This window comes from Schistocerca cancellata, chromosome 3, assembly GCF_023864275.1.
Source record: "Schistocerca cancellata isolate TAMUIC-IGC-003103 chromosome 3, iqSchCanc2.1, whole genome shotgun sequence".
NCBI lineage: Eukaryota > Metazoa > Arthropoda > Insecta > Orthoptera > Acrididae > Schistocerca > Schistocerca cancellata.
Genome location: NC_064628.1, coordinates 872,144,993 through 873,298,425, shown reverse-complemented (window position 1 = coordinate 873,298,425; position 1,153,433 = coordinate 872,144,993). Strand labels below are relative to the sequence as shown.

The 1,153,433-nt window shown below is 42.9% G+C and overlaps 3 protein-coding genes, 1 long non-coding RNA gene, 1 other non-coding gene and 1 pseudogene across 8 annotated transcripts; 4 read left to right on the top strand and 2 right to left on the bottom strand.

The window, feature by feature from the left end:
• Positions 1–10,228: 10,228 nt before the first annotated feature.
• On the bottom strand, positions 10,229–10,346 carry LOC126177891 (5S ribosomal RNA; annotated as a pseudogene).
• A 249,898-nt stretch (positions 10,347–260,244) lies between these two features.
• Positions 260,245–807,003, top strand: LOC126175945 (tyrosine-protein phosphatase Lar). 4 transcript variants are annotated; one of them, XM_049923021.1, is made up of 31 exons: positions 260,245–260,530; positions 672,514–672,708; positions 685,053–685,163; positions 690,783–691,058; positions 691,636–691,920; positions 694,641–694,664; positions 700,951–701,051; positions 706,693–706,888; positions 719,923–720,056; positions 720,693–720,843; positions 728,120–728,419; positions 743,567–743,706; positions 743,815–744,017; positions 748,579–748,748; positions 752,289–752,560; positions 761,019–761,237; positions 765,627–765,908; positions 766,076–766,292; positions 780,078–780,253; positions 783,704–783,898; positions 783,990–784,213; positions 785,051–785,276; positions 785,663–785,863; positions 786,872–787,090; positions 787,198–787,352; positions 787,452–787,581; positions 789,522–789,677; positions 797,958–798,263; positions 801,383–801,663; positions 801,804–801,939; positions 805,745–807,003. In XM_049923021.1, the coding sequence occupies exons 1-31, from the start codon at positions 260,365–260,367 to the stop codon at positions 805,811–805,813; spliced, it is 5,916 nt and encodes a 1,971-aa protein (XP_049778978.1). In that variant the 5' UTR covers positions 260,245–260,364; the 3' UTR covers positions 805,814–807,003. The 4 variants fall into 4 exon arrangements, with proteins under 4 accessions (XP_049778978.1, XP_049778979.1, XP_049778980.1 ...); XM_049923022.1 differs by lacking the exon at positions 694,641–694,664; XM_049923023.1 differs by lacking the exon at positions 728,120–728,419.
• Positions 807,004–880,450: 73,447 nt separating this feature from the next.
• On the top strand, positions 880,451–880,663 carry LOC126178574 (small nucleolar RNA U3). Its single transcript, XR_007536462.1, has one exon. It is a non-coding gene; the product is annotated as a small nucleolar RNA U3 (small nucleolar RNA).
• A 30,451-nt stretch (positions 880,664–911,114) lies between these two features.
• LOC126175942 (phospholipase A1-like) lies at positions 911,115–1,014,144 on the top strand. The gene is made up of 7 exons (XM_049923019.1): positions 911,115–911,237; positions 922,996–923,125; positions 940,790–940,911; positions 962,187–962,441; positions 988,162–988,359; positions 1,010,757–1,010,907; positions 1,013,871–1,014,144. The coding sequence occupies exons 1-7, from the start codon at positions 911,183–911,185 to the stop codon at positions 1,013,953–1,013,955; spliced, it is 996 nt and encodes a 331-aa protein (XP_049778976.1). The 5' UTR covers positions 911,115–911,182; the 3' UTR covers positions 1,013,956–1,014,144.
• A 16,896-nt stretch (positions 1,014,145–1,031,040) lies between these two features.
• Positions 1,031,041–1,153,223, top strand: LOC126175943 (phospholipase A1-like). Its single transcript, XM_049923020.1, has 7 exons — positions 1,031,041–1,031,175; positions 1,039,214–1,039,343; positions 1,070,587–1,070,708; positions 1,084,904–1,085,158; positions 1,114,172–1,114,369; positions 1,148,705–1,148,855; positions 1,152,958–1,153,223. Exons 1-7 carry the CDS (start codon positions 1,031,121–1,031,123, stop codon positions 1,153,025–1,153,027), a joined length of 981 nt encoding a protein of 326 aa, XP_049778977.1. The 5' UTR covers positions 1,031,041–1,031,120; the 3' UTR covers positions 1,153,028–1,153,223.
• LOC126175944 (uncharacterized) lies at positions 1,072,753–1,085,699 on the bottom strand. Its single transcript, XR_007535624.1, has 2 exons — positions 1,085,591–1,085,699; positions 1,072,753–1,075,293 (listed from the first exon to the last, which is right to left on the bottom strand). It is a non-coding gene; the product is annotated as an uncharacterized LOC126175944 (long non-coding RNA).
• Positions 1,153,224–1,153,433: the final 210 nt, after the last annotated feature.

Below are 1,153,433 nucleotides of genomic sequence, written 5' to 3'. Positions count from 1 at the left end.
CTAAGTTCTAGGGGACTGATGACCTGAGATGTTAAGTCCCATAGTGCTCAGAGCTATTTGAACCCATTTTTCTACATCCTATACTTCCAGTCATCATGTAACTCGCAAAAATTACATATAGCGTAAGATTTTAAGACAGCATTCACTAATAATTTCATACTTACATATCGTAACTTTTTCATAAAAATGTCCTACAACGAAAGATATTATCAAGCGTTGTCTTCAAATACATACGTGGTAGGTAGTTTTAGTATGAATCACAGAAAAACCAAGTATTCTCGATTTCACTCGGGTAGTTCTAGTGCCACCACCATTCCCAGAAATTTTTATGACTAAAAAAAATTTTCTTATTTTGCTCTACAAACAGTAATTGGCCGTAATAGCTGCCGATAATGACGTTAATTTACTTTAATTTACCAACAAATTAATTCGTTTTAATATATATGACAAATTTATAACTGAGGTCTAATTTATGAGTAGTATAAAATATGAAATATTAAACAAATGCGTTTACGAAATAAGGTCATTGCCCTTAATTTGGCTCCAAATGGCCACAAATTTTGAAAAAAAAATTCTCTCTTTAAAAAGAAATAATGATCGTTCTAACATAAAAGCGTTGTTCACGTAATGAATAATGTTAACTTATTCTTGAAATTCAAGTTATTGGCGTAAGATTTTAAGACAGCACTCCGTAACAATTTCATGCAATCGATGGACTCTCTAAAGCAGAGCCGGCCAAACGCTGCACAGTGTGCAGACGTGCGGAAGTGCTGCACATGTGTGTCAGCGAGCGACAGCGACATCTGTTATTAGACATGTGTCCTAAATGAACGGCGGCCGCTCAACTTCCCTGTTTATGTGGTACAGGCTAGAGCGCAACATACCCAGTCTCGTTTACCCTTGGTAACCGTAACCTTAACAGAGAAGTACTGAGAAATGGCAGATACTGTGAAAAAGCAAAGGACGGGAACTGCAATTCTTTTTTGTAGCCGAATAATAGGCGGTCAGGGTAAGTTTTCAATTGAAAGACACTACAATACACATCACAAAGACGAGTGTAGTGTACTCAACAGTGAACAACGGCACGCAAAATTAAATGTCCTTAAGAAAATGGATGAGACACATCAACTGTATTATCATTTTTCATGACCAGTGATAAACGTGTTTGGATTTATTCCTTTCATAATTAAAAATTATTGTTTACTAACTGTGTATTAGTGCCTCATTCTGCTCCATGTTACATTATTATCAGGAAAGTTGGTCATTAAACCAATTCTTTCAATGTATACTTACATTTAGGGTTTTTTTTTATGTGTGAAGGGCAACGCTCAGCTGAAGTCGATAAAACATAACATTCATCTAATTGTCGGTTATTATGCAGATTTCAGACGGAACTGGTGAAAAATATAGCAATAATGGTATTGAAATAACAGGTGATCATCGAGAGGTGTGCGGTTATTCTGTTAAGAGGTCAGTGAGACCTAAATTATGTGGGTGTAACTAAGGGCACCGAGAATTAGTTATAGGAAACCTTGCATTAGTATAATGTTATTTGAAATCATGAATAAGGTTCGTTGGAAGTCGCTAAGTGCTCTCTTTCTCAAATACTGGATCAAAAACATTACGCGTATTTACGTGCCGTCAGTCAAGCTGCCTTAATAAAAACCCACGGTTGTTAACTGTATTAGTTGTCTTACTGGGTTAAACTGTTACCATAAAAGTAGATGTCTCAATGAGTAGACTGTGACAGTATTTTAAATCTTTAATACGCGAAATACCTTCCCATGGTTGAAATACCTTCCCATGGTTGGCTTGCAAGCTGTGGAAAGAGCACTAGAATGCGCCGGTATAGAGTATCCCAGCAAGTGGATAAAGCGACATCTGTGCGTAGAAACATGCACTACATGAACGCTGACGGCTGCGGCGTGCACGCTGTGACCCGGAAGTTGCACGCGTGCAGGAGCACCGCAAGCGTGCAGAATTTCTGGCCGGCCCTGCTCTAAAGCGACATATGAAAATTTCTGCCCGACCGTGACACGAACTCAAATTTCCCTCTTATCATGAGCGGTCACCTGACCACTTAGGCTATCTGAGCACGCTCTCTACACTGACCAAAATTTCCATATGTCTCACACACACAGATTATTAATTCATTTACCCACACTCGCGTATCTCGTGGTTCCCGTGCAAGTTTTAGAATCGAGACGACGACTAAGAGAGTAACGTTGTCATTTTCGTCACAGGCCTGCCTTCGCCTTTCGTATGTTTATATTTGATGATTTGATGACGAACTATAGTTTTAAGTATTGAATTATACACCTGTGCGTGTATAGGCAAGTAAATTAATAATCTGTGAGAAGAAATAGAAAGGTGTGCGAAGTACGGAAGTTTGAGTCGGTGTGGAGAGCGTGTTCACATAGCGTAAGGCGACCGCTCGCAATACGCCGGAAATCCGGGTTCGAGTCCCAATCTGCACAAATTTTCATATGCCGCTTTATCTGATACGTCTTTACCTAACACAGTTAAATTCAGTTTCAGGAATAAATTTCAGTGTTTGAAACTGTAGTTCATCATCAAATATAAAAATATATGACTGTTGTTAAATTACTCAATCTGAATTATTTCGGCATAATTTTGGCCTTAAATGAATAATCTATATGTGAATAAGTAACAGTAGCAGAATAACATATGTTTAGTGGAGGCTGTACAGTTCTAGGAAATTGCACATACTCGACTCAGACGAGACTTAGTGAATAGTGTTCTTCATCAAACTGATAGATCGCATTCCTTATTGAAACTAATGTGATGGCGTATCCAGTTTCATTACAGAAGCCGTTTCCTGGGTTCAGCGGTAACCTCGGTTTTATGTGCCGCATTGCTGTGGCATAATGGTTAAACCTGGTAGAAAGGTTGCGTGCCCTAGATCGTGCAGTCTTGATTGTAGTTTGATTGTAGGTGCTCCAGGCTGTTATTAAGCATAGCGTTTCATGCCCATGAAACCGTGTTGTAATAAATCTGCTTCAAAATCGGTTTGCACCGATACCTCCCATTCTATCGTTCTGAATATGACTTTATCTGTATGCACCCAGAGTCATTTGACGGAAAGATAGATGGGCACAGATAATGATCTTATGAACGTTAATATAGGTCATCTAGCAGTAATAGGTATGTCGAATTGTACTGCACCTGATAACTTACTTTTTCAACACGCATACAGTTTTCTTGTGAATTTCACTAAGCGCGTTATGTTAAAACTTTAGGAGGGATGTAGTGGATTAGTCACATTTCTTTTATTCCCGTTATTCTGATTCCCAGTAACATGTGCCTACTGAAGATTCGCATTTTTTCCACAGTTTTGTGCTATTCCGCGGTCAGTCCTAGAGGTTTTATCATTGATTTATCACATCTGCCCGCCCCTTTAGCTGCGTCTCAGTGATATGTGAAAGACCCGGGTTCAGTTCCCGGTACTGTCAGGAATTTTTCTTCGGTGGATGCACTGGAGCTTGATGCCAAAAAAGGAGCCCCTAGAGACAGAAGTAGCGGCTCCAAGGACGGGGAAACAGACTGCTGCCGGAAGGGCGTGTGTTGACCCCACTTCGCTCCAGACCGCATCAAAAACGTTCAAATTTGTGTGAAATCTTATGGGACTTAACTGCTAAGGTCATCAGCCCCTAAGTTTACACACTACTTAACCTAAATTATCTTAAGGACAAACACACACACCCATGCCCGAGGGAGGATTCGAACCTCCACCGGGACCAGCCGCACAGTTCATGACTGTAGCGTCTGAGACCGCTCGGCTAATCCCGCGCGGCTACTTCTCTAATGCCCTCGTTGTTGGCGAGGCGTAAAACCTGGTCTCTCTTCCTTCCCTTTCGTTTCTCCGTCGTGTTTGACGGAACTCGGGCACCGTGGAGACCTTTGCCGCTGCCGCCGTGCCATGCTCTCACTGTGACGGCGCTATCGACCGTGCGATGCGGTCCAACATCCCGCGGACGCGTATTCGCACTCTCTGATGTAAATGAACCACACAAGAACGTGCCCTTTCTCTCTGCCGACTATCGCTGATGCTGCATGTTGTTCTTTCCATGATAAAAAAGTGTACAAAAATCATATTCAGCGAAATAAGAGAACGTATTTACTCGAGCTATCAAAAACAAATATAGGTTAATTCTTACAAAGAAGAAGACAGCAACCAGCCACTATTAATACTGCTATTTATTTAGGTAAATAGCGCCGTTACCGGTTTCGAGCTGGCAAGTTCATCATCAGACGACTGTTCACATGATTTTCAAGATACACTTTACTTTATCGTCCGTTTCCGATTTTTTTCTTCCACTGTGGCGAAGTATTTTTGGTGTCTTGTTGCCCTACGGTGAAAATAACTAACCTCCAAACATTGAAAAACAGTGTAAATAAATATGTGAGGTTAAGTGGTTGTGGTACTTACGTCGAAAATTCCGCGCGATTTTGTTGCGAAGTTGCAGGATTGTATTTTTCGAATATTCCAAAATATATCCAGCACTTATGTAATTTGTACATCACCATATTGTGCAAAGCACCACACACACACACACACACACACACACACACACACACACACACACACACACAAAGAATTTGCCACATGTGAAGTTATCACAAAGATTGCAGATTTACAAATACAACAGTGTCAGAGACGTTCTCTCTCAGAGACATCGCAATATACAGATTGCTTTGATTTCACTGTATGTTTTTAAAGAATAGCATAACGTAATGAAAATTAAAGCACTAAGATAATCCTTACATTATGAGCATATAATATTACAGATGAAGACAGATGTAGTAACCAGCTTGTGTGAATGCTACTTATATGGTATTATGGAAATACTGTGCTTTATACAAGGAGCAACATAGAGATGAGATATAATGAATAATATGACAGTAACAATAGTGCACCATAGATGTTAATATAAATAACACAGTGGAAGAATAAAAATCGGAAACGGACGATAATGTAAAGTGTATCTTGAAAATCATGTGAACAGCCTTCTGATGATGAACTTGCCAGTTCGAAACCGGTACCGGCGTTATTTACCTAAATAAATAGCAGTATTAATAGTGGCTGGTTGCTGTCTTCTTCTTTGTATGAATTAACCTACATTAATTGTACACAGCCACGGTCTCACCATGTCAGTTTTAGACAAAATAGCAAAAACAAATGTCTTACATTATAAATCGTTAAATGTAGCTAGAGGAAAAGTTAGAAAATTGGAAGACATAGGAAAAATATTGGACCTGACTTAAATTAGTGAACTTAGGGAGGGTTTCCAGTGAATGAACTTTCTGTGAAGGAGATTTAACTACAACTCCCGTATAATTAGGCCGCCAAACTAGAGAAACTGCATTGAGTGAGGTTGTCATCCGCGGGGAGTCGCTTTTGAAACACCTGCTGCATTGTAAGGCGTGGTCCTGTTGGGGCTGGTAGATGGTTGCCTCTATCCGTTCAACCTGTAGCCTGGTACCTTCTTACACACGTGGCTACACAGGTTTAGTCATCGATTAACTATATTCCTCCGATTGCTAGGCAAAATGTGGAGATGATGAACTCGTTAAATGTAAATTCGTGTTGAAAATACAAATACAGGAGAGAAATTGTACTCGCGCTGGCATTAAAAAGAACATAATGTGGACAGTAGCAAACCACCTTTGTCTTCACGAGTACCAATATGTAATTTACTTGGCTGATTGTTGTACAACAAGAGCTGTTATGGGAAGTTGGCGGCATAAAATGTGTTAAATTATCTTTTAATTCCTGTTGTTTTCGCAATTCCGGTTCAGAGGAATTCAGTAAAATTAAGCAGGTACTGTGTGAACCAGCATTTATCAAGCGGGTAATCGAGAGAACCAGATTAGCCACTCATCAGATACAGTTGAAATCCTCTCTGAGATCATTTGAATTTCTTTTTTCGTATGCACGGGAATGCTTATCACTCCGTCCAACGTGTGGAATAGTGCTCTTCTTTACTAACCGAGGTCATTACTCATCATATTTATGCAAGATAAGGAAAACCTCTACACACGTTTGGAAATGGATCGATGCTGATGGAGTAGCAGACGTGTCATCTCCGTTCCGTATGTATCACGCTCGGCCTCTTTACGAAGATAGGAGCTGAAAAAAGGGCAAATGCGGAGGAACTGAAGGAAGAGCTAATAATTAATAGGCTAGCAGAATCGCCTGGGATCGTTACGTGTGGAAATCGAGTTACATGAATGATATTAAATAGGATTCACTTTCCTAATGTTCTGCAAAATACGTTATTTACTTAGTCGTGAACCGGCTTTTGTCTCCTTACTCCCTAACCAGACGACAGCTCAATGTCGCAAACACACATAAAATGACGAGCTACTTGCGTTGGTATTACTTAAACAAAAGATACAAAAAATTAAAAAAGTGATGCGTACAGGATGTTTAGAACCGAATGAATTACACTTATGTGTCATGCACGAATAGCTATATTTAGCTAGAAATGAAAAATAGATTATGTGGATATCATTATACATAGGAAGAGATGAAAAACAAAATTGAGTTGATAACTGTAATCTAATATCTGTACAACTGAAACTTAATTTAGCAGGGGGAGGAAAAGGATACTGAGTTTGCTCGTTTGAAGTTAAGTTCCCGTTTTGTGTCATATGTTTGCTGATTTCATGTATTTCCAATAAGTTGATATTCCAACTTTTCTTAATTTATATTTTGTGGATGGTTCTCTGTTAAAATATGTTCCGCACAAGTTGCATCTGTATTTCCTAATCTGCAACTTCTGTCTCGTTCAAATAACGTAATTGCAGCATCTCTGCTAGACTGACTGTAATTTTCCACCGCGCTTGCATCTGATTTGATACACACCTCCCTGTGCCGAAGGTTGCATTTTGTCTTTATTATTGAATGAAAATTTTCATCTGCTACTGTTATTGTAAAACACAAATCTATAGCTGCGAGGCGTTAAGTTTTGGCGAGGTTATCTGAAATTTTGCCAACGTATAGGAATGGTGGATAATTTTGTGTAACTTATGGCGGGTCCCTGTTGGCCAGCGTAAGAAGAAGTGTAATTTTACACTTTTTCTATTTTCGTGGCATTGTCAGTCAGGGTAGAGGTATAGGTGTTACTGGAAGCGATGATTCTGATAGACTGTAGTTCGGATTGAAAGGCAGGTTCAGGTTGTGGAACTGATATGAGACGTTGCTCTATGGTGTATCAAGCTGCATGTTTGTGTCTTTGTGGCTTCTGGGAGTTTCCAGGGATTGTGGTATCTATAGGTGTGGTTTTTTTGTGACCGGTAAATACTTGTGCTCATGTTTATATTAACATCAAAAGAAATATTACATAGAAGGTACTCCTAACTCCATTGTGACCTGGATTTGGTTGTGTTGGCAGTCCAGATGTTGTAACAATATTTACTTGTCAGGATATCAGACCATAAACACAGCAGCAGGTTGTATAGTGGTTAAATGTCTCCCACCATCGCTGGAACATCGAAAGACGCCTTGCGGCCGTCGCAGAGACACTGCATTTGGCGCTTGCTTGTAAATTTTTACTATTAGTTGAGCCAGCAATGAACTCTCAACGTTTTGCTAATTTGGCAGGTTTGCTACAAATTTTGATTCGTGGAAGTCTGTTTAAATGTTGTAGTAGAAAGCATATCGAGATAGTAATGTATAGTAGGGACTGTTTGTCGTAGACGAGCAACCTGCCTACTGATGACCAAGCTGCCCATATAAGGGGGTGAGTGTAAAACCATGTGTGTTTGATGTCAGATTTCGTACAGGTAACATTATACTATTTATTTTAGGTTCTGGGTGATCGTTTACTTGTAAAATCAATAAAAAAGTCTCCTATCGCAGTAAAGTTGCTGAGAAAGGTATGAAGATGGACCTCCTTGAACAATGACAGATTTACATCCACAAACTAAAATCACCTCAAAAAATCCTAAATTAACAAACTGAATCACTACGAAACTTTTTCTTCCAGGATTTCCAGGACATCCTGGTACCAAAACAAAAAAAAAAAATGACAATAACAACACCCATTCTTCTTCCCGCACAAATTTTGTTCAAAATTGGCTCTGAGCATTATGGGACTTAACTTCTGAGGTCATCAGTCCCCTAGAACTTAGAACTACTTAAACCTATCTAACCTGAGGACATCACACACATCCATGCCCGAGGCAGGATTCGAACCTGCGACCGTAGCGGTCGTGCTGTTCCAGGCTGGAGCCCCTAGAACCGCTCGGCCACTCAGGCCGCCAAATTTTGTTGTCCTTGTAATGTAACAACTATGGCATTCTGTAACTTATAAAAAGTTTTTAATTACGTAGTAAATATTTCACTCTATTTTTTTGCCTTTTGTAAAACTGTTGGGCCATATTAAAATTACGTTGTCAATATAAAAACACTCCAGCAGCTAGCAGAATTTGCTGAAATATAATATCTGTATTAGTAATATTTCGTACTGTAATACATCTCTTGCCAAAACCCATCATGTAGTTAAGTGTAATATCTATCATATCTATATTCTTTGTAAAAACATTAAATGTTTACTTTTTGTGAATCTGTGTATAACAAGTGCAACTAAATACTGTGTATATTTGTGGACATAGCTTAATAATATACATTATAGGAAGAGGTTTGGTATGTGTGCCACAAGGTAGTGCACTGTAAGTACCTAAAACATAAGAAACTTTCGATTTCGGAAACTTTTCGGCACCGATTACCAAAGTTCCGCCATTTGCGCTAGCAGCGTCAGCACTGCGCCCAGCTACACCTGGTCCACAGCATATTGTTCTTATAACGGCTCCATCTGTTGATTAGCTTGCAGTGTCTCGAAAACATGTTTATGGTTGAATAAATCTTACCAAAAAACAAAAAAAAACAAAAAACTCTACTGATTGCATATTTATTACGAGGTAAACCACCAACGATATATTATCTGATGGTTTTTTCTTAAAAAAAAAAAAAGCCCACCTTATCACCTCTTAATCAATGAGTAATTCCCCAAAAAAAATCTTGTAGGAAAATTTGCCCCTGAAGCACAGCTTGTCGAGCGCTACTTTAGCCTGAGCTTGTTCATTATTGCTGGAAATGGGGAGGAAAGATAAGCAATTCTGCAAGGAGCGCGGTCGTTTGTTCTTCTGGTCCACACCGGCTGTGTAGTTGCTAATGACGCGCCGGATTCTTTGCCGCCGCGCCCTATTCTTCTGCTCTTTGTCACGTAGGCGCCACCGACCCACGGCCAGCAATAGCTGAGCCGGCGGCTCATTAGTGTTTATTGTGTATCTGCGGAGCAAGTTGCAGCCGTGTAGCTGCAGCCAGCAGTCGCCCCCTCCCCCCCCCCTCCCCCGAACCATCACCTCCAGCCACAACCCCCCCCCCCCCCCCCCCCCCGCCCACACACAACCCATGCTCCACGGCTCTCCCACACTCTTTGCGCCGCGGAGCGACCGGCAAACTTTTTTCACGTCCGACCCGGACCGGCCGCGCCGTCCACTCGATGCTCGCTTGTTCCCGGCTCTGGTCGCACACCCCACCCAGCTGTTTCCTTGGACCGGTGGCGCGCGGGGACCGCGTTTCATCTCCCTGTTACAAATGGAGGGAGAGCCTTGTGTGTCCAAAGTATTGACACCGGCAACCGTAGTTGCTTAATCTAAATCTGCGACATATTCTGAGCTAAAATAATGTAATAAGGTATCTCGAACAGAATCACCTTATCTGTACCAACCAACATGGATTCCGAAAACATCGATCATGTGAACCCCAAGTCAGGATTTTCTCACATGACGTCCTGAAAGCCGTGGGTTAAGGCAGTCGGGACTGTATGGTATCGAAGAACGCCTTCGTTGTAACACTTGCAGTGCTGGTCTTGTACGTAGCTGCCATCATCTGTGCTGGCCTAAATACGTAGTTTTCTTGGAGGTTATAATTTGTGTACAAATATGTAGTGGGAATTTCAAAATTTTTCTAGTTTTATTGGACCTTCTACATTAAATTTACATACCTTGGCGTTAATAGTACTCCGTCTTCAGACCACGAGTGGCCTACCGGGACCATCCGATCGCCGTATCATCCTTATGTGGACGATACGGTTAGGAGGGGCGTGGGGTCAGCACACGGTATTCTTGACCGAAGCCGCTACTATTCGGTCGAGTAGCTCCTCAGTTGGCATCACGAGGCTGAGTGCACCCCGAAAAATGGCAACAGCACACGGCAGTCTGGATGGTCACCCATCCAAGTGCTGACCACGCCCGACAGTGCTTAACTTTGATGGTCTCACAGGAACCGGTGTATCCACTGCGGCAAGGCCGTTGCCCCTTGGCGTTAATAGTGCTGAATCTAAATTCACGAATAAAACTTCAATTTAATTATTATTATTTTAAAAAAAATTGAAAAGGAGTTGTGCTGTTCAGGTGTACATCTCAATAACCAAACAGTTGATTTTTCTGTTTAATTTTCTTTAACAGGCAATTTAAATCTAAAGAAATACACACGACGCAAGAAGAAAATAAAATTTTACATCTATAGTAGGTAGTAATTTTAACTGCGAAAATAACGCGATAAACGTATAATCTGAATCATCGTCAAACTGTATCATTTCGTTTTCATGATCTGCATAATCGTAAAAGGGCTTTGTAAATCAATTGCTTCAGGCGTTCCTCCTCTTCACTGCACATTTTGAACACAACATCAACATGAAAGCACAAAAAAACTCACGAAACAGAGAGAGCTTGAACGTCAGCTTACGCCTACAAAACAAGAGACGATAACAGGTTCTTTTGCTAGTCATAACGCTACTACCAACGAACAGAAACTATGAAGCCTGCAGACCTCACAGTCGATTTTGGGAGCAGTAAATATACATTTGACACTGTAGAAAATCATCATAAATCGCTTAACGTAATATTACGTCCGCCACACATTCCCATTGCCCGCAAGGGCCGTAATATGATGTCAGCCGCACGCTGTTAACGATTAACACCGCAACTCGCGTATCATATCCGTCATGTTCTGTTCCGTATTTCTCGATAATACAAAACGTGCTGCCCTTCTTTAAACTTTTTTGATGTACACCATCGTTCCTATCTATTTGTTGTTTTACCTGGTTGCTGATATTCACGTTACACTCATGATATGCTGGTAGGCGTAAATCCCCACTTCGTCGCTACCTCGGAGATGCTGTGTCCCATCGCCCGTGCGCGGACTATAATACCACGTTCAGATTTACTTAAATCTTGATGCCTGCCATGGACGCAGCAGTAACCAATCTAACAGCTGCGCCAGACACTTGTTGTCATATAGGCGTTCTACATCTACATTTATAGTCCGCAAGCCACCCAACGGTGCGTGGCGGAGGGCACTTTACGTGCCACTGTCATTACCTCCCTTTCCTGTTCCAGTCGCGTATGGTTCGCGGGAAGAACGACTGCCGGAAATTCTCCGTGCGCGCTCGAATCTCTCTGATTTTACATTCGTGATCTCTTTGGAGGTGTAAGTAGGGAGAAGTAATATATTCGATACCTCATCCAGAAACGCACCCTCTCGAAACCTGGACAGCAAGCTACACCGCGATGGAGAGCGCCTCTCTTGCAGAGTCTGCCACTTGAGTTTGCTAAACATCTCGGTAACGCTATCACGCTTACCAAATAACCCTGTGACGAAACGCACCGCTCTTCTTTGGATCTTCTCTATCTCCTTTGTCAACCCGACCTGGTACGGATTCCACACTGATGAGCATTACTCAAGTATAGGTGGAACGAGTGTTTTGTAAGCCACCACCTTTGTTGATGGACTACATTTACTATGGACTCTCCCAATGAATCTCAACCTGGCACCCGCCTTACCAACAATTAATTTTATCATTCCACTTCAAATCGTTCCGCACGCATACTCCCAGATATTTTACAGAAGTAACTGCTACCAGTGTTTGTTCTGCAATCATATAATCCTACAATTTAGGATCCTTCTTTCTATGTATTCGCAATACATTACATTTGTCTATGTTAAGGGTCAGTTGCCACTCCCTGCACCAAGTACCTATCCACTGCAGATCTTCCTGCATTTCGCTGCAATTTTCTAATGCTGCAACTTCTCTGTATACTACAGCATCATCCGCGAAAAGCAGCATGGAACTTCCGACACTATCTACTAGGTCATTTATACATATTGTAAAAGCAGTGGTCCCATAACACTCCCCTGTAGCACGCCAGAGGTTACTTTAACGTCTGTAGACGTCTCTCCGTTGAGAACAACATGTTGTATTCTGTTTGCTAAAAACTCTTCAATCCAGCCACACAGCTGGTCTGATATTCCGTAGGCTCTTACTTTATCAGGCGACAGTTCGGAACTGTATCGAACGCCTTGCGGAAATCAAGGAAAAGGGCATGTACCTGGGAGCTTGTATCTAATATTTTCTGGGTCTCATGAACAAATAAAACGGGTTGGGTCTCTCACGGTCACTGTTTCCGGAACCCATGTTGATTCCTGCAGAGTAGATTCAGGGTTTCCAGAAATGACATGATACGCGAGCAAAAAACATGTTCTAAAAGTCTACAAAGATCTATGTCAGAGATATAGGCCTATAGTTTCGCGCACCTGCTCGACGACCCTTCCTGAAAAATGGAACTACCTGTGCTCTATTCCAATCATTTGGAAGCTTCCGTTCCTCCAGAGACTTGCGGTACACGGCTGTCAGAAGGGGGGCAAGTTCTTTCGCGTATTCCGTGTAGAATCGAATTGGTTGCGTTGCCGACCGTAGCGCCGTATTCTGCCTGTTTACATATCTCTGTATTTGAATATGCACGCCTATACCAGTTTCTTTGGCGCTCCAGTGTGTAATGCCGCGCCAGCACGATTGAATGATTTTCATCATATCAGTGCTCCGGGCGAGAGATAACGTGACGGATACAGAACTGACAGTGGTGTGCAGGTGGGAGGTAGCGTTTCCAGTTTGCGGGTACGACTTCCTCGCCGCATCTTCCACTCGCCGTAAGCAGATTCTTCCGTTTATGCAGAAGGGTCTGGGACTCGCCTCCAAAAGGCACAATTTCTATGCAGCGGAAGTTGGCCGTGCGGACGAGCGGCTAGCGTGGGAACGGTTCGGCGCAGCTGACTGGGTGGCCGCGCCGCTCAACTCGGGTAATGAACGCGCGGCGGGGGAGGTACGGTATGTTTACGCGCGAGGCGCATTGGCGTTCGTTCCGCCGGGCGCTGTTTCGGCCCCGGGAGCTGGCGGCAGCGGCACACTAAAGTATCCGGCGACGGCGCCGAGATTGGCCGAGCGCGCGGGCCCGGGCGGCCGCCAACTTTTAAATTCATGGACTGGTGCGCCGTGCGCGGCTTAGCCGCAAGTCTTGCGCTATTCATTTCCTGCCGCCCGCGGCGGTGCCAGTTTTATGATGCCGCCCTTATATTCGGCGCAGCTTAAAAGAATATTAGAGGCGGATCTCTCCTCGGCCGGCGCCGCATCGTTAAGTAGTTATAACGCCGCCTTCCCGGCGAAATTTTAAATTAACGTTAATATTTCATTGCACTCACACTGAAAATGAAATTGCTTAAGGTCTCACTTACGGAAGGTTTCGTATACTCTTCGTATACAGCTGTAGGCTACTCGGGAAATCGAAGGAGGACGCGTGGCAGAGCACGGTTCTGTTGTGCATCACAGGGTGAGCCCAAACGCCACCGACCAACTCCGAGTTGTCATAGAGGGTGTCCCGAGAAACGAATTATGGCTGTGTGGAAACGCCCTCCAACGACGCTGCACATCGCCAAAGCTATAGCGAAGGTGCTTGCCACTGGTAATCCTTTCGACAGCAGACGCCACTTGTAACGCTGGCTCCCCTCCCACCAGTGCGTTTGGCTTTCTCGCGTGGACCCGTTCGAGGCCTTTTGACGACCGGAATGCTGACAGGTCTATTGTTTGGGATCCGTCAGCGAATAAACTGAAGTTTTCTGCGTAAGGGGTGGCCTACCGCTCTGTAGCGTCGTTGGATGATTCTTCCGGAATTCAGTTCTTATCCGAAATTTGTTCAAGACACCCTCTCTAACCTCATGAAGGTTGTCGCTGACGTTCACGTTCACAAAATATAATAAGGTATCTCACCACGCTCTTCGGTATACAGGGTGGTCCATTGATAGTGACCGGGCCAAATATCTCACCAAATATCTCACGAAATAAGCGTCAAACGAAAAAACTAAAAAGAACGAAACTTGTCAATGGTCCTGTCAAACTGAGTTTTAGTTCGACTTAGTAACAGACATGTGTGGATTGTGGCATACATCCTACAAACATTTATGGAGCATCTGCTGCCACTCATTGTTTATTATTAAGATCAGTCATTGTCAGTGCAGCCTCAGTAGACCAGGCTTGAAAATGAGCCTGTAAGGGTTCGAAATTATTCGTCTAAAAATACTGGAACTGTTGACTGAACCATTAATAAACGCTTTAAAGAATTTAATTGTTAAATAGCTTACGATCTCTTACTAAAGTTTCTCCATGTTCCTATTGGAGTTTTGTTCACGAAGATCGGCTTACAATCGCCCGAAACCGCTCGAGACTGAAGAAATAAATCTTTTACAGCTGAAGCGATATATTACCTGATTCCACGATGCTTAGTAGCGCATATCCTGTCAACCAAATTTCGTGCTAGCCAATAGTATTTATTGGGGTTGGGGGACATGGGGCCTCACACAACACGACTACATCGATAAAACCCATCGTAACATGGCTTTTTATGGGTTACATGTTCTGAGATATTACGCATGAGCGTAATGATTCTTTCATTTTTCGGGTGTGCTTCCCGTGTGCTGATGTGGCGTTTGAACTGTCGACATTATTCTGAAGCGATTTCATAAATTACGCGTAAAACGCACTGCGAAGTGTCATTTGTGTCTGTCTAGCCAAGTCCATTATCGCTCATTAACGAGACGGAGGTACCTGTTTCGAATTCGGTTGGCGCAGGGAATTTCCGCCTCGGTTTGGCAAGTGGATAAGAGGTGGTGGCATATGGTTTCTGATCATGACTGTGTGTGTGTGTGTGTGTGTGTGTGTGTGTGTGTGCGCCATCGTGAGCTGAGCCATGAAGACAGAGGTAGTTTCTTCTCATACACCTCCTTCGAAAAATAGTTTTGACCATCTTTTTAAAAAACATATGCTTTCGTTTTAGAATGTTTCCAAATAAGTACATTCATGGGCCCCAGCCCTACATTGATACCGGTGAAAGTTGTTTTCCAATAGCTGTTATTGTTCCAGAGATATTTTGGGTGGACAAGATAGCTGGGACACCCTGTATAGTCCATTGATCGTGACCGGGCCAAATATCTCACGAAATAAGCGTCAAACGAAAAAACTACAAAGAACGAAACTTGTCTAGCTTGAAGGGGGAAACCAGATGGCGCTATGGTTGACCCGCTAGATGGCGCCGCCATAGGTCAAACGGATGTCAACTCCGTTTTTTTAAAAATAGGAACCCCCATTTTATTACATATTCGTGTAGTACCTAAAGAAATATGAATGTTTTAGTTGGACCACTTTTTTCGCTTTGGTTTTCCGCCAAAAGAAACTCAACGGCAGTTTTCTGCTTGTAACGCATCACCACTATAGACTACATTTCGAAGATGTTAGAACATTTAGTCTTAACAAAACTTGCATACAATACAAAGCAAAATGAGTACGTAAGCAAGAACAAAACTTTTAAGAACAGTTAACAGTGCACTCAAACAAAACTATTAAACGCTTAACAAAAAGTACAAATATTACAAGAGAATAAAAGAAAACCATTCCTATTAAAGCACACTACACGACTTTTATAATGGTGAACTACAAGGGCTGAAGTATTTTGAAGAGAGAAAATTCATTCGGGTATATCGGAGCGTAAGTGCGAGAAAAATAGCACTAGGTGGAACTATCCACAGGCAGCAGCGAAAATATTAGTTTGAAAGGAAAACCGCTGAACCTTTAGGTCAGATTACATAAAACATCTATGGTTTATCTTCTATGTTGTGAGAAACGAGAGGCTTAATACTGTTGCACGTATCTGGTATCTCGGCGTGGCAGCCAAAGAAACAAAAGCCGGTGGCGTGCAGCGCAAATGTTTCAGCGAATAGCGCACAAGGTTCATCACAGTGCATTTGGGAAATCATAAAACACTCCGAATGAGTAACTTCAAAGATGATGTGGAGAGCTTCGTAAATGAGTCTTTTACGGCGAGATGGCCGCGAAGCGCGTGCGAAAGTTCCCTCAGGCCGCAGCTACGAAATGTATCGGCGCGCCGCACGAACTGACCCTAATGAAAGGCCGCTGCATTTTCCATTCCAGGATTACGCAGTCATAAAGTCGGCTACGCAGTGCGGAAGAGGTTGCCCATACCCTCATTTGCTTAATGTCTCTGTAATTAGCGTTTGGACTGGAAGTAGGTATTACTGCGGAAATTCGATGTCAATAAATGTAATAACCTATGCCGTTCTACTAGCGGTAAACGAGCACAATTTACTTTTTCTGCCACTGCTTTTTGACAGCTAAATCGGTTAGTCGTGTTCAGACAACACAGTTTAATCATCTCCATTTTTTTACGTATTTCAACAGTTTATGTAAGCACGACGTCGATGTCTGCATGCTGTTACGTCACTGAGACAAGATACGTCATTGAGTTATGTTACGATTATTTCCGGAGGCTCCTGCCGTGGTTCACGTTGGCACCACCTGTGTCGGTTTTTGCGAGGTTTCTTAAATGTTCCTGCTTCGCGCAGGTGACCACTTAGTGCCGGCCTCGGTGGCCGTGCGGTTCTAGGCGCTGCAGTGCGGAACCGCGGGACTGCTACGGTCGCAGGTTCAAATCCTGCCTCGGGCATGGATGTGTGTGATGTCCTTAGGTTAGTTAGGTTTAAGTAGATCTAAGTTGTAGGGGACTGATGACCTCAGATGTTAAGTCCCGTACTGCTCAGAGCCATTTGAACCATTTTTTTTGACCGCTTAGTGCGCGCTGAGTCTAGGCTATTAACCATGACTGGAGAGAAGTGGCAGGAGACGACGCAGCTAACGTTGGGCGCACACATGCACGGAAACGCAGGCGCGTAAAACAGCTGAGGTAACTGTGTTAGCGATTGTCGAAGAACAGCGGAGAAAATCGCGAAGAAGATTCTGGACTCGTCGATGGCTTGAAAAACGAATTGTAAGTAGAGAACATCACATAATGCTGTGACTGACTCTGAGCACTATGGGACTCACATAATGCTGTGAAACCATCTAATAATACTACTCGAAGTTATTCGTTAGCTCAAATGAATTGTCATCTCATTTTCCGTTTTAAATTGAATGCAGCTAAGGTATAGCGTCTAATGTCAATTTGCTGCCTCTGGATCACGGGATCCTGGGTTCGATTCCCGGCCGGGTTGGGGATTTTCTCTACCCGGGGACTCGGCGTTTGTGTTGTCCTCATCATTTGTGACAGTATCTAAATTGGACTGTGTAAAAAAAAATGGGGCTGTGTAAACATTAGTACTTCGTACCGGCGTTGCTGACCGCGCAGTTCAGCGCCCCAGTAGCCAAACATCATCACCCCAAGCTTTTAAAACTGAATGAGAATAACAGAAGAGAGAGATGAGAATTCTAAAATTCTGTTGTGAAGTTATCTAATCGACGGGTACTGCACATTTGCTATGAAATGACATTACAACCCCATGTGGGAAGAATTTAAAGATTTAGTTGACAATGGAAGAGAAAATAATTACAACCTAAGACAGACTGGATTCATTGTTCTGTTCATCAAGAAGCTTTTTGTGCTAAATTTTCAGGCATGGACCACATGAAGAAATTGGTGGTACGAATACTAAAATGGGGTACTCAATTTGTCTTGAATAATAAAATGTTGCAGCAATTAAAACCTGGGATGCTACATCACTTACGAATGTAATCATGACATTGACCAGAAATTAAACAAATTTACTTCCACACGTATAAGTTTTCAGAATGCAGCCAGGACCAGCTGAAGTTTTATAAAACAATAGTAATATTAAACCTTGCTTATGGGAGTGAAGCACGGTCATAACATGACACCAACGATGTAGAATAAGAGTTCAGGAAATCATATTTCTTGTAAGAGTCGAAGGAAGTACAAGGGAACATCGAAAAAGAAATGACCATGTAAGAAATGTTTTAGGGACATATAATGTCTACCAAAATAAAGGAAAATAGGAGAAAATGGAAGGAACATGTAGATCATATGGGTGGAAAAAGATTCCCGGTAAAGGCTGTGAATTATAAATTCACTGGATCAAGAAATGTAAGAAGGCCATAGAAGAGATGGTCTACCATAACAGGCAATTGGCATAATACATGGAGTAAAGAAGAAGAAGAAAAAGATGATGAAGAATAGTAAAATTTCTGAAGACGCACACATCATTCCACTGTCAGCTGCCATAGTTTTCGATGGAGCTGAGCAGAGAGTATGGAGACATTATAAATTACTGCAAAGTACATTGATTAAGTCAAGGGGCGTGCATGGAACGATTTTTCAATTTAAGGCTCCCTATTGTTGAATTTATGACAGGAAAAGCAGGAACGAAAATTACTCATAGACTATGCGGCGTGGATTGCAGACGATATATTTTAAGCGGAATCCACTGCAGAGAAACCATAGTAAGGCACTGCAAGATGAGAAACAATTTGTTTCTGACTTTATGGGTATGCATTTAAAAATGAAATCATATTGCAGGAGGGACAAATGCTGACAAGCACAGTCCAGCACCATAAACCCACTGGCGCTAAGGAAAACGCGAGGTTTGAAGAGTTCGTTGTGGGCTTGAAAGAATTACAGAGACAGTTTTCTAAACGTCCTGAGGACGCTGCCAAACTTAGATCTGTTGTCGAGACCGTTTGCAATTGCTTAAAAGTGTCCCTCCCCATGTGCAGATGTAACTTATTGATCAGAAATGGGTAATTCAGTTTTTAGAGAGAACTTGTTTTACGTTAAAAGTGTCCAGGACGTTTCTTTCCTTATGTAGAGTTTCCATATCTCCATAATGAAGTTGTAAAAGTGCTACAGTATTTTGATCAGTATATGTGTGTGCAAAAAATATTTTTTCGATTCTGAAAGTAAGTGATTGCATGGCAACCTAATGCGAAAATTTGTCAAATTGCCTGCATCTGTTCCTATGCCAACAGTTTGTACAAGATAAAAATTTCGTCTTCAGCATGCCAAAAATAATTAAATAATACTAAACATTTGCTTTGTTTTTGATGTATGTTGTTGAGAAATGTTTAAGAGCAAGTTGTATACAGTGCGACTGAATTGTAATTTACATGCGGTGCTTTCGCAGTGTCCCCAAAGCCTTCTCACCACGCTGAGACGGGGTGCCGAGGCGGTTGGCGAAATGTGTAGAAAGGTTAAGCGCTGTGGCACTCGTGCCCAATTCTTGGCCGTTTCCACTCTACAACAGTTTGCTTAAGTTCCATAGAAGTCTGGTCTTGCTGGCCTATGTTCGTGTTTCTTGTTCTTGTCAGTATTTCCCCACATATTCCTCTCCAGACCGACTCTGCGAAATGCCTCCTCATTTGTAATGTTATCGATCTTGTGCTCTCACAAGGGAAACTCCCCATCGCACCCCCGCACAGATCTATAGGTAAGATGGCTCAGTGGATAGACCTTCTGAAACTGAAGACATGTCAAGCATGAAAACAGGAAGAAGGTGTACCGAACTGTGAAAAAAGGAGCGAAATAGAAACAGTGGGCGGTCCAAGCTCAAGATGTGCAACATCGAGCATAGTTTGTGTAGCTGTGGCGTGGTGACGGTGTTGGACTGTGAAGGGGGAAATCTGTCTTCAAATCTCGCTCGTCTCCCAAATTTTTTTCACAAAATTATAAACTTTCCGTCCGGTCGTTGACGTGTCTGTTCTCATTCTGTAGTCTTTGCGATTATCGTACTATATATTGGTTATAAAATATGCCACATGGTAGAAATATATTACCGTCGCAAGTATATATGATGAATAGCGAGAGCAGGCGAGATGCTGCATCTACTTTCACAGTGTAATGGTTCTCTATTTACGTGACCATTACGGCACTCCAACCCCAGTTGTCGATACCAGTAATGGCGTACGACTTTTCTGCGAAGTAACAAGACATATTTTTGTGACAATATTCACATTTGGTTTTATTAATGTATAGGTACTCCGATGTATCGATATATTACAGTGATATGGTTCTTGTGTGTATTCATTTCTGTGAGACTGTCATAATCTTTGACTTACTTGTAACCGTTTTGGAGCGATTCCGCACAGAGCAGTCTTTGTTTCACTTTGCAGAAATTAAGTTGTTATTTCGCTTTGTAAAAGAACAGTCAAGTCTTGTGTTTGGTTAAAGCGGAAATTAAATATATGAAGGTAATACAAAACTGTTTTCTTGATCATGTGACAATTAAGAAGTAGTATTTGTGAATTTGCAAGAAGTTTAATAAAAATGTGGATCGTGAACACCAAGTCAAAAATTATTTCTACCATACCATTGTTCTGATCTGGGATTGTTTGATCATTAAGAATTTCCTGAAAAACGCATTTGTTAGGTCTTCAAATATTGCTAAAATACAAATCTGGACCTTCTAACAGTCAAAGTAGAATCACCCTAGAATCAACAAGATGAGCCATAACAACTTCGACGAAATCCAAGTGGGAATCCGTTCAAGATAAGTGCCAAAATTAATAACTTTTTTACAGTGACTTCATTATTTCCATTCTGACGATACCATCCACAGTCAATAACTTTGTTGTTACCCATAAAACGAGGATATGCTGCATGAGCAACATTATTAATCTGATTTCTGACCTACTTTGCAAGTGGTGGTATTGTTAGAACAGAAATGAAGACAACGAGTAAGTAGGTGTGAACAATGTTACAAGAAAGGAATTCAAAAGTCAAAATTTCCAGAACGGAACGCAAGATTCATAACATGTGACACTTGTGAAGAACAAGTAGGAGTTACGTACATCTGGAGCTCCTCTTGCAAACGGCCGTTAGAGCACGACGCAGACACGAATCTGAATGTGGCGAACAGACACGTCAATAACCGGAAAGATAGTTCCAAATAATGTGAAAAAAATTTTGGGCGCAGTCGAGATTTGAACACGGGTCTGTCCCGTCGCAGTCCAACACCGTAACCACGACATACGTAAGTATGCTCGATGCTGCACACCTTGAGTTTGTACTGCCCACTGTTTCTATTTTGCGCCGCCTTTTTTCACAGTTCAGTACCCATGTTCCTGTTTTCGTTCTTGATCTGTGTTCGATTTTTCATTGGCTATCCACTGAGCCATCTTACGACTAAATGTGAGTATGGTGCGATTGGGAGGTACCCTTGTTAGAAACTACGAAATAGAACATAATTTTCTCTTAACAATTCCAGGAGAAAATGAAACATGATGATTAGAACTTCGTTGTTTTATCCAGTGACAATTTGACGTGTGCAGCCTCTGTTTATGACCGTAATCGTTACAAGGAAAAATTTTCAACGGCTTGAGAAGGAAAGAAAAAAACCGCAGCTGGAGAGAGCACAGTGGCTCCTCTCTTCTCGAGGACAACTCTGCCCATCTCTGTGACGGGCGGAATTTGCGCTCCCGGCGGGCTGTGCCTCGGCGGACATATGCGGGGATAAAACGAGGGCGCGCGGGAATATTGAAGTGGCTCTCAGACTAATTACCGTCCGCAGGGAGAGAGGCGGCACCGGGACGTCGCGACGTAAGACAGACGCCGCTCGGCGACAAAGAGCGTTTAACGCTATTTATAAGGCCCAACACGAGCCGGCTGGCTAACGCAATTGCGACGCAGAGAGAAGGCACGCAATACGGAAGAGCCAAATTAAAACCGCGCGCGCGCGCGCGCCGTAGCTCTCTGGCCAACTTCGTTAACTCGGGGTCGCTTCATAATCGTAGTGGGCGGGCGCGGGAGGCGAGAGGAAACGCGCCCGTGGAGGCGGAACAGTGCGGGGCAAAGATACTTCGCGGGTGGCGAATTGGGGATGGCAGGCATCGCTGTGGAACAACCAGTTTTCGGTTATATCCTTTTTTTTGTCAGAGCCAGTTTAACCGGACTACTGAAACTGCCCAAAATAACCAGTTTCTGAAATAACTGTTTTTTGGTTTTTATTCCCATTGCTTCCCATAAAAAACGTTGTAAGCGAACAAGAATTGAAAAATTTTGGCTCACTGAGTTTCAAGATACATAGAATCAGGATATTAAATTAAAGTAGTAGGGCAACAGGGGTATCAGCACAATTTGTTAGTGCAGGTTGCGTACATCAGGGGTAAGTATGAACTCAGTTTGTTCTCCCTCGATTGACAGGTCATTAATTTGTTGTTCTGCTAAGAGGATTATGATCCCTGGGGAATAATCCTTCCTATTGATCTCCAGGTCCTTCACCTATTGTTCCCCCCCACCCCCACCCCCCGCTGATTCAGGCACACTTTCAGGTCTGAGTTATCAATTTGATCTACTGCCGGCTGGAGTGGCCGAGCGGTTCTAGGCGCTACAGTCTGGAACTGTGCGACCGCTACAGTCGCAGGTTCGAATCCTGCCTCGGGCGTGGATGTGTGTGATGCCCTTAGGTTAGTTAGGTTAAGTAATTCTAAGTTCTAGGGGACTGTTGACCTCAGAAGTTAAGCTCCATAGTGCTCAGAGGCATTTGAACCATTTTTGATTTACTACCTAATTAAATTGATCAATTAATTAATCCCTCCCCTCTGGTAAACCTCCCATCCTTCCCGCTCCCCTCTCTCCCTCTTCTCTCCTACCTGGAATTCGGCGGCACTGAGGCGGAGAGGAAAGATCTCATGACAAGAAATTTAAGGGTTTACTGTTTATTTATAAAAAAATGCAGTTTCCAGGGGTTGGTTTTCTCTTGCTCATCATTCTCTGCTGTTCAGGAAGATGCAGATCTTGTAAGAAGTAATTAAATCGATCGCTTTTTTATTCCGATCACTTTGGCCATGCGGTTCTAGGCGCTTCAGTCTTAGGTTAGTTAGTTTTAAGTAGTTCTAAGTTCTAGGGGACTGATGACCATAGATGTTAAGTCCCATAGTGCTCAGAGCCATTTGAACCATTTATTCCGATTGCGCAAGGAATACTGTCATGAAACACCCTCCAAACGTAATCACGCTGTTAAAAATCCTACGATCGCGAAGCACACACCGCCCGCCATCGCCTGTCCACTGGACCGCACTGAACGCCATCGCACGCGCTGCCAGGAGTCGGGTTGCACCAATGAGAGCCTTGACAAGCGGCCGCCACACGCAGGTGTCCCCGCTGGCGCCCACAAGACTGACAGACCGGACGTGATACCAATCCTAGAACAAAACCATCAGGCGGCGGCATCCCTTTCATACTTGACACCTGAGAAATTCCTGTCAAAACACGTTCTCTTTCTCTTTTCTCCTCGTGTCCTGCAGGAAACGCGGCCGTGGGGGCGGTACAATGCGGGACAAAGTTACTGCACGGGTGGCGAAGAAGGGATGACGGTCATCGCTGTGAAACAACCAGTTTTCGGTTACATCGCTTTTTTTTTTTTTTGAGCGCCAGTTTAACCGGACTCTAAAACAGCTCAAAACAACCGTTTCTGAATTAATAGTTTTTCTGTTTTTATTCCTGTTACTTCCAATAACAAACGTAGAAAGCGAACAGAGACAGAAAAATTTTGACTATCTTAGTTTCAAGTACATAGAATCAAAATATTAAATTAAATAGGCAAATAAAAGGAAACAAAGTGATTGACTACTGCAAATAATCATTGGTATTCTCGTATTTACCGTAATTTTTTGAAACTGTGCTAAAAAAATCATGTTGTAGTCAGGGTTCGCACCACTATTTGGACAGTACGAATAGTCAGTGCTAAAGGGGAAAACTGAGGTGGAAGAATACTATTTTTCGTGTTAATTCGCCCGTTTTCAAGTACTACAAGCAGATAAAGGCATAGACACGGGCGGCAGGTCAGCTGCTTTCTGTTTTTATTGTAAACTATGAATGAACTGTTAAGTTTCAAGTGTCCTCCTTATATACTCGCAGTCTCACAAGTTGTTTTATGGCTCCTCCAGTTTTTAATCTTATAAAGTAAAGAGCATTATACAGCGCTGATACTGCACTTCGTAAAATTACTTTCAGGAAAGAGATGGTGCCATTCTGTAATACAACAGATGTCTGACGATGAGAGCGAGAAACTACCGTAAAGACGAGATGGGGCAAGTCTTGTAGCACAATGCATGTACACGCATCCTATGTAATGTGCCACGCCACTTCGTAGCTGGTACATTACTGCCTCAGCAGTGCTGTACCAATTCCTGTGCGAAGTGTTTATTGCTCTTTTCTTTCGGCATTGTTATTAAAATAGCACTGTTCGCTTTTCCCATTTTCTACAATATTTCAAAGCAATGCAAATTTTACGAATAAAAATTATTCGTTCTTCAAAAAAGGTTTATTTTAAAACGAAAAAATTGTACTTCTGCTATAACGAATTGAAAATTGTTTTTTTATCCGGTTATTCGTAAAAAATAAAAACACTTGTCATAACCGAGACCAAGGAAATACCGAACAATACCGATTATTCTAAAATACTGGTAACGGTTTTAACCGGTCTGTTTTTTCCATCCGGCGAACGCGCCGCTGCCGTTGCAGCTCTCGTGCCGAGATCAAGATCGGCCCGAGTTTCTAAACAATCGGAAACAACAGCCGTGGCACTAGACTACGGAAAGATCGACAAAAAGTCAGTGATGGCCAGAAAAAAAGAACTAGCTACCTGCAGCCTGTAATGTTATGTGAGCCTCACTGCACCTTTTTTTAAACTAATTTGTGTCTGATTTTATTCTGAGAAGCTCAGTAATGTATGTAAATACTGTAAATGTAAATTTGATTTAAAAAGTACTTTAAGAGAAGTGAAGCGCAGCTGGACAGCAACAAACTCTTTAGCGTGCAATCCCTGCAACGATAGTAGTTGTGAATCTTTGACTCTTAAAAAAAAGATTTATAAAAAAAAAGAGCACTGTTAATCTGTATCTTGTGGAAAGAGGACGTGTTGCTATGCCGTCGCTCAGAACTTATTGTTACATTTAATGAAAATTGATATTTTAGTGATAAAACCGAGTAAAGTATGTATAAGAGTTGCCAAACATTTATGTATACAAATTTTCTGGAAATGAAGAATAGAGATATCTTGTTTTTGGAAAAGGAGGTGAACTTCATTGTTGTCGCCGTCTATCAATCGACAGAATTGTAAGTGTACAAAGTTCGCTAAAATACAGGAAAAGAAATGCATTCTCTATAGTTTTCATTCAATAAATAACAACCTCTCATAATTTCTTAATTACAGTAATTGGATTATGTTCTTGTACAATAGTATGGTGCTGAACTCCACTGACCACTTTTGATGTAGCAGGACGTGTAGTTTTAAGTACGTTTGTGTGCTAAGCAATCTCCTTTTCTTACGAAAAGCAGATTGCTGTTTGATCTTAATTACTTACAACAGTGGTCCCTTAGGTATGAAAAGCTACGAAAACTTGGGTTCGAAGCTATCCGCAATACGGCCAAGTAACTAACATGGTCGTATTTTAAGCCTTAAAGAACAATAACTTCCTCCAAATTGTAATACGTCACCAACTGGGGCAGAAGCTGATCATTCAAGGGGGCAGCAACCAAAATACTGGTACCCCTTACGACTTAAAAATAAAAATCTCTTTCAAAAATCAATCTCTCTCTCTCTCTCTCCAAATTCATATATAAATATTCATAATATTAAAAAAAGTCATTTTATAATCCAACTTAACTTCGGTTCCTGTGCTAAACGTTACTGTGGTTCAAATTGCTCTGAGCACAATGGGACTTAACATCTATGGTCATCAATCCCCTAGAACTTAGAACTACTTTAACCTAACTAACCTAAGGACATCACATAACACCCAGTCATCACGAGGCAGAGAAAGAACGTTACTGTGGGGCACACATGCTGTTAGCTATTAAAAATATGTGGCGTGCGTGACGAACAATGGAAAGTTGCATGTTACGCATAACAAGAAGGGGTAAGGGAAATATAACAGATGGGTAAGAGAGAAAACGGGGTTTTAGGACGTAATAGTCACTGTTGGGAAGCTGAAATAGAGGTGGGCCGGAGACGTAGCGAGACGAGATGATGGAAGATGGGTAAAGGAGATCGTGTGTTGAATTTCTCATGATAAGAAAAGAACTTGAGAACGATCTGATTGGAAAATGGACTGTCTACATAAAGAAGGAAATAGAATAAGCATGGATACGAAAAGCAGAAACTGTAATGTGTGAAAAAATGTGGAATAGGCCTGTATCAAACAATTTATGATAAACCAGAACCCCCCCCCCCCCTTCCCACCACCGATTCCTTAAAATTATCGATTCCTGTGTATAGAACAGAATGCTTAAGTTATGTTAGAACTCGCTAAGTGGTATCGTCAGCAAACACAGAACAGTATACTACCGGCTTCATGGAATCTCATTAACGGGTATAGAATTGTCTTCAGTGATGAGTTCCGCTTGGAACATAGCCCCGCTGACCAGTGAAGAGGTTTCCCGCCATACGGTCCCACAGCCAGGACTGATGGGGTTCCCGGGTTCGATTCCCGGCGGGGTCAGAGAGTTTCTCTGCCTCGTGATGACTGGGCGTTGTGTGATGTCCTTAGGTTAGTTAGGTTTAAGTAGTTCTAAGTTCTAGGGGACCGATGACCATAGATGTTAAGTACCATAGTGCTCAGAGCCATTTGAACCATTTTGAACTGATGGTTTGGGCTGCTGTTTCTTTTCGTAGCAGGAACTCTCTGGTTATCATCCGCGGCACGCTTAGAGCACAGCGGTACGTCGACGATATTCTACACCCTGTTTTGTCGCCCTTCATGCCGAGCCATCTTGGGCTTGCATTTCAGGAAGGTAATTCCCACCCGCATACGGCGAGGTTTGTACGCCTTGTCTTCGTGCTTGCCGCACCCTACGTTGCCCTCCCCGCTTGAAAACGTTTGGAGCATTATGGGCAGGGACCTCCAGTCAGCGATATTACGAGCCGATTGGACAGAATTTGGCACGGTGTCCCTTAAGAGTGCATCCAACGATTCTGTCAGTCAGTGCCAAGCCGAATAACTGCTTGCATAAAGGACGGAGATGGACCAACGCATTATCGACTTGCTCGCTTTGTGAAGCTCTTCCTGTTGAATGAATCAGCTAATTTTTCAGAAATTATAATAATTTGTTTGTCTGTACATGTACTTCACGTCCACTGATTTCCGTCCCGTTCAGATAATTCCTTCGTGATGCGTTCGCTTTTTTTGTGTATTATGTTGGCCAGTTTTATTTTGCCCATCCTGTACTTCCGACATTGCACATTTCCTCTACGCCTGCAACAGACTTTTATCCAGGATTTATTGTTAGCCCTGCACCAAGTAAACCTACTGGGCACATCGTTTCGTTATTGTTGATATGTATATTGCCGCCAGCAATTAACACTCAGTCAGCTTCATTGAGGCGAAATACACTGTCCGACTAAACACATCCGAACACCTGGTAGTAGACATTAATGTGTGCCGCGTCCTCACTTCCCCTTTTTTGTGAATATGAACTCTGCTGTGAACACTTCCATGAATGTGGTTGCTTATATCAGAATGGCGGCCCGTTCATCATCAAGAGCTGAAAGTAGAGAAAGAAGTGATATTGGACGCTGGCGTCTGGACAGAGTCGACGTTCTAACTCATCCCAAAGGTTTGTAGTGGGACTCTGAGCAGGTCTCCATCATTTTAGGAATGTTGTCCACGAAACAGTGCCTCACGGATGTTCTTCTATGGCGGGATGTTTTGTTATGCTAACTGGAAATGCGACCTTGTGCCAACTGCTGCTCTAATGTGCGCATACCTCTAAAATGTGTTCATATTCTTCCACATTTAGCATTTCTTAAGCGCAGTACGGAGACCACATCCTAAGCATGGAAAACACTTCCATATCGTAACACGACCTCCTCTGTTGACAGTACACATGATGTGACAGGTAACGTTCTCCAGGAATTCGCCAAACCCAAAACCTTCCATCGGATTCTCACACTTGTTTGGAGTCCGTGCGTGGCTCTGTGCACTACGTCAAGGGCCTACGGTGATCTGTAAATACCGGGAAAAATTAGTTTGACGTCATTTAAATAACGATTAATATAATCTAGTTTCGGATCATTAGTCGAAGCGACGGAAGACATAATCAAACCATTCGTAAATTTGCGTACAGTGGGAATCTACCGTCGGAAGTCGAAATAATTTTTTATTGGAAGACTCCCTGTATGCCAGGAAGGCTGGACAGGGCGGCAGTCGTTCCTACTTGGTGCCTTGTGGCAGACCAGAGAGAAGTCTCTGCTGTACAGGTACATTAGGTCTAGCTGATCTTGGTTTAGCTGCGGCTGTTTTCAAATGGCTCTGAGCACTATGGAACTTAACATCTGAGGTCATCAGTCCCCTAGAACTTAGAACTACTTAAACCTAAATAGCCTAAGGACATCACACATATCCATGCCCGAGGCAGGATTCGAACCTGCGACTGCAGCAGCAGCGCGGTTCTGGACTGAAGTGCCTAGAACCGATCGGTCACAGAGGCCGGCTGCGGCGTTTCCACTTTGCAGTTACATCAACGAAAAATGACTGCGGTAGCTAGATGCGTTGAAACTTACCTGATGGAGTTGTTACTCCTGTGATATTCAGTGACTAGCCCACGGTCAAAGTCTCAGAGATCTCCTGATTGACCAATTCTGCTGTTATTGCTAATTTACTGAGAAGTTCTTCCCGCCTTCTTTTATACTGGAATCTCGTGGCATCTAGTGATTAATTCCTCAATTGTAGACTGCCAGTAAGAGACCAGCCAGATGGTATCGCTATGTCGTTGACACGTTCGTAGTATGGACACACGGAGCAGAGGAGTTGGATGCCTTCCTGACACATTTAAACAGCATTAATGCGAAAATTCAATTTATTATGGAGACAGAAAGGAATGGGCAATTGAATTTCCTGGATGTGTCTGTGATTGAACGACGGGACGGAACGTTGGGCCATAAGGTGTATAGAAAGACCGCACATACTGACCGTTATCTGCATAAAGATTCAAACCACCACCCTAGACAAAAAAGAAATGTAATGAAAACCTTGGTAGACAGGGCGTACAAAATTGGTGAACCTGTTTATTTAAAAGATGAGATTGAACATCTACGGTCAACTTTCGTGAAGAATGGCTATTCTACCAAGGATATAGATCGAGCACTTCGCTCTAGGCAGAGAATCAGGAGCAAACACGAACAACAGTCGCCCAAGGGCAAAGTTTTTTTTCCGTTCATTAGTAAGGTCGCAGATCGCATTGGGAAAGTTAGTAAGGTCGCAGATCGCATTGGGAAAGTTTTAAGCAAGTATGGGATGGAAACTATTTTCAGACCCACCAGGAAAATAAAAGAATATTTAAGATCGACAAAAGATGCACGACATCCTTTGGCTACACCGGGGGTATATAAAATTCCTCGTAGTTGTGGACAGGTTTATATCGGTACCACAAAGAGAAGTGTGAACACCCGTCTTGTTGAACATAAGAGGAATTGCCGCCTAGGTCACACGGATAAATCGGCCGTAGCGGAACATGTTTACTAGGATGATGATCATGAAATAAAATTCAGCGAGACGAGCGTCATATCAAAAACCTCGCATTATTATGCAAGCATGTATAGAGAGGCTATTGAGATTGATGTTGTTGTTGTTGTGGTCTTCAGTGCTGAGACTGGTTTGATGCAGCTCTCTATGCTACTCTATCCTGTGCAAGCTTCTTCATCTCCCAGTACCTACTGCGATCTACATCCTTCTGAATCTGCTTAGTGTATTCATCTCTTGGTCTCCCTCTACGATTTTTACCCTCCACGCTGCCCTCCAATGCTAAATTTGTGATCCCTTGATGCCTCAGAACATGTCCTACCAACCTCTCCTTTCTTCTTGTCAAGTTGTGCCACAAACTCCTCCCCAGTTCTATTCAATACCTCCTCATTAGTTATGTGATCCACCCATCTGATCTTCAGCATTCTTCTGTAGCACCACATTTCGAAAGCTTCTATTCTCTTCTTGTCCAAACTATTTATCGTCCATGTTTCACTTCTATACATGGCTACAGTCCATAGAAATACTTTCAGAAACGACTTCCTGACACTTAAATCTATACTCGATGTTACCAAATTTCTCTTCTTCAGAAACGCTTTCCTTGCCATTGCCAGTCTACATTTTATATCTTCTCTACTTCGACCATCATCAGTTATTTTGCTCCCCAAATAGCAAAACTCCTTTACTACTTTAAGCGTCTCATTTCCTAATCTAAATCCCTCAGCGTTACCCGACTTAATTTGACTATATTCCATTATCCTCGTTTTGCTTTTGTTGATGTTCATCTTATATCGTCCTTTCAAGGCACTGTCCATTCCGTTCAACTGCTCTTCCAAGTCCTTTGCCATCTCTGACAGAATTACAATGTCATCGGCGAACCTCAAAGTTTTTATTTCTTTTCCATGGATTTTAATACCTACTCCGAATTTTTCTTTTGTTTCCTTTACTGCTTGCTCAATATACAGATTGAATAACATCGGGGAGAGGCTACAACCCTGTCGTACTCCCTTCGCAACCGCTGCTTTCCTTTCATGACCCTCGACTCTTATAACTGCCATCTGTTTTCTGTACAAATTGTAAATAGCCTTTCGCTCCCTGTATTTTACCCCTGCCACCTTTAGAATTTAAAAGAGAGTATTCCAGTCGACATTGTCAAAAGCTTTTTCTAAGTCTACAAATGCTAGAAACGTAGGTTTGCCTTTCGTTAATCTATTTTCTAAGATAAGTCGTAAGGTCAGTATTGCCTCACGTGTTCTAACATTTCTACGGTATCCGAACTGATTTCCCTGAGGTCAGCTTCTACCAGTTTTTCCATTCGTCTGTAAAGAATTCGCGTTAGTATTTTGCAGCTGTAACTTATTAAACTGATACGTAATTTTCACATCTGTCAACACCTGCTTTCTTTGGGATTGGAATTATTATATTCTTCTTGAAGTCTGAGGGTATTTCGCCTGTCTCATACAAGATCGATTACTTTTAATCGAGAATGTTGGCATTACCAGAGACAATCTCATAGCCGACGCCACGTGATCGACAGTGGCGCCCTCTGTACTGCCTATGTGATCAGCACTTCCTCGAGTTCTCTTCGCAGCTCGCCGCTGTAACTCCGAGGATGCCTCCCGCAGTCGGAGACGAAAAGTCAGGGGAGAGTTTTATACTTCGACCACGGCCTATCAGCTCGGAAGTTTTAAGTGAGGACAATACCGGCCGTGAAAGCCTACATTGTACGATCAATTCCTCATTGCGTGGAGGTATGCGGATACTTCGGATCAGACAGTATATAGTGGTGAACTGGCAGTTTCTGTTAAGGACATCATATAACTTTCCTCTTAGCTTTTAGTAAGGAGAAGGAAGTGCAAGTCGAGCAGAAGCTACCCACGGTCCGCTGCTTGGGGCATTACACGCCTCCAGCGCTCCCTCGCTACGTCTCCTTCCCATTCGCGTCCCAGTGTCTCGGCTTTCGCAGTCCCCGGCCACTCGGCGCTGCAATGGCCGCTCGCCGTTCGCCGGACGCCGCCTCTTCGATTGCCTGCGAATTAATTGCGCGCATTAGCATAAGGCGGGCCCCGGAGGCGGAGGCGGAGGCGGGCACGGCTGGCCGGCGTGCCGGGGGCGGCGTGCGTGGCGTGGCGTGCCGTGGCGCGCGGCCGGCGGAGCGGCCGGGATCAATACGGCCGGCCGGGCGGACAGCGGCGGCGGTGCTGGCCCGCCGCCGCCGCCGCACGTCACCCGCAGCGCCGCCGCGCTCCTGACGACGATGCGTCGCGCCGCGGCCGAAACCTCTTCGCGCCCTGCACGCTCCGGCCGCACACACGCGTCCTCTGCGCTCGGCGTCGGGGCACCACATTTCCCTGCATGTCTTTTGCTCCTTTTGTCTTGTAAACTTCCCTCCTGGCTTCAGTCACCTCCGTTACGGTGTACGTATTACCGACATCGAGCTCACCAAAGATAATGTACTGTTTACTCAGCACAAACAATATGGTAAGTGTGAGTTCGCTTTGACACAAAACACTTCATTTGTTTGTTTATTTATTTCCCCAAACTAATTTCGGTGACAAATGTCATCATTTCCAGTGGGTTGTTTAAATCTTATTTATTGTACTTTATGACATATTTTTAAGAATTATTGTCGCTGTTCGCGGCTTATTTTCTTGACGTCGTAATGTTCTTTACAAAGTGCGAAAGTTTTGTTTTTCTGTGAATAGAATCAGCTTCGTACCGTCCAACGAAATTGCAGATGACATGATGTACTCTGAGAAAAAACCGGCACCAGAAAATAAGCCGCGAACAGCGACAATAATTCTTTAAAAAATGCCATAATGTACAATAAATAAGATTAAAAGAACCCACTGACGATGCTGATAATATGAATTACATTCTTTTTAAGTTCGTAGGCGTCCACGGCCGGTATCATTTTGGGTAAAATAATTTTGGGTAGCGGGCTGCGTCATTGTAAACTATTAAAACAACTAAATTGCCGACGTTTCGACCGTCTTGATGCGCCGCTGTTCAGGGCAGCTTACTCCTATGTACTGGTTATGTCTTTCTTTATATACCGTCATTTTTGGTTACCTGGTGGCTACTGAAATCACATATTTGAGATGTCACTGAACTGTTTAAAGAGGCTGTTACAGAGAGGGTGACTGTACGGTACGCTATTGCCTGTGCTTTTCGGCTGGCTGTTGCCTGTGTTTCTCTGGTAAGTCCTCGGTGGGCAATGTCTCGTTGGTGATTGGAAGGCAGTTACAAATCGCCCGCTTGTACCCAAGGGGTAGTGTTTCTCTGCAGCGAGGCGTTAAGGTCGCACGGCAGTTCTCTCGCGGCCACTATTTATGAGCGGTGGGCCCAGGGAAAAAAAAAAACACAAAAAAAACTGGGAATTCGTCGTGACGTCTTTATTTCTTAATGATCACCTTCAAGGTTTTCTCCGTAGACAGCAACGCACTTCTTCAAACGATCTTTCCACTGTTCAAGACATTTTTTAAATTCACTTATAGGGTTGTTCTTTATGCCTTTCAACAATTTTTGTTTTACTTCCTCCACATTGGCAAAACACTTTCCTTTTGAGTCTGGGCAATAGAGGGGTAGATCCGGTGTCTAGTGTAGGGGGGTGGGGTGGAAATAGGTGTCATGTGTCATGCCGTTTTTGGTCAAAAACTACTGCTTTGCCGCACGGTATGAGGCGCCATGTCACGGATTGCGTGGTCTCTCCCACCGGAGATTCGAGTCCTCCCTCGGGCATCTGTGTGTGTGTGTTGTTCTTAGCATAATTTAGTTTAAGTAGTGTGTAATTCTAGGAACCGACGATCTCAGCAGTTTGGTCCCTTAGGAATTCACACACACTTGAACTACTGCTTTACGGAGAGGGCAGTGTGGACCAGCGCATTGTCATGATGGGAGAGACAGTCGCCTGAGAGCCAAAGATCTGCCCTCTTCTTCCGGATATTCTCCCTCAATCTTTTCAAAACCTCCAAGTAGAACTCCTGGTTGAGACATATTGACCCGTGGGAACGAACTGCGCGTGCACAACACCGCTGCAATCGGAGAAACAAGTGAGCATTGTCTTGATGTTTGACTTCACGTGGCGAGCTTCTTTGGGAGGAAGGGAGCCGTTTGCCTTCCACTGGCTTGATTGCTGCTTTGTTTCGCTGTCGTATCAATAGCACCACGATTCATCACCAGCAATCATGTTGGGGAAAAAAATCATGGTCCGCTTTGAGGTGATTTTGAAGCTCAAAACATGCCTGAAGTCGACCCTCTCTTTGCTCGCCTGTTATAGGGTGAGGGACAAATTTGATTGCAACCCTACTCATGTGGAAATCTTCAAAATCTTCGGATAGAACCCTCTGAATTGAAGTCCATGATATTCCAGACATGTCACAGATTTGATCAATGGTTCGGGGACGGAATTCACGAGCTAGGGTATTGTCATTGTCGACGTTTCCGTCACTTCTTGACATTGAGAGGCGTCCTGAAGGGGGCTGGTGTTCAGTTGACATTTCTCCGTTTTAAAAACGTGAAAACCACTCGTAGATTCTGGTTTTACTTATGGCAGCATCACCATAAGGAGTCTTAAGCATTACAGTGGTTTCCGCGGCCGTTTTCCCCAACAGGAAACAAAATTCCACAACCACGCGTTGCTCTCGACAATCTGCCATCACTTTTTCGCCGAAATGGAAAAAGTTGTTTTGCTAAATAAATCTCCCACGGGCGAATCGATGCGCTCGCAGCGACACAACTTCGCACACTGACTCATGTGCCGTGACCGTAAGGGACACCTGGTCGAACAATGGGTTTCCCCTCTCGTCCTCCCCACCTCAGCCCAATTCCCGTTATTGTTGGGCCCCCCCCCCCCTCCTCGTATACTCTTAAACCCGGGTCAGTTGCCTTCCAGTCAGCCATCAGTATAGGACAGAAAATAGCGTACCGTACAGCCATCCCTTCTATTGCAGCCTCTTCAAAAGTGTCCACCGATATCTCTGATATATGACCTCGGTAACCACCAGATAAACCGAAAATTACAGATATAAAGGAAGGCATTCGCCACTATACAGCAGTCAACTGCTGTGGTGTGCGTACTGTAAGACCTTCAGTACACACACCATCAGATTAATTGACTTGTCGCTCTAACGAAGTAGGCGAGTGTCAGCAATATGTCTCGTGGTCTTATCGTGGCGTGTTTATCTTCTGCCGTTTGGTCAGACGATAGAAATGCCACTTGCACGCTTAGAGTAGCAGATAGACGGTGAGCAACTTTAAACAGAACTTGATTAATTTTCACACACATTTATTAAAATAATAACAAGCATAAAAATTACTTAACTTGGTTCTGGATGCTATTTACAATTGACGATCTGAAGTTCCTTTGGTATTGGTACATTAATCTTATTCTCACATATATCTCTGATACTTGACACAAGTGTCTATACATTTATTTTCATGGCTCTGTACAGGAATATGGTTATCTTACTAGACGCAGACTGAAACTGGTACAGACAAATGTAGAACTCGTACAGACTGGTGCAGACAAATGCAGACTGGCTCGTCGGAGGTCTGTACACTCGTTATGATACCTCGCGCGTTCAGGTATCACTGCGCGAGTGTGATCCGTGAGGAGAAAAGGTTCTACGTTAGCAGCAATCTCATTGGCTGCGTTACATATTAATACGCGGATCGGCGGAAGCAGAATTTGGTCCGTCTCTGTGGCAGTGCCATCTCGTAGTGCGGAGACGGACGAGCGCTGCGCCTGCGCTGTTGTGCTTAGCGGGGCGCGCTCTAGTGGGAAAGTTGTGTACGCGCTGACTACGCGAAACTACGTACACAACAACCGCCCTGAAGGGAATACACATGAACGAAGCTACTACTACCGCTAGTAGTAGAAGCTACTCTGTTTGAATGTAGATGATCGCGAGCGTGTGGTGGAGTGGAGTGATTCACAAAACCCGCAATAAACCAGAATCTAGGGAAGTGGATCGAGAATTGAATTCGACCTGTGGCGCTCGAAAGTCGTACGCTTCCGCCGTTGGCCTGCGGTGTACACAGCAGTCGTGAACACGATGCGCGCGCTCCAGGTCAGCAGGTGGGACCTCGCACGCTGGGGGTCGGAACGGACGGCGCATCAGCATTATTAAGGGCACATTTGCGTGGCTGCGGGCCCGATCTTAAAATATGACGGCGCATTAGCCGGTCTGCGGCCTGCTTAACCATTACAGATGCGAGGCGGCCGGAAGGCCCGCACGCGCGCACGCCGTGGTGGCGGGGCGTGCTGTCGGCGCGGTGCCGGCAAATGATATAGGAGAACATTTATACAGAACGCGCCTCGCCCACGCTGAAACACGACTCGCCGACAAAGCCCCGCAACGTGATAGCGCAGCCGCTGCCGCCGCCGGCTAGCGCGTTGTCAAAAAATGCCGACCCACCGGCGCAAACGAAGCGCTCTCTCATTTCGCGCACCACCATTCCAGGTCTTTTTCAGGCGCGAAACCCGGCTCGCGTTTCCCTCTCCATTTTTTCCCCTGCACCTTCTTTTTCACGCAATCTGCGTAGCTTACACACGCCGATAATGCAAGAAATGGCACAGTGCAATTGTACCGGTATTACAGAAAATTCTGGGCTAGCAGTTCACACTGCTGCAGAGCGTGCTGGCAGCTCTCGGTAATACGATTCGACACACTGTAGCCCAAAGGCTCGCAGATTTGAACAGTGGCGTTGTTACAGCTGCAGTTCTAAAGTGCGAAACTGCTGTCCCGTGCACATTTTCCGGTAGCGACTACCAGTCATATCGGTCGCATACTTTTAGAAGTCATTCGGTGCCTGACAAGACGAGTACTACAATGTGGAAGGTTAGAGTGTAGCTTCTTGTTGACGTCGGCGTCGTCAGTTATGGAATATATGATCACTTGGATAAAAAGAAAGGAAAAGAAAGCTGTAGGAAATCGAACATGATCTTCTTTTTTCGAACCAGATTAATATACAGGGCTATTACAAATGATTGAAGCGATTTCATAAATTCACTGTAGCTCCATTCATTGACATATGGTCACGACACACTACAGATGCGTAGAAAAACTCATAAAGTTTTGTTCGACTGAAGCCGCACTTCAGGTTTCTGCCGCCAGAGCGCTCGAGAGCGCAGTGAGACAAAACGGCGACAGCAGCCGAGAAAGCGTATGTCGTGCTTGAAATGCACTCACATCAGTCAGTCATAACAGTGCAACGACACTTCAGGGCGAAGTTCAACAAAGATCCACCAACTGCTAACTCCATTCGGCGATGGTATGCGCAGTTTAAAGCTTCTGGATGCCTCTGTAAGGGGGAAATCAACGGGTCGGCATGCAGTGAGCGAAGAAACGGTTGAACGCGTGCGGGCAAGTTTCACGCGTAGCCCGCGGAAAATTGGCTCATGCCACAACTGGAGACCGACAGCACCGACTTCATCTTTCAATAGGATGGTGCTCCACCGCACTTCCATCATAATGTTCGGCATTTCTTAAACAGGAGATTGGAAAACCGATGGATCGGTCGTGGTGGAGATCATGATCAGCAATTCATGTCATGGCCTCCACGCTCTCCCGACTTAACCCCATGCGATTTCTTTCTGTGGGGTTATGTGAAAGATTCAGTGTTTAAACCTCCTCTACCAAGAAACGTGCCAGAACTGCGAGCTCACATCAACGATGCTTTCGAACTCATTGATGCGGACATGCTGCGCCGAGTGTGGGAGGAACTTGATTATCGGTTTGATGTCTGCCGAATCACTAAAGCGGCACATATCGAACATTTGTGAATGCCTAAAAAAACTTTTTGAGTTTTTGTATGTGTGTGCAAAGCATTGTGAAAATATCTCAAATAATAAAGTTATTGTAGAGCTGTGAAATCGCTTCAATCATTTGTAATAACCCTGTATAAACGAGGTCTCCCGACTCCCGAACGCAATATGAACCACGCTCCCCCGAACAAAAATGCAGCGCCACACCGCGTGGCAATACTAGAGCGCTTCATGCAACTCTGAAACACTCCGGGAAGAGGCACTGGAGTAAAATATACCGTGTGTTTTTTTCAATGCTACACTAGACATCGCACCATCATGTGGAAGACTTTAAAGCTACATGGATTCCGAAAACAGAGATCTTGCGTAACTCAGCTCGCTCCCTACCTCCATCAGATCCATAGCGCTGTAGACCACGGCGATCAGGTTGATGCCGTTTTCCTTGACTTCAGGACGCCATTTGACAACGTCTCGCACCGCCGTTTAGTGATAAAAAAAGAGCTCATCGAGTATCGGAGCAGATTTGAGACTGGATTCAAGACTTCCTTGCAGGCAGATCTCGATAAGTCGCTCTTAACGGAACAAAATCGACAGATGTAAAACTGATTTCCGGAGCACTCCAAGGAAGTGTGATGGGCCCATTACTGTTTACATTGTATGTAAATGATCTAGTAGAAATCGTCCTTTAAGGCTGTTCGCAGATGCTGTGGTTCTCTGTAACAAACTAGCAAACGCTATAATGTAGTAACGATTTGCAGGAAGACTTCCAGAGAACTGATGAATGCTTCAGGTTGTGGCAGTTAGCCTGAATATAAATTAATATTATATGTTGCGCATACATAGTAAAAGAAAGCCATTACTATACAGCCAACTACTAACGACAAACTACTAGAAACATTATCTGCCGTAAAACGTCTAGGAGTAACTATCTATAACGACCTTAAGTGGGATGATAGCATAATTAGGAAAAGCAGATGCTGGACTGAGATTCATAGGAAGAATCTTAAGGACATGTAACTCATCCAGGAAAGAAGTGGCGTATAAGGCGTTTGTCGAGTATTGTTCATCAGCCTGGATTCCTTTCCAGTTAGGACTGATAGGAGAGAGAGAGAGAAGATCCAACGAAGAGCGGTGCGTTTTTGACGTGATCATTTAGTCTGTGAGAGAGCGTTACAGAGATACAACGAACTCCAGTAACCGACGTTAGAGCCGGCCGCGGTGGCCGAGAGGTTCTAGGCGCTTCAGTCCGGAACCGCGCGACTGCTACGGTCGCAGGTTCGAATCCTGCCTCGGGCATGGATGTGTGTGATGTCCTTAGGTTAGTTAGGTTTAAGTAGTTCTAAGTTCTAGGGGACTGATGACCTCAGATGTTAAGTCACATAGTGCTGAGAGCCATTTGAACCATTTTTGAACAAACGTCAGAAGGCTGATTTGATTTGGTTTATTGCTCATTCAGAGAGCTGTTGCCTTACATTTTATAACAGGTCGTTCATTTTACAGCCCTTCGTGTACATTGAAGCACACATTCTATATTACAAACAGCAATTAAAAATACATTAGAAATTGAAAGAAAAAAAACACAAAAAATATCATATTTTAAGAAGACTTGATGAAGATGATAGGAAAGACTTGGAAAGTAAGAGTGTTTGTAGACACTAAAGGTAGGCGTTAAAGTTCAAATGGCTCTGAGTTCTATGGGATTTAACATCTAAGGTCAGCAGTCCCCTAGAACGTAGAACTACTTAAACCTAACTAACCTAAGGACATCACACACATGTGTAGCCATGTATGGAAGTGAAACATGGACGATAAATAGTTTGGACAAGAAGAGAATAGAAGCTTTCGAAATGTGGTGCTACAGAAGAAGATTAGATGGGTAGATCACATAACTATTGAGGAGGTATTGAATAGGATTGGGGAGAAGAGAAGTTTGTGGCACGACTTGACCAGAAGAAGGGATCGGTTGGTAGGACGTGTTCTGAGGCATCAAGGGACCACCAATTTAGTATTGGAGGGCAGCGTGGAGGGTAAAAATCGTAGAGGGAGACCAAGAGATTAATGCACTAAGCAGATTCAGAAGGATGAAGGTTGCGGTAGGTATTGGGAGATGAAGAAGCTTGCACAGGATAGAGTAGCATGGAGGGCTGCATCAAACCAGTCTCAGGACTGAAGACCACAACAACAACAATGACCCCGACAAGAATATTCGAGAAATTAGAGATAATGAAACTTCCTGGCAGATTAAAACTGTGTGCCCGACCGAGACTGGTAGAGCACTTGCCCGCGAAAGGCAAAGGTCCCGAGTTCGAGTCTCGGTCGGGCACACAGTTTTAATCTGCCAGGAAGTTTCATATCAGCGCACACTCCGCTGCAGAGTGAAAATCTCATTCTGGAAACATCCCCCAGGCTGTGGCTAAGCCATGTCTCCGCAATATCCTTTCTTTCAGGAGTGCTATTCCTGCAAGGTTCGCAGGAGAGGTTCTGTAAAGTTTGGAAGGTAGGAGACGAGGTACTGGCAGAAGTAAAGCTGTGAGTACCGGGCGTGATTCGTGCTTCGGTAGCTCGGTGGTAGAGCACTTGCCCGCGAAAGGCAAAGGTCCCGAGTTCGAGTCTCGGTCGGGCACACAGTTTTAATCTGTCAGGAAGTTTCATATCAGCGCACACTCCGCTGCAGAGTGAAAATCTCATTCTGGAATTAGAGATAATGTCTGGCGCCGAAAATGTTTACAGCAGACTGAAGTGTTATTTAATAGCAGGTTTTGTGGAATTAGAAAAATTCTTTCGTAGACGAAGAAATAGCTGTTCTTGTGTCACTCTTTGTCCGTATTAAATTAACGGAGTTCAAACATGTACCTCGCACGTGTCCACTTTGCAAGTCGTTCCGCGATGTGTACACACAGCCCAGCGTATTCCCAGAGCGTGTGAAGAAAGGAAGGCGGCAGTTCAACTGGCTGCCCTGTCACATGATTACAGCTCGTAATTGAAACGGGCAGAATCGGGCTGGTTGTGTTCCGTGTTTGATCCCGGCGTAGTTATCAGCGCCTGTGTACATTTTGAGTTTCGACTGTTTGTGTTTGCGAGTCGAGGGAAGGCGTGCCGCGCGCGTTACGTAGGCGGCCTTGTTGAATTATTCAGGCGCCGAGTATTCACGTAACGAATAATTAATTCGCCAGTCACTCATGAACTAATAAAAGCACGGCGGCTAATACCGCCGGGCGGTGTAGCTGCATGTGAATTCGCGGTCGATGGCTGGATCGAGAGCTCCGGGAGCAACGACGCCCTGGCGGAGCGGGCCGCTGCGGCTCGCCCGCTGCCCTTTGGCTGGCCCGTTCTGCGGCTGAGTTGTGCCGCTGTTTGTGCCCGTGTACCGACCTGCCAGTGTCACAGTCTTATGCTCTTGCGGGGATAGCGACTTTGTTGTGCAGCTGTTTGTGCCCTCGCATAGACCCGCCAGTATCATTGTCTGTGCTTTCACGGCTTGGAGTTGTGAAAAGGGAGAAAGGCTGCGTACGAGGTGTGGGAGGAAAATAATGAGACTACTTTTTTATCTGTCAATTTAAACAACAACAGTTTCCAAATGGTTCAAATGACTCTGAGCACTATAGGACTTAACTTCTGAGGTCGTCAGTCCCCTAGAACTTAGAACTACTCAAACCTAACTAACCTACGGACATCACACACATCCATGCCCGAGGCAGGATTCGAACCTGCGACCGTAGCGGTCACGCGGTTCCAGAGTAAAGCGCCTAGAACCGCTCGGCCACTCCGGCCGGCCAAGAGCGCGTTCTCAGAAAGCTTCGACAAGCATTCGATGCGATTCTGGAGCAGTTTACTTCAAATGGTAGGAGAAAACCAATGCTGTCTGCCAATCGTAGGTCGTAAGCAGGAAACTCGACATGTTTAAGGGTTTGAAAGAGACACCGATGTACGTAACTTGGGTTACTGTGTGCTGACATTCGTCGTCGGCCGTCACAGGATGAGATGGTGCTGCAGACGCGGTCTCACGGGCTCTATACTGACGGTTACCATCATCTATACGGAAATTTTTGTTTCATACTTCTACACCTGGTAAACTAAGAACACATGTATTGCGAATGGCCGCTGAGTTTTCGACAATCTGTTGAGTAGAGAAGAAATTTTTTTCAACCGTGTCTCGGAAAGGCTGCTTTCGGGTTGGTGGGATACCTCGATAGCGAGTATCAGTGACTCCACTCCTGGCCAGCTACTGTTAGGTGATAGTGTTGGAAATATTCACGGCCTGCCAAAGATCCTGGCCAGTCCGCTCCAAATCGCTCCATTGTATGTTGAGAGGCTTTGGTATTTACAGTTAAAGACTGACGCTTTTCTTCGACAACAACAGGCGCGTTTTTCCGCGAGTTTCCGTTGCCTAATCCGGCGTATCGTTTAGGCGGCGTCTGAGGAATTAGGAAAAAGCGTCGCCGGCGCACGTCGGCAATTGTGACCACCTAGCGAGCCGGTGTGCGGGCCCGCGGTTCGACGCTGTGCTGCTGCAGCTGCAGCCATTACGGCGGACTCAATTAGCGCGCGCGCCGTTGTTACCGCCGGCAGGATTCGGTTTCCTCGGCGGCCGGCCGCCAGTTAGCGCCGGCGTGCATCGCTAATTGCGGTCGCGACCTGCCCGCCTGCCTCTCCTGTGCAAATCTGGACACCCCTGTGTGTGTCGGCAGCGGCTGTTGCTCCAGCTGCGCACCCCAGCCCGCTGCCTGCAGAGCCGCGAATGGGAAGCACAACGTTGAATGGCCAGTACTGTACATCGCTAAGGCTAAAACAGACAAAGCAGAAAAAGTAATACACAAACTGGTGAGGCTAAATTCAAAACAGTGCAGACTAACCACCACCATACCAGTCATACGGACATACCACCGTGTGCTGTTCGAATCAGTACTCAGCTTCGCACCTATCACGTGGGCACGCAGACTGAACCTGGTCACCAACAAAGCATCAGACGAGGGCGGAGAAGTTCCTACCTAGGCTATCTGGAGCCTTCGGCACCACCTCAGTGGATGCACTGAATGTAGTGCCCGAAATATGCCCCATAGATATCATAATCAAATACAGAGCTAAAAGGTGGGGAGACTAGACATGGTACACACAAGAACTGGTGTGCTTATACAGATGATACGTCACCTTAAAAGTTGGCGTTTGGATACATGGCAAGGTGAGTGGGATATAAATGATAAGATCTTGATGCAATAAGTTACCAACAGCCGTATGTATTGTAGAAATTTATTTTATTTTATGAACTGCTATGTGCTACCAGTTTCGGCATTACATTGATATCATCTTCAGGCCACACTCGTCATAGTTGTAAAATCGCTATACACGGAAGGAACCGCATAACTGGATCCGGGAATCAAAGACTGTGTCGCCTGGCTACCAAGAGCTGTTTCAGGACGATTTGATTCGCGGATCCAGTTATATGGCTCCTTCCGTGTACAGCGATTTTACGACTATGACGAGTGGGGCATGAAGATGGCATCAATGTAATGCCGAAACTCGTACCACATAGAAGTTCATAAAATAAAATAAATTTCTACAATACATACGGCTGTTGGTAAATTATTGCATCAAGAAGTTCATGCCAGCCGTCGTCCCACGATCCATAATGGATCAACGAAGAATAAATGATAAGGGACGTTGACTGCACGACTTCCTCCCCTACATAAGGAAGCGGTTGAGAATGAAACATATCGATCCCAGCCGCGGTGTACATTTCTTAACCGGGCAGGGACCTTATCCCACGCGCTTAAACCTAGTGACTCTGAGGCAGATACACACATCCGAGGAAGAAGGTTCCCCAGAACCCATTGTCTTTTTCTGCGGGCAATACGCGAACAATAGACGTACACCACACTTAGACTAAATAGAAATAGACATACATTCACAGCAAGAAGAGACGAAGAACGATGGGCACATGGACAGCGATACAGCGACAGCGAAAACAGTGACAATGAGGAGGAACGGGCGGAGGAAGACGGGATGTGACATTAAATAAGCATAAGGTGTTAGCGATCTAGCCGAGAAATCACCAAATGCTGTACAGGGTTCAAATGGTTCTGAGTACTATGGGACTTAACATCTGAGGTCATCAGTCCCCTAGAACTTAGAACTAATTAAACCTAACTAACCTAAGGACATCACACACATCCATGCCCGACGCAGGATTCTAACTTGCGACCGTAGAGGTCGCGCGGTTCCAGATTGAAGGGCCTGGAACCGCTCGGCCACAGCGGCCGGCGCATCAGAGTTAAGTAGCAACGGTACAGAGGTAGCATTTGTATGGACCGAGGGATATTCTGAGATTTTGGTGACGAGAAAGCCGACAAATTGGTAAAGAACACAACTAGGAGAGTGATGCATTCCGACGGTTGATCTGATTTCTATGATCAGAGGCAGTTCATAAGGACCATAACCAGGTTGAAATTCAACCACGGCTACTATCGTCAACACCTCTGTATAGGTCACGCTATACGTTAAGCATACTCTTGACTGTGGAGAGATCCACTATGTTAACAACATACAGGGTGTCCCAGCAGGAATGGTCAGCATTCAGTGAGATGACAGGAACGATCATTCAAAGCAAAAATATCTAGTAAGCATGACCTCTAAACTGCATGCCTTAGGAGCTATGAGCACTTCATCTTCGATGCGTTGAAACAACCTCTTCTACTGTAAGCTCTTTGCTTTCCATATATTGAAAGGCTGTAGCATGTACCAAAATAAGAAACAAACGATCCGTGAACATGCGTTCTAATGTGCATACCTTAAGAGATATGGGCACTTGTTCGCCTTCGCTGTTGTGAAACACATCCTTTCTACTGAACAAGTACTCGTAGCTCTTAACGTATGAATTTAAGAGCCGATATTTACTAGACTTCGGTGCTTCGAATAATCGTCTGTCGTATTTGCCTGAATTCTGACCATTCCTCTGGGAATGTACACTTCGGGTGGCCTAGAAGCAGAAGAGACTGAGGAGCTAGTTCACACGTGAATCAAGTACCACCGTGCGGAATGTGTCAGTATTCCTGACAATAGTTATTCCAAGCATTTATAAATTGATTGTGGGATTCGTGAGCCGGCCAGTGTGGCCGAGCGGTTGTAGGCGCTACAGTGTGGAACCGCGCGACCGCAACGGTCGCAGGTTCGAATCCTGCCTCGGGCATGGATGTGTATGATGTCTTTAGGTTAGTTAGGTTTAAGAAGTTCTAAGTTCTAGGGGACTGATGACCTCAGATGTTAAGTCCCATAGTGCTCAGAGCCATTTGAACCTTTTTTTTTGGGATTCGTGTTCAAATTTGGGATTAAATTGTGAACAGTTTAATTTATTCTGTCGGTTAACCTAAGAGAATTATGGGTTGTCAACCAAGTCAGTGAAATTTATGTTTAAATTGCTTAGAAACTTTATAAAAGATATATTGATCATTTCAAAGGATAGGCAGTGCTGTAAGTTTGGACTGGCTGTATTGATGTACCCAAAGATTAATAGAAAAAAGGCGGAAACGAGAACTTTAAGGATTCGAATACTCTGGTCTCGAATAACGAAAGTAATGGAATGCGCAACCGAGAGTTTTGCTTAGTACAGCGTGGTTGCAAGGGGCACCGTACACTTTCGCCACTCTCCCGTTAGCTAGTAAAATCGTCGGCTGACATATGTGTCTCTAGCATGTGTGCATTATGTGAGACTTCACGTCATCTGCTGCGCCGTTAAAGGTGTTAGTTTCGCGTAAATGAAGCAAAACTATATGTTTCTCAATGCAATTCATCGGTAACATTTTACTTTTTGTATAAAAATAAAAATGTGTTTATTTGGGTTAGTGTGTTTTGTGTGCTGTGCTGTCTTCTACGCGTTGGCTTCCGTGCATCTAGAAACAAATACATGTTCTACAATCTAGCAGTTCTCGTTCTGGACTCGCGTGCTTCCGACAAAATCCAATCTGCAACATGAAACGGGAGGTCTTGAACTCGGATGTGGTATCCGAATACTCGATGTTAATTCTAGAAAACACATTGGATTCGATAGCTTCTGAGATCCCGGTTCTCGGATTGCGCAATATTACTACGTCTCTTTCCCCTCCCTCCTTTCCCGCACTGTTACACGGTACGTGGCAAGAACGATTGTCTGTACGTCTGTGTCCTACTTTCTCAGTTTACCGCCAGTGTAATTTATCGACATGTTTGCAAGGAGATGATACGTTGGTTAACTTTTAGGAACGGATGCTCTCGGAATTGTAACAGTAAGCCAAACCGTATAGCACAATATAACTCTTGCAGGCTTCCCCTCTGGAGTTTCTTTTTTTGGTATTTCCTTATTGGCGTTTAGCTCTTTGGAGATATTGTCATCTACATACAGTTTGTAATCATAAGCGCTTAATTCCTAGGATTTCCTGACATGTTTGTTAAATGGATTAAGTGAATCAGAAGCAATAACTTTTGCAAAAATACGTGGAGAGATATAACGAAGTGCAGCGGAGGGTTGTATTCCAGTTTAAAAAATTGTGTGTGTGTGTAAGGGATAGAGAGAGAGAGAGAGAGAGAGAGAGAGAGAGAGAGAAAGCCATAGTGCAAGTTAGGCACAGATAACAGTTACATAATAGACAATTAAATCATTTACGTAAAGTCTTGAGATAAACAAACGACTATAAATATACGTGTTACATAGGCCCGACGTTAGCCATATGTGCAAGAAAAAGAAACGCCCACACCCGTCTTTATGACCTTATTTATTGTTTAGCTACCAGTTTCGGCGCTTGATTGTGCCATCTTCAGACCTTAGTTGATACTCGAGGAGATATCACGATCCATATATACGCTGCATCAGTGGCCAACATGACTGGTCTACGCAGACTATTCGTAACTGTGATATCAGCACTCCAACAATCATCTGCCAACTGAGTCAGTTGACAATTGATGTTGGAGTGCTGACCACATTTACACATAGTCTGCGTAGACCAGTCATGTTGGTCACAGATGCTCGTATATATCGATCGTGGTAACCCCTTCAGCATCAATTGAGGCCTGAAGATGGTACTTTGAAGCACGGAATCTGGTAGCTACACAGTAAAAAAGATCATAAGGACGGGTATAGGCGTTTCATTTTCTTACAGTAGCGAACGGCCGTGGTCCCAAAGACCTCCAGTCGAAAGGATGGACATACAAAAACGTAGCCATTTGTAGTTTGAAATTTGAGCTGAATGAAAATCTCCATTGCATTCTGGGGCTGACTGAATGAACTTTCGATGCAATGTGCAGCTCTCCTTTGGGTCTCCTCTATATTTTGTGTCCATGTATCCGTAGCTACAGCAATGCCTCTGTTGAGTGAGGAATAAGTATGTCTGTTTTTTAGTAATAGCAGTGATGAATCTGTATAGACAGTCATCGTGCTGGCACACCGCAACCAAGTGAAGTGCAGCTAGTACTCCAGGCCGAATGACCAAAATCATAACTGCAGTGGAGCGAAATATCGCAGTCGCCGACATTCTGTGGAACCGTCGCTTTCTGTACGGGATCTCACACACACACACACACACACACACACACACACACACACACACACACACATCCACATACAAAAGTTTTATAACCCATCCATCCCCTCAGCAAATAAAACAAAAAGCACCCCCTAACGACCCTCTCTACTGGGCAGGCAGCATTTCAATTAATTTTTGTGACTTTAATTTCAAAGCCACAGTTCTTTCATGTTTTTTAATTGCAGGTGTAGAAAGTGTTTATTTGCTAAACAAAGCCTGCTCGGCGAATGTGTTTGGCCTTCGGTGATCAAAAACAAATTAAAAAGTAGCACGCGCTCTTAGCTCTTATTTCCACTGAGCACTGCACAATAAACTGGCCAGAATCAGTGTTTACACTATACTTGTGAGGCGGAAACTTATTTTATTCTCGTTTCTGTGTTCCACTTACTACGCAGAGCGCCGTCCTATACATTTTAGGTTGGTCTAACTAAATCACAAAGCGAATTGGTGCAATGTGCGCTTTGGGAGGGTTGGGACTGAAATCAGCTCTCGCCCGCCTTATTTAATTTTTCCATCTCTTCCCAAATCGTCGCTGGCAAGTTCACGCCACCGCTTAGCTTTCCCGTGCAATCTTCTGTGAGAAAGCGTCTAGTAAAGTGAGTAATGACGTAGATATGACAGTAGCTCTGACCTTATTTCCGTAAATAAGTTCTTAGATACTTGTTCCGAATGTCACTGAACTGAACTTTGCCTATCCTTCAGGACGGATGCAAGAATAAACAGAACGTGGAATATTTGCGCTGATTAGCGGCCAGTAACTATGGACGTAATCGCGACGAAATATATTCGAAAGAAGGTCACTTGTTTTTGTTTATAAGAAAGAAGCGTTTTGCCAGTGTAACAGGAATGATTGGTCGGTCCCTATAAACGCAAAAATCGTATGGCATTAGTACCTTGGAGACTCTTGAAGGTAGTTCACTCTTCAAAGTAGGTCTCTTAATTCTTGCACTTTTCCTTAACCCTTTCCCTTTTCTTATGTAGATGCTAATAGAGAAATGGTGATGAAAATAATAGTGCGACAAAGCCCTACCACCTCCTCACAAATACACTCCTGGAAATTGAAATAAGAACACCGTGAATTCATTGTCCCAGGAAGGGGAAACTTTATTGACACATTCCTGGGGTCAGATACATCACATGATCACACTGACAGAACCACAGGCACATAGACACAAAGGCAACAGAGCATGCACAATGTCGGCACTAGTACAGTGTATATCCACCTTTCGCAGCAATGCAGGCTGCTATTCTCCCATGGAGACGATCGTAGAGATGCTGGATGTAGTCCTGTGGAACGGCTTGCCATGCCATTTCCACTTGGCGCCTCAGTTGGACCAGCGTTCGTGCTGGACGTGCAGACCGCGTGAGACGACGCTTCATCCAGTCCCAAACATGCTCAATGGGGGACAGATCCGGAGATCTTGCTGGCCAGGGTAGTTGACTTACACCTTCTAGAGCACGTTGGGTGGCACGGGATACATGCGGACGTGCATTGTCCTGTTGGAACAGCAAGTTCCCTTGCCGGTCTAGGAATGGTAGAACGATGGGTTCGATGACGGTTTGGATGTACCGTGCACTATTCAGTGTCCCCTCGACGATCACCAGTGGTGTACGGCCAGTGTAGGAGACCGCTCCCCACACCATGATGCCGGGTGTTGGCCCTGTGTGCCTCGGTCGTATGCAGTCCTGATTGTGGCGCTCACCTGCACGGCGCCAAACACGCATACGAGCATCATTGGCAGCAAGGCAGAAGCGACTCTCATCGCTGAAGACGACACGTCTCCATTCGTCCCTCCATTCACGCCTGTCGCGACACCACTGGAGGCGGGCTGCACGATGTTGGGGCGTGAGCGGAAGACGGCCTAACGGTGTGCGGGACCGTAGCCCAGCTTCATGGAGACGGTTGCGAATGGTCCTCGCCGATACCCCAGGAGCAACAGTGTCCCTAATTTGCTGGGAAGTGGCGGTGCGGTCCCCTACGGCACTGCGTAGGATCCTACGGTCTTGGCGTGCATCCGTGCGTCGCTGCGGTCCGGTCCCAGGTCGACGGGCACGTGCACCTTCCGCCGACCACTGGCGACAACATCGATGTACTGTGGAGACCTCACGCCCCACGTGTTGAGCAATTCGGCGGTACGTCCACCCGGCCTCCCGCATGCCCACTATACGCCCTCGCTCAAAGTCCGTCAACTGCACATACGGTTCACGTCCACGCTGTCGCGGCATGCTACCAGTGTTAAAGACTGCGATGGAGCTCCGTATGCCACGGCAAACTGGCTGACACTGACGGCGGCGGTGCACAAATGCTGCGCAGCTAGCGCCATTCGACGGCCAACACCGCGGTTCCTGGTGTGTCCGCTGTGCCGTGCGTGTGATCATTGCTTGTATAGCCCTCTCGCAATGTCCGGAGCAAGTATGGTGGGTCTGACACACCGGTGTCAATGTGTTCTTTTTTCCATTTCCAGGAGTGTATAAAGTGAACAGTTATGAAAACGACACTGCTGCTCGTTCACATCTTAAACTGTGTACAGTACTTGCGAAGTGTAGTATGAACGTTAATCATTGAAGCAGGAGACAGTGAGTAATCGTCATGCATGTGATATGTTCTTCTTGACAGGTTCCAGTAGCCTGTTGCATGAGTGCTGTTAATCTTCGATCTGTAACTGCTGATTGGCACGTAACTGTAACCGAAAGTACCATTTGGTCTGGCAAGCTTCCCAGGACTGGAGAGCGATTAGCAACGATTCCAAAATTATTGAAATCTTTACTTTATTTCATTCATTTCTTTAAAAGGCAGATGTCTTCGATCAAGGCTGACTACAGAAATAACGATACCCACGGATCAGAGAATGAAAACCCTCTTGCAGAGAAGAATCACATCCATTGTCATTGCTCCAGTCTTTCTCTCTCTCTCTCTTATTTCTTTTCTTTTTCTTTTTTAATTTGCTGCATAGAATTTTATGCTCGTCAGAGGACACTGTCCGTCTCCTAACGTAATATACATTTGCACAGAGGGAAGATAGCGTGCTTGTAGGTACAGTTACGATCAGACGTCGTAAATAGTTGTGCGTTGCGGCTGTTGCTGTATTTTTCTCCCTTGTTTGCAACCTATTCCACTAATGAGCTGCGAACGTGGACGTGTGAAAGTGAAGGATTGCCCACAATTTGGTTTGCATAACAGGCCGGGCGCAGCGAACAACTTCATTTGGCGCCGTGCTTCTTTTTGGGGCGAGCACGACCCGCGCTTTCCGGCCATTGGCTTGGTAAATTTTAATTCGGCCGCCGATACGGTTAACTTATTCACCATTAAAAGCGGCCGGGCGCTGCGCGCACTCTACCGTGTTTGCTATCAGGATTTTTTCCACTGTCCATCGCCACGGTCGGCCGCGCTGATTTATGTCTTTAAAGGCAGCGATTTTTCCAAATGGCTAACATATTTCATATGTAGTACCGAATATATCAATTACACGACAAATGTGATCGCGGTGATGCATTGTGTTGCAGGCGCCACCGTGTACTCTGCCCGTGCGCCACAGTTTCGCTTCTTTTTTTCCCACTGCGTGAATTTTTTTTTTTATCCTGGTTCAGTCTCTGCAGTGCAGTAAAGTCCCCTCACCCACTCACCTCACTCAATCCCTTCTCCCCTCCTCTCTCTCCCTCCCCCCTCTTTCTCTCTTTCACTCTCACACACACAAACACACACACACACACACACACACACACGCGCGCGCGCGCGTACAAGCGTCAGTGTTGTTTTGCGCTGTTGTGCTGTGTACAGGTGCTTTTAGACTTGTTACGATGCACCTGCACAGCCGTACTTGATTTAAGCTTTCTGTGGTTTTGCTGAACCACTTTAAGTAAAAGCCAGTTTTGTTTTCTGCAGCGGTCTACGGCGATTTGCCTCTAACAATTGTTGTGGGACTGTGCTTCATGTCCAACTGTTAGGTCGTACGACTACGTACATCGCCTTTTTGAAATTCTGGGGAGGGGAGAGGAATGCTCTATAAATGATAACTTTTCTCCACTTACGGAACCCTTAAGGAGTAGTAGTAAATACGAGGGTCGTTCAATAAATAATGCCCCACATTTTTTAAAAAGCCATTAATATACATAGACAAACGTCCTTATTGGTGCTTCACATTTGATGTTTGTTCTGTGCGCCGGTGAAGTTTCTAACCGTTCTAGCAGATGGCAGAGCCGTAGTACAGCGTGCAAATGGCGTCTACATACGACTCACTTTACAAGCAGCGTGCTGTTATTGAATTCTTGTGTGCAGGAAAAGAAACCGTGGTGAACGTCCATAAACGTTCGTGTGCAGTGTATGGCGATACTGCAGTTGATAGGAGTACAGTTGGGCGATGGGTAAAGAAAGTTACCATCTCAGGAAACGCAGAAACATAGCTCCACGATCAGCCACGCTCGTGATGTCCTGTCACAGCCACTGCTCCAGACATGCTGAATCGTGCGGATGCCATTATTCGTGCCGACCGGTGCATCACAACCCGACAGTTGTCTATGCATTTTTCGGTCAGAACTCAAAGTGCGTTTGCAGTGATCGAGGCTGTCGGACATCCAAAGAGGTGCTCACGATGGGTTCCACGAATGCTCTCAGCGGACCACAAAATTCAAAGAAAGGTCATTCCATCTGACTTGTTGGAGCGTTTTGAGACCGATGGAGAGGCCTTTCTGTCACGGATCGTTACGGGGGAGGAAAGCTGGGTGCGCCAGTTTGCGCCGGAAATAAAAAGGCAGTCCATGGAGTGGCATCATCCTCATTCACCACAAAAGAAGAAAGTCAAGACAATTCCCTCTGCCGGTAAAGTAATCGTGACAGTCTTCTGGGATTGTGATTGCGTCATTCTCGCGGATGTGATACCAAGAAGGTCAACCATCAATTCAGAGGCATACGTGAAGAATGTGAATCAACTCAAGAAGCGTTTCCGACGTGTTATATGGGACAAGAATCCAGCAGAAATCTTGCTCCAACACGATCACACGTCCACACACAAGTCTGAGAACCTGGGGAACACATCGCCAAATTGGGTTGGACATCATTGTCTCATCCACCCTACAGTCCAGACCTGGCACCTTCGGACTTCCATCTCTGTGGGTCGCTTAAAGGTTCTCTACAGAGAACACACTTTGAAGAAGACAAGAGTGTCAGTCATTCAGTGAAAATGTGGCTCCTGCTAAAGGACAAATGCTTTCACCAGCAGGGAATACATGCTCTTCCACAACGTTGGCGTACGACTATAGAACGTGATGGAGACTACGTAGAGAAATAGCACATTGACAAGACATGTTGATGTATATTGTCACCAAATTCTGACTCTTAAGAATAAAGTCACGCGAGGTAGCCGCGCGGTCCGCGTGCCTCCCCCCCCCCCCCCCCTCTCGTCGGAGGTTCGAGTCCTGTTAGTGTAAGTAGTGTGTAAGCTTAGGGACCGATGACCTCATCAGTTTGGTCCCATAAGATCTTACTACAATTTTCCAAAAATTAACAATAAATATGTTCTGAAAAAAAAGGTGTGAGGCATTATTTATTGAACGACCCTCGTATTTTAGAAGGTGGTAGTGGAGACAGATTCCATGTGACATCTGTATAATTTGTATCGGCTAGACAGATGCAACTGTAATAATGCATCTCAGTCAGATACTCGCATAACGTGTTAAACAAGGCAGCCGATCGAGTTCAAAGTCGATTTTTCATCAATTCCACCTCTGACCTCTGAATTATTTTAAGGGGAAGCACTATGCATAATCTGAACGGTCAATTCGTCTCTCGTGTTTACTTTTTGGCTGTAGCCTTCGCTTTTCAGCCATCCTCAAGGGCAAAAATATGAAGGAAGTAAGATCTGGGTACCTTCGTGGCCGAGAACGTGCCCACTTCTGCCTATCCATCTTCGGGGAAATGTTCGGTTTTAAATGTCACTGGACAACTACAGTGTGAAGGGGACTTTCTATGTTGAAAGAATATACCGACGCTTCTAGAGAAACGGCCTCTTCCAATTAACGCTCGGAGTTCGGTTTGAAGGAAGTGTTGGCTGCGGCGGCGTGTGAGGCGACGTGGTAATATAACGGGCTCAATGGGCTGATGATCTACCATACTACACCATACATTTACAGGGAAGCGTTCTTGAAAACTTGAGTTCACAAAGATATATTTTTGTCACTTACCGTTCTCACACCTCTGGCAATTAACCGTTCCTGCAAAAGCATGCCAATTTGCACCGTGGTTGCGAGTCGACGGTGTACTGATAACAAGTTTTGAGAGAAAGCTTATAACTCCCATCCCTAAGAGAGGAATAGTTTGAAATGCGAAAATTACCGAAAGCTTAGCCTAATTGTGCGTACATAAAAAATAATGAACAACATCGTCTTCAACCGGATGCACTATCAGAAGCTTAGTTAGGCTTCCAGGGAAAACATTCTAAAGGAGGAATATTAGTGTAAAATTAGTTGTATAGAGGGATGGAAAGGAATTTTAAAACGTACTTAGTTTTTTGAGGTACATGGGAAGCGTTTCATAATACGAAATGGGGAAACACGTTCAGGGTAGAAATAGAGTACGGAAATTGATACCAATCATTTTTAATCTATATAATTAGCAGACACTTAAAAAGTCAGAGAAGGGTGAGAGAAAGATGTAGTAATACATGGCAAAAGAATAGATTTTTGAAATATGCAGGTGATAAATGATTTGTGTTAAAGTGAAGAAGACCTCAGAGCCATGTTAAATAAAGTGAATGATGGTATGGGAAAAGAACGGAACGCTTAAATAAACAAGTTTAAAACATGGTGATGATTTATGACAAACGTGAGAAAGCGAAAGATCGAATACATGCAGGTGAGGGAAATGGTTCAAATGGCTCTAAGCTCCATGGGACTTAACATCTGAGGTCATCAGTCCCCTAGACTTAGAACTACTTAAACGAACTACTTAAACCTAACTAACCTAAGGACATCACACACATTCATGCCCGAGTCAGGATTCAACCCTGCGACCGTAGCAGCAGAGCGGTTCCGGACTGAATCGCCTAGAACCGCTCGGCCACAGTGGCCGGCCGCCCGCATATGAGGAGCTGCTGCAACAAAGTGACTCTCTTACGTATTTGGGAAGCATGATCACTGGATGTCTAAGAAGGAAGCAAAAAATAAGAAACAGAACTGATCAAGCAAAAAGCGCCTTAAATAAAGTGAAGACGATAGTAACATAGAAAAGAAAGTGCCTGCAAAACGAGGAAAAAGTTTCACCAAGGATTGTTTGCCACGTGGCTTTGAAGGGCTCTGACGACTGCAGAATGGAAGACTGAATTCTTTTGAAACGTGGTGCCACTGCTGTATTTAATAAACGCTATTTGTAACTGCTGTATCTAGTAAACTTTATTTTTATTTATTACTTAAAAAAAGTAAAGTTAAAAGAACATACACACACGAGAGAGAGAGAGAGAGAGAGAGAGAGAGAGAGAGAGAACGACCCTCACTAACCAGCCTCTCTGCAGCCACAACCCAACACCCCACTCAAGTCACACGCTCCATAGTTCCCATGTTTTTTTCCAGCTAACCAAGTGAGCAAGATTGTGTGTAGTGTGCAACAGGAAAGATAATTTGTAATGAACTATATGAATGTGACCTACCAATCAGCAATGTGATCTCCGTCCGTCAGTGTCTGAAAGAATTCAAAGATACTTGAGAAGGACAAGAAAATGAAAGTAAATGATAAATCACAATAATGTATTTGTAAATAGAAAATTTGAATGTGCTGCTAAGAATCACTTCAAATCTCGTAACAAAATAGCTATAATTAAATAATATTCTCTGTATAATAGACCATTGACGATATTTGGCGTGAACAGGCGTAACATCTATCGAGTAGGAAAAAAATATTCAGTTACAAAATACGTATTTGTTCTTATCTGCGTGACAAACAAACGAGCGTGGATCAAAAATTAATGCCTCATGTGTCATAAAAAATTTAATAATTAACATAAAAGAGCTGAATTAGTACAGCTGTCCTCTTCATAATACCACCATTCGACAGAGACACCATGGCGCAAATCTATGCAAGTGCACGGTGATTATTTTGAATGGTAGTGTTGTGTATAGAGGACAATTCAGGCTGTGTTCTGTAGTTATTCTCCTGTTATATGTTCGTTATTACTCAGGCGGCATTACTGGTTGATCCACGCTCGTAACTGAAGTAGCAGTTGCTGAAGAATGGTTGATAATATTGACAGTACTAGCGGAGAAACCCAGCGTTGCCCAGGTATATATTTATAGCTGTGTGTCGGCGCCCGTACCACGCAGCGTCTGTCCCTGAGCTTAATGTTTATGACGTCATGTCTCGTGAACTATGTTTGTGTAAAGATATAATTCTGCACTTACTTTCGGTGTTATATGTGCATATTGGCTGCAAAAATACACTATTGGCTATTAAAATTGCTACACCACTAAGATGACGTGCTACAGACGCGAAATTTAACCGACAGGAAGAAGATGCTGTGATATGCAAATGATTAGCTTTTCAGAGCATTCATACTAGGTTGGCGCCAGTGGCGACACCTACAACGTGCTGACGTTAGGAAAGTTTGCAACCGATTACTCATACACAAATAGCAGTTGACAGGCGATGCCTGGTGAAACGTTGTCATGCCTCGTGTAAGGGGGATAAATGAGTACCATCACGTTTCCGACTTAGATAATGGTCGGATCGTAGCCTATCGCGATTGAAGATTATCGTATCGCGACATTGCTTCTCGCGTTGGTCGAGATCCAATGACTGTTAGCAGAATATGGAATCGGTGGGTTCAGGAGGGTAATACGGAACGCAGTGCAGGATCCCAACGGCCTCGTATCACTAGCAGTCGAGATGACAGGCATCTTATCCGCATGGCTGTAACGGATCGTAGAGCCACGTCTCGATCCCTGAGTCAACAGATAGGGACGTTTGCAAGACAACAACCATCTGCGCGAACAGTTCGACGACGTTTGCAGCAGCATGAACTATCAGCTCGGAGACCATGGCTGCGGTTACCCTTGACGGTGCATCACAGACAGGAGCGCCTGCAATGGTGTATTCAACGACGAACCTGGGTGCACGAATGGCAAAACGTCATTTTTTCGGATGAATCCAGGATCTGTTTACAGCATCATGATGGTCGCGTCCGTGTTTGGCGTCACAGCGGTCAACGGACATTGGGAGCGTGTATTCGGCATAGCCATACTGGCGTATCACCCGGCGTGATGGTATGGGGTGCCATTGATTACACGTCTCGGTCACTTCTTGTTCGCATTGACGTCACTTTGAACAGTGGACGTTACCTTTCAGGTGTGTTACGACCCGTGGCTCTACCCTTCATTCGATCCCTGCGGAACTCTACATGTCAGCCGGATAATGCACGACCGCATGTTGCAGGTCCTGTACGGGCCTTTCTGGATACAGAAAATGTTCGACTGCTGTCCTGGCCAGCACATTCTCCAGATCTCTCACCAATTGATAACGTCCGGTCAATGGTGGCCGACAACTGGTTCGTCACAATACGCCAGTCACTAGTCTTGATGAACTGTGGTATCGTGTTGAAGCTGTATGGGCAGCTGTACCTGTACACGCCATCCAAGCTCTGTTTGACCCAATGCCCAGGCGTATCAAGGTCGTTATTACGGCCAGAGGTGGTTGTTCTGGGTACTGATTTCTCAGGATCTATGCACCCAAACTGCGTGAAAACGTAATCACATGTGAGTTATAATATATTTGTCCAATGAATACCCGTTTATCATCTGCATTTCTTCTTGGTGTAGCAATTATAATGGCCAATGGTGTATTTCGTCTGTACAGGCGCTAATGAGGGAGTAACAAATTATAGGTCATGCCTCATGCGGTACTTCTACTGTAAGTACAGCGGGAAAGAGTAAGCAATAAACATTTTTCTGTAGGGATCGTCGCCAATAATAATCACAGTAATGATAATAATAAAATCGTAAAGGTTTGAAATCATGTGTAAAGAAGTGTAGAAAGTCGTGAAGTACTCTCCTTCACACATTATGGGCTGCCCTTCTTTTTCACCCCCGTCCTTTGATAGGTAGGTTGTTCTTAGCCCCAACAACGAATGTCACCTTGCAGTCGAGTATATGTCTGTGGTTCAGCAGGAGATGTCGAAAACAAACGCGCGCGCGCTCGCACGCACACACACACACACACACACACACACACACACACACACACACACACACACACACAGCACGCACACGCACACACACAGTCTTTCGTTTTTCTGATATGTGTGGATTTAAAAGTTCAGATTATTGATCATATATTGAGACATGAGGGGCTTCAAGAAATAGTAATAGAGGTATGTGGCGATGGAAAAAGCAGTAGCTAAAGGCCACATTAATAAAATTATAGAATACGTCAGTTGTAGCTCGTGCACAGAACTGGAGGAGGACGAAAAAAGACGTGCAGACTGGGGACGTGCTGCCAAGCAAGCCACCGATTGAACGCTTGTGGACGAAGACGAGAATGTACCTCCAGAACCAGACTGTATACATCCAGAGCGAGCGCGGCTGCAGAGGATGTTGACTCGGACGCGCAAACACAGAGCGCGCTTGTCTAGGAATCGCCGTACGTCTCCGGTTAATTTGGGGATGCGGCGGGCGCCTTATACGGCAGACGGCAGGTGGAGGAGCGGCGGCGCGTCGCGTGTGTACACACGACACACATCAAATTAGGCCGGCCGGGCCGGCGTTGTCTTGCGAGCAGACGCCGCCGCCGCCGCACAGCACGCGACACACACATACTGTAATTGAATCGGCGGCGGGCGCGCCGTGTGCGTTATACAAGCACCATTAGCTGATGGGCCGCCGCCGCCGCTGCCGCTGCCACATCCCGTGGGGACGCAGCGGCCGCCAGCCACCGGTCGCCCTGCCTAGGTATAGGGCCGCGAGGGTCCGCCGGGACGTCGGTGACAGACACAGCGGAGCCGCCGCCATTCACCTGCAGCGTTCAATGCAGGCCCGTCTGCGCACGTATTACTAGGCTACCTCCTGCGACGAACTTGCGACCTGTCGATAAGGCCGCTATTACACTATCAAATTTCCTTGTCAAAGATTTGATCTACATCTACATCTGCATGATTACTCTGCAATTAGCATTTAAGTGCTTGGCAGAGGGTCCATCGAACCACAATCGTACTAACTCTCTACCATTCCACAGCGCGCGGGAAACACGAACACCTAAACCTTTCTGTTCGAGCTCTGATTTCTCTTATTTTATTTTGATGATCATTCCTACCTATGTAGGTTGGGCTTCAACAAAATATTTTCGCATTCGGAAGAGAAAGTTGGTGACTGAAATATCGTAAATAGATCTCGCCGCGACGAAAAACGTCTTTGCTTTAATGACTTCCATCCCAACTCGCGTACCATATCTGCCACACTCTCTCCCCTATTACGTGATAATACAAGACGAGCTGCCCTTTTTTGCACCCTTTCGATGTCCTCCGTCAATGCCACCTGGTAAGGATCCCACACCGCGCAGCAATATTCTAACAGAGCACGAACGAGTGTAGTGTAAGCTGTCTCTTTAGTGGACTTGTTGCATCTTCTAAGTGTCCTGCCAATGAAACGCAACCTTTGGCTCGCCTTCCCCAAAATATTATCTATGTGGTCTCTCCAACTGAAGTTGTTCGTAATTTTAACACCCAAGTACTTAGTTGAATTGACAGCCTTGAGGATTGTACTGTTTATCGAGTAATCGAATTCCAGCGGATTTCTTTTGGAACTCATGTGGATCACCTCACACTTTTCGTTATTTAGTGTCAACTGCCACCTGCCACACCATACAGCAATATTTTCTAAATCGCTTTGCAACTGATGCTGGTCTTGGGATGACCTTACTAGACGGTAAATTACAGCATCATCTGCGAACAACCTAAGAGAACTGCTCAGATTGTCACCCAGGTCATTTATATAGATCAGGAACAGCAGAGGTCCCAGGACGCTTCCCTGGGGAACACCTGATATCACTTCAGTTTTACTCGATGACTTGCCGTCTATCATTACGAACTGCGACCTTCCTGACAGGAAATCACGAATCCAGTCGCACAACTGAGACGATACCCCATAGATGTGATCAAATAATCCGTCAAATATATTTGACAAAGATCTTTGACGTAGCGCTAGGAGGGGTATGACACTGTCATCATATTTGTCGTCAAAGTTCAAGATGGCTGACAACAACAACTTGTTATTAACCGCAGCAGTTGCATGTACCACAATTGCACTATCTGCACATGCGGAAGAGAAGCGGGGAAAAAAAAGGAAACATACCTGGGTGAAGCCGTGGGTTTTACGACCACACGATAAAAGCAGTCAACAAAACTTGTTACGTGAGCTTATAGTGGACGACGTCAAGTCGTACATCAATTACGTAAGAATGGATGAGCATACATTTTTGTATGTGCTCAGTGAAGTGTATCCTCATATCACAAAGTACAGTATTCACTTAAGAACTGCTACATCTGCATAAGACAGGCTCACTGTAACACTCCGATTCCTTGCTACAGGAGAGGGTTAGGTTAGGTTAGGTCAGATCTACAATCTTCTTAATCTGTTTTTGTATTCACGGTGCCTCAAATTGTAAAGCGCCTCATCAGCTTCATACATCTCTATTAATTTTGTAGTTGTCGGCACACACCAATTGTATTTACCGGCAATGTTTATAAAAACACTACAGACGACAGAACACTGCAGCGATGCTAGCGCTCCATGTGGTAACATGTCACATTGCAGTGAACAGAAGACGAGCGACTTCTTTGATCAAATCTACATGGAGGCCATAGATTTGATCAAATATTGTACTACATTTGACAAAGGTCCCTATTACACCATCAGATATCTTTGACAAAGATTTTTGACAAACATATTTGACAAAGAAATTTGATAGTGTAATACCGGCCTAATCAACAGTAGGCTATCGAACGCCGCGTAGACTTACGGGGTGACAGGTTTTGAACTGTATGAAATAATATCGTCATGACTTCTGAACGGTTTGCGTTAGAGCGTTAAACTGCGCGGTTGGCCGCGGGGCATGATGGGAATTAATATGCGCATGCGCACGTGCCTTGTTGTTGTCCGCCATTTGCATATGAAAATTGTCACGGTACAGCGTGTCTGAGGGTATAGCGCTTCTGAAAGCCTACTATACGAGCAATAACGGCCAAACTGCGGCTCAAAGGAAGGATAACCATCAACTGTTGAATGGGCAACAAAAATGAAAATTTCTGCCGGATCAAAACTCGAAACCTGATTTCCTGGTTATCGCGAGCGGGAAATGCGGGTTAGAGTCCCGGTCTGCCGCAAATTTTCATTGTCATCATTCCATTCTATAGCTGACGGTTGTCCTTATTCGCAATTGCGAATACATTTAGTGTATTTCATAACAGCTGCTGTAGCCACAGTTATGTTCCTTTGGACGTGCATGCAGGTCTAAAGAAAATTTGTATCGTAATCAGAATAACAGAGGTCTGACAGGAATCCAAAAGAAATTTTGCTCCAAAACACAATGTGAGCCCACAAAAAAGCCTCAGAACCCAGGAGCACATCACCGAGTTGGATCGGCCGTTACTGCCTCATCCACGCTACAGTCCGTACATTGTACACTCAGACTTCGATCAGTTTAGGTCATTAAAAAATTGTCAACGACACCGTTTGAAGAATCCGCATCTCGTGGTCTACTGCGTTGCTGCCTATGAATCACAGGGTCCCGGGTTCGATTCCCGGCTGGGTTGGTGATATTCACCGCCTGGGGATTGGGTGTTCGTGTTTGAGCCGTGCCGGCTCGTATCGATTGATCGATCGGGTCGGCATGGTGTGGTCTTTGGGCTCGGTCGTTTGACGTGGCTTTTGGCCGCGACGGGCGTGTGGCGCTAGAGAGGGACAGCCGGAGAGCCGCGCGGCGCTGGAGAACCAGGGGGAGCGTGGTTGAGCAGGCCAGGGCACGACGCAGAGGTTGTGGTGTGTTTGACACGTTTGCAAGAGCGAACCTGGCTTGTGGTATGGGAACTGGACTCGGCCACATTACCCGAATCGAGTCGTGCGGCGCTGATTTGGATCTGTAAAGGATTTCATAAAAGATTTGTGTGTTAATAGTGTGCTGTGTGCGGCACCCTGTCCAGCTCGCCCGCTTGCTGTGGGTTCTGGGTCTAGCCGCCTCTGGTCTCGGTCCAGTGGTCCCCCCACCCCCTTTCTGCTACTTGAATTAGCCCGCGCCTGTGTGACGTCACCTGTTTTGGAAATCTGTCACGAAGCGTTGTATCTGTTTGCATTTTTTTTTTAACTTTGTGATATCCATGATTGGTTAATCTTTATCTCATTATTGTAGTCTCCATTTGCGAGCTTTACTGTAGGAAAGCGTTTCTGAAGAAGAGAAATTTGCTAACATCGAGTATAGATTTAAGTCTCAGGAAGTCGTTTCTGAAAGTATTTGTATGGAGTGTAGCCATGTATGGAAGTGAAACATGGACGATAAATAGTTTGGACAAGAAGAGAATAGAAGCTTTCGAAATGTGGTGCTACAGAAGAATGCTGAAGATTAAATGGGTAGATCACACAACTAATGAGGAGGTATTGAATAGGATTGGGGAGAAGAGAAGTTTGTGGCACAACTTTACAAGAAGAAGGGATCGGTTGGTAGGACATGTTCTGAGGCATCAAGGGATCACCAATTTAGTATTGGAGGGCAGCGTGGAGGGTAAAAATCGTAGAGGGAGACCAAGAGATGAATACGCTAAGCTGATTCTGAAGGATGTAGGCTGCAGTACGTACTGGGAGATGAAGAAGCTTGCACAGGATAGAGTAGCATGGAGAGCTGCATCAAACCAGTCTCAGGACTGAAGACCACAACAACAACAACAACAACTGTGCACAGAATTTAATTACCTTGCGAATCACTTAATGCCTGTTTAAAGATTAACGTTGTTGTTTGAATAGGGCGCTTGCCCGTGCTTGTAAGGATTCTTTGCTGACTTACCTTATCACAAAAATTTTAAAGAATAAATTTTATTTCCTAAAGAAAAGTTTAATAAAAGTGTTGTTGTTATAAACTGTGAATGTTGCTTATGTGGCCCTGCGCTCCCGCTCAACACCAATTACCTGATTAGAGTGGAGTGACCGCTACAGTGTTCTCCTCATCGTTTCATCAACATTCATGAAATAGGCGAGATTGGAGTGAGTGAAGGTTGGAAAACTGTACGGGCGCTGATAACCGCGCAGTTGAGCGCCGCACAAACCAAACTTCACCACAGTCTGGAGATGTGAGAGCGTGACTGGCACAGTCAAAACATGGCTAGAGCACGGACAGGTGTTGTTACCAACAGCTGACGTAAGGCCACAGAACGACATGGAGATATTGTAAAAAAGGGACTGGTACATATAAAAGAAATGTTGGTTGATACTGTCGCCAAATACAAATTGTTGAGAGTAAAAATGTTCTGAGAAAGAAATTGTGGGGCATTATTTGTTGAAGTACTACCCTTCAACATGGTGTTAGCGTGGTGTCCAGGATATAGATACTCTTTCCCGAAATAACGTTTGTACGGTTGCGATTTGGGTACTAATTTCTGTTGCGCTGTAGCACAGTGCAATAGTTATTGCTACTCCGTGCTGGGACCAGAGAGGGAAGATGCAGCCTTAGCGAACGGGGGAGGGGCGGCGCGCGGCCCCCCGTGTAATCGCATTGCCTCCGGGCGGCGGATCAAAGCGCGCCGCGGGAAGTCGCGTCTTTTGTGGAGCTCCTTACCTCCGCCTCTTTCCTTAATTAGCCCGATAATTCTGCACGGGCGGTGTCGCTCCATTGTCTGCGGATGTCTGTACTAGATAGATTGTGCGCCACCAATAGCTTCCGTCTTTCTCCGGGAGCGAAACACGGTTTGACGCACGGCGAGTGGATTCGGAGAACACTTGCACTCATTTTGCCTTTCTCCTCCGGCCCTCCGTGACGGTAAGAAGCCATCACAAAAGGATTCCAGGGCAGTCGGAAGCCCGATGCGGCCTCGAATTGTTATTGATCTACATTTGTAAAGGAGCGGCCATTTATTTTGTCAGAAACCTACGCTTGCAGTGTGCGGGGGCAGCTGCTGTTTTCAGGACATCCTGCTTCTTTGATTACATGAAACAGAATCCCCTGTTAGTTACACCGCTCATTATACATTTCAGAAAGTATCTTCTAAGTCCTTTTTTGTTGTGCCTTTTGCCCCAACTTGCTGAAGCTGGAAGGTTCGACGATTGTTGGAATCTGAGTAGGAAGATTCAGAGCTGGAACTGTTATTATCCTTTGACAGTGTTCACTGGAATATATTCTTTGAAATTCTAATGGTAGCAAAGATAAAATGCAGGGAAGGGGAGATTATTCGAACTTTTACAGAAGTCAGACTGCATTTTTAAGAATCGAAGGATGTGAGTGGGAAGCAGCAATTAATATAGTGCCACGAGCACAGAAAATGTTAATAATTTTAATTACGTGTCAGATCAGAACTAGCAACGGACAGAGGCTTTCAGGTGCATGGAACAGACGGATGACAAACAGGATGAGAGAACCGAAAGCTGTTCGATTCTCAGCGGCTGACCAAACACGTCAGCGAGGATTATTCGTGAACGGTTCGCCAAGGCGACGAGGTTTGATAAGCTTCATTTAATTTACATCTATGGTCACAAACTTTTTGTTAACAGATTACCGGTTTCGGTCTTTAATGACCATCATCAGATCTGCAGCAAAAATGGAAAAAAACAATACATTCGCAAACTGTCTACGGCTTAAGAACAATACATAGACCATAATGAAAAGTAGTACTGACAAAATTTACATTTGTGCCCTTTAAATATGATGAGACAAACCTGTGTCATAAAAACAAAGTCCTAATGTACTGCATCCATAATGGCATCGTCAAATGTTAAATGCGGAATCAGCACCAGCAACGTAACATACATATAAATAACATCATATGCACGAGTCATGTTGTCAGTAGCACTACTGTTTAAAACAAGCTGCCGTACAGTAGCCACAAGATGTTTGTGTTGTAAGTTCACCAGATGTCGCTAATGTCGGCATAAACTAGATTTCAATAATTAATTGAAACAGCGAAAATTAATTAATTATTGAAAACTAGTCTATGCCGACATTAGCGACATCTGGTGAACTTAGACGTGGCAGCTTGTGAGGCAAGGTTTGAGGTCACGGGCGTCAGTGGTGGAATTTCTAGTGGAAGTGAGAATGATAGTCAGCCATTAATACCATTACATGTCAAGGAAAGCCTCCAAGGGAATAATCCCGACAGATATCGCAGAGGGCCGTGTGCATCCAGAATCAATGTAGAACAGAGTAAAAGCTCAGAGAGGGCAGATTAAAAGACAGTAGAAAAAAATTACTCTGAGCACTATGGGACATAACATCTGAGATCATCAGTCCCCTAGAACTTAGAACTACTTAAACCTATCCAACCTAAGGACGTCACACACATCCATGCTCGATGCAGGATTCGAACCCGCGACTGTAGCAGTCGCGCGGTTCCGGACTGAAGCGCCTAGAGCTCCTCGGCCACCGCGGCCGGCAAAGGACAGTAAAGATTCAGCGAATAATAAGTGTAGCCGGAGCGCATTGACGCTCGTCAGCAGTACGTGGTGGAGCAGTAGACACTTCAACTGTGAGAAAATGGTGATGATAGGCTCTGGCGGACACATGGCAACTGCAAGCTAATTAGCAATTTTCAGTATTCATTGGAGTAGCACATAACAGAAACTGGCTGTCCCTTTTTCACAGAACTTCAGTGAATACCAGGAACAAGTTACTGATCAGTACTTGTCTCTAATCAGAATTGCAAAGAACACGCTAAAAATAACGAACCAATCGGGTACACATGAGATCTTCAGACAGTTGATTGTGACCCGATTGTCAAACGACGAGTCTCATCTCAGTGGCGTGTAGATGTTATGCGAGTGGAAGCCATATGCCAGCGTTTGACGATGCTTCCTTCGTTTTGGTTCATACTGAGACGAAACAACGAAAGCAGGCATACCCGCAGTTATCTTCACGCAACATCTGACACAACACTCAGATGTACAAAAAAGGCAGACCTTGTAAGAAAGAAGTGCGAAATCGGGTACGAGACGTAGGTGGCGAAGTGCTACGCAAACAACGGATTACCGCAGTTTAAGATGAAATGACAATTACGCCGTGCAGCGATTCCAAAGTACTTGTGGTCTGTATTGTCCACAGTAACTAAAAGAAGTAATGTATCTGAAGAAAACTGTGTAATCAAATGCTTTCTGTTGCAGTTTTTTTTAGTCTACATATTGTGCGACCAGGGATTTCACATTATCATGAAATTCGTATAGAGACTCATTCTCCGTCCGATCCGCTTGTCACAAATTTTCATTTAGGAGAACCAGTACGAGATCTTCCGTTACAAGTAAATTTTTTCGCGTGTCTCATTAAAGTACTTCTGAATGTACTGCTACATCATGCAAGATCCCCTCGCTTCTAAACTGATGCTGTTATTACTCAGCCTAGCCGCGAGTCCGTATAGGGTGGTATCTACATCTACATCTACATCTACATTTATACTCCGCAAGCCACCCAACGGTGTGTGGCGGAGGGCACTTTACGTGCCACTGTCATTATCTCCCTTTCCTGTTCCAGTCGCGTATGGTTCGCGGGAAGAACGACTGTCTGAAAGCCTCTGTGCGCGCTCTAATCTCTCTAATTTTACATTCGTGATCTCCTCGGGAGGTATAAGTAGGGGGAAGCAATATATTCGATACCTCATCCAGAAACGCACCCTCTCGAAACCTGGCGAGCAAGCTACACCGCGATGCAGAGCGCCTCTCTTGCAGAGTCTGCCACTTGAGTTTGTTAAACATCTCCGTAACGCTATCACGGTTACCAAATAACCCTGTGACGAAACGCGCCGCTCTTCTTTGGATCTTCTCTATCTCCTCCGTCAACCCGATCTGGTACGGATCCCACACTGATGAGCAATACTCAAGTATAGGTCGAACGAGTGTTTTGTAAGCCACCTCCTTTGTTGATGGACTACATTTTCTAAGGACTCTCCCAATGAATCTCAACCTGGTACCCGCCTTACCAACAATTAATTTTATATGATCATTCCACTTCAAATCGTTCCGCACGCATACTCCCAGATATTTTACAGAAGTAACTGCTACCAGTGTTTGTTCCGCTATCATATAATCATACAATAAAGGATCCTTCTTTCTATGTATTCGCAATACATTACATTTGTAATGTGACGTATAGTATAACCGGTCAGCATTTCCACCTGGAATTTGCGAGTGTAAGTCGGCCCTTCCTTGATCCGCCTTGGTGGGCCGTGTCGTCGGATTTCCTCCTACCTGTGCGCGGTGCAGCTCTCGTAAATGTCGTCCCCTGCAGATTCTTCATTGGCGCTTTGGATGTCTCTGTCAGTGGAAGCTAATTATCTGAAATGGCTGTCGGTCAACTTTGGGGTATCCATTTACTCGAAATTAACATTCAGAATGCCGTAATATCACTTTTAATCCTATTAGATCAATAATGAAGCACTCACGTCACAAAGTACTCGTAATCGAGAGCATGGCTAACATCGAACAAGGCAGGAAGAGCTCTTAACGCCGACTGCCGACTTCGGCGCGTAGTCCGTATCTCTTACTAGTTTCGTCACAGTTCGTGGATTTCCGATCAAGTTCGTACTTACTAAGATATGCATTTGTTAACGAACGGGTGTGAATTTTAACGAGGCAAAATTACGATAAATAGCTTTAAACATCCAGAGGCTCCTCCTAGTAATCGTGTTGTCATAAATGACTTTAATTATTAAATATAAATAAACAAAATCGGTGATTTTGGCGCCAAGATGGCGGTACTTCCCGTCATCTATATTTCCCAGGCTAACGCTTGTTGCTACGGTCCAGCGCCGAGCCCCACCCCACTACGCGCGACGTATGGTCGCTTCGTCACCCAGCCAGCCAGCGTGGGAAATGCTCTCCGACTCGTGGCCGGCTACGGACTACATTACTTCCTAACTATCGTGAATACATCAATAAGAGACAATAATTTATTAAAACTGGTAAAAATGTCTTCGTCACGTAACAGGTACCTTACGATCATCTTGCTGAAACATGAAAATATCCGACGTGACGGATATTTCAGAATTTTAGTATTGTGAAGTATTTTGGAAGGTGGTGTTGGTTGGTTGGTTGGTTGGTTGTTTCGAGGAAGGAGACCAGACAGCGAGGTCATCGGTTTCATCGGATTAGGGAAGGACGGGGAAGGAAGTCGGCCGTGCCCTTTGAAAGGAACCATCCCGGCATTTGCCTGGAGCGATTTAGGGAAATCACGGAAAACCTAAATCAGGATGGCCGGACGCGGGATTGAACCGTCGTCCTCCCGAATGCGAGTCCAGTGTCTAACCACTGCGCCACCTCGCTCGGTGAAGGTGATGTAGCAGTGCACCCAGTGCGATTTTAATGAGGACATCTGCCGCGGAAGCCTACACATTTATGCTTTTCGTTTGTGTGAAGATCGGGGAAGACTTGTATCAGTTTCCTTTGCGCGCACTGCTTTTTTGCAATACACGAAACGATATATCAGAATGAAAAGGTGGCAAAGGGGTACTTGTATTATTCCAAGGTTTACAGATGCAGGGTGCTCTTAACGGAAGGCAGCCATTAGCGCGGGAGCGCTGTTGCGTACGTTGCCATTGACAGCCCGTTCCGGAAATAGGCTCGGGCGTAGGCGGGCGACCCGGCGCGTACGCACGCACGCACGCCGCATCGGCGCATCGGCGACGCGCGCAACATTTAAAGCCGTCCGGCGCGACGCGCTAATTGGCTTAGCCTGTAGGGCCTGTCGCTGAATGTTTGATGCGCCGAGTGGTGGTTTCGGCGTCGTTTGAATGTTTGATCGGAGGCCCCGTGCCCTCTGCGGCCGCCCCCGCCATCAGATCCTCCTACTCTCCCCCTCCCCCCGCCCCCTTCCAGTGCTCTGCAACATTGATGCGTCTCTGTTGCTGGCGCACTGCCGCCATCTACGGGTCGCCATGGTCACCTCACAGTCGCCCCACCATACGCCTAAAAAGAACTGGCTAGCAGGTGAGAGCTATCGAACCAATTACTGTAGCACTGAAGCTGCATTACGTTCTTGGGAATGAAGGCAGGTGCTACCAGAGAATCGGTACCGCCTCATCCATTCTCCTAGAAGCTTTCTATCTTGCACTTTCCGGTTCAGCTCGCCTTCGTGTTAGATGCTTGACAACCAGTTCTCCGCTCTGCTGATTGGTGAATCTCACGTTTCCAGAATGAAATTTTCACTCTGCAGTGGAGAGACCGATGGTACGAAGCATCTGCCAGATTATGCGAAGAATGTTTTAAACCTGATGTTGTTGGAATTGTATATCTTTGCCTACAGAAAAGAGCACGAGTTTCTCGCTGACCTCACTACAGCCTCATAGTTTTTATTTTAATATTTATGGTACTTGCATATTGTAAAAGCCACTGTATATTGTTCCCTGGTGGATTCTTCTTACCATTATTCGTCAGTTGCATTCACGTTCCATCCCTGTTCGGAACTAGAGATCGGTATCTCAATTACGCCTGAATACGGTTTCACAGATATGATTGTCAACTTGGAAATGAATAAGACATGCCGGATTTGACAGGCGTATTGGCATGTTTATGTGCGAGTTTACAGGATATCGCAGGATTAATGGCCAATATTTAGGGATGTGAGGGGAACGATCATTCGAAGCAAAAAAAGTCATCCAAACATGGTGTCTAAAATGCGCACCTTGTGAACTATGAGTACTTGTTTAGTAGGAGATGTTTCACAGTAGTAAAAGTAACAAATGTTCATAGCTCTTAACGTATGAACTTAGAGCCCATATTTACTGGACTTTTTTCCTCGTTTTACTACCACACCTCAAAAATATAGAAAACAAAGACCTTGCAATAGATAAAAGCCCATGTTCAACAGACTTTGGAATGATTTTTCCTTTCATATTCCTGAACCTTGACTGTTTCACCTGCCGCACCCTGTACAGCAAGCATAGATAGTTACGGCTTGTCAGATGTAATTTCCAGTATGGTTTTTTTTTTAAAAAAAAAGGCTTTACTATCATCATCGATTAGTTGTGGTAGTGAGACGTACTGGAACGACAGTATGGCCTTATTCATGATTGAACGGGAGACCCTGTCTGCTCGTTGTTCGGCTGCCTGTTGCAAGCGTTTCTATTTGGTACCGCTTCAGTAACTTGCGCGTCGATGAAGACGAGATGAAATGACGAGGGCAACACAAGCACCGAGCGTAGAAAATCACTGAGACACTGGGAATCGAACACGGATCCCCGCGGTCTGGAGGCAGGAGCATAAATCACATGGCCATGAGCTACGGACATGGTATTGACATATGGACATTCAGTGTTAAAAAAGAACATTCAGAAACGGTGGGTGTTTAGTGAGTAGTGGTGAGATGCATGTTGAAAATTACTGTGAGAGATAAGAAGACAAATAAATGAAACAAGAAATAAGCTGGGATTAAGATGTGGTTGTGGCTGTAAGAACGGGACGAGTACCCAGGGGAGTTGTTGGTAGACGGACCAAGGAAGCTACTAGTAAGCTTCGTTAGATAGGAAAAGACCGGAATGTTAATGGACGACAATAGAAGAGAAACATGATGGCTGTGTATAGCTGAGGACATTAATATATGGAAAAGTTTGGAGGCTTTTATTTAGCAGTGAATGTCACTTCGTTTACTGTGGTGTTGCTGTTGGTGGGCCGGCCGCTGTGACCGAGCGGTTGTAGGCGCTTCTGTCCGGAACCGCGCTGCTGCTACGGTCGCAGGTTCGAATCTTGCCTCGGGCATGGATGTGTGTGATGTCCTTAGGTTAGTTATGTTTAAGTAGTTCTACGTCTAGGCGACTGATGACCTCAGATGTTAAGAGCCCAGAAACTCAGCTGGTGGTGGTGATGATGACGATACACTGGGTGAACCAGAATTCGCGCATTCGGACGCCGCAACCTAATTCCTTGTATACAAACAGTACAAAAATGCCTGTAACAAAATTTCCTGCCGTAGATATTTTTCTGTTGAAAATTGGCGCCAAAGATATGCAGCTTGACAAAACCGTAGTCTCGTGTTCTGACAAGCGTCTAAAATCAGGTGTGTAGCTCGACTGCCTATACAGCGCATTGGGTGTGTTTTACTAGAGAATACTCGATTACGGGTGTTCGATTCCGGTTCTAGGCGTAATTTCTGTTTAATTGTATTTTAATTTAATTTTCAGCAGCGTGCTATGGTATCTGACCTCACAATCGTTGTACAACAATTGCAATATGTCTTGTACAAAACGCATGTCACAGAAATGAGAAAAAAATCGTGTTAATTATTCCACTGTGAAATAAGTACTTTCCCTTTAAACTTTTAGTTTGTTCTTTTCGAAGCACTATAGCTCTCCATTCTTTCTAGTCCATTGTCAGTATTCCTTCTCTTTTCTTCATTTATTCATCTTCCGGAAGAAAGTGCCACCACATTCCTTCTTGGTCGATTCCTGCTGCATAATACTTAAGAATGCATTTACCATAACACTCATGTACAGTCGGAAAAATTTAAAAAAAGTGTTTCACCAGACAGTTATATTACATTTGGTGAGAATGTTGCCAAATTGCCGGTCTTTGACGTAGATTTTTTACCGAAAACATGCACGGTGTGAAATTTTGACAAAAAGATATTCGTACTGTGAACGTGCAATGAAACGCATTGTGCCGTCGTGTGCGTGGAACTGGTGTACCCTTGTGTAGTGCGCACTCACACTGAACATCTGCTGCGTGTTGAAGGTATTTTAAATCCGTCTGTGCGATTACAAAAAAAAGTGCGTATCTTTGTGACAAAATGCTTTTCGCTTTATTGATACAAAAGATCGTCAGTGCTCGGTAATGCAGCATATAATTTGACTTGTTTTCAAGAAGTAGAAACATTTCGTTAGAAAAGATATTGTGGTGTTCGATTTTCGCTCACGACGGAAAGTGTCTGCTTGCATGTTCGTGAGGCATTCCCTCGTTTGGCGCTGCTGTTTTTTTGCCTGAACCCACGTTGCTTTACAGCAGTAGACACTTCTTGATGTGGGACACGACAAAATGTAGCACCACAACTCTTTGCGTTTTTCTGGCTAAACCGGTCTCCGTGTGTATTTGTGTGAGCGAGTAAGCTGACAACTTTCCTTACACAAAAGCACAAAGCCAGAACAGTACAAACAATAAATGCACTGTGGGATGAGACATGTGAGGTGTACAGTAAGCGGTCGTTAACCGTGTGAGAAAAAAACACTCATGGATATGGACTGCATGTAATTTACAGTTTTAAGACTATCTGGGGTAAGTGTAGTTGTACTAGTAGCTTTAGTTTGTTAAGAGTGTAACTGCATTACCTCTACATTAGACGTGTTGCATGCCTATCACGTGTTACCTCATTTTGATCGCTTCGTTTGCATCTGCGATCAGTCTCGTATTAGATTTCTGTAGAAACTGGAAGCAGCGAACCGTCTTGGGACTGAGTGAGGGATTACAAAGGACCATGTACCCAATAGAACATTTTTGTTCTACAAAATTATCCTCTTGTCCGTTACTTAAAAGTAAACCGTGTTTGTAGCAGAATTGAAATCATCTATGTTTAAGTCTGTTTCTATTTGAAAATTGCTGATTTTTAAAGTGAAACAGAGGGTTGTTGTAGAAACATATAAGGAACTATACCGATTCATCATATTGAGCCAGAAAACGCAGTTTCCTCGGAGAAAGGTAAAATTAAAAAAAAAAAAATGTCACATCACTTCAATATTTCATCGAGCTTACGTAAAACACTTTCCTGTTATTCATAAACAACATTTGCACTTGTCAATAGTAACAGGAAAATCTTGCCTTTAGTTATGATGAAGTCCGCCCCCCCGGTAGCTGAGTGGTCAGCGCGACAGAATGTCAATCCTAAGGGCCCGCGTTTAATTCCCGGCTGTGTCGGATATTTTCTCCGCTCAGATACTGTGTGTTGTGTTGTCCTAATCATCATCATTTCATCCCCATCGACACGCAAGTCGCCGAAGTGGCGTCAGATCGAAAGACTTGCACCCGGCGAATGGTCTACCCGACAGGAGGCCCTAGTCACATGACATTTATTTAGTTACGACGAAGGACATTTTGCTGAGTTCAAAATAACAACAGTAATTACATACATACTATATTTTCGCGATTCAAACTATGCTTGCATCAAAATTAATTGCTTTGGTTAGATAAAAGCGCATATTTTACTCGATCAACTAACCTTTATTCGTCATAAAATGCTATTCATATTTTGTAAGGATGTAAAATAATCAGTAGAGTGACATAGAACGATACGCAGTTCTACTTCTGCAAAACAAACAAACAAACAAAAAACAGAGTGGTCGTATTCCAATTTCTCTCTGGCACATCCATTTGTGTTTCTTTCCCTACCAGTGCTACGAATACTACAGATTATCCTACTATTTACTACGTCATTTATGTACTGAACCAAAAGTAATGAAATGTAGTTTTGGTAAGGCGCGGCCGGCCGCGGTGGTCTAGCGGTTCTGGCGCTGCAGTCCGGAACCGCGGGACTGCTACGGTCGCAGGTTCGAATCCTGCCTCGGGCGTGGGTATGTGTGATGTCCTTAGGTTAGTTAGGTTTAAGTAGTTCTAAGTTCTAGGGGACTTATGACCTAAGATGTTGAGTCCCATAGTGCTCAGAGCCATTTGAACCATTTTTTTGGTAAGGCGCAGCACTAGTCATGCATGATGCGGCAGTTTTTCCACGCATCTGCTTGTTTATGGCGTCATATCTCTTGAACTGTGTTAGCTACGTGGTTCTTACGTCCAGATCAATTATTGCTTGACAGTAAGGGATATGTGTACCAAGTTTGGTTGAAATCACTCCAGTGGTTTAGGAGGAGATGTGCAATACACACACACACACACACACACACATATATATATATATATATATATATATATATATATATATATACAACGCATGGGGTGGCTACTCTGTATCACTGTCAATTCCTTGTGTACCTCTGTACGATAACTAGTCTCCTTTATTTTGTCCTTACGCGAAATGAAAAGCGGTGCCAGTACAATAGTTATGCAAACTATGGCACATGCTAATTCTCTAGATTCTCACAAAAGTTTTTCGCGAAATGATCGTCTTCTTCCCTCCGGTATTACCATTTAAGCTCACGGAGTATTTCCCACAACTTTCTGCAACAGATCGATCCGACTGTAACAATTCTAGTAGCACGCCTAAGGGCTAGTTCGATGCCTTACTTTACACCCACTCGTTCAGGATCCCAAGCACTCGAGCAGTACTCGAGAATTGGTTGTACAAGCGTCCTGGTTGCGGTCTCTTTTAGGCTTACGGTGCACTTTGTCAGAACTATCCCAAAAAATGTTGAGCCATTCCTCACATCGACGTGACGTGATCGTTTCATTTCATGTCAGTTCACAACGCTAAGGCTAGATATTTAATCGACGTGACTGAAGCCGCATGCTACCGATACAGTATTCGAACGTTACGGCAATGTTTCTCCTATCTATTAGCATTACGTACATTATTTGTACAGATTTAAAAGCCAGCCGTCATTCTTCGCATCAAATTCAAATTCTGTCCAAGTCACTCGCCGGCTTTACTTCTGCATACGCAACCGAAGTATTAGTAAACAGATGTAGCATCGGTTTTATGTCGCTGGCAGAACTTAAGAGACGCTATATTGTATTACGACATATGGAGCTGAACTGCACATTTGGTAGTTTTTTATGTCATGGTGTGCGTGTTATGTATATAAGCTATTTCAGGAGACCAGCACACTAAGGATTTCTTGAAAATGCGTCGGTTTTGGTACGACATCTCATATATATATATATATATATATATATATATATATATATATATATATATATATAACCACCAAGCCGGCCGTGGTGGTCGTGCGGTTATAGGCGCTGCAGTCCGGAACCGCGGGACTGCTACGGTCGCAGGTTCGAATCCTGCGTCGGGCATGGATGTGTGTGATGTCCTTAGGTTAGTTAGGTTTAAGTAGTTCTAAGTTCTAGGGGACTGATGACCTAAGATGTTAAGTCCCATAGTGCTCAGAGCCATTTGAACCATTTTTGTAACCACTGTAAGTAGGCTGTTTATGTTTTCTTATTGGCAACGTTACGTAGCGCTCTGTGTGCTAGTTTGCATTGTTGTCTGCCATTGTAGTGTTGGGCAGCGGCAGCTGGATGTGAACAGCGCGTAGCGTTGCGCAGTTGGAGGTGAGCCGCCAGCAGTGGTGGATGTGGGGAGGGAGATGGCGGAGTTTTGAAATTTGTCATGAACTGCTATATATATTATGACTATTAAGGTAAATACATTGTTTGTTCTCTATTAAAATCTTTCATTTGCTAACTATGCCTATCAGTAGTTAGTGCCTTCCATAGTTTGAATCTTTTATTTAGCTGGCAGTAGTGGCGCTCGCTGTATTGCAGTAGTTCGAGTAACGAAGATTTTTGTGAGGTAAGTGATTTGTGAAAGGTATAGGTCAATGTTAGTCTGGGCCATTCTTTTGTAGGGATTTTTGAAAGTCAGATTGCGTTGCGCCAAAAATATTGTGAGTCAGTTTAAGCACAGTCGTGTATAATTGTTCAAAGGGGACGTTTCACCACCAAATGTGCAGTTCAGGTCCATATGACGCAATACAATATAGTGTCTCGTAAGTTCTGCCAGCGACATACAACCGATGCTACACCTCATTGGCTACGTTTCCTTTCACTCCTCGCAGTATAGTGGAACGCGGAATTCCGCGTTGTGGGGGTCAGCAGCTCCTGGTCCACGAAAGTTTCCTCGTACCGCGAGAGAGCGCCTTTGGTACGCCCTCGGCAAGTGCGTAAACGCGAGAGCGACTGGGCGGAAGGGAGTCTCGCTATTCCGGCGCGTGACGCGCGGGCGCGCCGGTATGCAGTATGCAGGCCGGCTGAGTGGCAGGACAGGCGCGCGCGCTGCATTGTTAACGGCGCCCGCCCACCTCACGCCCGCCACGCCCCGTCGACAACTTCTGGCCGCCCCCGCCGTCAATCCGGCGTCAGCGGGCCCGCAGGTGTCGCCGCTGGCGCTGACTCGCCGGCACCCAGTGCAACGCCACCAGTGCTGCGGTTTCCTGGACAGACGAAACCTTTGTCCATAAATCACCACCGCTCGTGCTAACCGTAGCTCGCCCTTTTCACCTGTGCCAGGCCGATTCTGTACCTCTGTTTCCTAGTTTGCCTCAAACCATTTGTGAGCGTGTGGGGTTGCTATTCTGTTATTCTGCGCTGCGCAACGGATTAATCTAAGATGTACCCTTTACCCTGTGGCTCCTGCAAGATGAAATTTCCACCCCCCACACTACGACAGAAGTCAGACAGACGCTCCTAACGTTCTAAAGAGAAATGCCTGAAAAACTTTCAGCAATAAATATCTTCTGGAGTCGTCCGCTGTAAGGGAATGACACAAAAATTCACAAAATTTCTTACGTAACTAGTGGGATACTTGGGTACTGGAGTAGTGCTAGCTAGTGTAAGAAAAACATGAAACTAATGAAAATTATTATTTATTTTGCAAAAATTCTGAGAAATCACAATGGCACTTTTAGTTATGAACTGAACACGTTATTTCCTGGTTCTTTTCGGAACGTTAAGTTACCTCTCAAGGATAGGATTCGCTAATGAAATTTCTATACAGAGTTTAAGATTGTTATTGACTTGTCAGAATGGCTGAAAGCCGCTCCTACTCAACTTCATTAATTATCCGTTAGAATGTTGCTAGGTGCGGTCGATGGTGTCACGTGTGAAATGCAGTGAAGTGTACTGTTGTGGAGGAAATATGGGGCTCGCAAGAGCTGTATATCCCTTAGTTATCCATTAACGACCAATTAGAAGAATTTCAGCCTCATTTTGCACATTTTCTTCGACAAGAACTGTCGTTGTTACTTTTGGACGTGGATCACCTTCAATCGTCTCTGCCATCACGAAACCTTCCATAACCCGTAAAAACATTTTTGCGACTCATTGCTCCACTGCCATAAACAGTGTGTATCTCTTCAAAAGTGTCTGTGGCACTTTTAATAAATTTAAAACAAAATTTAATGTTCGCGCGTTGCTCCTTTCACGACCTAAATTGAAAAAATATTGTTAATGTTTCGGTTATTTCGAACAGTCTGTGATACCAGTATTACGAGCAGTCTGTGATACCAGTGCTGTTAAATGTAAAACGGAAGCTATTCGACATACCACGCTCGTTATTTCATGCATCCGTTTACATATGGCATTAGTAGGTACGCGAATATGAAATCATTCACCTTTCCCTTGTGTGTAGTAGGCCCTCCAATACGTAACTGCCTCCAAGTACGTAGCAAGTTGTCATCAACGTTGAGTGTTCATTGGAGACATAAGTTATATGAAGAGTGCCACTGGGAAATGTGATACGAACGCTGTAGTTCTCAGAGTTGATAAACCGTATGTCGGATAGGTCGGCGCACTCGAACCCCCCCCCCCCACCCCCCCCCCCCACCCCCACAGGGAAAGAGACGATGGCAGTGCTAGAGAAAGAGAGGGACACAATGGCAGTGAGTTCGTGACGGCCAGTGATAATGAAACAGTATATGACAGTGACAATTAAGAAGAGAGAGAGATAGAAGAGGCAGCAGCAGTGGGAACGAATGAATGAGATAGCAAGAGTAAGAGAGAGAAGTGGGAGACAGGAGCAGCGTTAGGGGACAGTAGTAGTAGGACAGAACGAAGGAGTCTGTGGCTGTAAGATAGGAGACAGTGACAGAGATACTCAAGAGATAATGACAATGAGTTAAGCTGAATGAGTGAGAGAGAGTAGACAAGTAGGGGCGGAAGGGTATGAGCGACTTAACAGCGGTGGACTAGTGGGCGTGAACCAGTTACAGTCAGGGGAGCGAGAGGGAGTGAAAAGTTAGCTGCATGTTAAAAAGAACGCGAATATGTTGGCATGGGAAAATTTCTAAAGATGCTGAGGGAAGAATGTGGCAGCTGGAACGCTACTCTTCAGTCGTAGTCATTTTATAACAGGAGTAAATTTTCCATTGTACTTTGTTAGGCAATTTGAGTGCCCTTAGCTGAGCAACCACCATTTTAGTCTGGTTGACGTATAGGTAACTATTCTGTAAATTGAAATTTACCCTACAATAAGAATAATAATGTAAGAAAAGTTACTATGATAAATACAAATTCCAAAAATTATTATTTAGGGGCAGTGAGCTATATACAATAAAAATTAGTAATTCGCCTAAAATAAAACATATGCCGAGAATTGTTATCGTCCGTGGACTGTGCGGCTATTGCTTTTTCATGTTCGTCGTTTACAGAAGCATCGTTTCACAGTTTTAAGCACTGTCAGCCTGTGTTGTCAGATACGAGTAAACTCCAAAAACTGCAACGTACTGCACGGCTAATTCTTTGCGACTGCTGTTCGTCTGTCTCCGTATTCGCAGAAACTGTAGTGGACATAGCACTGTTTCCGGGAAGGTCGCAAAGAAGTAAAAAGGCTGTAACATCGCCAGTGGCGTTAACTTTCGAGAGGATGCTGTGGAAAAACTGCGTCCGCCCGCTCGCCCTCATACACTGCTGCTCCGGCCAGTGCTAGGGCAGTGGCACGTGAAATGTCCGAACCGAGCCTCGCTTGACGCACAGCAACCGGGCCAGCGACTGAATAGTGCCACCTTCTCTGCGCGTAGTGTCTTAATCTCTTCCGCACGTTTCATTCCTGTCATGATGTCATGCGATAACTACATTTTCGTTCCGTGTACCACTCTGTTCTTCAAAAGAAAATATACTCCACTTGTTGTTCATTTTACAGTTCAAAAAAACTGAGAGAGAGAGTGAACGGGGGAGGGGGTGGGGACACAGAGAAAAACAATATACTGGATTTCCAGAATGAGATTTTCACTCTGCAGCGGAGTGTGCGCTGATATGAAACTTCCTGGCAGATTAAAACTGTGTGCCCGACCGAGACTCGAACCCGAGTTCGAGTCTCGGTCGGGCACACAGTTTTAATCTGCCAGGAAGTTTCAATATACTGGATGTTCATTTAGGGTTGGAGGGGAGCGACAGTAAATTTTGAAATTACGTGTAGTTTCTACTAAAAGCTAGCTTGTAAGTTTATCTTAGCATTCATTGCTATATGCGTCTGTAGGACCGTCTGTTAGACTACAGCGGGACGTCGTTACATTGAAGATAACACCTCGATCAGTTGACTGCTTGCGGCGTCCATTTGCAAACGACTTCTGGCATGCTGGGTTCGGCCGATGTGGCCGAGCGCTTCTAGGCGCTTCAGTCCGGAACGGCGCTGCTGCTACGGTCGCAGGTTCGAATCCTGCCTCGGGCATGGATGTGTGTGATGCCCTTAGGTTAGTTAGATTTAAGTAGTTCTAAGTCTAGGGGACTGATGACCTCAGATGTCAGATGTTAAGTCCCATAGTGCTTAGAGCCATTTGAACCCTTTGGCGTGCTGTGTCTAAATATTAAGAATTCACTGATAAGGATCATTATGCAATGAGGCAACGAAATTCAAGGTACACGGCATAACATCGTGTCGGACCTCCTTTTGTCCGGCGTAGTACAGTATCTCGACGTGGGATGGATTCAGCGAGTCGTTAGAAGTCTGCTGCAGAAATATTGAGCCGTGCTGTCTCCATAGCCGTCTATAGGAGCGAAAGTGTTGCCGGTGCAGGATGTTGTGCACGAACTGACGCCTCGATTATGTCCCATAAATGTCCGATGGAACTGATGTCAGACGATCTGGCTGGTCCAGTCATTCGCTCGAATTGTCCAGAATGTTCTTCAAACCAGTCGCTAACAACTGTGGCCCGGTAACATGAAGCACTGTCGTGGGAACATGAAGTCCATGAATGGCTGAAATTGTTCCCCAGGGAGCCGGATATAACCATATTGAGTTCAGTTGGACCACAGGGCCCAGTCCGTTCCCTGTAAACACAGCCCACACCATTAGGGACCTACCACCAGCTTGCTCAGTGCCTTGTTGACAACTTGGGTCCATGGCTTCGTGAGATCTGCGCCACTCTCGAACCCTACCATCAGATTTTACTAATTTAAATCGGGACTCATCTGACCAGGCCACAGTTTTCCAGTCGTCTGGGGTGCACCGGTAGGGTCACAAGCCCGAGAGGGGCACTGCAGGCGATGTCGTGCTGGTAGCAAAGCCCGTTATCGCCAGATTTGACCGCACAGTTCTAACGGATACGTTCGTCTTATGTCCCACATTATTTCACGCAGTGTTGCTTGTCTGTTAGCACTGACAACTATATGCAGACGTTGCTGCTCTCGGTCGTTAAGTGAAGGCCATCGTCCACTGCGCTGCCCATGATGAGAGATAATGCCGGTTTCCGGAATGGAAACAACTGCCATTTCGCGTTCAAAGTCTGTTAGTTCCCGTCGTGCGGCCGTAATGAGGTCGGAAACCTTTTCACATAAATCACGTGAGTAAAAATGACAGCTGCACGAATGCTCTGTCCTTATATAACACACCGAGTAAGGTGACGTAGTGGTTAGCACACTAGACTCGCATTCGGGAGGACGACGGTTCAACGCCGCGTCCGGCCATCCTGATTGAGGTTTTCCTTAATTTCCCTAAATCGCTCCAGGCAAATGCCGGGATGGTTCCTTTAAAAGGGCACGGCCGACTTCCTTCCCCGTCCTTCTCTAATCCGATGAGACCGATGACCTCGCTGTTTGGTCTCTTCCCCCAAACAACCCCCAACCCAACCTTATATAACATGTGTATGCGATACTACCGTCTTGTCTATGAGAATATCGTAGTCCCTTGACTTTTGTCATCTCACTGTATAACTATTTTGTAAAGATACTTGAGCCATTAGATCGAAAACTCGATGAATGCCGTAGCTTTTGAGAAGACATGATATCTATCTCAGTACTACAAATGACTCACAGTGCAACACGTACAATAATTCACCGAATAACTGAAACTCTGTCGCTTTTGAAAAGAAAGAACTGTCAGTACAGCTGTTCAATGTCTTAGCTAACCTTTGACCTGGGCAAATGCAAACTAATCACCACATCAATATTAAATTTTTTCGAAGAATTAAGTTAAAAATACTTCTGTTAGGGCGTGCTGAGAATTAATATCTCCGAATTTTTAATGTCAAAACTCTTAAAGCTTCTTAAATAAAACTAACTTTATTAACATTTTACATCTTTATTCTTCACGTGTACATTTTATATTGTGTATTTAAACTAGGGACCTACAAACGACGGAGAGGCGTCGTTCCACAGTAGCCCTCAGTAGTTCACAACCCCACAGCAGGCCACAGCAGTTCACCCACCCCACCGCCGCCCCATACCGAACCCAGGGTTATTGTGCGGTTCAGTTCCCAGTGGACCCTCCACCCTGGGAACGTCTCATACCAGGAGAGTGTAACCCCAAATGTTTGCATGGTAGAGTACCATAATTATGGTGTACGCGTACTTGGAGACAGTATTGGCGCAGCAATCGCCGACATAGTGTAGCTGAGGCGGAATAAGGGGAACCAGGTCGCTTTCGCCGAAGTGGATGGTAAACCGCCTTAAAAACCACTCACAGGCTGGTCGGCACACTGGACCTCGACACTAATGCGCCGGCCGGATTCGTTCCGGGGATCGGCACGCCCGCCCGCTCGGGAAGCAGCGCCTTTGACCTGGTTTCATGTGTACGTAATTGTTTTTCAACACGGTCAACCTGACGACGAACAAATTTCTCCCAACGAGAGGTCGGTTTGTTCATAACGGTACTGCAGATTGCTTGATTTTATTGACGGAGGCACGACCTCACCTCTGCTTGCACGTTTCAAATGGCTCAAATGGCTCTGAGCACTATGGGACCTAACATCTGAGGTCATCAGTCCCCTAGAACTTAGAGCTACTTAAACCTAACTAACATAAGGACATCACACACATCCATGCCCGAGGCAGGATTCGAACCTGCGACCGTAGCGAAAGCGCGGTTCCAGACTGAAGCGCCTAGAACTGCTCGGCCACAGCAGCCGGCGCTTGCACGTTTCATCCCCCAGAAAGTGACGTCCCCGAAGTTGTGCTTTAACTTTCGGAAACATGTCAAGGTTAGGGTCTTAGGCGCTCTCTTTCTTCCAACGAGACGTTATACGTATTTTCCACTCATATGTAGCGTTAAGTTACATCTCTAAAACATTTAATAGTTACTATAGTGCAGAAAGAGGGGGAAAAAATAAAAACAGTTAACATTCATTGCGATAAGCATAAGTTACATGTAGAAAACATGTAGTAGTTACTATAGTGCAGAAGGAGAGAAATAAAAACAGTTTACATTCGTTCATGAGAAGTACAACAGTGACAACAAATTACAGGAAGGCAGATTTAACGAATGAGCGCTAGCAGTAGTGGGTGTAAGATGAAGGACGGATGAAGAGGAGAGAGAGAGAGGGAGAGAGAGAGAGAAACTTAGCAAAAGGAAATTGATGAAGTTAGGGATAGGAATCACGACATAAGGCTAGTATAAAAACCATAGAAAAACTTAGTAGAATGCCATACGTTCTGCAACTCAGCTAAATTGCCGTACTCCATGTGGGAGGACTTATATACAGACATTGATAATGTGCCTGCCTGCTCGTAGTCACAGTGGTCGGGTCACACCCGTTGAGACGGAATGATGTGGGGGCCGTGAAACGCTTTCTGCCCCTGCATGCGGTCTGCTTCACGCATGAAAGCGACAAAGCGTGTGGGTGGTACACAACCGTAGGTGAAACAATTTACATTTGACTGAAAATATCATTGTGTAACATTAGTATTTTGTGTAGCTTATTTAAGGCGTGGAAAGGCTAGAAATTTATGAAATTAAAGCGTCGTAATCTGGCTGGAGATAAAGGCTTCATTTTGAAAAGGTTGTGGAGGCAGACACGGCCGGGCCGGGCCGAGGCGAGGTAATTGTGCGGCGCGGCTTAGCGGCGCGCGCTCCAGGCTTCCAGCTCCAGGCTGCAGGTGCAGCCACAATGGCGCCAAATCCCGCCAGCCGGCCACAGCCTCCCACACCCCCCACCCTCACATCTCCGCCTTCCGTAGCTGCCCTCCGGACAACCTCACACCGGCCTAGGGATTACAGAGTGGCCACTGTCGCAGCCCTAATGCCCCACAGAGCTTGACGAGCCAGTACGATTTACACTTCATAACTGTCTCTTATTTCTCTGTGAGAGGGAAACCAGATGAAGTAGTACACTTTCGTCGTGCTTTCTTTTTTTCATTTAAACGCTACAGAGTAGCCCACCACCTGGGTTACTAAGCGTGCTACTTTAGACAAGTAACAAGCCAGGCAGCATGTAGGTCTCTTAGCCATCATGGCTGCTCACAAGTTCGGTTAGCTTGGCAAGCACCCGTTCCATTGCCACGAGGAGGCAGACCTATTTCTAATATTTCTGCCCTGGCTCTTGCTCTGCGTGTTGGTGCACTATATGATACTGTAAGTGATGTTTGAAATTAGCGTAATTAATAAAAACAATATAATTATTCAAAATATAAAAGAAAGTAAAAATAGACAGAGAAATTTCTAGAATATACGGTATCAAATGAAGGGCTTATTTCAGTAGTGGTACAAGTCCATTTTTGTTCATTTTGAGATACAAAGTCCTAAAGTTAAATGAGCGCTGAAAAATCTGCAGTTGAGATACCAGAAATATTAAAGCATATGGCTTCTTGCTAGAGATGAACCTCTCTTTCTGTTTGTTTGGATCATTAATTTAGGAAGCATTATAGTCAGAAAAGTGGAGTTAATGGACTTGTACCACTATTGAAGTAAGCCCTTCAAATAAAACCAAGTTCTCACTCGTCCGATTCCAGAATGCAAGGCTTTACATGTGCCCTGAAGTTGAACAGAACTACATTTCTCTATATGAGATTATAAACGAAGTTTAAATTTCACATGAATCATAAAAGCAATATGAATATTAACATACAGCGACAGAAGTTCAAGATAACATTTCAGAGCTATTAGTGATAACTAAAGCCAAAATTCTTGCATTGACAATTTTAGATACAGAAAGTATTGAAGTAGCTAAAAGTTGAACATAACCAAATTCCTCTATACAAAATTTTAAAAATTTACTTTAAAGATGAGATATCATTACAAATCAACAAAGGTTAGAGACAAAGGATTACCAAAATTAGGATCATTAATAAAAACAATGTAATTAAACTAAGTATACAAGAAAATAAAAATAGACAGTGATTTTTCTAAAATATATGGTGTCATCTGAAACCAAATTCTCACTCATGCAATTCCAGAATACCGAAGATGTATATGTGCCTTGAAGTTGAACATGACTAGATTTCTCTGAATGAGATTATAAATGATGTTTAAATTTCACATGAATAATAAATACAATATGAATATTAACATACAACAATACAAGTAAAAGATAACATTTAAATGCTATTAGTGATAACTAAAGCCAAAATTTCTCACACAGACAAGAATAGATACAAAAATATTCAGGTAGCTAGAAGCTGAACATAGCCAAATTCCTCTATACAAAATTAAAAATTTAATTTAATTTAAATCAGATATCATTGCAATATTAACAACAGTTAGAAGCAAAGGTTAACTAAGTGCAATCAATGTGTTTAAAATCATGAAATAAAACTGCCGGTCGGAATGGCCGAGCGGTTCTAGACGCTTCAATCTGGAACGGTCGCAGGTTCGAATCCTGCCTTGGGCATGGATGTGTGTGATGTCCTTAGGTTAGTTAAATTTAAGTAGTTCTAAGTGCTAGGGGACTGATGCCCTCAGATGTTTAGTTGCATAGTGCTCAGAGCCATTTGAACCATTAAATAAAACTAGAAGTAAATAAACACAATAAATGATTTAAATTTACGTTGGAGAATAATTCATAAGAATTGCTTATGCGTAATAAATCTTGAATGTTTGGATGCACTAGGATGGACTTTATTAGAAAAGAAAACATTAAGTCTCATAGTGATATAGAATATAATGTTTCAAATGTGAAAATACTTCGTACTGCAGTACAATGCACCACCTGTTCAGGCGGGATACGTCTGTGAAGTATCCTCCGGCCTTGACCAAATTCCACTAAAAATGGGACCCGCCACGAAAACGTAGTCAGTAGCGTTTTACAACAAACAAAATATCAGATTTATTTTCCTAGCAGCAAGGTGGATTTAGGCCCAGTGCTTCTGCTCAGTCATATTTAAAATGACTAGAGAAGCACTTAAAAATATAGCACCGGAAGGACGCTGTACAAACATTAGAGGATGATCGTACGTAAAAAAAACTGAAACTGGAATTCCCAGAAGAATGATGCCGTAGTTGTCACGAAACACTGTGGGGTAAATTTAGAGTAGGTCTGCCGTATTCGAAGAAGACTGAGACGATTATAGGCCGGCCGAAGTGGCCGTGCGGTTCTAGGCGCTGCAGCCTGGAACCGCGAGACCGCTACGGTCGCAGGTTCGAATCCTGCCTCGGGCATGGATGTGTGTGATGACCTTAGGTTAGTTAGGTTTAAGTAGTCCTAAGTTCTAGGGGACTAATGACCTCAGAAGTTGAGTCCCATAGTGCTCAGAGCCATTTGAACCATTTGAGACGATTATACTGTCACCATCCTGCATCTCGCATACGGGTCATCAGGATTGGTGAGATTAGCGCTCATACAGAGGAACGTGGAGAATTTTCTCTTATTCATTACACGAGCGCAATCATTTGAAATTTATGTCTGTGGACCTTTTATGATGTAAAAAAAAGTCAAGCTTCTAAGTTAATCGAATCATGCATTTATGTGACGCATTTTGATAGGCCTACTTGCAAACTCATTCATTAATAGCTATTCTTCCCGTTGATCTAGACACATGAGATTTGGCAGAAAGCAAGATTTTGCAGTACAAGTAAAAGAAGAAAGTCATAAAATTGTTAATTAGTAATCATATCACACGAAAAATATTTATTTTGTAATGTGTTATCGGACTCCAGATTTTAAATGAAAGTGTTCTCCAAAGTCTTGGAATTCCTGGGGCCAATGTCTTGCCGGTATCGGTGTCGATAGCAGGTAAGAATCGTCGAGATTCTCGATTTTCGAGGTGGATGAACTGTGTGTATTGTGTATTAAACCGAGGACCTGGAAACGACGGAGAGGCTTCGTCGTGCCATAGCCCTTAGTACGGGCCAGAGCAGTCCAACCACCCCACCGCCGCCCCATACCGTACCCAGGGTTATTGTGCGGTTCAGCCCCCAGTGAGCCCCCCGCCCCGGGAAAGTCTCAACTAGACAAGTGCAACCCCAAATGTTTGCGTGGTAGAGTGATTATGGTGTACGCATACGTGCAGAAAGTGTTTACGCAGCAATCGCCGATATAGTGTAACTGAGGCAGAATAAGGGGAACCAGCCCGCATTCTCCGAGGCAGATGGAAAACCGCCTTAAAAACCATCCACAGGCTGGCCCGCACAACGGTCCTCGACAATAATCGGCCGGGCAGATTCGAGCCGGGGACCGGCACACCTTTCCAATCGGGAAGCAACGCGTTAGACCGCGCGGCTAGCCGGGCGGGCTTATATGAACTGAATATATACAGAACGAAGCTCGTACGGAAGCCTCAGGGCGTCAGTCCTCGCACCTGGCCAGTTTTTTGTAAACTCGTGGCGAACAGGCGCTGCTACTTCTGTCACTTCTAATTCTGACGAAGGCGTGGATATGGAGTAAATCTGATCGAAATCGGCGATGACTAGTAGCCGCGGTTCCCCTGTAAGAGAGAGACGGCGTATCGCCCTGGCAGCGGCTGCCTTCCCAGGGCCTAGTTGCCGGCGGGATGGCGGCGCTGCACCACCCGCCAACTTTAGCGCCAGAAGGACCACGCCGGCGCGTAAATCCATTAGTCGGCAAGTAGTCGCAAATTGACTTTAGAACTGGAACAAATTTGTGGGGGACACTTGGCGGTATAGCGGCGGACGGCGGCCGGCCGCCGGCGCCGACGCCTCCTCCGTGTCCGAGCCGACGCTCCCGACTACGGGCACCGCTTTTTATCTTTTCAATCTGTTTCTATTAAGACCACTCGCGCGCAGGAAAGGGAATTAAAAGTTTTTGTTTCCGTCGGCGGAGCACAACAATTCGGGAAGTCTTGCGCGGTGCGGACCTCGCGGAACAACGGTGGACGGGTGGGAGGGGGAGAGAGAGAGAGAGAGAGAGAGAGAGAGAGAGAGAGAGAGACGGTGGGAGGGAGGGAGAAGAAAGTGAAGGTTAGCTCCTGCAGACGAGACGGCGGCGGAAGAGAAAGACGAGACGGTCGTAATAAGGACGTGTCTGCAGACTTGCGTGTGATTTTCTCTCTCCATTTTCGCGGTCTCTGTCTTTCTGGCGTGCCTCGCCAAGTCTTAAGAAGCCACACGTTGAAGAAACGCGCGTAAAAACAGAAAAAGAGAGTAAGGGGTAGACGACCGCAGACGAAGAAAGACAGGGCGCGAGGCAAATTAAAAATAAGAAGGCTAAGGTGAAAAATAATGTGGGTAAAAGCGGAGCGGAACAGAAATTCCAACTGCTGGGAGTGTTCCCGCCGCCCGCTCCCGCTGCTCGGCGTCCCCCGCGCACGCCGCAAAAAACCCGCTGGAAGTAAACTCGACTCGCGTTGCGGCAGCCAAGTTACGGCCGGCGTTGTTTTTATAAGTAATTTTACACCCGGGACTCGGCTTCGGGTCCGCGCGCCCGCCAGACGGAGGGGGTGCGTGCGGCTCTTCTGGATGGTGTAGTCGCTGTCCTGTCCTGGGGGAGGGGCGCATGCGCGGACAGCGCCGCTGGAAACGGTTTCCTGGGGGCCCGGCCTTATGAAACATGCATTATCCCCCAGAGTGTGCGACTGTTGCTCCCGTATTTCCATGGGGTGAATAGGCCTCGGAGGCCCGCCGGCCACGAGGAGAGTCGGTTGTCCACTGCTGAAGGGTTTGCTTGCCCATCGTCTCGGGCGACTCTGTTCTTATTTCTTGGACGTAATCAGCTCGTGCACAGCACTATGAACCACCTACTGGCAAGTTTATGGACTTGTTTCTAGAGCATATCCCGCTGCTGTTGCGGTCTTCAGTCCGAAGACTGATTTGATGCAGCTCTTGACGCTTTGCAAGTATCTTAACCTCTGAATAACTACTGGAAGCTACGTTCTTTTGAACCTGCTTACAGCGCTCATGCCTAGGTCTTCTATACGTCGCTCCGTCACCAGCTCGACCACTCCACGGGGTATCAGGATGTCTGCTGTCAAAAGATCCCTTCTGTTTGCCAAGTAATGCCATAAATTTCTTTTTTGTTCTCCCTTGCGGATCAGTACTATGTTTCAGGAACTGTTTATCTTCGTATCTGAACTGCTTCCGTTCATGGATATGTTCCAAACAAACACCTTCAGGAAAGAGTTCTTAACATTTCAGCTTATAAGAGGCGATCAGAAAGTTTCCGGTTTCCTTTTGAGGGCGTCGGTGCAGCGTGTATACAACCCAGCGCGACTTCATTGCGGATGTATCCGGTAGGGCTTAGTGTGGCATTCGAACGGAAACTTTTTGATCATACCTTATAGATTAGCTATTTACAGATTTCTTTTGTTTTTCGCTATTGCCGGTCGGTGTTTTACGCGATTCCTACTTCACTGCTCAAATAGTTAAACTTATTTACTGTTTTCAGTGTTACATTTCCTAATCAAATTCCCTCACCATCGCCTGATTTAATTCCAGTACACTCCCTTGCCCCTGTTTTGCTGCCGTTGGTGTTAGCCTTATGACTCTGTAAAGACCCTATACACTCCTTCCCATTCGTAAAAAATAGCGTTCTGCACATTATGACCTTTTGGTGGCGCCTGCAAAGCAGCGTGACCTTGCCACCACCTTGGCTATCTTTCGAAACTTAGAACACTTCGAACACTACTTTTGCGTTAGTTGCACACTTGTACTACAGTTAACCGCGTTCTTCACCTACATACGACTACGAGTACATACCCCGCAAGCCGCCGTAGGGTGCATGGCGGACTGTACCACGTAACAGTACTAATAATTTCTTGTCCTGTTCCACTCCCAGATAGAGCAAGGGGAAAACGACTATCTAAATGCGTCGGTACGATCCTTAATTTCTCGCATCTTATTTTGTGGTCCTTACGCATAACGTACGTTGGCGGCAGTAGAATCGTTCTGTAGTCGGCCTCAAACGCCGGTTCTCTAAATTTCCTCAATAGTGCGTCGTCGTCCCTTCAGGGATTCCTATTCGAGTTCACGAAGTATCTCCGTAATACTTGCATGTTGATCGAACCTACCGGTTATAAATCTAGCAGCATACCTTTGAATTGCTTCGATGTATTCCTTTAGTGTGACCTGACGATGATCCCAAAGACTCGAAAAGTACTCGAGAATCGGTCCCACTAGCACTCTATAAGCCGTTTCCCTTATGGATGAACTACACTTTCCCAAAATTCTCCCCATATATCGAAGTGGATCATTCACCTTGCGAACTACCAACCTGGCGTGCTCATTTCTTTTCGCTTTGAACGTTACGCCTACATATTTAATCGATTTGCCTGTATCAAACAGCACCTTACTGACGTTGTATTCGAACGTTACAGGGTTGTTTTTCGTACTCATTCGCAGAAGCGTTTCCACATTTAGAGCAAGCTGTTATTCATCACACCTGCTAGTAATTCTGTCACATGCCATTTAGGACAATACTGGGTTGTATTACTTAAAGACTCTTCGAGTCACTCACATTCTGGGAAAATTAACTACACAATCTTAGTTCATCCGAAGCGTTTAGTGGGCGGACTAGGGGTCATTGTGAAAGAAAGTTATGCACTTCTTTTTTTACCATCATCTATCATTCTGATGGATAATGCTTTCGACTAAAGCGCAGTGACAGCATACAATACTACGCCAGGATCAATGATGACCCACCTTTCGAATTCTCCTCCTGAAAAACAGTTTTATACTTGCTATAAACGATCGCCACATCCGGAAAGGTTGAATCCGTTCAACTAAGAACAGTTAATGAGTTTATTGTTTCACGAATGTGATTGATGTTTGTCTTAATAGAATGAAACTGACAAACGTTAAATAACTTCGTATTCTAACATTACGTTTAAGAATTCTGAAAACAAAACTGAAGTTAGCAGTGATGAAAGGGTGGGAAACGTCTCCTATCTGAATCTCTCTCTTCCCATCTCTCTTTTTCGAAAGTACTGCGTAGTAAGTTGTGTAATCCGCTGGATGGGCTACCTGAATTCCTCGTTTCATCTACCTAACCCTTCGTCATATGTCGACTGCATCCTCGGCCATGCACTACTTCCGTGGTACAGTGACACGGGTACAGGTACATTAATAGGAGCTGTCTTCATTACATAAGCTTTTTTGGTATTTCATATTTTTCGGGGAGTAGGTACATAGCTAGCTTATCAGTCAGTCTCTTTCGTTGTCGTAGTTTCTGACATTGACGTGTTTTAAAAGTAACATATAGATATATGTCTTAAGCGTGAATCGTGACGTAGGTTTCCTTGGCCTTGATGAGCTTCGACAGGTGGTATTACATCGACGTTAGAAAGCTAGGAATTATACATTTGTATGAAATAGTGGCCAGTTTGTACACACACACACACACACACACACACACACACACACACACACGGGGGTGCGCGCTTGCTTGTGTGTGTGTGTGTGTGTGTGTGTGTGTGTGTGTGTGTGTGTGTGTGTGCGCACCTTTTCAACTACTGAAATATAACTTCCTTAATTGACTCATAACACAGTGATTATCCATTACCTTCTTTTTTTTCCAGAAAGGGTAGTTTGTTTTCGTGGAGTTACCTGGTATTCTGCATTACCTCCTCTGAAGATGATGCAGATGCAATTTTGATCCAATTTTCACTTCAGTAGAAAGGGGTGTGGCACCCTTAACAACATCAAGAACCATTTTCTCCTCACTCTGGCTCAAGCATATGATTTAATGCCGTCCCTGTCGAATGGTCAGTTAAGTCTTAGCGTAAATTATATTATTTCCAAGCAGCTAGAGCTCTTAAATTGCGTGCACGATTCTATGCTACCTACTTTCATTCACTGGCATATTAACACGAAGCGATATTCTCTTCTTTCGCGTTCTTCTGTTTTGGTCGTGCCGGCATATGAGTTTTTTAACGAAAAGTAGCAGGTTGGTGGATAAAGTTCCTATCCGCAATTTAGTGCCTTTTGTTGCCATTTCCGCAGCTGCATATGAATTATTTAGCAGACCCACAGCTGGATGAACACAAAAACTCCAGAATAAGTTCCTTTCGCGCCCGGAGTTGTAGATTTCGGCCTCTTTTGCTTGTTAATTACTGAAGAAATTGCGTAATTACAAAGGAGCCGTCCCTTGTACGGCTGCCCCACGATCTTGTCGCCTGACGTAGCCTACTCTACTCACTGGGAGTACACTCCCTCTCTTCGAGCTGCGGTCATACTCCGGAGCGCAGAAACACTAAAGTTTCATTAAAGGTATTGAACAGCGCCGTTCTCGAGAATAACTGGGGGAATATTCAGTCTCGGCAGCACTTTTCTTTCTTTCGTTCTTTTTTTCTTTCCCTCCAGCCCCGGCGGTTTGCCCCCAGAGAGTTGCAGCATAAATTGGAGTGCGGGACTGCCGCCTGCTAGCGTATTATGTTAATTGCGTTCCGCGGCTCGGAATCCTGCGGCTGACAATAGGCGCGCATCCTCGACCCGCTCCGCTAATTACGAGTGGCCAGGTTTATAAAATTACAAGGAAATTAAAAGAAAATTAGCTTCCCCTGCTCGCGCCCTCGTCTCGCCGCCCGGCGCGGGTTTAATTGCGGAGGCGCTCTCGCGTGGATCAGGTGCAGATTGCGCCGAGGGTTTCTTGGCAGGCTGGACACAGAGCATCTGTACCTTGAACGTTCAGACTTCTACAGGCTCTAGGCGTGAACGCCGGCTATGGGTATATGACTGGTCTTTTTTTTTAACCACAAAAAATACCTTTGTGGTACACCCAACGAGGTTCGCCGGTCACTAAGCCATCGTGAGTGGTCGCAAGTTTGTTAGCTTCCGGCCACCCTCGATGTTGCCCGTCTCTGCCACGTGGAGGCGGACCACTTTCGTGAATGAACCACCTATTTACAATTGGGTATTATCACATTTTCATGTACATGCTTTGACATATTTAAATACACACAAGGAATTCAATTACAATTTGTTTTACGAGTAATGCTATAAAGAAATTAAAAGGACATGAAACAAGTCACTCGGTTAATGTCCTCCCATAGGTTCTCATTTCTGATCGCCTGTATTTATGTCGTCTGGCGTTTGTATCTGTAGCTATGTAGGTGTTGTGTCTTCGACGTGTAACGGGCAGTGAAATACACTACTGGCCATTAAAATTGCTACACCACGAAGATGACGTGCTACAGACGCGAAATTTAACCGACTGGAAGAAGATGCTGTGATATGCAAGTAATTAGCTTTTCAGAGCATCCACAGAAGGCTGGCGCCGGTGGCGACACCTACAACGTGCTAACATGAGGAAAGTTTCCAACCGATTTCTCATACACAAACACCAGTTGACCGGCGTTACCTGCTGAAACGTTGTCATGCCTCGCGTAAGGAGGACAAATGCGTACCATCACCTTTCCGACTTTGATAAAGGTCGGATTGTAGCCTATCGCGATTGCGGTTTATCGTATCGCGACATTGCTGTTCGCGTTGGTCGAGATTCAATGACTGTTAGCAGAATATGGAATCGGTGGGTTCAGGAGGGTTATACGGAACGCCGTGCTGGATCCCAAGGGCCTCGTATCACGAGCAGTCGAGATGACAGGCATCTTATCCGCATGACTGTAACGGATCGTGCAAAAGTAGTGTTCGAAGTGTTCTAAGTTTCGAAAGATAGCCAAGGTGGTGGCAAGGTCACGCTGCTTTGCAGGCGCCACCAAAAGGTCATAATGTGCAGAACGCTATTTTTTACGAATAGGAAAGAGTGTATAGGGTCTTTACAGAGTCATACGACTAACACCAACGACAGCAAAACAGGGGCAAGGGAGTGTACTGGAATTAAATCAGGCGATGGTGAGGAATTTGATTTGGAAATGTAACACTGAAAACAGTAAATAAGTTTAACTATTTGAGCAGTGAAGTAGGGATCCCTGAGTCAACAGATGGGGACGTTTGCAAGACAACAACCATCTGCACGAACAGTTCGACGACGTTTGCAGCAGCATAGACTATCAGCTCGGAGACCATGGCTGCAGTTACCTTTGACGCAGCATCACAGACAGGAGCGCCTGCGATGGTGTACTCATCGACGAACCTGGGTGAACGAATGGCAAAACGTCATTTTTTCGGATGAATCCTGGATCTGTTTACAGCATCATGATGGTCGCATCCGTGTTTGGCGCCATCGCGGTGAACGCACATTGGAAGCGTGTATTCGTCATCGCCATACTGGCGTATCATCCGGCGTGATGGTATGGGGTGCCACTGGTTACACGTCTCGGTTACCTCTTGTTCACATTGACGGCACTCTGAACAGTGGACGTTACATTTCATATGTGTTACGACCCGTGTCTCTACCCTTCATTCGATCCCTGCGAAACCCTACATTTCAGCGGGATAATACCCGACCGCATGTTGCACGTCCTGTACGGGCCTTTCTGGATACAGAAAATGTTCGACTGCTGCCCTGGCCAGCACATTCTCCAGATCTCTCACCAATTGAAAACGTCTGGTCAATGGTGGCCGAGCAACTGGCTCGTGACAATACGCCAGTCACTACTCTTGATGAACTGTGGTATCGTGCTGAAGCTGCATGGGCAGCTGTACCTGTACACGCCATCCAAGCTCTGTTTGACTCAATGCCCAGGCGTATGAAGGCCGTTATTACGGCCAGAGGTGGTTGTTCTGGGTACTGATTTCTCAGGATGTATGCAGCTAAATTGCATGAAAATGTAATCATATCAGTTCTAGTATAATATATTTGTCCAATGAATACCCGTTTATCATCTTCATTTCTTCTTTGTGAAGCAATTTTAATGGCCAGTAGTGTACCATGTGTTCTGGGGATCCATTTTCGCCACATACACAGGTGTCACTGTGGCTGAGTCCCACGCGATGTAGATGCGCGGGATACGGGCCATGACCCGTGAGAAAATGAACCATGCCCCGACTTGGGTTAGTGTGATTCATCTTCAGACGTTCCCTGATGTCCGGGGAAAATTGGTAGACCCTGCGGGCCTTGTCGTCCGTGTCCCATTCCCTCCGCCATGTGTCCACCCTCCACTCAGTAAGTTGGCGTCTTTCGTTTAGGTTGTGCCCTGTGATCTCTGTCACCTTGTCGTGTCTGCCTTTCTTTAGCCAGTACATGGCTGCCCTCAGTCTGATTCTTAGGTCAGTGGGAAAGACTCCTAGGATCACACAAAACGCTTCCAACGGTTCCGAAGGCCCCAGATAACCTGACCAGGGCACTTCTTTGCCCCTTCCGTACAGTGTTCCCGTAAGTTACTAGGGGCAGCCTATGGGCCCATGTACTGCCCGCGAAGCAGACCACAGATTCAAAGAGCGCCCAGTGATAGGTTCTAAGTGTTGACAGTGGTAGTCTGTACTGTGCGGCGTTCAGTCTAGCGAGCTTATGCATTATTTTAGTCGCTTTGTCGGTCGTAATTTTTATGTGTCCGTTAAACGTCAGTCTCTCATCTAGGCGCACACCTAGGTACCGTGTTGTGTGTTGTCTGTGTATGTTCTTATTGTTTATTTTAACTGTCGGATCTCTTGCCAGCGAACCTTTAAGTAGAATACAGACTGTTTTGTGCAAAGCCATTTGTAGTTTATTATTGTTGCACCATGTACTGATATCCTTTAGTAGGTGTGATGATTTGAGTTCCAGCTGTGCTCTTGAGTTGCCGTGACTATCACCAAGAAGTCGTCCGCATAGGCTGTCACACCAAGTGCTCGATTATCCTCATCAAGTTGGTGGAGGAGGGGTTCAAAGCCAATGTCCCAGAAAACTGGAGCACAGGTTGACCCTTGCGGACAGCCCTTGGTGATTTTCTTAACAACTTTCTGGTTTCCTGCCCGCCACTACTGTCTTTACAGTAGGGAAAGCTGATGGGATGGTTCTAAATGCGAAAGGATCATTGCTGTTTACGCCAATTTTTGTAATGCCGAAGTCGACTGATTCAGTCCGTCGCCAGTATTACACCAGCATGGAGCAGAGCGGAGAAAGCGTGAAGTTCCTGTGATCGTAAGACAAAGTACTGGTGTTGTGATTGCCCTTAGGAGTCCGTTTATGGTCCAGAGTACTGGGATGTTGGTATAGAACCACCATTGAAGTGACGGAAGGAAACGATTTATTGACACATAGTCAGCACGGATTCAGAAAATATCGATATTATGAAACACAACTAGCTCTTTATACTCATGAAGTAATAAGTGCTATCGACAGGGATGTCAAATTGATTCCATATTTTTAGATGTCCAGAAGGCTATCGACACCGTTCCTCACAAGCGTCTTCTTACCAAACTGCGTGCCTACGGAGTATCGCCTCAGTTGTGCGACTGTATTCGTGATTTCCTGTCAGAAAAGTCACAGTTTCACCAACTGCGACATAATCGCGTGTACAAACAGTGATCCATTACTGCAAAATACTTGTTTATTCCAGTCTCTGATCATAAATCAATTCTTTAGACGATGACCGGTTTCAGTGGGTAATGACCATCTTTAGATCTTTTTTACACCATGTGTTATGGCCGTATCACTTTAGGACATGGTGTAAAAAAGATCTGAAGATGGTCATTACACACTGAAACCGGTCATCGTCTAAAGAATTCATCTGTGATCAGAGACTGGAATAAAAAAGCATTTTAAAGTCACAGTTCGGAGTAATACACGGAAAGTCATCAAGTAAAACAGAAGTAATATCCGGCGTTTCCCAAGGAAGTGTTATAGGCCCTCTATTGTTCCTGATCTATATTAACGACTTAGGAGACAATCTGAGTAGCCGACTTAGATTGTTTGCAGATTATGCTGTCATTTACCGTCTTGTAAAGTCATCAGATGATCAAAACTACTTGCAAAATGATTTAGATAAGATACCTTTATGGTGCGTAAAGTGGCAATTGACCCTAAATGAGGAAAAGTGTAAAATTATTGACATGAGTACTAAAAGAAGTCAGCTAAATTTCGATTACACGAGAAGTCAAACAAATCTGAAGGCTATAAATTCAATTACAAATAACCTAAATTCGAACGATCACATAGATAATATTGTGATTAGAGCAAACCAAAGACTGCTCTTCATTGGCAGAACAGTCAGAAGGTCAACAGGTCTACTAAACAGACTCCTTACACCACGCTTGTCCGCCCTATTCTGGAGTACGGCTGTGCGGTGTGGGATCCGCATCAGCTGGCACTGACGGATGACATCGAAAAAGTATAAAGAAGGGCAGCTAGCTTTGTATTATCGCGGAACGGGGAGATAGTGTCACAGACATAATAAGTGAATGAATTGGAGTGGCAATCATCGAAATGAAGGCGTTTTTCGTTACGACGGGATATTCTCATGGAATTTCAATCACCAGTTTTCTCCTCCATTTGCGAAAACATTATGTTGGCACCCAACTACACAGGGAGAAATGATCATCACGATAAAATAAGAGAAATCAGGCTCGCACAGAAAATTTAAGTGCTCGTTTTTCCCGCGTGCCTTTCGAGAGTAGAACGGTAGAGAGACAGCTTGAAGGTGGTTCATTGAACCCTCTGCCAGGCACTTTATTGGGAATAGCAGAGTAATCACGTAGATGTAGATGGAGACTGAACCAGCTTCAGAGTATAACATACGCAGGAGGCTCCATCATCTGCGCAGGCGATCTGCTGATTATAATATCTGCCAACACAAGAGCTAAATTAGAGGAAGATGGTAGGGACTTTCTTGGAAGACTAAGTAACTCGTGCGTTGGAAACAAGCTAACGGTAGCGGCACGCAAAAATGTTTATAATATGTCACTGAAAGGAACATTATCATGATCTAGAGACCCCACAATCAGAATAAGTGACCAACCTGTGGAAAGAAAAGAAGTATATAGGTACTTTGGTATAAACAAGGATGAAAAGCAAAGCTTTCACGCACATGTAGAAATCGTCTGCCAGAGATGCATTACAATCCTAAATAAAATAGCAACAGTTGGCGAAAGAAGCTTATAGCTGTCTCTGAGTGCAATGAGAACTATCACAATGCAAGCTTACTCGCTATTCTGGGATACGGCTCCAACGTTTGAGCTCATAGTTCTAGGAAGGTGACAGGCTCTGCCGCGAGCACAGAGTAGTGTACACGTGCGGTCGACAGGCGCGTGCAGATCCAACGTCTACTGAGGCGCTGCTGGTGATACTGGGCTTGCTTGCTACCCCTGCAAGTAGCCGCGACGAAGAGAGGTGCACAATATTGGCTCAAAAAGCGCGAATACGATAAGGTAAAGGAGATACTGGGCACAAGGGTTAGATATAATACGGAAATAAAGGCATGCATTGATAAAGAATGGCAAGAAATCTGGGACAGGAAACAAGCAGGGAAGGGAACTTACCAGTTCCTAGGTGACGTATGAAAGAAATATCCAGAACTCTACCTGTCGCGACATGGTTCGTATCTCAGGCACTTGTGAATTTGGAGCAAACAGCACCCTGGACCACATAGTCTGGCAGTGTCCCATTAGAAGAGATGTTGCAGACCAGGATAGGAACGCCTTTGGTAATACAGCAGTCTATAACATAACAAGAAATGAGGGACTGTGGCACAAGCTGACCCCACTGATAGCCAAAATATCAGCTTATGAACTGCAAGCCTATAAAACTGAGAGCAGCGAAGAAATGACCATACATTATGACAACGAGACATGCCATGGCAGAACACACACCTACAACATGCTTCCGGAAGCAGCGAGGAGATGAAACTCGGAGAGGACCAGGAAAGATTTCCTGATACACTGAAAGCCATTAAGTTTTTGTTGTATGACCATCCTTGTAGCTGGAGGTATGGGGAACTACGGCAGTTCGCTATTGTAAGAAAATGCTGTGACGTTTGAAAGTGAAATGACAAGTTGATGGTTAGAGAGACAACATCAGAGTTAAAGATAGTGTGCGTAAACTGGCCACTGATGCATTGTGTATACGAGCGGTGGTAACCCATTTAGCATCAACTATGGCCTGGAGATGGTGCGTCGAATCGCCGAAACTGGTAGCTACTCAATAAATGACATCTCAAGGACGGCTGTAGTTGTTTCATTTTCTTACAGAACTGTCAGTCCACTCCCAATCTTTGCACATTGGGGCCGACCTGTGTGGCCGAGCGGTTCAGTCTCGAACCGCGCGACCGCTACGGTCGCAAGTTCGAATCCTGCCTCGGGCATGGATGTGTGTGATGTCCTTAGGCTAGTTAGGTTGGAGTAGTTCTAAGTTGTAGGTCTGATGACCTCGGATGTTAAGTCTCATAGTGTTCAGAGCCATTCTGCACATTGGGTGGCATAGCGGCACAGCCCCTGTGAATCCTGAGTTGTACCTCAGTGCGCCAGTGGATAACTATCCAGACCAATGAGAGATTCTAGCGTGGTTCTGATACCAAGAACAGTAGTGCAGTGTACCGCTGTGTAGTATAGTGGAATAGTAGTGCATTCCAGAATTGTAAAACACAAAATTTGTGGTATAGCAATGCAGCACAGTACAGTAGGCCACTAGTATACGCCTTCTGGATTCCGTGTGAACGTCCTGGGTGCTTACAATTAAACTCCAGTTCAGGGAAGTCCAGTTTGGGCTGTAATTATGGTAGCGCATTTTGGCCACCAGGTACAGCATGTCGTCGACGCCTCCATTGGTCAGATTGATCAAATTGTGGAAGCAGCGGTTAATAATAAGATCAACATTATGCTTTCTCACTTGTTTGACCTCCTCTGCCCACGTCTCGTTCCTGATCCATTACATAGAGAAAAATTTCTACACGTCTTTCTCGCATTCTACGCATCTTTCTTGCATTCACAACGCCAGATTTCCAGCTAGTAGCCAAAGTTGGTACTAATTTTTTTCCTAGCGTAAATCGGTTCCGCTTTAGCACGTTAGAATATCTACCAATTTCCGTTACCACACGATAATTAACAGCCCATACTGGACCTCTCTGAATAGCTGTACTTCAGTTATAGTCACCCGGTATGTCTGTGCGCCAGATGGCCGAAGGTTAGCGTGCAGATTTTTAAAAATTACTTTTGAGTAGATTTTTCCGCGTTAAACAGCACAGAGGTTAGTTATAGTAACACATTTAAAAGTTCGCGTCCTTAGCTGAGTGGTCAGCATATCTGACAGCCATACAGCGGGCCTGAGTTCTATTACCAGCGAGGTCGGAGATGTTCTCCGGTCAAGGACTGGATGTTATGTTGTTTTCCTCATGACGTCACCATTATCGACAAGTAGGTCGCTCAGTGTGTCGTCCAGTGAGAAGACTTCCGGCTAGGAGACCGAAATTCCCTTAGGGGGGACTTCCCGGCCGTAAGTGCTATATGATCATTTCATTTCATTTTATATTATCTTAGTACATTATGTACTATATTCATGTCAGTTCACGTGCAACATTTGCTCTGTTCTTTTGTCTAGATACAGACTGAAAGAAAATGGCAGACAAATAAAAATAAATGTTGTGACCGGAAGGTATGTGTGTCACCTTTAGGCGTTTCGAGCGGTCAGCACACAAGGTTTATTTATTTATTTAATCGTATGGCTAGGGCCCCCCGTCGGATAAACCGTTCTCCTGGTGCCGGTCTTACAATTTGACACCACTTCGGCGACCTGCAGTCGATGAGAATGATAGGCTGATGATGAGGACAGCACAACAACCAGTTCCTGAGCTGCGAAAGTTCTCCGAATGGTTCAAATGGCTCTGAGCACTATGGGACTCAACTGCTGTGGTCATCAGCCCCCCAGAACTTAGAACTACTTAAACCTAACTAACCTAAGGACATCACACACATCCATGCCCGAGGCAGGATTCGAACCTGCGACCGTAGCAGCAGCGCGGCTCCGGACTGGAGCGCCTAGAAAGTTCTCCGAATCAGCCGGGAATCGAACGCGGACCTAGTTGATAGACAATCCGTCACGCTGACCATTCAGCTACAGGAGGCGGACCACACACAATGTTAACGATGAAAACAGGTCTTTGTATGTCCCGTGGCAGGGGAAGCTGTATTTTACGCGGCTAATGAGGCAATCCTTTTGCAGCTGAGTTGGCGCCCGCACTCCAGCGAACTCGCCGTTGACAGGACGGTAACTTCTGTCTGTTAGCCCCAGAACGATGCGGCTGATAAGCGAAATTCAGGTTTCGGACTTAACCCTCCGTGAAAGTGCTCAGCTCAGGGACAGGCGACGACGCCGTCTATATTTTTAGTAGCATTAAACCTTCGAGTGACGACATAGTCGGACGCTGGAGCGGATTCAGCCGCGGCAGGGAAATCCAAACTTACTGCTAGTGCCGGAGTGCAGGATTTTGCGCTCGCAACAAAACGCGCCGATCGGCCGCGCCCGCTGGAGGCGCCGCCTGTCTTCGTAAAGTCGCGATAATCCGGCGCGAGGCAGGTGGCGCGCGCAGCGTTAGCCCGCCTGTGGTGGGGAGGGTGGGTGGGTGATTGTGGACTGGGTGCACGGACACGCGCTGTATATGAGCGCGCGTGGGCGGCGCCGTGTCCGGGCATTAGCGCGACCCGGGCTGACCTCTGCCACGCTTCCACCTGGCGCTACTTTCTAAAAGGGAAACCCTGTACCTCTCCCCTCGCCGCCCTCCACATCCAGCTTCCGGCTTTACGCGGCGCTGCGCTGACGCGATGTGTCCGAGCAGTGCACTGCCGGGAGACTACACCGCGCGCACGCAGAATTCTGGGAAAGAGGAGAGACAGACGGAAAAAAAAGGAGTAAGTTTCCCTCTGACTACACGGTATACGTGACGGTGTTTCCCTTTGGTGCACTGGTAGAATACTTAGAATCTGATAACAGTCTTCGAAATTCTAAGGAAAGAAAATTAGGATTACCGCCCCATCAACAACGAGGTGAAGGGAGACGGAACACAAGAACGAATGGGACCAACGAAGGGCAGGATACTGGCTGTGCCCTCTTCAAATGCACCATACCGACATTAGTCTTAACAGATCTTGGCCACGCGTAATCATTCGGAGATTTGAAAAATGTTCAAATGTGTGTGAAATCTTATGGGACTTAACTGCTAAGGTCATCAGTCCCTAAACTTACACACTACTTAACCCAAATTATCCAAAGGACAAACACACGCACCCTTGTCCGAGGGAGGACTCGAACCTCCGCCGGGACCAGCCGCACTCCACGACTGCAGCGCCCAGACCGCTCGGCTAATCCCGCGCGGCGGAGATTTGAATCCCACGCCTTATGAATACGAGTCTAATGCATTAGCCACTGTTTTAGTCTCTCTAAATTACACTTGTAGGGTCACACAGTAATGGACCACAGGGGCTCTTAGCCAACCTCCTGTCATGAGGTACTGGCGGAAGTAAAGCTGCGAGGACGGGGCGTGAGTCGTGCTTGGGTAGTCAGTTGGTAGACACTTGCCCGCGAAAGGCAAACGTCCCGAGTTCGAGTCTCGATCCGGCACACAGTTTTAATCTGCCAGGAAGTTTCAACCTCCTATCATGTCGTCGCATGGACAAATATCCAGTTGATGTTATTACCTAATAGTCCTCTTTTAGGGTGTAAATTGAGACCTTGAAGCGATTTCCTGATAGGGAACGTACGTCGCCTATGTCTTCTTGCACTTGACGTAAGGTGTGTCGAATATGGTCTATTTTGCCGCAGTTGGTTCCATTTCGGTGGCCACGACCATATCGTGAATACGTTGCCGGAGTAGGAGGAGGTGGGGGGGGGGGGGTTGAGTGTCCAAAGCAACACTTTGTTTTGGGGTACCTGAAGAGATTGCAGTTGGTGGTATTGGAAGCTGTGCTGTCGTACTGCAAAAGTCATCTACAGCTTTCAGTGTCTCATTTCGTAATCTAATTCTATTTGCATCATCTGATTTCATACGACTACATTCCATTACCTTTGTTTTGCTTTTGTTGAGATTCATCATATAGCTTCCTTTTAAGCCGGCCGGTGTGGCAGTGCGGTTCTAGGCGCTTCAGTCTGGAACCGCGTGACCGCTACGGTCGCAGGTTCGAATCCTGCCTCGGGCATGGATGGGTGTGACGTCCTTAGGTTAGTTAGGTTTAATTAGTTCTAAGTTCTAGGTGACTGATGACCTCAGAAGTTAAGTCGCATAGTGCTCAGAACCATCTGAACTTCGTTTTAACACATTGTCCATTTCATTCAAATGATCTTCCTCATCCGTTGCCATCTCTTACAGAATTACAATGCCATTGGAAAACCTCAAAATTTTTGTTTCTTCTCCTTTCTTCTTTGTTTTTCTTACAACTTCTCACTGTGGCAGATTAAATAACGTCGGGGAGAGATTAAAATCCTTTCTAATTCCCTTCCCAAGTACTAATTCCCTTTCATAATCGTCGACTTTCATAACGGCGGTGTGCTTTCTCAACGAGGTGTAGCAGCAGCCCAACAAATGCGATCAGTAAATTTATGCATAAAAGAAATATATATTTTTCAAAATAGATCACCTGTTGCCATTTGCAGATGTCAAATTTCATTGAGCCTAGTCATGGCCGTTCATCCCAGTTAACACAGCTGCCGCCAAAAAATAACACGCCTCTGGACCACATGGAAACATTCGTCTTCGGAAGCTAAAATTGCTAGAAAGGTGCAACACTGACTGTAAAAAGCAAGAATTTAAAGTTTTTCATGTCAATAACCGAGTGTATACGTTGTTATGTGTAATAGAGAGAGGGAGAGAGAGAGAGAGAGAGAGAGAGAGAGAGAGAGAGAGACGATCCTACCACGTACATAGCACTAACGGTAATTTTTAGTGAACATAGAGACGCAATACGTGTCTTCCACTCCTTTTATACGCAGTTGGTTTAATTACTGTGGAAACTGCTTTCATTATTATATTATGACTTTCATAACTTGGAACACATTTTTGCACAAAGAAATCATACATATCTGTCACTTGGAATGATAACGACATCCTGATAGTTTCTTTCGGTTCATCATCGTCATTGAAAGCAAAGAATGAATTTAGCAACAGAGATTCAAAAATCCATGGTTACGTTACCGACTCTGCGGGGAGTGTGATGAATAATTATTATGTTGAGACTAGGACCCCACACAGTTTTTTTTTCCTCCGTTAACGTCATATATTTGACAGAGAATGTCTATTACTGACGCACACACAAAAACTAATCGCTGCGCGTATATAACATGTGATGACGGCTTCGGCTAGTTTATCTTCTTAAACACTTCTCAGAAACTCAGGGCAAATGATATAAAAGTGTATGCAGAACAGAAATTTGTGGGGTATGAGACACTGTAACTTAATTTTTTGCATCTTGTGTGGCGGCGCAGTTGTTAAAGCATTGGACTCACATTTTACACCATCGGAATTCCGTGGCTTCCATAAATCTGTTCAGGAAACTGGCCCTTGTGAAAACACCTAGACTGATTTACTACTGCATCTTCTTTCAGTCTCATATCGTGTTTCGTTCCCAGTAACCCCGTCGCTGACGTGACAGGACTTTTAAACCTGATCTTCCTTTTACTTCACGTATGACCTTTCCCAAGAGACGGTAATTTGTAATTTTACTGAAACTAATAATGGAGACACTATTTCTCTATTACGGAAACAAACATACTCTCACATTCAGATGTTCTGTTCCTTGCTGATGGCCGTATGCGACGAAAACTGACGGTACTATTTACGAACGTACGGCTTTCTGTTGTGGCAAAAACATTCCTTTCTCCTTCCGATATGGCAGTATTTTTCGTGAGACGTCAGTAAAAAATTGATATCTCAGGTTATCTGACATTAATAGTTTTATAAAAAATAGGTTGTCATTGGTAAGGCCGCATGAATAATGGATGAAAACGTACATCCTTCGAGATGTCGGCAGGTTATGTTTCCATTTTTAATTTGTGGTCTTATCTGAGTGATAGATGTACGTTAATCGTTTGTTAATTGAATTATTGTAGACACGTCTTTATCGCCAACTTTGCTCTTGGGAGCCGAACTTTTATGCCTCGGTAGGTCTTCCGTTGTTCACACCTCTTTATTTTTTATGATTACTCTTTAAACATTGTGTCGATAGGGAGCTTAGTAAAGACGAAACCTGGCAGGTCGTACTTTCGTCCTTAAATTATGTTAAATCAATTCAAACTTCAGAAGATCTCAGTGGAAGTAGTGGGAAAATCTATGAAGTTTGTTGGTTGTTTTGAGTTTACATGCAACCATATGGAATTCGCTGTTTGACAGTATGTTATTTCATTACTGTACGTAACTGTTAAGGTGCGCTTGCACCGGTGCAACTTTCCACCGACATCAGATGCATGCGGCTGTTGCTTGCCAGGTAAGGGAGTGCTTGCAACCTCGCAAAGTGACGCATGCCTCTGCTTTCTGCGCACGAGGCACTGTGCGCAAGTACAGAAGTCTGTGAATCCCAGACGGGGAGACACTTGGCAGCAGCTGTACTCGTCTTCGCAGTTCTGTTCATTTGGTGCTGTTGTATTATATGTCACTGTTAAAAAGGTTTCTTTTTTGCACGCATTCAGACCATAAAGACAGTCTGAAACGAAATGTTGACGGTTCCACTCGAATAATGACAACCTGTAAACAACAGAGGCAAATCTGAAAAAGAAACTTTGGTTCGTATTTCGAAGAAGACTTTGAAGAAGAGCCCCCTTAATGTGCCGAAGCTCTCGTGGTTCCTTTACAAGCCGCTCTGATTCACAAATAGTTTGCATCGACCGCAAATAAAATAACACTGAAATGGTGCTTGTAATTGAAATAGGTGCTTCCACTGTTCTATGGACACGGCAGAATCACATTTTTATCGTCCAAAGCCTTCGAACGGTGTGGAAAATTCCACCTCACTTCAGAATCTCACCCGTTATCCAACCACTCTTTTCTACAGTTTGGAGGCTAAAGGTAAACAAAAAAGGAACTAAAAAAATCAGCCCTATCGTTCAGCATTCCTCAACTCTGATGCATACGAAAAAACAAGTACATAATCATATATTTTTGAACTATTGACTGCAAACGTTCAGCGCGAAATAAGTGTATCGTTTTCCACAGAAAGAAACGTTAAGTGGTTATGAACCTAGATGAATTTATCATACCACAGATACACCAGCGCCTGGAAAATTTCCAATATGATGATAGATTTAAGTGCAGTAGGTACACTGTACTGGAACATCAAACTCCGCTAATTATTGTCTGTTGCAGTAATACAAAGTGTCAGAGAAAGCCATGTCTTATATCTGCCAACTCTCCCGACTTAGGCGGAAGGCTCCCTATTTTCCACTTTTTTCCCGCCTCCATTATTTCACCCGATTTTTACAAATTATCGTCAAACCTAAGATATTTGTTTTGAAAACCCACCATTTCAGTTTTCTTGCTACTGGTCGGAATTCGTTTGCTTAGTGGTCGACTTTAATTGATATTCGTATAGAAGTTTTTAGAACGCGAGAAGTCGAGCGGGACCTGTTTATCGATAGTTATTTGTCCTCTTTCAGTGTTTCTGCTTGTGCTTTTATTACCGTTATATAGCTTTGTGATTTCACAGAGAAAGATTCAAATTAGTTGTCTTAGGTTTACACAAAAATGAGCCGCAGCTTGTTGATCATTCATATTTCGCGATTCTCCTGATTTTTAAAACTGAATCTCCTCAGTTTTTGTTTTTGAAGATTGGCAGGTATGTTGCCACCACTGGTATAGAGTCTCTGTATTTTGTACCTTCCTTCGCTATGAATAGAGTGGACGAACATCATGAAGTATTACTTCGGAATAACGAGTTCACATAAGCATTACGCGAAAGGTAGTAACTATCTCAGTAATTGGGTTCCTTTTTATGGTTTCGTTTTCGTCTCAAAATATACCGGCTGCGGGGATAGCTGGTGCTAGCAAATAGGATATCTTGATCACTGTAACCGAGTGCATGGTTCTGTGTAGGAGTGAATGCAAATAAACGTGCACTCATGTCGAGAAAGAAGCGCTCACCAACACTAATGCAATTTCTTGCGTGTGAGGCAGATACATACTCACGACGACTAGGCACGAGGTGCACAGGTGTAAACTCACCTTCATTCACATTAAAAGATACGTTATTCAACACTCGTTTATTCCTCCATGAAACATTGTATTTCTGAATACCATATCGAGGTGCTGGCAAATTAAATGACGGTGGACAGCAGGTATCTCTCAACGCACGTCTCGGAAACGACGTCCTTCACACACTTACCAAGATCAAGCCCTTTGCGGCGGAGTACCCTCCTGCGAAGTCTCGGCCAAAGCTGAAACTCCCAGCTGCAGAGCCCCTGTGAAAGCGCTTTGAGGCGCCCCGAAGACAGAGCAGTTGGCCAGAAGGTCAAGTCTGCAGCAGGCGCGGTTCTGCGGCCGAAAGGGCGAGATAGCGGTGTGCTGTGTGCGGCGTGCGCAATAACGGGGCGTCACCCGCAGATGGCACCGCCTGCTGAGTAGGCAGCCCGCGGCGCGCGGCCGCGCCCGCCTCCGTGCTCCCGCTGGCGTCGCGCCCACGAGTTTCTTTCGTTCTCCTTTTCCAGTTTAATAGAAAGCATACGTCAGATGTGTCAACTGGATTAACACCTGCATAACGTACACAATCATATTTCCCAAATAGGAGTTCATTTGCTATACGCTCATCCCATATTCATTGTGGAAGTGCAGATGTTGAGTTTCGGGGGTGTTATTAAAACACAGGGAATGGAACAGCTCCTGGCAAAGATTGGATAATGTGATCACTGTGCTTTTTGACTGGATTACTGCAGTACAGATACGCTTAAAATCTATGTCCAGACTTTGCCCTCTTAAGTGTGCATACCGTTCCTGAACAGTGGAAGAGGGGAAGCTTCATTATATCTTCGAAAGGGGCCACATTTCTTCGAAAGAGGGGAATATTCATTTCGAAATTATTTTACGATAAGCAAGGACAGTTACTGACACCTGTAGTGTCTTGTTGTTGTCTTCAGTTCAAAGTTTGGTTCGATGCAGCTCTCTATGCTAATACATATTGTGCAAATCTCTTCGTCTCTGCATACTTCTACACTATATTCAAGCCCCCTCCACACACACACACACACACACACACACACACACACACACACACACTCTACACACTCTACACTACGCTACATTCTATTACCAAACTGGCTATTCCTTGCTGCCTCGGATGTGTGCTATCAGGCATTCTCTTACTCTAGTTCTACCATAAATTTCTATTCTCTCCCATCACATGACTACCTCCTCGTTAGTTACATGATCTACCCATCGAATTTTCAATATTCTTCTGTAACACCACGTTTCAAAAGCATCTATTCTTTTTTTATCCGAACTGCTTATCGCCAAAGTTTCACTTTTGTACAAAGCTGCACTCTGGTCAAATGTCTGCAGAAAAGATTTCCTAACATTTAAATTTATATTAAATGTTAGCAAATATAGATGCTGAGAAACTCCTCATTCCAAGTGATGCTTTACTTGCTATTCCCAATCCACTTATCTTCTCCACATCAGGCACCACCAGTTATTTTACTGCCCAAATAGCAAAACTCTCCCACATCTTTCATTTCCTAATCTAACCCCTAGGTAACATCTGATTTAACTCAATACATTCCGTTATCCTTGTTTTAGTTTTGTCGATGTTCATCTTATACTCGTAACTTTTTTTCAAGATACTATCCATTCCTTACTCCATTCATCTCCTTTTGGTAGTTCTTTGCCGTCTCTGATAGTATTACAGTATTACAATTTCATCGCCAAACCTTAACGTTTTTATTTCTTCTCCGTGAACTATAATTTCGTCTCTAAATTTTTCGTTTGTTTCTTTTACTGCGTGCTCAATCTCCATATTGAACTGGATCTCGCACAATAGAAATTATGGAATCAGGGCACTGCTGCGGAAAAGTTTCGCCATGTCTGTAGCACGCAAACATAGTCATTTCACGACCGATTCTCAGTAAGCCTTCATTGACCTCTCGTTCTCTACAGGACTGAGAAGACAGATATTTTGATATTTTTAGTTTTCTACGACTGTTGTTTCTTGCCTAACTCGTGTAAGGCACTGCATAGTTGGTTTAGTACTGTATTACATTGTCCCTGTTGTAATACTCTTTACTTTATGTATTAAAAAGATATGGCTTCGGTTCATACTGTCCAATGAAAAAAAACAAAAAACAAAAAAAAACACACACACACACATGGTCTTTGCCCAAAGCTATCTTATCCTGTCGTCTTTTCCCTATATCACCATGGCACGTAAGCTGGAAAGTGCAGGGGGTGTAAGTCAGGTATGTTATCTTTTGCACTTGCTGTTAAATCTGTGAATCGACGACGACGGAAATAAAAGAAAGATTCGGGGGAATGACGAAAATTCATGGCGAAAATGCATCACTAATAGGATTCGTTGATGACGTTGTATCCTCAGAGAAAATTAAGAAGAATTACAGGGGTGTTGAATGGTGCGAACAGTGTAGTAAGCTGACACTGTGGAGTGAGAGTAAACCGAAGAAAGGTGTAAATAAGGTAGCAGAAAAATTGTTCAAATGGCTCTGAGCACTAGGAGACTTAACATCTGAGGTTATCAGCCCCCTAGAACTTAGAACTACTTAAACCTAACTAACCTAAGGACATCACACACATCCATGCCCGAGGCAGGATTCGACCCTGCGACCGTAGCGGTCGCGCGGTACCAGACTGAAGCGCGTAGAACCGCTCGGCCACTCTGGCCGGCTAAGGTAGCAGAAATGAGATTAATGTAATGGTGAAATTCTGGTACCTTGCAAGCAAAATAACGCATGACGGACGAAACTAGGCCTCAGAAGCAGAATAATACAGGCAAAGCGGAGATTTCTGTCCAAAAGAAGTGTATTAGTATCAAACATCGACCTTAGTTTGAGGAAGCAGTTTCTGAAAATGTGCGTTTGGTACACAGCACGGTATTTACGTGAATGATGGTATATGAGTAAACAAGAAAAGAAGAGAATCGAATTTTAACGTTTTTTAAATGTTAAGGATAATAAGTTGCCGTCTCTTCATCTAATAATAGATGATAAATGCTGCTAGCCGCTAACTTTGTGTAATGTCTTGTCTGCATAGACGTGTATCTGTTGCCTTTAAGATCCGTTAAGTAAAGTAAGGGCCTCCCATTTCTTGCCTGATCCGTGATAAGATAGGCGAAAAGTTAGACTAATGGAGGATTATTAGTATTATCTCTATTTTCATTCGCTCTCTCTCTTTCTCTCCTTTATCTATGTACAGGTTTTAATATAATATTTCATTACGTGAAATCAGCCAAATAGGATCTTTGGTGGAGTCCTTCGTCTTGGTAATCAGCGGCTGGCTTGCTGTAAGAGATCTTTACATTTATTATTACTGTTAAACACTGCATTCAGTCGGGAGAATCAATCGTGTGGACAATTTGTTCCTATTACGAAAGATTGCGAATTCCAGATGTGTACGAAGCCTTTTTGGACGATTTAACACAGACTCAGTGATTGCAGGCTCTCTTCGACACAGCTGAAACTTCCCCACTAATTACAGGGCCAACGTGATCATCAAATGATTCAGAAAAAAACTCATTCGTTCATTCATTCCCGAACAAAAAAGTCACAAACCTTATTTATGAAGGAAATTGTGTATTAAAACCATCTCCATTACATATCCAGATCTCCGGTGATTCCAGGTCTTAATTATTTTCCTTTTACAGTCTCTTTCTCTTCAAACAAATCGCTAGCGGCACAAATGTTAATTGGCTCGCTTTAGCAAGAAGAAAAGCAGAATATGTATCTCTCAGAAACACGTCAATCCCTCAACAGATACTCCAGAAGCTGTCCTAGTTACCACTCTAACAACCATGGAGAATGCATATATGCATCTCTGTTATTTCAAAGAATAAACGCACTAGAAAAGACTTTGGCGTCGTCGAGCTGTCGCCGCATATGTTACGAGAAAATCAGATCAGATACTTTTCCAAAGTGAATGAATGTGGATGGTTTGATTGACAATGATTAATTGGTGCGTGGTAGAGGGTATTTTCTGTGGGGACATTACAGAATCTTGCGAGCTGTCGCGGTGTAGAAGGGTTACGAAATTTAGCTGGAGTTACAATATAAGGAATGAGAAGGCTTTCCGCAGAATCAGGATGAAAGAAAGATGTGGAAAACACAGACAGGGAGAAGCGGCACGATGGCAGGGCCTATTTTAAGAAATCAGGGAATAACTTCAAGCCACTAGAGGGAGGTGTAGAGGGTAAAAACTGTAGAAGAAGGCAGAGATTGGAGTGTATCGGAGGACATAAGGTGAAAGTGGTATGCTGAGATGAAGATATTGGTACCGAAGAGAAATTCGTGGCGGCCCGCATCACACTATTCAGGAGACACTTGATGTTACTATTGTTGTCCTTCTTCTTTTGCCTTTTCTCGTTTCTAATGCGATGTCGGCATTATTACACTACTGGCTATTAAAATTGCTACACCACGAAGACGACGTGCTAGAGACGCGAAATTTAACCGACAGGAAGAAGATGCTGCCATATGCAAATGATTAGCTTATCAGAGCATTCACACAAGGTTGGCGCCGGTGGCGACACCTACAACGTGCTGATATGAGGAAAGTTTCCAACCGATTTCTCATACACAAACAGCAGTTCACCGGCGTTGCCTGGTGAAACTTTGTTGTGATGCCTCGTGTAAGGAGGAGAAATGCGTACCATCACGTTTCCGACTTTGATGAAGAACGGATTGTAGCCTATCGCGATTGCGGTTTATCGCATCGCGACATTGCTGCTCGCGTTGGTCGAGATTCAATGACTGTTAGCAGATTATGGAATCGGTGGGTTCAGGAGGGTAATACGGAACGCCGTGCTGGATCCCAACGACCTCGTATCACTAGCAATCGAGATGACAGGCATCTTAACCGCATGGATGTAACGGATCGTGCAGCCACGTCTCGATCCCTGAGTCAACAGACGGAGACGTTTACAAGACAACAACCATCTGCACGAACAGTTCGACGACTTTTGCAACATCATGGACTATCAGCTCGGAGACCCTGGCTGAGGTTACCCTTGACGCTGCGTCACAGACAGGAGCGCCTGCGATGGTGTACTATACGACGAACCTGGGTGCACCAATGGCAAAACGTCATTTTTTCGGATGAATCCAGGTTCTGTTTACAGCATCACGATGGTCGCTTCGGTGTTTGGCGACATCGCGTTGAACGCACATTGGAAGCGTGTATTCGTCATCGCCATACAGGCGTGATGGTATGGGGTGCCATTGGTTACAAGTCTCGGTCACCTCTTGTTCGCATTGACGGCACTTTGAACAGTGGACGTTACGTTTCAGATGTGTTACTATCCGTGTCTCTACCCTTCATTCGATCCCTTCGAAACCCTACATTTCAGCAGGATAATGCACGACCACATGTGGCAGGTCCTGTAGGGGCCTTTCTGGATACGGAGATTGTTCGACTGCTGCCCTGGCCAGCACATTCTCCAGATCTCTCACCAACTGAAAACGTCTGGTCAATGGTGGCCGAGGAACTGGCTCGTCACAGCTCGTCACAATACGCCAGTCAATACTCTTGATGAATTGTGGTATAGTGTTGAAGCTGCATGGGCAGCTATACCTGTACACGCCATCCAAGCTCTGTTTGACCCTGTTGTGGCGTAGCAAGACAGCCACGCCACTCGGAGGTAGCCGAAAGGCACGCTAACTAATGCAGACGGGCGTGAAGTCTGAAACAGGACGCTCAATGAATGCTAATAAGAAAAGAACGTAATGTCTGTTTACTTAACTTTATTATCCTTGTGGTATACATCGTTCTTGTTGAGACAGGCTTTGGACGATAATTATCAGTTGCTATGTAAGGCTAATGGCGCCTTGCTAGGTCGTAGCCATGGACTTAGCTGAAGGCTATTCTAACTGTCTCTCGGCAAATGAGAGTAAGGCTTCGTCAGTGTAGTCGCTAGCAAAGTCGTCGTACAACTGGGGCGAGTGCTAGTCCGTCTTTCTAGACCTGCCATGTGGTGGCGCTAGGTCTGCAAGTACTGACAGTGGCGACACGCGGGTCCGACACGTAGTAACTGGACCGCGGCCGATTTAAGCTACCACCTAGCAAGTGTGGTGTCTGGCGGTGACACCACAGACCCAATGCCCAGGCGTACCAAGGCCGTTATTACGGCCAGAGATGGTTGTTCTGGGTACTGATTTCTCAGGATCTATGCACCTAAATTGCGAGAAAATGTAATCACATGTCAGTTTGTCCAGTGAATACCCGTGTATCATCGGCATTTCTTCTTGGTGTAGCAATTTTAATGGGCAGTAGTGTATATGATATGAGGCAATGTTGGTGGCAGACGGTGGCCGGTTGCCTTTTCTGACGGGAAAAGCAGTCGGAAGACTGATCACTGAAAGGGGGGGGGGGGGGGGAAACGATATCAGCTTTCCGAACGCTCCGGGATCTCATTTTTGCCACTTATGTGCTACAGCGCGAACTGGTGTTAGGTCGTAGTAGAGTGAAGTCTCTTGCTCTCAGGGCGCTAATAACCTCGCCGTTGAGCGTCCTAAATCCGTCCACCCACTCGCATCACACACGCACCCGTGCCCCTGTGTGACGCTAAGTTGTGCCCAAGTAAGCGGCAAGTCGGCGGCGTGCGAGGTGCACGGCAGTGCGGCGGGGCAACTAATACAGTTAGCGCAGCACTAAGAGCCGTAATCGCATCGCAGCGGGCTAACCAGCGGCGGGCCGGCGGACGTCCGCGCCGCCGCCGGAGGACAATCGACTCGGCGGCCGATAAAGGGGCTGCTGGGGCGGCGGGGGCGGCGCGGGCTGCAGGGCCGGTGGGGGCGGCTATATTGCTGACGTGCCCCGGCGGAGCCCCGTTATTGCTCACGCGGCCTAAGCCGGCGGCTCAGCGCCGTATTGGCACGCCCTGCCATTGGCAGCCCGGCCGCGGAAAGACGGCGCCGGCGAAAGACCGCGACTGCGGCTTACCGCGCCCTGTCAGCGGCCCTGCGTTTCTAATGGCTCGCAGCCTGTAGCCAACTTCCGGCGCCGTGTCCGTCTGTCTTCCTTTATTTTTCTCTGCTCCTGCCGCGGTTTTCAGCTAGAACGCCGATTGCTTTGGAAACTTTGTTTGAACTGGAATGTGCCAGGGCATTTTCACAATTGTAACATTACTTCGTACCGTCTTTATCGCAGGCAATACGGATTTAGCATCTCCACAACATAAAAAGCTGGTTCTCGTAATGGGAGAAAGATCCAGCGGTGCACGGAATAGCACTGGGACAGTTCTCCCTGCTGTTGGTCATGAAATGTGTACTGTACTGCTCTGGACTAGACATTTTTCCCATTCATGATTTTCTGGCTCTTACGGCTCTTGCCTTATTTCGTACCTCCACCTATACCCTGCGAATTGCTGTAAAGTGAGGTGGTAGACGGTACCTACCATACATACGTCAACCAATCCACCTGACTTGGCCGGCCGGTGTGGCCGTGCGGTTCTAAGCGCTTCAGTTTGGAACCGCGTGACCGCTACGGTCGCAGGTTCGAATCCTGCCTCGGGCATGGATGTGTGTGATGTCTTTAGGTTGCTTAGGTTTAAGTAGTTCTAAGTTCTAGGGGACTGATGACGTCAGTAGTTAAGTCCCATAGTGTTCAGAGCCATTTTGAACCACCTGACTCGTAAGAGTCATCAGCCAGATTTTTTCTGGTATTCCAGTAGATATTTGGAGTTACGTTTCTGCATTCGATAGAGAGGTGCCAGATTAGCCTGGTACGATATTTGTTTTATCTCTATCTATTAACAGGGACAGTATTTCAGCAGTGCCCTTATATCCCTGGCCCTCACTGACTGCTATCGCTAAGCATGCAGCGCTACTGAGTCGCTGCTGGATTCCTGTCACTCTGAATACATATTGATGAAAGAAATATCGCACTATACTAATCTGGGACCGCTCCATCGAATGAGCACTTAAAATTTCACTCCGTCCGATGTGGCCGAGCGTTGTAGGTGCTTCAGTCTGGAACTGCGCGACCGCTCCGATCGCAGGTTCGAATCCTGCCTCGGGCATGGATGTATATGATGTCCTTAGGTTACTTAGATTTAAGTAGTTCTAAGTTCTAGGGGACTGATGACCTCAGATGTTAAGTCCCATAGTGTTCAGAGCCATAAATTTTCGCCTTAATAATCATTTTGTTTGTAAAGGGAAACAAACCGACGTTTCCGCCCACACTGGACGCCGCATTGAAGACGTGATCACCGCTGTGTTTGGCAGACTCCAGCTACACAATGCAAAAACAAAATTGAAAATATGTGTTGAAACAACAGAGAAAATGCGCCCGACGTGTCTTTGGGCAGACAACCTATATAATCAGCCAATTCCATTTGATCACTTGTTGATGTGGCCTCTTCGAGTCGGTGTCCAATATAGGATACCAGCAGGTTTATCCGTTTCTTCTGATCTTGAGCTTCCCATTGCCAGTTCAATCCGGCTGTCGTTCTTCTTCTCAATCCCATCTGTCCGGTCGTCTTCCCCTTAGTCCGTTTTGTTAAACTGTGCTCCAGTGTACTACTGGTTCCGACTATCTCCCGATTTTTCTTCGAGTGACATGACCAGTCTAGTGCCCTTATGTGACTAACCTTTCTTCTGCGTCTGACACATACTGCTTTTGTCCTGTCTTTCTTTGTATAAATCAACATAGGACTTTCTATTCCTTTGGGAGTTATTAGTTTTCTAACAATGGAGTCGTTTAATGTATATGTCTCACTGCCAAGTTATTACTGGCTGTATACATCGGTCAAAAACTGTCTTCTACAGCTCAGCCGACATCTTAGGCATCGAAACTGAAGCGTTTCTTCCATATGATTGCCAGTCCAAATTAATGTTTAGTTCCATATACCGCCTCTGAAAGTTTGTAGGTAGAGTTCTGCTTCACGCTATACGGTTAGGCACCAAAAAATGTCAAGTAAACATCGACTTAAGAGCTAGGAGCACTTTTTCAGCAGAAGAGATTTGCGTATGTGTGTGGATCTAAGTAAGAAAAAATGTTATAAGACCTGTTTGTCTTCGCTAATGGGAGGCAAATCTCTTCTGGTGGAAAAGTGCTCATAGCACTTTCTGTTGTCGTTGTTACAGTAGAGTCTTGTATCAGGGGAAGCAAGTGAGAGGATGTTGTTTGGTGGCGGTATTCTCTTTCTACAACTCAACTGCACACATGTATAAACAGGGTTTTTTATTTACTGGAACAGAGAGCTACTTACCTTTAAGCTAGTCCACGGTTGTGGTACAAGCTCTTACGTAGTAATTCTCGTTAGCCTCACTGCTGGTGAAGTACCAGTCCCGCTATAAGCACTACGCTCTGAGACTGTCAGTCTGACTCGGTCTGCAACTGCGACTGCGACTCACTGCCTGAAACTGCGACTGACTGCGCCCGGTCCGCGGCGATCGAGGGGGCGTTGCTCGCGTGTGTTTCTTCGGCCTCTCTCCTGATAGGCGCTTGATTCTGCGCCTGTTTTCGATCTTCTTGCAGCCTCTTTGTCGACCGGCGTGCTGGCGACAGCCTACGCCAGCACAGCCCTTAAGGTACGCATTTGCCTAATAGTTATCTGCATGTTCGCTACGGTGCAGATTCGTTGGAGACTGGAGGATACCAGGTGTACTGATATGAAATGAGCGTTTTTTTTTTTTTTTTGAAAATGAAACACTAATTTTGAATTGAAAAGTAAAAACGTTTTATTCAAAGTACTGACCATTGCTTTCTATGCATTTTAACCACCTTTCTGGCAATTTGTGGACACCATGCCAATAGAAATGTTCGTCTTTTGAAGCAAACCAATCAGACACCCAATTTTCGACTTCTTCGTAGGAATCGAAGTGTTCCTCAGCCAATGCGTGTCCCATTGATGAAAACAACTGGTAGTCGGAAGGGGCCAAGTCTGGTGAATACGGCGGGTGGGTAGCAGGTCTCAGCCAAGTATTTTGATTGTATCCTGAACCAGTTTTGCTTTGTGTGCAGGTGAATTGTCGTGTACAAAAATTACTTTGGCATGTCTCCTAGCCCATTCTGGTCTTTTTTCGATCAATGCATAGTTCAAATTGATCATTTGTTGTCTGTAGCTATTAGTAGTCACAGTTTCTCCGCGTTTTAGAAGCTCATGATACACCACACCTTTCTGATCCCACCAAACACAGAACATTGTCTTCTTGTCGAATCGATCTGGTTTTGCAGTCGATGTTGATGGTTGTTCCAGATTAACCCATGATTTTTCCCGTTTAGGATTCTTAAAATAAATCCATTTTTCATCGCCAGTAACAATTCGATGCAAAATTGATTTTCTTTCGTGTCTTTGAAGCAAAATTTGACAAATGGTTTTCGGTTTTCCATCTGTCTTTCATTCAATTCATGTGGCACCCATTTTTCACACTTTTGGATCTTTCCCATAGCTTTCAAACTGTCAGAAATTGTTTCTTGTTCAACATTTAGCATTGCTGCCATTTGCTTCTAACTCAAAGTATCATCTTCATCCAATATTGCTTGCAATTCGGTGTCTTCGAACTTTTTTGGTGGTCTTCCACGTTCTTCATTTCTTACACCAAAATCATTATTTCTGAGCCGTTGAAACCATCTTCTGATAGAGCATAATCACCATATGCCTCGACAAGCATTCGATGCGACTCTGCAGCACTTTTTTTTCAAATGGAAACAAAAAATTAATGCTTTCCGCAAATCATCACTTTCTGGTACAAAATTCAACATTGTTAACACGATGAAAACCTATGATGTTGTTTGTTCCATGACTTGATGTATATTAAACATTCTTGAGAGATGTCGTACCAACCAAAAAAAAAAAAAAATTTAAGGCTCGTTCACAACAAATGTTCCCTATCGACACATTTGTATCTTAACGCTCATTTCATACCGGTACACCTGGTACTCCTAGTCTGTAGTCTCAAAGACGAAGAAAAAGTGCGTCATATGAAACGCTCCATGTATAAACACAACCTGATGGCAAATTCTGTTCCCAAACGATGCCATTGTATGTAGAGGCATCATCTGGTTAGCAGACTGTGAATAAAGGGAGTGAAACTAGATCGTGATCAGCGTTTGGTGTGGAGACAAGGCTGGAAGATGACAATCAACTCTTTTAACGTAAGCTAATGCCCAGTAAAATGGCGGAAAGATACTGTACCAAAGTGGACTCTACTTAAGCCTCTGGCCATGTCTGCACATAGAGAACGACACGGGACACGGCTAACGTAGGTACTATTACCGCGCTCCACCGACGGAAGTAAGTTGATATGCAGCTCCTACTCCTTCTACATCTAACTCTACATCCATACTCCGCAAGCCACCTGACGGTGTGTGGCGGAGGGTACCTTGAGTACCTCTATCGGTTCTCCCTTCTATTCCAGTCTCGTAATGTTCGTGGAAAGAAGGATTGTCGATATGCCTCTGTGTGGGCTCTAATCTCTCTGATTTTATCCTCATGGTCTCTTCGCGAGATATACGTAGGAGGGAGCAATATACTGCTTGACTCCTCGGTGAAGGTATTTTCTCGAAACTTCAACAAAAGCCCGTACCGAGCTACTGAGCGTCTCACCTGCAGAGTCTTCCACTGGAGTTTATCTATCATTTCCGTAACGCTTTCGCGATTACTAAATGATCCTGTAACGAATCGCGCTGCTCTCCGTTGGATCTTCTCTATCTGTTCCATCAACCCTGTCTGGTACGGATCCCATACCGGTGAGCAGTATTCAAGCAGTGGGCGAACAAGTGTACTGTAACCTACTTTCTTTGTTTTCGGACTGCATTTCCTTGGGATTCTTCCAATGAATCTCAGTCTGGCATCTGCTTTACCGACGATTAATTTTATATGGTCACTCCATTTTAAATCACTCCTAATGCCTACTCCCAGATAATTTATGGAATTAACTGCTTCCAGTTGCTGACCTGCTATATTGTAGGTAAATGATGAAGGATCTTTCTTTTTATGTATTCGCAGCACGTTACACTTGTCTACATTGAGATTCAATTGCCATTCCCTGCACCATGCCTCAGTTCGTTGCAGATCCTCCTGCATTTCAGTACAGTTTTCTATTTTTACAACCTCACGATATACTACAAAATCATCATCCACAAAAAGCCTCAGTGAACTTCCGATGTTATCCACAAGGTCATTTATATATATTGTGTATAGCGACGGTCCTACGACACTCCCCTGCGGCACACCTGGAATCAGCCTTACTTCAGAAGACTTCTCTCCATTGAGAATGACATGCTGCGTTCTGTTATCTAGGAACTTTTCAATCCAATCGCGCAATTGGTCTGATAGTATCCTTGACATGCAAATCCTGGCTGCGTCCAATCGTATTCATCACAGCCGTTGTCCATTGTAGGCATACTGCGACGTCGATCTCCAGAGGCGATGAACGGTGCAGTGTCTCTAATTAGAGAGGTGTTAAGATTCACATCGCTTCTGCCGCAGCTGGCGTGGTGGGCCACACCTTTCCGACGTGTTTCGTGTCGCGGTGCCTGCGTGACCGTGCCGTTTAAGCAGTGCAGCGCACGTGGCCTCTGCGAAGACTATGCCCCGCACTCCTCTGAACGCAGGCCGGCGGACACGCATTAAAGCCATTGTTTCGTGCGCACTTTTCCAGGGCGCCGTCGCTCGAATCGTTTCAGCCTTGCGTGCGAGCAAAAGATTCTGTCAGTGCGGTTCCGTATCTTGGTAGACTCCAGTAGGCAGAGTACGGGGAGGTAGCTAAATGCGGCATGTCCTGAAGTAACACAACTTTAAACAGTCGCTCACGTAAGTAGTTCATAAACCACTCTTCGGCACAATTGGGCGACTTAGCGCCGAGCGTGCCTCCTTAGAACCGTATTCGGGAGATTGAGGTGTTCGCATGTCTGGATATGTGAATTACGCAGATAAGCATCAAATTTACGGATATAAACCTGTTGAAGGTCATCTGTAATAGCAGTTACTATTGAGGACAAATAAGCATCGCTTTTTGTGTTACCCTACGTTGCTGTTATTCCAGAGATGTTATGGAATGTTACGAAACATAAAAAAGGTTTTATAGTACGCCGAGTAGTGTCTTCCTTTTCTGGTCCTTGTTACTAGCGAGAGAGTTGTACTGCTAGTACCGTTTGACGTCAGTAACTTAGTTGCAAAGGTTCTTATTAATGAGTGTAGAACAGATCTCTTGCACAAATCTAAAGTTATCCTGTAGAATTACACGACATAATCTTTGCTACTCAAACATGTGAGAACGTAGTTATTTCCAGTTTGAGAACACGTATTACTGCCAAGTCTGATGGCCTAGCTATGGGTTCCCCTCTTAGTCTTGTACTACCTGAAATCTTTATGCCCTATTTCGAACGAGTTTGTGTTTAGACACTAAGTTCTAAAATTTAATACTGGATCGGGTATGTGGATGGTGTGCTGTACTTATGAATTGATACCAACAGATACATTGCCACAACGTTTGCACTCCCAACATAATAAAATTCAATTCACAGTGGAGACGGGAAGTTCTGTTATAAGAAAATGGTGGACCCTATTATAGTCTTTAGCTCAACAAGATGTGTATTTAGCATTTACAGAGAAACTACAGCTGCAGTTACGGGGGGGACTGATGACCTCAGATGTTAAGTCCCATAGTGCTCAGAGCCATTTGAACCATTTTTGCAGTTACGGTAATCACTCGGATCTCCCAGTACGTACAAACTCACAAAGATGCCGCTTTGCATTACATGATGCATCGCCTCATATCAGTTCCATTATCTGGATCTGGTTTCAGAATCAATTGCAGACTATCAGACTTATCGGTGCTAGTAATGGCTATTGCTCTGCAATTATTGATTTCTAAAGAAAAAGAAAATGTGGAAAATTACGAGTACTCCACGTCTGTTCGCTGCGAAGAGGAACCAGTCATTAGTTACACAGACTAGTACGTCGTTCCATATGTTAGCAAAATTTCAGATGACTCCGCAAAAAAAAATTAGCCTCACAGCTACAGACCTGCGTCTTAAAAAAAAAGCATATAAAAATTCTTGTTTAGTAGCAAAGAGAAATTGCAATCTTTCGCACTAAAGTCATATTGAAACACTGTGAGAGATGATGTGTTGTTTTGTCAGAGTTGTGGCAGTTAAGTTATTGGAACGTGAGACAAGTCGAAGTTTTTCACACCGTTAAGAAAAGCAAAAACATGACCATACTGGAAATACTTGAAATTAATAAACGTGTGACACATAATGCTATCTTAGTATTAAATAACCAAAACCAGTTTCCTTTTTCTCCCGTTAAATTAATTTCAAGGTATATAAATATTAGATTACAGTTGTAAACATAGCGTTATTTCTCATTGTTTTTAAATGCAAAGATAGCGATATAAAATTGTTTTTTTTTTTGTTAGTGAAATGTAACTACTTTTTTTGACATGGAAATTTAGTACTTTGTAAACACTCTGTGTGTCATCAGGTGTTGTGTAGTTAGTATCGTCTGTATAGGTAATAAAATCCTACCGATGTTTTGAATTCGATACAAGTGCCAAGAATGTCTTAACATGATTTAAGATTAGAAAGAAGATCATTAATTATTTTGTTGAGATGTTATTGAGAAGTTATATTAATGGAACAAGAACAGCGCCGCGCGGGATTAGCCGAGCGGTCTTAGGCGCTGCAGTCATGGACTGTGCGGCTGATCCTAGCGAAGGTTCAAGTCCTCCCTCGGGCATGGGTGTGTGGCTTTGTCCTTAGGATAATTTAGGTTAAGTAGTGTGTAAGCTTAGGGACTGATGACCTTAGCAGTTAAGTCCCATAAGATTTGACACACATTTGAACAAGAACGGCCGTGAAACAGTTTTGGAACAATATAATTGAAGAAAAAGTAATATCAGGAAAAGGAAAGGCAAAAAATTATTCGAGGAATCTGCTGATGTTTTTCGGAACTGCCGTTTCAGTGCAGAATACTGCAATTTGCAGTGAAATCATCATTTAGTGTCGCTATAAAAAAGGCACATGAACAAATGTCAACATATTACGGTATTAATTGTCGAATATTTTTGTATGTTTTGGAATGTTCGACGGATATTTTGGAAAGTTCTTGGTGTTCTATAGGAGATATGAAAACACTTTTAATAGCGAAGATCGCATTAATTAGTATTTATTATTGATGATCCGTTTTGACATTTCATTCTGCCATCTTGTCATCTTCAAAAAATTGTTTGATATAAATCGTATTGCATTACGAGTTCAACAGATATGCCATGTCGTCATTATGGTGGAGAATTCACAGCACTTTATACGTACGTAGGTTTGTTAGAAGTAAAACCACATGTAGACGATAAGCACCTTTTACAGATAGGCGTGTTAACGCAAGTAGCACCCCACTGAGGCTTGTTACTTCTTACAATGCACGATGCATAGTAAAAATGCACATTTGTACAAATTTGTACGTTTACATGACATGTTGTATACATCATGGATACATCTTGGTCAGAGTACAACAGTTCATTTTACAATTTTCTAGTATGTTCCCGAGTGATCTGGAATGTGAATATACCGGATGATCAAAAAGTAAGTATAAATTTGAAAACGGAATAAATCACGGAATAATGTAGATAAAGAGGAACAAATTGACGCACCTGCTTGGAATGATACGGGGTTTTATTAGAATCAAAACAATACAAACACAAAAAATGTCCGACAGATGGCGCTACATCTGATCAGAATAGCAATAATTAGCATAACAAAGTAAGACAAAGCAAAGATGATGTTCTTTACAGGAAATGCTCAATATGTCCACCATCATTCCTCAACAATAGCTGTAGTCGAGGAATAATGTTGTGAACAGCACTGTAAAGCATGTCCGGAGTTATGGTGAGGCATTGGCGTCGGATGTTGTCTTTCAACATCCCTAGAAATGTCGGTCGATCACGATACACTTGCGACTTCAGATAACCCAAAAGCCAATAATCGCACGGACTGAGGTCTGGAGACCTGGGAGGCCAAGCATGACGACAGTGGCGACTTAGCACACGATCATCACCAAACGACGCGCGCAAGAGATATTTCACGCGTCTAGCAATACTTTTTTTTGTTCTAATAAAACCCCATGTCATTCCAAGCATGTGTGTCAATTTTTACCTCTCTATCTACGTTATTCCGCGGTTTATTAAGTTTTCAAATTTATACTGAGTTTTTGATCACCCGGTAAATCGTATTCCATTACGAATTCAACACGTATGCCATGGCGTCATTATGGTGGAGGATATACAGCACGTTATACGTACGTAGGTTTGTCAGACGTAAAACCACATACAGACGATAAGCACCTTTTACAGATGGTCGTGTTAACGCAAGTAGCACCCCACTGAGGCTTGTTAGTTCTTACAATGCACGATGCATAGTAAAAATGTGTACGTTTACATGACATGTTGTATACATCATGGATACATCTCGGTCAGAGTAGAACCGTTGATTTTACAATTTTCTGCTATGTTCTCGAGTGACCTGGAAAGTGAATATAAATACCAATCGAGGCGCGTCTTTTTTCAGCTAGTTGTTAATAATTTGTGGAACATTAGGAAACAATTTGTCGTGTAAAATGTATCAGAATGGTTTGTCGCGGCAGCAGACCAGACTGTGTTGTACGACTTTGCACTGGCGCGGCGGTGTGGGGGCGGACTGCCACCATTTCCACGGCTGGCAGCAGCAGCCGGAGCTCCAGCAGTGTCTCTCGTTGCCGCCCCCATGCTGCGCCCGTCACACGCGTCGCATTATTCCATATTCCTGGAGGCGCCCTTTTATTCGATTCGGCGCCAACTTCTGGAGCTGTCAGCGGCGCTGCGCATTTTGGCCGTTATTGCTTCTTGCCTCCCGCCTCCAGCACATTTTCGCACGTGTCCCGGCAACCCCTCCTCTGGCACGTGTGCCTGTCCTCGCTCGTTAGCGCCTCGTCACTCTCCCTGCGAGTGCCCAATGAAATTGCCTGCTCCGACGAGTGCGCCGACGTCCGCCGCTAACACACGACCTTACTCGCACGACGAGTTCCTACATTCCTCATGCGCAATTTGACAAGTTTCGTCTGCTCCGGCACTTTCATTCCTCTCCGTCGTTTCCCTCTTTGTTTCGTTCACTGTTACTATTTTTCGCCATTAGCAACGTGACTTCTTTCACCAGAGGACGATTCACACTAGACGTCAGCGGTACGGAACGGAGCAGCAGGCGACGTCATCACACAAAAGCGAAGTGTTCATACTGCAGACGGAGCATCAACGCGACGTCACTTCGCTTAGCTCAGAACCGAACGTTGAAAGTGAGGCTACGACACATATAAATACAGGGTGCGTCAAAAAAATGTACACACACTTTGAAGCGTCATAGAAAATTTATTTCCCGTCCTACAATGTTAAATTTCTGCAAATGGAAAGCTTAAAGTCCAATTGGATAAATAAATGTACTTTGCAAATGTAATTAATGTTCAAACTGGTGGCCTTCAGCATCAATACATTTCTGAGTACGAGTTACCACCGATTCCGTACATCGTTCCAGAGTGTCCAATGAGATTTCCGCGCACACTGCCTGAATCTCATTCCAAAGTGTGTCCAGGTTACGTGGTTTAGTACACCTCATCTTTTACTGTGCCCCATAAGAAGAAATCCAGGGGCGTGAGGTCTGGAGAGCGTGCAGGAAACTCGATTGGTCCCCTGCGTCCTATCCACTGGCCTGGCACATTGTGATCCAGGTATGCTCGTACGTCCCTATGATAGTGCGGCGGGGCGCCATCTTGTTGGAAATAAAACTCATTATTACCGTATAATGCACGAATGGCAGGGAATATGGAGTCAGCAAGCATTGTTAGGTACGTTTCTCCAGTAACAGTACCTTGAATGCAGAAAGGCCCAGTGAGTCCCCTTGCAGACAAACCACACCACACATTTACACCAGGCAAATTCACAGCCTTTTCAACTGTAATGTGAGGATTATCTTCAGCCCAGTACACACAATTGTGCCTATTGACAGTTCCATTGAGTTTGAATTGGGCTTCATCCGACCAAATTATGCTACCCATAAATCCCGCTTCACGTCTCACCATCTCCTGAACCCATTCACAAAATTCTAACCTTCGATCTGGATCGTCGTCACTTAGCTGTTGCACCAGCCTTGGAATGTACACACGAAACTTGCCTTTCTTCAGGATGCGTAGCACACTACTAGCACTTACACGTGCCGCTTGCCTTCAAGATTTTTGAGGCGAACGCTGAAACAGTTCCAAGACCGCAGTTGTGGAATCACTTGTAGCTGTACGAGGTCGCCCTCATCGACCTTTATGCACATCACACACTGTTCCATGAATTTCGAATTTATCTCGTAGACGAGTAATTGTTAACCTTGAAGGTGGTCCTGTACCATACTCACTTCTCCACTGTCTTCTAACCGCAGCTACATTCTCAAACTTCCAGTACCACTTAATTATCTGCTTACGCGCTTCAAAGCTCAAACGCACGTTCGCCAAGTTGCAGTTACTTCCTTGCCACTGCTGCCACCTGTTGAAGAAACATAACATTACTTTCTCACAGATATTTAACCTTGTAGAACGGGAAATAAATTGTCTATGACAGTTCAAAGTGTGTATACATTTTTTTGACGCACCCTCTATTACGATGTTGTCCCTGTGGTAAAAAAGGTTGTATTTTGCACTGTTTCACGTGAAATTTCTTAAAAAAATTCCTTTCTGGTATTAGATCAACAACTTTCTTTCCGCCATTTTTTCTCGGAGTTCGAGGCTTTATTGTGAAAAACGTATAAATAATTTACGATTCAAAGTACTGGACATCGCTGGTCACTATATAGCCCACCTTTCGTGCAGCGTACGAATCCTGCAACTGAAGAAGTGGACGTCGTTTGAGAAGGTTCATGAATCGATCCGGTTTTGCATTTGTTCATATGACCGGAAGTGCTGGTCAGCCAGGCCGTGTGCGATTGGTCGAAACAGTGGTAGCCAGAAGGAACATTGTTTGGAGAATACGGCGGGTGGGATAGGACTTACCATTTCAACGTTGCCAAGTGTGTTGTGACAAGTTTGCGACATGGGGTCGAGTATTGTCGAGGTGCAAAATCACCTTTTCTTGTCTATCGCTGTATTGTTGCCGTTTGTCTTTCAGTTCTAGGCTCAAATGTATCAATAGCTTTCGATAACCATCTCCTGAGATTGTTTCCGTCGGCTTCATTAGCTTCAAAAACATGCTCTCTTCCACCGTCATACCGGTCTCCGGCGTCAGAATCATCCTTCTTGAAAAATTAGTAACATTGTCTGCAAGTTTTTTTCACTAATAGGTGTGTACAAATATGTGTGAAATCTTATGGGACTTAACTGCTAAGGTCATCAGTCCCTAAGCTTACACACTACTTAACCTAAATTATCCTAAGGACAAACACACACACCCATGCCCGAGGGAGGTCTCGAACCTCTCCCGGGACCAGCCGCACAGTCCATGACTGCAGTGCCTAAGACCGCTCGGCTAATCCCGCGCGGCGGGAGACTAGACATGGTACACACAATAAGTAGTGTGCCGATACGGAGGATACGTTGCCATAAAAGTTTGCGTTTGGATACATGGCAAGGTGAGTGGAATGTAAATGATAAGGGCCGTAGACTGCACGACCTCCTCCCTGACATAAGGAAGCGGTTGAGAATGAAACATATCGATGCCAGCCGCGGTTCATGACTGCAGCGCCTCAGACCGCTCGGCTTCTCCCGCGCGGCCGTTAATAGGTGCCTCACCATAAGTCTTTCCCAGCGCTTTGTGACCCTCACCGACTGATTTCTTCATGTTAAAGCAGAAACTTAAAACTTCCCGCAAATGACAAGAACTGGGCTCGTAAATTGACAATTCAATCGAGAATAAATTTACGATGCCATCACAGATCGGCTAATACTTTGTAGAGTTATGTTTCAAAAGGTCTAAACTTACTGCATGACACTTATGACCTACCGCCTGCACCGTCTATTGCAAAACTGCGTATGCAGAGTTGTAGACCCAATACAAGGCACAGAACAGTTCCTCATTTCCCACATTTTACAGTCCAGTATCCTTAAGAGCAAAGTCTGTGACCAAGAGTGGCGTATCGTACACCTTTCTCAGGCACAGGAGGTGCTGTTTCCTTCTTCTTCAGGTTCGCTTGTCCATCACAGTGATGGTCGGGCCAGGCTACCTCTTGTCAGAAATCGTGAGTCTATTTGCAACGTACCACATAAGAATTTGCTAACAGATTTGTATAATAACTCACCTTCTAGACTTCACCTATCTGTCCATAAGCAGTTTTCGTTTCACAAGATGAAACAGCGCCACAAAATCGAAAGAAACTGCCACACCGCTTGCTGCCACTCACATAACCTAGTATGGTGTGTGTTGAAGATGCACACTCATCAGGAACTTTGCACTAGAGATAACAGAACCTCGCTGGAGGAGAGAATTCAAACATTGCTTGCAAGCATCATTGCCCATCCAAGGACGAAACTTGAAACATGTGCAGAAAAAAGTGCACAATTCTGACGTCACTTGACAGCAACGTTGTCGAATAAGGGACTGAGGAACTAGCAATAGTAAATTTTACTAATGGGCAAGTCAAATTTTATAGCGGATCTTCTTCATAAAATTTGTGTGATAAACCGCTGAGAAATGAAACAAATGGAAAATTGCCGTCCAAACATTCCAAACTATCGTCAGTTATTAACTAGCGAAAAGCAGGCTGTGCCAAAAGTCACGAAGGAGTTATAATTGCTTTTACATATTCTGCTCTCTTTTGTTTCAGATTCTGAAAAGCTATGAATGACAAATCTTCCATACTTGATCCTTAAGTATGTGAAATAGTAATTGAAACCAACGATAAACAAAGAAGTTATTCAGTCCACCCAGTAGATACGTTTAAATACATCAAACAATATTTGTAAGGCAATACATAGAGCCACTTTACCTTATCCGGGTTCGATTCCCGGCGGGGTCAGGGATTTTCTCTGCCTCGTGATGACTGGGTGTTGTGTGATGTCCTTAGGTTAGTTAGGTTTAAGTAGTTCTAAGTTCTAGGGGACTGATGATCATAGATGTTAAGTCCCATAGTGCTTAGAGCCATTTTTTTTTACCTTATCTATTGAGGTCTGCCGGCCGGTTTGGCCGAGCGGTTCTAGGCGCTACAGTCTGGAACCGCGCGACAGCTACGGTCGCAGGTTCGAACCCTGCCTCGGGCATGGATATGTGTGATGTCCGTAGGTTAGTTAGGTTTAAGTAGTTCTAAGTTCTAGGGGACTTATGATCACAAAAGTTAAGTCCATAGTGCTCAGAGCCATTTGAACCATTGAGGTCTGTTCTAAGTATCAGGTAACATCTAAAACGACTGTATTTTCCTCCTTTAGTTGAGCTGATTTTTTTACTGTTAAAAATTATGTAAGAAAATTGCTTCAAATGGCTCTGAGCACTATGGGACTCAACTGCTGAGGTCATTAGTCCCCGAGAACTTAGAACTAGTTAAACCTAACTAACCTAAGGACATCACAAACATCCATGCCCGAGGCAGGATTCGAACCTGCGACCGTAGCGGTCTTGCGGTTCCAGACTGCAGCGCCTTTAACCGCACGGCCACTTCAAAATTGCTTCATCAGTGCATCTTTTTATTTCTAGACAATGTAGTCCAGATATTGTGGTAAAACGTAAATAATTTTTTACTGTCAGGCTTCTAGTGCTAGAACACTTGATGGGAAAATATCGAAGTCGTCATGGAACGTTTGTAATGTGTCACTAAAACGAAGCAAAATAATAAAATAAAGACTAAGAAGACGCAAAAGCAGGAAATACAGTTCTATAATATGAGCGACGGCAGCGAAAATAAGTTAACCTCTGATGTCGGCAGCGTCACTCTAGGTCAACGTTAAAACATTCCTTATGTGATATCTTGCCATTGACGTATAACAGTTCCCGCTGGCAGCTTATACGAATGCCACCATATTTGATGCCCTGTTCCGTCAACTGTGAATCGACCTCCATTCATTTAAATGTAGGCGATAAAAGAAATGTTCAGCAGAATTGGCCACTAAGCGAACAGGAGGTGGAGCTATGGAAGTTTTTGGTCACCTGACAGTTAGTCAGTTGTGTGTCTTAATTTCAAGACCCGTTGCCACACTCTGTATGACAATATTGATTCCTTCCACAGGTAGAGCGTTTAATCTGAACTATATGCATTCTGGATTTTTATAGGAGCACGCAGTGTCTGCATAAGGTGTCAATCTACACCAGTTTCCCGCGGTATCATCAGCCACATAAGTACTTTGCTGTTGCTGATACGAACTGATCTCAGAAATATTCTTCGCATACTTGTCGACATTTGTTATTTCGCGAAGAATTGCCAGTTTCCAAACAACCACAAAGTGCTCTCCAACCAGTAACGGCAACGTGGCAATTTCTTTTCCTCCCATAGCGTCAGTACCAGTATAACACTCTTAAATTGCGGAGTAATGTTCCCGAGGTCGTGAAGTATTCGGAGTGGCATTTTTGCAGATATACTGATATTTTATATGATCATTACACATATGACAGCGTTTGTTATGGAGTCCTTCTAGAGTCATCTTACACCCCAAAAATCTACATTTTTTAAAATCATATTCCTCGAGTCATGACTGTTCTACAAGGTCCGTTTTGATGCCTCAAGTCAGTAGTTCTAAGTGGTCGAGGGAAGAGTGTCTTTCACGAGAATAGCGAATATCAGAATCTGCTGCAGAAATGTCAAACACAGAGAAACGTCCCCCCCCCCTCTCTCTTTCTCTCTCTCTCTCTCTCTCTCTCACTGTCTGTCTGTGTTATTTTAATAGGTAGTGATAGAGATGGTGTGCAGTTGAGGCGGTTTTATCGTCCGTGTAATCTTAATTACGGTAATATTTTTTCGTGCTACGTTCCGATGTGTAAGTGCCAATGACGGGGTAGCGAAGTGTAACATTTCAAGAATATTCTCACGGCCTCTCAGGAGGTTTGAGCACGCGAACTTGTGATTATCACGTCTGAAATGTCAGATACCACTGGCCGTCCGGCCATCAACGGCAAGGATTCGTATTCTTTGCTGACCGTGGTTAATCTAGAATTTTCAGAAACGTCCAGAGTAGCTGTTGAGTAGAAAAAAAGGGCAAACGGAAATGATGTCGAAAGATCGTGTTCAGCCACACGGTTATTGACTAGGTATGATTCTATTGCAAAGGGAAACTTCAGCATTGGTCGTACACATCTTAAAACTTTTTCTTATTATTGAATATCGATTTCAAACACACAGCGATTATATTAAGCCACAATAATTTTAATCATGCGCACAATATAACTTCAAAGATGTTTATAGTGAAGAATATGCTAACTAGCTGGTATCTGCTGAGTTCTTCACTATGAACACCTGTGTATGAAGTTATATTGTGTGCATGATTAAACGAGTCCACCAGAATTAGTCTTGCACTGAAGATGGTCACTCTGTGATGGAAATCGATATGCAATAATGAAAAACGGTTTCAAATTTAGACGAACAATGCTAGAGTTTCCCTTGTTTCCGATACTTGTGTGGTGGTGGTGGTGCACAAATTTACTTATGGAATCCAGTCTGCTGCAAGTGATATGAATTTCTCTTCCAGTGACCTGAGCTTCATTTCGCTACACGAAGACTTAACGTACGAGAGTCACTCCAAAAGAAATGCGCACTATTTTTGTAGAAATACAGTTTTCATTCTGCATGTGTGAAAGTCTTACAGTGTGTAGATACATCCTTCCCGCTTGCTTTCGAACTTTTTCAACCTGTTCCCGTGAGTGGCGCCGTCACAGCATGTCTTCAAGATGACTACTACACTAGACGATCGTCAGAAGCAACGTACTGTCATAGAATTCCTGCGCTGTGAAAACGAGACAGTGGGAAACATCCACAAGAGGTTGAAAAAAGTGAACGGAGATGCTGCTGTCATCGCAGAACAGTTAGTCGGTGGGCAAGCAGGTTACGTGATGAAAGCGTGCACGGCAATATTGAGTACTGTCCTCGCAGCGGCAGGCCTCGTACTGCACACACTCCAGACAATGTGCAGAGAGTTAACGAATTGGTGACTGCTGACTGACGCATCACAGTGAACGAATTGTCACGCTACATTGGGATAGGGGAAGGAAGTGTTTGCAGAATACTGAAAGTGTTGGCGTTAAAAAAGGTTTGTGCCAGGTGGGTTCCCAGGATGTTGACGCAAAACTCTGATGAACAACACTGAAACACCCGTGTTACAGTCCTGACCTGGCTCCATATGACTATTATGTCTTTGGGAAATGAAAGACTCTCTTCGTGGAACAAGGTTTGGAGATGATTCCCTTGTGCTCGCTGCCAAACAGTGGCTCCAACGGGTTGGTCCAGAATTTTACCGTGCGGATATATAGGCGCTGGTTCCAAGATGGCGTAAGGCAGTTGAGAGAGATGGAAATCATGTGGAGAAATGAAAATATTGTTCCTAAAGGATGTATCTACACACTGTAAAACTTTCAAACATGTAGAATAAAAGATGGATTTTAAAAAAAGTGTGCATTTCTTTTGCAGCGACCCTCGTACAATGTTAAAAAGATTGAATGTTGCTGTCTGACAAAGATATAAAGCACTTCAGATCTTAAAAGTTACAGTTCTTCATCTGCATTCGAAATCTGTTTTTAGTGCATGGTGAAGATTTGTTAGTACATTGTTGGTTTTTATAGCATTGGAAGAAAGTGTTTTATGATTAGGCTCTAAGGTTAGCCAAAGGAATGGAATACCACGCTAGTAAAGATGTTACATGAATAACTTCGGGCAATGTGTTGTGTACATAGTTCCGCGTAGTCAGCGCGTACACAACTTTCCCACTAGAGCGCGCCCCGCTAAGCACAACAGCGCAGGCGCAGCGCTCGTCTGTCTCCGCACTACGAGATGGCGCTGCCATAGGGACGAACCAAATTCTGCTTCCGCCGATCCACGTATTAATATGTAACGCAGCCAATGAGATTGCTGCTAACGTAGAACCTTTTCTCCTCACGGATCACACTCGCGCAGTGATACATGAACGCGCGAGGTATTATAACGAGTGTACAGACCTCCGATTAGTCAGTCTGCATTTGTCTGCACCAGTCTGTACCAGTCTGCACTTGTCTGTACCAGTCTATAGTCAAGTTTCAGTCTGCGCCCAATACGATTACCATATTCCTGTACATAGCCATGGAGATAAATGTACAGACACTTCTGTCAATTATCAGAGATATATGTGAGAATAAGATACCAAAACCAAAGGAACTTCAGATTGTCAATTGTAAATAGCATCCAGAACCAAGTTAAGTAATTTTTATGCCTCGTTATTATTTTAATAAATGTGTGTGAAAATTAATCAAGTTCTGTTTAAAGTTGCTCACCGTCAATCTGCTACTCTGAGCGTGCAAGTAGCATATCTATCGTCTGACCTAACGGCAGAAGATAGACACGCCACGATAAGACCACGAGACATATTGCTGACACTCGCCTACTTCGTTAAAACGACAAGTCAAATAATCTGATGGTGTGTGTACTGAAGGTCTTACAGTACGCACACCACACAATGCAATGAATAGTTTCTGACTATAGCCTCCTCCTCTCCCCATTCTCTCTCTCTCTCTCTCTCTCTCTCTCTCTCTCTCTCTCTCAGAATAACTACTCATCGTAGTCCTAAGCTATGCGTTCGGGAGTCGTTCGTGCCCGTTAGGGCGCTTTCGTGCTTGAGAACTTGATGTCCCAAAAGAACACGCAACTTCTATTTATCACCACTCTTGTTTGGAGTCGCATGTCGATGCGTAGGCAGGCTCTTTGACCTTGTCCTATGCGGTTTTTTTGTTTTAAGGGCGCAAAAAATGTTCGGGTATAGCGATGGGAAACTTGCCAGTCCTACCTTTTGATCTATCCTGCCCGACCCCAATCGGAGGTAGTGTTCACGTCTGGAGGCTGGTCACTAACGACGCGGCCACTTTATCAGTGTCAGCGCGGACATGGAAGGCGCACATTTCGGGCCGGATTGCAGCCCACAGCCCCTGCCCCTGGATGGCTTCCTCGCCCGCGGTGCAGCCGCGCGTTCGACCGGCCGGCGCGGCGCGGCGCCTGTTGCGGCCGCAGTAATTGTGGCGCGGCCGTGTCGCGATAAAAACCCGCCCGCACGCACGGCCGCCGCCCCCACGCGACCTTGTGCGGCCTCCTGCACTCCCCCTCCTCCCACACCCGTGCCTCTGCGCACGCCAACCGAGAACAGCCCGTGGCGGCAGCAAGCAGTCCGACAGGCGACGGAGGCTCCTACTGGAGCGTGTACCTTCACGTGGGATACCTTTGTAGAAAGACCGGGAGAGATGCCGCATTGGCTCGCATTTTGGAAGGACGAAGGTTCAAATCATTTAGGATTCCCGTGATTTCCGTAAATAGCTTAAGGCAAATGCTGGGATGGTTCCTTTGAAAAGGCCGCGGCCCATTTTCTTAGTCATTAATAACCAATCCCAGCTTTTATCCCGTCTCTAATGACTCAATTGTAGACGGGTCGTCCCTTTCTTCCTCCGTAGTAATCTACAACTGCATCTACATTTATACTCCGCAAGCCACCCAACGGTGTGTGGCGGAGGGCACTTTACGTGCCACTGTCATTACCTCCCATTTCTATTCCAGTCGCGTATGGTTCGCGGGAACAACGACTGCCGGAAAGCCTCCGTGCGCGCTCGAATCTATCTAATTTTACATTCGTGATCTCCTCGGGAGGTATAAGTAGGGGAAAGCAATATATTCGATAGCGCACACACCGCAATGCAGAGCGCCTCTCTCGCAGAGTCTGCCACTTGAGTTTGTTAAACATCTCCGTAACGCTATCACGGTTACCAAATAACCCTGTGACGAAACGCACCGCTCTTCTTTGGATCTTCTCTATCCCCTCTGTCAACCCTACCTGGTACGGATCCCACACTGATGAGCAATACTCAAGTATAGGTCGAACGAGTGTTTTGTAAGCCACCTCCTTTGTTGATGGACAACATTTTCTAAAAAGTCTCCCAACGAATTTCAACCTGGCAACTTACCAAGAATTAAGGCCGGCCGATGTGGCCGTGCGGTTCTAGGCGCTTCAGTCTGGAACCGCGTTACCGCTACGGTCGCAGGTTCGAATCCTGTAAAGATTAGCCGCAAACACCTCTTAACTAATTACATGATGAGGATTTATTGTAGGACAGAACATCCATTTATACAATAGTGTTCTGGAACCCCACCAACAGTCCACTTGTGGATCAGTTGAAAAAAAGCGAAGTCTGCCCATTCCACACAGGGAACGATCTCCGTGGTTTATTCCCAGACCTGATGCTCGACTGGATCTCGTGTAGAAAATCAAAGATCACACAGCCCCAAATACTCTTCTCCCATTTCATCCCTGTTCGGTCCTCCACGACTACGCAACCCTCAGTCCGGTATGTACCAGTGGATCCAAGGACGAAGAGAGTCAGCTGTGCATTTATCGATAAAAATGTTTATTACTAACACTCCCTTCCCACAGTATGCATTATCTACTAGACGATATTAGTAGCTGTATATAGCCCTCACATACCTGCAGCCTCAACCTTCGACAAACGTTCTCCCGTGAATTGATTCCGTCAGTATTAGTGTTGTCAGATCCGATTGATATTAAAAATCGACGAGACAAGGACCTAAAATAAAGACAAAAATGTACAGTGCAAGCACCTAAAAATGTCAATTTTTGTCGTCGGGTAAGCAATTCCTTATAATTTGATATGAACGAAGTAGGTACACTAGTACAAGTGTACTCATCGGAAGTACCAACTTTAAGCAGATAATAAAAAAAAGTCCAGAATTTTTTCTTTAGTGCTACTACTTGCTTTAAACGGAAGTATGTTGAGTTTTCGGTCACATAAAGGACCTGTAACAGTTTACAGTGTGGCGCCGTTCCCCTGATACAGAGCCGGCTGCAGTTATGAGAGGCGGCGGGTACTCCCCGCCGGCTGTCAGAACCCACCCCACGTGCGCACCAGCCGGCCGGCTTAACGGCGGACCAGGGAACGCTCTTAACGCCGCAGCGCCGCTAATGCCCCCGCAGCCAGTAGGCCGGCCCAGAGTGGCAGCGTTCCCAAGTTGGCAGCCCTTGCCGCCGCGCTCAAACACAAGACGATCGACAAGCGCGTTATCGCCGCGGCCCGCACGCAACAGCCGCCATCTTTGCCTCGCCGGCTTATCGCAGCCCAGGCGTCCCCATTCAGAAAACGGGCAGTTGGCGACAAACGAATGGTGTCTCGTGCGAACACAGGCGCTACGCCTGAATGTCACGGAGGAATGGCCGCTGCCTTTAAGTCCAAGTCTTACTATCTAGCACCGCCGACGCCAACTCTAGAGAGTTGTGTATTGTGTGCCGGAGCTCTTATTGTGCAAACAGGCGAAGGGCAAACATAGCAAACTGGAACTGTAGCTGCGGAAGACTGGGAAGTACGACGATAGCTCTTCTGACGTATTGTGATTCTCGCTGTTTAAACAATGTAGAATTTCTCTTTTTTATGACGAAACACTTATGAGACAGAACATTATAACCAACTCTTAAATAGTATGTTTAGGGTTATCACGTGTCCGTCTTTAGCCACGCATGCCAGGTTTTTTAAAGTCTTCTCCGGCCAAATTTGCAGAAGTCCAGCCTATCCTACTTTTGTTTGGCTTTTCCTCCTTCATGAAATTCGTGTAACAAGGCAAAAGAAGACTCCACCTTTGAAAGCTTTTTGGCATGTGAACTGTGGACAGCTTGTTTTAAATCACAAAATAGTGAAGAATTTTATTCGGAACTAATGAAATACACTACTGGCCATTAAAATTGCTACACCGTGAAGAAATGCAGACGATAAACGGGTATTCATTGGACAAATATATTATATTAGAACTCACATGTGATTACATTTTCACGCTATTTGGGTGCATAGATCCTGAGAAATCAGTACCCAGAACATCCACTTCTGGCAGTAATAACGGCCTTGATACGCCTGGGCATTTATTCAAATAGAGCTTGGAGTACAGGTACAACTGCCCCTGCAGCTTCAACAACAACGAGAGATCTGGAGAACGTGCTGGCCAGGGAAGCAGTCGAACATGTTCTGTATCCAGAAAGGCCCGTACAGGACCAGCAACATGCGGTCGTGCATTATCCTCCTGAAATGTAGGATTTCGCAGGGATCGAATGAAGGATAGAGCCACGGGTCGTAACACATCTGAGATGTAACGTTCACTGTTCAAAGTGCCGTCAGTGCGAACAAGAGGTGACCGACACATGTAACCAATGCCAGCCCATACCATCACGCCGGGTTATACGCCGGTATGGCGATACACGCTTCCAATGTGCGTTCACCGCGATGTCGCCAAACACGGATGCGATCGTCGTGATGCTTTAAATAAAACTTGGATTCATCCGAAAAAATGACGTTTTGCCATTCGTGCACCCAGGTTCGTCGTTGAGTACACCATCGCAGGCGCTCCTGTTTGTGATGCAGCGTCAAGGGTAACCGCAGCCATGGTCTCCGAGCTGATAGTCCACGCTGCTGCAAACGTCGTCTAACTGTTCGTGCAGATGGTTGTCGCCTTGCAAACGTCCCCATCTGTTGACTCAGGGATCGAGACGTGGCTGCACGATCCGTTACAGCCATGCGGATAAGATGCTTGTCATCTCGACTGCTAGTGATACGAAGCCGTTGGGATCGAGCACGGTTTCTGTATTACCCTCTTGAACCCACTGATTCCACATTCTGCTAACAGTCATTGGATGTCGGCCAACGCGACCAGCAATGTCGTGATACGATAAACCGCAATCGCGTTTGGCTACCGTCCGACATTTATCAAAGTCGGGAAAGGTGATGGTACGCGATTCCCCTCCTTACACGAGGCATCACAACAACGTTTCACCAGGCAACGCCGATCAAGTGCTGTTTGTGTATGAGAAATCGGTTGGAAACTTTACTCATGTCAGCACGTTGTAGGTGTCACCACTGGCGCCAACCTTGTGTGAATGCTCTGAATAGCTAATCATTCGCATATCAAAGCATCTTCTTCGTGTCGGTTAAATTTCGTGTCTGTAGCACGTCATCTTCGTTGTGTAGCGATTTTAATGGCCAGTAGTGTATTATAAAATGCATTGCCACCATGTACCTCGGAGATGCCATCGTCAACAACGATGGAAAAACTGAAAACGATTTACGTAGCATGACCGTAGGACTGGTTTGAAAGGTGCACGGTGACATTGTAGGCGCGCGTGAGGGGGGGGGGGGGGGGGGGGAAGAGCGCCCCTGATTTCTCGCGGTTTCAAAGACAAAAGCGGTTTTGTGCCTTATATGACACAGAGCGTAGTCTGCGCGGAGCTAGTAAGCACTCCACTGCAGGTAACTACCGCCTCGCGTCCTTCATGGCCCCACTGAAAATTTTTAATGCCTCTCCCCGGCATTTAGGTGGCGGCCAACTTTGTCCGGGAGACGCTCGGGGCCAACAAACAGTTTAGCCGTTGCTGTCCGCTTGTTTTGCCTCGCCGTTTCCCTTCCCTCCCCCTCCCCTTTCCCCTTCCCCTTCCCCTTCCCATCTCGGCTGGTCTCCAGAACGTGGCCGTGCGTCGGGCGCGGTCGACGTCGGCGTCGTCGTGGCCGGCGGAGCGACTCTCTCTCCTGCCCATTAAAAGTTGTCGTAATGAGTCGCTTGCGCGGTCGTCCCCGCCCGGGAATTGCATTGTGTTTGTGCGCACCGCAACTTTCTTGCCGGTTAATTTCCTGTCGCCCCCCCCGGCCCGCGGGACTAATTGGATTATATTGGAGATGCGCGATTGGCCGATATGCTCGGCCGGGGCCGCGCCGCTGTCTGCATCTGCATCTGCATCTGCGTTACAACTCTGCGGGGCGGCCCTCTCACCAGCATTACTCGTCGCCTCCCCTTCCGTAGTACTGGGCGCGCTTTACGAGAAGGGCGGCGCAGGACACTGCCTTATCTCTCCCATTTTATCGCCATTGTCTTCGTGCAGCTCTCTTACAACATTAACTTAATGAACTACTCGTAGGCATACTTCGTTAGGTGCTCCGACCGAAACAGGGCGATTCAAAAAAGAAAGAGCGGATTTTAATAGTTTATTACATTCAAACTATAAAAGATAGAAACACATTGCACATGTCACTGGGTAGAGGAAGGTTCAAAGTGTTGGCACAGCTGCGCTGTTGCCTGTAGCAACATGGCGACTATACCACAGGGAGAAATCATGTTGTGTGGTGGAATTTGCGCGAAGTCAATTCATTGTTCAAGTGCAGCGTGCATTCCGCCGTAGATTCAGCAAGAAGCCGCATATGCACAGACAGTTATGTGACTGCCATACAAAATTCTTGGAAGTTGGATGCATATGCCGAGGAGAAGAGACTGGTCGGCTACTCACGTTTGATGAAAATGTCGGACGTATCCGAGGTTCGTTCTCACGGAGCCCCCGGAAGTCCACAAGACGGGCAAGCCAGAAACTTCATCTTCCTCTAACAATGGTGTGACGTGTACTGCAAACGACGCATTCATATGAAGCCTTGCAGGTCGCAGTTACTTCAGCAACTGCGTCCCAGAGAGCTTGACAAAAGGTACGAATTTTGAATATCAGTTCTCCAAAATACGGCAGAGGATACTTTCTCTGAACGACTCAGCTTTTCGGACGAATCGACGTTTCATCCATCGAGTAAAGTAAACCGCCATAAAATCCTCCCGTCGTCGTCGAACATGAAAGAGAGTCACCAAAACTCAATGCGTTTTGTGCCGTTTCTGTTCACAAAACTTTATGGGCCTTTCTTTTTTGTGGAGAAAACAATGACAGCAATGTCATACCTGGATATGCTGCAAAATTGGTTGTTTCCTCAATTTCACATAGGTTCCGAAGACTTCGTTTTTCTGCATGATGACGGACCACCTCACGTTCTCCTTCAGATGCGGCGTTATCTAAGCAACACCATACCACAGCGTTGGACTGGAAGAGGTGGACAACAAGATATTGATCGTTGCTTTTGGCCTCCCAGGTCAGCAGACATCACACCTTGCGATTTTTTTCTGTATTGTACGTAAAAGATTGAGTCTTTGTTCCACCTGTGGCCGCTACTCTTCAAGAGCTGGAATTCGAATGGTTGAAGCTGTATATTCAATAAACAGGGGCTTGTTCATTCGTGTGTGGAATGAAATGGATTACCATTCCAGTATTTGTCGCGCAACACATGGTGCCCAAATTGAGTGTATGGTGTAGTGACTCTGCGAACATAATACTCTGAACTTTCCTGTGTCCTGTGACATGCGCAGTGTCTTTCTATCTTTCGTAGTTTGTTTGTAGTAAACAACTGAAATCAGTTTTTTTTTTCAATCACTCTGTATAAGAACGTAAATGGATAAAAAGTTTTAATAAAAATTGTTTAAACAGTGAAAAAGTCAGATCTATTTAAGGGCGAAACGAATTTTTATGTTGCTTGACACTTAGAAAGAAAGCAAGATACAGAAGATAAAATCGAAAGGGGTGTCCTCCTGGATATCGTTTGATGTGATTGCAGGTATATATTCTCTTGAGAAATGTTTTGAAATGTTTGGAGGACACGTTTTCTATTCTTTCAGTTCTCAGGATTGTAGAGACGTAAGTACGAACTTTGTCCAGAACATCTACCATTAATTACTCTTTTGTTACTAGTAAACTATTATTAATGTTTGTTCCTACTTTCTGTTAGCAAATTTTGATTTTTTTTTCGTAAAAAGGATGTTCCCTCATGACATCACTTTCACCATTTAGACGCCAGGCCGCACATCACGCAGCTATCACGGTACGGTACACTAGCAAACAGTTTTACTCAAATAATACGTACTTAGTAGCTGTTACGTGGGAGTCCGTAAGTAGGAATATCATTTCACACCGGTACTGTCATGTGCCTTCAGAATTATTTAATTATATACGAGAATTCGCCTTTGCGTTTTTACCGAAAGAAATGTTATAGCCCGTGAAGTAGCCGATGGCGGAGTTAATAATCTGTAGTCGTATACATTATTGATTCATCCATAATGAGAAAGTGTAGCCCCATGTAACACTGTCAGTTGTAGGCTTTCGCCCTCCTCGGTATTTATGCTGTCACGTCGGTGACGAATAACCGTTATGCAAATACCTAAACAAAATTGTTGGAAGCCTGTATTGAAGCCATGTGTATAAGTTAAGAAGAAAGACACTACGCCAGCAGTTAAGCAGAACAAAAAAATTATTGTTTGTTATTATACACAGGTACATAAAGCAAAAAACATTCAATGCTCTTTTTAAACGCCTTGAAATACATGGTGAGCCCAAAGTCTTGCCCTGATTATAACAATTTATGACAGAATAACCGTTTGACATTATAATTTACATTTGATTCCTTTACATAGGTTGGTGTTACTAATCTTTTTTAAGACCACTTACGTTAGTAAACCTCAACTTGTGCTCCCTTGGTAGTTCGGAGAATGTCGAGGCGGTATTCCAGTTCCCGCCAGGTGTTTCATAACATGTGTTCTGTCACAGTCCAGGGGCGTAATGTCTGGAGAGCGCGGTGGCCGGGGTGTTGCACCGTTCCTTCCAGTCCACCGATTCGGACATTACTCCCCTGACTTTCTTTTCTGGAGCTATATCAAGGACAGAGTCTTCGTCACACCAGTTGCTGACGTCGACGAACTGAAGGCTAGGATACAAGCTGCTGTGGGTACTGTGACAGAACATATGTTACGAAACACCTGGCGGGAACTGGAATACCGCCTCGACCTTCTCCGAGCTACCAAGGGAGCACACGTTGAGGTTTACGAGCGTGAGCGGTCTTAAACTAGTAACACTGACCTATGTAGTGGCATCAAATGTAAATTATTATGTCAAACGGTTATTCTGTAATAAATTGTTATAATCAGGGCAAGACTTTGTGCTCACCCTGTACTACATTCGAAGAAACTGGACAAACATGAAATTTCATCGGTACCGCCGCCTCAAATTACATGTCTTCAAGATACGCATGCCATCAATCCTATTCTCAGGCGATCATCAAAACCGGTGAAATTTCATCGGTACCGCCGCCTCAAATTACATGTCTTCAAGATACGCATGCCATCAATCCTATTCTCAGGCGATCATCAAAACCGGTGACGATGTCGCTTGTGTGCCCCGAAACTGAAATGTATAATTTTTTTTTCCACAAAAGGGTTAAGAAAAGGTTCTAATGGCTCTGAGCACTATGGGACTTAACTTCTGAGGTCATCAGTCCTCTAGAACTTAGAACTACTTAAACCTAACTAACCTAAGGACATCACACACATCCATGCCCTGCGACCACAAAAGAATTACTGTGTGTGTGTGTGTGTGTGTGTGTGTGTGTGTGTGTGTGTGTGTATGTATGTATGCTTAAGGCGGTATGCCTGATATTCTGTTGGGAAAAAAAGTGAGAATACGCAATATTTGTTGTGGATGAGTTACTGGTAACAAACATAATTGATTAAACACATTGGTTTCTGTATGAATGCAGAGTCTCGCGGCGATAACATTGAATAAAATGTTCTCGGGTTTCCAACCGCGTCAATTGCTTCAAACTACACGAGCTTTCGGCCAAGCACTCCTTTAAGCAATTGACGCGGTTGGAAACCCGAGTATATTTTATTCCGCATTGGTTTCTGTGTAGAAATAAAATAAATATTGGCACTTTTACGCCCTTCCGCCAAAATGCTGTCCCTAGTGTTTGTGTTCTAGAAAATAGTATCAAGAAGAGGAAAACAAATTTGTTCATTACACTTCCACGATTTTCTAAAAAAATTTCGTATCTGAAATATTTTGCCAAATACTCTTTATAGAGGCTCCACTGCCAAATTTAAGAACGTTATTTTTCACGTCGCTGAAAGCGTCGCATGCATCGTCTACAGCAAATACACACTACAGCAGTGTATCCAATTGGTAGTAAGGCCCGTTTTGTATAATGTGATGCATTGTGCCACGTAAGTTCCGCAGAACATTACTGCCAATAACATGTTTACGTCCTAACATAAATGCTGCTCGTGGTATTTAAAGCCGCAACCAACAAAGTGACCATTTCTCGTGGGTTTTTGTCTCCGTTGGTGGTGTGACTTGTGGGTACAGGAGTGCTGTGCAGGAAGAAGGGGTTGCGGGGGGGGGCATGGAGGGGGGGGGGGCGACCAACCTTCACGCCAGTCAATAATGGCTCCCAGCGGTGCAACTTTCTTGATATTCTCCCCATATCCATGGGCCGACTTTCGATCGTGTTGGGTTATTCCCCCCCCCCCCCCCCCCCAGTATTTCCCTCCATCTCCTTTCTCTCATTTTCTACAGTTTGATCCTCTAAGATATTGAAACAGAGTTGTCCAATTCTGAAGTGATTGGACGGAAGCCTGAAGAATAAAACACCGATCGCAGAGCCAGCTGCCTGGGGGAGGAGACTTCATATACGTAAAAAAAAAGCCTGCCGCCTGGGAAAGCAATATCTTGTATCGCCTAGGCTCATTTCAGTCGCTTATTTTCTCGAGCTGAACTCGCGCTGCGTTAGCATATACTCCAAAAGAGGTACTCTTAACTTTGAGTGCTTTTGCTTACAAGGAAAGTGAAAGATTAAAGTTATTGTATTATGTAGTGTTATTGTGAGGCTATCAACTATCTTCAAAAATACCTTACGATTTTTTAAACCTTTGGAACTTGACTGTCAGAGATTACATATATTCCACCTACTTCGGTATAAAGCCATCGTTAGACTGGTAAAAGCTCGTATAATAACATATCCCCCGTTTTTAAATTTATTTTTCGTCAGTGAAGTAATTCGTCATCGCACCTTATATCGAAGGAAAATATGCTTATTACGTACAACTGTTTGTCTGCTAGAGTGCGATGCAAAATAAACTGTGCTGCACGTTTTTAAATTGCTTTGGGCTACGCAGCCATTCAACTATCACAACTCTGTTTTCCGAATACACACATATGTTTTATATGTCTCTGTCATCGCGTGTACTTGAATGATCTGTTTGTTATTGTTCCAGAATACACAGTAAACTCAGATTCAGAATCCACACGTGATCCTCTGCTGCGTCCGGCAGATGTTATTTACTAATCCAATATGCCGTAACAAATGACTCTGAGCACTATGGGACTTAACTTCTGAGGTCATCAGTCCCCTAGAACTTAGAACTACATATCCATGCCCGAGGCAGGATTTGAACCTGCGACCGTAGCGGTCGCGCGGCTCCAGACTGCAGCGCCTAGAACCACTTGGGCACTCCGGCCGGCTATGCCGTAACAGAAGCCACTTCTTCTCGCTAGCAATTTTCCTTGGATTTCGTTGTCTCTGCCTTCGTTTGGTACTTCACTTATCAAGCTGTGGTGGACAGCACATTATCATTGGTTCATAATGTATAAACGAAGTTAGGAAATACTATTCCAATGACACTTGCTAGTTCGACTGCACACTGTCGAGAGATAACGTATAGCAGAAACATAGTACATTAAACCCCAAACCGGCTCATCGGAATGCGATTTTGGTTATTTTGAATAGCACGCGACCGATTTCCTTTCTCATCTCTATCCAATACACGCTGGTGTTCCGCGCTTAATAACCAGGTCTTCGACGGAATGTTAAACCTTACCTTCTTAAGTTCCCCGGTTACAGTATTGTGAGTCCAAATGTTAGAGTTGCTTGACAGTGTTGGCAGCAAAGCACTACTTGCCATTCGTAAATTATTGCAGCCGGTAAGAAAGGAAACCTTGCTCGTAATGGCGGTATAAAAGTTTTTTTTACCAGTTAGTACCGATTTATCAGGTGGCCAGAAAAAAACAATAACAGATGACTGCCGCGCGTGCTGGCACGACACGTGTAGCGACACGTCCGTGGCTTTGCCTGCAAGTACCTCTCAAAGGGTGATGCTTGCGCGCGCGCGCGCGTAAAAAACTAAAGAGAACGAATCGCCGCATCTGGAAAGCCGAGCGGAAGCAGAAATATGATATTCATTTACACCAGCAAAAAACAAAGGGTTTCATTTATCTCCCTTTGCATTGTCCATCAGATTAAAATTTCGAGGACAAAGGAGGGCGTTTGTTTGCACGCGGTGTATTGCGAGGAGGCCGGCTCCCCGCCCGGGGCGTGCAAAGTGTAACAAGCAGCAGCAGCAGCGCCGCGCCGCGGTCGCGCTTTTAATTAATTTGCGGAGGTGGCGGCGGCTCGCGAGTTGTGCAGCAGCCGCGGGCGCCCACTTGTCGCAGTCTTCTGACACCGCCGCGCCGTGGCGCTGGCATCAGCGCGATTTCTGCCGCGCCCTCCTCTACCCTGCCGTCGTATACGTCATACGTTTCTAATTGTGTCCATTTTTTTCATGCGCGTGCCACCATTTCTATACGTATGGGACATGGGTTGTAGGCTGTGAGTTAGGCTTATATGTTGCAGGGTATAGGTTGCGGGTTATGGGATCTTAGCACTATGGGACTTAACTTCTGAGGTCATCAGCCCCTAGAACTTAGAACTACTTAAATCTAACTAACCTAAGGATATCACACACATCCATGCCCGAGGCAGGATTCGAACCTGCGACCGTAGCGGTCGCGCGGTTTCAGACTGTAGCTGCTAGAACCGCTCGGCCACTTAGGCCGGCGCGGGTTATGGGGGATGGGTTTTGGGTAAAGGGTTATGGTATGGATTGTGGATTAGATGTTGTGAAGAGTTGTAGGTCATGGGTCGTAGAAATTGTTGAAACTTCAGAATAGCACTGACATTCCGTGTACTCAGTTATTTTCATCTTCTTCTGTATTTCAGCTATATAGTCTTTGTCTGTTACGGTGCTCACCTCGTCCTTGACCTTCTCACATTCCTTCCGCCTTCCGGCTTACAATTTTTGAAACTTTTCGTAGGTGACAGTCTGCAGCTATTAAATATTTTGGAAAAAGGCAGCCGGCCGCGGTCGTCTCGCGGTTACGGCGCTCAGTCCGGAACCGCGCGACTGCTACGGTCACAGGTTCGAATCCTGCTTTGGGCATGGATGTGTGTGATGTCCTTAGGTTAGTTAGGTTTAAGTAGTTCTAAGTTCTAGGGGACTGATGACCACAGATGTTAAGTCCCATAGTGCTCAGAGCCATTTGAACCATTTTTTGGAAAAAGGCATACTTGTGTCATCAACTGTACATCCTGTATGTATTATATACTGGTTTCAGTTATTACAACTACCTTGACAATAGAAAAATACTGCACATTAACGGATAAAAAATACATTTTTGTGAAATATCTTCCTCTTTTCCTTGTGCCTTTGCCCTACAGTGTCGCAGGGTCGGCATGGTTAAGGTCGGATTTGGCGTGGTTAATTTTAGGGGTCGGCCGGATGCTCTTCCTGTCGCCACCAAGTGGCGCGAATGATGATGATGAGGATGAAATGATGAAGACAACATAAACACCCAGCCCCCGGCCGGGAATCGAACCTGGGACCCTGCGATCCAGACCACGAGCTGCGGACACATTTCTGTCGAATATGACCCAACCAAAGTAGAACACACATAAATGTCAGAAGAGCCTTTCTGCACGTAATCTATATAAACGTGCTGTACCTTGGCACAGTAACAGTAATGTACACTTGCTGAAAGCCTCACACTTAATAAATGACATGTTAATCTGTCAAAAGCACAAATGCTAAGTTATCGTCATAGAGACCAAGTTGAAACACATAAAAAGTTGATATTTTATATCAATTTCTACACATATGTTGAAATACACACAAAATTAATTACTTTTGAATTCAGTGAACAGTGATCAATGTGTTGCATATATTTACTATCAAAAACAGTCTTGATCACAATTTATTTATTATTTACGGTGACCGGTTTCGACCACTACTGTGGTCATCTTCAGACCAATCAGTAAGAATCTCCTTCTGGTGGTGAATCACTGAATAGTGATTTACCACCAAAAGGAGGTTCTTACTCATTGGTCTCAAGATGACCACAGTAGTGGTAGAAACCTGTCACAGCAAATAATAAATAAATTGTGATCAAGACTATTTTTGATAGTAAACACACAAAATTGATACTTCTGTCACTTAGAAGAACTCAGTACAACCATAACAGGTACTGACATATCTGTCATAGATGTTGAGTTCTACATGGAGAATGGAAAACATGCAATTAACATGCGAATTTTGTCACCGTATAAAGATACACAAAAATGAATTCCATTTGTTATACTTACGTTATTTTAAATATTTGTTTTTCTTTTAGTTCCTCCACATGTTATTGTTAATCATTGTCTGCTTTCATTCGCTTAATACCACCACACCCAGAACGTCAGCACCAGATGTTCTTTTATTGTTCGTAGGTACATGAAATTTAAACGTTATTAATTTGACTATTCACTGAGTTTTTGCAACAGCAGTGTCTGCTTAGGGAACGTAGCACTAGTCTATTACTGCTTACAGTTATTTAATTTGGAGCTCATTAAACTCCAGATGATTACCACAACTTTATTGGAAAACTGATTGTTCTCTGTATAATTATCTGTTCATTGAACAATTCACGGCAAACACTCCCGATTTGTAATAGCTCTAGTATGCTACTTACCTTATTCTTCTCCTCCTCCTCCTCCTACTCTTGCGTTCTTCGCCAATAGCGCGTGCCTCAGTGTGGTATCCTCAGTATGGGCGCATATTCGTTGTCGTTCAGTGCATCAAGAGTGCTTCCTCTTTCCACGTTCTCTTATTCAGAGACACTGGTATTTCGCCAAAGCACAGAAATTGATTACTTACTTACGTTCAGGCTCAGAGAACAAGCAGCTACAAGACTCCTTTTACATTGGATTCTGCTTCCTGCCTTATGGCGTCAATCATCCCCTACACAGTTATGCAGCAAGTCCTTGAGGATTCCGTCTCTCGACGTTTTCTCTGGTCTACCTAACGGTTCTCTTCCTTGGGGAGTAAAAGCCATAGATTTCAAAGACAATGCGTTATTGTCCACGCGAACGACGTGGGCTACCCATACAAGCAGTTTGGTTTTCATCAATGTGTGGCCTCTTGAAAATCTCATCCAACTCACACATGTTCCGAATTCTCCGTTCCCCAGTTCCTCACCTTGTACCAGACCGTAAATGTACCTTACGACTTTCCCTCATAACCGAAATTTATTATTTAAGTGCTTGTTCTGGACACTCCTAGTTTCGCAAGCATACAGCTCCGCGGCTCGAATAAGTGTTTCGTACAGCAGCAATTTGAATTTCGTTGACATACTGTAAGATTTCAAAAGCTGACTCAGACTTGATCTCGGCGTCACACGATGCACTGTTGTAAAGATCACTTCTGGGTACGTAAAATCATAAATCCTTTTGGAGGATCGCATTCCGACTATCAGTGGCTGCAGTGAGTCTCCTGACTAGGCAAGAGCCCTCCTCATCACCAGATACCCGTTCTTCGATTGATTCACCAGGTCAGTGTTGACTCCACGTTGTCTCCTATCCACATCAGTTCATCCTTTGATAGGAGCAACAAGGCCACGCCGTCGGGAAATGCGACATCCGTTATTTTATCGACCCCTGTCGCGATTCTTGAGGAAAGGTCACCTGTTTTCGATAGCGGAGTCGAACAATATTGGTAACACATCATTTCCTTGTCTCAGCGGTGTGGTTACATTAATGCTCTCCGTGACTTGGATGCCGTGCTAGACTTTGATTTTTCAATCAGTGAGACGAAGTTTAACTAGACAAACTCCTGTTAGAATGAGAAAAGAGCACTAAAATTTTTTAAAAGAGTTCCAGTAAAAGCACAATCTGTTCTTTCAAGAACCTGAATTGCATGTATAAAATAGCTTAAAACTCCTGATTAAACTACAAATGAGTTAATGTTTTAAATGTTTGACGTTCAGCAGCATGTAGAAACTTTTTCATTGAAGATGCGAAACCATAATTTTTTTCGTTTTATTATTTTCTGATTATTCGAACACAGATTAATGAAAACGTCAAAACAAAAACTGGTAAACCAAAAACGTTTGTTGGAAGTCGCTAACTGGCGTCAATAGGAGACGCTGGATGACTATACTCTGGGTAATTTGCGCTCCGTCTTAAGCAACAACTAGTTTTTCACACATCTCATTGTTTATGGCGTCATATCTCCTGAACTCTATCTCGTAAAATTATATAATTTTGTAGTTACCTTCAGTGGTATATCTGAATATTGTCTGTAAAGTGTGTTGCGAATAGATTTAGTAGCAAAGAAGTACCAAATTAAAATTTCGTGTATGAAGCTGAAGTTTTTCTGCATAGTCAGCGAGAACGTAATAATCGATAAGATTGTTTCAGTTAATTATTTTGTGATGGTTGTCATCTAGAAAAGGAGTATATTTGAAATATTGTATATTTGAAAGTATATGAAAAGTTTGTAGGCAATCGCTAAGTGCTCTCAATCTGTGTTGCTGGATGAATATAATATGGGTTATTTGCGCGCTGAGAGGTACGCTGCTTCAACACACATACACAGTTTCTTACTTTACTATTCGACTTTTTGTGTTAAATCTTTAACGCGCGATTATACCTCTTAGTGAGTAGAGTCTGATGGCATTTTAAATTTTTAAATTCGGCAGTAATTATATGAAGTGTACCAGAACCTCATTTATCTGGACTAGGTTGAACCAGACGTAATCCTGATTACGGAAAATCCCGCTAATCCGGAAATATTGTACTAACTGCTAAAATTCTATTATGTGGTATATAACATAAAATATATTTTGACTCTAACAAGAAACAATTTTTTGGCACTTAAACACCACCGTTACTGCAGTCTACCCACGAGTGTAACCTTCTTTCGTTTCAAATTTGTGTGGCGTCATTGAAAAGATTGTGTATGTAAGGATAATTGATCATTTTGTATCACATAATTTGCTATCAAATGTACAGTTTGGCTTCAGAAGTCGTTTAACAACTAAAAATGCTAAACTCCCTTTGCTCTGTGAGGTACTGGATGGGTTATACAAAAGGTTTCGAACGCTAGTCGTTGTTTTTAATTTAACTAAGGCGTTTGATTGTGTTGCTCGCAAAATATTGCTCCAGAAGTTGGTCCATTGTGGATTACGGGGAGTAGCTAACAGTTGGTTCACCTCTTAAACAACAGACAGGTCATTATTCACAGTGTTGAGAATGTCTTGTGATGTTGGGACTGACTGGGGTACAGTCAAATGATCGAGGGGGGGGGGGGTGCCTCAGGGATTAGTCTTGGGGCCACTGCTGTTCCTTATTTATGCAAACGATACTTCTGTTTGCTGATAACATTAGTTTGGTAGTAAAGGATGTTGTGTGCAACATTGGCTTGGTTTCAAATAGTACAGCTCATGACATGAGTTCATTGCTTGTGGAAAATAAACTAACGCTAAATCATAGTATGACTCAGTTTTTAAAGTTTCTGACACACAATTCAACAAAACCCGACGTTTTAATTTCACAGAATGGGCATATGATGAGTGAAACTGAGCAGTTCAAATTTCTAGGTTTTCAGATAGATAGTAAACTGTCGTGGAAAGTCCATGTTCAGGATCTTGTACAAAGACTTAATGCTGCCATTTTTACTATTCGAACGGTATCTGAAGTAAGTGATTGTTCGACACGAAAATATTCTACTTTGCTTATTTTCATTCGCTTATGTCGTGTGGTATTATATTTTGGGGTAACTCCTCCCATACTAAAAGGATATTTTTGGCTTAGAAAATGGCGGTTAGGGCAATAAGTAGTGTAACTTCGCGAACCTCTTGTCGACCCCTGTTCACTAGTCTGTGTATTTTGACATTGGCCTCTCAAATATATATATATATATATATATATATATATATATGTTTAAAATATATATATATATATATGTTTAAAATATCATATTATTCCCAAGAATAAGCAGCTTTCACTCAGGTAATACTCGGAAGAAATCCAACACGCATTTGGATCGGACTTCCTTAACTCTTGTGCAGAAAGGAGGAGTACCTTGAAAAATTAAACTGATTTCTATGTTACATTGTTGATTGCGTTTGTTTAAACCTGTTGTGCTGCCATTTACTTTTTGGGTTCATAAACATTTTATTTTTATATGTTATTACTTTTATGTTGTAATTTCATGTACTGACACGTTCCAAGACCTTGAAGATTTGCTCCTCAATTTGCTACTACGGAATTTGACGTGTAAATAAAAAAAAAGTAACCAACACGGCCGCTTAGACGTTTCACTGTCGTCATTTAGGCTGGAATTATTTCCAGCTGAAGTTGTGGGTAAACCATTAGCTTTTCCAGCTGTGGTATTGCCTCCGTATGGGACATTATTAAAAGGAAAAGGAAACAGAAAACGAATCCGGATAAACCGGAACTCCAGATTAATGAGGGAGTAAACGACACTCTTGTGCACTGGAAGTCAAACTTTTGTGGTCCCTGGAAGGTGTTTGACAGACACCCTTCAGTTGTGCCCAGGTGAATGTTTTAGGCATTTAGTAATATATACTGACGGAAAAAAATCGAAACACAAAGGAGTTGTGCGATATAAATGAAAGTTGGTAGGCGTGTTTCTATATCTGGAAGATGGTGTCCATTCAGATTTCACGCCAGCAGTATCAGAGTGGCACTAGTAGCGCCACTATGAGGATTCAGATTGGATTTGCTTTAAATACGCGCTGTAACGGTGGTGAGCATTAGTTAACTTGTGAGACTGGACGCGATGGGTTTATGTTTGTCAAGAATGACTTTAAAGCGACATAGACTTCGATCGTTGCTATTCACAATATATATAAATGACCTTGTGGATAACATCGGAAGTTCACTGAGGCTTTTTGCGGATGATGCTGTGGTATATAGAGATTGTAACAGTGGAAAATTGTACTGAAATGCAGGAGGATCTGCAAGGAATTGACGCATGGTGCAGGGAATGGCAATTGAATCTCAATGTAGACAAGTGTAATGTGCTGCGAATACATAGAAAGAAAGATCCTTTAACATTTAGCTACAACATAGCAGGTCAGCAACTGGAAGCAGTTAATTCCGTAAATTCTCTGTGAGTAGGCATGAGGAGTGATTTAAAATTGAATGCCCGTATAAAATTAGTCGTCGGTAAAGCAGATGCCAGACTGAGATTAATTGGAAGAAACCTAAGGAAATGCAGTCCGAAAACAAAGGAAGTAGGTTACAAAAAATGGCTCTGATCACTATGCGACTTAACTTCTGAGGTCATCGGTCGCCTAGAACTTAGAACTAGAACTTAAACCTAACTAACCTAAGGACATCACACACATCCATGCCCGAAGTAGGTTACAGTACACTTGTTCGCCCACAGCTTGAAAAGTTATCACCGGTGTGGGATCCGTACCAGATAGGGTTGATAGAAGAGATAGAGAAGATCCAACGGAGATCAGCGCGCTCCGTTACAGGATCATTTAGTAATCGCGAAAGCGTTACGGAAATGATAGAGAAACTCCAGTGGAAGACTCTGCAAGAGAGACGCTCTGTAGCTCTGTACGGGCTTTTGTTAAAGTTTCGAGAACATACCTTCACCGAGGAGTCAAGCAGTATATTGCTCCCTCCTACGTATATCTCGCGAGGAGACCATGAGGATAAGATCAGAGAGACTAGAGCCCACACAGAGGCATACAGACAATCTTTCTTTCCACGAACCATAGGAGACGAATAGAAGGGAGAACCGATAAAGGTACTGAAAGTACCCTCCACCACACACCGTCAGGTGGCTTGCGGAGTATGGATGTAGATGTAGACCGAGGTTGTGCAATAGGGCTACGAGAAGCTCGATGTTCCTTCTGTGATACTACAGCCACTACAGGTGATTGTTGGCAGCGGTGGTCAGGAGACTGAACGGTCACAAGACCGGGCTCTGGACGACCACGTGACACTACCACGTGACAAGACCGTCGTGTTAGGCATGTGTCTCTGGTGCATCGTACTGCATCTGCAGCAGGAATTTGAGCAATAGTTGCCACCATAGTGACACAGCGAACTGTTAGAAATAGGGTACTTGAAGAGCTACCAGACGTCCTGTAGCGTGCTTTCCACTGGCTCCAAATCACCGCCATTTGCGACTTTCGTGGTGTCAAGCGAGAGCTCACTGGATGGCAATCCGGCCGCGTGGTCTAGCGGTTCTGGCCCTGCAGTCCGGAACCGCGGGACTGCTAAGGTCGCAGGTTCGAATCCTACCTCGGGCATGGGTGTGTGTGATGTCCTTAGGTTAGTTAGGTTTAAGTAGTTCTAAGTTCTAGGGGACTTATGACCGAAGATGTTGAGTCCCATAGTGCTCAGAGCCATTTTTGAACTGGATGGAAAGCTGGAGGTCTGATGTGTTTTCTGATGCAAGCTGGTTCTGCCTTGATGCTAGCGATGGCTGTGTGGTGGTTAGGAGGCGGCGTGTTGGTTAGGAGGAGGCCAGCTGAGGGCGAGCAAGCAAGCTGGCTGCGTGCTAGAAACACTGGACCTACACCTGGAGCTATGATCTGGGTAGCGATTTCATATGACAGCAGGAGCACTCTCATAGTTAACCCACACACCCTGTTAGCAAATTTGTACCTCAGTCTGGTGATTCGACCTGTTGTGCTGCCGTTCATGAACAGCAGTCCAGTGGGTGTTTTCGAACAGGACAACGCTCGCCAGAGAGTTGTTATGTTGTCTTGGCCTGCTCGACGGCCAGACCTGCCTCCAGTCGAGCAGATATGGGACATCATCGGACGACAACTCCAGCGTCATCCATAATCAGCATTAACCGTCCCTGTATAAATGGACCAAGTGCAACAGGCAAGGAACTCCATCCTACAGACTGCCACCTGCCACCTGTAAACATGCAAGCAAGCTAGCATGCTTGCATTGAACATTCTGGTGTGAATGTACCAGCATTTTACATTTGCAGTGGCTTACGTCGCGCTTACATCAACCTGTGATCTTGCAATATTAATCACTAAAATACACTACTGACGATTAAAATTGCTACACCACGAAGATGACGAGGTACAGACGCGAAATTTAACCGACTGGATGAAGAAGCTGTGATATGCAATTGATTAGCTTTTCAGAGCATTCACACAAGGTTGGCGCCGGTAGCGACACCTGCAGTGTGCTGACATGAGGAATGTTTCCAATCCATTTCTCATACACAAACAGCAGTTGACAGGCATTGCCTAGTGAAACGTTGTTGTGATGCCTCGTGTAAGGAGGAGAAATGCGTACCATTACGTTTCCGACTTTGATAAAAGTCGGATTGTAGCTTATCGCCGTAGCGGTTTATCGTATCCCGACATTGCTGCTCGCGTTGGTCGAGATCTAATGACTGTTAGCAGAATATGGAATCGGTGGGTTCAGGAGGGTAATACGGAACACCGTGCTGGATCCCAACGGCCTCGTATCACTAGCAGTCGAGATGACAGGCATCTTCTCCGCATGGCTGTAACGGATCGTGAAGCCACGTCTCGATCTCTGAGTCAACAGATGGGGACGTTTGCGAGACAACAACCATCTGCACGAACAGTTCGACGAAGTTTGCAGCAGCATGGAGTATCAGTTCGGAGACCATGGCTGCGGTTACCCTTGATGCTGCATCACAGGCAGGAACACCTGCGATTGTGTGCTCAACGACGTAGCTGGGTGGACGAATGGCAAAACGTCATTTTTTCGGATGAATCCAGGTTCTGTGTACAGCATCATGATGATCGCATCCGTGTTTGCTTGACATCGCCGTGAACGCACATTGGAAGCGTGTATTCGTCATCGCCATACCGGCGTATCACCCAGCGTGATGGTATGGGGTGCCATTGGTTGCACGTCTCGGTCACCTCTTGTTCGCATTGACGGCACTTTGAACAGTGGACGTTACATTTCATATGTGTTACGACCTGTGGCTCTGCCCTTCATTCCATCCCTGCGAAACCCTACATTTCAGCAGGATAATGCACGACCGCATGTTGCAGGTCCTGTACGGGCCTTTCTGGATACAGAAAATGTTCGATTGCTGCCCTGGCCAGCACATTCTCCATATCTCTCACCAATTTAGGACGTCTGGTCAATGGTGGCCGAGCAACTGGCTCGTCACAATACGCCAGTCACTGCTCATGATGAACGGTGGCATCGTGTTGAATCTGCATGGACAGCAGTACCTGTACACGCCATCCAAGGTATGTTTGACTTAATGCCCAGGCGTATCAAGGTCGTTTATCATCGGCATTTCTTCTTGGTGTAGCAATTTTAATGGGCAGTAATGTATGTTACGTAGACGAATGTATTCCCGAAATTTTGTTAATCTACATTAATTATTTTTTGGTGTTGCGATTTTGTTTCCGTCACTGTGGAAAACACGGTAGGCGTACAGTGTGTGACCCACTACAGGCGTGGCTAGGAATGCAGGTGCTGTGAAACCTGCAGGTGGCGGCGCGCCTCTTTGCGAGCACCTGGTGGACGGCGGCCAGCGTCCGGCGGCCGGTGGCCAGCTCCGGATATTGATATGGATGCGCTGGAGCCGGGGCGGCGCGCGAAAGTCCGTCCCCGGAGTGCGATATATCAATTAGGCGGCGCGCGCCTCGCCGGCCGGATTAGCCGCGTAATTCTGCCCGAGGGCGCATGATGGACGGCCGGCGCTCTTCCGTCCCTTCGGGAGCCGCCGCGATTGCGCCCAGCGCCGTTTCTTCTGTTTCTCCTCCACCTGTCCGGGGAAAAGGGCGCGCACTGCCCGCTTCCCTATGATGTTTGAGTGATTATGGCCGGTTTCACGTCTTTCAGATTTTGTCTAACGAAACAGCTGTCGGAGTAGACATTAAATCGAGTCTCGTGTCCGTCGTTGTCCAAAGGGGTCTGCATTTCCATAGAACGCTTTCTTGTTCCTTTCCTGCGCCCTCTCTCCACACCCCGATCCTCTTCTTGGCAGAGCGCCATACGCCACCTAATCGAAAGTATCCGGCCACCCCTAAGTAATTCGGAATTGATCACGAGGTGGACCCACCAGTGTGAAAGGAAGCTGGGAGTATCCTCCTGTCAGTTGATCAGCAGTGACAGCGGAATGAGTCTGTCGGGAGATGTCAGCGACTTCGAACGTGGAATTGGACGTCACTTGGGTAATGAGTTCATCAGCGACATTTCGCCTCTTGTAAAGCTACCCTAGGCCGGCCGGAGTGGCCGTGCGGTTCTAGGCGCTACAGTCTGGAACCGAGCGACCGCTACGGTCGCAGGTTCGAATCCTGCCTCGGGCATGGATGTGTGTGATGTCCTTAGGTTAGTTAGGTTTAATTAGTTCTAAGTTCTAGGCGACTGATGACGTCAGAAGTTAAGTCGCATAGTGCTCAGAGGCATTTGAACCAAAGCTACCCAAGTCGACTATTGTTTTTGCCAAGCGGACCCGCAAAGGAACAACCACAGCTGAACCGGACAGAGCAGGGCCGCCAAGTATTGTGGAAGGTAGTTTTAAAAATGGCATGAAATCAGCGGAGGAAAACACTCGTGAGTTCTAAAACGCTACCATTAGTCCCGCTACGCCACTGACTGTACATAGGGAGTTAAAAATAATGGGCTACTGTGGTCGAGCGTCTCCTAACAAGCCCCACGTTCTGTAGCCAGTGCTAAGCGATGCTTCGTGTCGTATAATGGATGACGTCGTTGTACAGTGGATGATTAGAAACGATTTATTTCGAGTGATGAATCACGCTAAACCTTGAGGCAACTCGATGGAAGGACTGGGGCTTGGCGAAATCCTGGAGAATGTTACCTGCCACTATGTGTTGTCCCAACAGCGGAAGACGAAGGAGGTAGTGTTTTCGTGGTTATGGTGTAGTCACCTTATTGCGCTTACGAGCACTTAAATGTGGAAAAATGGGAGGATGTTCAGAAAGTAATGCAACACATTTTTCTCGGCCAACTTCTGTTGAAAGATATTAGTGTGGAATATTCCCGCTTCAGCCCATATAGTATCACGAAGTTCCATAAAGCGCTGAACGTAGCCTTAAGAATGACGTCTGTAACGGAGTTACGTTCCAAGAATAGAGATATCATTGAGTTTCTTTTGGGGGAGAACCGGAGTATTGCAGATATGTATAGGCGTTTGCAGAATGTCAGTGGAGACGTGTCAGTGAGCAGAACCACCATCAGTCGGTGGGCTAGCGTCTGTCACGATCACAGCAAGGTCGCGCGAACCTATCCCGTCTGTCACTTGCCCACCGGCCTCACAAAGCTGTGACTCCTGCAGTGCTGGAACGTGCGGACACTCTCATTCTAAGTGTTTGACCAATCACTATCAGATACCTCGCTGCATTTCTGGACGTCTCTGTTGGTAATGCTGCACATTCTCACGTCGACCTGTAGAGTGGTACCATGCAGACATAAAGGCCCCCCAGTAAAGTGGCGTAAGGCCGTCGTATTGAAAGATAGGGTTTTGTAGCCAAAAGAGTAGGGAATAATACGGTGTATTGTGATCTTGAATAAAACCAACCTGCTTTCAGAAAAAGAAGTATTACCTTATTCATTGAACGCCCCGTGCGCAAACACATTTTACAGCTTTGTGAACAGCTTACAATAGAGAAACAGCTCGGAGACGATGATAGTTTGCATCAGCAATACAATGCAACCTGCCATAAAGTCGGTGGAAACAGTCTACGAGGGTTCGAACTTTGATAGTGTCAACTATTTATTTACCGCTCGTACAAAATATATACGTGTCTCAAAGTTTTCCTGACTTTCAAAGTAGTCACCAGCATTGTGTATAACCCGTTGCTAGCGATGTGGAAGTCGTAGGATACTCTTAGCAGTGCCAGTTGTGTTGACGGTTCGAGCGGCACGGCCTATTGCCCGACGAATTTGTAGCAGTCCTGAAGCGAATGCCGTGAAGTGTTTCCTTCAGTTTAGAAATAAAGTTGAACTTACGAGGGCTTAAGTCAGGGGAGTGCAGTAGATGGTCTAGCACTTAGCACCCCCATCAGTCAAACAAATCAATAACAGCTTGCATTGTACGTGCTTGAGCATTGTCCTGCAAAATGCTGGTCAGGTGCTGCAGAAAGTGTCATCACTTCTGTCTCTATGCCGTTCATTTTTGGAACACAACCTACTTTGCCGATAAAGAGTCGAGATTACGAAAAGATTTCCAAAGGGAAAGGCTAAACGACTGCTTCATGTTGTACGCCTTTGTGTCCAAGACTGTCACAAGATGATATTTGGAGATTAGCTTTTCCTTAATCATGGTTACAGAGAAAGTGCTTCTTTAAGTTGCGTCGTATTCTCAGGGAATTCGTGCGTAATTGTGGTTATCCTGTTTACGCTGGGCAGAAATTAGTACTTTCGTGGCTTTAGCAAAAACACGAAAAAGGTGTTTTGTTTGCAGTTCGTTCGGTGTTAAAAGAAGCATAGTATTTTCCACATCGGAGGGATTTAAATCACGAAACTTAGAAAAATAAATTTAGTGCATCTTGCGCTTTCCCTGGCATCGATAAATCTAATTTCCAATCATCAAAATAGTTTTGCTCGTAAGTGAGAACAGAGAATTATGAGGACGAAGTGCGTTTCACTTTTTTTCTAAATTTCCTACGAAATTCTTCCACACTGCACGTGGTCTTCAACTTCTACATTCACTCGACTGATAAACATGTCTGTTAGAATAACGGTATAGTTATTACTGATTTTACTAACTTCTCTGACCGTTGCGATTAGAAATAGTAAAGTTAAGAAGACTTTCACTATTACCTTGGAAGCTGCGAATGCTCAGCAGAGGACGCAACTAACCGCTCATGAATAGAGCAACAGCTAGCATTGACAGCTACTGCCAGTGACGTCACAGCGGGCAGCACGTGCTGGAGGGACGATCCCAGCGCGTACGTCACACACAGAAGGTCACGTGATCCCGCGGGGTCCCGGCCTGCAGCAGTCAGGGCGATTCAATAATTCATTAACCCGTCTCTGTAACCGAGGCTGCTAACGCTACTGCAGTTAGTCGGGGCAATAAACTTTCGATAACCAATACTCGTCCGACAACAACACTGCGGAGATATGAACCTAGTGGTTGCTGCCTAAATTGGATGTCCAAGTGCAGTGGGCGGAGCGTTCCCCCAAAAAGCCACCTACTTCGTTTTCCTACGTAACAACTCTAAGGCGCCATTAGAACCACGAAGTTGCTGTGCTCTCAGGAGCATATTACAATAGATTTACAATTACCAGAGCAGTAAACAAACTTCATTAGTCGTAAATTGATATTAAAATGTGAAAGAGCGCCTACTTCCCGACCTAACGCGAATTGCATTTTTACTTTCTTGCTATTTGGCGTGATGCATTTCCCACCAGCTTTTGTGTTATGCACAAAGGCCGCAGAAACACGTATCGCAAATACAACATTGCATTTTTCAAAACAGGATACTGAATACTGAGTTTTCAGAAACACACTCTGCACTTCTGGGTACTACGTGCAGTTTATTATGCTTCATCACGTACAGACCGACCGAAACTCTTTGCCTTATCTCCAGCATGATTATTATCTGTCGCTTTGACTGTTGCTACTTGGATTAAAGTATGTTTTGTTTTTCAGTGCTGCACAATGTCAGCTGTGTAGCCTTATCCAGTGTATCGTAAAGCCCGTCAAATGGACATACTGTGAGTTTGGAAATGGCTGCAAAACTGCCAACTGTGCTGCAGTGAAAAATGCAAAGAGTATTTTAATATAGTTCAGAGACGTCAAAGGACTAGGGCGGGCAGATAAAAGGGTTTGATAGGGTCTTGAAAAGAAGTTATAGACTAAGATGAGTATCAACAAACGCAAAACAAGAGTAAAAGAATGCAGTCGGGTTAAATCACGCGGAGATGAAAAAGTTAGATTAGAAAATGATGCACTTAAAGTCGCCCGTCAGTTTTGCTATTTGAGCAGCAAAATAACTATCTTGGAAAGAGAAGAAAGAATATAAAACGCCGACTGACTAGCAAGAAAGAAATTCTGGAAAAGAGAATTTGTTAATATCCAACATAACTTAAATATTAGGATGTTGAAGGAATTTACACTATATGTGGACAGATGGGGCGCACACAACTTCCGTCAGAGGGGAATGTCGGCGTCAGGAAGGACATATGATCACTAACTGTCGACAAAGTTGCCAAAACTGTGTAAGAAATTCGGCCCCTTGGATTAGGGTAAATGCAAGGAAGAAGAAGATGAGAAATTCAAGTTTTATGAAGTTTTTATGAAGGTATTTTTGTGGAGTGTAGCCTTGTGCAGAAGTGAAACATAGACGATGAACTCAGACAACAAGGGAATAGAATCTTTTTAAATGAGGTGCCGTTGAAGGATGCAGAGGATTAGATGGTAGATCGAATACTGAGGAGGTACTGAATCGAATTTGCGAAAAAAGAAATTTGAGGCACAATTTGAGGAAAATGAGGTTCAAATGGTTCAAATGGCTCTGAGCACTATGGGACTCAACTGCTGTGGTCATCATTCCCCTAGAACTTTGAACTACTTTAACCTAACTAACCTAAGGACGTCACAAACATCCATGCCCGAGGCAGGATTCGAACCTGCGACCGTAGCGGTATCGCGGTTCCAGACTGTAGCGCTTAGCACCGCACGGCCAGTCCGGCCGGCGAAAATGGGGAAATGGTTGATAGAACAGCTTCATTTTGGTTGGAGGGAAGTGTGTGGGGTAGGAATTGTAGATCAAAGGGTTGTAAGCAGGTTGCGATACTTGTGCAGAGATGAAGATTGCTGTAATGTGGAGAGCTGCATCAAACCAAGACCACAACAACAAGTAGAAATATAACAGCAACCGCCAGTGATCCATGTTATCATCATTCAGATATTGTGTTTTCGCTGCAGATCCAGTTCGAAATATAATATTACAAAATGATGGTAGTTACAAATCAGAGGAATCTGCAGCATGTGCAACCCCTACACTCAGAGAGCACGTTTCTGCATCCAGCCAGTACGGTGATAACTGAGTAAGTCCTAGTAACTGCATATTGTGGCGTGAGAACATAAGACAAGATTAATGATCTCCCCTCCTCTCTCTCCCACTCTTTTATCGAATGGGAACATTAAAGTCTGCAATCCCGGAATTATATATGGCGATTCAGCTGCCCCTACCTGTGGGTGTTATACAACCAACAATGCCTTCAAAAACTACGTGCGAGATTTTCGTATCCTCTCATTCACTACGCACAAACTGTTAGTCTTACATAAAAGAGGAGCAATGCCGTTTTGTAGGAAAATTAATGTAGCTAAATTTTGTACAAGGATACGTTCTCGTTGGAGGGCACGATTTTCAAGTTATTCGAGAAAAACGCTTTTGAAGCCGGCCGGAGTGGCCGAGCGGTTCTAGGCGCTACAGTCTGCCTCGGGCATGGATGTGTGTGATGTCCTTATGTTATTTAGGTTTAAGTAGTTCTAAGTCTAGGGACCTGATGACCTCAGATGTTAAGTCCCCTAGTGCTTAGAGCCATTTGAACCATTTTGAAAAGCGTTTGACGCTGACTTTTATATGTTTTTCTTGAATAATTCGAAAATTGCAGTCTTTATCCCCGCACAAACTTTAACTAAAAAAATTTGTACATGGCTGCACGTTCAGGGACCGTGAATAGTTACAGTTGAAAGAAAACAGCCCTCGGTCACTACTTTTAATGAATTAACCGGGTTTCAAAACTGCTAGCAGTGTCTTCCTTAGAATTTAAATCAAAGAATGGTCTATAATATTGTCACAGAATTATGACTAAAAACGTATGACACAGAGTCTTTCACGATGATTCCGTACTTATACTCTGTATCATACGTTTTTAGTCATAATTCTGTGACCATGTTATAGCCCATTCTTTGATTAAATTCTGAGGAAGACACTCCTAGCAGTGTTGAAACCCGGTTAATTCATTAAAAGTAGTGACCGAAGGCTGTTTTCTTTCAATTGAAACTTTTACTACATTAAATTTCTTACGAAAAGGTCCTGTTAATTTTTTTCTGTAAGATTAATAGTTTGTGTGTGCAGCGAGCGAGAGAATATGAAAATCCTGCACGATGCATAAAACCCATAGGGGCAGCTGAACCACGCTGTATATTGTAGGGGGGAAACGGGAATCGAACCCACTACCCCTTACCTCAGGGACGTTTACTTTTTTTCCGAGCACAGACGAGACGTCACTGCAGACGGTGTGTCGCGACATCGGGGCCGCAGAGGTGATGGCCGGCGTTTCGTTGCGGCCCGGCGGTCTCCGCACCGCGGCTAATTGGCGAATTGCCCGGGCTGGCGCAGCGACCGCGTGTAATTAGCAATCTCTTTATGTGGCGCGCGCCTTTGTCCCGGCCGCAGATCGTCTTAAAGGCGATGTCTTTTGGGGCCTGCGGTCGGCCGTAATTACCGCCGCCGTGGGGTGGGGTGGGCCCGCGCCCGGTTATTGTTATTGGCTCCCCTGCTGCGGCACCGCAGCCGCTACCCGCAGCACACAGCCGCAACCACCGCCCGTGGCGGAGCTCCGTGCAACTGCAGCCGGTCAGCGCTGACGAATCCTGCCCGGCGCTTACCTCTGCTTCTCGTAGTCTCGCCCTGCAGTTAGCTCTGCTCTCGGCACTGCACTACACCAACTTGGACGAGGGTGGGCGTAGGAACACGACTTCGATTGAAAAGTACGGCTGTTTTATACTGGAGGAATGTCGTACTCATTACGTATCGATACCTTGAAGTATGACACGAGTGGATTGTAACGGCTCCAATCCCACTATCTCTGCTTTCAGACTCCACGTATAACAAATACACACACACACACACACACACACACACACACACACACACACACACACACACACAGACAGAGAGAGAGACGGGGGGGGGGGGGGACTCTTCACAAGTTTTAAACAAATTAATACAACCGTTAAGTAAAGCTTTGTTTTTATTGTCACGAGGGAAGTCGTTTTGCTGTGTAGGCACTTTTACTTACGATATAATCACTTTATTTCATGGTATAGCTATTAGCTACACTACTGGCCATTAAAATTGCTACACCGAGAAGAAATGCAGATGATCAACGGGTATACATCGGACAAATATACTAGAGCTCACATGTGACTACATTTTCACGCAGTTTGGGTGCATAGATTCTGAGAAATCAGTATCCAGAAAAACCACCTATGGCCGTAATAACGGCCTTGATACGCCTCGGCATTGAGTCAAACAGAGCTTGGATGGCGTGTACAGCTACAGCTACCCATGCAGCTTCAACATGATACCACAGTTCATCAAGAGTAGAGACTGGCGTATTGTGACGAGCAAGTTGCTCGGCCACCATGGACCAGACGTTTTCAATTGGTGAGAGATCTGGATAATGTGCTGATCAGGGCAGCAGTCGAATATTTTGTGTATCCAGAAAGACCCGTACAGGACCTGAACCTTGCAGTCCTGCATTATCCTTTTGAAATGAAGGGTAGAGCCACGGGTCGTAACACATCTTAAATATAACGTCCACTATTCAAAGTGCCGTCAATGCGAATAAGAGGTGACCGAGACGTGTAACCAATGGCAACCTATACCATCACGCCGGGTGCTATGCCAGTATGGCGATAACGAATGCACGCTTCCAATGTGCGTTCACCGCCATGTCGCCAAACACGGATGCGACCATCATGATGCTGTAAATAGTACCTGGATTCATCCGAAAAAATGACGTTTTGCCATTCGTGCAGCCAGGTTCGTCGTTGAGTACACCATCGCAGGCGCTCCTGTCTGTGATGCAGCGTTAAGGGTAACCGCAGCCATGGTCTCCGAGCTGGCAGTCCATGCTGCTGCAAACGTCGTCGAACTGTTTGTGCAGATGGTGGCTGTTTTGCAATCTTTGGGATCGAGGCGTGGCTGCACGATCCGTTACAGCCATGCGGATAAGATGCCTGTCATCTCGACTACTAGTGACACGAGGCCGTTGCATCCAGCACGGCGTTCCGTATTACCCTCCTGAACCCACCGATTCCATATTCTGCTAACAGTCATTGGATCTCGACCAACGCGAGCAGCAACGTCGCGATACGATAAACCGCAATCGCGATAGGCTACAATCCGACTTTTATCAAAGTCGGAAACGTGATGGTACGCATTTCTGCTGCTTACACGAGGCATCGCGACAACGATTCACCAGGCAACGCCGGTCAACTGCTGTTTGTGTATGAGAAATCGGTTGGAAACTTTCCTCATGTCAGCACGTTGTAGGTGCTGCCACCGGCGCCAACCTTGTGTGAATGCTCTGAAAAACTAATCATTTGCATATCACAGCATCTTCTTCCTGTCGGTTAAATTTCGCGTCTGTACCACGTCATCTTCGTGGTGTATCAGTTTTAATGGACAGTAGTGTATGTTGGCCTCCATTGGCATTATCAAGCTACATCGAGGTAAAAAATATCGAAAACTACATCAGCTCCAACAAGAAACAAAATATAAAATAAGAAATTTACATACATATGAATTTACCCACCTTACACTTGTGTGGCAGAAAAAAAAATGTAAGCGTACAGCATAATATAGCCCACTCACGTGTGTGTAGGAAGTAACTTATGGTGGCGTCCTTGATAATGGTTTTGCGTTGCCGTGCTGGTTATGGGCATTGTATTCATCACTGTATGGAAAAAAGGGGAAACCAGATACACGCTTTGTCAAAGACAGGACTACATAAATGTTCTTAATCAAAAAGTTTTATAGAAAATCTCGTAAAAGAAACGTAATTGTATCGGAGACATTCGAAGGTTTTTACTTTTTATACAAATTTAAAAATTTAGAACTCGAAACATGAAATTACAAAACAGATTATCAGATAAGTAAGTAAACAAGAGGATTCCAAATGAACAAACTGCAGACGAAACTGTCCCAAGGTTGGTGAAGTGTCGCAAATATCCTCGTACAGAAGCTTCGTTGCTTGCACACCTCTCATTCATCTGTTGGACTGTCAGTGCTCGCACCTGGAATTGTTAATAGTGTTGGAACTGAGTTATGTGGTGATAATTTAAGGTAAATAATAAAAATGCGACAGATCGTTATTCGGATCATACAGTACGATGCGTCCTGTGGAGGACTGATAACGGTTGAAAAGTATCGAGCAAAAAGGTATTGCTGTCGAGATGAAACTACTCGATATCAGGGAATACCTTTCCCGTGTGCGTAGGTGGGGTCGGAATGAAACCAAGAAATGTATAGGGTGACTGGACAGGGACTTCAACACCACTTCTAAAGGAGACGAGTGCAGTGCTTTAACCAGCACTCCACATTGCCAGGTGGGAAGCTGAAAAATCAGCTGCTCTGCTACAAATGTTTCCAACGTAATAAAAATTTGTTGCTTCCAAGCGTGCTGCCGGCCAAAGTGGCCGTGCGGTTAAAGGCGCTGCAGCCTGGAACCGCAAGCCCGCTACGGTTGCAGGTTCGAATCCTGCCTCGGGCATGGATGTTTGTGATGTCCTTAGGTTAGTTCGGTTTAACTAGTTCTAAGTTCTAGGGGACTAATGACCTCAGCAGTTGAGTCCCATAGTGCTCAGAGCCATTTGAACCAAGCGTGCGAGCGTTGGTTTTAGTGGTCGGTGTCATCTTCCAGAAGTGTGACTGCGTCATTTAACATTCTTCGAGAGCGCCACATTTCAGATGTATTCGGTTTCGTCTTCTCCCGATTTTTCCATGGTTCACGTTTCATTGTAACGTGTAAACCTAAGTTAGCAAAGAGTAGGCTGCCTTCAGGAAAACTTCCACTGCTTTCGTAACAATGAAACACCACAGCACCATCGTTCGTGCGAAAAGAAAGGAAAGAAAGACGACAGAAATGCTATGTTGGTGTTGCAGAATTAATGAATGTAGACGCAAGCCTCACCTCGCAGTGGAATTCGCGGGTGAGTGTAGCGTTGCCTGGCTGCCGTGACAAGCAGACGCCAGAAATGTGTCTTCCGCACCAGTTCTCGAGATGTTTCCCTTTTTTTTGCGGCCGGCACCCCTGACCTGGAGACACTGTCGCGGGAACGCCGCCGCGCGCCCTAATTGTTGTAATTCCGTGCGAGATGCGGCGTAATTTGCGGCTCGGCAGGCGCCACCGCGTGGCGAGCTTTCGTTTGCAGCGCGCCTCGTAAAACACTAATGAAGTAATTCAACACGTCAGCTCTGCCGCGTCTGGCTGCAGTGCGCCAGCTAAGGGCTGCGCCAACTAGAGGCTGACGGAGGCAGCGGTGCAGGTCGCTCGTACAACGGTGAGCGAGTGACGGAAGACCACGTGCAACTCACGACAGTCGCGTGTCAGTACAGGTACCTGGCAACTGTTGCGAGTTATCTGATATCCTGGTATTAGCTATAACGAAAGACCACTCGTATGCGGCACGTACGAGAACCTAGAGGTGTCAATAGGAACAGAAGACCCAAATTTAAACAGACACAAAATCCCCAAGATTGGCGATCTTTTACAGAAGCTCGAAATTTAGCGCGGTCTTCAATGCGAGATGCCAATAACAGTTTCCACAACGAAACTTTGCCTCGAAACCTGGCAGAAAATCCAAAGAGATTCTGGTCGTATGTCAAGTATGTTAGCAGCAAGAAACAATCAATGCCTTCTGTGCACGATAGCAATGGAGATGGTTCAAATGGCTCTGAGCACTATGGGACTTAACTACTTTGGTCATCAGTCCCCTAGAACTTAGAACTACTTAAACCTAACTAACCTAAGGACATCACGCAAACCCATGCCCGAGGCATGATTCGAACCTGCGACCGTAGCAGTCGCGCGGTTCCGGACTTAAGCGCCTAGAACCACTCGGTCACCGCGGCCGGCTCGGTTTAAGTGTTGGTGACTGCCGCAACCATTATTCATCAGCAATCATTAACGCTGGCGCAGTTCACAAGATCGAACATGGAAAAAGCATCATTAAAAAACTTACTATGAAGAACGGCCGTGCTTCAGTTCCAAACAGATTGTCGATCGAAGTGTTCAAAAGTGGACCAGAGAAACTTCTGGAGTTAATAGCCTATGTTTTCAACTGCTTTCTAATGGTGCAACAATTGCCAGAGCAATAGAAAACGTCATACATGTGCGACACAGATAGAAATGGTGACAGGAAAAAATATTCGGACTATAGAGGAGTAAATGTGACAACTTCAATCTGTACATCATGTGGGAAAAAATTTAAAACAGGTAACGAATAACAGATTGTGGACGAAGAAGTACAGAATGATTTCTTTGCTGGAAGGTCGTGAACAGACAATTGTTTTGCCTAAAATTACGTGTGGCAAAGAGGTTTGGGCAGGAATTTACAGATTCATACGGTTATCATTGATTTTAAGACCGCCTAAGATACCATTCGCCTCTGTAAATTGTGACCTGCAACGTTAGAGAATACAGTGACTCGTTTATATCTTGAAGCTGTTGCAGCTTTATACAGTGGAACAACTAGTAGAATTAAAGTAGATACAAAAAAATCCTGCGAAATTTCAGTGACCAAAGAATTACAAGGATGTGCTATTGCACCTAAACTATTTAAAATGTGCTCTTTAAGGTTTTGGAAACGTTTCTGTCGTAATGAGGATGTGTCTACAAAAAATGACAAGCTCCTCACTTTGAATTTCGCTGATGACAAGTCATTTTTGCAAAAGCTGATGATGACATGAACTGCATGATTAGAAAACAGCGCGGAGAGTACTATATATGGGGTTTATCCATTAATGTAGAGAAAACGTCGTGTTTGGTTGCTCGAGGAGTCAGTCAAGACTTGAAGTTAGATTTTTGGTTGGTTCGTCCAGTGGATTCTTATAAATATTTGAGAGTCATTATTAACACGGATGGATCCAAAAAGAAAAGCGAAATGAAGAACCAAATAGGCCTAAAGCAAGAAAACAATTGAATGCAGTTTTATGCAGCATTCATATTAGATCAGTAACGAAAATTAGGGCATTTAAAATCGTTGTAGAAAGTGTAGCAACGTATGGAGCAGAAACATGGGAAATAACTGAAAGAATTAGGAGGAATTAATTGTCAATGAAGACCGAAGTTTGGAGAAGTTGCTGTAGGTTGACACTACGGGAGAAGTGAATTAGAAGAGATATGTCGGAGCGAAATTTGCAAGCCGAAGTATGAAAAGATGGAGACATCGGCAGCTAGGATGCAAGAAACAACGGGTATAATGTTATATTAACGTATATGAATTTCTTTTCACAAATTCCCCCCAAATCAGTCAGTATCAGGCAGCTTCGTGTAGTTCACTCGAGGCAGATAAGAAGCGGGTTGTTTAACCAGGCCTAACATGCAGCGGGCAGAGTGACAAGGTAATAGTCACGCAGCCCCCGGCCGTAGGTCACAGACAATTACTTACAACACGAACAATGAAGGAATTTTCCAGACCTTATAAAGACATCGAAATGTTGGCATCATATTTAAAGGTTGGAGGTCCAACATAATCCGAGGGATATAAAAGGGCCTAACCCGAAGTAAAATACACAGAGAGTAGTTTCAGTATGGATTACGGGCGCTGCCATTATTAGTTGTCAATAGCATGATCTCAGAGTTGTCACTGCCTATTCTAGCCATAGACTTAGGAAAATTATTTAACATGTATGGATATCGGTCCACCACATACGCAGCCCGTCGGTTATGCTAAGTGGCAGAAGCGGCGAGACTTTTAGATGTGCAACTAGGTACTGGCTGAGTTACTTGTTATGTGCTGCAGGGGTTCATACTGTAAATAGAGAATCGTGTGTTGTTTAGTAAAATAGACAGAACCAGCTGCAAATCAACGCATTTGTCTTCACGAGAATGGATGGTAAAATCTGGACGCCTCGCCAGATCTCTTCTACCCCATACATATTACGCATATTAAATACTGACTAAACTGATCCCAAAATTCCGGGAAAGCATTCTCCCTTCTACCATCAGACTTTCTATTAAACACCACTGACGTTATTGGCAGGGATCACTCACTCTGGTCTTCGTCTGACATCCGATAGCGAAGTACGAACCTCCTGCCTTTCAAGTCCCTAACGTTAATAGTAACACGTATCAATGCCCATCCATTGCACGGATGGCCAAGGCAGGTAAACCAAGTAAATTATTAACTTGGTCGGTTCTCGTCAGTTGGTAACTGTCAGATTCTCTCCACGGCTGCCATTAACGCTCGAACGTCGGGGCGCGACTGAAAATGTCAGTGGAATATGCAATGCATAATCGAGCTTGACTCACGGCATAAACCAATCGTCATAAGGAATGTTGCGTGTTTTTATAATACGAGTACATGTTGTCAATCGTTCAAGAAGACTATGGGGTACTTACTGTATCAAATGTGCTTTACGTGAATAAATTATTTAGTTGAACTTGAAAGTGGCAGTGAACAGTGTACGAAGGAGAAATATTAATATATTCTCACAGACTAACCTCGATGTCAAGTGCTAGTATTCTACTGGATGTGAAGTATTGACTCAGAAGTGATGACAGGGATTTGAATAAGTTAGGTACTCAGCACATGCTCGGAAAAGTAATCCTTGTAGAAGAGAAAGAGGAGTCAAGAACGAGTAGCGTTCCATTACGGACGAGATCAAAAAGCGTTTATTCCCCGCAAAGTATTAAATGAATTAAATAAGGCTCGCTGAAAGGATATGAATGGAGTCACTGAGGCTGAAATCAATGAAGACGCATTGACGTGAGATAGTATCAGCGACACCCGTTCACAAATGCTGTACTTGCAACGCAGTGTTGTCAAAACTGGATTGAGACCCTTTATTTACCGTTTTCTCTCGAGCGGTTGCCATAACCAACGGGCACCTCCTTGTCTGCCTCGAGCTTTCACGGACACTGATGGCTCCGTGTATGAAGTGCAACCAAAGATTACCCCACAGGATGCGCGGGTATAGCAACACCACTGTGGTTGCGAATTTAATGCAGCACCGTGGCTTTCTGTCATACAGGAATTTATGAACTGAATTAAATTCAGTGAAATGAAATCAGTTGGAATGAAATCACTGAAATGCAATGACATGAGAACATAAGTTGAATTAATTTCATACCATTGCGTCTTCATTGACTTTATTGCCATTGCTACCATTCAGTTCATTTCACCGGGCTTCATTCAATTCACTAAACACTTTGTCCTCACCAGTCAGAAAGTAACTTTTTTAAACCATACACTATTTCGTTTATGATGTTGTGAGTCCATCTTCATGGGCTTATTTTCTTCCAGCGCCAAATGTTTCTCATGTTTTCCTGAAATCGGTGCTAATAAAACATGTGATAGCAGGGTCTATATACAAACAATATTGCGATAAAACATGTTATTTTTATGGGTACGAACTTTTCTCAAGTCCAAAAATACAGAAAATGCACGATGTAATACGGGAATGCCAAAGCTCTGGCTCTGAGCACTATGGGAGTTCACATCTGAGGTCATGAGTCCCCTAGAACTTAGAACTACTTAAACCTAACTAACCTAAGGACATCACACGCATCCATGCCCGGGGCAGGATTCGAACCTGCGCCCGCAGCGGTCGCGCAGTTCCAGACTGAAGCGCCTAGAACCGCTCGGCCACTTCGGCCGCCTGTTACGTTTACACAATGATGTCTTTCCATGTTTTGTGTAGGCTGTCGTGACTGTTGAAACAGTTGCTCTTGAAACATTCAATAAGTTGGCTGTCTTGGTTACTGATGCCCCCACAATCTGCCTTCTTTGGAACTCTGTAAGGTCTTTCATTGCATGACGACCTCGGCCTCTGAATGCAAATACGGAGTGTGCACTACCGGCCGCGGTGGTCTAGCGGTTCTAGGCGCGCAGTCCGGAACCGCGCGACTGCTACGGTCGCAGGTTCGAATCCTGCCTCGGGCATGGATGTGTGTGATGTCCTTAGGTTAGTTAGGTTTAAGTAGTTCTAAGTTCTAGGGGACTGATGACCACAGATGTTAAGTCCCATAGTGCTCAGAGCCATTTGAACCACTACCCGTAAACAACCAGCATACTGAGCATGCGCAGTCCAGTGCGACACGTCCCTTATCTGCGTTGTTGACCGTCAAACAACCATCCCGTTACTACCACTGTTCACATTATTTTACCTATCCTCTGTACTTAACTTGCATTTCTCTAAGTCTAAAAGGACTTTTTACAAATAGTGCAACCAGAAATAGAGTCCGGCTATCACGATGTGAACAATGATGAGGCACCCTGAAGTAAGCACGAGCTATGGTGTCATGGCGATGAGGCTCCAGGGGCAAGTGGGTTGAGCAGCTGCTCGGTCACACCGGCCGGCAAGGTCACAGCACTTAACATACCTTTCCCTGTATTTTTACCGAGCAATGTGGCGCAGTCGTTATCACTCGCATACGGGAGGACGACGATTCAAACCTGCGTTCGGCCATCCTGATTTACGTTTCCCTAAAACGCATCAGTCAAAAGCCGGGCTGATATCTTTCTCCAGCCTTTCCTAATCCGAGCCTGAGCTCCGTCTCCAGTGACCTCATAGACGATGGGACGTCAACAGCTTATCTTCTCCTCCCCCTTCCTGTATTTCAGGAGCTTCTTTACGCTGCTCTCCCGGTAAGAACCCCATAAAAATTCCTAATTATAGCGTAACACTCTTTCGTGTATTATAACATCGATTTTGCAGACCTCATATACAAGAAAAGTATCTGAAAACATACACGTTAATGCTAAGGGAATAACTGAATCCGTACGTGGACATAGCGCATGATTTAAACATGGATATATTTTGAATGGAGGCGGTGTTAATGCATGTTTTCATTTGAATTGCCACAGTGTCCGGATATCCGCATCCTCATAGGTAAGATGAAGACTTGTCCTGGCGAGAAATGTTTATTTTTCCTGTGCTAGTCTCCCTTTAGGTACTCCTGGCTTCATCCTTCGTGCTTTATTCTGCTTCCACAGCAGTAAAATTCCTCTGTTTCATCTTCTACGTAGACTCTAGTTTTGACGTTCAGTTTGTCGCTAATCTCATTTCCGCTGCTCTTCAGTACTTCCTCGTCTTTTATCTCTCAGTCCACCTTCTACGCACAGTAGACTGCTCAGTCCATTCATCAGCTCCTTTAGTTCTTGGTCACTATCACAGGGGTAGCAATGTCATCAGCGAATCTTATGACTGATACACGAAATAACGATATGCATATAGAGAGATGGCGGAAGTATAGCGTACGCAAGGTGTAAAACGGCAGATCGCAGTTGATACATATCCTTATTAGTAGCTTCAGCAAAGCTATGTTACCATCTTTAGATCAGCGGATGCGCGAATTATAAAGGCCCTACCTGTGACGCGTTGCCATCTGGCGAATGAAAACATGGAGGTAAACGCACAGAAAAGACACACCGACGCGACACTATGTACACTAAAGTAGAAGCTATAACAGTATCAGCAAGGCGCAGAGATGTGAAATGTCAGATACAGCACACCCACTGCTGTCCGTACGGAGCCGGTTACCAACATATACCCATGTGACAGTAGTGAGCCGGCCGCTATGACCGAGCGGTTCTAGACGCTTCAGTCTGGAACCGCGCGTGTCCGCTACGGATGCTGGTTTTAGTTAGGTTTAAGTAGTTCTAAGTGCTAGGGGACTGATGACCTCAGATGTTAAGTCCCGTAGTGCTCAGAGCCACTTGAACCATTTGACAGTAGTGGATGTGCTCTATCTGGTGTATTTGACGCCTATGTGCCTTGCAGATACAATTACGGCTCCTGTTTTAGTGTACTTAATGTTGCGACGGAGTGTATTTTCTGTGAGTTTACCTCCATGTCTTCTGTGGCCAGATGGCAATATGCCATATATGATGCTGTGGTGTACGGGAAGGTGTCGTCGTTGAGTGACTGTAGGACGATACAAGATGACTTGGACAGGATTTGTGAGTGGTGTAAAGAATGGCAGCTAACTCTAAATATAGATAAATGTAAATTAATGCAGACGAATGGGAAAAAGAATCCCGTAATGTTTGAATACTCCATTAGTAGTGTAGCGCTTGACACAGTCTCGTCGGTTAAATATTTGGGCGTAACAATGCAGAGCGATATGAAGTGGGACAAGCAGGTAGTGGCAGTTGTGGGGAAGGCGGATAGTCGTCTTCGGTTCATTGGTAGAATTTTGGGAAGATGTGGTTCATCTGTAAAGGAGACCGCTTATAAAACACTAATACGACCTATTCTTGAGTAGTGCTCGACCGTTTCGGATCCCTGTCAGGTCGGATTGAGGGAGGACATAGAAGCAATTCAGAGGCGGACTGCTACATTTGTTACAGGTAGGTTTGATCATCACGCGAGTGTTACGGAAATGCTTCAGGAACTCGGGTGGGAGTCTCTAGAGGAAAGGAGGCGTTCTTTTCGTGAATCGCTACTGAGGAAATTTAGAGAACCAGCATTTGAGGCTGACTGCAGTACAATTTTACTGCCGCCAACTTACATTTCGCGGAAAGACCACAAAGATAAGATAAGAGAGATTAGGGCTCGTACAGAGGCATATAGGCAGTCATTTTTCCCTCGTTCTGTTTGGGAGTGGAACAGGGAGAGAAGATGCTAGTTGTGGAACGAGGTACCCTCCGCCACGTACCGTATGGTGGATTGCGAAGTATGTTTGTAGATGTAGATGTAGATGCCACATATATCCGATGATCTGAAGACGGCAACGTAACTTCGCTGAAACTAGTAATCAGGGCATGCTGTCAATTGTGACCTGGGCAGTAAAAGTTCTATTTTGGGAACTTTTTACATGTACATATGAGTACGTTGCTATTTATGTATATACATCAGTTTAGCTGTAGACGAGAAACAGCGCCCCGGGTTCGAGTCCCGGACAGCCGCCCAGCTGGATCCGGCTACTTTGAAGTGCGGCTACTTTGAAGTGCGGCGAAAACAGCTTCTGGGACTGGCTGGTGTAGGCCGGAAGACAGGCGTGCGCAGTCGCAGCTTGTGACAGGGCAGCGCGTCAAAGGGCGCTGGCTGTGGGCGCCGCTGCGTGGCGGGGTGTGGCGCGGTCGGCCGGTCGCGATGGACGGCAGCGGGCCGCACAAAGGCGCGCGCCCGCCATTGTTCTCTGCCCGACGTCGATTTTCCGCGCTGGCCTCTACTTAACCTCGTTTTCACCGCTTCGGTAATTAGAGGGATTGAATGCGCGCTCTAATGGAACGCTTTGTATCCTAAGAGCTGCAGAAAAGCTCTCTTGTTCGTTAGAGTTGGAGTATTTTGCTATCAGCGCGGTTCTTTATTGTCCTCTGGCGAGGCAGTCCTTGCCTGGTGGCGGACGAGCTCTGCGGCAGGTGCCTTCCCGCTCGTACGTACTTTAAATTATTAACGGAAAATGAAGAACTACCAGTAACGGATAAGAAACGTGCCCGTCCATGATTCGTCACAAGTTGTTGCTACGTCTGCGTACATACTGCGCAAGACACTGTGCAGCGCACGGCCGAAGGTACACTACTGGCCCTTAAAATTTCTACACCAAGAAGAAATGCAGATGATAAATGCGTATTCATTGGACAAATATATTATACTAGAACTGACATGTGATTACATTTTCACGCTATTTGGGTGCATAGGTCCTGAGAAATCAATACCCAGAACCACCACCTCTGGCCGTAAAAACGGCCTTGATACGCCTAGGCATTGAGTTAAACAGAGGTTGGATGGCGTGTACAGGTACAGCTGCCCATGCAGCTTCAACACGATACCACAGTTCATCAAGAGTAGTGACTGGCGTATTGTGACGAGCCAGTTGCTCGGCCACCATTGACCAGACGTTTTCAGTTGGTGAGAGATGTGGAGATTGTGCTGGCCGGGGCAGCAGTCGAACATTTTCTGTATCCAGAAAGCGGTCGTGCATTATCCTCCTGAAATTTAGGGTTTCGCAGGGATCGAATGAAGGGTAGAGCCACGGGTCGTAACACGTCTGAAATGTAGCGTCCACTGTTCAAAGTGCCGTCAATGCGAACAAGAGGTGACCGAGACGTGTAACTAATGGCACCCCATACTATCACGCCGGGTGATATGCGCGTATGGCGATGACGAATACACGCTTCCAATGTGCGTTCACCGCGATGTCACCAAACACGGATGCGACCATCATGATGCTGTAAACAGAACCTGGAATCATCCGAAAAAATGACGTTTTGCCATTCGTGCAGCCAGGTTCGTCGTTGAGTACACCATCGCAGGCGCTCCTGTCTGTGATGCAGCGTCAAGGGTAACCGCAGCCATGGTCTCCGAGCTCATAGTCCACGCTGCTACAAACGCCGTCGAACTGTTCGTGCAGATGGTTGTTCTCTTGCAAACGTCCCCATCTGTTGACTCAGGGATCGAGACGTGGCTGCACGATCCGTTACAGCCATGTGGAGAAATTGCCTGTCATCTCGACTGCTAGTGATACGAGGCCGTTGGGATCCAACACTGCGTTCCGTATTACCCTCCTGAACCCACCGATTCCATATTCTGCTAACAGTCATTGGATCTCGACCGCCGCGAGCAGCAATGTCGCGATACGATAAACCGCAATCGCGATAGGCTACAATCCGACTTTGATAAAAGTCGGAAACGTGTTGGTACGCATATCTCCTCCTTACACGAGGCATCACGACAGCGTTTCACCAGGCAACGCCTGTCAACTGCTGTTTGTGTATGAGAAATTGGTTGGAAACTTTCCTCATGTCAGCACGTTGTAGGTGTCCCGGCGCCAACCTTGTGTGAATGCTCTGAAAAGCTAATCATTTGCATACCACAGCATCTTCTTCCTGTCGGATAAATTTCGCGTCTGTAGCACGTCATCTTCGTGGTGTAGCAATTTTAATGGTCAGTAGTGTCTCGGGACAAGCGAGATACCGTTGGTACCCTCTTTTATCCTTTGCTTTCCATTTAAAACGTACTGTTGTCGACAATTTCAGGATTTGACGCCTGTGCTAATGTCCGTACTCTGCGACGCACGGCGAGCAGACGTAACCGTCTGTGGGCGGTGTCTTCTGCTCCCTGTAACGTGCTGTTGGTTTCTGGTGGTGTGGTAGCTGACTGGTTCCAGCGCTTCTCGCCTATTCCTGTGTACACGGCACACCCTGGAAGTGGTGGCACGTTAAAAGCCTAGGACACTCGGGATCTCGGAGACCGACTTCCACGTAGGTGAGGCACCCACGAAGTGGTCGCTTTCAGATCTCTCTCTCCCTCTCCCAACTTCTTCTTTCTATTTTATTTGTCTAGTTGACTCTCTCCACTTGTCAGCTTACTTACCCGAGGCGTGTTTTCGACCTACTCAAAGCTGCTAATCCCGACTCACAAGACACTACATCAGTGTTCCACGGCCGATTTCTGATAGTACCAAGGAGAGGTGCCCAACGGTGCTATCCTCTTTTTGAAACTGCCTATACGGTGCTGTAGGTTAAGATCGCAGGTATCGCACACTGCAGTCATTCACCCTAGTGGGCCCCCGTTATGCGAATAACTGACAGAAAAAGTCGCAATTTTATGTGACATGCAGTAGCGCTAAAAAGTTGCACTATACTGTCTGGTTGTGTGGTGTAATGGATAGGATAACAGCTACACGTGCAGGAGAATGTGCGTTCAAATCTCGTTAGGTACCCAAAATTCTTTTTTTTCTACTCTTTATCGAAATTGTTGCAATCATTATTTTTATGCAGTTAACTGGTTTAAATGTAATTTTTTATTTCTGCTCCTTTGGCATGTCATTTTAATAACCGTATGATTTTTATTTGTTTCATTTTTTCTTCTTATAATTCTTCTTCGAATCGGAATTTTTGTGAACGTGAATTTAATTATAGTTATCTATAATTATCTGTCAGCTAAAAACCGAAAGACTAAGTAATCTGTTTATGTCTGTGCAATGATGTGAAAATGTATTTTTGTTACTAGATGTGCAATTTTTTATTTTTTATTTTTATTTTTGCGAGGTGATTGTCATACCAACATTTCAAACGTGACGTGGAAAAAATAACGCAGATGAAAGTTTAAATGAAAGACGGGTTCATAAGTAAAACGAAATTCGAGCAAAATGAGGAATAGACACAACTAACGCAAAGGAATTGAACTAAAAAATTACATATAAATCAGTTAACTGAATAAAAATAATGATAAAAGTCATCTTGAAGAGATTTAAAAATAAAAAAACTTAAGACACCTGACGAATTCGAACCCATGCCCTCTTGCATACGAAGCTGTTATTCTATAAGCTCCACCGCACACCCAGACTATGTAATGAAACTATTCCAATGGTATTGAGTGCCAAACAAAACTCCGATTTTTTTTGGTTAATTACCACCAGGGCGAATGGCTGCAATGTGTGATACCTAGGATCTTAACATACATCACCGAATAGATAGTTTCAAAAAGCCAGTCACTCCGCTGGGGACCTCTCCTTGTAAGATGTTCAAATGGCTCTGAGCACTTTGGGACTTAACTTCTAAGGTCATCAGTCTCCTAGAACTTAGAACTACTTAAACCTAACTAACCTAAGGACATCACACGCATCCATGCCCGAGACAGGATTCGAACCTGCGACCGTAGCGATCGCGCGGTTCCAGACTGAAGCGCCTAGAACCGCTCGGCCGCCCCGGCTGGCTTATAAGATGTATAACTGTATATCAGTCCTTGGAAAAAATAAATGTATGAAAAAAAACCTTAGGACTCATAGAGATGGTTTGATGCTACTTGTGACCACACATACACAGATACTTTAACCGAAGAATGGAGGGAGCAGTAGAAGCTGGAAATTACTCGAGGTATCCAACAGGTTTGCACGTAAGGCAGCATAATACATAGAATACAAAGATATTACAGAGGCCGTCGAACAGCAGGAGGAGACACATCTCCGCTGGTAATCGATTCTAGCAATCGAGAGTAGCTTCTCAGTAATTTATCTTCTGCTGTGACATGTCCAAGCGACGAAATATTGTCGACGGCGTTCGGTAGTAGTCCTAGCGTTTGTATTTCCTTTAAACTTAGCTGTCATTGTGTCAAAGTTCCTGACAGCAGACAGGCGCTGGGTGGGGGACGCAGAGGCACTAATTTACTGAAAGTCAGAGTTCGCATAATTTGCTTAATGACCCGTGACTGTAATAGCAGTTGATTGCCGCTCTTTGTCGCCCCGCCTGTATTTTTCCAGCGACCGGCGTGCTCGCTCTATCTCATCAGGTATATGTATAAGTAAATTAAATTCCCCCGCATTTGAAATGCTGTTTGTGTGGGCATCAGAGAAGCGAAACGTAGCGAGTCGTGTTCAGCAAGAGAGAAATATTACTGGCAATTTCTCATTGGACATTCTGATTGGACATTTTCGTGCTCAGTGGTTTCAATTTAGTGCTGAAGGAGATGTACGCTACAGAATATTACTAATTATATGCTTATTATTGTTGAAATGGAAAATTTGAGCAGATATCGTACTCATTGACAAAATCCTTCCTTGTCCTCCAATATTCTTTTGTCATAGCTAATCATATCAATTAAATTGCTCAAAAATATGATATCTCCTTTCCTGACAACAAGTCTTTAATAATACGTGCAGTTTTGAAAAGTGGATACTATCATAAGGAAAAAGTACTGTAGAGATTGCGAAGGGACTACGTAGGAAGCATTATTTCGGTTATATTTTCATCATTGTTTTCTTGTTATTTTGGTGTTGATCCCTAAGTTTTATGCAATTTTTGATTAGCGTCCCTTGCCGGCTAATATCTTCATTTGACCGTCACTCTGCATTCGCATCTCTCGCATCTCGTGGTCGTGCGGTAGCGTTCTCGCTTCCCACGCCCGGGTTCCCGGGTTCGATTTCCGGCGGGAATCGCCTCGTGGTGGCTGGGTGTTGTGTGCTGTCCTTAGGTTAGTTAGGTTTAAGTAGTTCTAAGCTCTAGGGGACTGATGACCGTAGATGTTAAGTCCCATAGTGCTCAGAGCCATTTGAACTCTGCATTCGATCTCATCATCTGTCTATTCGATGTAGTTACTCCCAGGCCTGCCCTACGATTATTTCGGAATATGTGTGCACCCGTTCTATCTCTCTGATTCTTTATGTGCCTTATTAGGCATTTATTTCTTGTCGACCACTTGCAGAACTTCTTCCTACATTGCTCTGTCAACCCATCTCATTTTCTGTCTCCTGTAACACTACATTTCAAACGCATTCCATCGTTGCATTTTCGTCTTCCCCATATTTCAAGCATATTTTCATGAAACTCTTACTGAAAAAAATATTTGCTTTAGTCTATAGTTGACTTTCTTGTTGTCTGATGACTTCCGGGTTCGGCATAAATACAAGCATGTGACCGTCCTACGATCAAAGAATCACAGTTCATAGATAAAATATTCTTTAAAAGACATTTAAAGAATATTTTTATCTGTGATAGAGATGTAGTAAAAAAGTCCTTAAAGTAGAGACAGCCCCTTCCCTGACTTACTGAAAAATTTCTAAATGTAACTGGGAGTCAACCGCGCGACCTTTCGGTTCGTAGTTCATGGTGCTCGGTGACAGTTGCAGTTTCTCTGCCTAAATGCTTACAGCAGCAACAAAAATATGATTTTCAACATTTCATGTAATTACTGTCTAAATTGAAAAATTTTGAACACTGCCATAAGCTACTCATTAAGAGGTAAAACAGTGTTAAAGGGTTAACACAGTAACAAAAGTATTACAATCAGGAGCTATGTGTATTCCTTGAAGCAACGTAACTCACGGCGCAGAAATTACCTAGACTGTATTGTTGCAGTATTTGAGAATGAGTGCACTTACCGATTTTAATACATCGTTATTATATTGGCTAGTTAATTAAAAATATTCTTTATTTGTTTATTATTATAAATAAATATTCTTTATGTGGGCTTTTATTTTAATTTTTGGTTTAGTTATTGTTTTAGTTGATCTATCTTAGTTCTTTATTTCCTTTTATTTTTACTGTCCTGAAAACCTGGAAAATATAAATATTTCTTCTTAATTACCACAGGAGAGCAAGAAATGTATTCCGCAGCGGCGATCTCGCGGAAATTGCTCGTTATCTGCTCCACCTGAAAACTCTAAAACCTTTACTCGCTACGCAGATCGTTCGGCACAACTGTGTGCTATTTTGTTTGCTGTGTCTGGATGATAGCTCCAACAATTTAGAAAGTTAAAGTTTGTTAATTCGGAGACAATCTCTCGACGAATTATGACCGTGGAAAATGCAGGTTCGCACTATCGTTCCGAACTTCACCTCCGAGCGATCTACGTCTCGTAATATCGGTACCGTGATAATTAACTCATTTCGGTATGGAGATATACGCACCTTGAATACTTGATGTTAGTTGTTGGATGATTTCGAACGCCCTCCGTTATACTTCTTACGTGGTGAATTATACAGCGTGTCCGGGCTAAAGGTACACACAAACAAATGCCTATAATGAAAGAATTCGACATTTGATTTTGTAGGATAAGTACGCAGTTGATAGATACTCTCTCTAAGAAATGATTGTCACCATTTCATGCAGAGCGCATGCGCACATATATTTTCTGTGCACCAGGCAGACGTACTAACAGTCAACATGTTGACGCAATAACGAAAAAGTGCAGTGTGTGCTATGGTTAGCAGAGTTAAAATCTGTACCATGTGTTCAGAGGGGTGCAAGAAAAGATTGGAAAGTGAATCATCCCACACGTAAATCCATTTATCTGTGGGACTGAACGCTTACGAAAACGGACTCGCAGTCGGGAGGACGACGGTTCAATCCCGAGTCCGGCCATCCTGATTTAGATTTTCCGTGATTTCCCTAAATCGCTCCAGGCAAATGCCGGGATGGTTCCTTTGAAAGGGCACGGCCGACTTCCTTCCCCGTCCTTCCCTAATCCGATGAGACCGATGACCTCTCTTTCTGGTTCCCCCCCCCCCCCCTCCCAAAACAACCCAACCCACACGTGTCTCGGTATGCTGGCGAACTTTGCTATTCCAGAGATGTCTCCCGACGTCGTTTTCCAGCAGGATGGTACACCGCCCCACTGTTGTGAGAATGTTACACATTTTTTCATGAGACGTTTTCTGAGCATTGTATCGCTAGATGTCAGTGCATTGGTGTTTATCGAGGAGACTGGTTACAGAACAAATGTTCAAGATCTAGGAGACCTGTGTCAAGAGATCTACGCCGTAGTAGAGGCCTTAACAACACTCACGCTTATTAACATGTGGCGAGAAACGGAGTACTGTTTGGATATCTGTCGAGCTACAGACAGTGCCCACACGGAACTGCACCAACGTGCACAGAAATGTTTGAACCTTGTGTACAGTGATGGACAGATAAACCTTTATACGTGCTGTAATGTGAACAAACGTTTTCTTGTAACACTGGCCAGGACTCCTGTATTGTGGGGCCCTCGTGAGTGAGAGGAGTGCCTCTGCAACGGCGCCCTGCTACGGCCCGCCTGAGGTGTGTGGCGGTGGGTGGTGGCGCTGTGTCCCCGCGGGGCGTGCCGCCGGCAAACAAAAGCTAGCGGCTAACGAGTAGCGTGGCGGCCACGCGCCAGCGCTGGCCGTTTATCGCGGCGGGGGCGGGGGCGGCGCGCTGGGGCGACAAATCACGCGCTGCCCCCAGCCGAGCCCTGCTGGTCCTTAGCGCCGATACGGCGGCCCTCACTCCAGAGCAAGCGGCTATCCTGCGCGACTCGCCCGCCATGTCGCAACGCCAGTTTCCATACAACCACTACACTGCTTAGAACTGCAGCACTATAAACCATAAAGAATTATAATATACACGGAGTCCAATTTATCTTGGCAGCAATAAATAACTTTTTGTCGATAAGAAAAATAAAAAAAGTGTATCAAACAAATTTTGCTTAGCTCTCAGGGGGAGGTAACCACAATTATTGCCTTTCTTGTAACTTTAAACGTTGGAAACTCTAGGTTGTAATATCAACAATGTAAGGAAAACACAGACTACATTCATTCCGGTCCGAACTGATGTAAGTCACGTGTGCGTGAGGTGTGCTTACTTGTGTGAATGAATGTGAGTGTTTTTCCTTTCCTGGCGAAGACTTTGGCCTAAGGATAATGTGTAAGTGTTCTTTCGTTGCGTCTGTATGCGACTCAACGTCTAATTTTTACGGTGAGTAACAAAGCTACAAGAACAAATACGAGGAAAAGATAGCTTTTCCTCATATTTGTTCTTGTAGCTTTGTTCTTCACGAAGATGTGAACAGCAGTACATCTTTTCCAAATAACACCCTACATCTTTTCATTCGGTAATCTCCTCAAGACCTGTTCGAAAACATGACACAGTGTATCTTTGACGTAAACATGATGCTATCAAAAACGTAACCCAAAATTGACTTTGACTCTCTTCTATTGGCACACAGTGCAGGTATCCGGGGTACTCTTCCAACTGCTGCAGCTGACAGCCAGCAAATAGCAACAAAAGGAAAATGCACACTGTTCGTTCAGTCAACCATTTGTAGGTTCGCATGAGTACAGTATACAATGACAAAGCTCCTTATGACCTGTGTTATCTCTAAGTTTCTCGTCGCGATTGATTCGCGAGACGTATGTGAGAAGAAATAACATGTTGTGTTACCATTTTTGGAATGCAAGCTCTCGAAATTTCAGCGGTAAATATATCCGTGGTACACAACGCCTATCTCGTAGCGTCGACCGCTGGAGTTTCTTGAGCGTCCCCCTAATGTTCTCCTGAAGAGGAAACGCCCCCGAGACGACGCACGCCACTGTTCGATGTATCTTCTCTATCTAGTGTATTATTTCACAGACAGAGGAATAATGCTCTGGTCTCACTGCAATGAGTATTTTGTGAATCACTTCGTACGTGCATGAACTAAATTTCCTTAAGATTCTCCCGCTCAATATGGCATCTGCTGCTCCTACTATTTTGTGTGTTGATTCCAATTTAGGTCGACTTTGATCGATAAGAACGACGTGTCGACTAGTATCTCCGCGTAAGTCCTGGGCCCAACCAAAAACTGTGGTCCGATACATCGTTAGCTCGTATTTTGTTCAGTAAACGGAGTTGTAGGACCCTATCGAATGGCTTCCCGGTATCAAGGAACACAGCGTCACCCTACGGCCTCATTGAGGAACAGAGCAGGTGAGTTTCCCAATATCTCAGTTTGCGAATTCGTTGTTGATTTTTATACAAGAGATTCTCGTTCTCCAAAAACGTCGTAATTCGTGAGCACAAAACCTGCGGCCGGCCGCGATGGCCGAGCGGTTCTAGGCGCTTCAGTCTGGAACCGCGCGACTGCTACGGTCGCAGGTTCGAATCCTGCCTCGGGCATGGATGTGTGTGATGTCTTTAGGTTAGTTAGGTTTAAGTAGTTCTAAGTTATAGGGGCCTGATGACCTCAGATGTTGAGTCCCATAGTGCCCAGAGCCATTTGAACCATTGAACAAAACCTGCTCTGTAATTCGTCAACAGATTGATGTCAACAATATTAGTCTATAATCATGCGAGTCCGCCCGACAACATTTCCTGAAGACGCCTTTGACCGACACTTTCTTTGTCGCAATCGCCAGGTATCCTTCGTTGCTCGAGTAGCCTACGACAAACCACTGCTTGAAGGGGAACGAGTTCTTTCGCACAATCTCTGTATAACCTGACAGATACTGTGTCTCATCCGGTCGAGTCGCCGTTCCATTGTTGAGATAGTAGATTAAGTACTAATACTCTATAATGCTAAACTGTTACTGTTGTTTTTATTATATTTTATCTTATAGATAAGAAAAAGTCCGTGTTTTTCAACTGAATTTTTTTGAATACCAAACGTGTTTCGCCTGTTCGTGATAGGCATTTTCAGTACTCTAGACACATAAAAAAAAGTTTTGCATCGCCTCGGTTCCAAGAGTTCCGGAACCTGTACAGAAAATTCGAATAGATTTCACCATAAACATCACTTCCGCCCTTTCTATAGCTAATGAAAACCACATATTGCGTGTTGTACCACCATACAGCGAGACCTTCAGATATGGTGGTCCAGATTGCAGTATACACCGGTACCTCTAATACCCAGTAGCATGTCCACTTGCATTGATGCATGCCTGTATTCGTAGTCGCATACTACCAACAAGTTCATCAAGGCACTGTTGGTCCAGATTGTTCCACCCCTCAACGACGATTCGGCGTTGGTCCCTCAGAGTGTTTGGTGGGCCACGTCGTCCATAAACTACCCTTTTCAGTCCATCCCGGGCATGTTCTATGGGGTTCGTGTCTGGAGGACATGCTGGCCAGTTTAGTTGAGCGATGTCGTTATCCTGAAGGAAGTCATTCTCAAGATGTGCACGCTGGGGTGTGAATTGTCGTCCATGAAGACGAATGCCTCGCCAATATGCAGCCGATATGGTTGCTCTATCGATCGGAGGATGGCTTTCACGTATCGAACAGCCGATACGGCGCGTTCCATGACCACCAGCGGCGTACGTTGGCCCCACATAATGCCACCCCAAAACAGTAGGGAACCTCCACCTTGCTGCACTCGCTGGACAGTGTGTCTAAGGCGTTCAGCCTGACGGGGTTGCCTCCAAACACGTCTCCGACGATTGTCTGGTTGAAGGGATATGTTACACCCATCGTGATGCCATTCGGCATGTTGTTGGGCCCATCTGTACTGCGGTGCATGGTGTTGTGGTTCCAAAGATGGACCTCCCCATGGACGCTGGGAGTGAAGTTGTGCATCATGCAGCCTAATGCCCACAGTTTGAGTCGTAACACGACGTCCTGTGGCTGCACGAAAAGCATTATTCAACATGGTGGTCTTGCTGTCGGGGTACCTCCGAGCCATAATCCGTAGGTAGCGGTCATCCACTGCAGTAGTAGGTAGCCCTTGGGCGGCCTGAGCGAGGCATGTCATCGACAGTTCCTGTCTGTATCTTCTCCATCTCCGAACAACATCGCTTTGGTTCACTTCGAGACGCCTGGACACTTCCCTTGTTGAGAGCCCTTCCTGGCACAAAATAACAACGCGGACGCGATCGAACTGCGATATTGACTGTCTCGGCGTGGTTGAATTACAGACAACACGAGCCGTGTACCTCCTTCCTGGTGGAATGACTGGAACTGATCGGCTGTCGGATCCCCTCAGGCTAATAGGCGCTGCTCATGCGGGGTTGTTTACATCTTTGGGCTCGTTTAGTGACATCTCTGAAGAGTTAAACGGCCTGTGTCTGTGATACAATATCCACAGTCAACATCTATCTTCAGAAGTTCTGGGAACCAGGGTGATGCAAATATATATATGTATTTTGATGTATGTATAATACAAGCAAAATTACGTAAATATACATATTTTTAAATGAGATTTGTAGTAATTCTTGGTTGCTCATTTCAGTCTAGCTTTTCCTGTTTACGGCTATAGGTTTGTGTTTTTTACGCTCATTAATTTTTATGTTCTTTGATGCAGCCATTCATTGTCCTGTATGTCATAAATCCACATAATACAGGTTTCTTCCAACTGACATGTCAGATATAAACACGTCGTTGCACATAACCTATTCTGTACCACACTGCTCATGTTCTTGTTTACATGCTAGTAGCTGTAGAGGGAGAGATTGAGTCTCATGGGCTGTTGGGATGGGGATGGACATTCTCAGTGACCAGAAGATTAATAACAGAAGAATTAAGTCACCGTTTACCATAAAAAATTACACACACACACAGTACCCCACTACCCACTGTTCCTCTATCCCCACCCCAACACCCCACTCCACCCCTCCCTCTGCATCTTCCATCATTCCTCAAGCCCTCCCTAAAGCATGTAAGCAAGAACATGTGCAGTGCGCTAGAGTTTACGTTATATGGTACGACATGTTTAAATCTGACATAACAATTGGCAGAGATCTGTGTTATGTGTATGAAGTACATGTAGAACAAAAAATGGGTGCATGAATGGAACACAAAACTGAACGCACGTAAAAAACACAATAATAAATGGAAATAGCTGGATTGAATGCGCTGCCAAGAATCACTGCAAAAGTCATTTCAAAATATGTATAATTAAGTAATTTTGTTTGTATTATAAACCACTGAAGATGCCTAGCATAACTAAACGAAACATGTTTGGCACACACAAATAAATTCAGTTGCAAGATACGAATGTTTTCCTTGTCTGCATTATAAACCACAATTAAAATTAGCAACTGAGGAGAAATGGCTGCCAATATTACGGTTGTCTTTACCCTACTGGACTGGAGTGGAACCATTCTAGTTTGTATGTAGTATCTGTTATACTAATTGTATTATATTGTGGAAGTGTATGTGGACAGGGAAACTGTGCGATGATGTGATGGCAGTGTTGTTTCCTCTCTCATATTGTTACGAGAGACGTCGGCGTTGCGTCATTACGCCCGCTCAGCTGCGTCAGAAATGATGCCATCGAGTTGCCTCTGGCCGCGCCGCGCTACGAACGGAAAGGTCTCAGCTCGGGCAGAAGATTCTCCCCGAAACAGGAACAAGTTTGGACGTCCAGTCTGCCGAAAGTTTTAATTGCAGTCCTAACCTTGGTGCGCCGCTGCCGCTGCTGTGGTATTTCAAGTTCGCCAGGCCGCTGCGTTGTCTGCGCAAGTTTGGACTCCATTTTATTCTCGGCGTAGAGGAGGGCGCTGCCCTGCCCGTGGATAACTGTACGTTAATTGCTTCTGCAGTTCACAGCTGTTGTTGTCATTAGAGCAGAGATTCAGTGTGTGCCGCGTCGAAATCAAACATCTTTGCGTTATTTTTTTTTTCTTCTTTATTGGCACAGGGTAGCTATATCAAATTGATTCCGTGTTTCTAGATTTGCAGAAGGCCTTTGACACCGTTCCTTACAAGCGCCATCTAATCAAACTGCATACCTATGGATTATCGTGTCAATAGTGCTACTGGATTCGTGATTTCCTGTTATTCAGGTCACAGTACGTAGTTATCCACGAGAATATCTGACGTTTCCCGGCGAAGAGTTATACGCTCTCTACTGTTGCTAATTTATATGTACGATTTAGGAGGTAATCTGAGCAGCCGGCATAGATTATTTGCAGATGGTTCAAATGGCTCTGAGCACTATGGGACTCAACTTCTGAGGTCATCAGTCCCCCAGAACTTAGAACTACTTAAACCTAACTAACCTAAAGACATCACACACATCCATGCCCGAGGCAGGATTCGAACCTGCGACCGTTGCGGTCTCGCGGTTCCAGACTGTAGCGCCCAGAACCGCACGGCCACTCCGGCCGTCTTGTTTGCAGATTATGGTGTCTTTTACCGTCTAGTAAAGTCATCAGAATACCAAAACTAATTGTAAAATTATTTGGACAGATATCTGTAAGGTGCGAAAATTGGCAATTCTAAACAATTGAAAGTGTGAGTTCTTCCACATGAGTACCCAAAGAAATCCGGTAAAGTTTGGCTATTAGATAAATCACATAAATTTAAAGCTAAGTACCTAAGTATTACAATTGCGAGTTACTTAAATCAGACCCAGAACACAGAAAATGTTATGGGGAAGCCGATATGCGTTTTATTGGAAGAACACTTTGAAGATGCGACTAATCTGGGAAAGAGACTCCCACACTGCGCTTGTCCGCCCTCTTTTGGAGTATTACTTCGTGGTATGGAATACTTACCACAAAGGCTTGACGTAAGACATCCAAAAACTTGAAAGAAGGACAGCTCGTTTTCTATTATCGCGAAACAGGGGAGAAAGTTTCACGAATATGATACGCAAGTTCGGGTAGCAGTCATTAAAGCCAAAACGTTTTCTTTGCGATGAGGTCCTTTCACGACATTTTAATCACCAACTTTGTCCTCCGAATGCGAAAATATTTTGTTGACTCCTACCTACACCGGGAGAAGGAATCATTGTAACAAAATAAGAGAAACCAGAGCTCGCATGAAAGTTTTAGGTGTTCGTTTCTCCCACGTGCTGTTCGAAAGTGGAATGGTAAAGAAATAATCTGAAAGTGGTTCGATGAAGCCTCTGCCAAGCACTTAAGAATGAATTACAGAGTAGTAATGTAGATTTCTCGTTGCGAAAACCTGTCCAAAAGCGGTGAAAAAGCGAAAGCGAAATTTCCGTTTAGTCCTCGAGTCACTGATTCGACTATATTTCCGTTCCAGTTTCTGGGATCAGACTTTCTTCTTTACGAAGACGACTTACTATCGACTATTTTTCAGCTACATACATTAAAATTAAGAAATTGTATTTTGTAAAATGCATAATTTTCTAAGCGTATTTGTTGTTGAACTAAACGTGGATACAAATTACGAGTACCTCAAAATGAATTAGACCGTAATGCTACATAGTGATCTTAATATGACCATTCGATACGTTTGTACGCAAACACGTAAGAATATAAATGTCTGGTTAGAAAAATCGGTATTTTATTTGTTCGATCCAAAAATTTGCTCTTTGTTCGCTGGAAGATTTCTCCTTGTATCTGCCAAACCGCCCTATGATTGTAAACACTGTTGTATTGGCGGACTATCTGAACAGAAGAAAACCCAGTAAAGACGCCGCAAGAATTAGAAGATGGATGATCGCAGTCGAAATGAAAGATGATGTATCTTCAAATCTGTGCAAATCTGTGCTCAATAGAACCCACTCTGCTTTGATGATGTCACAGGATGTCGGGTAGGAAATATCCATGATTCAAAGAATAGTGAATGATCCGTCAACCTTTAAGATATCTTATGCTGACGTCACAGAAATGAGGGCCGCTTACGTATGAGAATGAATATATCGTAGCATCCTTTACGTTTTAGCAGTAGCAGACAAGCGAATAGGTTGACTTCAAAGCTATCGATCTTTGTTGTGCACATTGTCATACGATGACTTCGCCCCATTGGACTGCCTCGAAATTTCCCAACCATGTCCACATCAGTGCTGTGTTGTGTGTAGAAAAAGTTATTGCGAACTTTGATGACTTCACAGAATACTGATTTCTCAGTAACGTTGCACTGGTCTCAATTTTAAGGTACTTCTGTTAAGTCTGTGTGTGACAATCTATTCACTTTTCAAATAATTATCCCCATACGTAAACAATGTAGCTTATTGCCATCACAGTTCTAAGTTTTTACCGACATGTAGTCCCACAAAAGTCCCCGGTGAAGGCATCAGTTTACTGCTTCTTTTTCCTTAGTTTACGATTAGGTAACTATTTGAAACTGTGTAAGAGAACCTACAGCTGTTTAGAACTGCGTAATCGAAACTGCAGAACTGCCGTACGCTTACGCTGTAAAGAACACGCTGTAAATGCGACTCAGTCCTCGCTAATGTGATGGAAGTCGTAAACAAATCGTCATTTTTAAGCCAGTGGCAGATAACGAGCCATAAAAGTCTCCCTCTAGTGTCGATGTGGGCGTGGCCACACTCTGTACTGTGATGCGTGTGTGGCTCCGTGTCTGATGCACCCGCTGAAAAGACGATGAAATTTCTTTTTTACAGCTGTCATAGAGACGGAATCGTATCTGTATGGTGATAATGTATAAGTATGGCAATGTGTGTTGCATAACGAGACGTTACGGTATACTGTTGATGTGAATGGTTACTTACGATCCTTCAAACCTTAGTCTTGCATTTATCCTTTAGATGTTAATGCGCTGACTATAAAAATGCAAAAAGGAAAAATATGACTCAAGACTCTTCTCCCTCTGCCATTACCTAGTGTTTGTCACACGCCCTCCCACTAGAAGTCGACTAAATTGAAGGGGAAAGCATCGAAAATATTACAAAAATTGCTGTATACGTATGAAATCTAATCAGAACAGCACTAAAAGGAATCCGTTACATTTTTTTACACGATAAATTACATAAAGGGATGTCAGTCCAACTAAGTACCCAGGGATAACTATTACGGACAACTTAAACTGAAGCGATCGCATCGAAAATGTTGCGAGGAATGGAAAAAAGACTGCGTTTTATTGGGAGAACACTCAGAAGATGCAACAGATCTACTAAAGAGACTGCTTACATCACTCCTGTTCGTCATCTGCTTGACTATTGCTGTGGAGCGTGGGATCCTTACCAGTGGAGTATGGGATCCTTACCAGACGGGATTGATAGGAGACATAGAAAATGTTCAAAGAAGGGCAGCTCGTTTTGTATTATCGCGAAATAGGGAAGAGAGTATCACGGATATGATAGGCGAGTTGGAGTGGCAGTCATTAAAAAAAAAAAAAAAAAAAAAGACGTTCTTTGTTGTTGCGAGATCTTTTCAGGAAATTTCAGTCTCCAACTTTCTCCCCAGGATAAGAAAATATTTGGTTGACACTGATCTACAATGGGTGAAATGATAATGATAATGAAATAAGAGAAATCAGACCTCGCACGCAAAGATTTTAAGTGTTCGTTTCTCCAGCGCGCTGATCGAAAGTGGAGTGGCAGAGAAATATTGTGGAAGCGGTTTGATGAACCCTCTGCCAGGCACTTAAGTATGCATTGCAGAGTAGTCATGTACATTTTGACGAAGAAATCGACAACAGTGGCGACTACCACTTCGAGGCTTGTCTGTAGATTCTAAAAACTAGTAAAACATTTATTTACCATGATACCATATGTTGCTTGGACACTGATTTAATTTCGCATTTACGACCACCCGTTGAAAGTTCATTACAACTATAAAGTTTCGTGCATACCTGGATCGAATTATTTGGCTAAAATGGTTCAAATGGCTCTGAGCACTATGGGACTCAACTGCTGAGGTCATTAGTCCCCTAGAACTTAGAACTAGTTAAACCTAACTAACCTAAGGACATCACAAACATCCATGTCCGAGGCAGGATTCGAACCTGCGAGCGAAGCGGTCTTGCGGTTCCAACTGAAGCGCCTAGAACCGCTCGGCCACATCGGCCGGCCCGTATTCAGCAGTACTACAACAAAAAATAAAGCACAGAATTGGAGCACGATTTTCAATTTCGTATTGTAAAACAATATAAGTTGTGTTTACTTCTCGAAAATCTATCTCCAGGTTGAAGGAGGGAATGTTGGTGTTTAACGTCCCGTCGACCATGATGTCATTAGAGGCGAAACATAAATTCAGAATGAGGATGGATGGGGAAGTCCTTTTCGAAGGAATTATCCAGGCATTTGCCTTAAGCCACAGAAAGCCTAAGTATGAAACAGTGAGAAGGGGATTTGAATCGCCCTTCTCCCGAATGCGAATCAACCTCAGCACCATCTCGTTCGGTTTCCGTTGCCTCAAGTGGTCGCTAACATTGCATCGCAGCACAACTGACTTAGAAGATCCTATCATTTCCTAAGGAACAAGCAATTTAAACCGATCTCTCAATTTAAACCGCTCTCTCTCTCTCTCTCTCTCTCTCTCTCTCTCTCTCTCTCCCCTACATGTGTATGCACAAATTTCCTGTGATATTACGACTGTATTGCTTTTGCTTCCGAGGAGTTAAGAAAGATCATAATAGATACCTTGCCCACGATAATTATATTGTACTTATTTATTCCCGTCAAATATTATTTTGGTGGCCCTGGTGGTCCAGCAGGTAGAGCACTAGACTCCGTCCTCAGAGATGCCGGGATCAGTTGCGGATGGGGGCGGGGATTTTCCTCTTTCCAGTATTCCCAGAGCGCCGCCATGTTCCCTCAGCGTGTTGTCAAATTAGTACGGTTCTTGTCGTCGCGATCCCGACGGGAGCGATGTGCAAATAAATTATAGTACATTCCAAGATTCATCAGTTCAAGCTGGTTCTTGAAACTCTTTAAAATACGCTTTCTCGGGATAATTGGCGTCTATCTTCAAGCGCTTGCGTGTTCAGTTTCTTCAGCATCACTGTGACTCACCGCTTCTGATCAAAGAAACCTGTGACCATTCGTGCCGTCCATCTCTGCGTATGTTCACTATCTCCTGTTAGTTCGCCGGGAAATATTCTAGGATTGGTCGCACGAGTGTTACTCAAGCACTCTCCTTCTTGTAGAGTTCTTGCATTTCCCTGGTACTCTACGGATGAATCTTGCTTTACATATGACTACGCCTACGTGACCGTTCCACTTCACATCCAAACAAATTTTTACCGATTCCAACTGCTTTAAAAACGCTAAGTATGTAACTGTATAATCTTCCGCCTCCGTTACCGCGGTCTCTTACGCACGCAAGGGGGATGACGCTCCGCCTGAAGGTAGGGAGCTCACACCCAGTACGGTGGATCAGACAGATGTAAAGTGCTGGTGACGTACAGTGCTCGATTACCAGCCCTTCCTGTAATGACGTGAGATATATGTCACAATTTATTCTGTAGTGTCATACGGAATGGAGGCGTGTGACACGTTTAATGGAGACTGTCTGTCCGGCACTGACCTTCGGCTGAGCGACCATCTTCAAGGTAGCCTAGCGGAGTTCGCTATGTGCCGACACAAGATTTTAACTTCTCCTCTGTGTGTTCTCAGGTCACAATGCCTGGTCTAAGATCTACATCTACATGACTACTCCACAATTCTTAGTTAAGTGTTAGGCTCTGGGTCATAGAATCATTTTCGACTATAACTCAGTCGTTCCATTCTCGAATAGCATCTGGGAGAAAACGAACACGCAAATATTTCTGTGTGAGCTGTCATTGCTCTTATTTTAATACTATAGTCATTGCCCCCTATGTCAGTGGGATACAACAAAGTATTTTCTGTAGAATAACTACACTCCTGGAAATTGAATAAGAACACCGTGAATTCATTGTCCCAGGAAGGGGAAACTTTATTGACACATTCCTGGGGTCAGATACATCACATGATCACACTGACAGAACCACAGGCACATAGACACAGGCAACAGAGCATGCACAATGTCGGCACTAGTACAGTGTATATCCACCTTTCGCAGCAATGCAGGCTGCTATTCTCCCATGGAGACGATCGTAGAGATGCTGGATGTAGTCCTGTGGAACGGCTTGCCATGCCATTTCCACCTGGCGCCTCAGTTGGACCAGCGTTCGTGCTGGACGTGCAGACCGCGTGAGATGACGCTTCATCCAGTCCCAAACATGCTCAATGGGGGACAGATCCGGAGATCTTGCTGGCCAGGGTAGTTGACTTACACTTTCTAGAGCACGTTGGGTGGCACGGGATACATGCGGAAGTGCATTGTCCTGTTGGAACAGCAAGTTCCCTTGCCGGTCTAGGAATGGTAGAACGATGGGTTCGATGACGGTTTGGATGTACCGTGCACTATTCAGTGTCCCCTCGACGATCACCAGTGGTGTACGGTCAGTGTAGGAGATCGCTCCCCACACCATGATGCCGGGTGTTGGCCCTGTGTGCCTCGGTCGTATGCAGTCCTGATTGTGGCGCTCACCTGCACGGCAGAAGCGACTCTCATCGCTGAAGACGACACGTCTCCATTCGTCCCTCCATTCACGCCTGTCGCGACACCACTGGAGGCGGGCTGCACGATGTTGGAGCGTGAGCGGAAGACGGCCTAACGGTGTACGGGACCGTAGCCCAGCTTCATGGAGACGGTTGCGAATGGTCCTCGCCGATACCCCAGGAGCAACAGTGTCCCTAATTTGCTGGGAAGTGGCGGTGCGGTCCCCTACGGCACTGCGTAGGATCCTACGGTCTTGGCGTGCATCCGTGCGTCGCTGCGGTCCGGTCCCAGGTCGACGGACACGTGCACCTTCCGCCGACCACTGGCGACAACATCGATGTACTGTGGAGACCTCACGCCCCACGTGTTGAGCAATTCGGCGGTACGTCCACCCGGCCTCCCGCATGCCCACTATACGCCCTCGCTCAAAGTCCGTCAACTGCACATACGGTTCACGTCCACGCTGTCGCGGCATGCTACCAGTGTTAAAGACTGCGATGGAGCTCCGTATGCCACGGCAAACTGGCTGACACTGACGGCGGCGGTGCACAAATGCTGCGCAGCTAGCGCCATTCGACGGCCAACACCGCGGTTCCTGGTGTGTCCGCTGTGCCGTGCGTGTGATCATTGCTTGTACAGCCCTCTCGCAGTGTCCGGTGCTAGTATGGTGGGTCTGACACACCGGTGTCAATGTGTTCTTTTTTCCATTTCCAGGAGTGTATTTATCCTCTTTGTTATGAAATTAGTTCCAAAAATCCTTATTTGATGACGACGGTACTTGCAGGAGGCAGTTGGGAATTGAAATTTCGTGAAAACCGCAACAGAAAAGGCCTTTGTTTTAATTACGGTAGCCACATCAATTACCGTATCTGTGACACTCTATCCTCGATTTCGCTCTAATACAAAACAACAGTTCTTTCAACTTTTTCGATGTCCTCCGTCAGTCCTATCCGGTAAGGACTCCGTACAGCGCGGCAGTACTCTAGAAGAGCGCGGCTCAGTACTCTAGAAGAGCACGGCTTGGCTGGTGTGTTGATTTGAGGGAGGCGAACCAACAGCGAGGTCATCGGTCGCATCAGATAGAAACGTCCCCTTAGAAAAACTATGAATGACTGTGCTCGTAAACCTCTTACGTTATTTGATTTTCAAACAGCTGAGCAAACCTGAACGTACTCAGACATTTCTCTCTTCACTTATTCTGATCGTCACTAAACTGACACACAATATTTTTAGCGCAACGCATTCTGACTTTCAATAATCCGTACAAAAGAATGGCCCTGACTACCAATAACCTATACGTTTCGTGAATCACTTACCTCACAAAAATCTTCGTTACTCGAACTACTGCAATACAGCGAGCGCCAATACTGCCAGCTAAATAGAAGATTCTAACTACTGAAGGCACTGATAGGCATAGTTAGCAAATGATAGATTTTGATAGAGAAGAAACAATGTATTTACCTTAATAATGTTCAGAAGTCATAATATATATATATCAGTTCATGACATGCAGTCTTACAAATTTCCTCTTTCTGACGGACACAAGTCCATATCGTCCGCTCTCAAAACTCTGGCATCTCGGTTTCCACATAAACCACTGCTGCCGGCTCACCTCCAACTGCACAACGCTACGCGCTGTTCACATCGAACTGCCCAACACTACACAAGCGAATATTCCAACAATGAGTCCAACCAGCCACAGACTGCACACAGAACAGTCAGTGATTTTCATGCAGAGCGCTAGGTAGTGTACTAACATAAAAACCTAAGCAGCCTACTTACAAGATTAAGGGAGGACGTGGAATGATGTTGGCCGTGCCCTTTCAAAGGAATCGTCGAAGAGGTCAGGATACATGGTGTAGGCATCTCTTTCGTAAATTCATTGCACCTCTTAAGTGTTTTTTCAGTAAAACTCAGTCTTTGATTTGTCTTCCCGACTTGTTAGTTGCAATTTAAGCAGTTTGTAATCTCTAGGTATTTAGCTGAATCTACAACTTTAAAATTTGTGTTATTTATCTAGTAACCGAGTTTTACTGTGACCTTTCTGACAGGAAACCACGAATCCTGTCACAGAACTGAGACGATATTCCATACCCATGCAATTTGATTAGAGGCCGCGTGGGAGTAACAGTGCTGGAACCATTCTGGAAATACATCAATAACGAATCAACTTAAAATCTCGTGTCAATAGAACTCATTATTTCATGCAAAGAGGCAGATTTGTTTCAGAAGAAGGATATTTTCTGAATCCATAATGGTTATATCTCCACCTTCTCGTATCTCTCTCTCCACCTCCTGCTCTATATCTCTTCCCATCTCTTTTCCCCTCTGCCCATCTTCTCTTCCCTGTATCTATTTCTATTGTCCTCCTCCCCTGTGCCCGCCTCACCGACCCCTGCCACTACCGATTCCCACATCTCCCTTCCTCTCTCTGCTCAGCCATTCCCATCCGCATGTATAGCCCCTGGAACACATTTGAATACTACCCACACAGTAACACGCCTGTTATGGAGGACAGCGTAGATGTTAGTGGTTACCAAGTCTTCTCACTGCCATCGCCACGACTAAGTGAACTAGGTGGTTCTTGTCCCCCCATTACGCCTCCTCAGACACTATATAGTATGTGCACCATATTTGGCACATATCGATCCAGTGGTTTAAGAGAAAATGCGGAAAAAAAAAAAAAAAACACACACACACACACACACACACACACACACACACAAACGCGCGCGCCCGCACATCCATTTTTATTTGTGTATAGGACATATATGCAGTGACTGAAGGATTTAGAACGGTTACTAATGTAGAGAAACCAACCCTACAGTTTTAGATGACGGTTGCTGTAGAATACTCAGTATTATAGAACACTCAGTATAATGTCGTTTATTGAAACTGAACTACACTTCTCGAACAATCACTATATACACACAAAAACAATTAACTTGTAGACGACCATTCATCAAGAGCGTCAGTGAGGTCCGTCGGAACTGGTCCTAGCTCGGCGAGGAACTGGCTGTACTGCTGCTGCGCTGGCCTTATAAAGCCGGCGGTGTACTCCAACTTTCCCTGTGTCTGTGAGGCGACCTCTGCAGAAAAAGGTTCACATTAGTCTCTAGCAAGTTCTGTTTCTTTTGAAGAAATGTTTCCTCTTGGTTGCGCCTGCAAATGATTGTGTATGTTATATGGTACATAGGGGTGTCTTGAGTGTAGTCTGCGTGTCAGGGGCCGTCTATGGCAGTCGTAACTGTTACTATGGTCACGACGGTGGAGACGGTGAAGAACACCTGTCCGTGTGTCGCTAGGGGGGCTGTAACCGTCACGTGGCGTTACCACTTGCCGCATCGTGGCACAGAGCCGCTCGGGTGTTTGACATATCGCTATGTACTGGACGGGACATTTATATGATATTTATTAACTGGGGTCCGGCAGGGCGCGGCGCGCTGTTTTTGCAACGCGTAATTTACGTGACTGCCCGGCGGCGCAACAAAACAGGGCGACTGGTTAATTGCGAGCGTCCCGCGGCGCTGCGGCCCATCCAGCGCCGCCGAAAATATTCGCGACTGCAGCGCCACGCCGCGGCTGGTCGAGCAGAGCCCCCCCCCTCCCTCTCCCCCCTCCCGCACCTAGCCGAGCTCTCCCCTCCCTCAGCGCCCACCCACGGCGCGCATACATTTCTGCTCTCCGCGCCGCCATTGCTTATGCATAAAAAGTTATCAACTCCATCTTGATATTTCCATCTGCGGCGCGGCATTCCTTCGCGGGCCCTCCGCCGTTATCTGCGTCCGCTGCGCCTTCCTTCGCTCCTCCGGAGTTCTCCGCGTCCCATCCGTCTGGCTACGCGAGTGATGAGCATTCCGATGGCGGGCCGCAAATATTCCAATAGAGGCCGCACACTGGATGAGAGACCGGGCCGATTGAAGCCAGTGAGCCGTGCCGCGGTTTTACGGCGCCGGCGACACAGTAGCCCGCCCGACAACTCATCACTTGCCTGCCTTCACGCTCTCTCCCCCTCCCTCCCCCCTCTCAACCCATCCCACTACTCCCTCTGCCTCTTAGGCACATAATTTCCACATAATGTACTTCCGGCGTCAGTTAAAAACCATTCAAGATCGCGCAAAATATATTTTTTTATTCAAGACAACCGGTTTCAAGTCTTAGCTGTCGTTTCAGGTCTTAAATATTTTTTTGTAATAAAATATGGTCATTTTACGCTGACATCATGTACAAGATGTCAAGTGGATAAAACTCAGCTCATAATAAACGTTTGTCATAACTGAGTTTTATCCACTTGACATCTTGTGCAGCGTAAAACGAACATTTTTTACCACAAAGTATGTTTAAGACCTGAAGATGACACGTAAGACTGTTGAAACCTGTTGTCTCGAATAAAAAAAAATATTTCGGCGATTTTTAGCAATTAAAACGGATCGCCCTTCAATACTCTCGTAATGAGAAAATTCAGTCCGGCGTTAGTGTTCGGCTTCGAGAGACGGGGAAGCGTTTAATGCTCTGCATTCGCAGGTGGGAGGGTCAGGGTTCGGATCCCCACCCGGCGAACCAGAGTTTGGTTTTGAATAGTTAATATTCCAGTGATATCTATCTAGATTGGACGTAGAACTCCAGTGGTCTAACGAACAGAACACGTCAAGTGCCATAACCCGATTTCCCAGAAACTTCGCTCAGTGGAAGAGGGATCAAAATAAGCGAACACGTGCCTCGGCTAATCCGTAGATACTCGACCATTTCTGAAAACACGACGGTGAAAGTTTCTGAGCTACTGTCGAGGTACTTTATGTGCAGTATCCTAAAACGGAATCCTGGCACAGTTGTTAGCTTCTAATCTTCTTATTTTTTTTTAGACAACGTAGTTGTGTGGAGATAACAGCGATTAATTTACTTATAATCAATTATTCAAAATGACAGTCACAATCGCATTATTTATTTTGCCGCCCACCGTGCACAGGCAGGGTGACGAAATCCGGTTATTGCCTTCATTTTAGATTTTCATTTACATATCCATGTCTGTAGAAGATTGCTACAAGAATGTTTTCCATTCCATATTGATATAACGTTGTCCTTATTCGTCTACTAAATGTATGTCAGATGAATGAATTTTTTGTAATTGGTTTTGGTGAAATACCGGTAGTGAATCTTCATTCATAATCAATTGCAAGCGCCAGATTTCGGGAAAGTGATCCGTTATGCGTGGTATGCCGCAAAATTATCGCCAAAGCATGAAATTTTCTCCGGTGTTAACGACGTTTGCTTCGCGAGTGAGAGTCATACCAAAAAATGTCACTTTGGATGCTCGTGGTGTTCGGGATATCTGTGTTTCGAACGTTTGCACGATTGGTAGCATTCGAGGGAATGCACCAAAATTTTCTGAAGAATAAGAATAAAATATAAGAATTGGTATGAGAAAGAAATATCAGCGTACGAGAATTTAAAAGTATTGTAACCCCTCAACATACCATACACACATATATTATACAATAAATGTGTGACGCTTATTGTGGAATCCTGTTCTAACTTTACTATTAATATAACCATATTGTATCCCCTAATTTGATAAGAAACCAACTATGGATATGGGTAGATAAATGAAAACAAAATAAAATAAAGAAAAATAATAATCGGGTGTTATTGCAATGAAAAAGAAAATATTTTCTGATTGTACACTCACACGACCCTTTTACACCGCATGTTAGAGGTTTCTGGGGCGCAATAACGGCGTAATTCTGTTGTACCGTTTAAAAAATCTCGTGTCATCCGTGTGTTGACAGGCTGAACAGAAATTTGATTCTGCACTATTTCAGTTATACTTTACTCATACGTTCTGTTCGTATGCGAAAGAACTGCATTACTTGCAGCAGAAACCAGTAAATAAGGCACTACATTAGCCAAACCTTAATGGTCCCCATTGTCAAGTGGTTAACGTGACTGGGTACTAACGAATATATTGCGCGAAGGGGTATTCTTTCAACAAACTGCCTGTTGGCTTCTGTCTCGGCTTCTTCGGCGAATGTTTGTTTGATGATTTTTGTGGCGTTTCGCCAGTATGAGTGGCTGGCATTGTCAAAGCTTCACCCACCATTGGTGGTGATGGACTGGGGTCTAGCTCGCGGGACGGATTATATGTCCCTGGCGCGCCAACGTCCGAGGGTTTTTCCGTGATCAATTCCGCTGCGGTTCACCTCTTGCTACCTGCAACGGTCGTTCGCTGCAGCACGGGAATCCAGGATCCGTTCACCATGATTCTTTCAGTTTTACGTTCCAGAGGACGTGGCAGTTTTATAGCAACTGCCATAAAATATGTAAGTAATTGGCATCACTTCTGACGTCAGTTTTGTAGCCATAAACTTTATCGTGCAACTGAGTTTCGCAGATAAAATCTTCAGAATGTTACACTTCACGCTAGTCATAATTATCGCTTTGCGTGAGTTAGGATTATCCCATCTACACACACAAGTTTGCCGTTACAGCGTAGTCTGCAAGGTACAGCACACAAGTGTTGTTGGTATTCTAGAATCTTATAAGAGTGTTTACTAATGACAGTCCGTTTGTCTATATTCCTTCTAATTCTGGAAAGGCGAAAATAGTTGTTTCCGCGAAGCATTTGGAAGTGGAATTTGAAGTGGTGTTAACCACAGCCTACTATCGTACTATGTGCTTATTCTTGACTCATCTGACAATAAGTTGTGTTCTATCAAAAATATTGTACAATTTGTTGTGCTGTGAGAGTTCTTGGGCACATCTGCAGAGCCAGTCAAGTAAAACGCAGTAGTTGTGCTGTGTTTCTCGATATTGGAGAAACATTCAATAAAGTACAGCGTAATGGAATCATTTTGAGACGACTTTCAACACGACTAACCACCACCTAGTCGAAAGTTTTTCGTATGTTTTGGAAAACAGACAGTTCTGTCTGGCTACGCAAAAGACAGATAACCAACAGAGACAAACTGAAACAGGCTGAGTTATGGGACAAAGTCTGTATACTATCTGCAGCACACAAGAGGCATTCCGAAACAGCTAGGGATCACTGTTTTTGTTACCCAACGGCACAACTCTCTGTGGAAGTAGTTGGAACTCTAGATATATCGCTTGCACCTACAAAACGCTCTTAAATGGGCCCTGCTTTGGGAAATCGCTATAAATGTCTAGATAACTTAATCCGTCGTGTTCACTAATAAAATAATTAATCAGAATGTAGACAGACCTGCCTTGGGAAACAAACGTACGATATTTAGTCCTAATCATTATTTCAAAGTTAACATTACTAAATGATCATGTAACGAAGCGCGCTGCTCTCCGTTGGATCTTCTCTATCTCTTCTATCAACCCTATCTAGTACGGATACCACACCGGTGAGCAGTATTCAAGCAGTTGGCGAACAAGTGTACTGTAACCTACTTCCTTTGTTTTCGGACTGCATTTCCGTAGGATTCTTCCAACGAATCTCAATCTGGCATCTGCTTTACCGACGATTAATTTTATATGGTCATTCCATTTTAAATCACTCCTAATACGTACTACCAGATAATTTATGGAATTAACTGCTTCCAGTTGCTGACCTGCTATATTGTAGCTAAATGATAAAGGGTCTTTCTGTGTATTCGCTGCACATTACAGTTGTCTACATTGAGATTCAATTGCCATTCCCTGCACCATGCGTCAATTCGTTGCAGATACTCCTGCATTTCAGTACAATTTTCCGTTGTTACAACCTCTCGATATACTAGAGAATCAGCCACAAAAAGCCTCAGTGAACTTCCGATGTTATTCACAAGGTCATTTATGTATATTGTGAACAGCAACGGTCCTACGACACGCACCTGCGGCACACCTGAAATCACTCTTACTTCGGAAGACTTCTCTCCATTGACAATGACATGCTGCGTTCTGTTATCTAGGAACTCTTCAATCCAATCACACATTCTCGCGCTCTCTTTGCACAAACCATTACTTCTAGAGAAAAACATGTATAGAACCTTTTTTGTAGGAAATTTAAAATAGTTTAATTTTGTACTGCGACACGTTATCGCTGTAGGGTGCGGTATTCGAGCTATTCAAGAAAAACGTAGAAAAGTGATATTAAATGTGTTCTATCTCGGAAACCATTCTGAATAGGGCATACGTCCATATGAAGGTTTTTGTTGAGAATCACTAATACTATCACCCATCAAAGCATGTACCTTTCGTCCTTCAAGAAGATGCAAGGTGCGCGTAGACATTTAACGCCGCATACCTCCACAAACCTACCAGCGAACTATCGAATTCCTGATGCACAGAATCAGTGATGTATTTCACTCCAAAGACGGACAAACACAGGGTGCGGTTTTCAAGTTATTCAAGAAAAACGTACAAAAGTAATATTAAATGTGTTCTATCTCGGAAACCCTTCGGAATAGGGCATACGTCCATATGAAGTTTTTTGTTCAGAATCACTGATACTATCAGCCATCAAAGCATGTACCTTTCCTCCTGACTCACCCTGTATGTTAGTCCTTCAAGAAGATGCAAGGTGCGCGTAGACATCTAACGCCACATACCTCCACAAAGCTACCAACGAACTGTCGAATTGCTAATACGCAGAATCAGTGGTGTATTTCGCTCCAAAGACGGACAAACAAGATGTTAAGCGGGTGGTCATAACGTTTTGGTTCTACATTAGTACAAAAGGCCCACAACCCTGACAAAGGACGGCCGACGTGTCGCGGAACTTCAGACACAGTGGAGTTGGGAGCCCCAAAGCGTTCGCCCGATCGGCTGTACTCGTGTCCCACCCGCGGGGCACCGGCGCAGGCCTAGGTATCGCCGCTGAATGCCTCGGCTGTCGATACGCGCGCGGCCTGTCCGCCGGCGATGCGGCCCGCCCCCTCGCCTGTGCCGCCCCCGCAGCCTTTTATCTGCCGACAATCCCTCCCCGCCGAGTGCCGGCCGAGGTGGCTATCGGAGTGCATCGGCTGGTAAGAGCCCGGAGATAAACCTGGCGCGCCCCCCGATGAAAGAGTGATGAGTCCGCCCAATCTGTCTGCCGGGGGATGCGCCTCTCGAATCCCTCCCCCCGCCGCTACCTGCCACCCTGGCCGCCTCGTATTTCGTCAATATTGTACCGCGCGGTCCCTCGCTCTGACGCTCAGGGAGGGGCAGGAGGGGGTTAAAGATGTATGCCGAGCTGATGAACGAGCCTCTACCCCTCCCTGGTATACTAAAAGGATAGGTTACCAGCTGCCTCGTTGCGATGTCGGCCCTGGCTCTCGTTAATGGTTCGAGGGGAAGGGGAGACACCGAAACTGATGGGAGGTCAACGTCGTTAAGCTCGGAACCTCGCGAGCTGCAGGTGATCTGCCCTCCAATAAAAACGCCCAATGGGAGGAAGACCCGTCAATGGATTTAAACTGTCTCTCCGAGTGCGAAGAAATTGCGACTGTGAGCAGCGTCCGTAGGGTCTGTTTACCAAATTGCAGAACGATGTACCACATTCTAATACATCCTGCCTTGAATGGTATGGTGTAAGAGGGTTGCCAAATCAGTGGATTGAATCATATTTGGAATATCGCACTCAGGTAACTGAAATTAATTACATGGAAGGAAATGAACTCCAGGTACACCTTTCAGAACCATGTGGACTAAGTCATGGTGTTCCACAGGGCTCCAGTTTAGGTCCCTTTCTTTTTGGGTCTACATTAATGATTTCCCATCACACGTTAGGGATTCTGAACCTGAACTGTTTGCAGATGACACCAGTCTATTAATTGAAGGGAATGAAGAAGAAAATCTTACTGCATCTGCAAAAGATATTACAAAAAGAGTGTCTGAATGGTTTACCAGAAACAGGCTCATGAATTTCCACACTGATCAAAATAAAAATCGGGCACAACCTGTAATATGTATAGATAACCAAAACATTAGTGCTGTCAATGAAATAAATTTATTGGGATTCATATCCAGGAGAATCTTAAACGGAGCAGCCATATCACATTCCTAAATTCAAAACTAGCAAAAATGAGCTATATAGTAAGAATTCTCTGCAACAATTCTAGTGTAGAAACAGTTAGGGCTGTATACTTTGCTCGTGTACATTCAATACTGAAGTACGGTATCTTGTTCTGGGGAAATGTACACCAGGCCATAACAGTTTTCAGGAAACAAAAGGCTATCATAAGAATAATGAAACGAGTGAGCAGCAGAAATTCATGCAGACCTTTCTTTAAAGATCTAAAGATCCTACCCCTTCCCTTCATTTATATACTGGATGTAGTCAGGCATGTCGAAAAAAGCATACTGAGAAAACCTTTTTCCTCAAAACATAAGTGTCCATGATTACAGTACCAGGTCAGACAGTGACATACATGTTAATCATTGTAACACAACATTATGCCAAAAGTGTATATCATGCAGGAACAAACCTTTACAACAGTTTACCAAGACATATAAAATCTCTTCCTGAACTACAAAGCTTTAAAAAGTCTGTGACAGCCTACCTTCTGAAAAATTGCTACTATTCAATCTCACAGTATCTTATGCAAAAAAAAAAAAATGTGATTTGTATCTTTAATTGTAGAAATAAGTTATAAATATACAGTATTTCAGAAATTTATAATTATTAACTGAATAGATCCAATTTGTCATAAAAATTTAAATAATGTATGTTTGACTTTTGAAAAACCAATAGCTAAAAAGGTTTTCTGTCCAATATGTACTGAAAAAGAGATTTATATGGACAAATAAATAAATAAATAAATAAACAACATCTCCGAACAAAAAATTTTATTTCGGAACTATCGTGCAGCTTGTAAATGTTTAAAGAACACTGTGATCAGCAGGAGAAGCTACTGCTTGAGTAACAGCTGTTTGCTGTCAACCGATTTCCATAGCGAAGGGCGTCATCAGTTTCTCAAAAAAGTCAAGGCAGTGTACTGAACTCAAGCAGTATCGTGACATCGTTAATAATGTAGTACGAGTGCCTTTTAAGTTATTGGCTACACGGTCAGGCACTAAATGCATCATTACTATACAAAATAGAGACTGAGACTGCCTTATTTGTAGTCAGAACGTTTTGGAGCAAACTGCATAAGAACATAAGTCATAAGACCATTTAAATTAAGATTTATGTGATTTTGTTTGGATATAGGTCCACACTTGCTACAGTTAATTTTTAATGCATTTTCTGTACTGTAGGCCTTTTTCAAGTACCTGCATACGTTCCTTGACAGCACAATCACGAAAATTTGCGATGGCAATTGATGTCGTACTGGTCTCTTGCACGTATTGTACGTAAATAATGCCTGTAGCCTTGTAATTCTGAGTTAAGATGTCATGTGTACGAGGACGTGCAGAAAAGTAATGCTTCCGAACTTTTTATGCGAAAATTCTTAAAATCTTTTAAATAAAGCAAACGTCATCAACATTACACAGTGTCATTCTTCATGTCTAGAAATTTATATCTCAACATAGTCACCTTTGCGACGAACATGTTTCTTCCAACGAGAGACCAGTTCGTTGATACCGTCACTGTAAAATATTTGACTTTATTGACTGAGCGACAGCTTCAGCTCTGCTTTTCACCGGTTCATCACTATGAAAGCGAAGGCCTCGAAAGTATTCTTCAAGTTTTTGAAACAGATGAGAATCTGATGGGGCCAAGTTAGAACTGCATGGAAAATGACCGGTGACAGTGAACCCTGGGCGTCGTCGAATTGTTGCAGGTGTCGTAGCGATCGTGTGTGATCTGGCTTTGTCGTTCTGAAAGAGAGAACATGTGTGGACGAAGTCTTCATATTTGAAACTCGGTTACAGCACTCAGTTTCTCGCGCAGCGGCGCTACAGTCCGGAGCCCTCTGCAGCAGAGCGGCAGCAAATACGTAGACATGCAGAATAAAGATGTGGAATGTTGATAACGTTTGCTTTATTTAAAGAGATTTAAGAGTTTTCACATAAAAATTCCGAGACATTACTTTTCAGCACGGCCTTGTATAATAAAGCAAGAGAACAAGATAATATTTGCCATTGCAGTTTCTGATGATCATTTTGTCAACAAATGTATTCAGGGCCTTGACAATGGCCTATGGCCGGATTTGGACGATACTACAAAAAAATTCCTGTTTTAGGCAGTATAATTTTATCTGTACAACATACATAGGACGCGATGCTTGTCTGCCTGAACGTATGAAATTTCAACGTAGTATAGTGCAGTTATGCAAAGACTTCTCGGTTGTTCGTTACATTAAAATAAAGTGATTGGTCACTGCTTTGAAAAGTAGCAATTCTTACAATGTAAACTGTTTTTTTTATGGTATTTTATGATTTCATAGACGAGATTGTCTTTTTGGTTTTGAAATAGTTTATGGAAATTTCCACTGAAACTAACCTCGTCTTGTTTGTGTTTTGTCGTGTGGTAATATGTTGGTAAAGAGCTGTGGCAGATTTCTTGTTGCGTGGCCTTGAGTCCGTTGAAAGTCGTCGTGTTTATAATTGCAGATTCGTTTGCCAATCTCTCCAGTGTCTCACCAACTCCACGTCGCCGTAGTGTAGCTGAAACTTTCAATAGTAGTTAGAATGTATGACTAGAAAGATTAATATTACGTCCGAACCTCATCTAATTAGCACTCGTTTACTTCTTCCTTGAATGCAACTTTTACTATCGAGTTGTAATACGTAATATTCACAGTTATAAGTTCCCATAGTCTTTATCAGAGCAAGAACAAAATTGGAGTCAAGAACATTACAGTCAACAAGAGAGAGAAAAAAATAGAGATAATGATACGATAATGTTCGCTTTTCTTATGCCAGAAATAAAATCTTTGGTCCCTACGCACAGCAAAGTATCTGACACATTCATCTCCGTGGTAAAATGTGATATTACAAACGATTAAAAATTTTTCACTTATAGGTCGAGAACCATGATACTATTTTCGACAGTGTGTTGGCAGTACGTTGCACAACTTTCCGAAAGTGTTTTATGTTTAAGGCTATATACATCATCGAATCTGATGAATAAGAACTGAGATGTTGGTATACAACAGAATGCGATCATAAATATCCTTTCTCAGAGCTTTTTCTCCAATTTCAAAACGACGTCCTTTTCTCCGTTTTACATGTTTGAAATACATTCTATCGTCGAAAATATTACCAAACGAAGTAACTGTAGTAACTGATATAAGTAGCATAAGAAACATGTAAATTATAACAAGGTGCCCACTGCTGAACGGGAAGCGAATTCTTATGCCCCTGTGGTTGTAGCCTTTTTTTGCTGCTCGTGCATGTTAACTGACTCTATCTGTGGTAAGTGCACCTGTTTGATTTTTTAGAGACCTGGTTCTGTGTACAATAAACACTGATTGTCAAACAACTCTTTTTTATTCGATCGGCACCTTGTTCTGGTGATCATGACCTCCTTTGAATCTCGGAACAATTTCGAAAGCCCGCAGCAGATGAGAGTATGTCTGGAATTTACAAAGGAGCATGAAAATTACTCAGAATTATTCAGCTGTATTGCCATTCAAACTGCCTGCGGCGTTGAAACTGTAGACAACTAACATATGTACATACTACATGTATTAAATGTGACTTAATAAAAAAAAAATGGCCAGGTGCAAGTAGGATCGCGCTCTGAAGTTTCCGTACAAATTTAATTATGTATATTCAGGGAATCGTGAATATCCACAATTTTTTTCTGTTACCGAAATGGATACTGTTAGGATATCGGTCTCAGGGATTCCAAGACTTTCGAGAATGTTATAATTTCAAGTCTGAAGTCGGATCACAAATGACAAAAATAATTTTTTTCGTGTGACATAATTAGAAGTTAATAATTTGCAGATTTTTGCCTTTGTTTGTATTGTGAAATCTTGCCTCTTGCAAAACTGTATGATTCTGGGTCAACTGGAAGTACGCTATAGTTTTTGATGAGTGAGTTTGTATGTGACGTAAGTGGCCGTATTTTTTTATTGTATTGATTTGGAAGCTTCACTTTTTTTATACCGCCAGGGGACCTTAGATTCTAGTATGTGACATAAATTTCAACATATGTCTGCCCGTTCCTGAAAAAAGGGGATTTTTAACAGTAGGGCCGGTAGACAGACAACAACAACAAAGTGATCGTTTAAGGCTTCCGTTTTTATCAATTGAGATACGGAGCCGTAAGAAGGACACAAGCTGTGACTACTTGAATTAAGAGATGGTCATCGCCTCAGCGATGGTACGATTGCTCACGGTGTCCCTTTGCATGGTACACTTGTGTCGCATTGTTCGATCAGGAACCTACCTGCACGGACCATGTAGTGTGGTGATAGGCAAAGTATTCTGCGAGTTATGTATCGAGTTTTCGGTGAATTTGTCAGCTTCTAACTTCAGACTTGTGTTTATTACTCGTTCTTTAGTTCTGTGTAGTGTGAATGTAGCACGAGAGGCGAACGTTAGCGGAATGAAAGGTGCTTGTGTGTTGATTGAGGTTGTTACTGGTTTGTATTGTCTTTTATAACACTGCCCTTAAATCAGCATCGGATTTACAATTTATGATCGTACAGTGTATTAATTCAGATACCCTCTTACGTCCAACCCGTGTTCAAGCTACGCAGTGCTCTTGTGCTGGTTCAAACAAGCACACAGAGCAACTCAGGTGATTTCTACTGTATATGGCAACATTTGTTCAGCCTTATGGATGAAGGCGACTATTGAATAGTGCGAGTGAAACGTTGAGAGTTAAAGAAAAAATTAAAAAAAAAATGAGGCGACTGAACGTCTCGGGATATATTTGGACGTACGAAGACGCATCGACGCAATTGAGAGTTCATTATTTGTGCAGACTCTGATAACAAAGTATGCGATGTGCATCCTCAGCGGTTATGAATTTGGACAATAATTTCCGTAGCTATGGGATACAACTGCAACGATCGTCTTGTTAATATTAGTATTCTTAATTTTTAGAGCTGTGCTTTACCTCCGTCTACCTGACACGGGCCATATTTCATAAGTTTTCGTGTATAGCGATTCTCAAATGGAGCAGAGTCACAACACGCTTCTTCCAATTGGACAGATCCACACGAGAGCGTAATCTTCATCGCTGAAAAGTCTGGTCCAAACCGCTTCACTTAAGATGACTGTTCGTAGTGTACTTTCTTTGATGCATCTTTTATTCGTGTCGTCAGGGCGGTAAAGCGAGAAGCTTGGAGTATGGTCCCTGTCAGAAGGCGTCACTAATAGTACTTGTGAGCGGCACCGGCCTGTCTGTATGACCTACGGTCGAACAGCTGCGCCAGCCGCCGTGTTGCAGATATCCTATAACGGAATTGTTTCTCTGGTCTCTGTGCAGGCGCCAACTACTCCGAATACCCGTACATCCAATACCTTACACGTAAGTGCCCCGTGGCAACCCAGGAAGTGAATCGGGAATACGGTGCACGGATCGTAATGGTTTCTGAGTACTCTGGCACGAAATCGAGTTTTTTTCGGAGTACAAGTTAGCAATACAGCTTGCTCTTCACAGCAGAAAGGTCGAGTCGTCTACAACAGAAAGATGTTACTCACTAACGTAAGCTTTATTCTTTGACTGAAAAGCGTGAAACATGTCACATTTCTTTAAAAGTAGATGCTCCAGGCATATTCTGCTCATCGTTAGACACCAGTCTCGTAACAGAGATATATATTTTTCGACAATAATGTACAGTAAAGTAAAATGCGGTGGCAGATGAATCGAGTGTTCCATAAAGACCTTTTTCTTTTTCATCCGACACATTCTTCGAATTAAATAATAACTCTCCACATCACGTTATTGTAGATTGAATATGCTGGGATTATTTGTAAAAAATTTTAATGTGAAGAATACCCACAGAATGGCCTGTAAACCCCTAAACGATGTTACCTTTATATTAAACGACCGAAACACATCGTCAAAAGGAGCATGTAGTTGGAAGATCTCAACGGTGAAAGTAATTGCGGCTCCTGCCTTAAAATAATTAAGACAGGACCCACAGCTACTTCCTCTGTTGAGATCTTGTTATACTTTATAACACTACTGTGGCAAACTGAACTGCCTCCAGGACAGCATTACTTTTTGCTGTTCAGAACGTACTATTGGTGTTTAAAAGCACTAATAATTTTTGTTGAGTCCACATCATATGACAATGACTGTTTCACAACAAAGTTGGTAACAAGTCTTACATTCATGAATTCGTGGATGCACTCAAAAAAAACCAGTCAAACAATGCAACAAGACAAAAACACGCTGTCACCCGCGTTAGCTGTAATCTACAGGAAGTCATCGACCACCGACATTGTTTTCGACTATAGTGTGTGTCGGTGGTAGCAAAATACGTGCCCATCTCGAGTGCAGCAAAATACGAAGCTGAAGATGATATGGACTGGATGCTACTTTGTCAACGGGTTCTCTGCAAACTTTTGACATTTGCATTTCAGAACTGATTCTTCTTCCACCGGAAACGCGACTTATATTTTCCCTTCCATTTCCTGTGGAATGAAGTGCTGCAACTTCTCGCCATTTTCATATATTGAAAAATATATTTCCCCCAATGGACGTACAACCTGCTCCCTGTATGCAGTCACATAGTTCGCTCATGCGTGATGTCTAGTATCAATTTATGGCGCATTCCATTCATGGCAAATAAACAGCCGGCGTGCTATATTACGAATATGTAACTGTAAGGTTTCATGTCTCTCATAATGTGCAAGGAAACTTTTTTCACAGCAATTTCCTCCTACACAGCGTTATACTTGGTATGCTTTCAAACTACATCATGCTGCAATTGCATGTTTAAAGGTCATCGTGGCGAAGTACGAGACAGCAAGATAATTAATTTAGTAGAAGACATTTACAGTAGCAAAAGTCGGGAAACGCTTTTTTGTTTTGACGTCCAATAGCGCCAGTAAGCAACATTAGTTGCTAGCAGTATGATGGAGGCAGCTAATACGAAAAATATTGGGTCAGAGTTTTTCTAAATGAAGCAGTTCTGGAATAGGGTTACGAAATTACATGTTCACAGTTTCAGTGACTTTTATCTCCAAAAAAACAGTTTGGCACCATGTGTTTCAGCAACATGTTGCCATTTGTTTTTAATACACCACGCCGTGGGTTACACATTTCTTTCAAGTACTGTGTGCTAGTGAGACTATGTAGCCAAATATCGTGAACTTTCATCAGAAGTAAAAAATTTTTACATTACCTATAACAGATTTTTGGAATAATATAAAAATTATTAAATTATACATATGTAATAAATAGATGCTAACATCGACGGCGCGCGTGCCTGTCAGTCTGATGCTGCTTACAGTGCCGGCCGCACACGCGACCCTTAGCGGCGCGTCTTAATCAAGTTGTGCATTCCTAGGAAAATTTTATAATGTACAAATATATTTTTATCTTTAACGTGAGCACTGTTGCTCTAAACCATTTCATAACTATTTACTCTATGTAAGTATTCTTTCTTTGTCTACTGTACCGTAGCAGTTAGCTATGATGTAATGTTATTACATATGTATAATTTAATAATTTTTATATTATTCCAAAACTCTGGTATAGGTAATGTAAAATTTTTTTACTTCTGATGAAGGCTGTCTTAGAGCGGTTGAAACGTAGGTAAAGTTGGAAATTTTTTACCTGTGCAACCGAAGAGCTGTATTTTCAAGTAATATAAATTTCGTCTACTGTTGCTGCATTATCGGCCATGTTCAAAATTGTAAACTTTAGGAAATATTATAAAGTACGAAGAAAATGGAAGAGGGCCAGTGCGAAAGGTCTCCTTGTCAGTATTAGCCTTGTTTTGAGAGTTGCGTTTCATATCGCCCGTCCCTAGAAAAGCGCGCCACGAATGGCGATCTAAGGGGGAGCAGTTTCACGGAAGACACCGCAGCAGTAGAGCATAAAAAACACTTGGGCCGGGAGTCGGTTATTCGCGGGAAGCTCCATACTCGTTGCAACAAAGTGGCCGGAAACACAGGCGAACCGCCGGCGATCAGTCGACTGCGCGGGCCGTCCCCCTTTTTTTTGCTGTATTTTTTCCGGTCGGCCGGCGCCGCCACCGCAGCGGAAAATTTGCGTGCGCGCCGCGCCGGGGCTCCCGATTGACAGCGGCGGCTGAATGGCAGCCGGTTCGGTGGGGCGGTGCGGCAGGCAAATGTTATTAATTGGGAGGCCGGGGAAGCCCCGCGAGTGGCGGCCAGCAAAGCCGCTTACTGCGCGGCCGAGAATGGACGCTTAATAGCGGCTCTCCGCTCCTTCTGTCTGTGGAGAAGCCTGTCCGTGGCTGCGCAGTAGCACGACTTCTTCCTTGTTAGCGTCACTTTCTTTTATACAAACTCCCCAATTACCCGTTTTAAGCGGACCAGATACGGCACGGATAGCACAGACGGTTCACAAAGCCCATGTTATACCAATAGCTGCTATTTATTATATTTACAGAACATGCGCAGGTCAAAGCCCACTTCATTGCTTATTGTAACCCTTCAGAAACTGACAACTCATTTACAAAATTACGCTTAAAACACACTGTATTCCGTACCACTTGCTTTCAGTTCGCTTTCGACGCGTAATAGTCCAGTATACTCTGTCTCTTCCTCTTTCTTTGTTTCGTTTGGGTCATCTAAGGACCATGCAGCAATTTCAGTGCTTCCTTCTCTGTTGTTCTTTCTTTTTTCCCCCAGTATTCTTTCATCTTTTCACTGTTGTTGTTGTGGTCTTCAGTCCTGAGACTGGTTTGATGCAGCTCTCCATGCTAATCTATTCTGTGCAAGCTTCTTTATCGCCCAGTACCTGATACAGCCTACATCCTTCTGCATCTGCTTAGTGTATTCATCTCTTGGTCTCCCTCTACGATTTTTACCCTCCACGCTGCCCTCCAGTACTAAATTGGTGATCCCTTGATGCCTCAGAACATGTCCTACCAACCGATCCCTTCATCTAGTCAAGTTGTGCCACAAACTCTTCTTCTCCCCAATTCTATTCAATACCTCCTCATTAGTTATGTGATCAACCCATCTAATCTTCAGCATTCTTCTGTAGCACCACATTTCGAAAGCTCCTATTCTCTTCTTGTCTATTTATCGTCCATGTTTCACTTCCATAGATAGCTACACTCCATACAAATACTTGCAGAAACGACTTCCTGACACTTAAATCAATACTCGATGTTAACAAATTTCTCTTCTTCAGAAACGCTTTCCTTGCCATTGCCAATCTACATCTCTACTTCGACCATCATCAGTTATATTGCTCCCCAAATAACAAAACTTCTAATTCCTGCAGCATCACCTGACTTAATTCGACTACTTTCCATTATCCTCGTTTTGCTTTTGTTGATGTTCATCTTATACCCTTCTTTCAAGACACTGTCCATTCCGTTCAACTGCTCTTCCAAGTCCTTTGCTGTCTCTGACATAATTACAATGTCATCGGCGAACCTCAAAGTTTTTATTTCTTCTCCATGGATTTTAATACCTACTCCGAACTTTTCTTTCGTTTCCTTTACTGCTTGCTCAATATACAGATTGAATAGTTTCGGGAAGAGGCTACAACCCTGTCTCACTCCCTTACCAACCACTGCTTCCCTTTCATGTCCCTCGACTCTTATAACTGCCATCTGGCTTCTGTACAAATTGTAAATAGCCTTTCGTTCCCTGTATTTTACCTCTACCACCTTCAGAATTTGAAACAGAGTATTCCAGTCAACATTGTCAAAAGCTTTCTCTAAGTCTACAAATGCTAGAAATGCAGGTTTCCCTTTCCTTAATCTATTTTCTAACATAAGTCATAGGGTCAGTATTGCCTCACATGTTCCAATATTTGTACGGAATCCAAACTGATCTTCCTCGAGGTCGGCTTCTACCAGTTTTTCCATTCGTTAGTATTTTGCAGCTGTGACTTATTAAACTGATAGTTCGGTAATTTTCGCATCTGCCAACACCTGCTTTCTTTGGCATTGGGACTGTTACACTCCTAAAAATTGAAATAAGAACACCGTGAATTCATTGTCCCAGGAAGGGGAAACTTTATTGACACATTCCTGAGGTCAGATACATCACATGATCACACTGACAGAACCACAGGCACATAGACACAGGCAACAGAGCATGCACAATGTCGGCACTAGTACAGTGTATATCCACCTTTCGCAGCAATGCAGGCTGCTATTCTCCCATGGAGACGATCGTAGAGATGCTGGATGTAGTCCTGTGGAACGGCTTGCCATGCCATTTCCACCTGGCGCCTCAGTTGGACCAGCGTTCGTGCTGGACGTGCAGACCGCGTGAGACGACGCTTCATCCAGTCCCAAACATGCTCAATGGCGGACAGATCCGGAGATCTTGCTGGCCAGGGTAGTTGACTTACACCTTCTAGAGCACGTTGGGTGGCACGGGATGCATGCGGACGTGCATTGTCCTGTTGGAACAGCAAGTTCCCTTGCCGGTCTAGGAATGGTAGAACGATGGGTTCGATGACGGTTTGGATGTACCGTGCACTATTCAGTGTCCCCTCGACGATCACCTGTGGTGTACGGCCAGTTTAGGAGATCGCTCCCCACACTATGACGCCGGGTTTTGGCCCTGTGTGCCTCGGTCGTATGCAGTCCTGATTGTGGCGCTCACCTGCACGGCGCCAAACACGCATACGACCATCATTGGCACCAAGGCAGAAGCGACTCTCATCGCTGAAGACGACACGTCTCCATTCGTCCCTCCATTCACGCCTGTCGCGACACCACTGGAGGCGGGCTGCACGATGTTGGGGCGTGAGCGGAAGACGGCCTAACGGTGTGCGGGACCGTAGCCCAGCTTCATGGAGACGGTTGCGAATGGTCCTCGCCGATACCCCAGGAGCAACAGTGTCCCTAATTTGCTGGGAAGTGGCGGTGCGGTCCCCTACGGCACTGCGTAGGATCCTACGGTCTTGGTGTGCATCCGTGCGTCGCTGCGGTCCGGTCCCAGGTCGACGGGCACGTGCACCTTCCGCCGACCACTGGCGACAACATCGATGTACTGTGGAGACCTCACGCCCCACGTGTTGAGCAATTCGGCGGTACGTCCACCCGGCCTCCCGTATGCCCACTATACGCCCTCGCTCAAAGTCCGTCAACTGCACATACGGTTCACGTCCACGCTGTCGCGGCATGCTACCAGTGTTAAAGACTGCGTTGGAGCTCCGTATGCCACGGCAAACTGGCTGACACTGACGGCGGCGGTGCACAAATACTGCGCAGCTAGCGCCATTCGACGGCCAACACCGCGGTTCCTGGTGTGTCCGCTGTGCCGTGCGTGTGATCATTGCTTGTACAGCCCTCTCGCAGTGTCCGGAGCAAGTATGGTGGGTCTGACACACCGGTGTCAATGTGTTCTTTTTTCCATTTCCAGGAGTGTATATTCTTCTTGAAGTCTGAGGGAATTTTGCCTGTCTCATACATCTTGCTCACCAGATGGTAGAGTTTTGTCAGGACTGGCTCTCCCAAGGTTGTCATTAGTTCTAATGGAATGTTGTATCCTTTTTCTCTCCTCGGACCATTTTGACCCTGTCTTCTTCTCTCTTGCCTTGGAATCCTTCCATTTTTAACACATTTCTCTTGAAACTCTCTTTCTGTTGCATCTTTTTCACTTATGTTGTTTGTTTCTAAATCTTTCTTAAGTTCTTGAATCCAGGCTATTGTTGACTTCTTGTCTCAAAGATATTTAAAAATCTGTTTGGTTAACCTGTTGCTGTTCATTCTGTATAAGTGTCCAAAAAATAGCAGTCGCATCTTTCGTAGTGTTTCATTTATGTTTTCTGTGTTGCGACAAACTTCTTCATTGCTTCTTAATTTTCATGCCTCTTTATTTTTTGGTGGTTCAAGTATTTTTTGAATGATTTTTCTTTCTAGGACTTCAGGTTCGTGTAATTTGTAGTTCAGTACTAAACATTCACTTACATAAAGACATTCTGGTTTTACTACTGTGTTGTAGTGCTGTATCTTCAAATTTGTAGACAGACACCTTGTGTTGTAGACATTCCTAATTATTTCGTAAGCTCTCTCCATTTTATGTACCCTTTCTTCTGTAGCGAATTTTTCTAAGTCATTTTCTTGGATAATTTCTCCCAAATATTTAAATTTATTTGCCTTCTTTATCTGCCCAATATCTGTTGCTAGGGATTCCAGAGCATTTTTTATATTTATCATAAATTTTGTTTTATCTACAGATATTCTTAAACCTGCTTTGTTGACTATTTCTTCTAAGAGATTGATTTGTATTCCAGCATTTGTTAGGTTTTCAGAAAGAATGGCAAAATCACCCGCAAATGCTAAAGAGTGAATTTCAATACCTTTGTTCTCAGTTCCCAGTATGACTGGTGATAGCTTCTTTTCTTATAGTTTTTGTTTCCATTCTTTTACTATCAGTTAAAGAGGAGTGGAAGCAGGCCATCACCTTGCCTTACACCTGTTTTTATGTTGAATGCCTTCGATATTTCTCCCTGAAACTTTACTTTTGAATTAGAGTGTGTGAGCGTTTCACGAATAAGGTTTGCTAATTTAGATTTGATGCCAAATTCTATGATCAATTTATCTAGTATTTCCCTATCAACTGAGTCAAATGCCTTTTTAAAATCTATAAATGTTACAACTGTATCTTTGGAGTTTGTAAGTCTGTGATGAATTATGGACTTTAGGTTGATAATATGTTCTAACCCACCGGCAACAAAGATATACCTTTGTAGTTATTTACATTTTGCTTATAACCTTTCTTGTGCAAGGGATGGATGAGAGCCAGTTTCCAGTCTTCTGGTATCTTTTCAGTTTCCCATATCTCTTCAAACATGAGCTGAAGGTTAGCTATAATTTTTGGTTGAGACCATTTTCTGTTTCGTTTCTCATTGTCTTTTATTTCCTGATGCTGTTCACATTTTAACGAATTTTGTCCTGCTTAAGCTAAAAACAGGTTAGTCCATTTATGTGGCTCGGTAGGCATGGAAACGGATTCCCCGATCGACGCCTCGTCTTCCCTCCATTCATCTACCGAGGAATACACTAAAATATTTATATATACAGCAAGCACCCAATTGTCAGGGTGCGAACTGGGATCCACATCATCTTCCGGCGGCAAAACATTTGTCATATGAGTATTACTGCATTCCAAACGAAAATATAGTTTCTACGCGTAACAGAATATTTCGTGCACTTTTTTTTGCAGAAATTGCGGAGCTGTGGTCCGATAATGCACAAACAGGATAATCCATACTCAGATAATCACGAGCTTGCTGTGCATTATAATAATCATTTACTAAAGTTCGTCAATGTTAGAAACATCAGAATGTTCCATATCTATGACCAAAACTTTACTTTTGTTTCCACGATGCGTTTCTTGGTCATCATGTAGTTTCAGATAAAAATTAATACATATACATATAAAAAGAGGAACCACTTGACTGACATGAACAGCGCGCATTCTAAAATTCTATTCCTAGAACCATGAAATGTGAAACAAACATTTTTTGTGTGATGTAGGCGCCCATGTGGAAAGGACTTTCTTTCTAAGGCATGGCGCATAAACATCCAGCCTAAACATTGGTCCTATAAACATGAATTTTCTTGTGAATTTTTATTATTTACCGTATTCTCCCACTAAAAAAAGATTGTGAAAAATTCAGCACCCAACGACCTAATTGGGCATTTTGTGATGCAACGCGAAGCAACATCCAGGCGAAACTATTGGTCGCAGAAACATGAAATCTGGAGGCGTCATTCGTTATACATCGTAGGCAGGCACTCATCGATAAAGTATTTTTTCGAAATTCAGTCCCTAAGGAGATGGACTGGATATAGATTGCGTTATAAATATTCCATTTTGCTGCTGGCGAGTTAATAGACCATGCAAGCTGGTGCACGTAAGGTTCACACTACACATGTTAGTGACTCACGCCTATTTTCAAGTTCTTTTGCGTGTGTACAAAACGTAGAAATGTACTATTGTTTACTTAAGCCCAAGTCTTGTCAGACGAACCATAGCAACCGGAAAAACGCGGTAAATTTACTCTAGGGAAAAACAGTAATCATAGCAAGTGAAATATGAAGCTATAGATTTCTTCGCAGTGTAGAATTAAGAAAACAGACCATAACGACGGTTGAAAAGGTAGAACGCAACCACTCAGAACTACATACTAATGAATACGTTACGGTACGCCATTCCAATTTTAATAAAAGCTATTAGGCGGATTGAAATAAGCGACTCAAGACCGACTTTGGTAATCATGTAGCAAAAGCTACGAGTATTTCGACATTTAGTTCATAAATCATTTGAGAGCTCTCAAATTATTGTTCCGTTAAGTAGGAGTACTCTAGAAAAATTCTTGGAGGATTTATTATTTATGTTCCAGTATACAAAGGAAACATATGGAAAAAACTGTGGGTTCACTTTCTAGCTTTTTAGTTTTAAAAATAAGTTTCTGGGCGTAGTATGAGCACCACTGGTACAACTTTTAGATTCACTTTAATTACACAAGATCATCGTAAAAAAAATCTGATTGGCTACCCGGCGCCGTGTGTAAGTATCATTATGTTTGGCTTTGTGGCCTGGATGTACGTACAATACCAACTTTTTCTGAGTAATTTCTGTAGAAACTGTTTCCTCGTTTGCTCAGTTCAACGCGTACACTCGACTGTGGATTTGGAATTTCGTTGTTCTACTATATACCGTTTGAATTTATCGTTGTTTTAGTTTATTCGTTGTGGGGCAGCCATTTGTACTCAACATATCTCCAGCAAATGATCGCTGGAGACACACTGAAGTAAACAGAAAAATAAATAGCAGAATGTGGGAGCTTATAATTATGCTTCAAGTTTTACACTCTGATGTACATAGTTAAAACAAATTACTTAATAAATGGGCATAAGTTCTTTGGCGCCAAGTGCATCACAAGATAACGAAAGGTCTGTCGGCAGAAGTTTCGAGATGCTATCCCCAAGGCCTCAGCACGTATTATATCGTACATAAGAGGTGCGATAGTTAAGTAATGAACTCTCATCTACAGTTACTGAGAAAACGTATATCTAAAAATATTTCAGCTTTAATAACGTTATACATTAGGTACTGCTGTTGCAGGACAAAATATTTTATGTAAGTATTCTGGGTAGCAGATGTTCCTTGTACTACGAAATTAGCTAACAATGTTATCAACAGATAGTGCTGTTTAACTCTGAATACCCAGCTTTGCCCATGAATTGTGGATCAGTAATACTGTTTCCTTTAGAAGAAAATGAAATTTGTGCATACTTTCTGTAACATGCTAACAATTTTTCTTACACGTTGGCAGTAGCTATGTTGATTTATGTTTATTTCCTCATATGAGGCATTAAATTAATAGCAACGCAAGTAGACGCTACTATTTAGCTTCGGACGTCTTGCCTGTGTGTTGGCATCCACTTTATGGCGAACTTAGACGCATGTCTGCTATGAATGGAATGCGCCATATAGGCGACCCGGCAATCACCGGAAACCACCGTCACAAAGGGTAAACAGCTGCTCGCCGGTCGCATATTACTTTCGTACCGCAACGGAAGAGCGCTAGGGAAACAACAAATATTTTTCTGTGAGAGCATTGTTCGGCATTACGTAAGCATTTTTTTCAATGAGTCTCTGGTCATTTGGGTTCTTCCACAATCGTGCAAGCTTATTTAACTTACTTCTGCAGAGCTCGAACATTACGATTCGTGAACCTGTTCCCGATTTTAAAGTGTTCATCTTAATGTTAAAGGAGACGCGCGTGCTTCAGATGGATAGCAAGAACAGGCAATTCCCGGGACAGTAACTGTGGCAGCTTTTTATGCATTCCAAGCTAACTTTAACGTAACATGTCACATAAACTTGTTGGAGTACAAATTCTTGTTCGTTATTTTTTTTTTTTTTTACATTTGCTACTAGATCTTGTAAATCTTGGGCTGAGTCTATAAAATTGGGTTAAGGGAATGTTAAAGCGATCATTGAAGCTGTAAGCAGAGAGATAAATATTTGTCCTGTTCGAAAAACTTCACATGAAGCATGTCGCTCTGCCCTATCTAACAGTACGTTTTACTGTAACATGATCATGTCTACGTCTTGTTTTCTGTGTACAAATTTCTGATTTTATGTTCCGAAAAATTTATGGAAATCTGACTTCAGTATTGAATCTTTTGGACTTTCCTGGTAACAACACTTTCTTTTACGATGATGTGAGCAAATGCGAGTGAGAAACATTGGTAAGGCAGCTGGCACGCCATTACCACCATGATATGCAGTGTGACAAAACTATTTCAGCACTAACGTGCGTTCTCTTCTCGGTATCTTAGAATGAGAGACATGTGATAATCTATCTTTGAACCTGAGTTGACCTGGAGTAACTATTGCCATGTAATTCCAGTTAGTAAGTAAGCTGCAATGACCTCTTGGAAACAGTTGGTAAATGGCAGCATGAATCGCTGTTTACTCGGGAAATATTTTACAGGAGCATCACAAATATATGTCTATATACCGTCAGAGCACAAAATTGATGTAATTTTGATGATAATACTAATTACTAATGCTGAGATGAAATGAAAATTTCTGTGAAAATCTTTTAAACGACAGTGTTATTTTTGTCTATTATTTTCTTTTGTTTCTTACTCCTCCCAAAATTTATCTCTGAATATCCAGAGGAGTACAGATGTGCCTAAACAACTCGTTACCAATCATCTGCGCGGCGTCAGACACTGAAATTTGCTATTCATATGTACCATGCTTAAAATTACCATCCGTTTCTACAGGATGGGCGAGGTTGGAGCAACAGCACATCTTAGCTGTGGGTCTGGGTCCACGGTGATAAAGTGTCGAAAGGGCTACGTATAGAAGAAGATCACGGCCATCTATGTCGACCTGAGGAAACTCGACAGTAGTTTATCCTTGTCTGTCAAATCTCAGTTCAGTGTTTTTGGTTCTGCAACCTGCTCTCCACATTTATTCTACTTTCTGGGTTATTTTGAAAACATATGTAGGATTAGTAATACATAATATTGAAATAATGCAGGCAACAGCAAATTCTTGATCAGATCACAACTATATTGAGCAAACTCTTATATAAGAATGCGATCGCGCATCTGGCTTGCGTACACTCGCTACGACACCTATCAGAGCAAAAGGACTAACGAAGATTCTTTTTTGTGTGTGTTTCCCTTCAGTCGGTAACATGATACTTGGTCGCCAGTAGAGATATACAGATGGGGGAAAGTACGTAAAGGTGCCCCGAAAATAAATCATGCACCTTAAGACAGGCAACCCAGGCTCTGTCGTTATGTGAGGCCGATAGACTTTTGTGCAAGACTGCGTTTTGTATCTGTTCGCCAGAGGGTGGCATCCTGATGAACATGTGGCTTGATGGAATGGGAGGCGACACACTTAAGGAAATTTACTGCTATTTAACGTGTCTTGTAAATGTAAAGGGAGATGTATTTTGCAGGAAGTAAGTCTACGTTTGGGTTTTCTAGAGAGCAAACGTATCAGGGTACCCCTCAGCGACAAGATATAACTACACTCCTGGAAATTGAAATAAGAATACCGTGAATTCATTGTCCCAGGAAGGGGAAACTTTATTGACACATTCCTGGGGTCAGATACATCACATGATCACACTGACAGAACCACAGGCACATAGACACAGGCAACAGAGCATGCACAATGTCGGCACTAGTACAGTGTATATCCACCTTTCGCAGCAATGCAGGCTGCTATTCTCCCATGGAGACGATCGTAGAGATGCTGGATGTAGTCCTGTGGAACGGCTTGCCATGCCATTTCCACCTGGCGCCTCAGTTGGACCAGCGTTCGTGCTGGACGTGCAGACCGCGTGAGACGACGCTTCATCCAGTCCCAAACATGCTCAATGGGGGACAGATCCGGAGATCTTGCTGGCCAGGGTAGTTGACTTACACCTTCTAGAGCACGTTGGGTGGCACGGGATACATGCGGACGTGCATTGTCCTGTTGGAACAGCAAGTTCCCTTGCCGGTCTAGGAATGGTAGAACGATGGGTTCGATGACGAGTTGGATGTACCGTGCACTATTCAGTTTCCCCTCGACGATCACCAGTGGTGTACGGCCAGTGTAGGAGATCGCTCCCCACACCATGATGCCGGGTGTTGGCCCTGTGTGCCTCGGTCGTATGCAGTCCTGATTGTGGCGCTCACCTGCACGGCGCCAAACACGCATACGACCATCATTGGCACCAAGGCAGAAGCGACTCTCATCGCTGAAGACGACACGTCTCCATTCGTCCCTCCATTCAAGCCTGTCGCGACACTACTGGAGGCGGGCTGCACGATGTTGGGGCGTGAGCGGAAGACGGCCTAACGGTGTGCGGGACCGTAGCCCAGCTTCATGGAGACGGTTGCGAATGGTCCTCGCCGATACCCCAGGAGCAACAGTGTCCCTAATTTGCTGGGAAGTGGCGGTGCGGTCCCCTACGGCACTGCGTAGGATCCTACGGTCTTGGCGTGCATCCGTGCGTCGCTGCGGTCCGGTCCCAGGTCGACGGGCACGTGCACCTTCCGCCGACCACTGGCGACAACATCGATGTACTGTGGAGACCTCACGCCCCACGTGTTGAGCAATTCGGCGGTACGTCCACCCGGCCTCCCGCATGCCCACTATACGCCCTCGCTCAAAGTCCGTCAACTGCACATACGGTTCACGTCCACGCTGTCGCGGCATGCTACCAGTGTTAAAGACTGCGATGGAGCTCCGCATGCCACGGCAAACTGGCTGACACTGACGGCGGCGGTGCACAAATGCTGCGCAGCTAGCGCCATTCGACGGCCAACACCGCGGTTCCTGGTGTGTCCGCTGTGCCGTGCGTGTGATCATTGCTTGTACAGCCCTCTCGCAGTGTCCGGAGCAAGTATGGTGGGTCTGACACACCGGTGTCAATGTGTTCTTTTTTCCATTTCCAGGAGTGTAGTAGGAGCTTCACCGCTCCGAAATATGAGATTTAATTTTGTTTCAGGGTGGAGTTCCGGTGATCAGTATAAAGAGTTGGTTTCCAGTGCTGAAAGCAGAGTAGTGTTATGCTGGCTAGTTCAAGGAAACAAGTTTTCATTTTTGTAGTAGCGGTTTTAGTGGGCGAACTTTGCTATGTGCAGCTAGGATTACACCTTCTTTATAATTAAAGTAGTTTGCGAGAGATTCGGCAGAGTGGCGTCCCTTTCTTGTTAATATCTCTTCCAATGCAAAAATCGTTTGGCTCACTAGATGCTGCTTCTTTGTTACGACCTCTGCCACTGATTTGACGTTATGTTAACGTCGGTTATTGAACAGAAGTGACGAATGCAACTCACAGGAATATATTGGCCCTTAAGTACGCCATACTGTGTGTTAATGGTTTTCCACTGTGCTCAATGTCAGTCTATTGTGTACCTTAGATATTTACTCGTATCCTGTAATACAACTGGTCCACATGAACAGAAATATGTATTTTCGGCGATGACATGTCACAGGAAGATATATTTTAACATGTAAGTATTGTTTTCAAATATGTAATAATGTCTTGTTCCTATGACCTGCACTGTAGGATATGTACGCATTATTAACTTTGAGAGTGGCTGTAAAACAGAATTCACGTTTTTGTAAAGTAAATGGTCAATTAACAGTCAGATTTTCTTGAAGAAAAATCTGCACTTTGTGTTGTTGGGTTTAGCGACGCTGGCAACAGCCATTTAAATAAGTTGCTCAACAATTTCTCTATTCGGACGAAAACCTCGAACAGCGTCATATGTAGCACTAGTACCGATCCGATTTACATTAACTTCTGTGAGCCAAATATTCATTTACACTACTGGCCATTAAAATTGCTACACCGCGAAGATGACGTGCTACAGACGCGAAATTTAACCGACAGGAAGAAGATGCTGTGATACCCAAATGATTAACCTTTCAGAGCATTCACGCAAGGTTGCCGCCGGTGGCGACACCTACAACGTGCTGACATCAGGAAAGTTACCAACCGATTTCTCATAAATAGACAGCAGTTGACCGGCGTTGCCTGGTGAAACGTTGTTGTGATGCCTCTTGTAAGGAGGAGAAATGCGTACCATCACGTTTCCGACTTTGATAAAGGTCGGATTGTAGCCTATCGCGATTGCGGTTTATCGTATCGCCACATTGCTGCTCGCGTTCGTCGAGATCAAATGGCAGCAGAATATGGAATCAGTGGGTTCAGGAGGGTAATACGGAACGCCGTGCTGGATCCCAACGTCCTCGTATCACTAGCAGCCGAGTTGACAAGCATCTTATCTGCATGGCTGTAACGGAACGTGCAGCCACGTCTCGATACCTGAGTCAACAGATAGGGACGTTTGCAAGACAACAACCATCTGTACCAACAGTTCGACGACATTTGCAGCAGCATGGACTATCAGCTCGGAGACCATGGCTGCGGTTACCGTTGACGCTGCATCAGAGACAGGAGCGCCTGAGATGGTGTACTCAACGACGAACCTGGGTGCACGAATGGCAAAACGTCATTTTTTCGGATAAATCCAGGTTCTGTTTACAGCATCATGATAGTCTCATCCGTGTTTGGCGACATCACCGTGAACGCACATCGGAAGCGTGTATACGTCATCGCCGTACTGGCGTGATCACCCGGCGTGATGGTATGAGGTGCCGTTGGTTACGCGTATCTGTCACCTCTTGTTCGCATTGACGGCACTTTGAACAGTGGACGTTACATTTCAGATGTGTTACGACCCGTGGCTCGATCCCTGCGAAACCCTACATTTCAGCAGGATAATGCACGACCGCATGTTGCAGGTCCTGTACGGGCCTTTCTGGATACAGAAAATGTTCGACTGCTGCCCTCGAGATTTCTCACCAACTGAAAACCTCTGGTCAATGGCGGCCGAGCAACTGGCTCGTCACAATACACCAGTCACTACTCTTGATGAACTGTGGTATCGTGTTGAAGCTGCATGGGCAGCTGTACCTGTACAAGCCATCCAAGTTCTGTTTGACTCAATGCCCAGGCGTATCAAGGTCGTTATTACGGGCAGAGGTGGTTGTTCTGGGTACTGATTTCTCAGGATCTATGCACCAAAATCGCGTGAAAATGTAATCACATGTCAGTTCTAGTATAATATATTTGTCCAATGAATACCCGTTTATCATCTGTGTGTAACAATCACCTTGGTGTAAAATTTTAATGGCCAGTAGTGTATGTATCATTTATACATCAGCGCAGGGCTGTTGTTTAATACTGTTGCGACATTTCTCCGCCTGTCCCTCTGTGGCAGGTTTGGTAGCGTATCCCCTGCGGCTTTTACGTGCACGCACCGTGTATCGTCCCCTCCCTTTTTTGTTATTTTTTATCGCCTCGTGTCGGCGCACGTAGCGCAAACTCGGCGATCCGGGCCGTGTCGATGGGCCGCGCGTAAAATAAAGTAGTTTGGTTTTAACGTCATTGTAGCGGTAGTAGGTGAGCGACGCGCGGTGGGTCGATGGACGCGCTACCAAGTCGAGCTGGGCGTGGCGCGGCGGCGGGTCGTCACTGGCGCTTTTAATATGCCGCCCCCGGCCGCCGCCCCCGCCGGCCCCCGGCCATGTTAATTGGATGTTTAATTTATCGAGCCGCGGGGGTGGACGGCGTGCGTGCAGCGCGGCCGACGCGCGTCCAAACAGTTATCGGCCGGCGTGGCGCTGCCGGAGCGCCGACCGAACCGCCGTGTACCTCGCCCGCCGGTCCTTCGCTGTAAATAAATATTCTTCCTCCCCCTCTAATTGAAATGGCTTGTTGCGTATTTAACCCGCCAGCGAATCGGTTATTTATTTCGTGTTTTTGCGCTGGTAGCCGCCGCACTAAAGCCCCTGTCCAGTACCGGCGATGGAAACAAAAAACGGGAGACAGAAAGAGGAGGGTGGAAAAAAAAGAGGGCTCGACATGTAGTCAGTGGCGCCACTGTTCTGGCGCCGCCAACCCTATTGACAGCTGTTGACAAATAAAATGGAGCTAATGAAATATGTGTAAAGCTCGCAGTGCGCCCGGCTTAACGATGGCTGCGCGCTGCTGCAGGGCCCCGTCTTCCCCTTCACCCCCCGCCACCACTCCGCCCCCACCCACAGCTTGCTGCACGTCCAATGTTATGAAATCCAGAGCAGCGCACAACAAGCAGCGACAAGAGACGGCGCCATTTTTTTCTTTCGTTTTCCAGATATCGGTGATTGGACGCATGTTTCCTTTTTTCAGACCATATGATTATTCGTTTTTGTACTATTATGCAAAGTTGTAATGTGCCTCTTACGTGAGGAAGACATTTTTACCAGTTTTAATAAATTATTGTCTCTTACTGATGTATTCACGTTAGTTAGGAAGTGCTGTAGTCCGTAGCCGGCCATGAATCCATGAGCATTTCCCACGCTGGCTGGCTAGGTGACGAAGCGACCATATGTCGCGCGTAGTGGGGTGGGGCTCGGCGCTGGACCGTAGCAACAAGCGTCAGCCTGGAAAATATACATGACGGGAAGTACCGCCATCTTGGCGCCGAAGTCACCGATTTTGTTTATTTATATTTAATAATTAAAGTCATTTATGGCAACACGATTACTAGGAGGAGCCTCTGGATGTTTAAAGCTATTTATCGTAATTTTGCCTCGTTAAAATTCACATCCGTTCGTTAACAAATGCATATCTTAGTAAGTACGAACTTGATCGGAAATCCACGAAGTGTGACGAAACTAGTAAGAGATACGGACTGCGCGCCAAAGTCGGCGTTAAGAGCTCTTCCTGTCTTGTTCGATGGTAGCCATGCTCTCGGTTACGAGTAGTTTGTGACGTGAGTGTTTCATTATTGATCTAATAGGAATAAAAGTGATATTATGGCATTCTGAATGTTAATTTCGAGTAAATAGATACCCCAAAGTTGATCGACAGCAATTTCAGATAATTAGCTTCCACCGACAGAGACATCCAATGCGCCAATGAAGAATCTGCACGGGACGACATTTACGAGAGCTGCACCGCGCACAGGTAGGAGGAAATCCGACGACACGACCCACCAAGGCGGATCAAGGAAGGGCCGACATTCACTCGCAAATTCCGGGTGGAAATGCTGACCAGTTACACTGTACGTCACATATACCACCCTCTACGAACTCGCGGCTCAATTGAGTAATAACAGTATCAGTTTAGAAGCGAGGGGATCTTGCAAGGTGTCCCAAGTAAAACCGCTGCACCTCACGTACGCGTTAATCATCTCTACTCGAATTGGTTGTGAAGTGACAGCACTGTCTCGAAAGTTTGCGACAATGCATTTTATCGAAAAGTTGAGTGCAGCTGTGAGTTCGTACGTCAGTTGCTGTGAGAAGCTCGTATTGTTGAGTTGTTACAGAAATAGGGCACTTTGCATTACAACAGCGAATTGATAGCGTGGAGGCCCCATCAAGGAACGTAAAGAAATGTTTCAAGTGAAGTGTCGTGGTAGGAAACTCCTCACGACCAGCGCTATTCAAGATATGTACAAGAAACAGCGGGCTGTAGGATCCGTTCAGAATCTGCAAAGGTACAGACGACCGACAATGAAGATCCCTGAAACTATAAGCAGAATTCGCATGGACAATATGAAAAGTTCCCGCAAGTTATACTAGGAGGTTATCACAGCCGCTTGGTGTATCTAGTACATCTTCTACAAAAATATCTGAAATTAAAAGTCATCATATGAGTTTGGTGCAAGAGATGAAATTTGAGGATCAGGAAAAAAACTGGCTGTCAACATTAATTGCTAACGGTTACTTGGACCCCTTCCTTGATGTCAGAAGAAACTTGGCTTCATTTGTCAGGTTATGTAAACTCCCACCATTGCAGATACTAACCCACGACTCAGACAAGATAGGTATTTCGTGTGAGTTGTCCGGCATGCGTATTGCTTGCTTCATATTTTTCAGTTACGCGTTAAACAGTGCCAGACATATAGAGATCTTTGACTCTTTCTGTCGACGGTTAACAGACGTAAGAGAAGTAGTATGCAGTGTTCCAAGAAGACGGGCCAACCTCCCACACATCCATCCGTAGTATGGCCACATCACCAACGTTTATCCTGAAGACAGACTTGTCAGTAGAGGCCCCCAGGGTCCCTGGAGTTAATGTGTGATTTTTTGATGGGGCACACTAAAAAGCAAACTGTATGCTGACAATCCTCGCACAATAGACGATGTTAAACGGTACGTTACTAGAGAAATCAACGTCATCACTCCTGCAGAATTACAGCGTGTTTCTGGTAACGTTATCACTCGAAGTCAACGACGCCTGGATGCCCATGGCCACCACTTCCAGCATCTCTTATGAACTTGTAACTAAATATTTTTAACGTTACTATTATCTATTCTTGATCAGTTAGTTCAATGTCACTGGAATCTCGAACGTGAGGCGTATCGGTTTTATGCGGGACGCCCTGTATTTGTAATTTTCATATCTTTTTCTGTTTTTAGACCTGTCGAGTAGTTAAGGCATTGTTGATGTTGTGATCTACAGTTCGAAGACTGGTTTAATGCAGCGATGGCCTCGACAAAAATAACGGCTGTAGTTTCCCCATCGCTTTCGGCCGTTCGCAGTACCTGCAGAGCAAGGCCATTTTCGTTGCTATTACAAGGCGAGATCATTGATCCAGACTGTTGCCCCTGCAACTACTGTAAGGGCTGCTGCCACTCTTCAGGAACCACGCGGTTGTCTAGCCTCTCAACAGATACCCCTCCTTTGTTGTCGCATCTACGGTACGGCTACCTATATCGTTGAGGCACGCAAGCCCTCCGCCCCCCCCCCCCCTCCCCACACCATGTAATACGAAAATACTGGTAGTGTCAGTGGGTCTGTGGAGTGAAGGATTGCGAGTTGTTGGGTTGTAAGTATTCTTTGCCAGGTAACACTATTTTGTTAAAAAATAATGGAAATAAAGCTACAGTTTCCTTATATACGTAAAGCTGCATTGTAGAAAAGTACAGCAAAATAAACTAAAATATGGTCAAAGGCAAAAAATCAACTAACGTAATAATGTAAAAAGGAAGAATGTCACGTCACTAACTTGAGCAGCAAATCTGACCTGTAAGTACTATAAAATGAAATGGATGAACTAAGATAAATAATCATTTAGCGTTAAACACCGCCATATGTCACATTCAGCTAATTCAGCCTAACCTTGGATAAAGGTGAGGACTGTCAATGAACAAGAAGTGTATCACTTCGGGAATCTTAAATACAGGGCGCACATCACAGAGGCCCAGTCGCCGCCCGTGCTCTCTGACGAGATCATCATCCGCGTGCTCACAAAACCAACCCTGGACGATGCGAATTTTGTGTAAAAGAGTCGTGTCGTCTTGGTACCATTGGGCAGCAAACCTTGTATGAGGGGATGGACCTGATCGTAATGCAACCTTCCTGTTTAACCGTGGGACCCACGGAATACCACCAGGAGCAAAGCTGACCGCAGCACTCCCGCCAGCACAGCTGTTCGCAGGTGCAATCCTCCCGCACTGTCCTAACATCTCGACGGCCACCAGACTCGCCCTCCCGTTATGCCGCCAGTTGCTAAGGACCTTCCCCGAGCAGCCGCCCCCAGCCCAGCTCCTCTCGCTTCCCAGGTGTGCGGTTGGTTCCGCTGCCCCTGCAAGACTCTACTTTTCCGCTGCCTGTTGGACAGCGGTGGTGCTAGACACGGCCACTTCCACACCTCCCACACCTCCGGCGCCCTCCCGCCCTCAGCGAGAAAACTGCCTGCAGATTTTGACGTCACCTGCTCGATAATGACGGGACCTCCACTGTGCTGCATTGCGGCGCGTTATGGAGGGAAGAGTCGTATCCGCAGAACGTGATTGTTGTCGTCGACATAGATTGCCTGCCGGGTCACGTGACCTCCCGATGCTTGCCTGAGTGTCCAACCTTTCGTGTACAGGGACAAAACGATTGAAACACCCCGAGAAATGCATGCATGAATATAAATGCGCATGCTAGCCAAGCCTGCAAGTTTCGCTTTTGTTGTTGTGACTGTAGAAAATTTTAATTTTTATTCTTGCTTTTGTGACCGTAATAAGACTCTAGGCTCCAAAGGCAAACAGCCAGCCGACATTAACAAATAGTCCACCAGGACGTAGGGACAAGATAAGCGGCGGGGGCTACCAAGTATAGCGTGTTGATCAAATAACTTAATGTTTGACTTCCTGCCAGAGGAAGCAGCATGAATCAAACTTGCGCATAGAGTTTCATTGGAATAGTGTTGAACAGAGGCTGTCAGTCTTTGTCTCAATTACTTAGAGAGATTTCAGTGCTAACCAAGAACAAGTGATTGCTTTGTACTTGTTTCTTATATGTACCGGCAATTAGCTTTGAAGTAGGAAGTCCGAATAAATAGACTGAATCTTACTAAGGGGTTTATGGTCCAACACCTCACATAAGTATATGTGAGAATAAACTTGATAGAAACCAACCAACCTTTTCTGCCTATTGCAATTCTGTAACCTATTTTCGGGAAACTTATTTGCTTCAAACCAAGGAGATTCTCTCCCTCTCATCTCCAGTATAAAGGTTGGCAGTAATTTGTAACTAACCCATTGTCGTTAACGTCCCGATTGCGCTACGCAGTTCGCACGTACTTCATTCTGGTATAGTGAGGCTGTGCCGGTACGTGACATTGTATTTAACCACGAATGGCACTTCTGAAATGTTCTCAATATGTTGCAAGTCAGTCGTCGTTAGAGCAGTGTTCAGTTGTATAGTTGTCAGTGCAAGATGTCGGATCTAAATGACTTCGTCGTGGGCAAGTTATTGGATGGTTTGGTGTGTGGTTTCGTAACCAAAGCAGCCAAGTTTCTAGTGTTTCAGGAGGCACTGCATCGAAGGTACACTACACACAGGGACAGCGGAAAAACAATATCCGCTAAGTCACAAAGCGGACGAAAGTGTGTGTTGACCGACCGTGACATAAGATCACTGAAAAGGATTATGACGAAAGCTAAGGAGACAACAGCTACGAAAGTCACTGCACAACTCAAGTGTCGCACACGTGAGCCCTGCCAGCTCTAAAACAACACGAAGAGAGCTCCATAAAGAGGTAATTGCAGGACGCGCTGAAATTCCAGAGCCACTCGCCAGTGACGCAAATGCCTGTACCAAGGAAACGTAGTGCCGAAGCCATAAACTCTGGAGTATGGAGCAATGAAAGAAAATCTTTTGGTCGCATGAGTCTTCTTTCACATTACTGCCAAAGATTATGTGACCATTTTGCGTGGTCAGATCCATCTTTATTGCCCAGTTGTGACGCTGGGTTCCAAGACGACAGGACATCTCGCATCGTCCAAGGCTGGTGAGCACGAGGATGAATTTTCCCGTCTTCTCTGCCCACTACAGTCATCGTAACTCAATAATATTGATCCTGCTTGGTCTACTTTGGAGAGGTTGCGTGATCGCTGTCCATCACCGCTACCTGAAGTCGCCACTATTTTGCATGAAGAATGTTTTAAAATTCTGCATCTATCCTTTCCGAAACGATTGGTTGCTGCTTGGAATGCCAGCGGATTTCCTACGCCGTATTGGTCATGACAGTGTTTGCGTTTTTTGTGTTTCCATATTATTATTCAACTCCTGTATAATTGCATGCATCTATAGCACCAACAAATACCAACAACTTGTGTCACTAATAAATAAAAGTGTAAAATCAGAACAAATATATCGCGAAATGTAAACAATCAGCGTTATACTTAAGTGATGGAACAGTTACAGTTTAATGATAACGACATGCGCAGACTGCTATAATTACTGCATAGACATCCCTAGTGTATGAGTTAAAAATTATCAGAACAGTCGACATCAGGTTGTACTTGCCTTTGCTTCCAAGGAACATTCTTGACTGCAGAGCTCGCTGCCTGCCATCTTGGAAGTGTAAATATTTTCCACTCTCTGGCAGATGTGAATGTCACCATTATGCCCTACTCTGAGTGTGCACGCACTGTGCTTAGAAACCTGAGAAAGAGACGCTCAAACCATGCTGTGGCATATGTCGCAGTAACCAACATGTTTCGGCTGACTAGCAAGGGGTGCCATATCGTAATTTGTCGACTAACAGCCCATAACAATCCAGGCAATGAAATAACTGACGCTATTGCGAAGGAATTCATTTACAGCGACCAAGAGGAAAACAGAGTAATGCCATCGGAAGGCTGTATCCACAAGAGGAAGCATCTCTTGATAAGAGAACGGGACAGTGCACCATGATGGCACCTACAAGTCCCTGCTATCGCGCGGCCAGCCGCGGACGAGAATGCTTAGTCAGTATACCCCGCATGATGTTTAATGGTAGTCGACTAAGACAGCACCTCCAACGCATTATACCATCTCCTTTATGCGATTATGTTGAAATTGTACATCTCAAACACATGTTATTTGCCTACTTATGTCGGAAAGACTGAAAACTGAAGTCCCTTGTACATTAAAAAGAACTGAATCTTGTGTGTTCTCGGATTATCTTAGGCCAATTTTCAAAGGTACATCATGCATTCATTGACGACGCTATTCAGTCAAGCGAACTGTTCCTCTGAAAATGGCATTGCAACAATCCGAAACAGGCTCGCAAATAAATAAATTTTTGTAATTGCTTGGTGAAACAAGTCATTTATGCTTGAAGAACGCAGCTACCTATGCAACGGATTCCTTCACAACGCGGGAGAAGCTCAAAGTTGCAACACAAAAGTTGACGCTAAAACTCTGGATGCAAGTTAATCGACAATTGCGTGTAAAGTGATACGGGAAGCTGGAGTTGTTGACAGCAGTCCTCGTATGGCTTGGTACTCACAGACTAGCATACAGGCAGAGTGTGAGAGGCTTTTGTTGAGAGAGGCAGCTCTCACTGTCATACTTTGCCGCTGGCCTTTTGTGTACGCGCAGCAGTGACCGAGCCGCTGCCGCTAATTGCCGACTGCTGTACGCACCCCCAGCGGGCCCCTGCTGCGACTCGAACTAATTCTGAGGTTGCGGGGCCCGTGCTCATCCCCAGATTAAACCGGCGTCGCGACGCCATTGCCAGGCCGACGGCGACGGCGACGCCGCCTTCTTTCATTTCAGTCGCGGCGGTTCCCCCAACCCTCTCTCCTCTGGCCGCTTCTATATTCGCTGCAGTGCGTGAACGCGGCGGAATTCTCTTGTTTCGGAGGAGCGGCTGACGCGTATTCGGAAACTTAATGAATAGAAAGAGACGCTTGCGGTGGTCTCCGCCCCAAAGCAGTAAACGCTTGTGCAGCGGTGAGTACAAATCCTCGCTAGACGCGCAAAGGAAATTGAATTTTCTCGCGGACTGACCCAGATGAGGAAACCAGAAGCACCGGCGTAGCGGAATTGGGCCCTGCCGTAGAATGTGAGAGCTCCAGATGCAAACTTGCCACTGTTTGTGTCGATGAAAGAGCTCGTCTCGCTTTACGAAAGAAAGTGCAGTTGTACAAACATCACCGTTCCAGAAAAGTACTGGTGTTGCTTATTTCACTTACCGCACAGCTAGAGTATTACGTTTTACATAGAATTAGAAATCGGGGAGCGAAGCCACTGAAAGTTTGCCATCAAATTTTCTCGGTGCTCAAGCAGCCTCACGTTCGAGTTAAAAGTCCAGCTTTCGAAGCTATTCACCATCTTCATTGTGAGGAATAATATGACTGGCGGAACCAATGTCGGCGATACCGGAACATAAAACTTAAAAAAGCACATATTCATTCTTTGGAGGTACGAAGATCTTGTGTCACACGTCGTTTTACAGAGACTGTGTAATAAAAGAAACGTAGCAGTTCCGATGTGTATCAGTAAATCTGTCAGAGATGCCGTCTCTAATCTGAGTGGAGCCCGGGTTGGTCACTGAAAACGGTGCATTGACAAACAAAGAAAATCAAAAATGTCGTTCTGGGAACCAAGCGTCCATTTGCCTCCAGCCCTGTAATTTGCGCTTACAAGTCTCACTTCCCACGTAGATGACATCACGTAACCAGTAGTTATCCGGACCATCACTACAGTGTCTCTGTTGATCGATTGTGGACGTGGGACAACGGATGGTCAAATATTTAACAAAGAAATTCTCCAAACACCCGTGCAAACTTAGAAGTTATTTTATTTTATTTTAGATACCAGTTTCGGTAATTCAATATGCCATCTCCAGGCCCCATATGCACCTCCAAAAAATTACCGATATTGACATATTGGGGCCATCTGTTTCTGCATGTTGTGAATTCCCTAGCGCTTTCTTCGAAGAAAGCGCTTGAGAATTCGCACATCTACAAACAGATGGTCCCAATATGCCAGTATCGATAACTTTTGAGAGGTGCAGATGGGGCCTGAAGATGGCATATTGAATTGCCGAAACTGGTAGCGGAAATAATGTTGTTGATGTTTTTGTTGTTGTTGGTGTTGTTGTGGTCTTCAGTCCTGAGACAGGTTTGATGCGGCTCTCCATGCTACTCTATCCTGTGCAAGCTTCTTCATCTCCCAGTACCTGCTGCAACCTACATCTTCCTGGATCTGCTCAGTATATTCATCTCTTGGTCTCCCTCTACGATTTTTACCCTCCACGCTGCCCTCCAGTACTAAATTGGTGATCCCTTGATGCCTCAGAACATGTCCTACCAACCGATCCCTTCTTCTGCTCTAGTTGTGCCACAAACTCCTCTTCTCCCCAATTCTATTCAATACTTCCTCATCAGTTATGTGATCTACCCATTCTTCTGTAGCACAATATTTCCAAAGCTTCTCTTCTTGTCCAAACTATTTATCGTCCACGTTTCACTTCCATACATGGCCACACTATATACAAATACTTTCAGAAACGACTTCCTGACACTTAAATCTATACTCGATGTTAACAAATTTCTCATCTTCAGAAACGCTTTCCTTTGCTATTGCCAGTCTACATTTTATATCCTCTCTACTTCGACCATCATCAGTTATTTTGCTCCCCAAATAGCAAAACTCCTTTACTATTTTAAGTGTCTCATTCCCTAATCTAACACCCTCAGCATCACCCGATTTAATTCGACTACATTCCATTATCCTCGTTTTGCTTTTGTTGATGTTTATCGTATATCCTCCTTTCAAGACACTGTCCATTCTGTTCAAATGCTCTTCCAAGTCCTTTGCTGTCTTTGACGGAATTATAATTTCATCGGCGAACCTCAAAGTTTTTATTTTTTCTCCATGGATTTTAATACCTACTCCGAATTTTTCTTTTGTTTCCTTTACTGCTTGCTCAATATACAGATTGAATAACATCGTGGAGAGGCTACAACCCGGTGTAACTCCCCAACCACTGCTTCCCCTTTCATGTCACTCGACTCTTATAACTGCCATCTGGTTTCTGTTCAAATTGTAAATAGCCTTTCGCTCCCTGTATTTTACCCCTGCCATCTTCAGAATTTGAAAGAAATTTCAATTTGCACGGGTATTTGGGGAATTTCTTTGTTGGCTTATTCTTATTTCTTTTGCCTTTACCCAGCATCGGCGCAGAGTCAGTGTGGTTATTACCTGAGTACCGCGTTACAGAATTCCGAGGCCACCAATTTGTTCCAGTTTCACAAATTATGAGGAACTACGCAGAAACAAAACTACGCATTGCCACGCCGTGCGCATTGCGTTGATGAGCACTTTCTATATTTTTAGGCTGTTCTCGCACCACGACACATTGTACGCTACATACTGTCCTGTCGCGGAGAACGCAGCTCCTTCCGTCGTGTTAATGCCTCGCGCGTGCTACTTTCAGTCGGCTGCTCGCACATTTCGCACCAAGGCAGCCGCGAACAAAAATGCAGGATTGGCCCTTTTTTGCTGCGCTTTGTATTGATGTGGCGCTTGTGTAATGTATCAGATACGAGGACGGCGATGTATTTTTTCGATAATCGCCGATTATTCATGACGTGTTAAAAGGGCTTTTAAAATTAATCAGTTTACAAATGCATTATTTTGAAGTAGATTATCCCGCTTCGCCATTGTACACGAACGTTTTTTCGTTGTTCGCAAAATGGGGTGTAGCGTTTCTGACAGCTATCGACTAATTGAACGGCGGCACTGAATCGATGGACAGACACGAGCGAGAGAAGGCAAATCAGAGTGTTTATAATGCGTTCTAAATTCGCCCTATCGTACGCCTTTGCGTTAAATGGAACGGAAATTTCATATCGTCGTAATATCAACTACATTAATAATACTACAAAGGTGGGTGCGTCCAAAACTGCCAATATATAATGCAGATTTTTAAAAATAGGTTCATTGCTCGCATCTTGTTGTTATGTGTGCATGTTAGTCTACATCGGTACTTGTTTTTTGTGTGATGTATTTAAAATTGAAGTTATCTGTTTACTGTGATGAAGTTTACAATCTTCGTTGATAAGAGTTCCTTTGGCGTGTGCAGATGATATTTTTCGTATCCCCTGTAAATTGATGTTTTATAATGAAATCTTTCTAAGGGCAAAAAACTATTTTCGTATATTAAACTCCAGTAACTCGAAGTGAGATAACCATGAAAGTCATCGAGGAGGACAGAAATGACAAAATTGAGTAAAATGCTTGTCAAAGTTAACCGTTGGAAGGAAGAGCGTCTTTATAAATTAAGGAGAACCTGTTTAACAAGACTCCACATCATTTTACACCATGCAATACAAAAAAATAATGTCCTTGTGGTGAATAAATAAGCGGAATAATACTCTTCCCATACCGAAATTACTGCTTAGTACTGGAAAGACTATGGTACAAGGCATGACTCAACAAGTTGCTCTGCGTTTCTGTAAAAATATAACGGAGACACGTAGATGTCAAGTATAGATCAGTACCAGACCCCACAATCTGCAAGAGCAGTAAATTAACAAATCTACAGAGAAATTCGTTTACCTGGGAATAATCAAGAAAAAGGATGGGGTATACACTGAGACCAACACCCAGCCATACAGAACCGATAACCAGATTTACGGTTCAATAAGTCACGTGGCTGTTCTCCATGGCTTCAGAACAAAGTAAGTTACAAAGTGTGATAGAAAAAACTTGAGATCTGTGAAAGAAAGAATATTATGCGAACACTCCGACATGTTGCGGGTGGATTGAGATGACTGAGACGACAGACAAAGAAGTGTATGCTGTGGCGGAAGGAATACCGTATTGGCGTTATGAGAAGGTAACAGCTGCATTGGGATGCTCACACGGCAAGAGTGTCTGATAGCTTATGTCCTGACCTATCAGAGCGGATCACAAACCAGGCGAACAGGATTCGCCGGCAAGATGACCTACATAGCGCCATAACGCAGTTGGGTGTTCGAGAGACTGGAAGGAGGAGAATCTAGATCGACTTAATAAAGCAGGTCGTCATGAGCTCGAAGTGACCGTAGCAACTAATACGATTTTTCTCCTAGAAAATGTATGTAACTTACCGCGAAGTAAAATCATTAGAAGTAATTCGAGCGCACGAGATACGTGTATGAGGGATCATTACTGCGTTAGGTGAGTGGGAAAAGATAAGAATTATTATAACGCTAACGAAAATGAAACTGACATCCTGAGACTGACGTCAGAAGCCAGAGTGTTTCGGTCGATTAAGAGAGAACCAGAGCTATACAGATTAACAGCAGAAGCAAGTAATGGAAAAGGAAATGAATAATGTGACAAGCAAGGAGGGAATAGTACAAGGGCTATACAGAAAGTAAGGTCCGATCGGTCGCGAAACGGAAACCACTGTAAAAATGAAAAGTGGTGTGTTTGCAACAGTTAGCTTCACCTTCCAGCTATTTCTCCACATAGTCGCCGCTCGGACTTAGACACTTAGCGTAAGGCTGCACCAACTGTCCAACACCCTTGTCATAGAAGGCAGCCGTCTTTGCAGGTTCATGTGAGCAGCCATGAAAATTGAGGGAGCCACATCTAGGTTATATGATGAGCGATGAAAGATTTCCCATCGAAGACGCTGCAGGAACGTCTTCGTTTCCCCTGCAGTGTGCTGCCGAGAACTGTCACGAAGAAGGAAATGCATGTCAGGTACGTTATGTGGAATGCATGAAATCAGGCGAAATCTCACGGCTGGCACCGGTACTTGATGGGAGACCCTATTTTCTAAGTATCTTTACTTTCTCACTGTTCGCTGCGATTGACGGACGTACCAGAAACACATGCCATCACATCAGTACAAAGCTTAATCGGATTTTCACTGTGGTTTCCATTTCACGCCCAATCGGGCCTTACTTTAACAGTCCTCGTAGCAATGAAGGGAAGAACAGAAGAAGGTAACGTGTAAAGGCGGTTTGTATAATAGCTCGCGAGAACGATTAACTTGTGTGAAATTGGTACGACAGTTCACATCTACTAAGCGATAAAAAAATCATGTTAACCATTGAAGTGGGTATTTTTAGCGCGCTCTCCTCTGCCTCAGTGAGCACGAACAGCGATCGTATCCAGGCTACAGAGAACACTTCACAAACCAGGTACAACTATGAATGAAAGATAGTAAGTATAGGCAAAAGTGTGCACACTGTATATAAACACTGAAACTAATTAAAATATGAGATGGGAAAAAAGAAAAAAGAAGAAGATATACAAACAAGAATGCTACTGTTGCAGTTTTTGTCTTGCTGGCTGTTGCTGGTAGCTTCCTTCTGCGAATTTGGTGTTCTTGCTCTTGCAAATGTACACAGTATCTACAAAGACATGTAAATTCTAGTCAATAGGACGAGTGGTTTTCCCGGTAGTCTCTTGAGTTGTTCATTTGTTATTGCAGCTGGACCAGGTGCTTTGCTGTTCTAAAGATTCTTTACATTGGTCCTCACTTCGTTGAGTGTTGTTCGTCGATGTGCATTCCTGTACAGTATCCACAAAGACATGCTTCGTGTGAAAATAAAAGAAGCATCTGAGGTGGACTACGTGACTGCGCCCGATCACTTTCCAGAGTTAATGTATATTTCTCGCATACCCAGTATCATTGATGACTTCAACCTTACATACCTTGAAACTGGATGGATGGCAAGGGACCACGTTCTTCATGCGGAACAGGGGAAAACAAGGTGTTTCTGAGGAAAACGCAGGTGACAGAAACATGGCAGGACAGTGGAACAGCCAAAATAATGGCAGTGAAGTACTGAACAAAGAGAAGGAGGAGGAGGCCGAGAAGAAGAAGAAGAAGTTGGTGATACCGACGATGGTGACGATCAAATTGCAGATAACGATGATGCTGTAGTTCCAGCCTCTTACAAGAAAGAAATGGGAGTAACTGAGATAACAGTACGTGAAATTTATAATGTGCCGATAACAGAAGACACTACTGTGTGCTACTTGATCCTAGTATGTCTGTATTATGTTGAAAGATTGTACGTTTAGTATTAATGCAGTATTTTTGATAAAAAAGTGGGTAATTTCCGCCAGCTCTAGCTGGCACAGTGGTGCCGCGTGTCTTCTTCCCATGTTAAAACATTTCTTTTTTATATTGAATGAAAGCGGATTTGAATCCAGTAGGATGTATTAAAGAAAAAGAAGAAATTTCATTTCCATATAATTGCAGGTCATTTTGTATGTGAAATATTTAAAAACATTCTGCTAACAGGGAGGAACCAAATAAGATGTCTCCCGTCGAAGGCCTCTTCTCGTGTGTACTCCACACCTCCTTGTTGATCCTTCCTTCGTTGTACGTGGCGAAAATTCTAGTAAATGCGTGGCAGTAAGACGAAATGTTTTTTGTACTTAAGGAGGACGTCCAGTCGATGACCATGGTTATGGAGAGGATCCAGTCAACTGTTCCCCGAGACTAATCATGAATTACAACCTTTTTTTTCACCACCATTTTTTATACACAACTTACATATTGAAGAATGCAGCGCCCAATAAATGGCGATAAACATTTTTATAATATATTTTTCAGTCTGCTCCTGGCCATTTGTTAACCTTTCAACAGAGAATCACCTCCCTTGTGTGACGAAGAATTCGTCTATCCCGCAGTTTATTAGCGCGCGCTGTGCGTATTCTGCGCATAGTGGTGACAGATGTACCACGCCATCTCGGGAGCAGTACCCTCACTGCTGGGACTGTGGAAATCTGCTGTCTTCTTGGTTGTCGTCATCCTTTGAAACAAATAGTGGGAATGATGCGGCTCCACGCAGGATTTAACCGGAACCATCCTCTGTCACGGATCATGTTTCTCGCTGTGGTTATTTCAATCGATTCTTCAATAATGGAGTCTCAAGATGTTACAGTGGTCCAATTCATTCTTTTATCATATTCTGTTGGTTGCCGGTGGTGATACAATATTCAGCAACAGCAGACGTGATTAGTTGCAAAAGGCGAGTGCACCAAGGTAAAGCGCAGCCTTCCTCAGTAACAGATCGTCTTTCAGTGATACCAGAAGCTCAGCAATCTTTGGTGGTTGGCTGGAAACCACTTTAACAGGGAATTTACGAGGTTTCTAGCTATCTTGAACGAAATATTGCGAAAAAAGGGAAGAAAATATAAGGATTTTGCCGGCGTGCTCTCCTCTTTTATCCACTTCTTGATGTCAACTATGTTATAATTGGATCTGAGGACAACGGGATACGTAGGACGGAGTTTAGCGTGCGGGAGTCGCAGCCAAGAGGCTCTACACGGTGAATCACGACGCAGGAGTCATCCACAAGTATAGCAGAGGAGACGGTGGGAGCTGGGTGCACCGGCAGATGTGTGTACTGCGGTGGTGCCGCTGTATGAGGGCTGGTGGTGGTGGGGGGGGGGTTGGGGGTGGGGGCGGGGGTGCCCGTCACCCGTCAGCGTCGCGCGTTCATGAATATAAATAGGACGCGGCGCACACGGCTGGTTTGCATGTTATTATATGCGGCCCGCCCCCGCAGCTGCCTGCAGCAGCCGCCGGGGCTCGCTCTTTAGCGGGAGCCGCCTCCGCACTCCCTTCTGTCACAATTAACATCGGAAAAAAATCTTGTGTACCACTGTCCCCACCTCCTGTGCAGACCTGTTGCTGCAACTACTGGCCCTGTAATGGTGTACTTCCAGATCGACACTGCTGAACGCTGGAGTTACGATTTCGTCCGTAGGCGGTCCTAAAAAATTAGGTGCAAGTGTCACCGCTGTTAATCCTTTAGGGTTTAAGTCGTCATGATAGATATCTCTGCGCAAGGCACTGTCGTTCTCAGTCGGTTCGACGGCTTTATCTGTCCGTGGCATTATGTGGTTTGTAGCCAGTGGGAAAGACGAGTTGCAGGCAAGCAAATGTTATGATGCTGTCTACATCCATACTCCGCAAGTCACCTGAAGGTGTGTGGTGGAGGGTACTTGAGTACCTCTATCGGTTCTCACTTCTACTCCAGTCTCGTATTGTTCGTGGAAAGAAGGATTGTCGGTATGCCTATGTGTGGGCTCTAATATCTCTGATTTTATCCTCATGGCCTCATCGCGTAGGAGGGAGCAATATACTGCTTGACTCCTCGGTGAAGATATGTTCTCGAAACTTCAACAAAAGCCCGTACCGAGCTACGGAGCGTCTCTCTTGCAGTGTCTTCCACTGGAGGCTATCTATCATCTCCGTAATGCTTTCGCAATTACTAAATGATCTTGTAACGAAGCACGCTGCTCTCTGTTGGATCTTCTCTATCTCTTCTGTCAACCCTATCTGGTACGGATCCCACACCGCTGAGCAATATTCAAGCAGTGGGCGAACAAGTGTACTGTAACCTACTTCCTTTGTTTTCGGACTGCATTTCCTTAGGATTCTTCCAATGAATCTCAGTCTGGCATCTGCTTTACCGACGATTAATTTTATATGGTCATTCCATTTCAAAACACTCCTAATCCCTACTCCCAGATAATTTATGGAATTAACTGCTTCCAGTTGCTGACCTGCTATTTGTAGCTAAGGATCTTTCTTTCTATGTATTCGCAGCACATTACACTTTTCTACATTGAGATTCAATTGCTATTCCCTGCACCATGCGTCAATTCGTTGCAGATTTTCCTGCATTTCAATACAATTTTCCATTGTTACAACCTCTCGATATACTACAACATCATCCGCAAAAAGCCTCAGTGAACTTCCGATGAAATCCACAAGGTCATTTATGTATATTGTGAATAGCAAAGGTCCTACGACACTCCCCTGCGGCACACCTGCTATCACTCTTACTTCGGTACTTCTTCGATAGTACTTCTCTTCAGTCTCATGTATTCTTGGCCATTCATAACATTTTTCATTGCTTATACTGACAAGGACCCAAACTACTGCAGTCACTATCCTGAAAAGAAAAAAAATCTGTAATTGTCTTGGTATCTTGCACATGATATGTTCGGAGAGTGTTATTGTATTTACCTCGACTACTGGTACACTAGTCCACATTGGTCGACAAGCCAACGAATAAGAAAACAGACGTTGTCGGCGCAATGCGGGGAGAACGGAAAGGAGTTAACTGACTTCACGAAAAATTGAGAACTTTAAAGGAGAGAATACGAAACGCCGTTCAGAAAAAATCAAATGTTGATAGAATGGAGGGACAACAGAGACGCCGTGATGAATCAGCATGTTCCATAACGATACATTTCAAGAAGTTAATATAAACAATGGCACCGTGCAAAAGCCAACTGTTGTCACGGATTACAAACAAGAATATGGGAGGTGATTCTATGTTGGAAGGTTAACAAATGGCCAGGAGTAAACTGAAAAATATATTATAAAAAGATTTATCGCCATTTATTGGGCGCTGCATTCTTCATTGTGTACGTTGTGTACAAAAAATGGTGGTGAAGGAAAAAACAGGTTGTAATTCATAATTAGTCTCGGGGAACAGTTGGCCGGATCCTCTCCGTAACCATGGTCATCGACTGGACATCCTCCTTAAGTACAAAAAGCGTTTCGTCTTACTGCCACGCATTTACTAGAATTTTCGCCACGTACAACGAAGGAAGGACCAACAAGGAGGTGTGGAGTACACACGAGAAGAGGCCTTCGACGGGACACATCTTATTTGGTGCGCAAAATGACGAGTTCCTCCCTGTACAGCAAAATGTTTTTAAATATTTCACACACAAAACGACCTACAATTATATGAAAATGAAATTTCTTCTTTTTCTTTAATACATCCTATTGGATTCAAAACCGCCTTCATTTTTCTCCATAAACTAATATAAAAAAAGAAATGTTTTGATATGGGAACAATACACGTGGCATCACTGTGCCAGCCAGAGCAAATTACCCCTTTTTTTATCAAAAGTAATTTATTAATAGTAAACGTACAATCTTCCAACAAAATACAAACTCAAATCAAGCAGCACACAATGTTTTCTTCTGTTATCGACACATTATAAATTTCACATACTGTTATCTCTGTTATTCCGATTTCTTTCTTTTAAGAGGCTGGAACTACAGCATCATCGAAATGTGCAATTTTATCGTCACCATCGTCAGCATCAGCATCTTCATCTTCTTCTTCTTCTTCAGGTCCTATTCCTCCTTCTGCTTGTTCAGTACTTCACGGCCATTATTTTGACTGCTCCACTGTCCTGCCATCTTTGTGTCACCAGTTTTTCCTCAGTAATTTCTGGTTTTCCTCGGTTCCACATGAAGAACATAGTCCTTTGCCATCCATCCAGTTTCAAGGTATGCCTGGTTGAAGTCATCAAAACTACTGGGTATGCGAAAAATGTACATTAACTCTGGAAAGTAACCGGGCGCAGTCACGTAGTCCACCTCAGATGCTTCTTTTATTTTCACACGAATCATGTCTTTGTAGATACTGTACAGGAATGCACATCGACGAACAACACTCATCGAAGTGTGGACCGGGGTAATCTGCTTAAAATGCTACTTTTCTGGGCACTTTTAAAAGAGCAATCACTGTCTTTGTTGTTAAATGGATGTAATTGGATGATGCTTATCTGTATTGGCATTGATAAACGGTTGTGCGGGCGTGATTCTTTGACTGTGGCAAAACTGCAAAAGAGGTCAATCGCAGCGTTTGAAATGTCGTGTTACCGCAGGCCGATGAAAGATACGGTTTCGGACCTTTTGGTCATCGGTCTCGTCGGATGAGGGAAGAACGGGGAAGGAAGTCGGCCGTGCCCTTTTAAAGGGACCATTCCGGCACTTGCCTGGAGCGATTTACATCGCCTAAATCAGGATGGTCGGACGCGGGATTGAACCGTCGTCCTCCCGAATGCGAGTTAAATAGACTGTCAAGACATGAGGTGTTCTCCCCAGAATCGGCGAAGAACGTAAATTGTTGCAAAAGTAAGTGGGATTTTTAACAGTAGCTGGGGTCAGGTTAGTTGCTTGCATGCAATGGCCTGTATGCAGTCTTCTCAGTCGTTTTCCTTCAGTTGTGGCCTTTAGGCGTCTAAGCTTTTGTCAGTGAATTTCAGCATTCGGCATGAAAAATCCCAGACAGCAGTTCGTAAAACACAGTCCTTCTTCCACCCACCTAAAGTATAATCAGTACTGTGGTTACAATCAAACTTTTGTAGGAGTTGTTGCTTCCTTGTTGGATTCTGACATACATTTTTATGTTGACATAGTAAATGGTGACTATTGCTCACAAAATAAGGGAAGATAGCAAGCAGAGAAGCACTTTGGTCGTCCATTCATTTTGTGGCTGTCCTGTTAAGTGTATGCAAAACGTGCAAGTTTTTAACATGGTCTTTGAAAACCCACAGAGTTGTAGGCTTATTAAAAATGTCCTAATTCTGCAGTTAACTGAATTATACCATTATAAACTAATGTGTTCTGAAGCTTTTCATCTTGTCAGTGTGGTATACCTGTGTGTGACCAATATATCGTGTCCAGGCATCTTTTGTCAAACAATAAAGTCATTTTTTTTGTGCTTTCTGCAATGGAATTCTCCCTACAGGCGGCAATACCATTTCGAGCCACCTACGGCGTCTTTTCTGTTCTCTTGTGAAAGAGAAGAACATGTCTGAAGTGTTTATTTCTTTCTACCTGTCATATCCTCTGTAGCACACAAAGAGTGCGCAAGTCCTTGACATCTAGTCGTATTTACAAGCACAACATTCGAAATGACGAATAACTTACGTGTCCTAGTAACGGATTGTTGTGGCAACGAGCAATATTGGTGCGAACTTATACGCCAGCCTAGTATTTGCTTCTAGACTGGATTGCGCTTTACATGTGTAATGCCTGATAATATTTATTATACGGTAAATTAAATTACTTTTTTCTTCATCATTCACTTGGTGTATTGTAGACCTTCTCCTCCTGATTTTGGTCCACTGAGAATCTTCTATCTTTCGGCTTATTGGAAGTTCTTGTCCTTTGTTCTATCTGGAATGCCTTCAAGTTACCGACGTTAGTTATGAACACCTCGTAGTTGCAAATTTTGTTGTGAATTAATCTCAACTTCGTCCAGATGCTCGTACTCAGTCTTGTAATGTACCTATAGAATTTTACTCTGATCTTATCATTCTAGGTTCCTCAACTGCCCTTCTTCAGTGTCCGGCATTAACAATATGTCTGTGTTCATTGCTGTGTCGTATACCTTGTAGGAGATCGTCTTCTTGTTGTATCTGATCTATTTTAACCAGTGATTAAGTCACTCTTAAGAACTTATTATAGTAGCCAGTGTCGAGATCACTCAAGGATCATCTCAAGGATGAACGTGATTAAAGAGTTATGTCTTACTTTATAGAACTTTCAGATATCTTCTTTTAACTACATTCATGTTTATGGCAAGCTCTGCTACCATATGATATTGCTAGGCCCCAGGAACGTGAATTCAGTACCAGAAAACTGTAATCAAATAGTTTTGAAATTTGAAATTTATGCCATAATAATTGCCTACAGGGTTGATTGTGTCCTGTAATATGCCACGAAACTCTTGTATTTAGTAAGTAGTCAATTTTTAGAGAAGACTAGCCACTTTCTGTGGACGCTATTCTTTCTCCGCCACTGTAAAAAGAGCTCATACTTCTTTTTGTGTGGACTCTACCCTATGGGACATCATGGCTAACTAGCTTCCCCTGCAACAGCGCGAGAGCGTTCTCATTCTGGGTGACGTGTGAGAGGCACAGGGTGCTTTTAACACTGATGAGCGGCGGAGCCTATTTTTAGTGATGGCGGGCCCAACGTCATTACAGCACAGGTCGACCGAGGTGTGTTTAATTAGTGCGTGTAGCCAGCGTCAGAGAGCGGCACACGTCAACTGCTGGCAGCTGATGAGCCGGCGCGGTTGCCAAATGAAGTGGGGCCCCGCCGCGCGGCCAGAAGCGATCAGCCATTAGGGCAATCTGGCAACGCCGGTCGGCGCAGGGGCACTGACAGTGCAGCCAACTGAGGCGTGGTCATCTGCGACACGGCCACTGTCCGCTGCCGAGCGAGGCAGTAGCAAGCAACCTGGGGACGTTTAACAGCCGTGCAGACAAGTGCTGCCAACTCAGGAGGAGTCCCTTGCGCAGAGCGGTTAAAATATCACCACTTCGTACAGATCAGAAAGCGAATAGTGAGCTGATGTAAATTTTTACAGTTATACAAACGATAAAGTAGAAATTTCCCGCATTTGGGATTTTTGTTCCAATCTCTGATTTGACGCCAATGTTTCTAAAAGAAGAGAGTGTACTACTGAACTGGCTGCGACCTAGATTTGATTTGTGAAATAGCACCGTGTGAAATAAGAAGAAATGATTCGTAGGGTATGGCTGCAGATATTTGCTGCATGAAATGTGTATTTTTATGTTTTACACCAGCGTCTTCAAACAGATGTGTATTTTCATACGTACTATTGATATTTTACTTAATGAAATCATTTCCTTTTCGCGATATGAGCTCGAAAGATGAAGTTCCACGGAAGTGTGATTACAATGCTGTAATGATGCACTTGTTCCATCGGTCACATGAAGCATTTCCCAGGAATACACTACCGGCCATTAAAATTGCTACACCACGAAGATGACGTGCTACAGACGCGAAATTTAACCGACGGGAAGAAGATGCTGTGATATGCAAATGATTATCTTTTCAGAGCATTCACACAAGGTTGGCGCCGGTGGCGACACCTACAACGTGCTGACATGAGGAAAGTTTCCATCCGATTTCTCATACACAAGCAGCAGTTGACAGGCCTTGCCTGGTGAAACGTTGTTGTGGTGCCTGGTGTAAGGAGGAGAAATGCGTACCATCAAGTTTCCGACTTTGATAAAGGCCGGATTGTAGCCTATTGCGATTGCGGTTTATCGTATCGCGACATTGCTGCTCGCGTTGGTCGAGATCCAATGACTGTTAGCAGAATATGGAATCGGTGGGTTCAGGAGGGTAATACGGAACGCCGAGCTGGATCCCAACGGCCTCGTATCACTAGCAGTCGAGATGACAGGCATCTTATCCGCATGACTGTAACGCATCGTGCAACAACGTCTCGATCCCTGAGTCAACAGATGGAGACGTTTGCAAGACAACAACCATCTGCACGAACAGTTCGACGTTTACAGCATGGACTATCAGCTCGGAGACTGTGGCTGCGGTTACCCATGACGCTGCATCACAGACAGGAGCGCCTGCGATGGTGTACTCAACTATGAACCTGGGTGCACGAATGGCAAAACGTCATTTTTTCGGATGAATGCAGGTTCTGTTTACAGGATCACGATGGTCCCATCCGTGTTTGGCGACATCGCGGTGAACGCACATTGGAAGCGTGTATTCGTCATCGCCATACTGGCGTGTCGCCCGGTGTGATGGTATGGGTTGCCAGTGGTTACACGTCTCGGTCACTTCTTGTTCGCATTCACGGCGCTTGGAAAAGTGGACGTTACATTTCAGATGTGTTACGACCCGTGGCTCTACCCTTCATTCGATCCCTGCGAAACCCTACGTTTCAGCAGGATAATGCACGACCGCATGTTGCAGGTCCTGTACGGGCCTTTCTGGATACAGAAAATGTTCGCCTGCTGCTCTGGCCAGCACATTCTCCAGATCTCTTATCAACTGAAAACGTCTGGTCAATGGTGGCCGAGCAACTGGCTCGTCACAATACGCCAGTCAATATTCTTGATGAACTGTGGTATCGTGTTGAAGCTGCATAGGCAGCTGTACCTGTACACGCCATCCAAGCTCTGTTTGACTCAATGCTCAGGCGTATCAAGGCCGTTATTACGGGCAGAGGTGGTTGTTCTGTATACTGATTTCTCAGGATCTATGCACCCATATTGCGTGAAAATATAATCACATGTCAGTTCTCGTATAATATATTTGTCCAATGAATACCCGTTTATCATCTGCATTTCTTCTTGGTGTAGCAATTTCAATGGCCAGTAGTGTATTACTGCGAGGTGGACTTTGAGCGTTACGCGAGGACAGCAATGTTTGGTCTGAGCGCCGGCAAGAGTCCATTTGGGCTGACTTTCGGAATATTCGTCGCGTGTGGTCGGCCGCTCTGGCCGGGTCGCCCCTGTCTGGTATCCCGCCGTGCAGCGCGCCGCCGCGCGGCCGCGCCATGAATATTTGATGGCGCGTGCCGGGCCGGCCGCGGCGCTCCTCGTGTAATTCTTATCTGCAGAGCGCGAGCCGAGCCGCTACACGTGTTTGCGCCCTTGTCCCGTGTGTAGCGCCGCCACACCGACTTCTCTCCGTTTAATTCGTGGCCGGCGGTCATTTTTACTGTATGTGCCGCGGCCATTATCTGATGCGCGTCGCGTTTCCTGGGCGTTAGCAATTAAAGTAGACACCGAGCGAATTAGTGCGACCTTCCGCGGGCGAACTACTTGTTTTGTATTGCAGGTGTTCTGGATAGCTACCTGCGTGTTGTTGTCCATACAGCTCTAAACGCATATGCTGCTAGATCTCCATCTGCCATAACCTCCATCAGCCGTAGATGATTACGATGACTAATTCTTCGCGGATAGTTCCCAATTATTAACGGGCATCGTGGAAGTTTAATTGGAACATTTTTCGAGTGAAGTAGTTACACATTTTTTAAATCGATTACCAACAGTTGTTTCGTGAAATGCATGACACACAGCTGTCTAGATTTCCTTTATTATCGTACCAGTTATGCTAAATAACCATCATCACACTATCAGTATACAGCAGAAAAATAAATAAATTGAAAAAAGGCAACCACTAGAAACGCAGAAAAGAATTGAAATACCTAGGGGAACTTTTCATTAAGAACTCGTAATGTGACGATCAGTGCCAGAATACAAGCAGGAAACCGATCTTACCACAGCTGGCCCAACTGCTTCGGTCCAGATATCTCTCTAGGCAGTTCAAGATTCGACTGTACAAAACCCTGATCCAGCCTGTTGTTGTACATGACTAAGAGACATGGAGTATCCGGAAACAGCCATAAGCTCCTTGTTTTTGAGAGAAAAGTGCTTCGGAAGATCTTCGGTCCGGTTCTGGATGCAGACACAGGGATCAGATACAACCAAGAGCTTGAGGAACTATACCAGCAGCCCAACATAGCAGGAACTGTCAAAGCCGAACGAATGTAGTGTGCCGGCCATGTGGGCCGGATGGAGGATCACAGATGGCCTCGGAAGCTCCTGGATTTCACACCTACAGAAAAGAGACCACCAGGGAGACCGAAGAAGCGTTGGAGGGATGGACTCCATGAAGATTTAAACCAAGTGTCAATAGATGTGGACGGACGGCGGATAGCAGCAGTGGACAGAATACAGTGGAGGAGGAAACTTGTAGATGCGTGCGGTCCACTGGGCCTGATCACGTAGTAGTAGTAGTAGTAGTAGTAGTAGTAGTACTAGTAGCAGTACCAGAAACGCATAGTGTATAATCAGTTATGTATTATTTTACGAGCGTCATGGCAGTACAGCAATGTTATTAATAAGACCTCGTCAAAACTGCTGAACATCAAAAGAACCAACATGTATCCGCTGTCAAGAGGTGGCGTGTCAGGTGTAAAAGCACAGTTATAATAACTGGTCATTCATTAATTGTTAACAAATCAGTGCGTTTGTTATGAAAAATAAAGCAAAGCGAAGATATAGCTAGTGCTGCTTCGTGCATTCAGTGTTGAAAGACACTACAACTACCTATAAAAAATCAGCTTTAGACACAGAAATAAGATAAAAAATATACTATAAAACACAAGTCATTTATTCAGAGCATAATCAAAAATGAAAAAAAAACTGCTTAGGGAGTGGGAAAGTGAAATTAAATTTGGATAATGGATTAATACATTCCTTTTATCGAACGTATTATTGGGACAACCAAATCATCACACGGGAATCGGAATACAGCATATAACAAAGTCAACATCAGCTGCCTAACATACGGAAGAGAGAGAGAGAATCATTAAAAAGTAAGGAGGTGACGAACTGCCTCCGGCACAAAAACTAAAATCTTGAAAACCGTAGCATCAAGGGACATCTTGAGTGCCATAAAGACGTATCGCTACTATCATTTCTATGTGTCTAAAATAATAACTTAAAACTGACGAATACACAGCAGAACTGAAACTTCAGGGGACAGCAGTAGACGTAGGCCCACGTCCCCAGTGAAGATCAAAGTATGAACTAAGCTTGAAGCCAATTCTGCACCAAATCTCAGCAAGTACTTCACTTTGGGTACAGCCCGTTTAAAGCACGCGGGGAGAAAACGAGCTTAAAGAAATAACCACATAACGATCCGGTCAGAAGATCGGTGGCGGCAGACCATTCATCAAACTAGAACGGCCTAGAACCATATCCTGAACCGAAAGTGATTTTTATTATGAAGCTGGTTCTTCGAAATAGATTTATCCTATCGAATGCGTCGGTTGGTGATCTCAAACTTCGTAACACACCGAAAATCTGTTTTGGGCCTGGACTTGACCTCCGATTCTCAAGTTCCATTCTCACTACCTGCGCTACCGAACACGACAGATTCAGAGCTACGTGGCAGCTTCCCTACAAATTTTCCATGTATGAAGTGAGAAGCTGCTCAACAAAAGGCACATTATGGAGTACTTTAAGAGCTTTCTCTGAAAAACTTTGTGCCTTCCGCATGGAAACGAAGTGTCTACACTTCGTGATGCTTCGCTGATGAAGATCTGTGTGGATTATACCATGAATGAAATCAAGGAGCCTTACAATGAGCAGAATAAAGGGTTGTAGTTATCTATAACATTTGGGTTGCATTCAAAAAGTATTGATATAATCAATAGTCAGGGAATGAACCGTTTGTCACCTCCACTCACTGTGGTCGCAGTTGAGTCAAGTTTGCCAGTCCGATTTGTGTGATATCTACTCGTTACGTGGACTCTACTCGTTAAAACCAGCGTAACTGTTTGGTCAGTTTTTACCCAGCTTGAGGCCTACGCGGCCGAGAAAACGCTGCTACTTATCCAGGTTTGTGTCTCAATGAATTTGCTATTAGCTTCGTTCACCGTTACCACACAGCAAGTTTGTACACTTCTGAAAAATACTTCAGTACGTTGCAGAATCGTACACCGTTCACCCATTTTTAGGCGAAGTTGAGTCACCTACATTCTTAGGTAAGTAATATAAGCCCATTACACAGGGGCTGTTGGGAAGGTCTCTAAAAGTTTTATGCTTTCCATGTTGTTGTTGTTGTGGTCTTCAGTCCTGAGACTGGTTTGATGCAGCTCTCCATGCTACTCTATCCTGTGCAAGCTTCTTCATCTCCCAGTACCTACTGCAACCTACATCCTTCTGAATCTGCTTAGTGAATTCATCTCTTGGTCTCCCCCTACGATTTTTACCCTCCACACTGCCCTCCAATACTAAATTGGTGATCCCTTGATGCCTCAGAACATGTACTATCAACCGATCCCTTCTTCTAGTCAGGTTGTGCCACAAACTTCTCTTCTCCCCAATCCTATTCAATACCTCCTCATTAGTTACGTGATCTACCCATCTAATCTTCAGCATTCTTCTGTAGCACCACATTTCGAAAGCTTCTATTCTCTTCTTGTCCAAACTATTTACCGTCCATGTTTCACTTCCATACATGGCTACACTCCATACAAATACTTTCAGAAATGACTTCCTGACACTTAAATCTATACTTGATGTTAACAAATTTCTCTTCTTCAGAAACGCTTTCTTTGCCATTGCCAGTCTACATTTTATATCCTCTCTACTTCGACCATCATCAGTTATTTTGCTCCCCAAGTAACAAAACTCCTTTACTACTTTAAGTGTCTCATTTCCTAATCTAATACCCTCAACATCACCCGACTTAATTCGACTACATTCCATTATCCTCGTTTTTCTTTTGTTGATGTTCATCTTATACCCTCCTTTCAAGACACTATCCATTCCGTTCAACTGCTCTTCCAAGTCCTTTGCTGTCTCTGACAGAATTACAATGTCATCGGCGAACCTCAACGCTTTTATTTCTTCTCCATGGACTGTAATACCTACTCCGAATTTTTCTTTTGTTTCCTTTACTGCTTGCTCAATACACAGATTGAATAACATCGTGGAGAGGCTACAACCCTGTCTTACTCCCTTCCCAACCACTGCTTCCCTTTCATGTCCCTCGACTCTTATAACTACCATCTGGTTTCTGTACAAATTGTAAATAGCCTTTCGCTCCCTGTATTTTACCCCTGCCAGCTTTAGAATTTGAAAGAGAGTATTCCAGTCAACATTGTCAAAAGCTTTCTCTAAGTCTACAAATGCTTTCCATACAGCTGTTAAATTCTCGAGTGGCGGTATTTCCAAAGACTGTTTCACAAACATGCATGTTGCATGTACACTCACGTTCAGAAAAGAACAGAACACCTTGAACGACTAGAGATAGGACGTTCATATTCACAGGACGTTGGTATGTTCTACAGAAATGATCAGCATTTGAACCACGTCGGCCCGCGGGTTAAAGGTGAACATCGATATCGCGGCACAACACCATCTGTCGGTAAAAGGTGCCAGCGGCGGTCGTTGTCGCTATAAACCGAAGGTAAAACATACTGGAACTTGAGCAGACGTGCAGGATGCCTCGCAGACGCATGTGCGAACCGTACCTTCAAATTAGTGAGTCTGAAAAAGCGTGCAATATTGGCATGAGAGAATGTGATGTATCCATCCGGAAAATTGCTGCTCGTGTGGGACGAAATGTTTCGGCAGTGCAACGGATGTGTGCAGAATGATTCACGGGGGGGGGGGGGGGGCGTAGAACACGACGAGATGGATCAGGCCACACCACCGAGACAAGCCCCCCCCCCCCCCCCCCCCCCGAGGAGGTCAGGCCTCATCCGACTGGAATTACAGGACAGATCTGCGTCCTCCTCGTCTCTGGTGCAGCAGTGGAACAGCGTAACGCATCGTACACTATCAGCGGTGACTGTTGCCGTTTATTAGGCTCGTTTCACACTGGGACACTTGTGACGGTCACCGGTGACGGTCACTGATAGAGATACCTTCGTTTGAATTGGAGCATTCACACCGGGACACTGCACTGAGTCACCGAATCACGGTGACCCAGCAGTGACTCACCCTCGCCACATGTGACGGACACCGACACTGTGTTCGCTGCGGTCACCGCCGGACATGCATTAGCTTGTATTCGAGTGTTCACATTGGGACACCGATCTCAGACACGGCATTGCAGAGTTGCCAACAGACAGGCAGCCGTTGCTGAGCCCAGTGGTTCTCCACATAGTGCAGCCATGAGTTTAGAGTTCAACACAGAAGATTTTATAAGTGAAGTGGAAAGTCGTCCCGTTATTTCGGATATGAAAAGCGATGACTACAGTAACAAAGTCATGAAAATAAAAGCGTGGCAAGAAATTATTACGAAGTTTGTGCCTGATTTCGATGAAAAGAGCATAGATGAAAGAAACAAAATTGGTAAGTTCTATATTCTTTTTTCACTTTAATACCGTATTTTTCGGACCACAACAATAGCGAAATATATTTATAGGTTAATAACCTACAAGGAGAATACTAGTAGTTCATCAAATGAAGTTTTTGACATTCGAAAATACTGAAAAAACTTCTTCTCAGATTGTCTCAGATCGTCATAAAGGGTGTAATACAATCCTTTCTCCAGCCGATCACGTAGCAGTGCATGTATGTGTAATGAACGTTTTGTCTTCATTCTCCTCCTCCTCATTACAAGTACTAACAACAGTTCCTCCTCGCTCGAGTCCATTTCACCAACTAATCAGTTGGCAACAGCTGCAGTGTGGGACACCAGTGACCCAGGAGTGTTCGCCACAGTCACCGGTGACCGTCACAAGTGTCCCAGTGTGAAACGAGCCTTACGGCGTGGGTTACGTGCGCGTCGTCCATTTCTCCGCCTACCTTTGACGAATATGCTGAAACGTGCTAGACGGCAGTGGTGTATGGGACGATATCACTGGGGACAGGCATGGCATCAGATAGTGTTTTCGGACGGATCCAGGTTCTGTTTGTTTGAAAATTATGAGAGCATTTTGGTTCGCCGCAGACATGAGGAGCGGCATCACAGTGACTGCATGCGCACACGACATACTGCGACAACTGGAGGCCTTATGGAGTGGGGTGGTACTGAATACAACCACAAATCACCAGGGCACCGTGACCAGTACGACGTACGTGAGTGACATCCTGCGATCCGTAGCCAAACCATTTCTGCACAACAACCCAGACGCCATTTTTCAGCATGACAATGCACGACTACATGTTGCTACACGAACACATTCCTGCTTGGAAGTCTTGTGCCCTGGCCCATCAGATCACCAGACCTGTCGCCAGTCGAAAATGTGTGGGGTATAATGAAATTATGGGTGCAGTGGTGTGACCCAATGCCGACCACCACTTTGGAACCAGATAAATGCAGCTTGGATGGCTGTACCACAAGACACCATTCGCGCCTTATACGCACCAGTGCCATCAGGCATGAAAAAAATTATCAGGGCCCATAGTGGACACTGTGCGTACTAGGCAACAGAACAAATGCTGAACCGAGGTGACCGACATGCTAACCACTTCTGCAGAATATGCTAATGTACATGTCCTGTGAATATGAACGTCCTATCTCTAGTCATTCAAGGTGTTCTGTTTTTTCTTTTTCTGAACATGAGTGTGTGCAGTGTCCTCGAATGGGTGGGGAAATGCACTTATCAAGAATAAAAATTTATTGAAGTATTGTCAAAAAAAGTAAAACTTAAATTCTCAATGTCGTATGTGCAATAAGATTGTACATCGAGCACCTGATACTCCCTTAATTGTAAAGGTCTGTTTTCTTATTATTTTTATAATTATTTTTATTCTCATTGCAAAGGAATTACAAGCTGTGTAAGTTGTTTGCTATCGATTTTTAGACTCAATATTTTGCTCTGACAGGTTCGCTGCTTTCTCAAAACTTTTGCGTTGTATTTTCTTCTTTGTAGGTTTCCTTTCACATTTTAGTCAAGAGGTCAGGTTTAAAATGTTTACATATTTGCATTTGATGATCTTCCTAGAGATATTCCTGCTGTTTACGATTGACAGAGCTTAAAATTCTAACGCTACATCGATCTGTTACTATGTAAATTTTCTATGTGGAAAGAAGGTTCTCAGTTACTTAAATTCGTTCATTTATCCAAATATTTGAGTTTGGAATATCAAGCTAGTCGGTATAATGTAATTTAATGAATAAAACAGCAAACTGCATTCACTACAGTAATGTTTTTCTTATCTTAATGACTTCCTGTTTAGCTTAGTGAAATAAAAGTTGCGAATGCCATTAAATAAAAGTTGCGAATGCTGTTATACTATGCTTGCAAACTGATAGTATACTTTGAACGAAGAAAATTTTATTGAATGTTTTTATTCCTGTCTGAATTACTCTTAACTTCATTCGTGAAGTGGTTTGCTACTCAGAAATACCAATTCGTTTATTTATCCAAATATTTGAGTTTGGAATATCAAGTTTTCTACTGTAATACCTTTTCTACAGTAATTTTTTCTTATCCTAATGACTTGTCGGTTAGCTTAGTGAAATAAAAGTTGCGAATGGTAGTATACTCTGAACGAAGAAAATTTTATTGAATGTTTTTATCCCTATCTGAATTGCCCTTAACTTCATTCGTGAAGCGGTTTGCTACAGAAAAATACCAGTTTTTATTGGCGATTCATTTCGGCTCTGCGAACTGCTGGAGATTAAGGAAGAATTATGACACTAATTGGGTCTATCCGCAGTTTGCCGCAGAGAAGTGCAGCGCTTCTCGGCGAGTTTTACGAACTGTTGCTGTTAATCCGAAATACCAATAGCGGGGCCCCTGGCGGCCGATACGTTTTGTTGCCGCTCTCTCGACTGATAGCGGCGCACCCAGGGATACGCTTAAGCGCCGCCTAATGAGTGGCTCCTACGCTCCTACGGTGGAGCAGCTCGTTAACAAGGCCAACCCCGGACGTGTTGCTCTCTCTGTATGCGAGCTATCGCTCCCACCCCCCACCCCTAAACAAACAATTAGCCGGCTCGTATTTCGTCGTTTAATCGTATCTCTCTGCCGCCATTATGCGTTATCGTCTTCCAGGCGGGACATAACTGCGCCCTCACGACCGTTGGCTCGGCGCGTTCGTCTCGTAGCAGAAAGGCACTCGTGGATAAATATAATGCGTGCCTGCAATCTTGTCGCCGACTTCGTGGTATGAATTTTGTGGAAGCTGTAATAATGCTGCTGCTTTCTAAACGTTTCAGTGATGTAATACGTTTGCATCGCTGTGGGCGTGGTTCAGGCCCGTCGATTTGGGAACATGCCTGGCATAGCGTGGGAAGTTCAGCAGAAGTTTAAATCACTCTTACATTCAGCCGGTGGCCCTTTTCTTCTCGCTAGGAAACGATGAAGTGTTCCCACGTGCTACGTTAAAGAGCGGCTGCGCTTTGCTGGAATAAAGTTTATTGCAGTTCAAATATTTCTGGTGCTAAACGTGTTTCGACTGGACATCAGTTTTCAATCATTTTGGAAGGCGATTTCCAGTCGCTGTTAAGTATTTCATACAATGCATAACGTACAATCTACGTGTATTTATAAATTATAGAGCGCAGCAAACAGTCGTCCATTTTTTTCAGGTTTTATTTGGCAAATCCAGATTTCGGCTAGAGCCTAGAGATTATCAGTGCTAAAAAATACAAGAAGTACATGGTAAGGTGATACAATAAAAAGTTATAAGTCATGGTTTATACATTAGATTACATACCACTATTTTCTAGTCTCGATGCATGTCAGCTACGTTTTGTTCGGGCGTCAGTCACAGTTCTTTGAATACTACTGTACAAAGAAGGTAGGCTGTGTGGAGAACCTTCCTAATAGAAGGTAACCTGAATCTACATGTACTTTATTATCACTTACCGTCACTACAGTACCTGCTTACAACAAACAACAAAAGCATGGAACAACCAGAAATGTTTTTCTGCTTGTTCCATGCTTTTGTCTTTTGTTGTATATGGAGTACGTTTTTATTGCTGTGCACAGGTACTGTGGTGATGGTTACGAACGGAAACCGTTAGTGACAATAAAGGACGTGTCGATAGCTTCGTGTCATGGATTTCATAAAGTGTTAATTATGAGATACCGTACAACTAAACTTAAGAAGAAGTGCAAGCAAAGTACGCAAACACACTACACTGATGAAGTTCGCAACTACGTACATAAACTACAAAAACATTATGAACGACACTGTGGAATGGTACTTGGCGAAAGACTCCATCGTAACCGATCGAACTGCAGCTAGTCTTTGTAAGTCCTTAAATAGATTCCAGGAGTGTTTACAGTTTAGCTTACACGCATTACTTAAATTTGTGTTTACATAGCAAAATACATACGAATGCTTTACAGTAGTGTAGAGTTGACAGTTATCATACGTTACATAAAAGGAATAAAATGTACTATGAAACGTTGAAACCGGTATAGCTTCATAAATGTGGACGTGAATTGTGACTATAATAGATTTACTGTTGGATATTGTGTTGTTGTTTGTACTTTATTTTCCCTAAAGAAAATCGAAAGCCAAATACCCGTAATATCCAGTCACGCTCTGCGACGTGTGGTGAACGATACATAAATTAAATAGTAGTAAGGTCATTTTATAGCGCACTTACCTGTATAACAGCGCAACCGACGACTATTGGCGCCGCTTTGAAGATGCCAGGGAATGGACTGTTCCCACACACTGCTCATGGTGGTACTGGTGTTCCCGCCTGTGTGTTTCTGCGTGATTACAGTAAAGCTGTGAATATGGAAGGGATTCTTATATGAAACTAGCTATCTATGAGTAATATTGTGCAGAGTCTCTTCAGGTGTATCACACTTCAACGAGAAAAGCAGTCATATGACAACGGTTCATCGGAAGGTGATTTTATGTGACGACAAATCGTTCCTCATTAAAAGAGAATGGTATCATATTGAGATTTTTTTGCATCATTTAGCAGTAGTCATTCTTTTGCAATGATGTACCGACAGCATATCTCACAACTGCCCTCTGAGCGAATCATATAACTGCCATCTGAGCGGATCATACGCAGTACTTATGTGGGAGTTGTCTACTCACTGCTTTAGGCCTTCCTGTTTTAGTTACCTATAAGTTGTAGATATCATGTCATAGTACTCCGCAGTATTCATTTCAGATTCCATCTCCATTTTCATATTTCACAGTCACCTTTCACTGCTAGTGTATTTCATGTGTGCTCTAACCGATTGTGTGTCACCCTGAAGCTAACAGAAGCCCCGGTGAGCCGGGGGAACTGGTCTCAGCTTCACATTGTCTAATACCTACAGAAACGTTATGCCAAGAGATGTTTTCAATGGAGGAAGCCAACAGTCCATTTTTAACCTCTGATCATCCTCTTTTTTAACTCTAAAAATTGTGAAGATACCCTCAGTTTCACTGAATGGTTTTTCATCTAAGATGGTAAGTCCAGTTGTTGATACAGCTAAGTAGTTAGTGATGTAAAAATCTCATACTTGTTTTGGGGCTTGGGGACTCATGTTTCTGCCCTTACAGAAGTGTATCCTTTTATGAATGTGGCGGATCATACCTTTCTCCATTCCGTAAATCTTCGTACTGCAGACAATAGTACGATTTTGTTTCTGTCATTTAACACGTTTCCTTAAGCTACCCAAAGCCCCTTGCCGTTGCCTAATTTCTAACACTTGTGGTGCTTCCAGCAGGTACTCGGGTATTTTCAGTGAAGATGACGACTTTTCGCAAAAAGCCTGGAATCCGGTTTCGCGTACCAGTCCGACACATATTTTCATTCGCATAGCGTATTCAATTACTTTTTCTGGGTCACCAGTCTTTCGTCTGGTTTGTTGCGGCCCGTCACGACTACCTCTTCTGTGCCAACCTCTTCAACCTAGTGTAGCACGTGCACCCAACGTCTTCAGTTATTTCTTGGGTGTATTCCAGTGTCTATCTTCCCCTACGATTTTTACCCACTACAACTCCCTCAACTACGAGGAAGTTATTCCCTGATGTATTGACACATGTTCTATCATCTTGTCCCTAGACCTCGTCGGTGTTCACCACATGTTGCTTTCCTCTCCAGTTGTACAGAGAACCTCCTCATCTGTAGTTCTATCAGCATACGTAATTTTCAACGTCCCTATATAGTAGCACATCTCAAACGCTATGATTCTGCTCTTCTCCGGTTTTCTCACAATCCGTAATTCACGTGCATACAATGCTGTGCTCCAAACGTACATTCTCAGAAATTTCTTCCTCTAATTAATTACATTTTAGTTCCGTAATTCTGTTTCTTCGCCGATATCATGTCACGTCTTCGCATCTTAATTGAGCTCATAATTCTTACTGGTACTCGTTTCATCAGTTAAATTGATTCATTGAGCATTCTCACCTATTGTGGAAAAAGTGAGTCTAACACTTCAGTCGACATTATTTTGTTTCATTTTACTGCTAGGCGAGTTCTTTTGTAGATTTTTTTCTGCCGATCATTTACAGATCGCGACTTTGATTAGTACCTGCTATACTGACAGATGTGTTTTTTTCAAGTGTCAGAGGGGAGCATCGCTTCACGTCTCTGACATTTGTGGTGTCAGCGGATGATTTGTGCGGAAACGGCATTCACTTATTTTACTGTTTTTAAAACTCTTTATTTGCCAATTTGCCAGCTTTCAAGCCACTGCAAGATCATCATTAGACGATGGTATTTACGGATAATTTAAATTTTATACCAAGGGCAACTTACCACTGGGATTGTGGCGTTGATGAAAATATTTAGGATTTGTATGAACTGATCAGAAGAAGTTTTTCGTACCTGAAGATCTGCGAATGTGTGTGGTCATGTGAGAACTGCGAATGAAAGGTAAGCCTCTACTAATAAAGTACTACCCGCCAATCTTCAGCATTTAATGTCTCACAATATCGGCTGAACGTTCGAACGACGGCACTGTGATGTACACCAATTCGTCGGGCGGTTCCCGTAAGATCAAGCCTTCTAGCCTAGCAGTGACATTGTGAGCACAGTCGAAATTTGGAATGACCCCTCGAGGCTTGGTGATAGCCTGACCAGCGTAAATGAGTTGCATTGTGCCAGCTTCTGAAATGCATTGGGAATGCAGATTTGTTCGTTCTTTTAGCTCAATTACACTTGTGCCTAGGCATTATAATTCCCTATGCTGTGCCAAAAGAATATTGAGGAAGTACCAAATTAGAAAAAATCTTAGACTGTGAGCAGTTTATAATCATCAGTACTGTAGTTCTAGCGGCTAACTGGGTTTGTGAAATGCATACCAGCGTCGCGTTCGTGCCGACCGGACGCCGTGTCATCCTATGAAATATGGCGTCATGCAGGTGGGGTCTGGAGGGGCATGGGGTCAGCACACCGCTCTGCCGTCCGTAGTCGGCTTCCCAAACACTGGAACCGCTACTTCTCGCTCAAATAACTCGTCGGTTGGCATCGCAAGGCTTTAGCACCGTGCCAGAACTTCCACCATGAAAAATATCCGTGGTAGTACCAAGATTTGACAGTTTTTTCCTCCGCAAGGCGGCCACACACGTTGGCCACTCAGCGACGTAGACGGATTTACGGGAACTCTGTATTTCTTGTTCCTGTAAATATCGACGATCTAATGGTGAGGATGCAGTGACTACGAAGCTGACTAATATGAACGTAAAGATGTTTGCTTCCACGACCATGTGCCTCAGCGGCTGTTATATATCAGTTCTTGTTGTTTTTTCCGACTTAACCTACCTGCAATTTAAGATAGTTATCACCTGAGCTGTGTCGCTACTGTTCGCAAATCACCTTCAGTGGTCATTCTGTAAACGTAATATAGATAGAACTTTTCTATATTTTATTATTTATACATTAAGAACAGTTTTTCTTCATAATTTTGGGCGTAAAATTTACCTAGGGTGTTTTCCCTCTTTTTCATACTTTTTTCGAAGTTCACTGGTTTTGCTCTCGTTGTTAGCGGATCTTGAAGTTACAAAAGACCTCCTTTCACCTTCTGCGATTTTTCGGATTGCTTACGCACGTCTTATGTGTATGTGTTTCTTGCACATAATTTTGTAAAAAATAACAAAACTCGACGTCATTGAAATACTACTGATTCTTTACAAATGAACACGCTAAAACTTTGTGCTGAACGTGGAATATATGAAGCTACAGTTCGCAAAAGACGAACAATCGCGGAAAGGGGAAAGAAAGTAAAACCAATTTTTTTTTTAACTTCAACCATCATCAGTTATTTTGCTTCCCAAACTCATCTACTACTTTAAATGTCTCGCTTCCTAATCTGATTCCGTCAGCATCATTCCATTATCGTCGTATGGCTTTTGTTGATGTTCATCTTATATCCTCTTTTCAAGACACTGTCCATTCCATTTAACTGCTCTTCCAGGTCCTTTGCTGTCTCTGACAGAATTAGACAATGTCATCAGCAAACCTCAAAGTTCTTATTTCTTCTCCCTGGACTTTAATTCCTGTTCGAATTTTTTCTTTTGTTTCTCTTGCTGCTTGCTCAATATACAGATTGATTAATATCGGAGATAGGCTACAACCCTACATCTACATCTACAGCTACATACATACTCCGGAATCCACCATACGGTGCGTGGCGGAGGGTACATTGTACCACAACCAGTATCCTCCCTCCCTCTTACACTCCTAAACAGAACGAGGGAAAAATGACTTCCTATATGCCTCTGTACGAGCCCTAATCTACCTTATCTTTGTGGTCTTTCCGCGAAATATAAATTGGCGGCAGTAAAATTATACTGCTATCAGCCTCAAATGCTGGTTCTCTAAATTTCCTCAGTAGCGATTCACGAAAAGAACGCCTCCTTTCCTCCAGAGACTCCCACCCGAGTTGCTGAAGCATTTCCGTAACACTCGCTCCCTTCTCATTCATTGCTTCGCTTTCGTGCCCCTCGACTCTTATAACTGCTATGTGGTGTGTGTACGAATTGTAAATAGCCTTTCGCTCCCTGTATTTTACCCCAGTCACCTTTAGAATTTGAAAGAGACAATTCCAGTCAGCATTGTAAAAAGCTTTCTCTAAGTCTACAAATGCTATAAACGTAGGTTTGCCTTTCCTCATCCTAAGTTAAGTCGTAGGGTCAGTATTGCCTCGCGTGGTCCAACTTTCTCCGGAATCCAAACTGTATATAAATAACATAATGTAGTAACATTATGTATACCGTATTTACAGAATGATCTCAGAAGATGCTTTGTAAATGAAAGCGGAAACGGTCAGGTGATGAACATTCTACATTTGCAGGAAGCGTAAGTTGGAACGAACAAAAACTGAAGCGAACGTAGAATTTTTAAATATACAAGGTTATTACAAATGATTGAAGCGATTTCACAGCTCTACAATAACTTTATTATTTGAGATATTTTCACAATGCTTTGCACATACATACAAAAACTCAAAAAGTTTTTTTAGGCATTCACAAATGTTCGATATATGCCCGTTTAGTGATTCGGCAGACATCAAGCCGATAATCAAGTTCCTCCCACACTCGGCGCAGCATGTCCCCATCAATGAGTTCGAAAGCATCGTTGATGCGAGCTCGCAGTTCTGGCACGTATCTTGGTAGAGGAGGTTTAAACACTGAATCTTTCACATAACCCCACAGAAAGAAATCGCATGGGGTTAAGTCGGGAGAGCGTGGAGGCCATGACATGAATTGCTGATCATGATCTCCACCACGACCGATCCATCGGTTTTCCAATCTCCTGTTTAAGAAATGCCGAACATCATGATGGAAGTGCGGTGGAGCACCATCCTGTTGAAAGATGAAGTCGGCGCTGTCGGTCTCCAGTTGTGGCATGAGCCAATTTTCCAGCATGTCCAGATACACGTGTCCTTTCTGCACGCGTTCAACCGTTTCTTCGCTCACTGCAGGCCGACCCGTTGATTTCCCCTTACAGAGGCATCCAGAAGCTTTAAACTGCGCATACCATCGCCGAATGGAGTTAGCAGTTGGTGGATCTTTGTTGAGCTTCGTCCTGAAGTGTCGTTGCACTGTTATGACTGACTGATGTGAGTGCATTTCAAGCACGACATACGCTTTCTCGACTCCTTTCGCCATTTTGTCTCACTGCGCTCGCGAGCGCTCTGGCGGCAGAAACCTGAAGTGCGGCTTCAGCCGAACAAAACTTTATGAGTTTTTCTACGTATCTGTAGTGTGTCGTGACCATATGTCAATGAATGGAGCTACAGTGAATTTATGAAATCGCATCAATCATTTGTAATAGCCCTGTATTATAAAGCAGCTAGTCACAGTTGCCGTGCAGATCATCCGCTGTGGCAGCGTTGACGGTCCAGAGTGGACGAGGCGGGTTGTAGCGGGTACCGGTGCTGACGGACGCGTGTGCGGTCCCGTGTTGCAGACCCGCCGGAGATCACGCAGCGGCCGCGCGACCTGACGGTGAAGGCGGGCGGCGTGGCGGCGTTCGTGTGCGGCGCGCGCGGCGACCCCACGCCCAGCATCACGTGGCGCAAGAACGGCAAGCGCATGTCCAACACGCAGTCGCGCTACCTGCTGCACGACTTCGCGGGCGGCTCGCTGCTGCGCATCGAGCCGGTGCGCGTGCAGCGCGACGAGGCCGCCTACGAGTGCTACGCCGAGAACGGCGTGGGCGACGCCGTCAGCGCCACCGCCAACCTCGTCGTCTACGAGGGTGAGTACCCGCCGTCCACTGTACACTTTCGGCACTCACCGGCAGCCGGCCGCGAGCCTGTTGCGTCCGGCCGTCTGCGGATCGGTACCGAAATATCTCTGGAGCACGCGAAGAGAAAAATTTTGCGAGTAATAAAACATTTGCCATCTTTCTGATTTGCAGCTCCTTGTATTGGCCGTGTTTGCAGTCAAAATGTTTGGATGTGAGGTCCGCCAGTTATGCAAAACACCGTTTTTCTCAGTACGCAAACATGTTTCGGCACCACTGTGCCATCATCAGCGGGTTTTCGTTTTTTTTTATTCTTTACATTTAGTGAACATGAATTTTCTGGATCACTTTTGTGTTAATTATTACAGGTATCTTGCCATGTTTTCGTGTGGCAAGCCTTCCATTCTCCGCATCATGCTGGGGTATTGTGATGCATACCTAACTATAACAAATATTTTCCACAAATAACGTAGTAAAACACTTATCACTGCACCAGAAAACAGTGTGATTGTGGTTTGTTCGAACCAAATGCTTATTCGATGTTAAGAAAAGTTCTGTTTTTCAGGAAAGTTTGCTGCCCAAAAAGCAAAACGCGCGTAATAGTTTTAATGTCTCATTGCTGTGAATGAGGAGTGGGTGCTGAGGGTCTGGCCAAATCTTTTCGTCACTCCATGTGTATTTCGACTACACGATAGTATTTTTGAGCGCCCAGGTCCCATTTGTCACTGTTGCATTTCTGAAGTTGACTGGTTGCTCTAGAACAGGGCTTCCCAACCTTTTAAGCTGCCGGACCCCTTCTTCAGTCGAAAATCCATGGCGAACCTCTAGTCAGACAGGATCACAGTAGCTTTAAATTACAGAGCGAAACCCGTGGGGACTGAAAGCTTCTTAATGGAAGTGCTATGTTCCCAATATATTTCAATCTTAAATTATTGTTATTTTGAAAAGTATCATTCTTTGTAACTGTTGTAGATAAAACAAAAGAAAAGAAAACTGGAAAAACATGAAAACGAAAATTGTAAGATGTACGACCTGTTTTAAACATCAGCTAACAGGTCTATAATTTGGCAATAAATAAATAAATAAAGTAAATGTTCCCAATGACCCCCCCCCCCCCCCCCCCCGGAGTATCAATAGTCTTTGGTTTAGAGATGAATGAAAACAACTTGAAATTAACTACCCAGTTTGAATTCCCACTGTATCCAGACACTTACTAGTGGATTTACTTCCTTTGTTCAACACACTGTAGCCTGATTAAAATTACTTGGTAATTGAAATTTCACAGGATGAAGCTGTCTTCCTCCAAGAGCAATCGACGTCACGTCCAAACTGTTCGTTGTTGACAAGCTGCTGCTTATGGTCTGTTCACTTCCACTATTTCGCTACTGTTGTGTAAGGAGCATGCATATTTCGTAACAGTCGTGTGTGTGGGGGGGGGGGGAGGTGTGGTTTTTCGTGAAATCCGAAGAAAAATGTTCAAGTGTATGTAAAGTCTTCCTTTGGTCGTCCTCCCTCCTCATTCATTTCAATCGGTAACTTCCCTTGTTGTGAAGGCGATGGAGAAACTGCACCCTTCTTCAGTGATGCTGATCTCAGCCACCGATCCACGTTAGAAGTAATAAACTGGTCAAAAATCGACTTACGAAATAGGTAGTGCACTGACAAAGCAAGTTTAACATTTAATGATGCCTGGGGCCGCATACGTGCCAGCGAGCGCTGTGATTGGTCGACAAAGCTCGCTCCGCGCATGCGTAAAATGTTTCAGTGCAGAGCCGCGGCACAACGACCCCCGTATTGTTGCTGAACAGTCGATCAGAGAAGCCGCTTCTCCGGCACTAAACTGCGTATACGTTCTCACTTAGGAACCGCAAAGGCTGCTCGGGGATACGACTTGAATTAAAAGTACACATGTTTTAATAAAAGTAGACATGAAACTTCCTGGCAGATTAAAACTGTGTGCCGGGCCGAGACTCGAACTCGGGACCTTTGCCTTTCCCGGGCAAGTGCTCTACCAGCTGAGCTACTGAAGCACGACTCACGCCCCGTCCTCACAGCTTTACTTCCGCCAGTACCTCGCCTCCTACCTTGCAAACTTTACAGTTCTCCTGCGAACCTTGCAGAACTAGCACTCCTGAAAGAAAGGATATTGCGGAGACATGGCTCAGCCACAGTCTGGGGGATGTTTCCAGAATGAGGTTTTCACTCTGCAGCGGAGTGTGCGCTGATATGAAACTTCCTGGCAGATTAAAACTGTGTGCCGGACCGAGACTCGAACTCGGGACCGTTGCCTTTCGCGGGCAAGTGCTCTACTAACTGAGCTACTGAAGCACGACTCACGCCCCGTCCTCACAGCTGTACTACCGCCAGTACCTCGTCTCCTACCTTCCAAACTTTACAGAAGTTCTCCTGCGAACCTTGCAGAACTAGCACTCCTGTAAGAAAGGATATTGTGGAGACATGGCTTAGCCACAGCCTGGGTGATGTTTCCAGAATGAGATTTTCACTCAGCAGCGGAGTGTGCGCTGCTCATTTTGGAAACATCCCCTAGGCTATGGCTAAGCCATGTCTCCGCAATATCCTTTCTTTCAGGAGTGCTAGTTCTGCAAGGTTCGCAGGAGAACTTCTGTAAAGTTTGCAAGGTAGGAGACGAGGTACTGGCGGAAGTAAAGCTGTGAGGACGGGGCGTGAGTCGTGCTTGGATAGCTCAGTTGGTAGAGCACTTGCCCGCGAAAGGCAAAGGTCTCGAGTTCGAGTCTCGGCCCGGCACAGAGTTTTAATCTGCCAGGAAGTTTCATACCAGCGCACACTCCGCTGCAGAGTGAAAACCTCATTCTGGAAAAGTAGACATGTTTTTCACACGAAAAAAAAGTGATGAATTAGATTTTCACATTTTTTATTTTACACGATTTGGTGAAAGGTGGCCGCGGACCCCCTAGAGAGAGCCGGCGGACCCCTTAGGGGGTCCGGGGACAACAGGTTGTGAAGCCCTGCTCTAGAAGAATATCCGTTTACACGACTTTCGGAACATACGCTGACCTGCCAACGCAGGCCGAACGCAGCGTCACAGCTGCTCTGTTGGATTGTTGCTCCCGGCCTGCTGCCGTGAGCCTTCTGGGGGCGCGGGATTGTGTAAGACGGCGGCTGCCGCCTCGGGCCGCTGCGCCAGTAGCTCGGCAGGCCGTATTATCACGACGGCGCGGTTGCGTTATTGCTGGTGCCGCGAGACTGCCGAGCCGCGTAACGTTTATACCAAACACGAGAGGCCCCGCGAAGGCAGAAAATTGAGTTTGCCTGCGAGATGGGCGCGCCGCTGATACGCGCCCTCGCCGTGATTCGGCGCCGGCCTGCGCCACTCCGTTCCGAGTCTGAATTAGTGCGCGCCGCGCCGCGGGCTGCGCAAACACTGTGCGCTCTGAGGCGCACCCAGCCACAGGGCTCTGGCTGCCGCCGCTGCTGCTGCTGCTGCTGCTGCTGGCAACAGCACTGGCTCTCGCTCTATATTTTCGAGTCATCGGGCTGCTGATTGGTTTCATGCGGCCCGCCACGAATTCATCTCCTCTGCCAACCTCTTCAATATATTCCAGTCTCTCTTCCTCTGCAGTTTTTACTTGCTACAGCTCTCTCCAGTGCCATGGAAGTTATTCCTTGATGTCTCAGCAGATGTCCTGTCGTCGTTCCCCTTCTTATTGTCACTGTTTCCTATATATCCCTTTCTTAGCCGATTCTGCAGAGACACTTCTCATTCCTTATCAGTCCGCCTAATTTTCAACATTCTTCTGAAGCTCCACATTTCAGATGCTTCGATTCTCTTACACTACTCGCCATTAAAATTGCTACACCACGAAGATGACGTGCTACAGACGCGAAATTTAACCGACAGGAAGAAGATGCTGTGATATGCAAATGATTAGCTTTTCAGAGCATTCACACAAGGTTGGCGCCGGTGGCGACACCTACAACGTGCTGACATGAGGAAAGTTTCCAACCCATTTCTCATACACAAACAGCAGTTGACCGGCGTTGCCTGGTGAAACGTTGTTGTGATGCCTCGTGTAAGGAGGAGAAATGCGTACCATTACGTTTCCGACTTTGATAAAGGTCGGATTGTAGCCTATCGCGATTGCGGTTTATCGTATCGCGACATTACTGCTCGCGTTGGTCGAGATCCAATGACTGTTAGCAGAATATGGAATCGGTGGGTTCAGGAGGGTAACGCGGAACGCCGTGCTGGATCCCAACGGCCTCGTATCACTAGCAGTCGAGATGACAGGCATCTTATCTGCATGGCTGTAACGGATCGTGCAGTCACGTCTCGATCGCTGAGTCAACTAAGGGGGACGTTTGAAAGACATCCATCACGATGTCCATTTGCACGAACAGTTCGACGATGTTTGCAGTAGCACGGACTATCAGCTCGGAGACCACGCCTACGGTTACCCTTGACGCTGCAACACAGACAGGAGCGCCTGCGATGGTGTACTCGACGACGAACCTGGGTGCACGAATGCCAAATCGTCATTTTTTCGGATGAATCCAGATTCTGTTTATAGCATCATGATGGTCGCATCCGTGTTTGGCGACATCGCGGTGAACGCACATTGGAAGCGTGTATTCGTCATTGCCATACAGGCGTATCACCCGGCGTGATGGTATGGGGTGCCATTGGTTACACGTCTCGGTCACCTCTTGTTCGCATTCACGGCACTTTGAACAGTGGACGTTACATTTCAGATGTGTTACGACCCGTGGCTCTACCCTTCATTCGATCCCTGCGAAACCCTAAATTTCAGCAGGTTAATGCACGACCGCATGTTGCAGGTCCTGTACGGGCCTTTCTGGATACAGAAAATGTTCGACTGCTGCCCTGGCCAGCACATTCTCGAGATATTTCACCAACTGAAAACGTCTGGTCAATGGTGGCCGAGCAACTGGCTCGTCACAATACCCCAGTCGCTACTCTTGATGAACTGTGGTATCGTGTTGGAGCTGCATGCGCAGCTGTACCTGTACACGCCATCCAAGCTCTGTTGGGCTTAATGCCCAGGCGTATCTAGGCCGTTATTACGGTCAGAGGTGGTTGTTCTGTGTACTGATTTCCCAGGATCTCTGCACCCATATTGCGTGAAAATGTAGTCACATGTCAGTTCTAGGATAATATATTTGTCCAATGAATACCCGTTTTTCATCTGCATTTCTTCTTGGTGTAGCAATTTTAATGGCCAGTAGTGTATTTTCCGGTTACCCCACTGTCTTTGATTCACTACCGTACAAAGCTGTGCTCCAAATGTACATTCTCAGAAATGTGTTCCTCAAATTAAGGTTTATCTCTGACACTAGTAAACTTCTTTCGGCCAGGAATGCTAGTCTACCTTTTATGTCCTCTTTTCTCCGTTCATCATGGGTTACTTCGCTGCCTAGGTTGCATAATTCCTTTACTTCCTCTACTTTGCAATCATTAATTTCGAAGATGGGTTTCTCGCTGTCCTCCTCTTGCTACTTCTCATTACTTTCGTCTTTCTTCAGTTTTATCTCAATACGCAGTATTTATTGATTATGCTGCTCATTCTATTCAGCAGATCCTGTAATTCTTCACACTTTCTCTGAGGGTAGTAAAGTCGTTAGCGAATCTTATCATTGATATCCGCTCAACCTGAATTTTAATCCCACTCATCAATCTTCATTCTATTTCTGTCTTTGCTTTTTCGATGTGTAGGTTGAACAGTAGGGGCGAGACACTGCACTCCTGTCTGATACCATATTTAATCCGAGCACTTGGTTCTTGGTCTTTCCATTTTATTCTTCCATACTGTTTGACATCTACCGATGTTTTTCCGGCGTACAAATGTCGCGCTAGATCAGAATGCTAGAGGTTAGATGGCTAAATCGAACAACAGATGAGTAGGTACTGAATCGAACTCATGACAAAATAAATTTGTTAAATAAGTGATTGGTTGATAGGACATATCACAAGGAATCAAGGAATTGCCAGTTTGGTAATGAAAGGAATTGGGCTGGAGGGTGTAAACGTTGCAGAGGGAGATCATGTATGTTCTGGTGGTTACACAAATATGAAGAGGCTTGCGCAGGAGAGATTAGCGTGGAGAGCTGCAGCAAACCAATCTTTGTATAAAAACGACAACATCTATGAATATTACAGAACCATAAGTTCATCAGTTTAATAAGTCGTGGCTGCAGAATTGTGACAGGAAGTATTTAGTGATGGAGGAAGATCAGTTTGGGTTCCAGAGAAATGTAGGAATAGTTGAAAACAATGGAACCTTACGGTTTACCTTACAAGACAGACAGAAGGAAAGCATTTGTATTGTAGACTAAGAGAAAGCTTTTGGTAATGTTAACAGGAATGTACTCTTTAAAATTTTGAATGAAGCAGAAATGAAAACAGGGAGCGAAAAGCAATTTACAACTTGAGCAGAAACTGGACTGCAGCTATAAGATTGCAACGACATGAAAGCGAAGCTGAGGCTGAGAAATAACATCCTCGATGTTATTGAAACTGTACACTGGCCACGCAATAAATGAAAATTTGGGGAAATGAAATAAAAGTTTAAGGAGAAGTAATAAAAACTTTGACGTTGATAATGCATTGTAATTCTACCATAAATGGAAAAGCACTTAGAGGAGAAGTTGAATGGAATAGATAGTGTCATGAAACGAGATTATGAATATCAACAATAGTAATGGTATGTAGGAAAATTAATTAAATTATGCTAAGGGAATTAGATTAGAAAGTTAGACACTATAAGTAGTAGATGAGTTTTGTTATTTGGGAAACAACTGACGATGGTCGAAGAAAAGCCTGTATAAAATGCAGACTAGCAACAGCAAGAAGAGCTTTTCTGAAAACGTAGAATTTGTTAACATCTAGTATTAATTTAAGTGTTAGGAAGTATCTTCTGAAAATATTTGTCTGGAATGTTGCCCCTTATGGAAGTAAAACGTGGTCAATAGCCAATACAGACAAGAAAAGAACAGAAATATTAAATGTGGTGCTATAGAAGAATACTGAAGGTTAGGTATGTATATCGAGTAACTAGTAAAGAGCCACTGAATAGAACTAGTAAAAAAAGAAGTCTGTGGCAGAACTTGACTTGAAAGAAGGGATCGGTTGATACGACACACTGTGAGGCATTAGCGAATCGTCAGTTTGGTAATACAGGTAAGTGTGGTCGATAACAGCTGTAGAAGGAGGGCTAGGCAAGCAGACAGTAAGCAGGTTCAGATGGATGTAGGCTGCACTACTTGCTAAGAGAAGAAGGGCCTTGAGCAGGAATGAGTAGCGTGTGGAGCAACATCAAACCTATCTTAGGACTAAATACAACAATTGTTATAACCGAGCCCCTAGCAATAGAAACTAAAATCCACAACCTGCTTCGATCTACTTGTTGTGATTCATAGTTTCATCAAGGTTACAGGTTTACGGCCGTTTGGAATCGATCTATACTGAAAGTGACTTTGTCACAATTTTGGAGCAGTTCTGTCCAGTGTCTTTATTTCACCACAGGCCCTAGGACAGTCTTTGAATATTACGAAATAATTTTAGGTTCTGGTGGCTTTAATACTGGATAGTCTTCTCAAACTTAAGGCAGTTATACTTTATTGTTCATTTTAATCGATATCCACTCAACCGGACGTGCATTGTTTGGCGATACTGGTGAAATGTGACATCTATGGTCACACTGCATAGTATTCTAAATTTAATCATCATGCGTATATGTCCCTTAACTTGATTAGATTAGTAACGCATAGAGTGAATATTTCGACTAACTATGTGATACTACTTGGCAAGACAACTTGTTTTGTTAATGAAATTCCCTTTTTAAATTCAAACAGCCTCAACGGGAACAGGTCTATTATTTTAAAACTGAAAATAACTCTGTTTAAAAGCCTCGAAAGCGACTTTATGATCAGTAATAATAATTATATTTAATGAATGAAATGTGTGAAAGAATTAGAACAAACCCTGGTATGGCATGAAATTTTATAAAATGATCGCCATGCATGAATTTTTGTGTGGTAGGGAGACCTGGATCAAAAATAAATTACCCGAGCAGAATAAAACTAGTAAAATTAAATTATTTAGACAGCATCGAAAACGAACCTTGCTAAAAGAACAGAAGATCTAAATTCAGTTCTTTTTTTCAGTATTCAATAACAGATACTAGTTGTATTCAGATTCTATGACTATGGTTTCGGTAGTTTACTAACTTTTGAAAAAGCTTGGCAGTGACACCAAAAAAGCGTTAGGAAATCTAAAGCTTTCAAAATGAAAATCCAGTAGAAATGCCTTATGTTATTCTGTGATAATTATCGAGTCGTCGTCGATTTTCGAAGTGCCTATGTTGTCAAACATCCTAGTTTCTCTGATAAAATATTTTTTTTCATTCGTGTTTGTTGTATCCACATTCTAGCAGTTACAAAATAGCTGCTGTTATTCTGGTCGCTTCTCTTATTCTTCCCGATTCTGAGAAAATTGTCTAGCAAGGTTTTTGTCGTTTCAGGCGTCTCGAATGGTATAACATCATCGCGATAGTTTTTGTTATAATATTCATGTGAATCTATCTCCGTGTTCAACCGACTGAAACTCCAGCTGTTTGCGCAAATTGATCGCTAGCTGCCAGGGGCAACTAGCAGCGCAAGAGCTGTAACGATGTTTTTCGTAGAAATAATTTTCCATTAATTCAGTTGTTTTCCGTTTTTTTCTTCCGAAATGACGCACTTACTAATTTTCAGGTTTATATGAACGTGAGTTCTGATTACAGATGTAAACATGTTGTTACTATGTTTTTAATAATGCGTATGGCTCGGACAGAATCTGTATTTTGTATTGCTGCAAGATATTATACTGAATGGCGAGTAAAATAGTCATTTGTAGCTAGACTGATTTTGCAGCCTGCAATAGAACGCGTAAGTGTATTGTGGTCGCACATGTTGCGTGATCTGCTGATTGTGGTGTGGTTGATTTACAGCAGCATTTGCATACTCATTGCGGAATGAACAGCGGTGTGTCTATTCAGAATACGAACCTCTCCGCGAGAAGTCTTCTTTGCCTCTCTTAGTTCATTGTTCGTGGTACAGACCTCTACGGTAAATTAGATTTGTGTGTTGGAGGAGGGGGGGGGGGGCGGCGGGAGAAGGGAGAGGGAGGATCCCTCATTACTGTGTTAGCAAAGTAAAGAACGCGAGATATGCCGGTGTTCTGCACAGTAATTCACTTTTCCATTCGTTGCTTTTGCAAATGCAGAACAGTATCATGTGACGTGTGGTCCTTATTGTCATAACATTCAAGTCATTTCAGTAGGAGGTACTTTGGCGCAACTCACTATTCACTTGTCTCTACTCAGCTGGGTGATGACGAAATGCCTTATTCATGTATGCGTAAAATATGAACGCCCATCATTAACGGAATTTGCATAAATTACTCCCAAACCACGAGAATACATCATGAAAAGAAACGATTTGCAGCCCAATCCTGTACCATTTCTGTTACACTCTCTCCCATATTTCGCGATAATACAAAACGTGCTACCTTTCTTTGAACTTTTTCGATGTACTCCGTCAGTCCTATCTGGTAAGGATCCCACACCGCGCAGTAGTATTCTAAAAGAGGACGGACAGGCGTAGTGTAGTCAGTCTCCTTAGTAGGTCTTTTACATTTTCTAAGGGTCCTGCCAATAAAACGCAGTCTTTGGTTAGCCTTCCCCACAACATTTTCTATGTGTTCTTTCCAATTTAAGTTGTTCGTAATTGTAATACCAAGGTATTTAGTTGAATTTACGGCTTTTGGATTAGACTGATTTATCGTGTAACGGAAGTTTGAGTTCCTTTTGGTACTCATGTGGATGACCTCACACTTTTCGTTATTTAGGGTCAACTGCAACCTTTCGCACCATTCAGTTATTTTTTCTAAATCGTTTTGCAGTTTGTTTTGATCTTCTGATGACTTTATTAATCGATAAACGACAGCGTCATCTGCAAACAATCGAAGACGGCTGATCAGATTGTCTCCCAAATCGTTTATATAGATAAGGAACAGCAAGGGCCTATAACACTACCATGGGGAACGCCTGAAATCACTTCTGTTTTACTCGATGACTCCGTCCATTACAACGAACTGTGACCTCTCTGACAGGAAATTGCAAATCCAGTCACATAACTGAGACGATATGCCATAAGCACGCAATTTTACTACGAGCCGCTTGTGTGGTACAGTGTCAAAAGGCTTCCGGAAAGTTAGTTCGTAGGAAGCTCATATCCGCAATCCAAACTGCCAAAGAAGCTTTTAAGTATTAAGTTATGATGAAAACCTTCGTCGCTACTCCCCCGGCGTCTTCCTTTTGTTGCAGCAACATAATCAGTTCCGTCTGCAGAAGACACGAGTTCAGTATCGCTGGCTAAATGTAACATTAACACTCGCGCACTCTGGTCATACCCAGCTGACAAGCAGGAGGGCTTCGCATCGAATCGTACGTCATTGCATAAATATCAGTGGACAGCGACGGGAGGCAATCAGAGCTGGCTTTAGGAGCACATGTGCGGTAATATTGAAGCTCCGCTTAGCCACTGTACATCACGATAGCGGGGCCAGTAGATTAGCTCCATCAAAAGTACATTAATATGTAGTTAAGGCAGGGTTAATGCGGGTGACACGCCTGCCTATAGGCGGCGCAAAGCCCGTTAATCACGCGGTATTTCACCTGCTGCGCGCGGCGAAGGGGATTCCCTGATAGCCACAGGGCTGCCAACGCCGCGGAACAAAAGAGGACGAGCTGCCCGACATTGTGGTTACTGTACAGTAATGTATGAAAATTATAAAGGCAGCGTTGCATATTGACGTCGAGTTCATGTTCATGGATCACACAATCCACCAGCAACCCTCCGATTCGTTAAAGAATTAAACTCCCGTGTATAAAGCAGCTTCAAACGTCTGATTGCTTTACAAATGAGTTAATGTGTTAAATATTTGCCTTTAAACATTTCAGAGACAAAATTTTAGGAAAGATTGGAAATTAAGCGTAAATGTGTTGGAAGTTGCTAAGTGCTCTCATTGTGAAACACTGGACGAATATAAACAGGGCAATTTGCACCCCATTTTAAGCATTTCACGTATCTCAATGGTTATGAAGTCATATAATGGCTCTGAGCACTATGGGACTCAACTACTGAGGTCATTAGTCCCCTAGAACTTAGAACTAGTTAAACCTAACTAACCTAAGAACATCACACACATCCATGCCCGAGGCAGGATTCGAACCTGCGACCGTAGCGGTCTCGCGGTTCCAGATTGCAGCGCCTAGAACCGCACGGCCACTTCGGCCGGCTATGAAGTCATATACACTGAACTATGTGTCGTACCATGATACAATCTTACAGGTACGGTCGGTGATATATGTGGATACTATATGCAGAATGTGTTACGGAGTTAGTAGTAAAGAAGTTTTAAATTTAAACTTAGAGCCCGATATTGAAGTTTTACTGGGCGCCACTTTAAGTAAACGCTGGTTTTGCACGTGTATAAAAGCTCATGACGTCATATCTCCAAACTATGTGACGTACAACGATATAATTTTACAGATACAGATAGTGGTATATATGGATACTGTCTGAAAACTGTGTTCCGAATAGAAATAGTAGTCAAGAAGTTCAGATGGTTCAAATGGCTCTGAGCACTATGGGACTTAACATCTGAGGTCATCAGTCCCCTAGAACTCAGAACTACTTAAACCTAACTAACCTAAGAACATCACACACATCCATGCCCGAGGCAGGATTCGAACCTGCGACCGTAGCAGTCGCGCGGTTCCGGACTGCGCGCCTAGAACCGCTAGACCACCGCGGCCGGCAGTAAAGAAGTAATAAACTAAAACGTCATGTATAGTGCTTAAGTGTGACTGCATGAAAAGCCAAAACGTAGTTAGAGATGAAATTTTTTCCGTTCACCAATTTGCGGGCGGGGGGTGTCGGCGATTGAAAATTTCTAAAAGATTTGAAATTACATGTGAAGTTCGTTGGAAGCATATATGAAGGTAGTATCTGTTCCCGAAAGAACAGATACCATTAATGACCGTGCAGCTTCTCTAGAATGAAATGATAATTAAATCGACACCCTAGCTGCAAACAGGCGTTTATATACATCATTGAGGACATTTTCAACATGTCCCCAATTATGTGTAGCAACTCCTGCTTGCAGATAGGGTGTCGATTTAATTATCATTTCATTCGTTGGAAGTCGCTAAGTACATTGATTTTCAAATATTGGACAAATGAAACTCGGGTATTTGTGGGCCGTGAGTTACGCAGCTTCATGGCAAACACGGTGTTTCTAACTATAGTACTTGCCTACTCTGTCAAACTTTTAACTCAGACTTTTAACGTAAGATTATACCTCTTAATGATGAGATTATGATAACATTTAAACTTCTGAGTTAGGCCAATAATTAACTGAAATACTGAAGACAAAATTTTTGTGCCACTCTGCAGCAACTGATGCTAAGTGCCGGGATGTGTGTTCGTAATATACACTCCTGGAAATGGAAAAAAGAACACATTGACACCGGTGTGTCAGACCCACCATACTTGCTCCGGACACTGCGAGAGGGCTGTACAAGCAATGATCACACGCACGGCACAGCGGACACACCAGGAACCGCGGTGTTGGCCATCGAATGGCGCTAGCTCCACAGCATTTGTGCACCGCCGCCGTCAGTGTCAGCCAGTTTGCCGTGGCATACAGAGCTCCATCGCAGTCTTTAACACTGGTAGCATGCCGCGACAGCGTGGACGTGAACCGTATGTGCAGTTGACGGACTTTGAGCGAAGGCGTATAGTGGGCATGCGGGAGGCCGGGTGGGCGTACCGCCGAATTGCTCAACACGTGGGGCGTGAGGTCTCCACAGTACATCGATGTTGTCGCCAGTGGTCGGCGGAAGGTGCATGTGCCCGTCGACCTGGGACCGGACCGCAGCGACGCACGGATGCACGCTAAGACCGCAGGATCCTACGCAGTGCCGTAGGGGACCGCACCGCCACTTCCCAGCAAATTAGGGACACTGTTGCTCCTGGGGTATCGGCGAGGACCATTCGCAACCGTCTCCATGCTACGGTCCCGCACACCGTTAGGCCGTCTTCCGCTCACGCCCCAACATCGTGCAGCCCGCCTCCAGTGGTGTCGCGACAGGCGTGAATGGAGGGACGAATGGAGACGTGTCGTCTTCAGCGATGAGAGTCGCTTCTGCCTTGGTGCCAATGATGGTCGTATGCGTGTTTGGCGCCGTGCAGGTGAGCGCCACAATCAGGACTGCATACGACCGAGGCACACAGGGCCAACACCCGGCATCATGGTGTGGGGAGCGATCTCCTACACTGGCCGTACACCACTGGTGATCGTCGAGGGGACACTGAATAGTGCACGGTACATCCAAACCGTCATCGAACCCATCGTTCTACCATTCCTAGACCGGCAAGGGAACTTGCTGTTCCAACAGGACAATGCACGTCCGCATGTATCCCGTGCCACCCAACGTGCTCTAGAAGGTGTAAGTCAACTACCCTGGCCAGCAAGATCTCCGGATCTGTCCCCCATTGAGCATGTTTGGGACTGGATGAAGCGTCGTCTCACGCGGTCTGCACGTCCAGCACGAACGCTGGTCCAACTGAGGCGCCAGGTGGAAATGGCATGGCAAGCCGTTCCACAGGACTACATCCAGCATCTCTACGATCGTCTCCATGGGAGAATAGCAGCCTGCATTGCTCCGAAAGGTGGATATACACTGTACTAGTGCCGACATTGTGCATGCTCTGTTGCCTGTGTCTATGTGCCTGTGGTTCTGTCAGTGTGATCATGTGATGTATCTGACCCCAGGAATGTGTCAATAAAGTTTCCCCTTCCTGGGACAATGAATTCACGGTGTTCTTATTTCAATTTCCAGGAGTGTAGATAGGTTGATTACGCCAACGGCCTCGCTGAAGGGTAACACGGTTCCCGTCAGATTACCGATGTTAAGCGCTATTGGGCTTGGTTAGCACGTGGATGGGTGATCGCTCGGGTCTGCCGAGCGCTGTTGACAAGCGAGAAGAATCACTCAGCCCCTGCGAGACCAGCTGAGGAGCTGTTTCACTGAGATGTAGCAGCTCCGGTCACGAAAACTGACAACTGCCTGGAGAGATGTGTGTTGATCACATGCCCCTCCATATCCGCATCCGTCCGCAGCTCGTGGTCGTGCGGTAGCGTTCTCGCTTCCCGCGCCCGGGTTCCCGGGTTCGAGTCCCGGCGGGGTCAGGGATTTTCTCTGCCTCGTGATGACTGGGAGTTGTGTGATGCCCTTAGGTTAGTTAGGTTTAAGTAGTTCTAAGTTCTAGGGGACTGATGACCATAGATGTTAAGTCCCATAGTGCTCAGAGCCATTTGAACCATTTATCCGCATCCAGTGACGCCTCTCGGCTCATGATGACACGGCAGTCGATCGGTAGCGTTGGGCTTCCGAGGCCTGTTCGGACGAAGTTTAGTTTTAGTTTTTTACGTCGACTATAGGGCATGCTAGAGTGCTTTATTTTCACATGAAATATTTATTATTAACTTATCACTCAAGAGAATAATTTAGGAAACAGATAACTCTCAGTTTATTTGTACTCCTCGACCAATTTTCTAACGACGTCACACTACTTGACCGCAGCTGTGATATCATACGGGCAAGCGAAGCGTCATAACCGATTGAGGCAAATGTTGGTAAAGCTAAATCTTTATGGAATTTGAACTAAATCAGTTTGTAATACCTATATGGGCACTAAACTATGTTACTGATATCAAACGGATTGACCAAATTTTTCCTTTGAGAATCCTCTGTTTTTCGTGGCCTGTTCTGACAGTAGTATTACATATTAATATCTTCATAATCTTCAGCGAACATAGGCCTTCGCATTACTTCCAATGTGGTAGAACTGAAACGATCTCCTATTCAGTCAACCCTGAGCAGGATTTCATCGCTTCTTTAAATTACTCACGGAGCACACATGCATAATACGCCTGTACGTTTCCGCTTACTTCTCCAGTTCATATTTGTTTCGTTTGTCTTCATTTTTTTCGACTACATAGTATCTGTTTTTAACAGATTCACTACAACGTAAAAGTGACAACATTTTAGCAAAAAGAGACTCGTATTGGATGTATTCGTTAAGGAAGAAGAAAGTAGGTTATAATTTAACGTCTATCCGCCTATACATGGAGTTTCAAAGTCTTTGCATCAAACGTTTCATGTTGATGGATCGTGTCATGAGCAACAACTTTTCTCAGAGACAAAATGTTCGCTTGCATTATAAATGAAAGACACACAACGCTGGTGTAATATTCTACAACATTTTATATTATACAGTATTGTAGAATGTTACACCAGTGTTGTGTCTTTCATTCATAATGTATAAATTATTCTAGGAAGAACCGACGGAAGAGTCGGTGGATACAAAATGTTCGCTGTCGCTTTCGGTGACGGCAGGTGTATTTTTTTTTTTCGTTATGCCCCTGAGAGGCTGCATGGCGCAGGCACTCTGGAACGTGCGTATGGAATTTGTGTCGCCTGTAATCCAGTCGTCTTCTGTTCTTGAAAAGATGTAGGCTGATCATAATTAATATCCCTGATTTGTTTTTAAAATATCTTTCTCTGGTCAAAGACACTTGTTCTTAATGTTTTACTGTTGTAAATCACTTTAGCAATTTACTGTGGTAGGTAGCATGAGGATGCAGGACACCTTGCTAGTTCGATGTGATCTCGTCGTACCTCCCTGGCAAATGCAATAAAAAGACGGCTAGCCTCGCCAGGAAGCTTAAGCGAACATTTTATCCCTAACAAAAGTTGTTCCTCATGAGACGATCTTAATCCCTAGATTTTAGACAGGTGGGAAAAGGAAACCGTCGCGACTACTTTAAGGAACCATTCCGATATTCGCCACAAGTGTTTTCTGGAAGTCATTATAAACTTGAGGAACGATGGTTATGCGGAGATCTGAATCCTGCCCTTAATGAGTACGGCTGTAGTACATCTCGCTGGGTAGTAGTAGTTTTCCATAGTCTTTTTGATTACTTTTTAAGAGAATTTTACAGGCGGGTCGATAGCTGATAAAGTATAAGTTATCTGCAATGGGAATAGAGGTTCCACAGCTTCCATTGTGTGTTTGTTTTATTTATATATCTTCCGCACCTTACGACTAGTGAACTTGGCAGTCATTCTTTCCATCAGCCAAAGTTGTACGCTGTGATCCGGATGAACCACTGGCGCCGCGCGACGTAGCCGCGCGGTCTGAGGCATCGTGTCACGGTTTGCGCGGCTCCCCCCGTCGGAGGTTCGAGTCCTCTCTCAGGCATGGGTGTGTGTGTTGTCCTTAGGGTAAGTTAGATTAAGTAGTGTGTAACCTTAGGGAGCGATGACCTCAGCTGTTTGGTCCCATAAGATCTTACCACAAATTTACAAATTTGCACCACTGGTCACTGCCATATCCTGTGTCAAATATAAGAGATAAGTAAGATGCTAGTGTCCTAGCAAGGTAATACATTTATACAGGGTGGTCCATTGATCGTGACCTGGCCAAATATCTCACGAAATAAGCGTCAAACGAAAAAACTACAAGGAACGAAACTCGTCTAGCTTGAAGGGGGAAACAAGATGGCGCTATGGTTGGCCCGCTGTATGGCGCTGCCATAGGTCAAACGGATATCAACTCCGTTTTTTTTTAATAGGAACCCCCATTTTATATTACATATTCGTTGGTGCCTAAAGAAATATGAATGTTTTAGTTGGACCACTTTTTTCGCTTTGTGATAGATGGCGCTGTAATAGTCACAAAGATATGGCTTACAATTTTAGACGAACAGTTGGTAACAGGTAGGTTTTTCAAATTAAAATACAGAACGTAGGTACGTTTGAACATTTTATTTCGGTTGTTCCAATGTGATACACGCACCTTTCTGAACTTATCATTTCTGAGAACGCATGCTGTTACAGCGTGATTACCTTTAAATACCATATTAATGCAGTAGATGGTCAAAACGATGTCGGTCCGCCCCAGTGCAATCGATGTTGATGTAGCATTCTCAACACCGACGTTTTTGAGATTCCCGAGTCTCGCGCAATTTGTCTGCTACTGATGTGCGGATTAGCCGCGACAGCAGCTAAAACACCTACTTCGGCATCATCATTTGCTGCAGGTCGTGGTTGACGTTTCACATGTGGATGAACACTTCCTGTTTCCTTAAATAACGTAACTATCCCGCGAACGGTCCGGACACTTGGATGATGTCGTCCAGGATACCGAGCAGCATACATAGCACGTGCCCGTTGGGCATTTTGATCACAATAGCCATATATCAACACCATATCGACCTCTTCCGCAATTGGTAAACGGTCCATTTTAACACTGGTAATGTATCCCCATGGCTCGAAACGCATCTGCATTGAAATAAAACTCACGATTTAACCTGAATGCGGCTTTTCTTTTTATTATGAAAATAATAGAGCCACGGGGACAACACAGACAACAGTTGACATATATTTAAAAAAAAAAAGACTTATGGTTTTGGCTACCTTGGAGGAAGTGTTTTCGTGGACGCCGTGGTTATTTTGAGGACAGCGTGAGCCGCTACTCTGCGTAACTTCGTTACTGGTTAGGGGCTCCGAAATTCCGGCCGGCTGATGAGGTCTTTATAAGCGCAACAACTCATCTGCACTGATACGCAGAATTTCTGGAGGGCGCAGGGTGAGGGCCCCGCAAAATGTGACAATTAATTATGTGCGAGGCTAACGAGGTGACTATGGGTGGAGGCGGACCCGGTCAGCAGAAACGGGCCGGGCGCGGGCAGTTAGAGCGGTAACTGCCTCCATTCCAGACAGCGGGCGGTGCGCGGCCGTGCTCCTGGGCCGGCGGACCACGCATTGGGCACACGTGGCGGGAATCTGCGCCAACTCCGCAGAAACACGGCGCTGCGCGACGTTAGCCGCTGGCCTAGCAGACCCACCTGCTCGTGCGTCCGCGTTCTACCTGTCCAGAATGGTGGCTTCGTTTCGGATTGACTGCTCATACTCACTTCGCTCCACAGTAACTTCATTCACTTTTCAAATGGCTCTGAGCACTATGGGACTTAACATCTGAGGTCATCAGTCCCGTAGACTTAGAACTACTTAAACCTAACTAACCACAATGCCACGTCTTGTAGGCGATGACATCTCGATCGGCGAAAGATTCGAGTCCAGGAAGGGAGGCGTTTTCACAACAAACAATGGCTTGGGTAAACCAACCACTACCGCAATTTCCAGTAGCGACATCAAGAGTAAAATTAACCCTACAGCCACGGAAGAATATAGGTCCATTTAATATGAATGCATTTAATATGCCAGGCCAGTACACCAGCAAGAGCGGTTGCTAGTAAGACTACAGCGCGCGTCCGGAATAAGCCACTCCGGCTGGTGTCGAAGTCCGTTATCAGCGCGTTACGTAATGAAGTTCACACGTCTTGTGTATAAGCGGGCAGTGTACGCCAGCGGAACCATTCCGCTGTGAGCTCTATTTGCAACAGCATTGAAGCACTATGCCTCGTCGACGTGTGTATCGTCAACTCCGCCACTGCATGCCTGTCTACAAACATATTATTAGAGAATAAAATTGGAAATAATGGAACAGCCCAAGCAGTCATTTTAAATGGACCTATATTCTTCCGTGGCCGTAGGGCTAATTTTACTCTTGATGTCGCTACTGGAAATTCCGGTAATGGTTGGTTTACCCTAGCCATTGTTCGTTGTGAAAACGCCTCCCTTCTTGGACTTGAATCTTTCGCCGATCGAGATGTCATCGCCTACAAGACGTGGCATTGTGGTATTGATCCTAAGACCCAAAGTAGACCTAGCTATGTTTATAGTAACGTGCCATTTACATTGTATTCACGCTCCCGTAGAAAAGTTAGTAATGATGAAAAAATTCATGTGTGGATGAAACGACTTGGTGTACTTGCTGAAAATATAACTGTAACTGGATATATTACTTTGTACAAACATCCTTGACGGAGGCAGGATTCGAACTTGCGACCGTAGCAGCAGCGCGGTTCCGGACAGAAGCCTCCTAGAACCGCTCAGTCACAACGACCGGCCAGTCACTTTTCCCTCCTTGTTATCCATACGTGTTTCATTAATGGCTCTACAAGGCAGTTCAAAGTGAATGGAGCCCTTAGAAACAGCTATAACTATTTTCACCAGCTGCGACATAATCGCGTGTACAAACAGTGATCCAATACTGTAAAATGCTATTTTATTCCAGTCTCTGATCACAAATGAATTCTTTAGACGATGACCGGTTTCAGTCTATAATGATCATCTTCAGATCTTTTTTACACCATGTCCTAAAGTGATACGGCTGTAATATGTTCTGACGATGTCATTATGGCCGTACCACTTTAGGACATGGTGTAAAAAAGATCTGAAGATGGTCATGGTAGACTGAAACCAGTCATCGTCTAAAGAATTCATTTGTGATCAGAGACTGGAATAAAAAAGCATTTTAGCTATAACTATATAATGCAAGACAATGTAAGAGAAGATTCAATTTTTTTCACAGACTTTATAGAATTTCTGTATGACTCCCATTGGTCACATGGACAACATCTCAGCGGTAATCGATTTCACGCCATCCATTCTGAAACATATGTGGAATCGCCGACGCGAGTGCGTCAGAAATTACACTGATGCATTTCTTTTCATTTATATCTACATCTACACTCCACAAGCCACATTGTGGTGTGTGGTGGAGAGTACTTCTTGTCCCACTGTCACTTCTCCCCTTTCAGGTTCCAGTCGCTCACAGTTCACGATAAGAACGATTGCCGATAACCCTCAGTATGAGCTCGAAAATCTCTAATTTTATCTTAATGATGTTTTCGCGAGATGTGCATAGCAGGAAGCAATATATTGGTTGACTCTTCTAGAAATGTACGCTCTCGGACCTTTAACAGTAAACCACACAATGATGCAGAACGTCTCTCTTGCAGCCTCAGCAAGTGGAGTTGGTTGATCAATTCTGTAACGAAACGCTCCCCTCTTATTAGGACCTTCTCTGTTTCCTGTACGACTCCTATCTGGTACAGCTCCCACACTGACGAGCAATACCCAAGTACTGGTCGAACGAGTGTTTTGTAATGTACTGCCCGTATTGGTGGACTAGGTTTCTTCAGCATCTGCCAGTGAATCTCAGTGTGGCATCTACCATACCCGCGATTAACTTTACATGGTCTTTCCATTTCAGATCCCTCCGTTGGCATACTGCTGGATATTTTATGGGAGTAATGCTTCCAGTGATCTATCTGCGGTTGTGTAATCATACAATTAAGGGTCTTTCTGTCTACGCATTTGCAATGCGTTACGTTTGCATCTGTTGAGAGTCAACTGCGACTCCCTGCATCAAGTGTCGATCATCTCCATACAGGTCTTCCTGCATTTCGCTATAACTTTCTAGCGTCACAATACAACGGCATCATCCATGAAAAGTCTCATGGAACTTACAACGTTATCCACTTGCTCATTTGTACACTATATATCGTGAAGAGTAATAGTTCTATAACACTTCCCTTATGCACGCTCGAAATGTACAGAGGAGATTTTCAGCTTCCAGAAATGTCATAATATGCCAGCATAAAACTTCCCAAAATTCTACAACTGAGCGATGTTAAAGATATAGCCTATAATTTTATGCGACTTTTCGACGACGCTTCTTGGAAACGGAAATGATCTTTTGTGGTGGTAAGTCAAAGACTTCGTGTAAAAGCCTCCTTTGTCGAAAACAGTTCGAGAACTCAAAATGCGCTTTTATAATACACTCGCGTTGGTGTGTACAGGGGTTTCAGATAAGATGTTATTTTCTGTAACTTACAAAATAATAAGCGAAACCAACATTTCTGTGCCGGCCGGAGTGGCCGAGCGGTTCTAGGCCCTACGGTCTGGAACCGCGCGACCGCTACGGAAGCAGGTTCGTATCCTGCCTCGGGCATGGATGTGTGTGATGTCCTTAGGATGGTTATGTTTAAGTAGTTCTAAGTTCTAGGGGACTGATGACCTCAAATGTTAAGAGCTAGCCAACATTTCGTTAAATATTTAAAGTCAGTCTTTAAGCGGAGTTATCAACATAGCTTTTTAGTTATTTTCCATGCAGGTACAGTACGGTTCATAAATTTTTAAATAGAACATTACCTTTTCTATCATGCAGCTGATATGTCTGAAGCATTTGAAATCAAATAAACCAAATTTCTATCAATTTCAGTTAAGGACATAAAAATATACAAAGTTCTAAGGGTGGATGCAACATGTTCCACCTAACTGCTGTATTTTAAGTGGCCGTTCTGGTGGTAGAGTTCTTCTGTTCATGTCCGATTGGAAACGACACGTTACTAGCTATCAGCGCAGGTAGCCAGAACAATAGAACTGTATTAATTCAGTGTACAAACACAAGAGTAATCGAAAGTTTTCTGACAGGTGAAAACTGTGCCAGACCGAGACTCGAACTCGGAACCTTTGAGGGAGAGCTTCTGTGAAGATTGTGAGGTAGGAGACGAGGTGAGGAGCGGGTAGTGGGTAGTGAGTCGTGCTTGTGTTTCGTAGCTCAGTGGGTGGAGTACTTGCCTGCGAAAGGCAAAGGTCCCGGGTTCGAGTCTCGGTTCGGCACAGAGTTTTTTAATCTGCCAGGCAGTTTCATACCGGCGTATACTCCTCTGCAGAGCGAAAATTCCGCTCTGGAAACATCCCGCAGGCTGTGACTAAGCCATGTCTCCACAATATCCTGTGTTCCAGGAGTGCTAGTTCTGCAAGGTTCGCAGGAGAGCTTCTCTGAAATTTGGAAGGTAGGAGATGAGGTGCTGGCAGAATTGAAGCGGTGAGGGCGGGTCATGAGTCGTGCTTGGGTATCTCTGTCGGTAGAGCACTTGCCCACGAATGGCAAAGGTCCCGAGTTCGAATCTCGGTCCGAGACAGTTTTAATCTGCCAGGAAAATTTCATATCGGCACACATTCCACTGCAGAGTGAAAATTTCATTCTCGAAACAAGAGTAATCTCTGTGTGCGGGCTTATAATCAGTCACTGTAGACGGGAAGGTACTAGAAACGTTGTAGATGGCCGCTGTCAGTGGTAGAGTGCAGTGCTGCAAGGCAGAAGCCGTGGAGATTGTGATGGAGTAGTCCCTCGAAGCGGTGCGGGGTAAGCACTCGGCGCTCGCTCGTCGGTTTGACACATGGCCTGCGATTGCTTCGGTTGTGGTGGGAATCCGGTGAAGCGATAGCTCGGAGACGGTGTTGGAGCTGAGGAAAACGCGAGGTACGGCTGGCGTTGGACTGGCGATCGGCGAAAAAAGGTTGGTATTGAGAAACTGCTGACGGTCAGCACTTCGCCACGGGAGGACTCCCGATGTGGACTGACGTAGATCGACCGAGCGGCGACCTACATACAAATAGCGGGTTCGCGGATGGATACAGCGGCCAGCGCTTGGCTGTAGCGATGTAATGCCAGCGCTGGCAGCGGCACGTGTGGGGAGACTCGCGCCACCGGGAACCGTGGTCACTGCTGCAGCCCCGGAGGGGAAACAGTCCTTCATGTTTATGCGTGCCGTTGATTGTTTTCCTGTGATTGCCAGAGTCTGTGTAGGGAGCGGCCGAGGAAGGTGACCACTCGCGGTACACGGGTGCGTGAGTGGCTGGTGGATCACAGGCGATAGCCGTGCGATACAGTAAGAATGTTCACCTATACTGAGGTGACAATAGGTGATAGAGATATGCAGATATAGAGATGAAGGAAGCATCGCGTACACAAGGTATAAAATGGCAGTGCATAGGCTGAACTGTACTCAGGTGATTCATGTGGAAAGGTATCCGACGTGACAATGCTCGCACGACGGAAATTAACAGACCTCGAACGCCGAATGATAATTAGAGCTAGACGCATGGGACATTCCATTTTGGAAATCGTCAGGCAATACAATATTCCGAGACTTTTGTCGCCTCAATGTAAATAAGGTGTTAGAATGAGTGTCGTTTTCCTGAATGCGTAACTCAATGTGATTTAAAACTAACTGTACACTAAACCAGATGGTGTCCCGGAGCGACACACTTATTCGGTGTGCTGTTCCAAGTTACGGTCGATTAGACTAGGCTCTCATTTGAACACTTCAATTAAATGAATATTCTTTCACCAGAACATCCATGCAAACACAGAACTTTATGTACACCGTGTTCCACGATCACGGGGTCCCGGGTTCGGTTCCCGGCTGGGTCGGAGATTTTCTCTGCTCATGGACTGGGTGTTGTGTTGTCCTAATCACCATCATTTCATCCCCATCGACGCGCAAGTCGCCGAAGTGGCGTCAAATCGAAAGACTTGCACCCAGCGAACGGTCTACCCGACGGGAGGCCCTAGTCACACGACATTTACATAACAACTTTCCAATACCTTCGTTTTAGGAGGCATCCGTCAATGCTTTCCGCCAGTTCTCTACGCTGGCCTACAGCTCGTTGTCTGTGCCAAAATATTGTCTTCATATGTTCATGTTCATGTGGGCAGAGATGAAACGGCTATAGTGTGGATAATCAAACCCTTCCAATTGATATCGCTGGAGAAGCATCTTCATTGCCCCTGCAGAATGCGAATGCTAATTTCCTTGAAGAAGAAAACGCATGACAGACATGTCATGAGGGCTGCATAGCATCAGACGAAATTTCTAAGCGGGCCCTCGAACTTGGCGGGAGACCCTATTTTGTTGGCATCTTTATATGCTCACTGTGGGCTCACAACTGAAAAGAGCGACGTGGAGGGATCGACGGGCGTACTAGGGACGCTCCTCTACACCTCAAAGCTTCATCACATTTTCTCAGTGGTTTCCATTTCGCGACCGATCGGACCTTACTTTCCGAGTACGCCTCGTAAAATTGATACAAATTTCATTTAAATTGATTTATACACAAAGAAAGTATGATTAAATTCATCGACTACATAACTGAAAGAATTGCTTTCTATTTAAAAAATTGTAGCTCATTGGTGTTGCTTTCTGGAAAGCCGGCCGCGGTGGTCTGGCGGCTCTAGGCGCTCAGTCCGGAACCGCGCGACCGCTATGGTCGCAGATTCGAATCCTGCCTCAGGCATGGATGTGTGTGATGTTCTTAGGTTAGTTAGTGTTAAGTAGTTCTAAGTTCTAGGGGACTGATGACCACACATGTTAAGTCCCATAGTGCTCAGAGCCATTTGAACCATTTTAACCTTCCTGGAAAATAACAAAACAAAGTATGCTTAAAACTCTGCAGAAAGTGTAGGGTTTTTACACTTCCCTTTGTTATTTTATAACTGACTGGGGATAAAGACCTCTGACAAGTCGTGTATATATGAGGTGTACTGTAATCGTAGACAAGTTGTTGAAACCGCTCTGACCTATAAAGACGGTCAGGAGATAACGCTATGTCAAAAGCTGTACGAGTACAGTAATGTAGTGTCTAATAGCATCTGTTAGTGGTACAGAAAATAACAGTCATAGTACAACTCTTACGCGGTTCATGTATTACTGCCGGAACCACAGTTTGCGATACCTCCAGCAGGGCCTGGCTTTGTAGTGAGCCCGCTTTGGTGACGTCGTAGAAACGTCCACTCGGGGTAAAGCGTTGTAGGGATGCTTGTTGAGCGCGCACGGAGCAACACATGGCCCCCGCGCCGCCGCTCAGCCCAGCAACAAGTCGCGAAGAAAGTGCCCGGCTGAGTCTCGTCCCTCGTAAATATTCATCCGCGCGCCAGGCTAGCGCAGGTGCCCCGGGCCCTAGCCCGAGCCCGTGCAGGCGGCGTGATTTAAATAAACATCGCGCCCTCCGCCGAGCTTCCGTGCCCTCCTCTGTAACCAGATTCGTTAACACGCCTCTTACGGACCCTGCAAACACACCCGGTGCTCCTTTTGTGCGGACGGCATATATGCTGTGAGTTTTCAACTTTGTGTCTGGATCACAATGCCGAACGATCAGCGGAGTGGGAATGGAAGGATCACATGACTGTGTAAAAAGTGATTCACATGATAAATTCCATATATACTGTCTGGAAGCGTATTTCATATTCTGAAACTGTGTCGCAGTTACGTTGGCCGGTGAATGTAACCTGTTCCAAGATTTACGGTGGTGCCAAAACCGTATACACTATACCAGAGGTTCCCAACAAAATTTTCTAGAGGACCCTCTTATCGAGGATTATTGGTACCTTGTCATATCACAGTATCAAGTACCTAAAAAGGCCAAATTAAGAGTATACGTTTTCTATTTTCGGTACTTCGGAAAAACAGTGACATATCATTATGGAAAAAATATTGAGCTTAGGACTTTTTCAATATAGCCATCATTGTTAATGTTCAATTTTTGATTACTGCTCAAAATATTTGTCTTCAAATCTGGATGTTTACTAAACTCCTTAAAAAATGGAAATTGAACTGTTGTTGTGGTCTTCAGTCCTGAGACTGGTTTTATGCAGCCCTCCATGCTATCCTGTGAAAGCTTCTTCATCTCCCAGTACCTACTGCAACCTACATCCTTCTGAATCTGCTTAGTGTATTCATCTCTTGGTCTCCCTCTACGATTTTTACCCTGAAAATGACAGGAAAAAATTATAACTGAGTGTATTGGTCTTTGAAGTGTACTACACTAGAGATTGCATTGAATAGACATGTACGAAAAATAAGGAAACACTAATTTCATACAAGGTATTATTTATTTGAAAAAATATAGTTACAACAGAGTACTCCATCAGTATACAGTTAGTTTTAATTTTCAGTTCTTAATGAGATGAGTTCAATCTGACCTGTGAGTCCATTATTTCTGAAATATCAAGTTCCAAACTTGAAACTTTCACTCTGAAATTCGACTGCATGTCGAGCCGATTCCTATATTTGTTTTTCATGAAACACATGGAAGAAAATGCTTGCTCACACCGATATGTGGTTGCAGATGGATCTTTTTCATAGCCTTATCTCCAAGTTTCTTGTAGTCCTTGCGTGCTGATGCCCAGAAGTCTGTAATTTGATCACCGATGAAAGTGTTTCTCATGGTACCACAGCTGGACAGATCCACAAGTTGATCTTGCTCTTCTTCAGTGAGGCCTTGGATTTTGTCTATTTCTTCACAGCTAAAGGGATTTCGAATCCATCTATCGTCAGGGTCAGGTTCAGGGAAATACTCTCTAAAAGTGGTAGCTAGGCTGCTTAGATGCTCGGTTACATTGATCTTGATCTGGTCAGGCAAACTCACCTCTGATGACTCCCAGAATTGTTTTAAAGGAGAAAAGTTAGTTAGTGACTCGTTTTCTATCCTTGACGCCCAGATCTGACACTTTTTGACCATAGCACTAATCTTATCCTCAACTTTGAACATGTCTACATTTTTTCCTTGTAAACTCGGGTTTAACACATTCAAGTGTTCAAACACATCAGCTAAGTACCCAACTGAGCAAAGCCGAGAGAAGTTAGTGAGAAAACCCGCGTACTTTGTGTCAAGAAGGAAGACACGAACCTCACCTGTAAGTTCAAAAAATCTTGACAAGATCCTACCTCGAGAAAGCCATCTTAACTTCCGTACGAATAAGAAGTTGCTCATGCTCACTGTCGATCTGTTCACACTCTAGGAAGACGCTAGACGCAGAAGTCAGCGTTCGCTAAAGCTCTGCTCATGCAGGAAGCGGCCAAAACAAAAAATCTGTTATCATGCGAAATATATTTTTTATTCTAATAGCATCTTGCGGACCCCTTTGGCATAGCTCGCGGACCTCTGGGGGTCTGCGGATCACCTGTTGGGAACCACTGTACTATGCTGTCGAGGAGTGCGGTCGAGTGCCCTTCTTGGGTGAGATTAGATTTAATCTGAATAGTGGTTCTGGACATACTGTCACGTGACGAGAGTTGGGAACACGTAAAACGCCCAGGAACATTGTCGAACATAATCGTTTGGTGCTCCAGTTGTAATGGTCTGGTGATGCATAATGTTGCAGGGCTTTACTGACCTCCAAATTTTTGAACACGCTGCATTCACCGGTGAACGTTATTGCTGCATTGTACTGCTTTCCCCTGTGCGTCTTTTCAGGGTGCATTCGACTCTGACTTCAGTCTTACCGCTGCCGATGCGCGATCGCATCCTTCAGCGTAGGTGGATAAGCTCTTCGAACCAGAGGGTATTCGGCGAGTGGATTGTTCTGTGTAGGAGCATGTGACACAGCATGCGTTACCATCCGTAGTCATCACAAACCTTATTAAGAACCGTATTCCGTCTTTTGTAACGTCCAGTGGTCCATCATAAAGACCTGTGACTTCATTGTAATGACTATCTTTGAATAAAAGTATCATTTCTGTTCGTCTAATTGCGTAATTCTCTCACTTACCGCCTGTGCTATACTGCAGGAATTCTTACTGTGTATGGTCCAAGTTTCATCGATCTATGCTACAAGGTGTACAACTTTGCTTCCACCGATTTTTCCCCAACATTTGAGGCTTTAATGAAACAAATTGGTTACACATGTATCATTCAAAGTATTTTCCATCGCTGGCCACTACTTTCTCCCGTCTTGCGGGCAGTGTACGAATCCCACGGCGAAAAAAATTGTTTATCTTTCGAAGCGATCCACGAATAAATCCAATTTGTGACTTCTTCATGAGATCGTAAGTGTTGGTCAGCCAGGCCATACGATATTGATCTAAACAGGTAATAGTAGGAGGGAACAAAGTCTGGAGAATACGGCGGGTGGGGTAGGAGTTCCCATTTTAACGTTTCCAAGTACGTTTTGACTCTTTTTGCAACGTGGGGCCGTCCGAAGTGGCCGAGTGGTTCTAGGCGCTACAGTCTGGAACCGCGCGACCGCTACGGTCGCAGGTTCGAATGCTGCCTCGGGCATGGATGTGTGTGATGTCCTTAGGTTAGTTAGGTTTAAGTAGTTCTAAGTTCTAGGGGACTGATGACCTCAGCAGTTAAGTCCCATAGTGCTCAGAGCCATTTGAACCATTTGATTTTGCAACGTGGGGTCGAGCGTTGTCGTGCTGCAAAATCACTTTATCGTGCCTCTCGCTGTATTGCGGCCGTTTGTCTTTTAATGCTCTGCTTAAACGCATTAATTGCGTTCGATAACGAGCACCTGTGATTGTTTCACTTGGTCTTAACACCTCAGAGTACACGGCGCCGAGCTGGTCCCACCAAATGCAGAGCATGATCTTGGGAGCCGTGAGTATTCGGTTTCGCCGTCGACGTGGAAGCATGGCCGGGATATCCCCATGATTTTTTGCGTTTAGGGTTATCATAATGAACCCATTTTTGGTCCCTGGTCACAATGCGATGCATAAATCCCTTCCGTTTTAGCCTCTGAAGCAATAGTTCACAAACGCACAAACGCCGTTCAACGTCTCTTGGTTTCAGCTCATACGGGACCCAAGATCCTTCTTTTTGAATCATGCCCATAGCCTTGAGACGTTTTTAAATGGCTTGCTGTGTCGCTCTCACCAATCGTGTCAATTCGTCTTGAGTTTGACGCGAGTCTTCACTCGCAATTCTGCATCTTCGAAAACATTCTCTCCTCCACCACTATGCCGGTCTACGACGTACTTGTTTTGTCTGGGATAACCGTAGGAAATGGACAAACATGTCACTTAACGTTTTAAATCAGTTACGTGTGTTCCACTGACAGGAATCTTTGGCACCTTGTACCGTTTACTCCATGTAAATATCACCGAGCTCTTTATCTCTGTGAAGCGCATTGATTTACATTTATCCACATTTAAAAAGACATGCCATTCAATACACGAAGTGGAAGGCCTTTCTGCATTTCCTTATGATCGTTTAAAGACGATACTTTCAGATCCACAACAGCATTATACAGAGTGTCGCAGAAGAAATGATTAATTTTCAGGGATATGAGAGGAAACATTATTCGAAGCAAAAACGTCTCATTAAACATTGGCTGTAAAATGCATACCTTAAGAGCTGTGAGCACTTCCTCAGCAGAAGAAATGTGTTTCATAGTAGAGAAGAATATCTTTGGCTCAAGAAAAAGAAATTTTCCTCTGATTTTTTTTATTTATTTAGAACAGGTTACTGAAGTTCTTATAAAGTATCAGGTTGTGTGAAAGACAAGTTACCAAAGCCTTATGATTAACAAAGAATAGTGCACATGGAAAATTGCGATAACACCATAATTTACGCACGTCGATGACGTTCATTTTGCACCAAGCTTTGGCTATGTTTTGCCAGTCATTCCATACACCGTCGTTGCTTTGTATTAATTTTTTATCCTATTCTTGAATTTTCAGAGTACTTAATAAACAGAATTACCAACCAAAGATAATGCAGTGAAAGACTTCTCATTCTGAAAAACTTTAAACTGTCGACAACTTGATGTTAGAGTGTATCTCCCAATAGATGTAGGCCTAACGTCAGTAACTCTCGAGTTTCTTTGCCTGCGGCCGTCACAGAACCATTCAACTTGCCTAGTACGTTCGTTACTGATTTCGGCCTGTTCTATTTACATGCCAAAAACAGCTGCTGCAAATGCGTTTATGTCGATTGAAATCCGTCTCAAATGCGGAATGAAAAGACTGCTGCGTTTGTTATCAAACGTGAACGAAGCGAAATACAAGAGCCGTAACACACGGGCGAATAGCAGAGGATTAGAATCGAATCTAATTTTAGCATTGTACTAACTCCGCATTGCAGAGCCAGGAAGAGCAATGCGCCGATGGCATTCGCAGGCGGGGTCCCGCACAAAGGACGACGTATGCCGCGTGTATTTCCTCCTGCAGCGGTAAACTGAACGAACGGCTCTCCCGCCATTTATCCGTTCCGCACTTTGTGGTTACGACAGGCAGTATTTCAGAAGGCACGCCACATCGCGCATCGAGGTACCCGTTTCCCGCGACAAGACAGACAAAACGTAAGTTTACTCGTCTCGGGAAGGATGCTTTGTACTGATGTGCTACAAATACATCACGGGGCTAATATGTTTTCGTTCAGGTTTATGGCCTCATGTATCCTCCTACAGTGATACACGGTAGTGCAACTATGTTCGACCTGGATGTAGCCAGGTCATAACTTGGTGTTGAGAGATATTGCAGCAGCGTCATCTGGCGAATAAGCAATTGAGAGGCGGCGGCGTATATATCTTGATTTCCAGGCGTGGGGGCAATGTTCAATCCACTTTTGCCTTTAAAGAGAGACTGATCCATATTATTTAGCTTTTCCTGCAGTGCCACTTGTGGTATAATTTACTTATTTTGTATTTTTCATTGTCTAACCCAATATGCCAGAAGCCGGATGTGTGGAATTCCAATTCAGAGTATTTCGGAGGTGTTTCCAATTCCGGCATTCGCTTCATAACGAAAGGAAACCGCCAAAAAACCTTGAGTCAATTTTTTGTATACACGGTGTCCATAAAGACCCTTTACAACTTCAAAATTTTATTACAACAGCAGTTGTCGAAATATTTTACCAACATTTCTTTTATTGTAATCAGTGTTTATAAAAGTTTTTTTGGCAGTATTTAATAGATCTCTATATGGGCGCCTTTAGTTGCACGAAGCGCATCAAGACGGTACTCGATTTCTTGCCATGTTCACTGTAGCATAGCGTCATCAATGGTGGCAATGGCATTACGAATCCTGTGCTTCGAGTCAGCAATGTCCCGTATCTGTGTTTGATACACGATATCTTTTACATACCCCCATAAAAAAAGTCCAAGGCAGTGATATCTGGCGAACGCGGTGGCCAATTCCTCCCAATCCATCTGCCTGGAAATGTTTCATTGAGGAAGTGACGAACATGCAATCCCCAGTGTGGTGGTGCACCATCTTGTTGGAAAATGATAGTTAGTTGTGTAAGTCAATCAATTGTGGTGCTACATATTCGGTCATAAGGTCGAGGTAAACATCTGCAGTAATTGTTGACTCGTCGAAGAAACATGGACCAGTTATTCTGTTGCACATGACTCCACACCACACATTCACTTTTGGACTATCCCGGTGAAGCTCTCTAGTCACATGGGGGTGTTCAGATCCCCAGATTCTCACATTGTGTCCGCTTAATGTCCCAGAAACATGAAAGGTTGCCTCGTCACTGAAACAAACTCGCTTGAGAAATGCTTCATCCTCTGAAAGACGTTCCAGCATGTTGAGTGCAAACTCTGTCCGTTGCGCCTTGTCATTTGGCTCAAGTGTCTGTAACAGTTGCACTTTGTAAGCGTACAACCGTAAGTTCTTGTGGAGGACCTTATGCACAACTGAACGTGGTAGTTGGAACTGTCTGGCAGCAGTGCGGATGGACTTCGTAGGTGAAATTCAAATCTTACGAGAACACGGCAAGTGCCATAACCCAATTTCCCAGAAATTTTGCTCAGTGGAAGAGGGGTCAAAACTAGCGAACAACTGTCTCGGCTTATCCGTAGATACTCAACCGTGTCTGAGAAAGCAACGGTCAAAGTTTCGACATAATCTAGATGCCTTTCAGCGCGCGATAAACTCAGTCCAACTGCTGGCATAGTGGCTAGCATCGCGGTCTCTCAATTTTTCGTCCTGTGTTCGAAACCCGATTATTGTTTTTATTTATTTTATTTTTATTTATCTACACATGTCAGTAGAAGGGTACTATACGAATATTTTTGTCAAACTAAGTAATATAAGGGTGTTATATTAACTGAAAAATTACAACTGGGTTTCACAATAAGCGCCATACGTTTATAACTTAATATATGTATATATTGTGCTTTCACGGTTTAAAATCTTTCTAAATTTTCTTATTCTTATATTTCATTCTTACATCGATTCTTATGTTCTATTCGTATGTTTATTTTTCAGGAAGATTTAGTGCATTCTCTTGGATAATTACGATCGTTGAAACATTCGAAACATAGCAGTTCCGAAACCCGCGAACACCGACCGAAGGTAGGTTTGCCACAGTGACATTTCTTCGTATGAATCTCATTCGGGAAAGAAGAATCGTTAACATTGCTGAACATTTCACGCGTTGGCAATAATTTCGCGGCAAACCACGCATAACGGACCACTTTTCCGAAAACTGGCGCTTGCGATTGATTATGAAGCAAGATGCTCTATAGGAATTTTACCGACAATTTCAGATAACTTTTCCAGTCGTTTGTTGTTACTTTTTAATTCATTCACCAGACATGCAATTAGTGGGAGAGTAAGGACAACGTTATTTCAACATACATTCGAAAACATTCGTGTAGTAATCTTCTACGGACATGGTGGATAAATGAAAAACAAAAATATAAATGATAATCAGGTCTCGAAAATGGGACACAGAAGTGTGAAGCCGCGACTCGAGCCACTACCCCACCACTTCGGGTGACGTAATTACGTGCTAAAGGGAGCATAAAGTACCTCGAGAAATTTGATCATCGTTTTCTCCGAAACGGCGGAGTGCCTACGAATAAGGCGAGACACGTGTTCGCTTATTTTGACTCCCCCCACCACTGAGGAAAAACAGGTAATGGCACATGTCGTGTTCTCCTCGTTAGTATCATAAACTGAAACCATTGGAACCTTTTTAATTTGTTTCTGGGAGGTTTCACTATAATGTCTCGTTAACTTGCTCACACAGTACACAGTGGTACTGTGCTGACTCATGTTAAGTGCATTCAATGTGCAACTAAACAATGTTAATTAGTCATAACATATTCATATTTTGAATACAGTTTAAGATTTTAAAAATATTTCGTTACTCTAGGAATATTTTAAAATAGTGGCTCATCTGAATAAAAAATTACAGTGGATGTTCTTGAAATATCTTATGAGATTTTATTGAAACGTTGCTGCGCAATTTCTAAAAAATAAAAAACCAACTCGTCCCCCACCGTTGTTTACAGCCGAGGTCTTCAGATGTGTATTCGGTTCAAAGGATTTCGAGAAATCTGAAACGCGGTGGCCAGACTGTATTAAGCACTGCGCTACCTCGCTCGATAATTCCGTATTAATAATAATAAACCCACTAGCGAGTCGCTTTTTCGTTCAGCACTCTGTTATCACACACTTGACTGACGCTTTCCCGAAGCTAAAGTTGAAATGCATTGATAAACGAAATACGGTTCTGTTAAATATGAGGTGCTTGCACTGTTCGCAAATGCAAAGTTCCTCGAACGTACTACGTTCTGCGCTGACGTCAGCTGAACAATGAAGGATGTAAAAGGCAAGAGAAAAAAATTACTATTAGCGACCTTCTATTCTTATTCCGGTAACTCGTCTGCCGTCGGTGTAACAAAACTCGCGCGGCTACGAGACTACATAGGGAGAGAAATACTTTGTACTGTACTGCTGTGCGGGGAACGAAAATTAAGAACGACTGCAGAGGTAGCTTAGCTTGTCCTGGAAACCAAACGCAAAGCAGCGATTGTTAATCCGTAGTGTAGAGCTTTCTGATTGCTTCCTTTAGAAGATACCGAAGCCGACAAAGGGGATGTATAATGGGCTGCCAGGCTGCCGGAAAGTTAGCGCAGGATTCCGACCGAGGAGCGAAACGCCGTGCATCGCGGTAATGAGATAAAATTCTGTAGCCGCCGCGCAACTCGTCGATCGTAATGCATGCGCCTGCGAGCTTTATTAATTAAAAGTTCACAAACGTAATTGTGCTCCATTTTAAAGTTCCGGCAAAATGTTTCAGAAGCTATTAACATCGCGGAAAGTTAAAGAGGAGATTGGCAGTTACGCCGTACGCACGCCATTGTTTGCTAACTTATTAATGAAAGGCGGAGAAGAAGGTATTGCACCCGATAGTGGATCGTCCCCGGAAGATAGCGCCGGAGTAAACAGGTCGCACGAGCAACACCGTGCAGCTAAAGGGAGCGTTGCATTGCAGAATAGTACCACACAAGTCCAGCTGCTCACTTTGGGAAACATTTTCTTTTTCGGTGTGTTGGCTTTCGGGCCGTGTCCATTTGCCCTCTCAATAGTAGTGTCATTTGTGAAGACACGAATCTAAGGAGAACATAACACCCGGTTTCAGAGCGGTGAAAAACTCCGACTCGGCTGTGTGTTGAACCCGGGCCCCTTAGCTTAGCAATGCGCCGCGTTGATCGGGCTCCTACCGAGGCGAACACTCTGGGAACTACTGTTACTGTAACAACTTCCACGTTAGTAGTTTCTCAAGAAATGAGGAGGATATTTTGTATTCGGGGCGTTACGTATGCACGTGTTGTATAGAAACTCCCCACCACTAGTGATAGCAAGGAGCCATTATACCATTTATATCGAGTATTGATCGTAAATTAAATTTTGTTGTAGTACTGTAGTACTCAAGACTTCATAATAGCTGACTCCAGTCAAGATGCAATTCTCGTTAGTGCGTATACACCCAGCTGCGAGTTAACAGGTTTAGAAAGACAGTTCGTCTGCTGAGTTGAGCGAGCGAGCGAGTTCAGGACTACCTTCGTGACGTACGCGCCGCGGCCTGTCTTTCTCGTGGGCCTCGTGCCCACGGGAGGCCCACGAGCGAAAGTCGTTAATTTGCAATTATATTATATAAAAATATTTTTTGTTATTTTTTATCCGAGTGTCCATCTGCTAAGAATTCTTTTTTCCTCAATGATGGGTAGATGTATGTCTTGCCATTATCGATATTAGTAACGGGCAAAAGTCATCGAGATTTTCGATTTCAGGGATGGGTGAACTACCTGTATATACAGGGTGAATCACCTAACGTTACCGCTGGATATATTTTGTAAACCACATCAAATACTGACGAACCGATTGCACAGACCGAACGTGAGGAGAGGGGCTAGTGTAATTGTTTAATACAAACCATACAAAAATGCACGGAAGTATGTTTTTTAACACAAACCTACGTTTTTTTTAAATGGAACCCCGTTAGTTTTGTTAGCACATCTGAACATATAAAGAAATACGTAATCAGTGCCGTTTGTTGCATTGTAAAATGTTTATTACAAATGGAGATATTGTAACCTAAAGTTGACGCTTGAGTACCACTCCTCCGCTGTTCGATCGTGTGTATCGGAGAGCACCGAATTACGTAGGGATCCAAAGGGAACGGTGATGGACCTTAGGTACAGAAGAGACTGGAACAGCACATTACGTCCACATGCTAACACATTTTTATTGGTCTTTTCCACTGACGCACATGTACATTACCATGAGGAGTGAGGTACACGTACACACGTGGTTTCCGTTTTCAATTACGGAGTGGAATAGAGTGTGTCCCGACATGTCAGGCCAATAGATGTTCAATGTGATGGCCATCATTTGCTGGACACAATTGCAATCTCTGGCGTAATGAATGTCGTACACGCCGCAGTACATCTGGTGTAACGTCGCCGCAGGCTGCCACAATACGTTGTTTCATATCCTCTGAGGTTGTAGGCACATCATGGTACACATTCTCCTTTAACGTACCCCACAGAAAGAAGTCCTGAGGTGTAAGATCAGGAGAACGGGCTGGCCAATTTATGCGTCCTCCACGTCCTATGAAACGCCCGTCGAACATCCTGTCAAGGGTCAGCCTAGCGTTAATTGCGGAATGTGCAGGCGCACCATCATGCTGATACCACATACGTCGACGCGTTTCGAGTGGGACATTTTCGAGCAACGTTGGCAGATCATTCTGTAGAAACGTGATGTATGTTGCAGTGCTCTCCGATACACACGACCGAACAGCGGAGGAGTGGTACTCAAGCGTCAACTTTAGGTTACAATATCTCCGGATGTAATTAACATTTTACAATGCAACAAATGGCACTGATTACGTATTTGTTTATATGTTCAGATGTGCTAACAAAACTAACGGGGTTCAATTTAAAAAAACGTAGGTTTGTGTTAAAAAACATACTTCCGTGCATTTTTGTATGGTTTGTATTAAACAATTACACTAGCCCCTCTCCTCACGTTCGGCCTGTGGAATCGGTTCGTCAGTATTTGATGTGGTTTACGAAATATATCCAGCGGTAACGTTAGGTGACTCACCCCGTATAATTCAATCCTCAGTGCACGATTCTTACTCGCATCTAACTGCCTTTTTTTCAACCAGCAATTATTTCTCAGCTCAGCCTACCGTGCAATACCCTTACAGACTTTTCAGGCTGTTTCTCATCACCTTGTTTTTAGTTGCTTTGGAAATACTCTCCCCAAACAGTAAGTCGTGTGGCACAGTTTCTCGTAGGCGAAGTGAGGCAGCACGACGAACCGGCACGTGGGTGCCGCCATGGCGCGCCGCTCTGTGGCTCCTAGGGGCGGCGCTGAGACCGCAGAGGGCGCGATCCCGGGGCCTCCCGGCGTGTTTAATTCGCGGCGGGTGTCGGTCGGGGCATACCTCGGCACCGGCGCCGCCGCCGGCTCACAGGCTAATAAAGACGGCGCGCGTTAATTAAGACTGACGGCGCGCGTGTGCGGGGGCGGGGGCGGCACCGGTCTCTGGCGGCGGCGCCTCCTCCTGCCCCCGGATTATTATTAATCTGCACGCCCGCGCGGCGCGCCATGCAAAGTAGGCGAGGCGCGCGAAACAATCGCGGGCCGCAGGGAAGCCGCCGGCGAAAATACGGCCGGGGTCGGGGCGGCCCTTCAAAAAGGGATTACCGCGGCTTAGCGGCTGCGCTCGAGGGCGCCATTCATATTTCACACACCAACACCTTCAGCGTGAGCTTTACCCAAGATACTGTTCATCTGGGTCGCAGCTTCGTTGCGGCCGTCCGAAATACAATATAGCACTCGCTGGATTTACATTATTTTCTTTTTCTTCTTTTATGGCAGCTAGAACAAATGCGACATAGGAAACAGTAAATACACTCCAGTTTCTTCGAGACAAATTCCCTCAGATCTGACGAGAGCAGGAAAATGACTCGTCTCTTAGGGTAGTAGGTACATTTCGTCGACAGCGCCGCGATGTCCTCCCACAAATGCAGCACAGTGAGGCTGTTAGCTGGTGCGACAGCAGCGCACTGTCTCTTGCTACAGAACATAGCTCCACCTCCCGCCTTCTGACGTCCGCAGCGCTCTAGGTATGTTAAGGTTGCTGTTGTTGTTTTCAATCCGAGCCCTGCTTTGACGGAGCTCTCTATGCCATTTTGTCCTGTGCATTGTGTGCATATATAAGAGCGCGGTGGCTCTTTGACTTTAGTTTCAGTGCGGATGCACTAGTACCGCCCGAACTCCTACGGCAGGGCTTAACAACTGGCCGGTTTTGAGCGCGAGTACTCGCGTCTGCTCAGGCACGTGCTCGCGAGCAGGTGCATGGTCGCGGAGTAGGGAGGGAGGGGAGGGAGGGGGAATGCGCGCGCACGTTTGAATGTGATCTCGCGCTCTTAGCAGATTTAACTAGCCATCTGAATGCTTTGAACATTTTACTACAAGGTAAAGATCTGCTAATTACTCATTTCATAGATCGAATACGAGCTTTTAAAATGAAATTGACACTTTGGGTGAGTCAGCTGGAAACAGGAAACCTAGCTCATTTTCCTAAATTATCATCCATGCAGGATGTTCACAAAGACTGTGAACGTTATTCACATAGTTTAGTTGATCAGCGCTTCCAAGATCTGACAGCACTAGACAGTGATTTTGATCTGTTCTCTCCATATTCAGCGAATATTTACGAGATTCGTCGTGAGCTGCAGCGAGAAATTATTGACCTGCAGTGTGACAGAGAATACAGAGACAAATTTCAGAACAAGAAAAACATTTTGGAATTCTACAGACACTTCCCTCAGGATAGATTTCCTCGTTTGCACAAACTGGCGGCTACAATAATATCAATGTTCGGTTCCACGTATGTTTGTGAACAACTGTTCTCTGCAATGAAATGTAAAAAGACGCGCCTGAGAAACGCATTGGAAAGTGTTACCTGGCAGAATTCCCGGAAGTTATTTGAAAGTTGTATACGCCAGGAGAAACTCAAGTCTCACATTGCACCATTTAGATTGCCATCGATAAAATGGGGGCCAATTATCCTTCCTCCTTTAATGCCGTACCATACATTAACCCGCCAAGGCCGCTGATGTTCCACTTGTCGCAGCCATCGTGGATTTTCCGTTGCCCAATAGTGCATATTATGCCGGTTTACGCCACCGCTGTCGGTGAATGACGCTTCGTCGCTGAATAGAACACGTGCATAAAATCTGGCATCGTCCCGTAATTTCTCTTGTGCCCAGTGGCAGAACTGTACACGACGTTCAAAGTCGTCGCCATGCAATTCCTGGTGCATAGAAATATGGCACGGGTGCAATCGATGTTGATGTAGCATTCTCAACACCGACGTTTTTGAGATTCCTGATTCTCGCGCAATTTGTCTGCTACTGATGTGCGGACTAGCCGCGACAGCAGCTAAAACACCTACTTGGGCATCATCATTTGTTGCAGGTCGTGGTTGACGTTTCACATCTGGCTGAACACTTCCTGTTTCCTTAAATAACCTAACTATCCGGCGAACGGTCCGGACACTTGGATGATGTCGTCCAGAATGCCGAGCAGCATACATAGCACGTGCCCGTTGGGCATTTTGATCACCACAGCCATACATCAACACGATATCGACCTTTTCCGCAATTGGTAAACGGTCCATTTTAAGACGCGTAATGTATCACGATGCAAATACCGTCCGCACTGGCGAAATGTTACGTGATACCACGTACTTATACGTTTGTGACTATTACAGCGCCGTGTATCACAAAGCGAAAAAAGTGGTCCAACAAATTCATATTTCTTGACGTACCACACGAATATGTAATAAAAATTGTGGGTTCGTATTTTAAATAACGCAGTTGATATCAGTTTGACCTATGACAACGCCATCTAGCGGGCCAACCATAGCGCCATCTGGTTTCCCCCTTCAAGCTAGACGAGTTTCGTTGTTTGTAGTTTTTTCGTTTGATGCTTATTTCGTGAGATATTTGTTTGGCCCGCTCACTATCAATGGACCACCCTATATATATATATATATATATATATATATATATATATATATATATATTAGCTTACACTGAAATTGTATTTATGGCTTATTGGTTGATGATCATAATAATGCTATAGAATCTGAATTTACATTAACTGTAAACAAGGCTCAACGTTAGAGAGACGGGATGAAGAGGAGGGGTGGCAGGAAGTGGACACAGAAACCGGAAGGAGGAGATGGAGAGAGAATGGTGACAGATAGAAAGGGGGGAGAGATGATGGAGAGAGGAATGGGGAAGGAGGTGGTGGATTTTTGGAGGGGGAGAGATGGGCAGGAAGAGAGAGAGAGAGAGAGAGAGAGAGAGAGAGAGAGAGAGAGAGAAGATGGACGGAGGGAGGGGGAGGAAAAGATGGACGGAGAGAAAGGGAAGCAGAAGGAGATGTGCAAAAAAAGGGGAGGGGAGGTGGACATAGACAGGGGAGAGGAGGAGATTAGTACGTGTATCCAATTCCTGTACCTATTAAAAACACGTGCTTTCTCTTTTCTTTCTTTTCCACATAAGCAGACCGAGCCACAGCAAAGCGTGGACGAGTGCAGATAATACGCGAAAAACTGGAATAAGGACCGTGTCATTTAGGGAAGGAATTTTTTCTTTCTAATCGGACTTGGGTTCTTTAGTTTGCCTGACGAACAAACTCTGTTGCCGAACGGAGGAGGTCAGTAGGTATTTGGCAGTGGGGGGGGGGGGGGGGCGGAACGGCTCGTAAAACGCCGCTGTTTGATGGCCACGGCGGGCTCTTTGGCAGGCGGAGCGTTCCTCGGCGACGATAAATTTCATCGGTGCGCCGCCGTAATGGCTGTTCGATGGAGGATGAAATTGTTCATCTGCGGGATGGGGGCGTGGCCGGCAGCGCGGACTGTCGGCGCGTTGCGGAGGAAGTTGTAAGGCCCGGTGCGGCGAGGCGCAATTACACGTGGCCGCGGCGCCAACTTGGCTGATAAAGGGCGACCATCCCTCCCACACCGTCTCCTCCCTGTCCTGCACGTGGCCAGGGGGAAGCCGAGACCCGCTTTCCACGCTGAGCCGCCTCTCTGGCCAAAATCGACTACCCGCTGCGGGTGCGCGTCACGTGCTTGCGTGTAAATCATCCTTCAGCCACGTGCCGGGTGACCAGTGACGTCAGTTTTAAAATGTATGGACGGCACGTTTACCATTCTGTCAGTTCTCGGGAGTGTGGAGAATTTACCATATGTGCTTTGTCAGGAACATCCACTATGAATTTTGTTTTTGTTATTGATACATTATCATGATTGTTTGTTTCCTACATTTTCTCACTACATTTCGATGTTTTCGTAAGATTGATGGTCCCTCGTAACCTCACTTTCACTGTTCAGACGACAAACTGTAAGCACACAACGATCACGGCACACGCAGTTTTGACCCTATCGAGTAAGAGTAAACGACCACTGGAGGCATCCGGAATTCAGTATAGGAAATAGTATGCCGGGCGAACTCCAGTAGATTGACTTGCCACGATTAATCGATTTAAAGAAGAAAAACACTCTCCTTTTCCTTTTTCCACTGAGCTGCAAAAAAAAAAAAAGTTCAAATGGCTCTGAGCACTATCTGTGGTCATCAGTCCCCTAGGACTTAGAACACTTATACCTAACTAACCTGCCCGAGGCAGGATTCGAACCTGCGGCCGTAGTGGTCACGCGGTTCCAGACTGAAGCGCCTAGAACCGCACAGCCACACCGGCCGGCACTGAGCTGTATTTGTTGTTGTTATTGTAGTCTTCATTCCAGAGACTGGTTTGATACAGCTCTCCATTCTACTGAATCCTGTGCAAGCTTCTTCATCTCTAAGTACCTACCAACCGATCCCTTCTTCTAGTCAAGTTGTGCCACAAATTTCACTTCTCTCCAGTTCTATTCAGTACCTCCTCATTAGTTATGTGATCTACCCATCTAACTTTCAGCGTTCTTCTGTAGCACCACATTTCGAAAGCTTCTATTCTCTTCTTGTCTAAACACTTAAATCTATACTCGATGTTAGCAAATTTGTCTTTTTCGGAAACGCTTTCCTTGCCATTGCCAGTCTACATTTTATATCCTCTCTACTTCGACCATCATCAGCTATTTTGCTCCCCAAAACTCCTTTCCTACTTTATCTAATTTTAATTCCCTCAGCATCACCCGACTTAATTCGACTACATTCCATTATCCTCGTTTTGCTTTTGTTGATGTTCATCTGATATCCTCGTTTCAACACACTGTCCATTCCGTTCAGCTGCTCTTCCGGGTCCTTTCCTGTTTCTAACGGAATTACAATGTCATCGGCGAACCTGAAAGTTTTCATTTCTTGTCCATGGATTTTAATACCTACTCCGAATTTTTCTTTTGTTTCCTTTACTGCTTGCTCAATATACAGATTGAATAACATCGTGGATAGGCTACAACCCTGTCTCACTCCCTTCCCAACCACTGCTTCCCTTTCATGTCCCACGACTCTTATAACTGCCATTTGGTTTCTGTGCAAATTGTAAATAGCTTTTCGCTCCCTGTATTTTACCCCTGCCACCTTCAGAATTTGAAAGAGAGTATTCCAGTCAACATTGCCAAAAGCTTTCTCTAAGTCTACAAATGCTAGAAAAGTAGGTTTGCCTTTCCTTAATCTATTTTCTAAGATAAGTCGTAGGGTCAGTATTGCCTCACGTGTTGCAATATTTGTACGGAACCCAAACTGATCTTCCCCGAGGTCGGCTTCTACCAGTTTTTCCATTCGTCTGTAAAGAATTCGTGTTAGTATTTTGCAGCCGTGCCTTATTAAACTTATTAAGCTGCATTTATTGACTTCAAGTGGATTTGAGAGCGAAACGGCATCATCTTAAGCCATTTTACTGAATGCAGGAACCAACCAAACCTGCGTATTGTGTTATCTTCTGAAAGAGGTTGTGACAAAGTGTTTTGGATGTGTCACGCATTAAGACACCTCAGTGCAACCACTTGGCACTACTGCAAACGTTAGTCATATTGATCGACACTGTGGAAATTACGAGAGTGTTTCTTTTGAGACTTCCTTGGTGCCGTGGCTCGTCGTTCGGAGGAGCGAACGGAACTCCCCGCAACGGCCATGCCGAGGCAAGCAGATGGCGCCCTTCATAACGGCGTGTCAGCCGGCTGTCGCCGTGCATGACGTCACGCGCCACTGGCGACGCGGTGTGGGTCTCGAAGGCGCGACCTCCGCTCCGCCTCCTTCCGCCCCGCGTTGCATTATGTATGGCGGGCCCGTCCGGGCGCCTGTTGAACAGGTGACGGCTCGGAGCGCCTAATTCCCCCGGGGGACGCGTCCATCCCATCCCACGGCCCCTCCACCTACTGCGCCGTCCAGCGGCGGCTGTGGCGGCGCCGCCTCCTTGATCACTTGCTGACAAGCGGCTAAGCTTCTCTCGAATCTGTCAGTTTCATATTCTCCGCCGGAGAAGGAAACAGCAGTCCTGTTCCCAATGCAGCACTTCTCTTGTTCCACGTAAGGCCATTTGGGAGTTGACGATCCTTTCGTCGCTCTATTAACATGTGACATGCTGTACAGTTCAGTTACTAAATGACATACAGGAAAGTAGCTTGCAGGTTACTGGCTGGCGAGAAATCTGTTTCGAACATTGACCAATCATTTTCAGCTGGAGTGGAGAGCAGCTACGAAGGCGGGTCATGGTCAGATGCGCAGAGCATGTGGAAGTGCACCACGTGACTCATAGTCAATCGCGCGCCAGTGACATTCTTGTCTTCGTTCTGTGCTGTGTTTGGAAGTTCTAACTGTTTATTCCAGTCATAGTGTTCCGTGCTGACTGCCTTCATAGTGTTCATCGTGAGTGATGGTAACCAATCACGCCAAATGCTTTACAAATAGGCAAGAGGAATAGTGAAGAATACTCGGTATACTTCTCGAACAATCACTATATACACACAAAGAAAACAAATAAAATGTAGACGACCATTCATCAAGAGCGTCGGTGAGGTCCGTCGGAGCTGGTCCTAGCTCGGCGAGGAACTGGCTATACTGTTTTTTTTTTTCCTTTATTGGGCTGGCAGCAGCTTATTACGCCGCTCTTCAGCCTACAGAATTTGTTTTAAAAAGATGAAGATAATAAAAAATAATAACAGTTGGCGATAAAATCGGTGACTTAAAGGTAAAAATGGCAGAAAATTCTGGAGCGTAAAACATAAAACACAGGGTCGATGAAGCTAATAAAACACACAGGAAGCAGAAAAACAATAGACAGACAATTAAAAAAACACGGCGACAGTCTGGGTTCTGTTCGCAAGAGATATAAAAAGCACACCCGGTGACAGCATGATTTCTGTTCACAACACTGTGGAAGGACGCACAACACCGAACACTCACTTAAACACTGCGCTGAAAGTTGGCACAAATACGACATACCACACCCGAGAGCAGGTGGGGGGAAACTGGTCAGATGACGGAAAAGGGGGGGGGGAAGGAGAGGAAAAGTGAAGGGGGAGGGGGGGAAGGAGCCAATGGAAGAGGAGGATCCATTAGAGGGGTGGGGGGGTGCTGAGCAGACGGGCCAGGGATTGGGGAAGGCAGAGGAGGGGAGTACAAAAGAACTCGGGGGGGGGGGGAGAGAAAGGAGATGATAGGCGGGGAGAAAACACAGGATGGAAGGGGGGAGGATGAGGGAGCCCAGGGAAAGGACGGTGGAAAGGAGGTGGGGTTGAGGATCAGAGTTGATAGGAAGGATAAATGGAAGGAGAGAGGGCATCATCCTGGAGGGGGAGTTGATGGAAGCCACCTTGGGAAAGGAGATGTAGGATGTAGAGATGGAGGGTAGGGGGGGACACAACGGTGAAGACGTGGCAGGGGGCGGGGATGGGAGAGGAGAGGAGCAACCAGGGGGTGAGGGGGTTCAAGACGGCGGGAGGTGTAGAGGATGCGGATATGTTCGAGGAATAGGAGCAGATGGGGGAAAGGAATGAGATCGTAGAGGATACGCGTGGGGGACGGGAGGCGTATACGGAAGGCGAGGCGGAGTGCATGACGCTCAAGGATTTGGAGGGACTTCTAGAATTTGAGGGGGGGGCAGATATCCAGGCAGGACTGGCATAACAGAGGATGGGACGGATTAAGGATTTGTAGGTGTGGAGGATGGTAGAGTGGTGCAATCCTCACGTCCGGCCAGAGAGGAGTTTGAGGAGTCGGAGGCGGTTGTGGGCTTTGGATTGGATGGAGCGGAGATGAGGGATCCAGGTGAGGTGACGGGCAATGGTGAGGCCAAGGTAGGTGAGGGGGTGAGGCGGACAGGACGTGCGCAGACAGTAAGGGAGAAATCCAAGAGCCGGAAGGAACGAGTGGTACGACCTACGATGATTGCCTGGGTCTTGGAAGGATTGAGTTTCAGGAGCCACTGGTTACACCATGCAGCAAAAAGGTCAAGGTGATTCTGGAGAAGGGGCTATACTGCTGCTGCACTGGCCTTATAAAGCCGGCGGAGGTCGGCGGAGTTCTCCAACTTTCCCTGTGTCTGTGAGGCGACCTCTGCAGATAAAGGTTCGCATTAGTCTCTAACAAGTTCTGTTTATTTTGAAGAATTGTTTTCCTCTTGGTTGCGCCTGCAAGTGCATGTGTATGTTACATGGTACACAGGGGTGTGTTGAGTGTAGTCTGCCTGGCAGGGGCCGTCTGTGGCAGACGTAACAAACAGTCTTCCGTTTATATACCAATACTTTCAGAGACAATCTTCTGCTGAATCCACGCCGGCACAAGGCGCGGGTCGCGCCGTTGCCAAATGCCAGGAGTAGACAGCTGAAGCCTGTGGTATTGACTTGAGGACCGTTCAGAGAATATCCAGCGAATCTAAGACTTCTATGCAAGCCTGCAGCTCAGCTGTTCTCAAATCACCAGGGAAGCAACACAACTGCAAAAAAGAAGTGAGTGAGCTAGACGATTTCGCGAAAAACGTTTTGCAGCGCATCGATTTCAGCATGTATGCTGAAGGCGAGTATCCGACAGCAGAGAAACTAGTTTTGCGTATGAAAGAAGCTGAAAATTTTAACGGAAGCAAATGGACCACGTTGAGGATACTGAAAGACGTGCGGTTCAGGTATCAGAAAACGGACGATAGTAGGAAATTGTTAATGGAACGAAACGATATCGTCGCTGCAAGGACTGCGTTTTTGAGAACAATGCGGGAGACCAGTGAAGCTGACACATCTCAAATTTATTACTTAGATGAACCTTTCGTTAATCAGAACCACGCAAGGGCTATGTGCTGGAAAATGAGCGATGGGTACGGTGAATTAAAAGTTCCTGTTGGTAAGGGTAATAGAATTATAGCGCTTCATGTCGGATTAGCGGATACTAGTTTCATTCCCCAGGGTAAGCTGATTTTTAAGGTGTCAAAGGCTAAGAATTCTGAAGATTACTACTCTGAAATGACGTACAGCGTCTTCAAAAGGTGGTTTACACAACAATTATTGCCGCATATTCCTGCGTCTTCAGTTATTCTCGTGAGCAATGCGAGTATCCACTCAGTGCAAGTGAACAAAGCTCAAAATACGAACTCCAAAAAGGCAAACATTATTGCATGGCTGTCATTCAACGGAATACCTCGTAACTCGTTCGCTTAACAGAGCAGAATTGCTGGTTCTTGTCAATCAAAGCAGGCCTGCTTACAGAGTTTTTGAGAGAGACGAAATTGCAAAGCAGTAAGGACATGGGCACCGTATCGTTGAATTACCCCCATACCATTGCCATTACAATCCAGTCGAACTGGTATGATTTCAGGTGAAAGCATATATTGCGGAAAAGAACAATATATTCAAAATTGCCGATGTTGAGAGACTTACACATGAGGCAATAGACAGCATCTCAACATATGCATGAGCACCTTGCGTGAGACACGCAGGAAAACTGCAAGATTAAGATTACAACAGGGAAATTTGTAGGGACACGCTTATGGAACCATTCGTCATAAATCTTGCTGAATCTGATTCATCTACGTCGGACAGCGAAGACGATGGCGTGGGTTTCTTGCTGTGAAGTATGTAAGTACCAATTACTGCTACGTAAGACTTTATGTGTATGACTGTGCCTGCAGCAGCATAAGAAATTATTAGTAGCTCAAGTTTCATGCTTGACCTCGTAACAGTGCCGTTTTCTTCATAAAACATATTTCGTTCAATTAAGTACACTTACTATAACGCCGTAGCAGGTTGCACAATGAAAGAAAATCAGCTTTTAGTAACATATGAAACGATCTGTTTCTGATATTCTTATAGTCACAAATTATTAAAACTTGAAAATGCTTGAAATGTATTCGATCACTGTGGGTGCATAATGTAAGCAACGCAAAAAGTCGTTTGATTATCGAAACAAATCGTTGTCACTAAAAAACGGAACATTAAACATTGACAGTATTTAAAGAAAGAATGAAACTACATCCTGATTACTGACAAAATAGTGTATGTATCGTCTTGAGGATGAAGCTCTTCCGTCAGTGTTTGCTTTACAAATAAACTGGTGTTTTGGAAGGGATCCACCTTGAGCAAAACACAATTGTTTCTTTTTGTGCTATCATCCAGAGACGATTGACAGTATTTAAAGAAAGAATGAAGCTACATCCTGATTACTGACAAAATAGTGTGTGTATCGTCTTGAGGATGAAGCACTTCCGTCCGTGTTTGCTTTACACACAAACCGGTGTTTTGGAAGGGATCCACCTTGAGCAAAACACAATTTTTTTTTTGTGCTTTCACCCAGAGACGTTTCGTTGAGATTTCATCATCATCGCTGGGCTTTCATTTGCTTTCTGTTATACAACGGGAAAAATATCCGTTACTACTTCCATATAAATTAGACATTTTAAGAAAGTTATTACAAATCTGAAAACTGCATAAAGTTTTGCATCAGTACCTTGTTATCACATGTAGTGGTTTTCCTGGTTTTTATGTTTTTCTTTACAGCTGTTTTACTTTTAGAGTCTTCAACCATATAGAACTTAATGTAGAGAAATTATTTATCTCGATATTTTATATGACTGGGAATGTTGTGATTGAGTTCAACATTATTTAATTCTATGTGGAAGTTTGTGTGTGCGCGCGCGTAAGGATTCTCGTTACTAAGAATGCAGTTCTTAAAGTTCACTGTGGAACGATGTGTATGCTAGCGCGCCGTCAGCTGTGTCAGTGCGTGAACTGACGGAAGGATATTGGCAGCGTCGCAACGTATCTTCCTTCTCTCTCTGCGGAGAATGCGCGACGCACCCGCCTTTGAAGCTGCTCTCCATTTTAGAACATACGTAAATTACTGGGGAATTTTATCTTTTTGTTCCCTCCAACACTTTGAGGTGCTTGGTAGTGTTTGTTTTATTAGATATATTGGTCTTCTGACCGACTCGATGCGGCCCGCCACGAATTCCTGTCTTGCGCGACCTTTTCTTTCTTCGGTTTGTATTGTACCACACGTTAATCTTCCATTTGATTTGTGGATAACGCTTAATTGTCTCGGTCACCACGGCTTCTTGCGGAGAACGAAAATCGAACTTCGAAAACTGATTTTCGCTGTCGTGTTTACATGTTAAACTGAATCGATTTTGGTTTGCCCGATTAAGTACCAGTTCCCCGAACGTCGGCTGTGGTACACGAATGGTGTCTGTAAAATAGTTGTTCCGGTTTGTTCAGCACGGTAAAGTTAAGTTTGTCGTATTAGTAAAGAGAGAGTACGATTTCCTGATGACCGTCAGTGAACCCTCGGGCATGTGTGTGTGTGTGTGTGTGTGTGTGTGTGTGTGTGCGTGTGTGTGTTTTGTTCTTAGCATTAGTTAGTTTAAGCAGTGTGTAAGTCTAGGGACCGATGACCTCAGGAATTCACACACATTTGAACGTAAAAAACAGGAGAAGAATAGCGTTCGAGACGGGATTTACGAATAATAAATGAAAGTCTCCGAAATATATCTGAAGTATGGTTGAAGACAAATAGGTTTCTAAAAAGGGAGGTACTGTAATCATGTTTTTACAAAAAAAACTAATAATTTAAAAATACGGAAATTCAACCTGGAAACGCGCCTAGCTTACAAAGATTTCGGCAAAGCGTTTGACTGTGTTCGCAAGAAAAAGGTACAGGAGTCTGCAGTCTTTTACAGAGTCGATGAACCCAATTTATGATGCCTTCAGCTGCCTATCTGCTTCCTTTCTTAAATCCCAGCATTATGCTACGAGGAAGCATGGGGGAACTGTCGTTACTTTATGATACAGTGAAGTCAGTCTGTACACCAATACCAGATTTATGATAGGCATTGTAAAGCAGTAACCGCCAGAGACAGACGTAATACAGGTAATTAGACGAGGATGCAATGTGTTTCCATCGCTATTTAGCATTTTTAAGGACTTAAGAAGAATCTGGTACGACGACAGTGTTCCTCTGGGACTCAAATTAGTAAACCAACATTATCGAAGCAGCTTGCTCTGTACTGATGTAATTATTCAAGAAAGTGAAGACAAACCAAGACCAGTGAATAAACAACTTGTCTTGGGATGTAAATATAATTTATAGATTTGACCAACTAAAATTAATCTAGTGCCTTTCCTACAAAAGGAACGAGTGAGAACAAAAATCCGTATCGATGGTAAAATATTTGAGCAAGTCTCTCGTTTCTAGGCGCGTAGGTGCGAGTTAGCGTACGAAACGATAAGAACGTAAGAAATAAGGCAAAGATCTATCCTAGAATAAGAAGACAATTGCAAGAACTCTCAAAGAGAAGGTGAGGAAAGGGATGGCAGTTTTCACCATGTTGAACGAATCAGAATGTCGTTCTCCAAGAAAGTTCTCAAAGAAATAAAACTCTTCGATAGTTGGAAACATTCGAAACGAAGTACCTCAAATCAGTAAAAGGTTGCAGTAGAGAAGATAAAATTAAGAATATCTACATAAACGCTGAATCAGGTGTAAAATACATAGCAGACAAACCTAAAAACAATAAAAGTGATTAGGAGGAACGTGTTCCGCATACATTGGAGACCAGAACCCCAAAGCAAATCCTTACTTTATAAACCTTTGAGGAAAATAGCGGCCATCAGGAGAAATCACAAACCCTTAAGTCAGCTACGTAGACTCCGGCCACAACCCATTGAGGAGGATTAGGGAAAGACCGACATATCAGCTCTAGGCTGAAGAAAGCCTCCTTCCCTCAGAAATCTGCCCTATCGAGACAATGGCCAGAGGTAGAACACATAGACGCTGTCCTGAAATCAGATGTTAAAAGATCAGTGGGTGGACCGACGAGAAGATTTGTATTAGGCTAAACCTGGAAAGCTAAAAGAAGAAGAAGAACCGAACGAATTGTCTCGTAACGAACGACTAGAGACCAGGGACTCCTCGCCACCATTCAGCAAAGAGCTTTCATCTATCCGTGAAAGGCTAACTATGTAGCCTGTAAATAAAAGAAAGTTTTGAAACCTCGTCCTTCAAAAAGTGGGAGGCATCCGTCCAGACATGGGAGTTGTTTTTGTAGCTGCATTGTATCTTTTGTTCGTATTTTAGTGTGTTATTTGCTGTCTGTTCCCTCGTGGCTGTTCAATGGTTCAATTTGCAAGTCTCTCTTTTCCTTTTGTCCGGCGGTGTATTTGGAGGAAATTGCCCAGAGACATTTTCACCTGAAACGCAGCATCTGTGGGAGGGGGGGGGGGGTTAGAGGTAGAGAGAGATGTCCGCATGATCTTGTTGCATCCTCCTTCCCTGCCCTCCTTCCCCTCCCCCCCCAAATATCTCTCTCTCTCTTTCTCTTTCTCTCTCTCTTGTCGTCCTCCATTTCTCGGACTCTCCTGTAGGAAACGATCGCTTAATTATCTTGCCCGCCGCGCACGGCGGAGAAATTTAATTCTCCGAATAAGCTGCCGCTGCCGACTGCCGATTCTACGCAAGCCGCTACCGGATTTTTCTTACATTTTCCCCCGACTCTTCTTTTTTTCTTTAAAAAAAAGTGCTGACTCAGTCCTCATTTGTTTCATCCGCGGCACAGAATTTAAGAAGAAATAATATTTAACTGCCGACTCGGCACTTTTCTTGCCGGCGAAATCCGACGATTGAGCACAGCAGAAGAGATCAAACTTCCTTCTTTTTCCGGCTTAGCATCTTCAGACGGCGAGGTCGCGAAGCCGGCCGGTATCTGATTACCGCGCCGACTGGGAGATTGCGTTCTGCGCCCGCTTTGCGCAGTAACTTAAGGTCGCATTCAGATGGCCGCATAAATGTTTAATAGAAGCTGGAGCTCTGCGTTTCAGGTAATTATGGACTATTGTGCGAAATTTCTATGAAGTATTCGCGCGTTCCGAGGCCCAGCCGAAAAGCAGCGAGTACCGTATTGCGGAGAATTAAATTAGCCAACATCGAAGCATTTTTGAAAAAGATGGTAATTCTCGTGCTAATAAACTGCAAAAATTGGTTTTGGTTATAGAATGACACTTGTAGAAAAACATACAGTGAAAAAATACAGCTAGAGATTTCTTCTGCATTCTCGAGAAATAACAGTATTATTTTAGCCCCAAGTGAAGCACCGATTGTCATCTGCTCTTGTCAGCCTAATGTATATGATTTAGCAGACGGAGGAGTGGGTGTGTCTTGAGGTTTTCCCGGCATATAGAACTGAGGTCGACCACTCGCCTTCCCTACCACAGTTCTCTCATGGTCGTTTCACCTCATGTCACTTGTTACCCCTTTCCTTTCAGAGCATCACAGTATTCTGAGTTGACTTTTGAAATACGTAATATGTAGTGACCATAGATATCCTTGCATTATTGCTTGATTGCCGTAACCAGTCTTGATTTTAAATTAATATTTTCGAATTATTTAGGAATCATTTCATAGATAATTTTCAAATTTCTAGTTTCACGATAAATATTAACATATGCTATCCACTTCAACACATCAAAAAGTTTTTATGCACGTAGTAGAGTACAGACTTTTGCCAAGCAATAACTTGAAATTATTGTACTTGTATACACTATGTGATCAAAAGTATACGGACACCTGTCTGAAAATAGCTTAAAATTTCGTGTCTCGCCCTCCATCGATAATGCTTGAATTCAGTATGGTGTTGGCCCACCCTTAGTCTTGATGACAGCTTCCACTCTCGCAGGCATACGTTCAATCAGGTGCTGGAAGGTTTCTTGGGGAATGGCAGCCAATTCTTCAAGGAGTGCTGCACTGAGAAGAGGTATGGATGTCGGTCGGTGAAGCCTGGCATGAAGTCGGCGTTCCAAAACATCCCAAAGGTGTTCTATAGGATTCAGGTCCTGACACTGTGCAGGTCAGTCCATCACAGGGATATTATTGTCGTGCAACCACTGCGCCACAGGCCGTGCAGTATGAACAGGTGCTCGATCGGTTGAAAGATGCAATCGCCATCCCCGAATTGTTCTTCAGCAGTGGGAAAACATCAATGTAGGCCTGTGCTGTGATAGTGCCACGCAAAACAACAAGGGGTGCAAGCCCCCTCCATGAAAAACACGACCACAACGAAACCCCACCGCCTCCGAATTTTACTGTTGGCACTACACACGCTGGCAGATGACGGTTCACCGGGCATTCGCCATAACCACACCCTGCCATCGGATCGCCATAATGTGTTCCGTGATTCGTCACTTCACACAACGTTTTTCCACTGTTCAATCGTCCAATGTTTACCTCCTTACACCAAGCGAGGCGTCGTTTGGCATTTGCCGGTGTGATGTGTGGCTTACGAGCAGCCGCTCGACCATGAAACTTTCATAGTGCTTGCAGTGGATCCTGATGCAGTTTGGAATTCCTGCGTGATTGTCTGGATAGATGTCTGCGTATTACACATTACGACGCTCGGCGGTCTCTGTCAGTCAAGAGACGAGGTCGACCTGTACGCTTTTGTGCTGTGCGTGTCCCTTCACGTTTCCACTTCACTATCACATCGGAAACAGTGAACTTAGGGATGTTTAGAAGTGTGGAAATCTCGCGTACAGACGTATGGCAGCCGGCCATAGTGGCCGAGCGGTTCTAGGCGCTTCAATCTGGAACCACGCGACCGCTACGGTCGCAGGTTCGAATCCTGCCTCGGGCATGGATGTGTGTGATGTCCTTACATTAGTTAGGTTTAAGTAGTTCTAAGTTCTAGGGGGCTGATGACCATAGATGTTAAGTCCTATAGTGCTCAGAGCCCTTTGAACCATTTAGACGTATGACATATGTGACACCCAATCCCCTGACCACATTCGAAGTCCATGAGTTCCGCTGAGCGCCCATTCTGCTCTCTCACGATGTCTAATGACTACTGAAGTCGCTGATATGGAATACCTGGCAGTAGACGGCAGCACAATGCACCTAATATGAAAAACCTATGTTTTTGGGAGTGTCCGGATACTTCTTATCACATAGTATACATTGTAATCAATCTTGCCTGCATATACGTGTCGTACAGAATCTGACAAGTCCCAAGCAGTAAGTGAAAGCCTTACGTCACCTGCAAAATTTTCTGTCTTTATTGATTTTTAACGAATAAGTGGCCTTACCAGTGAACTGCAGGCTCTGGCATTTTCTTTATCCACACGGTCGTCGACTGTGTGGCGAATATATACAGTGACGCCAACTACTCGTGCATAGTTGGATTCTGCCGTCGGATGCCAACTAATTATTGCGCCACCCATGACAAAAATAAATAAATAAAAAATAAAAAACAAAAAGAAATTGGTAGTCATTTTCTAAAATTAAAATTCAAGTAACAAGCATTCGTAAATCGGCACTAAAAAAGCACTTTGACTTTGACGATGTATCGTTTCTGTGTTAAGACCTAAATATTAGTATCACTGCAAGCGGGCACGCTTCTGATTTGATAGTGGGCTGTCAGCACTCTGTTTCTACCAAGATTGTACGGAGACAAATGTGCCTCATAGGCTCCAGCAGTCGTCTCCCTTTACGTTGCTGTGAGGTCTGGCCATTCATTGTATAACCTAATACCGTATATTTGTTATAATGCGGTGAAATCATTTTGGAGCTATTTCTTGACCGATAAAAATACATCTGAGCAACACCTGTATCCAGAGAGAATTTATTTACCTTGCAGATTGTCGAAAGCGGCCGGTGGGTTGCGTATGCCGGCTTGGTCTCTGCGTGTCACGTACGGCAGACACGTGCATAATTCACAAAAGCGAGCGCGCGTCACCCATTCCGGACACATCGTCTCTCTCTCTCTCTCTCTCTCTCTCTCTCTCTCCCTACCTCCCTCCCTCCCTCCCTCCCTCCCTCTTCCTCTCCCTCCCACCCTCCCTCCCACGTTTTTTTCCAGTCTGTGCGACCGCAGGTGGAGCGCCCTTTCATTTGATGCGTGCCGCCGCGTTTAAACGCTTGAAAAGTGCGCCGCTTTCACAATTTTAAAATAGTGGCCGATGTGCGGCGCTCAGCGACCCAGTCTCCATGACGGCTGCCAGGCGAAAAAGAAAAAAGAAATATATACAGCGAGAAAGCACTGTGTCTGTGTGGTCTTTTTTTCCGTATCGTCTCATTATTCTCGTCAAATGCCTCTGGAACTCGGCGCTAGCCGTGCCATTGACCGTGATTCTAGTCCACGTATCCGGAATAATTGCTAGCCTTAATTTGAAACCCACAGCGGTAAAAAAAAAAAAAAAAAAATCGCTGCAGCAGAAAACGGCAGCACGCGCACGCGTTTAGGGCCTTGTTTCGAAGAGCATAGGCCGCTTCGATTGCAGTCTGCTGTCTGCGTGCGTGCGACACGCTGTGACCTCAACTGGCGGAAAATGCTCTAATGCATAATGGCGCTCCGTGGACGAAAGCTTTTGCTTTGAAGTGCAATTTCCGCTGAAATGGGACGTTTACAGAGAAATCACCAATGCGCTCAATTTTTCGTCTCATCTGCGAAATAAATTCACCAAAATTATTAATCAGTAATTTGCTCTGCATGTTATCCACCATTTAAACATTTGTCAGAGTGTTTCCGTGTTGTGTTGTGCTGCACTGTGCTACTCCTTCAATATGGAAGACGTGTTTTCTGCGTTCGTAAGTTACTGCAGTCAGTGCCCATTTTATTTCCTGCGCTTCCGCAGGATTGCAAGGAAACTTGTTCCCTCGGTAGTTGCGCTGTCAGCGCGGCGGATTCGCGGGGCCCGGGTCCGATTCCCGGATTCCCGGCCTTGTCGGAGATTTTCTCCCCTCGGGAACTGGGTGTTGGGTTCTTCTTCTCACGTCCGTATCGTCATAATTGACATTGCACTATTGAGATGCAGTGTGGACACGTCCCTCTGATGTACTTCATTGTCTGGTTCGGTGCCCCACAGTCATAAACTGGGGACTCTATAGCACCCCATTTGTAAAGAGAGTCTGCTCATCGTACATGCTTAGTGCGAGCTCTGTTCAGTTTGACCCACAGCTTCCTGTCGAGGTCTCTGCCTGTAGTATCACAGTTATACCTTCCAAACCATTCTCGCTCTTCAGGATTTTCAATAAGTTAGCACTTCTGATCCCACAGGTCTCTGACCTCGATATTGTGCTTGCCGTAATGGTGCATTTATTGAATGGAATCTGTTTCGTCGTAGATGTGGTATATCTCTCTGTATGGGTAATTCCTGGTTCTCCTGTAACTTACCGTATTCCTTAAGCAAGGTCTCGCTTCTACGCATTGCGCGTGGATAGATGTTGCTAAGCAGAGGACGCCAGTAAATGGGTGTTGACCGGATCGTCTCAGCTATTAACCGCATAGTGTGGTTCAACTAGACGCCGATTAGGTTGGTGTGGCAGCTGTTAAATTATTAATGGCACAATACTCGGCTGGCCGGCCGGGGTGACCAAGCGGTTAAAGGCGCTACAGTCTGTAACCGCGTGACCGCTACGGTCGCAGGTTCGAATCCTGCCTCGGGCATGGATGTGTGTGATGTCCTTAGGTTAGTTAGGTTTAAGTAGTTCTAAGTTCTAGGGGACTGATGACCTTAGAAGTTAAGTCCCATAGTGCTCAGAGCCATTTGAACAATACTCGGCTACTGAGAAGGTCAGCGCAATTGATGATGTGCGCAAGGTATCTGCTGAGGCTCACCACGTAATTCCACACAATTTGTTTAAAAAAATATTATTACGAGTTTTTATCTTGGCAACAGTATTTTCAAGATGTGTTTTATACGAAATGCTTCGTTCAAGGGTGACACCAAGGTACTTACTGTACTTGTTATTGCAAAGAGTGTTTTCGTTAAGTTTCATTCTGAGCTCCATGTTAACTTGTTTGTTGTTCAGATGGAATGAACATACTTCAGTTTTACTTGTACTGGGTTTAAGTCGCCACTTTCTAAAATAGTTCATAACGGCTAGATCTTCTGTGAGAATTGTCTCCGCGAAGTTTTAAAGCGATATTTGATATGTCTTTGTTTTGCATTTTCTAGCAGTGTATGATTTTATATATATATATATATAATGTATATTATAATTTTACTGCAACATCCGTATGTTTCATGTTACAAATAAGCAATGCTCTAACAAAACATAAATTAAATACCGAAAATTTCAATTTTGACATAAATACTGTTCGTTTTTAAGTAACAGACAGGAGGATAATTATGTTTTATCAACATGTTCCGTAGTTTACAAGGCCCTTTATACATCCTCACTCAGTTTCCAGATGGGTTCACCGCTGTCGGTTTGTAGGGAATCTAATGAGACACTGAGCGCATGCGGGAACAAAGCAGTCGAAATGAGGTACCGCTCGACAGGTATGCGACACACGTAATGCGGATACGATCTGAACTTAGCAAAACTACAATTGCCGTAATCGACGCTTGCTTACGATATTCTAAAGTTCTATAACTTTAGCTGTGACAGAGGCGTTCGCCGTCATTGTGTTGTCTGTGTGGCTAGTTTAAGTTTGCGGCAGGTGGTTAATTATCCCCAAACACACACACACACACACACACACACACACACACACACACGCGCGCGCGCGCGCGCACTTTGAGGGTACGTGCCTCTGCTCTTTAATTGCCGCAACTGTTTTCCGACTGAACGCTACGCAGCCGGCAAATGAGCGAATTAAAGGAAATTAATCGGCCAACGACCGCTCGTACAGCGAGCTGAGTGGGCGTGGGGTGAGAGAGGAGGGGTGGATGTGTAGGACACGTGCTACTGGTGGGCACCCGTTGCACCCACCATTCTCGGAGGAGCTGGTTGCTTAGAATTCGCCTGCACGGTACGTATTGTACGGCAGTCTACGGACGCAATAATGTTGCCCTCGAAACTGTTGCAATGTGGCTGCAAAAAAATGGCTCTGAGCACTATGGGACTCAACTGCTGTGGTCATAAGTCCCCCAGAACTTAGAACTACTTAAACCTAACTAACCTAAGGACATCACACACATCCATGCCCGAGGCAGGATTCGAACCTGCGACCGTAGCGGTCGTGCGGTTCCAGACTGTAGCGCCTTTAACCGCTTGGCCACTCCGGCCGGCTAATGTGGCTGCAAAACACGGCAGTAATGCGGTATGGTCCAGCAATATTGCTGACCTACACCTACATCTACTTCTACGTCTCTGCAGAGCACTGTAAAGTGCATGGCAGACGATTATACTAATTATTAGTGCGTTGACCCATTCCAATCACCTATAGAGCGCGGGAAGAACATTTGTTTAAATGCCTCTGTGCCTGCTTTTAATGATCTGATCTTGCCATCACTATCCATTAGTGAGTGATACGTTGGGGATTGTAGTATATACCTAATCATCATCATTAGTGTTCTGTCAGAAGGCAGGTTTCCACATGGTAGTTCTCCAGGCTGTCCGGTCTTCTGCCATCCTCTTCAGGTCTGCATAATTTCCTCTTCCCTTTATGTCGTCTATCATCTTGTATCTCCTTCTTCCTCTCAGTCTTCTCCCACAAACCAATCCTTCCAAAGTATCTGTTGGCACGCAGTCCCTTCTCAGTGAATGTCCCAACCAGTTCTTTTTCCTTTCTCTTACAACCTTCAGCAGACATCTTGTCTCACCAACCCTTTCCAATACTCTTTCATTACACACTCTTTCCATCCAGCTTATTCTCTCCATTCTCCTCCCACATCCACATCTCAAATGCTTCTAACGTTTTTTTCATCCTCTCGTCTCAGCGTCCATGTTTCTGCCCCATATAGTGCCACACTCCAGACAAAACATTTGCCAAGCCTTTTCCTTAGTTCTTTATCTAATTTTCCACATAAGAGTCTCCTCTTTCTGTTGAATGCCTCCTTCGCTATGGCAATTCGAGTTTTCAACTCCTCGTGACATCCCTTCAGTTATTGTGCTTCCAAGGTATTTAAATGCACTTACTTGTTTAATGTTAGATTGTCCTATTTTAATACCGGACAGTCTGCGTCTTGTACTGATGACCATACTCTTTGTTTTTGCTGTGTTTATTTGCATCCCATATTCCACACAAGCTTCATTCAGATCTTTTAGCAAGTTATTCACTGTCTGCTCACGTTCTGCCACTAATACCATGTCATCAGCAAATCTTATACATTCTGTTCTCTTTCCACCAATATATATTCCTCTTTTCCCATCTAAGCTTTTCGCAATAATCTCTTCAAGGTATACGTTAAACAACAGTGGGGAAAGGCAACAACCTTGTCTAACACCTCATCATTCAAAGCCGGTTGCTGGAAATTTGTAAGCAGGCTTTCTCTGGGTAGTTTATGTCTATCTTCAGGAGTCTGCCGTTCAGTTCTTTCAACATCTCAGTGACACTGTCCAACGGGTCAAACAAACCGGTGACCTTTCGTGCTGTCCTTCTATGTATACGTTCAATATTTCCTGTCAGCCCTATTTTGCACCGGTTCCACACACTTGGGCAATTGTGTAGGACGAGTCACACGAGTGAATTGCAAGCAATCTCCTTTGTAGACTGGTTGTATTTCCAGAGTATTCTATCAACAAACCGGAGTCTGCTAGCTGCTTTACCCATATCTGAGCGTATGCGATCTGTTCCATTTAGTGTCTGTACAAAGTGTTACACCCATGTATTTATTCGAATTTACCGATTCCAGTTGTGACTCACTGACATTATAATCACAGGATATTACGTTGTTTTTTTTTCGTTTTGTGAAGTACACAGTTCTACGTTTCTGAACATTTAAAACAATCTGCCAATCTGTGCATCACTTATCAACAGCTGACTGAATATTTATACAGTTTCTTCCAGACCTTACTTCATTTTAATAATTGCATTATCTGCGAAAAGTCTGAGGTTTCATTAACGTTGTCTGCAAGGTCATTATTATACAATATGAACAGCAGGGTACCCAACGTATTGTTCTCGGGTACATCCGAAGTTACTTCTACATCTGACGATGATTCACCATTCAAGATAACTTGCTGCGTCCTCCACACCAAGAAATCGTCAATCCAGTCATAAATTTCGCTTGATACCCCATACGCTCGTAATTTTGACGATAAGCGTAGGTATGGCGATGAGTCAAATTCTTTTCGGAAATCGAGAAATATTGCATCTACCTCACTGTCTTGATCCGTGGCTTTCAGTATGTCATGTGCCGGCCGAAGTGGCCGTGCGGTTAAAGGCGCTGCAGTCTGGAACCGCAAGACCGCTACGGTCGCAGTTTCGAATCCTGCCTCGGGCATGGATGTTTGTGATGTCCTTAGGTTAGTTAGGTTTAACTACACTCCTGGAAACGGAAAAAAGAACACATTGACACCGGTGTGTCAGACCCACCATACTTGCTCCGGACACTGCGAGAGGGCTGTACAAGCAATGATCACACGCACGGCACAGCGGACACACCAGGAACCGCGGTGTTGGCCGTCGAATGGCGCTAGCTGCGCAGCATTTGTGCACCGCCGCCGTCAGTGTCAGCCAGTTTGCCGTGGCATACGGAGCTCCATCGCAGTCTTTAACACTGGTAGAATGCCGCGACAGCGTGGACGTGAACCGTATGTGCAGTTGACGGACTTTGAGCGAGGGCGTATAGTGGGCATGCGGGAGGCCGGGTGGACGTACCGCCGAATTGCTCAACACGTGGGGCGTGAGGTCTCCACAGTACATCGATGTTGTCGCCAGTGGTCGGCGGAAGGTGCACGTGCCCGTCGACCTGGGACCGGACCGCAGCGACGCACGGATGCACGCCAAGACCGTAGGATCCTACGCAGTGCCGTAGGGGACCGCACCGCCACTTCCCAGCAAATTAGGGACACTGTTGCTCCTGGGGTATCGGCGAGGACCATTCGCAACCGTCTCCATGAAGCTGGGCTACGGTCCCGCACACCGTTAGGCCGTCTTCCGCTCACGCCCCAACATCGTGCAGCCCGCCTCCAGTGGTGTCGCGACAGGCGTGAATGGAGGGACGAATGGAGACGTGTCGTCTTCAGCGATGAGAGTCGCTTCTGCCTTGGTGCCAATGATGGTCGTATGCGTGTTTGGCGCCGTGCAGGTGAGCGCCACAATCAGGACTGCATACGACCGAGGCACACAGGGCCAACACCCGGCATCATGGTGTGGGGAGCGATCTCCTACACTGGCCGTACACCACTGGTGATCGTCGAGGGGAGACTGAATAGTGCACGGTACATCCAAACCGTCATCGAACCCATCGTTCTACCATTCCTAGACCGGCAAGGGAACTTGCTGTCCAACAGGACAATGCACGTCCGCATGTATCCCGTGCCACCCAACGTGCTCTAGAAGGTGTAAGTCAACTACCCTGGCCAGCAAGATCTCCGGATCTGTCCCCCATTGAGCATGTTTGGGACTGGATGAAGCGTCGTCTCACGCGGTCTGCACGTCCAGCACGAACGCTGGTCCAACTGAGGCGCCAGGTGGAAATGGCATGGCAAGCCGTTCCACAGGACTACATCCAGCATCTCTACGATCGTCTCCATGGGAGAATAGCAGCCTGCATTGCTGCGAAAGGTGGATATACACTGTACTAGTGCCGACATTGTGCATGCTCTGTTGCCTGTGTCTATGTGCCTGTGGTTCTGTCAGTGTGATCATGTGATGTATCTGACCCCAGGAAAGTGTCAATAAAGTTTCCCTTTCCTGGGACAATGAATTCACGGTGTTCTTATTTGAATTTCCAGGAGTGTAGTTCTAAGTTCTAGGGGAATAATGACCTCAGCAGTTGAGTACCATAGTGCTCAGAGCCATTTGAATCCAGCCAGTATGTCATGTGATAAAAGTGCAAGTTAGGTTTCACATGATCTACGTTTTGCGAAATCCGTGCTGTGGCATGGAGGAGTTCATTCTGCTCAAGATACGTCGTTATCTTTGAGCTCAGAATATTTTCCAATATTCTACAGCAAACGTACGTCAATAATATTGGACGGTAGTTCTGTGAATCACTACTGCAACCCTTCATGTATAGGGGATCTATGATAGATTACAATTAACTGAGGGCCTAACTCAACAGCAAATTTGGTATAGAATCAAGTAGGGATTCCATCGGGCCCTGGCGTATTGTTCAGTGCCAACGATTTCAGCCATTACTCAACGCCACTGCAACTAGTTGTCCAGGTGTTGCCGCTGTTGTCGATCAACAGTGGATATTATCTGTTTTCCCTTTGTGTAGTCTTTGTTGAGTACTTTGGATATCATTGTCCACCTCCATCATCGTTACCCGAAGCTGCTAATATTTTACAAGAAAATGGTATATAATTTCCTAGAAAACCATATAAGACCTGTATTCATCCATTCCGAGTCGACTGAAAATCTGTTTTGAATGCCAACGGTTTTCCTACACCGTAGTAGGTATGGTAATGTGTTTGATGTTTCCACATTTTTGTCCACCCCCTGTCATTCTCTCACTGTACTCGTGAACCACAATAGAATATTAACACAAGTATATGATTTATTTCAAACTACGTTAATGAATTTCTTGAGACTTCCTACCAAAGCAGTGAAAATTTCTGGTACGAAGAGGTATATCAGTGGGAAGTGCTCTTTAGAACTAGGCCTACAGGTACATTACCAGTAGCTAACAGTCGAAGGGTGATCGCCGTGCTGTTTGTAACTGGTACAGAGTCTTTCATATTGGTATTGGTCTTACCAGTTCTCGAAAATTACTTTCACAATACATTCAAAACTGTTTGCGACATTGCAGTATATGGCTCTGAGCACTATGGGACTCAACTTCTAAGGTCATTAGTCCCCCAGAACTTAGAACTAGTTAAACCTATCTAAACTAAGGACATCACACACATCCATGCCCGAGGCAGGATTCGAACCTGCGACCGTAGCGGTCTCGCGGTTCCAGACTGCAGCGCCTAGAACCGCAAGGCCACTTCGGCCGGCCATTGCAGTATACTTCTGGAATATGTACGAGGGTTATTCAATAAGTAATGCCCCTCATTTTTTTTTCTTAGAACATATTTATTGTTAAGAGTCAGAATCTGGTGACAGTATACATCAACATCTCTTGTCCATGACCTATTTTTCTACGTTAATACGGCCGTACGCCTGCGTTGTGGAAGAGCATGTATTCCCTGCTGGTAAAACCTCTTGTCCTGTAGGCGTACCCATGTTTCCATGCATGACTGACACTTTCATCATCTTCAAAGTGTATTTCCCGTTGAGAATCTTTAAGTAGCCGAAAGACATAGAAGTCTGAGGGTGTCAGGTATGAACTGTAGGGTGGATGATGCAACGATGTCCAACCAAATTTGGCGATCTGTTCGCTGGTTCCCAGACTTGTGTGTGGGCGTGCGTTATCGCAGACGCACTTCCAATGCTGACCGACAATTGTAGAGCCAATTGTCGAGGTGTGGTGCGCCGGCCGGCACGAATAGTGGCATCCGCACGATTCAGCACGTCCGGAACAGTGGCTCCGACAGGGCGTCCCGAGCGTGACTGATCATGGAGCCCAGTTTCTGCATACCTGAGGTTGAAAATTTCTTTTTCCAACGCCCAACTGCACTCCTATGAACTGTAGCATGCCGGCCGGAGTGGCCGTGCGGTTCTAGGCGCTACAGTCTGGAGCCGAGCGACCGTTACGATCGCAGGTTCGAATCCTGCCTCGGGCATGGATGTGTGTGATGTCCTTAGGTTACTTACGTTTAATTAGCTCTAAGTTCTAGGCGACTGATGACCTCAGATGTTAAGTCGCATAGTGCTCAGAGCCATTTTTGAACTGTAGCATGGCCATACACTGCACACAGTCGTTTGTGGATGTTCACCACGGCTTCTTTTTCTGCACACAAGAATTCAGTAACAGCACGCTGCTTGTAACGTGAGTCGTTTGTAGATGGCATTTTGACGCTGTACTACGGCTCTGTTATTTGCCAGAACGGTTCTAAATTTCACCGGCTCACGTAACAAACATACAATGTGGGGCATTACTTATTGAACGACCCTCGTATTTATCCAGCATCAGTTCACATTTTAAAGTTTAGGGAGCGGTTCGCTTACTTAAAAATGAACACATCAGCAGAGCCTGGTTTCTCTCTCTCTCTCTCTCTCTCTCTCTCTCTCTCTCTCTCTCTCTCTCTCTCCCCTTTTTATGACTTATTGCCTAGTGGAATGCAGAAACAGCAGAGCTACACTCATTACCATTAATTCAGTTTCGCCCATTTCGCTGAAATACCGTGGCCCGTGAGAACATTTTTAGCCTGGAGACGTGATGCCGTAAACATCTCCGAGCAGTAGTGTTTGTCAGTGTTGCCGATCACGTGGTTGCTATTCGGGTGCCGCTAATGTTGCCGAATAGCACTGCCGTGCCTTATTGTCGGCAAGATGCAATTTCTGTGAACCGCGTAAACCGATTGTCAAGAAACCCTAAACTCCAGTATAAAATCAGGTTTCAGTACTCGCCTGTGAGGTATTGTACCAAGAGCTGCTTTCCGTGATTTCCCTAAATCGCTTCAGGCAAATGCCGGGATGGTTCCTTGGCACGGCCGATTTCCTTCCCCATCCTTCCCTCACCCGAGCTTGCGCTCCGTCTCTAATGACCTCGTTGTCGACGGGACGTTAAACACTAATCTCCTCCTCCAAGAGCTGCTGTCGGCCTGTGCTGGTCCACATAATCCGCACCTGATGGTCGATGTAAGCATTTTCACTCAGGGGTGGGCCACTGTTTACTCGTGAGCTAGCGTCGCGCGGCGAACATTTATTGCGCACGGACTAATTTTGACAATGGCGCGGAATGTGTATTGAGCGGTCATGTCGGCGCTGTTTCATTTTGTAAGTGCTGTTGTTACGCTTTTACCGCGTTATCTACTTCCTTCCGTAAATATTGTCCGGCGCAAATATTTCATGCAGCGCGGGGCGTGTCACAACAAGCCGCTGTTACCACGTACGGATGTTTAAACGTGTTTGACCGGTAAAGTAAATGCAATGCGTTTTATCGTCCTCCGCTTTCCGTTTGAGAGGAAACGGATTAATCATAATTCTCTCTCTCTCTCTCTCTCTCTCTCTCTCTCTCTCTCTCTCTGTGTGTGTGTGTGTGTGTGTGTGTGTGTGTGTGTGTGTGTGTGTAAAATCCTCTCGTTTCAACATAATGTGCGGTTTTCGCGGCTTCGGTGAGTAATTTGATTGGCTGATTCGCTCCGCTATCTCGATGATTTTGTCCAGAGTAGTTACGTTGAGGTTCACCGCCGTGGGAGTTCCGTAGCGTACGGTCGTTTCCGTCGTTGTTGTATGAGTACAGTGAGGTTGGCTGCACTAGTAAATCGCCTGCTACGCCACCTTTCGTGTGTTTAATAAACCCACATGTATTTTGTGTGGTAGATAGTGTCTTTAGGTTCAGCATGCCGTACTGTTTTACAGTCACGGAAATACAGAGCGATGTTGTCCTCTTCGCATGAATGAACGTTTGAGTGTAACGCCCCGTCGACATCGCGGTCATTAGAAGCAGGGCATTAGCGTATTTGTAGGAGGGCGGATGAAATGGGCAGTGCCGTGCTTGAAGGCACTGTCAAGTAACTCATGTAATACGTTAGACAAACCAAAGTGAGGTGGTGGGGTTATCGTATCCGCCTATATAAATACCACAATTGCAGCACCTTATTCGGTCCCAGAGGGGCACTGGAAGTCAACAACGGTACTGAAAGTACAATAAGAGGGAACGCATGTACGATTTGATGCATGTGTATTCTTGTTCAACACGTATGGCGTGTAAGCAACGTATTGTGATCATGTCTCACATAAGAGGAACAAATACACGGATGACGTAACTGCTCCGGTCTGTATTTGACTCGGCCCAACGTACGTGGTAGATTAGAGGCTTGGGATAAAAAGTTTCGGGGCGAATAGGATGAACGAAGAGTTGTACACAGAGAACAGCGTCGTAATTAACGTCAGAATTAGACACATTAATGCAAAAGAGTATAAGAGTTGTGTTATCTTGAAATCAGTCTTAAATAAGACGGACAGTGCAAAGTATGTCCCAGGAAAAGATTGTTAGAGACAGAGAAAGTTTTCTGCAGTAAAAAGATTCCAATAATATCGAATATTGCCAGTACATTTAGAGATCTGTAAAAGTGAATATGCGGCATATTGTAGTCGACCGTCGTAAGAAACTGCAAGAATATGTAATGTGGAACTGCGGGAGAATTTAAAAAATGAGGTGGACGAGCAGTCTCTAAAAATCGAAATGAAGGGCTGGGATGAACAAGCGAGTAAAGAATTTTACATAAAGTCTGCCCGAAGATACAGGTTGGTGGGACGTCAGATCATTTTTGTTGACATCGCAGTGGCAGGAATAGCAGAAGAGAGAAACAGAGGCGACAGGAAACAATAAAATATTCAGAACGAATTGTCAACAATGTCGGATGTGGAATAGGTAAAGTGTGGCACTGAAACAGTAGAAAGGGAATAAGACCTGCTGTTAGACCAGAATTTCGTGCTGTGTTGCAAATTCGAAATGCAAACTAATGTTACGCGAACGGATGAAGTTAGATTTTGCTTCTGGGAGTGTGTGACGAATAACATAAAAGAAATAGGTGCTCTAGAAAGGTATTTGGCAATACACGTAACGCTACATAGAGGATTGCAAGAACTTGTTTTCTGCCGGCCGAGATGGCCGAGCGGTTCTAGGCGCTTCAGTCCGGAACCGCGCGACTTCTACGGTCGCGGGCTCGAATCCTGCCTCGGGCATGGATGTGTGTGATGTCCTTAGGTTAGTTAGGTTTAAGTAGTTCTAAGTTCTAGGGTACTGATGACTTCAGATGTTAAGTCCCATAGTGCTCAGAGCCATTTTGAACGTTTTCTGCAAAGAATCCGGAATTAGGTAGGAGCTCTATATAGACAGTTCCACTGGGACTACGTAAGCTTAGCCCAATTTAGACATGTACATAGGCATAGAAACAGTTATTCATCGCATGAATGAAATAAGGAGGAGCGTCGGGAGACGATACAGTGAAATGTGGCCTCTGTCATGTCTCCTTCAGGGAATCGCGGAATATGGATGCAAGTACAATCGGGGTGGAGGGGGGAGGGGGGGGGGGGGGTAGGTAGGGCAGCAGTTTAACAGCTTCTATTTCACCTCACTCTACATCTACATACATATCCGGCAGGCTACTGCACAGTGATAGCGGATGGTAATTTGACTGCTGGTCATTCAGTTTCGTGTTCCTCTTGCAGATGCAGCGATGCTAAAATGCTTGCCTGCATTCCTCTGTACGAACCTAACTCTCTCATTTGTCCTTGCGGTCTCTATAAGAGGAGAACGATGGAGGCAGTAGAATCGTTCTCCAGTCTGGTGCAAATGGTGGTTCAGTAATCTTTGTAAATATCGTTATCCGAAAAGGTCGCCTAGTCCCCTTCAAGCATTCCCAGCTGAGACCAGTGAGTTTTTCCTTAACGTTCTCGCGCTGATCGGGCCGATGCGTTGGAGTTCCTACGTCGTGTTCTTCAAATCCGACTTGCTGGGAACCCAAAACGCTCCAGCAGTACTTAAAAATGGTCCTCACAAGCGTTCTGTACGCGATCTCCTTCGTTGGTACATGACACTTTGCCAGGACTGTCCCAATAAACTGCAGGCCGCCTTCGGCCTTCTCTATAACTGCCCGTTCATATTCATGTCGCTTCGGAACAGTGAGTTAAATATTTACTCGCAGGGAGTCACGCAGCTTAACATTAGTTGTAAAATGACAAGGAGTGTTTGTCATTCCAATACGCATTAATTTCGATTCATCCACATTTACACCAAGCTGCCACTCATCGCAGCAAATACAATTTATTTCCAAGTCACCCTGACCCTCACCCCCCCCCCATCCCCCACCCCATCCCTTTCCATGCAGTCACTCGACGATGAAACTTTCTCGTCCGCAGCTCGTGGTCGTGCCGTAGCGTTCTCGCTTCCCGCGCCCGGGTTCCCGAGTTCGATTACCGGCGGGGTCAGGGAATTTCTCTGCCTCATGATGACTGGGTGTTGTGTGATGTCCTTAGGTTAGTCAGGTTTAAGTAGTTCTAAGTTCTAGGGGACTGATCACCATAGATAATTAGTCCCATTAAAAAAAAAAAAAAACCACTCTCTCGTACACAACAGAGCCATCAACAAATGGTCTCTGACTGCTGACCACCATGTCCGATGAACATATTCTATCAACTGATCCATTGTTTAACTCAAATTGTGCCGCAAATTTATTTTTTCCCCTAATTCGATTCAGAACCTCGTCATTAGTTATTCGATTTGCCCATCTAATTCTCAACATTCTTCTGTAGCACCACCTTTCAAAAACTTCTATTCTCTTCTTGTCTGAACTGTTTATCGTCCACGTTTCAGAGACATACAACGCTACGCTCCACACTTTGGAAAAGACTTCCTAACAGTTAAGTTTATATCCGATGTTAACAAATTTCTCTCTTTCAGAAACGCATTTCTTGCTATTGCCAGACTGCATTTTATATCCGCTCCACTTCGGTAGTCATCAGTTATTTTGCTGCTCAAATGATAATCTAAATTCCTCGGGACCAGCTGATTTAATTTGACTGCATTACATTACCCTTCTTTTAACTATGTTTTTCCCCTAATTTGGTTCAGAACCTCCTCATTAGGTATTCGATTTACCTCTCTGATTCCCAACATTTTTCTGTAGTACCACCTTTCAAAAACTTCTATTCTGTCAACTGGCAGTACTTAGCGGCTACTTTTAGCGTCTCATTTGCTAATCTAACATAGATGTTCATCACATATAACTTCATTTTAAGGCAGTATCGATTCCATTCGGTTACTCTACGAGTCCTTTGTTGTCTTTGACATGTCATAAACAAACCAAAAAGTTCTTATCTCTTCTTTCTCAACATTAATTCCCTTTCGCTATTTCTCTTTCATTTCCTTTACAGCTTGCTCAAGATATAAATAGAAAGAAGTATGTATATCACCACAAAGCCATTAAAATCTTTATCATGCTGCAGATGGTTCTGACAATATGGCATTATCTGAAAGACTGTACAATTTTAAAATAGTGTATACCACATACCCATAAGTTTAGAGTATGCTATATGTTATACCCCCATACCTATGGGTTTATGCAAACTTCAAAAATCAAGCATGAGATTTTCGTATTCTCTCGCCGCTGTTCGCAAACTGTTATAAAGAACTAAATTACATATAGTTAAATTTTATGCTGGGATACGTTTCCGCAGGGCCCTTAGTATTCGAATTGTTCAAGAAAAATGTACAATAGTGACATTCAAACGCGTTTTTCTTGGATAACTGGGAAACCGTGGTCTGCAGCGAAAACTATCCCAATGCAAAATTTGACTACCTTAAATTTCCTACAAAAAAGTTCTGTTCATTTTTTTTTTTTTGGTACTCTTAATTTGCGGGTAGCGAACGAGAGTATGAAAATCTCGGATGTGGTTTTGGAAGGCGTTGCGGTTTGCATAAAACCAGAACACTTCCCCGTGGCACACCAGACGTTGTTTTTGGCACTGATGAACACTCAGTTTCCAGGACAACTTGCTGGATTCTCTTACTCAGAATTTTTGAAAACCTATTCCGTGCTCTAGGATCTTTGTCCGCACGCTGCAATATGCAACAGTTTTTAAAATTTGTAGGAATGTAGATTGTGTCTCTCTGCATTCGTGATTCGTAAGGTATCGTATGCGAAAAGGACAAAGAGCACACAAAACGGTAAGAAGGGCGGGAGTGAATGTTTCCTGATTTTCTAAACCTGCACGTAATACGGCGGATACAATTTGGCCCGTTTCACAGAGCCTCGCCTTTTGTCAGACTTTCGTCCGTGGCTGTCCACTTGCACAACAGAGGCGGTGTTCTCTGCCACGCAGACGTCGCGGGGGAGGCGAATTCTGTCGTCCGGCGGGCACCTGGCGTAATGAATAGCGGGGGTCCCCCACCCCCTCCCCCCCACACTGCTTCTCCCACCAGGCTTATCGATTGTCCGGCGGCGCCACGTGTGTGTGTGTGTGTGTGTGTGTGTGTGTGTCGCGCCCGCTCCTGCCGTGCCAGTCTCTCCAGCAAACCAGCAAAAACTGCACCCGGTACAAATGCTCACCTGCCGCTGCCATTCGTTAGCGAAATTAGTGGCGTTTTCATACAAGTCATTATTTGGAATGCTGGCTGCTAATCCTGTGTAGCCGCATGCCCATTACTACACTTACCGAAAATTTATTTTGTTGTTATTACATGCAGCTGCCGTACTTTTGCAACTCAATCACGACGCCAGTGCGCGGTCATTCGTAAGTGCCTCCAGCATTTGAGAACACAACTGCACAGAAATTAAAATCCACTACTGGCCATTAAAATTGCTACACCAAGAAGAAATGTACATGATAAACTAGTATTCATTGGACAAATATATTATACTCGAACTGACATGTGATTACATTTTCACGCAGTTTGGGTGCATAGATCCTGAGAAACCAGTACCCAGAACAACCACCTCTAGCCGAACTAACGGCCTTGATACGACTGGGCATTGAGTCAAACATAGCTTGGATGGCGTGTACAGGTACAGCTGCCCATGCAGCTTCAACACCATACCACAGTTCATCAAGAGTAGTGACTGGCGTATTGTGAGGAGCCAGTTGCTCGGCCACCATTAACCAGACGTTTTCAGTTGGTGAGAAATCTGGAGAATGTGATGGCCAGTTCAGCAGTCGAACATTTTCTGTATCCAGAAAGGCCCGTACAGGACCTGCAACATGCGGTCGTGCATTATCCTGCTGAAACGTAGGGTTCCGCAGGGCTCGAATGAAGGGTAGAGCCACACATCTGAAATGTAACGTCGACTGTTCAAAGTGCCGTCAATGCCAATAAGAGGTGACCGAGACGTGTATTCGTCATCGCCATGCTGGCGTATCACCCGGCGTGATGGTATGGGGTGCCATTGGTTAATGGCACCCCATACCATCACGCCGGGTGATACGCCAGCATGGCGATGACGAATACATGCTTCCAATGTGAGTTCACCGCGATGTCGCCAAACACGGATGCGACCATCATGATGCCGTAAACAGAACCTGGATTCATCCGAAAAAATGATGTTTTGCCATTCGTGCACCCCGGTTCGATGTTGAGTACACCATCGCAGGCGCTCCTGTCTGAGATGTAGAGTCAAGGGTAACCGCAGCCATGGTCTCCGAGTTGATAGTCCATGCTGCTGCAAATGTTGTCGAACTGTTCGCGCAGATGGTTGTTGTCTTGCAAACGTGTCCATCTGTTGACTCAGGAATCGAGACGTGGCTGCACGATCCGTTACAGCGATGCGGATAAGATGCCTGTCATCTCGACTGCTAGTGATACGAGGCCGTTGAGATCCAGCACGGCGTTCCGTATTACCCTCCTGAACCCACCGATTCCATATTCTGGTAACACTCATTGGATCTCGACGAACGCGAGCAGCAATGTCGCGATACGAGAAACCGCAATCGCGATAGGCTACAATCCGACCTTTATCAAAGTCGGAAACGTGATGGTACGCATTTCCCCTCCTTACACGAGGCATCACAACAACGTTTCACCAGGCAACGCCGGTCAACTGCTGTTTGTGCATGAGAAATCGTTTGGAAACTTTCCTCATGTCAGCAAGTTGTAGGTGTCGCCACCGGCGCCAACCTTGTGTGAATGCTCTGAAAAGCTAATCATTTGCATATCACAGCATCTTCTTCCTGTCGGTTAAATCACGCGTCTGTAGCACGTCATCTTCGTGGTGTAGCAATTTTAATGGCCAATAGTGTACAAACAGAAAAATAACACGTGTCAGTGGATAGAGCGTCTCTTCAGTTTTCGTAATAGCCCTGGGGCATAGTTGCAGCAGTGGCCAGCTGCGTCAGAACGTGTAGAGAAATCGGTCTCTTAGCATTTGAATCATTTCTCGCCTGCATGCAACCCTCCTTCCCAGGCGCTTCGATTAAGCGGCACGTACTGACGTTAGCTGCATCACAAACCGGCGATATGACTAAACCTAGCCTCGTGAACACTGGCAGTATTATTGAAATAATGATGAACCGTTACTGTTGAAGCCCTAAAATATTTTTTGTGGGATTCAAAATTGCAATTTGCGAGTGTATGTAAAAAAAAAGTCTATGTTTGTTTGTGTATTTCTACAGTAGCTGAGGGTGCAGATCGGGTCATTTATACCGAGAATGACAATGATAAGCTCTACAACTGTGTAAAGAAGGACCGACAGTCTAGGAAATGATAACTGAATAGACGTATCCCATGATGATGGCACAAAACTGTATTAAAAGAACACTTGTTTACATAATAGGTGGAACTGAATAATGAAGTTTTTCATTTCTTTACAAGTATAACTTGACCCATTCCAAATTCAAAGAAAGCCGGTGCTGAAAGTTATGAATATTACCGAATTATCAGTCTTTTCAGTAATGGTTGCAGAATACATTTGCAATTATTTACAGAAGAATGGAAAGACTGGGTGAGGCCGACCTCGGGAAAGATGAGTTTGGGTTCGAGAGAAACCTTGGACCTCGTGAGGCAATACTGACCCTACGACTTGTTTTAGCAGACAGGTTAAGGAATCCCAAACCAACGTTTACAGCATATGTAGACTTTAATAGACAGCTTTTGACAATGGTGACTGGAATACTACCTTTGAAATTCTCGTGGTGGCATGAGTAAAATGCAGGGAGCGAAAGGTTATATACAACTTGTGCAAAAACTAGACTACAGCATGAAAGGAAAGCAGTGGTTGAGAAGGGAGTGAGACAGGGTTGTAGTCTACCCCCAATGTTTTTCCATCTGCAGTTGAGTAACCAGCAAAGAATGCCAAAGAAAAACTAGATGAAGGAAATAAAGTGCAGGGAGCGGAAATGAAACCCTTGAAGTTTGCTGATGACATTGTAATTCTATCAGAAATAGCAAAGGACTTAGAAGAGCAGTTGTGCAGAATGGGCAATGTCTTGAAAGGAGGATGAAATATGAACATTAACAAAAGTGAAACAATGGTGTAGTTGAATTAAATCAGGCGATGCAGAGGGAATTAAATTAGGAAAAGAGGCACTAGAAATAGGAGATTGGTTTTGCTTTTTGGGCAACAAAATAACTGCAAAGCAGAGAGGAATAAAATGTGGACTGGCAATAGCAAGCAAAGCTTTTGGGAAGGAGAGGTTTTTTTTAACATCGATATGAATATAAGCGTTAAGATGTCTTTCCTGAGGGCATTTGTCTGCAATGTAGACTTGTGCGGAAGGGAAAGTGGACGATAAGCAATTCAGACGAGAAGAGAATAGAACCTTTTCAAATGTTGTGCTCCAGAAGAATGCATAAGTTTAGATAGGGACATCGTGTAACTAATGAGGAGGTACTGAATAGAGTTACGGAGAAAAGAAATATGTGCCACAACTTGATTAAAAGAAGGGATCTGTTGATAGGACACTATTGGAAGGAAGTGTCGGAGGTAAAAGTTGCAGAGGAAGTCTAAGAGACGAGTGCAGTAAGCAGATTAAAATGGATATGGGTTGCAGTAGTTATTTGGAGATGAAGGGATTTGCACAGAATAGAGTAGCGTGGAGAGCTACATCAAACCAATCTTCGGACTGAAAGCCACAACAACAAAAACAAAAACAAAATCTTCTACTACTACTAATACTACTACTACTAAACCTATACAAACGATACCTTGATAAATATTTGTGTTACACTTCTTCCAATCACTTTAAATTAAGTCACTGTTTAACACATGTAACCTCCTTCCGTTATATTTTACTGATTTCTAATTGAAACCGTTTTCTTTGTGACAGTCCGACATGGTTAACAGGGACAGTATGTGCGAAACCTATCCGTGTTGCCTAAAACGAAAACATGTATCTTTTCTTCACAGTTGCTAAATTTTTCAGCTTTAAGTGAAAAAGTTGCTTTGAAAACACAGTTCGTAACAACGGCTGGATCCAATAATTCTCATATTTGCAGTTAAATTTAGTTCCACTTTCACACTGAACTTAGCCATTCTTGTATTTTTTTGGCCAGTTGAACAACAGAGCCTGTGGGGGACGCATATAGATATACTCTATGTACATCATTTACTGTCGTTCTAGAATCGACTTACTATTTCAGCTTTCCGAAGATGCGGAACTTGAACGGTAAACAAAATTCTATGTGGCTTCTGGTACAAATATTTAATGTGTTCATACGTGTTAGTGAATGTGTACGTTTACTTTGAAGTTTCATATATGCCCGATCGCCCATTTGTCATTCCGCACTCAAATGTATAAGTGTGGGACAAGTTTGCCTTTCGCCGCTCGCCGACAAACCATGACAGCTAAGGAGGCAAGATGCACTGCTTTTTTTAAACCTTCCAAAACACTATCGCTGTATTTGGATGGGTCGGTGCACAGTAAATACCTTTGCTGAATCATTTTACGTAACGCGCTTACTTCCACATCACTCATGTACCCACGCGTTCCTGGAAACATTTCTCCATTTCTTCCTGCTGCAGAATTTCTTTCTTTCAAATTCTGAATAAAATCGGAGGGACAGTCCAGCTAACGTGGGTAATGACGATAGTTTCCCCTGTCGCGTACTCTGAGCCGTGGTGCCGACCACACCCTACCTTTAGATAACATCTCGTCCGGTCTCCTTCACCCGTTGTCTGTATTTCTCGCACTTAGTTTCGTACTCTTCTTCGCTTTGTGCCCCCTTCCGAGCTGTGTAGATGCAGAAATAAAAAATAAAAAAAACTGTATGCAAATGGACTACCGCGTGCAACGGACGTGTAAATATTTGATGAAACAATATTTACTATTTGGATGGGCCCATGAAATTAAGTGGTAGCTTAATGCGCGGTAAATAACATTGCGGAATAATTTGACGCCGTACTCCAAGTGGTGGGCAAATAAAAGGACTTCTCTTGTTTACGTCAAAATAGCTCCACAAGTGTAGACAGAGATCCACAGGTAATCAGTTTTGTACACTTGCTCACGTCGTGTTGACGTAGAACGGAAGAGTATAGGATGTTTGTTAAGTCAATAGCCTTCCTTCTGTATGACATGAATTGTTCAAAAATAGACTAAGTCATGAAGAGACACGAAAAGAAAGTATCTCTCGGTCACCAATACGGCGGCTATTCTGGAACGTGTGAGGATTTGCTGTTACAATAAAAGGGGGAGTAGGAATTCATAAAATTTCACATGAATGTTGTAAATGTTTTGGGAGCAGCGCACAATGGAAGTCACTGCGCTGCCGTCCTCTTCCGCGCTGACGTGCTCTGGTATTGCTTTCTCTGGCCACTCAGCGACTTACGGCAACGTTCTCATCCTTGCCACACCCTCTCAAGGAAATACTTAAGCCAGAAACATAATCAACTATGTCGGATGCTTGAAGTTAAGCAGTTCATGTTACTAACTTACATCTCACCGTCTCTCTCAAAGGGGTTCGTGTTCGGAGTATTTGCTGCTTTGTATACCGTCACCTGTTACCAGTCTTAATGCCGATCTAGATAAACCATCACCCTCGCCGTCTTTTGGCCTCTGCACGGTTCTGTGCAGCTGGACCTTGTTACACTGCACGCATCTACCTGTGACGCTGCTCTGCCATCCGTATCCTCCACTGAGTACACGTGCCCGCCTAGCTACTTCTTTATCCCAGTCTTTCCTTATACAGTAAAAGGAATAGAATCTTTCAGACGTAGTTTATTTCCATGTAACTTCCTTTCCACCCACAACTCACACTCGCAGATAACATCGAGACTGATACCACTCAGCTTTCTGACACCAAAAGCGACGGAGCCGAGAATAATATTGGTTTTCGATTGTTTTTTCATGCCACTTTGCAACGTTTCTCCCTCCCTAACCGGCTATGTAGATGACCGTTATCGCGTGAATCTTCAGAAAATTGAAGCAGTCTTTTTCAAAATACTAACTGACTAGCTGGGAAAGAAGAAGAATCCTAAGGAAATGCAATCCGAAAACAAAGGAAGTAGGTTACAGTACGCTTGTTCGCCCACTGCTTGAATACTGCTCAGCAGTATGGGATCCGTACCAGATAGGGTTGATAGAAGATATAGAGAAGATCCAACGGAGAGCAGCGCGCTTCGTTACAGGATCATTTAGTAATCGCGTAAGCGTTACGGAGATGATAGATAAACTCCAGTGGAAGACTCTGCAGGAGAGACGCTCCGTAGCTCGGTACGTGCTTTTGTCAAAGTTTCGAGAACATACCTTCACCGAAGAGTCAAGCAGTATATTGCTCCCTCCTACGTATATCTCGCGAAGAGACCATGAGGATAAAATCAGAGAGATTAGAGCCCACACAGAGGCATACCGACAATCCTTCTTTCCACGAACAATACGAGACTGGAATAGAAGGGAGAACCGATAGAGGTACTCAAGGTACCCTCCGCCACACACCGTCAGGTGGCTTGCGGAGTATGGATGTAGATGTAGATGTAGATGAAAGTGTACGAGAAGTTAACCTAACAAAAAACTTATTCACACTCTTCGTTCGTAAATTTTGAATGGATGTTACTAAATAATGCAAATCACACAAAGCAAAGACAATGAAAAGCACCACGAAATTTTTTGTAACCTGCAGGAAATAAGTGAAGTTATTTCTGAATTGGGTCTCCACCTGAATTGTAGAAAACTCTCTTCAGCAACGAGTTGGTTATCAGAACAGTAGTTAATACGTAACTTAACGGTTCAAATGGTTCAAATGGCTCTGAGCACTATGCGACTCAACTTCTGAGGTCATCAGTCGCCTGGAACTTACAACTAATTAAACCTAACTAACCTAAGAACATCACACACATCCATGCCCGAGGCAGGATTCGAACCTGCGACCGTAGCGGTCGCTCGGCTCCAGACTGCAGCGCCTAGAACCGCACGGCCACTCCGGCCGGCCGCAACTTAACGGAACAGACGCGTGGTGACTAAAGAGTTCCCACACGACATCAACAAAAACACTTTCAAATATTGACTATGGTTTCAAATTACTAGAGAAACTCAAACGTAATTAATTCGGAAAAAATGAAAAATAATCGTTACAAAATAGCTAAATGGTGAGCTCACTGTATTACAATCAAAATTATATTATCTCCCAATAGCGTATACCTGCACAGGCAAAACTCGTCAACTTCACTAATAGAGATTATAACATTCCATTATTTTAAATAATTTAAAACTCTCTACACGAAAATATAACAATCAAAATTCAACGCCGTTGCAATGCAGAAATACGAGTCACCAAACAAGCAACAGAAAATACTTTCAGAAAATCGTGAAATGAAAAAGTTTGAATAATATTGTTTTACTTTGCTATTGTTATTGCACTTACATTATTCCGCTATTACTTTAATGGCCGAATCGTGTTCTGCCAAGTTTGGGAAAGGTCTTTGACAGTTGCAGTTAACAAGAGACGTCGTGGAATTCTGAACAGGGACTAAGTTTATTTTAAAAGCTCCCTCTCATCTTCCCAGAATATCCATTTTAACAATGATTAGTGTCCTTAAGGAAACCTGCTCGTGAAGAGGCAGTATTTTCGTCCACACTTCCAGAGTGCATTACTGTTGGTACATAACACTTAAGACTTGCTGTTTTCTGCCAACACTGAATGACATTAGGTTAAGCAGTAGTATTAATTGTGTTTATTTACCTATAATAGCTTAATTACTACAATAGTTTGTTTGTGCGATAAATTTTGAACAAATATTAGTTTCCGGTACCATTATCTGGCAGATCATGCGTCTGATATCGTTCAAAGTTTGTCAGGCTTGGAGCAGCACCCATAGTATTAAGGATGTTCGGAATTTCCCGTTACAAACTTCAAGGACTTGTAGAGGGGAGCGAGTATGTAATATTTTGATTAAGAACACTTGTTCAGAATCGCACCGCTTCCGTTCTAGATCGGTTTCAGTTTAGATGTGTAACGCGTCCATGTGTGCTGAGAGAAAGAGAAAAGTTTTAGAGCTGGTTGATTCTGGTTGCAAGAGGGTGGACAGGATGACGTGGAGTACTCCTTTTGGGGTCGTATACAAAGGTTAATTTACGAGACTACTGTAGGAACAGAGGAAGATCTCACGAGTTCTGGCCTGTGCACTGGAAACTGAAGAGGCACCAGGTGGGATGGAGAGAGTCTACCAGAACATGCTTCGTAGGTAAAATGTATGTAATTACGTTGGTGGTCCCCACATCAAGCCGCTGTGGTAATGCATCAGTACTGTCCTGTGCGTACAGTATGCTGGGTTATTTTTTATTGTGGAATAATAGTACAAAATAAAAATACTACAGCAGTACTGAAGAATATGTCGCACCAGCGTCCTATATGCGGTCTCCTTTACAGGTGAACCGCCCTTTCCTGAAAGCTTCCCAATAAACCGAAGTCGACCATTCGCTTTCCCTGCCACAACCCTCTCATCGTAGTTCCATTTCATGTCGGTTTGCAACGATACTCCCAGATGTTTAAACTACGTGGCTGTGTCAAACAGGACGCCGCTAATGCTGTATCCGAACATTACAGGATTGTTTGTCATACTCATCCGCATTGACATACATTTTTCCACATTTTGAGCTAGCTACAATTCATCTCATCAACTAGAAATTTTGTCGGAATCATGTTTTATCCACCTACAGTCACTGTACTTCGACACTTTACCGTAAACTACAGCATCGTTCAGCAAACAAGAGCTGATTGCTGCCCACTGCTACACCAAGAAGAAATCCAGTTGATAAACGGGTATTCATTGGACATATATATTATACTAGAACTGACATGTGATTACATTTTCACGCAATTTGGGTGCATAGATCCTGAGAAATCAGTACCAAGAACAACCACGTCTGACCGTAATAACGACGTTGATACGCCTGGGCATTGAGTCAAACAGAGCTTGGATGGCGTGTACAGGTACAGCTGCCATGGAGCTTCAACACGATACAACAGTTCGTCAGGAATAGTGACTGGCATATTGTGACGAGCCAGTTGCTCGGCCACCATTGACCAGACGTTTTCAGTTGGTAAGAGATCTGGAGGAGAATATACTGGCCAGGGCAGGAGTCGAACATTTTCTGTATCCCGTACAGGACCTGCACTATGCGGTCGTGCATTATCCTGCTGAATTCTAGGGTTTCGCAGGGATCGAATGAAGGGTAGAGCCACAGCTCGTAACACATTTGAAATGTAACGTCCACTGTTCAAAGTACCGTCAATGCGAACAAGAGGTGACCGAGACGTGTAACCAATGGCACCCCATACCATCACGCCGGGTGCTACGCCAGTATGGCGATGACGGATACACGCTTCCAATGTGCGTTCACCGCGATGTCGCCAAACACGGATGCGACTATCATGATGCTGTAAACACAACCTGGATTCATCCGAAAAAATGACGTTTTGTCATTCGTGCACCCAGGTTCGTCGTTGAGTACGCCATCTCAGGCGCTCCTGTCTGTGATGCAGCGTCAAGCCATGGTCTCCGAGCTGATAGTCGATGCTGCTGCAAACGTCGTCGAACTGTTGTTGCAGATGGTTGTTGTCTTGCAAACGTCCCCATCTGTTGACTCAGGGATCGAGACGTGGCTGCACGATCCGCTACAGCCATGCAGTAAGATGCCTGTCATCTCGACAGCTAGTGATACGAGGCCGTTGGGATCCAGCACGGCGTTCCGTATTACCCTCCTGAACCCACCGATTCCATATTCTGCTAACAGTCATTGGATCTCGACGAACGCGAGCAGCAATTTCGCGATACTATAAACAGCAATCGCGATAGGCCACAATGCGACCTTTATCAAAGTCGGAAAGGTGATGGTACGCATTTCTCCTCCTTACACGAGGCATCACAACAACGTTTCACCAGGCAACGCCGGTCAACTGCTGTTTGTGTATGAGAAATGGGTTGGAAACTTTTGTCACAACGTTGTAGGTGTCGCCACCGGTGCCAACCTTGTGTGAATGCTCTGAAAAGCTAATCATTTGCATATCACAGCATCTTCTTCCTGTCGGTTAAATTTCGCGTCTGTAGCATATCATCCTCGTGGTGCAGTAATTTTAATGGCCAGTAGTGTAAAATACCTGTTCTTGTCCTCGCTGCACGCAGTTACAGCATTGCCAGAGCCACGTTTATTAAATCGTATTTCTATTAAACCTGTTGGCTGGACTACGTTTTGCTAAATACAAGTTTTGTACTGGGATGAGGTATCGCGTGCCGACTGCCAAGTGTAGCGTGTTTTCTTCACCCTCTGGTTGCCCTGACTTCCTGTCAGAGAGGAAGTCTAGTGTGGAGGGAGTCGCGAGGCGATCCGTCTTGGGACAGGAGCTGCTCATTGAGGCCGCGAATAACGAGCGACGGTCGCCGGCCGCCACCTCGCTAAGAAGCCCCCCCGCCTCTGCCCGCTTGCCTTCTTTCCGAGCGGTGCGGCGTATCCCTCCTAATGACCAATCTAACAAGCAGCTTTGCCGCGATTACGCCGCCTGTCCGTCTGTGCCAGTGTGCGTGCGCGCTTCGGGTTAATCAGGATTTGCTGGTGCGCCGGAGCTCGCAGACTCCTTGTCCCGGGACGGGCTGGGCGCCGGGCGTTCGTTAAAACTAACGAGTGTGCTGGCGTGATTGTGCGGTTTGGCGGCCGGGCTGCGCCTCCGCGTCTGTGCGTCTGTGCCCGCCTGCTCATTACGCGCTCCTCGACAACTTTATTAGCCGGGCGCACAAAAAAGTAAAAGTGGTAGTAGGCACGCGCGCGCAGTCCGCAGCCAGGCCCGTCTCGCCTCTTCATTGTCCACCGCTGACAGCGGGCGGCGGCGCCAGCTGCCACACCTCACGCCAATACCTGCTGCAGCTTAGGCGACGAGGCGTTACTTGTTTTCTGCTCCATTTGCCCATTTTTGGCCAAATTAAATCTCATCACCTTCCTAGTATCCACAGGAAAAAAATACTGAATGTACTTCGCACGTGAATGACCAAGTAAATGGAGGAAGTTCCGGACTAACATACTGCAGTAGCAGCACATAACGACTAGTGTAAAACTACCGCAAGCTACCGTCGACTCTCGTAAGTAAACGTAGACTACGGTAGATTTCCTCGTAGCTTTGGTCAGTTAAATGGCAACACCGGTTCCCGCCAGATCACCGCAGTTAAGCGCTGTCGGGCGTGGCCGGCACTTGGATGGGTGACCATCTTGGCCGCCATACACTGTTGCCGTTTTTCGGGATGCACTCAGCCTCTTGATGCCAATTGAGGAGCTATTCGACCGAATAGTAGCGGCTCCAGTCATCATAACGACCGGGAGAGCAGTGTGCTGACCACGCACTTCTCCTATCCGCATCCTCAGCGGAGGATGACACGACGGTCGGATGGTCCCGATGGGCCACTTGTGGCCTGACGACGGAGTGCTTTTTGGTCAGTTAAGAGTGTAGCCACATTACCAGTATGTTAGGTGTGTTGCATACCTTTCTGGCGTCACTTTGTTTCGATTACTTCGATTGCGTATGCGACCAGTCTCCTGCTAGGTTCTCCTAGAAACAGAATACGGTGAACCGTCGAGAAACTGAATTAGGATATGTAAAGGGTCGCGTAACCTACGAACCATTTTTGTTCCACATAATTATCGTCCTTTCTGTTAAAAAAAAACTTTATTTACAGCAAAATTGACATTCCCATTGTTTAATTCTGATTTTATTCGAAGATGTTAGATTTGTAACGTGAAACAGAGGGATATTGTAGTAAAAATTAAAAAAGTCAATATAGATTTATCATATATCAGTAGAAAACGCATTTTCCTAAAAAAAAAGATTAAATTAAACGGAACACAAAACCGAGTCACATCAAACATCGCTTCAGTAAACTTATAAGAAATAGTTTTCTGTTATTCATAAACACCTTCCACACTTATCAATAATGACAGAAAACTGTTACCTTTGATGAAGAACATTCTATCGAGCACAAAATAACTCAAATAATTTTTTGCGGACTACGTTAATTAATATACCATTCATTTTTCTTATTAACTGGTTGACCACAAAGTATGTCGCTACAATTCCAGTTTGTCTTCTTTCTCCAGAATTTCCTGTGTTTCCAATATTCCTTCATGTGGTAGCTATGCTGTTGCTTTTGTTCCTCTGTCGTTGTTGAGGTCTTTGCAGTTCTTTTTTCGACCTAAAACCCATCTAAACTTTGTATTCTGTTTCGAAACATGTCACGTTCTGAGTGCTTGTTTGGTGTACCTCTGAATTTCTTTCTGGGTTTCTTTAATTCTCATCGTGGTGGTCTTCTTGTTCCGAAGGTAATCATATATTTGTTTGGATAGTTTTTGTCCAGTCTGTAGACGTGTCCAAGAAATATCAGCCTCATTTTCCTCAAGCTCTCCGAGATCCTCTCCACATTCTGTTAGCCTTCTTTGTTGCACCGAAGTTTCCAGCTAGCGTCTTATGTAGCATTCTCCTTTGCAGGATCTCCAATTTCTCTAGCTTGTACTTCATCGCGAGGCATTCATTGGCATAAAGGCATTCTGTTTTGACCACAGTATTATAGCGTCTCAATTTAGGATTCCAGAAAATGAACTATTTGTTGCAAAAGGTACACGTAAATTATTCTAGTTTTATGTTAGTATACAGATGCAGGAAGACAGTTATCCAGAAAGGAACGAAAAGATTTCCTCGTAAATTCACTGAAGGTTATATGAGACCTGTATAGTTATTGCAGCTCGTGACTGAGTCACAAATGGAGCTACACTCTCCTAAAACTACGTACTGTGTTATTGAGCTAAACGCCATTGTTCTGTTCTTCCTTTTGAAATACAAACTGACTAACGTACAAGTGTTATTTATAGTCAAGTCCCATGGTGCTTTGAGCCATTTATTTATAGTCGTCTTAAGAAAATAAACAGCTCTACTCTCAAATCGACCAGTTTTTCAGTATGGTAACAGAGCAATGTGACGTGGTGGTTTAGACACTGGCCTACTATTAGTTAGCACCGGTGTTTCCACAAATCGTTTAACTGAATGCTGTAGGACTATTACTGCTTCAGGAAAAGCACCACCGCCTTCGATGTCGACGCTCTTATTTCGTCTCCTGCTACACCCCATCCCTTTCGTCCTCGCCTTTTAATACAAATACGACAGAGAACAGCACAGTGGACACCCTGTAGCGTTGTCGGCAGCCTCGTAGTGCCACTCAGGTGAAGAGTATGGAAGGGTTGCCTGCTTACAGGCGCGTAGGACGCAGTCAAGGGCTGTCTCTGTAAAGGTACATTTTTAAAGTGCTCGACAAAGATGTGCTGGTGACACCGAGGATGTTGCCGAAGTGGGGAATCTTAGAGGGACCTTTTGCCATTCTATTCACGCACGGTCAATGTCCCACTTCCCCGTCCCCCTGTGACCACGCCACAGGAGGCGCGAAGGCGCGGAACCAGAGGGATCAAAAAGCATAAATACACTTTGCTGCTTCAGATCTCGTTATAATTTCAGTGAATGGTTTTGAATAGTCCTTAGTGTTTCCACCCTGTTTACCAAAGCAAAAATTGCCATCGCACCACACTCTAAAGAGTTGAGATGACGTCCAGTGGGCTTGCAGTCCCCGATGTCCTTAGAGAAGCGTTAAATCGTCCAGGGGGGTGTGAGCATTGAGAAAAGTTGTCAAGAACCCGGTAGTGTTGCACACCGCACTGTAAACGATCGTTTTTAACCGTGAAGTGTGTGTAAATGGACGCCCCAAGGGAGAGGGTTGTTTCATTGACGCCCTTTGTGCCGGCTCCTGAGACCTTTCCGTGTCGATTCTGAGCTGCGGTGTATCTTAAATGACGTCCTCAGCCACCCGTAAGAAATGCACGTTTCAACGCTGGGCGTCGCCGTTCTGTTCTCAATCGGAGAGGTGTCAAGAGAGAGACCGTGATTTGGGCCAGGGGGGGGGGGGGGGGAGAGGAGGAGCGTGACGATCTTTCGTTGTGTGAGACGTCCCCACTGGCGTTGGCATAATTATTGTGAAATTTGGTGTTAATGTGACGTCATTAATCCACGTTACACCTCACACGAACTTCTGAGCTCTGACCCCCTTTTTCTTGTGTCGATGCCTTGCTGTTCGAAGCATCGCCAAGCCCGACGACGACGTTGTAGGACACCACGCTTTTGCATTATTACAGCGGAAGGTTGAAGGCACCTTTGGGCTAAATTTTAAAACTCGTGCCTCATAATTGGAGAAATTGATAGGATTTAAAAGCAGTGACCCTTAATTTTTTGTGCAGTGTATTGTGTTTATTAAATCGTTTTGAAACGATGTGAAAGAGCTAAAAATGTACAAAAACAAAAATTATATAAAAATGTCTTAATAAAAATCAAGCAGAATGTTATGGTTGTGTACATCAAACCATTCCGTATGATCAAAAGATTACGAAACTGAAATTGGATTTTGTCTAGGAAAGGTATAAGGGGCAATAAATACGTTTCTGTTCAAACGCCATGCAGTCCACAATCAGTATGCCAGTCAGGCAAGGTCACCTTCAGCATTGAGACAATCCCACCAACAACACCAGGTTAGCCGTTTGGTAAAATACGGTGTCCTCCTGCGTGAAGCAGTTCGTAACTGCCTGCTGCACAATCTCGTGCGACAGGAATCGTCGACCCTTCAACGCGTTTATAAGGGACCGATGGTGTGATAATGGGATGGGGCTGTAGCGCGGTTGTTCGAGTGTCTCGCACATGATATGGCGTAACTTCTGCGTTACGATATTTGCGGCAGGGGGGACGTGCGTTACCATGACGCAGCAGCAGCAGTCCTTGTCGCAGTTATCATTCCACAAAGGTGGTTTTCGACAGACGTGCCGCTCCTTACACATTCTTCATTCTCCGATGGATGTCTACCGGTGATTGTCCTTCGGCAGCAAAGAAAAGAATAACAGCACGTTGATCCTGTTTGGGCGCTTTTGCTAATGACGTCGCCATAGTTCACGTTTCCGCATTTACCGCACGCACGTCGGAAAGACACGAATGCCACACTGATTCCTGCCTACATGTCGGTACTTAAATGCCCGCAAGGAAGTCAACCGCTACGTTGCATATACGGTGTAGGAACATCCTCAAACGGAAACCGTTTGATCGCCTCCTATAGTGCGGGTAATTTAATTAATTAATAGTCGAATTAAGTCGGGTGATGCTGAGGAAATTAGATTAGGAAATGAGAAACTTAAAGCAGTAAAGGAGTTTTGCTATTTGGAGAGCAAAATAACTGATGATCGTCGAAGTAGAGAGGATATAAAATGTAGACTGGCAATGGCAAGGAAAGCGTTTCTGAAGAAGAAAAATTTGTTAACATCGAGTATAGATTTAAGTGTCAGGAAGTCGTTTCTGAAAGTATTTGTATGGAGTGTAGCCATGTATGGAAGTGGAACGTGGACGATAAATAGTTTGGACAAGAAGAGAATAGAAGCTTTCGAAATGTGGTGCTACAGAAGAATGTTGAAGATTTGATGGGTAGATCACATAACTAATGAAGAGGTATTGAATAGAATTGGGGAGAAGAGGAGTTTGTGGTACAACTTACAAGAAGAAGGGGTCGGTTGGTAGGACATGTTCTGAGGCATTGAGGGATCACCAGTTTAGTATTGGAGGGCAGCATGGAGGGTAAAAATCGTAGAGGGAGACCAAGAGATGAATACACTAAGCAGATTCAGAAGAATGTAGGTTGCAGTAGGTACTGGGAGATGAAGGAGCTTGCACAGGATAGAGTAGCATGGAGAGGTGCATCAAACCAGTCTCAGGACTGGAGACCAGAACAACAACAAGAACAACAACAACAATAGCAATTAGGTCATCGTCTTTTAAGCAAAACTAGTAACCAGTATCGAGGTTTTTTGACATGGTGCTTCGATTGTAATACATCAGTTGCTTCAAAAAGTTTTTCTAAAAAATGGTCAAAATTACGATGAGCAGTGGTTTTCGTATCAATCTTTGTCCCGCGAAATCTATTACGTCACTACGAATAAGAAGAGGTTCTGATTTCCAACACATGTTGTTAAAGCTGGTGATAATTGCTAAAAAAGAAACCAAATACGAAAACTTGCATCACACGAAGATAGTTGATAAAGTACGTGCAAGTAAAAAGATCGATAAGGAGACGGAATGCTAACTTTAACCAATTTCATATAATGAGTGGAAGTGTTACATCAGAAGCGATATTTATTACGTAGAATTTTAGGTTATAGTTTACCAATCAGAAAAGATCGATTTGGAGTAGATCTATTGATCGCGGTTAATTTATAAAAAAGAGCGACGAAATGAATAGAATTTTAGCACGTCCGTATTATCTGGATTGCATTACGGACACTATGGAAAATAAACCAAATATTCGGCCTCGAATGTGACCGAGGTGCCGCCACGTATAAAATGAAATGTAGCTTTGTGGCGCAAAACTTCTTTACTCGATGCGTGGGTAATGTCTTTGTACAAAAGCACACTGAAATATTTATGCGACACGAGAAAGCAGGCTCAGTCTGCAGAACACAGGGAGAGTCAAGTTCCTTTCAGCTGCGAGAACTTTGTCATCGTGTAGTGCAGTGTCACGTCCCGTGAATATTTTATGTTCACGAAATACTCATCATTTTATCTGACTGCGACAAGGTTCTTCTGTTGTAGCACAGGCATATAGCCTGCTGAATATTTAAGGAATGCGACAGACGCGTCTTTCTCGCTTGTCTTAGACCCTAGATGGCAACCACTGCTAGCTACGCTTCTTTTATGGACATCCTGCGATCTGACTTCCATATACAAGATATTGGCAACGAGGAATATGAATTGTCAATGTTACTCGTTTTCGGAGGCATTGTATTTCTATGGATTCATTTGTTATCCAGTTTAGGCTTTTTGGAAGTTTCATTCTTGATCTTGTTTGCGTCTAAAGTGTTAGTTACTTTTTAAGCGTAGGCGGCTCATATTTCTTCATCAGTATTAGTGCCACGTTCTGTAATCTTTCTCCTTCACGTCAAAAATGTTGATTTATAATGTTTCAGGTCTGAGGAAAAAACTATTCTGGTTTGAAGAGGAGCTTTAAGATGCGCCTTTTTGCTGCTACTTAAGGACAGATTTTTAATGCAGTTTCAGCTGGCTGTTGGGATATCGTAATTTTGTTAAGTCAAGACTGTATTGTATTGAATTGTTGTTTGAAAGCAGTTTCATGGTGTCTTATATGAGTCTTACAAACCTGCGATATACAGGGGCTGTTCGGTAAGAAAGATCGGTCGCGAAATGGAAATAGTGAAAATCGAAAGATATTTTATTTGCAGCAGTTTGCTACACCTCCCAGTTACTTCTCTACATAGTCGCCACTCCGACTTAGACATTCGCCGTAGCGTTGTACCAACTTTCCCATATCCTAATCATACTGTAGAAGGCAGCCGCCTGTGCTCTCCGCCACTTCTCTCCGCTGGTCTGCAGCTCGTTGTTTGTGCCAAAATGTTGTCTTCATAGCCAGCGGTTAATGTGAGCAGAGGAGGACATCAAAGGGAGCCAAATCGGTGCTATATAGTGAGTGATCGAATACTTCCCATCGAAAACGCTGCAGTAGCGTCCCCATTGCCCTTGCAGTGTGCGGCCAAGAATTTTCATGAAGAAGGAAGTGCATGACAGGAACGTTATGTGAGGTAGCATGAAATCAGGCGGAACATCGCAGCAGGCACCCGTACTTGGCGTTGCGTTGTATCGTGTTTGCAAAGATGGACCTCGCCATGGACGTCGGGAGTGAAGTTGCGCATCATGCAGCCTATTGCGCACAGTTTGAGTCGTAACAAGACGTCCTGTGGCTGCACGAAAAGCATTATTCAAAATGATGGCGTTGCTGTCAGGGTTCCTCCGAGCCATAATCCGTAGGTAGCCGTCATCCAATGCAGTAGTAGCCCTTGGGCGGCCTGAGCGAGGCATCTCATCGACAGTTCCTGTCTGTCTGTCTGTCTGTCTGTATCTCCTCCATGTCCGAACAACATCGCTTTGGTTCACTCTGAGGTGCCTGGCCACTTCCCTAGTCGAGAGCCCTTCCTGACACAAAGTAGCAATGCGGACGCGACCGAAACGCGGTATTGACTGTCTAGGCATGGTTGAACTACAGACAACACGAGCCGTGTACCTCCTTCCTGGTGGAATGACTGGAACTGATCGGCTGTCGGACCCCCTCCGTCTAATAGGCGCTGATCATGCATGGTTGTTTACATCTTTGGGCGGATTTAGTGACATCTCTGAACAGTCATAGGGACTGTGTCCGTGTTACAATATCCACGGTCAGCGTCTATCTTCAGAAGTTCTGGGAACCGGAGTGATGAAAAACTTTTTCTGATGTGTGTATTTACGATCTGGTGAGCAGCACTTCCTGAAGATATATATAGTAATTTAAAACCCACATTCTGGTGAAAGTCTTAGGATTAAGAATAATCTGCATTTCCATCGTACAATGGAAGCAGCAGATTATCACAACAATCCGTAATGCTTTGGTCTTGCTGAGTTTTACGACAAATTATTTCGAAGCGTTTAGTCAGTCACGTCCTGTTCTCCACCGACGAAATATCAGTGTTTCTAAAAAAGCAGCATGTTTGTTTCACAAATGATAAGGCACGTTAAAATATGTTCAAAGTGTGTGAAATCTTATGGGACTTAACTGCTAAGGTCATCAGTCCCTAGGCTTACACACTACTTAACCTAAATTATCCTAAGGACAAACACACACACCCATCCCCGAGGGAGGTTTCGAACCTCCGCCGGGACCAGCCGCACAGTCCATAACTGAAACGCCTTTAGACGCTCGGCTAATCCCGCGCGGCTAAGGCAGGTTAGTTCTAGCCATTCCCCAGATAACATTGCAGTGTCTTCTTTCATCATCCTACGCCTGTTTACGCAAATAACGTTTATCGCCACATGTGTGAATGTAAGTAACATCTGTATACCTTTTCACGCTCCTCACATGAGCGAAACGTGTTTGCATAAACGTAGAAGTGCGTTATAATACTCGTAATATTAGAAAATAAATCAAAAACGGCCTGAGCACTATGGGACTTAACATCTGAGGTCATCAGTCCCCTAGACTTAGAACTACTTGAACCTAACTAACCTAAGGACATCACACACATCCACATCCGAGGCCGGATTCGAACTTACGACCGTAGCAGCAGCGCGGTTCCGGACTGGAGTGCCTAGAACCGCTCGGCCACAACGCCCGGCTAGAAAATAAATCCAGAAGATTTTCCTTGTGTGATCAACGTATGCGTTATTTATATTATAAACGAGCGTAGACATTTTAGCTATATTAAAATAGACTTAGCATATTGTTTGTAAGCTGTAATGTATTAACCCACGTAGTTGTAATAAACATTATTCCATTCCATTGTGGGAGGGTGCTATATATGTTTTTATGACGGATGGATTACATATCCAGCTAATGTTGCGTCCATTATCCACTACCGTATGTGGCTTAAGACGGATGGGTTGTATATATCCAGCTAGTTTTACACCATCTGATGATGCACCAAAAGCGTGAAACGCGGAATTGATATTAAATAATTTCGCAACCTAAACCGTTTTTATTCTGGTATAGTTGTAATATACTGAAATATTAAAATAACATAGCTGGATAATATTCTTATTTTGTTGAGCGGAATACATCTGCGTTTAATTAAAAAATTCTAATAATAGGTGTCACTGCTGTGCTCTTTATTCAGTACCAGGAAATGAATAACTAAATATAATAAAATGAAGTAATTAATGTCGGAGTGCGCACACTGTGTTTAGAGTGTTATGATCGGGTACTGTAAAGCCCGGTCCAGACGCAACGATCTGTCTGCGCAGACATCGGCGCAGATGTCTGTACATGCAAAAGATCGCTGCAAATGTTGTGTGTTCACACAACACAAACCCCAATCTACTACTCGCCCGTCATCTGTCGGTATAGAAAAGAAATATCAGTGGCAAGCGACTACGCTCCCCGTAAACGTCAAAAACTTAATTCAGTTATTTTGAAACACAGAAATGGAGGAAGTTCTGTTGTGGTCTGTGTTCGCAACTTGTGTTGCAAGAAACATCCAGACCAACCGCAGGAAACAGATAAAGCGGTCAAAATGGTGTAGACAGTGGCTGCTAAAGCGAAAGCAGTTTTCTCACGTAAATTTACTGCGAGAGTTGCAGGGCGAACCTAACGACTGGCGAAATTATTTGCGGATGGATGTCGGAAATTATAATTCTCTCTTAAAGCTTGTAACCCCTCATATTATGAGAAAAAATAGTTGTATACAGGAAGGAGCAACAGGGATTTGGAATTTTCAACTGCAATATCGAAACAAGAGTTGAGTGAAATTATACCCGCAATTTTCCAATTAGAGCATTGTATGCTGCTGTCTTTTTGTCTCTGTCACTATATTCTTTACTTTAAACTTCCACAAACATGGGTGGTTTCTATATATTTCAATGAATTCACTTACAAACTCTCGAGAACACTGATGAGTATCAGCCATTTTAATGCCCTGTGCGCACAAATACAAACACTAGACTGAGCAAACAGCTGTTTCGCGCCGGATTTGCGGTGATCTCCTGTCCACACGCTCCAACTTGTCTGCGCAGATGTGGTTTGAACCCACAGATTTGAGAGGTTTCGCTCAAACCTCCAACTCCAACTTCCAGGTTTGCACACACCTCAGGTTGGTGCAAATCTTCTGTCCACACGCAACGATCTGTCTGCGCATATGTGATGTGCGCAGACATTTGCGCAGACAGTTCGTTGCGTGTGGACGGGCCCTAATCGAGATTCAATAAGAAAATCGTCGACAGCTCGCAGCGCTGTTGCCGGCTTTCAACCCAAAGCCGAAACAGCTGCCGGCCAAAACAATATCCGTCTACGCTCTACAGACCTGTGACAACAATGGAGCGTTGCCATAGACATGTTTACAAAATCGCGTTACGTCGTTGGTTACGACAGGCCAACGAACCTGCCGCTCCCAGCCCACTGCAAACTGTCTGGGATCAGCTTTCGCCGACTGAACTGTAGCAACCATACCACTGCACGCACGCATAATCTTATCTTGTGGTGAGATATTTGACTCGCGTTTCTACGATACTCGATGGTTGAACGAGCTGTGGCTCCGACGATGATGCCCTCCGGCATTCCAGGAGTTTGCCGCGTATTGTGCGCCGTTTCTTGTAGCCAACAGTAACGGGCAATGCTCATTACGGGTCTGGACCACTATTGTAAATCCGTTCCCGCTCTGTGGCTTCAGACTAAGGTTCAGTCGGTATATCTTCCCAAAAATTGCCGTTGGCAGTGTAATTTTCAGGTGTATTAGAGGGCCGGCCGCTGTGGTAGAGCGGTTCTAGACGCTTCAGTCGGGAGCCGCGCTGCTGCTACGGGCGCAGGTTCGAATCCTGCCTCGGGCATGGATGTGTGTGATATCCTTAGGTTAGTTAGGTTTAAGTAGTTCTAAGTCTAGGGGACTGATGACCTCTGATGTTGAGTGCCATAGTGCTTAGAGCCATTTGAACCATTTTTGTATTAGAGGCGTCGCTGTAATGTGTTCTAAGTATTTCGGCGGCTTGTGGAGTTATCGTTGTTAACCGTTACGCTGTAGTACGTGGTGACAAGAGAAGCAAATAACAAACCCTTTCAGGTAAGGACGCATGGTTGCCTTAAAAGGTTTATAGCTGCTGCTATAAATTCTGGTGTGCATACAGTACCAGACTAGCAGAATATACACGGCGAACATGAATAAAACCGATAAACTTCTGGGACGGATTCCTGATGTGAAATGGAGGAAAAAAGGTCCTATGAACATGTGTCCGGTAATGGACGGTGTGCGTGCAACGACAAAAAATCGTCCCGTAACGCAGTACATAGATCCATCGCATCCACGTCACAACAGATATTCAAAGTGGTCTCCATGGCATCGCAGGTGATAGGAATATTAGCGGCTGTCGTGCAGGACACACATAATCGTACTCTGGCCTACTCCATGTTGACGAGCCACTAGTCTAGGGGTTGTACTTGAGTTCGCCTCAATATTATCTGGAACCCGGTCCTTCAAATCTGGTGTACGCAGAGTCCATCGCCTCCTGGCATGTTCATCTGTCTGAAACGACCCACAATCACACAAGCGCCCAAGAAGGGCTTGAAATGTTGTGGTCGGTGGCTGTGAAGGTACTTGTTTTGTTATAGCCGTGGTGCCTCTTAACCGTTTCCGTTTGCTTAGCCGTACACGAACACTATCCTATCTTGTTCCCGACGCGAATACCGGACCATTCTGCAGCTTACAGCGCGCTGCGTCAATCACACAGCCTGCACACACAAGGAACGTACGGCACTGGTCTGAGGAACTCTCATTCGTCAGCGACCGTGGCAACGATGTATTTGCAGGCACATGTCCATAGGACTTTTTTCCTCAATTTCCAGTCAGGAATGCGCCCCTGCAGTTTGTCTGTTTTATTAATGTTCACCCTGTACGGATTTGCCCGTACATCTGGGAAACCTTCTTTTGATATTAAGGTTTTTTTTTCTGGACGGATTACATAAGTTTAAAATGACAGAATCTTTAGCTTAATACTATCAGCAGTTCATTTGGAGATATCATTGCAGATTATGGTGAGTAATAGATTCGCATTGTTTAGAAAGCTGTTCTATTCTGTTTCTTCTTCCCTATGCTACTAGTAAATGTTTTCTCCTATAAGATACTATGAATACATAGTTTTGCTTGTACAACATACTCTACTGTACGTTTACTAATTGGTCGCGCGTAGAGCTGCGCTCTGACAAAACTACGGTTCGATAATTTTAGTACGGTACATGAATGACGTAGTAAATGCTAGGATTACAGTTAGTATTGGTAGCATTGTTAGGGAAATAAACATAAATGAATGCATGACAAAATTGGGAGCAGCCTATTTCTCTTGCTGCTTATGTGTTTTCCACATAATTGGAATCCCACATCGTTCAGTGTTACTGCATTGTGTATTTTATATCCTTCCAGAATATAAATTGCATTTTATAAGTAATAAAAATTAGCTGATCGTGTAACTTCTGCGCTTTCATCTTACCAAATCAGTTACTTTGTTGCAAGTCCAGTTTCAGCATCATCAAAGGCAGGAGTTTCCTGTTATTATTGATAAGTGAGAAATTTCTTTGCCAATAACAGAAACATATTTTATATAAGCCTGACGGAGTACTGAAGTTATGTTTGATATGCTTTTGTTTCAATTTTATCCTTTTTGCGAGGTAATTGCGCTTACTAGCGCTATACGATAAATATGAATTTTTATTTGTTTTTAATTTTTTCTTTTATTACACCATCCCTCTGTTTCTTGTTGTAAATCAATAATTTTCGAACAAAACCTGAATTAAACACTGAAAATTACAATTTTGGTATAAATACTTTTGCTTTTAAGTAACAGACAGGAGGATAACTGTAGAACTGTAGGTTACGCGGATATTTGTATATCCTCAGTTAGTTTCCAGACGGTTCACCGCTGTCGGTTTCTAGAAGAATGTAGTGTAACATACGGAAACAAAGCGATCGAAATGAGGCAACGTTCGATACATATGAAACACACCCAACGCACAGGTTAACGCGGCTGCGACGTTAACTTACCAAAACTACAAGAAGAGCTACGGTACTCTTCGCTTACTTATTACTGTCTACCGTAGCATAGTTTTACAACAATAGCTGCGCCGCTTTACTTTGGCTCGTGTAGTGGTGTGTCACGGTACTATACCGCGGGGATTTCAGTCTATACCAGGACTACGAACACGAAGCAGATTTCAGAGTACCTGTTGGCTCAACACAAAAGTTTTGTCTCAAGTACAGATAGTGTTGAGGATCAGTGGACAAAGTTCAAAACCGTCGTACATTATGCGTTAGATGAGTATGTGCCAAGCAAGATCGTAAGAGATGGAAAAGAGCCACCGTGGTACAACAACCGAGTTAGAAAACTGCTGCGGAAGCAAAGGGAACTTCACAGCAAACATAAACATAGCCAAAGCCTTGCAGACAAACAAAAATTACGCGAAGCGAAATGTAGTGTGAGGAGGGCTACGCGAGAGGCGTTCAATGAATTCGAAAGTAAAGTTCTATGTACTGACTTGGCAGAAAATCCTAAGAAATTTTGCTCTTATGTCAAAGCGGTAGGTGGGTCAAAACAAAATGTCCAGGCACTCTGTGACCAAAATGGTACTGAAACAGAGGATGACAGACTAAAGGCCGAAATACATGTCTTTTTTCCACAGTTGTTTCACAGAGGAAGACTGCACTGTAGTTCCTTCTCTAGATTGTCGCACAGATGACAAAATGGTAGATATCGAAATAGACGACAGAGGGATAGAGAAACAATTAAAATCGCTCAAAAGAGGAAAGGCCTCTGGACGTGATGGGATACCAGTTCGATTTTACACAGAGTACGCGAAGGAACTTGCCCCCCTTCTTGCAGCGGTGTACCGTAGGTCTCTTGAAGAGCGTAGCGTTCCAAAGGATTGGAAAAGGGCACAGGTCATTCCCCTTTTCAAGAAGGGACGTCGAACAGATGTGCAGAACTATAGACCTATATCTCTAACGTCGATCAGTTGTAGAATTTTGGAACACGTATTGTGTTCGAGTGTAATGACTTTTCTGGAGACTAGAAATCTACTCTGTAGGAATCAGCATGGGTTTCGAAAAAGACGGTCATGTGAAACCCAGCTCGCGCTATTCGTCCACGAGACTCAGAGGGCCATAGACACGGGTTCACAGGTAGATGCCGTGTTTCTTGACTTCCGCAAGGCGTTCGATACAGTTCCCCACAGTCGTTTAATGAACAAAGTAAGAGCATATGGACTATCAGACCAATTGTGTGATTGGATTGAGGAGTTCCTAGATAACAGGACGCAGCATGTCATTCTCAATGGAGAGAAGTCTTCCGAAGTAAGAGTGATTTCAGGTGTGCCGCAGGGGAGTGTCGTAGGACCGTTGCTATTCACAATATACATAAATGACCTGGTGGATGACATCGGAAGTTCACTGAGGCTTTTTGCAGATGATGCTGTGGTGTATCGAGAGGTTGTAACAATGGAAAATTGTACTGAAATGCAGGAGGATTTGCAACGAATTGACGCATGGTGCAGGGAATGGCAATTGAATCTCAATGTAGACAAGTGTAATGTGCTGCGAATACACAGAAAGATAGATCCTTTATAATTTAGCTACAAAATAGCAGGTCAGCAACTGGAAGCAGTTAATACCATAAATTATCTGGGAGTACGCATTAGGAGTGATTTAAAATGGAATGATCATATAATGTTGATCGTCGGTAAAGCAGATGCCAGACTGAGATTCATTGGAAGAATCCTAAGGAAATGCAATCCGAAAACAAAGGAAGTAGGTTACAGTACGCTTGTTCGCCCACTGCTTGAATACTGCTCAGCAGTGTGGGATCCGTACCAGATAGGGTTGATAGAAGGGATAGAGAAGATCCAACGGAGAGCAGCGCGCTTCGTTACAGGATCATTTAGTAATTGCGAAAGCGTTACGGAGATGATAGATAAACTCCAGTGGAAGACTCTGCAGGAGAGACGCTCAGTAGCTCGGTACGAGCTTTTGTCAAAGTTTCGAGAACATACCTTCACCGAAGAGTCAAGCAGTATATTGCTCCCTCCTACGTATATATCGCGAAGAGACCATGAGGATAAAATCAGAGAGATTAGAGCCCACACAGAGGCATACCGACAATCCTTCTTTCCACGAACAATACGAGACTGGAATAGAAGGGAGAACCGATAGATGTACTCAAGGTACCCTCCGCCACACACCGTCAGTTGGCTTGCGGAGTATGGATGTAGATGTAGATACCGCAAAGAAACAGAAAATTAATAACGTAACATTGATACTCCTTTTTCGAGGCCGTACTTAAAACGTAGTAACTACTTACCGCCGGCCGGGGTGGCCGAGCGATTCTAGGCGCTACAGTCTGGAATCGAGCGACCGCTACCGTCGCAGTTTGAATTCTGCCTCGGGCATGGGTGTGTGTGATGTCCTTAGGTTAGTTAGGTTTAAGTAGTTCTAAGTTCTAGGGGCCTGATGACCTCCGAAGTTAAGTCGCATAGTGCTCAGAGCCATGTGAACCATTTGAACTACTTACCCAACTTTGATTCCGTAAGGAACCGTTGCTCACAGCGGTCATAGACGATTATTAGGAAGGATAGGAACACAGCAGTCAGTCGCAACCCCACAGATTTTTAATTATTCTTATATATCCAGATTACAGTTATAATCATCTTCAGTGCGGAAAATTTTGGAAATTTTTTGGTAAAGTCCTGTGAGACCAAACTGCTGAGGTCATCGGTCCCTTGGCTCACTCATTACTTGGTCTAAGTTAAACTAACTTACGCTAACGACAACACACACAACCGTGCCCGAGGGAGGATTCGAACCTCCGACGGGGGGAGCCACGCGAAGCGTGACGAAGGCGCCCTTGACCACGCGGCTATCCTGCACGGCTCTACAGTGCGTTTGAGTGAAATGGATTACAAGAAGCTCGCAGCAATACATTTCACCATACACACGGTGATTTGTATTGATGTTTGGAAACTTCCGAAGCGATGATGCGACGTAGATGGCGCCGAGACAAGTGATTTAATACAGGACACACGTGGCCGCAAATGTCGGGAAATACCACAAAAGTGGATTACAAATGTGGAATATGTGACGTCACCTGATGACGTAACTCGCCGCACGTGCAATGCTGGAGCACATGGGTATGTTTCACCTCATAAGCCCAACCTAAGTGAAGTACTCACGTCGGCGTGGTGGCTCTGGGCCTACGTGCGCGAATTCAGCGCGTGGGGCTCAGGGTTGAAATTCTGTGCCTGACAGGCAACATTCTTTTGCATTACGTTTGACAGTTATGTGTTTACACTGAGGTACTACTCATTATTTTATTTACCGGTCTTGCGGTCTCCGAATGGTTAATTTCGGAGTACAGTACAACAAAAACCTACAATATTACGTCATAAGTAAAAAAGTATAAGCTTCCGAACTGCATCGATACCATTTAATTTGCCTATTGTTCTTTACTAAATAAAGTCTATAAACAAAAAAAGGAAAGGGCAAAAGGAAAGAAACACAAAATAAGAACAGCTTTTGCTTGGTTACTGCGAGGACAATAATTTTGTAATTTCTGCGTTTTCAGCAGACCACATTTACAAAAAGTGCTCGAAAACAGAGTAACTTAGCGGAGCAATGTGTAGCACTGTCCCCTATCGGAGGGCAGGACCGACAACCCCAATTGCTGCACTTGCGGCGAGGTACGTCATCTGGTGACGTCACATGTTCAACGTTTGTCGTCCACTTTTGGGCTTATTTCCCAACATTTGCGGCTCCAAGCGGCCTTTATTAAGTAAACTGTCCCAGCGTCATCTGCGTCGCTTCGGGGTTTTTAAACCAATGGCTCTAAGCACTATGGGACTTAACATCTGAGGTCATCAGTCCCGTACAGCGCTGTTCGGGACTGAAGCGCCTAGAAGCGCTCGGCTACGGTTTTTAAACGTTAATAAGAATCACGCTGTATATGAAAGGAGTCAGTACTTTGCTCACTGCTAGAATCGATATAATTGTTCCGATGCTATATGTGGGATCGGTATTGGTGCTAAATGTATGGGATACACGATCGTGACTCGGGACTGACCCTATAGACAGTTGAATTCGTCTAAGGCGTGCCAACTTCTCGATCATCCGGAGTGCGCGAGCGACAGTAGCGGCACTTGGGGAACACACACACACACACACACCACACACACACACACACACACACACACACACACACGATGGAGCCGAGTTGGGCATCCAAATGGTCGTATCGCTGTGCTACATCTCGCCCAGGTCCCCCAACGTCACGTCGGCCTGTGACTGTGACGGGCAGAGTTTGTGCCAGCTAACAAAGAGCGAAGCCATTCAGCAATCACAGCGGCGGAAGATGTCTGCGAGCTGACGGCTGGGGAATACACGGAGCGGGAGAGCGGCAGCAACGACAAGGGACTCGTGGCAAGTCTCCCGTATTAAGAAGTCTGCCGCGCAGCCGCAACTTACCCGTTCGACGTTCTGTCTCTCCTCCTCGTCCTCTCTCCCGCCCCCTCCCTCTCCCCCCCCTCTCGCTCTCCGCTCCACCTCTCCCTTTCCAATTCGTCCTCCTTTCTCCCCGCGCCGCCCTGCCACGACCGAATGCATCACCATCGTAATGTGCCCGCCGGAACAGCCGCGTCACTGCTTGTATAAAAGATGTCTCAGGGGGGATTAAAGAGAGGCTTTTTTCCCTCTGTAAAGGAAATCCCGTTCTTGTAAAGTTCCACTGTGTACCGCCCTGGCTGAGACTCCATCGCCGTCTGTCAGAGCGAGCTGCTGCTTATCCGCCGCGCGTGTGTTCGCCGCGTAGCACCAAGGACCGCTGCAAGCCCCCCGCTCCTGCACGTCTGTGTGTGTGTGTGTGTGTGTGTGTGTGTGTGTTTCTGTGAGCGCGTGCCCGCAATTTATCGTCGGCACAAGAAAAATATTCCGGCTCGTTGAGATACGGCGGGGCGGCGCCATTTGTCATCCGCCTCGCTCGGCCAGCTGTTATTTTATTAACTACCGACACGTCCGATTCGATTTGGAACTGTGGGTGATATTCATTTGTTCCCGCTGGCCAGAGACGCGTTCGTGAAATGTACACGTATATCTCCGGTACCACCTGCACTGGGCCGGGTCAGTGGCCAAAGATATCAGCACTGTTCCGATGACTACAGCTGAACTGAGGAAACCAAAGATTTACGACCTGCTGTTCATGTTTATCGCGAAGTTCACTACGTCTGACAACAATGCCGTACTGTACCTAACGGTTTTTCAGGCCTTCACCGCCATACACTTTTCAGAAGAGACGACAAAAATGTACGTTTTTCAACGTTATACAGGGTGTTACAAAAAGGTACGGCCAAACTTTCATGAGACATTCCTCACACACAGAGAAAGAAAATATGTTATGTGGACATGTGTCTGGAAACGCTTACTTTCCATGTTAGAGCTCATTTTATTACTTCCCTTCAAATCACATTAATCATGGAATGGAAACACACAGCAACAGAACGTACCAGCGTGACTTCAAACACTTTGTTACAGGAAATGTTCCTCCGTTAGCTAGGATACATCCATCCACCCTCCGTCGCATGGAATCCCTGATGCGCTGATGCAGCCCTGGAGAATGGCGTATTGTATCACAGCCGTGCACAATACGAGCACGAAGAGTCTCTAAATTTGGTACCGGGGTTGCGTAGACAAGAGCTTTCAAATGCCCCCGTAAATGAAAGTCAAGAGGGTTGAGGTCTGGAGAGCGTGGAGGCCATGGAATTGGTCCGCCTCTACCAATCCATCGGTCACCGAATCTGTTGTTGAGAAGCGTACGAACACTTCGACTGAAATGTGCAGGAGCTCCATCGTGCATGAACCACATGTTGTGTCGTACTTGTAAAGGCACATGTTCTAGCCGCACAGGTAGAGTACCCCGTATGAAATCATGATAACGTGCTCCATTGAGCGTAGGTGGAAGAACATGGGGCCCAATCAAGACATCACCAACAATGCCTGCCCAAACGTTCACAGAAAATCTGTGTTGATCATGTGATTGCACAATTGCTTGTGGATTCTCGTCAGCCCACACATGTTGATTGTGAAAATTTACAATTTGATCACGTTGGAATGAAGCCTCATCCGAAAGAGAACATTTGCACTGAAATGAGGATTGACACATTGTTGGATGAACCATTCACAGATGTGTACCCGTGGAGGCCAATCAGCTGCTGATAGTGCCTGCACACGCTGTACATGGTACGGAAACAACTGGTTCTCCCGTAGCACTCTCCATACAGTGACGTGATCAACGTTACCTTGTACAGCAGCAACTTCTCTGACGTTGACATTAGGGTTATCGTCAACTGCACGAAGAATTGCCTTGTCCATTGCAGGTATCCTCGTCGTTCTAGGTCTTCCCAGGCGCGAGTCATAGGCTGCAATGTTCCGTGCTCCCTAAGACGCCGATCAATTGCTTCGAACGTCTTCCTGTCGGGACACCTTCGTTCTGGAAATCTGTCTCGATACCTGTCCACATAACATCTTTTCTTTATTTGTGTGTGAGGAATGTTTCCTGAAAGTTTGGCCGTACCTTTTTGTAACACCCTGTATGTATGCTTATGACTCTAAATTTACTATCCAAAGACCATAAACATGTACAAGTTTCTTCTCTTCTGTCATTCTTTTTTTCAGCATTAACGTACGGAAAGTTCTGCTTGAAAATTACGATTTATTTAGGAAGAAACGAGACGACTTATCGATAGGCAAACAAACAAAAGTGCTTTCGGAATGCACTTACTTTAGTCGATTGAGTTCAGTGTGGGGGAGACAGGCGTGTGTATGTGAGTGTGTGTGTGTGTGTGTGTGTGTGTGTGTGAGAGAGAGAGAGAGAGAGAGAGAGAGAGAGAGAGAGAGAGAACGAACTTGTTTTTCCAACGGCTAGGAAAAGGAAGTGTATTCCGAAAGCTAGCCAAGCTCCATACCTTTTGTTTGTATGCCTACGTCCAGAGCTTCTGCGTTTCGGTGAGTGGTCTCCGGTATTCCTAAATAATTCGTTTTTTCCAAAATTATTTTTTTTACCAAGAACATTTAGGCATTATTTTTGGCACTTTTCGTCTATTGTATTACCCATTTGCCTCTAAACACTTTATTGGTTTTAGACTTACTTATACTGTTTATTTTTTCAGTCGTTTGTTTTTAACGGGCCTACTCGTACATCGTAATGCGAAGGACACCACCTTGCGATACGCAGAGATGACTGGCACCCACATGAATTCGCGTGCCGATTTGACGACCGTTCGTCTGTTGAAATGTCTAACGTGAGCGTGGTTTTTGGTCGATTCGCCACACTCCCTGTGAAAAAATCAGGATTGGCTTATATCATTTCCGCACAGTGCCTTTGTTGTCTTTCTGTGCCTACTGTCTACATCAGGGTCTGTTTCTGGCCGAAAGAAGGCTTTCTTTAGCCTGTAGTTGATAGGTCTGTCTGCCCCGATCCTCTTAAATAGCCGGTGTTCTGGGCTTAAGAACGGCCCAAGGTCGAATGACTTCCACATAACACTCGGTGCTTCGTGACACGCTTAAGGGGGAGTAGCACATTACCAAGTGATGTAAGCGGAGCAGAAATGGCCAGCGAAAGTACCTGTAATCTACTCCAGATTCTTATTCCCTGAAAAGACCAAATCTTAGTTGAAGAGGTCTGAACCAAAGTGGTACAAGTGGTATTTCCCAGAAGAATGAGATAAACGCACGTAGAGCATGGTGAAACGTATAGAATTGTTGTGGCAAAGCGATACGAGTACAATCCCACTCTTTGCTGCTCCCTGGGGAACGAAAAGAAAAATAGTTGCGAGATGTCACGAAACAGTGCCACCAAAGACTGACATGTCCACTTCTAGATAGATTTCTCGTAGGCGACCTAACAAAACGTAACAGAAAAGGCAAAACTCCCATGAATCTCATCTTGTCACCTCTGTGCAACCAATCTCGAAAGATTAAACTTCCTCAATAAAAAAATCTTCTGGAGTTTCTTCCATTTATTCCGCCTATGTATCATGCATTCTTCCTCTCCTTCCACGTGAAGCAGAACAACCAAGAACAACAACTAGGACTGAGCGGCTTGAGGCACTTGAACCATATGGTGAGAAAGACTTCCTAAAATGAGATTATGAATATGTATTTTTTCGTACTACTCTTTTAAATACTGTATCAACCAAATACAGTATGTTGATGTAGAATTATACTGACTTTTTATGTTGCATATTATCTAGATGAAAAAAGGAAGAGACTCAGGTGGTATGAAATATTTTCAGTACTGCGATAATGAGTTCTTTTTTTCAGTATTGTAAGGACAAAAGGTATGATGTTCATGTACGAGGGGCGTTTGAAAAGTCCGTGCAAAGTCCGAGAGATGGCACCACCGGAGCGTATCGAGGTAATGTTTAGTTAGTAGCATCTTTGGAAAGAACGCACACCAAGTTTCAGCCATATTGGTCTATTTCTTTGTGTTTGGAATTCGTGTGAATTAAGGAAGTCGAGTGATTGTCAAAAAATGGACGAATTTCGTGTGGTGATTAAACATTACTTTATGAAAAGCAAAACGCCTCAGGAGACTAAAGAGAAGCTTGATAAACATTGTTGACTCTGCATCTTAGAACAGTTTATAAGTGGTTTAAAAATTTTCGTAGTGGCCATATGGGCACAAGTAATGCTGAACTTCCTGGACGCCCTGTGGAGGTTACAACTCCAGAAATTATTGATAACATCCATGATATGGTGATCGATGACGGAAGAGTTAAAGTGTGTGAGATTGCTAGTGCTTTGGGCATCTCGAATTAACGGGTGCATAATATTTTGCATAAACATTTGGACCTCAGAAAGCTATCCGCAAGATGGGTTCCGCGATTGCTGACGCTTGACGAAAAACGGAATTGTGTGAAGTGTTGCGAGGATTGTTTGCAGCTGTTTAGGAAGAATCCGCAGGACTTTGAGCGTCGTTTCGTCACTGTGGATGAAACACGGATACATTACTATACTCCTGAGACCAAACAACAATCTAAACAATGGGTTACCAAGGGACAATCTGCACCAGAATAGGCGAAGACCATTCCTTCGGCCGGAAAGCTATTACAGGTGCATATTTTTCATCGTTATTGGACCGTCTGAAAACCGAGCTGCAAGAAAAACGCCGGCAATTGGACCGCAAAAAAGTACTTTTCCATCACGACAATGCACCAGCACACACCTCAGCAGTTGTGGTCGCAAAATTAATGGAAATAGGATTCCAGCTCGTTTCACATCCCCCCTTTTCTCCAGACTTGGCTCCCTCGGACTACTATTTAATTCCCCAATTTGAAGAAATGGCTGGCGGGACAAAAATGTTATTCAAACGAGGAGGTGATTGCAGCAACTAATAGCTATTTTGCAGACTTGGAGAATTCCTGTTATTCGGAAGGGATCAACAAATTAGAACAGTGTTGGACGAAGTTTATAAGTGTAAAAGAAGACTATGTCGTAAAAGAAAAAAGGTTTACCCCCATACACGTAAGTAGTTTCTATTTTTGCACGGACTTTTCAAACGCTCCTCATAGGATTAACTAAATGTTTTGTTATAGTTCTAAATGGCAAGCTTATGGTAACTGAATCTGATAACTACCAGCAATATAGCATTATAGAGGAAACATAAATCACATTCTTCTTAATTCAAAATATTGTGGAAGCCAAGCGATACAAGTATATACGGAGTTTTACGAATTGTGGTATAAAACTGATCATTGATATTAACATGTTATGTCAACATGCTAACGGAAAATGCTACAAAGTATTTTTATCACTAAAATTTGAAATTCCATTTTTCTATCTCAAGACATTTCTGATACCATATGGAGTTAAACTTCAGTTTTCCCCAAAACTACCAAAAGTGTACTTACAGGATCTCCTCAAATAATTTCGTGGAGCGGTTTGGAGTTCGCGAAATGGACGAGTCGGCCGGCAGCTCTTGTGGGGTGCAGAAGTCGTACGCTCTCTGGTGTTTTCTGAGTGCACTTCAGAGGTAGGGAGAAGGTGATCCTTTCGTGATGGACTGAGTTATTTCTTGCAGTACGGAATTTTGTCTCACTGAAATTAGTCTCACATAGTGCGTTGAGCCATTTGAACCATTTTTTGTAATTATCGTATAACAACGAAATGTAGTAGATACGCTAATGCATCAATGCGGCACAGATTTACGCTGGAAAAAAAATTAGTTCCAGTTTTGGCCACCAGGTGTAAATCTGGTGCTGTACAGCATTTCGGGTGCTCATATTGAACAAATTATATAAGCGGCTTGAGATCTGCGTTCGCAGGATGGGGCATGATAAGGATCGATTGTGGACGGAGCCGTAATCAGTTACTCTCGGTTGCCCAACAAATACGTAAACTTTATGTAAAGAAATTAAAATTTTAAATCAATCTCTTAAAAAAACACAATTGACTGTATGACGGCTGAGGACCTTATAACAGAAAAAAATCCACAATTTTGGGGCCGAAGGCCACCAACAATAACCTTAAACAACAAACGGCTGAAGGCCTGAATTAGAAGTCAGAAGAACAAATCCAAATAGCACATATTTCAACAAATACTTTGCTTTTAAAACAAGTTTGCTTTAAAAAAAAGTTATTGTAACAGGGCTGAAGGCCTTATTATAAAAGAAGTTAAATTATTGCTCGGCTGAAGGCCACACACAACTTCAAATCACAGACGACTGAAGGCCTGAATTAGAAGTCAGAAAAACAATTACAAATAGCACATATTAAGATAAATACTTTGGTTTGAAACAAACTGTAACATGGCTGAAGGCCTTATTATAAAAGAAGTGAAATTATTACTCGGTTGAAGGCCACACCAATAATAATTAGAAAATTACAAATACCCTTAAAACAAACATCACAATCTAAGGAATCAGGACAAGCGGTTCTCAGCAAGTGTTCCAAGGGTCGGCCTAGGAAGGTAACTCAAACATAGGGTAAGATGAGACAGGCAGCCAAGAGCTGTACTCACGTAACAGGATGGCAACTCAAACTAGGGGCAGCTTAAGCGCCGACCGACCGACTAACCAATCCGCCTAACGTCCGATCACTAGTACAACGATGGAATATTTTTAGGCAAGGGCGACGAGACAGACAGGACTACGTCTTCAGAAAACACCCAAGGCCGAAGGAAACACTAGAACCCAGGTAGACCTCCCAAAAAATATGCGCAGTACGATACAAGAGGCTGTCGAACTACACCCCGTGTCGGACAGCATCAACACGACGAGGAAAGGTACACTGCCAGAGAAGTACGCTAACCTCCAGGGCAGGTAACTGGGGCGTGAGCGGCCACGAGGCAGAAAATACCGCTTGTTGCACTTCACTAATGAGAATAATACTAAATTCGATGATGAATAACAAATAGAGAAAGACGGCTGCAATATTTCATAGCCTCGAAACACTTCATTCGTTGCCGCCGGGCTCGGCGGTCCTGGGAGCAACAACCCACCGACCAAAGGCGAGAGATCGGAATAGTCAAGGTTGCATTAGCAGTTAACTCTTCACTCAACTTAAGGGGAGCCGGAGGTGCCTATGCTGCCCATGTTAAAATCACTAAGTTTGAGGAACATTTATGAATAAACTACCAAACAGAAAAATTTGATTTTTTTTTGCATATTGAGTGGTTTAGTATTGCAGTTATGACAGAGGGATTTTAGAGTATCTTTTCTAGTTTCCTTCCAATCATTTTTTTTATTAAAGACCCAAATTTTTTTTTTACAAATAATTGCTTTATAATTAAACTTAAATGAAACTACTGGACATATTGCCAAATGGCTGTGTTACAATGTAAGTATGACCACTAGGAGTGCTGTATAGAATTTCATCTCTCTAGCTTGAGTGGATTTTGAGAAAATGTTCCTTATATTCGAAAAATTCTAATTTACGGGAAATGGCTATCAAAGTTTCTCAATACATTGCTGCACTATAGGATGGATTATCAGGGTCTTCTTCTTCATCCTCCAAAAGCTTCCTCTTCTGTCTTCTTTTCTGGCCTGTTGTTCCATCATACTTCATATGCCTTTCTCTTCTTTCTGCTCCTCTTATCCTTTCTCTGTCATTATTTCTTAGTGCTCGTACAGTGTTCACCCCAGCTGTAAATCCTAATGCTTTCAGAACTTCACACTGTTCCCTTGGTTGTAGGTTGCTATTGCATCATAAATGCCAAAGTGCAGTGTTTTTATGCTTACAAACACCCTTTTAGGAATCACTTTCCAAATCAAATTGTTTACGCTCTCATTAGGGTTCTGTGTCTTTCCGTGTAGACATTTGTGTAACAATTCTGGCTGTGCTAAGTCATGAAAAATTGGTTTTATTGCATTTATCACAGCTGCTGGCAAACCATGTTTGTGATCATAGTCCTTTTTTGCATTATATTTGCACCAGGAATCTTTTGGGCACAGGCTGTGTTGAGGGTATTCATTGGAAGAGGCAGTATGAAGGAACAATGCCCACACTGCTTTTCGCATGTCACTAACATTACCAGTATTTTGCCTTATAGCATACCCATAGTACCTCTGTAGACGTTCAATCACCTCATCAGTAAGCCTGCGTCTCCCTCCTATTATCTTTCCATCACTGAGCTTACTTGAACCCAAAGTTTGTTTGAGCCTTCGAAGCCGTGCACCCATACGCTTTTGCACATGCCCAGTGCATTCCAACTTTTCAACTACAAATTCATTTCCATATGGTTTCAGTTCCTCTACAGTCTTGAAACCTTTGGAGTCACCATCCCCAAGGTAGTATTTGCTAGAAGATGTCACAGGGGTATGGCCGGCCATGTGTTGCTTAGCAGAAGAACGCGCTGTTTCAGTAATTGTAGTATCGCAACTTGGTATTAGTGTTAATTTTCTTTTCCCTACGTTCTTCCTCTTCTTATGTACACGGTTACTTAAACGTGGCATCATAACCAGAACAACGCTTTACACAAGAAGTATAATACTACCAACAACAGGCGCAACACTGAACTAATTCGAAACGGTAAACAGCAAAGAGAGGATGTTCCGCGCTCTTAGCGCTTCATTTGTCTCAGAAAACAATGTAGCCAACCCTTGCACACTGGCTGTATGCATAACATAAGGCGCTGTATGCGTAACAGGCCGAGAAAATCCCAAGCAGTTCGCCAGGAAGTCACGAGAGGGTGTTAGACGCATTCAGCGGCCGCCCATTTCCTCTGCAGGTGTGGGGGGAAAATGGTAATAACTCCACTTCTAGGGCGAGAAGAACAATAATTAAAAGTTTACATTAAAGAGGAATGTTCCAATTAATTTTCGGTAGCAAAAAAAAAAATTCGTAATTTTTTGGATTTGACCACCTCCGGCTCCCCTTAAACGTCCAGGGTTCGGTGTGCAATGAAATCGTCGCTCTCGCAGCTACCCTTCCTCGATCCGGCTGCGGCAGCACGCCGCCAGCTGCCCCGGCTTGCCCTCGCGCTGCACGGACCTGCTCGCTGCTGCGTCCCCAGCCGACCTGATGTCCGTTCCCAACTCCTTCACCAAATCCGGTACACAGGCAGCATCAAAATAACTGCTGATTCAAAACCACAAGATACACTCGGATCCGGGAAAACAATTCCACCAACAACTCACAATACTAAAACCAATCACTGTGAAACAACACGGACGAATTATAAGTTGGTATAAACACAGAGAAGCCAGGAGCGGTCGGGAGACCAAATGCACGTCGCCCGCTGCGACCTCCGGCCGAACGACCAACCGACAGTCGTCCCCACTCAAGTCAGGCACGAGGAAGACCCCAGTATAAATCGTCAACTGACAACTTATTGCCATGGGGTCACTTCGACGGACACACACACACACACACACACACACACACACACACACACAGGTGAAATTTGTACGAGGTGCATTCAAGTTCTAAGGCCTCCGATTTTTTTTCTAATTAACTACTCACCCGAAATCGATGAAACTGGCGTTACTTCTCGACGTAATCGCCCTGCAGACGTACACATTTTTCACAACGCTGACGCCATGTTTCCATGGCAGCGGCGAAGGCTTCTTTAGGAGTCTGTTTTGACCACTGGAAAATCGCTGAGGCAATAGCAGCACGGCTGGTGAATGTGCGGCCACGGAGAGTGTCTTTCATTGTTGGAAAAAGCCAAAAGTCACTAGGAGCCAGGTCAGGTGAGTAGGGAGCATGAGGAATCACTTCAAAGTTGTTATGACGAAGAAACTATTGCGTAACGTTAGCTCGATGTGCGGGTGCGTTGTCTTGGTGAAACAGCACACGCGCAGCCCTTCCCGGACGTTTTTGTTGCAGTGCAGGAACATTTTCGTAGGAAGCACCTGTTACCGTAGTGCCCTTTGGAACGCAATGAGTAAGTATTACGTCCTCGCTGTCCCAGAACATGGACACCATCAAGCTGACTGGCGCTTTGTTTCTGGATTGAAAAATGGCATCCACGTCTCATCCATTGTCACAACCGACGAAAAGAAAGTCCCGTTCATGCTGTCGTTGCGCGTCAACATTGCTTGGCAACATGCCACACGGGCAGCCGTGTGGTCGTCCGTCAGCATTCGTGGCACCCACCTGGATGACACTTTTCGCATTTTCAGGTCGTCATGCAGGATTGTGTGCACAGAACTCACAGAAATGCCAACTCTGGAGGCGATCTGTTCAACAGCCATTCGGCGATCCCCCAAAACAATTCTCTCCCCTTTCTCGATCATGTCGTCAGACCGGCTTGTGCGAGCCCGAGGTTGTTTCGGTTTGTTGTCACACGATGTTCTGCCTTCATTAAACTGTCGCACCCACGAACGCACTTTCGACACATCCATGACTCCATCACCACATGTCCCCTTCAACTGTCGATGAATTTCAGTTGGTTTCACACCACGCAAATTCAGAAAACGAATGATTGCACGCTGTTCAAGTAAGGAAAACGTCGCCATTTTAAGTATTTAAAACAGTTCTCATTCTCGCCGCTGGCGGTAAAATTCCATCTGCCGTACGGTGCTGCCATCTCTGGGACGTATTGACAATGAACGCGGCCTCATTTTAAAACAATGCGCATGTTTCTATCTCTTTCCAGTCCAGAGAAAAAAAATCGGAGGCCTTAGAACTTGAATGCACCTCGTACTCGAATATCACGGTCCATTCAACTAAAACTCGCTGAATCCGGTCCTTGACGTGGTCGAGCACTTTCACGACCACGTGCTTCTGTCGGACAGTGTATGTGTGTCGCCAGCAGTCGGGCGAGTACTGGCTATCGGCACCTCACTGCCGCTCCGTCCCAACTCAACTAGCTCGACACACGACGACCCGGATATACTAGAGACCGCTCCAAAGATGGTACCACAGTACGCGCTATCGATAAACGTTGCACCACTCACAGACAGACAGGGCGAGAAAACGTAGTGGCGTACCGAGCGAGGTGGCGCAGTGGTTAGCACACTGGACTCGCCTTCAGGAGGACGACTGTTCAATCCCGCGTCCGGCCATCCTGATTTAGGTTTTCCTTGATTTCCCTAAATCGCTCCAGCCAAATGCCGGGATGGTTCCTTTGAAAGGGCACAGACGACTTCCTTCCCATCCTTCCCTAATCCGATGAGACCGATCACCTCACTGTTTGGTCTGTTCCCCCCAAAAACAACCCAACCCGTAGTGGCGCCAGTGAACACACTAAGAAAACGAGACGCCATTATCGCTATCACAAAATGCCAAGCTATGAACGTCATCACCGCGAGCCGCACACGTCTCAGGGCTATTAATAACATCAAAATTATGTATTTCTTACTTGAAACTTCCTGGCAGATTAAAACTATGTGCCCGACCGAGACTCGAACTCGGGACCTTTGCCTTTCGCGGGCACGTGCTCTACCAACTGAGTTTCCGAAGCACGACTCACGCCCGGTACTTGTTTCTTACGTGTTTCACCTTGTCTCCATACGTCCCGTTCCTAATCCGTTGTGGTCTAGCGGTTCTAGGCGCTTCAGTCCGGAACCGCGTGACTGCTACGGTCGCAGGTTCGAATCCTGCCTCGGGCATGCATCTGTGTGATGTCCTTAGGTTAGTTAGATTTAAGTAGTTATAAGTTCTAGGGGACTGATGACCACAGATGTTAAGTCCCATAGTGCTCAGAGCCATTTGAACCTAATCCGTTCCCAGCCGGAGTGGCCGAGCGGTTCTAGGCGCTTCCGATAAACACAGAAACGTTTCTGTATGTCTTTCTTACATTCGCAGCGCCAGATTTGCATCTGGTAGCCAACATTGGAACTACTTTTTTCCAGGCTAAATCGGTTCCGCATTAACGCGTTAGCGTATCTACGAAATTTCCCTCCCTTTGTGAGTAGCAGCTCTGCACAGTTCTGGTATCTCTAAGGTAGTTATCGATAGGGTTGATACAGGAATTAAGACTGTTGTTGTTGTTGTCTTCAGTCCTGAGACTGGTTTGATGCAGCTCTCCATGCTACTCTATCCTGTGCAAGCTGCTTCTTCTCCCAGTACCTACTGCAGCCTACATCCTTCTGAATCTGCTTAGTGTCTTCCTCTACGATTTTTACCCTCCACGCTGCCCTCCAATGCTAAATTTGTTATCCCTTGATGCCTCAGAACATGTCCTACAAACCGGTGCCTTCTTCTTGTCAAGTTGTGCCAAAAACTCCTCTTCTCCCCATTTCTATTCAATACCTCCACATTAGTTATGTGATCTACCCATCTAATCTTCAGCATTTTTCTGTAGCACCACATTTCGAAAGCTTCTATTCTCTTCCTGTCCAAACTATTTATCGTCCACGTTTCACTTCCATACATGGCTACACTCCATACAAATACTTTCAGAAACGACTTCCTGATAATTAAATCTATACTCCATGTTAACAAATTTCTCTTCTTCAGAAACGCTTGCCTTGCCATTGCCAGTCTACATTTTGTATACTCTATACTTCGACCATCATGAGTTATTTTGCTCCCCAAATAGCAAAACTCCTTTACTACTTTGTCTCATTTCCTAATCTAATTCCCGCAGCGTCACCCGACTTAATTCGACTACAGTCCATTATCCTCCTTTCAAGACACTGTCCATTCCGTTCAACTGCTCTTCCAAGTCCTTTGCTGTCTCTGACAGAATTACAATGTCATCGGCGAACCTCAACGTTTTTATTTTTAAGACTAGTTTCCTAAAATATTAGGAAACTTGTGACGATTCCGCGAGGTGTACGGCCTGCGCAGCGGTGTGTCGGCCAGACGGCCTCCGGCCCTCTCCCGCCGCCCTCGAAGTTCCGGAGTGTCCGCCGCTGTCGTCAGTAGCCGCGTCCGCGCCACAGAGGCCGCTGTCAGCCTAATGGAGCGGCCAGTGGCTGCGCTATCGACCGGCCCGTGTTTACAACCCGCTCCGACCGTGTTTGCCGCGAGGGCGGAGCACGGCGCGCTGCGGCCGGCCGCCGGGGAACTCTCCGAGCTGAAGGCGTGGAGCCAGCCGGCTCCTCCGGCCCCGCCCTGAATCACTCACAAAGGACGCGGCCCCGCGACTTGACTCTTCCTCCCACGCCAGCAGTGCTTGGCAAGCGCTCGACGTCGACGAGAACGCGAGCCTAGAAAACACGCGGGCACTGGCGAGAATACGGCAAGTGCCAAAACCTGAGTTCACAGCAACATCGCTATTCACAGTATACATAAATGACCTTGTGGATGACATCGGAAGTTCACTGAGGCTTTTTGCGGATGATGCTGTGTATATCGAGTGGTTGTAACCGTGGAAAATTGTACTGAAATGCAGGAGGATCTGCAGCGAATTGACGGATGGTGCAGGGAATGGAAATTGAATCTCAATGTAGACAAGTGTAATGTGCTGCGAATACATAGAAAGAAAGATCTCTTATCATTTAGCTAGAATATAGCAGGTCAGCAACTGGTGGCAGTTAATTCCATAAATTATCTGGGAGTGCGCAGTAGGAGTGATTTAAAATGGAATGACCGTATAAAGTTGATTGCCGGTAAAGCAGATGCCAGATTCAGATTCACTGGAAGAATCCTAAGGAAATGCAATCCGAAAACAAAGGAAGTAGGTTACAGTACACTTGTTCGCCCACTGCTTGAATACTGCTCAGCAGTGTGGGATCCGTACCAGATAGGGTTGATAGAAGAGATAGAGAAGATCCAACGGAGAGCAGCGCGCTTCGTTACAGGATTATTTAGTAATCGCGAAAGCGTTACGGAGATGATAGATAAACTCCAGTGGAAGACTCTGCAGGAGAGACGCTCAGTAGCTCGGTACGGGCTTTTGTTGAAGTTTCGAGAACATACCTTCACTGAGGAGTCAAGCAGTACATTGCTCCCTCCTACGTATATCTCGCGAAGAGACCGTGAGGATAAAATCAGAGAGATTAGAGCCCACACAGAGGCATACCGATAATCCTTCTTTCCACGAACAATGCGAGACTGGAATAGAAGGGAGAACTGATAGAGGTACTCCGCCACACACCGTCAGGTGGCTTGCGGAGTATGGATGTAGATGTTCATGTAGACGAAGACGAGAACATGGGCCTAGTTCACACAAAGGCACTGACGAGAACATGGAAAGTGCCATAACTCGATTTCACAGCAACATCGCTCGCTGGAAGAGGAGTCAAAACAAGCGAACACGTGTCTCGGCTTGTTTCAAATGGCTCTGAGCACCATGGGACTTAACATCTGAGGTCATCAGTCCCCTAGAACTTAGAACTACTGAAATCTAACTAACCTAAGGACATGACGCACATCCATGCCTAAGGCAGGATTCGAAACTGCGACCGTAGCGGTCGCGTGGTTCCAGACTGAAGTGCCTAGAACCGCTCGCCCACCACGGCCGGCTGTCTCAGCTTATCCGTATATACTCGACCGTATTGTGACTCACTGTTTAGAGGCACAAATCGCGTGGGTGTTTTCAGCTCGTTACTACATGCAATTAAGTAGGAGGCCGAGTTGATAGGAGCTGAAGGAGTCCAGGTTGCAATAATATGCGGTACGGCACACAGTTAGAGAGAAGAATTATTATTCACATAGTACAATTAAACACATAGTACAATGAAATTACTTATCTTCAGTAGTTTGTAGGACTGCAGCTGCGGCTATGAACTGACAATCTCTCCGGCCGGAGTGGCCTTGCGGTTCTAGGCTCTACAGTCTGGAACCGAGCAACCGCTACGAACGCAGGTTCGAATTCTGCCTCGGGCATGGATGTATGTGATGTCCTTAGGTTAGTTAGGTTTAATTAGTTCTAAGTTCTAGGCGAGTGATGACCTCAGAAGTTAAGTCGCAGAGTGCTCAGAGCCAACTGACAATCTCGTTACATGGAATACCATGAACTAATACAACATTTTCTCAGTGACTGATGTTCTCTCCTCAGCCCGCTAGAGTGCGCTGTGCTCGGCAGACGACGGGCTGCCAACCTTGTGTTGGCGCGGCGTGGTAGTAGTATCTGTGGCAATGGTACTACAGACCGTTCCTGAGAAAATGACGACAACAGTGTTCCACGTAATTCAGATTCCTTTTAGCGCGCGATCATATCAGCGAGGAACAGCGACTAGCGTCCCAGCGTCATCATCAGATCGACATACCGACATACATTATCAATATAACATGAGAAGACGATTCGTTGACATCAAAAGTGCAGGCAGAATTCAGAAGTCATTTATCAAGCATCAGTATGCAGAGTGTTTGAGGTAAATTGGTTTTCTCTTTAACTTACAAAATCACAAGTGAAGGGAATATTTATTTAGTTGGGCAAGCGTAAGAGATGTTAGTCTTTCTGCTAAATAATGAACATGGTTTGTTTAGTTATTTTCCGCAAAATTACAGCAACAAGTTATAATTTTTTAACTAGAACACTATTTTTTGCGTAATACAGATTGTGTATTTAAACGAACGGTGTACAAATTACTTTAAATCAGTTTTGTATCAATTTTAGTAAGGCAGCTGGAAAAGTAAAAGTTTTAGTGGTCACTGCAACGTGCTGTATATAACTGGCTGCGTTCAGATGGATGTTCTACTGGCGGAATGCTCATTTTAGCGAGGTTTTCGAACGAGTGCACGTTTTTCTGAATTCGTAGTTCAGTGCGTCATCTAACCGTTCTTCGGGCAACGTGTAAAGTTGTGGACAGAGATTGGGAACACCCAAAAATAGTTGTAGATGAAGAGGTTGGCACAGAAGAGAAACGTATAGGATGTCCCTCTTAAAAGTTATCAAGTGTATTTTCTCTTGTGTTTCCGTAGTTATTTACAATTTCGTTTTTGTAATGTGCAGCCGGAGACCAAACCAACACCGCTCACCAAGCGACGCCCAATGTCAACAGAAAGCGTCACTTTGTTTTCCTTAAAAAGATTTTTTAAGCAGAATATTATTGGCGCTTTCGATGGAGCGGTCTCAGGTCAACCTAGTGCGATATTTGTTTTCTTGATGTGTAATAATAGGTCCAGTAGAACACGAAGAATAACCACTACTCCAGCCAATACCGCCCTGGCCATAGCTGTATACTACCGCCACTCAGCAACACCGCTCATTCACTGCTGGAGTAGTGATTATTCTTACTGTTTTACTGTCCCCGTTAATACTTACCAATGAAACAAATATCGCACCAGACCAATTTTGGGGCAACTACACTACTGGCCATTAAAATTGCTACACCACGAAGATGACGTGCTACAGACACGAAATTTAAACGACAGGAAGATGCTGTGGTATGCAAATGATTAGCTTTTCAGAGCATTCACACTAGGTTGGCGCCGGTGGCGACACCTACAACGTGCTGACATGAGGAAACTTTCCAACCGATTTCTCATACACAAACAGCAGTTCACCGGCCTTGCCTGGTGAAACGTTGTTGTGGTGCCTCGTGTAAGGAGGAGAAACGTGTACCATCACGTATCCGACTTTGATAAAGGTCGTATTGTAGCCTATCGCGATTGCGGTTTATCGTATCGCGACATTGCTACTCGCGTTGGTCGAGATCCAATGACTGTTAGCAGAATATGGATTCGGTAGGTTCAGGAGGGTAATACGGAACGCCGTGCTGGATCCCAACGGCCTCGTATCGCTAGCAGTCGAGATGACAGGCATCTTATCCGCATGGCTGTAACGGATCGTGCAGTCACGTCTCGATCCCTGAGACAACAGATGGGGACGTTTGCAAGACGACAATCATCTGCACGAACACTTCGACGACATTTGCAGCAGCATGGACTATCAGCTCGGAGACCATGGCAGCGGTTACCCTTGACTCTGCATCGCAGACAGCAGCGCCTGCGATGGTGTACTCAACGACGAACCTGGGTGCACGAATGGCAAAACGTCATTTTTTCGGATGAATCCATGTTCTGTTTACAGCATCACGATGGTCGCAACCGTGTTTGGCAACATCGCGGTGAATGCACATTGGAAGCGTGTATCCGTCATCGCCATACTGGCGTATCACCTGGCGTGATGGTATGGGGTGCCATTGGTTACATGTCTCGGTCACCTCTTGTTCACATTGACGGCACTTTGAACAGTGGACGTTACATTTGATACCCGTGGCTCTATCCTTCATTCGATCCCTGCGAAACCCTACATTTCAGCAGGATAATACGCGACTGCATGTTGCAGGTCCTGTACGGGCCTTTCCGGATACAGAAAATGTTCGACTGCTGCCCTGGCCAGCACATTCTCCAGATCTCTTATCAACTGAAAACGTCTGGTCAATGGTGGCCGAGCAACTGGCTCGTCACAATGCGCCAGTCACTACTCTTGATGAACTGTGGTATCGTGTTGAGGCTGCATGGGCAGCTGTACCTGTACACGCCATCCAAGGTCTGTTTGACTCAATGCCCAGGCGTATGTAGGCCGTTATTACGGCCAGCGGTGGTTGTTCTTGGTATTGATTTCTCAGGATCTATGCGCCCAAATTGCGTGTCAGTTGTAGTATAATATATTTGTCCAATGAATACCCGTTTATCATCTGCATTTCTTCGTGGTGTAGGATTTTTAATGGCCAGTAGTGTATATCGAATGGGCACGTAAAATTCCACATTCAAAGTGAAACAAACTGACGCTTTCAGTCGTCAGTGGGCGTCGCATGAAACTCGTGATGAGCAGTTTCCTTTTGGGTTGCCTTCGGCTACACGTTGCAAAAAGGAAATGCCAAATATCTGCCGAAACACCAGAGAAAATGCGCGTGACGACTGTTAGGAGGGATACCCTGTGTATACAAGTGGGGGAAAACTGAAATGTTCGAATTCGTTGAATTTCAGCCGACGGTTTCATTCAGAATGAATGAAGGTGTAAAACAGAGTTGTGTTTCCCTCTTCACTGTGATTTGACGTGCGCTCCTCGCCGTGGGACAGCTGCACGGGGTACAAAAACTTTGCTGGCGAAAGGGAAGTGAGTCCGCGGCACCGTCTCAAGTGTCTGGGTAACTGCTCGAGGGCCCTCAGAGAGCCCGGCCCCGTGGGAAGTCAGCTCTGAACGGCAGCTGCCAGGCATATGTGCAGCTGCGCACCGCTCTATGTCGCAGGCTCCACCCAGAGGATGCCGACAACAGGAACAAATAAAATGTAGCGTTAGGCCTGTTTCACACGAGCGACTTTCTGTTCACAGTAGACTGCTTGTGCCGGGTGTGCGCGTAGCCTTAGACTGTTTGCCGATGATGCAGTAGTCGACAGGAAAGTAGTGTCACACGGAAGTTGTGAACAAATGAATGAGGATTTGCAGAAAATAAATGCGTCGTGTAATGACTGGCAATTATCTCACAATATTAGTAAGTGTAACCTACTGCGTATAACAAGGCGAAAATCCCCATTAATGTATGAGTACAAAATAAATGATCAGTCTTTGGAAGCGGTAACATCAGTCAAGTATCTGGGTGTTACTATTCGAAATGATCTCAAATGGAATGATCAGATTACACAAATAACGAACTCTTGATTGCGGTTTATTGGTAGAATCCTGAAGCGATGCAGTCCTTCAACAAAGGAAATAGCTTACAATACGGTAGTTCGTCCAGTCTTATTGTTCGTCTGTATGGGACCCTTACCAGTTGGGTTTGATTCAAAAGATTGGGAAGGTCCAAAGAAGAGCGGCAAGATTCGTGACTGGTACAGTTAGCCAGCGCGAGAGCGTTACAAATCTCATAGAAAATGTGAAGTGGGACACACTTGCAGATAGACGACGCGCTAAACAGAATGGGCTGCTCACTAAATTCTGAAATCCAATCTTCACCGAGGATATAGAGCATATATTATTACCACCAACTTTAAATTGAGTAATGATCATCATTCAAAGATAAGGGAAATAAGAGCTCTTACTGAGGCGTTCAGACAGTCGTTTTTCCCTCTCGCGATCCGCGAGTGGAACAGAGGGGGGGAAATATGACCTTGGCGCGGATTGTGCCCTCCGCCACACACCGCTTGGTGGCTAGCGGAGTATATATGTAGATGTAAATGTACCTTCCAGCTGGTAAATCAATTTCCGGCACGTCACGAATGGTTTGGTGACGCCAATGAATGTACCGAGCGCAGAGTGTTAAAATCGTAGGACGGTACATATGTGCAGGGCGGTACATATGTGCGTACGTTCCTTTACTGCCGTTAGGAATCAGACACCATTAATGACAGTGGATGTTGTGTACACACACCACGGTTGCGACAAAGCCACGTGAAAAACAGTTATCATGTGATGATAAAACAAAAATTGGTACGTACCTCGAAATGTAAGTCTCTAATCGTCAAATTGCCAAGAAGATGAAATTTGGAAAACTTGTGGTAAGGTTTTATGGGACCAAACTGCTGAGGTCATCGGTCCCTAAGCTTACGCACTACGTAAGCTAACTTACGCTGACAGCACACACACCCATGCCCGGGGGGACTCGAACCTCCGACGGGGGTAGCCGCGCGGACCGTGACAAGGCGCGGCTTCAAGAAGATGAACTGTTCAGGTACAGTGATTGATAATTTCGTTAGAATGTGGACAGAACGGGAAATTTGGGCAAAATAGAAAATTATCTGAGGCCTTGCCGCAGTGGATACACCGGTTCCCGTGAGATCACCGAAGTTAAGCGATGTCGGGCGTGGTCGGCACTTGGATGGGTGACCATCCAGGCCGCCATGCGCTGTTGCCATTTTTCGGGGTGCACTCAGCGTCGTGTTGCCAATTGAGGACCTACTCGGCCGAATAGTAGAGGCTTCGGTCAAGAATACCATCGTAACGACCGGGATAGCCGTGTGCTGACACCACGCCCATCCTATTCGCATCCTCCACTGAGGATGACACGGCGGTCGTATGGTCCCGGTAGGCCACTCGTGGCCTGAAGACGGAGTGCTTATAGAATGGGCTACTTTTGCGCAAAGAAAGGGCAACAATCCGTTATTCATCTCATTTTGTTGCTGATTTACAGTTGCCAGTAACTTCCAGACGCGTGCAACAAATTTTGTCACATTTGCATTCATGAAACGAATGAAGAAACCCGCGTTAACACCCAAACATAAACAGGCGACATTAGAGTTTGCTGAAAACCACATGTCGTGGACTTCAGAATGGGATAAAGTGATCTTCAGTGATAAGAAGTAGTTTAAATTAGATGGGCAGGGTGGATTTCAGTATTATTGGCATGATCTGAGAACAGAACAGCCGGTATGGATGAGAAGTCCTTTGTTGGAGGAAGAGTTATAATTTGGGGCAGCCTTATGTACGCTCAGATGTTAGACACAGAATTGATCAGAATGTATGAGGACCTAGGGGACGAAACTCTAATGATTCAACGAGATAGTGAATCTGTGTATGCTTCTGCTAGAACGAGAAAGTCGTTTGAAGATAAAGACATCGCTGTCTTGCCCTGATCTGCACGTAGCCCGCATTTGAACCATGTCGGAAATCTTTGTGGAATACGTGCAAGGCATGTTTGTCGCAATAGAAGGCGATTTGAGGCCGTAAGTGAGCTGAAAAGAGCGGTACGAGAAGAAATGGGCGACAGTTTCATTGCAACAACTACAAACCGTAATAAAATCAATGCCGAAGAGAATTTTTGACGTAATTAGGAAGAACGGAGGTTGGACAATGCACGAACGGCGCAATAACAGAAGATGACAATGTGTGCCTTTATACCTAATTTCATTCTAGATATGCAAATGCCTTATTTTGTTACTCGTGCTATGAAAGAAAGTTTGTAATTCCTTCTCGAATGTTTATGTCTTAGCCGTGTATACTGCTTTCATAACAAATTCGATACATGTATGCTTCAGTCATTATATTACCAATTGAATTTTATCCGTATTTTGCAGCACCAAACGGATTGTATTCAATACACTGGAAGTATGAATTGAAAAACGCCTTAAGTCACAAATTCTTCATGTTTTATTAAATACACGATGTATTTCAGACCCTGTGGGTCCATCATCAGATATAACTTGTCTTAATACAAGATTTATTTTTGCTCTTGAATGAGGTGAAATGCATATTCCTGTCGTGAAAGGGTTTGATGGTAGGTTATGGGTTTCGTAAGTCACATGCGGAAAATGTATGCGAATCAGTGGAAAAACTGAACAGTGTAAGCTTACCACGTAACCCAAGAAGAGGGTTTTTAACTTTTTAGCACCATCGCACGTTCTTTTCTCCATCCTGTTCATGCTTATCACTTCACGCAAGAGGTACATTTGCATACACAAGTTTGTAAACACTTCACAGGTGTTGTTACACATGGTGTGATGAAAGACGTACAGGAAAATCTGTCAAGTGTTTACAAACATGTTTAGGCAAATGTGCCTCTTCAGTGAAGTGATATGCATGAACAGGATGGAGTAAAGGATGTGTGATGATTATAAAAAGTTAAAAACGCTCTTCTTGGGTTATGTGTTAAGTTTACCCTGTTCATTTTTTCCAGTGTTTCGCACATACCGAGTTATCGAAAAGTCAGTATAAATTTGAAAACGGAATAAATCACGGAATAATGTAGATAGAGAGGTACAAATTGACACTCGCTTACAGTAGTAAAGGAGTTTTGCTATTTGGGGAGCAAAATAACTGATGATGGTCGAAGTAGAGAGGATATAAAATGTAGACTGGCAATGGCAAGGAAAGCGTTTGTCCGCCGCTCGTGGTCTCGCGGTAGCGTTCTCGCTTCCCGAGCACGGGGTCCCGGGTTCGATTCCCGGCGGGGTCAGGGATTTTCACCTGCCTCGAGATGACTGGGTGTTTGTGTTGTCCTCATCATTTCATCATCATCCAGGAAAGTGGCGAAATTGGACTGAGCAAAGGTTGGGAAATTGTACGGGCGCTGATAACCACGCAGTTGAGCGCCCCACAAACCAAACATCATCATCATCTCAAGGAAAGCGTTTCTGAAGAAGAGAAATTTGTTAACATCGAGTATAGATTTAAGTGTCAGGAAGTCGTTTCTGAAAGTATTTGTATGGAGTGTAGCTATGTATGGAAATGAAACGTGGACGATAACTAGTTTGGACAAGAAGAGAATAGAAGCTTTCGAAATGTGGTGCTACAGAAGAATGCTGAAGATTAGATGGGCAGGTCACATAACTAATGAGGAGGTATTGAACAGAATTGCGGAGAAGAGGAGTTTGTGGCAGAACTTGACTATAAGATGGGATCGGTTGGTAGGACATGTTCTGAGGCATCAAGGGATCACCAATTTAGTATTGGAGGGCAGCGTGGAGGGTAAAAATGTAGAGGGAGACCAAGAGATGAATACACTAAGCAGATTCAGAAGGATGTAGGCTGCAGTAGGTGCTGGGAGATGATGAAGCTTGCACAGGATAGAGTAGCATGCAGAGCTGCATCAAACCAGTCTCAGGACTGAAGACCACAACAACAACAGCAACAACAACAACAACATGTAATGGTACTGTCGCAAGCAGCATAAATCGGTCGCCCCGCATCTGGCCCATACACGTGGACTAGCAGGCTGCGACTTGTCCGTCTGCAGAGGCACACGGCAGCAGTACAAACAGTGGCCCGCAACCCGGGCGAAGCCGCGGTACGCGGGGCGGTGCTGGGCGGCCATGCGTCTTGCGCGAGCCGTTTATTGCCGCCCCCTGCCAGCCGAAGCGAAGCTCCTCCGCCCTCCGATCGCGCACAGACGGCGTGGCGGCGCGTTTTAGCGACGTCGCGACGCCACAAGAAGCCGTAATTAGAGCGCCGCGGCGCGCACCGAGGTCGTAAAGCGCGCAGGCGGCGCCGCGCCGCGCCGCGCCACGGCAAGAACACGCGTCCTGATTTGCGCGGCGCAGACGTCGCAGCCGCAGACGCGAGTCGCTACACGGCGCCCTCTCCCTGTTTACCTCCCCCGCCGCCCGCCCCCCAGCACGCTCCACCCACGCGGCCGAGATATATGCCCAAAGTTTCTTACGAGCCGGCTAACCTCTGCGCGGCAGTAGACTAGTGGTGCCTTTCCTGGGGCAGATTACTGTAACGGCCCGGGCATCAGCGCCGACCGTAGCGCCTATTTGCATAATCTGGGCGCGCCAGAGTCAACACGCCAGTAGCGGTCTGCCGCCTACTGCGGCGACTCAACTTGTAAGCCGGCAGCGATATTCGGCGCGCCCAGGGCCCGCTTTCGCCGTAGCCACTCGCCGCGGACATCGGCAAACAGTCGGCGGCCGCAGCGCCTGCTCGCTATCTCTCTCTCTCTCTTCTCTCTCTCTCTCACTCTCTCTCTCTCTCTGTCGTCCCGCCCATCACAGGCTCCCATTTCGCATTTCGGGGGCCCGCGGTAAATCTGGCACGAGTCACTGACCTTGCGGCTGCTTTGAAAAGTGAAAGTGAAAGTTAGCCATGTATCGACTCGTGCTACACCTTCTATTTAGATTGGTTTTCCTTTTCTTCCCCTGACATGTTTGTTTGATATGTTGTCTGTCATTAAGTGGCTGCTTGGTTGTCTTTTCCCTCTGCTATCGATATCTGCCTTTGCTTCCGGGAAACTGCTACGGAGGAAGTGAGGTCTTTGACCGGTGGTAACCTTGTGTGGTGGCGCGGAAGGAGGGGCGTGGTGCGCTGAGAGAGTCTGGTGGACACGGGAGGGCAGTGTGGCTCGCCAGCGCGGACCAGGCGTGGTCGGCTGTACCGTGTCGCCACGTGATGTATGTCGGTCAGGTACATGTTAGAAGACGGTAACTGCTGCACCGATTGCTGACAGTGATTTGACAGCATTGTCGTGAACTTGCATCAAAATGGACTCCTTCAAGAACCTGTCTAAAGCCGTCGGCACACGAACCGTGATGTCGAACGTTAACGTTGAACGTGCCAAGTTCAACGTGCTGCTGAACGCCCAGGAACGATGCGACTTGTGCATATGGTACGTGGTCCCCAACGTGGTATACGCGATCGCAACGCACTCCAGCGGCAGTTGAGGTATGCTTCTAGTTCCTAATCACACTGTTTGCTCAACGGACGCACGTAAAATTCCCACGCTAGCTCTATTAAAACGCCCATTTCCTCCATCGTCCATGAAAGGGAAAGTACCATGTCCAGTCAATAAGGACACAAGCTTATAAAAGTTCCATTACAAACAGTGCATTACAGATTTGGAATACTTCTCCACGTAAGATAAACATCATTTCATCGTTCCCCCATTTTAGTAAAACCCCAAGGTCAGTCTTACTTGATCACTGTTCCTACGCAGTAGCAGAATCTTTGCAACATGTGAATTACGAAGCGTAAAAGAAAAAGGAGCAAAATATCTTTATACAAGTAGCGCAAGCTGTCCTGTAGATTAAGCCAATCGAACGAAGTGACCCCTCAAAAAGAGGTGAACTTATATTTATAAGGTCAAACATTATAGTGTATGCTTGTATTAAACTAATATTAAAGTATCAGAACCTAATAAAAACGCGAATGTTAGGGGGAAAAAAATTGGAAGGGTGAAGACACGAACCACTGCCCCAATTAATAACTCTTCACAGGGCAGTGATGCTACTCATTACGCTACACGAACATCACACCCAGCACATCTAATCATATTATGTTACCCCTTACTGCAAACGTTAATCGTAGATATGTTACTAACTGAAATTTAATTATAACAAATTGTACCAAGAACAATACGTTTTGGGTGGATCTTCAGTTTCTCGCTGCCTTCAAATAGCCTACTCTCATAATACGCAAGTTACAATAATTCTTTTGCCACGAATATGATGTTTCTCATTAATTTATTGGAACGAATCACACAGTTAACACCGGGTTTTCCAGTGATTCTCAGTTTGCTGGTGCTTAGAAACGGCATATAGGCATATAGGCTTGAAATGAATGCCAATATGGCGCCTCACAACTCTGTACTGAAGGGAGATGGCGTGCTTGTGACGTAGGTGGCGTTGTGCCATCTCATTGGTCAACGCTTAGACGCACGCTCAGAATATCTGACATGGTAGATAGTGCTCTGCTCGTTCGGAAAGACTCCCGAGCGTGCTATTCCACGCTATAACGTCAGAAACTCGGCACGCTCAGCGCTCAACGTTCGGATGCACGGTCCGTGTGCCGACGGCTTAAGAGCGGGCTGGGAGAGCGAATCTCCTTGGTTTTCTTGTCTCGGAAGAGACACAATGGAGTGCCTACTCTAGGGAGGTGTAGTTTCCGTAGCCAGCTTACTGCGGGTTGGCACTGACCACTCCTGCAGCTATTTAGCTAGAGCGGCCGTGGAAGATTCCTTGGGAACTAGGTTGATCATTCTGCCCTGGCGCGAGGTGGTCACCTTCACACAAAAGACAGGTTGTCTCTCCAGTTTGTAAGTAACGGCTCCGTTATTTAACAGTTTATGACTTTCTTAAACAATATGTTCTGCGATATTAAAATTACTTTGTCCACACAGTCAAATGGTCGTGTATTGAGGCAGCACATCGGCGAGTCCAGAATGCTGCAAAAATTAATATTTTAATAAAAATTTACGTATTAAGTTTCCCATTCAATATTCAAGTAATCGGCCCATTACTGAGGTCACTGGATTTTTAATTTTTACCCCTGTATGAGTTTGTGATTAGAAATTTCATGAATCGAGTAGTAAAGTACTTTTTCTTTGTAAGGGCTGGACGACACAGTCGCTGAGATCTCTCTACATGTGTCTGATACATCGCGGAAAAGTCTGCGATTCACAACCTGAGCGAACTGCCTTGCGAAGTGTAGCATGCAAGCTCGTCCTGTTTCACCAGTAGAGTGCACTGTCGAATTCTTTCACTAATCTACTAGGGTGAATCAAAAGGTGTCCGTACTTTCGTCACGAAACACCTTTAAAGTTCTCACACTGTTTTTTGCGCATGAACGCTTGCAGTGCGCACCTCTGCACTCTTGTAGACGCCGTTCTACCTCGGCCGCTTCAGTTGAAGTGTCTTATCAGTTACATTTTGTCAGCGTCGTCGTAACCATGCCCACTCCTCTAATAGTGTGTCCCAATGTGCGAGAACAAACTTTGATTCGATTTCTTTGGTCTGAAGGGGTGAAAGAGGCTGAAATCGATCGCAGTCTTCCTGCACAATATAAGGACAGGGCTGTGTTACGTAAAAGCGTTTATGTGTGGATCGGGATGATTCAAAGCGGCCAGACGACACACGAAGAGGGAGCACGATTCCCTTCAATGTCTACCATGCTCCAAGAGATTCAGCAAGCTCAAAAAATGGTTCAACAAATAAGCGAGTTACCATGGATATGATGGACATCAGTCATGGTTGTGCCTATCAAAGTGCTTCGGTTTGTGATAGCGCATTGGGCTGACAACACCCTTGAAATCATCAAGGAATTGGGTTCTGAACTCTCCCTACACGTCAGATCTTGCTCACTCATTCATTTGTTTGGGGCTCTCAAGGGTGCCTTACGAGACCGTCAATTTTCCTCAGACATTGGAGAGCAGAGAGCAGCACAGAAATGGTAGGAGATTTACTGGCGGAAGCAAAGCGGTGAGGACGGGTCGTGATTCATGCTTGGGTAGCTCGGTTGGTAGAGCACTTGCTTGCGAATGGCTAAGGTACCGATTCCGAGTCTCGGTCCGGCACGCAGTTTTAATCTGCGAGGAAGTTTCACTGCAGATGTGACTTCTCGAACAATCGAAACCCACCTTCTCGTCAGAACACAAGTTCTTGGATGTTTGTACCAAGTTCATTGTAAACGAAGGAGCATACGTTGAAGAATAATGTACAAGTCATACTATTATCATTTTATAAATACATTGTAGAATGAAAAGTGTAAATAATTTTCATTATCGCAGTGTCTGCAGCCTCACAGAAGTTAAAGTGCGCGTCATCATTCCTCAGAACTTCAGTGTACTTCTTCTTTCCACGTTGATTCCTCCTGACGATTCCCTGTGCTGTCTACTCATCATTACTAAATTGTGGTCTGAGTCTGTACGTGCAGTTGGACACACCTTACAATCTGTCTCGTTTCGGAATCTTTCTCTGACCATGATGTAATCCAACTTATATCTTCCTGTTTCTTCAGACCTGTTCCGTGTATACCTCCTCCTCTTGTGACTGTTGAGCTGTGGATGCACGGTTACCAGCTAGAGTGTCCTCCAGATGAATCTTAACCTTTCTCTTCTATTATTACCAAGATCATATTTTCGCATAACACTGGCTTCAGTTCCTTGTTCTAGCACAGCGTTCGCATCCTTTCCTGATTATTAGATTATCAGCTTCAAATGGCTCTGAGCACTATGGGACTTAACATCTGAGGTCATCAGTCCCCTAGAACTTAGAACTACTTAAACCTTACTAAGGACATCACACACATCCATGCCAGAGACCAGATTCGAACCTGCGACTTATCAGCTTCCTTTACATACAGAGTTACCCTTTCAGTGCCCGCATATACTGTCTCTTCGCCTTCAGCCTGTGAAAGAGAAATCAGCTCGCACGTAAAGATTTAGGTGCTTATTTTTCGCACTTGCTGTTGTTCGATAGGTGAATCGTCGAGAAATTGAAAGTGGCTGTATAAACCGTCTGCCAAATCCTCAACTGTGAACTGCAAAGTAATCATATAGGTGTAGCTGTAAATGGGAATATCGCGGCCGAAGGTGAGGCTGGAAAGGATTTGGCGCAGGTACGTTATGGACGAGAGCCCAGTAGGTCCTCGGAGGATAACAGCCGCGTGTACATAATTGAAAGGCGTCATTAGCCGGCGCCGTTGTATTTGTGTGTGGCTGGGAGCGGGCGGTTACGATGGCGAGGCAGGCGGTCCTTTTTCGCCGCGTCTGCGGCTGCGGCGCCGGCGATGGGCTTTTAAGACCGGTGCGTGGGAGCGGCCGTAATTGCCGGTGTCCAGGCCGGGACGTCAGCCTGAGAGCGCCGTGCATCACGGCCGCTAAAAGGCCCGCCGCAACACGCCACGCCGCGCCGCCTTCTACAGGCCTTTCCGCACCGAGCCAGCCGCCTCTGAAACACTGTGCGGCCCGCACCCCAACCCACACACAGCGTCTGCCCCTCTACTCCTGCATCTACATCCTCACTCTCACAGCCACTGCGAACTGCATGGCAGAGGGTGCTTCCCCCGTGCTACTTATCAGCGTTTCTTCCCATTCCATTCTCACACGGAGTACTGAAAGTATTGTAAGCCCCTCCTGCTGTGTCCTGAATAGCGGACAGCCAGATGCAAACAGCTTGCCACAGAGTGTCAAGTCGTAGCGACTGGATCTGCATTTTGCGCCTGAAATTCGCAAGCTGCATGTAATTGAAATAGGATCTAAGTTCGTGTTTCTCCCCGTCACTTTGAAAGATATCGATCCATACATAAACACTTTTACATGACATGGCACTGTCACTGTATTGTGCTGAAAACCTACGATCAATTTCAGCCCCTTTCACACGTTCAAAAAAAGAAATCGAATCTCTGCTCGTTCTCGCACCCTGGTGCAAACTACACTACTGGCCATTAAAATTGCTACACCAAGAAGAAATGCAGGTGATAAACGGGTGTTCATTGGACAGATATATTATACTAGAACTGACATGTGGTTACATTTTCACGCAATTTGGGTGCATAGATTCTCAGAAATCAGTATCCAGAACAACCACCTCTGGCCGTAATAACGGCCTTGATACGCCTGGGCATTGGGTCAAACAGAGCTTGGATGACGTGTTCAAGTACAGCTGCCCATGCAGCTTCAACACGATACCACAGTTCATCAAGAGTAGTGACTGGCGTATTGCGACGAGCCAGTTGCTCGGCCACCATTGACCAGACGTTTTCAGTTGGTGAGAGATCTGGAGAATGTGCTGGCCAGGGCAGCAGTCGAACGTTTTCTGTATCCAGAAAGGCCCGTACAGGACCTGCAACATGCGGTCGTGCATTATCCTGCTGAAATGTAGGGTTCGCAGGGATAGAATGAAGGGTAGAGCCACGGGTCGTATCACATCTGAAATGTAACGTGCACTGTTCAAAGTGCCGTCAATGTGAACAAGAGGTGACTGAGACGTGTAACCAATGGCACGACATACCATCACGCCGGGTGATACGCCAGTATCACGATGACGAATACACGCTTCCAATGTGCATTCACCGCGATGTCGCCAAACACAGTTGCGATCATCATGACGCTGTAAACAGAACCTGGATTCGTCCGAAAAAATTCGTACACCCAGCTTCGTCGTTGAGTACACCATCGCAGGCGTTCCTGTCTGTGATTCAGCGTCAAGGGTAACCGCAGCCATGGACCCCGAGCATGATAGTCCATGCTGCTGCAAACGTTGTCTAACTGTTCGTGCAGATGGTTGTTGTCTTGCAAACGTCCCCATCTGATGACTCAGTGATTAAGACGTGGCTGCACGATCCGTTACAGCCATGCGGATAAGATGCCTGTCATCTCGACTGCTAGTGATACGAGGCAGTTGGGATCGAGCGCGGCGTTCCGTTTTACCCTCCTGAACCCACCGATTCCATATTGTGCTGACAGTCATTGCATCTCGACCAACGCGAGGAGCAATGTCGCGTAAAGATAAACCGCAATCGCGATAGGCTACACTCCGACCTTTATCAAAGTCGGAAACGTGATGGTACGCATTTCTCCTCCTTACACGAGGCATCACAACAACGTTTCACCAGGCAAGGCCGGTGAACTGCTGTTTGTGTACGAGAATTCGGTTGGAAACTCTCCTCATGTCAGCACGTTGTAGGAGTCCCACCGGCGCCAACCTTGTGTGAATGCTCTGAAAAGCTAATCATTTGCATATTACAGCATCTTCTTCCTGTCGATTAAATTTCGCATCTGTAGCACGTCATCTTCGTGGTGTAGCAATTTTAATGGCCAGTAGTGTACTAGGAGAGTAAACACGGTTGCGGTAGCACTGATAGATCTAACTCGTTTTTTTTTTACAATGTTTACGGTGCTCTGTGTGTCTATCCTTCATCACACAGCACCCATCCTGCCGATGATATTTCACACTTGACTGACTCCCTAGTAACGGAGACCAGCAAATGGTAGGTAAAGATGATGGCGTCTCCACACTGATGCTTTACAGTGATTTGACAGCACCGTTGCAAAGCTGCTTCAAAATAGGCTGCGCCAAGAATGTGCATAAGAGTGGGCTACTACAGAAAAATAGAAAAATGTAGTTCCTCTAGCCAACTTGACTGGAGGGTCAGCACCGACCACTCCTGCCGCTATTTATACAGAGTGGGCCTGTCAATTGGGTGGAAGACAGTCACCTTTGGTCCTACTTCAGAACTGTGCAATTGTCGAGGTGTGCTGTCTTGCTGAACGATGAAACCTCGCGTGAGTCATCGTTGCAGCATGTCGAGCTAGTGACAGTTCTCTCAGCTTAGAAGAAGGGTCACCGCGTGCTCATCCCCTTCCTCAGACTGCAGCCTGCAGAAGAAGGGTCCATAATGCTAAGTACAGGCCTTTCGTCCGATAGACCTGCAACCTTCCTCACATTTGTGGTATGGAAGTTGCCTACCATGGAAGGGGCTACATCAGCAGCTACTGAGCCACAATTAAGCACGCTGACTAGACTAGCAGGCGGCAGCTTGAGCGCCGTTAAGAGGTCACTGGCTCCGTGGATCTGTTTGCTTCCACAGGCCATGTGATCGCAAATAGTATTGCTGTGCTGCCTAGGTATTTAGGCCGGCGCAGAGCCACTCCAAGCAGACTTTCATGCAGTCTCTGGGCCAGGCGCCGACTGCACCCGTAGTTCTTTAATCACTCTTTGGAAACTTCGCACCAGCCACCGAGGGAGCCGCCAGTCTCTGTCACTGCAACCTCCAGGACGTGGCCTCTATCTCGGATACTGCAAGGTCTATCGGTATAAGCTATCGACCTTACCTCGCGTTATAGTTCCGCTATCAACTGAATCTCAGCTTCTTCAGTGGGGCCGTCAGCCGAAGTTCAGACATGCGTAAATTCAGCGCATATTACGAACCTCCACAAACGGTTATTATGATTAACTTTTTCTCCAAGGAGGAGTTTTTTTTTGGTTTATGTATTCTTAGTAAAATTGTTTACCTGGACTGTGTCCTTACGGTGCCTCAACTAGCATGACGTATTGCGCAGACTATCTTTTTGGAGACGAGTGAGAACACGTTTTCTGAGAACTCCAGTCGGGTTTAGCAGTTGATCTGAGCCCGGTGGAACACATCAGGAGCGATATCGATCGCAAAGTCAGCGCGTGCTAAAAAAATGGTTCAAATGGCTCTGAGCACTATGGGACTTAACATCTAAGGTCATCAGTCCCCTAGAACTTAGAACTACTTAAACCTAACTAACCTAAGGACATCACGCACACCCATGCCCGAGGCAGGATTCGAACCTGCGACCGTAGTAGTCGCGCGGTCCCAAACTGAAGCCCCTAGAACCGCTCGGCCACCGCGACCGGCTAGCGCATGCTAACCACCGGCCCGTAATTTACGGTGATTGCCTGACCTGTGCATAGACATCTGGTGAATAATACGTCGCAAGTCCACCGAGGGCCTGTCGCATTCATGCCAAGTAGAGTTGCTGTCACACTGCGTCCTAAAGGTGAACCAAACACGCTACGAGTATTAAGTCGGTGGCCATGATGTTTTGGTTCCTCAGTGTAGGCCTCACATTTCGAATAGCAGTTGTACTCAAACAAATCTAAACAGTGATAAAAAAAATCTTCGATATATCCCAATCGCATATTACGTAAGTTATTTTGAAGCAGATGCAGGCTGAGGAAGGGGACGAGCACGCGGTGAGGATGGCGACAGATGCGGCGCGAGGGGAGACGTCTCAGGGAAAACGCAGACAAAGAGGCTGAGAGCCGCGGATTCTGTTTCAGAAGTTGGAGCCACATTTCGCCAGGTTTACAAGGAAATTCACTTTCCGTCATCTGTTAGAGGAGCGTTCCGTTTCGTATCAGTCGGCGCCCGCGCGCGGGACTCGGGGCGGCTTATATTACATTCTGGCCGACCGCGAACTCCACTTTACATCCACTTGAAAAGTGCACTCGGCCGGGCGGAGTCGCGAGCCGCGCGCCGGATCTCATTATCTTAGGCGCGGGGCAGGTCGCGCCGCGCGCCAGATTACACGCCACAACTTGCTCTTCCTTCCAGTTTCATCGGCGGCCGCAGCCACTTTGTGCTTCTTCGCTGGCTGGAAGAAGGTAGAAGGCGCCACTTTATAAACTTGAGCCCCCAGCCACCATATTGCTGTCCTTCGCTTTAAAAGGTCACCGTATGTGCGGGGCCGATACCAGCAGACCTGTCTCTGTATCAGTGAAAATCAACCGCTGTTTTGAAGACAGATGCAAGACAAATCCAAGAAGGATAAGATAAATATACTCAATTATTCCTCCTCCGTAACAAGGTAAATACTAACAAAATTACAGTGATAGTTTTATAGTAATTCTAAGATTTAATGCCTCAAAATAATAGCTTCTTCTTTCACCCTTCAGTGTTCTTATTTTGCCACGTACCACTGAGGTGAGGGCCGTTGTGAGTTGGTTGGGTTGTTTGGGGAGGTAGACCAGACAGCGTGGTCATCGGTCTCATTGGATTAGGCAAAGAAGGAGAAGGAAGTCGGCCGTGCCCTTTCAAAGGAACCATCACGGCATTTGCCTGGAGTGATTTAGGGAAATCACGGTAAACCTAAATGAGGATGGCCGGACGCGGGATTGAACCGTCATCCTCCCGAATGCGAGTCCAGTGTCTAACCACTGCGCCACCTCGCTCGGAGGTGCCGGCCGTTGTGGCCGAGCTGTTCTAGACCCATCAGTCCGGAACCGCGCTGCTGCTACGGTCGCAGATTGGAATCCTGCCTCGGGCATGGATGTGTGTGCTGTCCTTAGTGAGGTTTAAGTAGTTCTAAGTCTAGGGGACTGATGGCCTCAGATGTTAAGCCCCATAGTGCTCAGAGCCATTTGAAACCCCCTTTGAACCACTGAGGTGACAAGAGGTCATGGGATATCGATATGCGCATATACAGGTGACAGTGGTATCACGTACACGAGGTATAACAGGACAGTGCATTGGCGGAGATGTCATTTGTATTCAGGTGATTCATGTAAAAAGACTTTTGAGGTGATTGTGGCCGCACGTCGGGAAATAAGACACTTTGAACGCGGAATGGTAATTTGAACTAGACGCATGGGACATACCATTTCGGAAATCGTGAGGGAATTCAGTGTCAAGAGTGTGCCAAGAATACAAAATTTCAGGCATTACCTCTAACCCCTGACAACGCAGTGGCCGACGTCCTTCACTTAACGACCGAGAGCAGCGGCGTTTGTGTAAAGTTGTCAGTGCTAACAGACAAGCAACACTGCGTGAGACAACAGCAGAAATCGATGTCAGACGTACGACGAACGTATACATTAGCTCAATGCGGCGAAATGCGGCGTTAACAGGCTATGGCAACAGACGACAGACGCTAGTGCCTTTGCCAGCAGCATATCGCCTGCAGCGTTTCTCCTCGGCTCGTGATCGTATCAATTGGAACCTAGACAATTATAAAACCGTGGGCTGGTTAGATGAATCCCGATTTCAGTAGGCAAGAGCTGATGGTAGGGTTCGATTGTGGCGCAGACCCCACGAAGCCATGCACCCAACTTGTCAACAAGACACTGTGCAAGCTGGTTGTGGCTCCGTAAGGGGGTGGGATAAGTTCACTGGACCAACTGAACCACTAATTGACGGTAAATGGTTATGTTCGGCTACTTGGAGACCATTCGCAGCCATTCAACGATGGAATTTTTATAGATGTCAATGCGCCGTGTCATTGGGCCACAGTTGTTCACTTTTGGTTTGAAGAACATATTGGGCAATTCAGGCGAATTTAGAAAATAATCGAATGATCAGTTCGGCAAAAAAAAATCTTTCACCGGCAACACTTTCGCAGTTATCGACTTTTAAAGGTGCAGCATGACTAACTATTTCCGCAGGGGACTTCCAACGAATTGTTGAGGCCATGCCACGTCGCCTCAGTGCAGATGTTCATAGGTGTTAATTTTCTTTTTTATTTCTCTTCTTCGAAAACCATGTCATATCGTAGATACTGGAAATAGGCTACCTGTTCTATTATTGTGTTACTGATGATCATCTTTATCGTTGTGGAGTATTTTCCTAAAAAGGCCACTATTTTAGTTGTTGATCTTTTCGGTTTAGAGTTTAGGGTTACATGGTTTAATGTATGTACCGCTATTTGTAGTTGGTGGCCTTCACTGTCCTGTATGATTACCTGGTCGTCGGCAAAAACTGTATTTTAGAAATTTCGCTGCCCAATTTTTATACCTTGAGGTTTCCCGTCCTCCATTCAATCCCTGACCAGGCCTTCGATGTAGATACTGAATTGACGTACCATAGCCTTGCGTTACACCTCGGTTTATCTCTGTCTCCGGTGTCAGTTCTTGCCAGTATTATTTTTTATATAAACCATGGCATACTTTCTCAGGTTCATGGGAAAATCTTTCTCCAGTATGTACCTGAGCTTTTTTCTGTGCATGCAGTCAAATGTTTTTCATAAGCGATTGACGCTCGGTATGTTTCCAAATTGAATTTTCGTCATTTTTTATATGATTTGTTTCAGTGCGAAAACATCGTTGGCACAGGAACTTTCCTTACGGAAGCCTGCTTGTTGTTCTAATAGAAGTGATAGTGATGTTTCGAAGCTTTTCTTTTAATTATTTTGCTGTAGATCTTAAATGAAGCGTTCAGAAGACAGATTCCGCTGTAGTTATTTGTGTCACTTCTATTCCCCTTTTTAAATAGTGAAATAACTTTAGCGCATCTCTGTTCATCTCGTACTTCGCCTGTACGCCAACACTTGTTCATAGAGGTGGAGCATCTGAATTCTGCAAATGTTCCACCGTACATTATTAGTGTCGAGTTAACTCTATTTAGGTGGTTCTCTACTTTTTTCTTTTCTTGAATGCATGTTTCAATTCTGTAAAAACTATTATATCTGTCCTTTCCTCTGCCCTTTCTTTCGTTGGTTCTTCTGCTCGCGGATTGTATCATAATTTCTTGCAACGATTTTCCCAGTCCTTTGAAGGAATGATATATTTACATGGTGTAACAAAAATGGACAGCACAGATTGCAGGACACATTACTCACACGTAGGCGAACGAATTATATGAAGGGCTCTGAGCACTATGGGACTTAACATCTGTGGTCATCAGTCCCCTAGAACTTAGAACTACTTAAACCTAACTAACCGAAGGACAACACACACATCCATGCCCGAGGCAGGATTCGAACCTGCGACCGTAGCAACGAATTATATGAACATGGGTCTGGAAACCTTTTGTTTCGGTATTACAACTCACTTTCTCCAACTCATTAATCACGGGAAACACACAAGAACAGAACGTTAGAATCATGGGGAAAATGCACTTTCGTCTGGTTACGTTTTACACGGCCAGTGTTTTGTTTTGCATGTCCTTATTGCAAAAAATGGCTCAAATGGCTCTGAGCACTATGCGACAACTTCTGAGGTCATCAGTCGCCTAGAACTAAGAACTAATTAAATCTAACTAATCTAAGGACATCACACACATCCATGCCCGAGGCAGGATTCGAACCTGCGACCGTAGCGTGTCCTTGTTGCCTTGCGACGTACGTCATTGCTTGTTAGTAGGTAACATCAACTACTCCAGCGATCAGTACGACCATAGAAGCACGCGTGTTACTACGTAGGGTCAACCACAAACTTGGCCCGCGCAGTGGCAGTGTACAGAAATGCAGAGTTGGCACATCCCCATTTGATGTTTGGATTAGCTGACGACAATGGCGCTCATACTCAACGTTTGTGCCGGGAGTAATTTCCAGGTAGAAGGGGCTGTGAGGGGAAAACGTTTGAAGCCATCGGTCGTCGACTTACGGAACTTGGGGCATTTAAGCCTGATACTCAGCACGGGAGGAGGCGTATAAGGACACCGCGACGGGAGGTGGCAATTCTTCATGCAGTTGACGACGACCATGTGGCTGCAACACTGAATGTTGACCACGGGACTGTCTGGGGAGTGTTACACGAGGACCAGCTGCGTCCATACCATTTACAGTGTGCAGGCACTATCGGCAGCTGATTATCCTGCACAGGTACTCTTCTGCGAATGGTTTATTCAGCAAAATGTGAACTTTAATTTTAGTGCAGCTGTGCTGTTCACAGATGAGGAGTTGTCTCAGCGAGATCGGATGGCAAACTTTCATAATCGGCATGTATGGGCAGACATCAATCCTAGCGCAACTGTTGAAGGGAGTCATCAACAAAGATCTTCTTTGGGCCGACATTGTTGGTGACTGTTTGGTAGGGCGTTACTTTCTTCCACGCAGGCTCAACGGGCAAAGTAATCGTAATTTCGTAAAGAATGTTCTATCTGATCTGTTAGCAGATGTGCCTTTAGCTGTGTGACAAAACAAAACATGTACATCATGCACGATGGAGCACTTCCTTATTTTAGTATGAATGCCCCCACTGGACTTTTGTTTGTGAGGGCATTCGAAAGCTCTTGTGTATGGAACTCCAGTACAAAGTGCTCAGAATTTCCGTGCCCGCTCTATGGAAGGCTGCCCAACCATACTCAATACTCAAGAGATGCATCAGCGCATCCGGGATTAACTACGATGGCGGGCTGACGTATTTATCAATGCCCACGGAGGCTTTATTGAACACGTGTGCACATGGTATGCTGGTGCGTTCTTTTTGCATGTGTTCCGCGTGGTTAATGATTGGAGAAAACCCGTGTTCATACAACATAATTTCTTTGCCTACGTGTGAGGAATGTGTCCTGCAATTTGTGTCGCGCCGGCCGGAGTGGCCGTGCGGTTCTAGGCGCTACAGTCTGGAGCCGAGCGACCGCTACGGTCGCAGGTTTGAATCCTGCCTCGGGCATGGATGTGTGTGATGTCTTAGGTTAGTTAGGTTTAATTCGTTCTAAGTTCTAGGCGACTGATGACCTCAGAAGTTAAGTCGCATAGTGCTCAGAGCCATTTTTGAATTTGTGTCGCACATTTATGTTAAAGCCTGTATATGCAGTGTCCTTATCCGTTCCTTTTGCTGCCTGATGAAGGACATAAACCGAAATTAATTTAATTAAGTCACGGCACTAGTCAGAGTGCTATGGAGCAAAAAGTTGGACATTAAGTTCAGAAGGTCTAAGATAACTTGAAACACCAGAAATAAAGTTCGTTAGATCAGTGAAAGACTGCACTAGAGAAGACAGAACGAGAAATGAAGAAATAAGGAAATAACTAGGGTAGAACCATTAACTGAAAAAGTAATCCATCGAAAGCAGGATTGGAAAGAGCACGTATTGCGTATGTTATCTCAGAGACACCCTCGAGAAGCAGTGGAATACAATCCTATTGGAAGGAGGAGCGTGGGAACGCCGAGGGTTAAATAGGCAGGAACAGGTCGTAAGGCATAATCCTGAACTGGCAAAAGAAGATAGTCATAGCACAAAATTAGTATTTTATAAATGCACCTTCAGCTAGGAAAAGAGTTGTTATTCCATAAGCGGCGTAGTATAACAAGATACCTCCCGATCGCATACGTGTACAATAGTCACACACTCTTCACAGTATTTTACGGAACTCACCGTTACTGGGTGTCCGTTCTCTGGTTAAATCTGCTACTGAATGTCTGCCGTATGGTCACTTGGCACCTGCCCCATTATTGTATTCCAGATATCAATACCGACGAATTGAAGATTCGAACCGATGCAGCATATCGTATATTGTCGCAAGAACATCACTCTGGAGCGCGTCATTCAGTTACGCATCAAAGTCACCGACTTTCTTCTCATCGCGCGCACAAAAAGGAACGAGAATCATAAACGGTGCTCAAAATCGTATTGGATGTGGACGTAACAGGAAACCTCCCGTGGCCTATCCAAAGGAACTGTCCGGGGTATCCGCTTTCATCGATCTGGCGATCCATAGAAAACCCAAATCAAGCAAATCAGGAATGTCTAACGTAGATTTGAAATCATGTTTTCCCGAACGTAAGTACAGTGTGCTAACCACTGCGCTACCTCGATAGATCACATATATACTGGTATTGTTCCAACAATATATTCAAATTGGTTCAGTCACCATGTACTCATATGGCTTTTTGGTTATGATGCGAATGTCAAAACTGGAAATCCCCTCCATATTTCTTTGGGCCGCCAACTGACTCCACCCCATCTTGATGCGATCTGCCAGAGAGGTCACAACAATTTTACAACGACTGTCGTGTCGTGCTGAGTAACCAGTTGAACAGAAATAAATAAACTACTAGGACGTACTAGACTCTCGTTGCAATTTCCGGTTCCTCCATAACACACAGATGTCGCCTTAATGACATGAAATTTAAATTGGCGATTCTACCTTTGTTAGTTGTTGTTGTTGTTGTTCTGGTGTTCATTCCAGAGACTGGTTTGATGCAGCTCTGCATGCTACTCTATCCTGTGCAGGCTCCTTCGTCTCCCAGTGCCTACTGCAACCTACATCCTTCTGAATCAGCTTAGTGTATTCATCTCTTGACCTCCCTCTACAATTTTCACCCTCCACGCTGCCCTCCAATACTAAACTGGTGATCCCTCGATGCCTCAGAACATGTCCTACCAACCGATCCCTTCTTCTAGTCAAGTTGTGCCACAAACTCCTCCCCAATTCTATTCAGTACTTCCTCATTAGTTATGTGATCTACCCATCTAATCTTCAGCATTCTTCTGTAGCACCACATTTCGAAAGCTTCTATTCTCTTCTTGTCCAAACTATTTATCGACCATGTTTCACTTCCATACATGGCTACACTCCGCACAAATACTTTCAGAAACGACTTCCTGACACTTCTATTCTCTTCTTGTCCAAACTATTTATCGACCATGTTTCACTTCCATACATGGCTGCACTCCGCACAAATACTTTCAGAAAGGACTTCCTGACACACTCGATGTTAACAAATTTCTCTTCTTCATAAACGCTTTCCTTGCCATTGCCAGTCTACATTTTATATCTTCTCTTCTTCGACCATCATTAGTTATTTTACTCCCCAAATAGCAAAACTCATTTACTACTTTAAATGTCTCATTTCCTGATCTAATTCCCTCAGCATCACCCGAATTAACTCGACTACATTTGTTAGTTGCATACATAAAAATATTGTAATCGCTTTTCAACGTGAAATAATAGCGCGCTGTGCATTCGCGACAGCAGGTAAAAACAAAGGCCATATTTAATGCAGCCCTATGCAGCAGATGCTAATAACTGCATATGTTGAAATAAATGTCAACATGCAAATACGCCGTCCATCCAAAAAGTTCCGAGACTGATTTTATTCTTGCCCTATAAGCGACGCGAGCGCATTGACTGCGGTGACAGAATGAATTAATAACTGTAAGCGACAGATGTGCATTCAACCAGTCGGTTGTGAGCAGTCTGTGTTAGTAGTGGACGATAACACATCGTGTTACGACCCATCCCAAGGACACCATGTTACAGTGACGAGCTCGTGCGTGGCAGCCTAAGGCCAGAAACAAAGGATGAGTCTAGAAGCCATTAATGAATATGGAATCAGATGACAGATTCGGGACGTATCGACAAGGAAGAAACAGATGCTCCACCCATAATTTGCACATCAATTTTATTTCGATCTAAAGATTCAACCGCGAATTAAAGCACCTAAATAATTGCAATGAAACCTTATAATTCGGCTGCCGTCATTTTGAGAGGAGTTAATAAATTGTTCAGTATAGCGGCAGCCGCTAAAAGGGTACAAGTTTAAACGGAGCGTCTTCTTGGTCTTGAGGCACGCACGAGCGCAAGAAAGCCCTCTTCCGAACGGCTGAGACTGCGCCAGATGTGGAAACGTATAAGCCACGTCGGAGCAGTAACTACGGTGGCAGGATCAGCTAATAGCTGTAAACAAAAGATTTGCATTCGACCTGTCAGTTGTGAGCAGACAGTGTTATATAGTGGACGTGTGGCCGTAGGGTGTCAACGCCTTTGCATCACAAATCGCAATGGAGCAACTAACTGAACACATCTAAATCAAGTGTTCAACACATTCTCCGTATCGTTTTGAAGAAGAGAAAAGTGTGCGCAAAGTTTGTGTCGCACACCTCGACTTCCGACTTGTGGACACCTGCTGCGAGTTGATTGAAACTGCACAACGCGGACAGTTCTTTTCGGTACAAAAATCGTCACTGGTGAGAGACTCGGTGTTATCAATACGAAACGACGAAGTTCAGAACGGTTCTCTGTGATTGTTCGCCAAGACCGAAGAGGGCGCGAATGTGACGCGCGGAATGAACAACAAACCAAAAAGTTCACAATGGTTCTCTGTGATTGTTCGCCAAGACCGAAGAGGGCGCGAATGTGACGCGCGGAATGAACAACAAACCAAAAAGTTCACAATGGTTCTCTGTGATTGTTCGCCAAGACCGAAGAGGGCGCGAATGTGACGCGCGGAATGAACAACAAACCAAAAAGTTCACAATGGTTCTCTGTGATTGTTCGCCAAGACCGAAGAGGGCGCGAATGTGACGCGCGGAGTGAACAACAAACCAAAAAACAAAAGACTTTTCTGCTAGTTTGAAATGGTTGTACGAACGTTCTGTGCATTGTACTCAAGTGGGGGCAGACAATGTATTACAGTTGAAGCATTAAAACCACTGTCTTAACTTTTGTCAATTTTTTTTATTAATCAAGCCTAGAAACTTTTCGGGCTGACGGGGTAAGCTTGAAATGGACTCTTCACATTGTTCTTCCGTTAAGAATTCCTTTGTCCATTCAATTACTACAAGCGGCCCACAAGGAAACTTCGTATATTCTGTGACCTCGGATCATTGTTCTGTCGTAGTGGGATACGTAAAAAGCAGTAGGTGTAGGCAAAAAAAAGTAAGAGTGCGAGTTATATTCTGAAAACTTGGGAGAATAACCCCCTCTACTTTGTGACTAGGACGAACCCACCTACACCGAATTAGTTTATTTATTTTAAAAAAATCAACAGCAAAGCCCGTATATACGTCAATGCATCACGTCAAATTTGATGCGCGATTCGCTACTAATAGCTCGCCATCACTCTTTGGGCTTCACAACGTCGTGTTATAAACGTTGTACTCATTAATAGTCTGCCAACCTTCATGTCGCGGATTATCTGACAGTCGCCAGGCTCTGATTTTAGGAAGGTATTATGCGGAACTGAAATACATCGGCTTTCTGTTGAAGGAGACAAATGATTCCGATAGCAGGTGGTGTAAAGGAAGTGAGTAATGGGTTCAACAACCGAGGTGGGAGCTTTTTGAATCAGAGAGTACGTAGCATTTGCAGGAAATACTTAACAAAGATTGGTTACGGAAAAGTCCGGATCTTATTCTGGCTTCTTTTATCGTACGTGACACTGGTTCCAGCAGTGATCTTACAAAAAGAAACAGGGTCAGAGTCTGCCAAGAGGTTATCCTGAAACTGGTTTCTTGATGTAGTGTCCTGGAAAATTGCTGTTGACCCTTCCGAATAGATGTCAACTAAAAATAGGGGTAATACTGAAACTGATATAATTAGAGCGGTAAAATGAAACTGTAATCTGGGTTTGTGCCCTCCGAATATCAGAAATGAAATGTTTTTCCGTATTTTTACAAATAAATTTCTGCCAATAATACCATAATATATATATTTTTAATTTTTTCGTGGTTATGAAACAATTTGTCATAGGAATGCAACGAATCGTCGAAAATAATAATTTTATTATTATTATTTACCTTGTTCCGTGAACGGACAAAAAACATAAATTCTGAAAAATATTTGCAGAAGCGCGATGCGGTTTTTACAGGAGACCACGAGATTTAATTTCTCAGCAATCAAAAACAAAGAATTGTTGGGAGAATAGTTACGTTATTTACCGACAATACAATTGTCTCGCAATTGCCCCTGCTGCCATTTTGAGGAGGAAAATATTGCACTATGGCTACTAAACAAAGTACATTTTTAACTTCATGAAAGTGTGAACTGTGCCATATCTTCTGCTGTAGTTCCACTTGTCTTTAAAAAATGTAACTAGTCTGAAAATAAATATTCCATTAGAGGATCATTCCATATCTGTGTAACAACATCTTAACACTGGCAATGCTTTTCAGATTACACTGGTGTGCAAAACTTACGTACTAAAGTAACTTTCACATCATCTGTCGCTGCTGAGTTACGTAGTTCGATGAAACTTGGACCATACGTAGAAAGAACTGCTAGTCTATAGTACAGACGGTAAATGAAAGAAATGAGACAAACGGAAATAACGCTTTTCTTCAAAGACAAGAATTACATTGAAGTCACCGCCGTTCATGATTGTTCCCTGCACATTACTAAAGGAGGGACGTGTTTCTTAATAGGGTGTGTGATCACTGCGGACACAAATGCAAGCTTTGCAACGTGCTCCCATGCTGATCACGAAGGTGGTTGGGAATCCAAGTGGTACGGAGTTTCATTACTCCTGCAGGGTGGTTGACAACTGCTGTACGGTGGATGCGCTGCGGTACGTCTCCCAACGCATCCCGCACGTGCTCGGTGGAATTTAAGTCAGTCAAACGGGCAGTCTAGTGCACTCGCCGAGTATTTTCCCGTTCCAGGAGCTTCTCCGCCTGCACAGTTCGATGCGATCGCCCATTATCATCCTCACCCTTGAAGTAAGGGCCGATCGCAGTTCTGAAACTATGCACATTTCCGCAGCTCGTGGTCTAGTGGCTAGCGATGCTGCCTCTGGACCATGGGGTCCCGGGTTCGATTCCCGGCCGGCTTGGGGATTTTCTCTTCCAGGGGTATTGGTGTTTGTGTTGTGCTCATCATTTCTTCATCATTCGTGACAGTGGCTACATTGGACTGTCAAAAAATATTGGACTATTTAAAAATTGGGACTTCGTACGGGCGCTGATGATGGCGTAGTTGAGCGTCCCACAAACCGAACATCATCATTATTGGAAGGAACATTGTCTGGTAAGTATCGTGTTCAAAGAGTTGGAGGTCAGTCTTCCCGTGCAACATTATGCCTCCCCACTCCATCACACCTGAAACTCCAAATCGATCAGGTTCGATAATGCTGGACGTCCTCTCCTATGGTGAGAGGTGGGACACGCAATTCACACAGGAACAATGCCGAACATGATCCAGGTGTTGTGGTTTGGGGAAGCATAATGCTGCGTGGGCGTACTGACCTCCAAAGATTGAAATACTGAGCACTAACCGGTCAACGCTACTGTGATAGTGAACCCCTTCGTCATCTGCGTCTTTTCAGTGGTGTATTTGGCCCTGAACATTTTTATGGGTGAGAATGCGCCACCGCGTCGGCACAGGGAGATGAGTTCCTAGAAAGAAAGGACATTCGGGGGTAACTGCGTGCCCATTTCCCTCCGACCGTGGAGCACGTGTGTGATACGATGGGGAGACATATTGCAGCACGATCACTTGCGCTAACGATCATCAGCAGCTGCCAAACACACTGATGGAGGAATGGAGCAGCGTACCTCAAGAACACTTCATCGACCTTTTGGTCAGCATGAGAGCACGTTGCAGAGCATGAACTGCACTCCGTTGTTATCAAACACGTGCTGTCTTTTATAGTGTCCAGGGTACCATCATAGATTGCGGCAACTTCAGTGTAATTATTGTCTCTGAATGAAAGGTAATGCCACACATTTTTTTTTGAAAGCCATTAATATACATAGACAAACGTCCTTGTTGGTGCTTAACATTTGATGTTTGTTCTGTGCGCCGTTGAGGTTTCCTACCGTTCTGGCAGATGGCACAGCCGTAGTACAGTGTCAAAAGGCGCCTACAGACGATTCACGTTACAAGCAGCGTGCTCTTATTGAATTCCTTTGTGCAGAAAAAGATCCCTTAGTGAACATCCATAAACGTTTGTGTGCAGTGTATGGCGATGCGCCGGCCGGAGTGGCCGAGCAGTTAAAGGCGCTACAGTCTGGAACCGCACGACCGCTACGGTCGCAGGTTAGAATCCTGCCTCGGGCATGGATGTGTGTGATGTCCTTAGGTTAGTTAGGTTTAAGTAGTTCTAAGTTCTAAGGGACTTATGACCACAGCAGTTGAGTCCCATAGTGCTCAGAGCCATTTTATGGCGATGCTGCAGTTGATAAAAAAAAATGGTTCAAATGGATCTGAGCACTATGGGACTTAACATCTGAGGTCATCAGTCCCCTAGAACTACTTAAACCTAACTAACCTAAGGACATCATACACATCCATGCCCGAGGCAGGATTCTAACCTGCGACCGTAGCGGTCGCGCGTTTCCAGACTGAAGCGCCTAGAACCGCTCGGCCACACCGGCCGGCTGCAGTTGATAGGAGTACAGTTGGGCGACGGGTAAAGAAAGTTACAGCCTCAGGAAATGCAGAAACAGAGTTCCATGATCAGCCACGCTCAGGACGTCCTGTCACAGCCACTGCTCGAGACATGCTGAATGGTGCGGATGCCATTATTCGTGCCGACCGGCGCATCGCAACTCGACAAATTGCTCCACAGTAGTCGGTCAGCATTCGAGGCTCGTCTGGAATGATCGAGGCTCTCGGATATTCAAAGAGGTGTTCACGATGGGTTCACAGCGGACCACAATATTCAAAGAAAGACCATTTCATCCGACTTGTTAGAGCGTTTTGAGACCGACGGAAAGGCTTTTCTATCACGGGTCATTAGGGGACGAATGCTGGGTGCACCACTTTGCGCCGGAAACAAAAAGCAGTCCGGGTACAGGGATCATCCTCATTCACCACAAAAGAAGAAATTCAAGACAATTCCTCTGCGCGTAAACTCATGGTGAGAGTCTTCTGGGATTGTGATAGCATCATTCTCGTGGATGTGATGCCAAGAGAGCAACCCTCAATTCAGAGGCATACGTGAAGACTCGAATAAACTTTAGAACCGTTTCCGACGTGTTTAGTCGGACAAGAATCCAGCAGAAATCTTACTCCAACACGACAATGCACGCTCACACACAAGTGCGAGAACCCGGGAACACTTTGCCAAATTGGTTTGGACATCATTGCCCCTCATCCACCCTACAGAGTTTGCTGCGGCATTCCAAGTTCGCATATTTGGCAAACCGTTGATTTTATTTGGCCTGCATATGAAACTTTCGGTCACGCTGTCCACGGTAGAATCTGGCACACTAGTTCGTGTACTTATCTGCTTACAGCCTCCTTGAATTGTCGATACCAACGCACAATGTTTACGTGGCGGTTCTTCCTTCTCAATGCGGCGACTGTGTTGTAACAGATAAACATCTCGCATATTCTAGTACACAAAAAGTAGTTTCTTACTTTGTCGCCATTTTGCCAACCCATTACATTCGTAATGCCAGCTGGTGAAAATGAGTTTACAGTTCTATTATGGTGTCAATCACATGTATTTGTACCAGTAATACTGTGTAAAATATCGAACTTTCAAAATGAATGAATCATTTACAGTTGTACCCCTTCTTGCAGCGGTGTACCGTATGTCTCTAGAAGAGCGTAGCGTTCCAAAGGATTGGAAAAGGGCACAGGTCATCCCCGTTTTCAAGAAGGAACGTCGAACAGATGTGCAGAATTATAGACCTATAACGTCGATCAGTTGTAGAATTTTGGAACACGTATTATGTTCGAGTATAATGACTTTTCTGAAGACTAAGAAATCTACTCTGTAGGAATCAGCATGGGTTTCGAAAAAGACGGTCGTGTGAAACCCAGCTCGCGCATTTCGTCCACGAGACTCAGAGGGCCATAGACACGGGTTCCCAGGTAGATGCAGTGTTTCTTCACTTCCGCAAGGCGTTCGATACAATTCCCCACAGTCGTTTAATGAACAAAGTAAGAGCTTATGGACTATCAGACCGATTGTGTGATTGGATTGAGGAGTTCCTAGATAACAGAACGCAGCATGTCATTCTCAATGGAGAGAAGTCTTCCGAAGTAAGAGTGATTTCAGGTGTGCCGAAGGGGGAGTGTCGTAGGACCGTTGCTATTCACAATATACATAAATGACCTTGTGGATGACATCGGAAGTTCACTGAGGTTTTTTGCGGATGATGCTGTAGTATATCGAGAGGTTGTAACAATGGAAAATTGTACTGAAATGCAGGAGGATCTGCAGCGAATTGACGCATGGTGCAGGGAATGGCAATTGAATCTCAATGTAGACAAGTGTAATGTGCTGCGAATACATAGAAAGATAGATCCCTTATCATTTAGGTACAAAATAGCAGGTCAACAACTGGAAGCAGTTAATTCCATAAATTATCTGGGAGTACGCATTAGGAGTGATTTAAAATGGAATGATCATATAAAGTTTATCGTTGGTAAAGCAGATGCCAGACTGGGATTCATTGGAAGAATCCTAAGGAAATGCAATCCGAAAACAAAGGAAGTAGGTTACAAAAAAATGGTTCAAATGGCTCTGAGCTCTATGGGACTCAACTTAGAACTACTTAAATCTAACTAACCTAAGGACATCACACACATCCATGCCCGAAGCAGGATTCGAACCTGCGACCGTAGCGGTCACGCGGTTCCGGACTGAAGCGCCTAGAACCGTACGGCCACTCCGGCCGGCCGAAGTAGGTTACAGTACGCTTGTTCGCCCACTGCTTGAATACTGCTCAGCAGTGTGGGATCCGTACCAGATGGGGTTGATAGAAGAGAGAGAGAAGATCTAACGGAGAGCAGCGCGCTTCGTTACAAGATCATTTAGTAATCGCGAAAGCGTTGCGGAGGTGATAGATAAACTCCAGTGGAAGACTCTGCAGGAGAGACGCTCAGTAGCTCGGTACGGGCTTTTGTTGAAGTTTCGAGAACATACCTTCACTGAGGAGTCAAGCAGTATATTGCTCCCTCCTACGTATATCTCGCGAAGAGACCAGGAGGATAAAATCAGAGAGATTAGAGCCCACACAGAAGCATACCGACAATCCTTCTTTCCACGAACAATACGAGACTGGAATAGAAGGGAGAACCGATAGAGGTACTCAAGGTATCCTCCGCCAAACACCGTCAGGTGCCTTGCGGAGTATGGACATAGATGTAGATGTAGATGTAGATTTGTAGCACCTGGCGAGATGGGCCGTGTCTTTGCTTGTACCCCGCGTTCTGGGAGAGCAGTTGGGCTGCACGGATGCGGCAAGAGGCGGGCAGGCCCTCCTTTGGCCTCGCTCGCTCGCGAGCATATAATAATCTCGCGCAGCAGACTGCCGCCCCCGGGCTCTGAGAGCGGGCTGTGTTTTGCGCGCGGCTGCTGATTGTTGCCTCTGCGTGGAGTGGCCTGGGGGCCAGGGAGGCGGCGGAGGCGGAGGCGCAGGCGCGCGGAATTAGAATTAGCCAGCCGCCCCCACCGGCCGCCATTGTGAAGCCTGGGGGCGCAGGCGCAGGCGCCGCGAATATATCACCGCAGGGGGCGCTGTCGGCGCGTAATCAGCCGCTGCCCCTGCCGCTCTGCCCCACTGTAATAATAATAATAATAATAATAATAATTCAAAACTACACGGTGATTCATAAGTAAGCCTACTTCTAGGCTTTTATAAGATGAGTGTGCGAAAGCAAGACACATATCAGAGGATAGAGCATTTCTCGTAATTTTCCATCAGCGCCTTGCCTTCGTTGCACTAGGGAACAACCGTCTCAGAACACGTCAAATAGTACTTAAACAAAAATAAAATTTTAATGCAGTTGTTCCTTATATAGGACGAAAAATTCTGAAACGATTTCTTCTAGCCCCCGACAGATTCCTAACCTCATACTGATAGTGCTGGAAATTTGAGATTGTGGCTTTTAATAGCTGTAAAAACATTTCTAAGACTCAAAATGAGAAATATGGCAGCAGTAAGGAGAACTACTCAAGCATCTTTTAGTTGTTGTTGTTGTGGTCTTTAGTCCAGAGACTGGTTTGATGCAGCTCTCCATGCTACTCTATCCTGTGCTAGCTTCTTCATCTCCCAGTACTTACTGCAACCTACATCCCTCTCAATCTGTTTAGTGTATTTATCTTTTAATCTGCCTCTACGATTTTTATCCTCCACGCTGCCCACCAATACTAAATTGGAGATCCCTTGATGCCTCAGAATGTGTCCTACCAACCGATCCTTTCTTCTAGTCAAGTTGTGGCACAAACTCCTCATCTCCCCAATCCTATTCAATACCTCCTCATTAGTTATGTGATCTACCCATCTAATCTTCAGGATTCTTCTGTAGCACCACATTTTGAAAGCTTCTATTCTCTGCTTGTCCAAACTATTTATCGTCCACGTTTCACTTCCATACATGGCTACACTCCATACTAATACTTTCAGAAACGACTTCCTGACACTTAAATCAATACTCGATGTTAACAAACTCCTCTTCTTCAGAAACGCTTTCCTTGCCATTGCCAATCTACAATTTATATCCTCTCTACTTCCACCATCATCAGTAATTTTGCTCCTTAAATAGCAAAACTCATTTACTGCTTTAAGTGTCTCATTTCCTAATCTATTTCCCTCAGCATCACCCGACTCAATTCGATTACATTCCATTATCATCGTTTTGCTTTTGTTGATGTTCATGTTACGTCCTCCTTTCAAGACACTGTCCATTCAGTTCAACTGCTCTGCCAGGTCCTTTGCTGTCTCTGACAGAAATACAATTTCATCGGCGAACCTCAAAGGTTTTATTTCTTCTCCATCGATTTTAATTCCTACTGCGAATTTTTCTTTTGTTTCCTTTACTGCTTGCTCAATATATAGATTGAATAACATCGGGGAGAGGCTACAACGCTGTCTCACTCCCTTCTCAACCAGTGCTTCCCTATCATTACCCACCACTCTTATAACTGCCATCTCGTTTCTGTACAAATTGTAAATAGCCTTTCGCTCCCTGTAGTTTACCCCTGCCACCTTCAGAACTTACTAAGGAGAGTAACGGCAGAGAAGTCATCTATTCGTTCAGTTATGTACTGCGTATGCCCCACGTTTTTCGTGTTAAATCTTACAGTTATTTTAGAGCTATTCCACACCAGCTTTTCAGGACTATCCATCTGTACGGTGTTTTGAATCTGTGTAGGAGCAGAAAAATTATTTTTAGTCTTTTTTGTACAATTGAGAAACATGTTATACTAAAAATTAATTTTTATTTACGTTATTACATTCTGCTTTTTGTCTTGTGTGTGTGTGAAATTTTTCAGTGAATTTAAAATATTTTGATGAGATTACAGCAGAGACATGTGGTAAATTTCAGTTTCTCTTCACCTGACGGAGCCAATATGTTGCTTCCTGCTATGTGTACCTTGCAAAAGTTCCTTGAAGGTAAAAATTACAAAGATTCTCACAGAGGCTTACTATAAACCATACGTGACTGAAATAGGAAGAGGAGGGAAATGGCAGTGGTTCACAAAGTAACCTTGGTCGCACACCAGACAAGAGAGAGTATGAATATTGCATTCTCATCCAGTTCAGAGCTATTTTTAAAATTTCATGTCCGTAACTCATCAATCAGTTGCGAAATTGGTATTGGTACAGACGAGAAAGCGATATCCATCTCCTCTCTCTCATCTCTCTGCTTAGCCGTGCCCATCGACTCGCATACGACCCTGAATGCATTCCGATACTGCCCGCACAACATGATGCTTGTACAGGGCAGTCAAGATGTCACGTGGTATCAACCTTTTACACCCTCATCTCTACCGAATAGACCGACAAGGAAGCGGATTAATATTGCATGGTCATCCAGTCTTGGAAAAAAAACAGTTAATACAGCTTATGGTACTTCATAAAAGATACAGTAACAGCTGTTATCCCACTGTCGACCAAAATATGAATGTACAGACACAGCATTTTTGCCAGTTACATCGATCATAAATTACTTCGTTGCTATTTGTCTCTTCTCTGAGAACAGTACAAAAATGGTTCAAATGGCTCTGAGCACTATGGGACTCAACTGCTGAGGTCATTAGTCCCCTAGAACTTAGAACTAGTTAAACCTAACTAACCTAAGGACATCACAAACATCCATGCCCGAGGCAGGATTCGAACCTGCGACCGTAGCGGTCTTACGGTTCCAGACTGCAGCGCCTTTAACCGCACGGCCACTTCGGCCGGCTCTGAGAACAGTCTGTTGCCAAAACTTAGATACCCATATTTAAGCGTGGTTTAACACTGACATTGACTTAGCTAATTTTCACGTCGTATCTACTTGTAAGTGCGACTACCACCTTCTTTATTACAGAATTAGCTATAGCTTCGTGCCTAGATTGGCACTCAAACACAGCACAAGTATTTTTCTGTACAAATAACTACAACAATACTGTGCATGACAAACCCGAACTCAACCGACCATAATTTGCAGGTTGCTCAGGCATATTTCCAGAGTATTTTGGTATTAGGGACTCGTGGTCTCCCGCAGCTGGTAACAGAGTAATTGTATTATGTTTGCTTTCTTACACCTACTTACCTTTGTATCAGTATTACACTGAAAATGTCTGCGCAAAAGAGGAAATGTCGACAGTATGCACAGTGTGTCTTCTTTGAAAATAAATCCTTTTTTCACTCACTGTATCGTCCACAATATTATTGCGGTTGAGTGCGAGGACGCTTCGGTCGGCTTATCGTGAGTTTTTATAGTGATGTCTCACGGGGACACGCTGAACTGCTTGATAGTATGTGCACAAGTGTCCTGAAAGCATTCGCACTGCGATGCGTCTTCGTTAATCTCCACTGTCATCGTTTACTGTAACTTCTCCGCATGTTTCTGATACCGGCCACAGGAGCCCAGCTGCAGTAATATCGTGGGCAGGTAGTACTTGCTGTTGACAACAGTAATGCCTACGTTACTCTGCGCCCTCAAGCTTGTACTCGGTGTTGCTCGTTTCCGGCGCAAGTTTGTTCTCCCGACAGTGTTATTTCTCCGTTAACAGCGATACACAGCAGTGCGGATAGATCTATTGATAAAGAGTTGGCCAATATGAATCTCGCGCATGGCTCCACATAATGCAGTGGAAGAGGTGCACAGTGACGCAATTCCCAGCTACTTCCGCATCAACGGAACCGCAGCGCAGTACTTCTGCGTGTGTACATAGGTGCCTTCTCCGTGTTTCGTTTTGTTCGTTTTGCTGATTGTACACTAATGGCCATTAAAATTGCTACACCAAGAAGAAATGCAGATGAAAGACGGGTATTCATTGGACAAATATATTATACTAGAACTGATATGAGATGACATTTTCACGCAATTTGGGTGCATAGATCCCGAGAAATCAGTATCCAGAACAACCACCTCTGGCCGTAATAACCGCCTTGATACGCCTGGGCATTGAGTCAAACAGAGCTTGGATGGCGTGTACAGGTACAGCTGTCCACGCAGCTTCAACACGATACTACAGTTCGTCAGGAATAGTGACTGGCGTATTGTGACGAGCTAGTTGCTCGGCCACCATTGACCAGACGTTTTCAGTTTGTGAGAGATCTGGAGAGAGTTCTGGCCAGAAAGGCCCGTACAGGACCTGCAACATGCGGTGGTGCATTATCCTGTTGAAATGTAGGGTTTCGCAGGGATCGAATGAAGGGTAGAGCCACGGGTCGTAACACATCTGCAGTGTAACGTCCACTGTTCAAAGTACCGTCAAAACGAACAAGAGGTGACCGAGACGTGTAACCAATGGCACCCCATACCATTGCGCCGGGTGATACGCCAGTATGGCGATGACGAATACACGTTTCCAATGTACGTTCACCTCGATGTCGCCAAACACTGATGCGACCATGATGATGCTGTAAACAGAACCTGGATTCGTCCGAAAAAATGACGTTTGCCATTCGTGCACCCAGGTTCGTCGTTGAGTACACCATCGCAGGCCCTCCTGTCTGTGATGCAGCGTCAAGGGTAACCGCAGCCATGGACCCCGAGCCTGATAGTCCATGCTGCTGCAAACGTCGTCGAACTGTTCGTGCAGATGGTTGTTGTCTTGCAAACGTCCCCATCTGTTCACTCAGGGATCGAGACGTGGCTGCACGATCCGTTACAGCCATGCAGATAAGATGCCTGTCATCTCGACTGCTAGTGATACGAGGCCGTTGGGATCCAGCACGGCGTTCCGTATTACCCTCCTGAACCCACCGATTCCATATTCTGCTAACAGTCATTGGATCTCGACCAACACGAGCAGCAATGTCGCGATACGGTAAATCGCAATCGCGATAGGCTACAATCGGACCTTTATCAAAGTCGGAAACGTAATGGTACGCATTTCTCCTCCTTACACGAGGTATCACGGCAACGTTTCACCAGGCAACGCCGGTCAACTGCTGTTTGTGTATGAGAAATCGGTTGGAAACTTTCCTCGTGTCAGCACGTTGTAGTTGTCGCCACCGGCGCCAACCTTGTGTGAATGCTCTGAAAAGCTAATCATTTGCATATCACAGCATCTTTTTGCTGTCGGTTAAATTACGCGTCTATAGGACATCTTCGTGGTGTAGCAATTTTAATGGCTAGTGGTGTATATTACAGGCTTTTTCATTGTTATGGAAATATTTCCAAAGAAACAAACGTAATGGGGGGACCAAATTGCAAAAATTTCTTCTTTAAGACAAACCACTGGAGACGCCGGGCCCGGGTCCCGTATTCGGAAAATATACCAGAAAAACGTCCAAATTTTGTCAGTGGGCTTTGGTTCACCATGTGTTTAAAACGTCGTCTACGTGGAAGTCTGTGTAGCGACCCACAACGCTTGTCTTTCGTCCCTTTTTAACAAAAGGGCTCACGTCGGGTGGCTGCACTTACACTCGAGGTCAGGTCGTTTGGGAAACGCGAGGCGGTGCTCGGCGAATCGCGGGGCTCGAGCGCGCAGCTCGCGACCGCCGGAGTGTAGTAGAGTAGAGTTAGCGCCGAACAAGCGGCCGCGTGTTTTGCATAATCGCCCAAGTTGCGGCGTCGCCGTGTACGCCTTCCGGTCGACAAATTTACCAGCCGCGGGCCGACCGAAGCCGCGCCAAGTTACTGTACGCTCCGCGCCGCGCTCTGCAGCACCAAGAAACTGCGCCGCCCGTTCCCCTATGTACTCGACTGTGAACGTTCCTCATGCACGTCTACACGTACACTCTGTAAGCCAGCGTACAGTGCGTGGCTGAGGGTACAATCGTACCAATTCTATCCACTGCCTGTCATTTTTTCGCTTTGAGCAAGGGGAAAATGACTGTCTACATAACTCCGTACGCACCCTAATTTCTGTCGGCTTAGTCTCACTATCTCTCACTGTTTGTGTTGTACAGGGTGGTCCATTGATTGTGACTGGGCCAAATATGTCAGGAAATAAGCGCCGAACGACAAAACTACAAAGAACGAAACTTGTCTAGCTTGAAGGGGGAAACCGGATGGCGCTATGGTTGGCCCGCTAGAAGACGCTGCCATAGGTCAAGCGGATATCAACTGCGTTTTTTTAAACAGGAATCCCCATTTTTTATTACATATTCGTGTAGTACGTAAAGAAATATGAATGTTTTAGTTGGACCACTTTTTTCGCTTTGTGATAGAGGCAGCTGTAATAGTCACAAACATATGGCTCACAATTTTAGACGAACAGCTGGTAACAGTTTTTTTTTTAAATTAAAATACAGAACGTAGGTACGTTCGAACATTTTATTTCCGTTGTTCCAGTGTGATACATGTACCTTTGTGAACTTATCATTTCTGAGAACGCATGCTGTTACAGCGTGATTACCTGTAAATACCACATTAATGCAATAAATGCTCAAAATAGTGTCCGTCAACCTCAATGCATTTGGCAATACGTGTAACGACATTCCTCTCAACATCGAGTAGTTCGCCATCCGTAATGTTCGCACATGCATTGACAACGCGCTGACGCATGTTGTCAGGCGTTGTCGATGGATCACGATAGCAAATATCATTCAACTTTCCCCACAGAAAGAAATCCGGGGACGTCACATCCGGTGAACGTGCGGGCCATGATATGGTGCTTCGACGACCAATCCACCTGTCATGAAATATGCTATTCAATACCGCTTCAACCGCATGCGAGCTATGTGCCGGACATTCATTGGAAGTACATCGCCATTCTCTCATGCAGTGAAACATCTTCTAGTAATATCGGTAGAACATTACGTAGGAAATCAGCATACATTGCACTATTTAGATTGCCATCGATAAAGTGGAGGCCAGTTATCCTTCCTCCCATAAAGCCGCACCATACATTAAACCGCCAATGTCGCTGATGTTCCACTTGTCGCAGCCATCGTGGATTTTCCGTTGCCCAATAGTGCATATTATGCCGGTTTACGTTGGCGCTGTTGGTGAGTGATGCTTCGTCGCTAAATAAAACGCGTGCAAAATATCTATCACAAAGCGAAAAAAGTGGTCCAACTAAAACATTCACATTTCTTTACGTAGTACACGAATATGTAATAAAAAATAGGGGTTCCTATTTAAAAAAAAACGCAGTTGATATCCGTTTGACCTATGACAGCGCCATCTAGCAGGCCAACTGTAGCGCCATCTGGTTTCCCCTTTCAAGCTAGACGAGTTTCGTTCTTTGTAGTTTTTTTGTTTGATGCTTACTTCGTGAGATATTTGGCCCAGTCACTATCAATGGACCACCCTGTATATTAATGAGCTTGAGGACAACATTGAGAGTAACCTCAGAATTTTTGCAGATGATGCAGTTATTCATAATGAAGTACGGTGTGAAAGAAGGCGCATAAATATTCGGTCTGGCCGTGATAAGATTTCAAAGTGGTGCAGATATTGACTATTCGCTTTTAACGTTCAGATAATATCAGTGAACCACAGCTGGAAACAGCCAATTTATACACATACCTGGATGTAGCACTTTGTAGGCATATGAAATGGAATGTTCACTTACACCATGTGATCAAAAGTATCCGCACACCCCCAGAAACATACGTTTTTCATATTAGGTGCATTATGCTGCCACCTATTGTCAGGCACTCCATATCAACGACCTCAGTAGTCATTAGACATCGTGCGAGAGCAGAATGGGACGCTCCGCGGAACTCACGGACTTCGAACGTGGTCAGGTAATTGGGTGTCGCTTGGGTCATACGTATGTACCCGAGATTTCCACACTCCTAAACATCCCTAGGTCCACTGTTTCCGATGGGTCTTAATGTGTAATAAGCACACATCTATCCAGTCCATCACACAGGAATTCCAAGCTGCATCCTATCCACTGCAACTACTATGACAGTTAGGCGGGAGGTGAGAACTTGTTCATGGTCGAGCGGCTGCTCATAAGTAAAGGCCAAACGACGCCTCTCTTGGTGTAAGGAGCATACACATTGGACGATTGAACAGTGGAAAAATGTTGTTTGGAGTGACGAATCACGGTACACAATGTGGCGATCCGATGGCAGGGTGTGGGCATGGCGAATGCTCTGTGAACGTCATCTGCCAGCTTGTGTAGTGCCAACAGTAAAATTCAGAGGCGGTGGTGTTACGGAGTGGTCGTGTTTTTCAAAAAAATGATTCAAATGGCTCTGAGCACTATGGGACTTAACTTCTGAGGTCATTAGTCCCCTAGAACTTAAAACTACTTAAACCTAACTACCCTAAGGACATCACACACATTCATGCCCGAGTCAGGATTCGAACCTGCGACCGTAGCGGTCGCTCGGTTCCACGCTGTAGCGCCTAGAACCGCTCGGCCACTCGGGCCAGCCGTGTTTTTCATGGAGGGGGCTTGCACCCCTTGTCGTTCTCCGTGGCGCTCTCACAGCACAGGCTTACATTGATGTTTCAAGCACCTTATTGTTTCCCATTGCTGATGAGCAATTCGGGGATGGCGATGGGATCTTTCAACACGATCGAGCACCTGTTCATAATGCACGGCCTCTGGCAGAGTTGTTACGCGACAATAACATCCCTGTAATGGACTGGCCTTTGCAGAGTTCTGATCTGTATCACATAGAACACCTTTGGGACGTTTTGGAACGCCGAGTTCGTGCCAGGCCTCACCGACCGATATCAATACCTGTCCTCAGTGCAGCACTCCGTGAAGAATGGGCTGCTATTCCCGAAGAAACCTTCCAACACCTGATAGAAGGTATGCCTGCGAGAGTGGAAGCTGTCATCAAGGCTAAGGGGGGGGCCAACACCATACTGAATTCCAGGATTACCAATGGAGGGCGCCACGAATTAGTCAGTCATTTTAGCCAGTTGTCCGGATACTTTTGATCACATAGTGTAGGCTCAATCGTCGATAAAGCAGTGGTCGACTTCCGTTTATTGGTAGAATGCTGGAGAAATGCAACCATCCTATCCTAGAATATTACTCAAGTGTTCGGGACTGGCACCAAATAAGAGTAACAGGGGAGATAGAACGTATACAGAGGTGGGCAGCACGATTTGTCAGTGGTTTGTTTGACCTGTTGAAGAGTGTCGAGTAGATGCTACAGAAACTGAACTGACGGACTTTTGAAGATAGACGTAAACCATCCCAAGAAAGCAGACTTACAAACTTTCAAAAAATCGGCTTTAAATGAAGACTCTAGGAATATACTACAACTCCCTCATTAGGCCTAATGATGAAAAAACAAAATACTACAACGAGAGATATAATTCCACCCAGTTAGCATGTTCCTAGTATGCTACGATAACTTGCCAGCGTGTCCCGAGTAAGCTACGATAACTTGCCACTAGCACTTTTTTCGAAGACTTGAAATTTACAGGTGCAGTTTCATCTTGAAGTGTTTGAGACATATTTATGGAACTATAACACGCAGCAGTATGTGCGCTAAACGGTCACATTCGGGTAGGTAACGTATCTTCGCATTCTTTGTAAAAAATACTGTCCTTCGTTGTCTCTTCGGTATGAGCAACAGATCATTCGATTCATTCTTAACATCTATGTTTTTGTATTCATATGCCATAACAAATGGTTCAAATGGCTCTGAGCACTATGGGACTTAACTTCTGAGGTCATCAGTCCCCTAGAACTTAGAACTACTTAAACCTAACTACCCTAAGGACATCACACACATCCATGCCCGAGGCAGGATTCGAAACTGCGACCGTAGCGGTCACGCGGTTCCAAACTGAAGCGCCTAGAAATGCACGGCCACTCAGGCCGGCATATGCCATAACATCCCAATATTCTGGCAATGGTTTATACATCTAATAATAAAACTCTTTCGTCTTGTTTTGAACTTATTTCCGCCACCAACACCAGCGCAACCACAACAACAACAATGAACAGTGAAGGCAGTGATGTACCCACATTCTCTAGGACGCTAGAGACTGGCAAGGATATTGCCAGTAATGTCTGCAGATGGTACAGTATTTCCGGCCAGATCAGTATATTTCAAAAGTTTTTGTTAATCTGAATAGTACTGCTCAGCCTCTCAACCTCTCAATCTCACATGTGCACCTTTAATATTATTGCGTAACCTTTCAATCTCCTTTCAATACGTCCAGTATTATTGCGCATCACGAAATATTGCGCAGTATTGTTGGCCATCTAGGGACATATTTAGTGTTACCCAGAAATAAATGCACGATGTGATGTGATCCACACGTTCACTAGTAGTCAAGTTATCGTATGCTATGACGTTCTATATTACAGGCATAGTCATACATTCATCCACTTCTTATTTCACTGTTCTGTATCTATATTTGTCTCTCCAACTTCTGTGATTGCCGTTTCGAGCGACATGCACAGTATTCATTACCGCAATATTTACAGCCTTAAGGAACTTCAAACACGTGTTATCTTCCTTTTATCGCACTCCATACTACAATGATTCTGCAGGCCGATTCTCTTGAATTTCGGTGTACTCTTCTTCATGACTGAACTCTGATCTGAGTTTGCTCCCGGGTACACCTGATTTCTGAATATTTGCTTGTCCGTGATGTAATTCATCTGGAATATTTGCGTGTCTCCGGGTCTTTTCTAAATGTGCACCCTTCTCTTCTGATTCTTGAGCACACGTAATCGTTTCTCAGTACTTCAGTACCGCACTTCTTTGCCTGTTGAATGTAGCTGACTGTTTTCTTAAACTTCAACACGGTAGCAGTGTGAACATGCCTACCGCACTGGCCTTGCAGCCGGCCAGCGCAGCGTCTGGGCAGCGCGCCTCCCACCGCCCCCTACGTAACCGCTTTTCAACGGGCAATTGCTCCAGGGGCGGCCGGCGCCCCGCCACGCACCGGCGACGCGGCCCCTGCCGCCGGGAAGGGAACTTCCCCGTCAGCCCTCCTTCCAAGGAGCGCTTCCGGCCCAATCGAGCGGAAAATCACATTTTCCTATAAATTAAACAGGTTTAGCTAATGGCCGTGTCCTCGGCGAGCCTTTGTGTGTGACCCCGTACGCCCGCGTGCTGCCGAACACGGCGAGGGTGGGCTGGGACGCAGCCAGCCTATACGGCCCTTCTCCCTGTTCGCCGATACACCCTCGGCATTCAGCAAGCACAGCCATCACAGCGACACATTTCTTAAAGGATCGCCGTCTTCTCGTTGAACTTTGTTGCCTAGTATGTGTCTTGGAGCTGCGTCCCTTCTTTCTTTCAACATCGTTCTCGTTTTCTCCGTTGATCATACGAGGTGCATTCAAGTTCTAAGGCCTCCGATTTTTTTTCTAATTAACTACTCACCAGAAATCGATGAAACTGGCGTTACTTCTCGACGTAATCGCCCTGCAGACGTACACATTTTTCACAATGACGCCATGATTCCATGGCAGCGGCGAAGGCTTCTTTAGGAGTCTGTTTTGACCACTGAAGCAATAGCAGCACGTCTGGTGAATGTGCGGCCACGGAGAGTGTCTTTCATTGTTGGATAAAGCCAAAAGTCACTAGGAGCCCGGTCAGGTCAGTAGGGAGAATGAGGAATCACTTCAAAGTTGTTATCACGAAGAAACTGTTGCGTAACTTTAGCTCGATGTGCGGGTGCGTTGTCTTGATGAAACACCACACGCGCAGCCCTCCCCGGACGTTTTTGTTGCAGTGCAGGAAGGAATTTGTTATTCAAGACATTTTCGTAGGATGCACCTGTTTCCGTAGTGCCCTTTGGAATGCAGTGGGTAAGGATTACGCCCTCGCTGTCCCAGAACATGGACACCATCATTTTTTCAGCACTGGCGGTTACCCGAAATTTTTTTGGTGGCGGTGAATCTGTGTGCTTCCACTGAGCTGACTGGCGCTTTGTTTCTGGATTGAAAACTGGCATCGACGTCTCATCCATTGTCACAACCGACGAAAAGAAAGTTCCATTCATGCTGTCGTAGCGCGTCAACATTGCTCGGCAACATACCACACGGGCAGCCATGTGTTCGTCCGTCAGCATTGGTGGTACCCACCTGGATGACACTTTTCGCATTTTCAGGTCGTCATGCAGGATTGTGTGCACAGAACCCACAGAAATGCCAACTCTGGAGGCGATCTGTTCAACAGGCATTCGGCGATCCCCCAAAACAATTCTCTCCACTTTCTCGATCATGTCCTGAGACCGGCTTGTGCGAGCCCGAGGTTGTTTCGGTTTGTTGTCACACGATGTTCTGCCTTCATTAAACTGTCGCACCCACGAACGCACTTTCGACACATCCATAACTCCATCACCACATGTCTCCTTCAACTGTCGATGAATTTCAATTGGTTTCACACCAAGCAAATTCAGAAAACGAATGATTGCACGCTGTTCAAGTAAAGAAAACGTCGCCATTTTAAGTATTTAAAACAGTTCTCATTCTCGCCGCTGGCGGTAAAATTCCATCTACCGTACGGTGCTGCCATCTCTGGGACGTATTGACAATGAACGCTGCCTCATTTTAAAACAATGCGCATGTTTCTATCTCTTTCCAGTCCGGAGAAAAAAAATCGGAGGCTTTAGACCTTGAATGGACCTCGTAAAATGTTTTTGGTACGTCTTGTTCCCAGATCGTACGAGCGAACTGCAGAAAGTAAGTTACATATGTCGTCCCACGTTAAGAGCGTAGCACAAGAATGGCACAGTGTCAGAAGAGGATACATGTCTTGGGTTTCCTTCAGACGTATTTCAGTTGCGGTATGGATTACAGGAGCGACATTGTGCGGGAGGGAAATCACCCGGAAACTGGAAACGTACTCCAAAGCTGGAGTAAGCGGAGCAGCACGATTCTTGTGGGAAAAAATGTCCAAACTGCACATAGAAAATGGTTGAAATGGCTCTGAGCACTATGGGACAACATCTGAGGTAATCAGTCCCCTAGAACTTTGAACTACTTAAACCTAACTAAGGATTCGAACTTGCGACCGTAGCGGTCGTGCGGTTCCAGTCTGTAGCGCCTAGAACCGCTCAGCCACTCCGGCCGGCTGCACATAGATTTACCGTGAAATTCTATTGGTATGTGGACGAAACGCAGTCCAACAGTTTTTCCAAGGCCGATGATACTGCCCAGGAAGCAAAGCCATTCAGATTGACGAAACATGACAACACTCGCACTAGTGTTCTGCATGCAATCTCCTTCACACATGAATGAAACTTTACTAAAATTCTCCCAATGAGCCGAAGCTGACCATTCGCCTTCCTTATTACCATCCTTACGTACTCTTTCCATTTCATATCGTTTTGCAACGTTACGCCTAGATATTAAATTGACGTTACTGTCAGGAAGTACACTGCTAACGCTATATTCGAACATTACGGATTGTTTGGCCTACTCATCAGCAATAACTTACATTTTTCTACATTTACATCAAGCTGCCATTCATCACAGTAACCAGAATTTTCGTCTAAGTCACTCAACGACGTCATATCAGAACCTAATCCACATGCTCGGACCATCGTTAAGAGCCTGCTGTGGGGTTCCGTGTCAGACACTTGCCGGACATCTAGGAATACGGAATCTAATTGTTTCCTTTCACTCATATTGCAGGATATAATGTTCCGCAAGAGCGAGTCTTTGTTAATCCGTTTTGATTTGTGAACATAAGTTTTATTTCTGAAGGATGATTACTATATTCGAACTGGGGAGTTGTTCAAGAATTCTGCAGCAGACCGATGCTAAGGATATTGGTCTGTAATTCTGCGGGTCAGTTCTTTTACCCTTCTCTTACTTGTATGAGCGGCGCCTGAGCTTTTTTCCAGTCTCTTGGGAATTCGTGCAAGGCTAGAGACTCGCGACAAATGCAAGCTAAGTAAAGGCCCAGTGCCATAGATTATTCTCAGCAAAACCGAACTGGGATTCCAAACGGACTGCATATCTGTTTCCATCTGTCTCGGTAGCTGTTCTACGCAAGGAATGCCGATTACTATGTCCTCTATACGGGAGTCTGCGCGACGGTCAAATGAAGGTCTCATTCTCCTGCGTGAATGATTTCTTAAATGTGAAATTTAAAACTTCAGCTTTCCTTTTGCAATGTTCCGGCTGTTTCACGCCCGTGGTGACAGGTGAATTTCTCTGAAGGTAAAAAGTTGGTTATTTTACAGTAAGGGAGGAAGCGAAAATTGGGGAAAGACAAACCTCAAGACTTACAAGACTCTATACTAATATTGCGGATTTAGTTTCATGCCCCATTTAAAAGAGCAGCAAGGTAGAGGGATTCAGTTCCATGCCCCATTGAAATGAGCAGCAAGGTAGAGGAAAAGATGGAAAGCATCAAACCGATGGAAAGAGTGACGACTTAAAAGGAAGACCAGAGTGCAGATGTAGATGTGGCCTCAGCCGTTGCAGCACCTTAGGCGGCTCATAGCTCTGGTTCAAAGGACAAAGTGGTGCGCGCTGAACGCCCGGAGGTACCGTAAAGCTGGTAATGCGAACAAAAGGATGAAAATATTTTCCGTACTGGCTGCGTCCGCGGACCCGCGCGCCGAGTTTATTGTGCAGCTGGAAGAGGCGGGCCGCACAGATCGCGATCAGATGTCGGCGCCGCGCCGATACAATGGGGAATCCATCATCGTTAATCCTTGCTCGCCGGAGCCTTTTCGCCGGCAATTTGGCGCACATCTGAGGCGCCTTTGTACACAGTAAGCGGCGGGGCTTCCCCTGTCCCCCCTCCCCGTCGCCCACAGTCCCCGACCCGCTCCCCTCTCCCACCCCAGGGAGCGGGCGCGCCGCAGCAAGCGAGCGCATTAGCGGTGATTAGTGCCATCGATCGCCGATTTTCCCTGCGGATCGGCAGAGGTCTGGCCGTGCCTCCCGGCGCCAGATTACGTTCGCTCCGCTGGCGGCCAATGCTTCCTGTCCAGAGTCCGCGCTGCCCACCGCGAACAACGAAGCGCGCCTCTTAACCACTGTGCGCGCTCACCGGGTCGCCTCCTTCCGCGTGCCTTCCGGTGCACAGTAGATCAGTTACTCGATTAGATAGTAATGATTATAGAAAGAAGAATTCTGATGAACAGTAAACCACACACTGAGGAACCAAAATACACTACTGGCCATTAAAATTGCTGCACCAAGAAGAAATGGAGATGATAAACGGGTATTCATTGGACAAATACATTATACTAGAACTGCTATGTGATTACATTTTCACGCAATTTGGGTGCATAGATCCTGAGAAATCAGTACCCAGAATAACCACCTCTGGCCGTAATAACGGCCCTGATACGCCTGGGCATTGAGTCAAACACAGCTTGGACGGCGTGTACAGGTACAGCTGCCCATGCAGCTTCAACACGGTGCCACAGTTGATCAAGAATAGTGACTGGCGTATTGTGACGAGCCAGTTGCTCGGCCACCATTCACCGGACGTTTTCGCTACGGTCGCAGGTTCGAATCCTGCCTCGGGCATGGATGTGTGTGATGTCCTTAGGATAGTTAGGTTTAAGTAGTTCTAAGTTCTAGGGGACTGATGACCACAGCAATTAAGTCCCATAGTGCTCAGAGCCATTTGAACCATTTTGAACCAGACATTTTCAGTTGGTGAGAGAGCTGGAGAATGCGCTGGCCAGGGCACCAGTCGAAAATTTTGTGTATCCAGAAAGGCCCGTACAGGACCTCCAACATACGGTAGTGCATTATCCTCGTGAAATGCAGGGTTTCGCAGGGATCGAATGTACGGTAGAGCCACATCTGAAATGTAATGTCCACTGTTCAAAGCGCCGTCAATGCGAACAAGGGGTGACAGAGACGTGTAACCGATGGCACCCCATAGCATCACGCCGGGTGAAACGCCAGTATGGCGATGGCGAATACACGCTTCCAATGTGAGTTCACCGCCAAACACGGATGCGACCATCATGATGCTGTATACAGAACCTGGATTCATCCAAAGAAATGACGTTTTACCATTCGTGCATCCAGGTTAGTCGTTGAGTACACTATCGCAGGCGCTCCTGTCTGTGATGCAGCGTCAAGGGTAACCGCAGCCATAGTCCATGCTGCTGCAATTGTCGTCGAATTGTTCGTGCAGATGGTTGTCTTGCAAACGTCCCCATCTGTTGACTCAGGGATCGAGACGTGGCTGCACGATCCGTTACAGTCATACGGATAAGATGCCTGTCATCTCGACTGCTAGTGATACGAGGCCGTTGGGATCCAGCACGGCGATCCGTATTACCCCCCTGAACCCACCGATTTCATATTCTGCTAAGATCATTGGATCTCGACCAACGCGAGTAGCAATGTCTCCATACCATAAACCGCAATCGCGATAGGCTACAATCCGACCGGTATCAACGTCGGAAACGTGATGGTACGCATTTCTCCTTCTTACACGAGGCATCACAACAACGTTTCACAAGGCAACGCCGGTCAACTGCTGTTTGTGTATGAGAAATCGGTTGGAAACTTTCCTCATGTCAGCATGTTGTAGGTTTCGCCACCGGCTCCAATCTTGTGGGAATGCTCTGAAAAGCTAATCATTTGCATGTCACAGCATCTTCTTCCTGTCGGTTAAATTTCGCGTCTGTAGCACGTCATCTTCGTGGTGTAGCAATTGTAATGGCCAGTAGTGTATTATGACTGCCCACTGCGAGATTAAATGCCTCCTGGTGGTGGTGCGAGCGCGTGACGCGGCACAGACTGTGTGTAAGCGGAGCACAGGCGAATGGGGAATCATTCTAGTGACGATACGGGAAGCAAATAGGCAACAAAGAGCAGATTGTTATGGCCCGGCTCTGGAAACGACCATCTCGCAAAGGGTGAAGCTGGTCGACTGTTCGTGTGGAGAGATCGCGAACAAATAAGGAAAGGGCTGTGAAGCAACGAGAACGCGACCAGGTATTGGACGTCCTCGTCTCATCTCAAACCGTACATGGGGCTCCGTAGCAGACGACTGCCGCGTGTTCCCATGTCGACCCAACAACGTAGTCTGTGGGCACGCGATCTCCGAGATTTGACGGTGGATCGATGGAAAGCTGTGGTCTGATCAGATGAATCAAGTCTCCTGTTACATAAGTTCGTCGGACGCGTCCACATATTCAGTCATCCAGTTCGAAATAATGCACTTTGCCGAGGGCGCAGTATTATGCTGTGGTCTTCCACGGTTCCTGCGGTAGTAATCGAAGACACCATGGCAGCTGTGAAGTACGTGAACATGACAGCCTTACTCCCGTCCCTACCACTGCATCCCTTCGTACTCTTCGACCCTTGTAACTGCTCTCTGGTTTCTGTACAATTTGTACATAACTTTTCATGCTCTTCGGCTGTTGTAACTGCTATTACGTTTCTGTACGAGTTGTACATGACTTTTCGCTTCCCGCTGCCTTCAGAAATTCCAGATGGACTATCGCTCCAGTTACACGACTGGATTTGCGATTTCGTGTTAGAAAGTACATAGCTATCGAAAGGAAAATCATCGAGTAGAGCAGAAGCTATAGCCCTATTTGGCGTTCCCCAAGGAAGTGTTACAAACCATCTGCTGTTCCTGATCTACGTATATAAACGATTAACGAGAAAATGTAAGCAGCCCTCTTAGATCGTTTGCAGATGATGCTGTCATGTACGGTGTTGTAAAGTCGTCAGAAGATCAAAACCAATTGCAAAATGATTTAGACACTATATAAGTATGGTGCGAAATTACCCGCCAGGATAGCCGAGACCTCTAACGCGCTGCTTCCTGGACTCGAGTAGGCGCGCCGGCCCCGGATCGAATCCGCCCGGCAGATTAACGACGAGGGCCGGTGTGCCGGCCAGCCTGGATGTGGTTTTTAGGCGGTTTTCCACATCCCGCTAGGTGAATACCGGGCTGGTCCCCACGTTCCGCCTCAGTTACACGACTCGCCGACATCTGAACACTTTAGCACTATTCCATGAATTACACTAGACGCAGACACCCGGGGCACACTAATTCCGTCCAGGGGTTACGGAGTGGTGGCAGGAAGGGCATCCGGCCACCCCTTTCCACTAACCTTGCCAAATCCGTTCCTAACAACGCCGACCCTGCATCAGTGCGGGACATGGCACCAGTGAAAGAAAGAATATGTATGGTGCGAAATGATCTCTGAGTAAGGACAAGTGCGAGGTCATCCACATGAGTGCGAAAAGAAATCCGTTTGAGTGATCGTTTCTGTCATATCCCTGAGAATTGACCGTTCCTTCCCGGACACTGTGTATGGTGCCAGAGTACCTCGTCACTAGTCGGGGCTGTGCAGGGCCTGATCACCGCAAGCACGCATGGCCGACACTGGGTAGCACCCTATTGTCTTCATTGCGCTCATTAACGTGATAAAGCAGTCTCGAAATTTCACGGACACAATTCTGCGCCGTATGCTAAACATTTGAGAGAAGAGTTTAACGAGAAGCAACATTCCCTCACGCAGCTTTGTCTCCGTTTCGTGTAGCGGAGAAAGAAGCCGGCACGAGAGGGACTGGGCGCGGTCACGAACGGCGGAGCGCAAGTGGGCGGATTGTGTTGTGGCGTGGCACGCACGCACGTGAGCCGGCGGCGGGTGCCAGGTGGGGCGGCCCGGGAACAACGAGCCGCCTTTACGGCTTATAAACTCGGCGCACCATTTTCATAGCCCGGCGCCGCGGAAGAGGAGGAACGGAAAGCAACGCGCGGCGCCAGCCAATTCCCCGCACCGCGGTGAGAGCCCGGCTGTCGGCGGCGGATCTGCGGCCAATCGGCCGGCGGCCTACGGTGATCTGTTCGCGGGGCTTCCCCTGCTGCGGCGGCCCGCACCGGCCCTCTTCTCGCCCCCGCACATAAATACGCTTCGGGGATTCCCCGCGTCGAGATGCGATTCATGACCCGACCGAGCCGCCGCGTGTGACGTCATCTCGCACTGCGTAGAAATGCTTCCATTCCCTGAACCTGCACTCTTCGTCATTTCCCCCTCTCCCACCCGCAGCCCCCATCGCCCGAAGTTGCCATCCACCACAGATCACGACACACACACACACACACACACACACACAATCGCCCACAGTACACAACCTCGCCGCTTTATTTTATTACCGCGGTGATGCGCTCTTCCGCCACAAAGGGAATTTGATGCCGAGCCACTCGCACGGAAAGATATATATAGAATTAAAATAAAACGTGATCGGAAGAGATACCTGCAGGAGGAGCAGTCGAGCGCGAAAAAAACTGGCAACGCGGGAGAGAGAGGCCGGGCAGCGAAGATGTGAGTGGGGGCGCGGTGCGCAGAGAGATTGGCCCCGAAGAGAGGTGGAGTGATGAGGGCAAACGGGTGAGGGGGAGGGAAGCGGGGACGGAGGGGGTAGGGGTAGACGATCTCGCTGTCGACAGTGGTGCGTCTGTGCGAAGTGCAACAAATAACCGCGTAATGGGAAGAGAGTGGGCGGAATAAGGCGGGCACCTCGACGGATGGCCGGGGGGTGAACCTATACCTCCGAGCTAGTGCGAAATTTATGATCCCCGCTTCGTCCTACTGTTTCTCTTCCTTTCCCTCGCTCCTTTGTCGATGCAGGAAGGCGCGCTTATTCTGATAGCGCTGAGGCGAACCGCTGACTCAGCGCAATGCGGTCCCACCGTACTGTCAGTTTCTTCGCAACACTTTCATGGCCGCCACCGAGACTCGAGAAGTGCATATAGACCTACCTCGGCCTTCGAAAGTTTCTTTCATCTCTCCGTATCCGACTGGCTCACAGATCACTCTAGTAGATGTCCTACTAATACTTCTTCCAGGCGCTGCAGTCATGGACTGTGCGGCTGGTCCCGGCGGAGGTTCGAGTCCTTCCTTTTTTCATTGTCTTCTAATGTATGTTCTAGCTCTTCAGAGAGTTTCTTAACTTCGTTTGGAATCTATTAGTTGGATCTGATTTTAATTTTCTAATTTTATTTTTTCTGATGAACTCCTGCGTCTTATTGATGTATTGCTATTGCTCTTTATCCGTGAGAACCACCGTGTCGCCTTTACCCGCTCTTGTGATGGTAGTGTTGTGTTCCTGTGGTTTCTTTTTTAAGTTTTGTCGGTGTTATGGAGTCTGTATTACTTTGGTTTCTTTCGGTTTCCTTCATCTGTGATATTATGTTCAAATGGCTCTGAGCACTATGGGACTTAACATCTATGGTCATCAGTCCCCTAGAACTTAGAACTACTTAAACCTAACTAACCTAAGGACATCGCACACGTCCATTCCCGAGGCAGGATTCGAACCTGCGACCGTAGCGGTCACGCGGTTCCAGACTGAAGCGCCTAGAACCGCATGGCCACACCGGGCGGCGATATTGTGTTTTTGATTTCATTGCTTACTAGCTCTCCCGTCAGACCAACGTTTACCTCCATTGTTTTGTTTTTGTTTCCCTGCGTGATAATGCTTTCTGACCAAACTATACGGCTTTCTATGTATTTTTCGTCTATATGTGTAATGACATTGTTTTTAAGACCTTTTTCGAGTATTTTTACTTCTTTGGTATGCAACACAGTGTCACAGAGGTTTACCAGTCTCGGACAGAAATGATGTTTATCGTTAGACTAGATGTAATTTTTGGTTGTGCGAGGTATTTGTTTAACTTCAAATTTGCAATTCTTTTTTCATCATGACACCCGAATCGATATCCTAACTAAATTCGTTTCAACGTACAGCAGTTTGTAATATTACACAAAGCTAATTAGTAACAATTACATGCATGTGCCTACGTTGGTACGATGACGTCACAGGCAAAATAAATACCGCGCAACAGACACGTACAGATTTATCCGTTGTGAGCTCAACCACTGCTTACGCATTAATGATCTCGTACTTATTAACGATTCAAATATGGCGGTATTTCGTCAAACAAGAAAGTTCGACCGAAGAAAGAATATACGTTTTGACATTAAAAAGATGACTTCAACGGCATTTCATTCTTGAAAATCGGATTAGTTATTTCGAAGTAATTACAGTATGCAGGTCTGAGGATTCATCTGCTTTGTGCATAAAACCGATTACTATCATATGCGCAAGTTTATGTTGCTTTAAGGAGCAGTCCTGTTAGAGTGGAGTTTCAGCTTTAAGTCTAGTCACAAAAGCGGAATACTGGACGAAAGTTAAATTTACAACTGATACTAATCACACTTGAAAACATGTGGTTGGAAAGACTCACCAACTGGGAGGCAACTTCTAAGGATGGCCACCAGATAACAACGGCCAAAACCTTTAAAAAAAGGGTGCACATCACAAATTGAATGGACTTACGGGAAGCGACCTCGCATCGCGTTGGTTGAAGTTACGTACGCTCGAGAGTGCTCTGAAAGGTGAAATCCCACGTTATGGCGTCTCACAGAGCATGTCCCACTTTGATTTCACGTCCCGTGTGAAGACGGTGTGGAGGCTCCCCCTAACAAAAACACGCAGCCCCGCAACCAGCGGAGCAGGGCACAAGCCGACGTCGGAGACAAAGTTGGCGGCTCTTGCGCCAGCGCCGCCTTTTCTATTTTGTATTACTTCTTTCCTTCTTGCGCATCCCCCAGCTGCCGAACGAGACGGCAGTAAAAGCGCGCCGCAGTCCCTTGATATCCCGGCAGCGGTAACTGGGTCAAAGTCGCCCCGAAGCTGTTAGCGCGCGCCCGGGTTACAGGTAGTATCGTTCACACGGCAGGTACGACTAAAATATTCGCTGGCAGGTACAATATTACTCATCAACCGTATGTGAGTATCACCTTCTTTTTTTAAAGTTCCCCACTTCCCTCAGATTATGCAAGGACGTGGCCCTTGTGCTAGCTGCCCAGTTCGTCAAGTCAATTAGACTGAACGAGATCCTGATCATATATTTGGTGTGCAGAGGTTAGCAACATGTACAAAATTGTTGAGGCTTTCGTAGACGCTTGTTGACCTACCTATTGCCTCTTGGCTTTTGTCTCGGGACCTCCGTTGACGTCTCTTTTAAGTTTTCCTGATGTTTGGCCAGAACGACTGGCTGACACTGTCAAAGGTTCACCCTCCATTTCTGGTGGCGGGCAGTGTTGAAAATACACGGCATACCGTGTACTGACACCATGAATCCTGCAGAGCTGTCCAAAAATGCGTAATATTACGAGGGGGTGGAGATCTCTTCTGAAGAGCACCTTGCAAGGTATCCCAAATATGCTCAATAATGTTCACGTCTGGGGAGTTTGGTGGCCAGCGAAAGTGTTAAACTCAAAAGAGTGTCCCTGGAGCCACTCTATAGCAATTCTGGACGTATGGCGTGTCGCACTGTTCCTGTTGGAATTGTCCAAGTCCGTTGGAATGCACAATGGACATGAATGGATGCTGGTGTCAGACACGATGCTTATATACGTATCATCTGTCAGAGGCGTATCTAGACGCATCAGGGATGTCATATCACTCCAACTGCACACGCCCCACACCATTACAGAGCCTCCACCAGCCTGAAGAGCCCCTGCTGACATGCTGGGTCCATGGATTCATGAGGTTGTCTCCATACCCGTACACGTCCGCTCCAAACAATTTGAAATGGGACTCGCCCGATCTGGCAATATGTTTCTAGTTACCAACAGTCCAATGGCGGTGTTGACGGGTAGAGTAATGGTGGTAGAGTAATGGTGGTGTACGCGCACGTGGAGAACTTGTTTGCGCAGCAATCGCCGACATAGTGTAACTGAGGCGGAGTAAGGGGAACCAACCCGCATTCGCCGAGGCAGATGGAAAGCCGCCTAACAACCGTCCACAGACTGGCCGGTCCACCGGACCTCGACACAAATCCGCCGGCTGGATTCGTGCCGGGGACCAGGCGCTCCTTCCCGTGCGTTAGACAGCACGGCCAACCGGGCGGACACTCTCAAACCTAACTAACGCCCACGACCGCTACAACGTGTATTTAAAGTAAACGTGATTTGCATCCTCATAGTGGCGCTACTAGCATCACAGCTACACGGCTTTCGCGACATCATCTTTCAGGTGTACAAAAACACCTGCCAACTTTAGTTTTTGCCACACAACCCCTTCTTGGTGCTGTGATTTTTTTTCGTCAGTGTACATACAGAGAACAAGGGTGGTCTTGTCACATGTCCCTGGGACAGTCCAGACGATACCCTTGTCTCCGCTAAACACTCGCTGTCCCGCTGGACTGCGTTACTTAAAAAGTGTTCCAGTCAGTCACTTATCTGGGAACCTGCACTATATGCACAGAGGTCTGTTTACAGTCTGCGGGGAGGCACTGCGTTTTGGCAACGTACGTCTAGTACAAGGAAAAAGTAAGACTGGAAGAAGTTTAAGAATGTGTGTGAAATCTTATGCTGCTAAGGTCATCAGCCCCTAAGCTTACACACTACTTAACCTATATTATCCTAAGGACAAACACACACACCCATGTCGTCGAATATTTTCTGATCCAGAAAGGCCCGTACAGGACCTGCAATATGCGGTCGTGCATTATCCTACTGAAATGTAAGGTTTCGCAGGGATCGAATGAAGGGTAGACCCACGGGTCGTAACACATATGAAATGTAACGTGCAATGTTCAAAATGCCGTCAATGCGAACAAGAGGTGACCGAGACGTGTAACCAATGGCACCCCATACCATCACGCCGGTTGATAAGCCAGTATGGCGATGACGAATACACGCTTCCAAGGTGCGTTCACCGCGATGTCGCCAATCACGGGTGCGTCCATCATGTAAATAGAACCTGGATTCGTCCGAAAAAATGACGTTTTGCCATTCGTGCACCCAGGTTCGTCGTTGAGTATACCATCGCAGACGCTCCTGTCTGCGATGCAGCGTCAAGGGTAACCGCAGCCACGGTCTCCGAGCTGATAGTCCATGCTGCTGCACACGTCGTCGAACTGTTGGTTGTTGTCTTGCAAACGTCCCCATCTGTTGACTCAGGGATCGACACGTGGCTGCAAGATCCGTTACAGATATGCGGATAAGATGCCTCTCATCTCGACTGCTAGTGATACGAGGCCGTTGGGATCCAGCACGGCGTTCCGTATTACCCTCCTGAACCCACCGATTCCATATTCTGCTAACAGTCATTAGATCTCGACTAACGCGAGCAGCAATGTCGCGATACGATAAACCGCAATCGCGATAGGCTACTATCCGACCTTTATCAAAGTCCGAAACGTGTTGCTATGCATTTCTCCTCCTTACACGAGGCATCACAACAACGTTTCACCAGGCAACGCCGGTCAACTGCTGTTTGTGTATGAGAAATCGGTTGGAAACTTTCCTCATGTCAGCACGTTGTAGGTGCCGCCACCTGCGCGAACGTTGTGTGAATGGTCTGAGGAGCTAATCATTGGCATATCACAGCATCTTCTTCCTGTCGGTTAAATTTCGCTTCTGTAGCACGTCATCTTCGTGGTGTAGCAATTTTAATGGCCAGTAGTGTACATCAATTTGTCTGTTTAATTACTGAACTCCTAGTTATGAAAACAGGTTAGTAAGTTGATTAGAGCAATTCCTTTGGCTGAAACCAGAATCACGTTATCTCAAAGTGTTCAGGAAATATCTGATGTAAACAGCTTATCTGAATCGCCCTGAACAGGCCACGACTTAAGCTTACTTTTGGTCTCATTTTCGCTGTGGGAAACTGGGCATCGTCAGAATATCTCACAAAACCAGATGAGTGACGCGCTGCACAGCACAAGGACGGCGGACTGAACATAACTAGTCGTTATAAGCTGGCTCCCTTGGTTTTGGGCCGTTGGCGATGAGCGCCCCTTGCAGGAGGCGCCCCGCCGCCATATTGGTGAGGTGTCGCCGGGGCTGCGAGAAGTCGCCGCGCTGCGTCGCGCCGCCTGTTACATATTCAGCGGCCGCGATATTTCAATCCCTGGCTGCTCGGCTCGCCGCCGTAAACGCGACAGTAAAACCCGCTCCGCGCCGCGCCACCGGACCTGCTGCCGAGCTGTCCAGCACGCGCCGTTTGCACGCCTGCCCCTTCACGGGCCGCGCTTGCCTCGTTCCCCGCCTCCTGGATTCTCTGTCGCCGCAGCGGCGGTGCGCTCGTAACAGGTGAAAAGCCGAGGCTTCACGGCAGGGTTTCATGACACTGCTGACATTCTTGCTGTCAAACAACACAGATGTAAACCATACTTTTGATTTTCGCCCTTTTAAATTTACGCGCTCCTGAACAACCCCCTTATGCAATAAACAACAACAATAACACCGCCCGAACAGGCTTTGGAGGCCCAACGGAACCGACTGGCCGTCGTGTCATCCTCAGGACTTAGGCGTCACCGGATGTGGATGTGGAGTGCCATGTGGTCAGCACACCGCTCTGCTGGTTCAAATGGCTCTGAGCACTATGGGACTGAACACCTATGGTCATCAGTCCCCTAGAACTTAGAACTACTTAAACCTAACTAACCTAAGGACATCACACAACACCCAGTCATCACGAGGCAGAGAACCCGCTCTTCTGGCTGTTGTCAGTTTGTAGGGAAGCAGCCCACTCACGCCATATAAAATTCATATGCTTTCCATTGTGTGCCAGCCTAGTCCGCTGTAACTAGCTATGACGTCACGAATGTTGCGCAATAACTAAAAAATAAAGTAAATAATCTGAAAAGTTGTTAGCATGTCAGGAATGATGCTAAAATGATAATGTGTTAAGTTTCAGTTTAATCACTTCAACAGTTCTCAAAATTCGGACGTTTTACGTAACTTCAAAATTTATATTCGGCTTCCTTTTTCATTATAATTTAATGGAAACAGCATGATGGATCTCACAAAGTAATATTTTGGTTGAAATTCATGATTTTCTGTTTTTGTGTCCTAAGAGTACGGAAGCAAGATAGATTAAGTAAGTGATTAGATGAAGCTAGGATGTTTAGATTTAGGCAGAATGGAGATACGCTTTAATAACAAAGATGGGAGAAGTTTCAAAAAGGTAACTATAAAACTATAGCTGTAGCGTCTCTCCAAATGGCAAGTTCAGAGCTCCTCTATTGCGTACAGTACAACTAAAATAATTCTCTCCCTAAAAGTATTTAACCTAGCCACATTAGAATTTTATTACAGATACTAACGTGTGTGCTGATTGCACAAAAAAATAGAGAGCTTCATTGGCCTTCAGCGGATGAAGCAATTAATTATTAACTTGAAGTGGTGTTCTGCTAGCCCCAGCGGTTGGTCAGTAAGGCAAATGCGGCTATATAAATAAGAGCGTGCCAGCTAGAGTAAGGCCCCAGTTCTCTTCTACATTCGTATCAGCGCGCACTCTGTGTCGGAAGCCGCTCGCGTTTGAGCAGTTGCAAGGAACAGCCTTGGATGCCGCTGCTCTGAAATTTAGTATTCTCGGCACACTCTTCACACTGTGGATCTCGCAATATTGAATGCCCTAACGATTTCCGAAATGCAACTCCAACTATCATTCCGCGTTCAAAGACTTAATTCCCGTCATGCGGACATTACCACGTCGGAAACCTTTCCATATTAATCAAATGGTTCAAATGGCTCTGAGCTCTAAGGGACTTAATTGCTGTGATCATCAGTCCCCTAGAACTTTGAACTACTTAAACCTAACTAACCTAAGGACATCATACACATCCATGCCCGTGGCAGGATTCGAACCTGCGACCGTAGCGGTCGCGCGGTTCCAGACTCTAGCACCTAGAACCTCTCGGCCACCCTGGCCGGCACAAAATATGGAAGTAAACCATGACTTTCGTGATTTCAGTGTAATGCTACCTGTGTACTCCAAGATCTGTCTAGGTTGTCGGGTGTTCGGCATTCTGTTGTTTGTCGGGTGTTCGGCATTCTGTTGATATTCTCGTAAAATTTCAGTCGACATTTCCTCATGTGGTGTACTATGTTGGGTATCTATTCAGTCTCTTGTCTATTCCGCAGTCTGTACCCTCCTTCTTACAGGGTACTCGGTTTTTTGTGGTCGTTCTTCTCTCTAGTTTCTCGAAATTTTCTTGTCAGGAAGACGTAGCAATAGGACCAAAAGTCAGCAAGCCACAAAATGAAGCTTTGCAATATGATTTTAAAAAATAAAATTTGTTTCGCGGTTCCGTCTGTGAGTGGATACAGCTGGTCTTCAATAAGCAGGAGAACACACTGGCGGTCCCCGCTGACCTCAGCGGTCCTCCATCTCTTCCGCGGCCAGCCGGCCGGCCTCCTGAGATTAAATTAAGACTGTTCTTTCATATAATACGGCGGCGGGCAGAAAGGAGCGCGGGACCTCAAGGAAAAGAAGCGAGCCCGGCCGCGCTGGATATTACGTCTCGGCGGGCGCCTGCCGCCTGCCGCTTGTTAGTGACGCATGAACAGGTTTTAATTAAACTATGGCCCGCCCTGTCTCTGCGCCGTGCGGGACACGGCGCTAGGGGGCGCACTTTTTGCAGGGACGAGCCTCCGTCAAGGTACGCGGCGTTTCCTCCTTTCCAACCAGTAGCGACATCTGCACATACCTGAAATTAATTTGTGGCTTCCTGTCTTTCAACTTTATCGACGGAAACGTTCAGCTTTTTGATTTCTTCCCTTCCGAGGCGAATCCGCAAAAGTAAGCTGCAGATCAGCATCATAATATCAACACTCTAATTCATTTAAAACTGAGACGAAATTTTATTGAAAAGTACACTTATGGCCATTAAAATTGCTACACCACGAAGCTAACATGCTACAGACGCGAAATCTAACCGACAGGAAGAAGATGCTGTGATACGCAAATGATTAGCTTTTCACAGCATTCACACAAGGTTGGCGCCGGTGGTGACACCTACAACGTGCTGACATGAGGAAAGTTTCCAACCGATTTCTCATACACTACAGCAGTTGACCGGCATTGCCTGGTGAATCGTTGTTGTGATGAAGGTCGGATTGTTGCCTATTGCGATTGCGGTTTATCGTATCGCGACATTGCTGCTCGCGTTGGTCGAGATCTAATGTCTGTTAGCAGAATATGGAATCGGAGGGTTCAGGAGGGTAATACGGAACGCCGTGCTGGATCCCAACGGCCTCGTATCACTAGCAGTCGAGATGACAGGCATCTTATCCGCATGGCTGTAACGGATCGTGCAGCCACGTCTCGATCCCTGAGTCAACAGATGGGGACGTTTGCAAGACAACAACCATCTGCACGAACAGTTCGACGACGTTTGCAGCAGCATGGACTATCAGCTCGGAGACCGTGGCTGCGGTTACCCTTGACGCTGCATCATAGGACCGCCGGCCGCCGTGCGGTTCTAGGCGCTACAGGCTGGAACCGAGCGACCGCTACGGTCGCAGGTTCGAATCCTGCCTCGGGCATGGATGTGTGTGATGCCCTTAGGTTAGTTAGGTTTAATTAGTTCTAAGTTCTACGCGACTGATGACCTCAGAAGCTAAGTCGCATAGTGCTCAGAGCCATTTCAACCATTTTAAACAGTCAGGAGCGCCTGCGATGGTGTACTCAACGACGAACCTGGGAGCACGAATGGCAAATTATCATTTTTTCGGATGAATCCAGGTCCTGTTTACAGCATCATGATGGTCGCATCCGTGTTTGGCGACATCGCGGTGAACGCACATTGGAAGCGTATATTTGTCATCGCCATCGGCGTAACATTGGGCGTGATGATATGGGGTGCCATTGGTTACACGTCTCAGTCACCTCTTGTTCGCATTTACGGCACTTTGAACAGTGGACGTTACAATTCAGATGTGTTGCGACCCGTGGCTCCACCCTTCATTCGATCCCTGCGAAACCCTACATTTCACCAGGATAATGCACGACCGCGTGTTGCAGGTCCTGTACGGGCCTTTCTGGATACGGAAAATGTTCGACGGCTGCCCTGACCAGCATATTCTCCAAAAAATGGCTCTGAGCACTATGGGACTCAACTGCTGAGGTCATTAGTCCCCTAGAACTTAGAACTAGTTAAACCTAACTAACCTAAGGACATCACAAACATCCATGCCCGAAGCAGGATTCGAACCTGCGACCGTAGCGGTCTTGCGGTTCCAGACTGCAGCGCCTTTAACCGCACGGTCACTTCATATTCTCCAGATCTCTCACTAACTGAAAACGTCTGGTCACTGGTGGCCGAGTAACTATCTCGTGACAATACGCCAGTCACTATTATTGATGAACTGTGCTATCGTGTTGAAGTTGCATGGGCAGCTGTACCTGTACACGCCATCCAAGCTCTGTTTGAATCAATGCCCAGGCGTATCAAGGCCGTTATTACGGGCAGAGGTCGTTGTTCTGGGTACTGATTTCTCAGGATGTATGCACCCAAACTGCGTGAAAATGTAATCACATGTCAGTTATAGTGTAATATATTTGTCCAATAAATACCCGTTTATCATCTGCATTTCTTCTTGGTGTAGCAATTTTAATGGCCAGTGGTGTAATCAATTGTGGACTTGTAAATAGTGCATTCTACTGGAAGTCTGGCGGTATTCCGAGGACAGGAGTTAATATTACCAACTATGAGTTTAATAAGTTATGCTTGTAAAAGCTGACACGAAATTTTTACAGTGTCGAAAAACTGACAGAACCTGAAGGTCAGTTTTGATCCCAGAGAAATGTAAAACAACGCGAGGGAATACTGATCCTACTACTTTCCTTAGAAGTTAGCTTAAAAAAGTAAAAATTAAGATTATAGCAGTTGTAAGTTTAGAGAAGTGACAATGTTGACTGGACTGTACTTGAAATTTTGAAGAGAGCAGGGATAAAATATAGCGCGCGGAAGTTTATGTACAATGTCTACAGAAACCAGACTGCGGTTATAAGAATAGGAGGACATGATACGGTAGAAGCTAATGTCAGAGCCGGCCGTTGTGGCCGAACGGTTCTAGGCGCTTCAGTCCGGAACCGCGCTGCTGCTACGGTCACAGGTTCGACTACTGCTTCGGGCATGGATGAGTGTGATGTCCATAGGTTAGTTAGGTTTAAGTAATTCTGAGTCTAGGGGACTGATGACCTCAGATGTTAAGTCCCATAGTGCTTGAAGCCATTCAGCTAATGTCAGATGTCATTCAGTTGTATTGTATTGAACCGGGGACCTGCAAACGACGGAGAGGCTTCGTCCCCGCCGTAGCCCTCAATGGGTCACAACCTCACTACAGGCTACAGCAGTCCACTCAGCCCACACCGAACCTAGGGTTATTGTGCGGGTCGGCCCTCGGTGGACCCTCCCCCCCCTCCCTCCGGGAACGTCTCACGCCAGACGAGTGTAACCCCAAAAGTTTGCGTGGTATGGAGTAATGGTGGTGGTGGTGGTGGTGGTGGTGGTGGTGTGTGTGTGTGTGTGTGTGTGTGTGTGTGTGTGTGTGTGCACGTGGAGACAGTGTTTGCGCAGCAATCACTGGCATAGTGTAGCTCAGGCGGAATAAGGGGAACCAGCACGCATTCGCCGAGGCAGATGGAAAAACGCCTTACAAACCATCCACAGGCTGGCCGGCACACCGGACCTCGACACTAACCCACCGGGCGGATTCATGCCGGGGACCGGCACGCCTTCCCACCTGGAATGCAGTGCGTTAGACCGCACGGCTAACCGGGCGGGCTGTTATTCAGTTAGTACGCTGAGCAAACAGTATAGGAAACCGGGAGGTATTTGGAAACGTAACTAAAGCTTAGGAAAAATAAATTAAAGCTTTCTGGTGCGCCTGTGATGTAATTCTGTCAGAGGCGGCAAATGACTTGCGATAGAAGTTGAACGGAATGGACAGTGTCTTGAAAAGAGATTATAAGCTTAACAGTGATAAAATTAAAGCGGGATGGGATGTAGTCTAATTAAATCAGGCCATGCTGAAGGAATTAGGTTAGGAAATGAGAAACAAAAAGTGGTAGATGCATTTTGCTACTTCGACAGGAAAATAGCTGATAATGGCCGAAGCAGAGAGCACATAGAATGCAAACTAGCAATAACCAGAAAAGCTTTTCTGAAGAAGAGAAATTTGTTTTCAGCATATATGAATTTAAATGTTAGGAAGTCTTTCACGAAGGTATTTGCCTGGACAATAAGCATTACAGACAGTGGAATTGCAGCTTGTAAAGTGTGGTGCTACAGAAGAATGCTGAAGATTAGATGCATTGATCGAACAACTGAATCGAACTGAAGAAAAGCAATTATGGCACAACTTCACTAAAAGAAGGGAGCGATTGATGTGTCATTTTCTGATACATGATACTATCCTCAGTTTGGCAATGGAGGGAAGTTAGGAGGTAAAAACTGTAGAGGAAGACGACGGAATGGATACAGCAAGCAGATTCAAATGGGGTGCAGTAGTTATTTGGGGATGAAGAGATTTGCACGAGATAAAGTACAGTGCCCCGTCAAACCATACTTTGTACGGAAGACATTAACAACAAGCGCCTTAAGCGCCTTATTTTGTCATGGTTGTGGCTTTCACACTAAAATTAGCAACAGCCCGTTATTAGTGGCCTTTAGCTTTTATTTATCAGCTGCGCAGTTAGTGTCATGGTAGGTGTAGTTCTGTTTGCCACGCGGTGTATGCTATAATCATTCTTATGAGTAACTTTTCAATTGGTATAAATTAATTATGCATTTGACCACTAGTACTTCATTTCCGGATTTAGTTATATTTACAGGCAGTAAAATATGCCAAGTTTCTGGCCTGCGTTTCTGCCCAGAGGTATCTGTGGGTTTTCAAAATTTGCCAGCTGCTATTTACGATTTAGTTTAATCATAGTTCCCAAAGGTTTTCCATTGGTGCCCGTGTTAGAGCTCATAAAATATTGATTTGCTCCAAAGACACATTTCCTGAAGACATAATATGTAGAAAATTGAAAAAAAAAATATTTATCTGGAATTATCCGATGGCAAGCCTAATCTCTTCCCGTCCTTTTTATCTCAATTTTTATTTCTGTACTTTGCTGTCACTGTAAAACGCACAAGAAATACACTATGCGTGTGCTTTTGATGTATTTAATTGCTTACATAGTGATTTATAAATAAGGACTCTTCATTCAGCACGTTATCAGAGCAGCGCGCGAGTGGTTGTGGAGCTGGAGATGAATGTCCCTAAAAAGTTTGTTTAACTCGGGAACGCACTTCTGAACTTGGTCGCTGATCTCTTCTTCTGGAGTTTGTAGTCCCGAAGTATACAGCCCAGACGAACTTTGGAAGCGAAGTCAGTAGACTTTCTTCTCTTGTTGCCAGCCTCTGATCTGCCACGACACGGGTCCATCAGCGCTCACCGCTAATCTCTCTTTTTTTATGCTTTTTTCATCCAGTACCGTCTGTGCCAGTTCGTAATTGCTGAAAGTCTTCCAGTCGAGAGTAAGCGACGAATGACGAATAACATTCAACTATTATCCGTAGTTGTCAAACAAAGGAAACAAGAAATAATTTGGGTTATCGTATCCTAAGTAAATGCAATCCGAAAACAAAGGAAGTAGGTTACAGTACGCTTGTTCGCCAACTGCTTGAATACTGCTCAGCAGTGTGGAATCCGTACCAGACAGGGTTGATAGAAGAGATAGAGAAGATCCAACGGAGAGCAGCGCGCTTCGTTACAGGATCATTTAGTAATCGCGAAAGCGTTACGGAGATGATAGATAATCTCCAGTGGAAGACTCTGCAGGAGAGACGCTCAGTAACTCGGTACGGGCTTTTGTTAAAGTTTCGAAAACATACCTTCACCGAGGAGTCAAGCAGTATATTGCTCCATCCCACGTATATCTCGCGAAGAGACCATGAGGATAAAATCAGAGAGATTAGAGCCCACACAGAAGCATACCGACAATCCTTCTTTCCACGAGCAATACGAGACTGGAATAGAAGGGAGAACCGATAGAGGTACTCAAGGTACCCTCCGCCACACACCGTCAGGTGGCTTGCGGAGTATGGATGTAGATGTAGATCGTTGACACGAGGTCTTTAGTTATGGAGAGCAAGATCTGTTTGGAAGGGAACGTGATCTTGTCCTTTTCGAAGGTACCGTGCCAATATGTTCCAAAAGAGATTTAAAAACCTAAACATCGACGGTCGGACGTGGTTTTGAATTGCTGTCCTCCGGGATGCGAATTCAGCGTCGCAAGTTTCTACGCTCGTTCCGCAGTAATAGACGTAACAGGGGTGTTTCGTATTCGAAAGCCACGTTATCGATCTCCATTCGTTAGTGGTAACGTGATCGTCTTAGATAGCTGTTGCCGTCTCCGTCACGTAGCGGTTAACGTGGAGCACACATATCAACTACGTTACACGTGCGGGTGACGTCAGCAGGCGTGACATAGGACGACACGGTGACGTCAGCCGGAGCTATTTGGCGCCGTTGTGCGCAAGACACAGCGTTACCCGCCAACCGTACTTAAACGCACATGTGCGTCCAGCAGACACACACTGTGTCACGGCCCCTGTCTTCGTGGACTGCGATATTTCTACGGCACGCTGAATGTTTCTGCACGCTACGAAATCTCAAGTTTAATGCTGCTTTGATAGGTGTATATCGCACCACTTTCTAGTTCAGTTTGCAAGCAGTTTAACGGACTGCACTCGTATTCGTAAAGGGAATGTTCAAATCTCATTCATCATTTTGATTTACATTTTCTATCATTTCCAAGCATCCCGTATGACGTATTCCAGAATGAATGATTGAACATACCAAGGTAGCTTTTTTTCGCCCCGACCTTGTTAATGGTGGGTCTCCAGTAATTTCGATGATGTTGGGACCTTAAATTTTGATCTGCAATTGCGAGCCGTTGATGTTTTCTGAGAATGACAACGCAGTATTTTCATCACAGGTTTACTCTATAGTGATTTGTTATTCTTTTCTCCAGCACAGGTTTTGGGTGTTCGAACATTTTCAAATCGTGCGTACAGCATGTCCCAGAAAGAGTGGTCAATATTCATGGGTATGATAGGAACGATTATTCGAAGCAAAACCGTACAGTAGACATAGGTTGTAAAGTGCATACCTTAGGAACTATCAGCACTTGGTCATCTTCCACTGAACTAGTTGCAGAGACTATGTTTACTGGACAATTTTTCTTATTTTGGCCCGTACAACCTCCTCCAAAAATATGGAAAGTAAAGAGCTTGCAATAGAAGGGACTTGTTTCACAGTATCCCAGATGTATACGAAAGGTGCAATAAATCATATACTATTTATTGTTTTCTTTCAATGGTGAACGTTGCATGAGAAATTATGCATCACCGACGCTAAACAAAGTTAGTTTGCATGGGGCAATTTGTCGGCATTCGTGAGTATTATTGTTTGTGCTCCAAAATTCCAATCACTATGACATGTTACTGGACTTCACCATGTGTTTGTGGAACAGATGGGTAGAAAGCAGCTGAGTGAATCGTAGACTTTAGAGTGGTTCAAATTCAAATGGCTCTGAGCACTATGGGACTTACCATCTGTGGTCATCAGTCCCCTAGAACTTAGAACGACTTAAACCTAAATAACCTAAGGGCATCACACACATCCATGCCCGAGGCAGGATTCGAACCTGCGACCGTAGCAATCGCGTGGTTCCGGACTGAGCGCCTAGAACCGCTAGACCACCGCGGCCGGCAGACTTCAGAGTGTTTCATGTTCTCTGATGTCACGACTAGATTGTAGGCACCTCATCCGCTTCTAAGTGAAGGAAATTAGGGAATTATTTGGAATATTGGCCCTTCGCGTCAACACTGCCTCACGCGTGTAGGTGTATGCGGGTGCGCGTGCGTGTGTGTGTGTGTGTGTGTGTGTGTGTGTGTGTGTGTGTGTGTGTGTGAGTGAGAGAGAGAGTGAGAGACATATCAAACACCACCATAGTTTAATATTGTTGGAAGTGACTGACGTTTGGTTTCTGGAAGCCGATGTGTTTCTACTTATGGTAGAGCTGACTGGGCATTTCTGGAACGCACTGACACACTGCCATTCCTCGTAATTGAATCGAATGCTTACTGCTACTTCTCTTGCACCCATTGCGGTATCCGTTGATGTTAACTGATCAATCTTACGTAAAAGACGTTGATAGAGTTCGACTTCTTGTCCACAGTTGATGCAAGAAATCGCACAAATGAGCTGGATATCACTTGACTACCAGCAGTCTAACTGCAAACGTTCTTTACATGTAAACACACACGTGGCAAGTCGGTACAGACTGCATGACACTTCGGCCGGCCGGAGTGGCCGAGCGGTTCTAGGCGCTACAGTCTGGAACCGCGCGACCGCTACGGTCGCAGGTTCGAATCCTGCCTCGGGCATGGATGTGTGTGATGTCCTTAGGTTAGTTAGGTTTAAGTAGTTCTAAGTTCTAGGGGACTGATGACCTCAGAAGTTAAGTCCCATAGTGGTCAGAGCAATTTTTTTTTGCATGATACTTCTGTGTAGACTGCCTGGCAGTTGAGGAGCTCCTTCCTTGAGAAATAACGACACCGGTCACGAATACTGACAGCGGCCAGAATATCGGTGTGCTGAGCACATGCCCCTCCGTATCCACATCGGCATCCGGCGACGCCTAAGCGCTGAGGAAGACACGGCGGCCGGTCAGTACCGTTGGACCTTCAAGGCCTGTTCCGACGGTGTTTGTTCGCATAGATTGCCTATACGCATTCATAAAATAATCATTCCTCTCTCTCTCTCTCTCTCTCTTCTCTCTCTTTATGCGAGGGATTTACCGAAGAAAGTAGATTGGTTCTATAGTCTGTTTGGAATATTGGCTCTCTAACCCTGTGCAAAAGCAGTTCTTGAAAACAAAATCGTGTTTATTCCATGGGTTCCGTAAGGCCACTAAGCATTTCCATGACGCTCTGAAGCCATCAAAATGGTTCAAATGGCTCTGAGCACTAGAACTTAGAACTACTTAAACCTAACTAACCTAAGAATATCACACACACATCCATGCCCGAGGCAGGATTCGTACCTGCGACGGTAGCAGCAGCGCGGTTCCGGACTGAAGCGCCTAGAACCGCTCGGCCACACCGGCCTCCCTGAAGCGATCGGTTGCAAGTCTTTCAGTCACACCTCCGAAGCCATTGCATCTCATCTTCTGCGCTGACCTGATTAGGATCCCAATAACTCCAGAAGTACTACATCAAGTCGTCTGTTTGTGCTTTGCATGATGATTTGCGTAGCAAAATAAGTGATGATAGCAGAAGTAGAGAGAATATGAAATGCAGACTGGCAGTAGCAAGAAAAGCATTTCTGAAAAACATATGTTAAGATCGAGTGTAAATTTAAGTGTCAAGATTTCAACATAGGAATCATACAGCCAACCACTTGCAAATAACTGTTTGGTACATTGACCTAAGTTTCGACATGTCTAATTATGTCTTCATCAGAATGAAATTTTAAGATACCTCAAAGTTACATTCCGAGAAGGCAATGGTCAAAGTTTAGAGCAGATATTCTAAGCCAAAAATTAAAATTAAACACGTTTCAGCCTTTGGCACGGATGCCCTGATCAGTCTGGTGTTTGATTTTAATTTTTGACGTGAGCATATCTGCTCTAAACTTTGACCATTGCCTTCTCGCAATGTAACTTTAAGATTTCTTTAACTTTCATTGTGATGGAGACATCCTTAGAGATGTCGAAACCTAGGTCATTGTACGACACAGTTACACTCCTGGAAATTGAAATAAGAACACCGTGAATTCATTGGCCCAGGAAGGGGAAACTTTATTGACACATTCCTGGGGTCAGATAAATCACATGATCACACTGACAGAACCACAGGCACATAGACACAGGCAACAGAGCATGCACAACGTCGGCACTAGTACAGTGTATATCCACCTTTCGCAGCAATGCAGGCTGCTATTCTCCCATGGAGACGATCGTAGAGATGCTGGATGTAGTCCTGTGGAACGGCTTGCCATGCCATTTCCACCTGGCGCCTCAGTTGGACCAGCGTTCGTGCTGGACGTGCAGACCGCGTGAGACGACGCTTCATCCAGTCCCAAACATGCTCAATGGGGGACAGATCCGGAGATCTTGCTGGCCAGGGTAGTTGACTTACACCTTCTAGAGCACGTTGGGTGGCACGGGATACATGCGGACGTGCATTGTCCTGTTGGAACAGCAAGTTCCCTTGCCGGTCTAGGAATGGTAGAACGATGGGTTCGATGACGGTTTGGATGTACCGTGCACTATTCAGTGTCCCCTCGACGATCACCAGTGGTGTACGGCCAGTGTAGGAGATCGCTCCCCACACCATGATGCCGGGTGTTGGCCCTGTGTGCCTCGGTCGTATGCAGTCCTGATTGTGGCGCTCACCTGCACGGCGCCAAACACGCATACGACCATCATTGGCACCAAGGCAGAAGCGACTCTCATCGCTGAAGACGACACGTCTCCATTCGTCCCTCCATTCACGCCTGTCGCGCACCACTGGAGGCGGGCTGCACGATGTTGGGGCGTGAGCGGAAGACGGCCTAACGGTGTGCGGGACCGTAGCCCAGCCTCATGGAGACGGTTGCGAATGGTCCTCGCCGATACCCCAGGAGCAACAGTGTCCCTAATTTGCTGGGAAGTGGCGGTGCGGTCCCCTACGGCACTGCGTAGGATCCTACGGTCTTGGCGTGCATCCGTGCGTCGCTGCGGTCCGGTCCCAGGTCGACGGGCACGTGCACCTTCCGCCGACCACTGGCGACAACATCGATGTACTGTGGAGACCTCACGCCCCACGTGTTGAGCAATTCGGCGGTACGTCCACCCGGCCTCCCGCATGCCCACTATACGCCCTCGCTCAAATTCCGTCAACTGCACATACGGTTCACGTCCACGCTGTCGCGGCATGCTACCAGTGTTAAAGACTGCGATGGAGCTCCGTATGCCACGGCAAACTGGCTGACATTGACGGCGGCGGTGCACAAATGCTGCGCAGCTAGCGCCATTCGACGGCCAACACCGCGGTTCCTGGTGTGTCCGCTGTGCCGTGCGTGTTATCATTGCTTGTACAGCCCTCTCGCAGTGTCCGGAGCAAGTATGGTGGGTCTGACACACCGGTGTCAATGTGTTCTTTTTTCCATTTCCAGGACTGTATTTGCAACAACAAAATGGTTCAAATGGCTCTGAGCACTATGGGACTTAACATCTGTGGTCATCAGTCCCCTAGAACTTAGAACTACTTAAACCTAACTAACCTAAAGACAACACACACATCCATGCCCGAGGCAGGATTCGAACCTGCGACCGTAGTAGTCGTGCGGTTCCGGACTGAGCGCCTGAACCGCTAGACCACTGCGACCGGCTATTTGCAACAGCTTGGCTGTGTGATTCCTACGTTGAAAATTATATACGGTTACTGACAGACAGCCATGTTTAAAACTGTGTCAGGAAGTTGTTTCTGGAAGTGTTTTTTTGGAGTGAAGCGAAACGTGGACGATAAGCAGTTCAGACAGGAAGAGAATAGGAACTTTTGATATGTGTTACCTAGAGAAGAATTTGGAAGATTACACGGGTAGATCTAATCGTTAACAAGAACGTACAGAATCGAATTGGGGAAAAAAAGAAATGCATCGCACAACTCGATTAAAAGAAGACATCATTTAATAGGACAAATTCTGAGCCGTCGAGGAATGGTCGTCAGTTTTGTGTTGGAGGGAAGAGTGGGGGGCGAGGGGGGGGGGAATTGTAGGAGGAGACCAAGGCTTGAATGCGTGAGCAGGTTCAAATGGAGATGCAGAGACTTGGCAATGAGCTTGGGGAGCTACATCAAACCAGAATTCGGATTGAAGATCATGTCAGCGTCATGACTGATGTGATATATCGACATACCACTAATGATTCTGGCGAACTGTTTCTTCTACTCCTGTACATATGTACTTCGTAGCCGCTGCTGGTGATTAATTTCTTCGTGGTTGGTCGTATGTGAACTGAATTTCCATAATTTCCCTTGATACTGTGATATTTTGGTGTCACTAACTTTTGGCCTAAGGTACACAGGAAATATCTGTGAAGGAGTACGATGACGGTTCACAGTGCTCGCAATGTTTCACTGTAAACCCACCTCTGATTTCCGCTTTCATCTTTATAGCGTGCGGCACGGCAGAAAATACTCATGAGGTAAATACTCGTGTGTGATGTATAACTCTGATACCGGCGACGTTTTCCCTTTTTTTTCCCCCCACATCTGCGACGAAGCACTAGCAACATGAAACGAAAACACGCACGTTATTACATTTTATCGGTTTTCCGCCGCGGAACCGTGTCCAAAATACTTACTGGGAATTTTTTTGTGCGTTTTGTAGTTGCCTTTTGCGAATCGAAGGAAGATCGGCGGCAGTTCGTTCCCCGCCAGCGGGAATGTCAGATAATTTAATTAGCATATTTGCCCCGCCTGTTGCAAGACCGACCGGGACTAATTTCGTTTCAAACGAGACAGAAAATATTATTAAGATTGTTGTCACTGGGAGGGGGGGCGGCGCGAAGGGGGATTGGCGTAGCGTATAATAAAGCTTTTAAATTAAATTAGCGCTACACTGGCGCTTCTGTCGGAACAGCGCTGCGGACTCCACAAGTCAAACACATTTTAGTTTAATTAAAGTAATTAACTCGCCAACCCCCACTCCTGCGCCCCTCTCGATGGACCGTGTATGCGAGCGCGAGCGTGTGTGTGTGTGTGGAGCAAGCGCACGAGCGCGCGCGCTCCGCCTGTCACCGCGCATAATGTTTACCGCGTTACAGTTATTAACTCGGGCCGTGTGTGCGGCCGAAATTATACGAATGACGGCAACTGTCAGCTCCGCTAACGTCAACACTGGCCGGCCACTCCTGCACCCCGACTGTCCACGGCCGGCCTCGTACAGTGGAGTCCACCCGGCACGGGGCGCGCGCTGCTGCTGCTGCTGCTGCTACAGCCGGCGCCTCCGGTGCCGCCGCCGCTGCCAGTCAGCCAGTGCCCGGTAATTAATCTCCCATTCAGCCGTTCGACTTACCGCCGGAAGCCCCTCGCGGGCCGTCATTCACGGCTTAGCACGTAATTTCGCGACGATTACCGCGCCAGGTAATGCCCGCCGCCGGCATCTACTGTCCAGATATTACTGCCCTGCGCGCTCCTGATTTAGTGTTCCGGGCCGCCGCCGCCGCCGCCGCCGCCCGTGTCTGTCTGTCCGTCATACGCGCGCCTGTCACATTGTTCACCGTCCCGTTCGACTTCCCAAATTAATACTTGTCCAGCGTGGCTGCAGCTCGATGTTGGGTGCTTAATCTTCTAACTCTGTGTGCCCACTGCACATCACGCAGCTGTATGTGGTATGAGAGAGTTCGACTGGGAAACTCTGGCTGCAGTGAACCCCTCCATTTGATGTGAAACATCTCCGTATTCGGAAGACGAGCCATTCACCGAGAAGCCGATACCGCGAACTTTCTGTAACACTGGACGCTCCCCGATGCGCAGTTACAGCGTAGTCGCGTGACCTGGTATCGTGTAAACTACGCCCAGTGAAATTTGCACCCAAGAAAGATCGGGTTCTAATGGTTCAAATGGCTCTGAGCACTATGGGACTTAACATCTGAGGTCATCAGTCCCGTAGTCTTAGAACTACTTAAACCTAACTAACCTAAGGGTATCACACACATCCATGCCCGATGCAGGATTCGAACCTGCGACCGTAGCAGCAGCACGGTTCCGGACTGAAGCGCCTAGAACCGCTCGTGGTGGAGAGATAGGGGAAAGGTCCCCTGTTCCCCATGTCCAAACTCCACAACTTGCCCGTTAGGCAGAGGAGTAGAGGGCTCATACGTGCGTTTGTTTCATTCGTTGTACTTCCGAAGTCTGCATGAATAACACACAGATTCGACAAAAATTTAAAAAGACCGCTATAAATGCAAGCTTGAACATAAATTCAAAGGCCAGCCAAGGGCTCTGCTGGCGCTGAACGGCACATTTGCAGTGACCTCAGTACCTTATAAGTATCAGTCGTGTCCAGAACAGTATTCTGTGCTGTTGTGAGTGCATTATGACGGAGCTAAGTGAATTGGAACCTGGGCAAATTGTTAGTTCTCGTATGGTGGACGCTTCCCTAACCACGGCAGCGATGTATTTGGTGTTTTAGTACATAACGACGTGGCTGGAAGAAGGACACAAATCAAAAAGTGTTCGGTGTTACAAGAGGCACCGTACGCAAGGTTTTTACCACGTACAGAGAAAACAGAAACATCTCCTAAGGTACAACAAGACGAATGTGTGTTTTGAGTATCCGTGACAGACGGTCGAAGAAGAGGGTTGTGGTCTAAAATAAGAGAACGTTAGCTGCAAAAGTCATGCATGCATATCCGAAGGAATGTTGCGTTGCTCTTCGTAACAACACAGACACTGAATTATCGTATTGACTATGTACCTAACAAATTTGTCTTATTTTTAGAGAAAATTGTGCTCCATCTGCTGAATTACTCGTTACTGTCTCGTTTATTATATGGAGATAATTATTAAGCAGTCAGTATATTCCTTAAACATGAAACGCTCCATTCCAAAATGTGGTAAGTTGATTCCTAAAAGTGGTACACTGTCGCCTACTGCCCAGCTACCAGCCACACATTGGTGTACTGCGGGTTGCCGCCCTGTCCATACGCCAGCAAAACAAACTTCTAACGAGAAACGGTGGTGACCAAAAGCAGGAGAGCCAGAAAGCAACGCCTGTAACCAAAGCTTTGGCAACTACACAGAAAAGAAAGGAAACTGACGAGACCGCTCTAGATTCAGGCGTCCCTCTCAAGAGAGGCGACAGCGTGGATAACGTCGATCTCTTTGGAGAATCGACACATGATACTATTGTATTGTAAAGACGGCCGCTGTCGCCGAGCAGTTCTAGGCGCTTCAGTTCGGAACCGCGCTGCTGCTACGGTCGCACGTTCGAATCCTGCCTCGGGCATGGATGTTGTGATGTCCTTAGGTTAGTTAGGTTTAAGTAGTTCTAAGTTCTAGGGGACTGATGACCTCAGATATTAAGTCCAATCGTGCTTAGAGCCATTTGAACCATTTTTATTGTTGTAACGACAGACCTAGTACCTGTAGGTGGAGGAGATTATATCTAGACTAAATTTCTAGGAGGAAAGAGGAATTCATTCAGCTATAGATATGTCTGCACCATAAAAAGAAAAATACTGGAAAATGACAAGTTATGGCTCTCGAGTCTGTGCACAAGAACAAAATAGTTTGTCAATGAAATGAAAAAAATATTTCTCTTCTAATTACGAGTGATATGGGAGCGAAATTCCTTTTGTTGGTACTAGGGTGGTAAATATGAAGGGGAACCTGCTTTGTGAAATATCTCGATGTTCATAAAAAAATATAAGATAGTGGTTCTCTTCTACGTATCTCTTACTTTTTTATTAGTGTCAATCTATAATTGTAAATAGTTCCTAACCACTGCTGGTTGATCTAATAATATTAAAAATGGGAAAAGGCAAATTAAAGAAACTTCAGTAGTTCTCTGCGACGTCTGTTTGATGCCATAAATGTCGCAGAAATTTTCACACAGAAAATGTCATATAAAATGTGTATATAGTTTTGTGTGTTCTCTATATCATTTTTAAGACCTCAACCTTCTACCTTCAGTGCACGAAACAATCATACGTGTATCATTTTCTGGACGAGCCGTATTATATTTAAGAATTTCAGTTCAAAAAATGATACATTGTGCTTATTTTTTCTAGTCTACTTTTGTAACTTTGAAGAATTAAATACAGCGTGATTTTAAAGCATCTTGAACTCTAATATTTACAATTTTTCCTTAATAGTCAGTCCTTTCCGTCTTTTTGAAAGAAAAGGAGTGACTATACAGACGACCTTTGTTATTTTGTGTCATATTTATCTACCCTTAACGCTAAGTGTCGTGTCGCACTTGAGAAGAAACAGCGTTACTTACAGGGCTGAAAGGTGTTTTGACACATTTCCTCATGCGCGATGGAGCCGAATGCACTCTCTGCCTGCTTCCTTAGTTCATCACACGTCTCTACTTCACAATGCACATATGTTAGTTTTCACTACAAAGTTGTTAGACACTGACGAGAGCTGCTTCAAAGATGATGACGTGGTCTTGAGTTCGAAGAGTAGTTTGATAAGCTGTCGGTGCTAGTCTCTTCATATCTGCGTAACTACCGAAACCTGAATCCATTTGAGCCTGCTCGTTGTATTTGAGCCCTGGTCTCCCCGTACAATTTTTACCACCGACTCTTCGCTCCATTACGGAATTGACGATTTTTTGGTGCCTCAGGCTGTGCCCTATCAATTGATATCTTCTTTTAGTCAGGTTGTGCCGTAAATTTCTTTTTTCCTCAGTACGATTAATTACCTCTTCGTTAGCTACTCTATCTACCCTTCTAATCATTATTCTTCTGCGGCACCGTATTTCTAAAGCTTCCGTTCTTTTCGTGTCTGATCTGTTCTCGACACTTGGCTTTGTACAAGGCTACACTCTGGACATACACCTTCAGAGAAGTCTTCTTAACACTTTTATTCCAGTCAACTTGCCGTGTCTGACTGAATTACAACATCAGCAAACCTCAAAGTTTTTATTTCTTCTCCTTGAACTGTAATCGTCTTTCCGCGATTCAGCTTGGTTTGCTTCAGAGATACTGAGAAAAAATACTGTATGAGGTGTGTGAGAAAAGTAAGCAGAATGACAAGACTGCGAGTTTTCTGCTTGTGTAGACCAGTGTGTTCATCCCTGCTATGCGCTCAGTCCGAGTTTCAGCTCCGTGCAGCCGTGACGCGACTTTTGAGATCGCCATCAGCAAAGTTGTGTGTTCCTTCTCTGTTAGAAAAATGGAAGAATGGAATTTAGGGCAAATTTATGCCATCAAGTTTTGTGCTGAACTTGGGGAGTCCGTTAGTGTGACTTTTGAAAAGTCGAAGCAGGCCTATGGGGAACATTCCTTATCAAGAGCACAAGGTTTTTTGCTACCTTAAATCTTTTTTGAAAGGCGTGGAACACGTTGAAGGTGAACCTCACTCAGAGAGGCATTCAACTTGAGAAACCGTCGAAAATGTCGAACGCGTGCGTGCTCTTGTTACATCTGACCAAATCTTGTACTTCACAAGCAGTGAGGCTGACATGGACTATTACGGAAGAGTTTGTACCAAAACAACTTGCTTCAAGATGAGTAGCTCTCTGTTTATGTAAATAAAGATCCTTGTTAATGCATGCCACCAAACAAAATCCTCTTCTTGTTCCCCTGGTACAAGACTACAGTGACAACGAGCACTCTCATCGGCAAAGAGGCCGCGACAATATCGGTAGTAGGCACCAGAGCAAGCGAGCCTATCAGGAGAAAAGCCAAAGACTAACTCGCAAGAAACGTGCCGCCAACGCCCTCTCGACCGCCAGTACTTAGATCGCCCAGTCAGTATTCCAGCCTGTCATAGACAGTACCTAGAGACCAGAGTAGTGTCCTCCAGGACAAACTATCATCCAAGTGTTTTACGAAGCTGTCCTCAGGAGAAGTGTTAATAGACAGAGACCGGGCATTGCAGACAGGTGGATGTCGTATCATGATATCTACATCTACATCTACATCCATACTCCGCAAGCCACCTGACGGTGTGTGGGGGAGGGTACCTTCAGTACCTCTATCGGTTCTCCCTTCTATTCCAGTCTCGTATTGTTCGTGGAAAGAAGGATTGTCGGTATGCCTCTGTGTGGGCTCTAATCTCTCTGATTTTATCCTCATGGTCTCTTCGCGAGGTATACGTAGGAGCTAGCAATATACTGCTAGACTCTTCGGTGAAGGTATGTTCTCGAAACTTTGACAAAAGCCCGTACCGAGCTACTGAGCGTCTCTCCTGCAGAGTCTTCCACTGGAGTTTATCTGTCATCTCCGTAACGCTTTCGCGATTACTAAATGATCCTGTAACGAAGCGCGCTGCTCTCCGTTGGATCTTCTCTATGTCTTGTATCAACCCTATCTGGTACGGATCTCACACTGCTGAGCAGTATTCAAGCAGTGGGCGAACAAATGTACTGTAACCTACTTCCTTTGTTTTGGGATTGCATTTCCTTAGGATTCTTCCAATGAATCTCAGTCTGGCATCTGCTTTACCGACGATCAACATTATATGATCATTCCATTTTAAATCACTCCTAATGCGTACTCCCAGATAATTTATGGTATTAACTGCTTCCAGTTCCATGTCACGCGTCTACTTCCATGACGTAATTTTTGATCTCAAAAGACATTCCTGTTTTTCCATAGTCCCCCTCCCCGCACGCCCCCATCGCGCATATTCTACATCTACATCTACGGTGTGTGGCGGACGGCACTTTACGTTCCACTGTCATTACCTCCCTTTTTTGTTCCAGTCGCGTATGGTTCGCGGGAAGAACGACTGCCGGAAAGCCTCCGTGCGTGCTCGAATCTTTAATTTTACATTCATGATCTCCTCGGGAGGTAAAAGTAGGGGGAAGCAATATATTCGATACATCCAGAAACGCACCCTCTCGAAACCTGGACAGCAAGCTACACCGCGATGCAGAGCGCCTCTCTTGCAGAGTCTGCCACTTGAGTTCGCTAAACATCTCCGTAACGCTATCACGCTTACCAAATAACCCTGTGACGAAACGCACCGCTCTTCTTTGGATCTTCTCTATCTCCTCTGTCAACCCGACCTGGTACGGATCCCACACTGATGAGCAATACTCAAGTATAGGTCGAACGAGTGTTTTGTGAGCCACCTGCTTTGTTGATGGACTACATTTTCTAAGGATTCTGCCAATGAATCTGAACCTGGCACCCGCCTTACCAAAAATTAATTTTATATGATCATCCCACTTCAAATCGTTCCGTACGCATTCTCCCAGATATTTTACAGAAGTAACTGCTACCAGTGTTTGTTCCGCTATCATATAATCATACAATTTAGGATCCTTCTTTCTGTGTATTCGCAATACATTACATTTGTCTATGTTAAGGGTCAGTTGTCACTCCCTGCACCAAGTGCCTATCCGCTGCAGATCTTCCTGCATTTCGCTGCAATTTTCTAATGCTGTAACTTCTCTGTATACTACAGCATCATCCTCGAAAAGCCGCATGGAACTTCCGACACTATATTCACCTGATCTGAGCCCCTGTGATTTTTTTTCTTTTCCCGAAATTGAAAAACGTCTGAAAAGGACATCATTTTGGGACTCCAGAGAACATTCAAAATAATGTGACCGACATGTTAAAGGCCCTCCCAGCACTGCTACCAACGCTCAGAACGACGACTCCGTCGGTGTATGCCTGCCTAAAGGTACTACTTTGAAAGGGACAAGATTGTTGTTTGAAGAGATTAAAATCTTTGGTACACAGAAAATCGCATTCATTACTTTCCTCACACACGTCGTATGTCGTAAATAGCAGTGATGCAGTCGTTTTTCCCGACGGCATGTCCGACGTAACGGACGATGTCGTGCGACTGAGAACACGGGAGACGTGAGTCCATAGTTGGCGCGACATTCAGTAAGCTTTCATTTTGCGTATTGTGCGACGACGGAAATGTGTAATTTCGGAAGACAGGAGCGCAAAATCGGGCTGTGCTACTCCGCTGTCGACGCTGTGCGAGAGGTATGACCGAAATATGTCTCAGAAGAACGCGAGTCTCGCGGAGGGCCGGAGAGAGAGAGAGAGAGAGAGAGAGAGAGAGAGAGAGAAGGCGGCCAATAAGAAGTCGGGCAGGCGTTTTCCAGGGCGGGGCCGGCAGCCGCTTTTACGGCTGAGGAGAGCGAGGCAATCAACATCGGGGGCGGCGGTGGGGGCGGGCTTATTGCATTCCTGGGGGCCTGCCGGCCGCCGCGGTTCACACGGCGCGCCGCCTTCCGGTCACTGGGCTCTGCAACCCGCAGCGCAGCGGCCGCCGCCGGCCAGGTGCCGGTGAGGGAGGAGAAGCAGGGGCAGAGGCCGAGCTGCGCCGTCCCTGAGCGGGCTCACACCAGCACGTGCTCCTGTTAACACCACCAAGAGTGTCGCATTAATATAAAGTATGTCCCTAACCTGTGGGGTAAAAATTATACACACCACTTGATTATTTATTTATTCAATTTCTTTTAATTGCCGGCCGCAGTGGGCGAGCGGTTCTAGGCGCTACAGTCTGGAACTGCGCGACCGCTACGGTCGCAGGTTCGCTTCCTGCCTCGGGCATGGATGTGTTTGATGTCCTTAGGTTAGTTAGGTTTAAGTAGTTCTAAGTTCTGGGGGACTGATGACCTCAGTCCCATAGTGCTCAGAGCCACTTGAACCATGCTTTTTTATTTGTGGCGTTTGAACATTATCCACGCAACCAGCTACAAATAGTAATGCGTAGCACTTCTTTCAGTAAGTCAAATACGTATTCAGGCACACACATGACTCGCGTTCCAAGCATAATTGTACACTACTGGCCATTAAAATTGCTACACCACGAAGATGACGTGCTACAGACGCGAAATTTAACCGACAGGAAGATGCTGTGATATGCACATGATCAACGTTTCAGAGCGTTCACGCAAGTTGGCGACACCTACAACGTGCTGACTTGAGGAAAGTTTCCAACCAATTTCTCACACACAAACAGCAGTTGACCGACGTTGCCTGGTGAAGCGTTGTTATGATGCTTCGTGTAAGGAGGAGAAATGCGTACCATCGTTTATCGTATCGCGACATTACTGCTCGCGTTGGTCGGTATCGAATGACTGTTAGCGCAATATGGAATCGGTGGGTTCAGGAGGGCAATACGGAACGCCGTGCTCGATCCCAATAGCCTCGTATCACTAGCAGTCGAGCTGACAGGCATCTTATCCGCATGGCTGTAACGGATCGTGCAGCCACGTCTCGATCCCTGAGTCAACAGATGGGGACGTTATCAAGACAACAATCATCTGCGCGAACAGTTCGACGAAGCTTGCAGCAGCATGGACTATCAGCTCGGAAACCGTGGCTGCGGTTACCCTTGACGCTGCATCACAGACAGGAGCGCCTGCGATGGTGTACTCAACGACGAACCTGGGTGCACGAATGACAAAATGTCATTTTTTCGGATGAATCCAGGTTCTGTTTACAGTATCATGATGGTCGCATCCGTATTTGGCGACATCGTGGTGAACGCACATTGGAAGCGTGTATTCGTCATCGGCATACTGGCGTATCACCCGGCGTGATGGTATGGCGTGCCATTGGTTACACGTCTCGTTCACCTCTTGTTCGCATTGACGGCACTTTGAACAGTGGACGTTACATTTCAGATGTGTTTCGACCCGTGGCTCTACCCTTCATTCGATCCCTGCGAAACCCTATATTTCAGCAGGATAATGCACGATCACATGTTGCAGGTCCTGTACGGGCCTTTCTGGGCAGCACATTCTCCAGATCTCTCACCACCTGAAAAAGTCTGATCATTGGTGGCCGAGCAACTGGCTCGTCACAATACGCCAGTCACTACTTTTGATGAACTGTGGTATCGTGTTGAAGCTGCATGGGCAGCTGTACCTGTAGACGCCATCCACGCTCTGTGTAACTCAATGCCCAGGCGTATCAAGGCCGTTATTACGGCCAGAGGTGGTTGTTCTGGGTACTGATTTCTCAGTATCTATACACCCAAATTGCGTGAAAATGTAATCACATGTTAGCTCTAGTATAATATATTTGTCCAATAAATACCCGTTTATCATATGCACTAATTCCCCCACCTTGCCCAATATTATACCACAGGCACACGAACAAAACCAGTAACATTTTCGGTTTCTCTTGGTTCCGAGTTACCCAGCGCCCCCTCAATAACAATCGGCTCTTTTGGTAAAACTAACTTTTCAAAATTTTATCGGGGCAGCGGTCAGCAGTTGGCTTTCACATTTAAAGGCAAAACAAAGCACGAGGCTGTCCAAATTGATGAAGGCAAGTAATTCTGGAGTGAACAAGTTTCTTCGCAAAATAAAGGAAAATTATCTGTGGAATCACGGTTGAGGAATCCTCTACACAGATATGGCAGTGTTCACTGAAGAAATCGTGCAGCGTATGATGGCTGTAAAGCCGACGAATATATACGAATGACATAATTTTGAATCGTAGGAGAGAGAGCGGTTTTTGATCTTCAAAACTGCTAGTGGTGTCACGTGATGTGATCGGAGTAGATACGATTTTAATATCAGAATGTGCACCCTTCGACCAAGCATGCTACTCTCTCTCCGCGTCATTTTCCCTGTATCTGATGAGGAAACAATTTGCTTAGTTGTTATTTTCCAGAAAAAAAAAAATTTCTTGCGTGAATTACGTCCCTGGCGTTATCAGAAAGATCATTGCGTGCAACTTGACACGAGACCAATTTCAATGGAAACGCTCCATTATCAGCAGTGAATGGAATTTTCAACACTGTTACTCCATTTGTCTCCAATGAGCAGGGCGTACATGGTGGAAAGGTTGCTTGCACACAAGTTTATTTGTCTCAGTTACTTTTTACGTGGAAGAACCAGAGAAGTTGCATTTTTACATCGTGCTGATTTCATTTCGTTACGTTTGTTGTACATTATCTTAGTATGATTATATCTGATGTTTCAGATTTACATTCAGACTTGCTCTAGTAACATCATCCATTAGTTGTAGAATTATTTCGCATCAGAGGCCAACAGTACAATGTCAGTAGAAAACAAAAGTATTTCATGTATATTCGATCGACGTGAACTCCATTTTCTTTTTATCAGTTCAAGGCTCTGAAACGTTCCTCTAGGTCCGTTGAGAATAGTTTTGGTGATATGGAGACAGATTTTCTTAACCCGACTGCTTCTTCGGTTGATTGTTACTTAAGTGATAAAATATTGCTCCGTAAAATGTATGTAATTCACAAATCACACTCAAGAGTGTTCTGTACATTTAGTAATTTACGTTAAGACGAGACATATTTGGTTCTTCGCCAGATCAGCAGTTTGAAGCATTTGGAACAAATGAATCTTACAGAATCCGTGAATAAATCCATGTAGAAATGGTGGCCGAATTTTTCCATATAGTATGTGTCAATGAAGAAGAGAGAGGCCACCGAAAGTTGTTTAAGGCAGTAAAACTATCCGCCATTTTTGACTGGTTGCTCCATTGTCAATAGAATTCAAAAGGTTCCAATCCTTCAGGAGCAAAACCATACAAATTGTGGAGAATCGCAACCTAAGATAAGGAACTAATGGTGGCAGTAGAAATTTGGATTTTAATCAACGGGAACCACTTACGTCTTATAGCATTAAAGCAACAATTTGAGCTTGTAGTGACATCCGCCAGTCTCTTTCCAGTCATTAAAACACGGTGCGTAAAATTTCGTCGCAGTCTCTCAAATATCCCTACTGTATGTTATACGAAGAGACAGGCAGGTATCAACCACTTCATCTTCAGTTCCGTTTGGGTTTTCACACACCAACGCATCATGTAATCTCATAGGAGGGGAATACCATACGATTGACAGGCGCCGACAGCGTTGGGTCATGGTACGGGAGCTCCCCTTTCAATCAAAGAATGAGGGTATCTTACCGAGATACTCACGAACATTAATATAGGAGTCAGGTGCAATACAATTGCTTTCAAACTGCATCTTTTCCTAGGCAACAGGAGGTAACATGTCAAACGACTGTGGAGGTAGTTACTGAGAGTGTTTATTGCATTGTATCCTCATACGGCAGCGAAACAGTACATACATAGAAAAAATTGAAATATTGTTACAGAAGAATGATGAAGACTAAAAACTAGTGCTACCGAATTTTTTATGTGAGTAATCTTAAAGCTTTTTACATAAAACAAACGTTATTATCGTTATACATCTCAGTTCTTCATGTGTACGTATTTGCAGCCTCCTGCCGCCAGAGTGCTCCGAATTTCAGCGTGTGTCATGGCGGTGTGTAACGTGGCTGTCATAATCTAGTTTTGAATTGGAACAGTTCATCCACACTTACCGCAACCTCTCCATCAGCGTGACAATACCAGACTACACACGTGCACTGTGACGCCTTGGGTTCCCTGTCTCTCATCCATGATCCTCCATACTGTTCCGACTTGGTCCTGTCCGATTTTCATCTGCTTCCAAAACTTAAAGAACACCTCATTCATTTTGATAGTGATATAGTAGTGAAGCGGTGCCAGCAGAGGAGACGTTGTGGCTCCGTGAACGAAGTCAAGCATTCTGTAGTGACGGTATCAACAAACTGCTCTCTAGTTGGGAGAAATGTGTTCGTCGTTAGGATGACTATGTTGAGAAAGAAATACACTACTGACCATTAAAATTGCCACACCACAAAGATGACGTGCTACAGACACGAAATTTAACCGACAGGATGAAGATGCTGTGATATGCAAATGATTAACTTTTCAGAGCATTCACAAAAGGTTGGCGCCGATACCGACACCTACAACGTCCTGACAGGAGGTAAGTTTCCAACCGATTTCTCATACACAAACAGCAGTTGAACGGCTTTGCTTGGTGAAACGTTGTTGTGATGCCTCGTGTAAGGAGGGGAAATGCGTACCATCAAATTTCTGACTTTGATAAAGGTCGGATTGTAGCCTATCGCGACTGCAGTTTGTCGTATCTCAACACTGCTGCTCGCGTTGGTCGAGATCCAATGACTGTTAGGAGAATACGGAATCGGTGGGTTCAGGAGGGTAATACGGAACGCCGTGCTCGATCCCAATAGCCTCGTATCACTAGCAGTCGAGATGACTGGCATCTTATCCGTATGGCTGTAACGGATCGTGCAGCCACGTGTCGATCCCTGAGTCGCCAAATGGGAACGTTTGCAAGACAACAACCATCTGCACCAACAGTTCGACGACGATTGCAGCAGCATGGACTATCAGCTCCGAGACCATGGCTGCGGTTACCCTTGACGCTGCATCACAGACAGGAGCGCCTGCGGTGGTGTACTCAACCACGAACCTGGGTGAACGAATGGCAAAACGTCATTTTTTCGGATGAATCCAGGTTCTCTGTTTACAGCATCATGATGGTCGCATCCGTGTTTGGCGACATCGCGGTGAACGCACATTGGAAGCGCGTATTCGTCATCGCCATACTGGCGTATCACCCGTCGTGATGGTATGGGGTGCCATTGGTTACACGTCTGGCTTTGAACAGTGTTATTACATTTCAGATATGTTACGACCCGTGGCTCTACCCTTCATTCTATCCCTGCGAAACCCTACGTTTCGGTAGGATAATGCACGACCGCATATTGCAGGTCCTGTACGGGCTGCTACCCTGGCCAGCATACTCTCCAGATCTCTCACCAACTGAAAACGTCTGGTCAATGGTGTCCGAGCAACTGGCTGGTCACAATACGCCAGTCACTACTCTTGATGAATTGTGGTATCGTGTTGAAGCTGCATGGGCAGCTGTACCTGTACATGCCATCCAAGCTCTGTTTGACTCAATGGCGAGGCGTATCAAGGCCGTTATTACGGCCAGAGGTGGTTGTTCTTGGTACTGATTTCCCAGGATCTAGGCACCCAAATTGCATGAAAATGTAATCACATGTCAGTTCTAGTATAACATATTTCTCCAATGAATACCCGTTTATCATCTGCATTTCTTCTTGGTGTAGCAATTTTAATGTCCAGTAATGTATGTAGATATCAAAAATAAAGATGTAGAATGCTTTTAACGTTTCTGTTATTTAAAAGACTTCAAGAGTTCACGTAAAAAAAAATTACGCCTTCGTAGGTAATCAGATGAAGAAATGTTGTATTGGCTTGGGAAGGACAGAGATTTGTAACAAGTTGTGAAAGAAGGGATAGGTTGTTAGGAAAAATCATGAAGTATCAAGAGACAGTTAATTTTTAACTGAAGGAGGAGTAGGTGGGTAAGAACTGTAGGCTGAGACTGAATTTTGAATAGAGTAGATAGAGTAGGCAGGTTCAAGTAGCTGTAGGCTGCAGTTCTTATGACGCATAGGACAAAATGGTTCAAATGGCTCTGAGCACTATGCGACTTAACTTCAGAGGTCATCAGTCGCCTAGAACTTAGAACTAACTAAACCTAACTAACCTAAGGACATCACACACATCCATGCCCGAGGTAGGATTCAAACCTGCGACCGTAGCGGTCGCTCGGCTGCAGACTGTAGCGCCTAGAACCGCACGGCCATTCCGGCCGGCCGCATAGGACAGAAGAGCTGCTAAAAAAACACAAAAATAGTCATTTTCTGGTCCATATTTCTCGCGTTCTTGCTGGTTTGGTGATTTACTCGTAATTTACGGGAAACCAAGTTATGTAATGTCCAAACTCTGCGGACATTTGTCAGTGGTAAAATTTGAAGAAATCTGTGCTGAATTGGAGTGTATCCCGTGTTGAGCGTTTCGGCATCGCAGCACCACCTCAGGACGGGGTGTGTGGCGCCGACGTCGGCGGCTGAATTAGGGTGTGTCGCCTATCTGGGGCCTAACGGCCGCTTACGGGGACTTAGTGCGGCTTTGCGACGCCGACGCCGACGCCAGCCGTAGCGTCGCCTTTCTTCGCGCCGTCGCGGATTATACGGCTGCGGCGCACGGCTCTCGTGGACCTTGTTGCTGGAAGGCCGCGGCATTCTTGAGGGGCTCGCCGACGGTGCGGAGTGCCATCGGATCATTACGATTATTTCACTGCATCCCTCCTCCCCGCGACGCGTTTTGCTAGGGGATTACAGAGGCGTAAGGCCAACAGCGCAGCGCACAATGCCATACGCCTTTCTGGAGCTCTGACCAGCGCTGCATGGGGAGGGTGGTAGATGTCAGCAACTACCGACCACTTCCGCAACTAACATCATTCTCTGAAGTTTTTGAGAAGGTGATGTACCCTAGAATTGTCTTACCCTGGCAACAGTAATATCCTTAGTAAATTACAGTTTAGTTTTAAGAATAATTTCTCAACTGAGGATACCATTTACGCGGTCACGTTACAAGCATTAAATAACAGAATAGCACCAGTTGGTATTTTCTGTGACCTATCAAAGACATATCACTGTATGAATCACAGTATCCTCCTAGGTAAACTTAGTTTTTATGGAAAGACGGTTTAGTCAACCAATGTCATATCTAACAAAAATTATGCAAAAATTGTACGTAATTCCTGGGGTGTCCAGTATGTAATGCAACACATTTGTTGTCTGAAAGCAGGTTGGTTTTATTCAGGATTCCTATACACCACATTATTCCCCACTGTTTTGGTTACAAAATCTTGCTTCTGAGCATGATCTCCGCTCAATGCGACGGCTTTACACCACGTTACTTAAACGGTCTGTATGTCCGCATGGTTGTACTCTACTGGTCGACATAGCAGCCAACGTCTTACTGCATCAGTAACTTCCCCATCATCCACGTACTGCTTCCCGCGTAGTGATGGCTCTGAGCACTATGCGACTTAACTTCTGAGGTGATCAGTCGCCAAGGACTTAGAACTACTTAAACCTACCTAACCTAAGGACATCACACACAGCCATTCCCGAGGCAGGATTCGAACCTGCGACCGTAGCGGTCGCTCGACTCCAGACTGTAGCGCCTTGAACCGCTCGGCCTTTCCGGCCGGCATTTCCCGCGGAGTGCATCCTTCATTTGGTCAAACTGATGGAAGTCGGAAAGTCCTAGATGGGGCGATGGGGTGGAGTCCAATGAAGCTTAGTGGGGTCGCAGACTTGTGTGAGACCTTGCGTTGTCGTGGAGAAGTTCGTTTGCGTTTGTATGGCGATGAACACACTGACGAGGTTTCTTCAGTTTCCTGAGTGTGTGTGCTACCAGCCAGCACGTGGCAGTTCTGACAGGTTTGCGCAGCCTTGTTGCCGTGTTGACGAACGTCTCGCCCAACGACTTGCCGTGCTTTTGTTCGCTACCAGGTCTCTGTAGACATTCCGTAACCATTCTGCGATGGTCTTGTTTTCCGCCAAAAGGAACTCAATGACAGCTCTCTGGCTGGCACACACATCCGTTGCTGCCGCCATTTTGAAAGCTACGTGTAGCACTACCACCTATCGGAACTTCATGGAACTATAGAGCGTGAAGCGGGCATACTACACGATATCCCACAACAAATTCAGCATTTTTTCACCGGAAAATGGCCGAGGAAAAAATGTGCTTCATTACTTATTGGACACTTATCGTAATTCGATCAAAATAAGCGGCAGAGATTTTTCTGCTTGGAGAGAACTCACTCATGGAATTTCACAAGAACCACTCTAGTTCAGCTATTGTTTCTCATTTATGTGAACGATTTTTTGTCTAATATACAAGACTCTAGTATTGTAATCGGTCTAAACATACTTATAGCAACATGTTGATGATGATGAGCGTTTGGCGTCATTGGCCGGGAGGCCCCTCGCGGGGCAGGTCCGGCCGCCTTGGCGCAGGTCTTATTACATTCGGCGCCACATTGGGCGACCTGCACGCCGGATGGGGATGAAAGGATGATGAACACAACACAACACCCAGTCCCTGAGCGGAGAAAATCTCCGACCCAGCCGGGAATCGAACCCGGGCCCGGAGGACGGCAATCCGTCACGCTGACCACTCAGCTACTGGGGCGGACAGCAACATGTTAAACCAATGTCTTAAATGTTCTTTTCTACAAATGGTCTCACTCTCAATTAAAAAAAAAAAAACAACCTATTTAGTTCTGCACATCTTGAGGTCTACAGCTCTGATAAGTGTAACATATGGCGAGAATGGAAACTTCATAATTTTTAGTTGCCCCTTATTGAATAGAATTTAAATTGGAAAAAACACGTTTTTGAAATAAAGTATGGTACACTGCTCTCGTATTTCCCCGTACCCTCCTGAAGCGAGTGGCGAGTTGGTCCCTTTCAAAAGCCATAGATGTTTCCTTCCATGTTTGATGATCTCGTTAGCTCTCTGTGTATTGTACTGACAGTTTTGTTAATTAAGTTTCGTGGATGCTTGAAATCGAAAAAGTATTGAACAAACTGGTCTAAATTATTAGTGAATATGACGATACATCACATCGTGTCGCGTAGTGTCTCTCGCTTCAGATATCTGCTGTCTAGAGGCTGTGTTGGTTTCAGTATAAGAAAGATATGCCCTTCGTCGCTATGCGAATTCCTAAACAGGAACAAGGACAGCTAGCGATGTACAGTTCGCTCTCATTGCCATCGTTCGCGCATTTTTGGAAATGGTTATTATGAATGAACGCCAAAAAGTAAGAAATATGAGATTTAACATCCCGTCAGCGTCGATATGAAGCACAAGATAGGATACGGTAAATACGGAGAAGGAAATCAGATATATCGTTTCGAAAGGGCACGTTAGTCGCTTTAGGAAAACAATGGAAAAATCAGGATGGCCAAACGAAGTTTTGAAACTCTCTCTCTCTCTCTCTCTCTCTCTCTCTCTCTCCTCTTGAACGAGGAGTCCAGTGTACTAACTACTGGCCCACGTTGGGGTGGGCTCAAAACAACCACTTTCATACAGCATTCGCAACATAGATTTTGGAGAATTGTACTGTACTGCCAGATTGGTGACAACTTTTCAGGGTTCGAGGAACTTGTGCCAACGAATCAAGACCGAACAGCGGAAAGTGTCACACAACTATGCGGCTGTATTCACGTTAGGAACAATACGCTTCACTAAGTGGTGGCTGTTAGGCAAGCCAAAGACATTTACCTTTTTATAAAGAAGGGGACTGCAGCTCAGATGCAAACAATATTGTGTGACATCACAGTTTCTCGTGACGTATAAAATGTTCAAGTAACATACGCGAATGCAGCCGGGTGACTCTTCGACAACCACGGATATTTCGACAGCACCACACATTGTCATTTTGAAGGCACAAGTGCAGAAAGAAAGCACTGTACAAGAGAATTTAAAAAGTCAGTATGTAGAGCATATCTGGGAAGATCACACACACATACACGAAATAAACACTAGCGCCGCCGCACAACAAAAGATGATAGTCGTAAGAAAAGGCTCAGAAACGTTGCATACGCTTACAAAAGCAGAGCCAATCTGCTACTGCAGAACATTGCCTTGGCAACGGTCGTGTTATAAAATATAATAACACGGAGACTCTCGCGTACACTTACAGCTAATCGGATAGTGTTACTGAGGAAGCAGTTGCAATAAAATAAGGAAGTGACCTTATAATAATATTTCTATTAAATTCTGAGTGGAATCGCGTTCTCTCCCTTGTCAAAAAACGGGACTGATTTAATGCTACCTCACCCGTTGGTTATTAATATTCACTATTGATAACTTCTGACGTCGGTCAACGTTGGTTGTATGGCAGCGCTTGTGTGTGTGTGTGTGTGTGTGTGTGTGTGTGTGTGTGTGTGTGTGCGCGTGTTATTTTTCCGTATATGCATAGCGAGGTTTTGCACAGAGTTAGTTTGCTACGTTTGTGCTTTAAAATTAAATGGATGAGCCCCTTTCGAAATATCAGCGGTTTGCCGAGACGTCCCGCAGCTGAATTCCCGTAAGTTATTTGAACACTGTTGATGGGACTTCATTATGGACAGTGCAGCAGCCCTTGATCATATATAATCTGTCGCAAGTCAACATCCCTTTTTCGCAACACGTGTTAATCGTACAGGAATGAATGAGATACCGTTAGGAAGGTTTTTTAACCAGCTTCCGACACTGCATACCGACTTTACGCTAAAACGTACTGTTTGTTGATAATTTTACCATAAAAGAAACTTTCAACTGTCATACGGCCTAATGTGCTTACTGTAACTGAAAATGTCGAGGTAAAATTATTGGTTATGTGGCCCTGATGACAGTCGCTGATCTCTTCCCGTCATACAAGCAGGGACGAATATTCCGAATGCAAAACACATTTTTGGACAAATGGAAACATGCACTGAAGAGCAAAGAAACTGGTACACCTGCCTAATATCGTGCAGGGGCCCCCGATTACGCGGAAGTGCCGCAACGCGATCTGGCATGGACTCGACTAATGTCTGAAGTAGTGCTGGAGGGAACTGACACCATGAATCCTGCAGGGCTGACCAGAAATCCGTAAGAGTATGAGAAGGTGGAAGTCTCTTCTGAACAGCACGTTACAAGGCATCCCAGATACGCTCAATAATGTTCGTGTCAGGGGAGTTTCGTGGGCAGCGGAAGTGTTGAAACTCAGAAGAGTGTTCCTGGGGCCACTCTGTAGCAATTCTGGACTTGTGGGGTGTCGCGTTGTCCTGCTGGAATTGCCCAAGTCTGTCGGAAAACACAATTGACATGAATGGGCGCAGGTGATCTGACAGGATGCTCACGTACGTGTGACCTATGACAGTATCACAGTATCACGGGTCCCGTATCACTCCAACAGCACACGCCTCCAGCTTTAGCAGTCCCCTGCTGACATTCAGGGTCCATCGATTCGTGAGGTTGTCTCCATAGCCGTACACGTCCATTCGCTCGATACAATGTGAAACGCGACTCGTCCGAGCAGGCAACATGTTTCCAGTCATCAACAGTCCAATGTTGGTGCTGACGAGCCCAGGCGAGGCGTAAAGCTTTCTGTCGTGCAGTGTTCAAGGGTACACGAGTGGGCCTTCGGCTCCGAAAGACCATACAGATGATGTTCCGTTGAATGGTTCGCACGCTGACACTTGTTGATGGCCCAGCAATGAAATCTGCAGCAGTTTGCGGAAGGGTTGAACTTCTGTCACATTGAACGATTCTCTTCAGTCGTCGTTGGTCCCGTTCTTGCAGGATCTTTTTCTGGCCTCAGTGATGTCGGAGATTTGATGTTCTACCGAATTCCTGATATTCACGGTACACTTGTGAAATGGTCGTACGGGAAATTCGCACTTCATCGCTGCCTCGGAGATGCTGTGCCCCATCGCTCGTGCACTGACTACAGCACCACGTTCAGACTCACTTAAATCTTGATAACCTGCCATTTTAGCAGCAGTAACCGATCTAACAATTGCGCGGGGCACTTGTTGTCTAATATAGGCGTTGCCGACCGCAGTGTCGTATTCTGCTTATTTACATATCTCAGTATTTGAATACGCATGCCTCTACCAGTTGTTTTGGCGCTTCAGTTTATATACAATAATGTGTCATAAATTCATCGCCGGCCGGAGTGGCCGAGCAGTTCTAGGCGCTACAGTCTGGAACCGCGCGACCGCTACGGTCGCAAGTTCGAATCCTGCCTCGGGCATGGATGTGTGTGATGTCCTTAGGTTAGTTAGGCTTAAGTAGTTCTAAGTTCTAGGGGACTAATGACCTCAGAAGTTAAGTCCCATAGTGCTCAGAGCCATTTGAACCATTCTTTTTTAATTGTGGCGTTTGAACATTATCCACGCAACCAGCTACAAATAGTAATGCGTAGCACTTCTTTCAGTAAGTCAAATACGTATTCAGGCACACACATGACTCGCGTTCCAAGCATAATTGTACACTACTGGCCATTAAAATTGCTACACCACGAAGATGACGTGCTACAGACGCGAAATTTAACCGACAGGAAGATGCTGTGATATGCACATGATCAACGTTTCAGAACATTCACACAAGTTGGTGACACCTACAACTTGCTGACTTGAGGAAAGTTTCCAACCAATTTCTCACACACAAACAGCAATTGACCTACGTTGCCTTCAGCGTTGTTCTGATGCTTCGTGTAAGGAGGAGAAATGCATACCAACGTTTATCGTATCGCGACATTACTGCTCGCGTTGGTCGGTATCCAATGACTGTTAGCGCAATATGGAATCGGAACGCCGTGCTCGATCCCAATAGCCTCGTATCACTAGCAGTCGAGCTGACAGGCATCTTATCCGCATGGCTGTAACGGATCGTGCAGCCACGTCTCGATCCCTGAGTCAACAGATGGGGACGTTATCAAGACAACAATCATCTGCACGAACAGTTCGACGAAGTTTGCAGCAGCATGGACATCAGCTCGGAGACCGTGGCTGCGGTTACCCTTGACGCTGCATCACAGACAGGAGCGTCTGCGATGGTATACTCAACGACGAACCTGGGTGCACGAATGGCAAAACGTCATTTTTTCGGATGATTCCAGGTTCTGTTTACAGCATCATGATGGTCGCATCCGATTTAGCGACATCGTGGTGAACGCACAAATTGAAGCGTGTATTCGTCATGGCATACTGGCGTATCACCCGGCGTGATGGTATGGGGTGCCATTGGTTACACGTCTGGGTCACGTCTTGTTCGCATTGACGGCACTTTGAACGTTGTTGCATTTCAGATGTGTTACGACCCGTGGCTCTACTTTTCATTCTATCCCTGCGAAACCCTACATTTCCGTAGGATAATGCACGACCGCATGTTGCAGGTCCTGTACGGGCTGCTACCCTGGCCAGCACATTCTCCAGATCTCTCACCAAGTGAAAACGTCTGGTCAATGGTGGCCGAGCAACTGGCTCGTCACAATACGCCAGTCACTACTCTTGATGAACTGTGGTATCGTGTTGAAGCTGCATGGGCAGCTGTACCTGTACAGGCCATCCAAGCTCTGTTTGACTCAATGCCCAGGCATATCAAGGCCGTTATTACGGCCAGAGGTGGTTGTTCTGGGTACTGATTTCTCGGTATCTATACCCCCCAATTTCGTGAAAATGTAATCACATGTCAGCTCTAGTATAATATATTTGTCCCATAAATACCCGTTTATCATATGCACTAATTCCCCCACCTTGCCCAATATTATACCACAGGCACACGAACAAAACCAGTAACATTTTCGGTTTCTCTTGGTCCCGAGTTACCCAGCGCCCCCTCAATAACAATCGGCTCTTTTGGTGAAACTAACTTTTCAAAATTTTATCAGGGCAGCGCTCAGCATTTGGCTTTCACATTTAAAGGCAAAACAAAGCACGAGGCTGTCCAAATTAATGAAGGCAAGTAATTCTAGAGTGAACAAGTTTCTTCGCAAAATAAAGGAAAATTAACTGTGGAATCACGGTTGAGGAATCCTCTACACAGACATGGCAGTGTTCACTGAAGAAATCGTGCAGCGTATGATGGCTGTAAAGCCGACGAATATATACGAATGACATAATTTTGAATCGTAGGCGAGAGAGCGGTTTTTGTTCTTCAAAACTGCTAGTGGTGTCACGTGATGTGATCGGAGTAGATACGATTTTAATATCAGAATGTGCACCCTTCGACCAAGCATGCTACTCTCTCTCCGCGTCATTTTCCCTGTATCTGATGAGGAAACAATTTGCTTAGTTGTTATTTTACAGAAAAAAAATTTCTTTCGTGAATTACGTCCCTGGCGTTATCAGAAAGATGATTGCGTGCAACTTGACACGAGACCAATTTCAATGGAAACGCTCCATTATCAGCAGTGAATGGAATTTTAAACACTGTTACTCCATTTGTCTCCAATGAGCAGGGCGTACATGGTAGTAAGGTTGCTTGCACACAAGTTTGTTTGTCTCAGTTACTTTTTATGTGGAAGAACCATAGAAGTTGAATTTTTACATCGTGCTGATTTCATTTCGTTACGTTTGTTGTACATTATCTTAGTATGATTATAACTGATGTTTTACATACATTCATTTACATTACATTCAGACTTGCTCTAGTAACATCATCCATTAGTTGTAGAATTATTTCGCATCAGAGGCCAACAGTACAATGTCAGTAGAAAACAAAAGTATTTCATGTATATTCGATCGACGTGAACTCCATTTTCTTTTTATCAGTTCAATGCTCTGAAACGTTCCTCTAGGACCGCTGAGAATAGTTTTGGTGATATGGAGACAGATTTTCTTAACCCGACTGCTTCTTCGGTTGATTGTTACTTAAGTGATAAAATATTGCTCCGGAAACTGTAACTCACAAATCACACTCAAGAGTGTTCTGTACATTTAGTAATTTACGTTAAGACGAGACATATTTGGTTATTCGCTTCATTACTTACTGGACACTTCTCGTAATTCGATCAAAATAAGCGGCAGAGATTTTTCTGCCTGGAGAGAACTCACTCATGGAATTTCACAAGAACCACTCTAGTTCAGCTATTGTTTCTCATTTATGTGAACGATCTTTTGTCTAATATACAAGACTCTAGTATTGTAATCAGTCTAAACATACTTATAGCAACATGTTAAACCAATGTCTTAAATGTTCTTTTCTACAAATGGTCTCACTCTCAATTTAAAAAAAAAAAAAAACCTATTTAGTTCTGCACATCCTGAGGTCTACCGCTCTGATAAGTGTAACATATGGCGAGAATGGAAACTTTATAATTTTTAGTTGCCCCTTATTGAATAGAATTTAAATTGGAAAAAACACGTTTTTGAAATAAAGTATGGTACACTGCTCTCGTATTTCCCCGTACCCTCCTGAAGCGAGTGGCGAGTTGGTTCCTTTCAAAAGCCATAGATGTTTCCTTCCATGTTTGATGATCTCGTTAGCTCTCTGTGTATTGTACTGACAGTTTTGTTAATTAAGTTTCGTGGATGCTTGAAATCGAAAAAGTATTGAACAAACTGGTCTAAATTATTAGTGAATATGACGATACATCACATCGTGTCGCGTAGTGTCTCTCGCTTCAGATATCTGCTGTCTAGAGGCTGTGTTGGTTTCAGTATAAGAAAGATATGCCCTTCGTCGCTATGCGAATTCCTAAACAGGAACAAGGACAGCTAGCGATGTACAGTTCGCTCTCATTGCCATCGTTCGCGCATTTTTGGAAATGGTTATTATGAATGAACGCCAAAAAGTAAGAAATATGAGATTTAACATCCCGTCAGCGTCGATATGAAGCACAAGATAGGATACGGTAAATACGGAGAAGGAAATCAGATATATCGTTTCGAAAGGGCACGTTAGTCGCTTTAGGAAAACAATGGAAAAATCAGGATGGCCAAACGAAGTTTTGAAACTCTCTCTCTCTCTCTCTCTCTCTCTCCTCTTGAACGAGGAGTCCAGTGTACTAACTACTGGCCCACGTTGGGGTGGGCTCAAAACAACCACTTTCATACAGCATTCGCAACATAGATTTTGGAGAATTGTACTGTACTGCCAGATTGGTGACAACTTTTCAGGGTTCGAGGAACTTGTGCCAACGAATCAAGACCGAACAGCGGAAAGTGTCACACAACTATGCGGCTGTATTCACGTTAGGAACAATACGCTTCACTAAGTGGTGGCTGTTAGGCAAGCCAAAGATATTTACCTTTTTATAAAGAAGGGGACTGCAGCTCAGATGCAAACAATATTGTGTGACATCACAGTTTCTCGTGACGTATAAAATGTTCAAGTAACATACGCGAATGCAGCCGGGTGACTCTTCGACAACCACGGATATTTCGACAGCACCACACATTGTCATTTTGAAGGCACAAGTGCAGAAAGAAAGCACTGTACAAGAGAATTTAAAAAGTCAGTATGTAGAGCATATCTGGGAAGATCACACACACATACACGAAATAAACACTAGCGCCGCCGCACAACAAAAGATGATAGTCGTAAGAAAAGGCTCAGAAACGTTGCATACGCTTACAAAAGCAGAGCCAATCTGCTACTGCAGAACATTGCCTTGGCAACGGTCGTGTTATAAAATATAATAACACGGAGACTCTCGCGTACACTTACAGCTAATCGGATAGTGTTATTGAGGAAGCAGTTGCAATAAAATAAGGAAGTGACCTTATAATAATATTTCTATTAAATTCTGAGTGGAATCGCGTTCTCTCCCTTGTCAAAAAACGGGACTGATTTAATGCTACCTCACCCGTTGGTTATTAATATTCACTATTGATAACTTCTGACGTCGGTCAACGTTGGTTGTATGGCAGCGCTTGTGTGTGTGTGTGTGTGTGTGTGTGTGTGTGTGTGCGTGTGCGTGTTATTTTTCCGTATATGCATAGCGAGGTTTTGCACAGAGTTAGTTTGCTACGTTTGTGCTTTAAAATTAAATGGATGAGCCCCTTTCGAAATATCAGCGGTTTGCCGAGACGTCCCGCAGCTGAATTCCCGTAAGTTATTTGAACACTGTTGATGGGACTTCATTATGGACAGTGCAGCAGCCCTTGATCATATATAATCTGTCGCAAGTCAACATCCCTTTTTCGCAACACGTGTTAATCGTACAGGAATGAATGAGATACCGTTAGGAAGGTTTTTTAACCAGCTTCCGACACTGCATACCGACTTTACGCTAAAACGTACTGTTTGTTGATAATTTTACCATAAAAGAAACTTTCAACTGTCATACGGCCTAATGTGCTTACTGTAACTGAAAATGTCGAGGTAAAATTATTGGTTATGTGGCCCTGATGACAGTCGCTGATCTCTTCCCGTCATACAAGCAGGGACGAATATTCCGAATGCAAAACACATTTTTGGACAAATGGAAACATGCACTGAAGAGCAATGAAACTGGTACACCTGCCTAATATCGTGCAGGGGCCCCCGATTACGCGGAAGTGCCGCAACGCGATCTGGCATGGACTCGACTAATGTCTGAAGTAGTGCTGGAGGGAACTGACACCATGAATCCTGCAGGGCTGACCAGAAATCCGTAAGAGTATGAGAAGGTGGAAGTCTCTTCTGAACAGCACGTTACAAGGCATCCCAGATACGCTCAATAATGTTCGTGTCAGGGGAGTTTCGTGGGCAGCGGAAGTGTTGAAACTCAGAAGAGTGTTCCTGGGGCCACTCTGTAGCAATTCTGGACTTGTGGGGTGTCGCGTTGTCCTGCTGGAATTGCCCAAGTCTGTCGGAAAACACAATTGACATGAATGGGCGCAGGTGATCTGACAGGATGCTCACGTACGTGTGACCTATGACAGTATCACAGTATCACGGGTCCCGTATCACTCCAACAGCACACGCCTCCAGCTTTAGCAGTCCCCTGCTGACATTCAGGGTCCGTCGATTCGTGAGGTTGTCTCCATAGCCGTACACGTCCATTCGCTCGATACAATGTGAAACGCGACTCGTCCGAGCAGGCAACATGTTTCCAGTCATCAACAGTCCAATGTTGGTGCTGACGAGCCCAGGCGAGGCGTAAAGCTTTCTGTCGTGCAGTGTTCAAGGGTACACGAGTGGGCCTTCGGCTCCGAAAGACCATACAGATGATGTTCCGTTGAATGGTTCGCACGCTGACACTTGTTGATGGCCCAGCAATGAAATCTGCAGCAGTTTGCGGAAGGGTTGAACTTCTGTCACATTGAACGATTCTCTTCAGTCGTCGTTGGTCCCGTTCTTGCAGGATCTTTTTCTGGCCTCAGTGATGTCGGAGATTTGATGTTCTACCGAATTCCTGATATTCACGGTACACTTGTGAAATGGTCGTACGGGAAATTCGCACTTCATCGCTGCCTCGGAGATGCTGTGCCCCATCGCTCGTGCACTGACTACAGCACCACGTTCAGACTCACTTAAATCTTGATAACCTGCCATTTTAGCAGCAGTAACCGATCTAACAATTGCGCGGGGCACTTGTTGTCTAATATAGGCGTTGCCGACCGCAGTGTCGTATTCTGCTTATTTACATATCTCAGTATTTGAATACGCATGCCTCTACCAGTTGTTTTGGCGCTTCAGTTCAAAAATTTATTAAAAGGGAAACAGGAACCAGCCACTGTTAATAACGGTATTTATTCAGAACAAAAAGCGCTGTCACCGGTTTCGAACAGGCGGGTTCATAATCAGATGGCTGCTCACGTTCTAAATTGCATTTTGCTTATGCCGTACAGGCGATGCGGCTGATTTTGGTAGTGGTGAAGTGTCTTATTGCGATGATGAGTGCAGAAAAAACCGATACTTGAGGAATGGACTACTTGAAAGTGAGGTCGTTGTGTGCCACGTCGTCATAATTTCTGTGTCGTTTTATGGATTGCGCCTGTTTTTGAAAAGGTGCTTATTCTACGGAATAATAAGCAAGATTCAGTACTGTTCTGAACTTTTGGGCACAGTTCATTTTGTGTGTGTGTGTGTGTGTGTGTGTGTGTGTGTGTGTGTGTAGTGCTGCAATAATAAACTTTAATCGTAATACGTACCAACGTGATAAATCCACTGTTTTCTATGCGGAAAGCACTTCAAAATTTCGTTAAGGTTCCTTAACATTATTCACAAATACAGGGTTATTACAAATGATTGAAGCGGTTTCACAGCTCTACAATAACTTTATTATTTGAGATATTTTCACAATGCTTTGCTCACACATACAAAAACTCAAAGTTTTTTTAAGCATTCACAAATGTTCGACATGTGCCCCTTTAGTGATTCGGCAGACATCAAGCCGATAATCAAGTTCCTCCCACACTCGGCGCAGCATGTCCCCATCAATGAGTTCGAAAGCATCGTTGATGCGAGCTCGCAGTTCTGGCAAGTTTCTTGGTAGAGGAGGTTTAAACACTGAATCTTTCACATAACCCCACAGAAAGAAATCGCATGGGGTTAAGTTGGGAGAGCGTGGAGGCCATGACATGAATTGCTGATCATGATCTCCACCACGACCGATCGATCGGTTTTCCAATCTCCTGTTTAAGAAATGCCGAACATCATGATGGAAGTGCGGTGGAGCACCATCCTGTTGAAAGATGAAGTCGGCGCTGTCGGTCTCCAGTTGTGGCATGAGCCAATTTTCCAGCATGTCCAGATACACGTGTCTTGTAACGTTTTTTTCGCAGAAGAAAAAGGGGCCGTAAACTTTAAACAGTGAGATTGCACAAAACACGTTAACTTTTGGTGAACTGCGAATTTGCTGCACGAATGCGTGAGGATTCTCTACCGCCCAGATTCGCACATTGTGTCTGTTCACTTCACCATTAAGAAAAAATGTTGCTTCATCACTGAAAACAAGTTTCGCACTGAACGCATCCTCTTCCATGAGCTGTTGCAACCGCGCCGAAAATTCAAACCGTTTGACTTTGTCATCGGGTGTCGGGGCTTGTAGCAATTGTAAACGGTAAGGCTTCTACTTTAGCCTTTTCCGTAAGATTTTCCAAACCGTCGGCTGTGGTACGTTTAGCTCCCTGCTTGCTTTATTCGTCGACTTCCGCGGGCTACGCGTGAAACTTGCCCACACGCGTTCAACCGTTTCTTCGCTCACTGCAGGCCGACCCGTTGATTTCCCCTTACAGAGGCATCCAGAAGCTTTAAACTGCGCATACCATCGCCGAATGGAGTTAGCTCTTGGTGGATCTTTGTTGAACTTCGTCCTGAAGTGTCGTTGCACTGTTATGACTGACTGATGTGAGTGCATTTCAAGCACGACATACGCTTTCTCGGCTCATGTCGCCATTTTGTCTCACTGCGCTCTCGAGCGCTCTGGAGGCAGAAACCAGAAGTGCGGCTTCAGCCGAACAAAACTTTATGAGGTTTTCTACGTATCTGTAGTGTGTCGTGACCATATGTCAATGAATGGAGCTACAGTGAATTTATGAAATCGCATCAATCATTTGTAATAGCCCTGTATAATCGGAGCTCATAAAGTAGATACACATCAAACCAACAGCACAGGCCAACCGAAAAAGAAGTCTGTTCTTACGAACTTACAACATCGAATGAGTGATGTTTACATACCGAATCACTCTAAGACTGTATTCAATAAAAACGTCAAATCATATAATGTCTGCCAATAAGTTAATACTTACTTCTGGCGTTGTGTAATCCCCTCGCACCACTATCGACAGTTACCGAACAACGGCGGAGCCGACATGTCGAGACAAATACACTCTTCGACATTGTGAAGTTATTAGAGATAAAATGCACGGGGCGAGGGGCTGTGGAGGCATCAGTGAATAGTTAATTTGGTAATGGAGAGAGGTGTATGAGTAAAAAACAGCAAACGGAGATTAAAGCTCCTCTACACGAAGTAGATTTAAGCGGATCAGCGTTTTTCTCATTACAGAGCACTAAATCTAGGATTTTTTTCCAGTGAACCGCATACACGACTATGAGAGTCAACGAATCAGCCGTAGCATTCTACTGGAGTACACGAATAATTTTTGCTGCTCACACACCCTCCTGCTTCCCGCACGTGCCCATCACATACTGTGCTAACAGCACAGTAGACGCACTTTACTCTCTGTGTGCGAGATTGACGTAATGAATGAGAGATGTGGGAGTAATGACGTTTTTTTTTGTCTCTCTCCCTCGTGTTTGCCTTCCCTCTCCGCTTTTAATTAAAGCTTCCGCCGGTTCTTGCGCTGAAACACACGTAATAAACTAAATGGCGCCGGATGTGCGAGCGGTCCTCCGCAACCAGAAATGTGGCGAAGACGCGACCTCACGCTCGCCTACTCGTTACAAGACAAACGTTGCCCAGAGCACAGAGCAGCATGGGGCGTGTTTCGTAGCAGCGTCGCGCTTGTTCTCTATCGTAGCTTCGTGCTAGAAATGCGCAATTGGTATCGCCAGTTCCCGTTCAGTTCGCAGTGGGAGCAAGCGGTCAACGGTATTGAAATTGCAACATGTAGTACTACGCGGCGTTCCTTTTGCCGAAAATCAGGACCCGACGCCTAGGTCCATGTCGAATTGTTGTCATTTAGATGGTTGGCTTGGATTCCACTTAAAAAGTAAATTGAATCGCCTAGCTGTTGACGTACACTCTTGTATAACTGCTTCAAGCAAATCTGCCTGTGAAACGTAATACTGCCGATGACTTCGCGAAATAAAGTTCAGACACATTCGAATGTTTTTCCCGACGTTCCTTGACGATTATACCAGGACCTAAAAATATGTGAAGGACGAAAAGTATATCGAATGCAAAATCAGTAACTAAACGTTTTTATCTTTTCTGCAAATTATTATTATGTGCGTAGTATACTGTATTCCTCATTATCGCAATTCAGAATCCTCCAATTAGAAATCGGATGCTCTTCAAGAATATACTACTGGCCATTAAAACTGCTACACCAAGAAGAAATGCAGATGATAAACGGGTATTCATTCGACAAATATATCATACTAGAACTGTCATGTGATTACATTTTCACGCAATTTGGGTGCATACAACCTGAGAAATCAGTACCAAGAACAACTACCTTTGGCCGTAATAACGACCTTGATACGCATGGGCGTTGAGTCAAACAGAGCTTGGATGGCGTGTACAGGTACAGCTGCCCATGCAGCTTCAACACGTTACCGCAGTTCATCAAGAGTAGTGACTGGCGTAGTGTGACGAGCCAGTTGCTCGGCCACCATTGACCAGACGTTTTCAATTGGTGAGAGATCTGAAGAACGTGCTGGCCAGGGCAGCAGTCGAACATTTTCTGTATCCAGAAAGGACTGTACAGGACCTGCAACATGCGGTCGTGCATTATCCTGCTGAAATGTAGGGTTTCGCAGGGATCGAATGAAGGGTAGACCCAAGGGTCGTGACACACCTGAAATGTAGCGTCCACTGTTCAAAGTGCCGTCAATGCGAACAAGAGGTGAACGAGACGTGTAACCAATGGCACCCAAAACCATCACGCCGAGTGATACGCCAGTTTGGCGATGACGAATACACGCTTCCAGTGTGCGTTCACTGGAATGTCGCCAAACACGGAAGCGACCATCATGATGCTGTAAACAGGACCTGGATTCATCCAAAAAAATGACGTTTTGCCATTCGTGCACCCAGGTTCGTCGCTGAGTACACCATCGCAGGCGCTCCTGTCTGTGATGCAGCGTCAAGGTTAACCGCAGCCATGGTCTCCCAGCTGATAGTCCATGCTGCTGCAAACGTCGTCGAACTGTTCGTGCAGATGGTTGTTATCTTGCAAACGTCCCCATCTGTTGACTCAGGGATCGAGACGTGGCTGCACGATCCGTTACAGCCATGCGGATAAGATGCCTGTCATCTCGACTGCTAGTGATACGAGGCCGTTGGGATCCAGCACGGTGATCCGTATTACCCTCCTGAACCCACCGATTCCATATTCTGCTAACAGTCATTGGATCTCGACCAACGCGAGCAGCAATGTCGCGATACGATAAACCGCAATCGCGATAGGCTACAATCTGACCTTTATAAAAGTCTGAAACGTCATGGTACGCATTTTTCCTCCTTACACGAGGTATCCCAACAACTTTTTACCAGGCAACGCCGGTCAACTGCTATTTGTGTATGAGAAATCGGTTGGAAACTTTCCTCATGTCAGGATGTTGTTGGTATCGCCACTGGCGCCAACCGTGTGTGAATGCTCTGAAAAGCTTATCATTTGCATATTACGGCATCTTCTTCCTGTTGGCTAATTTTCGCGTCTATAGCACATCATCTTCGTGGTGTAGCAATTTCAATGGCCAGTAGTGTATTTTGTATTTTGGTAGAATGGATCTGTTATGTAAGGCGGGTCGTTAGAAAGTATCGTGGTTCTTCACAATGAACTGATCGGTCACCGGTCTTGACACCAATGGACTACTACTTCTGGTATCATGTGAAGATACTTTTTTACGAGACTGCTGTCAGTATTCACATTGACCTGGTTGCTAGGATTTCCGCTGTCGCGTAAGTAGTACTCTTAAGTGCTAGGATTCTTAAACGTGATAAGATGGTCGCTTTGCCCAAAGCCGTGGTCATAGTGGTTGACATTTTGAACAATAACAGTAAGGGGACAGTCCTGCGTTTATTACGTAAAGACCGGACACTGACAGAACAGACTAAAAACACACCGTGATGTAAGAGTGCGCGAATCGTCTGAGGGTTGTGGCATTACTCTGTGTTTAGTGTTGTACCTTTTGGTTGTTGTGGGTTGGCAGGAGAGCCGACACCGCGTACTAGAGGAAGCCGAAAGGCACGCGTTTTAGCTCACGCAGGCTGGCGTGAGGTCTGGAACAGGACAAGGAAATTAAAAACGGACATAGCTGGTGGAATATTTAACTTTAATCCATTAATGATGAGCGTCGCTCTTGACGGTACATGATTACAGTATCAATAATTGGGCGCTAATGACCATAGCAGTTTTGCGCCCTAAAACCACAAAAAAAAAAAAAAGTATCAATAGTAACTGGTAGTGGCGCCTTGCTAGGTCGTAGCAAATGACGTAGCTGAAGGCTATGCTAACTATAGTCTCGACAAATGAGAGCGTATTTTGTCAGTGAACCATCGCTAGCAAAGTCGGTTGTACAACTGGGGCGAGTGCTAGGAAGTCTCTCTAGACCTGCCGTGTGGCGGCGCTCGGTCTGCAATCACTGATAGTGGCGACACGCGGGTCCGACGTATACTAACGGACCGCGGCCGATTTAAAGGCTACCACCTAGCAAGTGTGGTGTCTGGCGGGACAGCTCATTGGTGATTGCATTTTAGTTTCACTATCTTCCAGGTATCTTCACATAAATAAAGGTAACTGCATAACAAACAGAATAAATTATGAAACTTCCCGACAGAGTAAATCTGCGCGCCGGACCGGGGCTCAAACATTCTATCATTGCCTTTCGTGGGCAAGTGCTCTGCCGACTGAGATAGCTGAGTACGACTCACGGTCCGCCGTCGCAACTTTAATTCCGCCAGTAGCTCATTTCCTACCTTCCAGACTTCCAGTTCTCCTGCATACCTTGCGGGACTAGCACTCCTTGAAGAAAGGTTATAGGAAAGTAGGAGGAGACGTCCTGAGTGATGCGAAGCCGTATATGTGTGTGTGTGTGTGTGTGTGTGTGTGTGTGTGTGTGCGCGCGCGCGCGGTGTTCCCCATATTTTTGGTCACATTCCATTGTCCCTCTGTCACAATCACTCAACAGAGTCTCCTGTCCGCGTTCTGATTTAGCGGATAATGTTTTTCCACTTTTCCTGCACGCGGTATAAATCTTTGATACGGTGCCTCTTGAAATACCGAACATTTTGGCTCCGTTGGTTACGGAACCACCCACCATGCGAACACTAACAAATTGCCTACGTTCAAATTCACGTAGCGCCGACACAATCAACTCACTGCACAGAATACTGATATGAGCACGACTGAGACTTTCAGCGTATCAAAGACTTTGCAAAGGTGCCGTTCGTGATCAAATATAACTGTGCAACCAGCAGGCTGGGCTAGCGTCTGCATTTATGTTCAAGAATGCATTTCTCGCGGTGTATCATATATTTGTCCAACTTCTGTACATAAGTGTATTAGAAAAAACCAGTACTAGGAAGCGTGAGGGCGTATTACCGAAGATGTTCCTTGTTATGGGTATTTGAAAATTTGTGGACTGACGCAAGATGGGAAGAACCGGTTATTGAAATGATTTTGAATATCTGTACAGCACATGCTATCTCTTCAGAAAATGCAGAGTGCATTATCGGCCGGTCTGATTAGCATCAGATACGTTTGTTTAAAAGCGCTGGAAGACCGAAAGATAAAAAAACAGAACCGCTTTTCAGTGTAATTAAAGAGGCGATGTAACCGAAAGCAATGGGTTCTGAATTGAATTGGATATCGGAACAGACAGAGAGGAGTCGCGTTACACACAGCTGCTATTAATTAGGTCTTTGGCATAATGTGATACAATGTAGTGCGTCACGTTGATTTCTTTTGACGCCGTCAGCAAATTTTAATTTAATTATTCAATAGCAATTCGCAGATAAGCACAATGAACATAGATACTGAAACAATTTTAATAAAAATTCAGCGATGAATCGGTTGTCACATTTGTAGTCACACGGGAACAGAGAAAGAGTTTCACTGTCCTGTCAGCTGCGATTCTAAATTTCGCGACGTTGCCAATCGATTATTCTCTTATTGCACTACTTTTCTCTTACCGCTACTCAATAATTCGAGATATTTTCGTACATTCTTATCGCTATTATCGTAGTTAACTTATTTTGGACACAGGTAACGCTGTGACAACAAGTGTTTAAGCATGTTGCACTCTTTAAGCTGAAAGTGTTCCTTGGCTTAAGTGAATCGGTCTGAAAGGTTAACTTTATCCTACAGGAAGCCTCCGTCCGACCTACGTTCGCTGTAGTAGAACGGGTGAAACACAAAAAAATAAGGCAGACAGATGAACTACTAAATCAGGTAGCCCACGCAGTTATTTAAATCAATCCCCCGAATATTTCTTTTCGACTACTACAATTTGTCCTTTATCCCTACCAGGAAGACGGCTAATAGTCAAAAAGAAGTGTTACGGTCTGCTTCCACCTTGTCTGACGGCTGACCAGAAAATTATGTATACAGGGTGGTCCATTGATCGTGACTGGGCCAAATATCTCACGAAATAATCTTAAGTTACACGGCTGTTGGAGAATTTCATTGACATTCACAGTTACATAACCAGCCAATGTCCCCTGTCCATGATAGACCAAGAGAGATTAAAGTATCATTATCTGTATCCTGCATGACAACTGCCACTATCTCTATCATGTGCAAACACACGGAGGCCACTTTGAAGATATGTTGTGACACGGACGCGATACAGATCGGTACTGTGTTGCGGGTCGATTGGTTGTCGTTGCACGCACACTGTCCATCTCCGGACACATGTTCATTGGATTTTCTTCTCTCTATTTCCAATCAGGAATCCGTCCCTGCAGTTTGTTTTATTGATGTTCATCATGAATATTACAGAAATTTGCCTATTGCTGACCGACTGTTGTTAGAGTATCGTGTAAAAATTTGAAGTAAATCGGCCAAGAACGTTCCGAGATATCAAGATTTTAAACATGGCTGAAACAGCAACTGTTGAAATTCTTCACGGTAAATGATAACAGCTAAACAGTTGCAGGATAAAGATTTATTAAAATCCTTGACCACGGTTTCGGTATATCTAAATATACATCATAGCATTAGTACTTTCACAGGCGAAGTACTGATGCTATGCTGTGTTCGCATCGACCCTCTGTTCATAATTATGTTGTATAAATGGGGTTGATGTTTTAACTACTGACGACGCCTTTCGCACTATTGTTTTATGTATCTGCACTGCAGGATGTGATTTTAGTGTATTTTACTTTTGATGAAGGTATATTTAGATATACCGAAACCATGGTCAAGGATTTTAATAAATCTTTATCCTGCAACTGTTTGGCTGTTATCATTTACTGTTCCGAGATATATGATAACTACGCATTGCCTTCATCTGTTACATACATTTTACAAAAATATATAGCCTATGTCCTTTCAAGGTTCATTAGAGGCTCGTGTAAGAATTTGTATGAAATCGGTGAAGAGCTTCCCGAGATTTTCGGTAACAGCGTTTACTTTTTATATACTACATACGTATTTATATAAAAAACTGTCAAACTGATATTTTTTGTTATGACAACACGTGACAGCAGAACTGTCAAACTGAACGCAGCTACGAAAAAAATAAAAAAAACAACGAAAACAATCGAGCCATTCACAGTTGATGATCTTAGACAACTGATTTTAATTTCCGACTTTTCCGGTGGATTTTCCAAAAAATTTTCTTTCGTAACAACCTTTTCCCAACAACTACAAACACAAAAAAGACAGAAATCAACTAAATCTATCAAGCCATTCTGAAGTGATGAGTTTTCTTATATGCGGGAATTGATGTATCTCTATATAAGTTATTGAAACTCACAGTAGGCTTACGTGAATACATTATTGGCCGTTAAAATGGCTACACAACGAAGATGACATGCTACAGACGAGAAATTTAACCGACAGAAAGAAGATGCTGTGATATGCAAATGATTATCTTTTCAGAGCATTCACACGAGGTTTGCGCCGGTGGTGACACCTACAACGTGCTGACATGAGGAAAGTTTCCAACCGATTTCTCATACACAAACAGCAGTTGACCAGCGTTGCCTGGTGAAACGTTGTTGTGATGCCTCGTGTAAGGAGGGGAAATGCGTACCATCACGTTTCCCACTTTAATAAAGGTCGGATTGTAGCCTATCGCGATTGCGGTTTATCGTACCGCGACATTGCTGCTCGCGTTGGTCGAGATCCAATGACTGTTAGCAGAATGTGGAATCGGTGGGTTCAGGAGGGTAATACGGAACGCCGTGCTGGATCCCGACGGCCTCGTATCACTAGCAGTCGAGATGACAGGCATCTTATCCGCATGGCTAACGGATCGTGCAGCCACGTCTCGATCCCTGAGTCAACAGATGGGGACGTTTGCAAGACAACAACCATCTGCACGAACAGTTCGACGACGTTTGCAGCAGCATGGACTATCAGTTCGGAGACCATGGCTGCGGTTACCCTTGACGCTGGATCACAGACAGGAGCGCCTGCGATGGTGTACTCAACGACCAACCTGGGTGAACGAATGGCAAAACGTCATTTTTTGGATGAATACAGGTTCTGTTTACAGCATCAAGACCGTCGCATCGTGGTGAACGCACATTGGAAGCGTGTATTCGTCATCGCCATACTGGCGTATTACCCGGCGTGATGGTATGTGGTGCCATTGGTTACACGTCTCGGTCACCTCTTGTTCGCATTGACGGCACTTTGAACAGTGGACGTTACATTTCAGATGTGTTACGACCCTTGGGTCTACCCTTCATTCGATCCCTGCGAAACCCCACATTTCAGCAGGATAATGCACGACCGCATGTTGCAGGTCCTGTTGGGGCCTTTATGGATACAGAAAATGTTTGACTGCTGCCCTGGCCAGCACATTCTCCAGATCTCTCACCAATGGAAAACGTCTGGTCAATGGTGGCCGAGCAACTGGTTCGTCACAATACGCCAGTCACAACTCTTGATGAACAGTGGTATCGTGTTGAAGCTGCATGGGCAGCTGTACCTGTACACGCCATCCAAGCTCTGTTTGACTTAATGCCCAGGCATATCAAGGCCGTTATTACTGTAAGAGGTGTTTGTTCTGGGTAATGTCGGTTCTCAGGATCTGTTGCGTGAAAATGTAATCACATGTCGGTTCTAGTGTAATATATTTGTCCAATGAATATCACCTGCATTTCTTCTTGGTGTAGCAATTTTAATGGCCAGTAGTGTAGTTCTGACATGACGTGAAAGTAGTACCAACAGCAGTCACTATATTGCGGGGCGACTGGAAGATCAAGTAGAACCCGAGATCTCTCGAGCGGTGACATAAACTGCTCGAGCAGTTCGAGCCGGACCAGACAGACTGCACGTACGCATCCTAGACCGGCGCGGTGGCGGGGCTCGGACGGGCCCGGCAACGCTCGGCTGTGCTCGCACGCGGTCGGCGCTGACAAATGACGGCGGCGGCAGCACAAATTAGCGGCGCCGCCATTCATCAGGCCGCGCGCCGCGCTCCGGCGGCCATTAATCTTGGCGCGCGCATTCCGCGCCCAGCTGGGGCGGCCACTCAATCGGAGCGGGCGGCCAGCGGCCAGGTGAGCGCCAGCCCACCCAGTCCCCCGTCCATTTGTCCGTCTTTAGCCTCGCCGACTGACACCGCCGCCGGCGACAGTGTCGCGTAATTGGCGCGTCAGCCGCGCTGCACGGCAAACTGGCCAACGACCGCGATCCAAGCCGCGCCGTGGAAATAGAGGGGGGTATTCGTGAGGCTTTTGAAATGCATCGTCGCCTTCGTGTGCAGCTGCCAACACTGAAGAACACTAAACTTTAGCACTAGATGCAGGCTTATTGGAAGAGTAGCGCACAAGGAGTTCCGATACAGAGCGTGACTTCTCGAAATATACTGAAAATCGTACGACGTACATATAATGCTCTAAAGAATCTCAGAATTGTGTATCATTCTTTCACGAGATCAGCCTTCACAAAGTTATCGCTATTTTTCTGTATCCAACAAATGAAAAATCGGAACAACATAAAAGTAACCAGATGGCAGTATTAAGAGTCGAGGGACATGAAAGGGAGGCGGTGGTTGGTAAGGGAGTGAGACAGGGTTGTAGCCTCTCCCCGATGTTATTCAATCTGTATATTGAGCAAGCAGTAAAGGAAACAAAAGAAAAATTCGGAGTGGGAATTAAAATCCATGGAGAAGAAATTAAATCTTTGAGGTAAGCCGATGACATTGTAATTCTGTCAGAGACAGCAAAGAACCTGGAAGAGCAGCTGAACGGAATGGACAGTTTCTTGAAAGGAGGATTTAATATGAACATCTACAAAAACAAAACGAGGATAATGGAATGTAGTCGAATCAAGTCAGGTGCTGCTGAGGGAATTAGATTAGGAAATGAGACACTTCAAGTATCTAAGGAGTTTTGCTATTTGGGGAGCAAAATAACTGATGATGGTCGAAATAGTGAGGATATAAAATGTAGACCGGCAATGGCGAGGAAAGCGTTTCTGTAGAAGAGAATAGATTTAAGCGTCAGGAAGTCGTCCCTGAAAGTATTTGTATGGGGTGTACCCCTGTATGGAAGTGAAACATGGACGATGAATAGTTTGGACAAGAAGAGAATAGAAGCTTTCGAAACGTGGTGCTACAGAAGAATTCTGAAGATCAGATGGGTAGATCACATAACTAATGAGGAGCTATTGAATAGAATTGGGGAGGAGTTTGTGGCACAACTTGACTAGAAGAAGGGATTGGTTGGTAGGACGTGTTCTAAAGCATCAAAGGATCACCAATTTAGTACTGGAGTGCGGCGTGGAGGGTAAATATCGTAGAGGGGGACCAAGAGATGAATAGACCAAGCAGATTCAGGAGGATGTAGTTTGCAGTAGGTACTGGGAGATGAAGAAGCTTGCACAGGATAGAGTAGCATGGAGAGCTGCATCAAACCAGTCTGAGGACTGAAGACCAAAGCAACAAGAACCACCTAAGCTGGGTAGATTTTAAAGAGTTCGTCGAAAAATTCACAAGAAATTTCAGTAGATTATACGGAAATACACCAATCAAGTTGGATATAAGCGGAGAACTGGCAGTACCTTTCCTCACTAACAGGAGACGTGGGTCAGTCTCGGGTTGTAGCGTTTCGGCCCACGCCCCTTTAATACAGAGTATTACAAAAAGTATGACCTGATGTCAAAATTACATATTGATTGAAACAAACGTACTACAAACACGAGATGAACTGCAAAATAGCCACAAAATCTTCAAGTTTTAGTTAAGCTATTACATATGCTCTACATGTCAACCAGCAGCAACACGAGCAACATCTAGACGCTAGGTAAATACATCATAAATTTTGCACAATATATCTGCTTTTGCAGAAGTTATGGCGACTATTATTTTGTTCTTCACTTCTTCTGTCACGAGGTAAAGGGGAGATTTAAATGGTTCAAATGGCTCTGAGCACTATGGGAATTAACTTCTGAGGTCATCAGTCACCTAGAACTTAGAACTACTTAAACCTAACTAACCTAAGGACATCACACACATCCTTGCCCACGGCAGGATTCGAACCTGCGACCGTAGCGGTCGCGCGGTTCCGGTCTGAGCGCCTAGAACCGCTAGACCACCGCGGCCGGCGTAAAGGGGAGATAAACATAATTTCCTTCGCACGTCTCCAAAATAAAAATTGCATTGGGTCATGTATGGCGATCTCGGAGACCAAAATGTAGGATAGTGTCTCGGGGTCCTGTCTGACCTATCCATCGTTGAACTATCTTCAAATTCTTCAGAACTTGCTTTTTCCATAACTTCAGGAGCACTCCGATGACTTCATTTTCCAACAGTATGGAGCTCCACCACGCTGGCACAACAACGTACGTCTGTTTCTCAATGACACTGTGCCTCGACGCTGGATAGGGTGCACGGACCAAGACACTGCCCTGCATTGGTGGCCTCCGTGCTCGGCAGACATGACTCCTGCTGTTTTTTCGTGTGGGAATATGTGAAGGAAAGTGCGTTCATCTCTTCCTTACCTCGTGACGTAGAAGATGTGAAAAAAAGGGTAACAGTCGCCGTAACTTCTGTGAAAGTATATACATTGTGTAAAGTTTATGATGAATTTAGCTATCATCTAGCCACTGTTCATGCTGTTGCTGCTGGTGGACACACGCAGCGTTTCTAACAGCACACCTAAAACTCGTAGATTTTGTATTTAGCAATTAATCCCATACTTGTAGTATTTTTTATCGATAAATACGGAGTTTGAAATGAGGTCATTCTTTTAGGAATGCCCTGTGTAGACCAGGTTGTCTCACAAAAGTCGTTAGGCTCGTTTCCTCTGGTGTTTCAGCAGATATTCGCAGTTTCGTTTCTGCATTGTGCACCAGAATTCAGCACAAACAAACAGTGCTCATCACGTCTTTCATGCGACGCCCATTGTCGACGGAAAGCATCGATTTGTTTCCCGTTACGAACAAAATGATTCTTGAAGTGGAATTTTACGTCCCCATTCGATAGAACTTTCCCAAATTAGTCTAGTGCGGTATCTATTAACAGGGACAGTAGACTACGAAGATTTTGTCCCGTCTCATGTGCCGTGTCCTGCACCGACTGCTTCCGCCACACTGCAGTACTGGTGATTCTTACTGTTTTACTGTCTCTGTTAATGGCTATCGCTAAAAGGAACATCGCACTTGACTAATTTGGAAACGCTCTATCGAATGAGCACGAAAATTTGGGTACAGCAATGTTGCATATAAGTGTCTCACCGGTATAACCGAGTCGCGCACTCCCGGCGAGTAGTAATGCGGTAATTGCACTACCTGGTTACGGTGGCCGGCTTAATCAGGGGTCTTGGTTGGCGCCGTACTGTCGGCTCGACCCCCCCCCCCCTCCCACCCTCCTCCCTATAGCCGCTGAGCCGCTTCGGCGGCCGCCCGCGGTGCAGTAAGTAATGAACAGACTGGATGAATTACGCGGCGGGTGCCCATAATTTCGTGGCTGACATTTGCATGTAAATTGGAAGCTCGCTCACTCACCCATCGTGCATAAAAGTTTGATATTTATGGCGCAGGTAGGCGGCGCTAGTTCGGCAGGGAACGCTGCGGCTTTTCCAGCCAGATGCCGCGTTGTCTACTTTTGGCGAACCTCACCCTGTGTGCCTAGCTGAATCTCCCAAAGTTGCACTCTCTCATTTCGACGCCTGCGCCAGATGTTCGCGGTTAAGCTTGTGGCCTTCCCTATTCCTTAGGCGATTATCAGGAACGACATGGCCGGGTTAAACAAAGCAAAAACGAAGGTGATAAAGAACAATAGGAAGGAAAGTGATGAATTCGTTACATCAGAATTGGGAACGACGCGGTAGTGGAGCAAGTGCAAGAATTAGCCGATTTGATAGAAAGATTATACTGGATGACTGAAGCAAGGAAGCTACCAGAAGAAGACTGGCAAAGGCGAAGAAAGGGCTCTTTTCTCGTGTGGGATATTAATATTGAATTGAGTAAGACGTTACAGAAATCATTTGTCTGGATAACAGCTTCGTTCAGAAGTGAAATGTGGACCACCGGAAACCACAGAGACAAAATTTTTAATATGTGGTGGAACTGAAAAATGTTAAAAATTAAAAAGTACAAAAGGAAGTGGTGTTCAAAGGAATAGGTGAAAAAAGAAGAAGAACGCTACTACCGAAGGGAGACGGCCTGGCGGGACATTGCTGTGACATCCAGAAATAAGTTTAATCGGAAAGGAGCAGTACAAGAGGAAAATAGAAGGAGCATAGTAGAGTATGCAAAACATTACGGATGACTTAGAATCTTTTAGATACCAAAAAATGAAAAAAAAAACGTAAATGGGAAACATCGATGAAAGCATCGTCTCTTACGAAAAACTGATGCTTAAAAAAAAGTTAGATGTGGTTCGCTGGTATTTTTTCGTGACAGTTTTTTCTCTCACTACGTGATATTTTAGGGGTTTTAGATCGCAAAACGGACAGGCGTCAAACTGAGAGAACCCGTGTAGTTTGATAAAGTTTCCGTTAAATCGTCCCCCTCTGGCCAGTAATTGCGATTTTCAGAATTGAACACACGCTTCATCAGATCGTTTGCTTTTAATGAAACATGAATTTCTGCCACTGAGTTTGCTTTTAGTAGCTTGTGTTGCTCGCACAGTATTTCAGGTCAGTAGTTTCGCTCGCATCCTCGGATATTAGGTGTGGACTTAAGACAAAATTTCTAGTTGACGTGATAAATGGCAGTTAGCAGTAAATGTAGTTGATGCGGATGAGTAAGAAGAAAAAACCCGTAATGTTCGGGTACAACATTAATTATCTCCTGGTTGACAGAATCATGTCGTTTAAATATGTGGGCAAAATGCTGCAAAGCGACATGAAATGGAACGAGCATTGAGGATTGTGTTATAGAAGGTGAACAGTCGACTTGTCGTTTCATGGATAACTGAAGCCATGCAGCTTAAGCAAAACTGTTGTTGCTAATTTTTGCTGAAATGATGCGAAGACAACACTGATGTCATGTTTTTGTGGCACAGTCAGTGGGTTGGTTGTGTGTCAGTGTGACTTCGCCCCGTTAGTCCTTCGCCAACATTCCCAGATCCTTACTAACTTTTTTGATCTGGTTTTTACCGTTTCTCCTTCCTGCTGTTCGTCGTATTTTACATTTGCACGAAGACGCGTTTAGGAGAAGCAGCGGTTGTGTAGCGAATTTTTCAGCTGCAATCGATGAAACTAGCAGGGGGTAGCCAATTACCGTGATTAATACGGGAAAAGTGTGACGAGTATTTTCGTTTCACACCGATTCAACAGTGTAAGTACCACATAACTGACAACAGTATGGAAAACGTTATGAACTTGTTCTACCGTTGTACACAGCGTTATAGTGTAGTAAGAATAAGATTATCCTTAAAATTGGTGCCTACTGCTGGGAGGCATTGATGCCCAAAGGAACAACAGTTTCTGTCCAAGTAGTTTCAGACATCACCAGTATGGCTTAAAATATGCATCATGTCGCCTTTCCTATTTCGTTTTAAAGAGGGAATCTGCAGACAACAGTTTCTCTAGCTGGTCACACCACAAACAGCATCTCTCTTGTACATAACTGAGAGATTTTGTCAAGGCTGAAGACGATTTAATTCCAGCAACGTTGGCAGACGTGAGAAAACGCATAATCACTGGCGTCGAATCCGTCCACAGCTGACCTTCTTCGTAGGATCGGGACAGCAAAAGCCTGTCGCTTTGACGTCAGTCATATTGCACATTTAAAATCAAATGGCTCTGAGCACTGGGTCTTCTGAGGTCATCGGTCCCCTAGGACTGAGAATTACTTAAACCTAACCTAAGGACATCGCACACATCCATGCCCGAGGCAGGATTCGAACCTGCGAGCGTAGCGGTCTCGCGGTTCCAGACTGTAGCGCCTAGAACCGCTCGCCCACTCCGGCCGGCTATTGCACATTTAAGTTCACATCTTTCCGCCCTAAGAATACCATAAAACTTCTCTGTTTCAGGTAGTGGAAATATCATTTCTTTGAAGAATTGGTTGACAGAATAGCCCCATAAAACCACCTGATAATTTGAAATCATTGCATATAATGTTCAGATAAATATCCACTGCTCGCGTATTAGTAGTTTCGCTCCATCCTTGGTTCAAATGGCTCTGAGCACTATGGGACTTAATATCTGAGGTTATCAGTCCCATATACCTAGAACTACTTAAACCTAACTAACCTAAGGACATCACACACATCCATGCCCGAGGCAGGATTCGAACCTGAGACCATAGCGGTCGTGCGGTTCCAAACTGAAGCGCCTAGAACCGCTCGGGCACACCGGCAGGCGCTCCATCCTTGGATATTAGATGTAGACTTAGACAAAATTTATAGGTGGTGTGATGAATGGCAGCTAGCTCTAAATTTAGAAAACATGTAAGTTGATGTGGATGAGTAGGAAAAACAAACCCGTAATATTCTGGTACGATATTGGTAGTATGTTGCTTGACATGGTCACGACGCTTAAATATCTGGGCATAACGTTGTAAAGCGATATGAAATGGAACGAGCATGGAGCATTATGGTAAGGAAGGCGAATAGTCCACTTCGATTATTGGGAGAATTTTCTGTAAAAGAATTCCATACAGGACGGTAGTGCGACGTTTTCTTGAGTACTGTTGTAAGGTTTGGGATCCGTAACAGGTCCGGTAGGTTCGAACAACACGCAAGTATTACGATAATACTTCGGGAACTCAAATGGGAATCCCTGGAGGGAAGACGACGTTCTTTTCGAGGAACAGTATTGAAAAAAATGTAGAAAACTGGCATTTGAAGCTGACTGCAGAACGACTATACAACAAGCAACATATATTTCGCATGAGGACCACGAAGATAAGATACAAGACATTAGGAGTGATATGGAGAGTCGTTTCTCCATCGCTCTGTTTGCAAGTGGAAAAGGAAAGTAAATGGCCAGTAGTGGTACAGCGTACTTTCCGCCACGCAACGTACGGTGGCTTGCGGAGTATAGATGTAGATGTAGATTCATTGCACTGTTTGCAACATGGTAGGGGTTAGAAGCACCGCTCGAAGTCAACTGCTTGGTACCGAACGGTGCTTCTAACGGGTTATATATTGCTATCAGCGCTGTGAATATCAGAGGATGCGAGCGAAACTAATCAAAGCAAGTAATAACGTGAGCTGCGGGTGTTTATCTGAACATGAACTTCAGTGGTCGCTGTGTCGGCAGGCATTCTGTATAAGTGGCTGTTTACACGTTCCCTTTAGAGCATAACCTGAGTCCACGGTGTTTCGCAGACTGCTGCTACATGCATGTTACATGGAACCGAAGCCAATTCTGTCTCTGTGCGTGAAAGCGCATACGTCGCTCCACGAATGTTACCGAGAGAAGCCGAACCTCGGGTTAGGCGACTGTAAAATGGGGAAAATGTGGAATTATTCTGTACTTTGTACCAAAAGGGGGCGGTTCTAAGACTGCACCAGTGCAAATTTAACCAATTTCGCAGCCACAGGAAAAACACTGTAGTATTTTTATTGTAGATCCCATCCGTCTTTTGTAGTCAGAGATACTGTATTTTTATAGAATGTACGGAAAAATGGTTCACATAACCATATGCATCTACACTACTGGCCATTAAAATTGCTACACCAAGAAGAAATGCAAATGATAAAGGGGTATTCACTGGAAAAATATATTATACTACAACTGACATGTGATTATAGTTTCACGCAATTTGAGTGCATAGATCCTGAGAAATCAGTACCCAGAACCATCACCTCTGGCCGTAATAATGCCCTTGATACACCTGGACATTGAGTCAAACAGAGCTTGGATGGCGTGTACAGGTAAAGTGACTGGCGTGTTGTGGCGAGCCAGTTGCTCGGCCACCATTGACCAGACGTTTTCAATTGGTGAGAGATCTGAAGAACGTGCTGGCCAGGGCAGCAGTCGAACATTTTCTGTATCCAGAAAGGCTCGTACAGGACCTGCAACATGCTGTCATGCATTATCCTGCCGAAATGTAGGGTTTCGCAGGGATCGAATGAAGGGTAGAGCCACGAGTCGTAACACATCTGAAATGTACCGTCCACTGTTCAAAGTGCCGTCAATGCAAACAAGAGGTGACCAAGACGTGTAACCAATGGCACCCCAAAACATAACGCCGGGTGATACGCCAGTATGACGAATACACGCTTCCAATGTGCATTCACCGCGATGTCGCCAAACACGGATGCGCCCATCATGATGTTGTAAACAGAGCATCGATTCATCCGAAAAAATTCGTGCACACTGGTTCGTCGTTGAGTACACCATCGCAGGCGCTCCTGTCTGTGATGCAGCGTCAAGGGTAACCGCAGCCACGGTCTCCGAGCCGATAGTCCATGCTGCTGCAAACGTCGTCGAACTGTTCGTGCAGATGGTTTTTGTCTTGCAAACGTCCCCATCTGATGACTCAGGGATCGAGACGTGGCTGCACGATCCGTTACAGCCATGCGGAGAAAATGCCTGTCATCTCAACTGCTAGTGATACGAGACCGTTGGGATCCAGCACGGCGTTCCGTATTACCTTCCTGAACCCACCGATTGCATATTCTGCTAACAGTCATTGGATCTCGACCAACGCGATCAGCAATGTCGCGATACGACAAGCCGCAATCGCGATAGGCTACAATCCGACCTTTATGAAAGTCGGAAACGTGATGGTACGCATTTCTCCTCCTTACACGAGGCATCACAACAACGTTTCACCAGGCAACGCCGGTCAACTGCTGTTTGTGTACGAGAATTCGGTGGGAAACTTCCCTCGTGTCAGCACGCTGTAGGTGTCGCCACCGGCGCCAACGTGGTGTGAATGCTCTGAAAAGCTAATCATTTGTATATCACAGCATCTTCTTCCTGTCGGTTAAATTTTCGCGTCCGTAGCACGTGGTCTTCGTGGTGTAGCAATTTTAATGGCCAGTAGTGTAAGTAATTTAATACTTTTTGTTCACAATATATTTGTGTGTAGCAAAAGAATGGTTGAGGAACGTGTAAATGAGCAATTAGATAAGAAACGAGAAATTAGAACTCATACAGAGACATATAGACAGTCGTATTTTCCTCACGTTGTTTGCAAGTGTAATAGGAAAGGCAAGTCCTTTATTAATTTGGGAAATCATTTCCTGACATCGTTTGTGGTAGGCAGAGTAGCTGTTGGCTGTCTTCGACATCCCCGTTGAAAAGTGTCGCGAGAGTGGTAGAGATCAGAGGGGGAGGAAGAGAGCTGGTGACGGTGTGTCGTAGGAGGCTAAGCCGGCCGCCGGCGGCGCGGGCCTGGGGACTCGCCATTAGGAGCGGGCCGTAATCGAGGACATGCGAATCGATTCGGCGCGCGCCCCACTTGCCGGCTGGCTTCTATTAATATCGCGGGCTGCACGCGAATGCCTTCCCGGCGGAACAGAGCCGCCCGGCCGGCGACTCCCGGCCTGCACCCCTCGCCGGCTCGATCGCGAATTCCAGATACGGCCGGCACGGAAAGTCGCCGCCGCGCCGCGCCGCGCCGCGCCGCCAGACACTCGACCGGGAGTCGGATGTGAGGCGGCCGCCGCGAGGCACACACCCACCTGCTTGCGGGCAGCCGCGGCGTGTGACTAACGTAGCGGCGGCGCGGCGCTGCGCCGTGGCAAACACCCGCACTCTCGGGGAATATTAGCAGCCAGAATGCAGAGGAGGACGGCCGCAAGACACTCGCACTGTTGGATGAGCGAGGCGAACACAGCAGGATCCAGCCTTTCAATAATAGATTCTCGGAAGTCACTGTCCCTCCGTTCAATCGTCGTACGAACGTCGAAATGGCAGATATTGAGAAAACCGATCGCGGAATTGAAAAGTACCTACATTCGCTTAGTCGTGGAAAGGCGTCACGACCAGATGAGATACTTAAAGATTCTATAAAGATTATGTGAAAGAACTTGCTCCCCTTCTAGCAGTAATTTATCGTAGATCGCTTGAGCAACGAAAGGAACCTAACGACTGAAAAAAGCGCAGGTCATTCCCATTTTTAACAAAGGCCGTAAGACAGATCCACACAATTATAGACCTATGCCGTTGACGACTGTTGTAGAATTATGGAACGTGTTTTATGCTCAAGAATGATGACGCTTCTGGAAAATGAACATCTGCCCTATAAAAATCAACATGCATTTCGCAAACAAGCATCCTGCGAAACTCCATGAGATCCACAGCGCAGCGGACAACGGCGCTCAGGTTGATGCCGTGTTCCTTGATTTCAGTAAGCCATTTGACATAGTCCCACATTTCTTACGCTCGGAGCAGACTTGCAATTGGTTTCAAGATTTTCTTGCCGATAGAAGTCAACAGCCGGCCGATGTGGCCGAGTGGTTCTAGGCGCTTCAGTCTGGAACCGCGCGACTGCTACGGTCGCAGGATCGAATCCTGCCGCGGGCATGGATGTGGGTGATGTCCTCTGATGACCTCAGATGTTAAGTCCCACAGTGGTATAGCCAGAACTCAACACGTCGCTCTTAATGGAACTAAATCGACAGATGTAAAGGTAATATCCGGAGTACCACAGGGAAGTGTGATAGGACCGTTGCTGTTTACAATGTATAGAGCCAGCAGTCCCCCAGAACTTAGAACTACATAAACCTAACTAACCTAAGGACATCACCCACATCCATGCCCGAGGCAGGATTCGAACCTGCGACCGTAGCTGTCGTGCGGTTCCGGACTGAAGTGCCTAGAGCCGCACGGCCAAAGCGGCCGGCTATTCGCAGATGATGCAATTCTCTATACCAAAGTAAACATAAATAAATGCAACATATTGCGCAGACATAGGACCAGAAATCCAGTACTGCACAGCTACATTATTCATGACAAACACCAGGCGACAGCGTCTGCCTTAAAACATCTAGGCGTAACTATCCAGAGCGACCTTAAGTGGAATGACCACACAAAACAGATAGTGGGAAAATGAGATACCAGACTCAGATTCATCGGAAGAACCTTAAGGAAATGTAACTTACCCAGGAAAGAAGTGGCTTATAAGAAGCTTCTTCTGCCGATTCTTATTCGTCTACCTGGGATCCCTATCAGGTAAATGAAAATGAGGTTTGGCGTCATTGGCCGGGAGGTCCCTTACAGAGCGGGTCTGGCCGCCTTGGTGCAGGTCTTATTACATTCGATGCCACATAGGGCGACATGCGAGCCGGATGGGGATGAAATGACGATGAAGACAACACAACACCCAGTCCCTGAGCGGAGGAAATTCCCGACCCAGCCGGGAATCGATCCCGGGCCCGTAGGACGGCAATCTGTCACGCTGGCCACCCAACTATCGGGGCGGACATTCCTATCATGTAGGGCTCATAGAGGAGATAGAGAAGATCCAAGAAGAGCGGCGCGTTTCGTCACGGCATCGTATAGCTGGCGAGAGAGCGTTACGGAGATGCTAAACAAACTCCACTGGCAGACTTTACAATAGAGGGGTTGTGCATCAGGGAGATATTTACTGTTGAAATTTCGGTACACAAGAGGTCGGACAACATATTACTTCCCCCACATACACCTCGCGTATTGACCAAGAGGAGAAAATTCGAAAAATTAGAGCCAATAGAAAAGCTTACCGACAATCATTCTTACCACAATCATTGGCGAGTGGAACAGGGTTGGAGGGATCAGATAGTGGTACCGAAAGTAACCTCCGCCACACACCATTAGGTGGCTTGCGGAGTATGATGTAGAGATGTAGATAACGAGAGGCAGTCGATTTCTGCTGGCACCCGAGGAACGTTCCAGGAAATCACCTAAGTAAAGCTAACAGTCCTGGCAGCTTAAACCAACTCAGTCTTATGTCTCTGATTTTTCTAAAGCTCTGTTCTTCCAGCAGATGTTGAGTCGTTCCTTGCATCCGTAACTCCGAATGCCCGCAGATCGCCAGATTTATCCGTTTGTGATTTTTTTCTTGTGGGGCTACCACAAGAGCAAATTCTACACGACTCGACCAACAACCCTGCATGAGTTAAAACAGAGAATTCGGGATGCAATTCACAGTATCCCAGCTGAGATGCTGCAGCGGTCAATGAGCAATGTCAACAGCAGATTTCACGAATGCATTCGTACTGGACGACGTCATATAAAGGACGTAATTTAAAAAAAAAAGAAATGATAAATGCCATAAATGTTTCGTAAATGGCAAAGTTTTAAGGCTTCAGTTGCTATGAATGCAGTTTCTTTCCTTCATCACTTCTAGTTTTATTGGTTTGGGGAAATGTTCCCGTTTTTTGTGTCACCCTGTTTATGGAGTAATTACTTATGTTATTTCATAGTGATGAGGCATTTAGCGGAAGAGTACAGGACGAAATGGATTAATGGACAACCAGAGTACCTGTCTATATTGGAGGAATGCAGAAGGACCTGTCTCACCCTTCATGGAAGGATGCCGCTTAAACGGGTTTTACATAGCGCAGTAGCGAGTCATGGTTCATCTAGACGTCGTGTAACTGCACCTGGCACGTAAACTGGCCAATAAGAACGCAGGCGCAAAAGGGTTTGCGCGCTCATTGGTCAGTTTACGGGCCACATACAGTACAGTAGAGTGCACAGAGTGGGTGCGTGGGCTCGTCCTAGTTGGAGCGCCGTGTAAACCGAGTTTTATGAGACCTGCCTGAGAGCCTCGCGCGGTACCACCTGCCACCCCCGGGCTTACTGACTGACAGACAGCACAGGCTTCGCCGCGGTTTTGAGGTGTCACAACTCTTTTGCCTTCTGCAGTTTTTTAATCTGAAAACATCGAATTCCTATAAAATTTGCTATATTCGGCTACAGTGCTGAAAGGATATTAACACTACCCGTTTGAAGTTTTTGCTGTGCAAACATATCCTTTCTGATAGCACGAAATATTGAAAAATGTAAGAATGCGAACAACAGCGAAGCGAAGTGTCGACGTAATGACCTGCGGTAGCACCGAACAACCGCAGTCGAGAAAAATGCTTATGTTATTGGACACTCAATCGTCTTTGTTACCATCGTCCTAGCATCCATACAAACAGAGGGAGTGCACAAATACCCTATCACTTGCTTCACAAACCAGCGAGAAGGAATATTCCTGAATTCCAGTCAAGGACAACTGCCAAGATGAGAAACAGAGAAGTAGATATCCCCGGTGTAGCAAAGCAGCTTAAATCAATAAATAAAGGCAAGGCCTCCGGTCCAGATTGTGTACCAGTCAGGTTCCTTTCCGAGTGTGCTGATACAATAGCTCCATATTTAGCAATTGGATACAACTGCTCGCTCACAGAAAGATCCGTACCTAAAGACTGAAAAATTGTTCCAGCCAAACCAATACCCAAAAAGGGAAATAAGAGTAAACCGCTGAATTAAAGGCCCATATCACTACTGTCAGTTTGCAGTAAGGTTTTGGAAAGTATACTGTGTTCGAGCAATATGAAGTACCTCGAAGAAAGCGATTTATTGATACATAGTCAGCACGGATTCAGAAAATATCGTTCTTGTGAAACACAACTAGCTCTTTATACTCATGAAGTAATGAATGCTATAGACAGGGGATGTCAAATTGATTCCGTATTTTTAGATTTCCAGGAGGCTTTCGACACCGTTCCTGACAAGTGTCTTTTAACCAAACTGCGTGCCTATGGAATATCGCGTCAGTTGTACGAATGATCCGTGATTTCCTGTCAGAAAGGTCACAGTTCGTAGTAATAGACGGAAAGTAATCGAGTAAAACAGAAGTAACATCCGGCGTTCCTCAAGGAAGTGTTATAGGCCCTCTATTGTTCCTATCTATATTAACTACATAGGAGGCAATCTGAGTAGCCGTCTTAGATTATTTGCAGATGATGCTGTAATTTACCGTCTTGTGGAGTCATCAGATGATCAAAACGACTTGCAAAATGATTTAGATATCTGTATGGTGCGAGAAGTGGCAATTGGCCCTGAATAAAGAAAAGTGTGAAGTTATTCACATGAGTACTAAAAGAAATCAGCAAAATTTCGATCCGAAGGCTGTAAATTCAAGTAAATACTTAGGGATTACAATTACAAATAACCTGAATTGGAACTATCACATAGATAATATTGTGGGTAGAGCAAACCAAAGACTACAATTCATTGTCAGATCGTTTAGAAGGTGCAACAGGTCTACTAAAGAGACTGCTTACACCACGCTTGTCCGCCCTATTCTGGAGTACTGCTGTGCGGTGTGGGGTCCGCATCTGGTGGGACTGACGGACGACATCGAAAAAGTTCAAAGAAGGGCAGCTCGTTTTGTACTATCGCGAAATAGGGGAGATAGTGCCTCAGACATGATACGTGAATTGGAGTGGCAATCATTAAAACAAAGGCGTTTTTCGTTGCTGCGGGATCTTCTCACGAAATTTCAATCACCAGTTTTCTCCTCCGATTGCGAAATCATTCTGTTGGCACCCTCCTACATAGGGAGAAATGATCATGACGATAAAATAAGAGAAATCGGGGCTCGCACAGAAAAATTTAAGTGCTCGTTTTTCCCGCACGCCGTTCGAGAGTGGAACGGTAAAGAGCGAGCTTGAAATTGGTTCATTGAACCCTCTGCCAGGCACTTTATTGTGAATAGCAGAGTAATCTCGGAGATGTAGATGTAGATGAAGTTTTTGTGTTGGAGGCACAGTTCAGGGACTTTAGTCTTGTAATGAGTCGCGGTGAAGAGAATATGCTTCGGTTCTTTGCCATCTCCAAAGTTTGTCTAAGGGGTACAACTGTGTCGTAGATTGTGGCGGTAATCGCTGACAATAAAGAAGTAAAGCCGTATGGCATGGTTGGCTGACAGAGCCCGAATGGAAGGTTCGGGCACCTCACTAAAAGCTTTTCCGTTTCCTTCGCGCACAGTGGCGGCTTTACTTCGAGGAGTGTGAGGTTGCGTGCTGAAGTGTATCGGAGAAGTGCAGGTGACAATGTGCGCAGTATAGTGTAATGTGGATGTTGGATGATCAGGAGAGAAGGAACAGGGTGAAACTTGGTGCCGCCACAAAGCGTACTCCTCTCGGAATAGCACCAAAGGGGCCGTCGAGCTTACGGTCCCCATTCGACAGACGAACCCCATCAACAGTTCACGTGCCCTCACTCCATGAGTTTTGGAATTTCATGCGGGATGTTGGCGCAGAGTCTGGTGATCACGAACTCCACGCCAGTACCTTTGCTCCCCTTCCCTGTAAAAAGCCACTGGCAATGATTCATTCATTGAGTGTTGCAGTTGAGGGCCTGCATGTGATATCCATAAAGACGTCTGGATGTATGACTCTGTGCGTCGCCGTGCTATAATATGGACCGAGTTTTCTGACAGTCATACAAGTGCCTTATACTGAGAGCATATTGGGACACTGCTATTCTCTCTTTTTTTGTGCGGCTGGTCCCGTCGGAGGTTCGAGTCCTCCTTCGGGCATGGGTGTGTGTGTCTGTCCTTAGGAAATTAAGGTTAAGTATTGTGTAAGTTTAGGGACTGATGACCTTAGCAGTTAAGTCCAATAAGATTTCACACACATATGTACTTTTTTTTCACGCAGATGATTAAATGAGAACTCTTGATTGGATAACGAAAGTGGTAAGAAGAGCCGCTGAAACCCTTCGTTGATGATAAATTATACTTATTTGTTATTACTATTCTACTCGCCACTAAAATTGCTATTCCACGAAGATGACGTGCTACAGACGCGATATATAACTGACAGGAAGAAGATGCTGTGGTATGCAAATGATTAGCTTTTCAGAGCATTCACACAAGGTTGGCGCCTGTGGCGACACCTACAACGTGCTGACATGAGGTAAGTTTCCAACCGATTTCTCATACACAAACAGCAGTTGACCGGCGTTGCCTGGTGAAACGTTGTTGTGATGCCTCGTGTAAGGAGGAAAAATGCGTACCATGACGTTTCAGACTTTGATAAAGATCAGATTGTAGCCTATCGCGATTGCGGTTTATCGTATCGCGACATTTCTGCTCGCGTTGGTCGAGATCCAATGACTGTTAGCAGAATATGGATTCGGTGGGTTCAGGAGGGTAATACGGAACACCGTGTTGGATCCCAACGGCCTCGTATCACTAGCAGTCGAGATGACAGGCATCTTATCCGCATGGCTGTAACGGATCGTGCAGCCACGTCTCGATCCCTGAGTCAACAGATGGGGACGTTTGTAAAATAACAACCATCTGCACGAACAGTTCGACGACGTTTGCAGCAGCATGGACTATCAGCTGGGAGACCATGGCTGCGGTTACCCTTGACGCTGCATCACAGACAGGAGCGCCTGCGCTGGTGTACTCAGCGGCGAACCTGGGTGCACGAATGGCAAAATGTCATTTTTTCGGATGAACCCAGGTCCTGTTTACAGCATCATGATGGTCGCATCCGTGTTTGGCGACATCGCGTTGAACGCACATTGGAAGCGTGTATTCGTCATCGCCATACTGGCGTATCACCCGGCGTGATGGTATGGGGTGCCATTGGTTACGCGTCTCGGTCATCTCTTGTTCGCATTGACGGCACTTTGAACAGCGGGCGTTACGTTTCAGATGTGTTACGCCCCGTGGCTCTACCCTTCATTCGATCCCTGCGAAACCCTACATTTCAGCAGGATAATGCACGACCGCATGTTGCAGGTCCTGTTGGGGCCTTTCTGGATACAGGAAATGTTCGACTGTTGCCCTGGCCAGCACATTCTCCCTATCTCTCACGAATTGATAACGTCTGGTGTCAATGGTGGCCGAGCAACTGGCTTGTCACAATACGCCAGTCACTACTCTTGAAGAACTGTGGTATCGTGTTGTACCTGTATACGCCATCCAAGGTCGGTGTGACTCAATGCCCAGGCGTATGAAGGCCGTTATTACGGCCAGAGGTGGTTGTTCTGGGTACTGATTTCTCAGGATCTATGCACCCAAATTGCGCGAAAATGTAATCACATTTCATTTCTAGTATAATATATTTGTCTAATGAATACCCGTTTATCATCTGCATTTCTTCTTGGTGTAGCAATTGTAATGGCCAGTCGTGCAGATAGCATTCCTTAATGACGGCTCAGCTGCTGTCGCCATGGATGTTGGTGGCTTAGACAGGCCATGTTTTCTTGTCCCGTTCACAGATGTGCGTGATGGGGCAGTAGCGTCAGTGCTGTCAGACGAAAGCCGTAACACATTGCCCCGTCCTAGCGCTGCCTGGCTTCGTGCAGACGGGGTCATTGTACGCTAGTGGCTTGCTTTTCATTCGACAATATTAGCGTTGCGTGTGCTCTGTAACTCTGCCAACCTCGTCGCGGACAACCTTCTATATGTCTCGCGAATTTTCTCGAAAATGCAAAGAGGTATCGCTTTCTCCTCCGCCCTTAAAAACGATTTCTTGATGTTAGCTATATTTCGTACGCAGAAAATGTAAACTGGGCAGTGATTTCATTCTTCACCGAAAACTTTTGAGAATACGCCCATTGGATTACTTATTTGCGCAGTATGGCAATAAACTATAGAAAATACCGAATACAGCCAGTGTATTATCAAACTGTGATGTCGGTCTGTATGATGCGGAAGAAAACAGTTTTTTTTCGAACAATTTTCTCAGAATCGAATGAGAGTGACTGCATAGCGGAGAACACACATAAATCCGAAAACAGCGGTTTTTAGTTATCTTACGCGATAAGTAAAATTGTGACGTAGAGCGCTTCATCTACATTGAGGTACATGGGATGACTTGAAATTTTCTATGAAATGATAATTAAATAAAGACCCTAAACTGTCGACAGGCGTTGATATACATCAACGGGGACGGTTGAAAACGTGTGCCCGACCGGGAGTCGAACCCGGGATTTCCTGCTTAAATGGTAGACGTTCTATCCATCTGAGCCACCGAGGGCACAGAGGCTAGTGCGACTGCAGTGATTTATCCCTTGCGTGCTCCCCGTGAGACCCACATTCCCAACTTAATGTCCACACAGTACATTCGAAGTTCCCCTGCCCATTACACTCATTACTCGCGGCAGACAGTCTTAACGAATCCCGTAGGAGTTCGGGCAATGCGTGTGCATCCAGCACAGAAGAAGAAGAAGATCAATGGCCGGTTAGCCTGAAGTATGTGAAGATGTCCGAAAGAACAGATTCCATCTTCATATATTCATGTATAAAATTTCCTACGTCGTGTATCGTACGAAACAAGTTGGGTGGAGCGACCAGCACTTCTCATTGTGCATGGTTATGTGAGAGAAACGTGTCCGTATCGCATAGCTGTCGTCCATTGTGAACCAGTGAAGTTCGTTCATTCACAGGATGGCGCACGAAACGATCCAACATTTGTTTTGGCATTAATTATTTAGGTTATCATTTGTTATTGTGTGTTATGTTGGCAGAAGAGAGAGTGTCTTGTGAAGATTACTTTCTTTGAGTGCACTGTTTATGTATCTTTCCAAGATGGATGACAGAGAAAGACTGACTGTTATAACAGCGCGTTAAAACTCTGTTATTTTTTCGTGAATCGAAAAGTGTGGTGTTTTCACACATGCAGTTTCGTGCACTTTTTAAAACTCGATAGTCGCCCTCGTTTAAAACAATATGTAGATTTGGAAAACATTTAATAGTGATGGTTCAGCGCTTGCGAGGAAGCGAGAGCGGCCTGCTATGTTCGTTGTCCACAGATTATCGAGCTGTCGGAGCTGCGTTATTAAGAAGGCGCGGCAAATCAACGAGGAATACAGCAGCACAGCGAATTTTATAACTCATCCGTACAAAATAACAGTGTTTCCTAAAATAATGCGAACAACAAACATCAAAGAATGACATTCGCTGAATGGGCTGTGAATCAAAGCGCATTGTCCAGTGACTTTGTTGATTTTCAAATGTGGCATATTTTCACCTTGATGGCGTCGTTAGTAAACAAAATGTGCCCGTTTGGGCTTCCGAGAATCCGAACATGCTTCAAGAAAAGGTGTATCACACTCCAAGAATTATTGGCCGCTATCTCAAATCATGAGGTGATAGGGCTATTGTTATTCGAAAACAAAGAGAACAGTGAACGTTGTGTAAACATGCTGCGTAATAACTTTGTTCCTCAGCTTCTTGGAAAAGGGTTTCAATAGGAAACACGTGGTCCATGCAGCATGGAGCCAAAGCACACATAGTTGTTGCCTTACAATTCCTGCCTGAAACTTTCAACGGAAATGTCATTTCAGATAGGTTTCCTAATAGTTTCTGGTGTGGACAAAAGTCTCCCGATCAGTCCTGATTTGAATCCGTGTGATTTTTCTCTTGGGGGATTTGTAAAGGAAAAGATTTGCGCTAAATATCCTCGTACAGCGATGGAACTGGGAGTGCTGGTAATTGAGGCGTGCAGCCAGATATCCAAGGATATTTGTCGGCGAGTAATTCAGCTCATAGGAGTTTGTGTTGAAGAAGTGGGTAGACGTAATACTGGTCGTACTGAACACGTCATAAGCATTACATGATGTTCATTTATCTCGTCAACTCGTTACATTTTACATTTACACCGAGGTTACAAAAATCACGGGACAGCGATATGCACGTGTATGCAGATGGTGGTAGTTTCGCGTACACAAGTTGTAAAAGAGCTCTAATTTGTACCCAGGTGAAACATGTGTAATTGTTTCCGACGTGATTGTGGTCGCACAACGGGAATTAACAGAATCTGAACGCAGAGTGGTACTTGGAACTGGACGCATCGGACATTCCATTTCGGAAATATTTGAGGAATTCAGTATTACGAGATTTACAGCGTCACGACTGTGCCGAGAGCACCAAATTTCAGGAACTGCCTCTCACCACGGACAACGCAGTAACCGACAGCCTTCACTTAACGACCGAGAGCAACGGTATTTGCGTGGATGTGTCAGTGCCAACAGACAAGCAACGCTGTGTGAAATAACTGCAGAAATCAATGTGGGACTTACGACGAACTTATCCGTTAGGACAGTGCGGTGAAATTTGGCGTTAATGGGTTATGGTAGCAGACGATCACCGCGAGTGCCTTTGCTAACAGCACGACATCGCATGCAGCGCTTCTCTTGGGTTCAAATGGTTCAAATGTTCTCTGAGTACTATGGGACTTAACGTCAGAGGTCATCAGTCCCCTAGAACTTAGAACTACTTAAACCTACCTAACCTAAGGACATCACACACATACTGCCCGAGGCAGGATTCGAACCTGCGACCGTAGCGGTCGCTCGGTTCCAAACTGAAGCGCCTAGAACCTCTCGGCCACAACGGCCGGCGCCTCTCGTGGGGCTCGTGACCATATCAAAAATGGTTCAAATGGCTCTGAGCACTATGGGACTTAATATCTATGGTCATCAGTCCCCTAGAACTTAGAACTACTTAAACCTAACTAACCTAAGGACGTCACACAACACCCAGTCATCACGAGACAGAGAAAATCCCTGACCCCGCCGGGAATCGAACCCGGGAATCCGGGCGTGGGAAGCGAGAACGCTACCGCACGACCACGAGCTGCGGACTCGTGACCATATCGGTTGGACCCTAGACAACAGGAAAACCATGGCCTGCTCAGATGAGCCCCGATTTGAGAACTGATGGTAGGGGGCGAATGTGGCACAGACCCACCAAGCCATAGACCCAAGTTGTCAGCAAGACACTGTGCAAGCTGGTGGTGGGTCCATAATGTTGTGGGCTGTGTTTACATGAAATACACTGGGTCTTCCGGTCCAACTGAACCGATCATTGGCTAGAAATGGTTACCTTCAGCTATTTGCAGACCATTAGCAGCCATTCATGGAGTTCATGTTCCGATGGCAGTGCGCACGTGACCGGGCCACAGTTGTTCGCAATTGGTTTGAAGAACATTCTGGAGTATTCGAGCGAATGATTTGGCCACCTAGATCGCCCGACGTGAATAGTATCGAACATTTATGGGACATAATAGGGAGGTCAGTTCGTGCACAAAATCGTGCATCGGCAACACTTTCGCAATTGTGGATGACTGTAGAGACAGCATGGTTCAGCATTTCTGCAGCGTGTAACAACCCTACCACAACAAAGGTCAAAAATTAATTATGATTGTAGTGTTTGTCACGCTGCTAAATATTGCATTTTCGGGCAACAACAAAGTTATATTATGTGGCAGGTGTCATTAGAGCACAGTTAATAAAGTCATTTCTTGAAATAATGGATAAACTAGGCACTCATCTTTTCGTGTTTCCCACGCTGGTCTCGTTGTGTACTCATTGCTCAATCGTCGAAAATCTAGGTAGTGATGATTCCAAGCTCGGATGCAAAGAGGCCTAGGTGTTATTCTGCGATATTCAAAAGTTTTATAGAGGCGTTTCATAAACCACTCTTGAAGATTAAACTTTTGCCAGTTAAGACAGTGGTGATGTAAAAAAGTAATCAGCACCCCGCATTTAAGTTACACTTCTTTTTTATTACTTTTGTTGCACTATCACGTAACTCGTTCCAAAACATCCCTTCACAATTTAAAACATACTTGAAAATATCTTCCTCACTGAAAAAGTTCACATTTCTGAAACAGACTACAATTTGCGTCTTTTTAACATGACGACCAAAACTTGACTCTCTAAAAACCGCTTACGCGCCCTAAAATCAGACACGTCAAAGATCATAGTGACAAAAGAAAGAATACACATAAGAATAATATCATTGCAATATACAGGGTGTTACAAATAGGTACGGCCAAACTTTTAGGAAACATTCCTCACACACAAAGAAAGAAAATATGTTATGTGGACATGTGTCCGGAAACGCTTACTTTCCATGTTAGAGCTCATTTTATTACTTCTCTTCAAATCACGTTAATCATGGAATGGAAACACACAGCAACAGAACGTACCAGCATGACTTCAAACACTTTGTTACAGGAAATGTTCAAAATGTCCTCCGTTAGCGAGGATACATGCATCCACCCTCCGTCGCATGGAATCCCTAATGCGCTGATGCAGCCCTGGAGGATGGCGTATTGTATCACAGCCGTCCACAATACGAGCACGAAGAGTCTGTACATTTGGTAACGGGGTTGCGTAGACAAGAGCTTTCAAATGCCCCCATAAATGAAAGTAAAGAGGGTTGAGGTCAGGAGAGTGTGGATGCCTCTACCAATCCATCGGTCACCGAATCTGTTGTTGAGAAGCGTGCGAACACTTCGACTGAATTGTGCAGGAGCTCCATCGTGCATGAACCACATGTTGTGTCGTACTTGTAAAGGCACATGTTCTAGCAGCACAGGTAAAGTATCCCGTATGAAATCATGATAACGTGCTCCATTGAGCGTAGGTGGAAGTACATACTGACGAAATTAAAATGAGCTCTAACATAGAAATTAAGCGTTTCCGGACACATGTCCACATAACATCTTTTCTTTATTTGTGTGTGAGGAATGTTTCCTGAAAGTTTGGCCGAACCTTTTTGTAACACCCTGTATACATATCGACGTATCGAAGTACCTCTACATTAATGAAATCAAATCTGAATGTTGTCACAAAAATATGTTAACTATTTTACAGAAACAGAGTGGAATATTGCTGGTATCGAGAGGTTGAGGTGAGGTGGGGTAATGGTTACGTAACTCAAGTACCATTACAAGGGGGACTTCTATCGACTTTCTAAGGCCATGCTATGCCGGGCTGCTGCACTAAACAGGCCGAAAGGAGATCCGAACGATATTAGGAGATACTGTCATTTCGGCCGCCTTCCTGTACGTTTCTATGGACTCCACCGATGCGAGTTGCTTCCGCGTCGGCCGGCCGTAGTGACAGAGCGGTTCTAGGCGCTACAGTCGGGAACCGCGCGACCGCTACAGTCGCTGGTTCGAATACTGCCTGCAGCGTGGATGTGTGTGATATCCTTAGGTTAGTTAGGTTTAAGTAGTTCTAAGTCCTAGGGGACTGATGACCTCAGTGCTCAGTCCCATAGTGCTCAGAGCCATTTGAACCACTCTTTTCTTCTGCGTCGCGTTGCGAGTACAGTAGAGCGTCGATTATCCGAAGTAATTTGGGGACATGGGTGTTCGGAAAACTGGTTTGTTCGGACAATCGAACTGTACATGTTTCTTTGGCTCAAATGGCTCTGAGCACTATGGGACTTAACTTCTGAGGTCATCAGTCCCCTAGAACTTAGAACTACTTAAACCTAACTAACATAAGGACATCACACACATCCCTGCCCGAGGCAGGATTCGAACCTGCGACCGTAGCAGTCCCGCGGTTCCGGACTGTAGCGCCCAGAACCGAACGGCCACCGTGGCCGGCCACGTTTCTTTGCCAAAAAGAAATATTGTACAGTAAATTTACTCATAAAAACAGCCATCTCTTTTAGTATTACAAAGTAACATACAAAGGCAACTTCAGTAGGAATATATAGTATGTGGCACAGTTTATTAAACAAAAATATATACATATTACATACGCATTTTGCATGAACAATACACACAGTATACAAAATTAACGTTTAAAAAAATCCTTTATTTTGGTCTGTCTAAGCAAGCCTACACGTTTACGAGCAGCTAAGTCACGTACTTCTTTCATTACAGATATCTGAAACTGGTCCCTTTCATCTTGGGCTTCAAACCATCGCAATGCAGTATCTAAACAAGTGAACGCCTCAGAAGCTGTTGGTATACTTTCATCTTCACTTTCTGGAGCACTGATTGATGAGATGCTGGCGGCGTCATCTTTATCAGTGACGACGTTTACAATCTCGCTGTCCTGCATGATTTGGTGTCCCGGATCTGCATCATCGATATTCATCACATTCGTGCATACCGAGAATTTCGGACATATCATTCTGTTCGTCATTTTCAATCATACCTTGTGAATTTTCTTCTGTGTCCAAAATTTTATTCCGGGCTTTCTTCAAATTCTCTTCCTTTACACTATTCCATGCTACGCTGATCATGTAGACCGCGTCTTTCAATATTCTTATGATTTCTTAAGAGACTTTCTTCTCCATCCTCTTCTCTTTCTAAAAATAACTTACGCAACAATTCTTTCCTGTAATATCGTTTGAAAGTCTCAATAACGCCTTGATCTATGGGCTGTAATAAGGAGGTTACGTTAGGTGGAAGAAATATTACCTTTATGAACTCGTCTTTTTCGTTTAAAATATCACATGACGGATGAGTTGGTGCATTGGTAGTGTTTTCTCCCTCTTCCCATTCTGTAGCTGATGAGCTTTTACAGAGGGTACGAAAACGACCAGAAACCACCATAAAAATCGTACTATCCATCCAGGCACTCTTTTGTGAGGTGTACACAACAGGAAAGGCGGACATATCAACGTGCTCGAAACAACGTGCTTGGTTTGGGACTGAGGGGGGTGATGGACGGTAGGGTGGGAGAGTAACAGGTGCCAGCGAGTACACAGGTCGGTTAAGCGGTCGTTCGGTTGACCGACGTTCGGGTAATCGACGCTCTACTGTATTATATTGCCTCAGTGTGGCCGCGCCCAACATTGCCAAATCAGTTTTAACATGCCAACCCTGTGAAGATGCGAAATACGGCCAAGAAGAATACAGTGCCGTCTCGTGCGAGCACATCGCGTTGTTGTGCAGTGAGGTGCGGAAGGTTGTGAAAAAAAAGGGGGTCGAGAGGACAAAATGGTGCCACCTGTAAGCAGGACAGGGCAGATGGCGACATGAAGTCTGGCAGACAGGCAGACACGGCACGGACGGCCGCTGGGGAGGCAGGCAAGTCACGGCCGGGGCTGCGGCCGCGCCGGCTGAGGCCGGAATCGAATCTCTGGCTGGCTGCGAGCAGGACGTACATTGCATTAGCTGCGCAATCCAATATCGGCCCAGGCGAGCCGTCCCTCCCCCACCCCCCGCACCGCGCCGCGGACCAACCCCCTTGCTTATAGGTCCGCCGCCGCCGGCTTCACACTGCCACCCTCGGGCTTCTCTTTCCCTCGCCAGCTCCTCTTTCTCGCCCTATTTTTTTTTTTTTCTCCGCGCTCCCCACCCGCATGTTGCGCGGCCTGGCTCTGTCCTCGCGCCCCGTGTTTGGCAGTCACAGCAGGCGAAACACCAGCCGGCGCCGCTGCTCTAGCAATGTCTGACTCCTAGGCGCGCAGCAGCTGTCGCGTAAGACGCGTGACGAGCGTACTGTAGTGCAATGCTTCTCAACCTGTGGGTAATTACCGCTTGAGGAGTAAAATGAAATTTTCTGAAACGATTCGATTGTAAATTATTTTCAAAGTACACTACTAGCCATTAAAATTGCTACACCAAGAAGAAATGCAGATGATTAATTGGACAAATATATTATACAAGAACTTACATGTGATTACATTTGGGTGAATAGATCCTGATAAATCAGTACCCACAACAACCACCTCTGGCCTAATAGCAGCCTTGATACGCCTGGGCATTGGGTTAAACAGAGCTTGGATGGCATGTACAGGTACAGCTGCCCATGCAGCTTCAACACGATACCACAGTTCATCAAGAGTAGTGACTGGCGTATTGTGACGAGCCAGTTGCTCGGCCACCGTTGACCAGACGTTTTCAATTGGTGAGAGATCTGGAGAATGTGCTGGCCAGGGCAGCAGTCGAACATTTTCTGTATCCAGAAAGGCCCGTACAGGACTTACAACATGCGGTCGTGCATATTTCTGCTGAAATGTAGGGTTTCGCAGGGATCGAATGAAGGGTAGAGCCACGGATCGTAACACATCTGAAATGTAACGTCCACTGTTCAAAGTGCCGTCAATGCGAACAAGAGGTGACGCCGGGTGATATGCCAGTATGGCGATGACGAATACACGCTTCCAGTGTGCGTCAACCGCGATGTCGCCAAACACGGATGCGACCATCATTATACTGTTAACAGATCCTGGATTCATCCGAAAAAAGGACGTTTTGCCACTTGTGCGCCCAGGTTCGTCGTTGAGTACACCATCCCAGGCGCTCATGTCTGTGATGCAGCATCAAGGGTAACCGCAGCCACGATCTCCGAGCTGATAGTCCATGCTGCTGCAAACGTCGTCGAACTGCTCGTGCAGATGGTTGTTGTCTTGCAAACGTCCCCATCTGTTGACTCAGGGATCGGGACGTGGCTGCACGATCAGTTACAGCCATGCGGGGAAGATGCCTGTCATCTCGACTGCTAGTGGTACGAGGCCGTTGGGATCCAGCACGGCGTTCCGTATTACCCTCCTGAACCCACGGATTCGACATTCTGCTAACAGTCATTGGATCTCGACCAACGCGAGTAGCAATGTCGCGATACGATAAACCGCAATCGCGATAGGCTACAATCCGACCTTTATCCGTGATGGTACGCATTTCTCCTCCTTACACGAGGCATCACAACAACGTTTCACCAGGCAACGCCGGTCAACTGGTGTTTGTGTATGAGAAATCGGTTGGAAACTTTCCTCATGTCAGCAAGTTGTAGGTGTCGTCACCGGCGCCAACCTTGTGTGTATGCTCTGAAAAGCTAATCATTTGCATATCACAGCATCTTCTTCCTGTCTGTTAAATTTCGCGTCTGTAGCACGTCATCTTCGTGGTGTAGCTATTTTAATGGTCAGTAGTGTATGTTACCTTGCTCTCTTTGCTGTGCGCATTTTCTACATTTCGACACTAATAGGAGTTACATAAAATACCAATCATGCCCTCGAAAGAAAAAAATCGAGTTGTCTACTTGTCTCCATAAAACTCAGTGATTTCATAAGCTGCAACATAGTCGTGAAATGAGCAGTACCGAATAAATTTCCTTTACTTTACGTCTAGGGTCACAATTTTTTTTGTTTTTTCATCAGACTGTCGGTTTCGTTCTGTAATCTTCAGATCTGTTTTATAAAACCATATCCAGTACGTTAGGACATGTATTTATAAAACAGATCCTAACATAGTCATTACAGGTCGAAACCGGTAGTATGATGACAAAAAATGTTTGACGATAGACGTAAAGTAAAGGAAAATTATACTTAATGATGATGTACGCGAGCGTTCAGTAAATAATGCAACACGTTTGTTTTCTGAAAGCGGGTTGGTTTTATTGAGGATTCCAATACACCATATTATTCGCCACTCACTTGGCTACAAAACTTTGTTAGTCCATCTTACTGGAAGGCTCTGTATGCCCGCATGGTGCCACTTTACTACTCGCCGTGCATCAGTAACGTCCCCCATCATCCATGTACTGCTCCCCACGAAGTGCATCCTTCATCGGGCCAAACAGATGGAAGTAGGAAGGTGCGAGATGCGAGCTGTGAGGTGGACAAGGAAGAACAGCCCAATCAAGTTTCATGATCTCGTCTCGGGTGGACAGACTTGGGTAAGTCCTTGAGTTGTCATGGAGAGGGAGAAGTTAGTTTGCATTTTTGCGGCGATGAAAACGCTGAAGTCGTTTCTTCACGAGGGTCTCACAATATGCAACAAAGCTGATCGTTACACCATGAGGGCGGACATCAAACAGAATGACCCCTTCAGGGTCCCGGAAGACTGTCGCCATGACTTGACCGGCTGAAGGTGCGGCTTTGAACTTTTTCTTCAGAGGAGAGGTAGTGTGGGGCCTCTCCATGGGTTGCTGTTTCGTTTCCGGTCCGAAGTGATGAACCCAAGTTTCATGGTCTGTGACGACGTTCAACAAAAAATTGTCACGACGAGCCTCATATTACGCATGCAGTTTTGCGCAGAATCTCCTTCATTGCTCTCTACAGTATTCTGGTAGGCACACATCTTTGAGTACTCCAAATGTGGACGGGTACGTCAGCACTACCAACAGAGATTCCCAGTTGAGAACCGAGGCGTTTGATTGTGATTCGTCGATCACGTCGAATGAGAGTGTCCACACGTTCCAACACTGCAGGTCTCACAGCCGTGTACGGCGCGCCAGCACGCGGGAGATCGGACAGGTTTTGCGCGACCTTGTTGGGATGATGACAGACGCGTCGCCCAACGACTCACCAAGCTTTTGTTGACTGCTAGGTCTCCGTAGACGTTTTGCAGTCCCCTGTGAATATCTGTGATTCTCCGGTTTTTAGCTAAAACAAACTCTCTGCTTGGAACGCACTTCTGTAACAGACGCCATTTTGAGTGTTACATATGCCGCCGCCACACGTTAGAACTTCGTGAAACTGTAGGGTCTGAAGCGGGAATGTTACACGATGTGGTACAACAAATCCACTTTTTTTTTTTCAACTGAAACCGGCCGAGGGAGCTCGGACAGGTTTTGTGCGACCTTGTTGGGATGATGACAGACGCGTCGCCCAACGACTCACCAAGCTTTTGTTGACTGCTAGGTCTCGTCAGACGTTTTGCAATCCCCTGCGAATATCTGTGATTCTCCGGTTTTTACCTAAAACAAACTCTCTGCTTGGAACGCACCTCTGTAACAGACGCCATTTTGAATGTTACATATGTCGCCGCCTCGTGAAGCGGGAATGCTACACGATGTCGTACAACAAAATCCACTTTTTTTTTCGACTGAAATCGGCCGAGAAAAAAAATGTGTTGCATTAATCATTGAACGCCCCTCGTGTTTTGTGTAAGCTGTAAGCAAATAGTCGCCACTATCAAAGTTGCAACCCTTCTATAAGACAGTTTAGCCACTGCGCGATTTCCACTACATGGAATGGTGTCGAGACCGGTGACCCGCACACTACGGAGAATGCGAGATTCAAATCCGCGACAAACAAAGCAACTCCCTCGGAAAAAAACGTCAGAATAAGTCGATATACAGTAAAAACGTTACACGATGCCGCAGTAACGAGTACGTACGGGCCGGACAAGTTATATAGTACAGACAGCCTTCTCTCGGACACACTGCTGTAATGGCGCCGGCGCGGGAAAAAAAGGAAAATAATTGGGAAACTATCAAACAAACTGACAAGGAGGCGGGCTCATTTGCATGGCGAGATTGGTTCGGCGGTTCGGAATCGGCGGATGGCTATCGGCGTGACAGCTGTCGCGTCACGGCCGCCCGGCAGAGCCCGCTGTCACAGCCGCGCCGCCGCACGCATCGCGTCGCATCCGTCACTGCCGCCGCAATCGCTGCCCGACGGCGCCACGTGCGCCCGATTCCTGCTCCCGCCGCTTTTATTAAAAAACAAAAAAATTACAGTACTGTGTTACCCGGAACGAAGTTCACTACCGGAGGCGGGGTCGGCTAGCAGTATGCATTCCGGGTCAGTCTGAGAACTTTAAAAGAGTTCGAATTTTGTAAACTCAGTCTGACGAAAGAATTGGCGCAGTCTACAGGGGGAATATTCCAGATATTAATCCGACTTGGACTTATTCCGCAACAGCAGATACACAGTTTCGTATCTCTAACTTGCTGTATTAACATACTGTGTTATTCAGCTTTTTTTCTTATGGTCTCCTCCCCCTTGGCACCCCCCCCCCCCCTTCCCTTCTGGAGATCGAGATCCGGAATCTTTTGCCAATGGAGAGATCACCATGACACTTTATCAGCTATAGGTCACATGTCTTGTGGAGTTCTCTGTGTGAAGAGTAAAGTAGTCTTTTTTAAAAAAAGTTAATGTATACGAGGAATAGTCATAACCTTTTAATTATCTTCTCGAAAAAGTGTATCTGCGAGAATTTATTTATTTATTTAGCATATGGCGCTACACACGTGGTTTACACTTGTTACATTATGAAATTATATGATAAAATACACTATAAAATACATTTATGAAGGATACATATTCAGATAAAGTATAATACATAAACACAATAAAAAGTAAAATCACATCAGATATTTTGCGTTACACAAGTCTTCAAATTATGAATTCCAAATTGGCGATCCATTCGAGGCAGGGCAGTGTGGCGTTGAAGAAGTCAGCCCGACTACCCTGGTAGGCTCTTAATTCACAGTCCTGGGCGATGTGCTGTGTTGTTTGATTAGGTGCCCCACAGTCACAGCTAGGGCTGAGAAGCTAACCCCACTTGTGTAGATTGTGTGCACATAGTCCATGTCCTGTTCGGATTCTGTTTAGGCTTTTCCATAGCTGTCGTGGAAGTTCAAAGCCCTTAGGTTTCTCTGATGGACAGATAAGTTCACGGTTGTCAGGGGAGGCACTATCACTGCAGCTCTCGTGCCATTTAGTATCCATGCTGAAGTTGGCAGCTGACAGTTGTTGGGCCAGTCTTAAAAGGGGGATTTCTGGAGCGGAGTGGTGTTCTTTCCAAAGTTGGGACATCTTCATGAATAGGAAGTAGGAAGTTATTCATTATTTTTCTGTATTCCTTCATCAGAGCTTCCTGTCTTCGCAGGGAGGGTGGAGATATATGACTAATTGTTGGAAGCCAATATAGTGGGGTAGTCTTTATGCATCCAGTTATGGTTCTCATACCAGCGTTGAGCTGAGTGTCCACGTTGTTTACGTGTTTGCTGGTTAACCAGGCTGGTGCACAGTACTCGGCTGCAGAGTACACTAAGGCGAGTCCAGAGGTTCGTAGTGTGTCTGTTGCTGCTCCCCAGTTAGTGGTTCAAATGGCTCTGAGCACTATGGGCCTCAACTTCTGAGGTCATTAGTCCCCTAGAACTTAGAACTAGTTTAACCTAACTAACCTAAGGACATCACACACATCCATGCTCGAGGCAGGATTCGAACCTGCGACCGTAGCGGTCTCGCTGTCCCAGTTAGTGCTGCAGAGCCTTTGAATGAGGCTGTTCCGTGAGCCTATTTTATTGGATACATATGACTGATATCGCAGTTGACTGTTATTCATATGAACCTTCAGCTCATATCCCGTCATTCTGTTATTCAAATGAAAACAGCTGACTTCAGTCTTGATGGGATTTGGTATTAGCCTCCATTTGGTGAAATACTCATGCATTTTGTGTAGGTGAGTTGTGAGGATGTTTTCAGTGTCTTCAAACTGCTTGCTTTGGATAGCTAGGGCCATATCATCAGCATAGCTGAACTTTCTTGTTTCAGGCAGGTCAGAGATGTAAAGATTAAATAGCATTGGTGCTAAGAATGATCCTTAAGGCAGTCCATTGTTCAGTTTCCTCTGTTTGCTTATGTCATTACCCTGTATCACCTGGAAGTATCTATCCGAAAGCATGTTGTTGATATGTCTCAGTGTCATACGGCGTGGATTACTTTTATCAGTTTGTGTAGAAGTCCTTCCTTCCATACAGTGTCATAGGCAGCTGTTAGGTCTAAGAAAGCTACTGCACTCTTTTTTTGTTTTTGAAAACCTGCTTCAATATATATCTGCGAGGATGAAACGTGGTAATGGGTATAGTTCTTCTCTACATACTCACCCTTCATACTTGCCTCGTACCTAAGATTATACGTTAATTATTAGATTTGGAACCGTTAATGTTATAGGGTGGTCGGATGCCCTTCATGCAGCCACAGTTAAGTTATTTGGTTGCTTGTCCACACCTTGGTCAGCGCAGTTCTTAATTTCGCTCTTTGTGGATGAACCTTTGGTAATAACAACTCCCAAATTTTTATAAGGGTCTACAGGTCTTATTACCCCAAAATCTAAGGTTCAGGTCATGACTCTCTCCTCCAGTAACCAAGTATTCCGTTTTCTGTATATCAATGGTTAAACCCCATTTATGATATTCTCCGTGGAACTTTCTAAACATGTAGTTCATGTCCTCATCAGCTACAAAAATGACATAGTACTTAGCGAAATGCTGATAATTAAAACTTTTTGCCTACCCCTCGCACATGTAGTGTACATTAATAAGATTAAATCACTTTACGGTAATATACACTCCTGGAAATTGAAATAAGAACACCGTGAATTCATTGTCCCAGGAAGGGGAAACTTTATTGACACATTCCTGGGGTCAGATACATCACATGATCACACTGACAGAACCACAGGCACATAGACACAGGCAACAGAGCATGCACAATGTCGGCACTAGTACAGTGTATATCCACCTTTCGCAGCAATGCAGGCTGCTATTCTCACATGGAGACGATCGTAGAGATGCTGGATGTCGTCCTGTGGAACGGCTTGCCATGCTATTTCCACCTGGCGCCTCAGCTGGACCAGCGTTCGTGCTGGACGTGCAGACCGCGTGAGACGACGCTTCATCCAGTCCCAAACATGCTCAATGGGGGACAGATCCGGAGATCTTGCTGGCCAGGGTAGTTGACTTACACCTTCTAGAGCACGTTGGGTGGCACGGGATACATGCGGACGTGCATTCTCCTGTTGGAACAGCAAGTTCCCTTGCCGTTCTAGGAATGGTAGAACGATGGGTTCGATGACGGTTTGGATGTACCGTGCACTATTCAGTGTCCCCTCGACGATCACCAGTGGTGTACGGTCAGTGTAGGAGATCGCTCCCCACACCATGATGCCGGGTGTTGGCCCTGTGTGCCTCGGTCGTATGCAGTCCTGATTGTGGCGCTCACCTGCACGGCGCCAAACACGCATACGACCATCATTGGCACCAAGGCAGAAGCGACTCTCATCGCTGAAGACGACACGTCTCCATTCGTCCCTCCATTCACGCCTGTCGCGACACCACTGGAGGCGGGCTGCACGATGTTGGGGCGTGAGCGGAAGCCGGCCTAACGGTGTGCGGGACCGTAGCCCAGCTTCATGGAGACGGTTGCGAATGGTCCTCGCCGATACACCAGGAGCAACAGTGTCCCTAATTTGCTGGGAAGTGGCGGTGCGGTCCCCTACGGCACTGCGTAGGATCCTACGGTCTTGGCGTGCATCCGTGCGTCGCTGCGGTCTGGTCCCAGGTCGACGGGCCCGTGCACCTTCCGCCAACCACTGGCGACAACATCGATGTACTGTGGAGACCTCACGCCCCACGTGTTGAGCAATTCGGCGGTACGTCCACCCGGCCTCCCGCATGCCCACTATACGCCCTCGCTCAAAGTCCGTCAACTACACATACGGTTCACGTCCACACTGTCGCGGCATGCTACCAGTGTTAAAGACTGCGATGGAGCTCCGTATGCCACGGCAAACTGGCTGACACTGACGGCGGCGGTGCACAAATGCTGCGCAGCTAGCGCCATTCGACGGCCAACACCGCGGTTCCTGGTGTGTCCGCTGTGCCGTGCGTGTGATCATTGCTTGTACAGCCCTCTCGCAGTGTCCGGAGCAAGTATGGTGGGTCTGACACACCGGTGTCAATGTGTTCTTTTTTCCATTTCCAGGAGTGTATATCTCAGTCTATCTACTGCGGTTACGGAATGTCGTCCTTATCTGCTGAAGAAAACACACACATACACACACACACACACACACACACACATTATAATTTTTCTCAGGAACAGTGGTCAACATTGTCCTAGAAATAAATTAAAGTACTTCTTAGCCCCCACTTCCCAGTTGTTGTACGCTCTTCCTCATTCCCAGCCTGGTGCGATGAGACCGACGTTCTGCATCAGTTCGCCCTGCCTTCCTGAGATGAGAATAAAAAATAAAATGCAATTTTAACAAAAATATAGAATTTGAACAATCTCCGCCGGACGTTGTTCATGGAAGCAGATAATATCGCATCCTTTCAGGCATCGCACTTACTGCGACACAGGTTTCGAAATACCTTTTTCGGCATCAGTGTTGACGAGGCAGTAAATGTTAACCTTTCCTTATCGATAAATTTCATGAAACGATACGTTACGTACGGCTGCTCAGCTCTTCTTGTCGTTGTTGGTTTTGAAGTACAACGCGCGACACGCCCGTCTGCTGTGATGACGTCATGTGGCGAACCGGTGCCCTCGCTTGTCCCAGGGCAGGTATTTTTGTGGCTGGCTGTAATTCCTCAGCTACGATCGCGGTATAGCTGTGTTGTAGTATAGCTGTGTTGTAATGGATATACTCTACGGGAAAAGACGTACCCTTTTTTCCTACTCCTGTGTTGTTTGCAAGGACGACCATGGAAAATACTGTACGCGCGTCGGAACTAATCCTCATATTGCCGTGGAGCGCTCCACCTGGCGCGTTTGGGGGAGGGGGGGGGGCGAGTGCCAGGACAATATTTCCACCTGTCAACTGGCCTCTCCATTTTTGTTTGCAACGAAGCGCTATCGGGAAATAGCTCAATGCGACCGCCTGGCTAAGTATTATCTCTGCACAAATAATGTATGCGGCCTACCGTATCGGGTGACACATACCCCCCTCCCCCTTTTCACCCCTCCCGACCCGTGCCAGACACTTTAAAAATTCCGTCTCTGTTCTGCGTGCGTTGTCTGGCCAACCCTACCCCACACTCCGGCGCTCGCGGAGCTATCTGGAACTGGTCGCAGTGCGAGGCGCCGCGGTATGGCCTCATACGTGTTGTTTGGCGGCTGTTTACTGAGGCGGCGGTTTTTGGTGCCACTCTTTCCAGCCCGGCAGGGCGGAAACCAGAGCGCGTCCGCCGACACCGGCTGGCTCGCTGCCCCATCCACCACGTGACGTCCTCCCTATCATTCGTTCTGCGTACTCTCTGTGCTTATTTATTCGTCCGAGAGAAAACTCGCTTTGCATTTTAAGGGGGACCACATTTCGACACACAGTCACCCTGCTTCGCTCGTCACGCAAATCACAGTTCATGGGGGGAACGTTCATGAAATTCACCGAAAGTGTCAATTTTCAATTCCGTTTTATTTATTAGTGTAGTAAAACTCATAGACAATAGGTTTCCAAAGTTTCAGTGATGAAATTCACATCCGAAGTGCCCAAAAAATAATTAAATGTGTGGCACGACCTTCGGTCACGCCCACTTTTTGAAGCATCGCTTCAGTATATACGGACTCAGAAGGGTAATAACCCATATATTCACAAGGAGTCACTTCTAAATTATATCCTGTATGCTGTCAAGCCCACTTACATGTTTCTAGCCGAGCCTGAACTTCTAAAAAAAGTGTGCTCATGGCAAATCCCAGAATCCAAGTGAACTCTAAATTCACTCGTATGGAAATAATGCCCTAAAACCACTTTTCTTCGCTAGAGTTGTCAGAATAGCAACTTACGATGCTGTTCTTGTATTTAATGATTGGAACGTAAAGAATGGTCTTTAAGATCTGAAATTTCGCAAAAGACACCTTGAGAAAAATCGATTTACAGCACCTTCCTGCAGCTAAAAAGTCAGTTGAAGGCCTGGTAAAGGAAAGAAGTCACAACACAAGAAACCAGAAGAGAATCCTTGAAGGGAAAGAAGACCCTGAGTACAAGTGTGGGCCCTTCTGAAGAAATGACATAAGAAAAAAAGTTAGGTTGAACTTTAAAATTCATTTCCTGAAAATTATGTTTCTTAAAGTTTACGTACCTTCTTCTTAGAATCTATGAAGACTAGTATTATAAAATTTTGTACACTTAATTCTGTAAATTCAGTGAATGTTGTCTCCAGAGTAAATTTTGAAACTCTGAGATATGGGGCAAAGTGCGTGGAGGCTTTCATGAATTTTATATTACACTTATAGAATTATAAATTCTCGTAATCGATGTCAAAACAGCTCATGAGAGAAGCTTACTATATTCAAAGAGATTAAACATAAAATTTTCTGGATATCTCCTGAATAGTTTCTGAAAAAAATTAAATATAAGTAATACAAGAAACTGAACAATAAAAGTCTTTGTTGTTGTTGTGGTCTTCAGGCTAGAGACTGGTTTGATGCAGCTCTCAATGCTACTCTATCCTGTGCTAGCTTCTTCATCTCCCAGTACTTACTGCAACGTACATCCTTCTGAATCTGCTTAGTGTATTCATCTCTTGGTCTCCCTCTACGATTTTTACCGTCCACGCTGCCCTCCAATGCTAAATTTGTGTTCCCTTGATTCCTCAGAACATGTCCTACTAACCGGTCTCTTCTTTTTGTCAAGTTGTACCACAAACTCCTCTTCTCCCCAATTCTATTCAATACTTCATCATTAGTTATGTGATCTACCCATCTAATCTTCAGCATTCTTCTGCAGCACCACCTTTCGAAAGCTTCTATTATCTTCTTGTCCAAACTATTTATCGTCTATGTTTCACTTTCATACATGGATACACTCCATACAAATACTTTCAGAAACGACTTCCTGACACTTAAATCTATACTCGATGTTAACAAATTTATCTTCTTCAGAAACTCTTTCCTTGCCATTACCAGTCCACATTTTATATTTTATATGCTCCCCAAATAGCAAATACCTTTACCACTTCAAGTGTCTCATTTCCTAATCTAATTCCCTCAGCATCACGCAACTTAATTCGACTACATTCCATTATCCTCGTTTTGCTTTTTTTGATGTTCATCTTATGTCCTCCTTTCAAGACACTGTCCATTCCGTTCAACTGCTCTTCCAAGTCCTTTTCTGTCTCTGACATAATTCCAATGTCATCGGCGAACCTCAAAGTTATTATTTCTTCTCCATGGATTTTAATTCCTACTCCGAATTTTTCTTTTGTTTCCTTTACTGCTTGCTCAATATACAGATTGAATAACATCGGTGGGAGGCTACAACCCTGTCTCACTCCCTTCCCAACCACTGCTTCCCTTTCATACCCCTCGACTCTTATAACTGCCATCTGGTTTCTGTACAAATTGTAAATAGCCTTTCGCTCTCTGTATTTTAATCTTCAGAATTTGAAAGAGAGTATTCCAGTCAACATTGTCAAAAGCTTTCTCTAAGTCTACAAATGCTAGAAACGTAGGTTTGCCTTTCCTTAATCTAGCTTCTAAGATAAGTCGTAAGGTCAGTGTTGCCTCACGTGTTCCAATATTTTTACGGAATCCAAACTAATCTTCCCCTAGGTCGGCTTCTACCAGTTCTTCCATTCGTCTGTAAAGAATTCGTGTTAGTATTTTGCAGCCGTGGCTTATTAAACTGATCTTAAGTCTTAATTTCATATAAAGCACGGTAAAAACTTTCATTGCTATACCTTCAAAATTGTGGATTTGATGCATCTTTTAAATAGTGAATGAACTTGTAACGAAACGTTCTGCGCTTCTTTGGATGTTCTCTAGTTCCTCTAGCAATCGTATCTGGTACGGATCCGATACTGACGAGCAATATTCAAGTTTGGTCCAACGAGTATTTTGTAAGCTACTTCGTTTGTCGATGGACTGCATTTCCTGAGCATTCTTCCAATTAATGTCAATCTGACATCCGCCTTACTCGCGATTTATTTTTTGCGGCCGTTCCTTTTCAGATCGCTCCGTACGCATACTCGTAGATATTTCACGGAGGTAACTGCTGCCAGCGATTGTTCTGCAATTTTGTGATCATAAAGAGTCTTTCTGTCGACATATTCGCAATACGTTACGTTTGTTTACGTTGAGGGTCAGTTGGCACTCCCGTCACCAAGCGTCGATCTACTGCAAGTATTCATGTATGTACTGAAAAGTAATGGTCCTACAACACTCCCCTGAGGCAGGCCCGAAGCTAGTTCCACGTCTGAAGACTTCGCCCCGTTTAGAGTGACATGCTGTGTTCTGTTTGCTAGAAACTCTTCAGTCCGACCACACAGATGATCATACCCCATACGTTTGTATTTTGTTCATTAGAGGGCAATCCGAAACTGTATAGAACGCCTTCCGGCAGGCAAGGAACACGACATCTACATCAGAGCCTCAATGAACTGCTTTCTGGGTCTCCTGGAAGAACAGAGGAAGCTGGGTTATCACGAGCGTTGTTTTCAAAACCCGTTTGTTCTACAGAGGAGGTTTTCGGTCTCAACAAGTACAATACACGAGCGTAAAACGTGTTCTTAACTTCGCAATTATGCGATCAGAAATTGTTATTACACTTCGTGTATAGTTAATTGCATCACCCTTTAATGTTTGTTATGTGGTGTAGGATCTATCTATTAACATTTATATCGTGTAAATGTCAATCTTTTTAAATACTTTATTTACTCATTGGTTTTGTTTTTGTATCATCTAATCTGACTGCAAAAGGAAATGTTAGTGAGAGAATTTTCGACATCCTGTATTTATTCTTGAGCTCTGAGTGCCACGTCTTCGTATTAAAAAGTTTGTCGTGATCCGTCTTGTACACCTGAAGAGGTGGTTTCCATAGGATGCCAATAATACACTCTGTTTTACCTGCAGCATGGCGGCCAACCCTGATTTGAACATAATCCTAGGAAAGACGAAAGTAATGAGGAGCACCAGAGATGAGACTAGCTATAAGCTTAACTTAAAGATAGGGGGCCACGAAGCAGACAAATGAAGGAATTCCGCTACCTTGGAACCGAAATGACACATGAGAGGTGAAGCAAGTAGTTCACACTAGCAGATCAGCTCAGCTAAAGAGGATATCCTTGGCCATAAGAAGTCTATTGTTATCAAACATACGTCTTAGTTTGATTAAGAAATTTCTGATAATGTACAAGGTAATTAAAATTCAACTTTCTCTACGTGAGGGGGCCCCTGTGAAGAACGAGTGGCACAATGAAACATTTTGGAAGCATTTGTAAGGAAATGCATAAGAGAAATAGCGAATAAACCACGCTAGGGTAACAGTTATTAGACGTGTATCATGTTTTATTTTCCAAGTTACAGACGTTGCTCAATGTGACGATCATCAGCATGTGAAGTTTGTACGGATATCATTTCACAATTGTTGGCAGCACTTTTCGAATGGTGGAGCGTGGAATTTTCAACTGTCTTTCATTGCTGGAAGATCGCACATTGCGTCCTGCATTCTCAAACACAATTCAATAACTTCTCCAACAGTTTGTGGTGCAGTTGGCCGTCTGTCTCTCCCAGGAACAACTTCCAGACCTCTAGTTAATTCTTTAACCCCGGTGCGGAATGAGCAGCAGCACTATTGCTCTTGTTTTAACAAACCAGCTTTACAAGTAAAGCCCTCCTCAACTTGTCCAGATCGCTATTGACTGTCTACAACTGTAATGAATGATGTTTTTCAAACCGTCGTTGCCTTACCAGTACCGGCACCTAACGGTGAATTACACTCCTGGAAATTGAAATAAGAACATCGTGAATTCATTGTCCCAGCAAGGGGAAACTTTATTGACACATTCCTGGGGTCAGATACATCACATGATCACACTGACAGAACCACAGGCACATAGACACAGGCAACAGAGCTTGCACAATGTCGGCACTAGTACAGTGTATATCCACCTTTCGCAGCAATGCAGGCTGCTATTCTCCCATGGAGACGATCGTAGAGATGCTGGATGTATTCCTGTGGAACGGCTTGCCATGCCATTTCCACCTGGCGCCTCAGTTGGACCAGCGTTCGTGCTGGACGTGCAGACCGCGTGAGACGACGCTTCATCCAGTCCCAAACATGCTCAATGGGGGACAGATCCGGAGATCTTGCTGGCCAGGGTAGTTGACTTACACCTTCTAGAGCACGTTGGGTGGCACGGGATACATGCGGACGTGCATTGTCCTGTTGGAACAGCAAGTTCCCTTGCCGGTCTAGGAATGGTAGAACGATGGGTTCGATGACGGTTTGGATGTACCGTGCACTATTCAGTGTCCCCTCGACGATCACCAGTGGTGTACGGCCAGTGTAGGAGATCGCTCCCCACACCATGATGCCGGGTGTTGGCCCTGTGTGCCTCGGTCGTATGCGGTCCTGATTGTGGCGCTCACCTGCACGGCGCCAAACACGCATACGACCATCATTGGCACCAAGGCAGAAGCGACTCTCATTGCTGAAGACGACACGTCTCCATTCGTCCCTCCATTCACGCCTGTCGCGACACCACTGGAGGCGGGCTGCACGATGTTGGGGCGTGAGCGGAAGACGGCCTAACGGTGTGCGGGACCGTAGCCCAGCTTCATGGAGACGGTTGCGAATGGTCCTCGCCGATACCCCAGGAGCAACAGTGTCCCTAATTTGCCGGGAAGTGGCGGTGCGGTCCCCCACGGCACTGCGTAGGATCCTACGGTCTTGGCGTGCATCCGTGCGTCGCTGCGGTCCGGTCCCAGGTCGACGGGCACGTGCACCTTCCGCCGACCGCTGGCGACAACATCGATGTACTGTGGAGACCTCACGCCCCACGTGTTGAGCAATTCGGCGGTACGTCCACCCGGCCTCCCGCATGCCCACTATACGCCCTCGCTCAAAGTCCGTCAACTGCACATACGGTTCACGTCCACGCTGTCGCGGCATGCTACCAGTGTTAAAGACTGCGATGGAGCTCCGTATGCCACGGCAAACTGGCTGACACTGACGGCGGCGGTGCACAAATGCTGCGCAGCTAGCGCCATTCGACGGCCAACACCGCGGTTCCTGGTGTGTCCGCTGTGCCGTGGGTGTGATCATTGCTTGTACAGCCCTCTCGCAGTGTCCGGAGCAAGTATGGTGGGTCTGACACACCGGTGTCAATGTGTTCTTTTTTCCATTTCCAGGAGTGTATGTTACTAACACTGCTAACAACGCATATCCTACAGCGCAGGGTCATTCCTATTATTTGATTAGTGGTGTCTGCTCAGTGTACAGGCGTGTCCCAGTTCCATTAAGACTGTTTGTGTGAAACTCCAAACTGCAGTGCTATCTCGCGGCGTTACGATCCTTGAAGTTTCAAAAACAGCTGTTCAGAAAGTCAAAGCGCCAGCTTTGCTGCAGCAGGCATCCTGGCCGCGAATGTAACAGTGCGTGTCTGGCGCTCATCGGAAAATGGCAGTGGAGCTGTGAGGCAACATCACGTTTTTTGAGTCCTCGTGTTTGTGGGCGGGAATCCGTCGAATTCGTCCCGAATACGAGACCCTGGTTCTCGTTGCTCCTCCCAGCCCAGAAAGCGCAGATTTTGAACGAGTTTTTGACCAGCAAACGTGTCACAGTCCTCAGCTGCCCACCGTATTTGCCGGATCTGGCTGCAGTCGACTTCTGGTTGTTCTCCAAATTCCAGTTGGCAGTGGAAGGACACCGTTGTGACACAATTAAGGACATCCAAGAAAACTGTACTGCAGTACTAAGTGCAGCACCAATAAAGGACCCCAGTGACTGTTACAAAACACTTATTAAAAGATTTCAGCTGCGTTTTGAGTCAGAGAGAGACTGTTTTGAATAAAAAGAGTAATTATGTGAACATTATCCGTGACTTTTATTTTTCATAGTCACAGCCCTAAAGCCGTCGGCACACGGACCGTGCTGTCGAACGTTAACGATGAGCATGCCAAGTTCAACGTGCTGCTGAACGCTCAGGAACGATGCGACTTGTGCATACGGTACGTGGGCCGCAATGTGGTATACGCGATCGCAACGCACTCCAGCGGCAGTTGAGGGATGTTTCTAGTTCGTAAATCACACTGTTTACTCAATGGGCGAGCGTAAAATTCCCACGTTAGCTCTATTAAAACGCACATTTCCTCCATCGTCCACAAAAAGGAAAGTACCATGTCCAATCAATAAGGACACAGCCTTATAAAAGTTCCGTTACAAACAGTGCGGTACAAATTTGGAATACTTCTCCGCATAAGATAAACATTATTTCATCATTCCAACATATTAGTAAAACCCTAAGGTCAGTCTTACTTGATCACTGTTCCTGCCTAGTAGCAGAATCTTTGCAACATGTGAATTACGAAGCGTAAAAGAAAAAGGAGCAAAATATCTTTATACAAATAGCGCAAGCTGCCCTTTAAATTAAGCCAATCGAACAAAGTCACCCCTCAAAAAGAGGTAAACTTATATTTACATAACATCAAATATTATAGTATAAACTTATATTAAACTAATAATAAAGTATCAGAATCTAATAAAAACGCCAATGGTAGGGAAAAAAAATTGGCCATTTCAAGACGCGGACCACCGCCCCAACAAATATTTAAATAAAAGACAATAACGCTGTTCACTACCCTAAACCAACATCAGACCATTAGCAACTAATCATAGTATCTTACTCTTGCTGGAAACCTTAATCGTAGATATGTTACTAATTGAAATTTAATTATAACAAATTGTACAGAGAACAATGCGTTTTGCGTGGATCTTCAGTGTGTGACTGTCAAATAGCCTACTCTCATAATACGCAAGTTACAATAATTCTTTTGCCACGAATATGTTTCTCATTATTTTATTGGAACGAATCACACAGTTAACAACGGGTTTTCCAGTGATTCTCAATTTGCTGGTGTTCAGAAACGGCATATATATGTATAAGCTTGAAATGAATGCCAATATGGCGCCCCACAACTCTGTACTGAGGGGAGACGGCGTGCGTATGACGTAGGTGGCGTTGTGCCATCTCATTGGTCAACGCTCAGACGCACGCTCACCATATCTGACATGCCAGATATTGCTCTGCACGTTGGGAAAGACTCCCGAACGTGCTATTCCACGCTATGACGTCAGAAACTCGGCACGCTCAACGCTCGTATGCACGGTGCGTGTGCCGACGGCTTAGAGGATAGCCATATGCGAATCGTGTTGGCAAAGTAAGGTCCGATCGGTCGCGAAATGGAAACCACTGTGAAAATCCGATGAAGCTTTGCACAGATGCGCTGGGCAGTGTCTCTAGTATGCCTGTAGATCACATCACGTCGCTCTTTTCAGTTGTGAGCGCACAGTGAGCGCACAAAGATACTAGAAAATACTGTCTCCCGCCAAGTACGAGGGCCTGGTGAGAAATTTCGCCTGAATCTATGCAGCCCACATCACATAACTGTCATGCGTTTTCTCCTGCAAGACAATTCTCAGCCACATTCTGCAGGAGCGATGAAGATGATCCTGCAGCGTTTTCAGTTGGAAGTGTTTGATTACTCACAATACAGCTCGTAATTGGCACCCTCTGAGCTTCATGAACCGCTGGGTATGAAGTCAAGACAGTGAGCTGTAGACCATCACACTTGGTGCAAAGCACTGGCGGATGCCTTCTATGACGAGGGTATTGGAAAGTTGGTAAAACGCTTTGACAAACGTATAAGTTGGATCGGCGACTATTAAGTAGCTGGAAGATGTAGCCAACAGTTACAAATGAAACATTTTTGATTTTCCATTTCGCGACCGATCGGACCTTAGTTTCCGAATGCGCGTCGTGTATGTGCGAGGACAGCTCTAGGTACTTTCAGTACTGATGCAGCAGATCTTCCGAACCGCTGCGAGACTTAGCGATTGCTACAATTACTGGGTCTAATGGATAGGGGTGTGACAGATTGAGAATTCGGGTTGGACAGGAAGGGTATTCAGATGGTTGAGATGATTAAGGCAATTGTTCTAAAGAAATGGAGCATCTAGTTTCGGGTCCTCGTCTGACAAAACTTTTCAGCCTTTATTTCAATGCCTATAGACGGCTGAAGTCGTGATTTCTTGTAATATCTCATTCCTATAAAGTTGGGTACCAATACCGTAAATACGACGGTGAGTCGAATGAAAACCTAAATTTGCAATAACAAATCGAAATTTCGCGCCGTTATCCTGTTAGTTGGTAAGCGTGCTACAACCCTCGTGGAGAATAGCATCTAGGTGGCAGCATAGTGCAGATACACACATACCGTCGCAGTATCAGTATAAAGATGGCCGCCCCACTTGCGACTTGCACCAGGGGAGAACAGCGTTATGTTATTCGGTTTTTCCGTAGTGAAGGTGTGAAACCTATTGAAATTCATCAACGAATGAAGATTCAGTACAGTGATGCATGTTTGTCACAGCAGCAAGTCTGCAAATGGTTTGACTTCAGTGTAAGATGCTCCTCGTCCATGTCAGGCACAACGAGTTGTGACTCCACAGAACGTTGCAGCAGTTGAAGCCATAGTGAAGGAAAACCGCCAAGTGAAACTGAATGACGTTGCAGCATGTTTACAGATTAGTCATTGATCAGTACACCACATTGTGCATGATGTGCTCCAGTTTCGCAAAGTGTCTTCAAGATGGGTGCCACGGCAGCTGACTCCTGAAATGAGAGAACGGCGTGTTGATGCTTGTGAAGAACTTCTTCGGCGCTTTGAACGAAAAGGTGATGGCTTCCTTGCAAGAATCGGCACTGGGGACGAAACTCGGATTCACTTCCACCAACCGGAAACGAAAAGAGCGAGCAAGGAATGGTGGTGCCATTCCTCGTCAACAAAACCAAAGAAGTTTCGAACAGGACCATCAGCTGGGACAGTTATACTGACTCTCTTTTGGGACGAAAAAGGCGTCATTTTGGAGCATTACACGCCTAGAGGGACCACTGTCACCAGTGCATCATACACAGATCTCCTTAGAAATCATCCGCGGCCTGGAATCAAACCAAAGCGACGTGGACTGCTGTCAGCAGGTGTCCTTTTGCAACATGACAATGCAAGGCCGCACACTGCCCGTACAAAAGTTGCAACAATCACAGACCTGCATTTTGAGTGTCTTCCTCATCCATCATACTTATCAGACCTTGCCCCAAGTGATTTCCATATGTTTGGACCAGTCAAAGCCGCAGTGGGAGGAAAGAAGTTCCATTCTGATGAAGAGGTACGCCACGCGGTGCATGAGCGGTTGCGCGGACTACCAAAAGAATTTTTTTCTAAAGGAATTTATGCACTTTGTAAGCGCTGTAGTTTCAAATGGTTCAAATGGCTCTGAGCACTATGGGACTCAATATCTGAGGTCATCAGTCCCCTAGAACTTAGAACTACTTAAACCTAACTAACCTAAGGACATCACACACATCAATGCCCGAGGCAGGATTCGAACCTGCGACCGTAACGGTCACGCGGTTCCAGACTGATGCGCCTAGAACCGCTCGGCCACTCCGGCCGGCAGCGCTGGAGAACTTGCATTGAGCATGAGGGATATTATGTTGAAAAGTGATACAGCTATGTACCACTTCTGCACAATAAATAATATTTTAAAAAATATTTAAGGTTTTCATTTGGCTCACCCTCGTAGTTGTCCGCCTACGCTGGATCAAGTAGCGAAGGTTTAATTATTAGCTGCCTGTGCTCTGTTTCACAGCATTACATGGCAATGAATTGTGGGAACTTGAAAGGAAGAGAATTAAAGCGATTGAGATATGGCACTGTAGAATAATGTTGGAAGTTAGGAAGTATGATAAGGTAAGGAATGAGGAGCTCCTTTGGTGAGGGTAAAAGGTTACAAAAGAAATGACTATCTAGAAGATGTTTTAGCTGGATGCAAGTGGTACTCTGGGGTTCAAGAGATTCCCACACGAGATGAGTTCCTGACCGGCCGCATCATACCGGAAAGTAGACAGGGGGGGGGGGGGGGAATTTGGCGCTACAGTTTTTCGAGGTATTGGCTGACATCTAATCTCGTTAGGTTGGTGAGCAGTGCTGTAATGACGTCACTAGGTGATACGTAATGGTTTCGGCGCAGCGGTAGGAGCCACGGGTTCAGGTGGCAGGCAGCAGGTAAGACTGTAGGCACGTGCTGGGTGGTCAGCACGTGCGGCCGTGCGTGCCGGCGTTGCGTGAGACGGGCGGTGCGTGGCCGCCGCAGGTCCAGCGCGGCGATGGGCGCGTGGCGATAGTGGGGTGGCGCAGGGGCTCGTTATACCTGCCCGCTGGACGCCGCAGTCGATTGCGGCCAGAGGTCGCCACGTCGCGCACTGCAAACACTTGTCCTGCAGCTGGCGGCGGGCTGTCGGGCTGCGGCTAGGGGCCGGGGAGCCAAGCCTACCGGCAGCTCCGACCTTTGTATACTGCTGCCGGTTTAACTCCAGCACCAGAAAGGATGGCAAGCAAAGGAAGTGTCACTCATAGTGCCTACACACAACCGTACGAAAAATACATTGATGGAAAAAAAAATCGCGACATCAAAAAATAATTAAAGTAGAGGAACGAAATTTCGGCAATACATTTGTCTGGGTACCATATTTAAGTGATTAAATTGCAAGGACACAGATTAATGTAAGCTCGAGATAAGGCATTGCAAATGTGAAATATTGATATATTAATACACTACTGCCCATTAAAATTGCTACACCACGAAGATGACGTGCTACAGACGCGAAATTTAACCGACATGAAGAAGATGCTGTGATATGCAAATAATTAGCTTTTCAGAGCATTCACACAAGGTTGGAGCCGGTGGCGACATCTACAACGTGCTGACATGAGGAAAGTTTCCAACCGATTTCTCATACACAAACAGCTGTTGACCAGCGTTTCCTGGTGAAACGTTGTTGTGATACCTCGTGTAAGGAGGAGAAATGCGTACCATCACGCTTCCGACTTTGATAAAGGTCGGATTGTAGCCTATCGCGAGTGCTGTTTATCGTATCGCGACATTGCTGCTAGCGGTGGTCGAGATCCAATGACTTAGCAGAATATGGAATCGGTGGGTTCAGGAGGGTAATACGGAACGCCATGCTGGATTCCAACGGCCTCGTATCACTAGCAGTCGAGATGACAGGCATGGCTGTAACGGATCGTGCAGCCACGTCTCGATCCCTGAGTGAACAGATGGGGACCTTTGCAAGACAACAACCACCTAGGCCATCATCTGGCACTAGAGCAGAACAAGTTTTCAGCAGCAAACACAACATACCTCCACCCTGCCCTCCAATGAGCTCTAACTTGGCCCCACTGCAGTGGCAAATGCTAATGGTTTGGGATCGGTGGAATGCACTTTACATGGCGTCGGGCCCGGATCTGTCCTTGAAGTAACCGACTTGTAACAGTTCGTTGTGTCACTGTGGTGGCAACTACTGCTCAGATTACTACTGCAGATGCAGTACGATACGCTACAGCCTTATGCCAAACACGATGATCTTCCCTGTCGGTAGTGCAACGTGGCCATTCGGAGCCAGATCTTCTTGCAACGATACCTTCTCGTAACCACCGCTGCCAACAGTCATGTATAAGGTGGCTACATTTCTGCCAAGTCTTTCTGCAATATCGCAGAAGGAACACCCAGCTTCTCAAGGCCCTATTACACCATCACGTTCAAACTAAGTAATGTGTTGATAATGGCGTCTTTGTCGCCTTTAGGGCTTTTTTTGATTAATATGAACTCACCACGTCCAGTCTTAAAAATAACTATCGCTCATGACACTTTTAACGTGTATTCCAAACGAATCTGATTTGAATCCTCATAATCGTGCTGCTAACGCTATTTGCTATTTGGGGAGCAAAATAACTGATGATGGTCGAAGTAGAGAGGATATAAAATGTAGACTGGCAATGGCAAGGAAAGCGTTTCTGAAGAAGAGAAATTTGTTAACATCGAGTATAGATTTAAGTGTCAGGAAGTCATTTCTGAAAGTATTTGTATGGAGTGTAGCCATGTATGGAAGTGAAACATGGACAGTAAATAGTTTGGACAAGAAGAGAATAGAAGCTTTCGAAATGTGGTGCTACAGAAGAATGCTGAAGATTAGATGGGTCGACCACATAACTAATGAGGAAGTATTGAATAGGATTGGGGAGAAGAGAAGTTTGTGGCACAACTTGACCAGAAGAAGGGATCGGTTGGTAGGACATGTTCTGAGGCATCAAGGGATCACCAATTTAGTATTGGAGGTCAGCGTGGAGGGTAAAAATCGTAGGGGGAGACCAAGAGATGAATACACTAAGCAGATTCAGAAGGATGTAGGTTGCAGTAGATACTGGGAGATGAAGAAGCTTGCACAGGATAGAGTAGCATGGAGAGCTGCATCAAACCAGTCTCAGGACTGAAGACCACAACAACAACAACAACAAACGCCACTCCTATGCAACTGGCGCGACATTTGAATATGTTGCACAACTCCAGGATGATGAGATTTTTTTCCGTCAGTGGAGTTACATGTTTAAATTTCTGGGTGATTTGAGGCCTTAGGGATTGCGAAACACTGTACTCTGGCAGCTACAGTGGTTGCAACGGAGATGGCCATCGAGCCGAACTCATCTTGGATGGAAGATGCGAGTACATCGTCGTGTACTGCTTCAATTAAATTTCGGAGTTAATCAGTCAGGTCAGTGTCCAAACTTCCATTTACTGAAGCAGTACGACGCATTTCTCAAAAAATTGTTGAAAAATGTCTTTGAGGATTATATTATTTCCAACGCTGTTAAATATGGACAATTTCTGAAGTATTAAGTTATATCCATTGGCTGAATACATAGCTTGAAAGCCTTGTAATCGAAAGTCGCTGCCAGTAGCACCAATTTTTGCTTTTTTTACTTTCAATTAAATTCCATATTTGTTACTCAGACTTCATCCAACATCATAAACAAAAATGTGATTCGTAAGGTCTGACGATCTCAGTGGCCAATTAATAGTACTGGGGAGAAATCACAAAGGGAGTCCCAGAGGTTCGTTAGAAATATGTTCTAACGTGGCAAACATTCAAAATAGGGCATATGTCCTAAACAGTTGTTGCCTTTAAGTGAACATTCCTCCTGGGTCACACATTATATACAAGGTGATTGAGCTGTTCCTACCGATGGATTTTATGCAACCCGCAACGCCTTGAAAAACCATGCACGATATTTTCATATCTCGCTCGCCACGCACAACGTTCATTTTTTTTCTGAGGGACTAATAGTTTGCACGTAACGAGCGAAAGTATTTGAAAATCTTGACGTGCTATATGAAGGCGTTTCGAGTTATATAATATTCATCAGTAGAGACAGCTGAATCGCTCTGCACAGCTTTGCCGTGAAGCATCATTGAACAACTTATCTCTAATCGAAGCTGTACTCCATGACGTGGTCGTGACCTTTAGATATTTCTCATGTTCCATAGTTTTGTACCAAATTTTGTCTTCTTGTATTAACAATTAGCAATTAAAAGTAGAAGGATGTTATTTTTATTAGATATTACGATTGTAAAACTATTACGTTGTGCACTCTGCTGCCGGCGACTTATTGAATTATTCAAATAAACTTCGTACTTAACAGCATTCGGACATCCTGTAATCTTCAAAGGCTTTTTTCCATTGCTCTTGAGATTGCATCATAATGGTTTAGGAAACGGATTGCGAGGAATGACCTTCAAATGCTATACGTGTAAGAAAGTCAAAAGGTGGCCAGCCCTTAAGATTCCCTAGTTTGACAGTAGAGTGGATGGAGTGCACGCTGTGACGGCTGCCACGACCTGGGGACGAAACAGCTGTTTATGTGGGCCTCTTTTTGCACCTCATCAGAACGGAACAAAGCAGAGCGCGGCTTAGCGCCAGCACCTGTGTGACTGTGCACGGCTCCCGGCTGGCTGCTAATTGAGGTTCAGCGGAGCGCGGCGTTCCGCGTTCCACGCTGACGCCAGCGCCGGCGCCGGCGCCAGCCGCAATTAAGCGCCGCGGGCCGGGGATTCCCCCGCTCTGGTTCTGGCCGCTACAAAGCCGCACCGCCGCCGCCACACCTGTCTGTGTCTGAGCAGCGCGTCTTCCCTACCCGCAAACACCTCTCACCTCGTCCTCTCTCATATGTGTCCCGGATCAGTGGTCACGCCGCTTGCTGTGGGGAGGGGCGGCGGGATTCTGGAAGCCTGTTAACGGTGAATTTACAGAGAAGCAGATGCCGGTTGCGGCAGTTGCCGCATCCTGCTATTGCCCCAGTGCAAACTACGCTACTGGCCGTTAAAATTGCTACACCAAGAAGAAATGCAGATGATAAACGGGTATTCATCGGACAAATATATTATACTAGAACTGACATGTGATTACATTTTCACGCAATTTAGGTGCATAGATCGTGAGAAAACAGTATCCAGAACAAGCACCTCTGGCCGTAATAACGGCCTTTATACACCTGGGCATTGAGTCAAACAGAGTTTGGATGGCGTGTACAGTTACAGCTGCCCATGCAGCTTCAACACGATACCACAGTTCATAAACAGTAGTGACTGGCGTTGCTCGGCCACCAACCGTTTTCCATTGGTGAGAGATGTGGAGAATGTGCTGGCCAGGGCAGCAGTCGAACATTTTCTGTCTCCAGAAAGGCCAGTACAGGACCTGCAACATGCGGTCGTGCATTATCCCGCTGAAATGTAGCGTTTCGCAGGGATCGAATGAAGGGTAGAACCACGGGTCGTAACACATCTGAAGTGTAGCGTCCACTGTTCAAAGTGCCGTCAATGCGAACAAGACGTGACCGAGACATGTAACGAACGGCACCCTATACCATCACGCCGGCTGATACGCCAGTATGGCGATTACGAACACACGCTTCCAATGTGCGTTCTCTGCGATGTCGCCAAACACGGATGCGACCTTCATGATGCTGTAAACAGAACTTGGATTCATCCGAAAAAATGACGTTTTGCCATTCGTGCACCCAGGTTCGTCGTTGAGTACACCATCGCAGGCGCTCCTGTCTGTGATGCTGCGTCAAGGATAACCGCAGCCATGGTCTCCGAGCTGATACTCCATGCTGCTGCAAACGTCGTCGAACTGTTCGTGCAGATGGTCGTTGTCTTGCAAACGTCCCCATCTGTTGACTCAGGCATCGAGACGTGGCTGCACGATCCGTTACAGCCATGCGAATAAGATGCCTGTCATCTCGACTGCTAGTAATACGAGGCCGTTCCGTATTACCCTCCTGAACCCACCGATTCCATATTCTGCTAACAGTCATTGGACCTCGACCTACGCGAGCAGCAATGTCGCGATACGATAAACGGCAACCGCGATATGCTACAATTCGACCTTTATCAAAGTCAGAAACGTGATGGTACTCATTTCTCCTCCTTACACGAGCCATCACAGCAACGTTTCACCAGGCAACTCCGGTCAACTGCTGTTTGTGTATGAGAAATCGGTTGGAAACTTTCTTCATGCCAACACGTTGTAGGTGTCGCCACCGGCGCGAACCTTATGTGAATGCTCTGAAAAGCGAATCATTTGCATATCACAGCATCTTCAGTATCTTCTTCCTGTTGGTTAAATTTCGCGTCTGTAGCACGTCATCTTCGTGGTGTAGCAATTTTAATGGTCAGTAGTGTATTACAGTATCACTGACATTTTGTTTAGGAATAACTTTATTATTTTTGCTCTCCATAATCTTTGTAATTATAATGAATCTTTCAGCCAGCAGTGGAGTCCTCCCTGTTTTGTAACTATCACCCTGCACCAACATGAGGTCGTCGTCCGCATAGGTTATGGCACCATCGCCGCTGCTTCTCGCCCTAGGCAGTTAAGCAGCGTCTCCATGTTGACATCCCAAACATCGTTTGACAGTAGTTGTCACATATGTGAAGAGCACATACTGCTCGTGAAATCGTCTACGGAAACATGGCTCAAATATTGGTTCCCTGCTATGTACGGGTACATGTACGACTGTAAGCTTTTTGTTGTTCATGCTGCAGAGCCTGAATATGACTCTGCTGACGAGTCGAAACTGGTATCTTTAATACAATAATATAAGGTAATGGCTGTTGGAATATTCATCGACCAGACGCAGTCGCACACTCCATTACTGCACGATGGAGTTGCGTTTCCCAAAAGATCGGTTCGCAGACTGACCCCTGAGGACAACCGTTAGAGATTTCCTTTGATATCACGATACCATGATTCGTGATCAGTTAAACCACTATACAGCGGCCGAAGACCTCAATCTCCCACAAGCAGGAGAAGAGTGACAGACCCCACTGGTTGTCGGATGCCCTGAGGTGTCTACCATCGCTCCGACAGCATACTTCTGCGTGGGCTAGTGGACAATCTGTGCCGCTCTTTCGAAAGCCATATTGCCATTTATTCATTCCAAGCAGAATTCCGTGTCTTTCCAGTCTATTGCACAAAAAATTTCTCGGAAGCCTTGCCTGGTATCTCTAAAAGGAATATTGGACAGTGCTGATTTTATTAAAGTGGGGTCATTATTTGCGCCTGTTTTGATTGTTAGAACTGCAGCTACTCTGCCGGTTGTGGGAAATTTGAAATGATCTTAAAAATCAAATGGCTCGATGCACTGTGGAGCTTAACATCCTAGGTCATCAGTCCCCTAGACTTAGAACTACTTAAACCTAACTAAGGACATCACGTACATCCATGCCTGAGGCAGGATTCGAACCTGCGACCGTAGCGGGCCGCGGTTCCAGACTGAAGCGCCTAGAACCGCTCGGCCACAGCGGCCGACTAATTGATCTTAAACATTGATTATATATTGTGCAAACTGCAGGGGCTGGTACTGGCGCTAAGAACTGCTAAATTTCAGTTGGAATCGCATCAAGACTGGGTGCTTTTTTTCCTAGTGAAAGAGTTTAATACTTCTATGATCTGGGCACCTGAGAACGGATAAACATTAAAATTGTCCTCGTACTCTTGTATTGATTCTCTGATTCGTTTTTCGATCAGCTCTCGGACCAGTGGTAGTTTCGAATTCGATTATGTTATGGTCACTTAGTGTTGTGGTGCCCCAGCACAGGTTCTGACCAATAGCGTTGGTGTGGCATCCGTGGTGTTTGTTTGTTTCCTGACTACCGTTTGTAGCGGAGTCGATAGGGAGTAGAGCCTTCTTAGTTGCTTAGGGTTGGTGGTTCTGGCGATAAGAGTAAGAGTCTGACAGGGACATTGATCTGTCCACGAAGCAAGGTGATGTAGACATTGGTAAGTCTCTTTAAACCAATTTAAGACATGTATGTATGTGACTTGTCTGACCATTAAACCCACAAAAACAAGTAATTACCTAGCTACATTAGCCGGAGCTCAGTTTTATACTCTTCTGTCGCAACTAAGAGACCAGAGTCACACTGCGTCTGGCTCCACGCTTTATTAGCCGCACTACCTTAGGAAACCTAGCTCAGAGACATGTGCAGTTACCGTCGCTCGTTCTGCTACATGCAAACACATTGGACACTTGGATTATTTCGCAGGAGGCAAGTGCTTCTGTAGATACTTGTTTCTTCTAACAACTAAATACAAGGCAATAGCGTTCGAGACAAAGATCAACTGTCTTTGTTCAACGCTAACCGTGAAAAGATATATCAAACACTTGCTACATATCTATCAACAGTACCTGCTGCGCCGCTGAATTACTGCCCTCTCGTAGTTGAAGTTCTGTGGCCCTGTCCGCTGCTGTCTCTGCCACCCTTAGCTGCTGCCATTCCTCTGCCCCCGATTACTGCTCGATGCTCGCTGGATACGCATTTCCTAGTTTGCAGGACTGACGCCTCAGCTGCTTTGATACTGCCTTTGATGCCCGTTACATACGCCTTTCGAAGGCCTTTCCTATTTCGGTCCAGTGCTGTATACCCGCTGTCCCCTTGTTTCCCAATTATTTTTCAGACTCCCGAAAATGTGTCGGTCTGTCATCGTAGCCAGAGTTCCTGATTGGAATTTTCCGACATGGCGTACTTGAAGGTTCCAGGGCATACGCTACTCGTGGCTCGCCCGCAGTGGTTTGCCCTTTACGCTGGTGTTATTCCAGCGCCTCATTTTCTCTCATAGCGTCTGGCCGCCTGTATCGTTAAGCAGAACATGCAGCCGTGCCTATCTGGGTTCACTTTACAAAACACTTGTTTAATACAATTCATCTACATCCACGACAGAGGAAGACTTTCTAAGTCGTTCAAGTTATTTGGTCCGCAGCATTGACAGCCTCTAGCGTTACATCAATTTTGGGATATCGCCCCGGCTCTGCTACAAGATTGTAGGAGGCTGGCCTGATTTATTAGCACAAGTAGTTGTAATCACTTAACACTTCCGGGCTGAGATGCCGTGGTCCATACGTAAAATTCTCCCCTGACGTTTCGCCTTCGACTGCGGAAGGCATCCTCCGAGGACAAGCGGCGAACTGCAACGGGAGCGCGAGTGAACGCCTCATATATAAGCCATCCAGAGGGCGCCGCTGTCAATCACGTGACGTCGGCTGTGCTATAATCTCTGATATTGCCAACTTCCTCAATTGAAATTAACCGATTGTCACGCTGTTGCTGCAATGTTGACATCCATATCTTATCCCGCTTAATGCCTTCATCTTTTCTATTAAAATTATTGCAGTGTTTGGCAATCTGAATAGCCTCTCTGTACATTCACGCATAATAATGCCACGTCTTTGCTATGACGGCCGTCTCAGTAAACTTTATTTCATGATCACCTTCCTGAAACGCATGATCTGCTGCAGCAGATTTATCAATATTTCTGAGGCGGCAGTTCCTTTTATGTTCACCCAGACGGGTGTTGACGCTTCTTTTTGTTGTACCTATATAGACCTTTCCACAACTGCACTGCTACACCTGCTGTAGCTAGAGGATGTCGTTTATCTTTCGCGGATCTTAAACATTCTTTTATTTTCGTGGTGAGTCTTAAACAGTTTCCACATCGTAATTGCTTAAAATTTTTCCAATGCGATCAGTGACCTTACTTATAAATGGTAAGAACACTTTCCCCTTGGGTTGGTGTCGATCCTCGTGCGGCCTTGTTTTAGGATCTGCGAAAGATAAACGACATCCTCTAGCTACAGCAGGTGTAGCAGTGCAGTGGTGGAAAGGTCTATATAGGTACAACAAAAAGGAGCGTCAGCACCCGTCTGGGTCAACATAATAGGAACTGCCGCCTCGAACATATTGATAAATCTGCTGTAGCAGATCATGTGTTTCAGGAAGGTGATCATGAAATAAAGTTTACTGAGACGACCGTCGTAGCAAAGGCGTCGCATTACTATGCGCGAATGTACAGAGAGGCCATTGAGATTGCCAAACACTGCAATAATTTGAATAGAAAAGATGAAGGCGTTAAGCGGGATAAGATATGGATGTCAACATTGCAGCAACAGCGTGACAATCGATTAATTTCAATTGAGGAAGTTGGCAATATCGGAGATTATAGGACAGCCGACGTCACGTGATTGACAGCGGCGCCCTCTGGATGGCTTATATATACGGCGTTCACTCTCGCTCTCGTTGCATTTCGCCGCTTGTCCTCGGAGGGTGCCTTCCGCAGTCGAAGGCGAAACGTCAGGGGAGAGTTTTATGTATGGACCAGGGCATCTCAGCCGGGAAGTGTTAAGTGATGACAACACCTGCCGTGAAAGCCTTCACTCTATGAACAAGTAGGTGTAATTGGATAATGACATCCTCGAACACCATGTCGCGTCCATCTGGTAATCCGCCGTATTAGAGGAGTGACTTTGCAGTGGTACAGCAAACACAGTAAGCAGTACGTAGATGCATTATACGGTGCTCGATGCGTGGGGACTGAGCGCCAGGGCGTGGTGGGCTCCTCAGAAGCAGCCAAGTGGAAACGCGCGGGCGTGGCAGCAGAGTCCCTGCGGCTGGGTGGGCTTTGTGAGAGGGGGGGGGGGGCGAGGAGGGGCAGGCATGCATGATGCAGCGGAGCCCAGGGGAGCAACAGCGGCGCAACTGCTGCCTGGGGAGTCGCCGGCCCTCAGAGGGGCTGAAGAGGAAGAGGGCGCACACGTACACGTCCCGTCACCGGCCGCCAGCACACCGCATTCTCTCCACTTTTCTCTTCAGTGGGCGTAGCCCGTCTGATAACTGCTTACCGCTGAGCAGAGTGAGGGTCCACGAAGAAATGGCGCGGCAAAGGGGGAGAGAATTGCGGATACAACTCGGGCCTGGAAAGTGTATCCAAACACTACGAGAAATGCATGCTTGAACGTATACTGAGGCGACAAAACTTAAGGGAGACCCTCTAATATCGTGTCGAACCTCCTTTTGCGACGCTTAGCGCAGCAACTTGGCGTGGCATGAACTCAACAAATCGCTGGAAATCAGACACACTGAGCCATAGTGCCTTTATAACAGTCCCTAAGTGCGACATTGTTTCCAGCGCAGGAAGTTGTGCACGAACTGACGTCTCAATTATGCGCCACAAATATTCGATGGGATTCGTGTTGGGCGATCTGGGCGGCCATATCAAATGGTTCTGAGCCGTAGCGGTCGCGCGGTACCAGACTGAAGCGCCTAGAACCGCTCGGACACACAGTTTTGCACGCGTCACACGATGGGGAGGACGTCACAGCCCCTCTTACTCACATTTCACCCCTTCTTTCGATACCTTCATGGTGGAGGTCAGATCCGCGACACACTGCGTTGTAATCACGCGGTTTTCTTATGGCTGGCCAAGGAAAATATTTAAGTACGCCGCTCAGAATCGGCACGAAAAGGCCTCACGGGGTGCCATAAAGGACGCTAATGAAAAGACCACTGCTCCTCGGGCATTGATTCCCACACATTTTGCGGTTGAAAACCACAGTGCGACGAGCAACGGGAAGACTTTCTTCACAGCCTTATGACACTGCTGACACCCTCGGACGTTTCATCCCTCCTCTAACTGCATCGTAAGGCTGCATCCACATCGAACGTGGTTGTACCTGTTTGGAGTGCAGTGTGACCGTAGTTTTTCCTCTTGTGTACAGTTTGGGACCACTAAGGACCATCAAAAACGATTCAGTGAGCTGTCGGTGTGATTCGACGCAGCATCTCTCCTGTGTTTTCGTCCTCCTGTGGAGTCATCACGCGGGAGTGCAACATTAACATGAGGGTGAATACAACGGGAAAGGGGTCCCTCTAGCACCCCCACCCAAAAATCGGAAACACTCTCCGTGCCACCCGAGCAACGTCGTTCTCTTCGGCCACCCCGTGGGGCCTTTAAAAATCAAATGGCTCTGAGCACTATGGGACTCAACTGCTGTGGTCATCAGTCCCCTAGAACTTAGAACTACTTAAACCTAACTAGCCTAAGGACATCACACACACCCATGCCCGAGGCAGGATTCGAACCTGCGACCGTAGCAGCAGCGCGGCTCCGGATTGGAGCGCCTAGAACCGCACGGCCACCGCGGCCTGCGTGGGGCCTTTACGTGTCGATTTTGAGCGGCGGTGTGTCTGAAATAATTTCCTCGGTCACCCACAACAAAACAGTGTGAATTCAATGCTGTGTGTCGCGGTTCTGATCTCTACCGGAGGCTCGCCAAAAGAAGCGCTGAACTGTGGGTAAGAGGGCTGTGACGACCTTTTCATCTCGTGACACGTCCAATGTGGCGTTGTACGGAGTTGTGGTGAAACTTGGTGCCAATGTCACGTTATTAACCGACCTTAGAGCTTTCAATGAAGTTCCTAGCTGTGGGCATTTTTTCGCACATGTCGACACGTTGCTGTTTGAAGTGTCGCGTGGTCCGACGGGGGCGACGCAGGCGCCACGCTTTTGCTACAGCATTACAGAGGAACGCTGTAGGCACCTTGAGTCCAAAATTCAAACTTATGCGTCGCAATGGGAGGCAGTTATAGGGTTTCGAAAAAATACTCTTTCAATTCTGTTGCGCAGTGTATTTCATGCACCTTAAGATTTTTGTTGTTGTTATGGCCTTCAGTCCTGAGACTGGTTTGATTCAGCTCTCCATGCTACTCTATCCTGTGCAAGCTTCTTCATCTCCCAGTACTTACTGCAACCTACATCCTTCTGAATCTGCTTATTGTATTCATCTCTTGGTCTCCCTCTACGATTTTTACCCTCCACGCTGCCCTCCAATGCTAAATTTGTGATCCCTTGATGCCTCAGAACATATCCTACCAACCGATCCCTTCTTCTAGTCAAATTGTGCCACAAACTCCTCTTCTCTCCAATTCTGTTCAATACCTCCTCATTAGTTATGTTATCTACCCATCTAATCTTCAGCATTCTTCTGTAGCACCACATTTCAAAAGCTTCTCTTCTCTTCTTGTCCAAACTAGTTATCGTCCATGTTTCACTTCCATACATGGCTACACTCCATACAAATACTTTCAGAAACGATTTCCTGACACTTAAATCAATACTCGATGTTAACAAATTTCTCTTCTTCAGAAACACTTTCCTTGCCATTGCCAGTCTACATTTTATATCCTCTCTACTTCGACCATTCAGTTTTTTTGCTCCCCAAATAGCAAAACTCTTTTACAACTTTAGGTGTCTCATTTCCTAATCTAATTCCCTCAGTATCACCCGACTTAATTCGACTACACTCCATTATCCTCGTTTTGCTTTGTTCATGTTGTATCCTCGTTCCAAGACACTGTCCATTCCATTCAACTGCTCTTCCAAGTCCTTTGCTGTCTCTGACAGAATTACAATGTCATCGGCGAATCTCAAAGTTTTATTCTTCTCCATTGATTTTAATACCTACCCCGAATTTTTCTTTTGTTTCCTTCACTGCTTGCTCAATATACAGATTGAATAACATCGGGGCGAGGCTACAACCCTGTCTCACTCCCTTCCCAACCACTGCTTCCCTTTCATGTCCCTCGACTCTTATAACTACCATCTGGTTTCTGTACAAATTGAAAATAGCCGTTCGCTCCCTGTATTTTACCCGTGCCACCTTTCACCGAGCGAGGTGGCGCAGTGGTTAGACACTGGACTCGCATTCGGGAGGACGACGGTTCAATCCCGCGTCCGGCCATCTTGATTTAGGTTTTCCGTGATTTCCCTAAATCGCTCCATGCAAATGCCTTGATGGTTCCTTTCAAAGGGCACGGCCGACTTCCTTCCCCGTCCTTCCGTAATCCGATGAGACCGATGACCTCGTTGTCTGGTCTCCTTCCCCAAAACAACCCAACCCTCCCGTGCCACCTTCAGAATTTGAAAGAGAGTATTCCAGTCAACATTGTCAAAAGCTTTCTCTAAGTCTACAAATGCTAGAAACGTAGGTTTGCCTTTCCTTAATCTTTCTTCTAAGATAAGTTGTAGGGTCAGTATTGCCTCACGTGTTCCTACATTTCTACGGAATCTTCCCTGAGGTCGGCTTCTACTAGTTTTTCCATTCGTCTGTGCATTTCGCGTTAATATTTTGCAGCCGTGACGTATTAAACTGATAGTTCGGTAATTTTCACATCTATCAACACCTGCTTTCTTTGGGATTAAGATAGGCAACCCAATTTACATGATTCTCTTCAGATGCGGGTAAGTTATCTGTCTTACGGAGCATGAAATATTTTGTGCGCCGGTTTTATTTTGTGCACCCTGTAGGTGGTTTGCTACTTCCTTCCGTGGAGTAAGCCACCTACTCTTTGCCGGTGCTGCGGCTGGTGTCGTGGAATGTGACGTATAGCTCCGCGCCACGACTCACAGAGAGATGGTACAGTGAGAAGCTGCGCGGGAGGCGGCTGAGCGGCCGAGGCTGCCCGGGGTGGAAGGAGCTAATCCGCGCCGGCCCAATAAAAGCCAACACCGGCCACCGGGCTGGGGCGGGAGGGGTGGGCGCGCCTCCCCTTCCCAGGGAGCGATATTTCTCCCGCCGGCCGCGACAAATCACGCCGCCCATTACCGCCGCCACTTTATTGCGATTGAAAATGTTGCCGGCACAATAAAAGCGCCCTTCACGGCTCGTACGGCAGCGGTCTTCGCTACCGGCTAAAGCCTTCCATTTCCAGGCGTCTGCCATATTTGCCTTTCAGTAAATATTCTGTTCTGCAAAAAGAGGCTTTTTTCCACTGGCTTAAGGTTTTTAATCTCGACATCGATTTTCGGTCAGCTGAATAAGAAACAATGTTCTTCCTCATGTAACATCATCAAGTTCATCTTGTAGTTTTAGTCTATCCGTTGGCTATTCCTGTTTTGATTGACGATTCGCTACAATATCCCGTTAAACTTATGTTCCACATCATTTGTAGAGTTAGAGTGAGCTTTTGACAACGTTGAGTGTGTTACAGTCTTTTAAATTTTAAAAGTAGCAGTGGTAAAATACGTGGAGCGAAAGGTTGGTTACAATTTGTACAAAACCCGACTGCAGAAGTTATGAAGGGATGAAGACAGGTGTAAAGCCTATGGCCAATGTTATTCAGTCCTTACTTTGAGCAAGCAGGAAAGGAAACCGACGAAAATTTCGAAAGCAAATTAAAGTTTAAAATATTTCCTTATTATTGTTTCTGTTTCCTTACACCGTTTTGCTTGTTGTATTCGATTTTGTACTTCGTAATGCTGAATAGTGTGTCTTAAAATGAACCCGTCTAAACTCATCGTATAATGTGTTGTGAAGATCAAGTGAATGTCCTCAACGAGCGTCGCTTGCATTACCTCGGTGAAGAGCTAAACAGTTTTAATCTCGCAGTCATCTGAATTCGTGATGAGTCACCGTGTAATTAGTGCACGTTCGTTGCGATGTCTCCCCGACTCCGTATCCTCGCAGAAGTTCTGAACAATTCTATAAGATTAGAAATAATGTGATACGATAGTAGTTAACATCCATCCTCACCTATTATTCTGTGGTGAGCACACATTTATTCTCCAATTCTTGATTAGTAAACAGAAAAAGAAGTTATCTTCGTTAATTGGCTATCATGAACCCCAGCACAGAGTCAAAGATATACCTTTACTGTCCTGTCTAAGGCGTAGACCGGCCGGTGTGGCCAAGCGGTTAAAGGCGCTACAGTCTGGAACCGCGTGACCGCTACGGTCGCAGGTTCGAATCCTGCCTCGGGCATGGATGTGTGTGATGTCCTTAGGTTAGTTAGGTTTAAGTAGTTCTAAGTTCTAGGGGACTGATGACCTTAGAAGTTAAGTCCCATAGTGCTCAGAGCCATAAATCAAAGCCCATAAGGCGTAGAGGTAAAAGTAGAAGGGAGATGGCGCTATAGACTTGCGCTGTAGGTTGTTTTGAAGCCAGAGTGGGCGGGGCCTGCCGCCATATTAAGTACTCGAAACATCAGCAGACGCCTATTTACGATTGATTCTTGTTCATTATTTCTGTTTTAAATACTAAAGGTTACATTGCTTACATGAATAACATTGTGTCAGAAAACAACTTCGAACGTTTTTCTGTTCTTGAATGCTCTTTTGCTCTTATAATACGAGACATTTGGCCCAGTTACTGTAACTTGTTTTTTTTTTTTAATTGATATGATTAGAATAACCAAGAGGAGATGGAAGTGATGTGAAATGAATGCTGTCGTAATCCTTTCAATTTCACTTTTACTGTATTTCTCTGGGTAACATATAAACGTGCAACTCCGAAACTAATACTTGTTTGCTTACTGGAACTACTTGTTGTTCGTTACATTTTCGACTCGTATACACAACATTTTTAATGTTCACATTTGCAAAAACCTTATCTACTTGTTCTTTGCTAGCCCGTAAACGTGTGCAATGAGGAATGAAGCCGGCGGGGGTGGCCGAGCGGTTCTAGGCGCTTCAATCTGGAACCGCGCGACCGCTACGGTCGCAGGTTCGAATCCTGCCTTGGGCATGGATGTGTGTGATGTCCGTAGGTTAGTTAGGTTTACCTAGTTCTAAGTTCTAGGGGACTAATGACCTCAGATGTTAAGTCCCATAGTGCTCAGAGCCATTTGAACCATTTGAGGAATGAAGCAAGGCATGCTATCGTATCTTGTACGTGTAACGAAATGAACCGTTATTGAAGTGCTAAAGAAACATAACTGCATAGAGGTACACCCCCATGCAGAATAGAGTTCTTGTTTTATTAGACTATCGATGCATCAGTCGATAGACATCTCCAATGATCGCAACTGAGCACAGAAACGTCAGAGTGACGTCACGCGGAAGTGTCACACGATGGACCATCGAGTATAAATGCGGTGAACTTAAAGTTAGTGACGTAATGACAATCCACTTCTATTTTTACCTTCATGGCCGCTGGTTCACATGTCACGTAATAAAGATGTCTCTGATTCTTACGTGCGCAAGAATATTTAACACAGGTAACATACAGTCCATATATCATACAAGTTCATGAAGAAGAAATAGAAGCTTCGAGTTTATCCGTCGATATTGTAATTCTGTCAGAGACGGCAAACTATATGGAAGAGTAGTTGAATGATAGTGCCTTGATAAAAGATAATGAGTATTAACAAAAGTAATAGAATGCAGGCAAATTTAATCAGACGACGCTGAGGGTATTAGATTAGGGAATGAGACAGTAAAAGTAGTAGGTGAGTTTTGGTATTTGGGAAACAGAATGAAACAAAAATGGTTCAAATGGCTCTGAGCACTATGGGACTTAACATCTGAGGTCATCAGTCCCCTAGAACTTTGAACTACTTAAACCTAACTATCCTAAGGACATCACACACACCCATGCCCGAGGCAGGATTCTAACCTGCGACCGTAGCAGTCGCGCAGTTCCGGACTGAAGCGCCTAGAACCGCTCGGCCTCCGCGGCCGGCAAACAGAATGAAGATATACAAGATGCAGACTGGCAACGTAAAGTTCAAATGGTTCAAATGGCTCTGTGCAATACAGGACTTATCATCTGTGGTCATCAGTCCCCTAGAACGTAGAACTACTTAAACCTAACTAACCTAAGGACATCACACACATCCATGCCCGAGGCAGGATTCGAACCTGCGACCGTAGCAGTCCCGCGGTTCCGGACTGCAGCGCCAAGAACCGCACGGCCACCGCGGCCGGCGCAACGCAAAGAGAAGCGTTTCTGAAAAACAGGGATTTGTTTACGTGTGATGCACATTTAAATATCAGTAAGTCTTTTTTTGAAGGTATTTGTCTGCACGATAAGCAACTGAGACAAGATTAGCAGCTTTTGAAATGCGGTGATGTAGAAGAATGCTGGAAGTGAAATGGGTAGATTGAATAACTAATGAGGAGGTTCTGAATCGATTAGATGGGGAAAAAAGTAATTTATGGCACAGCTTCACTAACCGAAGAGATCTTTTGATAAAACACATTCCGAGGTATGAAATAATCATCTTTTTGATAATGGTGTAAGGTGTGGGAGGTAAAAATTGTTGAGGGAGACCCAAGCTGTAATTCAGTAAGCAATTTCAAATGATAGTCTTCGGAACGAAGACTACAAAAGTCTCGTTAACGTTGATCTTAAAAGCTAGCTCTGTGTGAAAATGTCAACTAGAAATGCACCGATGCGAAGTTCAATTAACGGTTAGCCCGAGGATTTTTTTCTGTCACTTATGACTTATTCACGTCCTGTAATGATCTGTTATTGTGGAAAACGGCAAATTGCGCTGTGTGTACGGAGTCCACCTTAAAGCGCCCTTCTCTTTGTAATCTTCTGGGTAAGAAAGTTGAAAGGTCGGGATAAATCAATCTCTTAATAATAAAGCATTGCTGTGTTCAAAACAGCCTTCTGGTTGAAGATAACTTTTTTCCTGCAAGGTCGCCATTTACGTGACGGGAGTATGCTACCATAATGTATCTACTATCTGTCTCATCCTCCATTTTGAGGCAATGTTCGGCCCTTTACAGTATTCGAACTTGCCACATTCGCATATAATACGGTAAACGACTTTCGGCGACCTAAACCGTGTTTATCATTACAAAGAAAACTTTTGGCGGGGTCGAAGTACGCTGAATATCATCTGTCCATAGGGATTTACCTGTCGTTTCGGAGATTTTTCCAGCATAATGCAGATAAGTGATTCTTAGCTGTTTTTCTTCACAGGTTCAACCTCAGGTTTCGTTCAGTTTGACTGCAACGCCACTTTGGTATGTTCATCTGGGCGCGCATTTGTTACAGATACAATTTGTAGATGTAATTCTTTGGCGAGGCTTTCCTTGCTGACAACGTTCGAACTGCATGTCTTTAGCAAGGTTATTTCGTTATGACCGATGGTGATGGATTGAGACGCCGGGGTAGATGTCAGTGTGTGCAGATTTTCTACGTACACTGTGACCCCAAGGATCCGTCCTGTTTTCCCGTAACACATCGAGGAAAGGTAAGTGGCCGTCTTCCTCAAGTTCCATCGTGAATGTAATATTTGGCCTCGAGTACGCGTAACAAGACATGTCGCAGCAGGTTGCAGAAGACGACTGAGTGATTCGTCAGTTTTTCTGTTTAAAATGGAATGTACAACGAGGCTGTACAACGGAATACACGTCATTAATCAATCACGCCTAGAAACTTAGAGAAATCTCAGGATAGTCCTTCATTGTATAGCAGTTCCTACAAAGCGTAGCCTGGCGAACACCATCGGCGAACGGTCTCTGTGTGCGCACAGTGCTACGAGGCCAGGCCACCCGTGGTGTGCGTCGCTCTCAAACCCCGGCGCGTTAAACAAACGCAATAAATTTATGAGTAGCGCGTGCTGCGTTTCCCCATGTCTCCTCCCGCATTCGGATAGCACTCCGAGTCGTTTCGCAATAATAATTCATCTCAGAGTCGTGACGCGATAAATCTGTCCCCCTCCCCCTCCCCCGTGAACGCACACACACCCTCCCACAGACACACACTCACGCTCTGTTCTTATGGGAGATAAAACGCCGCCACTCACTTGGTAATAACTCCGGACAGTTCCCTCATAAATTTCGAAGTGTCCCTAATGTCGCAATGAGACAAATGACAGTTCCTCTGCAGGTCTGGCTGTCTGTTCGGATCACCTTCCTTTTTCACACAGTGAATAATAATCAAAAAATAACACTGAATGTCCATAAATTCAAGGGGTGCCAGTTTATAGCTATATGTTTCAGAAAGAGGTAGACCGTTCTTTCCCTTCGTTCTTTAATTGTACACTTTTATTTTAATTTTTATTTATTTATTTTTGTAATTATGAAATACAACGAAATAGAAATTATTTTACTGGCTAGTGGTTCATGCTTTGTTGAAAAGGAGACATTAAAAAAAATTTTGTGACTTCTCACGCATGAATGTAGTTTTTAATAGAGTTCATTAGTTTACATAGATATTTAATCATCGCTCTTAAGTAAAAGAGCTGCATTATTTTGTCTTTGTACTGATGTTAAATACCAATTCTAATAGTACCAGGGGACTGATTACTTTTTTACCGCGTTTATATTAGATCGCTTTCTTGTCTGTCTGTTCTGTACAAATTTTGGAGTTTATTTTAAACAACCTTCCCTTTGAGCTAGAGATTTAAAATTTTAAACATAACTCAAAACTCTATGACAATGCAATATTAACTCTTTTCGTGCCTGTTGTGTTTCGGAGGGTATTTTGTTTACCACTGTCATTTCTCGATGAGCTGGAGACTTTAAACATAGCTCAGAATTGGATGACAATACAGTATTACCTCTTTTCTTGCCTAGTGTGTGGCGGAGGGTATTTTGTTTACCACTGTCATTTCCCGATGAGCTAGAGACTTGAGGTTTAAACATAGCTCAGAACTCGTTGACAGTGCAATATTAACTCGCTTTATTGCCTGGTGTGTCGCCAAGGGAACTTTGTGGGCCACTGCCATTTCCCTGTTTTGCTATTCAGTTGCGAATGGTTCAATGAAAGAACTATTGCTGGTAAGCCTGCGTATGAGCTCGAATAACTCTAAAAAGCATAAAATAATTATTTACATTTTAATTTTGCACGGATTGCTAACACATAGAAAACGCTTCAATGCGAAGTGTGACCAGAATCCTTAGTTTATTAATGAAACATAACGAAACTTAGTGTTCCAACACACGAGTTACGCATTGTCAGCTTGAAAGTGTTATCAACTCAGAAATCCGAAAAAAAAATTGTTAAAATGTCATGCTCTTGCTTGAACACGAGCATGCACCAATGGGAGCACGGACTGTCGCATCCCTTCAAATGCTCCCTAACACTGTCGATTGTGACGCCACGACGGAGAATTTCTGTAACTGGGTTGCCTGCTCTACAAACAAACTGGTTAAGATGCCCCAGAGACAAAAATTCAAAAAAATTCGGAGGTCGGGAGGACGTGCAGACTATGGAACTGGACCAGGTCTACCAAACCACCGGTCACGGCAGACACCAGCCAGCGCATTTCGCACAGTGAGATTAAAATGTGCTGCAGAACTGTCATGCACATGTTTCTTCTTTTTCTTCTTATAACGAGTGTACAGACCTCCAATTAGTCAGTCTGAATTTGTCTGCACCAGTCTGTACCAGTCTGCATTTGTCTGTACCAGTGTATAGTCAAGTTTCAGTCTGCGCCTAATAAGTTTACCATATTCCTGTACATAGCCATGAAGATAAATGTATACACACTTTTGCCAAGCATCAGAGATGTATGTAAGAATAAGATCAACGTACCAATACCAAAGGAACTTCAGATTGTCAATTGTAAATAGCATCCAGAACCAAGTTAAGTAATTTTTATGCTTGTTATTAGTTTAATAAATGTGTGTGAAAATTAATCAAGTTCTGTTTAAAATTGGTCACCGTCAATCTGCTACTCTAAGCGTGCAAGTGGCATTTGTATCGTGTGACCTAACGGCAGAAGATAAACACGCCACGATAAGACCGCGAGACATATTGCTGACACTCGCCTACTTCGTTAGAGCGACAAGTCAAATAATCTGATGATATGTGTACCGAAGGTATTACAGTACGCACACCACAGGAAGAACTCTCCTATCGACTCGACGTGACGAATCGTGCTCACACGGAACACTCGTAATGAATACGGTTTGAGTTACTCTTTCATTTGATGTACGATTTATAATTGTAAATTGACTGTAATAAATGCTAAAAAGCCTTAAAATCCCGATCATTCATTTGAAAGCCCGGTATTCATTTTTAAACACCAGGTATAACACATGTTGTCGCTGGATGGTCTTAAATTGACCGAAATCGACAGTAAAAAATAAAAATACACAATATGCGTCCTATTTTTAATGTTTAAGTTGCCAGACAGAGGACATGTTTGGTATAAAACATAGCAAAGCATAACATTTCAGGATGAATAGGCATTGTAGTTGTGGAATACATAGGTTTTATGATAGGTGGATGGTCCGAAATCGGGCCAAAATCGATAATCAAAAAATAATATAACTGTTACAGGTGTGTGTAATGCATTTCTTAACATTCATGTCCAACATGTCCAACCACCTACTACACAAAATACATTCGACTGGAGGTGTAGAGCTGTACATGTTAAACCACTGAACGTAAACTGTGATTAAAAGTTGGAAATTAAGGACATAGGTTTGTGTGGACTTCTTAATTTTTTGGGGGTAAGGAGCCTGACCCCAAAAGTACGTAAAAGTATTTTTGAGTCACCCTGTATACTGTCTTCAGTCCTGTGTATAATTCCTTATACTTATTGGAAATAAAATACGATTTGCATCACGGGGATGGGAAATTGATGTTAATAATAGTAATAAAAAATCGAATTTTAGTGGGCCAGATCGAACAGTCAGGACGGAGGTGTTCTCGTAGTGTAGTACTAGGATAGTTTGAATAAGAAATATTTGTTAGAGCATATAATCGTCTGACTAGAGATACGACGCAGTAAGTTGAACAACAGACGGCAGTATCGCCCTGCAAGTGCAGCTGCGGTGTTGAACACGAAACGCCAATGTCGCGACCTGTAGCGGGTGCTGACGTGAGCGAACAATGGACCGCGCGCGCCTTCTGCCCGGCCAGGCCGGAAGCCCGCCGCCCTCCATCTCACATCCGAAATTGGATCAAAGGCTGCGACGAGGAAGCACTCAGCTCTCTGAAGAGCGTACGAGGCACTCCCCTTCTCCTCCCCCTCCCCCCCCCCTTTACTGCCGCGTAGTCTGACGCCGGGAGTACCGGCGCGAGTGTCACTCTTGTGAATTAGGCCGAACAGCTTGGAACAGACTACCGAGCCTGCGATCACTTGCGCACTTTCTCCGTAAACGATGAGATGCTGCCGTCCGGTGTGGCCGAGCGGTTCTAGGCGCTACAGTCTGGATCCGCGCTACCGCTACGGTCGCAGGTTCGAATCCTGCCTCGGGAATGGATGTGTGTGACGTCCTTAAGTTAGTTAGGTTTAAGTAGTTATAAGTTCTAGGGGACTGATGACCTCAGATTTTAAGTCCCATAGTGCTGAGAGCCATTTTGATAAGATGCTTTCGACTGTTCGAATACAAGTGGCGGAGGACATTGTCACTGTAGGAAATTGCACGTCTGTAGTCTGTAACACTAGAGCACTTCAGTGGTACCACTAACACTTCATGTACCACCAGCGAACTGTGCATCGAAAGAACCTCTGTTGGTAGCTTCCACATCATATGTAATTTTTCGTCGTGGTCATACACTGAAACGCGGAAGAAAGTGGTATAGGCAAGCGTATTCAAACAAACATATGTAAACAGGCAGTATACGACGCTTGGTCGGCAACGTCTGTAAGAAGTGATTCAAATGGCTCTGAGCACTATGGGACTTAACATCTGAGGTCATCAGTCCCCTAGAACTTAGAACTACTTAAACCTTACTAAGGACATCACACACATCCATGCCCGAGGCAGGATTCGAACCTGCGACCGGAGCAGTCACGCGGTTCCGGACTGAAGCGCCTAGAACCGCTCGTCCACCAAAGGCCGGCCGTCTGTAAGACAAGTGGTCGGCAACGTCTGTAAGACAAGTGTCTCACGCAGTTGTTAGATCGATTACTGTCGCTACAATGGCAGGTTATCAAGATTTAACTGAGTTTGAACGTGGCGTTACGGTCCGCGCACGAGCGATGGGACACAGCACCTCCGAGGTAGCGATTTCACGAGTGTACCGTGAATATCAGGAATCAGGTGAAACAGCAAATCTCCGATATCGTTTCGGTCCAAAAAAGATACTGCAAGAACAGGACCAAGGACGACTGAAGGGAATCTTTCAATGTGACAGAAGTGCAACGCTTCCGCAAATTGCTGCAGATGTCAATGCTGGGCCATCAGCAATTGCCGGCCGGTGTGGCCAAGCGGTTCTAGGCGCTTCAGTCTGGAACCGCGCTGTTGCTACTGTCGCAGGTTCGAATCCTGCCTCGGGCATGGATGTGTGTGATGTCCTTTGGTTAGTTAGGTTTAAGTAATTCTAAGTTCTATGGGACTGATGACCTCAGCAGTTATAGTGCTCAGAGCCTTTTTTTGAACCATCAGCAGCTATCAGCGTGCGAACCATTCAACAAAACATCATCTATTTGGGCTTTCGGAGCCATAGGTCCACTCGTGTACCCCTGATTACTGCACGACACAAAGCTTTGCGCCTCGCCTTGGTCCGGTAGCATCGACAATGGACTGTTGATAACTGCAACCAAGTTGCCTGGTCGGACGAGTCTCGTTTCAAATTGTATCGAGCGAATGGACGTTTACGGATATGGGGTCAGTTTCATGAATCCGTAGACCCTGCATGTGAGCAGGGATTATTGAAGCTGGTGTAGGATCTGTAATGGTGTGGGTCGTGCGCGTTTGGAGTGATATGGGACCCGTGATACGTCTCTGACAGGTACGTAAGTAAGCATCCTGTCAGATCACCTGCATCTGTTCATGTCCACTGTGCACTCCGACGGACTTGTGCAATTCCAGCAGGACAGTGCGACACCCCTCACGTCCAGAACTTCTACACAGTGGCTCCAGGAACATTCTTCAGAGTTTAAATACTTCCATTGGCCACCAAATTCCCCAGACATGAGCATTGGTGAGCATATCTGCGATGGCTTGCAACGTGCTTTTCAGAAGAGGTCTCCACCCCCTCGCACTCTTATGGATTTATGGACAGCCCTCCAGGAATTCATGATGTCAGTTCCCTGCAGCACTACTTGAGACCTTAGTCGAGTCCATGCCACGTCGTGTTGCAGCACTTACACGTGCTCGCGAGAGACCTACACGATATTAGGCAGGTGTACCAGTTTCTTTGGCTCTTCAGTGTATTACGGCATGTATGAGTTAGTAAGTAATATGTTGCCCCACTCTTCTTGGAACGCTCTGTGATGCACAATGCCTCTCTTTCAGCGCCTTCCCCGGAGTATCGTGAACACCTCTACAGGGTGAAACATCGTCAGTGACAATGTAATTTTATTAACTAGTTAGGTGACAGTAGTTCATCTTTGTAGACGAGTACACGGTAATAAATTCAGAGCAAGTGAAACACACACTTCACAGCCCGCCCAAATAGTCGCATCAGCACACAGTGTAGCCTCTCTGGCGGCAAGGCAGGCGCGTATTCTCGCGTGCAGAAGATCGTAAAGGTGCCGAATGGCATCCTGCAATAAATTATCCCGAGAATCTTGCACCTTTTGTTGAACACAGGATGCGGCGCTTAAATCCGGACAAATTTCAATTTGATTTTCCCACCATATTGTAGTTCCTCCAGAGGCCGCGATCGACGTTCTTAAAAGCCATAGGCATCTAGTAAACAGCCAGAACATCAAAATGACTGAGATGTTACGGACAAGTGCGGAGTACAACCGAAGAGCTGCGGTTGTCGAAAGTCTTTACGCTGGGTATTCGCCCACTGAAATAGGTCGAGTCTTCGGGTACTCGAGATCAACTGTTTAATATGTTGAGGCCAAGTATGTAGCGTATAATGCTTCGGAGAAGTCTATGGTTCACGTCCTAGGTGTTGTGTCCAGTGAGAGTGATATCATGCCGCCACAAGAGACAAACTGTCACGAAAGAAGGTCATCTGCAAATTTTTGACGAATGTCGTGAAATTGAGGATGGTCACTGTGGCCCCGGGCAGACAGTTGTGTCTTTAAAGGACGGTTCCATGGCTCATACGAGCCGTTTACTCCAAAACTGGCTCTCGGATAACGTTGACATGTTCTGGTCAAAGCAGTTCTAGCTCCCTAATAAACCCCCTCGGCTACTATATTTGGAGCGTAATCGAAAGAGTTACCAATAAGACGAGGCACCCTGACGTCGCATCTCTGTGCACCGCTATCGAAGCAGCATTCGCGAATATGGACAGCGCTGTTTGTAAAGAGTGCATGCGATCGGCTTCAGGACAAGATTGGAGGCGGTCGTTGCGGCTGAAGAGGGTTACATCGAGTAATGTTACTCTTGAAAGATATCACTACTTAATAATGAAAAGGATTGTCTTTTTCATTTGTATTTTGTTTGTAATAAATTTGCTTTTAAAAATATGTTTCATTTGTCTGGATTTAAGCGCCACACCTTCTCTATTTAAACTGTTGCGCGCTAAACAGCTTGCTCACTAGCGTCCTTTCTCAAGACCCTGATATTTTCGTATGAATAATTGATCTTATTAAAAAGAAAAGTGGAGGCCATGTAACTACAACAACAGTCATACAAAATTCCACAATGATCTCCAGTATATCTATGCATGTCCTTTTCGAACCTTAACAGTATAAATAAAACAATGGATGGCATTAAGATAGCTAGTTAATCGCGGAAATAATAGGATGAGCCAGGCACGAAAAACGTATTAAAACCGCTGATCAATTAAACTGGGCAGAAGTCTTGACGTCACACAAAATGTCAACAATTTCAGTACTTATTTCGTCTTTGTCTATAACTGATGGTAAGGCCCTCGGCAGACCAAAAGCTTCCCTTCTATCATCTTGTAAAACACCGACGTTAAAACATGGTGCACCGTCAGTGTGACGCCACAAACACTGCATTCCGGTGAGTCTCCATACCGCCGGCCTTTGTGGCCGAGCGGTTCTAGGTGCTTCAGTCTGGAAGCGCGCGACCGCTACGGTCGCAGGTTCGAATGCTGCCTCCGGCATGGATGTGTGTGATGTCCTTAGGTTAGTTAGGTTTAAGTAGTTCTAAGTTCGAGGGGACTGATGACCTCAGAAGTTAAGTCCCATAGTGCTCAGAGCCATTTCAACCATTTTTCTTCACGCCGCAAGAGATAAGCATGTGCCATTCGGCTGTATGCTATACGAAGGCGCTCGAGGATCACTTCGCTCTCAAAAGAAGTGCGCCATGGGCGAATAGTCTGTCGGACCGACTGCAGCATGTTGCTGACATCTTCCGAAAAAAAAAAAGGTCAAATGTGTGTGAAATCTTATGGGACTTAACTGATAAGGTCATCATTCCCTAAGCATACAAACTACCCTAAATTATCCTAAGGACGAACACACACACCCATGCCCGATGGAGAACTCGAACCTCCGCCGGGATCAGCCGCACGGTCCATGAATGCAGCGCCTCAGACCGCGCGGCTAATCCCGCGCGGCGGACCTCTTCCAGCCACTGCCTTACCCACTCAGCCAGTACTCTCTTTTCAAATGAATTAACACAAGTTCAGGACTTTACTGGTCTCATACAGATATTATTTTATGTGTATAGACAAAAAATTGTGTCAGTTCATTTGTATAAGTAACTGCACCTGGGTTACATGCCGGATCCCCCATTTACGTTCGACGCTGAGGTGCTATTCCAGAACATGGAGAGCCTCGGCAATTCTGTTCGTGAGTAAGGGGGAATTCAAAGCAGACTGGCACGACAGTGAGAATTTGGATCGAGGAGGGAGTCGTGCCAGGGTCATCCCAGCAGTTTTGTGAACCCCTGTGTCACGGTGGCTTAGTGGCTAACGCACCTGCCTAATAAGTAGGAGACCAGTGTTCGATTTCCGACCTTGGTACAATTTTTCACTCGCCCCTTCAGTCTATATACATGAAGCTACTCACTTGGTTATCCGCGACACTATAGGCTGTAGGGGACTTTAAGGTGCACTGTAGTAGATAGGTTTTCCTGTTGTGTAAGCTTCTTCATTCCCCTCGATTCCCATGTGATCAAGGACCCACCAGAAGACCATCGCTTGCTTCCGCCTGTACGGGATGTGCATAGCTCCCTGAACCAGGTTTTCCGCTGGGAACGCTATTAAGGCAAGAGGCCATGTTCATGTCACGGATCGGAACAAAGTTTTTGTTTCATATTTCAGAAATTTTCGTATCAGCGCATGCTCCGTTACTTACAAGGGAACTCCCTTGGAACAGGAAGGAGGTGTATTGAATCAGTGATTCAAGAACAGTCTTAATCGCATTTATTATTGTTATAATACCGCCAACCGGTTTCAACTCGACGTAGGAGTCATCTTCTGGGCGTTTACACCACTGCTAAACGCCCAGAAGGTGACCCCTACGTCGGGTTGAAACCGGTTGGCGGTATTATAACAATAATAAATGCGATTAAGACTGTTCTTGAATTACTGATTAATCATACTAATTGCTGCTTCTCTCCACAGCCATGTTGTCCAAATGGTTCAAATGGCTCTGAGCACTATGGGACTTAACAGCTATGGTCATCAGTCCCCTAGAACTTAGAACTACTTAAACCTAACTAACCTAAGGACAGCACACAACACCCAGTCATCACGAGGCAGAGAAAATCCCTGACCCCGCCGGGAATCGAACCCGGGAAACCGGGCGCGGGAAGCGAGAACGCTACCGCACGACCACGAGCTGCGGACATATGTTGTCCAAAAAGGAGATGTATTGGACTGTGAAAAAAAAGCAAAATAGAAATAGTGAACGGTCCAAGAAGAAGTGCAATAAAGAGCATCCCGAATCAGCAACGGCGTCATGGTTAAGTGGTAATGGTGTTGGACTACCAAGCGGGCGAGCCATATTTAAAACTTACTCGCGCTTTTTTTTTCCCACAACTTTATGTACTGTCCGTCCGGTCAGTGAAATGTTTGTTCTCTTTCTGTAGTATTGGGAATTGTCATACTATAGATCGGTTATAGAACCTGAGCCATGTGGTATGAATGCGTTACCGTCACAAGTGAACTTGATGAATAGTGAGAGCAGGTGAGATACCATATAGACGTCTCACATAAATGAAAACAACAAATAAACGGGTGTAAACTATGTTACAACAAAGGAATTCAAGACTCAAGACTTCCAAAACGGAACGCAACTTCAAAAACATTGAAAACATGTATTTTAACACAGCACAGAGAAACTGTGAAACTGTTGCGTTTATTTGTCGCAGCTTATGTGACAAACTACTACGTTTTCATCATTTCTGTGGGAATGACTACATTCACATTCACATGAACACCTATATCGGGCAAGGAGGCATATCTCACTCACTTGTCGTACAAACTAGGCGCGTCGATAAGAGATTCGTACCATACGATACATGTACTGTCGCTAATGTCGTGTATGACACACCAGACGTGTTTCCTGGTGGAGGATTCGGTTGACTTGTTGCGTTGCCATCAAACGTTTGCGGTTCCCATTCAACAGCCACTTCCTTCCGACTGGTAACCGAGTAGTAGTGCAGAATGCACTGTCATTAAACGTCCCTACCTTACACGTCGCTGTTGCAAACGGACGTTACACGACGACATAGACACAGATTTGCTTTGAATAAAGCGAACAGCGAAAACAAAAAGCACAGTGGAGGTTTGAACGTGGCCCTCCCGCTTGGCGGTCTGCGACCGTCACCAGTTACCCAAGACTCCATTTCAGTTACTGGCTGCTCTATACAGCACTTCTTCTTCTTCTTGGACCGTTCACTGTTCCTACTTTACTTTTTTTTCACAGTCCAGTACACCTCCTTCCTGTTTTCGTGTTTGTTCTGTGTTCAGTGGGCCCTGTTACCCCTAAATCTGAGGGGTGTGCAGTGCGGAGTTTCCATCGATTCCATTGATTCACGATCGGAAATGACAGTGTTTTACGAGAATTGTTGGGTTCGAATTGCATAACAGAATTGTTGGGTTCGAATTGCATAACTCAGAATATCTTTTGTGAATAGTGGAATGACGTAAGTTCCGGTCAGAGATGTGTGTGGGTCACGTGACCGAGCGGTGTACCCTGAAACAGGTCGCGCGTGGTTAGCAACCTAGCATGACGTCACAGCGCGACACATTCGCACACTCTTCGCATCCGGCCGCGGCGCGTCGCATATGCTGCGCTGCCCAGCGACCTTCTCCAGGCAAATTACATCATTGTTTCCGATGGATCCCCTGGGAAATCTCCACCGCGGCCACTTTTTCACGACGGCGAACTGCCCCGCCCCCACAACTCCACCCCCTCCCACCTCTTCTGCTATCTACCCCTCCCCTACCCCCTCCCCATGCCGCGAATAGCTCGTTCGATCGCTCACATCGCCGCCCGGCTGCGTCATAATATATATCCGACGTACCCACACGCTGTAATTAACATCGTTACGTGACACACAAGTACTTTTCATTCGTTTCAGCTTTTTGCCCCCCAGGAAAGCCTCCCCCATTTTTTTTTATCCTGCCGTGCTTCCGGGAAGCACTCACAGCCCGACATGGCCGAACAATTATTTCCGTGCCATAAATTGATTGCTCCGCCATTCCCTGTCGTTCGGGCATAATTATTATGGCAAACAAGTGAATTATCGAAGCTTTCGAGCTGTGAATTGGGAGCCGGCGCTAGTGTACCCCACCATAAAAAAAGAAAAAAGAGAGGTCAGCTACAAACATAGAAACGCTGCACGACCCGGCCGCGTATAAAATATTTTATATACAAAACATCGAACGGCGCGGGAGCAGTCGAAAGGGGGAGCGGACAGTGAAAAACAACGCGCACGAGAAAAAAGGAGGAGGCCAACAGATGTGTCCGGGGCTGGAACAAATTTGTCCCGACAAAACGCAATGAATTATGTCGCACACTAGCTGCTTCGGGTGTATTAATAATCTGATCGAGAAAGAATGATAGGGCCACGGTTAGCGTCAGCCATAAATCAGCAAATTAATCAACAGTGAGCCGGGCGCGCAGATGCGCCACGGCCGCCCATCCCCGCTCCCGATTTATTAGGTATCACTGCACGCTGCAAGCTCCACTCACCGTCACCCACTGGCCCGCTGCGACGCGACGCGGTCGCTCCGATTTACGACACTTTAAACAGTTCCGGAGAGATGTGCTGGCAGAAATATGCTTCGCCCCGCTAAATGCCGTGTTTCTGCTCTCGATTATGCTTCAACTAGAACCGTGGCTCTTCAGAATGCCCCCAAGTTAATCCAAATAAATTTTACATTTATGAAAAATAATGGTTAGCTGCAGGACTAGAGACAGCTGGAGCTCATGTTAGCTGCCTCTCTGAAGTTGAGTCGGGTGTGGAGCTACATGAAAGGGAAGCATTGGTTGAGAAGGGAGAAAGGGTTGTTGCCTATCCCCAGTGTCATTCTGTCTGAACATTATACAAAAACCAGAAGTAGTTTTTTAAAGGGAATTGACGTTCAGCGAGAAGAAATAAAACCTTACAGGTTTGCTGATGACGCTGTAATTCTCTCGCACATGGCAAAGGAATCGGAAAAACAGTTGAACTGAATGGATAGTGTTTTGAAGAGAAGTAAGACGAACATGACCAAAAGTGAAACAATGGCAATGAAATATAGTTTAATTAAAGCAAACAACGCTGAGGAAATTTGATTAGGAAATGAGATATCAAAAGAAGTAGATGAGTTATGCTATTTGAGCAGCAAAATAATTGATGATGGCTAAAGTAGAGAGGTTATGAAATACAGGCAAGAAATCCATTTTTGAAAAAGAGGAATTTGTCGAGGTCGGATATAAATTTAAGTGTTAGCAGGACTTGTCTGAATGTACTTGCCCGGAATGCAGACTTTTGCAGAGGGAAAATTGGGCGATAAGCAGTTCACACGAGAAATGAAGAGAAGCTTTTGAAATGTGATGCTACAGAAGAATACTGAAGTTAAAATGGGTAAGTTGAATAACTGATGACCAGCTACTGGATGGAACTGGGGACAAATGATTATGACACAATGTGACTAAAAGAAGGGATCAAGTCGATTAGACACATTCTGAGGCATCAAAGAATTATTAGTTTGATAATGGAGGGAAGTGTAGGCGTTAAAAATTCTAACGGAAGTTGAAAGCATCAATACAGTAGGCAGCTTCAAATGGTTATAGGTCGCAGTAGATACGTAGATAAGAAGAGGCTTGAACAGCATAGAGTAGCGAAGAGAGCTGTGTCCAGCTTGCCTTTAGACTGAAGACAACAACAGCAACAAGTGTCATGTGGTTTACACATAGTGCATTGCAACACCATATTTGTTCGGAAGACATCTGATGCTCACAACAAACATATATTAACACAAAAAGGCACATCGTAACTGAAAATTGTTTGTGTAGATTAGAATGCCTTACAAAATCAGTGATTACTTATTATCCCTTACCTTGAACATCCCCAACCACACGCAACAACACATACACCTACATAAGAAACAAACGAAAATCAAGAAGATTACAGACACCACAATGCAAATAAACCACGAGCATTAAACACAAAGCGAAGGTTGGCAACACTGTACATGGTAAACCCACACAACTAATAAAAGAAATAGTGAAAGTGAAGTGTTTACATGAAATGTGCTCCCCAATGCCGACAGTGTCATTGTGGTCTATGCGGGCAACAACGTACAATTCCAGTGTGACACGTATGTGATAATACTCATACGATCTCAAAAAATCGTAAGCAGAACGAAACCGCAATTTAACGAAACTTGCAGCCCTCAAAATTGTTTCTTACATAATAACAGTCAGAGTATAACGAGAAAACTGTAATGTTGTAATATATCTGGAAACACAGTTATTACATGCACGCAAAGAACGTTTATTACAAGCCACTGAGGATGCTTTGCAAATAAAAAGAAGCGAAATGGCATAAAACGGTAAAATGGCATAAAAAGAGCCTTTTATTTAGATGCGTAGACGGGTCACATCTCCAGAAAGGCAATAATGATAATAATAATAATAAATAATCAACGACAGAAAACAAAAAATTACGGTATAACGTTGTCTGTCTCTAGATATCTCTACGCAGATGAATGTTGTGACAGCAGTCACAGAGAATTTTATTGCATTTCAAATAAATTTTAATATATTTTAGTATATCTGACGAGGCCATGTTATTAGAAATGGCAGTATTAATGAAAGTCACCACAACATTACTTAAAAGCAAAGTAAGTTGTACATTCCGGATTCAAAATCCAATCCAGACTGGGATGTAGTCCAACTTCTAAATATTCGTAAATGTGAGTAGAATTGCAGAGGGTCGCTCGGAGGGAACAAGATGACCACTGCTAGACAACACGTGGGTAATTGCTCGCAGAACTTGGAGGTAACTGCTGATCAGTCCACTTCACTGGAATCACTATTCAAGTGGCTGTTGATTAGTGGGACCTCGTAAATATCGGTCGATCGGAAGGTTAGTTGTACCGCTCTTTGTATGCGTGACCGGAGTAAGAAAACAGTGCAGCGACATTGACGTCGCCTGTCGCAGTGGCGCCTTCCGCAGGACTGGCCGTAAACATGTTGTTGCTATGCTGTTGACGTCTGCCTGATACATCTACATCTACATCCATACTCCGCAAGCCGCCTGACGGTGTGTGGCGGAGGGTACCTTCAGTACCTCTATCGGTTCTCCCTTCTATTCCAGTCTCGTATTGTTCGTGGAAAGAAGGATTGTCGGTATGCCTCTGTGTGGGCTAATCTCTCTGATTTTATCCTCATGGTCTCTTCGCGAGATATACGTAGGAGGGAGCAATAGACTGCTTGACTCTTCGGTGAAGGTATGTTCTCGAAACTTTGACAAAAGTCCGTACCGAGCTACTGAGCGTCTCTCCTGCAGAGTCTTCCACTGGAGTTTATCTATCATCTCCGTAACGCTTTCGCGATTACTAAATGATCCTGTAACGAAGCGCGCTGCTCTGCGTTGGATCTTCTCTATGTCTTGTATCAACCCTATCTGGTACGGATCCCACACTGCTGAGCAGTATTCAAGCAGTGGGCGAACAAGCGTACTGTAACCTACTTCCTTTGTTTTCGGATTGCATTTCCTTAGGATTCTTCCAATGAATCTCAGTCTGGCATCTGCTTTACCGACAATCAACATTATATCATCATTCTTTTTTAAATCACTCCTAATGCGTACTCCCAGATAATTTGTGGTATTAACTGCTTCCAGTTGCTGACCTGCTATTTTGTAGCTAAATGATAAAGGATCTATCTTTCTGTGTATTCGCAGCACATTACACTTGTCTACATTGAGATTCAGTTGCCATTCCCTGCACCATGCGTCAATTCGCTGCAGATCCTCCTGCATTTCAGTACAATTTTCCATTGTTACAACCTCTCGATACACCACAGCATCATCTGCAAAAAGCCTCAGTGAACTTCCAATGTCATCCACCAGGTCATTTATGTATATTGTGACAGAATAGTTAAGCCTAAGTGCTGACTGCCATTCCACTATGGCCTAGCGAGCCAGAATAAACTGGGAAGCGATAAAGCAGTCGTTAAACACGGCGCCAGTACGAAGGCGGATTTTTTTTCTCAAGGAAACCCAACAGGGCTATAGAACACAACTCCTTCCTCTTCTTCTTCTTCTTCTTCTTCTGATAGGCAACCCGACCGACGTGGCTGTAATGTGGGAAAGTCTAAGCCGTAGGATACAGCACTAAAGGACCCCCAATACATTTTGTATGGTGTTATCAAACGGTTCCTCCCATTTATAGACGCCCTTAATTGTCTCTTTCAACCTATTCGCTCCTGCTCTCCCTTCAAACGGCGGGAGGAAATCTACAGAATTTAATGTGCTAGATATTACAGAGTAATTGAATTCGCAGTAATTTGCCAGAGCCATCGAGCATATATCTGTAGCAAAGCAGCGGCGTTCCTTTTCTGCAGAGCTTCTGCCACGAATAGAGCGGGGAAGAGCGCGTGGGTGCAGAGAGTAAGCGGAGCGGAGTAGCGCAGCGCTTGCAGCGCCTCGAGGCTGTGCCCGGGTCGGCGGCGCCGGGCTGTTAAGCCCCTACCTGCCAGCCGAGGCGGGGCTGCGGTGTGCAGAATTAATAGAGCGGCCTGGCCGGCCGGCCGTGTGTGCCCACTAAATCTGCCAGACAAACTCGTTGGCCGGCCTGTGGCCTCCCAGGCAGCCGCCCCTAGCAAACACGCCGCGCACCTCACCTCAGCCCACCCGCTGCGCCGCCAACTTTACACCTGAGGACACTGTCCAGCTGCCTGCCGAAACGTATTCTTCTTCTTTGCCGCGCTTGCTGCCTACTGCAACGAGTGCCTTCTCTTGCCATTTTTGCTGATCTTTTTCCTCTTGATGGGCAACCTTTTAAGATCTGCTCTGTGCCCATTTCGTTTCCTTAATCTGCATTTTTGTAATGTTTCTGACTCTTGCAGTCATCACGATTACTTTTGTCATCGAAAGCATGTTACGTGTTGTAACAGATAAATGACGTCACAAAAAAGTATTGCTCAGCCCTTGCGACCTAGAGAAGCTATCAGGTTTCAAATTTTTGGCTGTGAGGTCCGCCAGTTATGCAAAACACCGTTTGCACAGTACCCAAACATGTTTCGGCACCACTGTGCCATCATCAGTGGGTTTTCGTTTTTTTCTCTATTCTTTACATTTAGTGTGCATGAATTTTCTGGATCACTTTTGTGTTAATTACTACAAGTATCTTGTCATGTTTTCGTTTGGCAAGCTCTTCCATCCTCCACATCATGCTGAGATATTGTGATGCATACGTAATTATAACAAGTATTTTCCACAGATAACGTAGTAAAATACTTTTTCACTACACTGGGACACATAACAAACCACTATCACACTGTGTTCTGGTGTAGTGAAAAAGTATTTTACTATGTTATCTGTGGAAAATACTTTTTATAGTTACGTATGCATCACAACATGTCAGCATGATGTGGAGGATGGAAGCGCTTGCCACACGAAAACATGACAAGCTACTTGTACTAATTAACACAAAAGTGATCCAGAAAGTTCATGCACACCAAATGTAAAGAGTAAATAAAAAACGAAAACCCACTGATGATGGCACAGTGGTGCCGAAACATGTTTGGGTACTGAGAAAACTGGCGGACCTCACATCCAAAAATTTGTAACTGCAAACACGGCCAATACAAGGAGTTGCATATCAAAAGATGGATATCAGGTTTCAGTTCACACACAGCACTACAGGGTGACTCGATTGCCCCAACCTGTGGATTTTATGCAACCCGCAACGCCTTCAGATACCATGCGCAAAATTTTCGTTTTCTCTCGCTCGCTACGAGCAAACTATTAGTCCTACAGAAAAAAAATGAACAGGAGCTTTTTGTAGCAAATTTTTACTTTAGTAACTCGAAAGCTGTCTCCAGCGGAGACGTATCCCAGCACAAAATTTAACTACCTTAAATTCCAGAACGAGATTATCACTCTGCAGCGGAGTGTGCGCTGATATGAAACTTCCTGGCAGATTAAAACTGTGTGCCGGACCGAGACTCGAACTAGTTCTGCAAGGTTCGCAGGAGAGCTTCTGTAAAGGTTGGAAGGTAGGAGACGAGATACTGGCAGAAGTAAAGCTGTGAGGACGGGGCGTGAGTCGTGCTTGGGTAGCTCAGATGATAGAGCACTTGCCCGTGAAAGGCAAAGGTCCCAAGTTCGAGTCTCGGTCTGGCACAAAGTTTAAATCTGCCAGCAAGTTTCTTACCTTAAATTTCCTACAGAAAGGTCCTTTTCATTTATTGTCTAGGACTAATAGTTTGCACGTAAAGAGCGAGAGAATATGAAAACCTCGCATGTGATTTTTGAAGGCATTGCAGGTTGCATAAAACCTATCGGTAAGGGCAGCTGAATCGCCCTATAGATTTCAGTGAACTCCCGGTTCTACATGAAATGTAACTAGCAAAGAATGCTACACCCTGACGGGCTACTGGGGGACTGATTGTGCACCAAAATCTGTAAGTCCATTGTTATTGATTACTTAAATAAGATGTCAAATAATTTACAATGGGATAAAGTGCCTTTTTTCAGTGAACGCGTTAGGATGCACTTATTAAAATAATCTGACTAAAGCAGATACGGAAAGGTGTGAACAGCCCGATTCCTTTCGTGCATTGTCTGGTTGTTTGGAATAGTGCCAACATTGGCAATAAGTGTAGAGTGCATGCCTTGCTTGTAGCAGTATGGTTGCTTCTTGGTGCAATTCTGCGAACGATGCAGGCCAGTGACCTGTCACAAAAGTTATTTATTACTGATTGTGACTGAAAAGTGTTCCTGTAACATATGCATGAGAAGTATAGATCACTGATCATTGTGAGCAACCAACTTTGTGATTATAGTTTCTTTATTCCAACTAACGGCAACATCGTGAATAAAATAATCGGCATCCCTTGCGAAATTTCGAGCCATCACTTAATAGTGTCCAAAGCTTCAATATCTCAACCACATAGAGTAACAGTCCATTTCAGCCAACAGCAACTATTCAAGAACCGACGCCTCACCTATCGTTGCACTAGAACAAACTACTTGGAGTGAAGATGCAAGGCCAGTGCTACTTAAAGAACACTGCGATATTTTCCGATGCGTTGTGATCCAGTCGTGGACACGGTTGTAACATACGTAGGGGGAAGGTTTCCTAAAAATAAATAAAACTATCGTGATTCCTACGACACAAACCTCGGATGGTGTACAGAATGGAGTATTTGCGAAGTGTGTACTACTCCCATTCTAGTTCTATTTCTTCACTCACAATGGACTGCATATCAAGCATTGCGAATGATTAGTCTGACGATTTTTGATTTGTTGCTAAATGTGGTATAAACATAGCTCCAAATTTCATTTCTTCAGTCGTCTATTGTGGTTCCACAGAACTGAATACATGTTAGGACCGTGGTTCCTGACTTACTGGGGAAGTTAATGATTCTCCACAAGAAGAAAGACTGAGATTCTACAATGAAGGCTTTAACGATCGGTTGTCTTAGTTGCTACTGAATTTCCGGATTGTATGGCTGTGCTCCATGAAACTTTCTTTTCCCTAAGTTTCGTCCAGAGCAGCTGCGGACGTCCTCAGAGGTGCTCCTGGATCCGATGAGACTTGCCGACTCGGCGACATGTAAAGCTCAGCTGATCCGGGAGCATCTCTGAAGATGTCCACCACAACTCTGGGCGATACTCTCATGGACACCCACCATACAACTCGCAAGATTCACCAGCAGCTAAGATATTGAGAATGCTCTACGCCCACAAAATATGACAGCGTTAGTACTTGCTCGAAATTTGTTAAATCAGTTTGGATGTAAGATCTTCGACCATACGTCCTTCAGCCCCGACCTCGCCCCCAAGTGACTTTCGTCTCATGACGCGTTTCTGGCAGAAAAACATATCCACCTAACGTACAGACTTTGTGCCTCTGGCGTTGGTGGCGGATTCCTGTGACATGGGTATAAAATTGATGGTGCATCGTTACGATAAAAGCCTCAACAATGCTTGTGACAATATTCAGAAATGGCTATAGAATCTATGTAAATATTTCTTCCTTGATGATGTTTTATCTATCGGTCATGGAACTTACTTTCTGGATGTACCTCGTTCATAGATCTTTCCTAAATTTCACAGAATAGTTAAGCCTAAGTGCTGACTGCCATTCCACTATGGCCTAGCGAGCCAGAATAAACTGGAAAGCGATAAAGCAGTCGTTAAACACGGCGCTAGTACGAAGGCGGATTTTTTTTCTTAAGGAAACCCAACAGGGCTATAGAACACAACTCCATCCTCTTCTTCTTCTTCGTCTTCTTCTTCCTTTTCCTCCTCCTCTTCTTCCTTTCTTCCTAGGTTAGAAGCCTGTTTCCTTTAGTACCCAGTCTACCCTGAGGTTGTCACTTCATCTTTTGCATGGACAGTCGATATTTCTTTTACCAGCTGGTAATTTATTTCTTAAGATTTTTCACAATCTTCCGTTCATCTATTCTGTCTATGTGTTCGTTCCGTGCATGCTTTCTCTTATGTATCCGTTTATTAATGGAGTCCACTTTACAACATTTTGCTAATGATTTCACTTTTCTCTCTATCTCGCAGTGTCTTCCCTGTAATATTCCACAGAATTTTCATTTCCGTGGTTTGCAAAAGTATTTTTGTGTTTGATGTTTCCGATTTGCCTTAGTTGTGTTTGTCATAACTGGTCTCACTATTGTTTTCTATATTCTTGCCTTTTTATACACTCCTGGAAATTGAAATAAGAACACCGTGAATTCATTGTCCCAGGAAGGGGAAACTTTATTGACACATTCCTGGGGTCAGATACATCACATGATCACACTGACAGAACCACAGGCACATAGACACAGGCAACAGAGCATGCACAATGTCGGCACTAGTACAGTGTATATCCACCTTTCGCAGCAATGCAGGCTGCTATTCTCCCATGGAGACGATCGTAGAGATGCTGGATGTAGTCCTGTGGAACGGCTTGCCATGCTATTTCCACCTGGCGCCTCAGTTGGACCAGCGTTCGTGCTGGACGTGCAGACCGCGTGAGACGACGCTTCATCCAGTCCCAAACATGCTCAATGGGGGACAGATCCGGAGATCTTGCTGGCCAGGGTAGTTGACTTACACCTTCTAGAGCACGTTGGGTGGCACGGGATACATGCGGACGTGCATTGTCCTGTTGGAACAGCAAGTTCCCTTGCCGGTCTAGGAATGGTAGAACGATGGGTTCGATGACGGTTTGGATGTACCGTGCACTATTCAGTGTCCCCTCGACGATCACCAGTGGTGTACGGCCAGTGTAGGAGATCGCTCCCCACACCATGATGCCGGGTGTTGGCCCTGTGTGCCTCGGTCGTATGCAGTCCTGATTGTGGCGCTCACCTGCACGGCGCCAAACACGCATACGACCATCATTGGCACCAAGGCAGAAGCGACTCTCATCGCTGAAGACGACACGTCTCCATTCGTCCCTCCATTCACGCCTGTCGCGACACCACTGGAGGCGGGCTGCACGATGTTGGGGCGTGAGCGGAAGACGGCCTAACGGTGTGCGGGACCGTAGCCCAGCTTCATGGAGACGGTTGCGAATGGTCCTCGCCGATACCCCAGGAGCAACAGTTTCCCTAATTTGCTGGTAAGTGGCGGTGCGGTCCCCTACGGCACTGCGTAGGATCCTACGGTCTTGGCGTGCATCCGTGCGTCGCTGCGGTCCGGTCCCAGGTCGACGGGCACGTGCACCTTCCGCCGACCACTGGCGACAACATCGATGTACTGTGGAGACCTCACGCCCCACGTGTTGAGCAATTCGGCGGTACGTCCACCCGGCCTCCCGCATGCCCACTATACGCCCTCGCTCAAAGTCCGTCAACTGCACATACGGTTCACGTCCACGCTGTCGCGGCATGCTACCAGTGTTAAAGACTGCGATGGAGCTCCGTATGCCACGGCAAACTGGCTGACACTGACGGCGGCGGTGCACAAATGCTGCGCAGCTAGCGCCATTCGACGGCCAACACCGCGGTTCCTGGTGTGCCCGATGTGCCGTGCGTGTGATCATTGCTTGTACAGCCCTCTCGCAGTGTCCGGAGCAAGTATGGTGGGTCTGACACACCGGTGTCAATGTGTTCTTTTTTCCATTTCCAGGAGTGTATTTCTTTATACGCTTATTTTTCAAAATAGTATCATTTCAATACCCCACCACTTCATTGTTCTGTAAAATACCTTTCAACATTTCCACTGCTAGACAGTACAGAACCAAGGTACTTGAATGTCATTACCTATTGAATAATTTCTCCATCCATCTCCAGTTCATCTAATTGGTTCCACAGTCGTGGTTGCACATTTGGTTTATTGATTGTGTATGAACATATTTTGGTTTTTGTCTGCCACGTTAAATATATGTAATAGTTCCTGCAGATTATCTTCACTGTTTGCCAGCATAACTGCATAATCACCATAACAAATGGTTTTTATTTCTTCGTCGCCCAGTCTGTAACCAGTACCAGCCTATATTAAAAAGTACGACCCAGAGAATCATATTGTTTAATACCACTATTAACTGCAGCTAGTTAACCTGACCAATTTTCACCTGGATATAGTTGTTAGAATAAATGTCTTCAGTTGTTTTTATTAAGATGGAAGGAATCCACCGATTATAGAGCGAGTTTACCCCATCTGTTAACTGATTCCTATCGAAAGCCTTCTGCAAATCAATAAAATAAAGATAAGCTGGTCTGTTGTATTCTGTGGACTTCTCTACAACCTAATATATAATGTTACCTTTTTGTACAACACCATGTTAAAACGATACTGTAGAAAATAAAAGAGCAACCAATAGCTTTTTCTTTCGATTTTTATCAGGCGAAACTGTCTTCTGGCGAGGCAGTCGTTCCCGGTGGCTCGTAGTAGAAATTTACGTGCGTGAATAGGCGCTTGTGGTGAGATTACTTTCCAAAATTTTGCTAGGTCACAAATTATTCATTGAAAGAATAAGTGGAACGATATCTGGGGTTGTGTTTGTAGTGCTTTTAGCGTTCTGGGGGCTACAAAAAGGGAACAAAATTAGGCAACAAATTATGTACATCACAAAGTCACACGATTCTCCTACATCTTTATTGCAGCTGTTCATGGATGTACATTCGCAGTACATCCTTGAAGAAGTAAACCTTGACCGAAAATTATTCGGTCTAATGAAACTAAGGAGAAAGAGCGCATTTTAATGTAGTGTGATATCTATAAATATCTGAAGATTTCTGCAAATTCGATTTGTATGATATATTTCTCATATTATTAAACCTTTTGTTGAATAACAAACATTTCCATTGATCACTCGTTAATGTGCACACGTCACTTCTAGTTGTACTTACATCCAGCTTTTTTTCCCTTTGGTTTGTGTGTGACGTTCATGCTCATACACATCAGAAGTAATTGAGCAAAAATGGTTTTCTGTTAGCCTGTTCTCTTCTTCGAAAACTATGTGCCCTAATTAGTAATTTCACTGAAAATTCCAGTGCTTTAGTTGTAAAGAGTGTTTTATTCCCAAGATCAAGCACATTTTGCTTAAAATTTCATTTTTCTGTCCACGCCATTTTTGTGTACGTGTGTGAGAGAGAATCAACATGAAAGTACTTGTATGACAATATTTTGGTTGCAACTTCCATCTGATTGTGCTTCTGTTCGTGAAATCCGCTGGTAAATCCCTCTTGTTTGAGCTGTAGACTGACGTATTTTCCATCAACTTGTGAGACACGTGATTCGTTTTTATCGAAACTTTTTTTTACCTTTGTGTATAGCATATTCGCAGAAAGCCAGCAATTTTCGTAGTTCCCGTCATAATTGCCTGCGGATAGTACGAATTTTGCTGAGCTCTAACAAAAAAAGTGTGTCACACTAATTGAGGCTGCTATATAGCGCCCTCGTTGGTGCTTCAGTAATCCAATGCTTTTTCTCTATACTCATCCGCCTTTCGACTGAATAGGCCGTTATTTTACACACGCGCTTCGCTTTGCTAGGGAAATAAAGAAGCGATGTATGTGGAAGGGGAATAGCAATGTTATTCAGTTACGGGGCCGACGAGTTCACACAGTGTTTTATTTTGCGTCAGTATACAAGTAGACCAGTATTACAAATCTAACACTGACCGCGCTGATAAAATACGTAGCAGGTAATTGACAACCGAGAACGCTGCCGAATAAATCGCACCGCAAAACACAGTAACCTCGTCCACCGCCCGAAACCACGAGAGCTGTGCCGTGTTAATACAAACGAGCGCTACATGTATCCTGTGTAACATAAAAACCTATACGCACGTAGTTTACAGACGCACAAGTCGCCGAAAAAAACAATGCGGTGTAACAGGCAGGTATGTCAGAACGTTCGTGAATGTGGTGTTATTTGACAAAAGACTCAACATCGTCTGAACCAATATATGATAACACGTGCAGTACTTACAGAACCATATTTCGGAAAAATTAAGTTGTTGTGTTCCTTTATTCGTCATTCAAGTGTAAGTACGCAGTTCCACTGAAATGATTAAAACAAAGCGAAATGAAACAGTTTGTGGCAAAGATGTGGAAAATGTGATCACTGTGCAATTTGTTATTGGAACGCTGACGAACAGAAACACCGAAAATTGTGCTTCATGTGCATATGTTGGGGGGTGAGCTTCTTGTCTCATTCGGCTGTATTTTAATCATTTCATTGAAACTCCACATCTGCTCATTGACGAAGAAGAACTACGACAACATAACAACTTGTATTTTGTCAAATGTGAGTCTGTAAGTAATGTATGAGTTGACATTTATTGTTTTACACAAACGTTGAGCTTTTTGCCGAATAATGACTCATTTATGACTCTTGTGCACCCGCTAGTCGTACTTCTTGTCACGGTATTGTTTATACAGTGACATGTGGCTGCGTAGTCCTTAGATTTGTGAACTTTCAAACATCGATTCTACATAGATACAGAGTTTTACATCTGAATGATATATGTGGGTGCTAGAAAATAGTCATATCCGTGTTTCAAAGTAATTTTTATTCGGTTTTAGCTGTTCGAGCTGGGGTGGTTGTATAAAGACGTGGGATCTAAAACCCCATCTGGCCATTCTGTTAGCTTGTTATCCTAAACTAATAACTACGTCCCCCCCCCCTCCTCACTCCCAGTCCACACTTCTTTAAAAAGTCGAACGTCGTGCCTAAAGCTGATGTTTTACCTTATGAAAAATGAACACTCAATAAGAGGTAAACTGTTTTGCTTTCATTATTTCGTGCCAGATGCATTTTTTTCAGATGTCCTACCGTTAGAGGTCTGCACGAATAAGAAAAATGCATCCCCATCCACGAAACCTTCATTCGCTTCCGGAAGTCGTTTATCCGCATCCTATTCTATTCTATCGCTTGCGCCTTGTTCCTCGGTGACGCAGGGTCGGCCATGGCTACTGGATTTGGCATGTTAATTGTAAGGGGTGGCCGGATGCCCTTCCTGCCGCCACCCCGTACCCACCAGGACGGAATTAGTGTTCCCCAGCTGTCTGCGTCGAGTGTAAATCGTGAAATAGTGGAAATGTGTTTCAAATGTCTGTGAGTCGTGTAACTGAGGCGGGACGTGGGGACCATCCCGGTATTCACCTAGTAGGATGTGGAAAACCGCCTAAAAACCACATCCAGGCTGGCCGGCACACCAGCCGTCGTCGTTAATCCGTCGGGCGGATTCGATCCGGGGCCGGTGCGCCTACCCGAGCCCAGGAAGCAGCGCGTTAGCGCTCTCTGCTATCCTGGCGGGTCTCGTTTATCCGCGTCCACGGATATTAAAATTTTGAAATCATTTCAATCTGGTCCCAGCGCCATAGCTTTGACAGCATGCTTTTTTTTTATGTCGCCTCGTTGTCACTGTAGAGTCTTGTACCAGGGGAAGCAAGAAGAGGATGTTGTTTGGTGGCCGGTATCCTCTTTCTATAACACAACTGCACGGATGCTTTAACAGTGATTTTTATTAACATAAACAGAAAGCTACTTATTTTGAAGCAAGTTGTTGTGTTACAAGCTCTTCCTTAATAGTCCATGTTAACCTCACTGCTTGTGAAGTACAAGTCCGCTGTGTACACTACTCGGGTCCCTAGGTACTGTATGTCTGTGACTGGCTGGAATACTGACTGGGCCCTCCGATCCGCGGCGGCGATCTAAGTACTGGCGGTCGAGACGGCGTTGGCGACGCGTTTCTTGCAAGTTAGTCTTTTTCTCCTGATAGGCTCGTTTGCTCTGGTGCCTACTATCGATATTGTGGCGGCCTCTTTGCCGATCAGAGTGCTGGCGACAGCTTATGCCAGCACACTTTTGCCCTGACTTATCATCTGCCGAAGTCGGACCTCGTAATTTCCATTCCATTGAACGTAGCAATGTAGTGTGCTGCATACTTGATATGTTTTGTAAGTTACAGCTTTCTGAACTGTGCTGAACACGATTTTGTCAATTTTCAACGTCATCGTGAAGTCAAATGAAATGGTTAGGAGTTAAAGAAATTACATGCCCTATAACATTTGTATCTCTGAGAGGTTGTTGGCAGACGACCGCAGTTGTGTATGAGGAGCGGACATTTTTAGCAAATTTTGACGAAATGTGAGAGCATAATCAGTCCTGTTGCAAAGATTTATAACTGATATTGAGCGTAAAAGACTGCAAAGGAATGCAGGTAAATAGATGAAAAGATTCTATACCACTTGACTATCACAGTGGCAATCAACCACAACCGTCAAATATCTAAGAGTATCTCACTGGTTCTTGAACAGGCCGCATAAATTCTTATGTTCGCCAATACCACAGCCACGAAATGCTTTTCACATGCCTCGCTATCGACTGGGCAGCGGATAAAGGCATCGGCGGCCAGTCGCTTCCAGAACGAGGGATACGCAATTTCCGACGCTGCTCGCCATTTCCGTTAGATACAGACTTCTGAGACGCTAGACATCTTCCGCGGCCGCCTTCTAGCAAACGTTCTGAAGGAATCGTCTGCTGTGCAGTCCCCAAATTCATTGGTAATGCAGTGATCCAGCGAGAACCTTTCATGAAAACACTCATTTGGAAAACAAAAGTTATTTTCACGGTTGTTCCACCTGATTTGTATCTTTATCCTTTTATTCACACTAGACGTCTCCAACATCGATGGAAGGAAGGTAGGTGGGAGCTACTGACAGATGTATACCCGTGAGGGCAGGTCATTTGTCGTTTTAATCTGCCAGGATGTTTCAAACCGAAGGACTCTTCGTTACTGATGCACCATCTGCTATTGAGAGTTCACTAACTACGTCCGATAATTTATAGAGCACCGGAGATGTCAGAGATAGGAAAGATAACGAAAGAAATTTGTTGAATCCGAAAACTGTCTTTAATTGAGGAAGTAGTTTGTGAGACTACGATTGATTCCAATAAAAAATAACTATAGTGGAAGTAAGACAATAGCAACTAAGACGAGGAAAACGTGGAAGAAAGATCCGTGTAGGTATTTGAAGTGGTGTGTGCCTAAGTGTGTTATACGAATTACCCACAAATAATTAATTTTAACTATTGAGTTCAAGGAAAAAAAATCTACGCTAGGATGGATGATGCAGAGTTTGTGGCCATAAGCCTATTCATTAATGGCTAACACCATATCCAGTGGAATCAGTGACAGGAGGAACTTCGCGGAAAGTCGTGGAACATTTAAGCGTGCCCAAAAATTAGCTCTTGTTGCTACGGACGTGGCAACGAGTACGTCATAATAGAAGAAGATTATTAGTTAGTTCAAAACTGATATATTACGTATTCAGAACCGTTTTACCATGGAAAAATCATCGCACCAATCACTTTGCAAACTCACGGTTCTGTTTTAGTCGAAAATAATGGAAGAAGCTCGGTTCCTCAAACAGAAAAGCGAGAATGTTTAGTGGCCCAACACAGATTCGTACATTGCGCTCTCAGCAAAGCGGGCAGTGGGATAATGTTTCATTCGTATATTGCCTGCCACTCAGCCAGTAATGGTTCCCCCTTTGTAGGTTACAAACGAACGCAAAGCGTCCAGATGCTCACACTACAGCGGATCACTTCCCAGTTTTACATTAAATGCAGTGACTAGCCGACGGTTGGCCGGGAGGAAATAACAGGAGTGGTGGGGTTGCGAAGCAACTCAAATCGCTTGATACGGGCAAGTATTCAGGTCCAGGTTGTATACCGATTAGGTTCCTTTCAGATTACGCTGACACAATAGCTCCCTACTTAGCAATCATATACAACCGCTCGCTCACTGATTGATCTGTACCTACAGATTGGAAAATTGCGCAGGTCGCACCAGTGTTTAAGAAGGGTAGTATGAGTAATCCATCGAACTACAGACCTATATCATTGACGTCGGTTTGCAGTAAGGTTTTGGATCATATACTGTATTCAAACATTATGAATCACCTCGAAGGGAAAGATCTATTGATACGTAATCAGCATGGTTTCAGAAAACATCGTTCTTGTGCAACGCAGCTAGCTCTTTATTCGCACGAAGCAATGGTCGCTATCAACAGGGGATCTCAAGTTGATTCCGTATTTCTAGATTTCCGGAGAGCTTTTGACAACGGTCCTCACAAGCGACTTCTAATCAAGCTGCGGGCCTACGGGGTATCGTCTCAGTTGTGCGACTGGATTCGTGATTTCCTGTCAGGAAGGTCGCAGTTCGTAGTAATAGACGGCAAATCATCGAGTAAAACTGAAGTGATATCAGGTGTTCCCCAGGGAAGCGTCCTGGAACCTCTGCTGTTCCTGATCTATATAAATGACCTGGGTGACAATCTGAGCAGTTCTCTTAGGTTGTTCACAGATGATGCTACAATTTACGGTCTAGTAAGGTCATCCGAAGACCAGTATCAGTTGCAAAGCGATTTAGAAAAGATTGCTGCATGGTGTGGCAGGTGGTAGTTGACGCTAAATAACGAAAAGTGTGAGGTGATCCACATGAGTTACGATAGAAATCCTTTGGAAATCGATTACTCGATAAACAGTTCAATTCTCAAGGCTGTCAATTCAACTAGGTACCTGGGTGTAAAAATTACGAACAACTTCAGTTGGAGAGACCACATAGATAATATTGTGGGGAAGGCGAGCCAAAGGTTGCGTTTCATTGGCAGGACACTTAGAAGATGCAACAAGTCCACTAAAGAGACAACTTACACTACACTCTTTCGTCCTCTGTTAGAATATTGCTGCGCGGTGTGGGATCCTTACCAGGTGGGATTGACGGAGGACATCGAAAGAGTGCAAAAAAGGGCAGCTCGTTTTGTATTATCGCGTAATAGGGGAGAGAGTGTGGCAGATATTTACGCGAGTTGGGATGGAAGTCATTAAAGCAAAGACGTTTTTCGTCGCGGCGAGATCTATTTACGAAATTTCAGTCACCAACTTTCTCTTCCGAATGCGAAAATATTTTGTTGAGCCCAACCTACATAGGTAGGAATGATCATCAAAATAAAATAAGATAAATCAGAGCTCGAACAGAAAGGTTAGGTGTTCGTTTTTCCCGCGCGCTGTTCGGGAGTGGAATGGTAGGGAGATAGTATGATTGTGGTTCGATGAACCCTCTGCCAAGCACTTAAATGTGAATTGCAGAGTAATCAAGTAGATGTAGATGTAGATGTAGATGTAGATGTAGTTGAGTCCGGATAGCGTGGCGTCAACGCACGGTGACGCACAAAGAGCTGTCTCGCCTCTCTATACTTTCCGGATGATTGACATCACCACACAGCTACAATGGAAAGCGAAACCCTTCTAACAATATTATGCAAGAGCTGCTGCGCAGAATTCTACGGGACGAGGTTTTGCTGGGAGGATCTCAAGTAGCTGTTAGAGTGCCGTTAATGCTCATAGTATATGCAAATGATTTAATGGATAACGTCGAAAACACCGAGGTGATGTACAGTTCGAGACGAACAGAGTGTACCCGCGTAATCGAACAGTAATAGATCTGAAAATTCCTGGCAGATGAAAACCGCGTGCCAGACCGGGACTTGAACTCAGGACCTTTGCCTTTCGCTTGCAAGTGCTCTACCGACTAAGCTACCCAAGCACGATTCACAACCTGCCCTCTTGGCGGAAGTTCAACTGTGCGGACGCGTCGTGTGTCGTTCTCGGAAGAGCACTCGCCTGCGAAAGGCATAGGTCCCGGGTTCAAGTCCGTTCCAGGACACAGTTTTAATCTGCCAGGGAGTTTCATATCAACGCACACTCCGCTGCAGAGTGAAAATTTCGTTCTGATACGCTCCCCCAGGCTGCAGCTAAGCCATGTCGCCGCAATATCCTTTCTTTCGAGAGTACTAGTCCCACAACCTAAGCAGGATAGTTATGAAGTTTGGAAGGTAGGAGATGAGATACTGTCGGAAGTACACCTTCGATGACGGGGGCGTGAGTGGTGCTCGTGTAGTACAGAAGGTAGAGCACTTGCCCGCGAAAGGAAGAGGTCCTGGTCACAGTTTTAACCCTCTAGGAATTTTCATATCAGCGCACGTTCCGCTGCAGAATGAAAAATTCATTCCGGGAAGTAATGGTTCTCTTCGCCTTAGGCTACATGACAAACACCTTCGTCCTGTCTCAAGGTGCGAAAGCATGAGACATTCCTGATGCAGCTGATGTAAATATCGGTTATTCCAGAGGAGTACGCTAGGCGTGGGCACTATTTTGTTTCCATATTCACCCACAACAGCACTAACACTACGATAAACTATGCTGTAGAAGCACCGGCCCTTGTCATCGACACATGCAGTTAGATGACAGGCTACTGAAAGGCAGGTATACGTCCACTATGATCTGATAAGAAAGCGGAGCGGAAGCGAGCAAAGTGTATGAGACTGACTACAACGTAAAAACGAGCCGCTGGTTAAGAATTATGCCTGCATTAAAGCATTCGCATATATTTGTTAAGCTTATCCATTGTGTACCTTCAACTTGTCTCTGTGGTTAAAGTAGCCGATGGGTTGTATTTAGACTGCGCTGAGTCGTATTATAATACTTTTCAAAAAATGTTATTCCCTCCCTAGCTTTCGAGAAATTGCAGGCTCATCCTAGTACAGTGGGTATTGAAGGGTAAAGCCCTAACCAATCGGAAGATTGGTCTGAACAACACAGTCCTTTACGAGGCATGGTCCTGTTTGACGTGGTGTGCCGTTACCTTCCCATTTGAATCGACTTATTCAGTCAGTTATAGGGGGCGCTAGAGTGTAACGTAGACTCCGAAATATGATGCAACTCAGCAACACTGCCAGCGGTGAAGGAAGTGATAGGTAAGAGATTAAAATCTTAGGAATGATCGGGGGACCTCTGATCCATCGTCCGGCGCTTGTAACCCACCGTGGCGTACTAGAAGTACTTCATGTTTTGTGCCAGTTGCAGCTAGGGCTGTGACGTTATTTTGTTTATTAATTTTCATTCTATACAGGAAACAGGAATGAGGACATGTCCTTCCCACAAATACACATTCGAATGCAATCATACAGTAAAAGGAATTGACATATGGCATGAAAGGAAGAGAGAGAGAGAGAGAGAGAGAGAGAGAGAGAGAGAGAGAGAGAGAATGAGTGGGACAGAGGGGAATGGAGGGGGTGAGGATGAGGGAGAAAGAAATAGGTAGAGGGGACGAAAAGGGTGGGAGAGAAATGGAGCCAGACGAGAGAGAGAAAGAGAGAGAACATGAGAGAGAGAGAGAGAGAGAGAGAGACAGAGACAGAGACAGAGAGAGGATGAGTGGGACAGAGGGGAATGGAGGGGGTGAGGATGAGGGATAAAGAAATAGGTAGAGGGGACGAAAAGAGTGGGGTGGAGGGAGAGAAATGGAGCCAGACGAGAGAGAGAAAGAGAGAGAACATGAGAGGGAGAGGGGGAGAGAGAGAGAGAGAGAGAGAGAGAGAGGATGAGTGGGACAGAGGGGAATGGAGGGGGTGAGGATGAGGGATAAAAGAAAAGCAACTGGAATCACTCAACAGAGGAAAGTCCACTGGACCTGACGGGATACCGATTCGATTCTACACAGAGTACGCGAAAGAACTTGCCCCCCTTCTAACAGCCGTGTACCGCAAGTCTCTAGAGGAACAGAAGGTTCCAAATGATTGGAAAAGAGCGCAGGTAGTCCCAGTCTTCAAGAAGGATCGTCGAGCAGATGCGCAAAACTATAGACCTATATCTCTGACGTCGATCTGTTGTAGAATTTTAGAACATGTCTTTTGCTCGAGTATCATGTCGTTTTTGGAAACTCAAAATCTACTATGTAGGAATCAACATGGATTCCGTAAACAGCGATCGTGTGAAACCCAACTCGCTTTATTTGTTCATGAGACCCAGAAAATATTAGATACGGGCTCCCAGGTAGATGCTATTTTTCTTGACTTCCGGAAGGCGTTCGATACAGTTCCGCACTGTCGCCTGATAAACAAAGTAAGAGCCTACGGAATATCAGACCAGCTGTGTGGCTGGATTGAAGAGTTTTTAGCAAACAGAACACAGCATGTTGTTGTCAACGGAGAGACGTCTACAGACGTTAAAGTAACCTCTGGCGTGCCACAGGGGAGTGTTATGGGACCATTGCTTTTCACAATATATATAAATGACCTAGTAGATAGTGTCGGAAGTTCCATGCGGCTTTTCGCGGATGATGCTGTAGTATACAGAGAAGTTGCAGCATTAGAAAATTGTAGCGAAATGCAGGAAGATCTGCAGCGGATAGGCACTTGGTGCAGGGAGTGGCAACTGACCCTTAATATAGACAAATGTAATGTATTGCGAATACATAGAAAGAAGGATCCTTTATTGTATGATTATATGATAACGGAACAAACACTGGTAGCAGTTACTTCTGTAAAATATCTGGGGGTATGCGTGCGGAACGATTTGAAGTGGAATGATCATATAAAATTAATTGTTGGTAAGGCGGGTACCAGGTTGAGATTCATTGGGAGAGTCCTTAGAAAATGTAGTCCATCAACAAAGGAGGTGGCTTACAAAACACTCGTTCGACCTATACTTGAGTATTGCTCATCAGTGTGGGATCCGTACCAGATCGGGTTGACGGAGGAGATAGATAAGATCCAAAGAAGAGCGGCGCGTTTCGTCACAGGGTTCTTTGGTAACTGTGATAGCGTTACGGAGATGTTTAACAAACTCATGTGGCAGACTCTGCAAGAGAGGCGCTCTGCATCGCGGTGTAGCTTGCTCGCCAGGTTTCGAGAGGGTGCGTTTCTGGATGAGGTATCGAATATATTGCTTCCCCCTACTTATACCTCCCGAGGAGATCACGAATGTAAAATTAGAGAGATTAGAGCGCGCACAGAGGCTTTCAGACAGTCGTTCTTCCCGCGAACCATACGCGACTGGAACAGGAAAGGGAGATAATGACAGTGGCACGTAAAGTGCCCTCCGCCACACACCGTTGGGTGGCTTGCGGAGTATAAATGTAGATGTAGATGAAAAGGTAGAGGGGACGAAAAGAGTGGGGTGGAGGGAGAGAAATGGAGCCAGACGAGAGAGAGAAAGAGAGTGAACATGAGAAAGAGAGAGAGAGGATGAGTGGAAAAGAGGGGAATGCTGTGAGGATGAGGCATAAAGAGATATGTAGAGGGGACGAAAAGGGTGGAGTGGAGGGAGAGAAATGGAGCCAGACGAGAGAGAGAAAGAGAGAGAACATGAGAGAGAGAGAGGGGGGGGGGGATTGTGACAAGAGGATGAACGAAAACGTGATGAGTGGGAGTAAAGGACAGTAAACAGCGAAGGGAGAGAGAGGGGCCAAGAAGAGAGATAGCAGGTATGTGGCACAGCAGTTGGTTAGGAGGGGAAAGGGTTAGTGACACGGGAGTGTTCTAGGGGAACGGGGGACAGATAAAGGAGAGAGGATAAGAATGAGAATTGGAATACATCGGAATGTAAAGCGTACAATAGTCTATGATAATGGCAGGCAGCGGAACATGGGGCGTGGCGGAGCACGAAGGGCTTATAATGGGACAGGAATTACCATAAAATATACAGTCAATAACCGGATGGAGAGAAAACGGCGGAGCACCGGGAGCGCGCGCGCGATGCGCCGCTGTTTACCGAACGGGCTGCCATCAATCACAGCGGCGAGGGACGTAAACCAGATATCAACGAACAATAGCCGCGCAACATTAGGCAGCGCCGGCCACATTTAATGCAGTCGCACGCGCGCCAGCCATAAAACGGCCGCGCGTCAAGCCGACCTGTCACCCGTGTCACCGACCGGCTCTGCGCACGCGTCAAAAACTACACGCCGCTTATGGACGGCCACTGTGTGCGGACTTTATTACGGCAGCCTTCACGCATTCTGGCTGCTGAAGTCAATACCTATCGGATATGAGGAATCGACGAACCCACTGAAAAGCTAATCAACGAATGGTACGTGCGGATATCAACAGTAATGATTACTGTACTATGCGGATGCTGATATCCGCTGGTATGTCTATCGGTATCCGCAATAATTTTTCATCTACATCTACATCTACATCTACTTGATTACTCTGCAATTCACATTTAAGTGCTTGGCAGGGGGTTCATCGAACCACAATCATACTATCTCTCTACCATTCCACTCCTGAACAGCGCGCGGGAAAAACGAACACCTAAACCTTTCTGTTCGAGCTCTGATTTTTCGTATTTTATTTTGATGATCGTTCCTACCTATGTAGGTTGGGCTCAACAAAATATTTTCGCATTCGGAAGAGAAAGTTGGTGACTGAAATTTCGTAAATAGATCTCGCCGCGACGAAAAACGTCTTTGCTTTAATGACTTCCATCCCAACTCGCGTATCATATCTGCCACACTCTCTCCCCTATTACGTGATAATACAAAACGAGCTGCCCTTTTTTGCACCCTTTCAGGAACAGCAGAGGTCCCAGGACGCTTCCCTGGCGAACACCTGATATCACTTCAATTTTACTCGATGATTTGCCGTCTATTACTACGAACTGCGGCCTTCCTGACAGGAAATCACGAATCCAGTCGCACAACTGAGACGATACCCCATAGGCCCGCAGCTTGTGAGGAACGGTATCAAAAGCTTTCCGGAAATCAAGAAATACGGAATCAACTTGAGATCCCCTGTCGATAGCGGCCATTACTTCGTGCGAATAAAGAGCTAGCTGCGTTGCACAAGAACGATGTTTTCTGAAACTATGCTGATTACGTATCAGTAGATCGTTTCCTTCGAGGGGATTCATATTGTTTGAATGCAATATATGCTCCAAAACCCTACTGCAAACCGTCGTCAATGATATAGGTCTGTAGTTCGATGGATTACTCCTACTACCCTTCTTAAACACTGGTGCGACCTGCTTCTTAATTAAAATTTAAAGGAACGTGTCAATGTCACGGTTTTCGTCTACTTGAATAAAATTCTACCGACATAATAACCAGCAAATCCCCAATTCTTAAAGAACTGAACATTCCATGTGTAAAATAAGTTCAAATTTCTGATTTCTTTATATACTGAAGAGCCAAAGAAACTGCTACACCTGCCTAATATCGTGTAGGCCCCCGCGAGCGCGCGGAAGTCCCACAACACGTCGCGGCATGGATTCGAATAACGCCTGATGTAGTGATGGAGGCAACTGACACCATGAATTCTGCAGGGCTGTCCATGAATATGAGAGCGTGGAGACTGTTCTGAACAGCACGTTGCAAAGCATCCCAGATACGCTCAATAATGTTCATGTCTGGTAAATTTCGAAGCCAGCGGAAGTGTTGAAACTCAGAAGAGTGTTCCTGGAGCCACTCTGTAGCAATGTAGCAATTCTGGACGTGTGGACTGACGCATTGTCCTGCTGGAATTGCCCAAGTCCGTGGGAAAGCACAATGCACATGAATGGATGCAGATGATCAGACAGGATGCTTACGCACGTGTAACCTGTCAGAGTCGCATCTAGACGTATCAGGGGTCCCGTATGTCGCAGCTTGTGAAATTGCTGCAGATTTCAATGCTGGGCCATCTAACAACCCTACCACAACAAAGGTCAAAAATTAATTATGATTGTGGTGTTGCTCACGCTGCTAAATATTGTAATTTCGGGCAACAACAAAGTTATGTTATGTGGCAGGTGTCATTAGAGCACAGTTAATAAAGTCATTTCTTGAAATAATGGATAAACTAGGCACTCATCTTTTCGTGTTTCCCACGCTGGTCTCGTTGCGAACTCATGGTTCAATCGTCGGAAATCTAGGTAGTAATGATTCCAAGCTCGGATGCAAAGAGGCCTACGTGCTATTCTGAGATATTCAAAAGTTTTAACGATGTGTTTCATAAACCATTCTTGAAGATGAAACTTTTGCAAGTTAGGACAATGGTGATGTAAAAAAGTAATCAGCACTCCGAATTTAAGTTACACTTTTTTTATTACTTTTGTTGCAATATCACGTAACTCGTTCCAAAACATCACTTCACAATACAAAACATACTTGAAAATATCTTCCTCACTGTTAAAGTTCACATTTCATAGACTACAGTTTGTGTCTTTTTAACATGACGACCAAAGCTTGACCCTCTAATAACCGCTTACCCGCCCAAAAATCAGAGTTACAAGCACGTACGTCAAAGATTATAGTGACAAAAGAAAGAATACACATAAGAATAATATCATTGCAATATATACATATCGATGTATCGAAGTACCTCTACATTAATGAAATCAAATCTGAATGTTGTCACAGAAATATGTTAACTATTTTACAGAAACACAGTAGAATATTGCTGGTATCGAGAGGCTGAGGTGAGGTGCCGTAATGGTTACGTAATTCAAGTACCATAACAGCCATCAGCAAGTGTCAGCGTGCAGAGCATTCAATGAAACATCATCGATATGGCTTTCTGAGCCGAAGGCCCACTCGTGTACCCTTGATCTCGCCTTGGCACATCAACACCGACATTGGACTGTTGATGACTGGAAATATGTTTCATGGTCGGACGAGTCCCTTTTCAAATTGCATCGAGCGGATGGACGTGTACGGGTATGGAGACAACCTCATGAATCCATGGACCCTGCATATCAGCAGGGCACTGTTCAAGCTGGTAGAGGTTCTGTAATGGTGTGGGGCGCGAGAGGTTGGAGTGATTCCTGATACGTCTAGATACGACTCAGAGAGGTGACACGTACGTAAGCATCCTGTCCGATCATCTGCATCCATTCATGTCCATTGTGCATTCCGACGGACTTGGGAAATTCGAGCAGGACAATGCGACACCCCACACGTCCAGAATTCCTACATTGCTACAGAATGGCTCCAGGAACACTCTTCAGAGTTTAAACATTTCCGCTGGCCATCAAATGTGAACATTATTGAGCATATCTGGCGTGTTTTGCAACGTGCTGTTCAGAAGAGGTCTCCACAACCTCTTACGGATTTACTGACAGTGCTGCAGTATTCATGGTGTCAATTCCCTCCAGCACTACTTCAGACATTAGTCGAGTCCATGCCACGTCTTGTTGCGGCACTTCTGTGTGCTCACGGGTGTCCTACATGATATTAGGCAGGTGTACCAGTTTGTTTGGATCTTCAGTGTATAAGAATAATAAAAAGACCCTTAGACAAATTTCGGGAAGGCGACGAAAATGTACCGGACGTGTTTCCATACTTTGTACTTGCCTCAGCAATAAATCTGTGGAGAACAGCAGAAGTCGTTCGAGACTTAAGTTTGCAGGACTTGTACAGGGGAGAAGAGGGGGGGGGGAGCTGTAGGAAGGTGGCAGAAAGAAGAAGATGCAAGAACAGAAGCGGGCGCTGTTCGAAACGAGGCCTTCCCCCTGGAGCGGCGTGGAGACGGCAGGTTGTAGCGGATTGCCGGGCCCTCGCGACGTGCTTTCCTCACTGCTCGCCCATTGCCGTCGCCCTCCTTGGCGCGGGCAACTCGGTTGATCCAGCGGATTTTTATGCCGGCTCGGCTCCGGCTGCTGCGTGTAACTCATACTTGTCGGTCTGTTTTTTATACAGGAAACAGCTTTTTTCCCCCGTATCGAAAAGCTGTAAAAATTTATGCGGGACGGACTTTTTAATGTCCTTTTACGGCGCACTAAAACATTCGTTTACGAGTAGGGGGCGAGTAAGTGGACCAGAAGTTTAAATACCGGCGAGTCGCTGCTGGTGGTGGTGGTGGTGGTGGTGGGAGGAAGCGCCGTTTGCTGTTTCACTTGGACCGGCGCCGGCCCTGCGAGCGTGCAGCTCGTCGGCAATTCAATCCGCGCGCGCGCCCTTCCCTATAAAACCCACGGCGCGCCGCCCGTCTCCGCCGTTATAATTCGGAGCATTGAGAGCTTTTAGTGCTGCCGACAGGGGCATCATGAAGGTCGTAAAAGCTTCCTTGCAGCGGAACGGCGCAGGTAACTGCCGTGTGGGTCGCTGACGGCTCCGCTATTCTGTTTCCGCTACCGCTGGCTGCGGTAACGTAATTACACCTGTGTTTTATTGTGTACGGATTGTAAGGCAACTGCAACCTCTGCCGGAGGTCGATAGATTTTTGTAAAGCCTAGCTATTACCGCCGAGTCTGTGGAATGACAGGGGCACCAACTACGCACAGGTTTCGCCATTCACCCTGATACGTTGCCGTGACTGGTACCAGCTGACCGATCAATAAGATTTCATATTTGCTTGTGATTCATTTTCTCTTTGTTCCAAAGATCGTTGTCGTTGTGTTGTTGTTGTTGTTGTTGTTGGTGGTGGTGGTGGTGGTGGTGGTGGTGGTGGTAGTGGTGGTGGTGGAGGTTGCGGTGATGGAGGTTGTGGTGAGGGTATTGTCTTCTGTCAGAAAACACCTTTCATGCAGCTGCCTACGTTAGCCTATCCTTTGCAAGCCTATCTACCTTCATCTCCGTTCACAACTATGTTTTTGGCGGAGGGTTCACAGACGCACTTTCAGACTATTTTTCGACTTTTCCACTCTCGAATAGCACGTCAGAAAAATGAACAGCTCAATGTTTCCGTGCGAGCTCTGATTTCTATATTGTTTTATTACGATGCGTATTTCTCCCTACGTACGAGGGTCACTCCAAAAGAAATGACAACTATTTTTGGAAAAATACAGTTTTCATTCTGCATGTGTGAAAGTTGTACAGTGTGTAGACACATCCTTCCCGCTTGTTTTCAAACTTAGTTCAACCTGTTCCCGTGAGTGGCGCCGTCACAGCATGTCTTCAAGATGGCTGCTACACTTGACGTTCGTCAGAAGCAACGTGCTGTCATAGAATTCCTGTGCCGTGAAAACGAGACAGTGGGAAACATCCACAAGAGGTTGAAAAAGGTGTATGGAAATGCTGCTGTCGATCGCAGTACAGTTAGTCGGTGGGCAAGCAGGTGACGCGATGAAAGCGGGCACGGCAATATTGAGTATTGTCCTCGCAGCGGCAGGCCTCGTACTGCACACACTCCAGACAATGTGCAGAGAGTTGACGAATTGGTGACTGCTGACAGACGCATCACAGTGAACGAATTGTCACGCTACGTTGGGATAGGGGAAGGAAGTGTTTTGCAGAATACTGAAAGTGTTGGCGTTAAAAAAGGTTTGTGCCAGGTGGGTTCCCAGGATGTTGACAGTGGCTCACAAAAAAAACAAGAAAAACGGTAGGCAGCGAACTTTTGGAACAGTACGAGAATGGTGAAGATGAATTTCTTGGGAGAATTGTGACAGGTGGTGAAACATGGCTCCATCATTTTTCACCAGAGACGAAGAGGCAATAGTGGAGTGGCATCATGCAAATTCACCCAAGAAAAAAAAAAAAAATCAACACCACACCTTCTGCAGGCAAAATTACGGCTACGGTGTTTTTCGTTTCCAAAGGACTCTTGCTTGTGGACAGCATGCCAAGTGGAACCACCATAAATTCTTACGCATATGTTACGACACTGAAGAATCTTCAAGCTCGACTGAGTTGTATTTGACCACATCGGAAAAAGCAGGATGTTTTGCTGTTGCACGACAATGCCAATGCCAATGCCAAAGTCACAAAACCATGGAAGCCGTCACAAAACTCGGATGGACAACACTGAAACACCCGCCTTACAGTCTTGACCTGGCTCCATGTGACTATCATCTCTTTGGGAAACTGACTCTCTTCGTGGAACAAGGTTTGAAGATGATGACTCCCTTGCGCACGCTGCCAAACAGTGGCTCCAACAGGTTGGTCCAGAATTTTACCGTGCGGGTATACAGGCGCTGGTTCCAAGATGGCGTAAGGCAGTTGAGAGGGATGGAAATTATGTGGAGAAATGAAAATATTGTTCCTAAAGGATGTATCTACACACTGTAAAACTTTCAAACATGTAGAGTAAAAGATGGATTTTAAAGAAAATAGTGTGCATTTCTTTTGGAGTGTCCCTCGTACAGCCATATACAGTATGTAATCCACATGCCACCTGTACAGTGCATTCGTGGATGGCATTTCGTACCAATATAATCGATTTTATTTCCTAATAGCGGAGTGCCCGGAGTTGTTTACAGTCTTCTATTCGTCCATCTCTTCTTGGCCCTCCCTCTGTCTATCTTCACCACTCTCTCTCTCTCTCTCTCTCTCTCTCTCTCTCTCTCTCTCTCTCTCTCTCTCTCTCTCCCCCTCCCTCCCTCCCTCCCTCCCTCTGCCCACCTCTTCCCCTCAGCCCTTTATCCATTTGCTTCTTCTCCCTCTGTCCAACTCTTCCCTCTAATTCCACCTCCTCCTACCCCCCCTCTTTGCCCATCTCTTCCTCCCCTTATGCGTCAATCTTGCCCTCCCCCCCTCATCCAGTTCATCACCTCCCCTCTGCTTTGTGTCCATCTTCTCCTCATCCCGCTCTCTGTCGATCTCCTCTCTGTCTCTGTCCATTTCCTACACCTTTGTGTCTATACATCTCCTCCTCCCCCATCTCTCTACGAGTCTCTTCGTTTCCCTGTCTGTGTCCATCTCCTCCTCACCCATCTCTCTGTCCATCTCCTCCTCTTCCCTCTCTCTGCCCATCTCCACCTCTCCCCTTTCTCTGCCCACTTCCCTCCCCCCTATCTCTCTCCTCTCCCCTCTCTATGTCCGTCTCCACCTATCCGTGCCTCTCCTCGTTCCTCCTCGCTGTCTATCCAGTTCCTTGTCGTCCCTTGTCTCTCCACGTTGTCACACTCATGTGCCGCGCGGGGTAGCCGCACGGCCTGAGGCGCGTTGCCACGGTTAGCGCGGGTCCCCCCGTCGGTGGTTCGGGTCCTCCCTCGGGCACGGGCGTGTGTCTTGTCCTTACCGTAAGTTAGTTTAAGTTAGATTAAGTAGTGTGTAAGCCTAGGGGCCGATGACCTCACCAGTTTGGTCCCGTAAGAACTCACCACAGATTTTCCAACACTCATCTCAGTAGGAGGCTGATGGTTCTTATCTGCACAGTATTTCTTTCCAGACTGTAACTAATATGTATTGAAATCGTTCCAGGGGTTTAGGATGAGCTTTACCCGTGCCTTTGCTCGCATACACACATTCCAGAGACATTACGCATATCTCATATTTCACGTGTATTTGTACGCACATTTTACTTGTATGTTTGGCCGGCCGTAGTGGCCGAGCGGTTCTAGGCGCTTCAGTCTGGAACCGCGTGACCGCTACGGTCGCAGGTTCGAATCCTGCCTCGCGCATGGAGGTGTGTGATGTCCTCAGGTTAGTTACGTTTAAGTAATTCTAAGTTCTAGGGGACTGATGACCTCAGATGTTAAGTCCCATAGTGCTCAGAGCCATTTGAACCATTTTTACTTGTATGTCTAGCGAATTTCGAGCTACAGTTTCTTTTTCAAACAGCGTAATACTTATGACGTAGTATTCATGCTTTGTACAGTGATATACTTGTGCAAGGTACATCCAGTGGTATATGTGCCTACTATGTGCGAAATGCGTTGGGAATAGATCTAGCAGTAAAGAAGTAGTAAATTAAAACGTCAGGCATGATGCGGTAGTTAGTTTCTCACGTATCTCAGTGTTTATGACGTCATATCTCCAGAACAATAATACATCTTTGTAGCTATATACAGGAGAAAAAGTGGATAGTGTCTGCGAAAATTGTTGCGAATAGAGTTAGTAGCAACGAAGTAATAAATTTAAACGTGTTGCATGATGCGGCAGTTTTTCACTCATTCATTGTTTATGACGCCGTATCTTCTAAACTAAGTGTAGTAAAATGATGTAATTTTTCTGGTACAATCAGTGGAATATGTGAATACCGGACAAAATGTATCACGAATACAGCGTATAGTAAATAAGTATTAAATTAAATCTTCGTTCTACATGTGGCAGTTTTACTGTATGAACAGCGAAAATGTATTAAGCGCTAAACGTTTTTTCTTTCATCACTTTGCAGGGGTTATCAGCGAGAAGACGTTTCGTGGAGGTTTTAAATTATGTGTAAGACTTGCAGGTCTGTTAGTGATGACATAGTATGGGTATTCTCGCATCGTGAGCTATACTGCTTTTTCACCTCCTCCCCTTTGTTAGGTATGTGGTTGATACCTATACAGTGATTCCTCCCAGAGAGTAAATAATATGTGTACCAATTTTTGTTGAAATCGGTTCTGTGGTTTAGGTTCAGATGGCTCTGAGCACTATGGGACTTAACTTCTAAGGCCATCAGTCCCCTAGAACTTAGAACTACTTAAACCTAACTAACCTAAGGACATCACACACATCCATGCCCGAGGCAGCATTCGAACCTGCGTCCGTAGCGGTCGCGCGGTTCCAGACTGTAGCGCCTAGAACAGCTCGGCCACTCCGGCCGGTTGTGGTTTAGGAGAAGATGTAGAATGTACATACATTTTTAAAAATTTTGCGGATTCTATTAGTGTACCGTGTGTTTATTTATTGAACCTAGCAGGCTCAAGGTCATCAGGTACAGTGCTACATGAGTAAGGACTGGTGGGCTGTGACCCTACAGATCCAGGATGACGAAGCGTGGACCGCGGTGATGAGGGTCTGTCAGGCGACGTGGCCACTAATAAGAAAGCGTTAGCGAATTACATGTTTATTAGGTTCAGTTTGGACTTTAATCGTATTCTCCCCGGCAGTAACGAGGAGGGTTGCGGACGCAGCAAGCAGAATGGATCGCGAGGACGCATGCAGGTCAACAGTCTCTGTAGGCTGCCTACGAGGTCCTGGCAACTCACGCAGCACGTGTGGTGTCGTGCAGGGCAGCCGAACCAGCTGGTGGCAGGCGTTGGCGTTCAGCTGCTCGACGGCGCTTTTGACTAGGGCACACTCGTGGACGTCACACAGTGACCCAGTAAACCTTCACTGAAGAGGAGAGAACGTATTTGTCAGAGTAGACTATGCACCCAGCGCGTGGTGACGACGCAGCGTGTCTCGCCAAGTTCAGTTTATCCCACATTGCTCACCATTACAGTGTCCGTATAGTCCAGTGCTTGACTGGAATAGCTGTCCTCCAATAAACCCACATGTTGTTTGATATCTGGCAGAGCTCACCGCATGGCCAGCGATCCATAAGCACTCGATAACGATTTTATTTACAACGCAACTCTGTTAAAGATGCACAGCTAGCACGTCAGGCGAGTTCCATAAAATGTTGCACGGTTTACTGCGATCAGGAAACAACAGTGTCCTCTAGTGCACTTCAGCGACAAACCCATGTAGTTTTCACCGTTCGGATAAGCAACCCGCGTTGCAGTGTTCCGCCAGTAAGCACTGTGCGAGATTTCGTGTGCGATATGTTGTGCTGTCCAGGAAGTAAAGTTCGGTCCCTAAATATCCGGGCGCCTACGGGAGGCTGAACGGCAAATCCAGTGGTGCCACGACGCGGGCTCCGCCGTAAGCAGTCGTGTTTATGACTGGCGCCAAACAGCGCCATAATAACAGCAACAGCTTGTTCCGCCGGACCGGGCGTTGAGAGCCGCACTCCCTCCGCCACCCCCCCCCCCCCCCCCCGCCACTTGTGTTCTTTACGATCCCACTCTCTCTCACTCTCCCTCTTTCCCTCCCCCACGCCGCGTCACATCTGCTGCTGCGGGCCGGCTCTGCAGAGGTTTTACTGTCGAATTAACATACGTCGGCGGCCGCTACAGTCGTCTACACTGGCGTTGCGTCTTCCGCCCTGCTATCAGTCACTGTCGTCGTGTAACCAACTGACTCGCCGCTTCCGAGAGCCTGCTGTGGTAATTGGGCCAGTGCAGAGTAGGACAAAACAAGCAAGATTGTTTCCATTTAGCCTCTAGCTCCACAGTTATTTAGTCAGCTACATTGATATGTGCCGGCCGCGGTGGTCTAGCGGCTCTAGGCGCTCAGTCCGGAGCCGCGCGACTGCTACGGTCGCAGGTTCGAATCCTGTCTCGGGCATGGATGTGTGTGATGTCCTTAGGTTAGTTAGGTTTAAGTAGTTCTAAGTTCTAGGGGACTGATGACCATAGATGTTAAGTCCCATAGTCCTCAGAGCCATTTGAACCAACATTGATATGTAATATGCCTACTTACGCGCTGTGTTTACAGTGAAGTTTGGATGATCTTGTGCTCTATGACTTGTCTGATGCGCCTGTCCACGATCGCCTACCCTGCGCAAGCCTTTTCAGCTATACATAACTACTGCAATCCATATCCATTTGGACTTGTTTACTGTTGCCAAGCCGAAGTCTTTTACTACAGTTTTTACCATTCCTTTTGAATACATTATGGGAGTGGCAGTGATCAACGTGTTATAAATATTTACTATTGAAAACAGTCTTGATCACGATTTATATTTATTAAGGTGACTGGTTTCGACCACTGCTGTGGTCATCTCCAGCTGAAAGAGGTTCCTACTCAATGGCCTGAAGATAACCACAGCAGTGGTCGAAACCGATCACCTTAATAAATATAAATCGTGATCAAGACTGTTTTTAATAGTAAATATTTTACCATTCCCTCCATACTTGATTCCATCAACAAACTAAAGATTCTTTGAGCCTCAGGATGACTCCTATCAACCTATCCCTTTTTTTGGCAATTTGTGCTATAAATATATTTTTCCCCTAGTTCGATTCACTACTTCTTCAGTTATTCGACATACGCACCTTATTTTCGACATTCGTCTATGTGGGCGACTTTCGAAAGGTGCTTTTCTCTTCTTGTTTGAATTGCGTACCGTCCACCTTTCACTAGACAAACACTTCGAGAACAGACTTTCTAAGTTTTTGTTCCTTCTCCTTTAATTACATATTGATAATATTTCGCATATTTCTTTGTATCATCATATTCTTGAGGGGTCTGTGCCACACTCGAACGATCAGCTCTTACCAACTGAAGTCGGGACTGACGTGACCAGGCCACGGTTCCCCAATCCTCTGGGGTCCAACCCGATGTGGTCACGAGCCCAGGAGAGGCGCTGCAGGCGATGCCGTACTGTTAACAAAGGCACCCGCGTCGGTCGTCTGGTGCTCCACATTTCGCCACACTGTCCTAATGGATACGTTCGTCTCACGTCGCACACTGATTTTTGCAGTTATTTCAGCATGTTGCTCGGCGGCTAGCACTGACAGCACTACGCAAACGCCGCTGCTCTCGGTCGTTAAGTTAAGGCCGTCGTCGACTGCATTATCCGTGGTGAGAGGTAATACCCGAAATTTGGTACTCTCGGCACACTCTTGACAACTAGGATCTCGGAGTATTGAATTCCCTAACGATTTCCGAAACGGAATGTCCCATGCGTCTAGCTCCCACTACCATTCCGTGTTCAAAATCACCGGCCGCTGAGGCCGAGCGGTTCTAGGCGCTTCAGTCCGGAACCGCGCTGCTGCTACGGTCGCAGCTTCGAGTCCTGCCTCGGTCATGGATGTGTGTGATGTCCTTAGTTAGGTTTAGGTACTTCTAAATCTAAATCACCAATTTAGTATTGGAGGGCAGCGTGGAGGGTAAAAATCGTAGAGGGAGACAAAGAGATGAATACACCAAGCAGATTCAGAAGGATGTAGGCTGCAGTACGTACTGGGAAGGTTGAAATGGCTCTGAGCACTATGGGACTTAACAGCTGAGGTCGTCAGTCCCCTAGAACTTAGAACTACTTAAACCTAACTAACCTAAGGATATCACACACATCGACGTCCGAGGCAGGATTCGAACCTGCGACCGTAGTGGTCTCGCTGTTCCAGACTGAAGCGCCTAGAACCGCTCGGTCAGCCCGGCCGGCGTACGTACTGGAAGAAGCTGGCACAGGATAGAGTAGCATGGAGAGCTGCATCAAACCAGTCTCAGGACTGAAGACCACAACAAAACAACAAATGTACGGAACAAAATCTGTTAATTTCTGTCGTGCGACCGTAATCTCGTCGGAAACTTTTTCACGTGAATCAACTGAGCACAAATGATAGCCCCGCCAATGCGCTGCCTTTTTATACCTTGCGTGCACAATATTATCGCCATCTGTATACGTGCATATCGTTATCCCATGACGCCTGTCTTCTCAGTGTATATCTGTTCCATCCAGCTGGAGTACGTTTTGTAGGGAATGGGCCACTCCGGCTCGCTTTCAGTGCTGCAGGCAGAGTGTGTATACCTGGCTATATAGGTGGAGGTGTCGCGGCTGGCTAGCACGGCACGGCGGGTCACGCATCCGCGGACGCTATATTTCGCGGTAAGCCCCATAACGGCGCGCCGGGCACTCGTGTAAAATGAGAAATGGCCGACAATAAAGCGGCGCCTCCTTTCTGGCGGGCGGCGCCCTTAGCCGCCGCAAACTACCCATTACGGCCAGCACGCAGGCGCGGCAGCGTCTAATTTTCGAATTGCCGCGTCCCGCGATGGCGACGGCGATGGAGTCGGCGGCAGCACACTTTTAAGTACGTGCCGCGCTTCCCGAGCCAAACGAGCCCCTGCACTGGCCCGCTTTTATGGCTCCGGAGTGGCCCGAGACGGGACTGTCTCTGTACAGTAAATCCCGGGCGCCACTGGCAACCGCCTGCGGCCTACCACCATCTGGATACGCATCCGCCTCTCCCGAACCACTTGCCGCCCATCTCGCTGTTTACGATTTGCCGCCGGGACCACTCTCTTGAAACTGAATTAGGTTTCACTTATGTTCTCGAGTGTACCTGCTTAATATCATAAGCCATCTTGAGCCGTTCCTTCTCGTCCCGTTCACACAACTTACGTAGCGTCTGGCGAATTTCTGCACTAAGGCAGTTGGCAAAATATCGATGTAGCGATGTTGTTGTTGTTGTTGTGGTCATCAGTCCTGAGACTGGTTTGATGCAGCTCTCCATGCTACTCTATCCTGTGCAAGCTTCTTCATCTCCCAGTACCTACTGCAGCCTACATCCTTCTGAATCTGCTTAGTGTATTCATCTGGTCTCCCTCTACGATTTTTACCCTCCACGCTGCCCTCCAGTACTAAATTGATGATTCCTTGATGCCTCAGAACATGTCCTACCAACCGATCCCTTCTTCTAGTCAAGTTGTGCCACAAACTCCTCCCCAATTCTATTCAATACCTCCTCATTACTTATGTGATCTACCCATCTAATCTTCAGCATTCTTCTGTAGCACCACATTTCGAAAGCTTATATTTTCTTCTTGTCCAAACTATTTATCGTCCATGTTTCACTTCCATACATGGCTTCACTCCATACAAATACTTTCAGAAACGACTTCCTGACACTTAAATCAATACCCGATGTTAACAAATTTCTCTTCTTCAGAAACGCTTTCCTTGCCATTGCCAGTCTACATTTTATATCCTCTCTACTTGGACCATCATCAGCTATTTTGCTCCCCAAATAGCAAAACGCCTTTACTACTTTAAGTGTCTCATTTCCTAATCTAATTCCCTCAGCATCACCCGACTTAATTCGACTACATTCCATTATCCTCGTTTTGCTTTTGTTGATGTTCATCTTATACCCTCCTTTCAAGACACTGTCCACTCCGTTCAACTGCTCTTCCAAGTCCTTTGCTGTCTCTGACAGAATTACAATGTCATCGGGGAACCTCAAAGTTTTTATTTCTTCTCCATGGATTTTAATACCTACTCCGAACTTTTATTTTGTTTCCTTTACTGCTTGCTTAATACACAGATTGAATAACATCGGGGAGAAGCTACAACCCTGTATCACTCCCTTCCCAACCACCGATTCCCTTTCATGTCCGTCGACTCTTATAACTGCCATCTGGTTTCTGTACAAATTGTAAATAGCCTTTCGCTCCCTGTGTTTTACCCCTGCCACCTTCAGAATTTGAAAGAGAGTATTCCAGTCAACACTGTCAAAAGCTTACTCTAAGTCTACAAATGCTAGAAACGTAGATTTGCCTGTCCTTAATCTATCTTCTAAGATAAGTCGTAGGGTCAGTATTGCCTCACGTGTTCCAATATTTCTACTGAATCTAAACTGATCTTATTACTACCAAGCATTATGCGACAATTTTGGCTGATCGCTTAATCCCATGGTACAATGTTTGTTCCCCGGTGGTGACACTGTGTTCCAAGACTACAGGGCCCCTATTCACACAGCTCGCATCGTCCATGACTGGTTTTGTGAGCACGATGATGGATTGTCGCATCTTCCCTGGCCGCCACAGTCACCAAATCTCAGTATTACTGAGCCTTTGTAGTATACTTGGGAGAGAAGAATGTGTGATGGCCATCCACATCCACCATTCTTACCTGAAGTTGACGCTTGGGAATGTTCCCTTGTGAGTGGACTGTGCTCCGCCTACACAATGCGCTAAACAGTGTCGTCTCACGATCAACTGATTAGTTTGATAGTTTTACTGAATTGTCGTACACCAGGCTGGCAGAAATGTGCGCTAGGAGTATTTTTGCGCGTTCTGTTACGTGCTAGAAGAGGAATATTACTCAGAAGAGCTAACAGCTGAATGAGGAACGCGGCCCGCAATATTATGGGCGTGGCAGCCCTGACTAAGATTGTCGCGAATGGGTCGCGGATGTGAGTAGAAATGCATAAGATTGCATAAGACGAACCTGTAGGAAAGCAACCTAACGCCAGCCTAAATTTTCACAATCAACATGTGTGGGCTGACGAAAATCCGCACGCAATTGTGCAATCACGTCATCAACACAGATTTTCTGTGAACGTTTGGTCAGGCATTGTTGATGATGTCTTGATTTGGCCCCATGTTCTTCCACCTACGCTCAATGGAGCACGTTATCATGATTTCATAGGATACTCTACCTGTGCTGCTAGAACATGTGCCTTTACAAGTACGACACAGCATGTGGTTCATGCACGATGGAGCTCCTGCACATTTCAGTCTGTGTTCGTACGCTTCTCAACAACAGATTCGGTGACCGATGGATTGGTAGAGGCGGACCAATTCCACGGCCTCCACGCACTCCTGACTTCAATCCTCTTGACTTTCATTTATGGGGGCATTTGAAAGCTCTTGTCAACGCAACCACGGTAGCAAATGTAGAGACTCTTCGTGCTCGTATTGTGGACGGCTGTGATACAATACACCATTCTCCAGGGCTGCATCAGCGCATCAGGGATTCCATGCGACGGAGGGTGGATGCATGTATCCTCGCTAGCGGAGGACATTTTGAATATTTCCTGTAACAAAGTGTTTGAAGTCACGCTGGTATGTTCTGTTACTGTGTGTTTCCATTCCATGATTAATGTGATTTGAAGAGAAGTAATCAAATGAGCTCTACCACGGAAAGTAAGCGTTTCCGGACACATGTCCACATAACATATTTTCTTTCTTTGTGTGTGAGGAATGTTTCCTGAAAGTTTGGCCGTACCTTTTTGTAACACCCGGTATAAGCAGGGCCGCTGGTGTTGCTGGGAGATTCCTTCGACAGTTGCCTCAGACGCTGGACCTGTGTTAATCTGCCCTCGGGATAGGACTTAGTTTCCCGTGGCACCTATCTGCGCAGGGTACATGCAGGATTGCACGACTTACATTCAATGTGTTTGTTCCTCTTAGGGTTCGACAGTGGTCTTATCCTACCTCCTGTTTCGTCTCAGTTATTTCATCAGAAGTATACATCCTTTATCCCACCGAGTTACCTTATCTGCACAGAATTTCCAGCTTGTTTTCCAGCACCAGGACTTCGAGTTGTACGAGCCACCTCATTACCGGATTTAGCGTCTAGCTCCCATCCTGATCCGTTCGTAGGAAACTACAGACGCGACAAGATGTGCTCGTGATATTAAGGGCATGGCAATGCTTCCAACGCTGAAGCCAACGTAGTGTTACGAGCACGGCAGTCTAAATGTTTAGGGGCACTTTTGGGCAAGCTACGGAGGGAGTTGGTGTGCAGGGCAGGTAAAAGTTGCGGAGTCGGCTGCGTCAACCCCTGCGGCGCCGGCAATGAAGATTAATTGCCGGGCGCTGCGCTGCGTCACGTGCGCGCGGTTGGCCAGCCGGCGTTGATGTATGGCGGCTGGATTGATAGCGGCGCCCTTTGTGATCCTTAATAGATGCCGCGGCCTTCCCTTCCAGCGTCCGTCTGCGGGGCGGCCAAGTGTTTTGCAGGCGCGGCTGCCCCCTTTGTTTGGCCGGCCGTGTTTTCCGCGTGTCAGCCCGAGGACGGCCACTCGGCTGCCCGCGAAGCGTTGCAAAAAGCGCTGCCGAGCCCACGCGCCCGCAGCGGCACAGTAAGCGTGGCGCATTCGCGGCGCTTCTTCGCTCCCTTCTGCCACGCTGCCGATTAATCATTCGCAGCTGCGGCTTCCCGTCGTCGCGTCCCGGCGAGGCATATCACCAGTTACGCTACTGGATTCTCACTCGGGGTCAGATCCAGTCTCGTCCACCTCCTGTTTCCTTACATTTCAAGAAGAATGTTACACCCCAGAAAAGACAGAAATTAGTAACGGACATCCTCCTCTAGCATTACTTTTCTTCAACAGTAGTTGTCGATACCAGTATTATTTTACGGATTTTGGACAGGTCACTATTATCTCAGTTGCTTTTCTGAAAACTTCCATGTATTTTTACGCACAGTATGTTATATTTAAAGCTAAAATCTATGATAAGGAATCACTTTATAAAATATTTTAGTTTCGATGTTATAAACGATAAGTGCTAGTTCCGAATGTCCAGTTAAAATTTTTTTTTTTTCAGAAACATTTGAAATTACGAAGTATTTGCACACTTAAAATATCTATTATTAATTATGCAATCTTGTACTGGTTACTATGTTTATTTCTGGATTCATTTATGTAATAATAATCGAAAGTAATAATGTAACAGAAACTAGTAGAAATTCATTTATTAAGGAGAATTCTACACTCTTTGGAATATACACTACTGGCCATTAAAATTGCTACACCAACAAGAAGTGCAGATGATAAACTGGTATTCATTGGACAAATATAGTATACTACAACTGACATGTGATTACATTTTCACGCAATGTGGGTGCATAGATCCTGAGAAATCAATACCCAGGACAACCACCTCTGGCCGTAATAACGGCCTTGATACGCCTGGGCATTGAGTCAAACAGAGCTTGGATGGCGTGTACAGGTACAGCTGCCCATGCAGCTTCAACACGATACCACAGTTCATCAACAGTAGTGACTGGCGTATTGTGACTAGCCAGTTGCTCGGCCACCATTGACCAGACGTTTTCAATTGGTGAGAGATCTGGAGATTGTGCTTCTGTATCCAGAAAGCGGTCGTGCATTATCCTGCTGAAATGTAGGGTTTTGCAGGGATCGAATGAAGGGTAGAGCCACGGGTCGTAACACATCTGAAGTGTAGCGTCTACTGTTCAAAGTGCCGTCAATGCGAACAAGAGGTGACCGAGACGTGTAACCAACGGCACCCTATACCATTACTCCGGGTGATACGCCAGTATGGCGATTACGAACACACGCTTCCAATGTGCGTTCACCGCGATGTCGCCAAACACGGATGCGACCGTCATGATGCTGTAAACAGAACCTGGATTCATCCGAAAAAATGGCGTTTTGCCATTCGTGCACCCAGGTTCATCGTTGAGTAAACCATCGCAGGCGCTCCTGTCTGTGATGCTGCGTCGAGGATAACCACAGCCATGGTCTCCGAGCTGATAGTCCATGTAGCTGCAAACGCCGTGGAACTGTTCGTGCAGATGGTTGTTGTCTTGCAAACGTCCCCATCTGTTGACTCAGGGATCGAGACGTGGCTGCACGATCCGTTACAGCCGTGCGGATAAGATGCCTCTCATCTGGACTGCTAGTGATACGAGACCGTTGGGATCCAGCACGGCGTTCCGTATTACCCTCCTGAACCCATCGTTCCCATATTCTGCTAACCATCATTGGATCTCGACGAACGCGAGCAGCAATGTCGCGATACGAAAAACCGCAATCGCTATAGGCTACAATACGACCATTACCAAAGTCGGAAACGTGATGGTACGCATTTGTTCTCCTTACACGGGGCATCACAACAACGTTTCAGCAGGCAACGCTGGTCAACTGCTGTTTGAGTATGAGAAATCGTTTGGAAAATTTCCTCATGTCAGCACGTTGTAGGTGTCCCCACCGGCGCAACCTTGTGTGAATGCTCTGAAAAGCTAATCATGTGTATATCACGGCATCTTCTTCCTGTCGGTTAAATTGCGCGTCTGTAGCACGTCATTTTCGTGGGTAGCAATTTTAATGGCCAGTAGTGTAGTTATTTCGCAGAGAGTGGGAGTCGTGAGCATGCCTCTGATATGATCGGACGAATTTTTGTGCGAACAATGTAATTTCGGCTTTGTTAACGTGAAAAATTAAAAGACTGTATGATATAATAAAATGTGAGAAAATATATTTACGTAAAAACAAGAAGTCTACAACTACTATCTTCAAATAAATTTGGTTCAATCCAACCGCGAGGACCTAAAATATAAAATATGAGATTTTCAGCTTCAGGAATCAGACGCCAAGACAAGAAGTAGAGCCATTGCATCATGACAAGCTAACCTGAAAGTTTATTGTAACCTTCGCCCCTCAAATCTTCATAAAAGACTTTAATATGGACAGTAGATGGACGTAAAAAGAAGGGGGCGAGATTACAAGGTTAGACTTGAAAGCAACGTGACTTGAAATAGTTAGAACTGGAAAGTAAACTTGCTGATCGTAGTCGTGGAGGGAGGGAGGGGGGGGAGGGGGCAAGGCAGTAAATCGGCCGTAGTCCTTTTGAAGAAACCAGTCGATAAGGATCGGTTCTTTCCCTGCCCATAACGACTGCTTTTGCTGTGACACTCACTTCATTTCAGAGCCGTGACGAGGGACAGCCATAAACGTTACGTAATTAATTTCTTGTTTGCTAGCAGGTACATGTGTGCAGTCCTGTTACGCACTGAATTCCCCGCTCTGCCAGAGCAGCCAAAACAAAGTGGCGCCGCCTGCAGCCACTTTATCAGCGGGCTGTGCTATTTTGTTTCGGCGCAATGGCGGAGTGTTGCGACACTGTGGCGCGGGTATTTCGGTGTTCACCACACCCACATAGCTTGTCCTCTGAGGCGTATCCCCAGTTCTTTGCTCGAGTATCATGTCGTTTTTGGAAACTCAGAATCTACTATGTAGGAATCAACATGGATTCCGGAAACAGCGATCGTGTGAAACCCAACTCGCTTTATTTGTTCATGAGACCCAGAAAATATTAGATACAGGCTCCCAGGTAGATGCTATTTTTCTTGACTTCCGGAAGGCGTTCGATACAGTTCCGCATTGTCGCCTGATAAACAAAGTAAGAGCCTACGGAATATCAGACCAGCTGTGTGGCTGGATTGAAGAGTTTTTAGCAAACAGAACACAGCATGTTGTTATCAACGGAGAGACGTCTACAGACATTAAAGTAACCTCTGGCGTGCCACAGGGGAGTGTTATGGGACCATTGCTTTTCACAATATATATAAATGACCTAGTACATAGTGTCGGAAGTTCCATGCGGCTTTTCGCGGATGATGCTGTAGTATACAGAGAAGTTGCAGCATTAGAAAATTGTAGCGAAATGCAGGAAGATCTGCAGCGGATAGGCACTTGGTGCAGCGAGTGGCAACTGACCCTGAATATAGACAAATGTAATGTATTGCGAATACATAGAAAGAAGGATCCTTTATTGTAGGATTATATGATAGCAGAACAAACACTGGTAGCAGTTACTTCTGTAAAATATCTGGGAGTATGCGTGCGGAACGATTTGAAGTGGAATGATCATATAAAATTAATTGTTGGTAAGGCGGGTACCAGGTTGAGATTCATTGGGAGAGTCCTTAGAAAATGTAGTCCATCAACAAAGGAGGTGGCTTACAAAACACTCGTTCGACCTATACTTGAGTATTGCTCATCAGTGTGGGATCCGTACCAGATCGGGTTGACGGAGGAGATAGAGAAGATCCAAAGAAGAGCGGCGCGTTTCGTCACAGGGTTATTTGGTAACCGTGATAGCGTTACGGAGATGTTTAACAAACTCAAGTGGCAGACTCTGCAAGAGAGGCGCTCTGCATCGCGGTGTAGCTTGCTCGCCAGGTTTCGAGAGGGTGCGTTTCTGGATGAGGTATCGAATATATTGCTTCCCCCTACTTATACCTCCCGAGGAGATCACGAATGTAAAATTAGAGAGATTAGAGCGCGCACAGAGGCTTTCGGACAGTCGTTCTTCCCGCGAACCATACGCGACTGGAACAGGAAAGGGAGATAATGACAGTGGCACGTAAAGTGCCCTCCGCCACACACCGTTGGGTGGCTTGCGGAGTATAAATGTAGATGTAGATGTAGATGTTCTTCATGTTTGCCTTACACCAAGGTACTACAGTTCTCAGTCTGTTGAAGACGTTCCTTGGTGATGACCTGCAGCAAGTTCTTCTTTGGTGTCATCCAATATTCCTCTGATGATGAACTACGCCAGAGTTGTATTCTGCGCATTGCTGGTGGTGTCGGAATTGGTTTTGTTGTCTGCATGAAACTTTTTCACGATTTCAGTCTTGGTTACTGATAAGTCCAAACAGGGGCTGTCTTGGGTCTGTCTCCTGCTTCTTTCAACCACTTCAGTTGTAGTTCTCCTTCGGATATCTGGAGGTGCTCTACCCAAGAGGTAGTAGATTTTAACAACCGGGTTTGACCGCTGGCGGTCTGTCATAATGCGTCCTGTTTCATTGTGGTGTTACAAGCTATTGCGTTTTCTTATTATTTTAAAGCTACGTGTTCTTAGACGTGGCAGTGTTGATTATTTGTGACATTAGAACTGGCCATGGGTTGAGGAATTTAAATGCCGTTCCCAAATCGAGAGATAGTGTCGAGGGATTGAATAGGAAGTTTAAGCTGTGTGCAGGAACCGATAGCTAAGTAGACAGTTGCTTCAAAGTTTGCTATTTGCCGAGACCCAACACACGCCGACGAACTTAGCTATCGCACACATATCCAGCAGAATGCCACACGTGTGCTCGGAAAAAAAAGGATCTGCGGAATATAAATGCTTACCAACGATGCCTGAACTATATTCATTACCTGTAACCCTTTCGACACTAAATACTTTTTTGTAAATGCAAATGGAAGTACCTGAATGTTTAGGCTTGGTAACGCCGAGTGATAACAAGACATTGCCCGCATCTCGTGGTCGTGCGGCAGCGTTCTCGCTTCCCACGCCCGGGTTCCCGGGTTCGATTCCCGGCGGGGTCAGGGATTTTCTCTGCCTCGTGATGGCTGGGTGTTGTGTGCTGTCCTTAGGTTAGTTAGGTTTAAGTAGTTCTAAGTTCTAGTGGACTGATGACCATAGCTGTTAAGTCCCATAGTGCTCAGAGCCATTTGAACCATTTTTTTGATAACAAGATACACTTGCGGATAACCAGCACAGTCGTTGTATGGCAATTGGGAGCAAGCAAAACTGCGTGCAGAATGACGGCCGTGGTCGCACGCCGGAAAGAGTAAAAGTTATCTGAAATAAATCAGTACTTATTAATGACAGCATATATTGATCGCTGCCGCGCGGGATTAGCCGAGGCTCCTGAAGTGTACTCGATATGTGTGCAGCTAACACACTCTTCTACCCGAGCGGTCTGAGGCGCTGCAGTCATGGACTGTGTGGCTGATCCCGGCGGAGGTTCGGGGCCTCCCTCGGGCATGGGTGTGTGTGTTTCTCCTTAGGATAATTTAGGTTAAGTAGTGTGTAAGTTTAGGGACTGATGACCTTAGCAGTTAAGTCTCATAAGATTTCACACACGTTTATTTATCATTCATCGCTGTTGCCCAAACAGTGTTGGTAAACAGGTTGCATTTGTACGTGCTATAGACGTGAAGCACAGAAAAGAAACGAGAACGCAGAAATGTTTTCCCATTTTGTTCGTCATTCATGTTTTTACGGCGACTAATTGTAAGAAGACGTTCTTTCACCTCAGCTGTATTCCAGAGCTGAATCAGATTCCTGGCCGACGTAGGACGGCACGATTTCCAAATGCGGAGAGCGTCCGCGGTGCTTGCTGGCTCACGGAAAACAAGGAGGAGGCGTGCGTGATAGGGGGCAAGCTGTAATGGCAGATGACGTGGGGTGGGAAAAGCAGTAGCTTTACGTGTCATAAAAAATTCCTCTTTAATTTTGTTTTTCGTTACGCCGGTTGCTGCCTGTGCCGCAGCAGCGGCGAGGTCGCGGGGGCGGTCGAAATAATAATTTCATGAGGAAGGCCCTCCCCTCTGGGGAACACTACACAAGCCCGGGTAATGACATTCATTAAAAAGGAGCCTAAGAATGAAGATGGCTGCGCGGTCCGCGCGCTTGTAATAGGAAATGTCAGAAAGCTTTTATACCTCTGCGAGGATAGCGGGAGTAGAGCAGAGCCGAGGAGGAGGAGGGAGGGGGCGGTCCTTTTTTATTTTTACGGTCGTCATTCCATACGACGTCATTACGCCGTTAAAAAATAATAAGCGGCTCGGAGTGACAGCCGCTAGTGCGCCGGGCACTTAGCCGACCGCAGCTCGCGGCTGGGGTGTGTAGGGGAAGGGGAGGGGTGAGGTGGGAGGGGGGGAAGCCACGCCCAGACGCGTCTAATGACGCTTACCTTCCGGCGGCGGCGGCGACCGCCGGTAAACATGCGCTAGCCGCTACCCGCTGCTCGTGCTGCAGCGTACGGACAGATCAAGCGGCCGTCTCGCGTTCGCCAGTCGGCCAAGATATATCCCCGTCGTAAAACTAGGCTGCGCAGGGCCATTTCCGTCCACCTCAGCCCGTTTCGCCCTTCGCCCTGATACGTTGCCGTGACCGGTACCATCTGACCGATCAATAAGATTTGATATTTGCGTGTGATTGATTTTCCCTTTGTTCCAAAGATCGTTGTGGTTGTTGTTCTTGCTGTTGTTTGTGTTTTTCGATTCCGAAGGACTCTTGCTTGTGGACGTCATGCCAACTCGAACCACCATAAATTATGATGCTTATGTGACGATAATGAAGAAAATTCGCCGGCCGGAGTGGCCGACCTGTAATAAAAAAACAGTGGAAGGATCAACAAACGAACTTGAATGGATGTGAGGTGACGTCCGCAACGACCAAACACAACGATCAATAACGAAAAAAAAAAAAAAAAAGCGGTTCTAGGGGCTACAGTGTGTGGAACCGCGCGACCGCTACGGTCGCAGGTTCGAAGCCTGCCTCGGGCATGGATGTGTGTGATGTCCTAAGGTTAGTTAGGTTTAAGTAGTTCTAAGTTCTAGGGGACTGATGACCTCAGAAGTTAAGTCCCATAGTGCTCAGAGCCATTTGGACCATTTTTGAAGAAACTTCAAGCTCGACTCAATCGTGTTCGACGACATTAGTAAAAACAGGATGTTTTGCTGTTGCACGACAATGCACGGCCACATTTCAGTCAAAAAACCATGAAAGCGATCACAAAGATTTTATATTTGCGTGTGATTGATTTTCCCTTTGTTCTAAAGATCGTTGATGTTGTTGTTGTTGTGTGGTAGTGGTGGTGGTGGTTTTCGTTAGGGTATTGTCTTCTGTCCGAAAACACCTTTGATGCAGCTGCGTACGCTAGCCTATCCTTTGCAAGCCTGTCTACCTTCATCTGCGTTCACAACTAAGTTTTCGGCAGAAGGTCCATAGACGCACTTTCAGACTACTTTTCGACTGTTCCACTCTTGAATAGCACGTCAGAAAAATGAACAGCTAAATGTTTCCTTGCGAGCTCTGATTTCTATACTGTTTTCCTACGATGCTTATTTCTTCCTATGTACGAGTGGCACTCCAAAAGAAATGCACGCTATTTTTGTGAAAATACCGTTTTCATTCTGCATGTGTGAAAGTGTGAAAGTTGTTTTCAAACTTAGTTCAACCTGTTCCCGTGAGTGGCGCCGTCACAGCATGTCTTCAAGATGGCTGCTACACTTGACGTTCGTCAGAAGCGACGTGCTGTCAAAGAATCCCTGTGCTGTGAAAACGAGACAGTGGGAAACATCCACAAAAGGTTGAAAAAGGTTTACGGACATGCTGCTGTCGATCGCAGTACAGTTAGTCGGTGGGCAAGCAAGTTACGTGATGAAAGCGGGCACGGCAATATTGAGGATTGTCCTCGAAGCGGTAGGCCTCGTACTGCACACACTCCAGAGAATGTGCAGAGAGTTAACGAATTGGTGACTGCTGACAGACGCATCACAGTGAACGAATTGTCACGTTACGTTGGGATAGGGGAAGGAAGTGTTTGCAGAATAGTGAAAGTGTCGTCAAAAGCAAGGACGGCCACATGACAGTCAAAAAACCAAGGAAGCGATCACAAAACTCGCATGGACATTGACATACCTGCATTACAGTCCTGACCTGGCTCCGTGTGACTTATCATCTCTTTGGGAAACTGAAAGACTCTCTTCGTGGAACAAGATTTGAAGATGATGACTCCCTTGTGCACGCTGCCAAACAGTGGCTCCAACAGGTTGGTCCAGAATTTTACCGTGCGGGTATACAAGCACTGGTTCCAAGATGGCGCAAGGCAGCTGAGAGGCATGGAAATTATGTGGAGAAATGAAAATATTGTTCCTAAAGAATGTATCTACACATTGTAAAACTTTCTAACATGTAGAATAAAAGATGGATTAAAAAAAAAATAGTGTGTATTCTTTTGGAGTGGCCCTCGTATAACTGGCACTCAAATGAAAACGAGAAGTATGGAAAAAATTAGCCAAGTGCGAGTATGACTCGCGCATTGAGGGTTCCGTACAAACTTAATTATATATAGGAAGGCAGTTCACCCATCTTGGGAATAGAGAATATCACTGAATTTTGCTTGTTATTGATACTGGTGAGATACCGGTCCCAGAAATTGCATGATCATATCAAAATCTGTATAGTAGTTCCTCAGACTAGACCGGACATACAAAAAGAAACGAGTAGTGTACATATGTAGAGAGAGAAGTTTTAATAAACGATTTTTGTTTTCTTACTAAAACATCACACCATCTTACATTTTATGTCTGCATGCAGTAATGTTCTACATTATGCCTTTGACGGGTGATGTCTAATTCCACTTGGGAAGCGTGGGTACCACGACCGTATTATTGTCAATACATTTCGGATAGATGGCAGCATTTCCTTTATTTTACAGATCGATTTTGATCACTCTGTGACCATCTTCAGTGCTAAAAATACATAAGAACCGTCAGACGTTAGGATCTTAACACAAAAATGGCTCTATTTATAACAACTATCAAAGAATACAGGAACAGGAAAACACACAAATATACAGAATGTCGTACACACCAAACAATTCGAATCTTGTAGGTCCATATCATAAGGACACAACATTTTCCATGAGGTGTAATGTGTACTATTATGATTACTTCCAACAGGTATCTTCACTTTTACTGCATACAATAATTTTGAATTACAGAAGAATCTATCTTGTGACCTCAGCAGTTGCCGATCGAGCATACAATGAGCTTATAGCTTACACAGCCAACTAGCTAAGATCAGTGTACCAAAACAGGCGTCGTAGTGCCCTCTACATTACAAAGCGAACAACATGCACACATCAAATCCAGCAAATACCATTACTAGAAAAACGAAAGTTTACATAAACATAACATTGAAAATCACATGACGATTTTTTACCGTCAGAACTCATAGCAAAACTTTACAAAACATAGTACAGGCATAATAAAAAATACATTAAATTACGCTGTCTGACGTAAAATATAAGATAAATTTTTAAAGCAGTATACCTAGCGTAAAAACATATAGTAATTTCTTAAATACAAATACAGAATTGTTAACATCAGAAACGTCCCTTTTACATTTCCAAAACTTCGATTAAATGTAAAAACATTCATCCTTTACAATGGGACGTTACGCCCCCTCTTATCATATTTGAAGACTTTACCAACCATGGAAATCGCACGGGGAGAGACCGCGACTGTATGGAGGTTGTGTAGGGGCTTTCCTGCGAAACTTCCCCAGCATAGTCGAAAAAACGCTGGCAGTGGGCGGATGTTATCCTGCAGCAACTGATGGCGTCCGTCAGCATTCCTGGCCGTACGGACTCGATGACACACTTCAGTTTTTGCAAACTTTCCACGGCCAGGAATTTTGACGAACGGCATTATTCTGTTGCGCGATAATGAACACCCACATGTTGTCAAGGTTGTTTCGATTACGCTGAAGGAAGTACCGCTGGAAAGCTGTTTCACATCCTCCACACTGTCCCGATTTCGCCCCAAGGACTTCCATATTTTTGAAGCCCTGAAGAAAGACACTGGTGACCTTCGATTTGCTTCGGACGAAACGATCCACGCCTGCGAACAACCGAGGTTCCGTAGACAACCGCAAACATTTTTCCATGAAGACACTGACCGTCTTGTCTCACAGTGGTATAAATGTATTAACTGTTATAACGAATACTTTTGAAATAAAAACGGTTTGCTTACTTTTTTCCATCTGTCTCGTATTCATTTGGTTGCCCCTTATATGCGAAAGTCAACAAAATACGCTGTTTCGGTCCTTTGCCACAGAAAGGCCCCTGTGCTTACTTGTACAATACTGTTCTAGCGATCGCGCTGTCGATAGTACGTTACACTGTAATCTTCCTTCCTTCCCCACATTGTATTAAACGATAGCGGTAATCCACGACCTGCGTGTGGCAGTCGATTGAAAGCGACCTCTAGCGACTTCCTGCGTCTGTCTCTCTGCCCGTACCGGCCGCGCGCCGCGCCAGCGGAAGTCGCCCGGAACCACACACTTTCCTTATTAGCACACCTCGGCGACGGCGACGGCGGCGCAGGCGCAGGCGTGCCGGAATGCTGGCCGCGCACACAAAAGCCACGTACTCGACAGGCGGTCTTGCCGACCGCAAACACACACGGCCCGCGACGCGCGGGAGCCGCGTGTACAAATATCGCACCCCGGCGACGTAATGCCAGAGCAAATAGCGGCGGCGCGGTCGTTGTTTGCTCTGGACGGGCCGCACTGCACAAAGTAGCGCCGGGCCGCAGGTCCCTGCTCTTTACAGAAGCCACTCTGCTACCTGCTGTCTGCTACTACCTTGTCCCCGAACCCTCACAATCTTCTAATTCCCTAGCAGCTGCCGGCCCTACTATATTCCCGTAGAACGAGGGGCGTTCAATAATGCAGCACATTATTTTGTCGGCCAGTTTCGGGTGAAAAAAAATACGGTATTTGTTGTGGGACATCGTGGAATGTTTCCGCTTCGGCCCCCATAGTTTCATGAAGTTCCAATGGCGTCTGTAACGGAGGTACCTTCAAGCAGAGAGCTGTCATTGACTTTCTTTTGGCAGAAAACCATAGCATCGCAGATATTCACAGGCGCATGCAGAATGCTTACGGAGACCTGGCAGTGAACAAATGCACGATGAGTCGTTGGGCGATGCGTCTGTCATCATCGCAAACCTGTCCGATCTCCCGGCCGCACACAGCTGTGACTCCTGCATTGTTACGAGGGTCACTCCAAAAGAAATGCACACTATTTTTGTAAAAATACGGTTTTCATTCTGCATGTGTGAAAGTTTTACAGTGTGTAGATACATCCTTCCCGCTTGTTTTCAAACTTAGTTCAACGTGTTCCCGTGAGTGGCGCCGTCACAGCATGTCTTCAAGATGGCTGCTACACTTGACGTTCGTCAGAAGCAACGTGCTGTCATAGAATTCCTGTGCTGTGAAAACGAGACAGTGGGAAACATCCACAAGAGGTTGAAAAAGGTGTATGGAAATGCTGCTGTCGATCGCAGTACAGTTAGTCGGTGGGCAAGCAGGTGACGCGATGAAAGCGGGCACGGCAATATTGAGTATTGTCCTCGCAGCGGCAGGCCTCGTACTGCACACACTCCAGACAATGTGCAGAGAGTTGACGAATTGGTGACTGCTGACAGACGCATCACAGTGAACGAATTGTCACGCTACATTGGGATAGGGGAAGGAAGTGTTTTGCAGAATACTGAAAGTGTTGGCGTTATAAAAGGTTTGTGCCAGGTGGGTTCCCAGGATGCTGACAGTGGCTCACAAAGAAACAAGAAAAACGGTATGCAGAGAACTTTTGGAACAATACGAGAATGGTGGAGATGAATTTCTTGGAAGAATTGTGACAGGTGGTGAAACATGGCTCCATCATTTTTCACAAGAGACGAAGGACTTTGCTTGTGGACATCATGCCAAGTGGAACCACCATAAATTCTGATGCATTTGTGACGACACTGAAGAAACTTCAAGCTCGACTGAGTCGTGTTCGACCACATTGACAAAAGCAGGATGTTTTGCTGTTTCACGACAATGCACGGCCGCATGCCAGTAAAAAACTGTGGAGTCGATCACAAAACTCGGATGGACAACACTGAAACACACGCCTTACAGTCCTGACCTGGCTCCATGTGACTATCATCTCTTTGGGAAACGGAAAGAGTCTCTTCGTGGAACAAGGTTTGAACATGATGACTCCCTTGTGCTCTCTGCCAAACAGTGGCTCCAACAGTTTGGTCCAGAATTTTACCGTGCGGGTACACCCTCGTAGAACGTGCCTCAAAAACGCAAACGAACTGCTCCTTCTCCATGAACGACGCAAGGCTTCACACAAGATCGCAAAACTTCATTGGACTGTTCTTTTTCATCCATCCTACAGCCCAGATCTCGCACCCTCCGACTTCCGTCCGTTTGGACAAACGAAGGCAGCATATCACGGGAAGCAGTACGTGGATGATGGGGAGGTTACTGATGCAGCAAGAGATTGACTCCGATGTCGACCAGTAGTGTGGTACCAGTGAGATGGAGCAACGTTGTCGCATTGAAAGGAGATTTTGTTGCAAAATAGGATTTTGTAACCAAGAGAGTAGGGAATAGCTTGGTGTATTGGGATTCTGAATGAAACCAACTACGTTACTTACTGAACGCGCTTTCCGCACTTACCCACATCAAGAATTCCGAGGGTAAATAAAAAACTGGGTTAAAACAACAGAATATATTGCAATAATATTTTATCAGTGACCCTTTTCGACTTTATGTAGACGTCAACTTCAGATAATGAGCACCATTTGGTTGCAGCTGGCGGCTCGTCGGATGTTCGCGTGACGACACGATCGTAACTCAGTTGTATAACCAGAGCGCCGTTATTCCGCTGGACCATGTTGACCATATTTATGAAACCAAAAAGCATCTGTACAACATTTTTCGAGTTTATTACAACAGAACAAAATTGACGATGATAATTTTTCAACATAGTCACCCTCATTAAACCTTTCTGACAAGCAAACGTCACCAACTTAATGATGTTTCCTTGTGAGTGTATTTCCATTCCTTGTCATCTATCTCTCTCTCTCTCTCTCTCTCTCTCTCTCTCTCTCTCTCTCTCCCTCTCCCTCTCCCTCCTTTTGAGTCATCAGTATTCTAACTGGTTTGATGCCGCCCGCCACGAATTGCTCTTCTGTCCCATCTCAGAGTATAGGTTGCAATGAATGCCATCAACTATTAGCTGGATGTATTCCAATCTCTGTCTCCCTCTACAGTTTCTACCTTCCACCGCTCCCTCTGGTAACAAGGAAGTTATTGGAAGCGTGTATTCGTCATCGCCATAATGGCTTATCACCGGGCGCGATGGTGCCATTGGTTATACGTCTCGGTCACCCGTGTTCGCACTGACGGCACTTTGAACAGTGGACCTTAGATTTCAGATGTGTTACGACCCGTGACTCTACCCTTCATTCGATCCCTGCGAAACCCTACATTTCAGCAGGATAATGCACGACCGCATGTTACAGGCCCTGTACGGGCCTTTCGGGATACAGAAAATGTTCGACTGCTGCCCTGGCCAGCACATTCTCCAGATCTCTCACCAATTGAAAACGTCTGGTCAATGGTGGCCGAGCAACTGGCTCGTCGCAATACGCCAGTCTCTATTCTTGATGAACTGTGGTACCGTGTTGAAGCTGCATGAGCTGCTGTACCAGTATATGCCATCCAAGCTCTGTTTGACTCAATGTCGAGGCATATCAAGGCCTTTATTACGGGCAGAGGTGGTGGTTCTGGGTACTCATTTCGCAGGATCTATGTACCCTAATTGCGTGAAAATGTAATTACAAGTCAGTTCTAGTATAATATATTTGTCCAATTAGTTTATCATCTGCATTTCTTCTTGGTGTAGCAATTTTAATGGCCAGTAGTGTAATTCTGTCCCACTGATGTAGCGAGCAAGGAAAGGTAGCAGCGTAGTTGAAGAGGTGGTAAGAAGGGAAGAAAATGGTACCTCTAGACAACTAAACAAGAGAGCGAGTTTGAATGGCGAACGGCGGGAGGTGGGAGGGAAACCCGGCACCAGAGCGAGCTTGTTGTGGGATGGTGCGCTAACGAAGCGGTCGCCAGCGGTGTGTAGCTCGGACGAGCACGTGTTAATGAGCGAGAGGCGCGTGCGAGTCTCGTGACGTACACTTGCGTAGGTAAGGCATCTGCAGCTGGCGAGCTGCAGCGAGGACGGAGTAAGATAGTGGCGATGGGCCTGCTGTTGTACTTGGATCAAAATGACTTCGCGGTCGACGTTTCAGCGAGGTGAGTGGCATGTGCCATCCGTCGGCCAACCGCAGCTACATGCAGGGGTTCACGTGCTCGCCGTGTTGTCTCCTTTGTAGGTACCTGCGGAGCCTTACTCGCCGATGATTGCACCATGGCTGCTGTCTATAATAAACTTGCCGGTACGGTACTTTCATAAGGGGACTGTGCTTACTATACCAACATTTCACATCATTACAACTTGCAATTTGTACCAACATGTAATAAATTACACTGGCATTAAAAAAAAGCAGAAATAAAAAGAAGAACCTCTTGTCCCGGGCGGATAGCTACGTGCGTTTCTTGGCGTCTGCTTCCGTCCCTCTTGATCGTACGTCGTGGGGCGGAGCCATCCACGCGTTGCGTATTCCGAGCGCGCCGCGGCCTCACCTGTAACTTCTGCTCCCCTCCAACCCCCACCTCCACCCCCCCCCCCGCCCTTCATCCGCTACCTGTCTTACTAGTGGTTCACCTGCACCATCCCACACCCTTCCACGCCGCGACTGATGATATTTCTCTACATCGGCCGCGGTCGGCCGGCATCCCCACAGCGGACCAAGTCTCCCACCCCCACTCCCCCTCACCGCCACTCCCCCCAGAAAGTACGCCCTGATGCTCGGCCCTGGTCACGTTGTACCAGCGGCACTTTGCTGCAGTCCACCTCGCTTTAAAGCCGACCTCACACGGCATGTGGAAGGAATAACGCTAGAAAAGCCAGGACGTGACAACAACGATGTTACATATAAGGAAAAATACCTAACGATGTATTATAACTTTTCTGATTATAGCTACAAGCCATTATATTAAGACAGTCATCATCTACATCTACATCTACATACATACTCCGCAATCCACCATACGGTGCGTGGCGGAGGGTACCTCGTACCACAACTAGCATCTTCTCTCCCATTTCCACGCCCAAACAGGCCTATATGCCTCTGTACGAGCCCTAATCTCTCTTATCTTGTGGTCTTTCCGCGAAATATGAGTTGGCGGCAGTAAAATTGTACTGCAGTCAGCCTCAAATGCTGGTTCTCTAAATTTCCTCAGTAGCGATTCACGAAAAGAACGCTTCCTTTCCTCCTGAGACTCCCATCCGAGTTCCTGAAGCATTTCCGTAACACCCGCGTGATGATGTAACCTACCAGTAACAAATCTAGCAGCCCGCCTCTGAATTGCTTCTATGTCCTCCCTCAATCCGACCTGATAGGGATCCCAAACGCTCGAGCAGTACTCAAGAATAGGTCGTATTAGAGTTTTATAAGCGGTCTCCTTTACAGATGAACCACATCTTCCCAAAATTCTACCAATGAGCCGAAGACGACTATCCGCCTTCCCCACAGCTGCCATTACATGCTTGTCCCACTTCGTATCGCTCTGCAATGTTACGCCCAAATATTTAATCGACGTGACTGTGTCAAGCCTGCACTACTAATGGAGTATTCGAACATTACGGGATTCTTTTTCCTATTCATCTGCATTAATTTACATTTATCTATATTTAGAGTTAGCTGCCATTCTTTACACCAATCACGAATCCTGTCCAAGTCATGTTGTATCCTCCTACAGTCACTCAATGACGACACCTTCCCGTACACCACAGCATCATCAGCAAACAGCCACACATTGCTATCCACCCTATCCAAAAGATCATTTATGTAGATAGAAAACAACAGCGGACCTACCACAGCTCCCTGGGGCACTCCAGATGATACCCTCACCTCCGATCAACAGTTACCATCGAGGACAACGCTCTCTTTTACAGAGCACCTAATCATGGAAATATACCGAAATGGGTTCATCGCGAATGATATAAAATAAAAACAGTTTACAGAGCAGTGTAGCTGTTCGTAATAATTATGTCATTAAAAGACATATTTTGCACTGCGGGCCACAAAGAACAAAAGGATGTAAAGCGTTCATGCACGAGGAACTGATCCAATTTTGTGAAGTCACAACATGGAATTTAACGTGCAGGAGTATTCTGAAGCGTGTAGGACTGAATAAGACAAGTCAGATGTATCCTTCTTGGGAAGGAACGTGGTCAGACGCAAGATTGCGTTCTATGCCAAAAGTAGAACTTGTGAGACGCCATATTGGATTGTGACGTTTGCAATGTAAGCCTGCATTTGATGGATTTTATATTATAACTTGCGTTCTAAGGATAAATGCTGTTTCAAAGCACCAGCACAATGAGGATCTCTCGAAATCGAGTCGTTTTTGGTACGATTTTTTTTACTAAAACGACATGAAATTCCATTTTCTTGTTTAAAGACTTTTAGTTTTCGGTTGATTTCATACTATAATTTACGTTTTATGAAATTATGCCGTTTCAAGGCAACGGCGCATTGGAGCTTGGTCCAAGAAGCGTTGTTGTTGGTAGAATATTTAATGATTTTAAATGTCAGTGAATGGCATATGATGGTTAATAATTTTTATCTTACGTGCAGGACTATTGTAAAATTCCATCGCACTGTTTATAATGGAAGTCTTCAAAGCTGATGCTGTTATTATCTAGACATGGAACTCTCTGTTTCTTTTTTTTTTCAGGTCTATTGAAGATGTTTTCCTCGTGAAGCGTTTATTAACAAATCTGTCACAGTCGCAGTACTTGTGTTTGGCGACAAGTTTCGAACCAACTCGTTCATTCTCAAGCGTAACGTACTGAGGCTGCACTGAATTTCTGATCTTGATAACGAACAGCACAGTGGCAATATATGCTTTACAAAGTAATCGTAGATGGCGTCAACTACTTAGCAAGCCAGAATCAAACTGTTACTGACTTGCTAGATACGTACATGTTGATTGTGACAGTCATCCACGATTACTTTGTAAAGCATATATTGCCACTGTGATGTTCGTTATCAAGATCAGAAATTCAGTGCAGCCTCAGTACGTCAGGCTTGAGAATGAACGAGTTGGTTCGAAACTTGTCGCCAAACACAAGTACTGCACTTTGACACATTTGTTAATAAACGCTTCAGTAAATGTTAGAAAATTTTGCTGGTCCTATATCAACAATAACTTCTTATTTAGTTATACTACAGACAGAACAATTTTACTGGCATATGTACAAAAAAAGGAAACGTGTATTTCGGTAGAGCTAACGTAGTGGTTTTTCACGCGTCCGTTTTCGTAAGCGAACCTCGTGATTTGCGAGCCAGATACAGTTGCCAGCCGCCTCTGAACATAGTTGTGAATGCGTATCAAGAGTAGCAATACGTTCCACGTGAAGCACCAGATCGTTTCTAAGCGTGTATCAACCACGATGAAAAACACATCCCTTCTCGGGACGGCTTTAAGTTACGTTTCCACGGAGTGTGGATAGGTTATCGTGCCACGCTTTAGTTATGGCTTTCGCACTTTGTGGACCTGGCCCCGCCAATCGAGGGTCGTTTTGTAGTTCACACCAGTTGGTATATCTACGAAGACGTGACAGTTCAAAAATGTGTGTGAAATCCTATGGGACTTAACTGTTAAGGTTATCAGTCCCTGAGCTTACACACTACTTAACCTAAATTATCCTATGGACAAACACACACACCCATGCCCGAGGGAGGACTCGAACCTCCGCCGGGATCAGGCGACGCGACAGTTGATCGCTGAAAGTCGACCAAGAATGTGTTCCTCATACAACGTAGTCCTATAGTGAGTTTACTTTTGTTGCTATTTTAGTGCAGATAATAGAGTGGAAGAACCGGAAGAAAAGTTGGTAGTAGTGGATTAGGAAGTGGATTCTGAAAAGGATATGAAGAGCAGGTACTGCATTATGATTGACACTCAAGTCAATTGCAAGTACGCAGGCGGTTTCAAGAATATACTACGAGTGTCTTGATACCAATACCTTATGTAACACGTTTCACCACGGATTTAGAAAGCAGAAACTGATGTGAGGGAGGCATTAAGTACAGACACAGAAGCGATTTACACTTCTTTTTTTTCATTATTCATGAGACGCCATTTGACTCATCATTACAGCTGCAAATATACAGTACTTCGGCCTAACCGTAGCTGGCGAAACAATCACTAGAAGAGTAATCCCTGGACAGTGTAGTGCAGTGCACTTTTCCATCGTGAGCGGATAACATGCAATATTATCATCAACGACAAGGCTAGACGATGTAGTTTCTGAGGAAGGAGGGCGTAAACACTGCAGATATTCGCAGGCAGTTGATGCCAGTGTGTGGAGAGTGTGCATCGTAACGAAAAGTGCTGCTGGAAAACTGCAACGCTCGTCCAAAAACGAGTCGGAAAATCACGGCTGCCATCGCTGAATTGGGGATCCAGGTATTACTGCACCCACTCTATTCTCTTAACTTGGTCCCTACTGATTACCACCTATTCGGGACTTCGAAGAAACCTCTGCGCAGACACCATTTCGCAGACTTCCACTAACTGCGAGCCGCTGTCTTACGGTGGGTGCGACAGACTCCACAAAAGTGACGATAAGGAAGACTGCAGAAGCTAAAGGGGCCAAGTCAGGAGAATGCGGTGGGTGTAGCAGTAGGCTAACAGGAACGTCATTTCAGCGATGTCCTGGTTGTACGACTCGTATGGGACGAGCGTTGTCGTGTTGCCAGAATTCTTTCAAAATGGTTCAAATCGCTCTAGGCACTATGGGACTCAACATCTGAGGTCATCAGTCCCCTATACTTAGAACTGCTTAAACCTAACTAACCAGAGGACATCACACACAACCTTGCCCGAGGCAGGATTCGAACCTGCGACCGTAGCAGCAGCGGGGTTCCGGACTGAAGCGCCTATGACAGCTCGACCACAGCGGCCGGCCAGAATTCTTTCAGTGACGGTCCATATATCCACACATCGTCACTAACTGTCTGTGAATAAATAGTTCAAATGGCTCTGAGCACTATGGGACTTAACTTCTATGGTCATCAGTGCCCTAGAACTTAGAACTACTTAAACCTAACTAACCTAAGGACATCACACAACACTCAGTCATCACGAGGCAGTGTCTGTGAATAACTGCAGTGTTTACACTCTCGGTCCACAGAAGCTACGTCATCCGGTGTTGTCTTGATGATCACACTCTGTATTGTCCGCTCATGTAATGACAGCAGTCTGGAAAATGGACTGTTCAGTGCGGGGTTTACACTTCTAATGATTGTTCTGCCACCTACGGTTAGACCGAGGTACTGCATACTTGCAACTGTAATCCAAAATTAAATTGCGCACCATGAATTATGGGAAGAAATAAGGCATAAATCAATATGGGACGGCCCTCGTACAAGTTACTTTACGGTAGTTAGCCTCAGGAGACTCTGAAGGGTCTGCAATGTTTATTTCGTGTTCCGAAACATACAAATAAATTGGTTCACCTGCATACAATTCGAGAAACCAGAGAGTTTCAGTCCCCTATTTTATCACCCGAGCACTTATCGAGGTGACGGAGGAGGGAATACATTGGCTATGTGACACTATTCCCAACCAAAATAGTGCGAGGTTACTTTTTAAGAAGTGGCCAGACAGCAATAGTAACTCTCGCGAGTTGCGACGTAGTCGCAGCAAATTTTTACTGTGATCGAGTATTAGCAAACTGTGTGTTCTCAGGTCTAGAGATTGTCATTACGGAGCGAAATTAATAACATAATTTTTTATTTAACTGTCGTGATCGCGAAGTTTTTTGAATGAAATTACTGGTTTCGGCTATAGAGTAGCCATCTTCAGGATCTCTCATTCTACTGCACTGCAACAGCTCATAATAATAATATGAGTCGAAGTTATTGTTACGTGGTTTTATATATACAGGGTGTTACAAAAAGGTACGGCCAAACTTCCAGGAAACATTCCTCACACACAAATAAAGCAAAGATGTTATGTGGACATGTGTCCGGAAACGCTTAATTTCCATGTTAGAGCTCATTTTAGTTTCGTCCACCTACGCTCAATGGAACACGTTATCATGATTTCATACGGGATACTCTACCTGTGCTGCTAGAACATGTGCCTTTACAAGTACGACACAGCATGTGGTTCATGCACGATGGAGCTCCTGCACATTTCAGTCGAAGTGTTCGCACGCTTCTCAACAACAGATTCGGTGACCGATGCATTGGTAGAGGCGGACCAATTCCATGGCGTCCACGCTCTCCTGACCTCACCCTCTTGACTTTCACTTATGGGGCATTTGAAAGCTCTTGTCTACGCAATCCTGGTACCAAATGTAGAGACTCTTCGTGCTTGTATTGTGGACGGCTGTGATACAATACGCCATTCTCCAGGGCTGCATCAGCGCATCAGGGATTCCATGCGACGGAGGGTGGATGCATGTATCCTCGCTAACGGAGGACATTTTGAAAATTTCCTGTAACAAAGTGTTTGAAGTCACGCTGGTACGATCTGTTGCTGTGTGTTTCCATTCCATGATTAATGTGATTTGAAGAGAAATAATAAAATGAGCTCTAACACGGAAAGTAAGCGTTTCCGGACACATGTCCACATAACATATTTTCTTTCTTTGTGTGTGAGGAGTGTTTCCTTAAAGTTTGGCCGTACCTTTTTGTAACACCCTGTATAGATAGTGCGTCCCCTTGTCTTCCTATGAAACATTTTTTATTTATTTTTATTTTCTTAAATTTAAATTCCGCGTATTGCACTATTACAAATAAATTTGAGAACATGATGTGTTGTGTGAATAAAGTGTATATGTTTCGGTAAATATCTTGCAATAAATAGTATCTCTCTCAGAAGATGGATCTGCGAGTCTATAAATTTTTCAGTTGGCGACGTTATTAATTGTTCGTCAGTAGTTGGATGTGGATTTAAAGTGCATATTGAAACCCAGTTATGATTGCTGATTAATAATATGAGACCGGCAGTGTGAGACCGTCTCGAAAAAGAGTGGATACGGTTCAAATAAACCGGTGGAGTGCAGTCTGCCCGAAGAAATCAAGTCGACGAGCGCGCAGCCGGCCTTTGTAAAGAATCCCTTTGATACTGCGCAGCCAATCTGACCGTTATGTAAGTAACGCAGCCTCCGGCGAGCCCCGTCTCTGTTCTTGCCTTTGGATGGAGGATTGTCCGCGTGACGGCACCACTGCTTTGCAATGGACTCGCTTAAAGTTGCCGCTGAGGTACCCACAGCTGGAGGCTAATAATATGTAAATGCTTCGAACACTTCAGCGTATATGATATGATGAGTCGTTGACATTGACTATGGCAGCACGCGCATGTAGACTACCAGTCATGATATGCATTTATTACAATCCAAGTGACCAGTGGTAGCTGAACATGTAATTTATATTCACCGTTATTACAGTATCAAATAAATAATGCCGGTTATGGACTCGTCATAACCTCATGGTGTTTGTAAACACGTAGGACGGGGATTTATAGTTTTGTGTGTGCTGTGGACAAGTTTTCATCTTGGCCGTAGTTTAACATGTGGCACAGGCGACGGTTTATGGGTGCATTAGACTACGCTAACTGGAGACAGTGTCTCCAGCAGGAATAGATGTCTCTGCCAGTCTTTTCAGTGTCTTGTGGATCAAACCTTTTATGTCATAAACTGCGTAGTAGAAGAGACAGCTTCAGTCGAGGTAGCAGATACATCTAGAAATAGCAGAATAGCATATTAGGCTGCATCATTATCTGTTTTCCCTTATAAAATTTCTTTGCGACTGGTCTAGAATTAATCGTTCTCCATCAATCGTAAAATTTCTTACAACGTAGACGCCTTGTCTTTCTCATCTCAGATTTACTCGTTGTTCCTCTTCCTTCTGGGAGTCTTTCTGTCTTCAGCTGTCGCCAAACCATAATCCGTGTTGCTTGCGTCGATTTGATCCACGGCTCGAAGGTACTTGGCTTTACTTCGATGTCGCCTAATCCGAACATTGCTTTGATGCAGCTCACCGCGCTAGTATATCTTGGGCAAGCCTTCATGTCTCTGCTGTACTGTTCATCCGTTTGAACTTTCTTACTCTATTCCAGCCTTGGTCTCGCTGTGCAACTTCCACCCCCTTCTTGCCCTACCCTCCATTACCAAGTTAACTATTCATTATACTGCGCCGGCCGTAGTCGCCGTGCGGTTAAAGGCGCTGCAGTCTGGAACCGCAAGACCGCTACGGTCGCAGGTTCGAATCCTTTCTCAGGCATGGATGTTTGTGATGTCCATAGGTTAGTTAGGTTTAACTAGTTCTAAGTTCTAGGGGACTAATGACCTCAGAAGTTGAGTCCCATAGTGCTCAGAGCCATTTGAACCATTTGAACCATTATACTGCAGGACGTCAATTTTTGCCATAAAGCTATTTTCTCCCCCATTCAGTACCTCTACATTACTTACTCCAGCTAAGCGTCTAATCTTCAGCATTGGACCAATCCTCACTTAGAATAGTCCAGCCAGGAAACAACCAAAAAATTATAGCGTACTGGGCACGGAGAGACCCGTTGTTTTATGATTAGAGTATTGCCGAACATTAGCTGGAGGCGTTAAATGTCTGAAAATAAGCGTACAGAGCGATTGAAGGTGGAGAGACCGCACAGAACAGTTCGTAGGAAAGGTGGACTGACATGCACTGGGTGGACCCTCCGGGCGTGTAGTGCACGGCTGGGGGAAATAGCGCTCGAAATCCTCGCTATACTAATACTTGAACATTGACCCTCTGACTGCGACCCTTACCAGACAGGGTTGATGGAATAGGCCAACGGCCGTGCCGCAGTTGTAACACCAGTTCCCGTCAGATCACCGAAATTAAGTGCTGTCGGGCTGGGTTGTCACTTGGATGGGTGACCACCCAGTCTGCCGAGCGCTGTTGGCAAGCTGGGTGCAGTCAGCCCTTGTGAGGAGCTACTTGACTGAGAAGTAGCGGCTCCGGTCTCGCAAAACTGACGGACGGCCGCGAGAGGGATGCGCTGACCACTTGCCCCTCCACATCCTCATCCGGTGTCGTCTGTGGGCTGAGAATGACACGGCGGCCGGTCGATGCCGTTGCGCCTTCATGGCCTGATCGGACGGAGTTAAGTTATTTTTTTTTTTTTTTTTTTTTTGTGGAATAGGAACGAGAGCGGCGCGTTTCGTTGCAGGTTCGTTCAGCAGAGAGTACGAGAGAGGCGTTGTGCCACACGGTGTGGTTTACTGTGGAAATTCCGAGAGTGTACGTTTCTATAACAGTCAACAAGTGTACATATTGATCTCGTGATGGTGGTACAAACTTTGAAGGTTGAAGGAGAAGGGTAAATGTATGTAGCTGAGGTTAAAGGCCTGGTCCGAGAACGACCGAGTCAAAAGCTGTAAGCGAGAATCGAGACCTCTGACACTAGAACTGTTATACTGCAAGCTCATTGCGTCCCATATTGTGGAAGGAAGAAGTACCCACCGAAACAAGAAAAAATCTAGTAAACAAAGCTGTCAAATGCATACCTTAAGAGCTATGAACACTAGCTCGGAAGAAGATATGTGTTCCAGAGTTGGTAAAATGAACAAGTGCTTGCAGCTTATAACACTCCCGTCTGCTACTGCTATACCATAACCTCGAAACTGACGGCAATTTGCAAAACAGAATTATTTTGTTAGAGTAATAATGGTATAAAGCAACATATCAGTGTTACCCTCTGAGAGGAATTTTGTTATTTTGACCGTGTTGTACCTAACGGAGGTGGCTTATCGGAAGTGAAAGTCAGAATTACGTAAATATTTGAACAGTAACAAACAAAATTTTGCCTAGCTATACTGCTTATAGAATAAGGAAAACGGTCGCCAGCCTAATTAGGCAAGAGAAAGATTAACGTTCTCGTTTAAGAAAGTAGGTATAAGTAACTATAACGGATCAACACAACCTATACTTTGTCACACGCGAGTGCAGTGAACTCTGACACATACTTATGTTTACGGTAAGATTGAAACTAACAGAGCAGCAGAAACAATTTGCAAAATTATAACAGATACCGAAACACCCTATTACTTTCAGGGCTTACACAAAGTGAATAGTCTTTATAACATTACTATTAATATGCACTTCTAATACACAAGAGAGACAAACACTTAGCAAACATGAGTATATAACGTCTCACAACTGCAGCTTTCTCACTTTTACTACAGCGAAACACAATGTTGACAAAATTGCAAGAAACTGACTCACCTTTTAGAATTTACTACAGACAACAATGTGTTCATTTACTTTATAAGCCTCAGTCTTAAGAACTTTTAATTTTGAAGTTAGCAACAGCACTTTAATAAGCAGTTTTAATAGGAATATTTTCAGCAAACAACATTTACTTTAACTCACTCTCTTGCCATCTTAACTTTAACTTTCTTTTTACTATGTTGAAGAGGCATTAATGAGCAAAATATTGGGCTTTAATGTTCTTTTAGTAAGGACACTCGGATATCACTTTAGCTCAAACGGAGAGGAACCTGAGAGGTGTTATGATGAGGAGTAAAATCAGGGTAGGTACATAAATTCAGATATAAATTACCTTATATTTGAGCACACTAACACATCCATTAAGCTGATCCTTCACTGTACATCATTGTAGTATTCCGATGTAATGATTGCGCAATGTGGTGGCCACTACATGTTGCTAGGTGGAATTGCAGGTAGAATTGCTGGACTCTGTCATTTCTTGGTGGCGATGATTGATGCCAATCCCTGAATATTTCCAGCTATTTATCCATTATTCCGAGGCATTGGAAAGCGGCAGGAAAAGCCTCTCTCGGAACCAGCACAATATGCATCTGTTACATGGCAGTGCACGGACTCGTAGCTCGTCCCCGACTCGTAGCTCGTCCCCGACTGACTATCAGTTCCACCTTTTCTACATAGGCCAACCACAATTTGCGCGCGCTACACAGTTCTGTTCCCGAGGGGAACCACTACACCTTTTACATACAAACTAACTAAGAACCCTAAGTGAGGATCAGCAGTTTACATAACAGTAACCAAATACATTAAATAAAACAGAACATTTGCACATATTGACATTTCTACAAAAAATTATTCATTCAGAAATTACAATTATATACAGTAGGATTTGTTCCCTCCAATTGAGACAAAGAATTTAAATGACAGATACACTACACAGCATAGAATCAAATGACGACATCAAAGTTTGTACAAGGAAAGCAGTATACAAGTTTGTGTTATCTGTTCAATCAAACACATTTACAGAAGCTCGACGATGTAACATTAAATGAAACAAAAGCAAAATAAATCAGTAGAGTATTAGAACTATGGTGTTACAAGGTCTTAAGGTACGTGTGGTGTCGTCCGAAGAGCGAGGTGCCAAAGCAACTCTGGTACCTCGCAACGCAACCACAAGAGAAGATAGTCGCTGCAAGCCGCAACAGTGAGCGGCACAGGCGCAGCCACGCCCAGAAAAGTTTCGCTACACCGCAGCAACCACTCTTCTACACTGAAGAGCCAGAGAAACTGATACACCTGCCTGATATCGAGTAGGGTCCCCGCGAGCACGCGTTGCCACAACATGACGTGGCATGGTCTCGACTAATGTCTGAAATAGTGCTGGAGAGAACTGACACCGTGAATCCTGAAGGGCTGTCCATAAGTCCGTAGGAGTACGAGGGGATGGAGATCTCTTCTGAACAGTTGCAAGACATGCCAGATGCTCAATAACGTTCATGCCTGGGGAGTTTCATGGCCAGCGGAAGTGTTTAAATTCAGAAGAGTGTTCCTAGAGCCACTCTTTAGCAATTCTGGACGCGTGGGGTGTCGCATTGTCCTGCTGGAGTTGCCAAAGTCCATCGGATTGTATAATGGACATGAATGGATGCAGGTGATCAGACACGATGCTTACGTACGTGTCACCTCCAACTGCACACGCCCCACACCATTACACAGCTTCCACCAGCTTGAACAGTCCGCTGCTGGCATGCAGAATCCGTGGATTCATGAACTTGTCTCCATATCCGTAGACGTCGATACTCGTCCGACCAGGCAACATGTTTCCAGTGATCAACAGTCTAATGTCGCTGTTGACGGGCCCAGACGAGGCGTAACGCTAAGTGTCGTGCGGTCATGAAGGGTACATGCGTCGGCCTTCGGCTTCGGAATCCACATCGATGATGTTTCATTGAATGGTTCGCACGCTGACTCTTGTTAATGGCCCAGCATTCAAATATGCAGCAGTTTGCGGAAGTGTTGCACTTCTGTCACGTTGAACTGTTCTCTTCAGCCGTTCTTGTTCCCGTTCTTGCAGCATCTTTTTCCGGCAGCAGCGGTGTCGGAGATTTGGTGTTTTACCGGATTCCTGATATCCACGGTATACTCCTGAAATGCTCGTACGGGAAAATCCCCACTTCATCGCTACCTCGAAGATGCTGTGTCCCATCGATTGTGCGCCGACTATAACACCACGCTCGATCTCACTTAAATCTTGATAACATGCTATTGTAGCAGCAGTAGTCGATCTACCAACTGCGCCAGACACATTGTCTTACATAGGCGTTGCCTACCGCAGCACCGTCTTCTGCCTGTTTACATGTGTCTGTATTTGAGTACGCTTGCCTATGCCAGTGTCTTTGGCGCTTTCGTGTATTTGCGGCATGGCACAGGACCGCTCAGTCCATTCCCCGATCATCGACTAAGACGTCAGCATCGTCTTCTAGCAAGTCATTTGTGTGATCAGTGTATTAGGCAGAACTGTACGTCAAAGTTACTATTAAATGTACTCTGAGTGAGAGACTTGTCTTTTGCATGTATTAAGTAATACGTTAATGTTCAGAGACAGTTATAAATATTAATGACATTCCTGTGGAAATGGGTTGTACAAAGTGAAGTAATTATCATTATTTATGTTATAATAAATTGATCAAATACTTTGTGTGTTGTAGTAGCCACTCGGTCCCCTCCCACAGCACAGTAAACAACTCACCATTGTACCGACGAGTGTATTTGTGTCCGGTGCAATAGTACGCACTTTGAAGGCCCTGTTCACTGGACATCTTTGTTGTTTTGGTTCATATCACCTCCCCCAAAATATGGTAAGCAGCAGAAGATGTCCATTGTCAGAGGTTTTGTAACGATTTTCGGTAAATGTAAATGTATTGTGACTAGGGTCTCCCGTCTGGTAGACCATTCGCCGGCTGCAAGTCTTTCAATTGACGTCGTTTCGGCGACTTGCACGTCGATGGGGATGAAATGATGATGATTAGGACACTTTTTTTCACTACCTGCTTATTTTTTATGACCCACCGTCTAATTTCTTGTGGTGGGTCGTATGTTGCCACTTAGCCGCTGTGACTGGGTCCGGGGTCCGGAGTGACTGGAAGTAACACCACCCCGGCTCCCGTCCCCACTCACACCGTTGCCCGTGTCCCGCCACGTGGAGGCGGGCTCTATTTGTTTACATCCATTTGATATCTTTTTTCGTGCAGCATTATAAAAACTTATAACTAATACAAAATCAAGTGAGATATTAATAAACAAAATGAAATTAAATATTTAGAAAGAAGGAAGGAAGAGAATTGAATAGAAAAATGGTTCAAATGGCTCTGAGCACTATGCGACTTAACTTCTGAGGTCATCAGTCGCCTAGAACTTAGAACTAATTAAACCTAACTAACCTAAGGCCATCACACACATCCATGCCCGAGGCAGGATTCGAACTTGCGAACTTGGCGGTCGCTCGGTTCCAGACTGTAGCGCCTAGGACAGCACGGCCATTCCGGCCGGCCAATAATTGAATAGAGAAGAGATAGGTATAATGTTGCCCGTCACCTGGTTGTGGGCGGCGGCCCGGGTCTTGGAATGACCCTCAAGACGCCGGCCATCGCTCACCATGCCTTTAACGTCTAACATTCTAGAAACTAACTTACCTAGAAGAGATTAGGGTACGTTAAAACTAGAAACTAAGACCTCCATGTCCAGCCTGCTAAACTATTTACGATAAAATAGAGAGGCAACTGATTTTGTGCTTGGCTCAAAATTGCTAATGAAAGGGTACTTGTGGTAAAAGTAATAAAGGTAATGACGCTAATGGTTTGTGTTGAGCCTACAAGGCTGATTGAGACAACACCCATTTCCTGAGCGGAGAAAATCTCCGACCTTACCGGGAAACGAACGCGGGCCCTTAGGATTGACATTCTGTCGCGCTGACGACTCAGCTACCCCTATTACCTCAAATTGCTGCATTTACCCTTCTCCACCATCCCAGAAAGTTTATAGCATCGTCAACGAATCACTGTATTGCGTCCTCCGTCGTATATTTCACCAAAGGACCATGAAGGTGACGTCAGAGAGCTATTTTCCCCCGCTTTTCATTCGCGACTGCAACAGCGTAAGCGTGATAGCGTTACGGAGATTTTTAGCAAACTCAAGTGGCAGACTCTGCAAGACAGGCGCTCTGCATCGCGGTGTAGCTTGCTTTCCAGGTTTCGAGAGGGTGCGTTTCTGGATGAGGTATCGAATATATTGCCTCCACCTACTTATACCTCCCGAGGAGATCACGAATGTAAAATTAGAGAGATTCGAGCGCGCACGGAGGCTTTCCGGCAGTCGTTCTTCCCGCGAATCGTACGCGACTGGAACAGAAAAGGGAGGTAATGACAGTGGCACGTAAAGTGCCCTCCGCCACACACCGTTGGGTGGCTTGCGGAGTATAAATGTAGATGTAGATGTAGAAGAGAGGGAGAAAGTGTCAGTGGTTCGTAAGTAGCGTCCGCTACACACGAGAAGGTGTCTTGCGGAGTACAGATATGGGTGTGTCACTGGGTGGTTAGCTAAGTGGACACCTGCAGCGCGTAGAGGGTGCGAGACCAGAGCCGGAGTCTAGTTATGCCATCAGGGGGCTTCCCCAGGCGAGGCGTTTCCGCTCTCTCAGATTCAATTCCCCGTGAAACTCTGGCAACTGTGTAATTGCATTTACCGCGAGGAAGGTGGGGCCGCCCGGGCGCTATAGCCTCCGGAGGTTGGGGATTGGTTGAGGAGGGGGCCGTGGAGGGGAGGGGGGAGGGGAGGCGGAGAGCGGGGTGGCGCCACCCAAAACAATGAATGATCCTTCCGGGCGCTTACTGCCTCGGGCGGAACGGCCTGCCGGTCCACTCATAAATACCTGCATTGTTTCGGCAAAGTGCCTTATTAGATTTGACGAACAAAGGAAAACCAATTACGGAAAGAGAATTATTTATTCGTCTACCTTTCAGATGTCGCTGGAAGTAAATTAATTGAGCGCAGTGCAGGCGCTCGGACTGACGGAGCCGTCGCAGCCGCCGCCGCCGCCGTCGCCGGCGCCGGCGCCGCCGTAAATACTGGCCCCAGGGGCCGCGGCGCGCGCGGCCGCCCGGGGGCGCAACTTTCGGCCAAAGTTTCCCGTTTGCGACGTGCGAGAGAATAAGCAGTTTGTCAGCGGCGGGCGGAGGCAAAACTCGCCGGCACGCAAAATTGAATTTGTCGCCGGGGCGCCGAAGAGGCCCAGTTATAGATGCTAAGTGGCGTTCGCCGAAATATTAAGAGGCAGGCAGGCAGGAGGGCAAGGGGCGGAGTCGAGGACGCCCGCACGTCCGGGCCCTTCAGCAGCGTCAGCGTGTGGGCGCACCGCACGCCCTGCCGCTCTGCGCGACGCGATTACGGCGCCAGTCTCCCGCTCTTGCCCTCAGACCGGGCTGTGCAGTCGACGCCGACGCCGTCGAACTGCGAGACTTGAAGTGGCAAGCCTTTGGGCGAAATCGTAGGCGAGCGAGTAGACGCGCTCCTAGTTCCCGGCATTCACGATGTCGCTTTACTTGGCGATCATTGCATTACATGAGCGTAAGTTTCTTCTCTGCGACGATTTCACTCTGTTAAAGACTTTCCTCAATTGGCTTTCCAGTGAAAGCAATGCAGCCATTTACAAGTGTAAATTAACATTCACGTTACAAAATAACATCGTTATTCACATTTTAAAACCAGCTCATCGTATTTCAATCCAATATTCTTGTTTAAACAATTTTTTTAGTGAAAAAATTTGCTTGAAACTGAAGACAGAGGTGACTAATCATTGGAATGCATGCCTCGAGGGTACTGACTTGCGTGTCAAAAAGTTTAACTCCGTTCTTCTGTTACGTAGATCAGCGCTCTCGCTTCGAAACACTAAGGAAATCCTGTTTGAAATACTTGGGGCGATTGCGTCAGTTATTCTCGGTGTACGAATAAAGCTATTGCAACCCTAACAGTTTAGTAATGATTACTCGGAACAGCGTAATTATAAATAATACGCTGCGCAATTAAGGACATTAACTGCCACTAGGTATTGATTTATATCAGTGGGGCAAGTTGAAAATTTATGCTGGATTGGGATTCGAATCCAGGTCTCCTGCTTCCTAGGCAGTTGCGCTGACCACAACGCCATCCGCACACAGTACGGACTACCCTAGCCCTCCTTCCGTCAGACTCAAATTTTCAAGCTTTACCGCGCATCACTGATGTAGTGCCCCTACTCATTAGACTCATTACTTGCGGAATCTCGCCGATCCCGTATGACTTCGAGTTTGGTGTGTATCTGCATTGAAGGAATCATTGACCATCATAGCCTTAACTATACACACTTCAAAAAAAGTGTAGCATTACCCCGGTTCCCAGAACTCCTGAAGATAGACGTTGCCTGTAGACACTGTATCACAGACACAGCCCCTTTGACTGTTCAGAGATGTCACTAAACCCGTCCAAAGATGTAAACAACCGTGCATGAGCAGCGCCTATTAGACGGAGGGGGTCCGACAGCTGATCAGTTCCAGTTATTCCACCAGGAAGGAGGTACACGGTTCGAGTTGTCTACAGTTCAACGATGCCTAGACGGTCAAAACCGCGGTTCGATCGCGTCCGCATTGTTACTTTGTGCCAGGAAGGGTTATCAACAAGGAAAGTGTCCAGGCGTCTCGGAGTGAACCAAAGCGATGTTGTTCAGAGATGGAGAAGATACAGAGAGACAGGAACTGTCGATGTCGATGGCATGCCTTGCTCACGCCGCCCAAGGGCTACTACTGCAGTGAATTACCGATACCTACGGATTGCTCGGAGGAACGCTGACAGCAACGCCACCATGTTGAATAATGCTTTTCGTGCAGCCACAGGTCGTCGTGTTACGACTCAGACTGTGCGGAGTAGGCTGCATGATGCGCAACTTCACTCCCGACGCCCATGGCGAAGTCCATCTTTGCAACCACGACACCATGCAGTGCGGTACAGATGGGCCGAACAACATGCCGAATGGACCGCTCAGGATTGGCATCACGTTCTCTTCACCGATGAGTGTCGCATATGCCTTCAACCAGACAATCGTCGGAGACGTGTTTGGAGGCAACCCGGTCAGTATGAACGCCTTTGACACACTGCCCAGCGAGTATAGCTAGGTGGAGGTACCCTGCTGTTTAGGGGTGGCATTATGTAGGACCGACGTACGCCACTGGTGGTCATGGAAGGCTCCGTAACGGCTGTACGATACGTTAATGCCATCCTCCGACCGATAGTGCAGCCATATCGGCAGCGTATTGGTGAGGCATTCGTCTTCATGGACGACAATCTGCGCCTCCCCCCCCCCCCCCTCAATCGTGCACAACTTGTGAATGACTTCGTTCAGGATAACAACATCGCTCGAGTAGAGTGGCCAAACATGAACCCTATCCAACATGCCTGGGATAGACTGAAAAGGGCTGTTTATGGACTACGTGACCCACCAACCACTCTGAGGGATCTACGCCGAATCGCCATTGAGGAGTGGGACAATCTGGACCAACAGTGCCTTGATGAACTTGTGGATCGTATGCCACGACGAATACAGGCATGCATCAATACAAGGGGACGTGCTACTGGGTATTAGAGGTACCGGTGTGTACAGCAATCTGGACCACCACCTCTCAAGGTCTCGCTGTATAGTGGTACAACATGCAATGTGTGGTTTTCATGAGCAATAAAAAGGACGGAAGCGATGTTTATGGTGATCTCCATTCCAGTTTTGTGTACAGGTTCAAAATGGCTCTGAACACTATGGGACTTAACTTCTGAGGTCATCAGTGCCCTAGAACTTAGAACTACTTAAACCTAACTAACCTAAGGACATCACACACATCCATGCCCGAGGTAGGATTCGAACATGCGACCGTAGCGGTCACGCGGTTCCAGACTGTAGCGCCTAGAACCGCTCGGCCACTCCGGCCGGCTTGTGTACAGGTTCCGGAACTCTCGGAACCTAGGTGATGCAAAACTTTTTTTGATGTTGTGTTATAGGGTGATTCGTCAAAAGTTTGCAAACTGACTAGGCGCATCGGGCATAAAGCAAGGATCAGTAATCACATAGTAACCGGGGCTTGCATAGGGCTCCGGGGGTAGCTAAATGGCGTGGCAATTACTTAGTTACGTATTATAAATGGACGCCCACTACAGGAGATGCTCAGAGTTTTGTCCAGATGCATCGAGACGCGCCTGATATCGACGCTGCATTGAACGGCGTACCCTCTCAAAGATACCTGGTGTATCTTGAAGACATACTGCCGCCATAACAATCGTGTCCACGAGGTCCTTGGGCGTGCTTCGTGCACAAAGCCCTTCAGATACCCCCCCCCCCCCCCCCCCCCGCAAGAAAAAATTTGATCGTGGGTCATGCGACTAGCCCACCAGGACTAATCCAGCGTCCGGGAAGGTTGCCTGCAGATGTACCCTCATCTGTCTGCTAAAATGCACAGGGGCTCCAGCGTGCGGCGACGAACAGCCATGGGAATTTCATTTAGCATGTGCGGCAGAACCTCTCGCAGGAATACGAGATATGTGCGACCGTCAAGTCGGTTCGGGAGAATTTACGGTCCAGTTAAGCAGTCTCTGACGATGCCAGTCTACACGTTAAGGGTACATTTGCGTGGTGAGGCGTCCCTACGTGTAGCATGTGAGTTCACATCCGCCAGCATATGCAGGTTATGAACGTTCATCACACCGTCGATTGAGAATGCAGCCTCGTAGGTGTAGAGGACGCTCGCTGTGAAGCTTCGGTCTCCTAATCGTAGCAGCGTCTCGTTCGTTTTCGATCCCCAGTTCAGACCCTGGAAAAAATTGTTCAAATGGCTCTGAGCACTATGGGACTCAACATCTTAGGTCATAAGTCCCCTAGAACTTAGAACTACTTGTTTCAAACATGTCCGATAGAACAGACACCATTTTGATCCTCCATCCACTAAGGACCAAGACACGGTTTAACAGTTCGGGGCAAATTTTCAACTTGCCCCATTGATATAAATCAATGCCCACTGACAGTTAATGCCTTTAATTCCTCTGCGTCTTGATTGATAGTGGCTGCAGGATCAAAATGGTGTCTGTTCTTACGGACTTGTCCGAGAGAACAGACACCACAGGTATACATAAAAGTTCACGCTAGTAAGAGGTTGCGATACCTGTTGAAAAGAACAAATAACATACATGTCACAGAATATCGTTTAGACAAAGCATAGTTTCAGTTCACAACAATACATTTAGCCACCCATATAAATATCAGTTAATGGCACCTCTTTTTACGATTCAAGATGATTGTACCACATCCCATCTGTCAGTTGTCAAAACTTGGAAAGAACGTTGTTTCCAGTCGATAAGCGCTGTATTTCTAAGGGGCAAAAATTAACAAACTGAATGTTACGTACATCAACGAGGATTTTAGTACCTGTGAAGTAAAGCGAAGTTCTGTGATTACTTTACCCAAACAGCAGTTCCCCGTGCGACGTACCCGCCAAAGCAACGCTGCGGTCGGTCAGTGCAGCGTATGGCAAGAGCCATAGGGCAGTTATGTGACTGACCATGGGGGTAGCTCACGAAGTAAGGTACCAGAGGAGAGGACAAGTTAGCTGGGCATCCACTTAAGCAGCGGCATCCGGGAATAGTTACCTTGGTGCCAGGAGGACGAATGGAGCCGAAAAACAGCAGTGGCAGGCAAGGAGTGAAATATGCAAAATATGATGGTTTTAGGTGTAACAGTTATGTAGGGATGTAAAGAACTGTGTCAAACCAGTCCAGAGACTTAAAAAACAAATGACACGACATGAGCGATTGCCAGCTGCAACCTTTTCGTTAACGATGATCAGACCAAGAGTGAAGTGAACCATCAGTTGCTTGTGTCTTCTCTTCTGTAGCTGTTTGAGAACGCCAGAATGCAAAATCGATTACTTGGTCGACATGTACCGCAACTAGGAATTTGCCCCGACTTCACAGGACAGTGCTAAGTATTTGAAGCCGGACAACTTGTCTAGCGTGCGGTAATTTGGTTTATGAGCCATTGTGTAGAGTTATGATTTGAATTCAGAGAACAACTTTAGGTAACTGAATATCATCACCTTCATATAACTTAAATGATTTAATCGACCCGTCGGGAAAGTTCTCAGCTGACACGAAATTTATCTGTTCCACGTTTGATTGGCATTTGGAGTAACATCTCGTGACAGCTACAGGCTATCGCAATTGCAGAGCTACAACCACTTGCTGACCGCCCTACCACAGTCGGAGTCCGGCACGAGCCACGTTTTCGTACCAGCTTAATATCTGATACGCCCTGCACTGAGAGTCGTTTAGGATGAGGCTGTAGCTCCCGCCAACGCCCCCCCCCTTCCCCCACCCCTCGTCCCCCGTATAGGCGGCTCGCTCCAAACGCCCCAGTATCGGCAGCTCGCGCCGTCCTAGCACCTATCTCCTCTGCCCATAAACCCTTCTCGTGAATCAGTCTGTCTATTAGTGAAAACGGTATTTCTTGAGATTAGGCTTCACATACAGGGAGAAAAACGTGGCAGGGGACGTTACAATATGTATAGAAGGTCGATCGCTGAGTAGAAGAGCAACTACAATCGTTTGGCAGTGGAAGGACATCAGTAGCAGATCAAATACATGTACGATTCTACAGAGGGTATATGAAACAATGTGCTTTTTTTCTAGCACCAGGTTATCATAACCAACGAAGGGAACTTGGCGACTGGAAAAAAGGTGCAGATCGTTCCCGTTTTCAAATAGGGTCTTCTGACAGACGCAAATAATTATAGGTACCATATAAATGACGTCAGTCTCTTGTAGAGTTATGACATTTGTTTTGGAGAACCAAAAACCTCCTCTGTAAAAATCAACATCGGTACTGCAAACAGAAATCTTGCGAAAGTCAGCTCGCTCCGTTACTCCACGAGATCCACAGTGCACATCGACGCTATGGCTGACGCCGCATTCCTTGACTTTAGGAAGGCATTTGACACCGTCTCGCATTGCAGTTTAGTGAAAAAAATACGAGCTTACCGAATATCGGACCAAATTTGCGACTGGATGCAAGACTCCTTTGCAGATAGAACTCAAGAAGTCGCGCTTGACGGAACAAAATCGACAGGAGTAAAGGCAGTTTCAGGAGTACGACAAGGAAGTATAACAGGAACATTACTGTTTACGACATATGTAAATGATCTAGTAGAAAGCGTCGAAAGCTCCGTAAGGGTGTTAGCAGATGATGTGGTTTTCTATAAGACGATAGCAGCGCCTGAAGACTGGAGCGATTTGCAAAAGGACCTGCAGAGGATTGATGAATGGTGCAGGAGTGGCAGTTGACCCCGAACGTAAATAAATGTAACATATTGCGCATAAATGGGACAAGAAGTCCTCTACTGTAGCAACAGCATATACCGTAAAATACCTAGGAGTGACTATCCAGAGTGTCCTGCAGTGGAATCGCCACATAAAACAAACAGCAGGAAAAGCAGAATAGTGATCATCAGTGTGGGACATTTACCAGGCAGGACTGACAGAGAAGAGGCAGAGAAGATCCAACGAAGAGCGTCGCGCTTCGTGACGGGGCCGTGTAGTCGGCGCGAGAGTGTTACAGAGGTGCTCAACAAATTACAGTGCCAGACACTACGAGAGAGGCGCGCTGCGTCACAGAGAGGTTTACTATTGAAATTTCGAGTGAGCGTTTTCCTGCAAGGGTCGGAGAACATATTATTTTCTCCCACAACGAGAAACTACGAGAAATTAGAGCTAACACGGGGGTTTACCAACAATCATTCTTTCCACGCGCCCTTCGCGAATGGAACAGGGAAGGGCAAGGGCGGCTCAGTTAGAGTGTGTTAACCTGTTTGTCGATTTTAGAATAACTGTGCTGGGAAACAACTCAACCGGTAACACAAATAATATGAATGGGCATGAAATTTACGCAATGAGAGATAATTACTGCTTGCAGTACTGGAATTAAAGCATGGATTCTTGTTCAAACTAAATTGGTGCCATGAACAGTCTTCCTCGCAGCGTCAGAAAAATACAATGTAACGTAAAAATACTTGTGGTGTCACCGCCAGACACCACACTTGCTAGGTGGTAGCCTTTAAATCGGCCGCGGTCCGTTAGTATACGTCGGACCCGCGTGTCGCCACTATTAGTGATTGCAGACCGAGCACCGCCACACGGCAGGTCTAGAGAGACTTCCTACCACTCGCCCCAGTTGTACAACCGACTTTGCTAGCGATGGTTCACTGACAAAATACGCTCTCATTTGCCGAGACGATAGTTAGCATAGCCTTCAGCTACGTCATTTGCTACGACCTAGCAAGTGTGTTGTCTGGCGGTGACACCACAATACTGAAGGCGCAAAAATGAATAACCTATCTACACTACTGGCCATTAAAATTGCTACACCACGAAGATGACGTGCTACAGACGCGAAATTTAACCGACAGGAAGAAGATGCTGCGATATGCAAATGATCAGCTTTTCAGAGCATTCACACAAGGTTGGCGCCGGTGGCGACACCTACAACGTGCTGACATGAGGAAGGTTTCCAACCGATTTCTCATACACAAACAGCAGTTGACCGGCATTGTCAGGTGAAACGCTGTGGTGATGCCTCACGTAAGGAGGAGAAATGCGTACCATCACGTTTCCGATTTTGATAAAGGTCGGATTGTAGCCTATCGCGATTGCGGTTTTTCATATCGCGACATTGCTGCTCGCGTTGGTCGAGATCCAATGACTGTTAGCAGAATATGGAATCTGTGGGTTCAGGAGGGTAATACGGAAAGCCGTGCTGGATCCCAACGGCCTTGTATCACTAGCAGTCGAGATGACAGGCATCTTATCCGCATGGCTGTAACGGATCGTGCAGCCACGTCTAGATCCCTGCGTCAACAGACGGGGACGACGTTTGCAGTAGCATGGACTATCAGCTCGGAGACCATGACTGCGTTTACCCTTGACGCTGCATCACAGACAGGAGTGCCTGCGATGGTGTCGTCAACGACGAACCTGGATGCACGAATGGCAAAACGTCATTTTTTCGGATGAATCCAGGTTCTGTTTACAGCATCATGATGGTCGCATCCGTGTTTGGCGACATCGCGGTGAACGCACACTGGAAGCGTGTATTCGCCATCGCCATACTGGCGTATCACCCGGCGTGATGGTATGGGCTGCCATTGGTTACACGTGTCGGTCACCTCTTGTTCGCATTGACGGCACTTTGAACAGTGGACGTTACATTTCAGATGTGTTACGACCCGTGACTCTACCCTTCATTCGATCCCTGCGAAACCCTACATTTCAGCAGGATAATACACGACCGCATGTTGCAGGTCCTGTACGGGCGTTCCGGATACAGAAAACGTTCGACTACTGCCCTGGCCAGCACATTCTCCAGATCTCTCAGCAATTGAAAACGTCTGGTCAATGGTGGCCGAGAAACTGGCTCGTCACAATACGCCAGTCACTACTCTTGATGAACTGTGGTATCGTGTTGAAGCTGCATGGGCAGCTGTACCTGTACAAGCCATCCAAGCTCTGTTTGACTCAATGGCCAGGCGTATCAAGCCCGTTATTACGGCCAGAGGTGATTGTTCTGGGTACTGATTTCTAGGGATCTATGTACCCAAATTGCGTGAAAATGTAATCACATGTCAGTTCTAGCATAATATATTTGTCGAATGAATACCCGTTTATCATCTGCACTTCTTCTTGGTGTAGAAATTTTAATGGCCAGTAGTGTATGATAACCTTTCTTACTCTGTCGACGTAGATTTTAGGATGTCCGATTTTGCAGCAAAACGTGGTGCTTAACAAAACGTCAATTGTTCTATTATTACACACACACACACACACACACATATATATATATATATATATATATATATATATATATTTAATAGTGACTTATATATATATATATATATATATATATATATATATATATATAAGTCACTATTAAATTACGCTGACATCGTTAATTTACTTCTAATATTCTGTGTTTGCCGATCATACAGTCCATCCATTAAATCTTGATGATTATCACATATATTTTCTAAGATGTCTTACAGGATGGAAGACATGGTTGCAGGCAGAAGTCATGCTTATGAACGAATCAAATAAAAATATTCTTGCGGAGGTGATGATATATATATTCTTGTATTTTTATACACACACAGCATTTACTACACACATTGTTGACGCACGCTTAAAAATTAGACGTTCTTTTTGTTTAGATCTTAAACATAAGTACTATTCTCAATCGAGATTGAGTTGTTAAAAAAAATTGAATATTCTCCGGACGTTGCTCTTCTGTTACAAAGATAATTTTAAAATCTCCGGACGTTGCTCTTCTGTTACAAAGATAATTTTAAAAGCCTATCTTTGCCGTCTTCTGCAGCAATGTACAAATTTCGTATTACTAATGAGGACAAGAAAGCATTCACATAAATTAATATCGAGGAAAAGTAAGAGGTATGGCGGTGGGAGTTAGTTGTTTAGGTATTACACAAATGGTACCCGAATTACCCTCCGCCACACGCCGGAAGGTGGCTTGCGAAATTTAGATGTAGACAGAGAGATAAATAGATAGAAGATGAATATGCCCTCATCCACGACTCTCCGTTCGACCTTGTAAAAAGAAAAATCGAGCCTGAAATGCAAAGAGAGAGGACAGCACAAAGAGTACTTTATAGATAAGAGGCCACGGCTACGAGAAACCCAAATGCGTAAAACTGGAAAGAAATGCATTCTTGCCAGTTTGTCGAAAGGTCATGGAATGCTGGCGCAGAGAAAAAAGAATAGAGAAACAACTGTGACGAGGGTACAGGATTAAACGACCGAGTCGCACCAGCTAGCAGCTGTGGCGACGACGACCCCGCACAGTGGCCAGCTACGGAGGGCAAACGAGGCGTGACTTTACACACACCGCTGGCGTGGCGGCATGCCGGCGTTTACACGGCCCCGGCATGCGCTGCACTCTGCCATCTTTTCCCTCTTTACAGTGACGGAAAATAAAGAGAGATTTCTTCGCTGCAGGGGACAAAGATACGCGGGCGAGGAGAGGGTAGGGGAACCAGATACGGCCGGAAACCTATTTACATGTGTATGCGGAGAGGCAGCCTGGGACGAGCCCGTTCGCCGTGTTGCTCCCGAGCCGGTTTTCGCAGGGGGGCGAAATTCCCTCGGCGGCGTCCTAAGTAGTCTTATGAATCATTTTTCGGTGGTTTGCATAATACAGGGGCGAGAGGCGCCGGGCTTACCAATGTAAGTCAGGGCTTCGAAGGAGGCGTCGGCGCCGGCGCCGCACAAAAGTGCCGCCATTAATCGAGCGCCCCGGGGATCGGAGAATTTTGTGCGACGCCGGCGTAATCTCCGAATACTTGCGGCGCGCAACTTGGCGTACTGGCCGTTTAGCGCCTGCCAAAGTGCTAATGCTTGCCGCATTCGATACGGCACTTTAGCCGGAGCAACGGTGTTAACTTTTTGCTCTTCGCGGCCCTCTGAAAATGTTGAGCGCGAAGAAAGCGGTCGGAGAGGGGATATCGCGCGAAAAGAACAAAGGACTGTTTCAACACACGACTGCTCATAATCTGTGGCTCCACATAAATGCAAATCTTTGAAGCAACAGAATATTCACAATGTTTATTAATAGATCTAATACGTTTTCCGGCTGGAACTGTAAGCGATCACTAAGCAACAACTATTTTAAAACTTTGTATAATAAATTAGCTGAGAAATCCGGCGTTGCTTCGGTATTTACACACATCAAAAAAAGTTTTGCATCGCCTCGGCTCCGAGAGTTTCGGAACCTGTACAGAAAATTGGAATAGATATCAACATAAACATCATTTTCGCTCTTTTTATTGCTCATGAACACACATCGCATGTTGTACCATCATAAAGCGAGGCCTTCAGAGGTGGTGGTCCAGATTGCTGTACACACCGGGCCGGCCGCGGTGGTCTAGCGGTTCTGGCGCTGCAGTCCGGAACCGTGGGACTGCTACGGTCGCAGGTTCGAATCCTGCCTCGGGCATGGATGTCTGTGATGTCCTTAGGTTAGTTAGGTTTAAGTAGTTCTAAGTTCTAGGGGACTTATGACCTAAGATGTTGAGTCCCATAGTGCTCAGAGCCATTTGAACCATTTGTACACACCGGTACCTCTAATACCCAGTAGCACGTCCTCTTGCATTTATGCATGCCTGTATTCATAGTGGCATACTGTCCACAAGTTCATCAAGACACTGTTGGTCCAGATTGTCCCACTTGTCAACGGCCATTCGGCGTACATCCTTCAGAGTGGTTGGTGGATCATATCGTCCATAAACATCCATTTCCAACCTATACCAGGCATGTCCGATAGGGTTCATGTCTGGAGAACATGCTGGCAACTCTAGTCGACCGATGTCGTTATCCTAAAGGAAGTCATTCACAAGATGTGCACGATAGGGACGCAGATTGTCGTCGATGAAGACCAATGCCTCGCCAATATGCTACCGATATGGTTGCACTGTCGGTCGGAGGATGGCATTCACGTATCGTACAGCCGTTACGGCGCCTTCCACTGCCACCAGCGGCGAACCAGCGGCTAATGCGACTTTGAATAGACATCATCTCTGAGATGTAGGAACATGCCTACCAACTTTCGTTTATGTCGTACAACTCTATCTTGGTGTTGGTGTTGCTAATCTAGAGCTTCGAAAACGACTGAATCGTTTATGGTAACCCTGTATATTCGTACCTGCCTTTTTTTTCTTCTAAAGAACAAAACGAATCGCGTATTACTATAATAGAAGATGAGAAAAATAAGACACTTGAAAAATGCAAGGAATGTCTGAAAAGGTAGAGGACGGAAAGAAGGAGATTGTCTGTTTCACTTTTCTATAATGCGCTGCGCAATAACCGTCATCGCTGGCCGGGTGAATAACGCCTATTCGCAGTGGAAGCAGAGGCGTGGTGATGTTTAGATGCAAATGTGCACATGCAAAGTTTGGGCCGGAACTAGTTGACATTTTGGGGCGACAATTTGCAGGACCTCGGCTAAGGATACCGCTATGGCCCCCAGGCACGCGACCGCCCGAGCCAGCCTGCCACGTGGGCAGCCAACTAGCCCCACACTTCCAGAGTTAACCACGCTGTCAAACAGTGTTATTCGTCGACGCCGCACCCGTCTGGGGAATGAGCATTTACTTATTTTGACACTGTCCCCGTAGGCACTGTTTCATCTCGTCTAGGGGAAAGCTACGTAAACTTAATCGTTACCGTATTTGGAACGTTCCTCCAACAGCCCTCCGCAACTTGCGATACTTCAAGGACGGCTGAATGGTAGGTGCAGCGCTCAAAGTCATCACACCCCTCAAATCCGCTCATTATAAGTGGTATCAGTTTATTGGAATACTGGAAAGGTCATCACATCTCTCAGATATGTTCATTTGCAATTCTGAATTTGTCAGGGATAAAGTACCGGGTGATCAAAAAGTCAGTATAAATTTGAAAACTGAATAAACTCGCTACTGAGCGAGCCAGTGGGTGTGTTGGACCTTCCATCGAGCTACGGACCCCCTTGAAGATGTCTCCCGCAGTCGGAACGAAACGTTGGGAATCGACACAGAATTCATCAACCGACCACGGCGTAACAGCCCCGATAATTATAATGGACACATGGGGTTTTATTAGAACAAAAAAAAAAAAAACAAAGTTCACAAAATGTCCGACATATGGCGCTGGACAGTAAAACTGCTGCCGTGACGGGTGAGAGGTACACCGATATGTTACAGAACCGCATCATCCCCAGCCTGGCTGATAAACATTTGCTGGAACGTACAATGTTTATGCAGGATGGCACTCCACCCCATATTGCTAGACGCGTGAGAGGTCTCTTAAGCGCGTCGTTTGGCGATGGACGTGTGCTCAGCCGCCACTTTCGTCATGCTTGGCCTCCCAGGTTCCCAGACCTCAGTCCGTGGTATTATTGGCTTTGCGGTTACCTGAAGTCGCAATTGTATCGTGATCGACCGACATCTTTAGGGATGCTGAAAGACAACATCCGACGCCAATGCCTCACCATAACTCCGGATTTGCTTTACAGTGCTGTTCACAACATTATTCCTCGACTATAGCTATTGTTGAGGAATGATGGTGGACGTATTGAGCATTTCCTGTAAAGAACATCATCATCTTTGCTTTGTCTTACTTTGTTATGCTAATTATTGCTATTCTGATCAGATGAAGCGCCATGTGTCGAACATTTTTTGGTTCTAATAAAAACCCATGTCATTTCAAGCATTTGTATCTCTTTATCTACATTATTCCGTGATTTATTTGGTTTTCAAATTTATACTTACTTTTTGATCACCCGGTACATGCGCTGGAGGGTTGCCTACGAGGCGTACAGAAACAATACTGCTGTTCTAAGAGTCACTGGACATGAAAATCGCAAGTAGGCCTAATTGCGAAGGGAGTGAGCAGGATTGCTACTTATCACCCATGTTACTCAGTAGGTACACTGAGCAAGCGGTAAAGGAAACCATTGGGATATTTGGAAAGGTAACTACAGTTCTTTCAGGCTTATCGGTGACATCGGCGTAGTGCAGAAAATCGACATAGCATGGGCTAAATATTGAGCCACGCCACCTCTACAGCGTCTGCGTCCAGTTACATCAGAGGAGTACATGAGGGACCACAACTGTGAGGTATTATGTGGCCCCATAATCTTGTCACAGTGCCTTGACCTATCAGAACAGGGTGGGACAATCACACTGACAAGTCCCAAGTTATTTAGAGTGCGAGGCCGTACTTTTCTAGTGCACATAAAAGCTGTGGCCACAGAAAAGGAGATAGTTAAAGATACAGGCTCTAAAAGCCGAGGGAGTGAAGAAAAAGGGTCAGCTTCAAAAAAGAGTAGGTTGGATGGAAGTTCAAAAAGCAAAACTTCAGATTCCTCAGTGGATTACTATGTGCAAGTGCCCCGGAACACTGTTGACAGACTTGTTACTGCAGTTTCTAAGAAAATGGAGTATTATTTGGGATGTGACTGGCTGCATGAAGTTTCCATTACAATTAGGAAAACCAAGCAAACCAACATTCCTAATGAACGGAGTCAGCGCTGTGCAATGCTGGAATCAAATCAATTTGTGGAGCGACTTCTGCTACTGCGAAAGCGTCGCCGGTGCAGGGCTTTGTGCACGAACAGACCTCTCGATTACGTCCCATAAGTGTTCGTTAGCATTCGTGTCTGGCGACCACGATGTCGAACTGTCCAGAATGATCTTCAAACCAGTCGCGAACAATTGTGGCGTGTTGATATGGCGACTGTCATCCACAAAAATTCCATCGTTGTTTAGACACGTGGGTGCGTCAGTGACGTCAGCGATCAATGCTGTGAGCCGAGTGTAGAGATGAAAAATTCCGAATTAGCTGAAGACTGGCTTGCTCAGAATCAGGGAAAGATAGCGTAGTCTGGCTTGTACTAGACGTTACCCAATTCTCGTCGCGCAGATCATGCTATACGAGGGAATATTGTTATTTTGCGTCCTCTTAATCTTTATTGTATTTGAATCGTTTTCGTGAAACATTGCGAAGATTTCGAGAGGACTTGATAATTTTTCCTACGAGTGTTCTGCTACAAGAAAGACTAAATTATTTACAGTTCCTGGACAAAGAAAAATCCTACGCTCTTCACAAATAAGAACTTAAATACACAGAAAAAGTTGTTAATGAAAATTATTTCAACTGTGAAAAAGTCAGTTCTGTTACAGAACGAAAATAATTTTGGATTTTATTTGGCACTTAGGAAGAAAACAAAACACGGAGGGTAGAGGAAGAAGACGTTTTGCGCTGTTATGTAAATATTGTTGGATGTTTTGTATGTACTGTCGATGCTCGATAGTTCTAAGTTCAAGGGACAACAGGAAAAGTTCAAATAAAAGAGATTTCGATTTAACGAAAATTTGTCTGATTAAAATGAAAACAGGAGAAAATCGAAAGAAGAAGACTCTGTGCAAACAAAAAGTAATGTCAATAACGTTCTTACTGCGTTACAAAGATGGACAACAATTAATAACTGGAACTAAAATTAAAAGAAAACTAGTTTTTGATGTTTATTAATTTTCATTAATTTCAACATTTCATGCGAGAAGAACCTAGAAATTTCCGTAAATACATAACAAAACTACAGAAAATTAACGTCCCTTTTCTACTCCGTTGACATACAGTTTGTTTGGTTAATTGCATTTTCTGTTGTGACTTGAGCCAAAAATATGTATATCATCATCATCTAGGTCTGTTTTAACGATGCGCATGCTCAAATACTGTACCTCTTTTCGAGTCACAGGTGGAATCAGCACTTCCTCTCCTCCTCCTTTTTCTGCTTTCTTATCATTTTCGATTGTGTCAACCATAACAAAGTGCATTTCGACTTGGCTTCAGTCAGGAAACAGCAGAATTTCACTTCATCAACATAATGTACGCTGTTCATTGCAGAGTAAAGAAACGAGTTGAAAGAATTACCGAAATAATTGACGAAACATTCGAATTACTGAGTGTTAGATAGCCGCTGACTTCGAATTACAAGGGTGTTTGTGTGCGGCCCGTCACGAAAATCGCTTCGATTTATTGAGATTGTTTTGATGCGAGTCGGCAGCCGCTATGTTCCGAGGAGCTCAAATGGCTCTGAGCACTATGGGACTTTATGTTCCGAGGAGCCAAATGATATGTCCTCATTGCTAATGAGGGTGGAAGGGATCTGTCGCCGTATGATGGCAAATGGTTGAAATGGCTCTGAGTACTATGGGACTTAACATCTGTGGTCATCAGTCCCCTAGAACTTAGAACTACTTAAACCTAACTAACCTAAGGACATCACACACATCCATGCCCGAGGCAGGATTCGAACCTGCGACCGTAGCAGCCACGCGGTTCCAGACTGAAGCGCCTAGAACTGCACGGCCACACCGGCCGGCTTCGCCATATGAACTTGGACAGGCAAGCGAAAGATTAGTCGACTGAAGTGCACTTTTTATATTGTGCTCAACTCATAGGTGAAGAAATGCTGCACTGTTGACAACTTACGGCAGACGCGGCTAGCTATTAAGGTACGTTTGCCCGTAGAGCTAACTGTCAACAACGAGGTGCAATGTTCAGCACCAACTAGAGACTACAAGTAATCTTGAAGTAGAAGACTGGCGCTCCAGTGCCCGCCTTAATAACAACGTCCTGCCGATGTTCAGTGGTGGGCTTCCTGGAATCACTGAAGAATCACTACTGCTGATGATGATGATGAAAGCGCCGCTTGCTGCGCCCGCAGGAATCTTCGAGACGCCGGCTTCGACAATGTCGACAGACTATGATACTCCAGAGATGTTTTCACGTGATCAGAAAACTAGTTCGATTTATCTATAAATTGGATTTAACGAGAAATTGGATTTATCGTGCAAGAGCCGCCTGTACGTATTTCCTCTATAAAATTATCTTTTGAAAAGTTTTATGACGGTTTACGTATTGGTTCAGTTCTCAGAAGTGCACGACCTTCGTCAAGAACATCGACTATGAATTTGTCTTACGCCATTAATAAAATCCACTGTTTTAGGTAGTTCCTTAATGTTGTTATTACATTCCTACTTTTTGTAAGAGGGACAGTCCCTCTTAACTACCCGTTCAGAGCAGACAGCACTCGACGTGTAAAAACAAATGACGACTCGTGACAAGCGAGTCTCAGCATGTGAATAATGCTCCAGGCTTGTGCAGTAGACTCTCTTGCCACAAGTAGTCGATTCGGTCAAGAACCGTGTAAGAGAGGATTAACACCGCTGTCACTCTGCTAACCGTTTTCCTCAAACAGGTATGGCCCAGTTACACACGTCAATGTAACTCCACCCCCAGTTGTTGTTTCGTCAGGGGTATCTCTAGGGTGTTTACTGTCGAACAGCGGAATCTCCTGTTAATATGGCCAGATGAGCTTCGTCGCTCATCATGAGAACCTAATCATCAGTTTTCATTTCAAAAGTTTGTTCATAGTCTCTGAAATGTGGCCCTCATGTAATCGTGAAAATGTGAATTGTATTATTTCCCCTTAAACTGCCATCAGTAATATGGATAGGTCTGTTTACGAGTTGGGCGGTGTCGTAGCCGCCGAATGGCTCTGAGCAAATGCTCTGAGCACTATGGGACTTAGAACTACTTAAACCTAACTAACCTAAGGACATCACACACACCATGCCCGAGGCAGGATTCGAACCTGCGACCTTAGCCGGTCGCGCAGTTCCAAACTGAAGCGCCTAGAACCGCTCGGCGACGCCGGCCGGGGCAGCCGCCGAATGTTTTATGGTCTTCCGACGTGTTTACTTTCGTTTTAGAGAAGTACGCTCCCATAGCAAAAAGATGTGTTACGGCAGGTATTATACGTTCTCTTTGACCCACGTTGGAGTGCAGGATTAATTGAGTTGCAGTGCAAGAATTAGCACTTTAAAAAAATGTTCCTACGAAAAATACACGGCGCTTACACGGCCATAGCTCAGTAACTTCAGAAATAGCATCGCACGGGCAGCGATGTTTCTCGATGCAACCATGGAAATGTTGTGTTGTGTAATTGTCAATCACAAACTGTCATCTTATAGCAGCACCTTTTACAATGTTGTATGAAAAGGGCAGAATATTTTCGTTCAACATATGTATGTAAACTGTAGATTTCCTGAGCGAGACACTGTTTCGGTTGCGCGGCGCTACAAACAATCCAGGCGTTTCCGAGCGACTGGCTAATTAAGAGTTTGTAAATACTACTCCAGTAACGTCAAAATACTGCTGCCGCTAATGAGACGGACGGAAACAGGCGGTCCATTAACTGTTACACGCCTGGATGTTTTGGAAACAGCTTTACTGTCCCGCTTAAACAATTTTTATTTTCTTCATTGTTTTGCAAGGCGAAGCAAGTAACTCGTCATTTAACATTGATCTAATAATCTGCAGGAGAAGCTCTTGTCCTGAAGGCGTAGCCATGTTTTCACTGCATGACTGACACTCTCGTCGTCTTGAAAGTGTGTTACCCGTAGAGAATCTTTAAGCGACCCACAGAGATGGAAGTCCGGGGGTGCCAGGTCTGGACTGTAGGGTGGATGAGACAATGATGTCCAACCCAATTTGGCGATGTGTTCCCGGGTTCTCAGACTTGTGTGTGGACGTGTAATCGTGTTGGAGCAAGATTTCTGCTGGGTTATCGTCCGATATAACACGTCGGAAACGGTTCTTGAGTTTATTCAGAGTCTTAACGTATGCCTGTGAGTTCATGGTTGACCCTCTTGGCATCACATCCACGACCATGACTTTACCGGCAGAGGAAGTTGTCTCGAATGTCTTCTTTTGTGGTGAATGAGGCCGATGCCAGTCCACGGACTGTCTTTTTGTTTCCCGCGCGAAGTGTTGCACGTAGCCTTCGTCACCCGTAACGATCCGTGACAGAAAGGCCTCTCCGTGGGTCTCAAAGCGCTCCAACAGTTCAGATGAAATGGCCTTTCTTTGAATCTTGTGGCCCGCTGTGAGCATTCGTGGAAAGCACTTCCAATGAAGACCGACAACTGTAGAGCAAATTGTCGAGTTGTGATGCGCCGGTCGACACGAATAATGGCATCCGCACGATTCAGCTTGTCTGGAGCAGTGGCTGTGACAGGGCGTCCTGAGCGTTGCTGATCACGGAGCTCTGTTTCCGCAGTTCCTGAGGCTGTAACTTTCATTACCCATCGCCCAACTGTACTCATATCAACTGCAGCATCGCCATCGCTGCACAGAAACCTTTACGGTTGTTCGCCATAGTTTCTTTTTGAGCACACAAGAATTTAATAACAGCACGCTGCTTGTAACGTGAGCCGTATGTAGACGCCATTTTGACGCTGTACTGCGGCTCTGCCATCTGCCAGAACGGTTCGAAACTTCACCGGCGCACATAACAAACATCAAATATGAAGCATTAACAAGGACGTTTGTCCATGTATATTAATGACTTTTTTAAGAAATGTGGGTATTACTTATCGACCGACCCTCGTATTAATCCCGCAATGTATTTTCAATCAAATTCCCTGACCGACAGATATCTCAAAGTTTTCATATAATAAACGATACTATTTTCGACATTTAGTTTCTTTCCTGTTCGTGGTTCTACAGAAAGAAGACGGTCGGGCTCAAGGGAATGCGAGCAGCGGAGGAAGTGCGATATAGACTACGCGTCTTTGGAGGGGGGGGGGGGGAGTAATGAGATGGGGAATGTCACTTTTTTCTTGGTCAGTGCTGATAATCCACGGAAGCGCTCGCGTCGTATCGATCAGAAGTTATAGTATAAAAAAACTCACGGAATTAATAAGCGGATTATAGAGAAGTTCATGTGTAAACACATTCGCTACGTTATGTCTTACTCAATTGACTCACACAACACAACTTTTCGCAACGCATCGAAAGGACCAGTACTGATAGATCCGTTAAGTTGGCAGTAATCGAAAACAAAGGAAAGTCAACAGGAAATATTCCGATTTGTGTTGTTGTCTTTTCGTAGTCGTACCCGCTATCCTGTTCGGCGTTCATTTGTTTCTAAAGTGATTCAGTTTTCATCATGTATTCTCACAGTGAAAATGAAGATGTAAAAAAACCACGAAACAAGATTAAACTCTTACATGTTGATCTGAAGAAATGGAAAGAACAGTCGCTTTGATCAAAGCGCTCGACCTCCGAAATTAACCGAGCTTGCAGTATGCTATGTAAGCATGACTTCAGCAACGCTGAATCTTATTGCCGCTTTTGCACTCCGAAACCTTTCTGTTGGTTTGTTGAGTTGCTTCTTAATATGTTGCTCAAAGTAACTAAATTGAAATTATACATCTGAAGTGAGAGTATTACGAAGTGAGAAAATACAAAAAAAAAGAAAAAGAAAATATGGTTCAAATGGCTCTGAGCACTATGGGACTTACCATCTGAGGTCATCAGTCCCCTAGAACAGTGGTTCCCAATAGGTGGTCCGCGATCTATGCCAGAGGGGTCCGCAAGATGCTATTAGAATAAAAAATATTTTAAATATATTTCGTATGATAACAGATTTTGTGTTTTGAGCGCTTCCTGCACGAGCAGAGCTTTAGCGAACGCTAACTTCTACGTCTAGCGTCTTCCTAGAGCCAAATGACACTAGCACACTGTAGCGCAAAACTAGGATTAGATAGAGGCAAATAGTTCTGCTGTATGCCGTTAGACTGCGCGCGCTGCCTCTTTGCAGCTGATTTTTCAATAATGAATATGTCAATGTTTTTTCTAAGTACAAAAAATAGAAAACGTATAAAAAGACGCTTAATTTGGCTTTTTTAGGTACTTTATACTGTGATATGACAAGGTACCAATCATGCTCGATGAGGGGGTCCTCGAGAAAATTTTGTTGGGAACTCCTGCCCTAGAACTTAGAACTACTTAAACGTAACCAACCTCAGGACATCACGCACATCCATGCCCGAGGCAGGATTCGAACCTGTGACCGTAGCGGTCGCGTGGTTCCAGACTGAAGCACCTAGAACCGCTCGGCCACAGCGGCCGGCGACAAAATACAGATTCTGTTACTCCGGTACTGGTTATTTTAAATTGTATGATCTACCTGGAATCTCAAATCGTTGTTGGTAAAGCACAGTCTAGGATATCATGTTTCATTTTTGGCACGTTATGTTGACACCATATGTTTGATGAATAACTCCAGTTCCATTATTACATTTAGATATATTTCGTGTGTGTTTTACACATTAACGTCTCAACCTGACGGACACGGCATTTGGTACCTATCGCACAAGTATTGTACTTAGAATTTTGAGGAGTAAATAATGGTGTCAACGTTTTATGTTCTGGTTATAGGCCCTCCAATGTAAAATGAATGTATAACGTTACTGGTTTTTACTGTTTTGATGTGTAATTATCTGCTTTCATTGTATTTCTATTATAGAACTTATCTGATGCTGGTTTACTTACATGCCCAAGGTGTAGGTTTAATGTGTCCCTGAAACTAGGTTGAGTTAGTTAATTGATGTGCATATGTACTGAACCTAATTGGTTCATGATCCTGTAGTACTTTTATCTTTTATCCCAGTTGCGTAGTACATTAACAAATCTAATGTTTATGTAACATTTTATACATCGACACATAGTGATTTTATAACGTCGCTATGATAAAATTGTAGGAGATTATCTTCGTTTTTCAATAATTTATTAATGCCAGGTTTCTAAATGATCCGAAGATGTCTGTTGGTATGGATGATTTACTTCGTTCTCTACCATTAAAACAAATGTGATTTACGTCTTTCCTGCCATCTGGCAGCTCTACAGGTTAATACCTGCTGCATATACATTATTCATATAATGCACGTCCAAACACATCTAGTAATCTTGTTTTCATGCGATATTTATGATTAAATGTAATGTCACTACTGGTTTCCAAAAATTCATAGATGTTTTGGGAACCATCTTGGTTGACTAAGATATTAATTTACTAGAAGCAAAAAATAGAACATACGAGACCTATAGTCTTTGAACTGCAGATTACTGTTGTTTTCCGTAATATTTGACAATACTGTGTTAAGGTTGCACCACACATAACAGCTCGCTTGCGGTATTAAGACTGTACAAGCAGCGAATGTTTTTTCGATTATGCAAGCTTTGCTTGTGCTTGAGCGTGTGTACCAAGAATAGGGGGGCTTGTGCAAACGTTTGTCAGTGATCTGCCTTGATGTAATTTTTATTTGATTATGTTAAATTGCGTACAAAGGTTGTACTGTATATCAAGTGAAAGAACACAAAATTATATGGATAAAGAGGAGGGTAATCAACAGTACTGTTAGATAAATTCTATTGGGTGTCTACCTCGAATAGTTAATACGGGAATAATCTTGTCGTTTCTTTAACTACTCATTACTCCATATATCACATTTTATCGTTTTTTCGTAACACAAACATCGTTGTCTGAGTTCGACATTTTCTGATAAACAAACTAATGCTTGCACAAGTTTGCTTGAACCGTGTGTAGGCGCAAGGAATTTGTGCGTGCTCGACAAGCGCGCCCGCGCAAACTTGCTTGTCAAAAAAATGGTTCAAATGGCTCTGAGCACTATGGGACTCAACTGCTGAGGTCATTAGTCCCCTAGAACTTAGAACTAGTTCAACCTAACTAACCTAAGGACATCACAAACATCCATGCCCGAGGCAGGATTCGAACCTGCGACTGTAGCGGTCTTGCGGTTCCAGACTGCAGCGCCTTTAACCGCACGGCCACTTCGGCCGGCAAACTTGCTTGTCAATATGCAGTTACGAGTGTGGCCTACTTTAGACACCCAGCTTGTAATATATATCTTTTTAAGTTTGAAATAATCAGTTGTAACAGCTGATGACTGGAGTTGATTTGAAGATAATGTATACGTGACTCACCATGGTACAGCTTTGTAAGTACTTTCTATTTGGCTATTCTTCACACTTATGCTTCTTTTGTCTATGTGTACTACGTAGGTTTTTTCTGTTTCTATATTTTATAGTCTTTCTGTGAAGATGGTTATTTAATCGAAGCCGGTAGAGAATAAAGATGTGTTTGTACAGATTATGGCTCAAAGATACATTTCTTCAGAAACAATTACATAACTCATGGACAAAACTAAAGGGTTATGTAAGTAGAGCACTCTAACCACAAACCGTTTGCAATTGCCGGCAGGAGTTTGTTTCATCTCTTTTTTACTTCCGCGTTGACAAACATTTGCACAAACATCGATAGAGGCTTAAGCCGCAACGTAGCAAACACTTTTTGTTTAATTACTACGAACGTACTCCCTTCGGTAGCTGTTGCGCTGGAGTGAAGGTGAGCACAGAGTGGCTGTTGGCGTTTGTGCAAGGCACCAGACCCGACCTCTGCCGGCCGACGTTGCTTTGTCCGAGCGGCGACATTCCTTTGTCTTCCAATATGTCCGCGGGGCGCCGCGTCCACTGCGCCACTGCCCCGCTCGTTTCGCTACCCACGCACTTCTCCCCCCCCCCCCCCCCCCAGCTTTCCCGACTCTCTCTCTCTCTTTCTCTCTCCGAGTGACATAGTCCCACATCTCTCTCGCCGAACCCTCTTCCGTCCTCTTTTTGTGTCGTTTTCTCGTCTGGGCCGAGGCTGCTGTAAAGTGATCGCCCTCTTGTGGAGAGCGCGAAGGATCGATTTCGTGTATCCAGGATTTTTTCATTTTCTTTCGTGCTCCAGCGGCATCGTTTTACATAGAAACGGATACGCGCACTCCTTTTCGCCTCGACTTTAAAGGCTGTCGAACAATTTTGTGTGAGGACGTCGCATGAAAAAAGGGGTGAGGGGACAAGGGGGGGAAGGAAGAGTGGATGAAAGGAGTTGGGTAGTCTGTCGGAAATACGGCGCGCAAAGAAAGCGGAGGGTGCCTCTTGGAAAGAGACGGGGAACTGTTCCGCGCAGACAGCGCCACCCCAACGCTTCCCCTATCTTGATTTTCTTTGCTCCGAATTTTAATTACTCCGTCCCTGTATAAACTTTCCCCTGTTATTCTTTCACAATTTCTTCTGATAGCTGACGATCAACTATTTGTATACCAGTGCCTTCATTTCTTTCGATATGAAGATGTTCTTTGTCTCCTTTTGGCCGTATTAATTTCTTTCCGTAACGAACGAAACGTGTTGTCCCAGCTTTGCTTGTTATTCTTTGTAGTCGTAATTAATATTCAAACAGCGGTCTCTGACTAACCCGAATGCTTTCGTCGCCCCCAAGTCGGACAAGAAACGTCATGTGACAATAGAGCCATGCCTTTCTTGTTTTGGGTTAGTGAGAGGTTCTCAATTATTGGTAGTAGAGGAACTCATATTTAAACTGAAACCAGAAATCAGAGAGTAGTCATTTTCACTGTATGTCGTTATAAAATTTCACTCATTGCGGCAATAAGAAAACTTACTACCTGAAAGCACTTAAGGACATGCTTCACTGAAAAAACCTGATTTTTGTAACAATTTTACGTGTTCACAAATAAATAACAACGAAACTAGACTGAAAAATATTGTAAACAAGCTGAAAAGATAACTTGCAGAATTATTGCAACAGCCTGTGGCATCCGTAAATTAACTTTACAGCCTTATACTTGAATAACTTTCAAACTGTACTAGATAATAACAACAGATCTTCTGCATGTGACAAGTTTTGTCTTCTCAGCCATACACTTAATGTGTGCACCACTAGTGTCGCGGACGAAATACAGTCGGTATCCAATTCCTCTGCTTATGCGCTCCAGCAACTCAGCTGTGACATGTTCAAATGCATTTCGAATTTGCATTACAAGTTGTGTAGGTCTGTAAACTTATTTCGGTACATTTGGTGATTTAGAAAACCCCAGAGGAAGAAGTCTGTAATTGAGTCGGCGCAAGATGATTCCTGACACTTGCAGTAGGCTGGGCGCGGCAACTTTACAGGCCTACGTCAACCAGTAACGTAACGCGATTTTGTAAAAGTCTCTATGGCAACGCGCTACTGTTCTACCTGCAGACGTTACGGCTTCGTAACGGAAAACTGGCAACAGCTGCGAGGTATAAGGTATCTTCTTAGACCTTCCCGACTATAGTAGTATGAGGTCATGTCATATCGTGAAACCACCGAATCGGACACACTGTTCCAGTTCACCTATACGGTAGCTTTTCATTCCTGTCCCTCTGGAATATGACGTTCGGTTGCAGGTGTTTCAGTTGTGGCACAGCAAAATTTTGTAACATATCCGGATAAACTGTTGATGGTAGAGTCACTGGAAAATAATGAACCAATAATCCAAGTCGGCATAAGTCCGCACCACAAATTGATCTTGGGACTCTCTTTCTATTTCACATGTAACATGAGAACGCTCTTATATGCGAACCATATGACGGTTCAGTTTGCCAGATACTTGAAAAGCTGACTCACCAGAGAAAGAAATCTTATCCAGAAAGCTACGTTTTGCGCGAAGCTCGGCTAGTTGAAAATGGCTCTGAGCACTATGGGACTTAACTTCTGAGGTCATCAGTCCCCTAGAACTTAGAACTACTTAAACCTAACTAACCTAAGGACATCACACACATCCATGCCTGAGGCAGAATTCGAACCTGCGACCGTAGCGGTCGCGCGGTTCCAGACTGTAGCGCCTAGAACCGCTCGGCCAACCCGGCCGGCAGCTAGGCTAGCATATTCAGTGCAAATTGTTCGCGCTGAGATTTATCCGTTGGTTTTGATACCGGAAGTGTTAGCACCATTAGATGTCATGACACACTTCTTGATCAGGAAGCTGGAGTCTGTAGAGGATTCATTGGGATAGTATTGAAACATCCCCTTAGAAATACACTCCTGGAAATTGAAATAAGAACACAGTGAATTCATTGTCCCAGGAAGGGGAAACTTTATTGACACATTCCTGGGGTCAGATACATCACATGATCACACTGACAGAACCACAGGCACATAGACACAGGCAACAGAGCATGCACAATGTCGGCACTAGTACAGTGTATAACCACCTTTCGCAGCAATGCAGGCTGCTATTCTCCCATGGAGACGATCGTAGAGATGCTGGATGTAGTCCTGTGGAACGGCTTGCCATGCCATTTCCACCTGGCGCCTCAGTTGGACCAGCGTTCGTGCTGGACGTGCAGACCGCGTGAGACGACGCTTCATCCAGTCCCAAACATGCTCAATGGGGGACAGATCCGGAGATCTTGCTGGCCAGGGTAGTTGACTTACACCTTCTAGAGCACGTTGGGTGGCACGGAATACATGCGGACGTGCATTGTCCTGTTGGAACAGCAAGTTCCCTTGCCGGTCTAGGAATGGTAGAACGATGGGTTCGATGACGGTTTGGATGTACCGTGCACTATTCAGTGTCCCCTCGACGATCACCAGTGGTGTACGGCCAGTGTAGGAGATCGCTCCCCACACCATGATGCCGGGTGTTGGCCCTGTGTGCCTCGGTCGTATGCAGTCCTGATTGTGGCGCTCACCTGCACGGCGCCAAACACGCATACGACCATCATTGGCACCAAGGCAGAAGCGACTCTCATCGCTGAAGACGACACGTCTCCATTCGTCCCTCCATTCACGCCTGTCGCGACACCACTGGAGGCGGGCTGCACGATGTTGGGGCGTGAGCGAAAGACGGCCTAACGGTGTGCGGGACCGTAGCCCAGCTTCATGGAGACGGTTGCGAATGGTCCTCGCCGATACCCCAGAAGCAACAGTGTCCCTAATTTGCTGGGAAGTGGCGGTGCGGTCCCCTACGGCACTGCGTAGGATCCTATGGTCTTGGCGTGTATCCGTGCGTCGCTGCGGTCCGGTCCCAGGTCGACGGGCACGTGCACCTTCCGCCGACCACTGGCGACAACATCGATGTACTGTGGAGACCTCACGCCCCACGTGTTGAGCAATTCGGCGGTACGTCCACCCGGCCTCCCGCATGCCCACTATACGCCCTCGCTCAAAGTCCGTCAACTGCACATACGGTTCACGTCCACGCTGTCGCGGCATGCTACCAGTGTTAAAGACTGCGATGGAGCTCCGTATGCCACGGCAAACTGGCTGACACTGACGGCGGCGGTGCACAAATGCTGCGCAGCTAGCGCCATTCGACGGCCAACGCCGCGGTTCCTGGTGTGTCCGCTGTGCCGTGCGTGTGATCATTGCTTGTACAGCCCTCTCGCAGTGTCCGGAGCAAGTATGGTGGGTCTGACACACCGGTGTCAATGTGTTCTTTTTTTCCATTTCCAGGAGTGTATTTATGAATTACTGTGCTGGTAAACCTCTTACGTTATTTGATTTACAAACAGCTGAGCAAAACTGAACGTACTCAAACATTTCTCTCTTTACTTATTCTGATCATCACTAAACTGACACACAATATTTTTAGCGCAACGCAATATGACTTTCAACAATCCCTACAAAAGAAATTGCATGTGCAGCGGTACTTAACTGTTTTTGTGAATCAATGTATTTACAGTGTTTGAACTCGACAGGCGCCTTGTATATGTGGCTGTATTCGCGATGTATCCGTCGTGTCTGCTGGTCCTGACAACTTGAAACGTTCCTTTCGGCCCGTAGCTTCTGTAGCGTCGGGCGGAGATACGACTCGCGGGCCTGGCTAGAGTTAGCCGCTTTGCAGCAGCGTCCGGCAAGCGAGGCGAAATACGCGTCATATTGCTCCGTAGACGTCTTCGGAAACGTTTGTTGGCGGACCCGAATTACTTTTGTGCACCGCTGCAGCTATCAGTCTACATGAAGGTCGCCAACCTCGCTTTGGCACGCGAGACGGGGTAATATTCCTGTGTAGCACTAATCAACGGCATGTAGCACTCCATCTGCTTTCAAAAACACTCGCATATCCGACAACTGGAGTGGAAAACGAGCATCACAAACAGGCACTACACAGTCACCAAACGGTTTATGTCGCCTCCTCTATAAACAATGCAAGATCACAATAGAGTCAAAAAGGATGAGGACTTACACAAGAACACATTTAGGATCTCCATTCGGTCTGAACGTAATTTATTATCTTCTTATAAATATAGCCAAGTCCTCCACGTTTGTTAAACAATACTTCCAGCTAGTTGATGGTTCCAGTCTCTGCTACGCAGCTCCTTTCGCGCACTATACAGCAACGCCCTCCGCCACAAACCGTTGGGTGGCTTGCGGAGTATAAATGTAGATGTAGATGTAGGATCAAATGTGAGCGAATTCCTAAGGAACCAAACTGCTGACGTCATCGGTCCCTAGACTCACACACTACTTAACTTATGCTAAGAAATGGTTCAAATGGCTCTGAGCACTATGGGACTTAACATCTGTGGTCATCAGTCCCCTAGAACTTAGAACTACTTAAACCTAACTAACCTAAGGACATCACACACATCCATTCCCGAGGTAGGATTCGAACCTGCGACCGTAGCAGTCGCGCGGTTCCGGACTGAGCGCCTAGAACCGCTAGACCACCGCGGCCGGCGAACTTATGCTAAGAACTACACACACACACCCATGCCCGAGGGAGGACTCGAACCTCCAGCGGGAGGGGCCGCGCAATCCTTGACATGGCATCTCAAACCGCGTGACACCGGACTAAGGAAAAATCACCCTTTTATTTCCAGGCTGGACAACAGCCCCGTCCCGAAGAAACCGGAAACCTCACGCTGGCGTTCCGAATAGCGACGAGCCCTAACCGGAGAGTACGGCAAGGGAATAATATTTCGGAATCTGACCTTTTAAGGAGTATAAACGGACGCTCATAAAGTACATGATCATTTGTCTTGTCAAAGACGCGGTCGGTTTATGCTCTAATGAAAGCAAATTTAGAGCTCTGTGTTTGTGTGTGGGCGATTTAACGCTAAAAGCTTGCAGGCGGAAGCTAAAGAGATCAGTTATACCGAACTGGCAAATCTGACCCTCAGCAAAGGGCAGGGTGGTACCAGAATGTCTCCGAGCGCTTACACGGCGAACGCAGGTAAGCGCATGTCGCAATAAACTGCATCCGCTGTGTAAATGCCTGGCTAGCGCAGACGTTGCGTGTAGCCTGTTCCCCGTGTTTGCACAGCGCGCGCGCTTGGGCGTGTTTGCTTTACGCGCTCCGCTGTAAAGACAGCACGCACTGCAAAATCAACACACAGAGAGGTGGTCGTGACTGCGGAATGAATCTGTCTCTCCACTGTAGTGTGTACCCGAACGGCACTCGAAGTGGAATCATGACGCTTCCCGCGCATCATCTGTCCTATCCCGGAGGCGTTACGCATGTACTCACCTAAATACGCGGAACGTTTTACCTGCCTTGGCCCTCCGACTAGTCGAGGGGCGTTATACCGGTCACTAGTAATGCAGGGCTTTCGTACGTCGCTGTCGGATAACAGGCGAAGGTGAGAGGGAATGATTGCTTCTCATCACGACAAGAGGATTCGTAGAAAGTCTGCAGGTACGAATTCGTATACAACAGTAGGAGAGATGGGCGACAGACTGGTGCAGCAACTGTCATCGTATGACAGCTGTACAGGAACAGAAGTGACTAGCGAACAAGTTAACACAACAAACAAAAGATTTACAGGGCAAAGTTAAAATAATGTGAACACTTGTACTTACTTGGGAATGATTTATTAATAAGGGGTTGGTCCCCCATTTGCGATTCTTCTTGGAATACTGGCATATGATTGTATAGTCTCCAGTGGAATGTTATGCCACTCTTCGATCCGAACCTCTTCTAACTCCTGTTGTGACGAGGGAGGCGGAAATCTGGTCCGGAGTCTGCGCTCCAATACCGCCTACAAGGTTTCGATAATGTTCAGCTCTGGGGACTGTGCTGGCCAGGAAAGATGCTGCAGTTCAGGTGCACGCTCCTCATACCACGATTGTACTGCCTTGGCTGTGTGAATGAGTGCATTGTCGTCCTGAAATATGGCATCGCTGTTGGGGAACAACATTTGAATCATGGTATGCACCTGGTCACCTAAAATGTTCACATAATCGTTGGTTGTAACATGGCCTTTGAGAGTAGTGATGGGGCCGGCAGAATACGACGATATGGCTGCCCACACCCTCAAACTTCCACCTCCATGCTTAACTGTTGGAATGAAGCAATCATGATTGTAGGCGTCTTTTGGCGTTCTCCAGATATAAACCTGGCCTGATGTTGGAAATAACGAAAACGTTGATTCGTCGGAACATATGACGTGCTTCCCCTGATCAGTCGTCCAAGGTTTATGCTCCTGACATGTTTTACGCTTTTTCCCATTGGTTGTCGTCACTAATGGTTTCGGTATAGCAGCTCGTCCAAGAATATTCGCTTTATGGAGTTCTCGGCGGTCAAGGTTGTTCGATATGGGGTCTCGAAGATGGCTATTGAGCTCTGCAGTCACTTTAGCTGCCGTAGTTTTGTGTTGTTTTGACACAATTCGTGTTAGCGTCGATCTCTGTCATTTAGTTCTGATTTCCGCCCACTGTTACGTTTACACAATGATGTCTTTCCATGTTTTGTGAGGCTGTCATGAATGTTGAAACAGTTACTCTTGGAACATTCAATAAGTTGGCTGTCTTGGTACTGATGCCTCAGCTAATCGGGCCCCCGCAATCTGCATTCTTTGGAACTCTGTAAGGTCTTCCATTGCACGTCGACCTCGGCCTCTGAATGCAAATACGGAGTGTGTACTACTCGTAAACAACCTGAACTGATTTCTAGCCCATACTGAGCATGCACAGTTCAGTGCGACACGTGCCTTACCTGCGTTGTTGACCGTCAAACACAACCATCCCGTTACTACCACTGCTCGCATTATTTTACCTATCATCTGTACTTAACTTGTATTTCTCTAACTGTAAAAGGACGTTTTACAAATAGTGCAACCAGAAATAGAGTCCGGCTACCACGATGTGAACAACGATGAGGCACCCTGAAGTAAGCACGAACTATGGTGTCATCGCGATGAGGCTCCAGTGGCAAGTGGGCTTAGCGGTTACCGCCGGCTACGGTCGCAGGTTCGAATCCTGCCTCGGGCATGGAGGTGTGTGGTGTCCTTAGGTTAGTTAGGTTTAAGTAGTTCTAAGTTCTAGGGGACTGATGACCTGAGAAGTTAAGTCCCATAGTGCTCAGAGCCATTTGAACCATTTTTGGTTACCGCCGTCCGTCCTACATTCCGGCGGCAGAGAGCGTTCGTTGTAGAGTAAGTGTGGCTCAGCGGACGCGCGCCATTGGGTCCGTCGGATTCCGCGCGACCGTTATCTGCGTCAAAGGGCAACTTGTCATTCCGTTACCAACCTTGATACTCCGTGGGGCGGTATCGATATGTGACACCACAACAACGCTTGCTCGAAATTATGCGACCAGTTAAGCGAGTGTTAATTATATGTGTATGTACATTGCGTAATATTTATTGAATAGGAAATCACAAAACTCCAACCTCCAACTTTCAGCATCTATTCCACCAGAGTTGCTGTTTGTTCTATCTACCATCTACAGAATTCATTATTTACAGCACAAAACACCACAGCACATAGCACATAAACTCAGCCAGTACATAGTACATCTAAACGTTTCTCCGCTTCTTTTGATGCCCATTGGAGGACGACAGTTTTCCGTAGCGGCTGTGGCCGTGTGAAGAAAAGACTGATGTTTGTACATGCTCCATAATTTGCCTCAGTCTTTAGGCAGAATCGCCTAGCAGCTGTTACTGAGCTCGACGGTCCGAGATCATTTTACCGGCGACTAGTAATCACAGTCACTGTAAACAATACTGAGACTTATCTTACGTTCTTCGGATTAGACCCCTTTGTACGCCTCAGATGATTGGATCTCCCCTTTTTAAGTGTAACGTGAATAGTCTAATGCGATAAGATCTCGAAAAATCCTTCCTTGTTCAGCTGGTAAGCAATTGTCTGTGATCTATACCCGGTGTCTACACGACTATTCCCTCTTCATGTTTCCCGTTGTAAGTTAGCCCACGTTCAACAACCTGCTTCTTATCTGCCTCGAATAAACTCTGCTGGCTGCTGGCTGATACTGACTAACTCGGCAGATATCATGAAAAGAAATTCATGTGTTTTTAATATTCTACGAGGGTCACTCAAAAAGAAATGCACACTATTTTTGTAAAAATATAGTTTTCATTCAGCATGTGTGAAAGTTGTACAGTGTGTAGATACATCCTTCCCGCTTGTTTTCAAACTTAGTTCAACCTGTTCCCGTGAGTGGCGCCGTCACAGCATGTCTTCAAGATGGCTGCTGCACTTGACGTTCGTCAGAAGCAACGTGCTGTTACAGAATTCCTGTAGTGTGGGAACGAGACAGTGGGAAACATCCACAAGATGTTGAAAAAGGTGTATGGAGATGCAGCTGTCGATCGCAGTACAGTCTGTCGGTGGGCAAGCAGGTTACATGATGAAAGTGGGCACGGCCAATATTCAGGATTGTCCTCGCAGCGGCAGGCCTCGTACTGCACACACTCCAGACAATGTGCAGAGAGTTAACGAATTGGTGACTGCTGACAGACACATCACAGTGAACGAATTGTCACGCTACATTGGGATAGGGGAAGGAAGTGTTTGCAGAATACTGAAAGTGTTGGCGTTAAAAAAGGTTTGTGTCTGGTGGGTTCCCAGTATGTTGACAGTGGCTCACAAAGAAACAAGAAAAACGGTATGCAGCGAACTTTTCGAAAGTACGAGAATGGTGGAGATGAATTTCTTGGAAGAATTGTGACAGGTGATGAAACATGGCTCCATCATTTTTCACCAGGGACGAAGAGACAATCCATGGAGTGGCATCATGCAAATTCACCCAAGAAAAAAAAATTCAAAACCACACCTTCTGCTGGAAAAGTTATGGCTGTGGTGTTTTTCGATTCCGAAGGATTCTTGCTTGTGGACATCATGCCAAGTGGAACCACCATAAATTCTGATGCATATGTGACGACACTGAAGAAACTTCAAGCTCGACTGAGTCGTGTTCGACCACATCGGCAAATGCAGGATGTTTTGCTGTTGCACGACAATGCACGGCCACATGTCAGTCAAAAAACCAAGGAAGCGATCACAAAACTCGGATGGACAACACTGGAACACCCGCCTTACAGTCCTGACCTGGCTCCATGTGCCTATCATCTCTTTGGGAAATTGAAAGACTCTCTTCGCGGAACAAGGTTTGAACATGATGACTCCCTTGTGCACGCTGCTCCAACAGGTTGGTCCAGAATTTCACCGTGCGGGTATACAGGCGCTGGTTCCAAGATGGCGTAAGGCAGTTGAGAGGGATGGAAATTACGTGGAGAAATGAAAATATTGTTCCTAAAGGATGTATCTACACACTGTAAAACTTTCAAACATGTAGAGTAAAAGATGGATTTAAAAAAAAAGTGTGCATTTATTTTGGATTGACCCTTGTACATGATACAATTTATCCATACGAGACATCCGTTTACCCATATCTGATATCCAAATTGGTAGACGGATGTGTCAGCACTACCAAAAGAGCCGGTCGGAGTGGCCGAGCAGTTCTAGGCGCTGCTGTCTGGAACCGCGCGACCGCAACGTTCGCAGGTTCGACATGTTATCAAACATGTCTCCAGGGTAGATCGCGGCAACTTCAGTGTAATTATTGTCTCTGAATGAAAGTGTCGCAGGTTCGAATCCTCCCTCGGGCATGGATGTGTGTGATGTCCTTAGGTTAGTTAGGTTTAAGTAGTTCTAAGTTCTAGGGGACTGATGACCTAAGATGTTAAGTCCCATAGTGCTCAGAGCCATTTGAGTCCCTCTACGATTTTTACCCTCCACGCTGCCCTCCAATACTAAATTGGTGATCCCTTGATGCCTCAGAACATGTCCTACCAAACGATCCCTTCTTCTAGTCAAGTTGTGCCACAAACTCCTCTTCTCCCCAATTTTATTCAGCACCTCCTCATTAGTTATGTGATCTACCCATCTAATCTTCACCATTCTTCTGTAGCACCACATTTCGAAAGCTTCTATTCTCTTCTTGTCAAAGCTATTTATCGTCCATGTTTCACTTCCCTACATGGCTACACTCCATACAAATACTTTCAGAAACGTCTTCCTGACACTTAAATCTATACTCGATGTTAACAAATTTCTCTTCTTCAGAAAGGCTTTCTTTGCCTTTGCCAGTCTACATTTTATATCCTCTCTACTTCGACCATCATCAGTTATTTTGCTCCTCAAATAGCAAAACTCATGTACTACTTTAAGTGTCTCATTTCCTAATCTAATTCCCTCAGCATCACCCGATTTAATTCGACTACATTCCATTATCCTCGTTTTGCTTTTGTTGATGTTCATCTTATATCCTTGTTTCAAGACTTTCAACTGCTCTTCCAAGTCCTTTGCTGTCTCTGACAGAATTACAATGTCATCGGCGAACCTCAAAGTTTTTATTTCTTCTCCATTGATTTAGGATGCAGGTGAAATCAGGGGAAGTTATGGCAAAACTTTTTGTTTTGTTACGTATTACAATGCATATGAAACCGAAACTGACAGAGGAGCGTACGAACCAAAACAGGGATCAGGTTGGGAGCTACTGATTTAGAACATCCAAGCAGCTGACCACATAGCGAATGAAAGTAGGAGATAATCCTGGTGTCCGACGTATATTCTCCGTTTGCTGTGCGGTTTGAGTGACCTCGCGTACCTGCGGTCTTGTGTGTTTTGTTGACGTTGCCTCGTAGTATGACTTGTGGGCCGTCCCTGGGTGGAGAGGAGCGCCCTCGCCTAGTTAGCGGCAGACTGCGCGACGCTATCTGCTGGCGCGGCGACAGCGGCGCGCAGTGTAACTCAGGGGCTGCCCGTCCTATCTGCGTGACGTTAACTGCGCGCGTAAATCACGGCCCGCCAGTCCGGCGTCCCCGGTCGAACCCCGGCGACGGCTGCGCTGCCATCGGACCGACACGGCCGCACCGCGACCCGCCGCACTAAATTACGTTTACCTGCCGCTGCCGCCGTAAAGTTGGCACCGCCGCGCACCTTCCTCGCATCTATCCTGAGTCACACTTCATCGCGAATATTACCCGACAGTGACGCCGGGTGTTCTGCGATGACACTGCGGCCAGCACGGCGAGGTAGCGAACAAACGAGACAGTTACGACACGTTAGTGCTAGAGCATTGCTCCGGCGTTTAGAATCCTTATCGAGCATGCGTGACTGTACACACCGAACGAACGAGTTGGAAGACGCGTTGCTAGGATCGTAACAGGTCACTATAGCTCACCATTACCCCCTCGCAATACCAAGAGAGGGGGCGATAAATGTTTAGATGTGTGGGAAATCTTATGGGACTTAACTGCTGAGGTCATCAGTCCCTGACCAGGAGCACAGTCCATGACTGCAGCGCCTGAGACTGCTCGGCTAATCCCGCGCGGCTGGGGGCGATAGTATTGGAATCTAGTCTGTTTCTTTATATTTTAAAATTTTCAAAAAAAATTATTGTTTTTAATGAATTCTTGTACCATATTCCATGTATGTTTTAAATTTTTCAGTAAAACTAAAACCAAAAATGGTAAGCCTCAGTAGTAGTTTTATGGGTGGGCTCGAAATATCCCCCCCCCCCCCCCCCCCCGTTGGTTATGCGCGTTATGGAAAGTGCCTTGGTATTGAGAATCTAAGTCACGTGTATAAAACAGTTTCAAACGTCTGATTACTTTCCAAATGAGTTACTGTTTTAGATATTTGACGGTAAGCGTGTAAGGATGAAAAGGTTTACAAAAGGTTTGAAATTATGATTACAGTTTGTTGGAAGTCGCAAAGTGCTCCCATTATGAAACACTGAATGAATATCGTCTGGGTAATTTGCGCTCCATTGCAAACAGAAGCAAGTTTTTCTGCATCTAAATGTCTAAGACGCCATATCTCCTCAACTATGTGTCGTGCAGTAATAAAATATTGCAGGTACTTTCAGTGGTATACGTTGATACTGTCTGGAAACTGTGTTCCATATTGTGTCAGTAGTAAAGAAGTAATAAAAATTTTTGAAACTTTGTTCACGGAAACAGCTGCAACCAAAAAGCACTATTACAATTTCAATTAAAAAAGTGTCTCGGCTGTATTTTAATTTTAAAATGTGATCGGTTTCGATGGGTGTGAGATCAGCTTGAGCACAGTTGCTCCATGATGACTGATGGAGAGAGTGGTACATAGCAGTTGATCTTAACGCCTTACCAGAGCGTTTCCTCCTCAATGCCGCTGTCTCCAACAGTACTGGAGTAACTGGTGTGAAGATGAACAATTGGGGTAGCTCAGTGTTTAGCACACTGGACTCACATTCGAGATAACGACGGTTCAAACCCGCGTCCGGCCATCCTGATCTAGTTTTGCCGTGATTTCCCTAAATCGCTTAAGGCAAATGCCGGGGTGGTTCCCTCGAAAGGACAAGTCCGCTTTCCTTCTCCATCCTCCCCTGATCCGAGCTTGTCCTCCCTCTCAAATGACCTCATTGTCGGCGGGATGTTAAACACTAATATTCATTTCTTCTCTTGGCGTGAAGGTGATCTAACACACATCGAAACCAGACACCTTTTAACACAATGTCTGTTTACTGCATAAACAGCGAAAACGTAGCAATTGGAAAGGTGCAGAGGAATATTTCGATGTATTTATACCTGTTATCACAAACCTACGTGTACAAACTGATTAATACTTTGCCTGATATCTTCTATACTGAAGTGCCAAAGAAATTGCTAAAATCATGCTTACTTAAATACAGAAATATGTAAACAGGCAGAATACTGCGCTGCGGTCGGCAACGCCTATATGAGACAACAAGTGTCGGGCGCAGTTGTTAGATCGGTCAATGCTGCTACAGTTGCTATCAAGATTTAAATGAGTTTGAACGTGGTGTTATAGTCGGCGCACGGGCGATGGGACACGGCATCTACGAGGTAGCGACGAAATGGGTATTTTCCTGTACGACCATTTCACGAGTGCACCATGAATATCAAGAATCCGGTAAAACATCAAATCTCCGACATCTCTGCGGCCGGAACAGGATCCTGCAAGAACGGGACCAACGACGACTGAAGAGAATCGTTCAACGTTACAGAAGTGCAACCCTTCCGCAAACTGCTGCAGATTTCAATGTTGGACCATCAACAAGCATCAGCGTGCGAACCTTCAAACACAATCAAATGGGCTTTCGGAACCGAAGGCCAACTCGTGTACCCTTGATGACTACACGACACAAAGCTTTACGCTTCGTCTGGGCCCATCAACACCGACATTGGACTCCTGACGACTGGAGACACATTGCCTGATCGGACGAGTCTCGTTTCAAATTGTATCGAGCGGTTAGACGTATACGGGTCTGGAGACAACCTTATTAATCTATGGACCCTGCATGTTAGCAGGGGACTGTTCAAGCTGGTGGAGGCTCTGTAATGGTGTGGGACGTGTACAGTTGGAGTGATATGGAACCTCTGACACGTCTAGATAGGACTCTGACAAGTGACACGTTCCTAAGTATCCTATCTTGATTACCTGCTTCCATTCATGTCCTTTGTGCATTCCGACGGACTTTGACAATTCCAGCAGGACAATGCGACACCCCACACGTCCAGAATCGCTACAGAGCGGCTCCAGGAACACTCTTCTGAGTTTCAACACTTCCGCTGGCCAATAAAATCCCCAGACATGAACATTATAGACCATATCTGACATGTCTTGCAACGAGCTGTTCAGAAGAGATATCAACCCCATCGTAGTCTTAAAGATATTAGGCAGTTGTACCAGCTTCTTTGGCTCGTCAGTGTATAGGCTCGGTAGAGCGAGTGATAATTCTGACATTTTACAGCGGATTGGTCATTGTGAGGGAACCAGCACAAGTAACATTACCTTTAAAGAACAAAGTTTTTACCATAACTCAACTAGTAAAAAAACCTATAACGAAGTCGTAAAATGAATACTGGTTAAATCATAGATTAAACTGTTAATAAAATTCCTTTCATTGTAAGATGAAACTATGTCTCCCCCACGTCTATGCAATAAAAATGCGGCATTTCGTAAAGTACCTCCTTTTGAATAAAAAATAAACGCATTTTGCAGGGGGCTATATACAGGCAAAACTGATAAATAGCCGCAGGGAGTTACTGCATGACACCCTTATTTGAAGACATTTGTACCGAGTCTTAAGTCATTACCTTTAATATTTACAAACTATCACGCAAGATCTGAGACTGCTTTTCTATAACCGTGTTACACTACAGTTCAGTTTTTCTGTTATATGAAAAGGGCATTGTAAATATCTTTATAAACATTAATTACTGTTTTGTTCACTTCATACAAGCAGTATCAAATATTTTAGAAGAAATACTGTAAAAAGTTGCATGAATAGGTTAACCACACACAAGATAACCCCTGCTGAATCCTGATGATGCTGATGATTGGGTTGTGGGGTGCTCAACTGCACGGTCATCAGCACCTATACAAAGTCCTAATATTTTCAGAGTCCATTTTTTTTTACACATTCTGTGTTCAAATGTGTGTGAAATCTTATGGGACTTAACTGCTAAGGTCATCAGCCCCTAAGCTTACACACTACTTAACCTAAATTACCCTAATGACAAACACACCCACCCATGCCCGAGGGACGACTCGAACCTCCGCCGGGACCATACACATTCTAGTCTAGCCACTGTGACGAATGATGATGATGATGAAGACAACACAAACACCCAGTCGTCGGCTCTCTGTAAATTAGCAGAGAACTGAGGTAAATGCTACATTCCTTTTTTTTTTTTTTTGTTTTTAATGAAGAGAACAATGGAGAACATAGGTGTGCTAGGTCTCCTGCTGAAAAATGTAACGGAAGCTCTGGGAAGCAGTTTTGCATTAGGTTTCTCCGCGGGAACTCGTAAAAAAGGCCAATCGTGGGCCGGTCGTATCCTTGGTGCGGCGCATCAAGAGAAAGCGCCGTGGATGACGGTGGAAGTGGCGGGGAGAGGGGTAGCAAGGTAGCGAGGTGTATCGGCGGAGGCGGCGCACCTGTCGGCGTGCGGGTCTCGCCATCAATCAATGGCCGCCAGGCGGCGAGGCTTTTAGGAAATGAGAACTCCTGCCTGCACCAGCGGCGTCGCACGCCTCGCCTCGCAGACGCTGCTTCCCGCCCCCCTCCTCCCCCCCCCCCACCCCTGTCTTCCTCCTGCGACATGACGTCACGCGCGCGTAATATTTTATTACGAGGTTACTTTGTCATCTCGCGAATGGACCTGGGAGTCGCGAGGCGGCCGTAACGAAGCCGGCGGCGGGCCCCAATCCGTTTCTGCCTTGAGAGCTGCTCTGTTTCCAACTGTCTGCTGTGCTCTTTCTGCCCGCCGTGTATTATAGCGATACCTACTATTGGTACGTACGCCCACTCGCACACTGTAGAGAATTAGTAAATAGTTTGCTGCTTGATATACCGGGTGATCCAAAAGTCTGTATAAATTTGAAAACTTAATAACCCACGGAATAATGTAGATAGAGAGGTAAAAATTGAGACACATGCTTAGAATGACATGGGGTTTTCCTAGGAAAAAAAAAAAACAAAGTATTGCTAGACGCGTGAAAGATCTCTTGCGCGCATCGTTTGGTAATGATCGTGTGCTCAGCCACCACTTCCGTCATGCTTAGCCTCCCAAATCCCCAGACCTCAGTCCGTGCGATTATTGGCTTTGGGGTTACCTGAAGTCGCAAGTGTATGGTGATCGATCGACATTTCTAGGGATGCTGAAAGAGAACATCCGACGCCAATGCCTCACCATAACTCCGGAATTGCTTTACAGTGCTGTTCACAACATTATTCCTCGACTACAGCCATTGTTGAGGAACGATGGTGGACATATTGAGCATTTCCTGTGAAGAACATCGTCTTTGCTTTGTCTTACTTTGTTATTCTAATTATTACTATTCTGATCAGATGAAGCGCCATCTGACGGACATTTTTTGAACTTTTGGAATTTTTTTTTTTTTTTTTTTTGTTCCAACAAAACCCCATGTCATTCCAAGCATGTGTCTCAATTTGTGCCTCTCTATCTACATTATTCCGTGATTTATTCAGTTTTCAAATTTATACTGACTTGTTGATCACCTGGAATATAAAGTTATTAAACGTTTATTGCTTTCACCAGTACATCTGCAAACAAATACAGGGTTATTACAAATGACTGAAGCGATTTCACAGCTCTACAATAACTTTATTATTTGAGATATTTTCAAAATGCTTTGCACACACGTACAAAAACTAAAAAGTTTTTTTAGGCATTCACAAATGTTCGATATGTGCCCCTTTAGTGATTCGGCAGACATCAAGCCGATAATCAAGTTCCTCCCACACTCGGCGCAGCATGTCCCCATCAATGAGTTCGAAAGCATCGTCGATGCGAGCTCGCAGTTCTGTCACGTTTCTTGGTAGAGGAGGTTTAAACACTGAATCTTTCACATAACCCCACAGAAAGAAATCGTATGGGGTTAAGTCGGGAGAGCGTGGAGGCCATGACATGAATTGCTGATCGTGATCTCCACCACGACCGATCCATCGGTTTTCCAATCTCCTGTTTAAGAAATGCCGAACATCATGATGTAAGTGCGGTGGAGCACCATCCTGTTGAAGGATGAAGTCGGCGCTGTCGGTCTCCAGTTGTGGCATGAGCCAATTTTCCGCGGGCTACGCGTGAAACTTGCCCGCACGCGTTCAACCGTTTCTTCGCTCACTGCAGGCCGACCCGTTGATTTCCCCTTACAGAGGCATCCAGAAGCTTTAAACTGCGCATACCATCGCCGAATGGAGTTAGCAGTTGGTGGATCTTTGTTGAACTTCGTCCTGAATTGTCGTTGCACTGTTATGACTGACTGATGTGAGTGCATTTCAAGCACGACATACGCTTTCTCGGCTCCTGTCGCCATTTTGTCTCACTGCGCTCTCGAGCGCTCTGGCGGCAGAAACCTGAAGTGCGGCTTCAGCCGAACAAAACTTTGAGTTTTTCTACGTATCTGTAGCGTGTCGTGACCATATGTCAATGAATGGAGCTACAGTGAATTTATGAAATCGCTTCAATCATTTGTAATAGCCCTGTAGTAAAAACGTATTATAATGTATGTGATACATCAAATCATCGTACAACTTTAAAACAGTACTGAAAAAATATTGCATCCAACTACTACGGTTAACTCAAAATTGATACGTCAGGACGTGAGTGCAATACCCAACTTCCCAAGTGGGAATGCGTCCCGGCGGATTAGTGTCGAGGCCCGGTGTGCCGGCCAGCATGTGGATGGTTTTTAAGGCGGTTTTCCATTTGCCTCGGCGAATGCGGGTTGATTCCCGTTGTTCCGCCTCAGTTACACTATATCTGCGATTGCTGCGCTAATACTGTCTCCACGTACGCGTTCACCGTAATTACTCTACCACGCAAACCTTTGGGGTTACACTCGTCTGGTATGAGGCGGGGGAGGGGGGGGAGGTCCACTGGGGGCCGAACCGCACAATAACCCCGCGCTGGGTGGCAGCGGTGGGATGAGTGGACTGCTGTAGCCTGTTGTGGGGTTGTGAACCACTGAGGGCTGCGGCAGGGCGAAGCCTCTCCGTCGTTCTAGGGCCTCGGTTTAAATGCGCTCAATACCCAATGCAAAAAAAGCTTTATAAATTACATATAGTATAAATATAAATAAATTCGATTGTTTGCAGATGTACTGATTAAGCGCAAAGGCCGAAATAAGCTTAATTAAATAAATAAAATATCAAGCAGCTGACTGTCTACTAATTCTCTGCATAATATCCTACTGTGCCATAATACTCATACATGCTGCAGGTCCCATAATAAATAAAAAAGTAATGACTTGCACTCCTGCTATTGTCGAGTGACGATTAGTGTCCGGATTTTCATGCACTATCAAATCGTAAAATATGCATAGGGTGAAAAAAACTGTGTGGGTATTGGAAACAATCTTCATTTGAACCACAGTTGCTTGCTTACACGCTTACTCGACATTCTTAAGTTACTTTTTCTTGGATTTCATGTTACCACTGTATTGAGAACAAGTGGTATCTTTAACAAATTCTTTACACATTGTACAGAAATTCTGTTTCCTTCATATTACTGAATAAGGAAAATATCCATTCCACAGCTGCGTTGTGAGTAGGGATTGTAAGAAAAGTGCTACACAATTTTCAAAAGTTGTGAATAGTCGTCTCCATGCCAATTGTTCAAAAATCACACAGTGAAGTCACCGCACCGCGACAGTCGACAATCGGCTGAAGTGTTGCCAACCTACATATGCCTCCTGCCAATTTATGCCCATTTTCAGTTCCGGTCCGCCAAATGACACTTGACATGGAAATCCTAAAATCTTTTTTTTATTGTTTTATAAATGTACGACCGAGGCTGGGACAGAGCGATAAAAATCTGGTGATTTGGTAATCCTAAACATGCATGTATTCATGCAGTATCATGTCACTAAACATAAGGTAGTAAAACATTGCAGAAATGCAGTATCAGAATTCAGTTATTTCTATTTTCTCCAAAACAGCACACAACAACCAGTTCCTCCAAATCTTTTTCACTTAAGCTCAAACGTTTATCTGGAAGAACAATTCTGCGCATAGAACATGAAATTCATAGTTTAGAAAGACGTGACACGTGCTTATTTAAAGGTAAGAAATTTCAGACAATGTCAAGAGCCATAACTAAACTTTATAACTTGAAACAAAAGTAGGAGGAACCAGCGTTCATTATATCCCGGGCGGTACAGACTTCAGCCGCTTTCCTTTGTTAGCGACAATGAAAAGTATGCACCGCCAACTGACTTCGTAATACAAATGCAGGAACGATATTGTTTAGTGACGTGTTGTTACCAACGCCCTGATCAGCGCTGCTTAAAGTTTTCGTTCCCAAAATAGTGAATTGTATACATTTTATTAATTGCATATTGAACTTACTTCAGAGGCAATTGTGGTGAGTGGATAGGGAGCGGGAGAGATAAGCGGTGTAGAGGGAAGTCTGTCGTGCTCCGCTGCCAACATACTTTTCATGTCACAATAATTTCATACTCACATACAATAATTCGTGCCGTTCACCGTAGAGAGCAAGAATTGGCGGCAGCGACACAAGACACGGAGTAAGTTGATTTCTACCAACGTCTACCGCACCGAACTGCGCGCTTGACCTTACTAATAAAGTTCGCGAGATTACTCATATACCGCACTACTGGCTTAAATCAAGTGAAAAAAAAGTCCGTAAAAATTATGTGCTTTCAAGCGGTAAGTCATTGTAATATATACATTGAAGCGAGAAAAATAATATAATGCATTATAAATGCCTAAAATCAGAGTTGTTTCTTTTTTGAGTCATTAGTCTTCTGGCTTGTTTGATGGGGCCGGCCGCGGTGGCTAAGCGGTTCTAGGCGCTTCAGTCTGGAACCGCGCGACTGCTACGGTCGCAGGTACGAATTCTGCCTTGGACATGGATGTGTGTGATGTCCTTAGGTTAGTTAGGTTTAAGTAGTGGGAGTGATGATCTCAGATGTTAAGTCCCATAGTGCTCAGAGCCATTTGAACCATTTTTGATGGGGCTGGCCACGAATTCCTCTCCTTTGCCAACCTCTTCATCTCATTGTAGCACTTGCAACCTACGTCCAGAAACGGATGACCAAGCAGTTTGTTCCCCCCCCCCCCCCCCTTTCTAAACGAACCAACTTACGACCTCAGTTATCTGCTGCTCGTATTCCAACCTCTGTCTTCCTCTGCAGTTTTTGCCGTCTACAACGCCTTCTAGTACCATGGAAGTCATTCCCTGACGTCTTAACAGATGTCTTGTCATCCTGTCCCTTCTCCTTGTCAATGTTTTCCTCATTTTCCTTTCCTCTCCGATTCTGCACAGAACCTCCTCATTCCTCAACTTATCAGTCCACCTAATTTTCAACATTCGATTATAGCACCACATCTCAAATAGTTCGATTCTCTTCTGTTCCTGTTTTTCTACAGTCTGCGTTTCACTACCATACAATGCTGTGCTCCAAACGTACAATCTCAGAAATTTCTTCCTCAAAGTAAGGCCACATTTCATTATGATCAACATTTTCATATGCCAGTATCAGACGTAAAATATTATAACTAAGATGACGTTCCTCTTCTACTTCCTCAAGTTTGTGCTGTATAAATTTTCCAGTATCTTCCGGTATTGGCAAACTCAGTTACGGCTTTCCCAAATGGGACGTGTTTCTGCAGTCCACCTAGCTTCAACGTTTCGAGTAAGGAAGTTAACTTGCGCCCAAACTAAGCTGACACTCGGTGCGATGGCTGATGGAAGCGATCGCAAATGGGAAATGCCTTTACGGTCGCTCCCATCAACCACCGCGCTGTCAGCTAGTTTGAGGGAACAGTAACTCCTACAGGTTTTTTTCTGTTTGCTTTTGTGCCTTTTCTATTTACTCATTTCCCACCCTTTGGAGTCCATTTGTTTACAGGATACTTATTTATTCTACATCATTTGCCAACGTTTCATACTGCTATACGTAAAGAATCATGCGATGCTACGCAAGTATGTGGATTATATGCCCTGTCCCATTTTGCCACTGTGACACTATCACATTGGATAAAACATGCACTTGTATCTCTTAATACAATATCTTTAAGGTTTGTAATCCAGTTTGTAACTTATGAGTACCTGTTTCTTTTTCGCTCGTTTAATATTTAGTCATACACACACACACTGCACGGACTGCAATTACTGTTACGGTCTGATTTCATGTTTCGCTTTGCATGTTTTCAACAATTTGCTCTTGTGGCTCCTTCCTGTAGCTTTAATCGTGCAACACCGTGACATTCAAGTTTTAATGTGTTGAAACAAATTGATGGTTAACGGATCGATCCATTTTAGCGAAGCACGAGCGCAATTGAAAACAGTGTATTTCCAAAGAAAATAATTTATACCCGATTGGCAGTCGTGTCACGCTACCGCAAGTAGATTGCGTCAAGCGTAAATGAGTGGGAGATAATTCGTCCTGTTTTGTCGTTAATTTGTTTCCACTGGTGGGTGGTTGCCACAACAGTAATTTCAGAGCTCCCGCCTTGCACGCATCAACAAAATGCCATTTGTGGAAACTGCATCAGCCTGAAATACAACAGCCCGCAAAATGAAATTTACTCTGAATATTATTTGCTGAACTTCGTATGACGCATTGTGTCATGAGAGCCACATGAAAATGTTTCGGTAGGTTTTTTGAAATTATCAGGCAACGCTCGAACGTTTACGCGGTAGTTCTTGTGAGATTAACAAAAGCAGAAGCGCGATTGGAGGGAGCGTAGCTTTTATTTACTACTTATGCAAACTTATTTAGTTGTGATTAATGGCACATTTCTAAAACTTTTGTTGTGTACTCTAGCTACCACGAATGGTAAAAGGGGATGTGAAATAAAATCACGGGACACACCCAGACATAGTGATGACGATGTTTGGTTTGTGGGGCGTTCAACTGTGCGGTCATCAACGCCCGTAGCGGTCGCGCGGTTTCAGACTGAAGCTCCTAGAACCGCTCGGCCACACCGGCCAGCTTTTGAATAGTTACTGGGCGGTCTTCAGTTTTCTTGGTACGCTGAATCGTTCCTAGAGTTGCGCTCTACCAAAACTACAGTTTGATAATTTTGGTATGGTGCATAAGTGACGTAGTTCAAATGGTTCAAATGGCTCTGAGCACTATGGGACTTAACATATGAGGTCATCAGTCCCCTAGACTTGGAACTACTTAAACCTAACTAATCTAAGAACATCACACACTCCATACCCGAGGAAGGATTCGAACCTGCGACCGTAGCAGCAGTGTGGTTCCGGACTGAAGCGCCTAGAACCGCTCGGTCAAAGCGCACAGCGGTTGGCTTATGAATGACAGAATCCTGTTTCATATATGCCTGGCTTCGTACTGAAGCGTTGTTTACTATGTTTTTTTTTTTAGGAAACTGCCTTTTCTAGCTTCTTCGTATTTAATTTTTACAAGATCCCTTTCGTTTCACGTCGCAAACCAGAGTTTTCCGAATAAAACTTGAATTACGCAATGTCAATTTCAATTCTGGTACGAATACTGTTATTTTTGATAGACAGGATGATAACGATGTAGAACAAGAATATTCCGTGGGCGACCCAGATCTTTACATACCATCACTCATTGTCAGACGGTCCAACGTTTCCAGTTTCTAGGGGAATCTAGTAAGACTCTGATCGAATACGCAAGCAAAGCGACCGAAATTTGGTAACACCTGGTTGATATGCAACCTAATGTATAGGTAGTTCGGTCGAGATTTTAACTGATCAAAGCTACCAGGAAAACTAGTCCACCTTAGCCTGCGGTAGTTCTACAACTCTAATCGTTCCACAGCTCTAGCAGACAGCACCATATTTTCTTTAAAATGATTTGGATTGCAACGTGTTGTACATTCTGTTGTCCAAGAATGCTCGCATTCTTATAGTTTTGTGGCATTCTCAACCTAAATAGAGGTATTACAATGAGAGACAGTAAATACTAAGCGAAACCTCGATACATGTCGATAACTCTTGCATGTACACTGTCGATGTACAACAATCCCCAATAAATGACTCTACCTGTATTTTACAAACTTGTGTCAGTTTCTGTAATATTTCTCCTCATTACGAACCTCCAAAGAATTCACAGAACACCCATGAATCCAAAACTTCCACGTATTTGCATTAAAATAAGATTGGTTACAGCAGATCTGACTGATGATCACCTCTTATTGACAGACGTTTTCTGAGTTCAGATTACACTTCAAAGCAATATCTCTACGGTTTTCCACAAATACACAAAGTGACCTATAATGTGATATAGTACCACATGTTTCTGGGAGACAGCCTGTTATCAGTGGCGCAATTTCTTAACAGCGTCGTGATCTCGCAACTGCCGGATTCGCCGGAAAAACTGGTGTTATTGTATGAGGAATAGCTATATAGTTTTAATTGTCATCCCGAAAGAATAAAGATTATTAATTTTTATGACGGCTCGTATAGTGTAGCGAGAAGGGGTGAGTAGGTAGGACACCCTGAGGCATCAAGGAATTGTCACTTTGGTGAAGCTGGGAAGTGTGAATGGGGGTAAAAATTGTAGAGGGTAAGGTTTACGTACTAGTTAGCAGATTCAAATGAGTCGGTATCATTATTGTCCAGTCTCTCTCTCTCTCTCTCTCTCTCTCTCTCTCTAACGTAGGAGTAGCATTGCAGAGTGCCCGGGAAAGATGCGCAAAGCAGGAGCGTGGATGGACACAGATCTGCGTTGTGTTAACGACGTGTAAGCCCCGGGCATGCACACCGGCGCTGAATAATTCATGCCGCCACCGTGAAAGAAAACTTGTGCTCCGGAAGGATTATCTGTTTGCTCGCCGCATTAGGCCAGTTACACCCCTCTGGCTGACTCGCCCCTCTTGCAAATACCCTTCCCTTCCTCCCTTTTGTCTGCTTCCACTTTCCTACCGACATTAAGCCACTTCAGCAGCGAGGTGAACTGAAGCATTCCCACTGGGAACGGACAGTCGTCCATACACTTGGATGACCAAGTAATCATGTGGTAAGGATCGTATCCCGCGAAAAGAGTAAGTTTCTGGCTTTCGTATTGACGTCGCGGTCTGCGAGCCTTCGATCACCTTTTTGTAGTGTTCAGGGCCGCTTTAAGGCCCAAGCGACGGCTTGGGGCGCCAAGTTGAAAGCCAAGTTGAAGCCACTTTATGTTGCCTGTCTTATAAAGCGTTATCTTTTGTCAGAGACGTATTGAAATATCCTCTTCTCGTGAAGTCAGTATCAAAAAGAAAATTCAGGCAGTTTAGCGTCCCACAAGGTTTCATTGATTTATACTTTAGTGCTTTGACAACTCAAAGCTATTAGCGAAATTTGAAAAAGACGTTCAAATGTTCAAACGTGTGTCAAATCCAAAGCGACCGAACTGCTGAGGTCATCGGTCCCTAGACTTACACACTACTTGAACTAACTTACGCTAAGAACAACACACACCCATGCCCGAGGTAGGACTCGAACCTCCGGCGGGAGGGGCCGCGCAGTCAGTGACATGGTGCCTCTAACCGGCAAAAAGACGTAGTTCGGAGGCTTTACACCAGTATTTCACAGACCATAGAAAAAATAGTTTAACTAATATAAAGCTTAATAATAATAATAATAATAATAATAATAATAATAGTAATAATACACTAAAACCTTGAAAACCTCGACAACTTTCATACCTGTGTATGAGTTAAACAAACGTGCGCCCTGTGCCCGTAAGCGTCAATGGAGTGCGATGTGACGAGAGGGTTCACGGTGACGTCACAGCTCACAGCCCCCCCTGCGCGTATCCCGTACCGTGTATTCCGTACGAACGGTGGCAGTTCGCACAACTCGAGACATGGTTGGTTGGTTGATTTGGGGGAGGGGACCAAACACCGAGGTCATCAGTCCCGGATTAGGGTAGGATGGGGAAGGAAGTCGGCCGTGCCCTTTCAAAGGAACCATCCGGGCATTTGCCTGAAGCGATGTAGAGAAATCACGGAAAAACTAAATCAGGATGGCCGGACATGTGTTTGGACCGTCGTCCTCCCGTGTGCTATACACTGCACTACCTCGCTCGGTCTCGAGACGTGGACGGGAACTGCATTGTTGCCGGTTCCAAGCGACGTTTCCGGTAACCGCATACACATGCTCAAGCGTGTGTATTGCAATTTGTCTCTCGTTTGCTTATGCTAAATCTGGCGCTTACCACCGTAATCAGCCGTGACAGCTCGCAACACTTGGAATAAAAATTTACAAAATAACTCACTACGATCACGTTTAATGCTCGTTTTGGCTACGGCATTAAGGTCAGGTTCTAATGCAAATTCGCATGAAAACACATAGAAAGGAACTGTTTGGGGATTATGGTTGATCGTACTTTGAAATTTATTTTAAATTTCCAGTAAAAAAACAAAATGGCGCCAGTAATTGTGATTTGATCAACGGCCTGTGAATTTGACGTACGCAGACTGCGTACAGTGTAGCCCTTCAAGAGTTATCCTAAATCAAAAATGGTTAACATCAGTCGATACTACATTAAATTTATGGGAGCCTATACCTAACCACAATGCAGAGCCTTTAATTTAACGATATGGTGCTAACTCGAACTCTGAGTTAGATTTTTGGGGGTTTGTTTCACTATTTATGGTTTTACAAAAAAAATAGTTGATATTAACAAATTTCATATACTATAGGTATAATCTCCCAAGATAGGTGTTTACTTTTCTGAGGTCAGAGATAGAAGTTAATAGATTCAATCATTTTTATTTTATGCTGCACGCAGTTTTGACGAATCGTTTCTCGAGGAAATCCTGTTTAAAGTTTAGGGAAAACTTTTGTATGTATTATTAGTCCAATATACATAAAAACTATATGTTATTATATTTTTTTGGTGTCGCTGAGGTTAGATTTTCAGAATTCAAACTGGTTAATCCAATATGGCGGAACAAAAATTATGTTTTGACCAATTTCGACCAAAAAAACTGTTTTCGTTACTTTCGTTTAGTCTGGAACTCCAGGACCGTATACCAACCTTTCCTCTAACTCGAGTTGTTGCTGGAGAGCAATTTCCTCGTTCTTCTTGGCCAGAAAAGCGAATCTGGCTGAGATGGATGTCCTGCGTTCTGCATCCTGCACACATTGTTCGTCAGCTTATTCGGCGGATATGTTTGCATGTATACTGCAACGTATATCATTTTGTGAACGAGCGTCACGGCACAGTGCCTGAGCGGGGCGTCTCCGACTGAGAGCGCCCCACGGTGGCCGTGACACTGCTTCGAACAATGGGCTGTAGAAATTTTTGTAACGCACGGATTAAAAACCTTACGTCCCAACATTCTAGAAACATACACCGTTCAACAAATGCAATAATAAAAAAAATCGAATTGTCGACCATTTTATGAGAATCTGGCCGTAACGGCAGAGCGCTGAGGACTGAACGCTCATTGGTTGTCGGAGACGTAGATGCGCAGAACAAGCCTAATTCGACCGTCATCTTTCATGATTCCATCTGTAGTATTCGTGCCTTTCAGTGCTGCTACCAAGACTGGAAACGACGACTCCGCTGTGTATAGTTGCCGAAGGGAACTACTTTGAAGAAGACAACATTGTCGTATGAGAAAAATAAATACTTCGCTAGATAAAAAGTTAGTTTCATTACTTTTCTCATACACTTCGTATATGAGATTGCTTTGTTTCTTGCGTCGTCGCATTTAGTCTTTACGTTTCTCCCCTCTATAGTGTTTGAGTTAAATGACATTTCAGCACACATATATCTAATGTAGATCAATAAACGTCTTGTGGTGTGGTTATGGCACATGTGCTGAGGGCGCGCCTGCGTTGCTGTTGCAGCGGACAAGCTGCCGGAGGGCTTCCCGCAGATAACGCAGTCGCCGAGCACCAAGGTGGTGGAGATCGGCCACAACGCGGTGCTGCTGTGCTCGGCCACGGGCGCGCCGCCGCCGCGCATCTACTGGGTGCGCGACATGCTGCCCGTCGACACGGCCGCCAACCCCCGCTACTCCGTGCTCAACACCAGCATGCCAGGTCAGCACACTGCTCCGACAGTATCACCTCACGCCGGTATTACACTATCAAATTTTCTTTGTCAAATAAAACTCGATAGTGTAATAACGAACTTTGTCAAAGTTAGGGCTTCGTCAAATATTCTTTGATCAAATCTAGCGCCTCGCGTTAGATTTTATCAAAGAAAGCGTTTGTCTTCTGTTTGCTGCATGGAGAAACTTATCCACTTGGAGCGCTAGCATCGCTACAGCTGTTTGCCGTTTAATGTAGTGTTTGTAAACATGGCCGCGAAATCCGTGAGCACACGCAGTGAAGGAATTCTGAGGAAAATATTTGATGACGGCGTAATACCATAGAGTAGAAATATCTCTGGAGTGAACATTGCGTCCTGCGCATGTTGTCAACATTAAACTGGAATTGTCACGTGATCTAGGGACGACGTCGATTGTTTAGCGCCAATTCGCGTCCGCCATCAGGTAACGTCTCGTCACATAACACCAAAACATTCTACAATACCTTTCGAATGGAGGCATTCGCACAGGTCGTCAACGGAACGTCACGTCATTTCACGGTACGTCAAGGTTTCTCGGGAAGGAAATTTTATCTTAAGTTAACCTATTTTCACCGCGCTCTTTCTCCTTATAATAGTGGATTTTGTACTGTTGTATCTTCAAAAAAATGGCTCTGAGCACTATGGGACTCAGCATCTGAGGTCATCAGTCCCCTAGAACTTAGAACTACTTAAACCTAACTAACCTAAGGACATCACACACATCCATGCCCGAGGCAGGATTCGAACCTGCGACCGTAGCAGTCACGCGGTTCCGGACTGAAGTGCCTAGAACCGCACAGCCACCGCGGCCGGCTGTTGTATCTTCATAATTTTATTTTATAACAGCGCTTTGTTTTAGTGACAAATTGGAGATGTTCCATGACGACTGGGATATTTTTTCCACTTTCTTACACAACCGAGGTCGTATATCTGAAGGCGAAAAGTTATTTAGGTTTTGCGATAATACAACGGCGCTGACGCCCACAATGTATACATAAGAACACAGGTACACGAAGCAAATTCCACCATAGGACATTTTAAGCAAAAAAGTCAGCTTTAATGAAGGAGTAAAATACAGGTGTTTATGACGTTATTAATTACGTAAGAAAAAACATAATGGATAAGTTTAACAGGCTTCATTAATTCGTTTGAAGCTTTCTTTGATGTGTACGAATGTACATATTTTCCCTAGCAAATAATTGTCGATGTTTTGAAACGTTGTCTCACTTCTCAGTAATTTACCAAACATAATTGATCAAGAACATAGGTTATAAAGTTTGCTTCGGCCATTGACAAATTTTGTCTTTGTTAGCTCCTCAGTTCTGATACTATACTCTAACATTTTATGCATATTAGGGATGGTGACTCAAAACCCGAATTTCGCCGTTCAGTACTGTGTTAAGCGACCTGACGAGATGTGACATGAAACACATTGTAAATACATGCTGACGTGAAGCTTCTGTGACGTCATGCTCGTTCATTTTGCTCTTCAAAGCTAAGAGCCCAATTTATTTCAAATATCAGACGTAAACTGCTATGGTTACTGCAAATGTCTATACTAAATCCACAGCACTTACGAAGGGAATCTGTCTTTACTAGCGACATGACAACATTCAAAATTTATAGAACAAATGTCGGACAAATCTACGGCGTCCCGAGATCACGTGACCCTTGTGGCAACGTATGTTGACAACACAACATCAATTCTGCGCTTCTGAATGCACACTCCAGAGATATTTCTACTCTATGCGTAATACCACAGTCAAACATGTACACTCGGGGCGTTCTCTGCTGTGAAAATTGTTACCATCTGACAGTTGGTGAAACACTAGCGCCCCAAGCGGCGAGAAAGCAGCCGTGAAATTTAAACTTGTTTTTAATCATTTTTCTTGTTAAATAGCGAAATCGTTATTAAACTTTTGCGTCCCAAGCATTATTAAATTGTCAAGACATGAATGATCATGAATTACGAGTGAAATCTCGATTCAGTGACATAAGCTACAGCTTAATGATTAAGAAATACTTTCGAATATGTGTGTAATTGCAGCTTACTCCACTGAAAATAAGAGACCACGTATTTCATGCTTGAGAAGAATATATTTCTTTTGTCGTCTGTTATTTATTATGCCAGGCACATACTCGAGACAAGTCACGGGCAAAAAATTATAATGAAGATTATGCATTCAAATGAGCAACACAATAACCTGATGGAACAAAACACTTAGGAAATCATGTAAAATAACGAAGAAACTAGACTGAAACTGTAGACTGGTTTGAGACACATTTAAGAGTGCAACAGAGATAAAGTATTGTTTTTTTTAAATTTTTTAAGTGTCAGAAAGGAAATTATGTTTTGCATATCATTTCTAATTAAATTAGTTTCATTTACAAAAAAAGACTGAATTTATCACTCATGTCATTAACATAAATATCAGATGTTCACTTTCTTGCAGTAGACATGAAATTTCTATTGTTCTTACAATTCTAATATATAATTTCTTTATCTTACATCTGAAAACAGTTAAAATAATATACCAATATAGCATACCGAAAATGTTCTCCAAGAAGAACTTAAAAATCAGTTTATGTTGCTTAAAAAAGTTATAGTATTTTGGATACAGAATGTGCAATGCTATAGTTGCGTTATTATTATTATTATTATTATTATTATTATTATTATTAACTTCTCGCTTAAAGTAAATAATTTGACGGGTGTATTGATACTGGTTACGTTAAGTAACATTCGTTAAACATCGTAATTCATTGTATTTCAGTACAATGAAAGGTTTCAGAAAAATGTGCATAGTATAAAAGTTTTATAATTGTAACGTTACTGGTTCAAATCTCCCTAGTCGCACCATTTTTTCTTTACTTTTGTTTAAAGTCCATACCAATTAGTAAATGGGGGAGATTTGATCGTCGTAACAAAATAAGAGAAACCAGAGCTCGTACGGAAGATTCAAGTGATCGTTTTTCCCAAGCTCTTTTAGAGAGTAACGGCAGAGAATAAGTCTGAAGGTAGTTCAAAGACCGCTCTGCTAGGCATTTAACCATGAACCGCAAAGTAGTCATGTGAATATAGATGGAAATGTTAATTAACAAATATCGTGTCATAATTTTCATCCTTCATTTTTAATTACTGATCTTATGAAAATCAATTAAAATTTGATGCACATTGTGAAAAGCCGTATTGTCAAGTGAAAAAACTACGCATTTCAATAATACTGTTCAGTCTCTAGAAATGAAAAACTATTTCATAATGTATTCGACGATTCACATTATTTTTTTACAAAATTTTAATAATTATAAATACTCGCATTTTCGTGGGGTTAGTAAGTAAATTTGTTTTGTTGAGGAATTTCCATTTGTTAATTAATATGGACACTGTTACGCTTCACCGTGAGCTAGCAGCGACTAGGGAAAAAGAGTATAAACGTTTTGCACTTACCAGCGCTCAGAAATCTTCTAATCTTCAAAGGCGAATTTTTCCGAGGTCTCTTTTTTTAATTTTATAATGCACTGCTTTAAGAAACTGATGTGTGGCCACTGACATTAAAGTTCTAAAAGAATAAAGCAGATCGAAGCGAGCCAGACCGTAAGGTATCATTGCCAGATTAACATTCCTCTTTTAAAGCAACAAATAATTCTCACGAGAATCGCTTTTATTTTTTTACGAACGAACACGAGATATCGATATTGAAACGTGACCTTACTAATGTTTCAAAATCTGTCATTTTTTGTTAAAACAATTTCAGCTCAGTAAAAGACCAAGTAATTTATTTGCAGTGAGTGTTTAAGGAAACGCTGTTGCGTAAAAGAGGAAGAATCACCCAAAAACAATTCTTCTTCAAACTTTTGATGATCACGTACTTTCAGAAAAGACTGTTGACAATAACTTTGTACAATTAAATATTCGACATACTAAATCATTTGTAATGCGCCAGGAAAACAAAGCAAAGTACAAAATAAAAATGGTTCAAATGGCTCTGAGAACTATGGGACTTATCATCTGTGGTCATCAGTCCCCTAGAACTTAGAACTACTTAAACCTAACTAGCCTAAGGACATCACACACGTCCATGCCCGAGGCAGGATTCGAACCTGCGACCGTAGCGGCCACGCGGTTCCAGACTGAAGCGTCTACAACCGCTCGGCCACACCGGCCGGCTACAAAATAAAGATTAAGAAGACGCAGAAGGACAAAATTCGTCACAATAAGACGAGTGAGCTCAGCGATGATTAATCAACTTCCGACGTTAGCAGACGACGCCACAATCCTCGTTTTCTGTACACGCACATTCTGCAGCATACTCAAGATCTCAGAAAGCCTCACTTGGCACTGCCATTTCATCGCTGACGCACCCGCAACGTGCATGACGGCTGATTTGCAAGCAAGCACAGGCACGAGTAGTCGATTTTGAGCAGAAAGTCGTTCGTGTAAAACGAGGATTTAGAGTCTGTGCAGGGGCAACAATGGGTGCATATCACACGCATTTCTATACTAGTGTCAAGTCCGGATGCCACTTCAACGTTGAGGGAAGTTGCCTAATGTAAAGAGTAACCGTGCGTACAGTAAAAAAAAAAAAAAAGAGTGAGCCGTCTGCTGCCGTTGAAGACGCTTGGGAGCGCCCTCAGCGGGTCTTTTGTTTCTGGAACTGGAAGAGCGTTCGTCTCGTAGTAATGGCGAGGTACTTGTTCGCCGTTCCCCACTTCTGGCGCCATTAAGGGACAGCGGCACCTCTCTACAGTCTTCGGCTCCAATTCGGCGCCACTCCGTGCCCGTAAAATGGCATTATCGGGCATTTGTGTGTCAGCGCCCGCCCCTGGGACCATTAGGGGGGTGGCGCTCCTGCGGGGGCTTATATCCCATCAGAGCGCCCACTGATCCCATCCCGTCTGTAGCCGAGAAAGTTCCGCCTGCGAGCCGAGTGGTCCCCATTGTCTGTCTGTCCGCTGGCGACGTTCGCACCTCGGGCTCTGTGTTAACGCGACCCGTGGAAGCTGCTTGTCCGATGCATTTCAAAACCAGCAGCGACACGGACGAGGCATCATTATTCAAAGAAGGATCCAGGACTACTGTAACATCATTTCCTGGCCGCCCAACAGACACCAGAATCGGAGCTAGTACTAGTCTGATGTTGAAGATTGCGTACATTAGAAGTCAAGGCGGCACTTGCACGTCATTGCTCTCTCTCTCTCTCTTTCTCTCCTAAGGATTTAAGCCCGTGCACGCGACATCAGTCTCACCTGGCGAGGAATGACTGCTAGTCAGACAGACGCGCGGTGCATGTAGTAACAGTGAACGTGCTGTCCGTGTGTAGAATGGGGAAGGCGCTCAATTTATAAGAGTTTGATTGTGATGGCCTGGAGGCTCGGCACGAGCATTTCGGAAACTGCACGACTCGTCGGGTTTTCGAGGACTGCTGTGGTGAGTGTCTTAAACATGTGGTAAAACAAAGATGAAACCACGGCCGCACGTCGTGGGGTTGGGCGGCTACCCCTCCTTACAGATGTCGAACGTCATATAGGCTGGGCAGACTGCTAAAACAGGACAGGCGCAGAACAGTGACGGAACTAACATCACTTTAATCCTGGGCAGATTACAAGTGTGTCTGAACTCAGCGCACCGAACACTCCGACCGATGGGTCTCCGCAGCCAACGACCCGTGCATGTGGAAATGTTAAGGAGGGTAGGACGTCAAACGGGCCGACTTTGAGCAAGAGAGTCACCACAGGACATTTTAATTTCTACTTTCTATACTTTTACAAATAAATTCGTAAAACTTTCTCACCATGGCTAGGAAGGATTGAGGACTCACACTCATCGCAGTGGAAGTTCAAAAACGTAGCAAAATACCTTTTTTTTACATGAGAAATTCCATCATTTTTTTTTTCACTTATTACTGGCTGCATTTGTTGCTATAGGTACACTTTTCTTCCTAAGTAAGAGATTCCTCGACGAATTTTTCATAGCATACAAGCAGTAGTTACAGGTGTATGAAACTCCAGAATTTTACAAATCTATTACAAAACTGTGGAAAAAATTGAGATAATTAACTATAAAACTTGAGTTTTTTTTCTAAACATGAAGTTTAAATTGGAACAGTTCATTCATTTTCTTCATAAATTAAATAACTTCTAGAGTTTCATACACCTGTAACTATGGTTTGTATGCTGTGCAAAAGTCATCGAAGAGTCTCTCTTACTTAGGAAGAACAGTGTACCTATAGCAACAAATGCAGCCAGTAGTAAGTGAAAAAATGATGAAATTTCACATGAATAAAAAGTGTTTTGTTACGTTTTTGAGCTTCCACTGCTATGAGTATAAATCCTTCCTGGTCATACTGTTAAAGTTTTATGAATTTATTTGTAAAAGTATAGACATTGGAAATTAAATTTCCTGTGGTACCTCTCCTGCTCCAAGACGGCCCGTTTGACGTCCTACCCCCCTTAACACCACGACATTTCCAACTACGACTGAAATGGGCACCGGAAGATGGCGCAGTGGCTGAGCGTTGCATGGTCTGGTGAACCCTGATACCCTATTCAAGGGCGGGAATCGCTCGTCTTCCAGGGGAACAGGTCCTTGACACCTGTAATGCGGGACGAAGACAAGCTGGCGGCGGCTCCATTTTGCTCTGGCGAACATTCCAGTGGGCATATGTGGGTGCACTGTAGCTCGTCCAAGGCGCCATGACGCCCAAGAAGTATCGTACAGTAGTTGTAGACCACGGACACTCATCCCTGACGATTATGTTTCCCGACGGCAGTGGCATTTTTCAACAAGACAATGCGCCAGAAATGTCACAAGGCCAGGAATTTGATGAAGTGTTTCGAGGAACACAGTGGCGAGTTCGAGTTGATGTTCTGGCTCCCCATCTCCCCAGGTTGGAACCCGACTCGACACACATGGGATGTGGTTGAAAGTGATGTCAGAGCTCATCCTCCCGGAATTTACGGGAATTAGATGACTTGTGTGTGCAGATGTGGTGCCAACTCCCTCCAGCGGTCTAGCAAGGCCTCATTGCTTCCATGCCACGACGCGTCGCCTGTTTTATCCGTGCCAAAGGTGGACGTACCGCCTGTTAAGTATATGGTCACAATGTTCTGGCTAATCAGTGTAGATTGTAGGAGTCTTAGCTGTATTGGCTGCTTTCCTTACTTCCCGCTACAGTTTCGCGAGAGTGACAGAATCTGAGAAGGGTGGCGCTGCGATCGTTTCATATGCGTCGACACGTTACCCTTACTGACAAGGGGATGTTTGGGTTGGTTTGTGGAGTGCTCAACTGCGTGGTCGTCAGCGCCCGTACAAAGTCCCAGTTTTTGCACAGTCCAATTTTTACACAGTCCAATCTAGCCACTGGCACGATTGATGATAATAATGATGAAATGATGAGGACAACACGAACACCCAGTCCCCGGGCAGAGAAAATCTCCAACCCGACCGGGACCCCTTGACTAACAAAGGGAGGCCACGGCGTTGGCATCACGAATTTACTTCAAACTTTGTATACCTGTATTAGGCCATTAAAACAACATGATGTGCAAGTAGTAACGTGCACTACCCTGGCAGTTCCGAGAAAAACGCAAAATAAGTTTTACGCGTCTGTTATATACCTGATGTATCTGTGCGTACGTGCCGGACTAGAGTTCATAGTGGTCAAATGGTTAGCGTTCGAGCTTCGTAAAACCTAATTGTATGAGGCCACGGTTCGACTCCCGTTCAAACCTTCGTGTTTGTAGTACAAGTGTAAATTCTGTGATATTCAAAAATTTTGCAGCTACACTATTCGCTCTTGCTACATTAGCAACGTCTCATCGCTACGTAGATTAACTGCCAAATGGGGCCTGCCTCTGTCTGCAGCTCGAAGCGTTGAGTAGCGAAGCAGTTCCGCGTACCTTACCTGATTGCATGTTTAAGGAATTTCGTAAATCACGACAGGCATACATTTTCGGGAAAACTCTATTAGTTTCTTCATTTACTTGTCGATAGTTATAAATATAGGCCCTATATGTTCTAATATTTAAATTTAATTAAAAATAGTGAGAAGTGGATAACATGAAATTCACTAAAACGTCATGCAAATACACTCCTGGAAATTGAAATAAGAACACCGTGAATTCATTGTCCCAGGAAGGGGAAACTTTATTAACACATTCCTGGGGTCAGATACATCACATGATCACACTGACAGAACCACAGGCACATGGACACAGGCAACAGAGCATGCACAATGTCGCCACTAGTACAGTGTATATCCACTTTTCGCAGCAATGCAGGCTGCTATTCTCCCATGGAGACGATCGTAGAGATGCTGGATGTAATCCTGTGGAACGGCTTGCCATGCCATTTCCACCTGGCGCCTCAGTAGGACCAGCGTTCGTGCCGGACGTGCAGACCGCGTGAGACGACGCTTCATCCAGTCCCAAACATGCTCAATGGGGGACAGATCCGGAGATCTTGCTGGCCAGGGTAGTTGACTTACACCTTCTAGAGCACGTTGGGTGGCACGGGATACATGCGGACGTGCATTGTCCTGTTGGAACAGCAAGTTCCCTTGCCGGTCTAGGAATGGTAGAACGATGGGTTCGATGACGGTTTGGATGTACCGTGCACTATTCAGTGTCCCCTCGACGATCACCAGTGGTGTACGGCCAGTGTAGGAGATCGCTCCCCACACCATGATGCCGGGTGTTGGCCCTGTGTGCCTCGGTCGTATGCAGTCCTGATTGTGGCGCTCACCTGCACGGCGCCAAACACGCATACGACCATCATTGGCACCAAGGCAGAAGCGACTCTCATCGCTGAAGACGACACGTCTCCATTCGTCCCTCCATTCACGCCTGTCGCGACACCACTGGAGGGGGGCTGCACGATGTTGGGGCGTGAGCGGAAGACGGCCTAACGGTGTGCGGGACCGTAGCCCAGCTTCATGGAGACGGTTGCGAATGGTCCTCGCCGATACCCCAGGAGCAACAGTGTCCCTAATTTGCTGGGAAGTGGCGGTGCGGTCCCCTACGGCACTGTGGAGGATCCTACGGTCTTGGCGTGCATCCGTGCGTCGCTGCGGTCCGGTCCCATGTCGACGGGCACGTGCACCTTCCGCCGACCACTGGCGACAACATCGATGTACTGTGGAGACCTCACGCCCCACGTGTTGAGCAATTCGGCGGTACGTCCACCCGGCCTCCCGCATGCCCACTATACGCCCTCGCTCAAAGTCCGTCAACTGCACATACGGTTCACGTCCACGCTGTCGCGGCATGCTACCAGTGTTAAAGACTGCGATGGAGCTCCGTATGCCACGGCAAACTGGCTGACACTGACGGCGGCGGTGCACAAATGCTGCGCAGCTAGCGCCATTCGACGGCCAACACCGCGGTTCCTGGTGTGTCCGCTGTGCCGTGCGTGTGATCATTGCTTGTACAGCCCTCTCGCAGTGTCCGGAGCAAGTATGATGGGTCTGACACACCGGTGTCAATGTGTTCTTTTTCCATTTCCAGAAGTGTAGATTAAAAATTACGTTTGAGCGTGAGTCGAAACGTTGCCTCATACACATTTGTTTCATGAAACTTCTAAGCTAACCACTTTTTTTCCTTGGGTTCGTTTGGTATGGGCTGACGTCAAATGACATCCGTTCGAGTTGATCGTCGACTCTTTTCCGCAGTTTTTTTTTTTGTTACAGAGGACAATCGGCCCTCTATTCTTTTCGATATAGTTCGTTGCGTTTGGTCTGGGCGGACGTCACAAGACATCCGTTCAGGATGATCGTTCATTCCTTGACTCAGTTTTGTTATTACAGATAGCACGAAGCCCTCTGACCGAACACGCTGAGATGCCGTGCCGGCCACACTCTGACCGAACACGCTTATCTACTGCGCCGGCAGTTGACCACCTGGAACTCTAGTGTCTGCGCACAGATAAATCCGTTACGGTATATAAGAGACGCGTAAAACTTCTCTTGCGATTTGTTCGGAATTTCCAGAGTAGTGCACATTTCGACTTGCACGTTATGTTGTTTTAATGGCGTGCTAAAGGTGTACAAAGTTTGAAGTAAATGTGTGATTCCAACGTCGTGGTCTCCCCTTGTGAAACGCGCAGGAGTGTGAGGTTAATCGTCACTTGCAAGCGGGACCGCGCCTTCTCGTGTTCACCAATTTCGTTCAGATTTACTGTATATGCAGGACTTGGCCAGAAATGAAAGTGACTGATGGTCGAGCGTTTAGACAAAAATAGCATTTTTGGCGCGGGTTGGATGGGCCATCTATCTTATCTCCAAGCAACGGCTGGCGCAGCGGAAAATTGATATTTAAAAAAAAGGGCGAGAAAAGGAAAATTTGGAATTGCAAATAAATTTCCAGGAAGGGATTGTAAGGCGTACACGAGAAATTCGTATGTAAAAATAAATAATTTCATTATTTTACAGTTCACGGTTTACACATAATGAGGGGATATTCATCGTGAGGACAGGGGAAGCAGTAATTTTCACGGCGTCTTGCACTTGCTGTAAAGGCCGCACTTTTGGAATTACATCGTCACTTTAAAGTTTCTGTAGAAAAACAAACATTAAAAGATTCTCTTATCGCACAGTTTGGCAGTAAACCACACATAACATGCTGTTTCGTCAAATATTGGCAACGATAACTGGTGATGGACAATGGAATACATTTTGATGCAGGCTGCTCGGGATGTGACTGCTTTTTCACTCTCGATGAGATGAGAGCACCATTTGATCAAATTCTTCACCTGACGATAGTAACAGACATCACTAGGTGGCATTAGCCACCGAGGGCTGCTCGAAAGCAAAAATGAAACTAACGGAATACGAAGCCCTGTACGCTTTAATTGCCATCCTCTTTTGTAACGTTATTTACCGAGTTCCCGTGGACGCTATAATTTCTCTGAAATTTATTTGCAATCCCAAATCTTCATTTGCGTTTAATGAAACTGTCAATAGATACGATATATTGAGCATTATTTCGGTTTATTTGCGGTGTAAGTAACGTAAAATCTGAAAATAAAAAGAATTGTCAGCACAGGGAGTCGAATAAACGCCCCTCAGATTATTATTGTGCACTCTTTCCGGTGCGCCAACCGCTGCCTTGTTATTATGCTGCCGCGCGGGATTAACCGAGCTGTCTAGGCGCTGCAGTCATGGACTGTGAGGCTGGTCCCGGCGGAGGTTCGAGACCTCCCTCGGGCATGGAGTGGATGCACGATTAGGCGGAAAATGATCGACTCTAAGCTGACCTATAACAAAGCTACCGCACGTTTTGAGAGGCTATGGATGGTATGATACGAAAATTAAGCACTGCAGTGCAAAATAATGTGCTCGCTACGAGGAAGAATGATGCCTGGAAAAAATTCGAAGCTACCAGCCATGCTTCAGATGAAAAACATACAAAGTTCGTCTAGTCCAAACAAAATGGTTGTATTCGTGTTTATTTCACCTCCACCTTGAGAAAACATATGTGCTCCATCAAATGAAGGAAGAGCACAGAGCAACAACACTGTCTTGTCTATGCGACCAAAAAGTACGCTATTTTTGTATTAATTTGGGTATTGCAACTTATGTTTATGGGCTAATAGCGAGTTGTGTAGCTTATCATCCAGTTTCAGCCTGTGGCCATTTTCAAATACAGATGCACATGAATGACACATGAGTAGTTGTATCTAAAATGACAGTAATTTGTGTTACCTAGCAACAGGAATTTGTTCCCACATACAAAATTTTTTCCTTTAGTATTTATTTCATGTACAAGTGACATCCCTGCCTCTTTTCTATAGCTTTGGCTTTTGCTTTTGTTTCTTTGGATTGTAAGAAGAGTAGTTTATCAAGAAAGCCTGTATAAAGCAAGTACAGATTTAGATGATAACAAAGTTAAGAAGTATCTGTAGTCTGCAATGTTATTGATTTATTGTTATTAACTTCACTGTACTTTATTAGCTAACAGATTACAATGTTTCATAAGTGTTGATAAGTTAAAAATATCTGCCATTCTTTATCCTCAATTATGCCTTATAAATCTATATTTTGTTACGTGTATAGAGCTGCTAGGCAGATTTTGTGAAGCATTACAAAATATTTTATTACACGGTATATGGGGATTACGTGTACTGCTCAGAGTTTTGTACAAACATTTTGCTACAATTTTGTTTTAATGCAGCTCCCAGAATCTGTCAGTTAACTGACTTAATTGGTTAGGATAGAAAAGTGCTTTCAAATATGATGATGCTATTTTTATTTTTCTGCTTATCTAAATGCTTCTTATTTTGTAACCACTTAGTCAATAAGTTGCGCATTGGTTGCAGGAGCACTTCAGATTACTGATAGTGAGGAAGAGGATCAAGGGAAGTATGAATGTGTAGCTGAAAATGATGTGGGAACAGAATATTCACATTCCATAATGCTTTATGTTAAAGGTAAGTTTGTAGAAGTAAATTTGATATATCTGATGTAATATTACTTCTATAATATATTCCTCATTATTTTTTCAATATTATTAATTGTAGATGTGTATGTTTTGTCTGATTTACTGCCACAGTTACATACACAGTCTTACGTAATAGCTATGTCTGTGCCATGTTATAACATATATGCCTCTTCAACAATTTTACTTGTTGGCCAAGAACCATAGAGAAATAATTTGACTTGGAACCAATGGTCTCAGCTCTTAGATGGCCTGCCAGATTATTTTGATATATTTGGTCTCTACATTTAATTTTAAAAGAACTGAAACTTTTTGGTTAGTGACCAAGTCAGCTTTTCTTCACCTTTATCTTACTGTATGAGGAAAAATAACCTACAGATTCTATAAACATTTTTAAGGTATTGTTATGGAAAGGGAAAGTTGTCACTCACCATATAGCAGAGATGCTGAGTCGCAGGAAGCCACAACAAAAAGACTGTCACAAATAAAGCTTTTGACAAATATGGCCTTGAGAAGGCCCGAAAGCTTTATTTGTGACAGTCTTTTTGTTGTGCCTATCTGCGACTCATCAGCATCTCTGCTAAATGGTGAGTGGTAACTTTCCTTTCCGTAATATTGTTACATTCCATCCTGGATTTTTCATTGTTTCACATTTCTTCACTTGTTTTTTTTACTTGTTATTTCATTTCATTTTGTATTTTCACTATAAATGAAGTTTTAATAGATTTTTTTTTGCCTCATGTTTTGCAACATTTATCCCTGTTCTTGGCACTTCCTTTCTTTGCTTTTTTGATTAGTATTACAAGTGGAATATTTAATTGATAACTTATTTAATATACAGATTTTCAACGCTTTCTGAAATATTGTGATAACAATAAATTTGAGGAATTCATAACCAGAAACATTTTCTAAGTGAGTGGAGGCATCATAACCAGAAACATTTTCTGAGTGGAGGCATCATAACCAGAAACATTTTCTAAGTGGAGGCATATCGGTACCAGAAAAGATGGTTCAATAAGAACTTCTACAGCAAAGTCAATTTCGTCTGTCAAAATAAAATAATACTGGAGGAAATTAGGCTAATCAAGAAATGTGTAGGGAAATCATGTGGAATAGTAGGTCAACTGAGATTTGATGGGATGTGGCGGATGAAATTACTAAAGAAAATGTGAAAATCTTAATGTTTAGAAATGTCAGATGCAACAATTGATTAGTCATATGCAACAATCGATTAGTCACAGGTAAAGGAAGAACAGGCTGAAGTAGATGGATAGATCTGACACAAATCAATTGTAACAGAGGAAGAATAAAGAACAAGCACAACATAGACAAGAAAAAGGAAATGCAGGAGATACAAGAGAACCAATGTGGAATGTAAATCAGAGATGAGAAATGGAAGTTAAATAAATGGGGAAGATTGCAGAGATGTAAGGGGAATGGAGAAATGTATAAAAAAGTAGACAACAACAGTAATGATTCGTGAAAGTTGTGGCTAGATGGATGGAAGAACAAAACACCTCTTGTAGAGCATTTTCCCTTCTGATGGGATGATGTTTGCAGAAAGAAAGTGGTAGAAATAATACAAATCAGTCATAAGGTGAAACAAGCACTGATTTAATGGCTTTTGGATTGAACAGCGTGCTCTTTGATAGGCTTTGTGTATTGCCATTATAAGCTTTCAGTTTATTCGATTTTCAGCGACAGCTTATTGGCCCATGTGCCAAAATGCTGATAGTGTGTGGCATTTCATAGGTGTGCCTCACCAACAGTGAGGTTATAAATTGGTGGTTGGGGAAATTCACAACAAAATAATTCATTATGAGAGTAATCATAAGAATATGAATCATATAGCAAGGTTTATCACAAGTTTTCAAATATCATCTTTAACTAATTTTTGCTCTGTCCTTTTCCCGACATCTGAACATGGGGTCATGGTTTCATCGTAGCTTTACTAAAAAATTCTTCATCAATCTATTTTCTCACCCCCCCCCCCCCCCCCAAGCCCATACATCGTCCCCCTCTCTGCACAGCCCGACCCCAACTGCTGCATATTTTATTCAATGAACTTATCAGATGTATTTTTTTTTTTGTTTGCTAACACACAGCTAATGAGATAGAACAGCCTGTCAACAGTAATATAAAATGAGATTCAAAAGCTATGTTTATATAATAAGGCTAGTGACATACAACATCTTGATTATATTCAGTTCTTCTTTCATAAACTCTCTACACAGAAGTAATATTTCTGTAGCAGAGTATAGGATAATGAAGCTTATTTTTCAGCAGATCTAGCTTCATATTGAGAATGTTCTTGTCTTTTAGTTTGTCATAGATTTTTGCTTCCAAATTGTGGGGTGTTGAGCATTTAATTTTATTATTGTAATTGATGAATACCAAGTACCTATTAACTTGTCTTTATTTCTTGTATTACATTAAGGAAATAACTGTATATGATATAAATTCTGATTTTCTATGTATAAACATAGCAATTCCACAGACATTTATGGAAGGGGTGTTAAAAGTTCTATGTTTCAAATAATGGATGACATGGTTTCCTTGGCTGTGTGGGCCACATGTTCATAATAATTTATGCCGTAGCTTTGCTGGGGACATATCATTGTTTAAACTTCTCCAAGAAACAACATTGTCTTATTACTGATTGACAGTTACTATGGTATGTTGCTTTGTGTAGCCCCATGATACTACCACAAGATGAGATTCACACTGCAAGTGCAAAGCTATATAATTTACTAACTAGCTAAATATGGTGCATATTCCAGTTTAAATTGTCATATAGAATTAATCCTATAAATTTAACAGAATCCACTTACCCCAGGAATGGCCAAGAATTTGGTATGCAAGGAGTGTTCTTGCATGCGTGCATAGCTCTCCCATCTGGCTGCACACTTCCCCCACCTCCGTACCATTCTGTCTGAGCATGAGGATGGGAAAGTGAAAGAAACAGCAAATGTAGCACTTACAGATAGCAATGCAGTCACACTGCATATAACTTAGTTTTATGTTTCATATTTGTCAGTAATCTAGATCACAAACAAAACAAATTTTCGATATTGTTTAATTAGGTACTTTTGTGTGCTGAAGACATAATTTTCATCTGCTACAAAGTGTCCGCATAGAGAGAGATGCAGACAGATTCATAAATTTTCAGACGCAGATTGCCACATAATCATAACTTATTTAGTTTCATAATCAAAAAAAGCCTTTCACCCACGTATGTTGATCGAAATTAAGAAGATGTGGAAACTCTCCCTGAGGAAAACAGTTTATACCTCATGTATAGTTATAACATAAAATAATTTCTCTCTTAAACAGGAATTTCATTGCAGATCAATCAGTTCCATCTGCACATGCTCAGGGGCACTTTAAACTGAAATGGTAGATGTAAGAAGGGCAGTGTCCGGAACATGTTTAGCAAACTATCTTTGTAATTCTTTCAATGTCATAATTAATTATTCAAAATCCATGTTTTCTTTGATGCCATTGAGCTTAAGGAATTAGACAGTGTTTTTTTGCCAAAATTTGTCTCTTCCACAATGTGATCTTCTTTTTAAATGCTTCACCATCAGATCAGAAATAAGTTGTTTCACACCTTGCAACAGCTTATTGTGGGCAATGTGCAGACAAGTCCATGTAAAATGCAGTGTCCACTGTCTATTCCAGATGTTCTAATTTTTGTTACTGCTTTCCTTTTTCCTTCAGAAATCCAACAATAGTGGGTTTGAAATCAGAAATTTTTTGTAGGTATGCCCCTTCATGTAACTGATGTACTTTACAGTATTCTATGTACAACTCCATAGAAAACTGTTGCAACCGACAGTAGAATAATGTGTGCAACTTCAGAAAATTTACTACTCATACCATCAATTTCATCATATCCTTCATGTCTGCAAATTTATCACAAAATGCTTCTTGATGTACAGAACAATGAATCCTATCTGTCACTTTTGTAATTTTTTGCTCTTTCATTGTCAACTAAATCTTTAAATTCTTTCTACGTGGTGTTATCAAGCAAGTGCAAAAACTTGATAGTGGTGCTCCCCCCTCCCTCCCTCCCTCTCTCGAGTGTTTGAGATAGGATGTCAAAAATTTTAAAAAAAATCGAATTTTCTAAAATATGTTTATTTTGTAGTGGGCATCTTCCTGAAGGGTTTGATATATAAAACATATGTTCGATGAAATGTAAGACATGTTACTTAGTTTTAAGTGTGCCAAAGTGTAGTGCCAGGCCTCTTCACACAGCATTTTTCTATACACATCACTGTATTTTGCTCTGTGGAATTCAAATGTGTATATTTTGTAATGGTATCCATAAAACCTATATTCAGGACAGTGGAAATTAAAATGTCCTGTGGTGCCTCTCTTGCTTCTAGTTGACCGGTTTGAGATCCTTATCCCCCTTAAAAAAAAACAACCTCAAAGTTAATACTTAGTGGGATTATTTGTAACTGGGAGTTTAAGTACACTGCATAAAATTTGTGCTCTTTATTGCCTATTAGCTAATAACTTTCTCTTTTGTTGATATAAAATTGAATATAGTAAACACAAAAACCAGTAAAGACAAGACTAGCAAAACAGTACACATTTCTTCAATCCCAAGGTCCCAGTATTTTTCCTCTCTAATTTTGCTACAGTTTTACATGGTGTGCTTTACTTTCAGTGGAAGAATCTATTACCTCATCAAATTTCGTCAAACATTTTGCTACATGAAAACTCAAAATTTCGCTGTCTAATACTGAAAATGCTGTTAATACATATAGTACCCATGACTGGTGTGGTTTCTCAATTTGATTTGATTACATCTGTTTTGACACTGTCTGCTAGATAAAATTAAATAGGCCTTTCTGATATTGCAGCAATTGTAACACACGTCAAGTAAATGTGGCTGTTTTGGCACAAATGGTCATTTTTACCCACCTCATTTACACACATAACACCATGGGAAAGCTTATATTTCTAGATGCGATGGGGATTCTTCTGGCAGACATATTATGCACACATTCAAAAATCAACTTATGATTTGTCCCAAAATCTACTTAGAATGTGTTCAGAAACCAACAGGTCTGTGTTACAAAATCATATGAATAATCAACAGACCAATGTACACTGAATGCTAGGCGCTTTGTGAATATGAATTTGGTGTCCCCTGAAATTGTCACCTGGGGCAGATACCCTAATAGTTACGTAACTCACCATCACTCATAATAACAAAATTACTGACATGTGAATGCAGCCATTGGTAACAGGTTGTGTGTGTGTGTGTGTGTGTGTGTGTGTGTGTGTGTGTAATCAGTATTCAACAACCAGAAGAGATAATGAATTGGATAGGCATGCATAAAGGATAAGTAATTGGTTATCATCCATCATACATGACTATCCATTGTTCTGCACATCTTCTACTGGATGAGTAGTGATCTGTCCTCACATATATTTATTTTTTGTAACAAGTGTCACACCCACAGCATAGTAGTGAATAAATTTGGTGAAGTTTCAAATGTTTACAAGACCCATAACACTGCACTGTTCAGTATTAACTGTAATATTTGAAACATTATTAATCAGGTACTATATAAGTAATTTTGGATTGTTCCAGTCCGTCGAGTGCCTCCACAGTTCTCAATCCCTCCACCAGAGGTCCAGGAGGTGATGTTGGGTGCAGACCTCAAGCTTACGTGTGTTGCTGTTGGATCACCAATGCCTTATGTCAAGTGGCGTAAAGGTCTTGATAAAGACATTACTTCAGATGACAAATTACCAATTGGTAAAAATGTGCTGGAGCTTACAAACATACAAGAATCAGCAAATTATACATGTGTTGCTGCTAGTGCACTAGGTGTCATAGAGGCAACAACAAGTGTGAAAGTACAGAGTAAGTAATTTAGTCTGTATTTAATGCCTCATTTAGATGTTACATAAAAAATTCCAAAACTGTAATTTAGTGTGATACCTCAGGGAAGGCAGCTACTTACATCAATATTGTTGTAATAACATTTTTTGTTAATACCAAGTGGAGTGTTCTCAAGTATTTTGTAATATATGCCATTTTAAAAGAAACTTGATATTATACAGGATGTGTCACAATTAATTAAATGCATTATATTATAAAGTAAGAAAAACTTCTAAATTAGAAAATGTGCAACAATCAGGGTTGCAGGATGACATGAATATGTGACAGATACAAATGCCTACTTTGCAGTCACTAAGAGAGGAGCACCCACAGGTGTGCTGAGAAGTAAATGGATAGGGAACATGAATATGTTGTTGTTTCTGTCTTGTGTGAAGACTGTTTCTTTATTTCCTATCTTCAGGAGTATAGAGATAATTTATTAAAAAATCAAAAAACCGTGTACCTATACAGCTATGCAACAAAAGGTCCATTAATATGTCAGTGTGCTGAAATTTAGGCCTTCCTTGATGATCATTCTGATAGTTTTCTTAACCTGCAGCTCTTCCAGGACCACCAACAGATGTCACTGTGTCAGATGTCACAGCCACTTCGGTTCGCCTATCGTGGAAATATCGCAATCCAGAAGATCCTCAATACTATGTAATTCAGTACAAACCAAAGTATGCCAACCAAGCATACAGTGAAATCTCTGGCATTATAACAATGTACTACACTGTGAGGGGACTTAGTCCTTACACAGAATACGAGCTCTTCGTCATTGCTGTGAACAACATTGGCCGTGGACCGCCCAGTGCCCCAGCAGTTGTCACAACAGGCGAGACAAGTGGGTTTTCATTTGTTAATAGTTAATTATTTGATTCAACTGTGCGTATGTTTCCATTACATATTCTGTGAATACTGTAAGGTTTGGTCGCTGTGAACACCTGATTATGTTAAGGAAGATGTTCAGCTACTCTAAATAAATAATCTCTCTCTCTCTCTCTCTCTCTCTCTCTCTCTCTCTCTCTCTCTCTCTCTCTCACACACACACACACACACACACACACACACACACACACACACACACACACACATTCACTCAAAAAAAAAAAAGGTTCAAATGGCTCTGAGCACTATGGGACTTAACATCTATGGTCATCAGTCCCCTAGAACTTAGAACTACTTAAACCTAACTAACCTAAGGACATCACACAACACCCAGTTATCACGAGGCAGAGAAAATCCCTGACGCCGCCAGGAATCGAACCCGGGCGTAGGAAGCGAGAACGCTACCGCACGACCACGAGCTGCGGACACACATTCACTCACTCTCTATCTTACTGTGTGTGTGTGATGCTTCACTGTCTACACAGCAACTGAGTGGACATAAATAATGGAATTCTAAAACCAGAATTGCTTTTTTAATAGGCTGTGATGAAAAGAATACAGGGAAAGGGAAAAGTCCTTACTGCAAATAGTACATTTCCCTGGAGCATACTTACATGTTAATATAATGGCATTAATTAAAAACAGCGATTCATATCTTTTCTCATTTTTTCAATATGCATCATATTTTTTGCATTATATTCCCAAATGAACAGTATCTTCTTCTACAAACTGAATAAAGGATGTTTGTATTGAAGTATTTCAGTTTTTACTTAGTTACCTCTGCATTAATTTTCTAGCCGTTATACAATATGTACAGATCAATAGATAAATATACAGATAAATTAAAAATGAAAAAAAAATGTATTCATAGTTTTCTGAGCTGTCGAACCTGATGTGAGGATGAGGGAGGCCAAGTTTTATCACATTTTGGCCACCCAAGTCCTCACAGCAGATAGGTCCCTCCCGTTTTGGGATCTGAGTGACCTGCTTCTTCTCCACCTTTCCCTCACTCCACCCTGATGAAAGAACTATTTTACTTATCTAGAATAGGAGACAGATTTAGTGCAGTTTTCCTTAAAAGAAATTATATTTTTGCATAATAGGTGTGTGTGTTTTTTCCACAGGCATGAGCACATGTATGCGTGCACATTCTGTGCACATTCAAGTGCGTGGTGCATGTGCGCATGCACAGAGAGATAGAGAGAGGGGGGGGGGGGGGGGGGGGAGAGAGAGAGAGAGAGAGAGAGAGAGAGAGAGAGAGAGAGAGAGAGAGAGAGAGAGAGAGAGAGAGAAGTAGGGCATGCAGGATTTCATATCATTTCTATTCATATATTACTGCATAATTTGGAACATGTTAAAAATTAAATGTGGCAAAATAATACAGTTATGTCTACAGGATGACAGAAATATTTAACACGCATTCTTCTTCATACATTCCTTTCTGATTGTTAGTTTTCTGCTTCAAGTTAGAGATTATGAAAATGTTGCTGCTTCTCTCAAACTAACGTTAGCAGTTTCCTTCCTTTGGTGCTGTACTATAATTTGCTTTTTGGTATCTGTGGCTTATAGTCAATATATTCAGACAAAATATTTAAATGAGTGTGCTTAAAAAAAAGTTTCATCCCAGTTCATATGAACAACAGAACCAAATAGTACAACGTCTTCTCTCCTCCAGCCGTGTTTATTTCAAATATTGCGACTCTAACTACTCCACACAAAAATTTATATAACTCATAATCGTTTCAATGAAATTTTTTCATGCCAACAGTAGTTTTTAACAGTAGTCTTGTTTAGCTAAAACTGAAAATTTTTGTAAGATTTTTTGTACCCTAGTATTTTTTGACTTAAGAAGAGAATTTTTTAAAATTTGCGTCATTTTTATTTGCAATTTTTGAAGAGCTAATTTTTCAATTTTCATGCCCAATCTCGGAAACTATTCGATGGATGGCATTTATCTCAAACTTGGAATCTAATCAATGGATGTAAGTTGTAATTTTCTAATGTGTAGTCTTACTGTTTGTGAGGTGTTGCGCAAATGAGAGAGAGCAAATTAGTAAATGTTTAGCTGCTTTTTGTCTCCAACCCTCTTTGAATCTAAATGCTGGTAGTGTGTGCTATGTCGAGCACTTAAGTATCCACTATTATATCACTGCTTTGATGTCACTGTAATTTCATCTCACAATGCCTTTCATTCTCTCATAGCACTCACAAGTAGGTTAAAAACTCTTTAACCTGTGTTAGATGCCGTACCACACCAATCTGGTATGTTGTTAATTTTTTCTTCATCCAATGATTTAATTATTTTCCTGCTTGGTATTCACCAGTTCAGCAGCACTGCAATGTGCACTTTATAAAATATCTGCACTCTGAGTTTTAGAATATAAAAGTTGTCACTTACTAACTAATTTCATTTTTTGTCAACAGTGTTACATTGTTATTAATAACTCATTGCATGTCAACATTCCTGAAAATTTGACATAAAAATTTTGTTTGTAATTGTCAAATAATAATAATGAAATATTGGTTTAAAACTCTCAAATACTGATTATATAAGTTTGTGATATTGTGAGAATATAACTAAATAGTCTACATGAGAATATAACTAAATAGTCTACAAACTTGTAGCCCCATCTTTATACACAATAGATTAATTGAAATTTTATTTTGCCTTTCTAGCTGATTCTTCCTATGGAGGTGGCAGTAAGTTGGAGACTTTTTCATTAATGTGGTCTGCATGTGTTGCTTTTGCTTGTGTGTGCTTGTGTTTTATTGCTAAGTTACTTTGAGCAGGTACACCATAACATGATGTCATCTTTGTGGAAATACTGCTACGCATTTGTTGAAGGAAACAAGGGGGGAGGGGGGGAGATACGATTGAACTAATGTCTTCTTTCATCAAACGAATTCTTTTTTTTTTCTTTTTTTCATCATACTAAAATAGAACTCACATAATAGATCACAGGGAGATGGGGACAAATCGAGAAGGAATTTTTGAGTAGAGAAAGGCAGTGTTAGCTTGAGTGATGGTACTGCGGAATCAAGTAGAAGACACAGTGAGAATCACTGACTGAGCTTGTTTCTTCTCATCTGTGGTTATTACCATATTTTCTATGCTCCAGATATATGAGCACATTGTACACATCTCTTGCTATGTTACTATCTGAATACCTACCAAGCCATGAGGCACAGGTGTTCTCATATGAGATTAGTAATTTGTTGTTTTCTTTATGGCTGTTACAAAAGATAAAAGTTTGTTGTAAAGAATGTTTTGAAAAGCTTTTATTCTTATTTCAAAACTTTCTTTGCCTATAATGCTCACTTGCATATTGTGTAATGCACTTTTTTCAGATTAGTGTTTTCCTTTTGCATGTTGTGGGACATGTGAAGTAGTTTATTAAGAGTATGCAGTTGAAATTGTTCTAAGGACTATCCTGGACCCATGTTAACAAATTTGAGGAAATGCTGTTCACGTTTCCTCACCATACTTATGAAATAGTTATCATGTATTTTATAGGTGGGTAATGGAGCCCATCAGGAAAATAGCAGGTAGGTCGGGAAAGTAGGTCAGTGTGCATTTGGTATGCTTGTAGGAAGGTCTTGTCTAAGATAGCCTGAAAATAATATCTCATATCGGTATGAATGATGATTGGGTTTTGAGGCCATACTCAGCTCCTTTAGATACTTGGTAGCTATTGTCGCACACAGAGTGGAAGATGGGTCGTTATTTGCAGCATTTTACTAAGACTCAATGACCGTCCTCAGATTTCGATTTGAGTGGGAAGTCTAAAACAGAGGCTCAGACAATTCTGCATCGATCTGGTATGGGAGTTTCTCAACCTCCACTACTGACTGAAGAATTGTAGGACCCATTCATCAGGTCAGGCATGCACTGAACAAAGAAAGTAGCTAGTGAGTTAGTAGAGTGAGTGTAGCATGTACGTGGACATTGATAGATTAGTATCCCTCCAGGCAGAGTGTCAAATTACCTGTTGTGATCAAAGAAAGATCTTTCACATTACTCATGGAGGAGAGCTTAACGTACTTGTAGAGCAAAAGAGAGAATATTGATGTAGCTTTAGTAAAATGCAGGAGCAGGCCCCAGAATTAACCTCTCTTATTATATGCAACTATGGCCATGTAACATTAGAAACAGATAGCTGTCTGAAACCGAAAGTTTGTAGCAGTGAAATTCAGGTATGATTATGTGTTTCAAGGATAGGTTGGATGGCATTGTTAGCAACATATTTATTGCTGCAAAGAACTCAGTAATATCTACTGATGTTATTACATAATCTGAATTTGAAGTAACCTGGACAAAGAAAAGCATCAAAAGTGGGTCAAACAGGGTAACATAGGTTGACAAATTTTGTCGTGTTGTCTAGGATTTGCAAGAAAATATGAATTTCTCACTAATCTATTGTGTCAGTCATGAATCTGAAGCCTTTTCTCTAAAACACATGAGGATTTTGCACCACCACATCACCACCACCACCAACACCGTTGAAACATATACCCAATGAATTCTGAAAGCAATTACAGGCAGATAGAGGTAAAATGGAACCATAAAATGGTAAAAAATTAATATGAGACACATATGAATTAGAAGAAGCAAATGCGGTGATTTGGACACTTATCAGATGGAGGCATTACTTCAGTTTACGTTTTCCTGTGAATGAACACTGTGTTCTTCCCATTGTGTGTCACTTCTCCTTCATGTGTGATATGCCGCCAGTAGTCAGACATCATGTTTATTCTCCAACAACCTTGGTAGTGACGTTCCAGAGTTTTAAGTTCCTGATGGAACCGTTCACCGTGTTCCTCTGATGTGTCAGCTAAATTGTCCAGAAAATTGTTTACGAGTGACATTAGACAATGTAGGTTTTGGGAGAATTTACATCCTAACTGTTAAAACAATTATAGCATATCTTCTAACTATGGAAAATCCAGGATGGAATCTAACAATATTATGAAAAGGAAAGTTGCTACTCATCATATAGCAGGGATGCTGAGTCGTAGATAGGTACAACAAAAATACTTTCACAAATAAAGCTTTCGGCCAGTCAGGCCTTCATCAAAAATAGATCACACACATGTGCATGCACGCACGCACACACACACACACACACACACACACACACACACACACACACACATGACTGCATTATCTGGCAACTGTGGCCTCAGTTGCCTGAGACTGCAGTCACGTGTGTGTGTGTGTGTGTGTGTGTGTGTGTGTGTGTTTGTGGTCTATTGTTGATGAAGGTCTTACTGGCCGATAGCGTTATTTGTGACAGTCTTTTGTTGTGCCTATCTGCAACTCAGCACCTCCTTTAAATGGAGAGTATCAACTTTTCTTTTTATAATACTGTAGCATATCTTCTGCTATTTCTCTGTAATAAGGCTGCTCGTTCTAGCCAAGGAAATGATGCATAATATTTTTTAAGCTCCTCTAAGCTTGCTGTTCTGTTTCCATAGTTGTGCTTTCAAAATATTCATCACACATCTACTTATGTATATAGAGTCCAACAAATATACCATTTTTTCAACTTTACAGCTGATAGATTTGGGGTTGGTTGCACTGATATTGGAAATGGTTTCCAGTTTTGTCCACTGTTTTCACATACTGCTTAACGGTCCTAATTTGATGTGCAGTGGAGGCAATAAAATGTGATGTGGATGAACCAAATGCTCATTCACAATGTTCTTCAATCCCACTGTCAGGTTTTTCCTCTGAGACCTCTCTCTGTGACTCCAGTGTTCATGATGTGCTGTACTGTCCCACTCACACATTTATAAAGACATCTTTGTGTACCATGTTTGCTGGTTGAGAAGAGTGCCAGTCAGTTTAAAGTCACCACATACATGCCTCTGGTGTTTTTCACACTTCACATTTTGAAGGAGTACTTTCATGGCACTGTATGTCTCTTTAAGTGTACTGAATATGCGACTGGGATTGATGCTGGTTCATTTCCAATATGTAACAATACTGCTTCCAAACTTTGCTTTGAATAATCTATAAATAACCTCCACTGCCTACTGTCATAATTTTGAACTCCTGCTCTGATTATTAATCAAGTGATGTCTTTGCAAAACACTGTTAAACCATCTTCCACAATATGTCCCTGCTGCCATTATTATGATTTTTTACACTTTGGAAGTACATTATTTTCACTGAGACATGATCACAGAAGTTGTGCTGAGTCTTTCTTGAGTCCCATGTCTTTCATCAAATTGTTAAGTTCTGTTTGAGTAAGAGGTTTTGGGTTAGTTTCAGTACTACATTTGGAATAGCAAGATTCACTTTTTACATGAGTTACCGCGACTTCAGAGAATTTATGTGTATCCACTGACATTGCTAGAGATGAGATTGGCAGCCCTGGACCAAGAGGTAGAGGTCTGATTAGCGAAACTAAGTTCAGATACCAGATTTTGTTTAAGTTTCTTCATTGTACCCCACTACTTCTTCCCGTTGCACCATACCATGGGAATAGTGAAGTTGAAACATTTCATTTTACCTTCACTCCATTTCCACATAAAGGGTGGTGCAAATGATTTGCTCTGATCTTAGACCTTCATGATGAAATAAGCGAAATATAATTTTTGCATAAATTCTGTTATTTGTTAACAAATTATCATGTAAGTTCCATATGGAACAAAATATATACGGTCTCTTCACACATTGCCTTCCTGTTATTCTGAGCAAATTTTTGATGAAATAATATCACTCACAACAACATGTGTAAGCACCTTATTTATCTCTCACACTCACTCGACTCTTGATTTCTGCAGCGTCAGCTTTGGAGGTCAACTTTGGAACGTCAGCTTTGAAGGTCGTTTCCCCTGTCAACCTGTGTAATCAGTTGCTAGTTATAGAATGGGGAGCTTCATGATGAAGACTTGTGCCACATGTAAGATTGTTCTGAATGTCTTGTTTGAAAATTACTTTGAGCAGAGAAAACTACCTCTTCACATGTTAGTGACCAACAGACCCAAACTTTTCAGATTAGTTAGTGTAGGTAGTGGCATCGCTGATAGTAAATCTGGTATAAACTCGATGACTACAGGCATTATAAAGAATGTTAAGAAGTGTAGGAAAATATTTTTGCTTCACAAGAGTGACAAGGTACAAATTACAAAGTACAAGAGCAGTCAGCACTAAATATTGAACTCAACAAAAAGTTGCTCCATGGCACACAGAGGCATAGAAACAGAACATGCCAAAAATAAGATCAAAATACTGAACTCAGTCTTCTGAAATTGTTTCACTGTACATAAACAGTTCCTCCTGTCAATCATCAAAGGAATGCCAGAATAGCGGATATTGAGATGTAATCACATATAGGAAAACCAACTAAAATTGTTCATTATGACATTTTTGAAGAATGAAAATCACCTGTATAAAATAGTTGTGCCAGATGTACCCTCCACCTGACACCAGACAGGTAGTTTGTGGAGTATAGATGTTGTTGTAGATCTATTGTCTATCTCAGTAAACATTTCTGAATTTGATTTGTGTTGTAAAATGATGTGGTACATGGAGTGTAGTTAGTCTAATTTAACAATGTTTGAGTCACATGAAATCTGATTAATTGCATGTGAAACAGATAAAGGTTTGACTGTTTTGGTTTTATGTATAACAGGGCTGAACCAAAACTAATAGTGTACTGTTGATATTAGTAACATACTTTAGATAAATTATTTGGACACTTATACATCCATTTTGAGAAACTTTAAGTAGATATTTATTCATATTGTTTTAGTGAAGTAAAAATAACTAACAATTTTTGAGGGACAAAGGAGCATCTGCTTACCACTCAATAATGAGGTTATCAATGCATCAAAAGCAAAAAAGTGTAGTAGCTGAAAGATGTTTGAATAGTGAAGCAAGATGCTTTGTATTTTAAGATAATCTAATACTACTTCCAAGAAGTGTATATGAAATCAGGATATGCTGTTCAATTCTTACTTTTAAAAAGTCACTTCTCCAAGAGATACTACTCCTTTTCTGTGCGCCTCATATTTCTCAAGGTTTCAGTTTTTTGTTAGTTTATGGTTCCCAAAATTATGATTATTAACAAAGGTGTCACTGCTAGTTTTCCTGTAAACAATGAAATTAACTACATGTTGATATAAAAATTTGAAAGTAGATGTTGATGAAGAGTGACATTCCACAAGCAGTGTGTCATAAGGGAAGAGTTGGAAGAATAACATTAGAAGTCCTTCAAAGAGGGAGATGGGAGCAGTGAAAGTGAAAAAAAATAGCATGCAACTTAGTAAGAAATCTCTGTCTGTCATCTTTACTGTTCTTAAATTTTTTGGTTATGTTTAATACATTATCTGCGCCCTTCAGAAAAGAGATGTTATTACTACAGTTGTATAGGCAATGCAGACAGAGAGTGAGAAAGAGAGAATGAAAGCACAAAGAAAAAAATGAGGAGGATGAAAACAGAGCATGGTGCAAATTCAGGTATGAACTAAAAGGCAACAAAGTATTTTGCTGCTTTCACCTATGAAGCCCAAAATGCAGATTTATTCTTTCGTAGTTAAGCTTTGATAGGATATGTTACTTGCTAGTTAGTATGTTCTAGAGCTGTGGCCATGATTTGTGAATGTAAACACTATAGTTATTCCTGTTTCTCATCAATAATATCCCAATCTGTCATCTTTACTGTTCTTAAAGCTTTTGGTTACATTGAATATGTTATCTACCCAATAGTTGTTTGAGATTGTGTGGTATCTCTGTTGCCGTTGTTACTGGTTTTTGCTTTTGCTGATGATGCACAGTTAAATGTTGTGTTTTCTGCACTTGTTTTAATTTTACCAATTATTATTGCATATTTGAATAATCATCTTGCTAATGGTCATGATCTTTCATTTGTATTGCATCCAGTACTTTTTATTTCTGGGACCATCAATGTGTAGAGGTGATTTCATGATAGGAGTGTTTGCTATGTTGTTCTTAACATATGCGTCTTCAATTGTGCAGAACCAGGGACGGCACCCAGGAATGTCCAAGTCCGGCCACTGAGTTCCAGCACGGTGGTGATTCAGTGGGATGAGCCTGAGACACCTAACGGACAAGTCACTGTAAGCACAGTTTTTGTATCTAAAATACATTAATCTCTGCTGTATCTCTTTTTTTTCCACTTAGATTCAAATTAGCTACTACGATATGGAATTGAGAATGTGTATTTCCTTCTTACTAGTTTGAAGACCGTGAAATTTGTTACTGAGAATACATCATTTCATAAATAAGGTGATTTTATACCACAATGTGAACAAAGTATATAGTTAATAATTTTATTATAAGGATAGAGTGCTACTCACCATGTAGTGGAGATATTGAGTTGCAGACAGGCACAACTGCTAAAAAAGTGAGCTTTCTGCCAACAAGGCAGTCTTCTAAAGTAGACATACACACACATTCACACAAACACAACTCACACACATTACCACAGTCTCTGGCCAATGAGGCCGGACTGTGAGCAATGTGTATTATGGGACAAGCAATCTAGGTGGAGGGGTCATGATCTTTCATTTATATGGAATCCAGTACTTTTTATTTCTGAGACCATGCAGACTGACAGCTTGTTGGCTATCATGACCACATAGAATGCAGCACAATGATTGCAGTTTAGCTTGTAGATTACATGACTGCTTGTGACTGGACTCAAGCAGTGGTGGTGGGAGATGTATGGGACAGGTCTTGCGTGTAGGCCTGTTAGGTAGGTATGAGCCACGAGACAAGGGATTGGAAGCAGGGGTGGGGCAGCGATTGATGAGGATGTTGTGTGGGTTTGGTGGGTGGTGGAGTACCACTGTGGGAGGGACAGCAAGGGTAGGATATTCCTCATTTCAGGGCACAATAAGAGGTAGTCAAAACACTACTGGAGAATGTGATTCAATTGTTCCAGTCATGGGTGATACTGAGTCATGAGGGTAGTGCTCCTTTGTGGCTGGACGGTGGGACTTTGGGAGGTAGTGGGTGACTGGAGAGAGAAGGCATGGGAGATTGTCCATAGTTCATAATTTTTATGTATTAGCACACTGTATAAACATGACTACCTTATTTACTCGAATCTAAGCCACACTCGAATCTTAAGCCGCACCTGAAAAATGAGACCCGAAATAAAGGGAAAAAAAATTCCCGAATCTAAGCCGCACCGGAAATTTGAGACTCGAAATTCAAGGGAAGAGTAAAGTTTTAGGCCGCACCTCCAAATCGAAACAAAGTTGGTCCATTGTAATATGAGACACAATTTAGGTCGAATGAATGACGATACAGCTACAGTAGTTTGGTTCGAGTCGTAAGCTTAGCAGTTAAGCTTTACCAGGTAGCCATTGCTATGTGTCAGGCGCTCCATCCGTATTTATACGGGTACCCTTCCTTTTTCACGTGCTTCGTCTGGTTTGAATCGATTGCTTATTTAGCTTTGATCTGATAAGTGCTGTTTTCTTTGTTATATGTGTTTGTGTCACTCTAAGCTGAAAATGCATTACTGTACTGTGTCACGCATTGTTTGTCGCATTCTGATAGTGCGTGTTTACGGCCTGTCGCCGCTCGCGGCATGGCTTGCTTTTGTGCGCGCTACCGCCGCTTACAATTTAAAAAAAAGAGAGAGTAATCGTCTCATTAGCGAAACAATGGCAAGAGACTGCTATTTGTTGTTACCTACACTGCTGCTTTCTTTGATAATGATCAACAAGAACCAAATAATAGACTGCATATGATAGAACACGTTCTGAACGAGAGTTAGGCGAAAATGTTTCTCCGTTTGAAAATCTTTGCGGCCGCTTCTTTAGTACATCAAATTCTGCACAGAAATTAGAGTCATCTTAGAATTAAAAATCTAGTCAGTTGCCGTGCTTCATTTCTGACTGTATCACTATTAGGCATAAGAATAATATGAATAAAAACATGACAGAATACGTATATTCTTCCGCGTTTGCTGTTGTCTCACTCTAGTTTCGTAGTTTATTAGGCAGGCAGGATTTAAATGAGATAGCAGCAAACACGAAAGAATACATGACAAAATGTTGATATTCGTATTATTCTTATGGTGAAGAGAATACTGCGTGTGATTCACATTTCATCAGGTTCCTATTAGCAACCATCTCTTCTCACAGGCAGGAAAAAATTCAGAAAGTAGAGTTGGCCATATTGACAAACATCCCAAACAGTCTTGCATGTCGGATTTTCGCAGTACATTGAAATTCTGCTACATTCGAAGATGAACAATATGGAATTTGTATTTACTTCATTGGATAATGTATGAAAATGCAGTGGTCGAAACTCAGGGCGGAGAAAAAAAGCTCGTCTTCCACCTTTTTTTTTTTAAATTTATTTACTGATGCGGAGGTTTTGGCGCCAGTATTTATCTTTGTGCCTACAAAGCATGCCTGTGTAGCGCTACATATATTCGACGGCAGAAGTTAGTTGTGGCGGCACCTACCAACATTTTTCAGAAATTCCACTTGCTTTGCACTCGATTCTAAGCTGCAGGCGGCTTTTTGGATTACAAAAACTGGAAAAAAGTGCGGCTTAGATTCGAGTAAATACGGTAATAAACATTGACTTACAAAGGAAGCACATGTTATGTATTACCCAGCAAGGGGAAATGCTAATGTGACAATAGCAGGAACTAACTTAGTCACGTGGATAGCTACAGTCTCACTCCAATCAAAGTAGTGCACATTGTTATGTTGCTGTGCAAACATGGATGGTGAGCATCAAATATATCCCTGTGGGCTGGCACATTTTTATCTTTCTTTGACAATCAGATATATACAAATGCTGAAATATTTTCAAAACTAACAAAACAACACTAATTGCAGGCAACCATATTATCCTTCGTAGTTGGCTACTTTGCAAATTATTATATCCTCTTTTTCTTGCTGCAAATGCCCTCATCCACAGTCATTTGCTGGTGACAAAACATTTGGCAACTCAGTAAGGGAGGGCAGTGGAGAATAAGTTCTTTGAAACTATCCATAAGGTGGTGGGAAAATAAAAAAATCTATATGATGATTAAAAACACATGGCAAAGGATTAGAAATAAAACAAATACAGCTTATTAAATAAAAATAATGAATAAAGTAATTTTCATACAGATTTAAAAACAAAAATTTCAGAGCACCTGATGTGATTCAATCAAACAACTTCTTGCTTTTCAGGTACATGTTTCATTCCCCTGTGCTACACCACTCGTCAGGAGAACCAATTTGTCTTTATACTCAAAAGTCTAGAGCATGACTCACATTCTTTATGTTGATTACCCATTTAGTAGTTCCCAAAATGTTTGATTGCAATAATGTTCAACCAGTGATCACTGGGCAGTTATTTTCCATAATGTGCATGATTTGGCAGGAGTAATACAGATAAAAAATTTTAAACATCACTTTTTCAATTGCCTCCTCTTTCTATTAAATAAAAATACTACAAAGACACTGATAATCTTGCTTCACAGTGTTAACTAAATTGGAACAGCACATTTATATACTCCATTTCTTTTAGACAAGTGGCACTTGCAAAGTGATGTTTGATTGGGTCAACAAAATAGATACAGGCTTAACGAATGAACATGACACTGAACATCACATTAGAACACAGGAGTGTCTGCCAGTACCTACTGCTCTGCTTCCCCCCTCCATCTTTCTTGGGCATTAACACAACAGTGCTGCCACTGTGGCAACAGTACCACTTCACTTTGTTGAGTAATAAATTGATTCAGATGATGGCCAGCATCATAAGAGCCCATTTCAATGAACCACTTTTGTGGATTTGAGTTGATTGTCATACATTTACATATCAAAACTGAAATAATATAACACTGGGTGACCATTACAAGTTACATTCAGTAATAAATAAAATCCACAGAGTGTGGCTTTATGTTTTTGTTTGCCAAGCATTTAAACCGTGTATATTCAGAAAGAAGAGGAGAGCATGAAATATTTTCACTGTGAGAAACTTTCTTGTGTGCATACACACTACTTAATTTTCAAGTGAATAATAATAATAATTATAATAATAATAATAATAATAATATTTACCACTTATTGGCTGTAGTAAGTTATTTTAGATTAAACAATGGAAAGTCCAAGCTGGAATATCATCAGTGTTATGAAAAGTGTGATTGCTGCTTGCCATAAAGATGATACATTGAGTTGCAGACAGGCACAATGAAAAGACTGGTATACATTTAGCTTTCAACCAAAGTCTTCTTCAGGAAAGAAAAACACATACACTTTCGCCCAAGCAAGCACACCTCACACACATATGTCCACTGTGTCCGGCTGCTCTGACAAGAATGCAACTGAAATGCATCAAATGGGAGCAACACTCTGGAGTGGACCAGGGAAGGGAGAAGGACAGCAGGATATTGGTCAGAGAAGAGGAAACAGCAGTGTCTGGTGGAACGTGCAAGGACTAGAGTTGGCAGGTCAGGGCTGCTAGGTACAGTGTTGGAAGGCTGTGGGAGACGGAGGGGGGGGGGGGGGGAGAACAGGGAGTAGGAAGGAGAGGAGTAGGGAAGATGAAGAGACTGTTAACTGCATTGGCAGAGAACAGCTCACAGTGTGGGTGAGGGGATGAGGAGGATGATAGGACAGAGGGGCAGAAACAGTTGGGTGGAGAGTGTGGGGACAATGTAGGTTGAGGCTGGTATGGTTTTGGGAGCAGAGAATGTGGTCTAAGGATAACTCCCATCTGTGCAGCTCAGGAAAGCTGGTCGTGGAGAGGAAGGTCCGGATGGTATAGGTTGTGAAGCAGCTGGTTGTCCAGAGTTGTGGGGGGGGGGGGGGGGGGGGTTAATTTGGGGGAAGAGACCAGACAGCAAGGTCTCATCGGATTAGGAAAGGATGGAGAAGGAAGTCAGCCATGCCCTTTCAAATGAGCCATCTCGGCATTTGCCTTAAGTGATTTAGGGAAATCATGCAAAACCTAAATCAGGATGGCCGGACACGGGATTGAACTGTCGTCTTTCCAAATGCGAGTCCAATGTGCTATCCACTGCACCATCTCACTCAGTATGAAGCAGCCAGTGAACTCAAGTGTGTTCAAGTGCATGTTGTGCCGCAGAATGATACACTCTGCTCTTGGCCACAGTTTGCTGGTGGCCATTCATCCTAGTAGACAGCTGGTTGGTACTCATAACAATATAAAAAGCTGAGCAGTGATTGCAGCAGGCCTGGTATATGACATGGGTGCTTTCATGGGTGGCCCAGCATCTGGTGGAGTAGGATAAGCATGTGACAGGGCTGGGGCAGGAAGTGCTGGGTGAGTGGATTGGGCAGGTCCTGCACCTTGGTCTTCCAAGGTACATGGCCCCTGTGGCAAGGGATTGGGTAATTAGAGTGGCCTAGAGATGAACTAGGATATGGAGGTTGGGTGGGTAACAGAACACCACTTTAGGAGGGGTGAGAAGGATCTTGTGTATGATGCCCCTTATTTTAGGGTGTGTTGATAGATAATCAAAGCCCTGACAAAGGATGTGGTACAGCTGTTCCAGTCCAGGTAGGTGTAGGTTGGAGGATTAGAGGTGTGTGAGGATATTTTATATGTGGTGTTTATATTTTAGCTTAGTGATATGCTAAAATTAATTTTTATAATTGGAATCTGTCAGCAATGAAAATAAATGACATGAATGGCTGTCCTTCACTGTCCAAGCTTGTGAGAGTAATTCATTGAAAACTGACTCATAAACAGAGACTATTTTGTTGTGTTCCATAGGGTTATAAGGTTTACTATACAACAACACCAAATCAGCCAATGGCATCCTGGCAGTCACAATTGGTGGACAACAACCAGTTGACAACAATCAGTGATCTCATCTCACATACAATCTACACTATCCGTGTGCAAGCATTCACAAGTGTTGGTCCTGGACCACTTTCTGCTCCAGTGTTGGTTAAGACACAACAGGGAGGTAAGAATATACCAGCAATTTTACATTTTAGATATTACAACTGTTTTATATTATTTTTGTGTGAAGTGTTTCATCCTGATAACATGTTCCATTGAACATTAGCATGATTTGTATGTAATGCTCTAAATGAGTTCATTTACAGACTACAGATTTGTTGTGTGCATGAGTATCTACTGATCACTTACAGATTACAAAATAAGACAGTGGCTTAAATTTAATAAAAATGAAGCATATCGGTCTTTGACATTACTTATGTTTGTAGTAAAAGATACTTAAATCTGACAACAACAGTAAACATCTTTTTGTTGTACACAATACATGCTACTGATTTTTATTCAAAATTCATCTTCAGAGAAGAAGTCATTGAAAAGTTAAATTTAAAATTTTCTTTGCTTCCTGTTGGACATTTATAGATATGGATATCAGTACTTATTTTCAAACTTTGCATTGTTTGCTACAAACTTCATTAATGGGTATATATAGTGAAGATGTACCTAGAACTCCAGAAGAGAAGACTACATTTTGTTCTAGTTTCCTTATATTATGAAAGTGTAGGCTTTCACAGGTGGAGTCTGTTTCAATAAAACTCATTTGGGTGTGTGACCACATGACGATGTGATAAAACTACTGTGATGCTTCATCTGACCTTGATGAAGACTGCCAGTGGTAATAGTTGAAAATTAAGTAGTTTTTTCACATATTGATGTTGTCCCAAACCCGTAAGAATTTTACTAAAAAACTCCATATTATTGTTGTAAAAGTAGATGCATTCTTTTACAAGGATAAACATAATTTTTTCAGTAGTTTATGTTTTCTGATATCTTTAGTAAAAATTGTATTACACTATACTTAAAATATCTATGAAAATAATCAGTTTTTTAAAATATAATGTAATTAGATAGATAACAAATCTACTCACCAAGCAGCAGCAGGGGAAGACTGAATCAGTCTGTCCTCCTCATCCCATCCGGTAAGTCTCCCCTGTGGGACTCTGGGTGACTTTTCTGAACTCTCCCCATTTCCTAAAGCCTCCCCATAAAGTGTCAAACATTTTGTAAAACTTAACTATGCTTGCCAAATACTTGACCATGTACAGTGCTTTTTGATGTTTTTGTCAAGCATATATCATGTTTGAAGCGTTTGCCAGAAATTTTGATTGATGGAAATTTTGACAAGATGCCAGACATTATTTGTAATGATGTTCTGCCACATATGTTTAGTGAAAAATTGTTTTATTACAATTTATCTCATTATATTGTGGGTTTTCACAACCACAAAAACTGCATTCAAGTACAAAAACAAAATAGCACTGACAGTTACCAAAATGGTAGAGGTGTAGCATCTTTCCCAGCCACATATTACACATGAAAAGCTTATGAACAGAATCAGTATTTATGCATAAAGTCACATACAAGTGGAAGTGGAATGAAATAAAAGAAATCAAAGTCCTCTGGTTCTTCCATGGATGATGTGGGCTATATGTTCCTACGTTGTGGTATTATAATGAACTGTCTTAGAGGAATAAGTAGAAGAGAATAAATTTCTGAAAACTTGTGTCTTCTTTATCAATGCAAGAGCAAAGTAATGCTAAACAAGTTATTGAATGTTTCACTGTCCATCTGAGGAAAGTTGATGTAATCATCAGGTTCTGAATGTAACATTCCGACTAACAAGTTTTCAGTTGTATATTTCTCTCTCGTTTGAAACCATTCCATGGACCAGTGTCTTGTTTTCTTCTTCTTTAAATTCAGTGCCAGAGTCAGTGTTGTTTTTTGTGGTCTTCAGTCCAAAGAGTGGTTTGATGCAGCTCTCTGTGCTCCAAAAATGCTTTATCTGCGTTTGTAGCCATTCACACTAGTGCCAAAATACAGCACATGTAAAAAGCTTCTGTTCAAAAGTAAGGTAAAATTGACAGGCTTTAAATGTACAGGCTTGTTTGACACATCCATGGCTGGGTAAGAGTCAATTCTGCAAACAAGTTTGCTCGTTTAAGAGGGCCTTAACAAATTAAAAAAAATAATCATTATCCATTCAAAGAAAGTTGATGTAATCATTAAGTTCTGAGGGTAATGTTTCCTTTAGCACATATTCATGGACAAATCTCTCATTTTAAGCCATTCTTCTTCTTCTTATTCTTTAAACACAATGCCAAAGTCAATCCCAGGACTGGTCTGTCTGCATTTGTGACCAGTCCTACTACTGTCAAAATACTTACGAAGACAGACAGAATCTGCTTCAAAGTGAGGTTAGATTGACAAATGCTGTTTGAATGTGTATGAGTTTGCTTGGCAAATCCGTGGCTAGATACGGGCAATTCTGTCAAACACGTTTGATTGTGTACAGGGACCTTAAACATTGCCAGTGCTTCCTCTTCATCCCTCTTCCTTTGCCTTCAACCATTCTGTCAGAAGAAGGAGCTACTGACTCAGAAAGCTTACACTTTTACTTAACTTTTAGATGTTTTATCCTGCCACTACATGGTGGGCAGATTTTTTTCATCCATCCAATTACAGTAAGGGCACCCATGTCTGGACCTGGGTCCCTGTCTCTTAGGGAAAGGAAAAAATGTAGTGTAGTCAGGTGTTTTTCTTTCACTAAAATGATTTAAAAGGTGGTATTAAACAGGTTTTTAGTAGGGTCAGAGCTGGAACTTCTTTTTTGGCTACTTACAAGTCACCATTTATCTTCTAAAATATTAAAAGTACTCCATACCTCCAGGTCTAGCACATCCCTGCAAACTATTGTAGACCGAGCGAGGTGGCGCAGTGGTTAGCACACTGGACTCGCATTCGGGAGGACGACGGTTCAATCCCGTCTCCAGCCATCCTGATTTAGGTTTTCCGTGATTTCCCTAAATCGTTTCAGGGAAATGCCGGGATGGTTCCTTTGAAAGGGCACGGCCGATTTCCTTCCCCATCCTTCCCTAACCCGAGCTTGCGCTCCGTCTCTAATGACCTCGTTGTCGACGGGACGTTAAACAACACTAACCTAACCCTAAACTATTGTATGGGCACCCCTGAATTACACCATATTTAAAATAACAACAAAAATAATCAATTATTGATAATATAATATAAAGGGATAGATACAAAATCTACCCACCAAGCAGTGGCAATGGAACACACACACAAAAGGATTTAACTTTTACAAGCTTTCAGAGCCACTGGCTCCTTCTTCTGGCAGAAGAATTGAAGTGGAAGGAAGAGGGATGAAGGAAAAGGACTGGAGAGATTTAGGGGAAGGGGTACAGTTCAGAAAAGTCACCCAGAACCCTGGGTCAGGGGAGACTTACTGGATGGGATGAGAAGGAAAGACTGATTGTTGGGGACTGTACTGGATGAGATCTGAAAACCTGATAGCTTAAAGGTAAAAGACAGGATAATATGCAAGATAGAGATTACTACTAAAATGTTGTGCACAAGTTAGTAAGAGTGAAAAGCTAAATGCATTGTATGTATCAGAGGTGGGGTGGGGGCAGCAAAAAATAGAATTCCTTACATCCAGCATTGCTTCATAACCTTTCCTCGGGTCCTTACAACATGACCCTAACCTGTCCTCTGCAGAACTCCAGGCTCTATATTCCCTAGAAGTTGATGACTTCATCATCATCCTCCCAACAGACAAAGGATCTACCACTGTGGTACTTGACCAATAGGAGTGTGTTGGCGAAGGTCTACGACAGCTGTCTGACACTTATACTTACAGCATCTGCCATCAAGATCTCGTCCCTGTGATTCAAACTGCCCTGCAGTCCTTCCTAGAAACCTCAGGCCCCTCACAAGAACTTACATCTCAATCCATAGAACTTCTTATCCCACCCAAACCATGCACCCTCACCTTTTACCCAATCATCCTGGCCGTCAAAGCACCCACCGAACGTATATCTGCCTTAGTTGATCGACACCTGCAACCCATAGTACAAAGACTTTCCTCCTATATTAAAGATAACAACCATTTCCTAGATCATCTGAAATATGTGCCCGTCCCACTCACACTACATACTTGCTTGTCACCATTGATGCCATCTCCCTCTACACCAACATCCCCCATGTACATAGTCTGTATGCTGTTGCAATTTTCTCAGTCAATGCCCACCTGATTTCAAGCCCATGACATCCTTCTTGCTCATATACTTCACCTTCGAGGAGCCGACATACAAATCAGATCAGGGGTATAGCCATGGGAACCAGGATGGTTCCTTCCTATGCTAACCTTTTCACGGGTTGCTTGGAGGGGACTTTCCTGGGATCCATAAGCCTGGTTTGATTTAGATACATTGATGACATCTTTTTTCTATATGGACTCATGGTGAGGCTGACATGTTAAAATTCCTGGAATCTCTTAAATATCTTCTCCTAATTAAATTTCACGTGGTCCTATTCTGAATCCCATGCCACTTTCCTTGATGTTAATCTCATCCTCACCTGAGGCCAGCTACACACTTCTGTCCACATGAAGCCTACTAACAAACAACAGTACTTACAAACTGACAGTTGCTGCCCTTTCCATGTCAAACGTTCCCTCCCATACAGCCTTGTCATTCAAGGCAAACATATTTGTTCAGATGCAGACTCTTTACAGCAATACATCACCAACCTCACTTGAGCCTTCACTGGACATAATTATCCCAACAGCCCAGTTCAAAAGCAGATTTCCTGGGCCATCACATCCAATCCTGGTACTGCTGATCCCCCCAAAAAACAACTTCAGAGCACACCACTTCTCACCCAGTATTATCCTGGTCTTGACTGTAAAAGTCAGCTACTTCAACAAGGCCATGACTTCATAAAATCATGCCCTGGAATGAGATCCATTCTGTTTGAGATTTTGCCCACCACACCTAGAATAGCTTTTCGTCACCCTCCCAATCTCCGCAATATCCTCATCAGACCCTATGCTCCTTCTGCACCTATCTCCCTACCCTATGGCTGCTACTCCTGCGACCATCCCCACTGCAAGACTTTCCCTATGCATCCTCCTACCACCACTTATTCCAGCCCTGTAACTGGCAAAACACATACTATCAAAGGGAGAGCCACCTCTGGATGACACAAGTTATATTCCAGCTGTTATGTAAACACTGCTCGGCCTTTTACATTGGCATGACTACCACCCAGTTATCAGTCAGGATGAGTGGGCATGGGCAGAGGGTGTATACAGGCAACACAAGATATCCTGTTGCAGAGCATGCTATACAGCGTTACAGTCATGACCTCAGTTCCTGTTTCACCACATGTGCCATCTGTATTCTTCCCCCAGACACCAGTTTCTCAGAACTCCACAGGTGGGAACTAGCACTGCAACATGTCCTTGCTTCTCGCCACCCACCTGGCCTTAATTTATGTTAATTCCTTCCATCTCAGCATGTATTCACAGCAGCTACTCCTTTCTTCACCCTATTTTAGATTCCTACATCTTTCATTTTCTGATTTGTCTGTTTTTCACCTTCTCCCATCCCACCTCTGTTACATACAATGCATTTAGCTTTTCACTCTTATTAACTTATGCTCGATGGTTTAGCAGTAATCTCTGTCATGGATATTACCCTGTCTTCCACCTTCAAGCTCTCAGGTTTTCAAATCTCATCTGGTGCAGTCCCCAAAAATCAGTCTTTCCTTCTCATCCCGTCCAGTAAGTCTCCCCTGACCTGGGGTTCTGGGTGACTTTTCTGAACTGTACCCCTTCCCCTAAATCTCTCCAGTCCTTTTCCTTCATCCCTCTTCCTTCCACTTCAAATCTTCTGCCAGAAGAAGGAGCCAGTGGCTCTGAAAGCTTGTAAAAGTTAAATCCTTGTGTATGTGTGTTCCCGTGCCACCACTTGGCGATTAGATTTTTTATCTATCCATTTATATCATATTTAAAATGTATTTTATAAACACTATGTGTAAAACAAACACTGTTATTTTCATATTTTATGACAGAGAAAATATTAATAATTCGTTTTGCAAGCATTATGGATTGACTGCTTTGTGTATCAATGCTTCCTGGACACCATAAACTTCCAACTCCTGTTATATCATACCTTGATGTTTATGAATCCACTAGTCTTGAAGAGCTTCCAGTCTCATTTTGATAAGTACTGTTCATTTCTCATAAGTTTTCTTCTTGCCCATATTTAAATATTTTAAATTCACTTTCATACAAATAAAAAGTTAATATTTGAGAAATGAGCCAACATACAAATTTAGTGTATTCCTCTACTTTTTCGGAATTACAAATTTGAAGTCTGTGCTACAAAGGTTGCATGCATTCTCAGAGTGATAACATAACCCATACAATATAAAATGACCTATAGTCAACTAGTACAAAACTAAAACAGAGTTCCTCAACTAACCATGTCATTGAAGTGTATCAGTTTCTCCAACATAATATTTAGAATGCCTATGTACACCGATGGGCAGCAGCTGGCAGTGGGGTTGCACAGCCACTGCCCTTACAGTTTTGACATCTGCCAGTGGCTGCACTCCACTGTCTAGTTTACCAGATACCTCAAACAAAATAGATAGTAAACACTTATAGAACAGACATATAACATGTAAGAACCTTATTACTGTAAGGAATGGGAGGTTGAACTCCAACTTTTCTTCCACAATATTTGCTTCCTTTCTGTTTTATTCGTGTTCTGAAAATTTCTGTAACCTTTCTTTGTGCTTTTCCAGCACACAAGTTAAGCAATATGACTGATAATCCGAAGATAAATATATAACAAAGATGATAAAAAAACAACCACACATCTACAGCTTGTGTGTGACATCTCTCTCTCTCTCTCTCTCTCTCTCTCTCTCTCTCTCTCTCTCACACACACACACACACACACACACACACACAAACACACACACAAACAAACAAACAAACAAATAAGCACAAATGCACAGTATGATGGAGGTATTTTTCTGAAAATTTGAGTGTAAGTTTCATCCTGGTAAGTTCCATTCTTTACAGATTTGGCATAACGTAAATTAACTTGACAGTTCATATATTGCTACTGGTTTGATAACTATAAACACTGACTTTCTTCTGTTTGCCAGTTGTTACACTGTGACAGCATCTAGCATAGGCTATCATCCATCTACATCTACGTCTACATGATTACTCTGCTATTCACAATAAAGTGCTTGGCAGAGGGCTCAATGAACCACCTTCAAGCTGTCTCTGCACTGTTCCACTCTTGAACAGCGTGCGGGAAAAATGAGCACTAAAATCCATAACTGCTGTGCCTTCTTTGCGTCATGCCACAGAACAACTATCACTCATAATATATCCAAAACAAATAAACATACTGAGATATGGTTTGTGCTAAATTATAGAGGATGATGTGAGAAATATATATGACATATTCAAATTTTTTTTTAAATATTTATAATTGCTGGATTATGACGTACCAACTTTGTTTTTCTCAATTGTAATTTCTTAATGGAATTATCTCCTTTTTCTGTGGCACTGGAGAGAGCTTTTGAAGTAGGATTCAATGACAGGCCATGTGTGTAATTTGATCAAATAGTAATGAGATAAAAGTACTACAAACCACTGTCCTGCTGCCAAGAGAACAGATCTCAGAAACACACTCTTATTGTACCAAACATAAGCAAACATGTAATGTGGGTACAGTTTGCAATTTTTTTTATTAAGACTGCCATATCAAGGACTGGAAATGTTGACCTTGAGCATTGTTAGATATTGTAAAGTAATTTTGGACAGTCAGTACTGCATGTTGAATTGTGTCTGGACAGGGCTGAATTATAACATTATCACTTGTACAATTTGTACTGTATAATATAACTCTGTACAATGCCACTCATACCATTTATTCAGTATGATCAAACTGGACCAATAAAAAATCAATCCATCAGTTATACGGTATTTCACATTTTCAGGAATGCCTGTGTTTCCTCATATATTTCTTGTTTCGATTTTTCACAGATATAAAATTCCAGAAGTCTGGTTAGTGTGCAGGCCATTTTGGTTTCCCAAACAACTGATACTATGATATTTATATGTTTTGTTATGGTGATCTGTAATTATTAGTGTGAATGGTTGGGATGTCCAAGAATGGAAACTGCAGGTAGGAATACCAGCAATGGAGGAAAAAATAGATTGCTACTAACTATAAAGATGACACCTTAAGTTCAAGACAGGTGCAATTGTAAGACACTTGCATACAAGGTTTTGGCATCAGCCTTCATCAGAAAGAGGAAGAGGAACACACACCTTTCATTCAGACAAGGAAGCACACCTCATGCACACACAACTGCCAACTCCGGCAGCTCAGGCCAGAATGTCAGCATTTTGGCAGTCTAGCTTTTGCTATGTTGTTGATTGTGATATCTCTCATTTTGATACCTAATGGATTGCCTAATGTACAGGGAAATGTCTTACAATTACTGTGCCCACATATCAGACAGGAACTATAGATACTTACAGTTATTTAGAGCCCTGTCAATAAAACTGGAACCAGTTATGTGATACTTGAAAAGATCACACCACACATTGATAGAACAGAGTTGCTTTTTACCCTCTCTCTCAGAGAGTATGGATTTTCAGATGATCATCAGTGCACATTGCAGATATTAATTTTCCTGTGATTTGTGAATGATGCTTTTCTAGTAACGAAATCTTGCATAGAAATCATGCATCACTTTGTAGTTTAGTAGATTGCACTGTAGTTCCTTCTCTAGATTGCCACACAGATAACAAAATAGTAGATATAGAAATAGATGACAGAGGGATAGAAAAACAATTAAAATCGCTCAAAAGAGGAAAGGCCACTGGACCTGATGGGATACCAGTTTGATTTTACACAGAGTACACAAAGGAACTTGCCCCCTTCTTGCCGCAGTGTACCGTAGGTCTCTAGAAGAGCGTAGCATTCCAAAAGATTGGAAAAGGTCACAGGCCACCCCCTTTTCAAGAAGGGGTGTCGAACAGATGTGCAGAACTATAGACCTATATCTCTAACATTGATCAGTTGTAGAATTTTGGAAAACGTATTATGTTTGAGTATAATGACTTTTCTGGAGACTAGAAATATACTCTGTAGGAATCAGCATGGGTTTCGAAAAAGATGATCGTGTGAAACCCAGCTCGTGCTCAGAGGGCAATAGACACGGGTTCCCAGGTAGATGCCGTGTTTCTTGACTTCCGCAAGGCGTTTGACACAGTTCCCCACCATCATGTAATGAACGAAGTAAGAGCATATGGACTATCAGGCCAATTGTGTGTTTGGATTGAAGAGTTCCTAGATAACAGAATGCAGCATGTCATTCTCAATGGAGAGAAGTCTCGCGAAGTAAGCGTGATTTCAGGTGTGCCGCAGGGGAGTGTCATGGGACTGCTGCTATTCACAATATATATAAATTACCTTGTGGATAACATCGGAAGTTCACTGAGGCTTTTTGTGGATGATGCTGTAGTATATTGAGAGGTTGTAACAATGGAAAAGTGTACTGAAATGCAGGAGGATCTGCAACGAATTGACGCATGGTGCAGGGAATGGCAATTGAGTCTCAATGTAGACAAGTTAATGTGCTGCGAGTACATAGAAACAAAGATCCTTTATCATTTAGCTACAATATAGCAGGTCAGCAACTGGAAGCAGTTAATTCCATAAATTGTCTGGGAGTAGGCATTAGGAGTGATTTAAAATGGAATGATCATATAAAATTAATCGTCAGTAAAGCAGATTCCAGCTGAGATTCATTGGAAGAATCCTAAGGAAATGCAGTCTGAAAACAAAGGAAGTAGGTTACAGTATACTTGTTTGCCCACTGCTTGAATACTGCTCACCGGGATGGGATCCGTACCAGATAGGGGTGATAGAGAAGATCCAACGAAGAGCATTGCGCTTCGTTACAGGATCATTTAGCAGTCATGAAAGCGTTATGGAGATGCTAGATAAACTCCAGTGGAACACTCTGCAAACGAGACGCTCAGTAGCTCGGTAAGGGCTTTTGTTGAAGTTCCGAGAACATACCTTCACCGAGGAGTCAAGCAGTATATTGCTCCCTCCTACGTATATCTCGCGAAGAGACCACGAAGATGAAATCAGAGAGATCAGAGCACACACAGTGGCATACTGACAATCGTTCTTTCCGTGAACAATACGAGACTGGAACAGAAAGGAGAACGGATAGAGGTACCCAAGGTACCCTCTGCCACACACCGTCAGGTGGCTTGGGGAGTATGGATGTAGATGTAGATGTAGATGTAATTTGGAGAACTGTAACCAATTTCAAAAGTCATTTCCATGAAGCTGCCGATAGATCAAAACGTGAGGAATGTGAATGGCATTGGAATATAGAATTCACAAAGCTGCCCTATGCTTGATTCCAGTAGCAAAGTCAAGCTGCCTTGTAGTGACATGTGGCTGCTGCTATAATCTTAGATCCATTTTTTTCATCAGTCAAAGCTCTTTTTCATTGGTGTATTGTATTCTTCACACTTCAAGTTCCTTGAAATCTGTCTGTAATATTTTCAAAAACAGAGCATGAAGGTTTGGCACAGTCAAAATAACTTTCAGCATACAACCATATTGTTACTCAGATAGTCTGGTGACATTCACCATAAATGAAAAGCATATTCACTTTTTGGCCTGTCGTAAACATTATAAAAGTCTGAACAACTTCACAATCAACTAGTCTATCACTAAAATAGCAGAATAAAGACTGGTAGGCTTCAATCAACAGGGAAAGACACGAACTGTACCTGAGTAAGGAGTTTAATTATATGGGGGAGGATCAGAATGTAACATACAATAATTTTTTTCTCCCCTGGCCAGTGAATGGTGACAAGCTTAGATCACTTAATGCATTAAACCAGAAAAGTGCATGACTTTCTGAAAGGAATTGTCACTGGTGATGAGTCGTGGGCGTACACTACATGCCTGAACCAGGCAGACCTCTATGGGCAGGAAACATGCTGGTTCCCCAGTATGAAAAACATTCAAAGTGACTCAGTCTGCCGGCCGTAGTAGCCGTGCGGTTCTAGGCGCTACAGTCTGGAGCCGAGCGACCGCTACGGTCGCAGGTTCGAATCCTGCCTCGGGCATGGATGTGTGTGATGTCCTTAGGTTAGTTAGGTTTAATTAGTTCTAAGTTCTAGGCGACTGATGACCTCAGAAGTTAAGTCGCATAGTGCTCAGAGCCGTTTTTTTGACTCAGTCTGCTAGGAAAGTGCTTGTGACATGGACTTTGCTAAACATGGAACTGCTGTGAATGCTGCAGCCTACATTAAAACTTCAGTTAAGTTGCATCGTGCCCTTCGTGACAGATGCCTCAGTATTAATGCTGATGGTGTCAAACTTCTTTATGACAATGCTCACCCTCATGGTGCTGCTCCTGTTCGTGGGAAAATTGCCAAATTTGGGTGGGAGGGACTCCAGCATCCACCATACATTCCAGACATTGCACCATAAGGTTTTCATCTGTTTGCTCCCAAGAAGAAATTCTTGGCTGGCCAACACTTTGTGACAGATGCAGAAGTGAAATCAGTGGTCTGCAGATGGCTGTACTCCATCCAAATGAAGAGGTCAGTATGAAACTGGTAACATGATGGGAGAAGTGTGTCGAGAATGTTGATGACTTTGTAGAAAAGTAGGTAAAAGTTGTAAGTTGATTTGTGATTTTTTTGTTTTGTTACCTCATGAATATTTTGCCAATAAAATTATTGTTTGTTATTTTCTGATTTATGCTGTATTTGGTGCAGAAAAATCAGAAATTTGTGGGACCTCTTCACCTGACGATGAGACAGTGGTTTTATGGTGCTGTTATCTTGTTATTTTATCAAATTCCACATATGTTATGTAATTGAAGTCCTCTTTGGAAGCTGTTTCCTATGATAAACAAAGAGTACATTGTTCCAAAAAAGTTATTGTCATAATTTGTGAGTTATAAATGTTAAAAATTACTAGTGTGCATCACAAAATTCACCACATTGTCCATTATAACTTGATGACAAGCACAACTTGGTATATTTACTCATTATGGATATATTAGGGGTGACCTCAATTTGTATTAAGAATAAAAAGAATTCAGGTACTGCTGTTAAAGCATGCATAGTGCTTACCAATTCACAGTATCTTATCCATTATGGCAAAGGTAAGCATTTCGCCAAGTAATATGAGGGCTGGGGCAAAAGTCATTGCAACTATTTTGTTTACTAGCAGATACCAGCCAGATTGGGAAATGCAACTCATACACATGAAAGGACAATGTGGGAACTAGATGTGTGGACATTGAAGAACATGCGAACATCGTGCCTCACATAGTTATTACAGCAGTGTACAGGAAAATACTAGTAGTCTCATGGTGCAAAATGATTACAGCATAGCACACATACAAGTGATCTGACAGAACTGGATTTAAAGGCCCTCAAAGTAGTCCCCTGCAATATTTACCACATGCCTTCAATTGTGTGGTAAGCACTTAAAATCATCTGCATAACCATTTGGTGCACCATGTCAGAATTTGGTCATCTGTTGTTGCACAGCATTGGGTGTGCCCTCTTGTGTCACAAACTGCCTTCCATGTAGTCTTCCATATAGTTTCCTTTACCTTTCATATGACATCAAAGTTACAGGGCGAAAGGTCAGGGGAATACAGTGGGTGCTTCACTTCTCCCCATCCCCAGCACTGCTGTTGCTGCCATAAGCAACCTGCTTCATGTGGTTTTGTGGTGTCATGCAGTATGATTGCACTGTGAAATTCTCTCAGAGTTCTCCCTTGGAGAATGACTGAGTACTACTCAACACAGGGTACTTCCATGTCGCATGACACTCGCCACACAACTCTTTTCATAGTGCACTCTGTGCTACTACCAGCAATCACAGTTCCAACTGTTGTCAATACAACACTATGCCTGCATAGCTTGCATGTGACAAATAGCAGTTTGTGACATGCTGGAAGAAAAATAATAGTTGCAATTACTTTTGCTCCAACCCTCATATATAATATTTTAAAGAAGCTGCATCAAATGTAAGTCAGTATGTGACAGTTATACCTCCTGGCTCTCATTGCTGAAGTGAATTTCTTCATTTTCAGTTCCGAGTCAGCCTAGCAATCTGCGTGTGAGTGATATTGGAGAAACATCAGTTACACTTCTTTGGAGCAAGCCTTCCCATTCGAGTGAAAATATCGTCAGCTATGAGCTGTACTGGAATGATACATATGCGAAGGTAGGGTGATTCCAAAAAGATTTGATTTTATCGTATATGTGTTTATTGACAGTTGCTTCTGAATACGTGGGTGTTTTACATTTGAACATATGCCTTATAGCTGAAGATTATAAGTCTGTAATATATAAATGGCCTTACATTCTGAAATAATACAATGCATAGAACACAATAGAAGATAACAAAATCCTAAGTTTACAAATCCCCAAGTGTTCTTCTTCCAGGATTAAAAAGAGAGAACAAAACATTTCAAGGGTGTAAAACATAATATTGAGACTGACCTGCCATTTAAAACAATGTATCAAAAGAGAGAGAACAATGGAAGTTTTTTATTTCAATTATTTGGTGTTTATATTGCTGTACATATGTATTTTAATATGATCCCTTGAATTATATTTCTCCAGTAAGTCTTCAGTGGAATTCTATACACCTAGATCTATAACGCAATATGGATCTACAACACGTTTGTGGATCTCTTTATCACATTGTCACCTATAATTTTGGAAACAGAGATTTTCTTTTCTTAGGTATTTGTTTCTGTACCAGATTATTGCAGCCTCCAGCATTACTTTCTAGTTACTTACAGAATGAAATGTTCCTCTTTGATGTTGTTAATTCATTGCTCGGTTTTATTTCCAGGAGAGGAATCATAAACGAATCCCAGTGGTAGAGAATTTCACATTAACTGGGCTGTATCCTAACACATTGTATTACGTGTGGCTAGCAGCACGCTCACAGAGGGGTGAAGGCGCGACCACGCCTCCAATACCAGTGAGAACGAAGCAGTATGGTAAGCCACACAGTGCTCAGACTATGTTCCTTTTAAAGTCCCCTCATTTACCTTCAGGTCCTCTCCCTGCTGATCAGATCTTTTCATTCTGGAATAATATCTCTTATGAGATAAATCATATGTGCACAAGTTTTAAAAAAGCACAGGTAAGTTTTTGTAAATGCCAGTATCATTCACTGTTTTGCACATAGATTGAAAATGAGCAGTCTCACTTCAGTATATTGTTGTTTATACAGACAGAGCAAGTTTTATACAGAGCACATAATGCATTACAGCACATTCTGTTGCAGTATAAGCCCACAAGCAAAGCATAAGTAAAGACACATTGCCTACCACCTGTACTTCTTATTCGTAAGTGAGTCATCTGTAAGATGATCAATATTTTAAAATATATGCTGTTACTTATTCAAAATCGTCTCATTGTATGAAGATAAATTTTGAATCCTATTGAGACACACATTTTCCCAATTCAGTTGTAATAACAAACAATATTGTGACTGACAATGGAAGATTCTGCCAGCATTTGAAAAATATTACAGATGGCTCATTTTTAATGAGTAGCACTGTAGCACTTAATACTTTTTATTCACTGTAATACTCAGTTAGCTGAGTGGATTGGTTCTGTTTATATTCACTTTGTATGTGTATTGTAACATCACAAGCATTGCATGCTTCCAGATTGGGAATGTTTGATAAATATCACACATATTATATACAAAAACTTTATTTATTACTTATCGTTCTCATTATTTATCATTATTGTTCAATGGCTTAATTTTCACTGTTCCAGCACAGCCTATTTCTTAACAGTATTTGTCACAACATTGCACCAGTTCTGCACTGTTTATATTCACTGTGCATTTTGAGTGCACCTTTCCTGAAAGTTACCGTATAGTCTCACTCACACTATTTACGTTAAGAGTGTGAGAGTGCGTGAGTGTGCGTGTGGACTGCACATGAGTCACCAAATTTATATTTACCACCCATTTTTTTAATGGTCAGTGGCAAATGCAAGATGCTGGATATGCACCATGATTTTTTTGGGTGCTCAGTTTTTTCCTCTCTTGTTCTTACTCCATATTAGACATTACTTACACCTAGCTCTAACAGTATATGGAAACTATAGTTCATTTTGTTTTTTGGGATAATCTGATTGCTCTCATCTGCTTTTAAAATTACTTTTTTAATTTTTTATGTCATTTTGTTGTAAAATAGTGTTTGTTAGGCAAAAATGAATCTAGTTCTAATGAATTTCAAATCCATAAACTTGAAATTAATTGTGGAGAAACAGTGAAATTTTTGTTGTCAGACAGAACATTTTAACTTACAATTTAAAACTAAACCATAGATACCTGAAAGAAATCTGTCTGACACACAGGGACCAAGATGGAACTAAATAGATAGACTAATATGAAATGACAGTGCTTTTTCCTTACATTGAAAATGCTGCGGAGACCATAAAATTATTTTTTAAAAATCAAAGTTTAAATTTTTACCAAGAAGTTGCACTTCACTTAAAAAACAAAAAACTACCAACATTAGCCATTTCCAAGTCTACTTCATACAATTCAAAGTTAATCTGTGTCCATAGGCACCTGCAAGGGAGAAAGGAGGGGCTACATAATGGCCCCGCACCTCCCCCTCTTGGAACCTGGAGTACAAAGCTTTTATTAATTACAGAATTCTCATGTACATCTAGAAGTGAATGTATAACCATCAGTTTTCTGGGTTATATTTGTAATAAGTTTTTTTGTGTTACCTGTAAAATGTAGGTCTTGTGGTTGACATGTCTTGAAACTGACCAACTTATTTATATATAAATGGCAATTTTGGAGTGTTGCCCCCCATCTCTGTACCCCACCTACCAAGATTAATTTCTGTGGACACCTATATCTGTGTCCAGGTATGAGCTCAAGACATACTGGCCATTTCTAATGAGAATCAATAGTTCACTGATTTACCTGATTTCGACTTCTTGTGTGTATATTTCCTGGGGTACAGTTGGCTGTTGATTGTCCAGTTGTAATGGGACTACTTCAATGTGATTAAAAAGAGATGTGGCAGCCTCAATTTAGCATCAGCTAAAACATTTATCTGGTAGCTTACAAGCTTGTCATGCTACATCTCATCTTTTCCTAGCTTAAGGATCTGAAAAATTCCCTAGGACTGGTGAGAAGAGTTCTAATGGGGAATCATCTTCTGTGAATACTCTTTCAATTTTTCATTCTTCATCATCCTGATGAAGTTTAATGGAAGCTGTCACATTGACAGATATATTTTGAGTGTATTAACATGAATTGCATCAGTATCCTGTTTCATGAGAGCTGTTGGTATCTTAGACCATAGATGATATAGACAGTGCATGACACCATAACAGTGAAACTAGCATTTTGATCAGCTGACTGATGGTGGCATCCATTTGCAGGTGACTTCTGGAATATGTCCAGTTTATCTTTATAAATTGTAGTATTTACAGTAAATTGCAACAGGGGAGTCTTGAGTAGGATTTGGTTGCAAAGAGGGTAAAAAAAAAGAAAGGATTCATCATGGAGGTATTATCTGAATGGGATGGAAATCGGTAGATTTGTTGTACATATACAATTGGGTGATTTATTGAAGCGGAAGAGCCTTACAAACTGAGCAAGTCAGTACTATGTAGGTCCACCTCAGGCCCTTATGTGAGCAATTATTTAGCTTGGCAATGATTGGTAGAGTTGTTGGATGACCACCTGAAGCATGTCATGCCAAATTCTGTCCAACTGACACGTTAGGTCGTCAAAATTCCGAACTGGTCGAAGGGCCCTGCCCATAATGCTCCATATAGATCCAGAAACCTTGTTGGTCAAGGTACAGTTTTGTAAGCTTGTGAAGGTAAGCTGTAGAAACTCTCGCCACGTGCAGGTGGGCATTATCTTACTGAAATCTAAGCCCAGATGACCTGACATGAAGGGCAAAGAAATGAAGCATAGAATGTCTTCGATGTGCCGCTGCGCTATAAGACGGCTGCACATGACAACCAAAGGGGTCCTGCTATTACAAGAAATTGCATCCCAGACCATCACTCCTCACTGTCAGGTGGTACGGTGGTGTCAGTCAGATCGGTATCCACTGCTGTCCAAGCGAGGCACCTCGAGATACGTCTTCATCCTGGAATCTCATTGACTGGAGTAGAGTTGTCTTCAGTGATGAGTCTGGCTTTGAATTGAGCCCCAGTGGCAAGTGAAGATGCGTCTGGAGCCTTGAATAAATCATCCAGTTTTTCTGAAAATGTAATCATTTTTTTGTCTGTACGTGTAAGTCTCATCTACTGGTTTCCATACCATTTGGATAATTCCTTCACGGAGTGTCATTTTTTGTGTCTCAGAGTGTATTTTGTACCACAAACAACCTCTGTAGTTTCATAAAGTTCCGATAGGTGGGGGCTCTATATGTAGCCTTCAAAATGGCATCTGCAATGAGAGATGTATTCCAAAAAGAGAGCTGTCACTTTGTTTCTTGTGGCAGTAAACCAGAACATTGCAAGGTATTCATAGGCAGTGGCAGAACATCTACAGAGACCTGACCATGAACAAAAGCACACTTTGTCATTGGGCAAGGCATCTGTCATCATTGCAACAAGGTAATGCAAACCTATCCAATCTCCCATGCACCAGCCAGCCGGATACAGCTGTGACTCGCATAACGTTGAGACATACGGACACTCTGACCTGAAGTGATCAATGGACCACAGTCAGACTTCTCGCTGCTCAGCTGGACACCTCTGTCGGTAGTGCTGACACACTCGTCCACCAGTTGGGATACTCAAAGATGTGAGCCCACTGCATTCCTTGCTGCCTAAAAGAAGACCATGAACTGCAACAGAGGATCATCTGTTCGGAATTGGCTTTGCACATTACGAGGCCGAGCACGACAATTTACCGTCTAACATCATCATAGGAGATGAAACATTGGTTCGTCACTTTGAACTAGAAACAAAATGGCAATCTGTGGAGGGGCACCGTGCCATCTCTCCTCTGAAGAAAAGGTCAAAGCCACATCCTCAGCCAGTAAAGTCATGGTGATGGTCTTCTGGGACTTTGGAGGGGTTATTCTGTTTGATGTCCCCCCTCGTGGTGCAGCTATCAACTCTGAAATGTATTGTGCTACCCTCAGGAAATTGAATAAACGACTTCAGCGTGTTTGTCACCACAAAAATGCAAACGAACTTCTCCTTCTCCGTGACACACGAGGCGCCACACGAGACTGTGCTCCCGAGAGGAACTCACGAAACTTCATTGGACTGTTCTGCCTCATCCGTCCTAAAGCCCAGATCTCGCATCTTCTGACTTACGTCTGTCTGGCCCAATGAAGGATGCACTCTGTGGGAAGCAGTATGTGGATGATGGTGGGGTTATTGATGCAGCAAAGTGTTGCCTATAATGTTGGCCACTAGAGTGATACCATGTGGGCATACAGGTCCTCTCATTAAGTTGGCATAAGGTCATGACATAGAACAGAGATTATGTTGAAAAACAGGATTTTTGTAGCCAAAAGAGTGGGGAATAATATAGTGTATCGGTATCCCGAATAAAACTAACATACTTTCAGAAAAGAAGTGTCGCTTTACTTATTGAACGTCCCTAATAAAAACAATTGTAACTGTCAGCTTCACTTTGGGTAGTCTGTTTGGGTAGTCTGTAATGGTAGAAATGTGGGTTTTTAACCACTGTCACATGACTTAGATGTTGGTTTCAAACCTTAACACATCAGAGATAGAGGTGTGCACTGTCTATATTTATCTTTGGTTTAAGGTTAGTATGGCTCTCCATGAAACAGAATGAAAATCAAACTCATAACAAGTTTTGTTATTTCATTCATGGCTTGCAAATGGTCTCTTGTGCTATACACATTTCTAAAACCAAATTGTTTTCTTTTCCTGATTAAAAGCAATTATTTTAGTGTTATAATTTTGGTGAGTAAATAGTGCATTAAAGAGAAGAGCCTGTTAGATTTATAGCTTTGTATGTCTTGTCTGTCTCATTTCTTCTCAGGCAAAACGACTGCAGCATTGCACCAGTTTTGGATAAATGTCTGCCTCCGTAGGCAATATTTAAATATTTTTGCAATAATTTGTATTGCAATACCTTCATCTCAAGGTGCCTTTCATTTTTCATTCCTTGAATGGCTTTATACTCCTCATACAGCATTTTCCTGTAATGGCATGGTTTCCATGTATACTTTGTGTGCCACTGTGCAATTTCTTGAACTTTAAGGATTTTTAAAGAGCTAACTGAATGCTTGAACAATTTTCACTCTGTTGTTAGTTACGTGCCATCTGTCAGTCGATGAATTTGATTTCTGTCAATGAAGTTAGTTCTGCTATGTAGAAAGCATTGTCACTCAAGAGTGAAGACAATAGGCACATTGCAGAACTCAGAAGGAGAGCTGTCCTCACTAAACAAGTCTTCAGAACAAGAAACAGCTTCCGACAAACAGGCACATGAGTATTAAATTAGGAAAGAATTCATAAAACATTTGTGTGGTATGTTTTGTTATATGACTGTGAAACAGGTGTCCTAATGGAACAGGATATAAAACACATACAAGCAATCGAAATGTGGATGTGAAGAAGGATGTTGAAAGTAAGCTGGAGAAGGAAAAAGTTGAGCGAGTCTTCGAGGAGGTTAGATGAAACAAGGAATTGGTCACTTGGTCACTACTGTAGGAAAGAGGGATACAAAATTTTTTAGCCATCTTGATGAATTCTTGATGACTATATTGGAAGGAAAGGTTTTAAGGAAGAGGAAGACTATGAAGAATCATCTGGATTCTGTGATGGATGGGTTTAAATTTAATCAGTAATCTAAACTGAAATTTAAATGCTCTACAGAGGAGAGCCTAGCTTTTAGAAGATGATGGTGATGACCTTTCTGTTTTGTTTTATCATTCCCTTCTTTTTTTTTTTTTTTTTTTTTTTTTTTTGCTTTTGTCTTCCTAAATTGTGATGGGATATTCTCAGATCATCTCAAAGATGTTTTTAAACTGTTTCATTTTATCCAGCAAACTCTGTCATATTCCTTTTATTGTTTGTGTGGAGCTCTTTACTCTTCTTTAGTTGTTGTTTTGTTCAGTCAATTCTATTACTCATTTCAACAATTCACAGCATTTTTTCCTAATGTGTATTTTTCCTCTATATAAATATAACAGCCTGTTATTAAGTGTCTGTAATATTATAGTGTGAAAGATATTTATAGAGAACCTGAAGTATTTGTTATGAACAGTTGCTATCTGCATTGCAAAACTAATAAAGAAATACATAAAAGAAAGTGAAGTTAAAAATATATGAGAGAAGAGTATGACAAAACAATTTTAGCAAGTGGGAGAAGGACGGATGTGTAATACCATGTGTCAGAATACACATTATACAAATGTAAAAGCTCTCAGAAGAAACAGAAAGCAGTCTCTCTCAGAAAAAAAGAAATTTGAAAAAAGACAGTGAAGATGTTGGACACAAGTTGTTCTTTCACAAGTTCACATTAAAGAAAGAAAGTGTAAATTTTTAAATTTTGTTTAATTTATCATTACTTTTTACTTCTATGTTACGCTGATTTTGTTTTGACTCTTTGTTTCTTGTGTTTTATTTGCTTCATATTCTGTAGTTTAAAGTTACTGGTCAGTTACCACCTTGTTATGTCTTTTAGTAATCTCCCATCTCTTTTGTAGTACATCCTACATACAGAGAGATTGTTTAAGCATTGTTATCCTCCCTGAGTCAAGGGTTTTAAAAAACTATCCATGTATTTAGGATTTTAGAGTAACATAAAAGCTTTTCGGTGGGCAGATGACGTAAAAAATGTTTTTATACTGGATGTGTACATGAACATTTATTAGATGTTTTGTTTTGTTGCCATATTGTTCCATTAGTTTTTAATGTGGCTTAGTAAGAGTTTATCATTTTTTAATACTTTATTTATCAGCAGATGAAGTTATCAGATTGTCCACATAGTATGTAAATGACAGTTACATAGATTATTTACATTTATGAAAAAGAAAACAACAGAACATCCTTTCCAAAGACATTAACATCTCCACAGACTGGAACACTTAACAGTTACACCTGACCTCCTTCCATCATTTATCTACCTCTCCAACCCTCTATTGGTATGATACAGTGTATTCCAAACCCATTCCCATATCCCGTACCTGCAAAGGCATAGCTGTGCTAGAAAGTCAGGTGCAATTAGAAGGCTAGGCAGAGTCCAAGAGGCCACATAGCGAGAGCCCTGTCTGAACACAGTGCCAGGTGCGCCCCCACAGAATGTGCGCGGCGAGGCAGTGGGTCCGACATCGATACGTGTCACGTGGGATCCACCGCCAGCAGACCGCAGCAACGGCCGAATCGTCTACTACAAGCTGCAGGCAGTGGAGGCTGGCCGTTCAGACTCCGAAGCACATGTCATCACCCTGCAGGACAACACCTCGTTCACTCTGGACGAGCTCAAGCGATGGACCGAGTACCGCATCTGGGTGTTGGCTGGAACCAGTGTGGGAGATGGACCGAGCAGCTACCCCATCACAGTCCGTACCCACGAGGACGGTACGTAACTGCAGGGTGGCGGCGTGCACTGGTGGCGGGCTCTCTCTGTCTCTTTTTCTCTCTGTTTCATTTCTCTTCAGTTCATTGGGTGTGCGAACAGAATAGCCTTGTGTATATTACAGTTTGTATTGTTGGAGAGTGGATTATTTTTTCATGTGATGATTGGTATTTGACTAATTAATATTATTACTTTCACAGTGTCAACAACATTTTGTTGCATATTTATTCAAAAGTGTAGGGACACCAGGGCAGTTTGTAGTACTTGACTGCTGTGCTGGTCAGACGTCACTTATCATCCAGATACTTGATGTTGTGTAATTCCATGCATTCTGTATTTTCATGGAAGTATGTAATTGTCCTGTAAAATGCCCCAGTTTCTGCTTGATTTCTCTCATTATCTGTAAAAGGACATGTTACTATAAAGCATTATTAATTTACAAACCAGTATTTGATTGCTATGTTTTGCAGTTGACATGCAGAAAACTACAGTTTATGTGGAAACCGTGCAAAGTATTATTTGTTCCATTTTTAAGGGTATTTCTTTAATAGTGTTCAAGCAATATGGCATGCCTTAGCAATGGTCAGACAGTGGTGAACCTAAGAAGTTTCATTCTTATTTTATCAGTATAACTTGACCACCTCCCCAACCCCCCCACTCTATCCTCTCCTCCCTGTAGTAAAATGCATAAAGGATTTGTGTAATGGATTGAATATTTTGGTTTGTGACATATCATGTAAATCCAGACATATCATGTAAATCCAGTTATAACTACATGATCTCACTGATCTATGCATTCTGATATGATCTTCCTGTATTTATTCAAAATCACATGTTTTATAAATGTTTGATTTGATGGTTACTGTTTTTGCTCTTTTAATTTAATTTTAATGAGTGAAACTTATTTTCTTCTGTTTCTTACTTCACATACAGTTAAATTCCTGACACTATGAAATAGAATGAAACATGAAAACAAGTAAATTACCATGAATTTAGTTTCTGGTTGTTTGCATAATCATTCAGTCTCCAAAAATATTTGTGAGTGGAGTTTTATTGTTTCTCCAAAGTCCAATATCATTCTGTCTGTAGTTCCTTCAGGTAGTAGTGTTGCTCTGCTGTATAATTTAGTTAAAATAGACTACAAAAGCTACTTCTGTTCACACACCCTTATTTAGAGTAATTACAAAGACAAGTTAATATTTTGAAGGTGTCCAGGTGTAAAAAATAACATAAATGTTAATAGACCAGGGAACTGACGGGTTTCTTTTCTTGAATTCTCAGTTAACCCAATAATTATGTGTCATAGTAATGTGCCTGAAAAGAATCTGAAAAAAGCAGTTGAGATTAATCAAAAAGATAAAATTCCTTAGCCCTCCTTGTTCCTGACATGATTTTAATGCCTTTTGAATTATTATCACCTTACACCTTGCCCACAACTCCATCGTGAGGACTCAAACCATCATTACCTATTTCCACTGATCATGTAACAATTCAAGTATTCATACTTCTTACTATACTCTGATTCAGAGACACATTTTAAATACTAGTACAGTATTTCTCATTCTTACAGATAATTTTTGGAAACATAATAATTTTTAATGTAGGCTCAGTATTTTTGATACTATCAATATATTTTCTTGTAAACTATTTTTGGAGTACTTTTTGATACTAATGTTTATAAAATTTTTGAAATATATTACATTTTTTGTGTGTGTGAGTGTATGGGAAATCCGTAACATTTTTTGTGAGGATTATATCGAGGAAAGATGCAAAAAAAACTATTTTGCTAATTGTTTTCTTTTTTCTATTTTGAACAAATGGAGGTCTTCCAGCCACTGGAAGAGGGAGAGGTCTATGGCTTGTATATTAATTTTTAATATTCACTGTCATTTGCCTTCCCCATTTTTGCATTCCGAAAATAGGATTTACAAGTTAATGGAAATGACTGTGTGTTGTTTAATGGCCCAGTTTCTTTTCTATAATTGTATAGAGCAGTTAATCACTCACTCTCACATATTTGTATTGCCCTTGCTTTCACTAGCACACTAAAATCACGTGAATGTTTTTGAAAAAAGAATTATCACATACAGCACAGTTTTTGCCTTTGTTTTCCAGTACTTATTGATTTTAGATTTTTTTGTTGCTTTCTGTTTTGATTACATTTTACTGCACATTGTGTATTTATAGATTCACATTTTACTGCATGTTGTCATTGTAAGTTTCCCTGTCCATTCACAGTCCTCAGTTTTCCTCTCCTTTACCTTCCTTTATAATATGATCAGTTTCTCTTAAGGCCTTAACTTAGGCAACGCGTATGTGTTGCACTGTTGTCATTCACCTAGGCACTTATCTGGCACTTTATTTTACTGTGATTGACTTTGCACCAATGATTTAAGTTTCTTTTTGAACTCACTATTGTGTAATGTATATTGCCAATGTGTGTAATGTGTGTACGTGCGTGCGTGTGTATTTAATTTTGATTTTCTTTTGTGCTGTAAGTATTCATATTGATGCTGCTCTTTGTTTTTATTTGTTGGGCATTAAACAGCCAGTGAAAATTCACTGTTACTTACAATGTGTGCAAATTTTTCATTAATATGTGAACTTACAGCACATGTCACTTTGCACTGCTATATTTGAGGTACTTATTAGCATAGTCATTCACTGTTGTATAGAAGTCATGTGCCACAAGTACTGAGCAGTGATCTTTGCATAGCTCTCAGAATGTCTTCACATTCCTTAGCACAAACACAAGTTTGTTGGAATGGTCTTCCTAAAAATTTTGTTCGCCTATTACCTTAATTGCAAAGCTATCTTTCTCAACCTGTCATATAACCACAAATACAGTTTTCTACAATTATTGCAAGTTTTCTGGTCAATTTGGTCTTGTAGACACTAGCTTTTCACAAAAACACTGTTAAACACACCAATAACCTGTTACTAGACATCATTATTGTTTGTGGAGACATGACCTTCTTTTATTTTTAGTCTCTTTGTACTTGTAAAACTTTCACATTACCACATTTGAATACCAATACACATCTGTACATGATTGGCACTATCCCTCAAAAATCTGATGGTGTAAAAATGAAGTATTAATTTATTACTCTCCTAACTTGTTGAAACATTGTGCATGGTTTGACAGCAATTTTCTCACTTTATGAAGCAGTATCATAATGCTTTTTGTTCTTTAAAGGAAATGCTACCCTCCTGTCAAATTAAAGCCTGTTTATGGAAATACTGGTGCAAATTAAACAAGGCACTTGTGCAACAAATTTTAGATGTGGAATGTATGGATCTGATTCAATGACCAGTGTACACATATTCACAAAATTTGTATAAAATTCTGAAAAAAGATTTAGTGTATTTGTTATTTATGTCAGCCTTGTATTCAATGCAGTTCATTAAAAATAATTTCTAAAGTGTCCCATGTACGCAGTAAAATATGGGACTTTCATTTAAAGCAGTATGAGTATAAAAGTCTTACACAAAATAATTATTTACAATAAGTAGAAAAGAAACTTGTGGAAAATTACATAATTTAATGACAAAGTAGTAGCTTACAGTTGGGTTTATGAATGGAAAAGTTAAGAAAGAAATTACACTGAATCGAATCAGATTATCTTTAGCTTATGGTGTGATGTATCTTAACACTACTAAGAGAAAGAGTTTGTTAAACAGCAGACAGTGAACAGATTACCCCAGTTCAAGTGTGCTTGTTGTATCACTTATAAGTTAGACATTTATTTCTTGCACTGTGAAGAGACTGAATGAAAATGTCTTATGAAGAGTCCCAGTCTAGCAAACAGTTTAAAAGTGATCTGACAAACAAACTTCAGTGTGCAGATAACGAACATCTTACTCTACAAGTGAATGAAAGTTCTACATACCAATGGCTTTTCACAGTATGTAATATTGTAAAAAATATAGAAAAGGACGAAGGTAAAGATATGTTAGTAGGATTGATTAGGACAATTTAAGTTATAGATTTATTCATTGAAAAGAAAGAAAAGCAGAGAAAAGCACATAAATATTACAGTTATAGAGGGAAATCTAATAAAAGTAAGTGAAATGTAAGATAAAAAAATTGAGACAGATAAAAATCTGAAAATTAAAAAAAAGTAATCCTTATATAAAAATTTAATCAAAATGAACCACACTGGGTCAATACATATTTGTAAGCTTGGCTACCATGTTAATTTCTTGTGACCAAGGTCATTCTTTGCTTTTTTTCTCTGTATATTTTTTCCTTCTTCTTCTTCTTCTTGTTATTATTATTAATCTTTCTTCTTGCTACACTGAGTATTATGAACATTAGCTCCAACCTTGTTGTGGCTCTTGACCCCTGTATTACATTACATGTACTGTAGTAGGCACTGACACAATCACATACATTCTTGAAATTTTCTTAATTTTAAAATTTAGGCACTGACACAATCACATACATTCTTGAAATTTTCTTAATTTTAAAATTTAGGCACTGACACAATCACATACATTCTTGAAATTTTCTTAATTTTAAAATTTTCAGTGTTGCCTCATTATTATTATACACTTCCAGTCACTTAAAAAGGAAGTTGTTAGTGGTAGCTGAATCTGGTTTAATTATCTTTGTTTATCTGCCTTTTTTTAGTGAATTTTCTATTTCTCCATTCAATCTCTGCAAAGTAATAGAACCATGAGTTAAGAAGATTAGTGCATTACACCTCCCACTGGTGTGTACACACTGACATACACTAAATGAATGAACAATGAAGCGTGTGCTTAGCCATTGGCTCTGCCTGATGTGTTCAATATGGCTGCTGAAGGCCCTGCAATCCCTGGTAGTCTGTATCTGTGTAATAAAGTCAGTGTGCTGATGCCCCCTTGTCTACTCTACAAGGAAGCTGTAGCTACATAACTCTTGCACTCATTGGCTTAAATCATGCCTCTTTATGTTAATCCAATTTTAATTTTCTTTCACATCATGGTTGCCACACATAATTTTCCTGACAATGAAAAATGACATGAAGATAATTGAAGGGTAAGCAGGAGAAAGATCAGTACGATAAATAAAAGTCTTAAGAGGGATATAAACACTCAAAAGAAAAAGGGCAACAGCTTACCACACAGTTGAAGTGCTGAGTGGTAGACAGGTGCATAAACAATCATTTGTTGCTAAGCTTTCAGACAATAACTGCCTGATTTCTAACAAACAAGTCAGACATAGGTAAATCTGTGTGGTCCAGCATTCCAGCCTGACTTGGTTGAGGGTTGTGTCAGGTGGAATGTGTGAGAGGAACAAGATGGGGAGGAGAGCAACAGAAGGATGAAGGAAAGGGAATGTTAAGGCTAGAGGAGAGGCAGTAACAATAGAACGGGATAGGGATATGGCCCCTGGGAACTCAGTTTCAAACAGCTAGGGGAAGCTGCATTGTGACACACAATGAAATAGGCTGTGTGGGCCAAGACAAGATGGAGGAGGGGAGGAGGACTGCATTGGAGACTGAAGAACAGATGGAATGTAGATGAATGAAGTAAGCAAAAAAGATGGGAAGCTGTTTGGGAGAGAATGCATGGCGACAGGAGTAGAAACTGGAGTGAGACAGGGGATAATGGAGATTAAGGCATGAGAAACTGCAAAATCATAGGATGTTTTGTAGGGATAGTTCCAGTTTATGCAATTTGGAGAAACTGATATTGTGAGAGAGAACTCACTGGCATGAGCTGAAGTCAGTTATGTTGTGCTCAGCAGCATTGGGCTGTCAACTCCGTTAATAGGCCACAGTTTGGCAGTGGCTATTTATTACATTGGATAGCTGGTTGATGGTCGTCCCCACATAAAATGTTGTGTAGAAATTGCTCTGGAGCTGACGTAAGAGGATATCCAAAAGTGCTCACATAGTGTTGATTAGGGAAGAGCTTCCATAGTACTCTTTTTTTCTTGCTAGGTTTTGTTTACCTACAGTGAGTTTTTCAGCTGTTCCGATTTTTCCTCTTTTTTTCTTTCTTTCTTTTCATGTTTCTTTCTTTGCTTGTTTTTCACAATTGTGGGTGTCAAAAAACAGTGTGTAGTTGTGAAATTTTGTTTTATGTTTGGTAAAAGATGACAGTATGGGAAGAACTCAACTGTAAGGATATTTTCCTTGTTAAAAAAATAGTAACATGGTGATTGCTGATGAACCTCAATTTGGACATCTGTCAATAGACCATATAGATGAAAATGTTGAAAAAATACATGAACTGGTTTTTGAAGACTCACAACGGACCATGACAGAGTTAAATGGATTTTCTTAGGTTGAAACAGTGAATTTTAACAAAAAGTATGGGAGTGAGTAGGGTTGCTACCATATTTGTGCCCTGGGTTCTGACTGACCAGAAAAAAGGAGCACTGGATGGTTTGAAAGGAAAGCTCAAAATCAGCCCGGATCTGAAATACAGCAGTTAGTTTGGATGCAAATCCATACAAATAGAAGTGATTCGCATAATGGATTACTATTTTCAGTGAGAGTTCAAAATAGGAAACCAAAAAGTTGACTTGTCCTGTCTTGTCTGAATGAATACACTCCTGGAAATGGAAAAAAGAACACATTGACACCGGTGTGTCAGACCCACCATACTTGCTCCAGACACTGCGAGAGGGCTGTACAAGCAATGATCACACGCACGGCACAGCGGACACACCAGGAACCGCGGTGTTGGCCGTCGAATGGCGCTAGCTGCGCAGCATTTGTGCACCGCCGCCGTCAGTGTCAGCCAGTTTGCCGTGGCATACGGAGCTCCATTGCAGTCTTTAACACTGGTAGCATGCCGCGACAGCGTGGACGTGAACCGTATGTGCAGTTGACGGACTTTGAGCGAGGGCGTATAGTGGGCATGCGGGAGGCCGGGTGGACGTACCGCCGAATTGCTCAACACGTGGGGCGTGAGGTCTCCACAGTACATCGATGTTGTCGCCAGTGGTCGGCGGAAGGTGCACGTGCCCGTCGACCTAGGACCGGACCGCAGCGACGCACGGATGCACGCCAAGACCGTAGGATCCTACGCAGTGCCGTAGGGGACCACACCACCACTTCCCAGCAAATTAGGGACACTGTTGCTCCTGGGGTATCGGCGAGGACCATTCGCAACCGTCTCCATGAAGCTGGGCTACGGTCCCGCACACCGTTAGGCCGTCTTCCGCTCACGCCCCAACATTGTGCAGCCCGCCTCCAGTGGTGTCGCGACAGGCGTGAATGGAGGGACGAATGGAGACGTGTCGTCTTCAGCGATGAGAGTCGCTTCTGCCTTGGTGCCAATGATGGTCGTATGCGTGTTTGGCGCCGTGCAGGTGAGCGCCACAATCAGGACTGCATACGACCGAGGCACACAGGGCCAACACCCGGCATCATGGTGTGGGGAGCTATCTCCTACACTGGCCGTACACCACTGGTGATCGTCGAAGGTACACTGAATAGTGCACAGTACATCCAAACCGTCATCGAACCCATCGTTCTACCATTCCTAGACCGGCAAGGGAACTTGCTGTTACAACAGGACAATGCACGTCCGCATGTATCCCAACGTGCTCTAGAAGGTGTAAGTCAACTACCCTGGCCAGCAAGACCTCCGGATCTGTCCCCCATTGAGCATGTTTGGGACTGGATGAAGCGTCGTCTCACGCGGTCTGCGCGTCCAGCATGAACGCTGGTCCAACTGAGGCGCCAGGTGGAAATGGCATGGCAAGCCGTTCCACAGGACTACATCCAGCATCTCTACGATCGTCTCCATGGGAGAATAGCAGCCCGCATTGCTGGGAAAGGTGGATATACACTGTACTAGTGCCGACATTGTGCATGCTCTGTTGCCTGTGTCTATGTGCCTGTGGTTCTGTCAGTGTGATCATGTGATGTATCTGACTCCAGGAACGTGTCAATAAAGTTTCCCCTTCCTGGGACAATGAATTCACGGTGTTCTTATTTCAATTTCCAGGAGTGTAGTTCATTAATCACCAATTGACCAGGTCAACTTGAAGTTTATTACTGAGACTAAATTCAGCTAGGAAGTTCCATGTGTACTAACTAAGTCCAACTGGAAATTTTCTGCCCATTAGCAGCAGAGTTCAATGAAGCTGTAGTCAATGGTGAGAGCAACAGCTTCACACTTGTGAAAGGCTTGTCTGCTCATTGAAGTTGAGAGTATCTGGAACTGCTCTTCGTTTTCTATATGGAGGGTCTGAGAAGGTTGCATTAACTGTGTACCTTAAAAATACTCAACCTGTTGGAGTAGGGGTCTTGTTTTCCACCAACTAAGCTGTATCATTGCACCAGTTTCTGGGCAAAAATGGCATGACCCCCGTGCCCCATGTCTCTTATTCACCTGATCTAACCATGTGTGATTTCTTCTTGTTTCTACAAATGAGTAAGGGCATGGAAGGATGCCAGTTTCATACAGATTTATTATCAACACTGATTGCATTATTTTTTTTAAATGACTGGTTACAGTTCAATATGAACCATCCTCAGCTATTAGCTGGATGGATTATTCGTGTAACTGGTATAATCAGATCTGAGGATGGTTCTTATTGAACTACAACCAGTCATTTAAAAAAAAAAAATACATACTGCATCATATGTCCAGTAGCACAGCATGTAAGGACAAAATAAAACACTGAAAACAAAAAATACATAAAGTCACTCCAAATCTTGGACTATTTAAGTAGCAGAAAAAATATTGACAGTAAGCAAGTCAGTGGTCAGTAAGAGACACTTAATAAAACATAGAAAAATGGAGCTTTTTTAATGTGTGGATTTATTTACCCTATCAGAATGGAAGGGAGATAAAACAGAAAAAAGGGGAAGTGAGGAGTCAGATTGAGAAAAATTAAACTTAGGACAACAGTAGTACATCTGCACACAAACGCATATGCGCACATAAATGCATGCAAACATGCACACATGTGCGCACACGCGAATGCGCACGCATGCACACACACACACACACACACACACACACACACACACACACACACACACACACTTGCTAAGTACCCTAGAAATGTGCTGCAAGTGATTGATTACTCAAAGATGACAGCTGAACTTAGAGGCAATAAATAGGAATGTAGTAAAGTATAGAGCAGAACTTGAATTGAAGGAAAAAAATGTGGAAGTTAAGAACTAACTAAGATTCAGAAATGTAAATAAAAGAAAAGAAAACTGGATGTGTAAGGATACAGGGAAAAATTTGGTATAGTAATAATAATAATAGGAATTGTTATCATTATTGTTATTTTATTATAGGCACAAGAAAGAGGAAAATGGAAAAGAGGAAAAAAACCATGGGACAAACATAAGTATAGGGATGGAAAGATAGGGCTTGAAACAGATAAAAATGGGGTCAATTTCCATATTGAGAATTGTGGCTGGGTTAGCGTATTTGTATGGCTGAAGTGGTAAAACAAGTACCTAAGAACTTTATGTGTTCTACAAAATGCTTGAAAACAGGGTATTATATGTCATTGTGGTGTATAACTTGTCTGTGACTGCTGGTCGTAGTACCCACAAAGAATGGTAGGACAAAAACTTACAGATAAGTTAGTGGACTGCATATGTGCTCTTACAAGTTGCTCATTTGCATGTCTCACAAAAATATAATAGGACCATTATTGTACTGTGAATGTATAATGGTGTAGCCACTAACATCACTTGTAACATAAAACTGTTATGAAAGATTCCATGAGGCAGTGTAGCCAGTATCGTGCCCTCTCCTGTGCAGTCACTTCTCTCAGTTAAGATCAAAGACAAAAATTTTAATTAAATCAGAAAAAAATGTCATACCTTTTGACTGGAGGTGCATAGTTGCTAAATAGTCATAGCAAATATGAAGGAATAACTTTCTGAATGGGATGGTTGAACAAATCAGGTATTGGTAAGATGAGTGACAGACTTTCATAGAAAAATGATGAAGTATTGTTAATATAAAAAAAGAAATGCTTGCTAAAGTCACTTTGAGAAATTCAGTATTAAATGTCAAAATACTGTGCAGTTATTTGCTCAGTAGCCATGCAGAGGAAGAGGAAATTTATTAGATTAGCAAAAATGATTGATTATATTCTCTGATAACTGTTTTGGCTATAGTCTCTACAGAATACAAAGAACGAACAACCATAATGATAATTAGTGTTTACCATTGCTTTTGTCTGTATAAATATTCCAAAGGTCAGCATCTGTGTATTTACAGTCCAAAGAGTTGTTCAAGGGTGGTCCAGTAAGTAACACAGTCGTGTATGCACTACTTCAGGGAGGTAGATATGAAGCATTGCATGATATAAAGTGAGTTGATGCTAGCAAGGTGGCTAGTTTTATTTCATAACATCAGAGGTCAGGCCCATGTGAGTGCATATGGGCACCTCTTACAGGCGAATTCTTTTGTCAGGGTATACTGCAGACTATTGACCTCATTGTCTGAGGACACAGGTATAGCAATATAGCAAATGCTGAATACTGATATTATATATATATATATATATATATATAAACGTGTTGTTTCTGTTACTAAACAAAATAGACGCAAGTACATGTTTACTAAGTGTACATGACAAAGCATCTGGGAGTACCGTATGCATTTGATAGAACACACCATATGCCTCATGGTGTTATAAGGTGGGAGAAAGGGTGCACTAGAGTTTATTTTTTTCTGTGCTTGTATAAAAGCTTTTTTACCATTTGAGCCAATAAAGAAACTGACTGCTACAACATTTGAGAATGCAGTATTTGGGAAGTACAAGCAATAAACATTTTGGAAGTACAAGTAATACAACTGCAGCTATTCATGTCAAGTTGATATTATACATTTAAGATTCTGTAATAAGGTACTGATCGTGTACTTTTACTTGGCCCCTCTGTTATCGGGGAGAGCCAGCTGTCTTTGTACCACTCCAGAATGTTTACAATTGCTGCCAGTGTTAGTCATGTAACATTATTGTGCCCTGTAACAATAAACAGTCATTGTGAATATAATGTTGATATGTGTGTTGTGTTGTGCTTAGTGATTGTTAATATCATTTGTGATAGAGAGGGAAGAGGCTGTACCCAGCCCTTGTAGCAACTTGCCATCAACTTTCATGTCACTTTTGTGGCACATTAACCTATTCCATGTCCATGCCTTTTAATAAGCTGCAATGTGGCTGCTGTGATGAAAGGAGGTGGCATTTGTCTCAGCAGCAAATGTGCTATGAGTCGATTGCAAGCTTCTGCACCCAGTATCCTCCACTCAGTGACCAAGTAAAAGTTTGCAATCAGTAAACATATGCATCATTGTGCAATCAGTTGGCTTTGTGCAGTTTAATACTGGAAGTTATGGAACTGATTAAGTATAATATACAGGATTATTGCACACCAATAATGTGTATTATACTTCATATGCTTTTCGAAATATTCAGATACTTGAGTAATACCCATGATCTCTCTCTCTTCTCTCTCTCTTATTTTAATCTGCTGGGGTAATGAAGAAACTACATATTACCTTTTATTTCTTTGAATAGTGGATCTTCACAGTGGAAACCACTGTTAAATAATACATGTCAATATCTCCAGTAAAAATAGCCAGGAAATATGTTAAATCATAAAATGAAACTTCCCCAGGGAAGTGTGATAGGACCCCTCTTATTCTCACTAGACATAAATGATCAAATGGACTGGGTAAACAGGAATCTGCAAGTGTTTGCTGATGATGCTGTAGTGTACCAGAAAGTGTCATCATTGAGTGACTGTAGGAGGAAGAAGGATGACTTGAATAGAATTTCTATTTGGTATGATAAATGGCAACTTGCTGTAAATTTGGGAAATATAAAGTATTGAAGATAAGCAGGAAAAAGAGTCCCACAATGTTTGAATACAACATTAGTGTGCTGCTTGTCACAATCACACTGATTGAATGTCCAGCCATAACATTGTAAAGCAACATGGGATGAAGCAAGCACGTAAGTTTGATAGTAAGGAAGGCACATGGTCATCTTTAGTGTATTGGGGAGTTCTAGGAACATCTCTAAAGGAGACCTGTGTAGAACACTAGTGTGGCCTATTCTTGAGTACTGAGCATGTGTTTAGGGTCCCCAACAGGTCAGATTAAAGGAAGACAGCAAAGAAAATCAGAGGCGTGCTGCTATATTTGTAACTGGTAGGTTTGAATAACATGCAAGTATTATAGGAATGCTCCATGAACTCAAATGGGAATCCCTTGAGGAAAGACAATACTCTTTTCATGAAGCGCTACTGGGAAATTTCAGAGAACTGTTATTTGCTGGTGACTGCAGAATGATCCTCCTGCTGACAACATACATTTCACATAAGGACTGCAAAGATAAAATAAGAAAAATTAGGTCTTGTACAAAGGCATAAGACATCTTTCCCTTGCTTTATTTGTGAGTGGAACAAGAAAGGGAATTACTAGTAGTGGAACAAGGAACTCTGTGGCATGCACCATATGATGAGTTATACAGTATGTACATAGATGTAGATCTCATTTACTGATCTTCATCTTATACTGTATTATTTGGTGAACTAGCTATTTTTAAATAATATGATGCCAAACTGTAACAAACTGGTTAATGTGTTCATTTGTTTTGGGGGCCCTGTGAATTAATGACATGTTATCGTGTACTGACATACTGTCTTGGGGTTTAAGTGACTGAGTTATGTTCTTTTATTTTTATACTTTTTACAACAAAATTACATGGTAATTTTGTAGTAGTGTAACTGGTTTTGACCACTACTAATGTTGACAACTGAATGTAAAATGCTTGCAGCATGTGCCTTTAGTCCAAAGATGACCGCTGACTAATCGAGACTCGTTATAGCATTGTGATTGTATCATTCGAGGAATAAGGAATACAGTAATGTGTTCTTGTGTAATTTTGACTCATAAATTTAATCTTCTCTCATGGGAAGGAACAGAACTGTTCTGGGAAATGTAAAGTTGTACATTTAACATACATATTAATCCACAATATGATGGAAGACTAATATGCCAAAAAATGGCCAATGATAGGCAAAGTAATTTTCATAACACAAACTTTTCAGACATGCATGAGTTGGCCTTGGATGACCTCACATCGTAATTTAAAAACAATACAACTTTCATATCCTGAATTATTATTATGGAAACACTGAGTAGTCATGCATACTTTTGTTGGAGGTACCAGATGTTGCCAACATAACTGTGTACAGTTTTGTCAGTTAGTAATGACTTGCACTCCTTATTGAAGAGGCTACATCATTCCATTTGAAATCTGCTATAAGTCACCATATCTGTCGTATGAAGATTTTGATAAGTTGTGGTGCACATTTGATGCAGTAAATACCAGCTTTCCTAATAACTTTGTCAGAGGGCAGCATTTTCTTTAAAAATGAATAAAGAAATAAACCTCACTGTGTGACTCCTCTCTGATGCCAGAGTAAGAGTGTAAAGTGTGTGAGCGCTATTGTAAATTGCCAGCTCTGTGCTATGAGTGTTTCAGTTTCACTAAACATTTGGGGAATTTATTTGCTTCATGTTCTGTATAATTCAGTTACTCTTTCCATGTAGTTTGTGTTTAAAACTGTCAATAAATGAAGGTTATTAATTGCCAACTTTTTTTAAAAAAAGGGGGAAAACTGAAGAAATAAAAACAATATTAACCATCTTACACTTCTGACAGTTTTAGCACAACTATAAATTGTAGCAGTTTCTACAAAAAGGCTTGTGTAGAAAAGCCCTAACTCTTTCTTGTAGTACAGTAGAAGGCTTTCTACCTCTCCTGTTTACACACCTGTATTATTGCATTGGTTTATGGTTTCATTTGCTATTTTGTTGTGGTTATTTCATTTGCATAAATTTCTTTACAGTGCTTGATTTGGCATCTCTCTACAAAATGTAGCTTATGTGCTGTTGATTACATCATGCATGGTGAAAACATATTACATGCATTACACAAGAACAGCTCTCTGCAAACACATACTGTTTTTTCATTTTGATTTTTGAAAAAAAATATCCCATTTTGGAACTGCAACAGTAACACATTTGCCATTTTTGAAAGGACAGAATAACAGACTATAACAATTTTTTGCCGTGTTGACTAAGCAAAATACAGTTTTCACACACAAAAAAGAATTTTTTGATATGTAGAAGAAAAAATACTTTTCTCACTTACATTACAATTTTTTCCACTTTTTTCCTGACAACTGTTGGGTTCATCCGGTTCAGCAGCAGACCGCAGTGAGTACTTTCCATAACATTTCCTCAGATGTGTGCCTTTGTAGACATTTTTACATAATTAGACAGTACAGAAAAATATCTCAGTCTTATTTCTGTTACAGTAGTGTTGATAGATATACTGAATGGTATTTGATCTGTTATTACTTTATAGTTAGTTGATTAGTGGTAGCAGTGGGACCTTCCAATCATTAACCAGCGGTATTATGGGCATTAACACAAAAATGAAAAGGTACGTTTTCAGTCATCTTTATTAATCAGGAGCAATAATTATCTCATTTTGGATTATGCCTTCTGAATGTTAGCATTCATACTCGAGGTGTCTTACTGTGTTGGTATTCAAATGTTCATTTCCTGTGTCATGGAGGACTGCTCATCATCCCAATCCAGTGCTTAAGAACTAGTAACTTCTCTCCTGTTAATATAAGAAACACAAACCTGTATGACAAATATGAGCCCCACATAAATCAGAAAAAAACTAGAAATAGTCATAATCATTCCACCCAGAGTCTTTAAATGCACGGTGAGTTGTACACAGTTTTTTTTCCTCACAACAAGGATCATAAAAAGGTAATGTATCTGCTATTAGATGTAGTTAATTTCAAGAATTATTTGTCTGTTTTAATTGAAATAAAGTTATAAACATTCAGAATTCATTTACAATCTTTTCTTATATAAGAGTGTTTTTCAATAGCAAATATACAGCATCAAATTCAAGCTACTATTTATGCTTTCATTGTGAGCTTTCAAAAGTATTAATACCAGTTTTACATGCAAACTTAAAAATCATAATTTTCTTGATATACTGTTACATACAATTTCATAATTCTTGTTCTTCTATCTGAGAGTGCTTGATGACTGAGTGTGTATGGTTAGAAGGTATTACTTAAAAATGTGATTGTTTGAATCAAATGCTACATACAGTGTCTCATAACTTGCAGTGCCAGGAGACCCTCAAGATGTTCGAGCCACAGCCATAAATTCAACAGCCATTAATGTCAAATGGCGGCCTCCAGCTGAAAAAGACCGTAATGGCATAATTAGAGGCTACCACATTCATGTACAGGAAACGAGGGAAGAGGTTAGTTAGTCTTTTCACATTTGGAAGATGATCTTTTAAGCATAGGTAAATTTCTGTTTCCTGTCACAGCTGTGTATTTCATTTAATGAGCAATCAAATACAAAACAGGGAAAGAGCCTACTGAATGATCCAATCCGATTTGATGTTCTCGATGGAAATGTGCAAGAATTCAATGTGACCGGTCTTCAGCCTGACACCAAATACTCTGTGCAAGTTGCAGCACTTACAAGAAAAGGTGATGGTGATCGGAGCCAACCAGTACATGTTCACACCCCTGGTGGTGTTCCCAATCGACCAACAGTTAATCTAAAGTGAGTTCCTGTGTCTTTAAATATTTTATTGATTGGCGACTCCATGGAGTGCTGTGTGCACCACGACCCTGTATGTTATATTAACAGGAAGGTCAGCGTTGGTTGTAATATTGATGTTTTATTGATAGGAGAATCGATTTTTGATCACATAGTGATCATCTTAAACTCAGACACTGGATCAAATTATTAATAACCAAAACTGAGAAGCAATCACAATTGTGATCACTATGTGATCGAAAATCGATTCTGCTATCAATATAACATCAATATTACGACCAACGCTGACCTTCCTTTTAATTAATTTAAATATGTTGTTAGTCTGAAGCCATTTTATTGTAATGATATCTTGTATACTTTGTTTATTGCATTGGAAGACAAGATTATTTCTTGTGATTTCACTTGTTTTACAACCAAACAGCTCACTAGATTCCATCATACTTGTTGTGCAGTGAATCAAAGAAAGAAAGAAATTAAAAGAATTTCAGCTTCACCATTTGTTATATAAAGTAACTTAATCATAGAACTGCAAGCTAATCCTCCAGCTGATGTCAACAAACAGCATAAAAATAATAATACAAAGATGTTCTACATACATACAATAAAAATCTAACACTGAATTACCCCTTGCTCAAATTATCATTTCATCGTCTATGAATTCTTCTACTGAATAGCAGCATTTCTCCCAAAGCATTTGCTGTAGTCTTATTTTTAGATTCTCGGGCTTCATATAAAATACATTTTTGTCCATTAACTTATTATATATCATCCTCATATACTTTGAAGTCTGTGCATATAATTTCAGTTTGTATGTGGGTAGCATAAAATTAATTTTGTTTCTTGTGCTGTATGTGTTGGTGTAATGATTCTCCTCAAGTCTTTTTGTCTGCTGTGTAGGAAGACTATAATTTCATAAACATTTAGTATATGCAGTATCTGATATAGTAGGTGACAAGATTCTGTTTGCTGTGCAATTTGTTAGTATGTGCATTGCAAATGCAAAACTGCTTATCATATTTGATAGGAAGTCAACATGTGTACTGCAGCTAAAGTGTTTGTCCACATTTAGTCCTGGGAATTTGATCATGTCAGCTTCTTCCATAAGTTAATTGTTATGTATATTAAGTTCCACATATGTCTAATGTTTGGTATAGTATAGTACACCTAATGACAAATTACTCATGACATTTTACATTAACTTTGTTAGATGAACATTGACTCCTATGACATCAATCCATGTAGGTTGTAACTAAACTGGGAACCGCCTGACTGATAGTTATAATAATGTCAGTTTTAACAGGAAGCTAACAGCTTTTCTGAAACAAATACCTTTGACTGTATTGTAAAACTGGCTGTGGCATAAAATTATTTTTGACATTTGGTTACATCTTTATAAATACAAAAGCAGTGGCATAAAAATGACTTCACATTAGCATATTTTTCCTTTATTTCTTTTTCTTCTTTCTTTTTAAGTATCCTGTTATGATTTGTTTTCACATGCAGCATATAACTAAAGGAAAACTTGAATAGCACTTATATTAATTGTTGCTACTTGGCACTGTGCAGAAAGGCATGTTTGTTGACCATATGCATATGCATTGTAAGTATCTGTAATTTTTTCCATGGTTGTTACTTTTGAATCTTTTCCTGTACCTTTTCAGATAATTTCAGTCTTCTAGGGGTGTATCCATTCAGGCACTGCCGTATTTTATGAGGTTATAATGTTGAGAAAGTTTAATAGTTGTGCACAGACTGTTGGGGGTGTTGTTTACAACTAGTTGAGTCTACTGGGCTGGGAATGGTAAAAGATCATCACCAGTCATGGTGATATACAGCTGTGAAGCTAAGACACCTATTATTGTGTCTGAGGTTTGGGCTCTTGCTATGTAAAGAGATATTTTCCTCATGCTAATTTCAGAAACTGTAATACACAAGTACACTTGCAAGAAAAGCCGAACAGTGGATTGACAGGTGGTGCTTGCATAGGAGCATACTGACTCTGAACTGACTCTGAGTGCTTAGCGTAATTGTTAGTGTTTCACATAGTGTCAGCTGAGGGGGGGGGGGGGGGGGGGTTGACCATTATGGACCTGTCTGTGTGACTGCAGTTAGCCAATAGGGAGCAACAGAAGAGCTTAGTACCACAAGTAGGAGTAGAGCTGAAGATTGGTGGTATTGCTGTTGCAAAATAAACCTTCTCTTTGTTGACAAAGGTGCAAATGGAAATGTAGTTTTCACTGTTGCCAGTGATTCATGAAATTTATGTGTATTTTAACATTTATTTGGGCTGTATAAAGATGTTTTTGTTATATGGAGAGGGAAATAAAACATGTACAGAAGTAATAAATTCTGATACACATGTAGCATTTCTGTGGAGGAAGGAACAGGTGTATTTTTGACCAGTGTCACCGTGACATATTATAGCTGGGTTAGTATGCAAAAAATATATTACATGTGGGGTATAACTGTTGCCAAAGTGTCACCTATGAAAGAGAAGTGTATTTCATGCATTTAATCTCTCTCTATTTTAGGCATAAAGAATATTCTCATTCTGTGCAGTTCCAGTACATTTTACCCTCTTTTTCTCCTTATTTTGTGTATTTACTTTTACTTTCCTTTATTTACTGTAGGACACATTCTGAGGCATCAAGGGATGACCAGTTTAGTATTGGAGGCAAGCACGCAGGGTAAAAATTGTGGAGAGAGACCAAGGCGTAGTTACACGAAACAGATTTAGAAGGATGTAGGTTGCAGTAGTTACTCAGAGATGCAGAAGGTTGCACAAGATAGAGTAGCATGGAGAGCTGCATCAAACCAGTCTCTGAGACTGAAGACCACAACAACAACAACAACAACAACAACAACAACCACCTTTCTTTTGGTGAAAAGATTTATAAACATTCTTGAAGTCAGAGGTTCATCCATGGTTTTTAATATGCAGATTTATCAATTTATGCTGTATTATAAAACTGGACCAATAAAAAATCAATACCAATTTGTAATTGCATCTTGTGACTCATATATTGTTACTCATTTATAGTTGATGTAGTTTTTTGACAGAAAATCATCTGTTACGTTTTATGTGAATGTAGGCTCTTTGATTATTCATGTTGTCTTTGAACGTCAAACACATAACAGTAGAGCAGGCGCACCACACTTCCATTTATCACCATATATTTTATAACCCAGAACATAATTTACATAATATGATCTCAAACTTTGGAAAAATAGTGTTTATTTTGTGAATGCTGTTATTGAACATTTTAATTCTAAACTTTTTTGTCAGATCATCTGCGTATTTGAACACTTTTAGGCTAAAATTTAAATATTTCATGAAAAGTTAATACAAAGTGTTTCACTTGAGGTTTACTTATTTTTCAGTTTAGTGCACATTCCCTGCGTTTAAGGCCCCCTGAACATAAGCCACTGTTGCACAAAGGAAAATCCAGGATGGAATGTACCAATATGAGAGAAGGAAAGTTGCTACTCACCATGTAGTGGAGATGATGAGCTGTGATAGGCACAATAAAAAGATTCACACAATCGTAACTTTCAGCCATTATGGCCTTTGTCAGCAGTAGACACACACACACACTCACACACACACACACACACACACACACACTCACGCAAGCGCAACTTGCACACACATCTACAGTCTCAGAGAACTGAAACTACACTGCAAGCAGCAGCACCAGTGCATGATGGGAGTGGCAACTGGGTGGGGGTAAGGAGGAGGATGGGGCGTGGAGGGGAGGAATAGTATGGTGGGAGTGGCGGACAGTGAAGTGTTGCAGTTTAGACAGAGGGTAGGAGAGAAGGTGCGGTGGGGGGGAGGGGGGAGGGGGGGGGAGTAGCAGAAAGGAGAGAAATAAAAATAAAAGAAATTAAAAGACTGGGTGTGGTGGTGAAATGACGGCTGTGTGGTGCTGGAATGGGAACAGGGAGGGGACTGGATGGGTGAGGACAGTGAGTAACAAAGGTTGAGGCCAGGAGGGTTACGGGAACGTATGATGTATTGCAGGGAAAGTTCCCACCTGACAATTCAGAAAAGCTGGTGTTGGTAGGAAGGATCCATATGGCACAGGCTGTGAAGCAGTCATTGAGCTGAGGGGTATCATGTTTGGCAACGTGTTCAGCTATAGGGTGGTCCACTTGTTTTTTGACCACAGTTTGTCGGTGGCCGTTCATGTAGACAGACAGCTTGTTGGTTGTCATGCCTACATAGAATGCAGCAGAGGATGTATTAGACCTAGAAGCAAGACTTGTCTGTGTGTGTGTGTGTGTGTGTGTGTGTGTGTGTGTGTGTGTTTGTGCAGGAGGGGGGGTGGGGGGGTCTGTGTGGCTCACTTAATACAGAGGTTATACTGTATATAGCTGTTGTTCACTATTTAGTTTGAAGGGCTGTTAACTTTACATTTTACTAAGATCCAGCTATTTTTTCTTTTATTGCAATAATGTGTCAAGTTTCCTTTTTTCTGTTATACTAATTATAGAGTGTAGACTGCAGAATATTATGATTAGTAACTGTGACTTACTTCAATATTCTGATGTAATCCCAAAGGACAATTGAGAGAGAACCATCTGTTACTGTTGAACTTGAATGGCAGCGTCCCACACTGACATATGGCGAACTTCTTGGCTATCGGTTACGCTACGGCGTCAAGGATCAACCATTAAAAGAAGAAATGTTGAAGGGCACTACAGTACAACATCGCCGGATACCTGAACTTGGTAAGTTTAGACAGTGCTTTCATAATTCTGTTTCAGTTATGTCAGAATTTTCAGGAAAGAGATACATGCGAACATATTTTTAAAAATCCAAAGAGCATAAGCAGTGATGGAATTTCAGATAAGATAACAATAGACAGATTTACTTATTGAACAAAAGACAGCAACAGTCATCAAGAGATAGACAAAAGATGGCTGAATCTGAAATGTTTCAAGCCAAAAACCTAATCTCCCAAAGGACATAGAGATTGGTAACAAGTGGAAAATACTGGAAAATTTTAATGTAAGACTGGTTGGGGGAAACTCTTACAATCCTAACTGATAAGAGTTACAGCAGGACAGCGGATGAAAATTTTTGTTATTAATTTTTGAGCTCAGATGATATGCCATGCTTCTCAGGAGTGAGAGCTGCGGGGGATTTTCCAGTTCAGCATTCCTCTCAGGGGGCTCACAACTCTTTTGTGAGTTCATGACATGAACTCTTTTGCAAATTCATGTTTAGCAAACATACAACCCTAAGTCCACAGTGCTACTTCCTCTTCTCTCCTGGAAGTCTAACTATGTTCTGTCCGTCCCCCTTACGGACCCAGCTAGCAATGACTGTGTACACGTCTGCCAGTTGTGGGGCTGCATAGCTGGAGCTTGGCCAGTGCAGCCCATTGAACACTGCTGTGTTCTTTGAGATTTCTTTAGAATCACTGTTGTTGTGACAACCAAACTTTATTTGTCACAGGCAGTGGGGGTCTTGATTTAACTATTTGTATTATGAGGGATTTAAAGAGTTTAATTGATTTATTTTAAATTGTTAGCAAGCACTTTTGTGGAGAATGCCATTCTTCAGTTGTAATAAGCCATACCCAGGCAGGCAGCTCATGCCTGAGTGGACTGTATTGTATCAATAGCTGTTTATGGGGATAACGTGTTTACGGAGATAACTAAACACACTTCCCAGCAGAATGGATGTAGTGTCATAATAAAGCCACCAAAGCAAACAAGAGCTAGTTCTCCTGATCAAGCTTCTCCTGGAGATCATAACAACACATGTTCCATAATACAGACTGTGTTTATAGAAATAAATATGAAGAAGAAACATTTGATGAAGAGGATGTGGCTGGTACATTTACATCTAATAAGTGGCTAAGAAATGACACCCTCTTTGTCAAGGTAACAGCAGCTCAGCAAGGAACAAATATAATAAAAAGTAAGAATCTTTGAGAGTACCCAATCAAAGTATAGCTACATTCAACATGTAATTCAAGTAAAAGTGCCATGATGTGTCAATATATGTTGTGAGCCATAAAACGTAACACCCCTTTTTATATTGTGAACAGTTCATAAGATTCACAAGATTTTCAGCAAATTATAGTGTGCAGCCAGATGTTAGTTTGCCTAGGGGCAAGTAATTTTGTTGCATGGTTAATATCCATAACTTGTATCAAGCAAGATAATGAAATGGGTAATTTGTTTTTTAGTAGAATGATATACTCTTTCTAACAACACTCATTAGCTCTTGAACATGTGTGCACGGTGATGTAGTGCTTCTTAATGCTGGCACTGAAACTTTTCATAGAAGTGTCTGAGAAATGTTTTTAATTGAAAGGCATGGTTGCTGAAATAAGCTATTGCAGTTTAAATGCTGCCAAGTATGGCTCTCATGCCAGGCACTGTTGTTATATGTAGCAAGATGCCTACACTGCTACCTCATGGACCTACTTCATATGACATACCACAATTTTTCTGTACAGAACTACATTTTAACATCTACCATATCAGATGGTGCTTAGGAAAATTGCAATGCATGACAAAAAATGTGGAGCAGCCACAAGATATGGTTTGATGTCAATGGAACTTTGTACACACCTTTGGCAGGTATGTAAATTGAAATTTTCTCTGACAGGTTTAGTGTACTTAAGAGACCTAGTAGGGTATATAATGGTGTGAACAGAATCATATGTTGAGAGATTACTGTGAAGGACTTGGAGATACTGCGTACTTGTGTGAGATAGTGTTATCAGCACATGACAGAGTTTGAAAGGCGCCTCATTGTGATCCTCCATTTAGCCAGCTGGTCAATTCGTGCAATATCGAGAATTGTGGGGCATTTGGATGAGACAGTGGCCTGTTGCTGGTCTGCATGAGAACATGAGGGCACTCATACTCATTGACAAGTTCTGGTTGTGCATGACTGACCACTACAAGGGATGATCACCATATTGTGCACCAAGCACATTTTTATGCCTCTACATCTGTCTTGCCATCTGAGAACAAGTAACGGACTCCCTGCAATATTCTGTGTCATCCTTCAAGTTTGGTCAGAGACTAGGGAATTACCATCCCCTGTGTAGGTTGCAGTTAACAACACAACACAAAGGTCTGCATTTGGAGTGGTGGCATGACTGGGAAGCCTGGACTGCTGATGAATGGCATCACATAGTGTCTTGGAGAGCCACAGAGGCATTACTCATAGTTTCACAGTGTAGGGTGTGATGGGAAATTACTTCACTTCAGGGCTGGTAGTGACTGAAGGAAACTCAACAGCACATTGACACATCATTCTGCTCCCTCATGTGTGACCTCTCGTGTGACAGTATCATGGCTCTATTTTTCAATAGGATGGGCTTGTCCACATATATAGCATGTGTCTTTACGAAATGTCTCCATGATGTTGAGGTACTTCTGTGGCACTAAGATCCCCAGATCTGTCCATGGCAGAACATGTGTGGGATTAACTTGGATCTTAACTCATCCAGGATATCAAGGACCAGTCGCATCAGTTGTGGGCCAGCTTGCTTCAGGAGAGGATACTGTGGCTTTATGACACCCTTCTCAACAAATAAGTGTATGCATCCAGACCAGAGGGGGCTCAACTTCATACTGATAAGTGGGCTTATACTGTCAGGTTCTTTGTGAATTTGACTATATTTTGTAATCACTGAAATAACATCACATGCCCTTTCAGCCTATGAAGTTTCATTTTGTTTTTCATCCTCCACTTTTTTCCTTCACTTTTTTTATCAGGCATTATAAATTACTTTTGCTGTACCAACACCAGGTGTTACAATCTATATCAGAATGTTTAGTGATGTATATATATATCTAAAAAGAAAGATGATGAGACTTACCAAACAAAAACGCTGGCAGGTCTACATGTACATGTGTTGGTGCCAGCATTGTGTGTCCTTGTTTAGGTTGAAGTACTTGGCCTCATAACTGGCTAATGAGCGCAGACGCGGATGACAGACACTGGTTCTCAATATTTTGTAATCATATATATTCTTAAGAAGGTATATTAGAGGTATGCATTTTGTTAATTTAATTAAATGTTTTCAGTTCCTGCCAAGTTTTCCACCTATTAGTTGAGAATTATGTCTGTGCTTCTATTACATATGGTAACTTGACGTCGTTTGTCTGTGCTATTTTACATAATCCAGAATCACTTTGCAACACAATAGACACAACTGCAAACATTTATTTCATTTAGTGTGTACTAGGAGCAACAAAATCATGATAATGTTGTATAAAATATTTATTTACCTCTAACAGAAAAAGGTGTGGAGTACGAGTTCCGAGTAGCTGGTCAGAACAAAATTGGTTTTGGTCAAGAAACCATAAAATACATGTTGACACCGGAGGGCCCTCCAAGTGGGCCCCCGAGTAATATCTCGCATCATTTCCAAACACCAGACGTTCTCTGTGTTACTTGGGGACCTCCACTTCGGGAACACCGCAATGGACAGATAGTCCGTTATGATGTTCAGTTCCATAAGAAAGTAGATTACTCTACAGTGATCGATCGTAGTACAAATACGACAAAGGTCAGTACCAAGATCTTTTGTTAGTTTCTTTTTCTAAACAGTCTAAAATGTGATGTTGTTAGAACCCTTTGCATGAAAGGTATGAAAACAGAAATTAATAATTATCAGTTTCTATATTAGCATCTCTCTCTGAAGTTTTAAAAGTAATAAATTACTCAAGAATGCTTGAGCATATCTGCCAAACTAAGATGCCAAGTCAGTAATAACTTATATTCCAGCATGGCATCTCTATAAAATATACCATTTACTGAATTAAAATGATCAAAAATTCATGATAAAAACAGTAGATAATTTTTTTGTAGATCAATATTGATTAGAAGTTGAATTGGAAAAATGTTTAATCACTTTAAATGTTTGAATTTAACCACTGCCTCTTTGTGTGTTGTTACTGATTTTGTCAATAAATGTTTTAGAATGTTAACTAAAACATTGTATTTATGCCAAGATCATTATACATGTAGGTATGAAGTATTTATTGAATAAACATTATGAGAAGCATTCATGTGAATTTTCCAGTGAAAATGATTTGTGATAAGCATGTTCCTGGGGAAATTCTTCTGACAGGCAGTGCAGTGTAGTAAATAGACTTGTGGTTGAAATAGATATTAGCATGGGTGTGAAAGAACACTCATTTAATATTCTCTATCTAAACAACAAGCTTTACTTGGAGAAGGATGAACTTCTTATAGCCAACTGAGAGAATGAAAGAGTGAATGAAATTCCAGCATACTCAGTGTACTTAGCAGTACATCTCTTAGGAATTACAGATGCTGAAAGCCACATGTTTTTGATTACAAGCTAGTATAATACACTCCTGGAAATTGAAATAAGAACACCATGAATTCATTGTCCCAGGAAGGGGAAACTTTATTGACACATTCCTGGGGTCAGATACATCACATGATCACTCTGACAGAACCACAGGCACATAGACACAGGCAACAGAGCATGCACAATGTCGGCACTAGTACAGTGTATATCCACCTTTCGCAGCAATGCAGGCTGCTATTCTCCCATGGAGATGATCGTAGAGATGCTGGATGTAGTCCTGTGGAACGGCTTGCCATGCCATTTCCACCTGGCGCCTCAGTTGGACCAGCGTTCGTGCTGGACGTGCAGACCGCGTGAGACGACGCTTCATCCAGTCCCAAACATGCTCAATGGGGGACAGATCCGGAGATCTTGCTGGCCAGGGTAGTTGACTTACACCTTCTAGAGCACGTTGGGTGGCACAGGATACATGTGGACGTGTATTGTCCTGTTGGAACAGCAAGTTCCCTTTCCGGTCTAGGAATGGTAGAACGATGGGTTCGATGACGGTTTGGATGTACCGTGCACTATTCAGTGTCCCCTCGACGATCACCAGTGGTGTACGGCCAGTGTAGGAGATCGCTCCCCACACCATGATGCCGGGTGTTGGCCCTGTGTGCCTCGGTCGTATGCAGTCCTGATTGTGGCGCTCACCTGCACGGTGCCAAACACGCATACGACCATCATTGGCACCAAGGCAGAAGCGACTCTCATCGCTGAAGACGTCATGTCTCCATTCGTCCCTCCATTCACGCCTGTCGCGACACCACTGGAGGCGGGCTGCACGGTGTTGGGGCGTGAGCGGAAGACGGCCTAACGGTGTGCGGGACCACAGCCCAGCTTCATGGAGACGGTTGCGAATGGTCCTCGCCGATACCCCAGGAGCAACAGTGTCCCTAATTTGCTGGGAAGTGGCGGTGCGGTCCCCTACGGCACTGCGTAGGATCCTACGGTCTTAGCGTGCATCCGTGCGTCGCTGTGGTCCGGTCCCAGGTCGACGGGCACGTGCACCTTCCGCCGACCACTGGCGACAACATCGATGTACTGTGGAGACCTCACGCCCCACGTGTTGAGCAATTCGGCGGTACGTCCACCCGGCCTCCCGCATGCCCACTATACGCCCTCGCCCAAAGTCCGTCAACTGCACGTACGGTTCACGTCCACGCTGTCGCGGCATGCTACCAGTGTTAAAGACTGCGATGGAGCTCCGTATGCCACGGCAAACTGGCTGACACTGACGGCGGCGGTGCACAAATGCTGCGCAGCTAGCGCCATTCGACGGCCAACACCGCGGTTCCTGGTGTGTCCGCTGTGCCGTGCGTGTGATCATTGCTTGTACAGCCCTCTCACAGTGTCCGGAGCAAGTATGGTGGGTCTGACACACCGGTGTCAATGTGTTCTTTTTTCCATTTCCAGGAGTGTATTATTGTGAAACAAACAAAATAACAGTAAGAGTGGATATATACAAAAAATTATAGTTCAGTCCCAGGCCCTATTTGTTGGAAAATGTTGTTTTCAACAGCAGTAAGAATCAATTAAAGGGGTTGTAATAAGGATATGGAAACTTCTGTGAAGAATCATTGTTTACGGAGATCTTAATAATTTATGTTTTGGATTCTTCTCCTGCTCCTTGACAGAATAATTTAATATTTATCAGAGGGAATCCTAAACTGTGGTCTGTGGTGCAAAACAGCCAGTTAGAGTTGCAACTAACATGGATGTTTATCTAGTCAGTTTCATTAACGAATATCAGTTGGCACCACACATATACGTACCCACTTTATTTACCACTATTTTGGATGGATGTCTTACTTGGCAAACATTGGTTGGTTTGAGAATGGGCATAGCCTGAAACTGGTCACTGAATAAATAAACATCCATTTTAGTTGCTGCCCTGGCTGTCTCTTTTGCATCACAATCTGAAATGAGTTGCTGACCCACATTATCCAGCACACTGGAGTTATAAAAACTGTGGATGTTGTACAATACAATACTGTAGAACATCAACAGTTTGTGTATTTCATTGACCCATTTTAATAATTATTTTCTGGTAGATGGTAATGATTGAGGACTCATAGAGTCCAGTTATGGATAATGTCCTATACTGACATGCAAATCAGGGTTGAAGGGCACAGTACAATGACTGCCGCTGACCACTTGTTTTTAGACTCAGCTATCAGGTTCTACGAAGTTAAGGCCATTCCATCTCCAATAGCGATGCTGGTAGTAAAACACTGTGATGTTCACAGCAATCCTCAAAATTATGATGGCTTTATTTTTAAGTTAAATTCAGTGATTTATATGTGCAAATGATTATTATAAGTAGATCACCTTATTTTTGAATGTATGGTTTGGGATAGTATGAATAATAAAATATTATTGGGTTTCCAACTGCATCAAGTTAAAACTCCCACGAGCATTCAGCGGAATACTCTTTTGGCCTTTGTCAAGCGGTACCTGACTGCCATTCCATCGATGGCCTCGCTGCTGGCTGTAATTTCACTGGCACTCGTTATAGGAGTTGGACATAAATGTGGAAACAACAAGAGAAATTGCATGCTTGAACATAAGTGCAAATGTTAGCCAAGTCTGCAGGTTGTGCTGTTGTATTTGATCACAGATGGCACATGGCAAGCATCAATCATGGTCAGAAAGTGTTCTGTGTCGCTGTGAATGAATTATGTCAAAGATACATGAATTCGAAGTGGACAAATTGTTGGTGCTTGTATGGTGGTTGCTGTAACCAAGGTAGCCAAAGTGTTTATGTTTCAATAGGCATTGTATCAAAGATTTATACCACACAAAAGAAAAGCATAAAACCATCATCAGCTGAGTCAAAGCACAAATAAAAAGTTTGTGTAGGGTGATCATGACCGACGGTTATTGAAGAGGATTGTGATGAAAAATAAAGAGGACGGCAGCTCGAAAAGTCACTGCAGAACTGAATATTGCACATGTGAACTCTGTCAGCAACATCAAGGAAGCTCCATAAGAAGGAATTACAGAGCAAGCTGGAATTTCAAAGCCAAAGTCATAAAAACTGGACTATGAAACAATGGAAGACATCCATTTTCTTCGAATCAGTCTTGTTCACACTGTTCCCAACTCCTGGCTGAGTTTACATCCCGAGATTGAATCATTGCGGGTGCTCAGTGATGGGCTGGGCAGCTGCATTGTGGCATTTAATAGGCCCCATATTTACTCTGCAGGGTCAAATTACTGCCAAGGAGTATGTGACCATTTTGGATGGTCAGGTCCATCCCATGATACAATGTTTCTTCCCCAGTGGTGATGCTGTGATTCAAGATGACAGGGCCCTGTTCATACAGCTCACATTGTCCAGGATTGGTTTTGTGAGCACAGGTATGAATTACTGCATCTCCTCTGTCCATCACAGTCAGTGGTTCCCAATATTATTTAACCCTTGTGCTCTACTTTGGAGAAAAGGATGCATGATTGGTATCCACCTCCATCATCAGTACCTGAACTTACCACTATTTTGCAGGAAGAATGGTATAGCACTGCCTTGAAAACCATGCAGGATCTATATTTATCTATTCTGAGACAATAGGAAACTGTTTTGAATGGAAACGGGTTTCATATATCATATTAGATGCAGTAATGTTTCTTGTTTTTGGTGTTTCTGTATTGTTGCCCACCCCTGCACCTCAGAGTGTCCATTGTGCCCACTTCAGCCTCCTGCCAGCTGGATTATACACTGTACTAAGTTGCAGTGTGCTGTCCTTATTGAGGATGTTTTCTGAAGTTTTAATTTCAACAGCTTCTTGCACACTATACCAGGAATGGTTCATTGTAGTAATGACTCAGATGACTAGTTTTTGAAGCACATTCTGTCAAGGACGGGCAGAACACCTTGCACGTTCTATGTGGCACTGTGCTGCAGTGTGAACTGTTTACCCGAAGTTGTAGCAGCCATTCTCACATAGTATATTATATATGCCAAGCAGTCTGATTGCTATACTATCCCTCACAGGGCTCGTGTATTGTCTTATTGGGAGCCTAAAGACTGTTTTGAGGTTGTGTATATTTAGGAGCTGTCTAATCCTCCCTTCACTAAATGATAAAACAGCAGGAAACCAAATGCATTGCTGTGAAAATCTTTTGTTTGCACGCTGCTCACGAAACAGGCTGAGAGACATGGTGGTGATTGTATCTATTTTCCCAGAGGACGTTTTATAAATATTTCAGTTCTTATGTCATATTTTCAGCATCTTACACAATACAAGGTGTGATTCAGAAGTTTCAAGACTGATTCATTTCTGAGTAGGGGAGCCGGTTCCACTGGGTGGGGGAAGTAGTGGAGGTCTCGGGGAACGAACTGATGCTGCGGCAGTTGCCTCTGGAACCCTGGAGAGTGCGCATCACTTGCAGTGTGAGTGCGTTTCATTGACCTCTGTCGAAAAAGTGGGAGAGGTGAAAATGGAGCAGCACTTGGAGCAGCGTTATGCGATTAAGTTTTGTGTGCCACTGAACAAAACTGCCATGGAGACTCTCGGTATGATTCAAGCAGCCTTTAAGGAAGAAGCCATGTCCCATGCAATGGTTTTCATGTGGCACAAATGTTTCAAAGATGGCCACAGGAAAGTTGAAGACGACAACTGCTCTGGGAGCCATCATCAAGCTGAAAGGATCAAAATGTGGAGAGAGTGCCAGAACTTTTAAACAATGACCGTCGTCTTAGTACTAGATTAACTGCCGATGAACTGGGATTCATTCATAGTGTGGGGGATTGTGATGGAGAATTTGATGATGCAAAAAGTGTGTGCCGAACTAGTGTCAAAAGTTTTGTTGGTGGATCAGAAGAAACGGCGCATGACTGTTTGCCAGGAAATGCTCCAACGGTTGAATGTTGATCCGAACCTTCTGGAAAAAGTGGTTACTGGTGATGAGACCTGGGTCTACATGTACGATCCTGAGTCGAAGTGTCAAAGCTCAGAGTGGCACACTGCTTCCTCACCGAAGCCCAAGAAAGCTCGCATGAGCAAGTCGTGTGTGAAGTACATGCTGATTGTTTTTTTTTTTTTATGGTAAAGGAGTGATTCACAAGGAGTTTGTAGCTTGTGGACAGACTGTCACAGGTGACTTTTACGCTGGAGTGCTCTGCTGCTTGAGGGATTGAGTTCTCTGCGTCCGCGCAGCGATCAAGGGCAATTGGATTCTCCGCCACGACTACGTGCCTGCTCACACGTCGCACGCCCGCTCACACATCGCACGCCACCACCGAAGTTTTGGTCAAGTTCAACATGACAACACTGCGTCAGCCACCCTACAGCCCCGACTTGGCTCCAAGTGACTTTTTCCTCATCCCCCAAATCAAGACAGGCCTAAAAGGGAAGTGATTCGACTCCGATGCCATCCAGCAGGCTTCGATGAGAGCCCTTGACAGCGTGATGCCCGAGGTCTTCCAGAAGGGCTACGAACAGTGGAAGACACACTGGCAGTGCTGTGTTGATGCTGAAGGATCATATTTTGAAGAATTTTAGTCCGCTGTGCTTAAATGTCCAATAAATTTCTAGTTATGAGTTAAGTCGTGAAACATTTGAATCACACCCTGTATTTGCGTGATACACTAGAATCTTCAGAAGACTATGCTTCTATGCCAGATTGTGGTGGCTGAATTCATGCATATACTGGCAAGGGTAGGTTTCCTAAGTACATAATGGCTGGGACACTCACTGGTTCTTCAATGGACAAGGATGTCAATGAAGGGCAAGGCACTATCTAACTTTACCTCCATTGTGAACTTGGTATAGTCATGAGTGGTCTTTTAGTTTTTCACAACCATGGAATGCCAGATAATAAATAGGTCATTGAAATGAAATAAAATCAATTAGGCATGACCATATCCTCAAATTTCTTTATTAAAAAAAAAGTTTGCTACTGGTGAAGTTCATGGGCTTCGCAATATTGTCCATCTTTTGATTGTAATACTGTCCATGAAAAGAGGTTGGACCCCTTTTTTTTGTAAGTTATTGGCTTTTAGGACATGCTGGTACAGCCATCTCAATAGTGGAATGTCAGTTATGATGATATGAAGGTAAGGTCAATGAAACACCCAGTCTCTGAGTGAAGAAAATCTCCGACCCAGCCAACAGTCAAACCTAGGCCCCTTCAGTTAGCATCCACTGCACTGACCTTCAGCTACTGAGGCAGGCAAGAGGAAGGACATGCCAAGATGTGCTTAAACAGTATGACATTCGTGTTGTCAAAGACTGACAGAGAAGTCCACCTAATCTTCAAGGGGAACATCCATGTATAATGAGAATAACACTGGAAACAATTTATAAATCAAATTATGAAAATTTGTCTTTTATTAAATACAGTCTTACACCACTGTGAATCCTCTTCTCCCATAAAAGATAAAACTAAAATAAAAAGATTCAGTGTGGTTCAATTCTCAGTGTTGTACATTTTATATAACAATAAAAAGCTGTATTAAAATCATTACCAGTGTAATGAAATCCTCCATTTTCTTATAAAAAGAGCAAAACACAGGTGCTATGTTACAAAAACACTCCAAAAATAATGCAAAAATTATCTTAAGCATGTTAAACAAGGAATAAAGCAGAACAGTGAGATGACTGAGGTTAAGCCACAATTATTGTGTGGATGTTATTTCTAGCAAAATATTTGTAGTTGAGTATCATTAGCTACAAAACCGACTCTACTAAAAATGGACAAAGAGCCCTTTAGCACACTATCCACAAGTTAACTACCTTTATGTATCACTTTATGGGAAACAAATGTAGATGGGCTACTCAGCCAGCTGAATGAGACGCACGGGGAGGTGCACTCCAGATGGTGTGTTGATTCAAAGTCTGCTATCCTGTGGACTTGCCTAGGTTTAACACTGTTCAGATGTCTCACGAAACTCTTGGGGGTTTCATAGGATAGTGTACCATGGTCAAAGTTGTTAGAGGCCCTATTGTCATGTATGAGGTCCTGGAATGGATAAAACTACATGAGGAGCTCATGCAATGGATGTAGACCACAGAATGCTCCCTCCTGTTTCTCCACCTACATTTTGCTACGTGAAATTGGCTGATTAAACAACACTTTACACTTTAAAAGCCCATCTGCTTTACTACTGTTTTTATTAATAGTACATTGCATAGATTTAGGATCAAGAGATTGGTTGGAGGGATTAGAATGGATTTAAATAAAATAAAATGGGTTATACAAAAGTATCTAGCTACTGAACATGCTCTTCAGCATGACTGCGGGGACCTGAGAGCCTGCTACACCTCAGGGGCTGTTTGGATCCTCCACCTGATACTAATTTGCCTGAACTCCAGAGATGGGAAGTTGCCCTTCAACATGTGAATATGTAGCTATGGTACAGGTGTCATGGACAATCAGAACAGAACTATGAGTAGCTGGAAACAGACTTAGGCCAGAATTTATGCAAGAGGATCAGATGTTTGCAACAGATTCAAAGAATGTAAAATTTCCAATAGTTCTGAAATGGAACTTAAATGCCAGTTAATGGTAATATAAATAGAATTGAATTTCTTTAGACATTTTTATCATTATAAGACATTTCAATAGTTTGGCTTCAATAACATAATTTATGTTATGATAGTATCATAATTTATGTTTGTAATATTCATTGCTTCTTTGTTTACAGGCTGTGTTCATTAATCTAGATGAAAATACAGATTATGTCTACCACATCAGAGCCCATACCAGCCAGGGGCCAGGACCGTACAGTGAAAAGGTGACAGTACACACCGAGAGGGACATTGTGCGTGCCCCAATGAGTGTGCAGGCCGTGGCTACTTCTGACCAGAGTGTGGAAGTTTGGTGGGAAGGCGTTCCAAATCGTGGCAAAGTTATAGGTTACCAGGTAAGACTGCAGCAACTTTATAACCTCAGAAATGTGTTGTATTATTTTCTAGATGAATTTTTGATTGTGTTAGAGTTCAGTCTTTCTGTTTCTGTTTTTAAATGATAGTTTGTTATTCTGTCTACTAAATTTACAAGTGAAAAAAAGCATTTTATATTATTATTATGATTATTATTATTATTACAGATTATTATTATTATTATTATTATTACAGGATTAATCAATACAAAGATTAATTAATAACAACATCTTGTTGTATTCCTGTTATCCTCCACCAAGCCCCTCTTTATCTAGCACATCTACCTTGTCGATGTTTGCGATGTTCCATTACTCCATTTATGTGGTCTATCCAAGAACGTTGTGGTCTTTTGCACTTATGTCTGCTGGGTGTTTTCCATTCATAAACCTTCTTTGGCCACCAATGACCTGGCATTCTCATCATATACCTGTACCATTTTAATGATTTTCATTCAATTCTGTCTATCACTGTATTATTTGCCTTCATTATAGATCTTACCTCATCATTAGTTTTCCTTTCGATTCTTGATATTCTGGCACTCCTATGCAAATAATCCATTTCCTTTTGAGATCCGCATTTAAGGTCCATAGTTCTGATCCATAGCATAGCACTGATTCAACCATTCTCTTACCTACTCTTCCCTTATTGTTGTTGAAAATATTCTTATATTTTTTATTCTTTTCATATTTCTCACTGCAACATAAATATTTACAGCACATCATCTTTTGTGACATCTGGTATGCTTCATTACCACTATAACAGCAGCATAAAAATCTACTTTGTTGCAAACTTAAATTGTGAGTAAAACCACACAGTTTGCTGTTAATTACTAACTCCTCTTTGAAATAATGTGTTACGTTTATCCTTGTGTGACTGCAGCTCATCATGAGATTATACAGTACACAGATTCAATAGGAATGTTTACTATGTACTTCAGTCAAGATGGTTGTATGACATCAGGCTACAGCTAAAAGACTTACGACTGTCAGTGTCCACTCATTTACTTACACTGTCTGTAACATTTTGAACAGTTTTCAGATGTGACATTTCTTACTGCTTAGTAAAACAGTAAGTTCAAAACATCATAAAGTCATAGAATTGACCAAAAAAATAAATAAAAAAAAACAAAAAAAAAAAAACACAGAAATATTGGCACACACGGGCTGTCAATTATTCAGCATATGGTGAATTCAACTAGCAAAATTCCTGTAAAATATTACATAATTTTGATTTAAATCTGGCAGCAATGCAGTTCAGGCACTATTCCTTGAGATGTTAACACTTGGATTCCATGGGGGAGCTACACCACATATAGTAAGGACTGAACAGTCACAACTTTCTGCCTTGCAATGCATATCATTTGATTTTAGGAGAGTGGAAACGAAATGGTGAATCATGTTATGTGTTGGCACGCTCTGTTAAAGATCTCTTGACCTATTAAATGCTACAGAGCAGTATTTACTAGAATTAATTATTTCCATCATTGAATTTAATGAAGGAAGCATTATAGTATATGGCCTTTCTGTGATTTATTACCTCAAACCATAAACTGTCAATGCATTGGATTGGACACCTCTCTGCCATCTAAAAGTCCTTTCATTTTCTAGATGAAAGTGCTCTTCTTCATAAAACAGACTAGAACCAAGTGAAACAATGGAAAATCCAGGCTGAAATGTAACAATATTGTGAAAAAGGGTGGGGGGGGGGTGGCAGAAAAGGAGAGAAATAAAAAGACTGTGTGTGTGTGTGTGTGTGTGTGTGTGTGTGTGTGTGTGTGTGTGTGTGTGTGTGTGTACTCGCATGTGTTGGTGGAATAGAGCTGTGTAGTGCTGGAATGCGAACAGGGGAAGGGCTGTATGGGTAAGGTCAATGACCAATCATGATAGAGCCCAGGAGGGTTGCAGGAATGTAGGATATATTGGAGAGTGTTCCCATCTTCACAGTTCAGAAAAGCTGGTGTTGATGAGAAGGATCTAGATGGCATAGGATATGAAGCAGTCATTGAAATTAAGAACGTCATGTTAGGCAGCGTGCTGAGCAGTGGGGTGGTCCAGCTGTTTCTTGACCAGTTTGTCGGTGGCCATTCAAGCGGACAGGCAGCTTGTTAGTTGTCATGCCCACATGGAATGCAGCGCAGTGGTTGCAGCTTAGCTTTTAGATCACTTGACTGTTTTCACAGGCTCTGCCTTTTATGGGATAGATTAGGCTTGTGACTGGACTGCAATAGATAGTGGTGGGAGGATTGGTGGGATGGGTCTTGCTTCTAGGTCTTATTACAGGGATATGAGCCATGAAATGAGGATTTGGGAGCAGGGGTTATGTACAGATGGATGAGGATATTGTAAAGGTTCAGTGGGCAGCAGAATACCACTGTGGGAGGGGTGGAAGGACAGTGGGCAGGACATTTCTCATTTCCGGGCACAATGAGAGGTAGTCAAAATCCTGGCGGAGAATGTAATACTAAATCAAAGGGGAATGCTCATCTGTGGGTGTAAGGTGGGACTTTGGGAAGTGGTTGGTGACTGGAAAGATAAGGCACAAGATAATTACAGTCATGCCCTGAAATGAGAAATGTCCCATCCACTATCCTTCCCACCTCTCCCCCCTCTACCCCCCTTACCATGCTATGCCAGCCCCTTGCCCCACCACCTGGTTGCCTCTCCTATCATGAGCTGCTGTTCGCAGCCTGTCCTCAGCAGCCAGAGGCTATGGTCAGTGGTCATGTGTGTGAGATGCATTTGTATGCATGTATGTGTGTGTGTGTGTGTGTGTGTGTGTGTGTGTGTGTGTGTGTGTGTGTGTTTGTTTGTTTGTGTTGTCTATTACTGACAAAGGCCTTGTTGGCCAGAAGCTCACTTTGTGGCAGTCTTTTTATTGTGCCTATCTGCTACTCAGCATCTCCGCTATATGGTGAGTAGGAACTATCCTTTTCATAATATTATTACTTGAACCAAATGGTTTGGCAGAATAGGCATGAATTAAACAAATGGCTAGCTATAGTCATGTTTTGTATTCATGATTGTTAATGGAATGACCAACAAAGGCAGTTTCTAGCAGAACAGACTTTCCTAGAATCTAGGATAATATTTATTGTGTTTCAAGGAGAAACAGAAGAAAAGAGCGGTTTATATCTCGTCATCATATCATAGACACCACAACAGAACCAGGAAAGCATTTCAAATGCACATGATTACTTGGAAAATCCAGGATAGAATAGTGGCAATATTATGAAAAGGAAAGATTGCTACTCACCATATAGTGAAGATGTTGACAAGTACAACAAAAAGACTACTAAATATGTACGCTTTTGGCCAGAAGGCCTTAGTCTGGAATAGAGAAAATACACACACACATTCACACAAAAGCATCTCACACACATGACAGCTGGTCTGGCTCCAGTGTTTGCCTGAATGTGTGCATGTATGTTTCTATTTTGGATGAAGGCCTTCTGGCCAAAAGCTTATGTGTTTAGTAGTCTTTTTGTTCTGTCTGTCTGTGACTCAGCATGTGCTCTATATGGTGAGTAGCAATCTTTCCTTTTCATAATATTGTCATATGGTCACTTACCGAGCGAGGTGGCGCAGTTGTTAGCACACTGGACTCGCATTCGGGAGGACGACGGTTCAATCCCGTCTCCGGCCATCCTGATTTAGGTTTTCCGTGATTTCCCTAAATCGTTTCAGGCAAATGCCGGGATGGTTCCTTTGAAAGGGCACGGCCGATTTCCTTCCCAATCCTTCCCTACCCCGAGCTTGCGCTCCGTCTCTAATGACCTCGTTGTCGACGGGACGTTAAACACTAACCACCACCACCATCATATGGTCACTTGGTCACAAATAGTAATATAACATACTTATTTTTTAGAAACCTCTACATCCGTACTCCTCAAACAACTGTGAACTGCATGGCAGGGGGTACATACCATTGCACCAGTTATTATTTTTTCTTCCCATTCCATTCTCTTATGGAGAACAGTTATTTTAAATGCCTCTGTGTGTGTTACAGCTCATCCTCATGATCCCTATGTGAGCGATATGTAGGGGATTGTAGTATATTCCTAGAGTCATAACCTGAAGCCAGTTCTTGAAATTTTGTAAGTAGTATTTCTTGGGATGGTTCACATCTGTCTTCAAGAGACTATCAGCTCAGTTTCTTTGATATCTCTGTGATACTCAGCTTTAACAAACCTGTAATCATATTGAGAAAAATGGGAGTGAGCTATTTTAGTAGTACGTGTAGGCACTAAATCTCAATTTCTTTCTCTTATTTTTAGAAATCTTATGAGTAGCTCTTTTGCCTTCGGTTTAAATGTGATTGTGTATATATCTAAGGTAATAAAGTATTGTCAATGTGGATTTTTCATTTTTCAGATATTTTATACAATGACTGCTGTTGAAGATCTTGATGAGTGGCAGCAAAAGAAAGTAGGCCTTACAGAGTCTGCTGACTTAGTTAATCTTGAGAAATATGCTCAGTATGCAATTGCAGTTGCAGCACGAACAAAGACGGGACTTGGTCGCCTGTCAGAAAAAGTTACAGTGAAAGTAAAACCTGAAGATGTTCCTCTTAATTTAAGAGCACAAGATGTAAGCACTCACAGCTTTAAACTATCATGGTCACCACCAATTCGGCTAAATCCAATCAACTATAAGGTAACTACTGCAGATTTCTTTTTTACACACATTACAAATAAAAACAGAAGAAATGTCTCACCATAACTGTTTATTATTCAGTATAATGAAGACAATTGTAAGTTAAATATGACTTCTGATAGTTAAATGACAGGAAGGAATAATTAATTTCTTGAATTCTTTTGTAGATATCATATGATGCACTAAAAAATTTTATGGACTCACAAGGAATGACACAGACCCAAATAATTCCTCGGCAGGAAATCCTCTTGAAGCCCCATATACGTTCTTATACTCTGAGTGATTTGTCACCATTCACTACTTACAGTGTCAATGTCAGTGCTATTCCATCAGATCATCAGTACCGTCCACCTACTAAGATTTCTGTAACAACACAAATGGCAGGTGAGTTATTAATTTTGTATTTATGATGTAAGTATTTACAAAATTTTCATTATATGATATAATGAGTAAATCATTATGTTTGTGTTACTGTATTTGTGTGAAGATTGAGAGATTGTCAGTGTAAATAAGACAAAGTACTGTACCAAGGATTGGACCTTGACACATCCAATCTTGATGACACATCCAGTCTTGATTTTTTCTCAGTCCGATTTAGTATTATCTGTTAGTCACACAGCATATGTTTATTTTATTTATTTATTTTTTTTCACCTGTACCATGATGCTAGTGCATTGTGATTTTTAGAACAGTACTAGTCAGCTGAAGACCACCTTCAAGCTATTAAGTTAGCTGTACAGTTTTCCAATACCTCCATCAGTTCACAATTTTCTTTCCTCTTTTGTGCTGTCATTTTGTTTCCTGCATTCTCAAAACTGTTTTGTCTTGAAAACCCTCCCATGCCTCAATTTTAGTTTTATATTTTATTCTGTATTTAGTTTCTTTCAAATTTAGGCCAAATTGTTCTATACCTTCAGATATGTCTGTAAACCTGGGTTTGCAGTTTAATTTTTCAAACTGTTGTGCAGTGTTTCAAGTGAATCTTTCAGAACCTACTCTTCAGATGGCCAATATAATTTTTTCTAATCTCATCAGTATTTTTATCTATATGTATCTCTACTTGAAAATATAAAGATGATGTGACTTACCAAACGAAAGTGCTGGCAGGTCGATAGACACACAAACAAACACAAACATACACACAAAATTCAAGGTTTCACAACAAACAGTTGCTTCATCAGGAAAGAGGGAAGGAGAGGAAAAGACGAAAGGATGTGGGTTTTAAGGGAGAGGGTAAGGAGTCATTCCAATCCCGAGAGCGGAAAGACTTACTTTAGGGGGAAAAAAGGACAGGTATACACTCGCGCACACACACACACACACACACATATCCATCCGCACATACACAGACACAAGCAGACAAATGTCTCCGCTCCCGGGATTATATATATATGGTTATAATAGAAGGAAACATTCCATGTAGGAAAACTCTTTGTCTTTAAATATGTCTGCTTGTGTCTGTATATGTGTGGATGGATATGTGTGTGTGTGTGTGAGTGTATACCCATCCTTTTTTCCCCCTAAGGTAAGTCTTTCCGCTCCCGGGACTGGAATGACTCCTTACCCTCTCCCTTAAAACCCACATCCTTTTGTCTTTCCCTCTCCTTCCCTCTTTCCTAATGAGGCAACAGTTTGTTGCGAAAGCTTGAATTTTGTGTGTATGTTTGTGTGTCTGTCGACCTGCCAGCACCTTCATAACAAAGATGATGTGACTTACCAAATGAAAGTGCTGGCAGGTCGACAGACACACAAACGAACACAAACATACACACAAAATTCAAGCTTTCGCAACAAACTGTTGCCTCATCAGGAAAGAGGGAAAGACGAAAGGATGTGGGTTTTAAGGGAGAGGGTAAGGAGTCATTCCAGTCCCGGGAGCGGAAAGACTTACCTTAGGGGGAAAAAAGGACGGGTATACACTCGCACACACACACATATCCATCCACACATATACAGACACAAGCAGACATATTTAAAGACCAAACTGTTGCCTCATCAGGAAAGAGGGAAGGAGAGGGAAAGACGAAAGGTTGTGGGTTTTAAGGGAGAGGGTAAGGAGTCATTCCAGTCCCGGGAGCGGAAAGACTTACCTTATGGGGAAAAAATATGTCTGCTTGTGTCTGTATATGTGTGGATGGATATGTGTGTGTGTGCGAGTGTATACCCGTCCTTTTTTCCCCCTAAGGTAAGTCTTTCCGCTCCCGGGACTGGAATGACTCCTTACCCTCTCCCTTAAAACCCACATCCTTTCGTCTTTCCCTCTCCTTCCCTCTTTCCTGATGAGGCAACAGTTTGTTGCGAAAGCTTGGATTTTGTGTGTATGTTTGTGTTCGTTTGTGTGTCTGTCGACCTGCCAGCACTTTCATTTGGTAAGTCACATCATCTTTGTTTTTAGGTATATATATATATATATATATATATATATATATATATATATATATATATATATATATATATATATATATATATATATATATATATATATATACCTAAAAACAAAGGTGATGTGACTTACCAAATGAAAGTGCTGGCAGGTCGACAGACACACAAACGAACACAAACATACACACAAAATTCTAGCTTTCGCAACCAACGGTTGCCTCGTCAGGAAAGAGGGAAGGAGAGGGAAAGACGAAAGGATTTGGGTTTTAAGGGAGAGGGTAAGGAGTCATTCCAATCCCGGGAGCGGAAAGACTTACCTTAGGGGGAAAAAAGGACAGGTATACACTCGCACACACACACACACACACATATCCATCCGCATATACACAGACACAAGCAAACATTTGTAATATATATATATATATATATATATATATATATATATATATATATAAACCTGGCAGCGAGTAGGCAAAATAAATCGAGACTACAAACTAAAATATAAATATATATATACGATTGCACGCGAGCAGCACACGTGCAGCGCTGTGCGCTCATGAGCCGCGTGCAACGTTTGCCCACCCCTGCTCTACACCTACTTGGGAAGTGACCATAACTGCATTCCAGGAAATGGCTGGAGAACAGTTTTTGTACTGAACCTGGCAGCGAGTAGGCATATATATTTTTTTTTTAGTTTGTAGTCTCGATTTATTTTGCCTACTCGCTGCCAGGTTCAGTTCAAAATATTGTTCTCCAGCCATTTCCTGACATGCAGTTATGGTCACTTCCCAAGTAGGTGTAGAGCAGGGGCGGGCAAACATTGCACGCGGCTCATGAGCGCACAGCGCTGCACGTGTGCTGCTCGCGTGCAATCTTCGACTGGGGCAGTGGCGACAGCTGGCAGGTTGCGGCAGTGTAGTACCAGGCTTAACTGCGGACGTTGATGCGCAGCGACCACTACGTAGTCAACGTTGTATTTCAAGAACCGGAATATGCAGAGTGAAACAAAGAAACGGAGAAGTGGAGATTTGCTATCTTTTAAAAAGTAATGGGAGAATCATTTTTTCTTTCTGCAAAAACATGAAAATTCAAAATGTTTAATATGTGGAGTGGAAGTGCACCGCGCACGTGCAGGATTCCTGCCCGCCCCTGTTGTAGAGTATTTGACATGCTGACTTGGGAAGTGGGTATGACAACTGCATGCGAAGGGATGGTCTGAGGATGGTATTTTGTACCGAAACTGGTAGTGATTATAGAAATAAATAAACTGCGACTACAGAATAACACTTTTTTTTTGTCGCTGTTCCACCAACAGTGTTGGAAATATGAATCTCTACAGGGGTGTGTTAATTCTTCATTTAAATACTTCTGCTGTTATATTTCCTGATATCCTCTTCACAATCATTCTTTCCTTTATCCTGATTTCTTAATTTGCTATTATCAATCCTAGAGTTAGTGTTTCTGAAGTATTTGCGCAGTCTGGCTATATTATTGTCTTCTAAGGATTAATTTTTGCATTTCCATGGAGTGACTTGTTTGTTATAAACATCTTGTGTTGTGTGGAATACTAAGTATACATTTTTTTTAATTTTGCTTTGATAGCTTCTTTTTCATCTCTATTATTATTATTATTATTATTATTATTATTATTACTACTCTCATTATTATTACACATGCAGGCCACTAGAGAGGACCATATGAAGCACATACTTTTCTCACTATGTATTTTCTTTCAACCACATTGTCTTTATCCTGAATTTTTTTTGCTTCACTTTCTAACCTTGTCCGCCGCTCGTGGTCTCGCGGTAGCGTTCTCGCTTCCCGAGCACGGGGTCCCGGGTTCGATTCCCGGCGGGGTCAGGGATTTTCACCTGCCTCGAGATGACTGGGTGTTTGTGTTGTCCTCATCATTTCATCATCATCCAGGAAAGTGGCGAAATTGGACTGAGCAAAGATTGGATAATTGTACGGGCGCTGATAACCACGCAGTTGAGCGCCCCACAAACCAAACATCATCATCTCCACTTTCTAACCTTATACATGAGTACTTTGTGGTTGAATGTTTTGCTGTCTTGTATATCTGAATCTGTTATGCCAGCATCCTTCAGGTCCTTTAAGACTTCGGTGATGCACTTCTTGGTCTTAATGCTCTCTATGTACTCTGAGATTTGTTTAGTTTGTTGGGTGTCCGACATTCTTTCTTCATGTCATGTATATGTAAAATATCTCCACAATCTGTAGCCTCCTTTTGTCTTATTGGGCATTACGGTTTTCTTGTGATTCTTACCTCTAGTTTACTGATATTCTTTAGTGCACATTTCAGAATCTGAACCAAAGTGTCCGATTCATGTAAGATTTCTGGATTGGTGGAGATATTGTGTTGTCTAACTTCCACATTATGTGACAGGCATGCTTTATAGTAAGTGTGTGAAAATGTGCTTGTGGCTAGGACTTTCCATCAGGTAGACTGGTTGCCTGGTGTAAGTCGTTTTCATTGTTACCACTTCAGTGATTTGTATCAGTGAGGATGAAATGGTGATGAAGGCAACACAACACCCAGTCCCCGAGTGGCAAAAATCTCTGACCCAGCTGGGAATGAAACCCGGACCCCTTGTTTGGCATTCTGTCATACTGACTACTCAGCTATGGAGGTAGACAATGTAGATGTTAGTTGGTTAGTTTCATTTTCCAATGGATCTGATAACACAACACCCATTACCTGAGTGGAGAAAATCTCTGACCCAGCTGGGAATCAAACCCGCTATGCTGACCACTCTGCTGTGGAGGTGGACATTGTAGATGTTAATTGGTTAGTTTCATGTTATATGGATCATTTGCATGATAAATGATAATGATGTGGAACAAGTCACAGCAGCACTACACCCATTTCCTGAGTGGAGAAAATCTCCGACCGTCCTGGAATCAAACCTGGACCCCTTGTTTGTCATTCTGCCGTGCTGACTACTCAGCTATATAGGTAGACATTGCAGATGTGGTGTTAGTTTCATATTCCATGGATTATTTGCATGGTAAATCATAATGATGTGGAATGAGTCACTTTACATTCAAATAACAAATTAATTTGTAAATATGGTTTCATGCTGCCCCCCTTTTTTAAAATAAACACAAACACAGACACACACACATACGAGAGTTAGTGACTCCTTCCCACCACCTTTACACAATGCAGTAATGCAAATTCTTGTACAGAATAAAAGGAACTAAAAAGGAGAGAATTCGTCAGTTTGTTTTCAGATTTTACTTTCCTGTCTGTCAGACATTTTGTATCACTGGATAAGTGGTCAAAAATTTTGGTTATGGTTTTGTACACACTTTTTTGTGCCAAAGACAATTTTAATATGGAGTAATGAATGCCATTTTTTCTTGTGGTATTATAATTATGTGCATCATTGTTCCTTTTGAACTGCAGTGGATTATTTTCAACAGACTTCATGAAGGAATAAAGATAATGTGATGCAGTAGTCAAAATACCTAACTCCTTAAACATGGATTTAAAGGTCACTGTAGGTGAGCACTGCATATTATTCCTATGGCATGTTCTTGAGAAATGAAGACTTTCCTTCTTAAAGATGAGTTACTCCAGAACATTGTTTCATATGGCATTATTGAATGAAAATTTGCAAAATATGTCAACTTACTGATATTTCTCTCTCCAAGATTTGCAGTGATTCAATTTATAATTGTGGCTGAATTAAATTGTTTTAGGAGTTCCAAAATCTGCTTTTTCTGGTTTAAATTCTCATCAATATTGATATCTAAAAATTTTGAAGTTTTCACCATACTTATTATTTCCTCACTATGTGTTACACTTATCATTGGTGTAGTACCTCTGTAAGTTCATAACTGATTGTATTGTGTCTTTTTGAGATTGAGACCATTTGCAGCAAACAAGTCAGTGATACTTTTAAGAACGCAATTCACTATTTCTTCTGTTGCTGTATGTATGCTAGGACTGACAAGGTACTAGTGTCATCTGCAAAAAGAACTAATTCTGATTGTTGTATATTAGACAGAAGGTCATTTTCATATATGAGAAACAGTAGTGGATTTGATTTTTCCCCATTCAGAGAATCTCTCTTTATTACATTGGTTGAATTATTAAGTACAACTTCCTGCATTCTTTGGTTAGATATGACATTATCCATTCGTTGGCTATATCATAAGTTGCACAGAACCTCAGTGTAACTGGGGGAAGCCTGTGATTTACTGAGTCAAATGCCTTAGATAAGTCACCACTAGTGCTATTTTGTTATTAATGCATGTAAAATTTGGCAAATGAACATATAAATGGTATTCTCAGTTGAGTAACTCTTCTGTAATCCAAAATGCGATTTAATGAGGACACTGTTGATGCCCACATGGGATACTATTCTAGAATACATCGCCTTCTCAAAATTTATGGAAAATGATACCAGCAGAGAAACAGGTTGGCACACCATTAGTTATTGATATCTTTCCTGTCACCTTTCTTATAGAGGGCTATTAAAATGGCATATTCCAGTTTGTCTGTGAAAATTCCATGAGCTTTTGATGCATTACATGTTTCAGATAATACAGGATTGTTATATGGGAACAAATGTGTAGTCTCTGTTGGAAACAACATCAAATCCAGATGAGAATTTATTTTTGAGAGAACATATAATTCTCTTAATTTCAGAAGGAGAAGTTGGTGATGCATTCACACGATTGAATTTTATGAGAGTTGTTTTTTCAATATACTGCTGCAATTTTTCACTTGAATGGTTTGTCCCTTTCTCCTACATTCAGAAAATGATTATTAAACATATCTGCTACCTATGACTGATCATATGTAGCCCTTCCATTTAATTAAGTAGTACTGTCATCCTATTCTGGTGTATGTTGTCCTGTCTTTTGTTTTACTATATTCCATGTAGCCTTTTAAGTATGTTGTCACAATTATTGATTTCTGACATAATATGCATGTTGCCAGATGTTTTAATAATGTTTCTTAGTAATTTTGAGTAGTTTTTCTAATGTGCAGGTACTGTAGGATCTTTACCTGTTCCTGCCAACAGATACATTCCTCTTTTCCTTTCACATGCACTCACAGGTGCCGACTCCATGGAGCCTGAGGGGGCCTGAGCACCTCAAAAATTCATTTTGAGGGAGGGGGGGGGGGGGGGGCGGAGCACCCCCAATAATTTAAGAAAAATTAGTTATATTACGCTTTGTAAAATCACAAAATTATGTTGGACTTTTTTATTTTCCTTGTTTGACGATATCTGCTTTTTAAAATACATTCAGTAATGAGTTAAAACAAATAATTATTATGGTAGTAAGCAGGTTAACTGAAAATGAGTGGTGTGAATCATGACAGTGCTACGCTACTGTGGGCACACTTAAAATTTGTCCCGTTGCACGTACCTTCGGATGAAGTCTGGCACTGGCGGACCAGCACTGTGGTCGCGACGACATCAAAAGGAATCAAGCAGAAGTGCCTGGAACACTCCGCCTCACGTCACCATGACACTTCGAGACATTACGATGCCACGGCTATATAAAGCCCACCCTGCTGTCACAGTCATTCATTGTGGATAGTTTCGTTCAGTGCATGCTGCAGACGTGTTCAATGTTCCAACTTTAGCATCTAGTGGGGTATTTGATATGACTATATTTTATTCATTTACTTTAGTCTCTTAGTGTATTGTGAATTAAGTTTGCAATGGATAAATTTGTTACCAAAAATGCATGTTTGGCAATTGATAATACTGCAAGTCAACCTTCAACAATTATTGTGTCATCAATTGCTTCATCGTCTTCAGGTGAGAACCGTTCACAGCTGAAACCTGAACAATCCAGTAAGGGAAGATCATTTCAGAAGTCTTGGTTGATCAAATCTATATGGCTAGAATATGAAGCATCTACCAAAAAAGTTTTTTGCAAAACCTGCAAAGAAGCAGATGGTAAAAATCTATTATAATTTTCTTCAAAAAAAAGAAGATGCAGTTACTTCCGTAGGGTTTTCTAACTGGAAAAAGGCTTTGGAAAAATTCCATCTTCATGAAAATACATTTATGCATAAAGACAGTGTTCTGAAACTAAATTCTGTCACTAACTGAAGTGTGGCCTCCCACTTGAATGAACAGTTACATAGTGATAAGAAGAAAGGCCGTTTAGCTCTTGAGACAATTTTTACTACCATGCAATTTCTATACTGACATGGACTAGCAATTAGAGGGCATGAAGATGTAAACTCAAATTTTTTTCAATTGTTGGGACTCTGAAAGAATGACATACTGAGTTTAAAGATTAGTTAGGGCATTCGGGGTATAAGTGGATGTCCTGTGATATTCAAAACGAGGTCATTGATGTACTAGGAAAGTCTGTGTTGAGAAAGGTACTGGCTTCAGTCAAGAAGACTGAACATTTTTGTATTATGGTTGACAAAACAAGTGATTCTTCGATTCATGAACAAGTATCATTTTGTATTCATACTGTTGATGACTCCTTAATCATCAATGAAGACGTTATCGGCTTATACAAGACCCCCAGCCCTGAATTCCAAACTCTGTTTAGTATTTTAAATGATGTTTTTGTTCATCTTGATTTCTCGATGGATAACTTAAGAGAACAGTGCTATGATGGTGCCTCGAATATGAGAGTTAAGTTCAAAGGACTAAAAAAGTTAGTTTTGGATATACAACCAAAAGCATGTTACATGCACTGCACTGCTCACAGTTGAGACTTTGCAGTTGCAGACAGTCTCCGTCATCTTACATCTATGAGGGATATTATGACCTTAGCTAAGGACTTAATAAACACCATATGGGAATCCAACAAAAGGATGGAACTTTTCAGAGAGTGCCAACAACCAAGCTGATCTACGACCCCTTTGCCTGACTTGATGGACTACGTGAGCTTCTAGTACCTTGAGAATATTGATAAACTTTGAAGAACTTCTAGAGTTTTTTGAAACATTTTCTGCAGAGGACAAAACAGAGGCAGGTTACAAATGTGCATGCTACCTTGAGTCAGTGTTACAATTCAAGACTTATTTCTTTTTACATCTGTATTGCCATGCAATGAACCCAGTAGAGGATGTCAATGAAAAAATTCAGTGCCCTCATCTAAGTGTTGCTGATCTGGAAAAAATATATGTGGGCTTGATTTGTATATTGAATGGAAGGCATGATAGTTTTTAACACTTTTGGGAATCGTGTTTAAAAGAGAAACCTTCATAAGTTGATGATCCTTCACTTCCTTGGAATCCAAGTATACCAAAGAAGTATGAAAACAATGAAGCCAGCTCACCACACACTTTCAAAACCCCAAAGGAATACTACAAAGCTATTTACATTGAAGTTTGTGAAACAGTGCAATCTTGCGTTACCGAGCGGTTTGCTTCAACTGGACTCAAACAGGTCATTGCAGTTGAACAAGAGTGCTTGCTTTTAGCAAACAGAGATGAAACAAATTTGGAAAAATTAACTGAGTTTTTCAAAAATGACCTAGACATTGAGAGATTGCACTTACACTTGAATATGTTAGCCGATATCGCTAATAAAAAAAATTGGTCTTAAAAAATATGTGTTATATAAGAAAGTACATTACACAAGAGCCTGCAATTGGAGAAATGCTATGTGAAGTAGTGAAGTGCATTAAGCTTCCCCAAGTAGTTCCAATCACGACAGCAACAGCAGAACGGTCATTTGGCACCCTTAAATGTCTGAAGTCATATATCCAATCAACAATGGGACAGAAGCGACGGAAGAACTTGGCTGTTTGTCATGCCCACAGAGATGTTTTGGATGAATTGGATATCTGATCAGTCATCAGTGAATTCATATTCAGTAATCCAGTCAGTTGGTCAACATGTGCACCTTTCTAAAGGCAGTCTTAGCCCTAATAATGGCATTTAGAGCAATATTAAAAATCTTTATAAAATAGAGAAATAAATACATATATAATGTTAAATTTTCAGCTTCGAAATATTAGTACTAGTTTAGTACTGTGTTACTGTATTATTATAGTACTGTATTAGTTATTTTCAAATACTTCAATATTTTTAGGGTGCCTCAATTAAAACTAGTTATTTACATACTTTTTGACTGAAAGTATTAGGTATACTGTATTAACTTTATTAACTGTATTAAACTTTAACTTTGAGATTTTTTATTATTTAATGAACCCTGAGCCTTATTCAAAGTAAACTTAAATTAGCTGTTTCACTTATTAATCCAAGTGCTATTACTGTGTGACAGCAATATTTTATGTTTATTCTTTTAGTGATAGTTTAGGATTTATTTAGATATAATTTCAGTCTTTTAGAGCTATATATTCACTGCCCTCTAATAGTCTATAAGCATGATTATTACAGTAAATTAAATTAGCTTTTTATGAAAATCTGTGTGTGTTTATGTTTTGTTTCTTTTTTCAAAGCCAAAAATGTGTCAGGCTTATCAAGTTTCCCATAGTGTCTAGTTATTGAGAGTCCATTTTTCGGGGTTCTAATGTTGATCATGTGACTCTAAAATGCTTAAAAAAACTCTAAAACTCACTATTTTTCATCTAAAATTTAGAAAATTTCCCGGGGCAGGATACCCAATATGGGCCCCCAATATTTTTTATAAGTCAGTGCCCCTGCATGTAGTGTAGGATCTTCACTTGTTTCTGCCAACAGATACTTTCCTCTTTTCCTTTCACATGATACTTTAATGCCTCTAGCGACCCATGGTTTTTTACATGACTGTTTACTGTCCATTCTGATTAGCTTATGCAGAAAACTATATTCAGATAATGATATGATTTTATCATGAATTAATTATGTCAGAATTTGGTTCATTATAAATTTAATCCCAGGTCATTTTTTGTAAATTATTCTTAAAAATATTTGTTCAGGAGTCATAAATTATTCTAACTGATTTGCACTGAGGAGTATCTATACTGCAAGGCACTCTCTTGTTTGTCCTAACTAACTGTGTATCATGATCAGAAAGAGCATTTGTTACTGGATATACAGTTGCTTTCTTGCTTTGATCTTCATCAAAGAAAACATTGCCAATCAGGATCCTATTGTTGTTATCCACCTGTGTTGATAAGTTAATTACTGAGATCAAATTGTAGGATCTAAATAACATTTTCAGATCATTTTTCGTATCAGAATCCTTTAGAAAACCTACACTGAAATAACCACAGACTATTAACAGCTTGCTGCTGCCTGACAGATAGCATTGTGAAGAACCCAAATACCTCATAAACAGATCAAAATTTGCTGGTGGGGATCTCTATGCGGTGACAAAACTGGACTATTTTTCTGTACTAGTTCACAAACACACACTTCTATGTACTGATCACTACAAAATCTACTTATCTCAAATGTTTTTGAACTTGTGCTCTGTCTCAATATATGTAACATTTCTCCTTTTCCCATATTAGTTCTTCATGAATAAGGTGCCAGAGTGTATTTTTTATCTTTAACTTTTCTAACCTTGTGGTATTCAGTAGTAAGTATATTTGTCATTGACCATTTACAGTAGAATGGATTTGGACATTAAATATACAATTAACAAAAATTTTTACAGTGAAATTTTTACAGTTTGATTCCAAATCTTTTAGGAATATCCGTAAATACTGTCAATCATGTTTACCTCAAAACGTTTGACTATCTCATAAAACAGGTGTTTGAGTAACTGTTCATATTCTTAACTGGGAAAATATTATAGGGCAATGTCCAAGCAGATACTGGAAGTTTATTAAAACCTTCTTTGGTGCTCAGATAGGCACAGGATGTCTTGTCCTTCCAGAGCTCTTTGCCAAACAGACACACAGTTCTTCTAGCTTATTATACAAACCTCTAATATCCTGATAAAACAAGCGAATCTTACTTTTCTGTGCATTTTAAAGCATTGTGTGGGGCTCTTCTGTTATGTAAATTTCTTTCTTGCTTTGTGCATTTCCTTTGGGGATTTTACTCCTGGTCTTCTCTAGTTCATCCCAGTACTTATTGACTCCTTTTTATCTCTCTTATCTCGGTTTATTGGTGAATGTGAGTTGATTGTGATATAAGACTAAGACTTATTAGAACATTTGAACCACATTACCATCAGTTTGTTGTTTATTGGTTTTAGTTCCTTTACTGCTTGGAGCATCCTCTTATTGACTGCAAAGGCTTTTCCCAGGAGCAGAGCTCCTTTGCATATTTTGCCATCTATTTTGCTATTGAATGGTTGTGGTTATCAAAATCTGTAGTGTTGCCATCTGTTCTGCTGAGCTCTTGGATTCCTAATATCAGGATCTTTTGTTCATCCAGTGTCTTTTCTAACTAAAGTTTCCCAGAGGTCTCTGACTCCCTCTGTATTTGTGGTGGGCAAAACTCCTCAGAATCTGATAAATGTGATTGTGGTAATATGATGGGTACCAGTGGATTGGTTACCACCGGGGGTAGGTACTGACAATATTCCAGTCACAATTTATGTCTGTGTTAGGTTTATAAGTCCAGTTTTGCTGGGAGAGTAGAACTGGAGTGGTTAGTTCCAGCACTTTGTTTGTAGCTGCATCAAATGCGTGAACAGATGCTGATCTTTTGGTGCTTGCTCCAAGCAGACACTGAGAGGGTTTCTCTGAATAATTCTTCTGTTCTCCCCTTCATAGTCTTCTGTTCTCTCTGGCATTGGAGATTAAAACTCTTCTCCCACCTTTTAGGCAGTTGGGCAGGTTTTATTATTATTATTAAACTGTCAAGTCAGACATGCAAGAATTTAAATTTGATTTATAAATCAGTAGATACTTATTTATAGATGGAAATACAAGATGAGATTAACTTGTATTATTATATCACGTGTGTTCAGAAGGTTGCAACAGCCAAGGCACTAAAGGTGGCTTGCATTAATTCATGTAATAGCAACATATGTTATTGGAATGTTCAGTAATATGTGTGTTTTGGAAGGAGTGGAAAAACCTCCACAGTTTAAGTGAATTATTCAGTAAAAGTAATTAAATATAAAAGTTCTGTTCATGTCTGTGCAATGATGATATGAAAGATTATTATGTAATTAAACAATGGAAACTCCAGGTAGGAATATCAACAATTTAAGAAAAGATAGATTGCTACTTGCTGTAGAGGTGACACATTAAGTGGCAGACAGGCACAGTTAAAAGACTCTTACACACAAGCTTTTGCCCACATCCTTTGTCAGGAAAAGAGAAATGCACACCATTCGTTCATATAAGCTAGCACACCTCATGCACAATGCATTCTGTCCCAATCTGCCAGACTTGACGGTCAAGTTTTCATGAGGTGTGCTTGCCCGTGTGAATGAATGGTGTGTGTTTCTTTTTCTTTCTTTTTTTTTTTTTTTTTTTTTTTTTCAGACAAAGGCTGTGGCTGGAAGCTTATGTATGAGTGGCTTTTAATTGTGACTGTCTGAAACTTAATGTATTATTAAGTTAATGGCACAGTGTTCAAATTTGTGATTATAATATATCTTTAAGTGTAATAATGTGAGTGAGAGATAAGACATTGCTCAGTAATTGATATTATTGCCTGTTAAATATCAAATTCATTATAACTTACATTTTTTGTAATATTTATGCTGATCAGTTACACACCTGGACAATATCAACTGGATTATAGATGCATAGAATATCTATAAGAAATGCCTTGCACAGTTATTAGTTGCTGTCATCCATGACAGGCAACTCAAAATACAGTAGCTTTATTAATTGACTACCTATTAACTAAAAAGGTATATTGGTGATGGTTTGCATATGTACCCCACAGTTATGGAATATTTTCTGCTGTTCCAGCACCTCAACCCATGGTGAAACCAGATTTTTATGGAGTTGTCAATGGCCAAGAAATACAAGTAATTCTACCTCAAGCTTCAGAAGAATATGGGCCAATTAGCCATTATTATTTGATTGTGGTACCTGAAGACAAAGCAAATCAAAACAAGAATCCTGATCAGTTCCTTACTGAAGATGTAAGTGTAACTGCTCCAAGATATTGATAATAATTAAACAACTGAATAATGAAAGAAAGATGCAGAAACAAATGTAGTCAAAATTTGCATTTAATTCATTAGAAACAAGTCTGTAAAGGGAGTTTTCTCCTGTGGACCCTACCACTAGGGATCTTCTAGCTTGTAGTACCACATGACTCTGTCTTATACTTTTTGTAATTATTAAAAATTTAGCACTCAGTAAATGGCTCTATTGACCAGTTTATGATGCAGCAAATTTCTTGATTATCTAGACCAACTCTGATTATGTGTGCATGTTTTGCCTTGTTATACCTCTGTTAAGTCCATGATCATGCATTTACACACTTTTCCGAGCCACATTTCATGCATACAAATTTTCTTTTGACAGCTTCCTGTAATGAAATGTGAATGAATTCAGGAGATTTTATTGTTAATTCTAATAATAAAGGGTATATTTGCATAATGACATCTCATCAGATCTGAAACAGTAAACATTAAATACTGGAGAATAATGTTTCCATTAAACCAACTGAAACTTTGCTCATATGTTTAAATGTCATAAGAAGAATTTTCAGACAGTTTATTTGTGTAAAATGCAATGCCACAATGGGAGGGAATGTCAGCGTGTGGAGAATTCTGATGTGGATAATTTTTTACATAAACAAATGATGATTAAATAACAAAATTTGTATGTTCACATAACTGTCCAAGATACTGTTGAGAAAAGAGTCCAACCCTGTATAATAGTACATTATCTTCAAAGGATCAAGTAGCTCCAAAATTTGAACATAACCATAAAAACATAATTTGAGAACTGATGACCCAGTATCAATGAATGCTTTTGAAAAGCATCCTAAATAAGACTTTTATTTTACAGTTATGATGTTAGAGCCAAAATCCCATTTAGCAGACATAGGGCAATGAATCATTCAGACATAAGGTCAATGGTGGTATTAGTGGACTACATATATTGGAGACAGTTATGACTGCCACATTTGGGAAAAAATCTTGTTTAGTTCAAAAACCATTATATTAATATAATATTACTCACATATTTAGAGAGGTTTCAACCATATGAGACAGTCACTTTCAAATTTTATGGCACTGAGGTCTTAGTCCCACTGTGGACTATACATTATCATATTTTAATAAGTGTTAATACTTAAGACCATTCAGTTTCTTGAATATTAATGTGACTGTGTGGTGCCAAAGTACTTGAGTAATGTTGGTATTGGTACTTTTTATGGTTCTGTACCTCAATCAGTAAATATGGAATCCTTATAAGATGACTTTGTCATAGATCTTTCTGTCCATTAATACCTTTATTCTCAGGAACAAGTTGAGATATCATGCTGAAATTTATATCTAATACTAAGGTTTATGGTCCTTGGCATTGTAAAAAATTTAAGATTGTAAGTCAATGCAGTCAAAAGATACAGCCATTTGTGTCATATATTTTGAACTCACGAACTATGTACAGGGTGACACAGAAAAACAGAAACATTTCCACTATCCAATAAAACTAGAAGTGATGAAGGAAAGAAATTGAATTCATAGTAATTGAAACCTTACAACTCATTTTTTAAAAAATTATGACCTTTGGATGGCATCATCCTGTACAAATACATTTGTTAAATCTGTTGTTGGGATTCCTCATTGACCGGTGCAACATCTCAGCTGGAATACTGTGAATTGCATCCCGAATTCTCTGTTTTAATTCATCCAGGGTTCTTGGACAAGTCCTTTAGACTTTGCTCTTGAGGTAGACCCACAAGAAAAAATCACAAATGGATAAATCTGGTGATCTATGGGGCCAGGGAGTGTTACCGAATCATGAGATCACATGGTTTCCGTTATTTGCCGTGCACTGTGTGATGTTGCTTCATCCTGTTGAAACCAGGCTTCTTGAACATTTGGAAAGTTGGTCAATGCAGGAGTAACAAAAGTTTGTAACATCTCCATGTAATGATCAGCTTTGACAGTTATTGTGTTTCCTTGTTCATTTGTGAAAAAATACAGTCCGATAAGCGTATGTGATGGAACACCACACCATACTGTCACTTTACTAGCATGTAAAGAGTGCTCATGAACATCATTAGGGATTTTGTTTGCCCAGTAACGGTAGTTCTGTTTATTCACATAACCTGTGACATGAAAATGTGCCTCATCTGACATCCACAACTTGTTCATAAATTCATCGTCAATGTTTATTTTTGTTATAATTTGTTGACAGAATCCGAATTGTAACAAGTAATTGTTGTCCTTCAATTGATGCACCGTCTGTAGTTTGTACAGATGAAATTTTAAACCAAGATGAAGAATTCTGCAAACACTCTCCCAGGGCATTCCAACCACTGCACTTGCTTATGAAGTGAATGCCATGGGCTCCGTAAGACAGACTTGCATACAACATTAATGTTCATTGGAGAATGCACACTTCTTGGTCATCCTGTTGGTTTCTTCTTGAGGGCAGATCCTGTCTCTTCAAAGTTATTAATCCAACATTTTATTGCGTGCTTCGACGGAACGGCATCATGATGTCCTAAATTACAAAAAGTCGAAACTCCCTCTCCACCGCTACCAAACTATCATTGTTTTTATAAAACATTTTTATGGCCTGCTGTTGTCCATTCCACTGATTCACGATTACTGAAATGGTGGACTGTTTACTCGCTAACTGTCACATACCCACAGTGTTGCCATCTGCCCATTGCTGCCACTACACATTTGAAACATTCCCATTATTCTGTGTCAACCTGTATATACATAATTTGGTTCCTAGTCACTTCAGTTCCTTTCTCACACTTGTCTGGTTTTCTTTGGTCATTCTTCCTTTTGGCTGACAAGGAAACTCAAGCAGTGTTGCATTTTACCGCATTTTTAATGTTTTAAATGCTGTATTCCGATTTGTCTCTACTTATAATAATGATGCTGATAATCTGTAGTTGAGTGCCCTTAAACCACTAATAATCACCCATCCTGAGTTATGAGAATTACAGGGTTGGTTCTAATGATGCAATAACTGTAAGGACACTGTGCATGTAACATGAGGACTCTATTACCATTTTTTCTGCACAATGTCCAAAGTCCATTTCCTTCAAATTTTTCTGGTATTTCTTTTCAGGTAGTTTGACATAATTTTGTACTGTATTAAACTCCTGTCATGAAATGAAAAATAATGTGGGCATTTACTGAACACTCCAAGAGTTTAAATTTAATAATACATTGTTCTCCAAAAAATCTTTATAAAGATATACTATTTGTTTGTCATGTGCACCAAAGAATCATGTGGAAAGGAAGTTTGAGACACTAGATGAGAGCTATAAATAATTATGTTCCATTACCAGTATCTTGTAAAATATTATGAAGCAAACGGGTTAGTATTGCACTAAGAATTCGTTAGTTTGGTAATAACTATGATTGTAATTATAGTATTTCTTTTGGTTTCAGCTTATATCTAACAAAGGAACAAAGCCCGAAAGAGAAAATGCGCCATACATTGCTGGAAAATTCTCCCTTCGTAGCATGCCATATACTTTTCATCTCGGAAATGGTGAAACATATGAAGGTTTTGTTAATCGGAAATTAGAACGAGGTAAACGTTATCGCATTTTTGTGAGAGCTATTGTGGACACTCCTCAAAAGGTATGCAACTTAGAACATTTCACAAATTAATGATTTATCATGGTGTCATGTTATATTATAGATATTACTATACAATGTTACCCTTTTGCAGCACCTGTACACATCAAGCCCATTCTCTGAATATTTATCATTGGATATGCGTGAAGTGCCTCCAGGGGACCCACCGTTAAGACCAGATCCCAACATTCCTCCTGACAACTCAGATGTATCAATGAAGAGCAACACTGAAGAAGCAGGCATGGTCTGGGTCATAGGTCCTATTATTGCTGCTCTTATGCTGTCCATCTGTTTCATGTTGCTGTTTATTATTAAAAAGTGAGTAAGTCCAAGAGGTAATTTAAGGTTTAGTATGACATCTCAGTAGTAGTGAGAAAGTAGTTATTAAATTATGATTAATTGTAGCTGTAAAAACAATATTAAAATTGTGGTATCATCACTAACATTTAATATACTAATAGTTCTCTCAACCTGGTGCACAATGCATCCAATTCAATATACTTGGCCACAGCTATCAAAATAATTTTGTTTTGTTAGATATTTAATAAAGGCTGCACTTCACTTCCCTGTAATCGATAATATGAAGTAAAACCAAAAAACTGTGAAGCAAGAAACAATGTGCAAGACGGTAGTGATGTAGAGAAGTGAAATTAAGATTATTTGTTTGATACTTTGATGTTGTTTTCTTACTGCACTCAGCATAAGTCTGAATAAATTATTAATGATGAAATTTTTGCATACATTCCCTTTAACATAAAACCTAAAGGTGCAAAATTTGTGATATTTATACTTGTTGTAAACAATGTAATTAAGTTTTTGCAGCCGGCCGAGGTGGCCGTGCGGTTAAAGGCGCTGCAGTCTGGAACCGCAAGACCGCTACGGTCGCAGGTTCGAATCCTGCCTCGGGCATGGATGTTTGTGATGTCCTTAGGTTAGTTAGGTTTAACTAGTTCTAAGTTCTAGGGGACTAATGACCTCAGCAGTTGAGTCCCATAGTGCTCAGAGCCATTTGAACCATAAGTTTTTGCAGCATGAAATACTTTTACTTTATTTTACAGAAACATACACGTTTTATAGTATAGTGTGAAAACTTAAACTTTGCACATGTTGTCTCATACATAATGTTGTACATGCTCAGAATTCCACTTTTTGCAGACGAAGGCAGCCTTGTAAGGCTCCTGACCAAGCAGCAGTAACACGGCCTCTTATGGCAGCTGATATTGGCACCAGCCACGCACCGACTGATCCTGTTGAAATGCGCCGCCAGAACTTTCAGACTCCTGGTATGATTTCACATCCTCCTATACCAATCTCTGAGCTGGCAAACCACATTGAACGTCTGAAGGCTAATGACAACCTAAAATTCTCACAAGAGTATGAGGTAAGATCTACAAACTTTGTCTACAAAAACTGAGCAAAATTCTTAGTCTTTTAGAAACCTCATAAAGCTAGTAATAGAGATGTGGACAGAAAATTGTCAGGCGCCTTTAACAGATAGCAGCACTTTAGTATCATTGGCTAGCAAAATAGTAACATATGTACTGTCATTCTGGTTAAACATGCATTTTGTAAACTTTTGTGACAAGTGTAAACAATAACAGAAGCACTAGAAAATTAAAATGCTATTACAGGTTGGGGCAATGTTGTTTTTAGTCTTATTGCTGTGAAACATTGTACAGACAAAAAAAAAAAAAAATCACACTCTCAGCATATTTATTTCATTACTGATACCGAGAATTTCTTCACTTACATGGAATTTTTTTCCAGTCTATAGAGCCAGGGCAGACATTTACATGGGACCATTCCAACATGGAAATTAATAAGCCAAAGAACAGATATGCAAATGTTATTGCTTATGACCATTCACGTGTCATCCTTCAACCATTAGATGGCATTCCTGGGAGCGATTACATCAATGCAAATTATTGTGATGGCTATAGAAAGCATAATGCTTATGTAGCAACCCAGGTAAGTTGTATGAAATGACAATTATTTATTTAACAGACAGTTATTATACAATCAACAGTGAAAATAGCACAGTTTTTAGAAGTTTACAAATGCCTTTATATCTGAACGTGAAACAAATTTAATTGTAAATAATTTCGTATGTAATGCAAATGCAAAAACAGTGACTCATGCTTTGCACCCAATTGGATGGATACTTAAGTAACAATAAAAATACTATTTCAGACACATAGTTCAGTGAAGATCAACATTTATCTCTTATATAAAGTACATCTAATCTTTGGAGTTTAGAATTTGAAGTTCTTACAACTGAACCTAGATACAATTTCAACATATCTGTTGCAAATAAATTTGTTCAGCAGAACATAAAACATTCACTCAGTAAACAAAAGATAGAAGCCATATCTACACCTGGCTTACACTTTTACTGTAAAGCAAAAAGAACTAAATTTTTCTGCAGCATCTGTTTTCAGGAGACTTCCATCAGACAAGCAAATAAAAACAACCAACTCCCACCACATAATGTGGTTCAGTGGTTAAGACATAAGACTCTTGTTTGGGCTGACTGAGTCTCAAATTACAAACTACCAATTCTGATTTAGTATTCTGAAGTTTCCTTTAATCAAGTCATATGAATGCTGGGACAGTACATTCCCAATATTTCTCCAACTCAGCCAGTGCTCCATCTCTAATGACATGAACATATTATAGATATTGAAATCTATCATCACTTCCTTCACAATAGATAGTCCACTTTGAAGGATTTCTTTGTAGTTTCATCCTTTTAAACAAGTAAATAACAAAATGCAAATTTAAACTATTTTTCACTGTATGATATTATGACATAACTAGTGTAACACAAACATGTAAATTTCTAAGCCATACTGTCATGATTCTTTGAGCTCTTTGAACACATTGGCTGTACTGAGATCTATTCATTTTCAATTTTGAAATATTTAATGTTAATATAGCACAGCATTTCACTTGCTTACTCACAAATTAACATTTTAGGGTCCCCTTCAAGAAACATTTGGAGATTTCTGGCGGATGTGCTGGGAATTACGTTCAGCAACAATAGTTATGATGACAAAGTTAGAAGAACGCACGCGTATTAAGTGTGATCAGTACTGGCCTTCACGAGGGACAGAAACATATGGCACAATGACTGTTACTATCAGTGATGTTCAGGAGTTGGCAACATATTGCATTCGTACCTTTCAGATCCATAAGGTATGCAGCAACAGAAAGTTCGTCTTCTCCACATTTTGTATTTCTTATAAAGATCTTTTGTTCCTAAATGGCAACAAATGTATAATATTAAACTGTTTGTTTGTCAGGGTGGCCACCAAGAGAGGAGAGAAGTAAAACAATTTCAGTTTACTGCTTGGCCTGATCATGGTGTCCCAGATCACCCAGCACCTTTCTTACAGTTCCTACGCCGTGTCCGAAATATGAATCCCCCAGAGGCTGGTCCAATGATAGTTCACTGCAGGTATTTGTCAACTTATCCAACTGTGCATTATAAACATGCAAATTAAAACCATTTACTATGAATTTTGATACATGACGCATGACAACTTTTTGTTTCCAGTGCTGGTGTTGGGCGCACTGGTTGTTTTATAGTTATAGATTCAATGCTGGAGCGACTGAAGCATGAAAAAATGTTAGACATATATGGTCATGTAACTTGTCTCAGGGCTCAACGCAACTACATGGTTCAGGTGAGTATGCAAGGGCTTATTGATATTATGTTATGTTCACAGTGTAACTACTTTTAATTAAATGTGCTACAAATTAATTGAAAAATATGTACTTTTTCTAATATCTTGTCATGTAATAGGCTGTTTTTGTGCCCTGAGATCATACACCATTTCTTCTCAGCAGAAGAATACTGCTATTTCCATTCTTCCAGTTCTTCCTATCTGACAGTATTTTTCCTCATGAATTTACTGGTTTCTGCAGTTGTGGCTTATTTGCTATGGAGTTTCTAGTTCACAAGCTAAGGAATTTGACACTACCAGCACATTATCTTTTATGTAAATACTTTACAAGTAAAAGAGATCACTCACCAAGCTGTAGGGGGAAGCATTGAATCATTGATGTACACACAAAAAAGAATGAAAACTCTGCTAGCTTTTGGAATAAATCCTGTGATAAGCTAGAGCACAATATAGGAGAAAGAAGTGTTTAGTGCATGGACTTGTCATGTGATACATGTGGAGCCGGTTAGATGAGGCACACGAAGATGATGTGGAGGCTTAGATTGGGAGGGGGTGACAAGATAGAGGAAGTGGAAACTGATGGTTAGAGGATATGAGGAATCTCCACATCATCTTCATCATGCGACACACCAGGATATGGGGAACATCCGCATCATCTCCATCAAGCAACACACCTTATTGACTCTGGTGACTGTGTGTTGCATGCCTATCCCATGCACCTACCACCTCTCCTTCTGTGCTCCTATCTTGCACACTTGCTGCCTCCCTTGAAACTGATAGCTACCCATCCCCAACTGCTCCTCCTGATTCCTGGCTCTGCCTCCCAACTCTCCCCACCCTCCTCAACGTCCCCACCGCAGCCCACCTATCAAACTGCAAACCCAGTGTTGTGCACCCAGCCAATACAATACAGGTGTGTGTGTGTGTGTGTGTGTTTGTGTGTGTGTGTGTGTGTGTGTGTGAACAAGTCAACACTTCAGCTCTACAGTGAGTGGTCTCCTTTACTCTAAAATTATTTACTTTCTGCCAAATGTTCCTAAGTAAAATTAACTTTTACAGTGCTTCTCAAAAGAATCCTGTCAAATCATAAAATCAGGCAGACAGTACACTTGATGTGGCACTATCTCACTGGCCTTATATTTTGAGGGACTGTCATATTAATAAAAGTTCTGTAAACTTATTTGACTTCTTTAAATTTCCACAGATTTTGATGAAATAACACATGGACACATATAGTTATTGCTGTTTTTTTATTCCTAGCTTAATAATTTGAGAGGGTAAAGATCACTCTTGGCACATTAGCACTCTGAGGAAGCTCTGAAAAAAACAGTACCTGGTATACCTTAGATAAAAGCAAAATATAAAATCACAAACATATAGATTTTAGTTGAAACACTGTCGGCTACAAGGGACTCAGATAAACACGGGAACCAAAATAGACAATAACAAAATAAGACTCACAATATCTTTTCAAATATTTCGTCACAAAGAACAGTCAAACCCATTGTTACAGTTGAGGAAGTGATGTATTAATTAATGCAAGTGGCATTGAAAGGCAGCCAAAATTCATAACTAAACAAGACCACTTCGACTATAGAGCGTCTGTTTTTGTGTTGTATACTAAATTAAAAAGTTAATTAGTTTCACTCTGAACATAATTTAGTGTGCATTGCTTGCACAGAAAACTCTTCACAGAAACTGGAAAAGAACACATAGGCCACACCCTTTTATAAAAAATCACTAAAATTTCCACCAGTGTGTTATATGGTGATTGATTAATAAAGTATTTTGGCAAAACAGAGCTACCAGTTTTTTCTCGTTTTAATTAGAATGTAAGAAAGGAGACAGAGAGAGAGATAGAATATGGATGTAAACTGACACTGACATAATTAAAATAACAACAACACTGATTCCTAATCCTGTTTCTTATATCTTTTCAGACGGAGGACCAATATATTTTCATTCATGATGCACTACTTGAAGCGGTAATTGTAGGTAATACGGAAGTTCCAGCTCGTAATCTGCACACACATATCCAGAAGCTCATGCAGACTGAGCCAGGTGAAAATATTACAGGAATGGAACTGGAGTTCAAGGTGAGCATTAGCAGCAACTCTGAAAAATAGTGCAGAACTATGTCACATAGCATTTGAAAACTCTTGAAAAGATGACTGCTGTGACTAATGCATGTTAATGTTGGCAATTAAACTTTTTGCAAAATGTGCTAAAATTGAAAGGCAGCTAAAATCAGCTATTGGAGTGTACACATTGCCGAGAGAGACCCTCAAGCCAGGCTGTTTCATCATATTGAGAATTTTCACTGTTTACTTATATGCACTGAGATCTAACAGGTGATGCCTTGTTTATTGGCAGCTTATTTCTGCTTCAGCATTCTATATGCACAGACATGTTTATCAATGAGAAGTTAGAAGTATTATTTGTATATGGTGAATGTAAAGGAAATGCTGGCAGACCAGCATGGAAGTAGAGGGTTATCTGTTCTGATTGCAGATGTCAGAAGCACTTGAGAATGCAATCTGCACGAAGCCCCACCTATGCAGACAGTATGTGTCAATGAATCACCACAGCATATGTTGTCTTACTATCCACTGATATAAGGTTTATATAACTCTCAAATGGCATTTCCAAATATGTTTCTCAGCCACTGGGAAACAGTCTGAGCGCAAGCTTAAATGAAATGTAAAGCTGTGTTTTATTAAGAGAAGTATTTAGTTTGTAGATGATGGGTGGTTACGGGATCATTATGAGTAAAATGGTTTGTGCATTGATTTTTATGCCATTTGATCACAATTTTGATTATTACCTGTAGTCACAGTTGTCCAACAACTTGTAATTTCCCTTTAAGAAGCATTCCAGCATTTCCAGTCAAAGACGAGCTAGATAATCATTTCACAGATATAGAATTTAAGATGGTAGTTCCTTTTGTCTGTGGAAAAGGGCCATTTTCATCTCTGTCTTAGTTGAGTGGTGACAAGTAAGTGGCCAAGAGCAGCCTTAACTACATGGTGAAAATGCAGCTGTTTCTGCAAAACCTGTTCACTTGAACCTGGTAAAATAGACACATTTGAAAGTTTTTCCTAAGCCTCTACAGTTAGCATATAGCTCCATTTACAAAAGTCGTAGCTTACCCTTTGTCTATGTCGTAAAAAGAAGAGCCTAGAGGAAATAAATTTTACACTACTGTTATAACGTCATGTTTAACACATATATTTCAGAACGACACAACACATATAAGTCACAGAGTAAGTTGACAAGCAAGACATGTGTACACGTTAGCATTTGAATGAGCACTGAGTCCCAGTCTAGCGGCCGCTGCTCAGCTGGCTGCTTAGGTGGCGCAGCTGCTGCATGGCTGGCAGACAGCGCCACACGTAGAGGACGTGCGTAATTATGCGGCGGCGCTTTGAATGATCGGCGAGTCACAACACTTTTCCCCCCTTTGAAATTGTACCGAGCAAGGTGGCGCAGTGGTTAGACACTGGACTCGCATTCGGAAGGACGATGGTTCAATCCCGCGTCCGCCCATCCTGATTTAGGTTTTCCGTGATTTCCCTAAATCACTCCAGGCAAATGCCGGGATGGTTCCTCTGAAAGGGCACGGCCGACTTCCTTTCCCATCCTTCCCTAATCCGATGAGACCGATGACCACGCTGTGTGGTCTCCTTCCCCAAACCAACCAACCAACCTTTGAAGTTGTTGCACTGGTCCTGATGGAGGTGTCCATAGGCATTGTTTGACTCACCGTAAAGTCTCGAGGAGGCGGCTTCCCGTACGGACGGAAGTGTCCCCGATGATAACAGGTCGAGATGACAGGAGATGTAGGGGTCGAATCTGCTGGGCCCCCATGCACCAATCTGCCCGTTGCGGCAAGTCCAGTTGATATGACAGGAGACATAGGCGATGTGTCGGCATCCGTTGGAGGAGGAGGCGAGTAGATTTGCTCTGACAGAGGATGGTCATCCGGTTTCTGCATGGGCACATCTCCTGGTGGTGTCCGTTCTTGCGCTGTGAGTATTGAGAGATGCCAAGATCCTGAGCGTCAGGTAGAGCCGAAGGTGGTGTAGCGTCATTTGGAACAGGCGTTGCCGGCACACGAGGCCGAAGCTGGTCCGAATGACGCACTGCAACACCCGTGCCGTCTGGATTTCAGACAGGCGTCTGACACGATGTCGTAAGATGTGGCCCGGGCTCCATTTTGGCCGCCTGCCATATCCCCGTACCCAGACGAGGTCGTCAGCGGTGAACCGGCCAAGTGAAGTCACCCGTGGCCGTGAGGTGGAAGGCCGCAGAAGATGAAGTAGCGTGCAGGGCTGTCGGCCATGTAAGAGCTCAGCCGGGCTGTGGTCGCCCATGGGGGTGAAATGGTAAGATGCCAGAAACCGGAGAAGCGCATCATCAGCAGCAGAAGAAGTCAGAAGTTTCCGCATCTGAGCCTTAAACGTGCGGACCAGTCGTTCAGCCTCACCATTTGATTGTAGATGGAACAGCGGGGCCGTGACATGCATAACGCCGTGACGAGCACAAAAATCTGCAAAGTCGGAAGAGGCAAATTGCGGACCATTATCAGTAACAAGAGTAGAGGGGAGGCCATCCAAAGAAAAAATGCAGGTGAGAGCACTGGTGGTTGCTGCGGTGGTAGGCGACATGCAACGGACAATGAAAGGAAAGTTAGAGTAGGCATCAATTACGAGGAGCCAATAAGTACCTAAAAAGGGTCCCACAAAGTCAGCATGAATGCGCTCCCAGGGCTTCTCAGGCGAAGGCCACAGTGACAAAGATGACTTCGGGGCAGCGGCCTGTGACGCACAAGGGCCGCAGGCAGCGACCATGTGTGCTATTTCAGAGTCGATGCCAGGCCAGTACACATGACGGCGCGCCATAGATTTTGTGCGAGACACACCCCAGTGCCCTTGGTGAAGGCGGCGCAAGACCGAAGCACGCAAAGACGTAGGTACCACAACACGCGGCGAAGCATTGTCAGTGGAAAGGAGGATTAACACCATCCCTAGCCGTGAGGCAGTAGCGTAAAGCGTAGTAGTTCGCAACGGATCAGAAGTCTTAGCGGACGGGCGATCTGGCCAACCATTCTGAATACAGCGTAAAACCCGGGAGAGGGTAGGGTCAGAACCCGTAGCAGCCGCCAGCCTGTCCCCAGTGATGGGGAACCCATCCACAACCCGCTGCTCGGCAACATCCAGGTGGAAACACAAAAGTTCGTCCCTATCAAATGCCAGATCAGGACCCATGGGAAGGCGAGACAGAGCATCAGCATTTGCATGTTGAGCCGTTGGCCGGAAGTGAATCTCATAATTGAAACGAGACAAGTAAAGAGCCCAACGCTGGAGGTGGTGTGCAGCCTTGTCAGGAAGTGACGTTAATGGATGAAACAAGGAAACAAGTGGTTTGTGATCTGTAACAAGATGAAATTTTGAGCCACAGAGAAAAACACCAAACGTATGAAGAGCATAAATAATGGCCAAAGCTTCTTTTTCAATTTGAGAATACTTCTGTTGGGCATCCGTGAGCGTTTTGGAGGCATAAGCAATGGGTTGTTCTGAACCGTCAGAAAAACGTTGCGCAAGGACTGCACCGACCTCATATTGAGAGGCGTCTGTGGCAAGAACAAGATGTTGGCCAGGTCGATAAGCAGCCTGTTTCACCATAGTCTTCAATTTCTGGAAAGCCGCATCGCATGACGCGGGCCAGTGAAAAGGCACGTTTTTACGCAACAGGCGATGCAACGGCAGAGCCACCGAAGCCGCAGACGGTAAAAACTTGTGATAGTATGCTATTTTCCCCAAGAAGGCCTGCAGTTCCTTAACAGATGTAGGGCAAGGAAGGGCATTGATCGCAGCGACAGTTTGCTGAAGCGGACGAATACCATCCCGAAAGAGTTTGAAACCCCAAGTGCGTGATAGATGCCTGAAAAAATTGTGATTTCTGAAGATTACACTTAAGGCTGCCAGTCTGTAAGACATGAAAAAGTGTGCGGAGATTTTGAAGATGTTCTTCAGTGGTGGAGCCAGTGACAACAATGTCGTCCATGTAATTGATACACCCAGGGACAGGGAGCAATAATTGTTGCAAGAATCACTGAAAGAGAGCAGGGGTGCTAGCAACCCCGAATGGCAAGCGTTGGTATTGATAGAGGCCGAAAGGCGTGTTAAGGACCAGAAACTGCCAGGAAGCAGCATCGAGAGGAAGTTGATGATAAGCTTCTGACAGGTCAATTTTAGAAAAATACTGGCCTCCAGCAAGTTTAGTGAACAGTTCTTCAGGATGGGGCATAGGGTAAGTGTCGATGAGGCATTGAGCATTTACAGTGGCGTTGAAATCGCCACAGAGATGAATATCACCATTTGGCTTGACAACGACAGAAGAGGACCACTCACTGGAAGTGACAGGAAGCAAGACCCCTGAAGTAGTGAGACGATCCAACTCCTGTTGTACCCGATCACGAAGGGCCACAGGAATGGGCCGAGCCAGAAAAAACTTAGGCCGAGCAGTGGGTTTGAGTGTGATATGAGCTTCAAAGTCGTTTGCACGGCCTAACCCAGGAGAAAAAAGGGACGGAAATGTCGTCGACAAGGAATCCAGTTGAGCATAAGGAATAGCATCAGAGACAATATTGACAGAGTCATCTATGGAGAACCCAAAAACGTGAAAGGCATCGAAACCAAACAGATTCTCTGTGTTACTCTGGTCGACCACAAATATGGGGACAGTGCAAACGACGGATTTGTAAGATACCTCATCATTAAACTGTCGCAAGAGAGAAATCTTCTGTTTATTGTACATCTGTAATTGCCAAGTGACAGGTGACAGGAGTGGAGAACCCAACTGAAGATACATCTGGGAATTAATTATAGTGGCAGCAGAACCGGTATCCACTTGCATGCGAACATCTCGACCAAGGATTTGGACAGTAAGGAATAACTTCCCTGAAAGGGAAGAAGTGCAATTGACAGACACCACAGAATCAGAATCGGCGTCATGTTCATGTACATCATGTATGCGGTCGGATTTGCAAACGGAAGACACATGACCTTTTTTTTTGCAATTGTGACACACAGCCCAACATTGGGGACAATCCTCGTGTGAATGTTTCGTAAAACACCGTGGACATGAAGGAAGTTGCCAGGGGTTTTGCTGCAGTTTCTTAGTGGGTTGTTTACGGTTAGGCCAAGGCTGTGCGTGGGAGCGCACTGCGGCCACGTCAGCTGGCGGGGACGTGCCGCACGCGTCATCAACAGTGCACAGAAGTTGTATTTCCCCGAATCACCCCACGCCTCTTATTTGCCCCCCAGCGGCGCAAGAAATTTCAAAAGACTGCGCGATGGAGAGAACTTCATCTAGAGTCAGATTTGCCAACTGAAGGGCATGTTGCCGAACTTCTTTGTCGGGCGCCGACCAGATAATAGCATCCCATTCCATGGAATCGGCATATGATTCTTTGTGAACGTCAGTAACAAATTGACACTTTCGACTGAGGCCGTGAAGTTCAGCAGCCCAAGCGCAATAGGATTGATGTGGCTGTTTTTGACAATGATAAAAGGCAACACAAGAGGCTACCACATGCGTTTGCTTTTGAAGATAGACAGACAGAAGTGAGCACATTTCAGCAAAGGACAAAGATGCAGGATCCTTCAAAGGAGCCAATTGCGACAACAACCGATACATTTGAGGTGAAATCCAGGAAAGGAACAGAGACTTACATGGATGAAATGCCAAGAAGTGCTATCGAAGACGTGTTTCATAATCAGACTAGTCTTCCGCTGTCTCGTCGTAAGGAGGAAAAGGAGGTATAGCCAACGACGAGAAACGCCCCGCATTTGACGCCGCGACGAAATCGCGAATTGCCGCTGTTAGAAGCACTTGCTGTTCAAGGAGATTTTGCAATAGTTGCTCGACAGTAGCCATGGAAACCTGTGGGTCAACGGTGAAAAGGAAAAATCCACTACCTCGTCGCCAATTGTTATAACGTCAAGTTTAACACATATATTTCAGAACAACACAACACATATAAGTCACAGAGTAAGTTGACAAGCAAGACATATGTACACGTTAGCATTCGAATGAGCACTGAGTCCCAGTCAAGCAGCCGCTGCTCGGCTGGCCGCTTAGGTGGTGCAGCTGCTGCATGGCTGGCAGACAGCGCCGCACATAGAGGACGCGCGTAATGGCGCGGCGGCGCTTTGAATGATCGGCGAGTCACAACAACTACAATAGCTGATTCCAACAGCCTTGCTAACCAAATTTTGCACATCCCTCAGATACTTCAGTGAAAAATTTCAATGTGAACATTAACAAGAGTTATATCATTGGACTTGTATTTTCAAGAGGTTTCTATTGCTGCTTAAAACCATAATGCTCCTTTAGACAGAGAGAGAGAGAGAGAGAGAGAGAGAGAGAGAGAAACATACTTGCTTCAATGTCTTTGGCTGATCCAAATGTTAAGAGGGTTAACCATACTACAAAATTATATGCCCCTCTGCATATTGTCATTTGCCAAAAACCTTCAATATCTTGGACCATTCATGAAATAAAAGAGGTGTTATGTATGCAACTCACTATGTATATCCCTACTCATGAAATAGATGTGCTGAGCAGTGAACAAAAGTTTACCAATCAGAAAGTGCTCATCTCTGGAATAATAAACATACACATTCAACTGTTTCTCTCTCAATACCACACTCATTGTCAAATGTTAGGTGACAGTGTCAGGAGGCAACAGTGATTGTTGTGTAGTCTATGTAATAGCTCTGTTAAAGGAATTTGTCGGAAAGCTAAGCCTTTGCTCCATGTTTTACAGGGTTGTTCATTGTTCAGCACGTTCTATGTTTGGTAAATAATCTGTACTCTTATACATTAACTACTCAAAAAAAGTTTTTCACCACCTTCATATCTGTGAACATGTACTGGCTTAGATTCAATACTGTGTTGCTCTACCTCACATGTCATAACACACTCGGACCGTCCTTGGCAAGCCATCAACAAAGTGGCCAATATGTTGTTGTTTGAGCTTGTCTTTCTCTTCAGTGCAAGTCGTTATTTTGTCATCTGGGGTGTGAGGAGGTTTATGTGACAACACACTACTCATTTCAGCTGATTCCAAGCACTCTTAATCATGTTCATGTCAGAAGAAACTGGAGGCCTTCCATTTGATCACTTTCTGCTTCCTAGATGAAGATGTTCACGAGTGGGATGCCATTTGCCTGTGCGTTATCAACATAAAAGACAAACCCATCATGAAGATGTTGACTGTAGGGCTGAAGAGTAGCTTGGAGAATCCTGTGTACATTCTGCATAGCCCTGAAATTACCACTGATAATGACTAGACATGTTTGATATTTATGCACAGTACCGGTCGAAAACATGACTGACTCATCTCCCTGCTGAACCCTGCTGGTGGCTGCTACTGCCTGGCTGCCTTTACACTGTTCTACAACAGTTGGCAGGTGTTGGACAAATTCTTCACTCATTGCTAAAGGAAACTTGATGCTATTGATCCAGGTTCCCTTTCAGGTGTTCCCTTTCCTGCCTTCTTTGTTTACTATGCTGCTGGGTAGTTTATGCTGTTTTTCATATGCTATGACTACAGGTCCAGTTGATTGTGTTGAGGCAGTTCCATACTGTCAGGGTTAACACAGCTCTTCCAGTTGTCTGCAAAATGGCAGCTCACTGTTCTGTTGCATTCTCCTCAGAGTACCTTATAGCCATAATTTTTTGGTAGTGGTCATCAATTGGTGTTATTGATCACAGCAGACACAGTTTTTCAGTGTTTCATATCACACGAAGGTGACTAGTTGTTTGAACATCATCTTTGTGATGCCAGTGTGGTGGGAAACACACCATACAGATGCTCCTTTTTGCTGGCAAGTTACTCTGTGTGCACAGTCTAAGCCTGAAGCGATCCTCCAAGCCATGTTGACAGAACTGAATTAGAGACACTATGCCCTCTACTGAATTGCACTGAGATGACTCATTGGCTGTACATAGCAGTTTCTTGTGGTCAAAAGGGTATTGAGAAAGAGGTTTTGGATAAAAAAAGAAAGAAAGAAAGGAAGGAAGAGAGAGGTATGCTAGTCACGAGATTGTTACAAAACTTTTTTTGAGCCATTTATCTCCCTCCATTCTGGATTTTACTTTTATGCTTATTAAGCCAAATATGATTATTCTATTATGAAAAGACTAAAATCAGATTCTGCTACTAAATATTATACAGAAATGTGGATCACAGTGTAAATGAGAACATTATTATTGATTGCAATCAAAATAATTTTTTTCATCATGTTTGCGATGTTTCCCTCTGTACAACATGTACATATATAAGCAAATTCTATTCCTTTTTGTAGAAACTGTCCAACATCAAGGCTGATTCAACACGCTTCATCAGCGCAAACCTGGCCTGCAACAAGCATAAAAACCGTCTTGTCCACATCTTGCCATTCGAGGCCACTCGTGTTTGCCTAACACCAGTCAGAGGTGTTGAAGGATCTGACTACATAAATGCTAGTTTTATTGATGGCTACCGATATCGTTCAGCTTATATAGCCACTCAGGGTCCACTAGTTGATACGACAGAAGACTTCTGGCGCATGCTGTGGGAACACAATTCCACAATTGTTGTAATGCTTACAAAGCTTAAAGAGATGGGAAGGGTATGTATTAACCTTTTATATTACTTTTTTTCTGAAATACAGTAACTGACATTGTATAAAATTATTGTGTATTTATATTGAAAGTTGTTAACATCATTCAACATAATTATGCTATATTATGGGACACTAATGACAATATCCATGACAGATTTCTGATAAGATTCACAGTACGCTATCAGTTTTGTACTGTTAACTTCTCCCACAGATATCAGCACAGGATCAATACTGATTATGATAGTCACACCAGAAGTATAGAAGAAATGTTGCATTTTTAAACTTTTTTCTTTTCAAAACACTCACTCAAGTTGCATTTTCTGAAATACCTTTGTGAAGACACCTGGAGATGCCTTCTTAGCAAGACAGTTCAGGAATGTTACTTGGATGGAGAGAGCTGTTTTCACTGACTAAAAATATGTTTGCACATGCTGTTCTTCAACTTTTTAACTGTAATAAAACTGTATACACATTCCGGGTTTGGATACTGAAGTAATTGGCAGATGAATTAGTGGCATTTACATTGGTTTCTGCAACAGTTTGTCTTTGTTGGTAGTTTGACAATGATCCAGTTCAGTTATTCATCGGAACTATCCATGTGACATTCATTCATGCACATTACTCAGATAACCTTGGCTCAGCATTAACACATTACTGGTCCATCAAAATATCACATGTTAAGTGCCTAAAAAGGAATGTTAAGTGCCTAAAAAGGAAAATTCCATTCAGCAAACCAATAAAATCACAAAGGGCTAGTCAGAGAGACAAAGCACCCAGTACAGCCGAAAGAAGAACAGAAAAGATATAACAGTTCTCCTGATTCCAGGTGGTTTGTCAGGGTGGGGGTGCAAGCAGGTCATGTCAGCTGACAAGAATAATACAAATAAGATAGTAAAAAACATCCATACCCTAAAATTCCTATCCTGGAACCACTGTGGTTGGAAAACCTGCTCAATGCACCATCCAGCTACCATCTACTCAGCACTGGCACAGCATGTAACATTAAAGGCCGACAAAAGTGTGAAACTGCTTATATGATATTATCAACTGATATTTGTTCTCTGCAAGGCTTTCTGCACTGGAATGAGCACCACAGAACTGGTAAAATACACAAGTGGATACAGATGAACTGTCTGCCTTGGATATATCCATGGGGCTTGCTATACCACACACTCTATTTGGATCTTACAACCTAGAATTCCCTGAATGCTTGATATAGGTACTTGTTCTGCAACATATTTCTCTCTCCTAGACTCAATCTACATTATCCTAAACCTCCCCTGTCCTGCATCCTTCCATTGGTATTTGTACAGTTCTCTCTATCTTATGTTGTGTTATATTCCCCATAGGTTCCCCTCTCCTCATCTGCTTATTGTAGTTCACTTTTATTATGTAATCATGTGCCATTTTCTGTCTTTCTATGTTTGCCTACCATTACTTCTTACTCGACCTGAAGCAAAGTCAACATAGCATAGAAGTCAACATAGCATAGAATGCTAAGCTATGTGCTGGCACCTACTTCCTCTGATACATTTTCCTTCTACCCTTTTTATAAAAGATTAGTCCTTGCTAGTTGGTTTCTGAGTGACATGCCTCCCACCCCTTCCAACCCTTTCCTCTTTTCTCCTTAGAAGCATAAATGTGGTGTTCCAAAAATGCTATGAGTGCTGTCAAATGGTTGTGCTTTTCTATTGGTGGCACTGTGTGTTGTGCCACAAAGTACTGGGCACCTCAAAACATCAAAAATACTACTTTGGTATCCTAACATCATTCTATATATTCTGTACCTGAATCCTTAACTTTAATCCCCAAATTGGTGTAGAAACTGACTAACATATTGTACACACCTCCATATTAGCCTGTCATTATTTGCTGTTCAGTTCCTGATAAATGATTCCAAGACTTTACAGTACCAGTGATACACTTGTCCTGGAACCATTTTACCACTTACCTCAAACTTTCCTAAATGTACACACAGGCTGAAAGAAGTAGCAGTGGGAATAACTATATTATTTGGCAGCTCCAGCTGCCAGCTGTATTTAGTAGTCTACTCGCATGACCACCACTGATGCCCCTAGTCCCAAACAACCTTTTCTAGCATTCTGCAGTTTGTTTTCAGTGCAGGAAACATGCCACAGAAAGTGTTCCTAAGTAATTGCTCATCAGACTATTCCAGATATAAATTGATTGAATTTTACATGACACTTGGAAACTGCTAAGATTCATCTATATGCTAAATAATAGTTTATACTATATGAAAGAAAAACAAACAGCATTAGGGGCACCAAGAAAGTGCAGGCAGGGGGGAAGGCATTGTGCACAGTGAGGTATGTGTTGGGAGGGGACAATAGTGCGGAGGAAGAGTAGGAAGAGGAAGACCGTGTGAGTGGAGAGTGAGGAAAGTATATTCGTGGATCAGGGGCTTGCTTGCCGATACCGAGGCAGGGAGGACTGCAAGATCAAAGGGTGTATTACAAGGACAGTTCCCATCTACATAATTCAGATAGTTTGGTTTCGGCAGGAAGGACCTAGGTGGTGGATTGTGAAGCAGCCACTGAAATCGATCTTGTGTCGGTACCGTGTTGACAACAGTTGGGTGGCGGCCTTTCATTTGGGTTGATAGCCAATTGATAGACATACCAACGTAAAATGCTCTGCTAAAGTTATAGCAAAGCTGATAGCACATTCTACTAAAGTCCAATCACGGTGTATATAATTCTAGTCATCCTCCAGGAAAATACGTTATCATCACCAATCTCCTTATTGTGAAATGTTGCACAGCAAATGCAGAACATGAGTAATTCACTTTTACATGATCTTAGGTCTCTTGCGAACAGGAAATGCTGATCATAAATAAATATCTTCCCTCTATTTAGTTTGTATGAATGACAGTTCACAAACTTTTAGAGTTAATCCATTTTATTATTTCTCAATTTTCATGAAATAGCATTGCAATATATATATATGATTGATAATATAATAGGGTTTGTCCCTGCCACATAACAAATAATTTTATGATTTACAAAAGTGTACCAAGTAATTAGATATCTTAAATTGTCAATTATTCTATGAGTTGATAGTAGCTGTGAATAGAGGTACTTCACAGATTTTTTTTTTTCTTTTAGGAAAAATGTCACCAGTATTGGCCGAGTGACCGGTCAGTCCGTTATCAGTGTTTTGTTGTTGACCCAATAGCAGAATACAATATGCCTCAGTACATACTACGAGAATTCAAGGTTACTGATGCCCGTGATGGTAGTTCTCGCACCATTCGCCAATTCCAGTTCATTGACTGGCCAGAACAAGGTGTGCCAAAGTCTGGTGATGGTTTTATTGATTTCATTGGCCAGGTGCACAAGACCAAAGAACAATTTGGTCAAGATGGGCCAATTACTGTTCACTGCAGGTATGTCTCACTCACAATTATGTCAGTATATTGTACAAAAATGACATCTCAGTTACTTAAGGGAAATGTCTTAATACAGTGAGTAAGCCTTTGTTTGATTTCCTTGTTGTGTATTAAATTGTTATATTCTACTTTTTCAGTGCTGGAGTAGGCCGTACAGGTGTATTCATTACACTAAGTATCGTTTTAGAAAGAATGCAGTATGAGGGCGTTGTAGACGTCTTCCAAACCGTTCGGATCCTACGAACACAGCGCCCGGCAATGGTTCAGACAGAGGTTTGTATATACAATCGTTAGAATGATGTAAAGTGTATGTTAGCTCTATTATCCTTGAAAACATAAAAGCCAATACATACGTAATTGTTTTGGGCTCCAGACTGCAGACGGAAGATACGAGCCCTCTAATAAAGTACTAGTTACCTGTGATAGAACATAAACAAAGTATCTTGGTCCATCAAATAGCATCCAAATTGTAAAACTGAATTGCCCTTAACAGGAACTACTATTGTACTCAGTTGAGGCGGCATTCCTCAAAGATTCATTGCTGAAATAACAGTGTGCCTATAATAACATGATTCCTCTCTTACATGATACTTACTGCCATAGTGTCACTTTTCAGTACACTCTGCTTATATTCAATGAAAGTAAAAACTTTGCAAATCTCTCTGGATGCAAAATGGCCCAAGTAGGCCATTTGTGTGATATGTCTTTAACAAACATTTCTACACGGTTAAGTTACATCCTTTGTTTTCATTGGCAGAGATCATATCAGTGTGATTAAAACTACTACTTAAGTTTTTACCAGCCAATACCATTAATGTACAAGTAGTATTTTTCATCTTTGTGTAACAGTATTCTCTTGCATGCAAATCTTCATTGAATTAACCTACACTCAACATAAGCCAAGTCGAAATCCTTCTGAAAATGAGGCATTTAAATGTTTCAGGGCACTCTTATAAATAACTATAAAATTTTTGGTGAATGTATAGGGTTACTTTTAAGTACTACCAGGGTAGATGGCTGCACAGTACAGAAAATAGAGACACACCAGTGGATAGAATCTCTTTCCAAGTTTTTAACTTACATTACAGTTGCTCAATATGGGCTTCATAAGTGACACGTCAAACATCAATATGATAGTCAAACTCTTGCCATACACATCCCTTTAGATTAGATTAGATTAGATTAGATTAGTTTTTCGTTTCATAGATCCGTGCTGAGGAGATCCTCGTGGATGTGGAACATGTCAATTTTTAAGCTGAAATAACAATACTAATAGTATGAATATATACAATACATCATTTATTTCTATTAAAAAATTTGTCAATGGAGTAGAAGGAGTTGGCCACTAGTAAGTCTTTCTGGCTCCTTTTAAACTGATCTTTATTTGTAACATAAATTTTTTATGTTTACTGGCAAATTATTGAATGTAAGTGCTTTTAAGTCCTTGTGCAGATCATTTTTGTTCCTAGTATTGTATGTATGAACTGAGCTGTTTGTTGGAAAAAGAGATATATTATTTAGGACAAATTTCATTAATGAGTAAATATACTGAGAGGCAGTAGTTAGTATACCCAGTTCTTTGAAGAGGTTTCTACAGGACATCCGTGAATTTACTCCGCAAATAATACATATTACACGCTTTTGGACTCTGAAAACTTTTGTTTGACTTGAAGAGTTACCCCAAAATATTATACCATATGACATTATGGAATGAAAGTAGGCAAAGTATGCAAGCTTTTTCATTTTTAAGTCGCCTATGTCTGCTAACACTCGAATTTCAAATACAGATTTGTTAAGGTGTTTCTGCAGTTCTGTGGTGTGCTCTTTCCAACTGAATTTATTATCAAGTTGTAATCCCAGGAATTTAAGACTGTCAACCTCTTCTATCTGCTCTTCTTCGTACTTTATGCATATGCTGGGTGGAAACCTCTTACAAGTTCTGAATTGCATATAGTGAGTATTCTCGAAGTTTAATGTCAGTGAGTTGGCTTTAAACCATTTATTAATATCCATGAAAATATCATTAGCAGATCTTTCTAGAACTACACTCGCCATACTATTTATTGCAATACTTGTGTCATCTGCAAACAAAACGAACTCTGCTTCTGGCAGTGTAACTGATGAGAGGTCATTAATGTACACAAGAAAAAGCAATGGCCCTAAGATGGATCCTTGTGGGACACCACATGTAATTTCTTCCCATTCTGATGATGACTGATGACTTAATTCACTAGTCCCTTGCACTGACACCCTTTGTTTCCTGTTAGTGAGGTATGACTTGAACCATTTTTCAGCACTGCCCGTGACACCATAGAATTCTAATTTACTTAAAAGGATGTTGTGGTTCACACAATCAAATGTCCCAGCACATCATGTTGGATATCAGTGACCACATTAATTTTCCTTCCTTGCAACTCTTTCAAATTACTTGGCAGTCTAGACAGGAACACAAATTATTTGACATAGCCCCTTAAGAAGAGTTAAGTCTGGCAACCACGAGGGCCACTGAAGAAGAGGAGAAGCATGATGAGAATCACATCCAGTCCAATCTAATGTTAGGCAATTCAGCTTTAAGATAATCATGAATGTCTGGAAGAAAGTGTGATGAATTACTGTCTTGCTCCAGAATGGACTCTCCAATGTCTTGGGGTAATTGTGGCTGTCAGATCTCCTGGTGCATGAAACTGATCAGTTTTCCTCTCAAAGAAAAATGGTCCATGAACTTTTGAAGAGGACATGGCACAAAACACATTCACTTTACATGAGTCACAAATGTGTTCAAAATCATATGTGGATGGTATGCATCTAAAACAGCATGTTATGACATGTTACCTTTCCAGACAAATGAAAGATGGCTTTCTTACAGAAAAACAACTTCTGTGAAAAACCATATTCCTCCACTAGCCACTGTAAGTCATTGCAAATGTCTGGATGAAGGGCATTGTCCAGAGTAGTCAGTACGTGTAACTGCAGCTGGTATGATTTTACATGCACACATTTGTGTAGAACAAGTCTGACAGTTGACTTTGGTACCTGCAGTTCTCAGCTTCCACATGTCACTGATTTCTTTAAGCTCCTGATGAATGATTTCCACACACATTCCACCTTCTCTGTTAACTGTCTTGGCTGGCTCGTTTCCTTTGCATCACGTAAGCAACTAATCTCATGAAATGTTTTGTACCATCAAGGACAAATGGCTACAAAGCTGAGAGAGCCCATAGGGTGACATCATATTACATACAGAAGCATTGTCACATAAAACTTACAATTTCCCTCTTCATAGGAGAAATATTTCATATTGTATTGAACACAAATATGAAAATTAATACAAAAACATTCATAAATGGAGATCATGATAATGTCAGCTCCCCTTCTCCAAATAAATATTGACTGTGACAAGGTTCAAAAACTTATGTTTTTTTATTTTAAAAATGAAAGAGAAGTATATTAGTCTACTTCACATAGTTAAAATGTTTAAGAGGGAACTTGAAGAATAAAATAATATGAATAGAGCAGCAGCAGCCAGCCAGAGATAAAGAAAACAGTATGGAGAAGACCATCACCTGGAGGGAAAGCAGTCAACACAGAAAAGAATTATAATTAAGAATGTGACCACTGAGAGATACACACAGAAAGAAGATGAGTAAGAACATGGGTTCAGAATGTACTAAAAAGTAGAACAAATTGAAAGTAGTTAAGTGATTAGAGTTGGGGGATGGGGGTGAACAGAAAATTAATGAACACACAGGCAAACATGAGTAATTAAGATTAGGATTTAACATCCCATTAATGGTAAGATTGTCAGAGACTTAGTACAAGCTGAAATAGGACAACTACTGGCCTTTTTTGTTTTGCATTTGTCAATTTCTCAGGTAGTATACTTGAGTAGTGATACCCTTTTAATTTTGTGATGGTCGTACGTAGAAGTTTTCCACTGCTCATTTTCAAACTCTATAGCTATTACTTTTGAAATTATTGTTACTATTATTATTTGTTATTAATGTTGACTGTTATAATAAATAGCTGTTTTTAAATTCATTTCATTTTGTAAATATTTACATGCCTTTTTTCCCACCAGGATCAGTACCAGTTTTGCTATCGAGCTGCATTGGAGTATTTGGGATCATTTGACCATTATGCGAATTGACAGTAACACCATTGTGGAACATGATGAGAGACATAGCAGTCAATGGCTGTTTATTTAGAAAGATGAGTAATAAGTAGGGTTTGAGTATGTTTGTCCAGTAAAGTTAGCAAGAGAAATAACTAAGAAAAATTTTAAGGATGGACAATATTTTAATGATGCCGTGGTGAAGAAAATGAACATAAATACTATAGCTGTTATTGTTCTCCCACTCCATTTGCTGGAAAACATTGACAATAATTCGACAACTCTCCAATTTTCTGTAAACTTGCTGTTTTTGTTTTCGCATTCATCTGTTATTTTACACATTTGATTTACTCTGAACTGGATATAATATCCAGATACTGCCTCAAGAATAATATTGAAACGTCTCTTACCTGTGAATGGACAAACTTTTTTTAGAGCTTTGATGAGTGACACAAACTTAAACAAGTGGAGTGTATGTGTGTGTAATGTGCATGTTACTGAACTGCACATCATCCCCAATGTCCCAAAGCGCCATCATCGTGCAAGCTGGATGGCATAAACATTTTCCATGGTGCCTACTTAATGAAAGATAAATTCCCAAATAAAGATTTAGAAAAAGAAGAATATGTGAGCAAAATGGGAAAGCGCACATTTGTCGTACATACAATCACTGGGGACATTATTACCAATTTCCCCTCTAATTTGAAACCTTTCTTTTTTTATTTTTATAGTTCCAAATTTCATGTATACCTGTGTTGTTTTGTAGGAAATATATGTGCACTCAAGTGTTCATTTGTGTTTTGGTTCATTGCCTGTGAGGTGTTCATAAGAGAATTGTGTTATGATGTAGTTAGCATTTATATAAAAAGAGCCAAATTTGTAAACATTTCCTACTTTTTTTACATTATAGACATGTTTTCTATATGTGTGTGTGTGAGTGAACCTTTTCGTTATGTGTTTTTAAATGTGACTCTAAAGCAGAAATATTATGACTGCTATTATTTTTTATTATTGACATATCATAAAATTAAAGAAGAAAAAGAAACACCTCAAAATGTATAATATGTATTGTTTACTTTTCTGTAGACTTAAATAAGTACTGATCATTGTATAAGTTTCCATCTTTTTTGATTTTTAATGTTTTCCATTGACAGTACAAACAATGTGTTTTCCCGCATTATTGATTGACATAGTGCTCTCTTTTTAATAAAACCAATCAAACCATGTTTTGTACACAAAAATTATTGTAATTCCTGATTTTGAACAGTGTGCTGACCACACTCTTATAAAACCAGAAGCATGTGGCTGTCTTGCAAGGTGAACAAGGCACCATCAAATTGACACACAATTCAAGTGATCCGGCTTACTGTGGGAAAGGGGGGGGGGGGGGGGAATTATCCACTGTGCTTACTTAAGTAGTGGTATCTGATATGCAACATGTAAATTAGTAGTAAATATTTCACAATTACATTTGAAAATTGTTCATTCTCAGTAACTGAGAAAGTAATTTGGCTGAGAAGCAACAAAAAGAGAAATAAGTGGTTAGTAGTAAAGGCAAGAGATGAATGACAAACAGATTATTGACTGCATATCTGGAAACATCTGCGACACAGGCTAGGATTGGTGTATGAGACTACAAATGTTTCTATATCTCAACAGGAATTTGGACAGGTACCTTATATTTCTGTCATGTGAAAAAAAATGAGTGAAATGTGGAACTACTCAAGTTATTCCTGATTTCATCACACAATAAAAGTCCAGACATGCAAAGTTGCCTCTGCTGTACCTTCACAATTTTCTTTTTACACTTGACATTTATTTATGGTTTAGGATATGAGTGAACACAAGTATTAAAATCTTCAGTAGCTGAATCTCACAGACCTACCTATTTAAATTTAGTAAAACTATTTACCATACTACCCCTGAATATTCTTTATCTCCTTAAGTATTTATGTAGAACTGACACTGCTTTTCAGAGTTTTGATGACCAATATATGATGGACTTCTGCAGTATGAACATAAAATATTTTCTTTCTGACATAAATTGTTTTTAATATTCCATGAATTAAGGGCTTTCTTTCTTTTCCTGAGTTTGCAAATTTGTTCTTTCTCGAGAAAATTACAAATACATTCTCTTTGGTGGTTTTCATTTAATTCAGTTTTTCCTTGCATTGCTTCATCTCTAACATCAGTATTACACTACTGGCCATTAAAATTGCTACACCAAGAAGAAATGCAGATGATAAACAGGTATTCATTGGACAAATATATTATACTAGAACTGACATGTGATTACATTTTTACGCAATTTGGGTGCATAGATCGTGAGAAATCAGTACCCAGAACAACCACCCCTGGCCGTAATAACGGCCTTGATATGCCTGGGCATTGAGTCAAACAGAGCTTGGATAGCATGTACAGGTACAGTTGCACATGCAGTTTCAACACAATACCACAGTTCATCAAGAGTAGTGACTGGCGTGTCGTGACGAGCCAGTTGCTCGGCCACCATTGACCAGACGTTTTCAGTTGGTGAGAGATCTGGAGAATGTGCTGGCCAGGGCAGCAGTTGAACATTTTCTGTATCCAGAAAGGCCCGTACAGGACCTGCAACATGCGGTCGTGCATTATCCTGCTGAAATGTAGGGTTTCACAGGGATCGAATGAAGGGTAGAGCCACAGGTCGTAACACATCTGAAATGTAATGTCTACTGTTCAAAGTGCCGTCAATGCGAACAAGAGGTGACTGAGACGTGTAACCAATGGCACCCCATACCATCACGCCGGGTGATACATTAGTATGGCGATGACGAATACATGCTTCCAAAGTGCGTTCACCGCGATGTCACCAAACACGGATGCGACCATCATGATGCTGTAAACAGAACCTAGATTCATCCAAAAAAATGATGTTTTGCCATTTGTGCACCCAGGTTCGTCGTTGAGTACACCATCGCAGGTGCTCCTGTCTGTGATGCAGCGCCAAGGGTAACCGCAGCCACGGTCTCCGAGCTGACAGTCCATGCTGCTGCAAATGTTGTCAAACTGTTCATGCAGATGGTTGTTGTCTCGCAAACGAACCCATCTGTTGACTCATGGATCAAGACGTGGCTGCACGATCCGTTACAGCCGTGCCAATAAGATGCTGTCATCTCGACTGATAGTGATACGAGGCCGTTGGGATCCAGCTCGGTGTGCTGTATTACCCTCCTGAACCCACCGATTCCATATTCTGCTAACAGTCATTGGATCTCGACCAACGTGAGCAGCAATGTCATGATTTGATAAACCTCAATCGCGATAGGCTACAATCCGACCTTTATCAAAGTCAGAAACGTGATGGTATGCATTTCTCCTCCTTAGACGAGTAATCACAACGACGTTTCACCAGGCAACACCAGTCAACTGCTGTTTGTGTATGAGAAATCAGTTGGAAACTTTCCTCGTGTCAGCACATTGTAGGTGTCGCCACCGGCGCCAACCTTGTGTGAATGCTCTGAAAAGCTAATCATTTGTATATCACAGCATCTTCTTTCTGTCAGTTAAATTTCGTGTCTGTAGCATGTCATCTTCATGGTGTAGCAATTTTAATGGCCAGTAGTGTATAATTTGAGTTTTGAACCTATATTTTTTTTATAAGACCTTTCTTGAATCACAGTTTATTCATCTTCTTTTTAGGGATGATTGTTGTCTCTGACTGACCAGCATCAATACAATAAAAGACAGGGAAATACTAACTTTTTCCTTACATCTCATTACAGAGATGGTCTAAAATAAACGTGTTTTAATTTTCACAATAAATGTCACTGCATATCTGGACAATTCAGCTGTCATCTTCTTGCACTCACTGTCTGTTGGCTATGAGATGGAGTTATATGACATTGCGATAGGTCTATGTCAAGTTCAGCTTCCATGAACTCAACACTAACCAAAGACAAACTTACCTGCATGAGTATATTAAAATATAAATATTGTAAATATACAGGAATATTAAGATATAAAGATCTGTCTGTTGTCACTTGAGAGTAAAAGACAGTAATGTTATCAGCAGTAAAGTATAACACTACACACTGCAAAACACACATCTAAAAAGAAGTTCCACACAAAACAAAAAAAGCATATTAATTTCAAAGAGCAATGTACATCATCTGAATCTTTCAAACTACAGGAGTAAATTTATAGTATCAATGATCAGACTGATTTATATCATTTCTTTATGATAGACCATTGATAAAAGATTGGTGATAAATAATTACAAATTTGCTCATCCCCAAATTTTTTACTGCATCAGCAGAAATTTTCAGGTTATGTTTTTGTGAATGGGCAGTTTTACTGATTATTGAGAAGTTTATGATGTTAATAGTAATAATAATAATAATAATAATAATAATAATAATTGTTGTAACCATAAATGTGAGCAAGTCTAACCAAACAGCACATGATACAAGAGCCTTCACAGCTGACCTAGTGAGGTCACCTTGCAACATGGACAGAGAGCACAGCAAGTACTGTGGTGTGTGCTCAACAGCCCAATATTAGCCTGACACACCAGGCCCTTGGCCGCACTTATGTTTATTTGCTTATTGTATGCTCACCTACGAGACTGTATTTTGACGTGTTCTATAGTTATGAGACTTTTCACTGTTCTATACTTCATTCAGGTTTACTGTGAATCTCTTCATGTGGAAACAGAATAAAATTTGTTTAGTGACTTCTGATATTGTGCCTGTACAACGTCATGACATACTTAACAATGAGTGTGGTATTGTGCTCCACATGTTCCTTTCCTTTGCTTCAATATGCAGCCAACACATCAGTAGAAGTAGTTCTTCAAACCCTTCTTGAATAACACCGAGCTCTCACTGACCAGCCAAGCAGCTGCAAGTTCTCGCCATGGCACGTAACAATTTGGCAGTGTCGTTGATGTGCCAGGGTCCACCACCATTGACGCACCCCCCACCATTTCCTCCATATGATGATTCTTTGTAAGACTTGAGATGCATATGAAAAATGCCTATAGCAATATTTTCATGCTTTTGGAGTTGCCAACCCCAACTTCTGTAAGGTTTTATTTGAGTCATGGATTTCTCCTTGTGTTTATCACCTTTTGTGTCATCCAGCTCTTAATCAGAAACCTGCCAGTCCCTCTTTTGATGAAAAGTGAGAGTTACTCTCTAATTATCATTGCAAATATAGTCATGTTATTGGCAGTACTGTTGATATTTTAAAAAATATAGGGAATCTGATATATCGATATTTAAAAAGACAAAATTATTGGCCCTTGATACATAAAAAAAAGGATCAATATATTGGTGGAAAAAATATTGAAGCACCGGACTGTGATAATATTGGCTGCTCATTGCAAATCTGACTGCCCCTGGTAGCTGAGTGGTCAGTGCGTGCGATGGAATGTCATACCTAACAGCCCAGGTTCGATTCCCAGCTGGGTCGGAGATTTTCTCTGGGTGTTGTATTGTCCTTATCATCATCATTTCACTCCCATCAACACGAAAGTTGCTGAAATGACAGGCCTGCACGGCATTTCCATTGTAAATATACTGCCGGTTTTAGTGCTGTGTATTTAAATATTGGTAACTGCCTATAAGTGGCAGAATAAAAGGTGTCTGATGGGTCCACATCATTCGATTTTGTCAAATATTGGATTTTCCCAGAACACTTCATGTTGACTTCCCTGTTTTTTCATAACTGCAAACGTCAGTGATCTAACAGTTGTTGTGTCAAAATTGTGTGGTGAAGTAAAATGTTGCAGTCTTTGTTAGTAGCACAAAGCACTGATTACATCAGCATTTCTGCTCGCATATCTCCACCCAATGGAAAGGCCAATCTTGTCAGTTAGATTTTTGTTCATCATTTAAAGCTCTGTTTTTGAAGAATGCCAATTTGAGGAAATAGCACACTAGCTGCGTTAAAAATTGTCTTTTAATGTAACTGGTGTGCTATTTCTTCACATCAAAAATATTGTTATTCCTTTCACACGGACGACTCCTGTGCAATCAGACTTCTCCTCTTCCATCTTGCTCTTATTGTTTTGTTCAATAAGAGCAGCCCACATACCCAAAGTGTTGGCCGATGTTTAACCATTGTAAAAAAAGTGGACATAATTGCATCTGTGTGCAACTGTCAGCCTCCTTCACCAGACATAAACATGGATATGAACAGTGTTTCCCAAGTGATGGTAGATCCTCTACATTGAAGTACATGTGATGGACAAGATATCAAAAATCCAAGTGCACAAGGGTGCAGCAGTGACTTTGCTAAACTTTCAACCCTGTGTGGATCTTGGATCACCAGCATTGTTCTCTGTCTCTCACCAGTTGGTGAGTTCTAACAAATACCTATACTGGGACAGTTTTCTACTTCTGTAGTGTACAAAGCAGTTGTTCAGCCTTTGACCTTCCTAGTAGTGGATGATGTCAACACTGAAAACTTGCTTGGATTAGACGCCTTCAAAATTTTTGAGTTTTTTATTTCTGACAAAGTGCATTTGGTGTCGGATCAAGTTCCATACCAAGAACTAGATGTGCTCTCCTCAGAACATTCCTCTCTGTTTTTGGAACGCTTAGGGTATGGTAGCAATTTCAAGGCTCAAATGACAATGAACTGTTGGCACCCCCATTTTTTCATGCCTATCCAATCCTAATAGTATTATGGAAATAAGTCAAATCAAAATTTGATCAACTTATGTCATTATGTGCTGTCATGCTTGGCTCCTTTAGGGAATGGTCTACTCCATAAGGAAAACCTAATGGCAACCTTCAGCTCTGTGCTGATTTTAAAAAGTCTGTAAATTCACAGTCTATTATTGATACCTATCCGTCACTCAGTCCGTATGAAGTCTTGGCATAGCCTTCCAGGAGCCAATATTTTTCCAAATAGACTTGTGAGGAGCCTTCTGCCTCTGGAAGATGATTCCAAACATGTTCCTGTAATGAGTATCCGCATCGGGCTGTATCAATTCCAGCACCTGCCATTTAGAGTGACTAGCACTTCTGCCGTATTCCAACAATTTTTGGAGCAGTCACGGCCTCCATTCTGGGATGATATTGTGGTTTCAGGTCCCTCAACAGATGAACATTTGCAGAACCTTCATGCCTTGTTCATAGTGCTACAGGCCACTGGCTTGAAAAGTAACTTGGACAAGTCACAATTTTTTCAGTCATCTGGCATCTCTCTCGGTTTTGAAGTCTCATGTGCTGGGTATAAAGCCTTTATACCAGCATGTTGATGGCATTACAGCTTAGCCACATCCTACCAATGTGAAAGAGTTGCAAGCCTTTCTCAGAAATATGATGTACTACCATAAATTTCTTCCTGGTGCTGCCACATTGGCCCAACCAATTCATTGTCTGTTACATAAAGATGTTCCTTTTCATTGCACTCACCTGTGAGCATACTTTTGCCCTATTAAGGTCAAAATTACACTCAGCACTGTGCTTGGTTACCTTCTTTTGGCCACAGATGCTGTCCAGTGTGGCCTTGGGGGCATTCTTTCACACAAATCTGTGGATGGTTCTGGACGGCTTGTTGCGTACACTTCCAAACCTCTGAAACAGGCACAACAGTGCTACAGATAGAAAAAAAGCCCTTGCTGTTGTATACATGTTCCAAAAATTTCATGTTTTCATATATGGTTCTAAGTTTCATTTGATTACTGACTGTAAAACTCTGGTTTCTATTTTCAGTCCTTCAGCACCTGTATCAGACAAAGCAGCCCACTGCCTGCAAAGTTGGGCTCTGTTTTTTTCATGCTGTAACTATGAGATTCATTTCTGGCCCATAGCCCAACACACTAATGTGGATGCTCTTTCTCGATTGTTGATTGGCCCCAATCCAGCATTTGATCAGTATGTACTGTTGTGTCTCTATGTAGTTGTCGAAGCCCAAACACCATGGATGTTCTCCCATTACCAGTTCTTGGATTTCAGTGGCTGTTGTGTCAGATCGTATCTTACATCTGATGTTAAATTCGTCCACCATGGCTGGCCAGATGAACCACCGCCCTGAGTGTTAGATCCTTTGCATGTGTCTTGCACACCTTCAATGGCTTGGTGTCATGACACTATGACCAGCTCTGTCCATGCATGACCAACCGTGCACTGGAGAGCCCTCTGCCCCCGTGGTCATCTCCACCAACTGTGTTGTCCACCCCGGTGCGGTCCACACCCCCTCCATTTCCTGTGCCTGCTCTGGATGCCACTGCCACCCAGCAGAGTCATCAGCACTGGACAGCCACTGTCTCCAAAGCCCCTGTCACCACCACCACTGTCTTCTCTTCTGCCTCCATTGTTGAGTGCCTGACTGGATGTGAACATGGATACATCACCATCATCACCACTGCTCCCTCATGGCCTTTTGCTGGGGAGTGGGAGCCACACCTGTCCACGTCCAAGCAATTTCAAACCGTATTCTCCTGTGCAGCATGGCGTCTGCTCCAGCAGTAGTCACCTGCTAAAGAAGACATGAACATCTCCACTGTGAACACTTTTCCCACAAAGGGGGAAAGAATGTTGCAACACTATGGTGTGAGCACATGTAATCAAACAGCGCGTGATACAATTGCCTTCATGGCTGGCCTAGTGAGATTGCTTCGCAACCTTGGACAGACAATGCAGTGAGCCTCACTTATGTTTGTTTGCTAATTCATTGTTGTTGTGAATCTCTTCATGTGGAAGAAGAATAAAACTTGGTTGGTAACCCTTCATATTGTTGCTGTGCAACCTTGCAACAACAACAACAACAACAACAATAATAATAACAATTTTTGGACATCATCATTTTTCACACATTCACAACAATTTCATGTCATAAATATAATGACTATATACAACAGGTAGCACATTGGATACTATTATATAAACTTTTACCACCACTAATATTCAAAAGTAGTAAAATGGATCTCAGAAATATTTGAGTGAGTAATAAACATCTTTTAATTAATGACTGTTTCAGCTTATCCCCCAAAAGATTTCCACTGAGTTGCCTTACATCATTTGGCAACGTGTTATATAATAGTCTTCCAACTCTAAGTGGACTGTGATCTGTAACTCTTTTATTTCTCAGTATTCTATGATAATCATATGTGGTTTTTGTATTGCAGTTATGAATGTCCCTACTATTCCTCATACTCTTTTACAAACATAACATGCTATTTTCCTATATTAAAAATATGGTTCAAATTGTTGTTGTCTGGAGTGATTATAACATTCAAACCACATTTACAGTCAATATTCTCACATAATATCTCATAATATCTCTTATTTTTATGTAATTAAAGCTCAGAAATCATTAAATATCAAGATTTGGTCATGTGATCGAAAATACTCTGTTATTGGCTGAAGCTCTGGTGATGTCACACACTAGGAATAAGATGAAGTTATACGTGTGTTACAGAAGTGTTAACCAAAGTTACTGTGTTTTTCTGTACTTTTTATGCAAACAGCTTGACTATTTAGTGATGGAAATGCATTTACAACTTTTAAGTAACAATAGGAAGGAATTTTGTGAACACTGATAGTGGAAACCTTACGAAAATTGATGTGTTTATGTTGCATCTATTTAGAGCGGTGATATGAGTAAAGAGGGACGTTCTTTCTCTGTCCCCTGCAACATCATTAAACATGCTCCTAACCTTATACCTAGAGTGTTCACTGTCAGTCATGAAGTATGACCCAAAGCAAAATAAAATTATTCTTGGCAAATCTTAATGCTGATTTCCGCCAAACAAGATACTCAGCAGATGCACGACCAGAAGCATATGCTCTGTGGTGTGGCGGATAGCACATGTGACTACAAAGAAGCAGAACAATAGTTTGAACCCTGCAAGGGTCATAAATGTTTAAAAGTTTTACACGAAATATGAAAATAGCATTAGCTAGAACTCACTGTAGCAGGCAGTTGTTTCGATGGTGAGATGTATTGTATATAACTTCATATTAATCTTAGACTGAGAAATGGACAACCGAGGATAAATGCATCCACTTTGCTTGCAAACAATTACCTTTTTTGGAAAGCATTGCTAGTAGTGAAGATATCACCATACTATCACAGTACAATGAAGTTTTGTATGCGGAGAGATATAAGGTATGTACAACATGCAGGTAACACAGACATAAGGGTCGTGCTGTTTGTGAGCATAAACTAATGTCAGTGTCTGAGTAGACTTAACTGAATCTTATGTAAGATGATGAAACTTCAAAAGCTTAAACAATAAGAATCATATAGTTGGACAGTACAAAGATAAAAAAAAAATGTTGTTCCCAATAAAGTAAAAAATGTGTGGTCACAATAACTAGAAAATATCTTTTTGAATGTGATGTGAGTGAACAGCTATTGGAAATGTAAGCACTCTGTCTCTAATTGATGTGATTTGGTTTTCATTTGAAAGGACTGTCTATTTGTTTTACAAATAAGTTAAAATATTGTTGCAGGCTGAATTCAAATCAGTGACTTATGGTTATCATCTTCTAATATTTATCATTCCACATCTCTACCTTTATTGTATTTTTTAATTTTTGTAACCAGTCAAGCTACCAGTGATGTGCAAGGAAGCACGTATAACGATACATTTTACTAAGAGCTTAACTTTGTCGACTGACGTTATCCTTCTTTGTAACAGTGGGAAAGCGTATGTCGGAGATAAATTAATGTTAACTTCAGAGTGTAAGACATTTTTAATTAAGGGAACTTGGGCATCGACACGGTGGCATTTTGCCAGTACAGTGCAACAAATATTTACGCACCTTCTCATTCTCTGAAACACTCACAAACAATTTTTCAAGAGATTTTATAGATGTATTTGTACATCATGGTACTACACAAGATTTTTAATCCACTTTCCAAAATGTAAATTCCAAAGAAAGACATCATGTGAATTAGCTTTATGACACAGGAGCAACTAGCTAGCCAGGCATCACATTAATCAAATGGAGCGTTTTAGTGGGCTTTCAAATTATTTGAATTTCACTTCTGTTTTTACTAAAGAATACTGAAATTCGAGAAAGAAGAAAGCATGTTATGAACATAAAATGACACATTTAACCATTTAAGACGATTTCCAGAAAACAGTCAAATACCCTATTGTCTTAAGAACTTACAGTGAGAACACAGTCAATACATTATACATGAAGTAGTCACTACAGGACTGACATTTGCTTATATTAGTAATTATTGTAACTACTTTCTTTTGATGCCTGAATATGCTCTCTGTGTAGACTATGGGTGCCCCACCCCAGATTTTAATCACTTATTGCAAATGCAAGTGGATTAATCGATAGTTTATTTGTTTAAGGATAGGAGGAATATTATGTTTGTGACATTTAATAAGTAAAAGTTGCAGTTAATTCTTTTACAGATGTAATAGAAAAGCTCTTTCCACAATCATTAGCCACAATGCCTACATTTTTATTTTTATCATAAGTTTTGCTGTGACTGTGATTCAGTATTTATGTCTACATCAGATTGTTTATAATTTAATGTGAAAACTATCACAACAGTCTTGGTTCTTATTTAATATTAGTTTATTAATGATCAGATATCCTGTTATCATAGTGAACTTCTCTTTATTGTTTTGCAATGCTAGCTGTTCAGCACAGCTCCAGCTAACAACTGGTGCATTGTGAGCATAGTTCACTAGCTTTCAGTTTTTCGGGTGTGTTAATACATACAAGGTAATTATGAAGTCCATGCAACACTTAAAAAATATGGTACAGATAAATGGCCAAGAACAACATAACACATGATACAGTATGTGAAAGACAAACTCAAATCTTTTTTTACAATATTTATAAATGTTCTATGCGTCCATCCTTCATCACCTGGACACATTTAATCCTTAGTCCAACTCTGCTCATACCCTCCACAGCATATACAGTCTGATGGTAAGAACAGTTGCTGTGATGCAGTGTCGCAAGGCTCTGAGGTTCTGTGATAAGGGTGGAGCATAAATACTATTCCTGATGTGACCCTACAAGAAAAAAAATTCAATAAGTCCAGTGACTGAGATGAGCAGTTGAGCAGTGTCACATCAACAACCGCAACACAGCCTCTCCAGAGAAGCTTATGAAGGATTTTCCTTGCCGTTGGCTAAGGAGTGTTCAAATCTGCACTTGCTCAATAGGTAGACTTTGTGGGACTGTGCAACATCACATAGTCCATTCTCTATTCATACTTGCACGGTTGGTCCAAATGTTTTGCATCACACAAACAACCATCTTCCTCTTTCTTTTTTTTTTTTTCTATGTACTATATCATTTGTAACACTGTGTTTAGACACTTACCTATACAATTTTTTAAAATGTTTCATGTACTTCACAGTTACAATATATAAGAAAAAAAAATGGTCCGAGAATACTTCATTGTGGACTCCGTAGTTGAGAGTCTTGTATGTTGATTTTACTGTTAGGATTTTATCTGCATTCTTGTAACACAGTTCAGCACACTGTCTTTTATCTTGGAGGTAAAAACTTAAGAAATGTAGTAACACTCCTGTAATACTGTGAACTTTCAATCTGATTAAAAGTACCGCATGACTGACAGAATAAAAGATTTTAGTCAAATCTGGAAAAGTCCTTTCCTTCTGCTGTTATTGTGGACCACCCTTTTTGGAGCCCACACTAATGTGTCCTTTAGTTTGTTGTATTTACAAAAGATAGTTCTATTTCATCTGGAATTACTCTTTCAAGTAACTTGTCAAGCACTGGAGTTAATTAAATGGGTCTGTAATTATTTATGTCCGCGATTGTTCCCTTTTTATACACTGGCACCATCTCAGTAATTTTTAAAATATCAGTAAAAATGCCCGCATCTCGTGGTCGTGCGGTAGTGTTCTCGCTTCCCACGCCCGGGTTCCCGGGTTCGATTCCTGGCGGGGTCAGGGATTTTCTCTGCCTCGTGATGGCTGGGTGTTGTGTGATGTCCTTAGGTTAGTTAGGTTTAAGTAGTTCTAAGTTCTAGGGGACTGATGACCTAAGATGTTAAGTCCCATAGTGCTCAGAGCCATTTGAACCATCAGTAAAAATCCCTAACCAACTGAACTGTTCATTAAATATGTTAGTGATTTTATCAGTTCATTTCTACATTCTTTAAATAATGCAGATGAAATGTCATTCCAGCCACTAGATTTTTCATTATGAGATTTTTTTCATTAGCTTACATTCTGTTATATTCTTTACAAGAAAAGAGTTAATATTTTATCTGAAGTACTGCAGTTTAGTCACCCTGAACAGCATGTATAAGTCTTTAATATTTTCCTTTAATTTATTGATTTATGGAGAAATTTTAACATACTTTGTATAACATAATTTCCTCAGTTTTTTGTAATTGGATATGCCCAATTAAAACTATGATTAAATATTTCATAGAAATGGCCCACTTTTCATTAATATCATCTGATCTGTATACTTGTTTTCAACCTCTTTGTGCAAGGTCCTTCTTAAGATTATTATGGCCTTTAAAACTGAGTAAGTCACTATGCAGAACTATTTTGTGATTTCTATTAACTTCTATGGTTGGAGAGGGATTTTCAATAGTTTTTACTATTAATTCTTTCCTATTCCAGTTTCTAACTACATGATCAACAAACTGTGAGTCAGATGTTACTCTGATTAGTGACAAATTTATATGGATAGTGTTATAGCACTGTATCAAGTCAATGTTCACATCTTCTAAGTGTGGTTTAGTCTCTCTCAGAAATTAATGTGTTTTTTTTTTTTTTTTTTTTTTTTTTTTTTAGTGAGGTATTGGCGTTCTGGAACATTAATTTACATTTTTCATCTTCTTTGGTGGTGGCAGTGAGTGTTTTGTCTTCTTGTGTGCATACTGAATGCTGCTTTTAAAAAAAAAAAAAAAAAAAAAAGAAGGGGCATTTAAGTTCACAAACGAACAATTTATCACAAGAATTTCTTTATATTTTTAATATCACATTTCCAGATTTACACAGTAGTCTTGAAGTACTACTTGAATAGAACTATTCATGGACTCAGCCTCTTTTTGTGTCGAATACTTACTAATTTTTTTTTTATTAATTTGTGATATTTCAGGCAAGTTAATTCTGCAGTTATTTTTTATGTTGTTGAAATAAATAGTCTGGATAACATAATTTTTTTTACTCCCAGGCTCTTGGTGGAACATTCCTAGTTGTTACTGTTTTTATTTCTTTATCCCACAGTGGCAATTGAATGATTCTGTTCAAATTTCAGCTATTTCATGAGCACCTAATAAAATATTAAGACAGCAAAATGAACAGCACTATTTCAACAAGATTACAAGATAACAAAATTGATATTCCCAGTAAAGAAGAGATTAATTGGGTCGACAGGCAATGGAGAGATTAACGAAGGGTATTATAAATTACAGATGAACATAGTCAACATCTGTGATACTGGTATCGATTATGTGATTGTGTTTGTTGCTCCCCCTACCACCCTTCCACCCCCACCCCCCCATCTTTTACATGTCTCTTGCCAATTAAGTTCACTATCTCATGTGTCCTACCCCCATGAACCATGGACCTTGCCGTTGGTGGGGAGGCTTGCGTGCCACCGATACAGATGGCCGTACCGTAGGTGCAACCACAACGGAGGGGTATCTGTTGAGAGGCCAGACAAACGTGTGGTTCCTGAAGAGGGGCAGCAGCGTTTTCAGTAATTGCAGGGGCAACAGTCTGGATGATTGACTGATCTGGCCTTGCAACACTAACCAAAACGGCCTTGCTGTGCTGGTACTGCGAACGGCTGAAAGCAAGGGGAAACTACAGCCATAATTTTTCCCGAGGGCATGCAGCTTTACTGTATGGTTAAATGATGATGGCGTCCTCTTGGGTAAAATATTCCGGAGGTAAAATAGTCCCCCATTCGGATCTCCGGGCGGGGACTACTCAGGAGGACATCGTTATCAGGAGAAAGAAAACTGGCGTTCTACGGATCGGATTGTGGAGTGTCAGATCCCTTAATCGGGCAGGTAGGTTAGAAAATTTAAAAAGGGAAATGGATATGTTGAAGTTAGATATAGTGGGAATTAGTGAAGTTTGGTGGCAGGAGGAACAAGACTTTTGGTCAGGTGATTACAGGGTTATAAATACAAAATCAAATAGGGGTAATGCAGGAGTAGGTTTAATAATGAATAAAAAAATAGGAGTGCGGGTTAGCTACTACAAACAGCATAGTGAACGCATTATTGTGGCCAAGATAGACACGAAGCCCATGCCTACTACAGTAGTACAAGTTTATATGCCAACTAGCTCTGCAGATGATGAAGAAATTGATGAAATGTATGATGAGATAAAAGAAATTATTCAGGTAGTGAAGGGAGACGAAAATTTAATAGTCATGGGTGACTGGAATTCGAGTGTAGGAAAAGGGAGAGAAGGAAACATAGTGGGTGAATATGGATTGGGGGGAGAGAAATGAAAGAGGAAGCCGCCTGGTAGAATTTTGCACAGAGCACAACTTAATCATAGCTAACACTTGGTTCAAGAATCAAAAAGAAGGTTGTATACGTGGAAGAATCCTGGAGATACTAGAAGGTATCAGATAGATTATATAATGGTAAGACAGAGATTTAGGAACTAGGTTTTAAATTGTAAGACATTTCCAGGGGCAGATATGGACTCTGACCACAATCTATTGGTTATGAACAGTAGAGTAAAGCTGAAGAAACTGCAAAAAGGTGGAAATTTAAGGAGATGGGACCTGGATAAACTGACTAAACCAGAGGTTGTACAGAGTTTCAGGGAGAGCATAAGGGAACAATTGACAGGAATGGGGGAAAGAAATACAGTAGAAGAAGAATGGGTAGCTCTGAGGGATGAAGTAGTGAAGGCAGCAGAGGATCAAGTAGGTAAAAAGACGAGGGCTAGTAGAAATCCTTGGGTAACAGAAGAAATATTGAATTTAATTGATGAAAGGGGAAAATATAAAAACACACTAAATGAAGCAGGCAAAAGGGAACACAAACGTCTCAAAAATGATATTGACGGGAAGTGCAAAAGGGCTAAGCAGGGATGGCTGGAGGACAAATATAAGGATGTAGAAGCTTATCTCACTAGGGGTAAGACAGATACTGTCTACAGGAAAATTAAAGAGACCTTTGGAGAAAAGAGAGCCACTTGTATGAATATCAAGAGCTCAGATGGAAACCCAGTTCTAAGCAAAGAAGGGAAAGCAGAAAGGTGGAAGGAGTATATAAGAGGGTCCATACAAGGGCGATGTACTTGAGGACAATATTATGCAAATGGAAGAGGATGTAGATGAAGATGAAATGGGAGATATGATACTGCGTGAAGAGTTTGACAGAGCACTGAAAGACCTGAGTCTAAACAAGGCCCCAGGAGTAGACATTCCATTGGAACTACTGACGGCCTTGGGAGAGCCAGTCCTGACAAAACTCTACCATCTGGTGAGCAAGATGTATGTGACAGGCGAAACACCCTCAGACTTAAAGAAGAATATAATAATTCCAATCCAAAAGAAAGCAGGTATTGACAGATGTGAAAATTACCGAACTATCAGTTTAGTAAGTCACAGCTGCAAAATACTAACGCGATTTCTTTACAGACGAATGGAAAAATTGGTAGATGCCAACCTCGGTGAAGATCAGTTTGGATTCTGCACAAATGTTGGAACACGTGAGGCAATACTGACCCTACGACTTATCTTAGAAAATAGATGAAGGAAAGGCAAACCTACATTTCTAGCATTTGTAGACTTAGAGAAAGCTTTTGACAATGTTGACTGGAATACTCTGTTTCAAATTCTCAAGGTGGCAGGGGTAAAATATAGGGAGCGAAAGGCTATTTACAATTTGTACAGAAACCAGATGGCAGTTATAAGAGTCGAGGGACATGAAAGGGAAGCAGTGGTTGGGAAGGGAGTGAGACAGGCAGGTTTGTAGCCTGTCCCCGATGCTATTCAATCTGTATATTGAGCAAGGAGTAAAGGAAACAAAAGAAAAATTCGGAGTAGGTATTAAAGTCCATGGAGAAGAAATAAAAACGTTGAGGTTCGCCGATGACATTGTAATTCTGTCAGAGACAGCAAAGGACTTGGAAGAGCAGTTGAATGGAATGGACAGTGTCTTGAAAGGAGGATACAAGATGAACATCAACAAAAGCAAAACGAGGATAGTGGAATGTAGTCGAATTAAGTCGGGTGATGCTGAGGAAATTAGATTAGGAAATGAGACACTTAAAGTAGTAAATGAGTTTTGCTATTTGGGGAGCAAAATAACTGATGATGGTCGAAGTAGAGAGGATATAAAATGTAGACTGGCAATGCCAAGGAAAGTGTTTCTGAAAAAGAGAAATTTGTTAACATTCAGTATTGATTTAAGTGTCAGGAAATCGTTTCTGAAAGTATTTTAATGGAGTGTAGCCATGTATGGAAGCGAAACATGGATGATAACTAGTTTGGACAAGAAGAGAAGAGAATCTTTTGAAATGTGGTGCTACAGAAGAATGCTGAATATTAGATGGGTAGATCACATAACTAATGAGGAGGTATTGAACAGAATTGGGGAGAAGAGGAGTTTGTGGCACAACTTGACTAGAAGAAGGGATCGGTTGGTAGGATATGTTCTGAGGCATCAAGGGATCACAAATTTAGCATTGGAGGGCAGCGTGGAGGGTAAAAATCTTAGAGGGAGACCAAGAGATGAATACAATAGGCAGATTCAGAAGGATGTAGGTTGCAGTAAGTACTGGGAGATGAAGAAGCTTGCACAGGATAGAGTAGCATGGAGAGCTGCATCAAACCAGTCTCAGGACTGAAGACAACAACAATAACAACATCTCATGTGTTGTCAAGGAATTTCTACTGAGTCTTGTCTTTTGGACTATTTGATACTCTACTATCTTCATTACTTCAACCCCTTCTTTTAGTTTTAATCTTCAGCTAATGATCAATTAATTATGGTCAGAGTTCTCATCTGCCTCTGGAAATTTTTTACAGTTTAAAATCTTTTTTTCCCATATCTCTGTCTTACTATTATACAATCTATTTCAAAAATTCCTGTCTCTCCAGGTGTCTTCCATGTATACAGTGTTGTTTCCCAGTTCTTAAATCAAGTCTTAGCAATGATAAAATTCTGCTCTGTTCAAAATTCCACAGAGACAGGGATGAAAACCAAACCTGAGGCTAAAATTACTGACTTACTGACCATTTTGATTACAAAACCTGACCTCACTGATTTGGACATAAAAAATGACAGCCTAAATGCAGACTCAAATTTATCATTAGGAAAGAAGGGCCAATCTGGTCTCCACCATCACCATAGCCAGCCAACTTACGCCTATTTATTGTTTTAATTGTAATCAACATATAAAACTGTTGTAACATGCTCTAAGTGCTGGTGACATATGTCACTCTGAATGACTGTGCAAGTGCAGTGTTCTGAAACTAATACAGAGTCCAACTCGAGAAACGGTATTTCATTATAACTCACAAATACTTTGAATAGAGCTTTGAACATGAGTACTTACAATAATACAATATCTGCCTCAGGCTAAGTCCAAAGACTAATAAAATATTTGACTGTGCCTGTTACAACAACAAGGCCATAACTGGTTCAAATGGCTCTGAGCACTATGGGACTTAACTTCTGTGGTCATCAGTTCTCTAGAACTTAGAACTACTTAAACCTAACTAACCTAAGGACAACACACACATCCATGCCCGAGGCAGGATTCGAACCTGCGGTCGTAGTGGTCGCGCGGTTCCAGACTGTAGCGCATAGAACCACTCGGCCACTGCGGCCGGCAAGGCCATAACTTCTACAACATACTCCAGTATGGCATCTCAATGAATTCACTGTGACAGAAGAACTGCCCATCATGAGTTTGTGATATATGTCTACTGTTTGACTCTGAGATGAGACTGTGTGATGAGACTACCCCTGCAGCCCATGCTCACGGTTATAATACCATACAGCTGAATACAGTGGAATTGCGTGATTGGCCACCACTATCAGAGATAATGAGCACGTCGCCAGTTGGTTTTCCTCACCGGATGATGGCGTTGTAGTCTCAGCCTTACCTTAGCGACTATGGTTATCAAGGTTAATAAGTCAGTCAAGAAAGCTAGGTGGGTGTTTCTCATGTTAGAAAGAGCTGATCAGCAGTTTCTCTGGAGAGGTATGTGCCTAGTAAGCTGATTAAAGATGGTAAGGATCCATTGTGGTTTAACAACGAAATTCGGAAAATTCCGAGGAAACAAAGTCTGTTGCACCCTCACTTCAAAAGAGAACGCGAAAATGACGACATGTGAAGGTTAATAGATCCCACATAAAATAGCTAACCACGTCTGAGGCTTCTATCCAGTCACTCATTGACTGGTATGGTAAGACAGTAGAAGATAGCAAGTTTTAAATTTCGCGTTTAAGAAATCGTTCACGCAGGTGTCGTACAAACATACCGTCGTTTGACCATCGCACAGATTCTCATATGGACGACATAATAACAGGCATCCATGAAGTAGAGAAATAATTGAACGAGATGAGAACAAAGAAGTCGTCAGGTCCGGATGGAATCCCAATTTGGTTTTACAAAGAGTACTCTATGGCATTGGATCCTTACCTAGTTTGCATTTATTGTGAATCTTTCGCCCAGCGCAAAGTCCCAAGAGACTGGAAAAAAGCGCAGGCACACATGTATATAAAAAGGGTAAATGAACGGGCCTACAAAATTACACACCAATAGCCTTAACATCGATTTGTTGCACAATTCTTGAACCTGTTCTGAGTTCGAATATAATAATTTTTCTTGAGACTGAAAAGCTTCTTTCCACGACTGAGCACGGCTTTAGAAAACACCACTCGTGGCAAACTCGGATTGCACTATTCTCATATAATGTCCTGCAAAATACGAAAAAAGGGCGACAGGCAGATTTCATATTTATTGATTTCCGAAACGCATTTGACACGTTTGCTCCACTGCAGACTGTTAACGAAGGTACGAGGATATGGAATAGGTTCCCAGAAATATGATTGGTTGGAAGACTTCTTAAGTAATAGAACCCAGTATGTCGTCCTCGACGGTGGGTGTTTATCAGAGACAAGGAGTGCCCCAAACAAGTGGGCAGGACCGCTGTTATTTACTATATACATAAATGATCTGGCGAACAAGGTGCGGATCAATCTGTGGTTGTTTACTGAATAATATGTAGATAACGGGAAGGTGTCATTGTTGAGTGACTGTAGGAGGATGCAAGATGATAGACAAAATTTCTGGTTGCTGTAATGAATGGCAGCTAGCTCTAAATGTGGAAATAACGTAAGTTAATGCAGATGAGTAAGAGAAACGAACCTATAACATTCAAAATGGTTCAAATGGCTCTGAGCACTATGGGACTTAACTTCTATGGTCATCAGTCCCCTAGAACTTAGAACTACTTGAACTAACTAACCTAAGGACATCACACAACATCCAGTCATCACGAGGCAGAGAAAATCCCTGACCCCGCCGGGAATCGAACCCGGGAAGCGAGAACGCTACCGCACGACCACGAGCCGCGTACTCCTGTAAAAATTCGAACTTAGCATTAGCTGTGTGCTGCTTGAAACAGTTACATCATTTTAATACAAGGGCGTAACACTGCAAATCGATATAAAATGGAACGACACTGAAGTGCCAAAAACAGTGGTATAGGCATGCGTATTCAAATACAGAGATATGTAAACGGATAGAATACAACGCTGCTGACGGCAACGCTTGTATAAGACAAGAAGTGTCTGGCGCAGTCGTTAGATCGGTTACTGCTGCTACAATGGCAGGTTATCAAGATTTAGCGATGATTCGGGAAGTTTCCCGTACGGCCATTTCACGAATGTACCGTGAATATCAGGAATCCGGTAAAACATCAAATCTCCGACATCGCTGAGGCCGGAAAAAGATCCTGCAAGAACGGGACCAACGACGACCGAAGAGAACCTTTCAGCGCGACAGAATTGCAGCCCTTCCGTAAATTTCTGCAGATTTCAATGCTGGGCCATCAACAAGTGTCAGTGTCCGAACCATTCAGCCAAAATCATCGATGTACTCGTGTACCCTTGATGACTGCGTGACACATAGCTTTACGCCTCGCCTGGGCCCGTCAACACCGACATTGGACTGTTGATGACTGGAAACATGTTGCCTGGTCAGACGAGACTCGTTTGAAAATGTATCGAGCGGAGGGATGTGTACGTGTCTGGAGACAACCTCATGAATCCACGGACCCTGCATCTCACCAGGGAACTGTTCAAGCTGGTGGAGGCTCTGTAATGGTGTGGGGACTGTGCAGTTGGAATGACATGGGATTCCTGATACGTCTAGATACGACTCTGACAGGTGACACGGACGTAAGCATCCTGTCTGTTCACCTGCATCCATTCATGGCCATTGTGCATTCCGACTGACTTGGGCATTTCGAGCAGGACAATGCGACATCCCATACGTCCACAATTGCTACAGAGTGGCTCCAGGAACACTATACTGAGTTTAAACACTTCTGCTGGCCATTTAACTCCTCAGACATGAACATTATTGAGCATATCTAAAATGCCATGCAACGTACTGTTCATAAGAGATCTCCACCCAATCGCATTCTTACAAGGGAACCTCCCCATCGCATCCCCCGCAGATTTAGTTATAAGTTGGCACAGTGGATAGGCCTTGAAAAACTGAACGCAGATCAATCGAGAAAACAGGAAGAAGTTGTATGGAACTATGAAAAAAATAAGCAAAATATACAAACTGAGTAGTCCATGCGCAAGATAGGCAACATCAAGGATAATCTGAGGCCAGGAGCGCCGTGGTCCCGTGGTTAGCGTGAGCAGCTGCGGAACAGGAGGTCCTTGGTTCAAGTCTTCCCTCGAGTGAAAATTTTTACTCTCTTTATTTTCGCAGAGTTATGATTTGTCCGTTCGTTCATTGACGTATCTATTCACTGTAATAAGTTTAGTGTTTGTGTTTTGAGACCGCACCGCAAAACCGTGTGATTAGTAGACGAAAGGACGTGCCTCTCCAATGGGAACCGAAAACATATTGCCCACGAAATACATCTCACGTATTTAATGCACTCTTGTGTTGAGTAGCGAACAGTCGACTGCCAGCCAGGGAGCCTCGTTAGCAGGAATACTGCGCGCTGTAGTCGACTGACGTCGCGTGTTTCGATGTTTGTTTAGATGTAGCGTCCCCATACTACGGCGCAATTACCTCGCGTCGGACGGATTGTCTGAAAATGAAAAATTAAAATTTTTCACTCGAGGGAAGACTGGAACCAAGGACTTCTCGTTCCGAAGCTGCTCACGCTAACCGCGGGACCACGGTGCTCTTGAGCTCACGGCATCCTTGTTGTTGCTTATCGTTCGCATGGACCACTCAGTTTGTATATTTTGCTTATCTTTTTCATAGTTCCACACAACTTCTTCCTGTTTTCTCGATTGATCAGTGTTCAGTTTTTCAAGGCCTATCCACTGTGCCAAATTATAACTAAATCTGAGGGGGGTGCGATGGGGAGGTTCGCTTGTTAGGTACTTATGGACAGCCCTGCAGGATTCATGGTGTCAGTTCCCTCCAGCACTACTTGAGGCATTTGTCACGTCCATGCCACGTCGTATTGTGGCACTTCTGTGCGCTCGCGGGGGACCTACACGATATTAGGCAGGTGCACGTTTCTTTGGCTCTTCAGTGTATAACGCTAGTGCGAGCTATTCTCGAGTACTGCTCGAATGTTTAGGATTAGCGCCAGGTCGGATTAAAGGGAGACGTCGAAGCAATTCGGGAGCAGGCAGCTACATTTGTTAGCGGTAGGTTCGAACGACACGCAAGAATTACGGAGATGCTCGAGGAACTCAAATGGGAGTTCCTGGAGGGAAGGTGACATTCTTTGAGCAATATTGAGAAAATTTAGGTAACCGGCATTTGTAGTTGACCACAAAAAAATTCTACTGTCACCAACGTTCATTTCAAGTAAGGACCATGAAGATACGAGAAGTTAAAACTCGTACAGAGGCCTCGCTGTATTTGCAAGTGGAACAGGAAAGGGAATGACTGGTTGTGGTACCGATACCCTCTGCCACGCATCATATGGTGGCTTCCCGAGCACGTATGCAGATGGAGATGGAGTGGCCTGCTTTGGAAGCCGCACATGTTCGATCGAGTTCCTTGCAGACAGATGACTAACGTGTTCAGAGCCCAACGCGTTCAGATAGCATCCCCTACTGGTTCTGAGGCACCAAACGGGAGGCAACCCGCGGCCTACTACGAGTCCCACTGTACCCAGACGCCAAAAAAAAATTGTTGCTTGATGGCCTCTCTCCTAAGTTGCGCTGTAACTGACGACAGATATTCTTGTTTTTCTCTTTATCTAATGGCGGCAAGTGCAGGCGTTCCAGGAAATACTTAATTGGAATCTTGAGTCCCAATTTATTATGTTATCTACCGTGCGAATATGTATTCTCTCGTTTATCGCAGAATCCCAGAAACACGAAACTGAGTATATCCTACTAACCATTAAAATTGCTACACCACGGAGATGACGCGCTAGAGACGCGAAATTTAACCGACAGGAAGAAGATACTGTGATATGCAAATGATTAGCTTTTCAGAGCATTCAAACAAGGTTGCCGCCGGTGGCGACACCTACAACGTGCTGACATGAGGAAAGTTTCCAACCGATTTCTCATATACAAACAGCAGTTGACTGGCGTTGCCTGGTGAAAAGTTGTTGCGATGCCTCGTGTAAGGAGGAGAAATGCGTACCATCACGTTTCTGACTTTAATAAAGGTCGGATTGTAGTCTATCGCGATTGCGATTTATCGTATCGCGACATTGCTGCTCGCGTTGGTCGAGATCCAATAACTGTTAGCAGAATATGGAATCGGTGGGTTCAGGAGGGTAATACGGAACGCCGTGCTGGATCCCAACGGCCTCGTATCACTAGCAGTCGAGATGACAGCTATCTTATCCGCATGGCTGTAACGGATCGTGCAGCCCCGTCTCGATCCCTGAGTCAACAGATGGGGACGTTTACAAGACAACAACCATCTGCATGAACAGTTCGACGACATTTGCAGCAGCATGGACTATCAGATCAGAGACCATGGCTGCGGTTACCCTTGACACCATCACAGACAGGAGCGCCTGCGATGGTGTACTCAATGGCGAATTTGGGTGCACGAATGGCAAAACGTCATTTTTTCAGATGAATCCAGGTTCTGTTTACAGCATCATGATGGTCGCATCCGTGTTTGGCGACATCGCGGTCAACGCACATTGGAAGCGTGTATCTGTCATCGCCATACTAGCGTATCACCCGGCGTGATGGTATGGGGTGCCATTGGTTACACGTCTCGGTCACCTCTTGTTCGCATTGACGGCAGTTTGAACAGTCGACGTTACATTTCAGATGTGTCATGACCCGTGGCTCTACCCTTCATTCGAGGCCTGTGAAACCCTACATTTCAGCAGGATAAGGCACGACCGCATAGTGCAGGTCCTGTACGCGCCTTTCTACAGGGCTATTACAAATGATTGAAGCGATTTCATAAATTCACTGTAGCTGCATTCGTTGACATATGGTCATGACACACTACGGATACGTAGAAAACTCATAAAGTTTTGTTTGGCTGAAGCCGCACTTCAGGTTTCTGCCGCCAGAGCGCTCGAGAGCGCAGTGAGACAAAATGGCGACAAGAGCCGAGAAAGCGTATGTCGTGCTTGAAATACACTCGTATCAGTCAGTCATAACAGTGCAACGACACTTCAGGACGAAGTTCAACAAAGATCCACCAACTGCTAACTCCAATCGGCGATGGTATGCACAGTTTGAAGCTTCTGGATGCCTCTGTAAGGGGAAATCAACGGGTCGGCCTGCAGTGAGCGAAGAAAAGGTTGAAAGCGTGCGGGCAAGTTTCACTCATAGCCCGCGGAAGTCGACGAATAAAGCAAGCAGGGAGCTAAACGTACCACAGCCGACGGTTTGAAAAATCTTACGGAAAAGACTAAAGCAGAAGCCTTACCGTTTACAATTGCTACAAGCCCTGACACCCGAGGACAAAGTCAAACGCTTTGGATTTTCGGCGCGGTTGCAACAGCTCATGGAAGAGGATGCGTTCAGTGCGAAACTTGTTTTCAGTAATGAAGCAACATTTTTTCTTAATAGTGAAGTGAACAGACACAATGTGCGAATCTGGGCGGTAGAGAATCCTCACGCATTCGTGCAGCAAATTCGCAATTCACCAAAAGTTAACGCGTTTTGTGCAATTTCACGGTTTAAAGTTTACGACCCCTTTTTCTTCTGCGAAAAAAACGTTACAGGACACGTGTATCTGGACATGCTGGAAAATTGGCTCATGCCACAACTGGAGACCGACAGCTCCGACTTCATCTTTCAACAGGATGGTGCTCCACCGCACTTCCATCATGATGTTCGGCATTTCTTAAACAGGAGATTGGAAAACTGGTGGATCGGTCGTGGTGGAGATCATGATCAGCAACTCATGTCATAGCCTCCACACTCTCCCGACTTAACCCCATGCGATTTCTTTCTGTGGGGTTATGTGAAAGATTCAGTGTTTAAGCCTCCTCTACCAAGAAACGTGCCAGAACTGCGAGCTCGCATCAACGATGCTTTCGAACTCATTGATGGGGACATGCTGTACCGAGTGTGGGAGGAACTTGATTATCGGCTTGATGTCTGCCGAATCACTAAAGGGGCACATATCGAACATTTGTGAATGCCTAAAAAAACTCTTTGAGTTTTTGTATGTGTGTGCAAAGCATTGTGAAAATATCTCAAATAATAAAGTTATTGTAGAGCTGTGAAATCGCTTCAATCATTTGTAATAACCCTGTAGATACAGAAAATGTTCGACTGCTGCCCTGGCCAGAACATTCTCCAGATCTCTCACCAACTGAAAACGGGTGGTCAATGGTGGCCGAGCAACTGTCTCGTCACAATACGCCAGTCACTACTCTTGACGAACTGTGATATCGTGTTGAAGCTGCATGGGCAGCTGTACCTGTACACGCCATACAAGCTCTGTTTGACTCAATGCCCAGGCGTATCAAGGCCGTTATTACGGCCAGAGGTGGTTTTTCTCGGGATCCATGCACCCAAATTGCGTGAAAATGTAATCACATGTCAGTTCTAGTATAATATGTCTGTCCAATGAATACCCGTTTATCATCTGCATTTCTTCTTGGTGTAGCAATTTTAATGGTCAGTAGTATATCGATGTACTAAGACGAGCTAGGTCATTCCACACTCCCAAGGAGTCTCGTATACACCTCGTTTTCTGAGACCGAGATCATCTATGAATTTATCTTGCAGAATATCGTGGCTCGTAGGTTGTTACAGCTCACCGGCGAGATATTAGATTCGGACACGATGTGTACTGCATGAATCAAGCACACGTTGTACACCAGCGATAACTCAGTCCCGTCAAAACTTCCAGCTAAGGCAATAGGCCGTCTTTTTTCACATCCATCGTAAGCTGAATATATGGGGGAACTCTGGTTGTGTGCATAACACCTTAATACTGCAGAAAAACGCTAGTAGGGTAATTACTGGTTCGTTTTATAAGGCACACTGTAAACCATTGTTTTGTGAACAAAAGATCATGACTGTAATAAACCTACATATAAACTATGTTTTAATGTACATAAAAAAGAGGTTACCAGAAGCAAAACGCAAAGAAAATGTACATTGTTACAGTAGAAGACAGAACAGATGCTACGCCATACCACTGACTGTCAAAATCACTGGGCAGTTATGAACTCATGTGGCACAAATTATTTAATAAGATTCCATAATCTGTACAAGAATTACCTGTATAAGTATTCAAACTAGTACTGTATGACAGGCTAGTTACCCACCCATTCTACAACATAAATGAATATTTCAACTGTAATATGATACTGTAACACTAATAACAATTGTTGTTTCTTTTAAATTATCAATTGTATTATATATGTGACGTTGTCCATTGCTCTACTGGCCAAATGGTATTAAAATTATTGTTATTATTATTATCATGGGGCGAATTTATTAGTTGAAGAATTATGGGTAATGTTTCTCTTCCATGCGGTCACACAACACATGTTCACAGAGCGATACTGGAGTAGTGAGTAATACACAGAACTCCCATTCGCAGAGCGTGGGGAAGGAATGTCAAACATTTCAAGCACCCTAGGTTCTAAAATCTGTGGATCGTGCACCAGCTGGTATTATACTACAGTAAAACAACGCATAACTGTAAATAAAATAACTATACGAAAATCCGTTTCTCCCCTATTTTCCATAAAAAAAAATCTGTTTTATAACTGAGCCGGGCCTATTGTTGGTTCAACATGGTGGTAAAAATCATTTCTTACTGTTCCTGTTCGCACGACAATGAAATTATTATTACACTGTAAACGAAGGTACCTAGCATTTGTAAACTTATTTCCTACAGGATACCTATATTTTCTGTTATTAAAATAGGGTACGTACGGAACTTCAGACCACATTTGTAGGAATCTTCAGGAATAAAGCTTTTTCACTAATACGATTATAAACAATGTTTCAGATACTTTCACTAGCGCAGAAAATTCAATATTTCAACTGACGCGCGTTGAAGTTGGTTTTTTTTCATTTCCCGAGACTCCACAGTTCACAACCCACAAAATACTGTTGTCTTGGTCTTCATAAATGTGGGCTGTACTGAGATTTGTGAGTGTATTGTAAGCCATAAATAATAACGGCAATTGATAGTGCAGTAAAAGTAAATTCCTTTTAAATTTCTTGAGATGCAATCCATCTTTTTTTTGTTTTAGCATAATCTCTTTCCTGCAACCTCTTATATTGTTATGTGCTGTATTATAACGATACTACATTCAAACTTTATATGGTACCGGAATATATCTTTTGTTAATTTATAAGATCATTCATACTTTTGTAATCGTTGTCACTGTGGAATTTCTACCAGATGTTTGTGGCACACGAATTGTGGTCTGTGCCGTCACTACTGAAATTTAAAACTGCGAATTCGGCTTCGTTTAGTTATTGGGAGGCACTTCGCTCCGCGGAAAGCAGGTTTCAATAATTATCTGCCTTGTACTTACCTATATACAAAAGTGTGCTACTTATATAAACGTCTCTCATACAAATGAGACACCTTCCTGCTAAATACGTGGACCCAAAGACGACCCACAAAAAATCCGATGTAGACGCAACAGCATATTATGCTAATTATCGGTGAGCAATGACGGCGCGAAGGGTGGCCCAGGATGCGCCGGAGCTCACCCAAAATTTTCTTGGCCCACCCAAATAAGACGGACAAATTTCAGAATCAAAGACGAAATTGAAAGTTTATCTTATAAAATTGAAGTAACTTGTACAGTTAGTTATATACAAATGTCAAACCACTCTGTTAATTTGTTACACGAAGTTGTATTGCCCCGTATTAGAGTAGTACTATTAAACAAATATATTCGAAGTGGATTTAATGATGAAGTTAACATAGACCTATGCGGTGAACCGTACCTGTTGAACAACGAGTGAACAAATTAATCGATCGATCCATCGAGCGTACGGTTCTTCCCCACAGTCTGTTTTGTGTGTGTGTGTGTGTGTGTGTGTGTGTGTGATTTGCCTTCACGGTAAAGAATATCCAGTTTCACGGTGGTCTTTGTTCTGTTTTTGGTAGCGAATTGTACGTTTTATGGAAAGTGAAAGTAGCAACATGGCAAAACGCCTAGCATATCAGATTTCTTCAGTCGGCAACAAAATATAATTAAACAAAATGAGGACATTACAAACTCTTGGTCTGTAATGGCAGAGGCTAGTTTCCACAATCCAAAAAGTGACGTAGCAAAATTGTGTTTGATGATGATTAAGAAATGGAAGAAAAGAAGAAATGAAAAAAAAATCGGTGAAAATTAGGGTAAAGGTTTATTTTCTATTCCTAGCAGTAGCACCGGCAGCACTACTGCGTGCTTGTTTCTGATTTATTTATGAAACCTACCAACGTATTTGTTAAGTTAGGGTTTCACTAATTGGAAAGAGTTTTAATTCCGGCTGTAAACGGCAAGACATTAGCTTCACATACAAATGCTGTGTAGTTGCTCGCAGAGGCGATTCTAGAAGTCGGTCGACGGTGGAGGCGGGGGGGGGGGGGGGGGGGTTGAGGGAATGGGGGAATGGAATATCGCTTAACAAAAGGAGAGTTGGGGTTCTCCACCGACAAACTGGTAAAATTTGGTGTTGATTAGTTTTTGGTAACTGTTTTGGAGTTCACGGTAAAAACGTGTCTACAGTATGTGTGTGCCCGGGAAAATAATACAATTTGACCCAGATGTCTGGCGATTTTGAAGTTTTTGTCCGGGGGCAGCAATTTAAGTGTTAGTGGGCATACCCGGCATATTTAGCTTTCTTGGTTATTCTAAGTGGTACTCGTACATTAATATACATCCAATGTATATTAATAAATAACGAGACGTCCATTTTAAGTTAACTGATATTTATTGGTTTAGATAGTAAGGTAATTGCTGCTCTTATTATTTTGTTGAAATGTGTTTGAAGTACATTGCAACCTATATTGCTACATAATTATATAAAAAATGATTGAATCTGTTGAAGTAATATATTCGCTGATTTCTGAAGTCATTTTATCCAGTGTAATATGATACTCCATGTAGCCCCCACAGCCCCATCCCTGCCACCGCCCCAGGTTGCTCCGGAGCCCTTCAAAAATTTAAAAAGTAAGTTTGGATTTCCTGTTCTGATAGATGAAACATATCGGTGACAGGCAATGAAAACCTCGTAACTCCATTTTGTTAATTTTACAGGAGACGCAAAAACGGTTTCTTAAAGGGGATAAGGATAACGTTGCTACATGTGTAACTACGTAGTAGAACCCTAGTTACTGACGGATTATTGAAATACATGCACTTTCAAATTTCTCTTTGATATGGGAGTTACTGATTACTGGACTCACGAGGTGTTTACAGATGGTTACAAGGTTTTCAGTGCCTACCGTCTCTATGCTCTAGTAGTACAAGAAAAAAAAAGAAAACTTTTTAGAGTTAATGAAACTTATAGGGAGAAAAGATCTGAGTGTTAGGAAAAAACTTAAATCTAAAAGAGAAAACTACACACGTCATGATATACAAGACGAAATTCTTACCATCGTGAGCAATATCGTGCTAGTGCATATCTCAGAAGTGAAAAAACACAGCATTTTGGTCTAATAGTTGACAAGTCGAAAGGTAGTTCAAAAACTGGATAATTATCAATTATCATTCGGTACTATTTAGATGGCAACATATACAAGGTTTCTAGGCTATGAACCAGCAAAAAAAAATTAGTATGCATTAAGAAAAAACTAGCAAACTGTGAAATTAATTTAAATTACTGTATTGTACAAATTTATGCTGGAGCTGCAGTTAGGAGTGGTTCTTTTGCAGATGTTTAAGCATTTTAAGCAGGGAAGTTCCACAAGCCATCTACACACACTGTATGATCTACAAGTTGAACTTCGTCGTAGTAGAAACATTTAGAGTGATCAAGTCGGCTACAGATTTATTCATTTATTTATTTTGTGTCACTGCAGGAACCCTTACGTTTTTATGAGTGGCTCAGCAGTACATCAAATGTTTATTGACATACAAATAAAAATGAAGATTGGAAAAGTGGAATTAAAAAAGTAATGCCTCATTATTTGGTGTGAAGACAATTGAAGCTGTCGTTGTAACCCTACTTTACATCCAGGCAGAAAATTCAGAACGAGCTGCAGAAGCATCAATACAAAGTTAAATTTTACTTGTATTTTTCGTTAATGCCTGTTCACATCTTTGTTACAGAAATGCAAGTTAATTCCTTCAGGGCAATGAATGTGGTGCAGTCAACTTAGTAGAATTACAAGGGCTCTGTTCTCGATCAAATGCGTGATTCAGACTGAGGTTTCGCTCATGTATGGAAAGAAAGTGCAGATGAGGCAACAAAAGTAGGTGTTGATATTCCCACAGGGTTCCTCTTCTCTTGGTAGAATTCGAAAGTTGCCAAAACATCTTGGAGAATACGTTTGTGATTTGCCGAATGAAGACAACCTGGAACCTGTTCAAGCAACTGATTTCAAATCTTTACTGTTTGAAAAAGTTTTACACTGAACATGAGAGACTTTTATTTCAAACTGTGGAATAATTGAAGGAATCACTTGTCTCCAAAAAACTGAATATTTTATTGAGAAACAAATGATTCATGCCATATTGAGTCGTTGAAGGCAGAAATTAAGATATTAAAAAAATATATGTTATTAGGCGTGGAAAGCAAACCTGAATGAAGACAGACAATTTACTTGCATTGCTAAAGTTGTTAGAGCAATATAAACTTGCGTTCTATGATATGTACAAATTAAGTCAAGTAGCAATGATTATTCTAGTTTTCTCACATCATCTGAAAGAATATTTTCGAGTTTGCGACACGTAAAAAGTTTTCTGAGGAATTGTGTTTCTGTCAGTTTTTACAATAGCGAGGCCGGTAACAATGACCAATGGCTTGCAAAAAGTGGTGCAACAACAGAAGGATTAACGTGATTTAAAAATAGGTTGTTATTTTGTATTTTACAGTTTTCCGCTTTTTCTCAGTGGTATCCATTTTTATGATTTCAGCTGAACGTAAAATGTACTCTCGAAAACGCGTGGTTTGAGGCATAATTTGTTTTTAAAGGCATAATTAGTCACTGGCTGTATCATGTAATAACAGTACATTTCGGTGGTTACTCCGTAATCTTATGACGGAACATGCTTAAATTACATTGACTTACATTCCGCGTGCCAGCGACATGTAAAGTCACCATTAAACGACTAACACGGGGCACTGTACCCAAACCTATTTATATGTTGCCTATAGAACAGCCTCCAGGGGCAGCAAAAATTTGAACCTCAATATTTTTCGTAATTAGTGACCACCTTTAAAAATTAAAAAGCTATCATAATCTGCTTTTTAAGAGGTATAATCTTATGTTAGAAGTTTAACACGATAAGGCACCTACTACGGTTAGAAACTATGCCCAGACTTTATTCATCCAGTATTTGAGAGCACGCAGTGACTTCCGACGTAATTTCAGACGTTTTCGAAATATTTTCTTGCTGACACCCGGCACAAAATGATGAAAGGAAAAAGTTTATCGCTTACTACATTTCCGCTAACCACGCGGTAAAACGGCGGCATCATCAGGAATGACGTTTTGATTTATTACTTCTTTACTACTAACTCTGCTGCCAACACGCAGGCCGTATCTACATGCATCACTGAATATACTTGCAAACTTATGATTGTACGACACACCGTTCAGAAGACATGATGTAATATACAGTGCATTGAGATGCGTGGAGAAAATAGCATTTCCGTAAAATCCCGCTCAGCGAGATTTCATTGGGCACACGTTTTAATTTATTATTTCTTCGCTACTAACTCTATTCGCAACACACTTTGCGGACATTATCGACATAAACCATCGAATGTACCTGCAAAATTATATCATGGTACAACACATACAGTTCAGGAGATACAACTTCATAAACAATGAGACCTGTGGAAAACTTAACTTTCGCTTTAAACAGGACGCAAATTACTCAGATTATATTCATCCAGTATTTGATAAAGAGAGCACTCAACGACTTCCAACAAACAAATTTTAAGCATAATTTCAAACCTTCCCAAAACTTTTTTCCCTTTTACATGCTTAAAGTCAAATGTATAATCAGATGTTTCAAGCTGTTTTGTACATGATTGATTGGTTCTTTCAATTGTTTTTACTAATTAAAATGCTATACTGCGTTCATCATAAGAATAAATCCGATGTAAGCATTACACGACGTATTTTTCCGCATTTACTTGAATCTCATTGTATTTCGTCTCACGTGGAGCGGAAGCCAAACTGTGTCCAGTCCAGTAAAGTAGGATAATAGGGATACGTTTTATGCTGTGTTACACGCACACAGACTGAGCGATAATGCGGGAGAATAGCTTTACCGGAGCATTTAACTTGGGCAGCACCGGCCAGTCAGCTGGTCCAACTAACCTGCAAGGTGCGAGCAGTTGCAATCCAGACTATATAGCTTCGAATGTCACTTACTTTTTAAAGACAATAAATAATATTCGGCAAAATTCCAGCGCTACCGCACGCTTATTAGGTGACCAGACGGAAAGCATAAAGTGCTCTCATTCTCACTTAACATATATTCTAATTACAAACAAGAGTGATGAAAATTCCTGAATTGGAAGCAAGGTAATTTTTCTGAGCGAGTTACGTGTGATGCAAAAGCATTCTGCGAAGATTTCACCGTATTGTTGAGTACTGACGCCACTGAGGGTATTAATTACTGTCAGTCGTCTGGTAATACCTTAGCTCCTTCCTTATCCGAATCGAGAAATACTTTTCAGTTCTTGGAACAGTCATCTGCTATGCTGATAACGAGTCGATAAACAACAGAATCCAAGAAGCTATCCTTGCGCCCCAAGTTCTTTGATAACAGTGACACGCGAAAATGCCGCATGCGTTAGTTCCAACACGTCTGGCAGTTGAGCAGTCTTGTTATTTCTCGCTGCAAATCCCTTAACTTGGCTCAGTTTTGTTGGGTTCATATTGTAATAGTACAGTTGTTGTTATTGTTGTCTTCAGTCCTGAGACTGGTTTGATGCAGCTCTCCATGCTACTCTGTCCTGTGCAAGCTTCTTCATCTCCCAGTACTTACTGCAACCTACATCCTTCTGAATCTGCTTAGTGTATTCATCTCTACGATTTTTACCCTCCACGCTGCCCTCCAACGCTAAATTTGTGATCCCTTGATGCCTCAGAACATGTGCTACTAACCGGTCCCTTCTTTTTGTCAAGTTGTGCCACAAACTCCTCTTCTCCCCAATTCTCTTCAATACCTCCTCATTAGTTATGTGATGTACCCATCTAATCTTCAGCATTCTTTTGTAGCACCACATTTCGAAAGCTTCTATTCTCTTCTTGTCCAAACTATTTATCGTCCACGTTTCACTTCCATACATGGCTACACTCCATACAAATACTTTCAGAAACGACTTCGTGAGACTTAAATCTATACTCCTTGTTAACAAATTTCTCTCCTTCAGAAACGCTTTCCTTGCCATTGCCAGTCTACATTTTATATCCTCTCTACTTCGACCACCATCAGTTATTTTGCTCCCCAAATAGCAAAACTGATTTACTACTTTAAGTGCCTCATTTCCTAATCTAATTCCCTCAGCATCACCCGACTTAATTCGACTACATTCCATTATCCTCGTTTTGCTTTTGTTGATGTTCATCTTATATCCATCCTCCTTTCAAGACACTGTCCATTCCGTTCAACTGCTCTTCCAAGTCCTTTGCTGTCTCTGACAGAATTACAATGTCATCGGCGAACCTCAACGTTTTATTTCTTCTCCATGGACTTTAATACCTACTCCGAATTTTTCTTTTGTTTCCTTTACTCCTTGCTCAATATACAGATTGAATGACATTTGGGACAGGCTACAACCCTGCCTGTCTCAGTCCCTTCCCAACCACTGCTTCCCTTTCATGCCACTCGACTCTTATAACTGCCATCTGGTTTCTGTACAAATTGTAAATAGCCTTTCGCTCCCTGTATTTTACCCCTGCCACCTTTAGAATTTGAAATAGAGTATTCCAGTCAACATTGTCAAAAGCTTTCTGTAAGTCTACAAATGCTAGAAATGTAGGTTTGCCTTTCCTTAATCTATTTTCTAAGATAAGTCGTAGGGTCAGTATTGCCTCACGTGTTCCAACATTTGTGCGGAATCCAAACTGATCCTCGCCGAGGTCGGCTTCTAGCAGTACAGTACAGTGGTAAATGCAAAAATGCAGCATTTGTATGGTATGCTCGACTGTGAAAGTGATGGTTTTTCATGTTCTCTATGTTTATCACTCTTGTTCTTGTGAGACTACATCAGTGGTATAAAACAACATAGTCCAAATAAACGATGTTTGGTTTCTTATTTTTGTCATAAAATTAAATTAATAAGCAACATTTATCAATAAGTTTCATAAAATATTGGTCATTAACTAACTGAGAATTTATATCTGAAATGAAAACAGGAATTTCGCTTGCAATATGTAATTAGAAACAAGAAGACGTGCATTATTCATAACAAAGGTGATGCATTTTACAGTTACGATATGTTGGTATCTCAAATTGAACGAAGAGGATGACCAAGCGAGATTTGAACCAGCTCTACTTTTTTAATGGGTAGAACAATTAAATTTGTAGTCCCATATCACCATATGCTTTTTGCAATGTTATCTTCAGGAACTTTTCAAACGTGTCGCTATACATCTGTCGTGATTGTTGCTTTCCGTGTTCATTTCACCGATACTCCAGGAAATCCAATTTATCAGACATTTTTAAGGATAATATTGCGTAAATTGGGTGTCTCATAATCCAGGTCGTGGCATTTTTCTACGCTCAGGGATAGAGGTTCAATTGTGGTACGATGTCGCCTGACACTGTGATGTGACCCTCGAAAAACTTCAATGCCGATTTTTTTTGTAAATTTATGAAAAACAATAAGAACAACCATTTTGTCGGCACTTTTTAAACGCCCCAATAACTGAGTGGTCAGTGAGACGGACTGTAATGTCAAGGCGCCCGGGTTCGATTCCCGGCTGGGTCGTACATTTTCTTCGCTCCGGGACTGGATGTTGTGTTGTCATCATCATCCCATCTCCATCGATACGCAAGTCGCCGAAGTGGCGTCAACTCAAAATATACCTAGCCACATGACATTTAAACTGAACAGCGCGACAGTCAACACAACTTGACGGAGACCGTGACACAATACGATTTTTAAAATGGAGGACTGCCCGGAAAGTAATGCTGCGTATTTTTTTTCTCAACCGAAAACAATGCAACATATGCCAAACGTTATACGTACGTATTATATTTGAAGTCTGATCGAGCGTACCAAGTTTCCGTCACTTCCGACAGATAGTATAGCTGCAGGACAATTCCAAAATGGCGTCTGTTAGACGTTACAAGCAACGTGACGCCATTGAATTTCTCACTGCAGAAAAACTGTGGGGAATATTCACGAACGCTTGTGCAAAGTCTATGGAGCATCTGCTGTCGACAGAAGCGCAGTTAGTCGCTGGGTACGGAGGGTAGAAGGCAGTTCGGCGGAGCTCCACGGTTTGCAGCGGTCGGGAGGACCATCCACAGTTGGCACAGCTGACATGTTACAGCGAACTGTTGTCACTCGCCATTAAAGGATGCCATTCGTTGAAGACATTTTGAGGACAATGAGGAGGTGATTCACACAGTGATGCACTGGCTTCGCCACCAGGTCAAGGATTGGTAGCGACAGGGCATACACGGCCTTGTTTCGCGCTGCAGGAAGGCCATGGAGATTACGTGGAAAAATAGGGCGTGTAGATAAAACACTATACTTTCGTGTGTGTAATTCTCATTATGTTCGATAAGGAATTGTCGAAGAAAAAAAATGCGGTGCATTACTTTCTGGGCAACCCTCGTAAAAACTAAGTAGTTAAAGCGTGACAAAAAATTGATAACTGTTAATAAATAAGAATATCTGAAGTTTCATTTAACGTAATTTAGTAATAGGATATCTAATACGTAAGTAGGAACCCCTTCAAAGACCATAACAACGCTAGTGTACGGGTGATATGGCTTCTTACAAATCATCGCGTTTTTGTTTGTTTACATCAGGTTTATTCTTATGATGAACATAGTATAGCAAGAACTATATCAAGTTAGTAAAAGGCAAAGAGATAGGATTTTCAAGGGGGCATGACAAACCAGATGATGTCCTTGACTAAAGAAGTAATGGCAAACGAAAGTTCAGTATGCTGCAAGTCAGTTAAATCCCATTGATACAGGTACATAAATCCACACAATAACTACAAGTATATAGTAAATATAAGTACACAGATCTGAATTTAACTTGCGCTACAAACCAAATATGGCATTTTATGATGTCTGTTATAATGAATTTATTGGCAGAATTATGCAAGGCCAATAAATTTAGGTTTTAAACTATATTTTGCCCTCTATATTTATCCATGTGAACTCATGGCTAGGCCCACCCATTTTACAATCTGGCCCATCCTTGGCCAACACATGCAAGAGACGCCACTGTCAATGAGGAACTTTTGATTACAATATCAAGAAGTATCGCAAATAACAGTTTTTCTATGTCAGTTTTTCAGTAACAAGTGTTAACCCATTAAGTCCCAAATTATTTTTTTTTAAATTGAATTTTTTATTCCTTAATTATAATGTACATACTGTATGAACCACAATAAGTACAAAAACAGCCAAAGAATATTTATACATGCTGATATAATGGCCGTCCTCGAAATAGGACGCTGGGATCTAACAGTATCGTATAGCATACTAAACTGTATTAAAGTCTTAACTATTTATTTCTTGTGAAAAGGTACAGAACACTTCACGGAATTTAACACAATATGTTTTTGGTTTCCCATAGCATTTAACTCGTACACATCTTCTTTGCGTGCTTCTTTTGTCAATCATATGACCAATTCCATCAAACCTGATGTCTGATATCACTCTCAACTGACTTGATGGGTATTCCATTGGACGTCCAATATTCGGTCATCCAGTGTCCAATTTCAGGTATGCAACTGTAATAGCACGTCTGAAATCCAGTAAATCCAGTGCATTTTTCCCATGTACTAGTCTGTAGAAGAGCCAGGAATTTACGAGGGCCATTTCCAGCATACGTGTAAATAGGACCCAGTACCATTTTCTCCCTCTAATTACCGTCGCATATTTTCCAGCTAACCAGTCATGGTGGTCAACACCTCCCATGTACGCATTATACGACTTCAAAACGGCAGGTTGTTGCACTTGTGTCTTCTTACTTGCTTGTCTACTGTACCACGTAGCTGCTCCCAAAGGTTCAACTTTGTCAAAATTTGTACCAATTGTAACGCATCTGTTGTCGTGCCATCGAACAAATAAGACTTCGCCATTCCTGTCGAACTGGTAGTCATAGTTTCCTCGAACTGTCTTTTTCAGTTCGTTGCTGCTCAGTAGTGGACAGTCACCAACTCGATTCTCTCTGACAGTCCCAGTTGCTCGAAAATCCAAATTTCTCAAATGAATCAGAAGATCTCTACTAGTGAAGAAATTGTCAAAGTATACACAATGATTCACGGGTTTTTCAATGCAGTCCAGCATGTTTAGGACTACTCGGGTCCAGTGACGTCGTCTGGACCTTCTTCTTCGTTGATGATACAGTGTACTTCAGGAGGACATACGGTGATATCAATATGGTCCTGATCATCTGACACCGCATTATAGAATGCGTCAGTTTATTATTTCTTTGTTAGTGAGGTATCTATCTCGTCTGAAGGCCATTATAATCTATACAAAATGAAATGAAATAAAATAAAGTGAAAGGAAAGAATAATACTTTAGCACAAACTACAGAAAAGGGAATGTGGAAATACCTCTGTCCATCTGGAACTGTATTATTTACTAATGGGTAACATAAAAGAGAGGTCGTTACTTATAACAAAATCTGGTAAAATTACCATGTTCTAAAAAGAAAATACATCAGCAGTAGCAGAGTTTCATATTCGAACGTGCAGCAATACAAATAACTGAAATGATAACACCAAGTCCCAGTGTCCTATTTCGACTACACCAAATTTTATAACAATGGAAAACAATGAATATAACTCCAATTGAGCTAAAAATGCAAGTAGTTTAAAAGGCAATTTGTTGACTATAAATAATCACAAAAGATCTTTGCACATATTTCAAATATTACTAAATTGTCGATAAAGTAAATACCTGTAATAACGAAAAGTGTGCCTTAGTATTCAGTAATCAATTAATGGTAGGATTTATTGCTTTTAATTTCCTGTAAGCAAACATTTGTTATAAAAAGCATCAACAAATGACGTAGAACAGTAATAGTTGCAAATTAATAATTTATTGTGTATTTATACATAAATATGTGCTCTGTCCTCAAAATAGGACACTGGTAGTTAATGGGTTAAGATTTATAGCTTCGATCCACTGCACACATGGGAAATTTGGCAGCCGATTGTTTTCGATAATTTTTCATTGTTGTTTTGCTCATAGCACGTGTTGTAGGTGCGTTACACCGCGTCCACACTTTAGTTTGCCACGTCTTACACACTTTTCTACGGACTTTGACTTTTACAATGTTTGTAACAGTGGTTCCGACTTACATGGCAGATTTTCAACACAGAAATTGTGAAATACTGACAAACAGCCGTGCGTGACAGTATCGGCACAAATCACAGGGAAACAATGTTTCCAGCCATCAACGTCTGTACTGGGAGACACTGAATGGCCCAGGTTACGTTTAGAGTATCCTTATGCTTATGGTACATTTGGAGCAAAGAATACATTATAGTAGCAGGCTAATTTAAAAAGTCAAGACTTCTGCAGAAAAATGCAGTAATCTGTGGCTACAGTCCGTTTTCAATCATTAGACAGTTGACACTTCACGGTCTGGAGCTGGTTTCGTCCAATGAGTGTGCTCACGCCCGAACCGTTCGCCGTTGCCAAACTGCCACAACAAATGCTCAGTTGACTTCCATTGTTTGGATAGTGCTGTGTATCAGACGTGCGTATTGGTTGTGCGGGTGTTTTTCGTGTGGTCTATCACATCTGATGATATCCGAAAGAAAAGAGGCAGACCCAGGATATGGGGTGCAAACACATCTGAAAAGAAAGTCGGGCAAGGAATTGCGTTTGAAGGACAATCGCGACAACTCGTGTGCAATGTGCGGGAATACTTTGGGAGGGAGGCGTAAAATGGGGGCCCTGTCTTATCGGTTTCGAAAGTAGTCGCGCGAACAGAAGTCGCTGTTAAATTTAGCGAACCGACCCTGCTTTGTGTTAGTAAAGAGAAATACCAGAATGAAAGAGGCGAAGCAGGATTCTCGTGTCTTCATACTCAGGACATGAAAAGTATCCAGAAAAGTGTAACAAATCTGGATGCTTGAGCACAGTACGCGATCCAGAGTCACATATACAATTATTATAATAAGAGAGCTTGGCATACATTAGATAAGCTTCATACAACACTGCGTCAGGCCGAACATTTTGAAGGCAACAGATCGTCTTTGCAACTGATTCTGCAGAGCCTCGACATTAAATACAAGAATACTTCAGGCAGTAAAATGTTGATGGAACGAGAACACATAGCCTCATGGCGATGCAGATTTTTGCGTGAAATGAAAGATATTAATTTCGAGGGCATTGTTTGGATCGATGAGTGACTGCAGGTCACACTGTTACGAAAGGTTGGAGTGACGACAAAGGAGAAGGTATTGCACTCCCCACTGGAAAATGTGGTAGAATTATTCTTTTGGATGCTGGTCCCTATCACAGCTGTATTTCCGGCCGTCAACTACTTTTCAGATCCAAAAAAACATCGGAGGAACGTGAGGAAATGAATAGTGCAACTTTTTAAACTGGTTCGAAAATACGTTGTTGCCAAGTTTAGAAAATCCGTCTGTGATTAATATCGACAATGCCTCACGCCATTCAATTTTAAAGAACCCTGTCCTCTCGAAAGAAAGACGTTGTTCAGTGGTTACAATAACAGACTTATTGCGGATGATTCATTGAATAAAGTAGAATTATTAGAACTCGCGTCACTTCACCAGCCACCGTTTCAAACATACAGTACTGGCCATTAAAATTGCTACACAACGAAGATGATGTCCTGCACTCGGGAAATTTAACCGACAGGAAGAAGATACTGTGATATACAAATGATTAGCTTTTCAGAGCATTCACACAAGGTTGGCGCCGGTGGCGACACCTACAACGTGCTCTGAGCACTATGGGACTTAACATCTGAGGTCATCAGTCCCCTAGAGCTTAGAACTACTTAAACCTAACACATCTAAGGACATCACACACATCCATGCCCGGGGCAATATTCGAACCTGCGACCGTAGCGGTCACGCGGTTCCAATCTGAAGCGCCCAGAACCGCAAGGCCACTTCGGCCGGCCAACTTGCTGACATGAGGAAAGTTTCCAACCGATTTCTCATACACAAACAGGAGCTGACCGGCGTTGCCTGGTGAAACGTTGTTGTGATGCCTCTTGTAAGGAGGAGAAATGCGTACCATCACGTTTCCGACTTTGATAAAGGTCGGATTGTAGCTTATCGCGATTGCGGTTTATCGGATGGCGACATTGCTGCTCGCCTTGGTCGGGATCCAATGACTGTTAGCAGAATATGGAATCGGTGGGTTCAGGAGGGTAATACGGAACGTCTTGCCGGATCCCAACGGCCTCATATTACTAGCAGTCGAGATGACAGGCATCTTATCCGCATTGCTGTAACGGATCGCGCAGCCACGTCTTGATCCCCGAGTCAACAGAAGGGGACGTTTGCAAGACAACAACCAGCGGCACGAACATTTCGACGATATTTGCAGCAGCATGGACTATCAGCTCGGAGACCATGGTTACAGCTATCCTTGACGCTGCATCACAGACAGGAGCGCATACGATGGTTTACTCAACGACGAACCTGAGTGCACGAATGGCAAAACGTCATTTTTTCAGATGAATCTAGGTTCTGTTTACAGCATCATGGTGGTCGAAAAAATGGTTCAAATGGCTCTGAGCACTATAGGACTTAACTTCTGAGGTCATCAGTCCCATAGAACTTAGAACTACTTAAACCTAACTAACCTAAGAACATCACACACATCCATGCCCGAGGCAGGATTCGAACCTGCGACCGTAGCGGTCGCCATCGTGGTCGCATCCATGTTTGGCGACATCGCGGTGAACCCACATTGGAAGCTTGTATTCGTCATAGTCATACTGGCGTATGACCCGGCGTGATGGTATGGGGTGCCATTGGTTACACGTCTCGGTCACCTCTTGTTCACATTGACGGCACTTTGAATAGTGGACGTTACATTTCAGATGTGTTACGACCCGTGGCTCTACCCTTCATTCGATTCCTGCGGAACCCTACATTTCAGCAGGATAATGCACGACCGCATGTTGCAGGTCCTGTACGGGCCTTTATGGATACAGAAAATGTTCGACCGCTGCCCTGACCAGCACATTCTCCAGATCTCTCACCAGTTGAAAACGTCTGGCCAATGGTGGCCGAGCAGCTGGCTCGTCACGATACGCCAGTCACTACTCTTGATGAACTGTGGTATCGTGTTGAAGCTGCATGGACAGCTGTACCTGTACACGCCATCCAAGCTCTGTTTGACTCAATGCCCAGGCGTATCAAGGCCGTTATTGCGGCCAGAGGTGGTTGTTCTGGGTGCTGATTTCTCAGGATCTATACACCCAAATTGCGTGAAAATGTAATCGCATGTCAGTTCTAGCATAATATGTTTGCCCAATGAATACCCGTTTATCATCTGCATTTCTTCTTGGTGTAGCAATTTTAATGGACACTATTATCAATTCGTAATTATATTGATTGCCAGAGAGCGCATATTGATATATTGTCAATACCAGAAATATTGACGAGCAGTACTGGTTCAAATGGCTCTGAGCTGTATGGGACTTAACTTCTAAGGTCATCAGTCCCCTAGAACTTAGAACTACTTAAACCTAACTAACCTAAGAACATCACACACATCCATGCCCGAGGCAGGATTCGAACCTCCGACCGTAGCGGTCACGCGGTTCCAGACTGTAGCGCCTAGATCCGCACGGCCACCCGGGCCGGCGAGCAGTACTGATGGCTCCAAAAATATTCTCAATGCGTGCTGAGCGTGTTGGGTCGAACAATCACCGTTTGAAATGATTCGCCATTCCCTGTTGGCAGAGCTTCACGAACCAGCCACATAGCACTAAAGTGCACTCTTCATGCTATCAGTTCGTCTTAGAGCATAACATCTCTGATTCAATTTTTGTAGTAGTCTTTCAACAGAAAACAGTTTTAAAAGGACTATGCAGTAGTCGTATTTATCACTTTACAGTGATCAATCGAGTATACTCTACGGCACTGTTTGTGTTTTCTTCTTTAATTTGGACACACAGTAGGCTTCGCTATGTACTGTATATGCGATGGCCTCGAAATAAATTTCAGCGTCGTTAAATTATTTGCGTTAATCTCCTGAATATATCACTGCAGCACAGATGTAATTACTTCACAGGGTTCAACAACATTTTTACTAATTGTGTTTGATGATAATACAGCACTAAATTTCAAGCTTACGAATGCCTGCCTATTGCCAGAAATCTCAGGTACACGTAATTTTGTCAACTTCCGTTGACGAATTTGGCTTTTCTGTTTTACGTCGTGTCAACAGTAATAATTTGTTGTAGGATGAAGGATTCATACCGGGTGGACCGCGGTAAATTTCTGATTTGTGAATGAAATAAAAAAATAATGAACACTTAGAAAGTTACATTTTCGTTTCTCTCATATTGGACAATAATGGAATTCTGATTACATGGTTTAAACAGTATATCTGGCAAATGTCTACCTTCACGATCCACACACTGCCACAGTAATTTTCTGAAACTGTCATGCACTTTTTCAAGCACGTTTTCTGTTATTCTTGTAATTTCAGCCTCAATATTGTTCTTAGGTCTTCCAGGTCGTTGAGACGGTTGCAGTACACCTTTGACTTGAGGTAACCCCAAAGAAAAAAATCGCATGGGGCTAAGTCCGTTGATCGTGCGGGCCAGTTGAGACCCCTCATCCGAGAGCTCTTCCAGGAAACGTTTGCCTAAAGAAATTCATGGTAATTGCCCGCTCTAAGTGCAGTGGCATCGTATTGTTGAAACCAGGTATCGTGTGACTGCATTGCTTCGAAAGCCGGCTGGAAAAATTCTTGCACCACAGTTAAGGCACTTGCAGCACGACGGTTTTCGTGGAAAAAGTAAGGGCCAATGATGCCTACCCGTGATAGGCATACCACACAGTGACGCGGTCTGAGTGCAGGGATCTCTGATAAATTTGCCTGGGGTTCGTGTCGCTCCAGTACCGTATATTGTGCCTCTTTACACACCCACCGAGGTGGAAATGTGCCTCATCAGAAAAGAACATATTTGCATCACAAGGTATGGTTGCAAGCATGTCTTAACAAGATGTTTATCGTGTTACATAATCTTGTACTGACGATTGCTGGACCACGTACATTTTATTCGGGTGAAAATTCAGTTCATTATTAAGAATTCTGTGGAGAGAACGTGTTGAAATGCCAAGAGCAAGTGCGTGTTTCCGAACTGATCGTTCCCGAGATTGCAGTACTGCTGCTCTAACTCGTTCGACGTTTGTCGTCTTGTAACGCCTTCATACAGATGACACATCTCCGCTGTTGTTCTGAATGCATTTACCAAATTTAAAATTGCTTGCTGTCCAGGAACACGTCCGCGTGGGAGCGCTGCAAATCGCAAACGAAAAGTACGCTGCACTGCAATGGTAGTGTGGAAATTCTGGAAATATACGTAAACACAAAATGAGCGCTCCTCACGTGTCCACTACATTATCGCAACTGAACAACAATTTGATACAAACCTTCCTGTTGGTCGCTATAAACCACGCCCACTCTCCCCTCTATTCGACCAACAGTGCCGCCACAACGTGAATTCTAAAAAAGCAATTTACTGCGCTCCCTCTGTACCAAAATGGTTTGACATCTATTGTTTCCGTAGCGAAGATTTGAGTTAGTAAATTAACATACGACAAGTAGCCTATTTCCAGCCATTATCGGACGTATTGCCCCATTTTCGTTGTTTTCTGTTGTTTTCGTTGTTTCCTGTTGTTTAGCTAAAATAATTTCGGCAGACGCTTTCTTTTGGTTGTTCGACAGCTTAACCCTGTAAAATGAAGAAAATAGAAGTAACAAACTTCAAAACGCTACCACCGCTTTAGCAGAGCCTTTAATCAGATTATGGCAACATTGTTTGCCGAAATCGGTAATCTGAATAAACGCTGTACTAAAGAGATTGTGGCAGATTGAAGTGTGTTCCTTCTAATTTCATACCAATACAGATCTTTCCCAGAATGGAATAATGTCAAGCACATATAACCTTGTAAATTACAGTTGCCCACTGACAATACCGACAGTATTATTAATGGCCTATTGAACGTATGCAGGCCTGTTAACCCTTTCCTCCCTGAAAATATTTTTCAATGTGCAAGAACTGCAAATAGTATTATAATATTGCTGTGGTGTCCTTGATTACAGAAACATACTGAAAAATTTTTTTCATGTATAATTATGCAAGAAAAGCACTAGCATGATCGTGTGGGTCAAATTTTAATTCAGTATAAAGTTCATATGACCTCATGCTGTTACTTCAGGGAAAATTTTGAAGTTAACTGAATAAATTACAACATAACCATGTTTTATCTCACATTTAATTACAAAACTCATCAAAAATACTACAGTCATAGCTAAAAGGTATCACAAATTATAAAATTTATCAAAAATATTACAATCATAACAAAAATGTTTCAATAATTAAAAATTACATCACATAATCAAACGTTATTTTTTGTGAAATGACTTGAAGACGTTTTTTCCTTGGATAGACATAAGTACTGATTGAATTTGACACATTTAGTTTTTGGCCTGCTGTTGCAGTACTCAAACTGGCAAGTCCTTGGGAATAAATGTCATCCACTGTTGGCCAGTGGTCATAGCCATCATACCTCTTGTCCAACCCTGGTTTTGGATGGGGTTTGTAAATTTTTGCCTTTTTGTGGAACTACTTCACTTGTAACTCACATTCTTCTGTCCTTTTCCTATCTGGACATGACAATAGAGCCTTGGTCAAAGACATCCTGAATTTCAACAAATTAATTACATTATTTTTTGGAAGTTGCTGTTCTCTGCAGTATTGTCTATACATAAACCAACAATTTACTACAGTCAGGTCTATAAAGTGAAGTAAGCACTTAAGGGTCCATTTTTTGTTCTGAATCATGTCTGATAGCATTTAATTTGTTGGTCATTAATATCTACTCCACCCATATTAATATTGTACTTCTTGATGACAGAAGGACAGTCTATTTCTAAATAGCCCTTTGGATTTTGCCCTTTGGCTCTATGCCAGCAGAAGTGGATGCCACAACAACCTTTTGATTGTCCTGCCACTCAGTTATAATGACTGCCTCATCTGATCTAACGTACTGATGACATTCTCCTCTCTTCATTTTTCCTTTCAGTTTAGCATTTTTATTAGGGTTGGGAAAGCTGCAAAATCACTGATGGTCCTAAGCCTAACGACTTGTCACCAAAATTAGTGCTGGCACCCTGATATATCTCAAAATCTAAAACTATACCTGGAGGTGAAGCCAAAACAAAGTTCTTAATCTCTAAAGGCCTAGGTTTCCCTTTGACATATTGTTTTAATTTACAATTCCCTGTGAAGGGTATCATTTGTTCATCGATGCTGTAATAACTGAATGTTCAGGGTAAAGTATGGCATCTCTCTCTCACAGCATCAGTGAGTGGTTGAATCTTCCACGTCTATTCATTTGGGCATCTTGAGGTGGTGCTATAGTATCTACAAAATATATGTTGTATCACAGGGCAACAAAACAGTCTCGAGACATACTGTTACTAGCTGCACCCAGAGAAATGAATTTCTGCCATTACATAGGTAACCTAGGATACCTTATGCACCCCATAATTAAGCTAATTCCAAAAAACAGCTTTATTTGTCTAGCTGTTGTATCTAATGACTTGCCACTATAGCCACACTATACATGTTTGTGAACTTGGCAGCATTGTCGAAGAAACATTCACGGAAATATTCAGAGAAATACTGAGTAGGGCTCTGAACGGGCGAAGGATTCTGTGACAAAGCAGAAAAATCAAAGGTGTATGGTAAGTAATAAATATAATGCTTAATTCAGGTGACATATTTTCTATTAACCTCCGCAGGAGTATGATCTATTTGTGGTGGATGACACTTCTCTGTGAAATCCGTTTCGCGATATAGTAAAGGTCTGGATTATCTTTTACAACAATATGAAGTGTTCTGTAGTCCACACGTTTCATCAGAGATGAAAAGTTCGCTCCTTCTCCTACAAATGCCAAACAAATTGACGACGAAAGTGAAGAGGATTCTATCTTCATCTGAAGAGACTCCACTTAGTTCGGAATCATCTAACAGACAGAATCTGGTCGTCTGTTAAACTTGTATGTATAAACAAGTGATATACATCAAGTCGTTTTTATTGTTGTATGTAAATCAGAAGTAAAACCAACTAAATAGCGACGTAACAATGTGCCCAGTACAAACGGATGCTACACATGATAATACCTAACTGGCACCAACGTACTGGTTCAATTTTGGCGCCAATTTATTGTTAAGAAGTATGAGATTACTAACGTTTTTCATTGCCAGTCTGTTGTATATACAATATCAAACAAACACAAGCGGTTATGCATTAAAAGACTTTAAATAACATGAAGAAATCAGCTACCAACCTGAAGAACACATGACGCTTCTGTTAACACTCACTTTCGCCGTTGCTGCTGCGCTCTGTTGGCGCGGAATCGGAACAAAAAAAAGTGAAACGTGTAGTGCGCAAATTGTACGATCGTTCCAGACCGGTTGGATGCAAAGTAGAAGCAACAGGTCGGCATAAAAAATTAAAAACCGAACCAGCACGATCGTGTGGGCTCGCGTGGAAAGGGTTAAAGCGCTAGTGGTGACGCGCCGTGTGTGTAATAGAGGGACATCCGCCAACCGATGTGGCAACACTGTCGCTGCAAGGGACAGATGTCAACTATCAAGTAATTCTAAATGGACCATAGTAGAAAATCCGCTTGTTGGTAGTACGAGCATAGTACAATAGATGGCAAACGGATGATATGTAGGCAAGTAAACCGTGTTTCTTGTGAAATGCATCATTTTTGTAGGGAAGGAGTGACACAGCCATACGATAGTTTGCTGGGTGGGGACAAGGAGGGGAGAGGCAAGATCTGGATTTATGGAGTATTTTTAATGTTTTGGAAGATGAGTGGCGATTCGAAAGTAGCCATTAAAAATTCCCAGTTGTGACCCTGTTAAAAACCTATGTTGACTATACTATATTTTTTCTTTTCCCTGAGAGCGGATGACTGTGCCAGAATATGACACAGCCCTGTTGTTGTTATGTAACCGCTTGTTGGAGTACGTACTGAGCTTACAAACAATGTAGCAATTTAATTGAAAACAAGGGAGTGCCTAGCGAGGGCATGAGAAGGGAGCAGCTGCTCCCCTCTCCCGTAAGGCTGGTGTCCCCGACAAAGATACTGGGTATGGCGAAAATAAGATAGGTATTTACTGTCATCAAATTTTCTTTGACATCATAGTTCCTTCAGAGTGGCCGATGAAGATTTATTACTGTGAGCTACAGTTGCTTGATCTACATCTTCACTTTATTTAGATTTGGAAGAGGAGCAAAAGCAAAAGAAAATGCATTTGGGTGAAGCTGTCTGTTTCATGGCTAGATGCTAAAAGTGTCCAACAAAATCTGTTGTTGGAGCTGCAAGTCGAGGACATAAAATCACACGAAAATTATTTGCAAATGAATGAGAGTGCATTTCAATATGTGCTCAAGAAAGTAGCTCCTCATATTTCGAAGCAGAGCACTCACCACAGAAATGCTATATCTATAAAAGACATACTTATCATAACATTGCGATTTTTTGCAAGAGGAGAAAGCTGCTTTAGTTGATAGAATAGCATGGCAGTGCCCATTGACGAAAATAATACCAGAAGCGTGTGAAACTATTTATAATGCACTGAAGGAGGAATATCTTAATGCAAATAACAGTTCAGTACATACTAAAGGCACTAAGAAATACTTTTAATTCTGCAAAAGTGTAGATTTTATCGCTTATATCTTTGGGGCTACACCTTGGCCATACTTTACAGCTTCCACAGTTTTTTTATAGCTCTCGCGATGCTTCTTATTCCTTTTTTGTGTTACACAGTGCTTCGTACATTTCTATCTGTTTCATTGCAGTTGCGATGCACGATGTAAATTTCGAAGCTATGTCCATAAACATTAGATATCACACAGCTGCAACGATGCTAGCGCTCCAAACGGTTATAATATTTCTCAACGCAGTGAACACAAGAGCCATTTGCCAAAGAAAATTTGGTAGTGTAATACAGGCCTAAGGGCCCGTTCGAGAACAAATCATTTTTCCCAGGCACCCCATCCCTTCTCTTTTTCCCCCTATACTTTCACCCATGTAAGTTTTCGCTACTTATTGTGATAAGCATCGTATACAAATCTCGAACTTCACACATCCCTCTGTCTCTGCACCTCCACACACTCTATATCATCTCCCAACGCAACGTCAACCAACTCCCTCTCCCAGACAATCAGATCCGTTCTGATATTTATCTGTCCTACCAACTTTAACCCTTCCCTACCTCTTTCACTTCACATCAGGCTCCTCTCTCCTTTTCACTCTACACTCACACGTATCCCTTTCTTCTTGTGCCACTACCCTCCACACACACCATTACTCCTCCTTACCCCTGTCTCTCTCGCAATGTGATACGCTGTGTATCACACGGAATACGAATCGATTAATCAAAGCATCTTCTCTGCCGGCAGACATACAGAGAAACCTGTGCAACACAGAAGCCCTACCACCTCGGCTATATGGACTACCCAAGATCCGTAAGAACAACGTTCCACTAAGACCGATTGTTAGCTCTCCTGGCTCACCGATGTATAAACTGGCAAAACACTGGGCCTCTCTGCTCGAGCCACATGTGGGAAAGACCGACACATACATAAAGGACTCAGGACATTCACTAAGAAGCTGAAGAAACAGAAACTTGCACCAAACGACATCCTGGTCAGCTTTGATGTTGTTTCTTTGCTTACGAAAGTGCCACTCAGTGACGCTCTGGAGCACATCGGTTCCATTTTCCCGCAAGACATCACAAAGCTCTTCCATGCATGTCTCACCATGAGCTATTTCACGTGGAATGGCGATTTCTACGAACAGTTGGAAGGCGTCGCCATGGGTAGTCCTCTTAGTTCAGTGGTGGCCAACTTCCTCTTTGGAACAATTCGAAGCACAGACACTGGACTTGGCGACTTGCAGACCTAAGGTGTGGTACAGATACGTCGATGTTACTTTCGTTGTGTGGAGCCATGGTGAAAAACAGCTCGGTGACTTCCTAAGACACTTGAACAGCCTCCACGCCAACATAAAATTTACCATGGAAGTAGAAAAGGACAAAAAACTGCCATTTGTAGATGTGCTGGTCACAAGGGATAGCGAAAACCTGGGACACAGCGTGTATCGAAAACCAACACACACGGACCGATACCTGTACAAACTATCAAACAACCATCCGAGGCATAAAAGAGGCATGATTAATAGGCTCGTAACGCGAGCAGGACGAATATGTGAGCCGCAGCACCTCAGACGCGAAATGCAGCGCCCGAAAAGTGTTCTGAGGAGCAATGGGTACTCCGCAAATTATATTAGAAGTGTAACTGAGCCAAACACTCGGCGAAGTAAGGAGTCAGAAAAAGAAATGTCGGGTACGGTCTTTCTGCCATACGTTCCCAGAGTGACGGACAGAATCGGTCGTATATTGCGCAAACATGGCGTAAAGACGATTTTCAAACCGACAAGGAAGATCAACGAGTGTCTAGATCGGCAAAGGAGAAAAGGGACCTACTTGCAATGTCGGGAATATTCCGTATACCATGCACATGCGGAAAAGTTTATGTCGGAATGACTGGACGATCAATCAACACCGTGAGACCGACCACGTAATAAAATTCGCCGACACGGAAGTTCTGGCTGTAGAGAAGCACTATCACACGCGCTTGTTCACAGAAGCTGTAGAAATACAAAAACACGCGAACAGCTTCAACAAGAAAGAGGTAAACCTCAAGGTAAACGGATCTTGGCTTCCTGTACTGCAGCGAACGACCGTCGCAGGTGGCAAGAGGAGAACCGCACCGGAAATGACCGCGGAGAAGCCCTCGGACGTTGGCGCGCCAGGTACATATAGTCTGCGGCCGCGAGCTCGGCTCCAGTTCACCACCGGCAATGGAGGGTGAAGCTTTGACAATGCCAGCCACTCGTGCTGGCGAAACGTCATTAAAATCATTAGATGAACGTCGGCCGAAGAACCCGAGACAGAAACCAACAGGCGGTTTGTCAAGCCTGAGGTCTGCCAAAGCAGGCTTGTCAGCTGTTCGAAAGTCGGACATAATGGTTCCCATCATTCGCCACAAGTGGTACTTGAAGGGCTACACTCCTGCTTCCCATAGCCGGCCGTTGTGGCCGTGCGGTTCTGGGCGCTTGAGTCCGGAGCCACGCTGTTGCCACGGTCACAGGTTCGAATCCTGCCTCAGGCATGGATGTGTGTGATGTCCTTAGGTTAGTTAGGTTTAAGTAGATCTACGTCTAGGGAACTGATGACCTCAGATGTTAAGTCCCATAGTGCTCAGAGCCATTTTTTTGCTTCCCATATTCCGCCAAAGTGTGGTGACACAGGAGGAATGAAGCGCCAATCGATGCCTTCTTCTCAGATTTTTACCTGTGTTTGCTGATAACAACTGCTGACAGCAGCTAATAACTCCTGAAGTTCCCGGCTAGCTCCAACGAAGCTTTTCCCGTTGTTGCTGTGCAGATTTTGGCACATTCCCTGCCGTGGAACAAATCTTCTGAGGGCCGACAGTAATACTTCAGTCGTCATCTTGCCAACTACCTCCAAATGCACTGCTCATGTAGCCAAGCACCCCAGGGCAACACAGTACTTTTCCTTTAATTTGGATCTCCGTGAGCAGTCCTGTGTAATCAATTCCGCAATTGAAGAAAGGCCTCACAGCTTCTAAACGTGGGTGTGGCAGATCTCCCATGAGCTGTTGTGAAGGATTCGCCTTTAATCCCTGACAAGTCAACCACTCATGCAGAACATGCCACATTGTATTCTGTCAGCTAGGTATCCAGTACTGCTATCTGACAGACGTAAGCAAAAGTTGACATCCAGTGTGGGAAAGATGACGATATTCACTTTCCACTATTAGTCGTGTGAGATGATGGTTAGGTGGCATTACAAATTGGTGGTTGGTTGTTTTGGGGAAGGGACCAGACAGCAAGGTCATCGGTCTCATCGGATTAGGGAAGGACGGGGAAGGAAGTCGGCCGTGCCCTTTCAAAGGAACCATCCTGGCATTTGCCTGGAGTGATTTAGGGAAATCACGGAAAACCTAAATCAGGATCGCTGGACGCGGGATTGAACCGTTGTCCTCCTGAATGCGAGTCTAGTGTCTAACCACTGCGCCACCTCGCTCGGTCTACGAATTGATGCTCCTTCTCATACAACAGATCAGCGTCCTGTAGCCTGCCTCCAAACTGTGGCATTCTCGTGTCATTGAGGATAGGATGCAGTGATTTGAGCTTGCTATTTTTATCCACTAGCTTTATTGTCTTCAACTTGTAGATTTCCATTGCGTATGTATCTTTTTCTGATAACCTGACACACTGTAGCAAAGCGCTCTGCAGTTCATTGCGGGGCAGTTTAACATTTACTCTCATTTCCTTTCCAGTCATGCAGATATCAATGAATCTAAGACAGTATGCCATTTTCTGCTGTAGTCATGACAACTTTGAGAATCGACAGATGATACCGTCTTGAATTGCTCTGCTGATGTGATGGAGGACTTAAGCCCTTTCTTCTGGCAGGTCCTGAGCTGTAGAATCACTATAGATGTCTATCACAGGCCATGAAGCGATGTCTTCCTGAAGTCAAGCTGGTCCTTCCCACCACAGGCTGTTTTCTTGTTGGTCTGCAGGAGACATGCCTCACGAAGTCAAATCAGCTGCGTTTTCCATTGTAGATACATGGTTCCATACTGGAGCTGCTGTATTTTCCTGTATCTCAGTAGTACATTCCCCACAAATGGCTTCCACCGCGTGGGTAAAGATGCGAGCCATGCCAGTATGATGGACAAGTCAGTCCACAAGTAAGTTCATTCTATGTCTATACCCAGTGAGTGAAAAACATGCTGTAGTAGTTGCGACAGCAAGAGATTAGTCGGCCGGTGTGGCTGTGCGGTTCTAGGTGCTTCAGTCTGGAACTGCGTGACCGCTACGGTCACAGGTAAGAATCCTGCCTCAGGCATGGATGTGTGTGATGTCCTTAGGTTAGTTAGGTTTAAGTAGTTCTAAGTTCAAGGGGACTGATGACCTTAGAAGTTAAGTCCCATAGTGCTCAGAGCCATTTGAACAAATTTTTTGAGCTCAGAGCCATTTGAACCATTTCAAGCAAGAGAGTACCACAGAGTTCCAGGCGAGGTAAGGACAACTTTTTCAATGGAGATGCTTATGTTTTGGAACTTAATAATCTGACACATGTGATTCCATGATGATTAGTTGATTGTACATATAACCAACAGCTGTAGGCCTTCTCAGAAGCATAGCAGAATCCGTGCAGTAGAATGCCGACACGTTTTCCTTCTGTAATGACTCTACGATTGACACAAATATTATTTACCATACAAACCTCTCTGTATAATGTCTGCCACATGCAATTCAACTTTTGAGGCAAGGGTTCGTCACATGTTAACTGAAGCTGCCACAGGCATTGCAGAAAGATTTTGAATGTGATAACAATGGGACTGATTAATTCCAAAGGGTCAAAAATGGATGATGTGACAACCAGTAAAATGCCTTTTGTGAAGCTGTAGACCTTTTGTGCTGGCTTGACATTCTTCACAATTTGTAATTGATCAGCAATTGGATGCCAGAGTAAACCTAAAGTTTTAATATCCTCGTCGTTAGCAAACCATAAGGGTCCTTGTGTCTCTCTTAACGCTGAGGGGATATTTTCGAGGAATTTCACACTGTTACTGGATCACTTTCGTAATGATAAACTATCTTTCTTCAAAAGCCTCGTGAGATCTTGCTGTACTTTCATTACAGCCTCTACTGCATCGCAACATGAGATACAAACGTCCACATAGAGGTCATTAGCAAGAATGTTTGCTGCCTTATTACATCTGCCCTCTTTATGAGCTAATTGTAACAGACATCATACCGCAAGAAAAGGTGCAAAGGCTATTCCATATGTGACTGTCTTTAACTGATATTCCTGCAGTGGTGTAGATCTGTCACTCCTCCACAGTATTCATTGGGAGGTGCGGTCTTCATCCGCTATCAGAACTTGTCGATACATCTTCTCTATGTCAGCTGTGAAGGCAATGCGATACATGAGGAAGCATAAAATTATGGAGCACAAATCTTGCTGAATCGATGGTCCGACCATCAACAAGCTGTTTAGTGACAAATTAGAGCTCGTTTTGCCCGAACAATCAAAAACTATTTGTGGTTTGGTAGTCTAGCTGGCTTCCTTAAGAACTGCGTGGAGTGGCATGTAGTATGAAATGGCAGCAGGTGTAGCTACTGGTTCCATGGCAATGAAACAATGATGCATATAGAAATAGCCTCGTTTTGAAGCAGCACAACGCACGTCGACGTTTCAGCTTGTCGGCCAAAAATACACACTGTGTCATTCTTCAGATTGTGTAGTCTAAACGGGCGAACAGCGTTAAAGATCTTGATATGAGGTTCGTGGTTTGGTAGTCTAGCTGGCTTCCTTAAGAACTGCGTGGAGTGGCATGTAGTATGAAATGGCAGCAGGTGTAGCTACTGGTTCCATATGTCCTAAGTCTTCATATTCCCTCATAAACTGTGTGTAGTTTTCCTGAAGTGTCGGGTATCTCGCCAGGTACTGTTCCATCTGAGAGAAGCGTTTTGCTAATTTACTTGGCTCTTTGTGAAACAGAAGATGGACAACGAATCTGCATGTGGAATCTTTTGTTGTGTGTTGCACAAAATGTACTTCACATTATTTCTATTCTTTCGTCATTACATCACGATTTAATTCTTCTATCTCTCAGTATTTCTTCAAGAGTGTTTGAACATCAGTGTTCGTTTTTTTACAAAGCACGACATGACCAGCTGCTGTGACGAAAAGTTGTGCTCTACTGTTTGATAGTGACCAGATTTGACCCAACGTGATTCTGCCTCTTGAAGCACAGGACGATCAATTCCTATGGAGATAGTCCTTGATTTGTGAATGTATGGACAAAATTCTGCTCCTAAACCCGGGCTGGCGAAACATGTCACTTGACAACTCGTATGTGGTTGGCTACACTGTGATTGCGAGGTTGCAAAAGCTGCCACCGCACATGCCCACAACTCTGAAGTACGTTTTGTAAATGCAAGCTACAACCAACGTTTGTACGTAAGTGCAACAAAGTCCGTTTTTCTAACAATAGAGAGAACGACGATGGAGATTAAGTGTTTGATAGTATATGAAACTGGGAAATAAAAACATCCAAAGTTAATGACAATATCTATGAAAAGTCGTTCCAAATTGTTACAGTAATAGCTGGATGTAAAACGTTGTATAATAATGTAAATCTAAGCATACCAAATAACACGCTATCCACACTCATAGAAAGAAATAAAGCAAAACATGCATAGCCTACCCGATTGCAGAGAGAGAAAGAATTAATTCTGTATGTATTTACACTCACCAATTTACGATGTCAATTGCGCAATTCATCCAGTTCTCCTTCACTATAATCGGAAGCGGCGCCAAAACCGTTGTCTTCGTCATCATCATCATCATCATCATCATCATCATCATCATCATTAAGAGAAATCATTAACTGTTCATTTTCATTTATAATGCCATCTATAGTTCGTGCTTCTCTACAGTAGCAAGACCTTCACGTAGCAGTCTTTCCATTTCTGTTATAGTAAAAGTCGTGTTGTTACTTCTAATGTATGCCTTCACTTCACTCCAAACCAATTCAATTGGATTAAAATGCAGTGATAAGGCAGTAGCCTAATTACCAAGTGACCATATTCACTGGCAATTTCATCTACAACGTATTTAGGCATCAAAGGCTTATTTTGTTTCACGAGCGAGTATAACAGCAGCTTTGTCATACTCATGTCCGCACCAATGTCTCTCGCCTGCAACCACTGCACCATAGTTTCACTGCACCACGTTTTCATCGGAGTTTCATCTAAAATCACGGAATGGTGCGGTGCATTGCCCATGACAAAAACTGTGGGAACACTAAACAGGAGCAACAAATTTTTAAACCATTGTAGAAACCGTGGGTGGTCCATATCCTCATGATAGTCACCAGTTTGTTTTTTTTTTTATCGAAAAACTAAAAGTCCTTCAGGCACAAAGCCGTTTGAAGATCCTGCATGGGCCACAATTAATCGGGATACTCTTCCTGTTGGCTGATGACCGCTGCTATTCGAAGTATCATCTGTCCAGCATTTCTCAACTGACTCTCCAGCCTTGACCCAGGTTTCGTCTAACCATACGACTGAGTGTATGTCCTTTCCTACAATTTTGTGTAAGAAAATGGAACGAGCTGCAATGACATGCGCTTTTTCCAGTAACAGTTTTCGTCCTTATAACTTTTTAAAATGGAAGCCAATACTTTTTAATATCATCTTAAGTGACGTTTTCCCCCCTGATAAAAGTTCACTTTCTTTTAAAGAAATTAGCAACTTCGCTATTGTTGGGTATTCTTTCCTTTTATAGTATCCGTATATGTGCCGACGAATTGCATCGGATTGGAAAGAATCAATATCTGTAACAGGACGAGGCTGCTTTTTTTTCTTGCTTGGAGTACTTAAAAACACACTGTTTACTTCACTGTCTTGTAAGTCTTGAAGTAGCGCCCCTTAACCCTATAACTGTTCTTTCACTGAGTCCTAGAGGTCTAAAACTTTATCGGCTGGAATCGACGCATGCCTATGAACAGAAACAAAATCTTTTTCTTGCTCGTAAAACTCACGCGTCCTCCGTAGCAATTCTAAAGCCTGACTATTTAATGACACTCCACGGCGAAACCGATTGTCGCTCGGTGAACGACATCGTTTTGGTGGCATTGTTTAACAAACAAAAACTGTAGTCGAGGCGGTAACACAACACAACAGCAGGTGTTCGCGCACTAACATACATTGTTTACCCGGAAGCCGGCAACGTGGTAGCGTCGACGCCGGAACCGGCTTTTGTTCGGTGCTGTTATTGGTTCAGAAGATGCGGCGCCTCCCGTTCCTCACTTGTTTGTTAGTTATACTACCAACTCTACGGTGCTTGGGGAGTGACCTTGAAGTGACATGTTTCAGCGGCCTGGGTATAGTAACATGTCGATCTTTCCAGGTGGCAAAACTCTGGATCAGAGAGTTGTACATTTGGCAAGTGCCACGTACTGGGATCAATTATTTGTGCAGGCAAGGTGTCAGTTATCTTTGACAAAAGTAAGCACTCGACAGATGACATAAAGTTGCTTACACAGGAACCTGCTAGTATAGAGATATTTGTTTCGGTGTTTTGTTTCTGAGCGGGTTGCACCTGTTCCTTGAATCGGTACTCTGCTGCGCCACCTTTGAAGTCTGAGGCGTTGTGCTCATGTTTCCGATATGAAGCATGATTGCGACCCAAAATCTAATAGAGCTCAACAAGTCTGCCATTTTCCCTTGATATCTTGCAACCTTATTCTCGCTGTCGCAAGGGATACTCGTTTGCGGGGACTGATCTTCAGTAAACAATAGCTCGATGTACAAGTTGACTGATGTTTGCCATTGTGTTCATGTTGCATGTCACCTATACACTCCTTTGGTGCATCTTGTGACCATTGTGATTTTGCATGTAATGACGCATGGTGTCGTTTGCCTCACGTGTGACAGGTAATGGAGTTGCATTGAGAAGCCCTGAGATCATTGTTCAGACAATTGTGGCACAAGTTATTGCCAATCACAGCAGGCCTATACGTGGCTTCTTTGGAATTGCTGCACTTGTGCAGTGTGTGAGGCTGGTAGCACATGACACTTGCAGTACTTGTAGCAACATATGTCTGTTTCGCATGGCAGAACTGCTTGGTGTTGGGTGCATTCTGATGTTTATTAACAGTTGTGCTGTGACGTTGTGGTGCTATAGTCTTGGCTATTTCTAGAGATTTACATTTATTGTCGTGAAAGGCACAAGTTTCTTTAAATGTTGGTAAAATAACTCGAACTCAGACTCGCTTCAAACTAGTTTCTTTTAGAATGTGCAACCCTTTCTGTAAGGAGCTGTGATGTAATTATGTCTGGCAAAGAGACATCTAGCTGTAATGCCATTAGCGCATGCACGTTGCTTGAAGGCTCGTTCAGTAGTGCACGAAGTTCACTTGAACATGGCTTTGTCATTGTTAGCAGTTTCTTTAAGTGTGCTGATGCAATCAGTCGAAAATTATCGTATCTATTACAGACCAAATCAAAGGCTGTCTTAAAATTAGTATTAATCACAGGGAGATGGGAAATTATATTGCGTGCTTCACCTGTTAATGAACTCAGCAAATGATGGTACTTAGCAATGTCCTCTAGTTCCTCATTGTTCACGACGAGACTCAAAAATGTGTTGTGAAAATGCCGTAATTGCGTTACATCACTGTTAAATGTTTGCAGTTTTATGATGGGCAGGTTGATGCTACGTTTTGATACACTCGAGGCAGATCCAGCATCTGACGAAACCTTGTCAGCTGCGTTTGTGTGAATCATCCGAATCGCTCTCATTTTTTTCGAAACGTCGAAGACAATATTTTCGAAAGTTCCTCTGTACTCAGCACGATTCTCTACATCTTCAATCAGAGCTGTGACTGCGCGTCCGCATACTACTCTACGATCTTTGGTAACTTTTCCAGCCTGACAGTAGTGTCCAAAGTGGCCGATTTGCCTGTTACATCGAATTCGTTTGCAAACTTTAACAAGCGTGTGAGGCTTGCTTTCGCCACCGAGCGTGTGGTTACAAGATTCTTTCTTAATGCTTCGTCCATCATGGAAGGCTAGCAGTGGCAGGTAACAGCAGAAGCAGCAGTTACAATGAGAGGGAATTAAAGGAAGCAGAGTGCTTCTCCGTGTTGTCCCGTCGACACTCGTCGCTGCCATTCCGCTGATGGATGGCTATCGCTGCACGCTACTTCCTCGAATCCATCACAATCCATCCCGGAGGACCAAAATGTTAGCGTCCGCAGACGAAAACGTAAATATAGAGGAGGACCATGAATTGAAGAGGACTGTATAATGATTCGAATCCATTCATATTGAAATGAAACACGAGAGTTGAGATAGTCATTTATTATTCGTAGGTAAGTTAACAGTCAATATATACATCTTTGTCGTTTACATGGCGCGCGCGACCAAGAGCTAAGGACAGCTGCCCGACCGACAACCCATTCACCACTGCCAAATCTCTCCCTCGCCGCGGCGAGTGTACCGTTAGGTGCCCTTTGAGGGGTGGCCCACTGACCACTGTCCCTCATGTAGAAATACCTCCAGAGAGGCCAGCACTGTCCAGAGACTCAGTTAAATGTAATGTCCGAACAAGGCCCAAGGCATTGTAATGTCTTATAATCGAAAGCATGCGTGCAGCAAAATGGTGCTACACTACGTGATCAAAAGTATCCGGACACCCTCAAAAACATACGTTTTTCATATTAGGTGCATTGTGCTACCACCGATTGCCAGGTATTCCATATCAGCGACCTCAATAGTTATTACACATCGTGAGAGAGCACAATGGAACTCCATGGAACTCACGGACTTCGAACGTGGTCAGGTGATTTGGTGCCACGTGTATCATACGTCTATACATGAGGTTTCTGCACTTCTAAACAGCCCTAGGTGCACTGTTTCCGATGTGATAGTGAAGTGGAAACGTGAAGGGACACATACAGCACAAAAGCGTACAGGCTGACGTCAGCTGACGACTGACAGAAATTGGAAATTTGTGGTAAGGTCCTATGGGCCCAAACTGCTGAGGTCATCGGTCCCTAAGCTTATACACTACTTAATCTAACTTAAACTAACTTATGCTAAGGACGACAAACAAACCCATGCTCGAGGGAGGACTCGAACTTCCAACGGGGGAAGCCGCGTAGACCGTGACAAGATGCCTCAGACCGCTCTCAGCTACCCCACACGGCTGACTGACAGAGACCACCAACAGTTGAAGAGGGTTGTAATAGACATACATCTATCCAGACCATCATACAGGAATTCCAAACTGCATCGGGATCCACTGCAGGTACTATGACAGTTAGGTGGGAAGTGAGAAAACTTAGATTTCATGGTCGAGCGGCTGTTCATAAGCCACACATCAAACTGGTAAATGTCAAGCGATGCCTCGCTTCGTGCAAGGAGCGTAAACATTGGACAATTGAACAGTGGAAAAATGACGTGGGGAGTGGCAAATCATGGTACACAAGGTGGCGATCCGATGGTAGGGTATGGGTATGGCGAATGCCTGGTGAACGTCATCTGCCAGCATGTGTAGTGGCAACAGTAAAATTCGGAAGTGGTGGTGTTATGGTGTGGTCGTGTTTTTCATGGGGTGGGCTTGCACACCTTGTTGTTTTACTTGGCACTATCACAGAACAGGCCTACATTGATTTTTTAAGCATCTTCTTGCTTCCCACTGTTGAAGAGCAATTTGGGGATGGCGATTGCATCTTTCAACACGATTGAGCACCTGTTCAGAATGCATGGTCTGTGGCGTACTCGTTACACGACAATAACATCTCTGTAATAGACCGGCCTGCACAGAGCTCTGACCGGAATCCTATAGAACATGTTTGGGATGTTTTGGAACGCCGACGTCGTGCCAGGTCTCACTGACTGACATCGATATCTCTCCTCAGTGCAGCACTCTGTGAAGAATGGGTTGCCGTTCCCCAAGAAATCTTCCAGCACCTGACTGAACGTATGCCGGCGAGAGTGGAAGCTGTCATCAAGGGTAAGGGTGGGCCAACACCATATTGAATTCCAGTATTACTGATGGAGGGCACCACGACCTTGTAAGTCGTTTTCAGCCAGGTGTCCGGATACTTTTGAACACGTAATGTATCATCGCAGCACCATAATTTTGGAGCACCATAATTTAGTCAGGTAAGTCTTGCAGCCACAGCAAATAGTTACCAAAGATGACTTCTTAATGCAGAAGTATTAATATATGTTGTTTTCATACAATATATGCCTATGTTAGTACAAAATAGGAGTGTTGCGGAGCGTGCCGAAACACATCTGTCTCTGCTGGCTGACTACCCTCTATCGCTCAGTCTGTCTGCAGTAAACTTCCCCCTCCCCTCCCCCCCGCACACACACACAAAAGATGTTCTCCAAAATGGAACACAGTAAGGCCACTGGTACCCCTATCTCAACATCGTCTCATGGGACTGGGTGTGGTGCTTTTTACATTTCTGAAAAGACGTTTACAAAACAGAACAATAAAGGCAAAAGCTTTGCATTCCTCAACTCAAATGACTTCCTTCTTCCTTTGACAGACTTTTATACTTTTCATAATAATAAATAACATCAAGTTATGGAGCTGCTCAGACCACAAGGAAATTATTTATTTTATATTCCTATTTATAGAACAACAAAATAATTATGCATTTCCCATTCTAATTAAACTTAAATGGAATTATTAAATGAATCCTTCAGATCTTGACAACACACTATGTGCACAGAAGTGAACACCATTCTGCTATGTCACCTCAACTCTGGCAGCTTGCACTTGTTGCTGGTAGACACAACAAAACTGTAAGAATGCAATCCCCTCCTGCTACCCCTCCTGCCAATTGCCAGTTCTAACAATCCCTCTCACCACTGCCTTCATCATCCTCATTAATTCTCTCCTAACTTCATCCAACTATGCCCGAAGGGCATAGATATTTCGTTCTTGCTCCTCCCTTAACCTGTTCCTGCTGCATATTTTGCAGTTCCAGGAGAGGGCCACAGTGTCCCCCACTATCCCTTCCCCCTACCGTGAAACCATTTCCTACAGAACTCCACTTTCCTAAGAAAGCTCCTACACTTCCAGTTTGTGTTCAAATAATACCTACATCAAAGAACAATAAAGAATTATTATGAGACGTATTACATTATTCCGCTATAAAAAGAGTGTAACCTCCATCAATCTGTTACTACCAAAAATTCAGTAATGTCACACGTAAGGTTATTGTATAATGCCAGGTGTATGTAAACAAACAATTTGACAGAAGTCGCACTTAGCAGCAATTTACAACTCAATACATTTCCTTAACCTAACGCAGAGATGCCAAATATTTATGTATGCAACAAGAAAAAAGGCACTAGAGTGGTTATTCACAACAAAAGATATTTACAAAAACACATGTGAATGTACACAGTTCATTAAAAGCGTAGAGTTCAGTATGTAAACCAAAGTCAGACCTAGAACTCAAATATTGCAGACTCAATGTGCAGGCAAACCTAAAATATAATACACATTAAATATGCTGGATAAGTTATTCAATACGAGAAACACACAAAAGTGAACAAAAATATAATTAAAAATACAAACAGAACTTATTTTTTGATAACCACTGTATTTGTGCTTGTCGTCCTAATGCAAGCCTTTTGATGTGTTATTATTTCAGCTGCTAGTTGTAAGTTTTGCTGCTTATTTTCTCAAGCAGATTCCCGTGCACTCTTAAGCGTTTAGACAGAACTCATTACAGCCTTTCCTATGAAACAAATATCTAAGATGGTCGTCAGAAACCAAATGATAGATTTTCAACCACTGGCATTAACCTCTAGCGCACTGATGCAGGCCATTCAGTCTGTATTCTATGCATACTTTAAGAAGACACTTTGCGGGTTGGTTGATGGGAGTTTTAGAACTGAAATAAGTTATGACATCAACCAGTATTATTGACTTACTGAAAAACTACTCACTTTGCTTGGTCTTCATTTTCGTCTGTTTCAGAGAACATTGAAGATCATTCTAGCACATTAAAACTGAATTAAAAAAAAAAACAACGTTGGTATTTCACACTCAAAATTACTCTCAAAAGCTCATGAATGCTATTAAGTACTCATAAATCCACGTAAGTATTCAACAGAACCCTAATTTGAAATAAAGTATTCTATGACCCTTCTTATTCATTTCTTTATAGAACACTGAGGACGTTCATAAACATTCAATAATGTTACAGAAAACTCAGGAATTTTCTAGAACACACTAAAACACTCAAGAACATTTGAAGAGACAGAAAATTCCTATGATGTGCTTTTCGCTTCGTTTCTGCACGTGTATTTGGATTCACTCGTTTCGAATTGAAATGGTACGCAACATGTCCTCATACAATTGCAAAGGCATTTTTATTGATTTGGGGTGGACTGAATCGACGTTCATGCCGTCCACCTGCTCTTCTGTTGGTTCGAATCGCAGCCCATTGCGTACCATTTCATCCAGTGCTGTTCTGAATATATGACCCAGTTATTGTAATCTGGAGTTCTTCGAGGACTATCCATCTCAGTCCGTTTGTATGTGTTAAATCTGCTGGAGTTCGTCACTGATTATCCATCTCAGTCCACGTGTATTTGTGCAACACTGGTGAACTTACGTTCTTTTATTGACAATGTTAGCAATGATCACACTCTGATAGACTTGTGCTTTATGATAGACTTGTCCTTCAATCAAAAACAGTCTTCACTGTTCATGGACATAGCACCAAACGATACCATTTCAAAGCAACCATTGTATACACTTATACTGTGTAGAAAATGTTGCACATCTCATACACTAATGTTTTGTTCATGTGCTTGCAATCATGATCTTTGATGAACTTTTTGTAAATCTATTTAGTTCATTTCGTAATCTTATTTCTTTTGCAGTTTTCTCTATGTGTGCTTGTTGGGGGTCTCTCAATCCTCTTCTCAAATGTCATGCTATTCGTGTGTGTTACACAGCACATTAAAATACTTTACACACTAAAATTCCACTTAATTCACTGCTGGCTACTTTAAGCAATTCACTTTTACTTAAATTTATTTAATTTTGTGTCACTTTCACTTTTCCTCGATCCGCATTAATTTTACAATGATCGATGTGTATTGCCATCACGTATATGTACCTTTCTGAGACAGGATGTATCCCCAACAAAGCAAGATATTGAAATGTCCTAGGAACGTTCTACAACATTCTTGAACATTCTAGAAGGAACTTTCTGGCCAGTTTCAGCCACTTGGGCAGTCGATTCTCAGTTGTGTCACTGACTCCTCATAAGAAGTCTGTTGCCGTGATGCCATCTTTTGACTCCATTATCTTCGAATCCATTCTTTGTACTTCGAAACTGATACTTCCTTTCTGAATGAGGATAGATGTCTGCCACCTATATTACTAAATGGCTAGCAGTCTCCCTGTCCCCAACTCTGTTGCATGTTGCCTATCTAATGGCTTCCACGCCAAACACAATTTTCATTATTTCATAATATATTATTGACTTACTTTAAATAACTCTATTTGCAACACATTTTGCAGACAGAATCCATGTCTATCCTGAATGTAATGGCAAAATTATATCATTGTACGACACAGTTCAGGAGATATGACGTCATAAACATTCAGATGTGTGGAAAACTAGCTTTTCTTAAAATGATATGCAAATTATCCACACTCTCGTCCAGTGTTCCATAATGACAACACTTAGTGGCTTCCAACAAACTTAAAATATCATTATAAACCTGTTCTAAACTTAATACATTTTGTTTCGACTTTTTATTTAGTCTATTTATTTGTAAATAATCTGAAAGTACTAAAGCAAATGTAATTCAGTTTTCCAGCTTTAACCACAAACATGCATAACACACAATATTTAACACATTTGTAATCAGACGTTTCAAGCTGTTTTATACATGGGAGATTGATTCTTTGAAGAATTGGGTGTGGGGCCTTTAAAGAACTGGGTGTCGGGCAATTACTGCTGCCATATAACCTCCATGGGGCTCAGGGATGGGTTGCATAGTTGTAGCAGCTCAGAAAAGCTTGTAAGGAAGTTGTAGGATAAGTCGTGCTAAGAAATAATTGTCAGAAAAGAATTCAATATGTTTTGCCATTTCATTATTATTTGGCATTGAAATTAGCCAATCAGGTCAAATTCAAGTACTTTGTTGTGTTAAAATATGGCAATACACAGACGTATGTGGGTACATGAGTTACTAGTTGTTCAAATGCTCATTACTATTAAAATGCGCCTTTTACGGGAGTGGTAAATTTAAGCTACGTGACCAAGAGCTACGTTTGTTCAGTTAGAGGAAACCAAACAAAGAATAATGCTGCTTGAATCTGTGAGTGTGCTTAAACGCTAAATAACTTGGAAGTGGCACAACTTCTCGATTTTTTGCTTAACAGTTATTTCTCTCTTCACAGCCTCCGCTGCAACACCCTTACAAGCTTCTCAGACGTTTCTGATCATCCTGTGTATGATTTATTTTCGCTGACTAGTTAACAGACAGCAATTTGTTTAGGACATCTGCTAGGAAAGCAGCAGTGAGACATGCAGTTAAAGATTGCTTAAATTCTATGACAATATAATGAAAAGGATAGTTGCTACTCACCGTATAGAGGATATACTTATTTGCTGAAGGGCACAACAAAAAGACTGTCGAAAGCTAACATTTCGACAGTCTTTTTGATGTATCTTTCTGCGATGTAGCATATCCACAATATGGCTAGTAGCAACTATCCTTTTCATTATGTCGTTATATTCCATCCTGGATTTCCCATTTTTGAAATTTTATGAGTAACTTGAATTTGGAATCTTCTTTTTCGTACCTGTGTCAGATGCATTACACGTAGTTGCCTTCTTGCAAATATTGGTAGGAAGCAGAGATTGGTCAGTGTTAATTCAGTCTCAATTAGTTCAGCTACTCCTGTCACTCACGTCACCAAAAGATTTCTTAGACTACGCGCACTTTTTTAAATTCATGTATGTGCTTTTGTATTCATTGTACCCAACTCTATTTAAGAAATGAAGGTTATTAAGGCCATGTGTAAGTACTGTACCCTTTGTGATCAACAGTACTCAGACATACTTTTTCATATTAGGTGCATTGTCTTGCCACCTACAGCCAGGTACTCCATATTAGCGACCTAAGTAGTCATTAGACATCGTGAGAGAGCAGAATGCGGCTCTCCGCGGAACTCATGGACTTCGAACATGGTCGGGTGATTGGATGTCACTTGTGTCATACGTCTGTATGCGAGATTTCCACACTCCTGAACATCTCTAAGTCCACAGTTACCGATGCGGTAGCGAAGTGGAAACCAGAAGGGACACGTAAAGCACAGAAGCGTACAGGCCGACCTCGTCTGTTGAATGACGGAGACCGCCGAAAGTTGAAGAGGGTCGTAATGTGAAATAGGCAGACATCTCTCAGACCATCATACAGGAATTCCAAAGTGCAACAGGATCCACTACAAATACTATGACAGTTAGGTGGGAGGTGAGAAAACTTGTATTTCATGATAGAGCGGCTGCTCATAAGCCACACATCATTCCGGTAAATGCCAAACGACGCCTCGCTGGGTGTAAGGACCGTAAACATTGGACGATTGAATAGTGGAAAAACGTGGCGTGGAGTGACGAATCACGGTACACAATGTGGCGATCCGATGGCAGGGTGTGGGTATGGTGAATGCCCGGTGAACACCATCTGCCAGTATGTGTAGTGCCAACAGTAAAATTCGGAGGCGGTGGTGTTATGGTGTGGTCGTGTTTTCATGGAGTGGGCTTACATCCCTTGTTGTTTTTCGTGGCAGTATCACAGTACAGGCCTACATTGATGTTTTAAGCACATTATTGCTTCCCACTATTGAAGAGCAATTCGGGGATGGCGATTGCATCTTTCAACACGATCGAGCATCTGTTCATAGTGCACGGCCTATGGGGGAATGGTTACAAGACAATCACATTCCTGTAATGGACTGCACAGAGTCCTGACCTGAATCCTGTAGAAGACCTTTGGGATGTTTTGGAACGCCGACTTTTGTTCCAGGCCTCACCGACCGACATCGATACCTCTCCTCAGTGCAGCACTCTATAAAGAATGGGTTGCCATTCCCCAATTAACTTTCCAGCACCTGATTGAACGTATGCCTGCGAGAGTGGAAGCTGTCATCAAGGCTAACGGTGGGCCAACACCATGCTGAATCCCAGCATTACCGATGGAGGGCGCCAAGAACTTGTAAGTCATTTTCAGCCATGTGTCCGAATACTTCTGATCACATAGTGTATGTTAGACCATATGCTAAAATGGCTTTCATCATTGCAAAATACACTCCTGGAAATGGAAAAAAGAACACATTGACACCGGTGTGTCAGACCCACCATACTTGCTCCGGACACTGCGAGAGGGCTGTACAAGCAATGATCACACGCACGGCACAGCGGACACACCAGGAACCGCGGTGTTGGCCGTCGAATGGCGCTATCTGCGCAGCATTTGTGCACCGCCGCCGTCAGTGTCAGCCAGTTTGCCGTGGCATACGGAGCTCCATCGCAGTCTTTAACACTGGTAGCATGCTGCGACAGCGTGGACGTGAACCGTATGTGCAGTTGACGGACTTTGAGCGAGGGCGTATAGTGGGCATGCGGGAGGCCCGGTGGACGTACCGCCGAATTGCTCAACACGTGGGGCGTGAGGTCTCCACAGTAAATCGATGTTGTCGCCAGTGGTCGGCGGAAGGTGCACGTGCTCGTCGACCTGGGACCGGACCGCAGCGACGCACAGATGCACGCCAAGACCGTAGGATCCTACGCAGTGCCGTAGGGGACCGCACCGCCACTTCCCAGCAAATTAGGGACACTGTTGCTCCTGGGGTATCGGCGAGGACCATTCGCAACCGTCTCCATGAAGCTGGGCTACGGTCCCGCACACCGTTAGGCCGTCTTCCGCTTACGCCCCAACATCGTGCAGCCCGCCTCCAGTGGTGTCGCGACAGGCGTGAATGGAGGGACGAATGGAGACGTGTCGTCTTCAGCGATGAGAGTCGCTTCTGCCTTGGTGCCAATGATGGTCGTATGCGTGTTTGGCGCCGTGCAGGTGAGCGCCACAATCAGGACTGCATACGACCGAGGCACACAGGGCCAACACCCGGCATCATGGTGTGGGGAGCGATCTCCTACACTGGCCGTACACCACTGGTGATCGTCGAGGGGACACTGAATAGTGCACGGTACATCCAAACCGTCATCGAACCCATCGTTCTACCATTCCTAGACCGGCAAGGGAACTTGCTGTTCCAACAGGACAATGCACGTCCGCATGTATCCCGTGCCACCCAACGTGCTCTAGAAGGTGTAAGTCAACTACCCTGGCCAGCAAGATCTCCGGATCTGTCCCCCATTGAGCATGTTTGGGACTGGATGAAGCGTCGTCTCACGCGGTCTGCACGTCCAGCACGAACGCTGGTCCAACTGAGGCGCCAGGTGAAAATGGCATGGCAAGCCGTTCCACAGGACTACATCCAGCATCTCTACGATCGTCTCCATGGGAGAATAGCAGCCTGCATTGCTGCGAAAGGTGGATATACACTGTACTAGTGCCGACATTGTGCATGCTCTGTTGCCTGTGTCTATGCGCCTGTGGTTCTATCAGTGTGATCATGTGATGTATCTGACCCCAGGAATGTGTCAATAAAGTTTCCCCTTCCTGGGACAATGAATTCACGGTGTTCTTATTTCAATTTCCAGGAGTGTAATTTCTCACATTTCTCTATATACTTAACATACCCTCTGTTGTTGTCAGTAATAGTTTCAGATTTTTTACATTTTAAGGGGTAAAATGCAGTCAGGAATATGAGATTATTATGCAGTTGCAATGTTTCATGTACTCATTTGCAGACACAAGTTAATTAACGTTATTTCATTATGAACTACTATTTCAAGTTAATTTTAGGTTCGCAACATGTGACTTTTTAAAAAATGTGTAGTAAGAAAGTGTGTGAATTATAGTGCCTGAATAACTACCCAAATTTCAGTACCATTATGTTGCCTATTATTACTTTTTCTTCTTCTTAGCATGACCGACAATTATCTGGGTTTGCCTTTGCGTCCTTCCTACGGGAAATGTGTGGTGCTCCATGTATTGGCGATTATTTATTGCAATTTTATCACCAGATGTCCTTCCTGTCAACACAATTTTGTAAACTTTGTTATTTATGCCATCGTATATTCACTGTTTGTGTACTGTATTTTCTGATGGAGCAGAGATTAGTAAACAGCCTATCATTTGCCTAAATGAGTGTGCTAAACTGCCCAAAAACCACACCTAGGTCAGTGGACAGGCTTGATTAGAGACTGACCTTCTCCCGTATCTGTAAAAGTTTGAAATAGTCATTGTCATATCTTGTACAGTTTCAAATGTTGTTATCGTGGTGATCTTCATGATCGTCAGTCCAAAAGCTGGTTGGATCCAACTCTTGATGCTACCCAAACCTGTGCAAGAATCTTCATCTCCAAATAACTACTGGAACCCACATGCCTTTGAAAAAGTTCACTGTGTTCATGTCAGGGTTTCCCTCTACCATTTCTCTCTCTCTCCCGTTTCCCCCCCCCCCCCCCTCCCACCACTGCTTCCTTCCAGTACTTAGATGGTGATCCCTTGATGTCTCAGAATGTGTCCTGTCAACTGATCCCTTCTTCTCGTCACGTTGTGACAAAGATTTCTTTCCTCTCCAATTCTGTTCAGTACCTCTGCTTTAGTTACGTGATCTGTCCATCTGACATTCAGCATTTTTTTGTAGCACCACATTTCAGAATCTACTATTTTCTTCTTGTTTATATGGTTTATTGTCCATGTTTCACTTCCACATATGGCTACACTCCATGCAGACTCTTTCAGAAAGGACTTCCTAACACTTAAATCTATATTGATGTTAACAAATTTCTCTTCTTCAGAAACGCTTTCCTCGCCATTACCAGTCTACCTTTTATATCATCTGTACTTCACCCCTCATCAGTTACTTTACTGCCCAAATAGTAAAATTCGTTTGCTACTTTTAGTGTTTCATTTCCTAATCTAATTCCCTCAGCATCACCTAATTTAACTCGACCACATTCCATTACCCTTGTTTTACTTTTGTTGGTGCTCATTTTATATCCTCCTTCCAAAACACTGTAAAAATAAACGATTTTTACAACCACGATATCACATCCATTATGCCTGAGGAGTTAGCATTTTCTGTAAGAGCACAACTGTTACAATATGAGCAACTCTGTTACAGCCTCGTCCACACTCTTGCAGACCACTGTGAAATGCATGAGAGATAGTACTTCCCACTTTATGACATATTACGATTTCTTCTTATCCCACCCATATATAGAAAAAAATGACTGTTTAAAGGCACCTGTCTCTGTTCCAGTTAGTGAAATCCTGTCTTCATAGTCCCTATAGCGACGATAACATGAGGCTATTGTGTATTTCTTGATACGTGACTAAATACTAGTTCTTGAAACTCTATAAGTAGGTTTTTGCAGATGTCTTAAATCTATTTCACTGATCCTAGCAGTGACAGTGGAATCTATATTACATACTAAATTCCTTTAAATTTGAGCATACATTTAAGTGAGCTGTCAGAATCTCATGTATTTCTCTCTAGTATTGCTTAACAACCTTTTGCATACGTGTTGGCTGTTCATGTGTTATTGCTTTAGTGTTAACTGATTTTTTTTATTTGCATACATGACTTTTTTTAAATTTTCTCCAGAGAAAATGCTATCAGATTTTCTATTCTAGAATTGCAGTTCAGTGTGACAGCAGCTATATTACGGTTGCCTTGAGTGAACACACAAATTACCAGCATCTACCGCCTCAGTTCTGACACACACCAGAAGCATATCACTTACAGTTCACAAAAACTGTAAGCGTTCTATACAGTCAATAGTGATGCCCATTATGTACGCTAAATTGTGCTGTATATCCATAATCACAAGTACTCATTCAAAGAAAATGTGTATCATAATTACAGTGTGAATAATTGTTCACTAAAGGCACATCTAACCTAGAAACACCTACCCAACTTGTTGAAATAATAACCCAAGACTAACAAAACACAAAATAGTTTGAAAAGTTGATCTGTACATATAACATTGCTTGTTTGCAGGAAAATGACTAGAAACTCTGTGAAATTGTCACAATTTACTCTTTATTTTATTTTTTAAAAATATAGCACTTTAAAGCTTCTTTTTGGTGTGCATAAAAGGAAAACGTGCCACAAAATAAGGTGAAGTAACAGATGCGGAATACATCTCTGAACAGTTTGCTCACCTTCTTTCTATAATGTGAAAAAAGGCGCGTGAGCTGTTCAGATTTAGATATCTGACAAGGATTTTCAGAGCATAGAAAACAAAGTTTGCGTTTATGACTCCAGACTAATCTGGAAAGAGTATATGAAACTATGCATGCTGCTTAATGAGACTATTAGGATACAACAACAGAGATTGTGTGAAAACTGTATACTTTGCCTATATATACTCATAATTGAATATGGAATGCTTTTCTTGGATAACTTTTTCTCAACCAAAAGCTCTTTAGGCTACAAAAAAGGATTTATGAGAACGATAAAAACTGTAAAATGGAACAAATCGTGTAGGCCACTCAAAAAAAGCTGGAAATCCTCCCACTTCCATGTATCTTTGTGTATGAGGTAATTGTTTTCAAGAAAAAATACGCAGTGGAAAATACCATTCGTCCAAAAAAATGGAAATTTTCATACAGTCAGTAAACACCAGCCTAACTAAAAAACGTACATTGCATCACAGGAAAGTTATTTATAATAAGCTTCACCACCCACACATAATATCAATAAAGGACTTGTCAAAATTCGAGACAGCTGCTAAGGCATATCTGATTTACCTCTGCTTCTGTTGGCTGCACAAGTTCCTTCAGGAAGTATGCTAAATGTTTACCTCCGTACTTAATTGATTTATTTATAAATTTTACTGGCTTAATAATTGACGATGTTAACTGTTAATATGAATATCAACCTACATGTACAGTAAATGCTCTTCCTGCATTTACAGTATATTCTCTTTCTACGTGTGCAAAATATGCGCTGTATATTATAGCTTAGTGCACATTTAATGTAAAAGTAATTTGATTATAATGAATTTTAAATCATGAAATATTATATTTTGTTAAGCACTGACTCATTGTACACATTTATACTGTTTGTGGACTATATGATTGCCTGGAGCAGCGAAGACCTAATATACAGGGTTAGTCTAATGGACCCATTTTCAAAACTTGTTAATGTTTGATATCAATTTAATAATTTCTAATTAACAAGTTTTTAATAATTATTTAATAATCAGAAATGTGATAAATGTTCAACGTGGTCACTGTTGGCTGCACGGCAAACATCGACACAGTAGCCAAACTCGACCGACACAGGCGAAAGCGTATCCACTGTTTCTGAGCACACAGGAGCAGTGATCCGGTTGCACATATCGTTCAGCGTGGTTGGTAGAGGTGGGACGTAAACCGCTTCCTACACAATAAGAAATAGTTGCAGGATGTGAGATCAGGAGACCTCGGTGCCCCGAAGTGCAGAGCCAGGTCCTCAAGTCCCCTGCGACCGAACCAGCACTGAGGAACGGAGTCATTCAAAATGCCTCGTACATCACGGTGCCAATGGGGCGGAGCTCCATCCTGTTGGAAAATGAAGTCCTGGGAATCTTCCATAACTTGAGGGAACAACCATTGTTCCAACATGTCCAGGTATGTGATTCCCATTACAGTTCTTTCTGCAAAGAAAAAGGGTCCACAAAGCCTTTGTGTGGAATATGGCACAGAATATGCTGATTTTTGATGAGTCTGTTTTGTGTTGCAATGGTGAATGTGGATTTTCCAAACCCCATATGCGAACATTGTGTCTGTTGACTTTTCCACTAAGATGGAGCGTCGCTTCATTGTTAAAAATTACACACTGTAGAAATGCGTGATCCTCCATCTTTGCTAACACATGACCACAAAATGAGAGACTCTTCTCTTTGTCATTGGGGTAGAGAGCCTGCAAAAGCGCCGTCTCTGAACTTTCCATACAGCTGGTTGGCGTATTCCAAGTTCTCGACTTGCTCTATTGGTAGTCTTATTGGGACTGAGCACAAAACTTTCTTGAATCCGTCGGACAACATCCTCTGACACACGCGATCGGCCTGTACTTCTCCTTTGCAAACACTCCCAGTCTGTTTAAATTGCTTAAAACAACGGCTAATGCTTTTGTGAGTTGGCGGTTGAATGCCGAATTTGGTACGAAATGCTCTTTGCTCTGCAACTTGCGACTCACGTTTCACGAACTCAGAACGCAGAAAACCTTGTGCTCTGCAGTCGCCATCTCACTCGTAACTGTCAGTCAGACAGTGAAACCCAGTGACGGCCCTTTTGCCGCGCGAACTCTACCGGCCGCTTCTGAAACCGTCACCGCCGCCAGCCAAAAACTTTAAAATTTGCTCTTCTTATTGGTATAAAGCTTGCTTATTTTGGATTTGTACTTGAATAGATACGAATTTTTGAAAATGGGTCCATCATTTAGAATAACCCTGAAGTTTAAGTACGCACAAAGTCATCTGCATAACTTGAAAATTGCTACACGCAAGAACTATAATCAAGTTCACTGAGGCGAGTTTATGATATTAGAAGTGACAACATTTTCCGCCAGGACAGTTATTAAATTTTTTCTGCTATTTTGCCATTCTCAAGTGACAACACAACATGAGAAAGCACTAGCCGAAATCAAGATCATATAGACAACCAAATACATTTACAACTGTCCTTGGAGAAAAGTTATCATTGCTAAGACATTGCAGGATTGTGAAAGAGAATGAACAGAAAATAATAAAATCTCCACCCAGTGTAGCTTCACGGCAGTACCGTAAATAACCGAAGCTACAAAATCTAATTGCGATTAGACACGTTACATCAATCGCAGATGTGATTTTAAGGACTGCAACAGTTACGAGATGTAAACAGTGACATAATGTTACAGCGATTTGACAAGGAAACGCGACATTCGATAGCGTACTACCGCACTGTCATTGTGTTAATTACGTTTTCTCTCATGTACAGAATATAAGTCGTCTGCAAAATCGCCAGCTTGGAATTATGAGCACTCTGTGGTTTCTCTTTGTGTATCTCATGTGTCGTGTTCAGCCAACCTAATTTATGAGGCTGCCCACGCGATAAACATAAGCCAACGCCGATTAGAGACTACTCTTGCTGTGGCCCTAGCCCAGCTGACGCCACGTGTGAAAGTAGCTCACACGAGCCATCTAACTTAGGAAGATGAACTTCGTAGGTCCGTAGCTTTTCTGTCACCACTCATGAACGCAATTTCTGTATCAGAAAAGGAGCAAAGGATGAAGATGTTCTTGAGGGACACTGGTCGGCAGTATGTGTATGGTAATGGAAGTGGCGTGTGGCTAGGGCCTCCCGTCGGGTAGACCGTTCGCCTGGAGCAAGCCTTTCGAGTTGACGCCATTTCGGCGACATGCGCGTCGATGGGGATGAAATGATGATGATAAGGACAACACAACACCCAGTCCCTGAGCGGAGAAAATCTACGACCCAGACGGGAATCGAACCCGGGCCGTTAGGTATGACATTCCTTCGCGCTGACCACTCAGCTACCAGGGGCAGACATTTGTATGGTGAAATAATATAATTTGGTTGTTTTTACTGACAATGAACGCTATAATCTTCTGTGATGATTGTTCTAGAACACTATAAGGTCCCGCGAGGAGATAAGTACGCAAGTCGGCGCCACGCAAAGATCATACTTCACAGGTTCATTTCTGTAGGATGTCTTCATTTTTCTCTAGTTCGCTATTGGAGTAGACTCAACCACGATGATGAGTGGTAGCACTTTCCATGAGCGTGAGGCATGTAAATTGGAATTCATAGGTTCTCCACTGCAATCGATGATCGTTCACCTTGCTCTCCGGAGCGTAGGAAGGGAATAGGGTACTGCTTTCCGAGTGGTTTTTAACTTCTTTGTACACAATGTAAACAAAGTTGCAAAATGCTGGGAACAAATTTGTCCCTAAAATTAACTTTTCTTAGCAACTAAATTTTGTTGCAGCTGTTACTTGAAAATGACACAATGAACAAAACTGTGATGGTAAATTTTGTGTAGATGCATAAGTTCGTAGCGTATTTGTTTTGCATGTCGGTATTCCGATTGCTGTGGTTTTATTTACCGATTGCCATTTTTTATTTGTAGTTAACTGTTGCTAGTTGAGTTTGCATGTTGTCATTTTATCATTTGGAGATAGTGAGTGGAGCTATGGACGCTAGAAAATGGAATGCCAAGTGGGGAAATCGGAATACTTCCGACATATTCTTCTATTTCACTTCAGTAGAGTAGACGTCCTCAAAGTGGTGGACGCGCCGGTTTTCATGGAAATATTTGCATGTCATATTATGTAAGAAAACTTTCAATGAACAGATGCGTCAGATTCTCAATTCCATGAACCAAGTTAGGAAGCTACCCCAGCGTTTAGGTTTTTAATCACAGCCATTGTGAATTCTAGGCTTTCAGGAGTGTGCGCTAGTTCTCCTGTAAAATTCACACATTGTGTGATACACAAGGAGGTATTAGCTTAGAAAGTAGTACAATCAGAATTCAATAAAGTGCTGAACGATGCAGTCAGTGTTGTAAATGTTGTGAAAGCACGAGGTTTAAACAGTAGGCTGTTCCTCGTGCTTTGCGAGGCGATAGGTTCTACCCATGATTCCCTTCTATTGTACACGGAGGCACGTTGGTTATCTCGTGATAAAGTTCTTTTTCGCGCTGTGGCTCTGAATGATAAACTTCGTGTTTCCTGTTGAACAGCTCTCCTACGCTCGAGGCTCTGTATCTGGATAAAATTAGCTTAATGGCTTCCAAAATTGTCCTACTTGGCCTACTGTCTTTCGAGGCGAGAAAGTGCTTGTGCTTAAGAGAAGACTTGGAAAGGTAACTGTGAGATGTTCTTTTGTCTCTATGATTTCGTGAAGGAAACTGAGATGGATGACGGCATAATTAATACACTCCTGGAAATGGAAAAAAGAACACATTGACACCGGTGTGTCAGACCCACCATACTTGCTCCGGACACTGCGAGAGGGCTGTACAAGCAATGATCACACGCACGGCACAGCGGACACACCAGGAACCGCGGTGTTGGCCGTCGAATGGCGCTAGCTGCGCAGCATTTGTGCACCGCCGCCGTCAGTGTCAGCCAGTTTGCCGTGGCATACGGAGCTCCATCGCAGTCTTTAACACTGGTAGCATGCCGCGACAGCGTGGACGTGAACCGTATGTGCAGTTGACGGACTTTGAGCGAGGGCGTATAGTGGGCATGCGGGAGGCCGGGTGGACGTACCGCCGAATTGCTCAACATGTGGGGCGTGAGATCTCCACAGTACATCGATGTTGTCGCCAGTGGTCGGCGGAAGGTGCACGTGCCCGTCGACCTGGGACCGGACCGCAGCGACGCACGGATGCACGCCAAGACCGTAGGATCCTACGCAGTGCCATAGGGGACCGCACCGCCACTTCCCAGCAAATTAGGGACACTGTTGCTCCTGGGGTATCGGCGAGGACCATTCGCAACCGTCTCCATGAAGCTGGGCTACGGTCCCGCACACCGTTAGGCCGTCTTCCGCTCACGCCCCAACATCGTGCAGCCCGCCTCCAGTGGTGTCGCGACAGGCGTGAATGGAGGGACGAATGGAGACGTGTCGTCTTCAGCGATGAGAGTCGCTTCTGCCTTGGTGCCAATGATGGTCGTATGCGTGTTTGGCGCCGTGCAGGTGAGCGCCACAATCAGGACTGCATACGACCGAGGCACACAGGGCCAACACCCGGCATCATGGTGTGGGGAGCGATCTCCTACACTGGCCGTACACCACTGGTGATCGTCGAGGGGACACTCAATAGTGCACGGTACATCCAAACCGTCATCGAACCCATCGTTCTACCATTCCTAGACCGGCAAGGGAACTTGCTGTTCCAACAGGACAATGCACGTCCGCATGTATCCCGTGCCACCCAACGTGCTCTAGAAGGTGTAAGTCAACTACCCTGGCCAGCAAGATCTCCGGATCTGTCCCCCATTGAGCATGTTTGGGACTGGATGAAGCGTCGTCTCACGCGGTCTGCACGTCCAGCACGAACGCTGGTCCAACTGAGGCGCCAGGTGGAAATGGCATGGCAAGCCGTTCTACAGGACTACATCCTGCATCTCTACGATCGTCTCCATGGGAGAATAGCAGCCTGCATTGCTGCGAAAGGTGGATATACACTGTACTAGTGCCGACATTGTGCATGCTCTGTTGCCTGTGTCTATGTGCCTGTGGTTCTGTCAGTGTGATCATGTGATGTATCTGACCCCAGGAATGTGTCAATAAAGTTTCCCCTTCCTGGGACAATGAATTCACGGTGTTCTTATTTCAATTTCCAGGAGTGTAGAATAGGCGTAGTATATCTCAAAAAGCTTCATCAACAGATCAAGGATAAATATCCGGAACCTTCATCCGATTGTAACTAGATCCACTACCCGTTCTGTACTATCATAACAACTAATCAGACTCTCGTCAGCAGTAGAACATAAGACGCTAACAGAACTGTTAAGCGGTCGAACATATCGAAATAAATTTAAATTAGAGATTCTTGAAAATTTCTGGGTGCAGCCTCGGAATGATTATCCCATTTGAGCAAGAAGGGCAGTAGAATGTTATTGCCCTTCACATCAACTTACTTGTGTGTGCAACATTTTCCGCAGTGACATTAATGAAGACGAAATACCAATTTCGACTATAGCTGGAAGGGGGTGTGCCAAGATTGGATGTGCTTTCTTCACAAATTAAAGCACACAAATCACACTATATGTGCAAATGTCAGAAAATTTCCTAATTTTGAACCGTGGGCATTTTCACTCTTGTTTATTTCCTTTTTGGATGATCAGTTAAATATAACAGTGTGTAAATTGGCATTTAAATGTTGACTGTTGTTTTGTTGCAATTTGTACACCGTGATATTTCAAACATTCGTAAAGAATTAGAAGCTGTGTAGATGGAAAAAACTAAACTATAAATAGCTATTTTTGGTTCTAATTAAAAAATTGTAAATGCACATATTTGCTCAATTACAATAATGGTACACACACCAGTGGTTATTAATAAACTAGTTGTAACTGTTAAGTTTTACCGCATTAGAATAGTACAAATGTTTGATAATTTAAAAAAAAATGTTTAATTGATATGCTTGAAGGGCACTGTGTAATTATTATTATTGTTATTATTACCAACATTATTATAATTGTTCTTGTTGTAACCATAGTTGAAAAAAAAGAAGAAGATAGATGTATGCCAAATATGAGAAATGCTGAAGAAGGAAAGAAAAGTTGACAGATGGGGAGGCTGAAAGGCATTAAGACATTTGAGAACCCATGCAGTAGAGAGCTGATATCGGTACAAAGAGCACGGTAAGAAAATGGTTTTGACATCAGTGAGTCTCGAAATTTAGGGATACCTCCGGGGTTTGATGGGGATTGTTTAAACACATTAATCCACAACGATCCAGTTCAGTGCACTCGAGAACTGGCAACTGTGATGAACTGTGAGCATTCTAACATCTTGCGATATTTGCATGCAATGAAGAAGGTTTAAAAACCGATTGTATGAGTGCTGTATGCTCTTAAGCCAGAGGTGTCCAACCCGCGGCCCATAGGTGTAATGTGACTTCGCAAGTACACTATGTGATCAAAAGTATCCGGACACCTGGTTGAAAATGACTTACAAGTTGTGGCGCCCACCATCGGAAATTCTGGAATTCAATATGGTGTTGGCCCACCCTTAGCCTTGATGACAGCTTCCACTCTCGCAGACATACGTTCTGTCAGGTGCTGGAAGGTTTCTTGGGGAATGGCAGCCCATTCTTCACGGAGTGCTGCACTGAAGAGAGGTATCGATGTCGGTCGGTGAGGCCTGGCACGAAGTCGGCGTTCCAAAACATCCGAAAGGTGTTCTATAGGATTCAGGTCAGGACTCTGTGCAGGCAAGTCCATTACAGCGGTTTTATTGTTGTGTAACCACTCCGCCATAGGCTGTATTATGAACAGGTGCTCGATCGTGCTGAAAGATGCAGTCGCCATCCCCGAATTGCTCTTCAACAGTGGGAAGCAAGAAGATGTTTAAAACATAATGTAGGCCTGTGATGTGATAGTGCCAAGCAAAACAACAAGGGATGTAAGCCCACTAAATGAAAAACACGACCACACCATAACACCACCGCCTCCGAATTTTACTGTTGGCACTATACACGCTGGCAGATGACGTTCATCGGGTATTCGCCATACCCACACCCTGCCATCGGATCGCCACATTGTGTACCGTGAATCGTCACTCCACACAACGTTTTACACTGTTCAGTCGTGCAATGTTTACACTCCTTACACCAAGTGAGGCGTAGTTTGGCATTTACCGGAGTGAAGAGTGGCTTATGAGCAGTCGCTCGACCATGAAATACAAGTTTCCTCACCTCCAGCCTATAACTGTCATAGTACTTGCAATGGTTCCTGATGCAGGTTGGAATTATCGTGAGATGGTCTGGATAGATTTCTGCCTATTTCACATTACGATCCTCTTCTACTGTCGGCGGTCTTTGTCAGTCAACAGATGAGGTCGGGCTGTATGCTTTTGTGCTTTACGTGTCCCTTCACGTTTCCACTTCACTACCACATCAGAAACAGTGGACGTAGGGATGTTCAGGAGTGTGGAAATCTCGCGTACAGAGGTGTGACACAAGTGACACCCGATCACATGACGACGTTCGAAGTCCGTGAGTTCCGCGCAGCGCCCCATTCTGCTCTCTCACGATGTCTAATGACTATTGAGGTCGCTGATATGGAGTACCTGGCAATAGGTGGCAGCACAATGCACCTAATATGAAAAACCTATGTTTTTAGGGATGTTCGGATACTTTTGATCACACAGTGTATCAGAGGAGCTCAAGAAGTGAGCATCTGTCACACAATTGGTAGGGAAAAGGAGGTCCATTCCGCTTTTCTGTTCCCTCAGCGGTTATTGTTAGTGTTAAGTATGTCATGCGCAGTGTGGAGCTGGTAAGCAGAAACGTCGGACAGACATTGCTGCGTTGGAGTGACAATAGCAAAAATTAGGGGGTGGTCATTTGTGTATCTCTGCTTGTTCGTCGGCAGCTGGCTCGTGAACAACACCGACAGTTTCTATTCTGTATAGTTACAGGTGGCGAGAAGTGGTGGCTTTACGCTAAATAAAGAGAACCACTTGCATGAATATCAAGAGCTCAGATGGAAACACAGTTATAAGCAAAGAAGGGAAAGCAGAAAGGTGGAAGGAGTATATAGAGGGTCTATACAGGGGTGATGTTCTTGAGGACTATATTGTGGAAATGGAAGAGGATGTAGATGAAGATGAAATGGGAGATGTGATACTGCGTGAAGAGTTTGACAAAGCACTGAAAGACCTAAGTCGAAACAAGGCCCCAGGAGTAGACAACATTCCATTAAAACTACTGACAGCCTTGGGAGAGCCAGTCCTGACAAAAAACTACCATCTGGTGAGCAAGATGTATGAGACAATGAGACAGGCGAAATACCCTCAGACTTCATGAAGAATATAATAATTCCAATCCCACAGAAAGCAGGTGTTGACAGATGTGAAAATTACCGAAGTATCAGTTTAATAAGTCACATCTGCAAGATACTAACGCGAATTCTTTACAGACGAATGGAAAAACTGGTAGAAGCCGACCTCGGGAAGATCAGTTTGGATTCCGTAGAAATGTTGGAACACGTGAGGCAATACTGACCCTACGACTTATCTTAGAAGAAAGATTAAGGAAAGGCAAACCTACGTTTCTAGCATTTGTAGACTTAGAGAAAACTTTTGACAGTGTTGACTGGAATACTCTCTTTCAAATTCTGAAGGTGTCAGGGGTAAAAGACAGGGAGCGAAAGGCTATTTACAATTTGTACAGAAACCAGATGGCAGTTATAAGAGTCGAGGGACATGAAAGGGAAGCAGTGGTTGAGAAGGGAGTGAGACAGGGTTGTAGCCTCTCCCCGATGCTGTATATTGAGCAAGCAGTAAAGAAAACAAAAGAAAAGTTCGGAGTAGTCATTAAAATCCATGGAGAAGAAATAAAAACTTTGACGTTCGCCGATGACATTGTAATTCTGTCAGAGACAACAAAGGACTTGCAAGAGCAGTTGAACGGAATGGACAGTGTCTTGAAGGAGGGTATAAGATGGCTCAAATGGCTCTGAGCACTATGGGACTTAACATCTATGGTCATCAGTCCCCTAGAACTTAGAACTACTTAAACCTAACTAACCTAAGGACAGCACACAACACCCAGCCATCACGAGGCAGAGAAAATCCCTGACCCCGCCGGGAATCGAACCCGGGCGTGAGAAGCGAGAACGCTACCGCACGACCACGAGATGCGGGCGAGGGTATAAGATGAACATCAACAAAAGCAAAACGAGGATAATGGAATGTAGTCGAATTAAGTCGGGTGATGCTGAGGGAATTGGATTAGGAAATGAGACACTTAAAGCAGTAAAGGAGTTTTGCTATTTGGGGAGCAAAATAACTGATGACGGTCAAAGTAGAGAGGATGTAAAATGTAGACTGGCAATAGCAAGGAAAGCGTTTCTGAAGAAGAGAAATTTGTTAACATCGAGTATTGATTTAAGTGTTAGGAAGTCGTTTCTGAAAGTATTTGTATGTAGTGTAGCCATGTATGGAAGTGAAACATGGACGATAAATAGTTTAGACAAGAAGAGAATAGAAGCTTTCGAAATATGGTGCTACAGAAGAATGCTGAATATTAGATGGGTAGATCACATAACTAATGAGGAGGTATTGAATAGAATTGGGGAGAAGAGGAGTTTGTGGCACAACTTGACTAGAAGAAGGGATCGGTTGGTAGGACATGTTCGGAGGCATCAAGGGACCACCAATTTGGTACTGGAGGGCAGCGTGGAGGGTAAAAATCGTAGAGGGAGACCAAGAGATGAATACACTAAGCAGATTCAGAAGGATGTAGGCTGCAGTAGGTACGTGGAGATACAGAAACTTGCACAGGATAGAGTAGCATGGAGAGCTGCATCAAACCAATCTCAGGACTGAAGACCACAACAACAACAAACAACGGAAAAGAAAGAAATGGTTGAGCTCAAACAAAGCAGAGGAAGAATTGGGTGCATCCATAAAAGATGATGATATGCATTTGGTGGAACAGCGATAGTATGGTGTACCATGGATCCCTCCCCGAGGCGTAACCATCACTGCCGACACTTATTGTCAACAACTGACGTGAGACGCTGATGCAATCCAAAAACAACGACCAGGAAGGCTGCGTGAAGTGACGCTGCTCCTCCACAACGCTAGCCCGCATTCTGCTAGACTGACAAAAAATAGTATGCAGGAGTTGCGTTGGGAAGTCATTCGCACCCACCTTATTCATCTGATCTTGTGCCCTAGATTTTCGCCTTTTCCGCTATCTATTTGGACAACCTTCAAGAAACTACTTTTCCGGATGGAAATACGCTCCGAACATGACTATGCGGTTCTTCGCTTCAAAACCACGTGATTTATACAGATTTCTACAATCGCAAAATCGAGAAGTTACCCCAGCGTTGGGAGACTTTTGTAAATAGCTAAGGTGAATATATATTAAGGACTAAGATCTCGGTTACGTGTATCTCATGTGTTTATTAAACTTTTGGTGACACATACCGTTTCTAAAATACTGCAGAGCAGTAGATGTAAGCAAAGAAAATTGTTGTTGCAAACATGACTAATTGCAAGTTTTATAGCGTACCTTAGTAAATACCGTCCGCAGCTCGTGGTCTTGCGGTAGCGTTCTCGCTTCCCGCACACGGTGTCCCGGGTTCGATTCCCGGCGGGGTCGGGGATTTTCTCTGCCACGTGATGACTGAGTGTTGTGTGTCTTTCATCATCATTGACTAGCAAGCTAACGAAGTAGCAATACGGCGGCCGAACTTCCCCGCATGGGGCCTCCCGGCCAACAATGCCATACGATCATTTAATTTTTTTTTCATAAATAATTATTCCCGAAGTGGCGTCCAAAATGAAAGACTTTTACCAAGCCTTTGAGCTACACGAAATTGTCATCACTGTCAACAGAAGACCAGTAAAATAGTGAATAATACGGAGCTGTCGTCGGTGAATAACTGTCGGCTTCAGCGGCGGTATGTATTAACTACGTGTCATCTGTTGAAATGACATGTTAAGTTGCCGAAATGGCGTCAAATAGAACAACTTGCACCAGGCGGCCGAACCACACGGCATGTCATGCTATGCGATCATTTCATTTCACCTTTTGAAGTGGGCGACTTCTCTCACAAGTTCGAATCTACCTAACAAGAATCATCCAGTGCAGTTCCAAATGCAATTTTTTACACCGTCATCAATTTCCTAATGTTTTTTAACTTACCGAGAGCTGCGCATACCGTTCTTGAAGTGGCGTCAATTTAGTGCGCGAAATTAATTAAATGTTTCTTAATAGCAAACCTGAGGTCCAGACTTAACGAAAATCGATAAACTAACACCGAACATCTTAACCAGATTCTACTTTAAATATAGGAAGATTTCTAACCGTATTTGTATTCTGTAACATATACAGTTCTCCAGCTTCATTTTTAGGAGATGCATTGACAGGAAAGCATCATCCGGCTGGGAAATTGGCAGACCTTCCATATTCACACTTCAAGGACGGAATCTGTTCACCTTAAAAAACGTGGATATGACCTCTTGACCTAAAATGAGACCACTCCGATAAATAGGGGTCTATTTGACCTTGAAAATAAAAAAGCCTCCATTTCCCTTTTTTCTCCCTCGTTTTTCGAAAACGTACCATAGACATCATTACGTAACATTTCATTGTGCACCATCACAGTTTTTAAATGTTTACTTACAGCAGAACGAAGGGATGTCTGCGGTTGTGACCAAAATTTATAACACAATTGGTTCTGTAGACTGTATCTTGGTAGCTTGTATAATCGTTTCATTTTCGTTTTAAATGTAATATTTCCGTTTATGTCTCTAACTGACTGTATTACGGATATGGATGCCACAGGGAAAGTGTATAGTGTTAAACGCACTTGCCGTGGATTTCACATTTAATAGATTATTCCATTAGAACCTGAGGAGCTGCTTTCTTAACTATAGTGAAAGTAACAAAATTAGACAGGTCAAGGTCATTTCGGATTGCGGTGTAGCCAGTTAGTGATAATTTCAAATGTCAATAAAAACTCCGAAAAATGTATTAAGACATCTCTTTTCATAGTCTAGAATATGATAGAGTACTTTCCAAAAGAAAATTCTAGCCGACCATTACGAAAAAACCTATACCTAGAGAAACTTTCAAGAAAAATTATTTAATCAACGTCGGGAAAAGAAAACAAAAGCACCGACATATTTGTGCTGAAAACATATTAACATTATCCGAGTTTCTAGACGCATGTGATACATATTTTATCGTGAAAATGTAATCGCATTCCAAGTTAAAAAAAAAAGCAAACACTAATACGAGATGTGAAACTGTTTCGTCCGTGTAACGAAAAATGTCGTTGCTGATGAATTTGCGTTCTAACAGACACCGTAGAAACTTATTTGAGAAAATTGGAGAGAAAAGTGTAATATTAATTGTGGAAAAATCTAAGATATTGTTATTTAGCGCCATTTATGTGTGAGAGAGACTGCATGCGGTAGCCGCCGCCAGTATTTCGGCAGTTCGCGTTAGTAGGACCCAGAATATTCCTTACCTCCCGAAAAATTTCAGTTTGGAGTTGTTACAGACCCTTTGTCACTACATTCACCATCCAAAAGGCCGGTATCCGCTGTACAAAAGCAACTATCGGTATTTACGGGCCACTATTTCCCTTGAAGTGAAGCGTAATATAGGGTGTATAAAAAGCATCATCCGGTATGGTACGTCTAAATTTCTGAAGCTAACAAACATATACAATGAATTTTGTTTTTTGATGAACGGGAAATTCAAAGTCTTTTTTTCATACCTTTTCATTGGTGTTCAATACGCCCCCCTCGAGATGCACGGCACATGTCAATGCGATATTCAAATTATTCCCACACTGCAGCGAGCATGTCTTGAGTTACAGCTTCCACGGCTGCTGTTATGCGATGTCTCAGATCACTGATTGTTGCTGGTAACGGAGGCACATAAACAGTCTTTTATAAACCCCCACAAGAAATAATCACATACAGTCAGGTCTGGTGACCTTGGAGGACAGTAATGTAAAGCTGAGCCATTTGGTCCAGTGTGGCTGATCCATCGTTCAGTAATCCTTTGATTTAAAAATTCCTGCACTTCCATATGTCAGTGTTGCGGTGCCCCATCCTGTTGGTAAATGGAGTCGTTTAAATCAGTCTCGAACTGTGGGAAAATAAAGTTCTCAAGCATATCGAATATGTGCTTCCTGTAAATTTTGAAGCGTCCCTCTCTTGTTGTACAACTTACTGTGGATGTTGTGTATCCCATATTCTCACACTGACACTTCACTTTTCCACTTAAATGGAATGTTGCCTCATCACTAAACACCAAATGTGGAAGAACACTGTCATCTTCCATCTTGCAAGAACGAAATTACAGTGTTCCACGCGTTGTTGTTTGTCACCTCCACGAAGAGCTTGCAGAAGCTGGCTTTTGTATGATGTCATGTGTAAACGTCCACGCAGCACATGCCAGACAGACATTGGGGGCATGATGAGCTGTCGAGCAACACAGTGAACTAATTTCTGTGGACTCCTTGTGAAACTTGTTCGAAGTCTGTGTCAGACACTCGGGTATGTCCCGGTGATTTACATTTACACAGACAACCTGTTTCACGGAATTGTTCGTGCCATTGTCTAATGCTTTGTGCAATAGGAGGATTAACACCACACCTAGTACAAAAGTCATGATGAACAGTTATTACTGACCCTCACTGCACAAAACGTAGAACACAAAATGCTTTCTGTTGTCCCAGCACCGTTTTTACTACAACTGAAGTGGGCACACACTGCTGCTACCTAGGAGGAACCATGTAAAACTCGAGAGTTTGCGTTTTCCAACAGTATGTTGTTCACGTACATATCTCAAATAACGTGATAGTTAAGATTTTTTAAATCGGATGATTCTCTTTGATACACACTGTATATTTCTTCATGTGGTTTTGTGATCCCCGAGTTTTACCCAAATGTACTACAGGTCTATTGGTCTCAACACATAGTAAGTGCATTGTGCTCCAAAACTTGGGTTATGCTACTGAAATGTGTCTGCATTCCATTAAAAATTCCATTTCTGAGTAGAAAACCAAGTGAGTGGAGAAAGAGGAGAATGGAGGTTGGCGACAATGAGCCAAGATAATTATATTTTTCATGGTGATCACTCAGTAATTTGTCTAGCCTACAGATATTCTCCTCTGCCGCAGTAATGAAGTACCCTTCGTCACTGCATCCACCACCCAAATCCCTGAAGTACACTGCACAAAAGTAAATGTAGGTTTTCAGGCCACTAATTCCATTAAAGTCGAACAAAATATATTTGTGCGTATGATTTTGTGAAGCCCAAGTGTTTTTGGAGTGTACAAGATTATCGTCCTCAGCATGCAGTAAGCTTATTGTACAACAGAACTTCGTTGCTGCTACTGCAGTGCCCCAGCATTCCATTAAAGGTTTTCGTCCACCATTACATTCTCTGAATCCAAAACCGAGAGAGCGGAGAAGACAAAGAACTGAGATCTCTGACGCAGCATAATTAACTTTTTTAGAGCAGGATCACAGTATTTATCTAGCCATTGGATAATCTTTCATAGTATCTAAACACACTTCTATGCATTAACTTTTTGTGAAAAATCGTAAAATTCTGTAGATTTCCATTTTCATTTATGTCCCTTTCTTGGAGAATGAAAACCGTGCTCTCATCTGGAGATTTCGCCAATGTTACAGCACTTAAAGTCGATTCCGAAATACTGCAAGCTTTCGCCGTCAGATTATGAATTTGCGAAAAATTTATGTTATTCCTGGCTTCTTCATTGTTGGTCTGTAAAAAAAAAAAAAAAAACTTCAGTATTGAGGTTCCCAGATGGCAATGGAGATATTTTACAGCATATTTCTCTGTGCTATGTCACCTTATAAACTACGTTTGACTGATGACCATAGATATGTTAAGTCCCATAGTGCTCAGAGCCATTTTTGAAACTACGTTTGCACCTCAAACCTGATTTTACGCGTGTGTTTTGTGTGTACAACTTTGAACCTCTATACTCAGAACTGGAGAAAGACATGAAAAAAATTTTCTAGGCTGTTCAAGATCGAGATCTTAGGAATACATCACAAAAATTACGGCCATTTGCTGTGCATAGTCATTTCAGAATCCGCAGCTGAATTTTGGCACTCAAAAAACAAGTTTTTGGGATGTTTCTCAATAATAGATAAAGACTTTTGAAAACAGGGAGATAGCTCTTATAGATAAATTCCTAGAAAATATACCGTTAAAATCTGAGCAAATTGCTGCAATTATTTAGATTTCGCCTCATACCGGATTTTACATGTAGGAGTAGAGTAACTTTAAACCTCAGTATCATGGAAACAGATAAAGATATCAAGAAAATTTTCAAGGTTGTTTTAGATCTGGACCTTAGGAATATATTTTTAAAAATTTCAGCCATTTGCTGTGAATAGCCGTCTTGGAATCATCAGCTGAGTTTTGGTCTGCTGGTGATGGCTAAAATGTAGTACAAAAACCCTTTTTTATGGGTTTCCCAAGAAACCACATGTGAACTAATGGTGCCTCAATAAGTACCATTAAACACACCATAGAGCACATCAACTGCAAAAAGAACCAAAGATTTTCTCCATTTGATTAAGCAGAAGGAAGTGTGTAATATTCATACATTGACCCTGTACTGTAAGACGATCCTTCTATTGGGTATACAAAAGGCCCCATTAAGACGATCCTTCTGTTGGGCATACAAAGGTCCCCAGTCCAAGGGCTATCCAAAACATTGACCCTACCTTTTTATCACCAATAGAACCTGATGTATGAGCACTGGAAAATCTTGTTTTTATACATAGTGTTTCGGCACATATTAGGTACACATGCTGTCTCATACATAACAGTTATGCAAAAGCACAAGTGAGCAAAATTCGTAACTCCACTTATGAGAAATCAGCCCCTGGTAACTGCTGAACAATGATCCTGCTTGTAAAAGTGCTAGTCAGATTTGGGTAGACTTAACCCTCTCCTACAAGAAATAATAAACAGATTTAGAATATGTGATAGCATTGTCTCTCCCAGAAGATGATTATTTCCCTTTGAGCTATAGAATACTCACAGCCCTCACCTTTACACTCCACCTGTGAAATAGAGAGTGACATGGCTGATTTTACCTTTTCCTAGAGGTCACAATACGTCAGAAATTGTTGCATTGTTGTTGGGTTACATAGGCAAGTGGACAAGATTGAACAAGAGGGAATAAAAGGATGGTTTTTTATGGGTTTATGTGCGATAACTTGCAAGTGTGGTTGACTTTTAAAGTTTGTCTGCTGTTAATGGGATCAGCCAATTTTTCTGTTTATAAAGCTAGAAGGCACACTCACTGTGCTAAAGAATAGCAAGATTGTTGTCCTAACTGATCTAGTTTGCATAATATTAGAATTAAACAGTTTAAAGAGTAAGAAACAGCTCATAAGATACTGTTATTTTAAGCTAAGTACTCTCAACATTATTAATGTCTGTCATGACAAGGCATCGAGCAGTTAGTAACGTGCACTTCCTCATACAAGAGTGTTCAGAGCATGACAGTGATGCAAGAAATCCTTGTGCAATAACGTATACTGTTGAGGAGGCTTGAGCAGTTCATGATGCCCAAGGATACCCATGGGGCGATGGGGAGCCACGGCCCGCCCTTAGCTCTGAGGGAATGGAAAAAAATAGAGTGTAGTCAGGTCTTTTTCTTTAAAGAAAATGATTATGCAGGTTTTTAACAGGATCAGAACTGAAACTTGCCATTCATCTTCCAAAATGTTGGAAATATACCATATCACCAGGTCTAGGTCCACTCCCCTCTACAAACTATTGTATGGGTGTCCTTGATAATGTCTATAGATTTTCTTATGTTTAGAGATGATTTTGTGAGCATGTGAAGTGAAAGGATCAGACCCATTATTTATTTACAAGATTGTTGGAAAGAAATATGCTGGCCTATAATTACGAGCCAGAGTAGGTTTATGCATTGGAATATAAATGGTTTAAGTGCTGTTGCAACAAATAATAACAGCTCTACAATAGACATTTATTTGCTTAAACAAATGCTGGTTTGTTGACACAATTATAATTTTAAACAAAACTAAAAATTTAAAGTAAGCAATGAACTTTTGCAGCAGAAACAAGTCACTTGCAGATTCACATATACCCCCTCGTAATGATACATATTATGAAACCAGGAATTATTTAACTCTTCTAGTAGCACTGGGGTCAATATGACCCCATAAGGACATTTCAAGTATGTATCTCCCTTGTTTTAAAAACAATTATGTTCAAAATTTATGAATTTGTCTCTCCAAGTCGCTTGTGTACAATGACATATTGTTCAGTTTTACGTTTACAACATATTAAAATATATTCATAGGCTATGTACTGACTACCACTTGGGTCAGAATGACCCCAATCTAAATTTCTGTTTTGTTTCTTGAATGTAACATTATGAAAACAGAATGACGAGTGTTACGAAACACCTGCAACAATGAAACTAACATTTCCCACGTATTATTTATATCCATTGTTGCCGTTTCTTGCCTCAGCCGTTGTTGTGTATTGCCACAGTTGTTGCTAATGTTTTGTTTCAACGTGTGCAGAAACTATATCATAACTAGAAAACGTTTGAGTAGTGCTGAAATACAAGCAATTTTGAATGAAGAAGCGGAATTAGAATATATACTGTCTGATGATGATGAAGAGATTGATGCTATTCTTTCTGGAGGTAGTGAATCAACTGAAGATTCTGATGAAGATGTTGGAGATTCGGAAACTCTACTTTCTGAAGGTGCTGACATCTCAAATCAGAATATTTTCACTACCATATGGTTGCAAAAACTTTAATGATAATACTAATGATAATAATATGTAAGTACATGTGTAAAATAGTAATCCCATTTTTTTCAGGTCGAGAAATGGAAATGAAACATGGGGAAAATCCTGTTAGATTGCATGGGAGACAGCCAGCGCGAAATATATTGAAGACGCTTCCAGGTCCCACAAGGCATACTACAAGGAATGTAAATACTGTGCAGTCAGCATTTGAATTATTTATGAAGCCCAGCATTTTCCAGATGATTTTGAAGTGGACCAACAAAGAAGATAACATCACTTTTGGTAACAAATGGACAGATCTTGATAGAGAAGAATTTTAGTGCTTTCTTGGCCAGCTTATTCTTGTGGGAGTGTGCAAAGGTCACAATGAGGGCATAGTGAATTTATGGAACGAAGAGCATGGCCAACCTATTTTCAGTAGTTGTATGACTAGGAATTGCTATACAGAAATATCACACTGTATTCGGTTTGATGATGCTCAACATTGGTGGCGGAATCATAGGCCTGATAAATTGGCTCCTATAAGGTATTTATTTGAACAGTGGGTAAGCACATTACAAGATGCATATGAACCACATGAGAATATTACAGTTTATGAAAAACTGATAATGTTTAGGAGTAGGTGTCCATTCTGCCGGTACATCTTCCCCCAAAAACCTGGAAAGTATCTTATAAAGATACGGACTACATGTGACGGCACTAATCACTGTGTCACACGCCTGCAGGTGTACACAGGATAGGGCGAAGGCCAGTCTAGAGAATAAATCAGGGAAAAAGAGTAGTGTTAGAGTTGACAGGACATTTATCTGGGAGTGGCAGAAATATCACAACAGATAATTTCATTACAAGTTTGGCGTTGGCAAAGAAACTAGAACGAAAACAGAGGACTCTGCTAGGAATACTAAGAAAAAGTCGTTGTGAACTACCAGCAAGCAAGGGGAAGAACTGCAGCTTCATGTCTCTTCAGATTCCAGGAATTAGCCAGAATAGTCTCCCATAGCCAAAAAATGGGTAAGATAGTGACTTTGCTGAATACTATGCATTTCAGAGAGGAAATAGGTGATGGTGAAACAGCAAAACCTATTATAATCCTAGACTATAATGCAACTAAATCAGGTGTAGACCAATAGACAAGTTAGTCAGAACCTACACCAGAAAACATATGACAAGAAGAAGGCCCATGGTTATTTTTTATAATATTTTGGGTATTAGTGCCCTACTCGAATAAAAAAACCAACAACAAAAGAAGAGAATTTCTTCTGGAACCGGGAACAAGTCTAGTACAGAAAAACAGAAGTCAGTGCAGCAAAGCTGCACTTCCTTGTCCTCCTCATTCAGCAGAAGTGAATATGAGGGCAAAACATGGACAGTGTTCCCTATGCAAAAGTTCAGTGGATAGAAAACATTCAGAAATGCACAGAAGATGTTTTTCTTTTTTCTGTAAACAACATTCACAGATTCTTTGTTTTAAATGTAAAGATCTGCTTTGTTTTAAATGTAAGGATCTATAAGATCAAGGATTAAGACAAGATATGTAAGTGCTTATATACATAGTTTACCTGGTTTCAGTCCGCCTGTGTAGCATTGCGGTAGCCTTACCGCCCATCACGCAGGGGGCCCGGGTTCGATTCCTGGCAGGGGACTGGATGTTGTGTGTCGTTCATCATCACTGACTCACAAGTCGCCAATGTGGCGTCACCTTAAAAGGACTTGCAGTATGGCGGCCGAACTCCCCCGAATGGGGCCTCCCGGCCAACAATGCCATACGATCATTTCATTTCACCAGGTTTCAATCAGTAATGTATGCTATTATGTCAGTTCATTAAAATAAATAAAATATTGCCAATATATCCTGTGTTAATTACTTGGGGTCATATTGTCTTCAATGTAACAAAAAAGTTGTGGTAATAGGAGGGTTAAATGAGGAAAATGGTTTTGAGGGCTGTTGTGTATAATTAATAAAATTACCAATGAAGGTTATATTGATTTCAATATATACAATCCCAGAGTGGACAACAATAGAACTCATCTAAATTAAAGTGTGAAGTTTCATGACTTGGTAAAGAAACATGGTTCCAAACTGAATTTCTTTGCATCTACGAGAAAAAAGGGCCAGTCAGAAACATGTATTGCTAATGTTTTAACCAATAATTATGTATATCAAAATGTGTGTAAATTTTGTGTGGATTTAGATATCCCAGATCATTGTGACTGTTCCTTGAACTGCCATAGAAAGGCAGAGACATTTCAGATATGAAAACCCATATGAGAAGGAACTTTGGCAAAGAAAATTTATTAATGTTTAGAATAAGGTAAAAGAAACAAAATGGACTTTTGATAATTGTATCTCAAACAATGAAAATTTTGAAAAATTCCTAAATAGTTTTGTAGATGTCTTTAATGAAACATTTCTCCTAGAAGATTTAGCAATAAAGTGCCGACTAAATTAAAGTGGATCACACAGGGCATCAAAATTTTTGGTGTAAGGAAAAGGCAGCTGCATGGAGAACTAAAATATAATGGAAATACTAATTTCATTGAATATGTTACACTTTATAAAATTATATTGAAAAGACTTGGCAAGGCAGAAAAAATATTTGCAAATAACAGGCTAATTCTATACGGTAAAAATAAGACATAGGCTATGTACTCAGTCATTAAATGTGAATTAGCTGTTGAAGCCCGTAACCAAGAAATCAAAAATTAACCTTGAAGGAAACAATATTGTAAGCCCAACTCAAATACCAGAGTGTTTCAATGAATTCTTCATGAATGTAGCAAAGTTTGACATTAATGTAACAGATTATCACTACAAGGTAAGTCCCTTTTAGTCTTGATGAAAACTTTAAACACCTTACAAAATTTTTAAAAGTTTCAATGAAGGATATAGAAAATGCCTTTTTAACAGTACCCACCAAAGATATTAAAGCAACACAATTGCACACTCACTAGCTCAATTAATTAATAAATGCTTTGAAGGGGGCTGCTTACCAGAGGAACTGAAATACGCTAAAGTTAAATGACTTTTCAAAATGGGCTCGAGAGATCTCAGTTCTCCCGTCATATCTAGAATATTCGAATACATTACTGTTACTCAGATCCAAAACTTCACTACAAAATATTCCACTATTTTAAACTGTCAGTTTGGTTTTCAACAGGGGAAAAAAACACACAGATGCACTAAACAATTTTGTTGAGAAATAGGGAGAAAGTGGCAGGAATCTTCTGTGACCTGGCAAAGGCTTTGGATTCTGTAAACCTCGCCTTGCTTATTTATGAACTTGATAAGTGTGGCATTTGGGGCAGTGCCCTCCAAAGGCTTAAGTACTTCTTACCGAACAAAAAACAAAGAGTTAACACTGGTTTAATTGGACAAATTATTTTTCCGACTGTAAAATAGTACCTCAGGTCATCCTACACCCAGTCCAGTTTGTGTTCTACACAGTCCAGTCACATTAATGTCACCACTTGTCTAAAACCTGAATAACTAGCTTTTGCAGTGCAGACTGCTGTGAGACATGCAGGAAAAGAGTCAATAAGTTTCTGGAAGGTATCAACAGGGATTTGGACTCCAGTGCTGTAGCCAACTGCACTCGATTTCTCAGTTGAGGATCAAAGGTGCGAACACCTTCATCAAGATGGTCCCACGATTCATGATCAGGTTTAGATCTGAGAAGTTTGGTGGTCAGGGGAGTATGGTAAGCTCATCATAGTGCTCTGCAATTCACACACATACTCTGTGAGCTGTTTGACATGTTGCATCATCCAACTGGTAGATGCCATCATGCCAAGGAAAAACAAACTGCCTGTAGGGGTGGATGTGGTCTCCAAGGATAAACACATACTTGTGTTGATCCACTGTGCCTTCCAGAATGACAATATCACCCAGGGAATGCCATGGAAACATTCTCCAGACCATAACACTCCCTCCTCTACCCTGAACCCCTTTGCTTTTAGAAATTTTATGCCATGTGCACAAATAGTCATCTGTCCGATAGTGTATAGAACTAAATTGATCTGAAAAGGGCCACCTGTTACTATTCAGTGGATTTCCAGTTTTGGTACTGGTGTGCAAATTCCAGCCTTCATCGCCTATGAACAGCAGTCTGTAGGGGAGCATGAATCAGGCACCTTCTGCCCATATGCAGCAATATTTTTTGAATGGTCATTGAGGAAGCACTCATCCTTTGGTTCATATGGTCGGCCACTTGGTCAGCAGTTGCACATTTGTTGGCCTGTACACATCTCTGCAGTTGTCATTTAGCCTTGTCATCTATGGCCTGTGGTGCACCACAGTTGTCTCAGTGCCAGTTTTGGATAGTGCTGTTTTGCCATACACAGTATACTTCAATCGTGGTGGCATGCAAACAAGTTAAAAACTTAGCCAGTTTGGAAATGCTTCCACCCTTGTGTGAAAGCCAATGATCATGCTCTTTTGGATGTAAGATAAATCACTCAGTTTCAGCAATATGCCAAGCCACCTGCCGTCTGTAAGTGGTTCTTGCATGTTGACCTTGAATATAAGCAGTGGTCACATTAATGTGACTGGAAAGTGTATGCTAATGATTTATCATGAAATATCAGCTCCCCACCAGTTCTGGTTGCAGACAATGTTTCTACATTAGTGAAAATCAAAATGCAAAAAAAATTCTCCAATAATTGATTAGTATCCTCATTACCTTAGAAACTTGGTTTCAGCTAAATGAGTTGAATCTAGTGTGGCCTGCCACAGACTGTGATCATGTGTGTGTGAGTTGTGATTTTGTGTGTGTGTGTGTGTGTGTGTGTGTGTGTGTGTGTGTGTGGTCTAGTTTTGACAAAGGCCTTGTTAACTGAAAGCTTATTTTGTGATAGTCTTTCTGTTATGCCTATCTGCAACCCAGCATCTCTGCTACATTGTGAGTAGCAACCATCCTTTTCAAAATATTGTTACATTCCATCCTGGATTTTCCATTGTTGTGTTGGACCTAAGCATATCAAAAACTCATATGATGCAATTCAAAACCGAACAGTCAAAATGTGACCAGATTAAGATTATTCACAACAACCAAGATGTAGAAGAAATTGATTCTTAAGATAAAATTTTGGTAAAAATTTGAGCAGGCAGGCACACATTGAGTATTTAGCTAACAGATTTGCATTTTCAATATTATCAGTTGCAACTGACATGGACACCTGAAATGTAATATATACAAGTTACTTCAGGTCTATTACTTGGTATGGTATTGCTTTTTTGGGAAACTTTGCTATCATGTAGCAGATACTAAAGATATAGAAAAAATAGTTCAGATTGTGTTCACTGTACACCACAAAGAACTATCTCACACATTATCTAGAAACAATCAAGTATTAACTCTCATCTCTGTGATTGTATGAGATACCAAACAGGAATTATTTTAGCACCATGATACAAGTAACATAGTCACCTTTATACTTCTGACCCACTGCCTCAAACTGTATGCCCAGGTTCCTCACTCCACAAGAATGAAAATTTATAATAAATTGAAAGGGAAACAGTTGATGCAGGCAAATTTAAGACCGCTTAAAAAAACTATGCATAAGTGTAGTCACTTAAATTGGTTTCCATTTCAACAGATCATGGGAGGTCAGCATGTACCAAGACTGCCGGCAGATCGCATTGCAATGAGTGAATGAGGAAGAGTGTCCCGATATCACCACAGCAAACCTGTGAGCCATTTTCAAGACCTAAAACAAGTACCCAACTCTGCATCCCAAATAGCCACTGTATGTGCGTGATGTTGGAAAGGTGGCATTATTGCTGTGAAAGGCGTTCACAGCACGTGTTTGGTTTCACAATAACATAGGTATTAAACAGAATATAGAACAGAAGAATACCTCCAAAACAAGAGAGACTGCTTGTGTCAAGTCTTAAGAAACAATGAAAGATGGGGTAAGGTAATTGCAAATTGTAGATTATCTTATTTTCTTTTCTCTTACATGATCACTGCCAACAAAATGCTGGTTGTTATAAAGTTGGCGTTGATGAAGTTTTGTTTCCCCTTTATAATTCAGTTTTTTTATTTGGTATGGGAGACATGTTAATGAAAGCTATTGGTTCCATTGTTATTGTTTTTTGTATTGTTGTGTTACTACGTATATTAATGCTTCACTTGAATGTGCATGCAAAATACTGAACTAAGATGTGTAAATAAAATATTGCTTTACATGTTTTTAGTTGGAAGGTGTACTAGCAACCTTGTTCATAGTTGTGTTGTCTACTTCAGAAGAAGATCTTTTGGCTGAGAGCTAACTTGTTAGCATTCTTCTAGTTGTGCCTGTCTGTGAATCATCATCTCCATGCCTGTCTGTGAATCATCATGTCCACTATATGGTGAGTAGCAGTCATCCTGAAATTTCCATTGTTTAATGTACAATTTTGTTTATTTGTAATGTTCTGGTGGTTCTTAACAGCTATACTTGCCTAAATATTTTTGTTTGTGGTGAACCAATATTTCAGATGTGTTTGTGCGAGTGGAAAAATTGTGCTAATAATTTTGTTTTGTTTCTGTTTCATCTGCCATTTGTTCTAAATTCTCCAGGAGACAAGCTGTAAAGCCTCATTTATTTGAAAAAATGTATAGAATGAGGTATGGGATGCAAATAACAATCTAAGAACAGGCTAAGAAATGAATCAAGAAGAGATCACATGTATTAAAATTTTGGTTACTTTTTTAGTAATAATTCAAATAAACTTTGCAGCTGATGAAAGGACTAGAATGAGGTTAGCCATGTCAGTATGATCCTGATGAATTGTAGAACTTACTTCTCAGTTCCTGAGTAGTTATTGTTTCATGTTCAATAATTTAAGAAATTAACTATTGCCTAATCAACTTTTTTTGCTGTCCTTCATCCTTAGAATACAGACTCTTCCCTGTTGCCACTATAAAAAGAAATAAAAGTTGCTGCCTCTTGTGACTCTGCTGTTCTGTTGGTATCGGAGAGTGGAGAGAGTGGCTTCTTATGCACCTCCTCTAGGGCTGAGGTAATAAAAAGATGATACAGATTTGATTTGCTTGTATTTTGCTCAGTACTTCCAGTTGTGTACATTCTGTGGACGTTTTTCCATGGAAGCACAGTATTTAAGACCAGGCTTTGGTGTGTGGTAGAAGAATTTAGAAGTGAACCCCCTATTAAATGGAAATGGTTTGGCAATTTATCATGGATGTGCTCAGCTGGATGCTGCTTCAGAGTGTGCACACCATGCTTTTGCAGTGACATCCAAAGCTCTACTGACAGAATCTTCATGTGATCATACTGACACTAATTACTTCTTTCCCTTTTCCATGTAATTCTCTCTGGACAATCTTTAGGCAATGGTAATTCATTTCCTCTTGTGGGTAGTCATTTGCTTTTTGTGACACTTGTTTTAATTGCTGAGCAAATGTACTTATTTGACCAAATGTAACTTCCAATTCACTGATGATGGCTACTGTGCTGTGTATGATTTTTAAGTATTCCCTTTAATTCCAAAATACACTATAGTGTCTAAAATGAGACAGTATCTGTACTGTTTTTTTTTCCTACTTTTGTAACTGACCCAATAATAAAGCTGTTGCATTATCGTAATATGGGTAGCGGTCATTATTTGATTGTCGTAGTGTAGTTCTCCGCTTTTGTTTTTATTGTACCTATAAGTATTGTCAGTTTCACAGAAGCAAATAAAGTATTAGGTGCCAACAACATAATCAGCTGGTGATACAAATTCAGAGTCCAAATTGCCTTTGTATCAACACTTCCTTTGATAAGATTCATCTGATCACCCAACACACTCATTCTTCTAGCATTGGAATTGATGCAAGGAGTATCAGGCTATTTCTCTCACCGTTGCACAAAAGAGAAATGACCTGAGTGAAACCACAGCACCACATATTGATCTTTTTGTTTTCATGTCAAATTTTTTTTGAACTCACCATGTAGAAGAGATGAGTTTCCTTCTCTCTCCTTTCCCACTTTCATTCCCCATGCCCCATTACCTCACAGATCCATGTAGCAACCATACCCTGGTGCTCACCACATCACTGCATGCTCCCACAAGCAACAGTAGACTGTCCCCCTCCCTTACCATGCTTGCCCTCCCCCTCCTAGCCTCATCCTTACCCCCTTCATCCATGGACTGCTTCTGCCATCAGGTGCTGTTGCTCACCATCTGGCCTCAATGGCCAGAGACAGTGGTCATGTGTATGTGAGTTGTGCTTGCGTGAATGTGTGTGTGTTCTCTACTTTAGAAGAAGGCTGAAAGCTCAAATGAATAGCAGTGTTTTTGTTGTGCCTGTTGCAACTCAACACCACTTTATACGATGAGTAGCAGTTTGTTTTATGGCGGTGGTGCCGCGACATACACTTCGCTGTAAAAACGGCTTACGAAGTCACCGCCACACTTTTAATAGCGGGCCGACCGGTCCGCTGGAACAGTGAACAGAAAGAGGAAAACCCAAACACTCTGATTAAATAACAGTCGGTACTTATCTTTATTAACGAAGATACAGAAACACAGTAGTGAACTCCGTGTCTACAGAAATCTGTCTAGATCGAGTCGGAGCGGCTAGGTCACCGTCGGCTGACGACAAACATCAACTCTGCTGCGATGAACACACAACGTACTAGCCAGTACACAAATCGGTGGCGAGTGTCCCACTGAGCGGCAAATACAGAACTGTCTTGGCGCTCGCGACTCCAGCGCTTAAGAAGCCAGAAGCCAGCGGTGGCGCGCGCAGACTTGCGGCGATTTCCTGTATCGCTGGCGCTGTTTATGCGGACAGCGTCCGGACTTTGATGCTGCCAACCTTTTGGCAGCGGGCTCAGCTGGCACCACTGGCTAGGATATAACAGTTTGTCCTTTTCGTATTATTATTATTAATTTTACTTCAACTTTTAAGCTTACTCGCCAATTTGATAAAATTTGTTATTATTGTTCATTTGTTTATTGTATACATATAATAGTATGTACCTGACTCATCCTTGTGATTCAGCACCATATGGGTACACAGAATTCGTAATAAATAAAGAAATAAATAAAAAGCTCAAGTTTTAATTGCCTAGATGAGCCCAAATATGGTTGAAAAGAAAACACTATCTCTGTAATAGACAATAAATACTAGTGCCTGACAGATGCATGGCTGCAGTGAGAAAAATGCAACAACTTCAACAAAATGTCTTTCTTTCAATAATAAATGTAGGTGAGGTACCAAGCTAAATGCTGTTTGGAAGTCAAGAATTACTGAATTTTCTGTCAGCCTTTATCTATGGCTTGCAGAATGTTGTATGAGAAAGTGCAAGTTGGCTTTTCCATGACCAATGTTTTTGGAATCCAAGATGTGTTGAATACTTCATGTCTGAGCCTCTCTTTCATGGCCTCAGACCAATATTTACCCAGAAAGGCTGTTTCAAACAGTTCATAGCAGTTGAAATGTTCTGCCATGTCTGTAGCCCATAGCAGAACGTCACACTTTGTATGTCCAACTACAAATCTAATTTTCTTGGCTTTGGTCCAGGCATGAGGTAAAACATTTCAAAATGCTCTGATAAGGACCATGGGGCATGTTCTATTCCCTGCAGAGGTAAATATAAGAAATTTTCAATACCTAAGTAATCCGTCATCTGCAAGTAATGTTGAAAAATATACTGCACTGTCAGTGACAGGTGTGTTTATGTTCACTTGTGGCGTAGCGCATGGCAACTGCACTTGCTCAACAGTTACAGCTGCTGGCAAGTGTTGCTGCATTCTGCAACCTTCACTATTTTCCTTCTATGGGCTAGGGCCGTATTGTGGGTAAGGAATGAATGTATCTAACTTCTCTAAAAGCATGAGTTTGTTTTCTGTCAAATGTTGTTTTGCACTGTCAGTAGTTTTAGCAATACTGCTTCATAATCTTTCCTCTGCTTCCTTTACACCTTAACCTATTTTAGCTAGAAGTTGACTTTCTTTCCCTTTTAGAGCTTCTTCTGTAGTATCTACATAAATTTTGCACTCTGACACTACCTTTTCAGCAAGGGTGCTGCCCTTATCTAGCATCACAGCTTCAGCCTTTTCAGTTATTTCCTTTACATATGCACATAACTTATCACTCTGTTTTTTGGCACATTCTGACTCAAAACTTAACTGGTCTACTTTTAGATTTGACTGGTGTATTTCTGTGGGTGGGTTTGTGCATACGTCTTGCAGCTAGCTGACTGCATTCATCACAGTTTTTACCGAGACTTGGGATTGCTTTTCCTGAATTTGAGAATATGCTTCACTACGGTTTTGTAAGTCACCTGCAAGTTGTTCCTGTTTATTGTCTACGGATAATAACTTCTTCCATTAACGTATTTACATTGCGGGACATGTTTGTAATAATTTCTTGTTTTAGTTGTTTACCTAGCTCTGTCAACTTCCCAGATAGTTTGTCCAATAATTCAGTGTGTATAGTTCTACTCACCTCACTGAACTGTTGACTAATACTATTCTTGAAATCGTTAAATTCCTGATTTTGTGGTGTAACCTGTTGTCCTATGCCTTTAAGTTTCTGTGTTATGCTCTGCTGAAATTCCTGCAGTTTTGTAAACTGTTGTATTATTAGTTGCATGAACTGTGTCAAATTGTGTCTCTCTCTAGTATTTACATTGCTTTTATGAACTGTTTCCTGTTCTTGCATTTGCAGCGTCATGAAAAAATAGTCAGAAGAAGTTTTGGTGTCACGCGCTTCAGTTTCACTATTTGAAAAACTGTTTCCTTGTGAGAACTGAGAAACTGTCTCATCGAGTATCATAAAAGTGACATCATGACTAGTTATATTACCAGTGTCATAATTTTTTAGTAGTGGGAAGCCAATCTTGTTGTTTTGGTAGCCACTGGCCAGTTCATGAGTTGGGGCATTACTTTCAACTGTTACCAAGTTTGGATTTCCGACATTTTGTGATATTGCATTTTGTAATGAGTTTTCGATAATAGCCGTTTTCTTTGACTCCATTGTGAACAGTATTTAACAAAATTATGAAAAAAATTAAAAATGAAATTTTGACTGTATTGGTATTTTTCAATTAAACTAGATTTATCTGCATGTTCACTAATGAATCTGATTATTCTCTGATACAGTCTTATAGAACTTGATGAGCTATCTTTCACTTTAATGTTGATCTTATACAAATTTTTGACTTTTTTTGGAAGTGCACTTTCCATAAATGATATTAATTGGAAGGATAAGAGATTATCTAGTGCGAGAGAGACGGCACCAAGCACAGCCATATAAGCATACAGCATAGCAGTTTCTTACCTTTACCGCTGAAATTAGCATTCCCAGCGCATCTCGTTTGTAGGCAGGATTTAATTTTAATTTGATCCTTCAAGTTTTTATTGGTCCCAATCTCACGGACATGTAACAAATACAACAAAAGTCTCATTAGCGTGTTGTAATGATAAAATGTATCATTTATCTCAAAAATTTATCTCAACAATTAAAAGGTCTGTTCATATTCCACTCAGCGCCATCCTTTAAACAGCTGCCATTGAATAGTGGCATATAGGGGAGCGGGCATAAAATAATGGAAACTGATTAGTAATTTCTGTTCTAATAATTAAAAAAATTGGAAAGAATAATTGAAAGAAATTGGAAAGTACGCACATCCTGGGTGAACTTTAACCAGAACTAATAATAACAGAGCTTCAATATCAACACAGTTGAGATCAATATTCATTATTTAAAGTTACATACTTCTTCTCAATAGTTCCATTGTGCCTAGAGCTGATTATGAAAATGCTGTTACTGGATTGCCCCTCTGCTGCTTTTGCAAACTCCTCTTGTCTGCTGCGATCGTTTTGATGCAGGATTCTTGGCATGGGTGAAGTGATGAACAGTCAGTGTTATTGATATGAATATAAATAAACTTGGTCTGCCTAATAACTTTTATAATACTTTTTAATGTACAGTTGGAATACACATTTTTGAACAATACTGGTGTGGCGGAGCTTGTCATATGTCCGCACTACCACGTATAGAGACAAACAGGTGAAGGTACAGAAATCAACCAATTGCAGAGTGTATCTCCTTTTTTTGTTTTGTATCACAACATTATCACTGGCACAAAATAACATGTTACTTTACCATTGGTTATATGTGGCTTACACGTATAAAAAAAAGAACAAAGGAAAGAATAGTATGATCCATTACACCATTCTAATTATCTGGGATGTGATATCACATATGAGTATCGAAAGATAATATATCATGTAGACAAGGCAGTAGCAAAATATGGAAACAAATTTTGGACAGTAAACAGATACCTTAGAAACAAGACACAAAAAATAAAATGGATTAAGTTTTATAAAATAATGAGCAACCTCATATTACTCCATGGAAGTGAGTCATAGGTCATTTACAAACAAGAAATAAAGATACACGCAAGTGAAATGAAATTTTTAGGTCTGTGAAAACCTGTACCAAAGTCGACAAATTAGGAAACAGTGACATTAAGAAAGAATTCAGTTTAAACTTATTTAATGTTAGAAAAAAATTGCAGACAATGGAAGAAAATGAAGTGACATCTCAGTTTAATGAAAAGTTTCCTTACAAAGTCAGAAATTGTAATATGATAGGTCAAAGAAGTCTTGGAAGATTGAGAAGAGATGGGCACCATAACAGACAAATGCCTACTACTTGAAATAAAAAAGAGAGAGAGTATTTAATTTAATTTAATAATACAAGTATGTATGTAATACTTTTGCACAAAATAAGCTATGAACTTCTAAATATAAATTCTTCTGTGAAATAGAAGGAATTAATCAGAAGGAACTTTTGCTGCTTTCTTTCAAATTTGGCTTTGCTGTGGCAGGGATTTCAAATCATTGGATAAGTGATCAAAGATTTTAGTAAACTACAGTCAGTTTTAATGGAGCTCATTTTCTCTTCTAATGTTGTAGGTATGGATGTCATTATTCCTTCAGCACTAATGGATTATTTACTGCAAATTTTATGAGAGAAAATATGTACTGTGATGCTGTAGTTACAATACCTAACTCCTTAAACCAGTGATGTAGCCTGTGGTTTTCAGCCATATTTTATAATAATGTGCTTCTAGCAACTAACAGAAGAATCCAGAAATGCTAACTAATGTTAAGAGCTTCTTAAGAGAGTATTTTTCTTGCTCATTAACAAACAAAAATAGTTAGAGGGACAGTAATATTTTAAGATGCGCTTAATTTTAAATGACGCTGGTGAATTTGGCTGTGAGCTGTCAAGTTTGCCATTTCCATTAGGGGTTGAGTGGAAAATAGTGTGACCACTGTGGCATTAATAGAAGTGAGAGGGGAAATATTTGATTGTTTGTCTTCCAGTGCTGACAACTCACAAGAGTGCACTGATCAGCTGCATGGTAGAAATACCAAATGGAAGTAACATGGATTTGTGAATATACATTATAGAGATAGTCATCTTAAAATGTGATAGATATTGTTCATAAGTAATAGGAAATCAAATTAAATCTGTTGCAGTACAATGTAATGAGCAAAGGAAAAATGACATTCAAAACATTTAGTAAACATTAGTCATTCTATATCACATTGCAATTACTGCTATTAATTAATATAACATACTAATCTATGTAGGTTACCAATTAATAGTAAGTTTGATAGGGGAAAGTGTTGTAATGTGGCCAGGATGGGGAGAATAGTCATTGCATAGTTTTTCCCTGAATGGCACTGCTGCTTGCCGAGAAGTGGTCAGACTAATTCCGATATACATCGCCATTGTTGGTAGTGAGATTAACAGAGGAAGCTTTTTCTGCTATTTAAAAAAAATTATGTTTTTGAGTCATCAGATGTAAGATGAATCCTTTATATTATGGTTCTTATCTCAATTTTTTGGAGAGTAATTATATGTTTACAACTTCAACGGCTTTTGGCGAACAAACGTAGTCATCATCCACCATCCTATCCCTTTGTGACAATTTTGAATTAAGTAAGTTGTACCATTTAAAACCATCTCTGTGCTGTTATATTTGGCCTAATGTAAAAGTCCAATTGGAAATAGTTGCTGCAACTGCTTGGTATTGTTTCAGATAGTAGGATATCAAGATGCTTGGAAAATATGTCTGGAAAGCGGGAAAACAAACAAAGGATCCTGTTGCAATGGCTCTGGCCACTGTACCCACTTAGGTATTAAAAACTGGTCATAGTGTAAGCATTCAAAAATATGCATGTAGTTCCAATATCTTATTTTTCACTTTAAAATATTTTGTATGACTCTTTATAATATCTAAATTCCAAATATGTAAGTGATAAACTTCTGTCAGTAACCATTGTTTGGCGAAAATCAAATTTCTCTTTGATTAGGCACTTTACACCCTTTGTGCCCCCCCTCTTTCCCACAGCCCTTTCCTATCTGACCCAAGCTGTCACCCCATGATGTCGGTATTGGTTTGTAATTGAAAAAGTTTGGTGACCACGTCATTAAACAGTTCTCTACAGGATGTTCAAAAGTAAGCACCACATGTTGTTATTCTTATAGAAAACTTGGACTGGAATAACAATATGAACAGAGGTAGATTGCTACTCATCACATAGAACAGCCTTTGAACAACAGACAGTCATATATAAAATAGGCTATTCTATCAGACTGAGAAAGCCCCCCCTCACACACACACACGCATGCGCGTATATATCCATATATGCACAAATCAACACACACATAACCATTTTTGCCTCTAGGTGCTGTGGGGCCACTGAAGCAGCTGATCTGCCACCACATGTGTACTGTAAGACTATACTTGGATCATCTATTTTTCCCCATTTGGTGTCATCGTTTTCACTTTTTTCACAACGGAGGAAACATGAGATTTATGTTTCTTCTTTTCCTTGCATACCTGGTGCAATTCATATACTGATAATTTTTGTTTCTGATTTAGGTCATTAGACATTTTTTTGCATTTATATAGGGGATTTGTGATCCATTGCACAATATGCAAATAACTTACAAGAATGTTGTAGAATTCCTTTTCTCTAAAGCTACAAATTTATTATGTTTTTCTTTTTTTTTTTTACGGTTTTTCCATTTCTTTCTTTCTTTCACTACTGCTTAATGTTATGCACAAAATATATATTGTGCTCATATATGAGGGAACTAACAAAGCTAGAACATCTCATTCTTCATTTTTTTGGCTGTACCCATTAATATTGTGAGAGTTTTCGGATATTATCAGTGGACACTGCTTTCCGGTTTTCCGGTAGCTGATAGTGTAATGATAAGAATCAGTGCTCAAATTCCAAGGTGACAAATAGACAACCTTGATTGATAATCAGTTACCGCAGTTCGTGTTTTCCTTTAAGAGCAGATTTACTGCTTGGAAATAAAAGAATTCGTCATGCTATTTTTCCATATTTTGTTCTTCACCTGTGTCACAATTGCTTCAGCAAAAAGTAAGTATTTATCAGTCTTAGAAGTATCCAGCTATATGATACCAGCAGCTATTGATAATTCTGTGGTGTTGAAGTAAATCTCTGCAGTTGCTAGGAACATGAAAACTTAGTGTATATTTTTGCCCAGATTGGCATCTATTTTTAGTGCAATTAGAATATATTTTTGGGCAAATTAGTAAGTGTATGATATATGTATAGAAATGATTACACATGTACATTTAAAAGACCCTGAATTTTTACTCTGATTAATGAATGTTATATTTTGTAGCTGGCAATTACTTCATTAACTATTAATGTCTCTCTTAGGAAAGAAACAAAAGTGTCATTTCTCAGCAGATTTTTTTAATATGCATTTTTATTGCTAAAAAAATATTGTACTTAGATTACATTCTTGAAAGTTAGACTTTCCATCTGTAATAACATTGTAGTGAGAAAAAAATCTGCTCACTGTCAGCACTGGATGGGGATTTTACTGTTGCCATATGCATCTTTACATGCTACTTGTCCTCATGTAATTAGTAATTGTAATAATTTTTTGATTGTTTCAGAACACTGTCACTCACGTATGATTCAAAATTTAATTCCTGGTTTTTAGGTTTTGGGTGCAGTAGATTTGACCTTGAATATCTGGAGCCTCCATGTAGAGTTAAAAGTTCAGCTGACTGATGGTCACAATATTTCACAATTCCTATTCCTATTGCTGCCTTATGAAAAACTTTGATCACAGTTAAAAGTGTCTTACATTTCTGGCAACTTAAAGATGCTTACCACATCAAGAAAGTAACTTTTCAAATACAACACAGCTTCAAACCAGCTGCTCCACAGAGTAATTATGTCTAATGGAAAAAAATGGTTCCTGTAGATTTCTATTTTCCAACTTCATATATTAAATACACTTATATTTACACTTTCTAGTGTTTATGTAGTAGTTTAAGTAGTTACAACTTTGTTTAAATCAGGCATAATTGTTGTACATCATGAACCAACCAAACTTACCACATGTAACCAACACTATCCACACATCAGGTGGTTGTTAATGAAGACAATTGAAGTTTCATGACAAAGAGTCATGTAGGAAGCATTTATCTTTCAAAAACTCTTTCATAGCATCAGAAGGCACCTTTTGCCCATGTACTGTATCTACTACTATATGGGAACAGTTCTTTTGTATTTGCTGATACAGGGAATTTCATTGCAGTATTGATTAAGATGCATTGTTTTGCATCTGCTATTTTAAGTAGGTCAGTGAAAACACAATCCCCATTATGTCTATGGTTTCATCATACAGCAACAAGAAGTTACTGTAGGCAGTAAAGCCAACTTTAGATCTACAACTACACTTTCTAAACCACTGTGAAGTGCATGGCAGAGAGTACTTCCCAGTACCATTTTTTAGGGCTTCTTCATGTTCCATTTGTGTATGGAGTGCAGGAAGAATGGTTATTCAAATACCTCTATGCATGATCTAATTGATGTAATTTTTACTTAACAGTTCCTACAGGAGCAATACTTAGAGGATTCTGGTATTCTCCTAGATTCCTTATTTAAATGTGCCTCTAGAAACCTTGTAAGTACACTCTATCTTCAAGCATCTGCCAGTTGAAGTTTTTCAGTATCTCAGTGATGCTCTCCCAAGGCTCCAGCAAACCTATGGTCATTTGTGCTGCTGTCTTTGTATACGTTTGGTTGGTATATGAACTAATTCTACAGGTGTTTCATACATTGGCTGAATTGAAGGCATCCTTGAGTTATCAAAATTGTTTTGTTCCGGATAATGTTATCTCAGCTAAGTCAAGTCCTTCCTTACTTTCCATGTTGGCTAGTCTGTTAGCTGTAACTAATAAGTAAAACAAATACTCTTGACTTAACCTCTGTGGTTGGCACCAGCATATGATGTGGGTGTGGTGTAGTGACAATTGGCATTGCATACTGCAGGTGAGAAGGGAGGAGGGGTGGGAGATGGAGTTGCAGCTATTAGTAAAGCTGAACACTACAGCTGTGACGCCGTGGCAATGACGTAGGCCACAGATACTTCGGTGGTGACAGTGGCAGCAACATATCGGAACCCCTTGGTTCCCAGTATGTCAGATACACAACAACTGAAGTAGATAAGAAGTCATTAGATTTCATTACTCACTGATTCCCTGTATTACACTTTGCTACTAGGGTAAAAAACACTCAAACTAGTCTTTATGAACTTCACAATTCACCTTCTGTAAAGTAACTTTGCATTGTTAGCTTCTTCTGCATTGTTATGCCCACCTAGTTTGATTTGACTGACTTTTCACTACACATATTTTACTGTTGAGGGCAACTGCAGCTGAAGTAATCCATGTTTCTGAAACAAACCACATTCAGCTGTAAAATTCATATACAGCTGAAAGCGGTTTATTTCAGAAACATGGACTTTTCATTAACATTCCCAGCTGATAAACCTTATGTATGCAGGTTGTGTTATCTAATTTAAGTTTGATGATTGTCCCTTCTTACTTTCACCCACTCAACAAGAGCCAGTGGACCACTTCTACGAACAACTACAAAAGTAGTCAAAATCAATTACCTACAATCTTCTGTCAACTTGCTGGTATGTCAGCTACTGTGCTGAAATGTAGCTAAACCTTGTTCCAGGAACTTGTAAAGGAAATGCACTTAAATTAGCATTAGGGTGATGAAATCTCTTCATTTGAAGAAGCAAGTTCTTTATATATATATATATATATATGTTGAATCCAGATTCTCCAGATTCAGGCAAGCCATTTTTCCCAGCAGCACTTTACACATGTTGTAATTGAAAGACTATGGAAGTTCTTCAGTTCCAGATGATTAATTAAGAACTCTCTGCAGCTAAGTTCTGTATAAGTTTGCTCACCATAAAGTGGATGGTTCCGGTAAAATTCCACTTGCCGCACAGTACTTTATGCAGACAGCACACAATAAAAATGAAGAGTTCCTCAAATCTGAGATGCAGATAACTGAAAATCACTTTATGGTTTTATAACTAAAATGAAGAGCCAAAGAAACTGGTACACTTGCCTAATATGGTGTAGGGTCCCCGTGAGCATGCAGAAGTGCTGCAACACGATGTGGTATGGACTCGACTAATGTCTGAAGTAGTGCTGGAGGGAATTGACACCATGAATCCTGCAGGGCTGTCCATAAATCTGTAAGAGTACAAGAGAATGGAGATCTCTTCTGAACAGAATGTTGCAAGGCATCTCAGATACGCTCAATTATATTCATGTCTGGGGAGTTTGGTAGCCAGTGGGAATGTTTAATATCAGAAGAGTGTTCCTGGAGCTACTGTGTAGCAATTCTGGATGTGTGGGGTGTCGCATTGTCCTGCTGGAAATGCCCAAGTCTGTCAGAATGCACAATCACCATGAATGGATGCAGGTGATCAGACAGGATGATTATGTGTGTGTCACCTGCAGAGTTGTATCTAGACATATCAAGGGTCCCATATCACTCCAAATGCACATGCCGCACATGATTAGAGAGCCTCCAATAGCTTGAAGAATCCCCTGCTGGGATGTAGGGTCCATTGATTCATGAGGTTGTCTCCATATGTGTACACATCCATCCACTCAGTACAATTTGAAACGAGACTTGCCAATCAGTCAACATGTTTCCAGTCATCAACAGTCCATTGTCAGTGTCGGTGGGCCCAGCATAGGCATAAAGTTTTGTGTTATGCAGTCATTAAGAGTATAGAAGTGGGCCTTTGGCTCTGAAAGCCAATATCAATAATGTTTCATCAAATGGTTCACATACTGACACTTGTTGATGGCCCAACATTGAAATCTGCACCAATTTGTGGAAGGTTTGCACTTCTGTATCACTGAACAATTCTCTTCAGGCCCCATTCTTGCAAGATCTTTTTCCGGCCACAGCGATGTTGGAGATTTGATATTTTACCGGATTACTGATATTCATGGTACACTAGTGAAACCGTTGTACAGAAAAATTCCCACTTTATCACTACATCGAATATGCTGTGTCCCATTGCTCATGTGCCAACTATAACACCATGTTCAAACTCACTTAAATCTTGATAACCTGCAATTGCAGCAGCAGCAACAGATCTAACAACCATGCTGGACACTTTTTGTCTTACAGAGTTGTTACCAACTGCAGCACCGTATTCTGCTTGTTTACGTATCTCTGTATTTGAATACACCTATACCAGTTTCTTTGGCACTTCAGTGTATATTATACATGAAATGTAAGTTCACCAAATTCTTGTGAAATGATACATAAGTTCTTTCTGTGATAAGAGACCTCACTATTGCAGTCATCTGAGGCATGTAACATCACTCACATACTGTCATGAATGTAGAGATGGCTGTCGGGAGACTGATTTACTGTGAATGTTTGCAGAGACTGATCTGCCTCTCTGGTTTAATAGATCTGCACTATCTGATCAAAAGTATTGAGACTCCTATTAGTGGAGATTAATACACGGATTTGATGATGGATTGAATTGTGCAGGGGACACTTTCACTACAGTGTCTGAATATCTGTGGAGAAATGCCACCCTATTCTTCCTCAAGAGCTGAAACAAGAAAGGTAGTGAGGCTGAATGCTGAGAACTGGAGCATATTCAATGTTCTGACTCATCCCAAAGATACTCCATTGAGATGAGATCAGGACCCTGGACAAGCCAGTCCATTTCACGAACATTATTGTCCCAAACCATTGCCTCACAGATGCTGCTATATGGTGGGGTGGCTCGTCTTGCTGATACAACCAACCATTGTCTCCAGAGTGTTCCTCTATGTATGCAGTACACAATGATATAAAATATGTTCTCCTTCTGCATTTAGCAGATTCTGATGAAAAACAAACCCATACTGTGTCACCACTTCATCTGTACCTCACTGCAGGTAATGTTGCCCAGGCATTCGCCAAACCCAAACCGTTCCATCAAATTACCACAGGGTATAACATGTTTCATCACCCCAGATCAATCATTTCCAGCCATAGATTGCCCAGTGGTGTCGCTCTTTCCACCACCTAAGTGTCACTTAGCTCTGACTGCAGAAATCTGTTCCTTATGAGGAACTGTTCGACCTTTGTACCCCCACCTTTTCTTTTTTTTTTAACTCCCTACACATGGTCATGATAGCTGGACTGCCGGTAGCACTTTCGAACTCACAAGTGATTCATTCCAGTGATTTCATATGATGTTTTTACTGTCACCACCCTCTGTAGTGATTGAATGTCCCTGTCCATCAATGTGTGAGATCAGGTGGGTCTTGGTTTAGTTGTGATTGTTACTTTGGGTTTCCGTATCACCAACAGTTTACTTGGCAGCTTTAGAAGGGTTGAAATGTCTGTGATGGATTTGTTACTCAGGTGAAAAAGCCAGTGACTACTCAATGTTCAAAGTCACTGAGCTCTCCTGACTGATGCATCCAAACACTTTTGATCAGACATTGTATTTGGGTGAGGATGGCACAGGGAGCACCTCTGTGATGATTGGCACAACTGAGGCTAGTGGGTATGAAATGCTTCTAGCTTATTTTTAAATCACTTACTGTTTTCCTGTTAGGGGTTCTGCTAAATTGATATTCTATTTTTGATGGAAGCTTTATACCTAATAAAAATTAAAAATGGTGCTGATCTTGGTCTTTCACCTCCAACAATTCACTATGTTTAAATATCGATGCACCCCAAAATATCATAGGTACAATTGGCAAGCTTGATACAGCTTCACTAATTTTTTAATTGAAAATGGTGCTGAGACTTCTAGACTCTGTACCAATTCTAAAGGCCAGTTAATGTATCATGTTGTTATGTTTTGCACTAGAAAATCACATTTTTCTCAACAATTTTGAAAATAATAGAAATAACATTGTTGTTGTTGTTGTTATGGTCTTCAGTCCTGAGACTGGTTTGATGCAGCTCTCCATGCTACCCTATCCTGTGCAAGCTTCTTCATCTCCCAGTACCTACTGCAACCTACATCCTTCTGAATCTGCTTAGTGTATTCATCTCTTGGTCTCCCCCTACGATTTTTACCCTCCACACTGCCCTCCAATACCAAATTGGTGATCCCTTGATGCCTCAGAACATGCCCTACCAACCGATCCCTTCTTCTGGTCAAGTTGTTCCACAAACTTCTCTTCTCCCCAATCCTATTCAATACTTCCTCATTACTTATGTGATCTACCCATCTAATCTTCAGCATTCTTCTGTAGCACCACATTTCGAAAGCTTCTATTCTCTTCTTGTCCAAACTATTTACCGTCCATGTTTCACTTCCATACATGGCTACACTCCATACAAATACTTTCAGAAATGACTTCCTGACACTTAAATCTATACTCGATGTTAACAAATTCCTCTTCTTGAGAAACGCTTTCCTTGCCATTGCCAGTCTACATTTTATATCCTCTCTACTTCGACCATCGTCAGTTATTTTGCTCCCCAAATAGCAAAACTCCTTTACTACTTTAAGTGTCTCATTTCCTAATCTAATACCATCAACATCACCCGACTTAATTCGACTACATTCCATTATCCTCGTTTTGCTTTTGTTGATGTTCATCTTATATCCTCCCTTCAAGACACCGTCCATTCCGTTCAACTGCTCTTCCAAATCCTTTGCTGTCTCTGACAGAATTACAATGTCATCGGCGAACCTCAACGTTTTTATTTCTTCTCCATGGATTTTAATACCTGCTCCGAATTTTTCTTTTGTTTCCTTTACTGCTTGCTCAATATACAGATCGAATAACATCGGGGAGAGGCTACAACCCTGTCTTACTCCCTTCCCAACCACTGCTTCCCTTTCATGTCCCTCGACTCTTATAACTGCCATCTGGTTTCTGTACAAACTGTAAATAGCCTTTCGTTCCCTGTATTTTACCCCTGCCACCTTTAGAATTTGAAAGAGAGTATTCCAGTCAACATTGTCAAAAGCTTTCTCTAAGTCTACAAATGCTAGAAACGTAGGTTTGCCTTTCCTTATTCTTTCTTCTAAGATAAGTCGTAAGGTCAGTATTGCCTCACGTGTTCCAGTATTTCTACGGAATCCAAACTGATCTTCCCCGAGGTCGGCTTCTACCAGTTTTTCCATTCGTCTGTAAAGAATTCGTGTTAGTATTTTGCAGCTGTGGCTTATTAAACTGATTGTTCGGTAATTTTCACATCTGTCAACACCTGCTTTCTTTGGGATTGGAATTATTATATTCTTCTTGAAGTCTGAGGGTATTTCGCCTGTTTCATACATCTTGCTCACCAGATGGTAGAGTTTTGTCAGGACTGGCTCTCCCAAGGCCGTCAGTAGTTCCAATGGAATGTTGTCTACTCCGGGGGCCTTGTTTCGACTCAGGTCTTTCAGTGCTCTGTCAAACTCTTCACGCAGTATCGTATCTCCCATTTCATCTTCATCTACATCCTCTTCCATTTCCATAATATTGTCCTCAAGTACATTGCCCTTGTATAGACCCTCTATATACTCCTTCCACCTTTCTGCTTTCCCTTCTTTGCTTAGAAGTGGGTTTCCATCTGAGCTCTTGATGTTCATATAAGTGGTTCTCTTATCTCCAAAGGTCTCTTTAATTTTCCTATAGGCAGTATCTATCTTACCCCTAGTGAGATAAGCCTCTACATCCTTACATTTGTCCTCTAGCCATCCCTGCTTAGCCATTTTGCACTTCCTGCCGATCTCATTTTTGAGACGTTTGTATTCCTTTTTGCCTGCTTCACTTACTGCATTTTTATATGTTCTCCTTTCATCAATTAAATTCAATATTTCTTCTGTTACCCGAGGATTTCTACTAGCCTTCGTCTTTTTACCTACTTGATCCTCAGCTGCCTTCACTACTTCATCCCTCAAAGCTACCCATTCTTCTTCTACTGTATTTCTTTCCCCCAATCCTGTCAATTGTTCCCTTATGCTCTCCCTGAAACTCTGTACAACCTCTGGTTCTTTCAGTTTATCCAGGTCCCATCTCCTTAAATTCGCACCTTTTTGCAGTTTCTTCAGTTTTAATCTACAGGTCATAACCAACAGATTGTGGTCAGAGTCCACATCTGCCCCTGGAAATGTCTTACAATTTAAAACCTGGTTCCTAAATCTCTGTCTTACCATTATATAATCCATCTGATACCTTTTACTATCTCCAGGGTTCTTCCATGTATACAACCTTCTATCATGATTCTTAAACCAAGTGTTAGCTATGATTAAGTTGTGCTCTGTGCAAAATTCTACCAGGCGGTTTCCTCTTTCATTTCTTAGCCCCAATCCATATTCACCTACTACGTTTCCTTCTCTCCCTTTTCCTACACTCGAATTCCAGTCACCCATGACTATTAAATTTTCGTCTCCCTTCACTATCTGAATAATTTCTTTTATTTCATCATACATTTAATCAATTTCTTCGTCATCTGCAGAGCTAGTTGGCATATAAACTTGTACTACTGTAGTAGGTGTGGGCTTCGTATCTATCTTGGCCACAATAATGCGTTCACTATGCTGTTTGTAGTAGCTTACCCGCACTCCTATTTTCCTATTCATTATTAAACCTACTCCTGCAGTACCCCTATTTGACTTTGTGTTTATAACCCTGTAGTCACCTGACCAGAAGTCTTGTTCCTCCTGCCACCGAACTTCACTAATTCCCACTATATCTAACTTTACCCTATCCATTTCCCTTTTTAAATTTTCTAACCTTCCTGCCCGATTAAGTGATCTGACATTCCACGCTCCGATCCGTAGAACGCCAGTTTTCTTTCTCCTGATAACGACATCCTCTTGAGTAGTCCCCGCCCGGAGATCCGAATGGGGGACTATTTTACTTCCGGAATATTTTACCCAAGAGGACGCCATCATCATTTAATCATACAGTAAAGCTGCATGCCCTCGGGAAAAATTACGGCCGTAGTTTCCCCTTGCTTTCAGCCGTTCGCAGTACCAGCACAGCAAGGCCGTTTTGGTTATTGTTACAAGGCCAGATCAGTCAATCATCCAGACTGTTGCCCCTGCAACTACTGAAAAGGCTGCTGCCTCTCTTCAGGAACCACACGTTTGTCTGGCCTCTCAACAGATACCCCTCCGTTGTGGTTGCACCTACGGCACGTCTATCTGTATCGCTGAGGCACGCAAGCCTCCCCACCAACGGCAAGGTCCATGGTTCATGGGGGGGAGAAATAACATTAGGACAATATTTTTGTGTCCACAGATTTCATGTTTGGAACTATTGTTTGCAGTGGACTTAAAATTTATGAAAAGAAGAGGAATAGGCCTAACTCAAAAAATGCTCTATGAACTTACATCAAACTTGGAATTATATATGCGCCACATACATCGGCACTGAGTGTGCTGTAAATTTACATAATTCATCTACCAGTTATTATCAGTTATGTGTTCTCACATAATTGCTGTTAGCATGGGCAGCGCCATGCCTACGTCTAACAGAGGCTGCTGCATACAGTATGGGGAAGTCCATACCCACTGCACTTGAGGCCTGTTAGTGTTTCAATTATGCATAAGAATCTGTACTTCTTTACAGACAATGGGAAGATATACAGGAAGAACCACCAATCATTTGGTATGTTAAAGATATTGGTTCTCTGTTTTCACTCAGATGATTACTTGCAAGGGTTTCATAAAATAGTGACCACTGTGTTTTGTAATATTATCATCCAGCAAGTTAAAGTCATAAAGTTTTTATTCCCAAATAGAACTGTATTGTATTTTTCCACCATAATAACAGTTTTAGATCTAGTGAATACAGCAATATAGGCTAACTGTTTTGAAGGTGTGTCAAGTAGAGGTTAATCATAAAGTTTTAGTTATCATGTCGAAAAAACTGAGCTTTAACATACAAAAATGAGTAGTAACAATGAATTCTGTTAGGTGTAATGAGCTCTGCTGCAACTCATGTTAAATGCAGGACTTTATTTTGTGATTTAGTAAAGATATACAGGTAGCAAAAGAGTTTCAAAACTGCTGAGCTTTAATACTGACTCCCAATTAAATTAGGAGACTCATACTAGCTACATTTACAAGTGAATGGGTCAAGTATGATGTTGAATGTGGAAACTGAGAGATGTAGTCAAACCTCCTTGTAATATCAATGATATTGTGGGTTGGAGGGGGAGGGGGGGGGGGGGGGGGAAATTAGTCTAATGGACAAAGTTGCTTCTAAGTAACAATGTCCTCAACTCTTTATTTTTCACAAAAGTATAAAATTGTATATTTATGTTGGATTAAGCAACTAAATTGAGTTTGGCCCTGAGGAGGCCATCTATTTCACTCGGGGCCAGCAGGACATCAACATCTGGGAAATCAATCCAAGTGTGCATACAGAAACAGAAGTGGTAAACAACATTCTTAAAAGTATCTTTGATTGGTTTTCTGCAAATAGCCTCACCCTAAATTTTAAAGAGAGAAAAAAATATTCAGTTGTGCACATTTAGGGATTCTACACCAATGATAAGTATAATACTTGGTTAGGAAACAATATATAGGATGGAAACTTTAAAACTCTTAGGTGTCCATATTGGTGAGAACTTAAAATGGAAAAGCCCATTTTGGAACTCATAAAACAACTTATTTCAGCTGAATTTGCCCTTAGAATCATTGCAAATCCTGTGGAGAGACAAATTAGTAAGCTGACATATTTTGCAGATTTTCATTCAGTAATGTTATGAGGTAACTCACCCTTAAGAAACAAAGTCTTCATTGCTCAAAAATATCCTGTAAGAATGTGATCCTCACCCTCAATTATCTTATACGCATCTGTTTAAACAGTTGGGCATTCTGACTACTGCTTCACAATATATTATTCCCTCATGAAGTTTGTTGTAAATAATCCACTACAGTTCAAACAGAACTATGAAGTACATAATTACAATACCAGAAAGAAAAATGATGTTCATTACTCCACATTAAGGTTGTCTTCAGCAAAGAAAGGCGAGCACAATGTTGCAACAAAGATTTTTATCACTTTCACAGTGGTGTAAAATCTCTGACTGACAGCAAAGCAAAATTTAAAAACAAACTGAAAAAGTTTTAACTTGACAACTCTTGCACAAAGAAATGTCTTTAAAAATTTTCCCCATCTGCTTGCCCCCCAGCCCTTAACAGGTTCAAAGTTAAGATTTGTAATGCTTTTTGTATATAATAATATTGATATTATATTGTAAGGATGTTGATACAGAGAGAATGTTTACCTCCAGTTTTAGTTTCTAAAATTTTAGAGTGTCCAGAGTCTAAGAAATTTTGTTTTGTTTGACACCACAATAATGTATTAGCTCAGAACAATAAGAAAGTTTGAATAGGTAGTGGTAGATGACCTTTTTCTATAAAAACAAGTGGGATAAAACCATAGTTCAACATATTTATTTGAACTGAGCCTCCTATATCAGTAGATTAAATGACATTGCACAAGAAGCTAAGACCTTCCTGTTTTACAGACACAGCAACAGATTGTCATGATGAAAGCTTTTGTTCATGCTTGGTGAATTTTGCATAAACGTATCAAATTTTCCTGATGAGATAAGAAAATCATTCTGCCATAAAGTGGGTGTTATCAGCTGAGAGCTGTCATGTTAAATGTCATAGCAACTGTTAAATGTTGCAGTAACTTTTTGTGTTGGCTGTGTTGTAGTTCCAGTTGAGTGCTGAGTGCTGGTCTGTGCTTTCACTCATATGTGGAATACTATCACACTATCTGAATGTTCTTGCTCTTTGTGAGTCTTCATAAGTAGATTATTAAATTGCACCATTTGTAACTACTTCTAACAGGGACCAGGACATGGTATTTGATGCCAGATGATGGAGGACATGGAATTCATCTTGTGAATATGCTACGTAGAGCCCGACAAAATGATGTACCTAGTATTGAGTCCAATGTTACACTTTATCTCTATACAAGGTAAGTGATGCTTCTTGCAGCCATCAATAAATGTGAACAATCCCATTTTAGCTCATGAGACTAGCAGTAATGCAAAATTTATCTACACAAAGTCAGCTAATTAATACAGCCCAGAAATCTGTTTTGACAGTTCCTGGAATGGAGTTTTCATGAACCATGCATTACAATGGGCAAGCTGTCTTTGATTCCTAATTTTTGTAAACAGAAGAAATGAAACTGAAATAAATAGTTGGAAATATATACTAAAAAAAATAGAAAGTCATTGTGGGGGAGAAAACACCATACAAAATGGAAGAAAGGGTGAGTAAAATGGTATGAAAGTGGAAGATAACATATTGAGAAAATAAAGACAGGTGGATCCAGTGATACAAAACAGAAGAACAATGAAAATGTGATATCATCTCCAACAGGCTAGATTTAAAATATAGCCAGCTTATAAAATGTACCTAGTTTCTAGTTTGTTTTAAAAGACTGATAGTCATTTGGTCAGCAAACAGTGACAGCCAAAGAAAGATTGTAAACATTGACAACATGATTCAGAATATTAGAAAACACAAGCAACACTTTCTGTATCTGATTCAAATCAGACAAATGTAGCAACAAAGAGATTTCATAACCTAGTATCATACTACATAATATGTTGGAAAATAGATATCACATCAAATTAAGAAACCTGCAGATGGATTAAAACTCCATGCTGTCCAGAAACTGAAATCCACCACATTGTCTTCTACAGACAACAACCAACTGAACTATCTGAGCAGTCGTCAACTGCCCAACTACAATCCTCAGTCTGCCAGTATCTCTCTCTCCTCATCAAATCTTTACCACTCATCTTGCAAGGCTGACACTCTTGTGAGAACAGGATACAACAAAGAATATCTAAACTTAAAATACATAAAATGGAAATATGATGTACAATTCTAATCATGTATAGACAGGTTGAACTAGATCAGGCCATTGTGTAACCAAGGATTTTTGTTCTATTGAACCAACCCTGGTACTTGAATGTTAGTCACATGCTTTTTGTGTGTTTTAATATTTTTTTTTTGTGGGATCAAAAATTTTAAAAAAATCTCTCACACCGGCCTGATTTAGCTTCACTGATCAGGATAGTAAAAATATGCGTATGTTAAGGGAATTTTCATTCACAAAGCAGGCTTATCACATTCACACAATTCAATATTGTTCTATCCTGATTAAATTGAGCTTAACTTAAATTCCATAAGGCAGTGAAGCAATTTCAAAGTCTCGGTGCTACGCAAATTGTCAGTCGATCTCCTGGAAACATTTGTAATAATTATTAACTTTCGGTGATCACATGGGGAAGACCAAAGGTCTGCTGGTAAGACCGTGTTAGCCTATTTATTTGAAGTAACTGGATATCATGAGCATACAAAATGGCAGGTTCCCCACTGATCCCGTGCAACACAGCGTAGTAAGCTGACACTGTCAATAATAATGAGTTAAATAATACACGAACACACTTACTTTAGTTTAGTTCATGTATTAAATTCCTTCTCATACAGGCTCTCATCAAGATGGCGACTAGCTCAACAATACATACATATACATCCTCTTTCTTTCACGACTAATCCGCAAGAATTCCTTCATTCTTTTCCTAAGAGAAAACATAGATAGCAGAGCAGCTATTTCATGGAGTAAATGGACGCTCCAAGGAATAATTGGGCTTGAAACTACTTTACATTGATAATCGGTAAGATAAGAAGAGATATTTCGAGATATGCACTGAGTTATATAATTTATAAAATTTCTGAAAATATCATGGAGAGACCGCTGCAAGAGACATTACAGTGTGACTAACTTGAGAGATTCATTATGAGTAATAATTGTAGTAATCAGTCATGTTGCCATAGTATTCAGTTGTTTGATGCAGCTCTCCATGCTATCCTACACAAGTCTCTTCATCTTAGCATTACTACCACAACCTATCTACATTAGAATCTGCTGAATGTATTCAAACTTCGGTCTCCCTCTACAATTTTTACCTCTCACACTTCCCTTGATTACCAAACTGATGATTCATTGTTGCCTCAGGATATGTCCTGTCAGCTATTACCTTCTTCTAGTGAAGTTATATGAGTAAGAAACTTTTTTAATTTAACCATAGATAATTTGAGAGATTTGTTCTTCTAACAGCTCAGTATTGTCAATGTAGAAATTCACTTTATATTGGAGAAAGAGACAGTGGGTAACTTAATTTCCTGTATGTACCAGTAATCAAATGGTTGAACAAGATTTGGGGTAATGACGTGTCCATTTTCACACAGATTGATACCTCCATAAAGAATCCAACCACCACCCAACACAAAAAAGAAGTGTCATAAAAAGCCTACTGGACAAGGCTAAATATGTATGAGGTGGATTATTTACAATATGAAGTGAATCTCTTAAGGTTAGGTTACTCCAGGCAGGAGGTTGGTTGACGAGTCCAGCCAAGAAAAAGAAAGCCAAGAGTGATGTGGAACATCAGCTGCTCACTAGGAACGCTTTACTCCCTTTGATTAAGAAGGTTAAAGGTCATATCGAGAAAGTGTTTGCCAAGTAAGGGGTTGAAACACTGCTAGTCCTTGTCCTCCATCTGCCTGTTCCATTCCATGCACCCTCTCCTGTCCTATACATGTCTTCTATCCTGCTAACATATTTGCATAGTCCTTTTTACTTCTCTCCACTTCCCTTGTCCTCATGTTGGAAAGTACATGTGAGACAATGAGTATTTGCCACCTCTGAAGAAATGGAAAAGGCACTAGCTGCTGCTGGCACAGACTGCAAGCTATTTGCAATGCAACCACAGTTCATTGCGAATAGTGGAGAGAAGTATGAAAACAAGTATATGAATTTGTTTTAACAGGGCATGGAGGCCATAGAGCTACAGATTGATGTGTAGCCAAACAATATTGATGGTGGACTTTTAAGCAAGATGTAGAACAGTGTGTAAAGATACGTATATCATGATTGCAGTGCACTGAATTAAGTCATTGTAGAGATTGCTGGAGACCATTTGAGATGAGTGCATTGGATACATTAACTCCATTCAGGCAGAATGTCTCATTGGAGGGTGCTGCACAAGGTCTATTGCTGTGCCAAGATGCAAAATACACTGGTGTCTGGCCCACATATCACTTGGCTGGTTCCAAACTCCAGCCCGAAACTCAATCGCCAGCAGGGAATCATTATGTGTTAATGATAATAGAACACAGTTCACAGTTTGTAGAAATGATAGCTGTTCTCAATAAATAAGCTGAAACACTGGGCAAGCCATGATTAATACACACATCAAAAAAAGTTTTGCATCACCCTGATTTCCAGAATTCCTGAAGATAGATGTTAACTGTGGATATTGTATCACAAACACAGTCCCTTTGATTGTTCAGAGATATCACTAAACCTGCTGAAAGATGTAAACAACCATGCAAGAGCAGTGCGTATTAGATGATCAGTTCCCGTCATTCCACCAGGAAGCAGGAACATGGCTCATGTTGCCTGTAGTTTAATCATGCCTAATGCCTAGAGAGTCAATACCATGGTTTGATAGTGTCTGCGTTGTTAGCTTGTGCATGGAAGGGCTCTCAACAAGGGAAGTGTCCAAGCATCTTGGAGTGAACCAAAGGAATGTTGTTCAGACATGGAGAGGATACAGAGAGACAGGAACTGTTGATGACATGCCTCACTCAGGCTGCTCAAGGGCTACTATGGCAGTGGATGACCGGTACCTATAGATTATGGCTCGGAGGAACCATGACAGCAACACCACCATGTTTGAATAATACTTTTCGTGCAGCCACAGGATGTTGTGTTATGACTCAAACTGTGCACAATAGGCTGCATGATGCACAACTTCACTCCCGACAACACACCTTGCAGCGCGGTACAGATGGGCCCAGCAAAATGCCAATTGGACCACTCAGGATTGGCATCATGTTCTCTTCACCAATGAGTATTGCATATGCCTTCAAATAGACAATCGTTGGAGACATGTTTGGAGGCAACCTGGTCAGGCTGAATGCCTTAGACACACTGTCCGGCAAGGTGGAGGTTACATGCCGTTTTGGGGTGGTGTTACGTGTGGCCGACATATGCCACTGGTGGTCATGGAAGGAGCCATAACGGCTGTATGATACGTGAATGCCATCCTCCAACCGATAGTGCAACCATATTGGCAGCATATTTGTGAGGCATTTGTCTTCATGGATGACAATTTGTGCCTCCATCATGCACATCTTGTGAATGACTTGCTTCAGTATAACGACATTGCTCTACTAGAGTGGCCAGCATGTTCTCCAGATATGAACCATATCGAACATGCTTGGGATAGATTGAAAAGGGCTGTTTATGGATGATGTGACCCACCAACCACTCTGAGGGATCTATGCCGAATCGTCATTGAGGAGTGGGACAATCTGGACCAACAGTACCTTGATTAACTTGTGGATAGTATGCCACGACGAAGACAGGCATGCATTAGTGCAAGAGGATGTACTACTGGGTATTAGAGGTACCAGTGTGTACAGCAATCTGGACCACCACCTCCAAAGGTCTCTCTGTGTGGTGGTACAACATGCAGTGTGTGGTTTTCATGAGCAATAAAAAGGGTGGAAATGATGTTTATGTTGATCTCTATTCCAATTTTCTGTACAGGTTCTGGAACTTTTGGAACTGAGGTGATGCAAAACTTTTTTTTAATGTGTGTAATTGATGCATGAGAGACAATTATTACTACAAAGTACTAACTACAAGCAGAACGAATAAATCAAGAACATGCATTTAACAGCTGCAAGCAAAATGGCAAAGTGGAATGTGTTCACAGGACAATAAGGCAGATGTTGAGTCAGTATGACAACAGTTATCATGGCTTGGACATGCTTACAGTATGAAAGGTAATAACATGTCCAAGCCATACAATTCAAAAGTACATGAAAGTATGTAACTTTGCTGTGATGGTATCACCAATTGAGATTGTGAAATCCAGAGTGACAGAAAATTGTCCATTAGTGTGGAATTTTGTGAAAACCTTAATGACAGCATGGCACCAAGTTCATAAGGCAATCATAATAACTCCACAGCTGTAGGAGCAAATGGGACTATGGAACACCAGTTTGCCAAATATTAGGTTGGTGCATAAGTTCATAGCATTTTTCCATATGTTTAATAAACACAACTACTACACATAGCAGAGACTTTAGCCATCAGTAATATATTCTCCTTAAGTATTTACAACACTCTGCTAATGCTGGGGCAATTTTCGATTCTGCAACTGTAGAAATCTTGTGGTTTTGAGGTGAAGAACTCATTGGGCCACGTATGCAGTGCATTTTCATCTGGAAAATGAGTTCCTTGAAGGTTGTTCAACAGAGAGTGGAAAAGGTGAAAATCTGGGGACAAGCCAACTGATGACAAACAAGCAGAGATGCATCCATGACAGCCCACAGATTTTTTTGATTTTGGCTTCGAGAATATGATATCTGTATGCTTGATTTTAGAATCTCCCCCACTGCATGGAGATGTCACACAATGGTCTAATGATAACAGTTCACCAGATCTGCCAATTCCTGAGTGCCCTGATAAGGATCATTGTGGATTAATGTATTTAAATGATTTTCACCAAACATGGAAAGTCACTAATTTCAAAACTATACCCCTTAAAATGAGAAAACCCTTTCTTGCCATGCTCTGTCCAATGGCATTATCCTCACACATGGCACAAATGTTTCCAGCTGCCTCCACAGCTGTCACCTCTCTATTCAACTAATAAAGAAGAACATGTTGGAACTGTTCCGATTTCTCCATTTGTCACTCCTTTTTCTAGTGTCCGCAGTTCAACTGAGTACCTCAAAACGACAATATGTAAACTCAAATAGCAGCAGTGAATTACAAATAAAAAAAATAGACCATCGATAAATAAACTCATAGCAACTGGAATACCAGCATGCAAAACAAAGGAAATTTCAATAACAGGAACTTTCTCAACTTGGTCATCACTTGTGTGGCTTATGTTCACCATTAGTGGACAGCTATATGCCCATTCACTCTCCCAATGGATTACCTACCAACCTGATGGATCAGCCACAAAGTGTAACCAAAGTGACAGAAGATTCTGGATTTAACAATTTCCATATGCTGTTTGCAGGAGTAGTAGAGAAGAAGAAGACAAGGAATAAAGTGTAAATAGTAGTGTGGTAAAAAGTGCACTGTAGGGGAAGTAGGACAACTGTAGACATGGTAGTGCTATGTCAATTTAGTAGTTTACGGGTTCAGCCATAGATTGGAATTTGGAGGACCAAATTTTCCCCAGTGGGGTAGAGTTTTTTGACCTAAACATCAGACAGTTCTTTGTAGCCATCCTACTGATATGTGAGTCAGATTGTGCTGCAATAGTTCTGGCACAGCAGCATGTGATGTGGTGTTATGCCATTAGTGGTTGACTGTGTTGCTAGATGATGTATCGCAATGCAGCATTTCCACAATTTCCTGCATGGCGAGAGCCTACCGTCTGTCACAAAAAGCCAAACCAGAAGGAATGTAAATGAGCCCAGTTCAGATGGTAGCAGCATACCCTTGCAGTCACACCAGCTGTCAGTCAAATGCACAGCTAAGCTACTTCAGCATCATGGAGCTGTGTAACCAACTAGGATAACCTACTGATCTATAAGCCATCAGCTAGCCATAATGTTCTGAGCCTTTAACTGGATGCCAAGATGAGGCCTCCTAATTAGTGCCATCACTGACACTCCATCCACAGGAGATGCACTTGCTGCCCACTACTGCCAAAGTACTTTATGGAAGACATCAAGTAATACAGAATGTTCCTGTTTCTGTTGAGTAAGTGTTTTTGACTCCGCACTTGATGTGCTGGAAAACCCAAACCACAGGTGCTTGCACACCAGCTCTGCAGCCAGAACCAGCCAATGCATAACAACATGGTAATTGTTTGCAAAATCAATATTGACTCCTATTACAGGTGCATTTTTTTACCTACAGAAAGGTCAGAAAATATGATTATAAAACATTTTCCAAAGTTTTATAACAGACTGATGCCAGTAATTTAGGCTTGTACTTGAATGCTAGAAGCTGGAAGGAATATATAGAAGGGCTGTACTGAATCTGTGACTTATCTTACAAGATCGGTTACAGGAAGACAAACTTACATTTCCAGCCTTAGATTTACAGAATGCTTTTCAATGCTGATCAGTCTACACTCTTTGAAATTCTGAAGGTATCATGGATAAAATATAGGGAATGAAATGTTATTCACAACTTGTGCAAAAACTAGACTACAGTTATGAGAGTAGAAAGACTTGAAGCGAAGCAGTACCTAAGAAGGGAATGTGACAAATTTATAGGCTATCCTGATGTTGTTCACTTTTTACAATGAGAAAGTGGTGAAAGGGACCAAGGATAAATTTGGAGAGGGAATTAAAGTTCAGGGAGAAGAAATAAAAACTTTGTAGTTTGCCAGTGACATTGTAATACTGTCAGAGACAACAAAGGACCCGGAAGAACAGCTGAGTGGAACAGAAGGGGTTATAAGATGAACATCTACAAAAGTAAAACAAGGGTAATGGAATGTCATCAAAGTAAATCAGGTGATGCTGATACAGATAAGCTGAATTTTAGGAATGAATTTCACTTAAATTTATATTAGTCGTATGACGGATCTGGTCCAGGATGAGCAGAGGCTGGGTGTGGGTCATCAAGGTGAGGTGATCAGTACTCATAGACAGTTACTTTTACATAACTTTATTCATAACACAATACAATACATCCACTCTAGCAGTCAACATTCCAGCGGCCTACTGGTATGAATGCGAGATGCTCGAGCTCCAACTGGTGGCGACACAACCGCCAGCCAACAGAAAAGGCTCACTTCTGTTCTGCTTAGCCGACTGTATTTATGATTGATGCATTGCATATGTGGCATCAGCAGATGCTTGAAAGCACATATAGTGTTTGAGTATTCTACTTCTGTGCTCTTATGTTTGGTAAAATTTTATGAACAATACAGTCTAGATGTTTTATTGACTGTTATTTCTGGTTTTGCTCAGATTAGGCCATCTTCAGATGTAACACTACAATGGAGGGAAATAAAAACTTTTATTATTCTGTTTCACCCAAGCTAAGAGATATGTAGACAGGATAAAATATATTACCCAAAATACAGGATGTTACTGCAACTAGTGTCAGCTACTGTGTCATTACCTAACAACAAATGCTGTCTTTATGTAATCTTAAAATTTTTCTTTTTTGGAGTAACACATTTTTTCTATTCCCAGAATGAATTTTTTACCCTCTCTACTGCATAGACTGAATAAAGTTCCTTTCTAAACAGCTTCTTCTAGTTCATATCTTTTGAGATGTATATTGCAGTCTAATTTCTGTACATGTTTCAAATAACCTTTTCCTTCCAGTATTTTACTCTTGCTGACTTCAGAATTTCAAAGAGTGTATTCCAATCAACATTGTCAAAAGTCTCTTCTACATCTACAAATGCTGTAACTTTAGATTTGTCTTTCTTCAAACTATCTTTTCAAATAAGTTATAGGGCTAGTATTTGTCTGGTGTTCCTACATTTCTTTGAAACCCAAACTGATTCTCCCCCAGGTCAGCTTTTCACCATTTGTTCCACTCTTCTGTTGATACTCATACTTGTTTGCACCTGGCTTCTCTGGTACTGAGATTATTACATTCTTCATGTCTGCATGGAAACTGAAATGAGTCACATTAATTAAAAAAAAAAAAAACTCATTGTTGTCCCATCACCCAGCTTTTGCGCCACTGTAGGGCCCTCATCTGATTTTGTGTTTTTACTGGAGTATGATACTTTAAAATTGTTCATTATATATCAGCATCAAAAATACAGCATAAATCACCAAGTGATTGACAATTGAGCATGGGATTGTGCAGTGTTGCCTGTGCACACAATATTACTGCAGCAGCAACAGCTGCTGGAAACATTCAAGCACCCCCTCCCCCCCCCCCCCCCATCCCCTCTACCCCACCCCCAACCCCTGTAGGTCCGGGGGTTAGAATAGGCCTGAGGTATTCCTGCCTGTTGTACGAGGTGACTAAAAGTAGTTTCACACGTGTCAGACTTTATGTGGTGGTCCCCTGTAGGGTTTGACCTCCATTCTTCAAAATTTTCACAAAGAGTGAGCCAATTGGGGAAGGGTGCCTTACAAGCTGCATCGTGTCCATCATGCATTGAGATCTTTAGCCCACTTTCTCATCATTGCATTGCAGTCCAGCCCTTTCTCATCTCTTGGGTGAGGACACCTTCCTGTGTGTGTTTTCCATCATGCACTATGCAGTGTCGATTGCTGCGTCAACGATGACCATGGACTTCTTTGCACCTGATATCCAGCATGGTAGCCAGTCCGTTGTGGTGGGGCTGCCATGTACCCTGTTGGTTGTAGCCCCCTGACCACACAGGGATGGCTCTGCTGATGCCTGCACCATTAACTCCCCACATATGCCGAGGGGTAGATGCCCATCCCGCTGGGGCATCGGGACTCCCAGCAATGGCCATCCTGCCAGGTGACCTTCGCTGCAGCTGGGTGGCACCCATGGGGAGGGCCCCTGGTTGGAGTGGGTGGCATCAGGGCGGATGACATGCAATGAAGCGTAGTCCATCATCTCTTGCTGGTGGTGAAACACCAGCAGTCTCTAAGCAACCATGAGCTTAATTCAACTCACAGAAGTATGACCCCAAATCGTTCTCCTCCCTGGCCACACCATGGGAGGAATGTCAGGCTAAGGATGGCAGCAGATCTTATTCGCCCCAGTACCTTGTATGTTCGAGAGCTGCTTGGGAATATTTCAAGACGATGAAGCCTCAGTTTTTTGTTGAGCATTTAGAGGACAAGTTCGGGGAGGTAGAGGGCTTGTCCAAAATGAGATCTGGGTCAGTCTTGATCAAAACAGCATCCTCTGCCAAGTCATGGGAGTTGCTCACTTGTGACAAACTGTGGGATGTTTCTGTAACCATCACATCCCACGGGAGCTTAAGTATAGTCCAGAGTATTATATTTCACAGAGACCTTCTTTTTCAGTCCGATGATGAGCTGCACACCAATTTAGAGCAGCGAGGTGTATATTTCATCTGGCATGTCCACCGGGATCTGAGGGATAATCAGGTTGCCACCGGTGCCTTCATCTTGGCCTTTGAGGGTGATACATTGCCCTAGAAGGTCAAGGTGATGGTCTACCAGTGTGATGTAAAGCCCTACATCCCTCCCCTGATGCGGTGCTTTAAGTGCTGGAACTTCAGCCATATGTCTTCCTGCTGTACTTCCAGCATCACGTGCTGAGATTGCGGATGCCCATCACATCCCAATAATCCATGTGCCCCACCTCCCATCTGTGTCAACTGCAGAGAGCACCATTCGCCTTGCTCGCCTGACTGCAGGATTCTCCAGAAAGAAAGGAAAATAATGGAGTACAAGACCCTGGACCAACTGACTTACACTGAGGCTAAGAGAAAATTTGAATGCCTGCATCCTGTGCGTATGACATCGTCTTACACTGCCACTACAACAGTTCTGGCACCATCAGCTCTGCCAACCCAGGTCACTTCTCAGAGCCGGAAGACTACACCTGCCCCCTTGATGGTGGAGGGCATTTCCATCCCTGTTGCTTCTTGCACCACCTACTTTGGTGACAACACCTCTCCAACCATCGGGGACGTCCGACCCCATTTCTAAGCCAGAGAAGCGTGAGTCTTCTTCAGATTCTCTCCCTAGGAAGGGGTCCTTTGGGTCACTCCCTTCCCAGGTTTCCAGGTTTCTTCTAATGGGAAAGATGACACCTGCCAGTGGCTGAAGAGCCAAAAGCAGCTGGTCATAGGGATTCACACTCATCCTTAGTCCCGGAGCCTGAGCCAGTGAAGTCTTCCCAGCCAGGGAAACCCAAGGAGCAGCAAGAGAAATTCAAAAAGAAAACCCCTAAGACCAAGGAAATTGCAGTGGCACCCACACCACCGCTACCTAGAAGTCCTGTGGCTGAGGATGGGGTGGAGATTTTGGCGTCCGCTGAGGACCTAGATCTCGCCAGATCCTCAGACACAATGGATATAGACTGCTCAGGCAATAAATCGGTGGCAGCAGGTGACTCTGAGGCGTAAACTGCCTCATTGAATGTTCCATGCATTCCCAATCTCGCGATGTCATCCTCCAGTGGAACTGTGGTGGTTTTTTCCAGCACCTGGCTGATCTATGGCAACTGTTAAGCTTTACACCTGCTATCTGCATTGCCCTCCAGGAAACCTGGTTGCCAGCAATGCGAACCCCTGTCCTCCATGGCTATAAGGGATATTACAGGAACCGTAGCGACTATAATGGAGTGTCAGGTGGAGTTTGCGTTTATGTCATAAACTCGGTCTGTAGTGAACATGGGCCCCTTCAAACCCTTCTTGAAGCTGTGGCTGTCAGAATAAGGACGACACAGGAAATAACTGTCTGCAATGTATATCTTCCTCCAGATGGTGCAGTACGCCTGAATGTATTGGCTGCTCTGATTGATCAACTCCCTAAACCTTTCCTACTTTTGGGAGATTTTAACGCCCATAACCCCTTGTGGGGTGGTACCATGCTTAAGGCTGAGGCAGAGATGTCAAAACTTTACTGTCGCAATTTGATCTCTGCCTCTTAAATACTGGGACCACCACACATTTCAGTGCGGCTCATGGTAGTTACTCGGCCATTGATTTATCACTTTACATCCCAGGACTTCTCCCATCTCTCCACTGGAGAGCTCTTGACAACCTGTGTGGTAGTGACCACTTCCTCATCTTCCTGTCACTGCCCCAGCAACAGGCACATGGATGACTGCCCAGATGGGCTTTGAGCTAGGTGGACTGGGGAACTTTCACCTCTGCTGTCACCACTGAATCTCCCCCACATGGTAACATCGATGTGATGGTTGAGCAGGTGACTAGCACAATTGTTTCTGTGGCAGAAAACACGATCCCTCGCTCTTTAGGGTACCCGAGGCATAAGGCATTCCCTAGGTGGTCACCGGAAGTCGCTGAAGCAATTACGGAGCATCGGCGAGCTCTACAGCTGCATAAGAGGCACCCTTCCCTCGAGCACCTCATAACCTTTAAACAGCTCTCTGCCCATGTTGACTACCTTATCAAACAATGGAAGAAGGTGTGTTGGGAGAGGTACGTCTCCACCATTGGGTGCCACACGTCACCTTCCCAAGTCTGGGCAAAGATCAAATGTCTCTTCGGGTACCAGGCCCCAACAGCTGTCCCCGGTGTTGCCATACATGGCGAGTTATGTATCAATGCAAATGTGATTGCTGAGCACTTTGCTCGAGCCTCTGCATCAGAGAATTACCCCCCAGCCTTTCGCACACTCAAACGGTGGCTGGAAGGGAATGTCCTCTCATTCACTACACGCTGCAGTGAATCCTATAATGCCCCATTTACAGAGTGGGAGCTCCTCAGTGCCCATGAACAGATGATTAAACATCTCTCATCTGTCTACAAGCGACATTTTCTTGTCATCTTCAACCAGCTCTGATGCAATGGCATCTTTCCATCTCAAGCACCATCATTCCGGTACTCAAACCCGGTGAAAACCCACTTGATGTGGATAGCTATAAGCCCATTAGCCTCACGAACTTTCTTTGTAAGCTGTTGGAATGTATGGTATGTCGGAGATTGGGTTGGGTCCTGGAGTCACATGGCTTGCTGGCTCCATGTCAGGGCGGCTTCCCTTAGGTTTTCTCTACCACTGATAATCTTGTGTCCACCGAGTCTGTCATCTGAACAGCCTTTTCTAGATGGCAACACCTGATTGCCGTCTTTTTTGACTTACGTAAAGCATATGACATGACTTGGCAACATTGTCTCCTTGCTACATCGTATGGGTGGGGTCTCCGGGGACGACTCCCGATTTTTATCCAAAACTTCCTGTTGCTCGGTACTTTCCTTGTCCAAGTTGGTTACTCCCATAGTTCCATCCATATCCAGGAGAATGGAGTCCTGCAGGGCTCTGAACTGAGTGTCTCTCTATTTTTAGTTGTGAAACAAATACTAACAAAGAGATAGAGGGGCTGGCCAGTACTTACCTCAGCTGAGTACAGCTGGTAGATACACAAAAAACAGAACCAAAAATTTACGTTCCTAGCTTTCGGAACAAATGTTCCTTCATCAGGGAGGAGAGAGGGGAAAGAAAGGGAAGAAGGGAAAATGGATTCAGTTACTCACAACCCAGGTTATGAAGCAACAGGGAAAGGAAACCAGGGAGGGTAGCAAGGATGGAGGCATGGTTGTCAGAGGAAAGCCAAAGATATTCTACTGTAAGTACTGTGCCAGCTTTAAACCAAAGAGGATGCATACAGAAGTAAAGAGGTATACAGTATAAAGATAAACACAACTATGTAGGATGAAAAGATGCGTGAATGGCTAAAGAGGAAAGGGGAAGAGGAGAAGACTGAAGAGTAAATGGGAGTGAGGTTGTTTAACGTAGGTTCAGTCCAGGGGGATAGTGGGATGAAAAGATGTGTTGGAGTGCAAGTTCCCATCTCCGCAGTTCAGAGGTACTGGTGTTGGGTGGGAGAAGCCAAATGGCACATACGGTGTAACGGGTTACTAGGTCCCTAGAATTATGCTGGAGGGCATGCTCCGCTACTGGGTATTGGACATCTCCTAGGCGGACAGTTCGTCTGTGTCCGTTCATGCGCTCAGCCAGTTTAGTTATACCGATGTAAAAGGCTGTGCAGTGCAGGCATGTCAGCTGATAAATGACATGTGTAGTTTCACATGTGGCCCTGCCTTGAATTGTGTATGTTTTAGCAGTAGCGGGGCTGGAGTAGGTGGTTGTGGGGGGATGCATGGGGCAGGTTTTGCAGCAGGGTTGGTTACAGGGGTAGTAACTGCTGGATAGAGAAGGTAGTATGGGAATATTGTAGGGTTTAACAAGGATGTTACGGAGGTTAGGGGGGCAACGAAAGGCAACTGTGGGTGGTGTGGGGAGAATTTTGTCAAGGGATGATCTCATTTCAGGGGTTGACTTGAGAAAGTCATATCCCTGGCAGAGTAATTTGTTGATGTATTCGAGGCCAGGATAATATTGGGTGACAAGGGGGATGTTTCTGTGTGGTCTGGGGGTAGGAACATTGTTGTTGGACGGGGAGGAATGTATTGCTCGGGAGGGAGGAATGTATTGCTCGGGAGATCTGTTTGTGGATAAGGTCTGCAGGATAGTTGTGGGAGAGGAAAGCACTGGTCAGGTTATTGGTGTAATTGTTGAGGGATTCATCACTGGAGCAGATACATTTGCCACGAATACCTAGGCTGTAGGGAAGGGAACGTTTTATGTGGAATGGATGGCAGTTATGCATCCTCCCACAACCACCTACTCCAGCCCCGCTACTGGTAAAACATACACAATTCAAGGCAGGGCCACGTGTAAAACTACACATGTCATTTATCAGCTGACATGCCTGCACTGCACAGCCTTTTACATCGGTATAACTAAACTGGCTGAGCGCATGAACGGACACAGATGAACTGTCTGCATAGGAGATGTCCAATACCCAGTAGCGGAGCATGCCCTCCAGCATAATTCTAGGGACCTAGGAACCTGCTACACCATATGTGCGATTTGGTTCCTCCCACCCAACACCAGTCCCTCTGAACTGCAGAGATGGGAACTTTCACTCCAACACATCCTTTCATCCCGCCCTCCCCCTGGACTGAATCTACGTTAAACAACCTCACTCCCATTTACTCTTCAGTCTTCTCCTCTTTCCCTTTCCTCTTTAGCCATTCACGCATCTTTTCATCCTACATAGTTGTGTTTATCTTTATACTGTATACCTCTTTACTTCTGTATGCATCCTCTTTGGTTTGAAGCTGGCACAGTACTTACAGTAGAATATCTTTGGCTTCCCTCTGACAACCATGCCTCCATCCTTGCTACCCTTCCTGTTTTACTTTCCCTGTTGCTTCATAACCTGAGTTGTGAGTAACTGAATCCACTTTCCCTTCTTCCCTTTCTTTCCCCTCTCTCCTCCCTGATGAAGGAACATTTGTTCCGAAAGCTAGGAACGTAAATTTTTGGTTCTGTTTTTTGTGAATCTATCAGCTGTACTGAGCTGAGGTAAGTACTGGCCAGCCCCTCTATCTCTTTGTTAGTATTTGTTTCACATCTCTATTTTTAGTGGCTATTAACGGTCTAGCAGTAGCTGTTGGGCCCTCTGTCTCACCTTCTCTGTATGCAGATGACTTCTGCATTTCATACTGCTGCTCCAGTATTGTTGTTGTTGAGCGGCGCCTCCAGGGAGCCATCCACAAGGTGCAGTCAGGGGCTCTAGCCCATGGCTTTCAGTTTTCAACTGCAAAGTCATGTGTCATGTACTTCTGTCGGCGTCGTATTGTTCATCTGGAAACCGAACTTTACCTTAATGATGATCTACTCACTGTGGTGAGACATATCAATGCCTAGGACTGGTTTTCGATGCTCAATTGATTTGGCTCCCCCATCATCATCAGCTTAAGCAGAAGTGCTGGCAGCACCTCAATGCTCTCTGCTGCCTGAGCAATACCAATTGGGGTACAGATCGCTGTACGCTGCTGCAGCTCTACAGAGCCCTTGAATTGACTATGGGAGTGTGGTTTATGGTTCAGCAGCTCCTTCAGCTTTGCATTAATTTGACCCTGTGCCCCACTGTGGGGTTTGATTAGTGACAGGAGCTTTTAGGATGGGTCCAGTGACCAGCGTACTGGTGAAGCCTGGTGTCCCTCCACTGGAGATCAGCCGTGCACAACTGCTCGCCAGTTATGCAGCACAAATTCATAGTTCCCCTGAGCATCCAAATTATTGTCTCCTTTTCCTGTCCACGGCAGTCCATCTCCCACATCGGCGGCCGAGATCGGTGCTAACGATTGTGGTTCATGTGTGGCCCCTTCTCTCCGAACTGGAGTCCTTCCCTTTACCACCTCTACTTGCGGTCCATTCACTTACGCCTCCATGGTGTCACTTCCTCTTGATTCTTGACGTGTTCCAGGGCTCTGAAGTTGTTTACACTGACGGCTCAATGGCTGATGGTCATGTGGGCTTCGCATATGTTCATGGAGGACATATTGAGCAGCACTCCTTGCCAGTTGGCTGCAGTGTTTTCACTGCAGAGCTGGCGGCAATATCTCGTGCTCTTGAGTACATCCGCTCATGCCCTGGTGAGTCATTTCTCCTGTGTACTGACTCATTGAGCAGCCTACAAGCTATCGACCAGTGCTACTCTTGCCATCCTCTGATAGCGTCCATTCAGGAGTCCATCTATGGCCTGGAACAGTCCCGCCATTCCGTGGTGTTTGTGTGGACCCCACGACGCATTGGAATCCCTGGCAATGAACTTGCTGACAGGCTGTTTGGCTCTTTTTAGTACGAAACTGTATATGAATTATTTTTACAAATCCTATGAATTGAGACCACGGGACCTGCATCACACTGCACTACTCACACTACTCTCACAACTTGGGATGGCATTCTAACAGGCTACTAATAATATCCTTTCTCTAATGTTTTCCAGTGCTGTTTAGGTGCCTGTGACATAAAACTGGATATTCACAATGATAGCACATGTAAAATTTTACCAGTGTGCTACAGTATTACAAAAATAAACACATTGGGAACATCACACCCAGCTCCAACTCTTTTCATACACGTTCATAATAAATTTGCTCATGTACTCACTTTTTTTACTAACTCTTATAGCCTTTTGATGTACAAGAGTAGTAATCATAACTAAATTGAATATATTAAGTTTACATGTATAAATTGAACTATTTACGTGTATTTAAATTTTGAAATTTTGTAATTAGTAGTTTAACATTGTGTGTGTGTGTGTGTGGGGGGGGGGGGGGGGGGGGAGAAAGAAAAGAAGAAGATGAAAGATGGTAACAGTGGGAACTGAACCAATTCAATACCAATGAGTTAGAGAGCATTTTACCTTTTCCTATGGCCCACTCATACAAAATATTTTAGGCACTTGAATGAGGCATTTACTTGCTTCTACTCACAAAGTTTTAGCCAAATCAATGAGCCTTGTCCCAAGAGTGTGAGCCAGAGTGGACCCCTGTCTCATGTATTCCCCATGTTATATTTAAATTTGAGTAGGTTAGCCACACTTTTTAACTCTCACTTTCTCATCTGAAGTTCTACTGGGAAAGTGTCTATTTAACACATCAACTACAGAATTTGCTACATTGCTTACACATTACTTTACATGCACTTTCAAGTAAAAATACTGACCAGGTGATGTGAGCAATGGAGCACCCGTAGTGCCAAAAGGGATGACGTCATATCAAGGTATGCACAGTCAGAAACGGACAGCTGTATTCCCTGCCTGAGTTGATCATAGCATGTCTGACCATAATTTCAGCACTCACCATTGGTTTCTAGTTATATGTAGAGAATGCTACAAAGACTGCATTTGTCCATTTTATGTTCATACCATTATACATTTGAAGAGAAATGGCATGATTTAAGTGTGATATTTACAGTGTGCTGTAACACATTAGCAAATGATTATTGGCTGCCTTTGGGTGTCCAAATCTGAAATGTTCATAGCAGCTGTAACTTTTTTGATATGGCAATAAAAATGAATTTGTCACACCAATACAACATTTCTTTCTAGGAATAATGATACAAGTGTCATTGACTGTGATAACATTGGAGGCTTTGACTCCAAATGGCCTACTGTAATGCTCGCTCACGGTTGGATGAGTAAAAGTAGTGATCTGGACCACATAAAGAATGGTAAGGAGCTCCAATAATGATATATAGTTGCCACTTAACGTAACAGAAATCAATTCTTTTCTATTCTGCTAAGACAAGTATTGCACTGCAACTGGATTTAAATATTTATGCTGTCTTTTACTTCATATCATTAATTCATTCAGATACAATGCAGTACCATATGGATTTCATCAAAGAAACACACAGTTTGATGTAATAAAGAGTATCCACTGCAATAAAAATTATTGAGACATATTTGAATACTTTCTTCAATATTTTGCATCATTTACGATAGTCATTTGACCATTTCACAATGCCATCTTTCAGTAGCTACTTTTGACCAACCAGTGATCATTTCCAAACTAAAGGCACCTGTCACAAGTGGTTTTCATTGCATTGTCAAGTGTTATTGACAAAACAACAGAAACTACTTGCAGCGTGTGCCTTCAGTCTGAAGACTGTGATTGTGATTTTTTATTGGTTCCATAAGTTACCTTTTGTACGTGTATGTACTTGTAATATAGGACATGTCATTTTGCTTACATCTAGACAATACACATATAATAGGCTACACATTAATAACATAAATCAGCTTGCACAGTATGTACTTAATGCTAAATGATTAACACCAGAGTTAAAAATACATTTTTGTGAATCTTATATTGTACATGAGTAGTTTTAATTCTAGTTTAGTTCCTTGCACTAATTTGTAATTCTAGTCTACCTTAATATTGTACATTGTGTTCATCATTCATGGCATCAACTTCTCCTCACTATCTGCTTCTGTATTCAGACACACTGTAGAGTACTTCTCCTTTCAAAAACCTTTTTAGGGATGCAGGGAACATATTCTCAGTTTTGAGGTTTAGTAATGCTTGTATTAACTTTACACCAATGTATTTAGGTACTTTTTCAAAAATTTGAAATGCATTGCAATTGTTTTCTGTTCCTTGTGTTATGAGGAGAAACAGTTTCACTGCTCTGTAGTTTTGTGGGATCTTGTAATGCAGTCATAACAGTCTTGAATAAATAGAATGGTGGAAACATCAAAATATTTAGTCATTTGAAACAGTGGGCTTAAAAGATGGCATTGTGGAAATTATAATGGGATTGTGTCATCAGAAAGTATAAAAAGTAAAAGAACATGTAATCAGTCACTTAATCTGTATGGAGTGCATCATTTTTTCCAATTTCAGGATATAAGCTAAAATCAAACTTTGTGTGACACAATGCAGATAAAAATACAATTTGATTTGATAACAAAACATAAGTCCAAAATAATACACAGGCTAGTATAACAGGAGCAGAAAAAATTATTGCATAATTACATGACATTAACACCTCATGTAAATAATGATGCCATAGATCTTTCTGTAATATTCAACAACTATTTATTGCATTTGATGCAAGTAATCACTCACTCCACAGAAGCAGGTTACCATGAGATATTTGAAATCTGTGTTCCTGAACACAGTAATCTTCTTAATTGCTTTTGTAGAATCAAGGAGCTGCTTGTACAGTGAAATACCCAATATGTTCAACTGTTTATGTGTGATGGCTTTATGTACCCTTATTACATGGATGTTTTTGTGCGTATGGATGTTGATCCAAAGCAGTTCTCAACTTATCCTAATTTTATGCTAATTACATTTTTTTATATAGAACCAAGAAAAAGAGGAGTATCTTCAGCTGAACAAGCATTTTAATCTGCAACTTTTTCTAATTATTCTTTCTTTGTCCGGTGAAAACTGTGTTGAGATCTGTTGTCCCCAGAGTGTGATCGCATACATAACTACACAGTGGAAATATGAAAAATGTATAGCTTTTTTCACAGTTTATGCTGCACATTTTTCAGACTAAATGTAAAGCAAAGCAGACAGGGTTCAGTTGATTTGTGAGATGTAGAAAATAGACGATCTAGTCTAAATTTTCATCAAGATTAAAACACAAGATTTTAGTGGTAGTTGTCATTTCTGTTTATTGGTTATTAATACTGAATGGGTTCTTGCTGAGATCCTGTTTTGCTAAAACAAATAAAATTGATTTTTGAATGATTTAAGTCAGGAATTTGTGTCACACTAGTTTTGTATGTACTCTTAGAGCTCCATTAGTAGTACTTGGCAATGCCTGATCTAGGTTCCTTATTACAGCACTTGTATCATCAGCAAAGAAGGTAATTTGAGCATTATTTGTAGAGACCCTAATGTCAACAATATAAGAATAGAAAAGGAGGGTTCCATGATATTTTCTATCACTTTTGAGAAGGGTGACACTAACGATGTGATGGGGGTAACATTCCCCCCCCCCCCCACCAAAAAAAAGGAGGGATAATTTTTAAAAGTTTTATATATTCAGATTGTTTACAAAATAACTTTATCTCCTTCAGAGAACTCCCCATTACAACTAATTCATTTGTCCCAGTGATGCTTCCAGTGTTCAAAACATTTTTTGTAGTCATCTTTAGAAATTGCTAACAGCTCCTCTCATTCTTTTCTTGACTTCTCAGTGTTGTCAAATTGGTCTCCTTTCATACCCCTTTTCATGAATGGAAATAAGAAAAAGTTGTGTGGAGCCAGGTCAGGCAAATAAAGTACATGGGACAGTGGAACCATGCCATTTTTAGCCAAAAACTGTCTAACAGAAATGGCCGTGTGTGCAAGTGCATTGTTGTGATGGAAGAACCAGTCTCCTGCCTGCCACTTGGTGGATGTCCAGAATGAAGTTTGTCATCAATCGACATGTCGCCATTTTTAAATCGAGCAAACCACTCAAACACTTGAGTTTTTCCCATAGCATCATCTTGGCAAGCTGTTTTCAACATTAAAACAGCTACAGCAGCATTATTATTGAATAGAAAACAAAATTTCACAGGTGCACATTGTTCACTTAAACTTGTGATCATAAAAAATGAAACGAGAATGAAACAGCACTTGCAAAACCAATCACTGTAGATGAACAGAACAAGCCAGGTCAATGAGACAGGTGGCTCTGAACTGGCAGTGAGTTACACTGTACCCACCATGTGGCAGAATGCATACTACACAAACTCCACCCACTGCAATGTATTTTTTTTTTTACCCCCTTGTACACATTCATAGTTACTCATTTCTAAGATATCCCCTTTTTGTACAGGCACTTTATTTCAGATACATTTGAAAGCTCTTGAAGAGATGGGTTAAATCCTGTAACATTTTTTAATGTTGGCACTGAAACTATTTTGCTGAAGTGTGCCAGAATTGTATCCAAACCAAATGGCATCTCGACCATAATGAACTGTTGTGGTGTAAACACTGACAAATTTATCTTTCATGCAAGGCACTGTTATTACACGCAGCAAGAAATAGGCCTAAACTTCTAAGATTAAACAGATTTCTGCTTGGAGCTTCTGCATACTGAGGTGGCAAAAGTCACAGGATACTCCCTAATAGTCATGTTGGACCCCTTTTGCCCATTTATAGTGCAGCAACTAGATGTGGCATGAACTCAACAAGTCACTAGAAGTCCCCTGCAGAAAAACTGAGCCACGCTGCCTCTATAGCAATCCATAAGTGCAAAATGGTTCCTGGTGCAGGATTTTGTGTAAGAACTGATATGTCAATTATGTCCAATAAATGTTCAATGGAATTCATGTAGGGAAATCTGGGTGGCCGAGTAATTCACTTGAATTGTCCAGAATGTTCTTCAAACCAACTGCTATTAGTTGTGCCCCAGTGACAGTTGCATCATGAAGTCCATGAATGGTTGAAAATGGTCTCCATGTAGCCAAACATACCACTTCCACAGCCCATACTATTGTGTAGCCAGCACCACCTTGCACAGTGTCTTGTTGACAAGTAGGGTCTGTGGCTTTGTGGGGTCTGTGCCACACTTGAACCCTACCATCAGCTCTGACAAACTGAAGTTGAACTCATCTGACTAGGTTACGGTTTTTCAGTCGCGTAAGGTCCAACCGATATGGTGATATGCACAGGAGAAGTGCTGAAGGTGGTGTCGTGCTGTTAGGAAAGGAACTCGGTCATCTGCTGCCATAGCCCATTAATGCCAAATTTCATCATACTGTCCTAATGGATACATTCATCGTACATCCTGCATTGATTTCAGTGGTTATTTCATGCAGAGGTGCTTGTCTGTCGGCACTGACAGCTCAAGAAAGCACCACCTCTTTCGGTTGCTGAGTGGAGGCCATCAGCCACAGTATTGTTCCATGATGAGAGATAATCTTTGAAATTTGGCATTCTCAACACACTTTTGGCATTGTGGATCTTTGAATGATTTCTGAAATAGAATGTCCCATGCATGTAGCTCCAACTACAATTTCACTTTCAAAGTATGTCAGTTCTCATTGTGCGGCCTAATCACTTCGGAACCATTTCATCTGTATTGCCTGAGTACAAATGACAGCTTCACCAATGCATTGCTCTTGTATATTGTATACCTCGTGTATGCAATACTGCCACCATCTGTATATGTGCTCCTGCCACCATCTGTATATGTGCATATCATTGTCCCATGACTTTTGTCACCTCAGTGTATATGACATAAATATGGGGACAGACACAATTTTTGTAATTGGAACTATCTTCTAGCATATCACAGAAAAACTTATGGAAACAATTTCAAATGTGTGTTCATACTCATGTCAAAGTGAACGACATTTGTGACGCATGTCAAAGTGAACAACATTTGTGGGAAAAAGTAAACAATCAAAATGCTGGATACAGTGATGGTCACCTGTCATGAGAGATCTCAATAGCCACTTGCAGCCATCCTACCTTTTCAGTTGCAGCACATTTCTCAAACATTTTATGAGGTTTCAGTGCCAGCATTAACTAGATTTATAAAAGAGTGCTCATCTTTTTAAGACCTTCTGAATGTGATTACAAAGAACTATATTATCCTATAAAATAAAAAAAATCTTGATTCAGTGTTTTAGTTATTACAAGAGATAAAAGTATTAACCAAGTAATAAAATTGTGTGTCCCTCCATGTATTACTATTTGCCAAAAACCTTGTTTCACTTGCCATGTATATACATTGCATGATGAAAAAAGTGAAACACCCAGAAGTGTAGAAGGGAATGAAATGAAGCTACATGGTGGCATTATTTCAGTGATTACAATCCTGAGTAAAATTTGCAAATAACTTGGAAGTACAAGCCAAATTATCCATATTACATTGTACCGACCCTGGCCTGGATGCGTGTACTATTTTTGTTGGGAAGGGTGTCATGCAGCCGTTGTAACCCCTCCCACAGCAGATGGGTCCACAACTGTTGTAACTGGTGGTCCTTCATATCCCAGATGCTGGCAGGGCTGGAGTTGACTTGTGAGCTGGTCTCACACAGATTAGATTAGATTAGAGATTAGATTAGATTAGATTAATACTAGTTCCATGGATCATGAATACGATATTTCGTAATGATGTGGAACGAGTCGAATTTTCCAATACATGACATAATTAGGTTAATTTAACAACATACTTAAGTTAATATAACAACTTTATTTTTTTGTGTGTTTTTTTATTTTTATTTATTTATTTTTTATTTTTTTAATAATTTTTTTTTCTTAATTTATATCTAAAAATTCCTCTATGGATGATGTATTTGGGGATCTTTCTGGCCACAAGAGCAACTCAACATCACACAGACAGTTCATAGAAATGCGCATAGTGTGTGGATGAGCATTGCCCTGATGAAAAATGACGCCATGGTACTAACACGTGAGCAGTAATACATGAGATTGCATGATGTCTGTGCCATGCTATTGTGCCTTTTGAGTTCCCTGAATCACTATCAGCCATAACCTGTAGTCATACCCAATGGTTCCCCACACAGTGTCTCCATGTCCTTCATAGTGATCACTCGACATTTGATGCAGTTTGTGCCCCTTGTATTATCTTATCAGGCCCAGTAAAAACACTAAACGAAAACAAAGTTAATGACTTCAAGTGGTTATTGTACTTGTCACAGAGAATTACAAATCTATCTCTTACATTCTTATTGAAGGTGCTTATGTGTACGAAATTAGATTGACATCTAACCATGTCTTCTTGGTGCTACATTTTTTTGTTAGACAGTGTATTTACTGTGTTCAAGGTTGAACAGAATTGAGTAAATCCTCACGCTGTAAACAAAAGCCAGAACTACTTGAGCATAGGAATATCTGCAAATACCAAAGAAAGTACAATGTTCCCCTCAGTTTTTATACCAGTGATATAAATTAAGAACAAAGTCATAAGTTTAGGATTTTAGATTAAAAATCTAAATATGCCAACCCACTTCTCACACTTTGGTGCAGGGAAGGGTTCCATCAATACATCTGCTGCCATGTCCACTGTTATGTAATACTAAAGTATCGGTGCATTGTCTTGGAAAATTTGTTGAATAAAATGAATCTTTATGTGACTACCTGAGTTTCTCCTGGCATATACAATTTTTGAACAACTTACAGGTATTCATCCAGGTAATATTTTCAGTGACCACCGATAATTTGGTGAGAATACACCCCGCCGTTTTCAAGGCAACTGTCTTGAAAATGGCGGGGTGTACTCCCACCAAAATACACTCCTGGAAATTGAAATAAGAACACCGTGAATTCATTGTCCCAGGAAGGGGAAACTTTATTGACACATTCCTGGGGTCAGATACATCACATGATCACACTGACAGAACCACAGGCACATAGACACAGGCAACAGAGCATGCACAATGTCGGCACTAGTACAGCGTATATCCACCTTTTGCAGCAATGCAGGCTGCTATTCTCCCATGGAGACGATCGTAGAGATGCTGGATGTAGTCCTGTGCAATGGCTTGCCATGCCATTTCCACCTGGCGCCTCAGTTGGACCAGCGTTCGTGCTGGACGTGCAGACCGGGTGAGACGACGCTTCATCCAGTCCCAAACATGCTCAATGGGGGACAGATCCGGAGATCTTGCTGGCCAGGGTAGTTGACTTACACCTTCTAGAGCACGTTGGGTGGCACGGGATACATGCGGACGTGCATTGTCTTGTTGGAACAGCAAGTTCCCTTGCTGGTCTAGGAATGGTAGAACGATGGGTTCGATGACGGTTTGGATGTACCGTGCACTATTCAGTGTCCCCTCGACGATCACCAGTGGTGTACGGCCAGTGTAGGAGATCGCTCCCCACACCATGATGCCGGGTGTTGGCCCTGTGAGCCTCGGTCATATGCAGTCCTGATTGTGGCGCTCACCTGCACGGCGCCAAACATGCATACGACCATCATTGGCACCAAGGCAGAAGCGACTCTCATTGCTGAAGACGACACGTCTCCATTCGTCCCTCCATTCATGCCTGTCGCGACACCACTGGAGGCGGGCTGCACGATGTTGGGGCGTGAGCGGAAGACGGCCTAACGGTGTGCGGGACCGTAGCCCAGCTTCATGGAGATGGTTGCGAATGGTCCTCGCCGATACCCCAGGAGCAACAGTGTCCCTAATTTGCTGGGAAGTGGCGGTGCGGTCCCCTACGGCACTGCGTAGGATCCTACGGTCTTGGCGTGCATCCGTGCGTCGCTGCGGTCCGGTCCCAGGTCGACGGGCACGTGCACCTTCCGCCGACCACTGGCGACAACATCGATGTGCTGTGGAGACCTCACGCCCCACGTGTTGAGCAATTCGGCGGTACGTCCACCCGGCCTCCCACTTGCCCACTATACACCCTCGCTCAAAGTCCGTCAACTGCACATACGGTTCACGTCCACGCTGTCACGGCATGCTACCAGTGCTAAAGACTGCGATGGAGCTCCGTATGCCATGACAAACTGGCTGACACTGACGGCGGCGGTGCACAAATGCTGCGCAGCTAGCGCCATTCGACGGCCAGCACCGCGGTTCCTGGTGTGTCCGCTGTGCCGTGCGTGTGATCATTGCTTGTACAGCCCTCTCGCAGTGTCCGGAGCAAGTATGGTGGGTCTGACACACCGGTGTCAATGTGTTCTTTTTTCCATTTCCAGGAGTGTATTAGCGGTCGCTGAAAATATTACCCGTAAGTTGTTTGAAAATTTATGACTATCTTTTGTCTCCTCATGTGCTGTGTCCAAGCAGGGTGCAACAACAGACCACGGCTTTGGCTCACATCGGGATGACTGTGTCTGGGTGTCAGACTCAGCAATAGACTGTCATTCCCTCTTGTACTGGAGACACAGAATGGTGACATGACTGAACGTGAATGTGAGGTCCACAAGCCCCGCTATTTAAGCAGTGTAGCATACACCTATGATACTGTGGCTCTAGTCAGGTGAACTCAGTTTCTCTGGTTGATTGAACTTGTCAGCATTACTGGCCTTGTTTTGATGGCTCAATAATTATTCTGAATTATTGAGTTTGGGCCTTTCAGCAATATTTGACTATTGCAGTGGCGCTCTGATGACTGGAGTTTGAGAGCGTTACTTCATACTGCCCTGTAATGATGTATTTTGTTTTTGCTCTTTTGCTACCACACTCATGAGAGGGCATGTGGCATTGCTTGACTGGTGCCTTGCCTTCTGCTACATTGGTGGTGCACCGTGTTGACATTGATTGGCACACCAGGTTCATGTTGGCATTCTTGTCTCTGAGCTTGTCAAGTAGAAACTTTGAAAAAATTATGCATGGACACTGTATTCATTCTGGGGTGCAACACTCCTCCCTCAGAAATTTATTCATCATATTAAAACCTACGTTTGACACTAGTTGTTTTGTATTGGCCATGAATGCACATTTTCCCAATGTTAGTCTGCTTTGTATGTCATCCTTGCTCCATCTGTCATGGGTTATTTTGCTGCAGAGGTAGCAGAATTCCTTCACTTCACCTGCTTTGCAATCACCAATTCTAATGTTAAGTCTCTCATCTCTGTTACTTCTCATTATTTTCATCTTTCTTCATTTTCTCTCAATTTTCATTTTCTCTCAATCTCTCAATCTGTATTCTGTACTCATGAGACTGTTTATGCTATTCATTCGATCTTGTAATTTTTCTTCACTTCAACTGAGGATAGCAATATCATCAGTGAATTTTATCATCAGTATCCTGTCACCTTGAATTTTAGCCCCACTCATGAACATTTCTTTTATTTCTTCATTGCTTCTTTTATGTATAGATTGAACAACAGAGGCAAAAGACTGCATCCCTGTCTTACCCCTTTTTCATCCACACTCTTCATTCTAGGTCTTCCACTCTTTTTGTCTTCTCTTGGTTACTCTAGGTTCTTGTAGATATTGTATATTACCCATCTTTCTCAATAGCTTACCCTGTTTTTGTCAAGCTTTCCAACAGCTTGCGCCATTTTACATTGTCAGATACTTTTTCCAGGTTGTCAGGTTCAATGAACATGTCTTGATTTTTCTTCAGCCTTGCTTCCATTATCAACTGCAACATCAGAACTGCTTCTCCAAAGCCAAACTGACTGTCATCTAACTGATCCTCAATTTTCTTTTCCATCCACCTGTATATTATTCTTGTGCATAACTTGGGTGCATGAGCTGCTAAGCTGATTGTGTGATAATTCTCTCATTTCTCAGCTCTTGAGAACTGTGTGACATTAATTTTGTTGCCACTTCCCTCAATGATTTTAGAAATTCCAATGGAATGTTCTCTATCCCTATTTATTTTGCTTGATTTTAAGTCACCCAAAGCCTTTCTAAATTCTAATTCTGTGATTGGATCCCCTATCCTTTTCCTTATCAATTCCCATTTTTTCTTCTATCAAGTCATCAGATGAGTCCTCGCCTTCATACAGGCCCTCAGTGTACACTTTCTGCCTATCCCATTCTCCCCTCTATATTTAGCAGTGAAATTACCACTGAAATCTTAATGTTATAGTGCTTGCTTTTAATTTCACTGAAGGCTATTTTGACTTTTCTAAATTGTGTGTCATTTTTTTCTTTTTTTTTCTTTTTTTTTCAAATTTTTATGTAGGTATTTCACCTTAGCTTCCCTGCACTTCCTATTTATGTCATTCTTAATTGACATTTAGTTCTATATTCCTGAATTTCCTGGAACATTTTTGTACTTCCTTCTTTCATCGATCAGCTCAAGTATTTCTTCTGTTACCAATGGTTTCTTTGCAGTTAACTTGTTTGTGCCTAAGTTATTCCCTCAAGTTTATAAGCATAAAGTTGATTAAGGTGAGCCAGAAGGAATCAAGTGGTTGGGATAATGTTCAGCAGCAGGCAGACCAAGTACATGGGGGATGTTGGTATAGATGGAGGTCGCATCAATGGTGACAAGTAGGTGTGGGGTGAGAGGGAGATGGGCACAAATTTCAGATGATCTAGGAATTGGTTGGTGCCTGTAATATAGGAAATTAGTATTTGTACTATGGGTTGCAGGTGTTGATCAGCTAAGGTAGATATACACTATGTGATCAAAAATATCCAGACACCTGGCTGAAAATGACTTACAAGTTCATGGCACCCTCCATCACTGATGCTGGAGTTCAATATGATGTTGGCCCACCCTAAGCCTTGATGACAGCTACCACTCTTGCTGGCATACGTTCAATCATGTGCTGGAAGGTTTCTTGGGGAATGGCAGCCAATTCTTCACAGAGTGCTGCACCGAGGAGTGGTATTGATGTCAGTCTGTGTGGCCTGGCACAAAGTCGGCATTCCAAAACATCCTAAAGGTGTTCTATGGGGTTCAGATCAGGACTCTGTGCCTGCCAGTCCATTACAGGGATGTTATTATCATGTAACCACTCCGTCACAGGCCATGCATTTTGAACTGGTGCTCAATTGTGTTGGAAGATGCGATCACCATCCCCGAATTGCTCTTCAGCAATGGGAAGCAAGAAGATGCTTAAAACATCAATGTAGGCCTGTGCTATGATAGTGCCACACAAAACAATAAGGGGTGCAAGCCCCTCCATGAAAAACACGACCACACCATAACACCACCGCCTCCGAATTTTACTGTTGGCACTACACACACTGGCAGATGACGTTCACTGGCCATTCGCCATACCCACACGATTCCAGCAGATCGCCACATTGTGTACCATGATTTGTCACTCCACACATATTTCTCCACTGTTCAGACATCCAATATTTATGCTCCTTACACCAAATGAGGCGTCATTTGGCATTTACCAGAGTGATGTGTGGCTTATGGGCAGCCACTCTACCATGAAATCCAAGTTTTCTCACCTCCTACCAAACTGTCATAGTACTTGCAGTGGATCCTGATGCAGTTTGCAATTCCTGTGTGATGGTCTGGATTGATGTCTGCTTATTACACATTACAATCCTCTTCAACTATCGGCAGTCTCTGTCAGTCAACAGACAAGGTTGGCCTGTATGTTTTTGTGCTGTATGTATCCGTTCATGTTTCCACTTCACTATCACATCAGAAACAGTGCACCTAGGGATGTTTAGGATTGTGGAAATCTCGTGTACAGATGTATGACACAAGTCACACCCAATTGCCTAACCACATTTGAAGTCCGTGTGTTCCAGGGGGCACCCTATACTGCTCTCTGACGATGTCTAATAACTACTGAGGTTGCTGATATGGAGTAACTGGTAGTAGGTGGCAGCACAATGCACTTAATATGAAAAAGTATGTTTTCGGGGGTGTCTGGATACTTTTGATTATATAGTGAACATTTGGTGGATGCTTTGAAGTCAGTAATTATGGGACAGCCAGGGTGATTCGGTTTGTGTATTTTAGGAAGAAGGTAAAAGGTGGGAGTGTGTGATTTGGGTGGGGTAAGGATTTCTATGGATTGAGTTGTTAGTCACTATGAGGGGCCAAGCTTTCAAGGGGAAAGTGCAGATCAGTTTGTATTCCAGAGATGAGACCTTAATGACAGATTCTGTTCATAGCAGTGTGAGAAAGCTGGCATAGATCCTTGCTTACATAATCGCATCAGTCAAGTACCACAGTAGTAGGTCACTTGCCAGTGGGGAAGTTGGTGATAGTGTCATCAATTTTTAGGGAACGAAGAACTTAAAGTTCCACAGGAGGTAGCATAGGGTCATATTGTAGGGACTGAGAAAGGCGTGTGAAGCAATGCTGGATGTTTGGAGTTCTTGGAACACTTGTAAGGGCTCAGTCTGAGGTAGTGGTGGTGGATGAAACTGTGATCAAGGTCTGAAGTGGTCAAAACCAGGTTAAATGTCAAGTTTTCTGCTGAAACAGTTTTGAGATTGTGTTGCAAAGTGATATTTCCATTTGATATTACATGTGATGGAAAGTAGTTCCTTTGCCTCCCAACATGTCTCATAAGTTTCACCTGACTCAGGGTTATAGGCAACTTTTCCATAAGTCTCCCCATTTTGTAAACCTTGCCAGTCCCTTTCCTTCATTCCTCTTCCTTCTCCTTTAACCTTTCTGCCACTGGCTCCAAATGCCACTTGGTGAGTAGATTTTTTTATTCATCCAACTTATATTATATTTTCAAAAATTGCTTATTTTTGTTGACATATTAGCTCTTGAGGGCATCATTCCTTCTAATGTAATCCTCTTATCAGTCTTTGTTGTCATCTGTCTTGTTCAGACTGTCATCTGATTTCAACCTTTTGTGCTAGTTTGCTCATTTATTTATCTGTACCACCATTTTTAGTACTGATTTTGACATGCATGGATTGGTCTGTTATCATTTCTGAATTTTCATGTAATGCTTTGTTCACTGCATGGCCTTCTCCCAATTGTCTTTTGCTGATTTATTTGAAATGTTGACAGTAGTTCTCTTCATTGCATAGCAACTTGAAGAGGTGTGGCCAAGTAACCAGGATTTTGTACCCTACATACCTACCTAACTCCATATGACATCTCGGCGGCAATACCACACAAAGAAAGATCCAAAACTCTATTTTTGTCTTCCTGCAGTAAGACACTATTGGTTTCTGAATTTTGTGTCAGTTTGTATGCCTGCACACTAATATTCCAGTTTATAGCTGAAAAGACCTGTACCAATTCATTATGTTATTGCATGGGAGTACTCAGTTTTTCTCTGAAGAACCTTGTGCTATTTTGCTTGTGATAATGCTAACGCAAACCGTAGGGCAATTGTTGGAGCGTTTGTGCCTTACTAAGAACTTCATGAGGGAAAACTAATACTTTAGCTACACCTGTTCATTCTAAATTAACGACACAAGGAGAAGTCTCAATTGACCAACCACACAATGTGGTAGTAGCCCTAATATCATTGTATTGAAGTAGTTCAGAAGCAGGCTGGTTACTGATAAGTTCAAACAACATGCAACTGTTACGGACATGCTTCAGGAACTCAAATGGGAATCCCTATAGGGAAGGCAACATTCTTTTTGAGGAATACTATTGAGAAAATTTACAGAACCGGCATTTTAAACTGACTCAGGGGTGCTACAGGTTCTGAAAATCAGGGGAATTTTGAACTTATCATGGAAATTAGGGAATTATCAGGAAAATTTGAGAAAAAAACCGTGAAAAAATCCCATTTTTGTCTCAGTAGATAAAATGATTTGTTAACTGAGGTGTCATGCATCGTCACTGGCAGGGTGCAGTTGAGTACGTTCACCGCTTCTCTATTCCCTCATTCCTACTGCTTCTTCCCTTCCTACCACTCCCCTCAGCTTGCAGTCAGTGCTGCCACCACGTCTTGCTGCTAGCCTAGCAGCTGCCGACAAGAGGCAGGGAGGTGTCAGCAGTGGTTTGTTTGAGTCTGTTTCTCAGTGCCTGAGTTGTGTCTGAGTGATTCTGTGAATGTGTGTGTGCTCTCATTTTCTTACAAAAGCTATGGCTGAAAATTGGTTGTGATTGTCTTTTCTACATGTCTGTCTGTGGCTCAGCAATGATCTTTGTGATGAGTTGTTACCTATCCTCATCATTATTGTTTCTCAGAGTATTTGAAGAAGTTATCTGTTGCATAGATTGATCATGTGGTCTCATTTCATCAACATGCTGTCTGTGGCTCATGAACAGCTGGCCACACAAGTGAGTTTCTGTGATAGGCATAATTGGAGGTCATTTCTGCGGGTATTTGTAGTGGATCATGCCGGCCCATCTGAAGCCATTCGATTCCCACTAAAGTGCAGCCCCTTCTGTCAGAGCTAGTCTCTCCAATCTGCCTGTAGGCTGGGTCTGTTTGTGTGTGGCATAATGCAGCAGATTTTCATGGTTTACCCGTGGACCCAGGACTGCAGTGCTCCTCAACAGGCCAGGGGCCATGGGCAATGGATTTCAGGAATTGCAACTGTCTCACCACAAGTATGTTGTACAGTCTGGTGTTTTATAGACATTTTATTTGTTCTAGTACATTTTGCCACTTCAAAAGTAGTTTATATGTTAGAAAGCATGGATGATAAGAAGAAGAAAATTGTGTCACTCATTGGTGATTTGTATGCTCTGAAAAATCAATTATACCTGTAAAATAATAGATATAACACTGTGGGTAATAACCAATAATAATGAACATTGTAAAATGAACAGTTTATTGGCAGTCACTTACAGCATTGGTTTACACAGTTCTTCCCCACCTTATGCATGTCTTTCAAGAGGCCTACTTGTGTCTGAGGTTATTTCTGAAATTGGTGAAGGTATTTTAAATCTCTCTTGTGACTCCAAGGAAATGCATTTTTTTGTCACCAATCATGCTTCAACACATATACCATTTGGCTTGCTTTCTCCATCTAAAAACAGTTCAATACAAAAGATGTTGATGTTAGTGCTTAAGATTTTTGCTCACATCAGCAAACACCATCTTTTTTTTTTAAAGCTAGTTCCTCATTTACACTATTGTTTCTTCTACTGTAGCTGCAAAGACAGATTGTCAACTTATGTCTTAACTTACCCTTGAGATCTCAAAATTGGTCATGGAAAAATGCTAAAACTTGTCTGGAAATCAGGGAAATATCAGGGAATTTCACTTGGGGTAACTTATGGCAACCCTGTGACTGCAGAATGATTCTACTACCTCCAATATACATTGTGCATGAGGACCACAGAGATATGATACGAGAAATTAGAGCTCATATGGAGGCTTATAGATAGTCATTTTTCCTTGTTCTATTTATGAGGTGAACAGCAAGTGAAATGACTAGTAGTGATGCAGGGTACCCTCTGCCACACCCCGTATGGTGGATTGTGGAGTCTGTAGATGTAGATCTTTGGTCATTTTGTGAGAGAAAGGCATTATTAACCTAGCTGCTGATGGACTGAGAAGATGTGTGCGATAGGTCCCCTTGTACCAAAGTGCAGTTGTTGCTCAATAACTCATAAAGCTTCAACCTGACTATGTAATTCTTCTTTATACTACTGTTACTGGGAATCCACATTTAACAATGCCTGTACTTTCTCTGCCAAAGTGGTAACGGTCTCGCACATAACAGCAACACATGTGAGTGGTTTTGTGTAATCTAAACTGCCATTTACAACAACAAACATGAATGAAGAAACTGTAATTAAAATACAAAAAACATAATTTAACATGTTGTAAAGGCAGTTATTAGCTTCTAAATATTTTATAAAATGCATAACACACAAATGATGACTTACTTTATATTTTATTTCAACTGGTTTGGGTCATAAATCATGTTCATGGTCATTGAAAAATTAATCTGCACCCAACATTACACATCAAAGCTGAAAGTATTGTTTATTTTGAACATTACATGCCTTCGCCCTAGCCAGATTACGCTCCCATATTTTATTTTATCAGGCTTGTCTGACATTTGGCATTACCCCCAAAGGCCTCACACTTAAAGTTCCCATCTCTGGCTGCAACCATTCTTTCCATCAGTCCCTATACCAGTTCCAAACTGAACAATCCATCGCCCTCACCCACCTAATCCTTCACCTACACATCAACTCAGCCAATGAACACACCCGTCAACTCCTATCCTTAATAAAAGTCATCAATCTTTCCTCTCCCACATCCACACCGGCTGTTCAGAGCATCCTCCTACAGGCCAACCAAAAATTAGAACAGCATGCCACCCTCCACCTAAAAAAACTATCCAATCTCCTGGTTTCCCACCTCCGGAAAGGCAACTCACTCACCGTTCACAACCTTTCCAGCAAACCTCAACCTCCTCTCATTGCACACAAACCCAGTCTCTCCCATCTACTCAATCTCCCACTTCCAGCTCCACTCCCTCCAAAATCTCAAAATTCCAATCAACACAATCTGGAACCACAACACCCTAATTCAGTAGTTAACCTTTCCTCCAAACCTCTCTCCCAATCTGAAACCTCAGTCCTATCCAAAGGCCTCACCTTCAGCCCCACTCCCAGATTCAACCAAACAGCCCTCGTCAAAGATTTACTGTCCTACACTCATACTCTCTGCTGGAAATATCACTTTGCCATGAAGAGAAATGATCCTAATCCTAATCCTAATGATCCAACTTCCCAAGACACTATCCAAATTGAACCCTGCCTGGAACAGTTCCGTCCTCCGTCACAGTGGGACCAACCTCCTCTTCCTCAAAATCACGCCCTCCAAACCTTCCAGGAATTTCTAAACTTCCAGCCTTGCCTCTCAATCCTTCTTAAAAAACCTTAATCCTACTCCCAACATCACCACTGCTGAAGCCCAGGCTATCCGTGATCTAAAGGCTGACCGATCCATCATCATTCTTCCGGCGGACAAGGGTTCCACGACAGTGGTACTTGATCATCGGGAGTATGTGGCTGAGGGACTGCGTCAGCTTTCGGACAACACCACATACAAAGTTTGCCAAGGTAATCCCATTCCTGATGTCCAGGCAGATCTTCAAGGAATCCTCAGAACCTTAGGCCCCCTACAAAACCTTTCACCTGACTCCATCAACCTCCTGACCCCACCGACACCCTTCACCCCTACCTTCTACCTTCTCCCCAAAATTCACAAACCCAATCATCCCGGCCGCCCCATTGTAGCTGGTTACCAAGCCCCCACAGAACGTATCTCTGCCTACGTAGATCAACACCTTCAACCCATTACATGCAGTCTCCCATCCTTCATCAAAGACACCAACCACTTTCACGAACGCCTGGAATCCTTACCCAATCTGTTACCCCCAGAAACCATCCTTGTAACCATTGATGCCACTTCCTTATACACAAATATTCCGCACGTCCAGGGCCTCGCTGTGATGGAGCCCTTCCTTTCACGTGGACCACCTGCCACCCTACCTAAAACCTCTTTGCTCATTACCTTGGCCAGCTTCATCCTGACCCACAACTTCTTCACTTTTGAAGGCCAGACATACCAACAATTAAAGGGAACAGCCATGGGTACCAGGATGGCCCCCTCGTACGCCAACCTATTCATGGGTTGCTTAGAGGAAGCCTTCTTGGTTATCCAGGCCTGCCAACCCAAAGTTTGGTACAGATTTATTGATGACATCTTCATGATCTGGACTCACTGTGAAGAAGAACTCCAGAATTTCCTCTCCAACCTCAGCTCCTTTGGTTCCATCAGATTCACCTGGTCCTACTCCAAATCCCATGCCACTTTCCTTGACGTTGACCTCCATCTGTCCAATGGCCAGCTTCACACGTCCGTCCACATCAAACCCACCAACAAGCAACAGTACCTCCATTATGACAGCTGCCACCCATTCCACATCAAATGGTCCCTTCCCTACAGCCTAGGTCTTTGTGGCAAATGGATCTGCTCCAGTCCGGAATCACTGAACCATTACACCAACAACCTGATAACAGCTTTTGCATCCCACAACTACCCTCCCAACCTGGTACAGAAGCAAATAACCAGAGCCACTTCCTCACCCCCTCAAACCCAGAACCTCCCACAGAAGAACCACAAAAGTGCCCCACTTGTGACAGGATACTTTCCGGGACTGGATCAGACTCTGAATGTGGCTCTCCAGCAGGGATACGACTTCCTCAAATCCTGCCCTGAAATGAGATCCATCCTTCATGAAATCCTCCCCACTCCACCAAGAGTGTCTCTCCGCCGTCCGCCTAACCTTTGTAACCTCTTAGTTCATCCCTATGAAATCCCCAAACCACCTCCCCTACCCTCTGGCTCCTACCCTTGTAACTGCCCGTGGTGTAAAACCTGTCCCATGCACCCTCCCACCACCACCTACTCCAGTCCTGTAACCCGGAAGGTGTACACGATCAAAGGCAGAACCACGTATGAAAGCACCCACGTGATTTACCAACTGACCTGCCTACACTGTGACGCATTCTATGTGGGAATGACCAGCAACAAACTGTCCATTCGCATGAATGGACACAGGCAGACAGTGTTTGTTGGTAATGAGGATCACCCTGTGGCTAAACATGCCGTGGTGCACAGCCGGCACATCTTGGCACAGTGTTATGCCATCCGGGTTATCTAGATACTTCCCACTAACACCAACCTATCCGAACTCTGGAGATGGGAACTTGCCCTTCAATATATCCTCTCTTCCCGTTATCCACCAGGCCTCAATCTCTGCTAATTTCAAGTTGCCGCCACTCATACCTCACCTGTCAATCAACAACATCTTTGCCTCTGCACTTCCGCCTCGACTGACATCTCTACCCAAACTCTTAGCCTTTTAATACGTCTGCTTGTGTCTGTATATGTGTGGATGGATATGTGTGTGTGTGTGAGTGTATACCTGTCCTTTTTTCCCCCTAAGGTAAGTCTTTCCGCTCCCGGGATTGGAATGACTCCTTACCCTCTCCCTTAAAACCCACATCCTTTCGTCTTTCCCTCTCCTTCTCTCTTTCCTGACAAAGCAGCCGTTGGTTGCGAAAGCTAGAATTTTGTGTGTATGTTTGTGTGTCTATCGACCTGCCAGCGCTTTCTTTTGGTAAGTCACATCATCTTTGTTTTTAGATATATTTTTCCTATGTGGAATGTTTCCCTCTATTAACTCTTTGCCTATGTCTGCTTGAGTCTGTATATGTGTGGATGGATATATGTGTGTGTGTGCGAGTGTATAGCCATCCTTTTTTCCCCCTAAGGTAAGTCTTTCCGCTCCCAGGATTGGAATGACTCCTTACCCTCTCCCTTAAAACCCACATCCTTTCGTCTTTCCCTCTCCTTCCCTCTTTCCTGACGAAGCAGCCATTGGTTGCGAAAGCTAGAATTTTGTGTGTATGTTTGTGTTTGTTTGTGTGTCTATTGACCTGCCAGCACTTTCTTTTGGTAAGTCACATCTTCCTTGTGTGTGGCTGGCACACCCTTGGTACATGGCAACTCATGCCCTGACACTCCACTGCTGTCAAACATGTCTGTTTACAATTCCCCCTTAAATTGCAATGGATCTGAAAGTGCTTCTGACCTGACAAGGGTAACTTTAAGGTCACGATGAATGTCTCTATGTCGTCCTTCCATGGCCAAGCAAGATAAATACATAAACAAAAATCTATCAATAAAAATATTCTCTTACTGCATCACATTGTGCTATCACTTTGAGACAATGTACAAAGGCTGCAGATGTGGTAGCAAGAAATAGTTGAGGCAACTGTTACTGCTGCCACCAAATGTAGCAGTGTCAGAGTATTTGGCAACCACTTCATGATATCAAATGTAGTGGCCCGAGCAGATCGAGCTGTGGTGTGGGAGTTGTCAGGCTTTGCCAGGAGGGATTAGTAACATAGATAGGGATATCTGGAATGACATTCTATTGTCAGTGTGAATACACAGGGTAATGTAAATACTGCCAAGCATCATGCAGTGAGAGGACCTCAGCGCACACTGAGGAGAACTGCTAATCCACCTCGTTGGCGAGTCATGGTGATAGTGCCACAGGTCACTGAACACTGGCTAGCTTGGAGATATGTGGGTGCCAGTGGGGAAGATAAATAGGCACTGTCTGTTACAAGATTTTTGACAGCACAAGTCAGCCTACATCTCAGTGCTCTCATAGATGGCCCATCATGCTTTTAATTGAGCATAGCTGACAGCGTAATCCAGGGTGATGGTTGTCATGTAGGACAGTCACCACGAACAACCATCTGTAGGAGGAGGTCTGGTGGTACAGGTGTCTTCTCCTTATCCGTGATGTCCAAATAGGCTGCAATGGCAGACCATGGCTTTGGCATACATTGAGGTGGCTGTAGACCACATCAATCAGCTTGTCATGGCTTTGCTGCAACTCAGTACTGTTATTCTCTCTGGTACTTGTGCCATGGCAGAATGGTGGCATGACTAAATGTGAATGTGAGCTCTAAAAGCCCAATTATTTAAGCAGCATAGCCTGCACCTGTGACATGGTGGCTCTAATTGGATGAGCACATTTGTTCTGGTTACTGGACTTTTCAACATTCCTTGCCTCATTGCTGTGGCTCAATAATTATTCTGGGTTTTTGAGCTCAGGTCTTTCAACAGCATGTGACTGTTGCAGTGGCCTTCTTGTGCTCACAACTACAGAATGTTACTTCACACTGTCCTGTTATGATGTACTGCATGGTTTTCTGTTTTGCTTCCTTGCTCGCAGTTTGTGTAGTGACACTCCATGTTTACATACTGATTGGCACACCGGGTATAAATTTGCCTGCTTGACTCTGAACTTGCTGAGTCAAAACTTCAAAAAATTTAGGTGTGTGTGATTACTCATTCTGGAGTGGAACAATATTGTGTAAAGTACATTACTGTAGATCTCACAAACTTTTTCAGGGTCTTGAATTCCTACACTCACTTCTCAATTGCAGCTAAACAGTGGTTTGCATACTCATAATATACAAGTCAATAAAATAATTTTTATGCACATTTTGCCTCCTTGTCAATGGTCCAGAGAGGAGTTATGTAACAAGTTGTTATGTAACATAGTGTGAAAGTGGAAATATCTACTAACCCATAAAGAAATTTTAAAATACCTTATTAACCAGTCCTTCTACAAATCATCTTATTGTGTAAATTCATAGTTTGTAAATTCCTGTTAACTGCATAGGAAGCAGCAATGTTCATTATAAAGCTATATGCCAAGTTGTTCAGCATTGTAAATGAGATTCAGTTGTTACAGATGTTTTCCTTGAAAAATACCCATGTATTCAAATAAATAATTAACAACCTGTACAAGACAAACACCAGTAACTTAATATAAAGCAGGAAGCAGTAGCTGCATTCTAAGTTTTGTCTTTTCTGCCATTTTCCTTGGTTACATTTAGGTGGGGTAAACACAAATGGTATTGAGAGAAGTATAGTGATTGTTAATAAAGTTTAATGATACAGTTTAAATTTATAAGAGATGTGTCTGTTTTGTAAATGTTACCTTTGCTCATTCCATCACCTTCGCAGTTCTTGCTCTTGATTGATATGTGGAACATTGTTAAAGAATAAACAAAACTGATGAAAATATTGTTGCTGTACTAGAAAAAAAAACTGATTCCAACTTGAGCCATTAACAAATATTATTTGTTCTTTTACAGCATATCTGACAGCAGGTGATTATAATGTTATTTCTATAGACTGGTCACCTATTGCAAGCAATGCAGCATATGATCAAGTAAGAGAGGATCTAGTCATTGTTGGTCAGTTTGTGGCAAAATTTGTGGATTGTTTAGTAGAGACACATGGCCTGAACTTGTCAATAACTCACTTGGTTGGTCATAGTCTGGGTGCCCATGTTGTTGGTGTGATTGGAGGTTCATTATCACAGCAGAATAAAGTGGCACTCATCACAGGTACAGTATTCAACACTGCTAACATCTAAAAAGAAATTATTTTGCTAAGGATATGTCATCTTTTTCATATAAAGTAACAAAAAAAATCAGTTTTTTGCAAATTGTGATGTCTGCAATTACGACACAAGGTGTTGCGCATGCTTGTAACCCTTGGTTGCAGATCTGTTGTTTCAAAATCATACCAAGCTACAAACAGATATAAAGTGCAAAATTGGATATGAAGTTAATTCAAATGATATTCATAGGAACAAGTTGTACAGTGTTTCCAAAAAGTAAAATAATGTTTTTGTTGCATTGTTATCAGCAGTTGTTCTTACCTAATTAAAGGTGTTTATTTCAGACCTAGAGTTTGTTTTTTTCTGAAAGCTCCAGTTTTCTTGCATTCACCAGATGTCTATATTTCATGTTTCCATAATTAAATCACAGTATAGGTGGATAAAGACTTGATTTCAGTCCCTTGAACTTAGTTGTATAATACAAATTGAATGGAAACGTTGTCTGAATCTATTTAGTGGTACAAACTGAGTACATACCGTCATGGAGAAGGTTGCAGTTAGATAAAAGTGACTTATAATTAAAACATTCTGTTGAGGAAGAATTCATTTCAAGCTCTTCTGTTTGTGAACTACTTCAGGAAGACAATGTTTAATACTTCAGCCATAGTCTGCCATCATATTTATGTCTCATCTCCCTTGATAGTGCTCTTCTACAGTCTTGAAGCTCTGATGGAACCGATCACATTGCTCATCACTGATGTCTCCCAAAGTTGCCATGGTATTTATCAAGGTAACTGGATAGGAAATGGAATCAGACCCTGATTCATTCCAAGCTCTTCCATTTGTTGTCCACTTCAGGGAGGTCTCATTTAATGCTCCAGAACAGTTTGCCATCATATGTTTGTCGTCCCTCACTTGCAAGTAATTAATCTAACAGTGAACTGCTGGAATGAGAAAGTTTGAATTGTATGAAAACCAGAGTATGGAGAGAAAAACCATCTACAGATTTGAAATCAGCAGATCAGAAACATTATGAATCAGTAAAAAAAATCTCATGCAACCAAGAGTTTGAAAAAAAACTATTAACCAGTGTAATATTTCAATCAGAAAATCTGTTCACTAACTTATTGACTGTAGCAGTTCCAGATTCTGATACTTTACAATGCTGATTATGTATGAACTTCAAAATCCGTGCTGAAAAAAAGAGTACTTCACAGAAATATGTTGTCTCCTCTGTGATATAGACATTGGGGGTATAAGCTGCTTAAAGCCAAACCACTGACTGAATTACTTACTTCATGAAATCCAATGTCATTTTTCAGTATTGGGTTATATTATAGGGTAATATTCCACCTAGCTCAATAATCTCTTGTATCAGAAGCAAACTGAAAGAAGATTTCAACTTCTCAAAAAATAGATTATTGTAGGCAGCTCATTTGGAATGTAACCTCTTCCCATTTTCTTTGGAATTCATTAAAATGATTGACTGAAGTTCATAAGTAGGCATTCAGTGACTTGCAGTGGTAACCATGCACATGACAAAATATGAATGTGAACTGAGTAATTACAAATTTGAGAAAAAGCATCATCTTAATAGAAATAAGTTATTTCGGTAGTCTCCTCAATGTAGTCTTCTTGAAGTTTCTTTTAGTTGGCTACTGGTAGATTCATACTTTGTGAGGAGAGAGCCACATTTTTCCAAGTCATGCATTAAATTTTGTAATGAAATGTTATGGAACTTTTTTGTCTTCTTTACTTATTGCATTAGTCAGAATCCCACAGTACATCACACAAATAAACAATTATAAATTTTTTAAGCTAAATATCTGCCTTCCCACACTTGGTAGTCAACATCCTTTTCAAACACAAAACAGAACTAATAACAAACAACTGAACTTTTAGACCAACACTCCATTACTACGTGCTGGTGATGTATAGCTCATGAATGAGTCATTCAAAAGAATGCTTCATCCTGTGAAGTGTGAATCAACAACTCAGTTTCAATGAACTGTTATTTCAAACACTTCACAGTTCTCACACTTCATAACATTCACAACTCATTTTATTCGGCTGTGACTCCCTCACCTTTTTAGTATACTGACTGCCATTCAGACCACCACTGAAATGGACTGCCTTGCCTCTGTAGCAAGGGTTCTTGCAAATATTTGTCCACTTACACTATCGAAGCAGCTCTTAGGTGTGGAGTACTCTTTAACCTGGAGGACACCACATTAAATTCAACCCAGAGATACGAAGTAGATTTGTTGATGGGAACTGGCTGTAGATGTGTGCAATTTGTATTTCTCAAATTGCCTTATCAGATTGAATTTTACTTTCTCACCCAAATTTTTATCAGAAAATCAATATAATCTGAACTGAGAATCCAATAAATTTGCTTCTGTGAAAATTGAATTTCCCTCTATACTGAAAAATTGCCAGTGTAGCTTTTCAACTAACTTCTCAGTCATCTGGTACACATCACCATGAATTTTAGTGTTATTGACAAACTTGTAACACCCAGTGACCACCCTTTCACTGCTCATGTCTTCAAACCAGTCTTTGAAAACTTCCAATACTTCACAAGCTTGTGTGATATACGCAGTGTTGCTGTGGTCAAATTTGGAAGAGCTGGATAATTGATAATTAGTAGTGACATCAGGGAATATTTGACATCGGCTGTTCTTTCAAGTGCAGCAAAGGTTGACTTCCACCTCGTAATGGTATCCTGTTTTACTGCCAGGGCAGGCTCTTTCAACCTGCGGACTTCTTTTTTAAAAAATTCAGTATTTTTTCACTTTATTCAGAATGACTTGAATGTGCTGAAGGCTATTATGAACAATTAAATTCATGGTGTATGCAAAGCAGGGGATTTTTTTCCAGGCTGTGAGTCGTATAGCTGCCACACTATTAGCAGCATTGTCACCAACTACACACACAACTTTTTCTTCCAAGCCCCATTCCCTGGTTACTTATCACAGTTCTTCAGTGAGGTTTTCTGAATGTGCCATTCATTATATCTAAAACACTCTAGAAGAGAAGATGTGAGCTCCAGGTCTTTAACATAATGTGTTATCACCGACAAATAGCTCTCATTACTGACTATAATCCACACAATTGCTTCTACAGAATTAATTTTGGTTTTCGCCATTACTTCCTTTGTCATTGTGTATTGTTATTAAAGAAATTTGTTGAAAATGGTCTTTTATGCTGGCATTCAGTAAGTGCCATTCAGTTTACTTATGAACTTTTGAAACTGCTTGCTCTCAGCTATGCTATGGGACAAGTAATCTTTCACAGGCCAAGTGCAACATCTATCTCTTTATTTATTTTCTAAAAACAAAGATGATGTAACTTACCAAATGAAAGCATTGGTACGTTGATAGAGACAATAACAAACACAAACACACACACAAAATTCAAGCTTTCGCAACCCACAGTTGATTTATTTTGTTAGACAGAGGCTTCACAAAATGCATAGACAGTGTTCCTTGATTTGGAGGTTGACTTACTGCTGTTGAGGTGGTACTGTCATCCACTGGCAGTGACTGCCATTCAGTTCTGGCATGTGTTGATGCTGGTTGCTGATCATCCTGGTTATCTTTACAAGAAATATCAAGCATTGCAGGAGCAGGAGGTGCTAAACACACACAAAGACTCTGTTGGCTGCATCATACAAACATGACGAGCAAGTTTGAATGTATTTCCTCCTTTATATGAAATAGACAAAAGTTGCACTTGGCTTTCCCATCACCTAATTTGGCAAAGAAACCCCATATTTCACTATGTCTCTGTGATCGCAGGTTGCTAGCAATAATATAACAGTGAACAGATACAAAAATGCATTCCAAATAAAAGAAAGAGTGATTTTACCTGAAATGATACCAATGCAACGTGACAGTATACCTTTTGTATCTGGAGGGTTATTATTTTCAACAAAAATAAAATCAGCAGGAAAATTAATTAAAAATTAATTAAGGTAGGTATATAGACTCTATGGCAGTGGTAAATGTATTCATTCTGTTTTGGATTAAATTTTAAGGAGAACATAACATTACGATACATGTGTATATCATTGATAAATTGGAGTTTTCTGCCAGAGAATATGATAAACAAGATATCACATGGCAAATAAAGATTTTTTTGGACACATAATCCAAGAATAGCAAGGTAGATGAAACACATTTCCTTCTTTACATGAGACAGAGTTCTCTGTTTATCTCTTCCTTTCCTCCTTCAACCATGATCTATTTAAATCAGATCAGATGCTGTAAGTGTGTAAACCACGTGTCTCCAAACTATGGCCTGCTGGCCAACACTGGCCCGTGAACACGATCACTATGCACTTTTTTCAGCATCATAGCTCATGTCACGTCATGTCATCTCACCAGCGAATGACTGCAGATATTCAAAGCATAGGACATGTGATGTGTTCAGCGAATAGCAACATGTCTATTAAGTAGCACATAGTGGAATCCGATATATCAATATTAAATAAAAAAATCATTATCGGCCCTTGGTATATCGAGAATAAATATCGATATATCAATGGAAAAAATATTGACAAACCAGCCTATAAAATTATTGGCTGCGCATTATTAATATACTGCTGGTTTTAGAGCTATATATTTATTAACTGATTTATTATTAGATATTCTGTACATCAACAAGCTAGCAGCCTGCTTATCCCTTAGAGCAAGAATTGATAGGGATGGTTGATTGGTTAGTTGATTTGGGGGAGGGGACTAAAGGATGGGGAAAGAAGTTAGTCATGACCTTTCAAAGGAACCATCTGGGTATTTGCCTAAAGCGACTTAGGGAAATCGTGAAAAATCTAAATGAGGATGGCCGGACACGGGTTCACCACATCACTCAATAAGAGAATTGATAGGAAAGTGATGCACGTTTACCCTGGCAATAACCACTTTGCTAACAATGGTAACTGCATGTAAATGGCAAAATAAAAGGTGTTCAATGGCTCTGTCATTCACTTTCGTCACATGTCGGATTTGTCCTGAGCACTTCATGTCGACTTCCCTGTATTTTCATTTCTACTAATGCCAGTGACCTAGAAGTTGTATGGTGAAGTTAAATGTTGAAGTTTCTGCTGGTAGTGCTGAGGACTGATTGCATCAACATTTCCCCTCACACACCTCTGCCCATGTCAAAGATCAGTCTTGTCATTTAGATTTTTGTTCATTATTTTCAGCAAGTATTTTTGAAGAATGCTGATGTGAAGAAAAATTGTTTTTTAATGCAACAGGTGTGCCATTTCTTCACATCAGAAGTCTTGTTATTCCATTCACATTGCCAAATCCCAGTGCAATTGGACTTCTTTTGTGCCACCTATACTTGCTTCACACAGTCAAAGAGAAAGACTGGACACGATGAAAGCTCAAAAAGCAGTAAGACTGCTTCTCACACTGAAAGTAAAATTATGTTCTATTACAATTTCAAAAGATCAATTTCAAGTATTTACTGAAAACTGTAGAAAAAAATATAAAATAAAATAAAAGTATTGGAGCTTGATATTACTATTTCATTATCAATATATCAGTAGGAGAAATATGCCAATATATATCGATATTTTTTGGAAAAATTATTGATGTACCAATATTTTAATAATGTACCAATATTTTAATAATTTTGTACACACAAATAGGAAAAGTTAATAGCTTAAATTAATATACAAACAATATAGCTACAAGAAAAGCTAAGCTTTCATGTATATTATTGGTCTTTTTTAGTATGTGTTGCCTTTTAAGATATATCAGGCACAAATGTGCCAATAAAATTTTCAATAATGACATAAATGGCTACTCCATGAATTAAGAAATCATTGCGCAATCTTACACTTAACATAATTTATCTTGTGTGAAACAAAATTTACTTCGAGAGTAACATTTCTCAAACCACCATTTGCAATATTTTCCTGTGATGCATTAGACATGTATACACAGGGCATACCATATTGGCTTCCAATGCAGATTGCTGGAGGAACACCATCATGTCATTGGAAATACAGGAAGTGAGAAGCGTCAAGCAAGAACACTATGAGTGTGCAAGCAAATTCCCAAATCCTTCTGTTGTAACAAATAGAATGCAGTTGCGTGTTAGCTATTCTTGTTGTTGGCTGTTTTAAAGTACTATGAGCAAAAGCAGAAATCATTGTGCTATTGCTGAATTCAAAAAAGCTTCGTATAAAACTGCAAATGTTGTTTATCACCAATTTCCAAAAGATGGAGAGCTCCAGCACAGATGATTGTCACGCTTTAAAAGAGCTGATCCTGTTAAGGTGAATAGTGCAAGGATTTGGGGAAACAGATGAAATATTAAAATGTCACTCCTGAGGAAAGAAAAGTATGCTTTGAAAAGAAGTAACGATGTTTTGAAAGGTAAGTGTTCAAAGTTTGTTGTGGAAGTAAATAGATGTGCTTCTTCTGCAAAAACACCAACTAATTTAAGGTAATGTAACTTAGTAATAAAAAGTAGGTGGAATGAGGCCTGAAAGATATTGCAAATGCTCACATTTAAGAACATTCTCACCCAAAGCTTACACTTAACTTGAAGAAGAACTATACTTTTCCTTGCCAATCAACAAATCAGAAATGAGCGAAAGAATTCAATTTCTGATTGTAGTGTTGGATCTTATAAAAGCTTAGACAGAACACACTAAAGGGTTGTTCTAACATGTGTTGTGGCAAAAAGCAATACCTGCTTGTCATTCCATAAGGGTTTCATAATTTCAGTACACTCTGTATCTGTATAGTTCTTTGCACTTTACACTGACATAAACAGTTATGAGAGCTTCATACATTTTGACTTCCTGCCAAAACCAAGACTGTTCCGGGAAATTTCTTTTTAGAATTCATGGGCTGAGTGCATTTTACAACAATCCAACATCTTTTGAAGTGAAAAATAGAATGTGGCTTCTAATATTGACTGGAAATACAGAATGCAACCCCTTATCAGCAAATACATCCATTATGGTGAATACTATACTCCGTACATCGAGAGAAGAGCTCTGACACCTGGCAGCACAGTTGCCAGTATTCAACATGGATGGACAGTGAGCCAGTGGCAGGGGGAGTGGGGTGCCTGACATTCCCACCCCACTGTTTGGCCCACAGCATCACTCGGCTCCTTCCAAACTGAACAATGGCGGTCATTCATTGCAGCATTCCTGTATGAGCAGCATTCTGCTGATTGATGTGTTCCTTGATGGAATATTTTTTCACATGTGCTACCAGTGTTTGTCACCTTACACATACATACACATAAATATTTCTTTAATGATGTTGCTGCCATTTGACAGCAACAGTTTTTATTTTATTGTTATACCGTTCAGATTTCACTGTATTCATACCAGTCTGATAGCATTTGACATACAAATAAGTTACTGTACTTAAAAATGGCCTATGGCTGAACTCTGGATTGTATAACAATAAAATAAAAATTATTATCCTCAAATGGCAGTAACATCATTAAAAAAAATTACCATGACTATGGTTCCAGCCAAAATAAAAATTACACACAATCAGATTTTCAACTTTAACAAGGTAAAGCAAATTGCACAGATGTTACATATAACATATCAGATAAGGACAATATCTCTATTTTTCATGTGGGAGAATGGAAACCCCAAGATCATCATCATCTGATTGGTCATCTCTTGTCACAACTGCATAGTCTTCGGTATCTTCACTGCAGCCGTCCTCATTGTCTGATAAAGAAATTACAATATTACACTCCTGGAAATGGAAAAAAGAACACATTGACACCGGTATGTCAGACCCACCATACTTCCTCCGGACACTGCGAGAGGGCTGTACAAGCAATGATCACACGCACGGCACAGCGGACACACCAGGAACCGCGGTGTTGGCCGTCGAATGGCGCTAGCTGCGCAGCATTTGTGCACCGCCGCCGTCAGTGTCAGCCAGTTTGCCGTGGCATACGGAGCTCCATCGCAGTCTTTAACACTGGTAGCATGCCGCGACAGCATGGACGTGAACCGTATGTGCAGTTGACGGACTTTGAGCGAGGGCGTATAGTGGGCATGCGGGAGGCCGGGTGGACGTACCGCCGAATTGCTCAACACGTGGGGCGTGAGGTCTCCACAGTACATCGATGTTGTCGCCAGTGGTCGGCGGAAGGTGCACGTGCCCGTCGACCTGGGACCGGACCGCAGCGACGCACGGATGCACGCCAAGACCGTAGGATCCTACGCAGTGCCGTAGGGGACCGCACCACCACTTCCCAGCAAATTAGGGACACTGTTGCTCCTGGGGTATCGGCGAGGACCATTCGCAACCGTCTCCATGAAGCTGGGCTACGGTCCCGCACACCGTTAGGCCGTCTTCCGCTCACGCCCCAACATCGTGCAGCCCGCCTCCAGTGGTGTCGCGACAGGCGTGAATGGAGGGACGAATGGAGACGTGTCGTCTTCAGCGATGAGAGTCGCTTCTGCCTTGGTGCCAATGATGGTCGTATGCATGTTTGGCGCCGTGCAGGTGAGTGCCACAATCAGGACTGCATACGACCGAGGCACACAGGGCCAACACCCGGCATCATGGTGTGGGGAGCGATCTCCTACACTGGCCGTACACCACTGGTGATCGTCGAGGGGACACTGAATAGTGCACGGTACATCCAAACCGTCATCGAACCCATCATTCTACCATTCCTAGACCGGCAAGGGAACTTGCTGTTCCAACAGGACAATGCATGTACGCATGTATCCCGTGCCACCCAACGTGCTCTAGAAGGTGTAAGTCAACTACCCTGGCCAGCAAGATCTCCGGATCTGTCCCCCATTGAGCACGTTTGGGACTGGATGAAGCGTCGTCTCACGCGGTCTGCACGTCCAGCACGAACGCTGGTCCAACTGAGGCGCCAGGTGGAAATGGCATGGCAAGCCGTTCCACAGGACTACATTCAGCATCTCTACGATCGTCTCCATGGGAGAATAGCAGCCTGCATTGCTGCGAAAGGTGGATATACACTGTACTAGTGCCGACATTGTGCATGCTCTGTTGCCTGTGTCTATGTGCCTGTGGTTCTGTCAGTGTGATCATGTGATGTATCTGACCCCAGGAATGTGTCAATAAAGTTTCCCCTTCCTGGGACAATGAATTCACGGTGTTCTTATTTCAATTTCCAGGAGTGTGTGAATAGATTTTTCTCTTACACCTTCTTCTGTGTTTGACCTTGTAATCTTGTTCCACACATGGTTGATGACGCTCCTCCAGTTTTCTGGCATTATTCGGTGACAGCCTCATTTAGCATCCTCTGTGTGTTTCAGAACATAAAGGACTTGTTTTGCTCTGCAACATCTGCTTTTATTCGAGCCTAGATGAGTTCAATTGCTTTGTAATGGCAGTGGTATGGTAAAAGATGTCTAACTTTGTGTCCGTGGTTCTTTGCTATTTATCAATCACATAATGCATCTTCTGTGGCTTGTATCATTTCACTAATTCCAGAAGTTCCACTTTCTGGATATTCTGTTCAAAGCCTATTTTACTATCTTGCAACCAGCTGACTATTTCATCTCTCCTTGCAGCAGCCGTTGGTGCCTTATTTAATTGTACAGAATGGTACAGAGAATTTTCCATTACAAAAACACTACCAGAACGGAGATTTGGTAGCGAACCAGTCTTTGAAGTATCTGCATTCATCTCCTCATTATAGTAGGCAGTTTTTGTTTTTGACTAGAGCATCATCATAGCACCAGGAACAGAACCACTCATAGAGCCAGCATGAACTATAATTAGTCACCCTCCCTTACCAGTTGGCATACTCATAGTTCCATGACGCATGTCATCTGTCCATGCGACAGAATGTGCATGATGCATGTTGACCCATGTTTCATCAATCCATATTACATTTTCCGGATTCACTGCTAGCAACTCATGCAGGCAACAACATCTCCATGCTACAATGTCTCTGTGTTCCATTAATACTTTTCATCCGGAGAACTTTTTCCAATGGAAGCCAATTTTTTTCAAAACAGTAGAGAGACTTGTCATTCTACCTGTGAACAAACCACTGTCTGACAGTGATGCCATCAACTTTTTGAGTGTCAGACACTCCTTCCTGCTTTAGTATGCATATATGTGTTGCCTGATAGCACTTTTGGCAAAGTTGTCTGTTTCAGTCACACAAAATGGTCTCTTCCTTGGGTTTCCAGGCGTCAAAATAACAGCTAGCAGCCTCTTTATCATTTGTGACTCTCTTCACTGTTGCTGTAGAGATGTTTTCAATGCCTCTGCCACTCTGTCAACCACTTTTCTCGCTGATATGAAAGGCCCACCATTGTCCCTTTCCCTTTCAAAGTAAACACGCAATCTGTATATAAATTCACGTGCTTGGGATTTCAGCGTAGCTCCTTTCCCAAAAGCCCTCTTCTCTGCTCTACAGGTAGCCATTTTCCACTTGTACATACTTCTCCACTTATATATATGGCAAGAAACTCACAGAAACAGTGGAATGCACATGTCAGAAGAAACTAAACAGGACTTAGTTTATCACAAGTTGTGTATCAGTATAGCTGGAAATACAACAGCTAATTTGGGTTTTACTAATTTCAGCGAGAAATAACTAGAACTGAGGTATCTAAAGATACTGAAGTCATGTAAAAACTGTTTCCTCTGCCACAAGTAAGGCCATACTCTAAAAGTTGTATGAAGAAAGGCCAGACTTTCTATTCATTCTGTGAACTGATTCATTCTGTGAAGGCAATCATTCACAAATCTGTTTGTGTCCATTAAACTCCTTCATCTCCTAGAGTGAAAATGAGTTCTAGTTCAATGGGTAATGTAAACACAGGATGCCCCAGCTTCACACATCTGCAAACAGCATGCATTTATGTTACAGGACCCACAGGTAAGATAAAACTGGTATGTTTTGTTCTGGATTCTGACAACCAGTCCACTTTGCTGACAGATCTTCGATTTCCAGTTTGAATTTGCAGGTGATTAACACATGGGCCCTTATGATTGATGCATTTGGGTCCACAGTTACCATATCAGAATCATGCAGAGTCATCCATCTGAATTTAAGAAATATATGGAAGAAAGGGCTCATTAGTATCAATGCCTTTGAGAGTTCACATTTGCTCAGCAGCCATCCTTCTGTACCACAAGATGCGTGAATTATGCAGCATGCGTGTAACCTGTCACTGACTAATCCCATTGACAGACAGTTGTTTTCATTGATCTATTTATAGGAGCCAATCAATACTGGCAAACTGACCATACTACTATTTCTGTCTCTAGTCTGATTGTCCTCGAAGTTTTACTAGATACTTAGCATAAATCGAACAGGAATTGCAGTGATTCAGACTGCCATTAACCTTCATGTTGCAAGAGGCAATGAGCAGGAACCATCAGTGAGCATGAAAGACTCCATGCTTTTGGAAAGGTTCAGAGCATCTTATTTCTTTCAAGATACTGCATTGTAAAAATGTGTACTAAACACAATGAGTTAAGACTTGCTTATGACACTCTGATGTTAGAATACATCAGGCAAGACCATGTTGAGTTAGCTCCTTCTGATGCACATACAGACACCTCGGACAAGGAACTATAAAATAGCGATCTGTTTTTGATGGATCAGCTCAAGAAGAGAGCCCAACATAGCTTAATGACATTTCAGAAACCTTCAACCAGAAGTAATGGTTGCACTACAATGATTCTGCCTATGACATTTTGCCATTATAGCCCATATCACACAAACTTCCCTTCAGCTTGCTCTTTACTTGTATGAGCAAGAGCTTGTGAGATTCCTATAGTGCAACACACCTGTCAGTGAAACTTCACAATCAGTTCACACAATGGAGACAGCTGTTTACCACTTAAAATGTCTTCCTTTCAGTTGTATATGCAGCTTCTTCCTGTTACCGTCCACTCTCAGGAAACTGACAACCACTTATTCCTCTTGGTTGCAGCCTTAATACATAAAAATATGTACACAGATGATGCTACAACTAGAACTGAAGCACAAGACAGACTGGTGGTCTCTACTATGAGCTCATCTCATTGATGCAACAAATATAGTAACTGTAGCAAATCTGCCATGGTTGAGCAAAAAGTGGAAGGCCCAAGAAGAAGTCATAAAAGTGAATGCTGCAGTAGTTTGTGTTATGGAACACAACAAATAATATGCTCCCTGTACCTCAAATGGTTGTCACTGGCGAAACACTAGACATGATAGCTACCAAAAGAACTTTGCTTTGAGTTACTGCAAGCACCTATGATTCTCTGGGCCTAGTCTCATCAGTATCCATCACCAAAAAGGTTTTATTCCAAGACACTTGGCTACTATGGTTGTGTTTGGACAAAATCCTGCTTCATCACCGTGTCTCGAAATGGTGTATTTGGCTATTGTGACTTCCTAATCTCTATGTATCTATATGCATGTGGATCTCAACTTGTGAGAACAGAATCTTGCACATTCATAACTTTTGTGATGCTTCTGAGCTAGTATATTGGGCCACCTAATTCGTCAGTTGTGAGGAACATGGGAACACTAATAAAAACCTTATGTGCAGTAAAAACAATTTAGTATCTGTCAGGAGGGTAACAGTCTCAGGTATTGAATTACTAGCTACATTGTTGGGAATGAGACTGTTGCTTTATTAATACAATGTTACCAACTGTGGCATTGGCAGAGCCAGTCTTTGGACTGTTGTTGTTGTTATGGTCTTCAGTCCTGAGACTGGTTTGATGCAGCTCTCCATGCTACTCTACCCTGTGCAAGCTGCTTCATCTCCCAGTACCGACTGCAACCTACATCCTTCTCAATCTGCTTAGTGTATTCATCTCTTGGTCTCCCCCTACGATTTTTACCCTCCACGCTGCCCTCCAATACTAAATTGGTGATCCCTTGATGCCTCAGAACATGTCCTACCAACCGATCCCTTCTTCTGGTCAAGTTGTGCCACAAACTTCTCTTCTCCCCAATCCTATTCAATACTTCCTCATTAGTTATGTGATCTACCCATCTAATCTTCAACATTCTTCTGTAGCACCACATTTCGAAAGCTTCTATTCTCTTCTTGTCCAAACTATTTACCGTCCATGTTTCACTTCCATACATGGCTACACTCCATACAAATACTTTCAGAAATGACTTCCTGACACTTAAATCTATACTCGATGTTAACAAATTTCTCTTCTTCAGAAACGCTTTCCTTGCCATTGCCAGTCTACATTTTATATCCTCTCTACTTCGACCATCATCAGTTATTTTGCTCCCCAAGTAGCAAAACTCCTTTACTACTTTAAGTGTCTAATTTCCTAATCTAATACCCTCAACATCACCCGACTTAATTCGACTACATTCCATTATCCTCGTTTTGCTTTTGTTGATGTTCATCTTATATCCTCCCTTCAAGACACCATCCATTCCATTCAACTGCTCTTCCAAGTCCTTTGCTGTCTCTGACAGAATTACAATGTCATCGGCGAACCTCAACATTTTTATTTCTTCTCCATGGATTTTAATACCTACTCCGAATTTTTCTTTTGTTTCCTTTACTGCTTGCTCAATATACAGATTGAATAACATCGGGGACAGGCTACAACCCTGTCTTACTCCCTTCTTAACCACTGCTTCCCTTTCATGTCCCTCGACTCTTATAACTGCCATCTGGTTTCTGTACAAATAGTAAATAGCCTTTCGCTCCCTGTATTTTACCCCTGCCACCTTTAGAATTTGAAAGAGAGTATTCCAGTCAACATTGTCAAAAGCTTTCTCTAAGTCTACAAATGCTAGAAACGTAGGTTTGCCTTTCCTTAATCTTTCTTCTAAGATAAGTTGTAAGGTCAGTACTGCCTCACGTGTTCCAACATTTCTACGGAATCCAAACTGATCTTCCCCGAGGTCGGCTTCTACCAGTTTTTCCATTCGTCTGTAAAGAATTCGTGTTAGTATTTTGCAGCTGTGGCTTATTAAACTGATTGTTCGGTAATTTTCACATCTGTCAACACCTGCTTTCTTTGGGATTGGAATTATTATATTCTTCTTGAAGTCTGAGGGTATTTCGCCTGTTTCATACATCTTGCTCATCAGATGGTAGAGTTTTGTCAGGACTGGCTCTCCCAAGGCCGTCAGTAGTTCCAATGGAATGTTGTCTACTCCGGGGGCCTTGTTTCGACTCAGGTCTTTCAGTGCTCTGTCAAACTCTTCACGCAGTATCGTATCTCCCATTTCATCTTCATCTACATCCTCTTCCATTTCCATAATATTGTCCTCAAGTTCATCGCCCTTGTATAGACCCTCTATATACTCCTTCCACCTTTCTGCTTTCCCTTCTTTGCTTAGAAGTGGGTTTCCATCTGAGCTCTTGATGGTCATACAAGTGGTTCTCTTATCTCCAAAGGTCTCTTTAATTTTCCTGTAGGCAGTATCTATCTTACCCCTAGTGAGATAAGCCTCTACATCCTTACATTTGTCCTCTAACCATCCCTGCTTAGCCATTTTGCACTTCCTGTCGATCTCATTTTTGAGACGTTTGTATTCCTTTTTGCCTGCTTCACTTACTGCATTTTTATATTTTCTCCTTTCATCAGTTAAATTCAATATTTCTTCTGTTACCCAAGGATTTCTACTAGCCCTCGTCATTTTACCTACTTGATCCTCTGCTGCCTTCACTATTTCATCCCTCAAAGCTACCCATTCTTCTTCTACCGTATTTCTTTCCCCCATTCCTGTCAATTGTTCCCTTATGCTCTCCCTGAAACTCTGTACAACCTCTGGTTCTTTCAGTTTATCCAGGTCCCATCTCCTTAAATTCCCACCTTTTTGCAGTTTCTTCAATTTTAATCTACAGGTCATAACCAATAGATTGTGGTCAGAGTCCACATCTGCCCCTGGAAATGTCTTACAATTTAAAACCTGGTTCCTAAATCTCTGTCTCACCATTATATAATCTATCTGATACCTTTTAGTATCTCCAGGGTTCTTCCACGTATACAACCTTCTATCATGATTCTTAAACCAAGTGTTAGCTATGATTAAGTTGTGCTCTGTGCAAAATTCTACCAGGCGGCTCCCTCTTTCATTTCTTAGCCCCAATCCATATTCACCTACTACGTTTCCTTCTCTCCCTTTTCCTACACTCGAATTCCAGTCACCCATGACTATTAAATTTTCGTCTCCCTTCACTATCTGAATAATTTCTTTTATTTCATCATACATTTCTTCAATTTCTTCGTCATCTGCAGAGCTAGTTGGCATATAAACTTGTACTACTGTAGTAGGTGTGGGCTTCGTATCTATCTTGGCCACAATAATGCGTTCACTATGCTGTTTGTAGTAGCTTACCTGCACTCCTATTTTCCTATTCATTATTAAACCTACTCCTGCATTACCCCTATTTGACTTTGTGTTTATAACCCTGTAGTCACCTGACCAGAAGTCTTGTTCCTCCTGCCACCGAACTTCATTAATTCCCACTATATCTAACTTTAACCTATCCATTTCCCTTTTTAAATTTTCTAACCTACCTGCCCGATTAAGGGATCTGACATTCCACGCTCCGATCCGTAGAACGCCAGTTTTCTTTCTCCTGATAACGACATCCTCTTGAGTGGTCCCCGCCCGGAGATCCGAATGGGGGACTATTTTACCTCCGGAATATTTTACCCAAGAGGACGCCATCATCATTTAATCATACAGTAAAGCTGCATGCCCTCGGGAAAAATTACGGCCGTAGTTTCCCCTTGCTTTCCGCCGTTCGCAGTACCAGCACAGCAAGGCCGTTTTGGTTATTGTTACAAGGCCAGATCAGTCAATCATCCAGACTGTTGCCCTTGCAACTACTGAAAAGGCGGCTGCCCCTCTTCAGGAACCACACGTTTGTCTGGCCTCTCAACAGATACCCCTCCGTTGTGGTTGTACCTACGGTACGGCTATCTGTATCGCTGAGGCACGCAAGCCTCCCCACCAACGGCAAGGTCCATGGTTCATGGGGGGGGGAGTCTTTGGACTGACTACTCCATAATCCTAGCATTGATATGGGCAGACCCCAGCATTTTGAATCTCATTATCCTATGTGCAGTTTTGTGGGGAGTCAGGTAGGAAAGAATGGTTGGTTCAGTAAAATGGTGCCTTTGTAAATTACTCGGGTGAAGTAGTCTGGGTGAGGAGAGACTTCTGGTTTTTCTTGTAAGCATCAAAACCATGCTCAGCTCTACACCTGTCTTCCAGACTTACGATGAGGTGCTTGTGCCAGCTCACTTTCTGGTGTGGATGAGACTTACGACTTGATTGAGTGGGATCGAGCCTTGAAAGCCAATTGACTTAATATAAGAATTTAACCTGTAGCAGACATTAACAGAAGACTTCTGGAATCAGTGCAGCAAAGATTACTTGCTCTTACTCATGTGTTTTCATCAAGTTCAGAATGTCAGTAGAAGTGTGGGAGATTAGAATCGGTGACATCGTCCTTCTTCAAGAAGGTGTCCGGCTCGGACAGGGGGTGAAGATAAAGGACTTCAGAACTGGCCAGGATGGATTTCATTGGACTGTTATTCTCATTACTCTGGAGCAAAGAGAGATTACCAGACTAAGCCAACTGGTTATAGCATTGGAAGTTGTCCAGGGTTGGAAATGGTGCAGTAGAACTGTGTATTATAATACAAGGGGTGTCCAGTAAATAAGCAACACATTTATTCTGAAAGCAAAAGAAACTCAATGACAACTGTCTGCTTGGAATGCACCTCTGTTACAGAATTTTGAAGGTTGTGTATAGCACCACCACTTATCAGAACGTCATGAAACTGTAAGGGCTAAAGCGGGAATATTCCACAAAGTCCCACATCAGATTCTGCACTTTTGATTTGAAATTGGCTGAGAAAAGGAAAGTGTTGCATTACTTATTGAATGCCCCTTATATCTTTGCATGACTCTTTTTCTCTTTGGTAGAAGTGTACCCAGCTGTCACCAGCAACTGCCTCAGCTGTTCCTGTTGATGATCCAGGATCCACTTGATTAGTTTTGAGAGTATTGATGATCGCATGGACACAATATGAAGGCAAGGGCACTGTGGGAGTGGAAAATGAATATTCTGTGGTGTGGCTGCAGGATGTTGTAATATGTCAGCTATGTTTGATGCTGCTGGCTGTGCAGTTGATTCTGACTCCAATGCCACTGGAGTCATTCAACTTCTGTGAAGAACAGCCATGTGTAGCTGTAATTGTAGTGGGACTCATCGTCATTGCTGTCATTTGCTACAAACCCACATGGTGGTACCTGTGTAATACTGATGATGAGATGACATCTTGTTGTTCATCTACAGAGGCACTAGGTGTAGAAGGGTTGGTGGTTCTTGGCTGTGGAGCCCCTCCAGACTCCTCTCATGGATCAGGGTGTCCCTTTATATGTTAAAAATTATTTTTAGTGTCTTCAGGTGATTTTAAACAGATGACAATCTTCATCTTACTTTAAAAACCTGATAGATTTGTTCAACTCATTCATTAGACTGTAAATGAAAGGCAGCTCTAAGCACATGTCAGGTTGTATGATGATTGCAAAAGACAGAGAAGACTGATGAAATAAATTTTTGTTCATTGTCAGGCAGGCCATTGATTGTAAATATTTGGTTGTGGGCTGGATAGATGTTTCTTTAGTAACCAAGTAATACACGAGACTGGTCCAATTAAGATAATTATGGTATTATTCATGAATATCTAACAATAATGGAAAACCACTTAACAAGACACAGTACATTGATGTGAACAATACACTGGCAGGACATAAAAGAGCTCTGTTAGCACTGCTCCACACATATGTGTGTGTGCATGTCACTGGCAGACAGCATGGCAGAGCCCTCGCTGCGCGTGTGCCTCCCGCAGGCAGCCTCCAGTGTCCAGCCCACACTGATACAGTTGACAGCTGATTCAGAACCCCCTCCCCACACACATACCTACCAACACCAGACTTGATGCACTCACAATCACATGCACTAGCTGCAGCATACAGTCATCTCTTCCTTGTGCAAAGGTGATGGACAGCACGCCAGCAGCCCAATGAAAGGCACATGCATTTGACCCAGAATGGTGCCGAAGGGGCGGGGGCCATGGGCCATGGGCCATGTGGGCAGGGTACCACAGTATAGGACCAGAATGCACGGGGATTTGGGCATGCCCAAGGGAGGTGGGCCCACGAAGCGCCCAACGACAGCACTGGAGAGCTCGAGAGAAGGGTGCCATTGCCATCTCTGTGTCATCATCAGCAGACAGATGCCAGTGGAGATGGGAATGGACTCACTGGCAACAATTGGTGATGAAATAATGATGAGGGGGCTGGAGGAGGGTGGCCTGACTGGCAGCAAGTGGGGGCACAGCCAATCAAAGTGGCGAGCTACCAGCCATCGGCTGTATGGACATCTCACAGACAGCATCCCCAGTCGCAGATAATCTTGGCCGGTATCCACTGGGGCTAGTGACCAAAACCTTGCACCAACATCAGAAATCCCGGTGCAAATTGTCCAGATGAACCTGGCTGCATATGGTGGAGGAGTGTGCATGGTTACCAGCTGTGAAGCAACTCAGCCTGGTTCCATTCCCCCATAGGCGTGAAGTGAATGGTGCTCAGAAAACAGAGAAAGGCATCAGCTGGCAAAGAATTCACAATAAACTTTTTCATTTGGGGCTTGACCATATGTTGTTGTTGTTGTGGTCTTCAGTCCTGAGACTGGTTTGATGCAGCTCTCCATGCTACTCTATCCTGTGCAAGCTTCTTCATCTCCCAGTATCTACTGCAACCTACATCCTTCTGAATCTGCTTAGTGTATTCATCTCTTGGTCTCCCTCTACGATTTTTACCCTCCACACTGCCCTCCAATGCTAAATTTGTGATCCCTTGATGCCTCAAAACATGTCCTACCAATCGATCCCTTCTTCTAGTCAAGTTGTGCCACAAACTTCTCTTCTCCCCAATCCTATTCAATACCTCCTCATTAGTTACGTGATCTACCCACCTTATCTTCAGCATTCTTCTGTAGCACCACATTTCGAAAGCTTCTATTCTCTTCTTGTCCAAACTAGTTATCGTCCATGTTTCACTTCCATACATGGCTACACTCCATACAAATACTTTCAGAAACGACTTCCTGACACTTAAATCTATACTCGATGTTAACAAATTCCTCTTCTTGAGAAACGCTTTCCTTGCCATTGCCAGTCTACATTTTATATCCTCTCTACTTCGACCATCATCGGTTATTTTACTCCCTAAATAGCAAAACTCCTTTACTACTTTAAGTGTCTCATTTCCTAAACTAATTCCCTCAGCATCACCCGACTTAATTTGACTACATTCCATTATCCTCGTTTTGCATTTGTTGATGTTCATCTTATATCCTCCTTTCAAGACACTGTCCATTCCGTTCAACTGCTCTTCCAAGTCCTTTGCTGTCTCTGACAGAATTACAATGTCATCGGTGAACCTCAAAGTTTTTACTTCTTCTCCATGAATTTTAATACCTACTCCGAATTTTTCTTTTGTTTCCTTTACTGCTTGCTCAATATACAGATTGAATAACATCGGGGAGAGGCTACAACCCTGTCTTACTCCTTTCCCAACCACTGCTTCCCTTTCATGCCCCTCGACTCTTATAACTGCCATCTGGTTTCTGTACAAATTGTAAATAGCCTTTTGCTCCCTGTATTTTACCCCTGCCACCTTCAGAATTTGAAAGAGAGTATTCCAGTTAACATTGTCAAAAGCTTTGTCTACGTCTACAAATGCTAGAAACGTAGGTTTGCCTTTTCTTAATCTTTCTTCTAAGATAAGTCGTAAGGTCAGTATTGCCTCACGTGTTCCAACATTTCTACGGAATCCAAACTGATCTTCCCCGAGGTCGGCTTCTACCAGTTTTTCCATTCGCCTGTAAAGAATTCGCGTTAGTATTTTGCAGCTGTGACTTATTAAACTGATAGTTCGGTAATTTTCACATCTGTTAACACCTGCTTTCTTTGGGATTGGAATTATTATATTCTTCTTGAAGTCTGAGGGTATTTCGCCTGTCTCATACATCGTGCTCACCAGATGGTAGAGTTTTGTCATGACTGGCTCTCCCAAGGCCATCAGTAGTTCAAATGGAATGTTGTCTACTCCCGGGGCCTTGTTTCAACTCAGGTCTTTCAGTGCTCTGTCAAACTCTTCACACAGTATCTTATCTCCCATTTCGTCTTCATCTATATCCTCTTCCATTTCCATAATATTGTCCTCAAGTACATCGCCCTTGTATAAACCCTCTATGTACTCCTTCCACCTTTCTGCCTTCCCTTCTTTGCTTAGAACTGGGTTGCCATCTGAGCTCTTGATATTCATACAAGTGGTTCTCTTCTCTCCAAAGGTCTCTTTAATTTTCCTGTAGGCAGTATCTATCTTACCCCTAGTGAGACAAGCCTCTACATCCTTACATTTGTCCTCTAGCCATCCCTGCTTAGCCATTTTGCACTTCCTGTCGATATCTTTTTTGAGACGTCTGTATTCCTTTTTGCCTGCTTCATTTACTGCATTTTTGTATTTTCTCCTTTCATCAATTAAATTCAATATTTCTTCTGTTACCCAAGGATTTCTATTAGCCCTCGTCTTTTTACCTACTTGATCCTCTGCTGCCTTCACTATTTCATCCCTCAGAGCTACCCATTCTTCTTCTACTGTATTTCTTTCCCCCATTCCTGTCAATTGTTCCCTTATTCTCTCCCTGAAACTCTCTACAACCTCTGGTGCTTTCAGTTTATCCAGGTCCCATCTCCTTAAATTCCCACCTTTTTGCAGTTTCTTCAGTTTCAATCTGCAGTTCATAACCAATAGATTGTGGTCAGAATCCACATCTGCCCCAGGAAATGTCTTACAATTTATAACCTGGTTCCTAAATTTCTGTCTTACCATTATATAATCTATCTGATACCTACTAGTATCTCCAGGATTCTTCCAGGTATACAACCTTCTTTTATGATTCTTGAACCAAGTGTTGGCTATGATTAAGTTATGCTCTGTGCAAAATTCTACAAGGCGGCTTCCTCTTTCATTCCTTCCCCCCAATCCATATTCACCTACTATGTTTCCTTCTCTCCCTTTTCCTACTGACGAATTCCAGTCACCCATGACTATTAAATTTTCGTCTCCTTTCACTACCTGAATAATTTCTTTTATCTCGTCATACATTTCATCTGTTTCTTCATCATCTGCAGAGGTAGTTGGCATATAAACTTGTACTAATGTAGTAGGCATGGGCTTTGTGTCTATCTTGGCCACAATAATGCGTTCACTATGCTGTTTGTAGTAGCTAACCCGCACTCCTATTTTTTATTCATTATTAAACCTACTCCTGCATTACCCCTACTTGATTTTGTATTTATAACCCTGTAGTCACCTGACCAGAAGTCTTGTTCCTCCTGCCACCGAACTTCACTAATTCCCACTATATCTAACTTGAACCTATCCATTTCCCTTTTTAAATTTTCTAACCTACCTGCCCGATTAAGGGATCTGACATTCCACGCTCCGATCCGTAGAACGCCAGTTTTCTTTCTCCTGATAACGACGTCCTCCTGAGTAGTCCCCGCCCGGAGATCCGAATGGGGGACTATTTTACCTCCGGAATATTTTACCCAAGAGGACGCCATCATCATTTAATCATACAGTAGAGCTGCATGACCATATATACTAGTTGTTTTGCAGTGAAGCCTTCTGGTGCACTTTCTTATATGGCGCTAAGGGGGTAATTCCATCACACACCACAGAGTCTGCATAAGAGTAGATATGGGCCTCAGTAAGGAATTGGCACTTATGACTAAGGCTGTGAAGTTCAGCTGCCTAGGCCCTGTGTGACTAGTGTGGTTTCATTTGGCACCAAGTAGAATTCAACTTGCGTTGCTATGACATGCATTCATTTGCAATAGTAGTTGGACAATAAATTGCACATGTGATCAAAAGTAAGAGAAGGGGCCAGCTGACACAGTCATTCATACATTTTAGGTGGAATCTGCAAAAGGGAGGGGCTTTGCACAAATTCAAGGCTGTCACATCGAAAGCCAAAAAATGCTAATGTACATAAGGTAAAATAACTTAATTGCCAAACAATTTCAATTTCAATTAAATAAACAATCACAGTAACATCAAATTAAAAAATGACAAGAGTACTGAAGTATAACTTGAAGAGGTAATTGCAAATGGAAGGTGAAACAGAAATAGAGCAAGAGGTAGAACAGGCAATTGTAACTGGAAATACATAAGCTAAATTGTATAACAGTACTGTGAAGAATTTCTCTTACTTAGGGAAGATGCACAAATTGCAGAACAGCAGCATACATGGAGTGTACAATCACAATAAAATAAATAAATATAGGGAACAATGTTGTTGTTGTTGTGGTCTTCAGTCCTGAGAGTGATTTGATGCAGCTCTCCTTGCTACTCTACCCTGTGCAAGCTGCTTCATCTCCCAGTACGTACTGCAGCCTACATCCTTCTGAATCTGCTTAGTGTATTCATCTCTTGGTCTCCCTCAATGATTTTCACCCTCCACGCTGCCCTCCAACACTAAATTGGTGATCCCTTGATGCCTCCTAACATGTCCTACCAACCGATCCCTTCTTCTAGTCAAGTTGTGCCACAAACTCCTCTTCTCCCCAATTCTATTCAATACCTCCTCATCAGTTACGTGACCTACCCATCTAATCTTCAGCATTCTTCTGTTTCATCACATTTCGAAGCTTCTATTCTCTTCTTGTCCAAACTATTTATCATCCATGTTTCGCTTCCATACATGGCTACACTCCATACAAATACTTTCAGAAACGACTTCCTGACACTTAAATCTATACTCGATATTAACAAATTTCTCTTCTTCAGAAACGCTTTCCTTGCCATTGCCAGTCTACATTTCATATCCTCTCTATTTCAACCATCATCAGTTGTTTTGCTCCTCAAATAGCAAAACCCCTTTACTACTTCAAGTGTCTCATTTTCTAATTTAATTCCCTCAGCATCACCCGAGTTAACTCAACTACATTCCATTATCCTCCTTTTGCTTTTGTTGATGTTCATCTTATACCCTCCTTTCAAACACTGTCCATTCTGTTCAACTGCTCTTCCAAGTCCTTTGCTGTCTCTGACAGAATTACAATGTTATCGGTGAACCTCAAAGTTTTTATTTCTTCTCCATGGATTTTAATATCTACTCTGAATTTTTTCCTTTGTTTCCTTTACTGCTTGCTCAATATACAGATTGAATAACATCAGGGAGGGGCTACAACCCTATCTCACCCCCTTCCCAACCACTGCTTCCCTTTTGTGCGTCTCAACTCTTATAACTGCCATCTGGTTTCTGTACAAATTGTAAATAGCCTTTTGCTCCCTGTATTTTACCCCTGCCACCTTCAGAATTTGAAAGAGAGTATTCCAGTCAACATTGTCAAAAGCTTTCTCTAAGTCTACAAATGCTAGGAACATAGGTTTGCCATTTCTTAATCTAGCTTCTAAGATAAGTTGTAAGGTCAGTATTGCCTCATGTGTTCCGATATTTCTATGGAATCCAAACTGATCTTCCCGGAGGTTGGCTTCTACCAGTTTTTCCATTCATCTGTAAAGAATTTGCATTGGTATTTTGCAGCTGTGACTTATTAAACTGATAGTTATGTAATTTTCAGATCTGTCAACACCTGCTTTCTTTGGAATTGGAATTATTATATTCTTCTTGAAGTCTGAGGGTATTTCACCTGTCTCATACATTTTGCTCACCAGATGGTAGAGTTTTGTCAGGACCGGCTCTCCCAAGGCTGTCAGTAGTTCCAATGGAATGTTGTCTACTCCTGGGCCCTTGTTTCGACTTAGGTCTTTCAGTGCTCTGTGAAACTCTTCATGCAGTATCATATCTCCCAGTTCATCTTCATCTACATCCTCTTCCATTTCCATTGTCTTCAAGTACATCGCCCTTGTATAGACACTCTATATGCTCCTTCCACCTTTCTGCTTTCCCTTCTTTGCTTAGTACTGGGTTTCCATCTGAGCTCTTGATATTCATGCAAGTGGTTCTCTTTTCTCCAAAGGTCTCTTTAATTTTCCTGTAGGCAGTACCTATCTTTCCCCTAGTGAGATAAGCCTCTACATCCTCCATTTGTCCTCTAGCCATGCCTGCTTCGCCATTTTGCACTTCCTGTTGATCTCATTTTTGAGACATTTGTATTACTTTTTGCCTGCTTCATTTACTGCGTTTTTATATTTTCTCCTTTCATCAATTACATTCAATATTTCTTCTGTTACCCAGGGATTTCTGCTAGCCCTCGTCTTTTTACCTACTTGATCCTCTGCTGCCCTCACTACTTCATCCCTCAAAGCTACCCATTCTTCTTCTGTATTTCTTTCCCCCATTCCTGTGAATTGTTCCCTTATGCTCTCCCTGAAACTCTGTACAACCTCTGGTTCTTTCAGTTTATCCAGGTCCTATCTCCTTAAATTCCCACCTTTTTGCAGTTTCTTCAGTTTTAATCTACAGTTCATAACCAATAGATTGTGGTCAGAGTCCACATCTGCCCCTGGAAATGTTTTACAATTTAAAACCTGGTTCCTAAATCTCTGTCTTACCATTACATAATCTATCTGAAACCTGTCAGTATCTCCAGGCTTCTTCCATGTATACAACCTTCTTTCCTTCTTGTATGATTCTTGAACCAAGTGTTAGCTATGATTAAGTTATGCTCTGTGCAAAATTCTACCAGGTGGCTTGCTCTTTCATTTCTTCCCCCCCCCCCCCCCCCCCCAATCCATATTCACCAACTACATTTCCTTCTCTTCCTTTTCCTACTATCGAATTCCAGTATTCGAATAGGGAACAATATAGGAATAATATCAGAAAATATGGGAAGAACTGGAGAAATATGACTATTAAATGAAGTTTAGAAGAGGGGAATTATTGCACTGTGTTTGATCATTTAATATTAAATTAGGACTGTGGGCTGGATGTTTATTGATTTCTGGGGCTTCTAACAGATTGTATTTGGATTCTGTTTTCTAAGTGGTGGACTGTGGGATCGTAGCTTTGGCCCACACCCAGTACACACTCAGCCAATGTGAAGTCAGAATTCTGCAACCTCCAACTGTGTTCATGTTCAACTATGCCTTAGCCCAATTGACCAATGTAAAACTTATTACTATAAGGACAAGTGATTTTTTATACCCCATGATTGGCTATAACTGGCTCTTGTCTTTGCTACTAAAAATGCTCTGGATTGTGGTGTTCCTTGCAAAGTAGAAATGTGGCAGTTGCAGAATTTCACTGTTTAGGCTACAGTCTGTGGTACTTGTCCAAGGTATGGGATAATACACCACTTGCTGCAAAATTTGGAAGGAACGACAGAGGGGATACGATTGTCTATTTTTGCAGTGGGTAGCGAACAAATTTTATTATGTCCAACTCTGCTCACATAGCTTTTTAATAATATCCATTTGCAGCTTTTTAAAATAGATATTAATATTTTATTCTGTAATATTTGCTGGACATGCAGTACAAGAATAAGCTTTGCCTGGGATTGTAAAAATATACATGACAAAAAATACATGTATGAATACCTTTTACAATAAAAGTTCAATACAGACTGTTCACAAGTATTTTAAGTTTTCAAAAAATGGATAAGTGTTAGCAGTTTGAGTTAAATCACAAGCTAATACTTGAGAATGACATTAATGTGCAACTAAATTAAAATACGAAACAGGATTAGACCCAGCAGGGCCTGGATATGATGATAATGAAAACCCAGAAAATGAGAAGATGCTAGACCAAGAAGATGCGGAGTTTGTCCAGGTCATCCATACAAATGCTGGTGTTCTAGGATATAAATATACCCTGGGAGATGCAGACTTCTTTCCAAATGGAGGTTCAGAGCAACCAGGCTGTGATACTGATGATTATGGTGAGTTTTTTTGTGCCAGAACATTTTACTTTCTACTTACATTGCAAGTTTTTGATTTTGTTCATTGAAACGTTGAGAGAGGGGGAGGGAGACAGAGAGACTCTAAATTCATCTCTGTCCTTTCCTATTTTCCTCATCTTTTTCCATCTTGGAATTTCCACTATTAAAATGGGCAGTTGCTATACATTTTTAGATTAAGCTGCCACTATTACTACTCCACAATATTAAGAGGACAAAAGAATGACTAGTGCATCTGTGAATGACATATTAGACTGATTAGACGGTTAGGATTGAAGTTTTTAAAAATTCCACTCTGATTGTCTACGCCTGTTCAGGTAAAAATAGATTTCCATACCATATCACCTAGAGGTTCCACTGTAACATATCATAGACTTAAAAAAGCCAAAGTTATACTTTAATCTCCAAGAAAGATAAAACCCATTATTAAATTTGAATTGCTATTTCACTATTAGTGAATGTCTCTTTTGGATCTGACATATGCAATTTATTAGTTTATCAGCTTTTCACACACTGATGCAGAAAGGTAGTTTAGTATGATGTTCGGACTATTTTTGAGCTAGTAGCAGCAGATTATAAACATATTCTGTTCACGAAATTTAGGTAGAAGTAATCTGTGTGGCAAAGCTAATGCAAGTAGTTGAAAATATTATATGAGACATTTACTCTTTTAAATTGATGGTCCAACACCTATAGACCATTTCTTGCATTACTTTTTTTTATAAGTTGTACAAATCCCAGTATATATTTATGGTTTTACAATTAAATAAAAGCTTAAAAAATAATATTGGATTGAGAAATTTTAGTAATTTAACTTAAGATTATTTGATTATTAAGGGAAAAAAAGAAGATATGGTAGATCATAAGATTCTATCACCAATACCATTCCAAACGCAAGGGGCTCTACAGTACACATCGAGCATACACCTGTGTGTGGTATACTGATTTCTAATTCCAATGCTTGATTGACTGTAGGGAAACATCTCTAAATTAACGTAGGGTTGCTGCCTTAACTCTGTCTTCTATGCTATTCTCTGTTAATTATTATTTTACTCTAATATAAACTAAATTTTTATATCATTCTGTGTGTGTGTTTAGTGTATTTCATTGATATACAATCTGGTCATACTACTTCCGCACTATAGCTATTACAGTTTGTTTGTTCTTCTTCTGCCTCTCCTGGATTAGGCCAAGGCCTGTTCTGATCTCACCATCTCTCCGTCAGTCTTCCCACACCTCTCTTACCCCATTGTTTATAATATATTGCTAGTTAGGAAGTCTTTGTGGTGACATGCAAAATTCATGTTCTCTTCATTTTTATTTGTACTGGATTGCCTCTTGTGTTATTGGCTGCATCCCTAATACTTCTTGAATTGCCTCATTTCTAATTTTGTCTTTCGTAGTGCAGCCTTTCACGGAGCTTAGAAATTTCATTTATGATACTTTTAGTTTATTTCTCAGTGACCAACTTCCTATCCATTTTAATAAACTGGGAGCTGCCATGACTTTATAAGATTTTAATTGTCTCTCTGTTCTTGTTTTTCTCTTAAGTGTTCTTATTTTGCCACATACATGTTGGTAAGTATTAGCTTTTGCTATGTATCCATATCTTGATCATATGATATGTCACATCCTAAGTACTTGAAATGGGCTAGCTGTTCTATTGGTTTATTATTGAAGATTAATTTTCTTTGCGCTGGGTGAAAACCTAAAAAGACCATGCTTTTAGTTTCATTTATAGATATAATCATATTGTAACTTGCACTTATCTAGTTACTGGCTTAACACGCCTATTTAGTGCACTCCATAGCATGGCTATAGCTGGTTATTCTTTATAGATGTTTCATCTTGGTGTCTCCTGATGTGGGAGGTGTTAGCCATCAATCTGTCAGAGTTGTGTGCCCATTCTGCTTCCATTGCATTGCTCGTTCATTATAAACTGTGATTGTTAGAGTCAATGTTCTCAGTTTGTTCTTTCAGATACCTGTCATGGTTTATATTCATCGCAGATAATTGCCTGTCTAGTCTATCTGTACAGTCTTGTTTCTATGTATTCAGCATATAGTATATGTGATGTATTGTCAGTGGCACTGGTAGGTCTTACGTTTTGTCTGGCTCGGTCATGAAATTGCAAATGTCATCATGTGTGAAATTTGTTTTTTGGGACCACACGTACAGCATGCAGTGTAGAAGTATAAGCTCAGGAGTTCCTGGTTCCTCACAGGAACATTCTGTTCACTGACTGTGGTGCATTTGATGATGGTGAATTGGAATGGGGTTGTGTTCTGGTAAATAGTGCACAATACCATTGTATTGTATTGTATTGTATTATATGTTAACCAGGAGCCTAGAAACGATGGAGAGGCTCCGTCCCTGCCACTGCTGCAGTGGTCCACAACCACACGATGACTACTGCAGTCCACTTCACTCCTCCGCCGCCCCACACCAAACCACTCTTTCAGGATTATTGTGCAGTTTGGCCCCCGGTGGAACCCTCCCCCCCTCCCCCCCACCCCTGCAACCCCCCCCACCCCCCAGGAAATGTCTCACACCAGACAAGTGTAACCCCTAGTTTGCGTGGTAGAGTAATGGTGATGTACACGTACATGGAGAACTTGTTTGCAATTGCCAACATAGTGTAGCTGAGGCGGAATAAGGGGAACTAGCCTGCATTTGCTGGGGCAGATGGAAAACCACCTAAAAATCATCAACAGACTGGTCAGCTCACCAGACCTCAACACAAATCCACCAGGCGGATTTGTGCCAGGGACCAGGCACTCCTTCCCAACACAGAAAGCCGTGTGTTAGACCACATGGCTAACCAGGCAGGCACACCATACCATGACTGGGGTCTGCTTGTGTCACGTATTTACTTGGCACTGTTTTAGTTGGCACTTTTTCCTTAATTCTTCCCCATAATTTCCATTACTTTGTGTAGTCAGCTACTCCTCAGTCAGTATGCCATAACTCACTGAAGGATTGTTAGGTAAGTTGGGTATATTCCGAGCACCATGCACAGTGCTTCCACTAATTTGGTGCTGAAAGCCCTGATAGTCTCAGCAGAACACTTCTTTGACCTTGCCTAACAATGGTTCTAATCACTGTGAGACGGAGATTGTGTACCCATGTGCTCAAAGCAAATCATAGTATTGATTCAAAAAAGGGAATTGATACATTGTTATAGCTAATAGTGGAAATATGTAAGTGATTGTATTTAAAATTTTTTGATTGGAAAGTCAGTGGTGATAACAAATGCTAAATTTTTTTTATAATAATAAAACAGTCCCAGCCACATAAAGATGTCTATTTATTTACTGGTGACCAGTTTTGACCGCTGTTCCGGTCATCATTGGACTGTTTACTCCTTGGGAGTCTGCTGAAGCTGGGAAGGAGCAGAAAAAAAAGTCACTCTTGGAGTGATATAACCACCAGTGGGTATGTCTCCTAAAATGGTACCTGCTCCTTGCCAGCTTCACCAGGCTTCCATGGAATAAGAGGTCTGATGATAACCAGAACAGTGGCTGAAACTGGTCACCACTAAATAAATAAACATCTTTATGTGTTTGGGGTGGTTTTATTTTAAGAAAAATTTTAATGTAAGTGATCGTGTTGATGTGTGCAATTCTGTGTACCAGTTTTTCTGCCTTATCAATTACCTGTTTTCTGTGTTGGTTAAACTTCAGTTGATTGTCAACCTGTGGATCTAAGTATCTGGTTATGTGTTTTCTGTGATAATTGGTGTGCTGTTTTATTATCGTCTTTTTCTGTTGTTTTCCTTTCAATCATATATGTAGTCTCTCTTGTCCAGAGCCACAGTGAGCTTGTTTTTCAGGCACCACCTGCCCATCATGTGTGAAATAGCTGTGGCTTTGGCTTCCAGTTCTCTACTTGAATTTTCTGACAACACAACCAACAAATCATCAGTGTGTGTGACAATCTCATCAGTCTGTGTGTTACCATCCATTTCTTTTAGGAAGGTCTCAGTGAAAAGATCCCAAAAGATGGGCCCGCAAAGTGAAACCTGCAGGCACCCTTTCCTAATTCTTTTCATCACTTTCAGTTTACCCACCAACCATCCAACTACTCTATCATTATAGTAGTCTAGTAGGCTATTGTATGGCGTTGCTCATACTTGCAATTCTCATACCCGTATGAACATTGTGGGCTGTCAGAACTTATCAAATGCCCCTGTGATGTCTACAGATATGGACACTAAATTCTTGCAGTTGATGTTGTGTGCCTAATTTGAGTGCCTGGTTAATTTCAGCATCAATCAAATTATTTCTACAGAACTCATATGGTGCAGTGAGCTCCAGGAGTCATCCATGATCCTCCAATTAGTTATGCAGAAACCGCTTCTTAATCTTAGACAAGGTGTTGATCAAGAAAATCAGCTGATACAGCTTTGGATTTGTTGAGTCTTTGTCTTCTGACTTCTTGATGGTTACTGTGTTTGCTAATTTTCAGGTTTCAGGAACTCTTCTCCCTCTTAGTGCTTCATTTTTAACCACAGTTCATAATGAAGTAATCATTGGTGCTACTTGTTTAAGGGTCCCAGAGTGAATGCCATCCGGGCCTGGTGCTTTTTCAGCTTTTAATTTTGCTATGGCTAGCACTACCTCATCCTGTGTTAATAGGCAGGTGACAGACTCAACTGTGTATTCTGTTTGTATTTAAGCTCTCAAATTGGTATAGTGTGGATAATCTGTGTTGTGATTGTCATCAGGAAGGAGTCTGTAAAACTGTTCTCCATCCCAGAAGGTTCTGTCATCTTGCATAAGTATGGCTAGCATACTTACTGTTTTTACCATCTTGGTCAAAAGTTTGTATGGGCTCTCTATAAGTTGTCACTTGTCTCTGTTCAAAAATATTTGTCCCAATGGCATTTCTTTGCAGTATCAGCTCCTTATATTGTGGCTTCACCTCCTTAAACTGTTCCAGTCATATTGCTCATTCTCTAGCAGTTACTACGCTCTGGTATTGAGTGTGTTTGGTTCTCAAATCCCTTTTGAGTCTGCTAAGTTTATTTGATCAGGATATTTTCCTTTTACTCTTTTATCTATTACTGTTGGGATTTCTTTATCATATACATCTTGCAAGATCTCTGTCAGTCTATATATCTTATAGTCAGTGCTGCCTCCAATCTGTGAAAGGTCATGTGTAGCTACAAAGTCCTGTAATTTTTGCCAGTCTGCTTTACTAAACAGAAGCAGCTTATTGTGTTTCTTGTGCTGTCTGTGTGGCAATGATTATGACATTATGATGGCTGTATGTAACACCATTACATACCTGTCATGATGTGATGAGTTTGATAGATTTTATATTTGCTACTGTAATGTCAGAGTTTGATTTTACTCCTAACCTGTTGTTGTATGTGTGGGATTGACCCTCCTTGTTAACCATGTACAGGTTTTACATTTGTTTCTTTTCCTTAAAGTAGCATCCTTGTGTATCTGTTTATGACGAGAGCCATAGTGTTGATATCTGCAATGATGATTAACTTTTTACATCATGTGTATCATGCAATTCTCTCTACCCATTCTCCAAATGAATGGAACTCATCAGAAAGTTGAGGATAAATTGATGAAATTACCCATACATTGTTCCCCTTACATGTTTCTTCCATAACTATGTGATAAGAGCATGGTTATGAGATGTTTATCACAGTCCACTGCCTGTTGACTAATATGACTGCAGCTTTGGGATTTGTGCCCTCTGTAATCACTGTTGTATTTATGAGACCAGTTATTTATCCATTCCTTGTGTATGACTCCTGCCAGTACACTATGTCCACACATTTTGTTGTGGCGTAGCAAAACAGCCACGCCACTCTGAGGTAGCCGAAAGGCACGCGTACACACACGCCGGCTGGCGTGAGTTCTGGAACAGGATACTTAATTAATGCTCTAAGAAAAGTATGCAGCTCCTTGAATACTTAACTTTAATTCATCCTTGTGGTACATCGCTCTTGACGATACAAGTGAGACTATCTCCAGATACAGTTAATTACAATCACTGTAAGGCTAATGGCGCCTTGCTAGGTCGTAGCCATGGACTTAGCTGAAGGCTATTCTAACTGTCTCTCGGCAAATGAGAGCAAGGCTACGTCAGTGTAGTCGCTAGCAAAGTCGTCGTACAACTGGGGCGAGTGCTAGTCCGTCTCTCTAGACCTGCCATGTGGTGGCGCTAGGTCTGCAAGTACTGACAGTGGCGACACGTGGGTCCAACATGTACTAATGGACTGCGGCCGATTTAAGCTACCACCTAGCAAGTGTGGTGTCTGGCGGTGACACCACACATTTCTCATCCACAATCTTTTCCAGCTCCATATTCATAACAGTACTTTGCATAGCATTTAGTTGGAACAGAGGCACCTGTAATTTTATCAGATGTTATTTAAAAAAATAGTCAGTGGCTTTTGTTCTTACTTAGGATATCTTACAGAATTCTATAAAAAAGGTATTTATGTTATTATCACAGAGTTTTTCACATTATGAATGTGTCATAGCAGGCAAGAAATTCACATACACTGAGATATGGAGATAGAAATTCAAGCTATGTGGGAGATTGTTTGGGCAAGACAGTATCAAGAGTAAGGATAAATTTATAATTGGGGCCTTCTTTGGATCACCTGATTCACACCAAAAGTAACTGTAAACTGTAGAAGGAGTATTAATACACCAACATAAACATTTTGTGATCATAGTGTTATCATTGGAGGAGAGTTTAATAATCCATTAATCAGTTGGGTTAGTTTAAGTTTTGTGAGTGTGAGTGTGGGTGTGACATGGTATCCTGATAAATAATACTAAATTCTTTCTCAGAAAACTATATGGAACAGATATTTTTGATGCATGTGCTTGATGATTAAATATAGCATTGGAAAGATGTGGTAGAATGTAAATATACACATGTTCAGAAAAAAGCAGAACAACTTGAATGTATAGATATAGGATGTTCATATTCACAGGACATGTGCACTAATGTGTTCTGCAGAAGTGGTTAGCATTTCAGTCACCTCAGTTCACCATGTGCCCTGTTGCCTAGTAGGCACAGGGTCCACCATGAGCCCTGATAACTTGTTCCATGTGTGGTAGTATTGACACGTATAAGACATGAATGGCATCCTGTGGTATAGCCGTCCATTCTGCATTCACCAGGTTCCAAAGTTCATCTGTGGCAGTTGGCATTGGGTCACAGTGCTGCACTCATTGTTTCACTATATCTCTCACATTTTCAATTGGTGACAGGTCTGGTGATTTGGCAGGCCAGGACAAAAGGCTGATATACTGTGACACCAAGAAGGCATGTGTCCATGCAGCAATATGTGATTATGCATTGTCTCACTGAAAAATGGTCTTTGGGATGTAGTGCAGAGAGGATATGGCTATGGGTTGCAGATGTCATTCGCGTACATCACACTGGTTACTGTGCCCTGAACATGCACAAGCTGTGATTTGTAGTTGTACCCAAAAGCACCCCACACCATAACGCCTTGAGTTGATGCTGTATGTCTTGTGTGAATGCAGTCACTCTGATTCTGCTCCCCTATCTGTGGAGAATCAAAATGTGACAATTATTTTCAAACAAACACAACCTGAATTTGTCCAGAAATATTATCTGATGCCATTCCTGTCCCCAGTGACCTAGTTTCAAACACCATCCAAGTCTAGCATGTTTCTGCACATCCATCAAAGGTAGTCAGAGAAATGGATGACACCCAGGTAACCTGTGTCATAATAAACAGTGATGGACTGTGATCCCTGATAATGTATGATGTGTTACACTGTTCCACTGTTGCGTCAAAGCTGAGGAGGATGCAGATCTGACCTGCAGTGCCATTCGGATGAGGTGCCGATCATGTCGGGGATTGGTCTGGGTGGTGTGACCTGACCCATCTCGTCATGTTCTATGGCCTTCCATGACCCATTGCACTGTCAAAACATTTTGCCTCACATGAGCAGCAATTTCCTGGAAGGATGCATCACATTCTCTCATGCCAATACTGCAGCTTTGTTCAAACTCAATTATTCAGAACCCGCAGGCTGACATTTTTTTTTTTTTTTTTTTTTTTTTTTTTTTTTTTTTTTTTTTTTTTAACTTTAGTAGCTTTGAAACAAATACCTTTACGAGCCAGAGCTCACATGTGCTACCCTACTTCCCCTCCCCCTCCCCTCACGCCTCCCCCCCCCCCACTCCCCACCCCTCTCCACATACGAACCAGTACAGATACCATGTGCGTGCTAAATACACTGTGCCAAGACAGCAGTTCTGCAGCTTGGCTGGAGTGAGGGTTTGTGTTAGATGGTTTGGGTGAAGGGAGAAAGGAAGGATGATAGTGAGAGGGTGGTTGAGAACTGTGATGACTGGGAGGGTGGCATCAGCTGCAAGAGACAGCAATACAAGAGGGAGAGGCAGTAGGTGCACAGGGTACAAATGCAGCATGAACACCAGCATCAATTAATTCATGTGGCATATGATGATGATGACATGATGACGTCAAAGTGTGTTGTGAGAGAGAGTGAAACAACAGGGGAGGGAGAGAGTGTGGGGTGAGGATGGATGTAGGTGTGAGGTAGCAGTTTATCAGAGATTGAGGCCAGGCAAATTATGGGAACAAAGGAGTGACGCATGTACAGCTCCCATCTGTGTAGTTCAGAGAAGCTGGTGTTGGGGGAAGAATCCATGTGGTACAAGTTGTGAAACAGCCATTGAAACTGAGCTTGTTGCACTCAATGGCATGTTCTGCCACCAGATGTTCATCTCTGTTCTTGGCCATACTGTGGTAGTGACCACTCTCTGACACGGACAACTGGTTGGTGGCCATGCACATATAAAGTTGCAACAGAGCAGGTATGTGACATAACTGCTTCCACTATAGGCTCTGCCTCTGATGGAATAAAATAAGCCTACGACAGCACTGGAGGAAGATGTGCTGGGGGGAAATATCAGACAGGACTTGCACCTGGGTCTTTTACAGGAATGGCAATTGGTCGGGAGTGGATGTAACATAAAGAGGGACCAGGGTATTGTGTAGATGGGGTGGGCTGCAGAATATCTCTTTAGGAGAGGTAGGAAGGATTGTGAGCAGCATGCTACTCATGTCTGGGCATCGTCACCAGCTATTGGAATTGAGTAAGTTGCTTGTGCCAACTGACTGGGTATACAGTGCTACTGGTCACGGGAAGGGGCCTTGTGATGGTGTAGGAGGCCTGCTGAAGCACCATGTTACAAAACATAATCGTTACAGACCAAATACAGCTGCGATTCAGAATGCCAAGGATTTTATGAGAGTCATGAGATCTTACTCATCCACAGACCTCATTCTTTTGTCCAAAGACAGAATGGAAGAATTCCATGAGCAGAAAAAAGAAGAATGGTCCAAACAAACTACTTCTGTGAAAGGAATTCAGAAGACATATTTTTGGACTCACAGTGATGGGCAAACTTAAATTGCACATGCTTTAAAGAGCAAGAAAGAAGAAATTTTGTTTGTTCAGCCAGCACCTCAGAAACAGCAGGATAATATTCAGATACACAACCTGAGAAGGGGGATGTTTGTGGTGTGTGTGTATGTATGACTGTGACTGGTGTATTGCAGAGATTATAGACACCAGTTATGAATTAAACGAAATTGTAGTGAACTTTATGCTACCACATGGACCAGCTGCTGGACATAGGTTTCCAGCTGTAGGCCAGCAACAACGCCATCAGTGCTCTCTTCCTGTTCATAATGTTTTGAAGATTGTAGTTGCTCCAATTCCTATAGGTTCAACAGGAAGGCATCACTCTATATCAAAGGAAGATACTGAAGCAGTGGAAAATATTTTTAGTTGATTGACTGGCTCATTTCAGTACAAAACAGAGTGCACAGAAGTTGTATAAATTGAAACCTTTAATTCTTTGGATCTTTCACATACATTTTGAAACCATTTAAAATGCTTGAAAAATGAGTCTCTTACTCATCTTTCAAAACTAAAATTATGTTAAATAAGGCTAGGTATTGATTTTTGTAGCTTGTTATGTGATAATGTGGTAATAAAACAGGTTTTATGTATGGCAAAAATTTCAATTGTTTCTAACACCTGTTCAACCTAAAAGTGGAAGCTCTCCTTTTCAGGGAATGTAGAACTATGTGGTATTAATCAACAGAAAAAAATCAAAATTTTATGGACTGGTATTTTGAAAAAAAAGAAGCTATTTTCCATAAATTATAAAGAAGTTCAAAGCACTATAGTAAAAGAACTTTCACAGATAAGTCCAAGTGGAGGGTTTCTTTGTAATCATAAAGCAATTATCTTTCAAATAAAAAAAACCAACAAAATATCTAGAGCTGTTCCAGAGGTACAGCATTTTAAATTTTTTTCCAAATTCACATCTTCAAAGTGGTATGTGCAATATCATCTTTGGAGGGCTGTATCTTGGAGCAGAATTTTTTTAGGAGAAAACAAAAAAATATGTATTCCTTACTTAGTCCTTCATTTTAACCTATGCTAAATTCAATAATATCCGAGACTATGAAGATAAGGTTTTTTCCTAGCCTGCCTGAATTGATATGGACTATGCCAATAGGTTATGGGTAAACACTATTAGAATATTGGAGATAAAACTGGGCAATTGTGAAATGTGAAACAGACATGGGAAATGGGCAGACAGAAGTGTTAGATGGCTTTAAAGGGAACTGTGGACAACAATTTCATGGTTTTGGGAAGTGAAAATGCTTGAATAAATTATACTGTGGGCTGTAGGATTGTTCTGGGACATGAGGACATTCATTTTGATGTTAGTGAGCATCACATATGGGAAGAAGTAACTAATATGAAATCATACAATGGAAAATCCAGGATGAAATGTAACAATATTATGAGAAGGAAAGTTGCTATTCACTATATAGTGGAGATACTGAGTTGCAGATAGGCACAAAACAAGACTCTCAAATCTTTTGTTTTTTGTTGTTGTGCCTATGTGACTCAGCATTTCCCCTATATGGTGAGTAGCAACTTTCCTTCTCACAATATTGTAATATGAAATTGTGATGGTTTTGCTCTGTATCCTTGCTTCCTTTCTCCTCTCACCCACTCCACTTGATACAACCCCTCTTCCCAGTCAAACTGTAGGACTTAAGTCCTGTCACACCACATTGTATTCAACTGGCCCCATGTGTGTGTGTATATGTGGGCACCAGGTGGACATCCTGATGTGTGTGTGTGTGTGTGTGTGTGTGTGTGGTGGGGGGGGGGGGGGGAGGGGGGGCATGGATGTGTGGGTGGATGGGTGGCACACAGTGCCACCTCTACTATTCAATGAATTGTTACCTTAGTCCTAAATTATTTGTTGTTTAAGCTAAATAAAGTGGTAGCTGATGGATATCTCAAAGAGGAGCTCAAAACATGTACCTCTGACAAGGAGTATGTAGAATCAATCAGTCAATCTTTATTCACCATTGACCATATATACAATGGAGTAGGCTTCATTTGCCTCATATAAATAATTACAAACATATGTAAAATAAAGTAAAGGCAACCACTCACCTATAGCTGCCTGATGTCTCTCTCTCTCTCTCTCTCAAGCCAAAGTAGACACATTCACACACACAACCATGCAAACATCCAAACACACACAGCCATAGCCATAATGAGACTGATTATTGCTTACTTATCATTGAGAGCAGTTGCCTGGGTAGATAGAGGTGGGGAGAGGGCAGGGAAGGATGTACGAGGTATGGAGGGGGTAGTGGGATAGTATGAGGCAGGTCTTTTGGCAGATGACAACAAGACCAAAGGGGTTCAGAGGGTAGAGTGTACAAGAGATACAGTGGGAGTGGGGGGGAGAAGTGGAAGGTGGAGATGAAGGAGACAGAAAAGAGAGAAAGCAAATGGGAGAGGAAAATGGGGGAATGGGGAGAGAGAGAGAGAGAGAGAGAGAGAGAGAGAGAGAGGGGGGGGGGGGGAGAGGGAGAGAATACCTGCACTGGGAGTGATTGGCGGGGGGGGGGGGGGATGTTGGAGTAAGAGTGGTAGGAAAAGACAGGACATGATCAGTATGGGGAAGAAGAGGTAAGGCAAGGCAGTGGGAAACAGGTTAGCAGAGGTTTAGGTCAGGAAAGGTAGCAGGGGGAGGGGGACTGCAAGAGCACAGGATATGCTGTAGAGACAATGCCCACCTGTGTAGTTTAGAGAAACACATACTGGAAGGGAGTATCCAAATGGCTAGTGCAGTGAAGCAGCTGTTGAAGTCATTTGTGTTGTGGTGTGCAGCCTGTTTGGCAACTGGATGATCAAATATGTGGCTTACCACAGTTTGGTGGTGGCCATTCATGTGAGTAGACAGTTGGTTAATTGTCATGCCCACATAGAATGATGTACAGTAAATGCAGCATAGCTGATGTATAACATAGCTGCTTTCACACATCTCCCTGGCTTTTGTAGGGTTGCGAATGCCAGTGACTGGACTAAGATCGGAGGTGGGTGGGTGGATGGAACAGGTCTTGCACATACATTGACTGCAAGGTAATGACCTGTGACATTGTGGCATGTGAGGCTCTTTTTTTTTAACAAAAAAGTTTAAAATGCTATATACTTTCAAATTGCTTACAAAACAACATCCCCTTCAGAATGCTCTCCATTACAACTAATAAATTTGTCCCACTGTTTGAAATATTTTTTGTAGTCAACTTTAGAAATGGTTGACAGATTCTCCCTGGATTTTTTCATGACTTCTTCAATGTTGTCAAATCTGTCCCCTTTCATGCCCCTTTTTATGTGTGTAAATAAGAAAAAGTAGCACTGGGCCAGTTCAGGCAAGTAAGGCGAGGGGCAGCAGAACCATCCTACTTTTAGCCAAAAACTGTCGAGCAGAGATGGCTATGTGCTGGTGTGTTGTTGTTAGCAGAAGAACCAGTCTCCTGGCTACCACAAATAGGGTCTTTTTTTATGAACACCGTTGTGCAATCTTCTTAAAACTTCCAAACAAAGAGTTGGATTGAGGTCTGATCTGGAGGATTGTTTGGATTTTTCATTTGACTTGACATCATTTTTTGGATGGGATGATGATGATATCTTGCATTGGATTCTACTTTTTTTTTTTTTTTGGGGGGGGGGGGGGGGCGTGGTTTGTAACCATAGCACCATGACTCACCACCAGTAATGACGCTTGACAGAAGATCTGGATCAGTGTCAAGTTATTGTTTCAAAGCACGACATGCTTCAATGCTTCAACTTGACATTTATTTTGATTGTCAGTCAGAACTGAGGAACAAACTTGGCAGCAAACCTCTTCATTCCCAAATTTTCCGTGAAAATTCATTGAACCAAGCTCCAAGATAACCCACTAATCTCAGACATTTAATCAATTGTCTGACGACAGTCTGTGAGGACAAGCTCCCAAATTTTTTCAATATTTTCAGCAATTTGGGCAGTTGATGGACATCCAGAACGAGGTTTGTCATCAATCAACATGTCGCCATTTTTAAATTGAGCAAACCACTCGTATGCCTGAGTTTCTCCTATAGTGTCATCTTGGTAAGCTGTTTTCAACATCAAAACAGTTTCAGCAGCATTTTTAGTGAGTAGAAACAAAATTTCACAGCTTCATGTCGTTCACTTAAACATGCCACCATAAAAAGTGAAACAGGAACAAAACAGTGCTAGCAAAAACAATAATTGCAGATGAACAAAAAAAGCCATGTTGACAACACAGGCGGCACTGAACTGGCAATGAGTTGAGCTATACACACCTAGCGGCAGAAATGCATACTACACAAGCTCCACCCACGGCATCTTTCTTACTTTTTTTTTTCTTCTTCTCCCCCCCCCCCCCCCCCCCCCCTCCCCGCTCCCTGTCTTACAGGATTGGAAGCAAGATTGGAACAGCAGTGGGTAAGGATATTCTATTGTGAATGATGTGAGAGCAGGATTTTGGGTTGGATATCCCTCATCTCAGTGCATGATGAGATGTACTTGAAGCTGTGATGAAGCATGTGGTTGAACTTGTCAAGGCCACGGTGATACTGGGTGATCAGAGCAGTGCTGGTCAGTGGTTAGTTAATGGGCTAACTGGTGTCAGAGGAGGGGATCACACTAGAGATCTGTTTGTGGATGAGCTGCTGTTTATGAGTGACCTGAATGGGATAGGTCTTATCTTGGTTACACAGAAGTTTATTGGAGGAGAACCATTTTCGTACAGTATCTAGTGATTTCATTGAAATGTGTTTTAATACTTATGTGTCTTGATGGCTGGTAAATGAATTAATGCATAATAGGTGTAAATACAAAGCATAGGGCTGTAACTGGAAGATGCTGCATGCAGTGTATTAAGCTGTCAAATAGGGAATACATGAAGCCTACAATGACTACTGTACACTTAGTTAGTTACTTTCATGCCATGGATTATTTTGCACAATCAGTCGTCATGATGTGGAACAAGTCATTTTACATTCACATTGCAAATTAATTTGTACATCTATTTGTACTCTCAACATCACCATATAATAATTCCCCCCTCCCCAAAATGAGAACAAGGTATACAGATTGAGTTAGCAATTCCTACCCACCACCTCTTACACAATACAAACATAGCAATTCCTCTATGGAATAGAAGGAGTTGTCAAGGAGAAACTTTTTCAATTTATTTTCAAATTTTATCTTGCTGTCTGTTAGACATTTTATATCACTGGATAAGTGGTCAAAAATTTTTGTTGCAGCATTTTGCACCCCTTTCTGTGCTAAAGACAATGTTAATGTTATCTTTAGCACAGAAAGGGATGCACAGTATTCATAAAAAGATCTCTCACAAACCTCAAAGAAATTTCGATAATATGTAAAAGTTGTCAGTGGTACCAAAGTTCTTGTCCAGACACAGAGCAGCCATAATTGAAGTAACAAAGCAAAAGCAGAAGTACTGAACCCATTTATCAACTGTTCCATTAAAAGGAAGATACAGAGTACTGCCCCAGTTAAATTCTTGCATCACTGAAAAGTCGAGTGATGTAGATATTAGAGTCAATTGAAAATACTCATATTACACAATACTTCAGAGCCCTAGGTGATCCCCCTAAGATACTATAAGCATTTGCAGCTGAGAAAGCTCCTATTTTAATCATAATATATCACAGATTCCTTAAACAAAAAACTGTGGCCAGTGGTTGGATGAAAACTCAGGTCACAGCCATCTGCAAGAAGGGCAGCAGAAAGTATCCACAAAATTATAAAATTATGATCAAATCTCATTAATCTTCAGCTGTTCTAAATCTTAGAACATATTCTGAACTTAATGTGCTACCTCAAACAAAATGACCTCCCCAAGCCAACAAAAATGGACTATGTAAACATTGGTAAGCACTGGAAACACAATTTGTGCTTTTATCACATGACATTTTGTGAATTGTGGATTAAATCTGTTGTGTGGGTGCAGTATTGTTTTGACTTTTGAAAAGCAACAAAATTTATTAACAAAATTTGTGATTGGACTGAGGATTTCCTGCTTGGGAGGACACAGTAAGTTACCTTGGATGAGTACCCTGCCTTCTGGTTTTGAGTGAGTTACTTTACAGTGGACTAATGATCACGCAGTATATCTCTAACAATAACAGTTTTAACTTCCCAGTAGAGCAAGGTGGGAAAGAAAATGAGAACAGTGTTTAATGTAATGGTCTGAAATCCCACAAGTTGTCAGGAAAAGAGGAACTTAATGTTAGTATGGATTCATTTGCTACAAAAACTTGACTTCTTCTTCTCTTTTTGCAGTTATTTTCCCATGACAAGATACAACACGTTATAGAACCTTGACTAAATGTGTACAATGCATGATGATATTTTAGTATAATGCTAACCTTATCTAAAGTCAAATTGGGAAAAAGTCTATGTTCTACTCTTTCCTTTGAATATTTTCTACACTGTAATGATTATGTTTTGTCTCTTTATCTTTGAAATAAGGAAAAATGGACTGCCAGAGGAATGTCTTCTAAATACAGCAGAAGGACGTTTTCATGGCATGGTAAATATGTCTGCCCATTTAAATGGGGAGTAAGTAGGACAGGACCCATTAAACAGTTGCCTATGATATCTACTCAAATATTTATCCTAAACTTATGCTGATAGGGCATAATATAAGTACCATGCTGAGTTGCATCCATCCAAATGTGACTGTTTTCAGTGTTGAATGCTCGTTCTCTGGTGAAGCATGCCTCATCTGTCCATAACATTGATTTAAGTACCACATGGAATATTGGTAATGAGAGGGATAGTCCTCTTTCACTACATCATGCACCTTCTGCAGGTGGTACTGAAATCGGTTTGCATCATGTAGGACATCCAATACTACAGTGCACAAAACCTGTAGTGGCAAACAAACAGATACATTTTACATGTGTAATTTGTGGGCATACTTTAAGAATGTCGGAATAACTTTAAATAGACCCAAAGCATTACCAATGGCCCTCAAGCTTGTACTATGGTTGCAGCAATCATATCTAGAACATTTTCTTCTAATTGAATGTTCTGTATGTAGTGTTCTCGTCCAACATCAACATTGGTTACAGAAAAATTTCCAATCTCCCATAACCATCTATCATTCACTATGAAAGTATTTGCACACAGAATAATGTGGTTGGGAAATCTTGTATTGTAAATGTTGATTTCCTCAGGTACATTTTGATATGTAGCACCATATGCTAAATGCATATTGGTGTATTTCTCAAAGGAGTGTGGACGACATGCCTTGTTACCACTCTGTGAGTGTCAAGCCTGCCTCTATTTTTCTTTGATGTACATCCTTCCATGCACCTTTGCAGCTAAAGCTGCTGTCAGAGTGGCACCAGAATCAGTGGATTCAGCTGATGACCGACATCAGCTGAAGACAGGTGATCTTTTCAAACCCAGCATGCCACTGTGCGTGCGGTCACGCTGTAGCTGATCTCATCACTCAAATGTGTAGATTTTGGATGACAATTGGTGAAATTCAAATCTGTTTGTTTTCTTTGGTCAAATTGACAGACATTCTCACATATGGGCTGTGAGAAACTGATAAGTTTAATCCGAGAAAGAGTGAGTTTCTGGCATTCTGAGGATAAAAGTATCACAATCAAGATATAGTTTGGATTCTATGTACTGAAATCACAAGTTTATTGGAAACAACAAGTAGATGAAATTTTTATTGGATATTTTAGGTGTAAATTATAAATTCAAAAAATTAATTAATTCAAGCGAGAAGGATGTCATAACGTATGCTTAAAGTTACAGTAATGGGTCCTTTTTTGGCTGTGGTAGGTGGACATTAGCTGTCTACAAATTATTATTACTGCTTACTGCCATGGTGATTCTATTACATGGTGATTCTATTACATGAAGTGATTTGTGAATGTGATGTTTTACGTGTCCACTTTCCAGTGCTTTACCATTTCAAGTTGTCTTATTCTAAATTTTTGTTTATCTTTCACGCATATGCTAAATCACAGTATTGAAGGTTAATTAGTGTATGTCTGTACAACTTCATGTAAATTCAGCAAAATGTAGTGTTTGTAATCTTGCTTTTCGGAGTCACCACTAATCATCTTGAGCATGTAAAGCTGAAGACTCTTATGTGAAACACTTTCAGATAATGAAAGCTACTTTTCAGTGCTTGTTCAGATGTGAGTCAGGCTCAATTAAATAATCAAATATTCACACTAAAAATACAGTCTGGCTCAAGTAGAACTAGACATGACATGTCAGTATTTGACATCTGGCTATTACATATTTCCAGTATTCATGCCTGTTCACTGCTATACCATGTTCTCAAAAGTATAATTTAAAAGTTTTTGTGTGATTTGTTGGATGCTATATATGATTCCCAAAAGACTAATTAAAAAGCTAATCTCTTCACTCTTGCACCACAAATACTATGAAATGTTAAATTTATTCCATAGTGAATTTTGAAGCTAAGCTTTGGGCAAGTGCACTAAAAAGACACTGTGATATAGATGATGACCTTTATTAAAAGCTACACTCACTCTGAAATAATACTGCTACCAGCAAGTGTTGAAATAGCATTGAAGTTTCCAGTACTAGATTCTGATTATCTGCATATTGTGCCAATATTGTATTAATTTTCACCATTTTTATGACAAAATAATTTGCTGCAAAACCATGATTATGTCTTTCATTAAATAAATAATAGTTGGTTACTTACAGACAGATTTTATCCATGTTTCACATAACAGAAGGAACATCTACTTTATCATGTAACTCAACCACTAACAAGGGAACCTCCCCATTGCACCCCCCCCCCCCCTCAGATAGATTTAGATGTTGGCACACTGGATACGCCTTGAAAAACTGAACACAAATCAATTGAGAAAACAGGAAGAAGTTGTGTGCAGCTACGAAAAAATTAGCAAAATATACAAACTGAGTAGTCCATGCGCAAGATAGGCAACATCAAGGACTATATGATCTCAGGAGCACTGTGGTCCCATGGTTAGCGTGAGCAGCTGCGGTACGAGAGGTCCTTGGTTCAAGTCTTCCCTCCAGTGAAAAGTTTAATTTCGTTATTTTCGGAAAGTTATTATCTGTCCGTTCATTCATTGACGTCTCTGTTCACTGTAATAAGTTTAGTGTCTGTGTTTTGTGACCGCACCGGTAAACCATGCGATTAGTAGACAAAAGGATGTGCCTCTCCAATGGGAACCGAAAACATTTAATCGCATGTTCATAGGTCAACCAATTCCTCCACAGGAAAAAGCATCTGATATATTCTATATGACACTGGTGACGGCATGTGCATCACATAACAGGAATATGTTGTCGACCCACCTAACTTGTACACTTGGCGAATGGGTAAAAAGATTCTTCTACCTTACCCGATTTCGGTTTTCTTGTGGATGTGATAATCACTCCCAAAAAAGTGATGAAAACATAAGAGTTTGTCACATAAACTGAAAACAAAAAATTAAACTTCTCACTCGAGGGAAGACTAGAACCAAGGACCTCTTGTTCCACAGCTGCTCACGCTAACCACGGGACCACGGCGCTTCTGAGCTCCGATGACCCTTGATGTTGCCTATCTTGCGCATGGACTACTCAGTTTGTATATTTTGCTTATTTTTTCGTAGTTGCACACAACTTCTTCCTGTTTTCTCGATTGATGTGTGTTCAGTTTTTCAAGGCCTATCCACTGTGCCAACTTATAGCTAAATCTGAGGGGGGTGCAATGGGGAGGTTTCCTTGTAAGTGCTCTAAGTGCTCATAACCTCACTGGTAAAACACCAATGTTCACATCCTACAACTGTAGCATAATAAACTGTACTCAGAACAATATGTTTTAGAGAGATCCTTAATGTGGCATATAATTGGAACTGCATATTTTCATAATATACACATAAAAATACGAAAAACATGGAGAATGGCATGTTGAATTCAAAGGTGCTGGCTCCTTCTGACATTAATCATTGGTGGGAAAAGGAAAGTGGTGTCATAAAATTAAAGCATTTCTAACTTTTGTGGCATGGTGTTTTCATCTTCATTTCATATATTCATAAAACTTGACTGATAACTCCAGTAACTGATGGCAGAGTGTACAGTACTTGCCATGTTCTTTCCAGGGCAGATATACTTGTTTACTTGCATAAATCTAACCTACTTCATATATAGAATGGATTCTAGTCTAACCTCCTTGACCCTGTCACGGACTGATGAAGAATATCATATGCACCATTACCACGCTGATGGCTGATGCTATTGGGTGACCTCTGGTGATCCAGTCTGATGACCACTGTCGGTGCCACCATGAGCCCAGCCTAAACAAACTCTTCTGACAAAGATTGATTGCATACATATGATTCTTGATGATGATCAAATTACAAGCTGATAAAGGTTCACTTCTCAGGCTGATATAACGCAAGTTGGATGTTGCCAAAGTGCAGATGGTAATGCATGAAATTGTTGGCCTGTTGGGCTAGGATCAGACCCCACTGCCATCTAAACATTTTCCCATGTTTGTTTTTGTACTGCTTTCTTGTTCATTTCAAGAAAACCACATGCAGAATATGTTTGTCAACACCACTCCTCACAGGCTATTTGAATCTGAGCGCGAAACAACCTGACTGGGTAATTTCAATACTGTATAACTTGGAAGTGGTGCAATGTATCAAGTTTTTATGTCTCAGTACAATACAAGAATCATTACAAGAAAATGGAAAAAATAACACTAGAAATAAAGTAAGAGGTGCACCTTGTTCGACTTGACCTAGATTTTGGAAATACGTAATTATAATCTGCCTTCAAAATTGTATTTAGTAACTGAGTCACATTTAAAATCTACAATGGCAAAGCAGTAAAAAACTTAGGAACAATTATCTCCATAAATTTGCCAGATCAGTACTATGTTTTGTGTGGTTATCCTTGAAACATTTTATTCAATTCTGTGGGGCACTGTAAAACTCAAATTCTCAAACTGCTGTATCATCCAATACATAACAGTTGAGAACAAACACAACTGTGTTTTTTTTCCAAGTAAGAACTGACTCATCCTCCTGAAGATGGAAAAAAACTACACTCCTGGAAATTGAAATAAGAACACCATGAATTCATTGTCCCAGGAAGGGGAAACTTTATTGACACATTCCTGGGGTCAGATACATCACATGATCACACTGACAGAACCACAGGCACATAGACACAGGCAACAGAGCATGCACAATGTCGGCACTAGTACAGTGTATATCCACCTTTTGCAGCAATGCAGGCTGCTATTCTCCCATGGAGACGATCGTAGAGATGCTGGATGTAGTCCTGTGGAACGGCTTGCCATGCCATTTCCACCTGACGCCTCAGTTGGACCAGCGTTCGTGCTGGACGTGCAGACCACGTGAGACGACGCTTCATCCAGTCCCAAACATGCTCAATGTGGGACAGATCCGGAGATCTTGCTGGCCAGGGTAGTTGACTTACACCTTCTAGAGCACGTTGGGTGGCACGGGATACATGCGGACGTGCATTGTCCTGTTGGAACAGCAAGTTCCCTTGCCGGTCTAGGAATGGTGGAACGATGGGTTCGATGACGGTTTGGATGTACCGTGCACTATTCAGTGTCCCCTCGACGATCACCAGTGGTTTACGGCCAGTGTAGGAGATCGCTCCCCACACCATGATGTCGGGTGTTGGCCCTGTGTGCCTTGGTCGTATGCAGTCCTGATTGTGGCGCTCACCTGCACGGCACCAAACACACATACGACCATCATTGGCACCAAGGCAGAAGCGACTCTCATCGCTGAAGACGACACGTCTCCATTCGTCCCTCCATTCACGCCTGTCGCGACACCACTGGAGGCGGGCTGCACGATGTTGGGGCGTGAGCGGAAGACGGCCTAACGGTGTGCAGGACCGTAGCCCAGCTTCATGGAGACGGTTGCGAATGGTCCTCGCCGATACCCCAGGAGCAACAGTGTCCCTATTTTGCTGGGAAGTGGCGGTGCGGTCCCCTACGGCACTGCGTAGGATCCTACGGTCTTGGCGTGCATCCGTGCGTCGCTGCGGTCCGGTCCCAGGTCGACGGGCACGTGCACCTTCCGCCGACCACTGGCGACAACATCGATGTACTGTGGAGACCTCACGCCCCACGTGTTGAGCAATTCGGCGGTACGTCCACCCGGCCTCCCGCATGCCCACTATACGCCCTCACTCAAAGTCCGTCAACTGCACATACAGTTCACGTCCACACTGTCGCGGCATGCTACCAGTGTTAAAGACTGCGATGGAGCTCCGTATGCCATGGCAAACTGGCTGACAGTGACGGCGGCGGTGCACAAATGCTGCGCAGCTAGCGCCATTCGACGGCCAACACCGCGGTTCCTGGTGTGTCCGCTGTGCCGTGCGTGTGATCATTGCTTGTACAGCCCTCTCGCAGTGTCCGGAGCAAGTATGGTGGGTCTGGCTCACCGGTGTCAATGCGTTCTTTTTTCCATTTCCAGGAGTGTATAACAGTTATCTTGGTATTTTGAGATCATAGAAAAACTTTAATTACACTAATGCTGACCTAGCAGGACACACAAAATACATATGTGAAAATGAGCAGTCTAAGTCCCACAACCATATTTGCATAGTTCTTAATGCTTTTGCAAGAGGACTGAGGCCTGTTTCATTAGTTCTGTTTTTGAGTAAGATATTGTCCCTTAATTATGTGTATCCATTCTCTTTTACTTCATATTCTTCCTTGTACTCACCCTGTCTCCTTTCATGAAAGTCACAGTACATTCTGAAAACTTTTTTGAACCAAATTCAACTGCTCCCTTTCTTGTTCTGTTCATGTATTCAACAAGGAGAAAAATGCTAATTCATACTTTTGATTACATATACAGTGCCAGGTGTTTGGTATATATTGTTACTAAATTATTCATTTTCTTTCAGGAGCCTGTTCACATGGGAGGTCTACACTGTATTTTGCTGAATCTGTCACATCTGCTTCAGCCTTCATTGGTTACCAGTGTGATAGTTGGGACACATGTACCAACTGTAATGGAAAACCGTCGGCTGTCATGGGAGCGCATGTTGACCCCAGGTAGAACATCACATTTGTGCATACACACACTCACTCACACACACACACACACACACACACACACACACACACGAACTGATTAATGGTGAGGTGACCTTTCAGGTTGCAGAACACGTCAGAAAAGCTAGAAAACAAATAAATATTCACAATGAAAAACAAATGCGCTAATGTATCTTTCACAGATCCCAAGTTAAAGGATTGTTATGGATGTGGGAAGAGTAAAACAAAAATTTAAGCATAAAGGTAATAAATACCAAACAGAAAAATTATTTTACAACACCTATTTACAGTGATTGCATTACTGCACTTAATTTCTACTGAAATCAGATTGTGCTAATACCTGCATTATTTGACATTATTAATAAAACATACATGCATACACACACACACACACACACACACACACATACCAGTTGGTTCTACTAAGAAATTCATCAGTGGAGTAGAAGGAGTTGGTCACCAAAAATCCTTCAGACTCCTCTGAACTGAATATTATTGGTAGTTAAACTGTTTATGGCTGCTGGCAAGTTATTGAAGGTGTATATTCCTGAATAAAGGACACCTTCTTGGACCAAAGTGACTTTAAATCTTTGTGAAGATTGTTCTTGCTTTCCTAAATATGTAAATGATCTTCCATCTAATATACAAGAAGTAGAATTAATTATTTTTGCAAATGACACTAGTATTGTAGGCAATCCAAGCATAAATACAGAAACTAAAAACTGGTAAACAATGTTATAAAAGTATCAATGACTGTTATTCTGTGTATAGTCTGACTGTCGGTTTTAAAAAGACACAATATGTTGAGTTCTGCACATGTAGGCATGTAGGAATACTACACCAATGATCAGTGTAACACATGGTGAGGAAATAATAAATTTTTAAGTGTCAAAATATATGAGAATTTAAACTGGAAAAAGCACTCCTCTGAAAACAACTTAGTTCTGCCACATTTATACCTGGTCATTGCAAATTTTGGGGAGAAACAAATCAGTAAGTTGGCATATTTCGCGTATTTTCATTCAATAATGTCATATGGAACAGTGTTCTGGGGGAAGTCATCTTTAAAAAAGAAAGACTTCATAGCTCAAAAACATGTCACAAGAGTAATATGTGGTGCTCACCCACAATCATCTTCTTGACATTTATTTAAAGAGTTGGACATTCTGACTGCTGCCTCACAGTATATTTATTTCCTCATGAAGTTTGTTGTAATTAATCCACCACAGATCAAAAGGAGCAATGATGTACATAATTACAGTACCAGAAGGAAAGAAGACACTCAGTACTCCACATTAAGATTATCTTTAGCACAGAAAGTGGTACACAATGCTGCAATTAAAATTTTTGATCACTTACCCAGGGATGTAAAATGTCTGACAGACAGCAAAGTAAAATTTGAAAACTAACTGAAAAAGTTTGTCCTTGACAACTCCTTTTGTTCCATAGAAGAATTTCTGTTGTTGTAATGTATAAAAAGTGGTGGGTATGAATTACTGACCCATATTTGTATGTTTAAAATAAACAAATAAATAAAATAAAAATTAAAAATGCACTTATTGTTCTTTATCTAACCACATTTAAATTAATTTGTGATGTGAATGCAAAATGACTTGTTCCATATTATTATGATTTGTTATGCAAAATGGTTCACTTAACATGAAACAAACTAACTCCAGTATTGATTTCATGATCTGAGCTGTTGGTCTGAAAAAGAGACATATTTTTAAATGAACATTTCATTAAGGAATAAATATATTCTGAAGCAATATTTAGTATTCCTAGTACATTAAACAGGCCTCTACAGGATGTTCTTGAGTTCAGACCAGAAATAATTCTTATTGCAGTTTTTGGATCCAGAAAACTTTTGCTTGGTTTCACGAGTAACCCCAAAAAATATTCCTGTGTGACATTATGGAATGTCTTGGAGACAACATAGTATCGTGTATAGACTGCTGATGAAAACTAGCTCATGTGTGCTAGTAACAAGGATCCCACAGTAAATGCATCAAGCAAATCAAATACTCTTGTGGCAGAGGCAGAGCCTGAGGATGGCAGCAATGTGCCCCAGAAACTAGTCGTGTAATAGAATAAAGACATTTTCAAGATACAGCTGTTGTGGTACTTTTTCTCAGATATATCATCAGCTGAAGTCCCCCATTCATGCAGTAAGATGGACATCCATAAACTGCTTAGGTTTTGTTACTTTTGCCATAAGAATAATTACAAACTGTGGGGATACAGAAGTCAGTAGGTCATCGTATGTTGCACATTTTCTTTCTCTGATATTCTGTGGGTTAATAACTCCCCACTCACTTAAAAAGTATTAATTTCACAAAAAAATAATTAGAATTATGTGTGTAGTTCACACATATCTACCTTGCCAGTATCTCTGAGTAGCTGAGAAAGCTAACCACTACTACCATTGTCAACAACCCATCCAAATGTGAGAGTAACTGAGAGATTCACACACACAACACTACAAGGAAATATTATCTATATTATCCTTTACTGAATCTAATTTTTATACAGAAAAGGGTAAAATGTGCAGCTTTAAAAGCCCTTAACAGTTTTCCTGTGGAAATAAAATGTCTGACAAATGGCAGGAGTGTTTTGAAATTTAGATTAAGTATTTTTCTCATAACAACACCTTTTATACCATAGGAGAATTGTTGAATAGAAGTAATTAGTCATTTTTACAGAAAAATTTTTTTATTTTTTCTTTGTTTTTCTCTAACTACACATTTCACATCATAACATTTGTCTTGAATTTGATCTGAGTTCCCCAGGACAGTTTTACTCTTCTGTTTATTTCTTTCTCTTTCATTGTCCATCCAGTTTTGTGTGTGTGCGTGTGTGTGTGTGTGTGTGTGTGTGTGTGTGTGTGTGTACAGATCATGAGAACTCTGAATGTCAATCTTCTTGTGTACATGGTACTAGTTGGAAAACATCTATTGTTGCAGCACTACCACAGGAGTATACTACTTGAGTACTGCCAGTTCATCACCATATGGACTTGGTGTGCAAGGATGTCCACAGGTTATGTGAAGAAGAGACACATTATAGAATGAGCAGGAAAAGTAGTTGCTGCAACACTTGAGTGTTAGAGATTGTTGCTGGATATACAGTTTATTGCATAAAATACTGTCAAACATGAAGAGTAACCTAAACTAATAAACATTTGTGGAAAATCTTCTGTTCCTACAAATTATGTATGACAAACAAAAAGTATGTACTCAGGAGAAATACAGTGGTTTAAAAAAACTTTGTATATCCTTTGATATAGAGTTATATCCTAAAATGAGATGGACAGAAAATGCAGTTTAAAATTACGTGGACAGAAAATTCAGTTTAAAAATTTTTTAAATTTCAGAATGTAGTGATCAGAGATATGCTTTGTTTGGAGATGGAAACTTGTTGTCCCTCAATCCATTAACTTTATTTTTAATTTTCACTATGTTTTCCTCCTCCTCCTTTTCCATTTTCTTCCTGTTATTTAACTGCATTATTCTTTTCAGATTTTATTATGCATCATGTTATATAAAATATTTACTTCTCACACTGTGCCTTCTGTCATTTTGGAATTGAACTTAATGGTGTACTATTTTTTATATCCTACTCTCTTTGACACTTTCTTTTTCATCTCTTCCTACTCTTGTCACTTCAACCAGGCTCTGAGTACCTTTCCCCTGCTCTCTAACTTCCCTTGACAAATCAAACAATGGAAACTTCAGCTAGGAATATTAACATTGCAAAAAAAGTTAGATTGCTATTTACCATAAAGAAGACATGTCAAGTTCTAGACAGGCATGATTAAAAAACTCTCATTTAGCTTTAGGCCATATCTTTCGTCAGTAAAGAGAGAGACACTCACACGCACATGAACACACAAGCATGTGAGATGTGCTTGCTTTTGTGTGGGGTGTGTGTGTGTGTGTGTGTGTGTGTGTGTGTGTGTGTGTGTGTGTGTGTGTGTGTCTACTGATGAAGGCTGTAGCTGAAAGCTATATGTGGGTGTCTTTCAATCATGCCTGTCTGCAGCTTTCCTTGACAAATCACTCTTTCCTTTCTTAAAAGGCAACAGCTGCAAAATTTTGGGTCACTATTTTCTACTTTAAGTAGGCAGTACTAAGAATTTCATGTCTTGAAGAAAACTATTGTCCAGTCATTCTGGCTCTGTGTAATTTTGACATTTTGTTTTATTAACAATAATTGTAGGCACTTGAAAAATTATTTTCTGGTACATAATCAGTTACAATGAGTTACAATGTAGACAAACACCAGCATTAAAAGGTGAGTTGCTGCTTCTCTTCTACAACTATGATGTAGCCTCCAGTGTATCTGTAGACAGGTCTTTAGAGTCAGGAGGTACACTCACATGCAAAAAAGTTGCAAAATTTCTGGTTCTGGACCAAGTTATTGCCAACTTGACAGCCATAACACTTGAGAAGGTAAATCAAGCTGTGACAAGATGCTACTCACCATTTTTAAAGAAAGTAAAAGGAGAGAGTAAAATCAGTGTTGTAGTACACCCAGAAGTTAAAAAAGAAAATTTACAATTACTTTGAGTAATAAGTTTGAGGCTCAGAGATTATATCGAGTTGTTGTGGTACTGTCATGGAGCATCTCTGGTTATCATAGAACTGCAATAAATATGAGAAAGAACCTTATATGAGTTTGATGAACATTTAAATTGCAAGATACCAGATGTTGTTATGCCCTTTATTCTTTAAAGATTTTTGAAATAGGGACATGCGCCCATGAAATATCTTCAGGAACCTAATGCTCTGCTGACCCATTTAATAAAGATAAGTATGTTATGAAGATAATTTCCATACATTATGCAGCATTTTATATGCATGCCTTCTAGATAATAGTGTTGTAGCATTATACAGTGTTAAGTGAAATTTGTGCACTCGGGCCTCGCAGCCCGACTTCTCACATGCCAGCGATAAAAAAAAGTCTCTCTCAAAATATCATCCAGCGAGTACATCCAACAGAAAAAGGACGTTAAAGAGTGGCAATCTGACTACTCTGTAACTGCATGTATGGTAACTACATCTGTCAGCACATATTAGTCATTCTGTACAGGTGGTGCTGTGGATAGAGTTTTCAGTTAGAATACAGGAGGTTGATGGTTCAATCCTGCGTTGAGGCATGTGTTTTTTATTTGGTAAATGTAGTTCATGTGGTACAGTATCTGGCATCTTAATCATCAAAAGCAATTGCAATGGGTCCTGTAGAAATGGAAGATTGGTCAGCTTTGAAAGAAGTCCTTTGCACATTGTGGGCGTGAATTTATTCTCACCACTTCATCTACAAGATGCAAAACCTGTATTCTTTGTACCCTCCTCTAATGGTCCCATAGATTAGTACCAACTACTATTGTCACCTCGTTCAGGTCCATTACATTTCGTTACGACCTTATGTTGCCAGTAGGACTACCAACGTACTTTGCGAACAATGTCCAAACTCGGGTACTATTTGTATGTGTTATAACCGTGGTCCCACTAATTATGCCTTTCAGCAATGAGTCTGGTAACCACATGCTGTTTAGTACATATCTCAGTTCATTACCATTATTATTATTATTATTATCATTATTCCATCAATGGGATTTTGGAAACATCACGTCTATTACTGTTCGTGAAACAGTGTAATTCGAACTGAGCATTTCACAATTAGCAGTGTCGTGATGAATCATGCAGAACAATATCTGTCAGAGGGGTAATGTGCGTTAGGTGGAACAGCACGCACCACCAGACAAGGACCAGTTGCGAGTGGAGTAATGCACCCATGACAGACTCCAATGTACATGCGTACACAAATTAAATTTTCTCATTGTAAATATCTATGCCACAGTGTGGCAAATGTATGGCATACACAAACAATGAGTATGTGGATATGCTTCTGTTAATGATAACACTCCTGACACCAATGTTAATGTATATGATCCAACTTCTGGTCACAATTGTTAATGTATAGAGGCAGGGAAGCGGGGAGAAGATTGTTACATATGCGTCGTCATGACAGTATTCAGGAGGTCGAGCAGCCAAGATTTGAGAGTGGGCATCCAGGGCTGCCATTAAATGACAAAACAGGAAATTAGGTACAATAAAAAGGATATATTTCAATGTACGGTGTACAAGGGGTGCGCCTAGGGTCGGAAGTAACCAGGTTTAGGCCAGTCTATGAGGTCGAACTATTAATTGAAATGGGCAACAGAAGGGGAAGCGGTTCATGTTAACTTACATTGGTGGCCGGTCATGAAAAGCAGAGCCAGAGGCTCTGACTTCCGAAAAGACATCTGTTCTGCTTGAGGTCTGGATTACAAGATAGAAAGGCAACTGTGTTCTGCACTGCAGAACACTCCAGCATCCACAGACATTACCTGTATTCCATGCACACTTTGGCTAAAACCAATGGTGTGAATTCACTAGCACTTTCAGCAGAGGTTTCGGGGTGTCTCTTGTCATCAGCTTTAACTCGACAGAACTGCCTCGATTCTGAAATTCAGGCAACTTGTGTCACGTAGGTACAGCGTAAATTACTCTGGGAGAAGACTTGTAAAGATTTCACTAAATGTTATTTGACTGGCTGCTACTCTGTACATTCCTTTCCGCTTCCAGAGAAGTGGTGACAAACATTGTTTACAAAACGGCGTCAGTCACTCCCCAGAAAGACAGTTTACCCTAGTAGGGGCCTTAATACTAGGGGAGGGATTTGTTACAATATTTCATCTGGTATAAGTGGAAGGGGACTAACATATAGCCAAGTTTATCAGATTTCATGAGTTAAGAAAATAGTAAAATATTAACTATTCAAATTACAGTACAATATCTCCTGTAATGGTTGAACTCATCACTGTCCATATAATCAGATCTTAAAACATATGATGTTAAAATCATACCAGAAAGCTTCACAAAAGAGGGATGAACTATTTTGGTTTCTGTTAGGTCCAAGGGAAAAAAAATCTGTTATTAATCTGCTGTTGTAGTACAAACTCCTTGTTATAGGGAGTAGATGGTGGCTGAATTGAATCAGCACTGATCTTTTAATGATTTACGGGCATTGTTTGTATTATTTGGCAAATATTAATCTCATTGCTAGATAGTGGAACTAATACCAAAAATAAAATGCATGAACAACATGACAGAATACTCAGTTCTAGGATAATCAAAGTATTTGGGTAAAAAACATAATAAATCAGCTTAATGCAATCGTTAACATCTGACTTGGGTAAGAACTGGGTGAAGTACATTTAAAAAGAGTGATAAAAAATGTAAAATTGTGCTATATCCTCCACATATTAGTTACGGGTAATAGTTGCACAAAGTTTCACAGGCTACAAAATATTAACACATTTCAGTAGAATGGAGGATTCAGTTAGCAAGCTAAAGAGATGATGTTCCACAAATCATATGAAAATCTTTAACCACATTAACTCATGTTAAAAGACGAGGTACAAAAGTTTTCTTGTGAAATACTGGAATTATGGATGAATTCAGGGGATAACAAAGGCTACACATCAAAACCCATGAATATCTAATACCAAAATGCTACCTTATCACTTTAAAGTACCTTAAATTACTTCATAGAGCAATCATTCTTCAAAAAATGGCATACTGGAATAGAAATGAACACACAGTAAGAGAAGAAGTCTGTGAAATATTTCACCTAGGTCAAAATTACTCAATAGTTTCAATTAGAAAAATTGTAGCATAAAGTAGCCAGAGTGTCTGATGTGCTGTCACTACCTCAACTTGGATACATCATTCGAAATGCAAAATGGCCAATACAACAAAATAGTAGTGAAAATCTCAGAAAAGCAAAAGATAAGACACACCTATTCATTTAAAAACCATTTTAAATTACCTCATGGGATAATACTGCTCACGTACATCACTTAGTTTTGCATGTAAATTAATTAGTTAAAAGAAAGGCAAATAAAAATTAACAAGGTTGAAATGTGACCACATTGTGGTCCAAATGGTTTCTGGTTCGCACAACAGATACTATAGGTCTCATAATGGGATGCTATTATCAATATTTCCCATAAGTTAGTGCTCAACATGGAACACGTAGATTTGATGTTTTTCCCAATAGTGCCACTCAGCCATAATATTCTGCAAACATGTTACAATAATCATTAACAGCTAATAATATCCACATCCTATTCATAACACTTCACATAAAAAAGAGAAAGAATGCAGTGAGTTTATAATCAGATCATAAAATACGAAAACATTCACTCTGCACCTTCACCTTCACCTTCATGATGGAACACACAAGATTCATCATGATTCAACATTACAGGCTCCAGCCAACAACACTCCAAGTGAATAACGCAGCTACTGTCACCATACGGATGTTCTCTGCAGAGTCAAGTTACTTGTTTCCATTACACCACTGACAGGTTAATGTAACCATTGCACCCTCACTTTGACAACAGAACACACATATTTCGTAGTGATACAATATTACAGGCTCCAGCCGACACCTCTCCAAGCGAATACCACAGTTACTGTCATGGTATCGATGTTCTCCTTGGAGTCAAATTGCCTGTTTCTGTTACACCACTGCCATTTTACTGTAATCCTCACACCCTCACATTGATGATGGAACACGCAAATTTCATTGCAATTCAATATTACAGGCCCCAGCCTATTTCTCTCCAAGCGATTACCGCAGCTACTGTCACTGTATTGATGTTATTCTCGGAGTCAAGTTGCCTGTTTTTGTTACACCACAGCCAGGTTACTGTAATCCTTGCACCCTCACATTGACGATGGAACACACAAATTGTGTTGTGATTCAATATTGCAAGCTTCATCCTACTCCTATCCAAAAGACTAACATGGCTTCAGTCAGGCATGGCCGTTCTCCTTGGAGTCCTGTTGAATCATTCGGATGCACCTCTGCCATTTTACTGTAACCCACACATCCTCACATTGACGATTCAACACACAAATTGTGTCGTGAGTCAATATCATATTCTCCAGCCGACTTCTCTCCTAGGGAGTAACGTGGCTACGGTTTCCGTATAGTCGTTCTCCTAAGAGTCAAGTTACTTGTTTCTGATGCACCACTACCAGTTTACTATAACCATCACACCCTCACCTGGATGACTGAACACTGTCCAAGCAAATAACGCAGTTGCTGTCACCGTATCAATGTTCTCCTCAGAGTCAAGTTGCTTGTTTCTGTTACACCACTGCCACTTTACTGTAATCCTCGCACTCTCACATTGATGATGGAACACGCAAATTTCATTGCAATCCAATATTACAGGCCCCAGCCTATTTCTCTCCAAGCGATTACTGCAGCTTCTGTCACTGTATCGATGTTATTCTCAGAGTCAAGTTGCCTATTTTTGTTACACCACAGCCAGGTTACTGTAATCCTTGCACCCTCACATCGACGACGAAACACACAAATTGTGTCGCAATTCAATATTGCAAGCTTCATCCTACTCCTATCCAAAAGACTAACATGGCTTCAGTGGGGTATGGTCGTTCTCCTTGTAGTCCTGTTGAATCATTCGGATGCACCTCTGCCATTTTACTGTAACCCACACATCCTCACATTGACGATTCAACACAAAAAAATTGCATCTCGATTCAATATTATATTCTCCAGCTTACTTCCCTCCTAGGGAGTAATATGACTATGGTTTCCTTATTGTCGTACTCCTAAGAATCAAGTTGCTTGTTTCCATTACACCACTGCCAGTTTACTGTGATCCTCACACCCTCACATTGACGATGTAACAAACAAATTGTTTCATGATTCAGTATTACAGGCTCCAGCTGACTTCTCTCTGAGCGTCTAATGTGATGCTAATCACCATGTGGACGTTCTCCTGGGAGTCAAGCGGCTTGTTTCCGATGCACCAGTGCCACTTCACAGTACCCCTTGTACCCTCTCATTGATGATGCAACAAAAAAATTGCATCTCGATTCAATATTATATTCTCCAGCTTACTTCCCTCCTAGGGAGTAACAGGACTATGGTTTCCTTATGGTCATACTCCTAAGAGGCAAGTTGTTTGTTTCCATTACACCACTGCCAGTTTATTGTGAACCTCACACCCTCACATTGACAATGTAACAAACAAATTGTTTCATGATTCAGTATTACAGGCTCCAGCTGACTTCTCTTCAAGTGTCTAATGTAGCGTTAATCACTGTGTGGATATTCTCCTGGGAGTCAAGTGGCTTGTTTTTGATGCACCAGTGCCACTTCACTGTAACCCTTGTACCCTCTCATTGATGATGCAACAAAAAAATTGTGTCTCAATTCAATATTATATTCTTGAGCTTACTTCCCTCCTAGGGAGTAACGTAGCTATGGTTTCCTTATGGTTGTACTCCTAAGAGCGAAGTTGCTTGTTACTGTTGCACCACTGCCAGTTTACTGTAACCGTCGCACCCTCACCTTGACGACTGAACACACAAATTGCGTCGTGATTCAATATTACTGGTTCCAGCTGACTTCAGTCCAAGCGAATAACGCAGCTATTGTCACCATATCAACGTTCTCTTTGGAGTCAAGTTGCTTGTTTCTGTTACACCTCTGCCAGTTTAACGTCGTCCTCGCACCCTCACATTGACAATGGAACACACTAATTGTGTCGTGATCAATGTAGCAGGCTTCATCTAACTCCTATCTAAGTGACTAATGTGGCTTCAGTCATTGTATGGCCATTCTCCTGGGATTCCAGTTGACTGTTTCCAATGCACCACTGCCAGTTTACTGTAACCCACACACCCTCACATTGTGTCACGATTTGATATTACAGGCTCCAGCTGACTTCTCTCCTAGCGACTAATGTGGTGTTAGTCACCATGTGGACGTTCTGCTGGGAGTCAAGTGGCTTGTTTCTGTTGCACCAGTGCCACTTCACTGTAACCCTTGTACCCCGTCATTGACAATTGCAACTTCTCTCCTAGAGAGTAAGGCAGCTACGGTTTCCATATGGTTGTTCTCCTAAGAGTCAAGTCACTTGTTTCTGATGCACCACTGCCAGTTTACTGTAACTGTCACACACTTACCTTGATGACTGACGACACAAAATTCATCTCGATTGAATATTACAGGCTCCAGCCGACTTTTGTCCCAGTGAATAATGCTGTTACTGTCACTGTATCGAAGTTCTTCCCAGAGTCAAGTTGCTTGTTTCCGATCACCACTTCCGTTTACTGTAACCCTCACACCCTTACATTGATGATGAATCATACAAATTGCATCACGATTCAATGTTACAGGCTCCATTTGTCTTCTCTCCCAGTGACTAATGTGGCTATGTCAACGTACAGACGTTCTCAAGTTTGTTTCTGATGCACCACTGCCAGTTTACTGTATCCCTCGCACCCTCATGTTGACAATGGAACACACAAGTTCCTTGGCAGTTCAGTATTACAGGGTTCAGCTGATGTCTCTCCAAGTGGGTGACTGATGACCTCAGATGTTAAGTCCCATAGTGCTTAGAGCCATTTGAACCATCTCTCCAAGTGACTAATGTGCCTATGGTCATCATATGGAGGTTCCTCTGGGAGTCAAATTGCTCATTTCTGATGCACCACTGCCATATTCCTGTAACCATTTCACCCTCACATTGATAATGGGACACACAAGTTGAGTGGCAATTCAATATTACACTCTCCTGCCATCTTCTCTCCAAGTGACCAACATGGCTTCGTTCAAAGTATGAACGTTCTCCTCGGAGTCAAGTTGCTTGTTTCCTTTGCACCACTGCTAGTTTACTGTAATTCTCGGCTCCTCATATTCACGATGCAACACACAAATTGCGTAGTGATTCAGTACTACAGGTTCCACTAGGACTCCCTCCAAGTGTCTAATTCGGGTACAATCACTGTAAGGTCGTTTTCCGTGGGAGTGAACTTGCTTGTTTCTGTTGCACCACTTCCAGTTCACTGTAACAGTTACACTCTCCATTAGACAAAGGATCACAAAAATTTCATCACGATTCATTATTACAAACTCCAGCTGACTTCTCTCCAAGTGACTAACGCAGCCACGGTCTCCGTATGGATGTTCTCATGGGTGTCAAGTTGCTTTTTTCCGACGCACCACCTCCAGTTTACTGTAACACTCACTTCCTCACATTGACGATGGAATACGCAAATCACATTATGATTCAATATTACAAGCTCCAGTCAATTTCTCTCCAAGCGACTAATGCAGCTACTGTCACCTTATGGATGTTCTCCTGGGAGTCAAGTTGCTTGTCTCCAATTCATCACTGCCAGTTTACTGTAACACTCGCACCCTCATGTTGATGATGGGACACAAAATTCCATCGCGATTCAATATTACAGGCTCCAGCAGACTTCTCTCCAAGCGACTAACATGGTTGCAGTCACCGTATGAACATTCTCCTGGGAGTCAATTTGCTTGTTTCTGATGCACCATTGCCAGTTTACTGTAACCCTGACACTGTTCCTCTCTTAGTACCACTATGTCATTCAGTTCTGCCCCACAGCTAAAGATACAAATGCTGACACTCTCTCCCATCTTCCATCCAGTCCGGACCCACTTTTAGATCGGGAGGAATTACTCTGTTTTCACTTTGATAAATATGCTCAACCAACTGTTGGTGGTTTTCCAATCACCAGCAATTGAGTCTCACAAGCTAGTGCTACTTATCCAACTTTTTTGGAAAGTGAAACGTTGTGTACATTGTGGCTGCCCTGAGGTTCCTCCATCATGGGTATCTTAATCATCCATAACTATTATGTGTTTCAGCATTGTTTCTGTTTCATTGGTGGTGTTCTACTACTTGGTACAGACCACTCAGCTCCTCACATAGTGGTTCCCTCAGCTCTCCATTCGGATTTCCTGCAGTTGCTATTCACTGATCACGAGGGAGGGGGTGGGGGCTGATGTGGGGATGTGTCACACACCTAGGTGTCAGCCTGCCATCATGCTTTTTTGTCAGTTTTGGATTTGTTACAGCATGTTCTCAATGCGCATCGCAGTAAGCCACCCATGAGCAACGTTGTCTCCATGGGCACAGCCTTCGCAGGCCTGGTAGTGTCTTCACATCGGTTTTGCAGGCCCTTTCCGTAATGCACACTGGCTAATAGTAACTGATGCATTCTGTCTGTTCCTATATGTTGTTTGTTGCCTATCACCTTTTGCCTCTGCCACCATGGTAGCCCTGTCCAAAATTTTTTCCATCGAAGGACTTCTGGCAACATAGGTCTTTGATAAAGGCCCTCGTTTCTGAAGCAGAAGTTTGCCTCCTTCTTCAATGACCACAGGATTTGCCAAATTTTTGCCCTTCTATCCACAGTCCAATGATGTGACCAAAAGGTTAGTTAGAAAATTCAAAGAGAAACTCATAAAGTATGTGACTTGGTCCCCATCTGATATTGCCTTGGATCAATTTCTATCTTCCAGTTCGTTTATACTGTTCGGCAACAACAGCCCCGCTGATGTGCTCCCAGGTGTCAATCACAGATGCTCCTGCATCTCCAGTAGCCCAGCCAGGGACACCTACCCATGCAGCCATTGTGTCTTTTCCAGCCCGGGGTGGCCGTCTGGCATGAGGGTTTGGTCATCACCCAAACTGGATTCTTGCCTTTATTGCCTGATGCTGTGGCCACCATCTCTGTGATGTCCATACACAGGAACACCTCTGTGTGCATCATTATGACTAGTTGCACCTGTGCGTGGACAACTGGACAATCCTGGCTGGGACACAGACATCGCTACGGCAGTCTGTGTTGCACGATGGATTACCTGACGTGGCTGGGTCTCTGCCACAACATACGAGGGGTCCCCCATCACCAGGCACAGCTTCTTCAATATTGGTACTGGTACTGATGTAGCCTCTGTCCACAACAGAGCTGTCTCCTCTGCCTCTGCCATCACCACCACCATCACCTCCAAGCAAAGGACTCTTATGCGGACATGGAGCTTACTCTGACATCACCCATCTTACCGTATGAGTTGACACAAGAAGGCAGACTGAGATGCTGCCCACACCATAAGTACTTCCAACCACACAGCCCAGTATCAGCATGTCATCTCAGGCAGAGTCTCATGGAGGGAGATTCCATGAACATCTCACAAATCTGAGCTGTTCCCCAAGGGAAGAAGAATGACGTAATCCACGCACATTTGAAAGCCACATTACCAGTGTGTTGTCATCTGCAAGAGTGCATTGCAAAAGAGCAGTACTGTGAACTTCTGATAGAGCTCACCATGGGTGAGTGACTATTTAAACCCTACCATGCTATGCTCGCACTCTACATCTTTTTTTTTTTTTTTTTGGTCATCAGTCTGCTGACTGGTTTGATGCGGCCCGCGACGAATTCCTTTCCTGTGCTAACCTCTTCATCTCAGAGTAGCACTTGCAACCTACATCCTCAATTATTTGCTTGATGTATTCCAATCTCTGTCTTCCTCTACAGTTTTGCCCTCTACAGCTCCCTCTAGTACCATTGAAGTCATTCCCTCATGTCTTAGCAGATGTCCTATCATCCTGTCCCTTCTCCTTATCTACATCTACATCTACATATGTACTCCGCTAGCCAACAAGCGGTGTGTGGCAGAGGGCACAATTCGCACCAAAGTCATATTTTCCCCCCTCTGTTCCATTAGCGGATCACGTGAGGGAAAAACGACTGTCTGAACGCCTCAGTATGAGTTCTTATTTCCCTTATCTTTGAATGGTGATCATTGCGCTATTTGAACGTTGGTGGTAATAATGTATGCTCTACATCCTTGGTGAAGATCGGATTTCAGAATTTAGTGAGCAGCCCTTTCTGTTTAGTGTGCCATCTGTCTGCAAGTGTGTCCCACTTTGAACTTTCTATGAGATTTGTAATGCTCTCGTGATGGCTAAATATATCAGTCACGAATCTTGCCGCTCTTCTTTGGACCTTCTCAATCTCTTGAATCAGACCCAACTGGTCTGATACTCCAAGACTGGATGAACTAACGTGTTGTAAGCTATTTCCTTTGTTGAAGGACTGCATCGCTTCAGGATTCTACCAATAAACTGCAACCTAGAGTTCACCTTACCCATTACTTATGTAAGCTGATCATTCCATTTGAGATCATTTCGAATAGTCACACCCAGATACTTGACAGACATTACCGCTTCCAAAGACTGGGCATTTATTTTGTACTCATACATTAATGGCGATTTTCACCTTGTTATACACAGTAGGTTACACTTGAGAGATAGTTGCCAGTCATTACACCACACATTTATTTTCTGCAAATCCTCATTGATTTGTTCACAACTTTCATGTGATACTACTTTCCTGTAGACTACAGCATCATTGGCAAACAGTCTCAGGCTGCTGTCAATACCATCAACCAGATCATTTATGTAAATTGTAAAAACCAGAGGGCCTATTATGCTGCTCTGGGGCTCACCCAAAGTTACGCTTGTTTCTGTTGAAGTCACCCTATTCAGGACGACATACTGTACCCTGTCTGTTAGAAAACTTTCTATCCAACTGCATATGTCATCAGATAGACTGTAAGCACTCACTTTTTGTAGCAAGTGACAGTGCAGAACTGAGCCGAATGCCTTTCGAAAGTCGAGAAATATGGCATCAACATGGGAGCTGGTATCTGGAGCCTGTTGTATATCGTGCACAAAGAGGGCCAGCTGTGTCTCACATGACAGCTGTTTCCTAAAACCATGCTGGTTTCTGCAGATGAGCTTCTCAGATTCTAGAAAGATCATTATGCCTGAACACAAAATATGTTCCATGATTCTACAACACATCGATGTCAGTGAAATTGGCCGGTAATTATGTGCATCCAATTTTCTACTCTTTTTAGAGATTGCTATGACCTGGGCCTTCTTCCAATCTTGTGGAACTTTCCGCTGTTCCAATGATCGCTGATAGATGATGGATAAGAATGGTGCTATATTTGTAGCATAGTCAACATAAAATCTTACGGGGATACCGTCTGGGCCAGATGCCTTCCTGGCATCTAAGGATCTTAACTGTTTTACAATCCCAGATACACTAAACACTATGTCAGACATCCTTTTGTTTGTTCAATAATTGAAAGAGGGAATGGTGCTGCAGTCCTCTATCGTAAACGAGTTTTTGAAAGCTAGGTTTAGAATTTCGGCCTTCTGTTTATCATCATCAGTTACATTACCCACACTGTCAGCAAGAGAAGGTATTGAATTATTTGTAGCTTTCATAGATTTTAAGTGCAACCAAAATTTTTGGGGGTTATTTTTAGATTCTGCAGATAAAATATTGCTTTCAAATTCTTTAAAAGAATCTCTCATTGTCCTTCTGACAGCTGCTTTCATTTCACATAATTTCTGTTTGTCAGTGGGGCAGTTACTACGTTTAAAACGACTGTGTAAAATTCCTGCCTTCTCAGCAACTTCATAATATGTTTGTTGTACCAAGGTGGATCCTTTCCCTCCCCTATACTTTTGTTTGGCATGTACTTCTCTAGCACATGGTGAACAATATCTTTAAATTCCGACCAAAGATGCTCAATATCTTTGTGTCTCGCAGTGAATGCTTGGAGCTGACTATGAAGATATTCATTAATGACACTTTTATTTGCTTTCCCAAACAAGAAAACTCTACACTGTTTCTTTGGTCTTTTTTGCAACTTCTACTGGCATGGAAGCCACAATAACATTATGGTCGCTAATACCTTCTTATAGATTAACTTCCTCAAAAAGATCAGGTCTGCTTGTCGCCAAGATATCAAATATGTTCCCATCTCAAGTTGGTTTCCTAACCAATTGCTCAATGTTGTATGTTGAGAGTGCTCCTAGAATAACTTCACATGAATCATTGCTTCTGCCCCCTGTGATAAATGTGTAATTTTCCCAGTCAATGGATGTTAGATTAAAGTCTCCACCTATAACTAATGGATAATTTGGATATTTACTTCCTATGTACTCAAGACTTTCCCTTAAACATTCTGCGATGTTTGTTGTGGATGTTGGTGGTCTATAAAAACATCCTAATACAATGGTCAATCCTGTTTTAATTGACAGCTTTATCCAGACTATTTCACAGTCCGGCCCAGTATTGATCTCAACTGTGTTTAAACAACTTTTAACTGCAATGAACACACCACCTCCCATAGCATCAGTCCTATCATTCCTAAACATTGTCCAATCCGAGTTCAAAATTTCACTGCTTTTTATATCTGGTTTCAACCAGTTTTTGGTACCTAATACAATATTGACATTGCTACTGTTTATTTCGGAGATTAACTCGGGGATCTTACTACAGACACTTTGGCAATTTACTAACATGAGATTAAGCATATTTAAATCCTTTGGAATGACCTGTTTAGGTGAACTAACAATTTTACAGTTGGCACACCCACATAAGTGACAAGAACTGGTAATTTTTCAGGCCAGCAGTTTGTTTCCCATGGGGAGGAACCTAATCTAAATAACCCCCATGTGCATGCCACAAGTACTGTGCTAACCGTGTAGCCACTTCCTGTGTGTAATGCACCCCTGATCTATCAAGGGGTACCCTACAACCTTCCACCCCATAGCGTCGGTCAAGGAATCTACAACCATTTTCATCACAGAGTCAACATAGCCTCTGGTTTAGATTCTCCACTGGACTCCAGACAAGAGGAACCCTGGTCCACCCTGGGTACAATGCTGCAGATCGTCAGCTTGGCTTCCACTGCTTGAGAGATGGAGGCTGCCTTCACCAATTTAGCCAGCCATCGAAAGGACCCAAGGATTTCCTCAGAACTCCAATGACAAACATTGTTGGTGCCGACATGTGCAACAATCTGCAGCTGACTGCAACCCGCATGCTCGATAGCCACCAGAAGAGCCTCTTCCACATCCCAGACAAGGCCCCCCAGCTAGCACACTGAGTGAACGTTGGACTTCTTCCCTGCCCTAGCCGCTATGTTCCTGAGGGGCTCCATGACTCGCCTAACATTGGAGCTCCCAATAACTAACAAACCCCAAACCCCACATGCCTGTCTGGACCTTGCTGAAGGAGTGGCCACTATCCTGGCAGAAGGTGCATTCTCATTTATCATGTCATTACCCTTTGCACACATTTGCCTTATCTTATTGTGTTCAGTGTATGTTATGGTGATTGACGTACATGTCACAGTCTAATAAAGTTGTAATATCATTCTTGGTTGCATTGTTTGTCCAAGTTACAACAGAAGTTCCTCAAGAGATTTTGGTGTTTTTAAGAGAAATACATTCTTTCAGGAAAAATGCATTCATAAATTCATATGGCCAGAGAGGGAATATAGTCTATCATGAATTATGTAATAATCAGCAACAAACTAGAGGGAATATTTAGATAAAGCATTGTTTTTGTAGCATATAACATGGGATCAGATTATTTTTTTGTAATATTCCAAATAAACAAGCTCACAAAATGGAACAGCTGTAGGAAGTTATCCAAACGACATGTAAAATAAAGTGTTTTTGTTTAATGAAGACAGTATCAGAGATCTGTATCAATAATGGCTAAACAGGTACCTGCAGCAGATGAAAGCAGCTGAAGATACAAAGCAGGAATGGAACACTATAAGAGTTGGCGCTAATGACCATAGCAGTTTTGCCCCCTAAAACCACAAAAAAAAAAAAAGAACACTATAAGAAAAATGATAATGAATGCTGCTGATGAAACACTGGATAAGAAGAAAAATATATGATAGAAAGGAGGCATCAAAGTCTGGACACCAAATCTTGAAGTGACCATAAAGCTCAAACATAAAGCCCATCTTGATTATCTTAATGACCAACAAAGTAAAATCATCAGATTCACAGACAGTGGTAGAAGGTGCTCACCAATAATCTTGGGAATGTTTTGTAAGTATAATTGAAGATGGGGTATCCACAAAAAAAAAAAAAAACAAGCACTAACCTGTAAGACAGTGAAAATGGTTAACAGGGAAGACAGAGAAACAACACAAATAAATAATTTTGAGTAATGGCAAAGGGACAAACACTACAAAACCCTTTAGTGTGCAAATAGGGAGACAGAAAATGGGGATATGAAATATATAGACTCTTTAGATGTGGATAATTTATGCACAGAAGCAGTGGCAGAGACTATGATGGCCTTGAGAAACAGGAAAGCTACAGGCACAAACAGCATAAGCAAAGAACTCCTAAGTTATGGTGGACTCTCTTCTCATTAAAGACTACTAAATATATTCAATATGTAACACAAAATAATTTTCACACCAAGAGGATGGCACAAGCAATAGTTTTGTCGCTGTTTAAAAAAGAAGTCAGAAGTAAGCATGCAGCATGCAAGGCTTATGCTAAGATCCTGAACAGTAGATGGAAACTAATATCAGTGTGCTATTAAGTGAAGAACAGATGGATTTCTATAGAGAAGGACTGGCAGTGGGTGCAGGATTTGTGTTTCCCTAGAGGAAGACTGACAACAGCTGTGGTATTTGTTATGAAACAGATCGTTGAAAAACACGCAGAATTTAATCAAGAGACCCATTTAGCTTTCATTGATCTAGAAAGATGAAGTTAACAGAGAAAAACTGTGGAGCTTAATGAAAGAAAGAGAACACTTTAAGAGGCCTATACAAAAATCCAATTACTTCATATACAAGTGGAAAACCGGTAGTGCCTTTCAAGGTCGTTACTACAGCCAGAGGTGGTTGTTCTGGGTACTGATTTCTCAGGATCTACGCTCCCAAATTGTGTGAAAATGTAAGAAATGTCAGTTCTAGTATAATATGTTTGTCCAATGAATACCCATTTATCATCTGCATTTCTTCTTAGTGTAGCAATTTTAATGGCCAGTAGTGTATATATGTACACAATACGAAAAAAAAAACTTAGTAGAATGTTGTAGAACTCTTTCCTACAGAGTTACAAATTAATCTTGTTTTTTTTCCAAGTTTTCCATTTCTTTCTCTCTTTAGCTGTTTAATCTTATGCACAAGATATATGTAGTGCACATATATGAGCGTATGACCAATGCTAGAACATGTCAGTTATTCATTTTTTAGACATACCCATTGATATTGTGAAAGTATTTTGATAGCACATTATCAGTGCACATTGCTTTTCATTTTTCCAGTAGCTGATAATGCCTTGATAAAGATCAGTGCTCAAATTCCAAGGTAACAAATAGCCAACCTCAATAGATAATCAGTTATTGCAGATAGCTTTTTTCTTGTAAGAGTACATTTACTGCTTGGAATTCAAAGAATTCATCATGCTGTTTCTCCATATTTTGTTGTTCACCTGTGTCACATTTGCTTCAGCAAAAAGTAAGTATTTATTGATCTTAGAAGTATCCAGACTATATTGCACTAGTAATTATTAATAACTGTGTGGTGCTGAAGTTAGTTATATGCAGTAACACTTTACAATTACTTGGAACGTGAAAACTTAGCATATATGATTTGCCAAATTAGCATCTAATGGTTCATCAATCTCTTTCAGGGAAGGAAAAAAATTTTATTTTACACCTTTTTTAAATATACATTTTTACTGCTAAAAAATCCAAACAATATTTAGCTAACATTTTGTTGTTTTCTATTAGCTGCATTTCAGTAAGTTACTTGGAAGGACCATAGCTACAGAATACTGCACAAAGAAATTAAAACTTTTAAAATTTGGATATCTTTTAAACTGTTATTTAAAATTATATTCCTTGGGTAAAATTTTACTAGCTGAATCTTCAAACTATATAGGATGCCGATTTTGCTTTTCGGAGAATTAGTTAACTTGCCAAATCTGCCTGCTACTTTTTCTCATGAAGTTAGTAGGTGTAATACTTTTTCTGTTGCTTCAGAAAATTGTCAATCACATATGATTCTAAATTTAATTATTGATTTCCAGGTTTTGGGTACAGTATGCTTGACCTTCAATATCTAGAGACTCTGTTCAATGTTCGAGGTTCAGCCAAATTACTTAGTATGATATTATGCACAAACCATATTGGTGTAAATCCTATTTGTTGGACAACAGTTTCTAGTGTCTTACACTGCTGGCATCATAAAGATGTTGACAATATCAAGAACATAATTATCTTTCCAAATAGAACACAGCTTCAAACTAGAAGTTCCATATATTGATTATATGAAATGAAAAAGTTGCTTGCTTTAATATATATCTTCTGACTTAAAGCATTAAATATTCTTGTATTTACAGTTACTGGTGTTTAAGAAGGCTGACTTCACCATCATTGCATCTTCACTTAAATCAAGCATAACTGTTGCCCATTATTTACTATCCAAACTTGTAGTGTAGAGTACTATGTGGCAATAGCCCTCCTATATTTCCTCATTCACAAAATTTCATTGCAGCATGAATTAGGATGCATTGTTTTCATCTGACATTTGAAATAGGTCAATGAAAACCAATGCCCCACTCTATTTGTGGTATCATCATACAGAAAGTTTATTTATTTTCCAACAAGAAGTTGCTTTGGGCAGTAAATACCATGTCATATCTGCATATACATTACCACTCTCCAAACAACTGTAAAGTGACCACTGTAAAGTATGTGGCACAGCCTACTTCTCATTGTTCCATATTATTAGTGGTTCTTCCTGTCCATTTGTGAATAGAGTGTGGGAAGAATGATTGCTTAAATGCTTCTGTGCATGCTGTAATTAGCCTAGTTTTGACATGATCCTTATGGGAATGATACATAAGGTGTTCTGGTATATTGCTAGATTCCTCACTTTACTCTGGTTCTTGAAAGTTTGTAACTACACTTATGTAGCATAGCTACACCTTATTCTTAGGCATCTGCCAGTTCAAGTTTTTCAGCATCTATACAATTCTCTCCCAAGGCTCAAGCAAACCTTTCGCCATTTGTACTGCCCTTCTTTCCATACGGTACATTCAATTGCTACATCAACTGATTCTACAGGTGTTTCATACAGTCATTGACTCAAAGGTATTTGTGAATCATTAAAACTATTCCATTACTCACAATATTACCAAAGCTAAGTCAAGTTCTTCCTTAATTTCCATGTTGACTAGCTTGTTAGCAGCAACTAATAAATAATACAAATACTCTTGACTTAATTTTTTTGGTTGCTGGTAACATACAATGTTGGTACAGTGTTCCAGCAAACATGACGCAACATTTCATGAGCAGTGGCAGCAGATTTAGCTATAAATGGTATTGCATACCATAGTTGAGCAGGGCAGTGGTGGGTGTGCAGGGGTGGGGAGTGGGGGGTTGGAAGATGACATTGCAACTACTAGCAAAGCTGCCCAGCACAATGGTGATACAGTAGCAGTGATGTAGGCAACAACAACATCTGTGGCAATGGTGGCACAAAATATCAGCACCCCTCAGTTCCCAGTATTTCAGATACACAAAAAATAAAGTAAGTTAGTTATTTGATTTGCTATCTTCTACTACTTCGTGATTCATTGTATTAAATTTCGACGCTAAGGTGAAAAACAGCTGAATTAGGCTACATCCACATTCACATCTATACTCTGCAAACCACTGTGAGATGCATGGCAGAGGGTACATCCCATTGTACTAATTATTGGTGTTTCTTCCCATTCCATTCACATATGGCGTGTGGGGAGAATTATTGTCTGAATGCCTCTGTGCACATAATTATTTTCATCTTCTCTTCACAATTTCTGTGAGAGTGATACACAGGAGATTGTAGTATATTCCTTGACTCATCATGTAAAGGTGGTTCTTCAAACTTTTAGACTTTCTCAGGATATTAATTAAAACTTCTGGGCTAAGAGGCCATGGTTGAAAAGTAGAAATTCTTCCTCTTCAAGTTTCATTGCCAAATGTGAGAACCATATTCCAAGGTGAGCCAATGACTGGCTGCTAGGCAATGAAGGTCACATTTATATAGAGCTCATAGAAGGTGCCACTACTTGTCACATGCTATCAACAGTGAAACTATCTCTGACTGAGATCATTACCCTTGATCAAAAGTAATCAATTGTCACATCATTGGTACAAAGTTGATCATCATGTCTTATCTAGCTTTAGTCCTTCTTCTTTTCTGTTAAAATTATTGTGGTGTTTATAAATCTCTATAGCTTCTCTGTACATATGTGCATAATAATAATGCATGTTTTTGAAGATGGTGATCATGAAATAAAATTTAGTGAGACAAGCTTGCTAGCTAAGAGATTGCATTATTACACATGCATGTACAGAGAAGCCATACAGATTTATAAACACCACAATAATTTTAACAGAAAAGAAGAAAGCTTAAAGTTAGATTCGATATGGCAGTCGACTTTGTACCAACGAGGTCACAATTGATTAGCTTTGATCGAGAGTAATGATATTAGTCAGAGATAGTTTCACACTCAACAGCATATGATGAATGATGGTGCTCTCTATGTGCTCTATATAAACAGGACCACTATGGCCTAGCAGTTAGTCATTGGCTCACCTTGGAAGATGATCAGCACTTGTCAATGAAACATCAGGAGGAAGAATTTCTATTGTTCGACCACAGACTCTTAGCCTGAAAGTTTTAATTAATGAAGATGACAGCCATAATAGCCTACACATTATGATTTCTTGGGATAGTTTATGCCCATCTTCAGTTCCTCCAGTATCTCTGTGACACTCTCACATGGATTAAACAAACCTGTGACCATTGGTGTTGCCCTTCTCTGTATATGTTCGATATCCCCTGTTACTCCTATCTGGCAAGAGTCCCACACACTTGACCAGTATTCTATTACCTGTCACATGAGTAATTTGTAAGCAATCTCCTTTGTAGATTGATTGCACTTCCCCAGTATTCTACCAATAAACGGAAGTCTACCACCTGCTTTACCCACAGCTGAACCTATGTGATCATTCCATTTCATATCCCTACAAAGTGTTACATCCAGGTATTTATATCAGTTGGCTGATTCCAGCAGTGACTCATAGATATTATAGTCACAGGATACAATATTTTTTTGTTTTGTGAAAAGCAAAATTTTACATTTCTGAAATTTTAGAGCAAGTTGCCAATCTCTGCACCATGTTAAAATCATATCAAAATCTGACTGAATATTTATGGTGCTTCTTTCAGGTGATTTTAATATTAATAATGTCTGCACGGTCATTAATATACAATATGAACAGCAAGGGTCCCAACACGTTTCTCTGGAGCACACATGAAGTTACTTCTACATATGACACCAACTCTCCATCCAAGATAACATGCTGTGCCTTCCCTACCAAAAAGTCCTCAACCCTGTCAGAAATTTCACTTGATATCCCATATGACCATACTTTTGACAATAAGTGTAGGTAGATACAGTACTGAGTCAAGTGCTTTTTGGAAATAAAGAAATAGTGCATCTACCTTGTTGCCTTGATCCAAAGCTTTCAGTATGTCATGTGAGAAAAGTGCAAGTTGGGTTTCACATTGCTGATGTTTTCGAAATCCTTGCTGGTTAGCATTGAGGAGATCATTTTGTCCAAGATAATTCAGTATGTTTGAGGTCAGAATATGTTCTATGATTCTACAACAAATTGATGCCAAGGATATTGGACGGTAGTTTTGTGGATCACTTCTACTACCCTTCTTGTGTATGCATGTGACCTGTGCCTTTTTCCAATAACTGGGTATGGTTCTTTGTTCAAGGGATCTAGGTCAGATTATAGTCAGAAGAGGGGCTAACTCAGTCACAAATTCAGTATAGAATCTAACAGGGATTCTATCAGAGCCTGGATCTTTTTTTCAATTTTAATGATTTCAGCTGTTTCTCAACACTGCTGACCATAATAGCTATTTTGTTCATCTTTGCAGTGGCACGAGGATTAAATTCTTTGCAATGGTACAAGGATTAAATTGGCAGTTTCCTTCAGGGTTTTCCTCTGTAAAGGAACATTTGAGAATGGAGTTAAGCATTTCAGCTTTTTCTTTGCTACTCTCAATTTCATTTCCTGTCTCCTTTACATATGACCAGAATTTCTTTTGGTTCTGTGAAAGATCACTTGACAATATTCTGCTATGGTAGTCACTGAAGGCATCACACATTGCTCTCTTGAGCATCTCTCATTGAGCACATCTCTATCTATAGAGAGTTATAGCTTCACTAATCACTCCCATTTAAGTACCTATTCATCCTCAGATTCTTCTGTATCACTCTGCCTGTCTAGTTCCATTTCACTGATTGTTTTCACTAACTTTCCTTATTGATATATCATGTGTGTGCAGATGGTAGGGAACTTTGGCTGTTACATTTGATGATTATCCATTCTTACTTCAATCCAGTCAACTAGAGCCTTCTTTTTACTCAGATAGAACTATATTGTATTTTGGCTCCTTAGTAAGAGTTTTAGATTAGGTATGCTCATTGATGTATGCTAACTATTTTGAAGATGTGACAAGTATGACTTAAGTCATAATTTTTTAGTTCACATCTCAAAAAAATAAAAATGCAACATAGAAGCATTAGAACTAACAATAGATTCTTTTTAATGTAATTAGCTCTGGTGTAACTCACATTAAATACAGAATCTCATTTTATGATCTAGCAAAGAGATATCAGCAGCAAAAAATCATCAAAACAGTTGAGCTTCAATACTGACTTCCAATTAACTTAGAAGGCTCATATTGTGCATGTCTACATGTATCTGTACTTTCTGTTTTTCCACTTACACATTTTGATAGCATACTGATATGTGAACTCCTTGTCATATAGTCATATAATTACTTATGTTGTCAAAAATGAAGTAATCAGACTGATGCGCAAAGTTCGTATTAAGCAACTATGTCATTGCCTCTTTATCAAGCTGAAGTTTCAAACAAATATTAAATTCTACTTTTAAAGGGTTTGCTTTGGCACCAGGTAGACCATTCATTGCACTAGGGGCAGACAAGAAATGTCATCTTGAGAAACAGTCAGGAGAAAGCCAATATCTTGTATGAAATAATATCTTTAAAAATCTTCAATAAAATCCCCCCAGTGTGCTTGGTCCACAGCCTCTAAGATGTTTATAAAGCTAAGATTTATAATGGTTTTTGTAGTTAATAATGTTGATGTCATACATGGGTCATCCAGAAAGTAGAGAATATTTTGGAATAAATAAATAAAAAAGCAAGATCTCAACACAAAATCTTATTTACAAAGTTAGATCACCTTACTTTATTTTTCAATGTAGTCAGCATAACTGTCAAGGCACTTATTGTAACACAGGACCAGTTTTTTTTAAATTCGTGTGTCATACTCTTCTGCCACCAAATACCTGAGCCACAGGATATCACTGATTATTAGAGGTCTTCATCATTTGCAAACTGTTTACCAACAAAAACTCCTTTAGTTTCAGGAAAAAGTGAAAATTAGTTGGTGCCAAGCCAGGGCTGTAAGGGGGTGTACAAAAATTTCCCACATAAGATGCTGGAGTTCTTGCTGTGCTTGAGCCAATGCACCAGGCTGTGTAGTGCCATGAATACTTTCCCCAACAACATTCCATGTCACAGAAAAGTCACTCATTTCACTATCACCATAAACAACATTTATTTGCCTATAACTTTCCATAGACCAAACATTTGGTGCATTCATAAAACAAGTGGCACTATACACTTTGCATTTGGCAGGATTTTCTGTGGGCATTGCTGTTTGAAAAGGTTACGGAACAAAGAGACTAAATGCTCAGCAATGAAACTTGGCTCACAAAAAATGGGGAAAAGATCTAACTGACATGCTTGTGACTGCAGTGATGGAGATTGGCATTGGGTGTGGTACACAACTGCTCTTTACATTCTGGATGACCCTCATATTTTAGGTGTATTGATACAGAGATTCTGCTTGCTTCAAATTTTTGTCTGTTGCATTTTAGCTAGTGTTTTCAAAGTCAAAGAAATTTTATTTTGTTTGACATCACAACAATGTATCAGCTCAGAGCTATGAGAAAGTTTGAGGTTAAACAATCACTTATGCACCCTACACTTCTTGTGTAACTTCTTTTTTGCCCATAAAAACAATGGAACATAACTAGAGACTGATACATTTATTTAGTTTGGGTCTCTTACATCAGTAGATTAACTAAAATTACCCAAGAGAGTAAGACCTTCCCATTTTACAAATATAGCAACAGAATGTCATGGTGGAAGCTTTTTTTCATGGTTGGTGCACTCAGCATTTACATGTACAGAGAGTTCCAAAATTACACCAACAAACTCTGAGGGTATGTAGAAGGTGTCTTAGGGAACAAAATGAGGGTAGGAACCCACATTTGAAAATGTCATTCAATGATGCTGCAGAGCGTCAAAGTTATAGATGTCATCACATGTATATCTGTATGTATGTATATATAGGTGATTCCTTGATGATGTCACAAACTTTCAGGCTGATAGAGAGGGATAAATGTATGAGTTTGAGGGACTCTGGTCTGGAAACAAACAAGTCAAAAGTTATAATCGAAAATTGTACTGATATCCCGGGTAGTGGAATACTTTTACCAGTCTTGCTGTTGCTAAGATTGTAAGGCAGGCAACATTCAGATGTGGTAGCATGAACCAAAACAAGAAAAACAGGTCCAGTAAATATGGGCTCTAAAATGCATGCATACTTTAGGAGCTATGAGCAGTTGTTCAGTACGGGAGATGTGTTTCACAGATGTGAAGATGAACAAGTGCTTGTAACTCCTCAGGTATGGATTTTATAGCCTATGTTTACTGGAGAGGTTTTTCTTATTTTGACCCGTACTAAGACCTCTGAAATTTGCCTACTCTACAAACTTAGCAACAACTGTACAGTTGAATGTATTCAACTGTCTGAGGTATCAGAATGATTTTCACTTATAAATTTTGACTCGTTCATTCCCACGTCAGGGTCCCTTCCCTCAATTTCATACACTTTAACTTCTCTATCATTCCTAAAAGTTCATAACATCATTGCAGAGTCACTCTGTATGTACATACATATACAGGTGCTGGTGCCTATAGCTTCAGCTCCCTGTAACATCATTGGGTCACATTTCCAGACATGTGTTCCTATCCTCATTTTGTTCCTCAAGTGCCTTCTACATTCCATCTAAGTTTGATGGTGTAATTTTGAAGCACCCTGTATAAATTTTCCTAACAAATTAAGAAAATATTTTGCTTTAAAGTGGGCGTTATGAACTGAAAACTATCATATTAAATATCACAGGAATTGTTAAATGTCACAGTAAACTTTTTTTTGGTTGCATTGTGGTACTAGTTGAAAGTTGAGCACTGGTCTACACTTTCACTCATGCATGTAATACCATGACAGTAAACTAAATTTGATACTGTTTCATTACTTTATTGATCTGTGTAAGTCTTCATAAGTAGATTACAAAATAACACCACATGTAACAATATCCAACAGGGAACAAGGCATGGTATTTGATGCCAGATGATGGAGGACATGGAATTCATCTTGTGAATATGCTACATAAGGCTACAGACATTGATGTACCTAGTATTGAGTCTAATGTTACACTTTATCTCTATACAAGGTAAGTGGCACTTCTTGCAGCCATACCTCATTTTACTTCATGACACTAACAATAATGCACATTTACCTTACAAATGTCTACCAATTATTGTAGCTCACAAATGGTTTCGTAGTTTCTGAAAGAGAGCTTGTTCATGAACCATACAATACTATGGGTGGTCTCAGATTCCCAATTTTTGTAAATGAAAAGGTTGAACTGAAATAAACACTTAGAGATAGGCCACTTACTAAAAAATTTGAAGGTCATTGTATTACAGAAAACATCATACAAAATGGAAGAAAGATTAGACATTGAAGAACAAAAAGATAGCTGGAACCAATAACATCAAATACAAGATTGATGAAAATGTGATAATATCTCCAAAAGACTAGATTCAAAAAGTAGCCAGTTGCTAAAGTGTATCTAGTTGCTGATTTATTTTAGAAAGCAGGACAGTCAGTGAACAGTGATAACCAACGAAAGACAATAAACACTGGCAACATAATCAAAAATACCAGGAAATTCACTTTCTGTATCTGATTCAAATCAGTAATTAGCAGTTCACGTTGTTATTCTCAGTCTGAAAACTAGTTAGATGCAGCTCCCCACACTATCCTATGCAAATTTCTTCACCTTGGCAGTACTGCTGCAACTGACACCCTTTCGAACTGTACCCAAACTTTAGTCTCCCTCCACAATTTCCCCTTCTCCTCAACCACACCCACAGCAACCTCCCCCTCCCTCCCCCTGTCCTCCCCCCCCCCCCCTCCAAAAACACACTTCGATCTATTACCAAACCAATGATTCATTGATGCCTGAGGATATGTCCTATCAGCTGATTCCTCCTCAAGCTATGTGGGTAAGAGGTGTTTATTAATTTAGTTATAGATAGCTTGAGAGATGTATTCTTGAGACATCTCAGTAGTGTTAACCCAAAATCTGATTTGCACTGGAGAAAGAGAACAATTGTGCTACTTGTGTAACCAATCTATGGAAACTGGTGTGTTCGCAGATAGAGTAAAACGTGCAGTAGTGATGCCAATCCACAAAAGTGGATCAAGGGTTGAAATATCCAACTATCAGCCCATCTCTCTGCTGCCATTGTTCTCAAAGGTATTTGAGAGAATAGTGTATGATAGGATTTATACTCACACTACACAAAATGGCTTTCGTAAGGGCTCCTCCACAGACAGAGCTATATTTAACCTAACAGATGAAATTTTAGGTGAACTAAATTACAAAAGGTATCCAATGGGGATATTTTGTGACCTTGCCAAGGCATTTGATTGTGTAGATCACAACACACTTTTAAAAAAGCTTCCACATTATGGCATTAAAGACAAATCTTTGACTTGGATAGAATCATACTTACAGAACAGGAAGCAAAGGGTTGTCTTAAGGGGGACAGGTACAGCATTAAAATCAGACTGGGGAAATATAAAATATGGAGTCCCACAGGGCTCAATTCTCGGGCATCACATTAATGATCTACATTAATGATCTACCAATCACAATTAATAACAGAGCAAAAATAGTAATGTTTGCTGATGATACAAGTATCCTCATAAAAGGAGCCAACTCCACAATGCAGGATACAGCCATGACAGTCTCTACTCAAGTACACAAATGGTTCACTGTGAATAGCCTAACCTTAAATCTTTCAAAAATCAATATGATACAGTTTCTGACAAAAAATAAAAAATAAAGTTCCTGAAATACATGTTAACAATCACAAAATTAATGAAACCACACATAAAAAATTCCTAGTTATCCAGATAGACAGTCACCTAAGATGGAAAGAACAAATTGATCAGCTGGTCAAGAAACATAGCTCATTGTGCTTTGCACTAAGAGCTCTCCATCAGTTAGTGGACAGAGAAATAATGTTGCTGTTATCTTTTTCATATTTCCATTCTATTCTCTCCTATGGCATAATCCTCTGGGGAAATGCTGCAGATGTTGAAAAAGTCTTCAGAATACAAAAACGAGGAGTGAGGCTAATATGTGGGGTCCCTAATGGGGCATCTTGTAGAGGTCTCTTCAAATCTCTCAGGATACTTACCATCACAGGCCAGTATATATACTCACTGATGTTATTTGTAGCCAACAACAGGGAACTGTTTCAGAAAAATTGTGACATCCACAACCATGACACAAGACAGGTAAAAAATTTTCACCGAGGCTCTGCAACTCTCACTAAAGTACATAGGGAAGTTAGTGAGTTGGGTATAAAGGTCTTCAATAATCTCCCTATCAATATAAAAAAGGAAATAAATATGTATAGTTTTTCAAAAGGAAACTAAATTTATTCCTCAGCGAACAAACTTACGAGAAAATGTGAACTCCCATGTATCCCACCCTCTTGAGCAGTCACTTAAACGTCTCCTTAAGGAATGCAGTTAAAATTTGTATTCAATCCAAACCATGACCAGGAAGCAAATTTACCTGCATATATGTCAGTAGCATAAAAATATGCACTATCACTTATTATACTATTTTAAACAGTCACTTAAACTGTTTTTGGCATAATGCAGGCTTTAATACTGCATGCAAGTAATTGTTCTTATTAAATAAACAAATGTCTGTGCAATGTGATGTATAAATGTTCATGTACTACTGTAATTGTATCAGTTGACTTGTTCTATACTACTTTTACACTGGTTGTATAATATGTAACCAACAGGACCAAATAAATAAAAAATACCTCTATTATGATTCAACCATCATCCAAGACAAAAAAGAAATGTCATTATAATCTTGATGGATCAGGCTAATAAAATCTGTAAACTGGATTATTTGTAAGATAAGCTAAATCATATACTTATTTATTTACTTCTTTATTCATCCAAGGATAATCTCACAATGACATAGGATTTGTCAATCTAATACAGTGGTGATCAATAGGCCAAAATATATTGAGACAACAAAAGTCATGGACTACCTCCTAATACTGCGTTGGACCTCCTTTTACCTGGCTTGAACCCAAAAATTGTTGGAAGTCCCCATGCTGCTGCCATAGCCACCCACAAGTGCAAAAGTGTTGCCAGTGCCTGAATTGTGTACAAACTGACCTCTCAATTGCGTCCTTAAATATTTGATGGGATTCATGTTGGGCGATATGAGTGGCCAAGTCATTTGCTTGAAGTGGCCAGAATGTTCCTTCAGCCAATCATGAATAATTGTGGGTCAGTGACATGTTTGGGAACATTAAGTCCCATGAATGGCTGTAAATGGTCTCCAAGTAGCCAAACATAACAATTTCGAGTCAACGTTCAATTCCATTATGGAGTGATCACCACATTGCACTGTTGTGACAACCTGGGTCCATGGTTTTGTGGGGTCTGTGCCACACTCAAACCATACTATGAAGTCTTACCAACTAAAATTGGGTCTCATCTGACCAGGCCACAGCTTTCCAGTCATCTAGCATGACAAGCTCAGAAGAGATGCTGCAGGTGGTGTCAAGCTGTTACCAAAGGCACTCAAATCGGTTATCTTCTACCATAACCCATTAATGGCAAATTTTGATGCACTATCCTAATATATATGTTTGTCATACATCTCACATTGACTTCTGTGGTTATTTTATGCAGTGTTGCTTGTCTGTTAGTACTGACAACTCTAAGCAAATGCTGCTGCTCTGAATTGTTAAATGAAGGACATTGGCTACTTCATTGTCTGTGGTGAGAAGTAATGCCTGAAATTTCTTATTCTCAGCACATTCTTGGTACTATGGACCTCAGAATATTATATTCCTTAATGATTTCTGAAACAGAATGTCCATCTACCTCCAACTACTGTTCCATGTTCAAAATCTGTTAATTACATTGTGTGACCATAAACATGTCAGAGACATTTCCACATGAATCACCTGAGTATGAGCAACAGCTCCACCAATGCACTGCCCTCTTATACCTTGTGAATGCAATACTACAATCAGCTGTATAAGTGCATATTGCTATTCCAGGACTTTTGTCATCTCAGTATATATAAGATATAGCATACATAACATGCTTTATGAGGATAGGACAGGTAGCCTGTGGGGACAGGACAGGTGGTCAGCCATGGCCTTGATTAAGAACCATCCTGGTATTTGGTGTAGCAGTTCAGGAAAACTACAGAATACACAAATCAGGATGGTCAGACAGAGAAACTCCATTCTCCCAAATATGCAGTGTCTTAACAGTTGCAATGCCTCATTGACTAAGTCCCTATTGTATAATGTTCATTGTATTACAAGCAGCTCATTTAAGGTAACTTGCAAATAAAACATAGTTTCATTCTTGATTGCTGCACAGACTGAGGACATGGATTGTTTCTGGCTACTTGCTGTATAAAACATAGTTTCACTCTCTACTGCCACAACACTAAGACACCCGACAATGACTGCAGGACTATCAAGATGGCAATGTCCACCTTGCATGAGCTCTGGATTCCATATTCAACCATGTGCCACTATCCATCTGTAAAACTATGCCAACAGGCATTACTATCATGCATCTTGACATGTTATTTCCTTGTGAAAGTGAATCATAATCTCATACTGAAATGAAACTCGGTGCTGTAGTTAGTCCCTTACATTACTATCCACTACTCTGAGTTCTCTAACCTATCTTTAATTGTGTAATGTGCATTACTTTTGAAGAGCATTTTAACTGCCTTTTTAAAAAGATATATTTTAATGATCTTTTTAACTTCCATTGGCAATTTATTATACAATTTTATACTCTGATATAAAATGCTTGTTTGTTTTTCCTAGGTAAATGTAACATCATAGTGGCTCTTCTTCCATGATTATGTGTAGAACTACTGGTGCAGTATTTAGTGATATTTTCCCTGGTAAACACCACAGAGTGTTAGATGTACTCACTTACTGCAGTAGGGATGTCCAATTTTTAAATAGCTCTTTACAATGAGTATGACTATGTCTGTCTCAGTTATTATTCTTATCATCCTTTTCTGCAGTTTAAAAACCTTGTCAATGTTTTGTGTCTTTGATCCCCAGAACAGAAGCCCATAGCTAAGAACTTAGTGTATGTAGACATAGTATGTTGCCACAAGACATTGGCTGGTACAAACTGATGCTAACACTCTAAGTGCATAACATGTTGGTGACATTCTATTTGCCAGTATTTTTGTATATTCATTCCATGTTAGCTGACAATTGATGTTCATTTCTAAAAACTTTGTGTTTGCTCCACAGTCTATAGATTTATCATCTATGCTTAAAGCGACAGAGTTACTTCCTCTTTTTATGCTGAAGTACATCATCGTCATCCTGAACAGTTTCCAGCCCCAGGCAGGATCTGTGTGCCTCTTGGTAATTTCTTACGCATCTCCATTTCATGTCCTTTGTATCTCCATTATCTCCATGTCATGTATCTTCTTACAAATCCTCTCGTTTTCCATTCTCTTTATGTGCCCCTACCATCTTAGACTTAATGTGTCTCACCTGCTGTGCAAGAGTTCCTCTTTCACTATTTCTCTTGCTCTTTCATTTCTCATCCTATGTCTCTCCCTGTTACTCTTGTCCTACTTCTGACAAATTTCATTTCACATATCTGTAATCTGCTTACATCTCTTTTTCTTCATTACTCATGTGTCAGACACATAGGTTATTATTGGGCTGAAGCAATTTCTGTATGTTACTTCTTTGGTTTTTTTGAAGGACATCTTTGTTCCAAAGCAGGCTCCTAACACTTTGCAGGAATGCTTCTGCCTGTCTGCCACTTTCACTAATCTCTTTCTCATTTCTTCCATTTTCCTCTGACATGCTTCACAAGCACTTGACAGTTTCCACCTTCTTCAGTCCTTATTCATTAATTGGTCTATCTTTCTTTTTGATTGTAACCAGGATTTCACATTTGTTGACACTAAATTTCATCCTGTGCCCTCTCATAATTTCTTCCCAGGCATCCAGCTTTTCCTGAATCTCCCTCCCTGTTTCCCCAGATGATCAAGTCTTCTGTGAACACCATTCTTTCATTTTGTCTTCTCCAGTTTTTTCTGCAACCTTAGTTATTATCTCAACCAAGACTACAATGAAGAGAAGAGGTGATAGTGCAGTATCCTGATTCACATCACTTGTTTGCTGAAACCAATCTATCCCTTCATTTCCCACTTCACACAACTTAGATTCCCAAAGTACATCTCCTCCACTGTGGGTGTTGTCTCTTTTTCCACTCTCTTCCTTTCTTTTGCTTTCCAGCTCTTCCTTCTACACATGCTATCTAATGCCTTTTCTGTACCAAGAAAGACATCACAAGGTCTTCCCCAAATTAATAGTGGTGCTCTTGGAGCTGGCTCAGTGCAATTATGAGGTCAACAGTTGGTCTCTGAGACTGAAGCCATACTGTTTCTATCCCAGTTTTTTCTCGATTCTGCTCTCTAGCATCTTTTCGCATACTTGGGGACAGTGTGGTATCAGTATGACTTCCCTGTAATTTCTACAATCCTGAAGTACATACTGTTTGTTTTTTATCTTCAACACTAATTAATTGCATACTGCCCAATTGTAAACATATTTGAGGGTTTCATTTGCTTTGTCTAAATGGAATTCTGATATGTTTTATCAGTGACTATGATGTTGTAGTCATTGGTGAGGAGAACTTCTTCTCTATGACTTACACTGTCTGGAAAGTCATTTATACATACTAAGAACAGAACTGGACCCAATAAATTACCTTGAGAAACACCTATATTTATGTGTTTCTTGTCTGACATTTGTTTTACTAAAAATGTATCATCAGCAGATGTGCAAATAATCTCCACCTTTTGGTCAACAGTGTCAAAAGCAGTGGATAAGTCAAGAAATTGTATGTAATACAATCATCCCCATGCAGAGCTTCACGTACCACTTTTGTGAGCTCTGCAGTAGCTGTGTATTGTACCTCTCCCACTTCTGGAACCATACTGTGCTTTGTTAAACACATTGTATTTCAGAATGAGATTTTCACTCTGCACTGGAGTGTGAGCTGATATGAAACTTCCTGACAGATTAAAACTGTGTGCCGGACCGAGACTCGAACTCGGGACCTTTGCCTTTCGCGGGCAAGTGCTCTACCAACTGAGCTACCCAAGCACAACTCACGCCCCGTCCTCTCAGCTTTACTTCTGCCAGTATCACGTCTCCTACCTTCCAAACTTTACAGAAGCTCTCCTGCAAAACTTGCAGAACTAGCACTCCTGAAAGAAAGGATATTGTGGAGACATGGCTTAGCCACAGCCTTGGGGATGTTTCCAGAACGATTTTCATATCAGTGCACACTCTGCTGCACAGTGAAAATCTCATTCTGGAAACATCCCCAAGGCTGTAGCTAAGCCATGTCTCCGCAATATCCTTTCTTTCAGGAGTGCTAGTTCTGCAAGTTTCGCAGGAGAGCTTCTGTAAAGTTTGGAAGGTAGGAGACGTGATACTGGCAGAAGTAAAGCTGTGAGGACGGGGTGTGAGTCGTGCTTGGGTAGCTCAGTTGGTAGAGCACTTGCCCGCGAAAGGCAAAGGTCCCGAGTTCGAGTCTCGGTCCGGCACACAGTTTTAATCTGCCAGGAAGTTTCACATTGTATTTGTTCAAGTAAGTTTTCAGTCTCTGTTTCATGATTGCTTGAGTTATCTTTGAGAATGAAGACAGCAGTGAAACTGGCCTGTAGTTTTCAATGCTACCCATAATATCTCCCTTATGACTGGACTTTTAATCAAAATTGTTACTTCAATAATGTGGTGGATCGAGCAGTCCCTCTAAGAAGAGAGAAAGCCAGGTCTAATAAGGAACAACAGCCACCAATTGGAAAGTTTTTCTTCCTTTTATTAAGAAGGTTATGGGTTGCATTGAGAAAGTGTTGGCCAAGTGTGGGGTTGATCTTTAGACACACCAAGAATATAAAATAATGCTTTTGAGTGACAAAAAATGGAGAGTATTCACCAGTGACACAGGAGGTATATAAAATTCCATGTAATTTTGGGCAACTATGCATCAACAGAATGAAAATTGATTACTTTTAATGATGAATGGTAATGCCCTCTATTCAACTCTATAAATTAAGAGCCCCCCCTGGCCCTTGATGCAGATAGTGTTTTACCTCCAAAGGCATCTCCCACAGTCTTTGACAAAATTTCAGGGAATAGTTTTATGTATCAGACACAGCCTTTCTGCTCGAAAATCTCACTGAAGTAAAAACTGGCTGTGAATGCCCGCCTTGTAAGCTTAAAATGTGCAATCTGAGACTTTGTATTTGATATATTTTGTAGTACTCTTCTGCTCAATTCATGAAAACTACTTCTAATCATAAACACATGAGGAGAAATGGTATTCTTATGATATGGCTCCCAATAAGAATGAGACTCTAACACTGTACAGAACATATAAAAAATGTTGTAAGTTTATGGACAAGCAGGATGACACTATTTATAAAGCTTATTTAGAAGCAGACTGACCATAGAAATTTTCACAGTTTGATTCAGTACTTCTTCATTAGTTAATCTAATCTAATCTTCAGCAATCTTCCGTAGCGCCACATTTAAAAAAAATTTCAACTCTTTTCTTGTCCAAACAGTTTATTATCCACTTTTCACATTCACTGATCTGATACAAGTCCTGTTCCACCCGCCCCAACACTTCACTAATACAAACTACATCTCTCTTTGACCTATCCATCTCTCTATTAAATTCTCTAACCTTCGTATGCAGTTAAGGTATCTAACATTCCATACTCCAACCCATTCATCATTCTGCTGATGATAGCTTCCTCTTGAGTAGTTGCCATCAGGAGAGGAAAATGGTGGGGGGAGATATATTATTCCAGAAAATTTTATCCATGAGGGTGTTATCATCTTAAAGCCATACAGGAGAGCTATATGTCCTCAGGAGATATAATGAATTTAGTTTCCCCTTGCTTTCCGTTGTTTGCAGTACCAACACAGCAATCTTTGTAATACTCTCTTTAGGGCAAACAAACATTTACTGAACACAAAATTAGTGTTCTGTAACAACAGATAAAATTGTCTGTTATTCCACAAAACCAAACAATAACTGTTACTGACTGAAGGTAATATAAATCCAAGAATGACCACTTCCTAACAAGTCTTATTATGGTGGAAACGACATGCTCATCAAACAGAAGCACTATACAGAAATGTTTTGACTGCTTATGGGAGCACAGGTAACAGGTCCATCACTCTAGTTATTCAGTAATTCGGCAAACACAGAAGTCACCATGCAAACTAAAGTCCAGTCCAGTCCAGGTAAACAGCAGCATGAGTCATGGGTTACTTTGTAGAGGCAGAGTTAGATAATAGCATCTAGCATAGCCTTGTGCCCTTATTTATATTCACTGCAGAATTTCACATGACTGCCCTGCAGTATCAGTGACTTCCCTACCAGAGGTCCCCTTATTGGATGTGTGCAGTGTTACATACATGGATATGTCTGTATCTTTCATTTACATGTCTGGCAGTGCTGCTAAACTGCTCCCCTCTTGAACCAGAATGTGGATTTGTGGGTGAAAATGATGTGGCAGAAGCAGCCGAGAGCTGGCTGATAACATGATGGAAGACTCCTGAGAGATGTCTGGGATCTCCAGTAATGTCAGTGATGGATCCAGAGCATCCTGTGTAGGCCTGGAAATCTCCAGGAGTGGAGGTATCCATATGGAATGTGGCAGATCCAGTAATTCAACCACAGGTGACACCAGATCAACACCAGTGTGTGTGCCCCTCAGCTTGCAGAAAGGATGAACCAGGTGGCCATCCTCTGTAACATTGGATTGAAGAGTGGTTGTGACAGTGGTAATAATGGACCTCCCAGTGAGATCAGCCACTGACCAGGACGCTACAACTGCAGTTGGTTGAGGTGCTGGTGTAGCATCACATGTGTCGTAAGTACCAGCATCACATGCTGTTCCACAACAAATCCTCTGATCGACCCCAGATTTCACTCAAATGTGTGTGTAGACACTGTGACACTCATACAGAATGGTGAGACAGTGTCTTCTTTGTGTTCCAGGGCAGGAACAAGTGATGAATGATGAATGCCAGCAACACTCACTAGGGTTACTGGTCTGGTCATGGGCCAGTGGGCCCCAGCAGATACACTGATGACTGAGAAACAATGCTTTATTAGCTTCAAATACATATCGCATTGATAATAATGTGAGACAGACTCACCCCACTCCAATGTACCAAACTGGTGAAGGCTTGCAAATGGTGACTTCTGCCCAGATGAGATGTAACAGCAGCAGTGCTGACACTGGGCAGAGTGATGGCCAATGCCCTGAAAGTGGGCCATGACCTTAACATCAGCAACACTTTGTTGTGCTGTGACAGCATTCTACAGTGGTGGATGCCTGAACTTAGGTGGCTCAGGCCCAACAACATCCGCCATGAAGGTGGAGGCAGCCTTAGGCATGAACAACACAATCAGCAACACTGTGGCACCAAGTTCTGCAAGGAGATTCAGCACAGGAAGCAGTTGGCCTTGCCCAATCTTGATCCCATGGCTGCAGCTGGCAAAGCCATCATCTCATCATCTGGCATGGCCCTCGTGTCATCTCCATGCTGCTAGACTCCAACTACCTCTGCCTCAAAATCTGCTACTATTTATATGGCTCTGGTGTCCTCTTGTTACATTAAAACCCTGCAGCCAGCTACCTAGCTCATAACAAGAGTATTCCCTTGGTGTGTTGTCACCACCCTGCCTGTTCCGGCTATTACCTGTATGGTGCAATTTTCTGCTGAGAGCTGGTAGCCTGTTTCACAATCCTTCTTCATGTATGTGGCTATGACCCATATGATGCCACAATATGCTTAGGTACTGCCCAGTGATAGCTTGACACAGTGCTACCTGTAGCTCCTTACAGATTATTCCAAGTTATACTAAAATTAGGTAGGGACCAGTGGCAGATACATATGGGGGGCACACAGGGTGCACAGCCTCCCCTTGCAGGAGCCGTCCACATTGCCACTTGCGCCACCCCCGCCAGTCAGCCTGCACGCTATTCGTTCGTATCTTTCGTCAGTCAACTCAACTGAATTGAGTTATCGAGTAGTTGCACCTTCCTATGTAGCACGCGTGTCCACGTCATCACACTTTATACACTTCTGTCTCACACATAGATAGCTAACACATACCTACAAGAAAAGTTGCGGCCATTCTAGTGATCTCGATACGTTATTCTGTCTGGCATTTGTTCAAGAAAAGATACAAATATCCTATTGTTTCCTTGTACAGAGAAGCTTCAATACATAGCATTATAAATATGGACTATTCGCCAAATAGGAAGCTAGTTTACATTCAGAAGCAGAAATATTAAGATTGAAGAATGAATAAGTAAAAAGTCCTAGCTGTAGCAAGTGTAAGTGTGAAGATTAATCAAGAGAGAGAGTGATCAGTTGAGTGTAAAGTATTAATAACAGTAATTTAGCTAATTCTCAGTAAAAATAATGATACAATGCTCGTAACAATATTTTTACCAATAATGTAAGAATAGTTTCCCGTACCTAACTCATATTGATGCATATATCTCTGGTAATAGTAATGTGGCTGAGGTTGACAATGAAGGAGGATCGACTTAATGGCTTAGCTCTGTTGAACACACACCCTGACATTGATTGTCCTACTGATGATGTAATTAACCAATTTGCCAGGAAGAATAGGCACATATAATTCATCATTTAAAGAAGAGAACCACAATTGTAACTTTTTTATGTCATAAGATGGCATTGTCTTGTATATCTGTACAATCAGTATAAATAAAACTTTCTTCAACTTTGCATGTGACTTGATTATTTTTTACTACAATAAAAGTAAAGGTAGCTCAAGATATATTTAGCACCCCCTCCTTGAGATTTTTCTCTATCCACCACTAGTAGGGACACTACACAATAGATCCAAAAGCATTCTTTGAGGGCACTCATATAGGAACTCCAATGGGATTTGATCATTGATGGCCATTGATCTGTAAGAAACTAGGAAGGCATTTAGCACAGAAGGTGATTTAACAAACCCTAAGGCTTTTAACATTTGAATTTTGAATTCATGGTCAATCTGTTCTGCCAGCCCATTTCAGGGTGGATGAAATGGAAAGGAGGGGGGAAGGGTAAGTTCCATTGAAGGTACAAAACCTACTGAAATTAATAGTTGTGAAATGAGGACAATTGTTGGACAGGAGCATATGTAATTGTTCCTCTGCTGTAAAAATCTGTTCTGAGGTTTCCTTTGTGGCCACTGTTGTTGTCAGCTGTAGGTGGATGATACAGAGGAAGTGGGAGAAGGAATCAATGATGAGTAACCATGCAAACCCCAAGAAAGGGCCTGGAAAATAAGTGTGAACTCAGTCTCATGGTTGTGTCTGGTCTGGTCATGAAGAGAAAAACTGGAGTGTTGCCAGCTGGTTTGCCTGGCAAAAAGCACTGTCAATCCATCCCTGTAACATCATCTTCCATACAAGGCCTGTAGATGTAGCAGTGTGCTAAATTTTCAACCCTGAAATCATCCATTTGCATTGATGTAGTAGTTGGACAAAGCAGCAATGAGATCCTCCCCTCACTCAATAGCAGTGGACATTTTCATGCAAGCATTTGAGTTGAGTTGTTTGGGGGTGGAGACCAGACAGCAAGGTCATCAGTCTCATCAGATTAGGGAAGGATGGGGAAGGAAGTTGGCCATGCCCTTTCAAAGGAACCGTCCCAGCATTTGCCTAGAGTGATTTAGGGAAAACACAGAAAACCTAAATCAGGATGGCTGGACACAGGATTGAACCATCGTCCTCCTGAATGGGAGTCCAGTGTGCTAGCCACTGCACCACCTCACTCGGTGCAAGCATTTGAACAAATTGCATTAGGCTCTACACAATTCTACCTGTGCTGTTTGATGTGATATATGGACAACACATTTGTCATCTGGACATATGGAGAAGCAGAGCTGCATAAGTTACTTTACCACATCAACAGCCGACATAACAACATCCAGTTCACCCTATAACAAAAAGTAATGGTTAAATCCTATTCCTGGTTGTGGATATCTACAGAACTCCCAATTGCAAACTGGGACAACCAGTACCTACATGTCAAATCCCATCACCATCTGGCTCAGAAGTGTTCCATCCTACACACACTGCTTGAGCCCACTGTATCATTGATAAAATTGGTATCAAACAAGAAGAGAAGGTGTTGTGCAACACTTGTCAAGTCAATAGATCAGATATGACAGTAAAATTATATGAAGAGCTACTTAAAAAAAAAAAAAAAAAAAAAAAAAAAAAAAAAAAAAAAAAAAAAGGGCCCGCTAGGGGAGTTAAATGAACAGCTTCTGTTGTTGCACTTACTTTATGTCAGAGACATCAGTGATCAAATAGGCCAGGTTCTTCACTGAGTACGGATCAACCCGGTCCTTTGAAGTGACCACAGGACCCAGGGTTTAATAGGGTCTCCTAAAGATGCATATATGAAATAAAATGTGAGTACAGTGCCGCCTACATTGGGGAAACTGGAAGGCCTGTTAGCAACAGCTTCACTCAGTTGGGCAATATGACAGAGCACCACTTGCAGAACATTACTATGATTATGGACAGACTGTTGAGTTTAAGGAATCAGGAATATTAGGACACAGTCTGTAGTGATTCGAAAATTTGTGTAAATTCTAGAACCCCTCAGCCTTCTACCATCTCAAACACATGATATTCTAGATACAAGTGTGGGATGGTAAAATCCTAACTAATGCATGTCTCATTTTTGTGTGTGCAGATTTAAAATCAGTCATGGGAACAAAGTAGACGCAGGGTCAAAAGGCACTGACAAGTACCTGTCGGGCAATCCATAGATGTGTTAGTGAGTGTGAATGGAAGAACCATGCAATCTATATGCAGCTTTGTGCTTATTGTGTCACTGACTAATGTTATGTGAAACAAGAACAGTTGAAAAAGTACTCATATAGACTCTTGACTCAGCATTGTTAGGGGCAAGATATTTTTTCAATCTCCTTTTCTGAAAGTCATGGTGTCTAAGCAGACTTTCTTCTGAATGTAAATCAGTTTGTTTTTACCATATGAGTGTATGAGAGACTTACTGAAGTTACAAATTATGTTGAAAGTGAGAATTTTAATTGTGCTTGAAAGTTAAATACATCATTGATTGATGAAACGTAAAGTTTGTATGGCTACTTATTTCACTAGTAGAAAGAGATTTGAAAGTTCCTGTACCTAGCATTATTTGACAGAGAAGAAGTCAAGAGAATTTCCAGCAGCCAGCTATCCAGTAAAGAAAAGTAGCTGCAAACCCCAAGTAAGTCATCTCGTAAAGAAGTGGAATGTGGTTTGGGGAAATAAATCAGTATAACCCAGAGCCACACTCACACTTTAAGTTATCAAAACATTAGAATGTGGCAACCTGTGTGAAAGGACCAAAAAAGCAGGAATTTTCAGTCAAAATGAATAAAGAAGCTGTTGTGTGTTGCCATAGCAACCAAACATAATATGACAAGGGATTTACTCTGAGACATGGGAATATGTTCAAGTATCTAATGGAGCAAAATCTGAATGAAAAGTAGGGAAGACATGAAAAATTCACAACAATAAAACAGCAAAGAAGGTTTTGACGTATCTGTCTAAGAAGAAATATGCATAGAACACTTCAACCAAGAACATCCAGTGCAGGGAGTATACAGCTTTCACACATCTCCTCATTAATCATTATATATAAAAAATTATACTCATTGATGTAACTGTTTAAATACTTCCCACTTTAACTTTAGTAAGTCAGTTTTCCATGACTCTTTCCCCAGATGTTAAGTCAGCTGACCCAGAACTGCTGCTGCTTCTGCATGCACACTTGATAATGCTCCAGCCACCATAAAAGATACATAACAACAAAAGATACTTGCAGGTAAAGCTCACCAGGTAGTGCATTCTAAACCAAAGAGCACAAGTGTCAAGAAACTGTGCTATTACAGTTGTAAAAACCACATAGACTGATTTGATAAAACTCTGCATGCAAGTCTACCCTATGTAAGGTGCTTAAACTCAGCATGACTATTGTAACCTATATCTATATCAATCTGCTTGTTGTGTTTAAACATTCTCTCTACAGTTAATACACTCTATACTTTCCTCCATTACAAAATTGAATATTCCATAGTTTCTGTTCTCTTCTTGTCTGTGCTGTTCATCACTCAGATTTCTCCTCATATACTGCTACACTCTATAATAAATGTGTTTGAAAAAGAAATCCTAATACTTAAATGTGTATTCAATATAACATACAAGCTCTTCTAGCACCAGTTGACATTGTAAATTATTTTTGCTTCAGCTGTCATCAGTTATTTTGCTGCCCAAATAGCAAAACTACTACATTTAGCATATCATTTCCTAATCAGATTCCCCAAACAACACGTAACTTCACTGAACTACACACTGTCACCTTTATTTTGCTTGTACTGATGTTCATATATTACATAAACTCGTTTCAACTCTTTATTCATTCTGTTCAACTGATCTTCCATGTTTTTGCATCTCCAAACAGAATTAGAATGACAGTTGCAAATCTTAAAGTTTGTATTTCATATCCATGCACTTTAATAGTAACTACTTCTAGATTACTTTATATATGTGTATGATAAGAAAAACAGCCACATTGAAAAAAAAGAAAAAGAAAAAAGGTCACTGCTGTTCCTACTATACTACTCACCTGCCGTTCTTTTATTGCATACTCTAGTATGCTGTATTGAGGCCTTCACCCCAAGTAGCCCTAATACTGGTTTCCAAGCTAGTCTGTCTTGTCCAAGTCTCTTTAGACAAGCACTTCCATGCATAGCCAACATGACAATTCCTTGATGTCTCAGGACATGTTGTATCATATGATCCTTTCTTTTATCATGTTGTTCATTCATACACTGTGTTCTGCGAATCTCATCATACATAAGAGCCTCCAGGAATGTGGAACAAATCAAAGTATTCGTAGACAATCCAGAAGCAACCACTGCTACTTTTATAATGAGTGCTAAGAATGAATTACAACTAGTGCTAATCTACTCACATTAATAATGCTAGTAATTACTTCTTTATTATTTTATGTATATATGTTAGGAGAAAAACATCTACTGTGAGAAGATCCACTACTCCTTCTCCTACACAGCTCAGCTGATGGTTACATGTAATGCTCCAGATAAAGTATTTATCGGACTCCAAACTGGTCACTCTCAGCCGGCTATAATATGACAAATTCAAAATCTATGTAACACAGATACTGTAGAGCATTGCTTATACAAACATTGCTCAACCAAACAACCACTTAACCATACTTACCTTTCTTATGCACCCGACCCCTTTCCCCACCACCACCACCACCTCACCATCGCTCACCCTTCCACACCAATGACCAATGCCAAGTTGCTGACAATGGTAACCATTTGCACTTCTTTATGATCACTTGTGTCACACTTGTGATATAAAATACCTAAACATTAATGTGTTGTCCTTTCTGTGAGAGATAAATATGAGATAATAAAAGGTTAGAGGGAATTGAATCAGCAAGTAAGTTGTCTAATGATATGAGATTGGTAAAGCAACAAAGCATCAATTTTTATATATGTTTTTAAAAAAAGTCACAGATTTTACATCTAAGTTTGATTCTACTGATGGACTGGTGAGTCATAAAACTTTGAAGTGTATCATGAACATGGATCTAGATGATGCTGAATACAAGTGGTTTACACAAAAAAGATCACAAGGAGAACCTGTATTTGGTCCTCTTCTATGTGAAAAGGAAATTCAATTCAATGAAAATCTTGGAGGGCTGTTGCAGTTTTAAAAAAGCACCAGGTGGTTAAAACACTTTCAGTCAAGACATGACATTTGTGAGTCAAATACAAGAAGAAAAACTAGCTGCTGATTCTTTCCAGATAAAACTATTGGTGGTATTGAGGGAAGAAGATTGTGCATTCAAAAACGTTTACAATGCTGATGAAATTGGGCTTAGTTGGAAAGCTTTGCCAACATATTAATATGTATGTGATGCCTATTGTTTACATCTCAGAAAAGAGAGTCTGGGTGCATAGTACGAGTACAATTTTCACAGAATGATTTATGGAAGTTTTAGTACCCTCTGTAGCACCTCCTCAGTTAAAGAATGGTAAAAGGGAGAAAACATTACTACTCCTGCTTCTTGACAATGCACCAACTCATCCACCATGTGATATCATAAACAAAAGGAATGAGTCCATAAAAGTGGTGTTTCGTCCACCTGACATAATCCCCTTATCAAACTCCAAACTGGTCACTGTCAGCTGGCTATAATATGACAAATTCAAGATCTATCTAATGCAGATACAGTAGAGCAAACAACCCCTTAACCATATTTACCTTTCTCATGCACCCTGCCCCTTACCCCCTGCCCCCAATGGATCAAGGGGTTGTTGAGGCTGTCAAATGGCATTACAGAGAAAATATGTTACTTAAGTTATTGTTAGAAAGAGAAGAGGAGGAAGGAAAATGTCTGTCAAGAAATCATAAAAAAAATTTTGATTTGAAATATGCATGTTACAAGATAGGAGCAGCATGGGATAGTGTAAAGGAACAGAATTTGGAAAAAGCCTGGAATAACATTTGCAACATAGTGGAAAGTAGTCAAAGTCTAAGAGAAAATGATGAACAGAATGATATGTCTGACATGCTCAATATGCTAAAGAACTCAATTGCCATGAATGTGATGAAGAAGACATTCAAGAATGGATGAGTGTCAATGATTCAGAGCCAGGGCACCAAATCATGCAGGATAGTGAAACTGTAAATCTTTTCATTGATAAAGCTGACACTGCCAGCATCTCATCAACTAGTGGTCCAGAAAATGAAGAGGAAAAATCCTGGCTGCTTCTGAAGCACTTACATGTTTAGATATAGACACTGCCTTGTGACAGTTTGAAGCTCAAGATGGAAGTGATCGGCATCAGGTATATGTCCTGAAAAACTGTGTCATTTAGCTGCTTGTAAGTGGGTAGGCTCCCTTAGAAAGAGCAAAATTAAGGACGTTTTAAGCATTGATTCTATATATTTGTGCTGTACATGCGAAATGCATATGTATTACATACTTTTTGATTAGTAGGCTCTACTAAATGTTCCTATTGCATTTGCCTTTTTAATAATAATAGAGATCCATGTTATTATAAATATACATAATTTTTACTGGTAAACTGATAAATAAAAGTGTACAGTATGATTATGAGAAAAAACTGGTTTTCCAAACACCCGTGTCCCCCACTTAGTTTCGATAATTGACACTCTACTGTATTAGAGTTACACATAATTTACATTACAGATCCAAATATTCCAACAAATAGTTGAAAGGATGGCTAATGAGGTATTCTCAAACTTCATTTTTCACTATTTGAGGATTTTTGAGTTCCTGGCTGATGCCTCTCAGAAACTGTTTTAGACATTTCCACCTAAGTATGAAACCATAGAGAGTATTTTGTTGTTGTTGCAGGCTTCAGTTTCATGCACCTCTACATATTACCTGTTTATCTTTAATAACTACTACAGCCTAAATCCATTTGAACCTGCTTACTGTCCTATTCTCCCCTTGAGTTCCATTTATAGTTTTCATAACTAACACTTCCTTCTGTTGCGAAATTGAACATTCCTTAATGCCCTAGGATATGACCAATCAAACAATCCCTTCTTTTGATCAAGTTGTGCCATAAATTTATTTTTACCTCATCATTAGTTACACTATCTAATCTTCTTCAGCAGTCCTTTGTAGCACCACATTTTATAAGCTTCTATTCTCTTCTTGTCTGAACTGCTTCCATCCAGATTTCACTTCTGTACAAGGCTACACTCCAAACAAACACCTTCAGAGAAGACTTCCCAGTAAATAAATTTTTGTTAACTGTTAACAAATTCCTCTTCTTCAGAAATGCACTATGGCCAGTTTGCATTTTATATCCTCTCTACTTTGGCCATGATTAGTTATTTTGCTGTCAAAATAGCAAATCCCATTTACTACTTTTAATGTCTCTTTTCCTTATCTCATTCCTTCAGCATTCCCAGATTTAATGTAACTATATTTCATTATCTTTGTTGAAATCAATTTTCTTGTGTTTAGAAATCAGAAGGAACGATTGTTTTTCTTGGTAAAAACTTTCTAAAGCAAAGATCACATAAATATTTCTTTATTTACAAAACCGTTCCTACAGACTTTGCTGTTGCCTTCAGTTCTTCAAAAATGTTTGTTATAAAACATTTTCATTTTGAGTTGAAACCTCACACCAAGTTGTCATATTAGCGCATAAAATACAGCGCATAATGCAAAGGTTTATCACAAAAAAATATTTACAATCAAAAAGCACCTTGTGCACATGGCCATGTCCATAAATGTAGCACTCAAAGATGATAGATACATTATAAAAATCACAGTATGCCATAAGAAGCATGGTGGCAGATCTGTTTATTTTAACTAGACATGGTCTAATTGTTGAAGATCCACCTCAGATGGTGTATAAGGTACAAATTTTTACCCTTGTTTTGCTTTTGTTATTGTTCATCTTATAACATCTTTTCAATATAAATTGACATTCTGTTCAACAGTTCTTGAAAGTCCTCTGCTGTCTCTGAGAGAAGTATATTGTTATAAAGAAACCTTGACATTTTTATTTCTTCTTCCAGAAATTTTAATACCTTCCAAAATTTCTCCTTGGTGTCCTTCACACAGTGCTGAATATAGGGATTGTATAACATTGGGGATGGGCTACAACTTTGTCTCACTCCTTTCTCAACCTCTGCTTTCCTTTCTTGTCTTTTTGTAACAGCATCAGATTTCTGTACAAGTTCTAAATAACCTTTCACTCCCTGCAATTTATCGCTGCTACCTCTAGAGTTTCAAAGGCTGTATTCCAGTCAACATTGTCAAATGATTTCTCTAAATCTACAAATGCTATATGAGGTCTGTCTAAAAGTATCCGGCCTTTGGTTTTCCCACACAAAATAGAGACGATAGCATGGCGCCACTGTACACAATAAAGGAAGAGACCTTTATGTGCATAACACCTTCCAATGCGTCAGTCACTGCCTGTTGATCGCTGAGTGAGGTGCTACACAACGTGTTTGTCGTGTTATTGATTCTCTCAAGATGACTGAATGTGTTAAGCAAAGATACTGCATCAAATTTTGTCAAATGCTTGGTAATTCTCAAAGAAAAACAATTCGTAAGATTTGGCAGGTGTTTGGAGAAGATGTGATGGTTGTAACACAAATTAAGGAGTGGTTCAACCAAGTCAAAAACGGCCACACATCAGTGGAGATTGACTAGCGTTCTGGCAGGCCCCATATTGCTCGGAGTGCAGCTGTTGTTGAGAGGGTGCAAAATTTGGTGATGGCAGATTGCTGTTTGACCATGCAGGAGATTTCCCAAGAAGTTGGAGTGAGTAAAGATTCTGCACATGCAATTTTGCATGATGATTTGAACATGCACTGAGTGGCTGCAAAATTTGTGCCCAAGTTGTTGTTGCTGGAACAAACAGACCTCCATTTTGACGTCTCACAGGACCTTCTGGACATCACCAACACTGATCCTGGGTTTCTGAACACTGTGATAAATGGAGATGAGTCATGGGTGTATGGTTTTGACCCAGAAACAAAAAGACACTCTCCAAGGCTGAAGAAAGTGGGGCAGGTGTGAAACAAAATCAAGGTGATGCTGACTGTCTTCTTTGATGTCCATGGAATTGTGCATCAGAAATACACACTGGAAAAACAAACAGTGACAAAGGATAATGTTTTAGAAGCTGAAGAAGTGAATTATAATTTGTGCTGCGGCCTGGACAAAGGAGTACTATCAAGATGTTCTCTGGCGACTGTGTGACACAGTTCAACACAAAGGAGCAGCCATGTGGATGGCAAAAAACTAGCAATTGCATCACAACAATGCCCTCACACATTCATGCCACTTGATCCAAAATTTCTTGTTCAAACACGGAATTACAGCTGTTGGCCAACCTCCCTACTCTCCAGACATGGCTCCTTGCGGAGATCACGATGATGAAACTGAACACTATTCCAAAAGAAGACTTTCAGAGGTGTTTCTAGCAGTGGAAGGATCGGTGGCCTAAGTGTGTGCAAGCACAAGAGGCTTACTTTGAAGAGGATTAGAGTCCCAACCCCGTCAGGTATTCGAAATATTTTTTTCTGGCCAAAGGTAGGGTACTTTTTCGACAGGCCTCGTAAATGTAGGTTTGACTTTCCTTATCCTACGGTCTAAGAAAAATCATCTACATTTCTCCCAAACCTGAACTGATCTTCACTTAAGGCCCCCTTCTATCAGCTTCTCAGGCTATATGAAGATTATTCTTACTTCTGCTACTGTGGTAGTGAATTGGAGAGTCCATCTTAAATTCTCTATTTTTATTAACAAGAAATACCATTGGTATGTGTAAAAATCCCTAGGTGTCTGGAAGATATTCTTCTATGAACCTTTCGCAAAATTATTGCATGCTTCTGTAGAATGCTGTAGAACAGTTTTGAGTGCAAGTATGCGAAATACACAAGCAATTATGTCTCAATGTCAACACAAAGAGAGGCGTTTCTAAGAGCATAGCAGGCAAAATGGATCTTTTTGGTTAACTTATTTACATACTGAGGCCGCATCAGTATATTAGCAGTATAGATGGCCTCTCATAATCCTGTGTATGCCCATTGATCTGTCTAGTCTAGTCTAGTCTATGTCTAGTACATGTGTGTTATACATTTTTATTGGAAGTAGAATAATATGAGTTTTGTAACAATATTATGAAAAGGAATGCTGCTACTCACCATATACCATAAAATGGGGTGAATAGAAACAAATTTGAACTTTGGTTGAAAAATGTACTTATTGTTTGTCATGTTTAAACAAAAAAATACTACCCAAAACTCAGGTCTGTATTGCTCTTATCATGATATTATTATCTAATTATTTTCTTTCAATAAATTAAAAACATTTAAACATGGTGTTTCTAATCACCCTGCAGATAGGGGTGAATAGAAACAGTGTTATAAAACTATCATTTTTTTAAAGCAAAGAGAGGTTGCTAAAAGCTATTAAATATATTTTTTTCTATTATAAAATAAAGAGATAAACATTTATTTCAAAAGATAATGGTTTATTAATATTAAATGTAAGTAAAATATAGAAATATGTTCATGTCTCATGGCTAATCTATTCAAACTTAAGGTGAACAAACAAAACACAGCTGTTTACCATGAGCATGGTACTGTATTATTAATAAATTGTTAAATCAGACAGATTATCCTCAAAACATAGCACGTCTTTGAAATGAGCACTTGAACTGAGAACCGATGATGACAATTTTAGGATGACATCATTTCTTGAGACAAAAGATTCTTCTTCAGTCATTGTGAACTTTTTGGTTTGAGGAGCTCTTTTCAAAAATGTTCCAACAAAACCAATGTCAATAAGGTAACTAACTTTGCAAACATAACATAAAAAAGATGATGTTTTACCATATACTTTGACCACCATATAGTCACCTTGGCTTATGGAGATACCAGTATTTTCATCTAGATCTGAAGGATTCTAAGAGGACAAAATCAAGTCTTCATCACTGTCCTGCACTGAGTATAGATCTTCATCCTATGATGATGAATCAAAACATTTTCTGTTTTTCTTGGTATTTTTTTTTTCACTGTCTTGGCTTGTTTAGATGTACAAGGGCTTGGATCACAGTAAAGTGAAGAATTGGCAGTTACATCCTCCCCATCCATGTCCTCAAAGTCATCAATGCTAACACTTCTGCCAGGTTGGACATTAACTTTTCTCATTTTTCTCATTTGTTTAGGAGTCTGGTCTTGTCTAAGACTCTGGAAGAGTTCTTTAAAACTGTTGTCAACAGCATTAGTGGATTCTTCAAGATTGTTCTTATCCTGGTTTTTATTTACTTGTGTACCGGTACCAGTATCTGGGAGCATTGACAAGACTTTATTGTGGTCTAGAGGCACAATCCCACATTTCCTAAAACCTGCAATAACATTTTTTTTCCTTCAAGGAGTCACACAACTTTTTCAAAAGCAGAGGAAATTTATCCTTAGGAACTGTCACCTCATTTCTTCCTGGGCCTTTCTTCCATTCTTCCAATATTTGTTGCCAAGTAGTTTTAAGAGCCCAAAAAAATGCCACATCCAGTGGTTGTGTCAGGTGTGTTGAATTTGCTGGTAGGAATATAAATCTTATGTCATTGTCCTGACACAGCTTAACTGATTCTATGGACAGATGTGAAGAATATTGTCTCCAATGAGAAATTTCTTACCTTCCAGCTTTTTCAGGTATGGAACAGCAACTGTAAAGATCCAATCATCGAAGCAGAATGAATCAAACAAGGCAGATTTCGTCCGGTTGTATCTTGCATATTTTGGCCCACCTTTCATCCAGCTTGAATATAAATGCAAAGCCTTATACACAATATAAGGGGGTAGTATAATGCCACCTGCAGCAGCTGCAAACGTTACAGAGATTGATGCCTTTGAGGAGTTCATGACCCTTTCGGGTTATTTAGTTCCCCTCTGTGTGACTACCTTTCATTTTCCTGGATCATCTGTCAGGTTTGTCTCATGATAATTTATTATATTACAAGGCAGCACAGTCTCCAATTTCTTTGACAGTTCATCAAAGTAACTGTTGATAGTTTCTGGAGTGTTTTATGTTTTGGCACATTCACACTGCTAAAGTGTCGCCTCATAAATGATTCCACAAAATCATGACCAGGGAGATTATTCATAAACCTTCTCACTTCCTCCCCCCTTCTGTCCAAAGAATCCTTTACTAGAAGTCTTAAGGTTGTAAAGTCAATGGGATAGCCCCACTCGCTGCTTATTTTCAATCTCTCTACAAGCAGCTTCTCTTCTTCAAAAGACAAGGCACTGTGTCCGCCCTGAGGTTTAATGGTTGGTGCCCATTTTTAGATGTCTGTATAGTATGCTAAAATGAATCCTGTGTTTTTCAGCTGCTTTCCACAAGCTAAACCCCTATTTGCTGTCAGAGAGGGCATTGTTTATATGATTAGGTCTGTGTTTTTTGTAACCACCTCCTATAATGGGTTCGTATTTCTGTTGCATATTTGAATAGCAACTGTGAAACAAGGAAGATATGTTAGTTATGCATGTAACATAACTAGATCCAAATGGTTCAAATGGCTCTAAGCACTATGGGACTTAACATCTGAGGTCATCAGTCCCCTAGTCTTAGAACTACTTAAACCTAACTAACCTAAGGACATCACACACATCCATGCCTGAGGCAGGATTCAAACCTGTGACTGTAGCAGCAGCATGATCCTGGAACGAATCGCCTAGAACCACTCGGCCACAATGGCCACCTAACATAACTAGAAAATTAAATAGTATTAATATGTCATACTAATAGATTTTGTTATTGTGGGGTGAATAGAAGCACCAGACTTCATATGTTTCTATTCACCCCACAAATTTTATAAACATGACCTAAAAAATTTGAAAATTCACAGACCTGGTTTCATTGAAAGTGAAACAAAAACCAGCCCTTACTGTTTTATGTAGATGTTATACCAAATACTTACTGTTTTATGTAGATGTTATACCTAATACTTACAATGCCATTAACTGTCATATGTAGAATGTTTACTTACCAAAGAAGTTCATAGTAGGTAGGAAAACAAATTAAAAACTATCGACAAAGACAAACATTAACCTACAATACTGCCAACCCAACTAAACATAATTTCCTTGTTAGTCTGAAGTGATGCCAACCCAAAAACAATAATAGTTAAAATTAATGTGCAGTACAACCTTACAGTATTTAAAGTAGTTGTGCATATGAAGTTTTGTTTCTGTTCAGCCCGCTGTTTCTGTTCACCCCACTGTACGGTAGCAGATATGCTGAGTAGCAGATTGGCACAACAAAAATACTGTCACAGTATAATGGCCAAAAGATTATATTATGACAGTCTTTTTGTTGTGCCTATCTGCAACCCAGTTGCTCTGCCATATGGAAAGTAGCAACTTTCCTTTCCATACTACTGTTACGTTACATCCTAAATTTTCCGTTGTTTGATAATATAAGTTTTATAAGAGTAATGGTTTATTTACTTCTATTTATTTATTCATTCATCTGTAGACAAATTTCTTTGTAAGAAAGTCACTGTTGTAGAATCCATGCAAAATACTGTGGCCGGTAGATGTGCAGATAGCAGGGTATGCATGGGGAGAACAGTAGTGGTGGGGGCTGTTGGCAGGCGCTGTAGGGGGTAATGCTGAGGGCTGGAGGGGATGTGCTATTCTAAACTTCTAAACTGAAGCCTACACTCACATTCTTTGCAAATATTAAGTGGGCCCCCTCCGCATCCACACATGCTCGGTGACCAAAAATATCTGTCTCCCCTGCTTTTGTTAGTATCTAAAGGAATTTCACCAAAAATGTAGCGATTTATTTTCACCTGGCTTTTTAACCATTTCTAACTTTCAGAGAAGTGTCATGAGTGGCAAATTTTGAGTAAAAGCTACACATTTCTCTTGTTGCCATGATAAAATTTGCTTCTTTTGCCAAAATGCAGTGATGTTTACGCAGTCTCACCTAACTTACATGTTGTGCAGATGCAATTGTGAGAGCATTCTGAAACAGCAGTTTACTAAGTGAGGAAAAGTAAGGTCACTCTCTGTGCAAAAGCCCATCCTCAGTAACAAATAAATATATAATGCCTTTACTTAAATCCATAGCATTTCTCACTTCACCAGCTATCAATGACCCTTAAATATTATATTCTTTTATCAAAAAAGATTTGTAGTTAACAAGGTAGATAATGTAGTTTTGCATAATAGCCACATGGAAAATACTCTCCTCTTTGCATGCTGTCACTTGCAAAAATCTCATTTCAATATCTCAAACCATTTATGAAATACGAGGAATGTTGTGGACATTTCACTCTGGCTTTATTGGTGGTGTGGTGCGATCACAAAAGAGTGTGCTACATCAGATCAGTTATCTCAAAACTGCAAACAGATAGAGACCTCCACCCAAGTCTAAAGAAAAATTCAATGTGTTAGCTAAATTTCATATACAGCAACATATTACGCAATATACACCAAATGCAAAATCATAGTGATCCCTATTTTTCATTGCAAACTTTTTTGAATTTTACACAGTTTCTTACTTCCACATAAATATCATAATAACCATGACCATTAAGAAAATGATGGGCATATCATAATGAACCTGACATGTAAAGCAAAAATTTGTTTTTTTTAATGAATAGATTCTTTGAAATCATTTGAGAAAGATTCCAGGGCATGTGCTTTGATTCTGTCATCACTGACCAGCCAAAAGGTAGTCTACAGTGTCGGCCTCCCCTTCCAAACAAAATAATGAATTTGCTCAGTGCTTTGGACAAAAATTGGTCTCTACACATTGACCACCATATCCTGCACAAGCTCCACATACATATATGCATTATTTATAGCAGAGGAACTGAAGATGAGAATAATGGAAGAAACGGAATATGCGCAAGAAATTCATGATATAGTATATATATGATATTCATCACTTAATTACAAAAGGTGAGGTTAAAGCAATGGATTCAAACAAGAGAAATGAATCACAAGCCTCCTCTATTAGCACATCTTGGTTTTTAGATTGCAGGGAACAATTAACAACCTTGACATGTATTTTGCTGCTTACGTACGTCATTTATCTTCTTTGGCTGCTTTGTTATTGATCAAACTGATTATTTATCCATATTAATTTTTAATGCACAAATTGAGAAGAAACTAGTGGCTTCATAGATAGGTAAATACACAAACACCCATTTCAGAGCACATAGCCTATTCTACTCCAGTGTACATTTATTCATAGTTGTGGTAAATGCTGTTCAACCAAATGTATAAGGTTGTACAATATCAATGTAACTGTGTCAAAATGGTCAATAGGGGTAACTTCTGTTATCATTCAAGTTGAGAAGTGATAGATTAAGAAGTTGACATTGTTTGTCTTCCCTTGTTTCCCATCTTAGGTATCAGTTTTGTACTAGAAAATGGGCTTACAACCCAAAACAAGATCATACAAAAAAATAAAGTTTTGTGAAACAAGGCAAAATATGAGTAAAAACCATTTTTTTGGAAATATACTTTAAGAAATGTTTTGAAGTTACAAATTTCCTTCGTATTTTTTATCTCTTTTGGCAGTTTATTATGTACCTTGACTTTATTGACTTAGTTGTCTGGTCCTCAACTTTTGCCTTCTATCCAGGTACAAACACACATTATCTCTCATTTAGTGATTATGTATGGATCTGTTTGCTCCTGTTGAAGCTTAATAAGACTAAGCTGTTGGATGTGAATTAGTTGTTACCCTGTTCCAGTATTCTCCTGGCTGTGCATAGTATAGGTGTACTTTGGCCCTTTATTAATATATTTGGGTCATCAGCAAACATTACAGTTTATGAAGATTCCCCAATTGTCCCAACTAAATCATGTATATAAACCAAGAACAGGAGCAGGCCAAGCACTGAAGTTTGCAGAAAAACGTATTTAATATTTTCCCACTGTAAATTTAATTTTATTCCCATTGTATCATTTGTTTATGTAACCTTCTGTTTTTTATTGTTACAATAAGCCTCCATACTTGCAAGGAGGACAACCTTTAATAATAAACCCTGTTAGTTTCCCTAGCAAGATCGTATATATCCTTCTCATTAGAGACACTGTTATGGAATCAAAACTGAGCTCAGAAAGATGTTTCAGTATTCTTCATTAAGCTAACTTCTCTAAAATGTTTGAGAACATAGGAAAGATAGAGATCAGTGTAAGTATAGTTACAGATCACTTGCTTATCTCATGTTTGTATACTGATGTTATGACTGCATACTTCAAAATTTCAAGAAATAGCCTTACACCTTGTCATATGACTGGTCACAAATATAATTTAAGGGTATCACTATCAAGTCTATTTTAGTATTTTTCATCACCTACTAATTTGTGTGATCTTTCTAACAGATGAATTGATACAACTGATATCTGGTGGCTGAGTATGCATTGCTCGTCTAAGTAAGTTTCTTGGATCTGCTTTGATGGATTAATTTTTGTTCCCAAGTTTCCAGCTACTATTAAGAAGAACTCATTGAATTTAGTAGCCAATGATTTGAATTAAATATCATCTGTCTCACTGCTACTGTCATCTTAAAGTTTAAGGTCATTTTCCAACAAAATTTATTCATTTAGAGACTAATGGGAAAGAACTAAATTCCTCATTTACCATGTGTCCTTCATAAATATATTTGCAGTTTTCATCCTGTAAATTCGCTCTGAACATTGTACTTGAGTCAGCTTTTACAATTCTATGAACTTTTCCTTTTCCTTTTTTAATGGAAACTGATTGATCAGGATGTATTATTGCTGCCATTTGGTCAACATGCTCAGATAAATCATTTAATATGGGGCTCACATCTGTTTTGTTTGTTACACTCACTCTATTCTTGTTGAGAGTGTTACTGTGGGGGGGGGATCAAACTGAAGCTGGACATCAGAAGCTTCAGGTTCCCTTGATCAGAATTATCTGAGATGAAATCTATGTTGAAATCTGAACGTTAAATCACTTCCCAGTTCTATGTATTAAATTTTATTATCATCTCCTCTAATTTCTTAGTAAAATTTAAAATAAATTAGACGACTTTCTTCTATGTTTTCAAGATTGTTACTGAAGTAAAGCACTCAAAGAGCTTTTTAATTCGGTACTCATTGGGGTCTGTTGCCTGGGGCTTTATTGCATTTTATGTTTAAGTAGCCACTACTCCATTCCTCATACTGTGCCTGCAGCAATGTGATACTAACTTCTATCCATCTATGTGTATCTGATCAATTTCTACAATTTCTAAGTGACGTTCTGTTACACATAGTACATCTGTAGAAATATCTTCATATTTTTCAGTAACTTGTATTTGTCTGAGTTTTATTAGTCAACTAGCTTCTTGTATTTTTATGAAATGTCCAAAAGTATTATGATTGTTATTATCCTTTAGCAGAAAAGGAGAGAAGTGTCACTAGCAACGTCCATGCCTGTATCAGTATTATCCAAATTTTCATTGGTTACTGCATGTTTCATCTTTCAGCCTTCTTTTCTTCACTTAGTATGGGCTTGTCTTTTCAGCTCTTGATGTAAAAACTGTATGCTAACTTTTGATCTTCAAGTAATTTTATCATGATGCCATGGACTATTGTATTTGAAAAAAAGTGAAAACATTCCTTACCATCAATGCTTACTATCAATTAATTCAGCTATTAATCTTATAAGGTTATCAGTGTATTAATCTTATAGGATAGTAGGACCTATCTAGAATATAAGTGAAAATAGACGCTTGTGATAGGAAGATAGTCATGAATAAATTCATATCACATTGTATTAAATAACGATGCTCTAGATATGGAATACGGAGCAGTTATTAACACTCAAGATTTTATGCAGCTAAAAGACTACAGTTTTTGTAAAAATGGAGAGGTTCACTACAACTAAAGTTTTTTGTTGTAGAATGACAACAACCATCTAGTCTTTGTGTTTGCAAATGTTACTCTTAAAACTCTTGCAGCCTTTTCTAAACATTAGCTCAAGTGAGCTTTAATGATATTTGTTGCATATGTACATACCAATTTTTTTTCTATTGTTACAGTAATTTATTTTGTTTTATCAATGTTTGTCTTGTAATATCTGTTTGTATGTACAGCCTTAAATTTTGATATTCTCAATACTGATAATCGTCTTCAAAATCATTAGGTATTTGTTTATGCATTGCAGTCTCCATTTTCATTATGTCAGTTTGTAGCAGTTCTTATATAATTCTATAAAACTTTACAAACCACAAATAAAAACAGAAAACCTATTCTTAAAGGAGAGAATGCTGTTAATCATGTAATCTGTGTGGAAACTAAAACCAGTCAGTTTATAATTTTTCTTAAACTTGTTATTGCCACATCATCCAGTTTTTGAGCCACTGGAAGGTCATCATCTGATGGTGTGCTTTTACAGGAATATGATACTTAAAAAATTATTCATTATATACCAGGATAAAAATACAACACTTATACCTGGATCAAAATAACTTAACTAACTGACAGCCAAGAATGGGGAAGGGCAATATTGTCAGTTCAAATTTGCCTGTGCACACCATATTGCTGTAGCAGCAATAGCTGAGCCTTTCTGTTATGCATAATTCATAAACTGCATGCTGACATGTAGTAAATGGTTTGGTTAGTGGGGCAGGAATAGACTTATCACTTTCCTGTGCACTGTCTCCACTAGTTAAGGACATTGTACCACATAAAATAAAGACACCTAATTGAGAAATAATGCAAACAGTGAATATGGATCATGATTGTTACTTTACTAGCCATAAGTGCCATCTGCAACTAACTATGACAACTGACACCTGAAATAGCAGAGTGACATTACATTTGTGAACAGCACAGAAGGCATGATCAAGCAAGCCCATTCTCTGATCAATTGTTGTTCTGGTAGCTGTCCTGTACACAAGTAGCTTTCAGTCACTACATTATTGCAATCCATGTATAGATGTAAATGATTTAGCACACAGTCTATAATTACATGGTTTGCACATGATTTAACATACAGTGTACAAATACACGATTTGTATGCTATTTGATAATTCATGTGCAATAGATAGTATGTTTTCCATACTAGTAAATAATGGTCCTTTTTAGAGTGCCATAATTATAACTTCTGGGAGACTAGCCACTCATAGTGCACAATATAAAGTTCTTGTAAATGTTCACAATCTAATGATGAGTCTGCAGTGGCTCAAAACATGGCTAATGGGGCAAATTGTCTTTAAAAATTGATATACATAATTGGTTGTAGTTTCCACAAAAATAACCAGATAGGGAAAGTACTTCATGAGGTGTTGTTATCATCAAAACAGTGTAACATGAAAGTCAGTTTACATGGTAAGTGATTTTGTTTGCCATGAAAATTTACAAGAATCTTTTTTTGCAAATCCTGTGAATGAGACCATGAGATTGTATGATGTGTCAGACAGAACACTGAACTTCTAAGCTCACAGTATTCTCACAACTTCGCATACCATTCTAAAAAAATTACTAACTAAATTCTACGTATTCTTTTTCCAATGTTTTCCAATGCTGTTCAGGTGCCTATGACATAAGACTATGTCCAAATTAGAAACATTCATAGCTGCTGGAACTTTTTCATGATACAATGAGAAAAATTAATTTGTTTTACTAATACATTTCTTTCTAGGAATGATGAAGTAAGTGAGATGGACTGTGAAAGTATTGGAGGCTTTAACACCGTATGGCCTACTGTAGTGCTTTCCCATGGTTGGATGAGTGAAAGTAGTGATCTGGATCACATCAAGAATGGTAAAGAGCTCCAATAATAACATTTACTTGAGGCTTAACATAAAAGGAATCACTTGCTTTTTTTATATGTCTATGACAAGTTTAACATCACAGTTGGATTTCAATATTTATACTACCCTTCATTTCATGGCATTTATTCACTCAGATACAACACAACATCATATGGATGTCATTAAATACATGCAAAATTTGCTGTGATAAAGAATACCAAGTGCAATAAAAGTTATTGTGACATCTCTCCATATTTTCATGAATCTTTTGCCTTTTTTATGACAGTCAGATGAGCATTTCTCAATGTTATCTTTCAATAACCAACCAGCAGTCATCACCAGACTGAAAGCACATGTTGCAAGCGGTTTCCATTGTCCACTGAGGTGACAGAAATCATGGGATAACTCTTAATATCATGTTGAACCTCCTTTCGCCCAGCATAGAGCAGTAACTCGACATGGCATGGACTCAACAAGTTATCTGAATTCCTCTGCAGAAATACTGAGTCTTCCTGCCTCTATAGCTGTCCATAATTGTGAATGTGTTGCTACCTCTCAATTATGTCCCATAAATGTTCAGTGGGATTCATGTCAGGCAATCTTGGTGGCCAAATCATTAGCTTGAATTGTCCAGAATGGTCTTCAAACCAATGGCAAACAATTGTGGTCTAGTGACATGGTACATTGGCCATTCATAAAGATTCCAACATTGTTTGGGAATATGAAGTCCATAAATGGCTGCAAATGGTCTCCAAGGAACCACACATAAGCATTTCCAGTCTATGATCAGTTCAGTTGGGCCAAAAGATCCAATCCATTCAATGTAAACACACCCCTCACTGTTATGTGACCACCACCAGCTTGCATTGTGACTTGTTGACAACTTGGGTCCATGGCTTCATGGTGTCTCCAACACACTCAAACTCTACCATCAGCTCTTACAAACCAAAATTGGGACTCATCAGACCTATCCATGGTTTTCCAATTGTCTAGAGTCCAACCGATATGGTCATGAGCCCAGGAGAGGCACTGCAGGTGATGTCATGCTGTTAGGAAAGGCACTCAATCATCTACTGCCATAGCTCATTAACATCAAATTTCACTGCACATTCATAACGGATATGTTTGTCATATGTCCTGCATTGATTTCTGCAGTTATTTCACACAGTGTTGCTTGTTTGTTAGCACTGACAACTCAACACAAACACCACTGCTCTCAGTCATTACGTGAAGGCCATCAACCAATGCATTGTACATGGTTCTTAGATAATGTCTGAAATTTGGTATTCTCGGCACAGTCTCCACACTGTGGATCTCAGAATATTGAATTCCTTACTGTTTTCTGGAATGAAATGTCCCATGCACCTAGCTTCAACTACCATATTGTACTCAAAGTCTGTTAATTCCCGTCATGTGGCCATTTTCACACTGGAGTCCTTTTCGCACGAATTACCTGAGTACAAATGACAGCTCTGCCGAGGCATTATGCTTTTATACCTTGTGTACATGATAATGTCACCATTTGTATATGTGCATGTCACTATCCCATGACATTTGTCACTTCATAGTGAAATGAAATGAAATGTCGTGTGGCTAAGGCCCCCCATCGGGTAGACCGTTCGCCTGGTGCAAGTCTTTCGATTTGATGCCACTTCGGCGACCTGCACGTTGATGGGGATGAAATGATGATGATTAGGACAACACAACACCCAGTCCCTGAGTGGAGAAAATCTCCAACCCAGCCGGGAATCGTACCCGGGACCTTAGAATTGACATTCCGTCACGCTGACCACTCAGCTACTGGGGCCAAGTATTGTGAGGTATTATTAACAACACAATACAGCATATGTGCCTTTAGTCTGACAATGATCACTAGCTGGTTAAAACCAATTATTAAAAGGTGTCAATGTGAAATTCTCACATGGCCATGTCACACAAAATGTAAAAAATAAAAGAACATGTAATCAGTCAGTCCATAATATCCATGGACAGTATGTCGTTTTTCCAATGTTTTGGTATATAGAGTAAAATTAAGCTTTGTAAGATACAATGCAGAAGAAATATACAGTTTTATTTAATCACAATTCAACTGATCCAAAACAATGTACCATATATGAAGCATAGAATAATGAACAGAAAGGAATTATTGTGTGATTACACAACATTAACATCTTACGTATATGATGACATTACAGCCCTTTCTTGTAAGATTCAGCAACTGTTTATCGCATTTGAAGCAAGTAATCACTCACACCATAGAAGCAGTTTAGCATGAGATATTTGAAATCTGTGTCTTCCAGCACAGGTGTCACCTTAATTGTTTTTATGGAGTCAAGAAGATTTTTGTACAGTCTGATACCAAATATGGTTAAATATTTCTGTGTTATGGCCTCATTTACCCTTATTACATGGAAATTGTCACTCGTATTTTTGTTTGTATTGTTGCAAATCCTAAGTATTCTCAGCTTAGTCTAATTTTATGCTAATTAGACTTTTTTTGGATATAAATTCAAGAAAAAGGAGTTATGTCTCACTGAACAAACAGTTGTTTGGAGCATGTTAATCTGGAACTATTTGTTGTTATTCTTACAGACCATTTTTGTAAGACAAAAACAATATTGTGGTGTGTTTTACCATGCCTCCATTGTGTGATCCTATACACAACTACAAAGTGTAAATACAAAAAAGTGTAACTTTTGCACATTCAGTGCTGTACATGTTTCATATTAAACACAAAGCAAAGTAAGCAGGGTTCAGTTTATTTGTGAGCTGTAGAATATCGACCTTCTAGTCTAATTTTTCAGCTGGATTAAAACCTAAGTAGCTGCCCTCCCTGTCTGGTCATTATTAATACTGAAGATGGATTCTTGCTGAGACTTTGTTTCCATGAAATTAATAAAATTGCTTTTGAGTGACTCAAAGTCGGGAAATTTGTGACAAATAATTTATGTATGGAGCCCAGTACTCTACTTGCAGTGTTTGGCAATGCCATATTTGTGTCCATTATTGCAGCATTTGTATCATCAGCAAACAATGAATTTGTGCATTATTTACAGGGGCCCTAATGTCATCAATATAAATAGTGGATAGGAGGGTCCATGATATTTTCAATCCCTTTTGAGAAGGCTGACAGTAATGATACACTAAGATACAAAGAAATTACAGACATTGGCTGCAGGCAGACAGTGGGCATCCATGTTTGAAAGAACAGACACCACATATATGGAATTGAAGCAAGGATGGCCAGTGGTCTCTTCAGTGAGGGTGCATGCCAGCCTCAAACTCTTCTGGGAATCAGCAAAATGCTGTGAGTAAAGAGAATATTGGGAAAGGGGGACTACATTACTAATATGTGAATAAGCTGGGAATTTTCGTCTGACATGAGGTGTGCTAGGATAGTCTATGTTGTTGTGATGACCCCTCTGTCGGGATGATGCAATTGTCATTGCATCTGCCTAGTAAGCAGGAGACCTGGCTTCGAATCCTGGATTGGCATAAATTTTAAAATTTTCCCATTGATTTAAATCAATGCCTACTCATAGTCAACGTCTGCAATTTCTTTGTGTCTTAATTAATAATGGCTGCTGGATCAAAATTATGACTGTTCTCTCAGACATGTCCAAGGGAGCAGGCACCACATACATAAGTAATGATTTATGTCCATTGTTATTTAGTTGTAAGGTGTCTCCCTCTTCGTACAGGTGCTTTAATTTGGATGCATTCAAAAGCTTTTGAAGAGATGGGTACAGTGATATAACGTTTTATTGCTGACACTGAAACTTTTTGCGAAAGTATGCAAGAAGTGTACCCAAGCTGAATGGCATGAAGGTCATAACTGGCTGTTATGCATAAATAATCCAAAGTTGTTTTTTTATGACAGGCTCTGTTATTATTTGCAGGAAGAAAGAGAACTACATAACTAAGGTAAAGCACGTTTCCTCATGGGTATTCTTTACCTGACATAAATACAGACTCAGCTACAATTTTTGTAAATGGAATTATCTGTTAACTAATAGCATGAGAAAATCTTTAAGAAAATGATTTCAAATATATGTACATGCTCATGTTAGAGAGAACAGCTTTCATGAAAATAAGTTAACAATCAAAATGATGATGGTAACTATCATGAGAGACCATCTTGGCTATGTTTACACTTTGATAGCCAATTCTGGCCACCTTACTTTTCAATTTTAGTACATTTCTCTGATATTTTTACTAAAAGTGCCAACATCAGCAAGGCTTATATCACTGTGCTCATCTTTTCAAGAACTTCTGAATGTGTTATTATGTGTAGTAAAAGATCTTATTTCAACATTTTGATTGGTACAAAAGTTAAAAATATTTACAATGTAATTAAATTGTGTGTCCTTCGTGCACTAGTATTTGTCAAAAACCTTGTTGCACTCTCCACATATATACACTACCAGATAAAAATGGGAAACACCCAGATGAGGAGGGGAAAACAAAAAATCCCATGTTGCGGCGAAGAATTACCAGTGTTATGTTCATAATCTTGGGTTTGTTGGTGACTATTGGTAAGGCTTTCATAGTCTGCTCTTCTGAATCCCACAGCGGTACGGAGATTGTACGCCATCCTGAAATGTCCAAAAGATAATACAAACGTGGTAATAAAAACCACCTCAAATGCAAACAAAATTCATTAGAACATTTACAATGCCAATGCAATTTCTCTTTGGCTAACTTGTGTACAAGCCTATATTTGTTTCTACCTTGAACAGGAGACCTCACTACCCATGAGGCCATTTTATATTTGTTTCTACCTTGAACAGGAGACCTCACTACCCATGAGGCCATTTTCTAGGATGGCCTTCAGCTGTGTGTCTGAGGTATGACTTTTGAGGATTGAAGGAGTGTGGAACATTATTTCAGTGATTACAAACTTCAGCCAAATGTATAAAAAACTTGGCACTATGAGTCCAGTAGTCTGTACAGCCCAATTATCCATATCACATTGCATGCCATCTGGCCTACAGGCATGAACTGATTTGTTTTCAAAGGATGCATATAGCCATTGTATCCTCTTCTGCAACAAATCAACCCACAAGTGTTGTAACTGGTTCTTGATATACTGGATATGTGCAAACAAGATGGAGTTGACTTCTGAGCTAGTCCTGCATAAGTTTAATCAGAAACAGATCTGGGGATCTTGCTGGCCACAAGAGCAACTGAACATCAGGCAGAGCATGCATAAACACGTTTGCCACATGTGAGTGAGCATTGTCCTGTTGAAATATGGCTCTCTGACACTGCCACATTAGAGCTGAAACATGAGCACAACTGTTACTACAAACCTCCTCTGTATTAGTTCAAAAAAATTTGTGAATAGTTCATGTGGATTATTTTCAGATATGATAACATGATATCTGTGTGGGCATTTCAAGTGTGAAGAATGTTCGAAATAATTAATAAAACAATTTACTTATTTAGTTCTTGCAGCTCCACATTGATAATATGACTTGTTGAAAACATGGTTTGCTGAAAGCAATACTTTTTCTGGTGGTATGGTAAGGTTTGTTTATGTTTGACATTTAGACACTGAATGATTACATTTCTTCATCATCCCTTTTATTTTCTTCATGTCACATTTCAATATAGCGCTACAATTTGGTCTCCATTCTAGTGCAGTCAACTCATTAGAACAGACAGCCTCGTAACAACTTCTCCATAATAACAACTATTGACTTGAAGAAGAACAAAGATACAAGAAGCCACACTTCAGCAATCTTGTAATATATTGATATTTTACATCCAGAGAATTTCATAAGCAATTAAATACTTCTTTTATAATAAATTATAAAAATAGGAATAACAACAATAATTTCAAATATAATTGTAATTTCAACTATATATTGCTCTGAAAGGACAGATATCGTTGATGACCATGCAGCTTCTCTAGAATGAAATGATAATTAAATTGACACCCTAGCTGCAAACAAGCGTTGATATACATCATTGGGGACATGTTGAAAATGTGTGCCCCAACCGGGACTCGAACCCGGGATCTCGTGCTTACATAGCAGACACTCTATCCATCTGAGCCACCGAGGGCACAGAGGATAGTGCGCGTGCAGGGACTTATCCCTTGCATGCTCCCCGTGAGACCCACATTCCCAACATGTCCACACCACTACATTCGTAGTGTGCCTAATAGATGTTTGCCCGTCACACTTGAGTCCCGATCAGGGCACACATTTTCAACATGTCCCCAATGATGTATATCAATGCCTGTTTGCAGCTAGGGTGTCAATTTAATTATCATTTAATTATAATTTCAAATCAAAATGGAAATGTGAAATATAATTATATTTTCTGAAAATAAATCTTGTGTTAATCATATGTGTTATTTCCGTTTAGAAAAAGGATTGTAGTGACATTTTAATTATGTAGCCAAAATTACATTTAACACTAAATTAAAATTTATATTATCACCCATAACCTGAAATCATAACTGATGATACCAGGAGTGATACTGGTGTGAACTCCAAACATTGCAAGAATGAGACCTTTCCCCAGGTTGCCACCATATTTGTCAGTGATAGTAATTCATGGTAGTGCTGATCTGTGATTCATCACAACACCATACACTAGAAGTTCATGCTTCCTGGTCACAGCACCATTCCAAATGAAGCCATTTGTGTTGAAGTGTTAACTGCAGTCTACGCTTGGGCTAGTAGTCTGGCTTTTGCTAGTCACCAACTAATGATGCAGAATTACACAGGATGTTACAGGGATTCCACCATTATGTACTCTCAGATGGCAGGCACATATGTGATGGGGTTCCTGAGTGCTTGCTGCACAACGTTGCAATCTTCCCTTCTGGTTGACCAAAACCTTGATGATAAATATGCCTGCCCTCACGTTTCCATGTAGTCCAACACTAGGCCACTGTCTCATCTGAATGCCACACAAGTTTGGAAGTTGCACAACTTGACCAGCCAGCCAATTGGAGATCCACAGTGAGGCCTCTTTCAAATTCTGTTAAGTGCTAACAATGCTGTCTCCTATGTGTACAAAGCCATCCCCATGTCCTTTTCAGAGATCACTCAATGTTTGACACTTACCACGCCTTTTTTATACCCTAACTGACCTGTTAACTACACTGAACAAGAATAATACTAATGCATTCTGGTGTCTGACCACGTCCTCTGGATGCTTCACTTTTTTTTGTCAGGCAGGGTATTTACTGTGAACTAGGTTGAACTGAATTAAGTCAACACTCACATTGTTAATGAAAGACAGGACTACTCGAACATAGGAACTTCTCTGAATATCAAAGAAAGCAAGATGCTCTCAGTTTTTACAGCAATAATATAATTACAGAACAAAATCTTAAGTTCAGGATTTTACATTCAAAATCAAAGTTCATCAACCCACTTCTCACACTGGGGTGCAGGAAGAGGTTTTGTCAATATATCTATGATCATTCACTCTGTCATTTGGTATTCCAGTTTCAGTGGACGCTCTTGGACAGCTTGACATATAAAATGAAATGTTTTGTCTTTGAAAAAATCAGTGATATGCTGATTTTCCAAGAGACTGTTTGTCACTAAAGAAGCAGATGTTTGACAGCTCCCTCTATCCTAGTTCTTTCGTTAATGTTGACAGGTAAACTGCTTTCTTTGTTCCTTCAATAAGGCTCAGGTACATAGCTTCTGTACCTGAAGGAGTGGTGGGTCTCTGCTTGCATCAACACCTTGAGGTCACTGTTCTGGAAAGGTGAAATCATAGCCTGTATATGATCTCTGGCAGTTTTGGGATTCCCCATTCAGCATGTGCGAAACTGGAGATTTTCTCCTTGTCCTTGATATAGATCAACTTATTATTAATCATTCCTTTGAAGTTTCTCAGAGTTCGGATAACACTTGACTGCAAACATTGTTGGGATTGTTGTTACGCATAAACCAACTTGCTTTCAGTTGCCAATGGACTCCTTAGTGGTATTCATTTACACATCGACATAAGATGAATATTTAATTAGGCTGACTGTCCTCAATGCCTAGTAATACCTCATTCCCCAAAGCCCCTTGACATAAACTCTGGAAGGAGACTTGTCCTAGATTCACTTTGTCTTTTTTGGGTCTGCTGAAACAATTGTAATGTCATACTCAGAAATAAGTTGAAAGACTAGACAGTTTCCTCCAATGTCCACATAAGCACAAGGATCTGCATTTGTTGGCTACAATCCACCTGGTTTTAAAGGTACATTCTATGTGATGTTCCGCTGTTGATCAGTCAGATGAGCTCTGTAAATGGCTTTTCTCAGAGCACACACTTTATCACCAAGTTGCAGCACTTGGAGCATGTCACTTTCCCTGTTGACTGTGGCTGTTTTCCTCAGACTGTATCATCCTTTGTAAGATTTCAAAGTGCTAATCCAGCTGTTCCATGCATGCTACTGTATTAAAGTCACCTATAAGAAATGCACTTGTTATACCCACCTCTGAATATGCAAATTAAGTTTGACTGACAGTGCATGATGCATTCCTTGTGATCTGAGCAAACATTTTCATGCTGGCTACTTGTGTAAATTGCACTAACAACAAATTATTACTGCTGCTAATTTCCTCAAACTGATAATTATCCTTCAACAATTATCAGTGTACTTGCACTCAAGTCTGTGGTAAAACAAGTGGCTAAGTAAAACAGAATGAAACCAACTGGTGGAATGATAGGGTAAAAAAGTTATTAAAAAATAGAACATAGCAAAGAAAGTGAAATATGTGGAGAAACAAAAACAAACCCATGGACTCAAACCAATAGATGCTCAAAGATTGTCCAAATTGGAACAGGCATACAGGGAAAAGAAACATACAGTTAAAAAGTTTATGAAGAAAGAAAAGGTGAGAAGTTGAGAAATATTCACCCAAAGGCTAGAGGAGGGCAGCAATGGAAACAAAAGAATTCAGATTGGTAAAATGCAAAAGATCAGCTAGTGAAGGCATGAAAGTGATAGAAAGAGGAAAATGGGAATATATTTTGGTATGCAGAAGGGGTTGAAGATGAGATGAAAACATACTGCAACACATTACTGAACAATAAGGACATAATAGAAGGAAAACAGGAAATAAAGAATTTACCAGAATCTGTAGTGAAAAACCACATATTACCTGGGCAGAGACTGAGAATGCCTTGAAGCAGATTAAAGGATGCAAGTTGGCCAGGCCAGATCAATTGACAGCAGACATGATCAAGTCAAAAGGCATCCAAGGAATACAATGGTTACATCAAACACTGGGAACCATTTTGAAAGAAAATAAAGTACCAGATGACTGTAAGAAGGGGGTTATAATTATACTGGAGATACAGGAAAAGATTATTGAGGAAAGATTAAAATCATTGTTAGAAAAACAGTTTGAAGGAAAACAACATGGGTTCAGAGGCAGCAGAGGAACAACAGACATCATATTTGCACTTGGGCAGTTAATGGAAATGTATTGGGAAAAGAATGAAAATTTCATAATAGTATTTCTGGATTTGTAAAAAGTATATGACAGTGTTCCAAGTTGCAAGAGAAAAACTAATAGCTTGAAACTCCCCAGTAGGGAAGGTGTAAATGCTATATGAAAGATGCAGAAGTTATGTACAAGTGGGTAATGGCAGATCAGACTGATTCAGGGCAGAGAGAGAGAGAGAGAGAGAGAGAGAGAGAGAGAGAGAGAGAGAGAGAGAGAGCGAGAGATGTGCAGTAGTGTAGTGCACTTTCCCCTTTACTTTCTGTTGCACTTATGAATGTGATTATAAAGGAAATCAAGGAGATAGGAAATGGTGATCTCATGACTTGATGATGTAGCTATTTGGGGGAGAAACAGAATTAGAGGTACTGAGAAGATTGGAGTAATTGAACTCCCAAGTTTAAAGAGTTCCAGCTGACAGTAAGCAAGAGTAAAACTGTAGCAATGGTTATGAGCAGGATATCTACCCAGGGCAGCCTGATGCTACATGGATAGAAAATTGAATTTTTGGAAGCTTTCAGTTATCTGGGAAATACAATATCAAGGAATGGAACTACCAAACTAGAAATACAGAACAGAGTAACAAAGGATCTAAATTTGTTGTGGCACAAGGGAGTTTCTATGTGAGCCAAACAGACCATGTTTAAAATATGACATACAGCTATTCAGAAGTTTCTGAGATCAGCCTTTCAGAAGACTAGAAGAGATAAAACTAGGAATGAAGACATCAGGGGCGAGATGAAAATGGGTCTGTTAGTGGCTGTGAGACTGAGCCCTGTACAGCTCACATGGTTTGGACATGTGAAGAGGGTGAAGGATAGCTTCCTGTGAAAACAATACTTGAGTAGAAATGTGCAGGGGAAAAGACCAGCAGACAAAAAGATGGCTGTATCAGACTAGAGGAGAAAACTAGGAAATATTATCTAGACAAGAAGTATAGCAAGATAGAATAAAATTGAAGCAAATTGTTCATAAACATCCTACCCGGCTCACTGGAAGGATACAAAAATCATAATTTGCACTCAGGAATATAAATTTGTCATAACTCTAATATTGGTCTTAGATAAATTATGATTCTGCCAGTATAAAGACATCTGGCTGTAGTCTGTGTAAAGACAAATATAGGCTTTGTATGAAGAATTAGATAATAAAAGCAGCTGAGTACTACAGGAGGAGTAGTTGCTTCTTTTGAACTAGCTGTTTTTCTCCTACTATACATATATAAAAAATCTAGAAGCAATTACTATGTTGATGAGGTTGAGTATATATTACAGAAGTAGCTAGCAGTGATTGTTAATGTATAACTTGACTCATTCCATAACACTGAAGGCTCTTCTTCATGAGGGGACTTGTAGAAGTACTTGGGCTAGTTCCAGAGAAATGGTCCCCACAGGTGTAACAATCCTAATGATCAGCTGCCAAAACATATGCAACAAAGTCTTAGAGTTGAAGTACTGGAGCTCATATGATACTAGATACAGAAACATAGGATGCAATATGAAGTTGTGCTGGAAGCATGCAACCATTATGCCAACTTGAATCCTTATCCACTCCTGAATAGGTTGCTAAAATAACTATTCACTTTGTTGTTCAAAAGTGATTTATTGATGCGTCTCAAGTTCTGCCCATCATCAGAATATCTGCCAAGGAAGAATGGAAAGTCATTACTACAAGGAATGGAACTACCAAACTACTTTTAGTGATTTGCTGTTAATTATATTTGTGGTTATGTCTTCCATTCTTCCTTCACATATTACTGATCATGAACAGAGCAAAAAATGGGTCAATAAATCACTTCTGAACAATAAAGTCAACAGTTATTTTAGTGATCTCTTCAGCAGTGAATAAAGATTGGATACAGAAAGCTAGCTATAACCTGAAATAGACAGCTGTGAGATTTTTGAGATAAATTAAGTATATATTACAGTAGAAAAGAAACTCAAACCTACTGAGACAGAAACTGAAGCCACATGCAAGATTATTTGGGCAAGACTCAGTATCAAATGTGATCACAAACTTATAACTGGGTCCTCTGATCAGTCATCAGACTCAACCCAGGACCTAGCTGAACACTTAAGAACAAAACCTCACTAGTACATGTTGCTGAATCACACTGTTGTCACTGGAGAACACTGTAATCATCAGTAATTCAATGGGGACATTACAATTTTGTAAGCAGAGAGAATGACAAAATAGCTTGCAAAATAATACCAAAGAAATAAATGGGGAATCTCATCCAGTTCAAAAGAAAATTTTAAACATACATCAGTGGATTTACATTACAAGTAGTAATACACTGTAGACATGAAGCAATATTAAAAAATGTGGTAAAGTATTTTCTTTGAAAAATGTCCTTGTAAACAAGTAAATACTAAGCTACCAGAAGGAGTGACTTAATATAACTTCTTTGGATTTACTTGATTAAATTTAGCTGCCATAAGCATGAATACTACTAAGCAGGATAGTGGTAGTTTCTCTTTAATATCATACAGAGATTTAAGTGTCTATAAATTGCTTGTCTGTCATTAATTTATGCCTAGAGTAACAGCATGTCTGTGAAGGTTCTCCTTCTCATTAAGATGTGCAGAACATGATGAATATATTAATGAATGACTGCACAGATTTTATCCTGGGATGGGTAAAAGTAACAGTTGTAATGACACAGTTATGTATAATGTGCACTTTGTTCTGTAATTGACACAGGATGAATAAATGTCAAAGTTCATGGCAGGCACAAAACACAATTAATCATAGTTCCTTAGACATTCCACACCAAGTCACTCATTAGTCAGAGAGTTTCCTCTCTGTGGCAGCCACTGTCACTGTGGAGCCTTCACAGAGCCCTCCTCCTCCCTCCCCTCACACCCTCCCTGGAGTGAGGAACATTGGGGGCAGGATACAGCCAGGGAACATCACTGTTGGGATCATATTCACATATGTGCACATGATCAGCTGCAACAAGGCCATCTGCAAAGCAGGGTGTGGTTGGATCATTTCTCATTCAACATGGGGGAAGGATGTGATGACGTGAATCCCACACAAGATGTGTAGACGCTATTCATTGATTTGAGGTGGAGGTCAGCCATAAGAAGAATGATTAATGATGGTTATTGACTTTGCAGGGGATAGAATGTGGGGTTGGCGAATCAGTGGGGGTGGTGATATCACAATCCACAGGCTGTCATTATGTCTTGGGTGCTTTGACGGTAAGGAAACCCTCAGGCAAGAGTCATGATGTGATGGCGGCTGTGTCCACATTGTTTCAGACTTTGTCCCAATGAGATAAATGTTGAGTGATAAGTTCATTCTCAACTCAATGTTCCTCATGCCTCCCCTCAACCAAGAAGAAATCATTGATTAGTCTGTCGTCTGACAGAAAGAGCTGCATGTCTGGATGGAACTTGAAGGTATTGTCTATGTTCAGATGGGTAATGTGTGATTGGACTGTGAAAGGAACAGAGGAACTGTGTTGGTTGGAGGGGTTTGTAAATCTATGTTGAAAGTGTTAGTGGCTCGTCTGATGACTCTGTGAGGGCCAGTGTATGGCAACTGTAGTGCAGGGCAGATAATGTCATCATAGAGCGTGACATAGTTACAATCTGCTAGTGCCTTATTGCTGAAAATTCTGGGAGAACTGTGCAACTGTAGAGGTGGTACCCTGAGCTGTGCAATGTGTAGTTTGACTGTTTTGATGAGGGATGTTAGTTCTGAATCTTCATTGGCAGCACTTGTAGCACAGAGTCTGCAAGTAGAGTGAGTGATTCACCACAGGGTACTTCTGTGATGGAACTGCTGAGATTGTCTGATTCACCGCAGGGTACTTCTGTGATGGAACTGCTGAGATCGTCTTTGTGAGCAATGTATACATGTAACAGCATCCAAGGTAATGCTGCCATTCAGCGACCATGGTGGTAGCATTTAGTGCACAATGCCATCGTTATATGAGGCCATTGCTTTGTGGATAGTAGACCATTGTGTGACAACACTGTATGCAGCAGAGGTTGCATAGTTCATTAAATAGAACTGATTTAAACTGTCATCCTTGGTCAGTGGTTATAGAGATCACACAGCAAAAATGTTACATCCAGTGTCAACAAATGCTCTTATTATCATCTGTGCTGTAATGTCCTGCAATCGAATGGTGAGTTGTGTTGTCATAATACAAGACAGTGAAATAATTTTCATGTATGCTTTGCCTCCTTGTCAAGTGTTCAGAGTGAAGTTATGTATCCTGATGCAAAACGAGCTCTTATCTAACATAGTGTTAAAATGGGAATGTCTAAAAATTCAGAATGAAATTTAAAAATATCTTACTAACCACACATTCCAAAAATTATATTACTGTCTAAATTCAAAGGTATTAAATTCCTGTTAGTGACATACATGTAAAGGTATACATTAAGTAGTTGTGTATTGTAAACAGGCTTCATTTGTTACAGAGGTTTTCTTTGAAAAATACCAATGTATTCAATGGTGTAGAGCAGTATAGTGATAGCCCATTGTCAGTACAGTGTACAATTCCAATTTCTAAGAGCTGTTTCTGTTTTGTTAATACGTATCTTCACTCATTCATATCCTTTACAATTCTTGCTCTTGATTGGATCTATGGAGCATTATTAACGAGTAAATGGATGTATGAATGAATGAACAAATTTAATGAGAAGATAGTTGTTCTATCGTAAAAACTAATGTCAAGTTGAGCCACTTAAAAATCTTGTTTGTTCTTTTACAGCATATATGACAGCAGGTGATTACAATGTCATTTCTGTAGACTGGTCACCAATTGCAAACAATTTAGTATACACTCAAGTAACGGCAGAACTAGTCATTGTTGGTCAGTATGTGGCAAGAGTTCTGGATTGTTTAGTGGAGACACATGGGCTGGACCTGTCAAGAGTTCACTTGGTTGGTCATAGTCTGGGTGCCCATGTTGTTGGTGTGATTGGAGGTTCATTATCAGACGAGAAGAAAGTGGCTTTTCTCACAGGTGCAGTATTTAATACTGTTAATATCTAAAAGGAGATCACTGTGCCAAAGGTGTATCATCTTTTTCACATAAAGTAACGCCAAAAATTAGGTTTGTGTAAATTGTGGTGTGTGCAGTCATAACAAACTATTGTTGTGCTTTCTTGTAACCCTTGATAAATTTCAGGTCACAGCTATACAGTGTTGTTTCAAAATTTTATTGAGCTAAAAACAGATATAAAGCACAAAATTAGTAACTAAGCTGGTTCAGATAATATTTATAGGACCCAGATGAACGAAGTTATTAAAAAGTAAAATAACATTTCAGTCAGACAATGCGTACTAACTTACTCATTGTAGCAGTTCCAAATACTCATTCGTTACAATCCTAATTATGTTTAAATTGCAGAATGTGTGCTGTAAAGAGTACACATCACAGAAATATGGTACTCACTTCCATGGCATAGACACTGGAGACATAAGCTGCTTCTGCGGCCGCGCGGGATTAGCCGAGCAGTCTAAGGCGCTGCAGTCATGGTCTGTGCGGCTGGTCCCGGCGGAGCTTCGAGTCCTCCCTCAGGCATGGGTGTGTGCGTTCATCCTTAGGATAATTTAGGTTAAGTAGTGTGTAAGCTTAGGGACTGATGACCTTAGCAGTTAAGTCCCATAAGATTTCACACACATTTTTTTTAACATAAGCTGCTTATTATTGAATTACTTATTTTGCCAAATTCCAAAGTATTTTTTGTATGGAAACATAATCCAGCATAATATGCCACTTAGCTCAGTTATCTGTTGAACTGTTACAACATTTCAAGTTGCTCAACAAATAGATTCTTGCAGGCCCCTCTTTCAGAAGTTTCCAGTTGTCCCACACTTCTATATTTGTATACTGGAACCTTGTAAATAACTGAGACAGATTTCAAAATGAATCAATGAAAAAATTTGTATCCATATACCAAATATGCCACAAAAGGAAAAGTCCCATGTCCAGTCAGTAAGAACATCAGTTTTAAAAACGTCTGCTACCAATTGCACTGAACACTTTTCCAATACTCTTCCACATAAGATTAAAGCAATTTTATCATTCTTGCAGTTTAATAAAATCATAACAGTAGTCTTATTACAACATTTCATCTATGAAACAGCAGAATTTTTAGATCATACAAGAGGCTTGAAAAACGAAGGTGCTAAATTTATCTACTATTGCAGTAGGGCAAGCTCTATTTGACTAAAACCAAAATTCAAAACCAATATGAAATAAAAAGGAAGGAGAGTTCCAAGTCCAGTCAGTAAGAACACCAGTTTTAAAAACATCTGCTACTAGTTGTGCTGAACAACTTTCCAATCATCTTCCACATAAGAGGAAAGCCTCCAAAAGTCATCTCATAAGTGGTCGGCTATCTGCATGTAGAAGCCACAAACAAGAGCTGTTTTAGAGATTTTTAGGGCAAGTGATGTTTTAGAAATTTCTTTAAATAAAAAAACAGAAGAAGCTAATGGATCTAAGAGGTCTTCGTTTCATGTGTTACATAAAATAAGAAAAAGGCAGTCACTCAGCTACATCCATGGTGATGTGTGAAGCATAGAAACATGCAACAGAAAAAAGTTTTCACATTAACTTATAAGATCTTGCTCTCTTCCTAGTAAAAGTACACACACACACACACACACACACACACACACACACACACACACACACACACACACAAAAAAAAAAAAAAAAAAAAAAATCGTGTCTCTACGGTTGTGTGCACGAGTGAGTTTGAGTTTGTGTACTTTCACTAGAGAAAGAGCAAGAGCTCAAAAGCTAGTGTACATACTGTTTTCTGATATGTGTTTTTATGCCCCATGCACCAGTTTGCTATAGGTGAGTGGCTGGCCACCCCTTACTTTACATATTCTTCCATCCAGGGATTTTCATTGTTGTTTCACATATTATACCATAATGCTTCACCTTAGTAACAAGATAGCAACATTAAAAGTGCTGATTCTTCTTCTTCTTCTTCTTCTTCTTCTTCTTCTTCGTTTCACCCAACTTTGGGGTACGTTGAATCAATCACTTCTGTGTGTTCTGTGCCTTTCTTTTCGCCCAGTACTGTTTCATTCTTTCTGATCTTGCTTTTCTTTCCTCATCAGAGATGACAATCGTTCTTTTCTTTCTATTTTGGAGCTGGAATCCCTCTTTTCTGTCTTTGCTTATCATTTTTGCGGTCCTGTCTGTGAGCATTTTTTCTGTGATGTGTAGTTCTCTTAAGTCTTTCTCTGTTTGGATAAACCAATTTGGTTTGGATTTTTTATTCCTGAAGTAGTCAAACATTCTTTTTGTAAGTCTATTTGGGTTCATTCTGAGAATGTGCCCATAAAACTCAATTCTTCTTTTCCTCATTGTATCCGAAAGTTTTTCTGTGGTTTTGTAGAGTGTTTCATTTTTGGTATGAATTAGTTTGTCGTTATGAAATTTGGGGCCTAAAATTTTTCTCAATATTTTTCTTTCTTTGATCTCTAGCCTTTCAATTGGGCCATGGTTAGTGATAGATAATGTCTCAGCTGCATATAGTGCTTCTGGTTTAATGACAGTGTTGTAATGTTTTATTTTTGAATTCCATGAGAGGGACTTTTTATTATAAGTATTTTTAGTAAGCTGAAAGGCTAGTTCAACTTTGTTTCTTCTTAATTCTATTGCTTTTTTCTCAAGGGCGTTCCAGCTAATCCATTCACCAAGATATTTGAATTCTTTAACAATTTCGATCTTTTGGTCTCTTACTTTAAGATATATCATTGGCTTTTTTATATTTGTGATTATTTTGGTTTTTTCAAAAGAAATTTTAAGGCCTATTTTCTCTGTTTGTTTCTGTAATTCGAGGATCTGTTCTTTGGCTTCTTCCCATGTTTCAGCTAGTAGGGCCATATCATCTGCAAATGCTAGGCAATTAACCTTGATGCCTTTGTTTTTTGTTCCTAGTCAGATTCCACTATTGATTTCCTTGTTCCATTCTCTTACTATTTTTTCTAGGGCACAGTTAAATAACAATGGAGAGAGTCCATCACCTTGTCGTACTCCAGTTTTTATCTCAAATAGGTCTGAGAGTTCTCCCATAAATTTAATTTTGGAGTATGTGTTGGTGATGGTTTCTCTAATTAGGTTTGTAGTTTTATTGTCTAGGTTCAATTCTTTTAATATGGAGATTAGAGATTCCCTGTCTATGGAGTCATACGCCTTTTGAAAGTCAATGAATGTGATGACATACGCTTTTGCTCTCGATTTTTGGTAGGCCATAAGATTTTTGAGGTTTAGAATTTGTTCTGGGCAGGATCTTCCCTTTCTGAAGCCTGCCTGGTATTCTCCAAGTTGACAGTCTAGCTGGGGTTCTGCTCTGTTCAAAAGGACTTTAGACAGTATTTTGTATGTTACGTCAAGGAGCGAAATCCCTCTGTAATTGTTGGGGTCTGTTCTGGATCCCCTCTTATGAATTGGGTGAATGAGGGCCATCTTCCATTCATCCGGAATTCTTTCTGTTTTCCATATTTCTTCAAATATGTTTTGGAGAGATTCTATGGCATTTCTATTGACATTTTTCCACAGTTCAGCTGTAATTTGGTTCTCTCCCGAAGCCTTATAGTTTTTGAGATTCAAAATGATTGATTGTAGTTCCTCGACGGTGGGTGGTTCTGAGTTAGGACTTGTTGAAGTTGAGTTTCTGAAATCCATTTTTTCAATTGGTTCTTTACAGTTGAGAAGGTTTCTGAAATATTCCCTCAAAATTTTGCAATTATCCCTGTTGTTGTGTGCAATATTACCATTTTTATCTTGTAATTGGAGTGTCGGTGGGCTGTACTTGGTTATTTTTTGTTTAAAAGTTCTGTAAAAGCTCCTAGTCTTGTTTTTGTTGAAGTCTTCGTTGATCTGCAAAAGGAGTTGATCTTCTTGTGCTTTTTTAATTCTTTTGAGGTTTTTACTCATTAGTTTTCTTACACTCAGGAAATTTTGCCTATTATATTCATTTTTCTGAGATTGCATCTGTTGCCATGCTTTCTTTCTTTGCTCAATAAGTTTGTCACATTCCTCTGTCCACCATGCGTGTTTTTTGATTTTGGTTATAGGTGCTATTTGTTCAGCTTTGGTTAGTAGGCTTTCCTTCATTTGATCCCAATTTTGGTTCCTTATATCTTGAGTCGCGAGGGGAAACTCCTTCGAATTCATTATCTTTTCTGGATCGTATCTTCTGCTTTTGGGTTTACTGTTTCTATCTTTCCTTTTGGGGATAATTTTGAGTTTTATTTTAGAAAGATAGTGATCAGAATCCAAGTTTGCTCCTCTGAGTACTTTGACATTTTGTATTTCTGTATGGTGTTTCCATTTTATCGCCACATGATCAAGTTGAAATTCACCCAAGTGTGGGTTTGGTGAGGTCCATGTCTTCTGTTTTCTGGGTAGTCTCTTAAAGGCTGTGGATTTCAGGATCAAGCCATGCGCTTGGCAGAGTTCTACTAATCTGACTCCATTTTGGTTAGTTCTATTGTGCGCTGGGTAGTTTCCAACAATATTTTTGTATTTCTTCTCTTTTCCTACTTGAGCATTGAAGTCCCCCGTAAGTATGATGTTGTGTTTGTCTGGGATCTTTTGCACCGCGTCATCTAGTTGTTCCCAAAAACGTTCCACCTTTTCTTTATTTTTCCTATTGTCTTCATTTATGGGGGCATGTGCATTCACAATTGTGTATACTCTATTAGCAGATTTAAAAGTGAGTGTGGAGAGTCTTTCCGATTGTGATTGAAAGCTGATAATGGAGTCTAAAATACTTTTATCTATTATAAAGCCCGTTCCGAGGTGGGGTGTGTTTTTCATTATTCTTTTGCCTACCTTTCCTTTGTATATTCTGAAACCTCCGGAATCAAAATTGTTTTCATCTATGTATCGAGTTTCTTGTAGTGATGTTATGAGTATTCTATGATATTTGAGGGTATCTGTAAGATGTTTTAATTTTCCTGTTTTTAAAAGAGAGTTTACATTGAAAGTAGCTATGTAACTTGTTTTTTTACATTTCAATTTGCTTGATGTCTTATCATGTCCCGATTCATCTCTGTGCAATGCTGCAGACTCCCCAGAATCCGATAGTCTGTTTGCGCACCTTGGTGCGGTGGATTGTCCACCTGGGGTAATTTGTTTCACATTACACTCTTCCATGATTGATAGTATTATGTAAGGGGTGACTCTTCGAGCCACAAATTTACAACCACGGTTGTTAGCCCTGGAGGTTTTTCCCAGCCACTCCTAACCTGGGGAACAGACGCTGACCAAAGACCGCCCAATGTGAGACAGTCGCCTTTGGATTTCTGGTCTTGTGTTGGTCCACGGGTGGTATTTTATTTCCCACCTACCCTACATATCTGTAGAGCTTTCCTCTATCCGCCACCTGGGGACGCGCCCGGTAGGGGAACAGGTTCCCCCTCGGGAAAAAGTGCTGATTCATTATAACAATATTATGAAAAGGATAGTTGGTACTCACCACATAGCGGAGATGCTGAGTCGCAGATAGGCACAACAAAAAGACTATCAGAAAGTGAGCTTTTAACCAACAAGGCCTTCTTCAAAATTAGACAACACACACACACACACACACACACACACACACACATGCACACACACCATCCAAACAGAATTCACACACCCATAACCACAGTCTCTGGTTGCTGAAGCTGGCTTCAGCTGCCAGAGACTTTGGTCATATGTGTGTGAGTCGTGTTTGCATGAGAGTGCATGTGTATGTGTGTACGTTGTCTAATTTCGAAGCTCACTTGCTGACAGTCTTTTTGCGATGCCTATCTGCTACTCAGCATCTCCACTATATGGTGAGCAGAAGCTATCCTTTTCCTAATACTGTTTCATTCCATCCTGGATTTTCCATTGTTTGATCTGTTATAAGCTGAATGTCCATGTTTTTCATTAATGAACTTTGGCTATAAAATAATAATATAAAATTGATTTCAGTAGCAAGATCTACATTAACAGGCTACTCTAGTGGGGAATCCTCCACACACTGTGACACTATTGTCTTTGTTAATCAGCAAATAAATTTCAGGGAGGTCAATGTACAATGCATTATCTCAAAATAAAAACTTTTGAATTTAACCAAATTTCCAGCATTTATGGTAATAATTGTTACTACATATAGAGCATTATGTGGTAATGCTTTTATGATCAATTTAGAGATGCCACTGAACAGTCTCAGTTTATTACAGATGAAGTTAGAGCTTTGTGATGATTTTAACACTGAAGCATGGAAATCTTCAGTACATATGAAAAAAATGTTCAGTCGTATACCCACAATATCCTCTCCAACAAGATTAGCAGTATACAAATACTGTTTTTGTAAAGTACAACATTATGGCACTAAGGAGTAGTCTACTATGTAATTTTGACCTTTGAGAAATGTTTATTCACCCTACTGGTTCACAATCATTTCACTGTATCACAAACTTGGTTGTCACAACAACAATATTCAGATCATATTGTAATGTGCTGTGTTTGTCCATCACGGTGTAACAGTTAAAATGTTAGCTGATGGCATGTGGGTCATAGATTTGATTCCCTCTCCCCGCATTTATTTATTGTTTAACATTTTACTTTTTTGCAACGTCCTGGGAGTTCATTATTTATGCGATGCATGTAGTGCTAAGGATATTCTATGTGTGTTCAAATAGGAGCAATATCTGCTGGGGTGACAGTTCAGCTCCCTCTGTCTTTTGTCGTGTGCTTAGTAATCATCCTTACATTGTGAAGTGTTAATTCATGTTGGTGACACTGAACTTGCAACAGTAAATCATTGTGAGTCTCACATGACAATGTAACTGCTATGACAGTATTTTAAGACTTATTACATTTCTATGTGCATGAAGTCAAATGTCATAATTTTCATGGCAGTAATATAATCTGAAAAGGAGCGAGTTATTGTTCATTTGTTGTTGTCTTCAGTGAAAAGACAGGTTTCATGTGACTTTCCACACAAGTCTGTCCTGTGTAGTCTCCTCATTTCTCCTTCAATAAGGCAGCCTACATCCATTAAAGCCTGCTCCTCTACACATAGCTTGGTCCTCCACTATAACTTTTACCCAAGACTCTTACTTCTAGTACCAAACCAGGAAGTGAGTTGGGTCCCTTGCCATTCAAGTTGTATATTAATGACCTTGTGGACAATATTAACAGAAACATCAGACTTATTGAAGATGATGCAATTATCTATAATGAAGTGCTGTCAAAAAGAAGCTGCATAAATATTCAGTCAGGTCTTGATAAAATTTCAAGGTGGTGCAAAATGACTGGCAACTTGCTTTAAATGCTCAGAAATATAAAACTGCACTTCACAAAATGAAAAAAAAATGCAGTATCCTATGTCTATAATATCAATGAGCTACACTAGGACTCAGCCAACTGATACAAATATCTTGCTGTAATATTTTGTAGTGATATGAAACGGAATGATTAAATAGGCTTAGTTATAGGTAAGGCAGGTGGTAGGCTTCAGTTTATGCAAGTCAGTCTACAAAGGAGATGGTTTACATAGCACTTGGGCAACACATTTTTGGATATTTCTCAAGTGTGTGGGACCCAAACCAAATAAGACTAACAGGGGATATTGAATGTATACAGTGAAGGACAGCACAAATGGTCATACATTTGTTTGATCCATGGCAGAGTGTCACAGCGATGCTGAAGAAACTGAACTGGTGGGCACTTGATGATTGAAGTAAACTATCCTGAGAAAGCCTACTTACAGAGTTTCAAGAACAGCTTTAATCAATGAATGGGAATATATTACAACCTCCTATGTATTGCTCACATAGGGATTGTGAGGACAAGATTAGATTAATTATAGCATGCACAGGAACATTTAAACAACCATTTTTCCTGCACTCCATGTATGAATGGAACATGAAGAAAATCTGATAAGTGCTATAATGGGAAATACCCTCTGCCTTGCATTTCACACAATAGCTAGATGTAGAATGTGGTTTTTCTTTCTTCAACCTGTTTTCTATAATAAGTCATAAAGTCATTATTGCATATGCATTTCTACAGTCTTCATAACCAAAATTGATATTCCCTCAGGTCATCTACTACCAATATTTTCATTACTCTGTAGATAATTGGCAGTAAAATTTTGCAGTTATGACTTATTGTATTGATTAAAATTATGAAAAGGATAGTTGTTACTCACCATATATTGGAGATGCTGAATCACAAGTAGGCACAACAAAAAGACAGTCACAAAATAAGAGCCAACAAGACATTTGTCAAAAATAGACATCTATTTTTGACAAAGGCCTTGTTGGCTGAAAGTTTATTTTGTGACAGTCTTTTTGTTGTGCCTAGCTGCAACTCAGCATCTCTGTAGCAAATATCCTTTTCATAATGTTGTTACATTCCATCCTGGATTTTTTACTGTACTGATAGCTTGGGTAAACTCACATCTTTCACTGTGTGCCTTCTTTTGTGCTAGTACAATTTCAGTCTCCTTGAAGTCTTAGTCTGCTTGGTCTGTCTCACATATTCTGATTACCAAGTTTAAAGTTTAGTTGTAATTGGTTCAGCCAAGGATTTCAATAATAATTTGGGAATGTTGTCTGCTTCATGTAGTAGATGACTTATGGGAAACAGACACTGTTCAGATGAACACTAGTATGTTGATTTCTAGGGAAAAAGCTTTTATTTATAAAAAACCAAAAGTGAATATCTTGTATTTGATTTACGTGATCATTTATGAAAACTTATATCATCCAAATGGTAACCATTCTCTGGGACACTGGGGCCACCTGATATATGTTTTTTCTCTGCCAGAAGTCACACATAACTCAGTCCAACAGGTGTTGATCAGTCAGAACCACAGAACCACTGAATGTTCTACAGTATTAAATTAGTTCATTTACCAGTTTTTGGCTTACATGGCCATCAACAGACTTTTTAACTATCATGATCAAAGAGGGTACAATGCTAGTGAACAACACTGAAAAAGATGTTACACACCTAGAGTGAGGTACAAACACAGATTAAATTATACTGGTAATGTAATTGAAAATGTTAAATTTAAACAATAGATGATTATAAAGCAAACATATGTTCGTATTATAAAATAGCAGATTAATTAGGTCATGCCTTTGCTTTTTAAAATACACTGCATCGTTGTGTTCCTCAGACAGTGGGAAAACCAGTGGCTACAGAGTTTCAGTGTTTCAGCTACACTCTGTAATACCTGGCTGAGATATGGGATGTAAATCACCTCTTGCAAAATTTGGAAGGAACAGGGGATATATTTTCAGATTCTGTTTCCTATGGAAGAAGTGGTCAATCAGGACTGCGTTATAGCCATTGGTTAACGTAGAAAATTTTGTTCTATCTAACTCACCTTTGAAATCTTTTTTGAATTGCAACTTGTTTACAAGTCAATTTTAAATCGCATAACTTCTTGCTGGTCACATTCAAGATATGACTTGCTGGTAGTCTAGAGAAGGGGGCCTGCATTTGTATGGTGAGTTGTAGACTGGTAAGCAGTTTGATAGTGCAGAGGAGATTGAAATCTAGCCCATCTCTGTAAGCACTGTCCCATTTTATCTGGCAATTGAGCAAGTAATTTGGACAGCAGCTATTATACTTATGAAATGTTATGGCTGGTGGCTGTGCTCTATTTTTGACTTCTCCACAGCCTTATTTTTCAGAAAAATAATTCAGCTGTCTGTTTCCCATGGTATCGTGACCTATCTCGATTTAGATGGTGTTAGACATTTGCCCAGTGTGACATGCTCTTCAAATCTCTCAGCCATTAAAAACAGTTGATCTCAGGTTGCTGATAGACTGGAAAATCATCACTCACTAACAACTATGATTGGTGAAGTCTGGGACAGAGTTTAAATGGCATGATATGACACACCCATATCTGACAACTGGGATTCATTCAACTTGATGGCTTACTAGATTAGAGTCATTATTGTTGCCAGATGTCCCAGCCCTGTGTGATAAATTTTGTACATTGTATTCTCCCAAAACACATGCAAATTTAGATATTATATTTTTTTCCACTATACTGAACTGCCTTAGCACCTGCTGCTTTGCTCACATGGAGACAGGTAGTGCTATTTTCATTGTTTTCTACAAGAAGTGGCTAGCAACCACAGTTTAGTGAATAAGCAGCCGCCTTTAGTGAATTAGCAGTCTAGTTAAAGGTTGATTAACTCTCTTAAGTAAATTGTTTCCTTAGGATGGATAGGATGTGTGACTGCTGTGTACAGACGCAGGAGGAGCTGGCCACTGTTCGCGAACAGCTGAGCGTGTTGATGGCCGCGGTCAGCCGTCTTCAGGCTGCTGCCTCGGAGTGTAGCGGCAGTGGGGAGTCTGGTGCGTCGCAAGGTACACCCCAGGTGTTACATGCTTCACCCACTGTCCCTGCTGTCGAGACATCTTCACGGGTACCGGGCGCGGTTGGGCCACCCTCTCCCCATGGGGAGTGGCGGGTTCAGCGGCGTTCGCGGCGCACGAGGCGGAAGGTCAATGTGGAGGCTGGCCATGTGGCATCGCCCGCTCTGCCTGTGAGGGGACATGTGGCTGCTCCTTCAGCAAGGTCCGAGCAGGCACACGTGGGGAGGGGTTTATTAGTTATTGGGAGCTCCAACGTTAGGCGGGTGATGGAGCCCCTTAGGGAAATAGCGAGAAGGTCGGGGAAGAAGGCCAGTGTTCACTCTGTCTGCTTGCCGGGGGGTCTCATCCGAGATGTGGAGGAGGCCCTACCGGCGGCGATAGAGAGCACTGAGTGCACCCGACTGCAAATTGTTGCTCATGTCGGCACCAATGACTCCTGCCGTCTGGGTTCAGAGGTCATCCTCAGTTCGTACAGGCGGTTGGCAGAATTGGTGAAGGCGGAAAGCCTCGCTCGCGGGGTGGAATCAGAGCTAACTATTTGTAGTATCGTTCCCAGAACCGATCGCGGTCCTCTGGTTTGGAGCCGAGTGGAAGGCTTAAACCAGAGGCTCAGACGATTCTGCGGAGATCTGGGGTGCAAATTTCTCGACCTCCGCTATCGGGTGGAGAAATGTAGGGTCCCCCTGAATAGGTCAGGCGTGCACTACACGCCGGAAGCGGCTACAAGGGTAGCGGAGTACGTGTGGAGTGCACATGGGGGTTTTTTAGGTTAGAGAATTCCCTCCCTAGACCCGACAAGACGCCTCCTGAGACGCGGCAAGATAGGAGTAGGCAAAATGCTACAGGGAATAACAATATTAATGTGCTAATAGTAAACTGCAGGAGCGTCTATAGAAAGGTCCCAGAACTGCTCTCATTAATAAACGATCACAACGCCCGTATAGTACTAGGGACATAAAGTTGGCTGAAACCAGACGTAAACAGTAACGAAATCCTAAACTCAGATTGGAATGTATACCGCAGAGACAGGCTGAACAGTGAAGGGGGAGGCGTGTTTATAGTGGTAAGAAGTGCAATAGTATCGAAGGAAATTGACGGAGATCCGAAATGTGAAATGATTTGGGTGAAGGTCGCGGTTAAAGCAGGCTCAGACATGGTAATTGGATGTCTCTATAGGCCCCCTGGCTCAGCAGCTGTTGTGGCTGAGCACCTGAAGGATAATTTGGAAAATATTTCGAGTAGATTTCCCCACCATGTTATAGTTCTGGGTGGAGATTTTAATTTGCCGGATATAGACTGGGAGACTCAGACGTTCATAACGGGTGGCAGGGACAAAGAATCCAGTGAAATTTTTTTAAGTGCTTTATCTGAAAACTACCTTGAGCAGTTAAACAGAGAACCGACTCATGGCGATAACATATTAGACCTTCTGGTGACAAACAGACCCGAACTATTTGAAAAAGTTAACGCAGAACAGGGAATCAGTGATCATAAAGCGGTTACGGCATCGATGATTTCAGCCGTAAATAGGAATATTAAAAAGGGTAGGAAGATTTTTCCGTTTAGAAAAAGTGACAAAAAGCAGATTTCAGAGTACCTGTTGGCTCAACACAAAAGTTTTGTCTCAAGTACTGATAGTGTTGAAGATCAGTGGACAAAGTTCAAAACCATCGTACAATATGCGTTAGATGAGTATGTGCCAAGCAAGATCGTAAGAGATGGAAAAGAGCCACCGTGGTACAACAACCGAGTTAGAAAACTGCTGCGGAAGCAAAGGGAACTTCACAGCAAACATAAACATAGCCAAAGCCTAGCAGACAAACAAAAATTACGCGAAGCGAAATATAGTGTGAAGAGAGCTATGCGAGAGGCGTTCAATGAATTCGAAAGTAAAGTTCTATGTACTGACTTGGCAGAAAATCCTAAGAAATTTTGGTCTTATGTCAAAGCGGTAGGTGGATCAAAACAAAATGTCCAGACACTCTGTGACCAAAATGGTACTGAAACAGAGGATGACAGACTAAAGGCCGAAATACTAAATGTCTTTTTCCAAAGTTGTTTCACAGAGGAAGATTGCACTGTAGTTCCTTCTCTAGATTGTCGCACAGATGACAAAATGGTAGATATCGAAATAGATGACAGAGGGATAGAGAAACAATTAAAATCGCTCAAAAGAGGAAAGGCCTCTGGACCTAATGGGATACCAGTTCAATTTTACACAGAGTACGCGAAGGAACTTGCCCCCCTTCTTGCAGCGGTGTACCGTAGGTTTCTAGAAGAGCGTAGCGTTCCAAAGGATTGGAAAAGGGCACAGGTCATCCCCGTTTTCAAGAAGGGACGTCGAACAGATGTGCAGAACTATAGACCTATATCTCTAACGTCGATCAGTTGTAGAATTTTGGAACACGTATTGTGTTCGAGTATAATGACTTTTCTGGAGACTAGAAATCTACTCTGTAGGAATCAGCATGGGTTTCGAAAAAGACGGTCATGTGAAACCCAGCTCGCGCTATTCGTCCACGAGACTCAGAGGGCCATAGACACGGGTTCACAGGTAGATGCCGTGTTTCTTGACTTCCGCAAGGCGTTCGATACAGTTCCCCACAGTCGTTTATTGAACAAAGTAAGAGCATATGGACTATCAGACCAATTGTGTGATTGGATTGAGGAGTTCCTAGATAACAGGACGCAGCATGTTATTCTCAATGGAGAGAAGTCTTCCGAAGTAAGAGTAATTTCAGGTGTGCCGCAGGGGAGTGTCATAGGACCGTTGCTATTCACAATATACATAAATGACCTGGTGGATGACATCGGAAGTTCACTGAGGCTTTTTGCAGATGATGCTGTGGTGTATCGAGAGGTTGTAACAATGGAAAATTGTACTGAAATGCAGGAGGATCTGCAGCGAATTGACGCATGGTGCAGGGAATGGCAACTGAATCTCAATGTAGACAAGTGTAATGTGCTGCGAATACACAGAAAGATAGATCCTTTATCATTTAGCTACAAAATAGCAGGTCAGCAACTGGAAGCAGTTAATACCATAAATTATCTGGGAGTACGCATTAGGAGTGATTTAAAATGGAATGATCATATAATGTTGATTGTCGGTAAAGCAGATGCCAGACTGAGATTCATTGGAAGAATCCTAAGGAAATGCAATCCGAAAACAAAGGAAGTAGGTTACAGTACGCTTGTTCGCCCACTGCTTGAATACTGCTCAGCAGTGTGGGATCCGTACCAGATAGGGTTGATACAAGACATAGAGAAGATCCAACGGAGAGCAGCGCGCTTCGTTACAGGATCATTTAGTAATCGCGAAAGCGTTACGGAGATGATAGATAAACTCCAGTGGAAGACTCTGCAGGAGAGACGCTCAGTAGCTCGGTACGGGCTTTTGTCAAAGTTTCGAGAACATACCTTCACTGAAGAGTCAAGCAGTATATTGCTCCCTCCTACGTATATCTCGCGAAGAGACCATGAGGATAAGATCAGAGAGATTAGAGCCCACACAGAGGCATACCGACAATCCTTCTTTCCACGAACAATACGAGACTGGAATAGAAGGGAGAACCGATAGAGGTACTGAAGGTACCCTCCGCCACACACCGTCAGGTGGCTTGCGGAGTATGGATGTAGATGTAGATGTAGATGTAGATGTAGACTGTATGCTCTGCACAGATTTTTTTTGTTTTTCTTTAACTGAATTTTTATGTCATTCACAAATTGCAGCACCTTCTAAACTTTTCATGCTAATTAAGACCATAGAAGCATGGTCTTTTCTGAATGTACTTCTGACCAAAGACTGCTTCTGATAGCTGGAGTGCAAGGTTTTTGTTCGTAATGGTTTTTATGTTATTTGTTGATATCTTTATAGAAACTTTTATCCTCTAACACACATTTCTTTATATCTAACTGAAAAGGGAAATATAAATTTTCACATGTTTAGCTTCAAATTTTTTTTTAATATAACAAAATATTTACAGCCTCTATTTCAGTCCCCTGGGGTAACAAATGCATATTGCTTTTATTTCTTACAGAGTAGCCAAATTTTCATAGATATAGCTTTAAAAATACTGTCTTACTGAAATACTTTCATAAATCTTTTCATTCTCTGTTTCACACCCTCAAGAGAGAAATTTTGAATAGTCTCTTCTTAAATGATGCTTTCAGTAAAATCAACACCCTCTTCAAATTTCAAGCCTCTATCCCTAATGGTTTGGGCTGAGCAATGATGAATCAGTGAATCTGTCTGGCCCTATTTCATCCTCAGAGGGGTTGAATTTCTGAAAACAATGAAACATATATTTTTTTCATTTACATCCAAGAAACCAAATACCAAGTTTCAAAGGTTTAACTTTAAAAATAATTTCACACTGAAACAATGGAAAATTCTGGATGGAATAATGACAGTATTATGGCTTCAGCTGCCAGAGACTGTGTGTGTGTGTGTGTGTGTCTGTTTTCTTTTTTTTTACAAAGGTCATGTTGGCAGAAAGCTTATTGTGTGACAGTCCTTTTGATGTGCCTATCTGCGACTTAGCATCTCCGTTATATGGCGTATAGCAACTATTCTTTTCATAATAATATTATGAAAATTACAGATTGTTACTCATCATATGGTGAAAATTTTGAGTTGTAGACAGTTACAACAAAAAGAATGTTAAATAAGTAAGATTTTGGCCAAAAAAGCCTTCTTCTGAAGTAGAAAAAACACACACACACATTTCCAAGCAAATGTAACTCTCACATACATGACCACTGTCTCTGGCTGCCAGGGTATAAGTTGTTGTTAATATAGTTTTCCAGCTGTGGTTTCTATCTGTTAATGTATAACTTGACTCATTACACACCTCTATGTGGGTTTCTCCATGGTGGAGTTCATAAAACACAATATGTGAGTGCCCCAGAAGCCACAGCTTCACAGCACATAATATGATGTGGTGTGTGGAGGTCACACCTGTTGACAACAGTGCAACTTTCAGTATTGGCCCTCTGTTCAGCAGTTTCCAAATAGTTAATGATAGCACACTCTCCCACAGTCATTGACATTGCTATTGCTGTTGGCTACAGCACATGGGACTTATGTTTCATTAAATTTCACCAATCAGAACATATAAATTTTATACATAGTAGGCCTGTTCATGGAATGTACAGCAATATAATATGTAGTACTGTCCTGCATCTATTAACTGGTTAGTAAAAAGTATGAATTTTGTTCTCATTTGCACATCAGAAACCAATGGCCTTGTCACAGTGGTAACTTCAGTTCCTATCAGGTCATAGAAGATCAGCACTGTTTGGCTTGGCTAGCACTTCAATGGAGCTACTTAACTTAGAATTGGCATCTCCAGTAACGAAAACTGACAATGGCCAGGAAAGCAGTGTGTTGACCACATGCCTCATCAGTTCCGCACGCAGTATTGCCCATCAGCGGAGAATGACATGCAGTCGGTTGGTAACATAGGGCCTTCTGAGACCCGTTCAGACAGAGATATATAGCAGAAGTTATAGATTTGCAAAAGCACAGTAATATTTGTCAAGCCCATCCTGCACAACAACAACACCCACTCTCCCACCCACCTCCCACTGCCCCGACCACCACTTCCCTTTCAGACCATGTAATGTCACTTCCTTTATGACATCCAGGTTCTCATCACTCTGCCATTACACATTTATTGAACAGAGTTACCAGAAAGTTGGAACCATGCCTCTTCAGTTATAAACACTATTTTTGGATCCATACAATTTTGAGAAAACAATCATAGAAATTCATTTTCTTGATAGATTCTGCTTCCTTCAGCTGTTGCACTTTTATATGTTCTAAAATGAATGAGTGTAGTTGTTTTACTTTGATTGGTTATTTAATGACCTAGAAAGTAGTTTTTCAGTCGAATCTTTGAAACATGTCATAAAATTCACAAATTTTTCTTCATTAAAACAAATATGCTCCACTCTCCTTTTATCATCAACCGAGCATATTCTATATCACTTTTCCAATAATTTTTAAATGCAAGGCTTTGTAGGGACTGTGAAAATATGTGAACACATTTTCTGTATGCATTTTTCTTCATGTAAGACACTGCCAAATTCATTCTGTATGAGAATACTTCATTTTCTACCACTGAAGAGCTGCATTTAAAACCTCAAATTATCAAATTGAACCACCTCAAAACAAACAAAATATCTTAGTTTTACAGTACAAGTGTCACAGAAAAGACAAAGATGAAAACCCAACACTGGCAAGAAACAGTCCTGTAGGAGGAACATCCGCAACCAAGCATTAAACCAGAGGTTGAAAATGCCACTACAGTTGTAAGGTTCTTTTAAGACACCCATCTTTTAAGGACACCCATCTTCAGGTGTCATAACTTAGTGCTGTGGCTCCGAGTGCCGCGGTAGCACTCGCTGGTAGCACACTGCGTCTTTTATTCATCCACTGCAGCACTTGGAATCACAGCACCAAGTTATGGCACCCAAAGATGGGTTTATAGGATCCCAAAACCAGTCATCTCCTAAATAAAAGAACCTTACAACTGTAGCAGTATTTTCAACCTCCGGTACTGGCAAGAAAATCGTACTGTCGATATTTAAAACAGTTGTGATCCTTCATAAAATGTACACACTGCACTCATGTTCATCTGTGCAGCACATGAATTAATCAATCTCATAGTTTTAGCACTTGTCAGGAGCTCAAGAGATCCTTGACGATTGCTGCTCCAGCACACGATGTGGATATGGCATACACTAGAATACAACGTACTCTGTGGTCAGTGTTGGCATAATTTAGAAGTCTAAAAGCCTGCATTACTTCTATGTTACAGCCATAGCAGGTGTGGTCTTCTGGTGTACAATATATATTTATACTAATGCCATATGCTGGAGCAACAGTTATCCTGAAGTTCATGATAAGTGCTACTAATATTGTGTTTTCATGCAGGTGCTGCATTGAAGAACATGCTTATCAGGATATTTCATAATTTATAAGTTTTTAAATTTTTTCAGATCATTTTATGTTTGTTCACATGATCCTTACTGTACTTTTAATGGGATGGATCCACCTGAAGACAGAGTGAGTTTTCGCTCAGTAATGGAGTGTGTGAAGATTTGAAACTTTCTGGCAGATTAAAATTCTGTCCCAAACCAGGACTCGAAACTGGAATCTTTACCTTTCTTGGGCATGTGCTCTACCAACTGAGCTATCCACATCACAGCCAGCACAAACCATGATGACTGAAAGGTGAATCTTCCATGTTTGAGTTCCAATGCAGCACACAGTTTTAATCTGTTTTCAGGGCTCTCAGGAGTCCAGGTGGATGCAATCATTGAAGTCCCACAATATTTTGGTGAATAACCTTTCCACCATCATGAGGTGGGTCTGATGGAATGGTCGGTCTGTTCACTGTCAGTGTTATTTATGTCTGTTAGTCGGGCTTTGATTCCCTGCCTGATGGTCCAATTGCGGCCACCGACATTCTGATTGTGAATGCCGATGCTTCAATTGCGGGCACCGACCCAGGTCCACGTCATCCCTGGCATCACGCCTGGTGATGTAAGATGCAGAATTCCATGCAGTGTCCCCGGCAGCCATCATGGAAGGATCTTGTGTCTGCTTGAGGCATGACTCCTTCATGAGCCTAAGTAAGACCTTCCGTGCCTTGCTGAATTGAAAACCCTTGTCTCGGTTCATGAGATTGTCTGTTACACAAATTTCAATGGCCTCCTTGAAGATGCTGTCCCATTAGAAGCTGGTAGGGGCCAGAATCTTAGTCTCTTCATATTTCGCGTTGTGTCCAGTTTCCAAGCAGTGTTGTGTCGAACAATTTGTTGGGCTGACCTAGGTGCATGTGTCATTGATGTTCTTTGCAGCAGTCTTCAACTGTTCAGATTGTTTGACTGATGTAGGATTTGCTGCAACCACATGGAATATTATATACGCCCACTTTCTTGAGGCCAAATCCGTCTTTCACTGTCCCCAGTAAGGCATGTATCTTGGACGGTGGTCAAAAGAGTGTCTCAATTTTGTGTTGTTTTAGCAGTCTCCCAATTTTTGACCTCATGTTGCCTGCATATGGTAGAAAGGCAAGGCTTGGTTCCTCATCTTTACACTGTTCTTCACCTGGGTTTCTATTGTGTTTTGTGTAGTCTGAGGGCTGTCGCATCTGTCGATTGCTGTACCCGTTCCTGCAGAACTCATTTTCTAGGTGTTTAAGTTCTTTGTGTAGATTTGTTTGTCTGATATTGAGTATGCCCTGTGAACCAGTGTGCTGAGCATCGCATAGAGTTGTGCAGGATGGTGGCAACTTGAGGCTTATAAATATGAGTCCATATTTGGAGACTTGTAGTGCACGCTATGACCCAGTGTGCCATTTGATCTCCACTCTACAAGTACATCAAGAAAGAGTAATTTCCCTTCCTTCTCAATTTCTATGGTGAACCGTATGTTGTCATAGATGGACATCTGTAGATGATCAGGTCTATGGGGCCAGATGACAAACATGTCATCCACGTATCGGGAAAAATACACAGTTTTCCATTTGGCTGCTTGTAGTGCCTCCTCTTCGAAACTCTCCAGAAATTAGTGGGCTACCACTGGTGAGAGAGGGCTCCCCGTAGCCACACCTTTGGTTGCTCATATACTACAACAATGAGCAGACCAACCATTCCATCAGAACCACATGATGATGGTGGAAAGGTCTTCTTCTTCTTCTTCTTCTTCTGTCATGCAGGAGGTTTTCCCTCAGCCCATTGCAGCTACACCTGGTCCTTCCATCATTTTGCCGGTCTTCCAATGCATCATTTACCTTGCGGAGCACATTGTCAAAAATGTAGTGGTAATCTTGATTTGTCCATTCGTAACATATGGGATATCCATTTCTGTAGATATTTGTCAACCTTACGGTTTATATCAATAATATTTAATTCCTTCTGGATATCCATATTTCTTTTGTAGTCTAGGTTGGTGTAGCCTGCTATGTACCTGAGGAATTTCATTTCATCGCTTTGTAATCTTATTTTGAGGGAAACATTCCATGCGGGAAAAATATATCAAAAAACAAAGATGATGTAACTTACCAAACAAAAGCATTGGTATGTTGATAGGAGACAATAAAAAACACACACACAAATTTCAAGCTTTCACAACCCAAGGTTGCTTCATCAGGAAAGAGGGAAGGGGAGGGAAAGATGAAAGGATGTGGGTTTTAAGGTAGAGGGTAAGGAGTCATTCCAATCCCGGGAGTGGAAAGACTTACCTTAGGGGGAAAAAAGGACAGGTACACACACACACACACACACACACACACACACACACACACACACATCCATCTGCACATATACATTTCTGCCTGTGTCTGTACATTGATCACCCAGATCAAAAAGTCAGTATAAATTTGAAAACTTAATAAACCACGGAATAATGTAGATAGAGAGGTAAAAACTGACACACATTCTTGGAATGACATGGGGTTTTATTACAACAAAAAAAAAAAAAAAAAACAAAGTTCACAATATGTCCAACAGATGGGGCTGGACAGCAAAACGTCAGTGACTGCACATGACAATTGTGTATAAAAGGAGCTGTGATGAGAGAGAGAATCAGATGCGCCAGCAGTTGCAGCATGTTGATGTTACCTGAAAAGGCGCTTTTATTTTATTTATTTTATTTATTTACATGTCAAGTTCCATAGGACCAAATTGAGGAGCAAATCTCCAAGGTCATGGAACGTGTCAGTACATAAACTTACAACATAAAAGTAATAACAGATGAAAATAAATGTTCATGAACCTGCAAGAAAATCAGTCCATAAGTTTAAGCAAACGCTATCAGCTATACAATGAGAATCAGCTTAATTTTTCAAGGAACTCCTCGACAGAATAGAAGGAGTTACCCATGAGGAAACTCTTCAGTTTCGATTTGAAAGCACGTGGATTACTGCTAAGATTTTTGAATTCGAGTGGCAGCTTATTGAAAATGGATGCACCAGTATACTGCACACCGTTTTGCATGAGAGTTAAGGAAGTCCGATCCAAATGGAGGTTTGATTTCTGCTGAGTATTAACCAAGTGAAAGCTGCTTATTGTTGGAAATAAACTAATATTGGTAACAAGAAATGACAATAAGGAATATACATATTGAGAGGCCAATGTCAAAATACCCAGACTTGTGAACAGAGGTCGACAAGAGGTTCGTGAACTTACACCACTTATTGCCCGAGCCGACTGTTTCTGAGCCTTTTAGAATGGGAAGAGTTACCCCAAAACATAATACCATATGACTGACATAAGTGAATGAAAATAAGCAAAGTAGACTAATTTATGTGTCGAAGTATCGCTCACTTTCGATACCGTTCGAATAGTGAAAATGGCAGTATTAAGTATTTGAACAAGATCCTGAACGTGGGCTTTCCACGACAGCTAACTATCTATCTGAACACCTAGGAATTTGAACTGATCAGTTTCACTAATCATATGCCTGTTCTGTGAGATTAAAATGTCAGGTTTTGTTGAATTGTGTTAGAAACTGTAAAAACTGAGTCTTACTGTGATTTAAGGTTAGTTTATTTTCTACAAGCCATGAACTGAGGTCATGTACTGCACTACTTGAAACCGAGTCAATGTTGCACACAACATCCTTTACTACCAAGCTAGTGTCATCAGCAAACAGAAATATTTTAGAGTTACCCATAATACTAGAGGGCAGATCATTTATATAAATAAGAAACAGGAGCGGCCCCAACACTGATCCCTGTGGCACCCCCCACTTGACAGTACCCCACTCAGATCCCACAACACAGCCGTTATCCACATTGTGAATAATGACCTTTTGCTGCCTGTTGCTAAAGTAAGAGGTGAACCAATTGTGAGATACTCCCCTTATTCCGTAATGGTCCAACTTCTGGAGCAATATTGTGAGATCAACACAGTCAAATGCCTTTGTTAAATCAAAAAATACGCCAAGCGTTTGAAACTTTTTGTTTAGCCCATCCAGTACCTCACAGATCAAAGAGAATATAGCGTTTTCAGTTGTCAAACGACTTCTAAAGCCGAACCGTACATTTGATAGCAAATCGTGTGATATAAAATGATCAATTAACCTTGCATACACAGCCTTTTCGATAAATTTTTCAAATACTGATGGCATAGAAATAGTTCTAAAATTATCTACATTATCCCTTTCTCCCTTTTTATAAAGTGGCTTTACTACTTAGTACTTTAATCGCTCAGGAAACTGACCATTCCTAAAGGAAAAATTACAAATATGGCTAAATACAGGGCTAACATGTGCAGCACAGTACTTTAATATTCTACTAGACACTCCATCATAGTAGTAGTAGTAGTAGTAGTAGTAGTATATTCATCCAGAGACAATTTACATTGCATGGATTTCGTCAAAAAAATACATAGTATATATATACACACATATAGGGTGAACAATACTATACAAAATACAGATGTGCGTAGTAGACTACGTAACATCAGACCACATTGAAATAGCATGTACAACTTTGATTATTTACAACCATGAGAGTCCTTAGTCTTCAGTGATTTAATTATTGATTCAATTTCCCTCTTGTCTGTATCACAGAGGAGTATTTCAGACATCAATCTCGGAAAGGCATTTGCTAAGAAATTTATATGATTTCATGTAGAAACTAAATTTTTATTGAATTCACCAGCAATGCTCAGAAAATGGTTGTTAAATACTGTACATATATCTGTTTTATCAGTAACAGAAATATTATTACTGTGAACTGACTTTATATCATCAACCTTGTGCTGCTGACCAGACACTTCTTTCACAACTGACCATATGGCTTTAATTCTATCCTGTGAATTAGCTATTCTATTTGCATACCACATACTTTTTGCCTTGCTAATAACATTTTTAAGCACCTTACAATACTGTTTGTAATGGGTTACTGTAGCTTGATTGTGACTACTTCTAACATTTTGATATAATCCCTTCTTTGTTCTGCATAATATCCTTATCCCACTAGTCAGCCAACCAGGCTGTCATTACTGCTAGTACCCCATTTAGAATGTTCTAATGGAAAGCAACTCTCAAAGAGCATGAGAAAGGTGTTATGGAAAGCATTGTATTTATCATCTATATTATCGGCACTATAAACATCTTGCCACTCTTGTTCCTTGACAAGTTTTGAAAAACTCTCTATTGCTGTTCGATTAACTTTCCTACGTAGTTTGTAATTAAATATGACATTGGTTTGAGTACAAAAACCTTTTAGTGTTAAAATTTGTGCATCATGGTCTGAAAGGCCATTCACCCTTTTACTAACAGAATGCCCATCTAGTAATGAAGAATGAATAAAAATATTGTCTGTGACTATGCTGCTGATCCCCTGCACCCAAGTTGGAAAAAAACACAGTTTGCATCAGATCATATGAATTTAGGAGATCTACCAAAATCCTTTTTCTTACGCAATCATGTACAAAATTAATATTGAAGTCACCACATATAACTAATTTCTGGTACTTCCAACAAAGTGAATCAAGAACCCTCTCTAGCTTAAGCAAAAATGCTCTGAAGTCGGAGTTAGGGGACCTATAAACAACAGCAATTAGAAGTTTAGTTTCACTAAATTCAACTAATGCTGCACAACTTTCAAATATCTGTTGAGTGCAGTGTCGTGATATGTCTATGGACTCAAATGAAATACTGTTTTTTACATACAGAGCCCCTCCCCCACCCCACAAGGAACTCCTCGAGAAACAGCCAGCTAATCTGTAGCCTGAAAGGAAGCCTCTGAATTATCAAATTATTTAAGTGGTGCTCTGATATACCAATAATTTCAGAGTTAACATCTATTAGCAGTTCACTAACTTTATCTCTAATACCTCTTATATTTTAATGAAATATGCTAATTCCTTCTCTACTTGGAAGCATTACATCCTCTGGAGGTGAGCCCTTAGTTAGAGGCACTTCCTTTAAGCAGGTATACCTATCAGCTGACTTCAGTCTAAAAAAGGTGCAGCTCTAACACCAACTACTACAGGAATTTTCCCATGAGTGATACCACTACCACCACCACCACCCACTACACTGTCACCTATAAACTTAGCCAGCCTCCCCTTCCCATACCTATTGAGGTGCAGGCCATGCCTAGTGAAACCCCATCTACTGAGATGTGATCCAAGCCCTCCACCATCAGTGCCCTCCCCAGCCCCACATTAACGTGCCTAACAGCCGCATTAAGGTGAGGCCGATCATGATGCTGAAATTTTAGTGAAGCTGTATTATCAGAATGGGGAATGTGCTAGTTTAGCATTACAATCCTATTGCCATAGGAAGGGGATTCGAATGGGTAAAGGTCCATTGACAAATGCAGCTGTGGCAAGAATGATTTCAAAGTTCGAAATCATGGGTTGTTTAGATGATAGACCCCATAGTGGCCGACCGAGCACAAGGCGTAATGCTGCTGAGACAGTTTCAGAAGAAATGGAGACTGTAGCGGGTTCGTCATGCACGGGAAAGTCAGCGCTTATGCAGTCGCGTACAAAATCCATCAGCATCATGAACTGTTACATGGCGATTTAGTGAAGTGGAGGGCATTTGTGGTGTGGGCATTTCAAAATATAGCGGAAGATGATAATTGGTTGAGTAACATGTTATGGACTAACAAAGCTCATTTCACGCTCTGAGGGTCTGTCAATGCCCACAACTGCAGAATTTGGGCTACCGAAAATGGGTTTGTATTTACCACATCTACCGTTATCAGGCCTTTTTTCTTGGAGGAAATGTGTGATTTTGGTTTTGTAACTGCTACCATGATGGGTGAGAGGTATGCCGATATGTTACAGAATCGCGTCATCCCCAGCCTGGCTGATAAACACCTGCTGGAACGTACAATGTTTATGCAGGATGGCGCTCCACCCCACATTGCTAGACATGTGAAAGATCCCTTGCGCATGTCATTTGGTGACGATCATGTGCTCAGCCACCACTTTCGTCATGCTTGGTCTCCCAGGTCCCCAGACCTCAGTCCATGCAGTTATTGGCTTTGGGGCTACCTGAAGTCGCAAGTGTATCATGATCGGCCGACATCTCTAGGGATGCTGAAAGACAACATCCAATGCCAATGCCTCACCATAACTCCGGACATGCTTTACAGTGCTGTTCACAACATTATTACTCGACTACATCTATTGTTGAGGAACGATGGTGGACATATTGATCATTTCCTGTAAAGAACATCATCTTTGCTTTTTCTTACATTGTTATGCTAATTATTACTATTCTGATTAGATGAAGCGCCATTTGTTGGACATTTTTTGAATTTTTGTATTTTTTTGGTTCTAATCAAACCCCATGTCATTCCAAGCATGTGTGTCAATGTGTAGCTCTCTATCTACATTATTCCGTGATTTATTTAGTTTTCAAATTTATACTGACTTTTTGATCACCAGGTATATATAGGCAACAGGATTATAGAGAAAGTAGATACATTCAAATTTCTAGGAACCCTGCTGCCATACAAGGGAGACCTAGATCTAAAAGACCAAACAGAAATTTAACTACTTAAATGGCACTATCAGAAGAGCCCTCCAACATAATTTAAGAACAGAAATATATCTAAAATTTTATAAAGTTGTGTCAGTACCAAAATTACTATATGGAAGTGAATCTTGGGTAATAGCAGAAATGTTATTCACTGAAATATTGTGGGACTTCAATGGTTGCATCTGGCAAGACACCCGAGAGCCCTGGAAACAACACATATGCCGGGAAAGCCTCGGATCACATATCAGTTTTAATCTGTTTGGAAGTTTCGAATCAGCACACACTCCGTTGCAGAGTGGAAATTCATTCTGGGAAGAATCCTGTAGGCTCTGTTTAAGTCAATTGTCTGTAATATCTTTTCTTCCAGGAGTGCTAACCCTGCAAGACATGTGAAAGAAATTCAGTGAAGTTTGAAACACAGGAGGAGAGGTACTGTGGGAGATATAGGTGTAAGGGCAGGTCATAGGTCACACCTCGTATGACTCACTTGGTAGAGCACTTGACCACTAATGACAAAGGTCCTTGGTTTGTGTCCCTGTCCAGCTCATAGTTTTAATTTGCTGTAATGTTTCAGCATCTGATTTACCTAAAATCAGTACCTCATAACAAAATTTTGCAGTCTATATTGTTTCTAATAAATTTAATTTGCATCTATTGTTTACTTGCCAGAATTGCGATGCTTACAAACTGTAGCCTATGTTGGGCTAATGTTCAATGTTTGAAATTAGTACAATGAGTGCTTTTTGCTTTAAAAATAATTAATCATACAGATTTTCATCAGTGACATTCATAAGAGTTCACAATTAGGCAGAATTGTTTTATAGTCAGAGCTCATTTGTCGGAGCCAATTTTTCAGTTACTGAACCATACGCCTGCATGTTCCACATTCCAGGGAGATACAGAACTTTCCTCTTCAGTGTTTGGTTGCATTATATATTACAGTATTTGAAAGCATTTTTCATCACAATTTTTCATTTGCTAAATACATCATGTATATGTACCATTTTAACCTTATTAGTTTTTCATTTTAGTAGCCTACTTTGAAAGCTTTCTGTTGGTCTGACAAATTGTACCATTTAGGATTAAAGTTGTTGTTGTTGTTCTGGTCTTCAGTCAAGGGACTGGACTGATGCAGCTCTCCGTGCTACTCTATCCAGTGCAGGCCTCTTCATCTCTGAATAACTATTGCAACCTACATCCTCCTGAGTCTGCTTGGAGTATTCATCTCTTGGTCTCCCTCTACGATTTTTACCCTCCATGCTTCCCTCAAATACTAAATTGGTGATCCCTTAATGGCTCAGAATGTGTCCTACCAATCGATCCCTTGATCCCTTTTTCTAGTCAAGTTGTGCCACAAATTACTCTTCTCCCTAATTCTATTCAGTGACCCATCTAATCTTCAGCATTCTTCCATAGCACCACATATCGAAAGCTTCTATTCTCTTCTTGTCTAAACTATTTATCATCCATGTTTCACTTCCACACATGGCTACACTCCATACAAATACTTCCAGAAAAGACTTCCTAACACTTAAATCAATACTTGATGTTAACAGATTTCTCTTCTTTATTAATGCTGGGTAACAGCTTTGTAGGTTACCCAGGATCCCATTCCCTCCATCCAGACTGAGCTGCAAAAAATCCTAAAAATCCAAGGTCCCTCACAAGGCCTCACAACGGCTTCCATAGACTTACTCATTCCACCTGAGCCACATACCCCTACCTTCTACCTATTACCCAAAATCCACAAAGAGAACTATCCTGGCCGTCCCATTGTAGCAGGCTTCAAAGCCCCAACCGAACGTATCTCAGCTCTGGTAAACCAGCACCTCCAACCTATCACCCGCAGACTCCCATCCTACATCAAAGACACAAACCACTTCCTAGAATGCCTCAAATCCATTCCCACTCCTCTCCCACCTGAAACCTTTCTTGTCACCATATATGCTACATCCCTTTACACAAACATCCCACATACCCATGGTCTCTCTGCCCTTGAGCACTACCTCTCCCAACGCCCACCCGAAGATCTTCCAAAAACCTCGTTCCTTATCACACTTACCAACTTCATCCTCACCCATAACTACTTCACTTTTGAAGGCCAGACCTACAAACAAATCAGGGGAACGGCCATGGGAACCAGGATGGCACCGTCCTATGCCAACCTCTTCATGGGCCGCATGGAGGAGGCTTTCCTGAAGACCCAACAGCTGCTTCCCCTGGCCTGGTATAGGTTTATAGATGACATCTTTGTGGTCTGGACTCATGGTGAAGAAACACTCCTTAATTTCCTCCATAACCTCAACTCCTTTTCGAATCTGAATTTCACCTGGTCCTTCTCCAAAACCCAAGCCACCTTCCTGGATGTTGACCTTCATCTTGTTGAAGCTCACATCCACACCTCTGTCCATATCAAACCCACAAACAAACAACAGTACCTTCACTTCGATAGCTGCCATCCATTCCACATCAAACGCTCCCTTCCCTACAGCCTAGGTATTCGTGGCAAACGCATCTGCTCCAGTGATGAATCCCTCAACAATTACACCAATAACCTGACCAGTGCTTTCCTCTCCCGCAACTATCCTGCAGACCTTGTCCACAAACAGATCTCCCGAGCAATACATTCCTCCCCGTCCAACAACAATGTTCCTACCCCCAGACCACACAGAAGCATCCCCCTTGTCACCCAATATTATCCTGGCCTCGAAAACATCAACAAATTACTCCGCCAGGGATATGACTTTCTCAAGTCAACCCCTGAAATGAGATCATCCCTTGACAAAATTCTCCCCACACCACCCAGAGTTGCCTTTTGTCACCCCCCTAACCTCCGTAACATCCTTGTTAAACCCTACAATATTCCCAGACTACCTTCTCTACCCAGCGGTTCCTACCCCTGTAACCGACCCCGCTGCAAAACCTGCCCCATGCATCCCCCCACAACCACCTACTCCAGCCCCGCTACTGGTAAAACATACACAATTCAAGGCAGGGCCACGTGTGAAACTACACATGTCATTTATCAACTGACATGCCTGCACTGCACAGCCTTTTGCATCGGCATGACAACAACTAAACTGGCTGAGCGCATGAACGGACACAGACGAACTGTCCGCCTAGGAGATGCCCAATACCCAGTAGCGGAGCATGCCGTCCAGCATAATTCTAGGGACCTAGGAACCTGCTACACCGTATGTGCCATTTGGCTTCTCCCACCCAACACCAGTCCCTCTGAACTGCGGAGATGGGAACTTGCACTTCAACACATCCTTTCATCCCGCCATCCCCCTCGACTGAACCTACGTTAAACAACCTCACTCCCATTTACTCTTCAGTCTTCTCCTCTTTCCCTTTCCTCTTTAGCCATTCACGCATCTTTTCATCCTACATAGTTGTGTTTATCTTTATACTATATACCTCTTTACTTCTGTATGCATCCTCTTTGGTTTGAAGCTGGCACTGTACTTACAGTAGAATATCTTTGGCTTCCCTCTGACAACCATGCCTCCATCCTTGCTACCCTCCCTATTTTCCTTTCCCTATTGCTTCATAGCCTGGGTTGTGAGTAACTGAATCTCCTTTCCCTTCTTCCCTTTCTTTCCCCTCTCTCCTCCCTGATGAAGGAACATTTGTTCCGAAAGCTAGGAATGTAAATTTTCGGTTCTGTTTTATGTGTATCTATCGGCTGTACTGAGCTGAGGTAAGTACTGGCCAGCCCCTCTATCTCTTTGTTAGTATGAATTCTACTTTTCCACTTTACACACAGAGGAATTCACCAGAGAAGGCATACCTGTATAAGCTGCTCACATAGCCCTTTAATAATATTTATAACAATATTAGTAGTTTATAAAATATGAATTAATATTTGCTTTGTCTTATACTGTGATAACCACTGGAAGTGTTGCAACAGAATCAGCTGCTCACATAGCACTGTAACAATATGGATAATGACATATGCACATATTTTTTCTTCTTGCAGCAAATGTTAAATTCACACTGCTCAGCTGTATGTTAATGTTTTTAAAAAGTAGAAGTTAGAGTTAAATCACAGGCTAACACTTCAGAATACTAACATGTAACCAAATTGAAACCTTCATCAGGACTAGACCCAGCAGGGCCTGGATATGATGATGACCTCAAGCCAGGCAATGACAGTATGCTGGACAAAGGCGATGCAGAGTTTGTCCAGATCATCCATACAAACACTGCTGTTCTAGGATACGAACTTGTCCTGGGAGATGCAGACTTCTTTCCAAATGGAGGTTCTAAGCAAGCAGGATGTGGTGGTGACTGGCTTGGTGAGTTTTTTGCGCACAACATTTTACTTTTAACTTATATTATTGGTTGTGTTTCCTAAAACATTGAGAATGGAAGAAAGAAAGTGGGAAGGAACAGAGAAAAGGAGAGAACTCATCTCTCTTCTTTCCTATGTTCCCCTCCTTTTTGCCATCCTGGAATCTGTCATTATCAAAATTTGCAATTATTATGTTTGCTAGATTCAGTTGCCACTGACTGTTACCAATCCACAATATTCAGAGGCAAAAAGAATGTGTAATATTTTTGTGAGTGGTGTATGAGACTGATTAGATAGATAGGAGTGTAATATATAACAGACAAACAGATTTTATCACATCATACACTTTGAAAAAGAAATAGGTTTTAATGTGCTAGAAACATAAATCCCTCTATCAGACAGAATTGTGATTTTCCTATTGATAAATGTTACCCTTGGATTTGTATCTACAGTTGACTGGTTTATCAGGGTTCCATACACTGAAGCAGAAAGAAAGGTTAGTACATTGTTTATAGCCTGCCCAACTAGCCGCGTGGTCTAATTCGCTGCTTCCTGAGTGGGAAGGCGTGCCTGTCCTTGGCACAAATCCATCCAGTGGATTAGTGTCGAGGTCCAGTGTGCCAGCCAGCCTGTGGATGGTTTTTAAGGCAGTTTTCCATCTACCTCGGCGAATACGGACTGGTTTCCCTTATTCCGCCTCAGTTACACTGTGTCTGTGATTGCTGTGCAAACAACATTTCCATGTATGCGTGAACCATAATTACTCTACCATGCAAACATTTGGGGTTACACTCATGTAATATGAGATGTTCCTGGAGAGTCCACTGGGGGCTGAACCGCACAATAACGCTGGGTTCGGTGTGGGGCGGCAGTGGGATGGATGGACTGCTGTGGCCTGTTGTGGGGTTGTAGAAAACAAAACTTCACAGCTGAACATTGTTCATTCAAACATCACATCGGGACGAAGCCTCTCCTTCATTTCTAGGTTCCTGGTTTAATACATACACACATTGTGAATCAGTTAGTAGCAGAAGTTATGAAAGCAGACTGCGTACATTAAATTCAGGTGAGATAATTTAAATGGTGAAACAGATGGTATGGGACACCTTAGTTTTGCCACTGTGCAAGCTGTGATAAGAAATAAGTCTCCTCAGTTGTAAAAAAATGTTGGTAACTGATCCACCATTAACTAACGTCTCGTTAGTGAAATGCTAATTCATTTATTATTGACGAATTTGTACCAATAAATTATGAATTAGTAGAACATACACATGATTTCTATTTGTATGTATGGTTTTGCACTGAATTCTTGAAAAAAAGTATATTTCTATTTTTGATTGAGTCTTTCTACGTTATGAATTTGTATACAAGAAATTCAAATCATCTGAGATACAAGTCAGAAATTCAAGCTACTTGTGAGATTGTTTGGGCAGGGCTCAGTATCAAGGATGGGTACATATTTATAGTTGAAACCTTCTACTGGCTACAAGACTCACATCAGATTTAACCGTGAACTTTATAGAAAACCCAAGTACATTAGTGTGAAGGTTTCTCTATCATACTGTCATCAGTCAAGGAGATTTTAATTATCCAGCAATCAGTTGTATGACTGCAGTTTTATGAGTGGTCAACCTGGCAAGATATCTTGCAAAATAATACTAAACTCTTTCTCCGAAAACTGCAGGGAACACATTGTTTATAAGCATACATTTGATGGATATGTATTAGATCTGATTGTAACAACTGAGGTCATCCACACTGAAACTGATGTCAGTGACCGTGAGGCAGTTGAAGCAATAATCTTTACAGATCAAATACAAAGGGCAACTAAATAATTAGAAATGATAACATGTAGAATAAGTATCACAGTGGAATGTCATGTAGAATTTAAGTTATTTAAGAGTAAAGGTAGAAACTGTCCAAACAGTTGAGGCATTGAGTCTTCAACAGGCAGTTCCATGACTTGAATGGGGTTATGGGTTTTGTCAGGTGTGTATATGTGAGGAGAAAGAGGAGGGAGGGACAGAGGTTGGGGAAGACTGGTTGATGACTGGGATGGTGGGCAGGTGAGTGGGGTGGGGGTGGGGGGGTAACAAGTGTCTGGTACAGTAAAACAACAGGGAAAGTTGGCATGTGCAACATATAGGAATGGGTACCAGTACTGGTGAATTTGAATAGTGTATAGTGGCAGTGACATGATTGGCATGGAAGGCTGGATTGGGAGAGAATGCTGGTGTATAAAAATACAATTAATTTGGAGAGAGATAAAGGTGTGATGATAGTATAGTACTCAGTAGCACCTTTCAACTGGTAAGGTTTTTTTTCTTTTATACAAACATCATGCAGGACACGACAGTAGATATTGTTTTAAACCTTCTGTAGCAGTAATTTGAAATGATTAGTCTTGAAAGTTCTCTTCCTATTAATGAAAACTACCTCTTCTCTCATGTAGCATGAAAATGCTGATGATGAGTGGCAATTGTCTTCCTGAGGATTATTCCTGTGCATCCAAAGATTTGCTGCAATGGTTCATGGTGTGCATAGAGGGGAATGGGTGTACTGGAAGCTTGTAGAAATAAAATACTTTTCTTCCACTAATAATCCACTTTTTAATTGTTAGACACATAGAGAGCAAACATATGTCAACACACCATGGCAGACAAGAACAGAAGAGTTATATTACAAAAATTAAAACAAGAAAGATGTTGTAAAAATCTGAAGGTATGTCATTTTTAATTCTTCCACCACCCTCTCGGTTTACATTAATACAGCACAACAAGAATTATTGTACCTTTGGTGCATTCAATTGGTGCCTGCATGAATGAATATATCTCATTTGTCTATGCAGATAAACCTTGTAACTACTTACACACATGGTGTTGGTGCAGGGTAAGTAAAACTACTGTCCTGGGTCAGGTTGGAGGTGGGAGTAGAACAGGGTGGGAGCAGAGGTTGATGCCAGGAAGATAATTGGAGAAAAAGATGTGTTGCAAGGACAACTCCTGTCTATGTAGCTGAGAGAAGCAGGTGTTTGGAGTAAGGGCTCAAGTGCCATAAGCTGCAAAGCACCCACTGAAATCTAGCATGTTGCACTCAACAACATGATCTGTATTGGGTGGTCAGGTTTGTTCTTTACCACAATGTGACAGTGAGTATTCACTCAGTGGACAGTGTGTTGGTGCTCATGCTCACATGAAATACCATTCAGAATTTATGCAGAGATGCGACTGCTTTCATAGGTGACCCTGCCTCTGATGGGATAACATAAGTCTGCAGTGAGACTGGTGTAGGATGGGCTGGGTTGGCACATTAAACATGTCATGCATCTGGGTCTTCCATGTTGTATTACTTGTCATGCATCTGGGTCTTCCATGTTGTATTACCCATGCAACATGGAGTTGGGAGGGAGTGTGGCATAAGGATGGACCACAGTTTTGAAAAATTGGGTAGGCAGTTGACTATTTCCTTAGGAGGGGTGAGAATGATGATACATTGGACATCCCTCATTTCTGGGCACAATAATAAATTAGCGAAGCACTGGCAAAGGATATGGTTCAGTTGTTCAAATTCAGGATTTTATTGTATGATTAGGAGGTTCTCCTCTGCAGCTGGTTCTTGGGAGTGATGAGAGGCTTAGGGATGTGTGAGAATGTAACATGAGAAACCTGTCTGCAGACTAGGTTTGGTTGATAGTGCTTGGCTGTTAAGGTCATAATGAGACCTTCAGCATGCTAGCCAGAGGAATTCTGGGCACTGCAGATGTGCCATCCACAGGTGACCAGACTGTATGGTAGTGCTTGTTTGGTGTGGAAGGGATGACAGCAGTCTAAATGTTGATGGTTAGTGGTCTTGATAAGGATAATGGTATGGACAGAGCAATCAGAGAGATGCAGGTCAGTGTCCCAGATAGTGGCACTTCGGTCAGGGGAAGACCAGATGAAGTTCATGGGAGATAAGGTGTTGAGACTGTTGAGGTAGGAGACTGATGACCTCCAATGTTAAGTCCCATAGTGCTCAGAGCCAACTGTGGAGGTATGAGGATAGAGTGTTGTTCTGCTACATACTGGAATAACATTTTTTCCTCAGAGCTTCCAAATGTGTGTTGAAAGGTACAAAGATGAATGCCTTTGAGTCTTTTATGCAGCAAACAAAGACATGAAGATGCCACCATCACTAACATTACCAATGAAGCCTGTCTTTGGTGGAAAACCTGAGGGGCAAATCCAAACAGAAACCTTTTAAGTTATTCTGTAGATTCTTATACTGTTTCATTTAATATTAACTAAAAGCATAATGTTTTACTGTAGACTAAAAAGATTAATACCAAGATTTTTAAAATATTCTGAACCTCAGAAGGATCTAAAACATTAATGTAAATAAGTAGACTGAAAGACAATGAATGAGAGCATTTCTTGGTGGGGGTAAGAGTGGTGAAAGACAGAATAGTGCACCCCTTGTGAGACAGAAGCAGGGAGAAGGTTACTGGAAGTGGAAGCTCTAAGGTGTATGAATGAGCCTCGAGACACCTGGTGCAGCCATCAAGGGTCTATGGCTCAGCACAGGATATTACCCCGACTCTGTATGACAGTACCATTGGACATAATGCTTCCACTGCCATTTTGGAGACTCTCTTCAGAATTACAGGCTATGTCTGCTTCTAATGTTGAAGTTGCATGAGTTCTTGGGTCAGAAGTACAGGTGGCTGCCATTGGTTATGCCTTATAAAGGTGGGACAGCCACCATGTTGTGGAATGGCTCCTGTAGATTCAAAGCCTCGCTAAAGAACTTTTTACTAACATTAATGCTTTAGTGATGGTTCAGAATGGCTTTTACATAAATTATCTTATTTGCTGGGAATACATGAATCATAAGACATATTTGAACCACTGAATTTTTATCCTCTTATACATTGTATGCTACTGATTCTGTCAATTATATTCATTCTTCCGAAACATGTGAGGAATGATATCAGAATAGATTGGAAGACACCTGATGTCATCATACCAAAATCAATGTTGTGAAGACATCACAAGTAAATGAACTTTCTGTCTACCTAGAATTATGACCATATTAATTGCAAACAGACTTAATTGTCTAATGTTGCTGTTGTGACTAGTTCCTGGAGCCTTAAATGCTAATTTATTTCAGTAGTATTTCAACAGTAAAATTATTAAGAACTGTTATTTGTCATTTCATCACTGATAAGTGGTCTTGGCTTCTTCCATGAAGTAAAGAGTAGTGTTCCGGCATTGTTCGCCAGTGTATTATGTTCAGACCTCATGTTGATCTGGAGTAGTGGTATTTTTACTTTGCAATGAATCTGCTATGACTGAATGTGTGGGAGAGTGGGGGAAGGCTGCAGAGAGTGAAAGTGAAGAACACTGTGGCCTGGCCTATTACCAGGATCAAAGAGTTTTTGCTACGGTGTGTGCAACCCTCAGTGCAGTGGTAAAAGCGATTTGTCTACTTAGAGCTAGCTTTTCTGCTGTCAATATCTTTTGCTTTGAACATGAAACTGTTAGAATATTGAATCTGACTAAATACAGTAACTAAAACAAAGTCAAATAGCCATAAAATTGCTGTAAACTGAAGAAAAGATAGTTTTGTGACAACTAGCAATAAGTGTAGTATAGTTCGTTATTGTAACATCCCAAATGTTAGTGGATATTAAGAGCATCTCGGCTCTAGCTGCAGACCCTGTAAGTACCTTCAATGAGCCTGAACCACACCAGGGGATTTGGGGTTTCGGAAAACTAGGAAGGTTTTTTCTTTTTGGCCTATAAACAGGTTGGCACAGGATAATGTCATGTGGGTGTTCATATCTATGCCATACATTTGTTTGTTTATCTTCAACTTGAAGAAGAAGTAGTTTTGAGAGGATGCAATTACTTAGATGTACAAGGAATAGGTTTTGGAATTGGATGGATGTTGGGAAGGTAGTGTTTGATAGTGAAAGGCCGGGTGTTCGGGGGATGTTGATGTATGGGGAGGTAGTGCAACAGTGGCAAGTAGTGACCCATGTGGTACTGGAATGGGGATGATTGAGAGTCAGGTGACACAGATGCATGACACTGTTTTTAACAAAGTCACCAAGTTTCTGGAAACAATGGTCAGAACCTTCTACCAATCATTCAATTCCTCTATGATAGAGCCATTCGAGAACTGCTGTGTGAATGTCATCATCATCTGAAAATCTGCCGGGAGATTGTCATCTGTGGTTGATGTCAGTGGCTTTCCTTTCTGATCAGGATTACCCATGAAACTTCCTGGCAGATTAAAACTGTGTGCCCGACCGAGACTCGAACTCGGGACCTTTGCCTTTCGCGGGCAAGTGCTCTACCAACTGAGCTACCGAAGCACGACTCACGCCCGGTACTCACAGCTTTACTTCTGCCAGTACCTCGTCTCCCACCTTCCAAACTTTACAGAAGCTCTCCTGCGAACCCAGGAGAGCTTCTGTAAAGTTTGGAAGGTGGGAGACGAGGTACTGGCAGAAGTAAAGCTGTGAGTACCGGGCGTGAGTCGTGCTTCGGTAGCTCAGTTGGTAGAGCACTTGCCCGCGAAAGGCAAAGGTCCCGAGTTCGAGTCTCGGTCGGGCACACAGTTTTAATCTGCCAGGAAGTTTCATATCAGCGCACACTCCGCTGCAGAGTGAAAATCTCATTCTGGAAACATCCCCCAGGCTGTGGCTAAGCCATGTCTCCGCAATATCCTTTCTTTCAGGAGTGCTAGTTCTGCAGGGTTCGCAGGAGAGCTTCTGTAAAGTTTGGAAGGTGGGAGACGAGGTACTGGCAGAAGTAAAGCTGTGAGTACCGGGCGTGAGTCGTGCTTCGGTAGCTCAGTTGGTAGAGCACTTGCCCGCGAAAGGCAAAGGTCCCGAGTTCGAGTCTCGGTCGGGCACACAGTTTTAATCTGCCAGGAAGTTTCATATCAGCGCACACTCCGCTGCAGAGTGAAAATCTCATTCAGGATTACCCATATCTGTGCTGCCTTGGTCAAACTGTTGGCATTATTCCACTACGAGTGCATGCAACATTGTGTCTCACCCATATACCACCAGAAATTCACAGAGAGCCTGTATGTAATTTAGACTTCCACAACAATCGTACTGTCTCATGTACTTCAATTTTGTAGTATGTGGGGGTACCAAAAAAAATGGAATAACACTGTGGCAGCATTTAAGGAATAGAACTCAGTTATAGCTAGGGAGTGGTATATGTTTTTGAACTGATGAAGATAGATGGATCAGGAGTCCATTTGGGATTAAATGTTGCTAGGGAGGAGGGAAAGATTGTAAATTATGTCAGTGAGTGTTTGCTAAACACTACGAAAATATTTGTGGTAAAACTGGAATAATTAATGATGGAAGAAAAGTGTGAATCAGACTTGGGAAGGGGAAAAGTGATATATATAGGCCCTGTTGCATTCCTCTACCTCCTGCATTTCATCTACTTGCTGCCTCCCTCACACATGTCCCAGCCATCAACCACCCTTCCCCAAACCTCCCTACTTCTCCCCAACTCCTTTCTCCCCTCACATGATCCATGTGAAACAGTCCCTCATCCCAGTCAAGCTGCATAACTACAGTCCTGGCAAAGTGTTAGTGTGTTCAGTCAGGACATTGTAGTCACACTTTTGGTGTGTGTGTGTGTGTGTACTTTAGCTGAAAAAATGGTTCATCCAAAAGTTAGCAAAGTTTTCAGTCTTGTTTATGTGTCTGTTGACAACTCAACAGATCTACTATTATACGAGTTGTTACTTTTACTCCTAAATTACTTGTTGTGTATGCGAGATAAGAGATAGTTATGTCATATCTCAAAGACAAATTAAAAACAATTATGACTGGAAAGGAGCATGTAAAATGAATCAATGTCTATTCATCTTTAACATATACACAATGGAGTAGGACACTTCATCTCTTATACGTAATTACAGACCTACGAGTGTACTAAAACACAAATGTACATAATTGCAGATATTTAGTCATGTTCACATTCTGTACTTCAAAAAATTCTATTATATTATAAAATGGCATTTAAACTCAGCAGCAATATAATTTTTTAAATAATTTGTGGGACATGGACCATACTGAGGGTGGTAATTTATTAAAGATTTTTAGGGAGCTGACTCCTGGGTGAGTGGGTGCTTTCACCAGTCTATATCATGGAATATCAATTTTCATTTTGGCTCTAATGTTGTGCCAGTGAATATCTCCTCTTTCGTAAAATTCTTTTACATTCAGTTTAATGTATAGTGATCAGACATATTTGTACAAGTTTACAGTCTTGAGCTTTTAATGTTTTCTAACCAGAAATCAATACTCATCTCTTGGGCCATCCCTACACATTTCTTGTGTGGATTTTTTTTTCCCAGTATATCAGTGAAGAGTCCCCCAGTGCCAACAGCCCATAAGAAATGTGGGATTGGAACATACCAAACTATGTCAGGCGCAGATATTCAGAAGTAGATACATATCTCATTTTTATGTTAGATATGTTACCCTTGATACTCTTTTATAAATATGTCTGATGTGTTCTCCCAAGGTCAACTTGGAGTCATCATGAAGTCCTAAAAATTTAGCTGACTTTTTTTTCAAAGTCATAATATAGTGCTAACAGAAGATGATGGGCCTTATCTGGATTATAAAGAAGTTCGTTAGGGGAGAACCATTTCAATGCAGCAGTGGAGTATATAAAGTGCACACCCCATTTGTCCTTTCTACTATGTAGGAAAAGCAGCTAGAAATTTCAAAACTTGTCACCAAGAAAACATGAATGCTTCTGGTCTTAACCACTTTGAAAAATCAATCATTGCACAACATATGCTGGAAACTAAACACATTATCAACAGGTTAGAAAACAATTTGGTGCCACTACACAGTAAAGTCAGTGGTAAGACTGTATCTCTCTTATAACAACTGGAAATATATCGCTATAACATCAAAAAGCCTGAGTCCATGTTAAATGAAGTGATGATTTCACTAGCCATAGTTATTTTAGCAATTTTAAAGCCTTATTTTCAATTTATTTCCTTGCATCTGTCAATTTATTTAAAACCCTTATCTCTGACACTACATAATAAAGATCTGCAGTCATCTCAGTATAAAGAGCATACATGAAGTGTTTTGAAAAGTATAAACATGTATGTACCTTGAATGACGTGATGTGTGATTAGAGAATGGGAAAAACTAAAGTCCGCTGACATTAATATGTTAAAAATAAACATTTTGGATTTTTTGCCAAGTTCTCCACTGTTTCTCATCATATTTTCCATAATTTGATTCACAAATTACAAAATTTAACATAAAACTTTTTCACAATGGAGACATACATTTCACATTGCCTCACTCAAGATGACAGATTAAAACGATTTGCATCTAACAGTGGATCTGTACAGTCTGAAAGATATTGTGTGATTTTGTGAACACAAACAAATTGTGACTGAAGGTGTTATTATTCATACTTTGTTTTTTAGTACTCATGTGTCTTGATGGTTGATAAAAATAATAAAATAATACGAAAAAGAAATCTGTTTCTCAAGTTTGAAAGATTGCTTGTCCGAGCATGTAACAGCTATGTATGAGGGTTGCCCAGAAAGTAATGCACCACTTTTTTTTCTTCAGCAATTCTTTACTGAATATAATGAGAATTACACACACAAAAGAACAGTGTTTCACCTGCATACCCTATTTTTCCATGTAATCTCCATCCCATTCTATGGCCTTCCTCCAGTGCAAAACAAGGGTGTATGTGCCCTATCAGTACCAATCCTTGTCCTGGTGACAGAGCCAGTGCTTCACTATAGGAATCACCTTCTCATCATACTCAAAGTGTGCCAATGTGCACAGAATCAGATAAGTGAAAAATCCGTGCAATATTCACATTTATTTATGTATAAAAGCTGACACAGGAATTTTCCCTTGTGTGAGACTGCTTGTACAAGATCGTGTGTCAATTTGGAGTTCCATATTCACATATTTTACTGTTTGCATCACTTCTTCTGCATAATCTTTCATTGATTGTATCAATACCCAGTTGTATTGTGATATACTGTGAAATTTCAAACATTTGCTAGTGCCACGATAAACTAGTACTCTTATCATCAATTGCAGTGTTAAACTAAATAGTGCAGTTATAAAATTTTCGAGGACAGTAGGCCTACCCTTGTCTAAAAACAATCTTGCTCTAATTTCATTATACAATTATGTGAGAAATAGGTTAATTTCAGAATTTTCAGACACTTGCAAAACTATATTTTCGTAAGTTAGCAGTATGAGTGTTTTGGATACGTAATTTAATTCATAACAAATCAGTGTTTGTGGTTCACAGTTCACCCAAAGTATACATCACCCCTGAATTTAATTGTATATCAATGTAAATAAATGAGCATTTTTGAGAATTTTAGGAAGTCACCATTGTCCTTTGCTTAATCTATGAGCAAGTTGTAACAATTCGGCATTTGTGATTTAGTTACTGCAGCAGATTTTCTACCTAACATATTGTGTTGCATCTAGTTTTCCCTTAAAGTGGAGTAGCCCTATATGTTATCTGCATTTATCATAAATTAACTGTGTTTTTGAGTTTGCTAGCAACTATAATTAAAATCAGAATATTTTAGGAAACTAGTAAGTTTTACTGCAGGTTTCTGTGTTGCCTTAACAAAAATCTTGTTGTGTGTATCTGCTTCAATGTTTATATGAAATTAGCAACTTTTTAGCTCAACAGATTAAAAGATAATCAGCAGGTTTACTTTAAAGTTATTTGTTCACTGCCTTGTAATATATTACAATAACCGAAGTGAAGCCCCACTGTGAATGCTGTCCTCAAACACGGGATGAGTTGGTTGATGTTTGTAAGCAGCTAGAAATCGCCCTGACTACTGTCAGTTGCTGTAAATCAGTTTGTTGGAAGAGCTTCCAAGAGTCATGTACCTGTGATACCTGTATCAGAGGTACCAGTACCTCAAGTACTATTGTCTCCTGTGGATCCTGTCTCCTCTGCAGAAAGTGCAGGATTTGTCATTACCCATCCACTTGACTGTGAGTGGCATGTCAGTGGCAAATCTAGGCATCCTGCACAGGTTGGACAGGGATCTTGGAGGATGCAGGGTGTTGTATCGATCCCCCTAACTGACAAGTTTGAGGTCCTGTCTTTCACTGGAACTGAAACTGAGCCAGTGGGACTCACTACACCTGCTTAGGGAAACCGTTTTGTCCAGTGTCAGGAGGTGAAAATGCAAAAGGATAGGTATCTATTAATGACTGGCAGTTCAAGCGTGTGGCAAATAATGGTACCCCTTAGGGAAATGGCAGCAAGGGACAGGAAAGCACACAAAATGCACTCAGTGTCTATGCCTGGGGGCCTCATTCAACATGTTGAAGAGGCTATTCTGGGAGCTATTGAGGGAACAGAGTGCAACCAGTTGCAGACTGTGGTGCACATTGGAACAAATGACACCTGTTCTCTGGGTTCTGAAGTCATTCTTGGGTCATTCCAGCAAATGGCAGAGAAGGTTGAGAAGACCAACCTTGGGCACAGAGTTTCAACAAAGCCCACAATTTTGCAGCATCACCCCCAGAACTCATCGTTGCCCTTTGGTTCTGAGTCTAGAGGAAGGACTAACCCAGACACTTCGTAGGATCAGTGACAAGCTAGGCTGCGACTTCCTAGAGTTCTGCCATAAAGTTGAGAACTATAGGGTCCCTGTAAATAGGTAGCTGACTGTGTGTGGGATGCACACAAGGGTTTTTTTTTTTTTTTTAGATTAGGCAACTCTCCATCTAATCCAGATAATGACAGCTGTAGGAAACCCAGAAGTATCAGTGTAAGGCTGAAAGAAATGCCTCCCACAGGTGAGAGTATTAAAATCCTAATGGTAAACTGCTGAAGCATTCACAATGAAGCACCAGAGCTTGAAGTGCTCATGAGAAGGAGTGAAGCTCATATAATATTAGGTACAGAAAGCTGTTTGAAACCTGAAATTGATAACAGTGAGATTTTTGGGCAAAAATTTAGCGTAAGTCAAATGAATAGGCCAATGGGGAATGGAGGTGGTGTATTTGTTGCTGCAGACAAGAAATTCAAATCCGGTGAGATAGAAATTGAAGCTGCATGTGAGACTGTTTGGGCAAGACTCAGTATCAGGGGTGGGCATAAAATGATAACTGGATTCTTCTAACATCCACCAGACTCATCTCCTGATGTAACCTAAAACTTTAGAGAAAACCTCAGTTCACTTGTATGTAAATTCCGCAATCATGCAGTAATCATTGGTGGTGACTTTAATCATCCAAAAATTAATTAGGAAATTTACATTTTTGTTAGTGGTAGGCCTGATAAGACATCCTTTGAAACTTTGCAAAATGCTGTCTCTGAAAACTATCTAGAACAGATAGTTAGGAACCCCACTCATAATGAAAATATATTGGATCTAATGGCAACAAATAGACCTGACCTCTTTGAGGATGCAACATTGAAACTGGTATCAGTGACCATGACATGGTTGTTGTAACAATGATCAGCAAAGTACAAAGGACAACTAAAGCAAGCAGAAAGATATATATGTTCAGTAAACTAGATAAAACATCAGTAGTGTCATATCCCAGCGAGAAACTTGAAACTTTCACCACAGGTCAGGAGCATGTGGAGGAACTTTGACTCAAGTTTAAAAAAATAGTTGACCACTCACTGGGTAGATATGTACCCAGTAGAACAGTTCATAATTGGAGGGAACCTTCAAATTATACACTCACTGTAAAGAAACTTCTGAAAAAAAAAGAGATTATCACATAATAGGTGTAAAACAAAGCATAGGGCTATAGACAGAGAGGTGCTGAATGAAATGCATTTGGTTGTCAAGAGGGCAATATGTGATCCCTTCAATGACTGTAACAGAATATTGTCAAATGACATTTCACAAAATCCAAAGAAATTCAGGTTGTATGTAAAGGCTGTTAGTGGCACCAAAGTTAGTGTCCAGTCCCTAGCCAATGGGACAGGAACTGAAATTGAGGGTAACAAAGCTAAATCTGAAAGGCTTAACACCAATTTCAAAATTTCCTTTAACAAGGAAAACCAGGAGAATTGTACCAATTTAATCATTGTAACACTGAAAAAATGAGTGAAATAAGTATTTATGTCAGTGGTGTCGAGAAGCACCTGAAATCTTTAAAACTGAATGAAGCTCCAGGCCCCAATGAAATCCCTGTCAGATTCTAAACTGAATTTGAAGCTGAGTTAGCTCCTCTTTTTACTAAGATTTTTCATAGATCCCTCAAACAAAAAACCATGCCCATTTCTTGGAAAAGGGTGCAGGTCACATCTGTGTACAAGAAGGATAGTGGAAGTGATCCATAAAACTACTGTCCAATATCCTTAACATGGATTTGTTGTAGAATGTTAGAACATATTCTGAGCTCAAACATAATGAGGTATCTTGAACAGAATGACATCCTCATTGCCAACCAGCATGGATTTAGAAAACATCAATCATGTGGAACCCAACTCGCACTTTTTCCACATGACATTCTGCAAGCTTTGGATCAAGGAAGTCACATAGATGCAGTGTTTCTTGATTTACAAAGGGCATTTGGCTCAGTTAGCACCTATGCTTATTATCAAAAGTATGATTATGTAAGATATCAAGTGAAAGTTGTGATTGGCTTGAGGAATTTTTGGTAGGGAGGACACAGCATTTTATCTTGCATGGAGAGTCATTGTCAGATGTAAAAGTAACTTCAGGTGTGCCCCAAGGAAGTGTGTTAGGGCACTTGTTGTTCATGGTGTATATTAATGACCTTTCAGACAACATTAATACTAAAATTAGTTTTTTTGCAGATGATGCAGTTATCTATAATGAAGTACTATCCAAGAGGAGCTGCATAAATATCCAGTCAGATCTTGATAAGATTTCAGCATGGTGCAGAAACTGGAAATTTGCTGTAAATGCACTTGTTGTTCATGGTGTATATTAATGACCTTTCAGACAACATTAATACTAAAATTAGGTTTTTTGCAGATGATGCAGTTATCTATAATGAAGTACTATCCAAGAGGAGCTGCATAAATATCCAGTCAGATCTTGATAAGATTTCAGCATGGTGCAGAAACTGGAAACTTGCTGTAAATGCTCACAAATGTAAAATTTTGCACTTCACAAAACAAAAACACATAGTATTTATGACTATAATATCAATGAGTCACTGTTGGAATCAGTAAACTCATACAAATACCTGTGTGTAACACTTTATACCCCCCCAAGGAACCATGGACCTTGCCGTTGGTGGGGAGGCTTGTATGCCTCTGCGATACAGATGGCCATACCGTAGCTGCAACCACAACAGATGGGTATCTGTTAAGAGGCCAGACAAACGTGTGGTTCCTGAAGAGCGGCAGCAGCCTTTTCAGTAGTTGCAGGGGCAAAAGACTGGATGATTGACTGATCTGGCCTTGTAACACTAACCAAAACAGCCTTGCTGTGCTGGTACTGCAAATGACTGAAAGCAAGGGGAAACTACAGTCGTAATTTTTCCCGAGGGCATGCAGCTTTACTGTATGGTTAAATGATGATGGCATCCTCTTGCGTAAAATATTCTGGAGGTAAAGTAGTCCCCCATTTGGATCTCCGGGTGGGGACTACTCGAGATGACGTCGTTATCAGGAGAAAGAAAATTGGCATTCTACAGATTGGAGCGTGGAATGTCAGAGCCCTTAATCGGGCAGGTAAGATAGAAAATTTAAAAAGGGAAATGGATAAGTTTAAGTTAGATATAGTGGGAATTAGTGAAGTTCGGTGGCAGGAGGAACAAGACTTTTGGTCAGGTGAACACAGGATTATAAATACAAAATCAAATAGGGGCAATGCAGGAGTAGGTTTAATACCGAATAAAAAAATACGAGTGCGGGTAAGCTACTACAAACAGCATAGTGAACACATTATTGTGGCCAAGATAGAGATGAAGCCCATGCCTACTACAGTAGTACAAGTTTATATGCCAAATAACTCTGCAGATGATGAAGAAATTGATGAAATGTATGATGAGATAAAAGAAATTATTCAGGTAGTCAAGGGAGACAGAAATTTAATAGTTCATGGGTGACTGGAATTCAAGAGTAGGAAAAGGGAGAGAAGGAAACATAGCGGGTGAATATGGATTGGAGGTGAGAAATGAAAGAGGAAGCCATCTGGTAGAATTTTGCACAGAGCATAACTTAATAATAGTTAACACTTAGTTCAAGAATCATAAAGGAAGGTTGTATACATGGAAGAATCCTAGAAATACTAGAAGGTATCAGATAGATTATACAATGGTAAGACAGAGATTTAGGAACCAGGTTTTAAATTGTAAGACATTTCCAGGGGCAGATGTGGACTCTGACCACAATCTATTGGTTATGAACTGTAGATCAAAACTGAAGAAACTGCAAAAAGGTGGGAATTTAAGGATATAGGACCTGGATAAACTGAAAGAACCAAAGGTTGTACAGAGTTTCAGGGAGAGCATAAGGGAACAATTGACAGGAATGGGGGAAAGAAATACAGTAGAAGAAGAATGGATAGAGCTCTGAGGGATGAAGTAGTGAAGGCAGCAGAGGATCAAGTAGGTAAAAAGACGAGGGCTAGTACAAATCCTTAGTTAACAGAAGAAATATTGAATTTAATTGATGAAAGGAGAAAATATAAAAACACAGTAAATGAAGCAGGCAAAAAGGAATACAAATGCCTCAAAAATGAGATCGACAGGAAGTGCAAAATGGCTAAGCAGGGATGGCTAGAGCACAAATTTAAGGATGTAGAGGCTCATCTCACTAGGGGTAAGATAGATACTGACTACAGGAAAATTAAAGAGACCTTTGGAGAAAAGAGAGCCACTTGTATGAATATCAAGAGCTCAGATGGAAACCCAGTTCTAAGCAAAGAAGGGAAAGCACAAAGGTGGAAGGAGTACATAGAAAGTCTATACAATGGTGATGTACTTGAGAACAATAATATGGAAATGGAAGAGGATGTAGATGAAGATGAAATGGGAGATATGATACTGCGTGAAGAGTTTGACAGAGCACTGAAAGACCTGTGTCGAAACAAGGCCCCGGGAGTAGACAACATTTTATTGGAACTACTGACGGCCTTGGGAGAGCCATTCCTGACAAAACGCTACCATCTGGTGAGCAAGATGTATGAGACAGACAAAATACCCTCAGACTTCAAGAAGAATATAATAATTCCAATCCCAAAGAAAGCAGGTGTTGACAGATGTGAAAATTACATAACTATCTGTTTAATAAGTCACAGCTGCAAAATACTAATGTGAATTCTTTACAGATGAATGGAAAAACTGGTAGAAGCAGACCTCAGGGAAGATCAGTTTGGATTCCATAGAAATGTTGGGACACGTGAGGCAATACTGACCCTACAACTTATCTTAGAAAATAGATTAAGGAAAGGCAAACCTACGTTTCTAGAATTTGTAGACTTAGAGAAAGCTTTTGACAATGTTGACTGGAATATTCTCTTTCAAATTCTAAAGGTGGCTGGGTTAAAATACAGGGAGCGAAAGACTATTTACAATTTGTACAGAAACCAGATGGCAGTTATAAGAGTTGAGGGTCATGAAAGGGAAGCAGCGGTTGGGAAGGGAGTGAGACAGGGTTGTAGCCTCTCCCCGATGTTATTCAATCTGTATATTGAGCAAGCAGTAAAGGAAACAAAAGAAAAATTTGGAGTAGGTATTAAAATCCATGGAGAAGAAATAAAAACTTTGAGGTTCGCCGATGGCATTGTAATTCTGTCAGAGACAGCAAAAGGACTTGGAAGAGCAGTTGAACGGAATGGACAGTGCCTTGGAAGGAAGGTATAAGATGAACATCAACAAAAGCAAAATGAGGATAATGGAATGTAGTCGAATTAAGTCGGGTGATACTGAGGGAATTAGATTAGGAAATGAGACACTTAAAGTAGTAAAGGAGTTTTGCTATTTGGGGAGCAAAATAACTTTCTTGGTAGAAGACATTGTTTAAAAGTCACTCATGCAACCCATCCTAGAATATTGTCAAATGTGTGGGATTAATACCAGATAGTACTAACAGGGAATCTTGAACATATACAGAGAAGGGTAGCATGAATGGCCACAGGTTTGTTTAGTCCATGGGATAGTGTTACAGAGATACTGATGGAACTGGACCTGCACACTCTTGAAGACAGACATAAACTATCCCAAGAAACTCTATTTACAAAGTTTCAAGGACCAGCTTTAAATAATTACTGTAGGGTGATACTACAACCCCCTACATATTTCTCACACAGAGATCATGGGATTAGAGTAATAATCTGCATGTAGAGAGCCATTCAAACTATCATTCTTCCCACACTCCATAAGTGAATGGAACAGGAAGATACCCTAATAACTAGTACAATGGAATGTACCTTCTGCCAGGCAGCTCACAGTGGTTTGCAAGGTGTAGATGTAGATGATTTTTGAACACATTTCATGTGACAATAATATGAGAGCTCACTGCAGTTATTTGTCATGCCAGGTAACAGACCCTTCCGATGATGACTGTCTGCATACACAGCTAAGTTTAACTGAATTACTGTGCTACACATTTTGCAGTGTATTGTAGTTGCTCAGTTGCTACTTTTAACAGATTTTCAGATCTTGCACAATGCCCATAGATTGTTAATGGGTAATGCTGCCATCTGTTAGTTGTTTATCAATCCACCTTTTACCTAGGCCTGCTAAGACAATTGCAATCATATCATGATGTCTGGCACAGAAATGTATTTTGAATTAAGTACACAACTTTAATGAGACAACCCCTACTGAATATTGTGAATTTTCTAAAGATTGATTACAGGAACTATTGTGTACACTTACGTACATTGATAACAAAATATACAACCTTCTCAACGACACTGATTAGAGCGCTGATGTGTCCAAATCTGATGAATATATATACCCAGCCAAGTGCAATATCTTAAGCACACCATGCGGAATAGAAGGGAAGCTGATGAATTCCATGACCCACAAAACCATCAGTGATGAATAACCTGCCACAACCATCATATCAGACTGTCCACTACAAAATGTGAGATATTTTCTTGAGATGTTGTGATCTGGGCTCATTTTTGGGAACAGTTTCAGCAGTCAATTGATCAGGATCCCAGAATATCCACTGTTCATAAACACATATTTTTGTGTGGTTTCTAGCCAAAGTATTTAGCTAATGATATCACTGTAATCTATGACATGTAAGAAGAAACTAAGAGAATCCTCAAAGGACACTATGATGATAAAAATAGAATTGTACAAGTTCTCCTGGATTATTTGGAATTTATTTAACCTATATGCTTTTTGAATCCGGAATCACTTAATTTATTAATTGAGTAAGATCTCGGCAGCACAGAGCAATGTCACATCTGTCAGTAAAATAAACACAATTACACCAAACTTCACATTCTTGCAAATAACTTGGGCACACAACATAGGACAGAAAGGACAAGTAAATGTACTCAATGTGTTCTGGGCAATGGAAACCAAGCATCCTTCTTAGCAAAACTGTAACACAAGACTTGAAACTGCCTGCCTTGGACCAATGAAAGCTTAGTATTTACACATTCAAATTCAGACTAGATCCTAGCAACAGCATAACCTTGTCAGTTTAGAAATTAGAGGAGTGTGGACTAATTTTATGACTTAAATCTGTACATATGAAAGTGACCACTGCTTCATGTCTCAGCCCAGAGTTACACAAGATATTAAGACTATGGCACATGTCCACACACAGCAGTTAGCTGATCCAGAGACAGATACTGAAGAAAATGTGACCATTGAGCTTTTAATTGTTAGTGATTATTACTGGAAGATTGTCATTGATCCACATCTATAGTTAACAGATGACCATTTGAGAGCATTCTTGGATCTACAAACAACTGGCGTAACTGCATATTGTGATACAGTAAAGACCAATAAAGATTCTGTCCTCCCTCAAGAATTTCAGGTATCTTATCTTGTGGGTGTCCATCATAGAGCTGTTTGTTTGTCTAAGAAACAAAATATTATTCTATGTTCTATGAAAGAACTGAATGCAGAAAGTAGATTTATTTAGTTTGCTTAAAATACTTCTTAGCAATGATTCCTTAAAGGACATTTAACACTATTTTATGTTGAACTACATTATAAAACAGCTGCCCCAATAGCTGAGAGGTCAGCACAGCTGAATGCCATCTTATGGATGCAGGTTTGATCCTGGTACTGCTCAGCCTTGAGAAGTCAACTGAGAAGCTACTCAACTGTATGGTAGTGCTTCTAAGATCAAGAAACCAGACAACAGCCAAGAGAGAGGTGTGCCTACTACATACTCCTCCATACTTTCATCTGATGACACCACCGACAGAGGATAGCACAGTGGTTGCTTGGACCCAACTGGCCCTACTAGGGCCAGAAAGCAGAACCTTACCTTTTTTTTACATTACAAAGTATCAGGTAGGACTTGCTCCTCCTGAAGACCCAAGTAACACAAGGCAGCCAAGAAGGAAACTTGGTAAAATAAAGTGGAGGATCATTTTCGATGGATCTTCTCACTAGATCAATGCACCACTCTAACAACACTTTAAAGAGATGGGGCAAAATCTTCTGCCAGAAATACTTGCTGTTTAGTTACAGTTCTGTTTATATCCTATGGCTACCATTAGCAATTTCTGTAAGCATTTCTGCAACATGTCTTGCATTAAGATGTCAGGGATCTGACAAGATTTCTGTGGCATAATGTTTTTCGAGATAGTCATGGAAACTACCATACCATCAACAAACTAACATCTTACACATCTTAGTATTTCACTAGACTTCCATTTGACCTGACAGCAGTTCATTCTCACCTTTGACAATGCTACAAGAACATGTTTCTAGACATGAGACTGCATTTTCCATTGCCACACAGGTACTAACTCTCAATGTTTTAATGGACAACTTCACATTTGGTTCAAAAAACAACAATGAAGCTATTGCTATGTATTATGAACTAACAGTTCTCTTAAAATTATTGAACTTCCGATTAACAAAATGGACCACTACTTCAAATCAGGTGCCAGACATGTGGAGAACCAAAGGGTGAGATGTTAATAGAGATACTCAAGTTTCAGGCATATACTGCAACATGACAATGACTAGCTTCTGCATTAACATGATTGGTGTCACAGAAAATTAATATAGCTAAATTTTATGATCCACTAGCACTGTTATCTATTGAGGAGCCACTTAAGTGAGAAATAGCAGCTCCGATCACAAGAAGCGACAATGGCCGGGAGAGTGGTGGAGGAGGAGGATCTTGGTGTTTAACGTCCCGTCGACAACGAGGTCATTAGAGACGGAGCGCAAGCTCGGGTGAGGGAAGGATGGGGAAGGAAATCGGCCGTGCCCTTTCAAAGGAACCATCCCGGCATTTGCCTGAAGCGACTTAGGGAAATCACGGAAAACCTAAATCAGGATGGCCGGAGACGGGATTGAACCGTCGTCCTCCCGAATGCGAGTCCAGTGTGCTAACCACTGCGCCACCTCGCTCGGTCCGGGAGAGTGGTGTGCTGACCACATGCCCTCGATGTCCACATCCAGTGGTGCCTGTTGAGAGTATGAGGTGGCACTCAGTCAGTACTGTTGGGCCTTTTGAGGCAGAGAGGACTGCTCTCTCCTGTGTCAACCATGGCAAAACATGGTGTAGGGGAACTGACTGAAATGAACTGCTACCCAACTATCTGGCAACATGATGTAATACTTGGGTGTCCACTTTACCTTCATTGTCTTGCAATTGTATCCTGTGATGGATGGATATCAACTAGTAAAAATCACAATGTTCAGATTTCCATATTTTGTGATACTCCAGGATGAGCATATGTTGCAGCTCAGTACATCCACAGTGTTTTACACAGCAACACAATGATTCGCGTAAGGTATTGTTGTGGATAGACACTACAGTCACCCTAGGCTGGACACACAGTGATTCTGATTGACAGAAGACTTTCATCTGTAACAGGCTAACAGAAATTCATATATATATATATATATATATATATATATATATATATATATATATATATATATATATATATATATATATATATATATATATATATATATATATATATATATATATCCTAATCACTGGAGACATTCTCCCAGACGTGATATCCCAACAGATCATCAAACATGGGGACTTCTTGGCAATCAAATCTAATCTGTGCATGTTCGGAGGAAAGAGCCAAGATCCCCACTTACAGAACAAATACATTGTTGAATCCTTTTACTGTCACTGGCATAGACTTTTCAGGTCCTCTCTACATGAGTATAGGCATGACCATGGAAAAGGCCTATATAACACTCTTCACTTGTGCAACAACCCACACAATACATTCAGAACTTTGCTCCAACATGAATATTGGCACTTTTTTATGGCTTTACAGAGCTTAACTAATAGAGGTGGATTGCCACACACATCCTACACTGCCAATGCAAAGACTTTTCATGCTGACAACAAAGTATTTTTGGAGCTATGCAACACATTGACCACCTCAGAGACCTATCATTCCCCGCCAAAAACAAAATCATATGGAAGTTTATTGTAACATGGGCATCTTTCCAGAGAAGATGGTGGAAGAAGATGGTGGACATCATCAAGTGATGCTTACAGAAAGGTTGAGACAATCAAGAGTAACTGCAGAACAGCTCTTTCCACCTTGGTCAGTACTGAAGCTGCAGTGAACTCAAGGGCTACCTCTCCAAGAGATGATGCACAATCTCTGTTAATGACTTCCAAAGGACAGTTAAATGTTCCCACTGGACCAGAAACTGCAGTCACACACTGTTTGACCAAATAATTTATCTACAGCAATAACTAGCAGATGCCTCTGAGGAAAGATGGACCATGGAATATCTCATAGAGTTTTTGAGCTTTTGTGCAAGTCAGAGGCACATGTGCAAGATGTATTGACTTCTGACCTGATGATCTGGCTTTGGTTCAAGAGGACAAATGCACAGGACATGTCTGGAGGAAAGGGAAAATAAAAAGTTGTGTACAGGAAGAGACAATAAAATAAGGAAAATAATACTGTGCACATCGGCAGGGCAGCAGATAGCACGCTCAGTTCAGCTGATCATCCCATGGAGGTTAACCAGGGTGGTGACGATGTTGGAAATTGATGTAGTCAAGACATTTATATTGGTGATCGGTAATGCTGATTCCTAATATACGACTTGTTGTAAACTCTTTTGTTGTATACAGTTTGTGACTTGTAAATACAGACTTCAGATTGCTGCCTACTGCTGTCATTCAAGACAACTTATAAAGAAAATAAAGAAACAGCAACTACTGCATAACAAGTGTAAAAACATGTGTAGAGATATAATTATAAAAATGGTGAATGAAATACTTTTGGCCGTCTAAAAGGTAATGTATGAGGCCTACAATGGCTATTATAGCAGAATCTTGTCAAAAGATCTCTTACAAAAACCAGACAACTTCTGGTCATGCGTAAAGACTGCCAATGGTGCCAAAGTTAGTGTCCAGATATTTGTAGATAAGAGAGGAACATTAATTGAGAGTAGCAAAGCAAAAATAGAAATACTGAACTCAGTTTCCAAATGCTCCTTTACAAAATAAGATACAGGAGTACTGTTACAGCTTAATTCTTACACTAATGAAAAGATTAATAGAGATATAAAATCCCTGTTAGATTGTATACAGAATTTGTTGCTGAATTAGCTCCCATTTTAAACATAACACACCACAGATGTGCTCCCCCCCCCCCTTCCCCACAACACACACACACAAAAATCCCCCCGGAAAAAAAACCAAAAGGCTGTGCTCAGTAATTAGGATGCACAAGTCAAAACCATTTACTAGAAGGGTATCAGAAATGATCCATACATCCACAACCAGAAAACATTGGTTGTGTGAAACCCACTTTTTTCTCACACAACGTTCGTCATCAAACAAAATTTGTGACTGCACTGTAGATTTCTTGGCAGGGAGGAGACAGCAAGATATTTTGAATGGAAAGTCATCAACAGGGGTAGAAGTAAATTCAGGTATGGGCCAGGAAAATGTATTGGGACTCTTGCTATTCAAGTTGTAAATTAATTATAAGGCAGACAATATTAACAGTATTCTCATACCTTTTGCAGATTATGCAGTTATCTATAGAGAAGACTTTGGTTCACTAATAAGGCACTAGGAAAATGTAATTGGTCTACAAATGCATAAAAAGTTTTCAGCATAATTGATGCATCAAATTCAGGTGCAATCCTAAGCTTCTGAAGAATGCCTCCATCCTTGCCAACAGGGGCCAAGTCTGAATGTCATAAAACAGGTGAGGCTCCGACTTATCCAGAGGACAGCATCTGATTAGCCAGAGTACATCATGATGACAGCACAGAAATGGTACATACTGAGGTGGCATGCTCCATGTCAATAAACATTTTTGAACTTTCTATCCAGCGCTGCTTGCCGACCATCCCTTGCTTCAGGCAGTAAACTGCAAGAATTCTTCTTCTGTGCTCTTTTGCTATCAGGTGCATGCCTCCATGAAGAAATGCATACCAAGAGTCTCCATTGAAAATGTTTTCACATACTATGTGAGGTACCACTCCTTCTCTAATTATACAAAAGCTGTGTTTCAAGAGACATTCTGTAATCTTAGACTTGAACAGGAGGCAGATTACATTATTTGCAGGACTAATAATTGTCACTGTGAACGTCAAGCCACATCTACACATAATGGGTATAGAGAAAGAAGCTGCTAAGTGTAGACTATGTGGTAAGGGGGATGAAACCACATGACATCTAATCTTCCAGTGAAAAGCATTTGATGTCAAAAGCCACAGAATTTGGCTCTTTAAGCCCTGAAGAAATTATGTCATCATGTCTAATAAGTAGCCAGTGAAGGGTTCACTACAACTCTTTAAGGGAACTGGTTGGCTTTCTAGAATCACAGTGAGTAAAACAACACAATAAACTCAGTTTTGGTGGGAGTAATGGTTTTTTTCTCCCTGAACAATCAAATTAAATCAAACCTAGATATGTAAATCTTATAAATAGAGCTACTCTTGAGCCTTTTTAATGACTCCTCATAGTAGTTTACAAATTAATATGTTGTTAAGCATAGTAAAAATAGTTGTTGTTACATTGTTATTCTTTTTTAACCCACTACCTGACCAACTTAATTTCCAGAAATTTCCCTTGTTCCATGTACTGAACTGTGATGAGATGAAACAAATCTAATTCACCCAGAAAAGCTTCCATATAAAATTTCTGGTTTCTGAAATTCTTCCAGGTAAAAAACTTTCACATTTCCAACATATTTTTGTTTCAGTCTTTTAAACTGGGAAACACATTCTTGCAGAATGAGGACACTTTTAACTTTTTGTATCTTTGCCCATAACCTGATGAACAGTTTTCTGGTTGTAAGTTGATTGTTAAACGGCAAAGATAATTTGTCTTCAATATTTATTCACATAGGAGAACAACATGAACAAACAGTGACATTTTCAAAGTTACACTTTCAACAGACACATTGTTGTTGTGGTCATCAGTCCTGAGACTGGTTTGATGCAGCTCTCCATGCTACTCTATCCTGGGCAAGCTACTTCATTTCCCAGTACTTACTGCAACCTACATCCTTCTGAATCTGTTCAGTGTATTCATACCTTGTCTTCCTCTACAATTTTTACCCTCCACACTGCCCTCCAATGCTAAATTTGTGATCCCTTGATGCCTCAGAACATGTCCTACCAACCGGTACCTTCTTATTGTCAATTGTGCCACAAACTCCTCTTCTCACCAATTCTATTCAATACATCCTCATTAGTTATGTGATCTACCAATCTAATCTTCAGCATTCTTCTGTAGCACCACATTTCAAAAGCTTCTATTCTCTTCTTTTCCAAACTATTTATCGTCCATGTTTCACTTCCATACATGGCTACACTCCATACAAATACTTTCAGAAACGACTTCCTGACACTTAAATCTATACTTGATGTTAACAAATTTCTCTTCTTCAGAAACGCCTTCCTTACCATTGCCAGCCTACATTTTATATCCTCTCTACTTTGACCATCATCAGTTATTTTGCTCCCCAAATAGCAAAACTCCTTTACTATTTTAAGTGTCTCATTTCCTAATCTAATTCCCTCAGCATCACCCGACTTAATTCGACTACATTCCATTATCCTCATTTTGCTTTTGTTGATGTTCATCTTATATCCTCCTTTCAAGACACTGTCCATTCTGTTCAACTGCTCTTCCAAGTCCTTTGCTGTCTCTGACAGAATTACAACATCATCAGCGAACCTCAAAGTTTTTATTTCTTCTCCATGGATTTTAATACCTACTCCGAATTTTTCTTTTGTTTTCTTTACTGCTTGCTCGATATACAGATTGAATAACATCGGGGAGAGGCTACAGCCCTGTCTCACTCCCTTCCCAACCGCTGCTTCCCTTTCATGTGCCTCGACTTTCTCCTGATAACGACGTCCTCTTGAGTAGTCCCCGCCCGGAGATCCGAATGGGGGACTATTTTACCTCCAGAATATTTTACCCAAGAAGATGCCATCATTATTTAACCATACAGTAAAGCTGCATGCCCTCGGGAAAAATTACGGCTGTAGTTTCCCCTTGCTTTCAGCCGTTCACAGTACCAGCACAGCAAGGCACATTAACAATACAGAAAACCAAAGAGAAAATAAAATGATAAGAGTGCTCTGCTACAGTACATTATATAGTCTACTCTGAGATGCAAGTAATAGAAAAATCTTGTTTCCAACAAAATGTGTCTCAAATATTTATACTATCTATTGTTGCCAGCTGGATGAAGCTTTTCCTTGCTTATCTTAGGTAATAGGTCACATACGTTTTCAGTTTAGTAAATAGAGTGTTCTGCTAATCACCCCTTTTTACTGTTTGCCTGTTACCTTTCTCCATCCTTCATTGTCTTCCCTCCTCCCCTCCCCCCTTCTCCCACCAAGACTGGTTTTGTTGAAATTCCTCATTTGTGACTTATGCTGAAGAGCAATCCATTTCAATAAGCTTTCTGCTTTGCTGAAAAGAATACCTGTCCTACTCCCTTTTCTAGCTTATTGCAGTGCTCCACAAGGAACACTCACAGGTTACATAATACATAGCAGTATCCACTTTTATCATTCATAATTGTGCAGTTTGGGGAACCTACAAAATCTAGATCAAACTTTTCAAAAACACATATAAGCAGTTAGTAGTTTAATACCTTTTGACCATCTTCTACTTCCAAATTTTCTCCACTCAGCTTGTGCTCATTCATGGATACTTTTTTGCCATTGGTTATTATCCATCCATTGCAAGTGGCAATATGAGTTAATATTTTGTTGTCTATGGCCTATGATTGATTTTTACAGCAAGACTTTTGTTTTTATTGTAATCTGTCATTCCTTAGCAAGGAGTAAGTTAGTCAATTAGTCTTTTCCTTGCCAAATTTTACTTGTAATGTCTTGTGTGCTTATTTAATTCATTATAAAAGTGAAATTCAATTATTTAAATATACAGACATTTTCAATTTTGCAACCAAGTCATCTCATTTGTCTCCATCCACTACCATGTATTCCATATTTTTGAAGTTTATTCTCAGTCCCCATTTTCAATATTCTTCGTGCAGTTTGCTGAACATATAACTGGAGTCATCTTTGTCTGCTGCTGTACAGTATTTCTTGTCCTACATGGGTTCTCATTCCATGACATTTTCTTTTCAAGTTCTGCAAAACTTCTTCTAAGTATACTTTATTTGAAGTTGATGCTAATGAGCACCCTTGTCTTAGACCCTTGTTTGCAGAGAAATCTTGGGAAATTTTAGTATCTACATTGATCGTACTGTTGTAACCATCATGTAAGTTTCTTACTGCCTGGACGTACTTATTACTGATACCAAATTTTTGCACTGCAACCCACAAATTACTTCGTGATATTGCTTATTCATCTGGCAGTCAGTTCTTCAAAGTAACTGATACCAGTTCTCAAGGACGAAAGTATACACCATGAACAATTCGACAGACACCCTTATCATCTAATTCACTATGTCTTAACAGAGGCAGAATGATACATCAGGAGGTGATAACATTTCCTTTTGATTTTACTGCTCAGCAACCATTAAATGTATGAAAAAATAAGTTAAATCATTGTAGCACAAACAATAGTCTCAGTAACCAATGGAGGGGTGAAAGGAGGTATCATGGAATTATGAATTATGATATACACATTGTGGAACTCAGATATGAATGTCTTCATATGGCTGATACCTTTTGAACAGTATTTATTTGTGTGTGATAGTGAAGTTTTGTGTGTATGCATACACATACACATATGTACAACCTACTTCCATTGGATGAAAACTTAGCGGACAGTCTTCCTCATGGATTAAACAACATAATAATAGTTAAAGGAGGTACAGACACTATTACTCACATGGCTGACAGTCTTAGATCAATCATCAATATATGTCTGGAGATTTTTGGGAGTGTAGTTTGCATGTCAAGTCCAAATATTGCTAACATTATAGATAAATGAGTAGGCTGCCTTCTGATTTAAGTGAGCTATTTTAAAGAGGGCTGATGGTCACACAGGGCATATGAAACAATTTTAATTTCAAATGGAGAAAGGAGGGAAAGGAAACAGGCAGGAAGTATGAATATAAGAAGCCACAACCTGTTGTGCGGTCAGGCAAAATATCAGTTCTGAACATAATGTTTAGTGGCTGTTGATATTCTTTCCGTGATGTGAGGTCGTGGTCCAAGAACTTTTCTGCTCCTTACGTTTCGTCCAGAACTGCGCTGGACTTCCTCAGAGGCGCTGCTCCGCTGAGTCTTGCCGACAGTCGGCAAGACTCAGCGGAGCAGCGCCTCTGAGGAAGTCCAGCGCAGTTCTGGACAAAACGTAAGGAGCAGAAAAGTTCTTGAACCACGACCTCACATCCCGGAAAGAATATCAACAGCCATGTCACCCGGTCGTGAAAGCCTTCATTCGACAATAATGTTTAGTATAGCTTTATTTACTAAAAAAAATCAATACTACTTCTTCTCTGTGTGCAATAACATAACTTTTGCCTTGCTAAGATGCAACCAATTATGTAACCTTGACTAAATGTGTATATTGCACAGTGATAATTTTGTGCAATATTGACTGTAACTAGGTACAATGGTATAAGGAAACGGATATATTGCTACTCACCAAGAACATAATGCATTCAGCTACAGACAGGCACACCTTTTGGCCAATGCTAAATGTGTAACAGTCTTTTCATTGTGCCTGTCTGCAACTCAACATGCCATCTTTATGGTCAGTAGCAATCTATCCTTTTCCTCATATTGTTGATGTTCCTACCTGAAGTTTCCATTGTTAGTAACAAAATGTAATCTGGGAAAAGATCTTAAAGGTCTTGTGTGCTATTCTTCACTAGACCATGGAGAACTTGTGCTTCCCTCTAAATAATTTCTAAAATGTAATGACTGTTTTCTCTCTTTGTCTTAAAAATAGGAAAGTCTTGTATAGGTATGTCATTAATATTAATACTTGTTAATAAAATGTGTCAGACTTTGTGGAAAGAAAAAAACTCCAACATTTGACTAGGTTTTGCTAACAGCGCAAGAATGGTTATAAGAAAATGGAAAAGATTAACATTAGGAAAAAAAGTAAATACAGATTTTGGAAAATGTATTATAGGCCTAATCTATCTTTAGAATTGCATTCAGTAAGTGGTTCAAATTTACAACCATTACAGCAGAGCAGTAAAAAACTACAGAACAATTATCTGTATATGTTTGCCAACTACTTTCTGATCAGTTGTTCTTGAAACATTTTATTCAGATCTGTGGGATGCTGTAACATTCAAAATGCTTGAACTATTGTATCATTCAGTACATAAGTGGACAGAACAAATACAACAGGGCTTTTTCAAGTTGGAGCTGATTCCATCTCCTGAATATGTAGAAAAACAAGTGTATCTTGAGATCCCTGGAGAAACTTCTGTAATTACCATAGTGCTGACCTAACAGATCAGGCACAATGCACATGAGAAGATAAAACCAGCTACAACAGTCTACATCCCACAACCCACAGCGTAACAATATTTGCCCAGTGCATAATGCTTTTGTGAGATTTTTGTTTCTGAGTGAACTATTTTTACTTATTCATGTGTGTCCTTTCTCTTTTATTCCATATTCTTCCTTGTCACCTCAGAAAGAATATTATGGTTATTAATGCAACCCCTCTCTCTTTTCAGGAAATTCATTGTGCAGTGTAGTAACACTGTTCACGTTTACGTCGCACTTCACTTAGCGTAGACCGGGACTGTGTCCTAGGCATGCCCGATGTTAACTGACTGGGAACGGCCCATGCTGCTGGAGTTGTTATTGTTATGCCAGCAGAGGTCGCGTCCGAATTCTCACGTGCCCTCTGGTGGACGGGACTCTACTTGTGCTGTCCGTGACGCGCCGTGCCAATGTGCGCCTCCCGCGATCTTTCTGGTGGCTACTGCACTCCTCCTCCTTTGGGGGGTGAAGCCACTGTGATCCACTGTGTCGGAAGGTGGAGCGTCGGGCAGGACCTCCACATCCATTGGAAGGCCGGAGTTGAGGGGATCAGCCAACCCTTGAGCCGGAACCTTCCAATACGGCTGGAAGTGACCCACATGAAGGGGCCCCCGTCATCCCACAACAGGAGCCCTGGACTGAACGGGCGACAATCTGTCAAACTCCGGATCCCGTTCCACCTCGGGAGGGGCAAGACCCATTGGCGGGGACGATGGGGAAGGGACGACCACACGCGAACCAGCCTCCTGAGAAACCGGGCCTGCTAGGGGGGCCGGCTCTCACTGGGGCATCTCGAACGATGGCGACGCCAGTGCTGGAGCTACTGGAGGCTGCCAAGGCTGAGAACCATCACAGTGCGGCAGAGTCACAGCGGGGAGAGGAGGTAACGTCCCCTGCGAAACCAACACAGGCGCCGGCAATGGGGAAGCCGGTGTCCGAGAGGTCGGAGGGTGGGTGCCCGAACGTGGACGTAGCTGATTTTGGTGACGACATACCACCCGGTCCCCCGCCTGCAAGGTATAGAGCCGGCGGCCATTTCGGTGCAGGACCACCACGGGTATCCAACGTGGATTGCGACCAAACCCACGGGCCCAGACCGACATACCCAGTGGAAAGCCAGGTACTCCGTTTTGCGAAGACTGGCGAGGACCAGGCCAGAGGAGGTGCAGCAGAGTCCTAGGTTGACGCCCATGGAGGAGCTCTGCGGGGCTGCGGTCTCCCATTGGTGTGGTCCGGTATGCCGTCAGGAAAAACGTCAATGCTTCCTCCGCTGGAAATTCGTGCACATACTTTTTCATCTGTGTCTTAAATGTGCGCACCATGCACTCGGCTTCCCCATTCAATTGTGGATGGAAGGGGGGAGAGCAAACGTGCCGAATACCAAAGCGCCTACAAAAATCCTTTAAGGTCTGCGAAATAAACTGCGGTCCATTGTCCGAGACCAGGGTGATTGGCAGACCTTCCACAGAAAAGATTTTTGCTAGTGCCTGGATTGCAACTTCTGAAATGGTTGAGGAGCAGCGAACCACATATGGGAATTGGGAATAAGCATCAATGACAATGAGCCAAAAGCCATTGAGAAACGGGCCCGCAAAATCGATGTGAACACGTTCCCATGCTTGGGTTGCCGGCGGCCATGAAGAGAACGCTGCCCTGGGAGATGCCTGTTGGCTCGCACACTGGGAACAGGCGGCCACAAAGTGCTCAATTTCTCTGTCAATACCGGGCCAGTACACATGTCTGCGAGCCAAGGTTTTAGTACGGGAAACACCCCAGTGCCCCGCATGTAATAACGAGAGGACCTCCCTTCGTAAACTTGCAGGAACAACCACGCGAGGAGCTGTATCATCAGTAGCCAGAAGGAGAACTCCTTCCAAGACCGAGAGGCGGTCTCGTAGAATAAAATAATTACGAAGAGGGTCCGAGGCCCGGCCCGGAGGGCGGGATGACCACCCCTGCTGAATGAGGCGAACTACTTGCCGGAGAACCGGGTCAGCTGCCGTTTCCCTGGTGACTCGAGAAGTAGTGATCGGGAAGTCATCAACTACTTGGCGGGACGCCACATCCAAATGAAAACACATAATCTCCTCTCGATCGAACGTAGGATCCGGGCCCACCGGAAGACGGGAAAGAGCGTCGGCGTTGGCATGCTGTCCTGTTGGGCGAAAATGAATGTCATAATGGTACTTAGAGAGGAACAAGGCCCAGCGCTGTAGTCTGTGGGCCGCCCTATCCGGAATCTGAGAGGCAGGGCCAAATAACAATATTAACAATTTATGGTCAGTGATTAACTGAAACTTCGTGCCATACAAGAAAGGGTGAAACTTGGTAACAGCGTAGACAATGGCCAAAGCCTCTTTTTCCACCTGGGAGTAATGGGCCTGCGTGGGACTAAGCGTTTTAGATGCAAACACCAGTGGTTGCTCGGAACCATCTGCGTTGCGATGGGTCAGGATCGCCCCCACCCCATACTGCGAAGCATCTGTAGTCAGGACCAACAGCTTACGGGGATCAAAAGTAGCCAAACAAGGGGCTGACGTGAGGAGGCCCTTCAATGAGGTGAACGCTCACTTGCATGCAGGCGACCAATCAAAAGGAACACCCTTGCGCAGAAGGCAGTACAGGGGGTGGGCTATAGTGGAAGCCCTGGGAATGAACCGGTGGTAATAGGCTATCTTGCCTAAAAAAGCTTGTAACTCTTTCAGCGAAGCGGGCTGAGGAAGGTCGACAATACCTTGGACCAAACTTACTAGTGGCTGGATGCCGTGCTCAGAGATGGTGTAGCCCACATACTCAATGGACGGTTGGAAGAAGGTTGACTTATGCAGGTTGCAACGCAAGCCCACAGACCTGAATTTGAGAAAGAGTGTGCGAAGGTTGTGCAAGTGTTCCTTCGTGCTGCGGCCTGTAACAATTATGTCATCCAGGTAATTAATACAATGAGGGATTGTCGACGTGACGTGCTCAAGATAACGCTGGAATATCGCCGGGGCACTGGATATTCCAAAGGCCAACTGCTGGTATTGGTAAAGGCCAAACGGGGTGTTGACGACCGCCAGCCGTTTGGAGTCCTCATCAAGTGGTATCTGATGATAAGCCTCCGAAAGATCGATTTTCGAAAAATAGTGGCCTCCCGCCACGGCAGAGAACAATTCATCAGCACGAGGCAAAGGATAGGTGTCCACTACCAATTGGGAATTAATGGTGGCCTTGAAATCGCCACAAAGACGTAATTTTCCCGAGGGCTTGCTTACAATAACGAGGGGCGAAGCCCACTCACTGGAAGAAATGGGAAGAACGACCCCTAGGGCTGTCAGCCGGTCTAGCTCTTCCTTTACCTGAGGGCGGAGAGCCAAGGGGATCTGCCTCGCACGTAGAAAACGCGGGCGAGCCAACACCTTCAACGTTAAGTGAGCTTCAAAATCTGAAACACACCCCAGGCCCTCCTCAAAAATATCTGGAAAGTCTGAGATCAAAGATTCCAATGATTGATAGGGAACGTCTTCGGAGACCAACTGTACGGTGTCAGCGATAGAAAAACCGAAAGCTTGAAAGGCATCCAGGCCAAAAAGGTTAGCGGAGCTCGCATCACTGACAACAATAAAAGTAATTGGCCGAGTGACTGATTTGTAAGTCACGTCGGTAGTGAATTGACCCAGTAGGGGAATGAACTGTTTACCATAACTGCGTAGACACCGGTAAACTGGCGCCAACGGGGGCGATCCAAGGTCGGAATAAGTTTGTGCATTCAACAACGAAACTGCCACGCCCGTATCTACTTGCAGTTGTAACCGGCGCGACCAAACCGACACCTCGATAATGAGTTTGCGTGCCGATGCATCGGGAGCCTGGCCCAATGAAACTTCCTGAATGTCAACGTCCATGTCCTCTGTACCTGCTTCCTTCGATTCTTTTGAGGCTGAGCGGCGAACTTCAGCAATGTGACCTTTTTTATTACATTTGCGACAAACGGCCCAACGCTGGGGGCACTCTGACTGATCATGATGTATATAGCACAATGCGCAGGACGGCAACAGGGGCGGGCGGCCGGAATTCTGTTTATGCGCCGTGCGGGAGCGGCCGTAATGGCCGGATTGTACCGCTCGCACGTCGTCCACCCCGGACACAGTGGACGCGGCCGCGCCGCCCTGAACTGCCGCGACGTCGCACCACGCTTCCAGCTGTTGACCTGCTGCGTGAGAGACTTCATACGATTGAGCAATGGACAGGACTTCCTCGAGGGAAGGGTCTTCTAACTGCAGGGCTCGTTGCCGGACCTCCCTATCAGGGGCCGAACGAACAATGACGTCGCGTACCATAACATGGGCATACGACTCTCGCGACTGCTCCGTGACAAAATGACACTTGTGACTAAGACCGTGCAGGGTAGCGGCCCATGCCCGGTAATACTAATGGGGCTGTTTCTTGCATTGATAGAACTCAACCCTAGCCGCCACAACATGCATGCGGCGGCGATAATATGAAGACAGCAATGAACAAAATGCGTCAAAAGACAAGGACGAGGGTTTCTGCAACGGCGCTAGCTGCCGCAAAACTTGATACAGCGAGGGAGATATCCAAGACAAGAAGAGAGCACGACATACCTCCACATCGGCAACATGAAACGCCTGGAAATGCTGCCGAAGGCGATGTTCATATGCGTCCCAATCCTCCGCCGTCTCGTCATATGGGGGAAAGGGAGGAGGGAATGGCGCTGGAGCAGACGGCGTGGAGAGCAACGCCGGAAGCACTTGTTTCACGGTGGCCATGAGCTCTGTCTGCTGCTCAACCAAAACCCGCACTAAATCCTCCATGCCATGGAGAAGCTGCGAAACCGGAACAACGACGCAACACGCGAAAGAATGACCCTACTCGTCGCCAATTGTGTAGTAACACTGTTCACGTTTACGTCGCACTTCACTTAGCGTAGACCGGAGTTGTTGTTGTTGTTATGCCGGCAGAGGTCGTGTCCGAATTCTCACGTGCCCTCTGGTGGGTGGGACTCTACTTGCGGCAACTACCGTCCGTGACGCACCGTGCCAATGTGCACCTCCCGCGATCTTTCTGGTGGCTACTGCATACAGTGCATGGTGCAAAATATTGTGAAGCAGAATGAATCACTCCCTCTCCTGTTCTATTCATGTATTAAACAATGAGATAAATATGATACATGCTTTAGATTATTCCTACAGTGTTAGGTGTTTGGTATACATTGTTACTGAATTATCCATTTTCTTACAGGAGACTGTTCACATATGAGATCTACACAATATTTTGCTGAATCTGTAACATCTCCTTCAGCCTTTCTCGGGTACCAATGCGATGACTGGGAAACATATAGCAGCTGCTATGGACGACCATGGGCTGCCATGGGAGCACATGTTGACCCCAGGTAAAATATCACAAAACACACACACACACAAAGAGAGAGAGAACAAGATTATTTTTATCATTTGTATCTGCATGTGCACTTAAGGTTTTGTCTTTGGGGAAGATGGATGCCCATCTGTTTTTGTATGCTTCCTCATACTCATGTATGCTCTGCTCTTCTCTCATTGTCATCTTCAGTTATTTGACATCTACTGCTAGATAAAGATCTCCTCCATAATTTTCCATGTATTGGCTGGAATCCCCCCCACCAGCAGAGGGCTGGACACCATCTTCTGGCGGCATACAGGTGGCCCACTCAATGCTTTATTGGCACAGGAGGCTGCAGAACAGTAGTTATGAAAAATTATGTCTGACTGAAACCGCACTCTTTGCTTGAAGATGAGAATTAGTCAACTCATTGAAACATTGATTCATGATGATGCTGCCATTTGACTGGTAACTTAAGATGATGTGATCAGTGTTGAATGGTTTGAATGTAGTAAATGTTGTTTTCTGAAAGATACTGATTGATTCTGCACAAACGGGCTGGCTTTAAACCTTGAAAAATCATAGCTTCTCCAGTTCTGTACTCTTAGAAACATTCCCTTTCCTATTAACCTAGCATACCAATAGTAATGGTAAATTGTCTAGAAAGTTCTGACTTCTTAGGTGTGGACATTGATGAAAACTTAAACTGGAAAAACTATATGGTAGACCCACTAACATGTTTAGATTTGGTTACTTTTATGTAAGAATAACTACCAACTTTGTGGATACAGAAGTAAATAAGCTAATGTATTTTGTGTAGTTTCATTCACTGATATCTTATGGGATAATAGTCTGGGGTACTCCTAACTTACACAAAAAGTATATTTTGCAAAAACAAAAGTGATTAGAATTATGTGTGGGATTCACACAAATACATCTTGCAGGTATCTCTTTAAGGAGTTCACAATATAAATCTGAGCTTCATAGTACATTTGTTAAATTATGACACTTCTTATGAACAACTTATCTTAGTTTGAGACTAAGAGATATTCACATGTGCAACAGTACAACAGAAAAATGATCTCTATTGCCCTTTAATATATCTAACTTTGGCACAGAAAGCAAGAACATATGCAGCTCTAAGACTCTTTGACAATCTACCCATAAAAATAAAATGTCTGACAGATAGTAGCTGCTTTAAAATATTGATTAAAATTGCTTTGTCTTACCACCTCCTTCTGTACCTTAGAGGAATTCTTGAATATAAATAACTTGTACAGAAAAAAACAGTAAATGGTCAGCATGTAGCCCCATAAATATTTTTCCATCTTACAATACAGGGTGGTTAGAAACAGAAATAATTTAAGAAAAAATTTGATATATTGAGCCTTTTCTGAGTTAGTTGGCATTGAAGTTAGCCAATCAGGCCACTGCACTGAAAAGTTCAAGTATCCCACCAGATACAGCTACTGTTAGTTGTTCTTATAGCATTGATGATACTGCATGAGACTGCTTAACCTGTGAATTCTTACTACTGTCCCATATCCAGTTTTCGTATTGCTCTCTTGAAGAACACATTTGGCTGGCCACTTGAATTTGCATGTGCAATTACCTGACTGGCTAACTTCAATGATAATTAACTCAGTAACAGTGCAACATTTTTTTTTTTTTTTTTCTGAAACATCATTTCTCTGCACAACCTACCTGCAACATACATACAGGCTTTGCAGACTTTTTCTGACCACCCTTTGTGCCTGGAAAGGGTAGACTGCTACTCACCATATAGAGGTGGTGTTGAGTCGCAGACAGGCACAATGAAAAAGACTGCTGTCCTACCAAAGCTTTTAGACAAAGTCCTTCTTTTGGGCACTGAAGGCTGACTGTGACTATGTCTGATGAAGTAGTGACCTGTTAGGATCTTTAGGTATGAGATGGGAAGTGGAGGTATGAGATGGGAAGTGGCAGTGATAGCAGTATAGGGGTGGAGGAAGATTCTAGTGCTGCCTGTTGGAAGATACAGGGACAGGACAGGATAGGGCTGTTAGTTACAGTGTTGGAAGGCTTTGAGGGGAGGGAGAGGGGGGGATGAGAGGTAGAGAAGGGGAAAGGGCTTGTAGTGCATTGATAAGATAGATGTGACTGGAGAGACACAGAAGGTCTGTTTCTGGACAAGCTTGGGAGAGTAATTTTGGTCTGTGAAGACCTCCATGAGATCCATGTCATATTTGGTGATGGACTTTTCATCATTACAGATGAGATGATGACAAGTGGTGAGCCTATATCAAAGTGGAAGTATTGTGTGTGGTTGGTAGGTTTTATGTGGATGGAGGTACTTATGTAGACATCCTTGAAGCTGAAGTCTGCATGAGGAATGTGGCTTCTTGGATTGAACAGGGTCAGGCGGTGTGAATGCTAGAGTGGGTGTTCTGGTTCTGCAGTAATGCAGATAGGTTGTCCTCATACAATCACGAAGATATCGTCAAGGGATCCGAACCAGGCGAGGGGTTTGGGATTCTGGGCAAAGAAACAGGAACTGTGAAGAGTCACCAAATGATTGGTGTCTTTTATATAAGAGGGTAGATTATGGATAATAGGCTGAAGCTGTTGATCCATGAGAGCAGAGGTTCCCTCCGTGGGAGTACAGTAGTCAGCCTCAGTGGGGCATCTTGGGTGACTGGGCTTATGGAATTTAGGAAGCATGCAGAAGGTAGGACAGCAGGGAGTGGTGGAAGTGAGGAGAGAACAGACTCAAGGAGAAGTTTTGGGATAGGCCTAAGGATTGGAGGAGTGGCTGGAGATCATGTTGGATTTCTGGAATGGAGTCACTGTAACAGGAGCACTCCACCAGGTAATTCTACATCTACATCTACATCTACATGACTACTCTGCAATTCACATTTAAGTGCTTGGCAGAGGGTTCGTCGAACCACAATCGTACTATCTCTCTACCAATACACTCCCGAACAGCGCGCGGGAAAAACGAACACCTAAACCTTTCTGTTCGAGCTTTGATTTCTCTTATTTTATTTTAATGATGATTCCCACCTATGTAGGTTGGGCTCAACAAAATATTTTCGTATTCGGAAGAGAAAGTTGGTGACTGAAATTTCGTAAATAGATTTCGCCGTGATGAAAAAGTCTTTGCTTTAATGACTTCCATCCCAACTCGTGTATCATATCTGCCACACTCTCTCCCCTATTACGTGATAATACAAAACAAGCTGCCCTTTTTTGCACCCTTTTGATGTCCTCCGTCAATCCCACCTGGTAAGGATCCCACACCGTGCAGCAATATTCTAACAGATGACGAACAAGTGTAGTGTAAGCTGTCTCTTTAGTGGACTTGTTGCATCTTCTAAGAGTCCTGCCAATGAAACACAACCTTTGGCTCGCCTTCCCCACAATATTGTCTATGTGGTCCTTCCAATTGAAGTTGTTTGTAATTTTAACACCCAGGCACTTAGTTGAATTGGCAGCCTTGAGAATCTACTATTTATCGAGTAATCGAAATCCAACGGATTTCTTTTGGTTGGAACTCGTGTGGATCACCTCACACTTTTCGTTATTTAGCGTCAACTGCCACCTGCCACACCATACAGCAATCTTTTCTAAATTGTTTTGCAACTGATACTGGTCTTCGGTTGACCTTACTATATGGTAAATTACAGCATCATCTGCGAACAACCTAAGAGAACTGCTCAGATTGTCACCCAGGTCATTTATATGGATCAGGAACAGCAGAGGTCCCAGGACGCTTCCCTGGGGAACACCTGATATCACTTCAGTTCATAACGACAGCAGTGAAGCCTCTGTCATCAGGTCATAAGATCAGAGCTAGTATGTGTGTTTTCTACTGCAGAAGTAGGATTTTGTCCAAAATCTTTAATATTTTAGCAGACTTATACATTGTGCCTCTCTGGGACACAGTGCCTCCTCTATGTGGAGAGTAGCAATCTGTCCTTTCCATATTGTTGTTATTTTATCTTGGACCTTCCTTTATGTATCAACAGTGTATGTATTCTATGTTTGTTCTGATGACATGTTCCACATCATCTGTAGAACAAGTAAATAACTAACTAACTTGTAAGTCCCTATCTCAGTGCTGTACTACTAGTTGGAAACATACTTTGTTACAGCAATACCAAAGGCGTATACTTCATGAAAACTGCCAGTTCATCACCATATGGTCTTGGTTTATTAGGATGAGCACAACATATGCTGCAATACAGGACCACAAGACTGGTAGACATTGATGCTGAAGATGCAGTTTAGTGCATAAAATATTATCACACATGAATAGTCATCTAAATCAATGCACTTCTGTGGAAAAATTTCTGTCCCAAAAAATTATGTTTATGGAACAAAAAATATGTATTAAGAAAAAATATGACATTTTAGAAAAAGCTTGTACATTGTTTGAAATATATAATGTCCTAAAATGAGGCATTTTTATTCAGTTTAAAAGACAAATTTCAGTTGAGAACACCGTTAAAATTACAAGACATGATGACTGAAGAGGAACTTTGGAAATGGAAACTTGCTCTCCAACAATGAACTTCCACCATCCCCACCCCCCTCCTCCCCACCAAAAAAATTGGGAAAAAACTTTCCA

What these genes read in the sequence shown, in the direction of transcription:
- LOC126175942 (XM_049923019.1), top strand. Translation starts at nt 911,183, where the DNA reads ATGCTATTTTTCCATATTTTGTTCTTCACCTGTGTCACAATTGCTTCA. An exon ending in CACAATTGCTTCAGCAAAAA is followed by an intron (nt 911,238 to 922,995) that starts GTAAGTATTTAT and finishes TACTTCTAACAG; the next exon opens with GGACCAGGACATGGTATTTG. An exon ending in GGAGCGCATGTTGACCCCAG is followed by an intron (nt 1,010,908 to 1,013,870) that starts GTAGAACATCAC and finishes CTATTGTTGCAG; the next exon opens with CACTACCACAGGAGTATACT.
- LOC126175943 (XM_049923020.1), top strand. Translation starts at nt 1,031,121, where the DNA reads ATGCTGTTTCTCCATATTTTGTTGTTCACCTGTGTCACATTTGCTTCA. An exon ending in CACATTTGCTTCAGCAAAAA is followed by an intron (nt 1,031,176 to 1,039,213) that starts GTAAGTATTTAT and finishes AATATCCAACAG; the next exon opens with GGAACAAGGCATGGTATTTG. An exon ending in TCTGGATCACATCAAGAATG is followed by an intron (nt 1,070,709 to 1,084,903) that starts GTAAAGAGCTCC and finishes GTTCTTTTACAG; the next exon opens with CATATATGACAGCAGGTGAT.
- LOC126175945 (XM_049923021.1), top strand. Translation starts at nt 260,365, where the DNA reads ATGTCCAACACGCAGTCGCGCTACCTGCTGCACGACTTCGCGGGCGGC. An exon ending in CACCTAACGGACAAGTCACT is followed by an intron (nt 701,052 to 706,692) that starts GTAAGCACAGTT and finishes TGTGTTCCATAG; the next exon opens with GGTTATAAGGTTTACTATAC. An exon ending in ATGCTTATGTAGCAACCCAG is followed by an intron (nt 785,864 to 786,871) that starts GTAAGTTGTATG and finishes TTAACATTTTAG; the next exon opens with GGTCCCCTTCAAGAAACATT.